This window comes from Hyla sarda, chromosome 3 (genome assembly GCF_029499605.1).
Source record: "Hyla sarda isolate aHylSar1 chromosome 3, aHylSar1.hap1, whole genome shotgun sequence".
Taxonomy (NCBI): domain Eukaryota; kingdom Metazoa; phylum Chordata; class Amphibia; order Anura; family Hylidae; genus Hyla; species Hyla sarda.
In genome coordinates, this window is record NC_079191.1 from 193721844 (window position 1) to 194875276 (window position 1153433).

At 42.4% G+C, this 1153433-nt stretch overlaps 6 protein-coding genes and 3 long non-coding RNA genes across 17 annotated transcripts in view; 6 read left to right on the top strand and 3 right to left on the bottom strand.

Annotated features, from left to right (window-relative positions):
- The first annotated feature begins 135005 nt into the window (after positions 1-135005).
- Positions 135006-212152, top strand: LOC130360692 (uncharacterized). The gene is made up of 4 exons (XR_008890761.1): positions 135006-135128; positions 158538-158646; positions 162538-162612; positions 212086-212152. It is a non-coding gene; the product is annotated as an uncharacterized LOC130360692 (long non-coding RNA).
- A 76128-nt stretch (positions 212153-288280) lies between these two features.
- Positions 288281-783456, bottom strand: KHDRBS2 (KH RNA binding domain containing, signal transduction associated 2). Of its 4 annotated transcripts, XM_056565798.1 has the most exons (15): positions 783115-783452; positions 703945-704072; positions 609835-609951; positions 549315-549461; positions 517258-517385; positions 503730-503922; positions 438315-438397; positions 415786-415844; positions 395113-395287; positions 393182-393238; positions 389770-389877; positions 340458-342491; positions 331279-331320; positions 330607-330797; positions 288281-288312 (listed from the first exon to the last, which is right to left on the bottom strand). In XM_056565798.1, the coding sequence occupies exons 1-9, from the start codon at positions 783203-783205 to the stop codon at positions 395190-395192; spliced, it is 1044 nt and encodes a 347-aa protein (XP_056421773.1). In that variant the 5' UTR covers positions 783206-783452; the 3' UTR covers positions 288281-288312; positions 330607-330797; positions 331279-331320; positions 340458-342491; positions 389770-389877; positions 393182-393238; positions 395113-395189. The 4 variants fall into 4 exon arrangements, with proteins under 4 accessions (XP_056421773.1, XP_056421776.1, XP_056421774.1 ...); XM_056565801.1 differs by lacking the exon at positions 609835-609951 and having other exon boundaries at positions 783115-783456; XM_056565799.1 differs by lacking the exon at positions 331279-331320.
- Positions 639110-662193, top strand: LOC130361993 (uncharacterized). The gene is made up of 3 exons (XR_008891222.1): positions 639110-639235; positions 644042-644114; positions 661489-662193. It is a non-coding gene; the product is annotated as an uncharacterized LOC130361993 (long non-coding RNA).
- LOC130361992 (isoaspartyl peptidase/L-asparaginase-like) lies at positions 761739-932060 on the top strand. 4 transcript variants are annotated; one of them, XM_056565804.1, is made up of 8 exons: positions 761739-761781; positions 787238-787356; positions 872619-872820; positions 875140-875282; positions 895614-895777; positions 911035-911153; positions 927056-927166; positions 931292-932060. In XM_056565804.1, exons 3-8 carry the CDS (start codon positions 872628-872630, stop codon positions 931504-931506), a joined length of 945 nt encoding a protein of 314 aa, XP_056421779.1. In that variant the 5' UTR covers positions 761739-761781; positions 787238-787356; positions 872619-872627; the 3' UTR covers positions 931507-932060. The 4 variants fall into 4 exon arrangements, with proteins under 4 accessions (XP_056421779.1, XP_056421780.1, XP_056421777.1 ...); XM_056565805.1 differs by lacking the exons at positions 761739-761781; positions 787238-787356 and adding an exon at positions 829076-829109; XM_056565802.1 differs by lacking the exons at positions 761739-761781; positions 787238-787356 and adding an exon at positions 866538-866689.
- A 60921-nt stretch (positions 932061-992981) lies between these two features.
- Positions 992982-1038331, bottom strand: LGSN (lengsin, lens protein with glutamine synthetase domain). Its single transcript, XM_056565811.1, has 6 exons — positions 1038168-1038331; positions 1026044-1026126; positions 1000916-1001047; positions 1000213-1000819; positions 999594-999784; positions 992982-994941 (listed from the first exon to the last, which is right to left on the bottom strand). Exons 2-6 carry the CDS (start codon positions 1026044-1026046, stop codon positions 993745-993747), a joined length of 2130 nt encoding a protein of 709 aa, XP_056421786.1. The 5' UTR covers positions 1026047-1026126; positions 1038168-1038331; the 3' UTR covers positions 992982-993744.
- Positions 1038332-1038341: 10 nt separating this feature from the next.
- Positions 1038342-1050707, top strand: LOC130361997 (uncharacterized). Of its 2 annotated transcripts, none has more exons than XM_056565816.1 (2): positions 1038342-1038554; positions 1050568-1050707. In XM_056565816.1, exons 1-2 carry the CDS (start codon positions 1038342-1038344, stop codon positions 1050658-1050660), a joined length of 306 nt encoding a protein of 101 aa, XP_056421791.1. In that variant the 3' UTR covers positions 1050661-1050707. The 2 variants fall into 2 exon arrangements, with proteins under 2 accessions (XP_056421791.1, XP_056421790.1); XM_056565815.1 differs by having other exon boundaries at positions 1050565-1050704.
- LOC130361999 (uncharacterized) lies at positions 1042175-1112951 on the bottom strand. The gene is made up of 3 exons (XR_008891229.1): positions 1112874-1112951; positions 1066848-1066888; positions 1042175-1042765 (listed from the first exon to the last, which is right to left on the bottom strand). It is a non-coding gene; the product is annotated as an uncharacterized LOC130361999 (long non-coding RNA).
- On the top strand, positions 1050970-1061922 carry PTP4A1 (protein tyrosine phosphatase 4A1). Of its 2 annotated transcripts, none has more exons than XM_056565812.1 (5): positions 1050970-1051108; positions 1051789-1051881; positions 1053672-1053802; positions 1055691-1055765; positions 1057856-1061922. In XM_056565812.1, exons 1-5 carry the CDS (start codon positions 1051004-1051006, stop codon positions 1057971-1057973), a joined length of 522 nt encoding a protein of 173 aa, XP_056421787.1. In that variant the 5' UTR covers positions 1050970-1051003; the 3' UTR covers positions 1057974-1061922. The 2 variants fall into 2 exon arrangements, with proteins under 2 accessions (XP_056421787.1, XP_056421788.1); XM_056565813.1 differs by having other exon boundaries at positions 1057860-1061922.
- Positions 1112952-1130854: 17903 nt separating the features above from the next.
- The window catches only part of PHF3 (PHD finger protein 3), a 147246-nt gene continuing 124667 nt past the window's right edge, over positions 1130855-1153433 (top strand). The window contains exon 1 of the mRNA XM_056565808.1: positions 1130855-1131310. The gene's annotated coding sequence lies outside the window, so the exon portion shown is untranslated. The remainder of the gene's footprint in view (positions 1131311-1153433) is intronic.

Here is a 1153433-nt window from a genome sequence, read left to right on the forward strand (position 1 = left end):
GAATGCTGTGTCCTTTTTGCATGTGTTCCGTTTGCCTGTTTGGACCTCAAAGCGATGGCAATGATTCGGATCTGTGCCTCCCACATGTGCTGCCATCTACACTGTAAATATACATTACAATAACAGCTCTGGCATATTTTACCATTTCCAAAATGGCCCCCGCTGCGCTGTGTTCTTAGTGCACTTGCGCGCTTGATTACAGACATGCGCGGTGTAACTTATCCTATTCCCCTCACTTACTATGGCCTCATAGCGATATTTCCCGCTGTGCCCACGTGCACATTTACTGCGCACATTTGTTGCGCCTGTATCGGTGCCTTCCAGACTTGCGTGTCCTCCCGATCACTTCCTGACGGCTGTTGGCATGCACGGACCATGCGGCCAATGCTGTCATGTTTGTTTACATTGCATGCAGAGCCCGCCCATAACTCCGCCTCTTTAAGTGTTTTTTTTAAAGTTTTTTACCACTGTATATTCGCACATATCACTGGGTACACAGTAAATGACCTTATATGATGTATGTAATTTGATTCAATGTTATTATTGCATTGATGTTCACTTTGATCACTGTTTTATTTGTTTGTTATGATATACATGTTAATGTGTGTATTTGCATACTCAATTAATTACATCACTTCCTATGCCTTATAAAATCTATCACTTGCACTATGTACTTTCATTGAGAAAGGCTGCATTGTAGCAGCTGAAAAGTTGTCATGTGTTTCTGGATGGAATAAACGCTATTCACTTTGATCACTACATTGAAGTGGCGCAGTTATCTTCTCGTGTTTGTATCTATCTATCATATAAGTCTTTCCTACAAAAAATAACCGTATATTTGTAAGATGTTTTTACAGACCAGCATTTCATTGTGGGTATTTTTTTTTTTCTAAGCAAAATGGCATGGATAATTTATCAACCAAGAAAAAAAAAACCTGTATAAAACCAGCTGATGGATGTGATAGCTTACAGTCAATTTGTCTCTGGATTAAAGAGGATAATAATAAGAAGAAACAATATAGGAAAGAGAAGAGACTATGAATGTAAAAGTAATATAGTATAATAATGACAGTAAGAGAAATTCATTGTATGCAGCAATTCAGGCACAGCTCCACATTGGTTGTTGTGTGTGGGTGTCAGACCCTTGTGTTACACTGTAAACCACCAGTATATTCAAGGGAAAGGGGTGAGATGTCATTCTGATTCATGATTTTGGAAAAATTAATGTTTATTTTCCATGTCCTTTCAAAAACGTCACTGTGGATAATTTTTAAGAGCAAGGTTTCAGGCTAAAACAAAAAGAGAAGATGCTCTACATAAACACTTACATAATCCATTTTTCACATATATAATATACAGGCATAGACTAAATTGTTGGTCCCCTTCCATTAAAGGGGTATTCCAGTTTTATACATCTTATCCCCTGTCCAAAGGATTCTGTGCCAGACACCCCCTCCATTCATGTCTATGGTAGGGGGCGTGACTGCCGTCACGCCCCCTCCCACAGACATGAATGGAGGGGGTGTGGTGTGACGTCACTTGGGGGCATGGCCGTGACGTCACGTCCCAGTCTCAGAGGCAGCGCACTGAGATTGTGGGGTCCCCGGCGGTGGGACCCCTGCGATCATACATCTTTTCCCCTATCCTTTGGATAGGGGATAAGATGTAAAAAGCCGGGATACCCCTTTAACCTGTTAAGGACCCATGACGTAACGTTACATCATGAGTCCGCTCCTCTAACAACGGCCGGGACCCGTGGCTAATAGTGCGCGGCACTGATCGCAGTGCGGCGCACTATTAACTCTTTAGACGCGGCGTTCAAAGTTGAACACCGCGTCTAAAGTGAAAGTAAAACCAAGCTCAGGGAGCTGTTCGGGATCGCGGCAATCCCATCACTCATTGTAACAGTGAATGACGGATGTTCGGACCAATTAGATTAGCCCCGCCCCCTGCCCATATAAGGGAGCGGCGGCCATATTCTCGCTCTCTTGGGCTCTTGTTCCTGTTCAAGCAAGCAAGAAGCATCTGTGCTGCTGAGATCTGTGAGTCTAGGCCTGAACCTTGCGGCGACTGCCGATAACTTCTAAATTCTGAGTGTATCAATCCCCACGCACTCTGCAAGATCACCGGACCTTATCTATCCCCTAAATCCAGACGGATCTGCAATAATTACCCTGAATTCAGAGACTTTCATTTATTTCAAGGTCCGCAACAATTGTCAGTCATTGAGCTATATAAAGACTGTATTCCTGAGACTGTCATTGTTCATTGGATGTACCGCAAGCACTTAAGTAAAGTTACCCAAGTTCAAGTTCAAGTACATTGTGGACCCTCAGTCATTTCATTACATGCACCTATTGTTTCTGGAAAGGGCGGTGATAGGCCGGAGGATTACCTCAGCATACTAGCCCTCAGCCTGGCGTCACGAACTATAGGGTTAACATTAACCCCTCATCTACCGAAACAGTATCCCCACTACCAACACCCCCAAGGGCTACCACAAATGAAAGCAGAGGGGGTTGAATGGAAGCAGGGGGGTTGGGGTTGAATGGAAGCAGGGGGAATGAATGGAAGCAGGGAGGAGGTTGAATGGCAGCAGGGGCGATGGCTTAAATGGAATTAGGGGCAGGAGCGGTGAGGTGAATTGAAGTAAGGGCAGAAGCGGGGGGTTCTAAAGCAGAGGCAGAATCAGGGGGGATTTGAATGGAAGCAGGGGCCAGGGTGGTTTGAATAGAAGCAGGGGAGCTTGAATGGAAGCAGGGGGAGTTTGAATGGAAGCAGGGGGAATTTGAATGGAAGCAGGGGTTGAATGGAAGGAATCAGGGATGTTGAATGGAAGTGGGGGGTTTAATGGCAGCTGGGGGAGGTTGAATGGAAGCAGGGGCAGGGGGTTTGAATGGAAGCAGGGGCGGGGGGAATTAATGGAAGCAGGGGGGTTTGAATGGAAGGAGGGGGGTTTAATGGAAGCAGAGGGGGTTGAATGGAAGCAGAGGGGGTTTAATGGAAGCAGAGGGGGTTGAATGGAAGCAGAGGGGGTTAAATGGAAGCAGGGGCAGGAGCGGTGGGGTGAATGGAAGCAGGGGCAGGAGCAGTGGGGTGAATGGAAGCAGGGACAGGAGCAATGGGGTGAATGGAAGCAGGGGCAGGAGCGGTGGGGTGAATGGAAGCAGGAGCAGTGGGATGAATGGAAGCGGGGGGGGGGGGGGGGGTGAATGGACTCAGGGGCATGGGGGGTGAATGTAAGGGTGCATTCACACCACGTTTTTGCAATACAGCTCCCGTATACATTTTCTATGGGAAAACCGTATGGGACCGGTTTTTAACCGTATAGGGGTTGAAATTTGTACACACATTTTGATAAAGTTTAGTCAGGTTTTGAGGAATCTGTTTTTCATCAAAAACCTGATACGGGAACTGTATTGCAAAAATGTGGTGTGAATGCAGCCTAAGCAGGATTTGTAATGAAAACGGGAGCATGGGAAGGGAGAAGGGATTTGAATGTAAGCAGGGGCAGGAGCCGTGGGGTGAATGGAAGCAGGAGCAGTGGGGTGAATGGAAGCAGGTGCAAGAGGAGGGGAGTGAATGGAAGCAGGGGCAAGGGGGGGGGTCAATGGAAGCAGGATTTGTAATGAAAATGCACACAAGGAAAGGGGTTTGAATGTAAGCAGGAGCAGAAGGGGGAGGGGTTTGAATGTAAGCAGGGGCAGAAGCGGGGGGGGGTTAATTGAAGCAGGGGCAGGGAGAGTTTGAATGGAAGCAGGGACAGGGGGGTTAATGAAAGCAGTGAGGGTGAATGGAAGCAGGGGTGGGTGGTTGGGTGGCTGCGGGTGAATGGAATCAGTGGATGGGTGGCTGAGGAGGGAATGGAAGCAGTGGCAATGGTGGGTGACTGGGTGGTGAATGGAAGCAGTGGCAGGGTGGATGGGGGGTGAATGAAGGCAATGGCGCTGGGAGCCAGGAGACTGGAAGCAATGTGGGTGGGTGGTTGGAGATGTTTGGGTGGGAGTCTGAAAGCAAAAGGTGTGAGTGGGTGGGTGGCTGGGAGTCTGGAAGCAATAGGGGTGGGTGAAAGGCTGGGAGTATTTGAGAGGTTGAAGGTATTTGTGTGTGGAAGATGCTGGAGGTATTGTGTGTGAGAAGGGGGCTAGAGGCATTTGGGGGGGAGGCTGGAAGTATTGTGTGCGTGAGAAAGGTTGGAGGCATTTGGGGGGGAGGCTGGAGGTATTGTGTGTGAGGCTGCTGGAGGCATTGTCTGTATGTGTGGGCTGCTGGAGGCATTTTGTGTGTGAGGCTGCTGGAAGCATTGTGTGAGGCTGCTGGAAGCATTGTGTGAGGCTGCATGGGGCATTGTGTGAAGCTGCTGGGGGGCATTATTCTAAGCTGCTGGGGGGCATTGTGTGCATATGTGTGGTTGCTGGAGGCACTGTGTGCATGTGTGTGTGAGGCTGCTGGAGGCACTGTGACCATGTGTGTGAGTCTGCTAGAGGCACTGTGCATGTGTGTGAGGCTGCTGGAGGAATTGTGTGCATGTGTGTGAGGCTGATGGAGGCATTATGTGTGTAAGACTAGAGGTATTTGTGAGGAAAAAGATAAGATGATGCTGGAAAAGTTCGGAGCCTAATATGTTTTTTTTTTCTTTCAGGTTCTATGGTGAAGAGCTGTGACTGGACTGAAGAAAAGTGAATTACTCCGATCAGAGAAGACATCACCTGTGAGTCCTGCATATAGCAGCACTGTAATCTACATAGCTAACAGATATATAGGTGAATTCAACTAGAGAAAAAAAACAGACATGGTCGAACATTCAAAACAAGCACCTAGATGTAATGCTTCTCAGCAAGTTAGTGCACTTTATGATCATGAATTGAATGCCCGCTAGCCTTGTCACGGTCACCTGTAAGTAGTGGGTCCCTAACATTCCTAGCATAAAATGGTGCAGCACTGAGTGTCGACCACGACCAACCCAACAACAGCCCCCACAGGGGGAACGACCTACTGGCAGAGCAGCCCCAATATCACTCAAACCAGTCCTTGGGCCACACCTCCCCACAGACACAATGCTGGGGCGCAATGGACGCCACACAGCACCACACCGGTGTGAACAGATGCTCACTCACCATGTTCTCCCAGCCAGAGACTGGGAGGCTTCCAGAAAAGAAAAGGGCCCTAATGCAGCTTCTAGCTAATTTATATAGGCTGAGGGGAGGGGCAGAGTGCCGACCAAGTGAAAACAAAAAAAGAGGGGGATAGAAAACACAATGTGAAATCAACTAGAGAAAAAAACTGACATGGTCGCACATCCACAACATGCACCTTAATCTAATGCTTCTCAGTAACATTTATTAAATTAACAGGTAGAGGCATTGTCTGTGTGTGGGGAGCTGCTTGAGGCATTTTGTGTGTGAGGCACTGTGTGCATGAGTGTGGTTGCTAGAGGCACTGTGTGCATGTGTGTGAGTCTGCTGGAGGCACTGTGTGCATGTGTGTGAGGCTGCTGGAGGCACTGTGTGCATGAGTGTGGTTGCTAGAGGCACTGTGTGCATGTGTGTGAGGCTGCTGGAGGCACTGTGTGCATGTGTGTGAGGCTTCTGGAGGCACTATGTGCATGTGTGTGAGGCTGCTGGAAGTATTGTGTGTGTGAGACTGGAGGTATTTGTGGGGAAAAAGATAGGATGATTCTGGAAACATACAGAGCTTAATAGTTTTTTTTTTTTGCAGGTTCTGTGATGAAGAGCTGTGACTGGAAGAAACCATCATGACGGTCCGGGTTAGATGGAGAAGAAAAAGAAAAGTGAATCTACATAGCTAACAGATGTTTGGTGATGTGTATTGCTTCCTTTTAGCCATTTTTTGTTGCGCGTCGAATATTATCCGAAGCGGTGCCCCGCAAAAATCAAAGGTAAGGACGCAGGACGTAAATGTACGTCCTGGTGCGGTGGTACTTAACGCACCAGGACGTACATTTACGTCCTGTGCATAACCGCGGGCATCGGAGCCATGCCCGTGTCATGCGCGACTGATCCCGGCTGCTGATCGCAGCCAGGGACCTGCAGGCAATGGCCGACGCCCGCGATCTCGCGGGCGTCCGCCATTAACCTCTCAGGTGCCGGGATCAATACATATCCCGGCATCTGCGGCAGTGCGCAATTTAAATGAACGATCGGATCGCCCGCAGCGCTGCTGCAGGGATCCGATCATTCAGAACGCAGCACGGAGGTCCCCTCACCTTCCTCCTTCCAGCTCCCGACGTCTTCTGCTCTGGTCTGTGATCGAGCAGACCAGAACAGAAGATAGCCAATAACACTGATCTGTTCTATGTCCTATACATAGAACAGATCAGTATTAGCAATCATGGTATTGCTATGAATAGTCCCCTATGGGGACTATTCAAGTGTAAAAAAAATGTAAAAAAATGTCAAAGTAAAAGTAAAAAAAAAGTGAAAAATCCCCTTCCCCAGTAAAAAAGTAAAACGTCAGTTTTTTCCTATTTTACCCCCAAAAAGCGTAAAAAATAAATTTGATAGACATATTTGGTATCTCCGCGTGCGTAAATGTCCGAACTATTAAAATAAAATGTTAATGATCCCGTACGGTGAACGGTGTGAACGTAAAAAAAAAAAAAAGTCCAAAATTGCTACTTTTTTTATACATTTTATTAAAAAAAATTATAAAAAATGTATTAAAAGTTTTTTATATGCAAATGTAGTATCAAAAAAAATTAAAGATCATGGCGCAAAAAATGAGCCCTCATACCGCCGCTTATACGGAAAAATAAAAAAGTTAGAGGTCATCAAAATAAATGGATTATAAACGTACTAATTTGGTTAAAAAGTTTGTGATTTTTTTTAAGCACAACAATAACATAAAAGTATGTAATAATGGGTATAATTTTAATCGTATTGACCCTCAGAATAAAGAACACGTCATTTTTACCGTAAATTGTACGGCACGAAAACGAAACCTTCCAAAATTAGCAAAATTGCGTTTTTCTTTTTAATTTCCCCACAAAAATAGTGTTTTTTTGGTTGCGCCATACATTTTATGATATAATGATGTCATTACAAAGGACAACTGGTCGCGCAAAAAACAAGCCCTCATACTAGTCTGTGGATGAAAATATAAAAGAGTTATGATTTTTAGAAGGCGAGGAGGAAAAAATGAAAATGTAAAAATTTGGTCTTAGTCCTTAAGGGGTTAAAGGGTAACTCCCACCATCCTATTTTTTTTTTCTGTCCCTGCCTATTGCCAATCTATCCCTAACCCCCTCCCTGCTTTTAATTTTTATTTTTACTATATTAAAAATAACTTTTCTTTTGCCTGGTAGTGTGCTCACTACCAGGCAGACTTCCCCAGCAGGCACCACGTCACTGATGCCTGCTGGGGGGGACTTCCGCCCTTAGTTCATTTACACGGTGCCTCCAGCTGTTTCACCACTACAACTCCCAGCTTGCCCTGACATCTATTGGCTGTCAGGGCATGCTGGGAGTTGTAGTATTGAAACAGCTGGAGGCACCCTGTGTAGATAAACTATTAGTTAGCTACAAGCGGCGCTGCGGCACTATGGCGCTAGCCCATTCCCTCCGTCAAATCCCACCCGTGCCATGCCCCGTTCCCTCCATCACAACCCCCCTCCCGCATACCCCGTTCCCTCATTACACTTACAGTTACTGCAGAGGCCGGCAGCGGGCCTTCAGGTGTCTGGGCATGCTGGGAGTTGTAGTTTCGCAACAGCTGGAGTCACCCTGGTTGGGAAAAACTGCCGTAGCAAACCTTCAGGAGCTGTCCAGCGCTCGGGGACTCACCTTTGGCCAGGTTAGGGTTAACAATCCTCCAGCGCGTCAGGCCCGATGCTGACATCAATATGGCACATGCGCAGATGATCCTGCGTGAGGACCAACTGCGCATGCGCCCATCATGGCTTCCGATTCGCTGAAAGCAGCCCAATCCGCATTCAGCTTAGAAGAAGCTGAAAGTAAGGAGGGTGCGCGCTGATGACGACAGAGCATTCTGTCGCACGGGAGGCGGGCACGTACGGAGCGAGGGGCAGGCCGGCCTCCAACACACCACCCTCCACTGTGACGTCCCGGTGGCAAGATGGCGGCGGAAGAAAAGAAAAAAAGTGGTCGAGGCTAGGCAGGAAGCAAATGAAGAAACCAGCTTCCGGGTCTGGAAAAAAGGTAAGTAAAACACCACATAAAGAACCGTTAGCAACATGAAAAAAAGCCATAATAACATATAGCCACAGAGCTAACTAACTGCCAAAAGTAGGTTAAGGCAGTGGAGAACCCCTTTAACTCGACTTTGGTCAACAGAGCAAGTATTTCTTTATGAACCGCTGGTCATTCCACTTGTTCTGGTATATCTACATACCACATTGGCTCAGCATCTCTGTGTAGAATTGAAGAGGATTGTCCTTGTAGTCTACACATCCTTGTAGTCTCAGGACCTTCTCATCTCTGTTTACTTAGGGTGGGTTCACACTACGTTTTCTCCCATACGGGAGCGCATACGGCAGGGGGGAGCTAAAACTTCGCGCTCTCGTATGTCACTGTATGCGCTCCCGTCATTCATGTCATTCATTTCAATGAGCCGGCCGGAGTGAAACGTTCGGTCCGGTCGGCTCATTTTTGCGCCGTATGCGCTTTTACAACCGGACCTAAAACCGTGGTTGACCACAGTTTTAGGTCCGGTTGTAAAAGCGCATATGGCGCAAAAATGAGCCGACCGGACCGAACGTTTCACTCCGGCCGGCTCATTGAAATGAATGACATACGGGAGCGCATACGGTGACATACGGGAGCGCGAGGTTTTAGCTCCCCCCTGCCGTATGCGCTCCCGTATGAGGGGAAAACGTAGTGTGAACCCAGCCTTACACGTTTCCTGGCATGATGCACTAAAAATTTAAACACCAAGTATACTGGAAAGCTGAGTCACTTTTCCTTACATAACGGTTAGGTTTTGTTTATGTAAAGCTCTCAGACTATTAAAAAGCAAATTTTTCAAGAAAATTTGTCAATCATGAATGGGGTAAGTGCTCACACAGTGGAAATGTTGTGCTGTAGATCTCTACACTTATCTGTAATGTGTGGATTTTTTGCAGACTGTGCCGTGGATTAACCAATAATTTCAACTCTGCTATATTAAAAGTGCAAATAAGCAGGAGAAATCTGGAGCAAATCTGATCCAAGTGAATTCACCCTTAGGGATGCAGTAATTGCTATTGTGTACTATTATAAATTCCTTTGCCATATTAGGGCAGTTTAGTAAGTAAAAAGTGACTACCAGAAATATTTTTGGAAGAAAACTAATGATAGAAAATAAGACAAAGTTACAGGACAGAGGTGATTTAGAACACTGGGGTACAATAAAATCTGTGAAAGTACTGTAGTAAAAAGAAGAATAAAAGGCAGGAGTATACAGGATACAAATGAACCGTAGACAGCAGCACATCAGATGATGATTGTAAAAAAAAAAAAAATAGAAGCTATGTGGTGTGACAAATTGTTGTCTTCCAAAGAATCCTGATGTGGTTACTGAAACTCCCTTGTTATTCCCCTATTTCACCTACATGAAGACCATAATTCAATTGCATGGTTTATGGGGGATCAGAGCCAAAGACTCCCTCTGCTGCATCTCTTAAGATCAAAGAACTGAATGAAAAACAGCTCCCACATTAATGTGAAAAAAGAAGATTAATAAATATTTGGCAATTCATGCTCTAAAGGAATTCAGCTTTGTGAGATGAGTCTCAGTGGATTCAGAATATATAAAGGCATGTCATATTTAAAGTGCCTGGAGACTGCAGAACACTGAAACGACAAGGTATTGGATTTTTCAGTTCAGGCTCTGGGATTTGGTAATGAGGAGACAGGTGGTGAGAATACAGAAGTATTTGCCACACTAAAATAGTCAAAGTTTTATATGCAATTCCCATATACTGCAGAGGGCATATTTATGGGGGGCTTCACACAAAGTCTTTTTTTGGGGGAAAAATACCGCTGCCTCTTTCAATGCAGTTTTAAAGCCAAAGTCAGATGTGGAGAAAGTATATAAAAAATAAGAACTTACACTTCTCTTTCCTTGTGGATCGACTTCTACAAAACTACATTAAGGCTTCTTTCACACTGCCACTGGGCTCCGCCACAAATGGCCATAACAGACTTTAGTGTGATGGAGCCTAATGGGAGGCATAACAGGCACAGAGGATCCCATTCCCTTGAATGGGATTCTCTGACGTCCGTTATTGCGTCCGTTATTCTCCCGGAAAATAGCGGGAGAAAAAGTTGTCGCAAGCACAAATTTTTCTCCCTCTATCTTCTAATAGCCGTCACACTGCCAGGCACAAATGGCAGTGTGAAAGAAGCCTAAAAAAACCTGTATGTGAGAGTTAGAGATTAGCAAATTTTTTAAAAGTTCGATTCACCAATTCGCCGAATTTTTAGAAAAAATTTGCTCCGGTCCAAATTTATTTGCGGCGAATCTCTATTAAAAACACATTTCTGTCCTACAGAGAGCCTCCACAGGGGTGTAGAACACTTTGCCTTGTGTGCTTGGTTAGTGAAATAATACTGTTATTCAGTATGACATGCAGATTAGAGGCATGGCTATTGGAATCACTGTCGCAGAGCGGCACAATGACAGAGCCTGGAGGTGGCATCAGTATGAGGAGACCATATAGTGGCTGAATGACACAGCGCGGAGGTGGTGGTAGCATGAGGGGACCATACAGTGGCTGAATGACAGCCTGGAGGTGGGGTAAACATGAGGAGACCATATAGTGGCAGAATGAGACAGCCTGGAGGTGGCAGCAGCATGAGGAGAACATATAGCGCCAGTGTGAGACAGCCTGGAGCTGGCAGCAGCATGAGGAGAACAGTTGGTGGCAGAATGAGACAACCTGGAGCTGGCATCAGCATGAGGAGACATATGGTGGTAGCATGAGACAACCTGGAGCTGGCATCAGCATGAGGAGAACATATGGTGGCAGTATGAGACTGCCTGGAGCTGGCATCAGCATGAGGAGAATAGATGGTGGCAGAATGAGACATCCTGGAGCTGGCATCAGCACGAGGAGAACATATGGTGGCAGTATGAGTATTGAGGATATGCATTACGTAAAACCTAACTTTTATTAATATTCTTAGGATAAAATATATGTACCCAATTTTTTTTAAAATCAAACAAAAGGAAAGGTGTGCAAGAAAACACCATGTGCCACCTACACCACCAAGTATTGATGTGATGCAAAGACCTCTAAAAGGTGGAAGGGAACAACATATGGTTCATTGCAACTGGTGGGGGTTAAAACTTCCCTACTCTCGCATTATTATTTCCCTTCTTGGCAGGTATAACTCGCCCTAAAAAGGGCAGCCCCACACAGGAACCTCTCCCTATTTCCACCTACAAACACTGCCCTTTTTTAAACAAAATTATACACCCCTTAGATGTACGCACGTGGTATGCACTTATGAGGGGAGTACAATGTGCTCCAGTATGCTTAAAACAGTATTCGTCTACATGACCAGCAGGTGTGTACTTTTTCCTGGCCTTTCACAGTAACTAGGACCTTAAGACTTTAACAGGAACAAAATGGTACACCACTTAGATGTACGTACGTGGTATGCACTTATGAGGGGAGTATTATGCGCTGCAGTACGCTTAAAACAATATTTGTGTACAACAATAGCAGGTGTGTACTTTTGCCTAGCCTTTCGCAGTAACTAGGCCCTTAAGCCTTTAAAAGGAACAAAATGGTACACCACCTATGTATGCACAGGTTGCGGAGGACAATACGCTCTGCTACTCAACCAGTATTAGGCACTAATAGCAGATGATTGTGGCTTTTAGTGCTCTGTTCACCCTAACTTGCTGGCTACTATTAGCTTATCAGTTGTTGTACACACCAGTGCTGCAGCACACACAATCGCTGTGTACTACACCCAAAATTGCACTTTCTCTCTCAATCTCTCTCCCTTACCTTTCAGTGCTTCTAGGCTGGATTTGGGCTTGAGGTGAATCACTGCTGTAAAAATGCTTTTCTGTGCAACACACACTGCTCTCTTTCCCCCTCTCTCTGCAATAGAATGCTCATGTGAGTGGCCGCAAGATGGCTGCCGATTATATAGGGCTGTGACATCACAGGGGTGGCTGGCTGCTAATAGGCTGCATGCTGCATGTGATTCAGGGTCATCCCGCCTACCCTTGTTCCCACCTTCCCAGCATTCCTTACCCCATATCTAGACATGTGGAGCTGCCATCTTAGATGCTCTGGAGCCTGGACTGCACTAAATGGAGTTTAATGAAAAGATTTGTGCGATCGAATTGCGGCAATATTCGCATTTGTTGCGAAGCAAATTTTTCCTGAAGCGTAACGAGTTTGGATTCGACAATTTGGATTTGCTTATCCCTAGTGAGAATAAGTGTCTGATTACAGGGAGTCAAACAGAAAACATGGTAACGCCTGGTCTACAGTGCATGAGTTGCTGATTATACACATAGTTCCATGTAAGAAGGGAATGTTAAAGGGGTGCTGCAATATAGAACAATTTATATGTTATCCAAAGGATAGGGGATAAGTGTCTGATCTGGTGAAAAAGGTTGTAAATATGGAAATGAGAAATGATTACATGGAACATCAGTTTAGGTTACATAACTTAAAGTGTCACTGTCACTGAAAAAAACAAACACATTTTGACATGTGATACCCTAAAGTGGATGTTGATGTGTCTATGCTTTTTAAAAGGAAATATTGTCATCAGTTTCACCTGCACTTACCTGTTGGTACAGATGGGTAGTCCAGGTGACATTGATGACAACCATACTAACCTAGTCCCGTTCCATGCTCTGGTTCTCCCGCTAGCTTCCTCCTGTGTTTTTGTTCTGGGGCCGATATGAAGCATGGGCGGAGTTTCATAACATCACCGCTGCTGCTTCTTTGCTGAGTCTCACTGCTAGAAAACTGCAGCGGTGATGTCAGGAAGCTCCGCCCATGCTCCAAGTCTGCCCCCGAATGAAAACAACAGAAGAAGCTGGTGGGAGAACTGGAGCACGAAATGGGACCAGGTAAGTATGGTTGTAATCAATGTCACCTGCACTACCTGTCTGTACCAATAGGTTAGTGCAGGTGGAACTGATGACAGATTTCCTTTTTTTTTTTTATAACTGTTTTTTTTATTAAAGAATTTTTCTTTAAAACAGATATTTGAGAATAAGAAAATAAAAGTACATAGAATCATAAACAGAGTAATTACATATTAAAAAGGCCAGGTTACAATATACATAGATCCAGCTAAAAAGATGTTGTAAAGTCCAGATTATTTCAGGTCGGCTCTGTGAGTATCCGGGGAAGACCCCACATCAGAGACATGAAGCTTAGATAAAAGCCGTTATCTAACAGACAATAAAGAATGAAGCGAGGATAATATGAAGTGCTATTAGAGGATACTAATAATATCTCTTGACTCCGGATCCATTACACCTCAGCTTATGGTCAATAATCCAGGCAATATGCAATGAAGAAGATGTAAAATAATGTAAAAAAAAAAACAGGAGGTAAAAAGTTTGTAAGAGGTATAAAGTTAATAGAGAAAAAGACAGGTAAGTATACAATTGTACCTCGTGATGATGGGTCAAATTTGGCGAATCACAGAATTGATCACACCTTCTGCAGAAGTTAAATAGCTGCTTTAGCCCAAACTAAAACTGCATTGTATTCTTTTTCTGTTGCAAACAAATCTCAGGTCCTACTCCAGATGGACATTGACTGAGAGGTACCCAGAACTGTCTTTAAAATGTCTAGCATAACAAGTTGGTCTGGCCTGTTATTATGGGATGTCTGTTCTGCAAGCAAGATTTTCAGCCAGTGCTATGGCAGGGAGGAGATCTCTTTGGATCTAGTCATGGGGAGCAGATGTCCACCTTTTATGCTGAATAGATTACCAGCCTAATGTTTTTTTTTTTTTTTTTTTTACTACTTATTTTTTTTCTTTTTACTGCCTCACCTTAAGGGTTCAAGATTAATAACTTGTGTGGCAGTCTCTGCTTGCCTCTGGACCAAAGAAATCCGGTGTACATTTGTCTCAAAAATGTGGTCAAACAGGTCTAGAAATAGGGTGGTCTTTTCAATAGGGTGGTCTTCTCAGGAGGTTTTACTGTCTTACAAAGTTTCCTTCATTCTATTGTACTTTTTATTTATTAAAAGATTGTTGAAATAACAATGATGATTTAAATAACTTATCAACATGAAATATCCCAGAGAGTGCAAGTTATGGGATAAGAACATGAGCAGTGTATTCCTCTTACAAACAGGAAACGGTAGCCCCAATGATGTCACAAAGTTATTTAAAGAGCCTGAAATCTAAACCATAGTGTTCAGTTATTCCACTGAGTTTTGCTATGAATTACATTATTATGTACATAATACGATTAACTGTAGAGTTGGTGAATATAAAACAGGATTATAAAATAACAAGAGACAGATACTTGGTGTCATATTAGAATAACTGTACATGTATAGTCTAAATCACTTTCTTTGTTCATTATTTACTGGTGAAATTTTTTTTCTGTAAAGTATCTTCTATGTTAACTGTACTTAGCACTCTTATTCATGACAAATCAAAAAAGAGTGTTGTAAAAATGTTTTCAAGAAATGCTTTTTTATGCATGATACTAAATACACTATGGGGGAGATTTATCATTGCTTTTAGAGAGTTTTTTTTGGTCTATGTTTAGGTGCAGTTCAGGCGCAAGCAGCATATTTAGTGACTTTTATGCGTCTTTTGATTTAGACAGTTTCACTCTTTTTCCTACCCGTAGAACTTTTTCTTTTTGACCATGCAGTGGTCATGTATTTATCATTTGCGACTTTTGTCAAAAGTCGCTATTTTGTGCGCAAAGATACTTCTTTAGACGCAAAGCTACACCACCTAGTAGGCATGAGAGTCATTTCTACCTTCTGCTTCACAGGAGCTGAGCGCGGTTCATAGCTGGGTGGTCCTGGCGGCTATTTGCCACCAGGTCCCATCTCTAATGTCAGACATCACTGATCACGGTGATGTCTGGCTTTAACCCCTTAGACACCATAATCAAATTTGATTGTAGCGTTTAAAATGGAAGTAAAAATGTCCAGGCAGCTCTGTGAAATTAAGTAAAAATACCTAACCTTCCAAATTCAGGATTCAGAAAAGTGTCTACTTCCCTCCCTCACAAATGTTTAGAAAAAGTGTATGTGGTGGAGTTTTTCCCACCACAGCAGAGCTGCGCAAAATTCCTCATCCTCATGATAAATAAGATGCACGCTAGTCAAACCCACCACCCAAACAAACGTGGTAAAATAGCTATACCGTAGACATTCTTTGATAAATCTGGGCCTATGTACTTTATGTGGTTTTTCCCTTACCCTTAAGAATAAAATTATTTATTCTTTTTATTTATTTATTTATTTATTTATTTTTTACAATTTTTGATCTGTAAATATAAAAAGTAATTTTTTCCACTTTGTTTTTGCAATGTTATAGCTCCCATATGTGGCTATAACACTGCACACATTGATCTTTTACATTGATCAATGGTTTCTCATAGGAAACCATTGATCAATAATTCTGCCGCTTGACTGCTCATGCCTGGATCTCAGGCACTGAGCAGTCATTCAGCGATCGGACACCAGGGGCAAAGTAAGGGACCCTCCTGCTGTGTCACAGCTGTTTGGGATGCAGCGATTTCACTGCGGCCATCCCGAACAGCCCCCTGAGCTAACCGGCATTTTTTTACTTTCACTTTAAACGCGGCTTTCAACTTTGAACACCGCATCTAAAGGGTTAATAGCATGCGGCACTGATAGCGCCCGCTATTAGCCACGGGTTCCGGCCATTTTCAGAGGCCGGGCCTGACCCGCTATGACGCGGGGCCACGCCGTGGCCCAGCGATATAGAAAGGGAAAGGACTCAGGACGTACCGGTACGTTGTTGGTCTTTAACAGGTTAAATGCCCATTATCCATATTGGCCCTCATTTACTTAAGGCTTCCCAACAGTTTTTATCGGTTTGTGCACCTAAATTTCTGTCGCAGCGACTGTGCGACCAAATGTGCGCACAAAATTTACCGTGGTTTTGGTTAAAAGGGACGTGGTCCCAACAAGATGCTAAAAACACTCCAAGTAAGTTGGAAAACACTCTGTAAATTGTGTGAATTTTGTTTGCTGAAAAATCGTCAGCCAAGAGAATGTGTAAAAACTACAAAAAGCGAGTGATTTGGGCAAAGTCACAGCTTAACGTGCTAAAACTATTTAGTTTTTTCTTTTTCATTGTTTTACAGTTCTACACAAGGATTTTTAAAATATGCACTGCATTTTAAACTCTAAAATATGCCTTTAATTGTATATATATATATATATACATATATATATATATATATATATATATATATATATATATATATATATATACAGGGTGGGCCATTTATATGGATACACCTTAATAAAATGGGAATGGTTGGTGATATTAACTTCCTGTTTGTGGCACATTAATATATGTGAGGGGGGAAACTTTTCAAGATGGGTGGTGACCATGGCGGCCATTTTGAAGTTGGCCATTTTGAGGGTCATGTGACACATCAAACTTATTGGGAATTTCACAAGAAAAACAATGATGTGCTTGGTTTTAACCTAACTTTATTCTTTCATGAGTTATTTTCAAGTTTCTAACCACTTATAAAATGTGTTCAATGTGCTGCCCATTGTGTTGGATTGTCAATGCAACCCTCTTCTCCCACTCTTCACACACTGATAGCAACACTGCAGGAGAAATGCTAGCACAGTATCCGTAGTTTCAGGTGCTGCAGAATGGGCAAAACAAAAATTGGAACAGGACCCTCAGTTTACGCAGAAAATTTTGTTCAGTGATGAGGCAAACTTTTATGTGAATGGTGAAGTTAACAAACAAAACCACCGCTATTGGTCTGACACTAACCCGCATTGGATAGATCCCTCCAAGACTGTTGGAACACAAAAAGTGATGGTATGGTGTGGTATATGGGGTACAAAGATAGTGGGGCCATTCTTCATCAATGGAAACCTCAAGGCCACTGGATATGTGAAATTGCTACATGATGATGTGTTTCCCTCTTTATGCACTGAAGCTGGCACGTTCCCTGAGTTTTTCCAGCAAGATGGTGCTCCACCACAGTATGGGTGTCAGGTCCAAGCATTCCTAGATGAACAGTTTCCTGGAAAGTGGATTGGTCTTCGTGGGCCAGTTGAATGGCCTCTAAGGTCTCCCGATCTTACCCCCTTAGACTTTTATCTTTGGGGTCATCTGAAGGAAATTGTCTATGCGGTGAAGATACGAGATGTGCAGAACCTGAAACTGCGGATACTGGAAGCCTGTGCTAGCATTTCTCCTGTGGTGTTGCTATCAGTGTGTGAAGAGTGGGAGAAGAGGGTTGCATTGACCATCCAACACAATGGGCAACACATTGAACACATTTTATAAGTGGTCAGAAACTTGTAAATAACTCATGAAAGAATAAAGTTAGGTTAAAACCAAGCACATCATTGTTTTTTTTTTTGTGAAATTCCCAATAAGTTTGATGTGTCACATGACCCTCTTCCTATTGAAAAAACAAAAATTGGATTCAAAATGGCCGACTTCAAAATGGCCACCATGTTCACCACCCATCTTGAAAAGTTTCCCCCCTCACATATATTAATGTGCCACAGACAGGAAGTTAATATCACCAACCATTCCCATTTTATTAAGGTGTATCCATGTAAATGGCCCACCCTGTATTTATATTTTATGTGTGTGTGGGTGGGTGGGGGGGTTGGTCCATTTAATTTTTTGTTTGTTCTATTTTGTTGCTTAATTCCCATTAAATCTTGTGTTTTGCTTGTTTGGTTTGGCACATGCTATTGATGATTTGTACATTTGTACCCGTGTTTTTTTTTTCTTTCAACTCGGAGTATGTACGACACATTTTCCTGTGAGACACAAAAATCCCATGCGACAGAAAATGAACCAAGTGCAACACATTATTAAATCAGCTCCCTGAAAAAGAGGAGTGAAATCTAAAACACTCCAGAAAGAACACTCAGATTTTAGTAAATCAGGGCCATTGTGTTTATAATGGAAGGCACTAAGTCAAGCTGTTGTACAATATAAATGATTCCACAGTATAGTAATATGTTGCATTTGTATTTTCCATTTCTCGCTTTCCTACTTGCTTGAGAATAATTATGTCAACTATTTATATTAAAATATCCTGTAGGCAACGTCATATATTCCATTTCCCATCTAGCACTCGGCTCTCTGCATGAATGAAGTGTATAGACCATTGCACAAAGCTGTGGCCGACATGCGTCTCCAGGCATCTCTATGGGAGGGCCGGAGATTCAGCATTGGTGTTTCTCCAGCTCTCTCAGAGATGCATAAAGGGGGTGGAGGGGGTTTGTTGGTATTATCAACTCCTTAATAAAAAAAAATTTATGACCTTAATTATTATTTTTGTAGTGGTTTCAATACCGGTTTTCTGAAAGAGAACTCAATCACCTGCTCAATCATCTGCTAAGAAATTGCTTACCTATATCTACTTCTACTCCTACTTACCCACTCCCACCTACTGGGGGCATCTATCTAATGAGGGGAATCTCCTATGCACTACGGGCCTACCTACCTCTCCCACCTAATTGCCCTAACCCTCCCCCAAACCCATATATCTACTAACTCTTACAATCAGGGCATCAAAGAAGACATTATTACGAACACTGAGGGTAGGGAAAAGGTGAGGAAGGTGCTGGAAAAATGCAGGGCCTAAGGCTCTGTGAAGATGAGTCATGGTTGGAAGAAGTCTTCATGATGGTCTGAGCTAGCAAGAAAAAGAAAGATAATTGGGGGGGGGGGGGGGTATGTATGAAGCTTTTTATCCTGTTTTTTTGTTTGTAATTTGTCGCAATTTTTCCTTTATGTCATTTTTTGCGACAAACAATTGCGCCAAATGGTTTAGAACAAAATCACTGATTTCACTTTGTTAGTCGTGATTTCAGTTACAATCATTCTTTGGTCTGGAATTCATTCATTGCGACTTTTCGATTTGGCGCAAGTTTAGGTGCAAATACGTTCATTTAGGCGCACATCTACACCATGAATAAAATGAAAGAGAAAATAGCTACAATAGAACGTCCCAAAGTCAGATTTACTGCCTGGAATTCTGGGGTCTGCGCCTTTTGTAGGGCTACATTTGTGCCAAAATTACAAACTTGTGTATGACAATTGATAATTTTTGCGCAAATATGCTCCATTTGACGCAAAAAAAACATACATAAAATCACACATTGCTACACCATTATTGATACATGTCCCCCAATGACTTTAAGAAGAGTCACTGAACACTATAACTTCTTATACAGTTTGCAGAGTCCATGTATAGCTGGTATTTACCACTATATGGGCACTGTATGGAGGAATATTTTTCTGTATATAGCGGTTTTTATTCAGTATCAGTATGCTTGTATTATACAGTCACTGTGTCACTGTGTGGTAGAATTATTTGTCTCTTGTATAGTTGGGTTGGTGATATGGGCCTGTGTAGGATGGTATTACATAGTTACTGCAAAAGTTATATGTGGTCCCGGTGTGGAATTATTTAGTTACTGCAATAGCAATATGTGGTTCTGGTAAGGAGGTATAATTATATATTTTTTTAACTCAACCCTTGAGAACTTGAGCAAATATGGCATGTACACCTGGTAAGCGGCAATATCTCCATCATCACTCCCCTACACTCATAAGTTGGTGGGAGTGCTCCTGGTGGATTACAGAGATGCCATGTAATTCCTGCTGAGAGAACACATATTTAAAGGCTTCTGGTGGAGCAGGGCATGTGTAATGGGCAGAGGAATGAGCCTACCCTGGAACTGTGGGAAGTAGCAACAGAGAGAGAAAATTACAGGCTAAAAGGAGTGAGAGAGCAGGAGAGAAATAAATTGTGAACAGCTCTATAGAAGATCCAGTGCAATAGCCTTGGTCATATGGGTTATAGAAACTGTGTGAAAAGAACCTTAATTACAGGGGTTAATGGCCCTGATTTTCTTTTGTAAACCCAAACTGTTTTGTGAGGTTGTGCGCCAGATTCTGCTGCATTACGCCAGAAATTCTGTCTGCACCAGAATTGGAAAAACCCCAACCAACTCTCCATGTTACTTATTTGAGCTGAGGTAAACCCGACAGCTCAGAGCATATGTAAAAAAAAGCTAAACGTAGGGAAAAGTGCCAAATGTAGGGAAACCTAAGTAAATAACGTGGAAAATACTTGTAGGGAATTAAAACCCACAAAGAAAACTACACTCCACTCTTAGGAAATCATGGCCACTATGTGTGTAAATATATGTGAATCAGACAGTCATAGAGACATTAAAGGAGTATTTTCATATATTTATGGCACATCTACAGAATATGCCATAAATGTGCAGTTGATGCAGACCCCCACAACACCACTCTAGAATGCCTAGAACTGAGTTGGCAGAGGTTGTGGAAATAGTTGACTGCGCTACTCTACCCTGTTTCTTAAACTCCTATAGAAATTAATAGAAGTTATGGAAAATTTGGTTGGCCAGGTATTCTTATATCAGCTACCCTCTATAGACAAAAGTATTGTCGCACCTACTGTACACAATAAACCTATATGGGTTTTTTGGACATTGTAAACTCATAGGCATTAATGTTGATTTGGTCCATCCTTTCCAGTCATAACTTAAAGGGGTAGTCCAGTGGTGAAAAACGCATCCCCTATCCTAAGGATAGGGGACAAGTTTCAGATTGCGGGGGGTCTGACTGCTGGGGCCCCCCCGCGATCTCCTGTACGGGGCCCCGGCTCGCTGGCCAGATAGTGCTTGTTGACCACCGCACAATGTGGCGGCCAACATGCCCCCTCAATACAACTCTATGTCAGAGCTGGAGATTGCTGAAGGCAGTGCTCCAGCTCTGCCAAAGAGTTGTATTGAGGGGGCGTGTGAGCTGCCGCTCTGTGTGGTGGTCAACACGGCCCCTTCCCGTGGGTTGTCAGGGCCCCGTACAGGAGATTGCGGGGGGCCCAAGCGTTCAGACCCCCTGCGATCTGAAACTTATCCCCTATGCTTAGGATAGGGGATACGTTTTTCACCACTGGATACCTTTAATGACTTTCTACAAGGTACTGAATTTGAAGTGTCTGGGAATTTTTGCCCTTTCATCAGAAAAGCATTTATGTAGTGAGACAATGATGTTGGATGAGAGAGCCTTTTATACAATCTGAATACTAGTTCATCTCAAAGGTTTGATGGGGTTGAGGTTAAAACTTTGTGTCGGCCAGGGAAGTTTTTCCACCCAGCAATGCCATGTGTTGTGGCCCTTGCTTTGTGCACTGGGGCACAGTCATGCTAGGAGAGAAAAGGACATTCCTTAAACTGATTTGTTTGAAGAATACAATTGTCCATAATGTCTTGGCATTCTGAAGTATTAAGATTATGCTTTACTGGAGCTAAAGGGCTCAGTCAATCTCCAGAAAAACAACCCTTTTAAGATAATTTAGCCTCCACCTAACTTTGCATTTGGCCCAGTGAAGTCAGAGAGATAACTTTCTCCTAACATTTATCAAACCCAGACTCATCCATCAAACTGCTATATAGAGAAGCATGATTCATCACTCCACACAACGCGTTTCCACTGCTCTCCAGAGCCCTGTGGTGGTGAGCCTTACAACCCTCCAGCTGAAGCTTGGCATCTTACTTGGTGGCTTAAAGTTTGCACAGTAAAATTATTATTAGTCTATGGGGGAGAGTTATGAAAACATGTCTAGAGGAAAAGATGCTGAGTTGCCCATAGCAACCAATCAGATCACTTCTTTTATTTTTCAGATGCCTTTACAGTAATGAAAGAAGCGATCTGATTGGTTGCTATGGGCAACTCAGCGACTTTTCCTCTAGAAAGGTTTTAACCACTTAAGGACCAAGGACGTACCAGTACGTCCTGAAAGACCAAGGACGTGCCAGTACGTCCTGAGTCCTTTCCCTTTCTATAACGCGGGGCCACGCGCTATTAACCCTTTAGACGCAGCGTTCAAAGTTGAACACCGCATCTAAAGTAAAAGTAAATCACTGCCGGTTAGCTCAGGGGGCTGTTCGGGATGTCCGCGGCGAAATCATAGCATCCCGAACAGCTGTAGGACACGAGGAGGGTCTCCTACCTTGCCTCCTGGTGTCCGATTGCCGAATGACTGCTCAATGCCTGAGATCCAGACATGAGCAGTCAAGCGCCAGAATCATTGATCACTGGTTTCCTATGAGAAACCAGTGATCAATGTAAAAGATCAGTGTGTGCAGTTTTATAGTCCCCTATGGGAGCTATAACATTGCAAAAAAAAAAAAGTGGAAAAAAAGGGAATAAAGATCATTTAACCCCTCCCCTAATAAAAGTTTGAATCACCCTTTTCCCATAAAAAAAAACTGTCTAAATAAAAATAAACATAAACATATGTGGTATCGCCACGTGTGAAAATGTCCGAATTATAAAAAATATATAATTAATTAAACCGCACAGTCAATGGCGTACGCGCAAAAAAATTCCAAAGTCCAAAATTGTGTATTTTTGGTCACTTTTGATATAATGAAAAAATTTATAAAAAGCGATCCTGCCCCATATGCTGAAAAATAAAAAAAGTTATAGGGGTGGGAAGATGAAAATTTTAAATGTATAAATTTTCCTGCATGTAGTTATGATTTATTTCAGAAGTACGACAAAATCAAACCTATAAAAGTATGGCATCATTTTAATCGTATGAACCTACAGAATAAAGGGAATGTGTCATTTGTACTGAAAAATGTACCGAAAAATGTATGGCGTAGAAACAGAAGCCCCCAAAAGTTACAAAATGGCGATTTTTTTCCAATTCGCCATACATTTTTGGGCAAAATGACTGATGTCATTACAAAGTAGAATTGGTGGCACAAAAAATAAGCCATCATATGGATTTTTCGGTGCAAAATTGAAAGAGTTATGATTTTTTTAAGGTAAGGACAAAAAAATGAAAGTGCAAAAACGGAAAAACCCCTGGCCCTTAAGGGGTTAATAAATGTGTTTTCTGAAGCAATTAAAGGGGTACTCCGGTGGGGAAAAAAGCAGGGGAGGTTTGCTATCGGGATTTGCTTCCACTTTGAACAGTTCCTGACATGGATAGAGGTGGCAGCAGAGAACACTGTGGTCAGACTGGAAAGAACTATACAACTTTCTTTGTAGTATGCAGTAGCTGAAAAGTGCTGGAAGGATTAAGATTTTTATATAGAAGTAATTTACAATTCTGTATAACTTTCTGGCACCGGTTGATTTTATATTTGTTTTCCACTGGAGTACCCCTTTAAGTTGTGATCTTGATTGGTGCGTAATTACTTCAGAAAATGCACACATGAGTCTAAGAATTATTTCAGTGTGCAAGTCTGTTCATAGTTTAGGCAATTTCAAAACACATCAAAAACTCAACTGTATTGTGAGAACACGGCCTTCAAAGGGGTACTACGGTGGAAAGCTTTTTTTTTTTTTTTTAAAATCAACTGGTGCCAGTAAGTTAAATAGATTTGTAAATTGTGTCTATTAAAAAGTCTTAATCCTTCCAGTACTTATTAGCTGCTGAATACTACAGAGGAAATTTTTTTCGTTTTGGAACACAGTGCTCTCTGCTGACATCACGAGCACAGTGCTCTCTTCTGACATCTATGTCCATTTTAGGAACTGTCCAGAGCAACATATGTTTGCTATGGGGATTTTCTCCTACTCTGGACAGGTCTTAAAATGAAGAGAGGTGTCAGAAGAGAGCACTGTGGTCATGATGTCAGCAGAGAGCTCTGTGTTCCAAAAAGAAAATAATTTCCTCTGTAGTATTCCGCAGCTAATAAGTACTGGAAGGATTAAGATTTTTTAATAGAAGTAATTTACAAATCTGTTTCACTTTCTGGCACCAGCTGATAAAAAAAAAAAAAAAAAAGTTTTCCATCAGAGTACCCCTTTAAGGCAGACGGTGTTGGTGTGTTTAAACATCTGTGGCAATAGGACAGAATTAAACAATGAATCTGTCAATTTAAAAAGACAGTTAATCATTTTTAAAAGATAAAAAACAACCTAGACCTAAAGTGTTACTACTCTCAATAAAAACTTGTGACATGATGCTCATACATGTTAAAAGTTGTCGCTCGCCCCAGGTCTTGTTCCCGAAGTGGGCAGCATTGTGCTCCACTCTCTGGCTTACCAGAAGATCTGACCTTTTCTCCGCATAGATGTCTAGGCAAAGAAAAGGTCAGATGTGCCAGTAGGCTGGGGAATGGAGCACAACGCCACCAGCTTCCCTGGGATATTATCTCATGATTGCAACGGATCTCAGGAATGATACATGGTGCGATCAACAACTTTTGACATGTGGGAGCAACATGTCAAAAGTTGTTTTTAATGACATTAAAGCTTTATAGGGGTTCTCTGGACATAGCCGTAGAAACAATTGTGAAAACATTCATTACTCACAGACACAAGGTAGAAAAGAAATGCTGTTACAAACTTTCTTTCTTATTTCGTGACTGAACATCTTTATTTATTAAACACACAGAACCCTTCTACAGTACATCCTTTCAAGCACTGTAATGAAAAGAAGCAATCTTACTTTAGTGGGGCAGAGCATGTCTTGTACAGTACACAAGGAAATCACTGGGAATAACACATCTTTGTATTGCTAAGAAGAATAACAAGAGTTTCTGCAAAGTGAACTGAATGATTTAATGTTACAATTTAGACATGGAGTACTAGAACAGCAAATGTGTAGAGAACGGATGTCAAATCGAGAAATAACTTTCAAAATGCAGAAGGGATTTTTCTGGCATCTTTAGGTCACCGATTTTTAGAGTGAAATAATGGTAAACTAACAAGGATAAAGGAAGGTAATATTAAATTCTAGGAAATCATGTCTCCACAGAAAAGCAGGCAGCCTGCTGTCCTACACAAGGCATTAAACAGCTTGAGTGTGTTAATGCAACAATGTTCATTTTCTTTCTCTGCGGGCTTCTGTCTTAAAGGTTATCTGTTAACAACCAAATACACTTTTTTTTCACTGCAGTGTGGGTTAATTTTTCATTGAGAATAGCTATTGGTATGATCCATGCCTCATTAGTTTATAGGAGGGAGCTGGTCTCCACTAATTCTCTTTTCACTTCATTTGCTTGGCTTGGTTATAATTAGCTTCAGTATAACTTGGGCAGCTTTCAACAGATTTATTAACACAATTGCAGTCTCTAGGACTATGTTTTATTCCTACATTTATTTTGTTGTCAAAAGTTTGGAAAACAGAAAGGAGTGACCTGCGGCAAAATAGAAGATTTAATTAACTTGATTTGCTCTTTCTTATTGTTCTGGATATAAAACTTTTGCTATGTTGTGTTGTGTTGGTAATAGTGTGAGTCAACATAAGGCAGGATCATATATTTACTCACATATCCCGATCATGTTACTCTCGGGCTGCAGAGATTGCCCTGGAATTTTAAACATTCTGCCAAATAGTCCAGCTGGCACGTGCCCAGAAAAGTTAGTGTGGGGAATGGGATATGAGGTCAGGATATGAGGTCAGGATATTAGGACAGGATATGAGGACAAAAGTGTCATTGTTGCTTTTCCTTTCCCTCATGGTTTACATTGGAAGACCATGCAACACTGGGTTCTTGGCTAGTTTTTATTAAAGATTACAATATCAGTGACTAGTTAGTGCCATGTAAACAACTTTTGATCATTGACGTATTCTAATCAAATGTGGGGGATATGGGGAGAACCATGAACCTGTATATACAAACCCTGACAAAAATTAGTGAATCACAACACTTAAGGGTTCACACAGTTTTTAAGTTGCATAAAGGTTATACAGATGTAGCCAGCACCAAGTTCTTAGTATGAGCACTGTACTACATGTAGCCTGCTTTGCAATAGCAGGGACATCTGTTTTTGACAGAAACCTGTGCTTCCTTGCAGAATTTCTATGCCAACATACGCTATTACTAGAGAGCACCATTAAAAAAGAGCAGGGACAATAAGCTAAAGTTGCTTTATGCACAGGCATTCCTGGGATAAATCAGATGGATCATTAGATTTTGGATTCCAACATTCCCTGCCACAAGGATTTTACACCATAATATGGAGCACAATCTGCTTTGCCTAAGAAACTCTGTATCAGTAATCAGCAACAATGCTGGACCAAGGAGAAGTAATTGTGATACTTTCTTTGGGACTACAGATTGGATTTTTTTTTTGCAGAATAAATAGTCAACAAGGGTTGATGGGGTGTTTATTATTTCTAATTTAGGAGTTTTATAGACACCATCCAGCATAGCTCCCCCCTCTCATTTCCTGTCCTCTGAATGAAATTGCTCACAAAAAGTGATATTTGTTTGGTTAAGGGTATAGTCTGCTCACAGAGAGGAGCCTTCATTATGGTATTTTAAGACACAAATCAGTCATAGAAAAATCTGTATAGATGTGGGGAAGGTCTTCTCAAAGGGGTGGTAAATCGGAAAAAAATGGGACGCGTTAGATGGCGCAAAATCCTTGAAGAAACCAATGTGCCAAAAGTATTTCTTTAAAACAATTTGGCTTTTATTGGTAATGCATAGTAGGGTGCAACTCAAAGGTTTCGAACCCGGGCCGGGTTCTTCGTCAGGCATATAGTATTACAGAAGCATGTTTGCAGTGGTTTAAATGTACACCTTCAGAGTAGGATTACTGCCGGGTCATCAGGTCACCGGTAAAGTAATTTGCATAATCATTATAATGTTATAATGATTATGCAAATTACCTGTACCAATGACCTGATGACCTACTATGAGTTACCAATAAAAGCCAAATGGTGTTTAAGAAATAAAAGCCAAATTGTGTTTAAGAGATACTTTTGGCACATTGGTTTCTTCTAACGCGTCCCATTTTTTTCCGAATTACCATTGACACTGCACCGTTACCTGAAAGTCACGGTGAAGGGCATAGAGGCCGCCTCCAGCACACCTGGACCTCCAACAACAGCTAGTCTACGGACATTTAAATGTGTTGTGCCCTCAGCACAACTAACCATGGTAAGGTGCAATATGTTGCGCATACCTTGCTCCATCCAAAATAATACTCCACTAGTAGCGCACCTCGTTTTTTTCTTTTCTAAATTCTCTCAAAGGGGTGGTCTTACTGTGAGGTTTCACTGTAGCTGGTATTATGCTTATTTATACCAGTAAATCTGTTTTAGCCTCTTTTAGAAAGCTAAACTTATTAAATATTTAAACTTTAAATCCTATGACTTTTCCTCTATTATATATGGTATATCTAGGTATATTTGGGGGAAATGAACAAGAATAATAATCATTTATAAGTGTATTGTGGAGCAATAGGTTGTTTTGCATGAAGCTGCCCAAGCTGATTGTGTTTCAGCATTTTGGCATTTATTACATTTTGATAAACAACTAGGCTCAAATACATTAATAATTCTCTGCAATGCATTCCATTTACCTTAACATTTTAACTTGATAAGAAAAAGTCTTGCTTTGTTCTGAAATTGATGCAGCATAAGTGTAATATATTCACTTTTCCACATAGCTTATATAAATTATGGATACCCTTGCTATCTAGGACATTTAACTACAGGATAGAATAATTTAGAATATTAATTGCTAGATGAGATTGCACTCCACCTGCTGTTTTAAACTGTAGCATTTGCAACTAAATCTAAAATTATTAACTATCCTGGATATCTATCTATCTATCTATCATGAACTGTTACTAAAAAATTACGGGGAACCTTTTAGAAGGATTGAGGCCAGATAAAGAGGAACCTGACAATCCTTCAAGCCATCACCACCTTGTTATCCAGAACATTAACAAGTTACAGTGAAATTCTGGCTGATAAAACATAACACAGAAATGATATTGAGAACACCATGTGTTATAATCAACCTGTAGAGAGTCATGGGGTGGTGTCACTGCTAAGAGTTGTGGTGGTCCTTCTGGATTTATTGTGACTAAACTGCCACAATGCTGTTATGACTCCTGAACTCATGAATGGCTTCCTGTGGAGTCTGTGTATCAGTTTATGTATGTGTGTGTTTGCTTCATAGTACCTGCAATAAATAGAAACTATAGACTATAACAGTCTTCAGGAAATTGTGTACTGTTCCATTCCCAAGAACCTAGGCATTGACAGGTGAGATGCATACAGAAAGTGTTTTCTGTGTGACTTGTCTAGGCCCCCAACAGTTGAGTTATGCTATTTAAAAAAAAAAAAAAAAACACCTCTGCTGGATGTGTTCCAGTGTACACAGCAAAGCTAACAAATAAGCTGTAGAATACCATCAAACAATAAAAAACATAAAAAAACATAAAAAATGTTACATTTTAATTAAAGGAGAAGCCCTATGCCTGATCAGTACAGAGAGCCAGAGATAGCTGAACAGCTCTCCCACAGTGTTAAATGAGCAAATTAAAATGTATCTTTGTTATTGCACTCCTTATGGTTGTCGTGCGGTAATAACTCAATTATGAACTATGAATTATGGTCGTACATTTTTTTTATTAATTATGAAAAATTTAAAATTATGAAAATTATAAAAATATCAAAATTATGACCTGGTGAATTGTAGACAAAGCTAATCAATTAAATTCACATCTGAGTCCGACTATTTCCTCAGATATTAATAAGTTCTTTCTATGACGGGATGACAGTAACACTTAAGGATGTAGTTTTGCAATATACAATAATACACAGGTATTATAAAGTATGCAGATTTATTGGCTATAAGATTATGAACGTAAATGAGTAATAAACACAATGACATATGCAAATGAATATCAATTAGATATTAGTAAACATAAGAAGATTAATTGACTACATTTAGTAGAGCAATACATGTGAGTAGTTGGTAACTTGTTACAATAAAAAAATTTACTAGGTTAGAAATATCATATAACAAATGGTTACATATCACTCTATTCAGAGGAACCTCATGATATTAAGGTAGGCAATATCTAATCATTAGACATCAATATGGAATGCTAAATTCACTCCCCGCCCCCTTCTAACCACTACAAATCACATGACTCCATGAATGGGGAAATCCATCTAAGAATATAAATATGGAAGAATTATGATATACTTCTATAGACTATTTTCTATATATGACTTTGGTAAGACATTAAGACAATTAGCAGAGATATATGATCTTGCTCTATATTTTAGGAGAAAGAACTTGAAACAAGTTTCCTGTGTGGGAAATATAGTTATAACACTTAGCTTGGCGAGTAGGAATTCTATCAATATGTCTAAGCAATTATTTAATGCTTTGATAGATTATGAGTCTTGATTCTTCTGCAGGTAGAATGAAATCTCACAATATCCTAAAACTATCATCTTAATATCGAGATAATTAATTATTTTATTTTATTAATTTATTCGCCAATCTAAATGATATAATTCCATCCACATTACCCCAATTAGTCTTAATTAAATGGAATACCATTTTTGTGTCTCTTACCAAAATTTTGTAAGAACCTTACTTCTGCTCTGAGGAACACTGAACGGTCCATCTCATCGTCAGGGACAGCCATTGGGTGGGAAAAGTTTGATCAGTCTGGCTGGCAGGGATCTCACATGGCTTTCATGGCTTCCATCTTGTGGATCTCTTTGTCTTTGTGTTCTCTAGAATACAGCCCTCAGCACAGAGAGTCTCTTGTCTCCAGTTCCAAGTTAGAGCAGTTCAGTATCCGTATTCAGTATACAGTATTCTAACATCTGGTTCACCAGACTTTTTAATTAGTTAGACACACCCTCCTAAATTGGAATTCCCCAATGAATGTAGGTTGGGCGCGATTATGACATCACCATAATACCAAGAATGCATTGAGCATATCACCCATAATGCCTTTCCTGTCAGTGTAATGTCACCTACCCATCCACTAGGGGTTGCTATTGCATAAGCAATTAGCATCATTACCATTAAGAGTTAACTTGTCAATAATTGGTCTTAAACCAACATTCCACACTTTGACAAATGGAACAATAATTAACAAACAGGGATTACTTTTTGACATCTATAAGTAATAAAACCCTGGATTCTCATAGACATAGAGTCTCCAATTTGACATATGAATTTATTGAAGAGATAAGAAGAGTTTGATGTAGGTCTCTTTCACACATGTGAATCTCCCTGTTTGTCCAGTCTTGGTAATTGATTGTTCGTCTAGAGAGTGTAACCAGACCCCTCAGTCTCTTCTCTAAGCACCATAATTATCAAGAGATAAGAAATATTCTACTTCTAGACTGGCACTGGGAGATGAAACTTCAAAATGTGGCCTACTTTGATTATACGCAAAATGGCCGACATCATGCAATTATGCTATGAAGCATATTAAACATAGTGATTAATTTTTTTTGTGTGTATCCAAAATGCATGACATGGTAAATAAAAAAATCTTTCTAATGTACTTGGTTTAAAAATTTTTAGTTTTCTATGCTTTATTTGTGTTTGAAAAAAAGTAGGTGTCTCCCTACTTGTCCAGAGTACATCCCCCCCCTCCCCCATCTCTTGCACAGACTTTGGTCTCCTGTTGGCCTGGCAGAAGTCCAAAATCAGGAAATGCTTGTGCAGCCTTAGCCAATCATAGCTCATCTCACACTGAACTGCCATAGGCTGTGTGTAGCAGAGTGAGGGAGGAAGTTCTCCCCTGTATGGCTTCAGATGATGTCACGCTTGCTGGGTAACGCCCCTTCCCAGTCTGTGAATGTGACTGAGCAGAAAATACAGAGCAATGTCAAGGTAGACAACTAAAAAATAAAAAAAATAAAGGCAGGGGGTGTTTTATCATGATGGGGGCAGTGAACTGGAAGGATTATAACATTTTACAAGATCATGAGAGGTACTCTTTAACCCCTTAAGGACGCAGGACGTAAATGTACATCCTGGTGCGGTGGTACTTAACGCACCAGGACGTACATTTACGTCCTGTGCATAATCTCGAGCATCGGAGCGATGCCCGTGTCATGCGCGGCTGATCCCGGCTGCTGATCGCAGCCAGGGACCCGCCGGCAATGGCCGACGCCCGTGAGATCGCGGGCGTCCGCCATTAACCCCTCAGGTGCCGGGATCAATACAGATCCCGGCATCTGCGGCAGTGCGCGATTTAAATGAACGATCGGATCGCCAGCAGCGCTGCTGCGGGGATCCGATCATTCAGAACGCCGCACGGAGGTCCCCTCACCTTCCTGCTTCCGGCTCCTGGCGTCTTCTGCTCTGGTCTGTGATCGAGCAGACCAGAGCAGAAGATGACCGATAACACTGATCTGTTCTATGTCCTATACATAGAACAGATCAGTATTAGCAATCATGGTATTGCTATGAATAGTCCCCTATGGGGACTATTCAAGTGTAAAAAAAATGTAAAAAAATGTAAAAGTAAAAGTAAAAAAAGAGTGAAAAATCCCCTCCCCCAATAAAAAAGTAAAACGTCCTTTTTTCCTATTTTACCCCCAAAAAGCGTAAAAAATAAATGTTATAGACATATTTGGTATCGCCGCGTGCGTAAATGTCCGAACTATTAAAATAAAATGTTAATGATCCCGTACGGTGAACGGCGTGAACGTAAAAAACTTTTAAAATACATTTTATAAAAAAAAAATTATTAAAAATTAAAAGGTTTTTATATGCAAATGTGGTATCAAAAAAAAGTACAGATCATGGCGCAAAAAATGAGCCCTCACACCGCCGCTTATACGGAAAAATAAAAAAGTTATAGGTCATCAAAATAAAGGGATTATAAACGTACTAATTTGGTTAAAAAGTTTGTGATTTTTTTAAGCGCAACAATAATAGAAAAGTATGTAATAATGGGTATCATTTTAATCATATTGACCCTCAGAATAAAGAACACACATCATTTTTATCGTAAATTGTACGGCGTGAAAACGAAACCTTCCAAAATTAGCAAAATTGTGTGTTTCTTTTTAATTTCCCCACAAAAATAGTGTTTTTTGGTTGCGCCATACATTTTATGATATAATGAGTTATGTCATTACAAAGGACAACTGGTCGCGCAAAAAACAAGCCCTCATACTAGTCTGTGGATGAAAATATAAAAGAGTTATGATTTTTAGAAGGCGAGGAGGAAAAAATTAAAACGTAAAAATTAAATTGTCTGAGTCCTTAAGGCCAAAATGGGCTGAGTCCTTAAGGGGTTAAATAACTTGTTATTTACTGATTCTATTGCATTATGAGACATTGCCTTTAAAGGTATTTTCACATCTAATTTTACACTCCGTTTGTGGTATAGGTTAACAAAATGGCAGAATGTTATCCCAACAAACCAGCAAAGGTGCTGACTTTAAAAAGTTACCATGGTTTGTCCAATTTTAAGTGTATAATATTTTTGTGGGATTCAAAAGCATAGTTTATACATATTTTTAGTGTAGTGTATACCTGCCTGATAATGAACTGATATCTTGCCTGCTCCTAAAATATTGTATTGGTACATTATTAATTCAAAAGGTTAAAACATGTTAGGTAACAATTTTGTGAAAGCAATTTTGGAAAATACAGAGGGAAAGAAATATTTATAACTTCCAAATGGTTGAGCAATATTTTATCAACACTTGAAGGAGGAAAACAAATCAAGAACAGTGATCATTTTTATCCTAGATAAAAATTCTTATTAAAGAGTGTCTGCCACCAAAATGGTCTTTTTCCTATGTCTAAGTAGCACACATCATAGAATCATATGATCATTTTAAACTACGCTTTGTTATTTTCCTCGAACTAAAGACATTTTTTCCAGTTGACAGATTTTGAGAGGGGATGCATCATTGGACTGAGAGAAGCAGGATGTCATTTTGATGAATTGCTCACCATCTAGGCCATTCTGTCCATGTTGTTAGCAGGTGTACTGAGCAGTGGTTACATGAGGGCACATACAGTACATATGGCAAATAGGCTCTGGACAGCCAAGACAGACCGCCAGAAGAGAGGATTGATTGATCTGCATACAAGCATAAGTATCTTCTACTTTTTTTTGTCAACCATCCAGAAACAGATGGCACCCTATTACACATCCTTTTCCAGTGCCCAAACCATTTCCAGGTGCTTAGCAGAACGAAATTGAGTGAGTGTCATGTGCCCATTAAATGTTTTTTTTATTTTTTATTGAAAGCCCACCACCATCCCCTTCATTTACTGTGGTGTAATGAACAAATAAACCTAAACTGCTATGGGTTTGAACAGTATTGTTTTAGTGTTGAAACCAGGTCTTGTTTTGAATCGAAAGATGGTTGCGTATGAGCATGGAAGCTTCATGGTGAGTGCTTCAATTCTGCCTTAGCTGTACACATAGGACCCATGTACACTAGGACTTTCTGTTGAATTTGCGCTGTACCCATTGACAGTGATGCAGTTCCAGGTGAAATTCCACCTAAAGAATCAAGAAGTTTATTCTTTCGATGAAGTCCAGAATTGGGTTTTCCATGGTGGAAAGTCCACAGTGTGCACAGTGCAGCAAAATCCCATTGAAGACAATAGGTGGTTGCTGGACAGAAGTCCCCAAAAGAATCCCACTCGATGGAGAAATGAAAAATTTGCCAATAGGAGCCATGCCCCTGCTGCCATGACAGAAAAAAATGCACAACTGAATAAGTAAGAGCTTACTTAAAGCATTAACATCAACTTTAACATCAACACAATTTAATAATGTAAATATTTTAGTCACTTAACACCTTAAGGACCAATGGCGTACTGATACGCCCTTGGTCTTTATTGCTTAAGGACCAAGGGCATACCTGTATGCCCTGGCCCTGTTACCGGTGTTTGAAGCATGCTCATAAGCTGAGCATGCTTCAAACCCAGTGGGTCCTGACTGCTATCAGCAGCCAGAACCCACGGTTAATGCCAGGCATTGCCGATTGGACTGATGCCCGACATTATCCCTTTAGACACCGCAATGAAAGTTAATTGCGGCCTCTAAAATGCGGAGTTAATGATGCCGACATCTCAGCGGAGCTGATTGGGACCATCGCCGTAAAATCCTGGTGTAATTTTCCATTTCTAACATTGCAGTCCTAATTTTGCAAGCACATTTTTTATTTGCATCCATATTTTTCCCTTATTTTGCTTTTATAATGTATGGCAGTATATTTTTGCTATTAATACGTGATGGAAGAAAAATAGGTGAATCACACTCACCCTCTGTAGTTGCAGTTGAAAGAAAGATTTTTATTCCCAAATTACACATCTGGAAACAACAGGAGGTGTCCCAAGACAAACAACAAGTATTGTGACGTCATGGCTATGCCCCCTCGTGACTTCACGGACCGTCCCCTCAGTTCAGGTCTATGGGAGGTTAAGGGGGCAGACCGTGGCGTCACGAGGGGATGGAGCCGTGACGTCACGATGCTCCGGCTCCTGTATCGCCCGTCATTACGCACAGAGCGAGTTTGCTCTGTGCAGTCATGACAGCTGGGTGCTGCTGCCGAGATCCCGGGGGTCCCAGCAGCGGGACCCCCGAAATCAGACATCTTATCCCCTCTCCTTTGGATAGGGGATAAGATGTCTAGGAGCGGAGTACCCCTTTAAGCTTTAGAAATATGGATAGGCTGAAAAGTCTTTGTATTTTTATAGCTGTATTCCATTCATCACCATTTTGTGCTACATTAAAGTTTCAGTCTTATACAGTTTCATAATTTCCTATTTCTCTAAAACACTTTCTGCTAAATTGACCAGATAATAAAATGAAGTGAGCTTAAGAAAAAAATGTCACTGAATAGATTCTTGTCACTGAATATACTACTTTAGCCCTGCTTACTGTCTTCTCATGCATTTTAACAAGTCACTGAAATGTCTTGTAATATATCCCTTACTTCCAGCTCACTTAAAATACACTTCATACAAAAATAAAACAATGCACGCTTCCATTGCTGGAAGTAATAGTCGAATGAATAATTGATACCAATTTTCATGAAGTCAAAGAAATTGCTAAAGCATGCAATTTGAAATATAGTAAAAAAAAAATTTCCCTGAAAGTGGCTACATTTGTGTAGTGGATGAACAAGTGACGTGTTCTGGAAAATAAGGCAAGAACCTTTTTTGAACTTCAAAAGCACATTCAGAGTTTTAAAAGCTTGGCTAGAAAAAGCATTTTGAAACCTGAACTAAGCTGACTTCAAGAATGGTTATTTCAAATGTGTTCGGAGTACTCTAGAAATATTTGGAAATGTAGGGAAGTAAGAAAATAAGGAAAATAAGAAGAAAAAAATAGGAAATGCATTCTGTGCTCTGAGATTCCTGGAATTTCTGGTTTCCACTGTTGACCAATACTACATTTTTTGTCATCTGATTTTATAAAATATGTGAAAACTTGCTTTAGATCCTGAAAATAAAAGAATGGTTTAAGGATTACTTTGTTATCAAAAAGCATGTTAACATGATTTTATTCTATTCACATATTTATTTATTCAGAGGTGTAACATGAAGCTACCGGGTCTAGGTGCAAAATATTTAACATATCTCCATCTGCCATGTGCCATTTATAATACTGGTGTCTTTTTGGAAGGCAGGAGGGCCGTTTCCCCAATGGCACATGGGTCTAGGTTTGACTGCTGCTTTTGCAACCCTTAAGGGGGTTCTCAGCCTCTAGACACCCCTAGATCTTGGTGGATCTCTGGCCCTGCAACCCGGGGTTCTGAACATTTATGTTGAGAACACCGACTGTGCTAGGCTTCGGGCGCCCATGGTCATCATGCTCCCTCTATTTATGTCTATGGGAGGCTATATGACGGCTGTTGTTGCTCGCAATCTGCCAGGAAGCGGAGCTCGCTCCATGCAGCGAATTACTGGGTTGCTGGGCCAGAGATGGCGGTGGGTCCCAACAATCAGACATCTTATCTCCTATACTTTGGATAGGAGATAAGATGTCTAGGGGCAGAGTACCTTTTTAAGCTATACTTATAGTTTGGGAGCATGAAAAACCTCATCATAATGAGTATTTAAACATAGAAAATGGCCTAATTTCCCATGCAAGTATTGTAAAGGAAATTTTTGTCACTGTGTTTCTATTAATTTAATAAATCCCAGCATACTTATTAAAAAAAAAATAGCTGTATGGTTTTGTCTGTCTTGTCTGTCTGTTATTAAAGAAAATATTTACATTTGATTAGTATATAGTATCTTTATGTTTCTCCTTTCAAACAATTGTTACCAAAAACCCTTATCACCTGGTCAACTAACATAGAAACACTGAAAAAACAAGGACCATAGTGAACCAATCCATGTAATGTTAAATCATAGAAAATCTTTATTGCTGTACAAACATATAGATGAAATTACCATAAAAAGCAGAAAGGAGATGGGTACACAGACCCAGGTAAAAATTTGTATCAATGTGCATAAAGAAGCCAAGGAAAGATGGAAAAATCTCCAAAAGGCATCAAATTACAGATTAGACATTCTTATAATATGTCAACAAAAGTTTTTATTTCCATCATTTACACTTTCAAAATATCAGAAATAAAAAAAATGGCGTCTGCAAAAGTTTGGGCTCACTGCAGAGTTAATATCTTGTACTGCCCCCTTTGGCAAGTATCACAGCTTGTAAATGCTTTTTGTAGCCAGCCAAGAGTCTCTCAATTCTTGTGTGAGGTATCTTTGCCCATTCTTCCTTATAAAAGTCTTCCAGTTCTTTGAGATTTCTGGTCTGTCTGTCAGGCACTGCTCTTTTAAGGTCTATCCATAGATTTTCAATTATGTTGAGGTCATGAGATTGTGAAGGCCATGGCAAAACCTTCATTTTCACCTCTTGATGTAATCCCCCGTGGATTTTGAGGTGTGTTTAGGATCATTATGCATTTGTAGAAGCCATCCTCTCTTTAACTTCAGCTTTTTCACAGATGGCATCAAGTAAGCATCTAAAATTTGCTGAAATGTTATTGAATCAATTTTTCCTTCTACTCGTGAGATGTTCCCTGTGCCACTGGCTGCAATACAACCCCAAAGCATGATTGATCCACCCCTATGCTTGACAGTTGGACAGAGGTTCTTTTAATTAAATTCTGTTCCCCTTCTTCTCCAAATGTACCTTTGCTCATTCCAGCCAAAAAATTCAATTTTTACCTCATCGGTCCACAGAACTTGTTTCCAAAATGCATCAGGCTTGTCTATATGTTCATTTTCAAAGTTCAAACGCTGATTTTTGTGGTGACGACGTAGAAGAGGTTTTCTTTTGATGACACTTCCATGAAGACCATATTTGTACCAGTATCTCTTTATAGTGGAATAGTGTACCACAACTCCAGTGTCTGCCAGATCTTTCTGGAGGGATTGTGCAGTCAAACGTGGGTTTTGAATTGTTTTTCTCACAATCCTGCGAGCTGTTCTGTCTGATATTTTTCTTGGTCTTCCAGATCTTGCTTTAACTTCCACTTTTCCTGATGACTGCCATTTCTTAATTACATTCCGAACAGAGGATATTGACATCTGAAAACGTTTTGCTATCTTCTTATAGCCTTCTCCAGCTTTGTGAGCGTCAACTATTTTCCGTTTCAGATTTCCAGACAACTGCTTAGAAGAACCCATGGTGCTGATTGTTGGGGCAAGGTCAGATGAGTCTGGGCATTTAAAACCTTTGAGATTGACATCACCTGGTCTTCCCAGATTATGATTGAGAACAGTCCACTGCAAAGGGGGCAGTGCATCTCACCTCTACCCCAAACACGTTGTGTGACAATTTATCTGTTATGTTAATATATTACATATGTATCTTCATTTATTCATGTGGTAGATAGTTATCCTATTCCATAGCTCTGTGGCTCAGACCTGTTTAGATACCCTAGACATATGTATGGCCTGATTTGGTCAGTTAATGCCACTTGCTTTTGGTGCTGATACCTACCATGATACATCTCCCGACAGCCACCCACATCATGATGTTTAAATGATTACATCCACCTCACAATATTCTGCCTGTGTAGTCTGTGTACCCATCTTCTTTCTGCTTTTTATTGTAATTTTATCTATATGTTTGTACATCAATAAAGATTTTCTTTGATTAATATTACATGGATTGGTTCACTATGGTCCTTGTTTTTTTGGTGTTTCCTTTCAAACAATAAAACATATTTTGGAAATTTGAGATTTCCCAACAGTGTACATTTTTATTCGTGAAGACAAAATTACTCAGCAGCCAGATGTAAAGTTTAAGAAAAAGTGTCCATTGAGTGCTGGCTGGAATGACAAGATAAGCTCTTTTTTAAAGCTTTCACAAGAGATTTGGATGCTGAGAAGGCTAAAATGCAAAAGGCTGCTTCAGAAAATAATGATATGAATGTAAAGCATCAATTTACATTATATGTACTGGAAAGCAAATGAGGACATATTACCTAAAACATGCTTTGTTTCCATAATCATTTGTTATCTAACATGTAAAAACATCAAACTATTTATTGTACATTATAAACAGACAAGGCTCTGGATTTAAACAAGAACATTTACAATCAGCGGTAGTAAAGAGAGATTCAGAAATTGCCGATATTTTCTTCTGCCAAGTGTAAATTGCCCACAGAATTGCTGTCGGACTATAGTAATACCGTTGGTAATACCCTGTAGATTCTGGTATGTTTATCTCTGTATAGTTTGTGCTATCGCTGATTGTAGGGCAGCATGATGGCTCAGTGGTTGGCATTGTTACCTTGCAGTGCTGGGACCCTGGTTTTAATTAAACCAGTGCAACATCGGCATGGAGTTGCTTTTTCCTGTGTTCGCATGTGTTTCCACCAGTTTTTTCCCTACAATCTAAAAACACAGCTGAATTGTGAGTCCTTACTGGGACCAATGGGACAATCTTACCACATTACTACAGAATAGGTCACTGCTATATAAGTGAATAAAATGAATAATTGGCATCCACATTTCAAAAAGATTTGCTAAAAGTTATGTTTTGAAGGAGTCGTCCAGTGGTGAACAAGTGGTGAACAACTTATCCCCTATCCTAAGGATAGGGAATAAGTTTGAGATCGCAGGGGGTTCGACCGCTGGGGCCCCCTCGATCTCCTGTACGGGGCCCTGGCAGCCCGCGGGAGGGGGTGTGTCGACCACCGCACAAAGCGGCGGCCAACACGCCCACTCAATACAACTCTTTGGCAGAGCAGGAGCGCTGCCTTCGGCATTCTCCGGCATTGCCATAGCAATGTATTGAGGGGGCGTGTCGACCGCCGCTTCGTGCGGTGGTCAACACCCGCTATCTGGCCGGAGAGCCTGGCCCCCGTACAGAGAGATCGCGGGGGGCCCCAGCGGTCGGACCCCCCACGATCTCAAACATATCCCCTATCCTTAGGATAGGGGATAAGTTTTTCACCACTGGACTACCCCCTTTAATTGTCATAAGGACACCAGTGCTGTGATTTGTCATGAATTCCTAAGGGACTACTACTTGGCAACCATGGACAGTGTTGCTTTACTGTGATTTACTATACACAGATGTAAATCTGAGTTCAAAGGGCTACATCATAAAGATATACTCGGGTCATTCATGAAACAAAGGCATTTTGTAGACTACTTAATGCTTTGTTTGATATTTAGACTACAGTGACCCCCCGACTTATGATGGCCCCGACATATGATCATTTCAACATATGATGGCCTCTCAGAGCCCATCATATGTTGAAGGCAGCATCGACATATGATGGTGCTGTGTGTCGGGGCCATCGTACAAACAGCTATCCGACAGCGCTGAAAACTTCAGCAACTGACAGATAGTTGTTTAATGTGTCCCGTGTGCCCCGTTCTGCCTCCTGTTACTCACATGCTGTCCTGCTAACTCATACAGGCTTCCACTGTGAGCTCCATGTAAGCCCCGCCCCCCAAGTGCAGCTATAGCCAATAGCCTGCAGCATCTTGCTGCAGGCATCCAATGAGCTGCTGGCTTCCCTCCCCTTCCTTTCCTATAGAGCTGTAGTCGGCAGGATCGTAATGGAGGACATTCTGTCCCCCCTGAAGGTATTTAAAGAACTGTACAGTACTGTATGCAATGTCACACATCACATACAATACATATACACACTATACACCTCATACATCAATGTTTCCCTATCAGTGTGCCTCCAGATGTTGCAAAACTATAACTCCCAGCATGCCCAGACAGTCAATGGCTGTACATGCATGCTGGGAGTTGTAGTTGTGCAACAGCTGGAGGCACCCTGGTTTGTTAAACACTCCCCATACACTCCACATACAATGGGCATCCCAGAACCAATTGGCAGTTTCCCATAGAGATATGTATTCAACATACAATGGTACCAAGGCCCCAGAACCAATTACCATTTTCACATAGACATATGTACTCGACATATGATGGTTTCAACATATGATCGTTCTCCTGGAACCAATTAATATCATATGTTGAGGGACCACTGTACTATACAGCTAAATGGTAGTCATTGATTAAAACAGAATCCTAATGTAGCAGAGAAAAAAAAACTGTCAATGAAGGAAATCTTCACCAATGGGATGTTGGCCTATATTGAATCTTAAAACCCTTTCTCTAAAGTTCCACAGTATTTTTTGCCATTTATTGAGTAGCAATACATCCTCTTTGCACAAAACAATGTTCTTTCCATGTTTGACCCCGCTCACTTGGTTAGCCCTGTGGTAATCAGTAAAAAAAATATGCCAAATTTTGCTCAAACCATGTGTTTTGCACAAAAAATTGGAACATTTTACTAATCTACTTAAGGTGCAGAATTTAATACATTTGTCTCATTCATTTTATGGCTGTATTTAATGCAGTCAGTTTTGTTTAATATTGCAAATTTTTTATGGTCTATTTTTTTTTAGTCATACAAACATCATCTACCAATTTTTTTTATATTGAAAAACTGTTGAAATATGGCTTTTTTTTAACCCTTTAACGACACAGGACGTAAATGTACATCCTCCGTGCGGTGGTACTTAACACACCAGGACGTACATTTATGTCCTGTACGTGATGCGATATGGCTGCTATCAGGGACCCACCTGTAATGGCAGACATCAGTGATTGCTTTGATGTCTGCCATTAACCCCTCAGATGCCGTGATCAATACAGATCACGGCATCTGCGGCAATGTGGTCGTTATATTAGATGATCGGATCGCCCGCGGTGCTGCAGCGGGGATATGTTCATGTATAGTGGCAGACGGAGGTCCCTTCACCTGCCTCCTGGGGTCTTCTGCTCTAGTCTGAGATCGAGCAGATCAGAGCAGAAGATTGCTGATAACACTGATCAGTGCTATGCATATGCATAGCACTGAACACTATTAGCAATTAAATGATTGCTATAAATAGTCCCCTATGGAGACATAAAAAGTGTAAAAAATAAATAAATGTAAAAAAAATTAAAACAAATTTGAAAAATCTCCTTCCCCAATAAAAATGTAAATCATCCTTTTCTCATTTTACCCTCAAAAAACGTAAAAATGTTTTTTATTTACACATGTGGTATCGCCGCATGCATAAATGTACAGACTATCAAAATATGATTTTTTGGACTTTGACATTTTTTTTGCGCGTACGCCATTGACCGTACGGCTTAATTAATGATATATTTTTATAGTTCGGACATTTACGCACGCGGCGATACCACAAATGTTTATTTTTTATTTTTTTTACACTGTTTTATTTTTTTTATGGGAAAAGGGGGGTGATTTAAACTTTTATTAGGGAAGGGGTTAAATGACCTTTATTAACACTTTTTTTTACATTTTTTTTGCAGTGTTATAGGTCCCTTAGGGACCTATAACACTGCACACACTGATCTCCTATGCTGATCACTGGCATGTATTAACACGCCTGTGATCAGCATTATTGGCGCTTGACTGCTCCTGCCTGGATCTCAGGCACGGAGCAGTCATTCGTCGATCGGACACCGAGGAGGCAGGTAAGGGCCCTCCCGGTGTCCGATCAGCTGTTCGGGACGCCGCGATTTCACCGCGGCGGTCCCGAACAGCCCGACTGAGCAGCCGGGTCACTTTCAGTTTCACTTTAGAAGCGGCGGTCAGCTTTGACTGCCGCTTCTAAAGGGTTAATACCGCACATCGCCGCGATCGGCGATGTGTGGTATTAGCCGCGGGTCCCGGCCGTTGATTAGCGCCGGTAACCGACGCGATATGATGCGGGATCGCGGCGCGATCCCGCTTCATATCGCGGGAGCCGGCGCAGGACGTAAATATACGTCCTGCGTCGTTAAGGGGTTAATGATCTGGTAAGGGGAACAGCGTAAATGTAAAAAAAAATTAAAAAGTCTAAAATTTCTGCTTTTTTGTCACATTTTATTCCCAGAATATTAAGAAAAAGCTATTTAAAAGTTTGATATACACAAATGTAGTATTGATAAAAAGTAAAAATCATGGAGCAAAAAATGAGCCCTCATACAGCCGCATATATGGAAAAATGAGAAAGTTATAGGTCGTCAAAATAGAGAGATTTTAAACAAACTAATTTGGATAAAAAGTTAGAGATTTTTTTTTAAGCAGTACAATAAAAGAAAAATATGCAGTCATGGGTATCATTTTTATCGTATTGACCCACAGAATAAAGAAAACATGTCATATTTACTGTTGAAGTGTACAGCATGAAAACAAAACCTTCCAAAAATTTCAAAATTGCGTTTTTTATTTGATTTATTTTCCCACACAAATATAATTTTTTTGGTTGCTCCATACATTTTATGGTAAAATTATAGTCATTATGGTCATTATAATATGTCATTACCATATGGTCATTACAAAGGACAACTGGTCCTGCAAAAATAGGCCCTCACATGGGTCTGTAGATGAACATATCATTTTTAGAAGGTGAGGAGAAATAAAATTGGCTGTGTTCTTAAGGCCAAAATGGGCTCTGTTCTTAAGCGGTTAAATAGAAATCAGACTTTTGTTGATGGCTTAAAATAATGTTCAAAAATGGCCTGTAAACATGGCCACTGCAGTTTTTGAGCCAAAGCCAGACGTGTATTCATAAGTAATGGGAAATATAAAGGAAGTATTTATACTTCTCCTTCCTGCTGGACCCACTTCTGACATTGATTCAACAACTTTTTTTTTTTTTAAATCAAAAAGTTAAACAGATTTGTAAATTACTTCTATAAAAAAAATCTTAATCCTTTCAAAACTTATTAGCTGCTGAATACTACAGAGGAAATAATTTTCTTTTTGGAACACAGAACTCTCTGCTGACATTCTGAGCACAGTGCTCTCTGCTGACATCTCTGTCCATTTTAAGAACTTTCAAGAGTAGGAGAAAATCCCCATTGCAAACATATGCTGCTCTGGTCAGTTCCTAAAATGGACAGAGATGTCAGCAGAGAGCACTGTGCTCGTGATTCAGCAGAGAGCACTGTGTTCAAAAAAGAAAAGAATTTCCTCTGTAGTATTCAGCAGCTAATAAGTAATGGAAGGATTAAGATTTTTTAATAGAAGTAATTTACAAATTTGTTTAAAGGAGTACTCTGGTGCAGATTATTCCTGCTCTATCCTGTCCTGCTAAAAAAAATGAAAATGAACCATCTCTCACCTTCCTGGGTTCCTGCGGAGCACCACTACAGCTGATCGGTCCTCCGATCCATCCTCTTCATACTTCCATGTGTAACGAAGCGTCACATGGCGCTCAGCCGAGGCAGAACATCGCGGCTGCTGGCAATATGCTGAGTGCCATGTGACGCTTCGTTACACCCGTAAGTATGAAGAGGATGGACCGGAGGACCGATCAGCTGTAGTGACGCTCCGCGGGAACCCAGGAAGGTGAGAGATGGTTCATTTTCATTTTTTTTTGCAGCCCGGGCAGGACGGAGCAGGAATACTCTGCACAAGAGTACTCCTTTAACTTTCTGGCACTAGTTGATTTAAAAAAAAAAATAAAATCAGAGTACCCCTTTTACCTTAGTTAATGCAAAGGTTTTTATGTGGGATTGCTCAATACTGACTCATCTTAAAGGTTAACCTTGAATTCTCTTTTTTTTGTTATGTGAATAGTCATTTTTAAGATCTGTGTTATATTAAGCACTGGGCGCAGCCCGTAAAATTCTGCATCCTTCTTTTTTAAATGACATTGTGGCATGTATGAGCCCAAGTCATCAGCATTACAAACACAAGCAGTCAACAGGATGAATACTGTGTAAAGTAATTCAGATCCAGATGTAAGCACAACACTTGGTACAAATAGAAGCATCCATAATATGCAATCATTTTTCCTAACTACACTGAAATGACATATTTTAGCTGTATACTTTCAGTTGACATTGAAATTGGTATTATTATTTCAAGAAAAAGAAGCTCAGATCATCAGACAAGCCTGTGATTATACTACTTTTTATTACATATTCAAAATTCTGTATTCCCAGAATGCTTGTTGATGATTCCAAGCACATGAGCACAGAACTATCTTATAAAGACAGATCTGTAATTTCATATTTTCTACCATGCCAAGTAGGAGAACAATTGCATACTAACTCCTGACCACAAAATATTAAGACTTTTACTAATATGGCTCTACTTTAATAATAATGTAAAAGATGAATCAAGTGGAAAAGCAAAAAAAAAAATGCAGGTTATAAATAATTATATAAGAAGAAAATATAGTTTGTCTTTTCTTTCCTTTTTTATTACATCTAATGCCCCCTCTATAATGTAATTTTCTCTGATTCCTCTGAAGTAACAACAGTCTGCTTTGCCAAATTCATTTCTATGACCCCTTTGTAATCTTCAGTAAATGGCACATTGAAGTGGGAGCTCACTTGTCTTTTCCAGAGCAAAGAATTGCTTTAATAAGCCACTGTCTACCCCATTAGGATTAAAGAAATAATCTGCCTTCACAAGAACACTTTGGTTTAATAAAATGTGCAGCGCAACAACATGTTTAGTTCAAGATTATTTCCCATCTCAATGTATTAGCTGTTAGATACACTTAATATTTTTGTTTTGTATCCGGGGGATTGGATTGCAGAAGTTTATTGCCTGTTATAATTAACTCTGGAACTTTCAGAAGTGCGGCAATGTGCAAAACTGTGCCATGGATTTCCTACGCTTGGACATTTTTGTTTTAAAATAAGCAGAATATTGTTTTAGTTCTGTTCCATCTTTTAAAAGTCTTGATTTTATTGACACTGTTAGCTGTTTAGGTTTGTATAGAAATATGTAAAGGGGTATTTTAAGGATATAAAAGTACAAGTAAATAATTATCATGCCCAACGTTGTTTTGTAGTGTAATTTACTTGAATGAAAAAAATAAAAATAAAAGACAAGCCTTTTTGTGATCCTGGTGTCCTTACCCCCCAGGGAAGCTGTGTGATGTTTTTTCTCCTCTGTGCTGGCCATGTTGTTCTGCAGGCTCTGCTCGCTCCCCCTCCCTTTTGGGGCCAACACTTTACACATTCAGCTAGAATACTTAGCTTGAATAGCAAGGCTGCATTAAAGGGGTAGTCCAGTGCTGAAAAACGTATCCCCTTTGCTAAGGATACGGGATAAGTGTCAGATGGTGGGGGGGTCTGACCACTGGGGCCCCCCACGATCTCCTGTATGGGCCCTGGCTTGCTTGCCAGATAGCGGGTGTCGACCACCGCACGAAGCGTCCGCCGACACGCCCCCTCAATACATCGCTATGGCAAAGCCGGATATTGCGGAAGGCAGTGCTCTGGCTCTGCCAAAGAGTTGTATTGAGGGGGCAAGTCAGCCGCCGCTTCGTGCGGTGGTCAACACGCCCCCTTCACGCGGGCTGCCGGGGACCCGTACAGGAGATCACGGGGGACCCCAGCGATCGGACCCCCGCGACCTGAAACTTATCTCCTTAGGATAGGGGATAAGTTTTTCAGCACTGGATATCTCCTTTACGCAGAGCCTCATAAACTGATGGATGGTGTGATATGTTGGGAGCAAGCAGAGCCTTCCGTAGGGTCAACAAGGAGGAAAAGAAAGTAGTTTCTGGGAGAGGAAACTGGGATCACACGAAGGTTTTAGTTTTTAAAATACAAGTATATATTACAATGGTGCTTATCAAGGGGTGGGGTATAGGGATATATTAGGCAGCAAGTGATAACTAAGTTATTGAAGTTAATGCTTTAAGAGAAGATTTAAAATTGGACAAACATAAGGATCTGAGCGACTAGAACATATAGCATCTCGCTTGCTAAGTATGAGGATGAATAGCCACAGACCGGTTAGAGTACAATTTAGAGGGAAATCTCCGTGCGGACTAGGCCCAGCTCGAAAATATGCTGCAGAATTTCCGCCATGTGCACAATGCAGCAGAATGCAATTGAAATCAATGGGACGCTGCTGCAGCAGAATGTCTGTGCGGAATTCTTGTGCAGAAACATGGCCTTAAATGTACAATCTACCTAATATTTTTGCAGACACCCTTTATAGCAACATTATTCACTAATGAAAGTGATCTCTTTCAGCAGGATGATGCAACCTTCCACATGGCAAAAAATGTTCAGGAATTGTTTGAGAAACATGACAAAGAGGTCAAAGTGTTTACTTTGCCTCTACATTATCTCCCTTAGGAGGAAGGGCGTACATGTATGCCCTGCACCCGCTCCCCGTCTATGATGCACACTTAATAGCTGCCCATCATTAAACCCCTTAGGTGCCGTGATCCTAGTTGACTGCGGAATCTAAAATTGAAAAAAAAAAAAACGGTTGCTCAGTCGGGCTGATCGGGACTTTCTGATCAGCTGAGAGGACAGCGGAAAGGGCCTTTCCTGCCTCCTCACTGCCTGATTGCTACGGCAGGCTGGAGCAATCGAGCACAGATAAGAAAAAAAGTTAAAAAATGTTCATAAATGTGATTTAACCCCTTCCCTAATAAAAGTTTGAATAGCCCCCTTTTCCAATTTAAGAAAAAATGTGTAAACAAAAATTAACATGTGTTATCGCCACATGCATAAATGTATAAAATGCATAAAAATATTATATTTTTTAAACCGCACAGTTAATGGCGTATGCATAATACCAATGTGCAGAATTGCATATTTTTGGTCACTTTGTATATTTGTATCAAAAATGATCAAAAAGTCCCATCAAAACAAAAATGGTACCAAAACCACCTATGATCAATCACAGTGCAAAAAAATAAATAAAAAATAAGCCCTCACATATCCCCATATACAGAAAAATAAAAAAGTTATAAAGGTTGGAAGAGGACATTTTTAAACATACAAATTTTTGTACAAAAAAGTTATAATTTTGTAAAAATAAATCAAAATAAAACCTATATAAGTTGGGTATCATTTTAACCTCTTCAGGATGCAGGGCGTACCTGTACGCCCTGCGCCCAGTCCCGGTGTTTAAAATGGGGTCACGCCGTGACCCCGCATCACACCGGGTTGGTCCCAGCTGCTATTCATAGCCGGGACCCTGGGCTAACAGCGCGCGGCACCGATCGTTGTGCCGCGCACTATTAACCATTCAGACGCGGCTATCAAAGTTGACCGCTGCGCTGAAAATGAAAGTAAACGCAGCTCAGTCAGGCTGATCGGGACTATCACGATAAAATCGCGATGTCCCGATCAGCTAGGACGCAAGCGGAGGTCCCCTCACCTTGCTCCGTCGCTTCCGATTGGCGTTTGATTGCTCCAAGCCTGAGCTACAGGCTTGAGCAATTGAGCCCCTATCTCGTTGATCCATGCAAAGCTATGGCTTAGCAGGGAACAGGGTAAAAGATCAGTATGTGCAGTGTTATAGCCCCCTATGGGAGCTATAACACTGCAAAAAAAGTGAAAAAAAAAGTTAACAAAGGTCATTTAACCCCTTCCCTAACAAAAGTTTGAATCACCTCTCTTTTCCCATAAAAAAAACTGTGTTAATAAAAATAAACATATGTGGTATTGCCGCGTGCGTAAATGTCCTAACTATAAAAATATATAATTAAATCACACAGTCAATAGCGTACGCGCAAAAAAATTCCAAAGTCCAAAATAGCATATTTTTGGTCACTTTTTATATCCTAACAAAAAGAATAAAAAGCGATCAAAAAGTCAGATCAATGCAAAAATGGTTCCAATAAAAACTTCAGAACACGGTGCAAAAAATAAGCCCTCATACCGGCCCATATGCGGAAAAATAAAAAAGTTATAGGGGTCAGAAGATGACAATTTTAAACATATACATTTTCCTGCATGTATTTATGATTTTTTTCAGAAGTACGACAAAATCAAACCTATATAAGTAGCATATAATTTTAACCGTATGAACCTACAGAATAAAGATAAGGTGTTATTTTTACCAAACAATGGACTGCGTAGAAACGGAAGCCCCCAAAAGTTACAAAATTCAATTTTTTCTTCAATTTTGTCACACAATTAATTTTTTTCCGTTTTGCTGTGGATTTTTTGGTAAAATTACTAATGTCACTGCAAAGTAGAATTGGTGGTGCAAAAAATAAGGGGTTAATTGTATGGACCTACAGAATAAAGATAAGGGGGGAGATGTATCAAAACCTGTGCAGATGTAAAGTTGTCCAGTTGCCCATAGCAACCAATCAGATTCCTTCTTTCATTTTTCACAGGCCTTCCTAAAAATAAAAGAAGCCATCTGATCGGTTGCTATGGGCAACTGGGCAAGTTTTACTCTGCACAGATTTTGATAAATCTCCCACAAGGTGTTATTTTTACTGTGCAAGAGTGGAATCAGAAGCCCCCAAAAGTTACAAAATGGTGTTTTTTTTTTTTCATTTTGCCCCAAAAATATTTTTTTTCTGGTTTTGCTGTTGATTTTGTGGTGAAATAATTCATGTCATTATCAGCTCTATATGGGTCTGTAGGTGGAAAATTGAAAGCGCTAGGATTTTTAGAAGGTGAGGTGGAAAAAAAGAAAGGTGGCAAAAATAAAAAAGTCCTGCATCCTTAACGGGTTAAATTCCTAAAATCCCAATCGAACATCCATAGGATGTGTTGGAAAAACAAAGAAGAAAGTTTTTCTTTCACCTGAGTACAGCAACAGGTGTGGAAAACAGATGTAAATCCTGTCTTATATCATAACAATATGATTGGAGCCAGGTCTTCTTCCCAAGATGGAGCGGCTCTACTGATGTCTGAAATTGTAGAAGCCATGGGATTTTCTTTTGTCCACTGACAAAAACGAAGAAGCTGATCATACATAGAAGTGACCGCAATGTTGGTACAACTGGACAGTCCAACCGCCAATTTCCCACCTGCCAAGACAACGAGTACATGGATTGCCACTTCATTAAATATACAACGTGTTTTGAAGGTGTTCCGGAACCCTCTATCAGGCATGTTTTATTAACAGTTTACCAAGACAGCAGGGATTGTTAGGATATCAAAACTAGAGATGGAAAGTGAACTCCGGTCAAGTGAATGAATAATAAAAGCATAAAATTCAAATAGTAGCCCTTAAACTGAATTCACTTAATGCCACCGTAGACATCGCGAATAAAGTAGAATAGTGTACCATACGATGGTCAAAAATGATGCCAGTCAGTGCCCAAATAATAGCAGTATAGGGTACCTACAATATAGCTTCATATTGTACTTTTTATAAGGGAAGTGATAAAGTGGGTTAGTTGCCTGGCCTGGAAATATTCTGAACACTGAAACTGGTAGCGACCAACATACGTTCTACTGAATTAATCAAGTCCCATTTCTAACATAAATGAATTAGCTTTATGCATGTTTAAATGGTTATTTAATGGGTTAACCTCAGTTATTTACTTTGGTAACATTTTCTTTACTGACTTAGACACTAATTGAAGTCTTCTGGTCATCCTATTTTTCTCCCTCGCTTTTAATACATTTTGAATGCTGCATTAGTCTCCATTGATTTCTATTCTCTTAAAAATAATTATCTCATGAAAATAAATAAATAAATAAACAAATGAATAAATATTGGCCCTTCTCCTGTAAAAGGTTCTACTACCTGTAAGATGGAGGAAAAGTACAATTCTCCCTCTCAGTGATTGTATCTTTTTTCCAAACACGTAATAACTTCAAATTGACACTGTATCAGAATGACTGCTCACTAGTACCGTATATACTCGAGTATAAGCCGAGTTTTTCAGCATGATTTTTCGTGCTGAAAACGCCCCCCTCGGCTTATACTCGAGTGAACAAAAAAATGTTTCTGGCATTAGCTGTGAGGGGATGGTACCGGACATCCATCTCCGCCTGTCAATCCCTTCTCAGGGGGCTTCAACCTACGGAACTCCAGAGGTTGCAAAACTACAACTCCCAGCATGCCCGGACAGCCATCGGCTGTCCAGGCATGCTGGGAGTTGAAGTTTTGAAACATCTGGAGGTCCACAGGTTGAACACCACTGTGGCCTTCGTCATCATCCAGACCCCCACTTTTGTTTTCTACTCACCTCCCCTCAGTGGGAAGATAGGGTGAGCTGGTCGGGGCTGTCCATATTCGACCACCTATTCTGAAGGGACCATCTGTTCTCCATCTTCCCCGGGAGGCCCTCTTCTCCGCTCCGGGCCGCTGCCGAACTAGTGATGCTGCATTTACGCCACCGCACAGGGACGTTCATGCACAGGGACATCACGGACATCTTCTGCGCACGGACGTCCCTGCGCGTCATCGTCAATGCAACGTCACTAGTCCGGGGCCGGCCCGGAGCGGAGAAGAGGGCCTCCCGGTGAAGATGGACAGCCTGGAATGACTAACCCTCCCCACCGGACAGTCCCTGCAGCATAGATGGCCGAATATATATGGGCCCGGACTAGCTCACCCTTCCTTCCCACTGAGGGGAGGTGAGTAGAAAACAAAAGGGGGGTCTGGATGAGGACGAAGGCCGCAGTGGTCTTCATCCTGCAGACCTCCAGATGTTTCAAAACTACAACTCCCAGCATGCCTGAACAGCCGATGGCTGTCCGTGAATGCTGGGAGTTGTAGTATTGAAACATCTGGAGGTCCGCAGGTTGAAGACAACTGAGAAGGGATTGACAGGCGGTGATGATGAAGGGGGGGGGATGATGACGAGGGTGATAATGACAGGGTGATGATGACGGGGCGAAATGATGGGGGTGATAATGACGAGGGTGATGATGACGGGGGTGTTAATGACGGGGGTGTTAATGACGGGGGTCTAGATGATGACAGGGGGGGATGATTACACGGGGGGATGATGTATTTCCCACCATAGGCTTATAGTCAAGTCAATAACTTTTCCTGGGTTTTTGTGGTGAAATTAGGGTCCTCGGCTTATATTCGGGACGGCTTATACTCGAGTACATACGGTACCTTCTTTTTTTATTGTGTTCTCACAAAGAACACAATAAACACCAGCACCACCGTGTTGTATGCTTGCCGTGCATACAGCTCATGGATGTCTCACTCAGGTGCATGTAATGGAGATCAGGTGAGCGCTACACGCTAGAAAAATCATTAAAACATATAATGTCACCATAGAAGAAAAAGAAAAGCGGAGCACTCACCATTCCGAGGCAGACAAGTCACTTCAGTAAGGTGATGGCTGGACCGGACGTGGATCCATGCAGGGTGGCGGCAGCTGGAAACCGGGGGGAGCTCAGGCGTCAGGCCACGGACCATTACACGCCCCTAGGCGCTTCGTCAGGCCACCTATGGTGACATTATACACCTTTCTTTTTTTTTACTTTACACTTATTCAAGTACAAGAGGCTTAGTTTTTTGGGGAGTCTGCTGCCTTATGGAAGGCTTTTGTCTGAATTGGGGGTCTTTATTGAGAGATTAAGCATGTACATAGGAAGGTTTCCTAATGTACATGATAAACATAGGCAGAAAATCAGGGTGAACAAAGCTATACGTTGGACTTGCACAGTAAGTTCTTGTGGTAGTTTTTGATTATGTTTTTTGACCTAAAGTCAGGAGCTGGTTTAAAAGGAACGAGATATGAAGAAATACTTTATACCTCTTCCTGGTGGTTTCACTTCTGGCTTTTCTTTCAAAACTGTATCAAAATGTGCATTACAAAACTGAATGTGTGTTTCCAGCCTTAGGCTTCCTTGACACAATTTTTTTATTTTTTATTTTTTTTACTTTTATCGGCATGTCATGGTGTTTTTTTATTTTGTTTTTTATTTAGCATGCTGTTTTTCAAGTACTATGGATACGTCATTGGAATAAAAATGCCATACCCAGAGCATGCTGCATTAAGAAAAAAAAAATAGTCAAACAAGAACAATTTAAATAGATCAACACAACAAATAGAAAAAGTAAGTGGCAGGTGGAGAAAACCCTAGAGTGGCAGCAAAAAAAAAAAAAAAAATTAAATTAAAAAACTGTAGCAAGATTGCAGCAGGCACTGAGGTTTTCACTATGCAGAAAAAAACCTGTGACAATTAACAAGCAACTGCACAACTTTTCCTCTTGATAAATTACCCCCAAAGTGCGGACATCCAAAATGCACTGTGTATACTGTGTATATTTGTAAATTACTTTTATTAAAAAATCTTAATAGTTCCAGTACTTATCAGCAGCTGTATGCTCCACAGGAAGTTGTATTTCTTTCTGTAATTCTTTTAAGTCTGATTACAGTGCTCTCTGCTGGACAGCATCAGGAACTGTCCAGTGTTCAAGCAAATCCCCATAGCAAACCTATCCTGCTCTGGACAGTCCCTGGTACCGACAGAGGTGTCAGCAGAGAGCACTCTGGTCAGACTGAAAAAAAAAAAAGGAATACAACTTCCTGTGGAGCATACAGCAGCTGATAAGTAGTGGAAGGAGTAAGATTTTTAAATAGAGGTAATCTACTAATCTGTTAACTTTGTGGCACCAGTTGATTTTAAAATAATTTTTTCCACTGGAGTAGCCCTTTAAGTAGAGCACCACTCCTTGCTTGGTTCTGTGTGCTGCATTTAAAGGGGTACTCCACTGGAAAACTTGTTTTAAATCAACTGATGGCAGAAAGTGAAACAGATTTGTAAATTACTTCTATTAAAAAATCTTAATCCTTCCAGTACATATCAGCTGCTGTATGCTCCACAGGAAGTTATTTTTCTTTAATTTCCTTTCTGTCTGACCACAGTGCTCTCTGCTGACACCTATGTCCATGTCAGGAACTGTCAAGAGCAGGATAGGTTTGCTATGGGGATTTGCTCCTACTCCAGACAGTTCCTGACGTTGTAAATGGAAGCGGTCAGCACTAGGGTTCTCCTGATGCACGTAGCAGATCAGTATAATCCAGAAATAGAGTATCGGCACACGGTATATCCTTGCAATGAGTTTATTAAGCTTAACATAGCTGGGCTTTACTGCACCCGTATCGGCTCACACCTGAGCCCTTCAACAGCTAGTGTTCACAGCGGACATGACATCATTTAACCCCTTAACGACGAAGGACATAAATGTACGTCCTGGTGATGCGGTACTTAACGCACCAGGACGTACATTTACGTCCGAAGCATAACCGTGGGCATCAGAGCGATGCCCGGATCATGTGCGGCAGGTCCCGGCTGTTGATCGCAGCCAGGGACCCACCGGTAATGGCGGACATCCACGATCCCGCGGATGTCCGCCATTAACCCCTCAGATGCCGTGATCAATACCGATCACGGCATCTGCAGCATCGCGGTCACTTAATTGGATGATCGGATCGCCCGCAGGGCTGCCGCAGCGATCCGATCATCCAGCATGGCAGCCGGAGGTCCCCTCACCTGCCTCCGCTGTCTTCCGGGAGTCTTCTGCTCTGATCTGCCTTCCCGCAGACCAGAGCAGAAGATGACCGATAACCCTGATCAGTGCTATGTCCTATACGTAGCACTGAACAGGATTAGCAATCGAATGATTGCTTTAAATAGTCCCCTATGGGGACTATTAAAGTGTAAAAATAAAAGTAAAAAAAGAAAGTTAAAAAAAATGTTACAAAAATCCTCCCCCAATGAAAACGTAAATTGCCCCATTTTCCCTATTTCACCCCCAAAAAGTGTTAAAAAAATATTTTTTATACATATTTGGTATCACCGAGTGCGTAAATATCTGAACTATTAAAATAAAATGTTAATGATACCGTACAGTGAACGGCGTGAACGTAAAAAAAAAAAGTCCAAAATAGCTGCTTTTTTATAACATTTTATTCCCAAAAAAATTAATAAAAAATGTATTAAAAGTTTTATATAAGCAAATATGGTATAAATAAAAAGTAAAGATCATGGCGCAAAAAATGAGCCCTCATACTTATGCTTATGGAAAAATTAAATAGTTATAGGAAAAACCATTTAAGCAAACACAAGTCTACTATTGTTGTTGCTCCTTTTAACCGTTTTAAGTCTTCCTGCTGCAGTACAGAGGGACGGTGGCTCAATGATGCTCGAGGGTGGTTTTGCTTCCTCTGGCACTGGAAACCTACAGGGTGGGGAGGGCAAGAGGGGTAAATCAAGTATCAAGAAATCCTAGAATAAAATGTCATACCTTCTGTAAAGTGGATGAAGCTTGGGCATCATCAGAGCTTCCAACTGGACAATAATCCTAAGCATATCTCAAAGTCCACCAAGGCTTTGTTTCAAAAGAAGTTCTGGAAGATTTTGGAATGGCCATAACAGTTGCCTGACTTAAATAAATAAAAATATTGGTAGAATTTGAAGAAGGCAGTTGCAGTAAACCAGCCCACGAATGAGAATGAGTGAAATCAAGGTAATTGCCTATTAGGAATGGGCTACAATTCCTTAACCTCTTAAGGACCCAGGGCGTATGGATATGCCCTCACACCCTGGGCCTTAAGGACCCAGGGCGTATCCATACGCCCTGGCGTTTTCCGGTCTCTGCCGTGCGCCGGGCAGAGATCGGAACTGGATGCCTGCTGAAATCCTTCAGCAGGCATCCAGGGCAAACGCCGAGGGGGGCCATATAGGCCCCCCATGTCGGCGATCGCCGCAAATTGGAAGGGAAATCGCCCTTGCGATCTGCGGCGATACCGGGCTGATCAGGTCTCTGGGACCCGACCGCCCGGTAATTTCGCATGATCCCGGCTGTCACAGACAGCCAGGACCATGCTAACGTATAGGAGCGAGGTAGCAAGCCTGCCACCTCCTCCTATACCCTGCGATCTGTCGGTTAGTTAACCGACCAATCGGAGGAGGGGGGGCGGTTACTTCCTCCCTTCCTGCCCGGCCCCTGAAAGTCCGGAGAGGACGGGAGGAAGTCCGGAGGACGCGGCGGGGGACAGGGGAGTGCTGGGGACCGGCCCCGGTACTTACCTCGTCCCTGATGACCCGGATCCCAGCGAGGAAGATGGCGGCGGCGGCGACAGGTGAGTTAATCTTCAGGCGCGGTCGGGCCCTTTACAGCAATGCACGTCGCCGTAAAGCGACATGCATTGCTGTAATGGGACCCTGTAAACTACAACTCCCAGCATGCCCAGACAGCCCTTGGCGTCTGGGCATGTTGGGAGTTGCAGTTTTGCAACATCTGGAGGTCCACAGTTTGGAGACCACTGTGCCCTTCCAGATGTTGCAAAACTACACATCCTCAGCATGCCCTTACTGTCCAGGCATGCTGGGAGTTGTAGTTCTGTAACATCTGGCCCTTCAGATGTTGCAGAACTACAACTTCCAGCATGCCTGGACAGTTTTGGCATACTGGGAGTTGTAGTTTTGCAACATCTGGAAGAGCACAGATTGGGAACCACTGTATTAGTGGTCTGCAAACTGTAGTCCTCCAGATGTTGCAAAACTACAACTCCAAGCATGCTGGGAGTTGTAGTTCGGCAACATCTGGCTCTAAAGATGTTGCCGAACTACTACTCCCAGCATGCCTGATAATGCTGGGAGTTGTGGTTTTGCAACAACTGGAAGCACACTGGTTGGGAAACATTGTCTGTTTCCTAACTCAGTGTTTCCCAACCCGTGTGCCTCCAGCTGTTGCAAAACTATAACTACCAGCATGCACTGATAGACTGTGCATGCTGGGAGTTGTAGTTTTGCAACAGCTGGAAGTCCCCCCTGTGAATGTACAGGGTACATTCACATGGGCAGGGGGCTTACAGTGAATATCAGGCTTCAAGTTTGCAATGCAGCAAATTTTGCGCGGCAGCTCAAACTCGCTGTAACCCCCTGCCCGTGTGACTGTACCCTAAAAACACTACACTACACTAACACAAAATACAATAAAAAGTAAAAAACACTACATATACACATACCCCTACACAGCCCCCCTCCCCTCCCCAATAAAAATGAAAAACGTCTGGTACGCCACTGTTTCCAAAATGGAGCCTCCAGCTGTTGCAAAACAACTCCCAGTATTGCCGGACAGCCATTGACTGTCCAGGCATGCTGGGAGTTTTGCAACAGCTGGAGGCACCCTGTTTGGGAATCACTGCCGTAGAATACCCCTATGTCCACCCCTATGCAAATCCCTAATTCAGGCCTCAAATGCTCATGGCGCTCTCAGTTTGGAGCCCTGTCGTATTTCAAGGCAACAGTTTAGGGCCACATATGGGGTATCGCCGTACTCGGGAGAAATTGCCTAACACATTTTGGGGGGCTTTTTCTCTTTTCACCCCTTATGAAAATGTGAAGTTGGGGTCTACACCAGTATGTTAGTGTAAAAAAATAAATTTTTTACACTAACATGCTGGTGTTGCCCTATACTTTTCATTTTGACAAGAGGTAAAAGGGAAAAAAGCCCCCCAAAATTTGTAATGCAATTTCTCCCGACTACGGAGATACCCCATATGTGGGCGCAAAGTGCTCTGGGGGCGCACAACAAGGCCCAGAAGGGAGAGTGCACCATGTACATTTGAGGTGATTTGCACAGGGGTGGCTGATTGTTACAGCGGTTTTGACAAACGCAAAAAAAAAAAAAAAAAACACATGTGACCCCATTTCGGAAACTAGACCCCTCACGGAATGTAATGAGGGGTGCAGTGAGAATTTACACCCCACAGGTGTCTGACAGATCTTTGGAACAGTGGGCTGTGCAAATTAAAAATGTTGTACAGACCACTGTTCCAAAGTTCTGACAGACACCAGTGGGGGTAAATGCTCACTGTACCCCTTGTTACGTTCCTCAAGGGGTCTAGTTTCCAAAATGGTATGCCATGTGGGGTTTATTTTGCTGTCCTGGCACCATAGGAGCTTCCTAAATGCGACATCCCCCCTGAGCAAAATTTGCTCTCAAAAAGTCAAATATGACTCCTTCTCTTCTGAGCATTGTAGTTCGCTCGTAGTGCACTTCAGGTCAACTTATGGGGTACCTCCATACTCAGAAGAGATGGGGTTTCAAATTTTATGCAAAAGTCGTGAAACCCGTGTGGGGTATTAAGGCTCACTTTATTCCTTATTACATTCCTCAAGGGGTCTAGTTTCCAAAATGATATGCCATGTGGGTATTTTTTGCTGTCCTGGCACCATAGGGGCTTCCTATATGGGACATGCCCCCAAGCAAAATTTGCTCTCAAAAAGCCAAATATGACTCCTTCTCTTCTGAGCATTGTAGTGGGGTACCTCCATACTCAGAAGAGATGGAGTTACAAATTTTGGGGGGTATTTTCTGCTATTAACCCTTGCAAAAATGTGAAATTTGGGGGGAAACACACATTTTAGTGAAATTTTATTTTATTTTTTTACATATGCAAAAGTCATGAAACACATGTGGGGTATTAAGGCTCACTTAATTCCTTGTTACATTCCTCAAGGGGTCTTGTTTCCAAAATGGTATGCCATGCGTTTTTTTTTGCTGTTCTGGCACCATAGGGGCTTCCTAAATGCAACATGCCCCCCAAAAACCATTTCAGAAAAACATACTCTCCAAAATCCCCTTGTCACTCCTTCGGTTCTGAGCCCTCTACTGCGCCCACCGAACACTTTACATAGACATATGAGGTATGTGCTTACTCGAGAGAAATTGGGCTACAAATATAAGTATACATTTTCTCCTTTTACCCCTTGTAAAAATTAAAAAATTGGGTCTACAAGAACATGCGAGTGTAAAAAATGAAGATTGTGAATTTTCTCCTTCACTTTCCTGCTATTCCTGTGAAACACCTAAAGGGTTAAAAGGCTGACCGAATATCATTTTGTATACTTTGGGGGGTGCAGTTTTTTTAAGGGGGTCATTTGTGGGGTATTTCTAAGATTAAGACCCTTCAAATCCACTTCAAACCTGAACTGGTCCCTGAAAAATAGTGAGTTTGGAAATTTTGTGAAAAATTGGAAAATTGCTGCTGAACTTTGAAGCCCTCTGGTGTCTTCCAAAAGTAAAAACTTGTCAATTTTATGATGCAAACATAAAGTAGACATATTTTATATGTGAAATTTTTTTTAAAATATTTTGAATATCCATTTTCCTTACAAACAGAGAGCTGCAAAGTTAGAAAAATGCAAAATTTTCTAATTTTTCATCAAATTTTCAATTTTTTCACCAAGAAAGGATGCAAGTTACAATTTTTTTTTTACCACTATGTTAAAGTAGAATATGTCACGAAAAAACTATCTCGGAATCAGAATGATAACTAAAAGCATTCCAGAGTTATTAATGTTTATAGTGACAGTGGTCAGATGTGCAAAAAATGGCCGGGTCCTAAGGTGTAAAATGGCTGGGTCCTTAAGAGGTTAAAGGGGTACTCCGGTGGTCGACTTTTTTTTTTTTTAATCAACTAGTGCCAGAAAGTTAAACAGATTTGTAAATTACTTCTATTAAAAAATCTTAATTTTTCCTGTACTTATTAGCAGCTGAATACTACAGTGGAAATTATTTTCCGTTTGAAACACAGAGCTGTCTGCTGACATCACGAGCACAGTGCTCTCTGCTGACATCTCTGCCCATTTTAGGAACTGTCCAGAGTAAAAGGAAATCCCCATAGCAAACATATGCTGTTCTGGACAGTTCCTAAAATGGACAGAGATGTCAGCAGAGAGCAGAGATGTCAGACAGCTCTGTGTTTCAAAAAGAAAAGAATTTCCGGTGTAGTGTTCAGCAGCTAATAAGTACAGGAAGGATTAAGATTTTTTTAATAGAAGTAATTTACAAATCTGTTTAACTTTCTGGCACCAGTTGATTTAAAAAAAAAAAAAAAAAGGTTTTCAACGGAGTACCCTTTAAGAATGCTGCCAGTATCTGCTGTCTGGCTAAGCATCATGTTTACAGCAAGTCAGCAAAAAGCTGCTCTTCTTAACATTAAAGATGTTTGTCATGAAAGGGTTTAATAATTCTGAGACTACAGTAGCTATTAAAAGTGACATTTTGTGTTCAATTTTAAGAACCCATTTTTCGTATTGTTTGTATTGGAATATTTAAATTGGTCTTGTTTTTTTTATAAGCTGAAAGTTTGTAAATTTTTAAAAATTTTCACTGTAGCTGTGGAATGTACTAATATGTATTAAAACAAAAAGTAAGGGTACAATTTCAGTTTACCAAATACCTCAGCTTTTTAATACCACTTTTTATTAGTTAGATCTATTCTGATTGTTTAACAGCTGGTAATCTGCTGTTTTACGTGTGCCAGAGTGGGATATGGCACCATTTTAATGTTTCTTCTAAATTTGAGACATAAAATTGAACATCTTGATGTACATTCAATGCCTGACTATTAGACCTTTTTCCCAGTTTTCCTGAATTGCCATCATGATAAAACTGTGTGCCTTTGCCGTCTACATCGTTTACAGAGCATATCATTTTGTTCTGAACAATAATAATTTGTCTCTACTCAATCTATTTCTAACAACTAAGGGAGAAGATTAAGTAGATCTGGAGAGGAGACATTCATTAGTAAATAAGTATGAAGGGATTAAACACCCGTCTAGCTCTTAATACAGGCAAGCTATTTTGATTCCAAGTCCCCTTCAGCAAAATTAATACAAGCTAAAGTAAAGTAAAATTGCCTGCTGGCTGCAAAATTGGAAATTGCTTTCCCAGGGCTTCCTGTATACTCTTCATTACTTCACTAAATCATTGTTCATTATGAAGGTAGCAGTAATATAGAGAGATTACGTTAGATATGTCTTGAGATGATTTTTCTTTGCAAACATGTCTCAGAGTAATTATTTAAGTGTGCTACAGGGACTGTAAAGTTGGTGTACTTCACAATATAGTGTATTGTCTGTACCTGTGTTTGATGTCTGGTCTCGCAATTCTTATGTGATCTTTGCCCCGATGTTCATTTTTAGCAGCTTACAAAATTAGTGCTTTTCCCAGGTTGCAGTGCAGCCCGAGACATTACATCCCTAGTCAAGTGTTGAAAAAGAGACTGTCTGAGCTTCAATGGGTGGAGTGACTGCAGGGTGGGAGGGAGATCATTCTCCACAGGGCTGCAGTGAATTGTAGTTTCTAACACAGCATAGCATGCAAGACAGCTCAGCTGTGCTGCAATGGGTGGAGTGGCTGATGTGTTAGAAGGAGAAAAGTGACCTCACATATTCTAACAAAAGGGTCCTGGGACTTATAGTTGGAGGGAAAGAACTGCAACAGGAAATAGCTATTTCTCAAAAAGAAAGCAGTGTTCTGGTGGACTCACAACACAGCCATTTAGCCCCAAGAAAAGCACAGATCCTTCCTAAGCATGTCCATTACTGTCTGTAGGGAGGGACTAAAGTCACCTTATGTTGAATAATTCCTTTAACACATAAATCCTACAAATTTGTGCCAGACCACGCACAGCATCAGTAGATATCTCTCAAGGATGTCTCCCAGCTGCTGCTGCCCTATAACCCATTTACTTTCAATGGTCAAAAGGAGATTAACATATGCAGCATTAAAGGAGTACTCTAGTCCAGAGTATTCCTGCTCCGTTCTGCCCGGGCTGCAAAATAAATGAAAATGAACCATCACTCACCTCCCTGGGTTCCCGCGGAGCGCCACTACAGCTGTTCGGTCCTCCGGTGCATCTCCTTCATACTTCCGGGTGTAACGAAGCGTCACATGGCGCTCAGCCTATCGCCGGCCGAGGCTGAACATCGCGGCGGCCGGCAATAGGCTGAGCGCCATGTGACGCTTCGTTACACCCGGAAGTATGAAGAGGATGGACCGAAGGACCGAACAGCTGTAGTGACGCTCCGCGGGAACCCAGGGAGGTGAGTGATGGTTCATTTTCATTTATTTTGCAGCCCGGGCAGAACGGAGCAGGAATACTCTGCACTAGAGTACTCCTTTAAGTGAAAAATACAGAATACTGGATACTATATTGCTACAATCAGCCATAAAAATTAAGTGAATCGCATTGTAACTAAATAAAAAGTTTAAAGTGCTTCAAGGTGAACCCTAATATAGTGTATGCCCAATGTAAGGGTTCTAGATGGCCATAAACAAAATAAATATATGGTCTCACTTGAAATGAGGTATGGCTAAGAAGAATTACATTGGCTAACCCTCAAAAATTGAGACATTAGCCAGTATATCCTTATATGAAGGACATATCTGAGCACACCAACGCCAAGGTTTCTCAAGTGGCACTGGACCTAACACTAAACCTACCTGTGTATGATAAGCAAAACCAGGGGCCAGTGGGCAATTACAGCAGCATTAGGTCCGCCTCACAGCCTGCTCCCAGGTTACCTCCAGTGTGGCTGGGCACACATACAATGGGAGGAGGGAAGCAGACTATAAGCCCCACCCAAGTTGGCTGATATGTTGCCGGCCTCACAGGTGGACCTTATTGCTGCCTTCATAGTGAACAAGGCGCATACAATTTGGAGTTTATACACACCACCAAGTATAAGATTTAAACAACAACAAAGACTTGGTCTCAAATGGCAGGAGGTGCTCAACCCCAAATGCAGTTGTGCATTTATGCTGGGGGAGAAGATCCTACACTTGTGGTCCGTTGCTAGGAGAAATCCCCAGCATGAAAATCATACAATGGAGGATGCCTGCAGCAGACTACAGAATTTGAGCAGGTGTTGACTTGGCCTTAAAAATACTCAGATCTTGATCCAATCTACGGTATGTGCTAAAAAGCAAGTCCATTCCATGGAGGTTGCATTGTGCTACTTACAGTACTTAAAGGGGTGCTCTGCCCCCAGACATCTTATCCCCTATCCAAAGGATAGGGGATAAGATGTCTGATCATGGGAGTCCCACCGCTGGGGACCTCTGCAATCTCTCCTGCAGCAACTGCTTGTCATGAGCTGCAAGGAGCAAAGATCTCTCCGTGCTGATGACTCGTGATACAGGGACCAGAGTATCGTGACGGCTCGGCCCCATCCCCTCGTGACATCATGGCCCGCCCCCTTAAGGCACGTCTATGGGATGGGGCATGGCGGCCATCATACCCCCTTCCATAGACTTGCATTGAGAGGGTGGGGCGTGACATCACAAGGGGGCGAGGCCATGATGTCTCTATACTACGGCACCTGTATTGTGAGTCATCAGTACGGAGAGATCTTCACCAGATCGCTCAAGACCCTTTCCGAGGTTTTATGGAGTCAGTGATTCAGAGATTTTTTTGGTGGCATGTGTAGGACCTATGTAGTATTAGGTAGGTGCTTATGTTTACCATTCAAACATAGCTTACTGAATCAGAATACATTTTAAATTTGACTTTTATTTCTACTGGCAACAGTTTTGGGGCCTTTTTTTAGTGATTTTAAGTATATTTTGTGTGGTCGGAATATTAGGGTAGGAACTTGCAATATCATGAGAACCATTTACATGATGTAAATGAAGACTTTTGCTCTGGCTGAGTCTCTCTGAAGCTTTGGTTTGTATTCTAAAGTGTTGTATTCTTAAATGTGAACCTCTGAGAAGTTTTATACGCAGAAGTACATATGCTGAGTGTAAGTCTGTAAGCTTGGAGTGTTTGAATTTAGTCTAAAACAAGTTTGGGTTGGTGCAGATACTGTAGATCATTGTTTTCCAACCAGGGTGTCTCCAGCAGTTGCATAACCCTTGCATTTTTTTTTCTCTGGTCTGTAGCACACCTGGGGGAGGGGTTAATTGATTAACTGCTCTCAGGTATATAAAACTAACTGGGATACTCTGTGAGCCTTGCTCTGGCTGAGTCTCTCTGAAGCTTTGGTTTGTATTCTATGAAGCTTTGGTTTGTATTCTAAAGTGTTGTATTCTTAAGTGTGAACATCTGAGAAGTTTTATACGCAGAAGTTTAAAAAGCAGGACCCACTGTAACTGTAAGTATTACACTCCCTTGATAAAAGTAGTTTTTCTTAATAGTTAATAACAGCTGTTTGTCACCAAGGATATAGACAGCAGGATTGGAGGTTTTCTTCAGTGCACATTGTGCCACATGTATACATCTCTGGAGCAACAGCTTCAGGGTGAATACCACTGTCACAAATGTGAGCATGTTACCCACCTGGAAGCTCGTATTAGAGATCTAGAGGAGCAAAATGCAACATTGAGGGCGATTGATAATCTTGAAGGGAGCATACTGCTTACAGAGCAAGCAGTTAGTGGGGTAGAAATGGAGGTTGGAGAAACTAGCCAGGAGGCCCAAGTAGAGAGCTGGGATGATGTAGTTAGAGGGACTGGAAAGGGGGCAAGGAAAAGGAAGGCCACTTCTGCTTCTGATCTCCCAAGTAAAATTGCCAAGTTGGGCGATGATGCGAGGGCCTCAGTATCAGAGATGGCAACCCTAGTGGATACTGGTCTCCCTAACAGCCGAGGGAACAGCTCAACTAGTAGTGTGGGGGATGGTATCTCAGGTATGCCAAGACAGTTAGTTGTGGTAGGGGATTGTATAATCAGGAAGACGGATAGAATAATTTGTCGCCAAGACCACCTCAACCGAATGGTTTGCTGTCTCCCTGGTGCCAGGGTTCGGCATGTGGTGGAAAGGGTGGACAAATTACTAGGGGGGGGGCTGGGGATGAAAGTCAGTGTGAACAATGCCATAGTGTGTGATGATTTTGAGGATGTGGAATCATTGTGGGCAGAATTACAAAAGGAGGGAAATACTGAAAAAATAGTATTTGGTGTAATCTACAAACCCCCTAATATAACTGAAGAGATAGAAGGTCGGCTGCATAAACAAATAGAGAGGGCTGCCCAGGCAGGTACAGTGGTAATAATGGGAGATTTTAACTATCCAGATATATATTGGGGTCGGGGGCTGGCTAAAACTACAAAGGGGAGAAAATTCCTAAATTTATTGCAGGATAATTTTATGGGCCAGTTTGTGGAGGACCCAACAAGAAGTGATGCCTTGTTGGATCTGATCATTTCCAACAACGCAGAGCTGGTTGGTAATGTAACTGTGCAGTAAAACCTTGGTAATAGCGACCACAATATAGTTACTTTTGACTTAAAATGTAGAAAACAAAGACAGAAGGGGGAGGCAAAAACATATAACTTTAAAAAGGCAAATTTCCCTGGGCTGAGAGCTGCACTACAGGACATAGACTGGGGGGAGGTGTTCTCAAATACTGATACAGAAGGTAAATGGGACATTTTTAAATCAATTCTAAATAACTATACAGCTAAATATATACCAAAGGGGAACAAATATAAACGATTAAATCTAAATCCTACATGGGTGACAAATGATGTTAAAAGAGCAATAAACAACAAAAAAATAGCCTTCAAAAAATTCAAATCTGATGGGTCAGCTTTAACATTTAAACAGTACAAGGAGCTTAATAAAATCTGTAAAAATGTAATAAAAACAGCAAAAATTCTAAATGAGAGACATGTGGCCAAAGAAAGCAAAGCTAATCCTAAATATTTTTTAGATATATAAGTACAAAAAAAACAAGGACAGAGCATGTAGGACCCCTTAATAATGATAATGGGGAGGTTGTCACGGACGATCAAGAGAAGGCGGAGCTACTGAATGGGTTCTTTAGTTCTGTATATACTAAGGAAGAAGGAGCTGACATTGGACAGGTCAGTGCTGGTAACACATCATGTAATGTACTGAACTGGCTTAATGTAGAGATGGTACAAGGTAAGTTAAGTAAAGTACATGTAAGCAAATCTCCAGGACTGGATGGACTACACCCAAGAGTTCTTAGAGAGGTAAGTTCAGTAACATCTGTACCCTTGTTCATGATATTTAGAGATTCTCTGGTGTCTGGTATTGTGCCAAGGGGCGAATGTGGTACCAATCTACAACAAAGGCTCTAGGTCTTCGCCAGGCAATTATAGACCGGAAAGTTTAACGTGCATTGTGGGTAAATTGTTGGAAGGACATACAGGAATACATAGGGGATAATAGTATTATAAGTGATAGCCAGCATGGGTTTACTAAGGACAGAAGTTGTCAAACCAATCTAATTTGCTTTTATGAAGAGGTGAGTAGAAGCCTTGAGGAATGGCTGTGGATATAGTGTTTCTGGATTTTGCTAAAGCATTTGATACTGTCCCTCATAGTCGTCTGACAGGTAAGTTAAGGTATTTGGGCTTGGAAACTTTAGTTTGTAACTGGATTGAACACTGGTTCTGTACTGGGCCTGCTGTTGTTTAATTTATTTATCAATGATATAGAGGATAGTATTAACAGCTCTGTTTCTATCTTTGCAGATGACACCAAGCTTTGTAGCACAGTACAGTCTATAGAGGATGTGCATAAGTTACAAGATGACTTGGATAGACTAAGTGTCTGGGTATCCACTTGGCAAATGAGGTTTAATGTGGATAAATGTAAAGTTATGCATCTGGGTACAAATAACATGCATGCGTCGTATGTCTTAGGGGGGATTAAAGTGGCAGAGTCACTGGTAGAGAAGGATCTGGGTGTACTTGTAGATCACAAACTTCAGAATAGCATGCAATGTCAGGCTGCTGCTTCCAAAGCCAGCAGAATATTGTCATGTATCAAAAGAGGTATGGACTCAAGGGACAGGGACATAATACTCCCCCTTCATAAAGCATTGGTACGGCCTCACCTGGAATATGCTGTTCAGTTTTGGTCGCCTGTCCATAAAAGGGACACTGCGGAGCTGGAAAGGGTGCAGAGACGTGCGACTAAACTAATATGGGGCATGGAACATTTTAGCTACGAGGAACGATTAAAGGAGTTACAATTGTTTAGTCTTGAGAAGAGACATTTAAGGGGGGATATGATAAACGTATATAAGCATATAAATGGCCCATACAAAAAATATGGAGAAAAACTGTTCCAGGTTAAACCCCCCAAAAGGGGCGACACGCCTTCTTTACCATAAGAACTGTGAATTTATGGAACAGTCTACCTCAGAAACTGGTCACAGCAGGAACAATTAATAGCTTTAAAACAGGGTTAGATATACATTCCTGGAGCAAAATAACATTAATGCTTATGCAGAATTATAAAACTACATCCCTTTCCCTTATCCCCTTACACCCTTCCCTTCAATTCCCTGGTTGAACTTGATGGATGTATGTCTTTTCTCAACCATACTAACTATGTAACTATGTAACTTGGTACACTGTTTACAGTGAACACATCAATGTAAATTTTATTTAGCAATCCAAATGGTAACGTTTCGGTCCAAATGAGGACCTTCCTCAGACCTATTGATAATATACAAAACAAGTGGTATGTGAAAAACGGATATCTAGTAATGTGAAATTAAGAAAAAAATGGGATAAATTGGAAAAAATTCTAAAATTCACAGATCTCATACAAATAATGACTATACAACTTCACATATGGTGCAAATGAACTGTAATCATATGCATGCGGTCACTGGTGCAATTCAACAATGATAATGGACGTCCACATAAAAATAGCGTCTGGAGACTGTAAATGGATGTTCAGAGCTCTATCGTAATTAATTATATGTAGTAAAATTACATAGTAAAAATACAAGGGATTACAGAGACATTGTATAATTTGACATCATTTTACGGTATCTAGCATCATTGTAACTTACATTGGTGTCAGTGGGAAGGCCGGCTGCGGTCCGTGGTGTGAGGACCGGAAGTTCGGCAGCCTCTGCAGCAATCCGGTGAGTCCCCCTTTGGATGAAACATATCCTCTCTGTATAGTTACCTACTTAACATCAGGGTGATCCTGACTCCTCTATTGTTATGTATTGTTACAAATTGTGACCTATTGCTAGATACCATGAAATTATGTCATATTATACAATGTCTCTGTAATGCCTTGTATTTTTTCTATGTCATTTTACTACGTATAATTAACCACGATAGAGATCTGAACATCCATTTACAGTCTCCAGACGCTATTTTTATGTGGACGTCCATTATCATTGTTGAATTGCACCATTGACCGCATGCATATGATTACAGTTCATTTGCACCATATGTGAAGTTGTATAGTCACTCATTATCTGTATGAGATATGTGAATTTTTGAATTTTTTCCAATTGATCCCTTTTTTCTTAATTTCACACTACTAGATATCCGCTTTCACATACCACTTGTTTTGTATATTATCAATAGGTCTGAGGAAGGTCCTCATTTGGACCAAAACGTTACCATTTGGATTGCTTAATAAACCATAAACAGTGTACCAAGTCTTCATTTACGTTATATTGGATTGGGACTCCTACTTGGGAACACTTCCCCACTCAGAGAGTGACGTAATTCTATCTACAACCATTTACATGAGTTATATATTTTGGCCAAAATATAAACTAATCCTGTATTTATATAAATTTTTTATACATTGTGATGTTGGGGGGAACATGGGATGTTGGCACTTTGCGTGGTGCACTTAGAAGATACTGGGCAGTGCTCCTTATTGGATAGTATGGGCATTGATATAAGGTTGTAAGTCAGCATGGTGCACTACATGTAATCATGTGGCTGGTACTTTATAGAAGCTTAATCCATGTGCACATATAATGGGGAGAAACAACTTTGTGAACAGTAGATATTAAAGGGGTTATCCAGGAAAAAACTTATATATATATATATATATATATATATATATATATCTCAACTGGCTCCAGAAAGTTAAACAGATTTGTAAATTACTTCTATTAAAAAATCTTAATCCTTTCAGTACTTATGAGCTGCTGAAGTTGAGTTGTTCTTTTCTGTCTAAGTGCTGTCTAATGACACGTGTCTCGGGAACCACCTAGTTTAGAAGCAAATCCCCATAGCAAACTAATTCTACTCTGTGTAGTTCCCGAGACAAGCAGAGATGTCAGCAGAGAGAAATGTTACCAGACAGAATAGAACAACTCAACTTCCGCAGCTGATAATTGTTGAAAGGATTAAGCTTTTTTAATAGAGGTAATTTACAAATCTGTTTAACTTTCTGGAGCCAGTTGATATATATAAAAAAAGTTTTTTTCCTGGAATACCCCTTTAAAGTGGCTGTTAATTATAATTTTGCACCTACCCACATAGCATTGCAACCTTCTGGGAATTGCCTTTGTATCAGTAAGTATGACTCCTTGTTCGTGATTTTTAAAAAGCATCATCTCATTTTCTGTTAATTGTTTACATTAAAATATTTTAATCATTTCATTCTACATTTCTTTTTACTAACTTGATTCATATAAACTTCTATAAAGCTCTTTTATCTATGTGCCCAAAAAGATTCCCCTGACAATGATTTACCACCTAATATAGTTCTTCTTTGATATTATTATTTCTGTCTATTCACTAGAAATTTAATTGATTTCACTTTAATGGAAACATTGTGCACACAGAACATATCCTCAATATTGTTTAACCCCTTAAGGACTCAGCGCATTTTGGCCTTAAGGACTCAGACAATAAAATTTTTACGTTTTCATTTTTTCCTCCTCGCCTTCTAAAAATCATAACTCTTTTATATTTCCATCCACAGACTAGTATGAGGGCTTGTTTTTTGCGCGACCAGTTGTCCTTTGTAATGACATCACTCATTATATCATAAAATGGCGCAACCAAAAAACACTATTTTTGTGGGGAAATTAAAAAGAAAAACGCAATTTTGCTAATTTTGGAAGGTTTTGTTTTCACGCCGTACAATTTACGGTAAAAATGATGTGTTCTTTATTCTGAGGGTCAATACGATTAAAATGATACCCATTATTACACACTTTTATATTATTGTTGTGCTTAAAAAAAATCACAAACTTTTTAACCAAATTAGTATGTTTATAATCCCTTTATATTGATGGCCTATAACTTTTTCATTTTTCCGTATAAGCGGTGGTATGGGGGCTCATTTTTTGTGTGATGATCTGTACTTTTTTTTATACCACATTTGTATATAAAAAACTTTTAATACATTTTTTATAATTTTTTTTAATAAAATGTTTAAAAAAAGTAGCAATTTTGAACTTTTTTTTTTACGTTCACGCCGTTCACCGTACGGTATCATTAACATTTTATTTTAATAGTTCGGACATTTACACATGCGGCGATACCAAATATGTCTATAAAATTTATTTTTTACGCTTTTTGGGGGTAAAATAGGAAAAAAAACGACGTTTTACTTTTTTATTGGGGGAGGGGATTTTTCACTTTTTTTTAACTTTTAATTTAAAATTTTTTTTAATTTTTTTTACACTTGAATAGTCCCCATAGGGGACTATTCATAGCAATACCATGATTGCTAATACTGATCTGTTCTATGTATAGGACATAGAACAGATCAGTGTTATCGGTTATCTTCTGCTCTGGTCTGCTCGATCTCAGAGGCAGGTGAGGGGACCTCCGTGCGTCGTTCTGAATGATCGGATCCCCGCAGCAGCGCTGCGGGCGATCAGATCATTCATTGAAATCGCGTACTGCCACAGATGTCGGGATCTGTATTGATCCCGGCATCTGAGGGGTTAATGGCGGATGCCCGCGAGATCGCGGGTGTCGGCCATTGCCTGCGGGTCCCTGGCTGCGATCAGTAGCCGGGATCAGCCGCGCATGACACGGGCATCGCTCCGACGCCCGCGGTTATGTACAGGACGTAAATGTACATCCTGGTGCGTTAAGTACCACCTCACCAGGACGTACATTTACGTCCTGCGTCCTTAAGGGGTTAAAAGGTTATTTGTGAAGCATTCCAGAAGAAATAGACATTAACTCCAAATGAAGTTGTTCTTCTGCTGGATCATTGGGGCCCATTCTTGTTTCAGAGCCGCCCAGGGGAATTTCGTGGTATCTTTGTGAGCCAGTCTGACCCTGGATAACAAGAATATTAATTCATGTTATCACCCTCTTATTTATAAATCAGATACCATACTCCAGAAAAGGAGTGAAACCACTGAATCTTTAGTAAAAAAAAAAATCCACTGTATCAGATTAAATGGTTAGTGTATGAATAGAGGTTTGGATATTTAAATATAATAAACAATTAAGTTTGTATGCAAGAGTTGGTTGGCTCATTCCTGTGGTTTGCCATTTCTTTAACACATGCACCTATGAAAGTTTCTTGGTACATAGAATTTTCATGCAACTTTTGGTTGTAATCTCTGTTTACTGCAAAGTCACTTAAAGGTGATTTTGTGTATAAATTATTAAGGTGTATCTTTATACACAGCATGCTGTACACTCTCAAGAAATGTAGAGTTTGATAGCATTGTAGCTGTTTGTGGTATGCCGTATATATTTTTAATACATTTGTGGATGACAGCCAAATATTGCGTGACCTCTGTTTCAGCGTTTTCAGGAGCACATGCTCTGATTGATGTTCTATAGATGATTGTGATATATATATGAACTTTGCACAGCTTGATCTATTATTTTTACAATGCTTTTTATGTAAATCTCTGTTTGAATGTAAGTTTTAAGTGAAAATGTATGTAATATCACACATATATCATATATATCATATATATATATATATATATATATATATATATATATATACTGTAGGGAACAGCGCACACAGTGGGGTTGGCAATGACAATTTTCACACAGGCAGCCAGCAGGTTTCAAACGTCCAAGAGGATGTTTATTTAAATGACTTAAGGCACAAAGCACAGTGCAAACAAAACAACAAAGCCTGAGCCTTTCTGGCTCTAACTAAATATTAGGATACCTCTCTATCCTACTGTGGGCCTAATGTCTGGCCCCAAGCAAACTCACAAAATGTCCATAGAAGAAGGTTCAGACCTGGTAGGTTGTAGCTGCAGTTCTGGCTGTGGCTGCTTCTCATCTCAGTCTCTCTAGCACACCAACCGAAACAGCCGTTTACTATAAGGCTTCCTCCCTAGCAATCAGCACAGGAAGCCTCACCTAAGACACCTTGGAATAGGGAATCCCATAGTGGACTATGGGTGTGGACTGGAGCACTCCCACTTCCAACCTGTCCTCCAGTCCAGGAAATCCAGCCCATGAAACTTAAACAAAAGAGCCCTATCAGACTATGCTCTGCTAAAGCAGCATATAACCTTCTGGATTTCCTTTATCGTGCCTGGCTGAGGAAACCAGGTGAAATATACACCCCATCCACAACTTTCCTTTACAAATATCCCCCCCCCCCCTTCTTCTTCAGACCAGAGGACTGGGGATTTTTAGTGACCATACAGTAAACCCTGGACAATGCATCCACATTCCCTTTCCTCGGTCTATGTTCCACTTTAAAACTTAAATTTCGTATGGAGACAAACCATCTGGTCTTTCTTGCATCTCTCTCTTTCATTTGTTTCATCCAGGCCAGAGGAGCATGGTCTGTCACCAACACAAATTCTCTACCCAGCAGATAATATTTCAGGGATTCCAATGCCCACTTGATGGCAAGACACTCTTTTTCACTATGGCATCATTTTTCTCTCCTGGGGTCAGTTTCCTACTCAGGTACATTACTGGGTATTCATCCCCATTTACCACTTGTGTCAGGACTGCTCCCAAACCTGTATCAGACGCATCCGTCTGGACCAGAAACTGTTTGCTGAAATCTGGGGAAACAAGCACTGGCTGTTCACACAGAGCAGACTTTAGGCTCTGAAAAGCCTTTTCTGCCTCTGGGGTCCACTTCACCATTACTGACTGCCCTTTGTTAAAGGGGTTATCCAGGAAAAAACTTTATGTATATATATTGTAAGGATTCCTCCTTGGGGATTAGCTCTGGGATCGTCCTGGACACTGCCACGGGACACGTTTCCACTCAATAAACCCACAGACAACGGTTATTCATGCAAGCCTGGCACCTTGCCAGCTTTATTTAGACAGGTTGCAGGTAAAACAAAACATAACTCAGGAACAAACCAAAGTCCTAGACTGTCTGGTCACTGACTACACATATCAGCATGCCCTGACTACTATCTGGTGAGCTACCCTCAGCCAGCATAAAACATGTGCGCCTGCAACCTGTTACTCACAGTTCACACCACTTCTTCCCTTCTTGGACCGCTCACAGTTCGCTGTGTGTTTCCTCAACAGGGTCCGTGTGTCTCCCCCTACAGCGACATGCTGTTACCCAGGGAGAGCCCCAACTAATCTGTTTCTTTTCCTTTTAAACACACTTTTCCTTCCTGATACCTCATTAATCAGGCCACAGGTGGAGCATTCTGCAGAGATAGCAAGGGAAATACACCCTTTCCTTGCCACACTGCCACAATATATATATATATATATATATATATATATATATATATACACACACATATATATGTGGTAACCTTGGGGGATAAAGCCTTGTGGGGTGTAGGGTAGTTAGGGTGTTGCTGTTCAGAATTATAAAGGGCACTGTTAACCCTTGTCACTCGTGACGCCAGGGTGAGGGTTAAATTCTGTAATCTTGATAGGCCTATTGCCACCCTTCCCAAGAGCAATAGGTGAATGTAGAATTAAGGATTGTCCACAACAACCACCACTGTTAACTGAAAACTTGCAGGAACATTTACTGAAGAATTTCTGTACATGCAGCAATAGTAACTGTCCGGATAACAGAGTCTCAGATATAGCTGAGCAGCGATTGACAGTTGGTTGGGATCAGATAAGCTCAGTTTAGCTTCTTAGAGATTTTGTAGCATAGATCCGCTGGATTCAAGGGTGCGTTTAGGTCCAGTGATCTTGCTGTCTCAGGAACTGTCCAGAGTAGAAATCCCCATAGCAAACCTCTTCTACTCTGTGTAGTTCCTGATACAAGCAGAGATGTCAGCAGAGAGCACTGTTGTCAGACAGAAAAGAACAACTCAACTTCAGCAGCTGATAATTATTGGAAGGATTAAGATTTTTTAATAGAAGTAATTTACAAATCTGTTTAACTTTCTGGAGCCAGCTGATATATATATATTGTGATAAGATGGCAAGGAAAGGGTGTATTTCCTTTGCTCACCCTGAAGATTCTCTCACCTGCTTCTTAAGTAATGAGGCAGCAGGGAAGGGAGGTGTATATAAGATGGAGACTTAGTCTAGTCTGTGCTCTCCCTGGGAAACACTATGCTGGCTGTTAGAGGGGGAGACACACGGGCCCTGTTTAGGTAACACGCAGGCTGCAAGTGGTCCAAGAAGTGGTGTGAACTGTGAGTAACAGGTTGCAGGAGACACATGTTTAACTGGCTCAGGGTAGCTCACCAGTTCATAGTCAGGGCATGCTGATATGTGTAGTCAGCGACCAGGTGGTCTAGGACTTTATTTTGTTCCTGTTTATGTTTTGTTTTACCTGCAACCTGTGGAAACAAAGCTGGTGAGGAGCCAGACTTGTATGCGGAAGTGTGGTCTGTGGTGTTATTGTGAGGAACATGTCCCGTGGCAAGTGACCAGGACGATCCCAGAGCTAATCCCCAAGACGGTTTGTCACTATATATATATATATATATATATACATACATATATATATATATATATATATATATATATATATATAAGTTTTTTCCTGGAATACCCCTTTAAAGGTCTACTCCGCCCCTAGACATCATATCCCCTATCCGAAGGATAGGGGATAAGATGTCAGATCGCCGTGGTCCCGCTGCTGGGGACCCCGGGGATCGCCGCTGCGGCACCGCGCTATCATTACAGCACAGAGCGAGTTCGCTCTGCACGTAATGACAGGCAATACAGGGGCCGGAGCATTGTTACAGCACGCCTCCGCCCCTCATAACATCACGGCCCGCCCCCTCAATACAAGTCTATGAGAGGGTGTGTGGCGGTCGTCACGCCCCCTGCCATAGACTTGCATTAAGGGGACGGGCCGTGATGTCACGAGGGGCGGAGCCATGACATAACGCTGCTCAGTCCCCTGTATCGCCCATCATTACGCACAGAGCGAACTCGCTCTGTGCAGCAATGATAGCGCAGTGTCACAGAGGCAATCCCGGGGCTCCCCAGCTGCGGGACCGTGGCGATCTGACATCTTATCCCCTATCCCTTGGATAGGGGATAAGATGTCTAGGGGCACCGTTGGGCACCAAATGACGATAATCATGCCAAGGAAGGCCTTCACCTGTTTCTTTGTTAACGCCCTGGGCCAGTTCTATATCACCTCAATCTTATTGATCTGGGGTTTAACCAGCCCTCTACCAATAATATTACCAAGGTATTTTGCTTCCTCTAGACCCACTGCACATGGTTTTAAGCCTGCATCACTGATGGCGTCTTACACAGCCTGTACCTTACTAAGGTGACTTTTCCAGTTGGATGAAAAAATGAACACATCGTCCAGGTAAGCAGCGGCATAGTCACGATGCGGTCTCAAGATTAGATCCATCAGCCTCATGTAGCAGGGGCCCCATGTAACCCAAATGGCATCACAACATACTGAAGCAGGCCTTCTAAAGTGGAGAATGCAGTCTTCTCTTTAGTCTCCTCAGATAGCGGTAACTGCCAATAACCCTTTGTAAGGTCAAGTGTTGTGATGTACCTTGCCCTCCCAAGCCTCTCAATAAGTTCACCGACCGGTGTGCATGGGGTGTGCATCGAATTTTGAGACCTTATTTAATTTTCTGAAGTCATTACAGAATCTCCACGTCCCATTCACTAGTAGACTCCTTAATGACACCTAATTCAAGCATGCACTTGACCTCAGAGGACACTACCTCCCTATGTGCTTCTGGAATCCTGTATGGCTTTAGGTTTATTTTACTGTGAGGCTCAGTTTCAATATGGTTTTATTAGGTGAGTGCGGACCGGTAGGTCAGAAAACAGCGTCTGTTTTCCTGTAGGAATTCCCTCACCCCCTGCTTTTGGTGCACTGACAATGTCTCACCTATTGTTACTGGGTGAACTGGTTGCACTACATCTTTAAACCGTACCTGTCAGATCCAACAAAAAAATTTTTTTTAAATGTATCGCTCAGTACCTAATCCTGACCATGTACATCTAATTTTTATGTGTGTAGCACATATTTATTTTTTTATTACACTTTTAATTTAGCTCACTAGTCTGAATTCCTCTCAAAGGGAGGGGGCGTGGCCTCACTGTGCAGGTCTCTGCTCCCTCCCTCAGTATACTGTCTGCTCACATCTCCCCTAGCATTAGCAAAACTACAACTCCCAGCTTGTCCTCACTGACAGAACGGGACACAAGCTGACAGTGGGAGGATTTTTCCTCCAGCTGTGAGCCCTGCGATCACAGCTGTCAATCAAGGAAGTGTGTCCATGACCCTTTCCTGTGTTTTGTTAGTCCCCAATTGCTCCCCAAACACATGGTTATGAGCTATGTCCAGCACCATACGGCGGTATGCTTTAGGCACCAGAAGCTGTTCCACAATTTCATTGTTAACTTTGGTGATCCGATAAACGAGATCCCCATTCATAGCAAATTGTGGAAATTTCTGGTCAGCTTCTTCCTGTGGTAGACCATTTACAACCGTACATTTGCCCATGTAGTTCCCAGAGTGGAGTCTCTGAATTGCTCGGTCCCAAAGTTACCCGGAGACTTTTCTAGATCTAAGACCTGTTGGCCAGGTAGGGAAGTTTCTCCTTCTTCCCCGGCTGACACCTGCAAAGGAAAAAGGCCATCACTACACATTTCAGGTTGCCTCACATTTCCATTTTTCCCCTCATTGTTACCATTGTTTTGAATGGTTGGCTCACATGACCCATTATTAACAGGGAGAGGTACAGATTCTGCCGGAGTTTCTTCCCCAGCTGTAGAAGAACCATCCCTTTTCCACAACTCCCAGAACAATGAGGAATCACGGCCTAATGTAACTGCATACATAAGTCGTTTTACGACCCGACTTCATAGGTCACAGTTCCAGATGAATTCTCCAACTATACTGGGGCAACAGGGTAAGCAACAATATCTCCATGAATGCATAGCACTCTTATGTGTTTGTGCTGCACATAGTCCCTAGCCACAAGACTGGCCCGAACCAAAGATGCCAGGCTACCCGAGTCCAAAAGGACCTTCACAGAGCAGTCATTTATCTTTACCATACAAACATGTGGCTCAGCCTCTGACCCTGGAACAGCTGCACATGCAGGTTCTGCAAATAGCGACTATCGCCGGCTAGCGTCACACACTCCATGGGCTCTGGGGAAAGAGGGCAATTGGCGAATGTGTCCCCCACCATTGGCGTCTGGGGTCTCCTTGTTCAACCCACCGTTGTAGCTCCACTGGGAGGGTTCGGTAGTAATGGTCCACTACAATCTTTTCCACGATCTGGGCTGGTGTAGAGGATTCTGGTTCCAGCCACTTTTGTAACAGATGAATAAGATCATACATCTGTGACCGAGCAGATTTGTCCATGGTGTAGCTCCAACTGTGGACTCTCCTGGCACGAACAGCTGGCGTAACACCCAGGCAAGCAAAGATCTCCATTTTTAGTTTAGCATAGTCCAGGGCATCCTGCTCCCTAAGGTCATAGTAAGCCTTTTGCGGTTCACCTGTCAGAAAGGGCCCAATCACTTCTGCCCACTCTGCAACTGGCAGTCTCTCTCTCTGCCACTCTCTCAAATACGGTGAGGTAGGCCTCAACATCATCATCGGGTGAACGACCCTCCTCACATTAACAGTCACAGGGAGGCTTACCTCCACTCATGAGGTTTGTTTCCTGTTGTTGTGCCATGGTCTGCTGTTATGCTTGTTGCTGGGCTTGAAAAGCTTCTGCATGAAACTTCTGTTGCTGTTCCAAGGACTCATGTCTCAAGTTAGCCTGTATCAGCTGCTTTATCACCTTCTCCACTGTGTTGGATGAGCCCTGCAATGCAGCAGGAGCTTTCACCCAGCCCTTTAAATGTCCACAAAATTTAAATGCCTTGTTTTGTCATGCCGTTGCCCCTAGCAACAGTTTTGCCCGCATCCTCCACCAATTGTAGGGAACAACTCACATGGTGGGGTGGGCAATGACAGTATTAACACGTCCAAGAGGATGTTTATTTAAGTGACTTAAGGCACAAAGCACAGTGCAAACAAAACAACAAAACCTGAGCCTGTCTGGCTTTAACTAAACATCAGGATATCCTACTGTGGGCCTAATGTCTGGCCCCCGAGCAAACTCACAAAATGTCCATAGAAGAAGGTTAAGACCTGGTAGGTTGTAGCTGCAGTTTTGGAAGTTGCTGCTTCTCATCTCAGTCTCTCTAGCACTCCAACCCCAATAGCCCTTTACTATAGGGCTTACTCCCTAGCAATAAGCACAGGAAGCCTCACCTGAGAACACCTTGGATTAGGGAAACCCGTAGTGGACTAGGGGTGTGGACTGGAGCACTCCCACTTCCAACCTGTCCTCCAGTCCAGGAAATCCAGCCCATGTAACTTAAAGGGGTACTCCGGTGAAAACCGTTTTTCTTTTAAATCAACTGGTGGCAGAAAATTAAACATATTTGTAAATTACTTCTATTAAAAAATCTTAATCCTTCCAGTACTTATTAGCTGCTGAATGCTACAGAGGAAATTCCTTTCTTTTTGGAACACTGATGACATCACGAGCACAGTGCTCTCTGCTGACATCTCTGTCCATTTTAGCAACCATGCATAGCAGATGTATGCTAAGGGCAGCATGGTGGCTCAGTGGTTAGCACTGCTGCCTTGCAGTGCTGGGGACTTGGGTTCAAATCCCACTAAGGACAGCAATAAATAAAGCATTATTATTATAATAATGTCAGCAGAGAGAACTGTGCTCGTGATGTCATCAGAGAGCATTCTAAAAAGAAAACAATTTCCTCTGTAGTATTCAGCAGCTAATAAATACAGGAAGGATTAAGATTTTTTTAATTGAAGTAATTTACAAATATGTTTAACTTTCTGTCACCAGTTGATTTAAAAGAAAAAAGGTTTTCACCAGAGTACCCCTTTAAACAAAAGAGCCCTAGCAGACTATGCTCTGCTAAAGCAGCATATATCCTTCTGGAGTTCCTGGATCGTGTCTGGCTAAGGAAACCAGGTGAAAAATATACCCCATCCACCACTTTCCCGTACACTTTACCACTATATATATATATATGTATTTTTTTTTCTTCTATCATTCCTGTTTGTCACAAAGTTACATTAGAATGGACATGGTGTTCAAATGCTTGTCAAGAGAAGTTTTCTTTAACTCCTTAAGGACCAGGCATTTTTCGTTTTTTGCACTTTCGTATTTTCCTCCTTACCTTTAAAAAATCATAACTCTTTCAATTTTGCACCTAAAAATCTGTATTATGGTGTATTTTTTGCACCACCAATTCTACTTTGTAATGATATCAGTCATTGTACCCAAAAATCTACGGCGAAATGGGGAAAAAAAATCATTGCGCGCCAAAATATAAAAAAAATGCCATTTTGTAACTTTTGGGGGCTTCCGCTTCTACGTAGTACATTTTTCGTTAAAAATGACACCTTTTTATTTCTTCTCTAGGTCCATATGGTTAAAATGATACCCTACTTGTATAGGTTTGATTTTGTATTACTACTGAAAAAAAATCATAAATACATTCAGGAAAATTTATACGTTTAAAATTGTCATTTTCTGAGCCCTATAACTTTTTTATTTTTCCATGTTCAGGTGCCTATGAGGACTCATTTTTTGCGCCGTGATCTGACGTTTTTGTTGGTACCATTTTTGCATTGATAAGACTTTTTGATCGCTTTTTATTCATCTTTTCATGATATAAAAAGTGACCAAAAATACGCTATTTTGGGAATGTTTTTTGCGCGTACGCCATTGAACGTTTAAAAAGTGATATATTTTTATAATTCGGACATTTCTGCACGTGGCGATAACACATATGTTTATTTTTATTTACACTGTTTTTTTTTTATTCTTGGAAATGCCGGGTGATTCAAACTTTTATTAGGGGAAGGGATAATTGAAAGGGTTAATGATTTTTTTACACTTATGCAATATTATAGCTCCTATAGGGGGCTATAACATTGCATGTACCGATCTTTACCACTGATTAATGCATCTCCATAGGAATGCATCAATCAGTGTTTTCGGCGATTGAATGCTCAAGCCTGGATCTCAGGCTTGAAGCATTCATTCGGCGATCGGACTGCAGTAAGGAAGGTAAGAGACCTTCCTCCTGAAGTAAAGCTGTTTGGGATGCCGCGATTATACCGCGGCAATCCTGAACAGCTCCCTGAGCTAACCAACACATTTTACTTTCACTTTTAGCCGCACGGCTCAGCTTTGAGCACGCGGCTAAAGGGTTAATAGGGCACGGCACCGCGATCAGTGCTGTGCTCTATTAGCGGCGGGTCCTGGCTTCACTATGACGCCGGGCCCGCCGTGATATGATGCGGGGTTATCGTGTAACCCCGCATTATATCACGGGAGAGGGACTAGGGGCATAAGTTTACACCCTTGGTCCTTAACAGGTTAAAAAAGTATATGGGTAGAGATGTTTAATCCCTTTCTGACATTGGACATAAATATACACTATGGTTGTCTGCACTGTAATGTTGTACATTGTAATGTTGTACATTTAAATTATGCAGTACATTAGAATGAATGGATTCCCCTTGCAGAATTTCAACTGCAGGAAATCCGCAATTGATGCACTACTCAAAATCTGTAAAAGAAATAATGAAAAAAAGTTTTAAAAGTATGCAGTATAAAAGCCCCTACCATAATTAACATTGAAATCACTCCCTTTTCCCATTTTACAAATAATAAATGTAAACAAAAACCAAGCAAACATATTTCATATTACCGTGTACGTAATTGTAGAAATGATATAAATGTCACGTTCAGGACTTTTAAAAAAAATCAAATGCCTGGATTGCTGATTTTTAGTTACATCATATATCATAAAATAAATTTATAAAAAGTGTTCAAAAGGTCCCATTAAAACATACATGAATATAAATGAATAAATGAAAAAGAAATAGGTGTCAATATAACATAATATTAAACATAATTATTTGGGCATAATGCGGCTCAAATTCTGACTTCGTGAAAATAAACATACAAACCAGAAAAAGAGGTGTGGCTGGACAGAAAGGGGAGTGTTCTCACAACCCTACCTATTTACTATTGAATTCACAAATACATTATAATAAATTGATGGAAATTCTCACCAAGGAAAAAGCTGGTCAAAAATGTTCCAACCTGTGTGTCCCAATAGAGTGAATTCATGCAAGTCTGAAACAATATTCCACAGCAATCAGATTGCTGTCAGTTGCTTCCTTGATAAAGCCATGTGTATGTTATAGTTGGCAATTGTGTTCTTTTATACAGTGGGTAGAGAAGTGAATTGGACGTGAATTTGCAAAGTTGTGATAGAAGAGGAAAATAGGTATTGTGTTTTTAAGCTCCCCATCCCTGTTGTGTAAAGTTATATAGGAAAGATTTTATACGTCAGTGCAGGGGACCATAGAAGAGCGTCCGGCCGCATCTATACATTATACAGGAGGATCACAGCTGGTGTCAGGAGTGACATCCGCTGTGATCTTTCCTTAACTGCAAGTACTACTACTCCCAACATGGAGCACACTCTGCTCAATGCTGGGAGTGGAGTACCTGCATTAATATACAGATCGCAACAGGTGTCAGAAGTTACATTTGCTGCGATCTGTCTATTAATGCAGATACTACATCTCCCAGCATGGAGCAGAGTGTGCTCCATGTTGGGAGTAGTAGTACCTGCAGGTAAGAACAGATCACAGCGGGTATCACAACTGACACCCGAGGCGATCGTCCTTTCTATTGCAGAGATGCAGAGTGGCTTTCTCCTGCGCTCACATCTCTGCATTATACTCCGGCCGGCCACTCACTCATATTTCCCTCAGAGCGGTGATTGGCTGCAACCATCCTGCCAATCACCATTCTGGGTGAAAAATATGAATGATGTTCTATTCACATCACTGGCCGGCCGGAGTACAGAGCAGAGATGCGAGTGCTGTAAAGAGCTGTTCCACATCTCTGCCAAATTATGGACGATCGCATCGGGTGTCACGACTGAATCTATGGTTCTCGTTGACTCCCATGTTAAAGGAACAGTATACGGTTTCAATATGGTTTTTCACCTGGACAAAAAACCATGGTAGGCTACGATTTTGGGTAGGGGAAAAAATGGACAAAACTGTATAAGGCACAAAAAGTACACAACCGGATGCATCGTTTGACATACGGTTTTCAATGAAGAGTCAATGCATATGGTTTTCATTACGGTTCCATGCGGTTTTCAAATTAAAAACGTATAAGGGAACTGTAGTGCAAAAATGTGGTGTGATTGCCGCCTAAATAAGGGGAACTTATCAATGGATTTAGAGCCTTTTTCAGATAGAAATCTAGATGTGAAGTCATTTTTGTAGGGGTGCCTTTCTTGAACACTTTCTTCTTTTTATTTTGCAGTGGTTGCCAATTTTCGAAGTGCAACTTTTTTTCCCCACTCATTTCTGCATAATGCCCTTAATTAAACAATAAACAAACACCAGCTCAGACCTAGGTAACAAAACTTTCTGTGGACAGCATTTTTCAAAAGTTACAGATTTTCCTGCAGTGGAGGAGCCATGCAAAATGGTGTACTTTAGTGTTATGTAAAAAAAAAAAAAGTGGACTAGAACCATATTTTTTCAAATGCCATGCGATCATTTATTAAATTTATCACAAATACACATAGCCATCACGCATAAAAAGCTGGAAAAATTAGTTCACCCATACCAACAATGATACATTTCTTCTGTGAAATTACTGTGACTGTCTAGAAATCAGCCAATGACATAATGCAACTTAGACCTCAGTTATAATGCACCCAGCTGTACACTATATCTAAAAGTATTTCCCCCCTGACAAAGGTATACATGTGTTTTAATGTGTCTTTAGTATAACCATTTTGTAGTAAAAGACGTCACTAAGACTTTATCGCCTACAGTACCTTCTTGCTCAATTACAGTAACAGTTTTACTTCAATGTTATGGTAAAAACCTGAGATACGATAATGTGAACTATTAATTGATCCTAGAAAATACATATTTTATGGGGGTTACAGCTTTGGCAGTGAAAGAATATGTAATTGCCAATGAATTTAAATAATTAAATTAAGTACTTCAATGAATTAGGTGACGAGAAAGCAGTCAATTATTGGCCAATTCAAGTTTAAATGTAGCTTCAGGGAAATTTCAGTTACTTGTTAAGGAAGGAATCAATTAAGGCATAAGATGTCATCAATTAGAGGTCATTAAAGGCTCATAGAACTGTAACAGTAGAAGGTTTTTGGGCATAATAAATCATTTTCATTACAGTACTATTGTATCATTAATATAATCAACTTCCCTGGTGATTTTACATTTCAAGCATATTTAACACAAAGATTAACTACCCTGGCATTAATACTTATTATGTTCTAGAATGCTTTCTATGTCTGTAACTGACTAAAATTAAGGTTCTATTATACTTGTGAGTATTTAAAAAGTGCCGTAGGCAGGGCTCAAGTCTTTCAGGAGCGCGTGGGAACTGAATTCCTGTACTTTTTCCCCAGAAGGCACACCGTTTCCATTAGCAGGAGTCCTGCAGGACCAACCCTTGAGTGGAAATCTTGGGTGAGTTCCCTCACTTTTTTTCCAGGACTTGACCCCTGGCTGTAGGTTAATATCTGAATAAATAGAATATATAAATATATATATATATGTACACACATCTGCCCTAATTTCCTTTTTCGTTTTATCTTAGGATGAATTGTGCTACTTGCTCTCGTGTTCAGTTTTTTAATTAAAACACTCTTTCCTGAACCATATCTAACCCTTTAAAGGTTTTATTTAAAGGTTTCTAATATGCTCCAAATTCTCTTCTTTCCTACTGACAAAAGGGATTATTTTTTCAAGGCTTTCCTGATAAGTTTTATACTTAAGACCTCCCACCATTTCAATAGCCCATCTTTGCACCTGAACATGATCTGTTTGTATGTGTGGTTTAAAAAATTAACCACTCACTATTGCAGATGTGGTCTCATTAGAGCTCTATACAGTGGGATTAACCTGTTAAGGACCCATGATGTACCGGTACGTCATGAGTCCGCTCCTGTTCTATAACGCGGGGCCACGGAGAGGCCCCGCATCATAACGGGTCTGGCCCGGCCATTAACAATGGCCGGGACCCGTGGCTAATAGCGCACGGCACTGATTGCGGTGCCACGCGCTATTAACCCTTTAGACGCGGCGTTCAAAGTTGATCGCCGCGTCTAAAGTGAAACTAAAACATTGCCGGTTAGCTCAGGGAGCTGTTCGGGATCGTCACAGCGAAATGGCGGCATCCCGAACAGCTTACAGGACAGCCGGAGAGTCCCTACCTGCCTCCATGCTGTCCGATCGATGAATAACTGCTCAGTGCCTGAGATCCAGGCATGAGCAGTCAAGCGGCAGAATCATCGATCAATGGTTTCCTATGAGAAACCATTGAATGATGTAAAAGATCAGTGTGTGCAGTGTTATAGCTCCCTATGGGAGCTATAACACTGCAAAAATAAAGTGAAAAAGGTCATTTAACCCCTTCCCTAATAAAAGTTTGAATCACCCCCCTTTTCCCATAAAAAAAAACAAAAAAAACTGTGTAAATAAAAATAAACATATGTGGTATCGCCACGTGCGGAAATATCCGAATTATTAAAAAAAATCATTAATTAAACCACACGGTCAATGGCATGAGCGCAAAAAAACTCATAAAAAGTGACCAAAAAGACACTATTTTGATCATGAAAGAATGAATAAAAAGCGATCAAAAAGTCTGATCAATACAAAAATGGTACCGCTAAAAATTTCAGATCACGGCGCAAAAATTAGCCCTCATACCGCCCCATACGCAGAAAAATAAAAAAAGTTACAGGGGTCAGAAGATCACAATTTTAAACGTATACATTTTCCTGCATGTAGTTATGTAGGTTTGATTTTGTCGTACTTCTGGAAAAAATCATAAGTAGGGTATGATTTTAATTGTATGGACCTACAGAATAAAGATAAGGTGTCATTTTTACCGAAAATGTACTGTGTAGAAACGGAAGCCCCCAAAAGTTACAACATTTTTTTATTTTTTTTTTCAATTTTGTCTCACAATGATTTTTTTCCGTTTCGCCGTAGATTTTTGGGTAAAATGACTGATGTCATTACAATGTAGAATTGGTGGCACAAAAAATAAGCCATCACATGGATTTTTAGGTGCAAAATTGAAAGAGTTATGATTTTTTTAAGTTAAGGAGGAAAAAACGAAAAAGCAAAAACGGAAAACTCAGGGTCCTTAACCCGATAATGACCATGGACGACTATACTCGTCCAATGGCCGTTACCGGGGTATGACGCGGGCTCCCGACTCGAGCCTGCGTCATACCGGCCAGCCCCCAGCTGATTCCTGTAGCTGGGGGCCGGCGTTAATAGCCGACATGCGGTGATCGCCGAGGCCGGCTATTAACCCTTTAGATCGCCGCTGTCAAAGTTGACAGCGGCGTCTAAAGGTGCCTGTATTAAGTCCCTGGTGGTCCAGTGGGGTGTATCGCCCCCCCGCAGCGCGATCGCGGGGGAGCGATCCACTACTGAGGTAGCCTGAGGGCTTACCTCTCCCGCTGTGGCGGCTCCGGTGCTCTGAATGATAAAGCCTGGCAGGGCCAGGCTTTATCAATCGAGCGCAGAGCACGCAGATCATTGTGGTTTTATGAAACCACAATGATCTGTATGAGGAATCTAATGATTCCTCCTAAAAGTCCACTAAGGGGACTAAAAGTGTAAAAAGAAAAAGTTTTTAAAAAAGTTTAAAACACACACATTAACCCCTTCCTTATTAAAAGTTTAAATCACCCCCCTTTTCCCAAATTCCATATTAAAAATATGTAACCATAATAAAAATAAACATATGTGGTATCGCCACGTGTGTAAATGTCTGAACTATAAAAATATATCATTAATTAAACCGCACGGTCAATGGTGTACACACAAAAAAATTCCAAAGTCCAAAATAGCGTATTTTTGGTCACTTTTCATACCATAAAAAAGGAATAAAAAGCGATCAAGAAGTCCAATCAAAATAAAAATGGTACCAATTAAAACTTCAGATCACGGCGCAAAAAATGAGCCCTGTACGTGGAAAAATAAAAAAGTTATAGGGGTCAGAAAAGGACAATTTTAAATGTATAAATTTTCCTGCATGTAGTTATGATTTTTTCCAGAAGTACGACGAAATCAAACCTATATAAGTAGGGTATCATTTTAATTGTATGGACCTACAGAATAAAGATAAAGTGTCATTTTTACCGAAAAATTTACTGCGTGGAAACAGAAGCCCCCAAAATTTACAAAATGGTGTTTTTTCTTCAATTTTGTCGCACAATGATTTTTTTTTTCTGTTTCACCATAAATGTTTGTGTAAAATGACTGATGTCATTCCAAAGTAGAATTGGTGGCGCAAAAAATAAGCTCTCATATGGATTTTTAGGTGCAAAATTGAAAGGGTTATGATTTTTAAAAGGTAAGGAGGAAAAAACAAAAGTGTAAAAACAGAAAAATGCTTGGTCCTTAAGTGGTTAAGGGGTCCTTCCTCTTCCAATACAAAATTTCTAACATTGTACTGTTGAAAATAGACACATGTCCACAAAGTTCAGCCAGAGGAAGATAATAAATGTGGGTTAAAGCAAGAAATATCAACCCCCACCCCCTCCCAACTTGATCCATAATTAATTAAAGGGGTTTTCCACCATAAGGTGATTTTAGTATGTACCTGGCAGACAGTGATGGAGATGCTTAGGAAGGATCTGCGCTTGTCTTGGTGCCAATGAGATTACCATAACAATGTGGCTAGCTTTTAGTGAACTGGTATTTCCTGTTTGACTTATGTTTTTCTTTTACTACAAATCCCACAATGCCATTTTCCTCCCTCCCACACATAAGCCCCCCCCACCCATTGAAACAAAAGACCTGTGGTTTTCAATCAGGGTGCCTACAGCTGTTGCATTAGTTGCAGATTGATCCCCCCACCCATTGAAGCAGACAGGCTCCCTGCCATCAGCTGAGTAGTGAGTCAGGTCTTGGCCGCATTGCAAGCTGGGAAAAATCCTAGACAACAGTCATTTTGTATGCTGGTAAAAATAAATAGTGGGGAGAAAATCACAGAAGAATTGTGAGAATATATTACTATATTATGAACTACACCAACTTTACAGCCCCTGTAGCATAGTCAAATAAAAAAAAATCCTGGAATATCCCTTTAACATTTATACAATGGTTTACACACATGTATGTAATTTAGCGATAGATAGAGAGAAATTAGATAGATATGAGATAGATAGATAATGAGATAAATACTGTATTTATCGGCGTATAACACGCACTGGCGTATAACATGCACCCCCATTTTAACGGGGAAATTTAAGTAAAAAAAATATAAAATGTAAAATAAATGACTTTGACTAAATGCCACATCATCCCCCCAACTTCGTTTTCTTCTGCACCTCAGTTTGGTCCCGTCCCCTCCAGTGCCACATCATTCCTTCCCTTTTATCAGTCCCTGTGCCTCTCATCGCCACCCCCCATGTCTCATCATCCCCCAATGTCTCATCATTTCCCCCTGTCATAGACCACCACTAGCCATACAGACATTAAGCATTTAGTGCCTCCCCCACCATCATTTCCCCGTCTCATCATCCCCCACCCTGTCTCATCATGTCCCCCCATCATTCCCCCCTCATCATTTCCCCCTGTCTCATCATCCCCCCACCCTGTCTCATCATGTCCCCCCATCATGCCCCCCATCATTCCCCCATCATCCCCCCACCCTGTCTCATTATGTCCCCATCATCCCCCCCTCCATCCCCCACCCTGTCTCATCATGTCCCCCATCATCCCCACCTCATCATTTCTCCATCTCATTATCCCCCCACCCTGTCTCATTATGCCCCCCCATCATTCCCCCCCTCATCATTTCTCCCTGTCTCATCATGTCCCCCCATCATCCCCCCACCCGGTCTCATCATGTCCCCCATCATCATCCCCCCACCCTGTCTCATCATGTCCCCATCATTCCCCCCCTCATCATCCCCCCACCCTGTCTCATCATGTCCCCCATCATCCCCACCTCATCATTTCCCCGTTTCATTATCCCTCCACCCCGTCTCATCATGTTCCCCCCATCATTCCCCCCTCATCATCCCCCACCCTGTCTCATCATGCCCCCCATCATTACCCCCTCATCATTTACCCCTGTCTCATTATCCCCCCACCCTGTGTCATCATGTCCCCCATGATTCCCCCCTCATCATCCCCCACCCTGTCTCATCATCCCCCATCATTCCCCCCCCCCTCATCATTTCCCCCTGTCTCATCATCCCCCCATCATGTTCCTACCAGTGGTATTCAACCTGCAGACCTCCAGATGTTGCAAAACTACAACTCCCAGCATGCCCGGACAGCCAACTGCTGTCCGGGCATGCTGGGAGTTGTAGTTTTGCAACATCTGGAGGTCCGCAGGTTGAAGACCACTCTTCCCCTTTCCTTACCTGGCTGCGCTTCGGCTGTCTTGTGGGCTGCGGTCAGTGAAGCAGATGAATGACATCCTCTGCCAGCTCCTCTGCGTGGCATCAGGGATGTCACTTTTCGGCGGCGACTACAGGAAATGAAAAGTGATGTCACTGATACCGCGTGACATCACTCATCTGCTTCACTGACCGCAGCCCACAAGACCCCCGCCTGACCTGCCGAAGCGCAGTCAGGTAAGGAAAATAAACAAAACTAGGAAAAGCAGGGAAAGGGGGAATGATGAGGGAGGGGGGAGGTATGGAAAATGAAAAGTAAAACGGTCACTTGTTTTCTCCCGCACTATCCACAGGTACTGGTGGATAGTGCGGGAGACGCTGATTAAAAGGTAGGGCAGATCCAGACAAGGTAGGGCTCATTTTAATCAGCTGTGGATAGTGCGGGAGAAAACAAGTGACAGTTTTCCAGAGCGGGGAGGAGACGCCACAGGTCCCTGATTTAAAGTGGCCGCGACCGTGCTGCTAATACTTAACAAGCAGCCGCTGCTGCGGCCGCTTTAAATCAGTGACCAGAGGATTTTTCGGCGTATAACACGCAGGCAGGCTTTTTGCCTTAAATTTAAGCTTTAAAAGTGCGTGTTATACGCTGATAAATATGGTAGATAGATAGATATGAGATAGATTTATACGAGATAGATAGATAAATCGATAAAATATACATATTTTGTTTTAAGGAGCCATGTAGACTTCACCTGTTGTAGCTGTGACCAGCTCCTGAGGTACACTATTTTACAGATCCACAGCTCATATAGTAAGTAATGTTAAAAGATTCAACATTTTCAACTCTTTCTTTATAGAGCATATAGAGAACATTTTATGATAGGCCATTTTTGGTCTAGGCCATTAACCTCTTCACTGTTTGTAATGTGACTGTAGTTAACACTCCATTTACATTTAAGTCACTGGCTTTTTATGGCATTGAACTGGCTGCCATACATGTCCAGGCTGCCGTTGAAACAGCCAAGGTTGCAGGAATACTTGATTCAAGCAGTTTAACCCTATGGTTGTTGCTGTCAATGATTTCAGCATTGAGGGTAACAAGAGAAGGGGTCTTCCCCAATAGACTGAGAGTCTAATGTGCTACTGTCAGTAAGAAACTCACAGGTATAGTATGTTGTAGTATAGTCCCATGTGGAACCAAAAAAGTGCAAAAAAAAGTTTCCATTTCCTTATTAAGTCCTTTGTTGTGACAAAAAAAATACATACAGTCATGGCCGTAAATGGCATCCCTGAAATTTTTCAAGAAAATTAAGTATTTCTCATGGAAAAGGATTGCAGTAACACATGTTTTGCTATACACATGTTTATTCCCTTTGTGTGTATTGGAAATAAACCAAAAAAGGGAGGAAAAAAGCTAATTGGATATAATGTCACACCAAATTCAAAAAATGGACCGGACAAAATTGTTGGCACCCTTTCAAAATTGTGGATAAATAAGATTGTTTCAAGCATGTGATGCTCCTTTAAACTCACCCGGGGAAAGTAACAGGTGTGGGCAACACAAAAATCGCACCTGAAAGCAGATAAAAAAAGTAGAAAAGTTCACTTAGTCTTTGCATTGTGTGTCTGTTTGCCACACTAAGCATGGACAACAGAAAGAGGTGAAGAGAACTGTCTGAGGACTTGTAAACTTTAGATTGTTGATATTTTTCAACAATTTTGGTTCTCAAGTCCATGTCCAGAGATCTAGATTTGCCTTTGTCCACAGTGCGCAACATTATCAAGAAGTAGTGGGGGCATTCCGGCATACTTGTATGTATTGTTAATAATTGAAGATCTCTGTGCTATGCATGTTCTTATATGAAGGTATTTTATGGGTATATGTACAATATTGGCTATTGTGGCTGGCACTGACAATTATGTTTACACCATATATATTTCTATGCACTTTTGTATAGCTATCTGATCCTCATATATTACCATATACACATATTATGGTACCTGCCCCTTTCTTACTTGATGCTGGTATTCCTCTATTAAAGAGGCACTGTCATTGTTAAAATCTTTTCATATATTGCAGGACTCATTATAATATGACATTTCACAATATACACCTTTTACAAAATATTTAAATTTTCACCTGAAATTCAAGCTCAAAATAGCCACCACTAGGGGTCGCCTGTCTTTTAGCCAGACAGACTAGACTAGATTTTACAGCATACTGGATACCATCCGTAAAGCATACCGGTGTCCAGTATAGGAGATTTCTATTGTATATGCAAAACTACAGATAAAGGATGTGTGGACATGCTGGGAGCTGTAGTTTTAAAACAGCTGGAGGCAACACTGCTTTAACAGTTATTTACAAACATTGCAGCTTCAGTTGTTACTAAACTACAACTCCCAGCATGCTGAAATAGTCAAAGCTTTCTCGGACTCCTGAATGACAAAGAAGTTGATCAGACATTCAGGAGTCTGTGAAAGATGAATGACACACATAGTGACAGCTATGCTGATTAGCATCCAGCTTTACTAGGAGAAGATAAAACAGATAGAACATGTATTCATAAAAATGCTCTACTTTTATCTAAAAAATCCTTGCACTAATTTTATGAAGATCTATTCTTATATTTATACATTTTATCCTGTTATGAATTCACCATAATGTCTTCTGATTACTGCAGGCAAGCTCCAAGTATCTTCCTCTGACACATGACACAGCATAAAACCAGAGAGGAAAGGGTTACAGAGTAGAGAGTACTGATTGGCTGACTGCACAGGCTTGCTCCTGTGAGGGAGACAGACTGACATGCCCCCTCCAGCCTGCACAATGAAAAAGTAACTCACCAGCAGATAAATGCTTATATCTCTGGATATATAGGCCCGAGACACATAAAAATGATATGCACATGATCAGGATTGGGTCCTGAGTAACATATCACTTTTTTCTTTTTTTTGCACTATGATAGGTACGCTTTAAGTATATATATGTGTGTCCTTTTAGGTCTATGTTAGACCATTTTTTTTAAATCAATAAAATGATTTGTTATACATTCTCATAAGTGACTCCATGGTTTCTTGTTTTTTGGTCATGTGAATAGGAGTTCACCTAGTGTGCATTTATAGTATACAGAGCCCCTTACGTAATTACCCACTGTGGATGATATATTAATCAGTTGAAACTGACTGTGGTGCTCTGAGGTTTTTCACTTGTAATTTTATTTCCAACATTAACAAGAAGTTTGCAACTCATGACACTGTAGATAATCTCCCTGGACGTGGACAGAAGAGAAAAATTGATGAAAGGTGTCAACGCAGGATAGTCTGGATGGTGGATAAGCAGCCCCAAACAAGTTTCAAAGATATTCAGGCTGTCCTGCATGCTCAGGGAGCATCATTGTCAGCGCGAACTATCCGTCAACATTTAAATGAAATGAAACGCTATGGAAGAAGACCAAGGAGGACCCCACTGCTTACACAGAGACATAAAAAGCAAGACTACATTTTGCCAAATTGAACTTGAGTAAGCCAAAATTCTTCAGGGAAAATGTCTTGTGGACGATGAGACCAAGATAGAGCTTGTTTACCGAAAATGCAATGAGGCCTACAAAGAAATATGGTGGAGGTTCAATGATGTTTTGGGATTGTTTTGTTGCCTCTTGCACCGGGTGCCTTAAATGTGTGCAAGGCATCATGAAATCTGAAGATTACCAATGGATTTTGGGTTGCACTGTACAGCCCAGTGTCAGAAAGCTGGGTGTGCGTCCAAGATCTTGGGTCTTCAAGCAGGACAATGGCCCCAAACATACTTCAAAAAGCACCCAGAAATGGAGGGCAACAAAGCAGTGGAGATTCTGAAGTGGCCAGCAATGAGTCCAGATCTAAATCCCATTGAACACCTGGGGAGAGATCTTAAAATTGCTGTTGGGAAAAGGCGCCCTTCCAATAAGAGAGACCTGGAGCAGTTTGCATAGGAAGAGTGGTCCAACATTCCGGCTGAGAGGTGTAAGACGCTTATTGATGGTTACAGTGGGGATCAAAAGTTTGGGCACCCCAGGTAAAAATTTGTATTAATGTGCATAACGAAGCCAAGAAAAGATGGAAAAATCTCCAAAGGCATCAAATTAAAGATTAGACATTCTTTAATAGGTCAACAAAAGTTAGATTTTATTTCCATCATTTACACTTTCAAAATAACAGAAAACAAAAAAATGGCGTCTGCAAAAGTTTGGGCACCCTGTAGAGTTAATATCTTGTAATGCTCCCTTTGGCAAGTATCACAGCTTGTAAATGCTTTTTGTAGCCAGCCAAGAGTCTTTCAATTCTTGTTTGAGGTATCTTTGCCCAATCTTCCTTACAAAAGTCTTCCAGTTCTTTGAGATTTCTGAGCTGTCTGTCACGCACTGCTCTTTTAAGGTCTATTCATAGATTTTCAATTATGTTGAGGTCAGGAGATTGTGAAGACCATGGCAAAACCTTCAGTTTACGCATCTTGATGTAATCCCCCGTGGATTTCGAGGTATGTTTAGGATGATTATCCATTTGTAGAAGCCATCTTCTCTTTAATAGCACTATATATTCGCAATTACGAATATTCGCTTTTTTTGTTTTGTTTTTTCACACTACACATCACAGTGATCATCCCTCTCTGCTTCCAGCTTGTGTGGTGTAAAGAAGGCTCTAATACTACTGTAAGAGACTGGCGCATGAATTTTCGCATATGCTAATTTTTGCATATGCAAATTTTCGCATATGCGAATGTTCACTTATGCTAATTTTTCATATGCTAATTTTCGTATATGCAAATTTTCGCATATGCGAAAATAAAACGTAGCTATTATGAATAGGCAAATTTAGTGAATATATGACAAATATTCGTCCATATATTTGCGAAATATCGCAAATTCGAATATGACCTATGCCGCTCAACACTACTCTTTAACTTCAGCTTTTTCACAGATGGCATCAAGTTAGCATCCAAAATTTGCTGAAATTTTATTGAATCCATTTTTCCTTCTACTCGTGAGATGTTCCCTGTGCCACTGGCTGCAATACAACCCTAAAGCATGATTGATCCACCCCCATGCTTAACAGTTGGACAGAGGTTCTTTCCATTAAATTCTGTTCCACTTCTTCTCCAAACATACCTTTGCTCATTCCGGCTAAAAAGTTCAATTTTAAGCTCATCGGTCCATAGAACTTGTTTCCAAAATGCATCAGGTTTGTCTATATGTTCATTTGCAAAGTTCAAACGCTGATTTTTGTGGTAAGGACATAGAAGAGGTTTTCTTCTGATGACTCTTCCATGAAGATCATATTTGTACAAGTATATCTTTATAGTGGAATAGTGTACCACAACTTCAGTGTCTGCCAGATCTTTCTGGAGGGATTGTGCAGTCAAACGTGGGTTTTGAATAGTTTTTCTCACAATCCTGCAAGCTGTTCTGTCTGATATTTTTCTTGGTCTTCCAGATCTTGCTTTAACTTCCACTGTTCCTGATGACTGCCATTTCTTAATTACATTCCGAACAGAGGATATTGACATCTGAAAATGTTTTGCTATCTTCTTATAGCCTTCTCCAGCCAGCTTTGTGAGCATCGCTCTTGTCCCCTGGTACTTAAGGACTTGATGCCTTAAATAGCTTTGAAGCGAGCTCAGGAGCTGCGCTAGCTTCAGAGCAGTGAGTGTCAGCTTCCATTAGTAGCCACACACTCACTGCTTATTCCATTTAACCCTTTAGACTCCGTGATAAATGCTGATCACGGCTTCTAAAGTGAAAATTTAACTTTCCAGCAGCTCAGTGGAGCTCACAGAACCAGTTCCGCCAGTTGAATTGGCAGAGGAGGGCCCCCTTACCTGCCTCCTGCCGCCAATTGCTGATTCACTGATGTAGCTTGGGCTTAGCCAGGCTAGATCAGAGGATAGCCTATCATATAGTATAATGCTATGCATAGACATGGCATTATACAGTAAATGCAATCTAATGATTGCATATAAAAGTTCCCTATGGGGTCTAAAAAAGTGTAAAACATTTTTTTTAAAAAGGCTCTAAAATTATATATAATGCCCTCCCTTAATAAAAAATAAAATTACTCCCTTATTTTCCCATTTAACAGGAAAAGGAAAAAAGGATTTTTTTTTTTTTTACATATTTAGTATCAATGCAACGCATGAAGCGATACACTGTGTAAAAACCAGCCCCCCCAAAAGTTGCTAAATTGCAGTTTTCTTATAAATTTCCACTCACAAATAATAATTGTTTTGCTTTTTGGTACATTTTATGTTAAAATGTCAGGTGTAATTACAAAGTACAAATGGTTGCGCAAAAAACAAGCCCTTATATGGGTCTGCAGGTGGAAAAATTAAAAAGTAATATATTTAAAAAGAAAGGAGGAAAAAAAATGCAAAAATGAAAATTTCCTGAGTCCTTAAGGCCAAAATGGGTCTTAGGGGGTTAATGTATTGAATGGTCGCACGACATGTGAAAATATGGTGCTAGTACACATTTTTTTATTACACTTCAGTACACCATGTTGCACCAAAATTGTCCATAGCCAGGTTTAGTACAGATAGTAGACACACCAGCTCAGCCACCACGGGCCGGCCGCAGCACAGGCAAGTACAGGACAACACCAGGAATCAGAAAAGACAAAGAAATCCAGTTGAAGAAGTCTCGGCACTCGGGATTTCTTTTCAAAGGTTTATTCAAGTACTTCCAGCATACTGCTGCACGTGCGTGTGCAGCAGTACGCTGGAAGTACTTGAATAAACCTTTGAAAAGAAATCCCGAGTGCCGAGACTTCTTCAACTGCATATTCGTTACTACGTGCACCGGGTGAGAAACCGAAGTGCCGACCATCTCTACTTTAAAAGAAATCCAGTTTGACAATGTTACATAAAAGCCTTGGAAGTTTTTTCCAGATCCGAAATTCACAAATTGGATAATAGACAGGAAATGATGAATTTCAGGTGCAGCGCACCCTTAGTTGTATCCAGTTTTGTATACAAAGTCTGGGCTAATGTGGATTTGCAACAAATTAAGGGCTTTGAAACAAATTGTGCATCAAATTGCACATGATAAATTCATGACCACTGCAAAAAGTTAACCAGGCTTTGGCAACACTATACAATTAAAAAAAAATTGCAATATAACGTTTTTAAACAGCAACTGTGACAAATAGTGCAAAAATCAACACCACAAAAACAGGGTAAAACTAATGATAAATTCCCTCCATGGTCCGCAGAATAGAGATCAGAAGGCAGTTGGATACAATAGGAATGACATAAAAGATAAGAGCATAATCACTAGGAACATGGCCACTAGTAATTTGGACACCAAGGCAGGTCCACAACAGCAGGACTGGAATGTTGGTCACAGCAACATGCCTAAAGACAAGACTTGCAGTAATAGATACAGGATTGTAAAACAATAAGTACCAAAATTCAACCAGGATCCATGACTAGCAGGCATGGACAGATGACTTTGGAGGTGTAGCCATGAAACAGATAAAGCCAGGAACATTACACAGAGCTGGCACATGTGGACACGGGTCTGTAGCACCACAAGTACCAGAAGTGGTATCCAGAAGGAATAAGCAGAAGCATTACAGGAGCAGGCAGGTTCAAAAGCAAAACATAACAACTTGGAATCAGGAATTGAAACTGAAAAATATTTTGACTTGAGGATAGCATCAAAATGGGACCAGGACATTGACATGCAATGGAATACAAAGACTGAAAGCAGAAAGCTGGTATTTAAAGCAAAATGTCTGAAAATATTTGAGACAGCCTAATGAAAATAGAGAACAGACAGTTCAAGTTAACCCTAGTTGGAATATAAGGTGTGGCAGAAACAAAGGAGAAGAAACTTGCATAGACCACCAGAGAAACAAGGCGTGTTGTCAGTAGAGGTGAGGTGAGCATCGCACTTTGTGACAATAACATTGTCACTTGAGGGAACACTGTATGTATAACAATTTTCTCTTTTAGGACATTTCTTTTTCAGCAAGCTGACTACTGTGTAATAGATGAAGTACTTTGAAATAAACCACTGGAGACGTTGTCAAATCAAATCTCACACCAGTAACAGTGTATATGACTTGTCGTTAGAAGGCATAGGAATTTTTACAGTGGTTTCTACCAATAACTAGCAATACTTAAGATTACATAACATTTATTTTCTTTATTACTACATTGAGTTAAAAAGAAAAAGTCTCTATGCATTTATGAATATTAGTACTTTACTAACCCTCTAGATTGATTTGTCATGCTTAATCATTCCAAGAATATACAAGTGACCTGCGTTAGATGATGGGAAAGTAATAAAATAAGAATCACATACAAACTAAAACTAACGATGATTAAAAATGATTAAAAACAAATATGCAAATGTTTTTCGAATATTGAACAATATTGCATAATATATACAAGTCCTTATAGGACTTGCATATACACCATATGCTTGTAGGAGAGAATACTTCTGTACTTATTAAATCCAATGGCACATATTGTGATTTGTTTGCAGGATTTACACTGTAAGGGGCCCATACACCTACATTTGGAGCCATATCACATCTCTCTACTTCCCTAAGGCTGTACTGAGCCATAATATGGCTGTCTTTAAAACCTTATTGTGACATGATAGGCTAATAGCTCTTGAATTGAAAATATATTATTGTACAAAATTTCATAATTCTTTTTTAATGCTTCACTTTTATCTTGTGAAAATCCAGGCTTTAGAAAGGAAATCTATAAAGATATAATATCTATCAAGTCTTTATGTGAGGCTAATCCCATACAGTGCATAGAAAAGTAAAGCTTATGAAATGAACTGATGGTATCAGTCACAAGAAGTAAGTAAATAATTCAAGAGATTATTCAAGATGGAGATATTTGAGATAAAAGCAGTGATCCCATTGACAAACACTACAGTCAGCCTCTTGTAGATAACAAGAGCTTTAATTCACCTGTATAGATAAAGTAGGTATAGTTGGTCATTGTTCTTATGGTCATGGTTATGGATATCCTTTATTCCTGATAGAATCAATTACTAGTGAAATAGCTCACTGGAACAGTCCTTACAGAAAGGTATAGTTAAACAATAAATTTTCAGTTTCAGTGACTCAAAAACTTGAGGGTTACAAAACACAAAGTGGTACAATAATTTTGGAGGTTGTGTGTCAGAGTTGGTGATAAAATACTAAATGATAAGGTGACATGAAGTGTTATACATATGTTGAGTACGGTCCCCTTGTGGCTGGAATCATCTCTGTATGGTTTCCTTGTGGTTATTTACTAATGGATGGATGTATGTGTGATGCATATGTATTGTTACACTGTGACAAAATGTGGTGCGACACTATCCACATAAGAATATGACAAAGGGTCTAGACAGAAACAGTTTGATTTGCACAATGCAACAAATCACAGCTTAGCTATCAGCATAAGAGGGCACAGAAGGGTCTAAAGGGGCAAAAAGGGATCTGAATGGGGGCACAGAGGGGTCTGAATGAGGGCACAGAGAAGTATAAATGGAGGCAGAGGGGCAATGGATGGGTCTCAGGAGGACAGAGGAGTTTAGGAGGGACAAAGGGATTTAAATTGTGAAACAAAGAATACACAGGTCTTGAGAAGACAGAGGAGTCTAGAGGGGGTACAATTCGGCTAAACCAGGGAGAGGCAGCGGTGGTAGTATTATATTCAGTGGGCACAGTTTATAGCAGAATTATATTTAGATGACACAGTGTCTGACAGGGACATTAATTTTTCTATAGTGGATGAGGATCTGGTAAAAAGTATTGAACCAATGATGTTCGGGTGTCAAACTCTGCACAGGGAAGGTGTAACTGGAAGAAGGCCAGGTGGTCTAGACCAGATGAAGAAGAAAAGACTTTAGAGAAAACATTTCTCTCATATCATTCTCGCTGACTGTGTCTCATCAGTGCTGAAATAGCAACTACCAGCAAACCCTTACCACTGCTTTAAAGGGGTATACCAGAAAAAAAAAAATTTTTTATATATCAACTGGCTCCAGAAAGTTAAACATATTTGTAATTTACTTCTATTAAAAAATCTTAATCCTTCTAATAATTATCAGCTGCTGAATTTGAGTTGTTCTTTTCTGTCTGACAACAGTGCTCTCTACTGACATCTCTTTCTGTCTTGGGAACTGCACAGAGCAGAATAGGTTTGCTATGGGCATTTGTTTCTACTCTGGACAGTTCCCGAGACAGGTGTTATCAGAGAGCACAACTCAAATTCAGCACTGAAGTACTGAAAGGATTAAGATTTTTTAATAGAAGTAATTTACAAATCTGTTTAACTTTCTGGAGCCAGTTGAGATATATATATATATATATATATATATATATATATATATATATACACACACACATTTTTTTCCCCCTGGATAACCCCTTTAGCCATTCTAGGAGGTGTAGTTTCATGTAGTAAAAACTTTCTTTTGACAAAGAGCGCATAAGCTCAAAACGCATCAAGATTGTTCAGCCCATGCGAAGTGTGTGTTGCCATGCCGGTTTTAAGAGGATCTAATAAAGCTGGGAATTTTTTCAGTGCTGGATCGTTTTGTTCTTTTCTTCAGTAAAAACTTTCCCCTTACTTGACAATAGATATTTTTGATTATTATAGTCAAAATAATTATCCGCAATGTACTACACCAAGAGCATCCATCATGTCAAAGAACAAAGAAGAACCCATTGTCAAAATTTTAAATTCAAGAAATATATATATATATATATATATATATATATATATATATATATGTATGAGAAAAAATTGGGAACCTTTTAGAAACTATGAATTTTATTTTGTCCTTCTTAAAATTGTAGAATATAATTATTTTTTTTTAAATATATAAACAATGACCGCCACCAGTGTTAGGGAGTGTTCTATTCCACAGTCCTTATTGCCAGTATAAATTTTATTACTTCAAGCAATGTCCATGAATAGTCCACACATTGTTTTCCATGTGTACTTAGTAATATCTTCTTAATTGAATGTGTAGAATTGTATTGTGCTTGCACACTGTTCACATTGCCACTTTCACTCATAGATAACGTCCATGTTGCTCAGTGCTCAACATTGTATGAGGTTACACCATATGTAGTGTGCATATAGACTTGACAGTATCCCGGATTACTGTATAATATATCCTGGTCAACATATTTTATGTTGTACAGCTGTTTCCAGTAATAGTAAAATACTCTAAGAAGAGATTAGGGATGTATTTCTCATTATTCCATATGGACATTTGTTGTATCCTTTCCAATCCCTCCTGACATGGTGCAATGGTGGTGCATATCTCAATTCAGACATAGATCATCTAGGTAGTGCTGCAGTGACACTGATCAGTGGGTATGGTAAAATTCCCTCAATACCACAATCAGTGCGGCTGAATTTTGAATCATTCTATCATATGAATGAATGCATGGGTATGTGGATGTAAGTGGTATAGTCACAACAGGATGAAAAGGCTGCAACGTATATGGTCTAACTTTGAATATGCTATAACAACGCATAAATAGTCTACACTAACTCTAATACTGTTGTAGATATTGCATACTAGTTCCTTAATAGTCCATTACATGTTGGAAAGTGGTGGATGTTATATAAGCACAAATGCAAAACTGAAACAAAAAACGCACCACAGTCTGAACCAAGACCTATGATAAGCAGTGCCAACTCTGGAAGGAATTACACCTAGCTTGCTCACCTGCATCATCAATAATATTAGGAGGGATTGGAAAGGATACAACAAATGGAATAATGAGAAATACATCCCTAATCTCTCCTTAGAGTATTTTACTATTACTGCAAACAGCTGTACAACATAAAATTGGTTGACCAGGATATATTATACAGTAATCCGGGATACTGTCAAGTCTATATGCACACTACATATGGTGTAACCTCATACAATGTTGAGCACTGAGCAACATGGATGTTATCTATGAGTGAAAGTGGCAATGTGAACAGTGTGCAAGCACAATACAATTCTACACATTCAATTAAGAAGATATTACTAAGTACACATGGAAAACAATGTGTGGACTATTCATGGACATTGCTTGAAGTAATAAAATGTATACTGGCAATAAGGACTGTGGAGTAGAACACTCCCTAACACTGGTGGCGGTCATTGTTTATGTATTTGTAAAAAAAAAATTATATTCTACAATTTTAAGAAGGATGAAATAAAATTTGTAGTTTTTAAAAGGTTCCCAATTTTTTCTAATTTTTTCATAAGTTCTGGGAGGCCTCATCTTGGCAAGTGGACAGTACCCCTATTAGTTGTCATTATATATATATATATATATATATATACACACATTTTCAAGAAGCAGCAGCACACAAGCGAAAATCGTGTCAAAAGGTGAAGGTTTATTCCATCAAACCAGTGAACAGAGTTGCGAGCAACGTTTCTGTGACCTCACGTCACCGTTATCAAGCGGTGACGTGAGGTCACAGAAACGTTGCTCGCAACTCTGTTCACTGGTTTGATGGAATAAACCTTCACCTTTTGACACGATTTTCGCTTGTGTGCTGCTGCTTCTTGAAAATTTATGTGAAGTGGATCCTCTAACCCGGGCTCCCATACAGCTTGCACCTTTTCTCCATTTTTCTGAATTTTGGAGTGCTGCTCTACTTGGTGTATATATATATATATATATATATATATATATATATATATATATATATATATATTTATACATACAGTCTACGATTAAGCACATTCATGTGCGAAACGCGTCAGATGTCCTGCCTTGTACTGCGATTTTTTCAATAAAGTAACGCAAGCTTTTATCTGCAACCATCCTGGTGCCGGACCTCGTCTTTGTTCTTATCTAATAGTAGGCTGGAGGCGGTACCAGCCGGTCCACGGCACAGGTGGTGAGAAGGGCGTGCATGTGGTGAGCGGCTCACACCTTGCTACAGATTATATATATATATATATATATATATGAAAGCGTAATATGTATGTATATATTAGTGTTTAATTATTGCCTTCATCACCTATTTTTTGCGGCAGTTTTTCATGCATTCATTTTTTTTTATCCAGGCAAATTTTAACTTTCATCCTATACAGAAACCTCCAGTACAATGTTTGGAAACTACAAACCCAAATATGCCACAGACAAAAAAACATAATAGTGTATTTGCCCATTGAAAAACAAAAATGCTGGAAAAAAAATGGCATGAACGTTTTAAATAATCTTCTTGGGTTTTAGGGACATTTTTCTCTTATAATCCATATATTTTTATCAAGACAATAACAATAACAAACGATGAGGAACATTTCATTCTACACACTGTTCTGTATTTATAGCAGCACATGCTATTATTTACAATCTGCAGTAACATCAAAATTGGACTTTATTTATAGAAGTGGAGAGCTTAACTATAATCCAGTTAATCTGCTGTTAGAAACTACATTGCCACTCTTGGTTCCAAATGGTTGAACCTGAAATCTGTGATTGCTGACACCTCTGTTTTTATCTTTACCACTTTAGAGAGATGACATTTGGGAAAATTATTGAAAGTGAAGGCTTTTTTGCTTGGAAATGCATTTATTAGTGGCCCCTGATCTAGCATGCTACACGTTGCTTATGCTGTAATCTATCTGTAAAGATATCACTGGTCTTTAGTCTGGTCTAGTGGTGTAGAAATATAGTTGTATGTAGTAATCTAGGTATAATCCAGTATAAATAGAGTTAATTTAAAATTATGGTAAAATAATCACATTTATTTGTAAAAGCATAGATCTTATTTAACATGTGGAGTAAAGCATAGGGCCCCTGTGTATACCCCACTATTTGTAGTTAACTTGTAATAAATAAATAATTTTAAAATGATTTTACATTCATGAATATATCATAAAACCTTAGCATAAAAGACAGTAAAAATCCTATAGTCCACCTATATTAGTTCATAGAGATGAATAAGTTCATATAAAAACAGCTGCAATTCAATATACAGTAGTATTGTTGCTGTCCTTTGTTTGTAACAGGATTGATAGTCTGGTGTTACAATAAATATCAATATGTGGTTATAAAAATCCATGGTGGATGCAAATAAATATACAAAATGATACAAGGTATTGTTTCTAGATCATGTGAGGGGAAAAAAGGAAAAAAAAAAAAAGCTGCATTCACGTCATGATTTGAGGATCTGGCAGGATCTCTACTGGACCTGGGATGCACCCCATACATTTCAAAGAGCTGGATGACTCTGGTCAGCTTATTTTTGGACCATATGGCCCAGATTTATCAAATTGTGTTAGAGAAATAACAAATAAGAACTAATCACTGTTCAGCTTTCACTTTACCAGAGCTCGTTAGCTGAACTGTGATTGGTTGAGTAAAGCAACAAAAACTGATGCAGTCGAAAAATAGGCCGACCAGAGTCACTAGCTGACTCCTTCTGGCTCATTGAAATGAATGGGGTGTGGCACATGTTTAATGGGGATACAGCAGCAGCCAATTTTCAAATCCCTGAATTTATCCCTGAATCGTAATGTGAATTCAGCCAAAAACAGGCAGTCTAGAGGCTTTGTATCAGAATTTGTAGAGTATCTCTCCTAGAAGCTGTTGAATAAAGGTACCTGAGTGTGGGAGAGAAAAACGGAGAGACCGACACAGGCGCCTTGTGCGTTACCACTAGACAGGAATAACAGATAAAAACAAACACAGTGAACGGGCAGGAATTGCCCCTTAGGTAATGGCCGCTCACCTTGAGCGAATAAGGTATTCGCATATAACCCACACCGTGGGTGACAGAAGGATCGGAACTGCTGCTGAGCCTGGGTCCCAGGAAAGGAAAAGATCCGATCCTGATGGAAGTGGAGGCGGAGAAGGAAAATATGACCCTTACAGAGGCGCTGCTAGTTCCAGAGTAATGTAGAAGCCAACCAGAGGTATTGGTAAAACACCGGAGTGGTTTATTAGAGCATAAGAAGACAATGAAGTACACAGATGACGCGTTTCGGGGGAGCAACCCCCTTCCTCAGATTGAATAAAGGTAGTCTTGGTACTATGCACCTATTCACTGGTGTACTGTACTGTTTTTGTACGCTGCATCAAAGAGTGAGGTAGGTGCTATGCACTGTTTTAGTCGTATGTATGGTCCACTTCTGGAAATGTCATCATGTCCATGGATGATGGTCCAGATGGAAAGTCCACTGCCAGCCTGGCATGCTGGAGGCATGAGAGAGCTGGGAAGGGCAGATGCTTTTGCTGTAGCAAACTTTAGTTAGCATGCTTGTGGTGCGGCGCATGCTTCTTTTTTAATTGGAAAAATGCGGGCAAGCACCGAGTGACTAGACAGCTGGAAGATTGAATTTGGTGATAGTGTATGCTTGCTTAACACATTTTGAAGTCTTCTTTAAAGAAGCATTGGACAGAAATGGTGCATAACATCCGCATTACTGTTTGATACAGAGTACAACAAGGACAAGCATAAATAGTTGCATAGCTCCAAGACGACCTATTTTCAACAGCTTCCAGGAACGATACTCCACAAACTCTAATACAGAGTACTAAGCTGGTATACAAGTATTTCCGCATCTGTAGAAAGGTGCATTTTCCCCTCACAGTGGGAGATTTATCAAAACCTGTCTAGAGGAATAGTTGCTGAGTTGTCCATAGCAACCAATCAGATTGCTTATTTCCTTTCTGAAAAGGCCTCTGAAAAATGAAAGAAGCGATCTGATTGGTTGCTATGGGCAACTAGACAGGTTTTGATAAATCTCCCCCACAGTATCTAGAAAACATTCTTTGCAAAATTTTTCAGAGACTATATTTATTTGCAGGCACCACAGATACCTATAACCATAGTTTGATATCATTATTTTCTCTCTTTCTTTATCAATCTTGTTACAAACAAAGGATAGCAACAATAATTTATTGAATAGTAGCCTTTTCATATGAACTTTTTATATATATGAACTAATTTAGGTGGACTATAAGATTTTTTATGAAATCATTTTATGCTATATTCCTGAATACAACTACAAACAGTGGAGTATGCACAAAGGGCCCTGTGTTTTACTGCACATGTTACATTGGATCTATGTTTTTACAAACAAATGTGATATTTATACAATATTTTAAAATTAGCTCTATTTACACCGGATTACACCTAATTCACTACATACAACTCTATTTCTACAACATTAGACCAAACTAGAGACCAGTGTTCACTTTACTCTTACTTTATACTCTTTAAAGGGGTACTCTACCCCTATACATCTTATCCCCTATCCAAAGGATGGGATATAGGATGTCTGATCGCGGGGGTCCCGCCGCTGGGGACCCCCGCAATATAGCATGTGGCACCCACCTGTTTCTGCTCCGGAAGCGCTGGAGGGGACGTGGCTAGATATCACACGGGGGCGGAGTCGTGACATCACAAACTTCCGTTCTCGTGGTCGGGACCCAGACCCTCCAGCGCTTCCGGAGCAGAAACAGGTGGGTGCCAATGCTATATTGCGGGGGTCCCCAGTGGCGGGCCCCCCGCGATCAGACATCATATCACTTATCCTTTGGATAGGGGATAAGATGTCTAGGGGTGGAGTACCCCTTTAAGGTTTTATAGGGTACACAACCAAAACACTTGGACTCTGTTGGATATTTCCAGCTTGTTGAGCTACCTGTCCCTCACTTTCTCAAAATCTCAAATCTATTTTATTCTGTTCCTCAATGTAAAATAAACATCTCTGCACTGTGAATTGAGTTTTTTTCTTTCTTTTATTCTAATACATTGCATTCTTCTTATTTTATTTTTTTGCTCCCCAAAGAACTGTGGCTAAAACTACATGGATAGAGATTAAAGAGCGGCCTGCTCTGGCTTAGTGACATCAAACACCATGAACAGTATGAGACTGCGATGAATTGAAAGATGTAGACTTTTGTTAAAATACAAAGCAGCTCATTGTTATTCCTGGAGTGCATGTTCTCTCCTGTTTTACAGACATTTTAGACCCCTATTAGTAGGGATAAATATCATTTCCACTGAGAATACAAGCATTTTAATCCTCACCTTATTAACCCCAAACAGGTTGCATTTAGCATAATTCTCACCTACATTTTTCTGCTAAACTCAAGTCAATGGAGTCACTCCATAGCGGTCACTTGCTTTGTTTCATGACCTTCTGTTCCTGGAAGATAAAAATGCAGCTTCTATAACTGACCAAGGTCTAACTGTTACCATGGAAACTGCATATTTGTTTTTGACTACTCTCCCGGATTGAAATAAATGTTAAATATGTGCATCAGTCTCATGATACATATACTTATCATAAGATACTTTATCTTTAATGATCTAATGCATAATAGATAGTTTACATGAATATATTATAAAGCATTGGGATAAATGATTTGTAAATGAATATAAGACCCCTCTTGAGATAAGATATTTTAAACTACAGAATTGGAAGTGAGATATCAGACATGAGTATATGTAGCAATGTGTGATCGATTAGCACAACATATGATGTTCATTATCAAAGCAGCCTGACATTTGATGTAATGATTAATCTCAATATGTATATAGCTGACGATATCAGCAGTGTATAAAGAATGTACATTTTCTTTACACTTGAATCAAGCTGTAGTACAGGCTTCAAGATACCATCAGTCTAAGAATTTTCTTGTGATAAACAATAATAAAATATTAATTGAATGTGCTGATTTTTCTACTTATGGGATACCAATGGATCTCAAGAACAGAGATATTCTGGATTAAAGTGTACCTGTCATCAGCAAAAACATTTTATATAATGCAGATAATACCATTATATGTATATTTATAATATACATTGTTTAAAAATGTGTATATTTTTGGGAGAAAAAAAACTGTCCCTGCATCTATTGTCTGTGTGTCTCTGTGAGGAGACCAAAAACAGGAAGTCAGAACAGGACAAGTAGGGTTCCGTGCCGCCTCCTGGCTTGTCAATCATCCTGCTGTGTGAGCTGGGAGCATGTCACAGAGCCCTGCTTGTCCTCAGTGTACAGAGCCCTGCTTGTCCTCAGTGTACAGAGCCCTGCTTGTCCTCAGAGTACAGAGCCCTGCTTGTCCTCAGTGTACAGAATCCTGCTTGTCCTGAGTGTGCAGAGCCCTGCTTATCCTAAGTGTACAGAGCCATGCTTGTCCTCACTGCACAGAGCCCTGCTTGTCCTCAGTGTACAGAGCCATGCTTGTCCTCACTGCATAGAGCCCTGCTTGTCCTCAGTGTACAGAGTCCTGCTTGTCCTCAATGTACAGAGCCCTGCTTGTCCTCAGTGTACAGAGCCCTGCTTGTCCTCAGTGTACAGAGCCCTGCTTATCCTCAGTGTACAGAGCCCTGCTTGTCCTCAGTGTACAGAGCCCTGCTTGTCCTCAGTGTACAGAGCCCTACTTGTCATCAGTGTACAGAGCCCTGCTTGTCTTCAGTGTACAGAGCCCTACTTGTCCTCAGTGTACAGAGCCCTACTTGTCATCAGTGTACAGAGCCCTGCTTGTCCTCAGTGTACAGAGCCCTGCTTATCCTCAGTGTACAGAGCCCTGCTTGTCCTCAGTGTACAGAGCCCTGCTTGTCCTCAGTGTACAGAGCCCTACTTGTCCTCACTGCATAGAGCCCTGCTTGTCCTCAGTGTACAGAGTCCTGCTTGTCCTCAATGTACAGAGCCCTGCTTGTCCTCAGTGTACAGAGCCCTGCTTGTCCTCACTGCATAGAGCCCTGCTTGTCCTCAGTGTACAGAGCCCTGCTTATCCTCAGTGTACAGAGCCCTGCTTGTCCTCAGTGTACAGAGCCCTGCTTGTCCTCAGTGTACAGAGCCCTACTTGTCATCAGTGTACAGAGCCCTGCTTGTCCTCAGTGCACAGAGTCCTGATTGTCCTCAGTGTACAGAGTCCTGCTTGTCCTCAGTGTACAGAATCCTGCTTGTCCTCAGTGTACAGAGTCCTAGATGTCCTCAGTGCACAGACCCCCGTTTGTCCTCAGTGCACAGAGCCCTGCTTGTCCTCAGTGTACAGAGCCCTGCTTGTCCCGCCCACACTTCCTGTATTTGGTCTATCCAAAGAGACACATGGGGAATAGCTGCAGGGAAAGAAATATACACATTTTTTAACTAATGTATATTACAGATATACATATAATGTGATTTTCTACATTATAGAAAACGTTTTTGGATATATATATATATATATATATATATATATATATATATATATATATTTTACTTAAAAAAAATTGGCAGCATTTAAAAAAACAAATTGCTCCCCGGGTTACTCCAAGATCTTGTTTTCAGCGCTTCACACTGCGACTCTTCTAATGGTTGGCCTTAGTGACATCTTGTCTTGGCTGGTAAGTAGCTGATTGGCAGTGTGATGTATGGAGCCCCAGCCCTGGTTTTCTTCCTGGTGCAAGGGCTGCTTGTCCTCAGTGTACAGAGCCCTGCTTGTCCTCAGTGCTGCTCAGCCAATCACCAGCCAAGGTGAAACATTGTTGCTGCAGGCAGTTAGCTGAGCTGCAATGTGAGGAAAAGGAAGAGGATTTATGTGGAGGATGGGAGCAGGATGCCAGAGGCACCAGGGAAGCGGCAGGAGGTAAGGCAATTTTTTTTTAATTTTTTTTTTTAAAGCCAACATTCTAGGCAAATTTAGGAAAAAAGTTATACCTCAAAGTACTCATATATTGTATTCTGTAAAAACAAAAAAAAAGCTTTTAAGCATACCTCCCATGTTTTTTTTTTTTTACAGCACTGTGTAGGATAGTAATTTCTCAAAAAGACATACATTTAAAATTTGGTGCTTAAATGCATAAAGGAGGGGCAATTCTCCCCACTACCCCGTAATAGATGACAAAGCTTCCAACTACATCTCTACACATCACAAAATACAGCATCCCTCTGCCTCTACCAGCTTACCCTTTTACCTTACTGCATCTAGTTGCCATTTATTAAGCAACATACATGCACCAGACCAGTCACATCATTGCTCCATTCTTTAGTTCTGAGACTTACATGCCCATTGTAGGCACTTTTGGCAGTAACTATGGGGAATGTATTATGACTGTTTTATTTAACCCCCTAAGGATGCAGGGCGTACATGCCGGACATCACCAATCGTGGTGATGCTGAGCATTAACCCTTTAGAATCTAAAATGTAAAAAGAATGATCCTGGCTGCTCAGTGGTGCTGATTGGGATCAACATGGTGAAACCATAGCATCCCGATCAGCTGAGAGGACTGTGGGAAGGCCCTTACCTGCCTCCTGGACATCTGATTGATGCTCCTGTGCTCCAGTCAGCCATGGCATGCTGGAGCAATCGAGCACTGATAACACTGATCAATGCTATGCTATGCTAATAATTTAAAAAAGTCTATATGAGGTGTTACTATCATTAAAAACCATGGCCCCCTTTTGTTGGTAGTGCTTTATACAGTGTGGCCACTCTGTAGTTAGGCACCATACTGTAACCTCCGATCTGTAGTTAGGCCCCAATACTATGCCTCCTTTTGTAGTTTAGGCCCTATACTATGTCCCTATCTGTTGTTACTCCCCGTACTGTGTCGTTTCATAAATTAGGCCCCCCCATAGTGTTCTCCTGCTCTTGTGTTAATTCCCCACACTGTTAATCCCCATACTGTTAATTCCCCATACTCCTGCTCTTCTGTAGTTCGGTCCCCATACTGTGCCCCTGCCTCACTTGCTGTCATCTGGAGTTGAAGGAACAGTCTCAGCTTACACACAGCGCAGACTGCACGGTGTGTGAGAAATAGGAAGATATCTACAATATAAATGGCATAATACATATAGGTATGGATTTACAAATGGTGTTTTGTAAAGCTTTATTCACTTCATTTCTTACTGTACACTGTTGCAGGCTTTAGGTGTAACTAATATCCTATGAACTTAGCCTTACCGTTACAAATTGTCAATATACAGTGGTCCCTCAAGTTACAATATTAATTGGTTCCAGGATGACCATTGTATGTTGAAACCATTGTATGTTGAGACCAGAACTCTATGGAAACCTGGTAATTGGTTCTGAAGCCAGCAAAATGTCATCCAAAAAATAGGAAGAAAAGTGAGGATTAAAGAAAAATAAGTAGATAACTAATACAGATAAAGCAAATCCTTTCATATAAAAGTAAGAAATAGCTGCTGGGAGCTGTAAATCACTGTCTAGGTCAGTGTTTCCCAACCAGGGTGCCTCCAGTTGTTGCAAAACTACAACTCCCAGCATGCCCGGACAGCCGTTGGCTGTCCGGGCATGCTGGGAGTTGTAGTTTTGCAACAACTGGAGGCACCCTGGTTGGGAAACAATGGTTTATGTAGAGGAAAGGAGCTTCTTCAGGGTCCTATACAGTACACACAGTGTCGCAAATGGAGCCGCCCTTACTTGGTGTCCAAAAGGAGCAGCTAACTCTGGCACAGGTAAGGAGTAGTACAGAACTTGTAGTTCTTCCCTGTACTGTTGGGGGGGGGGGGGCGGGGGGGTTGGTGGGCGCTAGCAGACAGCCACTCGGTGCATGCACTTCAGTAATAGAGGTGATTTACCAGTGAATGCCCATTCTGATTGGTCGGTTCCTCCAGTTGTGACACGTTTCACAGATCCTGACTGTCTGTACATTGTATGTTGAGTCTGGTTTCAAGTTACGATGGTCCAGAAAAGACCATTGTATGTTGAAACTATTGTATGTTGAAGCCATTGTAAGTTGAGTGATCACTGTACACTCATATTCTACACAAAAACAAGATGCTAGCAATATATGATATGATGCTCGGGAATGCATGCACACAATTTGATTTCCATGCACGTTTTGCTCAAGAAATGTGAGAATGGTAACAATTGCTTCTCATAACAAGAGGTGTCTATTGCTATTTTCAATTTGATAAAAATAAATAAAAAATTGCTGCTGATACTGTATGTTTAGTGTCATGCTGAGTGCAGAATGGGATAACTGATAGCTGTATAGAGCCTGGCCTTCCAGCTGCTATATTCCACTCATGACAACGCATTGAGTGCATGTGTCTTTTACTTGACAGTGGGTATTAATGAGAATTGGAAAATTGAATGTCACATGTAATTTAAGCATCAGTCACATCATGGCACAAACCAATGTCCAAAGTATTTACTATCTTATCACGGTTAGTTTATAGGTTAGGCCCTGCTGTTTACAAATGCCATGTTAATAAACACTACAATTTAAGCCAAGTCAGAGCGGTGTACTGATCAATACCGAGGTTTCTGTGCAAGTGTAGCATGGAGAATAGTTGTAAGCAAGTCAGAATGCAAGGTTAATTCCACCTAACATGCTACTTAACAATTTCCGATGTTGTTTGTTTCTTCGTTCTGAGGTTGGTGTCACACACAGCACTGTGCAGACAAAATATAGCTCCAGCATTTCAAGGATTTTTACTAGTGTTGTTTTGCAGAACAAAAAGCCAAATGTTAGCTAGAAGTCAATAGGGAACTATAAAATGCTTTTTTTGTGGAATTTTTCCTCACTTGCAGTAAATTTTTTGGGCCAGTGGCGTTTAAAAAAAATCCAACATGCTCTAGGTGCAAGGTTATTTTTTCCACCCAGCTAGTGGTTATTTCTTTCATTAACCTTTAGGGTACGTTCCCACACGGCGTATTTGCTGCGTATTTGCTGCTGCGTATTTTATTTTCCCTGTTGAAGTCAATGGGTAGGAAAATACGCAGCACCAAATGCGCAGCAAATACGCAGCAAAATACGCCGTGTGGGAACGCACCCTTAGAGTTTTTCCTTTTCATTATTTAACCCCTTAAGGATGCAGGGTTTTTTAGTTTTTGCATTTTCATTTTTTCCTCATCCCTTTCTAAAAATCCTAACGCTTTCAATTTTGCACCTAAAATTCCATATTATGGCTTATTTTTTGCACCACCAATTCTACTTTGCAGTGACAGTAGTAATTTTACCAAAGTATCCACTGTGAAATGGAAAAAAAATTATAATTGTGCGACAAACTTGAAGAAAAAATGCCATTTTGTAAATTTTGGGGGCTTCCGTGTCTACGCAGTGCATTTTTTTGGTAAAAATGAAACCTTATCTTTATTTTGTAGGTCCATACGGTTAAAATGATACCCTACTTTTATAGGTTTTGGTTTTGTATTACTTCTAAAAATCATAACTACATGCAGGAAAATGTATACGTTTAAAATTGTCATCTTCTGACCCCTATAACTTTTTTATTTTTCCGCGTATGGGCCAGTATGAGGGCTCATTTTTTGCGCAGTGATCACAGTTTTTTTTAAATGGGAAAATGCGGGTGATTCTTACTTTTATTAGGGAAGGTGGTAAATGATCTTTATTAACTTTTTTTTTTTTGCTGTGTTATGGCCACCTCTGGTGGCTATTTCACTGCACATACTGATCTCATTCACAGATCATTGCTGTCCATTGACACGGCAAAGATCAGTGTAATCAGTGGTCAATTGCTCAAGCCTGGATCTCATTTTACTTTCATTTTAGACACGGCTATCAACTTTGAACACCGCATCTAAAGGGTTAATAGCATGCGGCACAACGATCGATGCTGCACGCTATTAGCCCAGGGTCCCGGCTTTCATTAGCCACCGGGACCAACCTGGTATGACAGGTACCGTACGCTGTGCGTCCTTAAGAGGTTTAAGAAATATATATATATATATATATTTTTTTTTTTTTTTTTTTGGTATGTTTTTTATGCATTTTGTCACTTTCTTTTAGAAAAATTTTTGAATGAAATAATCAGATGATCAGATGATTTGTAACAGGGAGAAAAAAAAGAAATAAACGCTGCAGAAAGAAAAGCAACCAAAATGCTTAAACACACTATTTTGGAAAAATCTCAAAAAAAAGTACACATCAACCACAGCCTATTTAATGCTTACCAGAGATCTCCTTTTTAACATACTTTTTAATAGCGTAGTGCTAAGTACTACAGTCTTGCCCTGTTCCCTTGAATGAGACTATTCTGCAGAACTTTTCACAGCCACTGCTGTACAAGCACCAGTAAACATTGAAGAGGCTGCACATTCAACAGGGTTGTTGGGAGTTGGACCCTGTGGATTTAAAGTGTCCCTGTTATTAACAAATACTTTTTACATGTCACTGAGAATTTTGATTATTCTGGATATGACTGTTCATACCTCAACTAAACTCTAGATATAGCAGGGAGAAGTGCTTGGCTGTGCCGTTCACTCTGTCTTGCTGCACTTGACAAGATCCATTATAAGTCTATAGGGATTGCCTCCTGCAGCAAGATGGAGATTTTAGAGACATTTTGAAAGTTTTTATAATGATAGGGACGCTTTAATATCAATGGCCTGTCCTGAAAAGATACCATCAATTTCATATGGATTAATATCCTCTTAAGCCGTACTGGTACATCATGAGTCGGGTAAGGTGAACATGACGCAGCCCCATGGGTTGGCTCTGCGCCATTACTGGCAGATCCCTGCTGCTATCAGAAGCTGACATCTAGCTCCGAAGCTTACTGTGATGTCCGTCATTGAAATGGTGAAATGCCGTGATCAATAGTGATCACAACATTTAAACATTAAATGCTGGTAATCCCTTTGGTCTAGGGGACTCATCTGCAGCTCTGCGATGTAATCACAGGCTGCAAATGGGTTGCTGGGGAAGAAGGGGTGCTCCTTCATGGTGCTCCGTGGATCGGTGATTGCTTAAGGCCGCCTTTGGCAGCCCTTAGCAATCAAGCGCCGAAAACATAGATCAATGTAATGCAATAGTATTACATTAATCTTCGTAAGCCATCTTATCATGGCTTATAATAGGCCCCTGGGGGGCCAAAAAATTTGTTATTTTTCAAATAAAAAACTGTAAAAAGAAAAAGAATAATAAACATATTTGGTATCTCTGTGTGTGTTATTGTCCGAACTTTTAAATTATGATGTTCCTGATGCTGCACGGTAAAAGGCATGAAGGCCAAAAGCCAAAAGCCAAAATTGCTGATTTTTTGTCACATCACGTCCAGAATAAACTTAATAAAAAGTGATCAAAAAGTCAGATATACACAAAAGTACTGTTAAAAACTACAGCTCATGGCGCAAAAAATAAACCCTAACATAGCTCCATAGGTGGAAAAATAAAAAAGTTAAAGGGGGTCAAAACATGGCATTAAACTTTTTTTTTCTTCTTCAAGTTTTTAATTGTTTTTTTACTTTAAAACAAAACAAAATGAGGAAATGTGTGAATAGGCCAGTCACTAAGCCAGGAGAGGGGTAATTCAGTTCCTAAACATAAAATGATGATCATCATCATGAATTAAATTGTGTACACTGAATATCATGAGTACACTGTACATATAGCACAGTAGTAGACAAATGGTGGCACAGCTTCCTGATATTGTACTTGAAACAAATCTAAAGTCCACTTCAGGGGAGGCTGTTAAATATAGTTGCAATACCAGGGGGTGCAGATTTTAACTGGATTACAGGTAATAATACACGGTGAAAGGAAGGAAAGAAAATCACACTCACCCTCTGTAGTTGCAATGATGATGCTTTATTTTTCCCAGATGTTCATAAGGAAAAACAAGGCATGAGGTGTGGAGGGTTCCGAGACAAACAACAAGTTTCACACCTGAACGGTGCTTCCTCTGGTTTGAGAACCCTGTACATATAGTGTTGTATGAGATAGAGAGGTTAACATACATTACTAGCGCAATCCCCCTAATATTGTATATACAGAACCAGGTAAAAGCCCAGCTTTAGAGACAGAATTAGTAGAAAGCAGTCTATTTTATTGAGAGTGTCATAACACTCTTATCACACATTTAATAAACCAATAAATTAATAATAGTTGTCTTTTTATTATTTTTATCACAGCCCTATCATCCTCCATCTCCTTAACATTGTCAATTAATTTACAGTTAGATGGTGTTCACTAGAGATGAGCGAGCCAAATCCATCGAAACCGAATTTGACCCAAACTTTAGGATTTTTCTGGCTCGGTAAACACTCAAACTTTTACTGGTAAATAGCACAAAAAACCTGCATAGTTTTTTTGTGGACAGAAGAAAGGCGGGCAGGGGTCGACGAGATGACTTAGGGAAAGCAGCAGATTACAAGATAACCCATGTATATCATGTGATTTGCTGCTTAATGTCAATCAAGCACAAAAGCCAATAGGACACAGCCAGGAACACAGAGAAAAGGGCCCTGCTGTCACGCACAGCGTTTAGAGCGCTGGGAACTTCTGCAGAGAGGAGACAGAGAGAGGGAGAGAGCCAGATATGGGGATGGTTAGTGGTTAGAAAGCTAGAGACTTATAAAGAGAGGAGAAATAGCGACAGTTAGCGATTAGAAAGACAGAGAGAGAGAGAGAGAGAGAGATAAAGATTAGAAAAAGAAACCTAGGGAGAGATTTATCAAATCCTGTGGAGAGGCAAAGTTGCCCAGTTTCCCATAGCAACCAATCAAATTGCTTCTATCTTTTTTCAGAGGTCTTGTTGAGAATGTAAAAAGCAAGCTGATTGGTTGCTATGGGCAACAGGGCAACTTTGCCTCTCCACAGGTTTTGATAAATCTCCCCCTTGTGTGTGTCCTATCGGGGCTCCCATAAGGGGCATATAAGGGGACATCCTAATCAAAGCCTTTGTATGGCTACACTTTTAATGTGAGTTTGGACAGGACATGGGAACCACCTGGGCATGAGCTGACGTGTTCAGTGTAGGAGGGTAGAGGCAGTGTCAGTGAAGAAGAGCGTAGCCGAAGTAGAGGAAAAAATACTTGTGAAACTTAACAGGCGTAGGGCTGCTGTTCTGATGAGCTCAGGTGATGGCGACGCTGCTGCATTAAGGTTTCAATAGGAACACATCCATAGGGGCACAGTCAGGTATTCTCGTGTGTGGTACTTCTTTCCACCTTACCTGATGCAGAGAATGTTGCAATTTGTTGTCTCTGCTAACAGAAAGTAACTGTTGCCAGGGTCTTTACGTAGGCATATGGAGTATCACCACAAGGCTGCATGGGACAGTCGGAATGCCCCACAATGTGAGAAAAACACTGCTGCTGCTACTGATTCTCCCCCAGATCCCTCTTAACTTTTTAACAGCCAGGCCTCTTCCACAGGCAGCACATTTTTGGGATTTGCCTCATTTGTGTTGTGCCCTCCTCCTCCCTGATCCCGTCAGTTATCCATTGGGGAATCCAGACAACAGTATTTTCTCAGTCACCTTGTTGTGGTAAACCTCATTCCTACCTGGCCAAGTTGTTGGTGATGCAGGCCCACCCATACCATCTTGTTAACTCCACAGCCTCCAGGCTGCATGGAGTAGTAGCTATGGCATGGGGCAATACATATCTTTTACGGCCCACTGGGTGAACATCCTGCAGAACGAGGTTCCACTGCAGTGAGGCCAGGAAATCTCCACAGTTGGGTCTATCCTCCTCCTCCACGGACATCTTGCACCTCACAGGGAAGAGCGTAGCTTATTCTCCTCCTCCTCCCCTACTCTCCATTCATTGCTTCAAAATCAAGCACTGACATGCTGTGTTACACCTGCTGAGCCTTGGCAAGAAAAGCCACACAGCGGAGGAGCTGCTGTCCTGTCTGCAACAAGAGGTTTCACACTGGTTCCCAATTCATAAGTTGACATTGGGAAATGTCATCACCAATAACGGCACAAACATCGTCAAAGGGCTGTGTGTAGGTGGCATGACACACTCTCCCTGTTTGGCACACGTGCTAAACCTTGTGGTCAAATGTTTTTTGGCAACTCAGTTCAGGTGTTTAGGTGTCAAGCCAGTTGTGTCTACATGCAGGAAAATTTGCGTTCGGCTTAGCCGTTCCTATGCTTTTAAACATAATTTGCTTCACCTACAGCCCTAAAACATTCTTCCACAACACCGTCTATTTGTGACGTTCCAATAACGTGGAACTCCACTTTACACATGTTAGACCACCTCTACTAGCAGCGCAAAGAAGGGACCGACTTTCTAATGCAACAGCAAGTCAATTTCTGGAACCAGCGTGATTTACAGTTCAGGGATTGCCAGCTAATCAGGGACATTTGTCGCGTGCTCGTGCCTTTTGAGGAAGCAACAAGATATGTCAGCAAAGAAAACAGTGGCATTAGCGTTGTGATGCCTCTGATTTTCCTTTTGGAGCAGACCCTGACGGAGATGATGGAATAAAGAGTGATTGAGGAGACTGCATGCCTTGATGGCAGCGGTACGGATATTCTCCTTGAGGAGGAGTAGTTGGAAGAGGAGGTAGTGGGGCCTGAGGAGGAGGATTTAGAGATGGACTCTATGGAAGAGAGAGGGGACGAGGACCTTACACAAGTCGACACTGATGAGGACGAGGAGGAGCATGACCAAATTTGGCAGTATGGGGCGGAGGTGGAAAAAGCTGGGCCCTCAGAAAAGCTGGCAAGGATGGCTAGGTATATGCTTTCCTGCTTTCTCAATAGCAAGCATACTGTGGGTTTGAAGGGAAGAGAAGAGTACTGGATAGCCATACTCTTAGACCCTCCATATAAACCCCAAATGGGGAAATTTTTCTCGCCTTCTGAGAAGGAGGCTAAATTAGATTTGTATAAGGAGATGCTAAGCAGCCATGGCTTTCCAGCAACAAACACCTGCTGAATTGGAGTCCAGTCTCCACTCTGTACAGAGCAAATGCTCCACTACCTCTGCCAGCACTACATCAGCAAGAGGTGGGAGCATCAGCCATAGCAGTGGCGGCATCTTGACGTTTGAGCACATGATGGCTAAGCTTCTGCATCCTGTATGCTGCCCTGACAGGAGTCATGTAAGGGAAGTAAACCACCACCTGAACAACCAGGTTGAGGCTTACCTCTGACAGACACCATTAGCCCAGACCCCATGGACTTCTGGCTCACCTGATTAGACCATTGGCCCAGTTTTCCATGAGTTTTCTGTCTTATCCACCCTTTAGTGTCACTTCGAAGAGAGTGTTTAGCACAGCAGGTCACCCTAAACCGAACGAGATTGTCAGCCAGCAACATGGAAAAACTGAATTTTTTCTAAAATGAATCACCCATGTATCAGTGAGGAATTTAAACCTCCTGTTCCAGATGCCACTGATTAGGCAGTACTACCACCACCATCTGTCTGCCATCTCATGCTGTACGCTAGTGACATCTGTCTGCCATCTCATGCTGTATGCTAGTGACATGTGTCCGCCATCTAATGCTGTACGCTAGTGACATCAGTCCGCCATCTCATGCTGTACACTATTAACATCTGTTTTCCATCTCATGCTGTACACTATTAAATGGGCACTGTAACCAACCTTTTTTTTTTTGATATGTTGCAGTACTTATGTACTACAACATATCTCTAATATACTTTAATTTTTTTTTTTAAATCAAAATAGTTTATTTTATATTTGAAAACCGACCACTAGGAGTCTCCCTCCTAGTGGCCAGCTGCAGCCTGCCCTGACGTCACGACTGAATTAGGACCGATGCCGGACGGGCATTCGGTCCTAATTCGGTCAGCCAATCAGCCTGCACTCGCTCCCTGCCTGTCAATCAGACAGGCAGGGAGTGAGCTGATAGCACAGAGGATGCGTGTCCATTGGCTCCCTGGCCCCGCAAGCCGGCCTTGCCTCCCGGCAGATGCTGCTGCTGCTGCCTCATGACTGTCCTGTACCTCTGCATTTTGGTAATTGATTTTTGGGGTGGGGTGGGTTGGGGTGGGTAAAGTGGCGTGAGCAGCGGTGACGGGGGGAGGGGGGCTTCGTGGTTAGAGTGGGTTGCGCGGTGGGGTTCGGGGTAGCGGCCATAACAAAAGATATTGGTTTCAACACAGGGTGCCTCCAGTTGTTTCCCCACTACAACTCCCAGCATGCCCTGACAGCCAATAGATGTCAGGGAAAGCTGGGAGTTGTAGTTGTGAAACAGCTGGAGGCACCCTGTATAGATGAACTAAGGGCGGAAGTGTCAGCCCCAGCAGGCATCAGTGACGTCACGTCTGCTGGGGAAGTCTGCCTGGTAGTGAGCACACTACCAGGCAGACAAAAAGGCTTTTTTTAATATAGTAAAAAAAAAAGTAATGGCAGGGAGGGGGTTAGGGATAGATGGGCAATAGGCAGGGACAAAAAAAAAAAAAAAAAGGATGGTGGGAGCTACTCTTTAACATCAGTTAGCCACCTCCTTCTGTACGCGGGCTACTAATAAGAACACCAATCCAACATCAAGCTACTTCCAGCCAGGCCTACACATACACAATCCATTATCTCCAGAAATATAATTTTTTTTTTGGCTTTTCATACACGAGCTCTTGCTTCTTTTGTCTTCACTATTTTAGAATGGCAATTCTGTTGCTACTCCTTAAAAAGGGGTAATTTTTGGAATGCTTGGAAAAATCAATGCCGTCTTCTTTACTTGCTATACTAAGAAACTCTTGCTGCTCCCCAAAAAATGGATAATTTTTGGAACACTTGGAAAAATCCATGCCGTCTTCTTCACTTGCTAGTTTAAGAACCTGTTACTACTCCCAAAAAAGGGATGATTTTTGCTATGCTGGGACTGAGAACCTCTTGCTACACCCAGAAAAGGGATAATTTTTGGCATGCTGGGATAAAGACACAGCGTCTTCCCATGCCTCCTTGTGCATGTTAACACTGGCAACCATCTACCGACAAATAGGGATACTTTATGCCGCTTTATTTTCGTGTGATTAGGCTTAAGAATGGGCGAGCTGTAATAGTTATCATGGGTTACCGCATATCGTCATAACTGAGCCTTAAAAACACTTTAAAACTACTTAAATACATTCCAAACAATGTTAGACAGGGGTTCGAGTTTCATTGCCAGTTCGAGTCGAACCGAGCCAAACCAAACTCCTGATTTCCAAAAAGTTCAGTGACTCTGGCGAACCGAACTTTTCAAAAGTTCGCTCCACTCTAGTGTTCACCAATGTGTGATGAAAATAACAAGGGCAATATCAATATTGTAAGGATTCTTCCTTGGGGATAGCTCTGGGATCGTCCTGGACACTGCCACGGGACACGTTTCCACTCAATAAACCCGCAGACAACGGTTATTCATGCAAGCCTGGCACCTTGCCAGCTTTATTTAGACAGGTTGCAGGGGAAAAACAAACATAACACAGGAACAAAATAAAATCCTAGACCGTCTGGTCACTGACTACACATATCAGCATGCCCTGACTATTTGCTGGTGAGCTACCCTCAGCCAGTTAAACATGTGACTTCTGCAACCTGCTAATCACAGTTCACACCACTTCTTGGACCACTCACAGATTCCAGCTGTACGCTTTCTCAACAGGGTCTGAGTGTCTCCCCCTACAGCGATGTGCTGTTTCCCAGGGAGAGCACAGATTAGACTGAGTCTCCATCTTATATACACCTCCCTTCCCTGCTGCCTCATTACTTAAGAAGCAGGTGAGAGAATCTTCACCCTTTCCTTGCCACCTTATCACAATATATATTGCTATTTAGAAGACACTTTGATATGTGAACTGTTCCAAAGGGTTTTCCATCCATATCAAGTGATGAAAAGACTACATTTTCTGTTATGTGGAACTCCAACAGTAATAAGGTTTTGCAATGCTTAAATGTTTGGATTTTTCATCTCATATTCAAGAACTAATCACCTTTTTATTCTTGGATCAGTGCAGCGTATCAGGGTCTTGTTTTTTTTGAAAAATTATCAGTTTCTACATGTAACAATATGGGGGTATATTAACATTCAATCTTAATTAAATTTTCAGGAAACAAGAAAAAATGTAATAAAAAATTATCTTGACGACACAAAAAGTATGTAAAGGAGCAGGGACTCCTGTCGAAAGCTGAACTCCCTTTTCCTGTACAGCGAGCATTAAAGGGGTACTCTGGCTCTAAGACATCTTATCCCCTATCCAAATGATAGAGGATAAGATGTCTGATCACGGGGGTCCCGCCGCTGGCTCGCATGCAACACCCACGGCAGTCACGCCCCCTCCCATAGAATTGCATTGCGGGGGTGGGGTGTGACATCACAAGAGGGGTGGAGTCATGACATCACGATACTCCGGCCCCATAGTTGTGACCCAGCAGACTCCGAGGCTGCAGCACTGACTGCAGCTCCCAGAGGTGGGTGCTGCATGCAAGATAGTGGGGGTCGCCAGCGGTGGGACCCCTCGCGATCAGCCATCTTATCTCCCATCCTTTGGATAGGGGATAAGATGTCTTAGGGCCGGAGTACCCCTTTAAGACACGTATGCATTAATGTTCTCCTCTCATCTGCCATACACATTCACTGCAGAATGCCTAGCCTAGAGATTGTATATTAATGAGTAACAATGCATGTATTCTGTATTACAGCTTACATACACTCTGTCTAAATGACATCCTCCTGGCAGCACCAGTTACACAAACACTAGTAGCAGTGGCTCCAGCACTAACAGGATGTACTAGCAATGACAAATAAAATGGTGCACCTTTTGGCCAGAAAATTTTAAATTTAAGTTTATTTATTTTAGTTTGTGACTTTGGAGAGGCAGTGGAAGTTTTCTTCTGTTGTTTTTTGCGTGTTGTTTCAAATGGATGGTATGGGGATGTGTGAAAGCAATAGTATAGTTCTCAAATGCACAGCTTTTACACTGCTGCTGTTTCCACCCCCTACAGGTGATCTCAAATGGGAAATAGAAATGTTACACTGGAAGGTGCTTATGCAGGTCCATTAATTTTACTTATTCTATCTGAGTTTTAAGTTGTTTGGATGGCACCAGTATCAGATGCAATGAGGGGGACATGAACTTCCACTCCAGATTTCCTTACATAGAAATTAAATTTTTTTCCAATGAGTGAGACTATAGGAAAATAAGAGCATTGGCATATTCCACGAAGAGAGTTCAAATGTTCAGCGCAGGGGCATTTGTCACTATGAGGCAAGGAAGTCAGCCAATGAGTAGACAGGAGCACCAGCACCACAGCTGATTTGCCCTGTGCTTCCATCTCCTGACTGGCTGTTTTCCCTGTCTCATAGTGACAAGCGGCTCTCCGCTGGTCAGAACCAGTCATCATGGCTGTCGGAATGTTCACAGCGGTGCAACGCAAAGTGTGTACATAACAGGTGAGCGAGGACTGATAATTTTCTGCAACATGTGCTCTTACACATAGGTGAAAAATATTTATTTATACCTTATGTAGGCAGATATGGAGTTGATATCACCATCATTGGATCTGATACTCGTGCTGCCAAACTAAAAGCTGAATGGCAGTACATTAAAACAGTCATCTGCTGATTACAGATGCCAGTGATTGTGGTCTTCCTCCCTTCACTAGCGTTATTTTTGTTTCTAGACTCTGACTCTGACTCTTGCCTGCCAATTTAGAGCTGATATTGTCTATCTTACTTTAAACCCTGCTTGTTGTTTTCATATTGTCTTTGGTTCTGATTTTGTACTGCTCCATCTCTCCTGGTTCTGACATCCAGGTTTGTTTTTGGGCTTTCCTTTGTGCTTGATGATTCTATCCTAGTCATGTCTGTTTGGTTCTGACACAGTTTTTCTGATATCCCTTTAGAGCCCTATGTACTAAGCACAGGGACTTTCACCCTTTTTGGGGCTGCTGTTTAGGGAGGTTCATCCCGGTAGGTAAGGACCGTGGCTGGAATAAAAGTAGAGCTGCACCGTTCCCTAACTAAGCACACCACTAGCTTCCAGATCACTGTTCAAATGATTTTAATTATATAGTCAAATTGCTTCAGGTAGTTATCTTTCTTGCCTTATAGTTTTTATTTATTTATTTTTTATTTTTTAGCTGTGCTATGATGTTGGATGCCTTTTTCACAAATTCCCACATTTGGTCTTCTTCAATATTTTTTTGTTTGTTGCGTATTAGATAAATTTTCACTGTTTAAAAGTTCAAAACTGGGACAAAATAGTTTATTTTACTCTAAGGATATTCTGCAGTTAAGGACATCAACTTAATGAAGGTGTCTATTGCTCTTGGGTACTATACTGCAGGGAGCACATTTTAAGTCTTGAAGTCGTGCTTAACTACAGTACTGAACAATCATTTCCATTGTTCATTCTGTCAGGTAGTCAGAGGTACAAGTTCAGTTCATTTGTTAGGCCACTTACAGACTATACACAGAGGAAGCGTGTGGACATGATATGTATGTCATTCTTTGTAAGGCTTCACATCATCTATTTCCAGCTCACAAAGCAGGAATGCCTTGAGTTACATAAGTCAAACAATTTAAACAGTTACAGAATTTCAATGAAGTCTATTCAGTCCATTGTACATTGATCTAAACCATACATTTGTATAGAGATTGCTGTATAGGTTCTTGCGTGTAACAACACCAGAGATACAGTATAAGTCTATTCATCTGGGACATTTTAGAATGAATATATAACTGAATGATCCTGTTCTGAATTAATGTTAACTCTTTCACAACCAGTGGTGTTTTGAGCTCCAGTGACCAAAGCACAATTTTAATGTTTTCTTTATTTGCTAAAATGAATACACTAGTTCTCCTATGCATAACGATGTTGAATATGTGTACAATGTATAATGTATGTTTCCACTAAAGCGGCAATAACTAAAAACCCTATTAGCTTTAAAGGGGTACTCTGGTGGAAAGCAAATGTTTTCAAATCAGCTGGTGACAGAAAGTAAAACAGATTTGTAAATTACTTCTGTTTAAAATCTGAAGCCTTCCAGTAGTTATCAGCTGTTGTATGCTCCAGAGGAAGTTGTGTAGTTCTTTCCTGTCTGACCATTGTGCTCTCTACTGCCACCTCTATCCATGTCAGGAATTGTCCAGAGCAGGAGCAAATCCCCATAGCAAAGTTCTCCTACTCTGCACAGTTCCTGACACAGACAGAGATGTCACCAGAGAGCACTGTGGACAGACAGAAAAGAGCAACACAACTTCCTCTGTAGTATGCATCAGCTGATAATTACTATAAGGATTAACATTTTTAAATAAGTAATTTACACATATGTTTAACTTTCTGGCACTAAACTTGGTGACCCAGGGTTATTATTTTATTTTTGGTGTACATTCTGTCTGGTAGAAAAATGTTAAGCAATTTGAGCAACTTACCCTGGGAAAAACACATTCATCTTATACAGGTTTTCAGTATTTGGAGTGGTAGGGAGGTGTGCACTTTTTTTTGGAGGAGAGGGGCTTTTATTAAATTTAGTTTAAATTTTTTTTTTCTTGCCTCTAAGCTCACTTAGTCCTGCAATGCCATAACTGTCTTCATGATCTTCTCTTGCCAACCCCCAAATGTGTAAGTAAAGCTTCTGTATTCAGAATGACAGTGCTCAATTTATGGTATTGTTACTTGGCCCAGCTTTTTATTCTATCTTTATCTGTTATCAAGAAGAATACGTGCAAAGTTGTTTCTTTTTTTTAGATCAGTTGGAGCAAAAATAATAGTAGTACGGCAGACATCCTCTTGTCTGTTATGATCTCCATTCAGAACATACAATTCTTCTAGCCAGAGAAAGCCTTATAAAATTTGACATTTCTTATCTTATGCTGATCAGTTTTTACTCCAATGAAACACGTCAAGTACAGTACATTTTGTCTTCCGATAGAGAATGAAAATATTGAAATATAACAGAATTGAAATAATTACAAAGCAATTGTTAAGGTTCTATAGGAAATTTATCAAAACCTGTGCATAGGAAAAGTGGAGCAGTTACCCATAGCAACCATTAAGATTGCTTATTTTATTTTTTAAACTTTTTAAACATTAAAGAAGCAATCTGATTGGTTGCTATCTACTCCAATTTTCCTCTGTACAGGTTTAAATAAATCTCCATGTCTCGGGAACCGTCCAGTTTAGAAGCAAATCCCCATAGCAAACCTCTTCTAAACTGGGCGGTTCCCGAGACACGTGTCATCAGAGAGCACTTAGACAGAAAAGAACAACCTTAACTTCAAAAGCTCATAAGTACTAAAAGGATTAATATTTTTTAATAGAAGTAATTTACAAATCTGTTTAACTTTCTGGAGCCAGTTGATATATAAAAAGTTTTTTCCTGGATAACCCCTTAAAGACTTTCATACATAATGAAAGCTATTATCTCCAAATAAAGAAAACTTGTTACAGCTGCAAATTTTCTTAAGAGTGTCCATCCTGCCAAAACACCCTAAAAGAGCATGCAGTGAACTGTAGACACCTTTGATCTATTCTAAGACCATAATTCTTTACTCCATAATTAGAATGCACTATTAACAATCATGGAATTTATAAAAAATAAAAAGACCTTAGTTTAAATAGTATCAAAATGAAAACAGAATATTGTATCATGAGTGTGACAAAGGTAACAGAAGCTCACACTATCCCCAATATGCCCATAGGCCCTGTCTATCAAACATAGGACACACATCCTGACAAGGAAAATCTAACTGTGGAACCTAGATTATGTAACTATGGGGGGAGATTTATCAAAGTCTGTGAAGAGTGGTGCAGTTGCCCATAGCATCAGATTCCTTCTTTAATTTATAAAGAGGCATGTGAAAAATGAAAGAAACAATCTTATTGGTTGCTACGGGCAATTGCACTACTCTTCCTCTACACAGATTTTGATAAATCTCCCCATATGTGTTTATGCACCAGGTGGCAAAGAAGAGGAAAAAGAGGTAATGAGGCAGAGGCAACAAAACAAACATTTTAATTTTATTGTTGATAAAGCCTCCTGTTAGAAAGATACTAGTACTAATGAAGCAGTTTATGCCAAAGAACATCTTATTATAGATATAATAAAGGTTTGACATATCAATACTGCAAAAATAATGGTGGCAAAAAAGATGATTACACATCCTGACTGGAGAGGAGGTGATAATGACAATAGCTGATATAAATAGTAGAGATGAGTGAATCGAAGTTGACGAACCCGAATTCGTTACGAATTGCAGGAACAATTTGATTTGCAATGAATGCGAATATCACCGCGATTCTATTGCACAAATCGCTTCATTAACCCCTTAAGGACCACGGGTCTTTCCGATTTTGCACTTTCGTTTTTTCCTCCTCACCTTTTAAAAATCATAACCCTTTCAATTTTGCACCTAAAAATCCATATGATGGCTTATTTTTTGCGCCACCAATTCTACTTTGCAGTGACATCACTCATTTTACCCAAAAATCTATGGCGAAATGGAGAAAAAAAATCATTGTGCGACGAAATTGAAGAATAAACGCCATTTTGTAACTTTTGGGGGCTTCCGTTTCTACGCAGTACATATTTCGGTAAAAATGACACCTAATCTTTATTCTGTAGGTTCATACGATTAAAATGATACCCTACTTATATAGGTTTGATTTTGTCGTATTTCTGTAAAAAATCATAACTACATGCAGAAAAATGTATACGTTTATAATTGTCATCTCCTGACCCCTATAACTTTTTTATTTTTCCCCATATGGGGATGTATGAGGACGCATTTTTTTGCGCCGCGATCTGAAGTTTTTAGAAGTACCATTTTTGTATTGATCGGACTTTTTGATCGCTTTTTATTCATTTTTCATGATATAAAAAGCGACCAAAAATACGTTATTTTGGACTTTGAAATTTTTTTGCGCATACGCCATAGACAGTGCGGTTTAATTAATGATATATTTTTATAGTTCACGTACGTGACATTTTCGTACTTGGCGATACCACATATGTTTATATTTATTTTTATTTACATGGTGTTTTTTTATGGGAAAAGGGGGATGATTTGGACTTTTATTAAGGAAAGGGTTAAATCATATTTATTAACTTTTTTTTTTACACTTTTTTTTGCAGTGTTATAGCCCCCATAGGGACCTATAACACTGCACACACTGATCTTATACCCTGTTCACTGCAAAGCCATAGCTTTGCAGTGATCAGGATTATCGGCGGTCGATTGCTCAAGCCTGAATCTCAGGCTTGGAGCAATCAATGGCCAAGGGGACACGCCGGAGGCAGATAAGAGGACCTCTGCTCGTGTCCCAGCTCATCGGGACGCCGCATTTTCACTGCGGTGGTCCCGATCAGCCCCGCTGAGCAGCTGGGCAGCTTTCACTTTCGGTTTAGACTCGGCGTTCAACTTTGAACGCAGCGTCTAAAGGGTTAATAGCACGCGGCACCGCGATCGCTGCCGCGCTATTAGCCCCGGGTCTTCTTACCTGAGGATTTCAGAGGTACTCTTACCTGCCTCCGACCCGATATGAAGCCGGGTCACCGTTAAACTCCATTTACTGTAGTCCAGGCTCCAGGGCATCTAAAATGGCGGATCCACATGTCAGTGCATGGGGCAAGGAACGCTGGGAAGGCAAGAAGGCAAGGCGGGAAGGGAAGTAGGCGGGATGACCCTGAATCACATGCAGGATGAAGCCCATCAGAAGCCAGTCATCCTTGTGATGTCACAGCCCTATATATTCAGCAGCCATTTTCCGGCTCGTCATTTCATTCATTACACTGCAGAGAGATAGGACGAACATTGCTGTGTGTGTGTGTTACACAGAAAAGCTTTTTGCAGCAGTGTTTCACCTCCTAGCCACCTAAGCATTCTGTGAACAGCATTGTATTACAGAGAGGGGCAGAGAGCTGTGTGTTGCCTCAGTTGCAGAAAGGTTTTCAGAGCAGGAAGAAATTATCTTTTAGGGCAAATCTGTGTCTTTGTTCCACAACAACTGGTCTGTTGGTACTACTAGTCTGTAGATGGTATAATCCATACCCAGCAGTCCATTCCTAATAGTATTTGAGAGAGAGTCTTTTTGCAATTTTGGGTTTAGTACACAGTGACTGTCTGCAGCATTGTTGTGTACTGCTGGTGTTGTGGGCAAATATTTTTATTTTTTTTGCGTACTGTAGAGCATTTTTCTGCCCTCATAAGTGCATACCAAGTACCTACATCTAAGTGGTTTACTATTTTGTACCTGTTAATCTGTCAAGGGCCAACATACTGTGAAAGGACAGCCAAAAGTAATCACCGGCTGGTGTTTTACTCAAATATTTTTTAAGCTCATTTTTTTGCCCTCATGATGCATACCACATACCTACATCTAAGTAGTGTACTATTTTTTTTTTACCTGTTAATCTGTCAAGGGCCTAGATCCTGTTGAAGTCCAGGCAAAAGTAATCACCGGCTGGTGTTTTACTAAAATACGTTTTTTTAAGTGTACTGAACTGCATTTTTCTGCTCTCATAAGTGCATACCACATATGTACATCTAAGTAGTGTACTATTTTGTACCTGTTAATCTGTCAAGGGCCTATATACTGTGAAAGGACAGCCAAAAGTAATCACCGGCTGGTGCTTTACTCAAATAATTTTTGAAGCATACAGTAGCGCATTTTTTGCCCTCATAATGCATACCACATACGCACATCTAAGTAGTGTACTATTTTTTACCTGTTAATCTGTCAAGGGCCTAGATACTGTGAAAGTCCAGGCAAAAGTAATATCCGGCTGGTGTTTTACTAAAATAAGTTTTTTTAAGCGTACTGTACCACATTTTTCTGCCATCATAAGTGCATACCACATACATACATCTAAGTAGTGTACTATTTTGTACTTATTAATCTGTCAAGGGCCTAGATACTGTTAAAGTCCAGGCAAAAGTAATCACCGGCTGGTGTTTTTAATATTTTAATATTTTTAAATATGTTTTTAAGCATACTGTAGCGCATATTTCTGCCCTCATAATTGCATACCACATACGTACATCTAAGTAGTGTACTATTTTGTAACTGTTAATCTGTCAAGGGCCTACATACTGTGAAAGTCCAGGCAAAATTACTCACCGGCTGGTGTTGTACTCAGATACTTTTTATAAGTGTACTGTAGCGCAGGTTTCTGCCCTCATAAATGCATGCCACATACCTATATCTAGGTAGTGTACTGATTTGTACATGTTAAATTGTCAAGGGCCTATATACTGTGAAAGGACAGCCAATAGTACACACCTGCTGCTGTTCTAGACAAATACTGTTTTAAGCGTAGTGAATCGTATTGTACTACCTCATATACGCAATAAGTCTGTCAGGCAGAGTAGTGCCAGGACGTGCACAGTGGAGTGGCAGAAGCCTAAATTCATCAGGCGCATGCAGAGGTCGCAGCAGAGTAGGGGCATGTGGCAGCCAGAGTCGCAGCGAGAGGTCTGAGCTCCCGGTGTCAACTAGCAGTCATGTCTCGACCAGCAACCCAGCAGCCGTGATTGATTGGTTCACTAGGTCATCCACTTCATCCCAAGGGACATCTGATACCCCCAGTCAGCAGTTGGTGGGTTCATCAGACTCAACCCTCAGTTGGCATGGCCCTCATGCTGCTGCTGCAACCTCAAGGCTCTGTCATATTGCTTCTCTATGGTCTCCTCAAGCTAATGCTACCATCTCCAGGCTCTGCCATGGTGCCGCCATATGGTCTCCTCATGCTGATGCTGCCACCTGCAGGCTCTCTCATTGTGCTGCTCTATGGTCTCCTCATGCTAATGCTACCAAATCCACACTCTGCCATCGTGCCACCATATGGTCTCCTCATGCTGATGCTGCCACCTCCAAGCTCTCTAATTGTGCTGCTCTATGGTCTCCTCATGCTGATGCTACCGCCTCCACTCTCTGTCATTGTGCCACCATATGGTCATCTAATGCTGATGCTGCCACTTCCAGGCTCTCTAATTGTGCTGCTTTGTGGTCTCTTCATGCTGATGCTGCCACCTACAGACTCTCTAACTGTGCTGCCATGGATACTGCAAAACATAATTAAGGTGCTGGTCCCCAGTTTCAGAAATTCCTTTGCATTAGGGTCACTTTCAGGACTCCTGCTGCTGCCACCTCCAGGCTGTCTCATTCAGACAATATATGGTACCTTCATGCTGCCACAAACTCTAGGCTGTGCCATTCAGCCACTATATGGTCTCTGCATGCTGCCACAAACTCCAGGCTGAGTCATTTAGCCACTATATGGTCTCCTCATGCTGCTGCCAACTCCAGGCTGTGCCAGTCAGACACTATATGGTCTCCCCATGCTGCCACAAACTCCAGGCAGTCTTTCTGCCACTATATGGTCTCCTCATGCTGATGCCACCTTCAGGCTCTGTCATTGTGCTGCCATGTGTCGTGATCCATTGTTTAGTGTCCCGCTAAACAAGGGAGTTACCATATATACTCGAGTATAAGCCGAGTTTTTCAGCACAATTTTCAAGCAGAAAACACCCCCCTCGGCTTATACTCGAGTGAACTCTCTGCCCTCAGTGGTCTTCAACCTGCGGACCTCCAGATGTTTCAAAACTACAACTCCCAGCAAGCCCGGACAGCCATCGGCTGTCCGGGCATCCTGGGAGTTGTAGTTTTGAAACATCTGGAGGTCTGCAGGTGGAAGACCACTGCCCGGGCCTTCATCGTCATCCAGACCCCCTCCCCCCTTTAGTTTTGTACTCACCTACGCTCGTCGGGACGTTAGGGTGAGCTGGTCCGGGCCATCTGTGCTGCAGGGACCGTCCGGTGGGGAGGGATTGTCGTTCCGGGCTGTCTATCTTCACCGGGGGTGCCTCTTCTCCTCGCTTCGGGCCCGGAATAATGACGTTGCCTTGAGGACGACGCACAGGGACATTGCTCATGAACGTCCCTGTGCATCGTCGTCAGGTCAACGCCATTATTCCGGGGCCAGGCCCGAAGTGCGGAGAAGAGACACCCCCAGTGAAGATTGAAAGCCCGGAACGACTATCCCTCCCAACCGGACGGTCCCTGCAGCACAAATGGCCTGGACCAGCTCACCCTAACGTCCCGCCGAGCGGAGGTGAGTACAAAACTAAAGGTGGGAGGGGGTCTGGATGACGACGAAGGCCCGGGCAGTGGTTGAAGACCACTGTTAAATCAGACATTGACAAGCGGTGATGATGAAGGGGGTGGTGTGGGATGATGACAGGGTAATGATGACAGGGTAATGATGAAGGGGGGGATGATGACAGGGTAATGATGAAGGGGGGGATGATGACAGGGTAATGATGATGAAGGGGGGATGATGACAGGGTAATGATGGAGGGGGGATGATGACAGGGTAATGATGAAGGGGGGATGATGACAGGGTAATGACGAAGGGGGGGATGATGACAGGGTAATGATGAAGGGGGGGATGATGACAGGGTAATGATGAAGGGGGGATGATGACAGGGTAATGATGAAGGGGGGATGATGACAGGGTAATGATGAAGGGGGGGATAATGACAGGGTAATGATGATGAAGAGGAGATGATGACAGGGTAATGATGATGAAGGGGGGATGATGACATGATGATGATGAGGGTGTTAATGACAGGGGTCTGGATGATGTCGGGGGTCTGGATGATGACATGGGGGGATGATGTATTTCCCACCCTAGGCTTATACTCGAGTCAATAACTTTTCCTTGGTTTTTGGGGTGAAATTAGGGGCCTCGGCTTATATTCGGGTCGGCTTATACTCGAGTATATACGGTAAAATGTAAATTTCAAAATCCTCCATTTCAATTTCTAAATCTTCAATTTACATTTTAAAATCTTTAATTTCAATGGCATCCTCATGCTTCAGCCAACTCCAGGCTGTGCCATTCAGGCACTGTATGGTCTACTCATGCTTCAGCCACCTTCAGGCTGTGCCATTCTGCCACTATATAGATCCCCTCATGCTTCAGTCACCTCTAAGCTGTTCCATTCAGCCACTATAGGGTCTCCTCATGATTCAGCCACCTACAGGCTGTGTCATTCAGCCAATATATGGTTTACTGATGCTGCTGGGCCTGGGCCTAAAATTTTTTCAAAATTCATCTTTTAATCTTAAGGATTGTGAAGCCCTAGTGTCTACTCATGCTGCTGACAGCTCCAGACTGTGTCATTCAGCAACTTTATGGTCTCCTCATGATGTCAACACCTCTACGCTGTGTCATTCATCCACTATATGGTCTTCTCATGCTGCCAACACTTCCACACTGTGTCATTCAGCCACTATATCAGGGATAGGCGAATAGGCAACCTTTTGGTAGTGCTGTGCCCCCAAAAAAAATTTAAGTCACTTAGTGTGCCAGAAATATGGGTGTGGCTTAATTATGGGTGTGGCTTACTGTGGGTGGGGTTTGTGGTGATGTGGCTTGTCACAGGGTAAGTGTTTTTTTTTCTGAATGTTTCTAATAAATTGTCTCTGCTATAAGGAACGTTCAGTGAGGACAAAACAGAGAGAGAGGATTGCCCACAACAGCCAAAAGTATTTGTTTAGCATGGGTAAGCATTTTAATTCAGACCCCACCATAAAACAAACTCCAGAATCAGACCCCAGTATCACTGCTCTACATAATGCAGACCCCAGAATCAGACCCCACCATAATACAGGCCCCAGAATCAAACCCTAGTATCACAGGCCTGCATAATGCAGACCCCAGTATCATGCCCGGCATAATACAGACCCCAGTATCACCACCCTGCATAATACATATCCCAGTATCACCGCCCTGCATAATACAGACCCCAGTGTCACTGTCCTGCATAACACAGACCTCCAGTATCACCGCCCTTCATAATACAGACCCCAGTATCACCGCCCTGTATAATACAGAGCCCAGAATCGGTCCCCACCATAATACAGACCCAAGAATCACCACCCACCATAATACAGACCCCAGAATCAGAACCTAGTATCACCGCCCTGCATAATACATATCCCAGTATCACCGCCTTGCATAATACAGACCCCAGTATCACCACCCTGCATAGTACATGTCCCAGGATCACTGCCCTGCATAATACAGACCCCAGAATCCCCACCCACCATAATACAGACCCCAGAATCACCACCCATCATAATACAGAGCCCAGAATCGGTCCCCACCATAATACAGACCCAAGAATCACCACCCACCATAATACAGACCCCAGAATCAGTCCCCACCATGATACAGACCCCAGAATCCCCACCCACCATAATACAGACCCCAAAATCACCACCCACCATAATACAGACCCCAGAATCAGAACCTAGTATCACCGCCCTGCATAATACATATCCCAGTATCACCGCCTTGCATAATACAGACCCCAGTATCACCACCCTGCATAGTACATGTCCCAGGATCACTGCCCTGCATAATACAGACCCCAGTATCACCGCCCTTCATAATACAGACGCCAGTATCACCGCCCTGTATAATGCAGACCCCAGAATCACCGCCCTGCATAATACAGACCTTATCATAATACACACCCCAAAATCAAACCTCACCATAATACAGACCCCAGAATCAATTCCCATCATAATAGAGACCTCAGAGACAGACCCCCCATCATACAGGCCACAGAATCAGACCCCCCCATCATACAGACCCCAGAATCAGACTCCACCATAATACAGACCCCACAATCAGACTCCACCATATAACAGACCTCAGAATCTGACCCCATCCTAATACAGACCCCAGAATCAGCCCCCCCATAATACAGACTCCAGAATCAGACCCCACCATAATACAGACCCCAGAAATAGACCCCAGTGTCACCACCCTGCATAATACAGACCGCAGAAGAAGACCCCAGTATTACCGCCCGCATAATATAAACCCCAGAATCAGACCCCAGAATCACTGCCATGCATAATCTGTAGATGACTGTTATTGGGATCTGTAGATGATACACTGTTATAGGGGGATCTGTGGATGACACACTTATGGGGGGATCTCTGGATGACGCACTTATGGGGGATCTTAAGATGATACACCTTTGTGGGATATGCAAATCACACACTGTTATGGGGGTTCCTTAGATAACACACTAATAGGGGGATCTGTGAATGAAACATTTATGGGGGATCTGTGAATGACAAACTTATGGGGGATCTGTGAATGACACACTTATCGGGGAGCTGTGAAAGAACACTGTTATGGGGAGTTGTGAATAACACACTTATGGGGGAGCTGTGAATGACACAATTATGGGGGAACTGGGAATGACACACTTATGGAGGATCTGTGAATGACACACTTATGAGGGAGCTGTGAATGACACACTTATGGGGGATCTGTGAATGAACACTGTTGTGGGGGAGCTGTGAATGGCACACTTATGGGGGAGCTTTGAATGAACACTGTTATGGGGAGCTGTGAATGACACACTTATGGGGGATCTGTGAATGAACACTGTTATGGGAAGCTGTGAATGACACACTTATGGGGGAGCTGTGATTGACACACTTATTGGGGGAGCTGTGAATGACACACTTATGGGGGAGCTGTGAATTACACACTTATGGGGGAACTGTGAATGACACACTTATGGGGGAGCTGCGAATGACACACTTATGGGGGAGTTGTGAATGACACACTTATGGGGGAGCTGTGAATTACACACTTATGAGGATCTGTGAATGACACACTTATGGGGGAGCTGTGAATGACACTTATGGGGGAGCTGTGAAATAACACTGTTATAGGGTGCATTGAATTAACACTGTTAAGAGGAGCTGTGAACGACACACTTATGGGGGAGCTATGAATGACACACTTATGAGGGAGCTGTGAATAACACACATATTAGGGAGCTGTGAATGACACACTTATGGGGGGAGCTGTGAAGGACACACTTATGGGGGAGCTTTGAATGACACACTTATGGGGGAGCTGTGAATAACACACTTATGGGGGAGCTGTGAATGAACACACTTATGGGGGAGCTGTGAATGACAAACTTATGGGGGAGCTGTGAATGACACAATTATTGGTCTGTAGCAGTGACCCCTGACCTCCTTCAGACACCTCACTGCAGCCAGTACAGAGGTCAGTGCGATCCCCCTCCCCCTCCATGCTGCCGACAGACAGCGGAGCACGGCAGCTGAAAGGTGACAGGGAAGGAAAAGAGAGAAAACGCTCTCTCTCTTAAGTTGTTCCCAGCGCAACACAGCAATAACCGGGCAGGGAGAGGGAAGGAGAGGGATACATCTTCCGTTCCTGGCCAGATCTTTTAGCAGCCACTAAAAGTGACAGTGTTCCGGGACCCCTGCTATATCATACTGATGCCACCTCCAGGCTCTGTCATTGTGCCGCTCTGTTACAGTGATACTAATAGCGATGGCTGTAATATGCATGTCATACTGAATAACAGTATTATTTCACTACTCCAGCACACTCCCTATGCTTATTAGAACAAAGCAAAGTGTTCTACACCCCTATTGAGGCTCTCTGTAGGCCACAAATAGTTGTTTTTAATATAGATTCACTGCAAATAAATGCGACTGAAACAATTTTTTGGGGGAAATTTGGCAAATCAAATTTTTCTAAAGTTTATAATGAATAGATTACCAGTGGATAATCCCCTGTATATGAATCCCCAGTAAATGTTCACTGAGCATAAATGTTCACTGAATAGGTGTCTTTTATACAGGTAACAAACTGAGATTAGGATCACTCTCTTTAAGAGAGTGCTCCTAATCGCAGCTTGTTACCTGTGTAAAAGACATCTGGGAGCTAAAAATCTTGATGATTGATAGGAGATCAAATACTTATTTCACTGAATTAAATGCAAATCAATCCATAACTTATTAGGAATGTGTTTATCAGATTATTATTTTTTTTTAAATAAATAAACCTTCCATTAAAATCACAGCCTGATCATTTCTTTGTCAGGGGGGCGGGGGCAAACATACAAAATCATCAGAGGATCAAATAACTATTTTTGTTCACTGAAGATGAAAGTGCAATAGGGCAGTTTACTTTTTCACATGTGTGATACAGGTGTTGGTATAGTTTGTTCCCCAAGTGGTACAGTAGTAGCGATAATTCTTAAACTGTATTATATGTTTATTTATTTTGTTTATGTCTAACATAATAATGAAAACAGGATAAGGCTGCATTTACATCACATTTGGGCCATATAGCAGCATGCTCCGGCAGGAATATTTGAAAACTGGTTTCCCCTGAATCCCTACCGGACCTGTGACGTACCTGACTCATTTGAATGAGTCAGGCATAGTCAGCAAGTCACTCTGATCGGGTTATTTTTGGACAGTATCCATTTGTTTTGCCAGACTAAAAAAATGTAGCAGACCGTGGTTTTCAGTACTGCAAAGAACTGGATATACCGCACATACTCGAGAATAAGCCGACCCGAATATCAGCCGAGGCCCCTAATTTCACCCCAAAAACCCAGAAAAAGTTATTGACTCGACTATAAGCCTAGGGTGGAAAATACATCATCCCCCTGTCATCATCCAGACCCCCGTCATTAACACCCCCTTCATCATCACCCACCCTTCATCATCACCGCCTGTCATCATCCCCCTTCATCATTACCCTGTCATCATCCCCCCCTTCATCATCACCGCCTGTCATCATCACCTCCTGTCATCATCCATCCCCTCCTTCATCATCACCGCCTGTCAGCGTCACCGGACTAGTGACGTTGCCTTGTCAACGATGCACAAGGATGTTCATGTGCAGGGACAAACTTCCCTGTGCGTCGTCGTCAAGGCAACGTCACTAGTCTGTGAGAACCGGGCCCGGAGAAGAGGGCACCCCCGGTGAAGATGGACAGCCCGCAATGACAACCCCTCCCCACCGGACGGTCCCTGCAGCATAGATGGCCCGGACCAACTCACCCTAACTTCCCACCGAGGGCAGGTGAGTAGAAAACTAAAGGGGGGGGGGGGGGTCTGGATGATGACGAAGGCAGCAGTGGTCTTCAACCTGCGGACCTCCAGATGTTTCAAAACTACACTCCCAGCATTCCCGGACAGCCATGCTGCTGGGCATGCTGGGAGTTTTAGTTTTGAAACATCTGGAGGTCCTCAGGTTGAAGACCACTGAACAGGCGGAGAGTTCATTCGAGTATAAGCCGAGGGGGGTGTTTTCAGCACGAAAAATCATGCTGAAAACTCGGCTTATACTCGAATATATACGATAATACAAAAATGAGCTGACCACAGTCACTTGCTGATTCAGTCCAGCCTATTGTAATAAATGAGGTACGACATGGGTACAGCAAGGATTCGGCAGCGACTGGTTTTCAAATTCTCCTGCCATATGCCCCAAATAGTGTGTGAATGCAGCCTAACTAAAATTGAATAAGCCCCAGAGATAGAAACAAATCCATCAGATTGCAGGGAAGGACATACAAACATCAAGAGTTATTGGGTACTATATAATGCGATCATGTACTAATGTGGAGCATGCTAGGACTTTGATACTGTACAAGTGGGTCTCTGAAAAGCCTGTTATTTGAAAGCATTTATATATGAGCACAACTGTCAATTTTCCCTTTATTGTCGTTCATATCTTAAGTAAAAAATATTGCACACATTAGAATACCTAAACAAATTAGCTGGTTGGCGGAGGCAATATCATATTGCCTTACAATGGCAGGTGCCTCACATCAGGTGACAGTAGTCAATATGGTTACAGTAGCTGCACAAGCATGCAATGCAATTGAGAAAATAATTGATGCTTTATGTTTTTTAGTTTTGGGAGTTGTCTAAAAATGTACCTTATCTAGATTAAATTTAGTTTCTGCAGTTCAAGGACATTCATTGCAGTAAACTAAAAATATTAAAGGAAAATTCACGATACAATTTTTTAAAATGAATTGTTTTAATAAAGTTGTCGTATCACTTCACAAAAAAAAAATTACACTCTTAGGGGATTAAGATGTTTATTTCGATGTTATTTAGATTTTTACTAGCTTAATACCTGACGTTGCCCGGTTTTTCTATCCTAATCCTTGTTGGTGAGGAAAATCAACAAAGGAGGAAGCTTTTAACTTCATATCCCATCCTCATATATTGTTGTCATATTCCAACCCCGTATCCTGTCCTCATATTTCGACCTCCTAACCTGTCCTCATATCACGACCACCTATCTCGACCTCATATCCCGTCCTCATATCCCGACCTCCTATGCCATCCTCCTATCTTGACCTCATATCTTGTCCTCATATTCCCTCCTCCTATCCCGACCTCCTATCTCAACCTCCTATCCTGTCCTCATATCCCAACCTCCTATCTAGACCTCATATGCAGTCCTCTTATCCCGACCTCCTAACCCATCCTCCTATCTTGACCTCATATCCTGTCCTCATATCCCGTCCTCATATCTCAACCTTCTATCCCGACCTCATATCCCGTCCTCATATCCTGACCTCCTATCCTGTCCTCCTATCTCGACCTCATATCTCGACCTCCTATTTCGACCTCCTATCTCGACCTCCCATCCTGTCCTCAAATTCTGTCCTCCTATCCCGTCCTCATATTCCATCCTCCTATCCCGACCTCCTATCCTGTCCTCATATTCCATCCTCCTATCCCGACCTCCTATTTCGACCTCCTATCCTATCCTCATATTCCGTTCTCCTATGCCGTCCTCCTATCCCAACCTCCTATCCCGACCTCCTATCTTGACCTCCTATCTCGACCTCTCATCCCGACCTCCTATCTCGACCTCCTTTCCCATCTTCCTATCCCGTCTTCCTATCCTGTCCTCCTATCTCGACCTCCTATCCTGTCATCCTTTCCCGTCCTGCTATCACGTCCTCCTATCTCGTCCTCCTATCCCGTCCTCCTATACCGTCCTCCTATCTCGACCTCCTATCTAGTCCTCCTATCCCATCCTCCTATCTCGACCTCCTATACCGTCCTCCTATCTCGACCTCCTATCTCGACCTCCTGTCCCAACCTCCTATCCCGACGCTTAATATGTGTACCAGGTATTGAAATATCTCCAGCCGTACGGAAGTTATGTGGGAACATACATACAAGTTATGTGGGAACATGCATACATTTCCCATTGATTTGCATGGGACTTTAAACAAAAAACCCTCACAAATGGGGGTAGTTAAGGGTTAAATTAACTATCCTAAGTGGACATATAAGTAACATGTGACCAAGTATTATTGAAATAATAACATATATTTCCCATAGATTTGTATGGGACTTTAAACATAAACCCTGATCCTATGTTTGTTGTTGACATATAAGTTACATGTGTGCCAAGTTTCATGTTAATATCTTTAGCCATTTGGACATAATTGTGGAACATACACACACACACACACACACACACACACACACATACACACATTGGGGGAGATTTATCATTAGGTGCCTATTGAAGACACAGATCTACCCCTTTACACTGCTTGTCTAATTTACACTCTTGCTCAGAATTTACAAAGGTTGTATACTCCTTATAAGTATTTGGTGCAAATATAGAAACGCCCCCCCCCCCCCCCTCGCTCTACCGTGCACTCCTTCTCTACCTCACAGGAAAAGTGGATGTAGGCATTTTATTTTATTGCTTTGAGGTCGGATTCCATTGAGGTTTTTTGTCCATCAGCAAAAACGCCAGAAAAACAGTCACAGCTTTTTCCTGCGTTTTGTCAGTGTGGAAACAAAAAAATTCACTAAACTTTTTGTTGTTGTTTTTTTTCTTCTAAATTTAGATACGTGAATGCGGAGGACTATGTCAGATTTGGTGGATTGCGACGATGAACAGTGTTTTTTTTAAATGTCAATAAAAGGGTGAGCGAGAGCTGTGGGGGAGTGTTTTTTTAAATGAAAATTTTTTATAATTCAATTTTTAGGCTTAGTAGTGGAAGGCGTTGTGTAGGCAGAATCCATTACTAAGCTCGCTAGTGCTAACCCTCAATTATTACCCCGGAATCCACCGCCACAGGGGTTTCAGGATGAGCCAGTACCAACAGGCCCGTAGCATAAAAAATGGCGCTCCTGGGCCTAAGCGGTAACAGGCTGGCATTATTTAGACTGGGGAGGGCCAGTAACAATGTCCACGCCCACAATGGTAACGTCAGGCTGTTTTGCTTGGTTGGTATCTGGCTGATACTGAAAAAATGAGGGAACCAGACAATTTTTTATTTATTTATTAATTTATAAAATAAAAAAACGCATAGGGTTCTCCCTATTTTCAGTATCAGACAGACACCAACCAAGCAGCAACAGCCTGACGTTACCAGGGTGGGCGAGGACCATTCTTACTGGCCCTCCCCAGCCTAAATAACACCAGCCTGTTACCGCCTAGGCCCAGGAGCGCCATTTTCGATGCTCCAGGCCTTTTGGTACTGGCTCTTCCCGGCACCCCTGTGGCGGTGGGTACCAGGGTAATAATTGGAGGTTAGCGCTAGCTGATTTTGGGGCTAACGCTAAGCCTTGATTTCGTATATAACACGGCTTCCACTACTAAGCCTGAAAATTCAATAATAAAAAACACGACACATTGAAAACATTTTTTTATTTAAAAAAACACTCCCCCACAGCCCTCGTTAACGATTTTATTGAAAAGGAAAAAAAACGCTGGTCATTGTCGCAGTCCACCGAATCTGATGTAGTCCTCCGCGTTCACGTATCTGAAATGAGAAGAAAAGAAAAAACAAGAAATATGGGTTAGTACATTTTTTTGTGCTCTCCCCCTGCAGGGAGACGAGAGCTCTGATTGGTCAATAGCTATTCACCAATCAGAGCTCCTGTGCTCCGGCGGCGGGGGTTATAAATTATGATAGTGTATATAGAAGCCAGCGGGCAGCGCAGTGTAACCGCATGTACCACCGGCTTTTACAGTTAATAAATAGGGATCGCACCTCAGCCCCTGGACTATAACTCCCATCATGGGCAGAGTCTGTCCATGATGGGAGTAGCAGTCCTTACTGTCCCAAAATAGACACTTTGGTACGTGTCCTCCGAGATGGTGTATATTTGCGCAAGAAAAGTGCTTTTGCGCATTTTTTTTTGCATAAAAAAATATGAAGTTAATAAATTCGATTCTACAGTAGAAAGTGCTTTATGGTAAATTTAACCGTAGACATGGCCATGAAAAATTCAGAATCAAAATCAGATTTTGCGCAAAAACAATGCGCAAAAAAAAATTTTGCCGTAAAAAATACACCAAAAGAAAAAAGCTCTATATACAGTGATAAATTCCCCTCATTGAGTTATATATTTAGATGTTGGCTGCAGGCCATAAGAGCCAAAATAGGTGTCTTTGCTTCCACCAACTTCCGTGTCAGGAACTGCAGGGTTACTCATGCTTTGGTACCCACACAGTCACTGATTGCTATGCTAAGCGCGCACAGTGCTAGTGACAGTGAGCCTCCCCATATGTATATTAAAATCCATTTTACCATTAGAACATGCAAAACACTGAGGCAGGCTGTCAGTCTCCAGTGTAATGCATAAGGCAGCCACTAGTAGAGCATGCATTGTTTGCTAGGTCTATCGACAGGTCTGGTTCTGCCTGTAGGTAAAATAGGCAGTTGCCTAGAGTGCCCTCTTGCCTGCATCTGAAGCACCTGCCACTCATCCAAAGCACCTTCCCAGCCAGGTGTGCAGATTCTTACAGCATGTGTAAGTGCACGGTTATGTAAGTTTGTCACAGTGTGTCACCCTAGTAGTATGGTAATTACATAAGGAGGAGGTTTGTTATAGCATGTCACCTCAGTAGTATGGTAATTATATGAGGAGGAGGTTTGTTACAGTGTGTCACCCCAGTAGTAGGGTAATTACATAAGGAGGAGGTTTGTTACAGCATGTCGCCTCAGTAGTATGGTAATTACACGAGTAGGAGGTTTGTTACAGTGTGTCACCCAAAAAAAGAAGATTACACGAGGAGGAAGTTGTTACATTGTGTCTGTTACGCCTAGCTCTCCGGGTCCCCGCTCCTCCCCGGAGCGCTTACGGCGTCTCTCTCTCCGCAGCGCCCCGGTCGGTCCCGCTGACCGGGAGCGCTGCACTGTCATGGCCGTCGGGGATGCGATTCGCACAGCGGGACGCGCCCGCTCGCGAATCGCATCCCAGGTCACTTACCCGTCCCGGTCCCCTGCTGTCATGTGCTGGCGCGCGCGGCTCCGCTCTCTAGGGCGCGCGCGCGCCAGCTCCCTGAGACTTAAAGGGCCAGTGCACCAATGATTGGTGCCTGGCCCAATTAGCTTAATTGGCTTCCACCTGCTCCCAGCCTATATCTGCTCTCTGTCCCTGCACTTCCCTGCCGGATCTTGTTGCCCTTGTGCCTAGTGAAAGCGTTACTGTGTTTGTCCATACTGTGTACCTGACCTCCTGCTATTACCTTATTGACTACGATCCTTGCTGCCTGCCCCGACCTTCTGCTACGTCCGACCCTGCTTCTGTCTACTCCCTTGTACCGCGCCTATCTTCAGCAGTCAGAGAGGTTGAGCCGTTGCTAGTGGATACGACCTGGTCACTACCGCCGCAGCAAGACCATCCCGCTTTGCGGCGGGCTCTGGTGAAAACCAGTAGTGACTTAGAACCGGTCCACTAGCACGGTCCACGCCAATCCCTCTCTGGCACAGAGGATCCACCTCCTGCCAGCCGGCATCGTGACAGTGTCACCTCAGTAGTAAGGAGATTACATGAGGTTTGTTACAGCATTTCATCCCAGTAGTAAGGTGATTACATAAGGAGGAGGTTTGTTACAGTGTGTAACCCAGTAGTAATAAGATCACATGAGGAGGGGGTTTGTTACAGTATGTAACCCAAGAAGAAAGGCGATTACATGAGGAGGAGGTTTGTTACAGTGTGTTGCCCCAGTAGAAAGGAGATTACATGAGGAGGAGGTTTGTTACAGTGTGTCACTGCAGTAGTAAGGTGATTACATGAGGAGTGGGTTTGTTACAGTGTGTCACCCCAGTAGTAAGATAGGGCGTGTCAAAGGGCAGAGCCAATGGGTGGGGTCAAGGGACAGCAAAATTCCCTTTGCCTAGGGTGGCAAAAATCCTTGCACCCGCCCTGTCTAGCGATATAGTGGAAGTACAAGCAAAAAATTGGTCTAAGAGGCGCTGCACTGACAACTTTGATACATTGAAGATCCAGGTCAGTGCAGGACAATGTATATTTTATTTTGAAAATTACTACGCTTTTCTGCACTTAACTCGTGCCTTCCTCAGGTCCAAAAACGGTACTATAAACAAAAGATATAGACAGTTCTGTTCTGGATACTATGTGGTACAAATCTAAAAGAATGAGATAAAGTAAAATCAAAAGGAATATGTCCATCAAATTAACAGCTTGATTTCAACCTTAAGGACAATTTTTATTTTTGCACTTTCGTTTTTTCCTCCTCACCTAAAAATCATAACGCGTTCAATTTGGCACCTACAGACCCATATAAGGGCTGTTTTTTTGCATCACCAATTGCAATTTGTAATGACATCACTTATTTTATGACATAATCTGCAACAAAACAAAAAAAAGAAAGATTTTTGTGGGGTGAAATGAAAAAAAAAAACGGAATTTTGCAGCTTTTTAGGGCTTCCATTTCTACGCAGCCGTCACACCTCCTCCCACAGACTTGCATTGAGAGGGCAGGGCGTGACCACATTAGGGGGCGGGTCTATTACATCACAAGCTCCGGACGCCGCCTACAGTTTGTTCAAAACGCTGAGCAGCAGAGTACCCCTTTAAACAGCGTTTAGACGACTAGCATAAGATACGCTGCAGGCTCTCCAAGAGAGAGAGAGCATGCGTGTGTTAAATGAAATAAACAGTGGGAATGTAGGGCTAGAGTGGAATTGTTATTAATTATTGATAAATTAATTATGGGGATTTGATTAAAGTGATGATATGGGAAAAGAGAGTGAATGTGGAAATGGAGGATGTTTATGGAAATGCAATTGGAATGAATGGAGTGTGATGGGAAAAAAGGAATAATCGGGAATATAAGGGAAAATGGTGGATGGGAATGTGGATAAGTATATATGAGCTCCTATGTTAAGGGAGTGGGCAAATGACAGGGTGGTTAAAGGAGAGCTATTATGGGGTGAGAGAATTATGTCATGGAGGGTAATGTAGGATGCAATGATGGGTGTAGTAGGAGGGGATAGTGCGGATAAAGGGGGAGGGGTGGGGAAGGGGGAAAAGCAAATGATGAGGGGGAGAGGGGTATTGGGTATTGGGTATGAGCTAAAAGGACAGTGAGTGGTGGAAAAGACATAATGCTTAAAGCTCTATACACTCATTAAGACAATCTTGATGTAAACAGCACATTTTAAAGATCCAGAATGCTTCTCTTTTGTTTAACATTGATACTCTGTTGTCTGTCTCCAATGGGATTTGTTCAATCGGATACAGGAAAAGTTTCTGTTGTGTTTCTCTGTTAAGTGTCGGGGCACATTTTGTTTAAGATGGCCCACGGAGCAGTTGTAGCGATGACCGTTTAAAGCGTACCTGTCATAGTGCAAAAAAAAGAAAAAAATTATATGTTACTCAGGACCCAATCCTGATCATGTGCATATAATTTTTATGTGTCTCGGACCTATATATCCAGAGATATAAGCATTTATCTGCTGGTGAGTTACTTTTTCATTGTGCAGGCTGGAGGGGGCGTGTCATTCTGTCTCCCTCACAGGAGCAAGCCTGTGCAGTCAGCCAATCAGTACTCTCTACTCTGTAACCCTTTCCTCTCTGGTTTTATGCTGTGTCATGTGTCAGAGGAGGATACTTGGAGCTTGCCTGCAGTAATCAGAAGACATTATGGTGAATTCATAACAGGATAAAATGTATAAATATAAGAATAGATCTTTATAAAATTAGTGCAAGGATTTTTTTGATAAAAGTAGAGCATTTTTATGAATACATGTTCTATCTGTTTTATCTTCTTCTAGTAAAGCTGGATGCTAATCAGCATAGCTGTCACTATGTGTGTCATTCATCTTTCACAGACTCCTGAATGTCTGATCAACTTCTTTGTCATTCAGGAGTCCGAGGAAGCTTTGACTATTTCAGCATGCTGGGAGTTGTAGTTGCTGCAATGTTTGTAAATAACTGTGTTAGAGCAGTGTTGCCTCCAGCTGTTTTAAAACTACAGCTCCCAGCATGTCCACACTAGTGTTGAGCGACATGGGCCATATTCGAATTTGTGATATTTCGCGAATATATGGACGACTATTCGTCATATATTCGCTAAATTCGCATATTCGTAATATTCGTGTTATAGTTTCGCATATGTGAAAATTCGCATATGCAAAAATCGGCATAAACAAAAATTTGCATATGCGAAAAATTAACATATGCAGAAATTTACATAAGCGAAAATTCGTAAGCCAGTCTCACACAGTAGTATTAGAACCTTCTTTACACCACACAAGCTGGAAGCAGAGAGGGATGATCACTGTGATGTGTACTGTGAAAAAACAAAAAACAAAAAAAAAACTAATATTCGTAATTGTGAATATATAGTGCTATATTCCCGAATATTCGCGAATTCATGAATATGCGATATTCGCGAGCAACACTAGTCCACACATCCTTTATCTATAGTTTTGCATACACAATAGAAATCTCCTATACTGTATACCGGTATGCTTTACGGTCGGTATCCAGTATGCTGTAAAATCTAGACTAGTCTTTCTGGCTAAAAGAAATGTCATATTATAATGAGTCCTGCAATATATGAAAAGTTTTTAACAATGACAGTGCCTCTTTAAGTGCTTGTGCAGAGTCTGTGTGGTCCTTCCAATGTGTTGCACTCCACAGGCACATTTGATAAGGTAGATGACATGAGTGGAGCTGCAATCCAAATGGGTTTTGATGGAAGAAACTGTAGAGGTGATCTTAAAATGCATTAGAACATACATTAGGGGAGGCTTATTATCACCAGCATTGTGTGCATTGCAGCATAGTGATCAGTGACAGTGTTGAGACCAGCAGCTTTGCAGTTACTGACATGGATGTTGGTGACAGAGCCCCAAATTATTATTTTTTTATTTGCAAAGCCTCACTGCAGATTAAGTGAATGACCACTAGTCATGAGCTTGTGTTGGTAACAGTGAAATGTGGTAGGGTAACAGCAGAAAGACTGTGATCAAATTCTTATCAGGGACCCCCTAATAGAGAATTTGTGCAAATAGATATTCTAAATGTGCCTAAAAATAGAATTTGTAATTTACAGAAGTACAGAATCTTCTGCTGTTAGTATCATTTCTCAACTGACTTATGTGATATTTTATTTTTCCACGTTGTAAGTTCTTCACGTTAAACCAAGTGATGAAATTTTCTAGAAACTCTTAAGTTTTTTTTTGGAACAGAATTACTTCAGCTAGTTCTGTCACAATGTATCCAACAGAAGGAGGCACAGATGTGTTCTTAAAAGTATCCTTGAAAAGTGTAAATGGAAGCAATTTAAAAATGACCTGAATTAATTTTCCAATATGCAAATCTCTTGAGGGAATCAAAAGGTCAAACAAATTTTGTAAACCATAAAAGATATCTTTATATTTCATCAATCTTGGTATAGCTTTAAGCAGTATAGAACAATATATACTAAGATGATGATTATAGAAAATGTATGTTTCATAGAAAAAATATGAAAGTGTTTGGTACAAACAGCAAATTCCAAATAATTTTTTAAGCATACGGAACCAGGGTACCTAAGTTACAAAATGTTATAAAAATGTTTTTCTGGACTGATGACAGGTCTTCTCTAAGGTTGTCTAGGGGCTTTTATTCCATATTTATAAAGGTAAAACATTTTTTGTTCTAAAATCTAATGGCACTGAAATGTTTATATAATAAGGGACACTAACAATCCAATAAGAACCAGAATTCTGACATAAACTGTGTATAAAAAAAAATACATGGCATGCCAGCTTTTATACTTTTATTCTGTTTAAATTTATGTGTGGAATAATATATCTGCCCAAACAGAACCAGGATAAGAGGCCGTCACATCCCTCCCATAGTCTTGCATTGAGTGGGCATGGCGTGACATCACAAGGGGGCATGGCCATGACTTTATGAGCCCCGGCACCCGCACTCAGTGTTTGGAACAAAATGTTCCGAACGCTGAGGAAGGGGAGTACCCCTTTTATGCGCTGTGTCACCTGCTAGCGCCTCTTCTTATTACAATCAGTAACCACAGACACTGCATATGTGATTGCAATTGTGAGAGTCAGTGAGGGTTACCCAGAGAGGAGACAGTCCTGCTACAAGTAGCCTGTCTACTGTCACCCTCCTGACTGAATTAACAACAGTTACCTATGCACACTTGTATTTGCTTATCTGCACATTTATCACAACCACTGAGTTAGGCTTTATCAAGCCCATAGACAATCAAATGTAAGTCACCTTCCTGACCTTAAAAAATTGGCTTATAGCTATATCGTCATGTTTGTTTGATTTTTGTTAGCGGAGGGGCGCTAGGGCACCAAATTTTCTTGTCTCAACCCTGTGCACCAACATGTTTAAAAAGGATAACTTGTGGTGGAAGTTAATGCAGACTGTGCATAAAATATATATAACTAGTGTTGGGTTCGAATATTCACATTTCGAATTTTCATTGCGAAGATCGCAAATTCGCGAATATTGCGAATATATTCGGTATATATTCGATATTGTGAATTTTTGCTTTTTTCCCCGCATCTGCTCATTTGCGCATATTAGCATATGCGAATATTCACATTTGCGCATATTCGAATATTCCCATATTCATTGTTTTTTACTTGTGGACCAATTAATATTATGCAAATACACTTGTCAGAGGTTATCAACAACATCCATAGCAACCAATAGTAAAGTTGCCCACCCCCTCACTGTTTTCTTCCTCGAATACGTGAATATGCGAATATTCACATATGCGAATCTACGAATATTGCGAATATAACGAATATGCGAAATTTGCGAATATAGGACGAATATTCGTCTATATATTCATGAAATTTCGCAAATTCGAATATGGGCAATGCCGCTCATCACTACATATAACATGCAAAAATTAAAAGGCAAATTTAATACAAACTTTATTGTTATGTGTCAGTTATTAGTTCTGTTGTTAGTGATGTATATTACCATTTTATTACTATGCTTATTTTAAAGCAGGCAAACAGATGCATAGACAGGCAGAGCAGTAGAAGTTTCAAATTCATCAAGTCCTGTGAAAACAGCACATAAACATAAATGAGTAGTCACATGTTTACTGTGAAACCGAGCTTCTTCACTTTAATGTTGTAGCTATCAATATGCATTCGGCTTACTAATGTGTTAATTAAGTCTGTAAGGATAACATTAGTCTGCAAACACTTCGCTCAAGCTTTACTTTGGAAACTGCAGAACGTCACCCTATAAAATGCCTTGGCACGTTGTTGTTTCACCTTCATAAAATCTTTAATTCGATAGTAGACCAACACTGTAATATGTATACATTGCTCAAGAAATCAACACTGCTTATACGTGAATCTATTCTAAAATTCGTCTTTAGGCAATGTAGCACCAGTATAAGCAATAATCACGTTCTGCGATCGTGATAGGAAGATCGCTATTTTATTTTATAACTGTCAGAGACTATACGTTTCAAGAAAACAACTCATCTATTTGTCAGGTTCTCTGAGGACCTGATAAGAGGAGTTATCCTCTTGAAATGTGTAGTCCCTTACAGTCAAAAGTCAAATATTGACCTTCCTATCACGATCATGATACGTGATTATTGCTTATACTGGTGAGCATTGTATTGCCTAAAGTCAAATCAATTTCTTTCAAAACTCCCTGACCTGCATCTCCAAGGCTTCCCACTGCTCCTGTACGGACCTGGTATCAACACTTAGCAGCTCCCAGCCCCCTGGAAAAAGGCACCCGGTCAATGCCAAAAAGCCTCTAACAGTACTGTACCTGAAGGGCAACACTAAGGTGAACATCTTCTACCTTATTCTCACCCTAGAAACCTTTAGTTATAAGGTTAACAGCACTATAGCGCCTTCCTCTGTTCTTTGTTTTTTATATATCTGCATATACTTGAATCTAGTAATAAATACTTCATAATGTTCTTTAATAGCCTATGATCATAATAAGTGCTTAGATTTTCAACAGAAATGTTTAATATCTAACATTAAATCGATACACTTGTCTTACTTCGCTTACTATGCAGAAGATCGGATTTAATATAGTGATGACATAATAATCATGACAAATCCTTAGGCTGGAGTGAAGATGATTACAATTACAATGATCTGTCAAGTTGAAAAATTCATTTGTTTCCATGGGAGTGTTGTAAATTTGAAACCATTGTAACTAGAGAAGCTAACTCTATGGGATACTGGTTATTGGCTCAGTAGACCCTAAAACGTCAACCCCTAATAAAGAAAACCCCTACTATTAAGAATGAAAACAACAAGCTCTTGCAACATTACCTAAATTTGTCTATAATGTTTTAAAATACATGTTATATTGCTCTTGTCAGGTGCATTTTTCTCTTTCTTCCTGCTATTTTACCCTTCATTAAATGAGGAGCCTATTTCTTCCAGGCATGGTTACTTTGTAATAAAGATATCATTTTTGTAATGCTCAAGAGAAGTACATCCTCTGGAAATCAATGGATGTATGAATATATGTAATTTAGATCAGTTCCTATCAAGGTTAGGCCCACATAACAGACATAGATCTGTAAGTGAGCTTAGAGCTTTAGGTGAGCAACATCTTCACATTAGGATCAGCCCCACCACAATTTTTTCCATAACAGTGGCAAATTTACCTTTTTTCAAATTACTTTCTATTGGCTTAAAAAAAATAAAACTGTCTTGCGAATAATGTAAATGGTGTATAAAAACACTATTCAGTTAGAATATGGAGAATTAACATTCTATGGAAATACGAAAACAAGTGTGCTGTGATAGAGTTAATGCTTTCTAGCCCTATTGTTTACACTGGTAGCTAGGACTACTCCTCTGTGTCTGGGTGTGGTTCAAGTTGCTGAGCCTATTAGGATCCTCCTGCTAGCATCAAAGTCACATGTAGGGAAGCCTCCTTCATTCATGCCTTGCCTGTGAAAGTTCTTATACTGTAGTTTGCATTCTCTGTGATATAGTGCATTTGTCTTATCTGGTTCTCTGATCTTTTGGCTTGTCTCTAGACTTCTCTTTTGCTCTCCGTTATTGTATTCTGTTATCTCCTGGCTTAGACTCGGCTTGTTTGGACTTCACTTTCTGTGTGTGTTTAGTTGTATTTTTGTTAGTTGTGTGTCTCCAGCTGTTTCCCCTACCTCATCAGTTTTTGTAGTTTCTTATTTTTCCTTGTGACTGTCCCTCACTTATTTAAGATAGGGACCGTCTTTGTGGTTGTGGACCTGTTATTTAGGAAGGGTACACAAGTAGGCAGGGACAGAGGGAGTGGGTAAGTTTAGGGCTGCACTCAATCCCTGCCCAACGTGACATTTTCACAAGTCTAACATGTACCTGCATTTGCCCTTTTCCCAGCATTATTAAAGCTATGTCTGCTTTGGTGGAGCAAATGCAGGGTCTCACTCAGCTGGTCCAGGATTTAGCTGAGAAGGTACAGCAGAATAAGCCATTCTCAATACCAGTCTAGTATAAACCCAGGACTTGATTGAGAGGCTGGAACATCAGGAGCAGCTGATTCAGAGACTGTTGTCCAGCATCCTGGAGCTCAAATCATCTCACACTACTGTTCCTACTTCTCCTCTTTCAGCTCCCTAGGAACCACAGGTTAGTCTCCCGGATCATTTTTCCGGAAACCAGAAAACGTTTAAAACCTTTTGTGAGAGCTGTAAGTTATATTTTCTTTTGAGACCTTACTCTTCTGGTACTGAGGCCCAGAGAGTAGGCATTATTATATCCCTTCTGCAAGGAGGGCCCCAAGAGTGGGTATTTTTTCCTTGATCCTGATGCCCCTGAGTTATTCTCAGTGGATTCTTTGTTTGCGGGATTGGGTCTTTTGTACACAGAACCTGACCGAGCTGCATATGCTGAGTCTCAGTTGCGTACATTAAAGCAAGGACGCAGACCAGTTAAGGTGTACTGTGCAGACTTCAGGAAGTGGTGTGTGACCTCAAAATGGAACATCCCAGCCTTGGTTTGCCAGTTCATATTGGGGTTATCTGAAACTTTAAAGGACATGCAAGTAACTTACCCCTCTCCTGACACCCTAGATCAAGCAATGACTTTAGCTGTGCAGTTGGATAGAAATCTGCTGGAACGCAGACGGGAATGTTCTTCCTCCTCTGTCTCTTCTTGTTTGCCTGACTCTACTGTTTTTAGTCATCAACTGGTGTCTGAGGAGGAACCGATGCATCTTGGCTCCATATCTACTCCAGAGAAGCGTAAAAGGTCCCGGTTTCTCATTGGCCTGTGTTTCTATTGTCCAGAAGATACCCATTTCATCAGGACCTCTGCCAAGTGTCCACGTCCAAGTGGTCATCAAGCCAGCCACTTGGGCGCACAGGTATTTTCCGTTTCCCAAAAATGTAAACCTGCCAATCTTACTCTGGGGGAAATTGATATGCCTGTTATTTCAACTTATGTTTCATCTGGGACTCCTAAGAAGCCAGCTAAAAGTGTTCGTCTGAAATCTGAGTCTGAGAAATGTGAGGAGGATAATTGTGAACTAGATGACACCAATGAATGGTGTGATATATGGGATGAGGACATGATTGAGGAGATTAATGGTCCACCCGTGGTTAAGTATGTCCTTCGGCCCTCTCAAATTTTTGAGGGTCCTGTGGCCCCTCTTAAAAGGGGGGTACTGTGATCAATGGCTTTGTCAGAACCCGTAGGGTTAATGCTTTCTAGCCCTGTTGTTTACACTGGTTGCTGGGACTATGCCTCTGTGTAAGGTTCAGGTTGCTGAGCCTATTAGGATCCTCCTGCTAGCATCACAGTCACATATAAGGAAGCGTCCTTCATTCATGCCTTGCCTGTGAAAGTTCTTATACTGTAGTTAGATTTCTCTGTGATATATTTGTCTTATCTGGTTCTCTGATCTTTTGGCTTGTCTCTAGACTTCTCTTTTGCTCTCCATTATTGTACTCCGTAATCTCCTGACTTAGAGTCGGCTTGTTTGGACTTCGCTTTCTGTGTGTGTTTAGTTGTATTTTTGTTAGTTGTGTGTCTCCAGCTGTTTTTGTAGTTTATTATTTTGACTTGTGACTGTCCCTCACTTATTTAGGTAGGGACTGTCTTCGTGGTTGTGGACCCATTATTTAGAATGGGTACACAAGTAGGCAGGGACAGAAGGAGTGAGTGAGTTTAGGACTATTCTCAATCCCTGCTTGATGTTCAGTAATGCTAATGATGCATGTAAAATAATAGAGAACCCACAGGGTGTATCTAGGAATTTACCTATTTTTCTCCATAATTAGAGAATTATGACAATGCCACCAAGTATAAAAAACATCCCAACAGCTATACTTTTCCTGCAGTTTATGAATTGAACCAAATGGGATAGTAGTATTTTTTTTTATCTTTAAGAAGTTAGCACATTTCAAGGTTATTATTGAACGTACTATACATTGTTGGTATTAACCCCTTAACGACGCAGGACGTATATTTACGTCCTGCGCCGGCTCCCGCGATGTGAAGCGGGACCGCGCCGCGATCCTGCATCATATCGCGTCGGTCCCGGCGCTCATCAACGGCCGGGACCCGCGGCTAATACCACACATCGCCGATAGCGGCGATGTGCGGTATTAACCCTTTAGCTGACCGCCGCTTCTAAAGTGAAACTGAAAGTGACCCGGCTGCTAAGTCGGGCTGTTCGGGACCGCCGCGGTGAAATCGCGGCATCCCGAACAGCTGACCGGACACCGGGAGGGCCCTTACCTGCCTCCTCGGTGTCCGATCGGCGAATGATTGCTCCGTGCCTGAGATCCAGGCAGGAGCAGTCAAGCGCCGATAATGCTGATCACAGGCGTGTTAATACACGCCAGTGATCAGCATAGGAGATCAGTGTGTGCAGTGTTATAGGTCCCTATGGGACCTATAACACTGCAAAAAAAATGTAAAAAAAAAGTGTTAATAAAGGTCATATAACCCCTTCCCTAATAAAAGTTTGAATCACCCCCCTTTTCCCATAAAAAAAAAAAACATATGTGGTATCGCCGCGTGCGTAAATGTGTGAACTATAAAAATATATAATTAATTAAACCGCATGGTCAATGACATGCGTGCAAAAAAATTCCAGAGTCCAAAAAAGCGTATTTTGGTCACTTTTTATACCATTAAAAAATGAATAAAATGTGATCAAAAAGTCCGATCAAAACAAAAATCATACCGATAAAAACTTCAGATCACGGCGCAAAAAATGAGTCCTCATACCGCCCTGTACATGGAAAAAAAAGTTATAGGGGTCAGAAGATGACATTTTTAAACGTATATGTTACGCCGAGCGCTCCGGGTCCCCGCTCCTCCCCGGAGCGCTCGCAACATCCTCTCATTCGCAGCGCCCCGGTCAGACCTGCTGACCGGGTGCCCTGCAATATCACTCCCAGCCGGGATGCGATTCGCGACGCAGGAGGCGCCCGATCGCGATGCGCATCCCGGCTCCCGTAACCTGACCCGTTCCCCGTCTGTCTTGTCCCGGCGCGCGCGGCCCCGCTCCTTAGGGCGCGCGCGCGCCGGGTCTCTGCAATTTAAAGGGCCACTGCACCACTGATTGGCGCAGCAGGCCTAATCAGTGTTATCACCTGTGCACTCCCTACTTATACCTCACTTCCCCTGCACTCCCTCGCCGGATCTTGTTGCCATTGTGCCAGTGAAAGCGTTCCCTTGTGTGTTCCTAGCCTGTGTTCCAGACATCCTGCCGTTGCCCCTGACTACGATCCTTGCTGCCTGCCCTGACCTTCTGCTACGTCCGACCTTGCTCTTGTCTACTCCCTTGTACCGCGCTTATCTTCAGCAGTCAGAGAGGTTGAGCCGTTGCTGGTGGATACGACCTGGTTGCTACCGCCGCTGCAAGACCATCCCGCTTTGCGGCGGCCTCTGGTGAATACCAGTAGCAACTTAGAACCGGTCCACCAACACGGTCCACGCCAATCCCTCTCTGGCACAGAGGATCCACCTCCAGCCAGCCGAATCGTGACAGTAGATCCGGCCATGGATCCCGCTGAAGTCCCGCTGCGAGTGGCCGCTTCCAGCCTTCGATTATCCTTGCCGGATAAATTTGATGGGGACTCTAAGTTTTGCCGTGGCTTTCTTTCGCAATGTTCCCTGCACTTGGAGATGATGTCGGACCAGTTTCCTACTGAAAGGTCTAAGGTGGCTTTCGTAGTCAGCCTTCTGTCTGGGAAAGCTCTGTCATGGTCCACACCGCTCTGGGACCGCAATGACCCTGTCACTGCCTCTGTACACTCCTTCTTCACGGAGATTCGAAGTGTCTTTGAGGAACCTGCCCGAGCCTCTTCTGCTGAGACTGCCCTGCTGAACCTGGTCCAGGGTAATTCTTCTGTTGGCGAGTACGCCATCCAATTCCGTACTCTTGCCTCCGAATTATCATGGAATAACGAGGCCCTCTGTGCGACCTTTAAAAAAGGCCTATCCAGTAACATTAAAGATGTGCTGGCCGCACGAGAAATTCCTGCTAACCTGCATGAACTTATTCATCTTGCCACCCGCATTGACATGCGTTTTTCCGAAAAGGCGTCAAGAGCTCCGAAAGGATATGGACTTTGTTCGCACGAGGCGGTTTCTCTCCCCGGCTCCTCTCTCCTCTGGTCCTCTGCAATCCGTTCCTGTGCCTCCCGCCGTGGAGGCTATGCAAGTTGACCGGTCTCGCTTGACACCTCGAGAGAGGACACGACGCCGCATGGAGAATCTTTGCCTGTACTGTGCCGGTACCGAACATTTCTTGAAGGATTGTCCTATCAGTCCTCCCCGCCTGGAAAGATGTACGCTGACTCCGCACAAAGGTGAGACAGCTCTTGATGTGAACTCTGCTTCTCCACGCCTTACTGTGCCTGTGCGGATATCTTCTTCTACCTTCTCCTTCTCTGCTATGGCCTTCTTGGATTCCGGATCTGCAGGAAATTTTATTTTGGCCTCTCTCATCAACAGGTTCAACATCCCGATGACCAGTCTCGCCAGACCCCTCTACATCAATTCTGTTAACAATGAAAGATTGGACTGTACCGTGCGTTACCGCACGGAACCTCTGCTAATGTGCATCGGACCCCATCACGAAAAAATTAAATTTTTGGTCCTCTCTAACCGCACTTCAGAAATTCTTCTTGGATTACCGTGGCTTCAACGCCATTCCCCAACCCTTGATTGGTCCACAGCAGAAATCAAGAACTGGGGTACTTCTTGTCACAAGGACTGTCTTAAACCGGTTCCCATTACTCACAGTCGTGACCCTGTGGTTCCCCCGGTATCTGGTCTTCCTAAGGCCTATCTGGACTATGCTGATGTTTTTTGCAAAAAGCAAGCAGAGACTTTGCCTCCTCACAGGCCTTATGACTGTCCTATTGACCTCCTCCCGGGTACTACTCCACCCCGGGGCAGAATCTATCCTCTGTCTGCTCCAGAAACCCAAGCTATGTCAGAGTACATCCAGGAGAATTTAAAAAAGGGGTTTATCCGCAAGTCCTCCTCTCCTGCCGGAGCTGGATTTTTTTTTGTGTCCAAAAAAGATGGCTCCCTACGCCCTTGCATTGATTACCGCGGACTTAATAAAATCACGGTAAAAAAACGCTACCCCTTACCTCTTATCTCGGAACTCTTTGATCGCCTACAAGGCGCCCACATCTTTACCAAACTGGACTTAAGAGGTGCTCATAATCTCATCCGCATCAGTGAGGGGGACGAATGGAAGACTGCATTTAACACCAGAGATGGACACTTTGAGTATCTGGTCATGCCCTTTGGCCTGTGCAACGCCCCTGCCGTCTTCCAAGACTTTGCTAATGAAATTTTTCGTGATCTCCTATATACCTGTGTTGTGGTTTACCTGGACGATATTCTGATTTTTTCTGCCAACTTAGAAGAACACCGCCAGCATGTCCGCATGGTTCTTCAGAGACTTCGGGACAATCAACTTTATGCCAAAATGGAAAAATGTCTCTTTGAATGTCAATCTCTTCCTTTCCTAGGATACTTGGTCTCTGGCCAGGGACCACAAATGGACCCAGATAAACTATCTGCCGTGTTAGATTGAACACGCCCCTCCGGACTCCCTGCTATCCAACTTTTTTGGGGTTCGCCAATTATTACAGACAATTCATTCCACACTTCTCCACTATTGTGGCCCCTATCGTGGCTTTAACCAAGAAAAATGCCAATCCTAAGTCCTGGTCTCCCCAAGCGGAAGACGCTTTTAAACATCTCAAGTCTGCCTTTTCTTCTGCTCCCATGCTCTCCAGACCTGACCCATCTAAACCCTTTCTATTGGAGGTAGATGCCTCCTCAGTGGGAGCTGGAGCAGTTCTTCTACAAAAAAATTCTTCCGGGCATGCTGTTACTTGTGGGTTTTTTTCTAGGACCTTCTCTCCGGCGGAGAAAAACTACTCCATTGGTGATCGAGAACTACTGGCCATTAAATTGGCGCTTGAGGAATGGAGGCACCTGCTGAAGGGATCAAAATATCCAGTTATTATATACACTGATCACAAGAATCTCTCCTATCTCCAGTCTGCCCAACGACTGAACACTCGCCAGGCTAGGTGGTCGTTGTTCTTTGCCCGTTTTAACTTTGAAATCCATTTTCGCCCTGCTGACAAGAACATTAGGGCCAATGCCCTCTCTCGTTCTTCTGATGCCTCTGAAGTAGAGGCCTCTCCGCAACACATCATTCCTCCGGACTGTCTGATCTCCACTTCTCCAGCTTCCATCAGGCAAACTCCTCCAGGGAAGACCTTCGTTTCTCCACGCCAGCGTCTCGGGATTCTCAAATGGGGACACTCCTCCCACCTCGCAGGCCATGCGGGCATCAAAAAATCCTTTCAACTCATCTCTCGATTTTATTGGTGGCCGACTCTGGAGACTGATGTTGTTGATTTCGTGCGGGCTTGTACTGTCTGTGCCCGGGATAAGACTCCTCGCCAGAAGCCTGCTGGTCTCCTTCATCCTCTGCCTGTTCCTGAACAGCCTTGGTCACAGATTGGTATGGACTTTATTACGGCCTTGCCCTCATCCCGTGGCAACACAGTTGTTTGGGTGGTCGTTGATCGATTTTCCAAGATGGCACATTTTATTCCTCTTCCTGGTCTTCCTTCAGCGCCTCAGTTGGCAAAGCAATTTTTTAAACACATTTTTCGCCTTCACGGTTTGCCCACGCATATCGTCTCGGATAGAGGCGTCCAATTCGTGTCTAAATTCTGGAGGGCCCTCTGTAAACAGCTCAAGATCAAATTAAACTTCTCTTCTTCTTATCATCCCCAATCCAATGGGCAAGTAGAAAGAATTAATCAGGTCCTGGGTGACTATTTACCGCATTTTGTTTCCTCCCGCCAGGATGACTGGGCAGATCTTCTACCATGGGCCGAATTCTCATACAACTTCAGAGTCTCCGAATCTTCTGCTAAATCCCCATTTTTTGTGGTGTACGGCCGTCACCCTCTTCCTCCCCTCCCTACTCCCTTGCCCTCTGGTTTGCCCGCTGTGGATGAAGTGACTTGTGATCTTTCCACCATATGGAAAGAAACCCAAAATTCTCTTTTACAGGCTTCATCCCGGATGAAAAAATTTGCTGATAAAAAAAGAACTCCCCCCATTTTTGCTCCCGGAGACAAGGTATGGCTCTCCGCTAAGTATGTCCACTTTCGTGTCCCCAGTTACAAACTGGGACCACGCTATCTTGGTCCTTTCAAAATCTTATGCCAGATTAACCCTGTCTCTTACAAACTCCTTCTTCCTCCTTCTCTCCGTATTCCCAATGCCTTCCATATCTCTCTCCTTAAACCACTCATCCTTAACCGCTTCTCTCCCAAAGTTGTTTCTCCCACTCCTGTTTCCGGTTCGTCTGACGTCTTCTCTGTGAAGGAGATTCTGGCCTCCAAGATTGTCAAAGGTAAAAGATTTTTTTTGGTGGATTGGGAGAACTGTGGCCCAGAGGAGAGATCTTGGGAACCTGAGGACAACATCCTAGACAAAAGTCTTATCCTCAGGTTCTCAGGCTCCAAGAAGAGGGGGAGACCCAAGGGGGGGTACTGTTACGCCGAGCGCTCCGGGTCCCCGCTTCTCCCCGGAGCGCTCGCAGCATCCTCTCATTCGCAGCGCCCCGGTCAGACCTGCTGACCGGGTGCGCTGCAATATCACTTCCAGCCGGGATGCGATTCGCGACGCAGGAGGCGCCCGCTCGCGATGCGCATCCCGGCTCTCGTACCTGACCCGTTCCCCGTCTGTCTTGTCCCGGCGCGCGCGGCCCCGCTCCTTAGGGCGCGCGCACGCCGGGTCTCTGCAATTTAAAGGGCCACTGCGCCACTGATTGGCGCAGCAGGCCTAATCAGTGTTATCACCTGTGCACTCCCTACTTATACCTCACTTCCCCTGCACTCCCTCGCCGGATCTTGTTGCCATTGTGCCAGTGAAAGCGTTCCCTTGTGTGTTCCTAGCCTGTGTTCCAGACCTCCTGCCGTTGCCCCTGACTACGATCCTTGCTGCCTGCCCTGACCTTCTGCTACGTCTGACCTTGCTCTTGTCTACTCCCTTGTACCGCGCTTATCTTCAGCAGTCAGAGAGGTTGAGCCGTTACTGGTGGATACCAGTAGCAACTTAGAACTGGTCCACCAACACGGTCCACGCCAATCCCTCTCTGGCACAGAGCATCCACCTCCAGCCAGCCGAATCGTGACAGTATAAATTTTCCTGCATGTAGTTATGATTTTTTACAGAAGTACTACAAAATCAAACCTATATAAGTAGGGTATAATTTTAACCGTATGGACCTACAGAATAATGATAAGGTGTAATTTTTACCGAAATATGCACTGTGTAGAAACGGAAGCCCCCAAAAGTTACAAAATGGCATTTTTTCTTCGATTTTGTCGCACAATGATTATTTTTCCATTTCGTCGTGAACTTTTGGGTAAAATGACTGATGTCACTGCAAAGTAGAATTGGTGATGCAAAAAATAAGCCATAATATGGATTTTTAGGTGGAAAATTGAAAGGGTTATGATTTTAAAAAGGTAAGGAGGAAAAAACGAAAGTGCAAAAACGGAAAAACCCTGAGTCCTTAAGGGGTTAAAGGGGTACTCCACTGGAAAACATTTTTTTTTTAAATCCACTGGTGCCAGAAAGTAATACACATTTGTAAATTACTTCTATTTAAAAATCGTAATCCTTTCAGTACTTATCAGCTGCTGTATACTCCACAGGAGTGAATTTCCTTTCTGTCTGACCCCAAGTGCTCTCTGCTGACACCTCTGTCGATTTTAGGAACTGTCTAGAGTAGGAGCAAATCCCCACAGCAAACATATCCTGCTCTGGACAGTTCCTGATCCTTTTTGTGATGTTTAAATTATGTCATGTCCACTGTGAACATTAGCTGTTGAAAGACTCAGGTGTGAGCCGATAGGCGTGCAGTGACGCCCAGCTATGTTAAGCTGAATAAACCCTTTACAAGGATATATTGTGTGCCGAGACTCTTTTTCTGAAGTTCCTGACATGGACAGAGGTGTCAGCAGAGAGCACTGTGGTCAAAGAGAAAGGAAATTAAAAAAAGAAAAGAACTTCCTCTGTAGTACAGCAGCTGATAAGTACTGGAAAGATTAAGATTTTTTTAAATAGAAGTAATTTACAAATCTGTTTAACTTTCTGGCACCAGTTAATAAAAAATAAAAAAATTACAAAGTTTTCCAGAGGAGTGCTCCAATGGAAAAATGCTTTTTTTTTTTTTTTTTTTTTTTTTTTTTTTAAATCAACTGGTGGCAGAAAGTTAAACAGATTTGTGAATTACTTCTATTTAAAAATCTTAATCCTTCCGGTACTTATCAGCTGCTGTATGCTCCAGAGGAAGTTCTTTTCCTTCTGAATTTCTTTTCTGTCTGACCACAGCGCTGTCTGCTGACACCTCTGTTCATGTCAGGAACTGTCCAGAGCAGGATAGGTTTTCTATGGGGATTTGCTCCTGAATTTGCTCCAACACTTTAGGGGAAATATGTTGGAGGTTGGTAATAAATAGGTCTTTAGGTAAAATACATGTATTTCATAAGTGCATGATGGTATATAGAGTAGGATGATTTTGGGGAATATTTAAAAAATAGACGCCAAAGTAAAATACAGATAGATGAATGCAAAATATACTCTGAATATACTGATATTCATATTGTTCTAAAGTTTGTATTTTGTTTCCCCTAAAGCACGAGGCTCTATGGTCTACACACCTTGTCAATGCATGGGTCTCAAGCTGTAACTTATGAGGTTGACAATTTCTACTTTGTTTCTCTGTCCGATTGCTTACTTTGCAAGGTAGGTGCATCTCTAAAATTCTGCATACCATTTGGTTTTAAACAGCTGCCTAAATTGCTTTGTATTAACATAATCATTTTCAGAATTCCTGATGTGGAGTAGACAGTGGTGCAACAAAGCCAGTGAAACACTCTTTGCAGGATTACTGTGTCTTTGATGTAAAATACGGTCAGGCTCTTTGATAAATGATACTGCTGATAGTAGATGCAGTCTGAATTATGTTTTAACACAATGTACTTGATAGAAAATGTCTAACCTCAAAAAGAAGTTTACCATATTAAGATGAGCACAGTGGATTTAATATATAAAATCATTTTTTTGTCACTTCTCTTTGATGGGTGTGAACAATTACAGACCGATCTGTCATCATTCATAATCCTGCGCTATTAAAGTAATTTTGAAGCAATATCTTGACACTATATAACACAATAAATAGGGTTTCTCTACTAATGTAAATGTATGTTACAAAGTATATATACTGAAAAAGAGAGTGGATGGGCACTGCTAGAGATCGACCAGGTGTATAACACAATTAGTGTATTCGGGTGTGCAGCTGGATCAGTGGTGCTGGACACAGTCGAGGAAGTCTTAATATATATTCACAAAAAGATAGAAAATATGTCCGCACTCACCATACCGTAGTAATGAGTAAGCTTTATTGAAATCTTCAGAATTTCATGTAGAAAGCCAGTATCAAAAACACCCGAGTGCAGGGAGGGGGGAGCAGATCCGAACACGGAGACTAGGAGCAGCTGTCAGGAACAACAGCACCGTTTCACGTTATACATGCATCTTCCGGTTCCTCTGTGGATAACGTGAAACGGTGCTGTTGTTCCTGACAGCTGCTCCTAGTCTCCGTGTCCGGAGCTGCTCCCCCCTCCCTGCACTCGGGTGTTTTTGATACTGGCTTTCTACATGAAATTCTGAAGATTTCAATAAAGCTTACTCATTACTACGGTATGGTGAGTGCGTGCATATTTTCTATCTTTTTGTGAATGTATGTTACAAAGTGTTGATACATCAATTGCATTTTATATACATACATTTTGTTAAAATTTCACCTTGCAAAAAGCTAAAACACATTTAAAAGGATATTTTGGCCTTAGACATCCTATCCCTTATCCAAAGGATAGAGGATAAGATGTCTGATGGCAGGGGTCCCGCTGCTGGAACACCCCCCAATCTCGGTGCAGCCCCCAGCATTCTGTGCTGGGTGCTGCTCCCGAGCTGACCAGGCCGGTCATTCTGCATTTATTCAAGTGGCCTTCGGATGTGCTAGTCAGGGAGGGGATAATGCCTTACTTCTGACCTACTTGTCTGATTTAAGTTTGTCAGGTATCTGTGTAGCAACTCCAGGAGGTTATGATGGTAACATCTCACCAGGAATGGATACATTGTTTATCTGCACCCCCTTCTTATCATCTTCTCGCTCAGTATAAGGAGCAACCTGGTCTGGTGAGATACCAATAAACAATATATCTAACCAAGTGCTTGTATTTGGCCAGCACCATAATAATCTATCTTTATTTAACTGTCTTTCTTGGAGATAAACTGATCACCTATGTGTAATGTGTTTCAGTACAGGGTGCTCTGGGGCTCCCTTATACTTGCCAGCCTTGTGGGGTCATCATCCCTATTGACCTTTTATCTTTTCCTAAATGTTGTTTCCTGGCCTTCATACCAAATGGGTCTTTTTTTATCTGGCCTTCTAACCAAAGATGATTGGGTGCAGACTGACAGTGCAATTTTAACCCCTTAAGGGGTTAAAATCCATATGATGGCTTATTTTTTGCATCGCCAATTCTACTTTGCAGTGACATTAGTCATTTTACCCAAAAATTCACGGCGAAATGGAAAAAAAAATCATTGTGCGACAAAATCGAAGAAACTTTTGGGGGCATCCGTTTATACGCAGTGCATATTTCGGTAAAAATTACACCTTATCATTATTCTGTAGGTCCATACGGTTAAAATGATACCCTACTTATATAGGTTTGATTTTGTCGCACTTCTGGAAAAAATCATAACTACATGCAGGAAAATTTATACGTTTAAAAATGTCATCTTCTGACCCCTATAACTTTTTTATTTTTCCATGTACAGGGCGGTATGAGGACTCATTTTTTGCGCTGTGATCTGAAGTTTTCACGGTATGATTTTTGTTTTGATCGGACTTTTTGATAAATTTTTATTCATTTTTTAATGGTATAAAAAGTGACCAAAATACGCTTTTTTGGACTTTGGAATTTTTTTGCGAGTACGCCATTGACCGTGCGGTTTAATTAATGATATATTTTTATAGTTCGGACATTTACGCACGCGGCGATACCACATATGTTTATATATTTTTTTTTTACACTGTTTTATTTTTTTATGGGAAAAGGGGGGTGATTCAAACTTTTATTAGGGAAGGGGTTAAATTACCTTTATTAACACTTTTTTGTTACATTTTTTTTGCAGTGTTATAGGTCCCATAGGGACCTATAACACTGAACACACTGATCTTTTACACAGATCACAGGCGTGTATTAACACGCCTGTGATCAGTGTTATCGGCGCTTGACTGCTCCTGCCTGGATCTCAGGCACGGAGCAGTCATTCGCCGATCGGACACCGAGGAGGCAGGTAAGGGCCCTCCCGGTGTCCGGTCAGCTGTTCGGGACGCCGCGATTTCACCGCGGCGGTCCCGAACAGCCCGACTGAGCAGCCGGGTCACTTTCACTTTCACTTTAGAAGCGGCGGTCAGCTTTGACCGCTGCTTCTAAAGGGTTAATACCGCACATCGCCGCGATCGGCGATGTGTGGCATTAGCCGCGGGTCTCGGCCGTTGATGAGCGCTGGGACCGACACGATATGATGCGGGATCGCGGTGCGATCCCGCTTCATATCGTGGGAGCCGGCGCAGGACGTAAATATACGTCCTGCGTCGTTAAGGGGTTAATCTTAGGGATTGTGAAGCCCTAGTGTCTACTCATGCTGCTTCCAGCTCCAGGCTGTGTCATTCAGCAACTACATGGTCTCCTCATGCTGCCAACACCTTAATGCTGTGTCATTCAGCCACTACATGGTCTCCTCATTGTGCCAACACCTCCATGCTGTGTCATTCAGCCACTATATGGTCTCCTCATGCTTCAGCCACATCCAAGCTGTGTCATTCAGCCACTATATGGTCTCCTCATGCTGCCAACACCTCCATGCTGTGTCATTTAGCCACTATATGATCTCCTCATGCTGCTAACACCTCCACGCTGTGTCATTCAGCCACTATACGGAGTCCTAATGCTGCCAACACCTCCACACTGTGTCATTTAGCCATTATATGGTCTCCTCATGCTGCCAACACCTCCACGCTGTGTCATTCAGCTACTATATGGTCTCCTCATACTAATGCTACCTCCAGGCTCTGTCATTGTGTCGCTCTGCAGCAGTGATTCTAAAAGCGATGCCTGTAATCTGCATGTCATACTGAATAACAGTATTGTTTCACTACCCCAGCACACTCCATATGTTAGAGCAAAGCAAAGTGTTCTACACCCCTATTGAGGCTCTCTGTAGGCCAGAAATAGCTGTTTTTAATATGGATTCACCGCCAAAAGACTTGGATCGAACCACATTTTCCCGGAAAATTCGGCGAATCGGCCGAATCAAATTTTTCAAAAGTTCGCTCATCTCTAGCTGTACCTAAGCAAATTTTGCAGTAAGAAACTCCATGTGTCTTTTTCATTAAGAAACTTTAGCAGCACAGTAAATTAGTCGGTACTTAACCTGGCAAAGTCAGAAAGGAATTAACAGAATAATCAATTGCAGAAGGTTAGAGGGCAAACCCAGGGCAGATCTCTCCAATGAAAGATACTTGTTACTGTTTCATGTATAACTATTATCTGCTTTCAGGATGTATCACAACAAAGACATCAAAATCAATAATAAGGAAACAAACAAATCTCATGGGAAGACCTCATGCTGCAGGTAAATGTTCTTGCTGGTTTCTAAATGATCACACTGATGGCAAACTAACACTAAACTGACTTGTTTTCCAAATAAATGTTAAAACATTATTTTTATGTACCATTTACCAAAATCGCTTGCATTACAAGAGGTTACTCTTAAATAAGGCAACATGAACCTCAGTGACTGCTGCTGTAAAGAAAATGATCACATTTTACAGACCCAGGAGCCCAGCAGCTGACACCCGCCACTAATGGCTGGCATAAGAGATCATTCTGATGCTGGTCATTTAACTGTTTAAATGCTGAAAAACAATAACTCATAGTGCTGAAATGAGTGGACACCACTTCTAAAACATATTTTTGTATATTTTGGCTATTATTACACTTTTTTTTGCTGCTGTGTATAACTTAACATGTATATATATATGTAGAGGGTAGGCAGCACAACCACGTATTCTAGAAGTCTTGGGGTGCAGGCAAGGATAGCAGTCCCAATCGCAGACGGCTCGAATAATCCAAGATGCAGAAAATATAGCAGCACACCCAGTAGTAAAGTGCAAAAATTGGGATTTATTGACCCATATCAAATGCGACGTTTCGACGGCATCCCGCCATCTTTTTCAAGCATGCTTGAAAAAGATGGCGGGATGCCGTCGAAACGTCGCATTTGATATGGGTCAATAAATCCCAATTTTTGCACTTTACTACTGGGTGTGCTGCTATATTTTCTGCATCTTATATATATATATATATATATATATATATATATATATATATATATATATATATATATTCCTTGGCAGTTTTATTGTTCTGATTAAAGTTAAAATAAGTCTGCTAGTATGAGTAGGAGGGTACCTTGAATATTCCTCAAATTAAATGTGCAAGAGTTTCCAAAATTGCAGCCAATGTGGATCTTAAAGGGGTACTCTGGTGCTTAGACATCTTATCCCCTATCCAAAGGATAGGGGATAAGATGCCTGATCACGGGAGTCCCGCCACTGGGGAACCCTGTCATCTTGCACGCAGCACCCCAGTTAAATCAGTCCCCGGAGCATGTTCGCTCCGTGTCTGATTACCAGCGACCACAGCGCTGGCGGCGTGTGACGTCACGCCTCCGCCCCGTGTGATGTCACACTCCGCCCTTCAATGCAAGCCTATGGGAGGGGGCTTGACAGCTGTAGGCTCCCATAGGCTTGCATTGAGGGTTGGAGCATGACATCACACGGGGCGGAGGTGTGACGTCACACGCCACCGGCCCTGTGGTCGCCGGTAATCAGACCCGGAGCGAACATGGGGACTGATTTCAACTGGGGTGCTGCATGCAAGATCACGGGGGTCCCCAGCGGTGGGACCCCACGATCAGGCATCTTATCCCCTGTCATAGAACAATCTACCTCTGAAGAAGCAGTGTAACTGATTCTGAAACAAGTTTCTTAAAGGGGTACTCCGCCCCTAGACATCTTATCCCCTATCCAAAGGATAGGGGATAAGATGTCTGATCGCCGCGGTCCGCTGCTGGGGAGCCCCGGGATCCCCACTGCGGCACCCCGCTATCATTACAACACAGAGCGAGTTCGCTCTGTGAGTAAAGACGGGCGATACAGGGGACGGAGCAGCGTGACGTCATGGCTTCGCCCCTCGTGAAGTCACGGCCCATCCCCTTAATGCAAGTCTATGGCAGGGGGCATGACAACCGCCATGCCCCCTCCCATAGACTTGTATTGAAAGGGGCGGGCCGTGACGTCATGAGGGGCGGAGCCGTGATGTAACGATGCTCCGGACCCTGTATTGCCCGTCATTACGTGCAGAGCGAACTCGCTCTGTGCTGTAATGATAGCGGGGTGCCGCAGCGGGGATCCCGGGGCTCCCCAGCAGCGGGACCGCGGCGATCAGAAACCTTACCCCCTATCCTTTGGATAGGGGATAAGATGTCTAGGGGCGGAGTACCCCTTTAAGTGGCTGCTATCGCCTCCTGTAAATTCTTGTTAACAAAAAAAAATTGAGGAGGTTATGTATGTTGATGTCCTCAAGCAAGATTTACAAAATCTACGTGACAGGATTCAGCATACAAAGGAATATGTTTATTTTTTGGATGAAGGAAGCACCACAATGAAATGAATCATTATGGATTTCAAATCTGAGTCTTAACAATGGAGACAGAAAGAGGACAATTTGGAGAACTTTCTGCAAGACTGCTTTTAGCCTGATTCTTTAATTGCAAAGAAAGAGATAAAGTCCTGAAAGCTGCCTGTCACAAGCAGACTATCCGACCTGTATAAGGCCATAGTTTCTCTGTTTACTAATTTATCTTTGGGATTACAAAAACCGAGAGCCACGTTCTCTGAGGTTAACCCTTTAAGGATTGAGCACTTTTTCACCTTAAGGATTGAGCCCTTTTTTGCAATTCTGACCATTGTCACTTTATGCATTAATAACTCTAAGATGCTTTTGCCGATTATTCCGAGATTCCGAGATAGTTTTTTCATGACATATTCTACTTTAACATATCGGTAAATTTTTGTCGTTACTTGCATCCTTTCTTGGTGAAAAACCACAAAATTTCATGAAAATTTTGAAAATTTAGCATTTTTCTAACTTTTAAACTCTCTGCTTGTAAGGAAAATTGATATTTCAAATAAATTTTATATTGATTCACAAATACAATATGTCTACAATATTACCTATTTTAACTTTTTGAAGACATTAGAGGGCTTCAAAGTATAGCAGCAATTTTCAAAATGTTCATGAAAATTTCTAAATCTGAAGGGACAGATGTTACAGAACTACAACTCCCAGCATGCCTGGGCAGTCTAGGCATGCTGAGAGTTGTAGTTTTGCAATATCTGGGGGGCTACCATTTGGGCACCACTATAGAGTGGTCTCCAAACTGTGACCCTCCAGATGTTGCAAAACTACAACTCCCAGCATGCCCAGACAGCCTTTGGCTGTCTGGGCATGCTGGGAGTTGCAGCTTGGCAACCACTAGAAGGCAGCAGTAAGGATCGCTTTACTACCACCTTCCTTGATGCTCCGCGCCGTCGCCTCCCTACCCGCACCGCTGATCTCCGCTGATGCCACTGATGATCGCCAGTCCCTACCTTATGAAAGTCCCCAGGTACTGGCTGCCATCTTCTCCCCCCGCTCTGCCCGATATCCAGGGGTGGGCAGAGTGCGGGGTTTCCATGGTAACCCCCGTCTTCAACTGCCATAGGTCAGTAGTCATTGCAGACTAATGGCAGGGGATAGGAGGGGGTGGCACCACTGCAACCTCGCTCCTATCCCTTAGGATGATTGGGGCTGTCACGAACAGCTCCAATCATCCCTATTTTCTGGGCGATCGGGTCACCAGAGACCCGATCAGCCCAGAATAGCTCTAAATCGACGATCTGAGTTGATCAGCGATTTGCCGCGATTGTCGACACGGGGGGGTCTTAGGACCCCCCTGGGCGATATGCCGGGATGTCTGCTAAACGATATCAGTGATATTGGCGAGTGTCAGAGACCAGAATTCCCATGGGCGTAACCATACGCCCTCAGTCCTTAAGGACTTTAAAACGGGGGCATATGGATACACCCTCAGTCCTTAAGAGGTTGAGAGGTCTCTCGAAAAACATAAAATTCCTTATTCTATGCTATATCTGGCTCATTCCAGACAAAGAAGTAGTAGTTTTCTTCAATACACCTGAGGAAGCTAAGAATTTGTTGCAGCTCCATTTTATTTATTGCTAACTGAACAAGCCACAGTGTGAATTTTACTTTAAATGGTACCTGTCACCATCAATGAAATGTAATATATTATAGACTAACCTGATTGAATTACTTCTCTAATATTCTTCTTGATAAAACATTTTTGCACCTTTATGTCTTAAATTAACCCCCAGAAATTTGGCCACCAGGGGTCCTCCTTCTGGTCCTGCCTGCAGTCCTGCCAGCAGATTGTCTCCTGCAGCAGCCTGGCAAGAGACCAAAGTTAGGAAATTCAGGGGGGCCTCAGCTCAGCACAGGGTATGGAGCTCCCTTTCCCTTTGAGCTGAGCTAGACTGTGTAGCAGGGTTTTCCAACCAGGGTGCCTCCAGCAGTTGTAAAACTACAACTCCCAGCAAGTCTGATGAGCCAAAGGCTGGGAGTTGTAGTTTTGTAACAGCTAGAGGCAGCCTGGTAGGGAAACATTGCTGTAGAGCCACGATGGCTTCAGTGCATAGTGCTAAACATTATGCTAAACATTGTGCTTGATATTTCTGTACATTTTGCAGCTACTTGGCAGAGCTCAGAGACTGTAAAGTTTAGTTAGAGTTCAGAGCTATGGAGTGTGTGCGGTCTCAGCCAATCACAGTTCATCGCACACTAAACTACTCTAGGCTTAATGTTCAGAGCAGCATAGCAGAATAAGGGAGGAAGTTCTTACCTGCAAGGCTTCAGATGGTGTCACCCCTGCTAGGGAATGGCCCTTCCTAGTACATGATGATGACAGAGCAGAACATACAACAAAATATCAAGGCAGAAAACTAAAAAATAAAATAAAGACAAAATAAAGGCATTTGGTGGTTTATTATGATGGGGAGAGAACTGGAAAGATTAAAACATTTACCATGATCATGACAGGTACACATCTAACTTGTAAGCTTTATTTATATTTTTCTTATTAGGGTTATGCTGTTTGTTATATGTACAGTTGTCCCTTCCTGCTTTTTTACTTGCTTAGATATTAGTTACTTTGTAAAATGCCATTTTAGGCAATAAATAAGGGGTTTCTAGTCTTTGACCCATGAAGAGGTCTCATGGCTCCCTTATATCTGGAGTGAACCTAAACATCATGGAGGAGCCATTCCTTTGCATTGGCATTCCCATTTTATTGGCTCACAGTGAAATGTATCCATTGTAGGTGAATGGACAATGTTACTTAGTTTTTCTAATTCACAACTGTTACTTTGTTGGAGCTCTTTCATTATGTATGCCTTTAAGGGGCAAAATTCTCTAATTTACCGGCTTCTCAATGATATTTCAACCCCTTCTATTTACTTTATTGTACCTTTATGTATTCATGATATATAAGAGGTCTGGAAGCATCACAAATACACTTATTAGTGTTTTCACATTAAAACTCCTTCTCATCCCATGTTGTCTGTTTGCAGGAGACATGCTTGACCACTGATAAGGCCTACTTCTATATACTTCTATATTCTTCACTCTTGTGGGGTTTCTTACTTTTTGGGAATGTAAGTGCCAAGTCATTGATCTGGGTGGCAGATTTGTTTCTGGGTGGCAGATAGATAATGCTTCTTAGAAACAATTTTTTTAATTTGATACTTCCTTAAGCATTTTCCTAATATACTTCATAAAAAAAATTGATAGCTTAAGATGTGAAAAAATTGTTTAAAAAAAATGTCCACAAGGGGTCTCTTTCGCTTTCATTTTGCAAATGAACTAAGGCATCCAAATATTTTTGGTCCTAGCAACAAGAAATTTGGAGCTATTTGCTAAGGGAAGGGGAAGGGGTGTGTGCTACTCTCCCTGCTCTGCTCCATCAGGTGCAGTGTATAATCCAGCTTTCACCAGTGTGAGCTGAAGCCCTGTGAGATCCAGACAGGACCCAGACAGCTTGCAGTCTTTCCAGAAGAGGAGCATTTCCATGCACCCTAACAAGCAATACACAGTTTTTATATTATTTAAATTATTATTTATAAGCAAAATGATTTCTCTTTGGTCATTTTATGAACTTATTTCGTATGTACTTACTATAAATCAGATTTCACATGATTGTATGGTCTTAATGGTTATATAAAGCATGCATTTTGGGCACAACACTGTGCAAATGTAAACATGTTTATAGAAACTCTGTATTTTTGTTGGGCATAAAATGCAGGTTTTCCTTGTGTATGTGCCCCATAAAGGTTTACATGGCTGCAATAGAGTTATATAGAGCATGCACTTTAGGCACAAAGCTTTGCAAATGTAAAATGTTTTTGCAGATCTCATGACAAGTTAGAAGGAGGCAGGTAGGAGCACATTCATCATGCTCTTGAAGAGATGCCCCCAGCCAGCAGGAGAAGGGTCAGAAGATTAAGCAATGTAAAATATAGATCAAAATGTATTTTACATATAAATACATGATTATGTATATAGGTCTTAGGACACATTACTACACTGCATTTAAATGATAGTAATGCTTTAAGGCCGATTGTCAACCCAGATATGAATATAGACTCATGGTAATTTTGATAAACCTGAATTCTGTGGGTTTAACTGAAGGCAATTTTGGCTCTCTATTTTGAAACTGAAAATGTCCTACACACTAAGTTTGATATTCTTACCTGTTTCACCCATATCTATACAGGTGTATATAGTTTACAAGCTTAGGAATTGTGCAGAACAGTTTGTTCATATTTGGGATGTGGTTATACCCAGAGTATTCCCTTGCCTGCTTACAAAATTTACTATTACAGCACCATATGAATTAATAATACTTACCCAGCTACGTTACAACATTCCATTATAATTCGTGTCCTTTTTTTTTTTTTGACATATGTTATTTTTGTGCCTATTAGTTAACCCCCTTTTTTCTCCTCAACTTCTAAAAATCATAATGCTTTCAGTTTTCTATCTACAGACCTATATGAGGGCTGGCTTTTTGCACCAGCAATTTTACTTTGAAGTGACATCAATCATTTTACCACAAAAAAAAATAAAAAAATATTTGTGGGGCAAAAAAATAAAATAAAAACAATGCCATTTCTACACAGTGCACTTTTTGGTAAAAATTACACATTGCGTCCCATTTACGAAGGCTTTTCCGAGTAGATCTTGCACGTTTTTTTGTGTCGCATATGTTGTGCACCAGAATTTACTGACCAAAAATTCAAAAAACCCTACTAACTCTCCACTTTACTTAGGAAAAAGGGACGTATCTCCAAAAAAAAAAAAAAAAAAAAAAAAAAAAGCTACAGTTTCCAAATAAACCTACAAATTTACTAAGTCTGTGATTAACAATATCCCACAGAAGTACTCAGCATTTAGAAGTGAACTCTATACAGCAGTCTATACAAATAACCCAAGAAACTAATTGGCACTCACCACTTCGAATTAACTCAAACTACTTTAATAATATCCACAGACACAGCTACAGTAACGTGGTCTGGGCTGTGAATAAGAGTGTGTAGCAGTTATGTCTGGAATATTCTTTTAAAGTGAATCTAATAGCTTAGACAAAATCAAGATCACAATAGTGATACAAAATATAAGCACTATTTCATTCTATATATCTACTATGTAAATATGAAGCTATTGCAAAGATGTGGAGAGTTCTTGTATCAATCCAGTATGTTAAAAAGGAAACAGTGATACTCAATAATTTAATAAAACTCACAGAAAGGACTCAGAGACAGTTATAGCCAAACTCTTTCTGTATTCTTTTTAGTATAAACAGGAACAAATCTCAGCAGGTTGTAGCAGAAACTCCTCTTACTGCTGCTGAGATCCAATCTCATATTTGGGAAAAAAAAATACATAAGGGAACATGGACCTCGAATATGACCATATAAATAAGTCTAAAGACTCCAAAATAGAAATATTATATCCACATCCTGCAAACTGTACTGTTATCTTTTTTAGAATTTATTTTTAAGTGTTTTCCTTAGCATTTTTCTTTGTTTGTTTTTAATTCTTTTTAACTTTCCTTGTTTTTTTCTTTTGCTAAAGACTTTAAAATAACATTTGACCTCAGTCTTGTTCTTTGCCTTAAAATATAATTTGAAACTATAATGAACTATAATGAAAGCAGAGAAAGAAATGCTGTTTATCAATCCATTACAAACTCCATGGTAACAGTTCGTAAGGTTAAAAAACAACATACATCCCTCTAGTTCAGCCTATTACACTCCAGAGAAAGGCAAAAAAATAAATAAATAAATTCTATCAGGTAGTAGCATATTTTTCTCATCTAAAAAAATAAAAATAAAGAAAATCCCTCCTAAATAAGAATACATATCTGGACTCTAGAAACAATATCTTGAACATTTGTACACTCTAAAAATGCACCCAGGCCCCTTTTAAACTCTTTTATTGAGTTCACCATGACCACTTATTCTGGCAAACAGTTCTATAGTCTTACTGCTCTAACGGTAACTTTTTTTTTCTTTAGACTTTGAGTATGTTCCTTTGTTATAGATACAGTCTTGGATATAAATAGATCATGAAAGATATCTCTGTAAAGCCCTCTGGTTTATTTATACATATTTATTTATTAGGTCACCCTCACCCCTACTTTTCATTATAGTGGACAATAGTCTACCTATTACATTTATTACTTTGGTAGCCTGCTTAAAAACTGGCTCTAGCTCGGCTTTGTAGGCCAGTGACTGAAACTGTACACAATATTCTGTGTGCAGCCTGACTAGTGATTTGAAAGGTGTTGGATATATTGCCACAGGGCAAAAAGCAAATTGCATATATTTAAAACAGTACAAATATGCTGTTTTTAATGTAAAATAACTTAAGTAGCTGTACTGTTTTTCTCTCCATGGATGTGATCTCTTCCTATTTTTTGTTTATTTTTATTTTTGAGACTGTGCTGCATTTCTTTCTGGGATAGATAAATGAGAGAGTTTCCCTTATCCTTCTGGGCTTCATCTGTTATTCCATATATATCATGAATACCTTTCTCCTTATCATCCTCTATAATTCCTCATTATTTTTTTAAAGGGCTGGCAATCACATATTTATATAATTAAAAAGCATGTTATGATTTGTTTAACTTTTTTTTTTGACAATAAGTATTTCAGGCTTTGCTGCCTTTATCTGTATTTATTTATTATCTCTATAACAACACTTTTTCCTTTCTTTTTCCCCTTTCCTTTCTTTTTTAGTAGCTTAAATCCTCTATTTTATCTTTTGCCCACTTTACATTTTTATTTATCAGTACTGAATTTTTCTTGTTTCTGACCCTTTTAGGCTGGGTTCACATATATGAAGCATCTGGCATAGTTTCCCTTCCGCATGCATCAGAGGTAAACTGACGCTGGGACTGATCCCATTCATTTCAGTGTGACAGTTTACAATCATACAGCATCTCAATTTTGACATTGGATTGTTGAACACACCGGACAGCACTGGACAGGGGAATGCAGCTTGCTGCATTCCTCTGTCTGGTGCCAGAAACAATGGATGCAGGATGCCATACAACTGATGACAACTGATGCACATGCCGGACATATGTGAACCCAGCCTTACACTGTCACCTGTCACCTGTTTCCTTTATGAGATCCCCAGATTTCACAGTTTATAACGGGTTTGTTGATATTGTCCATAACATCCTTTTTGGCAATTTATAGTAAAACTTTATATAAAGGCAAACACCTCCATCTTTCTGATTATTAAAATCCTTTCTGAACAAACTGGAACCCAGTAAGTTAATGATGCAGTCATCTAGCTAATTCCCTTTATGTCATATTTTTCTCAGACATTGTTTAGTCCATATCTCAAATTTTTGGGTTGAATTCTTGCATTGTCGGTACACAATTTAGAGTGTTTTAACCTATTTATAAATTTTTACTGTAAACTCACCCTTATTGACTATTCTAACTCCTTCCTTGGCTCCACCTCCTGTCTCCACTATCTTGCCCTGTAAATGTTTAGTTCCCCCCGCACTCACTTTTGTCTCTTCACACCTCCATCCTTCTAGCCATTTCCTCAACAAATATGAGATGCTCCATTTAGCTAAAGAGCATGCTTGTGACCAAGTATTTATTTTAAATAAACATTCAATAGGGTTGTGTAAATCAGATATTTGCTAGGCCTCATTCACACTGCTGTCGGGTTACGTTAGGGGGAGCTCCATGGTCAGTTCTGTCAAATTTATCAGAGAAAACAATTGTGCTTGCACAATTTTTTTCTCCACTTAACTACTGTAAAATTACAGGATCACCGATGGACCCAATGCAAGTGAATGGGGGCCATCAGGACCCAGCAGTAGCCATCCGCATCCAACCTATTTCAGTGTCCGTTAAGCTAAAGAAGAAAAAAAAAAGAGCAGATCAGACCCTGGAAGGGTTGGATGCAAACAACAATGTGAACCTAGCCTTGCTAACAAACATTGCAAAACTGAAAACAGGGATGATATGCCTTGGGTTAAAAATACCTGTATTGATTTTCCTTTTTTGCGTTTAAAAGCTTTTTGGCCTATTTATGAAACTTTATATACTTTTATATGATTCTCATAGTCCAAAATATTTAAAATTCAGGAATCCAATAAAACATAAAAGACACTTAATATATCATTACAGATATGATTTGACTGAGATTTGAAGGTTTTCAGAAACTATTATTTTAACATATATCTTCACCAAAATACAGTGATTTCCAAAATAAGATACATAAAAATGAAATTTACAACAAAGATTTTTTTTCTTTAATTATTTTCCATACATTGTTAAGGCCACGAACCCATGTCTTTGAAAGTATAAAAATTTTACATTAAGCTGGTTTTCACACAAGCATTACATCTGCAGATGGTGTTCAACTGCATGAAATTAATTAGTATATGTGCCGATTCTACATAATTAATTCCACTGAGGCCCATGAAATGTGATTTTTAATAAAGGCTTTTAGCTTTTGTCTGTTCATATGTTATATACTGTATGTTGTACATGAGAGAGAATAGTGAATTAAATAACAGCAAAAATATTAAAAATAATTCTTCTAAGTGAATGTTTCTTTATTGGATTTACATAGAATTTCTGATGCATTCATACATCTTTATTAATAATAACATAATAATGATAATAACATCATTATTTTTACAAGGAAAAGTTCTATTAGTAGCTGAATGTTTGTAGTGTACGAGCGAGCTCTTTTTCTGATAATATAACTATATTTGTACATCAATCTTAAAATAATGTTTTCTGAATGGTAAATTATACCAGTTAGGATACTGGTGGTTGGTGTTTAACCCCTTAACGGCGCAGGATGTATATTTACGTCCTGCACCGGCTCCCGCGATATGAAGCGGGGTCACGTTGCGACCCCGCATCACATCGCGTCGGTCCCGGCGCTCATCAACGGCCGGGACCCGAGGCTAATATCACACATCGCGATCGCGGCATTGTGCGGTATTAACCTTTAGAATCGGCGGTCAAAGCTGACCGCCGCTTCTAAAGCGAAAGTGAAAGTATCCCGGCTAGTCAGTCGGGCTGTTCGGGACCGCCGCGGTGAAATCGCGGCATCCCGAACAGCTTGCAGGACTCCGCGAGGGCCCTTACCTGCCTCTTCGGTGTCCGATCGACGAATGACTGCTCCGTGCCTGAGATCCAGGCAGGAGCAGTCAAGCGCCGATAACGCTGATCACAGGCGTGTTAATACACGCCAGTGATCAGCATAGGAGATCAGTGTGTGCAGTGTTATAGGTCCCTATGGGACCTATAACACTGCAAAAAAAAGTTTAAAAAAAGTGTCAATAAAGGTCATTTAACTCCTTCCCTAATAAAAGTTTGAATCACCCCCCTTTTCCCATAAAAAAAAAATAAAACAGTGTAAATAAAAATAAAAATAAAAATAAACATATGTGGTATCACCGCGTGCGTAAATGTCCGAACTATAAAAATATATTGTTAATTAAACTGCACAGTCAATGGCGTATGCGCAAAATAATTCCAAAGTCCAAAAAAGCATATTTTGGTCACTTTTTATACCATTAAAAAATGAATAAAAAGTGATCAAAAAGTCCGATCAAAACAAAAATCATACCGATAAAAACTTCAGATCACGGTGCAAAAAATGAGCCATCATACTGCCCTTTATGTGGAAAAATAAAAAAGTTATAGGGGTCAGAAGAGGACATTTTTAAACGTATAAATTTTCCTGCATGTAGTTATGATTTTTTCCAGAAGTGCGACAAAATCCAACCTATATAAGTAGGGTATCATTTTAACCGTATGGACCTACAGAATAATTATAAGGTGTAATTTTTACCGAAATATGCACTGCGTAGAAACGGAAGCCCCCAAAATTTACAAAATGGCGTTTTTTCTTCGATTTTGTCGCACAATGATTTTTTTCCCGTTTCGTCGTGAATTTTTGGGTAAAATGACTGATGTCACTGCAAAGTAGAATAGGTGATGCAAAAAAAAAGCCATAATATGGATTTTTTGGTGGAAAATTGAAAGGGTTATGATTTTTAAAATGTAAGGAGGAAAAAACGAAAGTGCAAAAAAAAGTGGTCTTACACTAAGGCCATGTTCACACATCCAGAATCTCTGTGCAGAATTCTGCCAGAGATTTAGGAGCAGCAGAGTCCCATTGATTTCAACAGGATTCTACTGTGCTGTGCACATGGCTGAAATTCCGTTTTCCATGTCCGCACAAAAAATTAACCTGTTCATTCTTTGTGCGGATACGCACGGAATGCATAGCCGTCTATGAGATGGCACATTCCCGTGCAGTCTTAGCGCCAGCATTTCATACCGCACACTTTCCAGAATGTCTGCACAGAGATTTTCTGTACAGCCTAAGGCTATATTCACACAGCAGAATTTCCACATGCAAAATTCCTCACGGATTCCACATCAGATTAAAGCACAATATACTTCAATGGGATTCCGCACTTCAATATATTTCAATGGCATTCCATTCACACTTCAGAATTTCAGCATGCAGGTTCCGCATGGATTCTGCACAGAATCAACACCAATTCCGTGCGAAATATACACAAGCCAGAAACCAACCAAATGAATGCGGAATATGCCCGTAGGCTATGTTTACACAGAGTATTTTGGTCAGTATTTTGATGAGAACTTTTAGCCAAAACCAGGAGTGGAACTGACAGATCGAAAAACAATACTAGCAACATTTTTACTTTCTTCTCTGTTTTGGACCCACTCTTGGTTTGGGCTAAAAAATAGTAAACAAAATACTCTGTGTGAACAAAGGCTGGGTTCACATATTGTAAAATATCACGTTACAGGCACCCTGTATATGCCTTATCTGTGTGCAACTATCATAATAAGAAACTACCCTGCTCATGAATGGTAGGCGTGTGAGTGGTTGCTCATTAAACAATAATGAAACCAGAATTGTGCATATGAATTGTGCATATAAGGAACAGAAAGGCTAGTGCTTCCAGGAAGGACCTAAATAGATTCAAAAAACGAAATAGGTGCTAATGTGATTTTAGTAAATGCCATATCCATAAATTATACCACAGACACATGGGCAAGGCAAGAACAACAAGCAGCCTATAACAGTATCAAAAGGTGTCAGAGATCCCAGGGGGAGAAAGAGCAGTATATAATGGTAATGTCTAGATGTCCAGATTGCATGATCTCGGGACAACACAAAGCTACTCAGTTGGGGGTCTGTTACACTAGGTATTGAGAGATCACTAGTATCTCTTCATTACACGGTTAGACAGTCCAGGAGGCCACTTATAATCCACCCTATGTTTTTATAGATCCCCAGAATTAGGAGCTAAAAGAACAAATGCAGTTCAAAAGTCTTCTTCTCTTAATATCCATGATAAGAGTTTACAGAGTCTTATTATTGTTACATGTATATTAATGATTATCAAAACAGCTCTTGTTACTTGTCTGTAAAACAAGCTTGATCCATACCTTTTAATGTTTTTAAACATGCTATAAATAATTGTTACCTAGCCAAATTCCTATAGTACCTATGGCTCTCAACTATGTGTAAGAAGTCCATAATATTTCAGAGATATTTTCCCACAGAATATATTTGTATTCCAATATCTCTGGTATCTATGGGTACCACTTTATAGTTTAGTACAACTATAAGCTTGAACCAGACATATATATATTTTTTTTATTATTAGATTTTGCTATTCTTAGTTTTGTGCCCATTTTTTGTTTTTAACCACATTTTTTTTCCAGTACTGCTGTACTTGTCCACATTGAACTATAAAAAGCCTTTGTTACAGTCTGTCAGAGAAACTACTAAACAAAATACAACTAAAAAATATAAAATATTTTTCATCTGAAACTTTTTTTAGAATTGCCTAATTTCCTAAAGGGGTACTCCAGCCCCAAAACATTTTATGCCCGCATTCAGCACCCACTTCGGGGAGCTGCATGCTGTGCTGCCAGCTCAGAATCTGCTGTGTGACGACCACAGGGCTGGAGTATCGTGAAGTCACGACTCTGCCCCGTGTGATGTAACGCCCCTCCCCCACTATGCATGTCTATGGGAGGGGGCGTGATGGCCATCACGTGGGTTCTGAATGCAAGATTGTTGGGGTCCCCAGCAGTGGGAACCCCGTGGTCAGATATATTATCCCATATCCTTTGAATAGGGGATAAGATGTCTTAAGGCTGGAGTACCCCTTTAATGGTTTTCAGGTCTGTGCTGTCTATGTCTTTGAAATTGCTCTAAATGCCTACTGGTCAACATAACATTTGACCCATTATTTTAGACTTTTTGGAGGTTTCACCACTAGAACCCCATCAGTCAATGTGGCTTAACCATAGGACCTAAGATGAACCATAGCTCTTCAATGAATAATGAAGTACAGTGGTACTGCATATGGTGCTGTAGATCTTTAACACATCTGACCAGGGTTAGTCCTAGAAAACCCCTTTATCATATTATTTGTATTATTTTTAATTCTAAAATTACATTGGAACATTGAATCAATTTATGTCAAGCACATAAGCCATTGGAATTTTTTAGCTTGCCTCAAGGCTGAAGGAATGGATAAACGGTTTAACTTCTATAAATAAAATTATGTATCTCTTGGTAAGTATTAGGTACATAAACCTCTGATTTGCTATAGGCAATTTCTGTTCAGTTTAAGATTTATATTTTTCACAAAAAAAAATGTGAATATTTGTTCAACAGCTAAAAGGGTCACTTCATTGCTACATTATTTTACAATGTAAGTATTTTCATTGCAATGTTAATAGTTTTAAGTCACACCTTTCTGTAAAAATCCTGTTGCTCAGTGAAAAAAAATCGAGACCTGCGCTGCCTGCGGAGTGGTGAATAATAACAATGGAAAGTTTAGTAGTGTGGGCTGTTTAGGAAAACAATTCATACCATGCTGTACTGGAATATGAATTCATAGTAGATGGCAGACAGTTTGCAGGTTGTCAATGCCACAGACCGTAAAAGTAAACACAGATGATGTCCCCTCTGATCGTCATTGTCCGCTGTCTCTTTTCTATGTGGTCGATATAGCCATAGAGACTTAAAGGGTATCAGGTAGTCCTGGGTAAATTTGTCGCAATATTTTGACACTGTGCAATTTTTGAGACTTTTTGTACGACTTTTCATATACATGCTTTTTAGCTTATTTGCTGTGGTAGAGTTGAGTTTTTGCAGTGGTCAGGAATTTATGAAACTGGGACTTTTAAAACTGAACTGAACTGAAACTGAAACATTGGCACATAGCACCCAAAAAGGTGCAAATCACCATCATTTAAAAATAGCATACAAACTAACTGTGGACAGCGCTATTAAAAGTCTCATATTTGTCGCACACGTTAAAAAGTCGCCCAAAAAGTCACACTTAAACACCAAACAAAGTGGAGTACTGATGTAAGAAAAGTGATCAGCACCAATGTGATCACAGCAAATTTGGTACAGGTACACAGTTTACCTACACCACTTTTCATAATTACCCCCATAATTTTCAGTATTTCTTATACCACATCTTATATTTCGAAGCATTAAGAAATTCTGATTTCAAAATTCACATTCAAGGGTTGTAGACAGTATGCCTCACAGGTAACTGCTGTACCATATGTCCATGAAGATGCGATAAGTAGTTTTTTTTATTATACAGAGGATTGGCAAATAAATACATCATCTAAGATTATTAAAATTACAAAGCTACAATAATGATCACATTAGTTTTGATATATTTGTAAGTTCTGGATGAATTGTCTTGAAAATATTAAAAGCAGTAACATGAAATCTTAATTTAAAGTCTTCACATGTTTCATGTCTCATGCAAATGAGCTGAGGGAGGTACACGGTGTTCCAGGTGGTGCTTACAGCAAGCGCAGTAGGGGTTATATGATCCAGAAAATTCTCTTTGTCTTCCGTTTGCTGTTCCACAATTAGGCTTGTGCACAGGAGTATAAATCTGTCACTATGAAAATATGCGTTATACATTTGTATATTAAGCCTCTTTTATTTTCTCATTATACAGTGCTTCAGCGTCTGTGAAACAAAGGAAAATAACATTTCTTTGGCAACACATAAAAATACTTTTTGTGTGATCCGTTGGTAAAATGTGTTAGCTTTCAATAACCAGTCATATAATGCAGTACTACAATAAAGCCAATGCCTACCATACAGAAATTGAGTTTTGTCTCCGATCTCAAAGTAGGCTTTATTGCAAGGGACAGTGTATTGATTTTAGCCTGAAACACCAAATATAGCTACTGACAGAATCACACCTCAGATTTGTGGTCTAAAAGAGAAAAAGCAGAAAGCCTATGAAGACAAAAAAACTGCAAACAACTAGTTTTCCTCCATAACTTTTGTAAGCAGCAATAAGAGAAATGGGTGGTGACAAGTTTTGAATTGTGCTGCTCTCGACCCTAAGGTGGAAAAGATGTTCAATGAATGGTTGTAATAAAACAATCGTCTTGTACTGAGAACACATTTTAGATCAAGTCTATCCATTCACAGCAATGGTCAAACATATCTAGGCAGGACTTGTCACTTAACTTGTCACTTACTCGCCAGAAGTATGTATCCGAATACAATAAAAAAATATGGAAATTTAGTTGCAAAGAAACCATATTCAAGGCTGCACAAATTTCAAAAAGATATGGATGCATATAGCAAGATACAAGTTTAGAAGAGTGCTTTAAATATACAATATTATTAAGATGCAACATGTAGCATGCAAATGTGATAATAATAGGGAGCTGAGTCTCCGCTGACCTAGAAATTATGTAAATTATTGTGGGTGATTAAGAGAATGTATTAGTGTATGAAGCAATTGTCAAGATATATGGTGACTATAAAGGGACAACTAGTATTGTAGTATTGACTTTGAAGAGAGTTTGGGCCTTTGATAAATTGTATTGGACTGGAAAAGCAGGAATGTCACAGGAGCTAAGAGACACGGAGGGTGGTGAACATTATGGGTGACTAAGTAATAAGTCTAAGGTGCCAACAATTCCAGAAATCTTTAGAAGTCTACATGCACTAAAAGAGATTAAGCTGTGCCGGAACACGCAGAACAGCCATAATGGTCACAAGGAGGCAAGATTATGTTTTTACATGGAAATTTCTATTACAGTAGTAATTTAAGATATTTTTTAATGTGGATAAGTGCAAGATAAAAAGCCTCAAGGAAGAATATAGAATATTTGACACAGTCCTGACCTCAGTATCTGTGGAAAGGCATTTAGGGATTATTTCAGAAGACTTAAAGGTAGGAAGACAATGTAATAGAGCAGCAGGAAACACTGGCAGAACGCTTGGGTATATAGGGAGAGGTATATGCAGTAGAAAGAGAGAAGTGCTCATGCCGCTGTACAGAACACTGGTGAGACCTCACTTGGAGTATTGTGCACAGTACTGGAGGCCGTATCGCCAGAAGGATATAGATACCCTAGAGAGAGTTCAGAGAAGATACTAAACTAGTACATGGATTGCAGGATAAAACTTACCAGCAAAGGTTAAAGGACCTTAACATGTATAGCTTGGAAGAAAGAAGAGACAGAGGGGATATGATAGAGACTTTTAAATACATAAATAGAATCAACACAGTAAAGGAGGAGAGCATATTTAAAAGAAGAAAAACTACAACCAGTCGAAATAGTTTTAAATTAGAGGGGCAAAGGTTTCTGCAGTAATATCAGGAAGTATTACTTTACTGAGAGAGTAGTGGATGCATGGCATAGCCTTCCTGCAGAAGTGGTCGCTGCAAATGCAGTGAAGGAGTTTAAACATGCATGGGATAAGCATAAGGCTACCCTTTATATAACATAGGGCCAGGGGCTATTCATGAGATTCAGATTATTGGGCAGACTAGATGGGCCAAATGGTTCTTATCTGTCGACACATTCTATGTTTCTATATTTTAAAAATGGGTAAGAAAAGTAAATGGACAGTGGTGCGCTATTCTGTTTTTGTGGGGTGCTGTGCTATTGGTGTACAGTACGCTTGTTGCACTTCTACAGTGAGTGAGCAGCGATGCATAGATTACTGAATGCATTGCTGCTCAGCTCACATATACTGGGCCTGGTCCATGTTCACAAAAGTGAGTAAGTTGAGTGGTGATGCATGCAGTATTGAATGTGTTTTTTTCACACCTGCACAATGTTGATACCTGCTGAACTGGTGAAAAATGCAATGAACAGCATTACAAAATGTTACATATCTGTAAAATAATGATGACCTAAATTCTCATATAAATCTTTGAAGGTGATTCAAGTGTTCATGACTGTACTACACACTGTTGGTGGTATAAATTGTCCTAGAAGAAAAAGAAAAATATATAAAAACTGTAAACATTCCACCTAGAAAATCCCTCAGGAAGTATATTTATATTTGCCTTAATATAGCATATTACTTCATTGCCTATAAACCTAAAACTTGAGTATTTTTTCTGGTGTGATAGTAGGTTAGTTAAAGGGGTACTCCAAAGGATAGGGGATAAGATGTCAGATCACGGTGTCCCGCCGCTGGGAACCCCCGGGATCTCCACTGCAGTGCCCCGCTATCATTACTGCACAGAGCAAACTCGCTCTGTGCGTGATGACCGGCGATACAGGGGCCGGAGCATCATGAGGTCACGGCTCCGCCCCCTCATGACATCACAGCCAGCCCCCGCAATACAAGTCTACTGGAGGGGGCATGGCTGCCATCACGCCCCCTCCTATAGACTTGTATTGAGGGGGCAGGCCGTGACATCACGATGCTCCAGCCCCTGTATCGCCGGTCATTACGCATAGAGCGAGATTGCTCTGTGCAGTAATGATAGTGGGGCACTGCAGTGGAGATCCTGGGGGTCCCCAGTGGCAGACCCCCCGTGATCTGACATCTTATCCCCTATCCTTTGGATAGGGGATAAGATGCTAGGGGCGGAGTACCCCTTTAATGTTTCTGTTATGTATAATATGACATATTGGGACAGTTTACTGGAATCTCAAGAAATGATTGGAGGGTTTCAGAGTTTTTTTTTTATCCTTATGGATTAGGTGGTAGAAAATCCTGTTTTTTGTTTAATATTCTAGTGAGGTAGGCTTAGTTGAGTAGGTCTGACAAATATGCTTCTGAAAGCTCTGAAAAAATATCTCTGCTGATCTCTGGTGATTCATTTGTTATATATTTTATATAAGATAGTATTATTAAGGATTTAAAGAGGTAGATATAGCAATCCTGTATGACGATGGCTACTCCTTTACGCACATCACATCAAAATTTTCAGGTCGTTTCTTAGGTTGTTCAATTTTCTCTTGTCTAAAACTAACATGTTCTTTGTACAATTTTCTTGATTTACATTCCGGAGAAACTAGATAGTTAAATGTTTCAAGATAAACACTCCTATGGTGAATGGAGCCGACACTCTTCAGCAACTGCAGGGATCTGACCTCAGTCCGATCTAACACTCTGGATGCCATTGTAAATGACCACCGTGGCATGAAGATAGTTGTTTAACCAGTGTAAAACCTTTCTGGGTGCCAATCAACACCACTACTATGCATTCGTAGGTTGGTGTTTGGTTTCCTTGGTAGCCACAGACAGGTTGTACTAGTATGCCATCTAACAGCACACTGCAATAATATAGTATCTCAAAATTGCTTATACAAGTCCCCTAGGGGGACAAAAACTGTGGTTTTATCGTATGTCTGAAAAAACTGTGGTTCTACCAGATGTCTGAATTATAAAAATACAGTGATGTCTCTCCAAATGACCACGTCTTTAAAAAGACCATACCCTTATTCAAACCAGATTTTTTGTGACCAGCTTTTGGCTCAACTATATATCATGCATACTGGCCATCTCAAATAGGTTGGTTTCATCTTTGTTATTAATTTTGCATGGCAATATTTTCTATCACATCTGAGAAAAAAATGGAGTAAAAAGCAATCAAATGGTCTCATCTACCCAACAATAGGAGTGATAAAAACCCACACAGGTCTGGAGACGGAAAAATAAAAAAAGGTATAAAAATAGTCATAGATCTGCACATTTCAGTACACAAGCAATTTTTTGTTTGGCACAATGAAGGATGCCAATAAAAAGTACTATTGGTCTAGCAGAGAACAATCCCTCATATTGCTCTATCAATAGTAATATGAAAGAGACATGGCTTTTAGAAGCTGAAGGGAGAAAAATGAAAAAAGTGAAAGTGCAAATTTACTTGGATGTTAAGGGGTTAAAGACTATAAGTTGTGATTTCATGGAATAGAATCAATCATCCAATAAACTGTAAATTATAGGCTGACATAAAAGCTTCCTTGAATCTGGAAGTAATAAATGCAAGGGATTAGACCAAGGGTCCTAACAATGGGTGATCAAAATCAGACCTTGCCAGGTCAGACCTTGTCCATTTTAGGAACTGTTCATAGAAATAGCAAATCCCATAGCAACCCTCTCCTCCTCTGGACAGTTCCTAAAATGGATAGAGGTGTCAGCTGAGAGCACTGTGGTCAGACAGAAAGGAAATTCAAAAAGAAAAGAATTTCCTCTGTAGTATACAGCAGTTGATAAGTACTGGAAGGATTAAGATTTTTAAATATAAGCAATTTACAAATCTGTTTAACTTTCTGCCACCAGTTGATTTAAAAATAAAAAATAATTCCAGTGGAGTACCCTTTTAAACCTGTCCAATTAAATAGTTACAGTATCTAGTTTAGTGATAATGGTTACCATGAACTGATTCTGAATGAAGTTACAGTATTTATCATACCCCTGAACATTGGAATATATATTCTTCAGTATATTCAAGATCATCTGAAAAGGTTAAGGAAATGTTAGTCTGTAGACCTTTAGGCATATGTATTTTGTTTGCATATGTGCAAGGAATAAAATATGTAGATTATGCATCATTTGGATTTTAGCAAGATTATCAAGTTTCAATAACAGGCCAAATGTTGGTTTAGTAGTTGCACCATAAAAATAATTAGAAGGTTGTTTTTCTGTATAAAAGGAATACTGTTTGAAGAGTAAAAGAGGGAATTGTTTTTGCAGAACTGGGCTTTTTAGCCCGTTAGAGATCCCTATGCTGCTGCTTATCAAATGTGTTCTTTTATCTCCAGTTAAGAGATAATGTAAAACAATTGGATCCCAATCTCAGGAGAAAAAGGACAGACAGAAAAAGAGACAGGTGTTCTTTTTAGATGTAGCTGGTTAATGGCAATAGGAGGACAAAAAATGACAAAGCGTAGTTATACCCTCACCTGCAATTGTATTGTGCTTTTAATAGACACAACTTTATGGCAAGTATGGTACGAATACTGCAAAAAACAGTAATCCAAGAGAATTATAAACCTAAATCCTCATTGTAAAACCTTGATGACCCTCCAAGTAAGCTTCCAAGCTTAGTTTCTTAAAAATAGTTAGAAAAATCGCTTCCATAATGAAAATTAACAAAAAAAAAATTTTTTTTCGAAGAAAAAAGAAACGTAAACAAAAAAAACTATAATATAACTAACTAAAATATAACGTTAGTGAAATTGCACAGTGAATGGAATAAATGTAAAAAAAAAAAAATTAAATAGTTTTTGGACCATATTACATACCACAAAAAAATTGCCTTTGGAAAAGACAGCATTAAATATTTGTGCACATTATTAAATTGCAATATTCATGTTGGGATTGGCTAGATTGATTAAAATGACACAAATGAAAATGACTATATTTTGGACCATAAGATGCACTTTCTAGCAAAAAAAATTCTGTCAGTCAGAGCAGTGACTGCTTCTCAATCAGCATATGATCAGTCACATGCCTGGGTGGGAGGAATCACATAGGAAAATTAGAGCATACCTGTCTTTTCAGGTGACTTTTCAGAATAAGCTTCCTCAGTTCTCCATAGACTCCATAGATACTTAAGTGGAATACAATCTCACAGGAGAGAAGGGAAAGGGGAAAAAGTTTGAGGAGAAAGAAGCATTTTTTTGTATATTACAAAGCTTCTTTTATTAGCTTGTACTTTTGATCTATGCAAAGTAAAATGTAAAGTTTGGTAACTGAAAGTGCCTATTTAAGACCTAGTTTTGGGTACTGATATGGGCGAAAGGGCTTAATGAAATCAATGTGTATGTGCATAGCATAACTGTGTGTATGTGGGTGTGACGTTGGTGTGGCATGGCTGTGTGTGCTTAGCAGAATAGTGTGTATACAGTAATGGCCGTAAATGTTGGCACCCCTGAAATTTTTCAAGAAAAGAAAGTATTTCTCACAGAAAAGGATTGCAGTAACACATGTTTTGCCATACACATGTTTATTCCCTTTGTGTGTATTGGAACTAAACCAAAAAGGGAGGGAAAAAAAGAAAATTGGACATAATGTCACACTAAACTCCCAAAAATGGTCTGGGCAAAATTATTGGCACTCTTAACTTAATATTTGGTTGCCCTTTGGAAAAAATAACTGAATTCAGTTGCTTCCTATAACCATCAATAAGCTTCTTACACCTCTCAGCCGGAATGTTGGACCACTCTTCCTTTGCAAACTGCTCCCCGTCTCTCTTATTGGAAGGGTGCCTTTTCCCATGAGCAATTTTAAGATCTCTCCACAGGTGTTGGATGGGATTTAGATCTGGACTCATTGCTGGCCACTTCAGAACTCTCCAGCGCTTTAAAAAAAATAAAGAATTGATAAAAAAAAGAACTCTCCAGAGCTTTGTTGCCATCCATTTCTGGGTGCTTATTGACCTATGTTGGGGTCATTGTCCTGCTGGAAGACCCAAGATTTCAGATGCAAACCCAGCTTTCTGACACTGGGCTGTACAGTGCAACCCAAAATCCATTGGTAATCCTTAGATTTCATGATGCCTTGCACACATTTAAGGCACCCAGTGCCAAAGGCAGCAAAACATCCCCAAAACATCATTGAACCTCCACCATATTTCACTGTGGGTACTGTGTTCTTTTCTTTGTAGGCCTCATTCCATTTTCGGTAAACCGTAGAATGTTGTGCTTTACCAAAAAGCTCTATTTTGGTCTCATCTGTCCACGAGACGTTTTCCCAGAAGGATTTTAGCTTACTCAAGTTTATTTTGGCAAAATGTAGTCTTGCCTTTTTATGTCTCTGTGTCAGCAGTGGGGTCCTCCTGGGTCTCCTGCCATAGCATTTTATTTCATTTAAATGGCGATGGATAGTTAGTGTTGACACTGATGCTCCCTGAGCCTGCAGGACAGCCTAAATATCTTTGCAACTTGTTTGGGGCTGCTTATCCACCATCCGGACTATCCTGCGTTGACACCTTTCATAAATTTTTCTCCTCTGTCCGCCCCATTGAGATTAGCTACAGTGCCATGGGTTGCAAACTTCTTGATAAGGTTGTGCACTGTGGACAAAGGAAAATCAAGATCTCTTGAGATGGACTTGTATCCTTGAGATTGTTGATATTTTTCCACAATTTTGGTTCTCAAGTCCTCAGACAGTTCTCTTCTCCTCTTTCTGTTACCCATGCTTAGTGTGGCACACACACACAATGCAAAGACTAAGTGAATTTCTCTCCTTTTTATCTGCTTTCAGGTGTGATTTTTATATTGCCCACACCTGTTACTTGCCCCCAGGTGAGTTTAAAGTAGCATCACATGCTTGAAACAATCTTATTTTTCCACAATTTTGAAAAGGTGCCAATAATTTTGTCCAGACCATTTTGGGAGTTTGGTGTGACATTATGTACAATTTGATTTTTTTCCTCCCTTTTTTGGTTTAGTTCCAATACACACAAAGGGAATAAACACGTGTATAGCAAAACGTGTTACTGCAATCCCTTTCTGTGAGAAATACTTCATTTTCTAGAAAAATTTCAGGGGTGCCAACATTTACGGCCATGATTGTATGTGTGCACAGTAAAGGCATGTGAAGCAAAGCTTTGTATAACATGAGTGCCACAGTGCTGTGTATGTGTGGGTATATAATATGACAAAAAAAAACTAAAAACATGATACGAGAAATATTTTGCAGGACAGGCATTACAGAACAATATGGTGGTATCTCATAACAGAAGAAACTTTAGGGCCAGTTTCTCACGAGCATAATAAATCAGCATTTCTGTGTCTGTATCAACTTTCTTTTCAACTCTAGACCACCAAAGTTAGTCACAGAAACCCTTTTGCTTCCTTAGACCACATGGAGATGAGTGTAAAACATTATCCTATAGTCAGGTACATCTTATAGTCCAAAAAATATATGTCATATATAAAGGTAAATTAATTGGTCCAGCGTGAACCAATTTGGCTTCAAAATCAGCATTTTTTAGGATTCATTTTGGCCAATTACTTACAGGAGCAGGTACTCCTATCAAAGGCAAAATTTTTTAGTTTTCAGGTGCAGAGGATTCCATGCCATGTCCCTTCCTCTCCCTTTCCCCATCCCCTATCCCCTCCATCTCCTGCCCCCCTCCCCCATTCCTTCCAATTCCCTCATCCCCCCCCCCCCTTTTCTGACTTCTGCTTTTCTTTATCTTTCTTTGTTCTGGTCTTTTTTCTTGCATAACTCTAAAAGTATTATCATGAAATATAATTTGGTATGTAAGCACAGTTTTATTGGCCTGTACAGATAGTTGTACTATGGAAACTTTTCATGTCTTTTATACTTTTTTTAATGTTCTCATTAATAAATTCAGTTTACACTTACAAAAATGTTTGACATGTCACGCAGACATGTCAAAAGTTTTGAATGATGAGAGTTTCAGTGCTAAGAATCCCACCATACAGGAGAATAAGAAGGGACAAGTGAGCCAATAAACTTATAATAGATTCATCCAGAGATGCTTGACTAAGGTTGCTGCAAGCCAGGGAATGAAGCATACTATGGCCCTCTCTTCCCAGCTAATTCTCCTGATCTGTGAGGAACTCAGTACTGAAACCTCAACCGATTAAAACTTTTTTTTTTTTAATGCCAGGTACACTTTAATATATTTAAAAGTGGTTACTTGGAATACAATTGGAATCCACATCTAAAAGGACTATGGAGGTTATTTATCAATAATGGTCCTGACTAGAGCATTTTTGTTGTTTGTCTAGATGCATTTTTTTTGGCGATGCTGTGCCAAATTTATCATATTGTCGCAGTGACCATGATAAATTTCATGCAGATCTGCACCCAGATAATTTTCTACCGCTGCTTTCAGATCAAGTCTACCTTGCTTCTAAGGAGCTTGTTTGTCTGTGTGTTTGGCTTAGTTTTTTTTTTTATTATGTTATCATCACTTTGTCGGATATTTTTTTTAAACTTTGGCACATGAAATTGTGAGATGCTGGTCATTGCTAACAATCTTATTGTTTCTTACATCTTTACCATTCCTTTTTTGAACCTTAAAAAATATATCTGATTGTTTCATATGGACAACTGCTTTACTTTTCCTTTGCATGTTTTAAATTTTGTTTTACTTTTTATGTCTTTAAACATTCTTATTCTCTACCTTATTCTCTCTCTCTCTCTCTCTCTCTCTCTCTTTCTCTCTCTCTCTCTCTCTCTCTCTCTCTCTATCTCTGTCTTTTTCTCTCTCTCTCCCTCTCTTTCACTCTGGCTGATAATTTTTTTTTTTTTTTTGCAAACAGACAGGAATAGTAATCTTTTTTACACCTGGTCAGGAGGCAAAATAATCAAAAACACGCAGATAATAAATTCGTGACCACTGCATCCATCACTTCAAAAAATTGTCTAACAACACCAAAAGGTCAAAATGATGGATTTTAGAACTTAGAAAACAACCCGCAAAAAAAAACTGCAATTAGTGCAAAAAAAAAAAAAGCAATAGAGAACAATGATAAATAACCCCTTTGTTTCAATAATTAGCTTATGTATCCATCTTTATTATCTGTTTTACTGTAGACTAACACCCAATTTAATAGCATTTAGAATGTTGTTCTAAGCATTATTTCTGCTACATTTCTTTTATGCTGTCTTTTCTTTCTACTTTACTTACCACTGTGCTACTCTTGTACTTTGTTTTGTTTTACAAGCAGTTTACAGATATATGGTTTTGTATCTTGTATCACTCTTCTGTAGGATTTCTTTATAGATCCTCATTTTTATAAAAAAAAATTATTTGTGTAGTTCTTTGTGTTTCTTATAATACCTTATTTTATCGTTCTTATATTTAGTGAGATCCCATGGGATCTCATTAGTGTGAGTGCTTGTGTGGCTTTCTTTATTTGCTTTCTTATGAAGACATAAAAGTAGGTATTGTCCTAAGGCTGAAAAAGTCCCATGATCTTCTTTTGTTGTGTTAGAAATATCACCTTTAATTTAAACTGCCACACTGCGGTGAGTCATATAAAACTGTACAAATAGCATGTGTTAGAGGGCAAGGCGCACTAAAATAGATGACGTGTCCTTAAGACTCTAGAATCAACCCTGTAATATAAATGTTTTTCTCTACTAAATTCACATTCGCTCCTTATTTTTCCCACTGAAGGCATACTGGAAAAAATATAGAAAAAATACATGTTCTTTTTTTTTTAAATATGCTGTTTTGTCATATTTAAGATTTCCGTTACATGTTTCTGGGGTGTGGCCATATTACCTGAGCTGCTATTTACAGCATTCAGATCTTTTTTTACAGCAACTATACAAACCATGGAAAACAAAATGATTAAGATGACTCCTTCACTGTTCTGGGAAACATTCCCTTTAAGGCTGTGTTCACACGACGGAAATTACATGCGGACTTCCACTTGGAATGTCCACACAGAATTTCAGCTGCTGCAGAGTCCCGTTGAATTTAATGCCAGATGTTTTCTGCATGGAAATATCTTTTTCCGTTTCCGCGCACAGAATAAATGTGTTCATTCTTTGTGCGGATTCTGCACGGAATGCATAACCGTCTATGAGACAACGCATTCTGTGCTATCCTAGCATCGGTAGATTTTGCCGGCGGCCTGCACTGTACGGAATGTCCGCACAGAGAGTTTCTGTGCGGCCATTCCGCCGTGTGAATGCAGCCTTAGGGTATATTCACATGGTAAAATTTCCGCACGTGAAATTCTGCACGGATTCCGCATGCGGATTCTGCATCAAATTAAAGCTCAATAGACTGCAATGGGGTTTTGCACTCTCATCCACACTTCAGAATTTCAGCATGCGGATGCCACATGGATTCCGCATGGAATCCGCACTGATTCTGTGCGAAATCCACACAAACAAGAAACCACCCAAATGAATGCAGACGCGGAATTGGTGCAGATGTGCAGAAATTCTGCTGTGTGAATATAAGTGTTCCCTAAAAAATTCTGTACATTAACTATTACCACTATATGTTAGGCAATGTACACATATTTATAATCAATATAAATAAGTTTGCTGGTAAAGACGGACGTTACTTCGACGTCCGTCATTTAACTCCTTAACGACGCAGGACGTATATTTACGTCCTGCGCCGGCTCCCGCGATATAACATGGGGTCAGGCGGTGACCCCGTGTCATATCGGGTCTGTCCTGGCAGCCATCAACGGCCGGGACCCGCGATTAATACAGGACATCACTGATCGCTGTGATGCCCTGTATTAACCCTTCAGTCACGGCGATCAAAATTGACAGCCGTGTCTGAAGTGAAACTGAAAGTATCCCGGCAGCTCAGTCGGGCTGCTCGGGACTGCCGCAATGAAATTGCGGCGTCACGAACAGTTTAAAGGAAACCGGGGTATCCCTACCTACCTCCTCGGTGTTCGATCGGCGAATGACTGCTCCGTGCCTGAGATCCAGGCAGGAGCAGTCAATCGCCGATAACACTATCAATGACATGTTAATACATGCCAGTGATCAGTGTAAAGGATCAGTGTGTGCAGTGTTATAGCCCCCTATTGGCCGATTTTCCGAAAAAATTTGCTTTGATACAAATTTATTTGTGGCGAATCTATGTTAAAAATGCCTATTTATGGCCTACATAGAGCCTCAATAGTGGTGTAGAACACTTTGCTGGGTTCTAACATGCATATGGAGTGTGCTGGGGTGGAACAATAATACTGTTATTCAGAATAACATGCAGATTACCGGCATCGCTTTTAGAATCTCTGCTGCAGAGCAGCACAATGACAGAGCCTGGAGGTCGCATCAGTATGAGGAGAACATATAGTGACTGAATGAACAGCGTGGAGGTTTTGGCAGCATGAGGAGACCATATAGTGGCTGAATGACACACTGTGGAGGTGTTGGCAGCGTGAGGAGACCATATAGTGGCTGAATGAAAAAGCGTGGAGGTATTGGCAGCATGAGGAGACCATATAGTGGCTGGAAGACACAGCTTGGAAGAGGATGAAGCATGAGGAGACCATATAGTGGCTGAACGACACAGTGTGGAGGTGTTGGCAGCATGAGGAGACCATATAGTGGCTGAATGACACAGTTTGGAGGTGTTGGCAGCATGAGGAGACCATAAAGGGGCTGAATGGCACAGCCAGGAGTTGGCAGCAGCATGAGTAGACACTATGCCTTCAAAATCCCTAAGATTATAAAATGAATTCTGAATTTTAAACCGATGATTTTGGGTGGCTAGTGCTACCATAACAAAATTTGTATTCCCAGACCCAGGCCCAGCAGCATCAGTAAACCATATATTGCCTGAATGGCACAGCCTGGAGTTGGCTGAAGCATGAGGAGACCATAAAGTGTCTGAATGGCACATCCAGGAGTTGGCAGCAGCATGAGTAGACACTAGGCCTTCACAATCCCTAAAATTTCAAGATGAATTCTGAAATTTAAACTGAAGATTTTGGGTAGCTAGTACTACCATAGTAAAATGTTTATCACAGACCCAGTCCCAGCAATATCAGTAAACCATATATTGCCTGAATGGCACAGCCTGGAGTTGGCTGAAGCATGAGGAGACCATATAGTGTCTGAATGGCAAAGCCTAGAGTTGGCGGCAGAAGAGGAGACAATAGGGCCTCACAATCTCTAATAATAAAAGATGAATTTTGAAATTTCAATTGAAGATGTATGGTACCTAGTGCAACCATAAACATATATAGGTAATATCCTAGGCTCAGCAGCATCACTAAACCATGTAGTTGTTATATGACACATACAGGAGCAGGCAGTAGCATGAGTAGACAAGAGGGATTCACAACTCCTACATTAAAAGGTAAATGTTGAAATCTCTATTAAAGATGCATGTTAGCTAGTGCTACCATCCAAAAATGTAAGGCCCAAGCGCAGCAGCATGAGTAACCTAAGTAGTTCCTTCAACACACAGTCAGGAGCAGGCATCAGCAGTACACCAGAGGGTTTCATAACCACTTACATTGAAAGATCAATGTTGACATTTCTATTAAGCATGTATTTAACTCTTGCTAAACATCCAAACATTTAAGGACCAAGCCCAGAAGCATCAATAAGCCAAATATTTCCTGAAAGACACAGTCAGGAGCAGGTTTCAGCAGTACACCAGAGGGTTTCATAACTCCTTACACTGAAAGATCAATGTTGAAATGTCTATTAAGCATGTATTTATCTCTTGCTAAACATCCAAAAATTTAAGGCCCAAGCCCAGAAGCATCCATAAGCCAAGTAGTTTCTCAAAGACACACAGTCAGGAGCAGGCATCAGCAGTACACCAGAGGGTTTCATAGCCCCTTACATTGAAAGATCAATGTTGAAATTTCTATCAAGCATGTATTTAGCTCATGTTAAACATCCAAAAATTTAAGGCCCATGCCCAGAAGCATCAGTAAGACAAGTAGTTCCTGAAAGAGACAGAAGCAGTCAGGAGCAGGCATCAGCAGTACACCCGAGGGTTTCATAACCCCTTACACTGAAAGATCAATGTTGAAATTTCTATCAAGCATGTATAACCATCCAACATCATGCTAAACATCCAAAAATGTAAGGCCCAAGCCCAGAAGCATCAATAAGCCAAGCAGTTCCTGAAAGGCACAGTCATGAGCAGGCATCAGCAGTACACCAGAGGGTTTCATAAGACCTTACATTGAAAGATCAATGTTGAAATTTTGATTTAGCATGTATTTAGCTCTTGCTAAACATCCAAAAATGTAAGGCCCAAGCTCAGAAGCATCAATAAGCCAAGTTATTTGTGAAACACACAGTCAGGAGCAGGCATCAGCAGTACATCAGAGGGTTTCATAACCCCTTACACTAAAAGATCAATGTTGAAATTTCTATTAAGCATGTATTTAGCTAGTGCTAAGCATCCAAAAATGTAAGGCCCAGGACAGGAGCAGACACAGGAGCAGTCAGAAATGAAAGACACAGGAGCAGTCAGGAGCAGGCATCAGCAGTACCCAAGAGGGTTTCATAACCCCTTTCATTTAAAGATCAAGCTTAAAATCTCAATTAAAGTGTACCTGTCATCAACAAAAACTTTTTATATAATGTAGAGAATACCATTATATGCATATTTGTAATATACATTGGTTAAAAATTTGCACATTTTTGTCCCTGCAGCTATTGTCTGTATGTCTCTATGAGGAGTCCAAATACAGGAAGTGAGGGTGGACAGGCAGGGCTCTTTGCACTAAGAAAAAGCAGGACAGTGTGCACTGAGGCTCTATAACATGCTCCTGGCTCATATATCAGGATGATTGACAAGCCACGAGTCTGCACAGAGTCCTGCTTGTCCTACTCTCACTTCCTGTTTTTGGACTTCTCATAGAGACACACAGACAATAGCTGCAGGGGCAGCACTTTTTCACCCATAAATATACACAATTTTTAACCAATGTATATTACAAATACACATATAATTGTATTATCTACATTATATAAAAAGTATTTGTTGACGACAGTTACACTTTAAGCATTTATGTAAGCTAGTGCTACCAGAACATATTTGGAGTTAATATCCCAGTCCCAGTAGCATCAGAAAACGATATATTGGCTGAATGACACAGCCTGGAGGTGGGGAAAGCATAAGGAGCCCATGTAATTTCTGAATGGTACAGCCTGAAGGTGGCTGAAGCATGAAGAGACCATTGAAATACAAGAATTTTAAATAGAAATCTAAGATTTTGAAATTGAAATTGAGGATTTTGAAATGGAGCTTTTAACTCCCAAGTTTTAGTGGCCCGGGCCCTGGCGTGTGGGTACAAAGGACCTAATCTAACAAGGAGTCACATGACAGCACAATGACAGAGCCTGGAGGTGGGATCAGTAGGAGGAGACCATATAGTGTCTGAATGGCACAGCCTGGAGTTGGCTGAAACATGAGGAGACCCCAGGGCTTCACAAAAATTGTCAGAATACCACCTGACATTCAAAATAATAAAATGATAGATATGTTCTCTGAAGAAAAGGATCCTTCATTAGATGACAACATGAGTATATTGTGCGTTCCAGCGACATTAGCTTATCGAAGGAACAGGAACACATGATGCAACTTAATTCTGCAACTGAAGAACCACAAAAAAGAATGAACGACTTAAAGGAGTAGTCCAGTGGTGATTCAGTGGTGAGCAACTTATCCCCTATCCTAAGGATAGGGGATAAGTTGCAGATCGCAGGGGGTCCGACCGCTGGGGCCCCCTGCGATCTCCTGTACGGAGCCCCGACAGCCCGCAGGAAGGGGGCGTGTCGACCTCCGCACGAGGCGGCGGCCGACACGCCCCCTCAATACAACTCTATGGCAGAGCCGAAGCGCTGCCTTCGGCAATCTCCGGCTCTGCCATAGAGATGTATTGAGGGGGCGTGTCGGACGCCGCCTCGTGCGGGGGTCGACACCTGCTATCTCGGCGGAGAGCCGGGGCCCCGTACAGAGAGATCGCAGGGGGCCCCAGCGGTCGGACCCCCCGCGATCTCAAACTTATCCCCTATCCTTAGGATAGGGGATAAGTTTTTCACCACTGGACTACCCCTTTAAAGCCTACTGAAATTGAGGAACTTCAAAATGATAAATCTACCACTTGGGATAGTTAGTCAATTCCAACAGCTGGTGGTCAGTATCCACAGTTCCCTGTTTCTGCTAGTCCTTTTATTACTGGTCTGGTATTAACATGGCAAAAATGCTGGGAGAGTATATATTGCCTGAATGACACAGCCTGGAGTTGGCTAAAGCATGAGGAGATCCCAGGGCTTCACAATCCCAAAGAAAAAACTAAAGAATTTTTCAAATTTAAAATGAAGATTTTGGATAGCTAGTGCTACCTACCATAACTAAATTTTTATTCCCACACCCAGGCCCAGCAGCAGTATCAGTAAACCATATATTGCCTGAATAGCACAAACTGGAGTTGGCATAAGCATGAGGAGACCATTGAAATGTATTTTTTTTTTATTTAAATTTCAGATTTTGAAATTTAAATTAAGGATTTTGAAATTTAACTTTTAATTCCCAAGTTTTAGTGTCCCGGGCCCCGGCGTGTGGGTACAAAAAGCCAAATCTAACAAGGAGTCACATGTTACATGGAAGCACAACATGACAGAGCCTGGAGGTGGCATCAGCATGAGTTTACAAGAGGGCTTCACAACCCCTAACATTAAAATGTTAATGTTGAAATTTATATACAAGAAGTATGTTAGCTAGTGCTAACCTCAAAAAAATTTTGACACAGGCCCAGCAGCATCACTAAACCATATAGTTGCTGAAACAGACAGCCTGGAGTAGGCATCAGCATGAGTTTACAAGAGGGCTTCACAACCCCTAACATTAAAATGTTAATGTTGAAATCTGTATACAAGATGTATGTTAGCTAGTGCTAACCTCAAAAATTTTTAGGCAGAGGCCCAGCAGCATCACTAAACCATATAGTTGCTTAAATACACAGCCTGGAGCAGACAGCAGTATTCGTACATAAGAGGGTTTCACAATCCCTAATATTAAAAGATCAATGTTGAAATCTCGATTGAGCATGTATGTTTGCTAGTGCTACCATTAAAAATTTTTAATATCCAAGACAGTCCCAGCAGCATCAGAAATCAATATATTGGCTGAATGGTACAGCCTGGAGTTGGCCAAAGCATGAGGAGACCATATAGTTGCTGAATGGCATAGCCTGGAGTTGGCAGAAACATACGGAGACAAAATAGTGACTGAATGAAACAGCTTGGAGGTGGCAGCAGCAGCATCAGGAGTCCTGAAAGTGACCTGGTGAGCTGAGTGGTGCGGTGGGTGGCAATACCAGTAGCCAGTGATGAAGGTGGCTGGAATGTTTGTAACTGGGGAGCAGTGCCCTAAATCTGTTTGGCACTATCCATATTTGTGAAGTGTTGCTGTAGCACCATGGTCAATCTACTCTGATGCATCTGGCATTGGTGGGTCTCTGTAGAAGGTCAGTATGTCCTCCCTCTCAGTGGGTGTAAGAAAGACACCCATTTTGAGCTTTTAATAATAAGGTGGACACCCAGAAGTCATCCTGCTGCTGAATGGGGACAATTTGGCTGTCACTACGCAAGCAAGTGAGCATGCATCGTGCCATTTGTGCACGTGACTCGGAGGGACTCCCTGCCTCCATCTCCACTGCATACTGCCACGGTGTGTCTGGGTCCTGTGTCTCGCCTTCCTCATAACCCTCTAGCTCCTCTAGTTCATCATGCTCCTCCTCTCCTGTCAGATGACTAGAAACACTGCTCATCTCATCAAACCTAAGCTGTGCTCCACTGTGCCCCTCATCCTACTCCTCCTCCAGTTCAGCCCCCACAGGGCTCTTGTGGCCGTGAGATGTAGGCGCAACGTCTCCATTTCCCTGAGCAGCCATCGTTTCCAACACTTGTTGTAGGATAGGAAGCAGTGGAATGACGTTGTTCATCCCTTAATTAACCTTGGCAACTTATGTATAATGTGGCTTCCTCAAAGGGCCTGAGCAAACGGCAGTTGTCACGTATAAGCTGCCACTGGTTCACATTGAAGTTACACACGAGATAACCCCTATCCACTTGGATCATGAAGAAATCAGTGATGGCTTTTCTCAGTTTGTACAGACGGTCCAACAGATGCAGGGTGGAATTCCAACGTGTGGCAACACCACAAATCAGACTATGTTGGGGGATACCATGCTGATGCTGCAGCTCAAGGAGGGTGTGCTTTGCGGTGTACGAGTGGCTAAAGTGCATGAAAAGTTTCCTTCCCATTCTTAGGATGTCTTGCAAATTGGGGAACACTTCAGGAACTGCATGACAACCACATTTAACATGTGTGCCATGTAGAGCGCATGTTTCACCCTTCCTTATAGCAGCCCAGCTCCGATTTCTTTACAAATGACTTTTAGCTGTTCCTCGCCTGTGTGACTCTTTTCGCCAAGGCAAACCATGTGAAGAACAGCGTGACATCGCCGTGCTCTGCACATATGGTATGCTGGAGGGCCACTGAGACTTGTCCGGGCAGTGGAGGCTGAGGACACGGTGGAGCATGAGGAGGCAGAGTCAAACACTGTCACAGGACCAACGAGTTGACAGCGTGGATGAGGAAGCGGCGTGACCTGTCCAAGTTGGGGTTGTGGCTGTGCAGGAACCACATTCACCCAGTGAGCCGTAAAGGACATGTATTGTCCCTGACCGTAGTTACAGCTCCAGACGTCGGCGCTGCCATGCACTTTGGTACACACCGACAGGCTCAAGGACTGGCCCACCTTCTCTTCGACAAAATTGTGCAGGGCTGGTACTGCCTTCTTCGCAAAGAAATGACGGCTTGGTACTCTCCCCCTCGGCACAAGCCATCAGTTCCCTGAAAGGTGCAAAGTCCACCACTTGTAAAGGGAGGGACTGCAGCACCAGCAACTTAGACAGGAGCATATTCAGCTTCTGCGCCATTGGATGAGTGGGCGCATACTGTTGTCTCTTGGACATGGCTTCGCGGATGGATTGTTGGCAGAATGGCTGACTAAAAGTGGGAGAAGCAGGAGCAACTGGAGTGACAGAAGGAGGGTATGACACAGCTCCCTTCGGCTGAGGTGGTGGAGCCTTGGCTGGCTGAAGGAGGGAGCGGCGTGCCACTGTGTGATGCAGCAGGCTGGACCACTACATTGGAGCCACGGTTCTCCCAGGCCGCTTTATGGTGGCGAAGCATGTGTTGACGCAGGGCCGTGGTGCCAACATTGGGAATCTGGCCACTCTTCACCTTCTGCCGACATATCTTGCATGTGGCTATGTGAACCTCCTCTGGATGCTTGATGAAAAACTGCCACACTGAAGAGTAGCTGCTTTTCCCACCAACAGTGCGCACTAATTGATTGCTACTGGCACCGTCTCCAGGAACCCCTGTTCCACTACCTCCCGGAAAGATAGGCAGCCGCTGGCATGTTTGGCTCCAGAATTTCAACTTCTGCCACCACGCTGACTGCCCACCATGCTACCGCCTTGCTGGCTCAGCTGCTGCCTCAAGGGCAACCTGCAACTCTCTTCTCCTGATAATGATGAAGCCCCTTCTGCACCTGGCTCCCAATTGCGATCAGCTTCATCATCATCATCATCATCATCATCAACAACTGTCTGCACATCACTGATGTCCTCCTCAGGTTCCTCAACAGTGTCTGCTTTAGGACCCTGAACCCTGGCAACACCGCCTCCCACGTCACTCTCCTCATCAATACTTGGCCGCCTAGCTGAGGAAGCAGCGCATGTCTCCTCCCTTTCTTGGCTGGGCAGTAGCTGCTGTCTGTCCTCTATTAGATCGTCCTCAGTGAATAGTGAAGCTGAACCCACAGCATAAGATACTTCTGTAGGAGAGGGAACAGCATAAGACACAGGCAATAGGAGGACAGGGACTGCTCCCGGGCCATGCCAACTGAGGGTTGTGTCTGAGGAACCCACCAACTGTTGACTGGGGAGTCAGATGTCACTTGTGATGAAGTGGATGACCGTGTTAAACAATTGACAACGGCAGATGGGTTGCTGGTCGAGACATGACCGCTAGCTGATAACGGGAGCTCAGACCTCTCGCTTCGACTCCTGCTGCCACTCGCCCCTAGTCTGCTGCGACCCCTGCCTGAAGGATTTAGGCTTCTGCCACTCCTCTGTGCACGTCCTGGCACTTCACTGCCTGACATACTTAGTGCGTATATGAGGGGAGTACAAAATCCTTCACTACTCTTAAAGCAGTATTTGTCTAGAACACCAGCCGATGAATACTTTTGGCTGGACTTTCACAGTATGTAGGCTCTTGACAGATTAACAGGTACAAAATAGTACACTACTTAGATGTAGGTATGCGGTATGCACTGATGAGGGCAGAAAAATGAGCTACAATATGCCTGAAAACTCAGTATTTTTGTTAAACCCCAACCGGTGAATACTATTACTTGGACTTTCACAGTATGAAGGCCCTTGACAAATTAACAGGTACAAAATGGTAAACTACTTAGATGTACGTATGCACTGATGAGGGCAAAAAATGCGCTACAGAACAATTGGAAAACGTATTTTCATAAAACAACAGCCAGTGATTAGTTTTACCTGGCCTTTCACTGTATGTAGGCTTATTACAAATTAACAGGTACAAAAAAAGTGCACAACTTAGATGTAGGCATGGGGTATGCTCGTATGAGGGCAAAAAGATGCGCTACAGTACACTTGGAAAACGTATTTTCGTAAAACACCAGCCGGTAGTTACTTTTGCCTGGATTTTCCCAATATCTAGATGTGTTACAGATGAAAAATAGTAGACTGCTTTGATGTAGGTATTTGGTATGCATGTATGAGGGCAGAAAAATGCACTACAATCCGCTGAAAAAACTAAATTTTGCACAGCATCAGGACACAAAAGTGCAGCACCACAAGAAAAAATAATTGCACTCTGTCATAGAGTATTAAGAATGGTGTGAACTGCTGGTTATTATACCGTCTACAGACTAGTATAAGCAGCAGATGATTCTTGTGGTAAAAATGCACAGAATTGCGCTGAAAAATCATTCCTGCCTCCTGTGATAAGGTTCATGAAGTTAAGGCAGCTTGTTGATATGTATGAGGCAACAAAAAGCTATCTGCCTCTCTCTGATAAAATGCTGAATAAAGTGACTGGGAGGTTTATGGCTAATGTAAAAATCCTTCTCATTGAGAACAAGCAAAGCACTGCACTGCTCTCTGTCCACAACGCTGATGTAACTAGCAGTTGGAAGTGGAACGCTGCGGTATGATCAATTGAGCATGTCTGTGTAACACAAAGAGACACGCAGCCATCCTATCTCTCTGCAGTGTATGGCATGAAATGAGCAGCCGCAAAATGGCTGCCGATTATATAGGGCTGTGACATCACAGGGGTCAATGAATGCTGATAGGCTGCATCCTGCATGTGATTCAGGGTCATCCCACCTACCTCCCTTCCCGCCTTGCCTTCCCGCCTTTCCAGCATCCCCTGCCCCATGTACTGACATGTGAATCCGCCATTTTAGGTGTCCTGGAGCCTGGAATACTGTAAAATGGAGTTTAATAAATCCGGAAATTCGTAACAAATTCTGGTTCGTCTGCTGTGATTCGTTCATCTCTATATATGATTTAACCCCTTCCCTAATAAAAGTTTGAATCACCCCCCTTTTCCCATGAGAAAACAAACTGTGCAAATAAAAATAAACATTTGTGGTATAGCCACGTGCATAAATTTCCGAACTATAAAAATATATTGTTAGTTAAACCGCACGGTCAATGGCGTACACGTAAAAAAATTCCAAAGTCCAAAATAGCGTATTTTTGGTCACTTTTTATACCATTAAAAATTTATAAAAAGCGATCAAAAAGTCTGATCAAAATAAAAATGCTACCGATAAAAACTTCAGATCACGGCACAAAAAATGAGTCCTCAAACCACCCCGTACGCAGAAAAATAAAAAAAAGTTATAGGACTCAGAAGAGGACATTTTTAAACTTATACATTTTCCTGCATGTAGTTATGATTTTTTACAGAAGTACGACAAAATCAAACCTATATAAGCAGGGTATCATTTTAACTGTATGGACCTACAGAATAAAGATAAGGTGTCATTTTTACAGAAAAATGCACTGTGTAGAAACGGAAGCCCCCAACATTTACAAAATGGCATTTTTTCTTCAATTTTGTCGCACAATGATTTTTTTTCCATTTTGCTGTGAATTTTTGGGTAAAATCACTAATGTCACTGCAAAGTAGAATTGGTGGCGCAAATAATAAGCCATAATATGGATTTTTAGTTGAAAAATTTAAAGGGTTAAGCTACAAAATAAAAAGGTATTAAAGGGGTACTCCGGTGAAAACCTTTTTTCTTTTAAATCAACTGGTGGGTGAAAGTTAAACATATTTGTAAATTACTTCTATTAAAAAATCTTAATCCTTCCAGTACTTATTAGCTGCTGAATGCTACAGAGGAAATTCCTTTCTTTTTGGAACACTGATGACATCACGAGCACAGTGCTCTCTGCTGTCATCTCTGTCCATTTTTGCAACCATGCAGAGCAGATGTATGCTAAGGGCAGCATGGTGGCTCAGTGGTTAGCACTGCTGCCTTGCAGTGCTGGGGACTTGGGTTCAAATCCCACTAAGGACAACAATAAATAAAGCGTTATTATTATTATAATAATGTCAGCAGCGAGAACTGTGCTCGTGATGTCATCAGAGAGCATTCCAAAAAGAAAAGAATTTCCTCTGTAGTATTCAGCAGCTAATAAGTACAGGAAGGATTAAGATTTTTTAATAGAAGTAATTTACAAATATGTTTAACTTTCTGCCACCAGTTGATTTAAAAGAAAAAAGGTTTTCACCGGAGTACCCCTTTAACACCATAATTGAAGTGCATGTCCATCATATACACTTCAAACATCTCCAATGTTTATGCCATACAGACACATACATATTAATTCCCATAAAAAAAATGTATAGTTATTATGTCTTTTTTTTTTTTTGTCTCCGTATGTTTTACAGATGGTTTTAATAATTTACAAGGGTTGACTGGTTGACTGGCAGAATATATTTTTTTACCTTTTTATTTTTACCTCCCTGATTCCTTCCTGCTGTCATTCTGACATTAAACAAGTTCCCACTTATCTGCACTTTCGTGTCCCATCTCAATACAAAAGAAATGCCTGCTCATTCACTCACTGGCTGCAGCCGTGACCCGCCTCATTTAGTTAATGAGTGAGCAGGTAAGGGATCAGGAAATAGAGATCACCATGGACCTGATAATCATTGTAACAGGATTGGAAGGGGGATTAGGGAAGTGAGTAAAGTTTATTTTTTACCCAGTCTAACCCCTTTTAAGACAAAATATCCCTAAGGACAACCCCTTTACAGATTAATAAAATGATTTAGGATATAAAATTCCATTTCCTAATGAAGTAATCTAAAAAGTAAAAACAAGATTCACATATCACAGATTAAACAGTATACTATACATGTTTTATCATCTTAGGTATTAGCCAGACCATGAATACTTTCTTGTAGGTGATTTAATTAAAGGGATTATCCACCATAAGGTGACTTTAGAATTTACCTGCCAAATAGTAATGAATATGCTTAGGAAGGATCCGTGCTTGTTTTGGAGCTGAATGACTGTGTTGTGTGTCCCCACAATGCTGCTGCTTTCTTTTTTCTAATTTCCTGTTAGATTTATTTTCCCCCAACTACAATTCCCAGGATCCCTTGTTTGTAAGTGTGGGGTCACTTTTTTTCCTCCCACACATCAATCACCCCACCCATTGAAGCACACCTGAGCTTCCTTCCATCCTGTGCTATGGCGAAACTACAATTCCTTACGAGAATTCCTTGTGGAGAATGATCTCCCTCCAGTGGTTGCCCCACCCATAAAAGCAAGGACAGGCTCCTTTTTAACACCTGATTAGTAATGTATTGTCTCGGGCCACACTGCAATCTGGGAAATGCTGAGACAACAGTCATTTTTTATTCTGCAAAAATATGAACATTGGGGCCAAGATCATATAAGAATTGAGAGACCAGCCACCCAACACAAGAGACCGACACAGGAACATACAATATATTATGAACTACACTAACTTTACAGCCCCTATAGCACAGTAAAAAAAAAAATCATGGAATACCCCTTTAAATCATAAATTAACCCAATAACAAGTAAAATAATGTTGAGTACTAAAATATAGACTGCTAAATACTGAGACTTGTGGCTTAAAAAAATCCCTCTAAATGGAATATTTTTTTTATAGATTAGTGAAACACACATAGCCTTTGGAGCAAATATGATCTATGCTATGTATACTAAAGCCAAAGGCTTATTTCTTTGGATGCCATTTCAGTTGTGATGTTCTTCAGCTGAGCAAAGCGGTTTCATGCACCAAACAGTGCGCCTAATGACCCGTTAAAATTTCCCCATTCTGTCTAATTAGAGTGTGCCCTACGAGGAAACGCTGAGATCTTCGCCCTGCACTAGGATGTGCTATTGATTAACTCTGAATGTGTTGCTAAAAATAAGAGATAAGAGATTAAAATAGAATTCATCTCATTTTGTAATTAGACGTCGCTTGATTTATTCACCTAGGCACGTGCACTCTTTTTGGAGCATAAATGTTATTAAATCTAACCGCTTCAGAGATAATATGAGGAATATGTAACGCAGCACATTTTCTTTTATTGCTACATGGTTGGTAATCAGAAATAGATGATTATCTGATTCTTATTACTCTCTACTGTGTTTATATTGTGGTTAGTTTTTTTCAAGTAACTGCATTTGTAGAAATAAACATTAACTAAACTTAGCAAGACATGGCTGCTGTTTTTGTGGTTACGTTTTGGCAGATTGTGGCTCCTCATATTAATATATTAGTCTACACAGAGGCAAAAGTACATAAACACAATTATTATTTGAATATAGGATTGAAACTAGGGCCCAGTCTACATTCTGTTTCACTTAACTTACGGTATCTTTAGATTCACATTATAATGAAGAATAATGAATAAACAGCTATCTGTGTTCTAAGGTTTGCTGTAGACCAATAGGGCCTTATATATTTTCTCATCACTTTAATGAGGTTTGTTGGAGTTCTATCATGTTGGCAGGAATTTTACCAGAAAAAGTACCACATTGTACTGCACTATTATGTTCAGCATCTTTGGAAGAATTTGTGACAGGTTCTAGCAGAACCTATGACTCATTTGTGAACGTAACATAAGAGCTTAATGGGGTACTCCGGCGCAAAGACATCTTATCCCCTATCCAAAGGATAAGATGCCTGATCGTGGGGGTCCCTTTAAAGGGGTACGTGTTTATTCCTCCAGAGTAGCCCTTTAAGTATGGTCAGAAAACTTTTTTTTCTCTCTACGCCTGAAAGGTGGAACATAATGTCCCTTTAGTTATATGGCTGTATGGCCAACTTGATTCCTTTTTAAACAGTCTGCATCTACCTTTTATTGTTACAAATATATTATGTCTTTGAATATCTACCTAAAATGTCCAGTGCCAATGCCAAAAAGGTTTTTATTGGCTGGACAATAGCAGAAATAACTCAACTATCTGTGTTCAAGATACCGAGCTACTGAACACCTTAGGCGAACATCAATAAAACATAAATAAAAGCAAAAGGAAAAAATAACACAACCAGATGCCACAACAAGTATATAACAACAATATCTATACACAGGATCATAGTATTATGTAGCTTGATGGAGGTGACACAGGATCATTTTAAAGAATAATTGTTGGGTTTTGCAAGATTTTACAGAGAAATGTAATACTGAGTTGTCAAACAGTCCCTTTAGAAAAAAGATTCGAAAGGAAACATTAAAGCATTAAAAGGCATAACAAGCTTATGACCTTAGAAATGTAATCACAAAGTTGTCACCTATCTGCTAGAGAAGTACATGATCATTTGTTTTAAAAAAAAAAGAGGTAAGAAACTTTCAAAAATTTTCTGAAATAAAAAATATTATCTAATAATCTTTCAAAGTTGGATTGATGTAAATAAAGCTTTTAGAATATTGAAATAAAAACTGGTATTATAAGGTCTTATGTGCTTTTTTTAAGACTAATAAATGCAAAGATAATACACTGCTCAAAACAATAAAGGGAACACTTAAACCCTTCAGGACCAAGCCCATTTTGGCCTTAAGGACCAGAGCGTTTTTTGCACATCTGACCATTGTCATTTTAAACATTAATAACTCTGGAATGCTTTTAGTTATCATTCTGATTCCGAGATAGTTTTTTCGGGACATATTCTACTTTAACATAGTAGTAAATTTTTGTGGTAACTTGCATCCTTTCTTGGTGAAAAATCCGTAAATTTGATGAAAAATTTGAAAATTTTGCATTTTTCTAACTTTGAAGCTTTCTGCTTGTAAGGAAAATGTATATTACGAATAAAAAATTTTTTGATTCACATATACAATATGTCTACTTTATGTTTGCATCATAAAATTGACGTATTTTTACTTCTGGAAGACACCAGAGGGCTTCAAAGTTCAGCAGCAATTTTCCAATTTTTCACAAAATTTTCAAACTCGATATTTTTCAGGGACAAGTTCAGTTTTGAAGTTGATTTGAAAGGTCTTCATATTAGAAATACCCCATAAATGACCTCATTATAAAAACTACGCCCCCAAAAGTATTCAAAATGACATTCAGTAAGTGTTTTAACCCTTTAGATGTTTCACAGGAATAGCAGCAAAGTGAAAGAGAAAATTCAAAATCTTCATTTTTTATGCTCACATGTTCTTGCAGACCCAATTTTTGCATTTTTGCAAGTGGTAAAAGGAGAAAATTTTTACTTGTATTTGTAACCCAATTTCTCTCGAGTAAGCACATACCTCATATGTCTATGTAAAGTGTTCGGCGGGCGCAGTAGAGGGCTCAGAAGTGAAGCAGCGACAAGGGGATTTTGGAGAGTACGTTTTTCTGAAATGGTTTTTGGGGGGCATGTTGCATTTAGGAAGCCCCTATGGTGCCAGAACAGCAAAAAAAAAAACACATGGCATACCAGTTTGGAAACTAGACCCCCGGGGAATGTAACATGGGATAAAGTGAGCCTTAATACCCCACAGGTGTTTCATGACTTTTGCAAATGTAAAAAAAAATTATTTTTACCTAAAATGCTTGTTTTCCCAAAAATGTTACATTTTTAAAAAGGGTAATAGCAGAAAATACCCCTCAAAATTTGGAGCCCAATTTCTCCCGATTCAGAAAACACCCCATATGGGGGTGAAAAGTACTCTGCTGGCGCACAGGTCTCAGAAGAGGAGTAGTCACATTTGGCTTTTTGGAAGCAAATTTTGCTCTGGGGGCATGCCGCATTTAGGAAGCCCCGATGGTGCCAGGACAGCAAAAAAAAAAAAAAAAAACACATGGCACACCATTTTGGAAACTAGACCCCTCGGGGAATGTAACAAGGGGTTAAGTGAACCTTTATACCCCACAGGTGTTTCACGACTTTTGCATATGTAAAAAAAAATATATATATTTTTTTACCTAAAATGCTTGTTTTCCCAAAAATTTTACATTTTTAAAAAGGGTAAAAGCAGAAAATAGCCCCCAAAATTTGTAACACAATTTCTCCCGAGTACGGCGATACCCCATATCTGACCCTAAACTTTTGCCTTGAAATACGACAGGGCTCCAAAGTGAGAGCGCCATGCGCATTTGAGGCCTAAATTAGGGACTTGCATAAGGGTGGACATAGGGGAATTCTACGCCAGTGATACGCAAACAGGGTGCCTCCAGCTGTTGCAAAACTCCCAGCATGCCTGGACAGTCAACGGCTGTCCGACAATACTGGGAGTTGTTGTTTTGCAACAGCTGGAGGCTCCGTTTTGGAAACAGTGGCGTACCAGACATTTTTCATTTTTATTGGGGAGGGGGGCTGTGTAGGGGTATGTGTATATGTAGTGTTTTTTACTTTTTATTTTATTTTGTGTTAGTGTAGTGTAGTGTTTTTAGGGTACAGTCACACGGGCGGGGTTTCACAGTAGTTTCTCGCAGCTCAAACCTGCAGCCGGATACTTACTGTAAACCTCCGCCCATGTGAGTATACCCTGTACGTTCACATTGGGGGGGGGGGGGGAACATCCAGCTGTTGCAAAACTACAACTCCCAGCATGCGCTGACAGCTGTAGGCACACTGGTTATGTAACACTGAGTTTGTGACCTAACTCAGTGTTTCACAACCAGTGTGCCTCCAGCTGTTGCAAAACTACAACTCCCAGCATGTACGGTGCATGGTGTACGGTGACTGCTGAGAGTTGTAGTTTGCAACAGCTGGAGGCACATCAGTCGTGAAACACTGAGTTAGATAAAAAAAAACTCTGAGTTTCACAACCATTGTGCCTTCAGCTGTTGCAAAACTACAACTCTCAGCAGTCACCGACAGCCAACGGGCATGCTGGCAGTTGTAGTTATGCAACCAGCAGATGCCCCACTACAACTCCCAGCATGCACTTTAGCTGTTTGTGCAAGCTGGGAGTTGTAGTTATACAACAGCTGAAGGTACACTTTTCCATAGAAAAAATGTGCCTCCAGCTGTTGCAAAACTATAAGTCCCAGCATGCCCATAAGGGAATGCTGGGAGTTGTGGTTGTCTGCCTCCTACTGTTGCATAACTACAGCTCCCAGCATGCCCTTTTTGCATGCTGGGAGCTGTAGTTATGCAACAGTCACTCACCTCCTGCTGCTGCTCCGGGACACAGGTCAGTCCCTCGCCACCGCTGCCACTCCTGGGGCCCCGATCCCAACATTGATGCCGGGGATCGGGGTCCCCAGCTCCCAGGGTCCACGTCCCGCACCCGCTCACATCCTCCGGAAGAGGGGCGGAGCGGGTTGCGGGAGCGACACCCAAAGCAGGCGCCCTGATTGGTTGGCCGGTAAACCGGCCGACGAATGAGGGCAATCGTGAGGTGGCACCAGTGCCACCTCACCCCTGCAGGCTATGGCTGTTCGGGGCCGTCTCTGACAGTAATTCAGCCAGTAATCAGTAAGTAATTCCGGGTCACCGGGTCACTGGAGACCCGATTGACCTGGAATCACCGCAGATCGCTGGACTGAAGTGTCCAGCGATCTGCAGCCATCGCCGACATGGGGGGGGGGGGGGCATAATGACCCCCGTGGGCGATATGCCGTGATGCCTGCTGAACGATTTCAGCAGGCATCCGGCTCCGGTCGCCAACCGACTAGCGGTGGGGACCGGAATTCCCATGGGCGTATGGATATGCCCTCGGTCCTTAAGGACTTATGTCCTGAAGAGGTTAAACAACACAATGTAACTCCAAATCAATCACACTAGTCAAATCACACTGTCCACTCAGGAAGCAACACTGATTGACAATCAATTTCACATGCTGTAGTGCAAATGGAACAGACAACAGGTGGAAATTATAGGCAATTAGCAAGACACCCCCAATTAAGGAATGATTCTGCAGGTGGTGACCACAGACAACTTTTCAGCTCCAATGCTACCTGGATGATGTTTTGGCCATTTTTGAACGCTGGCAGTGCTTTCACTCTAGTGGTAGCATGAGGCGGAGTCTACAACCCAAAGTGGCTCAGGTAGTTCAGCTAATACAGGATGGCACATCAATGTGAGCTGTGGCAAGAAGGTTTGCTGTGTCTGTCAGCAAAGTGTCCAGAGCATGGAGGCGCTACCAGGAGAAAGGCCAGTACATCAGGAGACGTGGAGGAGGCCGTAGGAGGGAAACAACCCAGCAACAGGACCGCTACCTCTGCCTTTGTGCAAGGAGGAGCAGGAAGAGCACTGCCAGAACCCTGCAAAATGACCTCCAGCAGGCCACAAATGTGCATGTGTCCACTTAAACGGTCAAACATAGACTCCATGAGGGGTTTATGAGGGCCCGACGTGCACAGGACGTGCACCGTGCAGGACGTTTGGCATTTGCCAAAGAACACCAAAATTGGCAAATTCGCCGCTAATGCCCTGTGCTCTTCACATATGAAAGCAGGTTCACACTGAGCACATGTGACAGACGTGACAGAGTCTGGAGACGCCATGGAGAACGTTCTGCTGACTGCAACATCCTCCAGTTTGACCAGTTTGGAGGTGGGTCAGTAATGATGTGGGTGACATATCTTTGATGGCCGCACAGCGGTCCATGTGCTTGCCAAAGGTAGCCTGACTGCCATTAGGTACCAAGATGAGATCCTCAGACCCCTTGTGAGACCATATGCTGGTGAGGTTGGCCCTGGGTTCCTCCTAATGCAAGACAATGCTAGACCTCATGTGGGTGGAGTGTGTCAGCAGTTCCTGCAAGAGAAAAGCATTGATGCTATGGATTGACCCGCCCTTTCCCCAGACCTGAATCCGATTGAGCACATCTGGGACATCATGTCTTGCTCCATCCACCAATGCCATGTTGCACCACAGACTGATGTCGCTGTCATGCACCTGAATGCAGGCTGTCACGGAGCTGGATGTGGATCCTCTACCTGTGTGGCTGATGACTCGGACCGTATCGGGGGGGGGGGGGAGCAGAGTCTAAGGTGTCGCTGGTCTTCACCAGAGCCCGCCGCAAAGCAGGATGGATTTGCTGCGGCAGGCGACACCCAGGTCGCTACCCTCAATACGGCTCGACCACACAGGTAACTGGGCAAAGCGAGGTACCGGAGTATAAGACAGAGGCGTAGTAAACGTAGCAGAAGGTCTAAGCAGGCGGCAAATGTTCGGAGTAAAAAACTTAGCAAGAAGGTCTGGAAACACGGGTAGGCAAAACAGGCAATAGGAACACTTTCTCTTAGGCAATGAGCACTGAAGATCGGGCAGGGAAGTGTGGGGCAGGTGCATTCACTTATTATGGGCGCACTGGCCCTTTAAATTGCCACCTCATCAGGAGCATGCCCAGGCATTGTAAGGAGGTCATAAGGGCACGTGGAGGCCACACACACTACTGCGCCTCATTGTCACTTGTTTTAGGGAAATTACATAAAGTTGGATCAGCCTGTAGTGTGGTTTTCCACTTTGATTTTGAGTGTGACTCCATATCCAGACCTCCATGGGTTGATAAATTTGATTTCCATTGATCATTTTTGTGTGATTTTGTTGTCAGCACATTCAACTATGTAAAGAAGAAAGTATTTCATATGATTAGTTCATTCATTCAGATCTAGGATGTGTTATCTTAGTGTTCACTTTCTTTTTTTGAACAGTGTAATATTGTCTTGTAAACTGTGATCACCTGTTTAGGAGATTTCAGCTTATTACAAAGGGATACCAATGTACTTTAATACCTTACCATACTCTAATCTTTTTATGCACAACTTTTTTTTATACACAAATTTGATTTGTGACAGTGTAAATACCATATTTGCTATAAAATTTATGTCATTATATACTGATGGGTTTTAGCTGCATTTCAAATTCTATAATACACCTTTTTAACTAATTCCAGAGAATGAAAATAAAGCTGACATAGTGCAAATTTTAGCAGTAATGTCTATTACCACCTCAGCAGTAAATTTGATGAATTTCACCCACAGATGGAATTTAATCTAATAGTCACTGCAGGACATTATCATTTATTCACAACAGTGAACTTTACACTGAAGAGCAGTAGTCTGCACTTCATGGCTTAGACTTGTCATACTCCAGTAGCACATGCAAATCTTGGCCTCACTTTCCCCATTCCCACAAGTTCTGGTTGTTCACTATGCGTATCTGTGTGGTTACCTGTCTAGCAAGGTAAAAAAACACATGCATAACTGTTGCCTAAAAGCTCAAAATGGTTTGAATATCTCAAAATACTGTAATGTTCCAATAGAGTACAGTACGTCATTTTAGGATTCTGGTAGCGTTAGGTTTAACCCCTTAATGACGCAGGACATAAATGTACTTAATGCACATTTACATCCTATGCACAACCGCGGGCATAGGAGCGATGCTCGGGTCATGCGCGGCAGGTCCCGGCTGCTGATAGCAGACTGGGACCCGCCGGTAATGGCCAACATCCTCGATCGCGCGAATGTCCGCCATTGACCCCTCAGATGCCGTGATCAATACAGATCATGGCATCTGCAGCATTGTGGTCACTAAGATGGATGATAGAATCACCCAATCGTCCAGAATGGCAGACAGAGGTCCCCTCACCTGCCTCCGCTGCCTTCCATGGGTCTTCTGATCTGAGATTGAGCATACCAGAGCAGAAGATTCCCGTTAACACTGATCAGTGCTATGTCCTATGCATAGCACTGAACAGTATTAGCAATCGAATAATTGCTATAAATAGTCACCTATTTGGACTATTAAAGTGTTAAAATAAAAGTAAAAAAAGTTTAAAAAAAAGTTAAAATAAATGTGAAAAACCCCTCCCCTAATAAAAACGTAAATTGGCTCATTTTCCCTATTTCACCCCAAAAAATAGTGAATTTTTTTTATATACATATTTGGTATCGCCGAGTGTGTAAATATCTGAGTTATTAGAATATAATGTTAATGATACCGTACAGTGAACAGCTTTAACATAAAAAAAAAAATCCCAAATTGCTGCTTCTTTTATAACATTTTATTCCCCAAAAAATTTATAAAAAATGTATTAAAAGTTTTATATAAGCAAATATAATATCAATAAAAAGTACCGATCACGGCGCAAAAAATTAGCCCTCATACTGCCGCTTATACGGAAAAAATGAAAAAGTTATAGGTCTTCAAAATACGGGGATTTTAAACGTACTAATTTGGTTAAAAAGTTTGCGCTTTTTTTTAAGCACAACAGTAATAGAAAAGTATGTAATCATGGGTATTATTTTAATCATATTGACCCAAAGAATAAAGAACATATGTCATTTTTACCGTAAATTGCACGGTGTGAAGTAGTATTACAAGTAGTATTTTTTTGGTTGCGCCAAACATTTTATGGTAAAGTGAGTAATTACAACGGAATTACAACGGACAATTGGTTGTAAAAACAAGCCCTCATACTAGTCTGTGGATGAAAATATAAAATAGTTATAATGTTTTGAAGGCGAGGAAGAAAAAACGAAAACGTAAAAATAAAGTTGTTTGAGTCCTTAAAGTCCTTTTTTTTTTTTTATATCAACTGGGGCCAGAAAGTTAAACAGATTTGTAAATTACTTCTATAAAAATATCTTAGTCCTTCTAGTACTTATTAGCTGCTGAATACTACAGAGGAAATTATTTTCTTTTCGGAACACAGAGCTCTCTGCTGACATCATGACCACAGTGCTCTCTGCTGACATCTCTGTCCATTTTAAGAACTGTCCAGAGTAGAAGAGAATCCCCATAGCAAACATCTGCTGCTCTGGACAGTTCCTAAAATGGACAGATATTTTTAATAGAAGTAATTTACAAATCTGTTTAAAGGGCTACTCCCGTGGAAAACCTTTTTTTTTAAATCAACTGGTGCCAGAAAGTTAAACAGATTTGTAAATTACTTCTATTAAAAAATCGTAATCCTTCCAGTACTTTTTAGGGGCTATATACTACAGAGGAAATGCTTTACTTTTTAGATTTCTCTGATGTCATGACCACAGTGCTCTCTGCTGACCTCTGCTGTCCATTTTAGGAATTGTCCAGAGCTGTAGAAAATCCCCAAAGCTGACAGGCCTCCCAGGAGCACAGCGGCTGTCAGGGTAAGTTATGTCCCCTGTCCTGCCTCTCTTCTCACTAGCAGTATACCTGGGGCTGGGGGTAGCAGCCCAGTGGGGTCACTTTCCCTGCTCCCACCTACAGGTCAACTTACAAGAACAATTTTTGTGAAAAATTGCGGCAAAAATGGTGCGGTTTTTACAGAGAATTCGAAAAATCGCCATTTTTGCCGCGATTTTTCAAAAAATTATTCTTGTAATGTGACCTGTAGGTGACCTGTGGACCCCGGAGGAGGGAAAGTGACCCCACTTTGGCCACAACATGTGGACACACTGCTTGTTTTATTATCATTAATCCATTAAAGGGGTACTCCGGTGCATACTCATCTTATCCCCTATCCAAAGGATAGGGGATAAGATGCCTGATCGCGGGACTCCCGCAGCTGGGGACGTCCGCGATCATGCACAGTCACCCCGATAGTAATCAGTCCCCGGAGCGTGTTCGCTCCGGGTCTGATTACGGTCGACCGCAGAGCTGGCGGCGTGTGATGTCCCGCCCCCGCCCCAGTGTGACGTCACCCTCCGCCCCTCAATGCAAGCCTAAGGGAGGGGGCGTGATAGCTATCATGCCCCCTCCCGTAGGCTTGCATTGAGGGGCGGAGCGTGACATCACACGGGGGCGGGGGCGTGACGTCAGACGCCGCCGGCTCTGCGGTCGACCTTAATCAGACCCGCTGACCGGGAGCGCTGCTCTGTGTCCTCCGGCAGGGATGCGATCCACGTGGCAGGACGTGCCTGCCTGTGGGCCGCATCCCGATCATCTCACCTGCCCCGTCCTCCTGCTCAGTCCCAGCGCGTGCGGCCCCGCTCTCTAGGGCACGCGTGCGCCGGGTCTCTCAGATTTAAAGGGCCAGTGCACCATTAATTGGTGCCTGGTCCAATCAGTTCCCAAGCACTCCCCACACATAAAAACCCACTTCCCCTCCTGTCCTTGCCGGATTTTGTTGCCCTAGTGCCCTGTGAAAGCGTTCTGTGTTTTCCCAAGCCTGTGTATCCAGGCCCTTGCTGTTGCCCCTGACTACGAACCTTTGCTGCCTGCCTTGACCTCTTGCCTAGTCCGACCTTTCTTTCGCCTTGTCCTTGTGTACTACGCCTATCTCAGCTGTTAGTGAGGTCGAGTCGCTATCGGGGGATACAACATGGGAGTTACCGCCGCAGCAAGTCCATCCCGCCTTGCGGCGGGCTCTGGTGAAAACCAGTAACTTCTTAGAACCGGTCCCCTGGTACGGCCCACGACATCGCCTCACTAACACAGAAGATCCACTACCCGCTTCCAGTCCGGTTCCTGACACATATCTATCTATCTCATATCTATCTATCTCATATCTATCTATCTATCTATCTCATATCTAGGTCCAATATGGTGAAAAAGAAAAAACTTTATTCCATCATGTGAATGTCATACAGCGATGTTTCTGCTGGCTCTCCCAGCCTTTCTCAAGCTCATATAAGTGTTCCAAATCACCCATTTTATAATGGCAACAATTACAAAGTCAATTACAAAAAAATCAGTGAAAAACATAAAATACACAAAGTAAGGTATACATAATACAATCCATAGTATACATAAATACGTGCTCATTATAACCATATATAATATTCACCGACATAGTGAAGTGATAACACACCGTTCTATTATATCCTTAATAAGGTTCTGATTGCAGTCTCAGAACATATGTTCACGTGTATTAAAAACAATTAAAATCAATACTTGCAGGCTATAAGGGAATCCCCACTCACCGCTATGTATATGTAAATCAGCGTGGAGGTACTCTAAGGCGAATATGCGCCGGAGATGTGTAGTTTCAGAATGAGGGTTGGGAGTGCGGAAGTTGCCATAGGTATACCAGACGCTGCATCCACTCATGGACGTCACGCTGTGCATGCGCACAGTCGGCCCGGCCATGATTTTCACTTCACCAATATACAAAAGGTAGTTCTTAACAAAAAATAGATAAAGACAATAAAGAGTGACAAATAATAAAAGAAAAAAAGAAAAATAATAAAAGAAATAAAATCAAATCAGGACTGCTCGGATTTGAACTGACAGTACTTGTGGTGGCACCACATTCATTCACTCCTCTCGTTTTGCTCTGTGCTATTCAGGAAACCACAGGCAGGCACAATGCAGTGGTCCTGTCCATGCCGAAATCCATAGTCTGAGGACTTCAGCAAGTCCTGGCCACTAGTGTGCACAGAGTCCTACAGAGAATTGGAGATTTAACCCATATCTAGGGATAATATTGCACTCGGTACACCGGCTTATGTCCACAAATCAAATAAAGTCATAATGAATAAATGATGTAAAAGTAAAATTTAAAATTAAAAATGAAATAACATAATAAAAAAAAAAAAAATTTAAAAATTATTTTTAAAGAATAAGATTGAAGGTGAGAAAAATGAAAGTAATCCAATAGTCAGAGGCTACTGATGATATTCGTGAGGTGCACTCCTATATCCCCTCTGAAACATATACACATGCAAAAAATGTGAATAATAATCATAATTTTTTAGATCACAGATCAAATTTAGATCAAATATGTCTTGTGTTCAGTGAGTGACGAAGTATACCCATATGGCCTCTGCAAGACAAAGGAAGAGAGAAAGATTATTAGTTATTATGTCTTTAACAGTAAAGATGTAAATAGCACACCTGTAATAACCACTCTGATGCTAGTTAGTCCCCACCCTCAGGCTGAAGCATAGGGTACCTCATCTCCCAACCACCTTCTGTGGTGTTTTAAATTCAACGTTCAATCCAGATGGTTTTAAGGTGTTCAGATCATAGATCCATTTCAGTTCCAGTCTCTTGAGTCGGCCCTGTCTATCCCCACCTCGTCCCATGAACCTCAGGTCTCTCTCACCATGGTTCAGTTCAGTGAAATGTTTAGATACTGGGAGATCCAGTTTCTTTTTGCGAATCGTATATCTGTGTTGATTCAGTCTTGTCTTGAGGTCCCATGTGGTCTCCCCAACATACAGGAGACCACATGGGCACCACAAGACATAGACCGCGTGAGATGTGTTACATGTTAGGTAATATCTGATTGGGTAAGATTTTCCCATGACCAGATGTGTGAATCTCTCACCTTTACATATCAGGCCACAGTTAGTGCATGACCTACATGGGAAACTTCCTTTTCTTTTTTTATCAATTCTTTATTTATGAATTTTCAAGACCCAACAGTTGAGTCAAACAAGGAATTCAACAGTAATCATATAAGTTCACAAGTACATAGCGTCGGAGACATTCGACAGACTAACAGATGGTAGGTTTCTGCATAATGAGACCTATGTATGTACAAGAACCCTGATAAACCCATGAGAGAGACATTGTGGGCCGGGGACATGACATACACGTAAGGGTGGGTGAGAGGACCCATTGTCCACGAGCGAGGCCAGCTGCACCCGTGCACCAGGGATGGTCTGTCTCAAGCAAGATGATTCAACTTACATGGTAGCATTGAAAGAAGATGAGATGGAAAGAAAGATTAGGGGGTAAAGAACATAAAGCAAGTGGTCAGGAATTAGAAAGTGATGGAAGAGAGAGGGGGAGTGGGAAGTTGGAGGAAGGAGGGTGACCACAATAGGAGGGTAATGGATGGGATGGGGGTGGGAGAGGACACAATAGGGAAAAGAAAAAGAGATGAGGGATGTGGGAGAACACGAGGACAAGGGAAGACGAGAATGTGGGTAAAATGCAGTACTGATGGAGTTCAATCGGTACGTCTAAACCAAAGTGTGTGATATGTGGGGGAGGGTCAGAAGAAACAAAGGAAACAGCGAGCAGTGATAAGAAAGTTCCAGGGGAAGCCAGGTACCTCCTCCACGGGGTCCACGTCTGCAGAAAACGGTCGTGTGTGTGAGTCCCCCAGCTCGACAACTCCTCCAAGCGGCATATCTGTGAGACTCTACCTTTCCATTCATCAACAGTTGGTGGAGTGGTCTGACGCCAGTGTAACGGGATAAGGGCCTTAGCCGCCGTGAGTAAGTGCGCTGTCAGGGATTTGGGATGTAGGGGGCACCCCGAGCCCGGGAGCCCAAGAAAGATCTGGAGTGGTGTAAGGTCGACCCTAGTGCCAGTCACCTCAGTCATAGTCTCCTCCACGCCCTTCCAGAAGTCAGTTAGGAGGGGGCAGTGCCACCATATGTGTGAGAGGGAGCCAATGTCATCCCCACATCTCCAGCACTCCGATGTCTGTGTGAGGCCCCAATGTCTGAGCAGCTCGGGAGTCCCATACCACCTAGCTAGCAGTTTGTAATGTCCCTCCTGTAACCTAACGCACTTAGAGAACCCATGAGCGCTATCTAGAATCTTCTTCTTGTCAGCGTCAGTGAGGATAACATTCAATTCCCTTTCCCAGGAGGTAAGGAAAAGCGGAGGAGTAGCACTGTCCTCGTCCATATAATGTGAGCGGAATACAGAGAGCCGCGGCTTAGTGTCAATGTCTGTGGTAGCTAAAGCTAGCCTTTCTACCCAGGATAGGTCAGAGCCGATTACATATTGCCTCAGTAATGAGGCACATGTGCGCCGTATAATGTAACTTTGCATGAAATTTAGGGTCGTGGTCGGGATCAGTTCCTGGATTACCTCCTGAGACGGTGGGTGGCCATCCCTACACAAAAGCTTCAGCGGCACGGATCTAAAATGTCTCCAGACACCATCCACCTCCAAGGCGTGTGGTGTCAGGATGTGTGGAATCAGTGAGCTCGGTAAAGCTGGGGACAGGGTAGGTGTCACGGTTTGGCAGGCTGGAGGTGGATTCTCTGTGTCAGAGAGGGATTGGCGTGGACCGTGTCGGTGGACCGGTTCTAAGTAGCTACTGGTTTTCACCAGAGCCCGCCGCAAAGCGGGATGGTCTTGCAGCGGCGGTAGCAACCAGGTCGTATCCACCGGCAACGGCTCAACCTCTCTGACTGCTGAGATAGGCATGGTACAAGGGATAAGGCAAGAGCAAGGTCGGACGTAGCAGAAGGTCAGGGCAGGCAGCAAGGATCGTAGTCAGGGGCAACGACAGGAGGTCTGGAACACAGGCTAGGAACACTCAAGGAAAGGCTTTCTCTGGCACAAGGGCAACAAGATCCGGCAAGGGAGTGCAGGGGAAGTGAGGTATAAGTAGGGAGTGCACAGGTGGAAACTAATCAGGCTAATTGGGCCAGGCACCAATCATTGGTGCACTAGCCCTTTAAGTCTTAGAGAGCGGAGCCGCACGCGCCAGCACATGACAGCAGGGGACCGGGACGGGTAAGTGACTTGGGAAGCGATTCGCGAGCGGGCGCGTCCCGCTGTGCGAATCGCATCCCCGACGGCCATGGCAGTGCAGCGCTCCCGGTCAGCGGGACTGACCGGGGCGCTGCAGGGAGAGAGACGCCGTGAGCGCTCCGGGGAGGAGCGGGGACCCGGAGCGCTCGGCGTAACAGTACCCCCCCCCCCTTGGGTCTCCCCCTCTTCTTGGAGCCTGAGAACCTGAGGATAAGACTTTTGTCCAGGATGTTGTCCTCAGGTTCCCAAGATCTCTCCTCTGAGCACTCAACTACAAAGGGTCCAAGATAACGTGGTCCCAGATTAAAACTGGGGACACGGAAGCGGATATACTTGGTGGAGAGCCACACAAAAACAGGAGGAGTTCTTCTTTTTTCTTCGGCAAGCTTCTTCACCCGGGATGAGGCTAGTATGAGGGATTTTAGAGTCTTTTTCCAGATGGTGGCGAAGCCCCGGGAAACCACATCAACAGCGGGCACACAAGAAGGCGTGGGGGTGGGGAGGGAGGGAAGAGGGTCAAGCTTGGCACGGGGCAGAGTGTTAACAGGACGGGGGCTGTGAGGAGGAGACACAGCATAGTCCAGATAGGCCTTGGGGAGACCAGGAAAAGGGGGAGACACAGAGGTTTGACTGACGGGACTGGGAGCAGACGTGAGGCATTTTCTGTGGCAAGAAGCACCCCAGCTCATGATCTCCCCGGTGGTCCAGACAAGGGTAGAGGAGTGGCGTTGGAGCCATGGCAGACCGAGGAGGACTTCAGAGGAGCATTTGGGCAAAACAAAAAGTTCCATGCTCAAGAGCAGGGGTTCTGTGCGGTAACGCACAGTGCAGTATAGAAGTAAATCTTCTTTCTTTCTGCGGCGAGTCCTCTCTTCAGGGGTCAGGCGAGACCGATCCACTTACATAGCCTCCTCGGCGGGAGGCACAGGGGTGGATTGCAAAGGATACTGTCAGAGAGGTGCTCCGAGCGGTGTGGCACATGGCAGGGCCTTCCCAGGCAGGAGACCACGGCAGAGTCTAGAGTCCCCATCAAATTTGTCCGGCAGGGACAAGCAGGGGTTAGGAGCGGCCGGTCGCTGCGGAGGAGTTGCAGGAGCCGGCGGAGGAGATGGTTGTTGCTGTTGCAGCTGCTGTGTCTGAGACTGAAGTTGCTGTATCTGCGGCAGCAGCTGCTGTATCTGTGACTGAAGTTGCTGTGTCACGGTGGTCAAGTATGCCAGCTGGTGATTTCGTTGGGTGATCATTAGGGATTGCTGGGCAATCACCGTGGAAATGTCGGCAAGACTTGACAGCGGCACCTCAGCGGAATCCATGGCCGGATCTGCTGTCACGGTTCGGCAGGCTGGAGGTGGATCCTCTGTGTCAGAGAGGGATTGGCGTGGACCGTGACGGTGGACCGGTTCTAAGTAGCTACTGGTTTTCACCAGAGCCCGCCGCAAAGCGGGATGGTCTTGCAGCGGCGGTAGCAACCAGGTCGTATCCACCGGCAACGGCTCAACCTCTCTGACTGCTGAGATAGGCATGGTACAAGGGATAAGGCAAGAGCAAGGTCGGACGTAGCAGAAGGTCAGGGCAGGCAGCAAGGATCGTAGTCAGGGGCAACGGCAGGAGGTCTGGAACACAGGCTAGGAACACTCAAGGAAAGGCTTTCTCTGGCACAAGGGCAACAAGATCCGGCAAGGGAGTGCAGGGGAAGTGAGGTATAAGTAGGGAGTGCACAGGTGGAAACTAATCAGACTAATTGGGCCAGGCACCAATCATTGGTGCACTGGCCCTTTAAGTCTCAGAGAGCTGGCGCGCGCGCGCCCTAGAGAGCGGAGCCGCGCGCGCCAGCACATGACAGCAGGGGACCGGGACGGGTAAGTGACTTGGAATGCGATTCGCGAGCGGGCGCGTCCCGCTGTGCGAATCGCATCCCTGACGGCCATGTCAGTGCAGCGCTCCCGGTCAGCGGGACTGACCGGGGCGCTGCAGGGAGAGAGACGCCGTGAGCGCTCCGGGGAGGAGCGGGGACCCGGAGCGCTCGGCGTAACAGTAGGTCTGCCTCCCACCATACGTCTGCCCGACCTATTAAAAGCCTTTTTAAGCAGGAGTGTGCCCCGCAGCAATGGGTTAGCTATCTGGGTGAGTATGTCTGTCGAGGGGAGCCAGAGTGTTCTCTCGCGTGAGGTATCAGGTACCGCTAGTTATAGTGATTCTAAAGAAGCGCCCTGCAGAAGGCTAGTGTGAGAGAGAATCTCCGTCCATCTCTGCAAATGCACCACCCGGTACCATTGCTCAACATCGGGGAGAGCTATTCCCCCGTGTGATTTACGCCTGAGCAGGAGTTTGTACGGCAAGCGTGGCTTCTTGCCTGACCAGAGAAATGAGGAGAACAATCGCTTCCATTGAAGCAGATGCTTGGTCAGTAAGGCAATAGGTACCATTCTGAGCAAGTACAGGATGGAGGGCATAATGTACGTCTGTAGGAGATTCCGCCTAAACATCCAAGACAAGAAGGGCAGCTGGTAAGACTCTAACTGTCGTTTCAGTTTCGCAAACATAGGCATGTAGTTGGCCGTAAACAGGTCGGACAGCGATGGGGGCAAGGCAATGCCTAGGTAAGTAATGTGGTCTGACGGGCATCGGTAAGGGGAGGAGTTTTGTGAGAGTACAGCTCTGGAGTTGGGCAAGGAAACATTCAATATTTCCGACTTGGTATAATTGACCTTAAAGTTAGAAAGCGAGCCAAAATGGTCTAGCAAGTCTTGTACTTTTGGTAAGGCGGTCTCCGGGTTCGTGATGAGAAGGAGCAGGTCGTCCGCGAAAGCAGCGGCTTTATGCTCATGCTCACCCACCACCAAGCCTTCAATCGTCTTCTCCCTCCGTAAAGCCTGCAATAACGTCTCCATGACTATAATGTACAATGACGGGGAGAGGGGGCACCCCTGTCGAGTACCATTTCTGATCTGGAAGATGGGAGACAAAGTGCCATTGACCCTAACGCGGGCGCTCGGGCTCGAGTAAAGCGACATGACAGCTGCCGTGATTGCTTGGGGCACTCCAAATGAGGCCAATGTGTGTTGTAAGTACTGCCAGGAGACTCTGTCGAATGCCTTCTCTGTGTCTGTGCCGAGGAGGATTAGCGGTGCGTGTGTGGACCTAGCATAATGCATTGCATGCATCACTCTAAGGGCGTTGTGTCTGCCCTCCCTGCCACGTACGAAGCCCGTTTGATCCGGATGTATGAGGCGTGGGAGATATCGCCCCAGTCTAAGTGTTAGCACCTTGGCCCACACCTTCACGTCAAGATTGAGTAAAGATATGGGCCTGTAGCTGGAACACAAGAGATGATCTTTGCCTTCTTTAGGAAGGATAGTAATATGTGCTTCGAGCGCTTGAGCAGGTAGGCTACCCCCCATCAATAGAGCGTTGCACCAGTGCATCAACTTGGGGGCCAGGACCTCCTGAAATGTCTTATAGTAAGTCAGGCTAAGTCCATCTGGGCCCGGACTTTTGCCGTTAGGGAAGGATTGTAGTACTTTCTGTACCTCCTCAATGGTGCAAGGCTCTAAGAGGGATGCACCCTCCTCTGCAGTCAAGGTGGGTAGTGCTAGCGAGCGCAGAAAGGATGTTATAGCTTGAGACCGTTGTGTGTGGTCGGGGACATGGGGAGAGATGTTATATAGGGTAGTATAGTAATCCGTGAAAGCCGAAGCGATTTTCTTAGTGTCTGTGGTTAGTTGGTGTGCGTCTGTTTTAATGGCAGGGATAAATGTCTTCTCCTTCCGCTTTTTAATCATAGCCGACATCAGTCGCCCCCCCCTTGTCCCCATTTTGGAATAACTTTTGACGGAAGCGGACTACAGAGTCCGCATGCTTCTGAGTAAGTATGTCTCGCAACTGTTCCCTAATGGAAGTGAGTTCCCGGGCAACGGATGGGGAGAACGGAGCTCTGAATCGTCTCTCAAGCTCAGTAAGTCGCTCCAACAGGGAAGAGACCTCCCGTGCCCTCTCTTTCTTGACTTTAGAACCTAAGGCAATTAAGATGCCTCGCATGTAGGCTTTATGCATCTCCCATATCGTTGGCCAGGAAACGTCTGGAGTCAGATTTATATCAAAGAAGGCTTGAATTTGATATGAGAGGTTAGAAACCGTTTCGGGATGTGACAGTAAGGAGTCATTTAGCCGCCACATCCAGTCCCGCCTGTGGAGGTACGTGAGAGTGGACGTGGCAGTGACGGGTGAGTGGTCTGACAAAGTCCTAGGTGCTATTGTGGAGTGGTGGAACGATGGCAGGAGGCTTTCGTGGCAGAGGAGATAATTCAGGCGCTGAGCAGACTGATGGGGGGTGGAGAAGAAAGTGTAGGAGTGGTCACCTGGGTTATGCAGACGCCAGATGTCAGCAAGACCTAACTCCTGTAGTTTGTTCCTCAGGGTGCGTAGGTCAACCGGTCGGACTGCTGACCTCCGCGTAGAGGAGTCCAGCAGGGGTTCTAGAGTGACGTTCATGTCAGCCCCTATGATAATAGGACCCTCCGCGAAGGCCCTCAATCGCTCCAATGTACCCAACAGCCAGGGAATCTGTTTTTTGTTTGGGGAGTATAAAGAGGCTAAGGTGTATGTCACGGCTCCGACCCTACCTTTGATAAACAGCGCCCTCCCGTCAGCTGAGTCGTAAGAGTCGAGGAGTTGGAAGGGGACCTCTCTCTGCAGTGCAATAGATACCCCTCTGGAGGAGGAGTTCGAGCTCCCACTATGAAACCAAAGAGAAAAGTAGTTAGAAGGTAATTTGGGAATCCTATGCTTCTTAAAATGTGTTTCCTGTAAGAACAATACAGACACTATCTCTTTCTGCAATAAAGATAATACATTATGTCTCTTACACGGAGAATTGAAGCCATGTACATTGTACGTCATAAACTGGATAGTGGCCATGGCGCACAGAGTAGCAGTTGGGTGGAGTAGGCGCGATCAAGGGGTTGACAAGACAGGGGAAACACTACAAACAAGACGAGACTGGAGGCAGACGTACGAGGGCCGGGGGTAGACAGAAACAAGACACCAAGGGGGGGGGGGCTAGACGAAGGGGAGGAGGAGAAGCATAAAGGGAAAAGAATGAGAGTGTCAGATAGTGAAAAGGGGAGAAGCGATTCACAATAGGCGATAAAGCAGCCAATGGGAGGGTAAAGCACAAAAGTGTACAGGTGAGAGGGAAATGAAGAGGAGATAGCCTTTCTACAAAGAGAAGGGGGGTGTAGAAAGTAGGGTTACGGATAAATTCCTGAACCGACGACCAAATCGACCATTATTAGAACCTTAAAACTCTAAAACAGGTAAATGTTAAGAAATACAGCCCTCAAAGTAACATATGTGCAGAACATCCCGTATGGGACAAATAGCAGACTGAGTACGATCCCACTGTAATAGGTATCTAGCTGTAAGAAACCCAGACTGGTATGCAAAAGCAAATTAGGTTAAAGTAGATAAAATTAAATTAAATGACATGACCCCCCCTCCACAGCAACTCAGCCAGCCGACCACCCCCACCCCCAGCTAGCCGTTTAAACCACACACGGACCCCTAGAAAAATAAGGTATCAAAGCAAGACCGAGGAGGCTCAGCAGCGGCTCATCACATCTACTTGGCAGGTATCAAGGTGTGCCCTTCTTGCCAGTCCATGGAGCGCCGACAGTCCAGCTACACCTCAGAGGACCGAGTGGAGCATACAGCAGTGGTCCGCTTGACCGGTGAGTCTCATGCCTCCAAGTGGATGAAAGGTAAGCAGTGTCCGTGGGGGGGTTAGGGAAGTCCAGGACCCAAAGCACGCGAGTGGCAATGGGGCAGCTCTCGGCTAGCAGAATGTGAGTGGTAGCAGGCACGAGCAGGTACTAGGCAGGGAGAGGAGGGGAGGGGGGGTGGCGATGAGAGATGCCGTGATCTACGGTACAGGGCCAGGAGGTGGGGGGGAGAGGCCAGGTAAATGCAATAAGCTGCGCTACAGGGGAGACACTGCGTCGCAGCCCCGCAACATTAAGAACTGACAGGTCATGCTGTAAAGTAACGCAGAGGCCGTCAGGCTGCAAGACAATGGATGTCCACCAAACAATTAGAATACAGCAGGGTCGGTCCGCAAGTGCTAAATAGTTCCAGGCAAGCAACTATAAGCCAGGTGCTCTGCAAGTGGGCCATAACGGCTAAGGCGGGCAGTACAGTAACTAGGAAACTTAAATGAAGGCAATATACTTATCGGACAGAAGACCGGTGGAGATCAGGTGGTGTCATAGTCCTTCTGTAGCTTAGCTGCTTGTCTGCGGGCTTTAGAAGGTTTAGGCTTTTCGGCCAGCGGGCCTCCAATCTGCTTCGGAAGCGATGGCAGTGTGTGGCACATATTCACCGGAAGCCAGGAGGGGATGGCAATTGGGTCAATTTCCAGCAGCGCCCAAGCTTTATCAAGCTCATCTGGAGACCTGATGGAGATCCTTTTCCCACCTTTCAGTATGGAGATGCCAAAGGGGAACAACCACATATAAGGTAAGTGGTGCTCCCTGAGTTTCTGCAGCAGGGGGTTAAGGAGACGTCGCTTAGCCAGCGTAGATGGAGCAATATCTTGGTAGATCTGTATCTGCGTACCTTCAAATCTCAGGTCCTCAGTTTCTCTATTGGCCCTGAGGACCGCAGCAGTATCCAGATAGCTGAGCAGCCCGCAGACCAAGTCTCTGGGAGGTTCGTTCGGTTGTGGCTTAGGCTTAAGCGCCCTATGAACCCGCTCTATGACAATGGCCGCCGCTCTTTCATCTCCTAGCAAGGAGCCGAAAATCCTCATGGTGACGCCATGGAGGGCTTCCGAAGCGTATGTCTCGGGTACACCTTTAATCCTCACGTTTTTCCTCCGACTCCGGTTTTCCTGGTCTTCTAACATCAAGAAGGCTTTATTGAGTTGGTTCTCGTGGTGTTGGAGCTGGTGTCCAGTTGAGTCGCAGAAGGACACTGTGTCAGTCAATGCCGCCTCCAAGTGCTCTGTGCGGGAGACTGCATGGCGGACCTCCGACTTGATATCCGCCAGCTCCTGTAGCACCGGTACGAAAGCCGCTTGGATCGCTTTAGCAACCGCTTGTTGCACAGTCTTTCTCAGAAAGGCTTTGGTTAGGTGTAGTTTCGGGTCTTCCCCACCTGAGTCCACCTGGCTACCGCAGTAGCTTTCGTCTTCTGATGCCTCGTCTCTGCCATCTTGGAAGACCGCGCCGGGCTCTGCTGGGACTTCGCCCTCAGGTATTTCGCCATGTCCGCCTGGTTCTTGTTAGATTTCGTTGGACCAGGGGTGGCACTAGCACATTCTCGATCCGTTCTGCCCATTTTGGTGTAAAATGAGGGGCTGTATAAGGTCGGTTCAGGTCTCGGCCGTGGAGAGCAGCGCAGTTAAGCAGCCATCCAGCTCAGCGGTCAGGCTCCGCCCCGAAAACTTCCTTTTCTGATTGTAGTAAGGTATTGTTGACTGTCACTTTTTCTCAAAGAAATGTCAGCCCTCACCAACTTGTCCTTAAGGTTAGCTGAACGCCTATATGACATGGTTTGTGGGGATCTAAATTCAGGGATATTTGTGTGGCCCTCCAATATGTGCCAGTGCTACATAGTTAGTACGGTCGAAAAAAGACATATGTCCATCAAGTTCAACCAGGGAATTAAGGGGTAGGGGTGTGGCGCGATATTGGGGAAGGGATGAGATTTTATATTTCTTCATAAGCATTAATCTTATTTTGTTCCAGGAATGTATCTAATCCTGTTTTAAAGCTGTTAATTGTTCCTGCTGTGACCAGTTCCTGAGGTAGACCGTTCCATAAATTCACAGTCCTCACGGTAAAGAAGGCGTGTCGCCCCTTGAGACTAAACTTTTTTTTCTCCAGACGGAGGGAGTGCCCCCTCGTCCTTTGGGGGGGTTTAACCTGGAACAGTTTTTCTCCATATTTTTTGTATGGGCCATTAATATACTTATATACGTTTATCATATCCCCCCTTAAACGTCTCTTCTCAAGACTAAACAATTGTAACTCCTTTAATCGCTCCTCATAGCTAAGATGTTCCAAGCCCCATATTAGTTTAGTCGCGCGTCTCTGCACCCTTTCCAACTCCGCAGTGTCCCTTTTATGGACAGGTGACCAAAACTGAACAGCATATTCCAGGTGAGGCCGTACCAATGCTTTATAAAGGGGGAGTATTATGTCCCTGTCCCTTGAGTCCATGCCTCTTTTGATACATGACAATATCCTGCCGGCTTTGGAAGCAGCAGCCTGACATTGCATGCTATTCTGTAGTCTTTGATCTACAAGTACACCCAGATCCTTCTCTACCAGTGACTCTGCCAGTTTAATCCCCCCTAAGACATACGATGCATGCAGGTTATTAGTACCCAGATGCATAACTTTACATTTATCCATGCTTGCGGATGACTTTACCAATCTCTGGGGATATCTCACTATATGTAGTTACAAAGGTCAGGCAGGGATCCCTATGTGGTTTGACCTGTCCCACACATAGACCTCTGTCTTTTACATTAATTCTAGATATTTGTTTGTCAATGAGTTTCTGTGGATAACCCCTCTCTCTGAAATTGGCTACCATTTTTTCCAGCACTTTCTCAAATTTCTCATCAGTGTCCGTGATCCTCCTTGCCTTCAGTAGTTGACTATAGGGCAAGGAGTTCACCATCCGTCTAGGATGGCAACTTTCAAATTTTAACAGTGTATTACAGTCTGTGTCTTTTGTGTATAGGTCAGTTGACAACCGTCCATTGGATATAGTGACTTTTACATCCAAAAAGCTCACCGTTTCTGTCGAGTGGGTCAGTGTAAAGCATATTCCTGTGTCCCTGCTGTTAAGGTATTCCTGAAACAATAGTAATTCAGTTAATATAGTAATTCAGTTAATCCACCAGTCCAAATAAGAAACACATCATCTATGTATCTCCACCACTCCAGGATATACCTGGAGTGGTGGGATACATAGACGTGACAGTCCTCAAATCTTGACATAAAGATATTTGCGTACGTCGGCGCAACAATACTACCAAATAGCGGTCCCCCGCTTCTGTAAATAAAATTTGTTATTAAATAGAAAATAGCTGTTTTCCAGTATTATTCTCAGTATGGAAACCAAAAAATCAATCTTCACCTCCGAAAATCCTGCTTGGTGTAGATAAGTGGATACAGCCTCTACACCCCAATCATGCTGGATGGAGGTGTAGAGGCTCACCACATCAAAGGATGCAATAATCGTTCCCTCTGGTATTGGAATAGTCTAAATTTTTTGTAAAAAGTCAGCTGTGTCTCTGATATAAGATCTCGCCTTTACTGCAAACGGTCTCAAAACTTTGTCAAGAAAAACAGAAATCTTCGAAGTAATCGAGTTCCTGCCTGAGACAATTGGACGACCGGGTGGATTCACCCGGTCTTTGTGAACCTTAGGTAACAGATATAGCAACGGTGTTACTGGAAACAGGACTATCAAAAATTTCTGAATCTCTTCATCAATCAATCTGGCACCCAGACCCCTCTCAGTAACCACATTAATCTTTTTCTCAATCGCAAACTTTGGGTCACCTGATAAACATTGGTACACTTCTGTATCATTAAGTTGCCTGTAGGCCTCCTGAATATAAAGTTCCCTGTCCATGACCACGACCGCGCCACCTTTATCGTCCGGCTTGATGACCAGGTCATGGACAAGGGACTTAAGAGAGTTAATTTCTCCACTGGTCATGTTGGGGTGTTTTAATCTTGCATAGTCATATTTTAGTTTTTACAATATCCCTTTTTACACATTCTGCAAAAGACTCAATAGCATGAGAATCCACGTTAGGTGTAAAGTCACTTACATTTCTGAGTCCATATTCCTTCAAACTCATCGCTGTATCACTGGGGGAGCAAGAGGAGACAGTTACTTGATTATCAACAGGGGTACTCTTGTTTGAAAACCACACTCTTAGTTTCAGTTTTCTCACAAACTGCGCAAAGTCAATTTCAAACTGGAACCAGTACATTCCCACACTAGGGCAAAAAGTTAACCCTTTACTTAATACTTGCTTTTGTTCCATAGACAGCTCTTTTGAAGAAATATTCACAATATTGGTTACTTCTTTCGTGATCCCTTGTGTTGTACACTCCTGTTTGTGCGGCTCCTTGTTTTTGTTCCCTCTGTTGTGCTTCCTGCCCCTCCTCCTGTATCCTCCTCTTGAAAATTTCGAACCCCTAAAAAAGACTGGTTACGGGTATTATCCACACTTCCTCTCTCTTCCTCTAGGGGTCTGTTTTTTGTAAAGTCGGTGTCATCCGTGAAATTTCTGCATTTATTTTTCCTCCACTTGGTAGAGACTGCACCCCAATTATACACCTTGCCATTTGAATAGTCCTGTATATCCCTGTGCCACTTCTTTTTCTTGGTTTCCTCCAATTCATTTCTAAATTTACTCAGGAAATCATTCTGTTTAGTCAAAAAAAGTTGTAAATCCTCTTCAGATAATATATTCCTCAAAGTAGACTCATACCCATCTACCACTCCTTTTACATTAATTAGATCTTGCTGCAAAAATTATATCTGAAGCAATATCAGATCAAATGCATATTTGTTTGATATCGCTTCAAATTTAATCCGATAGTTACTATCATTTATGTAAGCGTTATCCTTAGGATGAAACCTCATTCCCCTGGGGATGCGCTGGGCCTTAAGGTATTCTGCCATCATAGTAAGGTGTAATTGTAAATTCATTAATTTTTTAGTTGCAAATTCATAATTTCTCTGTACATTTACACTTGAGGGTGTGTGTAGGAAGGTGGCATCCTCTGCTACACTCCCCAGGATACGGGACACATCAGAATCAGAGTAGGAAAAGACATTCATCATAGTGTTACCTCTGTTTAGTTCATCCTCCATCGTGAAACAGTCCAAACTGGTGTAATTGGGGTGCACGCTTGTAAACCACTGAACAGTAATCCAAAGAGAAACAGCACTCTCTTGAGCTCAATATCCGTGGGTGCACGCAGAACCAGACCTTGGTCAGGGGTTCCAATTCACAGAAAGTTCATATAAATACTCAGCACACAGGTCCAATATGGTGAAAAAGAAAAAACTTTATTGCATCATGTGAATGTCATACAGCGACGTTTCTGCTGGCTCTCCCAGCCTTTCTCAAGCTCATATAAGTGTTCCAAATCACCCATTTTATAATGGCAACAATTACAAAGTCAATTACAAAAAAATCAGTGAAAAACATAAAATACACAATGTAAGGTATACATCATACAATCCATAGTATACACAAATACGTGCTCATTATAACTATATATAATATTCACCTACATAGTGAAGTGATAACAAACCGTTCTATTATATCCTTAATAAGGTTCTGATTGCAGTCTCAGAACATATGTGCACGTGTATTAAAAACAATTAAAATCAATACTTGCAGGCTATAAGGGAATCCCCACTCACCGCTATGTATATGTAAATCAGCGTGGAGGTATTCTACGGCGCATATGCATCGGAGATGTGTCGTTTCAGAACGAGGGTTGGGAGTGCGGAAGTTGCCATAGGTATACCAGACGCTGCGTTCCACTCATGGACGTCACGCTGTGCACGCACACAGTCGGCCCGGCCATGATTTTCATGCAGACAGCGCCGGCATCACCATGTCACCATGGCAACTCAACTTCACCAATATCCTGTATGTTGGGGAGACCACATGGGACCTCAAGACAAGACTGAATCAACACAGATATACGATTCGCAAAAAGAAACTGGATCTCCCACTAAACATTTCACTGAACTGAACCATGGTGAGAGAGACCTGAGGTTCATGGTCATTGACCATGTGCCACCCATGAGACGAGGTGGGGATAGACAGGGCCGACTCAAGAGACTGGAACTGAAATGGATCTATGATCTGAACACCTTAAAACCATCTGGATTGAACGTTGAATATAAAACACCACAGAGGGTGGTTGGGAGATGAGGTACCCTATGGTGGAGTCTGTCTGTATGTAAGAAGTGGTATGAAAGTCAGTGTGAACGATGCCATAGTGTGTGATGATTCTGAGGCTGTGGAATCACTGTGGGTAGAATTACAAAAGGAGGGAAATACTGAAAAAATAATATTTGGTGTAATTTACAGATCCCCCAATATCACTGAAGAGATAGAATGGGCTGAGAGCTGCACTACAGGACATAGACTGGGGGGAGGTGTTCTCAAATACTGATACAGAAGGTAAATGGGACATCTTTAAATCAACTCTAAATAACTATACAGCTAAATATATACCAAAGGGGAACAAATATAAACAATTAAAACTAAATCCTACATGGCTGACAAATGAGGTTAAAAGAGTAAAAAAATAGCCTTCAAAAAATTCAAATCTGATGGGTCAGCTATAACATTTAAACAGTACAAGGAGCTTAATAAAATCTGTAAAAATTTAATAAAAACAGCAAAAATTCTAAATGAGAGACAGGTGGCCAAAGAAAGCAAAACTAATCCAACATATTTTTTTAGATATATAAATACAAAAAAACCAAGGACAGAGCATGTAGGACCCCTTAATAATGATAATGGGGAGGTTGTCACGGGCGATCAAGAGAAGGCGGAGCTACTGAATGGGTTCTTTAGTTCTGTATACACTATGGAAAAAGGAGCTGACATTGGCCAGGTCAGTGCTGGTAACACATCATATAATGTATTGAACTGGCTTAATGTAGAGATGGTACAAGGTAAGTTAAATAAAGTAAATGTAAGCAAATCTCCAGGGCCGGATGGACTACACCCAAGAGTTCTTAGAGAGGTAAGTTCAGTAATATCTGTACCCTTGTTCATGATATTTAGAGATTCTCTGGTGTCTGATATTGTGCCAAGGGACTGGCGCAAGGCGAATGTGGTACCAATCTTCAAGAAGGGCTCTAGGTCTTCGCCAGGCAATTATAGACCGGTAAGTCTAACGTGCATTGTGGGTAAATTGTTTGAAGGACTTATAAGGGATTACATACAGGAATACATTGGGGATAATTGAGGATGTAATGGAAATTCTCAGCTCACCCTCCAGGGCCCCAGGCGCACAGACTGTGCGAGGCAGCACCATTTAGCAAAATAAAAAACTGGATGTCCAGCGCCAAGGTTCGGGCAAAACAGATTCTTTAATGCTTAAAATGCCATAGCAGGGGTCATAAGGTGACGCGTTTCAGGTGCGTTAGCACCCTTAATCGTACATAAAATAAAACCACATTTGTCTGAGTATATATAGAGGAAATGACATGGTTCTCCCAGGTGGAAGGATAAGGTGATTGCTCACATGACCAACCTCCTGGAGTCCATGCATTAACCCCTTACAACCACAAACTTAAATACGCATAATAAAATACAAACGTTTTGGTTAAGACAAAAGTACACACTTAGGGGCATACACATGTTGCAAGGAGTAAAGAACTTATTTAATGTAGAATAATTATTCAATTCCTAAATATGCATTCATGTGTATGCAACCCCAAGTGTGTAAAAAACGCACACATGTCAAAGAGAACCAGTGTGAATGAGACACAATCACTTCGAGAAAGATTTTGAGGAAAGATATGCATGGTCTGTTATATAAGTGTATTAAATAGAATATTTGATAAATTAACAAAATCTATATGTAGAAAAGGTATTTTTTACAATACACAAATTAACACAGATGCATCTCCCACTGTAATTTGAGCCCGGTTTTTAAACTCCAAAATGCTGCTATATTAGACATAGTATGTCTACAGTGTATATAGAAAAATATTATTTTATAAATATAGCAAAAAATAGCGAAAATAGCAACAGGTGGATAACCAAACTGTATATAGATATATAGATGCAGATATAATATCTGCTGCTTTCAAGATCAAAAAACTGTAAAAAACTTTTCACAAAAATTTCAAATGAGAAAATATTTAATAATATAGGATAACATCTTGTCTTTTGTTTAGACCCTGAGGCGCCCTGGTCCCCAATTTGATGATCCAGTACACATTTTTGTCTGTGGTTACCGCCGCGTTTGGGCAAAAAAACGTTTTCAATGGTAGATAGACTAATAGAGGAAAAATCTCCATTGTGATGCTGAGCACAGTGTAGTGATACGGATGAGACACTCCTGGAATTAAAATGAGGTATATCTGATAAATGTTTCCTGATACGGGTTTTGAGACTATTAGTAGTGCACCCCACATACTGCACTTTACACGTCACACACGACAGGAGATACACAACGTGTTTAGTATTACAGTTGATATATTGTCTAATATTGTATGTTGCTCCTGTCGCGTATGACGTGATGACAGATGTGGGGGACAAAATGTTGCAGCAGATGCAACGGGTATGTCCACATCTGTAGATACCCACAGTTCTCAACCAGGTGGGTGAGATTGTATTGTGGGAGGAAAAAAGTGATGGTGAAATAGTCTGGCCAAGTGTGGGAGCACGTTTGGCCACACACCGAAAACCTGCATGCATAGTATCTGATAGCTGAGGGTCAGATGAAATCAATGGGATGTATTTTTTTATGATGTTACAAATCTGTGGAAATTGGATACTATATTGCGTAGAAAAAACTATTGGTTTAGAGGTGCTATTATCTGTTGATCTAGGGTGTTGGTTTTTGAGAAGACGATCTCGGTTCCTGGATCGGGCAATATTATTTGCACGATCCAGTGACCACTGTGGATACCCTCTGTGGCGAAGGCGTTCAGATAACGCATTCATTTCAACAGGAAAATCCATATCCCTAGTGCAATTTCGTCTGGTTCGGATAGCTTCTCCAATTGGGAGGTTATAGATGACATGTGGGGGGTGACATGAACGTGCATGTAAGATGGAATTTACAGCAGTATCTTTGCGATAGGTGGTAGATATGATTTTTTGGGAATCAGTGTCACCCCTCATGGTCAAATCCAAAAAAGACACATTAGAAACACAGTGATTGACTGTAAAGCGTAAATTAAGCATATTGGAGTTCAAAAAACCTTTAAAACAGTCCAAATCTTTAGCGTCATGTCATCCATAACCTCCCAATTGGAAAAGCTATCCGAACCAGACGAAATTGCACTAGGGATATGGATTTTTCTGTTGAAATGAATGCGTTATCTGAACGCCTTCGAGGGTATCCACAGTGGTCACTGGATCGTGCAAATAATATTGCCCGATCCAGGAACCGAGATCGTCTTCTCAAAAACCAACACCCTAGATCAACAGATAATAGCACCTCTAAACCAATAGTTTTTTCTACGCAATATAGTATCCAATTTCCACAGATTTGTAACATCATAAAAAAATACATCCCATTGATTTCATCTGACCCTCAGCTATCAGATACTATGCATGCAGGTTTTCGGTGTGCGGCCAAATGTGCTCCCACACTTGGCCAGACTATTTCACCATCACTTTTTTCCTCCCACAATACAATCTCACCCACCTGGTTGAGAACTGTGGGTATCTACAGATGTGGACATACCCGTTGCATCTGCTGCAACATTTTGTCCCCCACATCTGTCATCACGTCATACGCGACAGGAGCAACATACAATATTAGACAATATATCAACTGTAATACTAAATACGTGGTGTATCTCCTGTCGTGTGTGACGTGTAAAGTGCAGCATGTGGGGTGCACTACTAAAAGTCTCAAAACCCGTATCAGGAAACATTTATCAGATATACCTCATTTTAATTCCAGGAGTGTCTCATCCGTATCACTACACTGTGCTCAGCATCACAATGGAGATTTTTCCTCTATTAGTCTATCTGCCATTGAAAAAGTTTTTTTGCCCAAACGCGGCGGTAACCACAGACAAAAACTGCTAAACCGTGAGGTGTACTGGATCATCAAATTGGGGACCAGGGCGCCTCAGGGTCTAAACAAAAGACAAGATGTTATCCTATATTATTAAATATTTTCTCATTTGAAATTTTTGTGAAAAGTTTTTTTTACAGTTTTTTGATCTTGAAAGCAGCAGATATTATATCTGCATCTATATATCTATATACCGTTTGGTTATCCACCTGTTGCTATTTTCGCTATTTTTTGCTATATTTATAAAATAATATTTTTCTATATACACTGTAGACATACTATGTCTAATATAGCAGCATTTTGGAGTTTAAAAACCGGGCTCAAATTACAGTGGGAGATGCATCTGTGTTAATTTGTGTATTCTAAAAAATACCTTTTCTACATATAGATTTTGTTAATTTATCAAATATTCTATTTAATACACTTATATAACAGACCATGCATATCTTTCCTCAAAATCTTTCTTGAAGTGATTGTGTCTCATTCACACTGGTTCTCTTTGACATGTGTGCGTTTTTTACACACTTGGGGTTGCATACACATGAATGCATATTTAGGAATTGAATAATTATTCTACATTAAATAAGTTCTTTAGTCCTTGCAACATGTGTATGCCCCTAAGTGTGTACTTTTGTCTTAACCAAAACGTTTGTATTTTATTATGCGTATTTAAGTTTGTGGTTGTAAGGGGTTAATGCATGGACTCCAGGAGGTTGGTCATGTGAGCCATCACCTTATCCTTCCACCTGGGAGAACCATGTCATTTCCTCTATATATACTCAGACAAATGTGGTTTTATTTCATGTACGATTAAGGGTGCTAACGCACCTGAAACGCGTCACCTTATGACCCCTGCTATGGCATTTTAAGCATTAAAGAATCTGTTTTGCATGAAACTTGGCGCTGGACATCCAGTTTTTTATAGGGGATAATTGTATTATAAGTGATAACCAGCATGGGTTTACTAAGGATAGAAGTTGTCAAACCAATCTAATTTGCTTTTATGAAGAGGTGAGTAGAAGCCTTGACAGAGGAATGGCTGTGGATATAGTGTTTCTGGATTTTGCCAAAGCTTTTGATACTGTCCCTCACAGACGTCTGACAGGTAAGTTAAGGTCCTTGGGCTTGGAAACTTTAGTTTGTAACTGGATTGATGTCACGATGCCGGCTGGCAGGTAGTGGATCCTCTGTGCCAGAGAGGGATTGGCGTGGACCGTGCTAGTGGACCGGTTCTAAGCCACTACTGGTTTTCACCAGAGCCCGCCGCAAAGCGGGATGGTCTTGCTGCGGCGGTAGTGACCAGGTCGTATCCACTAGCAACGGCTCACCTCTCTGGCTGCTGAAGATAGGCGCGGTACAAGGGAGTAGGCAAAAGCAAGGTCGGACGTAGCAGAAGGTCGGGGCAGGCAGCAAGGATCGTAGTCAGGGGCAACGGCAGAAGGTCTGGAAACACAGGCAAGGAACACACAAGGAACGCTTTCACTGGCACTAAGGCAACAAGATCCGGCGAGGGAGTGAAGGGGAAGTGAGGAGATATAGGGAAGTGCACAGGTGTAACCACTAATTGGAACCACTGCGCCAATCAGCGGCGCAGTGGCCCTTTAAATCGCAGAGACCCGGCGCGCGCGCGCCCTAGGGAGCGGGGCCGCGCGCGCCGGGACAGAACAGACGGAGAGCGAGTCAGGTAGGGGAGCCGGGGTGCGCATCGCGAGCGGGCGCTACCCGCATCGCGAATCGCATCCCGGCTGGCAGCGGAATCGCAGCGCCCCGGGTCAGAGGACGTGACCGGAGCGCTGCCGCGGGGAGAGTGAAGCGAGCGCTCCGGGGAGGAGCGGGGACCCGGAGCGCTCGGCGTAACAGTACCCCCCCCCTTGGGTCTCCCCCTCTTCTTAGAGCCTGAGAACCTGAGGAGCAGACTTTTGTCTAGGATGTTGTCCTCAGGTTCCCAGGATCTCTCTTCAGGGCCACAACCCTCCCAGTCCACTAAAAAAAAATTTTTCCCTCTGACCTTTTTGGCAGCTAAAATTTCTTTGACCGAGAAGATGTCCGAGGAGCCGGAAACAGGAGTGGGAGGAACAGACTTGGGAGAAAAACGGTTGAGGATGAGTGGTTTGAGAAGAGAGACGTGAAAGGCATTAGGGATACGAAGAGAGGGAGGAAGAAGAAGTTTATAAGAGACAGGATTAATTTGACACAAAATTTTGAAAGGACCAAGATAGCGTGGTCCCAACTTGTAGCTAGGGACACGGAAGCGGACATATTTAGCGGAGAGCCATACCTTGTCTCCAGGGGAAAAAACGGGGGGAGCTCTTCTTTTCTTATCCGCGAACTTCTTCATGCGTGATGAAGCCTGTAAGAGAGAATTTTGGGTCTCTCTCCATATGATGGAAAGGTCACGAGAAATTTCATCCACAGCGGGCAGACCAGAGGGCAAGGGAGTAGGGAGGGGGGGAAGAGGGTGACGGCCGTACACCACGAAAAATGGGGATTTGGAGGAAGACTCAGAGACCCTGAAGTTATACGAGAATTCGGCCCATGGGAGGAGATCTGCCCAGTCATCCTGGCGGGAGGAAACAAAATGTCGCAAATAATCACCCAAGATCTGGTTAATCCTTTCTACTTGTCCATTGGACTGGGGATGATATGCAGAAGAAAAATTTAATTTAATCTTGAGTTGTTTACAGAGAGCCCTCCAGAATTTAGACACGAATTGGACGCCTCTATCCGAGACAATCTGCGTAGGCAATCCGTGAAGACGAAAAATGTGTACAAAAAATTGTTTAGCCAACTGAGGCGCAGAAGGAAGACCAGGAAGAGGGATGAAATGTGCCATTTTGGAGAATCGATCAACGACCACCCAAATAACAGTGTTGCCACGGGAAGGGGGTAAATCAGTAATAAAATCCATACCAATCAGAGACCAAGGCTGTTCGGGGACAGGCAGAGGATGAAGAAAACCAGCGGGCTTCTGGCGAGGAGTCTTATCCCGGGCACAGATAGTGCAGGCACGCACAAAGTCCACAACATCCGTCTCCAGAGTCGGCCACCAATAGAAGCGGGAGATGAGTTGCACAGATTTCTTGATACCCGCATGACCTGCGAGATGGGAGGAGTGACCCCATTTGAGGATTCCGAGGCGTTGGCGAGGAGAAACAAAGGTCTTTCCTGGAGGAGTCTGCCTGAAGGAGGCAGGAGAAGTGGAGATCAGGCGGTCAGGTGGAATGATGTGTTGCGGAGAGAGTTCAACTTCTGAGGCATCCGAGGAACGAGAGAGAGCATCGGCCCTAATGTTCTTATCGGCAGGACGAAAGTGAATCTCAAAATTAAATCGGGCAAAGAACAGAGACCACCGGGCCTGGCGAGGATTCAGCCGTTGGGCAGACTGGAGGTAGGAGAGGTTCTTGTGGTCGGTGTAGATAATAACAGGAGAACTTGATCCCTCCAGCAGATGTCTCCATTCCTCAAGTGCTAATTTAATGGCTAGAAGCTCTCGATCCCCGATGGAGTAGTTCCTCTCCGCTGGAGAGAAGGTCCTAGAGAAAAAACCACAAGTGACAGCATGCCCGGAAGAATTTTTTTGTAGAAGAACAGCTCCAGCTCCCACTGAGGAGGCATCAACCTCCAATAGGAAGGGTTTGGAAGGGTCAGGTCTGGAGAGGACGGGAGCCAAAGAAAAGGCAGACTTGAGTCGTTTAAAGGCGTCTTCTGCTTGAGGAGGCCAGGACTTGGGATCAGCATTTTTTTTGGTTAAAGCCACGATAGGAGCCACAATGGTAGAAAAATGTGGAATAAATTGCCTGTAATAATTGGCGAACCCCAAAAAGCGTTGGATAGCACGGAGTCCGGAGGGGCGTGGCCAATCTAAGACGGCAGAGAGTTTGTCTGGATCCATCTGTAGTCCCTGGCCAGAGACCAAATATCCTAGAAAAGGAAGAGATTGGCATTCAAACAGACATTTCTCAATTTTGGCATAGAGTTGGTTGTCACGAAGTCTCTGAAGAACCATACGGACATGCTGGCGGTGTTCTTCTAGATTGGCAGAAAAAATTAGGATATCGTCCAGATATACAACAACACAGGAGTATAACAGATCACGAAAAATTTCATTGACAAAGTCTTGGAAGACGGCAGGGGCGTTGCACAGTCCAAAGGGCATGACCAGATACTCAAAGTGTCCATCTCTGGTGTTAAATGCCGTTTTCCACTCGTCCCCCTCTCTGATGCGGATGAGGTTATAGGCGCCTCTTAAGTCCAATTTAGTGAAGATGTGGGCACCTTGGAGGCGATCAAAGAGTTCAGAGATGAGGGGTAAGGGGTAGCGGTTCTTAACCGTGATTTTATTAAGACCGCGGTAGTCAATGCAAGGACGTAGGGAGCCATCCTTTTTGGAGACAAAGAAAAATCCGGCTCCGGCAGGAGAGGAGGATTTACGGATAAAGCCCTTTTTTAGATTCTCCTGGACGTATTCGGACATGGCAAGAGTCTCTGGGGCAGAGAGAGGATAAATTCTGCCCCGGGGTGGAGTAGTACCCGGGAGGAGGTCGATAGGGCAATCATAAGGCCTGTGAGGAGGTAGAGTCTCAGCTTGTTTTTTGCAGAAAACATCCGCGAAGTCCATATAGGCCTTAGGGAGACCGGTTACTGGAGGAACCACAGAGTTACGGCAAGGGTTACTGGGAACCGGTTTTAGACAGTTCTTGGAACAAGAGGACCCCCAACTCTTGATCTCCCCAGTGGACCAATCCAGGGTAGGGGAATGAAGTTGAAGCCAGGGAAGTCCAAGGAGAATTTCCGAGGTGCAATTGGGGAGGACCAAAAGTTCAATCCTCTCATGATGAGATCCGATGCTCATAAGAAGGGGCTCCGTGCGGAAACGTATGGTACAGTCCAATCTTTCATTATTTACACAATTGATGTAGAGGGGTCTGGCGAGACTGGTCACCGGGATGTTGAACCTGTTGACGAGAGAGGCCAAAATAAAATTTCCTGCAGATCCAGAGTCCAAGAAGGCCACTGTAGAGAAGGAGAAGGCAGAGGCAGACATCCGCACAGGCACAGTAAGACGTGGAGAAGCTGAGTAGACATCAAGGACTGTCTCACCTTTGTGCGGAGTCAGCGTACGTCTTTCCAGGCGGGGAGGACGGATAGGACAATCTCTCAGGAAGTGTTCGGTACTAGCACAGTACAGGCAGAGGTTCTCCATACGGCGTCGTGTCCTCTCTTGAGGTGTCAGGCGAGACCGGTCGACCTGCATAGCCTCCACGGCGGGAGGCACAGGAACAGATTGCAGGGGACCAGAGGAGAGAGGAGCCGAGGAGAAGAAACGCCTCGTGCGAACAGAGTCCATATCTTGGCGGAGTTCCTGACGCCTTTCGGAAAAACGCATGTCAATGCGAGTGGCTAGGTGAATAAGTTCATGTAGATTAGCAGGAATTTCTCGTGCGGCCAGAACATCTTTAATGTTGCTGGATAGGCCTTTTTTGAAGGTCGCGCAGAGGGCCTCATTATTCCAGGACAATTCTGAAGCAAGAGTACGGAATTGTACGGCATACTCGCCAACGGAAGAATTACCCTGGACCAGGTTCAACAGGGCAGTCTCAGCAGAAGAGGCTCGGGCAGGTTCCTCAAAGACACTTCGGATTTCCGAGAAGAAGGAGTGTACAGAGGCAGTGACGGGGTCATTGCGGTCCCAGAGCGGTGTGGCCCATGACAGGGCTTTTCCGGACAGAAGGCTGACTACGAAAGCCACCTTAGACCTTTCAGTGGGAAACAGGTCCGACATCATCTCCAGATGCAGGGAACATTGGGAAAGAAAGCCACGGCAAAACTTAGAGTCCCCATCAAATTTATCCGGCAAGGATAAGCGTATCCCAGGAGCGGCCACTCGCTGCGGAGGAGGTGCAGGAGCTGGCGGAGGAGATGACTGCTGAAGCTGTGGTAGTAACTGTTGTAGCATAACGGTCAGTTGAGACAGCTGTTGGCCTTGTTGCGCTATCTGTTGTGACTGCTGGGCGACCACCGTGGTGAGGTCAGCGACAACTGGCAGAGGAACTTCAGCGGGATCCATGGCCGGATCTACTGTCACGATGCCGGCTGGCAGGTAGTGGATCCTCTGTGCCAGAGAGGGATTGGCGTGGACCGTGCTAGTGGACCGGTTCTAAGCCACTACTGGTTTTCACCAGAGCCCGCCGCAAAGCGGGATGGTCTTGCTGCGGCGGTAGTGACCAGGTCGTATCCACTAGCAACGGCTCACCTCTCTGGCTGCTGAAGATAGGCGCGGTACAAGGGAGTAGGCAAAAGCAAGGTCGGACGTAGCAGAAGGTCGGGGCAGGCAGCAAGGATCGTAGTCAGGGGCAACGGCAGAAGGTCTGGAAACACAGGCAAGGAACACACAAGGAACGCTTTCACTGGCACTAAGGCAACAAGATCCGGCGAGGGAGTGAAGGGGAAGTGAGGAGATATAGGGAAGTGCACAGGTGTAACCACTAATTGGAACCACTGCGCCAATCAGCGGCGCAGTGGCCCTTTAAATCGCAGAGACCCGGCGCGCGCGCGCCCTAGGGAGCGGGGCCGCGCGCGCCGGGACAGAACAGACGGAGAGCGAGTCAGGTAGGGGAGCCGGGGTGCGCATCGCGAGCGGGCGCTACCCGCATCGCGAATCGCATCCCGGCTGGCAGCGGAATCGCAGCGCCCCGGGTCAGAGGACGTGACCGGAGCGCTGCCGCGGGGAGAGTGAAGCGAGCGCTCCGGGGAGGAGCGGGGACCCGGAGCGCTCGGCGTAACAATTGAACACTGGCTCATGGATCGTACCCAGAGAGTGGTGGTCAATGATTCGTATTCTGATTGGTCCCCGGTTATTAGTGGTGTACCCCAAGGTTCAGTACTGGGCCCGCTGCTGTTTAATTTATTTATCAATGATATAGAGGATGGTATTAACAGCTCTGTTTCTATCTTTGCAGATGACACCAAGCTTTGTAGCATGGTATAGTCTATAGAGAATGTGCATAAGTTACAAGATGACTTGGATAGACTAAGTGTCTGGGCATCCACTTGGCAAATGAGGTTCAATGTGGATAAATGTAAAGTTATGCATCTGGGTACTAATAACCTGCATGCGTCGTATGTCTTAGGGGGGATTAAACTGGCAGAGTCACTGGTAGAGAAGGATCTGGGTGTACTTGTAGATCACAGACTACAGAATAGCATGCAATGTCAGGCTGCTGCTTCCAAAGCCGGCAGGATATTGTCATGTATCAAAAGATGCAAGGACTCAAGGGACAGGGACATAATACTCCCCCTTTATAAAGCATTGGTACGGCCTCACCTGGAATATGCTGTTCAGTTTTGGTTGCCTGTTCATAAAAGGGACACTGCGGAGTTGGAAAGGGTGCAGAGACGCGCGACTAAACTAATATGGGGCATGGAACATCTTAGCTATGAGGAGCGATTAAACGAGTTACAATTGTTTAGTCTTGAGAAGAGACGTTTAAGGGGGGACATGATAAACGTATATAAGTATATAAATGGCCCATACAAAAAATATGGAGAAAAACTGTTCCAGGTTAAACCCCCCCCAAAGGACGAGGGGGCGCTCCCTCCGTCTGGAGAAAAAAAGGTTTAGTCTAAAGGGGCGACACGTCTTCTTTACCGTGAGGACTGTGAATTTATGGAACGGTCTACCTCAGGAACTGGTCACAGCAGGAACAATTAACAGCTTTAAAACAGGGTTAGATACATTCCTGGAACAAAATAACATTAATGCTTATGCAGAATTATAAAACTACATCCCTTTCCCTTATCCCCTTACACCCTTCCCTTCAATTCCCTGGTTGGACTTGATGGACGTATGTCTTTTTTCAACCATACTAACTATGTAACTATGTAACTATATGCTTCAGCCTGAGGGTGGGGACTAACTAGAATCAGAGGGGTTATTACAAGTGTGCTATTTACATCTTTACTGTTAAAGGCATAATAACTAATAATCTTTCTCTCTTCCTTTGTCTTGCAGAGGCCATATGGGAATACTTCGTCACTCATGGAACACAAGACATATTGTTTTGCTTTGATCTAATAAATTATGATTATTATTCACATTTTTTGCATGTGTATATGTTTCAGAGGGGATATGGGAGTGCACCTCACGAATATCATCAGTAGCCTCTGACTATTGGATTACTTTCATTTTTCTCACCTTCAATCTTATTCTTTAAAAATAATTTTTCATTTTTAATTTATTTTTTTTTTTTTTTTATTATGTTATTTCATTTTTTTTTATTTTATTTTACTTTTACACCATTTATTCATTATGACTAAATTTGATTTGTGGACATAAGCCGGTGTACCGAGTGCAATATTATCCCTAGATATGGGTTAAATCTCCAATTCTCTGTAGGACTCTGTGCACACTAGTGGCCAGGACTTGCTGAAGTCCTCAGACTATGGATTTCGACAAGGACAGGACCACATGCGAACCAAGGCCGCACACTTCATTGAGCCTGACTGTGGTTTCCTGAATAGCACAGAGCAGAAGGAGAGGAGTGAATGAACGTGGTGCCACCACAAGTACTGTGAGTTCAAATTTGAGCAGTACTGATTTGATATTATTTCTTTTATTATTTTTCTTTTATTATTTGTCACTCTTTATTGTCTTTATCTATTTTTTGTTAAGAATTACCTTTTGTATATTGGTGAAGTTGAGTTGCCATGGTGATGCCGGCGCTGTCCGCATGAAAATCATGGCCTGGCCAACTGTGCGCGTGGACAGCGTGACGTCCATGAGTGGAACGCAGCGTCTGGTATACCTATGGCAACTTCCGCACTCCCAACCCTCGTTCTGAAACTACACATCTCCGGCGCATATGCGCCGTAGAATACCTCCACGTTGATTTACATATACATAGCGGTGAGTGGGGATTCCCTTATAGCCTGCAGGTATTGATTTTAATTGTTTTTAATACACGTGCACATATGTTCTGAGACTGCAATCAGAACCTTATTAAGGATATAATAGAACGGTGTGTCATCACTTCACTATGTAGGTGAATATTATATATGGTTATAATGAGCACATATTTATGTATACTATGGATTGTATGATGTATACCTTACTTTGTGTATTTTATGTTTTTCACTGATTTTTTTGTAATTGACTTTGTAATTGTTGCCATTATAAAATGGGTGATTTGGAACACTTGTATGAGCTTGAGAAAGGCTGGGAGAGCCAGCAGAAACGTCGCTGTATGACATTCACATGATGGAATAAAGTTTTTTCTTTTTCACCATATTGGACCTGTGTGCTGTGGATTTATATGAACTTTCTGTGAATTGGGACCCCTGACCAGGGTCTGCACCCACGGATATTGAGCTCAAGGGAGTGCTGTTTCTCTTTGGATTACTATCTCATATCTAGCTATCTATCTCATATCTATCTATCTATCTCATATCTATCTCATATCTAGCTATCTCATGTCTATCTATCTCATATCTATCTATCTCATATCTATCTATCGCATATCTATCTATCTCATATGTAGCTATCTCATATCTCTCTATCTATCTCATATCTATCTATCTATCTCATATCTATCTCATCTCATATCTATCTATCTCATACCTATCTATCTATCTATCTATCTCATATCTATCTATCTCATATCTAGCTATCTCATTTCTATCTATCTCATATCTATCTCATATCTATCTATCTAATATCTATCTCATATCTATCTATCTATCTATCTATCTCATATCTATCGATCTATCTCATATATCATATTTATCTCCTACCTGAACAATTGATGTATGGGGGGGGGGGGGGGGGGGTGGCAGGCACGTTCTTTGCACTGGGGCCCTATGCTGTGTCCGCCCCTGGGAGGAGTGGTACCAGGCAGAAGATCAATAGGGCAGTCGTAAGGACGATGTGGATGCAGAGACTCAGTCTGTTTCTTGCAGAAAACATTAGAGAAATCTTGGTAAGGTGGCGGCAGGCCAGGTAAAGGAGGAAGACGAGAAACAACTTTACGCAGAACAGGTTGGAGGCAAAAATTTTGTCCCCAGCAAATTATTTCTCCAGTTCTCCAATACAGTTACGGGGAATGGCGTTGCAGCCAAGGAAGGCCAAGAAGAATCTGAAAAGTACAGTGTGGCAGAACATAGAATTCAATCATTTCTTTATGCGATACTCCCACTTGCATGACGAGAGATTCAGTACGGAAGTGAACCTTACAGTCCAGATTTTGTACATTTACAGAGGAGATGAACAAGGGCTTGGCAAGCCGAGTAAGGGGAAGATGATACTTGTGGACTAAAGCCGCATCAATAAAGTCCCCTGCTGATCCAGAATAAAAAAATGCTGTAGCGCTAAAGGAAGACTTGGCTGAAGCGAAGACTTGTAGAGGAATAGTTAAGCATGGAGAGATAGTATTCACACCCAGGGACACCTCTCCCACGTACCCTAGGTGCGGGCAAACTGTACAGTCCTTGAGAAAGTGCTCCAGGCTAGCACAATACAAACACATATTCTCATTGCGTCGTCGTGACCTCTCCTGTTGCGCAGGACGAGAACCATCTCCTTGTATAACCTCTTCGGCAAGAGGAGCAAGAAACTGAAGAGGTGGACTTAGAAACACGGGTGTCAGGGGGGCAGGTTCCCTCTCTAAGCACAATTTCTCCTGTCTCTTGGCAAAACACACATAAATGCGTGTGGCCAAGTGGATAAGTTCTGTCAAAGAAGATGGAGGATCACGTGCTGCAAGGGCATCTTTAATCCTGCTTGACAGTCCTTTTTTGAATGTGGCACACAAGGCCTCATCATTCCAGGCAAGTTCAGAGGCTAGAATGTGGAATTGAACCGCGTAGTCACAAAGCGTAAAATTCCCTTGACAGAGGTTCAGCAACGCCGTCTCAGCTTACCTACACTTACCTCATTTAGGTTGTCCCGTTCTATTCCTATCTCCGAGCTATTAAGGGCATGCCAGATTTTTTATTTTCTTAAGTCCCATGTAGCTAGGTTACAAGATTTCAAACTCGCTTTTTTTAAAGCGTGTTTTATCTACACTCCCCATCTCCCGGGCCTGTTGTCTAGGCTATATTCTCATATTAACGCTCCGCCTTCTGAAGTTTATGTGTGATTGGGAAGGTTATCTACATATTTCCATGTCACTTTCTCAATGACATGATAGCTGCACAATTCTAGGCCGTGGCAGTTGGCAGGTGTCTTTTATGGAGGCAGCTCTCAAAGTACTTCATAGAACTTATTTGGTCCCTGTTAGACTGCATGCCATCTATAATATGGTTTCAAAGTTATGTTGGTGACGATGTACCACTTATGGTGATCATGTCTGGTTGTTTCAACCTTCTGGACCAAAATTTTAGACCTTCTTGATTCCAATTTACCCCCACATGTCCCGAGGATGCCTGCATTTCTTTTCGGCTTTAAACCCATTAGAATGAGGTATAAAATTTTCCGCCTGCCTCAATTCATACAGCGAGGATTCATTTTGCTTCTCAATGGAAACAGAAAGTTTTATGTTATGTTTCTAGAGTTATCTAGAGTTAATCTTTTTATGCTTTATGAAAAACTCACGGCTATTACGGAGGATGCGGTGGACCACTTTAACGATGTCTCCTCACTGCCCAGATATGACTCATTGTCTGTCCCTATATTGAGGAGTGGGTTTCTCTCATTTTCTTTACTTACTGTTTGGGTCAACAGGAATGTACCACATCTTATTATGCTTCACTGTGTTTTTCAACAATAATTTGTTAGTCTCTCAGAAACGTTACCATATCGCTGTCCTACACATGTGTACCTCTGTATTTTGTTAATGTTTTTTTGGTCCAAGGACGATTATTGCTCACTTTGGAAGCTGTAGTTGTCTATTGTTTCTCTGCCTTAATAAAAGCTTCATGTTTTGACGGTTAAAAGATGTTGAAGGGCAACAATGCTGCATCAGCACTGTGGTCCCATTATATTCAGTATCGGTGGGGGTCTCAGGTTGTAATGTACTGGAAGCACCCCTTTAATGGATATTAATGTTTAGACTAAGATAAGAGAAAAAAAATTAACAAGATGGCCGAATGCATGGGGATGGCTAAATAGTAATATACATGCTTCAGATTGTTATTAGAGAAAAAAAATAATGCTGAGTAAAATCATACCAGAGAAAAATAAACAGAAATACATTCAAGAAATAAAGAGAAATAATGGTCTTCTTGGAGGTGCTGCTGCAACAGAGTTCAAGCCAGGCTGGAGGTATGTAATTTTATTTCTGCTTGAGGCATGCAAGTTGTTTACATCATAACTGTTTTATACATAAATTTTATTTAAGTACTTTTTTTTCCAATTCAAAAGGTTTTTATTAAGTAAATAACAAAGTAAAATACATAGCGCATATAGAAAGGCAATGAGGATACATAGGTGACCATGTAGGTCCAGCTAACATAGACAATGCTCAAATGGTAGTAAATACAAAATAAGGTGGTAAGCTATTTTTAATAAAGGAGGAAGAGTTTAAAACAGGAGGAGAGTGCGCAGAAGGGGCAAGAGGAAAAACAGGGTGAAGGGAGCAGGAGGGGAAAAACATGGACAATGAGAGGGCAGCCCAACGGAGCAAATAGGAATAGAAAAATAAGGGCTGGAGAGTGAAGGTAAATCAAGAGGCATCACAGGACAGCCGAAAGCTTCACTAAAAGCTATTCCAAAGGTAGAAAGGAAATAGCAGATGGAGTGGAAAGGCAAAAGAACCGGGTGTGCAGTAGAGACAGTAAGAAAGGAAGGGGAAGGAGGTGGAAGAAAACTAAGAGGCTACCCTGTGGCCGCACTAAGGGAGGGGGACCCAGAGCGAAAGGTATCCAATGAACAAAAACTAGACCAGGACAGCCAAGTGGAGGCAAAATGAGACACTTCAGAGGGGGACACAGCCAGTTGTTCTTCCATGCATTGAGTAGAGGCTATTTCAGCAACCCACTCATCTACAGTAGGGGCTTCCGGTGAGCGCGAATGCCGCGAGGTTACCGTTTTCGCCGCCTGTATATGTCGTAGAAGTGAACGTTTAAATTTAGGAGCAGGCATGGGGAACATAAACAACAGGACCGCACCTGGTTCATGAGGAATGGAGACTCCAGACTGTTACGCCAAGCGCTCCGGGTCCCCGCTCCTCCCCGGAGCGCTCGCAACATCCTCGCTACTGCAGTGCCCCGGTCAGATCTACTGACCGGGTGCGCTGCGATACCGCCCCCAGCCGGGATGCGATTCGCGATGCGGGTGGCGCCCGCTCGCGATGCGCACCCCGGCTCCCGTACCTGACTCGCTCTCCGTCGGTCCTGTCCCGGCGCGCGCGGCCCCGCTCCCTAGGGCGCGCGCGCGCCGGGTCTCTGCGATTCAAAGGGCCACTGCGCCACTGATTGGCGCAGTTGGTCTAATTAGTGTGTTCACCTGTGCACTCCCTATGTATACCTCACTTCCCCTGCACTCCCTCGCCGGATCTTGTTGCCATTGTGCCAGTGAAAGCGTTTCCTAGTGTGTTCCTAGCCTGTGTTCCAGACCTCCTGCCGTTGCCCCTGACTACGATCCTTGCTGCCTGCCCCGACCTTCTGCTACGTCCGACCTTGCTCTTGTCTACTCCCTTGTACTGCGCCTATCTTCAGCAGTCAGAGAGGTTGAGCCGTTGCTAGTGGATACGACCTGGTTACTACCGCCGCTGCAAGACCATCCCGCTTTGCGGCGGGCTCTGGTGAATACCAGTAGTAACTTAGAACCGGTCCACTAGCACGGTCCACGCCAATCCCTCTCTGGCACAGAGGATCCACCTCCTGCCAGCCGAATCGTGACAGTAGATCCGGCCATGGATCCCGCTGAAGTTCCACTGCCAGTTGTCGCCGACCTCACCACGGTGGTCGCCCAGCAGTCGCAACAAGGCCACCAGCTGTCTCAACTGACCGTGATGCTACAGCAGCTACTACCACAGCTTCAGCAATCATCTCCTCCGCCAGCTCCTGCACCTCCTCCGCAGCGAGTGGCCGCTTCCGGCCTACGACTATCCTTGCCGGATAAATTTGATGGGGACTCTAAGTTTTGCCGTGGCTTTCTTTCGCAATGTTCCCTGCACTTGGAGATGATGTCGGACCAGTTTCCTACTGAAAGGTCTAAGGTGGCTTTCGTAGTCAGCCTTCTGTCTGGGAAAGCTCTGTCATGGGCCACACCGCTCTGGGACCGCAATGACCCCGTCACTGCCTCTGTACACTCCTTCTTCTCGGAAATTCGAAGTGTCTTTGAGAAACCTGCCCGAGCCTCTTCTGCTGAGACTGCCCTGCTGAACCTGGTCCAGGGTAATTCTTCCGTTGGCGAGTACGCCATCCAATTCCGTACTCTTGCTTCCGAATTATCCTGGAATAATGAGGCCCTCTGCGCGACCTTTAAAAAAGGCCTATCCAGCAACATTAAAGATGTTCTGGCCGCACGAGAAATTCCTGCTAACCTGCATGAACTCATTCTTCTAGCCACTCGCATTGACATGCGTTTTTCCGAAAGGCGTCAGGAGCTCCGCCAGGATATGGACTTTGTTCGCACGAGGCGTTTTTTCTCCCCGGCTCCTCTCTCCTCTGGTCCTCTGCAATCCGTTCCTGTGCCTCCCGCCGTGGAGGCTATGCAAGTTGACCGGTCTCGCTTGACACCTCAAGAGAGGACACGACGCCGCATGGAGAATCTTTGCCTGTACTGTGCCGGTACCGAACACTTCCTGAAGGATTGTCCTATCCGTCCTCCCCGCCTGGAAAGACGTACGCTGACTCCGCACAAAGGTGAGACAGTTCTTGATGTCAACTCTGCTTCTCCACGCCTTACTGTGCCTGTGCGGATATCTGCCTCTACCTTCTCCTTCTCTACTATGGCCTTCTTGGATTCCGGATCTGCAGGAAATTTTATTTTGGCCTCTCTCATCAACAGGTTCAACATCCCGGTGACCAGTCTCGCCAGACCCCTCTACATCAATTGTGTTAACAATGAAAGATTGGACTGTACCGTGCGTTACCGCACGGAGCCCCTCCTAATGTGCATCGGACCTCATCACGAAAAAATTGAGTTTTTGGTCCTCTCCAATTGCACTTCCGAAATTCTCCTTGGACTACCGTGGCTTCAATGCCATTCCCCAACCCTTGATTGGTCCACAGGAGAGATCAAGAGCTGGGGTACTTCTTGTTTCAAGGACTGTCTTAAACCGGTTCCCAGTACTCCCTGCCGTGACCCTGTGGGTCCCCCTGTAACCGGTCTCCCTAAGGCTTATATGGACTATGCTGACGTATTTTGCAAAAAACAAGCTGAGACTTTACCTCCTCACAGGCCTTATGACTGTCCTATTGACCTCCTCCCGGGCACTACTCCACCCCGGGGCAGAATTTATCCTCTGTCCGCCCCAGAGACTCTTGCTATGTCTGAATACATCCAGGAAAATTTAAAAAAGGGGTTTATCCGCAAATCCTCCTCTCCTGCCGGAGCTGGATTTTTCTTTGTGTCCAAAAAAGATGGCTCCCTACGTCCTTGCATTGATTACCGCGGACTTAATAAAATCACGGTAAAGAACCGCTACCCCCTACCTCTTATCTCAGAACTCTTTGATCGCCTTCAAGGTGCCCACATCTTTACCAAACTGGACTTAAGAGGTGCTTATAATCTCATCCGCATCAGGGAGGGGGACGAATGGAAAACTGCATTTAACACCAGAGATGGACACTTTGAGTATCTAGTCATGCCCTTTGGCCTGTGCAACGCCCCTGCCGTCTTCCAAGACTTTGTTAATGAAATTTTTCGTGATCTCTTATATTCCTGTGTTGTTGTGTATCTTTACGATATTCTGATTTTTTCTGCCAACTTAGAAGAACATCGCCAGCATGGTCTTCAGAGACTTCGAGACAATCAACTTTATGCCAAAATGGAGAAATGTCTGTTTGAATGTCAATCTCTTCCTTTCCTAGGATACTTGGTCTCTGGCCAGGGACTACAAATGGACCCTGATAAACTCTCTGCCGTCTTAGATTGGCCACGCCCCTCCGGACTCCGTGCTATCCAACGTTTTTTGGGGTTCGCCAATTATTACAGACAATTTATTCCACATTTTTCCACTATTGTGGCTCCTATCGTGGCTTTAACCAAGAAGAATGCCAATCCTAAGTCCTGGTCTCCCCAAGCGGAAGACGCATTTAAACGGCTCAAGTCTGCCTTTTCTTCTGCTCCCGTGCTCTCCAGACCTGACCCATCTAAACCCTTCCTATTGGAGGTTGATGCCTCCTCAGTGGGAGCTGGAGCGGTCCTTCTACAAAAAAATTCTTCCGGGCATGCTGTTACTTGTGGGTTTTTTTCTAGGACCTTCTCTCCGGCGGAGAGGAACTACTCCATCGGGGATCGAGAACTACTGGCCATTAAATTGGCACTTGAGGAATGGAGGCATCTGCTGGAGGGATCAAAATTTCCAGTTATCATTTACACCGATCACAAGAATCTCTCCTATCTCCAGTCTGCCCAACGGCTGAATCCTCGCCAGGCCAGGTGGTCGTTGTTCTTTGCCCGTTTTAACTTTGAAATTCATTTTCGCCCTGCCGACAAGAACATTAGGGCCGATGCTCTCTCTCGTTCCTCGGATGCCTCGGAAGTAGAGGTCTCTCCGCAACACATCATTCCTCCTGACTGTCTGATCTCCACTTCTCCAGTCTCCATCAGGCAAACTCCTCCAGGGAAGACCTTCGCTTCTCCACGCCAACGTCTCGGGATTCTCAAATGGGGTCACTCCTCCCACCTCGCAGGCCATGCGGGCATCAAAAAGTCCTTGCAACTCATCTCTCGTTTCTATTGGTGGCCGACTCTGGAGACGGATGTTGTTGATTTTGTGCGGGCCTGTACTGTCTGTGCCCGGGATAAGACTCCTCGCCAGAAGCCTGCTGGTCTCCTTCATCCTCTGCCTGTCCCCAAACAGCCTTGGTCTCTGATTGGTATGGACTTTATTACAGACTTACCCCCATCCCGTGGCAACACTGTTGTTTGGGTGGTCGTTGATCGATTTTCCAAGATGGCACATTTTATTCCTCTTCCTGGTCTTCCTTCAGCGCCTCAGTTGGCAAAACAATCTTTTGTACACATTTTTCGTCTTCACGGTTTGCCCACGCAGATCGTCTCGGATAGAGGCGTCCAATTTGTGTCAAAATTCTGGAGGGCTCTCTGTAAACAACTCAAGATTAAATTAAACTTCTCTTCTGCTTATCATCCTCAATCCAATGGGCAAGTAGAAAGAATTAACCAGGTCCTGGGTGACTATTTACGGCATTTTGTTTCCTCCCGCCAGGATGACTGGGCAGATCTTCTACCATGGGCCGAATTCTCGTACAACTTCAGAGTCTCTGAATCTTCTGCTAAATCCCCATTTTTCGTGGTGTACGGCCGTCACCCTCTTCCCCCCCTCCCTACTCCCTTGCCCTCTGGTTTGCCCGCTGTGGATGAAGTGACTCGTGATCTTTCCACCATATGGAAAGAGACCCAAAATTCTCTTTTACAGGCTTCATCTCGCATGAAAAAGTTTGCCGATAAGAAAAGAAGAGCTTCCCCCATTTTTGCTCCCGGAGACAAGGTATGGCTCTCCGCTAAATATGTCCGCTTCCGTGTCCCCAGTTACAAACTGGGACCACGCTATCTGGGTCCTTTCAAAATCTTGTGCCAAATTAATCCTGTCTCTTACAAACTTCTTCTTCCTCCTTCTCTTCGTATTCCCAATGCCTTTCATGTTTCTCTCCTTTAACCACTCATCATCAACCGTTTCTCTCCCAAACTTGTTTCTCCCACTCCTGTTTCCGGTTCTTCTGACATCTTCTCCGTGAAGGAGATACTGGCCTCCAAGACGGTCAGAGGGAAAAAAAAATTTTGGGTTGATTGGGAGGGCTGTGGTCCTGAAGAGAGATCCTGGGAACCTGAGGACAACATCCTAGACAAAAGTCTGGTCCTCAGGTTCTCAGGCTCCAAGAAGAGGGGGAGACCCAAGGGGGGGGTACTGTTACGCCGAGCGCTCCGGGTCCCCGCTCCTCCCCGGAGCGCTCGCTACATCCTCGCTACTGCAGCGCCCCGGTCAGATCTACTGACCGGGTGCGCTGCGATACCGCCCCCAGCCGGGATGCGATTCGCGATGCGGGTGGCGCCCGCTCGCGATGCGCACCCCGGCTCCCGTACCTGACTCGCTCTCCGTCGGTCCTGTCCCGGCGCGCGCGTCCCCGCTCCCTAGGGCGCGCGCGCGCCGGGTCTCTGCGATTTAAAGGGCCACTGCGCCACTGATTGGCGCAGTTGGTCTAATTAGTGTGTTCACCTGTGCACTCCCTATGTATACCTCACTTCCCCTGCACTCCCTCGCCGGATCTTGGTGCCATTGTGCCAATGAAAGCGTTTCCTAGTGTGTTCCTAGCCTGTGTTCCAGACCTCCTGCCGTTGCCCCTGACTACGATCCTTGCTGCCTGCCCCGACCTTCTGCTACGTCCGACCTTGCTCTTGTCTACTCCCTTGTACCGCGCCTATCTTCAGCAGTCAGAGAGGTTGAGCCGTTGCTAGTGGATACGACCTGGTTACTACCGCCGCTGCAAGACCATCCCGCTTTGCGGCGGGCTCTGGTGAATACCAGTAGTAACTTAGAACCGGTCCACTAGCACGGTCCACGCCAATCCCTCTCTGGCACAGAGGATCCACCTCCTGCCAGCCGAATCGTGACACAGACACTGTTGCATGATGGACAGAACTGAGCGCCAGAAAGAGAACAAAGCTGGACAACTCCACCAGATATGAGTCATCGTGTCCTCGGCAGTTCCGCATCTCCAGCAGGAAGCAGGGACCGACGGATACCAATGGTGGAGCACCGACGGCACACGGTACCAACGGGAAATAATTTTGAAACTGGTCTCCTTGGCCTTGGTGGCCATCACCGACTTATGAGTCAGGTAAAAACAGCGAGACCATTGCTCTGGAGAATATTGACGGCCGAGTTCAGCCTTCCACGCCCCTCAATAGGACGGGGGTGCCCATGACCTGGAGGAGAGCAAAATAGCATACAGGTGGGAAACGGAATGCCGAGGGCAGGACGAGGCCATACAATGGCGCTCAAAGGGGGTCATTGAACGAGTGGCAGGGAGGGTACCACGTAGAGTAAAGTAAAAGTGCTTCAGTTGCAGATATTCAAACACAGCACGCCGGGAGACCGGCCAGGATTCCTGAAGGGATTCTAGAGGCATAAGGCCCCCCTCGGCCAGGACATGACATAGGCGCATGGGTTTGGAAAGCGAAGCGCCTAGGAAGCAGCCCTCCAAGGACCAGCTGGGGTGAAATCAGGATGGTCAGAAATGGGGAGTAGAGGGCCCGAACGGTCCACCAGGGAGCTCCCTCTAATCCGCTGAATATATGGAAGCCAGGGTATGCTTGGTGGAGAAGGAGAGCGGAATGGAATCTGATAGTTGGGGAGACCAGGTCCAGGGGAGTGTGGAGAGAGAACGGGGGCACAAAGCTTGGGCCAGTTTAACCCACAACTTGCGGTCGGGGTTATGGAACCAGTCCAGAATCCTAGCATGGGCACATGCAAGGTAGTAGAGTCTGCAATCTGGAAGTCCCACCCGAAAGCCTCTGGCGAGTCAAAAGGAGCCTGTTGATCCTGGGATGGGAGTACAACCACACAAAAGAACCGACTCATCTCTGGAGGTGCAACCAAAACACAGAGGGAATGTGTATCGGAAGCGTTTGGAGCAAATACAACAAACGCGGCATGATCGTCATCTTCAGTATGGCAATCCGACCAAACCAGGAAAACTCCCTGCGATCCTAGGCAGCTAGATCAGATCGGATACGTGTTAGCATGGTAGAAAAATTAAGAGAAAACAAAGTGGACAAATCAGCAGGAATGACAGTCCCCAGTTACGAAATACTCCGGGAGGGCCAAGTGATAGGGAAGGAGGAGTGTAAGGTTGTCAGTTCTCAGTCTGGCAATGAAACACCTAGCGCCTCAGATTTGGAAAAATGAATTTTGAAATTGGACCAGCGACCGAACTAAGAGAGTTTGGCCATCAGAGCTGGAAGAGACAGCACCGGATGAGTGAGGTAAACCAACAGGTCATCCACAAATGCTGAACATTTGTATTCATGATCACCCACCAAGAGGCCTCGAATATTAGGATCATCAAGGAAGGTGAGAGCAGTTGTTCCATTACCAGAACGTGCAGGAGGGGAGAGAGGGGACAACCCTGCTGGGTGCCGTTCCGAATTTGAAAGGGGGAGGAGAGGGAGCCATTGATTTTTAACCGAGTGGGCAGGGAATTAGACAGTGCCATAACTTTTGCGATGAAGGCAGGGCCTAGACCAATACTCTGGAGGGTTTGCAACAGGGAGGACCAGGACACGGTCCAAGGCTTTTTCGGCATCCAACGAGAGGACCATCAGGGGGATCCGTCGTGATTGGGCATAGTGAATGTGATCAATGGATTTCAACGTGTTATCCCTGGCTTCCCTCCCTGGCACAAAGCCTACTTGGGCCAATTTAGAGCGTAATGCCCTGGCCAACATGCGACCACTCTTGTTGCCGTATTCATAAAATTTGCTACGGCCGACTTGTATAAGGCGGCCCCAGGAGGCCTCAAGAAGGCGTCTCACTTCCAATCTAGCTAGTTCAAGGTCCCGGAGGACAAGAGTGGAGAGGTATCGCTTGTGGGCCAGTTCGAGGGAGGCTACTTTGGAAAGGGCATTTCTGAGATCAGCGGCCTTTTGGCGCTTAAGGCGGGTGCCATGACGCATGAGCACCCCTCGGAGGCGCATTTAAGGGCTTCCCAGCAATCCGGGGGTGGGTGGGGTCAGTTGCGTGGTCAGCGACAAAGTTGGTCACAGTTTGCTTGAGATCGGCAACACGCACGGAGTCCAGGAGCAGGGATTCGCTCAGCCTCCAAGACCACGCAGAACGGGACAAGAAGGGAACAGTAAGAGAGCAATACACAGGTGCGTGATCTGACCACAAGATGTGACTAATCGAAGCCGAAGTCAACCAGGGGAGGGAACTGTGTTGTATCAGAATTAAGTAAATGCGGCTATAGGAGGCATGGGGAGGAGAGTAAAAGCGATAGTCCCTGTTTGAGGGATGTTCGAGATGCCAGGCATCTCAGAGTTGGAGCAGGGCCAGTGAGCGTTTGACTCTTTTAATAGTAGAATATGAAATGCAGGAGCAGCCGGAGTAGTTATCCATGGTAGGGTCAAGGGTGAGGTTAAAGTCTCCACAGAAGAACGTGTTGCCATGCAGCAGGGGGAGGGCAAAGTCAATTAAGGAGACTAAGATATCAACCTGGCCTTGATTAGGGGCGTATGCGTTAACGATGGTGAATGCCCGGCCACCTAACGTGAGAGACAGTGTTACATATCGGGCAGCTGGATCAGTTGTCCCCGAGACGACCTGGTGAGCCAGGGATTTGTGCAAGGCAATGGCCACCCCTTTAGAACGGGAGTCGGGATTGTCAGCACAAAACCAGGCTGGATAGGGCTTATGCTTGAGGGGAGGAGTATGTCCTACCTTAAAATGCGTCTCCTGAAAGCATATGATATGTGTCTGATGTTTTTGGAAGTGCTGAAGTATCTGAGCGTGCTTGGAGGGGAGGTTCAGACCCTTGCCATTGAAGGAGGCCACGTTGAGGCTCGCCATGGGAAGGTAGTGGTGGAGTCTCTATAGACGAGTCCTGGGAGTGCGGCCAAAGGAGGGGAGAAGGGGAAAAGGAGATGGGAAAGAAAGAGGGATAGAGCACGGAAGGGAGAGAAAGGGGAGGAAAAGAGAATTAGGGGAGGAAGGAAAAGTCAATGAGGCAGGCACAGAACGCAAAGGAACGGAAAAATAAACAAACAGAACCAGAGAGAGAGCAGAACCAGAGAGAAAGAAGGAGAGAGAGGAGTCTAAGCAGCAGGATAAACTGCCGCAGCAGATACTAAATGGGATAAAAGTCCAACAAGGAGGAACACGCCAAGGCACGCCTCGGCAGTTCCTCCCAGCTACTGTGGGGAAGAGGAAGACCGGCAACCGGGGAGAGAGCTCCTGGCACAGAGGTAAGTTCTCTAAGAAAGAAAATACAGAAAACATGGAAAGGCACGTGCAGGGCACCTAAGGGAGGACAGAATAGGTATGACATGAGGAGGGGAGAAACGAGGGAGGATCGGGGGGAAAGGAGGCATGAAAGGGGGTAGAGAGGGTGAGAAGGTCATAATAGCAATGGAAGAGGTTGGCAAACTATAATATAATAAAATAACAAAATAACAGAGAGGTTACACATATGCAATATCAAGCAATAAACCTAAAAACACTCCCCCCAACCCCCCTCCCCGCACCCGCCATGGTATGCAAAAACCTTAAAGGCACAGCAGAAATAAATGACTGGATCCTGAAGCACTGAAACTTCCTGTTGAAGAGGAGGGGACAGATTCCCATCTAGTCACCAGCCGTTGATGTCTGGCACTTCGCGGAGGGAGTCCCTGGAGAGCAGATTTAGAAGGCTGGAGAGGGGAACTTTGTAGGGGCCGCTTTGAGGCAGCCGAGGACAAGGACAGCCAGTCCGGAAGAGTTATCGAGGGCATGTCCAATTCCTGCAGGAAGCCAGGAAGGTCATCAGGCGAACGGAGGGTGAATGTATGGACGTCCTTCCTTACAATAAGGGCGAAGGGGAAGCCCCAGCGGTAAGGAATGTCCCGAGACTGATGGACCTCAAGAACCGGTTTCAGGGCGGCCTTTTGGGCGAGGGTGTGTCTGGATAAATCTGGGAACAATTGGACCGGGACATCCTTGTATAAGATCTGACGTCTGGAACGGGACTTCCTCAAAATGTCCTCTTTGATGGCATAAAAATGGACCCTGCAGATAACACTAGGACGTTGGTCATCGGAGGAGGGTGGTCGGAGGGCCCGATGGGCTCTGTCAAGTTCAATATGTGTGCCAGATGGACGATCCAAGAGGTCATTAAAGATGGATAATAAGGCAAGTGATAACTCCTCAGGGCCCACCATCTCTGGAAGGCTGAGGATATGGATATTGTTTCGTCTGTTGCGGTTCTCTACATCATCAAGATGCTGCTGCAGAGTGAACAGTTGGTCAGAGTGTTGTTGAACTACCTTCTGTAAAGCCTGTAGAGATGTTGAAGATGAATCCTGAGCAGATCTCACCTTGTCCACTCTGGCGGAAAATGCTGAGAGATCAGAGCGGATAGATGCAAATTCTTGTTTACACTCCAAAACCAGCTGCTTAGCTATTGAAGAAAAGTCCTCCTTGGTGGGTAGAGACGTAACCAGGGAGCGTAAATCAGCGAGGGTTACTAAACGGCAATCTGGAGGAAATTGGGGAGGCTCCTGACCGGAGACCTGTGGAGCGTTGCTGGTGGAACAAGCGGGACCCATAGTAGATGAGTCAGAATGGGACACCTGTGGGGTATCCATCACACTGGGTGGCACAGCAGGTGGGGAGGAGGGTGATGGGTGCTGGTCAAACAGGTGCGGCTGAGCAGAGGTCAAATGGGGGGGTCCCTGGGATATTCGGTGTACCTGTGGTAGTGGTGGAGGAGTCTGTGCCCAGGAGGAGCTGGAGGACCAGGCGAGAGATAGGGGTGATGGGCCCCTTGGGTACCCAGGAGCAGGCAGTGGTGCGGAATCAGGAGGCATCTGATACCAGGCTTGTGAGGGTGGAGCGGAAGTCACCCCATTAACAGCTGTGCAATGAGGGGGCGCCCCAGCATCAGAGGGAAGGGGGCATGTGGGCTCAGTACAGCCCCCCTCTAGTAGCAGTTCCATCATGGGGCCCTTGGGAGAGGTGACAGGAGCCTGCATAATGGTCCCCACTGCAGGGAAGGTAGTGCATGCACCTGTAGAGGCTGAAAGGGAGAGAGGAGCCAGGGATGGATGGGCTGCAGCTCCTCGTCCTCCATCCAGTTCTGAGGAGGGCAGCTGGTACATCCCCTGATGGAGGTCGTCTTGCAGGCAGGCCAGCAGTGCTTGTTGGCAACGGCTCCAGGCAGAGAGGAGAGACAGCGGGCAGCGCGGCAGCTGCCTGTGGCAGGAGAGTCCGAGAGGCCCGCTCGTTGCTTCGGGCTGTGACAGCAAAAGCCGGCACTGTCGGGGCTGCTGGTGGAGGAACTCTGGAGCCTGCCGGGGACCCGCTGCGGGAGCCAGCAGCATCTTCGGCTGAAGAAGAGGCCTGGAGGCAGTGAAGGGACTCGGCCGGAGGTGGGTGAGCGGCAACGGCGGGGGGCATGGCAGGCCACGAGGCAGGGACCGCCGCCATTTTGGTAAGTGGCTGGGAGCAGGAGTGGGTGGGCTGCGGGCGAGTAAAATATGCTGAGAGGTCATGATGAGGTGATGGGGGACCCGAGGGCCTGTCCTCCCCATAGAAAGGTGCCCAAATGAGGGATTTCAGGGTGTTCCGGCCGGGAGCTCTCAGGGAACACATCCTCACAGCGCCATAGTCAAGCCATGCCCATCTTTAATAAGTACTTTTAACATGTCACACATGGGCTGTATGGGGTCCCAGCTCAATCCGACTCATTACGAGAGAATTACTCCATTGTAAGTCTATGGAGGTATGTCCTGCAATGAGTTTGCTTCAGCAACGAGAAGGAGAAAAGTTCACAACCACATGCTTTTCCAGGTTTATATCTAGTGATCTGTGGGGGCACTTAGAAGCCAACAAAACTTTTGTTATGTCGGTTCCACACTTGGCACTCTTTTTCCAGTGATGACATGTTCAGTCAACCACTGGCTGCAGTGGTGTTCCATCTCAGTCAGTGATTGGCTGAGCAGGATGTCACTACCGTTTTTCCCTGAAAATAAGACATTTTTGTATCTATTTTTTCTCAAGAAAACACACTATAGCTTATTTTCAGGGGATGTCTTATTTTTTTATTAAGTATGGTACAACAATACAGAGACGCACAGGCTGTTGCTGGTTGGTGCTGGGTGAGAAAGACCCACAGTGCTGAGTAAAAGGGCAGCCACAGCATTATTCTTCCCACTGAGCAGCCACAAAGCAGAACTTTCTGTTCCTCACTTCATTGAGGAGACTTTTACTTACTGTCTCTCGCTATGCCGTGGCTGGCAGCATGAATAGAAGGACCAGGACCTGACAGTGGGGGCCGACTTTGTTGATGGCACTGCTGGCACCTCTCCGGTCACCTCCGAGATAGCAGCTATCCTGATGGGGCAGATGAGAAGGGCTGCCCTTCTTCTTTACCACTCCCCACCGGTACACTAAGCCACGCCTATGACTATGTCTTATTTTCGGGGGATGGCTTATATTACACCAATGCTTAGCAATTCTGCTACGGGGAAACAGGGTAGCTGAGATGGGTCTGTTTCAAAACTATAAAGAAGCTGAGAGAGGGACCAGTTGAAGTCATAGCGGAGGTCTAAGTTAGGGGGTATGCCTTTTTTGTTTTTATAGTGCCTTTTGATTTCTGAAAAAGCCCTAATGCCCTTCTAGCCCACATAGATGCCCTGGGGGGGGGGGGGCTTTAGAAGCAGCTCCTAATCTGGGAGGGGGAGGCAGAATATTCATATATTTATGTGTACAGCCATGCAATGGAGTAGATAGCATGAATGGTATATTTTATCTGCAAAATCCACTACAGGAGAAATGTGCAACAAGAAAAGGCTTTCTCTGGTAATAACAGCTGATCTCTTGGGCTAAGAGAAGATGGATCCTTATGTTTAAAGTATGTTGTCCTTATGAGAACATGCCTTTTACCTACATATTAATACCCACAGTTATGGAAATGTTCAACAAGTGTAAATTGATATTATATTTAATTACTGAGTCTATTACTGTATATGTTATTTGGACTCTCAATATTTGTCTCTCTGTTGTTCCTTTTGCAGAGTGAATAAAAATACAAATTAGTGATTTCCCTGAGAAAAAAACATGTATTATTTAATATATACTATGCCTGCTGTTGCTAGTGGAGCTATTTGCAGCAGTTAATAATGCCATATGTCATACATAGAAATCATAACAAGTATGTACAAGGAGTTGTATAGCAATTGGTTTATTTTCTTTAAAAAAGTATACCCAACATGGCTTTCTTCTACCGCAGCCCTCAATGCTTCAGTATAATGATAAGACTTTGCCTTCAATATCTTCAAAGTAGGACAATTTGTCTTATGGTGTACTAAAGATATTAAAGAACTTTAATGTACTTAAAATATAAATCTGTCAAAGATAAATGTCTCCCTGCCTGTGTTGTTAATGTATCCTTTGCTTACCTGTGCAATAATTTTTAGATTATTTGACATAAAGTTACAAGGCTCAACATAGTGATGTGCCAAATATAATAGTTTCCCTTAAAGTAGAAAATGAAGCAGTGTCATTTAAAGAAACACAGCAGGCAGTTAAAGGACTACTGCAGGCTTATACAACTTATATAGACTAGGGGGAAAGTGTCTAATCGCGGGGGGGGGGGGGGGCCAGGCGGGAGGGCTTGAACGCTGGGACCCCCCGTGATCTCCTGTACGGGCCTCTGCCATAGCTCTCCACATGCCCCCTCCATATATCTCTGTGGGAAAGGCAGAGATGCAGTGTTCGTGCGGAGGTGTGTCTGTCGACCTCTTACTGAGGTCGACGACACAAACCTTAGGTGCACAGAGCTGTGGCAGTTCCGGGGCGATTGCGGGGGGTCCCAGCAGTCAGACCCCCCGCGATCAGACACATCCATTATCCTGCAGATAGGGGATAAGTTGTCTATGGCTGCAGTACTCATTTAATCTATAAAACTATGTGCTAGGTAAAACACAGTGTACCGGTTTTGTCTACAGTGTTTAATATGCAACAATAATGGTAAGACCACTTGATAATGTTTGATGATATTTTGCTAGGTTAAGTCATAAGTATGTGATCAGTGTAGGTCCAACACCAAGAATGCAATGGCTAGCTTTTACTATATACAGCCCCACCTTTGTATCTATGCGTGACCCTGTTTCATTTAAACAAAATGCTACAATAGGAGAAAGCCGATGTGTCAAATAAAATCAAGAGGGATTGCCATACTCATATTAGTGCAGTAGCACTATTCTTCTGTGTATTGCTTCATTAAACTCCATTTAGTGCGGTCCAGGCTCTGTGGCATCTAAAATGGCAGATCCACATGTGAGGACATGGGGCAAGGAATCCTGGGAAGGCGGGAACAAGGATAGGTGGGATGACCCTGAATCACATGCAGGATGCCGCTTGTCAGCAGCCAGTCACTCCTGTGATGTCACAGCCCTATATAATTGGCAGCCATATTCCGGCTAGTTCGTTCATCCTTTCACTGCAGAGAGATAGGACAGAAAGCGTTGTGTGTTACACAGAAAAGCATTTTCCAGCAGCGTTTCACCTCCTAGTCACATCAGCATTCTGTTGGACAGAGAGCAGTGCTTTTTCACAGAAATTTTTTTTACTGCAGCGATTAACCTCCTTGGCACTGTATTGTATTACTGAGAGGGGAAGAGAGTTGTGTGTTGCCTTATACGTTTGAACAAGCTGGCTAAGCTGGATAAATGTTAGCAGAGGAGGGAGGAATACGTTTTTAGCTCAATTCTGTGTCTTTGTTCCACAACAAATGGTCTGCTGGTTATACTAGTCTTAAGACGGTATAATACATATCCAGCAGTCCATTCTTTGGGAGAGAAAGTGCAATTTTGGGTTTAGTACACATCAACTGTGTGCTGCAGCACTGTTGTATATTGCTGGTGTTGTGCACAAATACTTATTTAAGCGTACTGTAGCACATTTTTTAAGTGCATACCACATACCTACATTTAAGTAGTGTAACGAATAGAAGACACAGGACAGCACTCACCATCCAAGTGATCTTTATTTCTAAGCATTCGGAAGCATCCAAAGTAGACCCAGGTGGAGGCAAGGAGCACAGCCGGGACAGACTGTTTCACGCAATTAGCGTTCCTCAAGCCGGTGTACAGCGCGCGCTCCACTGGTGATGTCATATATAGGCAACACAGGTAGTGGCGTCATCAAAGAGTGTCTCAGGTAAGAGATTCATGTGATCAAAACAAAACCCATAATGCAACAATGTGAAATTGCTGATCATGTAACACTAAAGCAAAAACAAAACCATTCATAATGATAGCAAAACAGGAAATATATGCGGCCGAGCGCATAGCGTGCTGTTTAACTTGACAGACAACTTAACGGGAGGTGGGGTCAACTGTATTCGGAGCAGAGGAGTATCACAGGAACGGAACCAATTCAATCTGGTCGTTAAGTCCCAAAGCCCCAGTGGTTTCAAGTTTAACGATCCAATAGGCTTCTCTGCATAGAAGAACAGTGTGACAGTCGCCACCTCCTTGGACTTTTCTAACTCTCTCGATACCAGCAAAACGGGTCATTAGCATGCATTTCCTTTACGTGGGCAACCAATCTGGGAGCACCTACTCCAGTTCTGAGTGATCGTAGGTGCTCGCGGAATCTAACATGAAGAGGCCGCATTGTCTTGTCCACTATCAAATCTTTAACACTGTGAATATAACTCCCCAGATGTAAATATTTGGTGGATAGGAATTGGGGACAGAAGGAACATGTTCTACATGAAATATTCCCTTTCAGTGCCATATCTGTAAGCCAAGTGATCGCGCTGGCCTGGGTATTCTGGGTCTGAGCTAAGGGTCTCTTAAACAGGTCGCCTAGAGTGCAATTCTTCCTGTAAGTAATGAGGGGTGCGGTTAATATACCAATTCCTGCGGATCGAATTGGCCACAGTGTTGTTGAGGTTAGAAATGGCTAGAGAAAAAATAAACCTCTGTGGTTTTGTACTGACTCTAGATTTCGAACGTATGAGTTGGGAACGTGGAATTTGACTAGCTTTTAGAAAACCTCCTTCTATGCATTGAGGTGGATACTGTCTTTCTAGAAGGTGTCTCTTCAAATCAAAAGCTTGACGTAAGAAGACGTCTTCATTGCTATTTACTTTTCTTAATCGAAGAAATTGGGAGTAAGGTATACTCTGTTTTACATGGTTAGGGTGAGAACTATGGTAATGAAGTAAGGAATTACGGGCAATCCTATGGTATGAGGACAACATATTGATTGTTTGGGAGGGTTCGGAAGCCGATTTTTGTAATTTCGTTCTCCTACCTTAACAAGGTCAATCATGAGAACATGCTCTTTACGCATCAGTTTGGAGGATCTGAACTTAACTTTCTTGATGTTAACCTTAAAATAATAGATGGTATTTTAATGACTGAAGGCTACCGAAAAAAGATTGCCCATAATTCCTTAGTTCATTACCATAGTTCTCACCTTATAGCTATGCCTTAATCTAGAGTCAGTACAAAACCACAGAGGTTTATTTTTTCTCTAGCCAATTCTAACCTCAACAACACTGTGGCCAATTCGATCCGCAGGAATTGGTATATTCTTGAATCTGACCCGGACCTCAAGGAGGTAGCGGTTAACGCACCCCTCATTACTTACAGGAAGAATCGCACTCTAGGCAACCTGTTAAAGAGACCCTTAGCTCAGACCCAGAATACCCAGCCCAGCATGGTCACTTGGCTTACAGATATGGCACCGAAAGGGAATATTTCATGTAGAACATGCTCCTTCTGTCCCAAATTCCTATCCACCAAAAATTTACATCTGAGGAGTTATATGCACAGTGTTAAAGATTTGATAACCTGCAGAACTTCATTCGTAGTATACGTTGTTTTATGTCCCTGCAGGTTCTTTTACTTGGGCAATACAATTCGGCCTCTTCATGATAGATTCTGCGAACACCTACGATCACTCAGAACTGGAGTAGGTGCTTCCAGATTGGTTCCCCTTGTAAAGGAAATGCATGCTAATGACCGCAAGGTTCTCCATTTTGCTGTTATCGAGAGAGTTAAAAAAGTCCAAAGAGGTGGTGACCGTCACACTGTTCTTCTACGCAGAGAAGCCTATTGGATCATTAAACTTGAAGCCACTGGGGCTTTGGGACTTAACGACCGGATTGAATTAGTACCATTCCTGTGATCCTCCTCTGCTCCGAATACAGTTGACCCCACCTCCTTAACTATGTCTGTTAAGTTAAACAGCACGCTATGTGCTCGGCCGCATATATTTCCTGTTTTGTTATCATTATGAATGGTTTTGTTTTTGTTTTGGTGTTACATGATCTGCAATGTCACATTGTTGCATTAAGGTTTTTGTTTTGATCACATGACTCTCTTACCTGAGACACTCTTTGATGACGCCACTACCTGTGTTGCCTATACATGACATCACCAGTGGAGCACGCGCTGTACACCGGCTTAAGGAAGCGCTAATTGCATGAAACAGTCTGTCCCGGTTGTGCTCCCCGCTTCCACCTGGGTCTATTTCGGATGCTTCCGAACGCTTGGAAATATAGATCACTTGGATGGTGAGTGCTGTCCCGTGTCTTCTATTCGTTACATTGTAATTCATCTTTTACGGACATTGCACCACCATATCTCCATAGTCAGCAAGCCCACGCTGCTGCTTCACCCTATAGCTGACTCACCCTAGTTGCGTCAGTGCCAGACCCTACTGTTCTCTCCATAGTGCTACATCTAAGTAGTGTACTTTTTTGTACCTGCTAATCTGTCAAGGGCCTAGATACTGTGAAAGGCCAGGCAAAAGTAATCACCAGCTGGTGTTTTACTCAAATACTTTTTTAAGCGTACGGTAGCACATTTTTCTGCCCTCATAAGTACATACCACATACCTACAACTAAGTAGTGTACTATTTTGTACCTGTTGATCTGTCAAGGGCCTAGATACTGTGAAAGGCCAGGCAAAAATAATCGCTGGCTGGAGTTGTACTCAAATACTTTTTTAAGCGTACGGTAGCAAATTTTTCTGCCCTTATAAGTGCATGCCACAAACCTACATCTAAGTGGTGTACTATTTTATACCTGTTAAACTCTCAAGGGCCTAGATACTGTGAAAGTACAGCAAAAAGTACACACCTGCTGCTGTTCTAGACAAATACTGTTAAGCAAAGTGGAGCGCATTCTACTGCCCTTATAAGTGCATCCCACATATCTACATCTCAGTGTTGTACCATTTTGATCCTGATAAAGTCTTAAGGGCCCAGTTACTGCAAAAGGCCAGCCAAAAGTACACACCTGCTGCTGTTTCAGACAAATACAGTTTTAAGCGTAGTGAAGCGTATTGTACTCCCCTCATATACGCATACATATAAGTATGTCAGGCAGAGAAGTGCCAGGAGACTGCATTGGCTTTGTTTAGTATCTTCCCTGAGAAGCAGAAAAGGCAGAACTTCAGGGGCAGCTGGTATCCCTCCACATGTCCGATGGAGAAGAGAAAGAGGCAAAACTAAGTATTTGTGTCTATTTCTGAGGTAAAGCTGTTGAAAAGAAACAGCAGGTGGAGCTATACAAAATTTATTCCTGGAATATGAATATTTCTTAAATAACTGCACATGCAAAGATTGTCCACAGGATATGCCAGTATTTACCATCTCTGGGTCCTGCACCCTCCAGCCTGTTTGTGGCCACCAAAAACAGCCAAAGCCAGTGAGTTATGCAACTTGCTTAAGTCCTTTGCGAGCTACCCTGTTTACGTAACTTGTGGAGTTACACTAACAGCGTAGCTTACAAAGTTATGCCATTTACGCAACTCTCAGTAACATCAGTTGGAGTTATGCATATTGCATAACTTGCCTGCTTTACTGTTTCAGCTCACCTAACACCTTCATCGGTCGCATACAGACTGAAGTAGGCTAGAGAACCCTTGATCTGAAGAAAGGTGTGAGTTCCAGAAATGGGACCTGCATCTTAGTGACATTTATTTCACATCCTGTGAATATGCCACAAATGTTGCAGATGGCTATACCACTTCAAGGTTATATATGAAAATTCAAGCTTTGGTTGGTGCACTGGTCCTTGTTTAGTAGTGGCTGATGCATAACTCTTGCAGCCAATCAATGGCCTCAGTGGTCATGTGCAATACTATTGGTATCCATGCTCAGTGATGTGAACCATGATGCCAGTAGTATGGTACATAACCACTGAGGTCACTGATATGCTGCAAGTGGTCATATGCTGGCTGCAAGTACATAAACATTAAAGCACACACTATGGCTTCTGTTCTTAATCAATGTGGAATGAGAAAGGTATGTGTAAATGTTCTTATGTTAAATGATTAGATTTGAGCCTTTTATTTTAATTTTGTCAAAGGATGAATAACACTTTTATGCTGTAAATCTCAAACCCAGCATCACATTATTGCTATCATAATATGGGGACACAGAGCCAATCAGAGCTTGATCTCAGTGCTACATGCTCTAGCAGTCAGAGCGATTTCAAACAGGCACTTACCTTTGGTAGATGCCTATAATTGTTTTATACTCTCTGGGGGAGATTTATGAAAACCTGTCCAGAGGATAAGTTGCTGAGTTGCCCCTAGCGACCAATCAGATTTCTTCTTTCATTTTTCAGAGGCCTTTTAAAAAAATGAAAGAAGCAATCTGATTGGTTGCTATGGGCAACTCAGCAACTTTTCCTCTGGACAGGTTTTGATAAATCCCCCCCTCTGACTTTACTCTGCGACTACTGTAGTTGCTGATCTCCTGGTTCTGATCTATTTGAAGTATGCACCCAGTAACTCTTTCTTGTCTGCGGATTCTGAGTATAGATGACCTATTGGCTTGACACTAGCCTACCCTTTGCTTGTTGATTATATATATAGCCATGTGCTGGGGTGGTGGAGATATATAGATGATGTGTTTGTCATCTGGACGGGTACTCAGGACCAGCTACAGGATTTCCACACTTACCTTAAAAATATCAATCCCAACATCTCTTTTACCTTTACATCTGGCAGTAGTGTACAATTCTTAGATACCTTGGTCATGATCAGTGGCAACAGTTTGGCCACTGACTTGTATACCAAGGTTACCGATTGCAATTCCATTCTCAAATATGAGAGTGGACATATGAAATCTATATTACGCTCTTTACTAACTAGCCAGATGTTAAGGGCTAAAAGGATTGTGAGTATACCAGACAGGGTGGGACCAGCCATTGATAAAATGGCAAAAACATTTTTAGAAAGGGGGTATCCAAAAAAAAACTCATAACTAAATGAAAAGAAAAAATTCTCCCTGTCAGTAGACAGAAACTGTTGCATCCCACAAAAAAGAATAAAAAAGAACAGACAACACAGAGAATATCTTTTGTGTCCACATACAGCAATGCATCTACCAGAGTAGGAAGTATTTTGAGAAAGTACTGAGGCCTACTAAGTAAAGAATACCCTGATGTGCCAGAGTTCCATCCACCACCTTTGATGGTGTACAAACGCCCTAGAAACTTCAAAGACCAATTGGTTATGGCCGATGTGTCTTTGAAGAAACGCCCCCAGAAGTTCCTGACCGTCGAAAGTAAAGGATCCTATCCATGTAGGGAATGTGTTAATTGCTCCTACAATGAGAAGGGGAGGTGCTTCCGACACCCGGAAACAGGGGCTGAATACAAAATTCCATTTTATTTGAACTGTAAAAGTGATCATGTGATCTACGTCCTGTGGTGTCCATGCCACAAACTATACGTAGGAGAAACAACGCTAGACTTTAAGACGCGGATAAACCAACATTGATATACCATTAGGAAACAAAAACAGGACCTTCCTGTCCCCAAACACTTCACCGAGATGGGGCACAGTGAAAGGGACCTAAAGTTTATGTTGGTTGATCACGTTCCCCCCCCCCCCCCCCCCCCCCAAAAAAAAAAAAAAGAGGTGGGGACCGTACCAGCCTACTCAAGAAAAAAGAATTGAACTGGATTTTCAAGCTTCAGAGCCTCAAACCAAGAGGCCTGAATGTTGAGTTTAAAGTTTCACATGAAATTTGTAACGCTTGAGGTGTGTAGTTAGAAAATCCAAACTGGTTTGTGTTTTGTTATGTAATTCTTGTTACTCTTTAAATATTTATTTCTTATTTCTCTTTTTTCTCTTTCTTCTCCGCAGAGTCAGGCCAAGAATCGGATTAGATCCCCTCCCATGGTTTGAAGAAAAGAAAAAAAGAAAAACATTTTTTTATATTGCCGACCGACTCCTAGCAAGTGCACATCTTTATTTTAATTTTTTCATTTTTACATGCTTCTCTATGCGGCGATGTGACACTCATCCTATGCATGCTGCTTGTTAGACAGAATGGGCTTATGTACTGCTCTGCATGATGCTACTCCAAATCAGGGGCCCATGCTCCGTCCCTTGGGGTTTTGCCCCCCCTGGAGGGGGGTGAATAAGAGGGATTGGGAGACTCCTATCTTTGTCCCTGTGAGTCTGGGGACAATGTTGGTGGAGTACAGCACAATATGGCCCGCTGGGATTATTCATCAAGGTTTGCCCACATGTTTATGCCCTGAATGCTTCTGTCTCCAGGTTCCAATATGGAGGTCCTGCATCTCGTAGCGCTGACGCGCAGGCTCGAGAAACGGACCTATTACGGCAGACGCTGAGTCCAGGACGACGGTCTACCCACACTCAAGATGCTGTGGAGATCTCCTGAGTGTATGCGCATGCGTACGGATGTCAGGTAACTGCCTCACTGCCGCACATACCGGAACCCTGTTGCGGCGCATCTATTAGTATATTAATATATATGCACTGCCTTGGAAGATGAGGAATCGGCGGCATATTCTACTCCTTTACTTATTAACTTGTGGATGGGAATGGACCTGCCTTCTCCTGACCGGACATGGAGGTACTTATGATTGTCACGCCGCACTGCCCATAATGGACACTCGCTTTTTGTCTGAAACACTGAATTTTGTATGCTGTTGTTTGTGCACACTTTCTTGCAGGATTATAGGTCCCTCTAAATGAGTGTTGTGCATGGGATTATTACTGCAACTTACTTAGTTTGTTTGTGTATCTATGCAAATGTGATTACACCCACAGGATGTGATGTCACTATACCCACCATATTTAAATTGCTCACATTGTATCACACACTGCTTGATGATGGCCACGTGAAGTGGCTGAAACGTCGTTGTAGGTTTTGGTGTAAATAAAGCCACCATTCACTTTACTCCTAGAGTGCTGCCGTGTTTCTACTTTGCTATGTATATATATATATATATATATATATATATATATATACATATATATGATGCATCCTGGTTACTTGACCCCTGGACTGTGGATTCTGAGCATAGATGACCTACTGACTTGACACTAGCCTACCCTTTGCTTGTTGATTTTATATATATATATATATATATATATATATAATGCATCCTGGTTACTTGACCCCTGGACTGTTGCTGGTTATTCTCTTGTCTGTCAATTTGTCGCTTTAAGTCTTCCTGCTCCTGACCCAGATGACTACATTTAACCTATCCTGGGCGCCTGTGATAGTTTGGCCACATCATCGCTCCATCTCAGTGCTCTGCAGAAGCATAATTGGTTCGTGGTTGTCAAGTCCAACTCACCTTTTGAAAGGCTCTGGTAAAGTAACAGGGGTAGCCATAGACTCCAATTTTGTTTGGACTTTTAGCTGCAAATTTTTAGTCTGTAAAGATCAGACATCACAGGTCAATACATGTTATTACAATGTCTTGTAAAATATGTTCTATTTCTTCATCATACCCATTTTTTAAACAAACATGTATTGTGTAAGCAAGCCTAATTTCAAAGAGAAAATATCAATAGGACTAAGCATTTTACACTTTCTATCACCACATTAAGTATTCCTGTTCTTCTCAGCAGCTTACACTTTCTTTGAGTCTTCTCGTTCTTTGATGGGTTTACCTTGACAAGCAGATCAATTAGTGTCTAGACACTGAGCATCCCCGTAATGTTATGTTTCAGTAAACACTGGTCAGCCATAACATTAAATACCACTGACAGGTGAAATGAATAAAATTGATTATCTTGTGACAATAGAACCTGTCAGATGGTAGGATGTATAAGACAGCCACTAAACAGCCAGTTCTTAAAGTTGATGTGTTGAATGCAGGGCAGACAACAAGCATTGGGATGTGATTGACTTTAACTAGGGCCAAATGTGATGGCCAGAAGACTAGTTTAGAGCATTTTCCAAATGGCAGGTCTTCTGAGGTGTTTCCATATGCAAGGCAACTGCTAAATAGGGGAAAGTTTCATGGTCACCCAAGGTTTACTAAGATGTGTGGAGAGCAACGGTCAGCATTTCAAGTCTAATATGACTAATAAATCTGTACTACAAATAAAATATTAATATTGACAGAAAGGTGTCACAACACACAATACAAATGTATTGTACATGGCTAAATGCATTGCTTACATAAATAAGAGATAGCAATAGCATGCACCATAGGAAGTAGTAGAGAGTTAATGCATCCTTATTTTTATAAAAGTGTAGACATTTAGTGGAGAAAAAACTTTCCTCTGGATGCCACAGCTGGGATGCCTCGGTGCTGTTTGCAGTGTATACATGTTGTAGCTGTGTTGATAAGTCCTATTAATGCAGGCCACACCTCACAGATTAAAGGATATGCTGATAATGTTTTGATGCCAGATACTATGATACACCTTTAGAGGTCTTGTGGAGTCCATACATTTACTGGTTCGAGCTGCAATTGTGAGGCCCCTATGTCTGCTATGTTAACTCTACTAATACTAGTAAAGTGCTGATTTCACAGCTGAATGTGATACAATAGCATTGCATTGAGATGTATAAGCAACATAATGATTGCTCATAAAAGTCCAATAAAGTTGAAAATTTTTGAAAATGATTAAAAACGAACATTAGAATTGATGATTTTTGGTCATATCACATCCCAGTAACTGAATAAAAAGCAATCAAAAAGTACCATCTACCCCAAAATGGTACCAAAGAAAATGACAAAACATTACAGTACAGCCCTGTAGAAAGAAAAGTTAAAGGGGTACTCCGGTGAAAACCTTTTTTCTTTTAAATCAACTGGTGGCAGAAAGTTAAACATATTTGTAAATTACTTCTATTAAAAAATCTTAATCCTTCCAGTACTTATTAGCTGCTGAATGCTACAGAGGAAATTCCTTTCTTTTTGGAACAATGATGACATCACGAGCACAGTGCTCTCTGCTGACATCTCTGTCCATTTTAGCAACCATGCATAGCAGATGATTAGCAGATTGATGCTAAGGGCAGTATGGTTGCTCAGTGGTTAGCACTGCTGCCTTGCTGTGCTGGGGACTTGGGTTCAAATCCCACTAAGGACAACAATAAATAAAGAGTTATTATTATTATAATAACGTCAGCAGAGAGAACTGTGCTCGTGATGTCATCAGAGAGCATTCCAAAAAGAAATGAATTTCCTCTGTAGTATTCAGCAGCTAATAAGTACAGGAAGGATTAAGATTTTTTAATAGAAGTAATTTACAAATGTGTTTAACTTTCTGCCACCAGTTGATTTAAAAGAAAAAAGGTTTTCACCGGAGTACCACTTTAAAAAGTTATAGCGGTCACAATGGGACAGTTTTAAGTATAATTATTTAAATATAAATAAGTGATACCCACAACTGGCAGATATGTTGTAACTCTATCTGCTGGCTCTCCATAAGGCCAGGCTAATTGGTGGCTTGGCAAAGAATGTAGACAAATCTTTAACTGAATATCTGTACGGGGTGATACATCTACATTCTTTTAAATAAAGGTTTTGTATCTATTAAGGATTAAGGCTAATACAATCAGTTACATTACATCAATGTTGTAAAAAATATGTAATAAAGTTTCTTTAACATAATATGAATCTATGTGTATATCCTATGGTCATGTGTAGATTACTATGAAAAATTATTTATATGATTTATCAAACAATTTATTTAAAAAAGTGAAATGATTCATCATATGATTTAATATAGTAGCACCATGTGGTATAATATACCCAAAGACACTCTATGTAACACCGTAGTTTCCCGGTACCCAGTTTACTCACTACTGAAGTGAAAAGTTATCATGTGGCAATAGATACATCTTAGTCTACATAATCCAGTACAGTTCTGTGAGTCAGAACATGGGAAAAACATCCAGCACTCCGGGTGTAGGAAAAATATAAAAATTTACTTTTATTCCATGTCTATAAAAATTGTTCAGACAAACCACAGCATTAAAATCCGATGCGTTTCAACAATCCTTTATCAAGTTGCTCAAAGATTACAACCCAGGTAACGGAAATGTACTATATCTTACATGGTACGTCCTACATCTGTTAGGGAAGTCTTCTGAATTCTTAAAATGGACACCCGTATTCTGAAGGGGATGAATCACCGTTCAGATAGTATGCTATTCTACTAGTTATAGGAGATCTGTGGTACACATTTTTTATAATCCCCTGTTCCTGGGCTGCAAAAAGTAACAAAACAAACTTTAACTCACCTTCCAACATTCCCCCGTTGCGCCATTATCGGGTTCTTGGTCCTCCGGTGATCGGCTTCTTCCTGCTTCCTGGGGATGGAGACTCATACTGAGTTCAGCGTATCACCAGCCGCAGTGATATCCCGCCGGTCGGTGATAGGCTGAGCGCAGTGTCATGTAAGGAGCCCGGGCAGCATGGAGAAGGCGGGGCCCACGCTCCTTACATGACAGTGTGCTAGGCCTATCACCGTCCGAGGCGGAACATAGCTGCAGCCAGCGATATAATGAGCACAGTATTCATCAATTTCCCCAGGAAGCAGGCAGAAGGTGGCTGCACCAGAGAACCGGAGGACCAAAACACCAATAACGGCGCAATGGGGGAACGTCGGAAGGTAAGTTAAAATATGTTTTGTTACTTTTTGCAGCCCGGGCACAGGGCATTATAAAAAATGTGTACCACAGATCTCCTTTAAAGGGGTACTCCACCCCTAGACATCTTATCCCCTATCCAAAGGATAGGGGATAAGATGTCTGATCGCGGGGGTCCCGCCGCTGGGTCCCCTGCAATATAGCATGCGGCACCCACCTGTTTCTTGTCCGGAAGCGCTGCAGGTTCTGGGTCGCGACCACGGGAACGGAAGTCTGCGACGTCAGGACTTCGCCCCCGTGTGACGTCACACGGGGGCGGAGTCATGACATCATGGACTTCCGTTCCCGTGGTCGCGACCCAGACCCTCCAGCGCTTCCGGACAAGTAACAGGTGGGTGCTGCATGCTATATTGTGGGGGACCCTAGTGGCGGGACCCCCACGATCAAACATCTTATCCCCTATCCTTTGGATAGGGGATAAGATGTCTAGGGGTGGAGTACCCCTTTAAGAGTAATTGCTACTCTATGTGTGGTGTTTTCTGGTGGGGGGGTATTTTTGTTGCTCTCCCTCCTAATCCCCCCTTTGCCATTTTATTTCCCCTTTATCATCCCCTGTGTTCGTGGCTCCTCCTGGCATCTGAACATTTTTTTTTACAGCTGTGTAAATAAGGTAAATGTCACTTATTTATGCGGCTGTAAAAATTTGTCTTTATTTCTACATATTGTGTGCCCAGACAACTACTTACCCTTAGACTTATTTAGGGTCCTGTGGTCTGTCACTTGTAGTACTATTTTGGCCTGTTATTTAATTTTATTGTTACTTTTAATTACATTGCCATTTTAAAATTAGATTCTTTAATATAAATAAACATATGTATTCATTTGATCATATATTAATTTACAATCTACATATTTAGCTTTTTAGCATGATTTCTTTTTTTTTTTTTTTACATTTCTTTTATGTGAATGTTTACTGATACATTTTTGATCCTTCCCAGCTGGTGGTTTTTACTGTATATTGCATAATTTTTAATACTTTATAATTCTTCTAATATAGCCTAGAGCAGTGCTTTCCAAACTATGTGTCGCAATACATTAGTGTGTCAGTCTCCAGGTGTGTCATCCTGTCCTGCAGCAGCTGCCACCGTTGGCCACTGTTCTTGTGGCTGTTCTTACAGAAACTCACTAATAATGATGGCTAATGGCAAATAGTGACAAGATACACCTCCTATTATACAGTATTTTTTCAGGAGTATTTCACTTTTAAAAATGCATCCACAAATTTGTGGACAAATTAGGACCGCTTTTTAAAATTAAGTCTATGGTAAAGTGGTTGTCTGCAGGTCGATTCTGCCTATAGACAAAATAGGCAGCCATCTAGAGCGCCCTCTTGATAGAGGCGCCTCTCTGTCTGCTGCAAGAAAGTTAATAGCCAGACCGCACCCAAAGCACCCGGCACTCATCCGAAGCACCCGCCCAGCCAGCAACACATTCGCACCCCCCCATAATAATCTGCATTCTTCAGCCTGCTGGAGGAGTGCAGCAGTGCCATCTCTGAGGCCAGAGAGGCAGGTCAGGTCCATCCAGCATCCTTACATGGCACACGCCTCCATACATCTGCCCCATAAGGAGGAGGTTTGTTACAGTGTGTCACCCCAGTAGAAAGGTGGGATGTGTCAAAGGGCAAGCCAATGGGCGGGGTCAAGGGGTGGCAAAATTAGTTTTCACCTATGGTGGCAAAAATCCTTGCACCAGCCCTGGTTGTCAGTGCCCACGATACTGCAGCATTTTTTACAGCCACGTAAATAAGTGACATGTTTATATGTTTACATATTGGCCCTGATTTATCAATCAGCTTGAAACCCTAATTGTCTGTTTCTTCCTATAAAAATCAATCACAGCTCAGCTTTCATATCTTAACGACCTCTGGTAAAGTGAAAGTCGAGCTGTGATTGGTTACTGTGGGAAAAACCAGACAATTAGGCGGATTCATATATAAGGACCATTGTGTGCACAGATATCCACTTTCCCATGGACCTACATAGAGCACATTAATGTTAAAAATGCAGACACGATTTTGCAGATGAGCTTTTACATATGAAATACGCCTGTAAAAACACTTTATGAACCTAGCCTAATGAGAAAATGAAAGCATATGTATGTTAAACAAGAATTTAAAGGGGTATTCAAGGCAAAAACTTTTTTATATATCAACTGGCTCCGGAAAGTTAAACAGATTTGTAAATTACGTCTATTAAAAAATCTTAATCCTTCCAATAGTTATTAGCTTCTGAAATTTTCTGTCTAACTGCTCAATGATGATGTCACGTCCCGGGAGCTGTGCATGATGGGAGAATATCCCCATAGGAACTGCACAGCTCCCGGGACGTGAGTCATCAGAGAGCAGTTAGACAGAAAACAGCAACTCAACTTCAGACGCTAATAACTATTGGAAGGATTAAGATTTTTTAATAGAAGTAATTTACATATCTATTTAACTTTCCGGAGCCAGTTTATATTTAAAAAAAAGTTTTGGCCTGGAATACCCCTTTAATAACACTTTGTCAGTTTAGTCAATAGTTATGTATGATTTCCCAGCACTTTCTTGTAACAATGATAGGCAGTGAACTCAGGGTATAGTAATGATAGGTTTCCAGCTGTCATAGTTTCCCATTCACTGCATACCATAAGTGGTATTGTTATCGTTTCAATTTTAATTATTCTTGTTGTAACATTTTCTATATATTTATTAACTGCAGTAATGTTTTCATTATGCTCTTTTCAGAAGACAAATCCCAGTTATAGCATATATACTTCAACAAATATTCTATTCATGTTGTCTGTTTAATTAATGGTAATAAAGGTTGATATTTGGAGTAGTGATCCAAAACTGTTAGAGGGTGAATTCAAATAGTTTCCATGGCCTGCTGTGTCAAATCATTAAATTAATGCAATTTCTCAATAACAATAGTTCATGCCAAACAGCTGACTATTTTATTTTTTGTTTTGTTTCTGATCAAATATGAAATCCAATTAAAACTAGACAAGTTTCCCTTTTTATGCTTTTTATGCTTTTTAGCAGTGTTATATACAACTTAGGTCAGAGAACACATGTTACATACAGTCACACATGATTTTGCAATAAATAGTGTTATATCACAGACACAGTAATTCACCTTCTCTGATGCTGTGTTCACACATTATAGCCGGCATTTATTATTGTGGGTGTAAGTGAAGCATTTATCATTGTAGGTGTAAGTGAAGCATTTATCATTGTAGGTGTAAGGGAAGCATTTATCATTGTAGGTGTAAGTGAAGCATTTATCATTGTAGGTGTAAGTGAAGTATTTTTCTACACCTTTTTTTGTGTGCTGATAATGTGTAGGAGCACCAAATTTATTAAATGGTTACAGAGCATTTGATACATTTTGTGCAGGTCACATTTTCTGAATTTTTTCTCTTCACATGCACCAAAAAGCTAAGCGAAGTCTGGGTTGGTGTAGATTTAGAGACTTTTCAGTGGCTTTGCGCCTTTTTTGTGCCTTTTGATAAAAAGACGCAGCTCATAAAACTCTTCCATATCGTGTGTATTGCCCAAATAAGTGGATTGCAACTTAAAAATCAGCAGAAATGTGTAAACCAAAAGGCGCAAAAAGGTGCAAATAATCCCTGCTTGCACCTTTTTTGCGCCTTTTGTAGACACAAAAAACAGTTTAAAGACAATGATAAATGTTGGCCTATGTTTTTTGCAGCTTTTTTTTGTTTTTGCTGTGATTTTCCCCAAATCATGGCAAAAATTTTGAATATATCACAATTCTGCAAAACTACATTTATAAACAAAAATGGAGCATATCCTATGCATGCCACTTCCACAAAAAGAGGTACGCAAAAGGCATACACAAAAACCTCCACATTATTTTTAAATAATAGCCTATGCTGCACTATATAATTCCCTTTTAGTGGCACAGGAGGAAAACTGAATATGTGTTGCTAATTAGCAGTGCAGATTACATTACGTATGGAATCACAGCCACAGGACATCTCATTTTCCGGGGACCCTTCTACCAAAAGTAGATTTCCAAAACAGACTAAAGCACTTGTACGAAAGGAATAGAATACTGCTGTAGAAATAAAAATCTTCATTGTCCGTTGTTTTTGGTACACAATAACAAATAGTCATATTTAGCTTGCAAAATCCATAAAAATCTCTGCCTCTATTCAGAAAGAAATGGTCCTGAGGTCTTCTGCTGACCTCTGTTTATGTGGTTGCAGTGATCATGTACAGTAGTAGCATTCCACCTCTGAAGCCCATCAGCTGTAGCTAGTGATTGGCTGGAACAATCGTGTTGGTATTGCACATTATTGTTGATGTATCTCCTCAGTGACTGCACATTTCAATATTTCAAAGAGTACGCTAGAAACCTTTCCTCATGTATAATTCAATGTTTTGTTTATGCGATTGATCACATAATAGGGAGCTGTAAAGCACATCCTTAAAACTTCTTTTGCATCAACTTAGGCAAAATAATATTTAAAGTGTATGTTTAAAAAATACAACCAGATAAGACAGAGTAGTCTAATAGATAAAATAGTTAGGGAGCAGTAAGTTGGCATAGAGAAGATATATTGGAAGAGTAATCTTGCACATAACAGTTTCAGATTGATATGTTGGTTAATTTACTTTTAGTGTATGTGATCTTTACCTAAATTAACATATCTCCGGTGGAAATCTTTTTGTTTTGTTTTTTTAAATCAACTGGTGCCAGAAAGTTAAACAGATTTGTAAATTACTTCTATTAAAAAAATCTTAATCCTTCCAGTACTTATTAGCTGCTGAATACTACAGAGGAAATTCTTTTCTTTTTGGAACATAGTGCTCTCTGCTGACATCATGAGCACAGTGCTCTCTGCTGACATCTCTGTCCATTTTAGGAACTGTCCAAAGCAATATATGTTTTCTATGGGGATTTTCTCCTACTCTGGACAGTTCTTAAAATGGACAGAGGTGTCAGCAGAGAGCTCTGTGTTCCAAAAATAAAAGAATTTCCTCTGTAGTATTCAGCAGCTAATAGGTACTGGAAGGGTATTTTTTTTTAAGTCACAGTTAAAGTTTAAAGGGAAACTGTCATATTGAAAATGCAATCCAATCTGAAAGCAACCTAGTATAGAGCCGGAGAAGCCAAGCAGAATGATATAATTTTTTTGGGAGACGTTTCAGGATAACTAACAATTTATTCATGCAAATCTCTGCTCATTCTGGACTAAGAAGTCTAGTGGGCAGTGCTACTTGGAGATTAACAGTTATGTGCGGATATGTGTACATATAGAGAGCTGGGGAAGCACCGGTATACATATACATTTTACATATAGAGAACACTGCCAATCACAGTGTAGTTAGACCTATTGGGTCTTACAATCTAATTTCTATATCTCAGACACACATTAGAGCCAACTTCATAGGAAATGTAAAAGGAATTTTGTAGATATAAAAGGTGAAACATTTAAACTTGTAAAATATTACCTGTGTTTACACTTGCATTCAAAGCCTCCACCAGCCTTTATAGCAATTTACATCAATAATAGCCAAGTCTGCAGCTCTATAGTGGCCTTCAAAAATACAGGCAGAGCTTCCATTTTAACTGCATACTTAAGCTTGCATGTTGTGTGTATTGTCTGTTTATAATTAAATCATACAGTATCAACTATGCTGCTGTTTTTGTTTAGTTACATTATTTCCATGATTATTTGTCAACATTAGGTTGGGATTTATTGTCCTTACAGATCCTAGATAGAAGACCTCACATAACGCAAACACTTAGATCAAACAGATTGTTTGGATTTCAGGAAGGACAACAAGGTACTATTTTGTGGCTATTAGGGAAGAGGAGATGTGTGAATATAAATTGGTGACTGCAGTTATGTTGTTCATAACGCAAACGTATTCATATTAATATTAACAATAAAGAGGTATGTAAAAATGTATCCTCTATCTACAGGATCCATGCACTGTCTATGGTAGTGCCAGAGATACACAAGTACAGCACTCAGGAGCTATAGACAGTGTATGGAGCATGTGCCGACACACCGCTTTATAAGAGACTGAACCTCATTCTGCTGTAGATTGAGCTAGGGGTTACTTATTAAAGCACTGGAGTACCGATTTAAGTTTTAAAATTTTCTGACAGTGGTTAAACATAACCTATGGTGAAGAGACAATACAATCCAACTTCATGAAATGCTAAATCAAAAACTGAATTATTTTAATGCCTTTTATATTTTTGAAATTTTAATATAATGTCGAACAAATTCGATGATTATTAATGCCATATTGATATATGGATAAAATCACAGATACAGACCACATTTTAGCCACTTAATGACCACATTGTGCCATTTTACTCCAATGTAGTGAAGCTATGACTGACTAACTTAGAATAGCAGTCCAGATTTTTTAAATGCTAACTTAAAGAAACAAGCTGTGTATGGTCTCAAAAAGTATAATGAAAAACCTACTCATATAATGTTATTAGCCAAACTGCACAGATCTCTCCATATCAGTCCTGCTCTTTCCATTGTAGCTGTGACATCATGTCACTAAAATCTCCTGTCCCTGCTCCCCCACCCCTCCTGTTTTCTCAGGACAATACCATTGATATGAAGAGGGGGAGCTCATAATACTGTTTATTAGATTTCAAGGCAGAAGGAGTTCACAGTAGTTTCAGTCATAACAGGCTTTTATCTGAGAAAAGCTTCTTGCTGCCTTTAAATCTAATAAGCAGTAATAAAAAGTTCCCCCTCTTCACATCAACGGTCTTGCCCTGAGCTACCAGAAGAGAATGGGAAGCAGGGATGGAGCAGACTGCATTCAGAGAGTGTGAAGTGATGTCACAGCTACAACCCAGACAGCTCAGCTGGTAATGGAAGATCTGTGCACTATGGCTAATAACATTATATTAGTAAGTTGCCTTATATTTTTTGACACTATACACAGGTTATTTCTTTTGCTAGAAAACACCATTAAAGTGTTACTGTAACTTTGAAAAAAAAATCACTTAAAAAATGTTTTGACATGTGACACAGATATTGATTAGTCAGGGTCTGAGTGCTCCTCCACGGAACGATAGCTGGAAGAAGTGTGCGGCTGTGTGCTTTACTTCCCAACTCGCAGCTTAATCAAACTTGTAGCAGAAGACAGGATCCACAGACTTTATGGATAATGTAACTTTGTTAACGTGGAGAAAATGTTTTTAGCTACATTTTTTTATTTACAGTTTTTAATCAAGAAAACTGTGGGTAAATCATAAGTAGTATAAACAATGCAAAATTCACAAAGACATTAGGAAAATGAAAGCAGGGAACAGTGAAAAGGTACAATAAATGTAACTATAAACATGTAACACACATTAGCTAAATACTTGTTTTACTAACAGATATTTTACCCAATGCCAATAATGAACAAGCATGCTTGTCTATGATAAAGGGGAAAAGCTGCTGCCATTTCACTATGGCTGTGGTTTATCTCTTGCAAGAACAAAGGATTGACCGTGTTGAAAGCCAACATGCTCAATCCATCATCCCCCCAACATGTGTCATACAACTATAATTGTAGAGAACCAAAAGTATTAAAGTAATGAAAACAAACTAGGGAAAGAATACATAAAAAATTGGGGGTGAGACCACATGCCAAAAGATATAGTTTATGGTCTTGCATAACTTCAATCTGTCAGCATGCTGTGGCTTATACATGTACATGCTTGTACATTAGGGAATTCAGCAAGTGGCTCAAATGTTCTATTAGTCAGTTTATTATTAAAGAGGACCTGTGGCCAACCCCATAAAATGAAGACTTGACTACCATTAAATAGATTAGAGTGTCCTGATCATACACAGTTTACACCTTTTTACAATTTCAGATATGTGAATTTATAGTTTGACCATTCAGGAAATCAGTCAGGTGGTCATATGTCACAAACTAGACAGATGGATCATCGCATTCTGATGGTACACTGTCAAATTTCCCTCTTATTTTCTGAGCAGAGGTCGTAGTTTGTATAAAAAACATGTCTCTGTGTGAAGGTTACCCTAAATTAAAGTCGTTATCCCATGAAAACTATTGTATTCCATCAGAATGTATAAAAATACATATTTTATGTATAGCAATAGATCAAAATACTGTTTCTGTTATGAGATATTTTGTATTGATGCCAGTGGTGGACACACAAGTTCCATGTTGGCCTTCTCATCAGGCACACTGATACCTTTGTACATTTGTCTATCATATACAGTGACCCCCCCGACCTACGATCATTTCAACATACGATGGCCTCTCAGAGGCCATCGCATGTTGAAGGCAGCATCAACATACAATGCTTTTGTATGTCGGGGCCATCACATAAACGGCTATCCGGCAACGCAGACTGCTTCAGCTGCCACCGGATAGCCTTTTACGGTGCCCCGTGTGGTCCGCAGATGATCACTTACCTGTCCTCGGGGCTCCGGCGTGTCCTCTTCAGGATCCCCTGCATCGTCTGCGCTCTCCATCGTCGGCATCACGCCGCTGCGCACGACGTCCCGTCATCCAATAGGAGCGGTGTGCGTAGCGACGTGATGGCGGCGACGGAGAGCGAGGATCCCGGGGAAGCAGAGGCCTTGCCGTAGCATCCAGGACACCCCGGGGACGCGGCGATAGCAATGGAAGGCGACGTCTAGGGCAGCGGTGACGAGCGGCGGGGCCACACGAGTATAACCTCCAATACCTGGCTGTCTGGGCATTCTGGGTGTTGTAGTTTTGCAACATCTGGAGGTCCGCAGGTTGTAGACCACTATCCTATACTTTACATTGCACGTATCCCTCAACATACGATGGTTTCAACAAACGATGGTCCATTTGGAACTCATTACCATCGTATGTTGAGGGACCACTGTACTTTAAACACGTCCATAAGCATATACACACACAGAAATTCACAGACATATATAATTATTTTAGAGAGAGAGGTTGGATCTATGTTTAGTATTTTTCTCTCTCATTTCATGTACAGGGTCATATAAGTGCATGAGGGAAGCATATAAAACTTCCTTCTTGCACTTGAACACAAAAAATAAAAAAAGATGAATATGTGGGCACAAGGGATGCTAGATCCCATAGCACTATGTGCTAGTGAGATCTATGGTGCTGTGTGTGAGGAATTACTTTCTATATAAGTCAGTAGAGGAAGACAGGAGAACTGAACCGTGGTAACTAGAGAGTGTCATATACACACTTCCCTAGCACGAGTGTGTCTACAAAGACATTGATCTGTCTCCTCATTCTCTCTCAAATATTGCACTTACCCTCTTCTCAGGTTGCAAATTTAAAAAAAAAAGCACACCCCAACATGCTTATCCCACAACTTACATCAATTGTGTCGTAAACCCAAGTTCATACAGTAGGTCTTCAAGTCATGTCATGTGGCTGTCACTGCTCACATGCACCCTTAGATGTAACTAAAACGGGTACTCCACTTCTGCATTCACTTTCCATCTCACCTATGACAACAGGCCACATAAGTTGTTTAGACACCAAAACCAGTCCACACACAAATACTGCCACCCATCACTATGGCAGATGGGACTTCACAGTTTCAAAAGTGCAAATCCTCACAGGCATACACTGCACTCTCTAGCATCAATAAGGTAACATGCACCAGCAGCAACCTATACTGTACGGAGATGTCTAGGTTAAGGCAACAAGGCAAATCTATTCAATTTCCAGGCTTTAATATGCAAATTTACAGTTCTTAGTTACAAAATGAGAGAAGTTACATACATAAATTGTGTAAAACAGTTACTAATATAAAAAAGGAGAAAAAAAACTGAAAAGTCAAATACTTAGTGGTGCTTCGGAAGAGTCATTTGTCTGTCCCAGGGCCACGGGCTGAAGATGTACACCAGTCTAATTTGATCCCAACTTGTGTTATGCTAGTAGTGCTTGGCCATTATTTTTTTTATATCTGTCAACTTAGGGGTGGGTTGTAAGGGGTTTCCTCCTTTCGAGTCAGTTAACAGGGAGGGCACTTCACTACTCATGCTCAATTCTACATGCTCCTTTCAAAATTGGATGGTGACATTTTATAAAACATAACTCCCTCCATATATAGATGACATTACAGTGACAAGAAACTTTTCATTCATTCAGTTACATCAGAATAAAAAATTTGGTAAGAAACATGATGGGTTTATATTTAATAGAAAGGCAAGAAATAATACTCCTAGATCTGTAGATATAATACATTACAGGAAGGTTAACACATGTACATTAAGTTTCCAGGAAAAACATAAATGTAGAGTCTATGAGAAACCTTAAAAACAAAACATTTTTTAAATCAGGCATATTTTCGTCAGTTGGACCAAATTTACGCACACATAACACAGCAAAAAGACTCTTCAGTGGTAGGAGGCCTTGCATCGTTCACTGTCAGATGTAAACTGGTGTCAACAGGAAAGACATAGGGAAGAATTATATATGAAGAGTTAGTAGACAGAGTAGAGCCATAGCAGAATGTGTCTTAATATTACACTTTCACCTAAGCAATATTTTTTAGGAATGACATTCCTAGACACCTAGTTTTATTATACGGAGCTGATAAGGGCCAGACTGCAATGTACTCCTGGGAAATACAGTTGATTACTAGTGACATTATCACACTGGTGCCCACCCATAGAAAGTGAAGAGACTAGGGCTGCAGAGGGGCAGGAAAATAGCGTAAGAATACAGAAAACACTGGAGTATGGCTGTATTTGCGTAGACAACATTAGAATAGGGGTGTGTATTACCTAAAGGTGTTATCCATGTCTTGGAAAACAGAGCATATTTCTTCCAGAAACAGGTTGTATGTGGTATTACAACTTGGCTCCCTTCCCTCAATGGAACTGAGCTACATTACCACACACAGCCTGGACAGGACAGACGTGGTGTTGTGTTTGAAGAAATCAGCCCTGTCTTTCCAATCCTGGATAATATTTTTCCATTGCATAGGACTCTTTTATTTGTGTCTTTGAAAACATATCACAGCACATGGCTTCTTGTTTTCCTTTTGTTACAGCATTTCATGCCTCATATATTCTGGTTCTTTTTATATTATCCTCTAATATAGCTAAGATATTGAAATAGATGAATGGACAATATCATTATAAAATTACTCCTTCGTATTTCGTAAGGATTAGTGAGGTGAAAGATAACTTATCCCCTAAATTATAGATCGTGTGGGGTCTGTCCGCTGGGACCATCCCCCCCCCCCCCCACTATCTCCTGAATGAGGCCCCAGCAGTCTGCTGGAAGGGGGCAGGAAGCTGTGGCCGACATGCCCCCTCCATGTATCTCTATGGGATACATGGAGGGTACGAGTCGTCCGTGGCTCCGTGCAGGGGTTGGCACGCCCTCCTACAGCAGACTGCTGGGGCCCCATTCAGGAGATAGCGGGGGGGGGGGGGGGGTGGTCCCAGAGGACAGACTCCCCGCGATCTATAATTTATTCCCTCTCTTTTATATAGGGGATAAGTTATCTTTCACTGCACTAATCCTTACGAAATATGAAAGGGAGTAATTTTATAATGATATTGTCCATTCATCTATTTCAATAGATTTTACAAGGCGAATCGTACATATTTGGTATGTGTGAATACACCCTTAAGATGAACAAATAGGGTAAGTTATTTGTAGCATTTTCTCCATACTCCTATACAGGATTATCTTCTATCCTATAAAGAAAGGAAGAACACTGTTAAAAATTGAACATGCTAATAATTAAACACTAAAAGTGCTCTAACATTAAATAAAATAAAAAGGTAGCTCATTTTTTTTCTGACTCAACATAAGTTTCAAAATGTACTGCTGGTTTATCATGATACTCCATAAAAGAACAGCTAAAGCTAAGTATGAACACTTTTAGAAGAACTATTATAGTTACCTAGTCAAATAGGTATGCAAATTAGTTCTCCTACAGAAGAAAGTAAACTTATACGACCTACAACAGAATCTCCACAAGAATTAGATTAGCCATCTGTAGACAGCTAGGCAAAATATCACAAAACAACTTTTGATCTATACATACTAAACATTTCTGATATCTGCTGTTGGATGTCATAAGGAGGGTTTATGTATGGGTAACCCAGGACATATGTATGGGTACATCCTGGTGTGGGTGAGGGGACCGGCTCTGGAGCAAGATTCTACCGTGATCCCGTATCAATAGCCAGGGACTGCAGCTAATAGCCTGCAGTGGTAATTGTCGCTTTAAATCCTGCTATCACATCTAGTAAAATACTGGTGCTGGTCCTTTGGGTGGCTGATCGGGACCACTGTGGTGTGAATGTGGGGTCAAATTCAGCTGGCATGATGGTTGGAGGGTTTCTATCTCCCTATGTGCCATCCAAGCCACCTGGAGAAGCAGATTAACGATAACACTAGTCAATGCTATGCCTATGACACAGCACTGAGCAGTGTTAGCAATCTTGGGCTATGTTTACAAGTTGGAATTTCTTTAGCAAAGACTTTGTAATATACTTTGGTAAAAAATTGTATATTTTTGTCTCTAGCCATTGCCTGTGTGTTTCTGTAGAGGACAAGCAGGGCTCTGTGCAGTGAGGACTGCAGGGCTCTGGGTACTCTGGACAAGCAGGGCTCTGCACACTGAGGACAAGCAGGGCTTTGCGCACTGAGGACAAGCAGGGCTCTGCGCACTGAGGACAAGCAGGGCTCTGCGCACTGAGGACAAGCAGGGCTCTGCGCACTGAGGACAAGCAGGGCTCTGCGCACTGAGGACAAGCAGGGCTCTGCGCACTGAGGACAAGCAGGGCTGTGCGCACTGAGGACAAGCAGGGCTCTGCGCACTGAGGACAAGCAGGGCTCTGCGCACTGAGGACAAGCAGGGCTCTGCGCACTGAGGACAAGCAGGGCTCTGTACACTGAGGACAAGCAGGGCTCTGTACACTGAGGACAAGCAGGGCTCTGTACACTGAGGACAAGCAGGGCTCTGTACACTGAGGAGAAGCAGGGCTATATGCAGTTATGACAAGCAGGGCTCTGTGTACTCTGGACAAGCAGGGCTCTGTACACTGAGGACAAGCAGGGCTCTGGTTCTAAAACATGATTGTGGCTCCAACAGAAGCCTAATCTACAAGCCAGGAGCCTGCACAGAGCCCTGCTTGTCCTGCCCTCACTACCTGTATTTTGTCTCCGCACAGAGACACACAGGCAATAACTGCAGGGACAGCATTCTTTTTTACCTAAAATATTCACTTTTTTTGATCAATGAATATTGCAAATTAATAGTTTTTACTAAGGACAGGTACACTTTAAGGGGTTAAAGTAAAGACAAACTTAAGTAACCAGTAGGGAAAGTAGAAATATATATTTTTATTTTTTCTATAAACATAGATAAGACATATTTTATTTACTGCGTTCTATCACTAAATGTTTGTAAAGGTGCATTTATTTATTTTTATTTTTTTATTTTTTTTACAGGTGTATTAAAATTGTTTTTCAATACACTGAAGCAAAAGTATACAGATGTATAACAACCAAACAGATGTCAAAAGGGTAATTTTTTGGCAAATGTTTGCACATCAGACATATATTTAAGAAGACTTTCCCAGTATATACACTAAAGGTAGACCAAAGACATGGTTTTAACCTAGTCTTGCTTTTTCTTCTCTTGCTATTTATTTTGTACTGTCATTTCATACTTTTAAAGAAGCACACCGGAAAATGTTTTTAGACATGGCAAATCACAATACATCACAATGAGGAAACACTGGGGGAGATTTATCAATATTGTCTGCGAGAAGCAGTTTTTTTTTTTTTTTGCATTATTTTCGACGGCTGTGCGCCTTATTTACAAAAAAGGCACACAGACTTGATAAATATTGCATATTTTTTATTACGTAAGAAAGCGATTGGAGACGCCAAAAGCACAGGCATTTTCCACAGAGCAGTTTTTAAAAGGACATCACAATCTAAAATCAGGAAACACTATGGGCAACACAGCAATTTTTCCTTGTCAGAGGGTTAGATATTTTAGCCACACGTTGCTATTTATAGGACCTTTAAAAAAATGAAAACTTTGAAGTAATAAAAAAACAACAAAAAAGGGTTTGGCTTTTTACATGGAAAATTAGACTCAATTCAAACAGCTGTGGCCAGGTGGAGATGTTAAAGCAAAACTGTTCTTAAACAAAAATGTGGATTTGTAAATTAGAAATAAACAAGATTTTTTACATTTAATTTGTTAAAAAGATGAAACAATTTAGTAAATGCAAAGCAGCGCATTAAATAAAGTTATGACCCCCACTGGCGCTTATACATATACCCCCGCCAGAGCATCAGAGCATTAATGAAGTATTACCCCAGCCAAATATGACCCCGGCAAGCGCATTACTAAAAATATGACCCCTGCCAGTGCCTTACTAAAAATATGACCCCCGCCAGTGCCTTACTAAAAATATGACCCCCGCCAGCGCATTACTAAAAATATGACCCCCGCCAGCGCATTACTAAAAATATGACCCCCGCCAGCGCATTACTAAAAATATGACCCCCGCCAGCGCATTACTAAAAATATGACCCCCACCAGCGCATTTATATGTATATATCTATACGCCCGCCGACGCATAATGTGACCCCCCCCAGCGCATTTGTCTTAGTTTTAAATTGCAGCTATATGTGAATGGTTTATCTATCAGAACGCATCCAGCAGCCTCTGGCCAGATGATCCTGATAGATATACTATTCATTCATAGAGCGGAGGCTGCAAATGTATATAGATGTGCTTGGGGGGCAGCCGACACTATGCGCTGCTAATAGAAATACTTTTCATTCATATGGCAGCAGGGGCATATGTATATAGTAGAGCTGGGGGGGCAGATATATAGCATTATCTGCCCCCACAGCGCTTCTATATATACATGCAGCCGCCGTGCTATGAATGAATAGTATATCTGTCAGCATCATCTGGCCGGGCGGCTGCTGGATGCACTAATGACAGATACCACATATAGCGCTGCACAAATGCGCTATATGTGACAAGTATATCTGTCATTAGTGCATCCAGCAGCCGCCTGGCCAGATGATGCTGACAGATACACTATTCATTCATAGCACGGTGGTTGCATGTATATAAAGAAGCGCTGTGGGGGCAGATAACGCTATATTTCTGCCCCCCAGCTCTTCTATATACATATGCCCCTGCTGCCATATGAATGAAAAGTATTTCTATTAGCAGCGCATAGTGCTGGCTCCCGGTTCTATGCACTGCTAATCGAAATACCTTTCATTCATATGGCAGCAGGGGCATATGTATGTATATGCGCTGGCGGGGGCGCTGGTGGGGGTCACATTATGCGCTGGCGGGGGTATAGATATATACATATATGCGTTGGCGGGGGTCATATTTTTATGAATGTGCTGGGGGGCTAGATATATAGCCCTCTATGCTCACCCCCAGCCCCCCCCCCCAACACTTTTAATATACATATGTCCCCTCACATTGTTCATTTTTAAATTGCCCACTGGGATCCCTGATTGGCTCCTCAGTACTGACCATTCAGGGCTCCCAGCGGGGAATTTGAAAATGAAAGTAAAAAATACATCGTGATTGCAGGGTTGCGGAGCTTGCCGCCCACTTCCCTGCTTAATAACTTCTGATCGGATCAGGTCTCAGAAGTGAGAGCTGGTGCGATCAAACCCTCAGCTCCTGTACTACAACCCCCATCATGGAACAGAGTCTGATCCATGATGAGGGTTGTAGTACAAACACTAATGTAGCCTCCCCAGCTGTCTGCAGACTCCCGCAGCCAGGGATTTACTACTCCCATCATAGAAACAAGTCTTTTCCATGATGGGAGTAGTAGTAGTCCCGGCTGTGGGAGTCTGTAAGCAGAGGTGTTAGAACAGGTCTTAATAGCACGTAGCAAGGGACTAAACTGTAGGAGGGTTCTGACGTTTCCAAAAGGTTGCCTCTACCCTGGTCTATATTTGCTCATTTTTTTTTATGATATGCGCCGATTAATGTGCTTTATTTAAAAAGGCGCATATAGTAAATATCTTCCACTGCCTATGTCAAAACAGAATTCTGCTTCTCCCAGTCATTTTTGGTAAAATGGTATATATGAAAAAGGCGCAAAAAAATTGCGGAAAATAACAAAAATTGCGCAACTAACAGCTTGATAAATCTCCCCAAGTGTGTGCTAGTCTAAAATGTGAAGTAATACCTATTCTACTTACCATTCTGATATGCAATTGACACCATCCAAAGGCAATGACATTTCAAGTGTATGTCAAAAAATAAAATCTGAAAATTAAACAAACATTTTAAAAGATAACAATTATTAATGTATATTAGTAATGTATCAACATTTCAGTTTATATCCAGTGATAAATGATAGACATCAAAGTAATAACAGCTCAACAATGCAATTATGAAGCTATTTTTATATTTGAAATAATAAAACATCTGCTGCAGTAAGAACAGAGAACACATTTACTAGGAGACACATAAGTCAATGCCACAAAGAGAGGATGTGAAAGTCAAATATGTGCTACACATGAAGAGAACACAATGAATGAGGGCTGACTAAATGGAATTACAACTGCCAAAATGTTCATTGTTTCCACTTAATTTAATTCATGTGGTGTTGAAGTGTTACATTAATTTGGAGCACATAATGCTTCTCTTCCAAATAAAACATTGTATAAACTATAAGAAATGTTATTGTTCAGGAAAAGACACACAATAACATGTTTTTATCATTGTTATATTTGGATTCAAATGTACCTGACATTATTCCATGCTAAATACTTCTCATTGACATTTTTAATGTACAAGTGTGGGAGCTCTACGTAAAACATAAGAGACCTAAACCGAGGATACTGCGTTGCACATACCCGTGTGCCAAATATATACTGATTAAAAAAATGGAAAAATAGTCCTTCTAGGCTAGGAAGAAAATTTAGAATAAGGCAGAATAAATAGAGATAAATAAGAAACAAAGGAAGTGTCTGATAATAAGATATAAAATATAATTACATTTATTGAATAATACTGTGAGGTCTGGGGCAGGGCCCTTGCCGCAGACAACTCACTAAAATAGAATGGTAAAAGTTAGTTATAAACATTTAAAACATGACGTTAAAATAGTATTGCACTTAAACGGTGGGACAATGGTGGGGGTTTATAGTCCAATGTTTTGTAATAGGATATGTCCAATAAACAGTTTTTGCAGCTCTGGAGGCTTGCAGTTACGAGCCCACTGAGTATACTTGTATGTGCAGTAGCGCTAAAGATCTATCCTCTATACCCCAGCAGCACGGGGACAAAGTACAAGAGGGAAAATAGATCAAAGTCAGGCACTTAGTGCCTCTTACCGGCTCCGGCGAAAGCAGTCATATGCGCATAACGGTAATCCGGCTTGATGCCTCTCTGCCCCGGCAGCACGGGGAAGGTGTAGGAGAGGTGAAGATGTCCGGTACAGATGATTATTTCCGTAGTCCGCTGGAAAAGGTAATGTTCGTTTGTAGCATGTGGCAGCGCTGGAGGTCTTTGGTGTGGGATCCCTCTCTACTCCGATGGTGCAGGGAGAAGCTGAGAGGGCAGTAAAAGACCAATAGTGGTGGACAAATAATCCAAATAGTCCCAACTTCTTGTGCAAAGGCAGTCTTGGTCCAGACGCGTTTTGGAGAGCAGCGTCCCCTTTTTCAATGGAGGATATGCAAAGACTGTGTTTGCATATCCACCATTGAAAAAGGGGATGCTGCTCCCCGAAACGCGTCTGGACCAAGACTGCCTTTGCACAAGAAGTTGGGACTATTTTATTTATTTGTCCACCACTATTAGTCTTTTACTGCCCTCTCAGCTACTCCCTGAGCCATCGGAGTAGAGAGAGATCCCACACCAAAGACCTCCAGCGCTGCCACACGCTTCAAACGAACATTACCTTTTCCAGTGGACTACGCAATAACCATCTGTACCGAACATCTTCACCTCTCCTACACCTTACCCGTGCTGCCGGGGCTGAGAGGCATCAATCCGGATCACCGTTAAGCGCTGCATATGACTGCTTTTGCCGTAGCCGATAAGAGGCACTAAGTGTCTGACTTTGATCTATTTTTCCTCTTGTACTTTGTTCCTGTGCCGTCGGGGTATAGAGGATAGATCTTTAGCGCTATTGTACATACAAGTATACTCAGTGGGCTCGTAACTGCAAGCCTCCAGTGCTGCAAAAGCTGTTTATTGGACATATCCTATTATAAACATTGGACTATAAACCCCAACAATTGTCCCACCGTTTAAGTGCAATACTATTTTAACGTCATGTTTTAAATGTTAAATAACTATCTTTTACCATTCTATTTTACTGAGTTGTCTGCGGCAAGGGCCCTGCCCCAGACCTCACAGTATTATTCAATAAATGTAATTATATTTTATATCTTATTATCAGACACTTCCTTTCTTTCTTATTTCACTGCTATAGGACTGCTATTTTTCAATTTTTTTAATCATTGACATTTTTAGCATAGTAATCGATAATTGGTCTTTCAACAAGGTTTCAGTTTTGGTTTATAATTTTGTACATAATAATCTAGAGTGTCCTAGACTTACTATTGTACCATAATTAATAATGCACCAGAATTAAAAACAAACAAACTGGGTTACTGATACGCCGAGCGCTCCGGGTCCCTGCTCCTCCCCGGAGCGCTCGCGGCGTTCTCCTCTCTGCAGCACCCCGGTCAGACCCGCTGACCGGGAGCGCTGCACTGACATTCACGATGGGGATGCGATTCGCATAGCGGGACGTGCCCGATCGCGAATCGCATCCCAAGCCACTTACCCGTCCCGGTCCCCGGCTGTCACGTTCTGGCACGCGCGGCTCCGCTCTCTAGGGCGCGCGCGCCAGCTCTCTAAGATTTAAAGGGCCAGTGCACCAATGATTGGTGCCTGGCCCAATCAGTCTAATTAGCCTCCGCCTGCTCCCTGTCTATTTAACCTCACTTCCCCTTCACTTCCTTGCCGGATCTTGTTGCCTTGTGCCAGAGAAAGCATTTAGTGTATGTCCAAAGCCTGTGTTCCAGACCTTCTGCTGTTGCCCCTGACTACGACCCTTGCTGCCTGCCCTGACCTTCTGCCACGTCCGACCTTGCTCTTGCCTTGTTCTTTTGTACCGCGCCTGTCTCAGCAGTCAGAGAGGTTGAGCCGTTACCGGTGGATACGACCTGGTTGCTACCGCCGCAGCAAGACCATTCCGCTTTGCGGCGGGCTCTGGTGAATACCAGTAGCAACTTAGAACCGGTCCACGCCAATCCCTCTCTGACACAGAGGATCCACCTCCAGCCAGCCGAATCATAACAGTTACATTTGGGCTCCGTTTACTCTGCCTTTTTTTTTTTTTTTCTTTTTTTTTTTTTTTTTTTTAGAAACTAGTCTGTTTTTGCACCTTGATTGCCACGGGGGCATAACTTAATGGAAAGGGGCATGGTCTGAAATGTGCCACAGTGCATTAAAAATGGAGCTAAAAATGGGCATTTAACCCCTTAAGGACCGAGCGTTTTTCTGTTTGTGCTCAGGCTCCATACATGTGCTAGTGAGAGGAAAGATTGCCTACATACCAATCCAAGACCTTACCCTAGCATAGCGGTCTGAGTTGTGCCATAACCGTGCAATGAGGGCATGCCTATAGAGGGCAAAAAGCAACCATGCTAGGATGAATACAATTCCTGCAATAACACATCCTACACCCAGCATTAATCTTCACATACCCGAAGTAGACTATTCATTGTGTGCTGAAAGAGTAGCCCCGACCAACTAGTGACTACTAGAGATGGTAACCATACCTTGGAAACCGTGGTAGTAGCGTCCATCTGTAAAGTAACAACCTGAGAATGATAACATGCCCTGCCAAATATACTAACCCAACTATACCTATTACCATCCCTACTTGTGACATTACTTCAATTGGACACAAAAAGGCTAACTTCATGGCAGGTCTGACAAGCACCAATCCTCTGCTATTTAAGAGGCAAAAACTAAACTGACAGGTAAATTACAAGAAATACCTATCTACCTGATAGACCGTGTGGGTCATGTCGCCTGACAAGGTTCACAAAAGCACCTTACCTGATTGAGACTGTAACAACAGACATACCTAACTAGCCAATGTACTGACCCAACTGGGCTTGGGAGTGATGACCCGTTGCAGATGACAGCTCCCTGCGTGAGCAACATACCTGCAGACGGGACCAGTGTTTAGGTGCACCATCACGCCCACAGACTCGACAGGTCTTTGCGACACCATCGTGCCTGAACCCGTCACAGGTCCCCGCGAAACCAACGAGCATGTAGACACGACAGGTCTTTGTGAAATCCTCGTGCCTGTAAACGTGACAGGTCTTTGTAAATCATATTTTTTTCAAGTACGTAAGTGTGAAATGCCATAGTGAGATTGTATGCGATCTGAAACGTGTCATATTATCTCCACACCAGAGATACGTGAAGACGTGTCAGTAACAATCGGGAATGTGGACGTACCTAGACTGCTCTGAAGACGTGTCAGTAGACAGTCGTATGCGTAATGTTGCTCTGAAGACGAGTCAGTGACAACTGGGACTACAATAAGAGCCTAGACTGCTCTGAAGACGTGTCAGTAGTCAGTCAAACTGACGAAAGTTGCCCTGAAGACGTGTCAGTGACAACAAACCGGCCAGTACACCCCTCCCCTTAAGAGTGTACATTTCTTTTTAATACCAGCAACAGCTAACAAATTGCGGAGCTTGGTTCAGGCCAGGAGCTACCTGTACTGAACCACCCGCCCATCAAATGCACTATACATAGAGTGACCACCAAACTACACACCTTCTGTGTATCCGAGGTAAGCAGGAGTTGACACGGAGAAATTAGGACACAACAAGCACATGAATGTGTAAAGTAGTGAACAGAATGTACCCCATATGCCCACCCGCAGGCTAGTTAACCCCTGGGGCGACCAACGTGGCTCTGAGGAAGCAGTGTTTGTGTCAACTGAGACAGGGGTATCTGGCAAAAGACTTGGGGCAGGAAGGGGTTAATTTTGTCAGTGCCGTGTCCCCCAGCTTCTGCACTACACCGCTCAGTAGTGCAGGATCAGAAAAACCCTGCCACCGTATGCCCTGAGAGGGAATTATATTGCTTTGTTCCCCCCCCTTTTTTTTTTATTTATTATTAATTGTTATTATTATTATTATTATTATTATTATTTTTTTTTTTTTTTTTTTAGAAAGAGTGCTGGCTAACAGAGGGTTAACCTCTGGGCTCAGCCCAGCACCATAGGCGGCAGCCGGCTCGCACTGAGTGGCGCGAGCTGCCGCCTACCCTCCCCAGAGGCCACGCCCCCTGCAGAGAAGAGCGGCCAGAAAGAAAAGCACCTCTCTCACAAGGGACGCGACCGCCGGGTGTAGCCACGCCCTGAGCTGCGTCCCCGCCGTACAGCAATGCCGCGTCGGCTGCACCTGGACCGGTGGCGTGACACGGCGCGAAGACGGAGAGCACTGGGAGGCGCGTGGCACACCCAGCCCAAGGCCCGGTGAGTACCTGGAACCGCGTGCTGCTGCGACGCGTAGCGAGTCCCCCCGCCGCTGTACGCTGTAAAGCACGCAGTGGGGGAGACACTAATCACAGCAGCACGGGCACAGAAATTGACAGTGGCTGGCGCGGAGGCCAGTGACATGCGACAACCTCTAAAAACCGCGTGATGCTGCGACACGTAGCGTGCCACCCCGCTGCTGCACGCGATGAAGCGCGCAGTGGGGGAGACACTAATCACAGCAGCACTGGCATAAATAGGAGGGTATGAGGGATGTACTGAGCAGGGAGCCCCCTGGGGACAGCGGCTGGCACGGCGGCCAGTGACAAAACAGTAAATCCAGGCCGAGATGGCGCCTACCTGTCCAAACACCGGAGCGGGCAGGAAAAACCACACGGAGAAACGCACGGACAGAGGGACACGTCGAACAGCACCGGGAACGTATGAGCTAACTGCAGTATAAACACTGCACAACGCCACATACGCCCTGATTGCTGCAGGAGGGGGGTATTTATAGGAGACTGCCCCCTCCCACAAATACAGCCCAAGGGCTTAACACGTGCAATACACATGACGTGAGCATGTCTGTGGTATGAATACAACGAGCGTATATATGGTATAAATGTTATGAGCGTATAGTGGTATGATACTTTGAGCAGTATAATGCTATGAGTACACCTGCGGTATCAATGCTAAGAGCGTATGTGCCTGATGTAGGCCATGTGTATGTGCAGTATAACGCTACAAGTACATGTGTAGTATAACCGTCAAGCATATGTGTGGCATGAGTGCTGTGAATTAATATGTGCTATGAGGTATGAGTACTATGAGCAGTATAATGCTGTAAACATACTATGAGCGCGTGGCCACAACCGCACGAAACAACATGACACTATGTGTGAGAACCATATGAAACCTGCGTGTATGAATGCGGTAAACAACAAAAACATGACCGTGTGACCAATGTAACTGCCATGAGCGTATGAACCATATGAACCCTGCGCGGTGAACATGTGAAAAACTTAAGAACCGTGAGCGTGTGACCCCTATACCTGCCATGAGTGTATGAACCGTATGATTGCCATAGGCAGTATACTGCCGTAACCAGTATGAAATACCATTATCATATGAACTGAATGAAGTACGAGGTGTTTGACTGCCATGAACGTAACAAGGATAGAAAGAACGCAAGACCATGAACATGCCAAGAATACATGCAGCATAAATGCCAAGTTTGTGGATCATGTAAACACCAGCGAGTGAGAGAATAACCATGAGGTGAACAGCATAAACGAGTTTGCACCGTATAAATGCTGTGAACATATAATCAGTGAGTATATGTACCGTATAATGATATTAGCACATGAAACTGTATACATACTATGCGCGTACGAGCAGTGTGCCATAAGCGTATGAATTGACCATGAGAGTACGGACGATAAGAAACTCATGGAGTTATCAAACCGTGAAGATGCCCTATTCGTGTGCACCTTGTACCAGTAATGCGTGTATGCCCATTATAAACCAAGCGTATGACCCATATGGATACCATGATCGTACAAATAACGAGTATTACACTGTGTATACTATGATTTAATTAGATGTAGCCTATGTTATATCTCTACAGAGCATTGCACCCTACTGTATACAATATGTTATATTGCATCACCACACACAGCATATGCTACCCTGCAACGAGATCCTCTGCAGAGTATTGCACTACACCAAACAGTACACCATACTGCACCTGCTAACTGTAACGACCCTCTGCAGAGCATTGCACTATACCCTATATAGTATGTTACATAGAACCCATCCCATCTGCAGAGCATTGCTCCAACTGTATAAAGTTTGTTTGTAATGAGACCACCTGCAGAGTATTGCACTATACTGTACATAGTATATATTATATTGTAACAAGACCATCTGCAGAGCATAGCACCATAGCTGTATCATGTATACTACATTGTTACAAGACCACCTGCAGAGCATTGCACCATAACTATACATCATGTATAATATATTGTAACAAGAACAACTGCAGAGCACTGCACCATAACTTGTATATCATGTATACTATATTGTAACGAGACCAACTGCAGAGCACTGCACCATAACTGTATATCATGTATATTATACTGTAGCGAGACCATCTGCAGAGCACTGCACTATACTGTTATATTGTAACGAGACCCTTTGCAGAGCATTACACTGTACCGTATACTGCAAGGGCACCGTATACCCCGCAGAGCACTGCAGCACACAGCAAAAGTTATGTATGAAATCATTCTCCGCAGAGCATTGCACCACACTGTATACCGCAAACGTTATATTGAAACAACCCTCCGCAGAGCATTGCACCATACCTCAGATCAACGATAGCAGACAAACTGACATGACCGCCTACCGAGTGGCCATGCAGAGAACTGGGCAGCTGCCGCAACCTGTCCCAAGTAGCTGTGCGGGTGGCGGGCGGTCCACATGCCGCCATGAGGCAGCTAGCGGGCTGCGCGAGATGCTGAGGCCACCCCCAGCACTGGGGGCAGAGCCAGCCAGCACCATACCTGCCCTATATTACCTTATAATCAGAGTGAGATACAGCATTCCCAGAGAAGACAGCCAGCAGTGCTGACAGGGATGCCACATCTGCACCGCCCAAGCCAGACTCCTGATCGTCGAGGCCTCGGCACCGTGAGCAGCAGCTCTGAAGATTTTGTGGAAGATTCAAACCCAGACTGCCACAGGAAGCAGAGATTCCACAAACGACATGTGCTCCGCCCCTGTAGGAGAGGGGGGAGTTATATACCCATGCCCCCACCTGTTCCCAATAAGCCCCACTTGGAAATGCAAGGAGCGATTAATTACTTCCGCCCCTCGCACAAATACAGCCCAGCGGGCTTTACACTTTTGCACTTTTGTTTTTTCCCCCTTACATTTTGAAAATCATAACCCTTTCCATTTTGCACCTAAAAATCCATGATGGCTTATTTTTTGCGCCACCAATTCTACATTGTAATGGCATCAGTCATTTTACCCAAAAATCTACGGTGAAACCAAAAAAAAAAAAAAATAATAATAATAATAATTGTGTGACAAAATTTAAGAATAAGCACCATTTTGTACCTTCTGGGTGCTTTTGTTTCTACGCAGTACATTTTTCGGTAAAAATTACATCTTCTCTTCTTCGGTAAAAATGACACCAACACGCATATGTTTACAATTGTCATCTTCTGACCCCTATAACTTTTTTATTTTTATGTGTATAGGGCGGTGTGAGGGTTCATTTTTTGCGCCGTGATCTGAAGTTTTTAGTGGTACCATTTGTACTGATTGAACCTTTTGATCGCTTTTTATTCCTTTTTTTTCATGATATAAAAAGTGACCAAAAATAAGCTATTTTGGAATTTTTTTTTTCACGTACACCATTGACCGTGTCGTTTAATTAACAATATATTTTTATAGTTTGGACATTTACGCATGCGGTAATACCACATATGTTTATTTTTATTATGGTAACATATATTTTTATATGGAATTTGGGAAAAGGGGGAATTTAAACTTTTAATAAGGAAGGGGTTAATGTGTGTTTTTTTAAACTTTTTATTCAACTTTTTTTTACACTTTTAGTCCACTTAGGGGACTTTTAGGAGGAATTATTCGATTCCTCATGTAGATCAATTAGGTTTCATAGAACCACATTGATCTGTGTGCTCTGCGCTCGATTGATAAAGCCTGGCTCTGCCAGGCTTTATCATTCACAGCACAGCAGCGGGCACAGGAGGAGAGGTAAGCCCTTTCGCTACCTCAGAAGTGGATCGCCCCCCCCCCCCCCGTGTGATCGCACTGCGGGGGGGACGATCCACCCCATTGGACCACCAGGGATGGTTTACATGTTCCTTTAGATGGCGCTGTCAACTTTGACAGCGATGATCTAAAGGGTTAATAGCTGGCCATGGCGATCGCTGCATGTCGGCTATTAACGCCGGCCCTCAGCTACAGAAATCAGCTGGAGGCCGGCAGGTATGACGTGGGTTCAAGTCCAGTCGGCTTGTCCTTAGATCGCAACCGTTAATTGAAAAAAATGGCCTTTTTTGCTGATTATAGCAGCAAAAAAAGGGTGAAAATAAGTTTGTAAAATAAAAAAATCTGCATATATTTTTGGCATTGTGTCATAATAGCCTTAGACTACCTAGTTTAAGTTCATGTTATAGCACTAGATGGCTTAGTAAATCTGCCCCAGTACACAGTCATGGCCTGTCTGTACACAGTCATGGCCGTAAATGTTGGCACCACTGAAATTTTTCTAGAAAATGAAGTATTTCTAACAGAAAAGGATTGCAATGACACATGTTTTGCCATACACATGTTTATTCCCTTTGTGTGTATTAGAACAAAACAAAAAAAGGGAGGAAAAAAAGCTAATTGGACAAAATGTTACACCAAACTCCAAAAATGGGCTGGACAAAATTATTGTCACCTTTTCAAAATTGTGGAAAATAAGATCGTTTAACCCCTTAAGGACTGAGCCCTTTTTCACCTTATGGACTCAGCCATTTTTTGCAATTCTGACCACTGTCACTTTAAACATTAATAACTCTGGAATGCTTTTAGTTATCAATCTGATTCCGAGATTGTTTTTTCGTGACATATTCTACTTTAACATAGTGGTAAAATTTTGTGGTAACTTGCATCCTTTCTTGGTGAAAAATCCCAAAATTTGATGAAAAATTTGAAAATTTAGCATTTTTCTAACTTTGAAGCTCTCTGCTTGTAAGGAAAATGGATATTCAAAATAATTTTTTTTTATTCACATATACAATATGTCTACTTTATGTTTGCATCATAAAATTGACGTATTTTTACTTTTGGAAGACATCAGAGGGCTTCAAAGTTCAGCAGCAATTTTCCAAATTTTCACAAAATTTTGAAACTCTCTTTTTTTCAGGGACCAGTTCAGGTTTGAAGTGGATTTGAAGGGTCTTCATATTAGAAATACCCCATAAAAGACCCCATTATAAAAACTACAACCCCCAAAGTATTCAAAATGACATTCAGTCAGCGTTTTGACCCTTTAGGTGTTTCACAGGAATAGCAGCAAAGTGAAGGAGAAAATTCACAATCTTAATTTTTTACACTCGCATGTTTTTGTAGACCCATTTTTTGAATTTTTGCAAGGGGTAAAAAGGAGAACATTTTTACTTGTATTTGAAACCCAATTTCTCTCGAGTAAGCACATACCTCATATGTCTATGTTAATTGTTCGGCGGGCGCAGTAGAGGGCTCAGAAGGGAAGGAGCGACAAATGGTTTTTGGGGGGCATGTCACATTTAGGAAGCCCCTATGGTGCCAGAACAGCAAAAAAAACCACATGGCATACCATTTTGGAAACTAGACCCCTCGGGGAACATAACAAGGGGTAAAGTAAACCTTAATACCCCACAAGTGATTCACGACTTTTGCATACCTAGAAAAAAAAAAAAAAATTCCCTAAAATGCTTGGTTTGCCAAAAGTTTTACATTTTTAAAAAGGGTAATAGCAGAAAATACCCACCAAAATTTGAAGCCCAATTTCTCCCGATTCAGAAAACACCCCATATGGGGGTGAAAAGTGCTCTGCTGGCGCACTACAGGTCTCAGAAGAGAAGGAGTCACATTTGGCTTTTTTGAAGGAAATTTTGCTCTGGGGGCATGCCGCATTTAGGAAGCCCCTATGGTGCCAGGACAGCAAAAAAAATCCACATGGCATACCATTTTGGAAACTAGACCTCTTGGGGAACGTAAAAAGGGGTAAAGTGAACCTTAATACCCCAAAGGGGTTTCACAACTTTTGCATATGTAAAAAAAAAATGTACCTAAAATGCTTGGTTTCTCAAAAAATTTACATTTTTACAAAGGGTTAAAGCAGAAAATACCCCCCAAAATTTGAAGTCCAATTTCTCCCGATTCAGAAAACACCCCATATGGGGGTGAAAAGTGCTCTGCTGGCGCACTACAGGTCTCAGAAGAGAAGGAGTCACATTTGGCTTTTTTGAAGGAAATTTTGCTCTGGGGGCATGCCGCATTTAGGAAGCCCCTATGGTGCCAGGACAGCAAAAAAAACCCACATGGCATACCATTTTGTAAACTAGACCCCTCGGGGAACGTAACAAGGGGTAAAGTGAACCTTAATACCCCACAGGGGTTTCACAACTTTTTGCATGCTGGGAGCTGTTGCTAAGCAACAGCAGGAGGCTGTCACTCACCTCCAACGATCCAGCCGCATGAGGTCAGTCCCTCGTCGTCGCCGCCGCGGCCGTCGCTCCTGGGGCCCCGATCCCAACATTGACGCCGGGGATCGGGGTCCCCAGCACCTGGGGTGCACGTCCCGCACCCGCTCACGTCCTCCGGAAGAGGGGCGGAGCGGGTTGCGGGAGTGACACCCGCAGCAGGCGCCCTGATTGGTCGGCCGGTAATCCGGCCGACGAATCAGGGCAATCGTGAGGTGGCACCAGTGCCACCTCACTCCTGCAGGCTCTGGCTGTTCGGGGCCGGCGGAGACCCGATTGACCCGGAATCTGCCGCAGATCGCTGGACTGAATTGTCCAGCGATCTGCGGCCATCGCCGACATGGGGGGCATAATGACCCCCCTGGGCGATATGCCCCGATGCCTGCTGAACGATTTCAGCAGGCATCGGGCACCGGCTCCCCTCCAGCTAGCGGCGGGGGGCCGGGATTTGACAGGACGTACTCAAACGTCCTGAGTCCTTAAGGACTCGGAAAAGGGGCCGTTTGAGTACGTCCTGCGTCCTTAAGGGGTTAAGCATGTGGTGCTCCTTTAAACTCACCTGGGGCAAGTAAAAGGTGTGGGCAATATAAAAATCACACATGAAAGCAGATAAAAGGAGAGAAGTTCACTTAGTCTTTGCATTGTGTCTGTGTGTGGCACACTAAACATGGACAACAGAAAGAGAAGAGAACTGTCTGAGGACTTGAGAACCAAAATTGTGAAAACATATCAACGATCTCAAGGTTACAAGTCCATCTCCAGAGATCTAGATTTGCCTTTGTCCACAGTGCGCAAAGAAGTTTGCAACCCATGGCACTGTAGCTAATCTCCCTGGGCTTGGACGGAAGAGAAAAATTGATGAAAGGTGTCAACGCTGGATGTTCCGGATGGTGGATAAGCAGCCCCAAACAAGTTGCAAAGATATTCAAGCTGTCCTGCAGGCTCAGGGAGCATCAGAATCAGCGCGTACTATCCGTCGTCATTTATATTAAATGAAACGCTATGGCAGGAGACCCAGGAGGACCCCACTGTTGTCAACGAGACATATAAAAAGCAAGACTACATTTTACCAAAATGTACTTAAGAAAGCCAGAATCCTTCTGGGAAAATGTCTTGTGGACAGATGAGACCAAGATAGAGCTTTTTGGTAAAGCACATTATTCTACTGTTTACCAAAAACGGAATGAGGCCTGCAAAGAAAAGAACACAGTACCTACAGTGAAATATGGTGGAGGTTCAATGATGTTTTGGGGTTGTTTTCCGGCCTCTGGCACTGGGTGCCTTGAATGTGTGCAAGGCATGATGAAATCTGAGGATTACCAATGGATTTTGGGTTGCACTGTACAGTCCAGTGTCACAAAGCTGGGTTTGCGTCCGAGATCTTGGGTTCCCAGCAGGACTATTACCCCAAACATACGTCAAAAAGCACCCAGAAATGGATGGCAACAAAGTGCTGGAGAGTTCTGAAGTGGGCAGCAATGAGTCCAGTTCTAAATCCCATTGATCCCTTGTGGAGAGATCTTAAAATTGCTGTTGGGAAAAGGCGCCCTTCCAAAAAGAGAGACCTGGAGCAGTTTGCAAAGGAAGAGTGGTCCAACATTCAGGCTTAGAGGTGTAAGAATCTTATTGCTGGTTATAGGAAGTTATTTTTTCCAAAGTGTGTGCAACCAAATACTAAGTTAAGGGTGCCAATAATTTTGTCCAGACCTTTTTTTGGAGTTTGGTGTGACATTATGTCCAATTAGCTTTTTTCTTCCCTTTTTTGGTTTAGTTCCAGTAAACACAAAGGGAATAAATTGGTATAGCAAAACATGTGTTACTGAAATCCTTTTCTGTGAAAAATACTTAATTTTCTTGCAACATTTCAGGGTTGCCAACATTTACGTCCATGACTGAATATATATATATATATATATATATATATATATATATATATATATGTGTATATATATATATATATGTGTATATATACAGTGACCCCCCCGACCTACATATCACATACGATGATTTCAACATGCGATGGCTTCTCAGAGGCCATCGCATGTTGAAGGCAGCATCAACATACGATGATTTTGTATGTCAGGGCAATCGCATAAATGGCTATCCGGCAGCTCTGACTGCTTCAGCTGCCACCGGATAGCCGTTTACGGTGCCCCGTGTGCTCCGGTGATGGTCTCCTACCTGTCCTCGGGGCTCCGGAGCTCCTCTTCGGGATTCCCTGCATCGCCAGCGCTCTCCATCATCGTCATCACGTCGCCACACACACCATCCCGTCATCCAATAGGAGTGGCGTGCATAGTGACGTGATGGCGACGACGTGAGAGCGATGATCCTGGGGAAGCAGAGACGTCCGGAGCGTCGGGGACACCACGAGGACAGCGATGGAGGGCAACATCCAGGGCAGCGGTGACGAGCGGTGACGGGTCCGGAGCGGCGGGGACAGGTGAGTACAATTTCCTATTCTTTCCATTGCACGGATCCCTCAACATACGATGGTTTCAACAAATGATGGTTCATTTGAAACTAATTACCATTGTATGTTGAGGGACCACTGTAGTTTGCAATTGCTGTTTTTAGTTTCATATGATAGTTTTTATTTTTATTTTCTGTACACAGTTATGTTGTCAGCTATCGTGTATGAGCTACTGCTAACAGCATTCCAATATATGTTTTACATTAGCCACATGGACCATAAAAACCTGTGGTCTGGAGATTTCTTTTGTGGCACATAAATGAACTAGATGCACTGTGAAGAAGCCACTATACATCAGTAGAGAGGAGGTGAACCAAGTTCATCATAGTGTGAATGGTGGATCCTATGTCATCATAAAGAGATAAAAAGATATCTACAGAATAGGAAGTATCTGATTATTATAAGGCTTGGGGACAGAATAAAAATAGCTTTTTTTTTTCTTCTTTACTATAGTAAGATCTTAAAGGAAAATTGTCAGCAAGTTCACCCTCACTAATCCCAATACATTGGGTTATAGTGTGCGTGAACAGGAGTATGTAACATGCTCATTTACAAAAGTTTTGTTTTGGCCGCGTTTGCGTCCTCTAAAGTGTCCGCCATCCATTCCGGTTTTGCGAGCAGCAGGCGGGTCCCCTGCCTGCAATCTTACTTTGCGTTCGGGAGGCATCCGCCCGAAGCCCGCCCCCTTGTTGAATATTTATATTTTGCTTCTCCACATCCTAATGACATGTAGTTATTCACCCCCGAAGCACTGCTCACTGTCTTCCGAGCGCATGCGCAGTTTCACAGAGCAGAGCAGTTCTGAGGACGCATAGCTCTCACGTCATCAGGACAGAGAGCTTTATAAAAAAAAAATAGCGCATACGCTCGGAAGACAGACTGCAGCGCTTAGGGGGGCAGATAACTCCACTTCATTAGGACATGGAGAAGCAAAAAGTGAATATGCAACAAAGGAGGCGGGTCTATTCGCACATACAGTATCCTGCACATATTTAACGCTGCAGACTTTAATCTGTAGATGTTTATACTGCTGATCCCAGTGTAAACTAAATGATGGAATTCAGCTTCAAGTTTGTAACATCAAATATGCGCAGGATAGCATACGTGTGAAAACACATACTTAAAATATTGTCGAGGGATACATGTATAATACAGACATTCTAAAAACACATACTTTTGTAATTTTGCTCAAGTCTGCTCTTTAAATAACAGGATCATAGTGTGGACCCTGACTAATATTGCTGTTCAAATTATTACAAAATAACAAGTAGCTATGTATATAGAAAGTAGAGGTTCATCTGCTAAATAAATACTGTTGGGAAACAAAAGGAGATATATATATATATATATATATATATATATATATGTAATTTCTTCATGGTGTAGAACTATGCTATTTACTTTAATATTAGCACAGTTAATGGATGACGTCCAGCGAGGTCACAGCTATTCAAGTAGGCCTTCCTGATCTTCCGGACCTTGCAGCTCTTACATTTAAAGGGCCAGTACTCATTTGATTAAGTGTTCACACCTGCACCCTGTCTTTAAGTATCAGCTCCTCCCTTTGCTCCCGGACGGATCTTTGTTGCCTTTGTGCCCTAGAGAAAGCTACTGTGTTTCTGTGTTCCTGATTTCTATGTACCAGATCCTTGTTCCGTTATCTGACCCTGCACCTGTGCCACCTGACCTGACATACTGTTACCTTGACCACGTCTTGCCAGTTTCCTTCTGTGCCACACCACATCCCAGCAACCTGTGTGGACGAATCGTGCCAGGGGTAGCAACCTGGGTGCCGCCTGCCGCAGCAAGACCATCCTGCTTTGTGGCAGGCTCTGGTGAAAACCAGCGGCACCTTAGACTCCACTCCCTGGCACGGCTCAAGTCATCATTCCCACAGGCCCAGAGGATCCACTGCCTGCTGTTACCTGCTACAGTTTCAATAAGTATTCATGTCCTTTAATTGCATAGAAGGTAAAAATGTGGGTTTTTAAATAGCTTTTTAAGTTCTAGAAAAAGAAATAAGACATATTTTGCTTGATTTAAAACATTTGCTCATTCAGATATGTGTTTTTGTAAAGTGTCCTCATTATTTGGTTGATAGATGTAAGCCATGTCTGCAAACTGTAAAATAGAAAACAGATTAGATGGGGCCTAGATTAAAGTCTTTTTTGGATATATTAAGATAATAATAATCAGCTGAGGATTTATTGACACTAGTCTCACCAATGTAAGTTATTTATTTTTCTATTTGTAATTAAAGAAGACCATGAGAACATTGCCTAAGTAAATTATCAAGCACGGATGCCTTGTCAATAAATTTCAATGTTCATGACACTATGAAAAAAACTCAATTAAGGCAAATGCTTTTTTCAGATTTGTGCTAAAATTGTGAAATTTATTTGCAAATGTTCTTCTAGAAGTAAAATAAATTCATGGCCCAAAAGAAGAATTATGCAAACAGATATTCAAATCAAGCTGAAAGGAATCTGTACAGCAGAGCATGTTTGAATTAGACGCTGTCAAGAGAGCACACACTGCCAGCTGCAAAGCACAGCTTCCACAACGACTGAAACAACATGAATATGGTCGACCTTATTTCATTTCCTACATTACCCCTATTGTAGAAGGGAATGCATCTTTAAGCAGCTTGGATCCTCTGAGCAACTGGGCACCAATTAACATATAGATTTAGTGAACACTATAAATATTCATGCTTTATATTAACTGGATATTCTAACAGATACTTTATTAAGGAAAGAAGATAGGGTGCACTGCAGTTTGTGAGCCAAAGCTAGTATTCAAAAGGAATAGAGAGTTTAAAGGAAGGCTTTTACTTCTTCTTCCTTATAGATCCACTTCTGCTTTTGGCTCATCAACTGGAGTGGTAGTTTAAAAAAAATATATATAAAATGCAAAATAAACCTGTGAGGAAATCTAGCCTCAAAGAGAAAAACCATGTCTACATACAGCTGACCTGTGCAAAAAAAAAAAAAAAAGCCTAAACTCCCTTCTCACCATATTGATAAAAGCATTCATGGCCTTCACTTAAGTGTGCAGTAAAATCTTGATTACAAAAAATAAAATAAAAAATAAAACATATATCCATGTTAACACAACTTGCATGCACACATGGCACAGGAGAAGCAACAATTAACAAATTTGTTTCACTCCTATACAGACATTACTCGTGGTGTGAACACGGTCAAAAAGTGAAGTCTGTATTATATTGATAGCTGACGCTTTTGATTGTGTTTAGACCATGATTATGGTCCATATAGGCAGGGCTAGTGCAAGGATTTTTGTCACCCTAGGCGAAAGCTAATTTTGCCACCCCCATGACCCCACTTATTGTCTCCGCCTTTTGACACCCCCTCCTTATTACTGGGGTGACACACTGTAACAAACCTCCTACTCATGTAATCACCTTAGAATTTTGGTGACACACTAGAGATGAGTGAATCGAAGCTGACGAACCCGAATTTTAGGAAATATTCGATTCGCAATGGATGCGAATATCGCCACGATTCTATCGCGGGAATCGCCTAATTAAACTCAATTTACTGCAGTGCAGGCTGCAGGGCATCTAAAATGGCGGATACACATGTCAGTATATGGGGCAAGGAACGATGGGAATGCGGGAAGGCAAGGTGGGAAGGGAAGTAGGCGGGATGACCCTGAATCACATGCAGGATGCAGCCTATCAGCAGCCAGTCACACCCGTGATATCACAGCCCTAAATAATCGGCAGCCATGATTCTGGCTCCGCAATTCATTACCATACACTGCAGAAGGATCATAGGACGCAGAGCCTGTGTGTATTACAGCAGAGAAAAGCGCATTCCAGCAGCATTTAACATCCTCCTAATCACATCAGCATTCTCATGGACGGAGAGCATTGTTTTCTTCACTGAAAATGAATTTTACTGCAGCTGCAGGCATTAACTTCCCAGTCACTTTCTACAGCATGGTATTACAGAGAGGGGCACATAGCTGTGTGTTGCCTCATATATTTCAAGAAGCTGCATCAACTTCATAAACCTTAGTAGAGGAGGCAGGAATAATTTTTCTGCGCAATTCAGTGTCTTTGTTCCACCAAAAATCATCTGCTGGTTATACTAGTCTTTAGACGCTCCATTCCTAATAGTCTTTAACAAAGTGCAAATTTTGTGTTTAGTACACAGCCTACCTACAGGGCCTACCACTGTGAAAGGACAGACAAATGTAATCACCGGGTGGTGTTTTACAAAAATACAGAGTTTTTAGGCGTACTGTAGCGCATTTTTCTGCTCTCATCAGTGCATAACGCATACGTACATCTAAGTAGTGTACTATTTTTTACCTGTTAATCTGTCAAGGACCTAGATACTGTGAAAGTCCAGGCAAAAGTACTCACCGGCTGGTGTAGAACTCAGATACTTTTTTAAGTGTACTGTAGAGCATTTTTCTGCCCTCATCAGTGCGTACCACATACCTACATCTAAGTAGTGTACTATTTTGTACCTGTTAATCTGTCAAGGGCCTAGATACTGTGAAAGGCCAGCCAAAAGTGCACACCTGCTGCTGTTCTAGACAAATACTGTTTTAAGCATAGTGAAGCATATTGTACTCCCCTCATATACGCACTTAGTATGTCCGGTAGAGAAGTGCCAGGACATGCACAGAGGAGTGGCAGAGGCCTAAATCCTTCAGGCAGAGGTCACAGCAGACTAGGGGCGAGTGGCAGCAGGAGTCGCAGGTCTGAGCTTACTTTATCAGCTAGAGGTCGTGTCTCGACCAGCAACCCATCTGCCGTTGTCGATTGGTTAACACGGTCATCCACTTTATCACAAGTGACATCTGATACCCCTAGTCAACAGTGGGTGGGTTCCTCAGACACAACCCTCAGTTGGCATGGCCCGGGAGCAGTCCCTGTCCTCCCATTGCCTCTGTTCTATTCTGTTCCCTCCCCTACAGAAGTGTGGTAGCTTGGGGGGTGTAGGGTATGGGGAGTGTAGCTGTGCAGGTAATAAAGGGTATTTGTTAAACCTTGCTATTCATCACCCCAAGGTGAGGGCTCCTCATTAAAGCTTTTCCTACCGCCGCCCTTCCCAGGAACGATAGGGAGGTAGATGATACTGAGTTTAAGTAGATATTTGCTCCGGTGCCCTCTTCATGCGCAAGCCACATGGACCACTGCTCTCCGCCATGTCTGTACCTTCCGGCTGTCCTTTATACTGGGCTTTGCCAAAATGGCTGCCGGCCAGAAGAACGTCATCGGTGCAGTCCCGACTTCCTGTCCTCCCGGAAACAACAACCGCGTCACTAAGTTCCCTTTCGGCTGCGATACACTCACTTGATGGGCGGGTCGTGGCGCAGTGCGGGCCTTCTTCGTGCGCTTTTCCGGCAGCGAGTTAACTGTTGCAGTGCTGACTGGACCTGAGGATCGTAGCATACGTTCACATTTGACTTTACACATTTCTGCAGCAATAAAATTTTCGCCTGCCCCGCTACTTTTCGCGTGTGCTCTCTGCACGCGGCACCATATGCAATCTTCCGTACAAGTATATGGTGCTCCGTAACAAATGGGGAGAGTCTATTATACAGGGGGAGTACACTTTACTTGGTTGCAACAGCTGGAGGCACACATCCGTATCCTGTTTGTAAGACGCCAAAAAGCTATGTGGTAGCTTGGGGGGGGTGTAGGGTATGGGGAGTGTAACTGTGCAGGTAATAAATGGTATTTGTTAACCCTTGCTATTTGTGACGCCAGGGTGAGGGCTCCTCAATAGAGCTTTTCCTACCGCTGCCCTTCCCAGGAACGATAGGGAGGTAGATGATATTGAGTTTAAAGGGGTATTCCAGGCAAAACATTTTTTATATATCAACTGGCTCCGGAAAGTTAAACAGATTTGTAAATTACTTCTATTAAAAAATCTTAATCCTTCCAATAGTTATTAGCTTCTGAAGTTTTCTGTCTAACTGCTCAATGATGATGTCATGTCCCCGGAGCTGTGCATGATGGGAGAATATCCCCATAGGAACTGCACAGCTCCCGGGACGTGAGTCATCAGAGAGCAGTCAGACGGAAAACAACAACTCAACTTCAGAAGCTAATAACTATTGGAAGGATTAAGATTTTTTAATAGAAGTAATTTACAAATCTGTTTAACTTTCCGGAGCCAGTTGATATATAAAAAAAGTTTTGGCCTGGAATACCCCTTTAAGTAGATAGTAATAATGGATTGTCCACAACCGGAAAGCTTCTGTAAACAGCGTTAACTTTACTGAAGATTTTCTGTATACTTCAACAACATAACAGTCTCCCATCAATACAGCTTCCTTTTGGAGATTGACAATGGTTGGGACTTTAGCTTTAAGAGTCTCTAGACTATTGCGCTGCTTAACTGGATTTGGAGAGTTAGTTGCGGTCCAGTAGTCAGGCTAGTATTAGCAGGAATTAGTATAAGACTCACAATTTTTGGTTCTGCTGAGGCCGTAGGTTTTGAGGCCTAGTGTGTCGTTGAAAGTTGCGTAGCACACCATCCTGTTAGTCCGGCATCCACGAGAGCAGTAACCCAAGAGAGCGATAATTAGATGCAGCTGCCTTATATGGGCAGGGGCTGGACTAAAGCTAATTGGTCCATATGGATGTCAATCACCATTACACAGAATACTGGGTAACATGTGACCCAAGGACCTCCTAAGGTCCTGCAACATACCATAGAGGTTACTAACTTGGTCACATGACCTAAGGTCCTGCGACGCTGAACAAGGTAAGTAATATACCTTCCTATATAATATAGATAGAATTATTAATACATCAAGGAAGGATGCCGCAGCACACGGAAGGTTCAAAAGTGTAAACAGTGGTTTATTCCATGATAATACAAGTTAGCAACGTTTCTGCTGCCAGTGCAGCCTTTGTCAAGCAACAAAATGGTGACCATACAAGATATTTATATGCAAATGAACAAACAAATCAATCAAATCAATTAATGTGAATACAGTGTAAAAAATACATTTACGATATAGGGTAATTAAAACCACTATAATATACATATTGCACAAGTGCTCTGCAGTGATTTAAAATCAATATACATAAGCAAGGGCTGCAAGTAAAGTTATAAACAGTATAACATTATAAATAGTCTTAACAAGATTACATGTGTACCTAATGATTAGAAACGGGGGCTGAGTGGTCACATGATCCCGACTCGTCTCCATGCAAACCGCCGTTAGAATTATTAATATATACATTTATGAATATACAAGTTAAACTTAAGGAGAGGCGACTAGGGGCTGTCCCACTTGAGGAACCCTACCTGAACGTAGTTACTCTGACTTTGGGGACCTCTACACTAGGTACTGGATGCAATAGGGTACTGGGACACCACAGAAGTATCTTATGCTGTGGGTTCAGCTCCACTATTCACTGAGGACGATCGAATAGAGGACAGTCAGCAGCTACTGCTCAGCCAAGAAGTAGAGGAGACATCTGTCGCTTCCTCCGCTAGGCGGGCAAGTAGTGATTAGTAGAGTGACGTGGGAGGCTGTGTTGCCAGGGTTTAGGGTCCTGAAGCAGACATTGTTGAGGAAACTGAGTAGGACATCAGTGACGCACAGACACTTGTTGATGATGATGAAGCCGATCGCAATTGGGAGCCGGGTGCAAAAGGGGCTTCCTCATCATCAGTAGAAGAGAGTTGTAGGTTGCCCGTGAGGCAGCAGCTGAGCCAGCAAGGCGGTAGCATGGTTGGCAGTCAGCATGGTGGCAGAAGTGGAAATTCTGGAGCCAAACATGCCCGGGGGAGACCACCTGCTTCGTGGCAGCCTACCTTCCCGGGAGGTAGTGGAACAGGGGTTCCTTAAGACGGCGGCAGTAGCAGTAAATTAATGCAGACTGTTGGTAGGAAAATCAGCTACTCGGCGGTGTGGCAGTTTTTCATCAAGCATCCTGAGGAGGTTCACATGGCCACATGCAAGATATGTCGGCAGAAGATGAAGCATTTCCAGGGTCCCAATGTTGGCACCATGGCCCTGCATCATCATATGCTTCACCACAATGAAGCGGCCTGGGAGAATCGAGGCTCCGATGTAGTGGTCCAGCCTGCTGCATCACCCAGTGGCACAGCGCTCCCTCTTTCAGCTAGTCAAGGCTCCACCACCTCAGCCGAAGGGAGCTGTGTGTCATACCCTACTTCTGTCACTCCAGATGCTCCTGTTCCTCCTACTTTTAGTTAGCCATTCCGCCAACAATCCATTGGTGAAGCCATGTCCAAGAGACAACAGTATGTGCCCACTCATCCAATGGTACATGTTACGCCGAGCGCTCCGGGTCCCCGCTCCTCCCCGGAGCGCTCGCTTCACTCTCCCCGCGGCAGCGCTCCGGTCACGTCCTCTGACCCGGGGCGCTGCGATTCCGCTGCCAGCCGGGATGCGATTCGCGATGCGGGTAGCGCCCGCTCGCGATGCGCACCCCGGCTCCCCTACCTGACTCGCTCTCCGTCTGTTCTGTCCCGGCGCGCGCGGCCCCGCTCCCTAGGGCGCGCGCGCGCCGGGTCTCTGCGATTTAAAGGGCCACTGCGCCGCTGATTGGCGCAGTGGTTCCAATTAGTGTGTTCACCTGTGCACTTCCCTATATCACCTCACTTCCCCTGCACTCCCTTGCCGGATCTTGTTGCCTTAGTGCCAGTGAAAGCGTTCCTTGTGTGTTCCTTGCCTGTGTTTCCAGACCTTCTGCCGTTGCCCCTGACTACGATCCTTGCTGCCTGCCCCGACCTTCTGCTACGTCCGACCTTGCTTTTGCCTACTCCCTTGTACCGCGCCTATCTTCAGCAGCCAGAGAGGTGAGCCGTTGCTAGTGGATACGACCTGGTCACTACCGCCGCAGCAAGACCATCCCGCTTTGCGGCGGGCTCTGGTGAAAACCAGTAGTGGCTTAGAACCGGTCCACTAGCACGGTCCACACCAATCCCTCTCTGGCACAGAGGATCCACTACCTGCCAGCCGGCATCGTGACAGTAGATCCGGCCATGGATCCCGCTGAAGTTCCTCTGCCAGTTGTCGCTGACCTCACCACGGTGGTCGCCCAGCAGTCACAACAGATAGCGCAACAAGGCCAACAGCTGTCTCAACTGACCGTTTTGCTACAACAGTTACTACCACAGCTTCAGCAGTCATCTCCTCCGCCAGCTCCTGCACCTCCTCCGCAGCGAGTGGCCGCTCCTGGGATACGCTTATCCTTGCCGGATAAATTTGATGGGGACTCTAAGTTTAGCCGTGGCTTTCTTTCCCAATGTTCCCTGCATCTGGAGATGATGTCGGACCTGTTTCCCACTGAAAGGTCTAAGGTGGCTTTCGTAGTCAGCCTTCTGTCCGGAAAAGCCCTGTCATGGGCCACACCGCTCTGGGACCGCAATGACCCCGTCACTGCCTCTGTACACTCCTTCTTCTCGGAAATCCGAAGTGTCTTTGAGGAACCTGCCCGAGCCTCTTCTGCTGAGACTGCCCTGTTGAACCTGGTCCAGGGTAATTCTTCCGTTGGCGAGTATGCCGTACAATTCCGTACTCTTGCTTCAGAATTGTCCTGGAATAATGAGGCCCTCTGCGCGACCTTCAAAAAAGGCCTATCCAGCAACATTAAAGATGTTCTGGCCGCACGAGAAATTCCTGCTAATCTACATGAACTTATTCACCTAGCCACTCGCATTGACATGCGTTTTTCCGAAAGGCGTCAGGAACTCCGCCAAGATATGGACTCTGTTCGCACGAGGCGTTTCTTCTCCTCGGCTCCTCTCTCCTCTGGTCCCCTGCAATCTGTTCCTGTGCCTCCCGCCGTGGAGGCTATGCAGGTCGACCGGTCTCGCCTGACACCTCAAGAGAGGACACGACGCCGTATGGAGAACCTCTGCCTGTACTGTGCTAGTACCGAACACTTCCTGAGAGATTGTCCTATCCGTCCTCCCCGCCTGGAAAGACGTACGCTGACTCCGCACAAAGGTGAGACAGTCCTTGATGTCTACTCTGCTTCTCCACGTCTTACTGTGCCTGTGCGGATGTCTGCCTCTGCCTTCTCCTTCTCTACAGTGGCCTTCTTGGACTCTGGATCTGCAGGAAATTTTATTTTGGCCTCTCTCGTCAACAGGTTCAACATCCCGGTGACCAGTCTCGCCAGACCCCTCTACATCAATTGTGTAAATAATGAAAGATTGGACTGTTCCATACGTTTCCGCACGGAGCCCCTTCTTATGAGCATCGGATCTCATCATGAGAGGATTGAACTTTTGGTCCTCCCCAATTGCACCTCGGAAATTCTCCTTGGACTTCCCTGGCTTCAACTTCATTCCCCTACCCTGGATTGGTCCACTGGGGAGATCAAGAGTTGGGGGTCCTCTTGTTCCAAGAACTGTCTAAAACCGGTTCCCAGTAACCCTTGCCGTAACTCTGTGGTTCCTCCAGTAACCGGTCTCCCTAAGGCCTATATGGACTTTGCGGATGTTTTCTGCAAAAAACAAGCTGAGACTCTACCTCCTCACAGGCCTTATGATTGCCCTATCGACCTCCTCCCGGGCACTACTCCACCCCGGGGCAGAATTTATCCTCTCTCTGCCCCAGAGACTCTTGCCATGTCCGAATACGTCCAGGAGAATCTAAAAAAGGGCTTTATCCGTAAATCCTCCTCTCCTGCCGGAGCCGGATTTTTCTTTGTGTCCAAAAAAGATGGCTCCCTACGTCCTTGCATTGACTACCGCGGTCTTAATAAAATCACGGTTAAGAACCGCTACCCCTTACCCCTCATCTCTGAACTCTTTGATCGCCTCCAAGGTGCCCACATCTTCACTAAATTGGACTTAAGAGGCGCCTATAACCTCATCCGCATCAGAGAGGGGGACGAGTGGAAAACGGCATTTAACACCAGAGATGGACACTTTGAGTATCTGGTCATGCCCTTTGGACTGTGCAACGCCCCTGCCGTCTTCCAAGACTTTGTCAATGAAATTTTTCGTGATCTGTTATACTCCTGTGTTGTTGTATATCTGGACGATATCCTAATTTTTTCTGCCAATCTAGAAGAACACCGCCAGCATGTCCGTATGGTTCTTCAGAGACTTCGTGACAACCAACTCTATGCCAAAATTGAGAAATGTCTGTTTGAATGCCAATCTCTTCCTTTTCTAGGATATTTGGTCTCTGGCCAGGGACTACAGATGGATCCAGACAAACTCTCTGCCGTCTTAGATTGGCCACGCCCCTCCGGACTCCGTGCTATCCAACGCTTTTTGGGGTTCGCCAATTATTACAGGCAATTTATTCCACATTTTTCTACCATTGTGGCTCCTATCGTGGCTTTAACCAAAAAAAATGCTGATCCCAAGTCCTGGCCTCCTCAAGCAGAAGACGCCTTTAAACGACTCAAGTCTGCCTTTTCTTCGGCTCCCGTCCTCTCCAGACCTGACCCTTCCAAACCCTTCCTATTGGAGGTTGATGCCTCCTCAGTGGGAGCTGGAGCTGTTCTTCTACAAAAAAATTCTTCCGGGCATGCTGTCACTTGTGGTTTTTTCTCTAGGACCTTCTCTCCAGCGGAGAGGAACTACTCCATCGGGGATCGAGAGCTTCTAGCCATTAAATTAGCACTTGAGGAATGGAGGCATCTGCTGGAGGGATCAAGTTCTCCTGTTATTATCTACACCGACCACAAGAACCTCTCCTACCTCCAGTCTGCCCAACGGCTGAATCCTCGCCAGGCCCGGTGGTCTCTGTTCTTTGCCCGATTTAATTTTGAGATTCACTTTCGTCCTGCCGATAAGAACATTAGGGCCGATGCTCTCTCTCGTTCCTCGGATGCCTCAGAAGTTGAACTCTCTCCGCAACACATCATTCCACCTGACTGCCTGATCTCCACTTCTCCTGCCTCCATCAGGCAGACTCCTCCAGGAAAGACCTTTGTTTCTCCTCGCCAACGCCTCGGAATCCTCAAATGGGGTCACTCCTCCCATCTCGCAGGTCATGCGGGTATCAAGAAATCTGTGCAACTCATCTCCCGCTTCTATTGGTGGCCGACTCTGGAGACGGATGTTGTGGACTTTGTGCGAGCCTGCACTATCTGTGCCCGGGATAAGACTCCTCGCCAGAAGCCCGCTGGTTTTCTTCATCCTCTGCCTGTCCCCGAACAGCCTTGGTCGCTGATTGGTATGGATTTTATTACTGATTTACCCCCTTCCCGTGGCAACACTGTTATTTGGGTGGTCGTTGATCGATTCTCCAAAATGGCACATTTCATCCCTCTTCCTGGTCTTCCTTCTGCGCCTCAGTTGGCTAAACAATTTTTTGTACACATTTTTCGTCTTCACGGGTTGCCTACGCAGATTGTCTCGGATAGAGGCGTCCAATTCGTGTCTAAATTCTGGAGGGCTCTCTGTAAACAACTCAAGATTAAATTAAATTTTTCTTCTGCATATCATCCCCAGTCCAATGGACAAGTAGAAAGGATTAACCAGATCTTGGGTGATTATTTGCGACATTTTGTTTCCTCCCGCCAGGATGACTGGGCAGATCTCCTCCCATGGGCCGAATTCTCGTATAACTTCAGGGTCTCTGAGTCTTCCTCCAAATCCCCATTTTTCGTGGTGTACGGCCGTCACCCTCTTCCCCCCCTCCCTACTCCCTTGCCCTCTGGTCTGCCCGCTGTGGATGAAATTTCTCGTGACCTTTCCATCATATGGAGAGAGACCCAAAATTCTCTCTTACAGGCTTCATCACGCATGAAGAAGTTCGCGGATAAGAAAAGAAGAGCTCCCCCCGTTTTTTCCCCTGGAGACAAGGTATGGCTCTCCGCTAAATATGTCCGCTTCCGTGTCCCTAGCTACAAGTTGGGACCACGCTATCTTGGTCCTTTCAAAATTTTGTGTCAAATTAATCCTGTCTCTTATAAACTTCTTCTTCCTCCCTCTCTTCGTATCCCTAATGCCTTTCACGTCTCTCTTCTCAAACCACTCATCCTCAACCGTTTTTCTCCCAAATCTGTTCCTCCCACTCCTGTTTCCGGCTCCTCGGACATCTTCTCGGTCAAAGAAATTTTAGCTGCCAAAAAGGTCAGAGGGAAAAATTTTTTTTTAGTGGACTGGGAGGGTTGTGGTCCTGAAGAGAGATCCTGGGAACCTGAGGACAACATCCTAGACAAAAGTCTGCTCCTCAGGTTCTCAGGCTCTAAGAAGAGGGGGAGACCCAAGGGGGGGGGTACTGTTACGCCGAGCGCTCCGGGTCCCCGCTCCTCCCCGGAGCGCTCGCTTCACTCTCCCCGCGGCAGCGCTCCGGTCACGTCCTCTGACCCGGGGCGCTGCGATTCCGCTGCCAGCCGGGATGCGATTCGCGATGCGGGTAGCGCCCGCTCGCGATGCGCACCCCGGCTCCCCTACCTGACTCGCTCTCCGTCTGTTCTGTCCCGGCGCGCGCGGCCCCGCTCCCTAGGGCGCGCGCGCGCCGGGTCTCTGCGATTTAAAGGGCCACTGCGCCGCTGATTGGCGCAGTGGTTCCAATTAGTGTGTTCACCTGTGCACTTCCCTATATCACCTCACTTCCCCTGCACTCCCTTGCCGGATCTTGTTGCCTTAGTGCCAGTGAAAGCGTTCCTTGTGTGTTCCTTGCCTGTGTTTCCAGACCTTCTGCCGTTGCCCCTGACTACGATCCTTGCTGCCTGCCCCGACCTTCTGCTACGTCCGACCTTGCTTTTGCCTACTCCCTTGTACCGCGCCTATCTTCAGCAGCCAGAGAGGTGAGCCGTTGCTAGTGGATACGACCTGGTCACTACCGCCGCAGCAAGACCATCCCGCTTTGCGGCGGGCTCTGGTGAAAACCAGTAGTGGCTTAGAACCGGTCCACTAGCACGGTCCACACCAATCCCTCTCTGGCACAGAGGATCCACTACCTGCCAGCCGGCATCGTGACAGTACAGAAGCTGAATGTGCTCCTGTCTAAGTTGCTGGTGCTGCAGTCCCTCCCTTTTCAAGTGGCGGACTCTTCATCTTTCAGAGAACTGTTGGCTTGTGTCGAGCCGAGGTGGAGAGTGCTAAGTCGTTATTTCTTTTTGCGAAGAAGGCCGTACCAGGCCTGCAAAATTTTGTGAAAGAGAAGGTGGTCCAACCCTTGAACCTGTTGGTGTGTACCAAAGTGCACAGCAGCACCGACATCTGGAGCTGTAACAATGGTCAGGGACAATACATGTCTTTTACGGCTCACTGGGGGAATGTGGTTCCTGCACATCCACAACCCCAACTTGGACTGGTCACGCCGTTTCCTCCTCCATGCTCTCAGCCTGGTGGTCCTGTGACAGTGTGCGACTCCACCTCCACCACACATTGGTCCCCTTACCTTCTGCTGCCGACGGGGCTGGGATTCGCATCGCGGGACGCTCCCGCACGCGAGCCCCAATCCGTCACTCTCCGGGTGTTTCTCCTGTCTCTGCCTCCGCCTCTCTGCTCCGGCGCGCGTGTCCCCATTCCTTAGGGCGTGTGCGCTCCTGAGCTTAAAGATTTAAAGGGCCAGTGCACTCATTAGTGTAATACACCTGTGGCTTGTTTATAAATTTCTCCACCCTCCTCAGTTCTCTGCTGGATCTTTGTTCCCTTGTGCCCAAGAGAAAGCTTTCCATTGTATTGCCTTGCCGTGTACCAGATCTCATGCTTTTGTGACTTGACCTTGCTCCTCTGCCACCTGCCTACTGAACTACTGCTATGTCCTAACTATGCTACTGTGCCGCCTGCCCTGACCTTCTGCTATCCAGACTACAAGTTGCCTCATCCCTCCTGTGCCTCGCATCTCCTCAGGGGCATTTGTGGTTGAGCCATGCCAGGGGTAGCAACCTGGGTGTCGCCTGCAGCTGCAAGTCCATCCCGCTTTGCGGCAGGCTCTGGTGAAAACCAGCGGCACCTTAGACTCCGCTCCCTGGTACGGTCCAAGTCATCTGCCACACAGGTCCAGCGGATCCACATCCACCGGAGTTCCTGTCTTCAGAAACGTGAGTGTTACAAACCCCTTCCCTAATCACTCCCATTTTCCCATTTAAAAAAAATAAATAATAATAATAATATAATATATATATATATATATATAAACATGAATAAACATAAAGCTATGTGGCATTGCCATGTGTGTAAATAGCCGAACTACAAAAATATAATGTTAATTAAACGGTACGGTCAATGACGTATACGTAAAAATAAAATTCCAAAGTCCAAAATTGTGTATTTTTGGTAATTTTGTATACCCTAAAAAAAAGTATAAAAAGCGATCAAAAAGTCAAAACAAAAATAGTACCGATAAAAGTTTCAGATCATGGCACAAAAAAATTAGCCCTCATACATCTCTGTATGTAAGTTATATGGGTCAAAAGATGAAAATTTTAAACATACTGATTTTGGTGCATATACTGCATTTATCGGCATATAACACACATTTTTTAGGCTAAAATATTTAGCCTAAAGTCCATCTGCGTGTTATACGCCGATAAACTGCTTCTGGCTCCGCAGAAGCTGTTGAAGTTCAATGATTTAAAGTGGGCGCCAGAGTCCCGCTGCCGCTAATAGATTCCCTCCCCATCCCTGGTTTTACAAGTACTGGGGACTGCGCTCTTTAAGGCTCCGGTAGCGTCCTGCACTGTCACTGTGCGCTGCGCAATGGTGAGTGACGTCCTCAACGTGACGTCACTCGTCTGACAGCTCTGGACACCGCCGGAGCCCAAAGGAGCACGGTCCCCAGGACATGTAATTATAAAAATGGGGATGGGGAGGAAATCGGGCAGCGGCGGGACTCTAGCACCCGCTTTAAATCATTGAACTGCAGCAGCTTCTGCAGGGCCAGAAACAGTTTATCGGGACCCACACGCACCCTCATTTTACAAGGATATTTGGTAAAAAAACATTTTTACCCAACTTTCCTTGGAAAAGTGAGGGTGCATGTTATAGGCCTGTGCGTGGTATACCCCAATAAATATGGTAGTCATAATTTTTTTTGTGAAATAATTACTAAATTACTATAGTGAAATAAAATAAAACCTATATAAATTGGGTATCCTTGCGACCGTATAGACCTACAGAATAAAGATGAGGTGTAATTTTTTATCAAAATGTGCACTGCATAGAATCGGAAGCCCCCAAAATTTACAAAATGTTTTTTTTCAATTATGCTCCACAAATATTTTTTTTCTGGTTTCGACGTAGATTTTGTGGTGAAATAATTGATGTTATTGCAAAGTAAAATTGGTGGTGCAAAAAAAGCCCTCATATGGGTCTGTAAGTGGAAAATTTATGATTTTTAGAAGGTGAGGAGGAAAAAGACGAAAGTGCAAAAATGAAAATGGCCCGATCCTTAACCCCTTAAGGATGCAGGGTGTACTCGTACAGGTACGCCCTGCGTTTTTCCGATCCCCGCCGCTCGCCAGGCAGGGACCGGACCTCGATGCCTGCTGAGATCTTTCAACAGACATCCCGGCATATCGCCGAGGGTGGTCCTGAGACCTCCCCATATTGGCGATCGTCGTAGATCGCCGGTCAATTCAGACCAGCAATCCATAGAGATTACGTTCCTTGCTGGGTGCCGAGCGGGGATCGGAAATCATTCAGCAGGCATCCCAGCACATTGCTGAGGGGGGTCCTGAGACACCCCCCCCCTTATTGGCGATTGCTGCAGATCACCGGTAAATACAAACCGGTGATCTGCGGCGATTCTGGGTCATTCGGGTCACGCATGTCCCGATGACCTGGAAAAGGAGAGTGACCAGTGGTGTACTATACACCAATTACTCTCCGTACTGTACTGGGAGGTGGCAGTGTTGCCACCCGCCAAGGACAGCTGTGATTTGGCGGTTGTAGTGACCGTACCAATCTCGGCAGTATGGGGGGGAGGAGGGTGAAGGAACATGTTGCTCGGTTCTGCCCACCACACTTCTGTGAGCTGGTGAGCAGGACGGAGCCCGTGCTGCAATCTTCCCCCCTCAAAAGAAAAAAAGTGTTTTTCAGTGCTATTCCTTTGCCATCTGACACTTTTAGCAATTAGGGCAGCTTTAGGTTAGGCAGGGAGAGTTTTTAGGTGGTTAAAAAAAGATATACATATTTTTTTGTGGCATACCATTACTGTAGGTGTCCGCGGGTCTGTAGCACCTTTAGCTGTGTGACCCCAGCCCTACAGTGTCGCTGCGGTCTGCTCCTAGCATTTTTTTGGGGGGCGTAGACCTTTTTCTTTTTGCTAATCACGTGGCCCGCCACTGTTAGCTAAAGTCCAACGACCGCTGATCAGTCCCGTAGTACTGATTAGCGTTTCTTTGTGGGATTAAAGTGTCTTTTTATTTATTTATCACTGATCACAGATTTTTGGGTTCAGGCAGGTGCTTTTTTTTTGGGTGTTAGCATTTTTTTATTTTTTGTTTTGTTTTTTTGTGTGGGGGTCTGTGTACGTGCCACCAGCCACTGTTCTGGGCTGAGTGTCAGGACCCCCCCATTGACTTCTGCAACCCCTGCAGCCACCAAGCACTAATCAGTGTGCACACCACTGATTAGGTAAGTGTTTTTTTTTTTTTGGGGCGCAGGGCTTTTTGCGCTAGAAGTGTTTTTTTCTTTTTTTAGTTTAGTTTTATTATTATATATTTTATATTTTTTCTGTTAGGTGGTGGATTAGGGAGGGTTAGGGCGGGTTATAGTAGGGCGGGAAGTAAAAGCACACACCACATGCAGCACATACAGCAATAAAGTTTTTCCCCCACACATACATACACTTCACCCCCATTAGAGTAGGGAAATGGCCCTCAGGGCATTTTAAGCAGAGGAGGCATATGCCTTACTTGCCTCTGAAAGCATAACAGAGGACAAGGAAGACCCCATCTTCCTTATTTCCTCATTCTCCTCATCATCTTCTGATGATGAGCCACCAAGGCGGCGGAGGTGCCGCCATGCGAGGCCGCAAACCTCCTCTGCTCTTGTCCCTGTGCCCCATGCTAGTATGAGTCCCCCCTGGCGCTTATACTAGTCAAACCCACCAGCCACGTTTACTGGTGTCCCGTACCGGTGAACTTGTCTGGACTCAGCCAGCGGGCCATGAGCCTGTGATTCCTAAGCATGTTGGCGACTCAGAAATCAAGATTGACATCGTCGGGTTCACTGAAATAGACTATTTTCATTTTTTTTCCAGTAACGACTTTGTCAATCTGTTGGTTGACCAGACGAACCTGTACGCCCAACAGTTTGTCGCTGCAAATTCGGGCTCCAATGGATGCTATGCCGTCAATGCAGCCTAAATGAGGACCTTTTGGGGCCTCGTGTTGCATATGGGCCAGGTTAAAAAACCTATTGTCAGGCAGTACTGGAGCAGGAACATCCTCTACCAGACCCCACTCTACAGTATGGCCATTACACATCCCCGGTTCTAGGTCATTCGGAAATGTTTGCATTATCAGCTGATAATGCGCCATGTCGTCCCCCCCCCTAAATTTTGGGAGGCCTATGTTGCTGGGCGGGAGGTCACAATTGATGATGCACAGCTTCCGGAAAACTTTGCGTGAGTACCTCAGGGAATACTTGAAAGTTTATGGTGTATGAAGGACAAGATTCCCGTATTGAACCCCCAGCATGTCCCCTTACTCTGGGTGTTAGCGAGAAAATCGTTTGGGGCCTTTTGAACTCATTGTTAGATAAGAGTTACCACCTTTACGTGGATAACTTTTGCACTATTATCCCTTTCTTCAGATCCCTCGCCGCCAGATCCACAGTCGCTTGTGGGACAGTCCGGAAGAATCAAAGAGGCCTTCCACCCCATCCCCTACACTCTCCTACTCCCCGGGGTGAGTCCCATGCCTTTTCCCATGAAAACCTGTTGCTGGTCGGGTATAAGGACAAGAGGGATGTCCTTATGCTCAACACAGTTCATGGGAATGGCAGCACCCCTGTCCCTGTGGAGGGAACCGCTGGACTGGTCCTCAAGCCTGATTGTATTCTGGACTACAATCAGTATATGGGGGGAATTGATCTCTCTGATCAAGTCCTCAAGCCATATGATGCCATGCAGAAAACACGGACATGGTACAAAAAAGTTACGGTCTACTTGGTACAGGTTGCCATGTATAACCCTTTTGTACGGTCCCAGTACGCTGGCAACACAGGGACATTTCTGCAGTTCCAAGAGGAAGTTCTAATCGCCCTAATCTTTTGGTGACAACCAAAGAGCGGGTCAGAGCACCTCTGGGACTGAGGTTTCCTGGCTGAAACTTTCCAGGTGAGGTCTCCCACACTGAAAAGAAGGGACGATCCCAGAAAAAATTAAGAGTGTGTCAAAGGAAGGGGATTCGGAAGGACACCACCACTCAGTGTGACACTTACCCCGATCATTAAAGATTGCTTCAGGGAGGATCACACTTCCATTGAGCACAAAATTTTCCCCTAATTTTCATTCCCTAGAATTCTACTCCAAAGTACTAGTCCAGAGTACATTGTCTTCCAAATTAAAAAAAACACTACCCCCACCAAAAAAACAAAAACAATACCTCTTTCCAAATACCCCTAATAATCCCCCCCCCACCCAAAAAAAAAAAAAAAAAAAGTATGTGTCATGGCACACAGAGTCAACAGCATTGGGGGTTTGCAAGTTGTCTCAAATGTGCGGCACTCTTTTTTCCACCTGAGCGGGGTGTGCATTTGAGGTAACAGAATAGGGACGGCCACACACAACACATTCCCAGAATGATGATTCAGAGCATAGGGTTTGGGGCGCGCATCATTTTTACTTTTGGCTATATTCTGGGTCATCATTCTGGGAAAATAATTGGCATATCAGTAGTAAAATTGCAATTTTCATTTTCCCCATACTACATTTCATCCATTTCTGGAAAATAAATTTAGGGAACATCCGTCTGTTCCAAATGCCCACTTCACCCCTATACACCTTCCCTAGGGGGTGCACTGTTTGTAATAGGCTCACATGCTGGTGTTTCTTTCTTGTATTTTCCTCTGAATGTATATAACTGTCAGGTCTGTAAGAAACATTGGCCTCAAATGCGAAGAGTTCTCCTCATGAGCTCTGTTGTAGGCGACAATTCGGAATCACATGTTAGTTGTTCCCAGAAAGATGAAGCAGAGCACAGGTTTAAAACTGCAATTTTCAAAAGCTACCCTTCATCCAGGAAAATAAATTTAGGAAACACCTGTTCAAAATGTCCTCTTTACCCCTATACCCATTCCTCAGGGGGGGGGGGGGGTACTTTCTTTAATGGTGTCACATGTGGGTGTTTCATTTGCAGCCCAATTTCTCCCATTACCCTTGTGAAAATGCTAAACATTTACGAAAACCCAGCATTTTAGTGTAAAAAAATAAAACTTTTCAATTTATGGCCCACTGTTCAAAAAAACCTGTGATGTGTAAGTACTCACTGTACCCCTTGTTACCTTCCATGAGGGGTGTAGTTTAAAAATTGTGGTCACTTTCCAGGCTTTTTTTTTTTTTTAGATTTTATGTCAAAACCTCAACCATTGCAGTGCAAATCACAACTTTAGGCCTCAAATCTCATTGGTGCTGTCTCACTCCTAAGCCATGTTTTGCACCTGTATAATGCTTTAACACCATATATGGGGTATTTCCTTATTCTGGAGAAATTGGGCTACAAATTTTGTGGAGCTTTTTTTCTCTTACTACTAGTGAAACAAAAAAAAATTTGGTTAATACCAGCAATTCAGTGTTAAAAATGAATTATTTTACTTTTACGGCCCACTGTTCAAAGAATGTAAAGTACTCACTATAACCCTTGTTACGTTCCTTGAGGAGTGAAGTTTCTAAAATGGTGTCACATGTGGTGTCACATGTGTGGAGTTTCTGCTGTTCTTGCACAATGGGGGCTTTGTAAATGCACATGGCCCCCAACTTCAATTCCAACAAACTTTTCACTCCAAAAGCCCGATGGCGCTCCTTCTATTCTGAGCATTGCAGTGCACCCTCAGAGCACTTAACATCCACATATGGGGTATTTTCTTTCTCAGGCATAATTGCACTACAAATTTTGCAGGCCTTTTCCCCTATTACTTCATGTGAAAATGAAAAATTTGGGGTAACACTATCAATATAGTGCAAAAAATCCAATTTTTTTACTTTTACGGTCCATTGTTCAAAAAACCTGTGAGGTGTAAGTACCCACTGTAACCCTTGTTACGTTCCTGGAGGGATGTAATTTCCAAAATGGTACCACATGTTTGGGGTTTCTGCTGTTCTGGCTCCATGGGAGGTTTGTAAAGGCACATGGCCCTGACTTCAATTCTAGCTAAATTCTCTCTCCAAAAGTCCAATGGCGCTCCTTCTGTTCTGAGACCTGTAGTGCGCCAGCAGAGCAATTAATGACCCCATATGGGGCATTTTCTTAATCAGGAGAAAATGTGCTTCAAATTTTGGGGTCCATTTTCTCGTCTTACACCATGTGAAATGAAAATGTGAGCCTGCAGAACACTTTATGTCAACACATGAGGTATTTCCATATTCGAGAGAAATTGGGCTACAAATTTTGGGGGTCTTTTACTCCTTATACCACTTTGAAAAATGAAAAAAATGAGGCTACAAGATTTTTCTCCTCCACTTTGCTGCTATTCTTGTGAAACACCAAAGGGTTAACAAACTTTCTGAATGTCATTTTGAATACTTTGAGGGGTGCAATTTCTAGAATGGGGTCAATTATGCAGTATTTCTCACAGACAGGCCCCTCAAATCCACTTCAAACTTAACAGGTCCCTGAAAAATTCAGATTTTGAAATTTTCGTGAAAATTTAGAAAATTGCTGCTATACTTTATAGCCCCCTAATGTCCTCAAAAAGTAAAAACATGTCAACATTATGATGCCAACATGAAGTAGACATATTGTATATGTAAATCAACAAGTAATTTATTTGGAATATCCTTTTTCCTTACAAGCAGAGAACTTCAAATTTAGAAAAATGCTACATTTTCTAAATTTTCAGGAAATATTGGGATTTTTCACCAAGAAAGGATGCAAGTAACGAAAATAGTTTACCACTATGTTAAAGTGGAATATGTCACGAAAAAACAAACCCAGAATCAAAATGAAAAGTAAAAGCATCCCAGAGTTATTAATGCATAAAAGTGACAGCGGTCAGAATTGCAAAAAAGGGCTGAGTCCTTAAGGGGTTAAAAACTTTTTATATAATGTAAATAATTCCATTATATGTATATTTGTAATATACATTGGTTAAAAAATGTGTATATTTTATGGTGAAAAAATTATGTCCCTCAGCTATGGCATGTGTGTCTCTATGAGGAGACCAAATACAGGAAGTGAGGGCAGGAAAGGCAGGGCCCTCTGCAGGCTCCTGGCTCGTCAATGATCCTAATGAGTGAGCTGGGAGCGTGTCATAGAGCATCAGTGGACAGATGCTTTCCTCAGGGCCAAAAATATACACATTTTTTAACCAATGTATATCACAAATATACATATATCGGCATTATCTACATTGTATAAAAAGTTTTTGTTGATGACACGTACACTTTAAGGGGTTAAAGGAAACCTTTCACTGGTTTTATGCTGTCCAAAGTGAATGCAGCATAAAACTGGTTCAGGCAGCACAATCCCAGCACATTATAAATTACTCTGAAACACCCGGCATTGCAGAGAAATCATAGTTTAAAAATGCTGCCAGGACCTGGGTAATCTGTCATGGGAAGCAGGTCCCAGTGGTTGCTCTCTGCCCTGCAAATGTTAAGTGACACACCTCTCCCTATATATACAGACAGGGAGAGAAGCATCACTCAGTCAGGCAGGAAGCAGCCACTGGGACCTGTCCCCGTGACTAGTTACCCAAGTCCCAACAGAATTTTTAAATTATGATTTCCCTTCAACAGCCAGGCATCTTCGAGTTTCAGAATTCAACTTCCTGCATTAGTTTTAGGCTAAGTTTCCACTTGGGTTTTTTTCTGGCAGTTTTTGGAAAGCTGCCACTGCAGTTTTTGAGCCAAAGTCAGAAGTGGATCCATAAGGGAGGAGAAGTGTAAGTCCTTCCTTTATATGTCCTATTCCTTTTGAATACACTTCTGGCTTTGGCTCAAAAATTGCAGTGGCAGTATTCCAAAACTGCCAGAAAAAAAACCAAGTGGAAACTTAGCCTCATGCTGATTGTACATTAAAGGGGTACTCCGGTGGAAAACAATTTTTTTTTTCATATCAATTGGCTCCAGAAAGTAAAACAGATTTGTAAATTATGCAATAAACAAGAGAAAAGATCCAGCAACTCACCGCCGATATGACCGAACAAGTGGAGGCACAACGAGGAAGCAGGTGGACAGGTGGATGTAACGGGAGGCTCAGAGCCTCCCGTTACATCCACCTGTCCACCTGCTTCCTCGTTGTGCCTCCACTTGTTCGGTCATATCGGCGATGAGTTGCTGGATCTTTTCTCTTGTTTATTGCATATTTGTTTCTGTTCCTTGGATCCTGGCACCACTACTGGACTACAGTTTATTATATTGGTTGGACTGCATGGTTTTTTACCTGTGAGACTTGGACCTTAATTTTGTTTGTTCACGCTACTTCCACCCTTATACCTGCACACGTGGCTTTGTTATGTGCCTCCCTTTATCACTTCTTTATTTATTTGAGATTTGTAAATTACTTCTATTAAAAAAACTTTAATCCCTCTAGGACTCAGCTGCCGTATACTACAGAAGAAGTTGAGTTGTTCTTTTCTGTCTAACCACAGTCCTCCCTGCTGACACCTCTGTCCATGTCTGGAACTGTCCAGAGCAGGAGAGGTTTAATTCGGGGATTTGCTCCTACTCTAGACAGTTCCTGACACAGACAGAGGTGTCAGCAGAGAGCATTGTGGTAAGACAGAAAAGAACAACTCAACTTCCTCTGTAGTAAATTTGCAAAGTAACAAGGCTGAGTTCACACTATGGAATGTCCACCCGGAATATTTTGTTTGGTTATGCGCTGCAACCATTGACAGCTATGCATATCCAAGCGGATCAGCCAAAAGAATTTCTGTAGCAAAAAAAAAAAAAGGGGGGGGGGGGGGGCTGCTGCATCAGAATTTCCCAGAAGATTTTTCATAGTGTAAACCCAGCCTTAACCCCTTAACTTGTTGGGGACGGAGGGCGTATGGATACGTCCCATCTCTTAAGGATGGAGGGCGCACCTGTGCGCCCTTCACATTTTTGATCACCGCAGCTCGCCGAGCGGTGATCGGAACGGGATGCCTGCTGAAATCGTTCAGCAGGCATCCCGTGCCAATGCTCAGGGTTGTCCTGAGACCCTCCATGTTGGCGATCGCTGCAAATCGGGTCTCTGGTGACCCAGAAAATAAGGGGGATCGGGGTTGTCCAAGACACCCACGATCCCCCTGAAGGGATAGGAGTGAAGTGTCAGGGATGCCACCCTCCTATCCCTGCTATAGCTCGTTAAGAAGCGACGACCAATAGCAGATCGGGGGCAGGGGGGTTAACGTTCAGTTCCCCCATTCTGCCCACCCACAGTAGGCTGGGCAGAACAGGGAAACTGACAGGGACCTGCCGGCGAAGGGCAACTCACCCATTGGCGGCGGCAGCGGGCGACGGTCGGTGGCGGTAGCGGGCGAAGGTCGGCAGTAGCAGAGGACGGCAATGCGGCTCCCTGGATCCTACGGAAGCCGGTGAGTTGCCTAGCAACATCTGGAAGGCTACAGTCTGAGACCACTATACAGTGTTCTCTAAACTGTAGCCCTCCAGATGTTGCAAAACTACGATTCCCAGCATGCCCAGACAGCTGTTTGCTGTTTGGGCATGCTGGGATTTGTAGTTTTGCAACAGCTGGAGAGCTACAGTTTGGAGATCACTGTGCAGTGGTCTCTAAACTGTGGCCCTCCAGATTTTGCAAAACTACAACTCCCAGCATGCACACACAGCAGTTTGCTCTCTGGGCATGCTGGGTTTTGTAGTTTTGAAACATCTGGAGGGCCACAGTTTGGAGATCACTGTGCAGTGGTTTCTAAACTGTGGCCCTTCAGATCTTGCAAAAGTACAACTCCCAGCATGCCCAAACAGCTTTCTCGACATGCTGGGAGTTGTAGTTGCATACCTCCAGCTGTTGCATAACTACATCTCCCAGCATTCCCTTCTGCAATCAGTACATGCTGGGAGTTGTAGTTTTGCAACAGCTGGAGGCACACTGGTTGGAAAATAGAAATAGGTACCAGAACCTAACTGTAGGTTTTCAAACCAGTGTGCCTCCAGCTGTGCAAAAGTACAACTCCCAGCATGTACAGTCTGTCAGTGCATGCTGGGAGTTGTAGTTTTGCAACAGCTGGAGGTTTGCCTCCCCCCCCCCCCCCCATGTGAATGTACAGAGTACATTTACACGGGCGGGTTTACAGTGAGTTTCCTGCTTCAAGTTTGAGCTCCGGCAAATTTTCCGCCTTGCCCCATACTTTTTATTTTCACAAGCGGTAAAAGGAAGAAAAAAACTCAAAATTAAGGAAATACCACATATGTGGGCGTAAAATGCTCTGCGGACGCACAACAAGGCTCAAGAGTGAGAGTGCACTATGTACAGTTGAAGCCTAAATTGGTGATTTGCACAGGGGTGGCTGATTTTACAGTGGTTCTGACATAAATGCAAAAAAATAAATGTAACAAGGGGTATAGTGAGCATTTTTGTTAAAATTGGATGGGAAAATGAAGAAAACATTTTTTTTTCACTAAAATGGTGGTGTTACCCTAAATTTTTCATTTTCACAAGGGCAAATAGGAAAAAAGCCCCCCCCCCAAAAAAAAATTTTTAACCCCATTTCTTCTGAGTAAGAACATACCCCAAAAGTGGATACAAAGTGCTCGGCGGGTGCACTACAATGTTCAGAAGAGAAGGAGCGCCATTGGGCTTTTAGAGAGAAAATATGTCCGGAATTGAAGGCCATGTGTGTTTACAAAGCCCCCATAGTGCCAGAACAATAGACCCCTCTCCCATGTGACCCCATTTTGGAAACTACACCCCTCTCAAAATTTAATAAGGGGTGCAGTGAGCATTTACACCCCACTGGCGTTTGACAGATCTTTGGAACAGTGGGCTGTGCAAATGAAAAATTTCCTTTTTCATTTTCACGGACCACTGTTCCAAAAATCTGTCAGACACATGTGGGGTGGAAATGCTCACTGTACCCCTTATTAAATTTTGGGAGGGATGTAGCTTCCAAGATGGGGTCACATGTGTTGGGGGGGATCCACTGTTCTGGCACCAGGGGGGTCTTTGTAAACGCACATGGCCCCCGACTTCCATTCCAAACAAATTCTCTCTCCAAAAGTTCAATGGCTCTCCTCCTCTTCTGAGCATTGAAGTTCGACCGCAGAGCACTTGATTTCCACACATGGGGTATTTCCATACTCAGTAGAATTGGCGTTACAAATTTTGGGGGGCATTTTCTCCTATAACCCCTTGTAAAAATGTAAAATTTGGGGAAAAAACAGTATTATAGTGAAAACATTTTTTTTTTCATTTACACATCCGACTTTAACAAAAAGTACACCTCTGGGGCGTTAAGGCTCCCTGTACCCCTTGTTACATTCCTTGAGGGGTGTAGTTTCCAAAACAGTAGGCCATGTGTTTTTTTTTTTCTCTTTTGTTTTGTTTGCTGTTCTGGCACCATAGGGCCTTCTTAAAGGGGTACTCCGGTGAAAACCTTTTTTCTTTTCAATCAACTGGTGGCAGAAAGTTAAACATATTTGTAAATTACTTCTATTAATAAATCTTAATCCTTCCAGTACTTATTAGCTGCTGGATGCTACAGAGGAAATTCCTTTCTTTTTGGAATGCTGATGACATCACGAGCACAGTGCTCTCTGCTGATATCTCTGTCCATTTTAGCAACCATGCATAGCAGATGTATGCTAAGGGCAGCATGGTGGCTCAGTGGTTAGCACTGCTGCCTTGCAGTGCTGGTGGCTTGGGTTCAAATCCCACTAAGGACAACAATAAATAAAGCATTATTATTATTAGAATAACGTCAGCAGAGAGAACTGTGCTCGTGATGTCATCAGAGAGCATTCCAAAAAGAAAAGAATTTCCTCTGTAGTATTCAGCAGCTAATATGTACAGGAAGCATTAAGATTTGTTAATAGAAGTAATTTACAAATATGTTTAACTTTCTGCCACCAGTTGATTTAAAAGAAAAAAGGTTTTCACCGGAGTACCCCTTTAAATGCCCCATGCCCCCAGGAAAAACCATTTCAGCAAAATTTTCTTTCCAAAAGCCAAATGTGACTCCTTCTCTTCTGAGCATTGTAGTTTGCCCGCAGAGCATTTTACGTTCTAACATGGGTTATTGGGGTATTTCCATACTCAGAAGAGATGGGGTTACAAATTTTGGGAGAAATTTTCTCCCATTACCCTTTGTAAAAATGGTAAATTTGGGTGAAAAAACTGCACAAACATTTTTTTTTTCATTTACACATCAGATTTTAACGAAAAGTCGTCAAACACCTGTGGGGTGTTAAGGCTCACTGTACCTCTTGTTACGTGCCTTGAGGGGTGTAGTTTCCAAAATAGTATGTGTTGTGGTTTTTTTTTGCTATTCTTGCACCATAGGGGCTTCCTAAATGTGACATGCCCCCAAAAACCATTTCAGAAAAACTCACTCTCCAAAATCCCATTGTCACTCCTTCCCTTCTTAGCTTTCTACTGCGCTCGCCGAGCACTTCACATACACATATGAGGAATTTCTTTACTCGAGAGAAATTGGGTTATACATTTTTGGGGGCTTTTTCTCCTGTTAACCCTTGTAAAAATTCAAAAACTGGGTTTACAAGAACAAGCGTGTGTAAAAAATGAAGATTTTGAATTTTCTCCTTCACTTTGCTGCTATTCCTGTGAAACACCTAAAGGGTTAACAAACTTTCTGAATGTTATTTTGAATACTTTGTGGGGTGCAGTTTTTATAATGGGGTAATTTATGGGGTATTTCTAGTATGAAGGCCCTTCAAATCCACTTCAAAACTGAACTGGTCCCTGAAAAATTCCGATTTAGAAAATTTTGTAGAAAAATTTGAAAATTGCTGCTGAACTTTGAAGCCCTCTGATGTGTTTCAAAAGTAAACACATTTCAACTTTATGATGCAAACATAAAGTAGACATATTATATATGAACCCAGAAGAAAAAACAGATCCGGCACAGTCCTACGTGACTCTGAATGAAAAACTCCTGATACAATGTAATTTGGTAAGGAAGGTATGTAGACTCCTATGGGTGGTGCTCTAACGTTAATGGCATAGGTGAAAAATAATGGTCACAAAAAGAAGTAGTAATAGCGGAGCAACTCACCCGGTTTGCTGGAGGTGATTCTACCGAAGAACATCGCGGTCAAGCGAGGAAGCAGCGGGATGCTGAAGATGTTACAGGGGGAAGTCAGGCGTCGGGCCACAGCCGTATCGCACCGTATCGTGCTTCGTCAGGCCCCAGCGACATATTATATATGTTATTCAATATATAATTTATTTGGAATGTCTATTTTCCTTATAAGCAGAGAGTTTCAAATTAAAAAAAATGCTAAATTTTCAATTTTTTCATCAAATTTTTTATTTTTTCACCAAGAAATGATGCAAGTATTGCCGAAAATTTACCACTGACATAAAGTAGAATATGTCACGAAAAAAAATCTCAGAATCAATCTCAGAGGTCAGATTTGAAAAAAATGCTCCCGTCCTTAGGGTTATAATGGGCTCTGTCCCCATGGGGGTTAAGGACAATGGACATAAATGTACTGATGCTCTGGTACTTAACGCACCAGGATGTAAATTTACACACTGCAGATAAATCGGCTGCAGGAGTTGGGATCACTTCATGAACAACGGCAATCACACTGATGTCCAACAATAACCCTTCAGATGCTGTGATCATCTAAAGCATAATGGGAGTTAGTAACACTCATTCGACCACCCACAGCACAACCGCAGGAGTCTGATGAGCCAAGATGGTAGCCAGAGGTCCCCTCACCTTTCTTCTGCTGCTCTGCTGCAGTCTTCTTTTCTGGTCTCCCTTGTGACAGACCAGAGAAATAGATTGCAGATTATACTGATAAGTGCTATTATACTGATAAGTTGCATAGCCCTGAAAATTATTAGCAATTAAAAGATTGCTATAAATAGTTTAAATAAAATGTCAATAAGCCCCTTTCCCAATTAAAATTTAAATCACTCCTACAAAAAAAAGCATAAAAAAACAATAATAATAATAGTAAACATATTTGGTAACAGCAATAAAACTAATAACAGCATAATTTGGCATATGCTAACCTAAAAATCATATTTTCCACAGAGATTCCTTGCGGATTTTATTTCCTAATATCTCATCTGCTACTTGCTTGTTGTTGCTTCTGTATTATGTTGCAGACTTTCCTTGAACAATTCTGCTGAGGAATAACTATAACATATGTGCCGCTGATGACCATATTCTTAGGTTTATATCATCAAGCTATTTGTTTTATATACATGCATGTAAATAAATAAATACTATATTAAATGGGCACTGTCACATTCAAAACTCTTTTATATATTGTACATCTTGGCAAAACATTATCCTTTTTAATATACTTCTTAGGAAAAGGTTTTTTTTTTTTATAGAAACCATGGCTTATAAAATTATGGCTTTGTCCAACCTGAAGCATAGGCAGTAAGTGAGGGTGGGCTAGCTCTCTCCTGTCTGATAGGACTCCTCTGTGCTCTCTCCTGTCTGATAGTACTCCTCTGTGCTCTCTCCTGTCTGATAGCACTCCTCTGTGCTCTCTCCTGTCTGATAGCACTCCTCTGTGCTCTCTCCTGTCTGATAGGACTCCTCTGTGCTCTCTCCTGTCTGATAGTACTCCTCTGTGCTCTCTCCTGTCTGATAGCACTCCTCTGTGCTCTCTCCTGTCTGATAGTACTCCTCTGTGCTCTCTCCTGTCTGATGGTACTCCTCTGTGCTCTATCCTGTCTGATAGTACTCCTTTGTGCTCTCTCCTGTCTGATAGTACTGCTCTGTGTTCTCTGCTGTATGATAGTACACTTCTGTGCTCTCTCATGTCTGAAAGTACTCCTATGTGCTCTCTCCTGTCTGATAGTAATCCTCTGTGCTTTCTCCTGTCTGATACGACTCCTCTGTGCTCTCTCCTGTCTGATAGTACTCCTCTGTGCTCTCTCATGTCTGATAGCACTCCTCTGAGCTCTCTCCTGTCTGATAGGACTCATCTGTGCTCTCTCCTGTCTGATAGCACTCCTCTGTGCTCTCTCCTATCTGATAGTAATCCTCTCTGCTCTCTCCTGTCTGATAGTACTCCTCTGTGCTATCTCTTGTCTGATAGGACTTCTCTGTGTTCTCTTCTGTCTGATAGTACTCCTCTGTGGTCTCTCCTGTCTCATAGTACTCATCTGTGCTCTCTCCTGTCCTATCAGACATAGAGGAGTGCTAGTCCACCCTCACTTACTGAACTTTGTCCATGCCTGTGCTTCAGCTTGGACAAAAGCCATAATTTTATAAGCCATGATTTATATAAAAAAAAGAAATTACATTTTCTTAAGAAGTATATTAGAAAAGTTAATGTTTTGCCAAAATGTACAACATATAAAAAGTTTTTGTATCTGACAGTGCCCATTTAAATTTGAGGAAAATTGGCTTTAAATTCCTAATATTGTGTAGCTGCCCCTTCTTAATATGAAAATATCTCTAACCGATTAAAGCATGGACTCTAGAAGACCTCTGAAGGTGTGCTGTGATATTTGGCACTATGAATACTTGAATAAATGAAATTTGAGGAATTTGGAGGCCAAGTCAACTTCCTGATCTCTTTGTTATGTTCCTCAAATCATTCCTAAACAATTTGTGCAGTATGGCACAACACATGGGAACCGACATGCCCCGCTGCTGCCCTGCTCCAAGAAGATGTGGAGCAGGCAGCTGGAGGGGTAATAGGGACACTGGGGGGGGGGTAGGGATAAGCACACTGGGGCCAATGAATTATTATAAACACACTGGGGCAAATGAATTATTATAAATATGGATGGGGGCATACATTTGGGGGTCAAATTAGTAGCTTAAAAACCCAGCCGGGAGCGCTGAATGAATCCTCGGGGGCGGCCTTTCAGGGCTTCTGGCAGGAAATTTAAAAGTGAAAGTAAAAATATACCGTACATTGCAGGGGAGCTGAGCCTGCCGCCCGCTCCCCTGTTTAATAACTTCTGATTGCACTGGGCCTCAGTCTCTCTCTTTTTTTTTACAATTTTTTAGGTAGTACTACTACTCCCAGCATGGAAAAGACTGTTCCATGATGGGAGCTGTAGTACCTGTACTAATAGACAGATTGCCCTGGGTGTAAGTCCTGATAGCCGATACGATTGTCCTTTCTATTGCAGAGATGAAGCAACTTTCTCCTGCGCTCGCTTCTCTGCACTATACTCTGGTCTGCCAGTGATGTGAATAGAATTCACATTTCTTATTCATATTTCCCGCAGAGAGCTGTGATTGGCCATATGGTTCCAGCCACTCACAGCTCTCTGCGGGAAATATGAATAATAGGTATATATACGGAATATATTCATACTACAGTGGGACCAGAGAAAAGTGGCTGGCTGCCTGCATCTATACATTATACAGGACGATCGCATCAGGTGTCAGAAGTAACATCCGCTGCGCTCTGTCTATTAATGCAGGTACTACAGCTCCCAGCATGGAGCAGAGTGTGCTCCATGTTGGGAGCAGTAGTAACTGCAGTTAAGGACAGATCACAGCAGGTGTCACTCCTGTCACCCGATGTGATCATCCTATCTAGATGCGAGAAAACCGCCCCGCATCTATACATTATACAGGATCGCAGCAGGTGTCAGGAGTGAAACCCAGCCCAGGGCAGTCTATCTATTAGCACAGGTACTACTACTCGCATCATGGAACAGTCTGTTCCAAGCTGGGAGTAATAATACTACCTAAAAAATAAAATAAAGAATAGAGAAAAAAAAGTGAAACACACACACTTTATTAACCCTTTAAGGACCCAGCCAACTTTCACTGTAGGACCCGGCCATTTTTTGAACATCTGACCACTGTCACTATAAACATTAATAACTCTGGAATGCTTTTAGTTATCATTCTGATTCTGAGATTGTTTTTTCGTGACATATTGTACTTTAACATAGTGGTAAAATTTTGTGGTAACTTGCATCATTTCTTGGTGAAAAATCCCAAAATTTGATGAAAAATTTGAAAATTTAGCATTTTTCTAACTTTGAAGCTCTCTGCTTGTAAGGAAAATGGATATTCCAAATAAAAAAAAATTTTGATTCACATATACAATATGTCTACTTTATGTTTGCATCATAAAATTGACAAGTTTTTACTTTTGGAAGACACGTGAGAGCTTCAAAGTTAAGCAGCAATTTTCCAATTTTTCACAAAATTTTCAAACTCACAATTTTTCAGGGACCAGTTCAGGTTTGAAGTGGATTTGAAGGGTTTTCATATTAGAAATACCCCACAAATGACCCCATTATAAAACTGCACCCCCTAAAGTATTCAAAATGACATTCAGTTAGCATTTTAACCCTTTAGGTATTTCACAGGAATAGCAGCAAAGTGAAGGAGAAAATTCACAATCTTCATTTTTTACACTCGCATGTTCTTGTAGACCCAATTTTTGAATTTTTACAAGGGGTAAAAGGAGAAAATGTATACTTATGTTTGTAGCCCAATTTCTCTCGAGTAAGCACATACCTCATATGTCTATGTAAAGTGTTCGGCGGGCGCAGTAGAGGGCGATGGAGCGACAAGGGGATTTTGGAGAGTACGTTTTTCTGAAATGGTTTTTGGGGGGCATGTTGCCATTAGGAAGCCCCTATGGTGCCAGAACAGCAAAAAAAAAAACACATGCCATACCATTTTGGAAACTAGACCCCTTGAGGAACGTAACAAGGAATAAAGTGAGCCTTAATACCCCACAGGTGTTTCACGACTTTTGCATATGTAAAAAAAAAATATGTGTTCCATAATGGGAGTAATAGTAGTACCTAAATAATGTATAAAATGAAAAGAATAAAGTTTAAGTAAAAATCACACACACTTTATAAAACACCTAATTAAAATACATTGGCCCTGATTTACTATTGTAAACTTGACATGTTTTGTCTGGTTGTGCGCTAGATTCTGCACCAGAAATGAAAAACCAGACCAACTCTCCATTTTACTCCAAAACCTGAAAAAGGGGCGTGTCTGCTGGGAAAGGGGTGTGGTCACAGAAAAGGGGCGTGTTGCTGACATTTTCACAAAAACCCAACATGTTAACTAAGGTTTCCACAAAAAACGTGGTGGATTTGAGCTGAGGAAAACCCCTCAGATCAGAGCATGTGTAAAAAAAAGCAAAATGTAGGAAAAGTGCAAAATGTAGGGAAAGGCTAGTAAATATGGTGGGAAAAAAATTGTAGGGAGTTAAAACCCACAAAGAAACCTACACTTCACTCTAAGTAAATCAGTGATCAGTCAATCACAGCCGGAGTCCCACCGCAGCTGCCGGGGCCGCGATCGCACCGGTCCCGGCAGCATTAACCCCATAGATGCCGTGATCAGTTCTGATCACGGCATCTATGGTGTTTGCAGGGGAAGCGCTCTCCCCCTGCCCACCAAAGGCGGCGGCGCGATAAAATAAGGGGGATCGAGGGTGTCCAAGACACCCTCGATCCCCCTTGAAGAGATAGGAGTGAGGTGGCAGGGTTGCCACCCCTCCTATCCCTGCTATTGATCGGCGGAGCGACCGACCAATAGCAGACTGGGGGCGGGGGGGTTAAAGTTCGGTTCCCCCCCCCGCTATGCCCATCCATCGGTGTCCAGGCACAGCGGGGGGAACCGTGTAGTAGCGGCGGCGGCAGCGGCGGTCACTTACCCGGCGGCGGCTGTGATCATGGCGGTGGTGGAGGTGAGTATGGCGCCGCGTGTCCGGGAGTCTGTTGCCTAGCAACATCTGCAGGGCGACAGTTTGGAGAGTGGTCTCTAAACTGTGGCCCTCCAGATGTTGCAAAACTACAACTCCCACCATGCCTTGACAGCTGTTTGCTGTGTTGGCATGCTGGGAGTTGTAGTTTTGCAAGATTTAGATGGGTTCAGGCTAGAAATCACTGACAGTGGTCTCTAAACTGTAGCCCTCCAGATGTTACAAAACTACAACTCCCAGCATGCCCAGACAGCAGTTTGCTGTCTTAGCATGCTGAGATTTGTAGTTTTGCAACATCTGGAGGGCCGCAGTTTAGAGACCACTGTCAGTGATCTCCAGCCTGAACCCCTCTAAATCTTGCAAAACTACAACTCCCAGCATTCAGGAACAGCAAATGGCTATCTCGGCATGCTGGGAGTTGTACTTGCGTGCCTCCAGCTGTTGCATAACTACATCTCCCAGCATTCAATTTGGCAATCAGTACATGCTGAGAGTTGTAGTTCTGCAACAGCTGGAGGCACACTGGTTGGGAAATACTGAGTCAGGTAATAGGTTCTATTACCTAACTCAGTATTTTCCAACCAGTGTGCCTCCAGCTGTTGCAAAACTACAACTCCCAGCATGCACGTTCTGTCAGTGCATGCTGGGAGTTGTAGTTTTGCCCCCCCCCCCTCCCATGTGAATGTTCAGGTTACATTTACACTGGCGGCGGATTACAGTGAGTTCCCTTCTTCAAGTTTGAACTGCAGCCGCAGCTCAAATTCCTAGCCGGAGACTCAGTGTAATCCGCCGTCAGTGTGAATGTAACCTAAAAACACTACACTACACTAACATAAAATAAAGAGTAAAACACTACATATACACACGTACACTGCCCCCCCCTAGTACCCCCCCTTCCCCCCCAATAAAAATGAAAAACATATCCTACAGCAGTGTTTCCAAAACGGAGCCTCCAGCTGTTGCAAAACAAAAACTCCCAGCATTTCCGGACAGCCATTGACTGTCCAAGCATGCTGGGAGTTTAGCAACAGCTGGAGGCACCCTGTTTGGGAATCACTGGTGTAGAATACCCCTATGTCCACCCCTATGCAAATCCCTAATTTAGGCCTCAAATGCGCATGGCGCTCTCACTTTGGAGCCCTGTCGTATTTCAAGGCAACAGTTTAGGGCCACATATGGGGTATCGCCGTACTCGGGAGAAATTGCAGTTCAAATTTTGGGGGGCTTTTTCTCCTTTTACCCCTTATGAAAAGGTAAAGTTGGGGTCTACAGCATGTTAGTGTAAAAAAAAAACATTTTTGTACACTAACATACTGGTGTTGCCCCATACTTTAAAATTTCACAAGCGGTAAAAGAAAAAAAGCCTCCAAAATTTGTAACACAATTTCTCCTGAGTACGGAGATACCCCATATGTGGGCGCAAAGTGTTCTGGGGACGCACAACAAGGCTCAGAAGGGAGAGTGCACCATGTAAATTTGAGGTCTAAATTGGTAATTTGCACAGGGGTGGCTGATTTTACAGCGGTTCTGACATAAGTGCAAAACAATAAATACCCACATGTGACCCCATTTTGGAAACTATACCCCTCACGAAATGTAATAAGGGGTACAGTGAGCATTTACACCCCACAGGTGTCTGACAGATCTTTGAAACAGGGGTCTGTAAAAAAGAAAAATAAAATGTTTTATTTGCACAGCCCACTGTTCCAAAGATCCGTCAAATGCCAGTGGGGTGTAAATTCTCCCTGCACCCCTTATTACCTTCCGTGAGGGGTGTAGTTTTAAAAATGGGGTCACATGTGGGGGGGTCCACTGTTCTGGCACCACGGGGGCTTTGGAAATGCACATGGCCAAATTCTCTCTCCAAAAGCTCAATGATGCTCCTTCTCTTCTGAGCATTGTAGTTCGCCCCCAGTGCACTTCACGTCCACTTATGGGGTATTTCCATACTTAGAAGAGATGGGGTTACAAATTTTGGGGGGTATTTTCTGCTATTATCCCTTGTAAAAATGTAAAATTTGGGGGAAAACAAGCATTTTAGTGTAAAAAAAATAAAAAAAATTTTACATATGCAAAAGTCGTGAAACACCTGTGGGGTATTAAGGTTCACTTTACCCCTTGTTACATTCCCCAAGGGGTCTAGTTTCCAAAATGGTATGCCATGTGTTTTTTTTTTCTGTCCTGGCACCATAGGGGCTTCCTAAATGCGGCATGCCCCCAGAGCAAAATTTGCTTCCAAAAAGCCAAATGTGACTCCTTCTCTTCTGAGACGTGTAGTGCGCCAGCAGAGCACTTTTCATCCCCATATTGGGTGTTTTCTGAATCGGGAGAAATTGGGCTTCAAATTTTGGGGGGTATTTTCTGCTATTACCTTTTTTTTAAAATGTAAAATTTTTGCTAAACCAAGCATTTTTGGTAAAAAAAAAAAATTTTATCCCTTATTACGTTCCTCAAGGGGTCTAGTTTCCAAAATGGTATGCCATGTTTTTTTTTTGTTTTGCTGTCCTGGCACCATAGGGGCTTCCTAAATGCGACATGCCCCCCGAGCAAAATTTGCTCTCAAAAAGCCAAATATGACTCCTTCTCTTCTGAGCATTGTAGTTCGCCCGTAGTGCACTTCAGGTCAACTTATGGGGTACCTCCATACTCAGAAGAGATGGGGTTACACATTTTGGGGGGTATTTTCTGCTATTAACCCTTGCAAAAATGTGAAATTTGGGGGGAAACACACACTTTAGTGAAAACATTTTTTTTTTTTTACATATGCAAAAGTCATGAAACACCTGTGGGGTATTAAGGCTCACTTAATTCCTTGTTATGTTCCTCAGGGGGTCTAGTTTCCAAAATGGTATGCCATGTTTTTTTTTTTTGCTGTTTTGGCACCATAGGGGCTTCCTAAATGCAACATGCCCCCCAAAAACCATTTCAGAAAAACGTACTCTCCAAAATCCCCTTGTCGCTCCTTCACTTCTGAGCCCTCTACTGCGCCCGCCGAACAATTTACATAGACATATGAGGTATGTGCTTACTCGAGAGAAATTGGGCTACAAATTCAAGTATAAATTTTATCCTTTTACCCCTTGCAAAAAATCAAAAATTGGGTCTACAAGAACATGCAAGTGTAAAAAATGAAGATTTTGAATTTTCTCCTTCACTTTGCTGCTTTTCCTGTGAAACACTAAAGGGTTAAAACACTTACTGAATGTCATTTTGAATACTTTGGGGGGGTGCAGTTTTTGTAATGGGGTCATTTATGGGGTATTTCTAATATGAAGACCCTTCAAATCCACTTCAAACCTGAACTGGTCCATGAAAAATAGCGAGTTTGAAAATTTTGTGAAAAATTGTAAAATTGCTGCTGAACTTTGAAGCCCTCTGGTGTCTTCCAAAAGTAAAAACACGTCAATTTTATGATGAAAATATAAAGTAGACATATTGTATATGTGAATCCAAAAAAAAAATATTTGGAAAATCCATTTTCCTTACAAGCAGAGAGCTCCAAAGTTAGAAAAATGCAAAATTTTCAATTTTTTCATCAAATTTGGGGATTTTTCACCAAGAAAGGATGCAAGTTACCACAAAAATTTACCACTATGTTAAAGTAGAATATGTCACGAAAAAACAATCTCGGAATCAGATTCATAAGTAAAACATTCCAGAGTTATTAATGTTTAAAGTGACAGTGGTCAGATGTGCAAAAAAGGGCTGCGTTCTAGAGGTGAAAATGGGCTGTGTCCTTAAGGGGTTAATAAAAAGTTGCACAAAATTAATTAAAAAAATATATATTATTTTTACAATTACAGGGCCCGTTTATATATTTTTTTAATTGTCAGCTACATTTTTATATCCATGCCCACTGAAAATGAATAAGAATTTAATTATAAAAAAATATACATTTCGTTCCCTACAATTGTTTCCATTCCTTAAAAGAGGGCTGTTATTGACGTGGATAAGTGCAAGTTATTGCACCTGGCGCGTAAAAAGTAATTCATTCAGAAGACTTAAAGGTAGGCAGACAATGTAATAGAGCAGCAGGAAATGCATAGGGAGAGGTATAAGCAGTAGAAAGAGAGAAGTGCTCATGACGCTGTACAGAACACTGATGAGACCTCACTTGGAGTATTGTGCGCAGTACTGTAGGCCGTATCTCCAAAAGGATATAGATACTCTAGAGAGAGTTCAGAGAAGAGCTACTAAACTAGTACATGTATTGCAGGATGAAACTTACCAGGAAAGGTTAAAGGACCTTAACATGTATAGCTTGGAAGAAAGAAGAGACAGAGGGTATGATAGAAACTTTTAAATACATAAAGGGAATCAACACAGTAAAGGAGTAGAGCATATTTGAAAGAAGAAAAACTACCACAAGAAGACATAGTTTTAAATTATAGGGGCGAAGGTTTAAAATTAATGTAAACTTTAGCCTTCCTGCAGCAGTGGTTGCTGCAAATACAGTGAAGGAGTTTAAACATGCATGGGATAAGCATAAGGCTAACCTTCAGATAAGATAGGTCCAGGGAATATTGATAGGATTCAGATTATTGGGCAGACTAGATGGGCCAAATGGTTCTTATCTGCCAACGTATTCTATGTTTCTATCTTTATCTATGTTTACCGTATGTTTATTTATTTTATTTTTTTAATGGGAACCTATGGAATTTAATAAAATAAAAAACAGCTATCTCCATCCCTTTTTTGGATCACTAAAGTCCAAAAAAGAATAAAAACTGCCAAATGGGTAAAAACAATGCTATGCCAAGTGACAGCTAACATCTGGCCACAACGTTTAAAAATTTATTTTTTTTAAATGCCATGCGGCAGAATGGGCATTTTTATTGGCATTTTTTCAACAACAAAAAAGGGGAAACTTTGTGTAATGCTGACAATACTTCCTTAATTCAAGTAAGTGACTCCGCATTTTAATGATATGCACCAGAACTATAACCCAGTATATTGAGTTTAGTGTAGGTGAACAGCTTGTCAGTTTCCCTTTACAGTTTGGTTGAACACACACACATATTTATTTATATATGTTTTTTAAATATGTGTATATTATTCCCAGTTTACACCGCATTTGTACATAATGTTACAAGATAAAAAGGTATTTCATCATTGATTTCTATTGTGCAAAGATACAGAAAAAACTGTCTATCTGAGATTTTATTGAAGAGAAGTAAAAGATTTCTAGCCAAATGTCTTGGAACTATTTTTATTACTAGAATCTGGACATTTTAATGCCGTACATTTGTGCGAGCACAGCTTAATAGTACAAGTTTTTCCAAACACTTCATAGCTTTATTTAGAAATATTTAGAGCAAATAAACTGTGTTGATTCCTATTATAAAAAAAAAAGCCTTTTAGTAAAGTGCAATTGACTAAGCTTGTGTTTCCATATGCTGGAGAATGCACGTGACAGATCCTATGCCCCCATGCATATACCAATGTGCAGGCCATGTTGCGAACATTGGCTGTCTGGGCATGCTAGTAGTTTTGCAACAGCTGAAGACACACTGTTCGGAAAACACTGGGCTAATCTATCATACATATGGAATGTTTTATTTTTTCTGGCTAGAGGCTTGTAAGTTTTCTGACTTGACTCCTCTTCCCTATTCCTATTCTTTATTCAATCCTATAGAGCAGTGATTCCCAACTGTGATGCCACGGAACCCCAGGGTGCCGGGAGGTACTGCCAGGGGTGCTGCTGGGCTCCGGTGGGAAAAATGGCTGCTTTTATTTAAAAAAATACTGGGGTTGGGGAGAAACAATGGAAACAATAATGGGTGTGCGTGGATGGTGAATGGAAGCAGGGGTGGATGGTCAATGGAAGCAGGGGTGGGGGATGAATGTGTCAAGACTTGGTTGGGTTCTGGTTCAACCACAATCGTGAGTGACTGATGATGTCCTAATTTGAGATAAATAGCTGAGTGCCAGCAACAGGAACTGACACCAGAAACAGAGTTGGTATAAACTCCTCACTCAGCCGAGGTGGAAGCGCACACTGGCATACTTTATTCAGGAAACACATTGTTATATAGGGTTATCAAAAAAGGGAGGGTTTGATTCAATGATTCAATGCATAGGATAACTTGCCCTTTTGTGATTGATTTTGCAGCTATATGATGCAGGCTTCCTGTTTATGTTGAGAAGATTGTTGATGTGTCAGTTATATCCATCAGCTGACCCATTTCTTCATATATTTCAGTTAGATGTTACTTCTCCTTTTATGGCACTGTAATTCTTCTTCTTGTGTCCAGGCATAGTCCTGGAAACAGGCACCATCTTAGTTACTAGCAATAGCAAGCTGATAGCTTCATAAGGGTAATATCGTTTTTCCTTTTAGTATAGCAAGCATTTCATCATTTCTTTTTAATCAAACATAATCATCATCCTTATCAAATTGAATCAGTGGCAAGGGGGTTGAATCAGTGGCAGGGGGGTGGGGGTGAATGGAAGCAGTGTCAGGGGGGTTGGGCCTTGAACGGAAGCAATAGCAGGGTTGGGGGGTGAATGAAAATAATAGCAAAGGAGTGGGGGGTGGAAGCAGTGCCGGGGGTGTGTGATTGGAAGCAGGAGGGGGTGTAGGGGGACTGGAAGGGATAGTAAAGGGTGGGGGGGGTGAATGGAAGAAATATCGGGGAGGGAATAGTGTGGATGGGATTGAATGGAGTCAATAGCAATAGCGGAGGGTAAATGAAGGCAATAGCACTGGTAGGCAGGAGGCGATGTAGATTGCTAGAAGCAACATGGGAGGCAATGTTGGTGGCTGAAAGCAATGTGGGTGGCTGGGAGTCAATGTGAGTGGCTGAAAGCAATGTGGGTGGCTAGGATCAATGTGGGTATCTGGGAGTCTGGAGACAATAGGGGAGTAGGGAGGCAATAGTGGTGGGTGGATGGCTAGGAGTCTGGAGGCAATAGTGGTGGGTGGGTTTTTGGGAATCTGGAGGCAATGGGAGGTATGGACGCAATAGTAGTGTGTGGCTTGGAGTCTGGAGGCAATAGAGGTGGGTTGGAGTCTGAAGTAAAAAGGGCTGGGTAAGAGGCTGGAAGCAATAGGGTTGGGTAAAAAATGGAGGTATTTGCAGGAGGTTGGAGGTATTGTGTGTGCGGGAGAGAGGTTGGGGGCATTTGGGGGGAGGCTTTAGGTATTGTGTGTGTAGGAGAGTAGATGGAGGCATTTGAGGGAAGGCTGGAGGTATTGTGTATGTGGGAGGTGTTGGAGGCATTTGGGGGAAATCTGGAGTTGTTGTGTGTGTATGTGTGTGGTAGAGAGGTTGGAGGCATTTGGAGGGGACTGGAGGCATTGTGTATGTGTGTGTGAGGCTGGAGGCATTGTCTGTGTGTGCGGGAGAGGGTAGAGGCATTTGTGTGTGTGAGAGGCTGGAGGCATCGTGTGTGTGTGTGGGTGAGGCTGGACACATTTGGGTGAAGGTAGTGGCGTTATGTGGGAATGAGGCTGTGGCATTGTGTGTGGGTGAAGCTGGAGGCATTTGTTAGGAAAAGGGGAGGATGATGCTGAAAAAGTGCAAAGTCTAATATGTGTTTGTTTTGCAGGTTCTGCACTAAAGGGAAAAGTGAATGAGTCCAATGAGAGAAGACATCATCTGTGAGTCCGGCATATAGCAGCACTGTAATAGACATAGCCAACAGATATATAGGAGTTGTGTATTCCTTCTTTTTAGCTATTTTTTCTGAGGGGTGCCCAAGCCAAAAAAAGGTTGGGAACTACTGCTATAGAGGGAGTATCTCCATCCAAAAACATTTATCTATTCACCTAACCAGCATGATGTCAGATTAAAGTACAGTGGCATACTGATAAGGCTATCAATATACTAGCGATAATGTTACATGCACTGCAGAAAATAAAATCACATAGCAAACTCTCAATTGAAATATAAAATATACTTTGCCTTAAATGTTAAGTTGCTGAGAACAACTATTTTATCCTTCTATAATCCAATAAAGAAACTAAGGCAGTATCAGTTGCTGATGTATGAAACTGTAGCTTTATACTCCAAGAAAACCATTTCTAAATACAAATCTATGACTTAAACATTTAGTGTGGTCATCATCAAATATAACATTCATTTTTAATATGTCTAATATTAAATAATTTTTCTCCACCTTGTATAGCATTATATTGAATGGTATAATATGACTATGAAAGATAACACAGTAAACCAAACATAATTATTTATCCTACTAATTTTCTGCATATTAAATTCTGATTACTTAGATCTGTTTTTTAACATTTGGGAACATATAATTACAAACTTTGGCACAGAGGAAACCATTTCATTTTTAATCTCTGAGGTGTCATCTATTGATGTGGAAATGAAAGCATTAACAGATGGAGGATTTGAGATAATTTATGATATACTAATCAAAAATAAACTACAATTACAAAACTATCTGATCATCGGGGAAAGTGTAATGTGCTTATAAAATGCTGTTGCTATAAATGTATTATGTAAACATAAAACTGGAGAAAAGTTTAAATTACACTAAAATGTATATTCTGCAATATACTAACTCATCTAAAAAATGTTAATTAAAACTCTCAAACAAACTTGACGTTTGAAGTTTTCTTCTATGATTTATTAATATTCTTAAACCCTGATAGCAGATGAGTTAAACGGCTATAGGAACCAAAACAGATGCATTTTCTTGAACTAAAATTTGTCTGGAAAGGTCATAAATAATGTGAGACAAGGTCTAAATGTGTAGAATAATAACTACAGTAATCTGAACCAGGGTCAAATACATCTTATACAGGTGATTTCAAGTTTAATTACCTTTTTTCTTTGAAATTCCCATTTCAATATTTTTCATATTATTGTGTACAAATATAAGTTTGCATACCTTTTCCAAATGCCCCCCAAAAATATACCCCACATTCCTGTATACCGTATACTACTGTATATCCTCCTATTCCACGTTATACAATTTACAGACAGAAAACCTACTTAAAGGGCTTAGCAAAGCTTTAAGATATTATGGCCTAATGTACAGTAGATCATCAGAGGTCTAACCCTTGGCACTCCTGATGATCAACTGTTGAGGCAATGAAACTAGTGTGAGTGTTGCAGTCTCTTAAATATTTATCTTGCCAGCAAGTTAATTGTTACTTCAATGTCATTCTATTTGTAGTAGTACTGAGAGGTATTGTGGCACTGCCCCATTGAAGTGAACATGGCAACAGTTCAATACTTGGCACCACCACTAACATTATTACACCATTGGCAAGTGCAAACTAACTTATAGGAGAGGTTAACACTTAAAACACTGCAGCACTTGCATCAGTTCCATGGACTCTTCAAAAAACTGATAATCTGTGGTGCAAGGGTAGTAACCACACCGATACAACATTGACTGCCTATGCTGAGGCTGACTCATCAAGCTTCATTAAGATTTAATCACAAAAATAATATTCTAGAAACCTCTTCTATATAAAAAAAAATAAAAAATAGTCCGCCACTTGTAAAACACTCTGCTCTTTTCTTATTTTCTAAATATTTTAACTGTGCAAGTGTTTACTATGTTACTTCCATAGATGAATGTGTCATCATTTGCCTGCCAAACAAGCCATTAAAAGTGCACATTTCAAATATTATCCTTTGCTATAGTTCCATATAGCTTTCTAAGTTAAACACTCATATTGCTCCACAAATCAATTTCCATTGAACCGCTTTCCATGGGTCTGATATCATTAACCTGTTTACTGCTGCATATCCCTTCATTATCTCATTGTTCAGTTCAGAAATCTCTAAAGTGACTTATAGATCCCCTTTCTATTTATAAAATGTAACTAGTCTACCAGCAGCTCTTTGGCTCTAAAAAGAAACATCCTTTTCTATATTACCATAACAGATTTAATTCTCTCCATCCTTTTCTATCTTATCAAATTCCGACCATTGGAACAAAATAATGGCTTCATATGTCTTAAGGAGAGAATTTTACTGTTTGTAATTAGAAAGACCCATATAAGGGCGTATTTTTGCATCACCATTTGTACTTTGTAATAAAATCAATCATTTTATAACAAAATCTACAGCAAAACAAAAAATATTTGTGAGGTAATGTTGAAAAATCACCATTTTGCAACTTTTTGGGTTTTCGTTTCTAAGCAGTGCAAAATTCGGTAAAAATGACACCTTATCTTTATTTTGTAGGTCCATACGGTTACAAAGATTCCCAACTTTTAATTTTTTTATTTTACTACTTTTAAAAAATATAACTACATGCACCAAAATCAGGACGCTTAACCTCTTGGGGACGCAAGTTAATAACTGTGATTTAACCCCTTCCCTAATAAAAGTTTGAATCGCCCTACTTTTCCCATTAAAAAAAAAAAAAAAAAAAAACGATGTCAATAAAAATATATATATAAACATATGTAAATGTCCAAACTACATGTAAAAAAAAAAATTCCAAAGTCCAAAATAGCGTATTTTTGGTCACTTTTTATACCATTAAAAAATTAACAACAAGCGATCAAAAAGTCAGATCAAAACAAAAATGGTACCGATAAAAACTTCAGATCACGGCGCAAAAAATTAGCCCCATACATCCCCATAAGCGGAAAAATAAAAAAGTTATAGGGGTCAGAAGAGGACATTTTCAAACATTTTAATTTTCGTGCATGTAGTTATGATTTTTCCCAGAAATAAGACAAAATCAAACCTATAAAAGTAGGATGGACCTACAGAATATAGATAAGGTGTCATTATTATCGAAAAATGCACTGCGTAGAAACGGAAGCCCCCAAAAGTTACAGAATTGACTTTTTTTTTTCAATTTTGTCGCACAATGATTTCTTTTTGGTTTCACTGTAGATTTAGGGGTAAAATGACTGATGTCATTACAAAGTAGAATTGGTGTCGCAAAAAAATAAAATAAAAGCCATAATATGGATCTGTAGGTGCAAAATTGAAAGTTTTTTTTTTACTGCTTCTTATACATTTTTATGGTGTATGCAATGACCAAAAATGCGCAATTTTTGACTTTGTCTTTTTTTAGGTGTACGCCATCGACCATGCGGTTTAACTAACTTTATATTTTAATAGTTTGGACATTTATGGAAGTGGTGATATCACATTTATTTTTATTTTTTATTGCATTATTTTATTTAACCCCTTAAGGACTCAGGGTTTTTCAGCTTTTGCACTTTCGTTTTTTCCTCCTTACCTTTTAAAAATCATAACCCTTTCAATTTTCCACCTAAAAATCCATATTATGGCTTATTTTTTGCGTCGCCAATTCTACTTTGCAGTGACATTAGTAATTTTACCCAAAAATGCACGGCAAAACGAAATAAAAAATCATTGTGCGACAAAATCGAAGAAAAAACGCCATTTTGTAACTTTTGGGGGCTTCCATTTCGACGCAGTGCATATTTTGGTAAAAATTACACCTTATCATTATTCTGTAGGTCCATACGGTTAAAATGATACCCTACTTATATAGGTTGGTTATTGTCGTACTTCTGGAAAAAATCATAACTACATGCAGGAAAATTTATACGTTTAAAAATTTCATCTTCTGACCCCTATAACTTTTTTTATTTTTCCACGTACAGGGCAGTATGAGGACTCATTTTTTGCGCCGTGATCTGAAGTTTATCGGTATGATTTTTGTTTTCATCGGACTTCTAGATCACTTTTTATTCATTTTTTAATGGTATAAAAAGTGACCAAAAATGCGCTTTTTTTGACTTTGGAATTTTTTTACGCATACGTCATTGACCGTGCGGTTTAATTAATGATATATTTTTATAGTTCGGACATTTACGCATGCGGTGATACCACATATGTTTATTTTTTTTTTTTACACTGTTTTATTTTTTTTATGGGAAAAGGGGGTGATTCAAACTTTTATTAGGGAAGGGGTTAAATGACCTTTATTAACATAGGGACCTATAACACTGCACACACTGATCTCTCATGCTGATCACTGGCGTGTATTAACACGCCTGTGATCAGTGTTATCGGCGCTTGACTGCTCCTGCCTGGATCTCAGGCACGGAGCAGTCATTCGCCGATCGGACACCGAGGAGGCAGGTAAGGGCCCTCCCGGTGTCCTGCAAGCTGTTCGGGATGCCGCGATTTCACCGCGGCGGTCCCGAACAGCCCGACTGAGCAGCCGGGTCACTTTCACTTTCACTTTAGAAGCGGCGGTCAGCTTTGACCGCCGCTTCTAAAGGGTTAATACCGCACATCGCCGCGATTGGCGATGTGTGGTATTAGCCGCGGGTCCCGGCCGTTGATGAGCGGTGGGACCGACGCGATATGATGCGGGATCGCGGCGCGATCCCGCTTCATATCGCGGGAGCCGGCGCAGGATGTAAATATACGTCCTGTGTCGTTAAGGGGTTAAAGGGGTTTTTCCGGTGAAAAACTTTTTTTTTTTTTTAAATCAACTGGTGCCAGAAAGTTAAACAGATTTGTAAATTACTTCTATTAAAAAATCTTAATCCTTCCTGTACCATACACATATTTATTTCCTTTGTGTGTATTGGAACAAAACCAAAAAAGGTAGGAAAAAAAGCAAATTGGACATAATGTCACACCAAACTCCAAAAATGGGCTGGACAAAATTATTGGCACCCTTAACTTAATATTTGGTTGCACACCCTTTAGAAAAAATAACTGAAATCAGTTGCTTCCTATAACCATCAATAAGCTTCTTACACCTCTCAGACGGAATGTTGGACCACTCTTCCTTTGCAAACTGCTCCAGGTCTCTCTTATTGGAAGGGTGCCTTTTCCCAACAGCAATTTTAAGATATCTCCACAGGTCTTCAATGGGATTTAGACCTGGACTCATTGTTGGCCACTTCGGAACTCTCCAGCGCTTTGTTGGCATCCATTTCTGGGTGCTTTTTGACATATGTTTGGGGCCATTTTCCTGCTGGAAGACCCAAGATCTCGGACGCAAACCCAGCTTTTTTGACACTGGGCTGTACAGTACAACCCAAAATCCATTGGTAATCCTCAGATTTAATGATGTCTTGCACACATTCAAGGCATCCAGTGCCAGAGGTAGCAAAACAACCCCAAAACATCATGGAACCTCCACCATATTTCACTGTAGGTACTGTGTTCATTTCTTTGCAGACCTCATTCCATTTTCAGTAAACAGTAGAATGATGTGCTTTACCAAAAAGCTCTATCTTGGTCTCATCTATCCACAAGATGTTTTCCTACAAGGATTTTGGCTTACTCAGGTTCATTTTGGCAAAATGTAGTCTTGCTTTTTTATGTCTCTGTGTTAGCAGTGGGGTTCTCCTGGGTCTCCTGCCATAGCATTTCATTTCATTTAAGTGTCGACGGATAGTTTGCGCTGACACTGATGCTTCCTGAGCACGCAGGACAGTTTGAATATCTTTGGAACTTGTTTGGGGCTGCTTATCCATCATCCAGACTATCCATGCCGAGGGAGATTGGCTACAGTGTCATGGGTTGCAAACTTCTTGATAATGTTGCGCACTGTAGACAAAGGCAAATCAAGATCTCTGGAGATGGACTTGTAACCTTGAGATTGTTGATATTTTTCCACAATTTTGGTTCTCAAGTCCTCAAACAGTTCTCTTCTCCTCTTTCTGTCGTCCATGCTTAGTGTGGCACACACAAACACAATGCAAAGACTAAGTGAACTTCTCTCCTTTTTAGCTGCTTTCATGTGTGATTTTTAAATTGCCCACACCTGTTACTTGCCCCAGGGGAGTTTAAAGGAGCATCAAATGCTTGAAACTATCTTATTTTTCCACAATTTTGAAAGGATGCCAATAATTTTGTCCAGCCCATTTTTGGAGTTTGGTGTGACATTATGTCCAATTAGCTTTTTTTCCTCCCTTTTTTGGTTTAATTCCAATACACACAAAGGGATTAAACATATGTATAGCAAAACATGTGTTACTGAAATCCTTTTCTGTGAGAAATACTTCATTTGCTAGAAAAATTTCAGGGGTTCTAACATTTACTGCCATGACTGTATATAGGTCCAGGGGCGATGCACGTTCCGCACCTGGATGAGTATACACGTCCATGGTTCTCGTGGGTACTTCCCAGTGTACCCACGAGATGGCGGCAGGGACTCGGCTGTAACACACAGCCAGGACCATGTCGCACTGCCAGGACTGAAGTAGACTTTGGTCCCGGCAGTTTAACACTTACAGCTGCAGTCAGAAGCGACCGTGAGCTGTAAGGAGTTTGACAGAGGGAGGGGACCCTCTCCCTCTGTCTCTTTCCAGCAGCACCCCGCAATGATTGCAGGGTGCAGCTGATTACTTGGGCAGCCGGGGGGTCTGACAAGGAGGTCTACCAGAGGCACATCCTGATATGCTGCCTGCCATTGCTAAACTGGCATGCAGCATATTACTACAATGCTTTGGAATACTAAGTATTCCAAAGCATAAAAAAGTGTAAACAAAATATAAAATAAATAAAAGTGTATAAACCATAAAAGTGTAAAAAAAATTTGTAAAAAAAATTAAAAAAGAAAAGAAAGTCTAAAAAAATAGAAAAAAATACTAAAAATACATTTATTAAATAAACATAATAAAACATAATGTGGAGGATCACACAGCACACATTCGTGGCATATTACATGCTGTGGATGCCCACCAGCCGTCACAATAGTTTGCTCCCTGCTGTGGCAGGGTAGCTTTGTTTGTCCAATCATAGTGGCGGATTTCCTGCCAGCAGTCATGAGCGGACACACTGAACTACCCAACTGCGGCAATGATCTCACTCTTATGACTGCCCGCGGGGCATCCGCAGTGTGAAATATGCTGCAGATGCGCTCTGTGTGACCCTACCCTTAGTAAATATTTTTTTACAAAGGCCCCGTTCATACTACGTTTCAGCAGTATGTTAGAGGTATCCGTCAGTGTCACATCAAAAAAGTGATGCCGACATATACTGTAGCAGCCCCAATAATTTCTGAATGAGACTGCTTCAGCATACATACAGTGGGGATCAAAAGTTTGGGCACCCCAGGTAAAAATTTGTATTAATGTGCATAAAATAGCCAAGGAAAGATGGAAAAATCTCCAAAAGGCATCAAATTACAGATTAGACATTCTTATAATATGTCAACAAAAGTTAGATTTTTTTTCCATCATTTACACTTTCAAAATAACAGAAAGCAAAAAAAATGGTGTCTGCAAAATGTGGGCACCCTGCAGAGTTAATATCTTGTACTGACCCCTTTGGCAAGTATCACAGCTTGTAAACACTTTTTGTAGTCAGCCAAGAGTCTTTCAATTCTTGTCTGAAGCATCTTTGCCCACTCTTCCTTACAAAAGTCTTCCAGTTGTTTGAGATTTCTGGGCTGTCTGTCACGCACTGCTCTTTTAAGGTCTATCAATAGATTTTCAATTATGTTGACGTCAGGAGAAGGCCATGGCAAAACCTTCAGTTTACGCCTCTTGATGTATTCCTCCGTGGATTTCGAGGTGCGTTTAGGATCATTATCCATTTGTAGAAGCCATCCTCTCTTTAACTTCAGCTTTTTCACAGATGGCATCAAGTTAGCATCCAAAATTTGCTGAAATTTTATTGAATCCATTTTTCCTTCTACTCATGAGATGTTCCCTGTGCCACTGGCTGCAAAACAACCCTAAAGCATGATTGATCCACCCCCATGCTTAACAGTTGGGCAGAGGTTCTTTTCATTAAATTCTGTTCCCCTTCTTCTCCAAACGTACCTTTGCTCATTCCAGTCAAAAAGTTAAATTTTAACCTCATCGGTCCACAGAACTTGTTTCCAAAATGCATCAGGCTTGTCTATATGTTCATTTGAAAATTTCAAACACTGATTTTTGTGGTGAGGACGTAGAAGAGGTTTTCTTCTGATGACTCTTCCATGAAGACCATATTTGTACATGTATCTCTTTATAGTGGAATAGTGTACCACAACTCCAGTGTCTCCCAGATCTTTCTGGAGGGATTGTGCAGTCAAATGTGGGTTTTGAATTTTTTTTCTCACAATCCTGCGAGCTGTTCTGTCTGATATTTTTCTTGGTCTTCCAGATCTTGCTTTAACTTCCACTGTTCCTGATGACTGCCATTTCTTAATTACATTCCGAACAGAGGATATTGACATCTGAAAACGTTTTGCTATCTTCTTATAGCCTTCTCCAGCTTTGTGAGTGTCAACTATTTTCAGTTTCAGATTTCTAGACAACTGCTTAGAAGAACCCATGGTGCTAATTGATGGGGCAAGGTCAGAGGGGTCTGGGCATTTAAAACCTTTGAGATTGACATCATCTGGTCTTTCCAGATGATGATTGAGAACAATCCATGACACTGGCAGGTCTCAGCTTTGCAAAGGGGGCAGTGCATGCTATAAATTCTGCAGGGTGCCCAAACTTTTGCAGATGCCATTTTTTTGTTTTCTGTTATTTTGAAAGTGTAAATGATGGAAATAAAATCTAACATTTGTTGACATATTATAAGAATCTAATCTGTAATTTGATGCCTTTCGGAGATTTTTACATCTTTCCTTGGCTTCTTTATGCACATTAATACACATATTTACCTGGGGTGCCCAAACTTTTGATCCCCACTGTAGGCAACCCTTTTATGACAGGACTCCAACAACAGTACAAATGCGGACTATCACCCAATAAAAAAAAAAACTGTTTTTCAAGATTTTTTTTTTCACGCCCAATGATAGATATATTCGTCATCGGCGGGATCCATGACAAATATATCCATCAGGAACTTTAACTGTGACAGACAGTTGTGCATCACTGCAAGGACCAATCAGAGCAGTCCCTGTCCAGCTAATACATAATTCTTTCTGAGACAAAAATCTTGCGGTCCACATGGGGTCACGTGTGAGGGTGCAGTATTATTCTGCCAGCTCCGATCCTTTGCAGGCATTGAGTATGGACTATAATTCATAAAATTATGCCCTGAAAGCCAAAAGGGGCTCCTCTCCTTCTTGGTCCTACCAGGTGGTCAGGCAACCAAGTATAGCCTAAGGGGGTACTGCCCAGCCCGGGACGAACAGCATAATAAAATATGGGTTGTATTTCCTCCATTTCAGAAGCGACTTCCCACAAATGTCCCACAAATAAAGAATTTGTGAAAAAAAAGCTAATTTCTATTTTTTTCCCACTGACTTTGTAATAATTCTAGCCACACAATAAGGGCTCAACATCCTCAGTTCCTCACTTTTGTATAGCACATAAAAAAGATGTACTTTCAAGTAAAATTGTTAGGCTTCTAATTCATTTAACCCCTTAATGATGCAGGACGTAAATGTATGTCCTGGTGCGGTTGGTACTTAACGCACAAGGACGTACATTTACGTCCTAAACATGACCGCGTGCATCGGAGCGATGCTCGGGTCATGCACGGCAGGTCCCGGCTGCTGATGGCAGCTAGCGACCCGCCGGTAATTGCCGACACCCGCGATCACGCGGATGTACACCATTAACCCCTCAGATGCCGTGATCAATACAGATCACGGTATCTGCAGCGCTGCGGTCACTAAAATGGATGATCGGATTGCCCGTGAGCACGCTTTAGACTCCGGGAGCGGGACCATGGCGTACCGATACGCCCTTGGTCCTAAAAGGGCATACAGGTACGCTTTGCGTCCTGGTACTTGTCCTTAAGGGGTTCATTTATCAATGGTGGCACAGGTGTCAGGCAGCTGGTCAGTGCCATTCCACCAAATAAATTTTGCTTAGTCAAATGTCAAAATACAAGTATGCTAATTGGTTAACACAGACATCTTCTGTCTGAAAGGTTTGCTGGAGTACAATCAGAATCAAATGAGCTGGTGATAAATGGGGCAAATGGCATGGTGTTTGGTAAAGGGGTATTCCAGGATTTTATTTTCTTCAGCCTTATAACACATGATGCCAAGTTATAAAACTGTGTAATTTTCATCTATTACCTCCGTGCACCACTTGTCCAGTTTTCATGCACGGAACCCACACCTGAGTGCAATTGTTTACTTTTTATTTTACTGTTTTCTCTGACCTTTCCCAGCATTCCATGCTGCCAGAGATAATGGGGGAGATTTATCAAAACCTGTCCAGAAGACAAGCTGCTGAAAAATGAAAACAGGGATCGGTTGCTATGGGCAACTCAGCAAATTTTCCTCTGGATAAATCTCCCCCAACATTTCAAAAGTCCCATTGTCTCCAGGGGGCGGGCTATGCTACAGTGGGTTGGTGGATTCTACCCTGCTATTTACTCACACACTGCAACTTAGCCAAGCTCCCGTGGAAACCATTTAACTTATGACATATTAGGGGAGATTTATCAAAAACTCTCCAGGGGAAAAGTTGCCCAGTTGCCCATAGCAACCAATCAGATTGCTTCTTTCATTTTGCAGAGGCCTTATTAAAAATGAAAGAAGTGATCTGATTAGTTTCTATGGGCAACTGGGCAACTTTTCCTCTGGACAGGTTTTGATAAATCTCCCCCATTGTCTCTGGTAGCATGGAATGCTGGGAAAGGTCATAGACAACAGTTAAATAAAAATACTTTCACTACAGCACTTTTGGGTGAGTCCAGTGCATGAAAACGTGACAAAACAACAGGGAATACCCCTTTAAACATTAAATATAGAAAGAACTGAAAAATAAGCATGACTATAACTGGGGAACAGCCCCATTCACCCTTACCAGGAGAAGTGAGATGGCACGGGTGCCACCTCACGATCACGTGACTGATCAGTCGGAACGACCGACCAATCACTATCCTGCTGGGCAGTGATCGGGGAGGCAATCAGGGCAATGTTTGGGGCCATCGGGGGTTTCCTACCTTTGCCTGGCCTGGCGGGGGTCCCCTCAGGAGCGTTGTTGGGGTACAGGAGCAGCAGAAGCAGCAGAGGCAGCCCCAGCGGTGCAGGAGGCAGGATACAGCAGGAGGTGAGGCCTGTTCACCTCCTGCTGTTGCTTAGCAACAACTCACAGCATGCACAGCCAAAGGGCATGCTGGGAGTTGTAGTTTTGCAACAGCTGGAGTTCCAACTACAACTTCCAGCATGCCCTTTGGTAGTCTGTGCATGCTGGGGGTTGTAGTTATGCAACAGATGGAGGCACATTTTCTTCTATGAAAAAGTGTGCTTCCAGCTGTTGCATAGCTACAACTCCCAGCATGTACGGACAGCTGAAGGGCATGCTAGGAGTTGTAGCAGTGTGCCTCCAGCTGTTGCAAAACTAAAATTTTCAGTATGTCCGTCGGCTGTCAATGCATGCTGAGAGTTGTAGTTTTGTAACAGCTAAAGTCACACTGGTTTTGAAACAGAGTTTGTGTCCTAACTCAGTGTTTCGCAACCAGTGTGCCTCCAGCTGTTGCAAAAATACAACTCCCAGCATGCACTTGAGAGACTGTACATGCTGGGTGTTCTAGTTTTGCTACAGCTGGATGCACACTGGTTGCGAAACACTGAGTTAAGTAACAAACTCTCAGTGTTTTGCAACCAATGTGCCCCCAGCTATTGCATAACTACAATTCCCAGCATGTATGGTGTCTCAGTTCATGCTGAGAGTTGTAGTTTTGCAACAGCTGAAGAACTGCCACCGCCCCCCTCATGTGAATGTACAGGGTACAGCGAGTTTTCTGCTGCAAGTTTGAGATGTTTCCGAAACGGAGCCTCCAGCTGTTGAAAAACAACAACTCTCGGTATTGCCGGACTGCCACTGACTGTCAAGGCATGCTGAAAGTTTTGCAATAGCTGGAGACACCCTGTTTGGGAAACACTGCCGTAGGTTATTTTGGTGGCGGATGCCAATCCCCAATTTAGGACTCAAATGCGCATGGCGCTCTCTCGCTTTGGAGCCCTGACGTATTTCAAGGCAACAGTTTAATGCTACATATGTGGTATTTTCGTTCTCGGGAAATATTGCGTTACAAATTTGGGGGGCTTTTTCTCCTTTTACCCCTTATGAAAAGGTAAAGTTGGGGGTCTACACCAGCCTGTTAGCGTAAAACATTTTTTTACACTAGCATGCTTGTGTTGCCCCATACTTTAAATTTTCACAAGCGGTAAAAGGAAAAAAAAGACCCCAAAAATTTGTGAAGCAATTTCTTCTGAGTAGGGAAATACCCCATATGTGGATGCAAAGTGCTCTGCTGGCGCACAACATGGCTCAGAAGTCAGAGCGCACCATGTGCATTTGAGGTCTAAATTGGTTATTTGCACAGCAGTGGCTGATTTTACAGTGGTTCAGACATAAATGCAATATGATAAATACCCACATGTGACCCAATTTTGGAAACTACACCCCTCACGAAACATAACAAGGGGTATATTGAGCCTTAACACCCCACAGGTGTTTGACGAATTTTCATTAATGTTGGATGTGAAAATGAAAAAAAGATGCTGGTGTTATCTTACACTTTTCATTTTCAGAAGGGAAAATAGGAAAAAAGATCCCAAAATTGGTAGCCCCATTTCTTCTGAGTATGGAAATACCCCATATGTGGATGTAAAGTGCTCTGCGGGCAAACTACAATGCTCAAACGAGAAGGAGAGCCATTGAGCTTTTGGAGAGAGAATGTGTCCGAAATTGAAGGCCACGTGTGTTTACAGAGCCTCATGGTGCCAGAACAGTGGACCCCCCCCCCATGTGACCCCATTTTGTGACACCCCTCACAGAATTTAATAAAGGGTACAGTGAGCATTGATACCCCACAGGTGTCTGACAGATTTTTGGAACAGTGGTCCATGAAAATGAAAAAATTTATTTTTCATATGCTCAGCCCACTGTTCCAAAGATCTGTCAAACACCAGTGGGGTGTAAATGCTCATTGCACCCCTTACTAAATTCTGTGAGGGGTGCAGTTTCCAAAAGGGTGTCACATAAGGGGGGGTTTCCAATGTTCTGGCACCACGGGGGCTTTGCAAACGCACATGGCTACCGACTTATTTTCCAACCAAATTCTCTCTCCAAAAGCTCAATGGCGCTCCTTCTCTTCTGAACATTGTAGTTCGCTCGCAGAGCACTTTACATCCATATATGGGGTATTTCCATACTCAGAAGAAATACGGTTAAACATTTTGGGAGGCTTTTTCTCCTATTACCCCTTGTGAAAATGAAAAATTTGGGGTAATACCAGCATTTTAGTGAAAAAAATCTACTTTTTCATTTTCATGTCTAACTTTAGTGGAAATTTGTCAAACACCTGTAGGGTGTTAAGGCAACGTAAATTCCTGCTGCGGACAGCCGAGAATAGCCCACCCCCTTTCAAATACGCAGGGGAAAACACGCAAAAACAAAAAGTGTGTGAACGCACCTTCAAACTGAACTGGTCCCTGAAAAATTCAGATTTAGAAAATGTTGTGAAAAATTGGAAAACTGCTGCTGAACTTTGAAGCCCTCTGATGTCTTCCAAAAGTAAAAACATGTCAACTTTATGATGCAAACATAAAGCAGACATATTTTATATTTGAATCAATATAAAATGTATTTGGTATGCCTCTTTTTCTTACAAGCAAAGAGCTTTGAAGTAAAGAAAAAATGCTACATTTTCAAATTTTTCATGAAATTTTGGAAGTTTTCACCAAGAAATGATCCATGAAGTTGAATATGGGAGACCCCTAGTGGAGGAGTTTTTAAAATAAAAAACACGAAAGGAGGGAAATTTTTTAAATAAAAGCAATTGAAAAGTTGTTTAGTAGGGCTTTATCTTTAACATATAAAAAGTTTGTTTCATGAGAGGTAAGCTTTAAAACTAAAAGAGAAGCTTAGTAAATAGTATATATAATCTGTTAATGGGAAGACTAATAGCTATTATTTTTTAACTCTTTCCTAAAAAAATTATAGACTTATGACAAATAAAAATGAACAAGGTTAACTCGCTAACTGTGGACATAATTTGGAACATTGGTTTGGTCTATTTCATGTACAAGTTACAGTATAATCAAGGCTTCATTATCCACATTAATAATTTCGCTAGATTTAAATATCTAATCCCTGCAGGCATTAAACTAACATTAATTCATGCTCTTTTATCCACATGTTTAGATTACTACAAAGCTTTGAGCATAGCCCTTTCAGAAAAAATACACCAATTAACCATAATGCCGAATGCTGTGTCTAGACTGTTAAGAGGCAATCTAGACTACCACCAACAGATTTAATTTGTCTTATTTCATCTACTAAATTACAAGCATCTTTATCTGGGAATATTATTGTAATGTATATCTATAAAATACCTATTATGCTATACATATATTATAGCAAAAATATTTACCGTATATACTCGAGTATAAGCCGAGTTTTTCAGCACGATTTTTCGTGCTGAAAACACCCCCCTCGGCTTATACTCGAGTGAACTCCCCCACCCGCAGTGGTCTTCAACCTGCGGACTTCCAGAGGTTTCAAAACTACAACTCCCAGCAAGCCAGGGCAGCCATCGGCTGTCCGGGCTTGCTGGGAGTTGTAGTTTTGAAACCTCCGGAGGTCCGCAGGTTGAAGACCACTGCGGCCTTCAACATCATCCAGCCCCCTCTCACCCCCTTTAGTTCTGAGTACTCACCTCCGCTCGGCGCTGGTCCGGTCCTGCAGGGCTGTCCGGTAAGGAGGTGGTCCGGTGAGGAGGTGGTCCGGGCTGCTATCTTCACCGGGGAGGCCTCTTCTAAGCGCTTCGGGCCCGGCCTCAGAATAGTCACGTTGCCTTGACAACGACGCAGATGCGTCGTTGTCTAGGCAACGGCTCTATTCCGGGCCGGAAGCGCGGAGAAGAGGCGCCCCCGGTGAAGATAGCAGCCCGGACCACCTCCTCACCGGACCACCTCCTTACCGGACAGCCCTGCAGGACCGGACCAGCGCCGAGCGGAGGTGAGTACTCAGAACTAAAGGGGGTGAGAGGGGGCTGGATGATGTTGAAGGCCGCAGTGGTCTTCAACCTGCGGACCTCCGGAGGTTTCAAAACTACAACTCCCAGCAAGCCCGGGCAGCCATCGGCTGTCCGGGCTTGCTGGGAGTTGTAGTTTTGAAACCTCTGGAGGTCCGCATGTTGAAGGCCGCAGTGGTCTTCAACCTGCGGACCTCCGGAGGTTTCAAAACTACAACTCCCAGCAAGCCCGGACAGCCGATGGCTGCCCGGGCTTGCTGGGAGTTGTAGTTTTGAAACCTCTGGAGGTCCGCAGGTTGAAGACCACTGAGGGCGAATGATGAGAAGAGGATGATGAAGGGGGGGGGTGTGGGGATGATGAAGGGGGGTGGGGATGATGAAGGGGGGGGGGGTGTGGGATGATTACAAGGGGATGATGAAGGGGGGATGTGTGGGATGATAAGGGGATGTGTGGGATGATGACAAGGGGATGATGAAGGGGGGATGTGTGGGATGATGACAAGGGGATGATGAAGGGGGGATGTGTGGGATAAGGGGATGTGTGGGATGATGACAAGGGGATGATGAAGGGGGGATGTGTGGGATAAGGGGATGTGTGGGATGATGACAAGGGGATGATGAAGGGGGGATGTGTGGGATGATAAGGGGATGTGTGGGATGATGACAAGGGGATGATGAAGGGGGGATGTGTGGGATGATAAGGGGATGTGTGGGATGATGACAAGGGGATGATGAAGGGGGGATGTGTGGGATGATAAGGGGATGTGTGGGATGATGACAAGGGGATGATGAAGGGGGGATGTGTGGGATGATAAGGGGATGTGTGGGATGATGACAAGGGGATGATGAAGGGGGGATGTGTGGGATGATGACAAGGGGATGATGAGGATGTTAATGACGGGTCTGGATGATGACAGGGGGGGATGAGGTATTTCCCACCCTAGGCTTATACTCGAGTCAATAACTTTTCCTGGGATTTTGGGTTGAAATTAGGGGTCTCGGCTTATACTCGGGTCGGCTTATACTCGAGTATATACGGTAATATAAAAAGTAGTTTTACATACAATAGCTCACATAAGTGAGTACAACCCTCACATTTTGTAAATATTTTATTATATGTTTTCATGTGACAATATTGAAGAAATTACGCTGTAGTAAATGTTTAGCCTGTATAACAATGTTTCATGTTATGTCTTCACAAAATAACTCAACACACAACCATTAATGCCTAAAATTCAGAAGCAATTGGGACAAATAAGCCATTTTCCCTTCCTGGTGTCATGTTATTCGTTAGTGTTACAAGACATCAGGTGTGAATGGAGAGCAGGTTGTATAAATACCTACAGTTGATCTGGAGGGCCTCTATCAAGCAAGTATTATCAACCTTCCAGCAATACAAATAAATAACTGAAAACAGGGAAGTTCCTAAAATATAACCTTTAATACATCATACTAAAATCCACAAATACGTGAATGCAGTATATCAAGACAGAACCTATAGTTTCTGGGATTCTTAGGAGCCGAAACTGAGACACAGTGGAGGAGGCGGCAGGGGACCGTGGTAAGTGAGGGGCTGGGATTTGCATGCAGGTGAGGCCAGTGATGCGAATCCCAGCCCCGCCGGCAGCAGGAAAGAGGAGAGCAATGCGCTCACAGCCAGGGCAAGTGGCCGGAGTGTATTGCGTAACAAACGCGTAGGAAGTAAGGTGTGGGGATTCCGTTGCAATTCATGACCACATTTAGTTTTGGCTACAACAGGAATCCCAGAAACTATGGGCCCTTTCTTAACATACTGCATTCAAGTATTATTGGTGGATTATAGTATGATATATAAAAATTTTAATTTTAGGCACTTCCCCGTTTTCAGTTATTTAAAGGGGTACTCCCGTGGAAAACTTTTTTTTTTTAATCAACTGGTGTCAGAAAGTTAAACAGATTTGTAAATCACTTCAATTAAAAAATCTTAATCATTCCAGTACTCTTTAGGGGTTGTATACTAAAGAGAAATCCAAAAAAGAAATGCATTTCCTCTGATGTCAAGACCACAGTGCTCTCTGATGACCTCTGCTGTCCATTTTAGGAACTGTCCAGAGCAACATATGTTTGCTATGGGGATTTTTTCCTGATCTGGACAGTTCTTAAAATGAACAGCAGAGGTCAGCAGAGAGCACTGTGGTCATCACATCAGAGGAAATGCATTTAGTTTTTGGATTTCTCTTTAGTATACAGCCCCTAAAAAGTACTGGAAGGATTAAGATTTTTTAATAGAAGGGATTTACAAATCTGCTTAACTTTTTGGCACCAATTGATTTAAAAAAAAGTTTTCCACAGGAGTACCCCTTTAATGGGGAGCAGGTGTATTAAATCTGGTGTTATTGCTATTGCACTCTATAATACTTTACTAGAAATTCAACATGGCACCTCATAGAAACGAATTCTCTGAGGGTCAGAAAAAAAAATTGTTACTCTATATTAAGATGGCCTAGGCTATAAGAAGATTGTTAAGACCCTGAAACCTAGCTGCACCATGGTGGATTACTGGAACCATGTCCTGAGGTCCAATAAGACCAAAATAAACTTATTTGGTTCAGATGGTGTCAAGTATGTGTGGGGACAACCAGGTGAGGAGTGGAAAGACAAGTGTGCCTTGCCTACAGTTCATTGAGGTAACCATGAATGTCAACATGTACTGTGACAAACTTAAGTAGAGCATAATCCTCTTCCTTCGGAGACTGGGCCGCAGGGCAGTATTCTAACATGATATCAACCCCAAATACACCTTAAAGGGGTACTCCGGTGGAAAACTTTTTTTTTTTTTCAAATCAACTGGTGCCAGAAAGTTATACAGATTTTAAATTACTTCTATAAAAAAAAATTTAATCAGCTGCTATATGCTCCACAGGAACTTTTCTTTTCCTTTTGAATTTATTTTCTGTTTGATCACAGTGCTCTCTGCTGACACCTCTGTCTGTGCAGAATAGGTTCTCTTTGCTCCTGCTCTGTACAGTTCCTGTGGAGCATACAGCAACTGATAACTCCTGGAAGGATTAAGATTTTTTGATTGAAGTAATTTACAAATGTGTTTAACTTTCTGGCACCAGTTGATTTTAAAAAATTGTTTTCCACCAGAGTACCCCTTTAAAGACTGCCACAGCCTTGCTAAAGAAGCTGAGGTTAAAAGTGATGGACTGGCCAAGCATGTCTCCAGGCCTAAACCCTACAGAGCATTGGCATTACAGCTACTCTTTACATTACTTACAAAATATTATTTCATGGGTCACTTTAGCTAACAGTTTTATTGTCCTTATGTGTATAAAATCAATCTCTTACAGCAATTCTACGCAGTGCACTTTTCTGTAAAAATGACACCATATCTTTATTCTGTAGGTTCATATAGTTACAAAGATATCTAATTTATATAGGTTATATTTAATTTTACTACTTTAAAAAAAATTATAACTACATGCACCAAAATTTGTATGTGTAAAATTGTCATCTTCTGACCCCTATAACTTTTTTATTTTTCCGTATACAGGGCTAATTCTTTGTGCCGTGATCAGAAGTTTTTATTGGTATCATTTTTGTTTTGATGGGACTTTTTGATCGCTTTTTATAATTTTTTTTATGGTATACAAAGTGACCAAAATACGCAATTTTGGCAAGTACGCCATTGACCGTGCGGTTTAATTAACATTATATTTTGGAAATTTACGCATGCGGCGATACCACATATGTTTATATTTATTTTTCTTTTCATATTTTTTTATGGGAAAAGGGGTTAAATCACATTTATTAACTCCTTTTTTTTTCACTTTTTTCTTTTTACACATTTATAGCCCCCATAGGGACTATAACAGACAATCTTATGATTGAATATACTGATCAATACTATGCCATAGCATAGCATTGATCAGTGTTATCGGCACTCCATTGCTCCAGCCTGGATCTCAGGCATGGCACAATCAAGAGACGATTGGACGCCGAGGAGGAAGGTAGGGACCCTTGTGTCTCCTCAGCTGATTGAGACACCGGGGTTTTACCTCAGTGATTCCTATCAGCCCAACTGAGCTGCCAGGAAAAAAATTTTTTTTTACATTTTAGAATTTTTTTTTTTACATTTTCAACTTTGATCTACACGTCTAAAGAATTAATGCCAGACATCAGCCTGAACAGCGATGTCTGGCATTAGCCATGGGTTCTGGCTACTGATAGCAGCTGGGTCTGTGCGAGTATGATGCGAGCACAGCTCCTGAGCTCGCTTCATAACCCTGCCGTGCCACAGCACTGTTTATAAACGGTGTTCCTTGGCAAGGGGTTAAACCACTGTTACTGGTACACTTTTTCCAATATAAAACCAATGTAGAGCTTCAAAGGAATGGCCCTGCCATTAACCCCTTAAGGACGCAGGATGTAAATGTACGTCCTGGTGCATTGGTACTTAACGCACTAGGACGTTCATTTACGTCCTGTACATAACTGCAGGCATCGGAGCGATGCCCGTGTCATGCGCGGCTGATCCCGGCTGCTGATCGCAGCCAGGGACCCGCCAGCAATGGCCGACGCCCACGATCTCGGGGGCGTCCGCCAATAACCCCTCAGATGCCGGGATCAATACAGATCCCGGCATCTGCACCAGTACGCGATTTCAATGAATGATCTGATCGCCTGCAGCGCTGCTGCGGGGATCCGATCATTCAGAACACCACACGGAGGTCCCCTCACCTGCCTCTGTCCGGCTCCTGGCATCTTCTGCTCTGGTCTGATCGAGCAGACCAGAGCAGAAGATGACGATAACACTGATCTGTTCTATGTCCTATACATAGAACAGATCAGTATTAGCAATCATAGTATTGCTATGAATAGTCCCCTATGGGGACTATTCAAGTGTAAAAAAATATATAAAAAAATGTAAAATTAAAAGTAATAAATGAAAAATCCCCTCCCCCAATAAAAAAGCAAAACGTCAGTTTTTTCCTATTTTACCCCCAAAAAGCGTAAAAAATAAATTTAATAGACATATTTGGTATCGCCGCGTGCGTTAATGTCCGAACTAATAAAATAAAATGTTAATGATCCCTTACAGTGAACGTAAAAAAAACGGCGTGAACGTAAAAAAAAAAAAAAAGTCCAAAATTACTACTTTTTTAATACATTTTATTAAAAAAAAATTATAAAAAATGTATTAAAAGTTTTTTATATGCAAATGTGGTATCAAAAAAAAGTACAGATCATGGCGCAAAAAATGAGCCCTCATACCGCCGCTTATACGGAAAAATGGAAAAGTTATAGGTCATTAAAATAAAGGGATTGTAAACGTACTAATTTGGTTAAAAAGTTTGTGATTTCTTTTTTAAGCACAACAATAATATAAAAGTAAGTAATAATGGGTATCATTTTAATCGTATTGACCCTCAGAATAAAAAACACACATCATTTTTACCGTAAATTGTACGGCGTGAAAACGATACCTTCCAAAAGTAGCAAAATTGTGTTTTTCTTTTTAATTTCCCCCCAAAAATAGTGTTTTTTGGTTGCGCCATACATTTTATGATATAATGAGTGATGTCATTACAAAGGACAAAGCCCTCATACTAGTCTGGTGATGAAAATATAAAAGAGTCCTTAAATGGGCACTGTCACCAACTTTATTTTTTAATATGTTGTAGTACTTAACTAAACGGGCTAGCAAAAAAAATAAATTAGGATGGTGGGAGCTATCCTTTAAGGCCAAAATGGGGTTAAGTTGAGGCTTGGCTACAGTGACAGACATACTGTAGCCACATGGATGAGATATGCACTGTGTACTTAAATTAAGACCTCCATCTTTCTACTGGTACTAAAAGTTTGTTCCCCAACAGATCTCATCACAAAAACAGGCTTGACTACACATTCTAAAATCCTAGATTAATACCTCAAAATGATAAATTATAGGGTGATTAAATGTGATTTTTCATTTCTTTATATGTTATAGGTATTTATTTTTTCTTGGATGAATTCTTTTTCTTACTGCATTATTAGTGTAATAAGTGCTATGGCAGCTGACTGGTAGTCCATTGACTGTGAAATGGTTTTCTGAAGAGCAGCCTCCAAACACAAAGGCCAGAGAGTACTGGGGAGAGGCATACCGTATTTTAGCTTAGTTTACATCACATCAAAGCTTCCATTCAAGATATACTTGAATATATAAAATCCAATGTATGCCTCCAATAGACGGCTCAAATATTGCACCTTATAGGTATGTAGGGACATATGTTGCTCTTACTGTGAAGTATATATTTTTTGCAGGATGCCGCTGCTTCAAAAAACATTGATGACTAAGTTGTTATAAAGAGTAAAAAAAATTGCATACCAACCTAATGGATGCCAAAAGTAAGCATTCATCTACAGAATACGGCCCTATACATACATCTGGCATGTGTGCTTGGAGGTTTCGATGTGCATATGCTGAGCAGAGGCCATAACACAATATAAGCAGAGCCTTATCTTTATGTTGTCAGCCCCCCTCCCCCTAAACCTCAATTGATCATTTTCAGTCTACAAAGCAAAGGTGAAAGGAGAAATGCAAAATAATAGGAAATGTCAGTCTACAGGTCAATGACAAAATACTACATGGAGGATTACATAAAAACAACAACACTTGAAAGTAAATAGTAAAGTTAAACATTAAATAATATATTGATTACTGTTTTCTCAAAAGTTTAATAAAGTTGAAAAAGACACAGATCTATCAGGCATATCTATCAAGTATAACTGTATTGAACGTGTGAAATTGAGCTCTTTTAACCCCTTAAGAACGCAGGACGTAAATGTACGTTCTGGTGAGGTGGTACTTAACGCTGATCGCAGCCAGGGACCCGCCGGCAATGGCCGACGCCCGCGATCTCGCGGGCGTCCGCCATTAACCCCTCAGGTGCCGGGATCAATACAGATCCCGGCATCTGCGGCAGTGCGCGATTTGAATGAATGATCGAATCGCCCGCAGCGCTGCTGCGGGGATCCGATCATTCATAACGCCGCACGGAGGTCCCCTCTCCTGCCTCCGTCCGGCTCCCGGCGTCTCCTGCTCTGGTCTGTGATCGAGCAGACCAGAGCAGAAGATCACCGAAAACACTGATCTGTTCTATGTCCTATACATAGAACAGATCAGTATTAGCAATCATGGTATTGCTATGAATAGTCCCCTATGGGGACTATTCAAGTGTAAAAAAAAATGTAAAAAAATGTAAAAGTAAAAGTAAAAAAAAAGTGAAAAATCCCCTCCCCCAATAAGAAAGTAAAACGTCCGTTTTTTCCTATTTTACCCCCAAAAAGCGTAAAATTTTTTTTATAGACATATTTGGTATCGCCGCGTGCGTAAATGTCCAAACTATTAAAATGCAAATGCAAATGTGATATCAAAAAAAGTACAGATCATGGCGCAAAAAATGAGCCCCCATACTGCCGCTTATACGGAAAAATAAAAAAGTTAGAGGTCCTTAAAATAAAGGGATTATAAACATACTAATTTGGTTAAAAAGTTTGTGATTTTTTTAAGCGCAACAATAATATAAAAGTATGTAATAATGGGTATCATTTTAATCGTATTGACCCTCAGAATAAAGAACACATGTCATTTTTACCATAAATTGTACGGCGTGAAAACGAAACCTTCCAAAATTAGCAAAATTGCGTTTTTCGTTTTAATTTCCCCACAAAAATAGTGTTTTTTGGTTGCGCCATACATTTTATGATATAATGAGTGATGTCATTACAAAGGACAACTGGTCGCGCAAAAAACAAGCCCTCATACTAGTCTGTGGATGAAAATATAAAAGAGTTATGATTTTTAGAAGGCGAGGAGGAAAAAATGAAAACGTAAAAATTTAATTGTCTGAGTCCTTAAGGCCAAAATGGGCTGAGTCCTTAAGGGGTTAATCACCAAAAAGAACCCAATACCAGCACAATATAATAAGAACAATACCACATTTATCAAGTGCTTCTTTAAAAAGATGATATTGTTCTGGGGTGTTTTTTTTTTGTGATTTATAAAGCTCCATGTAGATTTTTTTAAAATATTCAAACAAGTGGTGCTGTGAGCTACTGTGCTTGGATATTGCTGGGGCCATGATGTCAGGTCCTAACATGGCAAGCACTGCAAAGACAATTGGGATCCACTGGATGTTAGAAATAATGCGGTTTCATTTTTCTTTTATGGAAATACATATACATTTCAGAAAACAATGTTTGAGGAAAAATCTGACAAATTAATTTTATTACATAGGTATTGTCTAGCATGTTATTTATTACATTTTTCTATGCAGACATCAGTAATAATCATAGACACACTCTAGCAATTGGGATTAGCCACTGCAAAGGCACTCAGATCCATCAAAGGGGGGTTCACGTACATGCCACAGCAGAATTTAAAGGAAGCAACACAAAGGTTAGTGAGCACGAAAAGGAAGGAAGGCCATCGATTTAAAATAAGTTTAACATTAATGTTCCATCTTTTGTATTATTACTTTTACAGTAAGATTAACAATGAATATTTAATCTGGATTTGATGTAAATTTTAAAGCTTAAAAGTCCATGACAATTTCACACTCAGGGTTATACAAAGAGGACAAATGTAGAGGAAGGAAATCATAAGATACATAATAATATGCCTCACCAGAGTCAAACCTGAAATCAGTGTTTAAAGGGCTTATTACATGAATGTAGCATATGAAAATGTGTTTCTTCCCTTTTTTTTGCTCCCTGTATCTTTGTTGCTGGTCATGTGTGCTGTTAAAGGGGCAATCCCGTGGAAAACTTTTTTTTTAAATCAACTGGTTCCAGTTAAACAGATTTGTAAATTACTTCTATTATAAAATCTTAATCCTTCCAGTACTTTTTAGGGGCTATACAAAGCATACATATTAACATTACAATCATCATTTCCTTTCAATTATACATCCTAGCTTCTTATACATATTCCAACACACAATTATCTTTTTAAACCCCAATTCACCCTATTCGCTTCAATTATAAAAAAAAAGTGATTTATTGATCCAACCAATGTGACCATATCAATGTAAATCTCTTTCCAATGTTTCAACCAGTATAAATCCCTTTTTCCCATTTTATCAAGTTATCAACTTTTCTATAAATTGCTGGAATGTGGGTGGTTTAGCTGCTTTCCACTCTTGAGTAATCAACTTCCGTGCGCTATATATATATATATATATATATATATATATATATATATATATATTAGTGTGATAACGCAATTTTAGTTTTTAGATTTTAAGTATAGCCTAATATACAAATTTTGGGATCATAAGGAATATCTAGTTTAAAGATCTGTTCAATAGCTCTAATAACACAGGACAAAAACTCCTCCAGATTGGGACAATTCCAGAGCATATGATAAAGATTGGCATCCTCTCCAAGACATCTGGGACAGGCGGAGTTCGATCTAAGTCCAAATCTATATAATAATACAGGTGTTAGATAAGTTCTATACAAAATATATAGTTGAGATAATCTCCCACTCTCTCCCAGAGACTGTTCAGGAACAGATCTTAGGATATATTCTAATTGATGTTCATTTATATCTAATTCCCTTTGCCATTTTACGAAGGCAGATACTGGGTGTCTCTTCTGAAAATTTATCAATAACAGTTTGTACATTTGGGAGATAAATGCAGAGAAACATTTTTGTTACACAACCAAATCCAAGGCTGCCTCACTACCTATCTGGATTGAAATTGAGCACAAACCACATGCCTAAGTTGCAGATATTGATAGAAACACTGTCTCTGGATATTATATTCCTCAGTAAATTCAACGATTGACTTAAAGATCCCTTCCACAAATAGGTCCCCAAGCCATCGAATCCCCACCCTTTGCCAGCATCCAAAATTAGATTGTTTCTCATCTCTTTTAATGCACCATTATTTCATAGAGGAATATACGCATTCAGTTTACCCACTTCTTTAATTTGTTGGCCTTTTCCCCCATACCGTATATACTCGAGTATAAGCCGAGTTTTTCAGCACGATTTTTCGTGCTGAAAACACCCCCCTCGGCTTATACTCGAGTGAACTCTCCACCCGCAGTGGTCTTCAACCTGCGGACCTCCAGAGGTTTCAAAACTACAACTCCCAGCAAGCCCGGGCAGCCATCGGCTGTCCGGGCTTGCTGGGAGTTGTAGTTTTGAAACCTTCGGAGGTCCGCAGGTTGAAGACCACTGCGGGCTGCTATCTTCACCGGGGAGGCCTCTTCTAAGCGCTTCGGGCCCGGCCCCAGAATAGTCACGTTGCCTTGACAACGACGCAGAGGTACGTTCATTGCCAACGTACTTCTGCGTCATTGTCAAGGCAACGCCTCTATTCCGGGACGGAAGTGCGGAGAAGAGGCGCCCCCGGTGAAGATAGCAGCCGGGAACCACTATCCCACCGGACCACCTCCTCTTCGGACAGCCCTGCAGGACCGGACCAGCGCCGAGCGGAGGTGAGTACTGTACAGAACTAAAGGGGGGTGAGAGGGGGCTGGATGATGTCGAAGGCCGCAGTGGTCTTCAACCTACGGACCTCCGGAGGTTTCAAAACTACAACTCCCAGCAAGCCCGGACAGCCGATGGCTGCCCGGGCTTGCTGGGAGTTGTAGTTTTGAAACCTCTGGAGGTCCGCAGGTTGAAGACCACTGAGGGCGGATGATGAGAAGAGGATGATGAAGGGCGGGGTGTGGGATGATGACAAGAGGATGATGAAGGGAAGGGGGGTGGGGATGATGAAGGGGGGTGTGTGGGATGATTACAAGGGGATGATGAAGGGGGGTGGGGATGATGACAAGGGAATGATGAAGGGGGATGTGTGGGATGATGACAAGGGGATGATGAAGGGGAGATGTGTGGGATGATGACAAGGGGATGATGAAGGGGGGTGGGGATGATGACAAGGGGATGATGAAGGGGGGATGTGTTGTATGATGACAAGGGGATGATGACAGGTGATGATGATGAGGGTCTGGATGATGACAGGCGGTGATGATGATGAGGATGTTAATGACGGGTCTGGATGATGACAGGGGGGGATGATGTATTTCCCACCCTAGGCTTATACTCGAGTCAATAACTTTTCCTGGGATTTTGGGTTGAAATTAGGGGTCTCGGCTTATACTCGAGTCGGCTTATACTCGAGTATAAACGGTACTTTATAAACCAATTTCATAGTTGTCAGCTGAGGCATCTTTACAAGACATCCACTTTCCAATGGAATCAGAAGCACAAGATTCACAAGATACATAATTCTGAAAGATTATATCACCTGGAATATGAACTTTATTCCCTGCCCAATTTAATAAATGCTGTAATTGAGATGCTAAAAAATATAACCATTGATTGGGAAATGCCAATCCGCCCTCATCTTTAAATCTTTAAAGCAGTATAAAAATTCTTATTGACAGCTTACTCAAAGCAACCAAGCAAAAAAGTTGCAGGACTGTTGTTTACAATATGTGAACAGAAGGGAGGAATATGTTGTCACTATATACAGTAACAGTAGGAAATAATTTTTACGAAAACAACAAAACACTGTATATTGGATTTCACTGTATAACGTTTATAAGGTGACAAAGAACTGATTTATCGTAGTAACACATAGTTTTGTAACACTGGCAATTTGCTTTCAGGGACTGCATGTATTAAGGGTATTGTACAGGGATGAGCAAATCGAATCTGACAAATCCAAATTCATTACGAATTTCAGGAAAAATTGGATTCGCAACGAATCCGAATATCACCGCGATTCGATCACACAAATCGCTTCATTAAACTCCATTTAGTGTGGTCCAGGCTCCAGGGCATCTAAGATGTCGGCTCCACATGTTAGGACATGGGGCAAGGAACACTGGGAAGGCGGGAACACTGGTAGGTGGGATGACCCTGAATCACCTGCAGCATGCAGCAACCAACCAGCCACCCCTGTGATGTCACAGCCCTATATAATTGGCAGCCATCTTGCGGCCAGTCACTTCAGTGTTCTATTGCAGAGAGAGAGAGGGACAGAGAGCAGTGTGTGTTGCACAGAAAAGCATTTTTACAGCAGCTTTTCACTTCAAGCCCAAATCCAGCCTAAAAGCACTGATAGGGAAGGGAGAGAGATTGAGAGAGAAAGTGCAATTTTGGGTGTAGTACACAGCGACTGTGTGCTGTAGCACTGGAAGCTAGTAGTAGCCAGGCAGTTAGGGTGAGCAGAGCAGCAAAAGCCATAATCACCTCATATGAATGCATAATACAGGTTGCGTAGCGGAGCGTATTGTCCTCTATTAAGTGTAAACTGTGTTTACATAGGTGGTGTACTATTTTGTTCCCGTTAAAGTCTTAAGGGCCTAGTTACTGTGAAAGGCCAGCCAAAAGTACACACCTGCTGCTGTTCTAGACAAATACTGTTTTAAGCATAGTGGATCGTATTGTACTACCCTCATAGGTGCATATCCCATACGAACATCTATGTGGTGTACCATTTTGTTCCTGTTATAGTCCTAAGGGCCTACTTACTGTGAAAGGACAGCCAAAAGTATACACCTGCTGCTGTTCTAGACAAACACTGTTTTAAGCGTAGTGGAGCGTATTGTCCTCCCCTCATAGACCCACTAAGTATGTCAAGCAGAAATGTATCCAGGACATGCGAGGAGTGGCAGAGGCCTAAATTCATCAGGTGCAGGCAGAGGTCGCAGCAGACTAGGGGCAAGTTGCAGCAGGAGTCTCAGCGAGAGGCCTGAGCTCCTGGTATAAGCTAGCAGTCGTGTCTCGGCCAGCAACCCATCTGCTGTCATTGACTGGTCATCCACTTCATCACAAGTGACATCTGACACCCCAGTCAACAGTCGGTGGGTTCCTCAGACACAACCATCAGTTGGCACGGCCCGGGAGTAGTCCCTGTCCTCCAATTAACTCTGTCCTATGCTGTTCCCTCGCCCATATAAGTATCCTGTGCTGTGGGTTCAGCTCCACTTTTTAGTCAGGGCGATCTACAAGAGGACAGTCAGCAGCTACTGCCCAGCCAATAAGTGGAGGAGACATCCCCTGCTTCCTTTGCTAGGTGGGCAAGTAGTGATGAGGAGAGTGGTGTGGTAGGTGGTGTTGGGAGCATTCAGACTCCTGAAGCACACTCTGTTGAGGAACCTGAGGAGGACATCAATGACATGCAGACAAAACTTAATGAGGATGAAGCCGATCTCACTTGGGAGCCGGGTGCAGAAGTGGCTTCTTCATCATCATCAGCAGCAGTATAAGAGGGTGGCAGGTTGCCTGTGAGGCAGCAGTGTAGCCAGCAAGATGGTAGCATGGTTGGGAGTAAGCATGGTGCCAGCAGTGGGAAGTCTGGAGCCAAATGTGCACAGGGTAGACCACCTTTTTTTGCAGGAGCCTACCTGCCCAGGAGGTAGTGGAACAGAGGTCCCTGGAGTTGGTGGCAGTAGCAGTCAGTCGGTGCGGACTGTAGGGGTGGGGGTGGGGGCAATCAGCTACTCTGCAGTGTGGCATTTTTTTCATCAAGTATACAGAGGATGTTAACATGGCCACATGCAATTTCAAAAATATCTTTAATCTTTTCAATTGTAGTTCTCTGTGGTCTCGTTAGGCTGCTGCCACCTCCAGGCTGTGTCATTCTGTCACCATATGGTCTCTTCTTGCTGCTGACACCTTCAGGCTTGGTCATTCTGCCACATTTTGGTCTCCTCATGCTGGTACCACCTTCAGGCCGTGTCCTTGTGTTGCCATGTGGTTTCCTCATGCTGTTGGCACATTACATAAAATTTTTTATGTTAATCTATTTAAAATCTGCTATTTAAATTTTAAAATATATCTTTAATCTTTTTATTTGTGAGGCCCTATGGTCTCCTCTTGCAGTTGCCGCCTCCAGGCAAGAAATCGAATCATGGCTTACTCCATGAAAACTGGAAATGGGAACCATGCTGACCGACAACGGGAAGAACATCTTGCCAGTGCTGCTTCAAGGACGCCTGAGCTAGTTTTATCTTTTGTGTAACAAATTACCATCAAATGTATGGATCAGGTCTCAATAGATTATCATCTGCATATATCTGTGGAAATATCTGTGCATTCCAAAATTAATGGAACGCACATATCAGTACCGGCACAGCTGACATTAGAATACGCACGCATTGCATTTAATTTATTATATCAGACTTTCATTTTCATGTTTGTGTTCCAATCCGGAAGGCAAAGACACGCACGCATCACTTCCGGTGATACTGCTGGAATGCCCATGTTGCTTCCGGCGGTGACGTGTGCATGGTATTATGCGCTCCGTACCTAATATGGGTGGAGCGCATGTGCTATGCTCACTTCCGGGATCGAGGCAGTATGGACACGGCATCCTTCATGACATCTATAACGGCGTCCCATATGTTATCAACAATGGCGCCAGACACCATATTGGACCACAAAATTATACTGGTGTGTAACTCATTGCTAAATCCCTCCCCTATCTAGCAGTATGATATGAAAGGAATCACTTATGCACTTATGTTAGGGACGCACGGCATCGATGTGCACCTCAGCTATGAGGAAATGTTTTCACATTACCATCTACATCAGTTCCCTACATAGCATTTAGCTTTGTATCTATCTGACTCCCTCCTGAGGAACCCCAATACCATTTAAAATGGGGGGAAATGCATAGAGGAAGTAAAACTTTTTATCTTTTGTTTGTCTATCTATTTTTTGAGCACATTATCTGCACTGTGTTTTTATGCTTAGTCTGTAAGTGGTGATGCATCATCATTAGGGTTGTTTCCTGTGATTGTATAGGGTAATTCAGGGCCGTATTAGTAGACAGTCAACGGCTGAAGTGAGGGCTCATCCTCCACTGTTACGCACGTTGGAATTCCACCCTCCATATGTTGGACCTACTATACGAACAGAGAAAAGCTATCACCAATTTCTTGATGATCCAAGAGGATAGGGGGACTCCCCTGTGTAACTTCAATGTCAACCAGTGGCAGCTCACACATGACACTTGGCATTTTCTCAGCCACATTATTAGTCAGTCGCCAGGATTACAGGATTAACTATGTCATTTCACTGCTTCATATCCTACAGCACGTGTTGGAAATGATGGCTGGTGCTGAGAGGCAGGGGCTGGAACAGGTAGTAGCTCGCCTGGCGGCGGACCGCCAGCTCGATGCTCACCAGAATAGGTCCTCAAAAAAGGATTTTAAAATTTTTGAATAGATTCAAATTAAATTAAATAAAAATTACATGAAAATATCTCTTTAATCTCTTCAATTGTGATGCCACATGGTCTTCTGGCCCTGCTGCCACATCCAGATGCTTTGCGGCAGTGATTCTAATAACGATGCCTGTAATCTGCATGTCATACTGAATAACAGTATCATTTCACAGTGTTGTGCTGTGTTTCATAACACAGCACACTCCCTATGCATGTTATGTCAAGGCAAAGTGTTTTACACCCCTATTGAGGCTATCTGTAGGCCAGAAATAGCCGTTTTTAATAGAGAGTCACTGCAAATAAATTCGGACCAAAACTAAATTTTGGGGAGAATTCAGCGAATCGGCCGTATCAAATTTTTCAAAAATTCGCTCATCTCTAGTTTCGTATATCATAATACACTGAAAGTCAAAACATTAATGCCTACTAAATGATACAACAGGAAGCATGCAATAGATTTAGGGATCACATTGTATAAATCTTTATAATTTAGTGCTTTATATTAAACTTACAATGAAAATAACACAATTATTTTTAGCCCCAAGACATATGAGAAGGCTATTACAATTACAATAAAGAACCCCCAGAAGAGTTCCAAATAAAAATCATCCAGTATCATATGTCTATAATAGTTCAGTAGAAGAGCAAGTTGTTTTTGTACATTAGACACTTAATGTAATCACTATTCATATCATCCACTAATGAAGGGATTATGACTAATCTAAAACACCTAGGCCGGTAGAGCTATTTTCCCACGTTCATTTGGGTGGTGGGTTTGACAAGCGTGCATCTTATTTATCAAGAAGGTGCAGCAGGATGATGAATTTTGCGTAGCTCTGCTGTGGTGGTAAAAGCTCTACCACATACACTTTTTCTAGACGCTTGTGAGGGAGGGAAGAAGACACTTTCCTGGGTCCTGAATTTGGCAGGTTAAGTGTTTTTACTTACTTTCACAGAGCTGCCGGGAAATTTTTACTTACATTTTAGACACTACAATCAAATTTGATTGCGGTGTCTAAGGGGTTAAAGACAGGCATCGCCGTGATCGGTGATGTCTGGCATTAGAGATGGGTCCTAGTGGCAGATAGCCACAAGGACCACCCAGCTATGACCCGCACTCAGCTCCTGAGCATGTGTCACAGAAGGGGAGTGGGACGCTGTCATCCACAAGAGGTTATAGGTTGAATTGTTTAAGGTAGAAGTTATTCTCATGCCTACTGGTAGGTGGTGTAGTTTTGTGGCTAAAAAAGTACCTTTGCGCACTAAATAGCGACTTTTGACAAAAGTCGCAAATTATAAATATGTGACCACTGCATGGTCAGAAGGAAAAAAGTTCTACGGGTACGCAAAAAGAGTGAAACTGCCTATATCAAAAGAAGCATAAAAGTCTCTAAATATGCTGCTTGCGCCTAAACTGCGCCAAAACATAGACAAAAAAATGCTCTAAAAGCAATGATAAATCTCCCCCTTAATGTTATGTACTGATAATATCCTCAATACAACATTTTAATCCAAGAGCTTTTTACATCCCATATAATGACTTCTGTGAGTTTATTCACCCCCCAGGGACAAGGTTTATTCAATAGAACAACTGTTTTTATCCTCCTCACAAGGGTATACATGTGGATATTATGTACAGTGTATGGTTATATACACAGGGTTAAATGATAAACAATAATAATAGAACCACAGTTTTGTGGGGCACCAAAGGGTGTGGCTCTACCGTGGCCAAAGCCACACACTTGCTCCCTTATCTGCTGTCTAGTGATCCTTATAGAAACTTGCAGACTGTTGCTAAAATCTTAGCCTGTCAACCCCTAAATGTTTCACCACTACAGCATGGTTTTATCAAGTCGAAAACTGACAGCATTGAGTGCCAATGCAAGACTGACCCATTTACATGCACCGGATGTGATGTTATCATTCGGTGCTCTCAATGAGTGACCAGATTACAACTATCCAATCAATGATACCCAATGGTGATCTACCAATGATGCAATAGGAAACATTACCATATCAAAATCAAGCCCATCCATTAGCATTTTATATAGGTTCTTACTCAGAGAGGATTACAGCAAGCATGGTGGCTCAGTAGCCAGCACTGCTGTTCAATTCCCACAAAGGACAACATCTGTGATCTGGGTATCCAATAAAAACAAAATCATATTTATAGCACTAAATGTACTTGCCACTCATATAAAATCCCCTCCCCTAGGACCTAGTCTGATCTGGCGTATGCCCTAGAACTGAAAGTTCTTTGGGTCCCCACCATGGTTATCTCTGATGTGTCTAGAGCAGTGTTTCCCAACCAAGTCCTCAAGGCACACCAACAGTCCAGGATTTAAATTTTTCCCTGTTCTATTCCAATGGAGTAACTGAAAAAACCCGGAATGTTGGTGTGCCTTGAGGACTGGGTTGGGAAACACTGGACTAGAGATGGGTGTATCAGCTCCTGTTATAATACCGCTGATATGTTTTGAGATCCAACGTCGGAACTCCAGAACCATCTTCCCAACATAGTTTCAGGCATGTTCACGTAGCCACATATATATAATGCCCTTACTCTTGCAGTTAATGAAAGCATAAAGTATATATACTCTCCCATCAACTGGATTAGTAAAATCCCCTGTGTCTCTTGAAGTACATTCCCCACATGGGCAGGTGCCTACAAAAGCACTGGGATTAAAAAGATTTTATTGAGGATATTATCAGTAGACAACATTAAGTGTTTTAGATTGGCCATAAGTCCTTCATTAGTGGATGATCTGAACAGTGATTACTATAAGTGTATTGTGTACATAAACAACTCTTGCTCTTCTACTGAACTAGAAAGGAAACAAAATTAGAGACCAATTGAGACTGTAGTTTTAATCTTTTGTTTTTGTACTCACCTGATTGAAATTGTTTTTCTTATGTTATAAATATTATAAAAGTTACATTTTATTCTATTATAGACATATGATACTGGAAGATTTTTTTGAACCTCTTCTAGGGGTTCTTTGTTGTACTTGTACAGTCATGGCCGTAAATGTTGGAACCTCTGAAATTTTTCTAGAAAATTAAGTATTTCTTAGTGTTGCTCGCGAATATTCGCATTGCGAATTTTATTCGCGAATATCGCATATTCGCGAATTCGCGAATATTCGCGAATATAGCACTATATATTCGTAATTACGAATATTTTTTTGTTTCACAGTACACATCACAGTGATCACCCCTCTCTGCTTCCAGCTTGTGTGGTGTAAAGAAGGCTCTAATACTACTGTGTGAGACTGGCGTGCTAATTTCTGCATATTCGAATTTTCCCTTATGCTAATTTTGTATATGCTAATTTTCGCATATATTAATTTTCACAACCGCGAATTTTCACATATGCGAAAATAAAACGAAAATAAGCAAATATTTGCGTATATATGACAAATATTCGTCCATATATTCGCGAATATTCGCGAATTCGAATATGGCCTATGCTGCTCAACACTAGTATTTCTCACAGAAAAGGATTGCAGTAACACATGTTTGCTGTACACATGTTTATTCCCTTTGTGTAAACCAAAAAAGGGAGGAAAAAAAAGCAAATTGGACATAATGTTACACCAAACTCCAAAAATGGTCTGGACAAGATTATTGGCACCCTTTCAAAATTGTGGAAATATAAGATTGTTTCAAGCATGTGATGCTCCTTTAAACTCACCTGGGGCAAGTAACAGGTGTAGGCAATATGAAACTCACACCTGAAAGTAGATAAAAAGGCGAGAAGTTCACTTAGTCTTTACATTGTGTGTCTGTGTGTGTAACACTAAGCATGGACAACCGAAAGAGGAGAAGAGAACTGTCTGAGGATTTGAGAACCAAAATTGTGGAAAAATATCAACAATCTCAAGGTTACACGTCCATCTCCAGAGATCTAGATTTCCTTTGTCCACAGTGCGCAACATTAGCAAGAAGTTTGCAATCCATGGCACTGTAGCTAATCTCCCTGGGCGTGGACAGAAGCGAAAAATTTATGAAAGGTGTCAAAACAGGATAGTCTGGATGGTGGATAAGCGGCCCCAAACAAGTTCCAAAGACATTCAAACTGCCCTGCAGGCTCAAGGAGCATCAGTGTCAGCACGAACTATCCGTCAACATTTAAATGAAATGAAACACTATGGCAGGAGACCCAGGAGGACCCCACTGCTGACACAGAGACATAAAAAAGCAAGACTACATTTTTACCAAAATGAACTTGAGTAAGCCAAAATCCTTCTGGGAAAATGTCTTGTGGACAGATGAGACCAAGATAGAGCTTTTTGGTACTGTTTTCTACTGTTTACCGAAAACAGATCAATGCCTACAATGCCACTGTACCTACAGTGAAATATGGTGGAGGTTCAATGATGTTTCAGATTGTTTTGCTACCTCTAGCACTGGGTGTCTTGAATCTGTGCAAGTTATTATATCTGAGGATTACTAATGGATTTTGGGTCATACTGTACAGCCCAGGGTCTGAAAGCTGGGTTTGCGTCCGAGATCTTGGGTCTTCCAGCAGGACAATGACCACAAACATATATCAAAAAGATCAGAAATGGATGGCAACAAAGCACTGGAGAGTTCTGAAGTGGCCAACAATGAGTCCAGATCTAAATCCCATTAAACACCTCTCCAATAAGAGAGACCTGGAGCAGTTTGCAAAGGAAGAGTGGTCCAAGAGAGGTGTAAGAAGCTTATTGATGGTTATAGGAAGCAACTGATTTTAGTTATTTTTTCCAAAGGGTATGCAACCAAATATGTTAAGGGTGCCAATAATTTTTTCCAGCCCATTTTTGGAGTTTGGTGTGACATTGGCCCTCATTTACTAAGAAAATCGGGTTGTAAGTCTATGTTGCTTTCTTACCCGACTGCTTTTTTCCCCTGATATTTATTATTATGTCGCATCCTGTTTGTCGCACGTGGGTTTTGTAGGTTTTGGTTTCCAACTCCTCTGAGCTGTCGGGAAAAAATCCAAAACAATTCAACAAATTCGGGTTGGAAACCTTAATAAATACGTGGGAAAGCTCAGAAATGTCGGGTTACGCCCCTTTTTCGGGTTTGGGAGAATCCACATCGGATCCGTCGGGAAAAAATGTCGCATAGTGTCGCAGACTGGCGCACGATGTCTGCGACATGGCGCAGACAAAGATGCGCCAAAAAAACCCGACAAAAGAGGTCGGGTTTAGAATAGTAAATGAGGGCCATTATGTCCAATTTGCTTTTTTTCCTCCCTTTTTTGTTTAGCTCCAATACACAAAAAGGAAATAAATATGTGTATGGCAAAGCATGTGTGACTGCAATCCTTTTCTGTGGGAAATGTTTCATTTTCATGAAAAATTTCAGGGGTGCCAATGTTTATGGCAATGACTGTACAAAACTTATTTAACAAATAAATGCTACTACGAGAAATGGCCAAGACAGTGATTTCTGAAAATAACTTAGCATTAGAAGCTATAGATAGAAAAGCATGTTGCATGAGAAAATAAATGTTTGCAAGCAGTTTGTGTTGACAGCGGTTTACAAATAGAAATATAAAGCCTAGGTGAAGTTCTTTTCATACAAGGTTGTCTGTAGGCGACAGCGGCTCAGTATTGATAACTCTGACAACGAGCCCTACTATTTCCAAATAGCATAGTCATTCAATGGTGTAACCTGAAGGAAGGTACTAGGGAAAACATTTTGATATTTCCTTTGATTTATCTGTCTAGTTTTTTTTCATTGCTTAGAAGAGGTTTATGTGATCCATCACATTCATACTACAATTAGATTTTAATGTTCTTTAATGCACACTCAACATTTATCATAACTGGAATGAATTATGGGACACTGTGATGTAGATGTGGTATGTACACTATAGAACTGAGGTATAAAACTCTGGATATGCCATTTATGCTCCTATTACAGCTTTACCTATGAAGTAGTTCTCCATAAAAAAATGTAAGTGATTTTTAAAGAGGACTTGGCCTGATCACACACCTTTTTACAGTTTCTTGTTACGACCCTATTCCCAAAATATGATGGTTTAGATTTGTCTGACAACTCAGGGAATCAGCCAGATGGGCGTGAACTTAATTTGAATAATGGGAGTAAATTACAATCAGGGGGTATGTATTAGGCATACTCACCCCCTCAATGTACACCATTCACATCCTCTGATTGTACAATATCAGGTGATGGGCGAGATTGTTCAGTTAGAGGGTGTGATTGTTGTACACTGAGGGGTGAATATGCCTAATACCCTGACTGTATAAACGCGACCATCACCTGATATTCACTCCCATTATTAAAATTCATTTTATGCCCATCTGACTGATTCCCTGAATTGTCAAACTGTACACCCTCATATGTAAGAAATGAAAGGGTGCATAAAACTGTAAAAAGATGTGTGATCAGGGCACCCTAAGATATTTAATGATAATGCAATATCATTTTAGGGGTTTTGCTACAGGTCCTCTTTAAACCCTTAAGGACCAAGGACGTACCGTTGCGTCCTGGGTCCTTTCCCTTTCACAAAGTGGCCCCATGTCATAGCGGGTCGGTACCCGTGGCTAATAGTGCGTGGCACTGATCGCCGTGCTGCGTGCTATTAACCCTTTAGACGCGGCGTTAAAAGTTGAACACCGCATCTAAAGTGAAAGTAAACCAATGCCGGTTAGCTCAGGGAGCTGTTCGGGATCGCCGCGGTGAAATCGCGGCATCCCAAAGAGCTGTAGGACAGCAGTAGGGTCCCCTTACCTGCCTCCTGTTGTCCGATAAATAAAGATCATTTAACCCCTTCCCTAATAAAAGTTTGAATCACCCCCGCTTTTCCCATTAAAAAAAAACTGGGTAAATAAAAATAAAAATAAACATATGTGGTATTGCCATGTGCGGAAATGTCCGAATTATAAAACTATATTGTTAATTAAACCGCACGGTCAATGGCGTACGCGCAAAAAAATTCAAAAAGCCCTGTACCCAAAAAAATAGGATTTTTCCAGAAGTACTACAAAATCAAACCTATATAAGTAGGGTATCATTTTAATCTTATGGACCTATAGAATAAAGATGAGGTTTCATTTTTACCGAAAAATGTACTGCGTAGAAACGGAAGCCCCCAAAATTTACAAAATGGTGTTTTTTCTTCAATTTTGTCGCAAAATGATTTTTTTTTTCCATTTCGTCGTAGAGTTATGATTTTTTTAAAGGTAAGGAGGAAAAAATTAAAGTGCAAGAAAGGAAAAACCCCGGGTGCTTAAAGGGTTAAAATGAAAATTATGAAAACCTAACCAAAATATTAACAATCTGTAAAATGGTCAAAAGACAGTGATTTAATCTGCCCCCTTCTTAGCATAGAAATGAGTAAAATTCTTATCCAATTTCTGATCGATTCTTGTTATTTCCCTCTCCAAATTTATCCCTCTAACTGCAGAAGACAGGCCCCTCTTTCTATCCATACTACACACTACTACTACTACTGAAGTCATGAGAAGTACAACCTCCATGATTTCTATGGATTTACGTATCACAGACACCAGATTTCACCTTGTTAACATTTAACAAAAAATGAAGCCAATATAGCAGTCCATCCCATAAACCAACAACTTGTAGAACCATCTTTAGCAGCAACCACTTGAAGTAATGTTTTATTATATAACTTTATTAGCAATTCACATTGTTCTGAAGGAATTCTGGCTCACTCTTCTTTACAATGCTTCTTCAGTTCATTGAGGCTTGTGGGCATTCTTTTATGTACTGCTCTCTAAAAGGAAATTTTCCAGCAGTTTTTGCTGCTAAGAGTTGTTTAAAACAAACTGTATCTTCCCTGGAGCTAATGGCAGTTGCCTAACTCATGAAATCCCCTTTTCATGTCTTTACCAAGTGTCAAGGAGGCAGGGCAAAGCCCCTCAAATGTCACAGCCTAGCATATCTCCTAGCTGCACCTGACTGCTAGTTACCCTCTTAATTCCCACAGAGGCTGTAAGGGTATGTTTATTTTTTTTACACATAGTTTCTGAATTTTGGCCTATTGTTTGTTAAATAAAAAAAAAGAAGATAGTGGAATGTGTTGTTTTCTAATTTGCACCCCTTCCTTTACCAGGATATATGTGTACATCCTGGGGGCCGGCTAGTGATCGCAGGGTCCGAATCAGTTGACATGACAGCAAGGGGGTCAATGCCATCATTCTTTCTGATTCTCCAGACAGAAGAAGCAGAGCTCTGATAAAACTACTGTTATGCCTAAAGCATAGTTCAGTGTTCAGTGTTATAAATCAAAGATTGTTGGTAATATAGGGATTCAAAAACAGTGAATAAAATAAAAAAAAAGTTATGTAATAAATTTGAATAACTAACCCCCCCTTCCCACTAATAAAAGATTAAATCATTCCCTTTTTTTCTTTTTCACATAAAATAATGTAAACAAAAATAAACAAACATAATTGGTATTGTCACGTGCGGAAATGTCTAAATATAATGTTAATGAAACCATGTAAAAATTTTTACAAAGTCCAGAAGTGCTGATTTTTGGTCATTTCATATACCAGACTAAAAAATGAACAAAATACGATCTCATCAAAACAAAAATGGTGCCAATAAAAATGATAGATCACAGTGTAAACATTAGCTCTCAGTATACAAAAAAAAGTTCTAGGGGTCAGAAAAGTGCAATTTTAAGCATACTCATTTTCTTTCAAAAAGTTATTTTATTTTGTAAAGTACTAAAATAAAACAAAACCTGAATTGGTAAAAATGAATTTGGTATTGTTTTAATTATATTGACCCACAAAATAAGGATGTAATTTTAAGACGTCATTTTAACTATAAGGTGCACTGTGTAAAAACGGAAGCCCAAAAAATTTGCTAAATTGTTTTTTGTTTTTTTGAATTTGCCATACAAATTATATTTTTTGTTTTTGCTGTAGATTTTGCTATAACATTTATGATGGCATGACAAATTTTGAATTATGGAATTTAAAAGCCGAGAAGTAAGAAATATAAATATGTCATTACGGGGTTAAGAGTTTCATCAGACTACATTTGTTTTTACTTTATTTATATGTCCTAATATGGAAAATGTTTGAATTCAAACAGAATGTACTTTATTTTTCTCATAACTGCATGTTAGTCAATGGAATGGTTGCTCATTTACTAAAAAATTCAATTTAATCTTGGGCTGGGTTCACATATATCAGTTGCCCAGCATAGTTTCCCGCTGGCGTGTTACCAGAGGGAAACTGATGCTAAAACTGATCCCATCCCATTTGAATGGGACAGTTCACAATCATGCAGCATTTCAATTTTAACTGCTTAAGGACAAATGACTTACTGGAACGTCATGTGTCCGCTCCCGATCTATAACGCGGGGCCACGGAGTGCCCCCGCGTCATAGCGGGTCGGGCCCGGCCTCTGACAACGGCCGGGACCCGTGGCTAATAGCGCGTGGCATTGATCGCGGTGCCGCGCGCTATTAACCCTTTAGACGCGGCCTTCAAAGTTGAACCCCGCATCTAAAGTGAAAGTATGCTGGTTAGCTCAAAATCGCGGTATCCCAAACAGCTTACAGGACAGCAGGAGGGTCCCTACCTGCCTCCTCGCTGTTCGATCGCCGAATGACTGCTCAGTGCCTGAGATCCAGGCATGAGCAGTCAATCGGCAGAATCATCGATCACTGGTTTCCTATGAGAAACCAGTGATCAATGTAAAAGATTAGTGTGTGCAGTGTTATAGGTCCCTATGGGAGCTATAACACTGCAAAAAAAAAGTGAAAAAAAAGTGAATAAAGATCATTTAACCCCTTCCATATTAAAAGTTTGAATCACCCCCTTTTCCCATAAAAAAAACCACAGTGTAAATAAAAATAAACATATATGGTATCGCCACGTGCGGAAATGTCAGAATTATAAAAATATATCATTAATTAAACCGCACGGTCAGTGGCGTACGCGCAAAAAAATTCCAAAGTCCAAAATAGTGTATTTTTTGGTCACTTTTTATGTCAATACGTCCTATCAATGCAAAAATAGCACCGCTAAAAACTTCAGATCACGGCGCAAAAAATTTGCCCTGATACTGCCCCATATGCGCAAAAATAACAAAGTTATAGGGGTCAGAAGATGACAATTTTAAACATATTAATTTTCCTGCATGTAGTTATGATTTTTTTCCAGAAGTACGACAAAATCAAACCTATATAAGTAGGGTATCATTTTAATCGTATGGACCTAAAGAATAATGATAAGGTGTAATTTTTACCGAAAAATGTACTATGTAGAGACGGAAGCCCCCAAAAGTTACAAAACAGCATTTTTTTTTTCAATTTTGTCTCGCAATGTTTTTTTTTTTCGTTTCGCCATAGATTTTTGGGCAAAATGACTGACGTCATTACAAAGTAGAATTGGTGGCACACAAAATAAGCCATCATATGGATTTTTAGGTGAAAAAATTGAAAGAGTTATGATTTTTTAAAGGCAAGGTGGAAAAAAACGAATATGCAAAAACGGAAAACTCCTCGGTCCTTAAGGGGTTAAAGCCAGATGGTTGGACACACCGGACAGCACTAGACAGGGGAACGCAGCTTGCTGCGAGATTTAGGCTGAGTTCCCCTAAACTGGATGCCATACATATGTGAGCCCAGCCTTACTCTAACACAGATAGCTCTCCACAGTGCTTGACTACATCTCCTCCCTCATTGTTCATTATAAACATGCTGAAAAAAATGATAGCTGTGATTTCTGGAAATCTTTTTTAAATGATGTCAAACAATTGCATTTTTAAAATGTCAACTTTTAAGTATAACATGTTTATGGTTGCATGTTTATTTAGCTTCAGTTGTAAAACATTATATACCACTGACCCAAAAATACTATAAATACAACACACCAAGACAATTTGGGCACTATTTATGAAAACTGTTTTCATCAATAAGGCTGCATTCACATCACAATTTTTACATAAAAGAACCGGATCCGGCTGGGAGATGTGAAAACCGGGCGCTCCCGTAACCCAGCCGGAGTCAGCCCCCATTTCATTAATTTCACTATCTGACTCCGGTCAACTCATTTTTGTCTCGTATCCGGTTTTGTGACTTGACTTAAAACTGTGGTATACCATGGTTTTAAGTTCGGTCACAAAAACGGATACGGGGCAAAAATGAGCAAACTGGAGTAACTAGCTGTCTCCGGTTGGCTCATTCAAATAAGTGAGATGGGCACTTGGTCCGGCTGGGATATGGGAGCGCCTGGTTTTCACATCTCCCAGCCTGATCCAGACCCCGTATGTAAGAATCGGGATGTGAATGCAGCCTAAGCCATTTTGAATGCAAAGTCATCTATATTTTAATATAGACTTTAGTGTAATAGCTGGCTGCAAAAAATTCTGGAATAACACAATGAAAAATGATGCAATAATTGTGGCTTTTTTTCTGAGTTGCAGACTCTCGATTATGAACTTTTCTTTCCTTTAAAGGGGTACTCCGCCCCTAGACATCTTATCCCCTTATCCAAAGGATAGGGATAAAATGTCAGATCGCTGCGGTCCCGCTGCTGGCAACCCACGGGATCACCGCTGCGGTACCCCGCTGTCATTACTGCACAGAGCGAGTTCACTCTGCACGTAATGACGGGCAATACAGGGGCTGGAGCATCGTTACGTCACGGCTCCGCCCCTCGTGATGTCACGGCCGCCTCCTCAATATGAGTCTATGAGAGGGGGCGTGGCAGTCATCACGCCCCTGCCATAGACTTGCATTAATGGGGCGGGCCGTGATGTCACGAGGGGCGGAGCCATGACGTCACACTGCTCCGTCCCCTGTATCGCCCGTCATTACGCACAGAGCGAACTCGCAGCGGAGATCTCGGGGGTCCCCAGCAACGGGACCGAGGCGATCTGACATCTTATCCCCTGTCCTTTGGATAGGGGATAAGATGTCTAGGGGCGGAGTACCCCTTTAAGATCTACTACTGGGTTTGGCTCAGAAAGCACATGAAATACTACCATAAAAAATGCATATATTATTTCAGTCTAAGTCTGTTTGCAAACCATTCTTTTTATTTAGAGATTTTCCTGTTCCAACTGTTTTGTTTTTTTAAGCCATTTATGGCTCAACATGAGGGTTAAAATATGGTATGTGAACATTGTCTGGGGCTGGTTTAATACACAAAAGCTCAAATTTATCAATCTGTCTGAGACAAAAATGTGTCTGATTTTTGGCTCTCACAGATGGCAGTCACAGCTCATCTTTTACAAATTTTTGTCTCAGACAGATTTATAAACATGGGTCACTGTTTTGCAACACTTTTTGCTGTATTTTAACACCTTTTTTAATATTTCATAGAATTTTCACATCTAGACATTTACTCCAAAGCAATTATAGGACAAATAAACATTTAAGACAAATTTACAGCACAACACATGTAAATGCAATAAAAATACAAACTTAAGCATAAGAAAAATAATTTGGCTGGTTTTAGTTCCACGTCTGCTGTACATACTATACAAGAGACATTGCTTCCATCCCCTAATTGTAATAATAAAGAAAATAACAATATATGTCCATCTCCTGTCCAAATCAGGCTGTTACCACCCTGAGGTTTCCCAAAGAACTCCTCAAATGTTCTGTTAATTACCAAAGGGTATGTGTAAATAGTTGCATAATATGGCATATTAAACTGATTGGATATTAACCGGTGGGAAACAATTTTTTTCAAATCAACTGGTGCCAGAATGTTATGCAGATTTGTAAATTATATTTAAAAATCTTAATCCTTCCAAAAATTATCAGCTGCAGTATACTACAGAGTAAGTTGTGTAGTTCTTTCCAGTCTGACCACAGTGGTCTCTGCTGCCACATCTGTCAGAAAATGTCCAGAGTAGGAGCAGATCCCTATAGCAAACCTCTCCTGCTTTGGTCAGTTCCTGACACGAGCAGAGAGAACTGTGGTCAGACTGGAAAGAACTACACCACTTCCTCTGGGGCATACAGCAGCTGATAAGTACTGGAAGGATTAAGATTTTTAAATAGAAATCATACTTTCTGGCACCAGTTGATTTGAAAACATTTGGTTTTTCACCAGAGTATCCCTTTTAGATTGTAACACTTTTTGGCTGAAATAACAACCCCATGCGCTATGGCAGGTAATAGCAGCTCTGTCTTTTTGTGTAGGGTCACTGCCAATATGAAATGCAGCCTCAGCCCAATTGATGTCTCTCTTCATATGATACAATGATACATTTAACATTTGTGAAACAGCGGATCGAAAGGAGGTAAGTGCAGGGCATGATAACAAAGAATTTATAAATTGGCATGTTACATTTTGGACATGCATCAAGCCTAATTGGATTGGAAATTGACGCCAGGAGACAAAAGCATATATGGCTCTATGCAATATCTGTAATTGAGTTAATATGCTTTCTAAAGTCATGGCAACTTATCAAGTCAATTATCCAGTAAAACTGGACAATTGGCCTCCAACCACCAAATAGCTTCATTCTTGACATAAAGTCATGTATAACATTATAAAGTTCAAATGTATAGACTAACAATACGACTTGTGCATATAGTAAGAAGTGGCTTCCCCCTAAAGAATATTTATCTGTAATTCAGAAAAGATCATGTGTCTTTGTTTATTAGAATAATTGTTTTAATGCCTTTTTCTACCATGCCCCAATGAATTTTTCAAGAGATTAAATGGGGGACATTGGCTCTCAATTACTAAGCTAAAACTGACTAGTTTTTGTTGGGTTGTTTCAATTTATTTTGGCACATAGTGTCTGTGACGTTGCCACCAGCGTAAGCCAGAAAAGTCTCACAAATTTGAAAATTTTTTTGTCAATGAGTGTATTTTCTTTATAGTTTTTCATTTTTTCTGGTTTACTTTGCATTTACCTCCACAACAACTGTGTAAAAAAAAGAGACAAAACAGAATGTGTGACTTTAGCCTACACACCAATCTTGGGCAACTGCTCTTTAATCTTATGATGAAACTGAATGTTACCGTAAAAAATCCTCTTTAAATATTAAAACATTTTAACAACACATATAAATTTCATTATTACATAAGTAGTAAATTTGAGTAGCCGTATTAGTCCAGTGATGCAGATGCAAATCATAAAATGTTGCAGTATCTTGTAATACCTTTTTTTATTGGACTAACAGAATTTTGTAGAGACAAGCTTTCGGGATTCCTCCCTTTATCAAGTCCAAAGCAAATCTAAGCTCACAAGCAGAGGACACAGGTTACATCTCACAAATATGCAGGGGTTAAGACAATAGATGTGGAAAATTCACATTAAGATGGGCCATAAATTTTTCTGCTATAGGAACATAGACTAAATAGATAAGGATGAGAAAAAAGGGGGAAGGGGGGGGGGGCAGGGGAGAGACTGATAAGTGAGATGCAAAACAGAATCCAGTACAGGTTATAAGAAATTTTGATAATGAGATAAGAAGCTCAAATCCACATTGAGTCCCCTCTTTTTCGAGTCAAAAAACAATATCATTTTGGCTTCAAATGTCCTTCTCTCTTGTGTGTTTTTGAAATTCCCTCTCAGTATCCTGATTGTAAGGTCATGTATGGAGTGGCCTGTTTGGGTAAAATGATGTCCAACTGGGGTGCAGTAGTCATTTTCTTTATGGCGGTTAATAGAATGTCTGTGAAGATTCAACCTTTCATTGAGTTTCTGGCTGGTTTCCCATGTCACACTTGGTGCATTGTATCATGTAGACCACATTTGGGGATGTGCAGGAGTATAGTCCCTTAATGTTATATGTGGTCTACATGATACAATGCACCAAGTGTGACATGGGAAACCAGCCGGAAACTCAACGAAAGGATGAATCTACACAGACATTCTATCAACCGCCATAAAGAAAATAACTACTGCACCCCAGTTGGACATCATTCTATCCAAACAGGCCACTCCATACATGACCTTACAATCAGGATACTGAGAGGGAATTTCCAAAACACACAAGAGAGAAAGACATTTGGAGCCAAAATGATACTGTTTTTTGACTTGAAAAACAGGGGACTCAATGTGGATTTGAGCTTTTTATCTCATTATCAAAATTTCTTATAACCTGTACTGGATTCTGTTTTGCATCTCACTTTGTCCTGCTTAATTATCAGTCTCTCTCCCCCAACCCCCCCCCCCCCCCCCCCGCTCCTTCCCCCTTTTTTCTCATCCTTATCTATTTAGTCTGTCTCTATAGCAGGACAATTTATGTCCCATCTTAGTGTGAATTCTCCACATCTATTGTCTTAACCCCTGCATATTTGTGAGATGTAACCTGTGTCTTCTACTTGTGAGCTTAGATTTGCTTTGGACTTGATAAAGGGAGGAATCCCGAAAGCTTGTCTCTACAAAATGCTGTTAGTCCAATAAAAAAAGGTATTACAAGATACTGCAATATTTTTTGATTTGCATCATTATTACATAAAAAAGACCATGTGAGCTACCAACTAATGTGTTCCTTAAACTTCCAATACTTATTTAATGAACTCACCAATGAACGGATATCAGAACAGAATAGTTAGGATGACTCTCCAACTTCATTCAGCACAATATTTATGCTGTAGGACCCTTACTGCAGTTTCTTCTTAAAAAGGATAAACTGAAAACAAAAATATCCAGGGAATTCAGTTTTTATTTACGTATTTATTTATTTTAAATATGTGAGATTATTCAAAACATAACAGGCATGGCAATAAATTATAGCATAAAAGATTACATATTGCCTTGGCTCAAAAAAACATTGGGCAGATTTATTATGTTTGAGCCTCTTTTCTGACTAGGTTGGTACATTTTTGTCTAGGCCAAGATTGCAACTCCCTTTGTTATATTTTATGCCATTTTCTGGAGCAGATTTCTGTCATAAGCTAAATCAGCTCATACATGGTATGAACCTAGCAAGTTTTTCTTTGCATGGCACAAGGCACATGAAATAAATCAAGTAACATTTATAATTAGACACATGGCCAGGTAGCAAACCAAGAATAATGAGAAACAGCTTGACGCAAAAGAAGCAGATGGAAACTTAAAAACAATTAATAAATGCGCCCCAAATGTGTGTGAAATTAACCATATATTTTCAAATAAATAGTTAAATATTTAAATAAGTTTTTATATATTGCTATAGACACAGAGACATGTATTTATTATTTAGAAAATTGTTGATATGTGTTTCAAATCTACAAAAAATAACTACATAAAAAGCTTGAACATACAATATATTACAGTAGAATTCTAGTCTTTGTACTTTAGAAATTCTGTTAGTCTAAAGTTTTTCTCGCACAGATGTGCAAGATCATTTGGAATCTCGAAAGTTCAGAAGCAGAATAATAAGCAGGGATATCCAATTATGACTCCTCTCATTAAAATGAAAAGCAAAGTGATGGCCTCATATAGTATTTTATCTTAATGTTTTATTGCAGGCTGCCTTTTTGAAAGTTTTCTACCACTACAAATGGATTTTATTTATTTTTCTATAATAACCCACCCAACTATTCAATCCACTTAACAGAAATTGTACTGACATTGTATATATTGTAACAAGTTTGAGGTCAGTTAGTTCAAGAGAACGCCAACTTTGGGGTCAAGATGGTACAACAAACTTTCTTCTTCACATACAACAAAAAAATTTCACTGTTAGAAACAGTTCAAAATAAACCATAAACCATATAGCCTCTCATTAAACATCATAAGTGTACCTAATTGTTACTACAAACACAGGGTTCATATAATTGTCATGGCTGTGGTTCTCACAGCCTTGGCACAGCCTGGCTTTCCTCAGACTAGAAGCAGTGCCTTTGGAGTCTTTCTTAAGAAGCTTTCCAAAGTAACTAATATAGTTCATGACATTAATGGAGTGGATAGATTAAAACTGCCCTTCTCATCTCCAACTCTGACACAAAATTCCTAATCCAACTTTAAACTTAACCCAACTAAAATGCACCTAAAATTCTCCCCTAGAATAATACCCCACAAATATATATATATATATATATATATATGTATGTATATATATATATATATATATATATATATACTGCTAGAAGTAAATTTAGTCCCTCCCACTGGAACAGTCAACATAAATCAGAAAACAAAAATAAACCAATGGTAAAAGAGCTCAGGAATCCCCACTGATCTCTAGGCCCACACATAGATGTATAGTATAATTGTAAAGCTGAAAACATAAAAAGCCTATACAGTTCAACCTATTATGCTAAAGCCAAAGTAATACAAACCTGTGTGAAATAGTTACTAATTTCAACGTATTACATTGACAGATTCCAACAATAAATATGACAATTATAATATGGTAGATAGATTATATCTGAGCTCTAATGATCTAAAACTCATTGTAATATTTTGTCTTCATGAAAGGCATCCAGGCCTCTTAATGAAAAAACTGTGATTATTTCCAACTTCCTTTACAGTGAAGAATCCCTGTTTATGGTGGTGTTCCAACCTATATCCCTAGAGGTAGTGGATAGACCCTTGCTATAGTATTTACTATATGTAGGTCATTAGACAGATGGTGCACATTTTTGTCTTAAAAGCCATTTTAAAAGTGGTCTAAAAATTGGACTAGATGTTTTAAAGATGGTTCAGATTTATAAACATTTTAAGCCAAATCTTGTGCAATCTAGTTTAAGTTAGAACTGTCTAAGAACTAGACAGTTTTTTGTTTATCTCTCGAATTCTTCCTTAGGTGGGCTAGTGACTTGAATAGAGGGAAAATTATGTTCTTGTCATGTCGTTTGCCTTAGCAGTAGCTGCTTGGAGCCTGCTTGGAGCCTGTGTGAACCTAGCCTTACTTATAAGAAGGGTCTCTTGATTATAAGGTTAGCACAATGTGTCCTCACAGAAATCAGCTTTGTGGGTAAATCTGGCAGTAAGGCTATGTTCACATGATGGAATTCCCATGCGGAATTCTGCATTGGAATTCCGCTGCAGCAGAGTCCCATTGATTTCAATGGGATTTGCCTGTGCTGATCACATAGCAGAATTTCCGCGCCGGAAACATCTGGCACCAAAATTATAATTCCAGTGTCCGCAGAAAGAATAGACATGTCTTTTCTTTTAGCAAACTCCACACTAAAATGCATTGCCATCTATTAGACAGCGCATTTCCGAGCTGTCCTAGCGCTGGCATGTTCTACCGGCACTCAGCTGTCAGGGAAATGTCTGCATGGAGATTTTCTGTGCGGACATTTCCCCTTGTGAAGCCAAAGTGTTTTCATTTCTCTGCCACACCAATTCAGGGGGAAATTAAGCATTACATAGCCTATTAAAATTAGTAAGGTTGGTTTAATACAGAAAAGGATAGATCCTCTGGAGCAAGAGAGATCCTATTTGTAACCACTTTTACTATTTACTAAGATCTTGACAAGAAAACCATTCTGTTATTTCAGAATTTCCTAGAAGGGTATATGAAAATGGGATTTCAATACCAGGCAACCCATTTAATTCTGGTCAAATTCTAGTTAAAGGGAACCTGTTATTTATTCTTTACATTATTTAATTGAAGGTTGTTTATTCTTCCCTTGCTGAGGGCAGCATAATATAGGAACATACATGCTGTTTTCAGCATTCTATCACATGGCAAAGTGTGTAATAGTTTTAAAGCACTTACATTCAGAAGCAGGCAGTGCTCCAAGACAGGAGTCGCTGTTATTTATTAGTTGTCATTGCCCTGTTAACCCGTTGATGATTGACAGATTTCTTCCTGTGCACAGTGAATGGGACATATCTGTTAATCATTAGCGGGTGGGCCAGGGCAGCAGCAACTAATGAATTACTGTGTATTCACACCACGATTCTTGAATACGGTGACCAGATTCGGCTTGGAGATGTGAAAACTGTAGTCACTGTGACAAATGTTGGAGATAAAAGAAGACTTCTGTAACACTTACCTTCGTATCAAGCTTTCCCTCTACTTTAAATCCTCAGCTCTTGGCTAAGCGTAATATCTGAAATGGAAAAATACTCATTTACTAAATACAACATAATTGTTTAAGCTCAGTTTTAACAGTAAACTACAACAACAGCTTTATTTTCTAAAGTGTATAGTGTTAGCATGCAACTTCATTTTCAATGTACCATCCAACAGTTATGCAATCTCTTATAAGCTTATTTGTTATTCTCATCAAAAAAGTAAACCAATCACAGTGACAAAAAGCCAGCACTTAAGATTAAACAAAAATAAATATCTGGAATAGAAATGATTTTGGTGGCCCTATTTCATGCTTTTCGTTTCCACAATATATTAAGTTAAATAGCTGATGTTAGCAAGTGTTGCATTACTGTTAGGGTTAATTTTATTTCTGTTTAGTTAATTGAGATTTAAAATTTTGGCGTCACTAGTTAATCTTAATTATTGGTTTAAGAGCCTAAAATCCTAGTTGTTATGTTCTCATAGGTTTACTTTTTTAACTATAAGTAGCTTAATAGTTGAGAATATTTAACATTTACTCGCATACTGAAAATTACAGAGTTACTATTAGTGTTACCTGTTTAGGGTTTAGTCATCCTTTGACTCCTGCGACACTTTTCCTTAATAATCATCAGCCATCAAGTCTGATAGTCTCAAAAGAAATATCAGCCCATTAAACTGCTTTCAAGGTTCGTGATATTTAGCACTGGAAATTACAAATAAAGTTTTTGAAGTTGAAGTTAAAGAGCAACATCTGGGCAGTGACACTGATGATTATTGGTAGTAAAGATAAATAGTTATTAAGATGAAGCAGTCAACACACTCCTAGGAGTGACAACCAAAATCTAGACAATGATTACAAGTTAAATATATTTAATGTTTAGGGTGATTCAGAGTTTGAAGATCTTGGCATAAGGACAGTCTTATGGTGGTAAGTGGTAATCTTACCTCTTTTAACTCCATTACATTCTCACGAGAGACATGCTAGTGGTGCAAACAAGTCAGAGTTTTGGTTTAGTAAGACGAAGCTTATAGAGTCGTTTAGAAGCCATTTATCTCCCATTAACACCTTGTACATTAGTGTTTTCTAACCGCGTATGAAATAACAATTTAGAAGGTTAACTTTTAAATTATTTAACAAGCAAGAGTTATTAAAACTTTTAAAAGATTACACAAGATACTTAAAACAAATTTGGGATCATTTTGCAATTTTTTACGGAAAACATTTTAGGCGTTCCTAAAAAAAGGAAATACATCAGGCATTTAAGGCTACAGTCGAAAGCAAGTGATTGCAAGTTTAGTTTCTTACAAAATGTCAGCTTTATTGACAAATTCTAGCAGACATATTTGACAAATTATGATTTCCTATTTAGAGAAGATTACACATTGATCTTTATGTGATTGTTTTAAACAAATACAGATTAAAACACTGACAGATTCAGTTAGCTACATACATTACAGTAGCTGATTAGTTTTCAACCCCATTAAAACAGCATTTTAAATTAAATTTACAAACTTAATACCGAACATTTTGTTTCTTACACGTATTAAAATAGCCAGTTTAAAACATCCTCTCTACAATTTAATTATGTTATGTTCAAAAATCATATTCCAAAAGTTTAGCGTCCCTATACAAATGAGATCCCAGGCCTGGCATTGTTGTGTTTTTTTCTCTCTACACTTTACCATTGCTGTCACACGTTCATGCTTTCAGAAACTTAATACACCACAATGAACAACAACCAACAGAATATTTTCCCTTTTCATGATTTTAGACAAAATGATCCTGCATTTTTTTCAGTCCATGTTTAAAAAAAATATTAAAGCCAATGCTACACCACGTTATCGCAAATACAGAAATACATTGGGAAACCACAAGCAGTAATCCCCAAGATAAAAATGGACTATTACTTGTCATGTTGCTTTTTTATGCAGAGCCATAAGGCAATTTATTGTCTCTAAGAGGAGGCCACAAATGCTGAAGACCTTCAGTATCTACCGTACGGATGTTCTCTGTAACCGCCTCTAGTTGTTCTTTGTAGTGGTGCCTTTAAACTGGATCGGGATGAGGACCATTCTTCCTCCCCTAAAACCAAGGACATAGATAAATATATATCCTTCTAGGTTTTTTGCTGCACAAATGTGTAAACTTGTCACTTTATAAAAGTTAAACTAGCAGTAGAATGTATGGTAGAGAGGTGGCATAAGAGTATATATCAAATTGAGTCTTTCAATATGGTGCCAGATTCTGCCACCCAGGACACAAGGTTTTGCTGTTTATTTCTCCACTACTGCCCTGACCACTTTTTTTTTTTGCTAACAATGCCGTTTTTTTGGTGAGTGTTGCTCTGCATATCTCACCATCTAATAGCAATAGATATTGGACCTGCCAAACTTAGCCATCTCTCTGTAAGGGCATCATATCAGCTATATAGGCTTATTTTAAAGTGTACACAATCTCAAAAACTAGAGCTTTTATAAAAATAGACACATTAATTTCGAGGTTACATACAAAAATAAACAAATATATTCAGATTGCATAGAGTTTCACCAATAGGAGCATGTTCTAATACTCACCTTTTCATATTAAATGGGTACTCTGGCGCTAAGACATCTTATAGATGTCTGATCGTGGGGGTCCTGCTGCTGGGGACCCCGCGATCTTTCATGCAGCACCCTGCTATGTTCGCTCCGGGTCTGATGACTCACGATCACGGGGCCGGAGTATTGTGACGTCACGCTCCGCCCCCTCGATGCAAGTTTATGGCTGTCACGGGACCCCCGCGATTAGACATTGTGTCCCCTATCCTTTCGATAGGGGTAAGTTTTCTTTGCGCCGGAGTACCCCTTTAAGTCAGTTATATAAATAAGAATTGTTGTAATTCCATAGAGACTGAGTTTGCCTGGCTTAGAAAACCATTTCTGTCCTACCAGGAAATTTTATTAATATTATTATTACAGAAAAACTTTCCAGTAGGCTGTTCTAAATTACTTTAATTTATTTGGTATATTTATGTTCCCTTTGAGATATGTAATCCCTTTTTTCTTTTCTTTTCTGCATTATTTTCACACTTCTCTTTATTTCTCAGATAGGCTTCTTAAGCACTTCTTGGTACTTTAATAAGTCAGATCAGAGTCTTGCAACAAATGTTCATGGGCTGACTGGTCAAAACCAATAAGGATGCCTGCCTCTGGATTACTGAAGATTGCAACTAGCATGAATTAGAGGATTTTACAGTATAGTGTCTGATTTCTTACAAATTCCTAAGTTTTTTAATTTGCTAGCTGCACCCTAGAGTCTATTATAAATATTTCAAGTCTCGATTACTTTGATAGTGTTACTAAAATCAGGTCAGATTGTTAACACTTTATGGTCTTACTTTTCCTGCTCATTTACTTGAAAAGCAATGCTTAAAGGGGTACTCCGGCCCTAATACATCTTATCCCCTATACAAAGAATAGGGGATAAGATGTATGATCGTTGGGGTCCCGCTGCTGGGGACCCCCGCAATCTGTCACTGCACACCCACCATTGTGAGTTCTCCGCAGTGCTGGAGGCTCCAAGTGTGTAGCGTGGTGACCATGGGGCCGGAGTATTGTGACATCATGACTCCTCCCCCTCAATGCAAGTCTATGGGAAGGGGCGCGACGGACATCCTCCCATAGACTTGCATTGAGGGGGTGTGGCGTGATGTCACATGGGGGCGCATTCGTGATGTCACGGTACTCCGGCCCCGTGGTTGTTACGCTGCACACTCTGAACCTCCAGCGCTGCGGAGATCCCACAAAGGTGGGTGCGCAATGACAGATTGCGGGGGTCCCCAACGGCCAGACCCCTTGCGATCATACATCTTATCCCCTATCCTTTAGGTAGAATACAAAAGAAGAAAACGGTGCGCACCTCGTACAGGTAAAACAAGGTATAATCTTGTTTAGAATGGATAGGTGGGCCAGCAGGATGGTCCCTTACCTTGGGGTGTTATGCTCAGAGCATAACACCTACAGTAGCTTTGAGATTAGAGAGGGGTCGCAGCATCCAAGTTCCTCTGGGCTCTGGGTAGCGGAGTCAAGTGCATCAATAGAAGGGCGGAGCGGATAATCCGATCACAGAAAAATTGGAACATCTGAAGGAGCGCAGACCACTGGTAGCTGAATAAAAGGTTCTTTATTGTAAATTGCAACGCGACATAAAAACAGCGTTTACAGCCCATACCGGGCTCTTCTTCAGGCAGTAATAAAACAGTGTGTGACACGTATACATTTATAACAGACTTGTGTTTCACTTCCGGGTTCGGGATCGGAAGCGCCGAACCGGAACAGTAACGTACAGTACAGGAATAAAAATGGTAAATATTAATAAAATTAAAGAGGAGATAGTCCCTAGGCATATGGCTATACTAGGTATGATGTATATAAGTGAAAAGATCAAAGATTACCGGTGTAGTTATAAAAGACCGATGGCGCAGACGCAGTACTATTAGTTTTTTGAACGGCTGGAGGTCAGATGTGGGGAATCGTTGTTGGCGCAGGCGCAGTGGTGTGAAAAGAGATGCTGCAGAATAAACTCGTCTGATGATCCCATTCTGGTGTTACCAGTGGGTAAGTTTCATCCAATTATTTCTTTTACTTCATTCAAACCATGGGGGGGATAATGTGCGGAGTGTGAACATCCAAAATACTTCAAGTTTCTTCAGCTGTTTAAAACGGTTGTTCACTGTTTTTGGTACGGAGTCCATAGACTTAATAGTGATAACGGGATCCAATCCTGGATGTGAAAGAGTGGTATGTTTAGATAATCCGTGCAGGAGAAATTGTTTTTTCATATTGAGCCTGCGCTGGTTAAGCCTCAGATGAAGGGGTCTAGGGGTCCGACCTATGTATTGGAGTGAACAACGGGAACATTCTATCAAATAAATGACATAATCTGTAGTACAGTTGTGGTGGTATTTGATCGGGAATGTATCTCCGGTAGTTGTAGATATAAAAGTGGTGTGACCATGGCATATTTGGGTGCAACATAAGCATCTAGATTTAAAGCACTTGTATCTTCCCTTCTTCTGTGGTATTCCAAAAAGTGGTCCGGAGGTGGTCTGGTTCTTGGTATGCCGTCTGACCTGGTTAGGTGCTAAAATGGTTTTTAACGATGCCGCTTTCTGATAAGTGCATCTGGGTTGTGTTGGAATATTACGAGAAAGAAAAGGATCTGCACGTAGGATATGCCAGTGTCTGGATAGTATTGACTTAATTCTAGTTGCATCTTTACTGTAGGTCATGATTAGGTTGGTGGAAAAGTTATTGTTTGTTTGTACAGTGTTATCGGATGTTTTTTTTCTTTTGAACACACTCAGATTGAGACAGAAATTTTGTATGATTGTAGGCATCATTAAGTACCTGTTCTGGATAGTGTTTTTGTGGGAACTGATCTTGGAGGATGCAGGATTGTGATTTGAATTCTTCTTGGTCTGTACAATTATTTCTAATTCTTTTATATTGACTGTATGGGATGTTTAGTAATCATTTTTTGTGATTAGCACTGTGGAAATCCAGATAACTGTTTGTATCTAGAGATGTTGCGAATTGTTCGCCGGCGAACAGTTCCCGGCGAAATCAGCATGGTCGCGTTCGCATCGCCGGGCAAACATATGTGAAGTTTGATCATGTTTGATCCGCCCCCTATACTTTAACATTGCAGTAAAATTTGGCCCTGTGAGTCAGAGTCAGCAGACACATTACAGCCAATCAGCAGCAGTCCCTCCCGTCCAGACCCTCCTACCTCTTGCACGGATGCCATTTTACCCTCATTCGGCATGCTGCAGGCTTAGGAAGTGGAGGGTCAGAGAAGCTGCTCCTGCTGTATAGGGAAAGCGATAGCTAGGTTGCTGCTAGGGTCCAGGGGGTCCAGTTTACTTCTAAAGCACTAGTGTAACATCTGCTTTAAGGACAGCACCCAAAAAAGCCCTTTTTAGGGCTGAAAGATATCAGTCCTGGTTGGGAGGGAACCGCTGGTTAAAAGGGGTACTCCAGAATCAAACTTAAGTTCCTTCAAGCAACTAACTACTACAGTATTCAAAGGGCTGAAATATATCAGTCCGTGTGTCTTGCAACAACTGGAGGCACCCTGGTTGGGAGGGAACCGCTGGTTAAAAGGGGTACTCCAGAATCAAACTTAAGTTCCTTCAAGCAACTAACTACTGCAGTATTCAAAGGGCTGAAAGATATCAGTACGTGTGTCTTGCAAGTTGCAACAGCTGGAGGCACCCTGGTTGGGAAGGAACCGCTGGTTAAAAGGGGTACTCCAGTATAAAACGTAAGTTCCTTCAAGCAACTAACTACTACAGTATTCAAAGGGCTGAAATATATCAGTCTGTGTGCTTTGCAACAGCTGGAGGCACCCTGGTTGGGGACCACTGCTTAAAAGGGGAACTCCGCTGGCAAGCTTTTTTGCTCATTGTCACACTAGTGCAAATCACATTAGCTGTGACAGTTGTGCAAATTTAAAAAAAATATACCTTTTTTGGCTGTTAAATAAAATCAGTCGTCACTGTCAGTTCACGTCACAGTTGCCATTTTTTTTACCTGCAGGGCAAATTGTGTCACCCTAGTGCAAATCACATTAGGTGTGACAGTTGTGCAAATGTAACCAAAAAAATGACAGGCAGAGGAAGGCCACCCCGCAGGCCACCCAGCAGGCCACCCCGCCCTAGAATGGCCAGTGTTCAGAGGCCAGGTACCCAGAACCCCCAAAGTTCTGAGGACTTAGTTGACTGGCTATCACAAGACACCCAATCTACTACTAAAGCTTCCGCTCGGAACCTTGACGCACCGTCCTTCTCCTCCTCTAGCTTAGCTTCGGGCACCTCTCATGCTACCACTTGCCAGCCTGCCGCCACCACCAACACTAGCACCGCAGCAGCTTTACTTGATCCGTCAGAGGAGTTATTTACACATCAGTTTGAAGACATGAGGATGTATTGCCAGAGGAAGTTGTTAACAGGGATATGTCTCAGTCAGGCAGAATTACACACATGGACATACGGTGTGATGATGATGTTGTACCCGCTGCTGCTTTCTTTCTTGAGGTGTCAGATAGCGGTGAAGGTGTTGATGATGACTATGTGTCCGTGGATGCCACGTGGGTGCCCGCTAGAAGAGAAGAAGAGGGGGAAAGTTCAGATGGGGAGACAGAGAGGAGGAGGAGACAAGTTGGAAACAGGTGGAGGTCGTCGCAAGGAGCTAGTGGCACAGTCAGACAGCATGCATCGGCACCCGGGGTCAGCCAGATGGGATGTCAATCAACGCATGCTGTTGCCACCACCAGAATGCCGTCATCGCAGAGCTCAGCAGTGTGGCATTTTTTTTGTGTGTCTGCCTCTGACAACAGCGAGGCCATTTGCAACCTGTGCCAGAAGAAACTGAGTCGTGGGAAGTCCAACACCCACCTAGGCACAACTGCTTTGCGAAGGTACATGATGTCACATCACAAACGCCTATGGGATCAACACGTCAGTACAAGCAGCACACAAAGTCAAAGCCGCCATCCTCCTCCTGGTCCAGCATCTTCAGCCAGGTCAACCACTGCTGCCCTCCTTGCCCCCTCTCAACCATCCGCCTCTTCGTCTCTCACCTTGAGCAGTTCCTGCTCATCTGCCCACACTCAGGTGTCTGTCAAGGAGATGTTTGAGCGCAAGAAGACAATGTCTCAAAGTCACCCCTTAGCCCTGCGTCTGACAGCTGGCTTGTCGGAACTGCTAGCCCGCCAGCTTTTACCATACAAGCTGGTGGAGTCTGAGGCCTTTAAAAAATGTGTAGCCATCTGGACACCGCAGTGGAAGGTACCCGGACAAAATTTTGCACAAAAGGCAATCCCCAACCTTTACTCCATTGTGCAAAAGGAAATTATGGCATGTCTGGCACACAGTGTAGGGGCAAGGGTCCATCTGACCACTGATACCTGGTCTGCAAAGCATGGTAAGGGCAGGTATATCACCTACACTTCGCATTGGGTAAACCTGGTGACGGCTGCCAAGTATGGAATGCGTGGCTCTGCAGAGGAGTTGGTGACACCACCACGACTTGCAGGCAGGCCTGCTGCCACCTCCTCTACTCCTCCTACTCCATCCTCTTCCATAACCTCCTCGGCCGAGTCCTCTTCCACTGCTGCGTCTTGCTCCACATCACCGGCACCCCCCCAGCTCCCCAGGTGCTATTCCCCATCCCGGATAAGGCAGTGTCACGCCATCTTGGGGTTGACTTGCCTCAAAGCGGAGAGTCACACCGCACCAGCGCTCCTGTTGGCCCTGAACGCACAGGTGGACCAGTGGCTGACTCCGCACCAACTGGAGAGCGGCAAGGTGGTTTGTGACAACGGAACAAATTTGTTGGCGGCATTGAGGTTGGGCAAGTTGACACATGTGCCGTACATGGCACATGTGTGTAATCTGATTGTACTACGCTTTGTACTCAAGTACCCAGGCTTACAGGATGTCCTGAAGCAGTCCAGGAAGGTGTGTGGCCATTTCAGGCATTCCTACACGGCCATGGTGCACTTTTGAAAAGGATTTCTTTGTGTTTTTCACCGTCCTGCATTATAGAGTCTTCTGGACTTTATGATAATTTAAACTTGAATTTTTAAGAGTACTAACCATTACACAAAGGAATGCTTGCTGCATGTGATTTTTTAACTTAAATTTTCAAAAGTAAAATACGGAGAGGGAAGAACTCTGTTTCTTTATTTGATGAAAGATTTTATTGACAAAATAATTTCTTTGTCTGTTTCTCCGTCCTGCATTATAGAGTCTTCTTGACTCTTGGATATGCACTTGTTCTTATATTTCAGCCATGTGTACATGCCTAATTTTTCTTGCCTCTGGTGCTGCACTTTTTCTGCTGCTGCAATTTTTCTCGCCGCTGCTTTCATCTTGATTTGATGAAAAATTTAATTTTGAAAAGGATTTCTCTGTGATTTTCACAGTCCTGCATCATAGAGTCTTCTGCACTTTCTGATAATTTAAACTTGAATTTTCCAGAGTACTAACCATTACACCAAGGAACGCTTGTTGCTTGTGATTTTTAAACTTAAATTTTCAAAAATAAAATACAGAGAGGGATGAACTCTGTTCCTTTATTTGATGAAAAATTTTATTAAAAAAATAATTTCTTTGTCTGTTTCTCCGTCCTGCATTATAGAGTCTTCTGGACTCTTGGATATGCGCTTGTTGTTATTTTTCAGCCATGTGTACATGCCTAATTTTTCTGGTACTCTCTGCTGACATCTCTGTCCATTTTAGCAACCATGCATATTAGATGTATGGTAAGGGTAGCATGATGGCTCAGAGGTTAGCACTGCTGACTTGCAGTGCTGGGGCCTTGGGTTCAAATCCCACTATGTGCTGCCTAAAGGGGCTCTAACTATGTGCTGCCTAAAGGGGGGCTCTAACTATGTGCTACCTAATATGGGGGAATCTAGGTGCTGCTTATATGGGGGAATCTAACTATGTGCTGCCTAAAGGGGGGCTCTAACTATGTGCTGCCTAATATGGGGGAATCTAGGTGTTGCCTAAAGGGGGGATCTAAATATGTGCTGCCTAAAGGGGGGCTCTAACTATGTGCTGCCTAACATGGGGGCATTTATGTGCTGCCTAAAGGGCGGAACTAACTATGTGATGCCTAATGGGGGATCTAATTATGTGCTGCCTAAAGGGAGGCTCTAACTATGTGCTGCCTAATATGGGGGAATCTATGTGCTGTCTAAAGGAGGGATCTAACTATGTGCTGCCTAAAGGGGGCTAAAGCACGTTATTCCAAACCATTTAGCAATGTTAGGTGATTTATGCCCTTTATGGATTAAAACCAGACTCTGCATCAACTATGTAATTTTCCATGGGAGTTTTGCCATGAATCCCACTCCGGCACGCCACAGTCCAGGTGTTAGTACCCTTGAAACAACTTTTAAATCACTTTTGAAGTCAATGGCGGTTCGCCTGGTTCACCAGTTCGCAAACTTTTGCGGAAGTTCGCGTTCGCGCTTCGCGAACCGAAAATTTTATGTTCGCGACATCACTATTTGTATCTACTTTCTTAAAGAATGTAGATGTGATGAATAAAGATGTATTATGAGTGATGTGAATGTCCAGAAAATCAATACTTTCTTTGCTGGATGATAGCGTGTATTACTGTTTAGAGGTTGTAAAAAGGTTGGTATTTACTCTTCAGGTCCTTTCCACACCAGGAACAGGTCATCAATATAGCGTAAATAGACGGCTATGTGTTCCATAAAAGTGGGATCATTCCAGATGTGATGGGTCTCGAAGGCCCCCATAAATATATCGCTGTTCCATGTTGCTGGTGGTAGGCTGTTCCGTTGTACGTGAAATAGTTGTTGTGTAGAATGAACGCTAGAGCTTTGACAAGAAATTCACGGTGGGTGGCGGAAATAGAAGAATCTTTCTGGAGGACGTCGGAGACGCATTTAATACCTAAATCATGTTATAACTCGAATATAATGAGGTGACGTCACATGTGATAAGGGTATATTCAGGTTTCCATGGTAACTGGAGCAGGTGTTCAATTAACTGAGTAGAGTTCCTTAAATAACTACGGAGACTGGTAACGTGAGGTTGTAAAAAACGATCCAGATAGTGTGCTAGATTTCTATTGGTAGCGTTGGTGCAGGCGATAATTGCACCAACGCTATCAATAGTAATCTAGCACACTATCTGGATCGTTTTTTACAACCTCATGTTACCAGTCTCCGTAGTTATTTAAGGGACTCTACTCAGTTAATTGAACACCTGCTCCAGTTACCATGGATACCTGAATATTCCCTTATCACATATCACCTCATTATACTCGAACATACAACATGATTTAGGTATTAAATGCGTCTCCGACGTCCTCCAGAAAGATTCTTCTATTTCCGCCACCCACCGTGAATTTCTTGTCAAAGCTCTAGCGTTCATTCTACACAACAACTATTTCACGTACAACGGAACAGTCTACCACCAGCGACATGGAACAGCGATGGGCTCGAAGGTCGTCCCAGTTTACCCCAATATATATTTAGGGGGGGCCTTCGAGACCCATCACATCTGGAATGATCCCACTTTTATGGAACACATAGCCGTCTATTTCCGCTATATTGATGACCTGTTCCTGGTATGGAAAGGACCTGAAGAGTTAATCCAAACCTTTTTACAACATCTAAACAGTAATACATGGGGCATCCAATTCACGCTATCATCCAGCAAAGAAAGTACTGATTTTCTGGACATTCACATCACTCATAATACATCTTCATTCATCACATCTACATTCTTTAACCACTTAAGGACCTAGGGCGTATGGATACGCCTTGACGTCCTGGTACTTAAGGACCCAGGGCGTATCCATACGCCCGTGGGAATTTAGGTCCCCGCCGCGCGCCGGGCGGGGAACGGACCGGGATGCCTGCTGATATCGTTCAGCAGGCATCCCGCGCAAATGCCCAGGGGGGTCATTAGACCCCCCCATGTCGGCGATCGCGGCAGATCGTTGGTGAATTCACACAAACGATCTGCCGCGATTCGGGTCATACGGGTCACGTGTGACCCGCTGACCCGAAGATACAAGGTGATCGGGGGTGTACAATACACCCCCTATCACCCACTGTATCTATGGGGAGGTGGCGATTTCGTCACCCCCCCAGGAGCGCTGCTATTGGCTGGACGATCGTCCAGCCAATAGCAGCCGGCGGGGGAGGGGTTAACTGCATCTTCTTGCAGCTCTGCCCGTTAGCTGAGTTCAGTCAGCGGGCAAAGCTGCTCGAAGGTGCCAGGGACCCCCCCCTGTGAGGATTGGAGCCCCCTCAGGACCGACGATCCCCCATAGAGCAGGGACAGAAAAACCCCCAGGGAAAGGTAGGAAAAAATAGTGTAAAACAGTAAAATAAAAGTAAAAAAAAAAAATCCCCCCACCCCTGACCCCCTAATAGGTCCCCAAGGGTCTGCCTGAGATTTTTTAGCTTGACCTGGGCCCTATTAGGGGTTCAAGGCGCTGCATTTGGCCCCCCATTTTTTTTTGGCCGCAGCTGTTTATTTTTGTTCATATAACGGTGTGTGATTTCTAATCACACACCGTTATATATATAGTATACACCAAGCACACACACTACATACATCCCCGCCACCCCCCACACACACCCCCTCCCACCCCTTTCCCCCACCACCGCCCCCCGCCACCGTAGAAAAAGGCGATGGCTCGCCGGGCATTTTCGGTAGCGGAGGCATACGCTTTTCTTGCCTCCGACTCCGAATCTGTCAGTGAGGACGATGAAGATCCAACATTCCTGTGTTCTTCATCGTCCTCCTCATCATCTAGTACTGATGATGAGCCCCCTGCACGGCGGCGGAGACGCCGCCAGGCGAGGCCACTCACCCCCCATGAAAGTGCCCCAGTGGCTGGCACTAGTGCGAGTGGTGATGCCGCTCGTACTAGGAGTCCGACCCCCCAGGCAATTTTACCGGAGCTCCCTTCCGGTGAACCTGTCTGGAGACCCCCAGAGGGTTATCAGCCACGGATTCCGGAGTTTGTTGGCGACTCCGGAATCCGGATTGACACGGTTGGATTCACTGAATTTGACTTTTTCAGTTATTTTTTCAGTGACAGCCTGGTCAATCACATGGTGGAGCAGACGAATCTGTACGCCAGGCAGTTCATCGCCCACCACCCTGATTCTTTTTTGGCCAGGTCCAATGAATGGTACGCTGTCAGTGCAGCAGAAATGAGGACATTTTGGGGCCTCGTGCTGCACATGGGCCTGATCAAAAAGCCAAGTGTCAGGCAATACTGGAGCGGGGACATCCTATACCAGACCCCGCTGTACAGTATGGCCATGGCACGGAAGCGGTTCGAGGCCATTCGGAAATGCCTGCATTATGCAGATAATGCGGCATGTCCACCCCGAAGTGATCCCACCTATGACCGGCTTTACAAAGTGAGGCCGGTCATCGATCACTTTGGGGCCAAATTTTTGGAGGCCTATGTACCGCTTAGGGAGCTCTCTGTAGATGAGTCTCTCATCAGTTTTAAGGGGAGACTCATCTTCCGCCAGTATATTCCCTCGAAGCGGGCTCGATATGGCGTGAAGCTATATAAACTTTGTGAGAGTACCTCCGGGTACACTCTCAAGTTTAGGGTGTATGAGGGACGAGATTCCCGTATTGAACCCCCAGATTGTTCCCCCACTCTGGGTGTTAGCGGGAAAATCGTTTGGGACCTTATGTACCCATTGCTGGATAAGGGTTACCACGTGTACGTGGACAACTTTTATACCAGCATCCCTCTCTTCACATCCCTTGCCGCCAGATCGACGTCCGCTTGTGGGACCGTGCGGAAGAATCAAAGAGGCCTCCCTCTAAATTTTGTTCAGACACCTATGCCCAAGGGTGAGTCCCGTGCCCTTACCCATGAAAACCTGTTGCTGGTCAAGTATAAGGATAAGAGGGATGTCCTTATGCTGACCACTATTCATGGTAACGGCAGCTCACCTGTCCCTGTGCGAGGTACCACAACAACGGTCCTCAAGCCCGATTGTATTCTGGACTACAATCGGTATATGGGGGGAGTTGATCTTTCTGATCAAATCCTGAAGCCATATAACGCCATGCGGAAAACACGTGTATGGTACAAGAAAGTTGCGGTCTACTTGGTACAGGTTGCCATGTACAACTCTTTTGTACTGTACCAGAACGCTGGCAACACAGGGACATACCTTCAGTTCCAAGAAGAAGTCCTAAAGGTCCTGATCTTTGCTGACCGGGAAAGAGCAGGCCGGAGTTCAGAAGGAACTGGAGTAATAGGTGCCAGGATCGTCCCAGGCCAACACTTTCCAGGTGAGGTCCCCCACACTGGAAAGAAGGAACGATCCCAGAAAAAATGCAGAGTGTGTAACAGGAGGGGGATACGGAAGGACACCACCTATCAATGTGACACTTGCCCTGATCATCCGGGCCTCTGCATTAAAAACTGCTTCAGGGAGTATCACACTTCCATGCAGTACTAAATTTTCCCTTTTCATTTAAATTTTCCATAATTTGACCCCAATGTACCAAGTCCAGAGTACATTCCAAGTTTTAACCCCATAAAACCACTAAATTGCCCAAAAAACTCTCATAAAAAAAAAAAAAAAATGATAAGACCTCTGGGGGTATTTTTTTCTCTGGGTCATGGGTCACTGAGTCACTATCATCGGGGACTTTTTATGTTGCCTCAAATGTGCAGTGCTCTCTATCTCCACCTGAGCGGGGTGCGCATTTGAGGCAACAGGTTAGGGACGGCCATACACATCACATTCCCAGAATGATGATTCAGAGCATAGGGTTTGGGGTGGGCATATTTTTTAGTTTTGGCTATGCTCTGGGTCATCATTCTGGGAACATAACCTGTTTTATCCTTTTATGTCCCACTGTACCCCTTGTTAGTTATTAGCATACCCCATATAATGCCCCTTGAGGGGGGGGTCCCACTGTTCTGGCTCCATAGGCAGAAGCTCAAGGCCCCTGACTGCCCTCCTGTTCCTCCGTGACCAGTGTGCACCCGGAGATCTGTTTTACGCCCAGATATGAGGTATGTCCTTTTTCCAAAGAAATGTATTTACAAATGTAATTTTTTTTTATTTGCTTTTCTGGCAGTAAATGCGACATGCCCCCCCCCCCCCCCATTTCAGCAAAATTAGCAAATGTGACTCTTTCTCTTCTGAGCATTGTAGCGCTCCTGCAGTGCATTTGACATCCACTTATGGGGTACCTCCATACTCAGAAGAGATGGGGTTACAAATTTTGGGGGGTATTTTATGCTATTAACCCTTGCAAAAATGTGAAATTTGGGGGGAAACACACATTTTAGTGAAAAAAATATATATTTTTTTTACATATGCAAAAGTCGTGAAACCCCTGTGAGGTATTAAGGCTCACTTTATTCCTTGTTACGTTCCTCAAGGGGTCTAGTTTCCAAAATGGTATGCCATGTGTTTTTTTTTGCTGTTCTGGCACCATAGGGGCTTCCTAAATGCAACATGCCCCCCGAGCAAAATTTGCTCTCAAAAAGCCAAATATGACTCCTTCTCTTCTGAGCATTGTAGTTCGCCCGAAGTGCACTTCATGTCAACTTATGGGGTACCTCCATACTCAGAAGAGATGGGGTTACAAATTTGGGGGGGTATTTTCTGCTATTAACCCTTGCAAAAATGTGAAATTTGGGGGGAAACACACATTTTAGTGAAAAAAATATATATTTTTTTACATATGCAAAAGTCGTGAAACCCCTGTGGGGTATTAAGTCTCACTTTATTCCTTGTTACGTTCCTCAAGGGGTCTAGTTTCCAAAATGGTATGCCATGTGTTTTTTTTTTTGCTGTTCTGGCACCATAGGGGCTTCCTAAATGCAACATGCCCCCCGAGCAAAATTTGCTCTCAAAAAGCCAAATATGACTCCTTCTCTTCTGAGCATTGTAGTTCGCCCGAAGTGCACTTCAGGTCAACTTATGGGGTACCTCCATACTCAGAAGAGATGGGGTTACAAATTTGGGGGGGTATTTTCTGCTATCAACCCTTGCAAAAATGTGAAATTTGGGGGGAAACACACATTTTAGTGAAAAAAATATATATTTTTTTTACATATGCAAAAGTCGTGAAACCCCTGTGGGGTATTAAGGCTCACTTTATTCCTTGTTACGTTCCTCAAGGGGTCTAGTTTCCAAAATGGTATGCCATGTGTTTTTTTTGCTGTTCTGGCACCATAGGGGCTTCCTAAATGCAACATGCCCCCCGAGCAAAATTTGCTCTCAAAAAGCCAAATATGACTCCTTCTCTTCTGAGCATTGTAGTTCGCCCGAAGTGCACTTCAGGTCAACTTATGGGGTACCTCCATACTCAGAAGAGATGGGGTTACAAATTTGGGGTGGTATTTTCTGCTATTAACCCTTGCAAAAATGTGAAATTTGGGGGGAAACACACATTTTAGTGAAAAAAATATATATTTTTTTTACATATGCAAAAGTCGTGAAACCCCTGTGGGGTATTAAGGCTCACTTTATTCCTTGTTACGTTCCTCAAGGGGTCTAGTTTCCAAAATGGTATGCCATGTGTTTTTTTTTTGCTGTTCTGGCACCATAGGGGCTTCCTAAATGCAACATGCCCCCCGAGCAAAATTTGCTCTCAAAAAGCCAAATATGACTCCTTCTCTTCTGAGCATTGTAGTTCGCCCAAAGTGCACTTCAGGTCAACTTATGGGGTACCTCCATACTCATAAGAGATGGGGTTACAAATTTTGGGGGGTATTTTCTGCTATTAACCCTTGCAAAAATGGGAAATTTGGGGGGAAACACACATTTTTGTGAAAAACATATATATTTTTTTTACATATGCAAAAGTCGTGAAACCCCTGTGGGGTATAAAGGCTCACTTTATTCCTTGTTACGTTCCTCAAGGGGTCTAGTTTCCAAAATGGTATGCCATGTGTTTTTTTTTTGCTGTTCTGGCACCATAGGGGCTTCCTAAATGTGACATGCCCCCCAAAAACCATTTCAGAAAAACTCACTCATCAAAATGCCACTGTCGCTCCTTCCCTTATGAGCCCTCTACTGCGCCCGCCGAACACTTGACATACACATATGAGGTATGTCCTTACTCGAGAGAAATTGGGTTACACATTTTAAAAAAATTTCTCTCTTTTTACCCCTTGTAAAAATGCAAAAACAGGGTTTACAAGAACATGCGAGTGTGAAAAATGAAGATTTTGAATTTTCTCCTTCAACTTGCGGCTATTCCTGTGAAACACCAAAAGGGTTAACAAACCTTTTGAATGTCATTTTGAATACTTTGAGGGGTGCAGTTTTTATAATGGTGTCATTTATGGGGTATTTCTAATAAGAAGGCCCCTCAAATCCACTTCTAAACAGAACTGGTCCCTGAAAAAATCAAATTTAGAAAATTTTGTGAAAAATTGGAAAATTGCTGCTGAACTTTGAAGCCCTCTGATGTCTTTCAAAAGTAAAAACTTGTCAACTTTATGATGCAAACATAAAGTAGACATATTTTATATGTGAATCAATATATAATTTATTTGGAATATAGATTTTCCTTATAAGCAGAGAGCTTCAAAGTTAAAAAAATGCTAAATTTTAAATTTTTTCATCATATTTTGGAATTTTTCACCAAGAAATGATACAAGTATCGACAAAATTTTACTGCTAACATAAAGTAGAATATGTCACGAAAAAACAATCTCGGAATCAGAATAAAAGGTAAAAGCATCCCAGAGTTATTAATGCTTGAAGTGACAGTGGACAGATGTTAAAAAAATGGCCGGGTCCTTAAGGTATATTTGGGCTGGGTCCTTAAGGGGTTAAGAAAGTAGATACAAACAGTTATCTGGATTTCCACAGTGCTCATCACAAAAACATGGTTACTAAACATCCCATACAGTCAATATAAAAGAATTAGAAAAAATTGTACAGACCAAGAAGAATTCAAATCACAATCCCGCATCCTCCATGACCAGTTCCCACAAAAACACTATCCAGAACAGGTACTTAATGATGTCTACAATCGTACAAAATTTCTGTCTCAATCTGAGTGTGTCCAAAAGAAAAAAAACATCCGATAACACTATACAAACAAACAATAACTTTTCCACCAACCTAATCATGACCCACAGTAAAGATGCAACCAGAATTAAGTCAATACTAGCCAGACACTGGCATATCCTACGTGCAGATCCATTTCTTTCTCGTAATATTCCAACACAACCCAGATGCACTTATCGGAAAGCGGCATCGTTAAAAACCATTTTAGCCCCTAGCCAGGTCAGACGGCATACCAAGAACCAGACCACCTCCGGACCACTTTTTGGAATACCACAGAAGAAGGGAAGCTACAAGTGCTTTAAATCTAGATGCTTATGTTGCACCCAAATATGCCATGGTCACACCACTTTTAAATCTACAACTACGGGAGATACATTCCCGATCAAATATCACCACAACTGTACTACAGATTATGTCATTTATTGTTCACTCCAATACATAGGTCGGACCACTAGACCCCTTCATCTGAGGCTTAACCAGCACAGGCTCAATATGAAAAAACAATTTCTCCTGCACGGACTATCTTAACATACCACTCTTTCACATCCAGGATTGGATCCCGTTATCACTATTAAGCCTATTGACTCCATACCAAATACAGTGAACAACCGTTTTGAACAGCTGAAGAAACTTGAAGTATTTTGGATGTTCACACTCCGCACATTATCCCCCCATAGTTTGAATGAAGTAAAAGAAATAATTGGATGAAACTTACCAACTGGTAACACCAGCATGGGATCATCAGACGAGTTTATTCTGCAGCATCTCTGCAGCATCACACCACTGCGCCTGCGCCAACAACGATTCCCCACATCTGACCTCCAGCCGTTCAAAAAACTAATAGTACTGCGCCTGCGCCATCGGTCTTTTATAACTACACCGGTAATCTTTGATCTTTTCACTTATATACATCATACCTAGTATAGCCATATGCCTAGGGACTATCTCCTCTTTAATTTAATTTTAATTTTATTAATATTTACCCATTTTTATACCTGTACTGTACGTTACGGTTCTGGTTCGGCGCTTCCGATACCGAACCCGGAAGTGAAACACAAGTCTGTTATAAATGTATATGTGTCACACACTGTTCTATTACTGCCTGAAGAAGAGCCCGATACGGGCTGGAAACGCTGTTTTTATGTCGCGCTGCAATTTACAATAATGAACCTTTTATTCAGCTACCAGAGGTCTGCACTCCTTCAGATGTTCCAATTTTTCCGTGATCAAATTATTCGCTCTGCCCTTCTATCCTTTAGGTAGGGGATAAGATGTATTAGGGCCGGAGTATCCCTTTAATAGTCTGTTGTATATCTTTCTACATACACAACAGTCAGTCAGTATATTCAGATGACAGGTCTGCAACTGTCACAAATTTGTACCCCCAAAACTAATCCCAGAGGGACAAAGTTCTTTATAATTACTAATCAGGCATACCTTTTGCTGCTATCTATCAGCACTGATCAGACAGAAATATGCTTTATATGACAGTAAGGAACAGTTGGATAGGCGTGGCTATGTCTCACGGCCGCCACACAAGGAGCGAGCGCTTGCTATGAAAAGTGAATGGCCGCAGCACAGCACTGGTAATGAGAAAAAAACTACTTACTACAGTGCTGGTGATGGGAAGAAATCTCACCGGCGCTGCGGGCCATGAGAGAGCCCTCTACCGATGGTGTGCCACATAACGCTAGAAGCAGAGAGTGAACTCACTCTTTGTGTCTTGTTATTGCAGTGTACTGGGGCCATCAGAAGAGAGCGCTCATGGCCTGCAGCGCCGTTGAGATTTCCTCACATCACCAGCACTGTAGGAAGACAAGAGACAGCTTTCTTCACATCACCGGTGCGGCACTGCGGGTGGCTAGTTTTCATAGCAAAGCGCTCGCTCCCAGCCCAGTGCACGGTGTAATACTCTGCCTCTAGTGAGCGCTTACTATGAAAACTAGCTGCCCGCTGCGCCGCCACTATGAGCAGACAGGAGAACTGGCACTGTTTTTTATTTTTTTTTATAAAGTTCAATGTTCACCATCCTCACATAAGGATAAGGGGGGAGATTTATCAAAGCCTGTCCAGAGGAAAAGTTGCTGAGTTGCCCATAGAAACCAATCAGATCGCTTCTTTCATTTTTTTAGAGGTCTTTTCAGAAATGAAAGAAGCGATCTGATTTGTTGCTATGGGCAACTCAGCAACTTTTTGGGTTTTGATTAATCTCCCTCAAGGGGCCCATGCGCTGGGACCTGTGTGTCAATCACACAGTGGTCCCAGTGCTGAAATACAGGGGATAGGCCTGGCGGCATAGCCACGACCATCCAACTGTTGCTGGCTGTAAGTTAAAGCATATTTCTGGCTGATCAGTGCTGCTAGAGAGCAGCAAAAGGTATGCATGAATAGTAATTATAAAGAACTCTGTCACCCTGTGATTTGTTTATGGGGGTACAAATTTGTGACAGTTACGTTTTCAGTTCTGTTTAGTCGCCAGGCATGGGATCAACCACCTGCTGAGAACTTACCTCTCATGCATAAGTTGACTTAAGGACATGAATTATACAGTGTTTAATCTTCACAATGTTGTGTAAACACATATAGATGTATACATAGTATTTCATAGTTAGTATGGTTGAAAAAAGACATACGTCCATCAAGTCCAACCAGGGTATTGAAGTGAAGGGTGTAAGGGGATAAGGGGAAGGGATGTAGTTTTATAATTCTGCATAAGCATTAATGTTATTTTGTTCCAGGAATGTATCTAACCCTGTTTTAAAGTTGTTAATTGTTCCTGCTGTGACCAGTTCCTGAGTTAGACTATTACATAAATTCACAGTCCTCACGGTAAAGAAGGCGTGTTGCCCCTTTAGACTAAACCTTTTCTTCTCCAGACAGAGGGAGTGCCCCCTCATCCTTTGGGGGGGTTTAACCTGGAACAGTTTTTCTCCATATTTTTTGTTTGGGTCATTTATATACTTACATACGTTTATCATATCCCCCTTAAACGTCTCTTCTCAAGACTAAACAATTGTAACTCCTTTAATCGCTCCTCATAGCTAAGATGTTCCATGCCCCATATTAGTTTAGTCGCGCGTCTCTGCACCCTTTCCAACTCCGCAGTGTCCCTTTTGTGAACAGGCGACCAAAACTGAACAGCATATTCCAGGTGAGGCCGTACCAATGCTTTATAAAGGGGGAGTATTATGTCCCTGTCCCTTGAGTCCATGCCTCTTTTTATACATGACAATATCCTGCTGGCTTTGGAAGCAGCAGCCTGACATTGCATGCTATTCTGTAGTCTGTGATCTACAAGTACACCCAGATCCTTCTCTACCAGTGACCCTGCCAGTTTAATCCCCCCTAAGACGTACGATGCATGCATGTTAGTACCCAGATGCATAACTTTACATTTATCCAAATTTAACCACATTGAGCCTCATTTGCCAAGTGGATGCCCAGACACTTAGTCTATCCAAGTCATCTTGTAATAACACTTTTTTGATTATTTATTGTATAGAGTTTTTCTGATATTATCTATTGACTGTACACATTTTTAAATAGTTTTTTTTTTATTATTTTAAGAATAGGTAACTTTAAACAGTATGTTACTGATATTATTTGGGGATTGGTTGGGAGTGTCTTCTCTTTCAAAAAACTCAATGAAAAATTATTTTCATAAGATTACATAAGAAATAATAAATTAATGAGCTTTTATGAAAGGGCATGAAGTCAATGTAAAAGGATTTATACATTACCAGATTCAGTATTGATAGTATATCGTTTATCAATGCCAAAATGCATTTGGGTACAAGTCTCCTACATGAGTATATGTGTTTGTTTATCCACTGCAAAGCCAGCTATGAAACCAGACATTCCCATAAACTGGAGTTCATCAAGAAAAGCAAAACATCAATGCAATGACACCATGACTTTATTATTTTCACCTGCCTAGGTAAAAATTAGAACATGTTCAATGAATGCATTAGAAGGACTAGAATATTTTACACCTGACCAGCAGTGATTGACAATACATGGTTTTGAGGTATTTTTAATGTGATGCTCTTAATATTTTTACATTTGTATAACATGTAAGTTTGTGGTTAATAAACTGAAGTGACAATATAGCCAAGAAAAAACACTAAAAGAACTGCCAAAAAAACAAAATCACTGCACACACGCACGCATTTGGTGGCTTGAATCAGGGACCGACTGGGAAGGAGTTCCAGTGCAGCAAGTGTCTAGGGAATGCCCTGAGCGCCCCAAAGACCCTAATTTACATATTAGGATTTTTTGTGAAATCTTGGAAACAGTGCCATGTAGGAAAATAAGGTAAATAACACTGTGATCAGCATTACCTGCAGGCTAGTGTGGGTGACACTGCTGTCCGTTTCCCTTTAAAGCACAATCACAGCTGGCAATTGCCACTACACCAGAAACATCTAGAATCTTTTTATAGAACAGATCTTTCTCAAAACAGAGATTCATTCAAATCTAAAAATGTTACACAAAAGTAGAATTAATCCACCAAGTTCAATTTCCAAATGATTAGTTATGTGCAACTAGATAAACAGCTAAATTAACTAACACAAAATTAAAAAAAATTATACCAAGACTGCATAACATTTATAAACTATATAATACTAGATTGTACTCCTTGTCATTATGGCCTATCAGGGTACATCAGTATTATGGACAATATTTCCCCCATTAAGGATTACCATCTATTTGCCAGAAGGAAAAGCAACTAAGAATCTCAACTGGCCATCCATTTACCATGGACACTTCATAATACTACATTTTCTCTCCGGTGCCTTGTTCCAGTTTCCACATGTGAAACCATCTGATTGCCAGAGGCCTCCTTAGCTGCCCAGTGGGACAGATGACTTGCTTTATATAAAAGGTTGTCTAATTGTAGACAACTATTCATTTACTTTGTGATGACAATTATATGTATGCACAAAATGAAGTGATAATCTTACCATAATTGTTGTAGTTTTCTTCATTTGTCCCATGTCCATAGTCATAATATTCTGGAACACTATAACATGTGAAATCAAAACGTAATTAACATTGCACACAATTTTAAACTAAATGATCTGATAATAGTAGCGATACTTGATCAACTTTAAGGCTATATTCACAAAAAAGGGGGAAAAACTACTCTTTTTTTAAATATTGAATTATCTTGAACTCAATGGAAAAATGGCTGTTCTGTATACTTAACTGTTCAGGGTCATTAATCAACAAGAGTATTGATTAACCTGGAAAGCATTATTATGTTATTTACATAGCATATTACATTTAGAATAAGGGCTTGTTTATACTGCCATTGGGCTTCGTCACATTTAGAGTCTGTTCGGCACCAAATAATGAAGCTGAACTGACCCATTGCACAACAGACACTGCCAGGTCCACCGAGTCCCGACAGATTCCATTGATTTGAATGAAGTCTGTAAAGTGTCAGTATTTTAGTGGAGTTGAACAGAGAAAAAAAGATCAGACATGCAGTTTTTTTTTCCACTCAACTCCCGTCCTTTAAATGGGTTGAGCAACAAAGCCCTCTTTAGCAGAGCTCAATGGCAGTGTGGACCTAGCCTAAGCCATATGGCAGAAATACAGCAAAAAGTAAAGACATGTTTCACTATATACAAAAAGACAGGCAGTCTGTTTAGTTTTCTCTTTTTAACTCACATTGACATTGGTGGGAGTTACCTGCAGAAAATGTCCAGATTTGTTAAAATTAATTTATTGGTAAAAGCCCAAAGTGACTAACGTTGATGTGACAACTGCACAAAATCTGTCCCTGGAAATACTTTCTATATGTTGTTAACTAAAGTGGATCTTTAAATTTCTCATGTAGTGCAAGCTGACACCTGTCACATTATAATTAGTCGCGTGTGAGTGCTTTCATGTCTCCGCTGGTAGCTGACTGACAAGATCAGCACACCGTTCACTGCTTTAAGGTTATCAAGTATTGCTTTCTGTAGTAATCAATTATAAGGAACAGGCCTGCCCAATGTATTTCACTCTGTTATAACAGCACTGCTTTACCGTTTACTGTGCAAATACAGACAAGAGAAATAAACACAATTCAAATTTCAAAAAGCCAATATAACACGCACATGTGTGAGCAAGGTTATGTGAAGAACATCTTATTTGTGTCATTTATTATATGTTATGTGCCATAGAATCCAGCCTTTGACTTTGTCTGACAACTGCATTTCTTGCTGAGACGAGATTCTGGATGAAATATGTGAACTGTGGTTGCATTTTATCTAACCTTTACTTAATTTGATCTATAAAAAGTAACAAGTTTATTGAACCTGTTAATAAAGGGGTCTAAAACTTGTGCAGAGAAATAAAATAGGTTAATTGCTTGCAATAAAGCATGTCTCAGTACTGCCCAAGGGGAGCTATGTGGTAAAGGATCTGATGTGCGTCTGGAGCAAAAGAGTTCACTTATATTACTGCAATGAAAAGGAACCAAATACAATCTAGAATGTAAATGTTAAAGAGGCTTTGACCAACAAATAGAACATAGTCCACTCTTGAACATAGGTCACTTCTATATTCAGGTCGACAAGAAAAAACAGTGATCTGACTCTCTACAGGTGAAACTCGAAAAATTTGAATATTGTGCAAAGTTCATTTCTTTTAGTAATGCAACTTAAAAGGTGAAACTAATATATGAGAGAGACTCTTTACATGCAAAGCAAGATAGCTCAAGCTGTGATATGTTATAATTGTGATAATTTTGGCTTACAGGTCATGAAAACCCCAAAGCCCCCCCCCAAATTACTATGATTTGGGGAGCCATGTCATCTGCTTGTGTTGGTCCACTGTGCTTCATTCAGTCCAGGGTCAACGCATCCGTCTACCAGGAGATTTTGGAGCACTTCATGCTTCCTTTCCTTTTAAGTTGCATTCATGAAATACAATGGACTTTAGCACGATATTGACATTTTTTGAGTTTTACCTGTATATGTTCCAATAACAGAGGTACCATAAGGTACCATAGAGAACTGTCAATTTTACTACACAAAAATAAATGTCCCTTTTATACTTATTATTAACACTTATGTTTTAGAATTTTTTTTTTAGACATGGGCTATAGCCATTAGGTATAATAATGTCTATCTTCTGATCTACAACACATCTTATTTCAACCCATGTGATGTTATTCTTTAATTTTTCTTGAACTTTAGAAGGATTTTGTAACCTTACATTTGATAACCTAAGTTCTGAGAGATTTTGGCTTAGGTAATCGACCAATATAATATGACATGACCATAAAACAGAAGAGTAGAGTTGTAACAGTCACGTGACGACAGGATGTAAGGTCATCAGCTCCTGCTCTGGTACCCCCCCCCCAAACTGCCTCCCCGCTCTATAGATCCTGAGCCCTGACCTTTCAACGTACTTTGTGACTGGGAGATATGGTGTGTTTCCGGATGGTTGGTGTGCCCCCCCCCCCCCGACGCACAGAAAATGGACCTGGAGCATGCCCGTCAGAGACTCAGTGGTGTTGGATGGGAAGCAGGTAAAGCGACAGGAGGGACATGTTTGGGTGCCCTCCATTCTGCGATGCCCCACATCACCCCCCCCCCCGTGTTTTCCTTTCTCTGGATCAGTCCTCCTCTGCCAGAGAGACGAGAGTGCAGATGCTCCGGCAGGTGGGAGCCACATGAACTGAGTGATATCCCGGAAGACACCAGGGTCTGGTGCGGCAGCCTCAGATGTGTGACACACCGGCCGAGAAGGAGCAGTAAGTGACTTACAAGTTATGGGTGCCAGGCATGGAAATGGGCATAAACAATTTCTTCTTTTTTATTTATTTATTTAATTCGGATTCAGGAGGAGACAGCAGCCGTAATAATAAAGAGCCTCCAAAGAATGGTGCCTGTGATGGACTTATGTGTAAACGGCAGTACGGGGGGGAAACAGCTGGAGCCACACAGTTTAAGAACCATTTGTCTACAGCTCCTCACATGAGAATATAGGCCTGTTGTGATGAGATAAAGCTATATGGTTACAAAAGAATGATGAACAGGTTTGGAGGAGATAGTAGTCTCAAAGAGCCACTCTAAAATGGAGTCTGAGTTGGACTTTTGTGCAAAATGGAGTAAGGTGGGGAAGTGGCTGGAGCCATTTAGCTATATAGCCACACAGTTTGAATACCGTCTGCCTACAGATTCAAACTGTACTGATCAATAGTTATGTACCCTCCTCATCCCTTCCACCCCTCTAAATATTTAGTCTATGTTCATGGAACCATAAGGAAATTTTATAAATGAACAGTGTCGTCAGTTACACATCCTTTTTTTTTTCTTTCTTCCAGCTAAATATGGGCCCAGAATTGGACTGCAGGGTACCGTGGATACCACATAACAACTTTCACTCCTCTCTGAAAGAAGGCTGCAGCAACTCCCAAAAGTAATGTGTCGTTAAACGGGTGGAATCACGACAGATCTTATCCAAAGGTATGAAAGTGGGACATTACACATCATACACTGGATATGGCAAGGATAGATAATTAACATCTTACATAATATTAATTACAGGGGTGCACCAACCAGAAATATGCTGCTAAAAAATGAATAAACAGCTTCAAGGGAATATTGCGGACCTAGAAGACCGGATAGTAGGCCACCCAGAAGGGGAAGAGATGGAAAAAAACTGTCATATTTATAGAAAAATGGTTGAAAAAAATGTTTGGTGTAGAAGAGTTCTCACAACTTTTTCATGTGGAAAGAGCTCACAGAATCCCCAAAAGGAAACCATTACCTGGACTACCAACTTTACTGATCAAGATGCTATGTTCCCAGGATAGGGATAAGCTGCTTAGACTCTCCCGGGAAAAAGGGGCTGTAGCGGTGGGGAATTCAAATGTATATTTTTATCCCGATTTTTCTAGGGTTACACAAGGGAAAAGAATGTAATTCTCTTTGGTAAAAAAAAGAGGCTACATCAGGCTGGCATTCAATTCTTGCTTCTGTTCCCCGCAAGATTGAGGATTATGTGTGAGGGCATGACCCCCTTTTTTTATTCAGTGGCAGATGCGAGTAAATGGTTGGAGTTACAGTTTATCAGTTAATCTCTAATTGTGGGAGTTGGCGGGGAGGCAAAAGGATGGAAGGAGCAGGGTAGGAGTAAGTGAAGTTAAGAGATTTGTGTATATAGCATGGAACAACAAGTGGGGAGGGAGGGAAGCCAGCCGGGGTTTATCCTTTTTCTGCATAGGCGATAAGACAAAGGGTCATATGAAGGAAATAGGCAATAGCAATAAGATTAAGGATATGTATAAAAAAAAAGATAAAGCAATTGTAGTGTGGAATTTAAGAGGGGTTAAGGAAAAGAATAAGCGAGTAGCAATGCTCAATAGAATATACAATTGTATGTATTATTGAGACCCACTAAACAAAAGAAACAGTAGGGTTATTAGGACGCCGATGGTGTATAAAGTCATACCACTCCACATTTTCTAATTACTCGTCCTGTGAAACACAGTAGAGTCGATATTAAGGTGTAAAATTCAGTAAAGGATGTAAGAGGAAGATTTGTCTTTTTTGCACAGTATCTGGGAGGGAAAAAGGGTAGTTCTGGCCTTCACCTACATTTCCTCTTCATTCACAGTTGAGGTCCTGAGGACATTATTGGAATTTATGGAGGACAAGGAATATCAGGATTTCCATGTTCTCGGGGACCTCAACTGTGTAATGGACAGGGAATTGGATTGGCAAATAAATGAAATAGGAGGGAGTAGGAAGCTATTGCAGAAATGGTGTCAAGAAATCGGCTGGGTTGATGCTTGGCGTAAACTCCACCCAGGGAAAAAAGTGTATTGCTGTTTTAATGCCTTGCACAAAACTGCATCTAGAATAGACCATGTGCTTGTTAATAATTCAGCATTGGAAGAAATTAGGGAAGTGACCTATGAACCTAGATGCCCATACTATGTTAGTGTGCTCCATAATCAGAAGGGGAAAAGAAATAGGAGCACCAACAATAGAGAACTGGGGAAAAGTAACATATCAACGTGAAATATATAAGAAATTGGTTATGGAGAAGGCTCTGCATGCACAATTCTTTAGGGGACAAAAAAAAACAACAAAAAAAACAGGGAAAGCAAATAAATTTTTGACAACCATCAATGTCGGAAGCGATAATCACTTTGATACCAAAAATAAAGGGAGGGACAATATAGAGATGGAGGCATTTAGCCCAATCTCCCTCCTAAACACAGACCAACAGATATTTGCCAAGCTCACTAAGTTAATAGGAGCAGAGCAGAAGGGATTTGTTCCTGGTAGAAATATATATAGCAATATTAGAAGGGTATTCCTTAATATTCCTTAAAATCCAGACCCAGGGGGGCACTCCATCCGGTGGCTAGATGCGCATAAAGTGTTTGACAGGGTGGAGTGGGGATTCCACTTTAAAATAATACAACATATGAACATGGGGAAGAAGTTTTTGAGAAATGTGACAACTATGTACAATTCCCCAAAAGCAAAAATCTATTTGAACAACAGAGTTACAGGAGGTATGGTTGGACCGGAGAGGAGAACAAGACAAGGATGTCCGCTGTCCCCTCTACTATTCGCCTTGCATGTGAAACCGCTGGTGCAGAAAATTAGAGAAAGATATTTTTGATGGATTTGGTATTAACAGAATTAAGGAACGAGTGTTGGTATATGCTGATGAAATAGTTATTTTATTAAAGACCCTGAGTATAAAATTATGAAGATTATTGGTCTCATAGAAGAATATGGTCACTTATCAGGCTTTATGATAAATTGGGGTAAATTGGGACTTTTGCTATTGGAGGAAGGGAGGCAGGTTAACACTGAGGGTATACCAACAACTTAAAAAAGAGAAAGTCTTGAATATTTGGGGATAAAAATAACTGGTAAAGAGGGGGGCGTGGCCTGGCTGCCTTGGTGGATGGCTGCTAGCTAATAGAGCTCCATCTCTCCAGCTCCTACAGATGGCTCAACCCAGCTTATATTGCCTGAAAACTGCACCTGCAAGTGCCCAAAGGCTGTCCAAGTATGCCGGTTCGTAAGAGAAGGACAGGAAGGCCATTTTACTCCGCTCTTTCGCAGTCTGACGTTTGCAAAAAATCCTACCCTCTGAGGCTTTGGGAGCGGGATCTGGCCTTGTCACTAGAACCTGATGACTGGAAAAGTGCTTTTAAGTGCATCAACCATGCCCTGCAGTGCTCCTCCCATATTGAATCAGCATATAAAACCATTTTACGGTGGTACTTTACCCCAGACAAAATAGCCAGATGCTGGAGAGGTTGCGGCCAAGTGGGTACTATCCTACATACTCTATGGTCATGCCTAATCATTTCCTATCTCTGGAATGACTGCAAGCGCCTAGCGGAGGGTTTGTTTCACATCTCCATAGATTTGTCCCCTTCTCTGGTTTTACTGTTCCTGGGGTCCAATTGTATTCCCACAATGTTTAGATAATTTCTTTTGCATATTATGTGTTGTGGCCAAGTTATCTCTTACTAGTCACTGGAAACCCCCTAATGTCCCTACAAGAGATGTGCTCATACAAAAACTAAACACTACCTATTGATATGAAAACATTTTACCCATATGTTCAGGACATATGAAAAGATTTGATGAGAGATGGGCATTGTGGCACTCTTCCCCTTTTTGCAAAGATATTTAGTTACTTTACTGGTCAAATTCTGAGTCAGGTTTATATTTCTACGTCTCTTCCTGTTTTTCCACTCCTAGCATTTTGGCACTAGGCCCTTAACTGTACATACCTATATATGTTTTGACATCTCTGGGTAACACGCAGATATTTGGTTTCCTGTATTCTGATGCTATTACTCTGATGTATTCTATAATTGCACGCACCCGAGAACAATGTTTCTTGGATAGTTATCGTTGTGTGGACTAAAGTTGAATGTCTTTAGTTATTGTCTGTTATTGGAACCTTATTGTTTTCTAATTAACCTTTTGTTTTCTAATTGACCATCTGATTCTATTTTAGACAGCTGCGTCTGTCACTGCATTGTATGCTCATTATCTATTTTTTAAAATGTTAATAAAAACTTATTGAAAGCAAAAATAACTGGTAAAATAGAGGAATTTACATAATTGAATGTGAAACCACTTATAGGAAAAATAAGGGGTGAAAACCCCAATTTGGAATAAACTACCCATCAATATGGCAGAAAGAGTATTACTGACAAAGATGATAATACTTCCAATGTCATTACACATAATTAGAGATGCACCTATATGGATAAGGGATATTTTTTAAAGGGTTACAGAGGGAAATTAAGGAATTGATATGGGGACAGAAGCACACTCGCATGAGAGATAAACTTCTTAGTCCATCATTAAAAGAAGGTGGAAGGGGGAATCCAATTTAAAAATGGTATTACATAGCTGCACAGCAAGAGTTTATGGGGATGGATGAAGATATGTTGAAATTTTTTTACACTGAATTAGACTGTGGGGAGGGCACTGTTTACGAATTAGTGGAAGGTAGATTGATTAATAATAGAACTAAAAGTAAAAGTAGATTTTAATGCCAGAATGGCTACATTGGGAATAGGATTGGGAATAGGATTGAAAAAAATTTAAAATAATCAAATTATTTTGAAACTGTTAGGGATAACAAAAATTCTTATCCTTTAAAAGATGGTTTGCGCCAACGGCTCCAAGTATAAGAATGGAGAAACGTGGTTAAAAAAAAAAAAATCAAAAGTTATGAAATAATCTTAAAGGAAAGAAAAATGTACATAAAATTAGTACAGAATGGGGTAAATGGTTAGGGTAATTATTGTGGGAAACAGCTGGTAGGGGAAGGAGGGAGGGGGGATGAATAATTATGTGTGTTTTAGAGTCTATTTTTGTCTGTGATGTATGGTTTTTGTGAAAAAATAATTATATTCCCTATTTGGAAAGCTTAACCATTGATTGATTGATCATTTGTGCTATGGCTTCGACTGCTAAAACCTAAAACCCAAGGTTCTCTTTGTATTACAAGGATTCTATCACAAAGGCAAAATGTTCAATATATTTATTCCCTGGTGATGTAAAGATTGTTATTAAAGCAATGTTTTAAGATTTTGCTGAACAGCAGAACAGAAAAGCAAGTGGATGTACTTAACTTACTTGCAGGATTTAACTTCTTTTGTGTTAGGTAACTGTGCTTGTGATGCACAATGCAGATAAGGGGTGAAAACATAGACTTCTAATTCTGTATTGTAATTAGCATTTATACACCGTATTATTAAGCCTTTAATCAATAATTGCCTTTGTATGTTCAAAGTATGAAAACCCGTACTTCGCAATATCACAGGAAGAAGCCAGCATCATGTAAGGCTTTAAAGCTAAGAAGAATGCAAACAGAGGAGGTCTTCAAAGTAATTTGTATGAAATATTCTTATTATGAGTGGCGTTTTAAATGTGGATAAGAAAGCATAGAATAAGAAATACATTACCACTGACACTAAATCCTTCTAATCACAAACCCACTACTTAAACTACTAAAGACAAAACTCTCATTTACAAGTTGATAATTAACAACACTCATATGTAAAATGCTAAATATATGCTATAATAGCTACAGGAAACTAGTGAAGTTTGTAAACGTTTGTCTTGTTATCTCTTGTTGGTTATATACAATTTAGTCACTCCATTTGGACAGGAACATGTGTGGGTGACAGTCTTGTATTGGTGACCGCTAATGTTTTTTTTTTCCTATTTACCTTATTTTTGCATAGTATAATATTGTGTTAAATGGGCACTGTCCAATTAAAAAACGTTTTATATTTTGTACATCTTGGCAAAACATTAACGTTTCTAATATACTTCATAAGAAAATGTTATTTCCTTTTTATAGAAACATGGCTTATAAAATCATGGCTTTGTCCAAGCTGAAGCACAGGCATGGAAAAAGTCCAGTAAGTGAGGGTGGGCTAGCACTCCTCTGTGTCTGATTGGACAGGAGAGAGCACAGAGGAGTACTATAAGACAGGAGAGAGCAGAGAGGAGTGCTATCAGACAGGAGAGAGCACAGAGGAGTGCTAGCCCACCCTCACTTACTGGACTTTGTACATGTCTGTGCTTCAGCTTGGACAAAGCCATGATTTTATAAGCCATGACTTGTATAAAAAGGAAATCCAATTTTCATAAGAAGTATATTAGAAAGTAGAGATGAGCAAACTTTTGAAAAATTTGATTCAACCAATTCGCCGAACTTTTCCAAAAAACTTGGTTTGATCCGAATTTATTTGCGGTGAATCTATATTAAAAACGGCTATTTCTGGCCTACAGAGAGCCTCAATAGGGGTGTAAAACACTTTGATTTGTTCTAACATGCATATGGAGTGTGCTGGGGTAGTGAAATAATACAGTTATTCAGTATGACATGCAAATTACAGGCATAGCTTTTAGAATCACTGCCACAGAGCGGCACATAGCAGAGCTTGGAGGTGGCATCAGCATGAGGAGACCATATAGTAGCTGAATGACACAGCGTGGAGGTGTTGGCAGCATGAGGACACCATATAGTGGCTGAATGACACAGCTTGGATGTGGCTGACACATGAGGAGACCATATAGTGGCTGAAAGACACAGCGTAGAGGTGTTGGCAGCATGAGGAGACCATATAGTGGCTGAATGACACAGTTTGGATGTGGCTGAAGCATGAGGAGACCATATAGTGGCTGAATGACACAACGTTGAAGTGTGTTTGCAGCATGAGGAGACCATATAGTGGCTAAATGACACAGCATGGAGGTGTTGGCAGCATGAGGAGACCAAATAGTAGCTTAAAGACACAGTTTGGATGTGGCTGAAGCATGAGGAGACCATGTAGTGGCTGAATGACACAGTCTTGAGGTTTTGACAGCATGAGGACACCATATAGTGGCTAAATTACAGAGCGTGGAGGTGTTGGCAGAATAAGGAGTGCATATAGTTGCTAAATGACACAGAGTGGAGGTGTTGGCAGCATGATGAGACCATATAGTGACTGAATGACACAGTGTGGAGGTGTTGGCAGCATGAGGAAACCATATAGTGGCTGAATGACACAGCGTGGAGGTGTTGACAGCATGAGGAGACCATATAGTGGCTAAATGACACAGCGTGGAGGTGTTGGCAGCATGAGGAGACCACATAGTGGCTGAATGACACAGCTTGGATGTGGCTGAAGCATGAGGAGACCATATAGTGGCTGAATGACACAGCGTGGAGGTGTTGGCAGCATGATGAGACCACATAGTGGCTAACTGACACAGTGTGGAGTTGTTGGCAGCATGAGGAGACCATATAGTGGCTAAATGACACAGCGTGGAGGTGTTGGCAGCATGAGGAGACCATATAGTTGCTGAATGACACAGCCTGGAGCTGGCAGCAGCATGAGTAGACACTAGGGCTTCACAATTCCTAAGATTAAAAGATGAATTTTGAAATTTCAATTGAAGATTTATAGTAGCTAGTGCCACCATAAAAAAATTTAGGACCAGGACCAGCAGCATCAGTAAACCATAAATTGCCTGAATGACAGCCTGGTTGCTGAATCATGAGGAGACCCTATAGTGGCTGAATTGCACAGCCTGGAGGTGGCTGAAACATGAGGAGGCCATATAGTGGCTGAATGGCACAGCCTGGAGTTTGTGGCAGCATGAATAGACCATATTGTAGCTGAATGGCCCAGCCTGTATGTGGCTGAAGCATAAGGAGACCATATAGTGGATGAATGGCACGCCCTGGAGGTGGCTGAAGCATGAGGAGACCACACAGTGCCTGAATGGCACAGCCAGGAGTTGGCTGAAGCATGAGAAGATACCATATAATGGCTGAATGAGACAGCCATGAGGTGGCAGCAGCAGCAGCATCAGGAGTCCTGAAAGTGACCCGGTGACAGAGTGGTGCGGTAGGTGGCAATACCAGTACCCGGTGAGGAAGGTGGGTGAAAAAAGTTCTGATGTGGAGGAATGTTTGCAACTGGGGAGCAGTGCCTTAAATTTGTTTGGTCTAATCAAACAACAGTGGGCTCTACCCAATATGACCACGTGGATGCTACCAATGCCACTGATACACATACAAGACTAACAAAGAGAAAAGCACAGGCACAAAGAAGGTGCACACCAATTATTATGAAAGCAACAATTTTATTATGTAGATCACAAAGAAATAGCCTCACATTATAAAAGCATTTAAAATGAGGGGGCACAAACTGCGAGCCACCCTCAGCCACCGAGGGGAACCCCAGTTACCTGGAAGCTCCCCCAAGGGACAAACACTGGATCTCAGTAATACAGTACAAAACTCCATCACAAACCTGCAGCCCCCATAATATTGCACAATACATTCAAGTAGTATAAACAGCATCTATATCTCTAAATAAATATATTAAGGTTCACAATCAAAGCAGGAGGATAAAACCCCATAGCAAAGTATATCAACTGCAACAAAGTAAACAATAGCAGCTATATAGTTGTAAACAAATATAGTAAAGTGAACAGACAGGAGAGAGAATAGAGATACGTCACGCTGTCTTGGGAGTGGGTGTCCTCCCAAAAAAGGTCCCCATGAGTTTCGTCACTAACAAGTGACTTCCTCAGGTGCGCCCCTGAGAAAGTCTCTCCCTCTCAGTGGGTGTAAAAAAGGCACATTTAGTAAAGCATACCTGGATAGCATGCGGCGAGCACATATATATGTGAATGAACAAACGTGTAATAAATTACAACCACATTGTCTGGTCTTCTTGCAGATTTCTTTTAATTGCATGATTTCTTTACGGTCACATAAGATATTTCTTTTCAATCTTGTTTGGAAATATCATGGGGCACTATGGTTTACATCCCAAACAGGTAAGATGTTTAATGCCTCAGCTCCAGCCTGCCGCACTACGTTGCGGGGGCCACCCCCTTAATCATGCGTATGAGTAAAACACCAGCCAGTGATTACTTTTGGCTGTCCTTTCACAATATATAGGCCCTTGACAGATTAACAGGCACAAAATAGTACACCACTTAGATGTAGGTATGTGGTATGCACTTACGAGGGCAGAAAAATGCGCTACAGTACGCTTAATAAACGTATTGGAGTAAAACACTAGCCGTTGATTTCTTTTGTCTGTCCTTTCACAGTATGTAGGCCCTTGACAGATTAACAGGTACAAAATAGTACAACACTTAGCTGTTGGTATGGGGTATGCACTTATGAGGGCAGAAAAATGTGCTACAGCATGCAAAAAAAAAAAAATTGAGCACAGCACCAGCATTACACAACAATGCTGGAGCACACAGTCTGTGTACTAAAGCCAAAATTGCAAAAAGACCCTCTCAAATACTATTAGGAATGGACTGTTGGGTATGGATTATACCATCTACAGACTAGTATAACCAGCAGACCAGTTGTTGTCGAACAAAGACACAGATTTGCCGTAAAAAATATTTCTCCCTCCTGTGAAAACGTTTGTGCAGCTGAGGCAACACAAAGCTCTCCGCCCCTCTCTCTACAATGCTGTTTACAGTGACTGAGGGTTAATGGCTGCAGTAAGAATTAATTTCTGTGCAAAAACACTGTGCTCTGTTTCCTACAGAAGGCTGAGGTGACTAAGAGGTGAAAAGCTGTTGCAACAAGCTTTTCTGTGTAACACACACACAGCGATGTCCATCCTATCTCTCTGCAGTGTAATGAATGAAATGACGAGCCGCAAAATGGCTGCCGAATATATAGGGCTGTGACGTCACAGGGGTGACTGCATCCTGCATGCGATTCAGGGTCATCCCGCTTACTTCCCTTCCTGCCTTGCCTTCCCACCTTCCCAGCGTTCATTGCCCCATGTACTGACATGTAGATCCGCCATTTTAGATGCCCTGGAGCCTGGACCGCAGTAATTGGAGTTTAATGAAGCGATTTGTGCAATAGAATCACGGCGATATTCACATTCGTTGCAAATGCGATATTTCATGAAATTCGTAATGAATTTGGGTTTGTCTGCTTCGATTCGCTCTTCTCTATTAGAAAGGTTTGTTTTGCCAAGATGTACAACATATAAAAAGTTTTCGTATCTGACAGTGCCCATTTAAGTATCTTTTGCTTGCTAATGTAGTAAATGTGATCTGTGATGAAAAAGTGAGGTTCCTCTTGTGAGTACTGCTACTGTACCTGCACGATTAATGACAATATATAGAGCACCTGACACAGTTGATGGAAATGGAGATAGCACAGATTCAAAGATTTTATCCCTTAGATTTTGCAGTGAATAGCAATTAGACAGGGGGAAGTAATTACCTATTTCAAACCATCATCCTAACCCCCATGACACCATAAAGAGTGTTGACAGGTTGCAATCGCAACCAAATGTCTAATAAAGCCCCCCCCCCCCACCATGTCTGCCATCCTAGTACCTCTATTAAAGGACAACTGACAGCTGATCACCTACAATGCACTGGGCTATAGTGTGGGTGAAGAGGAGTAAAAAAAAAGGTATCACTTACTGAAATGAATCCCTGCATTGTGAAGACATGGCCCCATTGCTAATCGAGGCAGGGAGTTGGCTTACTGAGCTTCCCTGCTTCTGTTCTCCATGCCGCTTGGCAAGCCGGCTCCCTGCCTCTATTGTGCACTAAACACAATTACCATTCTAACAACAGGGGCCATATCCTCACACCAATTTCAGTAGTTGATATCTCATTTTACTCCTGTTCACTAGTGTTGCTCGCGAATATTCGCAATGCGAATTTTATTCGCGAATATCGCATATTCGCGAATTCGCGAATATTCGCGAATATAGCACTATATATTCGTAATGACGAATATTCTTTTATTTATTATTTTTTTATTTATTTTTTTTCACAGTACACATCACAGTGATCATCCCTCTCTGCTTCCAGCTTATGTGGTGTAAAGAAGGCTCTAATACTACTGTGCGAATTTTCGCATAGGCGAACATTTGCATATGCTAATTTTCGCATTCACGAATGTTCGCTTGTGCAAAAATAAAACGCGAATATTACGAATATGCGAATATTCGCGAATATATGACGAATATTCGTCCATATATTCGTGAATATTCGCGAATTCGAATATGGCCTATGCCGCTCAACACTACTGTTCACTTGCACTGTAACCAAGTACTGTATATTGGGTTTTAGTGTGGGGAAACAGCCTGTCAGTTTCCCTTTAACCCCTTTGCGCAGAATGTCATATATAAACGCCGGGTTGTGCAGTGCGTTCGCGCATCCCGGCGTTTATAAATGACATGCAGTTAACCCGGCGCTGCACAGCAGCGCAAGGGTTAACAGGCAGAAATCCCGTGCCCAGCGGCGGGAGACAAGTTCTGCTTGACATCCCAGGACCATCTGTAATTGGTCCTGGGATTAGAGCCCTGTGATTGGTCCCTGTGGACCAATCACAGTGTATCAGTGTCTTTGTTACAATAACACCGGCTCCGAAGCTTTCAGTTCGTTCTGAACAGCGATCGGAGCCGGTGTTAGTGTTAGGACAGAAGACAGAAGACAGAAGAGTGTTAAAAAGCTTTTCTAAAAGCTAAAAATTTAAGTGGAAGTAAAAGAACCCCCCCTGTAGTGCCCCTTACCCTGCTGCTGCTGCCGCCGTCTGAAGTCTGCAGCCTGTCCGATCTGACAGGCTGCAGTGAAGATCCTAGTGACTGTCACTGTATATAACAGTGACAGTCTTGTATAAATCTGTGCCCCAGTAGTGCCCAGCAGTGCCCCCCAGTGCCCATCTGTGCCCATCTGCTGCCTCCTAAGTCTGCAGCCTGTGCGATCTGACAGGCTGCAGTGAAGATCCTAGTGACTGTCACTGAATATAACAGTGACAGTCTAGTGCCCATCAGTGCCCATCAGTGTCCAGTAGTGCCCATCAGTGCCCAGCAGTGCCCATCAGTCTCCAGTAGTGCCCAGCAGTGCCCCTTCCAATTGCTGTCCTCCCTGTCTGAAGTCTGCAGCCTGTGTGATCTGACAGGCTGCAGTGAAGATTGTAACTTGTAACTGTAACTGAATATAGTTACATTCTACAGTACAGTACAGTAATAAAGTTTCAGTGCCCATCAGTGCCCCTTATCCTGCTGCTGATTCATTCATTCGTTCATTCATTCATTCATTCGTTCATTCATTCATTCATTCGTTCATTCATTCATTCATTCATTCATTCATCAGCTGTGAAGAAATTGAAGTCTGTCACTGACCATAACAGTGACAGTGAAGAATAATATAAAATACTGTCAGTGCCCCTGAAGTGACTGTCACCCTTTCATCCCATCACCACCTTGCACACCTCCATACTACCCTGTTACGTTTTTTCCTGGTGCGTCACTGATTAGTGACAGCAGTGACAGTTCGCCGCTGTTTTTTTTTAGTTCTAGTGGCGCTTTTTGTTTCAGTTTTTCCGTTGTTATAAAAAAAGTAAAAAAGTAAAAAAAATATATAAAAATACAAAAAAAATATTGTTCTAGTGTTGTACATCAGAGACACTTCGCCACTTATAGTGTCATCCAATATGTCAAGGCGTCGCATGTACAGCACTGAGGAGGCATATGCCTTCTTGGCATCTTCCTCTGGTTCAGATAGTGGTGAAGAGTTGTTATATTTGCCCTCTTCTTCTTCCTCTTCCACTGATTCTGACGAGGAACCTCCCCGCCACCGCCCTAGGCCAGGTCCTAGTACCAGTCCTAGTACCAATATTGAGCCAGGTCCTAGTGCCATCTCTGAGTGGGCTCCAGCTTCAAACTTTATACCCAATTTGCCTGAGTTTGTGGCCACTGCAGGCATTCGTGTTGACACCGTGGGGTTGAAAGAAGCTGATTTTTTTCAGCTCTTCTTTTCAGAAGAGCTGATTAATTTGATAGTGGAGGAAACCAACCGGTATGCTGAGCAATTCATTGCGGCCAATCCACAGGCATATCATGCTAGGCCTTATCAATGGACGCCAACCAATGCACTAGAGCTCAAAAAAATTTTTGCCCTTTTGTTTAACATGGGCATAGTTAAAAAGCCCACAATTCGCTCCTATTGGAGTAATGATATGCTTTACCATACTCCACTGTACCGGTCGGTCATGCCAAGGAATCGGTTTGAAGAACTCCTCAAATTTCTACATTATGCTAATAATGAAAATTGTCCACCTCCCAGTGATCCAAATTTTGATCGCATATATAAAATTCGGCCCCTTGTTAATTATTTAAATCAAAAATTTTCTGAAGTTTACACCCCAGAAAAAGAGATTGCAGTGGACGAATCTCTTGTGCACTTCAAAGGAAGGTTGCACTTTAGGCAATACCTGCCTAACAAACGGGCCAGGTATGGGGTAAAACTTTATAAGTTGTGCGAGAGCACAACCGGCTATACGCACAAATTCAGAGTCTATGAGGGGAAAGACTCTAAAATAGAGCCCCCAGAGTGTCCCCCCGTACTAAAAACAACGGGAAAAATAGTATGGGATCTAGTTCACCCCCTGCTAGATCAAGGGTATAACATCTACCTTGATAATTTTTACACTAGCGTCCCATTACTACAATGCCTGTTTGCCAAGGGGACTGTGGCCTGTGGTACCATCAGGCGAAATCAAAGGGATCTGCCTAAAATTTTTGTACGGCAAAAGTTGAAGAAGGGGGAAAGCAAGGCTGTGTGCAAGGACAACATGATGCTTGTGAAGTACCAGGACAAGCGTGATGTTCTTGTACTAACCACCTTACACCCAGACAGATCCACCCCTGTCCAAGTCCGTGGTACCACAGAGAGTGCCCCTAAACCGGTGTGTATCCAGGACTATAATAAGTTCATGGGAGGGGTGGATCTGTCAGATCAGGCCTTGCAGCCGTACACTGCCCTACGCAAAACTAAGACCTGGTATAAAAAATTGGCACTGCACCTCTTCCAAATTACCATGTACAATTCATTTGTGGTGTACAAACGTGCAGGAAATACATGCACATACCTGCAATTCCAGAAAAATGTTATTAAGGACTTTCTGTTTGGGGATCCGGAAGGGGAGGAAAGCAGAGCCACAGGATCGGAGAACAGAATAGTTCCAGGGCAACATTTTCCTGCGGTAGTTCCCCGTAGAGAATCGGGGAGTAGGCAACAGAAGCGGTGTCGGGTGTGCTCCAAGCGTGGCATTAGAAAATGCACTATATACCACTGTGAGACATGTCCCCACAAACCCGGTCTGTGCATTGAAGACTGTTTTAAAATCTATCACACAACATATGATATCTAATTTTGTCCCCTTTAATTATTTTTAGAATGACTTTGGATAACTCTACCCAATGCACCCTTGGAATGACATGTGAGCAATTCATTTATTTCCCCCTTTTTCTCCACTAAACTATTAAAAAAAAATCTAATTGGCAAACCCCTAATAAAACTAAAAATTCCCATTATACCCCTAGATGAATACCTTGGCAGGTATAGTTTTATATTTTCAACATTTTGCTAAACCCTTAACAAAAAAAAAAATTCCATTATACCCCTAGATGAATACCTTGGCAGGTATAGTTTTATTTTCACTATCTTGCTAAACCCCTAAACAAAACTTAAAAAAATTTCCATTATACCCCTAGATGAATACCTCAGCAGGTTCCCGGGGTTCTGGCTCCATAGGGGCTTCCTAAATCCGACATGCCCCCAAAAAATTCTCTCTCCAAATTTTGCTCCTTCCCTTCTGAGACCTGTAGTTCACCAGCAAAGCATTTTACGTGCTTTTATGGGTTATTTCCTTGCTCAAGGGAAATGGGGCTACAAATTTTGGGGTAATTTTTCAGCTATAACCCCTTGTAAAAATGAAAAATTTGGGGAAAAACAAGCATTTTAGTGATTTTTTTATTTTATTTTTTACATATGCAAAAGTCGTGAAACACCTGTGGGGTATTAAGGTTCACTTGACCCCTTGTTACATTCCCCAAGGGGTCTAGTTTCCGAAATGGTATGCCATGTGTTTTTTTTTTTGCTGTCCTGGCACCATAGGGTCTTCCTAAATGCGGCATGCCCCCAGAGCACTTCCAAAAAGCCAAAATGTGACTCCTTCTCTTCTGAGACCTGTAGTGTGTCAGCAGAGCACTTTTCACCCCCATATGGGGTGTTTTCTGAATCGGGAGAAATTGGGCTTCAAATTTTGGGGGGCATTTTCTGCTTTAACCCTTTGTAAAAATGTCAAATTTTTGAGAAACCAAGCATTTTAGGTAAAAAATATATATATTTTTTTACATATGCAAAAGTCGTGAAACACCTGTGGGGTATTAAGGTTCACTTTACCCCTTGTTACATTCCCCAAGGGGTCTAGTTTCCAAAATGGTATGCCATGTGATTTTTTTTTGCTGTCCTGGCACCATAGGGGCTTCCTAAATGCGGCATGCCCCCAGAGCAAAATTTGCTTCCAAAAAGCCAAATGTGACTCCTTCTCTTCTGAGACCTGTAGTGCACCAGCAGAGCACTTTTCACCCCCATATGGGGTGTTTTCTGAATCGGGAGAAATTGGGCTTCAAATTTTGGGGGGTATTTTCTGCTTTAACCCTTTGTAAAAATGTAAAATTTTTGAGAAACCAAGCATTTTAGGTAAAAAATATATATTTTTTTTACATATGCAAAAGTCGTGAAACCCCTGTGGGGTATTAAGGTTCACTTTACCACTTGTTACGTTCCCCAAGGGGTCTAGTTTCCAAAATGGTATGTCATGTGTTTTTTTTTCCTGTCCTGGCACCATAGGGGCTTCCTAAATGCGGCATGCCCCCAGGGCAAAATTTGCTTCCAAAAAGCCAAATGTGACTCCTTCTCTTCTGAGACCTGTAGTGCACCAGCAGAGCACTTTTCACCCCCATATGGGGTGTTTTCTGAATCGGGAGAAATTGGGCTTCAAATATTGGGGGGGTATTTTCTGCTTTAACCCTTTGTAAAAATGTAAAATTTTTGAGAAACCAAGCATTTTAGGTAAAAAATATATATATTTTTTTACATATGCAAAAGTCTTGAAACCCCTGTGGGGTATTAAGGTTCACTTTTCCCCTTGTTACGTTCCCCAAGGGGTCTAGTTTCCAAAATGGTATGTCAAGTGTTTTTTTTTTGCTGTCCTGGCACCATAGGGGCTTCCTAAATGCGACATGCCCCCAGAGCAAAATTTGCTTCCAAAAAGCCAAATGTGACTCCTTCTCTTTTGAGACATGTAGTGCGCCAGCAGAGCACTTTTCACCCCCATATGGGGTGTTTTCTGAATCGGGAGAAATTGGGCTTCAAATATTGGGGGGTATTTTCTGCTTTAACCCTTTGTAAAAATGTAAAATTTTTGAGAAACCAAGCATTTTAGGTAAAAAATATATATATTTTTTTACATATGCAAAAGTCTTGAAACCCCTGTGGGGTATTAAGGTTCACTTTACCCCTTGTTACGTTCCCCAAGGGGTCTAGTTTCCAAAATGGTATGTCATGTGTTTTTTTTTGCTGTCCTGGCACCATAGGGGCTTCCTAAATGCGGCATGCCCCCAGAGCAAAATTTGCTTCCAAAAAACAAATGTGACTCCTTCTCTTTTGAGACCTGTAGTGCGCCAGCAGAGCACTTTTCACCCCCATATGGGGTGTTTTCTGAATCGGGAGAAATTGGGCTTAAAATTTTGGGGGGCATTTTCTGCTTTAACCCTTTGCAAAAATGTAAAATTTTTGAGAAACCAAGCATTTTAGGTAAAAAATATATATATTTTTTTACATATGCAAAAGTCGTGAAACCCCTGTGGGGTATTAAGGTTCACTTTACCCCTTGTTACGTTCCCCAAGGGGTCTAGTTTCCAAAATGGTATGCCATGTGGTTTTTTTTTCTGTCCTGGCACCATAGGGGCTTCCTAAATGAGGCATGCCCCCAGAGCAAAATTTGCTTCAAAAAAGCCAAATGTGACTCCTTCTCTTCTGGGACCTGTAGTGCGCCAGCAGAGCACTTTTCACCCCCATATGGGGTGTTTTCTGAATTGGGAGAAATTGGGCTTCAAATTTTGGGGGGTATTTTCTGATTTAACCCTTTGTAAAAATGTCAAATTTTTGGGAAACCAAGCATTTTAGATATATTTTTTTTTTTTTTTACATTTGCAAAAAGTTGTGAAACCCCTGTGGGGTATTAAGGCTCACTTAATTCCTTGTTACGTTCCTCAAGGGGTCTAGTTTCCAAAATGGTATGGCATGTGGGCGGTTTTAGCTGTTCTGGCACCATAGGGGCTTCCTAAATGCAACATGCCCCCCAAAAACCATTTCAGAAAAACATACTCTCCAAAATCCCCTTGTCGCTCCTTCGCTTCTGAGCCCTCTACTGCGCCCGCCGAACAATTAACATAGACATATGAGGTATGTGCTTACTCGAGAGAAATTGGGCTACAAAAACAAGTAAAAATTTTCTCCTTTTACCCCTTGCAAACATTAAAAAATTGGGTCTACAAGAACATGCGAGTGTAAAAAATGAAGATTTTGAATTTTCTCCTTCACTTTGCTGCTATTCCTGTGAAACACCTAAAGGGTTAAAACACTTACTGAATGTCATTTTGAATACTTTGGGGGGTGCAGTTTTTATAATGGGGTCATTTGTGGGGTATTTCTAATATGAAGACCATTCAAATCCACTTCAAACCTGAACTGGTCCCTGAAAAATATTGAGTTTGAAAATTTTGTGAAAATTTGGAAAATTGCTGCTGAACTTTGAAGCCCTCTGGTGTCTTCCAAAAGTAAAAACTCGTCAATTTTATGATGCAATCGTAAAGTAGACATATTGTATATGTGAATTAAAAAAAAATGTATTTTTAATATCCATTTTCCTTACAAGCAGAGAGCTTCAAAGTTAGAAAAATGCAAAATTTTCAATTTTTTCGTCAAATTTGGGGATTTTTCACCAAGAAAGGATGCAAGTTACCATAAAATTTTACCACTATGTTAAAGTAGAATATGTCACGAAAAAACAATCTCGGAATCAGAATGATCAGTAAAAGCATTCCAGAGTTATTAATGTTTAAAGTGACAGTGGTCAGATTTGCAAAAAACGCTCTGGTCCTTAAGGCCAAAATGAGCTTGGTCCTGAAGGGGTTAAGCCCTGGCAGTTTTGCAGTGTATTATACCAGTGATCAATTAATTAGATGGCCAAGTCCCCTATTAAGACAAACAAACTAAAAACAAACTAAAATGAAAAAAAAAAATAGAAAAAACCTTCATACATAATTGGTACCCTTGCATCTATGCCAATCCTGCATAGTGAATGCCATAAAAATGATAAATACATAAAATAATAATATAATAAACAATGCTACAAATGCAATTTTTTTGTTCATTCTGCCTCCCAAAAAATGTCATGTCATAAAAATGAAGCTTTCTTAATGGAGACATTTAAAGTTATATTTATATATCAGAATATGGCCAAAACAATAATATTTGAGAAATAATATAAACAAATTTAAAAGTATTTTTACTGTGATAAAGTACTGAAACATTTAAAAACTCCAAAAAGTATTGTATCACAATTATCATATTTACCAACAGAAAAGTAAAAGTTAATATGTTATTTATGTTGCAGAATGAACACAATAAAAACAAAACCCATAACATTGCAGAGTTGCTTTCTGTTTAAATAGGTTGTCTGGGGAACAGAGGGGGCAGTAACCAAACTGCGGTCATTGTATGGTTTTGCCTGCACATGCTTTGGTACCTGCCCCCTCTCTTCTCGGAAGCTATATTTTTGACCCAAGCAGGGCAGAAAAGGAGGCAATATCTTTTCCACTCCCCATACAACCACTGTACTAGACCATAGCAGTCAGCTGATGATTCAGACAGACATGTTAAAGGGGTCTTCCAGGAAAAAAATATTTTTAGACATCAACTGGCTCCAGAAAGTTAAACAGATTTGTAGATTCCTTCTATTAAAAAATCTTAATCCTTTTAGTATTTATGAGCTGCTGAAGTTGAGTTGTTCTTTTCTGTCTGACAACAGTGCTTTCTGCTGACATCTTGGCCTGTCTCGGGAACTGCACAGAGTAGAATTGGTTTGCTATGGGGATTTGCTTCTACTCTGGACAGTTCCCGAGACAGGTGTCATTAGAGACCACTTAGACAGAAAAGAATGATTCAACTTCAGCAGCTCATAAGTACTAAAAGGATTAAGGTTTTTTAATAGAAGTAATTTACAAGTCTTTTTAACTTTCTGGAGCCAGTTGATATATAACTTTTCTTTTTCCTGGATAACCCTTTTAACTCTATATCTACTACCCAAAGAAAGAAACTATCATTACAGAGTTTCTACCCAGAAACCACAAGGTCAGAGAAATGTACTGTCCATGTGACAACTGGAAGAGGGGCAAATACTCTTTTGTATTACTATATAGAAATAATAAATTCTAATTTTTTATTTCCTCATTTACACTGTTTAAATATTCACTTCTAAGGTTAACATAAATAATAGTAGCAACTCAGAGAAATACTTCCAGGTAAGATACATGTTATTTACAGGACCTGATGCAGTGGTTAAGAATACATACCTCTGTAGCTGTGTTGAGTAATTGTTCTCATAATCCTCATAGCTTTGCTCATCATAATCCTCTCCAAAGCCATCATCGTAGCCCTTGAGGCACATACAGAAACAGAGCATTAGTAAAGCTAGATTTTATGACATTACACACATACTCTGTTTAGTACTGTTTATTAAATATACACAAACAAAAAATGTAATAGCAGTAATACAAATAATTCACATATAGTAAGTACATTTTACTTTAATCTTTTATAATTTACTTAAACACAAAACCAAGCAGCCTTTGAGATGAATATTTGTAAGTAACCAAAACCAGTTTGAACAAGAAATACAGGAAGGTTAAGGGTTAAGGGTCTTAAAATGTGAGGAGGAATGAACCCCCATCAAAAAATTTTTGGAGTATAGGTGGGGAGGAAGAAAATCTAAGCCACACATTTTAGTGGGGGTCCCCAACAGCGGGACCCCCGCGATCTAACATCTTATCCTCTATCTTTTTGATAGGGGATAAGATGTTTATCACCGGAGTACCCCTTTAAAGATTTTCAAGGTGGAAGGACATTGTTTTAATGATAACATTTTCATAATAAACTAACCACAACTATGCCAGTACTACCTGTTCTGGTATGCCTTCTTTGAGTCTAGTAATGACATCTAAATTTATATTTATAATTTTCCTATTTGGCATTTAAATAATAAAGCTTTATTATAAAATATATAGGAATATAACTCTGAGTTTGTGAAAAGCATACATTTAAAGGATAGATGAAAATAAGTATTTATTAAAGTGTCACTTGAAAACTATGAACAAAGCACATTTGTAGGTGCCAGTGAAGGAGACAATTGATATTAACTTTTATACTCATGGTAACGGTAATAAGAACATGTTTTTCAACTCATAAAACTGTCATAGTGCAATTTGTACTTTGAAATTATAATGCTTAACAGTTATATCACAGCATAATATCAATACAAAAAGTTCTGAATATCAGATTAATATGCTTCTCTTTCAAGTATAGCTGTAGTTATATTATTATTTTTTGAACTCCATAGTGCATGTGTATACATGACATTTTTGAATATATCTTATTAGGAGAAAATGTCCTCTCCTGAGTTTGCAGCCGTAGTTGTTCTCTTGTCCTTAGCTATAGTTTCTCAGAAAATACTTTGTCACCAAAAAGCAAGTCTTTAGTACCACATAGTAACTGAAGATAAGGGGACAAAGAGATGGACAGAGAGTTGCCATGCTCCATCAGATGACAAATGGGTGGCAATTTACCCTATAGAAATCAATGAATGCTCAAAAATGACATCTGCTTATATGAAGCTGCTTAAACATCTACAATGTATATAGTACCTTGCCATGATTTTCCTTCCTAAACTGCTGGCAATTATGACTTATAATAAATAGTGTTGAGCGGCATAGGCCATATTCGAATTCGCAAATATTCGCGAATATATGGACGAATATTCGTGATATTCGCGAATATTCGCATATTCGTAATATTCTCGTTTTATTTTCGCATATGCGAATATACGCGTGTGCGAAAATGAACATATGCGAAAATTCGCATATACAAAAGTCAGCATAATCGAAAATTCGCATATGCGAAAATTAGCATATTCAAATTTTCGTATATGCGAAAATTCGCACACCGGTCTCACACAGTAGTATTAGAGCCTTCTTACACCACATAAGCTGGAAGCAGAGAGGGATGATCACTGTGATGTGTACTGTGAAAAAAACAAAAAACAAAAAAAAAAATTGCGAATATTCGCGAGCAATACTAATAATAAAGGCGAAAATAAATCAGAAACTGCACAGTACCAAAATACACTATGGAACTCATATTGAAGTTTACCGAACCCATACTCATTTCTGTAAACCTACAACCAGGACTCAATAAGAGTCCAAAAGTATAAATTCAAAAAGTGACAAAACTTTATTTAGAACAAAGTTTTGTCACTTTTTGAATTTATACTTTTAGACTCTTATTGAGTGCTGGTTGTAGGTTTATAGTTAGTTTATTCTAGCACTTATGGATCTAAGTCGGAATTGGCCGGAATTGTAGGTTTGCCATACTCATTTCTGTACTAAAAACTATTCAGAAACATTAAGCCAAATTCATGGTATCATAGAGAACTTCACAGGAGCAATTTGAACACTGGTACAAAGTGCTTAACTTATAGCTTATTAATATTAGGGATGAGCGAATCGAATCAGACCAATCCAAATTCGTTATGAATTTCAGGAAAAATTTGCTATGCAACGAATCCAAAAATCGCCACAATTTGATTGCACAAATCACTTCATTATACTCCATTTAGTGCGGTCCAGGCTCCAGGGCATCTAAGATGGCGGCTCCACATGTCAGGACATGGGGAAAGGAACTCTGGGAAGGTGGGAAGATGGGTAGGCGGAATGACCCTGAATCCCATGCAGCATGCAACCTATCAGCAGCAAGCCACCCCTGTGATGTCACAGCCCTATATAAATGGCAGCCATCATGAGGCCAGTCACATAAGCGTTTATTGCAGATAGAGAGAGGGACAGAGAGCAGTGTGTGTTGCACAGAAAATCCTTTTTACAGCAGCGATTCACTTCAAGCCCAAATCTAGCCTAGAAGCACTGATAGGGAAGGGAGAGAGACTGAGAGAGAGAGTGCAATTTTCGGTGTACTACACAGCGACTGTGTGCTGCACCACTGGTGTGTACAACAACTGAAAAGCTAATCGTAGCCAGCCAGTTAGGTTACACAGAGCACTAAAAGCCATAATCACCTGCTATTTGTGCCTAATACAGGTTGCATAGCAGAGCGCAATTTCCTCTATTAAGTGTAACCTGTGCGTACATAGGTGGTATAAGATTTTGTTCCTGTTTAAGTTTTAAGGGGCTAGTTACTGTGAAAGTCCAGCCAAAAGTACACACCTGCTGCTGTTCTAGACAAATACGGTTGTAAGTGTAGTGGAGCGTATTGTACTGCCCTCATAAGTGTATACCACGTACATATATCTATGTGGTGTACCATTTTGTTCCTGTTAATGTCCTAAGGGTCTAGTTACTGTGAAAGGCCAGCCAAAAGTACACACTTGCTGCTGTTCTAGACAATTACTGTTTTAAGTGTAGTGGAGAGTATTGTTATTCCCTCATAAGTGCATATCACGTATGTACATCTACGTGGTGTACCATTTTGTTCCTGTTATAGTCCTAAGGGCCTAGTTTCTGTGAAAGGCCAGGCAAAAGTACATACCTGCTGCTGTTCTAGACAAATACTGTTTTAAGCGTAGTAGAGCGTATTGTCCTCCCCTCATATACGCACTAATTATGTCAGGCAGAGAAGTGCCAGGACATGCACAGAGGAGTGGCAGAGGGCTAAATTCATCAGGCGCAGGCATAGGTCACAGCAGACTAGGGGCTAGCGACAGCAGAAGTCGCAGCGAGAGGCCTGAGCTCCTGGTATCAGCTTGCGGTCGTGTCACGACCATCAACCCATCTGCCGTCATCGATTGGTTAACTCTGTCATCCAGTCAACAGTCGGTGGGTTTCTCAGACACAACCCTCAGTTGGCCCAGGAGCAGTCCCTGTCCTCCCATTACCTCTGTCCTATGCAGTTGCCTCTCCCACAGAAGTATTATATGCTGTGGTTCAGCTCCACTATTTAGTGAGGACGATCTACTAGAGGACAGTCAACAGCCACTGCCCAGCCAAGAAGTGGAGGTGACATCCGCCGCTTCTTCCGCTAGGTGGGCAAGTAGTGATGAGGAGAGGTGTGTTGCAAGCATTTAGGCTCCTGTAGCAGAAACTGTTGAGGAATCTGAGGAGGACATCAGTGACGTGCAAACAAAACTCGATGATCATGAATCCGATCGTACTTGGGAGCTGGGTGCAGAAGGGGCTTCATCATCATCAGTGGAAGAGGGTTGCAGGTTGCCTGTGAGGCAGCAGCTGAATCAGCAAGGTGAAAGCATGGTTGGCAGTCAGCATGGTGGCAGAAGTGGGAAGTCTGTGCCCGGGGTAGCTACTCGGCAGTGTGGCAGTTTTTCATTAATCCCTTGGGGACCAAGCCTATTTTGACCCTAAGGACCAGAACATTTTTTGCAATTCCGACCACTGTCACTTTAAGCATTCATAACTCTGGGATGCTTGTACTTATGAATATTATTCCGAGATAGTTTTTGTGACATATTCTACTTTATGTTAGTCGTAAATTTTCATGAAAAATTCCAAAATTGAAAAATTAGAACATTTTGCATTTTTATAACTTTGAAACTCTCTGCTTGTAAGGAAAATAGACAAACCAAATAAATTATATATTGATTCATATATATAAGATGTCTACTTTATGTTTGCATCATAAAGTTGACATGTTTTTACTTTTTAAAGACATCAGAGGGCTTCAAAGTATAGCAGCAATTTTCCAATTTTTCAAGTAAATTTCAAAATCTGAATTTTTCAGGGACCAGTTCCGTTTTGAAGTGAATTTGAGGGTCTTTATGTTAGAAATACCCTATAATGGACCCTATTATGAGAACTCAACCCCTCAACATATGCAAAATCACATTCAGAAAGTGTGGTTAACCCTTTAGGTGTTTCACAGGAATAGCAGCAAAGTGGAGGTGAAAATTCTAAATCTTCATTTTTTACACTAACATGTTCTTGTAGACACATATTTTTTATTTTTCAAGAGGTACAATGAGAAAAAGCCCCCTAAAATATGTAACCCAATTTCTCTTGAGTAAGGAAATACCTCATGTGTGGATGTAAAGTGCTTTGTGGGTGAACTAGAGGGCTCAGAAGAGAAGGAGCGACAATGGGATTTTGGAGAGCGAATTTTGCTGAAATGGTTTTTGGGGGGCATGTCGCATTTAGGAAGAACCGCTGCAACCAGCAGCCACCCCTGTGCAAATCACCAGTTTAGGCATCAAATGTGCATAGTGCGCTCTCACTCCTGAGCCTTGTTGTGCGTCCGCAGAGTATTATACGTCCACATATGGGGTATTTCCATACTTGGGAGAAATTGTGTTACAAATCTTGGGGGTCTTTATTTCCTTTTACCTCTTATGAAAATAAAAAGTATGGGGCAACACCAGCATGTAAGTGTAAAAAATTTTTTTTACATTAACATGCTGTTGTAGACCACAACTTTACCTTTTCATAAGGGGTAAATAGGAGAAAAAGCCCCCAAAATTTGTAGCGCAATTCTTCCCGAATACGTCTATACCCCTTGTGTGTGCCATGCGCATTTGAGGCCTAAATTAGGTTTTTTCTTGGGGGGTGTACCCGGATGCAAGCATCACACTTGCCTAATACACCAAAAATACTGTACATTAGTTTTCCCAAAACAGGGTGCCTCCAGCTGTTGCAAAACTCCCAACATGGCTGGACAGTCAATGGCTGTCTGGCAATACTGGGAGTTGTTATTTTGCAACAGTTGGAGGCTCCGTTTTGGAAAAACTGTGTAAGGGTGAAGTATATGTGGTGTTTTAATGTTTATTTAGGGTTAGTATAGTGTTTTTAGGGTACATTTTCACAGGCGGCGGTTTACAGTGAGTTTCCCGCTGCAGCAGTAAATTTGCCGCATCTCAAACTTGAAGCGGGAAACTTGCTGTAAACCCCCACCCATGTGAATGTACCCTGTACATTCACGTGTGTGTGTGTGTGTGGGGGGGGGGGGCAAAACTACAACGCCCAGCATGCATGCTGGGAGTTGTAGTTATGCAACATCTAGAGGCACACTGGTTGGGATTGGGAAACACTGAGTTAGGTAACAGACTACTGCTGTGTTTCCGCACCACTGTATGTTTTCTAACTCAGTGTTTCCCAACTCATGTGCCTCCAGCTGTTACAAAACTACAACTCCCAGCATGCATGGTCTGTCAGTGCATGCTTGGAGTTATAGTTTTGCAACAGCAGGAGGCACATGGGTTGGGAAACATTGAGTTAGGAAACAGACAATGTTTCCCAACCAGTGTGCCTCCAGTTGTTGCAATACTACAACTCCCAGCATGCCCTGACAGCCGAAGGGCATGTTGGGAGTTGTAGCTATGCAACAACTGGAGAAGAACAGTTTGGAGACCACTGTGTAGTGGTCTCCAAACAGTAGCCCTCCAGATGTTGCAAGACTTCAACTCCAAGCATGCCAAGACTGCCCAGGCATGCTGGGAGTTGTAGTTCGGCAACATCTGAAGGGCCAGATGTTGTCAAAGGTTGTCTGGGCATGCTGAGAGTTGTAGTTTTGAAACTCCTAGAAGCAGCAGTGAAGATGACTTTACGGCAATCTTCACTGCTGCATCTGGGACACCGCCGCCACTGCCTCCACTTGCCTGCTGCCTCCTGTCAGCCGCCGGTCCCCGCGTGAACCCAGGTAACTGCCGCGGTGGTCCCCGCCGCATCCACGGCCCCTGCAAATTGCTGCCATCTTCCCCTGCATTGCCCCAACATCCAGGGGCGGCCAGAGCGGCTGTCTCTGACAGCTCAGATCATATCTATTTTCCAGGCTATCGGGTCACAGAGACCGTCTCAGGACCCCCCAGGCATTTGCACGGGATGCCTGCTGAATGATTTCAGGTACGCCCTGTGTCCTTAAGTACCAGGGCGCAAGGGCACACCCATATGCCCATTGTCCCCAACAGGTTAAGGCATCCAGAGGATGTTAACCTTGCCACATGCAAGATGTGTCGGCAGAAGGTGAAGTGTGGCCAGGGTCCCAATGTTGGCACCACGGCCCTGCAGCAACAAATGCAGCATCACCATTAAGCGGCCTGGGAGAACCGTGGCTCCGATGTGGTGGTCCAGCCTGCTGCATCACCCAGTGGCACGCCGCTCTCTGTTTCAAACCAGCCAAGGCTCCACTACCCCAGCCGAAGGGAGCTGTCTGTCATACCCATCTTCTGTCGCTGCAGATGCTCCAGCTCCTCCTACTTCAAGTCAGTCATACCGCCAGCAATCCATTAGCGAAACCATGTCCAAAAGACAACGGTATGCGCCCACTCATCCAATGGTGTAGAAGCTGAATGTGCTCCTGTCCAAGTTGCTGGAGCTGCAGTACCCCCCTTTCCAAGTGGTGGACTCTGAACCTTTCAGAGAACTGATGGCTTGTGCCCAGCCGAGGTGGAGAGACCCAAGCCATCATTTCTTTGCGAAAAAGGTAGTACCAGTCCTGCACAATTTTGTGGAACAGAAGGTGGGCCAGTCCTTGAGCCTGTCGGTGTGTACCAAAATGCATGGTAGCGCCAACGTGTGGACCGGTAATTACGCTCAGGGACAATACATGTCCTTTACGGCCCACTGGGTATATGTGGTTCCTGCACAGCCACAACAGCAACTTGGACAGGTCACGCCGCTTCAAGACATTGGTCCAGTGACAATGTGCGCCTCCGCCTCCGGATGGACGATGCCTATCTGCGCCATCGTCCATCCTCTCGCAGGTCTGACTCGGGGGGCCCTCTGCGCTCACCTTCCACTGCCATGGCTGCTGGGGAGGGGTGGGGTGGCAGGTGCAGTACCAGCTCCATCAGCAGCCTGAGTCTACAGTCGCTGATGAGTAGCTTTCTTCATCCGCATGGTGAAGCAACTCATCAGCAGCAGGTAGACTTGGAGCAGGACCTGAACCAGCAGGTGGTGGCATACCTTGACATGACTTTGCCAACACACTTTGAAGATCAGCTGGACTTCTGGGCAGCAAAACTTGATTTTTGGCCGCAACTAGCAGAGTTTGCCCTGGAAAAGCTGTCCCGCCCAGCCAGTAGTGTGCCATCAGAGCGGGTGTTTAATGCAGCCGGGGCCATAGCAACCCCAAATGTGGAGACACTTACCTTTGTGAAGATAAATTAGGCATGGATCAGCCAGGATTTCCACCCATCAATGCCTGATGCATCAGAGTAGAATGACTATGGTGCCACACCAACACTTCACAAATATGTATAGTGCAAAACATATTTAAGGTGCTGCTCCCCAGTTACAGAAATTCATCAGACCACAAATAAGTATTGAGGATATGCTAAAACTTAATTTTTCTTACGATAAAATATGTGGACCCCAATTTTTACACATCTAAGAAAAGGAACGGTGTGCAAAAAACAACATGTGCCACCTACACCAAAAGTATTGATGTGATGCAAAGTGGAAGGGAACAAAGTATGGTCCATTGTAACTGGTGTGGGTAAGAACTTCCCCTGTAAGGCCCTATTCTTGCACTATTAATTCCCTTCTTGGCAAGTGTTACTCGCCCTAAATAGGGTGGCCCCACACAGGAACCTCTCTCTATTTCCACCTACAAACACTTCCCAGGGTTTTTAGATGTAAATAGGTAGAGTTTCCTGTTTGGGGTCGCCCTTTTTAGGGCGAGTAACACTTGCCTTGAAGGGGGTTAATAGGGCGAGAATAGGGCCTTACAGGGGAAGTTTTTACCCCCAACTGCTACAATGGACAATATGTTGTTCCCTTCCACCTTTTCGAGGAAAGTGTTACTTGTCTTATAAAGAGAGGCCCCACACAGGAACCTCTCCCTAGTACCACCTAAAATCCCTAGGAAATGGCAGTGTTTGTAGGTGGAAATAGGGAGAGGTTCCTGTGTAGGTCCATCCATTTTAGAGTGAATAACACTTGCCAAAAAGGCAATTAATTAGTGCGAGTGTAGGGCCTTACAGGTGAAGTTTTTACCCCCTCTGGTTACAAAGGACCATACGTTGTTCCCTTCCACCTTTTAACCCCTTAAGGACCAAGGACGTACTGGTACGTCCTTGGTCCTGCTCCCCTGATATAATGCGGGGTTACACGGTAACCCCGCATCATATCACGGCGGGCCCGGCATCATAGTGAAGCCGGGACCCGCCGCTAATAGGGCGCAGCGCCGATCGCGGTGCCGCGCGCTATTAACCCTTTAGCCGCGCTCTCAGAGCTGAGCCGCGCGGCTAAAACCGAAAGTGAAAAGCTGCCGGTTAACTCAGTGGGCTGTTCGGGATAGCCGCGGTGAAATCGCGGCATCCCAAACAGCTTACAGGACAGCGGGAGGGCCCTTACCTGCCTCCTCGCTGTCCGATCGCCGAATGACTGCTCAGTGCCTGAGATCCAGGCATGAGCAGTCATGCGGCAGAATCGTCGATCACTGGTTTCCTATGAGAAACCAGTGATCAATGATGAAGATCAGTGTGTGCAGTGTTTTAGGTCCCTATGGAACCTATAACACGGCAAAAAAAAGTGAAAAAAAAAAAGTTAATGAATATCATTTAACCCCTCCCCTATTAAAAGTTTGAATCACCCCCCTTTTCCCATAAAAAAAAAAACACAGTGTGAATAAAAATAAAAATAAACATGTGTGGTATCACCGCGTGTGGAAATGTCTGAATTATAAAAATATATCATTAATTAAACCGCTCGGTCAATGGCGTGCGCGCAAAAAAATTCCAAAGTCCAAAATAGTGCATTTTTGGTCACTTTTTATATCATTTAAAAATGAATAAAAAGCGATCAATAAGTCCTCTCAATGCAAAAATGGTACTGTTAAAAACTTCAGATCACGGCGCAAAAAATGAGCCCTCATACCGCCCCATACACGGAAAAATTAAAAAGTTATAGGGGTCAGAAGATGACAATTTTAAACGTATTAATTTTCCTGCATGTAGTTATGATTTTTTCCAGAAGTACGACAAAATCAAACCTATATAAGTAGGGTATCATTTTATTTGTATGGACCTACAGAATAAAGATAAGGTGTCATTTTTACCGAAAAATGTACTACGTAGAAACGGAAGCCCCCCAAAACAGCGTTTTTTTTCCATTTTGTCGCACAATGATTTTTTTTTCCTGTTTCACTGTAGATTTTTTGGCAAAATGAATGATGTCATTACAAAGTAGAATTGGTGGCGCAAAAAATAAGCCATCATATGGATTTTTAGGTGCAAAATTGAAAGAGTTATGATTTTTTAAAGGCAAGGAGCAAAAAACGAAAATGCAAAAATGGAAAACACCAACACTTAACAAATATGGATAGTGCAAAACATACTTAAGGCTTCTCCCCGTTTACAGAAATTCCTCCGCATCAGACCACAAGTAAGTATTCAGGATATGCATTAGCTAAAAGTTAACTTTTCTTACGATAAAATATATGGACCCCAAGTTTTTTATATCTAAGAAAAGGAAAGCTGTGCAAAAACACCATGTGCCACCTACACCAACAAGTATTGATGTGATGCAAAGACCTCTAAAAAGTGAAAGGGAACAAAGTATGGTCCATTGTTACCGGTGGGAGTAAAAACTTCCCCTGTAAGGGCCTACTGTTGCACTATTAATTCTCTTCGTGGCAAGCGTTACTCGCCCTAAAAAGGATGGCCCCACACAGGAACCTCTCTCTATTCCCACCTACAAACACTGCCATTTCCCAGGGTTTTCAGGTGGAAATAGGGAGAGTTTCCTGTGTAGGGCTTTACAGGGGAAGATTTTACCCTGCCTGCTACAATGGACAATATGTTGTTCCCTTCCACCTTTTTGAGGAAAATGTTGCTCGTCTTATAAAGGGCGGCCCCACATAGGAACCTCTCCCTATTACCACCTAAAAACCATGGGAAATGGCAGTATTTTTAGGTGGAGCCGTGTGGGGCTGTCCTTTTTAGGGCGTGTAACACTTGTCAAGAAGGGAATTAATAGTGCGAGAGTAGGGCCTTACAGGGGAAGTTTTCACCCCCACCGGTAACAATCGACCATATGTTGTTCCCTTCCATCCTTTAGAGTTCTTTGCATCACATCAATCCTTGGTGATGTAGGTGGCACATGGTGTTTTTTGCACACCTTTCCTTTTGTTAAATAAAAAAAAATTGGGTACATATATTTTATCCTAAGAATATTATTAAAAGTTAACTATGTGTCAAAGATATAGCAAGTTGTGTTGGCACTGCTTAGCCCTGCTTCCTGTGATTCACTTCAGCTGTGGTTTGTGTCAGGATAATAAGCATGGATGTTGATGATCTTGTGTAGAAATACAAGCTTCATGCAACAATGTTCATACAAAGAGAGGCGACTCACCATTTCTTCAATGCTACATCTTTATTCTTAGGTTTGTGCAGGTAAAGAGGCTCCACGCTGCACCGGTGTGCTAGACACTAGTGAGTCATTGATTACAGCTGTTTGTTTCCATTCAGGAACTTCAACAGATCATTTCTGTTCTCCTGTGCACGTGACTTAAATGTGCTCCTCCTCTTGTGACGTCGTAAACAGGTGAGTAGAAAAAAAGATCTAGCAAATAGTGTAATATATCATAAAACAATACTAAAACAATTAAAATTGCATAGTTGCAATCATGGGACTATTTGTTACTTCTTACGCCAAGCTAGAGAAATACTGCCATGTCTATTCGATGATTTAACCCCTTTGTTTCTTGTGCGTAGAATCCATCTAGCTTCTATTTCTCTTAATTTTTTCACTGCATTCTGCCCGTCTCTTGTTTCTACTTTTTGTAAATTCATAAATTTAAGTCGACTTGTATTTCCTCCATGTTCTGTGTTTATGTGCTCGATCAGACGTGGCGATCCTTTTTTTTGTTTGGATGGGTTGTACATGTTCCCTGAATCTTACATTCATGGGTCTGATGGTACTGCCAATATAGAAGCTTGTACATTCGCATATTATTGCGTATACTACGTTCTTTGATAAACAGCACATAAGCTCAGTGAGGTCTCGTTTTACAGCTCCTATTGCTACACTTTTCTTTGTTAGGTAGTGTTCAAACCAATTGCAATGGTCACATTTTGTGTTTCCTTTTATTTGTGTTTTTCAATCCAATTTTCGTTTTGTTTTCTTTTCACAGTGAAGTTGCTTCTGACTAACATGTCTTTTAGATTTTTTGGTCAATTTAAAGGTTACCATTGGTTTTTGCAATTTTTGGTTTCCTAGAACCGGATCCCTTTCTATTAGTCCCCAATGGGAATAGATGGATTTTTTTTTAATCACTTCATGCATAGGACTGTATTTGAATGTAAATGTAAACCTTTCATTGTTATTACTTTTGTTTTTGTATTTAGTGTGTTTTCTGTGTATTATTTTCAAAAGAGTGCTCATATCTATTTTTTTTAGATAAGGTTCAGGGAATATGTATGATCCATCCAAACAAAAAAAGGATCGCCATGTCTGATCGAGCACATAAACAAAGAACATGGAGGAAATACAAGTCGACTTAAATTTATGAATTTATTTATGTAGTGAAAAAATTAAGAGAAATAGAAGCTAGATGGATTCTACGGACAGGTGCACAAGAAACAAAGGGGTTAAATGATCGAATAATTATGGCAGTAAGAAGTTTAGAGTAAAAAGTAACAAATAGTCCCATGATTGCAACTACGTGATTTTAATTGTTTTAATATTGTCATGATCTATCACACTATTTGTTAGATCTTTTTTTTTACTCACCTGTTCACAACGTCACAAGAGGAGGAGCACATTTAAGTCACGTGCACAGGAGAGCAGAAATGATCTGTTGAAGTTCCTGAATGGAAAGAAACAGCTGTATTCACTAAGGCACTAGCGTCTAGCACACTGGTGCAGCGTGGAGCCGCTTTACCAGTACGAACCTAAGAATGATGATGAAGCATTGAAAAAATGGTCTCCTGTGATTTTTTTCTTTGTATGGAAGTTACGTAATGCATATCCTCAATACTTGTGAACTGGCTTAATGTAGAGATGGTACAAGGTAAGTTAAGTGATATAAATGTAAGCAAATCCCCAGGACCGGATGGACTACACCCAAGAGTTCTTAGAGAGGTAAGTTCAGTAATATCTGTACCCCTGTTCATGATATTTAGAGATTCTCTGGTGTCTAGTATTGTGCCAAGGGACTGGCGCAAGGCGAATGTGGTGCCAATCTTCAAAAAGGGCTCTAGGTCTTCCCCAGGAAACTATAGACCGGTAAGTTTAACGTGCATTGTGGGTAAATTGTTTGAAGGACTTATAAGGGATTACATACAGGAATACATAGGGGATAATAGTATTATAAGTGATAGCCAGCATGGGTTTACTAAGGATAGAAGTTGTCAAACCAATCTAATTTGCTTTTATGAAGAGGTGAGTAGAAGCCTTGACAGAGGAATGGCTGTGGATATAGTGTTTCTGGATTTTTCTAAAGCATTTGATACTGTCCCTCATAGACGTCTGACAGGTAAGTTAAGGTCTTTGGGTTTGGAAATTTTAGTTTGTAACTGGATTGAACACTGGCTCATGGATCGTACCCAGAGAGTGGTGGTCAATGATTCGTACTCTGATTGGTCCCCGGTTATTAGTGGTGTACCCCAAGGTTCAGTACTGGGCCCGCTGTTGTTTAATTTATTTATCAATGATATAGAGGATGGTATTAACAGCTCTGTTTCTATCTTTGCAGATGACACTAAGCTTTGTAGCACGGTACAGTCTATAGAGGATGTGCATAAGTTACAAGATGACTTGGATAGACTAAGTGTCTGGGCATCCACTTGGCAAATGAGGTTCAATGTGGATAAATGTAAAGTTATGCATCTGGGTACTAATAACCTGCATGCATCGTATGTCTTAGGGGGGATTAAACTGTCAGAGTCACTGGTAGAGAAGGATCTGGGTGTACTTGTAGATCACAGACTACAGAATAGCATGCAATGTCAGGCTGCTGCTTCCAAAGCCGGCAGGATATTGTCATGTATCAAAAGAGGCATGGACTCAAGGGACAGGGACATAATACTCCCCCTTTATAAAGCATTGGTACGGCCTCACCTGGAATATGCTGTTCAGTTTTGGTCACCTGTCCATAAAAGGGACACTGCGGAGTTGGAAAGGGTGCAGAGACGCGCGACTAAACTAATATGGGGCATGGAACATCTTAGCTATGAGGAGCGATTAAAGGAGTTACAATTGTTTAGTCTTGAGAAGAGACGTTTAAGGGGGGATATGATAAACGTATATAAGTATATTAATGGCCCATACAAAAAATATGGAGAAAAACTGTTCCAGGTTAAACCCCCCCAAAGGACGAGGGGGCACTCCCTCCGTCTGGAGAAAAAAAAGTTTAGTCTCAAGGGGCGACACGCCTTCTTTACCGTGAGGACTGTGAATTTATGGAACGGTCTACCTCAGGAACTGGTCACAGCAGGAACAATTAACAGCTTTAAAACAGGATTAGATACATTCCTGGAACAAAATAAGATTAATGCTTATGAAGAAATATAAAATCTCATCCCTTTCCCAATATCGCGCCACACCCCTACCCCTTAATTCCCTGGTTGAACTTGATGGACATATGTCTTTTTTCGACCGTACTAACTATGTAACTATGTAACTACTATTTTGATCCTGCCCCCCACCTGATGCCACACATCTGATGCCAAGTTCTACTTTTTTCACCCACCTTCGTCACCGGGTACTGATATTGCCTCCCACCACCCCACTGTCACCGGGTTACTTTCAGGACTCCTGATGCTGCTGATGCCACCTCCAGGCTGTCTCATTCTGCCACCATATGTTCTCTTCATGCTGATGCCAGCTGCACGCTGTCTCATACTGCCACCATATGTTCTCCTCATGCTGATGCCACCTCCAGGCTGTTTCATTCTGTCACCATATGTCCTCCTCATGCTGATGCCACCCCCAGGCTATCTCATTCTGCCACCATATATTTTCCTTATGCTGATGCCAGCTCCAGGCTGTCTCATTCTGCCACCATATGTTCTCCTCATGCTGATGCCAGCTCCTGGCTGTCTCATATTGCCACCATATGTTCTCCTCATGCTGATGCCAGCTCCTGGCTGTCTCATTCAGCCACCATATGTTCTCCTCATACTGCCTCCAACTTCATACTGTGTCATTCAGCCACTCCATGGTCTCCTCTTGCTGCCGCCAACTCCAGGCGGTGTCATTCAGCCCCTATATGGTCTCCTCTGGCTGTCGCCAACTCCAGGTTGTCATTCAGCCACTATATGGTCTCCTATATGGTTTCATGTATTTGAAATCTTCAATTTAAATGTTAAAAAATATCTTTCATCTTTTCAATTGTGAGGCCATATGGTCTCGTCAGGCCGTTGCCACCTCCAGGCTGGGTCTTTCAGCCACTATATGGTCTCCTCATGCTGCCGCCAGCTCCACGCTGTGTCATTCTTCTGCCATATGGTCTCCTCATACTCATGCCATCTCCAGGCTCTGTCATTGTGTCGCTCTGCGACAGTGATTCTAATAGCAACGCCTCTAATCTGCATGTCATACTGAATAATAGTACAGTGACCCCCCACCCACCTACGATGGCCCCGACATACGATAATTTCAACATGCGATGGCCTCTCCTCTCTTCCGTCGTTATCACGTCGCCACGCACGCCGTCCCGTCATCCAATAGGAGCGGCGTGCGTAGTGACGTGATGGCAGCGACGGAGATCGAAGATCCTCGGGAAGCAGAGATGTCCGGAGAGGCGGGGACACCTCGGGGGCACGGCAACAGCGATAGAGGGCGACATCCAGGGCAGCAGTGAAGAGCGGGGACGGGTCCGGAGAGGCGGGGATAGGTTAGTGTTACGTCCTATACTTTACATTGCACGGATCCATCAATATACGATGGTTTCAACAAACAATGGTTCGTTTGGAACGGATTACCATCGTATGTTGAGGGACCACTGTATTATTTCACTAACACAGCACACTGTCTATGCGTGTTACTGCAAGCAAAGTGTTCTACACCCCTATTGAGACTCTCTGTAGCCCAGAAATAGTCTTTTTTTATAGCAATTCGCCGCAAATAAATTTGGACCGAACCAAATTTTTTCTGAAAATTCTGCTAATTGGCCGAATCAAATGCCCGAAAGGGACCGGGCACCGAAGATCCACTTACCCGTTGGTGGAGGCTGCGGGACGCGATCGGCTGCGTTGATCGGTGTGGGCGGCATGTCGTGCGGCAGAAGAGGACGGCTCCCTGGATCCGACAGAAGCCAGTAAGTCGCCTAGCAACATCTAGAGGGCTACAGTCTGAAACCACTATACAGTGGTCTCTACACTTTAGATGTTGCAAAACTACAACTCCCAGCATGCCCAGACAGCTGTTTGGGCATGCTGGGATTTGCAGTTTTGCAACAGCTGGAGGTCTACAGTTTAGAGACCACTGCACAGTGATCTCTATACTGCCTTCTAGATCTTGCAAAACTACAACTCCTAGCATGCCCACACAGCAGTTTGCTGTCTGGGCATGCTGGGATTTGTAGTTTTGCAACATCTGGAGGTCCACAGTTTGGAGATCACTGTGCACTGGTCTCTAACTGTAGCCCTCCAGAGGTTACAAAACTGCAAATCCCAGCATGCTCAAACAGCTGTCTCGGCATGCTGGGAGTTGTAGTTGCGTACCTCCAGCTGTTGCATAACTAGATCTCCCAGCATCAGTACATGATGGGAGTTGTAGTTTTGCAACAGCTTAAGGCACACTGGTTAGAAAATACTAAGTTAGGTAACAGAACCTAACTGAAGGTTTTCCAACCAGTGTGCCTCCAGCTGTTGCAAAACTACAACTCCCAGAATGCACAGTCTGTCAGTACATTCTGGGAGTTGTAGTTTTGAAACAGCTGGAGGTTTGCCCCCCACCCCCATGTGAACGTACAGGGTACATTCACACCAGCAGGTTTACAGTAAGTTTCCTGCTTCAAGTATAAGCTGCAGCAAATTTTTCGCCGCGGTGCAAATTTCTAGCTGGAAGCTCACTGTAAACCTATGCCAGTGCGAACATACCCTAAAAACACTAGACTACACTACACATAATAAAGGGTAAAACACTACATATACACCCCTTACACTGTCCCCCCAAATAAAAATGAAAAACATTGCACGGCAGTGTTTCCAAAACGGAGCCTCCATCTGTTGCAAAACAACAACTCCTAGCATTTCTGGACAGCCACTGACGGTCCAGGCATGCTTGGAGTTTAGCAACAGCTAGAGGCACCCTGTTTGGGAGTCACTGTAGTAGAATACCCCTATGTCCACCCCTATGCAATCCCTAATTTAGTCCTCAAATGCACATGGCGCTCTCTCACTTCGGAGCCCTGTCGTACTTCAAGGAAACAGTTTAGGGCCACATATGGAGTATTTCTGTACTTGGGAGAAATTGCACTACAAAATTTGGGGGGCTTTTTCTCCTTTTACCCCTTATGAAAATGAAAAGTTGGGGGCTACACCAGCCTGTTAGTGGAAAAGAAGAAAAAATATTACACTGACATGCTAGTGTTGCCCCATACTTTTATTTTCTAAAGTGTTAAAAGGAAAAAAAGACCCCCAAAATTTGTAACGTAATTTCTCCTGAGTACGGAAATACCCCATATGTGGGCATAAAATGCTCTGCAGGCGTACAACAAGGCTCAGGAGTGAGAGCGCACTATGTACATTTGAAGCCTAAATTGGTGATTTGTACAGGGTGGCTGATTTTACAGCGGTTCCGCCATAAATGCAAAAAAAGAAATACCCCATTTTGGAAACTACACCCCTCACGGAATGCAACAAGGGGTATAGTGTGCCTGAACACCCCACATGTGTTTAAGGAAAATTCTTCAAAGTTGGATGGAAAAATGAAAAAAAATATTTTTTTCACTAAAATGCTGGTTTTACCCTAAATGTTTCATTTTCACAAGGAAAAATAGGAAATAAGCCCTCCAAAATTTGTAACCCCACTTCTTCTGAGTAAGACCATACCCCATATGTGGATTTTGAAGATAAAATTTGTCCGGAATTGAAGGCCATGTGTGTTTACAAAGCCCCCATAGAGCCAGAACAATGGACCCCTCTCCACTAGTGATCCCATTTTGGAAACTACACCCCTCATGTAATGTAATAAAGGGTACAGTGAGCATTTACACCCCACAGGTGTCTGACAGATTTTTGGAACAGTGGTCCGTGAAAACGAAAAATGTAATTTTTCATTTGCACAGCCCACTGTTCCAAAGATCTGTCAAACGCCAGTGGGGTGTTAATACTCACTGCACCCCTTATTAAATTCTGCCAGGGGTGCAGTTTCCTAAATAGGGTCACATGTGGGGGGTTCCACTGTTTTGGCACCACGGGGGGCTTTGTAAACGCACATGGCCCCCGACTTCTATTCTACCCAAATTCTGTCTCCAAAAGCTCAATGGCACTCCTCCTCTTCTGAGCATTGTAGTGTGCCAGCAGAGCACTTGACATCCACACATTGGGTATTTCCATACTCAGAAGAAATGGGGTTAAAAATTTTGGGGGTCATTTTCTCCTATTACCCCTTGCAAAAATGTAAAATTTTGGGAAAAAACTGCATTTTAGTGAAATTTTTTTTTCATTTACACATCCGACTATAACAAAAAGTCGTCAAACACCTGTGAGGTGTTAAGGTTCACTGTACCCCTTGTTACGTTCCTTGAGGGGTGTAGTTTCCAAAATAGTATGCCATATGTTTTTTTTTTTTTGCTGTCCTGCCATCATAGGGGCTTCCAAAATGGGATATGCCCTTCAAAAACCATTTCATCAAAATTCGCTTTTCAAAAGCCAAATGTGACTCCTTCTGAGCATTGTGCGCCAGCAGAGCACTTGCTGTCCACACATTGGGTATTTCCATACTCAGAAGAGATGGGGTTACAAGTTTTGGGGGGCATTTTGTCCTATTATCCCTTGTAAAAAATTAACACTTGGGGAAAACTAGCATTTTGTGAAAAATAAAATAAAATCATTTACACATCCAACTTTAACAAAAAGTCGTGAAACACCTGTGGGGTGTTAAGGCTCACTGGACCCCTTGTTATGTGCCTTGAGGGGTGTAGTTTCCAAAATAGTATGCCATGTGGGTTTTTATTTTGCTGTTCTGGCACCATAGAGGCCTCCTAAATGTGACATGCCCCACAAAAACCATTTCAGAAAAACTCACTCTCCAAAATCCCACTGTCACTCCTTCCCTTCTGAGCCCTCTAGTGCACCCGCCGAACACTTGACATACACATATGAGGTATTTCCTTACCGAGAGAAATTGGGTTACACATTTTAGGAAGATTTCTCTCCTTTTACCCCTTGTAAAAATTCAATAACTGGGTCTACAAGAACATGCGAGTGTAAAAAATGAAGATTTTGAATTTTCTCCTTTAATTCACTGCTATTCCTGTGAAACACCTAAAGGGCTAACACCCCTTTTGAATGTCATTTTGAATACTTTGAGGTGTGCAGTTTTTATAATGGGATCATTTGTGGGGTATTTCTAATAAGAAGGCCCTTCAAATCCACTTCAAAACAGAACTGGTCCCTGAAAAATTTTGATTTAGAAAATGTTGTGAAAAATTGGAAAATTGCTGCTATACTTTGAAGCCCTCTGATGTCTTCCAAAAGTAAAAACATGTCAACTTTATGATGCAATCATAAAGTAGACATGTTGCATATGGGAATCAATATATAATTTATTTGGAATATTCATTTTCCTTATAAGCAGAGAGCTTCAAAGTAACAAAAAAAAAAGCTACATTTTCAATTTTTTCATCAAATTTTGGAATTTTTCACCAAGAAACGATGCAAGCATCAACAAAATTTTACCAGTAACATAAAGTAGAATATGTCACGAAAAATCAGTCTCGGAATCAGAATGAAAGGTAAAAGCATCCCAGAGTTATTAATGCTTAAAGTGAAAGTGGTCAGATGTTAAAATAATGGCCGGGTCCTACAGTGAAAATTGGCTGGGTCCTTAAGGGGTTAAGCTGATATCCATAATTCAAAATCTGATCTATTTGTCAACAAAAGTTTAAAAACTTGCTTTTAACTGTTCTTTAGCATAGAATTATTTGACTAAAAGATTTGGGGGGAAAAAACATTGGGCAAAAAAATTTGTGTCAGCTTTGTTTAAAAAAAAAATGAAAAACACCAAAATCTTAGATTTTTTTGGACTGAAAACATTTTTCAGTAAAATGAGCCTTAAAACAGCACTCCATGCACACTCACCATTACAAGCCCTACAGTGCTATTTGTTTTATTCCAGCACAGCTGCATCCATGCATTCAACTACTCTAGCTGGTCATGTGACCACCAGTGGTCAGTTGACTTCCTGAGGTGGTCAGTTGACTTCCTGAGAACTACAGATGACATAATTACCAACCATGTCTCTCCTGCTAGCTCCCAGAAATTCCCAGAGTGCTTAAGTATTGATGTTTTCTGAATGTAGAGGGCCCTACAGATGAACATATTCACACACAATGGGTAATATTCACAAAGTATACCTCATTAAGAACAATTGGACATATGAGGACATTATTAATATCCTTTAGCACGGGAAGACAAGGAAGCTTCTCATTTCTACATGCATTTGTAGTACACACATATTAAAGTCATCAAAATTTCCTATTATAGAGGCTGTGGTTCATTCTTATTGGAGCACTCCTTCCTATGCCACAATGTTTCAGGGCCACAAAATGTTGCGCAAGGGGAGGAGTGCTTTGGTGTATAATATGAAACTTTAGAGTATTCCTCCCATTAGAACTAATTTATTAAAAGTGTCTAAAAAAAAGCCTGCCTATAGAAGAGTTTTAGACTATGATTACATGTTGGAATGTCCGCATGGAAAATCTTGGCATAATATGCCAACTCTAGGACCGCACAGGAATGAGCCTTCTTATAGACGACTATGCATTCCGTGCAAAGTCCGCAGAAAGAGTTAACATGTCATTCTTTCTGTGGATATGCAAATTTCTGTGCCGGAAACATTTGGCACCGAAATTCTGTTGTGTCCACAGCGCAGCAGATTCCCGTTGAATTCAACAGGATTCTGCTGGTAGCATGAATGCAGAATTCGGCACGGAAAGTCCAACTCGCCTTGGGATAAAGCTTTTTTTTTTTTTTTAACAAGTAGTTTATAAATTAAAGTAAAGAATTAAACCATAACAATCTTTCATACTATTTTTTAGTAACTATTTTAATGGAGGTATACTTTATAAATATTAAGGGAATGCATTTAAAGGGGTTCTCTGGTGCTTACACATCTTTTCCCCTATCCAAAGGATAGGGGATAAGATGCCTGATCGGGGAGTCCCGCTGCTGGGGACCCCCGGGATCATGCACGCGGCACCCCATTTGTAATCAGTCCCCGGAGCGTGTTCACTCCGGGACTGATTACATGCGACCACCGGGCCGGCGGCGTGTGACATCATGCCTCCGCCCCCCGTGTGACGTCACGCTCTGCCCCTCAATGCAAGCCTACAGGAGGGGGCGTGATAGCTGTCCCGTAGGCGGAGTGTGAGGTCACACGGGGGCGGAGGCGTGACGTCACACGCCGCCGGCCAGGTGGTTGCCTGTAATCAGTCCCGGAGCGAACACACTCCGGGAACTGATTACAAACGGGGTGCCGCGTGCATGATCCCGGGGGTCCCAGCTGCGGGACTCCCGTGATCAGGCATCATATCCCCTATCCTTTGGATAGGGGAAAAGATGTGTAAGCACCGGAGAACCCCTTTAATGGTTAACTTTGAAGTTTGAACAGTAAAATTATATGTTTAATGTAAAAACATTTGCGTTTTTATTCATCCTACAGCTTACACACTCATTGCCTGGCATAATCTCCTCATATTCCTTTAATACAGCACAAACATCATGGATCAACTGACTGCTCTTATTATTGCTCATGTGTAACATTATGGGGCATTGTGCATCTTAGCTTGCTTTGAAATCTCCCCTTCCCCTATGTAATTGTCCTATAATTGCATAAACAAGTATTAAATATTCTTGCCATTGGATGCACAATAATACATTAAACCATTGTCCTGACTGGCGTTTTGTTTCTTAGTTCTCAATCATTTTGTTTCCCCAGTCTTTACTTCGAACTCTGCATTGTTATGCTTCATTCAATTGCTATTCATTAAGGAGCTTGAAATCATTTTCATATCAATGAAAGAAAAAATTACTGACAATTAAAATGACGGCGCTGAATGGGATTCCATTAATGCAACTAAATAAATTAAGGACACATTTGTTTCTGATGTCTGCTCCCTGTTTAACTAAAGAATTGAATAGCTGTTGCTCTGGTCCTAATCAAAGTAGCCTTATCCGATCACCTGATGGATTATGACTTATCCTTGCCAAAGGTATGTTCTCATTTCAGATGTCCCTGCTCATAATGATCCAACAGTGCTTTAATTCCTTTACATTAGATTGTCTTCACTGTGAGGTGTCATCAAGTATCCATTAGCCAATAACATGGCTTTTCAGTTGAATGTTACTCATGTTATTAACAAGACAAGTTAAGCTCCACTAGGCATCAAATACAATCAAACAAAAGTACACAGCTAGGTGGTCAGTAGTATCAGGCTGGTGCAAGGATTTTTGCCACCCTAGGTGAAAGCTAGTTTTGCCGCCCCTTGACCCTGCTCATTGGCTCCTCCCGATGTATGGAGGGGCGGGATGTCATGATGTTGGAAAGAGCTGACCTTAGTTATTGCCCCTGTCTGCCTCAGAGGTGGTGCTGTGCTCCTCCAGCAGGCTGAAAATGCTGATTATTATAATACAGGTGGGATGGGGGTTTTGCAATGACTATAACTTAATCCATATATCTAAATTCAATGTGTGTGTGTATGTGTGTTTTTGTGTTTATGTTCCAGCATCAGGTCCAAACGGCTAAAGATATTAACATGAAACGTGGCACACATGTTACTTATATGTCAACAACAAACATTGGTATAGGTCATTTAACCCTTACTCACCCCCATTTGCCAAGGGCGTGGTTTTTGTTTAAAGTCTCATACAAGTCAATTGGAAATATGTTACTGCATAACTTCCAAACGGCTGGAGATATTTCGATAATACTTGGTCACATGTTACTCTTATATGTCCACTTACAATATAGAATAGTTAAATTAACCCTTAACTACCCCCATTTGTGAGGGTCAGGGTTTTTGTTTAAAGTCCCAGGCAAATCAATGAGAAATGTATGTTCCCACATAACTTCCGTACGGCTGGAGATATTTCAATACCTGGTACACATATTATGGGTCTGGATAGGAGGTCGAGAAAGGAGGACGGGATATGACAATGGGATATGAGGACGGGATATGAGGTCAGGATAGGAGGTCGGGATAGGAGGTCGAGATATGAGGACGGGAAAGGACGACAGGATAGGAGGTCAGGATAGGAGGTTGGGATAGGAGGTCGAGATAGGAGGTCGGGATAGGAGGTTGGGATAGGAGGTCGAGATAGGAGGTCAAGATAGGAGGTCGGGATAGGAGGTTGGGATAGGAGGTTGGGATAGGAGGTCAAAATAGGAGGTCAGGATAGGAGGTCGGGATAGGAGGACAGGATAGGAGGTCGGGATAGGAGGTCGGGATAGGAGGTCGGGATAGGAGGATGGGATAGGAGGTCGGGATAGGAGGATGGGATAGGAGGTCGGGATAGGAGGACGGATAGGAGGTCGGGATAGGAGGACAGGATAGGAGGACGGGATAGGAGGCTGCGATAGGAGGTCGGGATAGGAAGTCAAAATAGGAGTTCGGGATAGGAGGTCGAGATAGGAGGATGGGATAGGAGGTCGGTATAGGAGGTCGGGATAGGAGGACGGGATAGGAGGTCGGGATTGGAGGACAGGATAGGAGGACGGGATAGGAGGACGGCATAGTAGGATGGGATAGGAGGTCGAGATAGGAGGTCAAGATAGGAGGTCGAGATAGGAGGTCGGGATAGGAGGTCATGATAGGAGGACAGGATAGGAGGGCGGAATAGGAGGTCTGGATAGGAGCACAGGATATGAGGTTGGGCTATGACAACAATGTATGAGGACTGGATATGAAATCAAAAGCTTCCTCCTTTGTTTATTTTCTTCCCCAACAAGGATTAGGAAGGAAAAACCAGGCAATGCCGGTCACTCAGCTAGTCTATATATATAAAACTCGATGTGTTGTGTGTGTGTGTGTGTGTATGTGTGTGTGTATGTTCCAGCATCACGTCCAAACGGCTAAAGATATTAACATGAAACTTGGCACACATGTTACTTATATGTCAACAACAAACATAGGATAGGTAATTTAACCCTTACTCACTCCCATTTGCCAGGGTCGGGGTTTTTGTTTAAAGTCCCACATAAGTCTATCGGAAATATATGTTACTGCATAACTTTCAAATGGCTGGAGATATTTCGATAATACTTGGTCACATGTTACTTATATGTCCACTTAACATATAGGATGGTTAATTTAACCCTTAATTACCCCCATTTTTGAGGGTCAGGGTTTTTGTTTAAAGTCCCATGCAAATCAATGGGAAATTTATTTTCTTACATAACTTCCGTACGGCTGGAGATATTTCAATACCTGGTAAACATATTATAGATCAGGATAGGAGGTCGAGATAGTAGGTCGGGATAGGAGGTCGAGATAGGAGGTTGAGATAGGAGGTTGAGACATGAGGACGGGAATGAAGAAAGGGATAGGAGGTCGGGATAGGAGGTCGAGATAGGAGGTCGGGATAGGAGGTTGGGATATGAGGTCGGGATAGGAGGCCGGGATAGGAGGTCAGGATAGAAGGTCGAGATAGGAGGTCGAGTTAGGAGGACGGGAAAGGAGGGCAGGATAGGAGGTTGGGATAGGAGGTCGGGATAGGAGGTCAAGATAGGAGGTCGAGATAGGAGGTCAAGATAGATGGATGGGATATGAGGATGGGATATGAGGACGGGATATGAGGACGGAATAGGTGGTTGGGATAGGAGGTCAGGATAGGAGGACGGCATAGGAGGTCAAGATAAGAGATCAGGATAGGAGGTCGGGATAGGAGGTTGGGATAGGTGGTCGAGATAGGAGGACGGGATAGGAGGACGAGATAGGAGGTCAGGATAGGGGGTCGAGATAGGAGGTCGGGATAGGAGGTTGGGATAGAAGGTCGGGATAGGAGATCAGGATAGGAGATCAGGATTGGAGGTCGAGATAGGACGGGATAGGAGGACAGGATAGGAGGTCTGGATAGGAGGTCGGGATATGAGGACGGGATATGGGGTTGGGATATGACAACAATATATGAGAACGGGATATGAAGTCAAAAGCTTCCTTCTCTATTTTTTCTCCTCCCCAACAAGGATTAGGAAGGAAAAACTGAGAAACGCCAGGTACTCATCTAGTCTATATATAAAACTCAATGTGTGTGTGTATGTGTGTGTGTATGTTCCAGCATCACGTCCAAACAGCTGAAGATATTAACATGAAATTTGGCACACATGTTACTTATATGTCAACAACAAACATAGGATATGTTATTTAACCCTTACTCACCCCTATTTGCCATTGTCAGGGTTTTTGTATAAAGTCCCATACAAGTCTATGAGGTTGGGATATGAGGTCGAGATATGAGGATGGCATATAAGGATGGGATATGAGGATGGGATAGGAGGTCAAGAAATTGAGGTTGAGATATGAGCACAGGATAGGAGGTTGAGATATGAGGTCAGGATATGAGGACGAGATATGAGAACAGGATATGAGGTCGGGATAAGAGGACGGGATAGGAGGACGGGATAGGAGGTCGGGATATGAGGTCGAGATATGAGGATGGCATATGAGGATGGGATATGAGGATGGGATAGGAGGTCAAGATATGAGGTTGAGATATGAGGACAGGATAGGAGGTCGAGATATGAGGACGGGATATGAAAACAGGATATGAGGTCGGGATATGAGGATGGGATATGAGGTCGAGATAGGAGGTCGGGATATGAGGACGGGATAGGAGGAGAGGATATGAGGTTGAGATATGAGGACGGGATATGAGGTCGAGATATGAGGACGGGAAATGAGGTCGAGATAGGAGGTCGGGATAAGAGGATGGGATATGAGGTTGAGATATGAGGACGGAATAGGACGTCAGGATATGAGAATGGGATATGAGGTTGATATAGCAGGTCGAGATATGAGGACGGGATAGGAAGTCTGGATAGGAGGTCGGGATATGAGGTTGAGATATGAGAACAGGTTATGAGGATAGGATATGATGATGGGATAGGAGGTCGGGATATGAGGTCGAGATATGAGGACGGGATATGAGGACTGATAGGAGGTCCAGATAAGAGGTCAGGATATGAGGATGGGATATGAGGATGGGATATGAAGATGGGATATGAGGTCGGGATATGACAACGGGATATGAGGTCGAGATATGAGGTCGGGATATGAGGTTGAGATATGAGGACGGAATATGGGGACGGGATATGGGGTTGGGATATGACAACAATATATGAGGATGGGATATGAAGTCAAAAGCTTCTTCCCTTGCTAATTTTCCTCCCCAACAAGGATGAGGAAGGAAAAACCGGGTAATGCCGGTCCTCAGCTAGTTCTATATAAACTGATGACTTCAACTGTAATTTAAAAATTAAACATAGTTACAGTGGGGATCAAAAGTTTGGGCACCCCAGGTAAGAATTTGTATTAATGTGCATAAAGAAGCCAAGGAAAGATGGAAAAATCTCCAAAAGGCATCAAATTACAGATTAGACATTCTTATAATATGTCAACAAAAGTTTGATTTTATTTCCATAATTTACACTTTCAAAATAACAGAAAACAAAAAAAATGGCATCTGCAAAAGTTTGGACACCCTGCAGAATTTATAGCATGCACTGCCCCCTTTGTAAAGCTGAGACCTGCCAGTGTCATGGATTGTTCTCAATCATCATCTGGGAAGACCAGGTGACGTCAATCTCAAAGGTTTTAAATGCCCAGACTCATCTGACCTTGCCCCAACAATCAGCACCATGGGTTCTTCTAAGCAGTTGTCTAGAAATCTGAAACTGAAAATAGTTGATGCTCACAAAGCTGGAGAAGGCTAAAAGAAGATAGCAAAACATTTTCAGATGTCAATATACTCTGTTCGGAATGTTATTAAGAAATGGCAGTCACCAGGAACAGTGGAAGTTAAAGCAAGATCTGGAAGATCAAGAAAAATATCAGACAGAACAGCTCGCAGGATTGTGAGGAAAACAATTCAAAACCCATGTTTGACTGCACAATCTCTCCAGAAAGATCTGGCAGACACTGGAGTTGTGGTAAACTATTCCACTATAAAGAGATACTTGTACAAATATGGTCTTCATGGAAGAGTCATCAGAAGAAAACCTCTTCTACGTCCTCACAACAAAAATCAGCGTTTGAACTTTGCAAATGAACATATAGACAAGCCTGATGCCTTTTGGAAACAAGTTCTGTGGACCGAAGAATTGAACTTTTTGGCCGGAATGAGCAAAGGTACGTTTGGAGAAGAAGGGGAACAGAATTTAATGAAAATAACCTCTGTCCAACTGTTAAGCATGGGGGTGGATCAATCATGCTTTGGGGTTGTATTGCAGCCAGTGGCACAGGGAATAAAATTTCAGCAAATTTTGGATGCTAACTTGATGCCATCTGTGAAAAAGCTGAAGTTAAAGAGAGGATGGCTTGTACAAATGGATAATGATCCTAAACACACCTCGAAATCCACGGGGGATTACATCAAGAGGCGTAAACTGAAGGTTTTGCCATGGCCTTCACAATCTCCTGACCTCAACAAAATTGAAAATCTATGGATAGACCTTAATAGAGCAGTGCGTGACAGACAGCCCAGAGATCTCAAAGAACTGGAAGACTTTTGTAAGGAAGAATGGGCAAAGATACCTCAAGCAAGAATTGAAAGAGTCCTGGCTGGTTACAAAAAGCATTTACAAGCTGTGATACTTGCCAAAGGGGGCAGTGCAAAATATTAACTTTGCAGGGTGCCCAAACTTTTTCAGATGCCATTTTTTTGTTTTCTGTTATTTTGAAAGTGTAAATGATGGAAATAAAATCTAACTTTTGTTGACATATTATAGGAATGTCTAATCTGTAATTTAATGCCTTTTGGAGATTTTTCCATCTTTCATTGGATTCTTTATGCACATTAATACAAATTTTTACCTGGGGTGCCCAATCTTTTGATCCCCACTGTATAGTTATAATTTACTCTGAACATTTTTGTTCAAACCCCTGCCAATCTGACACACTACCACAGAAGTTTCTATTTTATTCTTTCTATAGATTCTTTACTCTACTCTTTACTTTACTTTATAGAAGTCTGCAGTCTGCTTTCCGACTGCTGACCAGTCACTGTGCTTGTTCAAAAAATATAATTTGATACCAATACCTTCTCTAGAATTCCAATGTTTCTATTTCAGTAATATGCATCCACACTGTAGAAAATCACCTTTTTACCTTTGATGGTTGATACACGAGACTGCCGCTGCTAATTTTTAGTTGTGAACAGACCTTAAAGTCAGTGAAGCTAAATAACTGAAGCTTTCCTTTAATGAAGCAGGATCCTTATATTTTAACACTCATTCAGAAAACCAATTAACTCTAGCTCTATTGAGCAACTTGAACAGGAAATAAATCAAGTGTTAAAATATTGGTGAAGAGCCAGGCTTTCTGTAATTAGGTTACTGATGTAGCCAAAGCTGCCTCCGACATGCTCAAGTAGACTGACAGCTTCGACTGTCTACAGCAATTAAAATTTATTTCCTTGGCTTCACTGGTGAAAGCTGAACAGTGAAAACACAGTACAATTACCTTACGATTTTTCTGGCCTTTTACAGTGACATATTTCAGATACTTTCTAAATTTTGACTACAGTCTAAATCTTGGCTCACACTCCATTGCACTAGCAGTATCCGTTGCTAAGTGAAGAAGATTCTAAAACGGTGGGTGGTGTAAGAAGCTCCATTGAATTATGCAGGCAGTTACTGGGAAGGTTTGACATACAGTGTTTTACTACAATGCTCTAGAGACAATTAAATGCTCATGCTTTAATATATAGTACTCTGAACCAAATCTAATATATTGTACAGAATGCACCAAAATATGGTAAACTAAGGTAAACTAAGTGTGATGTATGGTTAAGCATCACGTTCAAATGAGGCTGGGTTCACATCACGTTTTCAGCCATACGGGACCGCATACAGTTGGGGGGAGGTAAAACCGGGCACTCCTGTATCCCTGCCGTAAGCCGCGCATATGTAATTCATTTCAATGAGATGACCAGAGTGAAACACTGACTTTGGTCAGCTCATTTTTGCCCTGTCTGTAGTTTTCCACCGGACCTAAAACCGTGGTCCACGAAATGAATGAATTACATATGGGCGGCATACAGCAGGGATACGGGAGCGATCGGCTTTAGCTTCCCCAGCCGTATGCGGTCCTGTATGGCTGAAAACGTGGTGTGAACCCAGCCTCACATTTATTTTTTATTTCATTAAATTTTTTATTGCAACGATTGAGCAAAATTGCAGCAAAAACTGATCTGTAAACTTGGACAACTTGGAGGGTTTTTCAATTTTTGCATTTTCGTTTTTTCCTCATCACGTTCTAAAAATAATAACACTTTCACTTTTGCACCTAAAAATCCATATGATGGCTTATTTTTTGCACCACCAATTCTATCTACTTTGTAATGATATCAGTCATTTCACTCAAAAATCTACAACGAAGTGAAAAAAATTAAAAAATCATTGTGTGACAAAATGGAAGAAAAAATGCCATTTTGTTCATTTTGGGGGGTTCCGTTTCTGCGCAGTACATTTTTTAGTAAAAATGACACCTTATCTTTGTTCTGTAGATCCATACGGTTAAAATTATATCCTACTTATATAGGTTTTATTTTGTATTACTTCTGAAAAAAATCATAACTACATGCAGGAAAATGTATACGTTTAAAACTGTCCTCTTCTGACCCCTATAACTTTTTTATTGTTCCACATACAGGGCGGTATGAGGACTCATTTTTTGCACCATGAGCTGAAGTTTTTAGCAGTACCATTTTGTTTTAATCAAACTTTTGGATTGCTTTTTAATAATTTATTTATGGTATTAAAAAATGACCAAAAATAAGCTATTTTGGACTTTGGAATTCTTTTGCGCATACGCCATTGACCACGCGGTTTAATTAACAATATCTTTTTATAGTTTGGACATTTACACATGCAGCAATACCACATATGTTTATTTTTATTTACACAGGTTTTTTTTTATGGGAAAAGAGGGGTGATTCAAACTTTTATTAGGTTAAGGGTTAAATGATCATTATTAACTTTTTTTAAACTTTTTTTTGCAGTGTTATAGCTCCCATAGGGGGCAATAACATTACACACACTGATCTTTTACACAGATCACTGCAAAGCCAATGGATTCAAAATGGCCAACTTCAAAATGGCCGCCATGATCACCACCCATCTTGAAAAGTTTCCCCCCTCACATATACTAATGTGCCACAAACAGGAAGTTAATATCACAAACCATTCCCATTTTATTAAGGTATATCCATATAAATGGCCCACCCTATAATAAAGTCTTGAAATTAACCCTCCATCCATAGGTCCCTAATTTTGGAAGGGCTAAAGATTTTCACATGAAGTTTGGCACACATGTTACCTATATGTCAACAATGAACATAGGATAGGTAATTTAACCATTACTCACCCCATTTGCCAGGGTCAGGGTTTTTGTTTAAAGTCCCAAACAAGTCTATGGGAAATATGCTTCCAAACGGCTGGAGATATTTTGATAATACTTGTTCACATGTTACTTATATGTCCACTTAAAATATAGGATAGATAATTTAACCCTTAACTCCCCCCATTTGTGAGGGTTGGGGCTTTTGTTTAAAGTCCCATGCAAATCAATGGAAAATGTATGATAGGAGGTCGGGATAGGAGGACGGGATAGGAGGTCGGGATATGTCAGGATAGGAGGTCGAGATAGGAGGTCGGGATAGGATGTCGAGATAGGAGATCGGGATAGGAGGTCGGGAAAGAAGGTCGAGATAGGAGGTCGGGATAGGAGGATGGGATAGGAGGTTGAAATAGGAGGTCGAGATAGGAGGTCAAAATAGGAGGAAGGGAAAGGAGGATGGGATAGGAGGACAGGATAGGGGGACGGAATAGGAAGTCGGGATAGGAGGTCAAGATAGGATGTCGGTATAGGAGGTCGGTATTGGAGGTCGAGATAGGAGGACGGGATAGGAAGACGGGATAGAAGGACAGGATAGGAGGAAGGGATAGGAGGACGGGATAGGAGGACAGAATAGGAGGTCGGGACAGGAGGTCGAGTTAGAAGGTCGAGATAGGAGGATGGGATAGGAAGGCGAGATTGGAGGACAGGATAGGAGGTTGGGATAGGAGGTCGGCATAGGAGGTCTGGATATGATATGGGGTTGGGATATGACAACAATATATGAGGACAGGATATGAAGTCAAAAGCCTCCTCTTTTGTTTATTTTCCTCACCAACAAGGATTAGGAAGGAAAAACTGGGCAGTGCCGGGTACTCAGCTAGTATATATATATATATATATATATATATATATATGTATTCCATGAAGTGGCTAAGACACTTCCAGATTCCTAGCGATCACATTATTGCTAGATGCTGGACATCTGCAGGAGCTGCCGGGTTTTAGCAGACTCTGATTTGCAATGAGTGTTAAGGGATATATAATAATGTATAATAATGTAACTGGGTCGAAAATGTCATATGCAGTAAGAAAGGCAACATAAGCAATACTACACAACTGTGATGTAAAAATGCTTCCCATAGGTCATCCAGGTCTTTCATGACTATATGGGAAAATATTTTAAGAGGACAATAACAGAAAGGAGACACAGTCTCTTTAGAAGAAAAAAAAAATAAAAAATATATATATATATATATATATATATATATATATATATATATACTTATTTCCTCTTTTTAACTTTCCCCAATATCACAAAAATATACTAATATAAAAATGACACAAAATAAACACCTACAGTGGGGGAAAAAAAATATTTAGTCAGCCACCAATTGTTCAAGTTCAGAGAAGCCTTTAATTTTCATCATAGGTACACTTCAACTATGAGAGACAGAATGGGGGGAAAGAACAAAGGAAATACCATTGAAGGATTTCTAATTAATTAATTGGTAAATTCCTTGGTAAAATAATTATTTGATCAGTCCATGCAGAGAGTGGTAGGGCACAACTGCTGTACCGTCAAAAGTCAAACCCTCTAGCAATTATATAGCGGTAACGTCAAAGACAGTATGTCCTGTTCATGGGTGGTGCCAGTCGGTAAAAATGTCCAAACATCAATTGCAACACATGTGAAAGAAAAACCGGCGCACTCACCACAGCAGGTGAACTTTAACTTTGTATATCTTTATGGAAGATCATCTAAAACATGGCCTCATAAGCCGGACACAGGTACAGGCGTGTGGGGGGGCGGTACAAACAGAGACGCTCTCGGGCTAGCAGGTCCGCCTCGCACTCTCATGCGCTTCACAGGCCCCTACTGACGTCAGGATTAGAGGGTGTATTTAAACAAGTAACAAAACGGAAGCGTCTTCATAGACACCTGTACACAAATTACCAATATCACCCGAAACATAGTGACAAGAAATAACAATTAAAAACGTATACAAACTTGTTTAAAAACAACATCTCTCTAACAATTAAGAGACGCAAAGGATGGAATCATAATTATAAAAATACACTCATCTCATTTTGGTCATTAAGACCAATAGGACCTGTTGCATTAATCTCTCTCCAACATGTACCAGTATTTATTAATTGCCTGCTTTATAGTGCTGTTCATTTTAGTATTCTGAAAGGCAAAAATAAATCTATCTAATTTTTTCCTTTTTTTCTTTTTTAATAGATCAGCTCTAGGTACTTTGTTGGCTTTTTCTCTCGCCTTATTCACTACATCAATCGGGTACCCCCTTTGTAAAAAACGCTCCTTCAGTTCCTCTGCCTGCCGTTCATACTGAATAGAGTCATTGTTAATGTGTTTGAGCCACAGTAGGATTCCTTCCCTTGAAGCTGTAAGTCCTTATCTCCAAACTTTATTGCTTTTTCGACTATTTCAATTGCAGCAAATTTAAAGACATTGGAACGACCATCATGTATTTCATTAATATGATGCAAAAATCTAGTTGCTCCAACCCCTGTTCGTAGCGAGCGAACATGCTCCCTAACCCGGTGAAAAAGTGGTCTGATGGTCTTTCCAATGTAAAAGAACCCACATTCACAAATCAGGGCATATACTACATGCGTGGAGTGGCAAGTTACTAACTGCCTAACTTGTATTATGCAGTCACCTAATTTTAGCGTGTGTCCTCTATGATTCAAGAGACAAAAGGAACAGGACCCACATGCATAATTACTTCTTAGTTTGTCTTTTCCCAACCAGTCATCAATTGACGTGTTTGGATGTGAACCTCATGTTCACGTTATTTACATTATTAAGGTAGGAGACAACATTTTCAAACTCTGTTTGTGAGCCCTCCCACACCATGATTATGTCGTCGACATAACGGTGAAAAGATTTGATGTGGCGCAAAAAAGGATTACTTGAACAAAAAATATAATCGCTTTGAAAAATGGCCCAAAAAATATTTGCATAGCAGCACAAAATGGGCTTACCCATCGCTGTGCCGCTTAATTGTTTGTACCACTGATTATTGAACACAAAATGGTTATTGGTAAGGATGAATTCAACCGAGTCAATGACAAAATTAACAAACTCCGGAGTCTTATCTGTATAACTCAAAAAACAACGGAGAGCCTGTATACCCTCATTGTGAGGAATGTGAGTATACAGGCTCTCAACGTCGATTTTCACCAGTGCAAACCCATCCTGCCAGCAAAAATGGTCTAAAAAAATTAAGAATATCCCCTGTGTCTTTTAAATATGAAGGGATAGTGGGGAGGATCACCAGTAAGGCTTACTCGGATTTGATGGTAGTAAGCGTTCAGCGGTCTTAACTGTAAGGACTCTAGAATAGGAATGTCTCAGTAACAATGTCCTTAGTTTCTCTAAGGTTTTACCTATGGGATCACGTGGCAGTTTTGCATATGTCTGGGTATCATTTAGCTGCCTATGCACCTCCTGCATATAATCCTCCTTCCACCAGACCACGACCGAGCCCCCCTTGTCAGCTTTAGAAATAACAATATCTTCTCTGCTTAATAGCTCATCAAGAGCCTTTTTCTTTTTCCAGGGGAGGTTCGGTCGGATAGAAGGGTAGATCAAAGCTCTAACTTCACTACAGACAGCCTTATAAAATAAATCAACAGGGCTACCAAGTACAATTGGGGGATTAAAGAGAGAAGGGTTCCCACCGGAAAAAACCTCTGGGCTATCCTCAGTACTATGTTCCTCACATGGGGCATCTGAGAGGCCTGCTAAATCCACCACACATTGATTCTCGTAGTCCGAAAATTCGGCTACAGGTCTAAATCCTAAAGCACTAAGGCCACACCTGACTTCCCCCTCTCTTCTTTCATTAACGGGTAAACCTTTATTATTTTTCCTTGGGGACGGAGCCCATTATAACCCTAAGGACGGGAGCATTTTTTGCAAATCTGACCACTGTCACTTTAAGCATTAATAACTCTGGGATGCTTTTACTTATAAATTTGATTACGTGACATATTCTACTTTATGGTAGTGGTAAATTTTTGTCGATACTTGCATCTTTTCTTGGTAAAAAATTTGAAAAGTTAGCATTTTCTAACTTTGAAGCTCTCTGCTTGTAAGGAAAATAGACATACCAAATAAATTATATATTGATTCACAAATACAATATGTCTACTTTATATTTGTATCATAAAGTTGAGATGTTTTTACTTTTGGAAGACATCAGAGGGCTTCAAAGTTCAGCAGCAATTTTCCAATTTTTCACAAAATTTTCAAAATCGAAATTTTTCAGGGACCAGTTCAGGTTTGAAGGGGATTTGAAGAGCCTTCCTATTAGAAATACCCCACAAATGACCCAATTATATAAACTGCACCCCTCAAAGTATACAAAATGACATTCAGTAAGTTTGTTAACCCTTTAGGTGTTTCATAGGAATAGCAGCAAAGTGAAGGAGAAAATTCAAAATCTTCATTTTTTACACTCGCATGATCATGTAGACCCAGTTTTTGAATTTTTAAAAGTGGTAATAGGAGAAAAAGCCTCCAAAAATTTGTAACCCAATTTCTCTTGAGTAAGGAAATACCTCATATGTGTATGTCAAGTGTTCGGCGGGTGCAGTAGAGGGCTCAGAAGGGAAGGAGCAACAATGGGATTTTGGAGAGTGAATTTTGCTGAAATGGTTTTTGGGGGGCATGTCACATTTCGGAAGCCCCTATGGTGCCAGAACAACAGAAAACCCCACATGGCATACCATTTTGGAAACTACACCCCTCAAGGCACGTAAAAAGGGGTCCAGTGAGCCTTAAGACCCCGCAGGTGTTTGACGACTTTTCGTTAAAATCGGATGTGTAAATGAAAAAAAAAAAATTTTCACTAAAGTGCAGTTTCTTCCCCAAATTTACCATTTTTACAAAGGGTTATGGGAAAGGATGCCCCCCAAAATTTGTAACCCCTTCTCTTCTGAGTATGGAAATACCCCATGTTAGGACGTAAAATGCTCTGCGGGCGAAATACAATGCTCAGAAGAGGAGGAGCACCATTGAGCTTTTGGAAAGAGAATTCGTTTGGAATGGTAGGGGCCATGTGCGTTTACAAAGCCCCCTGTGGTGCCAGAACAGTGGACCCCCCCACATGTGACCCCATTTTGGAAACTACACCCCTCACAGAATTTAATAAGGGGTGCAGTGAGTATTTACACCCCACTGGCGTTCTTTGGAACAGTGGACTGTGCAAATGAAAAATAAAATTTTTCATTTTCACGGACCACTGTTCCAAAAATCTGTCAGACACATGTGGGGCGTAAATGCTCACTGTACCCCTTATTATATTACACGTGGGGTGTAGTTTCCAAAATGGGGTCAAATGTGGGGGGGTCCATTGTTCTGGCTCTATGGGGGCTTTGTAAACTCATGTGGCCTTCAATTCCGGACACATTTTCTCTTCAAAATCCCAAAGGCGCTCCTTCTCTTCTGAGTATTGTAGTGCACCCATAGAGCACTTTACATCCACATATGGGGTATGTTCTGACTCAGAGGAAATGGGGTTACAAATTTTGGGGGGCTTTTTTCCTATTTTCCCTTGTGAAAATGAAAAATTTAGGGTAACACCAGCATTTTAGTGAAAACATTTTTTTTTTTAATTTTCCCATCAAACTTTAATGAAAATTCGTCAAACACCTGTGGGGTGTAAATTCTCACTATACCCCTTGTTACGTTCCATGGGGGGTGCAGTTTCAAAAATGGGGTCACATGTGGGTATTTATGTTTTTGTGTTTATGTCAGAACCACTGTAAAATCAGCCACCCTTGTGCAAATCATGAATTTAGGCCTCAAATATACATGGTGCGCTCTCACTCCTGAGCCTTGTTGTGCGCCCGCAAAGCGTTTTACGCCCACATATGGGGTAATTCCGCACTCAGGAGAAATTGCGTTACTAATTTTGGGGGGCTTTTTTTCCTTTTACTGCTTGTGAGAATAAAAAGTATGGGGCAACACAAGCATGTTAGTATAAACATTTTTTTTTTTTTACACTAACAGGCTGGTGTAACCCCCAACTTTTCCTTTTCATAAGGGGTAAAAGGAGAAAAAGCCCCCCAAAATTTGTAGTGCAATTTCTCCCGATTACGGAATTCCCCATATGTGGCCCTAAACTGTTTCCTTGAAATACGACTGGGTTCTGAAGTGAGAGAGCGCCATGCGCATTTGAGGACTAAATTAGGAATTGCATAGGGGTGGACATAGGGGTATTCTACGCCAGTGATTCCCAAACAGGGTGCTTCCAGCTGTTGCTTAACTCCTAGAATGCCTGGACAGTCAGTGGCTGTCCAGAAATGCTGGGAGTTGTTGTTTTGCAACAGCTGGAGGCTCCGTTTTGGAAACCCTGCCGTACAATACGTTTTCATTTTTATTGGGGGGGGGGGGGGGACAGTGTAAGGGGGTTTATATGTAGTGTTTTACTCTTTATTATGTGGTAGTGTAGTGTAGTGTTTTTAGGGTACATTCGCACTGGCGGGTTACGGTGAGTTTCCCGCTAGGAGTTTGCGCTGCGGTAAAAAATTTGCTGCAGACCAAACTTGAAGCAGGAAACTTACTGTAAACTTGCCCATGTGAATGTACCCTGTACGTTCACATGGGGGGACAAACCTCCAGCTGTTTCCAAACCACAACTTCCAGCGTGCACTGACAGTGCATGCTGGGAGTTGTACTTTTGCAACAGCTGGAAGCACACTGGTTGGAAAACCTTCAGTTAGGTTCTGTTACCTAACAGTATTTTCCAACCAGTGTGCCTCCAGCTGTTGCAAAACTACAACTTCCAGCATGTACTGACATACCGTGCATGCTGGGAGTTGTACTTTTGCAACAGCTGGAGGCACACTGGTTAGAAAACCTTCAGTTAGGTTCTGTTACCTAACAGTATTTTCCAACCAGTGTGCCTCCAGCGGTTGCAAAACTACAACTCCCAGCATGTACTGACATACCGTGCATGCTGGGAGTTGTAGTTTTGCAACAGCTGGAGACACACTGGTTGGAAAACCTTTAGTTAGGTTCTGTTACCTAACAGTATTTTCCAACCAGTGTGCCTCCCGCTGTTGCAAAACTACAACTCCCAGCATGTACTAATTGCCGAAGGGCATGCTGGGAGATGTAGTTATGCAACAGCTGGAGGTTACGCAACTACAACTCCCTGCATGCCGAGACAGCTGTTTGCTGTTTCAGCATGCTGGGATTTGCAGTTTTGCAACATCTGGAGGGCTACAGTTTATAGACCACTGCCCAGTGATTTCCAAACTGTGACCCTTCAGATGTTGCAAAACTACAAATCCCAGCATGTCCAGACAACAAAGAGCTGTTTGAGCATGCTAGGAGTTGTAGTTTTGCAAGATTTGGAGGGATACAGTTTAGAGACCACTATATAGTGGTCTCAAACTGCAGCCCTCCAGCTGTTGCAAAACTACATATTCCAACATGCCCAAACAGCAAACAGCTGGGATTTGCACGGGGTGCCTGCTGATAGATATCAGCAGTCACCCCGGCCCGGTCCCCGGCGCGCGGCGAGGACCGAAATTCCCACGGGCGTATGGATACGCCCTTCGTCCTTAAGTACCAGGACGCAAGGGCATATGCATACGCCCTTCGTCCCCAACAGGTTAAATTCACCTTCCTAACACCCTTAAAAAAATCTATCTTAAATTTTGAAAAATTTAATTTTTCCGTAAGGCCGAAATTAAGTCCTCTGCTCATTGCAGCTAGGCAGTCCTGACTTAAATGTATGTCTGTTAGATTGGTCACAATGTCATTAATCTCTATTGTCACCACATCACAGTTATTCTCTTCACCGGTTGTCTTTTTTGACCTCTGTCCTCTCCTGACTCGGTTCCTCCTAAAGGGCCTCCCGTTGATTCATTCTGTCGGGGTTTGTTCACTCCATGAGCCGGATCCTCCTAACCGCTCGACTCATTGTCATATAGTCTGTTGTTTTGTTTCTTTTCTTATTCCCTTTGTTCCCCGTGTAGTTATGCTTATTACGTTTCCTTTGTCTCTGTTGGCAATTCTTATTATGGGTGAAGATTTTATGGGCATCAAAATCATTCTTATTCCTGATGATCACGGCTTGCATACTGGCGAATTTCTTCTCCAGATTTTGTGTGAAGGTGTTATATTGTGACTCTGATAAACGTTTCCGTAATTCGCTCTTAGCTTGGCACAATTCCATAGTTGTTTTCTCATATTCATTTTTATCTTTGGCCAGTACAAGTTCTTGCAGCCGCAAAGAATGTTGGACATTCGGTTCATCCCAAGCTTGTAAAAAGTCATTATCGTCCAGAAACTGGGAGGGATTCTAGTACACCCGCAGGCCTCGCGGCGTGCGATTTTTTTCAGCAAAGGCCTGGAAAGAATTTACTGTCCAATAAAGTCGAACCTCCTCAGCTAGAGAGGATAATTTAAACTCCAAAGTTTTAAGGCTGATGGCTTGGAGTGAACCTTGCGTCTCACAAGACGAAAAGAACATCTCTGTGTCAGTCCTCCCCGCACTAACTGTCGTCTCTCCGCTAGTCAATAGACAATAATGTTCAATAATCAGTTGTAAAAACAATTAAGCGGCACGGCGATGGGTACACCCATCTCGTGCTGCTATGCAAATATTTTTTTGGCCATTTTTGAAAGCGATTATATTTTTTGTTCAAGTAATCCTTTTATGCGCCACATCAAATCTTTTCACTGTTATGTCGACGACATAATCATGGTGTGGGAGGGCTCACAAACAGAGTTTGAAAATTTTGTCTCCTACCTCAATAATGTAAATAACGTGAACATGAGGTTCACATCCAATGTTGGAGGATCGGCACTTGAATTTCTCGATGTGCAGATTGAGGTTAGAGAGAATAGAGTTTTCACATCTGGTTTTAGAAAGGCTATATCTAAGAACTCCTTCCTGCATTATGAGTCATCCCACCCTATTCACACTAAAAACAGTATCCCCTTTAGCCAGTTTTTGCGGCTCAAACGCTTTAACAATGACTCTATTCAGTATGAACGGCAGGCAGAGGAACTGAAGGAGCGTTTTTTACAAAGGGGGCACCCGATTGTTGTAGTGAATAAGGCGAGAGAAAAAGCCAACAAAGTAGCTGATCTATTAAAAAAGAAAAAAAGGAAAAAATGTGATAGATTTATTTTTGCCTTTCAGAATACTGAAATGAACAGCACTATAAAGCAGGCAATTAATAAATACTGGTACATGTTGGAGAGAGATGAAGATTTGAGAGGGTTCAAACAGAAAAAAACAATAGTAACCTATAAGAGAAATAGGACTTTGCAGAATTACATAAAAAAGAAACAACAAGGAGAAACAGAGAGAAACATGTCAATTGATGACTGGTTGGGAAAAGACAAATGAAGAGGTAATTATGCATGTGGGTCCTGTTCCTTTTGTCTCTTGAATCATAGAGGACACACGCTAAAATTAGGTGACCGCATAATACAAGTTAGGCAGTTAGCAACTTGCCACTCCACGCATGTAGTATATGCCCTGATTTGTGAATGTGGGTTCTTTTACATTGGAAAGACCCTCAGACCACTTTTTCACCGGGTTAGGGAGCATGTTCGCTCCCTACGAACGGGGGTGGGAGCAACTAGATTTTTGCATCATATAAATGAAATACATTATGGTCGTTCCATTGCCTTTCAATTTGCTGCAATTGAAATAGTCGAAAAAGCAATAAAGTTTGGAGATAAGGACTTACAGCTTCAAAGGAAGTAATCCTACTGGATCATATAGCTTAATGCAACAGGTCGTATTGGTCTTAATGACCGAAATGAGATGAGTGTATTTTTATAATTATGATTCCATCCTTTTCGTCTCTATTGTTAGAGAGATGTTGTTTTTAAACAAGTTTGTATATGTTTTTTAATTGTTATTTCGGGTGATATTGGTAATTTGTGTGCAGGTGTCTATAGAGACGCTTCCGTTTTGTTATTTGTTTAAACACACCCTCTAACCCTGACGTCAGTAGGGGCCTGTGAAGTGCGTGAGAGTGCGAGGCGGACCCGCTAGCCCAGGAGCGTCTCTGTACCGTCCCGCCGCACGCCTGTACCTGTGTCCGGCTTATGAGGCCACGTTTTGGATGTTCTTCAATAAAAATATACGAAGTTAAAGTTCACCAGCTGCGGTGAGTGGGACGGTTTTTCTTTCTCATGTGTTATAATTATTTGATCACCTACAAAGAAGCAAGATTTCTGGCTCTCACAGACCTGTAACTTCCTCTTTAAGAGTCTCCTCTGTCCTCCACTGGTTGTCTGTATTAATGGCACCTGTTTAAACTTGCTATCAGTATAAAAGACACCTATCCACAACAGTCACACTCCAAACTCCACTATGGCCAAGACCAAAGAGCTGTCGAAGGACACCAGAAACAAAATTGTAGACCTGCACCACGCTGGGAAGACTGAATCTGCAATAGGCAAGCAGCTTTGTGGGAAGAAATCAACTGTGGGAGCCATTATTAGAAAATTGAAGACATACATGACCACTGATAATCTTCCTCGATCTTTGGCTCCACGCAAGATCTCACCCCATGGTGTCAAAATGATCACAGTGTGCAAAAATCCCAGAACCACATGGGGGGACCTAGTGAATGACCTGCAGAGAGCTGGGACCAAAGTAACAAAGGCTACCATCAGTAACACACTACGTCATCAGGGACTTAAATCATGCAGTGCCAGACGTGTCCCCCTGCTTAAGCCAGTACATGTCCAGGTCCATCTGAAGTTTGCTAGAGAGCATTTGGATGATTCAGAAGAGTATTGGGAGAATGTCATATGGTCAGATAAAACCAAAGTAGAACTTTTTGATAAAAACTCAAATTGTCGTATTGGGAGGAGAAAGAATGCTGAGTTGCATCCAAATAACTAACACCATACCTACTGGAAGAAACATCATGCTTTGGTGCTGTCTATCTGCCAAGGGACCAGGATAACTGATCCATGTAAAGGAAAGAATGGCCATATGTTGTGACATTTTGAGTGAAAACCTCCTTTCACGGGCATCGAAGATGAAACGTGGCTGGGTCTTTCACCATGACAATGATCCCAAACACACCGCCCGGGGAATGAAGGAGCTGCTTTGTAAGAAGCATTTCAAGGTCATGGAGTAGCCTAGCCAGTCTCCAGATCTCAACCCCATAGAAAACCTTTGGAGGGAGTTGAAAGTCCGTGTTGCCCAGCGACAGCCCCAAAACATCACTGCTCTAGAGGAGATCTGCATGAAGGAATAGGCCAAAATACCAGCAACAGTGTGTAAAAACCTTGTGAAGACTTACAGAAAACATTTGACCTCTGTCATTGCCAACAAAGGGAATATAACAAAGTATTGAGATGACCTTTTGTTATTGACCAAATACTTATTTTCCACCATAATTTGCAAATAAATTCTTTAAAAATCAGACAATATGATTTAACGGATTTTTCTCATTATGTCTCTCACAGTTGAGGTATACCAATGATGAAAATTACAGGCCTCTCTCATCTTTTTAAGTGGGAGAACTTGCACAATTGGTGGCTGACTAAATCCTTTTTTTGCTCACTGTATGTATCACAGAAAAGTAAATAAAATGTAATTGATTATCCAAAAAAATAAAAAAAAATAATTATTGCTTTAACTCCTTAAGGACACATGACGTACTGCTACGTCAAGTCTCCCGGTCCTGCGATATAACGCGGGGTTACACGGTAACCCCGCATCATATTGCGGCGGGCCCGGCGTCATGGTGAAGCCGGGACCCGCCGCTAATAGCGCGCGGCACCGATTACGGTGCCGCGCGCTATTAACCCTTTAGCCGCGCGCTCAAACCCTTGAGCCGCGCGGCTAAAAACGAAAGTGAAAGTGCCTGGCTAGCTCAGGGAGCTGTTCGGGATCGCCGCGGTATAATCACGGCATCCCAAACAGCTGTACTACAGGAGGAAGGTCTCTTACCTTCCTTCCTGCAGTCCGATCACTGATTGAATGCTTCAAGCCTGAGATCCAAGCTTGAGCACTCAATCACCAATTTCACTGATTGTTGCCATGCAACGGCAAGGCAGCAGTCTGTGAATGAAATCAGCCATTGCAAGCTGATAGGTCTCTATGGCACCTATCAGCTTGCAAAAAAAAGTGTAAAAAAAAAGTTAACCCTTTCAGGTATTCCCTTTTGAATTAAAAGTTTGAATCATCCGGCATTTCCTAGTAACAAAATAAAACAGTGTAAATAAAAATAAAAATACACATATGTGGTATCACCGCGTGCGGAAATGTCTGAATTATAAAAATATACCACTTTTTAAACCGCACGTTCAATGGCGTAAGCGCAAAAAAATTACAAAGTCCAAAATATTGCATTTTTGATCACCGTTTATACCACAATAAAGTGATCAAAAAGTCTGATCAGAACAAAAATGGTACCGCTAAAAACTGATCACAGCGCAAAAAATGAGCCCTCATAGCGCCCTGAACACAGAAAAATAAAAAAGTTATAGGGGTCAGAAGATGACAATTTTAAACGTATAAATGTTCCTGCATGTATTCATCATTTTTTTGGAAGTGACACAAAATCAAACCTATACAAGTAGGGTATCATTTTAACCGTATGGACCTACAGAATAAAGATAAGGTGTCATTTCTGCCGAAAAATGTACTGCGTAAAAACAGAAGCCCCCAAAACTTACAAAATAGTGTTTTTTCATAAATTTTGTCGCACATTGATTTTTTTCCCCGTTTCACAGTAGATTTTTGGGTAAAATGACTAATGTCATTACAAAGTAGAATTAGTGATGCAAAAAAATAAGTCATCATATAGAATTTTAGGTGAAAATTTTAAAGAGTTATAATTTTTTTAAGTTAAGCAGGAAAAATTGAAAATGAAAAAACGGAAAAAGCCCCGGTGGTCAACGTGTTTTTCCGTTTTTGACTTACCCTATTTGTTTTGTTTGATTTCTATTCGTGTTGTTTAGGCAACTCTATTTTCGTTCTTTGTTGTCTTTTTATCCCCCCTTTGTTTTCCTATGTTTGCTTCTATTTCCTGTTTCTTGCTGTGCTGAAAACTACAAATCCCAGCATGCCACATGCCTTGCTGGTTTGGGGCGGCTCCTTTTTTTTTGTTCCGCCCTTTACCCATCCTACTATTTTCCCGGGTCGGCCCCCTTATACACAGAACACTAATATAAATCAGCCCTGGTTGGGATACACTGGCATACACACACAAAAGGGACTACAACTCCCAGCATGTGTCATTCAGGAGTCTTCAGTCTGTAGTCTCCTGGTGGTTGTAGCTCACCACACCTCTGTTGGGCATACACTAGTGTTTCCCAACCAGGGTGCTTCCAGGTGTTGCAAAATTACAACTCCCAGCATGCCCTGACAGCCTTTGGAAATGCTAGGAGTTGTAGTTTTGCAACAGCTGGAGGCACACTGGTTGGGAAACACTGTTGTAACATGAAGTGTATGCTGAATAGGCTAGAACAGTGTTTCCCAACCAGTGTGCCTCCAGCTGTTGCAAATCTACAACTCCCAGCATGCCCAAAGTCTATCAGGGCATGCTGGGAGTTGTAGTTTTACAACAGCTGGAGGCACACTGGTTTGTAAACACTAGCATACACACATAACAGGGACTACAACTCCCAGCATGTGTCATGCAGGAGTCCCCCCGCCCCTTCACATATAGAGATCATTCCCAGTATGAGATTTAATCCCCTGCAGTTCATACATCTGTAGGGGGTCAGCCCCTTGAATGACTAAACTCCATTACACTGTACTTCTATTGAGAAAGTCCCACAGACTGTCATGCATCTTTCAGCCAAAAGATGTCACTGTTGTAAGTGAGAATAAGACACAGTTATTGTTGTTGCTTTAAGAGAAGAGATCTTTCTGGAGAGGAGGAGGAGCATGAAGTCCTTGGGACTGTGTGGTGTTCGGCTCTCTATGGCTGTGCAGAGCTGAGGAAAGAGTCTGGATAAAGTGGCCTTGAAAGGGCAGATAGACTGTGTGATCCAGGGACTGAGCAACAGGATCCTGCCAGAGGAGACAGAGCTGAACTGTGATGCTACAGGCTGCAGCTGAGAACCTGAGAAAGAGAGGAGAACATCCCAGAACAAGCAAGTAACAGAGCAAGGGACCAGACTGCAGTGACCTCCAAGTGACAGAACAAGATAAGCAACCTGCAAAGAAACCCAGACCAGTGCATAAGAGACTGCAGCTGTAGACAGCAAGGGAGAGATCCAGAGACCTGACTGCAACCACCATCACAGAGACTGAGATAAAGCAGCTGTACCTACAGAACTGTGAGTGTGCACCGGTGCTTACCTGTGGTAGGGATTAGAGCAGGTTCTCTTAGACAGAATGTTGCAGCAACGTGTCCCGGCTAGCAGGAATCAGATAGGACTATATAACAGAGTAGCTTGTATTTCTGTGTGTGGGTTGGCGGGAGCGCCATTTTATGTATCACGTTACAGTTAACTTTGCTGTAAACCTAGGTAAACTGTTATTTCTATTAACATCATTCTCCGGCCATTATACTCTGTTGGTTAATAAAGCCGGTTTCTGCTTCAGCCTCATTGTCTGCTGTACCGTACTTGAATCCTGCACTGCGGTCCCCTACTCTCTGACCGCTACACATCCACAACCCATGCACCTTGTCATCCGCCCCGTCAGATAACACACTTATCTTATCTGTGTTCCTTCTCTCATGCAGACCTCGGGTGGGGGGAGATGAGGGGGTGTGGCTTATTTCTCTTATGCAGAAAGAGAGAGAAAAAAGCTATGACATCTTGTCCACAGCAGACTCAGAACATGGCTGCTGTGGACAACAGTAAAAGAAAACCCTCTGAACTACAGAACTTCCTGCCCAACAAACAGGTAAGCCAAAACATATAACACATGTGTATTGCAAAAAAACCAAACTTACAAAGAAGATGCAATATAGTCAAAAAAATGAACCACCGGAGTACCCCTTTAAAAAGTGCATGTGCTAAAAAATGGGAGACTTACCCTCGGCTATATTGGGCATGACTTAAAGTAACAAAAAAAAAAATCCATCATGTTTAATTGCACCCTATGCTGTAATAGTATGCTTTATCCTTTTGTATTTGGAGAGTCCCACTTGAGGAGTATCCATTTGATGACCATAGAAATATAGAATATTGCTTATGATCTATAAAGGTGTATAGCACTGAAATAGGATTGTTAATGGAAAAGTTCCAATTATTGCTTATGCTTTAACCCCATCATGACCCAGAAAATTTTGACTTATGGCTTACATTTTTTTCACCTCACATTCCAAGACACATAAGTAAACTTTATTCTATGAACCAGTATGATTCCAAAGATACCAATCTTGATAATTTTTGTTTCGAATAATAGTTAAAAAAAAATTCAAACTTGAAAAAAACTAAACAAAACATGTTTTGACCCCTATAACTGTGTTTATTTTCTGTACCATTAGATGTAGATATGATAAGCCATCAGTAGATAGCTTACATACATCGATGTTATGCTATTGTATTACCTTGTCCATATAACAGGCACTTGATCACCTTCAACAATCGTTGATCCATGGGAGCCCAAGGAGCACAGGTAAGGCCCCTGGCTTCCCCAGCAACCCATCAGCACCCCACAATTAAATAGCAGTGGGGAGGGGGCCTATGGGGCCTCTAGCCACCAGGGACACCAGTACTATCCGATGTAAATATTTTAGTGTTGGTGAAGAAATGTACATGCACAATGCAAACATACATTTTCCACAATACAATATTCGGATCTTGAGAAATATCTGTTTGGGTAAGTTTTTCTCCAAATTGACAAATGCTAAATAAATCAGTATGTAGTGGAAATAACATACATAGAGGGACACATTCATCAAACTGTGTGAGAGAAAAGGGGAGCAATTTTCTCACAGCAACCAATCACAGCTCAGCTTTCACTTTTTACTCATTAGCTGAGCTGTGATTGGTTGCTATGGAAAAATCACTCCACTTATTTTCTTACACAGTTTGATAAATCTGGGCCTGTGTGTAGATAGCATGGCTAAGTATTATCTGATCAGTAAGCTAGTCTGGGAAAGCAGTGAATTCTCCAGTACAGTTTGGGAATACACCCTAGCTTAGTGAACAACAGCAAGTATTATTATACCAGAAAATGTGTCCAATTGCATAGGTACCTAACTTCCATTTGGCACTTGAGCAAGATATGTCAATAGTTAAAGTGTCCCTATGATTTAGAAAAACTTCGGACATGTCAGACAGACAAGTCAAAAGATTTGATTGCTTAGGGTCTGGGAATTCAGACCCTGACAGATCTCTAGACATAGAGCTCTACTGGATGGGCTCTGTAGACTTATAATGGAGTCCATCTAGTCTGGATAGAGATCGTACTCAGCTGGGATATTAACACTGATACCCCGCATCCTCAAAACTTTTGAAATGTTTGTCTGACATGTCAAATGTTTTTCTAAAGGACAGGGACACTTTTAGGCTATTGCTCACACAGTGTATTTTTAGGCATATTTTGATAAAAATTTTCTTTGCAAAATCATGTCTGTTTTTTTTTTTTTTATTAATGTGCACATGTGTAAGTCTATGGGGAAAGTAGTGGTTTGTGCACAGCATATCAAAAAGGTTGTTTATTTTGTTTCCCCATTGATAAGTGACATGCTACTTATTTTTGTAAAATACTACCCCTTTATCATTGTCACACATGATTTTTTTTACAAGCGTAAATCATAAAAAAAAACTACATTTTTGATGTATGCAGCGTTTACAGACATAATTTATTAACACTACTGACTTTCAATGTACAAAGTGGGTCTAATGGATAACTGAATATGATAGGCATACAACAACAAATCACTTTGTTTATGTAATCAGACACCATGCACTATAAGAAAGCCTAAAAATAATAAATAATACCGTATATACTCGAGTATAAGCCGAGTTTTTCAGCACAAACCCCCCCTCGGCTTATACTCGAGTGAACTCTCCGCCCTCAGTGGTCTTCAACCTGCGGACCTACAGATGTTTCAAAACTACAACTCCCAGCAAGCCCGGAGATGTAGTTTTGAAACATCTGGAGGTCCGCAGGTTGAAGACCACTGCGGCCTTCGTCATCATCCCGACCCCCCCCCCCCCCTTTAGTTTTGTACTCACCTCCCCTCGGCGGGACGTTAGGGTGAGCTGGTCCGGGCCATCTGTGCTGCAGGGACCGTCCGGTGGGGATGATTAGTCGTTCCGGGCTTTCCATCTTCAATGAGGGGGCCTCTTCTCCGCGCTTCGGGCCCGGCCCCGGAATAATGATGTTGCCATGACGACGACACACAGGGACGTTGCTCATGAATGTCCCTGTGCATCGTCGTCAAGGCAACATCATTATTCCGGGGCCGGGCCTGAAGCGCGGAGAAGAGGCCCCCCGCTGAAGATGGACAGCCCGGAACAACTAACCATCCCCACCGGACGGTCCCTGCAGCACAGATGGCCAGGACCAGCTCCCCCTAACGTCCTGCCGAGGGGAGGTGAGTACAAAACTAAAGGGGTGGGGGTCTGGATGATGACAAAGGCCACAGGGGTCTTCAACCTGCGGACCTCCAGATGTTTCAAAACTACAACTCCCAGCATGCTGGGAGTTGTAGTTTTGGAACATCTGGAGGTCCGCAGGTTGCAGACCACTGTAATCAGACATTGACAAGCGGTGATGATGAAGGGGGTCGTGTGGGATGATGACTGGGTAATGACAGGCGATGATGATGAAGGGGGGGGTGGGATGATGACAGGGCAATGATGACAGGTGGTGATGATGAAGGGTGGTGTGGGATGATAACAGGGGGATGATGACAGGCGGTGATGATGAAGGGGGGGTTTGGGATTATGACAGGGTAATGATGACAGGCGGTGATGATGAAGGGGGGTGGGATGATGACAGGGGGATAATGACAGGCGGTGATGATGAAGGGGGGTGTGGGATGATGACAGGCGGTGATGATGAAGGGGGGGTGTGGGATGATGACAGGGGGATTATGATAGGCGGTGATGATGAAGGAGGGATGATGGAGGGGGGGTGATGACAGGGTAATGATGAAGGGGGGATGATGACAGGCAGTGATGATAAAGGGGGATGATGACAGGGTAATGATGAAGGGGGGATGATGACAGGCGGTGATGATGAAGGGGGATGATGACAGGGTGATGATGACGGGGGTGTTAATGACAGGGGTCTGGATGATGACAGGGGGATGATGTATTTCCCACCCTAGGCTTATAGTCGAGTCAACTAGTCGACTTTTCCTGGGTTTTTGGGGTGAAATTAGGGGCCTCAGCTTATATTCGGGTCGGCTTATACTCGAGTATATACGGTAACTGTTTGGTCTTTATGCTTGAAGAAAGTAGGACAAGATATCCAATTGGGAACACTTGGTATAATAAAATCCAGTAAACTTACTTTTAAAACGTATTTTAAAAATGTACTATATTATTACATGATAAGATAATGATATATATATATACTCTTATATCTATTTCTATCTATCTCTATATAATTTACCACTATTGTAGCTTTTCATAAGGTTAAAGATTTCAATAGGTCAAATATTTTCACCTCCCATAGTATATGAGGTAGAGGTATATGTCTTTCATTATTTAAAGGGATACTCCGGTGGAAAACTTTTTTTTTTTAATCAACTGGTGCAAGAAAGTTAAACAGATTAGTAAATTACTTCTATAAAAAAAATCTTAATCCTTCCAGTACTTATTAACTGCTGAATACTACAGAGGAAATTATTTTCTTTTTGGAACACAGAGCACAGTGCTCTCTGCTGACATCTCTGTCCATTTTAAGAACTGTCCAGAGTAGGAGAAAATCCCCATAGCAAACAAATGCTGCTCTGGACATTTCCTAAAATGGACAGAGATGTCAGCAGAGAGCACTGTGCTCGTGATGTCAGCAGAGATTACTTTTAATAGAAGTAATTTACAAATCTGTTTAACTTTCTGTTGATTTAAAAAAATAAAAAATAAAAGTTTTCCCCCAGAGTACCCCATATAGCCTCTGTAGCAGGGGATTATGTTATGTTGTGATTATTTATTTTAATGTTTACGTACAAGATAGGGATGAGCGAATCGAATCTGACAAATCTGAATTTGTTACGAATTCCAGGAAAAATTAGATTCGCAATGAATGTGAATATTGGCGTGATTCGATCGTTTCATTAAACTCCATTTAGTGCGGTCCAGGCTCCAGGGCATCTAAAATGCATGCATGCAGCCTATCAGCAGCCAATCCCCCCTGTGATGTCACAACCCTTTATAATCAGCAGCCATATTGCGGCCAGTCACTTCAGCCTTTCATTGCAGAGAGATAGATAGGGACAGACAGCGCTGTGTGTTGGCCAGAAAAGCTTTTTTACAGCAGCGATTCACCTCCTAGTCACCTAGTCACATCAGTGTTCTATTGCACAGAGAGAAGGACAGAGAGCAGTGTGTGTTGCACAGAAAAGCATTCTTATTGCAGCGATTCACCTTCCAGTCACTACAGCATTCTATTACAGAGAGGGACAGAGAGCAGTGTGTTGCACAGTGTGTTGCACAGAACTGTAGCGATTCGGCTCAAGCACAAATCCTGCCTAGAAGCACTGATAGGGAAGGGATTGAGAGAGAAAGTCCAATTTTGGTTTTAGTACACAGCGATTGTGTGCTGAAGCACTGTTGTGCACTGCTGGTGTTGTATACAAATACTTTTTTATGCGTACTGGAGCGCATTGTCCTTCCCTCATAAGTCCATTCCACATACGTACATCTAAGTGTTGTACCATTTTGTTCCTGTTAAAGTCTTAAGGGTCTAGTTACTGTGATAGGCCAGCCAAAAGAGCACACCTGCTGCTGTTCTACACAAATACTTTTTTAAGCATAGTGAAGCGTATTGCACTCCCCTCATTTACGCACTAAGTATGTCAGACAGAGAAGTGCCAGGACGTGCACAGAGGAGTGGCAAAGGCCTAAATTCATCAGGCGCAGGCAGAGGTCGCAGGAGACTAGGGGCATGTGGCAGCAGGAGTCACAGCGAGAGGCTTGAGCTCCTGGTATCAGCTAGCAGTTGTGTCTCGACCAGCAACCCATCTGCTGTCATTGACTGGTTAACTCGGTTCCTCATACACAACCATCAGTTGGTATGGCCCAGGAGCAGTCCATGTCCTCCAATTGCCTCTGTCCTATGCTGTTCCCACCCCCATAGAAGTATCCTATGCTGTGGGTTCAGCTCCACTTTTTAGTCAGGACGATCTACTAGAGGACAGTCAGCAGCCCAGCCAAGAAGTGGAGGAGACATCCCCCGCTTCCTTCACTAGGCGGGCAAGTAGTGATGAGGAGAGTGGGGTGGTAGGTGGTGTTGGGAGTGTTTAGGCTCCTGAAGCACACACTGTTGAGGAAACTGAGGAGGACGTCAGTGATGTGCTGACACACCTCGATGATGATGAAGCCAGATGGGAGCCAGATGCAGAAGGGGCTTCCTCATCAGGAAAAGAGGATGGCAGGTTGCCCATGAGGCAGCAGTTGAGCCAGCAAGGTGTTAGCATGGTTGAGAGTCAGCATGGTGGCAGCAGTGGGAAGTCTGGAGCCAAACGTGCCTGGGGTAGACCACCTGCTTCGCAGCAGCCTACCTGCTTCTGGGACATTACCTAAAAAAAATGATGGTAGCAGTAGCTAGCATAAATCTTTATTTAACCCCTTAAGGACACAGCCCATTTTGACTTTAAGGACACAGCCAATTTAGTTTTTTCCTCCTCGCCTTCTAAAATTCATAACTCTTTTATATTTCCATTCCCAAACCCATATGAGGGCTTGTTTTTTGTGTGACCAGATGTACTTTGTAATGACATCACTCATTTTAACCTTAAATGTATGGTAAACCCCCAAAAATATTTTTTCTGTAAGGAAATTTAAATGAAAATAAAATTTAGCAAATTTTTTTTTTTTTGGGGGGGGGGGGGGGGGGTTCATTTTCACACTGTACATGTTGCAGTAAAAATTACATGCTTTCTTTACTGTCTGGGTCAATACGATTAAAATGATACCCATGGTTACACACTTTTCTATTATTGCACTGCTGTTAAAAAATCTCAAATTTTTTTAAACAAAATCAGTATGTTTAAAATTGCTCTATTTTGACCACCTCTAACTTTCTTATTTTTCCGTATTCAGGGATGTGTGATGGCTCATTTTTTGCGCCATGATCTGTAGTTTGTTTTGGCACCATTTGGTACCCTTTGCGTATATATTACTTTTTTTTTTACGTTAACGTCGTTCACCGTACAGGATCATGAACATTATATATTTATAGTTCGGACATTTACACATGTGGTGATACCAAATATGTTAATTATTTATCGTATTTTTACGCTTTTTTGTATTGATATGGGAAAAAGGGTTGATTTAAAGGGGGGGATTTTTCACATTTTTTTTTCATTTATTTTACACTTCTTCATAGGGCATAGCACTGATCAGTATTATCGGCTATCTTCTGCTCTGGTCTGCTGAAAGGCAGATCAGTGCAGAAGACCCCGGGAGGCAGTGCTGCGGTCGATCAGATCAGCCATTATAAATGCTGCACTGCCGCAGATACCGGGATCTGTATTGATCTGAGGGTTAATGGTAGACATCAGCTCGATCGCTGCTGCTGACAGCCGCCGGAACCTGCCGGGAATGAAGCGAGCGCATCTCCTGCGATCGCATCACAGCCGTGCCGTAAATGTAAGTGACACTATGCAGCGCCGTACATTTACGGCGCATGTCGTTAAGGGGTTAAAATTTAATAAGGTATCTTTTAATTTTAGAAATAGTGAGGCCCCATGGTCTCATCATGCTGCTGGGACATTACCTAAACATTTTTATGGTAGCACTAGCTACCATAAATCTTCAAAGAAAATGTATAATTTAATCTTAGGAATTGGGAGGCCCTATGGTCTCATCATGCTGCTGGGACGTTACCTAAAAATTTTTATGGTAGTACTAGCTACCAAAAATCTTCAACTAAAATATTAAAATGTATCTTTTAATCTTAGGAATTGTGAGGCCCTATGTTCTCATCATGCTTCTGCCACCTCCAGGCTGTGTCATTGTGTCACCATATGGTCTCCTTTTTCTGTTGGCACCTTAGATTAAACTTTTAAAATGTGCATGTATCTAAAATCTTCAATTTAAATTTTACAAAATATACTTAATCTTATCTATTGTGAGGCACTATGGTCTTGTCAGGCTGCTGCCACCTCTAGGCTCTGTCATTGTGCCACGTCATGTGACTCCTTGTTAGATTGGGTTTTGTGGTCATACAGTATTAGTTCAAAGTAAACGCCGGGACATTGATCTTGGGAAATCTTCAATTTAAATAAAAAATCGTCAACGTCATATATTACATGTGGAATTACCACAAGAATCCAATGAAACAGGTTGGAGCGATAACATAACTGATTAAATGAAACATTCACACTTTCACAGTCAGGTGGGCGCTGAGAGGCAGGGGCTGGAACAGGTGGTCTCTTGCCAGGCGGAGGATCACCAGCTCGATGCTCACCAGAATGGGTACTCAAAAAATGAAATGAAACTTAAATGAACCCCTTAACGACCACGGACGTAAATGTACGTCCTGATTTGGCGGTACTTCCCGCACCAGGACGTACATTTACGTCCTGTGTTTGACCGCGAGCATCGGAGTGGTGCTCTCGTCATACACGGCAGGTTCCGACTGCTATCAGCAGCCTGGGGCCCGCCGGTATTGGCTGACATCCGCGATCACGTGGATGTCCGCCATTAACCCCTCAGATGCCGTAATCTGTACAGATCTTGGCATCTGAGGCAATGCGCATAATAAAATAGATGATCGGATCGCCCGCATCGCTGCCGCGGCGCTCTGATCATCTGTAACGACGGCCGGAGGTCCCCTCACCTGGCTCCAGCCGTCTCCCAGCGTCTCCTGCTCTGGTCTGAGATCGATCAGACCAGAGCAGAAGATGACCGATAATACTGATCAGTGCTATGTCCTGTACATAGCACTGAACAGAATTAGTAATCAAAGGATTGCTATAGATAGTCCCCTATGGAAACATAAAAAGTGTAAAAAAAAAAAAAAAATGTAAAAATGAAAAGTAAAAAAAAGTGAAAAATCCTCTCCCCCAATAAAAAAAAATTGTCAGTTTTTCTCATTTTACCCCCAAAAAGCGTAATAATAAAACATTTGATAAAAGTTTTATATATGCAAATGTGGTATTGATAAAAAGTTTAGATGATGAGCCCTATATACGGAAAAATGAAAAAGTTATAAGTGTTCAAAATAGGGCAATTTTAGATTACTGATTTTGTACAAAAAGTTTTAGATTTTTTTTAAGCGTTACAAAAATATAAAAGTATCTAGCCATGGGTATCATTTTAATCGTATTGACCCACAGAATAAAGAACACATGTAATTTTTACCGTAAATTGTACAGTGTAAAAACGAAACCCTCCAAAATGTGCAAAATTGTGGTTTTCATTTAAATTTCCTCCCTAAAATTTTCTTTTTTTGGGGTTAGCCATACAGTTTATGGTAAAATCAGAGGTTTCATTACAAAGCACAATTGGTCACGCAAAAAACAAGCCCTTATATGGGTCTGTAGATGGAAATATGTAAGAGTTACGGATTTTATAAAGCGAGGAGGAAAAAAAGAAAATGCAAAAATCACATTGGCCTGGTCCTCAAGGTGAAAATGGGCTTGGTCCTTAAGGAGTTAAATAAAATTTACATACAAAAATCTCTTCATTCTCTTCAATTTTGACGCCATATGGTCTCCCTGCTGCCACATCCAAACACTCTGTGGAAGTGATTCTAATTGTGATGCCTGTAATCTGAATGTCATACTGAATAACAGTATTATTTCACTAACTCAGCACACTCCCTGCGTGTTAGGACAAGGCAAAGTGTTCTACACCCTTATTGAGGCTATATGGTCTCCTCATGCTTCTGCAAACTCCAGATTGTGTCGTTCAGCCACTATGTGGTCTCTTCATGCTGCCGCCAACTCCAGGCTGTATCATTCAGCCACTATATGGTCTCATCATGCTGCCGCCACCTCCATGCTGTGTCATTCAGCCACTATATGGTCTCCTCATATTGATGCCACTTCCAGGCTCTGTCATTGTGCCGCTCTGTTACAGTGATACTAATAGTGACGCCTTTAATCTGCATGTCATACTGAATAACAGTATTATTATTTTACTAACCCAGAACACAGCAAGGAAAAGTGTTCTACACCCCTATTGAGGCTCTCTGTAGGCCAGAAATAGCTGTTTTTAATAGCAATTTGCCGCAAATAAATTGGGACCGAACCAAATTTTTTGGGAAAATTCGGCAAATCGGCCCAATCAAATTTTTTCAAAAATGTGTTCAGCTCTAGTACAAGCCTATGCAAATATATTCACTGTGAATACCAAAAATTATTATCCAGGTACTGTATGTATATCTCAGTGCAGAAAACATTCAGCTATTGCTGCTAAAGGACAGTGCAACCTGTTAATAGGGCAGTTATGTGATCATTGGGGTGATACAGGTGTCAAATACTTTTACTGCTTAAAGTGCTCAGACCCCCACTGACCAGGAGAACGAACAAGGATGATATGGAAAATAAGCTTTAATCTACATCTCTCAGCAAACTTTGTCTTGCTGCTCCATTATAAATTACTGCACCCGTATCTCCACTCTTTCTCATAATTGGTCGGGGCCTAAACAACTTTTTAAATAGTCCTCATTAAAAATGTCCTACCATTCTGCTACTTCTCAGAGAAAGATGAGATTAATCCATTAATTGGATTTTCTTCTCTTTCAGTTTATAATGGATCAATTTTCCAACATCCATTGTTATATTTATGATGACTAAGGATTTATAAAAGCGAGAATATACTCTAACATTATGTATTGATTCACATATACAATATGTCTACTCTATGTTTGCATCATAAAGTTGACATGTTTTTCTTTTTAAAGACATTAGAGGGCTTCAAAGTTTAGCAGCAATTTTCCAATGTTTCACGAAAATTTCAAAATCAGAATTTTTCTGGAACCAGTTCAGTTTTGAAGTGAATTTGAGGGTAGTTATGTTAGAAATCCCCCATATTTGACCCCATTATGAAAACTGCACTCCTAAAAGTATCAAAATGATAGTCAGAAAGTTTTTTTTAACCCTTTAGGTGTTTCACAGGAATAGCAGCAAAGTGGAGCAGAAAACTCAAAATCTCCATTTTTTACATGTTCTTGTAGCCCAATGTTTTTTTTTTTTCATTTTTACATGGACTAAAAGGGAAAACCCCCAAACATTTCTTGCCCAATTACTACCGAGTAAGGAAATACCTCATATGTGGATGTAAAGTGCTCTGTGGGTGCCCTAGAGGGCTTAGAGGTGAAGATGCTACAATAGGCTTTGGGGGGGGACATGTTGTATTTAGAAAGCCACCATGCTGCCAGAACAGCAACTCCCCCCCCCCCCCCACATGGCACACTATTTGGGAAACTACACCTTTCAAGGAATGTAACAAGAGTTATCCCAGAGGTGCTTGACGAACTTTCGTTAAAGTGGGGCGTGAAAATGAAAAGTTAATCTTTTTCACTAAAATGCTGGTGTTACCCAAAATTTTTTGTTTTCACAAAGGATAAAAGGAGAAAAAGCTCCACAAAATTTGTAACCCTATTTCTCCCAAGTATGGAAACACCCCAAATACAGTGGGTAAAAATGTATATTCATGTGCATAAAGAAGCCAAGAAAAATCTCCAAAATGCATCAAATTACAGATTAGACATTCTTATAATATGTCAACAAAAGTTTGATTTTATTTCCATCATTTAAACTTTCAAAATAACAGAAAACAAAAAAATGGCGTCTGCAAAAGTCTGGGCACCCTGCAGAATTTATAGCATGCACTACCCCCTTTGCAAAGCTGAGACCTGCCAGTGTCATGGATTGTTCTCAATCATCATCTGGGAAGACCAGGTGATGTCAATCTCAAAGGTTTTAAATGCCCAGACTCATCTGACCTTGCCCCAACAATCAGCACCATGGGTTCTTCTAAGCAGTTGTCTAGAAATCTGAAACTGAAAATAGTTGACGCTCACAAAGCTGGAGAAGGCTATAAGAAGATAGCAAAAAGTTTTCAAATGTCAATATCCTCTGTTCGGAATGTAATTAAGAAATGGCAGTCATCAGGAACAGTGGAAGTTAAATCAAGATCTGGAAGACCAAGAAAAATATCAGACAGAACAGCTCGCAGGATTGTGAGATAAAACAATTCAAAACCCACGTTTGACTGCACATTCCCTCCAGAAAGATCTGGCAGACACTGGAGTTGTGGTACACTATTCCACTATAAAGAGATACCTGCACAAATAGGGTTTTCATGGAAGAGTCATCAGAAGAAAACCACTTCTACGACCTCGCCACAAAAATCAGCGTTTGAACTTTGCAAATAAACATATAGACAAGCCTGATGCATTTTGGAAACAAGTTCTGTGGACCGATGAGGTTAAAATAGAACTTTTTGGCCGGAATGAACAAAGGTACTTTTGGAGAAGAAGGGGAACAGAATTTAATGAAAATAACCTCCTGTCCAACTGATAAGCATGGGGGTGGATCAATCATGCTTTGGGGTTGTATTGCAGCCAGTGGCACAGTGAACATCTCACGAGTAGAAGGAAAAATGGATTCAATAAAATGTCAGCAAATTTTGGATGCTAACTTTATGCCATCTGTGAAAAAGCTGAGGGTAAAGAGAGGATGGCTTCTACAAATGGATAATGATCCTAAACACACCTCGAAATCCATGGAGGATTACATCAAGAGGCGTAAACTGAAGGTTTTGCCATGGCCTTAACAATCTCCTGACCTCAACATAATTGAAAATCTATGGATAGACCTTAAAAGAGCAGTGCGTGACAGACAGCCCAGAAATGTCAAAGAACTGGAAGATTTTTGTAAGGAAGAATGGGAAAAGATACAAGAATTGAAAGACTCTTGGCTGGCTACAGAAAGCATTTAAAAGCTATGATACTTGTCAAAGGGGGCAGTACAAGATATAAACTCTGCAGGGTGCCCAAACTTTTGCAGACGCCATTTTTTTTCTGTTACTTTGAAAGTGTTAATGATGTAAATAAAATCTAACTTTTGTTGACATATTATAAGATTGTCTAATCTGTATTTTGATGCCTTTTGGAGATTTTTCCATCTTTCGTTGGCTTCTTTATGCACATTAATACAAATTTTTACCTGGGGTGCCCAAACTTTTGATACTCACTGTAAGGGCAGCCAAAAGCTGCTGGATTTACTGAGAGGAGAGCCCTTTTCATGGCCATATATGATAAAGTGGGGTGTTGTACATAACATCCCCACTCACATATTGCCTAATTTATGTTTTTTTTGGACTAGGCCCATGTACAGGACAAGCCCCCAATATGTCCTCATCTTGTCTGTATTCATGGGGGTCCATCTATTGGGCGTAGCCAAAAAAGGCATATGGGTGCTTGGTCACAAACTATTGGGCATACAAGTTTGTTTGAGCCGCCATCAAATTTACAAAGTCCTCACTTTAAAAAAAACGTATAGTCCATTTCAATGAGGACTTTGGGGTACCCAGGAATCAGTACCTCATAAACGTCAGGTGCAGGTGGGGTCACTGATATGTGGGACAGGGAAACATGTACAGGGGGAAAGGTCGCTAGTATGGGGGAACAGGAAAAATTGTACGGGGGGACAAAGAAAATTGTACGGGAGTACAGGGTCGCTATTATGGGGGAAGGAAAACTTGTATGGGGAACTCTACTTGCATTGCCCTGTGGTGCCGTCTTTTAGGGGGCTCCTCATCACTGGATGATGATGAGGAAAAAGGAAGAAGAAAGAGGAAAAGTGGGGTCTTCCTCTTCTCCCACATTGGCAGACTCGGATACAAGCACGGCGTTTGCCTCCTTTACCAAAAATACCCTATGGCAGCATTTCCGACAGGGAGCCTCCAGCTGTTGCAAAACTACAGCTCCCAGCATGCCTGGCCAGTCAATGGCTTTCTGGCTATGCTGGGAGTTGATGTGGTGTTTTTACAGTACATACACACGGTTGGGTTTACAATCGGTTTCCCACCACAAGTTTGAACTGCGGTGGGTTTTTCATGGCGGATTTTCCGCAACTCAAACTGGGAGTGGGAAACTTATTGTTAATACGCCCGTGTGCTCTAGTTGTTGTAGAACTAAACCCCCCAGCATGCCCGGACAGCTGAAGGGCATGCAGGAAGTTGTAGTTGTGCAACAACTGGAGGTGCAGAACTACAACTCCCAGCATGTCCTTTGATTGTCCGTGCATTTCTGGAGTTGTTGTTTTTGAAGAGCTAGAGGCACTTCAGCTATTGCATACCTATAACTTCCAGCATGCCTTTTGGCTGTCCATGTATGCTAGGAGTTGTAGTAGTTATGCAACGGCTAGAGGAAAATAAGTGCTACTAGCTGTTGTGTCACTACAACTCCCAGCATGCATGGACAGCCAAGGAGCATGCTAGGAGTTGTAGTTGTGTGCCTCCAGCTGTTGCATAACTATAACTCCCAGCATGCCCTTTGGCTGTGCATGCTGGCAGATGTGTTTATGCAACAGCAGGAGGCACACAGGAACCGAGCACCATAAATGTACGTCACTGTGCGTGAAGTTAATCGCTCCATCTGTCACACTAAAGATGCTGCAGTCAGTGTGACCGCATCATCTATAGCACCCACTCTGCAGGACTTGGATGCGGTGGGCAGAGCAGGTGCCGTAGTTTCATATTGCTCGCCGACCAGAATATGAAATTCCGGGCCATCGGAGGCCATATTGGCCCTGAAGCACTGCAATTCTCTGCATAGATTGAACCGGTGAATCACGGGGGGTCCCGCAGTAAGTGCTGGTGACGATCAACTGTCTATGACAACTGATGTCTCCTTTCTGTCGAAGTAAGTTTGCACGCTGTGACAGTTTATCTCCAGGACGAGCCGGCTCATCATGGGAAGTACCCACTAATTAGGACAAGCCGGCTCGTCCTTAGACGGCAAGCGGTTAAAGTTGCTATGTTGTGAATTTAGGCTTCCTAAAATATCATTAAAGCAAATGATCATTTTTGACATTTCTCCTCAATAATGGAACGTTTAGCGAACTAATTGGGACTATAATGTTAATTGAACTCGGGCGCAGTCATGTGATTTACACAGCGGGATAATTAGCTGGTACTGTGCTCCGCATTAATGTCTGAAGAATATAAATTGATTAGACACATCAACCTTTTCCTGTCCTTTTGAATGAATTGCTTGGGACAATGCTTGCCTGGGGGTACAGCTTGCTCTGATTCATACAATAAATGTTTTCTCAACAATGTTCCATGAAAGAAATAATAAAATACAGACATAAAGAATCATTGCTATATTCTGTATTAGTATAAAGATGTGTTTTTCAATTGTTTGAGTTTACATGTGAATTTACTTGGCCCCTTGATACTTTTGCTCTCTATGTTATTTTCTCTCAAGTCCCAATTCTGTTTTAACAGGCATCTGATAAGGCAGCAGAGTACTTCTATGGAGTATAGAAGAGCAGCTGAATAACTGGGTGAATGCAACATGTAGTCTGGAAAGCAAATTCTTACAAAATACATAGAAAGCATTCCTCAAAACAGAGCAAAAAATATAAAAATGGAAGGGGTAAAAGTAAGATTTTCACTTTTCATTATAACTACATTTCATTATAGGGCCTGCCAACACTCAAGATGGCTTGAGGTCTCCAGCCGGAACACCACGCATGCGTTAATTGGAATACCACAGGCCTTTGAACCGGAAGTTTGGATCCGGTAACCGGAAATTACTACAGTCGGCAAGGACGCCGATCATTTTTTTTTTTTTTTGTTCCTATGGAGGTATCAGGGGTATTTTTTGAGATCTTTACGTTCGGGTCCCACGTCTGGGACTGGAGGTATAGACTGATTGACACGGAATAATGCTTCATAACACTGCACTGCATAGCAATTTTTTATTGTGTGCGTAGCACGAATGTTTTGTTTTTTTACATTTTAATTGTTGTTACACTTAATTTTTGCAGTAGAACAGGGTTCCCTGTACATGAGATGTATAGAGGTATATTACTGTAAACTTACTTGTTTGTTTACACATGCAAATTATTGTACGCCCACAGGAAGTGAGGTCACATTGTTTCTCCCTATTTAATGCACGCATTATGTAACTTGCACTGCTTGAGGACGGCCACGTGAGGTGGTTGAAACGTCGCTATTGCATTTTGGTGATAAATAAAAGTCACTATTCTTCACTACGCTGGAGTGCTGCTGCGTTTACTTGGTTGCTGTATCTAATCGGGGCCCGAGGACGAGGGCCCATCCACAGCCTGCACCCACTGCACCTAGTTCAATTCGAGAGTGCTGCTCCACCTGCTTCTCTACATTTCATTATATCCACATTGACTCGATAATGACTTTAAGAGGAAGTTGAGGATGCAATAAAGTAAGAATTTTTCCTACTAAATATTTTTCCAAAGGGGCTACTGACATGACATTTTCACCAGATGTTGGTAACAACCCCAGTAATCCATAAAAAGAAAGGACCAAAATAAATAATATAAAAAATTAAGGTATGTATAAGAATGGGAAATGACATAGAGAAAAAGTATTGAACATGCATACTTAGATTTATTTATTTAATACTTTGTACAAAAGCCTTTGTTAGTAATGACAGCTTCAAGATGCTGCAAAAAGGCATGAAAATCCAACACAACTGCTTATATCTATTAGTAATAAAGAATCAATTCACCCCCTTGTCAGTGCAAATTGATATCAGCTGGCTCAGTTCTAACTGTCTCATTGCCAAGGTGTCACACAAGACCCATTGTCAGATGAGTAAAAGCAAAAAGATGTCTTAAGACTTTTGCAACCTAATTGTTGCTAAACATAACAATGAAGTTGGTTATAGGCACAAATCTAAGCTTCTGAATGTTCCAGTGAGCACTGTTGGGGCCATAATATGGAAGTGGAAAGACAATTATTTCACCATATATTTGCCACGACCAGATGCTTATCACAAGATTTCTGACAAGGAGTAAAAATACACTGTTCAAAAAAATAAAGGGAACACTTAAACAACACAATGTAACTTCAAGTCAATCACACTTCCGTGAAATCACACTGTCCACTCAGGAAGCAACACTGATAGACAATAAATTTCACATGCTGTTGTACAAATGGAGCAGACAACAGGTGGAATTTATAGGCAATTAGCAAGACACCCCCAATAAAGGAGTGGTTCTGCAGGTGGTGACCACAGACCACTTCTCAGTTACTATGCTTCCTGACTGATGTTTTGGTCACTTTTGAATGCTGGCGGTGCTTTCACAAGTGGCTCAGGTAATGCAGCTCATCGTGAATGGCACATCAATGTGAGCTGTGGCAAGAAGGTTTGCTGTGTCTGTCAGCGTATTGTCCAGAGCATGGAGATGCTACAAGGAGACAGGCCAGTACATCAGGAGATGTGGAGGAGGCCGTAGGAGGGCAACAATCCAGCAGCAGGACCACTACCTCTGCCTTTGTGCAAGGAGGAGCAGGAGGAGGATTGCCAGAGCCCTGCAAAATGACCTCCAGCAGGCCACAAATGTGAATGTGTCCACTCAAACGGTCAGAAACAGACTCCATAAGGTTGGTATGAGGGCCCGACATCCACAGGTGGGGGTTGTGCTTACAGCCCAACACCATGCAAGACGTTTGGCATTTGCCAGAGAACGCCAAAATTGGCAAATGGGCCACTGGTGCCCTGTGCTCTTCACAGATGAAAGCAGGTTCACACTGAGCACATGTGACAGACCTGACAGAGTCTGGAGACTGGAATGTTCTGCTGTCTGCAACATTCTCCAGCATGACCGGTTTGGCGGTGGGTCAGTAAGGGTGTGGTGTGGCATTTCTTTGGGGGGGGGGGCCTCACAGCCCTCCATGTGCTTGCCCTCCACATTGCATCACAGACTGTCCAGGAGTATGCGGATGCTTTAGTCCAGGTGTAGGAGGACATCCCTCAGGAGACCATCCGCCACCTCATCAGGAGCATACCCAGGCGGGAGGGAGGGAGGTCATACAGGCACGTGGAGGCCACACACACTAGTGATCGTCATTTTAACTTGTTTTAAGAACATTACATCAAAGTTGGATCAGCCTGTAGTGTGGTTTTCCAGACCTCCATGGGTTGATAATCCATATCCAGACCTCCATGGGTTGATAAATTTGATTTCCATTGATAATTTTTGTGTGCTTTTGTTGTCAGCCGATTCAACTATGTACAGGCGAAAGTATTTCATATGATTAGTTTATTCATTCAGATCCAGGATGTGTCATCTTAGTGTTCCCTTTACTTTTTTGAGCAGTGTATATTCAGAAGAGTTGTCCAAGAGTCAAGGACCATTTATAAAGAGCTTCAAAAAGACCTGGAATTAACAGGTACTGTTGCCATAAAGTAAACAGTAAGTAATGTTCTCCACCGCCATGGCCTGTATGTATGCTAACTACGTAAACCTCCATTGCTGAATAAAAAGCATGTTAAAGCTTGCTTAAAGTTTCCTGCACAACATTTGAAAAAGCCAGTGAAATACTGGGAGAATATAGAGTGGTTAGATGAGAGCAAAATGTAACTGTTTGGATGCCATAACATACACCATGTTTGTAGGAGAAATGGCACTGCACATTACCCTAAAAACACCACACCAACATGGAAGTTTGCAGGTGGAACTATCAAAGTGTGGGGTGGCTTTTCAGCAAATGGTACTGGCAAACTTTTTTATTTTTTTTATTTATTATTTCATTTTGCAGTTTACAAAAGAAAAAAAAAGATAAAAACAATCCTCCCATACAAAATTCACCATGATACATACACTCATTTTGACAATGACTCTGCGGCATGTAAATATACTTTTATAGAGGAAAGTAAAAAAAAACACACAACCACACAAAAAAAAGGTGCTCCAGGATTGTTATATCAAAAAGAATACAGTGTACTAAATACATAGTTAGTACACAAGATAGTTGAGGAATACAAGTACTAAAATAGACATATTAAGACAAGCCATTTTTCAAGAGCATTCGTCTTTCAATTTATATTTACATTTATTATATCCTCCCCCAATTCCAGCTACTGTAGAACTCCATTGGGGGGTGTAAAGCTTGTGGGGGCCGTGTCTGCTCTATGTAGGTCATGTGACAGAGGAAAGTGTCTGATTCGTTCAAGGTATTTGTGTTTACTATAAAGCTACAAATCAGACATTAATGGATTAATGGCAGAGCCTATTAATATTTCATCAATGTCTGTGCCTCATCGTAGTAATACAGAATACAGTACTAAGCCATTTAGGTAAGCCTATAGACTTCAGCCTAAGAAAGAGCTGTATGGGAGACATACAAATGATGACGTACTTAAAGGGCAAGTATTAACATAAATATCCATGTGAAGCTGCACACAAAATGCACACTGGGGGGCCATTCTGCTCACTGCCTTGCTCTGCTTATGTCACGCAGTTGAGACAGCCAGCGTGCGCACAGCAGAGACACACAGGGCCGTTGCAGGCAGGCGAGCCCTGTGTGTCAATCAACTGCATAATGTAGCGGGAGAGAAGTGGTGAAGCCCTGAAGCAGAGCGGACCCTGTGCTCCGCCTCTCTGGCTTCTGGTCTGATTCCCTCAGTGATTATAAAGTTGTTGTTTGGTAAATATAAAACAGCCTAATTTTTTTTCTAAATATATTCCCAGAATATGCTTGTGAAGCCCTAGTGCACTGTGTGTTGGTGCACTTACTAATCTATATTCCTTTACTTCCCTGTATATTAGACTAGTTAATTAAAAATGAACACCTCATGGCTGCCATAAAAAGTCAGTATAGAAATCGATACCTTTGAAAACTTGTAGAATCAACAACTTGTGTTTATTTCAGTCATAAATTGCAATTTAAATTATAAAATTTAGAAAAATGTGATGAATGTTCAGCAAATACTAATGAGAATGAAATAATCAGAAATCTAATATTCACGGCATAATACTCATTTGCATAGCTTTAACAGAAATTATAAATCAGGTAACTTTTTAAGTGAAGAACCCATTTCCTTTAGCCAAGTTCCATAAGATCACAGGCAATTAAATGACCAAGCTCTCATTTAATGACAAAAAAGGAACGCACGCCAGCAGCAACTTAATGATTAAATGTAAGAAAAAGGAAGCCGCACAAATGTGCAGAATTTTATTGCTGTTCTTTCCATAAAACCTTCTTTGCCAGTACTATCAACTTAATACATTGTCAGGAAATTTTAATTCAAAAATTCAGAACAATTATTTTATATGACATTTTATTTTTATTCCGTTTTGGGCCCTGGCAGAAAGCGTCAGTGATGCATATCACGATGTAAAAGCTATTTTGGTTACTAGCCTTTTCCAGCTATATGATGTTCAGCTAAAGCACTCTCACTTTCCCATAATAAAATCTTCACACTTTATTGCTATAACAGAAATACAATTGGATTTTTCAAGTATCACCAGATGCTTGTCAGCTGAGCCTTAGCTCTTCATGTAAGTGCTTCTGGCATAATATCTAATCAGTTTTATTTAATCAATATGCCATCCAGCTGTTCTGATTCCACTAAATATAATTTAGGATTTAATCAAATAATACTAGACTTATATTTCCGTGTCTTATTCTTGCATGTATCAAATGCTTTAATTTCATAAATTGCCTTATACAAAAGCTTTTGCAAGACCAGAAGTGAAAATACATATTTTGTTACAAAATTGCAGTAATTTAATTATAATAATTGTAAAGAGATTAAACCTTAAAAAAAAAAAAGAAAATCACATACATGCTCACCAGTTACTGCCTTAAGTATTATAATTGATATTCTCTTAAGACAGTAAAATTGGCAGAATGGCATTGTGAAGTTATAGGAATGTTATCATAGTAAAAGTAAATTATGACTTACATAATCATCATACGTCTCAATGGCAGGTGGTGGTGCTCTAAAACCAGGTGCAGTTGGAACTCCCCTTGCCCGTGCTGCAGGAACACCACGAGCTACAGGTGGTAGAGGCAATGCTCCTCGTAATACTGGAGAACTTCTCAGTCCTGGCGTGCCACGTCCAGACAGTGGATGTGGTGTGGCCCCTCCACGACTCCTAAAGTAGAACACAAGACATAAGCTTCATTGAAGACTTTCCTTATAAGCGTGTCCTTCCGGTTTCCTAACCCCCCCTCCTCCCCACACACACACACTCCTAACAGACGTGCAATGTCACTAGCATCATGAACTAATAACTATTTTATTTATATTGGTTAATCTGGACCCCCTCAGTGTGATTGACAGCCCGCATCACCACTCTGTAGAGTGTTGACGTGGCCTTTCCCGGGCTGTCAGTTATGCTGAGGGGGCTAGATTACAGCCAAGAAGACAGGACAAGGTGAGAATAGCTCCCCACCCAGGGGGCTACTTACAGAGCTGGTAGGGGAGGCTTTCTAACTTAATATCCTCACCATCTCTGTGGGCAGAAAAGTCTCCCAGGGATGGCGAGGAAAACTGTTTCACCATATATAACATGTTGCCACACCTTTTATGGTAATATCTTATAACAGATAAATGTTTTTTTCAATGTTAGGAAAAGGAGGAAGCTTCTACCTAACGTTAATTAAGAAAAAAAAAAACTACATTTTCCAAAACTAGAACTCAAAAAGTTTAAAAAACTCAAAAGAAAATTTGACTCACATAATTCTATAAAGGCCTTACAGACTGCCAACGCTATTACTGTCAGAAAAACTGCACTTAAAGCTTTCAACTTTGAAAGAAGGGAAAATATCAAACATCATACTACTTTATGTCTGAAATAAAAATCCACTTGTTTATGTCCATCCTGTGAGAAGACAAATAAACACTACGAAGGATGCATGGATGTAAAACAAAAACATTACTGAGATGAAGGCAAACAAAAAGAAGCAGAGTGTTACCGCTAAGTATAAAGTTGAGATCTTTGGAACAGGAATAAGACAGTAAGTACAACAGATAATGAAACATAGGAATGAGTCTCTGAACCACTTCTATAACTGTCAGTGATGCATGCTAGAGGATCTAGTAAAATTGGTGTTTTTTATTTTGAAATGTGACAGAAACAAAATGTAATGTATCACGTATATTTGATTGGAAATCACTCTACAGCTTATGTGGGATCAGGTAATGAATTCTCAGACTTAGTGTAGGCTAATCTGGGGTTCAGAGTCAAAGGAACCTATTTCTTTAATCTTAACCACATAATGGAGGTATGGTCTTTGCTGCAAGCACCCTTAGGTTGTGGTCCCCAGGATGATCTCCATTACGTTGACAATTGCATTATAAGATAAATCAGACAAGGTTTATGTGCAGCCAGAAAGTAAGATTAGCAGCAGGCCTTTTTAGTTGTCTTCTTTCTATGGACTGGGTGGAGTTGAGTACATATGATATACAATATATTCTTTATATGTGCCTTTCTATTTCATATTTGCGCTGGAAAGTGCCTATATTGTCTACTGAGGTATCATTCTTTAAGAATTTTTGGGAATGTGTGGGAGGGTGCTATTAGTGTGACTTTATTGTTTTTTTGTCTTGTATGTTTGCTTGTTAAAATTAAAAAAAAAAAATTATTATGAATATCTGATAAAAAAAAAAAAAAATAGCAGCAGCACCATGGAGCAAGAAGACGTAGTAAGATAGTAATGTCAAGAACTTGCTGTGAAGATTAAAAAATATTCCTTCTTAACTTTAAGACCCATAACTTTGTTATTTTCCAATGTCACTGAGTTGTATTAGAGCTTATTTTTCGTGGGGCAAATTGTACTTTTTGCTAGCGCCCTTTATTGTACTATATAATGTATTATAAAGCCAGAATAAAAATTGTAGGGCAAAATTTTTTATAAAATTAGAACTGCACAGTATTGTGGGGCAGTTCTTTTTCAGTGTTCGCCATATGGTTAAAATAACATGCTAAGTTTATTCTATGGGTCAGTATGATTTCAATGATACCAAATTTTGATAATTTTTGTTTCGCTATTAAACCCTTAAGGATTTCCCAATTTCATGTTTTACTCCTCACATTTTAAGACCCATAACTCTTTTATTTTTTTGCTTTCAAAACAGGCAAACCTTTAAAACAAAATAAGTATGTTTAAAATTGCCCTATTCTAATCCCCTTTAAAGGGGTATTCCAGGCCAAAACTTTTTTTTATATATCAACTGGCTCCGGAAAATTAAACAGATTTGTAAATGACTTCTATTAAAAAACTCTTAATCCTTCCAATAGTTATTAGCTTCTGAAGTTGAGTTGCTGTTTTCTGTCTAACTGCTTTCTGATGACTCACGTCCCAGGAGCTGTGCAGCTCCTATGGGGATATTTTCCCATCATGCACAGCTCCCGGGACGTGACATTATCATTGAGCAGTTAAACAGAATACTTCAGAAGCTAATAACTATTGGAAGGATTAAGATTTTTTAATAGAAGTTATTTACAAATCTGTTTAACTTTCCGGAGCCAGTTGATATATATATAAAAAAAGTTTTTGCCTGGAATACCCCTTTAACTCCTTCATGACCCAGCCCATTTTCACCTTCAGGACCTGGGCATTTTTTGAAAATCTGACCACTGTCACTTTAAACATTAATAACTCTGGAATGCTTTTACTTATCATTCTGATTCCGAGATTGTTTTTTTGTGACATATTCTACTTTATGTTATTGGTAAAATTTCTTGGTAAAAAATCTAAAAATTTCATGAAAATTTTGAAAATTTTGCATTTTTCTAACTTTGAAAGTCTCTGCTTGTAAGGAAAATGGATATTCCAAATAAATTATATATTGATTCACATATACAATATGTCTACTTTATGTTTGCATCAAAAAAATTACAAGTTTTTACTTTTGGAAGACACCAGAGGGCTTCAAAGTTCCGCAGCAATTTTCCAATTTTTCTCAAGATTTTCAAAATCGTACTTTTTCAGGGCCCAGTTCAGGTTGGAAGTGGATTTTAAAGGTCTTCATATTAGAAATACCCGATAAATGACCCCATTATAAAAACTGCAACCCCCAAAGTATTCAAAATGACATTCAGTAAGTGGAATAGCAGTAAATTGAAGGAGAAAATTCTAAATCTTCATTTTTTACACTCGCATGTTCTTGTAGACCCAATTTTTGAATTTTTACAAGGGGTAAAAGGAGAGAAATCACCCTAAAATTTGTAACCCAATTTCTCTCGAGTAAGGAAATACCTCATATGCGTATGTAAATTGTTCGGCGGGCGCAGTAGAGGGCTCAGAAGGGAAGGAGCGACAATGGGATTTTGGAGAGTGAGTTTTTCTGAAAGGGTTTTTGGGGGGCATGTCCCATTTAGGAAGCCCCTATGGTGCCAGAACAGTGAACCCCCCCCACATGTGACCCCATTTTGGAAACTACACCCCTCATGGACTTTAATAAGGGGTGCAGTGAGCATTTACACCCCACTGGCGTTTGACAGATATTTGAAACAGTGGACTGTGCAAATGAAAATTTTTATTTTTCATTTTCACAGACCACTGTTCCAAAAATCTGTCATACACCAGTGGGGTGTAAATGCTCACTGCACCCCTTATTACATTCCGTGAGGGGTGTAGTTTCCAAAATGGGGTCACATATGGATATTTATTGTTTTGCGTTTATGTCAGAACCGCTGTAACAATCAGCCACCCCTGTGCAAATCACCTCAAATGTACATGGCGCACTCTCCCTTCTGGGCCTTGTTGTGCGCCCCCAGAGCACTTTGCGCCCACATATGGGGTATCTCCGTACTCGAGAGAAATTGCATTACAAATTTAGACGGTCTTTTTTCCCTTTTACCTCTCGTGAAAATGAAAAGTATAGGGCAACACCAGCATGTTAGTGTAAAAAAATTAATTTTTTTCATAAGGGGTTAAAGAAGAAAAAGCCCCCAAAATTTGTAAGGCAAATTCTCCCGAGTACGGCGATACCCCATATGTGTCCCAAAACTGTTGCCCTGAAATATGACAGGGCTCCAAAGTGAGAGAGCACCATGCGCATTTGAGGCCTAAATTAGGGATTTGCATAGGGGTGGACATAGGGGTATTCTATGCCAATGATTCCCAAACAGGGTGCCTCCAGCTGTTGCAAAACTCCCAGCATGCCTGGACAGTCAATGGCTGTCCGGCAATACCGGGAGTTGTTATTTTGCAACAGCTGGAGGCTCCGTTTTGGAAACAGTAGCGTACCAGACGTTTTTTTGGGGAGGGGGGCTGTGTAGGGGTATGTGTATATGTAGTGTTTTTTACTTTTTATTTTAGGTTAGTGTTAGTGTAGTCTTTTAGGGTACAGTCACATGGGCAGAGGTTCACAGCAAGTTTGCCGCTGGAAGTTTGAGCTGCAGCGCAAAATTTGCGCCATCTCAAACTTGCAGCACTCACTGTAAACCTCCGCCCATGTGAGTGTACCCTGTACATTCACATTGGGGGGAGGGGGCAAACATCCAGCTGTTGCAAACTCCAAGCATGCCCTTTGGCTGTCCGTGCATGCTGGAAGTTGTAGTTTTGCAACAGCTGGAGGCACACTGGTTTGGAAACACTAAGTTAAGTAATAAACTTTCAAGTGTTTTGCAACCAAACTTAGTGTTTCCAAACCAGTGTGCCTCCAGCTGTTGCAAAACTACAACTCCCAGCATGCATGGTCTGTCAGTGCATGCTGGGAGTTATAGTTTTGCAACAATTGCAACAGCTGGAGGCACTGAGGTAGGAAACGGACAATGTTTCCCAACTAGTGTGCCTCCAGTTGTTGCAAAACTACAACTCCCAGCATGCCCAGACTGCCCAGGCATGCTGGAAGTTGTAGTTCGGCAATATCTGAAGGATCAGATGTTGCCGAACTACAACTTTCAGCATGCTTGGGCAGTCTGGGATTGCTGGGAGTTGTAGTTTTGCAACATCTGGAGGTCCACAGTTTGGAGACCACTGTATAATGGTCTCCAATCTGTGCTCTTCCAGATGTTAGAAAACTACAACTCCCAGCATGCCTGGACAGACTGAGCATGCTGAGATTTGTAGTTTTGCAACATCTGGAAGAGCAGAGATTGGAGACCATTATACAGTGGTCTCCAAACTATGGGCCTCCAGATGTTGCAAAACTACAACTCCCAGCATGCCCAGAAAGCCAAAGGCTGTCTGGGCATGCTGGGAGTTACAGTTTTGAAACTCCCAGAGGCAGCAGTGAGATCGCCTTACGGCGATCTCACTGCTGCCAATGAAGATGCCGCACTGCTGCCGGAAACTCACCGCCGAGACGCAGCGCCGCCGGGACCGCCTGGAGGACGTCACTCGCGCCGGGACCGCTCGGGACACCGCATATCCGGGTAAGTGACGCCGGGGGACGGGTGAGGGACACTTAGCAGATCGGTGTGTGTCCCGATCCCCGTGATCGGGACTCACACACCGCGCTGCTAAGTATTCTGATAGCGAAACGCTGCTATCAGCTAGTCAGATTTGACTAGCTGATAGCAGCGATCGCTGGGGGGGGGTGCGGGATGAAACCCCCCATGGTCGCATGGTAAGATGGCTGGCTATCACCATCTTACCGGGCGCTGGGGGATGCCGCGAGTAGCGGCAAAAATGTTCATGACGTACCTGTATGTCATGGGTCGGGAACACCTTCCCACTCATGACGTACAGGTATGTCATAGGTCGGGAAGGGGTTAACTTTCTTATTTTTCCATATATGTATTTGCCTGGAATACCCCTTTGCCTGGAATACCCCTTTAACTTGCTTATTTTTCCATATATGTTGCTGTACGTGAGCTAATTTTTTTGTACTGGGATCTGTAGTTTTTAACAGTACCACATTGCGTATATGTGATCAAAAATCAGCAATTTTGAACTTTGGTATTTTTTTATGTTTACACTGTTCACCATACAGGATCATTAACATTATATTTATTTTAGTAGTTTGGACATTTTTGCATGCTGTGATACCAAAGATGTTTATTTAGTCCTTTATTTTTTTACATTTTTTATTTGTAAAATGGAAAATGGGGGGATTAAAATTTTTGTTAGGCAAGGGGCTGACTATTTATAGAAATCCTTTGATTGCTAATACTGTTCAGTGCTTTGCATAGGCATAGAACTGATCAGTGATATTAGTTAGTGATCTACTACTAAGGATTACCCGAAGGCAGACCAAAGGAGAAGATCGTCGGAGCAGCACAGAAACAGGTGAGTGAAGCTCGGGCTACTATCTTGACTTATGATTGCGCTGTGGGTTATCCGACAAGTCTCTGTAAACCTCCCTTACACTTCAGATGCCGTAATCAGCATTGATAATGGCATCTGAAGGGTTGATGATGGGCATCAGCATCCTAGTCACTTCAATAATAATAATAATAATAATTTTATTTATATAGCGCCTACAGATTCCGCAGCGCTTACAATTATGGGGTACAAACAAAGACAAGTATCAGACATAATATTACAAAATAACTATTCAAACAAGAGGTGTGGGGATATGTTGGGGATGTGTTGGGGATATGCTGAGGCCAATTAAGGAATGTTATAGGCCTGTCTGAAGAGATGTGTTTTCAGGCCACGTTTGAAACTATGGAGGTTGTTGTTGAGTCTGAGGGATTGAGGGATAGCATTCCAGAGAATCGGCGCAGCACGAGTGAAGTCTTGGAGACGGGAGTGAGAAGTTCGGATTATAGAAGATGTTAGTGTGAGATCATTAGCAGATCGGAGAGAACGTGTAGGATGGTAGACGGAGATGAGAGAGGAGATGTAGGGAGGTGCAGCATTGTGGAGAGCTTTGTGTGTGAGACTGAGGATTTTGTACTGTATTCTGGACTGAATTGGTAACCAGTGTAGTGACTGGCACAGGGAGGAGGCGTCGGTGTAGCGGCTGGAGAGGAAGATGAGTCTGGCTGCGGCATTAAGGATGGACTGGAGAGGACAGAGTTTGGAGAAAGGAAGGCCTATTAGTAAAGAGTTACAGTAGTTGAGGCGGGAGTGAATCAAAGCAATAATGAGAGTTTTAGCAGTTTCAGTAGTGAGAAACGGGCGGATTCTGGAAATGTTTTTGAGATGCAGGTGACAAGAACGTGAAAGGGACTGAATATGGGGAGTGAAAGACAGATCAGAGTCAAGTATAACTCCAAGACAGCGAGCCTGCTGCCTGGAAGTTATGGTAGTACCACATACCGAGATGGAAATGTCAGGGTTAGGTACAGTATCAGTTGATGGAGAAAAAACAAGAAGTTTTTAAGTGAATAGAACAAGGCAGTCACCAGGCATGCATATTTATTTTTTTTTTAAACATTTATGCTGGGCAAAAAGAATAATCATGGAGATGGAAATAATCCTTTAACCCCTTAAGGACCAGGCCCATTTTGGCCTTAAGGACCAGACCAATTTTATTTTTGCATTTTCGTTTTTTCCTCCTCGCCTTCTAAAAATCATAACTCTCTTATATTTCCATCCACAGACCCATATGAGGGCTTGTTTTTTGCATCACCAATTGTACTTTGTAATTACTTCACTTATTTTACCATAAAATGTACGGCGCAACTAAACAAATATTATTTATGTGGGAAAATTGAAAAGAAAACCGCAATTTAGCAAATTTTGGAATGTTTTGTTTTCACGCTGTACACTAACTGGTAAAAATGACATGTTTTCTTTATTCTGTGGGTCAATACGATTAAAATTATACCCATGATTATATTCTTTTCTATAATTGTACCGCTTAAAGAAAATCTCAAACCATTTTAACAAAATTTGTATGTTTGAAATTGCCTATTTTGACTACCTATAACTTTCTCATTTTTTCCGTATATGGGGCGATATGAGGGCTCACTTTTTGCGTCATGATCTGTAGTTTTTACCAGAACCACTTTTGCTTAGGTTTTACTTTTTATACATTTTTTATTAATTTGTTTTTGGAATAAAATGTGAGAAAAAAGCAGCAATTTTGGACTATTTTTATTTTTTTACGTTTACGCTGTTCACCGTACGGGATGATTAACAATATATTTTAATAATTCAGACTTTTACGCACACGGCGATACCAAATATGTGTATAAATTATTATTTTTTACGCTTTTTGGGGGGTAAAATGGGGAAAACGGACGTTTTACTTTTTTATTGGGGGAGGCGATTTTTCACATTTTTTTACTTTTTTATTTTACATTTTTTTCCTTTTTTTTTTTACACTTTTTATGTCCCCATAGGGCACTATTCATTGCAATCAGTTGATTGCTAATACTGTGCAGTGCTATGTATAGGCGATCCGATCATCCGTTCAAAGTACCGCAATGCTGCAGATGCCGTGATCTCTATTGATCACAGCATTGGAGGGGTTAATGGCGGACATCCGCGCAATCGCGGATGTCCGCAATTACCGGCGGGTCCCTGGCTGCTGATAGTAGCCGGGACCTGCCGGGCATGACGCGAGCACCGCTCCGGTGCTCGCGATCATGTCGGCGCGTAAATGTACGTCATGGTGCATTAAGTACCACGTCACCATGACATACATTTACGTCCATTGTCGTTAAGGGGTTAAAGGTGTACTCCGGTGGAAAACTTTTTTTTTTTTTTAATGAACTGGTGCCAGAAAGTTAAACAGATTTGTAAATTACTTCTATTAAAAAAATCTTAATCCTTTCAGTACTTTTTAGCAGCTGTTTGCTATAGGGGAAAATCTTTATTTTTTTAATTTCTTTTTTGTGTTGTCCACAGTGCTCTCTGCTGACACCTGATGCCCTTATCAGGAACTGCCCAGAACAGGAAAAAATCCCCATAGCAAACTTATGCTGCTCTGGACAGTTCCTGACACAGACAGAGGTGTCAGCAGAGAGCACTGTGGACAACACAAAAAAGAAATTCAAAAAGTAAAGAATTTCCTCTGTAACATACAGCTGCTAAAAATTACCAAAAGGATTAAGATTTTTTAATAGAAGTAATTTACAAATCGGTTTAACTTTCTGGCATCAGTTCCTTTAAAAAATTGAAGTTTTCCACCGGAGTACCCTTTTAAGTCTTAAAATAATGGTTTGTGAATTGTGCACAGTACTATATATGAATGTATATTCATTACTTTATTATTATTATTATTATTATTATTATATTATATATTATTACTGTAGAAATCAAATATAATGGGATAGCTTTTGATTATGTAAGTAAGAAAACTTTACATCCTATGTATTATGTAATTATTTGAATTTAAAGTGTCACTCACGTTTCCCTCTTTTGAGGTCAACACCCTCAGGCTCTTCCGCCCATTGTCTCTCAGAGTGGCGGTCATCTATCGTCCTCCTGGTTCTACCCAAATGTTCCTGGATCATTTTGCCACCTGGCTCCCTCACTTTCTTTCCTCAGAAACACCTACACTCATTATGGGTGATTTTAATATCCCCATTGATACCCCAATCTCCTTTTCTGCCTCTTGGCTCCTGTCTCTAACCTCCTCCTATGCCCTTTCACAGCTTACTCTCCCACACACAAGGATGGGAATACACTGGACTTGATCTTCTCTAGACTTTGCTCTGTCTCTAAATTCACTAATTCTCCTTTTGAGCTCTCTGACCAAAGCCTTCTCTCTTTCTCTATCAGTAACTCCTATCCTCTTCCAGACACTCCAACCTTGTACACTTACAGAAACCTGCGTGCCATAAACAACAGTCAATTTACAGATATTCTACAATCTTCACTATCACCAATCTCTTCTCTCTTCTGCCCTAATCTAGCAGCCAAACATTACCATGACACCCTAAAGTCTACCCTGGATCAAATGGCACCCCCAAAAACACGAACCTCCCGACACAGACGGCAGCAACCCTGGCACACGCAAACAACCCGCTTTCTCAGGCGATGCTCTAGGTGTGCTGAACGTCTGTGGAGGAAAACTAAGACTTCTTCAGACTATCTGCACTATAAATTCATGCTTAAATCCTATTACTCCGCTCTTCATCTCGCCAAACAAACATATTTTACTTCCCTCATCTCCTCTCTGTCTAACAACCCAAAACGCCTTTTTGACACGTTCAACTCTCTCAGCCTAAAGTACAGACCCCAATCACTGATCTCTGTGCTGAAGACCTGGCCAAATACTTCAAAACTAAAATCGATGATATTCGTGATGAAATCCTCTCCCAGTCCCTTAAAAGTTCTGATCCAATTCCCAGCCACGTCTCCTCTTCATCACTCTCAGTTTTTGAGCCTGTAACGGAGGATGAGGTTTCCAGGCTCCTCTCCTCTGCCCACCCCACTACCTGCTCTAGTGACCCCATGCCTTCACACCTCATCCCATCCCTCTCTCCTGCTATCAGCTGTCACCTAACTAAAATCTTTAACCTCTCCCTCTCTTCTGGGGTCTTTCCCTCCTCCATCAAACACTCTATCATAACCCCACTATTGATAAAAACATCTCTGGACCCGTCCTGTGCAGCCAACTATCGACCCGTCTCAAATCTCCCCTTTATCTCCAAACTCCTGGAACGCTTGGTCTACTCCCGCCTTATCCGCTATCTCTCCGAGAACTCTCTCCTTGACCCCTTACAGTCTGGCTTCCACTCCCTTCACTCCACAGAAACGGCCCTAACCAAAGTCACTGACGATCTTCTGACGGCCAAATCAAATGGCAATTTCTCTTGGGGACTGATACCCCACTGGCGAGACATGTTAGAAATTTTCATAGAGGTGATATACAAACCCTTAAATTTTGGGGACTAATCAAGATGACATTGGGCCCCAGAAGAGGCAACTTAGATAAGAAATTACTCCGTGAAGAAGCAAGATGGATACAGCGACTTAAAAGCCTGAGCCCTAATGGACTCAATGAGGGATTTAACTTCTCAGCATTCATTTAGAATAGCTGCCATAATGTATAAACATCGTGTACAATTATCAACACAATTATTAAACACCCTGCCGAAGTGACATCAGGGAGGGAATTGTAGATGGACTAACCATGATGGACCAATATGCTGCCTTTTAATTATCACTAAATAATTAACTACTTCTATGGTGATAATAATATACAATATAGAATAATAATATATAATATCATATAGAGCAATAATGTATTTTATTGGAGCTTATTCTCAGTAACATGGAGCACTATGAAAGATCAAATATGTGCGCAGATTACATCACGCAGCCCTTACATAGAAAAATTCTGGCGCACATGAGATTACATAGTGACTGACTATTATATCTATTTGGAAATGCCCGTGGAGACTAAGTCCCCGCGCATATTGAGCTGCGCAGCTCCGACAGTAAGGTACGCTCGCTGGTGTAAGAGCTCGCGCAGGGGTCACAGCGCAGGAAGCGGATGTGGATATCGGCGCTGGTACAAGAGCTCGCGCAGGGGTCATAGCGCAGGAGGCGGATGCGAACATCGGCTCTGAGATCATGACGCACTAATCATGTGATGCATTACCGCGGCAACCAATAAACAACTGTGCGGATTGGTTGAATTATGAGAGCAGCAATAGGTGCATGGAAATGTCCATCAAATTAAATAGAGGATGATTGGACGGGATGGTGTCCCACCAATCAGAAGTGGATATCACCCCACCATGATGTCACAATAGGAGGTTATTTAACCCCTGTTTTGGCGCTTTTTCATTCAGTGCCCCTAAGCCTCTTGACAAAGCCGCCTCTTGCGGCGAAACATGTCGAGGGGGGCATAGGATAGGTTTTTTAATATACAGTGTAGACTCCTCCACTAACCGTGTGTACACTGCAGGTACACACAGGTAGATAATAAGTGATGCCTGGCTGGCACAGATAATTAATAATACACGAGGAGAGATACACTGCAAATTTTAACTCCTTTTTTGTTGGTGTTTTGAAATTAATAAAGATTATACCTTTCAACAAATATATGGGAAATATAGGGAATTAGTGGATCATTTCGGTGATCTTTTGGTGAATTGGTTTAAATAACCCTCCATATATTGGTCCGCAGTTGGATCAATTTCTCTTTATTGATTCTCTTGGACCTCTCTGCGGCTTTTGACACTGTGGATCACCAACTCTTCCTCAGTAGTCTCCGCTCCATCGGTCTCAAGGACTCTGCTCTCGCCTGGTTTTCCTCCTATCCGCTCCTTTAGCGTCTCGTTTTCTGGCTCTACTTCTTCTCCTCTTCCCCTTGCTGTCGGGGTTCCCCAGGGATCGGTCCTGGGTCCTCTACTCTTTTCACTCTACACATCCCCCATTGGAAAAACAATCAGTAGATTTGGTTTCCAGTACCACCTCTATGCTGATGACACCCAACTCTATACCTCTTCCTCCAACATCACCCCTGCACTCCTAGAGAATACCAGTGACTGTCTCTTTGCTGTCTCAGACATCATGTCCTCTTTATATCTGAAAATAAATCTTTCGAAAACAGAACTTCTTGTTTTTTCTCCATCAACTGATACTGTACCTAACCCTGACATTTCCATCTCGGTATGTGGTACTACCATAACTCCTGGGCAGCAGGCTCGCTGTCTTGGAGTTATACTTGACTCTGATCTGTCTTTCACTCCCCATATTCAGTCCCTTTCACGTTCTTGTCACCTGCATCTCAAAAACATTTCCAGAATCCGCCCGTTTCTCACTACTGAAACTGCTAAAACTCTCATTATTGCTTTGATTCACTCCCGCCTCGACTACTGTAACTCTTTACTAATAGGCCTTCCATTCTCCAAACTCTGTCCTCTCCAGTCCATCCTTAATGCCGCAGCCAGACTCATCTTCCTCTCCAGCCGCTACACCGATGCCTCCTCCCTGTGCCAGTCACTACACTGATTACCAAATCAGTCCAGAATACAGTACAAAATCCTCAGTCTCACACACAAAGCCCTCCGCAATGCTGCACCTCCCTACATCTCCTCTCTCATCTCTGTCTACCATCCTACACGTTCTCTACGATCTGCTAATGATCTCACACTAATATCTTCTATAATCCGAACTTCTCACTCCCGTCTCCAAGACTTCACTCGTGCTGCACCGATTCTCTGGAATGCTATCCCTCAATCCCTCAGACTCAACAACAACCTCCATAGTTTCAAACGTGGCCTGAAAACACATCTCTTCAGACAGGCCTATAACATTCTTTAATTGGCCTCAACATATCCTCAACATATCCCCACACCTCTTGTTTGAATAGTTATTGTGTAATATTATGTCTGATACTTGTCTTTGTTTGTACCCCATAATTGTAAGCGTTGCGGAATCTGTAGGCGCTATATAAATAAATTATTATTAATAATATGAAAGCTTTTAGCCACGATGGAATAAACAGATGAACATCATGATTGAATCCATTCACAGTATTTACTTAATGTGGCAACCTGGTACAGAGGCTGCAGACAAATAAAATTTGATCTACTGTAGCTATCTTATCGTTTTAAAATGTTGCACACTTTATGTGTCTCTGTGTTACCATATTATTTTATCGTGATAATTTAATTCCTCACCTGGCTACAGTGGTTGCAACCAATCTTATTCCTCTACCCCTTGTTACTTTTCCACGATTGGACTCTTCAGAACCATTTAAATAGGACAGCTCTCTTAATTGTTCTTGTCGAATTTCATCATTATAATCCTACAGAAAAAGAAAAACAAACAATATTATTTAAAATAGATTAATTTAGTCCAGTTTAAAAAAGGGATTCCAGACATGGAAATGGAAGACAGAGGTGGTGTCTGGTAACTATAAAAGAAAGTACACTAAGCGATTGTCTGAGCTAGTGATTGTGGGTCTGTATGCAAGAGTGTGAAGTATACAAGTGAGTGTAAGTATAAAAATGCGAGCGACTTAAAGTTAAGGGACTTTTAATTCAGGAAGTTTAATTGAAATATTTGATTTTTTTTTACTGTTAATTTTTGCAATCCCCAAATCTAGTATGGCTTCCATGTTGGAAAAGGCAGTCCAGTGTGCCTCTTGCACAAAGTATGCAATCCTTGAACGGTAGTTTGAGGGTGCATATTGTTGTGTGAGATCATTGCGAGTTGTTCATTTGGAAGCCTGGATCTAGAGGAGCAACTGGCAACACTGAGATGCATTGACAACCCAGAGAGGAGTCTCCTGCTCACTAAGCAAGTACTCTCTGGGGAAGAGGTGGGGGAGGATAGTGGGATGGAGGTGCAGGACAGTCAGGCAGCTAGGTGGGTTACAGTTAGAAAATGGGGTAGAGGAAAAAGTATCAGGGAGGCTAGTCCTGATCTGACACACCCCAACAAGTTTGCCCGGTTATCAGATGAGGGGGATGCCATTTCAGAGCTAGCAGTACTGCAGCAGGACTCTGCCTCCGACCGCCAGGCCGTTGTCTGCTCCAGTAAGGGGGAGGGAGGAATGCAGGGCAGGCCAGACAGGTACTGGCAGTGGGGGGGACTCAATTATTAGGCGGACAGACAGGGTGATCTGTCACAAAGACCAGGATCGACGAACAGTGTGTTGTCTTCCTGGCGCTCGAGTTCGGCACACCGTGGATCGGGTTGACAGGTTGCTGGGTGGGGCTGGAGAGGATCCAGCGGTCATGGTAAATATTGGCACTAATGACAAAGTAAGAGGTAGGTGGAGTGTCCTTAAAAATTATTTCAGGGACTAAGACCGCAAGCTAACTGTAAGGCAAGGATCTCCAAGGTAATATTTTCTGATATATTACCTGTACCACAAGCCACACCAGGGAGGCAGCGGGAGATTAGGGAGGCAAACAAGTGGCTCAGAAGCTGGTGTAGGAAAGAGGGGTTAGGGTTCATAGAGAACTGGGCCTACTTCGCTGTCGGACAACAGCTCTACCGTAGGGGCGGGCTGCACCTCAATGGGGAGGGTGCAGCTGTGCTTGGGGAGGAGATGGCTAGAAGGGTGGAGGAGTGTTTAAACTAGGGACTAGGGGGGAGGGAACCTACAACGTAGAGGGGGAAGATAGTGTAGATAGAGAGGGGGGACTTATTAATGTACCTGGGTGTGGAGTGGAGGGAGAGGGTTAGAATAGTTAATAGGGATAGCCTTCATAGGAAGAAAAAACATACACCTTTGAATTACAGGTTGACTAATGCCAGAAGTCTGACCAATGAAATAGAGGAACTGGAGTGGTTGATGTCTGAGGAGAATTATGACACAGTGGGTATAACAAAGACTTGGTTGGACGATAACTGTAACTGGGCGGTCAACATACAGGGTTATAGTCTATTCACGAAGGATCGGACAAAATGGAAAGGGGAGGAGTTTGTCTTTAAGTGAAATCGAGTCTGAAGACAACACTGCGGAAGGATATATGGGAGGGAAACGATAATGTGGAGTCATTATGGGTAGAAATATATGTAGATTAAAATAAAAAAAATTCTGATAGGGGTTTGCTATAAGCCACCAAACATAATGGAAGAGGCAGAAGATCAATTTTATTCTAAGATTTCATGTAGTTATTTGAATTTCATCCAGCTTCTTCAAGGGTCCTAATGTGGCATAATGGCAGAAGTTCATTAGCTGATTTGCAGTATATATGCATCATTATAACTGGTTATACAGTCATTCTAGAAAATATTTGTCCGCTTCCATACTTTTTCTTGAATGGCATATCTGCCTAGTTATACATAGTAGTGTGAAGTAAATTTTCATAACAGAAATGAGAAAAATGTATACTGGAATAATGCAGACAGGTATTAAAATGCAGGGCCTCCATCAGGGGGGTACCACCAATACTCCAGTAAGGGGCCCTGGCTCCAAGCAGGCCCGGGCCCCGCTGCACCCCCCTGCAGCAGCCTCAGCACAGAAGCAGAAGATTGCTGTTAAAACAGCAGCCTCCTGCTTCCACTGGCAGCTGCAACCTAATACTTACCGCATCTTTCCTCTCCTCCCTGTACAAGCAGAGGTTTCAGGCAGCAGCAACAGAAGCAGGGTGGAGCGATTTACTGCCGAACATCGGGTTGTGTATGGGATGGTAGAGGACCTTAGAGGATGTCATTACCATGTGATCAGTCACATGGGTGGGAGGAGCCTGTCTGCTGTGCTGTGGAGGCCCAGAAAGAAGTTGCTGTATAGGGGAATGTGCTTATCATGATAAGGTAACCTATAGTACGTTCACACTCACACACAAATAACTATATCTATGTTTTTCAAACAGTGTGCCTCCAACTGTTACAAACTAAAACTCCCAGCATGCCGGAGATCCAACGGCTGTCTGGGCATGCTGGGAGTTGTACTTTTGCAACAGCTGGAGATACATTGTTTGGAAAACACTGCACTATAAAATTCACACACACTGCATTTAACACACCCCTTTTCCCATTTTTTAAAATAAAATAATTTAAGAACCCAAACATGGGATCGCCGCGTATGTAAATGTCCAAACTATTACAATATAAGTCCACAGTAACTAATTTTATATAATTTTATATAAGATAAAAATTAATAAACAGCGATCGAACAGTCCCATCAAAAATCAAAGATGGTACCAGTAAAAACTACGGATCAAAGTGCAAAAGGTGCGCCCTCACACATTCCAGTATATGGAAAAATTCTAAAGTTATAGGGGTCAGAAGAGGATGATTTTAAGTATTCAAATTTTTGTACAAAAAGTTATTTTTTAAAAGTAGTAAAATAAAACAAAGCCTATAAAAATTCGTTATCGGTGTAATCCTATGAAATTACAGAATAAAGATAATATAATTTTTTATGAAAAGTGCACTGGGTAGAAATGGAAATAAGTGACACGGAGGGGGATCAGAGGGGGCATATAAAGTGACACGGGGGATCATAGGGGGGATATAAAGTGGCACAGGCTGCGATCAGAGGGTGGGCAAATGATATAGCACAGGGGGTTGATCAAGGGGGGAGGGGATAAAAGTGCATGGGGGTAGCAGCCCGATTTGTAATGCTGATACTGGTATAATGTACGTTGTAGGACGCGCAATGTGATATGTGCAATTGGCGGTACTGTGAGGGGTGTCCAGGGGGCCCAGGCCTGAGCTGTGTAAGGGGCCCCAAAATTTCTGATGGCAGCCTTGTTAAAATGCTTTTATAAATTTAGATATTTAGGTCATATCCAACTACCAAAGTACACCACTGATTGGGGGGGTTGAATGTTCACCTCTGTGATCCCCTTCTGCTTTCATTTCACCAGACATATCCAGACACAGAGCAAATGAAAAGGTTGTGGCATGCCTCACTACACTCAAATCTGAAGGAGTTATAGCAACATGGAATGGCAGATGGAAGTAACAGAGATGGGACCGACACCTTTCAGACATTAATGGCACATCTGATGGATATGCAATCAATGTGTTAGATTGGAAAACCACTGGCTTGTTTAATGTTACATTATAAACATTAGAAACCATTCAATGTCACACAAGTAAGTAAACAGTACCCTGTTTTACTATAAAATTAATGCTGATTTCTTTTGCTAAGTTTAGTGTTACTTTTTACTTATTCCTTGTTTAGAAATTGGACAGTTCTTATTCCCCTTGGCAGAAGTTTACTTCTTATGTCAGTCAATTCCTACTGTTCTTTTTTGATATGTGATTCCCAAGGTGTTCTAGGCTTTAGTTAATTCTTCAATTTTGGTTATTTTTTTGTCTAAAACTAATCTTGTTACATTACAAATTTGCATTATATATAGATAGATAGAGATAAAGACACACGCACATATACAGTGTATATATATATATATATATATATATATATATATATATATAGATATATATATATATATATATATATATAGATATATATACTGTATATATATGTACTTGATTGATGTAACTTCTGAAACAAACTGAAATATTTCCTTGGCTCACTTATATTTCTCTCTTTGGTTCAAGTTGTGCCTGCTGTTTCCTATCTTGATATGTCTGCCTCTAAGTAAGATGTCACTGCACTTCAGTAAGATGCACAAGGAAAACAAGGAGCCTCCAAGGAGGTGGCGGACATCAGGAGGCGCTGGACACACTCGGAGGGTAAAATCAACTTTAATCACCCATCATGCAACGCGTTTCACAGATTATCTACTTCATCAGGCATGCCTGATGAAGCAGATAATCTGTGAAACGCGTTGCATGATGGGTGATTAAAGTTGATTTTACCCTCCGAGTGTGTCCAGCGCCTCCTGATGTCCGCCACCTCCTTGGAGGCTCCTTGTTTTCCTTGTGCATCTTTCTGAAGGTGGACCGGCTGCCGGCATACTTACACACAAGTTATTTTCCATTGTTACACTTGGCAAGTGTAACATTCTGGGTGAGCATTGTAATTACCTCTGTTCACCCTGGTTTTTAGTGGTAATGCGCTAGATAGCGCCCTCTCTATTCCTTTACTGCACTTCAGTGTCAGGATTGTATTGCTTTTGTCAGAATTAAAGGTGTATTCTAGGAAAAACTTTTTTTTAATATGAACTGGCTCCAGAAAGTTAAACAGACTTGTAAATTACTTCTATTATAAAATCTTAATCCTTCCAATAATTATCAGCAGATGAGTTGTTCTTTTCTCTATGGCAACAGTGCTCTCTAATGACATCTCTGCTTGTCTCGTGAACTTCTAAGAGTAGTAGAGGTTTGCTATGGAGATTCGCTTCTACTCTGGACAGTTCCCAAGACAGGTGTCATCAGAGAGCACTTAGACAGAAAAGAACAACTCAACTACAGCAGCTCATAAGTACTGAAAGGATTAAGATTTTTTAATAGAAGTAATTTACAAATCTGTTTAACTTTCTGGAGCCATATATATATATATATATATATATATATATATATATATATATATATATCCTGTTTCCCCGAAAATACACCCTACCCTGAAAATAAGCCCTAGCTGGATTATCGGGGTGGGCTGCAATATAAGCCCTACCCCAAAAATAAGACCTAGGGCCAGGGGTACTCAACTGGTGGACTGCGGTCCAGATCCGGACCGCGGCCGCCAGTAATGTAGCAGTTTGGAGGATGGTGGGCTGCAGGAGTGTGGAGGATGAGGGGGCTGTGGGAGTGTGTAGGATGGGGGCTGTGGAAGGATGGGGGGCTGTATAGCAGTGTGGAGGATGGGGGGCTGTGGGAGGATGGGGGGCTGTATAGCAGTGTGGAGGATGGGGGGCTATAGCAGTGTGGAAGATGGGGGGTGCGGCATCCTCCACACTGCTACAGCCCCCCATCCTCCCACAGCCCCCATCCTCCACACTCCCACAGCCCCCCATCCTCCACACTCCCACAGCTCCCCATCCTCCACACTCCCACAGCCCCCCACACTCCCACAGCCCCCCATCCTCCACACTCCCACAGCTCCCCATCCTCCACACTCCCACAGCCCCCCACACTCCCACAGCCCCCCATCCTCCACACTCCCACAGCCCCCATGAATAAATAAGCCCTACCCTGAAAATAAGCCCTAGTGTGTTTTTTGTGACTAAAATTAATATAAGACCCGGTCTTATTTTCAGAGAAACACGGTATATATATATATATATATATATATATATATATATATATATATATATGTATATATATATATATATATATATACATATATATACTTTTTTTTTCCTGGATTACCCCTTTAAACACTAATGGCTGCTTTTTTAAAGTGAAGAGATGTGCTGCATTTTTATGTATGACCACTGGGTCATTTTGTCCTAAAAGTAGAAGCTTATGCTGAAAAGAATAGGGGATACATTTTAGATTGCAGGGGGGATCCAACTGCTTGGACATCCCCCCTTGTAACCCACCCACCCCCACCTCTCTCCTTGGCTCTCCGCAGGAAAGGAGCGTGTTGAGCCCCTGCACTAAGTGGCTGCCGACGCGACCCCTCCAAACGGCTTTCCCATAGAGATGCATGGAGGGGCATGTCAGCTGCTGCTTTGTGCAGAGGTCGAAATGTCCCCTTCCCAGGGAAAGCTGGGATCCCATTCAGGAGATTGCTGATGATCCTAGCGGTGAGACCCCCACAATCTAAAACTTATCACCTATTCTTCTGGATAGAGGATAAGTGTTTGGCTAATATATCTCATTTAAAATGTATACTTTACCAATATGGGAATTTTTTTACTTCCTATTCAAGCCTACATAAACCCACATGAAAATCCAAAGAACATGTTAGTATTGTGAATTGTTCCAGTCTTGTACCTCTTAAGTACTGATTTTGCAAGACTGATCTTACATTATTACCTCAAATCCACCCTTTATGCTGTTCTTCAGGACATGCATTGTGCTCTCTTGATTTCTTTCAGGTCATATCAGTGTTTTACCAGTATTGTAACATGCAAAATACACATTGGCCCTCATTTACTAAGAGTGGAGTGTAGGTTTCTTTGTGGGTTTTAATTCCCTACAATTTATTTTTATTTATTTACTAAGGTTTCCCTACATTTTCCACTTTCCCTACACTTTGCTTTTTTTTTTTTTACACATGCTCTGATCTGTCGGGTTTTCCTCAGCTCAAATCCACCACATTTTATGTGGAAACCTTAGTAAATATGTAGTTTTTTTGTGAAAATGTCAGGAACACGCCCCTTTTCGGAGACCACGCCCCTTTTCTGGTTTTCTTAGCAAAATGGAGAGTTAGTCTGGGTTTTTTCAATTCTGGTGCAAAATCTGGCACAGACATAATTTCAGGCGCAATGCGACAGAATCTGGCGCACAACCCGACAAAACATGTCGGGTTTGCAATAGTAAATGAGGGCCAGAGTCTTGGATTAGCCACCACACTACCATGGCATAGTGATAATTTGGAACACTGGGATTTATGTATGAAACTATTTTAAATATTTATATAAACCAGAATTAACACTTATATGACTTTAGTTATCATTCATTTACCTTTACATTAAGAGTTATTCCCATTATTAACATTTATGGTACATTTACCTATGCGGCCAGTGACTTTCTACAGGCAGAAGGCCCCCAAAATCTGTTATTCTTGTGAAAATAGTCAATAGCCAAGACATCCAAGTGGGCAATAAATGAAGAGATGGCAACGCATGTGCTTTATTCTCACTACATTAATTTCAATAGGATGCTATATAAACAACCAAGCACAATTACATCACTTTCTAATTGTAGAATAAATATCTATAATGAAAACAACTCTTTAGTATATATTTTGCCTCCAAACTTTACAGAATTGCCATAGAGTGCAATAACTTTGTCATTGTGTTGCAGAGATGAGGGTATATATATATATATATATATATATATATATATGTATGTATATTGAACTTCTGAACTAGTCTTTTTATTTTTAATGAAGATGGCCAACCCCTGAACTAAAAGTAAATTTTCTGTATAGTTTTCTGTTCATTACAATTTCTTTTCTCTTAACAGAAGAGAAGTGCCAGAACGTTGGGCACGGCAGGCGGTAGAAGAGTTAACTGCTGTTCTTCGAGGGGAAAAAATATTGGTGAATAGAGCTTGGTGATTTGATTCCAGTTGGCAATTTAAGTCATAAATCAGTCCTGATTAGCTGGAAATGTATTCACATATTTTACATCCACAGGAAAATCAAGCAATGTGTTTTTCTAAAATGTACTGGTTGCCACATAACAAACTATTCACTTCAAATCCTCAAAACTAAATTTACTTACAGCAAATTGACTGTCAGATTGGCATCAGATGAGTATTTTTCATGTTAACTAGAGATGAGTGAATCGAAGCTGACAAACTCAAATTTGTTACGAATTTCATGAAATATTCGATTCGCAATGAAGGCAAATATCACCACGATTCCATTTTGCGAATGGCTTCATTAAACTCCATTTACAGCGTTCCAGGTTCCAGGGCATCTAAAATGGCGGATCCACGTGTCAGTACATGGGGAAAGGAATGCTGGGAAGGCGGGAAGGGAAGTGGGTGGTTTGACCCTGAATCACATGCAGGATGCAGCCTATCAGCAGCCAGTCACTCATGTGATGTCACAGCCCTATATATTTGGCGGCCATTTTGCGGCTCGTCATATCATTCATTACACTGCATAGAGATAGGACGGACATCGCTGTGTGTGTGTTACACAGAAAAGCTCATTCCAGAAGCGTCTCATATCCTAGTCACATCAGCGTTCTGGTGGACAGAGAGCAATGTTTTTTTCACTGAAAAGGATTTTTACTGCAGCCATTAACCTCCCAGTCACTTTCTTCAGCATAGTATTACAGAGAGGGGCAGATAGCTTTGTGTTGCCTCATACATTTACACAAGCTACCTCAACTTTATAAACCTTAGCAGAGGAGGCAGGAATAATTTTTCAGCGCAATTATGTGTCTTTGTTCCACAACAAATCATCTGCTGGTTATACTAGTCTGTAGACAGTATGATACCCAGCAGTCCATTCCTAATAGTCTTTGACAGAGTGCAATTTTGTGTTTAGTACATAGCTTTTTTGTGCTGCAGCACTGTTGTGTTCTGCTGTTGTTGTGCAAAAATATGTTTTTTTAAAGTGTACTTACAGCATTTTTCTGCCCTCATAAGTGCATACCACATATGAACGTCTAAGTAGTGTACTATTTTGTACCTGTTAATCTGTCAAGGGTCTACATACTGTGAAAGTCCAGGCAAAAGTAATCACCGGCTGGTGTTTTACTAAAATAAGTTTTTTTAAGCTTAATGTACCACATTTTTCTGCCCTCATAAGTGCATACCACATACCTACATCTCTAAGTAGTGTACTATTGTTTACCTGCTAATCTGTTGTGGGCCTATATACTGTAAAAGTCCAGGCAAAAATAATCATCGGCTGGTGTTTTACTAAATACGATTTTTAAGCATACTGTACTGCATTTTTCTGCCCTCATAAGAGCATAACTGATACCACATCCTATATCTAAGTAGTGTACTATTTTGTACCTGTTAATCTGTCAGGGGCCTACATTCTGTGAAAGTCCAGGCAAAAGTACTCACCGGCTGGTGTTGTACTCAGGTACTTTTAAGTGTACTGTAGCGCATTTTTATGCCCTCATAATTGCATACCACATACCTACATCTAAGTAGTGTACTACTTTGTACCTGCAATACAAAAGGAGAAGTAGCTCTAACCACAAAAGCAGGTTGAAAATAGCCGTTGTGAGTGTAATAATATACCCTCTGTAGTCCAGTGGGTAGGGTCCATGAATTATGTAATCCATGTGCCTCAGAGAGATTTGAAAGTCTTATGCAGCAGTTGTAAGAATGCACAATGATTGGCGGTTGCAGAACAGTGTTGCTTACCTGTCCTGACGTGGTCCCACGGTGCTCTCGCTACTTACCCGCTGCGGCTTCCGAACTAATCGCCTGATCGCTTTGTGGAGTGGCAGTGCAGTGTCAGTGCCGGGGAGCCAGGGGAGGGAGAGGTCTGCTTGCTGGCGTAGTGATGTAATGCTTCATGCGCTGTGCGCACCGGGAAGGTTGGTGTGTCTTGTAGTCCGGTTTGTGTGCTGTGCGCACCGGGAGGCTGTGAAGTGCGGTTGTCTGTAGATTTCTGTATACAGTGGGAATTGTGGCTAGACGCGTTTCGAGATCATCTGGATCTCTTTTTCTATAGCAGTGTACCAACTGTGTGAAAATGCAGGTTTTAAATGTGTCCAGCTTGTGTCTGATTGGATAACTAGGTTTATGGTGAAAACCTGTTCTGGATTGGAACTGAGACCATGCAGGGATAATGGTTAACCCTGCAACAGTCATGAAATTGGATGTTTAACCATTATACTTCTATATACATTGAAGATGTATGTCATGATGACAATGGGAACAGGATTTTATAGGGTTTTATACTGAATATGACGATATAAAAAGATATATAGATAAAATATAAATGGATTTTGAAATGAGAGATGATATACGATAGAAATAGTGCATATTATGATAATGAGAGAATAAACTTGTGATAAGAATATATATATATATATATATATATATATATATATATATATAAAACATAGTGGGAATTGCAATAGAATGTGAATAGGAATATGATAAAAATGGAGGTGAAAAATGGATATTATGTGAAATAGATTATTAGCAACATGGTTAGGATTAGATATGTGGGATGCTATTCAAGGAATGTGATTGCGTCAGATAATAAAACTGAATGTCTAAAATATGTACAGTCATGGCCGTAAATGTTGGCACCTCTGAAGTTTTTTTAAGAAAATGAAGTATTTATCACTGAAAAGGATTCGGAGCAACACATGGTTTGCTATACACGTGTTTATTCCCTTTGTGTGTATTGAAACTAAACCAAAAAAGGGCGGAAAAAAAGCAAATTGGCCATAATGTCACACCAAACTCCAAAAATGGGCTGGACAAAATGATTTAACTTAATATTTGGTTGCACACCCTTTGGAAAAAATTACCAAAATCAGTCTCTTCCTATAACCATCAATAAGCTTATTACACCTCTAAGCCGGAATGTTGGATTCCTTTGCAAACTGCTCCAGGTCTCTCTTATTGGAAGGGTGCCTTTTCCCAACAGCAATTTTAAGATCGCTCCACAGGTGTTCAATGGGATTTAGATCTGGACTCATTTCTGGCCCCTTCATAACTCTCCAGCGCTTTGTTGCCATCCATTTCTGGGTGCTTTTTGATGTATGTTTGAGGTCATTGTCCTGCTGGAAGACCCAAGATCTTGGATGCAAGCCCAGCTTTCTGACACTGGGCTGTACAGTGCGACCCAAAATCCGTTGGTAATCCTTAGATTTCATGATGCTTTGCACACATTCAAGGCACCCAGTGCCAGAGGCAGCAAAACAACCCAAAAACATAATTGAACCTCCACCAGATTTCACTGTAGGTACTGTGTTCTTTTCTTTGTAGGCCTCATTCCCTTTTTGGTAAACAGTAGAATGATGTGCTTTACCAAAAAGCTCTATCTTGCTCTCATCTGTCCACAAGACCTTTTCCCAGAAGGATTTTGGCTTACTCAAGTTCATTTCTCTGCAACAGCAGTGGGGTCCTCCTGGGTCTCCTGCCATAGCGTTTCATTTAATTTAAGTGTCAACAGATAGTTTGCTCTGACACTGATGCTCCCTGAGCCTGCAGAACAGCTTTGGAACTTGTTTGGGTCTGCTTATCAACCATCTTATCAACCATCTGGACTATCCTGCGTTGACACCTTTCATCAATTTTTCTCTTCCGTCCACGCCCAGGGAGATTAGTTACAGTGCCATGTGTTGCAATCTTCTTGATAATGTTGCACACTGTGGACAAAGGCAAATCTAGATCTCAGGAGATGGACTTGTAACCTTGAGATTGTTGATATTTTTCCACAATTTTGTTTCTCAAGTCCTCAGAGAGTTCTCTTCTCCTCTGCAAAGACTAAGTTAACTTCTCTCCTTTTTATCTGCTTTCAGATGTAATTTTTATATTGTCCACACCTGTCACTTGCCCCCAGGTGAGTTGAAACATGCTTGAAACAATCTTATTTTTCCACAATTTTGAAAGGGTGCCAATAATTTTGTCTAGACCATTTTTGGAGTTTGGTGTAACATTATGTCCAATTAGCTTTTTTCCCTCCCTTTTCTGGTTTAGTTCGAATACACACAAAGGGAATAAAGATGTGTAAAGCAAAACATGTGTTTCTGCAATCCTTTTCTGTGAGAAATACTTAATTTCCTTGAAAAATTTCAGGGGGTGCCAACATTTATGGCCATGACTGTATACTGGTATATATAGTATATACCGTATGTATAGTGAAGTGTGTATGCCTAGATACTAAAAAAATAGAAAAATGGATATGTAGATGATGATAGTTATAGTGAATATATAAATAATATATCACATAGATTTTTGTATATGTACATAATTGTGAAATATGTTTTCTGGTTAATAAGATATTATGTGTGTATATACTGTACACATACTTCCATGTATGCATATGTTATGTATGTATAGATGTTAAATGATTGGTCTATATGTTTACAAACGTATGTGTATACTGACAGGTGCTCTGTAATTGGTAGATTTATTTATAAAATGGTATATATAATGGAGAATCGACATAGAGTCATGGTTGGCTGAGCCTGCAGAACAGCTTGAATATCTTTGGAACTTGTTTGGATGGGTGAATGGATGGGTAGTTCTAGTGGAGAGTGGGTAGTGGCTTGGGGAGGGCTGAGGCTCTGGTAACAGCCTGGCTCTCAACTCTTCATTAAGCCAGGACCCTTCTCCTGCTAGGAATATCCTTTAAATGAAACTGAAAATCTCCAATTCAGCAATCAGTCCTTTTGGCGCTATTGTTTCCATTTCAAATATGTATTTAGATTCTATTTTAGACATTTTGGAGATGAAATTGCCTCCTCTCCAATCAAGTTTTACAGATTGTATGGCAGCAAAATATGTGCCTCTGATATGGCAATTGTGGAATGTCTAGTAGTGTGTTGATAGTGTATGATTATCATAACCTCTTTTGATATTGTAAAAATGTTCTGCTATGCGTTTTTTGAGTGTGCGTGATGTCCTACCTATATATTGTTTGTTGCAGGGGCATTTAATGATGTAGAGTATATTTTTGCTATTGCATGTGAGGAGTTCTTTGATGATATGTTTTTCTGATTTGTGGTGGAGATGACTTGTTCTGTTTTTTTTAGGGAACTCCGTCACTTTGCAATTGTTGCATTGGTATCATCGGTGTCAACCTATGCTTCCTGAGATAGTGGATTGGATTATATTGTGTTGTATTGCAACTGTTGGTTTGGTGGTTGGTGCAATTTTTAAACCTAGGTTTGGTGCTTTGGTGAAGATGACTGGTGCTTCTGGGGGGGAGAGAAGGACCTATGATTTTGTCAGACTGTAATAAACGCCAATGTTTGTTGATGATTCTTTTGATTTGTTGATGTAATGTGTTGAAGGGTATGATGCATTTTGCTTGTTGTGTGGTGTCTTGTTGGGGTGTGGATTTGTCCAAAAAGAAGGTTCCTCTATTTTGAGTTTTGGCTTTCTGGAGGGAACCGTGTAGTAAAGTGAAGGGGTATTGTTTCTGTTGAAATTGTTCCATGAGTGTTTCAGCCTCTTTTTCAAACTGATTAATGTGTGTACAATTTCGTCTTATACGTCTATACTGTCCGTAGGGTATATTTATAAGCCACTGAGGAATATGGCAACTGTCAAATTGGAGCAAACAGTTTTTGGATGTGGGTTTATGATATGTATTATATATAAGTTTATTATTTTGAGCAGTGATGTGAGATATAGAAATTCCATAGTGTGGGGACTGATATTAGGTGTTAATTTGAGATTAAATGTATTGTCATTGAGTGATTGGGTAAATGTGGTTAATTGTTGTGGTGTACCTTTCAAGATTATGATGATGTCATCTATGTATCTTTACCAGAGGACCAGGTTTGCGCCGAATTCGGGTTAAGGGTAAGCTCTTCCCAATAGGCTACAAATAGATTTGCAAAACTCGGCGCAAATCTGGTCCCCATCGCGGTTCCGACTAGCTGTAGGTAAAATTGATCATTGAAACAAAAATAATTGTGTGAAATAATGTAGTGGATGCCTTCTAATACAAAATGCTTTAATACCAAGTTGGTGATCTATGCAAGTGTATAGTGAGCTGACATCAAGGGTGGCCAGACACCAGTCATGTTGCCACTCTAGGGATTCAAGGGTTTTGATGATTTGTGTAGTGTCTTTAATGTATGATTTTGTTTGTTTAACAAATGGCTGTAAGAGAATGTCTATTTATTCCGATAAGTGTGAAGTTAGTGATTGATTTCCGGAAATGATTGGTCTGCCTGGTGGTTGTGTTTTTATGGATTTTTGGAATGCAGTAAAAGATGGGTATGCGTTTTTCGGTATTAGTGATATGTTCATATTCTTGTTTGGTGAGTATGTTTTGTTGTAGTACTTTTTCACATATGTTTTATAGAAGTTGATGATAGGATTCTGTGGGGTTGTGTGATAGAGTCTTGTATGTGTTAGTATCCGATAATTGGTTAATGCATTCAGTATGAGACATATGTGTGTCTAAGATGACTATGCCACCACCTTTATCGGCGGGGCATATCACTATATCATTGTTTTTTGTAAATCTTCCATGGCTTGTATTTCTCTATTTGTGAGATTGTGTTTCTGAGGTGTTTTTAGTTTTTGTTTATATCATTTTCTACATTAAGTTTAAATGCTGTCATGGTGTTACTCATCTCCAGTCTGGGATAGGCTTTGGATTGTGGTTTTAAGTTGGTGTGTAGGTATTTGGGTGTTGGAAGTTGGAGTTCTATGGGATTCTTTTGATAATGTTTTTTCAAACATAGTTTGCGCATATATTTCTCTATTCCAATATACACTTTGAATTTGTCAATCGGTTCACTAGGTGCAATTTTCAAACCTTTGTTGAGTAGTGTGACATGTTGTGGTAATAGTGTCTTGCTACTAAAATTGATTATGGCTGATTCTGAATTTATTGTAGTCGGTCTATCTTTTGTTTTGGTCTTACGTCTGGTTCTAGTGCTTCTTCGTGTGGTCTTTTTTGAGGTGGTGTGGCTTTGGTGTATATCTCTTGTAAAGGAGGGTGAATCAATGCTGTGGTCGTGGATTGGGCTGATGGAGTGATGGAAGATTGTTGATGTGTTGGGGTCTGGGTGTGAGTTTTGTGAGGTAGCTGTGATGTTAGTGACGTGAGTTCTTGTTAGTTTTTGAATAGTTTGTGTATGGGTATTGTGTCGGTGGGCCTTGTTATCTCTGGTTGTATCTTTTTGGTGTATGTGGAGGTGATATCTGTTGTGAATGGGTATATTGTATGTTGTGGAGTGTTGTTATTTGTGCTTTTGATGTTGTTTTTGGGAGGATTGATTGGGACAGTCTCTACCAAATTTCTTACTTTTTCTCTCTATTATGTCGTTTTCTATCTTATATAGCTTTTTGCATAGAATTTCTTGATATTTTAGATATTCTTCATTTTGGGTGAATTCATCTAATTCTACCTTGATGTCGCTTTGTTTTATTTCTAGATCTTGCAATAACTGTTTGCGTCTGTTGATTACTAATTGTACTAAGGCTATGGACTGTTGGTGGAGTAAATTTTGCCATTCATTATCAAACAGTTCTCTATATAGATCCCCTGCTGGATTTTTAAACAATCTCAATCCCTTTGGTATAAAATTTGCTTCTATGCACTGAGTTAGTGATTTGATTTCCCATTGTTGTTTTAGTTTTTTAATCAAAATGTATTCTAGAGTTCTGAATGTCTCAGATAAAGTTCTGTCAAATTTTTGTGTAGTTAGTTCTGGTGTGGTCTGTGTTTTATTTGTACCAAACTTGTAGTTATCTACGTATTTTTGTTTGTGCTCTATGTGTGACCATATGTCCATATTCAACTGGTGCCTGTGGGAGCTAACCTGAAGGATACTTGATTAAAATGTGAAGCAATACAAGGAGAGGAAACTCTAACCACAATAGCAGGTTGAAAACTCTATTGTGCCAGATGAGTACTAATGTGTAAGGTCGCGTACCCTATGGGACCTGAAAAAACCATTGTATGAAAGGGGGGGGGGCACTTTCCTCGAATCTGGTCTTTTATGTACTCATGGATGAAAGCATATGTGGAACTTGTATATTGTGTACAATAGTTGGGTGAAGAAGTAGGATGCAATATAAATTAAACAATGATACATTTATTTTAGGTTATATAATGCCTATGGCATCTGCCTGCAGAGCCCTTGCAGCAGTGCCAGTAGATATGTGATATATAAAATTAATAAAATCCAAATAAAATAGAATAAAACTTGTAAAAACTTGTATAGATAGCTTAAAGATAGCTTTGTACCTGTTAATCAGTCAAGGACCTATATTCTGAGAAAGGACAGCTAATAGTACACACCTGCTGCTGTACCAGACACATACTGTTTTAAGCGTAGTGAAGCGTATTGTACTACGTGATATACGCAATAAGTATGTCAGGCAGAGTAGTGCCAGGTCGCGCACAGTGGAGTGGCAGAGGCCTAAATTCATCAGGCGCAGGCTGAGGTCGCAGCAGAGTAGGGGCGTATGGCAGCCGGAGTCGCAGCGAGAGGTCTGAGCTCCCGGTGTCAGCTAGCAGTCGTGTCTTGACCAGCAACCCAGAAGCCGTTATTGATCGGTTCACTCGGTCACCCTCTTCATCCCAAGTGTTATCCAACACCCTCAGTCAACAGTCGGTGGGTTCCTCAGATTCAACCCACACTTGGCATGGCCCTCATGCTGCTGCTGCCACGTCCAGGCTCTCTCATTGTGCTGCCATATGATCTCCTCATGCTGATACTGCCACCTCCAGGCTCTGTCATTGTGCTGCCATATGGTCTCCTCATGCTGATGCTGCCACCTCCAAGCTCTCTAATTGTGCTCTATGGTCTCCTCATGCTGATGCTGCCACCTCCAGGCTCTGTCATTGTGCTGCTTTATGGTCTCCTCATGCTGATGCTACCACCTCCAGGCTCTGGCATTGTGCCACCATATGGTCTCCTCATGCTGATGCTGCCACCTCCAGGCTCTCTAATTGTGCTGCTCTATGGAGTCCTCATGCTGATGCTACCACCTCCAGGCTCTCTCATTGTGCTGCCATGGATACTGCAAAACATAATTAAGGTGTTGGTCCCCGGTTTCAGAAATTCCTCTGCATTAGGGTCACTTTCAGGACTGCTAATGCTGCTGCAACCACCTCCAGGCTGTCTCATTCAGCCACTATATGGTATACTCATGCTTCAGCCACCTCCAGGCTGTGCCATTCAACCACTATATGATCTCTTCATGCTGCCACAAACTCCAGGCAGTGGCATCAGTATGACGAGACAACATGGTCTCCTCATACTGATTCCACCACCAGGTTCTGTCATTGTGCTGCCATGTGACTCCTTGTTAAATCTGGTCTTTTGTACCCTCACGCCGCGGCCCAGGACACTAAAACTTGGGAGTTAAAATTTCAATTTAAAAATCCTCAATTTCAATTTAAAAATTTTACATTTAGAAATCTTAAATTTCAATGTCTCCTCATGCTTCTGCCAACTCCAGGCTGTGCCATTCAGACACTATATTGTCTCCTCATGCTTCAGTCACCTCCAGGCTGTGCATTTCTGCCACTATATAGTCTCCTCGTGCTTCAGCCACCTCTAGGATGTGCCATTCAGCCACTATAGTGGTCTCCTCATGCTTCAGCCAATATATGGTTTACTGATGTTGCTGGGCCCAGGCCTAAAAAAGCACTAGCTACCATAAATCTTCAATTTAAATTTAAAAATTCATCTTTTAATCTTAGGGATTGTGAAGCCCTAGTGTCTACTCATGCTGCTGCCAGCTCCAGACTGTGCCATTCAGACAATATATGGTCTCCTCATGCTGATGCCACCTCCAGGCTCTGTCATTGTGCTGCAATGTGACATGTGACTCCTGGTTATATTTGGTCCTTTGTACCCACACGCCAGGGCCCGGGACACTAAAACTTGGGAGTTAAAATTTTTATTTCAAAATTCTCAACTTCAATTTAAAAATCTTACATTTCTATTTAAACATTTTAAATTTCAATGGTCTTCCTCATGCTTCTGCCAACTCCAGGCTGTGTTATTCAGACACTATATGATCTCCTCATGCTTCAGCCAACTCCAGGCTGTGTCATTCAGACACTATATGGTTTACTCATGCTTCAGCCACCTCAAGGCTGTGTCATTCAGCTAATATATGGTCTACTGATGCTGCTGGGCCTGGGCCAAATTTTTTTTATGGTAGCACTAGCTACTATAAATCTTCAATTAAAATGTTAAAATTTATCTTTTAATCTTAGGGATTGTGAAGCCCTAGTCTCTACTCATGCTGCTGCCAGCTCCAGGCTGTGTAATTCAGCCACTATATGGTCTCCTCATGCTTCAGCCACATCCAAGCTGTGTCATTCAGCCACTATATGGTTTTCTCAAGGCTGCCAACACCTCCATGCTGTGTCATTCAGCCACTCTATGGTCTCCTCATGCTGCCAACACTTACACGCTCTGTCATTCAGCCACTATATGGTCTCCTCATGCTTCAGCCACTTCCAAGCTGTGTCATTCAGCCACAATATGGTCTCCTCATGCTGCCAACACCTCCACGCTGTGTCATTTCACCCCTGTATGGTGCTGCCAACTCCTCCACGCTGTGTCATTTAGCCACTAAATGGTCTCCTCATGCTGCCAACCCCTCCAAGCTGTGTCATTCAGCCACTATATGGTCTCCTCATACTGATGCCACCTCCAGGTCATTGTGCCGCTCTGTGGCAGGGATTCTAAAAGTGATGCCTGTAATCTGCATGTCATTCTGAATAACAATATTATTTCTGTCATGATTCAGCTAGCTGGGGGTGGATCCTCTGTGCCAGAGAGGGATTGGCGTGGACCGTGTCGGTGGACCGGTTCTAAGTTGCTACTGGTATTCACCAGAGCCCACCGCAAAGCGGGATGGTCTTGCAGCGGCGGTAGCAACCAGGTCATATCCACCGGCAACGGCTCAACCTCTCTGACTGCTGAGATAAGCGCAGTACAAGGGAGTAGACAAAAGCAAGGTCGGACGTAGCAGAAGGTCAGGGCAGGCAGCAAGGATCGTAGTCAGGGGCAACGGCAGGAGGTCTGGAACACAGGCTAGGAACACACAAGGAAACGCTTTCACTGGCACAATGGCAACAAGATCCGGCGAGGGAGTGCAGGGGAAGTGAGGTATAAGTAGGGAGTGCACAGGTGAGGATACTGATTAGGCCTGCTGCGCCAATCAGTGGCGCAGTGGCCCTTTAAATCGCAGAGACACGGCGCTAAGGAGCGGGGCCGCGCGCGCCGGGACAACATAGACGGGGAACGGGTCAGGTACGGGAGCCGAGATGCGCATCGCGAGCGGCGCGTCCCGCATTGCGAATCGCATCCCGGCTGGGAGTAATATCGCAGCGCACCCGGTCAGCGGGTCTGACCGGGGCGCTGCGAATGAGAGAACGCTGCCAGCACTCCGGGGTAACAGTACCCCCCCTTGGGTCTCCCCCTCTTCTTGGAGCCTGAGAACCTGAGGATAAGACTTTTGTCCAGGATGTTGTCCTCAGGTTCCCAAGATCTCTCCTCTAGGCCACAATTCTCCCAGTCAACCAAGAAGAATCTTTTACCTCTGACCGTCTTGGATGCTAGAATCTCCTTCACCGAAAAGACGTCAGATGAACCGGAAACTGGAGTGGGAGAAACAACTTTGGGAGAGAAGCGGTTAAGGATGAGTGGTTTAAGGAGAGAGACATGGAAGGCATTGGGAATACGGAAAGAAGGAGGAGTTTGTAAGAGAAAGGGTTGATCTGGCACTTGATTTTGAAAGGACCAAGATAGTGTGGTCCCAGTTTATAACTGGGGACACGAAAGCGGACATACTTAGCGGAGAGCCATACCTTGTCTCCGGGAGCAAAAATGGGGGGAGTTCTTCTTTTCTTATCAGCAAATTTTTTCATCCGGGATGAAGTCTGTAAAAGAGAATTTTGGGTTTCTTTCCATATGGTGGAAAGGTCTCGAGTCACTTCATCAACAGCGGGCAAACCAGAGGGCATGGGAGTGGGGAGGGGAGGAAGAGGGTGACGGCCATACACCACGAAGAATGGGGATTTAGCAGAAGATTCGGAGACTCTGAAGTTGTATGAGAATTCGGCCCATGGTAGAAGATCTGCCCAGTCATCCTGGCGGGAGGAAACAAAATGTCGCAAATAGTCACCCAGGACCTGATTAATTCTTTCTACTTGCCCATTGGATTGGGGATGATAAGAAGAAGAGAAGTTTAATTTGATCTTGAGCTGCTTACAGAGGGCCCTCCAGAATTTAGACACAAATTGAACGCCTCTATCCGAGACGATATGCGTGGGCAACCCGTGAAGGCGAAAAATGTGTATAAAAAATTGCTTTGCCAACTGAGGCGCCGAAGGAAGGCCTGGAAGAAGGATAAAATGTGCCATCTTGGAGAATCGATCAACGACCACCCAAACAACTGTGTTGCCACGGGATAAAGGCAAGTCAGTAATAAAGTCCATACCAATCTGTGATCAAGGTTGTTCAGAGGATGAAGGAGACCAGCAGGCTTCTGGCGAGGAGTCTTATCCCGGGCACAGACAGTACAAGCCCGCACGAAATCAACAACATCAGTCTCCAGAGTAGGCCACCAATAAAATCGAGAGATGAGTTGAAGGGATTTTTTGATGCCAGCATGGCCTGCGAGGTGGGAGGAGTGTCCCCACTTGAGAATCCCGAGGCGCTGGCGTGGAGAAACGAAGGTCTTCCCTGGAGGAGTTCGTCTGATGGAAGCTGGAGAAGTTCAGATCAGACAGTCCGGAGGAATGATGTGTTGCGGAGAGGCTTCCACTTCAGAGGCATCTGAAGAACGAGAGAGGGCATCGGCCCTAATGTTCTTGTCAGCAGGGCGAAAATGGATTTCAAATTTAAAACGGGCAAAGAACAACGACCACCTAGCCTGGCGAGGGTTCAGCCGTTGGGCAGACTGGAGATAAGAGAGATTCTTGTGGTCAGTGTATATAATAACTGGATATTTGGATCCCTCCAGCAGGTGCCTCCATTCCTCAAGCGACAATTTAATGGCCAGTAATTCTCGATCACCAATGGAGTCGTTTTTCTCCGCCGGAGAGAAGGTCCTAGAAAAAAACTACAAGTAACAGCATGCCCGAAAGAATTTTTTTGTAGAAGAACTGCTCCAGCTCCCACCGAGGAGGCGTCTACCTCCAATAAGAAGTGTTTAGATGGGTCAGGTCTGGAGAGTACGGGAGCAGAAGAAAAGGCAGACTTGAGATGTTTAAATGCGTCTTCCGCTTGAGGAGACCAGGACTTAGGATTGGCGTTTTTCTTGGTTAGAGCCACGATAGGAGCCACAATAGTGGAAAAGTGTGGAATAAATTGTCTGTAATAATTGGCGAACCCCAAAAAAAGTTGGATAGCACGGAGTCCGGAGGGGCGTGGCCAATCTAATACGGCAAATAGTTTATCTGGGTCCATTTGTAGTCCCTGGCCAGAGACTAAGTATCCTAGGAAAGGAGGAGACTGACATTCAAAGAGACATTTTTCCATTTTGGCATAAAGTTGATTGTCCCGAAGTCTCTGAAGAACCATGCGGACCTGCTGGCGGTGTTCTTCTAAGTTGGCAGAAAAAATCAGAATATCGTCCAGGTAAACCACAACACAGGTATATAGAAGATCACAAAAAATTTCATTTACAAAGTCTTGGAAGACGGCAGGGGCGTTGCAAAGGCCAAAGGGCATAACCAGATACTCAAAGTGTCCATCTCTGGTGTTAAATGCAGTCTTCCATTCGTCCCCCTCCCTGATGCGGATGAGATTATAAGCACCTCTTAAGTCCAGATGGTAAAGATGTGGGCGCCTCGTAGGCGGTCAAAGAGTTCCGAGATAAGAGGTAGGGGGTAGCGTTTTTTTACAGTGATTTTATTAAGTCCGCGGTAATCAATGCAAGGGCGTAGGGAGCCGTCTTTTTTGGAGACCAAAAAAAATCCATCTCCGTCAGGAGAGGAGGACTTGCGGATAAACCCCTTTTTTAAGTTCTCCTGGATGTATTCCGACATGGCTTGAGTTTCCGGAGCAGACAGAGGATAGATTCTGCCCCGGGGTGGAGTAGTACCCGGGAGGAGGTCAATAGGACAGTCATAAGGCCTGTGAGGAGGCAAAGTCTCTGCTTGTATTTTGCAAAAAAACATCAGCATAATCCAGATAGGCCTTGGGAAGACCAGATACCGGGGGAACTACAGGGTCTCGACTGTGAGTACTGGGAGCCGGTTTAAGACAGTTCTTGTGGCAAGAAGTACCCCAGTTCTTGATTTCCCCTGTGGTCCAATCAAGGGTTGGGGAATGGCATTGAAGCCACGGTAATCCAAGAAGAATTTCTGAAGTGCAGTTAGAGAGGACCAAATATTAAATTTTTTCGTGATGGGGTCCGATGCACATTAAGAGAGGTTCCGTGCGGTAACGCACGGTACAGTCCAATCTTTCATTATTAACAGAGTTGATGTAGAGGGGTCTGGCGAGACTGGTCACCGGGATGTTGAACCGGTTGATGAGAGAGGCCAAAATAAAATTTCCTGCAGATCCGGAATCCAAGAAGGCCATAGCAGAGAAGGAGAAGGTAGAAGAAGACATCCGCACAGGCACAGTAAGACGAGGAGAAGCAGAGTTCACATCAAGAGCTGTCTCACCTTTGTGCGGAGTCAGCGTGCGTCTTTCTTGGCGAGGAGGACGGATAGGACAATCCTTCAAGAAATGTTCGGTACCGGCACAGTACAGGCAAAGGTTCTCCATGCGGCGTCGTGTCCTCTCTTGAGGTGTCAAGCGAGACCGGTCAAATTGCATAGCCTCCACGGCGGAAGGCACAGGAACGGATTGCAGAGGACCAAAGGAGAGAGGTGCCGGGGAGAGAAACCGCCTCGTGCGAACAAAGTCCATATCCTGGCGGAGCTCCTGACGCCTTTCGGAAAAACGCATGTCAATGCGGGTGGCAAGATGAATAAGTTCATGCAGGTTAGCAGGAATTTCTCGTGCGGCCAGCACATCTTTAATGTTACTGGATAGGCCTTTTTTAAAGGTTGCGCAGAGGGCCTTGTTATTCCAGGATAATTCGGAGGCAAGAGTACGGAATTGGATGGCGTACTCGCCAACAGAAGAATTACCCTGGACCAGGTTCAGCAGGGCAGTCTCGGCAGAAGAGGCTCGGGCAGGTTCCTCAAAGACACTTCGAATCTCCGTGAAGAAGGAGTGTACAGAGGCAGTGACAGGATCATTGCGGTCCCAGAGCGGTGTGGCCCATGACAGGGCTTTCCCAGACAGAAGGCTGACTACGAAAGCCACCTTAGACCTTTCAGTTGGAAACTGGTCCGACATCATCTCCAAATGCAGGGAACATTGCGAAAGAAAACCACGGCAAAACTTAGAGTCCCCATCAAATTTATCCGGCAAGGATAATCGGAGGCTGGAAGCAGCCACTCGCTGCGGAGGAGGTGCAGGAGCTGGCGGAGGAGATGATTGCTGAAGCTGTGGTAGTAGCTGCTGTAGCATCACGGTCAGTTGAGACAGCTGGTGGCCTTGTTGCGCTATCTGTTGCGACTGCTGGGCGACCACCGTGGTGAGGTCGGCGACAACTGGCAGCGGGACCTCAGCGGGATCCATGGCCGGATCTACTGTCACGATTCGGCTAGCTGGAGGTGGATCCTCTGTGCCAGAGAGGGATTGGATTGGTAGCAACCAGGTCGTATCCACCGGCAACGGCTCAACCTCTCTGACTGCTGAGATAAGCGCGGTACAAGGGAGTAGACAAAAGCAAGGTCGGACGTAGCAGAAGGTCAGGGCAGGCAGCAAGGATCGTAGTCAGGGGCAACGGCAGGAGGTCTGGAACACAGGCTAGGAACACACAAGGAAACGCTTTCACTGGCACAATGGCAACAAGATCCGGCGAGGGAGTGCAGGGGAAGTGAGGTATAAGTAGGGAGTGCACAGGTGAGGATACTGATTAGGCCTGCTGTGCCAATCAGTGGCCCTTTAAATCGCAGAGACCCGTCGCGCGCACCCTAAGGAGCGGGGCCGCGCGCGCCGGGACAACACAGACGGGGAACGGGTCAGGTACGGGAGCCGAGATGCGCATCGCGAGCAGGCGCGTCCCGCATCGCGAATCGCATCCCGGCTGGGAGTAATATCGCAGCGCACCCGGTCAGCAGGTCTGACCGGGGCGCTGCGAATGAGAGAACGCTGCGAGCGCTCCGGGGAGGAGCGGGGACCCGGAGCGCTCGGCGTAACAATTTCACTACCCCAGCACACTCCATATGCATGTTAGAACAAAGCAAAGTGTTCTACACCCCTATTGAGGCTCTCTGTAGTCCAGAAATGGCCATTTTTAATATAAATTTGCCGCAAATAAATTTGGACCAAACCACATTTTTTCAACAAATTTGGCGAATTGGTCGAATGGAATTTTTCTAAAAGTTTGTTCATCTCTAATGTTAACATATTCTAACTGAAAACAGTAAGACCTAAAATTGCATTTCTTTGCCACAATTATAGAGCAAAATGGAACCGTGTCTTGTAAAACCATGTTATTTTACTAGCATATTAGCCCTTATTTACCAGTGTAAACCCGATCTGCTTTTGTCGGTTTGTGTGCCCTGAGTGGCGCAGTTCTGCCTGTCACAAAAAAACATGATCAGCCAGCGCAGCCCTGGTAGCACCTGCATTCACCAACCTGGACTGGTGTACAGGGTAGACCTCACCAGCAGAACAATGAGTGCAACTCTGGAGCTGCACTCCCTATTTTGCTGGTGAGGTCACTGTGTACATACACTATATTACTTATCCTGTGCTGATCCTGAGTTATATCCTGTATTATACACCAGAGTGGCCCCACCCACTGATTGGCCCTACTCCATTGGCCCCTCCATTTTTGTGGCCCCATGCTCAGATACACCATTGACCCGTGCCCCGGATCTTTTGGAAGCCTAGCAACGCTCGTGCAGTAGAGTTGTACTTATGTTCCGATTGTTTCTGAGGGCAGAGCAGTGGAGCACTGGGCGTGGCAGGCCGGGTAAAGCACACTTAGTATTTAGTCGTAAGCATGACAGGGGCAGCAGTGCGTTCACCTCTACAGATTTAATAATAATCATAGTGATACACAGAAGTTTAGATTAATTAATGATTGTGTTTCAACAAGCAGCCATGTTATAGCCACATTACAGAATGTAAGACCCTTACATACTGCTTGGTGTGGTTTCTATAGATTGTTTTCGTTTGACTCCATTCACTTAATTGGATTTGAGCTGCAACACCACACACAACCTGAGGACAGGAGCCTTTCTTATTCTGGAAAATCCTTTAACTCCTTAAGGATGAAGACCATTTTGACTTTAAAGGGTTACTCTCATTAAAATGAATTTTTGCTATTGCACTCCTTATGGTAAATAAAAAAGATTTCTAATATACTTTGTTTAAAAGAAGAAAAAGAAGTTTTCTATGTTTTATTTGTGCTTACAAAAGCTCAAGAGCACATTTCCCCCCATCTTATACACAGACTTAGGACCGAGGTCCAAACACAGAAAGTGCAGCCTGGAGTGCTGAGGGGTGTGTGTCCAGCCTCATCTAATCATAGCTTCTCTCACACTTAACTGCCATATGCTGTTGGTTGGACCCCCTACCCCTCAGCACTCCAGGCTGCACTTACTGTGTTTGGGCTTCGGTCCTAAGTCTGTGTATAAGATGGGGGAAAATGTGCTCTTGAGCTTTTTTAAGCACAAATAAAACATAGAAAACTTCATTTTCTTTAACCAAAGTATATTAGAAATATTTTTTCATTTACCATAAGGAGTGCAATAGCAAAAATTAGTTTTAATTAGAGTGCCCATTTAAGGACCAGGTCGTTTTTAAATTTTTTATTATCTTGTCATGGTGAGATCTTTAGGAACATCTTTCAATTATTGAAATCAGGGAAACTAGAGGAAGGTAAGTGGAGAAAAGATTTGATGGCAAAAAACTTGGTTAAAACATGGAAGATATTCAGGAAAGAAATGGATATAGAAGGAATAATGGATGAGGCATTATTGTTTAATAATGAAAATATGTATGAGATGAGTGGGTTAGGAAAAATGAGTTTATTCAAGGATAAGGGACCCATAAGGATAAAAGATGTTTGGAGAAGGGTAAACTTAAGAACTGGCCTGAATTAAAAGAAGAATACAATCTTAAAGAGGTTGGATGGCTGGGATGTAGAAGTCTTAAAGGAGCCTTTCTTGAATTATAAGTAGAGGAGGAAAAATACACTCAATAAACCCTGAGATAGTGGTCAAAATAATGATGGGGAAAATTTAAAACAAAAGTCACATTTCATGTGTATATAAAGCTATGGTTAGGTCAACTAAAAACAAATTATATCATAAAAGTTCTCAACAATGGCAGGAAGAAAATGTGCCAAGTAGATAAATCAAATGGGATATGTACAGAAAAATATTAATATGGTATCTACAAATTTGAATTATAGGATAATGCAATTTATATAGTGTACAGATTCCATTATATACCATATTTTTTGGAAAAGATAGGAGTAAGAAGAGAGAGTAAATGTAATAGATGTAATGCAGAGAAGGCATGTCAGTTTCATATCTTCTGGAGTTGTCCAGAGATTGTTGGATATTGGAGAGAGGTATATGGTAAAATTGAAGAGATAACTGGTGTATGCATGAAGTTCTTCCCTATGTTGGCAATTTTGGGAGATGATTCAGATACAATAGCTAGTAAAAAGAAAAAAAGAAGTTGCTTGAGAATGTTATTCTATGCGCGTCTGTTGATTGTTAAAAATTGGATATCCGTGAAAAGCCCAAGCTGTATTGAATGATATAACAATGTGAGGAGAGTAGAAAGCTATTTAGGAGAGGGATGAGGGGGAGAGGGACAGGGAGAAAGTTAGGAATTTTAAAAATAATTATATATTCATTTATTTTTTGTCTCCCCAATTTGGGGGTTATGGTTTTGAATAAATCTGAAATTTGATGTAAGGGAGTGAGGAGTTCGATCAGGGAGACTAAGTGGTGCTCCCTGACCTCCGGACCCCTCGCTTCTCAATGGATTTATGTATTTGGGATAAGGGGGAGGAGTGGGATAGGGTGGACACTGATATAAACAGGATTTTGGGAAAGTGGATTTGGTTTTGTAATGTGTATAGAAATGTTATTAAAAAAAAGGAACAGGTCATTTTTTGTTTTTGCTTTTAAGTTATAAACACACAAAGCAAATGAAGATACTAGAAAGACCTGGACATCAAACACTAGAGCAGAGGTACCCAACTACTTTTAGTAAGGGTCCACTTATCCAGGTCTGTCAACAGGCGAATGTCCGAGCTGAACGCTAAGATCTGATTCACACCTAGTGGCCATAGTGCAGTGCAAGAAAGAGGTGCTTCTTGTTTCAGAACATTATTTTTGTATTTATAATAAGGCCATGTTCACACATCGGAATGTACGCACAGAAAACATCTGTGCAGACGTTCCGCAGACTGCTGGGGCTGGCATAACATATCAGCGTTAGGACAGCAAAGGAATGCGCTGTCTCATAGACAGCTATACATTCACTGCAGAGTCCACAGAAGGAACAAACAGGTTCATTCCTTCTGTGGAAACATCTGGTGCAGAAATTCCACCATATAGACAACACAGCTGAATCCCATTGAATCTGCTGCTATGGAATCTGCTGCTGTGGATTCCAACATGTGAACATAGTCTCAGTCACTAGGATGTAAATTTACCTTTCCCCGTATGACCAGAATACTGCCAGACACTTCGCCCCTGAATATAATACTGCCAGACACTGTGCCTCTAAATATGATAATGATACATGCTATCCCCCTCAATTTAATCCTGCCACAAACTGTGCTCCTAAATATAACACTGCCACACACTGTGCTTCCGGAATAAAGTACTGCTACACAATGTGCCCCTAAATGTAATATTACCACACACTGTCCCAAAATATAACACTGCCACACACTCTTCCTCCTGAATTCAACACTGCCACATACTGTATCCCTGAATATAATTCTGCCCCACACTGTGGCCCTAAATAACATACTGCCAAATACTATGCCCTTAGATATGATACTGCCCCATATTTTGCACCTGAATATAATACTACCACACATTGTCCCCTAAATACTATACTGCCAACGTGCTGTGTCTCCCCAATGTAATACTGCCAAACACTGTGCTCATAACCAAATATTTATGCCACTGTAATAAACCGTGCCACTGTGCCCAGGAATAAACTGCACCACTGTGTCTCTGATGAACTGTACCACTGTGCCACCTAATGAACTGCACCCCTGTGCCCCCATTGCGGTCTTAAATCATTATTTCCCAACCTGTGACTCTCTAGCTGTTGCAAAATACTCACCTGTCCCAGCTCAGTGGTACATCCTTGCTCTGGCCTCTTCTACTTAGGCTTTGCCAGAGCAGAATGATGCAGGCAGTGCCTACCGGGCTATCTGCATCATAGAGGAAGTACTGAGTGGCCAGGAAGGGAGCAGAGTGTTTCCACAAGTACAGTAAAATATGCAATATTATAAGTAAAATATGATTTTCATGGTTCATACGGGTGCAAAATTCTACTAGAAAGTGAATAGATAGCTGTAAATACACTTACAGCAGATGCAATCGGAACAAGCTGATTCATTTATTATCTATTATCTACTCCAGCTATGTGATGCCATCTTGGCTGAATGGATTGAAGAGGTAAGCTTTGGGGCGGCTTAGGTCCCTTTCTCAGGCACATAATGGCAATGAAGAATAGGCCTTAGATACATCTTGAGAACATTCATCTTTAGCCAATCACATAACTACATTTAATGTTTCAGACCTATTTGATGTGATGACAATGGAAATGTTTTCTGCTATATACGAGAGGGATTCTAGAAGTATGGAGTTTCAATAGCTAATCTAACAAGCAGGCAGAAGCAGAGTGGTTTGGGAAAAATGATTTCTTATTTATTGTTATTGAAGCATATAGCAGATTGGGAAACAGTACTGGGCTTAATATCATTGATTTTATACAGCCGTATGTTTTATTCCCTGTACTACACATTGTGTTGGTCACGCTTCTCTGATGCATACGTTTTTATTTTATGTTGTAGTGTTTTCTCTAAAGGCATCTGCTGGAATTTAACTTCTCAACCCTAGTCCCCAGAGTTAAAATGTGAACTACGCGTAAATCATACAACAAGCCACTTCTGAATGTACCCCTGCTTGCATTGGACCAAAATAATAGAGGGTAGAAACAATAAATTCCACATGCACCAATTACTCACAGTAAAATGTCAGAACAAGGGTGATCTTATTGCCCTGAATAAAAGACTGAAGGGCAAGGAAGATTATTTTTCAGCAAGCCATTTTGGAGTCATTCCAACAGAGCAGTGAATTATGTTCCTCACTTAGTTTCATGTTACAAAGAAATTTGTCCAGAATGCTAAAAGCAAATAGTGCAATGACAGTAGAGAGATACTATGTGCAAAGACGTAGGCAAAATGAACCCTGTATCTCTACTCGAAGCTAGAAGCGGAAAGGAAATAAAGCTTTCCTTAATGTGCTGAAAGTCCATTTTCTTTATTTATAATTATCAAACATAACTGTACAGAAATAGACACTGTAAAGAATCAGAAAGTCACTAAACAAATGTTAATCTTCCATAAGATAATAGTCAATTACCCCTATGTGGAACTGACAGTATGACAAATAATTCAATATCTCTTTAGGGACATTGATAAAAATCAGGGATCGAAGCTCTGCAGATTCTTATATTATTGTGTCTTGGCTCAGCAGTTTACTCCATTCCTCTAACTCAGGAAACATAGGCATGAAATGTGTCATTTATGTGCTCATTGGACCTTAGGCTATGTTCACACAGCATTATTGCAACAGGAATTCTTAAAGGAGTTATCCAGTATGTTGAGTAAAAAAAAAAAAAGCAAATAGTACCACACCTGTCCTCAGGTTGTGTGAGGTACTTCAGCTCAGTTTTTTTTTTTTAAGCAAAAGGAGCCAAGTTGTAATACAACACATAACCTCAACCATAATGCTTCATTGTTGTACTGGTCTCTCCATATGCATGGCAGAGACTTTATGGCCCACTCAGGTTTCTGGGTCAGGGTGCAACCATACCCTCTGAAGGCTCTGTAATTGCATCCCTGCTTCCACTAACTTTTAAGAGGTCCATTAAGCCATCCCACCACAATGGAGCGTGCTGTGTGAAAGGTATATGTAATGCTTGCAAAAAGAATATATGCCTTTGCTCGATAAGATAATAGTAGGTTCTACATAGGAAGTTATGGAACCAACACACATAATTGTAATTTTGTAAGTGACTAAAAAACTAGCTCTAGTGAACATGTTGATGCTATATTAGGAACAGGAAGTTATATATATGTATACAGTATCTCACATAAGTGTGTACAACCCTCACATATTTGTAAATATTTTATAAAATCTTTTCATGTGACAACACTGAAGAAATGGCACTCTGCTACAATGTTAAGTAGTGAGTGCACAGCCTGTATAACAGTGTTAATGTTGAGTCCCCACAAAATAACTCAACACACATCCATTAAGGTCTAAATCTTGCCAAATAAAAGTGAAGAAACCCCAAAGTGGAAATGTTCAATTTGGGCTCAATTAGATATTTTCCATTTTTTTTTTACCATATGTTGTACTCTGCAAATCAAATTGGTCTGCATGGCTGTTGTCCCAGAAGGAAGCCTATTCTAAAGATGAAGTACACAAAATCATACAAACAGGTTGGTAAAGACACGCAGACTATGGACATGAATTACTGGAACCATGTCCTGTGGTCCGACAAGGCCAAGATAAACTTATTTGGCTCAGATGTTGCCAAGTGTGTGTGGCGACAGCAAGGTGAGGAGAACAAAGACAAGTGTGTCCTGCCTACAGTCAAACATGGTGTTGGGAATGTTATAGTCTGGGGCTGCATGGGTGCTGCTGGCATTGGGGAGCTACAGTTCATTGAGGGAACCATGATTGCCAACATGTACTGTGACATACTGAGGTAGAGCATGATCTGCTTCCTTTGGAGACTTGGCCACAAGGCAGTATTCCAACATGATAATGACTAGTGTTGAGCGGCATAGGCCATATTCTAATTCGCGGATATTCGTAATATTCTCGTTTTATTTTCGCATATGCGAAAATTTGCGTATGCGAAATTTGACATATGCGAAAATTAGCACATACAAAAATTAGCATAAGCGAAAATTCGTATATGCGAACATTTGCATATTGTAATTTTTGAATATGTGAAAATTCGCACGCCAGTCTCACACAGTAGTATTAGAGCCTTCATTACACCACACAAGCTGGAAGCAGAGAGGGGTGATCACTATGATGTGTATTGGGAAAAAAAAAAAAATAATGAATATTCGTAATTACGAATATATAGTGCTATATTCGCGAATATTCGCAAATTCGCGAATATGTGATATTTGCGAATAAAATTTGCATTGCGAATATTCGCGAGCAACACTAATAATGACCCCAAATACAACTCCAAGATGACCACTGGCTTGCTAAAGAACATATCTAAGGCATCCTTAAATAGAAGGTGGGGAGTGCAAGGTCTCTAATATTCACCAGCTCCAAGATGTCATCATGGAGAAGTAAAAAAAAAGGTCTCCAGTGACAACCTGTGATGCTCTGGTGAATTCAATGTCCAAGAGGCTTAAGGCAGTGCTGGAAAATAATGGTAGCCACAAAAGATATTGACACTTTGGCCCAATTTGGACATTTGGTGTACTCACTATCGTTGCCAAAGTTTAGATATTAATAGCTGTATGTTAAGTTATTTTTAGGGGACACAACCTTAAACGGTTATACAGGCTGTGCACTCACTACTTTAAATTGTAGCACAATGTCACTTCTTCAATGTTGTCACTATTTCTAAAGATTCCTACTTATCCCACTGCAGGAAAGGTCTTGCATGTCTTCCATGTAATAAAAATGTAAAATGAGTTTTATAACTGTGCTGCCACAGATAAGTTATTGGGATATGAATTTCTAAAATTTTCAACCTGACAAATAGCTGACACTTACCGGAACAAGAAATTTTTTAATCTCTTCCAGAGCATGACTCATTCGTGAATAGGCTTCTCCCGGTGGAGCAAATACTTCAATTAATACGTGGAGTTCATCACTCAAGTGTGCATATTTTGCCTCTCCACTCTTCCTTAATTCTTCTTCCTGGCATTTAAATAAATGAGATCTTTTATTTTTATTGATTTACAACAAAAGGGCATAGACATAAAAGAACCAGTTGAGAATAGAACATTGTGGGCAGTGAACAGAAAACCTCAAAGTAATAAGTGCTTAAAGAAAACCAAGCTTCTTAATACAAATGTAACCATCAAATAAGACTGTCAGTGTCAATGTTCTCTGAAGTACATTTGTAAAGAAGAAATATATCATTAGACCTACAAATGTGTCAGGATTTTTATAATAGAATCTTTTGTAGGAGCAGAATCCCCATAGTAGTTATCTTCTAGGTCAATAGCGTCCCTTAGGCTCTATTCACTTCACCATATTTCTCTTTGTCAAATGTGCATACCAATAGTATTCCATAATATCTTCAATATGTACCACTGTATAGAAATACAGTGGCATGTGTCGGCCATGGGTCACAACGCAGGGTATACAAGCAGAATACATTTACTTGCAGTGACCCATTGTTCTGTCAGGGTCTATGGCTACGTTTGGCACATCTACTGGGAGTTTTCCCATGTCAAATCCGTTCACATTGCATGATGTAACCACAACAGTGCAAAATCTATACTTGAGCCTTCCACCTAACCACTTATGATTTCTGTAAGTAATGACCTTCTATATAAACTCTATACGCATTATAAAACATTTGTATAAGACCCAGATAGCATGATTATATAATTATAGAATTATGAGAAGCCATTGTATCATTTCACCGCCTTCTTCTAATCCTCTTCTCTTGGCAGTGGGAAGACTATCATCCCTAAGGTGTCTGAGCTCAGTTACTGAGCAGATTGGCAATGCTACATTCATGCAGTATATAGAAAAAGGCTGACAAGTACATGTGTTATAAATAATGTCCAATATAAACTTGAACCCCATGGCAGCAACAAACATGGCACTGTTTTCTGTCGTTAAAATCCTCCCTAACAGTATAATTCTCCCTTACTACCGCAGACCAATATGTGACAAAATGATGGAATGATGATAAAGATTGTGGGAACGAGAAAAGTCAATAAATAAATCTATATGTAGAAAATACATTCAAGCTCATATACAACTAGAATTTGGGTGATCATGGTGCCACTAGAACCAGGGAAAACCATTAAAAAGGAACAGACTTACATGCAACACTGTATTTGTTCTCTATTAATGTAGGACTAAATTAGGAGGCAGCAAACTATGTATATGACCAGAATTACAGTATATTAATATTATTTAGTGCTGTATAATGGCATTGTTTTGAATTGAATTGTAGAAATATGCAGATCTAAATAATAGTATTATTTGGTCTACTGTATGGTAGCTTAATTTGTATAATGTGTATGATTTAGGTAATATATGGTGTTATGAGTGCTGCATATTATTCCCTATCCTTTGGATAAGATGTCTGATCACATGGCACTCCAGTCATCTGGTGCACAGAGCGAACTCTGCTCTGTGCCGAAAGGTGGGCCAGCACAGCCGTCACGCCCCTTCCATTCATGTCTATGGGAGGAGGCGTGATGGCTATATAACAAGCACGAAAGCTTCAAGCTTCCTGTTATGTTATGCGCTCTGGACGCACAAGCTGGCCGTGAGCGCATGGTCCATTACCTGCTGCTGGCGGGGCTGGGACTTGCATCTCAGGATGCGCCTGCATGCGAGCCCCAGTCCATCACTCACCTTGTGCTTCTCTTGCCCCTGCTTCTGCCTCTCTGCTCCAGCGTGCATGTCCCCTAGGGTGTGCGCGTGCCGGAGCTTTAAGATTTAAAGGGCCACTGTGCTCATTAGCGTAACTAACCTGATAAATTCCTCCACCCTCCTCACTTCCCAGCCGGATCTTTGTTGCCTTGAGCCTGAGAGAAAGCCTTCCTGTTATTGCCTTGCCATGTATCAGATCCTTTGCCCCGTGACCTGACCTTGCTCCTTGCCGCCTGCTTACTGACCATTTGCTACATTCCTGACTACGCTATTGTGCCACCTGCCCTGACTTTCTGCTATCCTGACTATGAGCTGTCTTATCACTCCTGTGCCTCATATCTCCTCAGCCCCTGTGTGGTCGAGCCGTGCCAGAAGTAGCGACCTAGGTGACACCTGCCGCAGCAAGTCCATCCCGCTTTGCAGCGGGCTCTGGTGAACACCAGCGGCACCTTAGACTCCGCTCCCTGGTATGGTCCGAGTCATTTGCCACACAGGTGCAGCGGATCAACATCCACCGGGGTTCCTGTCTTCTGAAACATGAGTGTTACAGTAAAATCTGCCTGAAGTAGCGGATCTTCCCTCCATTGTGGTACGTCATAGTGGCAGCAGTTGGCCTGACAGGTGCAGCAACTTTCTCAACTTTCTGCAATGATGCAAAAGCTTTTGGCCTTACAACAGTAGCAGGTACCGCAACCTGGCCCACTCCCACCACCGATTCCTACAGTGTCTTCTGGCTCCTAGCTATTTCTGCCGTTACCTTCCAAGTATGATGGGGATTCCAAGTCATGCAGAGGCTTCATTACACAGTGCTCCATGCACTTGGAGCTCATGTCTGAACAGTTTCCTGCGGAACGTGCTAAGGTGGCGTTTGTCATTAGTCTACTGTCCAGAAAAAGCCTTGGCTTGGGCTACACCCCTTTGGGACCGTGGTGATCCGGTATTCTCCAATTTTTCGGCCTTCTTGGCAGAGTTTCGCAGTGTCTTTGAGGAACCCGCACATGCCTCTTCTGCTGAGACGGCTTTGCTGAACCTCTGTCAAGGGAATTCTTACGTTGGTGACTACTTGGTTCAATTCTGCACTCTTGCTTCTGAACTTGCATGGAATGATGAGGCCTTGTATGCCACATTTAAAAAATGACTGTCAAGCAGGATTAAAAATGCCCTTGCAGTATGTGATCCTCCATCTTCTTTGACTGAACTTATCCACTTGGCCACTCGCATTGATGTGCGTTTTGCTGAGAGACAGGAGGAACTGCACTTAGAGAGGGAACCTGCCCCAACAAGGAGATATCCTCATCTAGTACCCGGGTTTCAACGTCCACCTCTTGTTTCCTGCACCTCTTGCCGAAGAGACTATGCAAGTGGATCGTTCTCGTCTAACGCAACAGGAGAGGTTACGAGAATTTGTGCTTGTATTGTGCTAGCCCTTAGCACTTCCTCAAGGACTGTACAGCTTACCCACAGCATCCAGGAAATGCTCATACCTTTGGTTTGTGGGAGAGGCGTTCCTGGCTGTGATTCCTGGCTGTGAATACTACCTCTCCATGCTTAACTATTTCTGTACAAGTCTTCGCTTCAGCCAAGTCTTCCTTCAGCGCTACAGCATTTTTGGATTTTGGAACAGCAGGTGACTTCATTGATGCTTCTTGGGTCCACAAGTATCATCTTCCCCTTACTCGGCTTGACAAGCACTTGTTCCTCTCCTCTGTTAATGGACAAAATCTGGACTGTATAGTTCACTTCCATACTGAATCCCTTGTAATGCAAGTGGAAGTATTGCACAAAGAAAAGATTGAATTCTATGTTCTGCCACACTGTAATTCAGAGAATCTTCTTGGCCTTCCTTGGTTGCAACGCCTTTCTCCGCAACTGGATTGGAGAACTGGAGAGATTATTCGTTGGGGACAATCCTGTCAAAATCTTTGCCTCCAATCAGTTCAGTCTGAAATTGTTTCTTGTCCTCCTCCTTTACCTGGCCTGCCACAACCTTACCAAGATTTCTCTGACGTTTTCTGCAAGAAACAGGCTCTGCCTAAGCATCGTCCTTACGACTGCCTTATTGATCTTCTGCCTGTTACCACTCCTCCTCGTGGAAGAATATACCCTCTATCGGTTCCTGAGACTAAAGCCATGGCTGAGTATATCCAGGAGAATCTCCAAAAGGGATTTAATCGTAAGTCCTCTTCTCCTGCTGGAGCTGATTTCTTCTTTGTTGGAAAGAAGGATGGCTCACTCTGTCCATACATTGACTACAGGGGACTAAAAAAATCAGGGTCAAGAACCGTTACCCTTTACCTCTTATTTCAGAACTTTTTGACCGTGTACGTGGTGCCAAGGTTTTCTCCAAGTTGGACTTATGTGGAGCATATAACCTCATTCGTATCTGCAAGGGAAATAAATGGAAAACTGCCCTTAATACTCATGACGGACATTTTGAGTATCTCGCAATGCCTTTTGGTCTCTGCAATGCTCCATTTGTTTTTCAAGAGTTTATCAATTATATCTTCCATGATCTTCTCTACACCTGTGTTGTCGTATACCTAGATGACATCCTGATCTTCTCTTCCGACTTAGAGGAGCATCATACTCATGTTTGTCTGGTTCTTCAGCGACTATGGAAGAATCATCTCTACGCCAAACTGGAGAAATGCCTGTTCGAGAAAACTAGTTTTCCGTTTCTTCTTCCATTGTCTCTCATCAGGGCCTGCAGATGGATCCAGATTAATTGTCTGCAGTATTGGATTGGCCTCGTCCTTCGAGCCTACGTGCTATTCAACACTTTCTGGGATTTGCAAACTATTATCATCAATTTATCCCACATTTTTCATCCTTGGTTGCTCCAATGTGGCTCTCACTAAGAAGGCATCTAATCCTAAGTCTTGGCCTAAAGAGACTGAAGAGGCCTTCTCCCGTTTAATGTCTGCCTTTGCCCTTTCTCCCGTGCTTACAAGATTTGATCCAGAGAGGCCCTTTGCGTTGGAGGTTGATGCCTCATCTATTGGAGCGGATGCCATTATTATTCAGAAAAACGCCAAGGGCAAGACTGTTACTTGTGGGTTCTTCTCCAAGACCTTCTCTCCTGCTGAGAGGAATTACTCCATTGGAGATTGTGAACTCCTCACTATCAAGCTAGCTTTGGAGGAATGGCGACATTTATTGGAAAGTTCTTCTCATCCGGTCAGCATCTACTCCGACCATAAAAATCTTCTATACCTTCAGTCTGCTCAGCGTTTGAACCCCCAGCAGGAAAGGTGGTCACTGTTCTTTTTTAGGTTCAACTTCTTCATTCACTTCAGTCCAGCAGACAAGAACATCAGGGCTGATGCTCTCTCCAGGTCCTCTGACGTCATTGGTTTGGACTCCACGCCTAGGCATATTATTCCTCCTGACCATTTGATTCCTGCTGCTCCTGCCGAGATTCAGCAAGTTCCTCCGGGAAAACCCTTCGTGCCCGCCATAATGAGATGCAAGGTCCAGAAAGGGGGTCATTCTTCCTTGACAGCAGGACATCCTGGATTATGCAAGACTCTACTTCTTATCTCCCGACACTACTGGTGGCCCCATCTTGAACGTGATTCTTCAGATTTTATTAATTCCTGTGAAACTTGTGCCCGTGACAAAACTCCTCGACAGAGACCTGCTGGACTCTGACAGCCTTTACCCATTCTGGAGACTCCCTGGTCCCATATCGCCATGGATTTCATCACTGATTTGCCACCATCTCATAATAACACTGTCATCTGGGTCATTGTAGATCAGTTTTCCAAGATGGCTCATTTCATTTCTCTACCAGGTCTTCCTTCTGCCCCGCAGCATGCAAAGTACCTCTTGTTGCATGTCTTTCGTTTACATGCTCTTCCTCAGCATATCTTTTCGGATCGAGTTGTGCAGATTGCCTCTAAGTTCTGGAGCGCCCTTTGTAATTATTTGGACATCAATCTGGACTTCTCCTCGGCCTATCCCCCTCAGTCCAATGGTCAGGTGGAGAGGGTTAATGAAATCCTAGAGACTTATCTTAGCATTTTGCTTCAGCTCGCCAAAACGATGAGGTCGACCTTCTCCCCTGGGTTGAATTCTCATTTAATCATAAGCATTCCGAGTCCACAAGGTCGTCCCCCTTTTTTGTTGTCTACGGACTCTATCTCCATCCTCCTCTTCCTCTCCCGGTTTCTTCTGGTGTGCCTGCTGTTGAAGAGCTGGTCCGTGACTACTCTACCATCTGGCAACAGACCCAACAGTCGTTATCCCAGGTTTCTTCACGCATGAATGCGCAAGCTGATAAAAGTAGAAGACCTCCTCCATCCTTCTCTCCTGGTGACTTGGTGTGGCTTTCATCCAAGTACATCCGCTTAAAGATCCCCTGTTCCAAGCTCGGTCCTCGCTACCTTGGTCCCTTCTGGATTCTACAAAAAATCAACCCTGTCTCCTACAAACTCTGTCTACCTGCTACGTTATGTATTACCAATTCATTCCACGTCTCTCTCTTCAAGCCTCTTGTCATAAACCGGTTTTCTCAGAAGAATCTTGTCCCAACACCTGTCTCCGGCACTTCTGACATCTTCAAGGTTAAAGAGATTCATGCTACAAAAACTGTGAGAGGTAAAAAAAAATTTTGGTCGACTGGGAGGGTTACGGTCCTGAGGAGAATATCCTGGACAGTGACCTTCTCAGGAGTTTTCTTACTCGTAAAAAGAGGGGGAGACCAAGGGGGGGGTACTGTTACATTATGCGCTCTGGCCACACACGCTGGCCGTGAGCGCATGGTCCGTTACCTGCTACTGCCGGCGGGGCTGGGACTCGCATCGCAGGACGTGCCCGCATGCAAGCCCCAGTTTGTCACTCACCTGGTGCTTTTCCTGTCCCCGCCTCTGCCTCTCTGCTGCAGCGCGCGTGTCCATGTCCCCTAGGGCACGCACGCACTGGAGCTGGGCCACTCTGCTTATAAGTGTGATTCGCCTATGGCTCATTGATAAATTCCTCCACCCTCCTCACTTCCCTGCTGGATCTTTGTTGTCATGAGCCTCAGAGAAAGCATTCCTGTTATTGCCTTGCCCTGTATCAGATCCTTTGCTCCGTGACCTGACCTTGCTCCTTGCTGCCTGCCTACTGACCATTTGCTCCATTCCTGACTACGCTACTGTGCCATCTGCCCTGACCTTCTGCTATCCTGACTAGGAACTATCTTATCCCTCCTGTGCCTCACATCTCCTCAGCCTCCTGTGTGGTCAAGTCGTACCAGGGGTAGGGAACTCGGTGCCACCTGCCACAGCAAGTCCATCCTGCTTTGTGGCAGGCTCTGGTGAAAACCAGCAGCATCTTAGACTCTGCTCCCTGGTACAGTCCGAGTCATAAGCCACACAGGTCCAGCGGATCCACTGGGGTTCCTGTCTTCTGAAACGTGAGTGTTATACTTCCAGTGACAAACATTGTAACGCTGTCCTGATGATCGTGGGGGGGGGGTACCAGTGGCCAGACCCCCCTGTGATCAGACATCTTACACCCTATCCAAAGCTAAGATGTCCATGGGCAGAGTACCCCTTTAAGAAATAATCTGGGTGTAATGGTGGAGGAGGATAAGGCAGATCTAGTAAATGCCTTCTTCTCTTCACTGTATTTACACAGGAAAATCAATGTCATATGAGAAAAGTAGGGATATTGTGAATTCTCTAGAAAATCTCACCTGTTTAACCCAACAAGAAGTGCAGTGCCACCTTATTAACATTAAAACACACAATTCACCGAGGCAAGGATCCATCCCATAGTTTTTTCAAGAATTAAGTACAATGCTAGACTAGACAGACCCTTATTCCTTGTATTTAAAGATTCCGGCGCTTAGCAAATGTAGTACCAATATTCAAAAAGGGGTCAAAATGGGATCCTGGAAACTTTAGGTCTGTAAGTTTAACATCTGTTGTGAGTAAGATTTTTGTAAGGTTTTCTGAGAGATTCTATTCTGGAATATTTTAATAACAACCTCACTACACAGCACCATCATGGGTTTATGCGGGATCGTTCCTGTCAGACTAATCTGATCAGCTTCTATGAGGAGGTCAGTAATAGATTGGGTCCAGGTGAAGCTGTGGATGTTGTATATCTGGACTTTTTAAAGGTGATAACCACCGAGTAGGATAACATAATATTACAGAGGGATCTGGGAAAGCAGACTTGGCAAATGAAGTTTAATGTGAATAGATGTAAGGTTATGCACTTGGGCCGTGAAAACAACAATTATGTGCTAAATAATTCAACATTAGGAAAAACATCCACCAAAAAGGACTTGGAGTTACTGGTGGATCGTAAACTCTACTTTAGTGAGCCAGGCAGCTGCTGCCAAAGCTAATAAAGTTATGGGATGTATCAAGAGAGTCATAGAGGCTCATGACAAGGACATAGTTTTCAGACCACATATGGAGTATTGTGTCCAACTTTAGGCACCTGTATATAAGAAGGACATGGCTAAACTGGAGAGGGTGAAGAAAATAAATGGTATGACTGGATTACAGGACTGTTACAGGTTATCAAGCAAGCGGTGTTTTAGTTTGAAGTAAAGACGTCTAAGGGAATAATTGATCACAATGTACAAATATATGAATGGACAGTACAGAGATCTTTCTAGTGATTTTTTTGTAACTAGACTGGTAACCATGAAACGAGGGCATCCAAAATGTTTAGAGGAAAGAAGGTTTCATGATTGTAGGCTCTCGCTACTACAGTACTGGAATTGAATCAACTTTTGGTGGCTAATTGATTGTGTTTGGTGTGGACCGTCTGAAGGTGTGAATATGGGAGATAATGTATACAATGACTAATTAGAGATTAGAAATGTGTAAATAATAAAATATATTCCCATGTGGCATGTCTGCTTCAGAAATCACTGTGACTTAAACACAGTTCCATTCCTCAATTACCATTCACATGAATGATATTGTTGCAAAAATTTCTGTAAAAAATCTGCTACATGTGAATAAAAAGCTTTAAGCTTTTTTTTTATAGATACAGCTTGTAAGAGATAACATTATCATTGTAAAACCTCAATGCCAGAAATTACAGTTTTTTTTTTTACCTATGCCATATCTATAAACATTTTGAAAATGACTCATGTGACTCAAGAGACATTAGAAACCCACTTACAAGTACACAAAAAAGCTTCAGGATATGATCACACTGTTAATAAAAAAAAACAATAAAAAAAACAGCCATATTTTATTCATGGCTTGTTTGTCAGCCAATTATGGGGGGAAATGGACCCAAAAGAAATTACAGACGTTTTTTTCCGTACTAAGCTAAAAAAAGAAAAAAACAAATGTCCATAAATAAAATTCTGCCATAAATAAAATTCTGCCATTTCTTTACTCTCTTTTTACTCGCATTTATGACACTTTCCTTATTAGGATGTTTACATATGAAAAAACACAAAAAGAGAACACAAAAAAAGGTGCTCTAAGTGCCGTTATCTAGGTGGTAGAGAATGTCAGTTTTAGGATGTCTATCCTTGTCTACCAGGATAGACCCATGAAGAAACCTCAGGAGACCAGAAGATCCTCAGGAGCCTCCGTGAAGATAATGAAAAGGGCATAGCCCTCAAAACACGTTGACTAACCAAATAAATCTATATTGTTCTATTTTACCCTTGTCCGATCTTTCGAGTATAGACATAGGATTGTTCTTTACAGTCTAAGGTGCTATTTTGTGACGTCCATCGATTCTCTGAGGCTCCCGAAGATCTTCTGGTCTCCTGAGGTTTCCCTGTGGGTCTATCCTTGTGACTTCATTAAGATTTTACACTACAGAAAGCATATGTCAGTAGAAACGTCAAAGCAATAATATAAGCAAGGTATTTTAATGAACCACAGTAATGGAAAACCATTTAAACATTTTACTGGGTTGTCAATAGCAAGCTATGGAATTTATGATGGAAAACCAAGAAGAACATTAAAAGCTTATCGTTGTTTTCACAGTGAAATAAGTAAATACTGTTAATAGCAATAGTAAAGACCAAGCTGAGCTTTAGGATGGAATTGGCATTAGCAGGCAAATGGTTGTCATTCCTGAACGGGCAGTACTGTCCATGCAGATAACTGCATTGTTTGACAACTGGTGACATTTCTGACCACTTGCAAAAGGTCTCCCTATCCGAATTCCAGGCCTGCCAAGGGGCTTTTAATATGGCTTCCATATGGCTTCACTCAGTTCTTAAGAAATGTTGTTTAATACATTATAAGAAGTTTCAAACCATTAAGCATTGATTCAAACTACATTTTCTGTCTGTATACCTGAATTATCAAAAATTATATTTATCTAACAATGCTAAAAATCTATAGAGGTATACATTACAAAGGAAAAGAAGTAAGTCAAGATGTAGTAAACAAATCAAGTTTTGTTTCTTCTGCTCAGACATCAGCATGATAATGATTTTACAGGATTCACATCACATTTTGGCTGTGCTACGCCAGTACTATATGTGTATATATATATATATATATATACATATATATATACATATATATGTATATATATATATATATATATATATATATGTATGTATATATATATATATATATTTATATATATATATATATATATATATATATTTATATATATATATATATATATATATATATATATATATACTCATGTACATGTATGGAATACTAGCAAGAAGGTATTCTGACAAAAACCAGGGTGTACCCATCACGGGCCTTTTTCTCTTTGCTAGATCAAACACAGTTTACTACTGTATTCAGACTATATAACAAATATCCGCTTTTTGCTTTATTGATTTATTCTTGCAGAACTTCCTCACCTTTGAGCCACACAAAAAAAAATATGAATTCAAGAAATATACCAAAGGCTCACTAGAAGGCTACATTTGGTTCAATAAAGTGAATGGACTCAAGGCGGGTACGCCATGGTATATGTCAGCATACCTTTTTGCCACTGTCTAGTCATACACCAATTATATACAGTATATGTGAAAAAGTAAACTCGGGTTTATTTAGTGACAATACATCTGGGTCTGAATTCATAATATTTTTTGTACTGTGTATTTTGGTTGCAAGTACTGAGTGATATTTTTTGTCTACTTATTACATTTCGTTGTACACTGCTCAAAAAAAATAAAAATAAAGGGAACACTTAACACAATGTAACTCCAAGTCAATCACACTTCTGTAAAATCACACTGTTCACTCAGGAAGCAACACTGATTGACAATCAATTTCACATGCTGTTGTGTGGTAAATGGAGCAGACAACAGGTGGAAATTATAGGCAATTAGCAAGACACCCCCAATAAAGGAGTGGTTCTGCAGGTGGTGACCACAGACCACTTCTCAGGTCATATGCTTCCTGGCTGATGTTTTGGTCACTTTTGAATGCTGGCGATGCTTTCACTCTAGTGGTAGCATGAGAGGGAGTCTACAACCCACACAAGTGGCTCAGGTAGTGCAGCTCATCCAGGATGGCACATCAATGCGAGCTGTGGCAAGAAGGTTTGCTGTGTCTGTCAGCATAGTGTCCAGAGCATGGAGGCACTACCAGGAGACAGGCCAGTACATTTGTGCAAGGAGGAATAGGAGGAGCACTGCCAGAGCCCTGCAAAATTACCTCCAGCAGGCCACAAATGTGCATGTGCCCACTCAAACGGTCAGAAACAGACTGCATGAGGGTGGCAGGAGGGCCTGAAGTCCACAGGTTGGGGTTGTGCTTACAGCCCAACACTGTGCAGGACGTTTGGCACTTGCCAAAGAACACCAAGATTGGAAAATTCGCCACTGGTGCCCTGTGCTCTTCACAGATGAAAGCAGGTTCACACTGAGCACATGTGACAGACGTGACAGAGTATGGAGACGCCATGGAGAAAGTTCTGCTGTCTGCAACATCCTCCAGCATGACCGTTTGACGGTGGGTCAGTAATGGTGTGGGGTGGTATTGCTTTGGGGGACCGCACAGCCCTCCATGTGCTTGCCAGAGGTAGTCTGACTGCCATTAGATACCAAGATGAGATCCTCAGACCCCTTGTGAGACCATATGCTGGTGCTGTTGGCCTTGGGTTCCTCCTAATGCAAGACAATGCTAGACCTCATGTGGCTGGAGTGTGTCAGCAGTTCCTGCAAGAGGAAGGCATTGATGCTATGGAGTGGCCCACCCATTCCCCAGACCTGAATCCGATTGAGCACATTTGGGACATCATGTCTTGCTCAAACCACCAACGCCACATTGCACCACAGACTGTCCAGGAGTTGGGGGATGCTTTAGTCCAGGTCTGGGAGGACATCCCTCAGACCATCCACAACCTCATCAGGAGCATGCACAGGCATTGTAGGGAGGTCATACGGGCAAGTGGAGGCCACACACTCTACTGAGCCTCATTTTGACTTGTTTTAAGGACATTACTTCAAAGTTGGATCAACCTGTAGTATGATTTTCCACTTTGATTTTGAGTGTGACTCCATATCCAAACCTCCATGGGTTGATAAATTAGATTTCCATTGATACCTTTGTGTGATTTTGTTGTCAGCCCATTCAACTATGTAAAGACAAAAGTATTTTGTTCCTCCATTCAGATCTAGGATGTGTTATCTTAGTGTTCTCTTAATTTTTTTTAGCAGTGTATGTTCCTTCTGTATGTTTCAAGTGTATTGCTTGGCATATTTAGTGTTACAATTATTTCTGCTTTTATTTAATTTCTAAACAGATGCTTGTTTTTTTAACCTCCCTAATTATTTTTGTATGAACCTATAGGACTTACCTTTTTACCAGTTTCCCACCATCTGCTTTTAAATTGACCTTTGTATGCCTTTTTATAGATTGTCTATATTGCAAATCTTCACTAATTTTGTATCTTAAACTTTGTGTCCTACATGTTGTCTTGTTTTAGGATTGTGACAGGGACATACAGCCCAACACCATAGGAACATATACTTCTCTCACACATACCTTCTATCTGCTGCTCTCTTGGTTTGTCATTCTGTGCTCTGAAGGGGGCATGCCCTAACTCTGCATGACTCATCTTCCTCCTGAGTGCTGGATCTCTCAATCCTATTACTGCAGGCTACCTGTAACTCCCATCTCTCTGTTTTCAGACATATTTTTGATAGGACAGGAGTAATAGTCCCACCCAACTTTGTCCCAGCTCATGCTTCAGCTTAGACAAAGATGATGCTACTACTGAATAGACTGTAAATTGATCTCAGCAGTCTGCTGACACCCAGGGACACAATGAACCTAGGCATAGCGGCACCGACAGCTGGTTTAAACACGTCATCAGGTGGCTGGCTTGTCAGGGTAGCCAAGAAGAAGTCATGTCCCCTGTGATCAGCTGTTGTCTCGAGCCGAACAGGATCCTAAGAAAGGCTCGAGCCAACAGTCATTCAGACATAGGAGGAAAGCTGATCCTGGGGGAACCATGAAATCACAAAAAGGGTCCATTTTTGCTTTGAGGAAACATGCAATTTTATTTTTGGTGTTTTCCTCCTTGCATATTAACAGGCCTACCTCTTTTATTTTTCCATCTTACATCCTATATGAGGGCTTGTTTTTTGCGTGGCCAATTGTACTTTGTGGCACCTATAATTTTAACGAAATCCATAATGAATGAATGCACTACAAATGGGGATTGCATATATCCATTATCTTTATCCACACATTCTTCAACTGTTATACAAACAGGTATAAATGGATATAACAAAGGGTAGTGAGGAAGTAGCAAAACTCAATCCAGCACTCATAGGATTTCACCAGCATCTCAGAGGTCTCCTGTTCCTGGCCGTGATTCATTGCATCTCCTGCAGGCTGAAAGTCGAGCTACTCAGCAGGTCCGACTGCCGACCATAGACAGGGCGATATTTCAGGAGAATGAACTCCCTCTCTCAAGCCTGATACGGGATCATAAACATTATTTTTAAATTGTTAGGACAGTTAAATTTTTTGTAAAATGGTAAAAGAAGGGTGATGAGACTGCATTCACGGTATAATGCTATGCCTATTACAAAGCATTATACAGTGTGACTGGTGCTTTACTAATACAGCATGGCTGAGCCAGGATGCATCTTTGGAGTGTCGATCCAGTGGCTGAAGGTAGGTAAGGGGACCCTCCACCACCATTTTATCTCATTGGACCTCTGGGATCATGTTGAGGAGGCCCGATGAGCTCCTTGAGCTAACTGGCATGTTTCATTTATACCTTTAGGTGCCATGATTGGCATTGATCATGGCATCTAAAGTGTTGATGATGGGCAGTGGCAGAATAACTACTGCCCATCTTTATCACTACTGATAGCCGACACTACGCAGCTCAATGTCATCTAGTGGTTAATAAAGACTTGGGTGTAGAAAAGATGATTACTCTCCACAATTTGAATAAAACAACTACAAAGGCCCAGATTTACTAAAACTATCCAATTCTTAGAAAGTCTAAGAATGTGCCAGATTTATCACAGAGACTCAAGCTGTTTGTTAATTCTGGCTCATCTTTTGACTCTTTTGACTATTAATTGGCTTAAACCTTGGCACAATTTCATACCAGAAATCTGGCAAATCATGTCAGTGTTGCAGCTTAAGGCATTCCCCTTTACAGAAGTCATGCTCATTTTGCAGATACCACACTCCTTTTGTTGGATGAAGAAAAAAACTGACACACACACAGCAAGTAAGACAGTATTTTTTGGAGCAAATTTTGCCATAATTGAGCATTTGTTAAAGGCATCTGTTCTTTGTGCAAAATAAAGCTAATACATGAAGAAATTGGTCCAATATGTGGTGAATCAACACAAAAGTAAGATTTCTGTAATACATTTTTCAAGCGATAGCCAAAGCTTTGGAAGGAAGTCTACGAGATATTAGAAATGCATTTGCTCTCTTCAAAGGGGTTGCCCAAGAAGCAGAAAAGGTCCTACGTGTTCTGCTTGCTGACACTCCACTTCCGCTCCATGGTTATCTCAGTAGTATACTATTCTGAGATGAGAGAGGATGGGTGCTTATCCTGATCATTGCATGCAGGTGTAACCACATCCACATGAGATATCCAATTGCTACATAACATTACCGATGTTTTAGGGACATGTTGGTTTTGCTCGCATGCAAGGATCGGAACAAGCATTCAGCCCCTCCTGTCTTGGAACAGTATACTTCTGAGATGAGCAGGGAGTGGAGTACCAGAAATAGGACAGGATCCTTTTCATTTACTCTTGTACACTTGTCCTAAAAGCAAGTCAATGATTTTTTTTCCATCCAGTAAATAACTATATGCATTAAAAGTATATATTTTTTTAACTTGTGAGCCTATGGGTGATGGATGGCTAAGGTGTATTATTAAAGGCATCTGTCAAGGCATTCGGCAGATGTATACATTTTTTTCTCCCACCATAGATCTTCAGACATTTTTTGGTTGGAGATGAGACAATCCATTTATGCTTCTAGGTCCAGATGGTAGTTTTTTTTTTTTATCTTGGTGTTTGTACTGCGGCATTCATATAAAACCAAGATTACAAGTAAACGACATTACCAACAAATGTCCTTTTTGTCAGAAATTGTGGCATACATTTAATGTTATGTTTAAATGCAGCTGTCCTTTTCTTTTTCAGCAATGTCATTTTTTTATCTTACCTTTCTCTAGCAAGTGTATTTTCAGTAGCTATTCAAACTGAATATTTAGAAACTTATAACACCAGAAAAATAATGAAATGTCTTGTAGGAAGGAGGAAGGAGACGACTCAGAGGAAGGAGTGATCATCTACTAATTGTTTTCAAATTTAGTCTCTAATTATTTCACTGCTCGGTAAAATCCTATATTATTTTTATGGGCACCAATGTGGAGAGAAACAACTTTGGTAAATAATGTTTAATAAACTATAGAATAACAAACATCTGTATCTATTGATCTGGCATACCTAGCAAGTAAAAATGAAACCAGTCGATCACATCTTCGACTAAAAGCAAACTAATTTTGTATATTTTATGGCAGAGCCTTTTTGCGATGGGTTGTTAAGTGGTTAAGTCTTGTATCACATGTTTGTACAATCATTTAAGAAGTATGCCTTGCAGCTTGTAAGAAAATCAATAACCCTATCAAGTTCAGCTCATTTTATGTCACAATGAGTACCGATGAGATGCAATACATTCACTGTACCACACTGACTAACTACACATTTTATTTCTATAAATTACACACAATACCTGAAATGTTATGTGACAAATCTGTCAGAAGTTCCAGACTTAGGCTGCATTCACATCTCGTTTTGTACATACGGGCGCCGGATCCGGCGGGGGTAGGGTCAAACCGGGCGCTCCCGTACCCCAGCCGTATCAGCCCGTGACTCCATTTACTTTAATGAGCCGACCGGAGTCAAACGGTGACTCCAGTCAGGTCAGTTTTGACCAATATGCGGTTTTGGACCGGACCTAAAACCGTAGTATACTACGGTTTGAGGTCCGGTCAGGAAACCGCATACGGGTCAAAACTGAGCATACTGGAGTCACCATTTGACTCCGGTCGGCTACGGGCGGCTCATTAAAGTAAAAGGACTTACGGGCTGATCCGGCTGGGGTACGGGAGCGCCCGGTTTTCCCCTCCCCCAGCCGGATCCGGCACCCGTATGTACAAAACGAGATGTGAATGCAGTAGTTCCATTTAGTAACAATGGCATAATAATGACCGAACTAAGAGAAAAAGGTTCCAACATAGATTAGTTGCAAATTTCAATAAAGGTATGTTTCAAACCTTTAGCTCCTATAATTGGTAATAAAGATTATCTACCTGAGCTAGGATGATAAAAAAGGTCTACATAATAGGAGATTAAAATCAGTCGACTAGTTCAAATCTCAATTTGGACTACTTTTTTCTGAGAAGGAAACGTACAATAAAACACTAAGATTCCCTATTTGATTCTAAATACAGGTTACATTCTTTAAAAAAAACATCCTTCTAAAAGAACACTTTTAATTGCAATTTTTAGTCATTGTCTTGAAGAGATACCCACCATTTGCAAATGACTAAAAAGAGCCTTAGGTGTCTGGTTTGCCAGTCTACTTCTGTGGATTTCTCTCTATCCATATCTCTAAAATATATATATATATTTTACTCAGTACCTAATCCTGACATATAATTGTTATGCCTCTATTATCTATATTTATTACAAAATACCTCTTCTCATTAGCTCACAAAGTTAGAAATCCTCTCAGGGGAAGGGGTTTGTCCCTCCCTTGTGGTGGTGGGAGGTGATTGGTGTGTCTGCTCATGCAGCCTTGTCCATGAGTCATCTCTTGTCCATAATTTATGGACAAGCCTTATGCTGCAGGACTGGTTAATGTCCCAGTTGGCATGGGGACCCCTAGTGGTGGGATTTTCAGGAGCGATTTTCTTTATTAAATATTCAATATTTTTTAAACAACCATATAACAAAAGTCTTTAAATTTTCATCAGTAAGAACATAGCATAAAAAAGTTTTAGGATCCAACAGTGCCCATTTAAAATGGTCCCAGAGCTTTACCTGTTCGTGTCTAAAACCAAACTCTGACTCCCACACTTGCTGAAGTGGGATGCTGACTTAGGGGAACAATCATGTGGAGTTTTGTAAATTTTTTACTTCAAAACATCTATTAACACCAGTCAGGTTATAAAGTAATAATAAGATAATAAATAGTCAGCTCCTTGAAAGCTAACAGTATTATTACTAAGATTAGAGAGCAAATCTAAGCTGACAAACCCAAATTCGTTACGAATTTCATGAATTATTCGATTTGCAATGAATGCGAATATCGCCGCGATTCTATTATGGGAATCGCTTCATTAAACTCCATTTACTGTGGTCCTGGCTCAAGGGCATCTAAAATGGTGGATCCACATGTCAGTACATGGGGCAAGGAACGCTGGGAAGGTGGGTAAGCAAGGTGGGAAGGGAAGTAGGCGGTATGACCCTGAATCACATCCAGGAGGCAGCCTATCAGCAGCCAGTCACTCCTGTGATATACCAGCCCTATTTATTCGGCAGCCATTTTGCGGCTTGTCATATCATTCATTACACTGCATAGAGATAGGACGGGCATCGCTGTGTGAGTGTGTAACACAGAAAAGCTCATTCCAGCAGTGTTTCACATCCTAGTCACATCAGCGTTCTGGTGGACAGAGAGCAATGTTTTTTTTTTTCACTAAAAAGGATTTTTACTGCAGCCATTAAACTCCCAGCCACTTTTTTTCAGCATTGTATTACAGAGAGGGGCAGATAGTTTCAACAAGCTGCCTTAAAGGGGTCCTCATAAGTGTCTAACTGCATGCAACATACCTACATCTAAGTAGTGTACTATTTTGTACCTGTTAATCTCTCAAGGGCCTAATTACTGTGAAAGTCCAGGCAAAAGTAATCACCGGCTGGTGTTTTACTAAAATACGTTTTTTATAAGTGTACTGTAGCGCACTTTTCTGCCCTCATAAGTGCGTACCACATACCTACATCTAAGTGGTGTACTATTTTGTGCCTGTTAATCTGTCAAGGGGCTACATACTGTGAAAGGACAGCCAAAAGTAATCACCAGCTGCTGTTTTACTCCAATACGTTTATTAAGCGTACTGTAGAGCATTTTTCTGCCCTCATAAGTGCATACCACATACGTACATCTAAGTAGTGTACTATTTTGTACCTGTTAATCTGTCAAGGGCCTAGATACTGTCAAAGTCCAGGCAAAAGTAATCACCGGCTGGTGTGGTACTAAAATCGTTTTTTTAAAGCGTACTGTACCGCATATTTCTGCCCTCATAAGTGCATAACTGCATACAACATACCTACATCTAAGTAGTATACTATTTTGTACCTGTTAATCTGTCAAGGGCCTAGACACTGTGAAAGTCCAGGCAAAAGTAATCACCGGCTGGTGTTTTACAAAAATACAAAGTTTTTATGCGTACTGTAGCGCATTTTTCTGCCCCCAGAAATGCATACCACATGCGTAGATCTAAGTAGTGTACTATTTTGTACCTGTTAATCTGTCAAGGGCCTAGATACTGTGAAATTCCAGGCAAAAGCAATTAACGGCTGGTGTTTAACTAAAGGATGTTTTTTTAAGCACACAGCAGCGCATTTTTCTGCTCTCATAAGTGCATACCAAATACCTACATCTAAGTGGTGCACTATTTTGTGCCTGTTAATCTGTCAAGGGCCTACATACTGTGAAAGGACAGCCAAAAGTAATCACCGGCTGGTGTTTTATTCAAATAATTTTGGAAGCGTACAGTAGTGCATTTTTCTGCCCTCATAAGTGCATACCGCTTACCTACATCTAAGTAGTGCACTATTTTGTACCTGTTAATCTGTCAATGGTCCATATACTGAGAAAGGAGAACAAAATACTCTTAAGCATAGTGGAGCGCATTCTACTGCCCTCATTAGTGCATACCACATTTCTGTTGTACAATTTTGTTCCTGATAAAATCTTAAGGGCCTAGTTACTGTAAAAGGCCAAATACTGTTTTAAGCGTAGTGAAGCGTATTGTACTCCCCTCATATACGTAATATGTATGTCAGGCAGAGTAGTGCCAGGATGTGCACAGTGGAGTGGCAGAGGCTTAAATTCATCAAGCGCAGGCAGAGGTCGCAACAGAGTAGGGATGTGTGGCAGAAGTCACAGCGAGAGGTCTGAGCTCCCGGTGTCAGATAGCAGTCGTGTCTCGACCAGCAACCCAGCAGTCGATTCACTCGGTCATCCACTTAATCCCGAGTGACATCCGACACCCCCAGTCAACAGTTGGTGGGTTCTTTAGACTCAACCCTCAGTTGGCATGGCCCTCATGCTGCTGCTGCCACGTCAAGGCTCTCTCATTGTGCTGCCATGTGACATGTGACTCCTTGTTAAATTTGGTCCTGTGTACCCACACGCCGGGGCACGGGAAACTAAAACCTGAGAGTTAAAATTTAAATTTAAAAATCTTAAATTTAAATTTAAAAATCTTTAAAAAATCTTAAATTTAAATTTTAAAATCTTAAATTTTAAAATCTTAAATTTAAAAATCAGGGGAGGTGGGGAGGTGAATCATGGCAAAAGAGACTGTAGAACTCCCCTTCCTGCTGTGGCAAACTGCAATACAACAGCCTTCTAGTCTGACGTGGGGCAAAACAAGATCCAGTGTAAATACAACAAAGTCCTTTTACAATTTCACAAACCCCTTGCAAAGGATGCTGAAGAGCTGCTTAATCCTTGCAGTGCGAGTTTTGGTAAACCAAAGACTTGAACTTGCTTGTAGACAAGACAAGTAAGAATTTGTTAGCTATTATACATAGACATTTGGCTAGGCAAAGGCTCTAATTGGAAATAAATTACATTTCCAAGCTTGGGGGTGGACATCTCCTGAATTTATTGGTTAGGAGTTTAACAAGTGACCAGATTCTTGATTTTGCTGTACAAAAAAAAAAAAAAAAACTTTAACTCACCTTCCTGCGTTTTCCCCGTTTTGGTGATATCAGCGTCCCGTTCCTCCAGTGCTCTAGCCGGCTCCTTACATGACAGTGAGCTCAGCCTATCACCAGACGAGGCGGGACATCGCTGCGGCCGGCGATACGCTGACAGCGTTTTGACGTTTCGAGCTTAAGAAGCCCGAAACCAGCAGAACCGGAGGAATGGGACGCCGATATCTCCAAACAGGGGGAACGTTGGAAGGTTAGTTAAAGTTTGTTCTATTTATTTTTGCAGCCTGGCACAGGATGAATTAAAGCATTTCTGCTGCATGTCTCCTTTAATATCTTCAGCCAACAGACAAGTTTTATTGGTACCAGTGGGTACTGCCATGCTGGCCCACCACAAACATATGTGGTCCATTGTGGTGTGTGATGTAAGTAAAATTGAGAATTTAAAGGCATCATCTTTTTTTCTCTAGAAAGAGCACTCATTCTGGCTTTTTCTGGCAGTGCAACGGTTGCCCAATAAGGTTATTAAAGTAGAACTTCAATATTGGACACCCCCCAACAAACAAACTTGGACAATCCCTGTAACAAAGGGCAGTTAGGAAACGCTATTTGTTTCCTCAAATCTCAAGTTAGAAAATCTTTCTGGTATAAGTCTATGACCACACTGATATTTTGTTTTTACACAACAGAATAGCAGTTGATATATCGGAAATGTCAACTAGCTATCAAGTAATGAAACAGCTAAATAAGCAGTGGCAATTTTTTTTTCATCAGATGTGGGTATTTGTAGGAAGGAAAGCAAATATTGCCAACTGCTAATATAAAAGGGGCACTACTTTTTGAATTTTATTTCTTTGTCCAATACCAGTCAAATACATTTGAATAGAACACTGAGGCCATTATTTGCACAGTAGTAGAACAGGAGCTTAAGCATGACATGCTGTCATTGTTTAAATACAGAAGGCTATAATATTTCCATAAGTGCACACTAAGAATTCATACGCATATTATCCCATTGATTAAGAAATCTCATTTCTGGTCTCTAGCGTACCCTATTTCTTCCCTGTTTTATATTGTAAACAGGAAATTAACGTAATGCAAATGTTGCTTCCTTTCTGTCAGGAAAAATTCATAGCACCTTCTCATTAAAGACAATTAAAATAATTTATCACTTCCCTGGTGAGTCTTAATCAGTTTCTAATTAAAAAATGTGCAGAAGTTAAAATACATGCAATACATAATTGAAAATAAAGAAGAAAACTGGAAACTCAACAGATCTTTCACACGCAAGTTAAAAAAATATATCAATGTAAATACAACATCACCCACTGGCCTTGGAGACATCTGTAAAACTCTACTGCATACAGTGCAAAACACACAAAGTGTATGTAAATTTATAAATGTTATCAAATCAGCTATAATGGGTTGTTCAGTGTCACTATTTTTTTCCTGGGCTAAGACTGGCAGGACATTAAAAAAAATAAGTTATTTTTCCTTTTGCTACAATACAGATGGTGCCAGGAGCGCACAACTTCATTTTTACCCTCAGGAAATGCTCTTTCAGCCAATCACTGTCTTAGTGACTGAGGGGGGGGGGGGGGGGGGGTCACCACTATGACCAGTGATTGGCTGAGTACACATTACCTCTGTTTCAAGATGTCACCAAGAAATGTTGATCAGAAGGGACTGGATACAGACTGGATGGCAGTGGTGGAGGATAAGGCAAATAGCAATCCCTTTTTGTTTATATGCCATCCTGAGGTCAGACAAATATGTGTAACGCCAGGCAACTTCTTCAAGTTTTTTTGAGAGGCATGGGTAACTTTTTCTTGTGACCAAGCCAACTCTGTTTAACTGGTCAGAGTCATCCCCTGTTGCAGGACATCTCAAACACTGGCATTCAGTGACTAATGGAGCATTCCAACTTATAATTTCAACTTATCACCTGCTAAGACCCCCTGTGATCTCAAGAAAGGACATACAGCACTTAGCGGTCATTGGCAGCTCGATAGACAATGAATGAAGCAGTAAGCGTGACTTGCCACTCTGCGTGTATGTGTGATTTGCTGCTCTATTCTGAGGGGAGACATGGAGGCCCATTCTCGAGTTCATGGGGGGGTTCCCAGCATTCAGACCTTCTGTGATCAGACACTTATTGGGATAGGAAATTAGTATAAGTAAAAAAAAAAAAAAACGGAATGTTTGTGCTTGCTCACGTTTTTACCTTTTGTCCCTTCAGGACGGATGTCAGAGATTAAAGGGTCTTTTCTTTGGAAACCCCCTTTCCCTTTTTAAGATGAAAAACATTTTTTTTTGTTTGGCCAGATAATTTGTGTTTTAGTGGGATAATATCGTACATAGCCCCAATTTTATAGTGACATGCATAAAAATAGACCATTGTCTTCTTTTAATGCTGTGTACAATGCCGTAGGCAGCAAGTAATTTTTTTGTATAGTAGTAAAGGCTAGGTTCAGTGCCAGGAAACACCATTGGGAAGATTTATTAACCCCTTAAGGACTCAGGGTTTTTCCGTTTTTGCACTTTCGTTTTTTCCTCCTTACCTTTTAAAAATCATAACCCTTTCAATTTTCCACCTAAAAATCCATATTATGGCTTATTTTTTGCGTCGCCAATTCTACTTTGCAGTGACATTAGTCATTTTACCCAAAAATGCACGGCGAAACGGAAAAAAAAATCATTGTGCGACAAAATCGAAAAAAAAACGCCATTTTGTAACTTTTGGGGGCTTTCGTTTCTACGCAGTGCATATTTCGGTAAAAATTACACCTTATCTTTATTCTGTAGGTCCATACGGTTAAAATGGTACCCTACTTATATAGGTTTGATTTTGTCGCACTTCTGGAAAAAATCATAACTACATGTAGGAAAATTTATACGTTTAAAAATGTCATCTTCCGACCCCTATAACTTTTTTATTTTTCCACATATGGGGTGGTATGAGGACTCATTTTTTGCGCCATGATCTGAAGTTTTTATCGGTATGATTTTTGTTTTGATCGGACTTTTTGATCACTTTTTATTCATTTTTTAATGATATAAAAAGTGACCAAAATACGCTTTTTTGGACTTTGGAATTTTTTTGCGCGTACGCCATTGACCGTATGGCTTAATTAATGATATATTTTTATAGTTCGGACATTTACGCACGCGGCGATACTACATATGTTTATTTTTTATTTTTTTTACACTGTTTTATTTTTTTTATGGGAAAAGGGGGGTGATTCAAACTTTTATTAGGGAAGGGGTTAAATGACCTTTATTAACACTTTTTTTTTACATTTTTTTTGCAGTGTTATAGGTCCCATAGGGACCTATAACACTGCACACACTGATCTCTAATGCTGATCACTGGCGTGCATTAACACGCCTGTGATCAGCATTATCGGCGCTTGACTGCTCCTGCCTGGATCTCAGGCACGGAGCAGTCATTCGTCGATCGGACACCGGGGAGGCAGGTAAGAGCCCTCCCGGTGTCCGATCAGCTGTTCGGGACGCCGCGATTTCACCGCGGCGGTCCCGAACAGCCCGACTGAGCAGCCGGGTCACTTTCACTTTCACTTTAGAAGCGGCGGTCAGCTTTGACCGCCGCTTCTAAAGGGTTAATACCGCACATCGCCGCGATCGGCGATGTGTGGTATTAGCCGCGGGTCCCGGCCGTTGATTAGCGCCGGGACCAACGCGATATGATGCGGGATCGCGGCGCGATCCCGCTTCATATCGCGGGAGCCGGCGCAGGACGTAAATATACGTCCTGCGTCGTTAAGGGGTTAAAACCTGTCTCCAGAGGAGAAAAAGTTACTGAGTTACCCATACTAACCAATCAGATCACTTCTCTCATTTAAAAAAAAAAAGGCCTCTGAAAAATGAAAGAAGCAACTTTTCCTCTAGACAGGTTTTGATAAATCGTCCTCTATAATTGGCACCAGACACCAGTAACACATGTAAATAATAAAGACAATATTACAATTGGACCAAATGACAATGTAGTGAGAAGACAGCAGTATGGGATAAATAAAATAAAACCTTTTGTGGGACCCACCTTTAAAAAAATTATGAAAAAATTACCCTTCCCCAGGGCTTTCTTAGGTCCTTCACCTTTGATAAATTATTACTTAATTATTATAACCTAGTCCTATAGTAATATCCATTAAAATCTATTTCCTACAGTATGTTTATCATCTTAGTTTAATTATTTTTCAAATAAAATTTAACAAGCATGTTACACAAGGAAATATGTTCCCTTCAGACTCTGCCCCCTATAGGTATATACACGTGCTGTGCCTAAAGAAAAATACAATTCAGGACATAAGGATCTAACTGTGATTTTGCTTTATATAAGGGTTATTGAGTTTTTTTCTATAATTAGAAAGTTAAAAAGCAAATAAACTTTATTCTACAACATTTATCAGGACTGACTGGGCAGCTGAAATAATGTATTTGGAAAAAGGATCCTATAATATGAGCGTTATGTGACTGGCTTACATCTTGCACTGTACTTTTGCCAAGATACCCTGCCAATGAATATAGATATGACAATGAGGATGGGGTATATATCCCCATCATATTCCATTTAACTACAAAAAGTCTAATACATATATACATACCAAGATATATATATATATATATATATATATATATATATATATATATATATATATAAAAAGTCCCTTTAGTACAAAGAGTAAAATGTCTAATAAACAGCAGAACGACTGCCAGTAATAATTAGGCCTCTCCATACAAGCCTTTTAGTTTATCAGCAATAAAGCTGGATCCTTTTAGAAACAGCTCCAACAATTCTAATATCATTTCACTGTAATTGTTCCCGCAGTATGTTACAATTTACGAGGAATATGGTCTTGATGATTCCTCCGTTCATCACAGTAGAATTTCTGTATAACTATCTGTAGTTGCCATGGTTTTTGAAAAAAAAAAAACGATATTGGAGACAGGTTTTTACAACTGACCATGTGCAAATGCAGGTTACTAATTCCCACATGCCTTATGTACCTTGCTAGACTACTACTGCACATTTACATTTAAGTATGTTTTAATACAAATGAAAATGCTGAATGAGACAGTAACCCAGTAAAGGGGTTGCCCCACGAAACAAGAATTATTTTCCCCCCTGGATATGATCACTTCCTAGATTGATTTGTGCTGTTATCAAACAAAAGAGCACACACTTTCCCACAATCCCCCTGGGGTAAATGCACAGTGGAGACCAACTGCCTTTACCTTTAGGAGAATGCAGTTAAACTAAGCATGTGTGACCTGCCGTAGTGGGTTGTAACCAAGGGCAACTACCAGGGGTGTACTGACCTGGTGAACTGGTCCGAAGGCCCAGCCGGGTAAAGGCCCTGCCGCTGCTAATGGGGATCCAGGACACGCTCCTTCAGCTGAAAGCCTCTTCTCTGTGGGAGACGTATCTAAGGTATAGACTGAGAAGGTGACATGACCTCCGCCCCTAAGCTGTGAAGACACAGATAACGTCACTCATTGGCGCCTGCATTGTGGAGGCTTAAGAACACGGCTGGCAGAAGACCCGAGGAGATCACTGTATGGGACAGGTGAGTATATGATTTTTATTTCAACTGGGAGGGGGCCCACATACCTGGCTGCCTAAGCACCTGGCCCACATACCTGGCTGCCTAAGCACCTGGCCAACATACCTGCTGCCTAAGCACTTGGCCAACATACCTGGTTGCCTAACCACCTGGCCCGCATACCTTGCTGCCTTACCACCAGGCCCAAATACCTGGCTGCCTAACCACCTGGCCCACATACCTTGTGTTACGCCGAGCACTCCGGGTCCCCGCTCCTCCCCGGAGCGCTCGCAGCATCCTCTCATTCGCAGCGCCCCAGTCAGACCTGCTGACCGGGTGCGCTGCAATATCACTCCCAGCCGGGATGCGATTCGCGATGCGGGAGACGCCCGCTCGCGATGCGCATCCCGGCTCCCGTACCTGACCCGTTCCCTGTCTGTCTTGTCCCGGCGCGCGCGGCCCCGCTCCTTAGGGCGCGCGCGCGCCGGGTCTCTGCAATTTAAAGGGCCACTGCGGCATTGATTGGCGCAGCAGGCTTAATCAGTATGTTCACCTGTGCACTCCCTACTTATACCTCACTTCCCCTGCACTCCCTCGCCGGATCTTGTTGCCATTGTGCCAGTGAAAGCGTTCCCTTGTGTGTTCCTAGCCTGTGTTCCAGACCTCCTGCCATTGCCCCTGACTACGATCCTTGCTGCCTGCCCTGACCTTCTGCTACGTCCGACCTTGCTCTTGTCTACTCCCTTGTACCGCGCTTATCTTCAGCAGTCAGAGAGGTTGAGCCGTTGCTGGTGGATACGACCTGGTTGCTACCGCCGCTGCAAGACCATCCCGCTTTGCGGCGGGCTCTGGTGAATACCAATAGCAACTTAGAACCGGTCCACCAACACGGTCCACGCCAATCCCTCTCTGGCACAGAGGATCCACCTCCTGCCAGCCGAATCGTGACAGTAGATCCGGCCATGGATCCCGCTGAAGTCCCACTGCCAGTTGTCGCCGACCTCACCACGGTGGTCGCCCAGCAGTCGCAACAGATAGCGCATCAAGGCCACCAGCTGTCTCAACTGACCATGATGCTACAGCAGCTATTACCACAGCTTCAGCAACAATCTCCTCCGCCAGCTCCTGCACCTCCTCCGCAGCGAGTGGCCGCTTCCGGCCTACGATTATCCTTGCCGGATAAATTTGATGGGGACTCTAAGTTTTGCCGTGGCTTTCTGTCGCAATGTTCCCTGCACTTGGAGATGATGTCGGACCAGTTTCCTATTGAAAGTTCTAAGGTGGCTTTCGTAGTCAGCCTTCTGTCTGGGAAAGCTCTGTCATGGGCCACACCGCTCTGGGACCGCAATGACCCTGTCACTGCCTCTGTACACTCCTTCTTCACGGAGATTCGAAGTGTCTTTGAGGAACCTGCCCGAGCCTTTTCTGCTGAGACTGCCCTGCTGAACCTGGTCCAGGGTAATTCTTCTGTTGGCGAGTACGCCATCCAATTCCGTACTCTTGCCTCCGAATTATCCTGGAATAATGAGGCCCTCTGCGCGACCTTTAAAAAAGGCCTATCCAGCAACATTAAAGATGTGCTGGCCGCACGAGAAATTCCTGCTAACCTGCATGAACTTATTCATCTTGCCACCCGCATTGACATGCGTTTTTCCGAAAGGCGTCAAGAGGTCCGCCAGGATATGGACTTTGTTCACACGAGGCGGTTTCTCTCCCCGGCTCCTCTCTCCTCTGGTCCTCTGCAATCCGTTCCTGTGCCTTCCGCCGTGGAGGCTATGCAAGTTGACCGGTCTCGCTTGACACCTCAAGAGAGGACACGACGCCGCATGGAAAATCTTTGCCTGTACTGTGCCGGTACCGAACACTTCTTGAAGGATTGTCCTATCCGTCCTCCCCGCCTGGAAAGACGTACGCTGACTCCGCACAAAGGTGAGACAGTTCTTGATGTGAACTCTGCTTCTCCACGCCTTACTGTGCCTGTGCGGATATCTTCTTCTACCTTCTCCTTCTCTGCTATGGCCTTCTTGGATTCCGGATCTGCAGGAAATTTTATTTTGGCCTCTCTCATCAACAGGTTCAACATCCCGGTGACCAGTCTCACCAGACCCCTCTACATCAATTCTGTTAACAATGAAAGATTGGACTGTACCGTGCGTTATCGCACGGAACCTCTCCTAATGTGCATCGGACCCCATCACGAAAAAATGGAATTTTTGGTCCTTTCCAACTGCACTTCAGAAATTCTTCTTGGATTACCGTGGCTTCAACACCATTCCCCAACCCTTGATTGGTCCACTGGAGAAATCAAGAACTGGGGTACTTCTTGTCACAGGGACTGTCTTAAACCGGTTCCCAGTACTCCCTGTCGTGACCCTGTGGTTCCCCTGGTATCCGGTCTTCCTAAGGCTTATATGGACTATGCTGATGTTTTTTGCAAAAAGCAAGCAGAGACTTTACCTCCTCACAGGCCTTATGACTGTCCTATTGACCTCCTCCCGGGTACTACTCCACCCCGGGGCAGAATCTATCCTCTGTCTGCTCCAGAGACTCTAGCCATGTCGGAGTACATCCAGGAGAATTTAAAAAAGGGGTTTATCCGCAAGTCCTCCTCTCCTGCCGGAGCTGGATTTTTTTTTGTGTCCAAAAAAGATGGCTCCCTACGCCCTTGCATTGATTACCGCAGACTTAATAAAATCACGGTAAAAAACCGCTACCCCTTACCTCTTATCTCGGAACTCTTTGATCGCCTACAAGGCGCCCACATCTTTACCAAACTGGACTTAAGAGGTGCTTATAATCTCATCCGCATCAGGGAGGGGGACGAATGGAAGACTGCATTTAACACCAGAGATGGACACTTTGAGTATCTGGTCATGCCCTTTGGCCTGTGCAACGCCCCTGCCGTCTTCCAAGACTTTGTTAATGAAATTTTTCGTGATCTCCTATATTCCTGTGTTGTGGTTTATCTGGACGATATTCTGATTTTTTCTGCCAACTTAGAAGAACACCACCAGCATGTCCGCATGGTTCTTCAGAGACTTCGGGACAATCAACTTTATGCCAAAATGGAGAAATGTCTCTTTGAATGTTAATCTCTTCCTTTCCTAGGATACTTGGTCTCTGGCCAGGGACTACAAATGGACCCAGATAAACTTTCTGCGTCTTAGATTGGCCACGCCCCTCTGGACTCCGTGCTATCCAACATTTTTTGGGGTTCGCAAATTATTACAGACAATTCATTCCACACTTCTCCCCTATTGTGGCCCCTATCGTGGCTTTAACCAAGAAAAATGCCAATCCTAAGTCCTGGTCTCCCCAAGCGGAAGACGCATTTAAACATCTCAAGTCTGCCTTTTCTTCTGCTCCCGTGCTTCCCAGACCTGACCCATCTAAACCCTTTCTATTGGAGGTAGATGCCTCCTCTGTGGGAGCTGGAGCTGTCCTTCTACAAAAAAATTCTTCCGGGCATGCTGTTACTTGTGTTTTTTTTTCTAGGACCTTCTCTCCGGCGGAGAGAAACTACTCTATTGGTGATCGAGAACTACTGGCCATTAAATTGGCGCTTGAGGAATGGAGGCACCTGCTGGAGGGATCAAAATTTCCAGTTATCATATACACTGATCACAAGAATCTCTCCTATCTCCAGTCTGCCCAACGACTGAACCCTCGCCAGGCTAGGTGGTCGTTGTTCTTTGCCCGTTTTAACTTTGAAATCCATTTTCACCCTGCTGACAAGAACATTAGGGCCGATCCCTCTCTCATTCTTCTGATGCCTCTGAAGTAGAGGTCTCTCCGCAACACATCATTTCTCCGGACTGTCTGATCTCCACTTCTCCAGCTTCCATCAGACAAACTCCTCCAGGGAAGACCTTCGTTTCTCCACGCCAGCGTCTCGGGATTCTCAAATGGGGACACTCCTCCCACCTCGCAGGCCATGCGGGCATCAAAAAATCCTTGCAACTCATCTCTCGATTTTAGTGGTGGCCGACTCTGGAGACTGATGTTGTTGATTTCGTGCGGGCCTGTACTGTCTGTGCCCGGGATAAGACTCCTCGCCAGAAGCCTGCTGGTCTCCTTCATCCTCTGCCTGTTCCTGAACAGCCTTGGTCACAGATTGGTATGGACTTTATTACGGACTTGCCCTCATCCCGTGGCAACACAGTTGTTTGGGTGGTCGTTGATCGATTTTCCAAGATGGCACATTTTATTCCTCTTCCCGGTCTTCCTTCAGTGCCTCAGTTGGCAAAGCAATTTTTTGTACACATTTTTCGCATTCACGGTTTGCCCACGCATATCGTCTCGGATAGAGGCGTCCAATTCGTGTCTAAATTCTGGAGGGCCCTCTGTAAACAGCTCAAGATCAAATTAAACTTCTCTTCTTCTTATCATCCCCAATCCAATGGGCAAGTAGAAAGAATTAATCAGGTCCTGGGTGACTATTTACGGCATTTTGTTTCCTCCCGCCAGGATGACTGGGCAGATCTTCTACCATGGGCCGAATTCTCATACAACTTCAGAGTCTCCGAATCTTCTGCTAAATCCCCATTTTTCGTGGTGTACGGCCGTCACCCTCTTCCTCCCCTCCCTACTCCCTTGCCCTCTGGTTTGCCCGCTGTGGATGAAGTGACTCGTGATCTTTCCACCATATGGAAAGAAACCCAAAATTCTCTTTTACAGGCTTCATCCCGGATGAAAAGATTTGCTGATAAAAAAAGAACTCCCCCCATTTTTGCTCCCGGAGACAAGGTATGGCTCTCCGCTAAATATGTTCGCTTTCGTGTCCCCAGTTACAAACTGGGACCAGGCTATCTTGGTCCTTTCAAAGTCTTGTGCCAGATTAACCCTGTCTCTTACAAACTCCTTCCTCCTTCTCTTCGTATTCCCAATGCCTTCCATGTCTCTCTCCTTAAACCACTCATCATTAACCGCTTCTCTCCCAAAGTTGTTTCTCCCACTCCTGTTTCCGGTTCATCTGACGTCTTCTCCGTGAAGGAGATTCTGGCCTCCAAGACTGTCAGAGGGAAAAGATTTTTTTTGGTGGATTGGGAAAACTGTGGCCCAGAGGAGAGATCCTGGGAACCTGAGGACAACATCCTAGACAAAAGTCTTATCCTCAGGTTCACAGGCTCCAAGAAGAGGGGGAGACCCAAGGGGGGGGTACTGTTACGCCGAGCATTCCGGGTCCCCGCTCCTCCCCGGAGCGCTCGCAGCATCCTCTCATTCGCAGCGCCCCGGTCAGACCTGCTGACCGGGTGTGCTGCAATATCACTCCCAGCCGGGATGCGATTCACGATGCGGGAGGCGCCCGCTCGCGATGCGCATCCCGGCTCCCGTACCTGACCCGTTCCCCGTCTGTCTTGTCCCGGCGCGCGCGGCCCCGCTCCTTAGGGCGCGCGCGTGCCGGTTCTCTGCAATTTAAAGGGCCACTGCGGCATTGATTGGCGCAGCAGGCTTAATCAGTATGTTCACCTGTGCCCTCCCTACTTATACCTCACTTCCCCTGCACTCCCTCGCCGGATCTTGTTGCCATTGTGCCAGTGAAAGCGTTTCCTTGTATGTTCCTAGCCTGTGTTCCAGACCTCCTGCCGTTGCCCCTGACTACGATCCTTGCTGCCTGCCCTGACCTTCTGCTACGTCCGACCTTGCTCTTGTCTACTCCCTTGTACCGCGCTTATCTTCAGCAGTCAGAGAGTTTGAGCCGTTGCTGGTGGATACGACCTGGTTGCTACCGCCGCTGCAAGACCATCCCGCTTTGCGGCGGGTTCTGGTGAATACCAGTAGCAACTTAGAACCGGTCCACCAACACAGTCCACGCCAATCCCTCTCTGGCACAGAGGATCCATCTCCCGCCAGCCGAATCGTGACACCTTGCTACCTAACCACATGGCCTACATATCAGGCTGCCTAACCACCTGTCCCACATACCTGGCTGCCTAACCAACTACATGGCTAGTTACCTACCTACATATCTGGCTACCTAATTACATAGTTAGCTACCTACCTGGTTACCTACCTACCTTCCCTTTTCTGTGCAGGACACCAAGGAGGGCATTATAACAGTTTGGGGCCTATAGATAGGGAGATTGTGTAGATGAGGGGACTGCACTGGAAAAATGCTAACATTTTTGTCCTGCAGGTGCCAAAGAGATGAGTTTTGGATGGAAGAAGTTGACACGGCGGCCTGAGCCAGACAGAGAAGAAAAGCAAGGGGAACGCCACTGATCAGAAAAGACGTCTGTGAGTTCCCTAGATGTAACTGTAATCAGTTATATGGTGTATATATCCTGTGTACAAATGGTATATATCTCTATATGGTCCTGTATATAATCACATATATGGTATACTGATTCTGTGTACAGCTGATATCCACCTCCATATGGTCCTGTATATAATCACTTATATGGTATACAGATCCTGTGTACAGCTAGTATCTACCCACTAGATGGGCACTGTATGGGGGAAAATGTTCTGTTTATAGGGGTTTTATTCAGCACAGTATGGCGGTATTATACAGTTATTGTGTGGAAGTATATATTTCCTTCTTGTACACCGGTATTTTTGGTCTTGGAAAATTATCTTACCTACACACACACACACACACACACACATATATATATATATATATATATATATATATATATATATATATAGTAAACCAGAGAGAAAATGCAACACTACTTATCCACTGAATATATAAATGGTGCCAGCGCTTCAAAAAGACTCGATCAAAGTCCATCCATGCACAGAAACCGAAGCAGGGCACAGCACTCAAAAACAACTGTGATTTATTTTCTCATGTGAGCATTACAACGTTTCAATTCCTCCTGGAGCCATTTTCAAGCATAGTGACACACACACAGCAAAGAGGGCTTTTATGCCCATATATATCATTAAGTGCAAACATCAATTCATTTTGTGACAATTAGCAAAATTCTAATAATTCAGTGCAAATACTTTAGTGTATCTATATAGGTAATAAAGTAAACTTTATTACCTATATGGATACAATTAATTATTAGGGGAGCCTAGTTGAAGTGTCGCTTGCTGTGAAAACACTTTTTTTGCTATGGAATAAAACACAACCTTTTTTTCACATTTAAACTTGTGTGCTGCGGAGAGATTTCTTTTGCTGTACAAATGGTGAGCCATTGACCTGGGCTCCAGAAACCGCGTGCACCACTTGCTGAATATCCATACCAGGTGTGCTGTTCTTCTCCTTGAGATATATATATATATATATATATATATATATATATATATATATATATACATTTTATCTGTGTGTAATGACATCACTCATTTTACCACAAAATCTACAGCAATATCTACTCGTCCTAGGGTTGGGATTGATTGATTTGCAGCAGTAAGACATTTATGACTTAATTGTTTTATATAGAATAATGTGTTCATGGGATAACCCATTTAAAGCACATACATATTCTTTTCCCCCCGATCTCTATCTTTAAGCTGTCCTTTTTTTATCAACTTTTCATTTATTGTACAAGGGCAACTTTAGACTTATTTAATTGTACTTTCTGGTAAAACTAGCAGACAATTAAAATAGGAAAATAACATGAACATTTGCCAATTCTTGTTCTTCCCCTGGACTATAATGAGCTGACAGAAAAGTAAATAAACATTTGATACTCCCAGAAACAAAACCAATAAAACAAAGTAATCTAGGTATGCTATTTGCTAAACTATAACCTGTACTGAACCCAATGGTCTAACATAATTTCATTCTGAGTTTTTAACATGTCCTTAAATAATGCAGATTTTGCTTTAGCTTTTTACATTGATCACACACACGAAAGTGGATTTTATAAGCCCCAGTTTCTTTGTTTAGATTAGGGGCTAAGCTATAGAGGTAGCAGAGGTGGCAGTCGCACCGGGCCTTGGTGCCTAAAGGGGCCCCAAAACACATCTGCCCCATAAGAGTCCAGTATTGTAGTTGGCATATGGGGCCCTGTTGCAGATTTTGCATTGTAGCCCAAAAGCTACAAGCTATGCCTCTGGTTTAGATCCTTAGGTCCAGTCGGTCCAGGACACATTTAATTATAAACATGTCTTAATGACACCTTTATAGTTAAATCCACTATGTCAATAGAATCACTGCCAGCTGGCATTGACCAGACTTCCCCAGTAGGTAAGTATCTATTCGTGCACAAGACCCCTTTTATGTGGCTATTTATAGTTAAATGTGGTGCTCAGCTGTTTGACAGAATGAGGAGCTATTGGCTCCGGCACATGTCTGACATCATCATGCACTAGAACACAGAGAGGAGGAGCAGAGGAGATGGACCACACCAGAGCCAGGTTAGTATAGGGTTTTGTTTTTTTAAATCTTGGCAAGAGTACTGCAACTACCTAAGAGGAGGATAGTGGTAAGGGGGACTGCAACTACCTAAAGGGGGGGGGGGTGCTAATACCTTAAGGGAGGTTGCAACTACCTAAAAGGGAGGATAGGTAGTACCTAAAAGTGGTCAGCTACTACCTAAATGAGGGCTAATACTATCTGAAAGGGGAGCTACTGCTTCCCGAAAGGTGGCTGCTACTGCCTAAAGGGGGCTCCAGCTACCTAAATGAGGACTGCTTTTACCTAAAGGGGGCTGCTACTACCAAAAAGGGTGAAAGAACATGCGCTCCATAGAGTAAAACCAGTTATACCCAGTGTGAGAGATCAAATGATAAACTGCTCACCCTGGTGGTTGTGTAGATTCATACACACCATAAACAATGTTTCAGGCACAATATATAAATGGCCGTCTGCTGCTCTCCGGTAGATGATATTGAATGAAAGTGCAGAGATTGGCTTCAATGGAGGTAACCGACTCAAACGGGCTGACTGACCAGGACACAGGGAGGAGGATAAAAACGGACTTTAATACCAGAATGCAACTTGTTTTGCTGTGTATGCACTACATAAATGGGGGCCACTACTACCAGAAGGGGAGCTAGTACTACCTGAATGGGGCTAATACTACTTAAAGGGGACAGCTACTTCTTAAAATTGGACTACTTAAAAGGAGACTGATACTACATACAAGAGGTTGCTACTATATACAGGGGCACTGTAACTATATAGAGGAAGCTTCAAGTATATACAGGAGGCTGCTACTAGGATTCTGCTTTTACTTAAAAAGGGGCTGCTACTACTTAAAAGGGGGCTACTACTACCTAAAAGAGGTTGCCACTACCTAAAAGAAGGCTGTTATTACATACAGGGGCTGCTACTATAAACAGGAGGCTGCAGCTATCTACAGGGAGTTACTATCTACAGGAGGACCTACCTCAGCATATAACTACTACTTATAGGGGGCTGCCACCGCCTAAAAGGAGTAACTATCAATATGGGGCAACTATTTACTACTGCCGACTATCTACAGGGAAGCTATCTTCACAGTGCAACTATCTACACTGGGACCTGCCTACAGGTGGCAGCTATCTACTTGGGGCACCTGAGTAATGCAGAAACTACATGAAGGGACCTGTCTACCTACTAGAGCAACCTAACTACTAAATGGAGATACATATCTTCTCTTCTGTCCGCTCAGCTGATTGGGACCCCGCAATTTCACCATGAGTATCCAGATTAGCCCGGCTGAGCAGCCAGGATAATTTATTTTTTTTTACATTTTAGACACTGCATTCAAATTTGATCACAGTGTCTAAGGATTTAATACTGGACACCCTGTACGATGATGTCCAGCATAAGCCACAGGCCTTGGCTGCTGATAGTAGCTAGGACCATCCTGCCATGATGTGCGCTCAACCTAAAAGGTTTTCACTCTGTCATGATTTCTTCTATATTTAACAAGCAAACCCATGAAATGCATGGCTGACACCTGAAATGCGTATCTTTTTGTATCTCACTCTTCATGGTATTTTAAAATAAAGGACACAAGCATCTGCACTTTATCTGTGATAGACATTAGTTCTGTTTGTTGAGATGTAATTTTAACTGTAAAGAGCACAGCATAAAAACAACTATTTTTGCCCCACAAATAATTATTTTGGGCTTTGTAGGAGATTACAAAACACAATTGGTTGTGCATAAAACAAGCTTTCATATAGGCATGAACTGTAGGTGAAGAAGGGGAATCCTTTAAAGAAAAAAAACACATTTTTAGCTTTCACATGACTTTATCCTAAGTCATAATGCAATGAAAATGGTAAATTTAAACAAGATTTAAAGCAGTATACAACCTTATTTATATAGGTAAAATCTAGATGTCTAAATAAAATTACAAAATGAGTAGATATTTGAAATGTAACAGTTGTTTGTGGTGAAGCACTGGAATGGTTTCAACCAGCCCGTAAGTTTATTTATCTTATACTGACCCTATAATCTTTATGTCAGCCAGTGTACTAATTTAATCTGTAACCTGTACATAACATATTATTATATTCAGAGCTTGATGTGCCCTTTTCTTGGAACAAATGTGTCATCGCTTTAGTAGTAGTGGAATTGACAGGTCCATTATTATTCAAGAGAATTGCAAGGGACACTTATTTCAGAATAGATATTTCAGTTTTAGCACAACAATTGCTTTGCTCATAATAAATGCTCCAAATGAGAATGCTGCGGCAGAACAGAAACATCTTGGGAGAAATCTGTAGCCTATGACATCTAAATTAGTGGATCATTGTTCCACAGTGGCTAGCTGAGCTCAGCCAGAATCTGAAGATCAGCAAAAACTAAAGACAATTTGTATCAGTTCACATGCCCCATGTGTTAGAGAAAGTGCTGAAGCAAGGAAACAGGCACATATTAGGCATTATAGGACTGAATCTTACAGTGCCACAAATAGACTTAACTCTGATTCATTACTGTATTGTCAAACATTTACTTCAAATCTTAGAGCTGACGTACAAAAACCCATTAACACAAAATATAACTATAATAGAAGTCATATCCAGTAACTTTAGTTGGGATAAACGATCAAGCATATGTATTTGATGGCCATGGCCACATTTACTATGACCAAATGTGTCAGATGAAGTTTAAGAACACATTTAGTATTTTTCACACTGAATAATAACAGTGTGATAGATTAATGACTATTATAATGTCACAGCAAGCAAGTGAATAGCAACTGGTCAAAGAAACATTTCAGTCAAACATAATTTGCCTTATGATTATTAACCTGTACCTGCTATTAATAAAACGTTTTATTGGTCAAGGTCTGGAAACCTTGTCGATCAGTAGAACGAGCACGGAGAGAAGCATGACGGGTATTCTTTACTTTGTGCAAAACATTTTTTTAAGGAAATAAAGGAAAGAAATCCTATAGGATTGGTATGACTGAAATGTAAATCTTAGCAGTGTGGCCTGTTTACTATGGATAGATTTTAAGTGGCAGGTTCACTTTAAAGCAAAGTGGAGGTGATATTCTAGTGTATATTTTTCTTCCAATTCTCAATTTTAATCTATTTTTTTGTAACACAACAACTATTCACAGAAAAATCCTACTCAATATGTATAATCCTTATTCTTCAGTGTTTAAAAATATCCCATATGTGGCACTAGTGCTCTACTAGGATTTTGGGGCCTTCTTCCTGTTAAATCCCAATATGATGTCTGTTTTTCAGGCACCATATTTGGCTTGCAAAGGAGTTAGGCTGCCAAAACATAAGAACTATCCCATTTTAGAAACAACACCACTAAAGGACTTTATCTTAGGATGTAGTGTGCTTCTGACCCTCACAGATGTTTCATAAATGTATTAGAATTAGGCTGTAAAAATGAAAAATTGGATTACAGTGGTGTTACTATGTTATGACAGCCATAACTTATTATTTTTGGCAGACAGACTCTAATATCTTTGTCTATGAGTCTAATATCTCAGACACATCTGTTAGGTTTGGTCCTTTTTATCCTTTGTGTGAAAATATTTTGTAGCTTTAGGTCAAACTTATGCAGAAATAGAGAAAAATTAGAAAGTCTCAGAAATGCTTAAGCCCCACTGTACATGTCTGACTGAACCAAGTTTGAACACGTAGGGAGAGACTGCAATGAATTTTCCTATCAGCTATAAAAGATGCAAAGGCAGTGGTACCTTTAACCCCTTAACGACGCAGGACGTAAATGTATGCCCTGGGGAGGTATACTTTTTTTAAATTTTTTATTTTATTTCATTATATCAAAATTACAGAAGATGCAAATACATATAAACATTTTTCCCCGAAAATCACCCTCCCGCCCAGTTCCCCGCCCCAACCCACTTCAAGCTAGGATGCCTCTCCCCACTTCTTCCACTCAGTTAACGCACCAGGATGTACATTTACATCTTATACATAACCGCAAGCATCAGAGCGATGCTCGGGTCATGCGCGGCAGGTCCCGGCTGCTGATAGCAGCCAGGGACCTGCCGGTAATGGCCGACATCCTCGATCGAGCGGATATCCGCCATTAACCCCTCAGATAACGGCATCTGCGGAACTTAATGTGGACGATCGGATCGCCTGCAGGGCTGCCGCGGCGATCCGATCATCTGTAATGGCGGACGGAGGTCCCCTCACCTGCCTCCGTCTGTCTCCCGGCATCTTCTACTCTGGTCTGAGATCGAGCAGACCAGAGCAGAAGATAGCTGATAAAGCTGACCAGTGCTGAACAGTATTAGCAATCAAATGATTGCTATTAATAGTCCCCTATGGGAACTATTAAAGTTTAAAAATAAAAGTCAAAGAAAGTAAAGAATAAAAAAATTTGAAAATACCCTCCCCAATAAAAATGTAAATTGTCAGTTTTTCCCCACTTTATCCCCAAAAAGTGTCAATTTTTTTTTAATAAACATATTTGGTATCCCCACGTGCATAAATATCCAAACTATTAAAATATAATGTTAATTATCTCATACGGTGAACGGCGTGAAAGTAAAAAAAAAAAAAAAAAGGCCAAAATTGCTGCTTTTTTATATGCCGCTCATACTGCCGCTTATATGGAAAAATGAAAACGTTATAGGTCAACAAAATAGAGGGATTTTAAACGCACTAATTTGGTTAAAAAGTTTACAATTTTTTTAAGTGGTATGATAATAGAAAAGTATGTCATCATGGATATCATTTTAATCTTATTGACCCACAGAATAAAGAAAACGTCTATTTTCCGGTAAAGTGTACAGCATGAAAGTATGCTACAGAAGAAATTCTTTTCTTTTTGTATGTCTTTTTTGTCTTGTCCACAGTGCTCTCTGCTGACACATCTGTCCGTGTCAGGAACTGTCCAGAGCAGCATAGGTTTGCAATGTGGATTTTCTCCTGCTCTGGACAGTTCCTGATACTGCAACAGGTGTCAGCAGAGAGCACTATGGACAAGACAAAAAATACATAAAAAAATAATAGAATTTCCTTTGTAGCCTACAGCTGCTAAAAAGTACTGGAAGGGTAAAGATTTTTTTAATAGAAGTCATTTACAAATCTGTTTAACTTTCTGGCACCAGTTTATTTAAAAAAAAAATGAATGTTACAAAGTACATTAGAAAGATTTTTTTATTTATCATAGGGAGTGCAATAGCAAAAGTTTGTTTTAATGAGCGCGTCCATTTAAACCACTTCCAAATATATACTATATGGACTATAATGTATGTGCTATGTAAAGCAAATACAATACTGATAGCAGAAACTATTCCAGGAGTTTATGCAGAAAAGAGTATAAATATATATATATATATATATATATATATATATATATATATATATATGTATATTCGTGTTAGAAACACCACCGAAGCAACTCAGTCGACAGCCATCTTCTGTATAATTATAAAATTGAGCTAGATAACCCTCGAAATATACCAACATAACACCTACAATTTTATGATAATAATACTCACTAAGGCAGAATAAAACTGTTTGCATTCTCGAACAGACACCTACTGGGTGATATCATTATGTTACTAACATTTCTACACCACAGGCAGTACAGATTTCATGTGCTCATCCCATTGGGATTAGATGATCTATTCTCAAGGCAGCACAAGGCTCTTTATAGTACATGCGGGCAGGGAGAAGCTGTGCAGTAGTAAAAAGTAGAATTAGTTGATTTAGTCAATATGATCACAAAGTCTAAAACCTGGCAATTGATTATCCTAGAAGAATAACATTATTGCTACAAAAGTGTGCACACTTTGTCACTATTATTACTGTCATTTTACTGCATAAATGGATGTCCCAGTTCACAATGAATTATTCAATATTACACTGTTATATGGTTCTCAGCTCAGTTTCTTTGATACAGAGATTGCTTCGCTTTATACATAGAATTCTTATATACATGCATTTCTGCAGGACAAAGAAAATCATTAACATGAAGATTACATTTTTTTATTGAGTTCAAGTAGTATAAATCCATCTTCAGTGTGCTCCACCTATGTGTTATGCTAGTGCTGCAAAAATGTACAGTATATACCAGTTTTTAACAAATATCTGCCTACAATCTCTGTATGAAATACAAAGAGCCGAGAGCCTTAACCCTGTCTTTCCCTGAATGTCTAAAGTTCCTAATATCAAAATGAGGAACATATACGGTTAGTGATGTTAGGCACATAGGTTGCCAATGTATGATACATGAAGGGATCATATTAGTAATATCATGTTTCTTTTTTTAAATTTATATTACCTAAAATTCCCACAGCCAAGGCAGTGACAGGTGGCCCTTGTATGCTGAAGTGCATGTTCCGATTATGCCTGTGCCTATTTCTATATACTTTTCCTCCCTACTCCCTCCTAAACCCTGTCCCTGAACTTTTATGGTCACCTAATCATTCAAGCCATCATTTCTATATACTGTACTGTACAGTATTCTATCATGCACAGCCCACATAATACCACCATGAACAACTCACCTAATGTCTATAATATAACTGTAAAGAGCCATAAGGAGGCTCTATCAATTGTTCCGGCAGCCATAGAGGTCTACCAGAGCCTAGGGTTGATCTGACAATGGATCACTTGCTTGCAATCGTGCTGCAGGAAGATAATTCATACCACTGCAACACCAATGATGCACTTAAAGACTGCTCAGATGCCATTGTCAGTCTTGACTGAGAGCATATAAATAGTCAATAGGCAGCAAAGTCGCTCGTTCCAGCTATTAGCAGCAGCCCGGAGCTGTTGGAAACAGCCAGCAGGGGAGAGATGCTCACAGTCTAAAGGATTTTTAACCCCTTAAGGACCCTTGAAGTACGCGTACGTCATGACACCCTGGTACTTACGGACCCATGACATACGCGTACGTCATGGACAATTCCGGTCCCTGCCGGGCGGAGATCGGACCGGGATGCCTGCTGAAATCATTCAGCAGGCATCCCGTGCAAATGCCCAGGGGGGTCATTAGACCCCCCCATGTCGGCGATCGCAAAAAAACGCAAGCGAATTCACACTTGTGAATCGCTGCGATTCCGGTGATGCGGGTCACTGGTGACCCGCTGACCCGGAGATTCAAGGTGATCGGGGGTGTAGGATACACCCCCGATCACCTCCTGTATCTATGGGGAGGTGGCGATTTAGTCACCCCCCCAGGATCGCTGCTATTGGCTGGACGATCGTCCAGCCAATAGCAGCCGGCAGGGGAGGGGTTAACCGCATCCTCCTGCAGCTCCCGCGGCTGGCTGGGTTCAGTCAGCGGTCAGAGCTGCTGGAGGAAGACCAGGACCCCCCCTCTGCTGAGATCGGAGCCCCCACAGAAGAAAAGAAGCCCCCCATAGATCAGGGAAAGAATACAGCCCAGGGAAAGGTAGGGTAAAAAGTAAAATAAAAGTTAAAAAAAGTAAAAAAAACATTTCCTCCCCCCTGACCCCCTAATAGGTCCCCAAGGGTCCGCCACAACTTTTCAGTGTTACCCGGGCCCTATTAGGGGTTCAGGGCACTGCATTTGGCCCCCCATATTTTTTTTTGGCCGCAGCGCTTTTTTCCCCCCCATACAGTTTATATTTACACCAATCACACACAGTACATACTCCCCACCCCCCCCAACACACCCCCACCTACCCCGACACCGCCACCCCACCACCACCCCCCGTCACCGTAGAAAAAGGCGATGGCTCGCCAGGCATTTTCGGCAGCGGAGGCATACGCTTTTCTTGCCTCCGATTCCGAATCTGCCAGTGAGGACGATGAAGATTCAACATTCCTGTGTTCTTCATCGTCCTCCTCATCATCTAGTAGTGATGATGAGTCCCCTGTATGGCGGCGGAGACGCCGCCAGGCGAGGCCACGCACCCCTCATGATAGTGGCCCAGTGGCCGGCACTAGTACAAGCGACAATGCAGCTGGTACTAGGAGTCCGACCCCCCCAGACAAGTTTACCGGAGCCCCCTTCCGGTGAACCTGTCTGGAGACCCCCAGAGGGTTATCAGCCACGGGTTTCGGAGTTTGTTGGCGACTCCGGAATCAGGACTGACATAGCCGGGTTCACTGAAATTGACTATTTCAGTTATTTTTTCAGTGACGGCCTGGTCAATCTAATGGTGGAGCAGAGGAATCTGTATGCCAGGCAGTTCATCTCCCACCACCCAGATTCTTTTTTGGCCAGGCCCAATGAATGGCGTGCCATTGATGCAGCAGAGATGAGGACATTTTGGGGCCTCTTGCTGCATATGGGCCTGGACAAAAAGCCTAGTGTCAGGCACTACTGGAGCGGGGACGTCCTATACAAGACCCCGCTTTACAATATAGCCATGACACGGAAGCGGCTCGAGGCCATTCGGAAGTTCCTTCATTATGCAGATAATGAGGCATGTCCACCCCAAAGTGATCCTGCCCATGACCGGCTTTACAAAGTCATCGATCACTTTGGGGCCAAATTTTTGGAGGCCTACAGTTGATGAGTCTCTTATCAGTTTTAAGGGGAGACTCATCTTCTGCCGGTATATTCCCTCGAAGCAGGCGCGATATGGCTTGAAGCTCTATAAACTTTGTGAGAGTACCTCCGGGTACACTTACAAGTTTAGAGTGTATGAGGGACAAGATTCCCGTATTGAACCCCCAGATTATTCTCCCACTCTGGGTGTTAGCAGAAAACTCGTTTGGGAGCTTGTGCACCCATTGCTGGATAAGGGTTACCATGTGTACGTGGATAACTTTTATACCAGCATCCCTCTCTTCACATCCCTTGCCGCCAGATCGACGTCCGCTTGTGGGACCGTGCGGAAAAACCAGAGAGGCCTCCCTCTAAATTTTCTGCAGACACCTATTCGCAAGGGTGAGTCCCGTGCCTTTGCCCATGAAAACCTGTTGTTGGTCAAGTATAAGGATAAGAGGGATGTCCTTATGCTGACCACTATTCATGGCAACGGCAGCTCACCTGTCCCTGTGAGATGTACCACAACAACGGTCCTCAAGCCCGATGGTATTCTGGACTACAATCGGTATATGGGGGGAGTTGATCTTCCTGATCAAGTCCTCAAGCCATACATGGCCATGCACAAAACACGAAAACACGGGTATGGTACAAAAAAGTTGCGGTCTACATGGTACAGGTTGCCATGTACAACGCTTTTGTACTGTCCCAGCACGCTGGCATCACAGAGACATTCCTCCAGTTCCAAAAAGAAGTCCTAAAGGTCCTGATCTTTGGCGAGCGGGAAAGAGCAGGTCGGACTTCCCAAGGAACTGGAGTAATAGGTGCCAGGATCGTCCCAAGCCAACACTGGAAAGTCCCCCACACTGGAAAGAAGGGACGAACCCAGAAAAGATGCAGAGTGTGTTACAAGAGGGGTGTTACGCTGAGCGCTTCGAGTCCCTGCTCCTCCCCGGAGCACTCGCGGTGTTCTCCTCTCTGCAGCGCCCCGGTCAGACCCGCTGACCGGGAGCGCTGCACTGACATTCACGATGGGGATGCGATTCGCATAGCGGGACGCGCCCGCTCGCAAATCGCATCCCAAGCCACTTACCCGTCCCGGTCCCCGGCTGTCATGTTCCTGTGCGCGCGGCTTCGCTCTCTAGGGCGCGCGCGCACCAGCTCTCTAAGATTTAAAGGGCCAGTGCACCAGTGATTGGTGCCTGGCCCAATCAGTCTAATTAGCTTCCACCTGCTCCCTGTGTATATTACCTCACTTCCCCTGCACTTCCTTGCCGGATCTTGTTGCCTTGCGCCAGAGAAAGCGTTTAGTGTTGTCCAAAGCCTGTGTTCCAGATCTCCTGCTATCCTCATTGACTACGAACCTTGCCGCCTGCCCCGACCTTCTGCTACGTCTGACCTTGCCTCTGCCTAGTCCTTCTGTCCCACGCCTTCTCAGCAGTCAGCGAGATTGAGCCGTTGCCGGTGGATATGACCTGGTTGCTACCGCCGCAGCAAGACCATCCCGCTTTGCGGCGGGCTCTGGTGAAAACCAGTAGCAACCCTAGAACCGGTACACCGACACGGTCCACGCCAATCCCTCGCTGACACAGAGGATCCACATCCAGCTAGCCGAATCCTAACAAGTGGGATACGGAAGAATACCACCACTCAATGTGACACTTGCCCCGATCATCCAGGCCTCTGCATTAAGGATTGCTTCAGGGAGTATCACACTTCCATGGAGTACTAAATTTTCCGTTCTCATTTTAATTTTCCATAATTTGACCCCAATGTACCAAGTCCAGAGTACATTACAAGTTTTAACCCCATAAACCACTAAATTGCCCAAAATAAAGTTTCATCTGAAAAAAAATAAATGATAAGACCTCTGGGGGTATTTTTGTTAACAAAAAATGGGTCATGGGTCACTGAGTCACTATAATCGGGGACTTTTTATGTTGTCTCAAATGCGCAGCGCTCTCTCTCCACCTGAGCAGGGTGCATTTGAGGCCACAGGTTAGGGACGGCCACACACATCACAGTCCCAGAATGATGATTCAGAGCACAGGGTTTGGGGTGGGCATATTTTTTAGTTTTGGCTCTGCTCTGGGTCATTGTTCTGGGAACATAATTTATAATTTTATGTCCCACTGAACCCCATTCTAGTTATTTAGTGTACCCCAGTTATTTACCCCATATAATGCCCCTTGAGGGGGGATCCCACTGTTCTGGCTCCATAGGAGAAAGCCAAAGCTCAAGGACCCTGACTGATCTCCGGCACCTCTGAGACCGGTGTGCATGCTGTTTACGCCAAGATATGAGGTATGTCCTTACCCCTAAGAAATGTATTTACACATTTACAATGAAGTTTTCTCCTTTTACTACTTGTGAAAATGAAAAATTTGGGGTAGCATTTTAGTGTAAAAAAAATCTAATTTTAAATTTTCACATCCCACTTCATGAATATTTATCAAACACCTGTGAGGTGTTAAGGCTCACTGTACCCCTTGTTATGTTCCTTGAGGGGTGTAGTTTCTAAAATAGTATGCCATGTGTTGTTTTTTTTTTGCTGTTGTGGCACCATAGGGGCTTCCGAAATGCGATATTTCAGCTAAATTTGCAAATGTGACTCCTTTTCTTCTGAGCATTGTAGTCCACCCGCAGTGCACTTGACGTCCACACATGGGGTATTTCCATACTCAGAAAAGATGGGGTTACACATTTTGGGGGGGCATTTCTCTTATTACCCCTTGTAAAAATGTAAAATTTTGGGGGAAAAACAGCATTTTAGTGGAAAATAAGAATAAAAAAACATTTACACATCCAACACCTGTGGGGTGTTAAGGCTCACTGTACCCCTTTTTACGTTCCTTGAGGGGTGTAGTTTCCAAAATAGTATGCCATGTGGGGGATTTTTTTGCTGTCCTGGCACCATAGGGGCTTCCTAAATGGGACCTCCCCCCAAAAAAAACATTTAAGCAAAATTTACTTTGCAAAAGCCAAATGTGACTCCTTCTCTTCTGAGCATTGTAGTACACCAACAGAGCACTTGATGTGCACATATGAGGTATTTCCATACTCAGAAGAGATGGGGTTACAAATTTTGGGGGTCATTTTCTCCTATTACCCCTTTTAAAAATGTAAATTTTGGGGGAAAACTAGCATTTTAGTCAAAAATAATAATAATAATAATAATTTACACGTCCAAATTTTACAAAAAATGGTCAAACACCTGTGGGGTGTTAAGGCTCACTGTACCCCTTGTTACGTTCCTTGAGGGGTGTAGTTTCCAAAATAATATGCCTTGTGTTTTTTTTTTTGCTGTCCTGGCACCATAGGGACTTCCTAAATGGGACATGCCCCCAAAAAAACATTTCAGCAAAATTTACTTTGCAAAAGCCAAATGTGACTCCTTCACTTCTGAGCATTGTAGTATGCCAACAGAGCACTTGACGTGCACATATGAGGTATTTCCATACTCAGAAGAGATGGGGTTATACATTTTGGGGGTCATTTTCTCCTATTACCCCTTGTAAAAATGTAAATTTTGGGGGGAAACCAGCATTTTAGTAAAAAAAAATTATAAAAATTATTTGCACGTCCAACTTTAACGAAAAGTCCTCAAACACCTGTGGGGTATTAAGGCTCACTGTACCCCTTGTTTTGTTCCTTGAGGGGTGTAGTTTCCAAAATAGTATGCCATGTGGGTTGTTTTTTTTTTTTGCTGTCCTAAATGGGACCTCCCCCCAAAAAAACATTTCAGCAAAATTTACTTTGCAAAAGCCAAATGTGACTCCTTCTCTTCTGAGCATTGTAGTGCGCCAACAGAGCACTTGACGTGCACGCACATATGAGGTATTTCCATACTCAGAAGAGATGGGGTAACAAATTTTGGGGGGCATTCTTTCCTATTAACCCTTGTAAAAATTAAACATTTTGGGGAAAACTAGAATTTTAGTGAAAAAAAAGAAATCATTTACACATCCAAATTTAACAAAAAGTTGTGAAACACCTGTGGGGTGTTAAGACTCACTGGGCCCCTTGTTACGTGCCTTGAGGGGTCTAGTTTCCAAAATGGTATGCCATGTGGGTTTTTATTGCTGTTCTGGCACCATAGGGGCTTCATAAATGTGACACGCCCCCAAAAACAATTTCAGAAAAACTCACTCTCCAAAATCCCACTGTTTCTCCTTCCCTTCTGAGCCCTCTACTGCGCCCACCGAACACTTAACATACACATATGAGGTATTTCCTTACTCGAGAGAAATTGGGTTACACATTTTAAGATTTTAAGATTGCTCTCCTTTTACCCCTTGTAAAAATTTAAAAACTGGGTCTACAAGAACATGCCAGTTTAAAAAATGAAGATATTGAATTTTCTCCTTCACTTTGCTGCTATTCCTGTGAAGCACCTAATGGGTTAACAAACCTTTTGAATATCATTTTGAATACTTTGAGGGGTGTAGTTTTTATAATGGGGTCATTTGTGGGATATTTCTAATATGAAGGCCCCTCAAATCCACTTCAAACTGAACTGGTCCCTGAAAAATTTCGATTTTGAACATTTTGTGAAAAATTGGAAAATTGCTGCTATACTTTGAAGCCCTCTGATGTCTTCCAAAAGTAAAAACATGTCAACTTTATGATGCATTCATGTGAATCAATATATAGTTTATTTGGAATATTCATTTTCCTTATAAGCAGAGAGCTTCAAAGTAAAAAAAATGCTAAATTTTTTATTTTTTCATCAAATTTTGAATTTTTCACCAAGAAAAGATGCAAGTATCGACAACATTTTACCACTAGCATAATGAACCACCAACATGAATGAAATGTAAAAGCATAAAGGCTTAGTGGTATTGGTGGCACATTTTGTTAAGTTTTACGTAATGCATATCCTCAACACTTGCTTGTGGTCTAATGCAGAGGAATTTCTGAAACTGGGGACCAGAACCTTAATTATGTTTTGCAGTATCCATGGCAGCACAATGAGAGAGCCTGGAGGTGGTAGCATCAGCATGAAGAAACCATAAAGCAGCACAATTAGAGAGCCTGGAGGTGGCAGCATCAGCATGAGGAGACCATATGGTGGCACAATGACAGAGCGTTAAGGTGGTAGCATTAGCATGAGGAGACCATAGAGCAGAATGAGAGAGCCTGGAGGTGGCAGCATCAGTATGAGGAGACCATATGGTGGCACAATGACAGAGCCTGGAGGTGGTAGCATTTGCATGAGGAGACCATAGAGAAGCACAATGACAGAGCCTGGAGGAGGCAGCATCAGCATGAGGGCCATGCAAACTGAGGGTTGAGTCTGAGGATCCCACAGACTTTTGACTGGGGGTTTTGGATGTCACTTGGGATGAAGTGGATGACGAGTGAACCGATCAATCAAGGCTGCTGGGTTGTTGTTCGAGACACGACTGCTACCTGACGCCGGGAGCTCAGACTTAGACTCTCATTGCGACTCCGGCTGCCACCACACGCCCCTACTCTACTGCGACCTTTGCCTGCGCCTCATGAATTAGGGCCTCTGCCACTCCTCTGTGCATGTCCTGGCACTACTCTGCCTGACATACTTATTGCGTATATGAGGGGAGTACAATACGCTTCACTACGCTTAAAACAGTATTTGTCTAGAACAGCAGCAGGTGTGTATTTTTCCTGGACTTTCACAGTATCTAGACCCTTGACAGATTAACTGGTACAAAATAGTACACTACTTACATGTAGGTATGTGGTATAACCTTATGAGTGCAGAAAAAAGCTCTACAGTATGCTTAAAAATACGGATTTTTGCACAGCAGTACACAACAGTGCTGCAGCACACAGTCGCTGTGTACTAAACCCAAAATTGCACTCTCTCACATACTATTAGTAATGGACTGCTGGGTATGTATTATACCATCTACAGACTAGTATAACCAGCATACCATTTGTTGTGGAGCAAAGAGGGCAGAAAAATGCGCTGTAGTACGCTTAAAAAAAAAAGTATTGGAGTAAAACACCAGGCCCTTGAGAGATTAACAGCTACAAAATAGTACACCACTTAGATGTAGGTATGTGGTATGCACTTATGAGTGCAGAAAAATGCACTACAGTACGCTTTAAAAAACGTATTTTAGTAAAACACCAGCCGGTAATTACTTTTTCCTGGCCTTTCACGGTATCTAGGTCCTTGAGAGTTTAATAGGTACAAAATAGTTCACTACTTAGATGTAGGTATGTGGTATGCACTTATGAGGGCAGAAAAATGCGCTACAGTACGCTGCAGCACACAGTCGCTGTGTACTAAACACAAAATTGCACTCTCTCACAGACAGGAATGGACTGTTGGGTATGTATTATACTGTCTACAGACTAGTATAACCACAAACCATTTGTTGTGAAACAAAGAGACACAAAATTGCACTGAATAATTATTCCTGCCTCCTCTGCTAAGGTTTATGAAGTTAAGGCAGCTTGTTGAATTGTATGAGGCAACACACAGCTCTCTGCCCCTCTCTGTAATACAATGCTGTAGAAAGTAACTGGGAGGTTAATGGCTGCAGCAAAAATCCTTTTCAGTCCTTTTCAGAGCACTGCTCTCTGTCCACCAAAACGCTGATGTGACTAATAGGTGAAACTCTGCTGGAAAAAGCTTTTCTGTGGAACACACACACACACACAGGCTGTCCATCCTATCTCTCTGCAGTGTAATGAATAAAGTGACTAGCCGGAATATGGCTGCCAATTGTATAGGGCTGTGACATCACAGGGGTGACTGTCTGCTGATAGGCTGCATCCTGCATGTGATTCAGGGTCATCTCGCCTACCATTGTTCCCGCCTCCCCAAAGTTCCTTGCCAAATGTCCTCACATGTGGATCTGCCATTTTAGATGCCCTGGAGCCTGGACCGCACTAAATGGAGTTTAATTAAGCAATTTGGGCAACAGAATCGCGGCGATATTCGCATTCAAATTTTTCATGAATTTCGTAACGCATTGGGATTTGTCAGCTTCGATTCACTCATCTCTAATCACCATGCTTGACTGCCTTCCTGTACTGTAACCTGTAAGTTGTCATGCAATAAATAATTTTTGGTGACCCAGTGCAGGAGTTGCACCCCTGTACCCTTGCGGTCCTATCAGGCAGACTCTATTTCAGTGTCCCCTGAGTCCCTCTTTAACCCCTTAATGACCAAGGAGGCTCCCGCGATATAATGCAGGGTCACGCGGTGACCCCGTGTCTTATCGGGTCGGTCCCGGCATGTATCTGAAGCCGAGACCCGGGGCTAACAGCGGTGGCAGCGATCGCGGTGCCGCGTTCTATTAACCCATTAGACACGGCGTATAAAGTTGAACGCCACGTCTAAAACGAAAGTAAACGCTTCCCGGCTGCTCAGTGGGCTGATCAGGACCACCGCAGTGAAAATGCGGTGTCCCGATCAGCTGGGATGCAAGCGTAGGTCCTCTTGCCTTCCTCTGCGATTGATTGCTCCAAGCCGGAGATGCAGGCTTGAGCAATCGACCGCCGATAACACTGATCAATGCAAAGCTATGGCTTTGCAGTGAACAGTGTAAAAGATCAGTGTGTGCCGTGTTATAGCCCCCTATGGGAGCTATAACACTGCAAAAAATAAGTGCAAAAAAAAAAGTTAATAAATGTCATTTAACCCTTTCCCTAATAAAAGACCAAATCACCCACCTTTTCCCATACAAAAAATAAATAAATAAATAAAAAATATAAATAAATATAAACATATGTGGTATTGCCGCGCGCGTAAATGTCCGAACGATAAAAAATATATCATTAATTAAACTGCACGGTCAATGTGTACGCGCAAAAAAATTCCAAAGTCCAAAATAACATATTTTTGGTCACTTTTTATATCATGAAAAAATGAAAGTCTGATCAATACAAATGAGCCCTCATGCTGCCCCATACGCGGTAAAATAGAAAGTTATAGGGGTCAGAAGATGACAATTGTAAACGTATAAATTTTCCTGCATGTAGTTATGATTTTTTCCAGAAGTACGACAAAATCAAACCTACATAAGTAGGGTATCATTTTAATCGTATGAACCTACAGAATAAACATAAGGTGTCATTTTTACTGAAAAATGTACTGCGTAGAAACGGAAGCCCCCAAAATTTACAAAATGGCGTTCTTTTTTCAATTACGTAGCATAATTATTTATTTTCCGTTTTGCCTTAGATTTTTGGGTAAAATGACATGATGTCACTGCAAAGAATTGGAGGTGCAAAAAATAAGCCATCATATGGATTTTTAGGTGCAAAATTGAAAGGGTTATGATATTTTAAAGGTGAGGAGGAAAAAACGAAAGTGCAAAAATGGAAAAACCTGTGGTCCTTAAGGGGTTAATATATGTAAATGTAAAGGGTTAATTATGCCTGGTGTTATCTATTATAATGTCTAATACTGTTATGTGCCTTTAAATACTCTTGTCATGTGTTGTAACCAAGGAAGGTACTAGTGATTATGTGACTAATAGGGTGACCTATGGGACCCCTCCAGAGTCTCCCCCATATAAACACTGGGAGGAGTTAGCTAGTTAGTTCTGTGCTTAGTGCAGTGAAGTCAAGTCCTGAGAGAGTGCCCGGTGTCCTGAGGAGGCCCAAAGCCAACCACGCAGCCATGCTTCCACAAATCCAGTACCCCACAGGTAAACGTCAAACCTGGTAAGCTACATACAGGGTGAAGTCAGTCTAGACAAGTCAGTCAAGATCAGTCTTTATAAAGCCAGTGCGGGCCTGCAGCAAATTGCCCAAATCCACTACCAGTCCCAACGAGCCCTAAGGTCTGTAAAGTCACTGGTGACCTTCTTGGAACCAACTGAGCTGTCAAGACTATTACACCTGTCTACCTCAGTAAAGCTGCCGTTGTTTTGGAGTCATTATTTGCCCCGTGCTTAGCCCAGGATCCAGCGGCATACCTTCGGTGGTGCATAGGTTAAACCACGCCCTGGCGTCACTAACACAAGGAGTTAATGCCATCTGCCCCTAGGGTAAAAACATCTGCCCTCATCACACCCTCACCACAAATTCATCTAAGAAGACTACAGATGATGAGTGCTCGGTCATCTTTTCATATTTCTACATTACCTGAAAAAGTTCTGCACCTTGAAAAGACCGACTGCGAAGGACCATAAAGGAGGATTTTTTGTGCTACTAAATAAGTTTTTCTCTTATGAGCTCCTTTCTTCCCAGGTGGATAATGATGGCAGTCTGTGCAGCATATGCATAAAAATTCCCATGGAGAAGATGGAAATGTATTAAGTGTATTGGCCAAGTGAGGATAAAAAAATATTTATTAGCTCTACAAATCATCAATAGTGCAATAAACATGTGGTGGATTTTACTAAAAGTCATGAGAAGGACTGTAGCATCAACAGGCAACCTCTCACATTAGGCCACTCAGACACTGTCGGTAAACTCATAGTGTACGTAAATTATTTCACAATTTTAATGTGCATGATATGTTGTCCAGAATTGACTTGAATTGATTTGTTTGTCACTGAAGAGGTCTTTATCCACTTAATTGAATATCTGGTGGTATAAGCATGCACTGCTCATTTTGCCCTTGTGTGATGGGGTTCCTATGGAGACATGGCTATTGCAATCCTTAAGGCCAGATCATTGCTTATATAGCCACTAGGAAGCAATTATGTTTTCAGATTACAGTTAGAGACATTCTTTAACCCCATAAGGACGGACCCATTTTTTACCTTAAATGGGTACTCCGGTGGAAAACTTTTTTTTTTTTTTAAATGAACTGGTTCCAGAAAGTTTAACAGATTTGTAAATTACTTCTATTAAAAAATCTTAATCCTTTTGGTACTTTTTAGCAGCTGTATGCTACAGAGGAAATACATTACTTTTTCAATTTCATTTTTGTGTTGTCCACAGTGCTCTCTGCTGACACCTGTCCATGTCAGGAACTGTCCAGAGCAGCATAGGTTTGCTATGGGGATTTTCTCCTGCTCTGGACAGTTCCTGATACGGGCATCAGGTGTCAGCATAGAGCAGTGTGGACAAGACAAAAAAAATTTCCTCTGTAGCAAACCGCTGCTAAAAAGTACTGAAAGGATTAAGATTTTTTTAATAGAAGTAATTTACAAATCTGGCAAGAAACAGAGATATCAATGTCCGGCACTGCTGCTGACCACCGAAAGGACCTGGATCTAGGATGAATAGGAGTAATCCCCGAAGCTAAGGTAGTGCTCTGACTTGTAAGACGAGTCAAATACAATGTGCAAGGAGAAGGTGAAAAAAGTCGTCAGACTCACCAAGGCTTCTTTTTACAGGGTTGCTTCTTTATTAAATACTCACATACAAAACTTTGTGCGAAAGGGGAGAGAGGATCACATGAAGGGGGGTATTCACTGTCAGGCGACAGAATCTGTTTCACTCGGTAGTCGAGCTTCTTCTGGCCAGAAGAAGCTCGACTACCGAGTGAAACAGATTCTGTCGCCTGACAGTGAATACCCCCCTTCATGTGATCCTCTCTCCCCTTTCGCACAAAGTTTTGTATGTGAGTATTTAATAAAGAAGCAACCCTGAAAAAAGAAGCCTTGGTGAGTCTGCCGACTTTTTTCACCTTCTCCTTACACATTATAATTTACAAATCTGTTTAACTTTCTGGCACCAGTTCATTAAAAAAAAAAATAATAATTTTTTTTATGAACTGGTGAACAGGCTCTATTTTTAACATTTGGCATGTCTCTCTTTAAATGGTAATAACTTCACTATTGTGAAAAACTGGAACATTTCTGGCTTTTTAAAATTATTTCTTTTATGATGTTTACTGTGTGGTAAAAGTTCTGTTATATTTATTCTGTGGGTCGGTACGATTATGACGATATCCATTTTATATAGCTTTTATGTTCTTTTTCCGAGCAAAATTTTTTTTTTCCTTTTTTGTGTTATGTTAAAACAGCCGTAACTTTTTTATTTTTCGTCAGACGCCATTGAGTAAGGGCTTAGTTGTTGCGGTACAAGCTGTACTTTTTACTGGTATCATTTTTGCGATACAAGCTACTTTTTGATCTTTTTTATTCTGCTATTTGTATTACAATTGTCGAATGTAGTGCTTTTTTCTTTCTTTTTTTACTGCGTTCACCGTGTGGGATAATTTACATTATAGCTTTATAGTACATGTCATTACGGATGGGGCAATACCTAGTATGTGTATGATTCATGTTTTTTTTTTTTTTATAATAATACAGGCTTTTATTGGGAAAGGACCTTTTTTTTTTTTTTACTTCATACTTTTTTTTTAAGAATTTTTATTTTTTTATTTGCTTTTTACAGGTTATGCTATGCAGCAATACATTTGACCTGATTAGTATGACCTGATCAGCGGCACACAGTACAGCCTGTTGCTGGATCTCACTGGCATCCATAGCAGGCAGACAGGAGGTCATCATCTGACCTACTGCTGCCATTGCAACCAACGGCCACCCGCGATCGTGTTGCGGCACCACCGTTGGTGAACAGGGGGTGCTCCCTCCCTCTGTCACCGGCGATCAGTGCTGTGGTCACAGTGACCGCAGCACTGAAGAGGTTAACTGTCAGGATCGGAGCACAGCTCCGCTTCTGACAGCTGCGGTGGGTGCTAGGCGATATGCGATCGCACGCCCCAGCCGCTGATCACCGCATGCTTGTGGCGCCGTCCATTTGCTTTAAGTCACGGGAAAAATGGATGTGTATAAACGTCCATTTGCGGGAAGGGGTTAAACAGCCATATACAATTTGTATTTTTTCCCTAGTCTTGGCATCTTGCTAAAGCCTCCTATAAGGCTTGGGTATAATGCAAGGAAAATTTACACAAGGTCCACAAGACTTGTGAAATATGCTCTTCGGGATATTGCTGGGGTCTGCAATTGTAGTCCTCCTGGGATGAATGAAATACTTAGGAATATTTTCAAGCACTTCACCCTGACGCACCTTCATCCTTCACTCTTCAGAGAGATTGGTTGAATGAAGTTTTCCTTTCATCTCACGGACCCCCACGATCTCCGTGCAGCACTCGGCATTCTGTGATTCTGGGATAAGATTTCTAAAGTTGGAATACCCTTTAAGGGTTTGAATTTATACCAGTCACATCAAAGCCAGTCTGGTATGCCAATGGTCCCTGCAGGCCCTTTTACACACTAAATATGTAGACATCCCTCATATGGTAAAAAATGGTTTGCTAATTTCTGACACTGTAGCAGAGTGGAAAGTCTGCAGGCTCTGGATGAATCTTTCTTGCTCAACAAGGATATGCCATTGTGGTCCCACCTGGAATTTTTCATGGAAAGAGACAATAAATGGTTAAGGACTAGAGGAATGATGGGATACTGACAGTTAAACACCCACTTCGCCTAAATAAACCCTGTTATTTTACTTTCTCTGAGCAAGGTTACAAATATGGACTTGGCTTCAGATTTTACAGTATACTCAATAGATGACAATAATTTGTTCTCGTCTATTCAAAGTAGTGTTCTCCAAATTATTTGACCATTTTAGATGCTGTGAAATGTCTGTATATTCCATTTCATATTTCTCTTGGAAGATACCATTGGATTTTGTCACAGGCTATCTTGGGGGTGAAAAACCTGCTCTTGTTTGTGAGATAATGTGTTATAAATTAATTTAAAAAAAAGTTAGATGTAGACTTCTGAGTGGACCATGTGTGTTGAAGCTATAATGGAATAGGTTTCACAGATGCATTGTTTAAAAAAAGTGCCCCTGGCTTAGAGGGTGTATTAATGTAATGTAGCAGTGGATGCCTGGATTACATACAATGAAAAGTAATGTGTCATAGGATTGGATCTGAAAATATCTTGTTACTTATGACCCTTTTAACAGAAGAGAAGTAATTCAGCTCACCCCAAAACTGAATCAACGTCACGGCAGGTGCTGGGCCACACCAATAAATGAATTCCAAGATGTGAGATAGCGAGCGTGGAGGACACACATAAATCTCATTTATTGAGCATAAAAGTCAAAGACACAAAGACGGTGATCACAGTCACATGTTTCATGTGTTACCACCCTTAAGCTGGGTCCACACTACGTTTTGTCCCATACGGGAGCGCATACGGCAGGGGCGAGCTAAAAGCTCGCGCTCCCGTATGTGACCGTATGCGCTCCCGTATGCCATTCACTTCAATGAGCCGACCGGAGTGAAACGTTCGGTCCGGTCGGCTCATTTTTGCGCCATATGCGCTTTTACAACCAGACCTAAAACCGTGGTTGACCACAGTTTTAGGTCCGGTTGTAAAAGCGCATACGGCGCAAAGATGAGCCGACCGGACCGAACGTTTCACTCCGGTCGGCTCATTGAAGTGAATGGCATACGGGAGCGCATACGGTCACATACGGGAGCGCGAGCTTTTAGCTCGCCCCTGCCGTATGCACTCCCGTATGGGACAAAACGTAGTGTGGACCCAGCCTTAGTCATACCAGTATGGGTGGTAACACCTGAAACATCGAACTGTGAACACCGACCTTGACTTTTAGGCTAGGTTCACACTATGGAATTTCCGACTGCAATTCAGCTTTGAAATTACAGGCAGAAATTCCGCTTGAATGGGTTTTCGTACACAAATTCACACTGCGGAATTTGTGAAGAGGAATTTGTGAACGGAAAATCCGCTTTAAAATTTCCGCCTGAAGAATGGTGTTGCTCATTCTTCAGGCGGAAATACTTGCGGAACACATTGCAGTCTATTGGAATCTCCGGGAGGAAATTTTCTGCCTGGAGATTCCGCAGTGTGAACCTAGCGTTATGCTCAATAAATGAGATTTATCTGCATCCTCCACGCTGTCTATCTCTCATCTTATGACCCTTTTAAATCACTTTTTAATAGATTGATCCCTACAAAGTTTATAAAGAAAACTTTAAAAACCTTTGCAAAAAGACTTTTTAATCCAATCATACAAAATAAACTGAAAAAATACAGTGTGGTTCTTGTTTTATGGCTGATTCTTCACACATCTGCTCATGGAAGCATAGCCAGTAGAAATATTAGCTAGTGGATTATTTGACCCATTCTGAGTCAAGAGATGTTAGAGGGTGTATGTGAAGCTACAGAAGCGGAAACTAAGATAGTGACAAGTAAACTCATCCAGGCTCTTCAATGTGCAGCCAAAAGTGTTTATTAGAGTATTTTCTGCACCAACATTAAATAATAAAAAATAGAGAGTTATTCAATTCTGCATAAGTGGTAAAACTGCCACATGGATGTGGCTGATATATAAGGAACTGTCTCTCATTCAATGATTTTTCAAATGTTCCACGTTTCATTATTCACATACATTTTCACAAGAATCAACTATTATTTTATTACAAAATCATATACAATAAACAGTATACTAGTGTCTTATGATCCATATTCTGATATCCAGTGATATCCGTTATATTAAATTCTAGGAACTAACTGTGGCCAAAAATAAAAAAGAAAGAGCTAATAAAATAAAAAAATTATACAGTACGTGGATATAATAAACTATAAAGACTTTACCAGCATGACAACTAGTGGTTCTACAATCTCACATAAAAAGCTATAAGCTATTTCAGGAGCACTCAACAATTTGGTTTTCTATCAACCAATACTCAGCTCTTTGTCATCAGGTACCCATACATGGATCAGACCTCCCCAGACCAAACATGTATCACATATTGTGTTGATAAGTGGTAATGTCATGTGTAAGAAAATCAATTTAGATTAAATATTTTAACATCTATGTTATAATACTATGTCTGTTTTATACTGTAAAAATTAACAACATCAAATCGTTAAATTAAAACTTCTAAGGCTGGGTTCACGCTGGCGAAGCTCCGGACAGAAAACTTCCATCTGGAGCTTCAGAGCGCAGCCAGCATTGACTGAATCAGTCAGCCCTTTTACTGCGCAGACACTGATGTTCCCATAGACCCCATAAATTCCGACCAGAAAATTCCACAGTGTAAATGAGTTTATGGAAAACCAGTTCACCTGCATGTTAACCTCCATGCAACGAAATGTCCGAGTGGAATTCCGGTCAGAAATTCTGTAGTGTGAACCAGCCCTAAGACAATATCTTAAAATAAGTAAGATTTTATTGCTAGGATATGCACTATTACTGTTTTGGGGGCACATTATTATAATATGGGGTACTATGAAATTTGTATAGAAGGGGGGTGTGGGGGTGGGAGGGAAAAATAAGGCTTTTACGGTGTTGTGCATTTAATTTTGTGCAGACAAGTTGTGGCTGGAGTAAGTTGTCATGGCAGTCTGGACTATTTAGAGAAAAAAAGGAAAAGTGAAAACTCCGGGAAGATGTTAATCTTGTCACTGATTCACCTGTGAGTCAATGGTTTAAACAGTACTGTAGTTACTTATACAGCCTGCAGAGTAACTGAATGATTCAAAAGTGATATCTACCACTATATGGTCACTGCATGGAGCTTATACCGATCTTAGGATAATTATTTTTATTCAATAACGATATGGAGACATCATTCAAAAACAATATCATATTGACATGTGGTCATGGTTTCATGGTGTTATTTGGAACTTGTACAGTGATAACATTGGTCAGGTATACTTTGGTTTTGTCTAGTAACAGTATGAGGGTAATGTGTATGGTTATAATATTTTGTTACTATATATTATTTAATAGGTATATGGTACACAGAAAATACTCTTACAGCTATATTGTCTTTGAGAGACTGAGGCATACAGTATATCACATAAGTGAGTCCACCCCCTCACATTTGCATACATATTCTATTATATCCTCTAACGTGACAACACTGAAGGAATGACCCTCTGCTACAATGTAAAGTAGTGAGTGCACAGCCTGTATAACATTATTTGATCTTGTGTCCCCTCAAAGTAACTCATCACAGCCATTAATGTCTAAACCTTGGCAACAGTAGTGAGTGCACCCCTAAGGGGAAATTTCCAAATTGGACCCAAAGTGTCCACTGGAGTCATCTTCCACTTGGAGGTGTGTTTGGGGTTCTTATCATGTTGAAATACTGCCCTGCAGTCAAGTCCCTGAGGGGAGGGGATTATGCTCTGCTTCCGTATGTAACAGTGAATGCTGCCATTATTGGTTCCCTAAATAAACTGTAGCTACCCAATACCAGCAGCACTCATAAAGGCCCCAGAACATGACACTCCCACCACCATGCGTGACTTCCAATAGCCTAGATCATCTTTATGTAGAGCAACAATTCTTTATTTCAGATCCTCAGAAAGTTATTTGCCATGATGTGCATGTTAAACTTTCAGTGACCAGTATTAGAGAGTGTGAGAGCGATAACACAAAACTTTTAATTCTTGCTACCCATTCACACCTGAGACCTTGTAGCACTAAGGAGTCACATGTTATTATAAGGAGACACAACAATAAACCCTGTTATACAGGCTTTGCACTGACTACTTTACATTGCAGCAGAGTGACATTTCTTCAGTGTTGTCATATGAAAAGATATAATAAAATACTTACAGAAATGTGCGGGGTATACTCACTTATGTGAGATACTGTATATGCATGTATGTATGTATTGTTTTTTTTAGGGAAGGCAAACATATATTTATACATATGCCCTCTCATTGACAAGCCCAGTTCAAACGTCAGTGAATGTTCCCAGCAAAATACTCTGACTGGCTAACTATTCGATTTTGCTAATGGGCAGGTAACCCAAACTGCATCCTAAAGGATCAGTGGTAGAGTCCCAGATGTCAGACCCCCACAGATCAGAAGAAGGTCAAACACCTTTGACATAAAGACTGTATAAATAAACCATGAAATAAACCTTGTTACTGCATCATAGTCTGGAGTTAAAGGGGTACTCCCCCCCAAGACACCTTATCCCCTATCCAAAGGATAGGGGATGAGATGTCTGATCGCGGTGGTCCCGCCACTGGGGACCACCGTGATCTCGGCTGCAGCACCCCGCTGTCATGACTGCACAGAGCAAAATCACTCTGTGCGTAGTGATGGGTGATACAGGGGCCAGAGCATTGTGACATCACGGCTCCGCCCCTCGTGATGTCACAGCCCGACCCTTCAATACAAGTCAATGGGGGGGCGTGATGGCTGCCACGCCCCCTCCCATAGATTTGCATTAAGGGGACGGGCCATGAAATCATGAGGGGCAGAGCCATCACGATGCTCTGACCCCTATATCGCCCGTCACTACGCACAGAGCCAGTTTGCTCTATGCAGTGATGACAGCAGGGTGCTGCAGCCGAGATCACGGGGGTCCCCAGCGGCAGGACCCCCTCGATCAGACATCTTATCCCCTATCCTTTGGATAGGGGATAAGATATCTAGGGGTGGAGTACCCCTTTAAGTTCACAAATCTGCAAGCTTCACAGCAGAAATCTCCCAGAAATCCCTTGCTCACCCTATACCTGCATACAATTTCTTCTGCTGATTTGTATTCTAGAAAGCATAATCTTTTACACCAGGCACTAAAGGAATTTAATAATGAAAAACTCTCCCACAGCATTAGAACAGCTCAGCTAAACTGCTATGGATGTGTCTGATGACAAGCTTGCTGCTTCTTATAACAATCAGCTGAATCATGAATACAGCTCTGAATTATAACACAGGCTATGAATTAGAATCAGTACAGCATGCAATGTATTTAAAAAGGAGCTGAACTTTACTTTACTGTATTTAGATTATGCACATACTTTAAAATGGTATTCAAAAGTTTAGCTTAACCAAAAGCCATTGATAATAAAAATCTACAGATGCTTCTTCTAGTCATGCACCAAGGAAGCAAAATTCTATCTGTGTACTGAAATGGTTAGTATGTTTAAAAGTTGATAGATCTACAAAGGCCAATACTAAAGAAAAAAACATGATGCATTATAAGATTAATACTGACAATACTTCCTATCGTGAATATAATAATGTAAATATATTTTTTTAAATGCTTACCTTTGCCTTGTCCCTCATTGACCCTTTTCCCAGGATAGACATTTTTGCTCCAGTTTCTTCTTGTAATCTTTTTAAAGAATTCCCTCTTGGGCCAAGTAGCTTACCCACAAAATTAAACTAAAAAAAAAAAAAAAGAATACAAGAAAATAGTTTAGTTTTTTCTACTATAGAAGGAAAGAGAAAGTTGCAACTTTAAAGGGGTAATCCGCCCCTAGACATCTTATCCCCTATCCAAAGGATAGGGGATAAGATGTCAGATTGCCACGGTGCCCCTGCTGGGGGCCCCCGGGATCTGCGCTGCGGCACTGCGCTATCATTACAGCACAGAGCGAGTTCGCTCTGTGCGTAATGACGGGCGATACAGGGGACGGAGCCTCGTGACGTCATGGCTCCGCCCCTCGTGACATCACGGCCCGTCCCCTTAATGCAAGTCTATGGCAGGGGGCGTGACGACTGCCACGCCCCCTCCCATAGACTTGTATTGAAAGGGGCGGTCCGTGATGTCACGAGGGGCGGAGCCTTGACGTAACGATGCTCCGGCCCCTGTATTGCGCGTCATTACGTGCAGAGCGAACTCGCTCTGTGCTGTAATGATAGCGCAGTGCCGCAGCGGGGATCCCGAGGCTCCCCAGCAGCGGCACCGCGGCGATCTGACACCTTATCCCCTATCCTTTGGATAGGGGATAAGATATCTAGGGGCGGAGTACCCCTTTAAAGACTACAGGGAGCTGTATTGCATTCACCAGACACCCACCTGCATAAAAGTATGCACAGACAATTCCCATCTGCCCAAAATCTATTAGACATAGCAAAGTCCTTCTTTAGTAACACATGGAGATGCTGCTGGAGATAGGGACTGCTTAGCAGAATGTCAGACACAACGTTTAAGAGGCACTCATGATGTCTAAACTAAATGTTATATACATATATATATATATATATATATATATATATATATATATATATGGGAACACTAAGATGACACATCTTAGAAATGAACTAATAGTACAAATTACTTTCGTCTTTACATAGTTGAATGTGCTGACAACAAAAATGATCAGTGGAAATTAAGTTTATTAACCCATGGAGGTCTGGATATGGAGTCACACTCAAAATCAAAGTGGAAAACCACACTACAGGCTGATCCAACTTTGATATAATGTCCTTAAAACAAGTCAAAATGAGGCTCAATAGTGTGTGTGGCCTCCACGGGCCCGTATGACCTCCCTACAATGCCTGGGCATGTTCCTGATGAGCTAGCAGATGGTCTTCTGAGGGACGTCCTCCCAGACCTAGACTAAAACATCCGCCTGGACAGTCTGTGGTGCAACGTGGCGTTGGTGGATGGAGCGAGACATGATGTCTCAGATGTGCTCAATCAGATTCAGGTCTGGGTAACGGGCGGGCCCGTCCATAGCATCAATGCCTTCCTCTTGCAGGAACTGCTGACACACTCCAGCCACATGAGGTCTAGCATTGTCTTGCATTAGGAGGAACCCAGGGCCAACCGCACCAGCATATGGTCTCACAAGGGGTCTGAGAATCTCATCTCTGTACCTAATGGTGGCGTCTCCAGAATCATGTCACATGTGCTCAGTGTGAACCTTCTTTCATCTGTGAAGAGCACAGGGCACCAGTGGGGAATTTGCCAATCTTGGTGTTCTCTAGCAAATGCCAAACATCCTGCACAGTGTTGGGCTGTAAGTACAACCCCCACCTGTGGATGTCGGGCCCTCATACCGCCCTCATGGAGTCTGTTTCTGACTGTTTGAGTGGACACATGCACATTTGTGGCCCGCTGAAGGTCATTTTGCAGGGCTCTGCCAGTGCTCCTCCTGCTCCTCCTTGCACAAAAGCGGAGGTAGCAGTCCTGATGCTGGGTTGTTGCCTTCCTATGGCCTCTTCTACGTCTCCTGATGTACTGGCCTGTCTCCTGGTAGTGCCTCCATGCTCTGGACACTAAGCTGACATGCAAAGCAAACCTTCTTGCCACAGCTCGCATTGATGTGCCATCCTGGATGAACTGCACTACCTGAGCCATTTGTATGTGTTGTAGATTCCGTCTCATGCTACCACTAGAGTGAAAGCACCGCCAGCATCAAAAGTGACCAAAACATCAGCCAGGAAGCATAGGAAATGAGAAGTGGTCTGTGATCACCACCTGCAGAACCACTCCTTTATTGGGGGGTGTCTTGCTCCATTTGCACAACAGCATTTCCTCCTTATCTTTTAAAAATCATAACCCTTTAAATTTTGCAGCCATAATTCCATATTGTGGCTTATGTTTTGCAGCACCAATTCTACTTTGTAATGACATCAGTCATTTTACCAAAAAATCCAAAACGAAACAGAAAAAAAGTTAATTGTGTGGCAAAATTGAAGAAAAAATAGCATTTTGTATATTCTGGGAGCTTCCGATTCTACGCAGTGCATTTACTGGTAAAAATGACACCTTTTATTTATTCTGTAGGTCCATACGATTAAAATGATACCCTACTTATATAGGTTTGATTTTGTCTTACTTCTGGAAAAAATCATAACTACATGCGCGAAAATGAATATGCTTAAAATTGTCATCTTTTGACCTTTATACCTTTTTTATTTTTCCCCTGTACTGGGCGGTATGAGGGCTAATTTTTTGCACCATGGTCTGATGTTTTAGCGGTAGCATTTATGTATTGATTGGACTTTTTGATCACTTTTTATTCATTTTATCATGATATAAAAAGGGACCAAAAATACGCTATTTAGAACTATGGAATTTTTTTTGCGAGTACGCCATTGACCATGCGGTTTAATTAATTATATATTTTTATAGTTCAGATATTTCCGAATGCGGCAATACCACATATATTTACTTTTAATTTTATTTACACAGTTTTTTTTTTAAATGGGAAAAGGGGGGTGATTCTTACTTTTATTAGGGAAGGGGTTAAATGATCTTTATTAACTTTTTTTACACTTTATTTTTTGCAATGTTATAGCCCCCTCTAGTGGCTATAACACTGCACACACTGATCTTCTACACAGATCACTGCCATGCATTAACATGGCAATGACCAGTGTTATTGGCGGTCGATTGCTCAAGTCTGGATTTCAGGCTTGGAGCAATCAATCCCCAATTGGACGTGCCAGAGGCAGGCTGATCGGGACATCGCGATTTCAGCGCAATGGTCCCGATCAGCCCGACTGAGCTGCCGGGAGTGTATTTTTGTGACTTTAGATGCCTCGATCAACTCTGAATGCCACGTCTAAAGTGTTAATAGCGGCACGGCACAACGATCGGTGCTGCACGCTATTATCCCAGGGTCCCGGCTTTCATTAGCTGCCGGGACCGACCCACTATGACGCAGGGTCACGGCGTGACCCTGCGTTATAGACCGGGACCGTTTGTTCTCTGAAAACGTATGATTCCCTTATACACTCCTCTAGTTTCAAATGGAAAATGCAAGCCTACAATAAGACATACATGACCAATCTGTACTTTGAAGTTTAGCAGTGCAAACCATTCTAGAGGCAGACTGTACAAGATGATCCCCAGAAAGCCACATGGAGGTAAGGTACCTCCAGCCGCCAGTGCTCCAAAACCCTTGGCAACTGTATTTTCATGCTTTAGATGCCATGATCAATGCTGAGTTAAAAGGGTTAAATTTTAGCCATCAGTGTAATCATTGGTGGTGAGTTAGACTGCTTATAACAGTTGTTACTCTAATCAGCTTATAAGCTGTTATCAGCTTTGATGCAAGCTCCATAAGTCAATAACAACCAATCACAGCTCAGCTTTCATTTTACCAGAGCTTAAAGAGGCACTGTCATTGTGAAAAAGTTTTAATATGTTACAGATCATAACATGCCTTTTTACAATATAAATCTATTTAAAAAAAAATTCCATTTTCGCCAGAAATTAAAAATGAAAATAGCCGCCACTAGGGGTCGTCTATGTAACCAGACAGACTGGTCTGGATTTTGCAACATACTGGATACTGGCAATAAAGCGTGGGGGTATCCAATACAGGAGATAGCCTCTCTATGAGCTACAGGGTATGGGCAGGCTCGCACTGCCTGTGAATGAGCACAGGGAGTGTGCACACACAGGCAGTGCGGAGTATTCCCGCACTGTAAACATAGAGGGGGAGCCGAAAAACCACTACACAGGCCCTACAGTATTAGGCTAACCCTCCCCCTCCCCCCACCACTACGCTGCCTCCGGAACACCAGGGTAAATGTTGCATAATAATTCTGCCCCTGCAGAGCAGTGAGAGAGCCTTACCTCGCTGTGAGGCACGGAGGAGTATGCAGCCAAGCTAGATAGCTGGAAAGTCCCTTGTGCACCATAGAGCTCTGTATAGTACAGAGTGGCATGAATTAGGTGGATAGACCTCCAGGTGTAGCAGGCATTGTCTCCCCCACTTTGGGCACTCCAGCAGCAGCTGCAGAACTATAACTCCCATCTTGCATCTACAGGAGTTGTAATTTTGCACTAGCTGGAGGGTTCAAAGTGATACCTGTACCTACTGTGGGGGCACTCTGATGCCTGCACCTTCTGTGGGGAACTCTGATGCCTGTGGTAGCTACTGTTGGGAAACTCTGATGCCTGTGGTAGCTACTGTGGGGCAACTCTGATGCCTGTGGTATCTACTGTGGGGGGACTCTGATGTCAGTGGTAGCTACTGTGGGGGAACTCTGATGCCTGCATCTACTGTGGGGAAACTCTGATGTCTGTGGTAGCAACTGTAAGGAAACTCTGATGCCTGTGGTAGCTACTGTGGGGAACTCTGATGGTGGTAGCTACTGAGGGGGAACTCTGATGCCTGCACCTACTGTGGGGGAGCTCTGATGCCTGTGGTAGCTACTGTGGGGGAACTCTGATGCCTGTGGTAGCTACTGTGTGGGAACTCTGATGCCTGTGGTAGCTACTGTGGGGAACTCTGATGCTGGTAGCTACTGTGGAGGCACTCTGATGCCTGCACCTACTGTGGAGCAACTCTGATGCCTGTGGTCGCTACTGTGGGGGGACTCTGATGCCAATGCTAGCTACTGTGGGGGAACTCTGATGCCTGTAGCTGCTGCGGGGGAACTCTGATACTTGTGGTAGCTACTGTGGGGTGAACTCTCATGCCTATGGTAGTTACTGTGGGGAAACTCTGATACCAGTGGTAGTTACTGTGGGGGGACTCTGATGCCTGTAGCTACTGTGGGGGAACTATGGTGCCTGTACCTACTGTGAAGGATCTCTGATGCCTGTGGTAGCTACTGTGGGGGGACTCTGATGCCTGCACCTAATGTGGGTGAACTCTGATGCCTGTGGTAGCTACTGTGGGGGAACTCTGAAGCCTGCACCAACTGTGGGGGAACTCAGATACCTGTGGTAGCTACTGTGGGGGAACTCTGATGCCTGTGGTAGCTACTGTGGGGAAACTCTAATGCCTGTGGTAGCTACTGTGGGGGAACTCTGATGCCTGTGGTCGCTACTGTGGGGGAACTCTGATGCCAGTGGTAGTTACTGTGGGGGAACTCTGATTCCTGTAGCTGCTGCAAGGGAACTCTGATACTCGTGGTAGCTACTGTGGGGGGAACTCTCATGCCAGTGGTAGTTACTGTGGGGGAACTCTGATGCCTGTAGCTACTGTGGGGGAACTATGGTGCCTGTACCTACTGTAGGGGAACTCTGATGCCTGTGGTAGCTACTGTGGGGGAACTCTGATGCCTGCACCTACTGTGGGGGAACTCTGATGCCTGTGGTAGCTACTGTGGGGGAACTCTGATGGTGGTAGCTACTGTAGGGGAACTCTGAAGCCTGCACCAACTGTGGGGGAACTCAGATACCTGTGGTAGCTACTGTGGGGAACTCTGATGCATGTGGTAACTACTGTGGGGAAACTCTAATGCCTGTGGTAGCTACTGTGGGGGAACTCTGATGCCAGTGGTAGTTACTGTGGGGGAACTCTGATGCCAGTGGTAGTTACTGTGGGGGAACTCTGATGCCTGTAGCTGCTGCGGGGGAACTCTGATATTGTGGTAGCTACTGTGGGGGGAACTCTAATGCCAGTGGTAGTTGCTGTGGAGGAACTCTGATGCCTGTAGCTACTGTGGGGGAACTATGGTGCCTGTACCTACTGTAGGGGAACTCTGATGCCTGTGGTAGCTACTGTGGGGGAACTCTGATGCCTGCACCTACTGTGGGGGAACTCTGATGCCTGTGGTAGCTACTGTGGGGGAACTCTGATGCCTGCACCTACTGTGGGGGAACTTTGATGCCTGTGGTAGCTACTGTGGGGGAACTCTGATGGTGGTAGCTACTGTGGGGGATCTCTGAATCCTGCACCAACTGTGGAGGAACTCAGATACCTGTGGTAGCTACTGTGGGGGAACTCTGATGCCTGTGGTAGCTACTGTGGGGAAACTCTAATGCGTGTGGTAGCTACTGTGGGGGAACTCTGATGCCTGTGGTAGCTACTCTGGGGGAACTCTGATGCCTTTGGTAGCTACTGTGGGGGAACTCTGATGGTGGTAGCAACTGTGGGGGTACTCTGATGCCTGCACCTACTGTGGGGGAACTCTGATGCCTGTGGTAGCTACTGTGGGGGAACTCTGATGCCTGTGGTAGCTACTGTGGGGGGACTCTGATGCCTGTGGTAGCTACTTTGGGGGAACTCTGATGCCTGCACCTACTGTGGGGCAACTCTGATGCCTGTGGTAGCTACTGTGGGGAAACTTTGATGCCAGTTGTAGCTACTGTGGGGGAACTCTGATGCCTGTAGCTACTCTGGGGGAACTCTAATGCCTGTGGTAGCTACCGTGGGGGAACTCTCATGCTTATGGTAGTTACTGTGGGTAAACTCTGATGCCAGTGGTAGCTACTGTGGGGGAACTCTGATGCCTGCAGATACTGTGGGGGGAACTAGGGTGCCTGTACCTACTGTGGGGGAACTCTGATTCCTGTTGTAGCTAGTGTGGGGGAACTCTAATGGTGGTGGCTACTATGGGTGAACTCTGATCCCTGCACCTACTGTGGGGGAACTCTGATACCTGTGGTAGCTACTGTGGGGGAACACCGATGCCTGTAGCTACTGTGGGGAAACTCAGGTGCCTGGGCCTACTGTGAGGGAACTTTGATACCTGCACCTACTTTGTGCTAACTCTGCTGCCTGTGCCTACTGTGGGGGAACTCTGATGCATGTGCCTACTGTGGGGGAACTCTGATGCCTGTAGCTACTGTGGAGAAACTTAGATGCTGTTTCAAAACTACAACTCCCACTATGGCAGGACAGCAAATTGTTGTGTGGGCATGCTGGATGTTGTAGTTTTGCAACAGCTGGAGGCAACACTGCTGTAAAACATTGATTCACACTGCAACTCAAGTTGTTGCACAACTACAACTACCAGAATGCTGGGACAGCAACAAGTCATGAAAGCATGATGGGAGTTGTAATTTTACAACAGCTGGAGGCACAATGTTTGTAAAACTCCATATTAGAACTGCGTGCCTTAACCCCTTAAGGACTGAGCCCTTTTTCACCTTAAGGACTCAGCCATTTTTTGCAATTCTGACCACTGTCACTTTAAACATTAGTAAATCTGGAATGCTTTCAGTTATCATTCTGATTCCAAGACTGTTTTTTCGTGACATATTCTACTTTAACATAGTGGTAAAATTTTGTGGTAACTTGCATCCTTTCTTGGTGAAAAATCCCAAAACTTGATGAAAAATTTGAAAATTTTGCATTTTTCTAACTTTGAAGCTCTCTGCTTGTAAGGAAAATGCATATTCAAAATATTTTTTTTTATTCACATAGGCAATATGTCTACTTTATGTTTGCATCATAAAATTGACGTGTTTTTACTTTTGGAAGACACCAGAGGGCTTCAAAGTTCAGCAGCAATTTTCTAATTTTTCACAAAATTTTGAAACTCGCTTTTTTTCAGGGACCAGTTCAGGTTTGAAGTGGATTTGAAGGGTCTTCATATTAGAAATACCCCATAAAAGACCCCATTATAAAAACTGCACCCCCCAAAGTATTCAAAATGACATTCAGTCAGCGTTTTAACCCTTTAGGTGTTTCACAGGAATAGCAGCAAAGTGAAGGAAAAAATTCACAATCTTCATTTTTTACACTCGCATGTTTTTGTAGACCCAATTTTTGAATTTTTGCAAGGGGTAAAAAGGAGAAAATGTTTACTTGTATTTGAAACCCAATTTTTCTCGAGTAAGCACATACCTCATATGTCTATGTTAATTGTTCGGCGGGCGCAGTAGAGGGCTCAGAAGGGAAGGAGCGACAAATGGTTTTTGGGGGGCATGTCACATTTAGGAAGCCCCTATGGTGCCAGAACAGCAAAAAAAAACACATGGCATACCATTTTGGAAACTATACCCCTCGGGGAACATAACAAGGGGTAAAGTAAACCTTAATACCCCACAGGTGATTCACGACTAGTGCATATGTAAAAAAAAAAAAAAAACATTTCCCTAAAATGCTTGGTTTCCCAAAAGTTTTACATTTTTAAAAAGGGTAATAGCAGAAAATACCCCCCAAAATTTGAAGCCCAATTTCTCCCGATTCAGAAAACACCCCATATGGGGGTGAAAAGTGCTCTGCTGGCGCACTACAGGTCTCAGAAGAGAAGGAGTCACATTTGGCTTTTTTGAAGGAAATTTTGCTCTGGGGGCATGCCGCATTTAGGAAGCCCCTATGGTGCCAGGACAGCAAAAAAAAAACACATGGCATACCATTTTGGAAACTAGACCCCTCGGGGAACGTAACAAGGGGTAAAGTGAGCCTTAATACCCCACAGGGGTTTCACAACTTTTACATATGTAAAAAAAAAAAAAAATTACCTAAAATGCTTGGTTTCCCAAAAAATTAACATTTTTACAAAAGGTTAAAGCAGAAAATACCCCCCAAAATTTGAAGCCCAATTTCTCCTGATTCAGAAAACACCCCATATGGGGGTGAAAAGTGCTCTGCTGGCGCACTACAGGTCTCAGAAGAGAAGGAGTCACATTTGGCTTTTTTTAAGGAAATTTTGCTCTGGGGGCATGCCGCATTTAGGAAGCCCCTATGGTGCCAGGACAACAAAAAAAAACACATGGCATACCATTTTGGAAACTAGACCCCTTCGGGAACGTAACAAGGGGTAAAGTGAACCTTAATACCCCACAAGGGTTTCATAACTTTTGCATATGTAAAAAAAAAAAAAAAATTACCTAAAATGCTTGGTTTCCCAAAAAATTTACATTTTTACAAAGGGTTAAAGCAGAAAATACCCCCCCAAAATTTGAAGCCCAATTTCTCCCGATTCAGAAAACGCCCCATATGGGGGTGAAAAGTGCTCTGCTGGCGCACTACAGGTCTCAGAAGAGAAGGAGTCACATTTGGCTTTTTGAAAGCAAATTTTGCTCTGGGGGCATGCCGCATTTAGGAAGCCCCTATGGTGCCAGAACAGCAAAAAAAAAAACACATGGCATACCATTTTGGAAACTAGACCCCTCGGGGAACGTAACAAGGGGTTAAGTGAACCTTAATACCCCACAGGTGTTTCACGACTTTTGCATATGTAAAAAAAAAAATTTTTTTTTTACCTAAAATGCCTCTTTTCCCAAAAATTTTACATTTTTAAAAAGGGTAAAAGCAGAAAATACCCCCCAAAATTTGTAACACAATTTCTCCCGAGTACGGAGATACCCCATATGTGGCCCTTAACTGTTGCCTTGAAATACGACAGGGCTCCAAAGTGAGAGCGCCATGCGCATTTGAGGCCTAAATTAAGGACTTGCATAGGGGTGGACATAGGGGTATTCTACGCCAGTGATTCCCAAACAGGGTGCCTCCAGCTGTTGTAAAACTCTCAGCATGCCTAGACAGTCAGTGGCTATCTGGCAATACTGGGAGTAGATGTTTTGCAACAGCTGGAGGCTCCGTTTTGGAAACAGTGGCGTACCAGAAGTTTTTCATTTTTATTGGGGAGGGGGGCTGTGTAGGGGTATGTGTATATGTAGTGTTTTTTACTTTTTATTTTATTTTGTGTTAGTGTAGTGTAGTGTTTTTAGGGTACAGTCACACGGGCGGGGGTTCACAGTAGTTTCACGCTGGCAGTTTGAGCTGCGGCAGAAAATTTGCCGCAGCTCAAACTTGCAGCTGGATACTTACTGTAATCCTCCGCCCATGTGAGTGTACCCTGTACGTTCACATTGGGGGGGGGGGGGACATCCAGCTGTTGCAAAACTACAACTCCCAGCATGTACGGTCTATCAGTGCATGCTGGGAGTTGTAGTTTTGAAACCGCTGGAGGCTCCGTTTTGGAAACAGTGGCGTACCAGACGTTTTTCATTTTTATTGGGGAGGTGAGGGGGGTTGTATAGGGGTATGTGTATACGTAGTGTTTTTTACTTTTTATTGTCTGTTAGTGTAGTGTTTTTAGGGTACAGTCGCACGGGCGGGGGGTTCACAGTAGTTTCTCGCTGGCAGTTTGAGCTGCGGCAGAAAATTTGCTGCAGCTCAAACTTGCAGCCGGATACTTGCTGTAATCCTCCGCCCATGTGAGTGTACCCTGTACATTCACATTGGGAGGGGGGAAGAAACATACAGCTGTTGCAAAACTACAACTCCCAGCATGTACGGTCTATCAGTGCATGCTGGGAGTTGTAGTTTTGCAACAGCTGGATGCACACTGGTTGTGAATCACCGAGTTTGGTAACAAACTCAGTGTTTTGCAACCAGTGTGCCTTCAGCTGTTGCAAAAGCTACAACCCCCAGCATGTACGGACAGCGGAAGGGTCTGTAGTCTGCATGCTGGGTCTTGTAGTTATGCAACAGCTGGAGGCATACTACTTTGGCTGGGGATGCTGGGGACTGTAGTTATGCAACAGCTGGAGACACACTGGTTTGCTACATAACTCAGTGTGCCTTCAGCTGTTGCAAAACTACAACTCCCAGCAGTCACCAACAGCCAACGGGCATGCTGGGAGTTGTAGTTATGCAACCAGCAGATGCACTACTACAACTCCCAGCATGCACTTTAGCTGTTTGTGCAAGCTGGGAGTTGTAGTTACACAACAGCTGAAGGTACACTTTTCCATAGAAAAAATGTGCCTCCAGCTGGGAGTTGTGGTGGTCTGCCTCCTGCTGTTGCATAACTACAGCTCCCAGCATGCCCTTTTTGCATGCTGGGAGCTGTTGCTAAGCAACAGCAGGAGGCTGTCACTCACCTCCAACGATCCTCGCCGCACAGGTCAGTCCCTCGTCGTCGCCGCCGCGGCCGTCGCTCCTGAGGCCCCGATCCCAACATTGACGCTGGGGATCGGGGTCCCCAGCACCTGGGGTGCACGTCCCGCACCCACTCACGTCCTCCGGAAGAGGGGCGGAGCGGGTTGCGGGAGTGACACACGCAGCAGGCGCCCTGATTGGTCCGGCCGACGAATCAGGGCGATCATGAGGTGGCACCAGTGCCACCTCACCCCTGCAGGCTCTGGCTGTTCGGGGCCGTCGGAGACCTGTAATTCCGGGTCACCGGGTCACTGGAGACCCGATTGACCCGGAATCTGCCGCAGATCGCTGGACTGAATTGTCCAGCGATCTGCGGCCATAGCCGACATGGGGGGGCGTAATGACCCCCCTGGGCGATATGCCCTGATGCCTGCTGAACGATTTTCAGCAGGCATCGGGCACCGGCTCCCCTCCAGCTAGTGGCGGGGGGGGCGGGATTTGACAGGACGTACTCAAACGTCCTGAGTCCTTAAGGACTCGGAAAAGGGGCCGTTTGAGTACGTCCTGCGTCCTTAAGGGGTTAAAGGGGTATTCCAGGAAAAAACTTTTTTATATATATCAACTGGCTCCAGAAAGTTAAACAGATTTGTGAATTACTTCTATTAAAAAATCTTAATCCTTTTATTACTTATGAGCTTCTGAAGTTAAGGTTGTTCTTTTCTGTCTAAATCCTCTCTGATGAAACCTGTCTCGGGAAACGCCCAGTTTAGAAGAGGTTTGCTATGGGGATATGCTTCTAAACTGGGCGTTTCCCGAGACAGGTGCCATCAGAGAGGATTTAGACAGAAAAGAACAACCTTAACTTCAGAAGCTCATAAGTACTGAAAGGATTAAGATTTTTCAATAGAAGTAATTTACAAATCTGTTTAACTTTCTGGAGCCAGTTGATATATAAAAAAAAAGTTTTTTCCTGGAATACCCCTTTAATCTGTTGCAAAACCACAACTCCCAGAATGCCAGGACAGCCAAAGGTTGTCAACAGCTGGGGCAACAATGTTTGTAAAACTCTGTTTTAGAGCTGTGTATTCTCCAGATGTGTGCCTCCATCTCTTGCAAAACTACAGAGAAAGGATGTGTGGGCATGCTGGGAGTTGTAGTTTTGCAACAACTGGAGGCAACACTGCTCTAACACAGTTCTTTACAAACACTGCATTTTCAGTTGTTACAAAACTACAACTCCCAGCATGCTGAAATAGTCAAAGCTTTCTCAGACTTCTGAATGACAAAGAAGCTGATCAGGCATTCAGGAGTCTGTGAAAGATGAATGACACACATAGTGACCGCTATGTTGATTAGCATCCAGCTTTACTAAGAAAAGATAAAACAGATAGAAAATGTATTCATAAAAATGCTATACTTTTAGCTATAAAATCCTTGCACTAATTTTATAAAGATCTATTCTTATATTTATAATTTCTTTTTTTTTATCCTGTTATGAATTCACCATAATGTTTTAGGAATACAGCAGGCAAGCTTCAAGCATCTTCCTCTGTGTAACTAGTGTTGAACGGCATAGGCCATATTCGAATTCGCAATATTTCGCGAATATATGGACGAATATTCGTCATATATTCGCAAAATTCACATATTCGTAATATTCGCGATTTATTTTCGCATTTGCGAAAATTTGGATATGTGAATATTAGCATATAAAAATTAGCATATGCGAAAATGCGCATATGCGAAAATTCGCATGTGCAGATTTTCGCATATACGAAAATTCGCCCGGCGGTCTCACACAGTAGTATTAGAGCCTTCTTTACACCACACAAGCTGGAAGCAGAGAGGGATGATCACTGTGATGTGTACTGTGAAAAAAAAATTAAAACGAATATTCGTAATTGCGAATGTATAGTGCTATATTCGTGAATATTCACGAATTCGCGAATATGCGATATTTGTAAATAAAATTTGAATTGCGAATATTCACGAGCAACACTATGTGTATCAAGTACAGCATGAAACCAGAGAGGAAAGGGTTACAGAGCAGAGTGGAGTTATTGGTTGACTGTCCAGGCTCGCGAGACTCAGATGAGTCATCACTGTGAGGGAGACAGACTGACACGCCCCTCCAGCCAGCAAGATGAAAAAGTAACTGAGCAGCAGATAAATGCTATTTTCTCTGGATATATAGGTCCTAGACACATAAAAAATATATGTACATGATCAGGATTAGGTACTGAGTAAAATATCACTTTTTCTGCACTATGACAGGTAAACTTTAATAACATATGAAAGCTGAGATGTGATAGGTTGTTATAGGGAAATCAGACAGTTTTTGCTTTTAGGCAAATTGATAAATCTGGGATTTTGTCTCTTAATATCCTGGCATGTCAGGGGTTGCCTCTGCACCTCTGACAGAAATCTACATCAGCTAGATGGTGGTATAGATTTCAGTTAAAACTTACACCTGCTGGCATCAAGAGAGGAAAGAGAACCAGTACAATACACTACCCACCCTTCAAGTGACCAGCTGTAATACCAATCCAGAAGTAAGTTGTAGTAAATCTGCCATTCATGAAAGGCCATGCCCCTTCCAAGAAGCCTTGCCCACCATACACTATGCCTCATCTGCCTGGCATACACAGCATACAGTTATAAAAATAAAACAAAGTTTTGTGCTAAATGGAGGCTTACAGAACAATCTGCAACTATTTGATGCCAGAACACTGGCATATGTGGTCGATAAATTCTTTTAATGTTAGCAAAGAACTGATGTCAATACTATATTTTACTGATATATAATCCATGAGTTCTAGTAAAAAAAATATTATTTGTACAAGCATTGTATTAATACATTTCAAGCTTAAACGTTTAATAAAAAATATGCTTCATTATCCTTCCTATGAGAAAAAAACATACAATTATAGAGATGAAGCTGTAAACTCTGACCATTACATGCTTCACAAAATGTTCCAAAAATAAAACATTAAAGAGAATCTATCATCTAGATTTGTTTTATTGATTATATACTGAAACATTCTTTTTTTCTTATCAGTTTCCATTTTTTGTCTTTTCTATTACATTTATTTGTACATTATTATGTGGTTGCCATCTTGTCTGAGCGTTTTTTAACAGCATGTATAGATATACTTTACAGCAAGCCTCATGGACATAGGCAACAATAGACATGAGGGATGTCCTATTCACAGTGTGCTCTGTAACCTTTAAAAGAGATCATTCCACAAGGAGGGGGAGACTGAGCTGTGAATATCACATTTTTTCTTCTCTATCTACTTGTGTCACCTATTACTCTAATGCTGTACAAATTAATTTCCAACAGCCACCTGCTTATCATCGCAGACAAAACAGGAAGTCTCAGCTTAGTTTTAGACCTAGTGGCCTAAATAAAAAAGGCAACATTTCAAGATTATTACAAAATATGGATAGGGAAATGGGAAATAAAAAAAAAAAAGACAAATATGCTAAAACAAAAAATCTCGATTTAAACAATAGGCCATTTTCTGATGACACATTACCTTTAACCCCTTAAGGACGCAGGACGTAAATGGACGTCCTGGTGCGGTGGTACTTAACGCACCAGGACATACATTTACGTCCTGAGCATAACTGCGGGCATCGGAGCGATGCCCGTGTCATGCGCGGCTGATCCCGGCTGCTGATCGCAGCTAGGGACCTGCCGGTAATGGCCGACGCCCGCGATCTCGCGGGCGTCCACCATTAACCCCTCAGATGCCGGGATCAATACAGATCCCGCCATCTGCGGCAGTACGCGATTTCAATGAATGATCAGTAGCGCTGCGGGGATCCGATCATTCAGAACGCCGCACGGAGGTCCCATCACCTGCCTCTGTCCGGCTCCCGGCGTCTCCTGCTCTGGTCTGAGATCGAGCATACCAGAGTAGAAGATGACGATAACACTGATCTGTTCTATGTCCTATACATAGAACAGATCAGTATTAGCAATCATGGTATTGCTATGAATAGTCCCCTATGGGGACTATTCAAGTGTAAAAAAAATATGTAAAAAAAATGTAAAATTAAAAGTTCAAAAAAAAGTTTAAAATCCCCTCCCCCAATAAAAAAGTAAAACGTCCGTTTTTTCCTATTTTACCCCCAAAAAGCGTAAAAAATAAATTTAATAGACATATTTGATATCGCCGCGTGCGTAAATGTCCGAACTATTAAAATAAAATGTTAATGATCCCGTACGGTGATTGGCGTGAATGTAAAAAAAAAAATAAGGCCAAAATTGCTACTTTTTTAATACATTTTATTTAAAAAAATTATAAAAAAATTATTAAACGTTTTTTATATGCAAATGTGGTATCAAAAAAAAGTACAGATCATGGCGCAAAAAATGAGCCCTCATACCGCCGCTTATACGGAAAAATGAAAAAGTTATAGGTCATGAAAATAAAGGGATTATAAACATACTAATTTGGTTAAAAAGTTTGTGATGTTTTTTAAGCACAACAATAATAGAAAAGTATGTAATAATGGGTGTCATTTTAATCGTATTGACCGTCAGAATAAAGAACACATATCATTTTTACCGTAAATTGTACAGCGTGAAAACGAAACCTTCCAAAATTAGCAAAATTGCGTTTTTCTTTTTAATTTCCCCACAAAAATAGTGTTTTTTGGTTGCGCCATACATTTTATGATATAATGAGTTATGTCATTACAAAGGACAACTGATCATGCAAAAAACAAGCCCTCATACTAGTCTGGCGATGAAAATATAAAAGAGTTATGATTTTTAGAAGGCGAGTCCTTAAGGTCAAAATGGGCTGAGTCCTTAAGGGGTTAAAGGGGTACTACCGTGGAAAACTTTTTTCTTTAAATCAACTGGTGCCAGAAAGTTAAACAGATTTGTAAATCACTTCTATTAAAACAATCTTAATCCTTCCAGTACTTTTTAAGGGCTGATTACTAAAGAGAAATCAAATAAAGGAATGCATTTCCTGTGATGTCCTGACCACAGTGCTCTCTGCTGACCTCTGCTGTCCATTTTAGGAACTGGAGAAAATCCCCATAGCAAACATATGCTTCTCTGGACAGTTCCTAAAATGCAAAGCAGAGGTCAGCAGAGAGCACTGTGGTCAGGACATCACAGGAAATGCACTTCTTTTTTGATTTTTCTTTAGTATACAGCCCCTAAAAAGTACTGGAAGGATTAAGATTTTTTAATAGAAGTGATATACAAATCTTTTTAACTTTCTGGCACCAGTGGATTTAAAAAAAAAGTTTTCCACGGTAGTACCCCTTTAAGGAAAAATTTCTGTGTCCTTGCTTAACGTATAAAAAGTAAAAAGATTACAGTTTCATAGGGGTATAAATTAATGACATCAGATGAAAACATAACATACAAAAGCAAGGTCTGTGGTTCATGGCATGAAATGATCTAATTATGTATGGCTGGTGCATTAAAAACAGCGGGTGGCAGCCAAAATAAGAGCTATACTACTGTCTAGAGAGGCTTTCAACAAAAGCAATACTGGTGAGATGTTAGCGAAACATATAAAGGTGAGGAAGATTAAAGAAAGACTAAGCAGGAGAGATCTATGCACAGCACGCATACAGTTAATTATTAATACACCTGCCAGCAACAATGGCACAAAAAAAAAAAAGATGCTCAAAGCTTAAGGGGGGTAACTCTTCTCACAAAGCAGCATGAAAGAATGACTTAATGACAAAAGAATAATGACAATATTGGTACGAAAAGGTCAAACTTGACAAAAAAAAAAAGAGAGAGAAAAGAAATCACTACAACTAAATGCAGTCTACAAAGATGACAAATTCAATAGATGCTAGTAACTTTTTCCTTAACCCCTTAAGGACACATGACGTACTGGAACGTCATGTGTCCACTCCCGATCTATAACGCGATCTATTAACCCTTTAGACGCGGCGTTCAAAGTTGAACGGCGAGTCTAAAGTCTAAGTGAAAGTATGCCGGTTAGCTCAGTGGGCTGTTCGGAATAACCGCAAATAGGCGAAATCGCGGCATTCCGAACAGCTTACAGGACAGCAGGAGGGCCCCTACCTGCCTCCTCGCTGTCCGATCGCCGAATGACTGCTCAGTTCCTGAGATCCAGGCATGAGCAGTCAAGCGGCAGAATCATCGATCACTGGTTTCCTATGAGAAACCAGTGATCAATGTAATAGATCATTGTGTGCAGTGTTATAGGTCCCTATGGGAGCTATAACACAAAAAAAAGTGAAAAAAAAAGTGAATAAAGATCATTTAACACCTCCCTTAATAAAAGTTTGAATCACCCCCCTTTTCCCATAAAAAAGAAACACAGTGTAAATAAAAATAAACATATATGGTATCGCCGCGTGCAGAAATGTCCAAATTATAAAAATATATCGTTAATTAAACTGCACGGTCAATGGCGTACGCGTAAAAAAATTCCAAAGTCAAAAATAGTGCATTTTTTGTCACTTTTTATATCAGGAAAAAATGAATAAAAAGCGATCAATAAGCCCCATCAATGCAAAAATGGTACCGTTAAAAACGTCAGATCACGGCGCAAAAAATTTGCCCTCATACCGCCCCATACGTGGAAAAAAAAAAAAGTTATAGGGGTCAGAAATGACAATTTTAAATGTATTAATTTTCCTACATGAAGTTATGATTTTTTCCAGAAGTACGACAAAATCAAAACTATATAAGTAGGGTATCATTTTAATCGTATGAACCTACAGTATAAAGATAAGGTGTCCTTTTTACCGATAAATGTACTACGTAGAAACGGAAGCCCCCAAAATTTACAAAACAGCGGGGGGTTTTTTCAATTTTGTCTCATAATGATTTTTTTTTCTATTTCACCGTAGATTTTTTGGGCAAAATGACTGATGTCATTACAAAGTAGAATTGGTGGCGCAAAAAATAAGCCCTCATATGGATTTTTAGGTGCAAAATTGAAAGAGTTATGATTTTTTAAAGGCAAGGAGCAAAAAACGAAAATGCAAAAACGGAAAAAACCCCGGTCCTTAAGGGGTTAATGAAGCCACAGTTATCCATAATGTACAGTAGAAAAAAAGGCATATTAAGTGGAAATTGTTTGGTTTGGGAAGAAGCTTAACCCAGTGAAAGTTAACTTATCCCCTGTCCACAGGACCGCTGGGACTCCCCCACAATCTCGGGACCCCGGCTCTCTCACTGACAGCACACGCTCCATTCATTTCTATGGGAGCGCTGATGATGCCCGAGGGCTGTACTCTAAACCTAATAACTGGTTGTGCTACCCTCAGTAGCAATGAAGTGTGTGCGATAACTGGAAAGAATCTTTCACATTGCTAGGGAGAAATGTTGGTGCACTGTTTGCAGAATTGGAGGGTCTTCAAGCCAGAATCAGCCTTTTAAGGCCATGCTACAGCATTTCAATTGGATTCAAGTCTTGACTAGGCCACTCCAAAATTTTCATTTTGTTTTTTACACCATTAAAGGGGTTATCTAGGAATTGAAAAACAGAGCCAGTTTCTTTCAAAACTGCTCCCAGTCTGTCTCCAGGTTGGGTGTGGTTCTGCAGCTCAGTTCCATTGAAGTGAATTGAGCCAAGTTGTAATACCACACTCACCCTAGAGACAGACAGGGATCAGAAAGTAATTATTTCTGTATTTTGATTCCTGGATAACCCCTTTAAGAGGTGGACTTGCTGGTGTGTTTTGAATCATTGTCCTGCTGCAGAAATCAAGTGCGCTTTAGCTTGAGGTCACAAACTGATGGCAGGACATTCTCCTTCAGGATTTTGGTAGAGAACAGAAGTCATGGTTCCATCAATCACAGCTAGTTGTCTAGATCCTTTAGCAGTAAAGCAGCCCAGAGCATCACACTACTAGCACCTACATATTTGTTAGTATGATGTTCTTTTTCTGAAATGCTGTTTTCATTTTACATTAGATGTGATGGGACGCACAGCTTCCAAAAAGTTAAAGATCGGACTCATCAGTCCACAGAATATTTTCCCAAAAGTCTTGAGGATTATCAATATATATATATATATATATATATATATATATATGTGTGTGTGTGTGTGTGTGTGTGTGTGTGTGTGTGTGTGTATGTTTTTTTGCAAGAGAAACAAGCCCTGAAACAAGCCTTTATGTTCTTTTTGATCAGCCGGTATTTTCGCGTTGCAACACTACAATGCCATTTTTGCCCAGTACCTTTCTTATGATTGAGCCATGAACACTGACCTTGGCTCAATCATAAGATTCGGATAGCTTTATTTCCATAATATATTAAATTATCACCTTGAAAGTTGCATTTTGTGTAATATTGAATTTTATTTGAAATATTAAAGGGGTACTCCACCCCTAGATATCTTATCCCCTATCCAAAGGATAGGGGATAAGATGTCAGATCGCGGGGGTCCTGCCGCTGGGGACCCCCGTGATCTCGGCTGCAGCACCCTGCAGTCATCACTGCACAGAGCAAACTCGCTCTGTGCGTAGTGACGGGCAATACAGGGGCCAGAACATCGTGATGGCTCTGCCCCTCGTGATGTCATGGCCCGTACCCTTAATGCAAATCTATGGGAGGGGGCGTGGCAGCCATCACGCCCCCCATTGACTTGTATTGAGGGGTCGGGCTGTGACATCAGGAGGGGCGGAGCCGTGATGTCACAATGCTTTGGCCCCTGTATCACCCATCACTACGCACAGAGTGATTTTGCTCTGTGCAGTCATGACGGCTCCGCCCCTCGTGACGTCACGGCCCGCCCCCGTCAATACAAGTCTATGGGAGGGGGCGTGGCGGTCATCACGCCCCCTGCCATAGACTTGCATTAAGGTGACGGGCCGTGATGTCATGAGGGGCGATCCCCGGGGTCCCCAGCAGCGGGACCACGGCGATCTAACATCTTATCCCCTATCCTTTGGATAGGGGATAAGATGCCAGGGGCGGAGTACCCCTTTAAGTGTGACAAATGTGCAAAAAATTTGAAATCAGGAAAGGGGAAAATGCTTTTCACAACTCTGTATCTATAACTTGTAACACAAAAAAAATTATAAAACAATGGAAACATAGGTATTATTTTTGTTTCCATATTGTTGCTACAGTTTACATAATTTGAGAAAAGTGAGCAGCATGGAATGCGACTAGAGATAGAACTGGATTGAAGAACTACTTTTTGACCATGTGGACCGATTTATATCTTCTCTGAAGTGAGAAGTTAAAACTCTTTGCCACACAATGTTTTAATGGCTGACTCCTTGAACATATTCAATGGGGCCTGCCTGTCTTTTTTGAAAAACATACCTTCATGTCACATTGATCCTGAATAAAGCCAATTCACAGTTTTCTCCGTGTCCATGTGGTGGATAATCTTTCTATCCTCTATCCACAGGATTATGGATAAGTATCTGATCATGGGTTCTGGTTCCTAAGACCCCCATCAATCATGAGAATGGGACTACTTTTAGGGTACGTTCACACAAGCGGATATACAGCAGATTTTACGCTGCGGATCCGCTGGTGAAGGCCCGCTCTATGTTGTCTTTACATGTGCCTGCTCGTAGCGGCAGTACGCTGCGACGAGCAGACACACTGCAGCAATGCGTGTGGCGTACTCGCACATAACGGCCACTCTCCCCGCTCTGAGCTAGGCAGAGAGCTCCCGCGATCTGCAAGTATACTGCGACTCGCAAATCGCAGTGTGTCTGATCAGGCACATATAAAGACAGCATAGAGCGGGCCTTCTCCAGTGCATCCACAGCGAAATACGCTGCGAAACTCCGCTTGTGTGAACGTACCCTAAAGTAGTGGGTACTACTATCTTTGGAAGTCCCACAGAGAGTAAATATAAATGAAGTACAACAGATTGCCATTTGTGTAACCTGTAGGGGTCCCAGCAATCGGACCCCACCTGATCCGATCCAGTTAATATAGGGTAAGTTTTCATCTTGGGATAACTCCTTTTGGTCACCACTTAAGTTTACACTGTATGAAGTGTCATAAAAACGACAGCCACTTTGTGCTTTGTAAAAACCATAGAAAGTACCGTGAATGCTTGTGCAGGAAAAGAAAGCAATGGATCAAGCATAAAAACATGTTATTTTTCTTTTTATTTAGGGTTTTTGCTACATTTTCACATAATATTACACTACAATTATTTAGAATGTACCTTTCAAAGCCTCTGAATTGTGATTTCCAATAAATAAGAAAACAAATAAACACATAAAGATTTCTAGTTGCAAGTATTGCAGTATTTTCAAAGTAATAAAGTTTCACTATTGACTTTATTCAATAAATTTTCAAGCAGAATGTTTTGTCTGGTATTATGCTATAAACTATGGAGCATGTTTCCCTTTGCACCTGTAAAAGGTTTTAAAGTGCGGTGGCATGAAATGCCAAATGACATACTTTAAAAGCAATCAATACTTTTTCCATTTGCTTGTAAGAAAGAAACATGCCAATCTGTCATTTCTGGCTTGTTGATATGTAAGTTGTGTGTATGCTTTTAAAATGATCTTCATCTCTTAGACCTATATAGAGCAATATCTTGTATTACACTGTAAGCAGATTGCAGTCCCAAATGACTTGCAAAGTACAGGCAATCAATGGAAAAGTGCCTGCTTCCAGAACAGTCTGCTTCTCACCAAATATGAAAAGATGTGGTGTAAATAAAGTCGACAGTAGCAGACAACAATCATTTCCTGGAATAAATAACTACATTTAAAAAGTCTTTATATCGTGATTTAACCCCTTAAATGGTAACTCTCATTAAAACTCATTTTTGCTATTGCACTCCTTATGGTAAATAAAAATATTTCTAATATACTGCGCTTAAAAAAAGAAAAATGAAGCTTTCTATGTTTTATTTGTTCTTAAAAAAAGCTCAAGAGCACATTTTCCCCCATCTCATTCACAGACATTGGACCAAAGCCCAAACACAGGAAGTGCAGCCTGGAGTGCTGAGGGGGGGGGGGGGGTTCCAATCAATAGCATATGGCAGTCAAGTATAAGAGGAGCTATGATTGGATGAGGCTGCACCCCCCCCCCCCCCCCCAGCACTCCAAGCTGCACTTCCTGTGTTTGGGCTTCGGTCCAAAGTCTGAGTATGAGATGGGGGAAAAAGTGGCTCTTGAGCTTTTTTAAGAACAAATAAAACATAGAAAGCTTCATTTTTTTAAACAAAGTATATTAGAAATATCTTTTATATGCCATAAGGAGTGCAATAGCAAAAATTAGTTTTAATGAGAGTTACCATTTCAGGACTCTTAATGTGTGTCTATAGAAAAGCATTTTTACAAAAAAATGTTTAATGTCTGTAATTCTATTATAAGAGTTATGGGCAATTTTTTATCAATGTGTTCACTGATGGACACTTTTCCAAAGGCTTTAACAGAACACATTATTAGATTTTATTTTTCAAAATGGACACTCTTTATTTCTATTTGATGGCCATTTTTGGTTTTGAGTTTCCAGTGTGTGAACATCAAGCAGTAAAACATAACAAAAAGTATATAAACTCTAAATGTTGTAATGAAACTGCTTTAATTGTACTGAACTGTGTGTAATTGTACTGACAAATGTTTTTTTTTTTTTTACAATTTCTTAGAACATTTTATGGTGATATGAAGAATGTCCTTAAAATGTAAAAACGGTCCTGCAAAAAAGGACTGGCTTTCTGATAAAGACGAGTAGCTATGTGGAGTGCTGGTCTATGGCTTTCTCTATGAGTTTATTTTGACAAAAGAATCCTGTGAATCTGTGTGGGCCTACTAGGTTATGTTCAGACTACGGAATCTCCTGGCAGAAAATTTCCGCCCGGACATTCCGAGTGCGGCCAGCACCGACTGAATCAGTCGGTGCTGGGACCGTACGGACACTGCAGTCTCCAATAGACTGCAATGTGTTCCATAAGTATTTACACCTGAAGAATGAGCAATGCCATTCTTCAGGCAGAAATTTCCAAGCGGATTTTCCGTTCACAAATTCCGCTTCACAAATTCCCAAGTGTGAATATGTGAACAGAAAACCATTCACTACACTATACATTTTAGCAAGCAGAATTTTTGCCTGAAATTTCAAAGCGGAATTGCAGGCGGGAATTCCGTAGTGTGAACCTAGCTTTGGACATTCATATAGTTAATGGAATGATTCCTGATGTGGTTCATGAAATATTTCAATTTATATGCAAAGGTGCTGATTTTCCTACTAAGAATATTAGACTTGATTTTTGTGAGTTGGCTAACAGTGGGAGGGGTATGTTTTCTTGGGTAGGAGAGTGGGTTTGTTTTTGGGAGGGAGTTTATTTTTCTAAAAACCGTTTGTTTTTTTAATGTTTAACCCCTTAAGGACATAGGGCGTATCCATACGCCCCCGTTTCCAAGTCCTTAAGGACCGAGGGCGTATGGATACGCCCTGAGCATTTCCGGCCCCCACCGCTAGCCGGAGGGGAGCCGGAGCCGGATGCCTGCTGAAATCGTTCAGCAGGCATCCCGGCATATCGCCCAGGGGGGTCATTATGTCCCCCCATGTCGGCGATTGCCGCAGATCGCTGGACAATTCAGTCCAGCGATCTGCGGCAGATTCCGGGTCAATCGGGTCTCCAGTGACCCGATGACCCGGAATTACTGGCTGATCGGGGCCGTCAGAGACGGCCCCGAACAGCCAGAGGCAGCAGGGGTGAGGTGGCACTGGTGCCACCTCACGATCGCCCTGATTCGTCGGCCGGATTACCGGCCGACCAATCAGGGCGCCTGCTGCGGGTGTCACTCCCGCAACCCGCTCCGCCCCTCTTCCGGAGGACGTGAGCGGGTGCGGGAAGACGACCCCCGGTGCTGGGGACCCCGATCCCCGGCGTCCCTGTTGGGATCGGGGCCCCAGGAGCAGCGGCGGCGGCGGCGGCGACGACGAGGGACTGACCTGTGCTGCTGGATCGTTGGAGGTGAGTGACAGCCTCCTGCTGTTGCTTAGCAACAGCTCCCAGCATACAACAAGGGCATGCTGGGAGCTGTAGTTATGCAACAGCAGGAGGCAGACCACCACAACTCCCAGCATGCCCTTATGGGCATGCTGGGACTTATAGTTTTGCAACAGCTGAAGGCACATTCTTTCTATGTAAAAGTGTACCTTCAGCTGTTGTGTAACTACAACTCCCAGCTTGCACAATCAGCTAAAGTGCATGCTGGGAGTTGTAGTGGTGCATCTGGTGGTTGCATAACTACAACTCCCAGCATGCCCGTTGGCTGTCGGTGACTGCTGAGAGTTGTAGTTTTGCAACAGCTGAAGGCACACTGAGTTAAGTAGTAAACCAGTGTGTCTCCAGCTGTTGCATAACTACAATCCCCAGCATCCCCAGCCAATGTAGTATGCCTCCGGCTGTTGCATAACTACAAGACCCAGCATGCCCTTCCGCTGTCCGTACATGCTGGGGGTTGTAGCTTTTGCAACAGCTGAAGGCACACTGGTTGCAAAACACTGAGTTTGTTACCAAACTCGGTGTTTCACAACCTGTGTGTCTCCAGCTGTTGCAAAACTACAACTCCCAGCATGCACTGATAGACCGTACATGCTGGGAGTTGTAGTTTTGCAACAGCTGTATGTTTCCCCCCCCCCAATGTGAATGTACAGGGTACACTCACATGGGCGGAGGATTACAGTAAGTATCCGGCTGCAAGTTTGAGCTGCGGCAAATTTTCTGTCGCAGCTCAAACTGCCAGCGAGAAACTACTGTGAACCCCCCGCCCATGCGACTGTACCCTAAAAACACTACACTACACTAACACACAATGAAATAAAAAGTAAAAATCACTACATATACACATACCCCTACACAGCCCCCCTCCCCTCCCCAATAAAAATTAAAAACGTCTGGTACATCACTGTTTCCAAAACGGAGCATCCAGCGGTTGCAAAACTACAACTCCCAGCATGCACTGATAGACCGTCCATGCTGGGAGTTGTAGTTTTGCAACAGCTGGATGTTCCCCCCTCCAATGTGAACGTACAGGGTACACTCACATGGGCGGAGGATTACAGTAAGTATCCGGCTGCAAGTTTGAGCTGCTTTAAATTTTCTGCCCCAGCTCAAACTGCCAGCGAGAAACTACTGTGAACCCCCGCCCATGCGACTGTACCCTAAAAACACTACACTACACTACCACACAATAAAATAAAAAGTAAAAAACACTACATATACACATATCCCTACACAGCCCCCCTCCCCTCCCCAATAAAAATGAAAAACGTCTGGTACGCCACTGTTTCCAGAACGGAGCCTCCAGCTGTTGCAAAACAACTACTCCCAGTATTGCCAGATAGCCACTGACTGTCCAGGCATGCTGGGAGTTTTACAACAGCTGGAGGCCCCCTGTTTGGGAATCACTGGCGTAGAATACCCCTATGTCCACCCCTATGCAATCCCTAATTTAGGCCTCAAATGCGCATGGCGCTCTCACTTTGGAGCCCTGTCGTATTTCCAGGCAACAGTTTAGGGCCACATATGGGGTATCGCCGTACTCGGGAGAAATTGGGCTTCAAATTTTCTGGGGTATTTTTTGCTATTACCCTTTTTAAAAATGTAAAATTTTTGGGAAAACAAGCATTTTAGGTAAAAAAAAAAATTTTTTTTTTACGTATACAAAAGTCATAAAACACCTGTGGGGTATAAAGGTTCACTTAACCCCTTGTTACGTTCCCCGAGGGGTCTAGTTTCCAAAATGGTATGCCATGTGTTTTTTTTTTTTTGCTGTCCTGGCACCATAGGGGCTTCCTAAATGCGGCATGCCCCCAGAGCAAAATTTGCTTTCAAAAAGCCAAACGTGACTCCTTCTCTTCTGAGACCTGTAGTGCGCCAGCAGAGCACTTTTCACCCCCATATGGGGTGTTTTCTGAATCGGGAGAAATTGGGCTTCAAATTTTGGGGGGTGTTTTCTGCTATTACCCTTTTTAAAAATGTAAAAATTTTGGGAAACCAAGCATTTTAGGTAAAAAAAAATAAAAAATGTTCACATATGCAAAAGTCGTGAAACACCTGTAGGGTATTAAGGTTCACATTACCCCTTGTTACGTTCCCCGAGGGGTCTAGTTTCCAAAATGGTATGCCATGTGTTTTTTTTTTTGCTGTTCTGGCACCATAGGGGCTTCCTAAATGCGGCATGCTCCCAGAGCAAAATTTGCTTTCAAAAAGCCAAATGTGACTCCTTCTCTTCTGGGACCTGTAGTGCGCCAGCAGAGCACTTTTCACCCCCATATGGGGTGTTTTCTGAATCGGGAGAAATTGGGCTTCAAATTTTGGGGGGTGTTTTCTGCTATTACCCTTTTTAAAAATGTAAACATTTTGGGAAACCAAGCATTTTAGGTAAAAAAAAATAAAAAATGTTCACATATGCAAAAGTCGAGAAACACCTGTAGGGTATTAAGGTTCACATTACCCCTTGTTACGTTCCCCGAGGGGTCTAGTTTCCAAAATGGTATGCCATGTGTTTTTTTTTTTGCTGTTCTGGCACCATAGGGGCTTCCTAAATGCGACATGCCCCCAGAGCAAAATTTGCTTCAAAAAGCCAAATGTGACTCCTGCTCTTCTGAGACCTGTAGTGCGCCAGCAGAGCAATTTTCACCCCCATATGGGGTGTTTTCTGAATCGGGAGAAATTGGGTTTCAAATTTTGGGGGGTATTTTCTGCTATTACACTTTTTAAAAATGTAAAATTTTTGGGAAACCAAGCATTTTAGGTAAAAAATATATAATTTTTTTTACATATGCTAAAGTCGTGAAACACCTGTGGGGTATTAAGGTTCACTTTACCCCTTGTTACGTTCCCTGAGGAGTCTAGTTTCCAAAATGGTATGCCATGTGTGTTTTTTTGCTGTTCTGGCACCATAGGGGCTTCCTAAAGGTGACATGCCCCCCAAAAACCATTTGACGCTCCTTCCCTTCTGAGCCCTCTACTGCGCCCGCCGAACAATTAACATAGACATATGAGGTATGTGCTTACTCGAGAGAAATTGGGTTTCAAATACAAGTAAAAATTTTCTCCTTTTTACCCCTTTCAAAAATTCAAAAATTGGGTCTACAAGAAAATGCGAGTGTAAAAAATGAAGATTTTGAATTTTCTCTTTCACTTTGCTGCTATTCCTGTGAAACACCTAAAGGGTTAATACACTTATTGAATGTCATTTTGAATACTTTGGGGGGTGTAGTTTTTATAATGGGGTCTTTTATGGGGCATTTCTAATATGAAGGCCCTTCAAATCCACTTCAAACGTGAACTGGTCCATGAAAAATAGCGAGTTTGAAAATTTTGTGAAAAATGTCAAAATTGCTGCTGAACTTTGAAGCCCTCTGGTGTCTTCCAAAAGTAAAAACTCATAAATTTTATGATGCAGACATAAAGTAGACATATTGTATATGTGAACCCCAAAAAAATATATTTTGAATATCCATTTTCCTTACAAGCAGAGAGCTTCAAAGTTAGAAAAATGCAAAATTTTCATTTTTTTCATCAAATTTGGTGATTTTTCACCAAGAAAGGATGCAAGTTACCATAAAATTTTACCACTAAGTTAAAGTAGAATATGTCACGAAAAAACAATCTCGGAATCAGAATGATAACTAAAAGCATTCCAGAGTTATTAATGTTTAAAGTGACAGTGGTCAGAATTGCAAAAAACGCTCCGGTCCTTAAGGTGAAAAAGGGCTCGGTCCTTAAGGGGTTAAAATCAATAAAATTATTTCAGATCCAAAATAAAAGTACTGAGTACAACTATCTTGCCTGAAATGATATTAGCAGCATTCAGAGATATGCTTTACAATAGCTACATAAACCGCTGTTACCTGTAAATTGGAGAGGTACAATGACTTCTATTGGAGAGTTCTCTAGACATGCTCAGTGACCTAGGAAGAAGTTACTGTGCATGAATAGGATGGAAGTGAACAGTGACTATCACCTTGTCAATAGTGGATCCTGTATTATCAATGTATTGGTGTCACCTTTCATTGTTCTCACGCCTGTGATCATAATGCTGAAGCGATCTCTATAGAACAAGAAGTATAAGCTGATTATGATGCTCAGTTGTGAGAGAAAAAAACTGAATGATTTTAGGATTATTTCTATTTAGTATAGATAGTAGTGACACAAAATAAAATACGTAAATTAGATGTTAAATATAAAAATCTAGAAATAAACAAGAACCCAGTTTCTGAAAACACATCCCCAGGAAAATAGAAAGTGAAATTAGGTGATCATCTGGGTTATATTACTTTAATTAGAAATGTGTTATACCTTTTTTATACGTGTAAGATATATAGTTTTACTGTAAACTCAACGAAGAGCAGATTTGATTACTTTTTTTAAATCCAAATGCAGCACATATATGCTTAACTGTATGCCTGAATATAATTGCTTTTGCCTATTAGCCCCAGACTTGCCTTGAGGAAAGTGCTTACTTTACAGAATGAATATGTTTATTACACTGTCCTACTAAGGGACATAATCTCAAGCATTTATGTAAACTGCAAGAAAGTAAACCATTATAAGAGCATGAATGCATTTTTCTGCAAATTGATTTTTTACTTGAAAAGCATTTGCTAGTTTAAGACTGCATATCCAATGTTTGGATGATATTTTACATAAAGTTTTTTTATTTCCTTTTATTGAAAGTGTGTTTATAAAATAAGAACATACTTGCATGCTACAAATAAAGTTGTTTCTATTTATTATTCATGGAATTACAATTACAATAAGTTGCTGTACCACCCCTTAAAAAATGAAATTCTTAAAGGGGTACTCCGCTGCTAGACATCTTATCCCCTATCCAAAGGATAGGGGATAAGATGTCTCATTGTGGGGGTCCCGCTGCTGGGGCCCCCTGCAATCTCCCGCAGCACCTGGCATTCTTAACAAGCACCTGGGTCATTCAGCAGTGGTCGTGACGTCACCACCATGCCCCCTTGTGACGTCACGTCATGCCTACTCCATCCATGTCTATGGGAGACATTAATGGAGGGCGTGGTTTGATTTCACAATGGGGCGTGGCCGTGAAGTCACAAGTTGACATCCGGCTCCAAGCATTCTGAACAAAATGAAGCGGGACATCACTGCGGCTGGTGATACGCTGATGGCTCTGTGACGTTACCGACCCCAGGAAGCAGCAAGAGGATCGCAGCAGAGGAACATGAGGCCAGTACTGGAGAAACGGGGGAATGTAGGAAGGTGAGTTAAAGTTTATTTTGTTTATTTTTGCAGCCCGAGCACAGGAGTATGTAAAGTTCATCAGTACAGATGTCCTTTAACAAACAACATTTTTACTTTTACAACGTTTTGTACAAATATATTGTAGAGAACCTGTCACTAGCAGTTGTTATATTTATAAGAGTTTGGACATTTCTCCACACAGTAATACCAAATATGATTATGAGGTGATACCAAATATGTTTGCATACATCTATATACTGGTGCCACCTTTAACTGTAATCCTATATGTGTTAATAAAGAAGGCACTGCTGGGAAATGATGTGTACAGAACAGGAACCAAAATTGCCCAGAGGTTGGCTGGTGTAAACAACAAATAAATACAAGTCAAGAGAAAACTGGATGACGGGGGTTAAAAAGAAAACCCTTTATATTCAAACTCCTCCCTAAGTGTGATGTAGTAAAACTTCAATTTTATTAAAGATATGCCTAAAAGAACCCAAATTAGTGCATTAAAACTTGCAGCAACTGTCCAAATATTTATTTATAGCTCTCATCAGTGAGCATGAACATATACTAGACAGTGCCTGCAGTACTCTGTACTAAAGGGATCCTCCAGAACTGGAACATACAGTGCAAACATAGATGGACAGACTATAAATCCGCCATATATATCCCTTTTGACAGAGCCCCCCTTTGGCGGAAGAGACCTAAAAGTATCCAAAAAGTTGGCAAATGCATAATACATGTGGCGTAATTCCTTTACAACAGTTGTTAAAGGGGTAATCCGGCCAAAGGATAGGGGACAAGATGTCTGATCACAGGGGGTCCGCCACTAGATCACATCATTTAAACTCTAAATGTCGCTATTCCCTGGAGTGTAGTGGTCACATCGACACCCCCCCCCCCTTCCCCTGATGTAATTGCAAGGAGATAATGTGTTGCTAGGGAAGCCTGGGGATTTACCTCAGCTCCCCCTTCCCTGGCTCTGTAGATGCTTAAGGCTGCCTTAGGCAGCCCTTACCAATCGAGCTCAGATAACATAGATCAATGTAATGCAGATCATTACAGTGATCTATGTAAACCATTTAATGATGACTTATGATAGGCCCCTAAGGGGGTCAAAACAAAATAAGAAAATCAAATGAAAAAAATGTTTTTAAAAATTGAAAAAAAAAATCCACCCCATCCTGAAAAAAAATTTAATCACCCCCTTTTCCCATTTTTCAAATAGAAAACTGTAAAAAAAAGCTTGGCTGTAAGCAAAAAGCTACCAAAGAGCCTACTCAAGTGAATTATATTTTTCACTTGCAGTGGTCCACTTCCATAGCCTCTTCGTCAAAAGGCAAAGAAGAGAGTAAGTTTGGATGTTGGAACACGGGTGCCAGACGAGGTAAACGCCGTGTTTGGGCAGATTCTTTTTCCAAAGATAGTTACTCCTGCCTCTCGGCAAAATGCACATCAATTCGATTGGCTAAATGGATAAGCTCGCTTAGGTTAGCCGGAGAATCTTGTGCAGCGAGAGCATCTTTGAATCGAGAGGAAAGTCCTTTTTTAAAGGTAGCACACAAGGTCTCGTCGTTCCAAGAAAGTTCAGAGGCAAATGTGCAGAACTGAACCACGTAGTCGCTAACGGAGGAGTTCCCTCGGCAGAGGTTCAGAAGAGCTGTCTCGGGAGAGGAGGCTCGCGCGGGTTCTTCAAATGCATTGTGGAATTCTGCAAGGAAGGCTGACAGGTTCAAGGAGACCGGAGCTCTACGATCCCAGAGAGGAGTAGCCCAGGCCAAAGCTTTTCCAGACAATAGACTGAACACAAATGCCACTTTAGGATGCTCTGTCGGGAACAGATCCTCCATGAGTTCTAGATGGATAGAACACTGTGTCACAAAGCCTCTACACAGCTTGGCATCTCCATCATAAATAAAAGGCAAGGACAAACAAAGCTTGGTCCCAGGAGAAGCTGCAGACACAGGAGGAGACTCAGGAACAGGTGGCTACTGCTGTTGCTGTTGTTGCTGCTGAGCGGCAAGAAGCTGTTGCCCCATGGCTGAGCATTGATTGCGTCTGACAGGCTAACTGCTGTGACTGCTGAGCCACGATGGTGGGAAGATCTGAGACATCTGGCAAAGGGACCCCAGCAGGATCCATAGCCGGATCATACTGTAATGGGACATGGCAAGTGGTGGATCCTCTGGCCCTGTGTGGATGATGACGTGAGCCGTACCAGGGAGCAGAGTCTAAGGTGCCACTGGTTTTCACCAGAGCCCACTGCAAAGCGGGATGGCCTTGCTGCGGCAGGCGGCACCCAGGTCGCTACCCCTGGCACAACTCGTCTACACAGGTAGCTATGAGGTGGCGTGGCACAGAAGGAGACTGGCAAGATGTGGCAAGATGACAGTAGGTCAGGGCAGGTAACACAGGTGCAGGGGAAGTAAGGTAGCAAGGAACAGGTACACGGTAACAGGGACACAGACTTTCACTATGGCACAAGGTAACCAAAGATCCATCAGGAAACCATGGGAGTAGCTGACATTTAAGGACAGGGGACAAGTAAACACTTGATTAATTGAGCACTGGCCAGTTAAGTGAAAGAGCTCTGGCGCGCGCTAGGGCTGTGAGGACACGGAGAGGCGGAAGATGAGGGAGGTGAGTGGCGGGCTGCGGGGACATAAGCAGTGTGGACATAAGCAGAGAGCACTCACGCCCGGCGTGTCCGGCCCGAGCGCAGGCGTTACACCTGTGATAGTAAGATAAATAGGTCACACATAAGCAAAATAAAAAGCAAGAAAAAATGCCTTCAGAACTTGCTTACCAAAGCAACAATGATAAATGTTCCCCATAGAGGTCAGAACATGACATTGAGCAAACTTTTTTTTTTTCTTCAAGTTTTCAAATTATTATTTTTTTTGTACCCTAAAATGAAAAGAAAAAAATCCAGGTTTGGCATCATTGGAAACGTACTGACCTATAGAATAAAGTTAGCATGTCAGATTTATCAGATTGTGAACTCCGAAAAAATGATTGCCCTACAAAATTGCTAAATTTCATTTTTATAAAAAAATAAATAATTTTTGCCTTACACACACACACTATATATATATATATATATATATATATATATATATATATATACTTTTTTTTTTTTTTTTTTTTGGAACTGTAATACATTATATGGATAAAAAAATGCCAAATAATGGGTCTTGAAATGTGAGGAGGAAAAAAACTATTTGATGGATCATGAAGGGGTTAAAGGATCTATAAAGAGGAGGACCCAACTATGATAAAACACACAAGTTCTATGGATAGGAACAGAAAATGTAGCCATGAAATCTTTATTTACTAAGTCATGTCATCAGTTTTGAAAAACATTTTATAGTAAACAAGAATTATAAATCATTTATTTCTCTATAGTCGCTAACGAAAATGATGATTCACAGTTAGCTGTCAAAATACTACACTATACTGTGCATTAGGTTTAACTGTGTTCATGCAAACAGCTTTCTAAAACTTGTTTGTAAACCACAAGGCAAGATTTGACAACTATTTCACTGTTTACTTATGGTTTTAATAAAACGTTAATATGATCCGACTGCGGACCAATATATGGAGGGTTGTTTTAACCAATTCACCAAAAGATCACCGAGGTGATCCACTAATTCCCTATATTTCCCATATACTTGTTAAAAGGTGTAATCTTTTTTAATTCAGAACACCAACAAAAAAGGGGTTAAAAATTGCAGTGTATCTCTCCTCCCGTATTGATAGTAGTTATCTGTGCCAACCAGGCATCACCTATTATCTACCTGTGTGTACCTGCAGTGTGCACACGGTTGTTGGGGGAGTCTGCACTGTATATTAAAACCTATCCTATGCCCCCCTCGACATGTTTCGCCGCAGGACGCGGCTTTGTCAAGAGGTTTTAGGGCACTGAATGAAAAACGCCAAAACAGGGGTTTAAGTAACCTCCTATTGTGACATCATGGTAGGGTGGTATTCACTTCTGATTGGTGGGACGCCATCCCATCCAATCATTCTCTATTTAAATTGATGGATGTTTTCATGCACCTATTGCTGCGCTCATAGTTCAACCAATCCTCATAGTTGTTTATTGGTTGCCTCGGTAATGCATCACATGATCACTGCGTCATGGTCTCAGCGCCGATGTTCACATCCGCCTCCTGCGCCGTGACCCCTGCGCGAGCTCTTATACCAGCGAGCGTTTCTTGCTGCCGGAGCTGCGCAGTTCTATGTGTGTGGGGACTTAGTCTCCACGGGCATTTTCAAGTAGGTATAATAGTCAATCACTATGCAGCTTCATATGCGCCGGGACTTTTCTATGTAAGGGCTGCGCGATGTAATCTGCGCAAACACTTAGTCTCCCGTAGTACTCCATGTTCACAGGGATAAAATCCAATAGGATGCATTATTACTCTATATAACAGTTAGTTGATGGCTATAAGGTTGAGACATGAGGGGATAATTGTATTAATATGTGATGTCCATAAGACCATATCTATGTATATACCCGAAGGTGGATCCACAATACCAGGCAGATCGTCCATATTCAGTCATATTATTTATTATGCTCCTTATTAATTTGCAAATTCCTTACAAACTGTAAATACAAATTCACATAGTATCACCTAATTGGATTATATGTTAAGGAACTCATATATATGAATTATATCCAATGCAGCAGTCATCATATAATTCTACTCAGCAATATTCCAATTCTTCCAATCCTCATATTCCACCATTTTCTATACTGTTCTATGTTGTATATTGTTATCACCATAGAGCTAATTGATTATTTATTGATGATTTTAGACGCAGCATATTAGTCCATCATGGTTTGTCCATCTGCAATTCCCTCCTTGATGTCACTTCGGCAAGGTGTTCAGTAAGTATGTAGATAATTGTATATGATGTTTACATATTATGGCAGCTATTCTAAATGAATGCTGAAAAGGTAAATCCCTCATTGAGTCCATTAGGGCTCAAACTTTTGAGTCGCTGTATCCATCTTGCTTCTTCACGGAGTAGTTTCCTATCTAGGTTGCCTCTTCTGGGGCCCAATGTCATCTTAATTAGTCCCCAAAATTTTAGGGTTTGGATATCCCCTCTATGGAAATTTCTAACATGTCTTGCCAGTGGGGTATCAAAGATTACACCTTTTAACAAGTATATGGGAAATATAGGGAATTAGTGGATCACCTCGGTGATCTTTTGGTGATTTAATAAAACGTTAAGTAACATAGTGAATGCACTACTTACATTATACTGATACTAAGTTATAGCCTTAGAGTCTGTTCATATGGGCAGATTTCTAGTGGATCTTGCTACAATTGACTTCAATGGGTTTGCAGAAAATCTGCAACAGTGGTGGATTTTTAGCAAACCCATCCAAGTCAAGTCAAATATGCTGAGGAAAATTAGCACACAATCCGCATTTGTGAATCGATCTTTAAATGGGTTAACCAGATCAGAATATCTTCCAAAAACAGCAATGCTCATATTGTATGTGGTATTCCAGATCAGTTTCACTGAAATAAATGAAGCCATCTTGTAATACCACATATAACTGGAGAACAGATGTGGCGCTGATTTGCACTATAGGAAAAGGGGCATTACTGTACCTGGACATGCCAAGGCAACACTCTGGTACTTTATTTGGTTGGCAGGTTTTAACCCCTTAACGACAATGGATGTAAATGTACGTCATGGTGCCGTGGTACTTAAAGGGGTAGTCCAGTGGTGAAAAACTTATCCCCTATCCTAAGGATAGGGGATAAGTTTGAGATCGCGGGGGGTCCGACCGCTGGGGCCCCCTGCGATCTCTCTGTACGGGGCCGCGGCTCTCGGCCCAGATAGCCTCTCGGCCTCAATACATCTCAATGGCAGAGCCGGAGATTGCCGAAGGCAGCGCTTCGGCTCTGCCATAGAGTTGTATTGAGGGGCATGTCGGCCGCCGCCTCGTGCGGAGGTCGACACGCCCCCTTCCCGCGGGCTGTCGGGGCTCCGTACAGGAGATCGCAGGGGGCCCCAGCAGTCGGACCCCCCGCGATCTGCAACTTATCCCCTATCCTTAGGATAGGGGATAAGTTGCTCACCACTGGGTCACCACTGGACTACTCCTTTAACGTACCATGACGTTCATTTACGCGCCGCCATGACTGGGAGCAGTCATGCGTGGCAGGAGCAACCAGGGACCCGCAGGTAATGGCGGACATCCGCGATCGCGCGGATGTCTGCCATTAACCCCTCAGATGCCGTGATCAATTCAGATCAATGCATCTGCGGCAGTACGGTACTTTGAAAGGATGATCGGATCGCCCGCACCACTTTCGTGGGGATCCGATCATCCAGCATTGCAGCCGGAGGTCCCCTCACCTGGCTCCAACTGTCTCTTGGGGTCTTCTGCTCTGGTCTGAGATTGAGCAGACCAGAGCAGAAGATCACCGATAATACTGATCAGTTCTATGCTCTATGCATGGCACTGAACGGTATTATCAATCAACTGATTGCTATAAATAGTTCTATTTGGCATTGCCGCATGCGTAAAAGTCTGAACTATTAAAATATATTGTTAATTATCCCGTACAGTGAACGGCATAAACGTTAAAAAAAAAAAAAGTCCAAAATTGCTGCTTGTCACATTTTATTCAAAAAAAAATTATTAATAAAAAATGTATAAAAAGTAAAACCTAAGCAAAAGTCGTGTTGATAAAAACTACTGATCATGGCGCAAAAAATGAGCCCTCATACCGCCCCATATACGGAAAATTAGAAAGTTATAGGTGGTCAAAATAGGGCAATTTCGAACATACTAATTTTGTTAAAATGATTTGAGATTTTTTTAAAGTGGTACAATTATAGAAAAGCATATAACCATGGTATCATTTTAATCGTATTGACCCACAGAATAAAGAAAACATGTCATTTTTACCAGAAAGTGTACAGCGTGAATACAAAACCTTCAAAAATTTGCTAAATTGCGGTTTTCTTTTCAATTTTCCCACATAAATAATATTTGTTTGGTTGTGCCATACATTTTAAGGTAAAATAAGTTATGTCATTACAAAGTACAATTGGTGATGCAAAAACAAGCCCTCATATGGGTCTGTGGATGGAAATATAGATAGAGTATAAATATAAATAGAGTTATGATTTTTAGAAGGTGAGGAGGAAAAAATGGAAAAGCAAAAATAAAATTGGTCTGGTCCTTAAAGCTAAAATGGGCCTGGTCCTTAAGGGGTTAAAAAGGGACCCTGCACCCTGACAATTTTCAACTGTAGCCACATCCTCAGGACAAAAATCGTGTACCTGCCATATACTTTCACAGGCCACAACTCACTTTAGGCCTGATGCCTACAAGGGTTTGGGACTTTGGTGCGGCCCAGAAATGAAAACACACACATCTGTGCTTAGTAGAAGACATTCATGTTGCTAATCCAGGCCATATTTAAATATTTGATTCCTTATGCCAAATAAATAACTTTTGTAATGGGCTTCCATAAAAAAAAAAAATAAAAAAAAATAAAAGCGTTTTAAGTTAGTTTTTCTGCTGTATACTTCTGAACACCAGGGCCAAAACACATTCTGTCTGGTCAAAATCTCAGATTTTGGTCTCCTGCTTGTACTGGCAGGAGACCAAACTCAGGAAGTGTTTCTCTGCACTGTGCTTGATTGACAGCTGCATCAGAGCCTCACTGAAAGACTGAAAGCTGCTGCACAGAGCCTGAGGTCTTCTTTTCATCACAGCTCTGCAACAATGTGAGGGGGCAGAAGTGGCCCCCCCAGCAGGCTTCAGTAATGTCATGCCTGCTGGGAAACACACACTTTCTCCTGCTGGGAGATTGCACTATGTGAGCAAAATAAAGGTATGATACACAGCTTTTTAAAGCTCTGAAATGTTTTTAAGGGTGGGAGGAATGTTAGGAGTAGTTGGGGAACATAGCCTGAGTTCCTTTAGAAAAGTTTATTTGGTGACAGGTACTTTTTTACATTTGCCCACTGCAGCAGTTGTCACCTTGAGAATGGAGCCGTATAGAGGTCACACATCAAAGACTTATTCCTGGGCAAGATCTTTATTTGAATTGGACTCTGGTTGCAGCATGGAAATATTGTGCAACTTAAAATGGTCATCCAAAATAGAAAAACAAAGCTTATTTGTTCTAAAAAACAACAAGGTTGTGTGTGGTATTACAACTTCGCTTCATTCCCTTAATGGAAATTGCAGTGTCAAACACATTGTCCCCACCATTTACTCCCACAGGCCACTTTAAGCAAATGGTCTACAAGACCCTGGGACCTCAGTGTAGGATGTGCAAGGCAGAAACATCATTTATTTTATTAGTTTTTGGTGAGGCACATTTTTTCTTTTAGGGTCTACTTGGGGGAGGGGACTACCATCTTTTCTCGTAAGTAGGACATCCCCCGAAAATAAGGCCTACTTCACTTTTTGCCTGTGGGCGAAATATAAGGCCTCCCTGAAAATAAGAACCCCCTCCCCGAAAATAAGGCTTCCCCCCACAAAAAAATAAGGCGCACCCCCCCCCCCATGCCGAAAATAAATGTCGGACCCCTCAAGAGTGGGCGCCACCACGCAGCTCACTGTGTGGCCGCAGTGCAGCCCATGCTGCTCAGGCGGCGCAGCCCGAGCTGCTTAGGTAGCGCACGGTAATTTTAAAGGAGATCTCCAGTCTTGAAAAACATAACCCCTATCCTCAGGATAGTGGATAAGTTTCAGATCACGGCGGATCCGACCGCTGGGACCCCTGCAATCTCCTGTACAGGGCCCCGGCAGCTCGCGGGAAGGGGGCTTGTCAACCACCGCACAAAGCGGTGGCTGACACGCCTCCTCAATACAACTCTATGGCAAAACTGATAGGGGGGGTGGTGGAACATGAATGAACATCTCCTGTGGATTTCACTTAACAACTGTCATCATGTTTTTGTTTTGTTAGTTTGTCAGTCCTTGTGTTCATTACACATGTGATGGCATTAGCCACTAATATATATATATCCCTCAATTGTTCTATTTTAAGGGGTTGTCCCTTGCAATAGGGGATAATTACTTGATAATGGGGGAGGTGAGGGGGGGCAATTGCTGGGGCCCTCGCAATCTTGAAAATGAGACCTAGGTCTCCTTTGAGAACAGAGCCGAATGTATCCATTCATACATTCTGTATTTAACTGAAGATGGTTAAATACAGCATTAGTTTAAAACACAATTTATTTTAGGCTAAGGTTCATTCATTGTATTTTTTGTTATATTTAATTGTTGAAAAGCTGTAGTAAAATCGGGGGGATTTTATGTCTGTATTTTCAACATTAATTTGCTCTTTGTATGTCTATGGGAAAAAGGGTTAAAAAGGACATATTTTTCCATCTTCGTAATATGTGACACGTCAGTAATTTATGCAATTGGAAAAAATACATCCCTTTTTATTTAATTATTTTTACAGACACATTTTTACAATTTTTTTCATCATAAGAAAATATTCAAAATGTATTCAAGTTACAAACCTGTACATCCTCCACTGCAGTAGGCTCCATGTTTACATATATGCAAGAAATGAATGAACAACTAAATAAATATTGCACCAGTCTTTAACCCCTTAAGGACCAAGCCCATTAGGACCAGAGCATTTTTTGCACATCTGACCACTGTCACTTTAACCCCTTAAGGGCTCAGGGTTTTTCCATTTTTTCATTTGACATTTTTCCTCCTTACCTTTAAAAAATCATAACTCTTTCAGTTTTTCACCTAAAAATCTTTGTGACAGTTTATTTTTGCGCCTCCAATTCTACTTTGTAATGACATCAGTCATTTTACCCAAAAAAGTACAGCGAAACGGGAAAAAAATCATTGTGTGACAAAATTGAAGAAAAACCACTATTTTGTTACTTTTGGGGGCTTCCGTTTTTACGCAGTACATTTTTCGGTAAAAATGACACCTTATCTGTATTCTGTATGTCCATACGGTTAAAATGATACCCTACTTGTATACTTTTTATAAAAAATCATAACTAGAAGCAGTAAAATTTATATGTTAAAAATTGTCTTTTTCTGACCCCTATAACTTTTTTATTTTTATGGGGACGGGATGGTCTGAGGTCTCATTGTTTGCGCTGTGATCTCAAGTTTTTATCGGTAGCATTTTTGTTTTGATCGGACTTTTTGATCACTTTTTATTCATTTTTTTATGGTTTGAAATGTGACCAAAAATACGTTATTTTGGACTTTGGAATTTTTTGCGCGTACGCCATTGACCGTGTGGTTTATTTAATGATATTTTTTCATAGTTTGGACATTTACACATGCGGAGATACCACATATGTTTATATTTATTTTTATTTACATGTTTAATTTTTTATTATGGGAAAAGGTTTTTTTTTGAACTTTTGTTCAGGAAAGGGTTAATACATATTTTTTAACTTTTTTTTTTACACTATTTGTTTTGCAGTGTTATAGCCCTCATAGAGGGCTATAGCACTGCACACTTTGATTAATTGCACAGATCCCTGCCATGGGTTACCATGCCAGCGATCAATGTTATCGGCACTTGACTGCTCCTGCCTGGATCTCAGGCATGGAGCAGCCATTCGGGGATCGGACGCTGAGGAGGCAGGTAAGAGCCCTCCCGGTGTCCTGCTCGCTGTTCGGGACGCCGCGGCGGTCCCGAACAGCCCGACTGACTAGCCGGGATAGTTTCACTTTCCCTTCAGTAGCGGCGGTCAGCTTTGACCGCTGCTTCTAAAGGGTTAATACCGCACATCGCCACGATCGGCGATGTGTGGTATTAGCCGCGGGTACCGGCCATTGATGAGCGTGGGACTGACGTGGTATGATGCGGGATCGCGGCGCGACCCTGCTTCATATCGCGGGAGCCGGCGCAGGACATAAATATACGTCCTGGGTCGTTAAGAGGTTAAGCATTAATAACTCTGGGATGCTTTTACTTATGAATTTGATTCAGAGAATGTTTTTTCAAGACATATTCTACTTTTACATAGTGGTAAATTTTCATCGAAAAATTCCCAAATTTCATGAAAAATTTGAAAGTTTTGATTTTCTAGCTTTGAAGCTCTCTGCTTGTTAGCAAAATAGACATACCAAATAAATAATATGTTGATTCACATATACAATATGTCTACTTTATGTCTGCATCATAAAGTTGACATGTTTTTACTTTTGGAAGACATCAGAGGGCTTCAAAGTTCAGCAGCAATTTTCTAATTTTTCACAAAATGTACAAAATCAGAATTTTTCAGGGACCAGTTCAATTTTCAAGTGTATTTGAAGGGCCTTCATATTAGAAATACCCCATAAATGATGAAATTATAAAAACTGAAGTATACTAAAAGTATTCAACATGACATTCAGAAGGTTTGTTAATCCTTTAGATGTTTCACAGAAATAGCAGCAAAGTGAAGGAAAAAAGTCTAAATCTCCATTTTTTACACTAACTCGTTCTTGTAGCCCCAAGTAAGGAAATACTTCATATGTGAACGTAAAGTGTTCTGCGTGCGCAGTAGAGGGTTCAGAAGGGAAGGAGCAACAATGGGATTTTGGAGAGAATTTTGTTGAAATGGAAGCCCCTATGGTGCCGTAACAGCAAAAAAAATAACTAAAAATCACATGGCCATACTTTTGTGGAAACTACACCCCACATAACAAGGGGTACAGTGAGCCGTAAATTAATTTTTTTTCACTAAAATGCATTTTTTTCCAAAATTTCCCATTTTTGTAAGAGGTAATAGGAGAAAATGCCACCCAAAAGTTGCAACCCCATTTCTTCTGAGTATGGAAATACCTCATGTGTAGATGTAAAGTGCTTTGTGAGCGCACTACAATGCTCAGAAAAGGAGTCACATTTTTGTTGAAAAGGTTTTTGGGAGGCGTGTCACATTTAGGAACCCCCTATGGTACCATGACAGCAAAAACAAAACACCCACATGGTATACTATTTTGGAAACTACACCCCTCAAGGCACATAACAAGGGGTACAGTGAGCCTTCACTCTCCACAGGTGTTTGACGACTTTTTGTGAAAGTTGGATGTGTAAATGATTATATTTTTCACTAAAATGCAGTTTTTCCCCAAATTTTAATTTTCTACAAGAGGTAATGGGAGAAAATGCCTCCCAAAATCTGTAACCCCATTTCTTCGTAGTATGGAAATATCCCATGTGTGGATGTAAAGTGCTCTGCTGGCGAACTACAATGCTCAGAAGAGAAGGAGCACCATTGGGCCTTTTGAGTGCAAATTTGTTTGGAATGGGAGTCGGGGGCCATGTGCGTTTACAAAGCCCCCCCCCCCCCCCGTGGGGCCAGAACAGCGAATCCCCCCCCCCCCCCCCCTCACACACATACACATGTGACTCCATTTTGGAAACTACACCCCTCATGGAATGTAATAAGGGGCTAAGTGAGCATGCTGGAGTAGACCCCAACTTTACCTTTTCATAAGGGGTAAAAGGAGAAAAAGCCCCCCAAAATTTGTTAGGCAATTTCTCCTGAGTACGGAAATACCCCATATGTGGCTCTAAACTGTTGCCATGAAATACGACAGTGCTCCGAAGTCAGAGAGCGCCATGCATTTGAGGCCTAAATTAGGGATTTGCATAGGGACGGACCCGGATGCAAGAATTACACTTGCCTCCAATGCCAAAATTACCTACGGTAGTGTTTCAGTACTGGGAGATGTTGTCTTGCAACAGCTGGAGGCTCCATTTTGGAAACAGTGCCATACCAGACATTTTTAATTTTTATTGGTGGGGGGGGGGCAGTGTAGGGGTGGAGGCACACTGGTTGGAAAACACTGAGAGTTTGTTACTTAACTCATTGTTTCGCAACCGGTGTGCCTCCAGCTGTTGCAAAACTACAACTCCCAGCATGTATGATCTATCAGTGCATACTGGGAGTTGTAGTTTGCAACCGCTGGGGGCACACTGGTTGCAAAACACTGAGTTAGGTAACAAACTCAGTGTTTTGCAAAATCTCAGATTTTGGTCTCCTGCTTGTAATGGCCGGAGACCAAACTCAGGAAGTGTTTCTCTGCACTGTGTTTCACAACCAGTGTGCCTTCAGCTGTTGCAAAACTACAACTCTCAGCATGCACTTACAGCCAAAGGGCATGCTGGGACTTGTAGTTATGCAACAGCTGGAGGCACACTACTGCAACTCCCAGCATCCCCTTTGGTAGTTTGTGCATGCTGGGGGTTGTAGTTATGCCACAGCTGGAACTACACTTTTTCCTGAAATCGTCATGGTGGGGGTTCACAGCGAGTTTGAGCTGCAGTGGAAAATTTGCTGCATCTCAAGCTTGCAGCCAGAAACTCACTGTAAACCCCCGCCTATGTAAATGTACACTGTACATTCACATGGGGGGGGGGGGGACCTCCAGCTGTTGGAAAACTACAACTCCCAGCAAGCCCTTTGGATGTCTGTGCATGCTGGGGATTGTATCTATGCAACAGCTGGAGGCACACTGGTTGGAAAACACTGAGAGTTTGTTACTTAACTTATTGAATGTTTCGCAACCAGTGTGCCTCCAACTATTGCAAAACTACTACAACTCCCAGCATGTATGATCTATCAGTGCATGCTGGGAGTTGTAGTTTGCAACAGCTGGGGGCACACTGGTTGCAAAACACTGAGTTAGGTAACAAACTCAGTGTTTTGCAAAATCTCAGATTTTGGTCTCCTGCTTGTAATGGCCGGAGACAAAACTCAAGAAGTGTTTCTCTGCACTGTGTTTCTCTGCCTCAGTGAAAGCAGCACAGTCTAAAAGCTGCAAAGAGCCTCACTGAAAGATACACAGACTTAAAGCTGCTGTACAGAGCTTGAGGTCTTCAATTCATTACAGCACTGCAATGATGTGAGGATGGAAGTGGTCCCCCAGCAGGCTTCAGTGATGTCATGCCTGCTGGGAAATGCCCTGCTGGGTGATTGCACTATGTGAGCAAGAATAAAGGTAAGATACACAGCTTTTTAAAGCTCTGACATTTTTTTATGGGTGGAAGGGGTGTTAGGAGTAGTTAGGGAACATAGCCTGGGTTAGTTTAGAAAAGTTTTTTGATGAAGTTGTAAAGTTACATTAAAAAATATGGCTGTAAAATGGTTATAAAAATGTATGTGATAATGTGCTCAATGAAATAGCACCAGTCGGGCCCACACTGTTTAAAAAACTGTTCTAATACCAACAATGACAATATGGAGATTTTCAAACAGTGTGCACTGACAGCTGTTATTCCATAGACTTTCATTAAGCAAATTACCACATTCAAATTTCTTTTACCTATTTTGAAACGTAATAATTTTTACGTATTTTTACGATGCACGAGCCAAGTCTTAGAAGGGGGAATGGCTGTGTGTTTTTATTTTAAAAAATTCAGTTTTTATAACAAACTTATATTTTTAGACAAGGTTCTTAGAAACTCAAATATGTTTCGTGGCTCTGTGGCTCCATTTCACTCCACATGTAATGCGATGCTGCCTTGACTTAAGTATGTAGCTTTGTTTTTTTAAACCCAATTGCATTGCAATGTGCCACTTTTTTCAGTGTCTCACTATCTTTGTGCTTCATACAACGGGAGTGGGACACAATTTGTGTCACACCCATGTTTCCTGTAAACTTAGTTTAGTACTTGACAATATTTTAATGCAAATTATTGCTATTGGGGTCACATTTTATTTGAAATAATTTGAGAAAGATTTGAGTCCCTAAGACACTCCCCACCCCTACATGTAATGTGATTCCTTCTGTTCACTAACTGGAAAGAATCAAATCAGGTTTAGGACATTTTCCTGTGAGACACCAGTTTGCTAAATCATGAAGAAAATCCATTTGAAGCCTGACAAATTGAAGCAGTATAAAATGCATATTTGCCATTATAAAGCTAAATGTAGCATCAATTTATAAAAATCTACAAAACCAATTTCATATTACTCTACCATGTATAGGAACAGATTAAAAACCAATCACTTATTTTAAAATACCACCTTGTTCACGTAGAAAAAGTATTCCAATTATGTAAAATGTGTGTTCACCTGATAAAATATGTTGCTTACAGAAGAACTGGTTTTCCTAATTAGGGTTAATACACATTATTAAACCACACTATCCACAAATAATATTAACTATTTTATGATATTTTACTACTAAAGGGAATGTACCACCTATTTACAAATTTTACTAATTAAAAATAATAGAACAAAAGTCAAAGGAATGTACTTTATAGTTGGAACATGCACATAAAGATCTAAAGGTAAATACGCACAGGTCACTGTACAAAGACATTTATGTAGCCAAACTCAACATCAGACTAAAATAGTATAGTACATATCTTTTAAAGATTATAAAATCCATGAGTTTTTTTTTTTTCCTACAGGGGAATAATTCTACAAACATAGAGAGTTAGAATGCACTCATTTTAACAGAACATCCTTGACTTTTTATGGATTACGTAATTGAATTTAATATCACTCCTGACTTCGTAGTTCTTAAGTCTAATCTATTTACTTACAAAGAGGAATGTCTTCCTACTAAAATATACCATGAAGGTGATGCAGTGTTTAAGATGCATATCTAATGATACAAAATATTTTTTTTAAATGCCCACACGCTTCACATGCAATATAGAACCAGCCCACATATATCTTCATTCCATTTTATATTTTTCATACCTCACAATTGAATATTATTCCAGTTACTGTGACTAAAGTAAGTACAGTGGTCCCTCAAGTTCCAAAATAATTGGTTCCAGTGCGGGATTATAAGTTGAAACCATTGTACCTTAGGACCATGAATCTGGAAAACTGGAAACTGGTTCAGGAGACCCCAAAATGCCAAATAAAAATAGGGAAAGTTAAAATTCGAGAAAACTAGGTAGATAACTAATACAGATAAAGCTTGTTCTTACATATCAAATTATGTATCATAAAGAGACGTATATGGATCATGTTAAAAAATGAATATTTTATTGAACATAACTGCTAAAGCTTACATACATTTAAATACTAGTACCTGGTGATGAAGGTGGGTGAAAAAAGGAGAACTTGGCATTAGATGTGTGTCATCAGGCGGGTGGCAGGATCAGAATAGTAGCTGAGGCTGGTAGGCAGAAGAAAACGGTCTCTTTTGTAAAAGTGTTAGTGTGCACAAGTAAGTATTGAGGATATGCATTACATAAAACTTAACTTTTAATAATATCCTTAGGATAAAATATATGGAGCCAAAATTTTTCGGAAATCAAACAAAAGGAAAGGTGTGCAAAAGGCCACCTACACCACCAAGTATTGATGTGATGCAAAGACCTCTGAAAGGTCGAAGGGAACAACGTATGGTTCTTTGAAACCGGTGGGGGTAAAAACTTCCCCTGTAAGGCCCTACTTTCGCCCTACTAATTTGCTTCTTGGCAAGTGTTACTCGCCCTAAAAAGGGCGGCCCCACACAGTAACCTCTCCCTATTTCCACTTGCAAGCACTGCCATTTCCCAGGGTTTTTAGGTGGGAATAGGGAGAGTTCCTGTGTGGGGTTGCCCTTTTTAAGACGAGTAACACTTTCCTCGAAAAGGTGGAAGGGAACAATGTATTGTCCATTGTAGCTGGTGGGGGTTAAAAATTCAACGGTAAAGCCCTACTCTTGCCCTATTAATTCCCTCCTTGGCAAGTGTTACTCACCCTAAAAAGGGCAGCCCAACACAGGAAACTCAACCTATTTCCACCTAAAAACCCTGTGAAATGGCAGTGTTTGTAGGCGGAAATATTCAGAGGTTCATGTGTGCAACCACCCTTTTAGGGCGAGTAACACTTGCCAAGAAGAAAATTAATAATGCGAGAGTTGGGCCTTACAGGGGAAGTTTTTACCCCCACCGGTTACAATTTACCATACATTGTTCCCTTCCACCTTTTACAGGTCTTTGCATCACATCAATACTTGGTGGTGTAGGTGGCACATGGTGTTTTTTGCACACCTTTCCTTTTGCTTGATTTAAAAAAAAAAAAAAAATGTAGGTCCATATATTTTATCCTAAGAAAAGTTAAGTTTTAGCTAATGCATAGCCTCAATACTTACTTGTGGTCTAATGCAGAGGAATGTCTGTAACTGGGGAGCAGCACCTTAAATATGTATAGCACTATCCATATTTGTGAAGTGTTGGTGTGGCACCGTGGTCAATCAATTCTGAGGCATCAGGCATGGGTGGGTGGAAATCCAGGCTGATCCATGACTGATTTATGTACACATTTTTAGTGGACAGACGAATTCGCCTTGGGGTTACTATGGCCCCCACCTCACTAAACACCCGCACTGATGGCACACTTATGGCCGGGCAGGACAGCTTTTTCAGGTCAAACTCTGCTAGTTGCGGCCACAAATCAAGTTTTGCTGCCCAGAAGTCCAGTGGATCTTCAAGGTGTGTTGGCATGTGAAGGTATGCCACCACCTGCTGGTTCAGGTCCTGCTCCAGGTCTACCTGCTGCTGATGAGTTGCTTCACTATGCGGGTAAAGAAAGCTACTCATCAGCGACTGTAGACTCAGGCTGCTGCTGATGGAGCTGGTACTGCTCCTGCCACTCCTCCCCAGCAGCCGTGGCAGTGGAAGGTGAGTGCAGTGCAATTCAACAAAATTTTTAAATAACATGTATAATTTTATTCAAAGAATAGGTCATTTTCTGAAGACACACTTCCTTCAGGTCATTGTAAGACACAGAACTTAACCTCTTCAGGACCCATGACGTATGCATACGTCTTCACACCCTAGGTCTTAAGGACCCATGACGTATGCATACGTCTTGTCTTTTCCTGGTCTCCGCCGCTCACCCGGCGGAGATCGGAAGCGGATCCCTGCTGAAATCCTTCAGCAGGGATCCAGGGCAAACGCCGAGGGGGGCCATGTATGCCCGACCCGACCGCCCGGTAATTTCGCATGATCCCGGCTGTCACAGACAGCCAGGACCATGCTGAAGACTAGGAGCAAGGTGGCAAACCTGCCACCTCCTTCTATTCCCTGCGATCTGTCGGTTAGTTAACCGACCAATCGCAGGAGGGGGGGCGGTTATTTCCTCCCGTCCTGCCCGGCCCCTGAAAGTCCGGAGAGGACGGGAGGAAGACCGGAGGACGCGGCGGGGGACGGGGGAGTGCTGGGGACCGGCCCCGGTACTTACCTCGTCCCTGAAGACCCGGATCCCGGCGAGGAAGATGGCGGCGGCGGCGACAGGTGAGTAGATCTTCAGCCGCGGTCGGGCCCTTTACAGCAATGCACGTCGCCGTAAAGCGACATGCATTGCTGTATTGGGACCTTATATACTACAACTCCCAGCATGCCCAGACAGCCCTTGGCGTCTGGGCATGCTGGGAGTTGCAGTTTTGCAACATCTGGAGGTCCACAGTTTGGAGACCACTGTGCCCTTCCAGATGTTGCAAAACTACACATTCTCAGCATGCCCTTACTGCACAGGCATGCTGGGAGTTGTAGTTCTGTAACATCTGGCCCTTCAGATGTTGCAGAACTACAACTCCCATCATGCCTGGACAGTTTTGGCATACTGGGGGTTGTAGTTTTGCAACATCTGGAAGGGCACAGATTGGGAACCACTGTATTAGTGGTCTGCAAACTGTAGTCCTCCAGATGTTGCAAACTACAACTCCAAGCATGCTGGGAGTTGTAGTTCGGCAACATCTGGCTCTAAAGATGTTGCCGAACTACTACTCCCAGCATGCCTGAGAATGTTTGGGAGTTGTGGTTTTGCAACAACAGGAGGCACACTGGTTGGGAAACATTGTCTGTTTCCTAACTCAGTGTTTCCCAACACGTGTGCCTCCAGCTGTTGCAAAACTATAACTACCAGCATGCACTGATAGACTGTGCATGCTGGGAGTTGTAGTTTTGCAACAGCTGGAGGTCCCCCCCTTGTGAATGTACAGGGTACATTCACATGGGCAGGGGGCTTACAGTGAGTATCAGGCTGCAGTTTGCGATGCAGCTAATTTTGCGCGGCAGCTCAAACTCGCAGCGGGAAAATCGCTGTAACCCCCCCGCCCGTGTGACTGTACCCTAAAAACACTACACTACACTAACACAAAATAAAATAAAAAGTAAAAAACACTACATATACACATACCCCTACACAGCCCCCCTCCCCACCCCAATAAAAATGAAAAACGTCTGGTACGCCACTGTTTTCAAAATGGAGCCCCCAGCTGTTGCAAAACAACAACTCCCAGTATTGCCGGACAGCCGTTGACTGTCCAAGCATGCTGGGAGTTTTGCAACAGCTGGAGGCACCCTGTTTGGGAATCACTGGCGTAGAATACCCCTATGTCCACCCCAATGCAAATCCCTAATTCAGGCCTCAAATGCGCATGGCGCTCTCACTTTGGAGCCCTGTCGTATTTCAAGGCAACAGTTTAGGGTCACATATGGGGTATCGCCGTACTCGGGAGAAATTGCCTTACAAATTTTGGGGGGCTTTTTCTCCTTTCACCCCTTATGAAAAGGTGAAATTGTGGTCTACACCAGCATGTTAGTGTAAAAAAATAAATTTTTTACACTAACATGTTGGTGTTGTCCTATACTTTTCATTTTGACAAGAGGTAAAAGGGAAAAAAGCCCCCCAAAATTTGTAATGCAACTTCTCCCGACTACGGAGATACCCCATATGTGGGCGCAAAGTGCTCTGGGGGCGCACAACAAGGCTCAGAAGGGAGAGTGCACCATGTACATTTGAGGTGATTTGCACAGGGGTGGCTGATTGTTACAGCGGTTTGACAAACGCAAAAAAAAAAAAAAACACATGTGACCCCATTTCGGAAACTACACCCCTCACGGAATGTAATGAGGGGTGCAGTGAGAATTTACACACCACTGGTGTCTGACAGATCTTTGGAACAGTGGGCTGCGCAATTTAAAAATTTTGTACAGCCCACTGTTCCAAAGATCTGACAGACACCAGTGGGGGGTAAATGCTCACTGTACCCCTTGTCACGTTCCTCAAGGGGTCTAGTTTCCAAAATGGTATGCCATGTGGGTGTTATTTTGCTGTCCTGGCACCATAGGGGCTTCCTAAATGCGACATGCCCCCCGAGCAAAATTTGCTCTCAAAAAGCCAAATATGACTCCTTCTCTTCTGAGCATTGTAGTTCGCCCGTAGTGCGCTTCAGGTGAACTTATGGGGTACCTCCATACTCGGAAGAGATGGGGTTACAAATTTTGGGGGGTATTTTCTGCTATTGACCCTTGCAAAAATGTGAAATTTGGGGGGGAAACACACATTTTAGTGAAAATTTTTTATTTATTTTTTACGTATGCAAAAGTCGTGAAACCCCTGTGGGGTATTAAGGCTCACTTTATTCCTTGTTACGTTCCTCAAGGGGTCTAGTTTCCAAAATGGTATGGCATGTGGGTATTTTTTGTTGTCCTGGCACCATAGGGGCTTCCTAAATGCGACATGCCCACGAGCAAAATTTGCTCTCAAAAAGCCAAATATGACTCCTTCTCTTCTGAGCATTGTAGTTCGCCCACAGTGCACTTCATGTCAACTTATGGGGTACCTCCATACTCAGAAGAGATGGGGTTACAAATTTTGGGGGCTATTTTCTGCTATTAACCCTTGCAAAAATGTGAAATTTGGGGGAAGCACACATTTTATTGAAATTTTTTTTACATTTTTTTACATATGCAAAAGTCGTGAAACACCTGTGGGGTATTAAGGCTCACTTTATTCCTTGTTACGTTCCTCAAGGGGTCTAGTTTCCAAAATGGTATGCCATGTGTTTTTTTTTTTGCTGTTCTGGCATCATAAGGGCTTCCTAAATGCAACATGCCCCCCAAAAACCATTTCAGAAAAACGTACGCTCCAAAATCCCCTTGTCGCTCCTTCCCTTCTGAGCCCTCTACTGCGCCCGCCGAACACTTTACATAGACATATGAGGTATGTGCTTAGTCGAGAGAAATTGGGCTACAAATAGAAGTATACATTTTCTCCTTTTACCCCTTGTAAAAATTCAAAAATTGGGTCTACAAGAACATGCGAGTGTAAAAAATGGAAATTGTGAATTTTCTCCTTCTCTTTGCTGCTATTCCTGTGAAACACCTAAAGGGTTAAACTGCTGTCTGAATGTCATTTTGAATATTTTGGGGGGTGCAGTTTTCATAATGGGGTCATTTGTGGGGTATTTCTAAGATGAAGACCCTTCAAATCCACTTCAAACCTGAACTGGTCCCTGATGGCTGGGTCCTTAAAATGGGTCCATAAAATGGCTGGGTCCTTAAGGGGTTAAGGCATTTGACAATTTCTATATTTATTCTGTACATATACAACAACTGTGTTTAAAAACTATGTTCAACAAAGCACTTTTATACCCCTCCCTAAACAGACACTAAACTAAGAAATAAAAGAGAGAAAAAGCACAGCTACATGTATTTGTCAGTCTATAAGTCTGTGAGCTCCTAAAATGAACAATATTGTAGAAACTTACACAAATATTGCCATGATCATATGGCTCTATGATTTGCCTAACCCATGAAGTGTTCATAGATCTTATTTCAGTCTTAAAGAAGCATTCTGTTTTTATTATTATTATTTTTTATATAGTACACCACAGGCTATTATTAGAGAATAATGTATTTTGCTGATGTGGAATGCATGGTATAGGTTACATTTTAGTTTAAAGATGCACACTGATCTGAGTTCTGTAATGCAGTTGCAGTCTACATTTCCCATGAATCTCCCTGTTGGGGGTCAGGTGTTTAATCACTCCAGCTGCTCATCTAATTAGGCTACTGGTGCTGGAAGTCACCTAGGTGAACTCATTAGACTCATAAGCCGGTTGGGGTCAATTCACACTACATACAGTTTTGATTTCAAAGGGAGTCCTTTTTTTTTCTTCTTTTTTTTTTAGAGATATAATATTTCAGCCTATAATTTACAACTTAGGTGTTTTATACAGATTTCAAAGCTTTATCATTAAATTGTGTTCACATGTTGATTTGTGTTCAGATGGTGTTTTTGGTGCATTTTGGCAAAATTTTTAACCATAATTTGCCAATTGCTGTAAAATGGCACCTTTTTTGCCCCAATTTTGGGAAAATCATGGCAAAAACAGTAAAAACAAAAATGCTATCTGTGAACAAACCCTCAGGGGAGAGCTATAACTTCTATATATCCTAATCTCATAGCAGATGGGGTGGTAGATGGGGAAGGGAGGGGTCTGTGAACTGCTGTATGGGATCTGATACATGATGATGTCATCTTGTCGTTTACAGGAAGTCAGACCCAAAATTGACATCCTGTACTGGCCAATAAGCAGTGGAAGATTTAAAGAGTCAGACTGGTGATCACATGACCAAGTTAATGAAAAGCATAGATGCAGCTGTTTGGGAATAAAACAAAGTCTGTTGTAAGATTACTCATACTGAATGTGCATGATGGGGGCAAAAAAAAGAAAACGAAAACCTGCATGTAGAGTAGTGAAGATGGTTTCTGATGCAGCAAGCTATCTTCAAGCCAGGGTGGGTTTGATGAGAGAGGAGAACAGAGACTGTTTTGTTAACCTTTCTGGTTTGTTACTACTGTTTCTACTGTATTTATTGTTTTAACTTTAGTGAACCTTTAAATCCTGTTGCTAAGGGATTCTAGTTGTATGACAGACACGGTGCCAATGGGGATTCTTTGTTATTAAGACCTCAAAAAACTTTCCTACACAGCAAACCCACCGTACTATCTATAAATATTTGGAGTTCTTTTATGCATATTGTACTCACTTCCCTGGATTTCAGCTTCATAGATTTCATCCTGCTTTCTCTCCCTCTGTTCTGTACTATCAATCTTGTTATACAGCACTGCACAAGTAGCTGGAGCCAGAACAGTCGCTGCCTGCTGGGAGGACATTGTGCTTATCCTCCCCTCTATATTCTCCTAAATAATCTAAGACACTGTAATTATATAGTCAGGGAGGCTGAACTGTCATCTCCTCCATTACAACGCTGTGACAGGCCGTCTCATCATCTGCAGTAACTGTGTAAGGTGGGAACATGTGCATCCATGTGAAGAGCCTGCGTGCAACAGTATAGGCAATTGTGCCGTTTCCTTTGTCTGTAAGAGTGACACGCGCTTATCCCATCTACTCAAGTAGAAAAAGTGTGTCACCCAAGGCCTTAATCAGATTGTTACTAGGTAAGGGCTCTAGTATGATGTGTAGTTATAAAAGCAGCTAGAAAAAGAACAGGTGAGAGACTTAGACATGGAACAAATGTAATACTTTCCTTGTACACTACAGGTCTAAAATGTATTAAATATAATCCATATTGTACCACACAGAAAAGTGGACCCAGAGAAGACAATTTATCTTCTTTTATTTATTTTTATTTTTTTTGTTAAGAAATTTTGTTTCAATAAAAATAAAACAAAATGTTTTGGACAGTACAGAGAAACAACCAAACATATAATTGATTATGCTAACAATGGAAAGGCTCATTGGGTGGATTATACATGACAAGCAAAAATATGGTAGATAGAATATCGATTGGGTTCCGTTTGGGTATATCACTATGACATAAAAGCAGACACATTCTTCCTGTTCTACATCTATTTCTTGGTCATGAAGCATACTGTGTGTAATAATATATAATGCAGTCTGGATATTGACATGAAAGGGACCAATGACCCAGTGATTAATCTGGCAAAAAGAAGCGTGTGAAATGAGGGATAACATCTTAGCTCATATGTCATAATAGTGACCCCAATGCCAATATATTACTTTATTCAATTGAGTACAATTTTAACTATAATTTATATGAATTAGATAGTGTACTAAAATTAAATATAGCCTCCGGACCCTTTATAATGAATTCAGAAACTCCTTGGTTAAACTTTCTTGATGTCTCTGTTCAGGCATACCGTATAATCTTATTCAATAATTGAAAAGTTCAATACTTCCACTCTTTCAACCCTCCAGCATCCTAGACGCAATTTGGACTGAGTCCTGTGTGAAATGCACATTTAAATTTTGTAAATCAAAAAGGCATAAAGCATGAAGGAACTGCTTTACATCCAGCTTAGACACCAAACTAGCACATAAAATGTAATTGTTACATATTCTCAAGTGTGTAATACAGAAATGTAACTCTGTTTATTTGTCAGCAGAACAAATTGTAAGACGTAGTCCTAACAATCTGCTGCTTGCAAGGTCACTAAAATGCTGCCCTCATCTTTGCTAAATGTAAAATGACAGAAATGCATTTAGTATATTAAAGCTTTGCTGTAAAGTGCAAAGATCTTCATATATCTGCTTGTAAAGCAATAAGTATTTATAAGATAAAACCTGGAGATGGTTTAAAGTAAAGGTGGCCATACATTCTTAGAAACTGTCGGTATGGCCAAATGTACATTTGTTCTCTATGGAGAGGGGAGGGGTAAGCTACAACCAGACTCCTCTCTGTGTCGGCTTAAAATATTAGAATCTAGCAAACAATTAGGTTGCGTTCACATAATGTTTTTGGGCATTCTTTTTTTTACATACAAAAATTGGCTGTGTTTGTAAAAAAGTATATTATACAAATTGGTTGAGATGATTTACCATCTACTACCGTTATGCCCCGTCAAGAATGAGCGTTAAGTACTTTTTTATTTTTTAAGTTTAATGGCCATTATCTGGGCGGGCATAATGTGCAACAATGGGTCCTGATGGATCCATCGTAGCATGAGTAGTGGGAGAAAAAGATAGCGCCTGCAGTATTTTTTCTCCCACTATTCTCCCCGCGTTCCCCGAAAGCCATCACATTGCTGCGACATAATGGCCAGAATTAAAGCACATACCAAATTTATTTAAAGTCCATTGAAATAGCAGATGATTTTTCCCCCAAATAATTTTCTATTGACAATAGAGATGAGTGAATTTTTCCAGAAAAAAATAGTTTCAGTCCGAATTTGTTTGCAGAGAATTGCTATTAAAAACGGCTATTTCTGGGCTACAGAGAGCATCAATAGAGATGTAGAACATGTTGCTTTGTCGTAACACACATAGTGTTATTGAAATAATGTTATTCAGTAAGACATGCAGATTACAGGCATCGCTATTAGAATCACTGCCACAGAGCATCTGGATATAGCAGCAGGGAGACCATATGGCATCAAAACTGAAGAGATTGAGGGGAGTACAATGCGCTCCAGTATGCTTAAAACAGTATTTGTCTAGAACAGCAGCAGGTGTGTACTTTTGCCTGGCCTTTCAAAGTAACTAGGCCCTTAAGACTTTAACAGGAATAAAATGGTACACCACGTAGATGTACGTATGTGGTATGCACGTATGAGAAGAGTACAATGCGCTGCAGTACGCTTAAAACAGTATTTGTCTACAACACCAGCAGGTGTGTACTTTTGGCTGGCCTTTCACAGTAACTTGGCCCTTGAGACTTTAACAGGAACAAAATAGTACAACACTTAGATATACGTATGTGGTATGCACTTATGAGGGGAGTACAATGCGCTCCAGTACGCATAAAACAGTAATTTGTCTACAAAACCAGCAGGTGTTTACTTTCGGCTGGCCTTTCACAGTAACTTGGCCCTTTAGACTTCAACAGGAACAAAATGGTACACCACTTAGATGTACCCACAGATTACACTTAATAGAGGACAATACGCTTTTAGTGCTCTGCTCACCCTAATTGGCTGGCTACTATTAGCTTTTCAGTTGTTGTACACACCAGTGGTGCAGCACACAGTCGCTGTGTACTACACCCAAAATTGCATTTTCTCTCTCAATCTCACTCTCTTTCCTTGTCAGTGCTTCTAGGCTGGATTTGGGCTTGAGGTGAATCACTGCTGTAATACACCAAAAACTGTGCATTCTCTCTCAATCTCACTCTCTTCCCTGTCAGTGCTTTTATGCTGGATTTGGGCTTGAGGTGAATTGCTGCTGTAATACAACCGCAATTGCTCTTTTTCTCTCAATCTCTCTCCCTTTCCTACCAGTGCTTCTAGGCTGGATTTGGGCTTGAAGTGAATCGCTGCATTAAAAAAGCTTTTCTGTGCAACACACTGCTCTCTGTTTCTCTTTGTCTCTCACTCTCTCTCTGCAATAGAACATTGATGTGAGTGGCCTTAAGATGGCAGCCGATTATATAGGGCTGTGACATCACAGGGGTGACTGGCTGCATGTGATTGATTCAGGGTCATCCCGCCGACCCTTGTTCCCGCCTTCCCAGGATTCCTTTCCCCATGTCTTCACATGTGGAGCCGCCATTTTAGATACCCTGGATCCTGGACCGCACTAAATGGAGTTTAATGATGTGATTTGCACGATCGAATTGCAGCGATATTTGCATTCCTTGCAAATCAAATTTTCCTGAAATTCGTAACAAATTTGGATTCGTCAGATTCGATTCGCTCATCCCTAATTGCAACAATGAAACACAGTAAAAATCTTTTTTTTAACTTTTCCAGCTAAAACTAAAGCAATTTTTATTATGCTTTTAAAAAAAATTGGGTGATGTTTTTTTTTTTTTATTAACATTTTGGTATCAATATATTTTAAAATATGGGTACTAGGCTTACAACTAAGACTTACTGTTCTATATAGATCATTTCCCAGATCTATATAAAAACATACAGGATTACAGTGAAAGGTAACACTAGGGTGTACATAACAGAGCTACACCCAATAGCTGTTGCTCACAGACCAGCCTCCCTTCCCTGTAGAATGAAAGTTCACCAAGCATGCACATACCTTTTTCCCATTAATTTGAATGTGAAAGCTTCAGTCTATTGCCACCTATGTTTATGAAGAATGCTGTAAAGCATATTTCTAAATGTTGTTAAAAACAAAACAGCTCAGACAATATAGCAATCAGCATAATATGCAAAGAAAAAAAGAAAAATTCCAGTCAGAAAATAAAAACAGAATAACACAACAAAAACATGTTTCGGTATCTGGCTCTATCAGAAAAAGTATATTTGTCAATAACAAAAACTTTATATAATGTAGAAAAAAACGGATTTCTTGCTGTGGCAGGCGGCACCCAGGTCGCTACCCCTGGCACGACTTGTCCACACAGATAGCTGGGGGGGGGGGCGTGGCACAGGAGACTGGCAGTACGTGGCAAGATGGCAGAAGGTCAGGGCACATAACAAAGGTGCAGGGTAGGTAAGGTAGCAAGGAACGGGTACACAGTAACAGGAACACAGGACTGTCACTATGGCACTAGGCAACCAAAGATCCGGCAGGGAACCAAGGGAGAAGCTGATATTTAAGGACAGGGTGCAGGTGTAGACACTTGACTAAATGAGCACTGGCCCTTTAAGAGTCAGAGCTCTAGCACATGCACGCCCTTGGAGGGGGGGCACACGCACTAGAGCTGCGAGGAGAGGCAGAAGATGATGGAGGTGAGTGACAGGCTGGGATTCGCATGCGGGCGTGTCCCGCGATGCGAATCCCAGCCCCGCCGGCAGCAGGGACATGAGCAAAGAGCGCTCACGGCCAGCGTGTCCGGCCGGAGCGCAGGTGTTAAATGTATTATACATAATTTACTTAAACTAAATAAGAGTTGTTTTAGGAATGTGAGAACAATACTGCAAATGGAGTTCTTATTTTACAAAATATTTAGTTATTTTTTCCAATTTAGCAAAATCTCTTCATGAAAAAACACAGCTCAATATTTTTTATGTGGATGTCCATTTAATGGGAGTTAACATTGTAACATCTATATAATAAACACACCCATAGAGATGATCCTATAATGACAATCCATTCTGTTCCCAGGTAATGGGTCAATGTGTTATTAAGAAGCCTAGCTGGTTATAATTTCCACCTTTTTCCACATGTCATTTTCCAAGAATTTCACAGCTGAAATATCAAGCAGAAGTACAAACAGTGACTGTGATAATGGATGTATTCGTTTACAGTACCCTAGTCAAATGGCACTGTGTCAGAACAAGAACATTAATGCTGGCACTGCGATATCAAATCAAAGGACCAAATTACGTTTGTGATTATTACATGATCATTGTAGTTTGCCAGTGGTGCTAGTGACCAAAATCATTTAGAAACTAAGGAGATGGAATTAATATGGCACTACATTTGTCTTCTGATTCAAGCTAGTAGTACAAAGCATGACATTTAAATTAGTGCACTATTTTTTAATGAGCCTATAAAAGCTTTAATGATCTTTCGCATACCATTATCATCTTAATTGCAAGACAAGCTTATTGTATTTTTAATGTTATAATGCTAGACTTTAACTATTTTTCTTATATTAAAGGGCAGAAATGTTCGCTGCACCTACAGTGGACCAGGTTCTGTATTCTACTCAAGAATCAAACCATTTAAGACAAATATACAGAGGCAGCTCTCTAATTAGGCAAGTTAGGCAGCCACTTAAGGCCTCGCTCTTGTGGAGCCATCATTGCTGCCTAAATTACCCCCCTAACAACGTAAAATGAATGGAGATGTGTGCAATATGCAATTTATACTGTTAATTTTTAATATCACTTTCACATGTTTTTTAAGGGTGTACTCCACTGGAAAACTTTTTTTTAATCAACTGGTGTCAGAAATGGAAGAAAATATGCCATTTTGTGAATTTTGGGGGCTTCCGTTTCTATGCAGTACATTTTTCATTGTAAATTACACCTTATCTTTATTCTGTAGGTCCATAAGATTAAAATGATACCCTACTTATATAGGTTTGATTTTTTATTACTATGGGAAAAAAATCATAACTACATGCAGGAAAATGTATATGTTTAAAATTGTCATCTTCTGACCCCTATAACTTTCTCCATTTGTTCCATGTACGGGCCGGTATGAGGGCTAATTTTTTGTGCCCTGATCTGAAGTTTTTATCAATACCATTTTTGCTTTGATTGGACTTTTTGATCGCTTTTATTAATTTTTTTATGTTATAAAAAGTGACCAAAAATACGCTATTTTGAAGTTTGGTATTTTTCTGCGCGTACGCCATTGACCGTGCAGTTCAATTAACGATATATGTTTATAATTCGGACAGTTACACACGCAGTGATACCACATATGTTTATTTTTATTTACACAGTTTTTTTATGGGAAATGGGGGGTGATTCAAACTTTTATTAGGGAAGGGGTTAAATGATCTTTATTAACTTTTTTTGTTCACTTTTTTTTGTAGTGTTGTAGCTCACACTGATCTTTTACACAGATCACTGCAAATCCATAGATTTGGACGCACAGGAGTCAGGTAAGGCACCCTTCTGCTGCGTCCTAGCTGATCGGGACATCGCAATTTTATCTAGACTAAGCTGTCGGGATGCTTTTACTTTCACTTTTAGACCAGACGATCAACTTTGATCGCCGCGTCAAAAGAGTTAATGCTGGGCATCTGCCAGAATGTCGATGTCCGGCATTAGCTGATAGCAGCCTGGACCGTGCGGGTATGATGCGAGCTCTGCTCCTGAGCTCGCTTCATAACCCTCACGTGCTGCAGCGACGGGTATACTCGTTGTTCTGTGGCAAAGGGTTAATTTCGAGCATCAGTGGGGTCCCTGAGTTTTTCCTAAGGCCTCACAAAGTCTAGAGCCACCTCTGCAAATATATGCTGTGCATATATACTGCAAATAATTATCATTTGTATGATTTAAAAGTGCATTGTTATTTAGCCATCAATGGGGGTCTGAGCAGTCAGGCCCCCTTCATTAATGCCAAATATATCCATCAATTCCTCCTGCTGCAACCTCTTTCTGTAAACCCCAACGGTCTAGTCTAAGTCCAGATCAACTATTTTGGTCTGGCACATTTGCAACAATAAATATGGGCCAATGTTTTAGTTTGAGGGGGTTATGGATAATACGTAGAGACCCCAATTTACTTTAAAAAGTGGATTTTCTATTTAGTTAAATTGTCTTTCTGGCTGTTTTTTTTTATTTTTTTAACTGTATTAACCATTATGGCACATGTTGTTGAGTATGCTCAATTGTAGCAAAGTGAGACAGAAAAACCTGAGTACATTTCCTGTCCATCCAGGGTAGTATTGCTAACCTGTTACTCAACCACAAGCTTCTGCCAAAATGCTGTCCCCTATGCATACAGCAGATCTCTAGGAATCCATTAAACAAGTTTAAGAAATTTACGTAAACTTCTTGTGCAAATCCAAAATAATACAGTTGCTTTGGTCCTGCTTTGAATGGTAAAGTTTGTTTTTTTAGCCAAAAGATTTGATATGTGGTCACCCTCCCTTTAAAATTTGCTACTATAGCAACTTTACTGGATTTACCAATCCTGAGGTGCTTGTCAGCACATGTACATGTTATGACTAATCTTCTTACGCACTGTTTCCCAACCAGTGTGGCTCCAAAAGTCACAACACTACAACTCCCAGAAAGCCCGGTTAGTAGCTGGAACAGATGTTCTGGGACACTACATCTTGACTTACACACTGCGGAATTCCCACAGAATTCCGTGAGCGGAATTCCGCAAGTGGAATTCCACGCAGTGAACATTACCATCAATGTGAATGGGTCTTCCGCGAGACCCGTTCACACTGAGGAATTTTGCCGCTGAAATTGTTCTGCACAGAGAATGTACATGTTCATTCTTTGTGCGGAATTCGGCAAGCACTGCATAGCTGTCAATGGTGACGGCGTAGTGCCATGCGGTCCTACCTCCGCCTTACCGCTATACGGAATCTCAGCTCATGGAGATTCCGCAGTGTAAACATGCGGAAACATCTGCCACAGAAATTCCACAATGTGCACAATGCAGCAGAATCCCATTAAATGCAATGGGACTCTGCTGCAGCGTAATCTGATTCTGACATATGAACATGACTTTAGAGTCTAAACATATGTATCTTTGGTAAATGACCCTAATGGGGGAACTTACTATTTTGCAGTGTTTATGACACTGTTCTTATACTGTGCCTCTTTTCCGCTTGCTTATACATGATATATCTATTAAATTATCACATGATGTTTAATAAATATGATGCAACTATGTAAAGTATATGCATCTAAACTAGAAAAAATAGGTGATTGGATACGTTCGTTCTGGGCTTGAGTCAAATTGTGCACTTTTTTTGTAGCATGGTATAAATCTTCTATAAATGTTATAAATCTTCTATAAATAAGATATATATATATATATATATATATATATATATATATATATATATACATATATTTATCTTATATATAAGATATACTTAAAAGTAAAGAACTGTAAACGCATTTGTGAGCAACTAAGAGACCTCCCAAAAAAAGTTGTGACAAGTTCACATTTGACTTTGATTGTACAAGGTTGATAAATTTCCTTCTTAGTCACTAGCTGACTACTTTCGGCCCATTAAAGGGGTACTCCACCCCTAGACATCTTATCTCCTAGCCAAAGGATACTGGGATCCCCTGCGATCTTCATGCTGTTACCCCGGCATTATGAACATTATGTTCAGAATGCTGGGTTCGGGCGGCCGTGGTCGTGACATCACCCCACGCCCCCTTATGTTGCCACGCCACACCTCCTCCATTCATTTCTATGGGAGGGGGTGTGATGGCTGCCACACCCCCTCCTTTAGACAAGAATGAAGGGGGGATGGCGTGATAGCACAAGGGGCTATGGCGTGATGTCATAAGGGGCCATGGCATGATGTCATAAGGGGGCGTGGCGTGACATCACAACCATGACTGCCCGAGCCCAGCGCTCTGAACATAATGTTTGGATAGAGGATGAGATATCTAAGGGTGGAGTGCCCCTTTAAAATCTATTATGCCCATGCATGTCTGTACACAGATATGTCAGCATCCCATTTTGACAGGATGCAACATATTGGCAAATCGTGGTGTGAATGCACCCTTATATACAGTATATATGAAAAATGTATGGTTAAACCTTATATACTTATATTGTATTTTATAGAGACATAACACTATAGTAAACAATTACAAACTAACAGTGGCAACCATTGTACACAGCCATAAATCCTTATACCCGGTAGATATACTGAAGCTAATGAAAAGGAAGAACAATGCTCTTAGTAATCAAGTGTACGTCCCAGGACCCCACTCATCATCCAGCAAGTACAAAATGTAAAATAGGCAGCACTACTGGCGTTATTTACTGAAAATATTAGGATTCTTAGGAAAGGTCCCATGAGTTAGGACTGAAACACTGCACATATGCGTAACTAAAACTGTTTTCACTGAATAATCCATTTTCTGCAGCTATACTAGACTAGCATCTACGGTAGTGTTACAGCAACATACGGCAGATTTGCAGAGACTGCGGTGACTTAAAATCTATATATGTGTTAAAAGGTTGTTCCTGCAGCTTGTGCATGAGTTTTTACAAGCTCCTTTCAGATATGTAGAACAGTCAAAAATTTTCTGTAATAAATCTACATATGAACATATGCTTAAAGATATTGCTGATAAACATTGATGTCAACAAGTCTTTAGAAGAATATGCATAAACAGATGATTCACACCATCTGAGGGTAGAAAATGGAGTAGAGTGAGGGTAGAAAAGGCCTGTGGGCAGGTCTGGGTCTCATTTCTTCCTCTTGCCCCTCCGTGGGGACTTGGCTGGGACAAGTGAAACAGCTCCTTCCCCTACAATAGTACTCTCCCTGGTTCGATGGAAATGTAATCTGGTTTGTCAGGGAACTCCAACAGGAGGAATGCTCAACACGTGGAAACATGTATGGCTTTTAAGAGGGTCTTAATTTAAGGTAATTTATGCATGCCCGCAACTTGGGCAAGACAAGGTACTTCCCCGGGTTTCCATTTACTGACGAAAGAGCTTTGCACCTCTTTTGGGAGTATCTGTTTTTTGGATGCCTTTTATAATTTATTTAAAGGTTCTGTACCCAGGAAAAGTCACTCATGTCATTATGTTTTTCATGTATATTTCCTATGGTCTACTGTGCTGAAGCAATTTGGTAGCTCTGGTTGCTTCAGAACTGTTTTAAGGACACTACATCCAGGAATCATCTAATTTTCAAAAAAGGAGAACATGTCCCTCTTGGACTACCGCAGACTGATCCATCTTAGACAGCCAATTTAATGGGTACAACTAGCCATATTGTGAAACGAGTAGGAAATGAAAACACAGGACTGGGCTTAACCCCTTAAGTACGCAGTGTTTTTCCGTTTTTGCATTTTCATTTTTTCCTCATCACCTTCTAAAAATCATAACGATTTCAATTTTGTACATACAATTCCATATTATGGCTTATTTTTTGCGCCACCATTTCTACGTTGCAGTGACATTAGTCATTTTACCCAAGCATCCACGGCAAAACAGGAAAAAAAATTCATTGTGCGACAAAATTGAAGAAAAAATGCCATTTTGTAACTTTTGGGGGCTTTTGTTTCTACGCAGTGCCTTTTTCGGTAAAAATGACACCTTATCTTTATTCTGTAGGTCCATACGGTTAAAGTGATACCCTACTTATATAGGTTGGATATTGTCGTACTTCGGGAAAAAAATCATAACTACATGCAGGAAAATTTATATGTTAAAGATTCTCATCTTCTAACACCTATAACTTTTTTACTTTTCTGCATACGTACCGGAATGAGGACAATTTTTTTGCCCCGTGTTCTGAGGTTTTTATCGGTACCATTTTTTTATTGATCAGACTTTTTGATCGCTTTTTATTCATTTTTTCATGATATAAAAAGTGACCAAAAATACGCTATTTTGGACTTTTGAATTTTTTTTAGCGCATACGCCATTGACCGTGCGATTTAATTAATGATATATATTTATATTTCGGACATTTCCGCACGCGGCGATATCACATATGTTTATTTTTATTTACACAGGTTTTTTTTTTATGGGTAAAAGGGGGTGATTCAAACTTTTATTAGGGAAGGGGTTAAATGACCTTTGTTAACTTTTTTTTCACTTTTTTTTGCAGTACTATAGCTCCCATAGGGAGCTAGAGCACTGCACACACTGATCTCTTATGCTGATCCCGTAGCTTTGCATGGATCAGCGAAATAGGGGCTCGATTGCTCAAGCCTGTAGCTCAGGTTTGGAGCAATCAAACCCAGATTGGACGCGGCGGAGACAGGTAAGGGAACCTCCGCTCGCGTCCTAGCTGATCAGGACATCACGATTTTATCGCGATGTCCCAATAAGCCCGACTGAGCTGCCGGGAAGCGTTTACTTTCACTTTCACTTGCAGCGGTCAGCTTTGATCGCCGCGTCTGAAGGGTTAATAGCGAGCGGCACAACGATTGGTGCTGCGTGCTGTTAGCCCAGGGTCCCAGCTATGAATAGCAACCAGGACCGACCCGGTGTGACCCCGTTTTAAACACTGGGACCGGGCGTGGGGCGTACAGGTACGGCCTACATCCTTAAGAGGTTAAAGGGGTACTCCGGTGGAAAAAAATTTCTCCTGCTCTGGATAGTTCCTGACATGGACAGAGGTGTCAGCAGAGAGCACTGTGGACAGACAGAAAATAAATCCAAAAACAAAAGAATTTCCTCTGTATTATACAGCTGCTAAAAAGTACTGGAAGGATTAAGATTTTTTTTTTTAATAGAAGTAATTTACAAATCTGTTTAACTTTTTGGCACCAGTTGATAAAAAAAAAAATGTTTTCCACAGGAGTACCCCTTTAATGAACAGCCAGTCAGCACATCCCAAATAAACTATCTGAACAAGTTAATGGATTCTGCATTAGGTCTGTGTTCACACATTGGGTTTTATTTGCTGTACAGTTTCATTACCACTGTGGTACCACTGTGTTTTACTATGAATTTTTCAAAATGATGTAAATATTGCACAATTTTACTGAGATTATGCAGATTGTTGTCACTTCCTGCGCCCGCAAGCTCACGGTCTCTGCTCCCGGCAGGGCCGGGATTCGCATCGCGGGATGCGCCCACATGTGAGTCCCAGCCCATCACTTACCTCGCTCCTCTACTGCCCCCTGCTCTGCGTCTCAGGTCCCGCACGCGTGTCCCTGTCTCCTAGGGTGTGCGTGCGCTGGTGCTCTGAGATTTAAAGGGCCAGTACACCCATAATTATTATGCACCTGAACAGCACATTATAAAGTTGTTGCACCTCCCACACCCCCTGCCGGATCTTCAGTGCCATTTGCCTGAGAGAAAGCGTACCCAATTGCCTGTTTGCCATACCCGTGTACCCAAACCTTTCTGCTACATTTACTGACTAAGAACCTTTGCCGCCTGCCTTGACCTTCTGCTACGTTGACTACGCCTCTGCCTCATCCTCCTGTACCTCGCCTTGCCCAGTTACCTGTGTGGTCGAGCCGTATTGGGGGTAGTGACCTGGGTGTCGCCTGCCGCAGAAAATCCATCCTGCTTTGCGGCGGACTCTGGTGAAGACCAGCAGCACCTTAGACTCTGCTCCCCGATACGGTCTGAACCATCAGCCACACAGTTGGAGGATCCACAACCTGTTCCAGACTGCCTGGATCCAGGTGCGTGACAATTGTGGTAAAATGATTTTTTTTTTACTGCAAATGGCTATTTTGTATTGCCTCTACATTTACAGTACTCTTATTGATCTACAATATTTTCAGGAATGGAGAGCTTGTTTCATGTGGTCACTGAATGGGAGATTTGTGGCAAGACACAGATTTTTTTCCCACAATAGTAACTGATTGCCAGGTGTACAGCCCAAAATCACAGCACACGGTGGGGGACAATGTTGGTGTAGGTAGATGTTTTTTGTACATTGTTTTGGTGCATTTGCACCAAATCTACCAAACTTGTATAGCCACTTGATACATTTTGTGCAAAGTTCTAAATCTCCACACAGTTCTAGATATACACCTGAGATGCACCTCACAGGAAAAGTGGTGTGTCCTGGACACAGGGATTTCGTTCTATTGCTTTGAGGCTAGGATTCTACTGAGGTTTTTTTCCACCAGCAAAAACATCAAAAAACTGCCACAGCTTTTTCCTGCATTTTTTCAGTTTCATTTTTGGAAATGTGTGTGTGGATACAGTCATTTTTGTACCCTGTGGTTTTCTCACTGTCTTCATGGTATCAATCCATGGGTCGGATGCAGAGCGCCCAGTCCACAGAGTGTAAGGAGGTAAGGAGTGATGTATAGCATAAACATATACAGGGTGCAGAGCATCACTACTTCCTCCACCAGCTTTATAATATACAGGGGTGCATTGTGTACCCATATATACTATACAGGAGCCCAGCAGGGAAAGAGTTAACCCATGCTGCTGCTGAGTCATACTGGGTTAACTCTTTTTTGCTATCCTGTATATACAGCCATCTATAGATGACTATATATACAGGATACAGTAGGCAGACATCAACAATTGGAGGCTCCCTGTTTAGGAACACGCTGGAGCCGGCAGGGAGTGCAGTGGAGCGGCATGTGCCGCTTGCATGTAAAGTTAATAAATGTGGATTGCAGCGGGTCTCTGAAGAATGACCTGCTGCGATCTGTCCCTCAGCATCTGGACTACAACTCCCATCATGGACATAATATGTCCATGATGGGAATAGTAGTCCAAACAGTGCAAAAAGAGTCTTGCAGCCAGGGGATGTGCAAGAGCCGTTCCTCAGCGCTGCGGTACTACAACTACTCCCATCATGGGACAGACTCTGTCTCATGATGGGAGTAGTTGTATTTTAGCAGTGCTGAGGGACGGCTCCTGCATCCCCTGGCTGACTCTGTAGGGTTCTACCTTTGGACACTTTAGATTTATTGCAAAAAAAAAGCGCAATTTAGAAAAAAAAAACACCTTTAAACAAATTTTGCGCTAATAATAATAAATACAAGCCCACTGCATAAAATGGTGTACGGTACTCCAAGCAGTAGACAACTTTGCTAAATGTTCCACCCAAACAAAAAAAGCGCAATTGCACAAAATTTGCAAGGCAATATAGAACAAAAAAGTGGTGTAAATGCAATGAAACATGTCCCCCAGTAGGTTTTCTTTCAAGGTGTGTGTGTGTGTGTGTGTGTGTGTGTATGGGTGTGTATGTGTGTGTGTCTGTATGCATGTGTAGGGGGAAAGAAGTAGTGTTTAACCCTTAAAACCCATACAAGTAATCATTGAGGCTGTGCAATCAGATGGCGACAAAACTGTAAAACATTAACAAATGGTTTTTCTTATTCATTGTACCAAATGCAAAGTACAAGTATGGAGTAGGTGCTGCTTAACATGCAGTGCTTGCACTAATCTCAGACAAAGCTTACTACTTGCTGTCACTTACTAATTACCTTCCTCTTATCGGTAAGCAGGCAGAAATATAAAGCACCCCTTTATGTAGATAAAATAGTAAAGATAAAACTCATGGCTAAAACCTAAGTTATAAGCTGTGTGCTTGAATTTATCAGAAGCATTTGAATAAAGTAACATACTGAGAGGAAAGGAGATTCACCTCCGCTGGTGTTTAAAGGGATTGTGCGCTGCCCTGCAGTTCGGAGCTCCGCTCACAGCGTCCGGAAGTTCATTACTCCGAATGCTGTGTGCGGGCTTCCGTGTTCGCGGCTGTGTGCGGGGGCAGGCGAGACGTCACGAAGGGGCCGGGAAGTCTCGCCCGCCCCCTCGTGACGTCAAGCCCACACCCTTGTGACGTCACGCTCGTCCCCTCTACCAAAGTCTATGGGAAGGGGGTGTGAAAGCGGTCGTGCCCCCTTCCCATAGACTTTCGTTGAGGGGGCGGGCGTGACGTCACGAGGGGGCGGGCGAGACGTCACGAAGGGGCCGGGCGTGACGTCACGCCCGACGCCTGCGAACACGGAAGCCCGCACACAGCATTTGGAGTAATGAACTTCCGGACGCTGTGAGCAGAGCTCCAAACTGCAGGGCAGCGCACAACCCCTTTAAGAAGCATATGTCACTGTCTGAGTCCTGATCAATGTTATCTCATTATATTTTCCTTTCAGCTTATTCAGTTATATGATGTCCATTAGTGTCATTCACATTTAGGTGTCATTTTATCAGGACAAACACGTTTTCATGCTTCCCCAATTCATTCATGGTTGGTTGTCAATGAATTGTGAGGCCAAAAGAAAAGACCAGTCAACAAGCAGTTCAATTATGTATTTATACAAGACTGGACACTGGGGAACCTTATTAAATGTACAGGAGAAGCCATTTAGACCAAGTGACACAAATGAAATTCAAATGAACCACTTATAAGAAAAATTCACTGTCAATGCTGCAAAATATTAGGATCTCATTCTAAGTTAGTGTGTCCTCAGAAAATTTTTAAATCAGTTCTTTTAAGTAAAACATTTTTTTGTATTTCATATATAGTGGGGCAAAAAAGTATTAAGTCAGCTACCAATTGTGCAAGTTCTCAGACTTAATAAGATGAGAGACCTGTCATTTTCATCATAGGTATACCTCAACTATGAGAGACATGATGAGGGAAAAAAAAAAAAAACTAAAATCACATTATCTGATTTTTGTAAAAAAAAATTTTTGCAAGTTATGGTGTAAAATAAGTATTTGGTCACCTACAAACAAGCAAGATTTCTGGCTCTCACAGACCTGTAACTTCCTATTTAAGAGTCTCCTCTGTCCTCCACTCGTTACCTGTATTAATGGCACCTGTTTGAACTTATCAGTATAAAAGACACCTGCCCACAACCTCAAACAGTTACACTCCAAACTCCACTATGACCAAGACCAAAGAGCTGTTGGAGGACACCAGAAACAAAATTGTAGACCTGCACCAGGCTGGGAAGACTGAATCTGCAATAGGCAAGCAGCTTGGTGTGAAGAAATCTACTGTGGGAGCAATTATTAGGAAATGGAAGACTTACAAGACCACTGATAATCTCCCTCAATCTGGGGCTCCACACAAGATCATTTCAAAATGATCACAAGAACGGTGAGCAAAAATCCCAGAACCACACGGGTGAATGACCTGCAGAGAGTTGGGACCAAAGTAACAAAGGCTACCATCAGTAACACACTATGCCGCCAGGGATTCAAATCATGCTGTGCCAGACGTGTACCCCTGCTTAAGCCAGTACATTTCAAGTTTGCTAGAGAACATTTGGATAATGCAGAAGAGTATTGGCAGAATGTCATATGATCAGATGAAACCAATGCTTTGCGGCTGTTTTTCTGCTAAGGGACCAGGACTGATCCGTGTAAAGGAAGGAATGAATGGGGCCATGTATCCTGAGATTTTGAGTGAAAACCTCCTTCCATCAGGAAGGGCATTGAAGATGAAACGTGGCTGGGTCTTTCAGCATTACAATGATCCCAAACACACTGCCCGGGCAAGGAAGGAGTGGCTTCGTAAGAAGTATTTCAAGATCATGGAGTGGCCTAGCCAGTCTCTAGATCTCAACCCCATAGAAAAACTATGGAGGGAATTGAAAGTCCGTGTTCCCCAGTGACAGCCCCAAAACATCACTGCTCTAGAGGAGATCTGCATGGAGGAATGGGCCAAAATACCAGCAACAGTGTGTGAAAACCTTGTGAAGACTTACAGAAAACGTTTGACCTCTGTCATTGCCAACAAAGGGTATATAACAAAGTATTAAGATGAACTTTTGTTATTGACCAAATATTTATTTTCCCCCACAGTTTGCAGATAAATTCTTTAAAAATCAGACAATGTGATTTTATGGATTTTTTTTTTCTTATTATGCCTCTCATAGTTGAGGTATGCCTGTGAGGGAAATTACATGCCTCTCTCATCTTCTTAAGTAGGAGAACTTGCACAATTGGTGGCCGACTAAACACTGCCCCACTGTGTGTTTATATATATATATATATATATATATATATATATATAGTCAATTTATGCAGCACTATTTCACCACAAAAAATGTCTGTTTTTGCAAGTGTAACAGATCCGATCTCAATCCACCTTTATCTATTTAGAGGAGGAGAACCTTTTATTATCTGTGGACAGTTTACAAAAATTCAGACACGGAAAGAAATCAGGTTTTGGAGCTACCGGAAATGTCTGTATGTCTGTGAGGTCTTAGTTTCTCCTTCTGTACTTCTGCAGGTACAAACTGTTCTAACTGACTGCAAAATACAAAAATAACACACGTAAATATGTTAAAACACTACAACACCAGTTAGCTGTGTATAAATGATTTTGCTCTAAACTCTGATGGCACTCCTGATGGAGTGAAACATGTAGGCTGGGCATCTGTTTTCATGTTTTAAACCACCGCACACACCAGTTTAGCTAAAGACTACCTTCGCTTAACTGGGTGTGTATGCTGGTTCAAAACATGAAAACAGAAGTCCAGCCTACATGCTTGGGTAGGAGTTACAATATTGGTAGAGGCTTCCAGCTATCCACATGATGTGTATACATCAATTACTTCAAGAACTACGCTGTAGCTCCACTTCCAAACATATACCAGAGTGGTGTTTCATCAATACCCCCTGAAATATTTACTTTACTCCTTTGTCTTTATTTGCAGGTAACTGGTGTGTTTTGTAGTGTTCTTAACATATTTAAATGTGTTATTTGCCAGAATTTGTATTTACTGTTGTTATTAAAGGCTAAGTTTTATCAGAAGGTGCGGTCTTGATCCTTTAGGCCAAGTGTTTTTTTTTTGCGATTATAAATCATTCACCCCTCTCCCTTTTATAGGAGATGCTGTAAAACAGCTGTCACGCCTACTTCCATAGACATGAATGGAGGGGGAGTGGCATGAGGTCACAATCACGGAAGCCCCAGGCTTCGGTGACCATAACGTCGCAGCATCGGCACTGAGATCATGGGGCCGGACCCCCTGTGATCAGACATATTATCCTCTATCCTTTAGATAGGAGATAACATGTATTGGGGCGGAGTACCCCTTTATTCGGGCTTTGAGCATACATAATTTTGCAGTATGATCCACTGTTTGATAATATACCGTACTCAATGCTGTTATGTTCTCCCTTTTTAAAGTTTACAGAATAGTCAGCCAGCAATACTGATCATTACTTTCTTTCACCTATTTTAAAGGGGTACTCCGGTGAAAAACTTTTTTTTTTTTTAAATCAACTGGTTGCAGAAAGTTAAACAGATTTGTAAATTACTTCTATTAAAAAAAATCTTAATCCTCCTGTACTTATTAACTGCTGAATACTACAGTGGAAATTCTTTTCTTTTTGAAACACAGAGCTGTCTGCTGACATCATGAGCACAGTGCTCTCTGCTCCATTGTAGGAACTGTCCAGAACAGCATATGTTTGCTATGGGGATTTCCTTTTACTCTGGACAGATGTCAGCAGAGAGCACTGTGCTTATGATGTCAGCAGAGAGCTCTGTGTTTCAAACGGAAAAGAATTTCCACTGTAGTATTCAGCAGCTAATAAGTACAGGTAGGATTAAGATTTTTTAATAGAAGTAATTTACAAATCTGTTTCTTTCTGGGACCAGTTGATTAAAAAAAAATAAGTTTTTCACCGGAGTACCCCTTTAATTAGTTAGTGCAAGACACTGTTTCTGTCACAGAAAGTACAACTCCACATTCTTAATGTTAAATAGCCCCTATGATCAATTATTTAAGTTTTTTATTAGTGTTGTTTATATGGCACCATTTTCTACAGATGGTGTAACGATGATTCAAATCAGTTTTTGTCAACAATGGGGGGGGGGCATTCATCATTGGTGAATAATACAAAGGGTTGTGGGTGGCTCACACTATAAAATACAATGTATACCAAGGTCGCTGTGTTGCATGATAACCTTCATGCCCCCAAAAAACGGAGAGTTTACGTGACTGGATATGGCCCTCTAAGTATGTATATACTACTAAATGTACTACTAAAATAAAAATAAATAAATAACTGATATGGCTAGTTTTTCTTAAAATATTTATTAAACTATTAATTGAAAGTCACGTCTATAGCAGGACCCTTGCCACATACATATGAATTAGCAATAAATGATGACTGTAAAAAGATGATAAAAATCAGTATTAAGTCCAATGAAACACCGCCTGCATAAAAATGTATATATAGTTACTCAGTGGATACAGTCTATGATGTAATCAGATAGGTAAGTCAAGCATATATAAACATATGAGATGATGCGCTGCACCACTCACCCCCCTACAGCTGGCAAATAGAGCGAGGTCCCCTCTCAGAGGAGATATGCGATCTGGGTAGCAGTACAGCAATGTATAGAGCCGTTCTTCCTAATGCTTGCAGACTGATGTTAGTCTGCGGCTCAGTTGAGTACTGCTTGATCTTGCTGCAGGATGGCACGGACATTCTTCCGGCCATGATGGAAGTGGCTGTATTTGGTAGCAGTGGTTGGTGGTGGGTGCAGCGGGCAGTGATGGCGTCCTTGTGCTGAGGATTGCGCGTGTGGTACAGTGGTACATAAGTAGTGAGGTTCCAACAGTTGTGAGTGAAAAAATAATAATAGTTTGTTAGTGAATAAATCTGAAAGTTCATATGCAGGTGGTCTAATAGTATTGGGGTATACAGCAATCCAAACACGTTTCAGGGGGGTCCCCTTCCTCAGTAGCAGTGTATAGTCTTCATCATTGTAGGTGTAAGTGAAGCATTTTTCTACACCATTTTTTGTGTGCTGGTAATGTGTAAGAGCACCAAATTTATTAAATAATCGCAGAGCATTTGATTAATTTTGTGCAGGTACACATTTTCTGAAATTTCACTCTTCACATATACCAAAAAGTCTGGGCTGGTGTAGATTAGAGTTTATTCAGTGGTTTTGCACCTTTTTTGCGCCTTTTCACAAAGAGTAGTTCATAGAACCTGTCCATATAATGCGTTTTGCCAAAATCTGTGGATTGCAACTCAAAATCAGCAGAAATGTGTAAACCAAAAGGTGCAAGAATAGGACAATTGCGACAAAATAGTGCCAAAAATACAAGGGGAAAAAAAGGGTAAACGCAATGATAAATGCCGGCCAATGTGTCACATAACTTAATTTCCTGAGTTTAGGCATACACAAACTAGGGTCAATTTAATAGTAAGCCAGTTAACTTAGCATACGTACACACTGCTTTTGCGCTCTACATTTAGCAAATAACTCAGGAAGGCTCAATTGATGTTCATTCCTTAAAGGAGGCCTAATCATTTTTGTCTCGTATAAGTCTGTATACCACAAAAGAAAGGATGGAATAGTGTAGCAGACAACACTATTCAATCCAATCCTTTAAAACTATATCTGTTAAACTAATGACTTATTATTCTATGGGTAATTCATGTCAACGCATGGCATTTATAACAAAGACCCATTTAATGCATACCTCATAAATCTCTAGTGATGTTATGGGCTATAACACTGGAGCTTGTGGAGGAAAAGATTCCTTCATCTCCTCCCCTGTGGTGATTCTACAGACAGCCACCCAGTAGAAATGTGTGTGATGGTACACAGCAGTACTGCCACTTTGCGAGAAGCTCAGGGGAATAATATCGAGGCCATATATATATATATATATATATATATATATATATATATATATAAATATATATATATTTTTTTTATATAGACATGGTTAACCCCTTCATGACCCAGCCCATTTTCACCTTCATGGCATTTTTTGAAAATCTGACCACTGTCACTTTAAACATTAATATCTCTGGAATGCTTTTACTTATCATTCTGGTTCCGAGATTGTTTTTTCGTGACATATTCTACTTTATGTTATCGGTAAAATTTCACTGATATTTGCATCCTTTCTTGGTAAAAAATCTAAAAATTTCATGAAAATTTTGAAAATTTAGCATTTTTCTAACTTTGAAAGTCTCTGCTTGAAAGGAAAATGGATATTCCAAATAAATTACATATTGATTCACATATACAATATGTCTACTTTGTGTTTGCATTAAAAAATTGACAAGTTTTTACTTTTGGAAGACACCAGAGGGCTTCAAAGTTCCGCAGCAATTTTCCAATTTTTCTCAAGATTTTCTAAATTGTAATTTTTCAGGGCCCAGTTCAGGTTGGAAGTGGATTTTAAGGATCTTCATATTAGAAATACCCCATAAATGACCCCATTATAAAAACTGCACCCCCCAAAGTATCTAAAATTACATTCAGTAAGTGTTTTAACCCTTTAGGTGTTTCACAGGAATAGCAGCAAAGTGAAGGAGAAAATTCTAAATCTTCATTTTTTACACTCGCATTTTCTTGTAGACCCAATTTTTGAATTTTTACAAGGGGTAAAAGGAGAGAAATCACCCTAAAATTGGTAACCCAATTTCTCTTGAGTAAGGAAATACCTCATATGCGTATGTAAAGTGTTCGGCGGGCGCAGTAGAGGGCTCAGAAGGGAAGGAGCGACAATGGGATTTTGGAGAGTGAGTTTTTCTGAAAGGGTTTTTGGGGGGCATGTCCCATTTAGGAAGCCCCTATGGTGCCAGAACAGTGGACCCCCCCCACATGTGACCCCATTTTGGAAACTATACCCCTCATGGAATTTAATAAGGGGTGCAGTGAGCATTTACACCCCACTGGCGTTTGACAGATATTTGAAACAGTGGACTGTGCAAATCAAAAATTTTATTTTTCATTTTCACAGACCACTGTTCCAAAAATCTGTCATACACCAGTGGGGTGTAAATGCTCACTGCACCCCTTATTACATTCCGTGAGGGGTGTAGTTTCCAAAATGGGGTCACATGTGGATATTTATTGTTTTGCGTTTGTCAGAACTGCTGTAACAATCAGCCACCCCTGTGCAAATCGCCTCAAATGTACATGGTGCACTCTCCCTTCTGGGCCTTGTTGTGCGCCCCCAGAGCACTTTGCGCCCACATATGGGGTATCTCCGTACTCAGGAGAAATTGCGTTACAAATTTAGAGGGTCTTTTTTCCCTTTTACCTCTTGTGAAAATGAAAAGTATAGGGCAACACCAGCATGTCAGTGTAAAAAATTTATTTTTTTACACTAACATGCTGGTGTAGACCCCAACTTCACCTTTTCATAAGGGGTTAAAGAAGAAAAATTTGTAAGGCAATTTCTCCCGAGTACGGCGATACCCCATATGTGTCCCAAAACTGTTGCCCTGAAATACGACAGGGCTCCAAAGTGAGAGAGCGCCATGCGCATTTGAGGCCTGAATTAGGGATTTGCATAGGGGTGGACATAGGGGGATTCTACGCCAGTGATTCCCAAACAGGGTGCCTCCAGCTGTTGCAAAACTCCCAGCATGCCTGGACAGTCAATGGCTGTCCGGCAATACTGGGAGTTATTATTTTGCAACAGCTGGAGGCTCCGTTTTGGAAACAGTAGCGTACCAGACGTTTTTCATTTTTTGGGGGGAGGGGGGCTGTGTAGGGGTATGTGTATATGTAGTGTTTTTTACTTTTTATTTTAGGTTAGTGTTAGTGTAGTGTAGTGTTTTTAGGGTACAGTCACATGGGCAGAGGTTCACAGCAAGTTTGCCGCTGGAAGTTTGAGCTGCAGCGCAAAATTTGCGCCATCTCAAACTTGCAGCACTCACTGTAAACCTCTGCCCATGTGAGTGTACCCTGTACATTCACATTGGGGGGAGGGGGCAAACATCCAGCTGTTGCAAACTCCGAGCATGCCCTTTGGCTGTCCGTGCATGCTGGGAGTTGTAGTTTTGCAACAGCTGGAGGAACACTGGTTTGGAAACACTAAGTTAAGTAATAAACTTTCAAGTGTTTTGCAACCAAACTTAGTGTTTCCAAAACAGTGTGCCTCCAGCTGTTGCAAAACTACAACTCCCAGCATGCATGGTCTGTCAGTGCATGCTGGGAGTTATAGTTTTGCAACAATTGCAACAGCTGGAGGCACTGAGGTAGGAAACGGACAATGTTTCCCAACTAGTGTGCCTCCAGTTGTTGCAAAACTACAACTCCCAGCATGCCCAGACTGCCAAGGCATGCTGGAAGTTGTAGTTCGGCAATATCTGAAGGATCAGATGTTGCCGAACTACAACTTCCAGCATGCTTGGGCAGTCTGGGCATGCTGGGAGTTGTAGTTTTGCAACATCTGGAGGTCCACAGTTTGGAGACCACTGTATAATGGTCTCCAATCTGTGCTCTTCCAGATGTTAGAGAACTACAACTCCCAGCATGCCTGGACAGACTGAGCATGCTGAGATTTGTAGTTTTGCAACATCTGGAAGAGCACAGATTGGAGACCATTATACAGTGGTCTCCAAACTGTGGACCTCCAGATGTTGCAAAACTACAACTCCCAGCATGCCCAGAAAGCCAAAGGCTGTCTGGGCATGCTGGGAGTTGCAGTTTTGAAACTCTCAGAGGCAGCAGTGAGATCGCTTTACGGCGATCTCACTGCTGCCAATGAAGATGCCGCACTGCTGCCGGAAACTCACCTCCGGGACGCAGCGCAGCCGGGACCGCACGAAGGACGCCGGGACCGCACGGAGGACGCCGGGACCACTCGGGACACCGCTCCGACGGGTAAGTGACGCCGGGGGACGGGTCAGGGACACTTAGCAGAGCGGTGTGTGTCCCGATCCCCGTGATCGGGACTCACACACCGCGCTGCTAAGTATTCTGATAGCGAAACGCTGCTATCAGCTAGTCAGATTTGACCAGCTGATAGCAGCGATCGCTGGGGGGGGGTGGGGGACGAAGCCCCCCGTGGTCGCACGGTAAAATGGCTGGCTATCAGTGATAGCCACCATCTTTCCGGGCGCTGCGGGATGCCGCGAGTAGCGGCAAAAATGTTCATGACGTACCTGTATGTCATGGGTCAGGAACACCTTGCCAACCATGACGTACAGGTATGTCATAGGTCGGGAAGGGGTTAAAGGGGTATTCCAGGCAAAAAAACTTTTTTTTTATATATCAACTGGCTCCGGAAAGTTAAACAGATTTGTAAATGACTTCTATTAAAATTTCTTAATCCTTCCAATAGTTATTAGCTTCTGAAGTTTTCTGTCTAACTGCTCAATGATGATGTCACGTCACGGGAGCTGAGCATGATGGGAGAATATCCCTTGCATGATGGGAGAATATCCCCATAGGAGCTAGACAGCTCCCGGGACGTGAGTCATCAGAAAGCAGTTAGACAGAAAACAGCAACTCAACTTCAGAAGCTAATAACTATTCGAAGGGTTAAGATTTTTTAATAGAAGTAATTTACAAATCTGTTTAACTTTCTGGAGCCAGTTGATATATATAAAAAAAGTTTTTGCCTGGAATACCCCTTTAACCCCTTAAGGACGCAGGACGTAAATGTACGTCCTGGTGAGGTGGTACTTAACGCACCAGGACGTACATTTACGTCCTAAGCATAACCGCGGGCATCGGAGCGATGCCCGTGTCATGCGCGGCTGATCCCGGCTGCTGATAGCAGCCAGGGACCCGCCGGCAATGGCCGACGCCCGCGATCTCGCGGGCGTCCGCCATTAACCCCTCAGGTGCCGGGATCAATACAGATCCCGGCATCTGCGGCAGTTCGCGATTTAAATGAACGATCGGATCGCCCGCAGCGCTGCTGCGGGGATCCGATCATTCATAACGCCGCACGGAGGTCCCCTCTCCTTCCTCCGTGCGGCTTCCGGCGTCTCCTGCTCTGGTCTGTGATCGAGCAGACCAGAGCAGGAGATGACCGATAATACTGATCTGTTCTATGTCCTATACATAGAACAGATCAGTATTAGCAATCATGGTATTGCTATGAATAGTCCCCTATGGGGACTATTCAAGTGTAAAAAAAAATATAAAAAAATGTAAAAGTAAAAGTAAAAAAAAAGTGAAAAATCCCCTCCCCCAATAAAAAAGTAAAACGTCCGTTTTTTCCTATTTTACCCCCAAAAAGCGTAAAAAAACATTTTTTATAGACATATTTGGTATCGCCGCGTGCGTAAATGTCCAAACTATTAAAATAAAATGTTAATGATCCCGTACGGTGAACGGCGTGAACGAAAAAAAAATAAAAAGTCCAAAATTCCTACTTTTTTAATACATTTTATTAAAAAAAATTATAAAAAATGTATTAAAAGTTTTTTATATGCAAATGTGGTATCAAAAAAAAGTACAGATCATGGCGCAAAAAATGAGCCCCCATACCGCCACTTATACGGAAAAATAAAAAAGTTAGAGGTCATCAAAATAAAGGGATTATAAATGTACTAATTTGGTTAAAAAGTTTGTGATTTTTTTTAAGCGCAACAATAATATAAAAGTATATAATAATGGGTATCATTTTAATCGTATTGACCCTCAAAATAAATAACACATGTAATTTTTTCCATAAATTGTACGGCGTGAAAACAAAACCTTCCAAAATTAGCAAAATTGCATTTTTTGTTTTAATTTCCCCACAAAAATAGTGTTTTTTGGTTGCGCCATACATTTTATGATATAATGAGTGATGTCATTACAAAGGACAACTGGTCGCGCAAAAAACAAGCCCTCATACTAGTCTGTGGATGAAAATATAAAAGAGTTATGATTTTTAGAAGGCGAGGAGGAAAAAATGAAAACGTAAAAATTAAATTGTCTGAGTCCTTAAGGCCAAAATGGGCTGAGTCCTTAAGGGGTTAATCATAGTCTTACTCTTTTATCCTTTCCTCTTTAACTACTGTATTTGCCCTTTTTCCTCTAATTTCTAATTGGTTTGAGAGGCATGCATCATATAGTATTGATGATCGTAATTGGAAGTGATTCTGTGAAGCTGTCCTTCCATTGGGTGAAATGTAGCCCTGCTTTTACAATCTAAATAAAGACATCCTGACATATGACCTAACATGTACCATAGAGCTGTGTGATGTGTCTTCATAGCCACAATGTATTTCCTTTTTCTCCCAAAAGAATACTCACAGACAATAAGGTGAGATCCCTGGTTTTAGGGATCATGACCAATAATTATCACAACAGTTTTGGGGGAACACCTATATCCCAATTCCATGTCACTGTTCCAGGTATTGTTTCTATGTAACTCTTTGGGATGAGAAAAAAACCTTGTATGTGATGCTCTGTGTAAGAGTGTAGTGCACTTGGTGTCCACGCTTTAAGGGGGAAATAATTCTATGATGATTTAATCATATGTGAAGAATAACATGTGACTCTCACCCTACTACTGTAATGAAAAGTCCATGTACATGTGTCCGGGAATGCACAAGCGGGTTTCCTTTAGATTCTGGATCCACAAAGGTAAAGCAAAAAATAATTTTAGAAAGTTCCCTTTAAATATTCAGCTTTTTTTTTTTATTTAGAAATATTTAAAAAGCAAACATATGGCAAATGGCATGCCATTTGCTTACCTTTAACTTATTTTCTAAATACAGAAGCAGAATATTTTATGTAAATCGCCAAGATTATTTTTTGCTTTACCTTCATATGTGAAGTAGTAAGGATTGCAGAAGGATTTGTTACTATTGTCGGCATACATAAACTGTAAAAAGTGCTACTTCACAATTGTGAAAATGGTGCCATATAAACAACACTAATAAAAAACTTAAATAATTGATCATATGAGCTATTTAACATTAAGAATGTGGAGTTGTACTTTCTGTGACAGAAACAGTGTCTTGCACTAACTAATTAAAGGGGTACTCCGGTGAAAAACTTTTTTTTTTTTAAATCAACTGGTCCCGGAAAGTTAAACAGATTTGTAAATTACTTCTATTAAAAAATCTTAATCTTTCCTGTAATTATTAGCTGCTGAATACTACAGTGGAAATTCTTTTCCGTTTGAAACACAGAGCTGTCTGCGGATATCATGTCTCTGCTGACATCTCTGTCCATTTTAGGAACTGTCCAGAGTAAAAGGAAATCGCCATAGCAAACATATACTGTTCTGGACAGTTCCTACAATGGACAGAGATGTCAGCAGAGAGCACTGTGCTCATGATGTCAGCAGAGAGCACTGTGTTCCAAAAAGAAAAGAATTTCCACTGTAGTATTAAGCCGCTAATAAGTACAGGTGGATTAAGATTTATATAAATGTATATGGACCAGTCGTATGAGCTGCGTACATGTGTGAGCTTCTGTCGGGCCACAGAGGCCATGAGAGCTCCGTGCAGCTTCAGCTATCACAGTTGTCTCTCACTGCAGTACTCCTTTAACTTAAATAGTATAGTGGTTTTATGGAATAATACTGCAAAATAACCATTATGCAACTGTTCATATTTGGAAAGTAACCATACATTGACTATGTATATATGGTAATTGTCCTTATATGGACAGTAACATAATCAAATCCTCCCCAATATCCTCTCCTTGGAGCAGGCAGCATAGTCCACCATATGTCCTTATAGAGGGATATGTTGTAGTGTTTTATCGGAGCCATATGTTGAGAAGTCTCTCTTCAATGAAATGTTAAAAAAGGATGTGAACATAGCCTAACAAGCATGTTAGCTAGCTATATGTGAAAAGAATTATACAAACCAAATGTCATTCTGTTGTAAAAAATAACATTTTCAATGCAATTGTCCAAAAGATGAATATAGTATTGATTTGTAATGCATGTGTCAAATTAAATGAGCATTTGAGGCAGAATCACATCATCACATTGTTATCTATAAATAATATTATTCTATCTAGTGATGGATGTATCACAGAATGTACAGATTTTATTGTTTCTACTAGCTAAGTACCCGGCATTGCCCGGTTTTTCCTTCCTAATCCTTGTTGGAGGAAGCTTTTGACTTCATATCCCGTCCTCATATATTGTTGTCATATCCCGTCATCATATCCCGACCTCCTATCCCGACCTCCTATCCTGACCTCCTATCCTGACCTCCTATCCCGACCTCCTATCCCGTCCTCCTATCCCGTCTGCCTATCCCGTCCTCCTATCCCGTCCTCCTATCCCGACCCTGTATCCCGACCTCCTATCCCGACCTCCTATCCCGTCCTCCTATCCCGTGCTCCTATCCCGTCCTCCTATCCTGTCCTCCTATCCCGACCTCCTATCTTGACCTCCTATCCCGACCTCCTATCCCGACCTCCTATCCCGTCTGCCTATCCCCTATTACTTCTATACAAACAGAGAAAAAACACTTCTCCATCTATATGACATATTACAGATGTTTTCACCATAATATGGCACCATATAGAAAGCCTGTGGTCCCAGAGACTCTACTGACCTCTGCATAGGCTTTGGGTAAATGGCTATGCCATGTGCTTTAGACCCAACCGATAACAATATTGTCCCTTTGCTGTTTATTGTCTGCTGTACATGATAAATATGTTATATATAGTGCTATTGGGTTATGATTAATAGGGTGTTTTTTATTCATGGAATCTTATCTGTTGCAGAAGCTCAAAAAATGTGGAGTACATCAAAAGTGTATTTGTTGAAAATGCTTCGAATTGCTTCTTATGCATCACTAGATCGGTCAATTGATCAACTTTCTGTTTGTTAGGTGCATAACCCTTTGATGGATTACACTTCTGCACAAGCCAACATGCATCACTTTATTTATTTTATACAATAAAATGTGTTTACCTTTCCCGACATGAATAATTATCTTCTTTGGAATACTCCTGCATAATATTTACCTACAGTCTGGACTGTGTATTAATGTCACTGTCAGGGGTTTTCAAATAGCAAAATATGTATCACATAAATTACGCAGCTATTTCTTTATTTTATAAAGAAGAAAAGAAACTGCATGTGAGGCCTCATGTAACCCATGTTTCATGATTAGAGAGGTGTCAGAAGCATTTGTCATACCCCCATGACCCAAAAGTCCATAGAATGTAGTGGCCACAGTGTTGGTTTGACACTGTTGTCCCTTTACAGTGTTTCCCTGCACTGCAGTGATCCAAACCATGTCCAATATAGGAAATAAGTGAAGAGGCTGCAGCTTTACATCAGCACCGCAGTCCCTTGTGGACGCCCTATTGATCAGAAAGTGATAGCATATTGTAGTTGTAGATTGGAAAATCCCTTTGCCTGTTATAAATCTTCAAACATAGCGTTAGAGACAGTGGCAATAAATACAATATATGGCTTTTAACCCCATCACCATATAGGGGCTTGTTTGTTGTTTGATATATTTCTTTTCCTAATGACACTATTTGGGGGGAACATTGTGGGGAATAGAAAAAATATAGTTTTAAAATCCATTTTGTTATAGATCCAGTTGGTCTATGGGCTTTGCTATTGAATCTGCACCATAACTGTACATGTACAGCTTACAGTACTAACCTCTTTGTATATATACAGTCAACATGAGGTTAAATGACTATTTTTATTCATTTGAGGAAATAAATTACAGCTGCAAATGACCCTGTGTAAAAAGTACATGCCAGTTAACCAATTGATGACTTATGTAAAGTATGCAAAAATACCTGCCTGTGTACTATAAGAATATAATAGTTAGGGATACTCTGTTCCCTATATAGTATTAGGCCCACCTGTGTGCCTCTATTTAATAGTTACCTCGGTGCCCCATGTAGTATTAAGCCCTCTGTGTCCCTCCACAGTATTTGCGCCCTCTGTGCCCCCATATAGTAGTTAGACCCACCTCTGTGTCCATGTATAGTAGATAGGCCCACCTCTCTGCCCCCATATAATATTCAGGCCAACCCCTGTGCCCCAAAATAGTATTAGGCCCATTTTTTTGTCATAATATAGTATTAGGCTCCCCTATGTGCCCCTATATAGCAAAGGGCCCACTACTGCCCCCCATATAATATTAGACCTACCACTGTGCCCCTATATATTTTTAACATATGTCCTAAATTCCCAAAAGTGCCATGGTGACCAGGGGCATGATGATAGTGCTAGCAGTGCTGCGGCCCCAATATCTACTGGGCTCCCCTCTACTCAGATCCTGTCACCCACCTTGGTATGACCTACTGTACTGCATTCCCTTTTAAGGATGTTTACCTAATGTGTCTAGTGTTGGTGAGAAGCCCCTTCTAATGGGCCGTTCTTACTGCTTGGCTTGCACAGCAACATGAATAAGTCTGCTTTCCATGTAGAAGAGGATTTAAGTGGTATGAAAAATCTACTGGGCATGTGTTTTCACCAACACTAGATACATTGGGGGAGATTTATCAAAACCTGTCCAGAGGAAAAATTGCTGAGTTGCCCATAGCAACCAATTTTTCAGAGGCCTTTTCAAAAATGAAATAAGTGATCCAATTGGTTGCTATGGGCAACTCGGCAACTTTTCCTTTAGACAGGTTTTGATAAATCTCCCTTCTTTCTTGAAAGAAAACCAGGTGATCCCATAAGAAAAGCTCCAGCAAAACACTTTGGGGAAGGTTTATCCAAACCTATGTAAAGAGAGAGTAGTGCAGTTACCCATAGCAAACAATCACATTACTTCTTTCATTTTATTACAGTTTGCAACAAAATGGACAACTGCACCACTCTTCCTCTACCCAGGTTTTCATAAATTTCCTCTTTGTCTTCAATTACATGATCGGCTTAATATTTAATTGCCGCAAAACCCCTCTAATCAAGTCTTGTATGACCGCAATATAGTAATGAAAAGGGGAATAATTCCAATTATAGAGAATTGTTTTGTATAAAATGTCCCAATGTGCAAAAACAGACCTATTTATTTTTATTTTTTGTTGTCTTTGTATTTAAAGTAAGAAAATAGTTCTAGCCCAAACAATTACAGTTTTTTCTCCCATATCTTGAATAAAAATTTTGCCTGTCACCATAATGAGAATGAAATCCTGTTGATTTACATATTGAAAATGAACATTGATTTTAGTGCCATGTAAAGTGGAACCATTATGGGTAATGATAACTTATGCCGTCTTGCATTTCATTTAAAAAACAATAATTGCTTTTTCTCTAAAGTATTTTAGCAATTTCTATCTACTTTTATCTAATTGCAGAGTAAAAGTATCCAAATGTTATACAAATAGCATTGAACAGTAATGCAATGTCTTAAAGGGGTACTCCGGTGGAAAACATATATTTTTTAAATCAACTGGTGCCAAAAAGTTAAACAGATTTGTAAATGACTTCTATTAAGAAACCTTTACCCTTCCAGTACTTTTTAGCAGCTGTATTCTACAAGGGAAATTCTTTTCTTTTTGATTTTCTTTTTTGTCTTGTCCACAGTGCTCTCTTCTGACACCTATGTCCGTGTCAGGAACTGTCCAGAGCAGCATAGGTTTGCTATGGGGATTTTCTTCTGCTCTGGACAGTTCCTGATACTGGAATCAGGTGTCGGCAGAGAGCACTGTGGACAAGACAAAAACAATTTCAAAAAGGAAAGAATTTCCTGTGTAGCATACAGCTGCTAAAAAGTACTGGAAGGGTCAAGATTTTTTAGAAGTAATTTACAAATCTGTTTAACTTTCTGGCACCAGTTGATTTAAAAAAATGTTTTCCACCGGAGTACCCCTTTAAAGACATTTCTTCTTAACTCCATTAAATGTGTGTCTACACAAATAATAAGGTAATGTAAGGCTGGGTTCACATATGTCTGGCATAGGTGAACTCAACCTATATCTCTACGTAACTTCTGCCACAACTGATGACAAACTGTCATCAGTTGTATGGCATCCGGCATCCATTGTTTCTGGACTGCAGACAGGGGAACACAGCAAGCTACGTTCTCCTGGCCAAGGCGCTTCGGCGTGTCCATCCTTCCGGCGTCAATATTTTGACACTGTATTATTGTTAACGGTCCCATTCAAATGAATGGCCGGGGCATGCTGGAGGGAAACTACGCCGGACGACTGATATATCTAAACCAAGCCTAAAAAATCCAAGTGGAGAGCTATACACTCTGACTTAATATAACAGTACTCTGTGACCTGTGGACACCACATCTCATTAACATAAAGGATACATATGGTTTTCAGCTGATAAATATAATTTTATCACCAAAAAAAACAAATTGGAATCTATTCCTAAATATGTATTAGCAGTCATGTGCCATAACATATGATATACACCAAAAAATGCACTGTTTACAATCACTTTATAGGAAAGTAACAAATCTTTTCTGAACAATGATAAAACAACTGTACCCCACACACCCACACAGACAAAACACGTAATCCATAGGAGGAAAGGGAAACTGATAGCCCGGTGGACCTGTTGTCAGCACCAAGGCTGGTAATAGGGCATATAAAATATATGTCTGCAGATACATGAAAAAGTCCTGCAATAATAATAGTACAGATGTAAATTTGATAGCAGACATAGAAAGAAAGAAACATGGTACCAAGACAAAATGACCAACCGCAATATCTGCAATATCTGTCACAAGTTGATTCCTAACCCGGAGAGCGTGTGACCCAACGTACATTTTCATTCCGACTGAGCTTCGTCGGGGGCGTCCTGTTTGCCATGAACCAAACTTTTTTGGAAAGTTTGGCGAGCCCACCGAGCTATCCATCAGCATCACGTTAAAAAAAGGGATTCTGGCGTAGACTGTAGCGGCCGCATTTATCTTAGTGGCCTGAGCAGTGGAGTCACCTACTGAATCTTTTAGGGCCACTTTCTTCTTGTATACACTAATTTGATGGTATACAATAGCGTAGTCAGCTGCCCTATTGTGTCCAGCCAAATTTGAAAATACTAGTGGGAAAAGGCCCTAGGTCACAAGGTGACTCCAAATAGGCCATTAAAATAAATGTAGCTGCTGCAGTATACATTGGCATCCCTTTTTTACCAACAGATACCTCTAAAATACCACAGAAACGCAGCATTATTGGGGTCAATTTAATATTTTATAAAATGTATTTGTTTCCTTTTATTTAATATTTAGTTAATGTATGTTTATTTATTTATTTACAATTTTTTTCCCCAATTGCTATTTCCATTATTGGGAATTCATCATGTTGCGAATCTGTGCATACGCTCATGACAGATATATCTATATTCTTACTATCTATTTCATCTTAAATAAAATCACCTTTTGTTGTTTTTTCATCTACTCTGTTGGCAACAAAGGGTAACCAATGTGATGTGGTCAACAATCAATGCACTCATCGATTCTAAAGGTGCCCATACATACTAAAGTCAGCTGATGCCGCCAAAGGTGTCCAATCGACAGTAGTATAAGGTGAATGGGCACCTTTAGCCAACTGTCTAAGTTGCATAGTAGGCTCCCAACTGTCCACCAACAGATGTTGTAAATGGAGAAAAGGGTCAGGGGTGTTGTATTTTTACAGTCTGACCCTACTGTTCTAGGGCATCAAAGCAGTTTGGCTGTGGCTTTCCCCTCCCCATATAGAGCACATGAGATTTGGAGAGATAATTGTCAGCTAAATGATCATTGTGCAAACATTATTGAAAATGTATGGCTGCCTTAAGTCTCCTGTCTGCCTTTCTGCTATAGATAATGGAACACATGGAATCCTATGTCTTGTTTATCACAGACAGTGATGCTCCAGATGTAAAACAAAGAGCGAAGAAAACAACCTGCATGCAAATCTTTCACATGGGACATTAACTGTGAGTGAACATTTCAACAAACGTTTGTTCAGTCAATATTCACCCTGTGTTATAAGTTCTTTATCCTCCTGCCTCCTCTAGGCCTCCCTATGGTGCTACAGAGCCCACCCTCTAAGAATTATAAGGCAAATGTTGCTTAGTCCATCCAGTTCATGCAGCAAAGCAGCTAAGTTACTAAGTTGCTACTACTGTTACTAAGTAGCTAAGTTGCTACTACTGTTTAAACTGTAGGGGGGCTGTCTAGGGTCTTCTTTATATGTGTTAATATGGACAAGCAAGCAAAAGAAATAGAACAATAAGGACTCACTTATTGTGATTCTTTGTTGCCACAATAACAACTGTGCACAGTACAGCTTCTTAGCACTTGGTCTTGTTCTCAAAACAATGATGTGCCCACTTAGCCAATCACTGGTTGAGATATGTCACCACTGCAGCCAGAGATTCACTGAATGGGAACAACTTTGTCCCAAGACAAGAAAGTTCTGGGCAGCGGGACCAGGCACTGTCAGAATAGCAGAAAAGCACAGCAGGTGAGTATGCATTTTTTTTCTTCAAATAAATGATTATTTAAAATATGTATAGAATATATATATATATATATATATATATATATATATATATATATATGTGTCAGCAGTAGCAACACTGTTATACTATAAAGTGTTGCTTATTAACCCCTTAAGCACTCAGGGTTTTTCCGTTTTTGCACTTTCGTTTTTTCCTCCTTACCTTTTAAAAATCATAACCCTTTCAATTTTCCACCTAAAAATCCATATTATGGCTTATTTTTTGCGTCGCCAATTCTACTTTGCAGTGACATTAGTCATTTTACCCAAAAATGCACGGCGAAATGGAAAAAAAATCATTGTGCGACAAAATCGAGAAAAAAACGCCATTTTGTAACTTTTGGGGGCTTCCGTTTCTACGCAGTGCATATTTCGGTAAAAATTACACCTTATCATTATTCTGTAGGTCCATACGGTTAAAATGATACCCTAGTTATATAGGTTGAATTTTGTCGCACTTCTGGAAAAAATCATAACTACATGCAGGAAAATTTATACGTTTAAAAATGTCATCTTCTGACCCCTATAACTTTTTTATTTTTCCATGTACAGGGCAGTATGAGGACTCATTTTTTGCGCCGTGATCTGAAGTTTTTATCGGTATGATTTTTGTTTTGATCGAACTTTTTGATCACTTTTTATTCATTTTTTAATGGAATGAAAAGTGACCAAAATATGCTTTTTTGGACTTTGGAATTTTTTTGTGCGTACGCCATTGACCGTGCGGCTTAATTAATTATATATTTTTATAGTTCGGACATTTACGCACGCGGCGATACCACATATGTTTATTTTTTATTTTTTTACACTGTTTTATTTTTTTTATGGGAAAAGGGGGGTGATTCAAACTTTTATTAGGGAAGGGGTTAAATGACCTTTATTAACACTTTTTTTTCACATTTTTCTCTCAGTGTTATAGGTCCCATAGGGACCTATAACACTGTACACACTGATCTCTTACACAGATCACAGGTGTGTATTAACACGCCTGTGATCAGTGTTATCGGCGCTTGACTGCTCCTGCCTGGATCTCAGACACGGAGCAGTCATTCGCCGATTGGACACCGAGGAGGCAGGTAAGGGCCCTCCCGGTGTCCGTTCAGCTGTTCGGGACGCCGCGATTTCACCGCGGCGGTCCCGAACAGCCCGACTGAGCAGCCGGGTCACTTTCACTTTCACTTTAGAAGCGGCGGTCAGCTTTGACCGCCGCTTCTAAAGGGTTAATACCGCACATCGCCGCGATCGGCGATGTGTGGTATTAGCCGCGGGTCCCGGCCGTTGATGAGCGCCGGGACCGACGCCATATGATGCGGGATCGCGGCGCGATCCCGTTTCATATCGCAGGAGCCGGCGCAGGACGTAAATATACGTCCTGCGTCGTTAAGGGGTTAATTTACTATTGAATCCGCAAGTCTACAAATTATGGAATGTTCATGTTCACTTGGTTTTTTGCTTTACTTTTTAGTTTCTGTAATTGTTGGCAAGATACATCCCAAATCCTTCATACCGAAATGTTCTGGTCTGCAGGTAGTAACTGAGTGGTTCAGTAACCACGAGAAATCTTAATTGTTTAATGAAGCATTGGTAAGCCAAACCTCTACAATGGTTTTATACTAAAGAAGGGAAGATGAACAAATCTCAGCAATCAGTCTTTCGCCTAATATTTGCTGTCAGCAGCTCTACATAAATCTGTCCAACTGTATCAAGCAGCTTCACATGCCTGCATCTTGCTCTGTTCTTCAAAGAAGGTTTTCAAATTTATGACATAGTTCAATAAAAAAACGGTCACTGGAAAAGTCAACTGATATTTATCATTTAAAAACATAAATCCTGGTGATTTCTGCTTTTCACCTCACCTCCACCTTCTCATTTACACAATTAATCAAGTTTCCTGCATATGATCTGAATACTCACTTTACTGTAACAAAAAAAATAATAAGTATTGGTTAGCTTAATTAAGTTAACCTGATGTGTGGGAGGAGTCTGGTCTTTATATACACACATGATCCACACAGGTGCTGTCGGCGGCTTGCAAGACGTCATGGCACCGGATGCTGTGGTCCCTTGGTGGGAGGTTTGATTGCATAAATCGCAGAGAGTCACTGTTTGCTAGCCTAACTATGATGCAGGGAGTACAATAATGTGTCACGGTACCTTTCATGCTGCATGCTGTGAAGTAGCTACACTGCTCCTACAATATGCTGTCTGGTCATTATAAACCCTCCTTTAGTAAACACATGTAAATGTGCAGGCTCCAGCCCTGGCCTGCTGGCTTTGAGGTAATTTGCATATTTTAGGTATATTAGGCTGTTATAGTGTCACGTTGTTCTTGTAGGCAGGTCAGGTATGGTAAACATCATTATAGTTGGCAACATTCCTAGGATACCCAAGCAGGTATTATTCTATGACCAGGTTGGTTTACTTCTTAGCTCTATGCATTTGGTTTGGTTGGAGGATGATTGCTGTCGTCAATCCGTAGAGCCTCATCTTTATAGTTTCCTTTCTGGTCATTACACATGCCTTTTTACAGCCAGTTTGACCTTGCCGTTCCAGGAAAGCTTTAAGTCGTCACATTACATGACTTTCGTACGTCACACGCTCCCGTGAGAGATAGGCTGCCCAACAATCCTCGAGCCTCATATTGTTGTAATTCCTTTGTACATTACAAACTTTCTCGTTTGGGGCAGATTGTATCATCAATCCACGAGCCTCTTGTCGTCATTTGTTTTGAACGCTACATACGCCCCTGTTAGAGGCAGATTGTTGACAATTCACGAGCCTCATGTTGTTTCCATTTCTGTATTACATACCATTCTGTCTGAGGCAGATTGTACTGTCAGTCCACGAGCCTCATTTTATTGTCATCTCTATGTTTGTTACTATGCATCTGATTGTGTTCTTAGTTGTACACATCTTAGTGTTAAGTTCTTTGGTGTGGGTACAGCTTGTTCATGTCTTGTCACGCGTGTACCTGTTGGGAAATTTGCCCTTATCGGTCTTTGTAACCTGCTGGCCATGCAGTAATAATCTTCTTTACGCCTGGAGGTATGAGGACACTGCCTTATTGGTACATGAAAATTTAGGATAAGTATGTTATATCCTTTCATGTTTCGTCTATGTTGGTGTTTCTTTTGTTGTCACTTAATGTATGGTATGGTTCAATAGGATTACTTATATGTGTAGAACAAAACACTTTGTGAATTTTCCTCTTCTGGCACTACCTATTTAAATACCTACTGATGTCTTTGTTTTGGTCATTTCTCAATCTAACCGACTCCTTGTACCTTCTGTCTATCTAGCATTTCTCTGACATTTCCTATTTCAATCACTTGGGTTACCTTTATCCATGCATACCCTGGTATTACCATTCTAGTAGGCGCTATGGGTTCAGTAGTGCCAAGTGGTACATCCAGAATTTCATCTTGGCTTCGGCTCCCTAACAGCCAGTCAGCTTCTGGGTAGGGGCTTCTCTTTGCCAGTTATCACTTATATGTTAAGTAAGTTAGAGCACTGTTATCGCTCTATTCCATTGACTCGTTCCAACCTCTGGCTGTTAACTGGCGCATTTTGTCTGTTATCTTGGGTTTATATGACTTAAGTTATGTTTAACCATTAATTCATGCATTACCTAAATGATGTGTTTTGCCTCCTTTTCTTTAGGATACCCTTCATGGACGGCCAGGCACACATCAGGCCTAATTATTCACCTAAGTGGTACACTTCACTCATGGTACATATGACTTGACCACAAGTAAAGGTTAACTTAATTAAGTTAACCTGATGTGTGGGAGGAGTCTGGTCTTTATATACCCACCTGATCCACACAGGTGCTGTTGGCAGCGTGCAAGGCCCCCCCACCCTCCCTTCCCTTTTTTTTTCTACAGTCACTCTCAGGGTATCTCCCTTTCTTTAGGATACCCTTCATGGCCGGCCAGGCACACCCCAGGCCTAATTATTCATGCAATGGGTACACCCTACTTACGGTACATGTAACCCGACCACAATAATAATTTTAATTTAAAAAAAACTTTCAGACGACTTTGGCCTTTGGCCTTTATCAGGACCACCTTCAGGTGCCTGTGAATAGAAATCTATTGTATGCCTTAACAGGCTTTTACAAGATGCTGCCCTGGGGATATTTATATGTTCCATGCCTTCATACAGATGCTAACCCCAGCGATCATGTCTAGAAGGCAGTCCCAGGCTCAACACAAGATCAAGGTAAAACAAGAGAGGGCTACCTTCTAAGATCAGAGTTTTCTCTGATCCTGGCAGTTTTAGCGTGATTGTGGTTGTGTTTTACAGACATTCTCCAGCAAGTGACTACATGGGTGCAAATAACATACCCTCACATTCAACTTAAAGGGGTATTCCAGGCCAAAACTTTTTTTTATATATCAACTGGCTCCGGAAACTTAAACAGATTTGTAAATTACTTCTTTTAAAAAATGTTAATCCTTCCAATAGTTATTAGCTTCTGAAGTTGAGTTGTTGTTTTCTGTCTAACTGCTCTCTGATGACTCACGTCCCGGGAGCTGTGCAGTTCCTATGAGGATATTCTCCCATCATGCACAGCTCCCGGGACATGACATCATCATTGAGCAGTTAGACAGAAAACTTCAGAAGCTAATAACTATTGGAAGGATTAAGATTTTTTAATACAAGTAATTTACAAATCTGATTAACTTTCCGGAGCCAGTTGATATATATAAAAAAGGTTTTGCCTGGAATACCCCTTTAAAGTATGTCTAGGTGCACCAACTACTTTAGCACCATGCCCAAACTACCTCAGCAACTTGCTAAAACTACTTTAACACCTTGATTACACCAAAGTGCAGGAAGGGCTTACATTCTGTATAATACTCATGCATGAATTGCCTACTGCTACTGAATACCTGCTACTTAGCAACATTTTTTTTTTCCGAAAACATTTCTGTTAAATAGGCGCCACATTATTTTAAAACAAATTTCATAATATACTTTAATGGGGTCTGTTTTGCAACACAGAGCTCCAAATAAACAGCATATGGAGATGTAAATTGTATCAAATCTGTTGTACTCCATAAACAGTATAGATAGATGGAAGTTGTATTGGATTGAGTCTATTGTACTCTGTAAACAGCATAGAGAAATGAAAATTGTATGAAATCTATTGTGCCTTGTAAACAGCATAGAGAGATGGAAATTGTATGAAATCTATTGTACTCTATAAGCAGCACAGAGAGAGTAAAGTCTATTGATTGTATTGTACTCTTAAGCAATCTTTTTTAGAATGTTCAGAAAGTGTTTACTGACAAAAAATCAAGAGAAAAGCCAACTCTCATGTCGGGATTGTATTTTCTTTGCATAGGATCCACACCCAAAAGTGCTGTAGTTAAGGCTTTTTATTTTACTGTTGTCTCCTTTTCTAACTTTCCATGTGGCCATAGGCAACATGTTCTACATCACAAGGTCTCCAGCGTGGTGCGGCTTAGCTGCAGTGGGTAAAAAGAAACGTATAAGGGATTTACTAAAGTAATGTTATCCACCCAGCCACTGCAGCATAGCCTTGTCCCTCTGGGGACCATGTGAATTATGACATATTATAACTCGGTATTATAACTTGGCATCATGAGTTCAAAGGCTGAAGAAAAACAAATAATGGAATACCCCTTCAACTCATATAAGACCAGTTTGGTTGCATAGAGAATAATTTTTTTTCAGATTTGAAAATATTAATTATCATTCTTTTATAAGATTTCCTTTCAATTCTGTTAACCATTTAATATAAACCTAAAGCCTCTTACACATATCATATTACAGATGTGAGTGATATGGGCATAGTATATCAACAGCAGAATTTATAGGACCATACTTTAACTCTGTATGCCTCTTTGTCAACATGCTAAGCTTCATTTGTATGAAATAGGCTAGGTTCCCACTGATGTAGGCTAGGTTATCACTGACACTGAGTTCCACTAAAGGGAGCTCAGTTGTTAAATTCGTTCAAAGAATGGGAGTTAAAGGGGTTCTCCACTGGAAAACATTTTTTTTTAATCAACTGCTGCCAGAAAGTTAAACAGATTTGTAAATTACTTCTATTTAAAAATCTGAAACCTTCCAGTACTTATCAGCTGCTGTATGCTCCACAGGAAGTTCTTTTCTTTTTGAATTTATTTTCTGTCTGACCACAGTGCTCTCTGATGACACCTCTGTCCATGTCAGGAACTGTCCAGAGCAGGAGCAAATTCCCATAGCAAACCTCTCCTGCTCTGGACAGTTCCTGACATGGACAGAGGTGTCAGCAGAAAGCACTGTGGTCAGACAGCACTTTGGCACAGCAATTGGGATAATGATATAGGGTACCCAGGACCAATATGATAATATGTTCCTTGGTGAATAAATATAGATTCAGGTATAAATAGAAAATCACCAATTGGGCTCCAGATACAGTAAAACTTAGCTTTTACTTCAAAAGGATAAAATAACAGTACAAGATAAATTATGGAAAAAAAAAAAAGAAGTGCTGGGATGGGGAAAAATATAGGTGAGTACCTATACTAACAACTCTACCTGAGTAGGGGGCTCCTGTCACTTAGTGTGGATCGGGGGTGAGGGAAATTAAATTGATACATAATAAATTATATACAAATACACAAGTAGTGGCAAACCTCTCTTTCCAACGTGTTTTGTCCACTGGTTGCAAGGGCTCATCAGGGAGTCAGAGGAAACCACAGTAGGGTACATAAGATAATAGTATTAGAGAAGCTAATACATTCAAACAATTGATATTAATAGTGTTAGTACAGGGGGTTAGTAGATGTCAACCAGTCTGATGTGTCTAGCTATGTTTGAACCACTGTCAGAGTTGATGTTTTGTCAGGGTAGGTCACAAAGTAGGTCACAAGGTAAATATTTATATATGGTAACAATTGTTATACAGCAAGTCAGACAGAAAACCAATACAACATCATGTATATGGGGCCATAATTGGACTTCTCTAAGGAAGTTACGCCGAATTTGTGATATAAACACAATCGTAGCAATCTACTGAAAGCATGGCAACCAGATAGGCCAGATAGAGTACTTTTATCCTAAGGACAGTGGCCTCGAGGAATGTGATAATGGCCTTATATATATGGATAGGGACTCCTAAAGAAGGGGGCTGACACAAATAGAACTTGGGCCGGTACAATGATGATGTATCCTACTCAAATAGAGAGTGATGCTGATGTGAAAAATATGATAGGATTGAGGGCTCAAGTGAGGCGACTAACTAGCAGAAAGATGGTTAGAAGCTGGTTCTGGGATGATTGGTAGAATAGTAGGATAATGACGCTGTTCATGTATGTACCCTACTGTGGTTTCCTCTGACTCCCTGATGAGCCCTTGCAACCAGTGGGTAAAATGCATTGGCAAGAGAGGTTTGCCACTACTTGGGTATATGTATATAATTTATTTGGTATCAATTTAATTCCCTCATCCCCGATCCACACTTAGTGACAGGAGCCCCATACTCAGGTAGGGTTGTTAGTGTAGGTACTCACCTGTGTTTTTGTTGTGTTTTTTGATAATTTATCTTGTGCTGTTATTTTATCCTTTTGAGTAAAAGCTAAGTTTTATTGCATCTGGAGCCTAATTGGTGATTTTCTATTTAGACCTAGCACTTTGGCACCTAACGGCTGAGCCGATCAGGAGCCCAGCAGCAGTGTAAATGAGGAGAAAATTTGGTGCCACACTGAAACAACATATACTGTTGCATGGAGTACCGCTCCATAAGGACATTATTTGTCCTGAACCAAACATGCATTTGCTACTAAACCTATAGCAGAATGGGTAAAAGTAAATAAACTAAATCATAAACAATTATTGTAAAAATATATTTTATGATTACATATGGTATTAAAACAACCTTACCTTTGGATACTGTTTAACTGGTATCAGTACTCTCTCTGATAGTTTTATATTTTTGTTGCTGATGATGTCTAGGTATTTCTTTTCCTCATCTTCTTTTTTTGCCTCCGACTCTTGAAACTTTTCTATTTCTGCGAAAAAAAATCACAAAGACTTTTAATTATTTTCACAGGAACGTAAATGAGTCGTGGAAGTTGGGTGAAAAATGGGATTTTATTCTAGCCTTTGGCTGCCAATGTTTTGTTTGTTTTACTGGTTTATACAAAAAAAATGGCCAAGTCAATCACCCAACCCAATCTGTTTCATTTAATATCCAATGTATTTGCCAAAACAAAATATATTGCATCACTGGCCAAATGTTCATGGGCCTGCCTCTGGAAATGGAACATACAGTGGATACAAAATTCATACAGATGGACTCAATCATGTCTTAATACATATTTTTTCTACTGCGTTTTTGTTTTTGACATTGATCTTGATAAAGTGAAATGAATGAGCACAACAAAATAAAAAGTCTATGGCGCTTGAATATGACTTCAGCATATTTTTTCTTTTAGTAAACAGCCTTCAATCTGACTAGTGCTTTCAATGTAGCGGGAGTAAAATCCACAGTGAATCAATCTGCTCCATACCTGTAGTAAAATAGTCATGTTTTACATGCAGATTTTGTAGCAGAATAACTGCTGTTTTTCAGGGTTCAGAGTTTTAATAGGGATTTGCCATATGTAGACTTAAACTGCTGAAGCTGGATTAGTGATATTTAACCAGAATTTTCCTAAATTTTTGTCTTTTTTTCTCAAATATTGTTAAAATTTTTTTCTATTGCTTGAATTTATTTTGGATATATTTGTCACATGACAGTTACATGAAAAGTAAATAAAATACACAGTAACCTGTGTGGCTGTTTCTGCCATAGAATGTCTGCTATGTTTACAATGTAGCAAAATACCATTAAAAGCAAAACAATTTTGCTCAGAAATTCCGTCGTGTGAACATGGCCTAACACTGCAAAAAGTTTGATGTTCCTGTCTTTGATTTTTGCTGACTAGGAAAAAGAACATGCCTAAGCCTCTAGAAAAAAAATCTATTGCCAACACAATTGCTTTTAGCCAATGGCATATAACAAATGCCCTAGAGAAAAAGTCACCTCTAAATTCATTTTGAAAGGATGCTTATGTGCTATGTAAGCAAATTTAACCAAACGAGGCCATGTACCTGTATCCATAGCTGTTTAGTAACTAAAGTGCCATGAAAACACACATATGGTCTATAGAGAAAACTGTAAAATATGTAAAAAAAACAGATAAAAGCCGCAAAAATAGAGACAGAAAGACACATTGCCCAAGAGAGTAAAACTAACCCAAAAATATTCATTAACTATATAAATAGCAAAAAGGTCAAAAATTAAAGTGTAGGCCCTTTAACCCCATAAAGGGGTACTCCACCCCTAGACATCTTATCCCCTATCCAAAGGATAGGGGATAAGATGTCTGATGGCGGGGGTCCCGCCGCTGGGGACCCCCACATTTTACCATGCGGCACCCACCTGTAACGGCTTCCGGAACCGCTGGAGGCCCTCAGGCTAATACCGCTGGAGGCCCTCAGGCTAATATCAGGTTCAACACTGATAAATGTAAGGTAATGCACATGGGAAGGAAAACTCTGGGATTATGTTTTAAATGGGAGAACACTTGGGATGACTGACGTGGAAAAGGACTTGGGAGTCTAGTTAACAGTACATTTAGCTGTAGTGACCAGTGTCAGGCAGCTGCTGCCAATGCAAATAAAATCATGGAGTGCATCAATAAGGGTATAGATGCCCACGACAAGGAAATAATTCTACCGCTGTACAAATCACTAGTCAGACCACACATGAAATACTGTGTACAGTACTGGGCACCAGTGTACAAGAAAGATACAGTGGAGCTGGAGAGGGTTCAAAGACGGGCAACCAGAGTAATACGGGGAATGGGAGGACTACAGTACCCAGAAAGATTATCAGAATTAGGGTTATTTAGTTTAGAAAAAAGAAGGCTTAGGGGAGACCTAATAACTATGTATAAATATATCAGGGGGCCATACAGAGATCTCTCCCATGATCTACTTATACCCAGGACTGTATCTATAACAAGGTGGCATCCTCTACGTTTAGAGGAAAGAAGGTTTCTACACCAGCACTGACTGGGATTCTTTACTGAAATAGTAGTAAGACTGTGGAATTCTCTGCCTGAGGAGGTGGTCATGGTGAACTCTGTAAAAGAGTTCAAAAGGGTCTGGATGAATTTTTAGAATAATAACATCATGGTTATGTATACTAGATTTATAGGGACAGAACGTTAATCCAGGGATCTATTCTGACTGCCATATTGGAGTCGGGAAGGAATTTTTACCTCTAGTATGAGGGTTTTTTGCCTCTCTCTGGATCAACTCAGTAGGGACTCATTATGGATATAGGTTGAACTTGAACTTGGGTCTTTTTTCAACCTTATGAACTATGTTATTATGAACTACTATGTAAAACAGACATATGGTCCCATTAACCAACAAGCACAGTGAATCATTCAAACAGGACTTCAATGGCTGCTCAGTACCTGAAGGAGTACTTGCTTTTTATATTGCTTAGACGCCTTGGGGGGAATAAATAAAAACTGAGAAAAAAAAAAGTTTTATTCCACAACAACCAATTAGCCTGGATTCACATATCTCAGATGTCCAGCATGGTTTCCCTCCGGCATGCATTTGAATGGGATGGTTCACAATCATACAACATCTTAATTTTGACGCCAGATGGTTGGACATGCCGTCAGGCACGCTGAGGGACTCACCGTCCAGAAACAATGGACGCTGGATGCCATACAACTGATGACAATTTGCCATCAGTTGTGGCATCAGTTGTATCGAGATCTAGGTTGAGTTCACCTATGCCTGATGCCGAACATATGTGAACCCAGCCTCATTTCACTAAAGTTAGTAACTATATAAAAGCATTAGATGTGATTGCTTGTTATGGGCAAAACCAGTCAGTTTTTGTTTTTACAGTTTTTATTTATTCCACCCTAAAGGGGTTTTCCAACAAATTAAAAATATGGTGACCTGGCCCCTATCCTGTTTGCGGCCATGAAGGCACTGATGGTTGGGGTCTGAACACATAACTCCCATTGACATTAATAGGAGGTGCACACATAGTATCACTACTCTATATACTTGACTAATGTCAATGGCAGTTACATAAATGGCATAACCCCTGAGCATCTCTGTCAGCCACAAACAGGCTTAACATGTCCAGGTGGCCATATTCTAGATTTATGGAAAAACTCCTTTACGTTCAAACGAAACCTTTAACATGCATTTTGAATGTTGCCACACATACAATCCTAACACCCATATAGATACAACAGTCCAGTAGAAATGTGTTTCTGAATTTAATTCACGCAATACAAGCTATGATCTAGAAGGAAGAGGATTTACAGACTGCATTGTCTCACATATTGCATTTCCTAACCAGTAAATTGTAAACTCCTTTCACATCAGAAAGGAACAGACGCTGCCAAGGCTATGGCATTTCTTCTTATACCCCTGAATGCTAATCTGTGCTGACCGCGGTGTAATGTGTGGATGTGGTACACAGATAACTCAATTAAAACCAAAAATCAAGACAATATCTTGCTATGAAATATAGTAAGAAAACAATAACATTTCATTAGCAATGACATTCAGAGAAACCAATTACTACTACATGAAGATCCACCGTTAGAGAACATATTGCTGCTGGCCTTTTTCCATATATTTCCATATGAAAATAGTTGAAATTTACCAAGTATGTGAAAACAAACAGTAGCTAGATCATGTTTCAGTTAAACCTCATAGTCTATGTTCAGCTCCCCTTTTTGAATTTTACATTTGTCATAATGTACATGAATGTGTTTGTATGCCCTAGTCTTTGATTTGTAGACAACACCACTGAGGAAGTCACTTACAGGCAACGTGTGGGGGTCACGGCAGGCCCCCGTCCAGCTATTATTTTCCATTTGTCCTTCATGTACATTGGTTTTCCTGCTTTACCACAAGTGCTTATTTCTACATCATTTATAAGACTTCATTTAATCACTTTTGATGTGATTATTTTCTAGGGTAGCTTACAATTGTGGTTTTGTTTATATTTTCTTTGTGACAGGTGTTTGCATTTCATTTTCATATTTAAGAACCTGTGCCATTTTGGTGGGGGTCCCAGGATTGGGGCATAGCTTGATCTGAACTTTATTTGAATTGTTTTTAATGTGTGCCTTTCAGTGTTGTTTATGATGTTTTCTCACAATACAGTTTATTGTCCTTAATACAATATTGGCGTGTGTCCTTAAAGGGGTACTCCGGTGGAAAACAATTTATATTAAATCAACTGGTGCCAGAAAGTTAAACAGATCTGTAAATTACTTCTATAAAAAAAAAAATCTTAATCTTTCCAGTACTTATCAGATGCTGTTTACTACAGAGAAAGTTATTTTCTTTTTAATTTTCTTTTCTGTCTATCCACAATGCTCTCTGCTGACACCTCTGTCCATATCAGGAACTGTCCAGAGCAGGATAGGTTTGCTATGGGGATTTGCTACTACTCAGGACAGTTCCTTAAATGGACAGAGGTGTCAGAAGAGAGCACTGTGTCAGACAGAAAAGACATTCAAAAAGAGAAGAACTTTCTCTGTAGTATACAGCAGCTGATACATACTGGAAGGGTTCAGATTTTTTAATTGAAGTAATTTTCAAATATGTTAACTTTTTGGGGCCAGTTGATTTAAAATAAATTGTTTTCCACGGGAGTACCCCTCTAAATAGTGTTTTCTTTTTGTTAGTCATGTACTATTGTATACAAAGAAAAGTTCCACTCCAGCTCACCATGTAATCCTGTCTGCAACCCGTACTGTGTTATGGCAAACACAATGGGCCAGATTTATCAAAACCTGTCCAGAGGAAAAGTTGCTGAGTTGCCCATAGGAACCAATCTTTCATTTTTAACAAGGCCTCTGTAAAATGAAAGAAGCGTTCTGATTGGTTGGTATGGGCAACTAGGTAACTTTTCCTCTGGACAGGTTTTGATAAATCTCCCACAATGATCAGGCTTCTTTCTTCCAGAAATGGCCCAGTACTGGTAACACAGGTAACACAGTAACATAGTTTGTAAGGGTGCATTCACACCACCATTCATTAATACAGTAACCGGATTCGGCTGGGAGATGTGAAAACCGGTTACTCTGGTCGGCTCATTGTTGCCCCATATCCGGTTTTGTGACCGGACTGAAAACCCTCGTATACTACGGTTTTCAGTCTGGTCACAAAACCGGATCCGGGACAAAAATAAACTGACCGGAGTCACTATCTGACTTCGGTCGGCTCATTTAAATGAATGAGATACAGGCCTGGTACAGGATACAGGAGCGCCTGGTTTTCACATCCCCCAGCCGGATCTGGTGACCGTATTAACGAATCATGGTGTGAATGCACCCTAAAGCGAATGTCCATCCAGTTCAGCCTATTTATTCTGCAGTGTTTATCCAGAGGTAGGCAAAAAGCCATGATGTATAATTCAGTTTTCTCAGAGGAAACAAATATCTTTCTGACTCCAAATCCGACAATCCTTGTGGAACACATGGCCAACACTGATGAAATGAAAGAATGATCCAGCAATTGTTAAGTTGCCCGGCCTCCACCATATTGAGTTGTGTGAAGCTGTGTGAACGAGTGACAATTAAGGAGATCAGTGCTAGTAGTCAGGACCTTCTTGGCCAACCTAAAAGGGACCTTAGTGGGTGGCTCAATTATTGAATGAACACTTGTATTATTGTAGTCAGGCTTGAGCTGGATGACAAAGCCCTAGTATAAATCAAATTGGCTAAATTATATACTTTTCAGGTATTCATGGACAATTTAATGTTTAATATTTGATATTTATAAAGAGCAATTGTGGCTTTACTCTTATCCACAATCTACTGGAATGGTCTTAATGTCATTTATTAATTATTTTTGATAGCTGTGTAGGGCTGTGTGTTACGCCTAGCGCTCCGGGTCCCCGCTCCTCCCCGGAGCGCTCACGGCGTCTTTCTCCCTGCAGCGCCCCGGTCAGTCCCGCTGACCGGGAGCGCTGCACTGTCATGGCCGTTGGGGATGCGATTCGCACAGCGGGACGTGCCCGCTCGCGAGTCGCATCCCAGGTCACTTACCCGTCCCGGTCCCCTGCTGTCATGTGCTGGCGCGCGCGGCTCCGCTCTCTAGGGCGCGCGCGCGCCAGCTCTCTGAGACTTAAAGGGCCAGTGCACCAATGATTGGTGCCTGGCCCAATTAGCCTAATTGGCTTCCACCTGGTCCCTGCCTTTATCTGACCTCCTCCCATGCACTCCTTTGCCGGATCTTGTTGCCTTGTGCCAGTGAAAGCGTTTAGTGTGTCCAAAGCCTGTGTACCTGAACTTCTGCTACCCATCCTGACTACGAACCTTGCCGCCTGCCCCCGACCTTCTGCTACGTCTGACCTTGCCTCTGCCTAGTCCTTCTGTCCCACGCCTTCTCAGCAGTCAGCGAGGTAGAGCCGTTGCTAGTGGATACGACCTGGTTGCTACTGCCGCAGCAAGACCATCCCGCTTTGCGGCGGGCTCTGGTGAAAACCAGTAGCCTCTTAGAACCGGTCCACTAGCACGGTCCACGCCAATCCCTCGCTGACACAGAGGATCCACTACCTGGAAGCCGAATCGTGACAGTAGATCCGGCCATGGATCCCGCTGAGGTGCCGCTGCCAAGTCTCGCTGATCTTCCCACGGTGGTCGCTCAGCAATCGCAGCAGATTGCCCAACAAGGACAGCAGCTGTCGCAGTTGACCGCCATGTTACAGCAACTTCTGCCTCTGCTACAGCAGCAACCATCTCCTCCGCCAGCTCCTGCACCTCCTCCGCAGCGAGTGGCCGCTCCTAACCTACGCTTGTCCCTGCCGGACAAATTTGATGGGGACTCTAAACTCTGCCGTGGATTTTTGTCTCAGTGTTCCCTGCATATGGAGATGTTGTCGGACTTGTTTCCTACAGAACGGTCTAAGGTGGCGTTCGTAGTAAGCCTTCTTTCAGGAAAGGCCTTGTCTTGGGCCACACCGCTCTGGGACCGCAATGATCCTGCCACAGCCACAGTCCAGTCCTTCTTCGCTGAAGTCCGAAGTGTCTTCGAGGAACCTGCCCGAGCCTCTTCTGCTGAGACTGCCTTGCTGAACCTGGTCCAGGGTAATTCTTCCGTTGGCGAGTACGCCATACAATTCCGTACTCTTGCTTCTGAACTATCCTGGAATAATGAGGCTCTATGCGCGACCTTTAAAAAAGGCCTATCCAGTCGCATCAAGGATGTGCTGGCCGCACGAGAGATTCCTGCCAACCTCCAAGAACTCATCCATTTGGCTACCCGCATTGACATGCGTTTTTCTGAGCGACACCAATAGCACCGCCAGGAAAAAGACTTAGATCTCTGGGCACCTCTCCCACAGCATCCTTTGCAGTCTTCGCCTGGGCCTCCCGCCGAGGAGGCCATGCAAGTGGATCGGTCTCGCCTGACCCAGGAAGAGAGGAATCGCCGTAGAGAAGAAAATCTCTGTCTGTACTGTGCCAGTACTGAGCATTTCTTGGTGGATTGCCCTATCCGTCCTCCACGCCTGGGAAACGCACGCACGCACCCAGCTCACGTGGGTGTTGCATCTTTTGGTTCTAAGTCTTCTTCTCCACGTCTCACGGTGCCCGTGCGGATTTCTTCTACAGCCAACTCCTCCCTCTCAGCCGTGGCCTGCTTGGACTCTGGTGCCTCTGGAAATTTTATTTTGGAGTCGTTTGTTAATAAATTCAGCATCCCGGTGACCCGTCTCGTCAAGCCGCTCTACATTTCCGCGGTCAACGGAGCCAGATTGGACTGCACCGTGCGTTACCGCACAGAGCCCCTCCTCATGTCTATTGGACCCCACCTTGAGAGGATTGAGTTCTTCATTCTCCCCAACTGTACCTCTGAGGTCCTCCTCGGTCTGCCTTGGCTCCGGCTTCATTCCCCCACCATTGATTGGACCACCGGGGAGATCAGGAACTGGGACTCTGCCTGCCACAGGAAGTGCCTCTCCCCCCCTCCCAGTCCCGTCAGGCAAGCCTCTGTGCCTCCCCATGGCCCCCGTCCTGGGGTCACACTGCCCCGTGCCAGGCCTCGCCCTCTGCCCTCCCTCCCCATTCCCACTCCTGCTGTACTGCCTGCCGTTGAGGAAACCCTCCATTCTTTCCCGGTGTCCTCATCCCTGGGGAGGCAGTTACCGGACAAAGAGAAGGGGAGACCTAAGGGGGGGGGTACTGTTACGCCTAGCGCTCCGGGTCCCCGCTCCTCCCCGGAGCGCTCACGGCGTCTTTCTCCCTGCAGCGCCCCGGTCAGTCCCGCTGACCGGGAGCGCTGCACTGTCATGGCCGTTGGGGATGCGATTCGCACAGCGGGACGTGCCCGCTCGCGAGTCGCATCCCAGGTCACTTACCCGTCCCGGTCCCCTGCTGTCATGTGCTGGCGCGCGCGGCTCCGCTCTCTAGGGCGCGCGCGCGCCAGCTCTCTGAGACTTAAAGGGCCAGTGCACCAATGATTGGTGCCTGGCCCAATTAGCCTAATTGGCTTCCACCTGGTCCCTGCCTTTATCTGACCTCCTCCCATGCACTCCTTTGCCGGATCTTGTTGCCTTGTGCCAGTGAAAGCGTTTAGTGTGTCCAAAGCCTGTGTACCTGAACTTCTGCTACCCATCCTGACTACGAACCTTGCCGCCTGCCCCCGACCTTCTGCTACGTCTGACCTTGCCTCTGCCTAGTCCTTCTGTCCCACGCCTTCTCAGCAGTCAGCGAGGTAGAGCCGTTGCTAGTGGATACGACCTGGTTGCTACTGCCGCAGCAAGACCATCCCGCTTTGCGGCGGGCTCTGGTGAAAACCAGTAGCCTCTTAGAACCGGTCCACTAGCACGGTCCACGCCAATCCCTCGCTGACACAGAGGATCCACTACCTGGAAGCCGAATCGTGACACTGTGTTTGCCAGATATTATTCATATTACCACAGTAAGAAGCACATTTGCACAACTGTATATTACATTAATTCTAGTCTAATAAATGTGAGCAAGTTAGTACAATTCCCATATAGAACATGGTTGAAAAGATAAGAAACCCAACCATAGGGTACACTCATAACTCATAGATATATCTTTTTATTATCTGACATTTATTCTGCCCTCCCCTCAGTCCTCATTCTTTTTGCCTAAGTATTAAGAAAGATTTTGGTTATATCACAATTTTCTGGAATTGTAATAGAAGCTTTAACCCATAACACATTCTTGTTGTGACCTGAACAGCCAATTAATGTATCTGATTTATCACTAAGTCTGCAATAAAAAGCTGAAATAGGTGATACTAAGTCTGAGCATAATGAATGCACAGGAGAGGGGAAAAGATAAAAGACACTCCTAGAATGTACTTGTTTTATCATAGAAAAATATTTCCTTTAACTAACATATTTAGAGCAGTTCATTTAAATTAGAACCTATTGTTTCACAATAAAGACAGTTCATACAAATTCAATACTATTACATACTTTCTAGAGAAGAATAAGGTGGATATGATCAACGTATATAAATGGCCCATACAAAAAATATGGAGAAAACCCCTCAAAGGATGAGGGGACACTCCCTCTGTCTGAAAAAGAAAAGGTTTAGTCACAAGGGGTGACACACCTTATTTACCATAAGAACTGTGAACTTATGGAACAGTCTACCTCAGGAACTGAATGGATGAGGACACAGAAAAAAACCTTTAGTTTGATGGCACTGCCTGTTTCCAGAAAGTAAGCAGGAGTCAAACCAGGTAGTTCTTGTAAACCATAACTGGACAAATTTATTGAGTTTCAGGAAAAGGTGTATAGGATAACGTGTTTCAGAGGTCACCGCCTCCTTCTTCAGATCAGTGGTAACAACATTACAGATATGCATGGTATAAATGCAGTGCAAAAAGGCACCAAAACAAACAGGGAGGGGTCAATAGGTCACATGGCCAAACATCATATCCAGAAAATATAAAAAAAAAAAAAAACAATAGCATACATGTCAAAGGAAGCAGTAAATAATGATATATTACAATAATTACTCAAGATGTGCAGACATTATTAATACATTTTAGTTAGGAACAGTAGAAAGGTGGCCCATATAGTAGCATATCCGGGTCACAGATGTGCTACATGAACAGCGGTGGCCCGTACTGTAGAACAGTCCAGATATACAACATCCACAGCTTCACTCGGTCCAGTCTATAACTGACCTCCTCATAGAAGCTAATCAGATTAGTCTGACAGGATCGATCCAGCAGAAACCCATGCTGGTGCTGTGTTAGGCTGGGTTCACACTACGTTTTCCCCCATACGGGAGCGCATACGGCAGGGGGGAGCTAAAACCTTGCGCTCCCGTATGTCACCCTATGCGCTCCCGTATGTCATTCATTTCAATGAGCCGGCCGGAGTGAAACGTTCAGTCCGGTCGGCTAATTTTTGCGCCGTATGCGCTTTTACAACCGGACCTAAAACCGTGGTTGACCACAGTTTTAGGTCCGGTTGTAAAAGCGCATACGGCGCAAAAATGAGCCGACCGGACCGAACGTTTCACTCCGGCCGGCTCATTGAAATGAATGACATACGGGAGCGCATACGGTGACATACGGGAGCGCGAGGTTTTAGCTCCCCCCTGCCGTATGCGCTCCCGCATGGGAGAAAACGTAGTGTGAACCCACCCTTAGAAGGTTACTTTCCTTTAGATATTCCAGAATAGCATCTCTCAGAAAATCATCAAAAACCTTACCCATAACAGATTTTAAACTCACAGGCATATAGTTTCCAGGATCCTATTTTGAGCCCTTTTTATTAGTACCACATTTGTTAAGAGTCAGTCCTGTGGAACAATCCCTATTCCTCAGGACCTGTCTATCACAATACATAATTCCTGCAAAACTCTGGGATGGATGCCACCTGGACCCAGTGATATGTGTATATTCATGTTAAAAAGGTGGCGCCACACTTTTAAACTGATGAGATTTGCTGGAGAATTAGAATTATCCCAGCTTATATCTTCTGACATTGAAATTTTTTCTGTGTAAATACAGTAGAGAAGAAGGCATTAAGTAGATTGGCTATTTCCTCATCCTCCTCCAATTATGTCCAGATTTTTTTTTAGAGGGTCCATATTTTCAGTTTGAAGGCGACAAACTTGTGAATGTTATATATGCTAGCGCTATATTATTTAGAATTATGGATAGCGAAATCTATAATATCGAATGTGACCATATAATTCTGAGACCGCACCATATCTAGGAGTTTCCATTTTTATATTAAGCCACACAAACGTTTTTCATGGATTCCCTTCAAATTTGCTAGTAAATAATTGTAGCTTTCTGAATCTAAAGTCATGTCCCGGAGATAGTGTCCTCTAGAACATATTCTACTGGCTCACATAAGACACTAAAGAAAGACCATGGACAGCTGATAAAGTAGATCTCTCTCTCTCTCTCTCTCTCTCTATCTCTCTCTCTCTCTCTCTGTCAGTTCTTCATTGACTTTTTTTGTGTCTTATCTGAGCCCATACAATTGGTTATAGGAAAGAAAAAAAACCTTCTGTCTCTGCTTCTCCAAAGTTTCAGACTTCATTATTTTAACAATAAATCCCCTTTCCTGCTAAGAATAATAAAACGAGAACAGGAGATACACAGCACTGTCTCTAGGAATCCTAAGTCTGAAATCCAAATTTACAAAAATATTTCTACAAATAAAAGTATTTCTTTTAGAATTTTTTCCATTGTCAGTAGGAATTCTCAGTGAGGGATCAGCAGGAGCCCATTCCTTTATTGGTATATTGGTGTTGTGTCTTGTAAACAACATTTGGTAAATTAAACTATTTACACATTTCCAATGTTTGCCCCTGATATCATTCTATGTTAATAGCAATGTGCTTTTTCCTTTCTTTCATGCCTTTTCTGTGACTTTAAAGTCTAATTTCATTACTTCAGTAAATCCCTTCCACCTGCTGCAGCATAGCCATGATCACCTGAAGACCATGTGACTTATGACATATTATCTCTGGCCACATGGAATGCTTGGAAAGGTCAGAGGCAACAGTCACATAAGAAAGACTTGCACTGGGGGCGTGGTTTGGCCGCTGCACTGAATGGCAGCGTGAGTGAGTAGCTCCGTCAGAGACACCGGTAAAAGCTGATACAACTGCCCACCAGCGACTGCTACAGCGGCTTACTGGATCATAGATCTGAGATGGCGACTTGGGGCAGGACCAGGACCGATAAACAGAGAAGTGAAGTCCTTAAAGCACTTTTTTCAGCCGGACAAGTCGGGGAAGCGGCGAAATAAAGATGGCGCCGGAGCGTCTTCTCCCTCACTGACTGAGCGAGACCCGCTGGTGATTACTGCCCAACGACATGAGGCGGACGCAGCACATCCCCCAAAACAACAAAGGCTCAAGGTAGGATACGATTTGCCCTCCTCTAGAGCCCCTAAGTCTTGTGAACTGCCGAGAATCCATAGCTCACCTGTGTCCTTGGGGGAAGCGGACGCCCGAGATCCAGACATGGCGGATGACACATTGCCTCTATCCCTCTCTGCCTCACTGCAGGATGGGCCAGACAGCAGCGGCAGCGGCCGAGATTGTATCCCTAGAGATAATACAGGGCACTCGCCCCAAATTAGCTCTATTAAGCAGAAGCCCAGAATGGACTTGGACGGGGGCTGTGCAGATAGTGAGAGAGGAGACAACAGTGCAGAGGGGGCCGAAAGAGAATCCGACATCTTTGCAGCATATCAAACCTCTGACAAGACAGTGTCTGAGTCAACATTGAAAGACATGCTGTTACTGCTGCGCTCATCCATCCATAAGGACTTTACCATGCTACTGCAACCAGTCCGACCTTCCCTACAAGCAATGGACACTAAGATCCTCCATGTAGAAAACAAAATGGGGTCTTTTGCTCAGGCTCATAACGAGCTAGTTGACGCTCACAACGTCTTGGACGATAAAATGGAAGCAGTACAGGCTAAACTAGTGGATGCTGAAGATAGAAACAGGAGAAATAATGTAAAGTTCCGTGGCATCCCAGAATCAATTCCTGGCTCCCAGCTTTCTCCATACATTAAAGAGTTAACCCACTCCCTACTGCCTGATCTAGATGGCTATGAATATAGCATCGACCGAGCGCATAGGATACCTAAACCTAGGAATCTACCTGACGATGTTCCCAGGGATGTGCTCGCTAGATTTACTTTCTTTAATACTAAAGATATGCTACTGAGATTCTCCAGAAAACACAAATCTATGCCTGAACCGTATGAGGACATCCTGATGTTTGCAGACCTGTCGGCGGCCACATTGCAAGCAAGAAGAGACTTTCACCCTTTGACACTGGAACTGCGCAGACTAGGCATCCCCTATAGATGGGGTTTCCCGGCCAAAGTCCTGGTTCTGAGACAGAATAAAATGTTTGCACTAAATTCTGTAGCAGAGGGAATGAAGACCCTCCTAACCTGGGGCCTAGCAGCCAGAGACCCTCCGGTGCCCTCTCCAGATTTAGCCCAGAGGAACCGATCAGAACCGGCTTGACAGATGAGATGGTAATATTTGTGACTCCACTCTGAAATTACTACTGGTGCCTTGGATGTGACTTGGCCTTTGTGACTGTTCTGTTTTTCATTTAACTTCTATTCTATTTTTGCTCCATGTCACCCCATTTGAAGTGTACACCCATTGGTGGTACACTGTGTTGATATTCTCTTATTATTTGAATCATATTATACACTATTTCACCAGTGTTAGTACCTGGTAGTACCTGGAACTACTTAGCTACGGGGAACCTGTGGATATAGGTTTCCAGTTGTGTGTATATTTATATACTTGTTTATTTTATCGTTCTATTCATCTTTTCCTCCTGTGTCCCTCCCCCCCCCTACCCCCTCTCTGATATCTATATATCGCAGCCGCTATGAGTGTGGAGGTATTTTCCCTAAATGTAAACGGGCTAAATAGCCCCCCTAAACGTAATTTTATGTGGCGAGAGTTGACACGAACCAAGGCAGACATAGCCTGTATACAAGAGACTCATGTAGGTGACAAAAATCCCCCTTCTCTGAATCATAAGAAGTATCCCACTGTCATATGCTCTTCCTTTAAGAAAAAGAAGAGGGGGGTCATGATAGCATTTAGTGATAGGATTGCACTAACTATAGAGAAACAGATTATTGATCCCCAAAGTAGATATATCATTGTGGTATGCCTTATAAACAATGTTCAGTACGCGCTGGTAAATCTGTATGCCCCAAATGTACGCCAGAATCGCTTTTTAGAGAAAGTCTTCAGGAAGGTGAACACCGTGAGGAGGGGAGCGTTGATGGTGTGTGGGGACTTTAACGCTGTGGCAAACCCTGGCTTAGACCTCTCAGCGTTATCAGGTCACAGATCTTTTTATTTGACAAAGACAATTATTGAGAATGATCTATTTGATATCTGGCGCATTCAACACGCAACTGAACGAGATTATACCTACTGTTCCCCTAGATTTCACACATATTCCAGGAGAGATTTAATCTTAGTTGACAGGGGTATGATAACTAAAGTACGGGACACCAACATTGGAGTACCCACGTGGTCGGACCATGCGCCTGTCAGTCTGACCATCCACTGCAATCGAGACATGCACAGTGACTTTGTATGGAGAGCCAATTGCCACATAATAGCACACACAGACCATTCATTGATGATAGGCAAACAAATGGAGGAATATTTTCAGCTTAATGCTACTGAGGATGTGACTCCAGCTACAATCTGGCAGGCACACAAAGCGGTGATGAGAGGCTCTTTTATCCAGCTGGGTGCCACCCTGAAAAGGCGTAGACAACAAGATATGACTGAAGCCCTCAACAATATTGCCACTTTGGAGGCCTTACAGAAAACTCAATACGATAGAACTATAGACACCCGACTTAGACTAGAGAGACTGCGCCTGCGTAAATTGCTACTTTTTGACTATGAAAAGGCCATTGCTAAATCTAAACTGAAGTTTTATTCCCAGGATAACAAACCGGGAGCATTTCTGGCGAGGAAACTGAAAGCAACTCTGATTAAACAACGCATTGCTACACTTCAACACCACAAACATAAAACCCCTCAAATGACACCAAGAGATATTGCCAATGCCTTTAGTGATTATTATACAGAACTGTATAACCTTAAGGAAGATCCTCTATGCCCACAACCGTCTCAATTAGCTATTAATACCTTCCTCTCCTCTATCCATCTGCCTAAATTAGACCCGGAATCCCTCACCGACTTAAACGCTGCTATCACCCATCAGGAAATTAGGTTGGCAGTTCGCTCCCTCCCTTCGCATAAAGCCCCTGGTCCGGATGGACTCCCAAATGAATATTATAAACGATTTCTCCCTACACTCCTGCCCCATTTGCACTTAGTTTTAAATACAGCTATGTCTACAGGTTCCTTTCCTCCTGACATGTTAGAGGCCCTAATCACAACTATCCCAAAACCAGGCAAGGATAGAGAAATAGTTTCTAATTACCGCCCAATCTCACTATTAAATAGTGACGTCAAAATTTATGCTAAAGTGCTCGCCGCGAGACTGCAAGTGCTATTGCCCACCATTCTACACACGGACCAAGTGGGCTTCACGCTAGGCAGGCAAGCACCGGATAACACTCGCAAAGTTATATCATTACTCCAGCATTGTGAAGTTTACAAAATTCCCTCGGTTTTTTTGGCATTAGACGCTGAAAAGGCCTTTGACAGGGTGAACTGGCAATATACATTTTCGGCACTTGAGAGTTTTGGATTCTCTGTACCGATATTATTAGCAATAAAGGCCCTTTACTCTAACCCCGTGGCAAGAGTTTTTACTAATGGAGCACTTTCCCGCCGGTTCACACTGTCAAACGGCACGCGTCAAGGCTGCCCCCTTTCGCCCCTAATTTTCCTATTGTCTATCGAACCCCTAGCGCAGGCTATCCGCCTAAACACAGATATTATGGGAGTACAAATTAAAGCAACTGAACACAAGCTCGCACTCTTTGCAGATGACATACTCCTCTCACTTACTAATGTCCAAAAATCTTTACCAGCACTGTTCCAAACTATTCACGCATTTAGCCAAATTTCATACTACAGATTGAACGTAGCCAAATCACAGATCCTTCCCGTGGGCCTTCCACAGCTACTGTTATCCTCCTTACAGAACACATTTACACTAGACTGGCAAGACACATCCATCAATTACTTGGGCATACAACTTACTCATCCGTCCTCACGCATGTTCCACACTAACTTTTTACCACTACTACAGTCACTGTCCATGTCTATGCAAACTTATGCGAAAGCCATTCTGTCATGGTTTGGGAGGATGGCGTCCTTCAAGATGCTATTACTTCCCAAACTTCTATATTTATTTAGGACTCTCCCCATACACGTACCTACCTCCTTCTTTAAAGACATCAATAAATTGATAAACAGCTTTGTTTGGCAGGACAAACGTCCGAGAATTCAGAAAAGAGTCATGACACATCATAAGCTCTCTGGGGGACTAGGCTTACCTCACATAGAGGACTACTACAAAGCGTGCATATTAGACCAAATACAGTATTGGTGGAAACCTACACCAGATAAGACATGGATATCTCTGGAACAGCAGTGCAACCCAGAGTACTCATTGAAATCGAGATTGATAGCCATTGCTGCTAACAAATCGGTTCCAAAGTCCTACTTATCTGCAGTGTCGGTGTCAGAATCTATCTGGAAAAAGGTTCTTCAACAACCCAGCCCCCTAAGTACCTGTCAGCCTGCAGACATACCCCTTGATTTTTTATCCCTATGTATTCCTGACTTGGACCTACTGCAGTGGATGCAGTTGGGGCTTACCTCAATCGGAGACGTTCTAGAACCAGATGGGAATATACACTTTCCATCACTTAGAGGGAGGTGTCAGATCCCACATAGAGAATTTTACAAGAGCCTACAAATTAGAAGTCTGATTAACACTAATATTCTCAGCACTATAAAGATTCCTACGAAATTACTGAACTATCTACACAGGGATGGTAAAATAATTAAGGGTATAACTTTCTTTTATAATTATCTTAATGACAAGCAGTTGTTGCTACATTTTGAATACATGGAAAGATGGGAAAAGGAACTAGCGACCATACTCACTGATAACCAATGGCAGTTATCATTTCTTTGGGTGAAGAAAATATTTAGGTGCACTAACCACCAAGAGGCAGTATCTAAGACAGTGTTTAGATGGTATTACACGCCTATGAGATTACACCATGTCAACCCATCATGTTCACAAAATTGCTGGAGGGAGTGTGGAGCTTTGGGCACGCTTTCACATGTTCTTTGGCACTGTCAAATGTTACGCCCGCTCTGGAGAGGTATTGAACTGATAATTAGTAGGTTACTTGGCTATCAGACTACTCTTACCCCTCAAACGGCCTTGCTACTCATTGACTTAGAGGAATTCCCAGTACCCTCCTTCACTGTGATCGCTCATCTCCTCGTATCTACTAAATTGTTAATTACCAGAAGTTGGAAAACTATAAAAATCCCCAGCCTGACCGATGTGCTACACCACGTGAATCTAACTTGTGAATATGAACGCTCCTATGCCTTGGCCCAGCATCAATACACAAAATTTGAAGCCCAATGGAACTTGTGGCGACATTCCCCACACTACGCCTCCCCCTAAGGGACTTGCCACAATAGCACCTCTCTCTCTCCTCCCTACTCTCTCCCCCAATTTCTTCCCCCTTTCTCTATCTCCTGGTTAACTACCTTTTACTGACATATGACTATGCAATGACTTAGTCTGTTCTTTGTGCTGAGACTACACTGCATATTGAGATGCATGGATTGTGTCTTAGACGTATCCCCTGCATTCTCACATAGTACTGAAGCGTTGTTTAATTTGTTTCCCCCAGGTGATTCCCTGGGTACTTTCTATGTTTGAATATGTTTGTACTCTTTTTCTCTTCCGAAAGGAAGCATTTGACTCATGATTTGCCCAGATGTAAGGCAATGTTTGTATGTTAATATGGAAAACTTTAATAAAAGATTGAAAAAAAAAAAAAAAAAAAAAAGAAAGACTTGCACTACAGCACTTCTGGTTGTGGGTCATGTGTATAAAAACAGGACCAAATGATGAAAGGAGGTAAGAGAAACATATTACATTGTATTACAACTTGGCATCTTGGACTCAAAGGCTGAAGAAAACAAATCATTAAATACTCCTTTAACCCCTTAAGGACACAGCTCATTTTGGCCTTAAAGGGGTACTCCGGCGCTAAGACATGTCTTAGGGCCGGAGTACCCCTTTAAGGACACAGCCAATTTTATTTTTGCATTTCCATTTTTTTCCTCCTCACCTTCTAAAAATCATGACTCTTTTACATTTACATCCACAGACTAGTATGAGGGCTTGTTTTTTGCAGGACCAGTTGTCGTTTGTAATGACATCACTCATTTTACCATAAAATGTATTGCAAAATAAAAAAAAATACTATTTGTGTGGGGAAATTTGAAAGAGAACCACAATTTAGAAAATGTTGGAGTTTTTTTTCACGCTGTACAATTTAGGGCCACAATTTATGGTAAAAATGACATGTTTTCTTTATTCTGTGGGTCAATACGATTAAAATGCTACCCATGATTACATACTTTTCCATTATTGTAGTGCTTAAAAAAAATCTCAAACTTTTTAACCAAATTACTGCGTTTAAAATCCCTCTATTTTGACAACCTATACATTTTTCATTTTTCCGTATAAGCGACGGTATGAGGGCTAATTTTTTGCACCGTGATCTGTACTTTTTATTGCTACCACATTTGCATATATGAAACTTTTAATATATATTTTTTTAAATTATGTGGCAAAAAAGCAGCAATTTTCGATTTTTTTTATTACGTTTACGTAATTCCCTGTAAGGGATCAATAACATAATATTTTAATAGTTTGGACATTTATGCACGCAACGATACCCAATATGATTATTAATTTCTTTTTCTGGGGGTAAAATTGAGAAAAAAGGATGATTTACATTTTTATTGGGAGATGGGATTTTTCTTTTTTTTTTTTCTTACACTATTTATGTCCCTATAGGGGACTCTTTACAGCAATCACTTGATTGCTAATACTGTTCAGTGCTATGCATAGGGCAAAGCACTGATCAGTATTATCGGCGAGCTTCTGCTCTGGTCTGCTCGATCTCAGACCAGAGCAGAAGATCCATGGAGATGGCTGGAGGGAGGTGAGGGGACCTCCGGCCACCATGCTGGATTATCGTATCCCCACGTCAGCGCTGCGGGCGATCCGACCATCCATTTTACTAACCGCACTGTTAATGGCGGATATCAGCGCAATCGCTCATGTCCGCCATTATTGGCGGGTCCCTGGCTGCTGATATCAGCCAGGACCTGCCGCACATGACACGAGCACCACTCCAGTGCTCGCGGTAATGTACAGGACATAAATGTACATCCTGGTGCGTTAAGTACCAAGGCACCAGGACGTACATCTACATCCTATGTTGTTAAAGGGGTACTCCACTGGCCAGCGTTTGGAACATTTAGTTCCGAACACTGCTAGTGTGCTGGGGGCATCTGCCACAACCCCTTGTGACATCATGCCACACCCCTTCATTGCAAGTCTATGGCAGTGGGCGTGATGGCCCCCACACCCCTTCCCATAGACTTGCATTTAGGAGCATGGCATGAAGTCACAAGGGGGAATGGCTGACCCCGTAGCGCACACACAGCATTTGAACTAAATGTTCTTAACGCTGGCAAGTGGAGTACCCCTTTAAGGTCTGCCTTCATTACTACTATAACATAATTTCAACATTTCAACCATATTGTCCTTTTAAGTTGTCTCAAAAGGATTACTCTTGTCCAGCTATTTGAAGCAGATTGTCTTTAAGAAACAACACCTTTAAAACAGTGCCATGAATTTGATCATATTGGGGGAAACTCATTAAACTCTTTGCCCGGGGCAAATTAATAAAGAGTTGTCACAGGGTTTGTACAACATTTAGCAACTTTTTTTACATATCTCCACTGGGCTTGTCAAGGGGGGGGGGGGGGCTATCTGCGGAGGGAGCATGATTTTGAGTGAAGGGGGTATTGCCACTACCAGGTATAAATTGTAACAAGAAAATCTGGCATAGATTTCTGTGGCTGTCGCACAGGCAGCCTCACTTGTGCCTGGATGTATCAAGAGGTGTGTGCCTCCTTAAAAAATCCAGTGTTATCCACACTGGTGGGAATTAACTATAGACCAGCATGAAACACCTGTCTTAGTAAATTTCTCCCCATAGTCTATATCCCTGTAAACCCCCCTAATTAAAAGAGATGTGTCACCACTGATAATCTTTTCACTTATGCTATATTCTTTGGTAGCACATGGCGACAGTCTTTAGAAGAAGCCTACTATATATGGGGATTTCAAGAACTCGGAAATTATCCTTCAGCCATATTGGGTTATTATTAAAGGGGTACTCTGGCTCTAAGACATCTTATACCCTATCCAAAGGATAGGGGGTAAGATGTCTGTTTGCAGGGGTCCTGCCGCTGGAAACCCCCGCTATCTCGCATGCAGCTCCCACCTCTGGGAGCTGCACGCAGTGCTGCAGACTTGGAGTCGGCTGGGCCACAACTATGAGGCCGGAGTATCGTGACGTCACGACTCTGCTCCCGTGTGAGGTCACGACATGGGGGCGTGACGGCATGGGTGCTGCATGCGAGATAGCGGGGGTCCCCAGCGATGGGACCTCCGCCGCGAACAGACATCTTATCCCCTATCCTTTGGATAGAAGACTGGAGTACCCCTTGGACTTGGATCTAGGATGTTCAATCAACAAATGGTCAATTTTTTTTTCCCATTATAACCAATAGGCATCTTTTAGGCATTATAAAGAGCAAGTGATCTGGTGCTTGTTTAGAATGGCGGTAAAACAGCTAAATTTTAGCACTGATATTTACAGACACAAAATTTGCAACCCTACAGATCTATTGAACTGTATTCAGATTACCATAGGATTTGCTGGTCTGGTTCTGGGCATAATGTGGACACTGAGATATGGTTGTGAGGAAATTGTATATTAGAACAGCCTTTAAACCTTTGGCAACATGTCTTGCCACAAATGTCTTTCTGTCTTTCTACAAATGTCTCCAGCTAATTTGTTCCTGTAAACGAGAATATACAGTTACATATCTTATGATTCCTATTCACACTCCAGTTGACTTGCATTTGTAACAGTTCATTTATTCCTATATATTGAAATGTTTTTGTTAGGTATCCCTGGAGCACATTTTTTAAATCTTTTTAAATCTGTTCTGTGTACTAATCTTGCTAGTATACACATTAGTGTGACTTGTTACCAGCAAGTGGTTAAATGTGCACATATGGTTCCAGGCTTGGGAACAGACTGAATATGGGTCTGGTAGACACAAAAGCATTTAATGAGCTACAGCTTGATATATATGTATATGTGTAGTAAAATACTTGCAGAGTATGTTTGAGTAATTCAGCGTTTTATGAGCATTTGGCTGAACTTGTCTGTGTTTTTGTCTACACATTTTCGTCCATCTGTATTCCTAGGAATGCTGCCCAGTTTTGCATTATTAGAAATTTAGAATATAATATGCGTAACATAGTGGAAAATCCTGTAAAAACTAGAGGGGTGATGTCCATGACAGTCTATTCAATTATCAACAGAAGGTTACTATATTCTGCATGGACTCTGTAAGTAAAGTATGCAAACTAGATGACTGGAAAGGAATAGCTGTTGTATCTAGCTTTGGTCCAGATCTACTACTAAATTGTATTAGTCTTCAGTAAATTGTCAGCCACTAAACATTACAAAAGTTGCTTTTAACTGTTGTGTAATAAATAAAGCTCATTTAGGTTTTTGAAGATTTGGTGGTGCAGCAGTATTTATTTATTTATTCTTCACCGGATATGCTGGGGCCCATGAGGTCAGGGCCTGACACTGCGTGCACTGGAACATATATGACAGAAATTTGTATGTGAAGCCTGCAGAATTTATGATTCTTTACCACTATTGCGTTTCGTTTTGTATCACATGGCATATATGTGGTGTTTTGTACTTTAATTTTGTGAGACAAATATGTGACAAATATTTGTCTACATACATTGTGCACCATATTTGTCCACTGCCTATATAAGGGGACATATTTTTGTCCACCATGCATGAAGCAAGCTCAGCTCCTGAGCCCCATTTCATACAGTCACACATCCATTCTACATCATATGAATGTTGCAAAGGTTTAATACTGATCACGTCACCTGAAGCATGAGGGGCTTTGTCAGACTCATTGGACCACCCACAGTATGACACAGGGGGTCTGATGTGTCAAGATGGTGGCCAGTGCTCTGCTCACCTTCTCCAGGGCTGCTCTCCAGGATCCAGTTGTCTTCTGGCAGACTATACAAGTAGATCACCGATATAACTGATAGCAATTAGTAATTGCAATCAATTGATTACTATAAATAGTCTAAATGTATATAAGCACCTCCCTAATAAAAAATTTAATTACCCTTTCTCATTTTACAAATAAAAAATATAAAATTAATAAACATATTTGATATCACTGTGTGCAGAAATGTCTGAACTATTAAAATATAAAGATGTATGGCAAACGGCGTAAACATTAAAAAAAAATGGGTCACATCACCAGAAAAAAGAATAAAAAGTGATCAAAAAGCCACAAATATGCTAAAGTGGTACTGATAAAAACTAGATTATAGTGCAAAAAAAATTAACTGCATACAGCTGCATACACAGAAAAAAAGTTAGGGAGGGTCAGAATAAGGATATTTTAAACATGCATACTTTGTTTTATAAAAGCAGTACGACTCTTTTTTTATAAAAGCAGTACAATAATAGAACAACATGTAAACATGGGTATCATTTTAGTTGTATTGATCCACAGAATAAAGAGAACATGTCAGATTTACCATAAAGGAATTGCATAAAAATGAAAGCCCACAAACGTCTTTTCAATTTCCCACCACAAATAAATGTTAACATACATTTTATGGTAAAATATAAGGTGTCATTACAAAATACAAATGGCTATGCAAAAAACAAGCCCTCATATACGTCTGTGGATGGAAAAGTAAAAGAGTAATGTCTCTTAGAAGGTGAGGAGAAAAAAATTTAAATTAGCTGTGTCCTCAAGGCCAAAATGGGCTTTGAAAGTCCCCAAAATGTTACCACCGTTTCTTGCATTGGTGTTTTTTGAACCAAACATGTGAGCCAGATTTTTACCTCTCAGACTTATAAATTAGAAGACCAACATGCATTTTGATCTACACACACCCGATCTTGTATACAAGAGTGGTCCGGCACTACGAGGGTACTAGGAGGCACTGGGTAGGGGTGGATAACAACTGATAGGTGCGGACGTGTGGTGGTGCTCTGGATAGTGTAACAGTGTAATCTTCATGTGCATACAAGAAAGAAAAGAAATACCGGCAACTCACCAACTTCACTTAATTGGAATGAATACTCACATAAGATAATAGGGAGGCGACAAGCTCCATTTCATACACAATTAGTACTTCATCCGGCCATACCACTCTGTTTGGATAAGTGCACTATATACACAGGTAAGACCTATCAGTGACCACCCACACACGTGATGCGCAACTTCCGAGATGGAGGCGGAGCAGATCACAGGTATACCGCTGTATCAGCTTTCTCATTTAACCCTAAAGGGCCCGTTGCATTGGATCTTAGAATCCAATGCAGCTCCCTTTTTAAAAGAGTTTTATTTCTGTACTTTCTCCATCTCTCTGCTCAATTTTTTCGAGTCCCACGAAGCGGAGAATTTCAGGGTTATTCCCGTGCGACTCTCTCACATGGGATATTAGCCGAGTCGCCCCTTTTCTGTTAGTCCGGATGGAATAAAAATGTTCCCTGATCCGGATAAACAGCTGGCGATGCGTCTTCCCAATGTAAAAAAAAAGCCGCAAGGGCAGAGGATTGCGTACACTATGTTTTTGGACTTGCATGTTATCAACTCATTTACTGTGTGGTATATAGACCCTATCCTTAGGTGTCTCACTGCCATGTTAAATTTACAGAAATTACAGTTTCTACATTTAATGTTTCCTTTAGGTGAAACATCACCTAGCCATGTTTCTTTGTTCTTCCTCTCATCTCTATTTTGGGCTGCTCGTAAAACGTCTCCTATTGTTTTATTCTTTTTATAAGTGATCCTTGGTTTTCTTAATGCTACTTCTTTCAATACGTCATCTGACTCTATTATGTACCAGTTTCGTCTTATTGCGGCTTCAATTGTTTTATTCATTGACGAGTTATTAAACACAAATGTAAAACGTTTGTCAAGGTTAATTTTTGTTCTTTCCTTCAATAGATCATTTCTATTTTTTTGATCTACTTTTAATCTACTTTTTCTAATCAATTCTGTGGGATAAGCTCTTTCTTCTAACCTTTTAGTAAGTTCTTTGGCTTGTTCTGCGTATGTTCCTTCACTACTATTGTTCCGCTTTAAGCAGATAAATTGCCCGTATGGGATACCTTTTTTAGTTGTATATCTATGTGAGCTATTAAGGTGCAATAAGGTGTTTCTGGCTACATCTTTTCTGTATCCTTCTATAACCAAGGTATTCTGTATGTTCTTGATTTTTACGTCTAAGAAGTCAAGTGTATCTCCCCCGAACTGGCTAGTAAAGGACATATTCTCAGTATTTATCCCATTTAGATATGAGACAAAATCGGAGAATTGCTGCTCATCTCCAGACCAAATCACCAATATGTCATCGACATATCTTGTATAATTTTTGATGTACTGTATGTATGGGTTATCTTGGGTGTAGATATATTTCTCTTCAAAGATTGCTATAAACAGATTTGCGTATGTGCAGGAGACCGGAGTACCCATAGGGGTTCCGGTCTCCTGCCTATATCAAATATCTGCATGTCTGAAGGTACTGTTATTCAACACAAAAAGCAACCCCTCACATATGAATTTGATGAAGGCATCAGATTTACCAGTCTGCGCAAGGTATTCCCTTACAGCCTGTACACCCATATCATGTTGGATACGGGTGTACAGGCTGACAACATCAATGGAGCACAACTTAAAGTTTTCCTCCCAGTACATTCCTTCAATTATTTCCTTGTCTTTTATGTAAGACGGGATAGATGTTAGCAGTGGATAAAGGAGCCAATCCAAATATTGCAAAAGGTGCTCTGTCACCAAGCCGACCCCGGCCACACTGGGTCTTCCTGGGGGTCGGCTCAGTGACTTATGCACCTTCAGCAAGTGGTACCATTTTTTTTTAACAATGAATGGCAGCTATTTTCCCTTTTTTGTGCCTTAATTTTTCCATTACTCTTTTATTTTCCACCTACAGACCCATTAGAGGACTTGTTGTTTGCGGGACTAATTCACCAATTTTACCACAAAATGCACCACAAATGCAACTTTTATGGGGTTTTGTTTCTACGTAGTGTATGGTACGGTAAAAAATAACACATTGCCTTTATTCTGTAGGTCCATACAAGCATAAACAATAGCCAATTTATATAGGTTTTATTTTATTTTACTACTAATTTAGAAATTTTTTACTTTTTGTGAGAAAATAAATATACATAAAATTGTCCTTTCTGACACCTACAACTCTTTTATTTTTCCGTATACGTGGCCAGTTTTTTTTGCACCGTGGTTACCATGGTTACTCTGGGACTTTTTTAAAACTATTAAGCTACAGCCACAGTCAAATCTTGTGGACTGGACATGTCTTTCAGTAGTTAAAGGTAAACTGACAGGAGGGTCCCCTGCACTAACCTGAATACACATGCTTATAGTGCGGCTGATCCTATTTCTAGCAATGTGTCTGTTACTCAAATCAGGCCAGCCGTTGTGGTAATATCCAGCAAAATTCTGGGAAACTTGCAATGAGGGAGTTCTTATTGCTTTTTTTTTTTAACAATAATAACATCTTCATCTTCCAGCCATTCTGTTGGATATTCATCAAAATTCCCTATTCACTATTTACTCCATGAGTGAGGAGAAAAGTGCAGCTTACCAAGACAATGCCATAGACTTATACTGCAAGTTTGTCTCGCTTAGCATGCTTTTCTCCTAGCTAGTTCTAGCTACAGATTTTAGTCTAAACACTCAGACCCAAACTGATCAAATCTTTTGACATGTTTCTACAACATGTCAAAAGTTTTTAGAGTGACAGTGCCCATTTAACTTTCTCAGCTACTCTCCAGCTATCGGAAAAAAGAGCCTTTCTCTGCAGCTCATACTGACACTGCTGCCGAACTTCCCTGTTCTTATTGACAGTGTGGGAGAGTAGCTCCTTAGAGCCAAACAAGTCATAGAAAATAGCTGTCGGAGACAGGAAAACAAAGGTAAAGTTTAAACATGGCTTCTCCTGTTTTTATTTCCTAGCAAAGATACAACCTTCAAATTCAGGTATAAACAAAACACTAAATAAATCCAGTTTGTCAGACTACACAGAAAACTTCCCTGTCTATACAGATGGCTTACTACTAGCCACCCAGCACAAATGTGTTACTTACACAGGTTACAATGTCACATTTTAAGAACTGTAAACCTCTGTATTAAAACTCTCATTATAGTGCAGGTTCCTCACAGCCACACAGACAGCGTTAAACCTGCCTTTCATCCAATAAAAAAGCCAGGCCCTTACCAAAGTTCCCTATAGGCTTAGTCTCACCAGGGATTTTAAATATTTTCTAGATTTCTCATATATCCCAGCTTTCCATGTTACTTCATGAAATCTGTAATCCATATACACCAGGTACCTTTGGGAAAGTATTAATCCTGGACAACTATTCCTGTCACTGTCTCACATCTACTGCCTCTCTCTTTTATTAAAACGTGGGCTACTATACTCTCCCGCTCAATTCACACTGACAGCAGTGCTTTCCCGGTTAAACTAGTAGTGACTATCCTGCTTTTCTGCTCAAACTGAGCTACAAACCATCTCTCTTGTAAACTGCTCAAAAAAATAAAGGGAACACTAAGATAACACATCCTAGATCTGAATGAATTAGCAAATCGTGTGAAATACATTCGTCTTTACATAGTTGAATGTGCTGACTACAAAATCACATTTATCAACCCATGGAGGTCTGGATATGGAGTCACACTCAAAATCAAAGTGGAAAACAACATCACAGGCTGATCCAACTTTGATGTAATGTCATTAAAACAAGTCAAAATGAGGCTCAGTAGTGTGTGTGGCCTCCACATGCCCATATGACCTCCCTACAACACCTGGGCATACTCTTGATGAGGTGACAGATGGTCTCCTGAGGGATGTCCACCCAGACCTGGACTAAAGCATCCGCCAACTACTGGACAGTCTGTGGTGCAACATGGCGTTGGTGGATGGAACGAGACATGATGTCCCAGATATGCTCAATCGGATTAAGGTCTGGGGAACGGGCAGGCCGGTCTATAGCATTAATGCCTTTTTTTTGCAGGAACTGCTGACACACATGAGGTCAAGCATGGTCTTGCATTAGGAGGAACCCAGGGCCAACCGCACCAGCATATGGTCTCACAAGGTGTCTGAGGATCTCATCTCGGTACCTAATGGCAGTGAGGCTACCTCTGGCAAGCACATGGAGGGCTGTGCGGCCCCCCAAAGAAATGCCACCCCAAACCATTACTGACCCACCGCCAAACCGGTCATGCTGGAGGATGTTGCAGGCAGCAGAACATGCTCCACGGAATCTCCAGACTTTGTCACATGTGCTCAATGTGAACCCGCGTTTATCTGTGAAGAGCACCGGGGTCACCAGTGACGCATTTTCTAATCTTAGTGTTCTCTGGAAAATGCCAAATGTCCTGCGCAGTGTTGGGCTGTAAGCACAATCCCCACCTGTGGACTTCCACACCCTCATGGAGTCTGCTTCTGACCGTTTGAGTGGACACATGCACATTTGTGGCCTGCAGGAGGTCATTTTGCAGGGCTCTGGCAGTGCTCCTCCTTGCACAAAGGCGGAGGCAGCGGTCCTGCTGCTGGGTTGTTGCCCTCCTACGGCCTCCTCCATGTCTCCTGATGTACTGACCTGTCTCCTGGTAGCACCTCCATGGTCTGGACACAACGCTGACAGACACAGCAAACCATCTTGCTACAGCTTGCATTGATGTGCCATCCTGGATGAGTTGCACTACCTGGGCCACTTGTGTGGGTTGTAGACTCGGTATCATGCTACCACTAGAGTGAAAGCACCGCCAGCATTCAAAAATGACCAAAACATCAGCCAGGAAGCATAGGAACTAAGAAGTGGTCTGTGGTGGTCATCACCAGCAGAACCACTCCTTTATTGGGGGTGTCTTGCTAATTGTCTATCATTTTCACCTGCTGTCTGTTCCATTTGCACAACAGCATGTGAAATTGATTGTCTATCAGTGTTGCTTCCTGAGTGGACAGTGTGATTTCACAGATGTGTGATTGACTTGGAGTTACATTGTGTTGTTTAAGTGTTCCCTTTATTTTTTTGAGCAGTGTATATACTGACAGATGTAGCCTAAGCTTTCATGCCTACAGGCTATCTTGCTCTTACTGACAGATACAAATCTAGCTCCCTTGCTTACCGTTACAGTTACTGTCCAAATTCTACTCATACTGACAGCTAGTGTCTAGCTCTCCATGGACTCTACTGACTTTCAATGTGTTAGCCAGATTTAGAATCTAAAAAACCTTCTTTCCAGTAGAGCTGCTGAGAGCACTGTACTAAAGAAAAATTGCAAAACTGGGGCAAACATAAATAGCACTAAATACCTCTAAAATGTTTATGTCTGTGTCATAGCTACAAATGTAAACTCTATAACCTAATTTTGGAAGAGAAATATACTCTTTTACCATACTGTAATATGAAATAAAGCCAATTTTTTTAAATGAATTAAAGGAGTAATCCAGTTTATGAAAACGTATCCCCTATTTGCAGGGTAGCGGATAAGTGTCTGATGGTGGGTGGTCTGATTACTGGGACGACCCCCCCCCTGCAATCTCCTGCCCGGTGTCCTGGCTCTCCTCATAATTGTAGCTGTGTCGACCACGGGACAAGGCAGTGGCCAACACGCCCCCTCCAAGCAGCCAGGGCATCAAGCAGGAGAACGCGGTGGGTCCCAGTGGTCAGACCCGCACAATCAGACACTTATCCCCTATCCTAGAGGCAGGGCATGTTATCATAAACTGGGTTACCCTTTTAACCACTTAGGGACCCAGAGCATACAGGTACACCCTGGCTACCTGGTACTTAAGGACCCAGGGCGTACCTGTACACCCGTGGGTATCCCAGTCCCAGCCGCTCACCGGGCGGGGACCGGACCGGGATGCCTGCTGAAATCATTCAGCAGGCACCCCTTGAAAACCCCTGGGGGAATCCTGAAACTCCCCCATGTCGGCGATCAATGCAAATCGCCAGTCAATTCAGTACTTTACATCCACATATAAGGTATTTCCTTACTGGAGAGAAATTGTGTTACAAAGTTTGGGGGGCTTTTTCAGAAACTGGGTCTAATAGAACATGCGAGTGTAAAAAAATTAAGATTTTGAATTTTCTCCTTCACTTTGCTGCTATTCCTGTGAAACACCTAAAGGATTAACAAACTTTATGAATGTCATATTGAATACTTTGAGGGGTTCAATTTCTATATTGGGGTAATTTATGGGGAATGTCTAATATGAAGACCCTTCAAATCCACTTCAAAACTGAACTGGTCCCTGAAAAATTCAGATTTTGAAAATTTTGTGAAAAATTTGAAAATTGCTGCTGAACTTTGAAGCTTTCTGATGTCTTCCAAAAGTAAAAACATGTAAACTTTATGATCCCAACATAAAGCAGAGAGCTTCAAAGTTAGTGCAAAATGCAAAATGTTAAAAGTTTTTATGACATTTTGGAATTTTTCACCAAACAAATGATGCACATATTGACTAAAATTTACCACTATGTTAAAGTAGAATATGTCATGATAAAACAAACTCGGAATCAAATTCATAAGTTAAAGCATCCCAGAGTTATTAATGCTTAAAGGGACAGTGGTCAGATTTGCAAAAAATGCTTGGGTCCTTAAGGTGAATATGGGCTTGGTCCTTAAGCGGTTAAGATAAAAATGTTAAATCTTTGTAAAGGTCCTAAGTTTGTAATTGTATAATCTAACTGAAATCAGTTGCATCCTGTCAGTCTCTAATGGTGAGCAAAAGCAATAATTTTTTGATTTGCCTGTGATGAAACACCCCCACCTTTGTATGGTGAAACATGTTGGAAGGGCATTGTCTAACGTTTTAATTTAAGATATCTCCTAAAGAACCATGTGCACAGCAAGCACAAACAAAAGTTATTGCTTTTGCTTCTTTTTTGTTCTTCATTGCCAAAAGGTAGTGAATGTGCACTCAACATAGGTCACACTAGTATCCGTTCTTTCTTTTTTTTTTTTTTAAAGAAAGCATCTTCAGCAGAGACCCCATAATGAAATGCTCTCTATAGAAACTTATTTTTTGCTCTCTTTTTTTAAAATATCATATTAGGTCTATATTTTACTGTTATTGGTCTTCTGGATCTTTCCTTTAAACAATATACTGGAGCAAACGATAAACAATGCAATTTTACATGGTGATGGTTTAAGTGTATGTATAAATTTGGCTTCAACTTATCCTACACTGAAGCAAATATATAGTATTGACACTAAAATGACTTTTCCCTGTCAGCTGCATCCATCCATTTGTCCTGCATGAACATGCGTTTGTCTCCAGCAGTCGGTTGACTTTTTAGAATAATAATAACAATTACTGGCATGGGAGCAAATACAATATCACTAGCAATGTGCCATGGCAGGGAGAATGATACATGCTCAATTACATTTTTCTCAGCCGTAACCAATAAATAGCCTGTAGAAAATAATTGCTGAAGAATTTATAATCCCTATAGGATCTCTGAAAATGCCACCATCACAAAAATGTGGCAACGGCAAGATGTGTAAACGTATTATTGCTTATTATATCAAGGAGTTGTATGGCCCCGGCGCTTTTATTAACTCATACTGGCAATTATTCTTTTTTTCACCAAATGATAGGAAAAATACAGTACTTTTTTCTAAACGTTTCCACTTACTGGCAATTTAAGGCTCTTTTAACTCTGAAGCCAAAGTTTCTGGTTTCTCATAATGGAGATACGGGATCCAAACCAGCATAACCTGATATGCTGGTTACTAAGATCAGATATTGCCCTTTCTCTTTCCAAGTGTAAATTCCTCCCTAAGTTAAAGTGGTACTCCGGTGCTTACACATCTTATCCCCTATCCAAGATGCCTGATCGCGGGAGTCCCGCAGCTGGGAACGCCCGGGATCATGCACGCAGCACCCCGTTTGTAATCAGTGCCCGGAGTGTGTTCGCTCCGGGTCTGATTACGGTCGACCGCAGGGCCGGCGGCATGTGACGTCACACCTCCGCCCCCGTGTGATGTCATGCTCCGCCCCTCAATGCAAGCCCATGGGAGGGGGCATAAAAGCTATCACGCCCCCTCCCGTAGGCTTGCATTGAGGGGTGGAGCGTGACGTCACACGGGGCGGAGGTGTGACGTCACATGCCGCAGGCCCTGCGATCGACCGTAATCAGACCCGGAGCGAACACACTCCGGGCACTGATTACAAACGGGGTGCTGCGTGCATGATCCCGGGCGTCCCCAGCTGCGAGACTCCCGTGATCAGGCATCTTATATCCTTTGGATAGGGGATAAGATGTGTAAGCACCGGAGTACCCCTTTAAAGACAAAAGTAACCTAAGACAGACTGGTTTCTGGGATTATACTGCTCAATAACATAATTTATAAGACAGTAGATGTTACATAGTGCAACCCTAACAACCAGTCTGTCAAATAACTCATCTCTTCACTTTCAAAGAGCAAAGCAGCTTGACAGCATTAAAAGGGGTATTCCAGTATTGGCAAAAATGAAAATAGTGCTAGGACTATAGTTAAATGAAAAAAAAAATCCATACTTACCTACCCAACCATTGTCTACAGCAGTGTTCTGTCTGGGCCTGTGATTGGCTGAGCAGGCAGGTTTTCTCTGTGATATGTGAATAAGAACTTTATAAAACGTTAATGTACTATCTCAAAAAGGACATCTATCACCAAATAAAACACTTGTTGTTAGAACGTGTACAAGTTACAATTACAAATGTGTCCAGAGTTACTTGCTTTATCCAAAAGATCACCCAATCCTCCAATTGAGAAAAGGCCTTTTGTTTCTGCACCCTACAAATGACCCTGATTGAAGCCTTTTGACTCTACCCATGGACCATAGGGACAGATGTTCAGCAGGTCAGCCTCCATAACTTCTTTCCTAGCAAATTGCCCCCTAATTCCATCTTCCATCCCTAACACAAAAATCTTTACCTGGTAAATAGAAATTATTTGCACTATGAGGGGAATTAAAGGGGTCATTCAGGAACATTCAGGAAATGAACTGGTGCCAGAAAGTTAAACAGATTTGTAAATTACTTCTATTTAAAAATCTTAATCCTTCCTGTATTTATTAGCAGCTGTATGCTACAGAGGAAATTCATTTATTTTTTAATTTATTTTTTGCCTTGTCCACACTGCTCTCTGCTGACACCTCTGTCCATGTCAGGAACTTTCAGAGCATAGGTTTCCAATGGGCATTTTCTCCTGCTCTGGACAGTTCCTGATACAGGCATCAGGTGTCAGCAGAGAGCACTGTGGACAAGACAAAAAGAAATTCAAAAATAAAAGAATTTCCTCTGTAGGATACAGCTACAGAGGAAATACAGAAAAAAAAATGTTTATTCCACCAGAGCACCCCTTTAAGTCCCTTTTGCATTTTCCATGTCAAAGCAACATGATTTCAGTATAAAAGGTTTGTGAATTAAGTGGACTGGTTTTTTATAAAAAGATTTATTATTTGCAACTTTTTAAAAAGTCACACATATTTGCGCAATTCCGCTCCTTTCAATAGGTGGGACAAAATTCCACAAATTTTGAGCAACTGAAATTGGCATATTGGAGAAACTGCAAGTTTGAATGATAAATTCCCCCCTCAGTGTTTATCTTATGAAAGTTTAATAATAAAAAACTATTTTTAAGACTTCAATAAAAACACAAATTGTATGGAGTCGCAGTGAGACACAGTAGTTATGGAAAAGTGGGGAGCAGGAATAAGGGAGTTTTAAGGCAACACAAAATAAGCAATAATAAACCCATGTAAAGGGGTAACAAAGCAGTCACATACTGTACCCACCCTAGGTTATCTAATATTTTTTGAGGATGTGTAGTTAGACAGATGCACATGAAGAGAGTAACATTTAAGCATATAATCATCAGGAATAGGTAAAAGTTTTAAAATATTCTACCACTGCCCCTTGTACTCTACAGCATTAAAAACACGGTGACATTCATCCTTTAAAATATTTTATTGAAAATCAGTTCCCTTTTATTTTGCAGCTTCTCGCTGTGTGTCCCCAGGCCAGGGCATCCAGCTGTGCTTTTCACAGCAAATCCAGAAAGTGAGTGAGGCCAATTATTTTTATACCTAGTGAGGATGTGTGAAAACATATCAAAAACAACCATGAGAGGTATCATTAAATTTACCTTTAGTAAAAACTAGCTCATCTACATTCATAAATAATCCAGATCCTGCAAGTGTCTGAAATGTAATGCAACAGTTACAAAACAGAAGTTCTTAATAAACACTTCTGCTATCAGCTCCGTCCTTCTGAGTTCCTATCTTTGATCTTTTCTTAATTTTCTTTTTACAGTCATGTTGATTTGTCTTTGATCTATCACATTCTAAGGATTTCCTTTAAAAAGTAACAGAACACTCCTGGATTGTTTGATGAGAGAAATGAATGTTTTAGGATTCTCTTTTGACTTTTCTCTCTGATAGAATATATAAAAAAGCAAGAGTAGTTGGTGTCTAAAGCAATGGATTACATATAAAAAATACAAAGGTTAATGTAATTTATTTCTTACTACAGGTCTATCAAATTTTAAAACATTGTATCACGAAAGCAAACCAATGATAAAGTACTCACAGATATAAAACTTAAAGATCATTTTAATGGTGACTTTTAATTCCTAAGGCAATACATAATTCATTTACAGTCACAAACAATTCTTGTCATTCGCTATGAGGAAAGAAAATCCAAACACTGTAATAACCTTAGAAATCAGTTCGAAGGATGTAAAAACTGTGAAGCTTATGATGAATCTGTATGACATAGATCCTGAATACGTGTTTATATTTTTGATCAAATATGAAAAGAACACGACTCACCAGGTAGATGTGACGTCTTTTTATACTTTGTAGTTGTGCAGGTAAAGCGGCTACACGTTGCATCAGTTCGCTAGACGCTAGTGCGCTCAGTGATGATGCTTATGTTTATTCTTGATTACATAATTTTATTTTAAAAATGAAAAAAGGGGGGTAATTCAAACTTTTATTAGGGAAGGGGTTAATTTATATTTATTAACTTTTTTTTACAATTTATTCACCATTTTTTAGTCCCCATAGGAGGCTATCATCTTCCATAGGAGACCGTTGATCAGTGTTATTGGTGCTTAACTGCTCTAGTCTGCCATGACTGCCATGGCTGCCATGCCATGGCTAAGCCTAAGGCTTTTTTCACACTACAAAATGACTCCATTTTAAAGATATGTTTTATCCTTTTTAACCCGTTATAGCCCGTTATTAATAATGGTCGTTATATTGTGACGGAAGATAATAACGGGAGAAATAGTGCATGCACTGTTTCTTCCCTTATTATCTTCCGTTACAAAATGACGGCCGTTATTAATAACGGGTGATAACGGGTTAAAAAGGATAATGTAAAAATCCCATAGACTATAATGGGATTTTCTAACAGCCATATAGGATTTTGTAACTGCTGCTTTACAGCCGATTTTCAGTTGGAACTTCGAACGGATCTTTAAAATGGAGTAATTTTGTAGTGAGAAAGGGGCCTAAGAACACCGATCGAACAGCAGGGAAGGAAGTAAGAGGTTTCCTTCTGTCCTTACAGCTGATCTGGACATCGCGATTTCCCCACAATGGTCTCGATCAGCTACCCTAAGCTACCGGCAGTAGTGTTTGGCACTTTTAGACGCTGTGATCAACTTTGATCACGGCGTCTAAGGGGTTAAAGGGGTATGCCACTCAAGACATCTTATCCCCTATCCAAAGGTTAGGGGATAAGATGTCAGATCATTAGGGACCCCCGAAATCTCTGCAGCGGCACCCCTCCATCATCACTACAGAGCAAACTGGCTCTGTGTATAATGACGGGGAGATGCAGGGAATGGAGCATCAGGATGTCAAGCCCCATACAAGTCTATGGGCGGGGGTGTGATGATTGCCACGCCCCTCCCATAGACTTGTATTAAGTGGGTGGGTTGTGACATCACAGGGGCGGAGCCGTGACATCACAATGCTCCGTCCCCTGCATCACCCCATCATCACGCATCATCAGCTAGTGTGCTCTGTAGTGATGACGGTGGGGTGGCCCTGAAGAGATCACTGGGGTAAGGGGACAGAGTACCCCTTTAATGCCAGACAACGGCCTGATCGGCTATGTTCAGCATTAGCCACGGGTCCTGGCTGCTGACAGCAGCCGGGACCAAGCAGGTATGACGCAAGCTCAGCTCCTGAGCTGGCTTCATACCCCTGTCGTGCAGCTGTGCCATTTAAAAACGTCCAATGTTCACAACAAAAATATAGTCAATAAGTAGTCAACATTAGGTATAAGAATATACAAAGATCTGCTAACTTCCACAGATATGAAGCAGTGCAGTGCTTAGTTTAACCCTTTCTTGCTTTAATACTGCTATATTGGGGCAGCACATTTGCTTGCACCACTGGGTTCCTGGGTTCAAATTCCACCAAAGACAACATCTGCGAAGAGTTTTTATGTTTTCTCTGCATTTCTATTGGGTTTCCTCCGGGTACTCCGGTTTCCTCCCATGCTTCAAAACATACTGATAGGTTTAGATTGTGAGCCCCAATGGGGACAGGGACCAATTTGAGTGTACAGCACTGCAGAATCTGTGTGCACTATAGAAATAAATAATTTTTATGTCATTCCTTTTCACAAAGAACCTTTCAACCCAGTGTATCATTCACCTTTTTTTCCCCCCACATCAGTAACCACTTCTACCCTCACAATATCTATAGTAGTGTGCTGTCAATGAATAGCCCTGCACAACGCCAGCCTGTTTAGAGCACTTTCACCAGCACTATGTCCTGGCATAGCAGAGAGAAGTATATGCTGTGCTGTATTTGGCCGGAGGAGGAAAGAAAGTGTGTATTACTGGCAAACAGCTCAATTCTGGTCTTGCCCCCTGAAACGAATAGAATGAGAAATATCTGTGCACCATAGAGAGGATCATTAAGGGCTCCATAACAGCAATAAGACGACTAAAGTCACCTTAGCAATCTAACAAAAATGTGCAGTGGATGGGGGTTGAAATAAACATAAAGCACTGAAGTGATATACTGCAATCACGTAGGTATATGCAGCATGTATCCACACATTAAACAGTTAACACATAGCATAGTATAAATTATGCATTGTATGCCCTGAATAAGGGGAAAGCAAAATACTAAAACAGTAAAGAACCATAATAGGCATCACAAATAAGACTGTATAGTCAAAAGAGATAAATAAAAAAAACTAAGCGTTTTAGCTGCAAATTATTAAAAGGACTGGTGCGGCACCAACAACCGTGAAGAAGAAGCCTCGGCTTTGTTAAAAAAGAGCAAAAGGAAAAAGGACCCCATGTAAAATGGAAAGGGCTGAAAGCTAGCCATAGTGGGTTTCATCTAGAAGTGTCCATAACAAAAGACACTTTATCATTTATAAATCTGCACTGGAGAGATATAAAACTCTGCGTATAGGAGGACAGTAGGGGAAGTGTGGCCAGGCCGGTACCCATAAGACAGCAAGGAAGTGAGCAAAAAGGTTAATAGTGGGAATTGGAGTAAACATAATTCTGTATAATAGGACATACTATAGAGAACAGTAATACAGAAGTCCTTGTGTTTATGTGAGTTATTTAGTGGAAGTGTTAAGCAGCCCTGCTGTGTTTTCTTGCAAAAAATCTATGGTGACTATTTACAGAAAGACTTATTACACCACAGTGTCCTTTAGATAGCAACTAAACGCACAGTAATCTGAGCGAAAATCAAGTAAACTCTTAATTAATGAAAAAGAAGACTCAATTAGCCAATCTTCCAGTCATTCACTTCATACACCCAGCATGAGCTAAGTAATAATATTGTGTCAGTTAATTTGATAGAATTGTGATATACAATGCAACCCAGTAACTACTGGTATATGCATACCTAATACACCTATGAAAAACTATTTAATAATATAATAATAATATAATATATTGTGAATTGTGAAGTGATTTTTAGTTTGGTATTGTGCCAGAATTCTTAAAGGGGTTTTCAGAACAGTTTAGAGGGGCATAAACTTTTCTAATGCATGAGTAGACAAATACAGAAGACTTTGGAAGGCTGTTAAACCATGCCAAGAAACTCACTGTTATCTGTGTTTGTGGCCCAGTGAGTTATTCCGTATACAGGTTCCCTGGTGAGCAGAGGAGTGTATCCAGACTCTAGTCTCAGGAGCACTAGTCTGAGGGCACTTTCAGAAAATGTTGTGCCGGTGGACAGAAAATAAGGTGTTGCTTACAGTACTAAAAATATTTTATTTACCATATCATACAGTCCTAACCTGTTTAAAATTGTGTTGTAGTTATCATTCCAGATTAGGCTGGGTTCACATATGTCCGGCATCCGGCATAGGTGAACTCAGCCTAGATCTCAGCGCAAGTTGTCATCAGTTGTATGGCATCCGGCGTCTATTGTTTTTGGACAGCCAACAGGGAAATGGAGCAAGCTGCATTCCTCTGTCTGGTGCCCTCCGGCGTGTCCAACCATCCGGCATCAAAATTGAGATGCTGGATGATTGTGAACTGTCTCATTGAAATGAATGGGATCAGTTCTAGCATCAGTTTCCCTCCAGTACACACCGGAGGGAAACTATGCGGACAACTGACGCAGCCTTACAGATTCTTAGGGCGCATTCACACTATGAAAAACATATATATATATATTTTTTTTAAAGATTCTGCTATACCATGCATACTGTGGAATTAAAGTTCTGGACTTGTATAAAAAAAATGGACATGTTTTACTCTTATGGCAGAATCTACTCAGATATGCATTGCTGTCAATTGTGATGGCACAATTCTGAGCAGTCCTAATGCAGACTGAATCTTGACACCTGCAGCGCACGGAATGTCCCCGGGAAGACATTCTGTAATGTAAACATACCCTTACATTACAAGCAGACAGGATACATTTCACCACATATAATAGTTGACTGGAAACACAGGGCACCAGCCATTAAGGAGCGCTACACTACACGCAGCATGGAGAGGGAGGCAAGTAATAAGTTAGGCTTCTTTCACACTACTGTCCTATCCCTGCTTTTTAACAGCTGTTTTTGTGCTACAAAAGGTCCTGCAAAAAAAGTAAAAATAACGGACCATAACGGGTGCTAACGGCTGAATAACGTCCATCAAAATAAAGGGCATATTCATCCGTTAAGACCCATTATAACATCCGTCATGTACCGTTATAGTCCGTTATTTTATGTCCGTTTTAACACCTCTGCCTACAGACTCCCGCAGCTGGGACTACTACTGAAACAGACTTGTTTCCATGATGGGAGTAGTAGTTCCCTGGCTGCAGGAGTCTGCCGGTAGCTGAGGAGACTACATTAGTGTTTGTACTACTACTCCAATCATGGAACAGACTGAGGGATTGATCGCACTGGTTATTAAACAGGGGAGCAGGTGGCATGCTCCGCTCCCCTGCGATGTACGATGTATTTTTACTTTCCCTTTTAAAGTCCCTGCTGGGAGCTCTGAAAGGCATGTACCAAGGAGCCATTCAGGGCTACCGGTGGAGTTTTTAAACTACTACTTTGACCCCCAAATGTATGCCCCCCATGCCTATTTATAATAATTCATTGGCCCCAGTGTGCTTATCCTTACCCCCCCCCCCCCTAGTGCCCTTATTTCCCCTCCTGCTGCCTGCTCCTCATCTTCTTGGAGCAGGGCAGCAGCGGGACATGTCGGGAAACCGGCAGCAGTGAATGAATGAATGAAGCCGACATGTCCAGCATGTAGGCTTCATTCATTCATTGCTGCCCATGTCCCCACTGCTCTGCTGCTCCAGATTGTCATGGCTGGCTGGAGCATCAGATAATCGTTCGGACTACGAGGAGGCAGGTAAGGGCCCTCTCACCATCCTCTCAGCTGATCAGGACACTGCGGTTTTGCAGCCACTGCCTGACATGTCCCCGCTGCTACCCTGCTCCTAGCGCAATCAGCGCACCACCAGAACATGTCTATTCTCTGCTACTCATCTCCGTTGGGTACGAAGATGAGCAGCAGAGAATAGACATGTCCCAGCCGTGCACTGATTGCGCTAGGAGCAGGGCAGCAGCGGGGACATGTCAGGCAGTGGCTGCAAAATGGCGGTGTCCTGACCTGAGAGGATGGTGAGAGAGCCCTTACCTGCCTCCTCGTAGTCCAAACGATTATCTGATGCTCCAGCCAGCCATGACAAGCTGGAGCAGCAGAGCATCGATAGCACTGACCAATGCTATGCTATGGCATAGGATTAAACAGATTGAATCTGAAGATTGCATGTAGTAGTTCGGACATTTATGCACACAGCGATACCACATAGGTTTATGTTTATTTTTGTTTACATATTTTTTTTAAAATGAGAAGAGGGGGTGATTCAAACTTTAATTAGGGAAGGGGTTAATTCACATAATTTTTTTTACTTTTTTTTTACACTATTTTTTAGTCCCCCTCCCTAATTAAAGTTTGAATCATCCCCTTTTCCCATTTTAGCAAAAAATATGTAATAAAAAATAAACATAAACATATGTGGTATCTCTGTGAACATAAATGTCAGAACTATAAAAATATAATGTTAACTAAACCGCAATGGTGTATATGTCAATAAATACCAAAGTCCAAAATTGGATATAATTGGTCAATTTGTATACCCTAAAAAATGTATAAAAAGCAATCAAAAAAGTCCCATCAAAACAGAAATAGAGATCACGGCGCAAAAAAATTTGCCCTCACACATCCCTGTATATGGAAAAATAAAAAAGTTATAGGAGTCAGAAAAGGAAAATTTTCAAAAAGTTATCATTTTCTTAACAGAAGTAAAACAAAATCAGACCTATATAAAGCAGGGTATCACTTTAATTGTATGGAACTACAGAATAAAGATAAGGTGTAATTTTTACTGAAAATTGCACTGCATAGAAACGGAAGCCACCGTTTTTCTTTCAATTTTGCCCCACAAATAAGCATAATTTTTTTTCTGTTTTTCTGTATCTGTTTTTTTCTGTATGAGGGCTAATTTTTGAGGTGCAGTTTTTATCAGTAACATTTTTGTTTTTATGGGACTTTTTATGATACTTTTTTTCTGATATATAATAAGACCAAAAATCTGCATTTTTATCATGTGTCCTCCCGCAGAAATGATTGCACTATTAAAACATAACATTATTGATCCCATATGGAGAATAGCGTAAACGTAAAAAAAAAAGGGGCAAAAGTGCTGATTTTATGGTCACATCACATCCCAGAAAAAATTGAATAAAAAGTGATCAAAAAGTCACTAATATCCAAAAGTGGTACCAATAAAAACCGCAGATCACGATGCAAAATATTAGCCCTCATACAGCCCGATGTACAAAAAAAGTTATAGGGGATCGTAATAGGTAAATTTTAAACATACTTATTTTGTTTAATAACTATTTGACTTTTTTTTAAAGCAGTACAATAATAACAATAAAGCATGTAACTATGGGTAGGGTTTTAATTGTATTGACCCACAGAGTAAAAAGAACATGTCATTTTTATCATAAAGTGAACTGTGTAAAAACCATATTCTCCAAAAGTTACAGTACATCCAATAATCACTTGCTACATCCAAGGTATGTAGAATACCATATTTAAAAGGACAATATGTAATATGTCAAACCTGTAAGCAGATGGGCTACAGTAACAGAAGACCACTCGGGGTGCCACTCCTGTCATCTAAGTCAATTTGCATAGACTCACCAAAATTGTACAATAGAAAACTGGAAGAATGTTGCCTGGTCTGATAAGTCTTGATTTCAGATGTGACATTGAGATAACAGGGTCAGAATTTGGCATAAAAAACATGAAAGCATGGATTCATTCTACCTTGCATTAATAAGCCCTCATACAGCCCTGCATACGGAAAAATGAGAAAGTTATAGGTGATCAAAATAGGGCAAGTTAAAAGCAGTACTATAAATTATCATAACATGGGTATCATAATTATATTGACCCAGGATAAAGAAAACATGTAATTTTTACCGTAAAGTGTACAGCGTGAAAACAAACCCTCCAAAACCTGACAAAAAATTTTTTTTGCCATACATTTTATGTAAAATGAGTGATGTCATTACAAAATATAATTGGTCGCGCAAAAACCAAGCCCTCTTATGTGTCTGTAGATGGACTTACAAAAGAGTTATGGCTCTTAGAAGGTGAGGAGGAAAAAATACAAAAATAAAATTGTCTGTGTCCTTAAAGGGGTACTCCGGTGAAAAACTATTTTTAATCAACTGATGCCAGAAAGTTACATTGGTGTCAGCAGAGAGCATTGAGGTCAGACAGAAAATACATTTTAAAAGAAGTAATTTTTTAATAGAAGTAATTTACAAATCTGTTTAACTTTCTGGCACCAGTTGATTTAAAAAAAAATTGTTTTTCACCGGAGTACCCCTTTAAAGGGGTATTCCAGATTTTTTTTTTATCTGAATATGCTACAGGGTGTAAAGTTAGTGTAGTTTATAATATAGTGTCTGTTCCTGTGTTTAATGGTGGTCTTGCAATCCTTATGTGATCGTTGCCCCCAATATATTTTTTTTAACAGCATAGAAAATGAGTCTTGCCTCAGATTTTCCCAGCTTGCATTGTGGCCCAAGACATTACATCACTAGTCAGGTGTTCAAAGTAGCCTGTCTGTTTCAATGGGTGGAGCAACCGCTGGGTGGGAAGGAGATAATTATGCAGAGAATTGTAGTTTTTTAACTAGGGAGCCTTCAGCTGTTGCTACATTGCTGGTATCTTTTTGTGAAATGGCTATTTCCTGTTTAAGTTCCCTCCAACTACAAGTCCCAGCATTCCTTGAGTGTAAGTGTGAGGTAACTTTTGTGCCTCCAACACATCAGCCACCCCATACATTGAAACACAGTTGAGCTGCCTTCCATGCTGTGCTGTGAACAATAGACCAGTGTTTTTAAACCAGAAAGACTCCAGCTGTTGCAAAACATTGGTCTTTTGTTTACAGCACAGCATATGTGGGAGGGACATAAGTGATCTCATACTTACACACAAGGAATCCTGGGACATGTAGTTGGATGAAACTTAAACAGGAAATAGCTATTTCACAAAAAGATATCAGTAATGTTATAATGGACTCAGAACACAACCATTTAGCTACAAGAAAAACAAGAGAAGCACAGATCCTTACTTAGCATATCCATTACTGTCTGGCAGGCAAATGCTTAAATCACCTTATAGTGAATAACCCCTTTAAATAGTGAATAACCCCTTAAACAAGTGAAAATAAAAAAAACTGTGTGATCTTGTTATCACAAGAAACATAAATAGGAATAAAAACAAGAATATTTGTAAACATAATTTTATCACTGATTATAACTGTGCAATAAACGAAATCAAAAATATTCGTATTAAATATTTTCTAATTATAATGGACAACACTTACATAATTTACTAGCTCCCACAAAATTAAAATCATCTAATTCTGTAAATATCTCTATGAGACGATAAGGGGGGTATGGTAAAATGTAGAGAAATCATATATTGTATGTGTTGTGCGATGATTAATCCAAAGACAAACTTTTTGCATTTAATCTGACCATATCAAAAACCATAATAGTGAAAATATTTTTGCGTTTTCATTACCCTTTATTTACTTTTGTGCTCGAGCACATCCTGTATAAAAGTGTTTAATCTTCCTCTCACGTCAATATAACTCAACACACAGCCATGAATGTGTAAACTTTGGCAACAAAGGTGAGTAAACTCCTCAGTGAAAATGTCTAAATTGGGCCCAAAGTGTTAATATTTTGTGTGCCCATTATTACTTTCCAGCAGTGGTCATCTTGGAGGTGTGTTTGGGGTTGTTATTATGTTTGAATAATGCCCTGTTGTCCAGTCTGCAGCATTCATGGTTACCTCAATGAAATATAGCTCCTTAGTGCCAGCAGCACTCATGCAGGCCCAGACTATTACACTCCCATCACATGCTTGACTGTAGGCAAGACGCACTTGTCCTCACCTGGTGGCCACCACACACACCAGACAGTATCTGAACCAAACCAGTTTATCTTGGTCTCATCAGACCACAGGACATAGGGGGAGATTTATCAAACCCTTTGTAGAGGAAGAATGGTGCAGTTGCCCATAGCAACCAATTAGATTGCTTCCTTCATTTTAACGAGACCTTTAAAAAATTAAAGAAGCAATCTTATTGGTTGCCATGGGCAACTGCACCACTCTTCCTCGAAATAGGTTTTGATAAATCTCCCCCAATAATCCATGTTCTTAGTCTGCTTGTATACAGCAAACTGTTTGCTGGCTTTCATGTGCATCATCTTTAGAAATCGCCTCCTTTTGGGATGACATCTGTGCAGACCAATTTGATACAGTGTGTGGCGTATGGTCTGAGCACTGACCACCCCCCCCCCCTTTAACATCTGTAGCAATGCGGGCAGCACTCATATATCTATTTCCAAAATACAACCTCTGGATATGACACTGAGCATGTGTACTCAGCTTCTTTCTTTAAACATGGTGTGGACTGTTCTGAGTGGAACCTCTCCTGTGAAACTGCTATATGGTTGTGCTGCAGATCAGTTCAGGGTCTTGACAATCTTTTTATAGCCTAGGCCATCTTTATGTAGAGCAACAATTCTTATTTTCAAATCCTTCGAGAGTTCTTTGCCATGAGGTGCCATATTGAACTTCCAGTGACCAGTATTAGAGAGTGTAAGAGTGAAAATACCAAATTTACGCTCACTAGTCACACTGGAGACCTTGTAACACAATCAAGTTACATGACACCAGGAAGGGAAGAATGGCTAATGGAGCCCGATTTGGATATTTTCACTTAGGGGTGTACTCACTCTTACTGCCAAGGTTTAGACATAAATGGATGTGTGCTGAGTTATTTTGAGGGGACACAACATTAAACATGGCTATACAGGCTGTATACTGACTACTTTACAGTGAGTGTCATCTCTTCAGTGTTGTCACACGAAAAGATAGCAAAAAATATTTACATAAATGTAAGGGGTGTACTTGCGTATATGAGACATTGCATGTTTCATTATTTTAAAACATGTAAGAAGCTATGTGCACTTTTCCAGATCTTGTCTGGGGAAAATTTGAGGGGTAAAAATAGCAACTAAGTATGAGAAAAGAGAAAAATACATAGTAAAATGTCATGTGTTGAATTGAGTTATTTTTTCTGATGTGTAGATGGATAGATAGATATAAAGATAAATAAATAGATAGATAGATAGATAGGTAGATACTATATGCACATAATGGATTTTTTTAGAGACTGTTTTAGAGACTGGGGTGCAGAATCTTTCCCCTGGTCTTCACCCTTCACCCCTGCATATAACTGTGGATGCTAAACAGGACACGGGGGAGGGGGAAACGTACATGCTGACGCTAGACATTTGCACACACTGGTATATTTGCTAGTTTCCATTAAGTTGATACTTTATCAATGTCTTAATTTCCTTTTACAACCACTATTTACAAACCAGATGGGATTTCTTTTTTTTCCATATACATTTTTATTTTAAAGTATAACAATTGCAATTTCTTTTGAGAAATGCCATTTTAATCTGATAAATTGCACTATTGAAATGCATGTCACTACTTGTCTACATTGATGACTGGAGACATGTAGGAGGGAATACTATAACATTAGATCTTATATAAGTTATGGGAACAACCAATTCCCTCAATAAGATGTAAAAGGGCAGAGCAGAATGTGGATTCCTGGTGCCTGTTCTGCTTTCTCAGATTCTTTCCTATATTGTGTCTTTTGCATTCATCATGGCGATGGTTATAGAAATTTGTTTATATTGGCTTATATTTCCATAAATTTGTAGAAAGAGCATTTTATAGTGTAGAAAAACAAGTGGAAACGGAAGGGCTCTGTAGAAGGGGGAACAGCATGTAGATAGGATAGAAAAGTCATATTAGAAGACTTGCCAGCATGCATATTGAATATAAACATGTTAATTAAGTATATGTACATTTTTACTTATTTTAGGCCATTTTTTACATAATAAGGTTAAAAAAAAATGTCTATTAAAGAGTACCTGTCATGATCTTGTGAAATTTTATATATATAATCCTCCCAGTTCACTGCCCCCATCATGATAAAACCACCCCCTGCCTTTATTTTTATTATTATTTTTTTTTTGTTTTCTACCCTAATATTGCTCTGAATTTTCTGTTTGGTCTCAGTCAAATTCACAGGCTGGGAAGGGGCACCCCAATAGGTGCCTGAAGCCATACAGGGGAGAACTTCCCCCAACACCTACACACAGCCCAGAGCAGTTCAGTGTGAGATGAGCTATGACTGGCTAAGGCTGCACACACTCCCCTCAGCACTCCAGACTGCATTTCCTAAAGTTTGGACTTCTACCGGGCCAGCTGGAGTCTAAAATCTGTGCACGAGACTGGAGGGGAATGTGCAGTTGCAGCTTTTTTTAAACACAAATAAAACATTTTTTTAAACAAAGTACACTAGAAAGATTTTTTTTATTTACCAAAAGGAGTGCAATAGCAAAACATTTTTTAATGACAGTGCCCATTTAGGTTCAACCAAGAGGGTAAAGGGAATGGGTATGGTGAATGAAGGGGAGGGGATTTTATATTTCTGCATATGCATTAATGTTTTTTTTGTTCTAGGAATGTATCTAACCTTGTTTTGAAGCTTTCAACTGTTCCTGCTTTGACCAGTTCCCCAGGTAGGCAGTTCCATAAGTTCATTTTGAAGCCAATTACTAATTTTCCAATGCATCATGTGTTTGACAACTATATAATAACACTGTGTGACAAAGGCACATTCAACTGAAGATGTTGTGCTATTAATGCACCCTCTTAGGCTGGTTTACATATATCCAGTGAACCCAGCCTAAACTCACTACAACTGATGTCACAAATGAAGAAAAAAGTGCATCAGTTGTTTAGGATTCGTCGTTTATTAACTGTGCATGATGGACAGGAGTTGCATTCCCCTGTCCGGCACCCATGCAATGTGCTCCACCAGCCGGCGTTCAACTTGAGATGCCGGATGAAGGTTAACCGTCCCATTCAAATGAATCTCTTTCCCTCCTGTACTTTTCCTACAGTGCCCCCCTTTACTTCAGTTACACTTTGGCACACATCATGTTACCAAATTTTTTATGCATTGATAGTGGCCTCCAACAATCAGTTGCGAAGCAGATTTCCTTCACTTAGCTGAATAGGTTGATCTATTAAAGCTGATATGTGGTGGTGTGATCTTCCTTGAAATTATAAATAGAATAGCTGGAAGAAAATGGCATGCCTGGTACAGTGATAATTGAGGCACTGTAGGAAATAACTGTAAGATGGAGAAAGCTGCTTTAAATAAGGTTATTACTGCAAGCGCTTTCCACATTTTAACAAAATGTGGTCCAGAATCTGTCAGGAACATTTTAATAATTTAAATAACTCCTCAGTTAAAGGAGGAAGGTTGTAAAAGAAAATATTCGTTGGGTTCTTTATGTTGCACATTTATCTGAAGCATATGTCAGAATGCAGAAATAATAGCATACTGCCTTTGACATGTATAACCTCACCCCCCCCCCCACCCACTTCTTATTACAATGCAAATAGTTTGTACTCTCTATAAATCACTTGCATTTTAAGCAGATTATGTGCAGATCCTAAGAACACTGCATTTTTTTTCTGTTTTTGAACATTTTGAACTATAACTTGCAGTATAATGGTTGTGTGGCGCTTTGTCAAAGAACAGTATGTTTTTCTCAATGAAAGATTAATTAAGGATTGCCATACGACTACAAATGGCTTTCTCAATAGCCCTTATGCGTTCATGGGAATTTTCAACAAATGTGAACCTTGAAATGCTGACAGATAGATAGCTGTAGCAATTTCAAGCTATTGCCATTCTTCATTTCGGTACTCGCCTGGTTGAAAATGTTAACTGGTTGTAATGTGCCTAATACATTATTTTATCACAAGGCTATTTTATAGAAATATATTGTGCCATAGGAAAAAAAGTGTTTATGTTCCTATGTTCAAAATATTTGCTGTCATAAACATAAGTTGTTTGGAGCAGGAAGATGAATGGTCAGCACGGACAAGCTTGTGAGGACGACTTAAAAGCTTGGGGAGGTCTAACAGCAGTCGGACCCCCATAGTCCTAAAATCTATCACCATTCCTGTAAATAAGTGACAAATGTTGTTAACCAGAAAAAAACTTTGAAGAAAACTGGTACAACCGTGTTCAGAGTTGAGACAATTTGGGAAATGTTCTCAGATTTCTGCCATAGAGTTTCACTTTATATGCCATGGATGTGACTGCAGCTTTGGATGCAGATTGTTTAGATTCATGAGGTTTAACCCATGTAGAGGCTACATGACATGGAATCCATATGTCACATGTCTTTTACGTACAATGAGGATTTCAGAGCTGCATCAGATTCACATTGAAACAAATAAGAAGCTGATTTTGTATATTTTACCCATACATTCTGACATCAATTTCTCATAGGAATCAATGTTATAAAAAAAAACTCCACGTGTATGAGACATTAATGCCATATCCCTTCAACATGGGTTTAATGTTAGGTTCTCACACCAGGGTCATCTGCATGATTTAAAAAGCACTCCAGGTTGTTTTTTGTTTAAAAAAATGTTTTGGCCTATATAATACAAACTCATCTAAACTACTCCTACAATGCCATCTGTTTCATTCCAGCACAGCTGCATCTATGCATTTCATTAGTGTAGCTGTGTCATGCGTTTAATGGCACAGAAAGGAGTCTGTCCTGGGTCAGCTGCCTAATTGATGACTACAGGATGACATGTGAGATGATCACCTATCAGATCTCTCCTGGTAGCTCCGAGACTCTTCTCCTCCTCACTCGATTCCATCTGTATACTTTGCTGTTCTCTCTTTATGGGATCAGGATATGAAATTGTTATACACCTCCCCTAAGGCTTTGTTCACACATTAGTATTTTTGCCAAGTTTTTTCAGCACTTTTGCTGTGACCTTCATAAATTGGTGAAAATATTGTGCTATTTTACAGCGATTTAACAAAGCATAATTTTTTACAACGATTTTGGAAAATTAAAGCAAAGATACAGCCAAAATGTGGCAGAAATACAAAAATAAATTGTGGTAAAAACACAGCCTAAAACAACTCAGTTGTAATTATAGGTCAAATCTCGTTCGCTTAATATGTGAACGGATCCCAACCCACTTATTAGTCTTATCATCTAGTTCATCAGGGTAAACTCTAGCACCAGCAGCTTAATTAGCTGAACTACAGTGGTGAGGCTCCATACCCTCTCTCTGCAAAGCCAGTGGTAGGCAAAGTAGGCAGCATTAGAAAAGCATTTAATGGAAATAAAAAGTCAATATGACTGAAACTCCATATCTGTCACATCAGGTAAAATGGTAAATCAAAATGCATACAAGAGCTCTACATAATTCTCTAATAAAAGCCTAATCTGCACTATTTGAGCAAAACTTCTTTAAAGGAAATCTGTTATCAGTGTCACCTGCACTAACCTGTCAGTACAGACAGGTAGTGCAGGTGACATTGATGACAAAGTTACTTACCTTGTCCCATTCCGTGCTATTGTTCCCCGGCAATCCTCTTCATAATCTTCAGCTACAGGCCCAACTTGGAGCATGGGCAAAGCTTAGTGACGTCACTGCTGCTGTCAGGGCCAAAATCAGGGGGGTACAGCCAATGCCCCAGTCAGGGGCCCTAGGGCTGCAACATGCTGGGACCAGTGCTGGCACGTTCCCTGCATGTGCATATCCAGACCCTTCACCTGCGGGCCCCATCGCGCCCCCTGTGACTGGGCCAGCAGGTGAAGCGGGGGCTGCGCCTGCAAATCCAGGAAACCTGTCCCGAATCTCTGAGTGACTGCAGTTTTTCACACTGAGTGCACCTGTGCTCACACAGTGTTGAGCGTGCGCTCGGCTGCGGCAGCTGATGTAACAGGAAGGAGCCGGGGGCTCCGTCCTGTCACTCCAGCCCGGGCTTCCTGTGCGGCAGCAGAGAGAAGAGGAGAGAGCAGGAGCTGCGGGGGAACGAGGCAGAGGTGAGTGTTTTTTTTTGTTAGAGGTATTACTATATATGGGGGCCATGTGAGGGGGAATTATTATGTGAGGGGGCATTACTTATGTGGGGGCAAAGTGAGGGGGGCATTACTTATATGGGGGCAATGTGAGAGGGGCAAAGTGAGGGGGTCATTACTTACATGGGGGCAATGTGAAAGGGGCATTACTTATATGGGGGCAAAGTGAGGGGGGCATTACTTATATGGGGCAAAGTGAGGGGAGCATTACTTATATGGGGGCAATGTGAGAGGGGCATTACTTATATGGGGGCAAAGTGAGGGGGCATTACCTATGTGGGGGCAATGTGAGGGGGCATTACTTATATGGGGGCAAAGTGAGAGGGAATTACTTATATGGGGGCAATGTGAGGGGGCATTACTTATATGGGGCAAAGTGAGGGGGCATTACTTATATTGGGGCAAAGTCAGGGGGCATTACTATATTTGGGCAATGTGAGGGGGCATTACTTATATGGGAGCAATGCGAGGGGGCATTACTATATATGGGGGCCATGTGAGGGGGCATTACTTATATGGGGCAAAGTGAGGGGGGCACTACTTATATTGGGGCAATGTGAGGGGGCATTACTATATATGTGGGCCATGAGAGGGGGCATTACTTATATGGGGGCAAAGTGAGGGGGACATTACTGTTAAGTAATGCCCTCCTCACATGGCCCCCATATAAGTAATGTCCCCCTCACTTTGCTCCCATATAAGTAATGCCCCCTCACATGGCTCCCATACATAATAATGTCCCCTTACATGGCTCCCATACATAATAATGCCCCCTCACATGGCCCCCATATATAGTAATGCCCCCATATAAGTAATGCCCCCTCAAATGGCCCCGATATATGGGGGCATTGTGAGGGGGCATTACTATATGCATATGAGGGCCATGTGAGGGAGCATTATTATGTATGGGGGCCATGTGAGGGGTCATTATTATGTATGGGGGCCATGTGAGGGGGCATTATTATGTATGGGGGCCATGTGAGGGAGCATTATTATGTATGAGGGTCATGTGAGGTGGCATTACTATATATAGGCGCAATGTGAGGGGGCATTACTTATATGGGGGCAATGTGAGAGGGGCTGATTATATATGGGGGCCATGTGAGGGGGCATTATTATGTGTGGGGCCATGTGAGGGGGCATTATAATCTATGGGGGGTAATGTAAGGAGGCCTTATTATGTATGGGGGATGTGTACGAGGACATTATTATATATGGCGGCAATGTGAGGGGTCATTACTATATAGGAGGGCAATGTACGCGGGCATTATATTGTATGGGGCAATGTTCGGAGGCATTATATTATATGGGGCAATGTGAGGGGGCATTATAATGTATCAGAGCAATGTACGGGAATGCATTATAATGTATGAGGACAATGTTGGGGCCTAATACTATACAGGGGCACAGAAGGGACTACTATATGGGTCAGTGAAATACATATAGGGGGTTTGTATAGAGGTGAGAATCCTAAAATATTTGTCTGGTGAAGACGATTTGTGATCAGGACAAATCTTCATGATGACCCAGGACAGATAGAGAAGAAAGAGGAAAGTGAATGACTCCGATCAGAGAAGATGCCCCTTTGAGTATGTAACTATAATGACTTATATGGTCTGCAGCACCTGTGCACAGCTCAATTCTACTGCTATATAGGAGCTATTGATCTATTGTATAGTGGTTTTTATTCAATAACAATATAGCAGTGTTAGTCAGTGGTAATGGTAGTAGTCTTGGTGTGGCAGAATTATATGTCTCTTGTTTTGTGGTGTTATTAGTGATACTGGTCTGTGCATAGTGGCTTTTATTTCCTTACAGTATAGTGGTATTATTTAGTCACTGCAGAATTAATATGGAGTGGTGATATTATTTTATGTTTCTAAGCCTGATACTAAGATAAAATCTAACGCGTGCCGCAGTGAGGGAAGGGAGGGGGCGGACAGACTACAAGCTGTGTACGGGCCCAAAATTTCTGATGGCAGCCCTGGCTGCTGTTTTCTGCTGGGTCCTGCTGCTAGCAAACAGCAGAGGTGACATACTAAGCAGGTGTATGACGCAATATGACGTGATGTTTAATTCATTTATATTTTTTTTTTTTTGTGGTACCCTTACTCTTTTAATGGTATGTGGATTTATTAGGACACATCTTTTTTATTTTATTAACGAAAAATAAATAAAAGTCAAGTGAGGGGAAAAAGTTATATATAACTAGATTAAAAAGCTTTCATAGAAGGTAAAAGTTGAGCCTTTCTCTTGCAATATACTTTATTCTAAAAAGAGGATGTGGTTTTCGAGAGGGTGTGGCTTCTGTGTTGAAGCATGATGCAAACTGCAACATGCACTATAATGTTAGAAAATACTATGTTGGTATTAGTAATGGTGTGGTTTACATCTGCACTTATGGAAAAACATATATGGAAATAAATATAGTTTATATGTGGCATCCAAGAGAGATGTTCACATATTTACCATTATGCTGTGTTTGTGGGAATGGTGTTTTATAATGCTGATGGCATTGTGTTCAGTGTCAAGACCTTGCAGCAGTGCCTTAGTACAGTAGTTTATTACAACTTCATATATGTAGATTATTACAACTTCATACATGCACAGTTATCTTTTGTAATAATGTATTATTTTACAACATTGTTCTCAGCCATTTCGATAGTCTTTTCATATGTATTAGTTTTAGAAAAATGTTTACTCTAAAGAAAATGATGAATTATCACCTAGATATCCCATTACTTACTGGTTATGGAAAGGCCAATTGCCATCTGAAAGAAAAGGCAGGATCACTTATAAAGCTATTTTCACACATGAAAGTAGAATTGGTATACCAGCCCAACAGCATGTGGAGAATTACCACAGCATACCCCCACCGTATCCAGTGACTGCATTAGACCGTAGTCTAATAGTCACTAGGCTAAATGCATTTCCGAGCATAGAAAATTAGGTCTCCTGCATATTTAAGGCTGGGTTACCCCTTGGGTTTTTTGGAAAACTGCCAGGGCAGTTTTTGACCCAAAACCCGAAGTGTGTCCAAGAGGAAGGGGAAGTATAAGTACTTCTTATATATTTACCATTCCTTTTAAATACACTTCCGGCTTTGGCTCAAAAACTGCATTGGCAGTTTTCAACACAAAAAAAGATGCCTAGTGGAAACGCAGCCTTAGTCTCATAGAAAAAAAAAAAAACACTGCATGTAGTTCATTGAAATCAACTGATCTGAGGCAGGTACGCTATAGTATACATCAGCATATCATTTAGCTAATTTTCCAACAGATATCCCTAAGTCAATTTTTAGATGTGAATGTAGCCTAAGCACTGTAGCTTCTTTACTGACTTCCCTTGCACATCAATGCTCTTGATTACCTGCTGTGTAGGAAATAGTGTTGAGCAGCATAGGCCATATTCGAATTTGCGAATATTCGCGAATATATGGACGAATATTCGTCATATATTCGCGAATATTCACATATTCGTAATATCCTCGTTTTATTTTCGCATGCGCGAAAAATCGCGTATGCGAAAATTTGCATAAGAATTTGCATATGCGAAAATTCGCATATGCTAATTTTTGCATATGCGAAAATTCGCACGCCAGTTTCACACAGTACTATTAGAGCCTTCTTTACACCACACAAGCTGGAAGGAGAGAGGGATGATCACTGTGATGTGTACTGTGAAAAAAACAAACAAAAAAAAAATGAATATTCGTAATTACAAATATATAGTGCTATATTCGCGAATATTCGCGAATAAAATTCGCTTTGCGAATATTCGCGAGCAACACTAGTAGGAAACTACAACACTGCCCCATTCACTGTATTGTGCAGCACTGCATGACAAACGCCAAGGGTACTCTGTGCATACATTCTCCAATATGTCATAACATTAAGTGATGAATACGCTTCTTTAAAAATACAGCAGTAACTTGAGTGTGTTTTTAAGCTTAGTTTTCTATTAATATCCTCCTGTTCCCAAGAGACGCTTGAATATTCATTAATGTTAAAATGTATCCTTTTCCCAGTTACCAAAAGCAGACTGCATAAAAAGCAAATGTGTACAGAAGTAGATAAAGTAGTAACAAATAATTGATTTGTTAATAACCTGTTTGCAAAACAGTTCAGACAAAATGTTATTACTAATTCTTTGCGGAATGTGATAGCTTTATGATATCATAAACAGTATCAATAGGTTAACAATAATATCCATGAGTATGTCTTAGCGTGTTTTAAGTATGGAATTTTGTAGTCAAATACACTATTCTGCTTTTTTTTTTTTAGTGTGCTGATATACTTAGGTCAGAGGGATTTTGGTTTTCCCTAAGGAAAGCACCATAATGGCATTAAGCGCTCCACTGGGAATTCTGGGAAATATGCAAAGTACCACATTAATATACAACTTGGTCAGGTGACTCTCCCTTGGTGTCAGTGTATCACTCACTGTAGAGTTTTGCTGACTGGGATATTTTGCCAAGCCAGACATTTCTCCCCCCCCCCCCCCCCCAAAAAAAAAAAACTATTTGCAGTTTTGGGGATCGGCCCTTTTCTGAACAGAGCAGGGTTGGTCTGACTTGGCTGTGAGGGGACTATCAACATAGGTCAGAGGGATTTTGGTTCTGCTTGAGAAGCACACCTTAAAGGGGTACTCTGCCCCTAGACATTTTATCCCCTATCCAAAGGATAGGGGATAAGATGTCAGATTGCCAGGGTCCCGCTGCTGGGGACCCCCGGGTTCGCCGCTGCGGCACCGCGCTGCGAGTTCGCTCTGTGCGTAATGACGAGCGATACAGGGGACGGAGCAGCGTGACGACATGGCTCCGGCCCTCGTGACATCACGGTCCGCCCCATTAATGCAAGTCTATGGCAGGAGCCGTGACGACCGCCACGCCCCCTCCCATAGACTTGTATTGAGGGGGCGGGCCATGACATCATGAGGGGCAGAGCCGTGATGTAACGATGCTCCGGCCCCTGTATTGCCCGTCATTACGTGCAGAGCGAACTCGCTCTGTGCAGTAATGATAGCAGGGTTCCGCAACGGCGATCCCTGGGGTCCCCAGCAGCGGGACCCCGGCAATCTGACATCTTTTTCCTTATCCTTTGGATAGAGGATAAGATGTCTAGGGTACCCCTTTAATGGTGTTTAGAGACTTTTAAGCCATCTAGCGCCAAAACCTTTCTGACCTATGTTGATAAGCCTCTCACAGTCAAGTCAGACCAACCCTGTCTGCAGATTGGGTTAAATCTTTTCTTTAGAGAGATGTCTGGCTTGGAAAAATATTTCAGTCAGTTAGCAAGACTCCACAGTGAGAGAAACACTGACACCAAGGGAACGTCACCTGATCAGGGGGCATATAAATGAGTTGCTTCGCATATTTCTTTTTTTCTGATGTATACCAGACAGAGGGAATAAGGATACTCTTTTGGATTCTGTTTGACAACAGAAAGATATGGATGCATTCAGCATGTATGTTGGGAGATTTCCTGTAGTAACTGCTATAACAAAAAACAAAAAACATGATCAGAATAGTCCCTAAAAACTAAAGGAGTCCTCCAGGCAAAAGTTTTTTTTTTTGTTCTAATATATCCACTTTCCAAATTTATGCAAGTTCTTGATGTGCTCTAGTTACAAATTTTGCCTATTTCTGTAGCATCATGTTAAGGGTCGGCTCTTTGTGATCTGACAAATGACCCTGCTCCCAAGATCAATTGTCAGATGGCCAAGAGCTGTCCCTAACATGATGCTACAGCTCTGTACTCATTGAGCAAGTGATTGGATTTTGCAATTTTGTGTGTGTGCCACAGAAAAAAAAAGCTTTACAGCAGCGACTCACCACAAGCTCAAATCACTGCAGAAAAGCACTGACAGGGAAGAGAGAGAGAAAGTACACTCTTGGGTGTACTACACAGCGACTCTGTATTGCAGCACTGGGGTGTATTACAATTCTAAAGCTAATAGGAGCCAGTTAGGGTGAGCACTAAAAGCCATAGTAACCTACTTTTAGTGCCTAATACAGGTTGTAAGCATAGTGGAGAGTATTGTCCTCCTCTCATAAGTGTAACCTGTGTGTACATAGGTGGTGTACGATTTTTTTTTCTTGTTAAAATCATTTGGGCCAGTTACTCTGAAAGGCCAGCCAAAACTACACACCTACTTTTATAACCTAATACAGTTGTAAGCGTAATGAAGCATATTGTCCTCCGCTCTGCGGCAGTGATTCTAATAGCGACGCCTGTAATCTACCTGTCAGACTGAATAACAGTATTATTTCACTAACACAGCACACTCCCTATGCATGTTACGACAAGGCAAAGTGTTCTACACCTTTATTGATCCGTTTTAAATAGTGATTCGCCACAAATAAATTTGGACCAAAACTAATTTTGGGGGAAAATTTCTTCGAATCAGCTGAATAAAATTTTTCAAAAAATTCGCTCATCTCTACTCACTGCACATCTTATTACACTCCTTGAGGGGTGTAGTTTGCAAAATGGGGTCACATGTGGGGGGGTCCACTGTTCTGGCACCATGGGGGCTCTGTAAACACGTAGGATTGCCCTCACATCCAACAAATATTTATTCGATACAAGACATGACAAGCAAGGTGTGCAGGTGTGAAGGCAAGGGACGTGAACCGGAACAGACCATTTCGCGCACTTGCGGTGCTTCTTCCAGCCGGTATACGCCTGCCGCACGAGAAGTGACGACTTAAATAGGAGTCACAGTGGGCGGCGTCAAAAGTCACGTGTCAAAACAATGTGATCATGTGATTAAAAGCAACAACAGCTCGGGACTAACATGTATCTGTGAACTGCAGAATTCTAACAACCAGAATACAGGTAAGTAGCAACTTAACACATTAACTGTAGATGTGAGTATAGTATAGAGTGCCGTCAGTTTATAGAAAGGGTGCCAATTCGATTTGGTGATTGAGTCCGAGAGCACCAGTAGCTCCCAGCTTCAGTATCCAATGTGCCTCTTTTCAGCAGTACAGCATGTTTATCTCCCCCATTTGGTAGGGAGATAACTCTTTCTATGCTGGCAAACTTAAGGACTCTTGGATCGCTGGCATGGGCTTCTTTTACTTGGTTAATTAATCTAGGGGCGCCAACTCCAGTACGGATAGATCTTACATGTTTCCAAAAACAAATGTGGAGGGGCCGAATGGTTTTGCCAACGTAAAAGAAGGCACATGGGCACACAATAAGATATATGAGAGAGTTTGAGCAGCAGGTAATAAAGTCCTTAACATAATGACGATAGCCACCCAATTGTAAGGAGTTGGTAGATAGATTTTGGGCACTAAAAGAGCAAGATCTGCATGGAAAATTGCCCTTAGGTGTAGTACTTCTTAACCAACTACTACTGCACACTGGCACAGCCTGGTTCACACCTGAAAAACTCTTAAGTCAATCACCTATGGTGCGATTTTTTTTCTATATGTTAGCAGGGGAGTATTTGAAGCAACCGCCTTTAATTCAGAGTCGGACTTCAGGATGTACCAGTGCTTGCGGATAGTGTTAGCCACAAAGGTGTTTAAATTAGAGTTAGCTAGAGAAAAAACAAATCTTTTAGGTTTTTGATTAAGTCTAGATTTTGATGATGGATACCCTCGTTCTAATAGTCATGATCGGGGTGTGAACTATTAAAATGAAGGAGGGAATTCCGAGTGATGCTTTTTCTGTAACCTTGTGAATGTAATTGACCCTCAGTAATCACTAATTTCAGATCGAGGAAAGTGCTGCTTTTGAACACAGATATGTATTTTCTTCTATGAACCTGTATGTTACCAATACTAAACTCTTTCTCAGGTATGTTGACAATATTTTAATTGTGTGGGAAGGGTCAAAAGATGACTTCCAGGCATTCATCACATACCTGAACGTAGCAAATTGTGAGAACATACTTTTCACATCTGAATATGGTGACTCTGAACTCACTTTCCTCAATCTGAAATATCCTATATAAGTCGTCACTTCTTGTGTGGCAGGCGCATACCAGCTGGAGGAAGCTCCGCAAGTGCGCAAAACGGTCTGTTCCGGTTCACGTCCCCCGCCTCCACACCTGCACACCTTGCTTGTCATGTCTGGTATCGGATAAAGATTCTTTGGATGGTGAGTGAAATCCTGTTTTCTTTTTCATCTATGGACATTTGCTATTTTGGATATATGCACCACCGCTACTCACGATATACCCGAATATTCTCCACGTTCACCACTATCCTAGTCCTGGTCCTGTTAGTGCCGGACCATTTGTTCTTACCTATTTGCTCTGTAAACACACATGGCCTTCAATTCCGAACACATTCTCTCTCCAAAAGCCTAATGGCGCTCCTTCTCTTCTGAGCATTATAGTGCGCCGCAGAGCACTTTACGTCCACACACGGGTATTTATATACTCAGAAGAAATGGTGTTTTTTCATTTTTTTTTTGGGGGGGGGGGGGGGGCTATGTCAGAACCGCTGTAACGATCAGCCACCCCTGTGCAAATCACGTACCTGGCGCTCTCACTCCTGAGCCTTTTTGTGCACCCGTAGAGCATTTTAAGTCCACATATGGGGTATTTCTGTACTCAGGAGAAATTGCCTTACAAATTTTGGGGGTCTATTTCTCCTTTTACCTCTTTTGAATGAAAAGTATGGGGCAACACCAGCATGTTAGTGTAAAAATTTAATTTTTTTACAATAACATCCTGGAGTAGACCCCAACTTTACCTTTTCATAAGGGGTGAAATGAGTAAAAGACCCCCAAAATTTGTTAGGCAATTTCTCCTGAGTACGGAAATACCCCATATGTGGCCCTAAACTGTTGCCTTGAAATACGACAGTGCTCCGAAGTGACGGAGCGCCATGTGCATTTGAGGCCTGAATTAGGGATTTGCATAGGGATGGATGCAAAAATTACACTTGCCTCCAATACCAAAATTACCCTATGGCAGTGCTTCCCACACAGGGTGCCTCCAGCTGTTGCAAAACTCATAGCATGCCAGAACAGTCAATGGCTGTCCAGCAATACTGGGAGTTGTTGTTTTGCAACAGCTGGAGGCTCCGTTTTGGAAACAGTGATGTACAAGAGGTTTTTCATTTGTATTGGTGGGGGGAGGGGTGTAACTGTGTAGGGGTATATGTATATGTTGTGTTTTACCCTTATTTTGTGTAGGTGTAGTGTAGTGTAGTGTTTTAGGGTACATTCACATGGCGGGGGTTTACAGCGACTTTCCTGCTGGGAGTTTGAGCTGCAGCGGAAAATTTGTTGCATCTCAAACTTGCAACAGGAAAATCACTGTAAACCCCCGCCCGTGTGAATGTACCCTGTACATTCGCAGCGGGGGGCATGCTGGGGGTTGTAGTTTTGCAACAGCTGAAGGCACACTGGTTGTGAAACACTGAGTTAGGTAACAAACGCAGTGTTTTGCAACCAGTGTGCCTTCAGCTGCTGCAAAAGCTGCAACCACCAGCATGCACGCACAGCCAGACTTGTGGTTATGCAACAGCTAGAGGCATACTACTAATACTAACACTCCCAGGATGCCCTTTGACTGCCCATGCATGCTGGGGGTTGTAGTTGCAACTGCTGGAGGTACACTGGAGGCAAACTGGTTGCAAAACTCTGAGAGTTTGTTACTTAACTTGGTGTTTCGCAACCAGTGTGCCTCCAGATGTTGCAAAACTACAACTCCCAGCATGTACGGTCTATCAGTGCATGCTGGGAGTTGTAGTTTGCAACAGCTGGAGGCACACTGGTTGCGAAACACTAAGTTAGGTAACAAACTCTGTGTTTGGCAACCAGTGTGCCTTCAGCTGTTGTGATACTACAACTCTCAGCATGCACTTACAGCCGAAGGGCATGCTGGGACTTGTAGTTATGCAACAGTTGGAGGCACACTACTGCAACTCCCAGCATGCCCTTTGGTAGTTTGTGCATGAGTAGGGTAGGGGCGGAGCGGGTGCCATTAGGGACACCACCACAGAAGGCGTCCTGATTTGTCGGCTGGTAATGGCACCTTTCACCCTTTTTTCTGGGGACCCGATTGACCCGGAATCGCCGCAAATCTGATCTGAAATGGGGGGGGGGGTTGCACGGGGTGCCTGCTGATTTCAGCAGGCATCCTGGTCCGGTCCCCGCCCAGCACGTGGCGGGGACCGGAATTCCCACGGGCGTACAGGTATGCCTTGGATCCTTAAGTCAGAGAACGTAAGGCGTACCTGTATTCCCTGGGTCCTTAATGTGTAAATTTGGTGCAATGGGCCAAAAATAAAAAAATTAACTGGCGCAAACACAATTTGTTGTGCAATGCGCCAGATTCTGGCGCGCAACCCAACAAAACAGGTTGGGCTTGCAATAGTAAATGAGAGCCATTATGTCTCCATTATATCTTTCTGCCTCAAACCTCGATAATATTACGCCTTTTTTCTTGTGTATGTTGTCATACCATTCATAAATTAAGAAAATTACTCTTCAAAAAAATCTGTGTAAACATACCCTAATGGGCATGTTCACACAGAGATCGATATGTCATAACTTGACATGCCATGGAGCTGCAGTCCAGTCTCCCAATCTGATTCCTTCCCTCATGTCTCTGTAAGCATATGTCTTAAAATGTGACTCCTAATTTACTGGACAATGAAGGCCTGCAGCTGGAAAATAACAAAAACACTGCCTAAGAATGCCCATTTTATGTAAATGAGCAGGCAAATGTAGTTCTCTAAAAATGTAATTGAGGAGGAAGGTAAGGTCTGTTGTAAAATAGGAAGACAATGAAAACAAAGCTAAGTAAACATTTGCATTTGAAATCATTTTGTGTTAGATTAAAGTTCTTGTACATTTCAAATGTAGCTATAATAAAATCTCAGTTAAGGCTTGGAATCTCATGCGCTTGAGCGATGGAAGTTAATGTGGTTAAAGCCTGTGGCAATTTCCAAGTGCCTTACACTATATCTATCATAGTTGTTTTCTGACATTATTGATGCTTAACAATAAATGTTTTACATGTTTTTTGACAAATTGGAGTTGTTAAGAAGATTTTGTTGGCTAATTGGCGAATGCATAAATACTAAAAGCATTGTTAGGAAACCACCAATAGTTAATCTTCTTATGTTTAGCAAAATCCACCTATAATATGTAACTTTGAGGGAATTAAGCACAATTTTTTAGTTCATTTTTTGTCCATGACCTTAACCCCATCCTTGTGTTTGAAAGGAAATATAAGGAATAAGGTCTTAAGGTCCACACCATCCTAGATAAATACAAAAACAAAAGCAAAATGCAGCACTCCAAAACAGTAAAAAAAAAAGTAATTCCATCACAATGAGGGACATTTATCAATGTTTGCTTATGTATTCTTTTTTTTAGTCATTTTTTCCTTACTATTTTTTTTTTTGCTTATGTGTGACTTATTTATCAACTGGTTTCAGCCTGTTGATAATTTTCTTTCACGTAAGCAATTTTTACTTTCTTACTTTGGTAGTAGCTTTTTCTGCTCCATGTTTGAGCTGGAGTAAATTTTGTAAATTTTTAACCCTGTTGCGACTTTTGACTTTCTTTTGCGCAGTTGCGACTGTCGCAGTTAATAAATACCTGACTACCCGTAGTCCATTTAAAAATTATTACTATGTAGTAAATTTTTGGAAAACTTGCTTTTCTCGCTTTCCAGTCAAAATGTCGCACGAAAAATCGCGTAGTCGCAGTTGCGACAATTTTGCAACAATTACAGTAAAGAAAACCTGACTAAACCCATTGATAAATGTCCATAAATGTGTACAGCAGCGATATTTTGACTCTCTTCAGAGTCGTTCTCAAGCAAAATTTTAATTAACCAAATGAACTGGCTACTTACAGAACATACACGTGTTGATATAATTTTCATTAAATGAGAGCTGCTTCCAATGCAAATGAAATGTAAAGTAGATCACTCTCTTCTAACAGCAAGTTCAATGTTTTAAAGGGGTACACCACTGGCCAGCGTTTGGAACAAAATGTTCTGAAGGCCGTTTTCTCTCTGCGAGGGCCGGCCATGCTTCTTGTGATGTCACGGCAGGTCCCTCGTCTCGTCATGCACGGCAGGTCCCAGCTGCTATCAGCAGGCAGGGGCCCGCCGGTAATGGCAGACATGAGCGATCACGCTGATGTCCGCCATTAACCCCTAAGTTGACCATGAGCAATACAGATCACGGTGTCTGCAGCAGTGTGGTCAGAAAAATGGATGGTCAGATCGCCCGCAGCGCTGCCGCAGGTATCCGGTCATCCATAATATAACATTTTATAGGTCTTCAAAATAGGGGGATTTTAAACGTACTAATTTGATTTAAAAGTTTGGGATTTTTTTTAAGTGCAACAGTAATACAAAAGTATGTTATCATGGGTATCATTTTAATCATATTGATCCAAAGAATAAAAAACACATGTCATTTTTACCGTAGATTGTACAGCGTGAAAAAGAAACCTTCCAAAATTTGCTAAATTGCGGTTTTCTTTTTAATTTCCCCACACAAATAGTAAGTTTTTGGTTGCGCCATACATTTTATGGTAAAGTGAGTGAGGACATAACAACAAACAACTGGTGGCGCAAAAAACAAGCCTTCATACTAGTCTGTGGATGAAAATATAAAATAGTTATGAATTTTTGAAGACGAGGAGGAAAAAACTAAAACATAAAAATGAGTCATTAAGGGGTTAAAGGGGTACTCCACTGGAAAACATTTTTTTTAATCAACTGATAACAGAAAGTTAAGCAGATTTGTAAATTACTTCTATTAAAAAATCTTAATCCTTCCAGTACTTATCAGCTGCTGTATGCTCCACAGGAAGTGCTTTTGTTTTTTAGTGTCAGCAGAGAGCACTGTGGTCAGACAGAAAGGAAATTCAAAAAGAAAAGAACGTCTTGTGGAGCATACAGCAGCTGGTAAGTACTGAATTAAGATTTTTTAATAGAAGTAATTTACAAATCTGTTTAACTTCCTGGCAACAGTTGATTAAAAAAAATGTTTTCCAGTGGAGTACCCCTTTAAGTCCTTAAGGGGTTAAAGGGGAAAATAATGATAGCACAAGGATAAATGTCTAATCTGCAAAATAAAATTTTTATTTTGATATGTAAAAGTCTGTATATGACCTCAGTTTTGAATATGGGCTGCTGGCAAAAAGAGAAAATGGAAATGAGGTTAGGTTAGGTGTTTTTTTGTTTTTTTTTTCTTAATAAACCTAGAAAAGAATGAACGATAAGCATCAGCATATCGTAGTAATGAATTAATACACAGTGTAACACTAAGGTAATACAAATGTACTATTTTTTTTTTTTTTTTTTATAAAAAATAAAATCAAGTAATATGGCCAGTGAAAAATAAATACTGGCAACAGCTGCCTCTTGGTGGAATACCGGTCAGGGGGCAAGTCTTCAAATACAGTTCCTTACCCTTCATTTTTCATGAATTTATGCATTATTTCCTCTGTATTTTGATATTACATGTGCCCCCTCCCCCCACCTACCACATGCCATTTAGAATACCCCTTTCTTCTTATGCAGAAGCATCAAGGCCCCCTCAAAACCAGCTATGTCCTTTATTATTGACAATGATATTATGATGCACAGCCTGATGTCATCTTATTAGGAAATGGAAGATGCTGGCAAATGCCTCACCTCACCTCTTCACAATAGCTACACATATTTATCTATGGGTCAAGTCATTAATTATTCCTGAGCTACTGCATTTTAACTTTTTATAAATGTATATGTTTGTGTATTTTGTATATGTATATGTATATTTTCATACATTTTGTCTTTACATTTTCTGAGAAAATCATGTATTTTATAATGAATGTGTAGTAAAATGTGTTGTCTATCAATTTGTAAATCATGTTTGTTGAAAAAAATATCTATATTGACTTAGGAAGCTGAAAATTCAGCAGGAATTGATAAAAAAAAAAACACCTACTTTGCATAACACATTATTCAATATCTTTTAGATAGGAAAAGTGGAAATCAATTATTGAGAAACCGCAAAAGAATGAAATGTCAGTTCAGGAAAATAAAAAGCTTAATGAAGGCCTCGGATTCACCGTGGGCTATTGTTTATGGGGGTGAACGCAGTTCCAGGAGCGATTCTCTGACCTACTGTACCAGCAATCATTTTATAAAGATCTCCAGGAACTCAGTCTAAATCAAAAGGTTACAGTTCACAATGCATTTCTATCCATCTTCCGATTTGGGATTTCTCAGGAAATGTAGACTTGGCTGCCGACAGTTTGATTTTTAATTATCACCTTCCAGCCGTAAAAAACAGAAAGTCATGTCTGCAGAATATATTGTTTACCTCTCACTATTATTGCTCTTATGTAAGATAGAAAATGCAGGTATTAAAATAATTCAGATCATTAGCCTTGACAGAGGAGTGGCTGTGGATATAGTTTTTCTGGATTTTGCTATTTCACACTGTCCTTCATAGAAGTCTGATAGGTAAATTAAAGGGAACCAAGCATTAGATTTTACCACATATAACGCTTGGCAATGCGTTATGTATGGCAACATCTTATTTCTCACCATCCCCGGGGGATGTTTCTACCTGCAGGCATGGTGAGGATATGAAGTTTGTAAGTCTCCCCCGCCACCCCGTAAGCAGTCCCATGGGTGGGGAGCTATGCTTACCTACTCCCATTGCTGCGGCCATAGTGACGCCCCCTTGATATGATTGACAGCCTGTGTCTTTGCTCTGCTCTGTCTGCTTAGGATAGTGAGGATGAATATTTTACCAAATATAACGCATTGCCAAGCATTATAGACTGTTTCCAGAGGGTGGTGGTCAATGATTCATACTCTGATTGGTCCTTGGTTGTTAGCCGTGTATCCCAAAGTTCAGTACTTGCCCAGTTGTGTTTAACTTACAGTATTTATTAGTTGGGATCAACAGCTCTGTTCCTATCTTTCAGATGACACCATGCTTTGTCATACAGTAAAGTCTATGGAAGACGTGCATAAGTTACAAGCCTACTTGGACACACTTAGTATATGGGCATCGACTTTAATTAGGTTTAATGTGAATAAATGTAAAGTTATGAACCTGAGAACAAAAAAAACCTGCATGCAACATATGTCTTTGGGGGGGTTAAACTGGTAGAGAAGGATTTGGTGTAATTGTAGATCATAGACTAAAGAACAGTGTGCATTGTCAAGCAGCTTGCGGGACAGGGACATGATAATACTATTACTACTTTATAAAGCATTTTAACAACCTCACTTGGAATATGCTGTTCAGTTGTGATGCCGGTTCGTAAAAGGACGTTCTGGAGCTGGAAAGGGTACAGAGACTCGCAACTAAGTGCAACTAATAAGGGGCATGGAACCTCTTATTTATGAGGAAAGATGAAAAGAATTACATTTGTTTAGTCTTGAGAAGAACTGTTTAAAGGGGAATATGATCAGTATAAAATATGGACTATGCAAAAAAATTAGTTCAAAACTGTTCTAAGCAAAATCCCCTCAAAAGAGAAGGGCCAAGCCTTTTGTCTAAAGAAAAATAGGTTTAGTCTCCAGGGGCGACAATCTGCCTCAGGAACTGGTTACACCAGAAACAGTTGAGGGCTTCAAAATGGTATATATACATTCCCAGAACAAAATAACATTAATGCATATGCAGAAATATAGAATCACAACCGCTCCCCTTTATTCACCCATACCCTTCACCTTCTTGGTTGAACTTGAAGGAAATATGTCTTTCTTCAACTGTACTAACTAACTGGATACATGACTTTGTTTAGGCACCCTCTGAAAACATACATGCTACACGATGTCACAATACTTTTACTTAATTTATTTCTGCAGTACAAAAGGAGCGGTTTATTAAAATCAAGTTTGTTTTGTGTTTTTTTTTTTTTAAGAAAACCATGGCATAACTCAGGAGTTAAGGGAAGCTGTTATGTCAAACATGCAGTATTAAATACTGTATATATATATATATATATATATATATATATATATAGCATGTAATAAAGCAGGTAGAGCTAAGCAGACTTGTGACTTATTGACTTATTGACAGAAATCATTGTTTGTTTTGGGCTTAAAGGTCCAGTGGGCGGTTCTATTCAATAACTGATAACTATTTCTGTATTCAGGTTTATGAGTAGGTCTGCCTATTGGACCCCTAAGCACAAATAAGCAGGATTCCAATGAATAATTCACAAGTAATTTAGAAGATTTTTCCACAAAACTATGTATCAGTGTGCTTAGCTTCCCCTGATCTACAACATGATGTTGGTAGAGTGTGTAGCATTTCCATTCTGACAGGTGAAAGCTAGATGATAATTCCACTGGGAAATGCAATGGCAGCTATATGGTTAACATGGAGAATGAATTGTCTTATAGTTACAGAGTTTAAGATTATTGAAGATAAATACTTTTTAAATTGGTTTCAATCCAAACACAAGAAAAGAGCATTTTCTTGAAAAAGTTTCCTTTCTCTCATCTTCTGTAATCTTAGCTTGGTTCTGGCCAAAAGCATGCCCTACTCTCTGAGTACCTGCACTTGGCATAATAAAGTATAGTACGGTAGTTTAGCTTGAAGTGTTCCTTTAAGGAATTTATCTTCCCTGAAATGACTATGCCAATAAACATATTACTGCAACATGCTGAAAGGGTGTAAGGTTTTACGATGAGATCAATTACATTCATTTGCTTTGTCAACTGTTTCTATTCCTTTTTGCACAAATATACATAAGCATCATTGTCAGTTTAAACCAGTTCCAGCAAGGATGTATATTGTCGTACACAACAGATGGCACAACACCTTCACATCAGCTGCATCACAACATCCAAGCAACGCCCAAAGTCTTTTTCTCAGTATATTATATACTCTATTTCATACTTGAGATAAAAGTTTTCTTATCCATCAAATTGTTTCTTTTTAGCATGGATTTTGGAGCTTACTATATAACATGTGAGTGCCTACTAATGTTCGCACTGTATTAATAGACAAAGAGCTGCAACAGCTAGGGAAAGAGATAATGACACTATTACATAGTACACATAATGCTTCAGGTTCTCTAATCTAGTGCGGACGCATGGGCTACATTTTACTTAACCCCTCAAGGACGTAGGGCGTACATGTATGCCCTCGTTCCCGAGTCCTTAAGGACTCAGGGCATACCTGTACGTCCTGAGTCCCACTAACGGGACTCACAAGCAGAGAACGGGTTAAACCCCGTGGGTCTCGGTTGCTACGGGCATCCAGGACCCACGGTTAATGCTGGGCACCACCGATCGGGCTGCTCGGCAGCTCAGCGAAGCTGATCAGGACTATCGCTTCCGAATCGCAATGTCCCGATCAGCTTACTGGACAACGGGAGGGTCCTCACCTGCCTCCTCGTTTTCCGATCGGCGATCTACTGCTCCATGCCTAGATAAGTGGTAAAAAAATAAGAGAATAAATGTTAATAAGCCCCTCCCCCATAAAAGTTTAAATGACCCCCCTTTTCCTATTTTTGAAATCAAATAATGTAATAAAAAACCATGTGCATAAATGTCCAAACTATTAAAATATAATAAGAATAAGTTATCTAAAGCGCAATATAAGTTATCTAAACTGCATGATCGATGGCGTACATGTAAAAAAATACCAAAGTCCAAAATAGCGAATTTTGGGTCACTTCATATACCATAAAAATACCGGAAAAATAAAAAAGTTATAGGGGGGGGGGGGGGGAGGGAAGATGATGACAATTTTAAACATACAAATTTTGGTGCATGTAGTTAGAATTTTTTTTAAAGTAGTAGAATAAATAAAACCTACATAAATTGGGTATCCCTATAACTGTTTGGACCTACAGAATAAAGATGATGTGTAATTTTTACCAAAAAGTGCACTGCGTAAAAAACCCTAAAAAGTAGCAAAATAGGTTTTTTTTTCTTTTCTTTTTTTTTTTCTTTTCACAAATTTTTTTGGGGGTTTTGCTGCACATTATGTTACAAAATAAGTAATGTCATTACAAAGTACAATTGGTGATGCAAAAAACAAGCCCTTATATGGGTCTGTAGGGGCAAAAATGAACGTGTTATGATTTTTAGAAGATGAGGAGGAAAAAACGAAATTGCAAAAACGAAGATTGTTTTGAGTCTTTAAGGTGAAAATGGGTCCTTAAAGGGGTACTCCTCCCCTAGACATCTTATCCCCTATCCAAAGGATAGGGGATAAGATGTCAGATCGCCATGGTTCTGCTGCTGGGGACCCCGGGGATCGCCACTGCGGCACCGCGTTATCATTGCTGCACAGAGCGAGTTCGCTCTGTGCGTAATGACGGGCGATAGAGGGGATGGAGCAGCGTGACATCATGGCTCCGCCCCTTGTGACATCACGGCCCGTCCCCTTAATGCAAGTCTATGACAGGGGGCGTCACGACCGCCACGCCCCCTCCCATAGACTTGTATTGAGGGGGCGGGTCGTGACATCACGAGGGGCGGAGCCGTGACGTAACGATGCTCCGGCCCTTGTATGGCCCGTCATTACATGCAGAGCGAACTCGCTCTGTGCAGCAATGATAGCGGGGTGCCGCAGCGACGATCCCCGGGGTCCCCAGCAGCGGGACCGCGGCGATCTGACATCTTATCCCCTATCCTTTGGATAGGGGATAAGATGTCTAGGGGCAGAGTACCCCTTTAAATAGCTAAAGTGTACCTCTAATGGTGCAGTCAATTTTCTAAAAATAAAAAACATTTCCCACCATGAGCAATAGTAATTTTGAAAAATGATATGCTTTTTAAATTTGGCACCTAAATCTCTGAACGGGCTGCTGTTTTTCCTGCTGTATAGTTGGGAAAAAATGTTATCTTGAAAGAAGTCTATGATCCAAGCAGAGTTTACAATTTACCAATTTCCTACCTAAGGTAGAGCATGAAGTGCCTGCTTCAGGCTGGAAAAACATTGTTTCATGCTATTATTAAATTTAATATTCTATTATAACCTTGCCTAAGGATTTACATTAAGAACGACAATGACAATTTTTAATATATATATTTCTTCTTCTACCTAAGGTATAGACACACTTACCCACATAAGAATCCAATTAAAGAGAACCAATTGCTTCCAGGAAAAACACAATCAATTACTGCAAATTAAATCTTTAGACTTCTCTCAACTACAGATCATTAAAAAAGTCTAATCCTTTTCCTTCAAATTACAGAAAAGCAGGTTTTTCTTTTATTATGCTAGAGAGAGATCAAAATTTGGCAAGATTCTTGTCTTCTGGTAGGTACCAACTGTGAGGAAGAGCTGATCTGGTATATCATCTTAATGGAGTGAAAGCTTGTGGTAAGATCAGGCCAGGATTCAGCATAAGCAAATAAATTTGCCTATATTGCACTTTATTGAGAGTCCTGCTACATAGAATACACTTGGAGAATTGATTCAACTATTTTTTTAATACATTAAACAAAAGTTAACTACAGATCTGGCAAATAATATACCAATGTGTCCCAATAGGCTGCAATCAGCAAAACGCAGCTCAGACAAAAGATTCCCTAACTTCCTTTCAAAAGCTTGAACTTTACAAAAGCTTGAACTTTACAAAATATTATTAGCCATAAAAGATTGTCTTGTGTATTATGTAGCCCAGCTAAGTGCAATAGGTTAACATGCTAAAGGAGGACACAACAGTTTTTAATGGGTTAACCTACTAAAGATGGAAACAGCTGCTTGTTAATGTAAGTCTCTCACTACATAGTGTAGGCACATCACACTAAAAGCTGTGACAAATTGTACCTGCAGCTTCTGGCCTCCTGCTCTTGGTCCATTAGTCCATTTCCCAAAGTTATCCTGTTTTTGTGTGGGACTCAAAAAAAATATAAATTTTGGGGTACATATCATTGAAATACGTTTAGAAATTTCTTAAACTGTACCTCTCATGAAACAAACTTTTTATATATTAAAGATAAAGCACTACTGAATAACTTTTTTATTGCATTTATTTAAAAAAAAATTCCTCCTTTCATGTTTTTTTTTTAACTTTAAAAACTTCTCCACTAGGGGTCTCCCTGGCAATCCTGTCAGCAATAATTTTGGATTCAGTGAGTGAGTCTGAAATCTGCTCTGTGCAGCTCCCAGCCTGTCAGTCAGACAGGCAGGAGGGAGAGGGAGCACTCAGCTCATGCACAAGCAGGGACCAAACAGAGAGGATACATTCCCTCTTCTCTTTTTCTCAGTTCCTCTCCCCTCTATCCATTTTCCACATGGCTAATTATATATGCACTGCTTATCTGCTCTCTCCACGGACTTGCCGTTGCTATGACAACCTCCTGTGCATTGTGCTTTGAATTAAGCTACTGGAGAGCATAGAAAAAATGTATTTTTAGGGGTTTTTAAAGCAAAAAAAATGCAGGGATAGAGTTAGTCAGTGACAGATGCGGAGGGGGATTAGGGAAAGTTTAGATGGTGATAGAATTGAAAAAAACTGCAATTTTTGATTTGATAGATTTTTTTTTAAATGCCATCGCCATGAAGTATAAATGACATACTAATTTTATTCTGCTGGTTGGCATGATTACAGTGTTCTGTTTCATATTTTGCTACTTTTACACAAAAATATTTTTTGCAGGATGAGTTGATGCGTTTTTATTGGTACCATTTTGGGGTACACATGACTTCTTTATCATATTTTGATCTGTGTTAACAAAACATATTATGAGAACAAAACACAGCAATGCATATATATATATATATATATATATATATATATATATATATATATAGTAAAACATTCTTTTTAGTTTTCTTTACTTTCTTTTTTGGTCCCACTAAGTGATTTGATGCTAAGGGGCAGAGCTTAAATAATTGTATAAACATGCTCTCTGCTTTCCATCCTTCTCCTGTGTCTGGAGGGATTGTGTTTCACATGCTGGGAAGCATCTTATGCAATGTCAATAGCAGTTCTGTCTTGTGTGTTTAGACAATGAGTATTTACAGCACTATCTTACACCTTGTAATGGTGGGGCATATGGCCTACAGGAAATAAGAGGCAATGCCTTTGAGAGAGGAATCATGGAATGAGGAATTACATATAAATTCAGTCTAAAGCAAGCTCTAGAGAAGCAAAAACAAAAGTGCTACAGATTGCTGAGCAACACAATAAAAAAAAATATTATAAAAATGACTTCTGAGCTATGGTGATATCATCTGGTAAGCATTCAGACAAACTTTCTGACAAAAGCCAAGGTACTCATCCTTGTTTTTACAATCTAGACCATTTAAACTCCCAGGTAACAATCTCTTAAGCTTTATTGGAGAATAATGAGAAATAATAATTTTATAAATAATACAATTGACAAGATAGATCTTACTACTGTATGATATCAAATTGTGAACAATAAAACCTATGTAGGTGTTTAAAATTTCATTTTCTTGCAGCTAGCTGGCAGCAACATGTTAAAGTGTACCTTTCGCCAACAAAAACTTTTGATATAACGTAGATAATACCATATGTATATTTGTAATATACATTGATTAAAAAAAAATGTGTATATTTTTGGGTGAAAAAATGCTGTCCCTGCAGCTGTTGCCTGTGTGTGTCTATGAGGAGTCCAAATACAGTAAGTGAGGGCAGGAGAAGCAGGGCTCTGTGCAGTCTCCTGGCTTGTCAATCATCCTGCTGTGTGAGCCAGGGGTATGTCTTAGAGCCTCAGTGTGCAGAGCCCTGCTTGTCTTAAGTGCACAGAGCCCTGCTTGTCTTAAAGGGGTATTCCGGGCAAAAAACATTTTATCCCCTATCCAGCGGGCCCCCGAGATCAGACATCTTATCCCCTATCCTTTGGATAGAGGATAAAATGTTTTTGCCCAGAATACCCCTTTAATTGCACAGACCCCTGCTTGCCCACCCTCACTTCCTGTATTTTGACTTCTCATAGAGACACAAACAATAGCTGTAGGAACAAAAATATACAACTTTTTTAACCAATGTATATTACAAATATATATATAATGGTATTATCTACATTATATAAAAAGTTTTTGTTGACAACAGGTACACTTTAAGAGTAAGAACTAACTACTTACTAACATTACTATGTTATCTTATTTATAGTCATATGAAAATAACAGAGCACAGTCAAGATTATTTTTAGGAAGAAGCCAAGTCTTAGCTAGGAGGTCTGAAATTCTTTGGAATCTGGTCTGATCTTTAGTGTCTAATGTTCAAATTCATTTTGAACTCTGGTTTGGGTTGTGCTTCTTTTATGTTCTGGTCTAGGGTCTGTATGTAGGGAGTCTGGTTGGAGGTTTGCGTTAATCTTGAGTCTGATATGGAGTCTGTTTTTATAGGGGTTTGGCCCAGGCCATTTTCTGATTATATATTTCCATTAAACATTGAGGAAGATTTATCAAAACCTGTCCGGAGGAAAAGTTGCCAATTTGCCTATAACAACCAATTAGCTTGCGTCTTTCATTTTTCAGAGGCATTTTCAACAATGAAAGAAGCGATCTGATTGGTTGCTATGGACAGGTATTAAGAAATCTTGCCCATTGTGTTTGAGAAGCTGTTTAGTAGATGACTACAGTGCACACAAGAGCCCATAGTGCTCTCAATAGGTGCATTTGTTAAAGGGAACCCGTTTTATGACAAACACACACTTAATCACCCTAAAGGAAGACCCTCTGTAAAGTCTTCATGTTTGGGAAGATCTACGGGAGCCTAGAGGAAAATATGGAAGTCTCTGACAGGTGGTCCCATGGCTATGAAGTGGGTTTAACATTAGGAACGGACTTGTAATAAGATATATTAAAAGTAGGGCATTATTCTGATGGCCAATGAGTTTTGAGAACTAACCGTTCTCTTCGTCAGATCCGGTGTTGTGTACACAGCGCAACACAAACAGGGGAGTGGTGAGATTCACTACTCTGATTCTACACCTGTTTTACTTGTCATAACGGCACTTAGAGAACCGTCTTTTTGTTCCTTTGTGTTTTTCACATATTAAGCAAAACTTAAAACAGACTCTAAGGGGGGGGGGGGAGAGATTTATCAAAACCTGTGCAAAGGAAAAGTGATACAGTTTCCCATAGCAACCAATCAGATCACTTTTTTTTTTTTATATAAAATAAAAGCTGAAATCTGGTTGGTTACTATGGGAAACTTTTCCTCTGCACAGACTTTGATAAATCTCTGCCTAAGTGTATTTTTGTAATATACATGATGGCATTTCATTTAGTGTATTATTTTTATTTCTTAAAAACTCTGCATTGTACACTTTACATTCCTTTTCATCTGCCATTGTTTATTGGAGCACGTATTCCTGCTGAACATTTTATTTAATTAATTTGTCTCTTCCCTGTTGTGTTTTCTATCTCCTTGGAGTATATTTCTGGAACAGATTTTAAATACGCACCATGTTACTTATGTCGTGTCTTAGAGACTTATAGAGTTCATCAACATTTCTTTTATTGCATAGACTGCTTTCTGCATCTGTGCCGGAGAACAACAGGGTCACAACGGTGAAGAAATAACTCTCCTCTGTTTACTTTTTCCTTTCTTTGGTCTATGTTACCTGTTAACTACTTGCTTATTTATACTGCAATAAATAGGAAAGGATTAATTATTACCTAGTTAACTTATAATTATGTTATATAATAGATTTCAGTAACATTATTAAGAACTGAAAAGCTTCCAATATTTTATATTTAGGCAATCACAAAATGAACATTGGGGGGGATTTGTCAAAATGTTTGTAGCGGAAGAGCAGTGCAGTTGCCCATAGCAACCAATCAGATTGCTTCTTTCATTTTTAAAAAGGCCTCTGAAAAATTAGAGAAGCAATCTGATTTGTTGCTTGAGACAACTGCACCACTCCTTCTCTACACAGATTTTTAAAAATGTTCCCCATCTATGCCAATATCCACTTAAAAATATTATATTGAAGCAAAACTCTACACGATGCTTTCCTAAAGGAAGCCGGTCTACCTTAGGTCTAGTGAGCTGAGATATATGGGGACCAAATGAAACAGTTATCACTGGTGATTTGCTTTCCATGATTAAAGCCTGTCTGCCAGTCAAAGCTTCCAAATGTTTCATGTTGGAGTAACCCTTTTTAGGCATGATGTATAGTTTTGTGACACATTTTCGCTGTACCGCCAATTGCACATATCATGTTGTGTATCTTACATTGACCTGGTGGTGGGACCATCAGTCTTCACGGTGCCACAATAGTACGCTACATATATATGTATGAGTATCAGTATTACAAAAGTGACGCTACTCCCCTGTGCCATTTTATCCCCTCTTGCACAATTACATCCCCCCTGTGCCATTTTATTCTTCCCCTTGATCCCCCCCTGTGCCATTTTTCCCCTCTTGATGACCCCCTGTACCATTTAAATCCCCTACTTGACCCCACTCTATGCCACCCCCCTTGATCCCACCCTATACTTGATTCCACACCTTGATCCCCCTGTACCACTTTATCTCACGCCTTGTTCCCCTGCCATGTCATATTATTCCAACCTAGTCAGTTTCTCTCAGTGCATCTCCGTCTGGTTCAGGTACATGCTTGTTGAGTCTGACGAGTGACATCCTCCTGTGCCACACTGATAAGTAACATCCTTCTCCACTCCCTGGACATGATGTCAGGGGCATCACTGGTCGCAACACGCAGACTGGAAGGATTTGTGAAATCATTGGAGACTGTTGCAAGCATGTTAATGTGTTGTGGCACCCAGAATGGATTTGTTTAATAACAGTTAAAGGGGTATTCCAGGATTTTTTGTTATTTGTCTGTGCTACAGGGGCTATTAAGTTAGTGTAGTTCATAATATAGTGTCTGTACCTATATGTGACGGTTTTCTCACAATTCTTCTGTAATTTTCCCCCCAATATTTATTTTTAACAGCATACAAAATGACTGTTGTCTCAGATTTTTTCCAGCTTGCAATGCGGCCGAGACCTGACTTACTAGTCAGCTGATGACAGGGAGCCTGTCTTCTTCAATGGGTGGAGCGATCGCTTGGTGGAAGAGAGATCAATCTGCAACTAATGCAACAGCTGTAGGCACCCTGATTGAAAACCACAGGTCTTTTGAATGGATGCAGCTCATTTATGTTTCAATGGGTGGGGTGGCTGATGTTGGGAGGGAGAAAAAGGGAATTATGGGATTTGTAGTCAAAAAAAGAAAAATTAAACAGGAAATACCAGTTCACAAAAAGCTAGCCACAATGTTATGGTAATCTCATCACATAGCCATTTAGCCCCAAGACGAGTGCAGATCCTTCCTAAGCATGTCCATTACTGCCTGCCAGGTGCGTACTAAAATCCACCTTATGGTGGATAACCCCTTTAAGCGACTGCCAGAGAGGGCTCTTCTTATTGAAAAAAAAAACATGAACACTTAGCTAAGCCCATGTATAGTCAGAAGGAACATTTGTATGGTCAGCTTAACAATATACTATCTCTGCAGATTTCATTTGTCAGAGTTTTATTACTGTTTTGTAAGTCATGTAAAAACTTGTGAGGACATTCAAACACAGGGACAGCTGGAGTAACAAAGAAAACATTGCCAAAAAGTACCCCATTTATTAGCTTCCTATACTCCGTGAGGACAGCATTACTGGACTAAGATAATGAATACTGTATGTTTAACTAAATTTAAAGAGATAGAAGGAAAGGTCCGATCACAACAATCCCCAACACGGCTGCAGACTCTGAGCAATCAGGAACAAAAGTAAGTATCAGCCAGTGGTAAAATCATCATCTTTATTGGAACAAGTAAATGTCACAAAGCATGGCAATAGCCAAGATAAACCTTGCAACAGAGCAAAGAAAAAGGTGTGGAAGCATTTCGGGTCATGACACTTCATCTATGCACCAAGTGCATAAACAAAGGGTCACAGCCCAAAATGCGTCAATGCCTTTTTATTTGTTCTGTTGCAAATTTTTATCCTGGCTATTGCCATACATTGTGACTTTTACTAGTTCCAATAAAGATGATGATTTGGCTGGCTGATACTTACTTTTGTTCCTAACTATATTTAAACCTTAAATGGGCACTGGACATAGACAAAATCGGCGGCTCACCTCAGCTGAACATGCACACCTGTGTGCGGATTAACCAGCAGTGCTCCCGGTCACACAATAGCACAAGAGAAGAAAATATCCAGTGCAGAGTGCAGTGAATCTGGAACAATTTATTAGAGATCACATGGGTAGCACAGTAACACCAACGCGTTTCGGGTCAAACAGGACCCTTAGTCATGGCATAGCAAATACACAATAAAATGGGTTTAAATAGAAAAAAGATGTCATATGTCTATGACATCAAATGGGGACTGTCATTAAAAACATTTTTGCAATTGCACTCCCTATGGTAAATAAAAAATATTTCTAATATACTTTGTTTAATAAAATTAACTTTTCTATATTTTATTTGTGTTTAAAAAAGCTGCCACTAGGTGTTTCCCTACTTGTCCAGAGCACATTTTCCCCCATCTTTTTCACAGACTGTTGACACCTGCCGGCCTGGCAGAAGCAAAAAATCAGGAAATGCTGAGGGGTGTGTGTGCAGCAATAGCCAATCTTAGCTCATCGCATATACTGGTAGAAAAGAAATCCTGGCACTCATTGTAATCTTCTGCCAAGTGTTACATGTTTATTTACACAGTGCTAGTATAAATAAACAAGTAACACTTGGCAGAAGAAGGCAGTGAGTGCAGGGATTTCTTTTCTACCTGTGTACTGCCTTCCGCGTGCACCACTATGGGACACGAGTGCCGACCCTTCCTTTTGTTTTGCATCTCACACACTGAACTGCTTTGGGCTTTGTGTAGCAGAGTGAGGGAGGAAGTTCTCCCCTGTATGGCTTCAGATGATGTCACACCTGCTGGGTAACACCCCTTCCCAGTCTGTGAATCTGACTGAGACTAAGCAGAAAATACAGAGCAATATCAAGGTAGAAAACTAAACAATGATAAAAATAAAGGCAGGGAATAGTTTATCATGATGGGGGCAGTGAACTGGGAGGATTATAACATTTAACAAGATCATGAGAGGTACTCTTTAACGTTCAGGTGCAGATGAGCTTTAACTATTGTGTCATTCATAGTCCATAATAAAAAGAAAATACTTTCATGACATATACCATAGATTTGGATGTTCAGGTTGACAAAAGAAGATAAAGACATGGAAGGTATTTTTGGATTACACATACTCCCCCAACTGGTAATATAGCAGACTACAGTAATATTTCTACTCCATTACACAAGTATTATTGGTATGTATTGGTTGGTGTCTGAAACATAAGTGCATGGCTAATTCATTCAAAACAAATGCTGAATGTAAATGTTATCTTATATAAAATCTTAAAGATTTTATATAAATATTACTATAAATAATGTACAGGTGCATTTATAAATATGTCATGTTATGTATTGGCTTGTGAGCATGTGCAGCTTCTAACCTGATTTATATTTAGCCAGTTGAGTAAATTTTGTGTGGAAAAAAGTAATTTTACTAAATACAAAACAATACATTAGCTAATAATACCCAAAACAGCACATAAACTTTGGTATTAAACTTGCCAAATTTTGAAACAAAAAAGTATTATGTCAGACCAATAAACCCATACGCAGTACGCAATTCTTATGTAGTATGCAATTCTTATAGTTAAGAAGATGTAAACACTGAGATACACTATGTAGTCTAAAACAAGGACATCTAAAAGATGCACATAAAAAGTGAACTTAAAAGATGCAATCGACCCCTATTTTACAAAGCGTTGATCCAGATTTCTTATAAGGGCGGTATAAACTTTTTGAACTCTTTATGTAGATTACAATGTTTAGAAGGCACCTCAAGATCCTGGTGGGCATTGCAGTTGAAAGAATTGTTCAACCATTTTATGCAATATTTTTTTTGCATCCATTTATGAAAATAACATATATTGTCATTTGCAAGTAAAAATGTCCAATTGCTTCAATCTATCATTTGGCACGTCTTACAATATTAAGTCAATTTAATTTCAAAGTATGAATGGATACTATTAGAGATGAGCGAACTTACAGTAAATTCGATTCGTCACGAACTTCTCGGCTCGGCAGTTGATGACTTTTCCTGCATAAATTAGTTCAGCTTTCCGGTGCTCTGGTGGGCTGGAAAAGGTGGATACAGTCCTAGGAGTCTCTTTCCTAGGAATGTATCCACCTTTTCCAGCCCACCGGAACACCTGAAGGCTGAACTAATTTACGCAGGATAAGTCATCAACTGCCGAGCCGAGAAGTTCGTGACGAATCGAATTTACTGTAAGTTTGCTCATCTATAGATACTATGAATGTGTGCACTTAATTAGAGAGTTCTCTAATTAAGTTAAAAAAGGATCTGCATACTAGGGTTATAAAAATAATAAACACTGTACTTACCTTGCCCGCTCCAGTGCCAATCTTGGTCTACCCCATTTCCTCACCTATTCCATGATGCGCTGTCCCGGCTCTCCTGATATTCCAAACTCATTGCAGCCAATCACTACGGCTAGAGTAAGTTTGGAGCATCATCATGAAACCAGGGACGGCACATCATCCAGGTAAGTAAACAGCACCAAGGCAGATCGTAACCTCGCCACTTGTATTGTGAGCTGAGTACAGTGTCTTATTACTTAGAACCCAAGCAGGCAGCAGTTAGTTTTTTTTTTTTTTTTTAAATAAGAAAACAGACAACCCCTTGATTCCGTTTTCTATCAAATATATACTATACAATATAATATTAGGGAACATAGCTAGACATGAATTTAATACATTCATTCCAAGTGTAACTTATTCCATGATGTCCTTTAAACTTCTAGAATAGAGAAAACAGACAGAAGGAATTCTTCCGAGGATACAAAACAATCCATCCTATTCCAAGCAGTGCGAACTGATTCCCTAAGTTCACTATCTGCAGATGTAGAACCATCACAATACAAGGATGAACTGATTCACCATGATTCACTTTAAAATGTGATTCACAACTTCCTAGCTGGCAGATCAATGTGCCCATCCTATGCCATGGTTCATATGTGCAAAATGATTGGCAGGCTGTCATTCACAGCAAAGTGATTGGCTCATCTCCATGAAATACACAGTGTAAAAAGTGAGGACCATTTCAGAACCTTCTACTATGTGTCACCTTGTAGCCAAACAAATCTGAGGGAATCCAATCAAAGGGAAGACAACAGCCAATGTGGCAAGGATATAGTTAAAGTGAAACACGCTGTATTCTGAAAAGACATCATAAAATCTTCCTTCATATGAATAGTAGATCCAGTACAGCCTGAGGATAGTGATCACCCTCTATATAACACCACAGATATGTATATGGGGATGGGGTGTATATAGAGTACTATATACACACAGGGAGCTGCAGCAGCAGAGCATGCACTGCCCTCTGCTCCTCCACAACTCTGTACATGGCATGACTGGCACACACCAGGGACATGGCACCATGGGTACACTCAGGTGTCCTTACCTTCGGCCAGGAGGCGCATTGCATGCACAAATGATGGGTCCAGGATGTCCTTCTCTGCCATCAGCTCTGGCAGATATTTCTCCTCTTCCATAACAGCTTCCACCCAACCTTGTCCCTGTGAAGTGTGGAGCCTGACAGAGAAGTCCTGTGTATGAGGGGGAGATGCAGCCAGTGCTCCAGAGAGGTGAGCAGAGCAGCCCGGGAGCACAGCGCTGCCTCGTCCTCTATCCCTGAGCCGTGTGTCTCTTCGGGAATGAGTGAGGAGCACAACAGTAACCACTACGGCTGCCAGTACTGAGCGCGCCCCCTGCTGGCCGCTGGAGGGAATGAAATCACACACACCGCAAATCACCTTTTGTCTTCTGTGTAACAGTCAGCCCGAGGATCTGTACAACTTCAATTCATATATTTATTATCATGTTAAAGCACATTGTATGATAGAGAACCATGTACCTAGGCATGTCACTCATCTAGCTCTATGTTTACCTATATCTCTTCTATGTACAGTAGAAATGTATGTGGATATATTTCATATTTATTTATCTTTATCTGTTATTAATCTATTTTACATCTCTACATGTTATCTATCTGTCCATCCATCATTTATCTATCTATCTGTCTATCTATCACTTATCTATTTATGTGTCTATATCTTTGAATCTATTTATTTATTAATATGTCTATCCTGAAAGCTATCTATCTCATATCTATCTATCTATCTATCTATCTCATATCTATCTATCTATCTCATATCTATCTATCTATCTATCTATCTATCTATCTATCTATCTCATATCTATCTATCTCATATCTATCTATCTCATATCTATCTATCTATCTATCTATCTATCTCATATCTATCTATCTCATATCTATCTATCTATCTCATATCTATCTATCTCATATCTATCTATCTATCTATCTCATATCTATCTATCTATCTCATATCTATCTATCTCATATCTATCAATCTATCTATCCCATATGTATCTATTTGTCTATCACTCTCACTATCTATCTATCTGTCTGTCTATCTAGCTATCTCATATCTATCTATCTCATATCTATCTATCTATCTCATATCTATCAATCTATCTATCTATCTCATATTTATCTATCTATTTGTCTATCACTCTCACTATCTATCTGTCTGTCTATCTATCTATCTCATATCTATCTATCTATCTATCTATCTCATATCTATCAATCTATCTCTATCTATCTATCTCTTATCTATCAATCTATCTCTTATCTATCTATTTGGCTATCACTCTCACTATCTATCTGTCTGTCTATCTAGCTATCTCATATCTATTTATCTATCTACTATCTCATATCTATCTATCTCATATCTATCAATCTATCTCATATCTATTTATCTATCTATCTCTCTATCCATCTGTCTGTCTGTCTGTTTGTCTATACTTTAGTCGCACTTTTGCGACTACAGGCCGCACCTCATACCACCGAGGTACACGGCTGCCAGCCGATCACCAGTCTCTTTCCTTCAGCCCCGCAGCAATTTGGTCTGGGGAAGGTCCTAAGTGGACCGAAACGTTACACGTATTACGGATTGCTTAATAAATTTGCACTGATATAACTCTACTCATGGTGTGCCAAGTATTTTCTGGTATTGTCTGTCTGTCTATTTATCTCCACCTAAGTCTATCTATGTCTCTAATATCTCTCTCTCTCTCTCTCTCTCTCTCTCTCTCTCTCTCTCAATCTTATATCTATCTATCTATCTATCTATCTATCTGTCATTTATTTATTATCTATCAAGTCAATTGGCTTTCACCTTTATCTGACTAATTGTCATTCTATCTATCTAACTGTCCATCATGTTATCCATTTGTCTTTTTTTATCTATATATAATCAATATATCTATCTATTAATATATATGTTTTGCAGAATATCTATCTACTATTTATTTATTAATTATCTACACATCACTTATCTAATCTATGGTTCTATCTGTCTATAGTATCTATCACTTATCTATGTATTTATTTATTATCTATCAACAAATTATCTTTCAATTGTCTTTTTTGAGAATTTACATGACTGGATATGGCCCTCTAAGTATGCATATACTACTAGATGTACTACTAAAATAAAATAAATAACTGATATGGCTAGTTTTACTTAAAATATTTATTAAACTATTAATCGGAAGTCACATCTATAGCAGGGCCCTTGCCACAGACGAGATACATACATATGATTTAGCAATAAATGATGAAAGTAAAAAGATGATAAAAATCAGTATTAAATCCAATGAAACACCGCCTGCATAAAAATGTATAGTCATTTGTTGGAGACAGTCTATGATGTAATCAGATAGGTAGGTTAAAGGGTTACTCCGCCCCTAGCATCTTATCCCCTATCCCAAGGATAGGGGATAAGATGTCAGATTGCCGGAGTCCTGCCGTTGGGATCTCCACTGCAGCACCCCGCTATCATTACTGCACAGAGCAAACTCACTCTGTGCGTAATGACCAGCAATACAGGGGCCGGAGCATTGTGACATCACGGCTCCACCCCCTCGTGATGTCACGGTCCACCCCCTTAATGCAAGTCTATGGGAAGGGGCGTTATGGCCCCCACGCCCCCTCCCATAGACTTGTATTGAGGGGGCGGACTGTGACATCACGAGGGGGCGAAGCCATCACGTCACAATACTCCAGCCCCTGTATTGCCCATCATTACGCACAGAACAAGTTTGCTCTGTGCAGTAATGATAGCGGGGTGCTGCAGCGGAGATCCCAGGGGTCCCCAGCGGTGGGACCACTGCGATCTGACATCTTATCCCCTATCCTTTGGATAGGGGATAAGATGCTAGGGGTGGAGTACCCCTTTAAGCATATATAACCATATGAGACAGTTGGTGCGCTGCACCACTCACCACCCAACAGCCGGCAAATAGAATGAGGTCCCCGCAGCTTTCAGAGGAGATATGCGATCTGGATAGCAGTACAGCAATGTAAAGAGCCATAGCATACTATTCCCATCTAGAGACAATCCTTGCCAACATAATTGCTTATATAATGTCAGTCATATTTTGCTGTGCATGGGTCAGAGTATCCATGCTGTCCAAAACTGATTGATTTTCCCATAACAACCAATCACAGCTCAGCTTTCACTTTACCAGAGCTCGTTAAGATGTGAAAGCTGAGCTATGATTGGTTGTTATAGAAAAATCTTACACATTTTGATAAATCTGAGCCATATGGGTACATTTAGGTTACTTATTGGGGATGTACCTGGATGCTCAATGGGAAAAAGACAAGTAGATGTGAGCCTCTGGATAATGGTCTCCTGGGAAGCCTTGTGCCCTAGCATTCACGTGATGATATTTTTACATGTACTACGTATTTAAACATTGGGGCAAAGTACACCCCTTAATAGCAATGGTATTTACTAATAACAGTGACATTTCTCAGCACTATCATGTGTCCCATTGCAAATTGTGTTCAAAACGGCATGAGGAATAAAACAAAGAACTTTAGTACAAGATGCCACCTTGACCTCCAATTTGATGAAGCATCTGTGGGATTTGGTAAACAAAGTCATCTATTCCATGGAGGTCTCACCGCACAACTTAAAATGAAAAATTTTGGACCATATCTCATAGTGCATCTTCAAAGATCTAGTGGAGCCCATACCTCATTGGGATAGACATGTTTTGGCAGAATACGGGCTTGTGGTCATAATCCTAAATCTGACGTGCCATGGAGGGATTGAATCATCACATGAACATGAACTAAAAAACACACGTCTCAATCTAGAGGTCAAGTTCCCATTTGATATTTTAACCATGCTTACATGACATTTTTACAAGTATGAGAAAAAATCTAGAATTTTTGCTACATCTTACAGCCAGTTTAGCTTGTATGAGAGAAAGAAGATAGTGGTATATTTTCCCTCCCAACACACAATGGGAACCAAGTGTAACCAAGTTATACATGTGACTTCACTGCAGTTAGGTACCCAGGTGCCACCCTCAAAATCTACATTATTGCACAGGTTAGAACACAGGCAATGCTATACAGACTTCACTGCAAATTATGTTCGTTTCATTAATGCAAGTACATTGGTTGTGCTGTCTCGTCACGTCCACAGAGTGACAGAAATGGATGAGCCAGGAGCTGTCCGAGGTGCTGAGAGGAACGCTAAGTGGCTGAGTCGAAGATAGCTGTCTGACAATAAGAACAGGACCTGTACATTAGCTACTACTGAAGGTTAGGATAATGGCAATTACTAAATACCACAAGTCAAAGGCTTTCTGGCTATCAACATATGCAGACTATATGCCCTCCATTCCGAATTGGCTTTCTCTAGTTAAAGGGATCCTGGTTAAATGGACATTGACTCTTGCATGTCTGGGGTGCTTTGAGCCTTGGTGATCAGAGAAGTTAAAAACCATACATTTTAGGGCCTGCTGCAGGTTTAATAAAGTGCACATTACCCTATCCCTGACATTTTATGGGGTTTTCCCTCTTTTTAATATATGAAGATAAAATACTCCCTGTGAAAATGCTATACAAAAATACAAATTAAATAAACATGGAAATAAACTACTGGAGAAACCTGTTTTACACAACCCAAAAAGATAGCTTTGCTTTTTATTTATTTATTTTTACTTTGGCATGACATTAAGAGCTTAATGCAGCTGTGTAGACTTTGCATTATACATTGAATTTGGTAAAAGCAGGTCATATTCCTACGATCTCGTCAGCACACTATGTAACACTATACTGCTAAATGTATCCCTACACACTATGTAACACTATACTGATAAACTTATCCCCATTAAAAATGTAAAATAAATCCTACACAGTTGGCAACTGATGTAAAAAGGGCAATAAAAGACATATAAATAGTATTTAAACATTACAAACCTGAGAGGTCAGCTTTAACCTTTACAAAGAAATTACAAAGAGCTTAATAAAATCTGTAAAAATGTAATAAAAGCAACAAAAATTCACAATGAAAGGCAGGTGGGCAAGCAAGCAAAACAAATCACAGCATTTTTTTTCTTTTTAAATATAAATGCAAATAAAAAGAAAAAAAATGGACAGAACATGTAGGACCCTGAATGATAATGGGGAGGTGGTCACTAGGGGTCAAGAGAAGGCAGAGATAGTGAATGAGTTATTTTGCTCTGAGAAAAGAAGAGGGAGGAGCTGACACAGGCCTGGACAATGCTGGTAACTAGAGATGAGCGAACTTACAGTAAATTCGATTCGTCACGAACTTCTCAGCTCGGCAGTTGATGACTTATCCTGCGTAAATTATTTCAGCCTTCAGGTGCTCCGGTGGGCTGGAAAAGGTGGATACATTCCTAGGAAAGAGTCTCCTAGGACTGTATCCACCTTTTCCAGCCCACCGGAGCACCTGAAAGCTGAAGTAATTTATGCAGGAAAAGTACCAACTGCCGAGCCGAGAAGTTCATGACGAATCAAATTTACTGTAAGTTCACTCATCTCTACTGGTCTTTAAGTTTAGAAATTTTGGTTTGTAACTGGATTGAAAACTGGCTTAAGGACCTATCCAGTGAGTGGTGGTCAATGATTCGTACTTTAATTGGTCCCTGGTTATTAGTGGTGTACCCCAAGGTTCAGTACTGGGCCTGCTCTTCTTTAAGTTATTTATTAATGACATAGAGGATAGGATTATCAGCTCTGTTTCTATCGTTTGCAGATGACACCAAGTTTTGTATCACGGTACAGTCTTTGGAAAATGTGCCTAAATTTAAAGCCGACTTGCACACACTGGCCCTCATTTACTGAGCTAAAACCCACTAGTTTTTGTCGGATGTTTCCAAGTTACTTTGGTGCACAGTGTCTGCGACAGTGTGCACCAGGAAAATCCAACTAACCCGACATTGCATTGTGAAAAGCCAAAAAAGAGGCGTAGTCTGCCACAAAGGGGACGTGGCCTGTACAAAATGGGCGTGGTTTTGCAACCCGACCTATTTTTTATTGAATTCACAGAAAATCCTGTGAATAAATGGCTGGAAATTTCCACCTAGAAAAAGCTGGTCAGAAAATGTTTCCGACTTGTAAATTTGGGGTCCCCATAGTAAATAGAGTGGAATCCTCTAGTAAAAACCCTACACTCTTAGTAAATGAGGCCCCCTGTATTTGGGCATCCACTTAACTATATTATAGCCAAAGCCTGTCAGGCCATAATGGGAATTGTAGTTTTGGAACAGCTGCAGGTTGGGGAACACTTGTATACAGCTTACACAAAACTGGCAGACACAAATTGTATTAAACAAACATATATATATCGATTATATACCATGATGTGACTTGAGGGAATGGGGAACAACTAACAAGTGTCTGTGTGGAGGCAGCTAAGCTGTCATGTAGCGGCGCTGCACACACACCAGGTGACAGCAGAGTTAAGCATGGAAGTAGCGGACAGTACTATCTCTTTCTCTCTCTTTCTCTATTCTGCTGTTTGTCAAGTGATAGATTTATGAGATGCGGCTGAGTTTTGGGGGCAATTATTATTATTATTTATTCATATAACATCCTTGGTTCCAGGGAACTTTACATATGATACAGGTAACAATACATAACACTAACATGGGACTGTTGAGCATTACACAGAGTAACTTGCCGGCTGATATAGAAGGGAGAGAGCCTTGCCTGCACCATTAGTGGTGCAGTGGCAGCAGGATTATTGAAGGTCATAGGCTTGCTTGAATAGGTCTTTAGGTTTCTTTTGAAGGTCTTGATGGTGGGTTAGAGCCGAATGTGCTGGGGTAGCAAGTTCCAGTGTATGGAGGAAGCTCGGGAAAAGTCTTGGAGACGGTCATGTGAAGTGCGGACCAGGGGGGGGGGGGAACATAATTAACAATTTGTTCATGCAGAGAAAGAAGAAACATCGGCAACTCACCAGATTCAGCAATAAGTATCTTCTTTATTGAAGCATACTCACATACACATATTGATCGGAAGAGGGTAGTGGAGGGACAGTGGTAGACGACCGAGCTCTGTTTCGCACGACTTGCGTGCTTCCTCCGGCCATGATGGCCGGAGGAAGCACGCAAGTCGTGCGAAACAGAGCTCGCTCGTCTACCACTGTCCCTCCACTACCCTCTTCCGATCAATATGTGTATGTGAGTATGCTTCAATAAAGAAGATACTTCTTGCTGAATCTAGCGAGTTGCCGATGTTTCTTATTTCTCTGCATGAACCTATATGAATACTACTATTTACAGCAGAGCACCGCTACCAGCACCTTTGCTACATCTATATCCAGCACTTGTTCCAAGGTCCATCGCTTCACGCAGTGCCGCGTTACCGCTTGTTATGAACAATAATTAACAATTTATTGAATGCCTTGCTTTGCCCCTCAGCCTTCTGCTCGACAGTGTTGCTCCTGACCACTTGGCTGTCCAGGGATTGAAGCCACTCCTATTCATGAATGCGGCTAGGTTGCATTTCCCTGCACAGCTGGGTGGCTAGGTGACTAAACAGGAAAAAACACTGGAGGAGATGCAGCACTACCATCACTGTGTCCCTATATTTACACAATTGGTTTAAGCCTTAGAGGAAAGTAATGGTATATCCTAGAAATGATAAACTACTTGAATGTGAGTTACATTAGTCGGTGAAGATTCATTGTTATGAAAAAAAATGCATATACTTCCTAAGGTCAACTAGTATTTGTTCTGGATGCACAGCAGGTCTTCTCCCCCAAGGGATAGATTTGGTCATCCTTTATGGTGCAGACTATAAATCCTTTTTTTTTTTAAATGCCTCTATGGCAACAAGACGGCAACATTTTCAGAAGAAAGAAGTCCTGACTTTGCTGATCTCCGCAGCTAAGCTGCTTAGCTGTTATTATCGAAAGACGCTGCAGAGCTCATAATTTCCCTTGCAAAAGTCACTACAAGAAATGTAGCATTTGCATGGTGTTTATATAATATAGAACAGCCTAGGTCCACAAGAGATGGAGTCCCCTCAATTATGTCTGCTTATGCATATGAACAATGGTTGTCTTATAGAGTCAACCTCTTTAAATGTCCCACTGCTGTAGTCCAGCCATACTCCCTGCAGGGCAACAGTGAGGTATTAAAGGAGTTATCCACCATAAAGTGATTTTAGTACTTACTTGACAGACAGTAATAGAAAGGAAGGATCCGTGCTTGTCTTGGTGCTAAATGGCTGGTGTTGGGAGTCCACCATATGCTGCTGATTTCTTTTAGTAAAATGGCTATTTCCTGTTGGAGTTCCCTCACTCCAACTACAAGTCCCAGGATCCCTTGTTTGTCAGTGTGAGGTCATGTTTCTCCATTCCACACATTAGTCACTCCACCCATTGAAGCACACCTGGGACGATTCCCTGCAGCACTATGGAGAACAAGCCCCCCCACCCAGCGGTCGCTCCACTCATTGAAGCAGACAGGCTCCCTTTTAACACCTGACTAGTGATGTCATGTCTCGGGCCACACTGCAACCTTGGAGAACCTGAGATCACACTCAGTCCGTATGCTGTTAAAAATAAACATTGGGGCAAAGATCACATAAGAACTCTGAGACCACCATGAAACATAGGTACAGACACTATATTGTGAACTACACTAACTTTACATCCCCTGTAGCACAGTCAAATAAAAAAATAAAAACTGGAATAAAACTTTAAAACAGTATTTTCAGACAGTTATCCTCCAGTTGTTGCAAAACTACAACTCCCAGTATACCTGGACAGCCAACAGCTGTCCAGGCATGCTGGGAGTTATAGTTTTGCAACAGCTGGAGGCAGACTGTTTGGAAAGCACTATTAGAATCACTCCTAGTTGAATATTAGGGAATTGATTTTTATTTTTATTTACCATTGTATCCTAGGTTTGTGGCTTTATTAATTATATGCTATATTGTTCATTTATTCAGTCGTATAAAAGACTATATTAATATGTAGAGAATTTCTTTGATTCTTGCTTTTTCATAGTACTAATAGAAGCAGCTTGCTGGCCTTTGAATATACAGTGAAAACATTTAACAGCATGTATCATGTATCACGAGTAAACATTTATGTTCTTTTAATGGGTTTGATCTGCAAAACACAGTGATGACACAGCATGATTGGATTTAATGGAGACTGCTTATTATTAGGAAATTTGTTTATTTGATTATAATGTGGAGCAATCATTAAAATAGGAAAACTGGGTACTAAAATTAACAATAAAATCTACCGTTGATATTTTTCCATTAAAACAGGTATGGCTGCTTATTATTCTGGATTATCATCAAAGAACAAAGGTAGAACATAATAAAGAAGAGCTTGCACCATTGAATAAACTGATACTGGGGTCCAAAGAAAAGGTGGCACAAAAACATAAGTCTAACCAAAATTCTGTTTATTATTTAGCCCTGAAATGATGTAAAGCGTAGGGGAACAATGCTAACCGGTAACATAAAAGCCAGTAAAAGGGGCACTAAAGTGGAAAACAAATGTTTTCAAATCAACTGGTGCCAGAAAGTTAAACATCTGTAAATTAATTCTATTTAAAAATCTTCCAGTACTTATCAGCTGCTGTATGTTCCAGAGGAAGTTGTGTAGTTCTTTCCAGTCTGACTACAATGCTCTCTGCTGACACCTCTGTCCATGTCCGGAACTGTCAAGAGTAGAAGCAAATACCCAAAGCAAACCTCTTCTCTCTGGAGAGTTCCTGACATGGACAGAGGTGGCAGCAGAGAACATTGTGGTCAAACTGGAAAGAACTACTCAATTTCCTCTGGAACATACAGCAGCTGATAAGTAGCGAAAGGCTTAAGATTTTTAAATAGAAGTAGTTTATAAATTTGTTTAACTTTCCGGCTTTGGTTGATTTGAAATTTTTTTTTTCAATGGAGCACCCCTTTAAAATAAAAGCAAAGTAAGGGAATTTGGAACAACAAAAGAATACAAAATATTAAGTTTGTATTAAATTAACAGTATATAAATCTGACAGAAGGGATAGTGCAAAGTTAAAAAAGAAAACAATGCAGTATTTTAACCACATTAAAAAAACTGTAAAAATAGAAAAGTTACAAAGGAGGATGAGAAAGAGCAAGTAAAAGTGGTGCCTACATGGTTTTGAATATTGTTAGGTTATGGCATGTTGATTATTTCGTCAAAATCTGCTCGGAAATGCATTGTCATCTATAGAGATGATAAATTTCAAAGCCATCCTAGCATTATCATAGTCTGCCTGCACCTGCCATTTGCGAAATGTCCACCCGTGTTTTCTGGATGGACATTCCATAAATTTTCCGGTATGTGAACATGGCCTTAAAGGAAACATGTCACAAGCCTTATGTTATAGAGCAGCATTTAGTGGATTGACATACAGTACAGACCAAAAGTTTCTCATTCAAAGTTTTCTTTATTTACCTGACTATGAAAATTGTATATTCACACTGAAGGCATCAAAACTATGAATTAACACATGTGGAATTATAGAAATAACAATAAAGTGTGAAACAACTGAAAATATGTCATATTCTATGTTCTTCAAAGTAGCCACCTTTTGCTTTGATTACTGCTTTGCACACTCTTGGCAATCTCTTGTTGGGCTTCAAGATGTAGTCACCTGAAATGGTTTTCACTTCAAAGGTGTGCTGGTGGGGAGGAGGAGGTGTGATGGTGTGGGGGTGCTTTGCTGGTGACACTGTTGGGGATTTATTCAAAATTGAAGGCATACTGAACCATCATGGCTACCACAGCATCTTGCAGCGGCATGCTATTCTATACGGTTTGCGTTTAGTTGGACCAACATTTATTTTTCAACAGGACAATGACCCCAAACACACCGCCAGGCTGTGTAAGGGCTATTTGACCAAGAAGGAGAGTGATGGGGTGCTACGCCAGATGACCTGGCCTCCACAGTCACCGGACCTGAACCCAATCAAGATGGTTTGGGGTGAGCTGGACTGCAGAGTGAAGGCAAAAGGGCCAACAAGTGCTAAGCATCTCTGGGAACTCCTTCAAGACTGTTGGAAGACCATTTCAGGTGACTACCTCTTGAAGCTCATCAAGAGAATGAGTGTGCAAAGCAGTAATCAAAGCAAAAGGTGGCTACTTTGTAGAACCTAGAATGTGACATATTTTCAGTTGTTTCCCACTTTTTTGTTATGTATATAATTCCACATGTGTTAATTCATAGTTTTGATGCCTTCAGTGTGAATCTACAATTTTCATAGTCATGAAAATAAAGAAAACTTTGAATGAGAAGGTGTGTCCAAACTTTTGGTCTGTACTGTATAGTTTTGTGGGAAAGGTTATGTGATAATTTATTATTCATTCCCTTTTTTTTTTTTTTTATATATTTTAACGTTTTATTAAAAGTACAAAGTTCAAGTAAATTACAAAAACACTGTCACGATGCCGGCTGGCAGGTAGTGGATCCTCTGTGCCAGAGAGGGATTGGCGTGGACCGTGCTAGAGGATCGGTTCTAAGTCACTACTGGTTTTCACCAGAGCCCGCCGCAAAGCGGGATGGTCTTGCTGCGGCGGTAGTGACCAGGTCGTATCCCCTAGCAACGGCTCAACCTCTCTGGCTGCTGAAGATAGGCGCGGTACAAGGGAGTAGACAGAAGCAAGGTCGGACGTAGCAGAAGGTCGGGGCAGGCAGCAAGGATCGTAGTCAGGGGCAACGGCAGAAGGTCTGGAATCACAGGCAAGGAACACACAAGGAACGCTTTCACTGGCACTAGGGCAACAAGATCCGGCGAGGGAGTGAAGGGGAAGTGAGGTGATATAGGGAAGTGCACAGGTGTAAACACTAATTGGAACCACTGCACCAATCAGCGGTGCAGTGGCCCTTTAAATCGCAAAGACCCGGCGCGCGCGCGCCCTAGGGAGCGGGGCCGCGCGCGCCGGGACAGAACTGACGGGGAGCGAGTAAGGTACGGGAGCCGGGGTGCGCATCGCGAGCGGGCGCTACCCGCATCGCGAATCGCATCCCGGCCGGAGGTAGTAACGCAGCGCCCCGGGTCCGTGGAACCGACCGGGGCGCTGCAGTGAGGGAAGTGTAGCGAGCGCTCCGGGGAGGAGCGGGGACCCGGAGCGCTCGGCGTAACAGTACCCCCCCCCTTGGGTCTCCCCCTCTTCTTGGGGCCTGAGAACCTGAGGATCAGACTTTTGTCCAGGATATTGTCCTCAGGTTCCCAGGACCTCTCTTCTGGACCACAACCCTCCCAATCCACTAAAAAAAAAGTTCTTCCCCTGACCTTTTTAGAGGCCAAAATCTCTTTGACAGAGAAGATGTCCGAGGAGCCGGAAACAGGAGTGGGAGGAACAGATTTAGGAGAAAAACGGTTGAGGATGAGAGGTTTAAGAAGAGAGACGTGAAAGGCATTAGGGATACGAAGAGAAGGAGGAAGAAGAAGTTTGTAAGAGACAGGATTAATTTGACACAAAACTTTAAAAGGACCAAGATAGCGTGGTCCCAACTTATAGCTCGGGACACGGAAACGGACATATTTAGCGGAGAGCCATACCTTGTCTCCAGGGGAAAAAATGGGAGGAGCTCTTCTTTTCTTATCTGCGAATCTCTTCATGCGAGAAGAAGCCTGTAAGAGAGAATTTTGGGTCTCTTTCCATATGGTGGAAAGATCACGAGAAATTTCATCCACAGCGGGCAGACCAGAGGGCAAGGGGGTAGGGAGGGGGGGAAGAGGGTGACGGCCGTACACCACGAAAAACGGAGATTTGGAGGAAGATTCAGAGATTCTGAAATTATACGAGAATTCGGCCCAAGGTAGAAGATCTGCCCAGTCATCCTGGCGGGAGGAAACAAAATGTCGTAAATAGTCACCCAAGATCTGGTTAATTCTCTCTACTTGTCCATTGGATTGAGGATGGTATGCAGAAGAAAAATTTAATTTAATCTTGAGTTGTTTACAGAGAGCCCTCCAGAATTTAGACACAAATTGGACGCCTCTATCCGAGACGATCTGTGTAGGCAACCCGTGAAGACGAAAAATGTGTACAAAAAATTGTTTAGCCAACTGAGGCGCTGAAGGAAGACCAGGAAGAGGGATGAAATGTGCCATTTTGGAGAATCGATCAACGACCACCCAAATAACAGTGTTGCCATGGGATGGGGGTAAGTCAGTAATAAAATCCATACCAATCAGAGACCAAGGTTGTTCGGGGACAGGTAGAGGATGAAGAAAACCAGCGGGCTTCTGGCGAGGAGTCTTATCCCGGGCACAGATAGTGCAGGCTCGCACAAAGTCCACCACATCAGTCTCTAGAGTCGGCCACCAATAGAAGCGAGAGATGAGTTGCACAGATTTCTTGATGCCCGCATGACCTGCGAGATGGGAGGAGTGACCCCATTTGAGGATCCCAAGGCGTTGGCGTGGAGAAACAAAGGTCTTTCCTGGAGGAGTTTGCCTGATGGAGGCTGGAGAAGTGGAAATCAGGCAGTCAGGAGGAATGATGTGTTGAGGAGAGAGTTCAATTTCAGAGGCATCTGAGGAACGAGAGAGAGCATCGGCCCTAATGTTTTTATCAGCAGGCCGAAAGTGAATTTCAAAATTAAATCGGGCAAAGAACAGAGACCACCTGGCCTGACGAGGATTCAGCCGTTGGGCAGACTGGAGGTAGGAGAGGTTCTTGTGATCGGTGTAAATAATAACTGGAAATCTTGATCCCTCCAGCAGATGCCTCCATTCCTCAAGTGCTAATTTAATGGCTAGAAGCTCTCGATCCCCGATGGAGTAGTTCCTCTCCGCCGGAGAGAAGGTCCTGGAAAAAAAACCACAAGTAACAGCATGCCCGGAAGAGTTTTTTTGTAGAAGGACAGCTCCAGCTCCCACTGAGGAGGCATCAACCTCCAATAGGAAGGGTTTAGATGGGTCAGGTCTGGAGAGCACGGGAGCCGAAGAAAAGGCAGACTTGAGTCGTTTAAAGGCGTCTTCCGCTTGAGGAGGCCAAGACTTGGGATCGGCATTTTTTTTTGTTAAAGCCACAATAGGAGCCACAATGGTAGAAAAATGTGGAATAAATTGCCTGTAATAATTGGCGAACCCCAAAAAACGTTGGATGGCACGGAGTCCGGAGGGGCGTGGCCAATCTAAGACGGCAGAGAGTTTATCTGGGTCCATTTGTAGTCCCTGGCCAGAGACCAAGTATCCTAGAAAAGGAAGAGATTGGCATTCAAACAGACATTTCTCTATTTTGGCATAGAGTTGATTATCACGAAGTCTCTGAAGAACCATACGGACATGCTGGCGGTGTTCTTCAAGATTGGCAGAAAAAATCAGGATATCGTCCAGATATACAACAACACAGGAGTATAGTAGATCACGAAAAATTTCATTAACAAAGTCTTGGAAGACGGCAGGGGCGTTGCATAGACCAAAGGGCATGACCAGATACTCAAAGTGTCCATCTCTGGTGTTAAATGCCGTTTTCCATTCATCCCCCTCTCTGATGCGGATGAGATTATAAGCACCTCTTAAGTCCAGTTTGGTAAAAATATGGGCACCTTGGAGACGATCAAAGAGTTCAGAGATGAGGGGTAGGGGGTAGCGGTTCTTAACCGTGATTTTATTAAGACCGCGGTAGTCAATGCAAGGACGTAGAGAGCCATCTTTTTTGGACACAAAGAAAAATCCGGCTCCGGCAGGAGAGGAGGATTTACGGATAAAGCCCTTTTTTAAATTTTCTTGGACGTATTCAGACATGGCAAGAGTCTCTGGGACGGACAGAGGATAGATTCTGCCCCGGGGTGGAGTAGTGCCCGGGAGGAGGTCAATGGGACAATCATAAGGCCTGTGAGGAGGTAGAGTCTCAGCTTGTTTTTTGCAAAAAACGTCCGCAAAGTCCATATAGGCCTTAGGGAGACCGGTTACATGAGGAAGCACAGGGACACGGCAAGGTTTACTGGGGACCGGTTTTAAGCAGTCCTTGGAACAAGAGGGCCCCCAACTCTTGATCTCCCCAGTGGACCAATCCAGGATTGGGGAATGGAGTTGAAGCCAGGGAAGTCCAAGAAGGATTTCAGAAGTGCAATTGGGGAGGACCAACAGTTCAATCCTCTCGTGATGAGATCCGATGCACATTAGAAGGGGCTCCGTGCGGAAACGTATAGTACAGTCCAATCTTTCATTGTTTACACAATTGATGTAGAGGGGTCTGGCGAGACTGGTCACCGGGATGTTGAACCTGTTGACGAGAGAGGCTAAGATGAAATTTCCTGCAGATCCAGAGTCCAGGAAGGCCACAGCAGAGAAGGAGAAGGCAGAGGCAGACATCCGCACAGGCACAGTAAGACGTGGAGAAGCAGAGTAGACATCAAGGACTGTCTCACCTTTGTGCGGAGTCAGCGGACGTCTTTCCAGGCGGGGAGGACGGATAGGACAATCCTTCAGGAAGTGTTCGGTACTAGCACAGTACAGGCAGAGATTCTCCATGCGGCGTCGTGTCCTCTCTTGGGGTGTCAGGCGAGACCGGTCGACCTGCATAGCCTCCACGGCGGGAGGCACAGGAACAGATTGCAGGGGACCAGAGGAGAGAGGAGCCGGGGAGAAGAAACGCCTCGTGCGAACAGAGTCCATATCCTGGCGGAGCTCCTGACGCCGTTCGGAAAAACGCATGTCAATGCGAGTGGCAAGATGGATGAGTTCATGTAGGTTAGCAGGGATTTCTCGTGCGGCCAGAACATCTTTAATGTTGCTGGATAGGCCTTTTTTAAAGGTCGCGCAGAGTGCCTCATTATTCCAGGATAATTCTGAAGCAAGGGTACGGAACTGTACAGCATACTCGCCAACGGAAGAATTACCCTGGACCAGGTTCAACAGGGCAGTCTCAGCAGAAGAGGCTCGGGCAGGTTCCTCAAAGACACTTCGAATTTCCGAGAAGAAGGAGTGTACAGAGGCAGTGACGGGGTCATTGCGGTCCCAGAGCGGTGTGGCCCAAGCCAGGGCTTTTCCAGACAGCAGGCTGACTACGAAAGCCACCTTAGACCTTTCAGTGGGGAACTGGTCCGACATCATCTCCAAGTGTAGTGAACATTGGGAAAGAAAGCCACGGCAAAACTTAGAGTCCCCATCAAATTTATCCGGCAAGGATAGTCGTATTCCAGAAGCGGCCACTCGCTGCGGAGGAGGTACAGGAGCTGGCGGAGGAGATGATTGCTGGAGCTGTGGTAGTAACTGTTGTAGCATAACAGTCAGTTGAGACAGCTGTTGGCCTTGTTGCGCAATCTGTTGTGACTGCTGGGCGACCACCGTGGTGAGGTCAGCGACAACTGGCAGAGGAACTTCAGCGGGATCCATGGCCGGATCTACTGTCACGATGCCGGCTGGCAGGTAGTGGATCCTCTGTGCCAGAGAGGGATTGGCGTGGACCGTGCTAGAGGATCGGTTCTAAGTCACTACTGGTTTTCACCAGAGCCCGCCGCAAAGCGGGATGGTCTTGCTGCGGCGGTAGTGACCAGGTCGTATCCCCTAGCAACGGCTCAACCTCTCTGGCTGCTGAAGATAGGCGCGGTACAAGGGAGTAGACAGAAGCAAGGTCGGACGTAGCAGAAGGTCGGGGCAGGCAGCAAGGATCGTAGTCAGGGGCAACGGCAGAAGGTCTGGAATCACAGGCAAGGAACACACAAGGAACGCTTTCACTGGCACTAGGGCAACAAGATCCGGCGAGGGAGTGAAGGGGAAGTGAGGTGATATAGGGAAGTGCACAGGTGTAAACACTAATTGGAACCACTGCACCAATCAGCGGTGCAGTGGCCCTTTAAATCGCAAAGACCCGGCGCGCGCGCGCCCTAGGGAGCGGGGCCGCGCGCGCCGGGACAGAACTGACGGGGAGCGAGTAAGGTACGGGAGCCGGGGTGCGCATCGCGAGCGGGCGCTACCCGCATCGCGAATCGCATCCCGGCCGGAGGTAGTAACGCAGCGCCCCGGGTCCGTGGAACCGACCGGGGCGCTGCAGTGAGGGAAGTGTAGCGAGCGCTCCGGGGAGGAGCGGGGACCCGGAGCGCTCGGCGTAACAAACACCATCAATAAACTGGCATTGTAGGAAACGCGGTTGTTGATAGGGTACACACATATGATGCGTACCATCACTATATAAAGTCAGGTATTCAGTAACAAGACAGGATGTTGAATACATTAAAGTGAATAGTTAAAGACATGACAATTCAAACATCAACTAGTCAACTCAAGGTACATGGTCCAAGCTTCTATGTGATCAGGGTAGGTACAATCAACAACAATGTGGTTGGTGTAAGCAACATATGGGAAGAAGAAGAGATGAGGACAGAAAGAAGGAGGAAGAAGAGACAGGAAAGGGTTCCAAAGGGACAGAAGGGAATGGGAACGAGGAAGACTACTAGGTTCGTAAGAAAGAGGTTGTTAGACTTACCCAGCGGGTCAGGAGGGCTTCAGAACAACATGGCAAAGCAATGAGGCATGGTGGCTATTTGTGAAAAATGGGCTGTTTAGGTAGAGGGAGCACCGGAAACCGGGCGTGCTGTAGGGCTTGGGGGACATATGTTTCCGAGTGAAAGATGCATGGACGTATAGTCCCTAGAGGATGTAAAATGTGTCCAAGGGTACCAGACGGTGTTGTATTTGTCTATCTGATTTTTGGAGTCGGCTAGCAATTCTTCCATCCTGTGTAGATGGGAGGATTCTTGGAGCCAAGAGGTAATGGATGGGGGAAGTTGTGATTTCCAAAGTCTTGGAATTACCGTTCTGGCCGCAAGCAACAGAAACGATATTAGTTTGGCCGTATGCTTGGGTATGTGAGCAGGAAGGATGGTGAGTAGGATGACTTCTGGCGTGGGGGGGAGCTGGGTCAATGTGATACGATGTATTATATCTATAACTTGAGTCCAGTATGTAGATAAGTGGGGGCAGGTCAGCCAAACATGAAGCATAGTGCCACCTACACCTCCACATCTCCAGCACGTATCTGAAAAATCGGGATAGAATTTGGCGAGTAAGGATGGCACTCTGTACCATCTCATTAGAACTTTATAGTTGATTTCTTGTGCTTTACAAGAGATGGAGGTGTGGTGGCATTGATTCAGAGCCCTGGTCCAGTCTTCCTCCGTGAATTGATGTCCTATTTCTTTTTCCCAGCCTAACCGGAATGGGAGCGGATCGGTTGTAAATTCATGTATGAGGAGAGAGTAAAGGACACTGATTTTATGGTTGATTTTATGCGAGGAAACACAGAGGTTTTCAAAGTTGGAGAGTGGACAATGAAGTGATAGCTTCCTTTTGTTAGACAGGTAAAAGTGACTGAGTTGTACGTATTGAAAGAGTAAGTGGGTAGTCACCTCGGTCTCCTGTAAGAGATCAGGTAGGCTCTTCAACGATGTCTGAGATATTAATTTGGAAAAACAAGTGCCATCTCCCCTTTGGAAGGTGAGGAAGGGGCTCGTGGATAAGGCCGGGGGAAAAGCCGGGTTGTCAAATAATGGGGTAAGGGGGCCGTCTGGGGAGAAGAGCGAAAGATGACTAAGATATGTATTGCGAGTGCGAATGATTGAGTTAAGGACAGCCGGGAGACTGGCCACATCTTTAGTGGAAGAGATGTATTGCGGGAGCCAAAGTAAGAATTTGGGGTTTTGATTCAATATAGTACCCTCAAATTGTACCCATTGTTTGTCTGTATAATGGTGAAAGCAATCTAGTACGCGGGAGAGGACTGCAGCCAGGTAATATGAGAGAGGGTCAGGCATCGCCAAACCCCCCTCTCTTTTCCTTCCAATCAATATGGTGCCGGCCAGTCTTGACGGTTTGTGCATCCATACAAATCCAGAGCTGAGAGCAGAGAGTTCCCTGAAATAGGATCTGGGTATTAGGCAGGGAATACAGGAGAAAACATATAAGAGACGAGGTAGCATATTCATTTTCAGGATATTTACCCTCCCCAGCCAAGAAAAGTCTCTCCGCTCCCATCTGGACAAGTCAGATTTGAGAGAGTGTAAGAGTGGTGGGAAGTTGATGCAAAAGGTTTCAGACGGGTCAGCGGGAACATGGACACCTAAGTATTTAATTGATTTAGCCTGCCATCGGAAGGGATAACATTCCTGCAACTGTTGTAGGGTGTGGGCAGGGAGTGTGATGTTTAAAGCTTCACATTTGGAAGTATTGAGTTTGTAATTGCTATAGTTAGAGAACTGGGGTATTGTGGACAATAGGGAAGGTAAGGTAGTTAAAGGGGAGGAAAGAAATAACAGCAGATCATCGGCGAAGGCCGAACATTTGTAATGGCCCGGGGGGTTATTATTCATTCCCTTATTCCTCTGCTCATTCTAGACTAAAACGTCATTATTCCCAAAGATGGGGTTGTGGTTTAGCAAGGGAGAGCCTCCAGGTTGTAGTTTATCAACAGCTGGAAGCTGTCCTCCCAGGACATGTGCCCCAGATGCCCGGTACCAGTGCTGAAGCAGGCTTCCCTTTTTAGAGGTCCTGAGATTTTTCATTCACTTCCAAGCAGTGCAAGAGGGAGGTGGTTTTTGGTAACTTTAAAAGCCAATACACTAAGTGATTGTCTGAGCTTGCAATTATGTGTGTGAATCATACTTGTGGGTGTGAGTATAAAAGTGGGGGAGACTTAAAATTAAGGGAATTTAAATTCAGGGAGTTTAATTAAAATATTTACTTCTGTTTTTGACTGTTATCTGTGCAATCCCCAAAACTAAGATGTCCTCCATGTAGGAAAATGCTGTTCAGTGTACATCTTGCACGATGTATGCAATCCTTGAACAGCAGTTCGAGGGTGCATGCTGCTGTGCGAGATGTGTGCGAGTTGTTCATTTGGAAGCCCAGATCCTGGATCTAGAGGAGCAACTGGCAACACTGAGCACTCTGTGGGGAAGAGGTGGGGGAGGAAAGTAGGATGGAGGTGCAGGAAAGTCAGGCAGCTAGCTGGGCTACAGTAAGAAAAGGGGGAAGAGGGAAAAGTGTCAGGGAGGCTAGTCCGGAACTGGCACACCCCAACAAGTTTGCCAGGTTGGCAGATGAGGGGGATGCCATTTCAGAGCTAGCAGTACTGCAGCAGTATACTGCCTCTGACCGCCAGGGGTGTGTCTGACTCAGTAAGAAGGGAAGGAGGAGTGCAGGACAGGCCAGACAGGTACTGGTAGTGAGGGATTCTACAGGACAAGCTGTCACAAAGACCGGGATCACCAAACAGTGTGTTGTCTTCCTGGCACTCGAGTTTGGCACATTGCCAATCTGGTTGACAGGTGGGACTGGAGAAGACCCAACAGTCATGGTACACATTGGCACCAATGACAAAGTAAGAGGTAGGTGGAGTGTCCTTAAAAATGATTTCAGGGACTTAGGCCGCAAGCTTAACTCCTTAAGGACGTAGGGCGTACCTGTATGCCCGATCCCGGTGTTTAAAATGGGGTCACGCCGGCTGCTAATCATAGCTGATCAAAGTTGACCGCCACGTCTGAAAGCGAAAGTAAACGCTTGCCGGCAGCTCAGTCGGGCTGATCGGGACATCGCGATAAAATCGCGATGTTCCGATCAGCTGGGACGCAGGCGGAGGTCTCCTTACCTGTCTCCGCGCCATCCGATCGTCGATTGATTGCTCCAAGCCTGAGCTACAGGCTTGAGCAATAAAGCCTCTATCTCACTGATCCGTGCAAAGCTATGGCTTTGCAGGGATCAGCATAGAAGGTAAGTGTGTGCAGTGTTATAGGTCCCTATGGGAGCTATAACACTGCAAAAAAAAAGTGAAAATAAAAAGTTAACAAAGTTCATTTAACCCCTTCCTTAATAAAAGTTTGAATCACCACCCTTTTCCCATAAAAAAAAAAACTGTGTAAATAAAAGTAAACATATGTGGTATTGCCGCATGCGGAAATGTCCGAACTATAAAAATATATCGTTAATTAAATCGCACGGTCAAAATAAGTCCAAGTCCAAGGCAAGTCCAAAATAGTGTATTTTTGGTCACTTTTTATATCATGAAAAAATGAATAAAAAGTGATCCAATAATTCCAATTAATACAAAAATGGTACCCATAAAATGTTCAGAACACAGCGCAAAAAATGAGCCCTCATACCGACCCATACGCAGAAAAAAAAAATGTTATAGGGGTTAGAAGATGATAATTTTTAACATATAAATTTTCCTGCATGTAGTTATGATTTTTTTCCGAAGTACGACAATATCCAACCTATATAAGTAGGGAATCATTTTAACTGTATGGACCTAAAGAATAAAGATAAGGTGTTATTTTTACCGAAAAATTTACTGCGTAGAAACGGAAGCCCCCAAAATTTACAAAATGACATTTTTTCTTCAATTTTGTCGCACAATTAATTTTTTTTCTGTTTCGCCGTGGATTTTTGGGTGAAATGACTAATGTCACTGCAAAGTAGAATTGGTGGCGCAAGAAATAAGCCATCATATGGAATTTTATGTGCAAAATTGAAAGCGTTATGATTTTTAGAAGGTGATGAGGAAAAAATGAAAATGCAAAAACGGAAAAACCCTGCGTCCTTAAGGGGTTAAGGAAAGGACCTCCAAGGTAGTATTTTGTAAAATATTACCTGTACCATGAGCCACACCAGAGAGGAAGCATGAGATTAGTGAGGTAAACAAGTGGCTCAGAAGCTGATGTAGGAAGGAGGGGTTTAGGTTCATGGAGAACTGGGAAAACTTTGCTGTCAGCTAAAGGCTCTACTGTAGGGATGGGCTGCACCTCAATGAGAAGGGACCAGCTGTGCTCGGGGAAAAGAAGGCCAGAAGGGTGGAAGAGTGTTTAAACTAGGGAATGGGGGGGAGGGAATCTACAACATAGAGGGGGAAGATCATGTAGATAGAGAGCTGGGACTTATTAATGTATCTGGGGGGTGGAGCAGAGGGAGGGGTTAGAATACTTAATATGGATGGGCTTCATAGGATAAAAAAAGCATACACCTTTAAATTGCATGTTGACTAATGCCAGAAGTCTGACCAGTAAAACTGATGAACTGGAGTTTATAATGTCTGAGGAAAATTATGACATAGTTGGGTATAACAGAGACTCGGTTGGACAATAGCTATGGCTGGGCAGTCAACACACAGGGTGATAGTCTATTCAGGAAGGATCAGACAAGACGGAAATGGGGAGGAGTTCACCTTTTTGAGAAGATATATATGAGGGAAATGATAATGTGGAGTCATTATGGGTAGAACTATACAGAGATAAAAATAAAAACATTCTGATGGAGACTTGCTAAAAGCCGCCAAATATAATGGAAGAGGCAGAAGATCAATTACTGAAGGCAAATAAACAAGGTAGCAAATCACAATGGGGGGCATTTACTAATCTTTTACTATGTAGTCTGGTTTTTACCCTGTTTTTTTCTACTTCATTTTTGACTATGTGCGACAAATTTACTAAATTGCTGCACGGCATTAATAAATTTGGCACACATAGGCAAAAGTGGGAAATTTACTTCATGTAGTAGAAAAAATAGTCTGTTCCTTTTTCCTGCTGTCTGAATAGGTTTGGCTGCTGGTTTCCTTCTGGATCTTTTTTTTTTTAGTTTTTTTAGCTTTTTCACCACATCTAAATAATTCAATAACTACAGTGGTCCCTCAAGTTACAATATTAATTGGTTCCAGGAAAACCATTGTAAGTTGAAACCATTGTATGTTGAGACCATAACTCTATGGAAACAGGGTAATTGGTTCTAAAGGCACCAAAATGTCATCCAAAAATAGGAAAAAGTGACAAAGAAAAATAAGTAGATAACTAATATAGATAAAGCAAATCCTTACATATAAAAGTAAGAAAGATCTGCTGGGAGCTGTAAATCACTGTCTATGTCAGTGTTTCCCAAGCAGGGAGCCTCCAGCTGTTGCAAAACTATAACTCCCAGCATGCCTGGACAGCCAAAGGCTGTCCGGGCATGCTGGGAGTTGTAGTTTTGCAAAAAATGGGGCCACCCTGCTTGGCAAACACTGGTCTATGTAGAGGACAGGAGCTTCTTCAGGGGTCCTGTACAGTACAGGCAATGTCCCAAACAAGTAATGGAGTCGCCCTCACCTGGTGTCCAAAAGAGCAGCTAACCCTGATACAGGTAAAGTGTACAGAACATGTAATACCAGTCAGTGCATACACTTCAGTAATACAGGGGTTTTACCAGTGAATGCCCATTTTGATTGGTTGGTTCTTCCAGCCATTGACACGTTTTACAGATCTGGACTGTCTGTAGCATTGTATGTTGAGTCTGGTTTCAACTTACGATGGTCCAGAAAAGACCATTGTATGTTGAAACTATTGTATGTTGAGGCCATTGTAAGTTGAGGGATCACTGTAAATTGTAGTCATGGCTCAGAAGTGGTAAACGGCGTTTAGTGTGTGTGTGTGTGTGTGTGTTTATTACATTTTTTTAACACAGTTTTTTTCTCCCTAAATGTACTTACACTTTTTTTTTTTTTGGTTACTTCTTCTACAGATCTGTGTATCCTGTGGACTCCTTCGGATTCGGTGGACTACTTCGATGACCAGCGTTTTTCTTTGCTTGATGTTAATAAAATGGTTAACGAGGGCTTGTGGGGGAGTGTTTTTTGTAATAAATTTTTTTTAAAACCTGTTGTGTTTTATTTTTATTTTACTTTACTAGACAGGCTTAGTAGTGGAAGCTGTCTTATAGACTGAGTCCATTACTAAACCGGGCTTAGCGTTAGCCACAAAAACAGCTAGCGCTAACCCCCAATTATTACCCCGGTACCCAACACCACAGGGGTGCCGGGAAGAGCCGGTACCAACAGGCCCGGAGCGTCAAAAATGGCGCTCCTGGGCCTAGGCGGTAACAGGCTGGCGTTATTTAGGTTGGGGAGGGCCAGTAACAATGGTCCTCGCCCACCCTGGTAACGTCAGGCTCTTACTGTTTGGTTGGTATTTGGTTGAGAATAAAAATAGGGGGACCCTATGCGTTTTTTTAATATATTTAATTATTTATTTAAAAAAAAAAAACGCATAGGGTCCCCCCTATTTTCATTCTCAGCCAAATACCAACCAAACAGTAACAGCCTGACGTTCCCAGGGTGGGCGAGGACCATTGTTACTGGCCCTCCCCAGCCTAAATAACGCCAGCCTGTTACCGCCTAGGCCCAGGAGCGCCATTTTTGACGCTCCAGGCCTGTTGGTACCGGCTCTTCCCGGCACCCCTGTGGCGTTGGGTACCGGGGTAATAATAGGGGGTTAGCGCTAGCTGTTTTTGTGGCTAGCGCTAAGCCCAGGTTAGTAATGGACTCTGTCTATAAGACAGCTTCCACTACTAAGCCTGTCTAGTAAAGTAAGAAAAAAACACAACAGGTTTTAAAAAATTTTTATTACAAAAAACACTCCCCCACAAGCCCTCGTTAACCATTTTATTAAAATCAAACAAAGAAAAACGCTGGTCATCGAAGTAGTCCACCGAATCCGAAGGAGTCCACAGGATAAACGGATCTGAAATGAGAAGAAAACAAAAGAAATGGGTTAGTACATTTATTATCACCTGCTCACACATCTCCCGCCCCGCACGACTACAACTGCCAGCATGCCCTTACAGTAAGGACATGCTGGGAGTTGTAGTTGTGTGGTGCAGGAGATGTGTGAGCAGGTGATAATAAATGTGACAAGCTTGTCCCCTGCCCCCAGCTGCAGGACTACAACTCCCAGCATGCCCTTACAGTAAGGTGGGGCGGAGGCCGGGCACAGTGTTTCCCAACCTGGGACTTGTAGTTTTGCAACATCTGGAGGCACCCTGGTTGGGAAACACTGTTTTAGGCCAGTGTTTCCCAACCAGGGTGCCTCCAGATGTTGCAAAACTACAAGCCCCAGCATGCCTGGACAGTCAAAGGCTGTCTAGGCATGCTGGGAGTTGTAGTTTTGCAACATCTGGAGGCAACCTGGCTGGGAAACACTGGCCTAAAACAGTGTTTCCCAACCAGGGTGCCTCCAGATGTTGCAAAACTACAAGTCCCAGCATGCCTGGACAGTCAAAGGCTGTCTAGGCATGCTGGGAGTTGTAGTTTTGCAACATCTGGAGGCAACCTGGCTGGGAAACACTGGAATAAAACAGTGTTTCCCAACCAAGGTGCCTCCAGATGTTGCAAAACTACAAGTCCCAGCATGCCTGGACAGTCAAAGGCTGTCTAGGCATGCTGGGAGTTGTAGTTTTGCAACATCTGGAGGCAACCTGGCTGGGAAACACTGGCCTAAAACAGTGTTTCCCAACCAGGGTGCCTCCAGATGTTGCAAAACTACAAGTCCCAGCATGCCTGGACAGTCAAAGGCTGTCTAGGCATGCTGGGAGTTGTAGTTTTGCAACATCTGGAGGCAACCTGGCTGGGAAACACTGGCCTAAAACAGTGTTTCCCAACCAGGGTGCCTCCAGATGTTGCAAAACTACAAGCCCCAGCATGCCTGGACAGTCAAAGGCTGTCCAGGCATGCTGGGAGTTGTAGTCTTGCAACAACTGGAGGCACCCTGGTTGGGAAGCCTGCGCAACTTACCGGCTTCCGTAGGATCCAGCGCTGCACGACACTGCCGCGCGACACTGCCGCGCGACAGTGCCGCGCGACGATCTCCGACAGCGATCGTCGCTGGAGCCTCGGAAGGGTAAGTGAACCTCTTCGCCGGTCCCCTTCAGCTGTTTAGTTTTGCAACAGCTGGAGGACTACAGTTTACAGACCACAAACCAGGGGTCTGCAAACTGTGGCCCTCCAGCTGTTGCAAAACTACAACTCCCAGCATGCCTGGACAGCCAATGGCTGTCCAGGCATGCTGGGAGCTGTAGTCTTGCAACATCTGGAGGCACCCTGGTTGGGAAACACTGTTTTAGGCCAGTGTTTCCCAACAAGGGTGCCTCCAGCTGTTGCAAAACTACAACTCCCAGCATGCCCGGACAGCCAATGGCTGTCCAGGCATGCTGGGAGTTGTAGTCTTGCAACATCTGGAGGCACCCTGGTTGGGAAACACAGTTTTAGGCCAGTGTTTCCCAACAAGGGTGCCTCCAGCTGTTGCAAAACTACAACTCCCAGCATGCCCGGACAGCCAATGGCTGTCCAGGCATGCTGGGAGTTGTAGTCTTGCAACATCTGGAGGCACCCTGGTTGGGAAACACTGTTTTAGGCCAGTGTTTCCCAACAAGGGTGCCTCCAGCTGTTGCAAAACTACAACTCCCAGCATGCCCGGACAGCCAATGGCTGTCCAGGCATGCTGGGAGTTGTAGTCTTGCAACATCTGGAGGCACCCTGGTTGGGAAACACTGTTTTAGGCCAGTGTTTCCCAGCAAGGGTGCCTCCAGCTGTTGCAAAACTACAACTCCCAGCATGCCCGGACAGCCAAAGGGTGTCCAGGCATGCTGGGAGTTGTAGTCTTGCAACATTTGGAGGCACCCTGGTTGGGAAGCTTGCGCAACTTACCGGCTTCCGTAGGATCCAGCGCTGCACGACACTGCCGCGCGACACTGCCGCGCGACAGTGCTGCGCGACGATCTCCGTCAGCGATCGTCGCTGGAGCCTCGGAAGGGTAAGTGAACTTCTTCGCCGGTCCCCTTCAGCTGTTTAGTTTTGCAACAGCTGGAGGACTACAGTTTACAGACCACACACCAGTGGTCTGCAAACTGTGGCCCTCCAGCTGTTGCAAAACTACAACACCCAGCATGCCCTGACAGCCAAAGCCTATGGCTCTCAGGGCAGGAGCCCGGGCTGACATTACAGTGCAGCCGCCCGGGCTCCTCATACGGTCTCCCCGCTACCCCCCTTGTCTCCCGTCCGGGCTCCTCACACGGCCTCCCCGCTACCCCCCCCCCCTTGTCTCCCGCCCGCGCCGCTCAGCTCCCGCTGCTCCAAGACTACAACTCCCAGCGTGTCCTCACTGTAAGGCCATGCTGGGACTTGTAGTCTTGCAACAGCAGACAGATGGGAGTTGTGTGGCGCTGGCAGGTGAGAGGGGTGGGATGTAAATCACTGTAGTGACTGTAGTGTCCCGGTAGCGCAGTGAGGGTAGCGGGGAGAAAGTATGTCGGAGCCCGGGCGGCAGCAGCTTTTCCTGCTCCATGTTGGAGCTGGAGTAAATTTAGTCAATTTTTACGGCCGTTGCGACAGTTTATTGCGCAACTGCGACTGTCTCAGTTAATAAATTCCTGACCACTGCAAGTCAAAACTGAAAACTTGCGTAAATTAAGCGGGAAAAAAAAATTTGACTTTCTAGCTCTTGCTAGGGAAAGTCGCACAATTTATAGGGTAGGCGCAATTGCGACAATTTTGCGCCAAAAATAGTCAGAAAAAAATGACTAAACCCCTTAGTAAATGCCCCCCAATGAGGTGGTAATATTGGGGGACTTTAACTCCTGACGGTTTTTCGGATTTGGACTTTCGTTTTTTCTTCTTCACCTTTTAAAAATCATAACCCTTTCAATTTTGCACCTAAAAATCCATATGATGGCTTATTTTTTGTGCCAGCAATTCAACTTTGCAGTGACATCCGTCATTTTACCCGAAAATCTACAGCGAAACGGAAAAAAAAAATCATTGTGCGATGAAATTGCAGAAAAAACGCCATTTTGTAAATTTTGGGGGCTTCCGTTTCTATGCAGAAAATTTTTCAGTAAAAATGACACCTGATCTTTATTCTGTAGGTCCATACAATTAAAATGATACCCTATTTATATCGGTTTGATTTTGTCGTACTTCTGGAAAAAATCATAACTACATGCACGGAAATGTATACATTTAAAATTGTCATCTTCTGACCCCTATAACCTTTTTATTTTTTCTGCGTATGGGGTGGTATGAGGGCTCATTTTTTGCGCCGTGATCTGATGTTTTTAGCGGTACCCTTTTTGTATTGATCGGACTTTTTGATCGCTTTTTATTAATTTTTTCATGATATGAAAAGCGACCAAAAATACGTTATTTTCGACTTTGGAATTTTTTTGTGCGTACGACATTGACCGTGCGGTTTAATTAATGATATATTTTTATAGTTCGGACATTTACGCATGCGGCGATACCACATATGTTTATATTTATTTTTATTTACATGGGGTTTTGATTTGAACTTTTCTTAAGGAAAGGGTTAAATCACATTCATTCACTTTTTTTTACACTTTTTTTTTTGCAGTGTTATAGCTCCCATAGGGACCTATAACACTGCACACAGTGCAGTGATCAGTGTTATCGGCGGTCGAATGCTCAAGCCTGCATCTCAGGCTTGGAGCAATCAATGGCTGAAGGGACACGCCGGAGGCAGGTAAGATTACCTCTGCTCGTGTCCCAGCTGATCGGGACACCGCATTTTCACTGCGGTGGTCCTGATCAGCCCCACTGAGCAGCCAGGCAGCCTTCACTTTCGTTTTAGACGCGGCGTTCAACTTTGAACGCCGCTTCTAAAGGGTTAATAGCCTGCGGCATTGTGATCGCTGCTGCGCGCTCTTAGCCCCGGGTCCCGGTTTCAGATACATGCCAGGACCGACCCGATATGATTATATCGTGGGAGCCGGCCAAGGAGCTAAATATACGTCCTTGATCGTTAAGGGGTTAACTATCCTGGTATAAACTGGGAGACTGAGACCTGTGAATCTCATAAAGGAAACAGGTTTCTGGCTATAGCTAAAGACAATTATCTGTCCCAAATGGTGCAGGGCCCGACCAGAGGTGGCACCCTACTAGACTTAATACTAACCAACAGACCTGACAGAGTAACTAATGTGCAGGTAGAAGGACACCTAGGAAATAGTGATCACAATATAATACATTATAACTTGTTCTTCAATAAGGGAACCTCTCGAGGGGCGACAAAAATAATGAACTTTAGGAAGGCAAAGTTTGATCAACTCAGAGAGGCCCTTAACAATATAAATTGGGATAATGTCCTCAAAAACAAGAATACTGACACTAAATGGGAGACTTTTAGAATATTTTAACTTCTCACTGTAAGATGCATATACCTTATGGGAGTAGAAGGGCCAGGAATAGGAGAAAACCAATGTGGATGAATTTAAATGTTAAGGGGGCAATAAATGACAAAATAAAAGCATTTAAGCTACTAAAACAGAATGGCAGTGAAGAAGCATTAAAAAGCTATAAAGAAAAATGTAGAATATGTTAAAAACAGATAAAAGCTGCAAAAGTGGAGACAGAAAGACTCTTTTCCAAGGAGAGTAAAACAAACTCCAAAATGTTCTTTAACTATATAAATAGCAAAAAGTTTAAAAATGAAAGTGTTGGCCCTTTAAAATTATAGATGGGGATCATGAAAAAGCTAATATAATAAACACATTATTCTCCACTGTATTCATTAGGGAAAAATGAAATGCCAGGTGAAATACAGTGAAATAAGGTAAACTCCCCAGTACAGGTCTCCTGTCTAACCCAGGAAAAAGTACAGTGCCGCCTACAAAAAATCAAAATAGACAAATTACCAGGTCCAGATGGCATTCACCCAAGTGTTCTAAGGGAGTAAAGTAAAGTAATAGACAGACCTTATTTCTAATATTCGAGGACTCTATTGAGACAAGGACAGTTTCCCAGGACTGGCGCATAGCAAATGTGGTGCCAATATTTAAAAATGGGGTCAAAAAGTGACTCCAGGGATTATAGACCTCTTGGTTTAGGAAATCACAGTTAATTGGGTGACTCTAGATACATTTGGCTGTGAGGTTAACATATCTTTAAAAGGATTAAAGTTCTTTTTTTCTCATACAAAGCACCAAACTCCATGTTTCTTCAAACAACACAATCCTGATAAATGATAGCATTCTTACTAGGAATTTGTACAACTTTCATTGACCTTAATAATCAAGATGCAGTCAATTAAATACAGGTAGAAAAAATTTTAGATAAAAGTACAACATATTGCTTATCAATGCAGCATTTAAGGAATATTCCAGGATTTTTTTTTAATTTAACTATGCTTCAGGGGCTGTAAAGTTAGTGTACTTCTTAATATAGTGTCTGTACCTGTTGCGGTGTCTGTACACGATGGTGGTCTAGCAATTCCTATGGGATCTTTGCCACAATGTTTATTTTTAACAGCATACAAAATTATGTCTCAGGTTTTCCCAAGCTGCAGTGCGGCCTGAGACATTACATCACTGGTCAGATGATGAGAGGGAGGCTGTCTGTGCTTCAATGGGTGGAGCGACCGTTGGATGGGAAGGCTCAGGTTTTCCCAAGCTGCAGTGCGGCCTGAGACATTACATCATTAGTCAGGTGATGACAGGGAGGCTGTCTGTGCTTCAATGGGTGGCACAAGCGTTGGGTGGGAAGGAGATCATTCTGCAGGAAATTTTTGTTTTGGCAACAGCTGGGGGTGCCCTGGTTAGAAAACGCTGGTCTATTGATTACAGAAGAGCATGGAAGGCAGCACACCTGTGCTTCGATAGGTGGGGTGGCTTATGTGTGGAAGGGAGAAAAATCACCTCACACTTACAAACAAGGTATTATGAGATTTGTAGTTTGAGGGATTTCAGACAGGAAATATCCATTTCACAAAAAGCTAGTCTCAGCATTATGGTAATCTCACAACATAGCCATATAACCCAAAGACAAGCACAGATCCTTGCTGGGCATGTCCATTACTGTCTGGCAGGTATGTACTAAAATCACCATATGCTGGATAACCCCTTTAATTTAATTATTTTTTTATTCCTTCTATAAATCGCAAATAGATGGATACGCAATACATTAAGTAGAGTTGCCAGAAAATATGTATTTATTTCTTAATCACTTTTCCAGCACTTTTTCTTCGCCAGTTTCACAATTTCATGCATGCTAAATGAACTGATAACAAAAAAAACACTTTACAGATTTTATCTAGGTGAGAGGATCAGTAGCTTAGCTGTCATGCTTTCACTTGCTAAGATTGATTAGAACTTGGTCACATCCAGTCTAGGCAAACCAAAACTAATGAATCACTCTTTTTTTAATTGAAAATAGGTTAAAAGGAGGCTAATCTAAAAGATCTTTTTATCTGTGCTTTGTGCAGGGAAACAGATACAGAGATAGTGGGTGTATTAACTTTTAAGGTTCCCATGAACCTTTAATAGAAGTTGGCCACACACTTCAATGACCAACAGCTATTAAATCCACATACATATGCACGCTCATCTTGGCAGAGTATACATGTGTATACAAAAAGAGGAGAGTAACCTGCTACCAGAGACATCTAGCATCAGCTCATCTTCTTTAACCCAGCGAAAGGCTTGGTGCACAGGCGGAGCATGATTATTATAATCAGTGTCACCTGCATTGCCAGCCTGTACCAACAGGTTAGTGCAGGTGACACTGATGACCGTTTCCCTTTCAAGGATATGGGAACCATTAGTTTGGATGAATACATTTTACTTAGCACCCAATTAAATTTTTTGGAGTCTTTGGACACAAAATGCCTGACCTTAAAGGGGTACTCCGGTGGAAAACTATTATTTTTTTTTTTTTTTATCAACTGGTGCCAGAAAGTTAAACAAATTTGTAAATTACTTCTATTAAAAAATACCCTCTATTAAAAAAGTACCCTGATACCATTAAATATGAACTAACATCATTGATACACACTCAACGAAGATATACATCAATAACTAACAATCATAAAGTAGATTTCATCATACATACTCTACTGAATTTTAGCTCAGTTGCTAAAGATATGCAATGAAATTAAAATCAAATAAGGCTATAGAAAAAAACAGCTACAGGGATCAACACCTATTCTAAGGGATCAGCATCTATTTTGTGTGTCCCTGTTTTTCAGTCTGTTTCCTTAAATTGGCACTGTCATTAAAACTAGTTTTTTTTTTCAATTGTACTGCTTATGGTAAATAAAAAATATTTCTAATGTACTTTGTTTAAAAAAAATAACTTTTCAATGTTTTATTTGTGTTTAAAAAAAGCTGTCACTATGTGTCTCTCTACTTGACCAGAGCACATTTCCACCCCATCTCTTGCACAGACTTTGGACTCCTGCTGGCCTGGCAGAAGTCCAAAATCAGGAAATGCAGTCTGGAGTGCTGAGGGGGTATGTGCAGCCTTAGTCAATCATATCCCATCTCACACTGAACTGCTCTGGGTGGTATGAAGCAGAGGGAGGGAGGAAGTTCTCCCCTGTATGGCTGCACATGATGTCACGCCTGCTGGGGAACGCCCCTTCCCAGTCTGTGAATGTGACTGAGACTGAGCAGAAAGTACAGAGCAATATCAAGGCAGCAAACTAAGAAATAATAAAAATAAAGACAGTGGGTGGATTATCATGATGGGGCAGTGAACTGGGAGGATTATAAAATTTAACAAGATCATGAGAGGTACTCTTTAAAAAGGAATGTGCCATCTAAAAATGATCTATTGTTTAAATCAAGTTATAATGCTAAACAATCATATTTGGAAAACATTTAGGTTTTTACTCAAATTTTTCATGTTTTTTATTTTTATTTTCCATTTTAATATATATATATATATTTCAAAATAATCTTGAAATCTTTCAGTTTTCAGTCTGGCCACTAGACGAAAAGGGGTACTCCACCCCTAGACATCTTATCCCCTATACAAAGGATAGGGGATAAGATGTCAGATCGCGGTGGTCCCGCTGCTGGGGACCCCGTGGATCGCTGCTGCAGCACCCCGCTATCATTACTGCGCAGAGTGAGATCGCTCTGCACGTAATGACGGGCAATACAGGGGCCCCTCGTGACGTCACGGCCCGTCCCCGTCAATTCAAGTCTATGGGAGGGGGCAGGGCGGTCGCTCTGTGTGAACTCGCTCTGTGCAGTAATGATGGCGGGGTGCCGCAGCGGCGATCCCCGGGGTCCCCAGCAGCGGGACCGCGGCGATCTAACATCTTATAGGGGATAAGATGCCAGGGGCGGAGTACCCCTTTAAAACTTACTGGAAGCTTCCTATTCTGTGAAGATCACTCTGAGTGTCCAGTCTAATCATTACAGATAGGAGTACAGTGAAAGGTGACACCAGTAGATGGATAATATACAGTGGGGATCAAAAGTTTGGGCACCCCAGGTAAAAATGTGTATCAATGTGCATAAAGAAGCCAAGGAAAGATGGAAAAATCTCCAAAAGGCATCAAATTACAGATTAGATATTCTTATAATATGTCAACGAAAGTTAGATTTCATTTCCATCATTTACACTTTCAAAAAAATAGAAAACAAAAAAATGGCATCTGCAAAAGTTTGAGCACCCTGCAGCATTAATGTCACGGTGCCGGCTGGCAGGAGGTGGATCCTCTGTGCCAGAGAGGGATGGCGAGGACCGTGCTAGTGGACCGGTTCTAAGTCACTACTGGTTTTCACCAGAGCCCGCCGCAAAGCGGGATGGTCTTGCTGCGGCGGTAGTGACCAGGTCGTATCCACTAGCAACGGCTCACCTCTCTGACTGCTGAAGATAGGCGAGGTACAAGGGAGTAGGCAGAAGCAAGGTCGGACGTAGCAGAAGGTCGGGGGCAGGCGGCAAGGATCGTAGTCAGGGGCAACGGCAGGAGGTCAGGAACACGGGCTAGGAACAAACAAGGGAACGCTTTCACTAGGCACAAGTGCAACATGATCCGGCAAGGAAGTGCAAGGGAGGAGGTTAGATATAGGGAAGTGCACAGGTGGAAACTAATTAAGCTAATTGGAAGATTGGGCCAGGCACCATCATAGGTGCACTGGCCCTTTAAATCGCAGAGACCCGGCGCGCGCGCGCCCTAGGGAGCGGGGCCGCGCGCGCCGGGACAGGACCGACGGAGAGCGAGTCAGGTACGGGGACCGGGGTGCGTATCGCAAGCGGGCGCCACCCGCATCGCGAATCGCATCCCGGCTGGAGGCGGGACCGCAGCGCACCCGGTCAGTGGATCTGACCGGGGCGCTGCAGCAACGAGGATGAGGCGAGCGCTCCGGGGAGGAACGGGGACCCGGAGCGCTCGGCGTAACAGTACCCCCCCCCTTGGGTCTCCCCCTCTTCTTGGGGCCAAAGAACCTGAGGAAAAAAAAGTCAATTTTTCCGTGAAGAGGTCCGATGCACATTAGGAGGGGTTCTGTGCGGAAACGCATGAGACAGTCCAATCTTTTATTGTTAATACAATAGATGTAGAGGGGTCTGGCGAGACTGGTCACAGGGACGTAGAACCTGTTGATAAGAGAGGCCAAAAAAATTTTTCCTGCAGATCCGGAATCCAAGAAGACCATAGTAGAGAAGGAGAAGGTAGAGGCAGATATCCGCACAGGCACAGTAAGGCGTGGAGAAGCAGAGTTGACATCAAGAACTGTGTCACCTTTGTGCGGAGTCAGCGTACGTCTTTCCAGGCGGGGAGGACGGATAGGACAATCCTTCAGGAAGTGTTCGGTACCGGCATAGTACAGGCAAAGATTCTCCATGCGGCGTCGTGTCCTCTCTTGAGGTGTCAAGCGAGACCGGTCAACTTGCATAGCCTCCGCGGCGAGAAGCACAGGAACGGATTGCAGAGGACCAGAGGAGAGAGGAGCCGGGGAGAAAAAACGCCTCGTGCGAACAAAGTCCATATCCAGGCGGAGCTCCAGACGCCATCCGGAAGAACGCATGTCAATACGAGTGGCAAGATGAATGAGTTCATGCAGGTTAGCAGGAGTTTCTCGTGCGGCCAGAACATCTTTAATGTTGCTGGATAGGCCTTTTTTAAAGGTCGCGCAGAGAATCTCACTATTGCAGGACAACTCGGAAGCAAGAGCACGGAACTGAATGGCGTACTCGCCAACGGAAGAAACACCCTGGACCAGGTTCAGCAGGGCAGTCTTGGCAGAAGAGGCTCGGGCAGGCTCCTCGAAGACACCACGGACCTCAGCGAAGTAGGACTGGACTGTGGCTGTGGCAGGATCATTGCGGACCCCATCAAATTTGTCCGGCAGGGACAAGCAGGGGTTAGGAGCGGCCGGTTGCTGCGGAGGAGTTGCAGGAGCCGGCGGAGGAGATGGTTGTTGTAGCTGCTGTGTCTGTGGCAGCAGCTGCTGTATCTGTGACTGAAGTTGCAGTGTCACGGTGGTCAAGTATGCCAGCTGGTGATTTCGCTGGGCAATCCGTTGGGCTTGCTGGGCAATCTGTTGGGCTTGCTGGGCAATCACCGTGGTGAGGTCGGCGACAACTGGCAGAGGAACTTCAGCGGGATCCATGGCCGGATCTACTGTCACGGTGCCGGCTGGCAGGAGGTGGATCCTCTGTGCCAGAGAGGGATGGCGAGGACCGTGCTAGTGGACCGGTTCTAAGTCACTACTGGTTTTCACCAGAGCCCGCCGCAAAGCGGGATGGTCTTGCTGCGGCGGTAGTGACCAGGTCGTATCCACTAGCAACGGCTCACCTCTCTGACTGCTGAAGATAGGCGAGGTACAAGGGAGTAGGCAGAAGCAAGGTCGGACGTAGCAGAAGGTCGGGGGCAGGCGGCAAGGATCGTAGTCAGGGGCAACGGCAGGAGGTCAGGAACACGGGCTAGGAACAAACAAGGGAACGCTTTCACTAGGCACAAGTGCAACATGATCCGGCAAGGAAGTGCAAGGGAGGAGGTTAGATATAGGGAAGTGCACAGGTGGAAACTAATTAAGCTAATTGGAAGATTGGGCCAGGCACCATCATAGGTGCACTGGCCCTTTAAATCGCAGAGACCCGGCGCGCGCGCGCCCTAGGGAGCGGGGCCGCGCGCGCCGGGACAGGACCGACGGAGAGCGAGTCAGGTACGGGGACCGGGGTGCGTATCGCGAGCGGGCGCCACCCGCATCGCGAATCGCATCCCGGCTGGAGGCGGGACCGCAGCGCACCCGGTCAGTGGATCTGACCGGGGCGCTGCAGCAACGAGGATGAGGCGAGCGCTCCGGGGAGGAACGGGGACCCGGAGCGCTCGGCGTAACAATTAATATCTTGTACTGCCCCCTTTGGCAAGTATCACAGCTTGTAAATGCTTTTTGTAGCCAGCCAAGAGTCTTTCAACTCATATTTGAGGTATCTTTGCCCATTCTTCCTTACAAAAGTTTTCCAGTTCTTTGAGATTTCTGGACTGTATGTCACAAACTGCTCTTTTAAGGTCTATCCAAAGATTTTCAATTATGTTAAAATCAAGAGATTGTGAAGGCCATGGCAAAACCTTCAATTTACGCCTCTTGATGTAATCCCCCATGGATTTCGAGGTGTGTTTAGGGTCATTATCCATTTGTAGAAGCCATTCTCTCTTGAACTTCAACTTTTTTACAGATCAAGTTAGCATCCAAAATTTTCAGAAATTTTAGTGAATCAATTTTTCCTTCTACTCGTGAGATGTTCCCTGTGCCACTGGCTACAATACAACCCCAAAGCATGATTGATCCACCCACATGCTTAACAGTTGGAAAGAGGTTCTTTTCATTAAATTCTGTTCCCCTTCTTCTCCAAATGTATCTTTGCTCATTCTGGCCAAAAAGTAAAATTTTAGCCTCATCGGTCCACAGAACTTGTTTCCAAAATGCATCAGGCTTGTCTATATGTTCATTTGCAAAGTTCAAACGCTGATTTTTGTGGTGAGGACGTAGTAGAGGTTTTCTTCTGATGACTCTTCCATGAAGACCATATTTGTTCAAGTATCTCTTTATAGTGGAATAGTGTACCACAATTCCAGTGTCTGCCAGATCTTTCCGGAGGGATTGTGAAGTCAAACGTGGATTTTGAATAGTTTTTCTCACAATCCTGCAAGCTGTTCTGACTGATATTTTTCTTGGTCTTCCAGATCTTGCTTTAACTTCCACTGTTCCTGATGACTGCCATTTCTTAATTACATTCCGAACAGAGGATGTTGACATCTGAAAACATTTTTCTATCTTCTTATAGCCTTCCCCAGCTTTGTGAGCATCAACTATTTTCAGTTTCAGATTTCTAGGCAACTGCTTAGAAGAACCCATGGTGCTGATTGTTGGGGCAAGGTCAGATGAGTCTGGGCATTTAAAACCTTTGAGATTGACTTCACCTGGTCTTCCCAGATGATGATTGAGAACAATCCATGACACTGGCAGGTCTCAGCTTTGCAAAGGGGGCAGTGCATGTTATAAATTCTGCAGGGTGCCCAAACTTTTGCAGACACCATTTTTTGGGTTTCTGTCATTTTGAAAGTGTAAATGATGGATATAAAATCTAACTTTTGTTGACATATTATAAGAATGTCTAATCTGTAATTTGATGCCTTTTGGAGATTTTTCCATCTTTCCTTGGCTTCTTTATGCACATTAATACACATTTTTACCTGGGGTGCCCAAACTTTTGTTCCCCACTGTATACACAACAGTACCCAGGGTAGGAATTGGGTAAATTAATTTCTATACTGAACCCTGAGTCTCTAAGTCTCCATGATTAAGAGGTATGTTTGAATCTCCCTACTAGTATATATATTTTTTATAATAGATGTCTGCATTACTTACTAAGAAATGGACTGGGATACTTCCCTTCCAGCCATGTCATCAGGGGTGTAGAGGCAAATGTATTGCCATAACTCTCCTTGCTTATTCTTTTCCTTCTGCCCCAAAGTACTCAATACTTAATGTCATTGCTTATGATTATAAATAGCAGCATTTATAAATGGCATTGCTAAAGTAAGCAGTAATATGAAAACCACCAGCAATGGTTTACCACACAAAACGAGAGAAGAATCAAGTGCAGAGAGCAGAATGTATGTCAAGATTATTGAATGTCTGTGTTTCATGCTTCCTTTCCTATGATTTAAATTGCATGGTTTTGACCTTTCTTAGTTCACCTTTTTTGCTGGCCTCTTTCTCATTAATTTTGCATTCTTCTCTTTTGATTGCCACTATTGCCAGAATGCATCCGTGAAGAAATGCGCTAGTAAATGGCTTCCAGTAATTTGTGTCAAGCCATGACATTTCGTTTTTACCTGCTTGTTTTGACTGGTAAAGGTGTTTTAAACTTGTCACACTGGATTAAAATCGTCTTTTCTCCTAAAATTTACATACAGTTTGCTAAACACATACACCACAGAGATCAGACACTGCCACGAGTATGAGTAGGCCATGACAAAGAAACCAATTAATCATAAATTACACTACCTTAGAAGGACGAAAGATTGGATTTTTAAATTGATGATCTGCAATTAGCTAATACACTATTCTGGGAAAGAAATATGACAGTTCATCATCGTTTCCTGTGCAACACAGACAACAAATGTTATCAATCACATGTTTTAAATTTCCAAAAACAACACTTTGTTCTTTAGTTTATGTAATTAAACTGTATCATTTTCTAATAGTTTTTTAACCTTTTAAGGACATAGGGCATACAGGTAAGCCCTTGTGTCCTGGTACTTAACACCTTAAGGACGCAGGGCATACATGTACTGCCTGTACCCGCTCCCCTTCTATGACGCGCAGTTAGAAGCTGAGCATGCCAGGACCTGTGGCTAAGGCCAGACATCACAAATCAAGGTGATGCCTCGCATTAAACGGGTATTCCAGTGAATTTTTTTTTAGAATCAACTGGTGCCAGAAAGTTAAACAGGTTTGTAAATTAGAGTATACAAAAAAAGAAGGTTGCAGCAGCACTCTTGGTTAAAAAAAATGGAAGCTCTTAGCACTTTTTGATCAAAACGTGTTCCCCCATCCACCACGCGGAGGTGACCTCATTTCGGATGGGACCCTAACACACATTCTGAGCCTAACACTCAGAACACTCTCCTTTGCTGGGCATATAGCCTCTGACTGGGTGACATGCTGGATCCATAATCAATTTAAAATATCTCCAGTGAAAAAGGAGAGAGGTGCACAGCTACAGTGGGTGCCATTCCCCCTAAGTTGCACAAAAATAAATAAATAGCCAGCACAACTACCTAATACACGGGTGCACGCTGCTGTGGCAAATACAGAGGTTGCAGCAGCACTCTTGGTCAAAAAATGGAGGCTCTTAGCGCACTTTTTGATCAAAATGTGTCCCCCATCCACCAGGTGGAGGTGGCCTCATTTCAGATGGGACCCTAATACTCATAACACTCACCTCTGCTGGGCATATAGCCTCTGACTGGGTGACATGCTGGATCCATGATCAATTTAAAATACCTCCTGTGGAAAAGGCGAGGGGTGCATGGCTACAGAGGGTGCCATTCTGTCCCACCCTGGAACTCGAACCTCTGCACGGTCTCCCATCCATTGTACTGCCAATACCCTCCTGCTTATCTTAAAGTTTTACATACTGTGAGATCCCCATTTACCACAATGGGCCCACTGGTTTGAATGGGCAAAAAATCACAGAGTTAATGCACTAGCCCATTAGTTCCCTATACCATTAACCCCTTAAGGACCAAGGGGCTCTCCATTTTTGCACTTTCGTTTTTTCCTCCTTACCTTTAAAAAATCACAACCCTTTCAATTTTGCACCTAAAAATCCATATGAAGGGTTATTTTTTGCGCTACCAATTCTACTTTGTAATGACATTAGTTATTTTACCCAAAAATTTACGGCGAAACGGGAAAAAAAATCATTGTGAGACAAAATTGAATAAAAACCGCCATTTTGTAACTTTTGGGGGCTTCTGTTTCTACGCAGTAAGTTTTTTGTTAAAAATGACAAATTCTCTTTATTCTGTAGGTCCATACAATTAAAATGATACCCTACTTATATCAGTTTGGTTTTGTCGTACTTCTGAAAAAAAATCATAACTACATGCAGGAAAATGTATATGTTTAAAATTGTCATGTTCTGACCCCTATAACTTTTTTATTTTACAGCCTATGGGTCGGTATGAGGGCTAATTTTTTTGCCGTGATCTGAAGTTTTTAGCGGTACCCTTTTTGTATTGATCGGACTTGTTGATCACTTTTTATTTATTTTTTAATGATATAAAAAATGACCAAAAATACACTATTTTGGACTTTGGAATTTTTTTGCGCGTACGCCATTGACCGTGCGGTTTAATTAACGATATATTTTTATAATTCGGACATTTACGCAAGTGGCGATACCACATATGTTTATTTTTATTTTTATTTACTCAGTTTTGTTTATGGGAAAAGGGGGGTGACTTTTAATAGGGGAGTTGTTAAATGATCTTTATTCACTTTTTTTTCACTTTTTTTTGCAGTGTTATAGCTCCCATAGGGACCTATAACACTCCACACACTGATCTTTTACATTGATCACTGGTTTCTCATAGGAAACCAGTGATCTATGATTCTGCCGCTTGACTGCTCATGACTGGATCTCAGGGCAGTCAAGCGTCAGAATCATTCGGTGGTCATTCGGCGATTGGACACCAGGAGGCAAGGTAGGAGACCCTCCTCATGTCTAACAGCTGTTCGGGACACTGCGATTTCGCCGCAGCGATCCTGAACAGCTCCCTGAGCTAACCGGCATGGTTTCACTTTTACTTTAGACGCAGCGTTCAACTTTGAACACTGCGGCAGTACGTGATTTCAATGAATGATCTGATTGCCCGCAGCGCTACTGCGGGGAGCCGATCATTCAGAACGCCGCACGGAGGTCCCCTCACCTGCCTCTGTCCAGCTCCCGGCATCTTCTGCTCCGGTCTGAGATCGGACAGACCAGAGCAGAAGATGACCGATAACACTGATCTGTTCTATGTCCAATACATAGAACAGATCAGTATTAGCAACCATGGTATTGCTATGAATAGTCCCCTATGGGGACTATTCAAGTGTAAAAAAAAATGTAAAAAATGTAAAATAAAAAAAAAAGTGAAAAATCCACTCCCCCCAATAAAAAAGTAAAATGTCCGTTTTTTCCTATTTTACCCCCAAAAAGCGTAAAAAAATAATTTAATAGACATATTTGGCTTCGCCACGTGCGTAAATGTCCGAACTATTAAAATAAAATGTTAATGATCCCATACGGTGAACGGCGTGAACGTAAAAAAAAAATTTACAAAATTGCTACTATTTTAATACATTTTATTCAAAAAATTTTAAAAAAATGTATTAAAAGTTTTTTATATGCAAATGTGGTATCAAAAAAAAGTACAGATCATGGCACAAAAAATGAGCCCTCATACCGCCGCTTATACGGAAAAATAAAAAAGTTATAGGTCATGAAAATAAAGGGATTATAAACGTACCAATTTGGTTGAAAATTTGGGGATTTTTTTAAGCACAACAACAATATAAAAGTATGTAATAATGGGTATAATTTTAATCGTATTGACCCTCAGAATAAAGAACATATGTCATTTTTACCGTAAATTGTACGGCGTGAAAACGAAACCTTCCAAAATTAGCAAAATAGCTTTTTTCTTTTTAATTTCCCCACACAAATAGTATTTTTTTGGTTGCGCCATACATTTATGATATAATGAGTGATGTCATTACAAAGGACAACTGGTCATGCAAAAAACAAGCCCTCATACAAGTCTGGCGATGAAAATATAAAAGAGTTATGATTTTTAGAAGGCGAGGAGGAAAAAACGAAAACGTAAAAATTAAATTGTCCTTAAGGCCAAAATGGGCTGAGTCCTTAAGGGGTTAAAGGGAGGGCTCAATATTTGCATATGCGCATCAATTTTCACAAATGCGCATAGGAAAAAAAAGAATATAACGAATATGCGAATTTCGTGAATTTATGACGAATATTCCTATATATATTTGCGAAATATTGCAAATTCGAATATGGCCTATGCCGCTCATCACTAGTAAAAATCCACTGTAGGGACTAAAAAATTGTTTTAAAAAATTTAAATTTTTTAAATAAATGTGATTTAACCTCTTTTCTTATACAAATTTTAATCACCCCTCTTTTGCCAATTTAAAAAAATTATGTAAACAAAAAGAAATATATAATATATATGAGCTTTGTTACCTGTTTCACACTGGTGCTGCGCTGTGCAGCGTCTTCATTGTTGCAACAGTGCCATGTTCTGTGGGGAGAAGAGGCCAAGGGTCTGGTCGGGTGGCATTGGGGCTGCTCTACCAGTGGACCATTCACTCTGTGGGCACTGGTGTTGCAGCTGTAGTGGTCGGCATTTTATGCTAGGGATGTTAGGGACCCGCTACTTACAGGTGGCTGTGACGTGGCTAGCGGGCTTGCACTTCATGATCATGAAGTATACGAACAACCTGTTAGTTTAACCTCTTAAGGACGCAGGGCATATGGATACGCCCTGCATTCCGAGTCCTTAAGGACGCAGGGCGTATCCATACGCCCGTGGGAATTCCGGTCCCCACCGCTAGCCGGTTGGGGACCGGAGCCGGATGCCTGCTGAAATCGTTCAGCAGGCATCCCGGCATATCGCCCAGGGGGGTCATTATGCCCCCCCATGTCGGCGATGGCCGCAGATCGCTGGACAATTCAGTCCAGCGATCTGCAGCGATTCCGGGTCAATCGGGTCTCCAGTGACCCGGTGACCCGGAATTACTGGCTGATTGGGGCCGTCTCTGACGGCCCCGAACAGCCAGAGCCTGCAGGGGTGAGGTGGCACTGGTGCCACCTCACGATCGCCCTGATTCGTCGGCCGGATTACCGGCCGACCAATCAGGGCGCCTGCTGCGGGTGTCACTCACCGGAGGACGTGAGTGGGTGCGGGAAGACGACCCCAGGTGCTGGGGACCCCGATCCCCGGCGTCCATGTGGGGATCGGGGCCCCAGGAGCGGCGGCGGTGGCGAGGGACTGTCCTGCGATGGAGCAGCAGCAGGAGGTGAGTGACAGCCTCCTGCTGTTGCTTAGCAACAGCTCCCAGCATGCAAAAAGGGCATGCTGGGAGCTGTAGTTATGCAACAGCAGGAGGCAGACCACCACAACTCCCAGCATTCCCTTATGGGCATGCTGGGACTTATGGTTTTGCAACAGATGGAGGCACATTTTTTCTATGGAAAAGTGTACCTTCAGCTGTTGTATAACTACAACTCCCAACTTGCACAAACAGCTAAAGTGCATGCTGGGAGTTGTAGTGGTGCATCTGCTGGTTGCATAACTACAACTCCCAGCATGCCCATTGGCTGTCGGTGACTGCTGAGAGTTGTAGTTTTGCAACAGCTGAAGGCACACTGGTTGTGAAACTCAGTTTTTTTTTTACCTAACTCAGTGTTTCACGACCGGAGTGCCTCCAGCTGTTGCCCATACAGGCTTCCCTTCCCCTTTGCCGCACCGTGAGTCATAGGCGCGCAGGCTGGGGCGGGACATTTAAAAAAAAGAAGATGAAAAATTCATGGCTAAATTCCGTGGCACCCCAGTGTGCCGGGGCACCCTGGTTGGGAATCACTGGTCTAGAGAATTCCTGTTTTTTTCTGAAGAGAACAGACATCCTATCATACAGCTATTTTGTAATAGGTGGTATGCTGAGGACTGAAAAATCTTCTTAGGACCCCAATTCCATTTAAAGGGTCAAATTTTAATAAAAAGAGCCTGGTCGTTAAGGTAAAAAAAAATGGGTCCGGCCTTAAAGGGGTTCTCCGGTGCTTACACATCTTATCCCCTATGCAAAGGATAGGGGATAAGATGCCTGATCGCAGGAGTCCCGCCGCTGGGGATGCCCGTGATCATGTACGCGGCACCCCGTTTGTAATCAGTCCCCGGAGCGTGTTCGCTCCGGGTCTGATTACGTGCGACTAAAGGGCCGGCGGCGTGTGACGTCACGCCTCTGCCCCCGTGAGACATCACGCTCCGCCCCTCAATGCAAGCCTACGGCAGGGGGCGTGATAGCTATGATCCACAGCTGCGTGACTCCCGCGATCAGGCATCTTATCCCCTATCCTTTGGATAGGGGATAAGATGTCTAAGCACCGGAGAACCCCTTTAAGGGGATAAAGGATTACTCCACTGCCCCAGTGTTCGTGACTTCTCAACCCTCGCAGCCCGCACCCATCTTTCGGAACAAAATGTTCTGAATACTAAGGCAGTCGAGTGCCCCTTTAAGGACCAGGCCAATTTTCGTTTTTGCACTTACATTTTTTTCCTCCTCCCCTTCTAAAAATCATAACGCTTTCAATTTTGTGCCTACTGACCCAAATAAGGGCTTGTTTTTTGTATCACCAGTTGTATTTGGTAATTATTTCAATCATTTAATAACAAAACCTACCACAAAACTAAATAATATATATTTGTGGGGTGAAATAAAAAAAATGCCATTTTGTAACTTTTGGGGGCTTCCGTTTCTACACAGTGCAATTTTTGGTAAAAATTACACCTTATTTTTATTTGGTCCATATAGTCACAAGGATATCCCATTTATGTAGGTTTTATTTTATTTGACTAATTTAAAAATATTATACAGTAACTACATGCACAAAAATGTGTATGTTTAAAATTGTCATCTTCTGACCCCTATAACTTTGAAATTTTTCCGCATACGGGGCTATATGGGGCTCATTTTGTGCAACATGGTCTGTCGTTTTTATCTGTACCATTTTTGTTTTGATGGGACTTTTTGATCGCTGTTTGTTAATTTTTTTATGGTATATGAAGTGACCAAAAATGCACAATTTTGGACTTTGGTATTTTTTTTACGTGTTGGACCGTGCAGTTTAGCTAACCTTTTATTTTAGTTCAGACATTTACGCACGCGGCGGTAACACATATGATTATTTTTATTTGTTATTACATTATATATTTTTTTTAAATGGGAAAAGGGGTTAATTCACTTTTATTAACTTTTTTTTTGTCCCCGTAGGGGGCTATACCAAGCAATCTTTTGATTGCATATACTGTTCAATGATTTGCCATAGCATAGCATTGATCAGTGTTATCAATGCTCTGCTGCTCCAGCCTGCATAGCTGGCTGGGAACAGCAGAAGACTGATCGAACGACGAGGAGGCAGGTAAGAGCCCTCCCGCTGTCCACTCAGCTGATTGGGACTTGCGATGTCGCCGTGGATGTCCTAATCAGCTCCACTGAGCTAACCAGCACTGGTTAACCCGCATTTTAGATGCCGCAATCAACTTTGATCATTGCATCTAAAGGGTTAATGCCGGGCATAAGCGGTACCTGGCATTAACTGTGGGTCCTGGCTGCCCATAGCAACAGGGACCCACCAGGTTTAAAGCGTTCTACGCTCATGAGAATGGTTTGAACCCCATTAACGTGACCGTACGCCCTCAGTCCTTAAGTATGGGTGAAGGGATGGGTGAAGGGACATTCATGGTCACTTCTAGTGCTAATATGAATGGTTAGTCTGTGTTTACTGTAACAAAATAAAGAGTAGCACTGGTTGTACTGGGTTTTTAATTTATTGGTACATTTCTCTAGCATCAATTGCACAACATTTTAACATGGCATTAACCCCTTAAGGACTCATGGTTTTTCCGTTTTTGCACTTTCGTTTTTTCCTCCTTACATTCTAAAAATCATAACCCTAAAAATTTTCCACCTAGAAATCCATATTGTGGCTTATTTTTTGCGTCACCAATTCTACTTTGCAGTGACATTAGTCATTTTACCCAAAAGTTCACGGCGAAACGGGAAAAAAAAATCATTGTGCGACAAAATCTAAGAAAAAACACAATTTTGTAACTTTTGGGGGCTTCCGTTTCTACGCAGTGCATATTTCAGTAAAAATGACACCTTATCATCATTCTGTAGGTCCATACGGTTAAAATGATACCCTACTTATATAGGTTTGATTTTGTCGTACTTCTGGAAAAAATCATGACTACATGCAAGAAAACTCCAGAGTACAAAAATTGTCCCCCATACTGCCGGCAGTAAAAAAAATAAAGATGTACATACCTTCCTTCGCTCCCCCCGTGCCTCCGGTAACCGTCTCCGGTCTCCGCCGCGATCCTTTTCCTGGTTGCAGGTGGTCAACGAGTCATACTGCACTCAGCCAATCACCGACCACAGCGAAGTCCCGACTCGGCCGGCGATAGGCTAATCGGCAGTGACAGAACGCTTCAAGACACAAAATTCTTCACTACACCGGCACCTTCTGCCGGGGCTGAAAATGTCACACTGCTGCTCAGCCTATTGCCGGCCAAGTCGGGACTTCACTGCAGCCGGGGATTGGCTGAGTGCAGTATGACTCCCCGACCACCGACAACCAGGAAGAGGATCGCAGCAGAGGCTAGAAATGGTTACCGGAGGCACCAGGGGAGCGAAGGAAGGTATGTACCTGTTTATTTCTCTACTGCTGGTAGTATGGGGGACAATTTTTGCATTCTGGAGTTCTCTTTTAAGATATACATTTTTAGGGGGGTTCCCTAGTTCTAGGGTTAGTCCCCCTGAGGGGTTTAAGTGTATCCATTTGATCAAGTTAATCGGGCTTCACATTGGGCAGTAGTCTACCAATGTAATACCACTCTAAGTCCTTAAACAGTAAACACAACCAAGAGGGTGCTATGCAAATAAATGGGAGGAAACAAAGAAAGCTCATCTTTAGAGTTCAGCACTCAATCTCATTACAAGAAATTATACTTTAATCACTCCTTTTATTTCATAAAACCAGTGTTCCAATAATGGTCCATAACTCAATAACTGCCAGAAAATATTGACAAAAAATTAAATATTAACTGCTAACATATCCCATTCAGCCTGTGTGACATTTTATGAAATGTAATCCTGAGAAAAAATAAATATCAATGTGATGTAAGCATTTACTTCAAAATCCTTTAGTTGTTGCTATGGTGATTTCCTGACAGTTGCAAGCAGATGCTGTGTGCAATAGTTCTATTCCTATTTCACACCTGTCAAGTGGGTGCCAAACCAGCATGCCTTTTGTTGCACTATAGTGTTTTTCCAATTCTGAAGTATAGCTCTCATTACAGCTCTTGCAGAATAATTACAATATTTACATTGCATTTCTATGCTCCAATAATGACCTCTAAAATACATGTTTAACAGCGTTATTTATTAAACCATAAATCACATTCACATTTGTGTGGCATCTGTAACCTTTTTCTGGAAAAGAATGAATTTTGCTTAAGGCCAGTAATGTATTTACAGGAAAAAATGGTTTTGGTGGTGTGAAAAAATAATTGCATAAAGGGTAGAATGGTTTGTTCTAATATGCAGCTAAAGACAGTGCAGTAAAGGGTTTATGACCCAGGTTTATCAAACTGTGTGAGAGAAAAAGTGGAGAGATTTTACCACAACAGCCAATCACAGCTCAGGTTTCACTTTACCAGAGCTCGTTAGCTGAGCTGTGATTGGTTGCTGAGGAAAAATCTCTCCACTTCTCTCACAAAGTTTGATAAATCTGGGCCTGTGTGTCAATGGTTTGTTGCCTTCATATCACTTAAAGGTTAACGCTAAGGTGCCATGTATCAAAAACAGTTTAAGGATGGAATTACACTGAGGTTTTTCACGCAAAAACACAAAAAAAATGCCCATTTTGCCTCATGTCGTTTTTTCTGTGAAAAAATGCCACAGCCAGATGCTAGCTGCAAGTCAATAGTAAACTGCAATATGCCATATCCACTTGGAGTTTTTCATTTTGCCATTTTTGTAATCCTTTGGGCATTTTTCAGCTATTTTGGGCTCAGAGGCTGGTTTTCAAAAACGACCACAAGTTCAGAGTATTCCAATTATTTATTGATTAATGAATTAATTAATTTATTACATTTTTTTCTCTCTATGTATGGTTGAAAATGTGTGAGGAGAAAGATGATATTAAAATTTTGTGATATTTATTTTTGGAAGACAAAAATAAAATAGAGTGTGGACTTCTGTTGTGATTGGGCAAAAATGCGCAGTTTATCTTTCTTCTAAATAAATTCAGCAGTATTTTCTAAACAAATTTAAATCAGAACAAAACCTTTAGGGTGTCCTGTCTGCTTTTATGAGTTTAGTAAACTTAACCCTTAAAAATTTATGAAACTCTATAATAATTACACATTGTTTCAGAGGAATACAAAGCCCCATAAGGTGGGTGAATAGGTAGGTGCCAATTTCGCCAACTTAGGGAAACAAATTCCTTCCCAGAAGTCAAATATGTATATTTATGATAAAAGATACAAAAAAAAATCGGCTACAGTGGGGATCAAAAGTTTGGGCACCCCAGGTAAAAATTTGTGTTAATGTGCATAAAGAAGCCAAGGAAAGATGGAAAAATCTCCAAAAGGCATCAAATTACAGATTAGACATTATTATAATATGTCAGCAAAAGTTAGAATTTATTTCCATCATTTACACTTTCAAAATAACAGAAAACAAAAAAATGGTGTCTGCAAAAGTTTGGGCACCCTGCAGAGTTAATATCTTGTACTGCCCCCTTTGGCAAGTATCACAGCTTGTAAACGCTTTTTGTAGCCTGCCAAGAGTCTTTCAATTCTTGTTTGAGGTATCTTTGCCCATTCTTCCTCACAAAAGTCTTCCAGTTCTTTGAGATTTCTGGGCTGTCTGTCACGCACTGCTCTTTTAAGGTCTATCCATAGATTTTAAATTATGTTGAGGTCAGGAGATTGCGAAGGCCATGGCAAAACCTTCAGTTTACGCCTCTTGATGTAATCTCCCGTGGATTTAGAGGTGTGTTTAGGATCATTATCCATTTGTAGAAGCCATCCTCTCTTTAACTTCAGCTTTTTCACAGATGGCATCAAGTTAGCATCCAAAATTTGTTTTCCTTCTACTCGTGAGATGTTCCCTGTGCCACTGGCTGCAATACAACCCCAAAGCATGATTGATCCACCCCCATGCTTAACAGTTGGACAGAGGTTTTCATTAAATTCTGTTCCCCTTCTTCTCCAAACGTACCTTTGCTAATTCCAGCCAAAAAATTCAATTTTATCCTCATTGGTCCACAGAACTTGTTTCCAAAATGCATAAGGCTTGTCTATATGTTCATTTGCAAAGTTCAAATGCTGATTTTTGTGGTGAGGACGTAGAAGAGATTTTCTTCTGATGACTCTTCCATGAAGAACATATTTATACAAGTATTTCTTTATAGTGGAATAGTGTACCACAACTCCAGTGTCTGCCAGATCTTTCTGGAGGGATTGTGCAGTCAAACGTGGGTTTTGAATTGTTCTTCTCACTATCCTGTGAGCTGTTCTGTCTGATATTTTCTTCGTCATCCAGATCTTGCTTTAACTTCCACTGTTCCTGATGACTGACATTTCTTAATTACATTGCGAACAGAGGATATTGACATCTGAAAATGTTTTGCCATCTTCTTATAGCCTTCTCCAGCTTTGTGAGCATCAACTATTTTCAGTTTCAGATTTCTAGACAACTGCTTAGAAGAACCCATGGTGCTGATTGTTGGGGCAAGGTCAGATGAGTCTGGGCATTTAAAACCTTTGAGATTGACATCACCTCGTCTTCCCAGATGATGATTGAGAACAATCCATGACACTGGCAAGTCTCAGCTTTGCAAAGGGGGAAGTGCATGCTATAAATTCTGCCGGGTGCCCAAACTTTTGCAGACACCATTTTTTTGTTTTCTGTTATTTTGAAAGTGTAAATGACGGAAATAAAATCTAACTTTTGTTGACATATTATAAGAATGTCTAAGCTGTAATTTTTCCATCTTTCCTTGGCTTATGCACATTAATACAAATTTTTACCTGGGGTGCCCAAACTTTTGATCCTCACTGTACATTGAAAGTTTCCAAGAGCACAGTGGCCTTCATAATTCTTTAATGGAAGAAGTGTGGAGCAACCAGGACTCCAACTTGGGCTGGCCGTCCCACCAAACTAAGTAATGGGGGAAGAAGAGCTTTGGTAAGAGAGGTGACCAAGAATCTGATGGTTACTCTGGCTGAGCTCCAAAGATCCTGCATGCAGATGGGAGAAACTTTCAGAAGGTCAACCATCACTGCAGCACTCCAAGAATATTAACTTTGTGGCAGAGTGACCAGAAAGAATACAAAGTTCAGTAATATCCTGTTGAAATATCCTGTTGTCCAAAGGATAGGGGAATAAGATGTCAGATCGCCGAGGTCCCGCTGCTGGGGACCCCCGGGATCGCCACTGCGGCACCGTGCTATCATTACTGCACAGAGCAAGTTTGCTCTGCACGTAATGATGGGCAATACAGGGCCGGAGCATCGTTATGTCACTGCTCCGCCCCTCGTGATGTCACGGCCCGCCCTCTCAATTCAAGTCTATGGGCGGGGGCATGGTGGTTGTCACGCCCCCTGCCATAGACTTGCATTCAGGGGGTAGGCCGTGATGTCATGAGGGGCGGAGCCATGATGTCCCGCTACTCCATTCCCTGTATCGCCCGTCATTACGCACAGAGCGAATTCACTCTGTGCAGTAATGATAGTGCAGTGCCGCAGCGGAGATCCTGGGGGTCCCCAGCAGCGGGACCCCGGCGATCTGACATTTTATCACCTATCCTTTGGATAGGGGATAAGATGTCTAGGGGCGGAGTACCCCTTTAAGAGTTAATAAATACAATTACAAAAAATATTACATGTGCTAACTGACCATTTTCATCTTTTATGAATAATGTAATATAAGAAAAATGTATTGACTATTAATTAAGGAGCTATGTACCTGATATTGATAGAAATTGGACCAATGTGTTGTTATAGTATGCATTTGCACCTGGGATTTAGTTTTGTCCAAGTCCCTCTATTGTTTGTACTTTCTGTATTTTGTGTTTGACTTTAATTATTTTTTTTTTAATAGATGAATACTGGGTGTGTGATGTCTTTTGTTTTACCCCCTCACCCTCCCCTTTTCCTATTTTTTGGAATGCCTCAAAAAAATGTGGCTGGCCTTAGGGATGTGCAACCTTTGGCCGGCACCCAGGCTTTTGACCACCACTAGTTATAACATTAATTGTATATATAATTGTTATTTGATTACTTTATATAATGACCTGTAATTTGATCATGATATGTTGATAATTTTTAAGCGTTATATGAGGGTTATTTATGTTGCTCACTGTATATTATATTATTTTGAAAGGTATTGTAGCACTGTAATTTAGCCAGCTTTATGGAGATAATGCCTGCACTTGGAACTATAGAAGGTGCAGAGGTAGCTGTCGCACAGGGTCCGGGCGCCTGAGGGAGCTCCATGCCACATCTGCCCTATAAGAGACTGGTATTATAAATTGCACATGGGGCCCTGTTGCAAATTTTGCATTGAGACCCAGAAGCTACACTTTACATCTCTTCCTGCACTCTATAATGCATAGTGCATATATTTTGGCATTGATATGTATGGATATGTGTACACTGTATGAAAGTACATCATATGGAGTACATGGTAACAGAAATTACAGCTCAGGGGACCATACAATATAAGGTACACCTCTTAGCCACACCCTGAACTAAATTTCAGCTATGAGTTGGTATAGACTACAGCTATAATTTACAACAAAATTTCGGAAATATAGTAGTACCATGGGGGCTTTAACACTACCTCAAACCCTGCCCACTTTTTAAGTCAAGACTTGTGTTAAAATTAGCAACATGTGGATGCCAGAAACATATCATATAAGGCCTAATATATTTCCTCAAAAATGTTTTTAGATATACCTTATTGTAACAAGTGTTAGTTCAACAAGAAAGTTGAGCTTCTGAAATGAGCTTATACTGAATCAGTTGAAATGTATGTGGAACTTGAAGACACTAATGAATAAATGTCGCCTTTCCAGATTACCTGAGTTGCTCTTCTGAGGAAATTAATACAGACAATAAAAAGGCCACAGAAAGAGCAACTCTCGTTTTAATGGCAGAATGAATCACCCACAGCCAAAAGCAAGTTGCTTTATTTTTATAGACTTGCACTCTTGCCAGTATGATTAAAAAAGTGATTGATTAATCTGCCCTGTGGTGTGCAAGTCTTCACTGGATGTTTTGCAGTTTGTTCCATACACCAAACAATCACTCAAGGCATTTTCTTATTTCTCATTTTGTTTTTAAATAGCGAAGAGAATATGAAATATTGATTCAGACGGCGCTACATAAAGGTGTGAACACGTTTATGGTGGGAGAGAATATACCTTCATTAAAGATAATCCGGTGGGCTATATCTGTACAATAGTTTATTATATTAAAATGTCCAGGACAAACAACATTTTGCTAAATTATTAGAATGTTATGTATGATTATTTTAAATTTAAGCAAACATGTTTGTATAAGTACGTTACATATTTTTACTATGGAATTTCAGGTGTAATAAGGAAAGAACAGCTATGGGCTTTGGAAATTTATCTTTTTAAAATTCCCAAAAAATTCTACTTGGAAAAGGTTTGATTTTCCAAAACAAAATTTGGTCACATTTGCTTAATATGATTGGTAAATCTACAGTATGTTAGTTTAAACTCACTAACTGTAGAATGGTCGATGCCCATTCTTTCCCTTGACACTGCCAAATTATTTGACAGTATTGAGTTTCATTATTTGTGGTGTATCATTAAGTGGATGAATTTCGGTCCTCGATACCTGTCCTGGGTCCAAATGTTAGTATACAAGTCTTAGACCAAGAATCCAGGGTCAAAAAATTGCTAATGCCTTTCTTCTGGGAAGAGGCATTCACATTGGGTTGTTCTCTCTTGCCTTTCCTATTTGCTTTGGCTATCAAGTCTTTGGCTTTTATGGTTAGAGTTTCTAATGAGGTTAGGGGATTTTAGTATAGCAAAGTTTAGAGGCTACGATCAGTTGGGACAAATGTGCCTAGCTCCCTTTGAATCCTTGATTGTGGATTTTGCTTTCAGCAGCTGTCTCTCAACTCTGCCATCTGGGCATGCAAGTGACCGCTGGGAGTGACCATTTATCTGAATGTGAACCTGGATTTCCTATTGGAGTGGCCACTCAAAAAATTATAATCTTGCATAAACTTCACTTATTTATTACAGGTACTATAGGTGTAACTGAATAAAGATGATCCTGATGCCTCAATTTTTATACATTGTGTAGGGGTTTCAGTCTGGGATCATCCTTTGCCGTAGCCAAAGGACATGTTTTTTCACAATAAACTGGCAAACAGCAAGTCCTTTCTGCAATTCCGGCTCCTCGCCAGGTTTTTTAAACAGGTTGCAGGATAAACAAAAATAAACAAAAATAATCAAAACATAAAAATAACACCTAGGCCATCTAGCCACTTCCCTACACATGCAGCATGCCCTGACAATGAACTGGGGGACTTTTCCCTTCAAGGTTAAACACAATGGGGGAGATTTATCAAAACCTGTCCAGAGGAAAAGTTGCCCATAGCAACCAATCAGATTGCTTCTTTCATTTTTTAAAGTGAAAGAAGTTATCTGATTGGTTGCTATGTTTTTTTTTATGTTTTTTTGCAACAAATTGCTGCATAATTTTGGCACAGCAAACTGATTTACAAATCTTAAAAATAAGGTGCAGCTCACAACAGAGGGACCGAGGCAGTTAAAGCTAAAGCCGGACCCCACCGGCAACAATAATGTAAAATAATGAAAACCTATAGCTTATGCCTCTAGGACCTCACCAATGGTGCATAATGGTGTGGGCAAGGATTGATATAACAGCGTTATTCAAAAATTGTTTTTAATTCAGATTATAAAATATAAAATATGATATATAAATAATAACAAAATATCACATTACACTGGCATTTATCTAGTGAAAATCTCACTGGGCCCTAGTGAGATATCCAAAATGTAAAAAAATATATGAATAAATAAATATTCAAATGAGTCGATAAATCTGCAGATAAAAAATAATAAAAATAAAATAATTCCGCAAAAGGTGTTTGGATTTGTGGTAAAATGATTGTAACATAAAGTCAATGAAAAAATCAATAAAAAAGTAATAAAAAAGTTGATGAATGGATGATACAGAGTATCTCTCACCACTGCTTCTTGCTTGATAGGTTGTGATAGATAAGTCGCAGCCTTGTGTTCCTCGTGTGCCCCAATGAGTAGAGGGGGGCCCAGGTTGATATGTCTCCCTTAGCAGCCCCGTTGGCAGGGGGGCGCAAATAGATGTTGCGTGCCGTGAGCTCCGATAGCGGGGGAGCATGCAGCAGTTTCAACGCTGGGGACCTCATTCGCTGACCGGCTTAGCACAGACGGCACTAGTCTGGCACTCCGGCAGGAGTGTCAGTCGGCTCGGGTGCGACAACGGGTCTGATGATGATGGTACGCCGGGAGCGGTGGAAGGTCTGGGATTGGCGTCCCACGTGGAAGCAGGAGATGAGGCTATGCGATGCAGTAGATGGTAAGGTTACAGCCAGGCAGGGCGGAGTAGGACAGATTTAACTCCTCTGTTGCCAAGATATTTGCAGATGGACACTGATGGTAACTGTGTGAATAGTGCCAGATTTCTAAACGCGTTTCGGGGTACTGGGAAACAAAGACCTCCGACCCCTTCCTCAGTAGAAATGTGTATATGATACAATTTGATAATAACGCTGTTTTTGTAGTGAATTCACACCTGATAGTGGTTAATAACGTTCAAAAACAATACACGGTCATGGAATTGTAATGGATTGACTAGTAAAAGATGGAGTGGAGCAGCTCTTTGACAATTACTCATGAAAAACCAGATAATGAAATAGGACGTTATTCACACCCTATTAGCATTAGAGTACAGAGTTTATTGTGTACTTATTTCAGTAATTTTACCATGCTTATTAGTTTGTAAGTTACATGGATGAGGTAAAAGTGCAGGTGCATCATTGCCCAGAGCCAATGCTTATTTCAGGGGATGCAATGAGCACACAATCAATGAGAAAAAGAAGCCATACTCAGAATGGGGAATTCTTGAATTTGGAACTGCTTTAACTAGCAGGCTTAGATCTTTCCAGATGGCATGCACACAAAAGCTTTGCTCAACTGTACTGCCATTCTTGCTTAGCCCCTTTGGGACACTGCCCAATTCTGCTGTAGGACACAGTAGCCTAAATGACAATTTCTTACAGTAGGCAAAGAGAAGCGGGCAGTTGGCCTTAAACTGGTGGGAAATCTGGACTTGTCTCACTTAGAACTCTGTCCTAGCGTAAAAGTCAGGACCTCGGTAGCAATTGCATAACTTGGTGTAGGAGCATCAATAATACTTGCACAACTGTTTAGCCCGGCCTGTCAGACACCAATTTGCAGTACTTCCTTTCTCTAACAACAAGTTTGTTACCACCCACTGGCATAAAAACTAGCATGCACTTTCCTAGCATATATTAAACACATGGCTCTAGGATGACACAGGACTAGGCCATGAAGGAAGGAACCAGGACAACCAATCCATTTAGCATATGCCTAAACAAAATTATAACACACCATTAGTCCATGATGCAGACCCAAGTAAAATACAGCTGTACAATGTAAAATAATACATATCGCACATATAAATGGCAGCGTCCTACACAGTCAAGTATCATACATGATACAATATGCATGTATAAAATGTTACAAGGTATAAATAATAAGGTATTATAGTAATATGTCATAATAAGCTTTTTCTTAGTAAAACTCACAGAAGACACCAACATAGGGTGTATAAAGGCAGACCACGTAACTGCATATGGGACAGAAGGGCCTGACTCCAGTTGTGTGGTCTAAATACATGGTCCTCACACCATCAATTGTAAACCTTCCCTCACCTCCTAAACTATACTGTTGGTACAGCAAAACTCACTATGACGGGCCAGGCATGTAAATCATTGCTTCAATCTTAGTTTGGGTGCCTGGCAGGAGATTACCAGCGCACTGCTGAATCAGGCTCCAGTTCAGCCACTCCATAGCTCCATAAAGAGTTCTGCTGCACAGAAAGCAAAGTTCAGGAGGTGGGGAAACGGCAGGAGGGGTTAGTGGGGCCCTGTAGCAAAATCAGGGGGGCCAGATCCAGATTTTTACTATGGGGCCCTATGAATTTTATTTACGGCCCAGCTTCTGACAGGAACCCCTTAATTTCTAATTGTGTTAAGGCAAAGCAGATTAATATTTCTCGCCTTAGGCTTTTTATTAATTAAGATTAAAGACTAAATATTTTACATATAAATTACTACAAATCTATCCTTGTTGCTAATGGTGTAATGCAAACAATTTATAACAATAATAATTAACCTGATAATGTTTAATAAACCTTTGAAATCCCATGCAGTTCTTGAGCATTGCTAAGTATTCAGCTGGGTAATTGGTAACTTTTGAAATAAATTGTGGGTTTTAAGGCTGACTGCTTTTGTTAATATAATCTGAAAATGCTTTGCTTTCTGTTTAGTTGTACTACACAAACAAAGTAGCGCACAGGAAAAAATTATGTCAAAATCTATTGTGGTACATGGTGAATTACAGACAATTTATCATAAAGAAAGATCATCTCCAAATGCAAATAAGCAAAGATACTTTTTTCTAGACTAAAGATATGTAAAAATACACAAGTATACCACTACATATGCACAGTATAATAACTATTCATTTATCAATTAATGCAAAATATGAAATAAGTACCGGTAACTATTTTACATAAAATAATTTTCAATAAATTAGAATAATCATTATTTTTAGTATTTCTGTTATTAAAGACATCTTAAAGCATTCTGAGGCTATGAGGAGTCTCGCTTTCAGAAACTTAATCTATTAGCTACAGGGCAGAGTTGGACTTGCAGTATGTGACATAATAGATGTGGTGGACCACGGGTGTAGCGGTGTAGGTGGTGGGGCCAGATGTTATTAACCCCTAGTGTTCGTGAAACCAGAGTGGTCTTTGGTACCGGAACCACATGAATGGTATCTTCGCTATTCCAACGGCTAGTTAAGGAAAGGAGAGTCCACAACCAGTTATGGCTCAATGGAGGCTTTACTGAGTTTAAGACAGATGGAATTATCTTCACAGCTGGCCAGATTCCCAGAGAGAAGGCCAGGAACTCAGAAGAACTCGCAGCTTGCTGGGACCAATTATACTTGTAATAGACATGAGACAATTATCTTGAGGCTTGAATATATGCAGGACTTGACTACTTGAAGTGTCAGAAGACATAGACTTTTGACTTACTGGAATGACTGTAGCTTTGTGGCCTTCCAGTTAGCTGGTCACTTGCACTGAGATATCTGGTGTTAACTGTTCCTCAGCAAAGATCATAAGAGAAGAGAGTGAATTGTAATGGCCGCTCCTTTTTATAGTGGGGTGCTGGACTAAGTCCCATTGGTCAAGCTGCGGGTCATAGGTTAAGCTGGTGCTCTCTGGGAGAACATGTGACAACAAATCATGTGACTGCATAACATAACATGTGACAGACTTACAGGTCCTTGAGACAACCTCTCACAGATGCTCTGCTCTATCTATACATTAGGATCCTGTCTATACATTAAAGCAGTATACACAACATTCTGGAAACAACGGGGAGAGACCCTGCAGGGGAGCCCCCAGGTCACTGAGGATGCCAACCTGAGAGGGCCTAAGGGTAGTACAGGACCATGTCCTGTACTGGGACATTACATAGAGATAAAGTACAACCCCTTGTTCATGCTACCTGAACCATGAATCATTGAGGCGGTCCGCAGTGACTTCTGTAAGCACCCCCAGCAGTAATCTATCATGGAAAGGGGGACACTGCTGGGACCACCCCCAATGACTTGTGGCACGGGCAACATGAAAGTAATGACAAGTTTCCTTTCTGCATTAGATATTTTTATATTTTCCTGTTATTGATTCAATTAAAAATGGTGTCTACCCTTAGGCCCAGTCAGGTTGAGTCCCTCAGTGACCTGGGGGGCTCCCCTGCAAGCTTTCCCCCTGTTGGTTTCATAAAGGCGTGTGTGTCACTTTAATGCCTAGACAGGATCCCTAATAATAGGTAGTATAGAGGACCTGTGGGAGGTCTCAAGGACCTGTGTAAGTCTGTCACAAGTTATGTTATGCTGTCACATGATTTGTTGTCACATGTTCTCCCAGAGAGCACCAGCTTAACCTATGACCCGCAGCTTGACCAATGGACTTTAGTCTAGCCTACCACTATATAAAGGGGCAGCCATTACAATGCTCTCTCTTCGTTTACTAAGAACCAGCCAGTACAGATGTCTGCAAGTGATTAGCATCTGGAAGACCCAAAAAGCTACAGTCAAGTAAGTCTCAAGTCTATGTCTGCTGTCGCTACAAGTAGTCAAGTCCTGCAAATAGTCAAGTCAAGTCTAATTTCACATCAAGTTAACTACAAGTATATTAGTCCAGCAAGCTGTGAGGTCCTCTGGGTCCTGGCCACCTCTCTGGGAATTCTGGCCTCAGCTGTGAAGATAATTCCACCTGTCTTCTAACTCAGAAAAGCCTCTGTTTGACCATACCTGGTTGTGGACTCTTATTTCCCTTTTAGTAATTGGGATAGCGGAGAATCCGGACGTGTGGTGTTCCGGAACCCAAAAACCACACTAGTGTCACGAACACCAGGGATTAATACCAGCCAGCCCCTGAAGTTAATACCACCACTCTCACCGCTACACCCGTGGTCCCGCCATTTCACCCGATGGTCCACCACACTTCTTTTTAACGTTTCAGTAAAGGTACGATTCACATTATTATTATCATCATTATTGTTATTATTAATAATAAAAATAATAAGTAGTAGTAATTGTTGAAGTACTAGTAGAAATATTATTTGTAGTTACCAACAATAGAATTCTAAGTATTTAAAAAAGTGGAAAATGAATGAGAAGAAAGTTTTTCCATTTCTCAGTTTATGTAGTCTTAGATACATCAGACACTATATGGATATTGAGAGTTTGCTGTTCAATTATTCATGTGAATATATCGGCTTTTACCAAAGTCAATGATGGAAATCAGCCATATTTAGGAGCTTATTGATTGTGTATTGCTTTACGTTTCTTTTTGACTGTGCATATGCAGATATAAGTGACAGCTAACCTTTGTACCTTCAAGTGAGATACTCAATCAATCTGGTAATCATTGTATTGAATAACTGTGGATCATTTAAATGCTCTTTTTACTATGTAGGTAACCTTCTCTATATAAAGAATGAAGTCTATTAATGCTGGATCACAGCTTTGAGCAAGTACTGATAGATTTACCTCAAAATGTTTGTTTTTATTAAACTGCAGAATCCATTCAAAATTGTGCATCCTACTTTGGCCTCTAAAACTGAACATTTATGTTTTTGGCACTGTAGCCATAGGAAGATATTTAGTGGGATGGATTATATTGTTAAATAGGGAAATAAATTGAAAAAAAAAATAGATTTAATCCATTCATTATTTGATGTGCATAATACTTTAAAGGGATACTCCACCCCTAGACATCTTATGCCCTAATGATAGGGGTCCCAGGGGCCGGACCCCCCCCCCGCAATCAGACATCTTACATAGTTACATAGTTACATAGTTAGTACGGTCGAAAAAAGACATATGTCCATCAAGTTCAACCAGGGAATTAAGGGGTAGGGGTGTGGCGCGATATTGGGGAAGGGATGGGATTTTATATTTCTTCATAAGCATTAATGTTATTTTGTTCCAGGAATGTATCTAATCCTGTTTTAAAGCTGTTAATTGTTCCTGCTGTGACCAGTTCCTGAGGTAGACCGTTCCATAAATTCACAGTCCTCACGGTAAAGAAGGCGTGTCGCCCCTTGAGACTAAACTTTTTCTTCTCCAGACGGAGGGAGTGCCCCCTCATCCTTTGGGGGGGTTTAACCTGGAACAGTTTTTCTCCATATTTTTTGTATGGGCCATTAATATACTTATATACGTTTATCATATCCCCCCTTAAACGTCTCTTCTCAAGACTAAACAATTGTAACTCCTTTAATCGCTCTTCATAGCTAAGATGATCCATGCCCCATATTAGTTTAGTCGCGCGTCTCTGCACCCTTTCCAACTCCGCAGTGTCCCTTTTATGGACAGGTGCCCAAAACTGAACAGCATATTCCAGGTGAGGCCGTATCAATGCTTTATAAAGGGGGAGTATTATGTCCCTGTCCCTTGAGTCCATGCCTCTTTTGATACATGACAATATCCTGCCGGCTTTGGAAGCAGCAGCCTGACATTGCATGCTATTCTGTAGTCTGTGATCTACAAGTACACCCAGATCCTTCTCTACCAGTGACTCTGCCAGTTTAATCCCCCCTAAGACATACGACGCATGCAGGTTATTAGTACCCAGATGCATAACTTTACATTTATCCACATTGAACCTCATTTGCCAAGTGGATGCCCAGACACTTAGTCTATCCAAGTCATCTTGTAACTTATGCACATCCTCTATAGACTGTACCGTGCTACAAAGCTTGGTGTCATCTGCAAAGATAGAAACAGAGCTGTTAATACCATCCTCTATATCATTGATAAATAAATTAAACAACAGCGGGCCCACCACTAATAACCGGGGTACACCACTAATAACCGGGGACCAATCAGAGTACGAATCATTGACCACCACTCTCTGGGTACGATCCATGAGCCAGTGTTCAATTCAGTTACAAACTAAAATTTCCAAACCCAAAGACCTTAACTTACCTGTCTTATCCCCTATCCTTTGAATAGAGTATAAGATGTCTAGGGATGGAGTACCCCCTTAAGCCCTTGACAATCAAGAACATGGAGGTGTTGTGCACACCTGAACGAGAATACACGTCCATTGATCTCGTGGGTACTGCCCAGTGTACCCAAGAGATCGCAGCCAGAGTCTCAGCTGTAACACACAGCCGGGACCCTGCCGCTCTGCCAGGACCATAGTAAACTTTGGTCCCAGCAGTTTAACCCTTACAGCCAAGTCGGAAGCGACCACAAGCTGTAAGGAGTTTGACAGTGGCTCCCTCTCTCTCTCTCCAGCAGCACCCCAAAATGATCGCGGGGTGCTGCTGCTTACCTGGGCAGCTGGGGGTCTTTCAAAGGCCTCCAGGTTTGCCGCAGGTAAATGTCAGCAATATGCTGACTGCCAGTCTAAAACTGACAGGCAGCATATTACTGCAGTGCTTTGGAATACTGAGTACTCAAAAGCATAAAAAATGAAAGTAAAAAAAAAAATATATATATATATATATATATATATATATATATATATATATATATATATAAAAGTTAAAAAAATAAAATTGAAATACCTTTTTTTTAAATAAATAAATGAATAAATAAAAATAATGAAAAATAAATAAGGGTATTTCATGCTGCGGATGCGCCGATGGCAGTTACAAGAGCGAGCCCCCTGCTGGGGCGGGGTAGCTCTGTGTATCTGCTCGTAGCGGCGGATTTCCCATTGGCACTCATGAGCTGACACACAAAGCTACCCAGCCGCAAAAGTGTGCTCGCTCTTATGACTGCCGGCAGGCATTCACAGTGTGAAATATGCAAATATGCTGCAGATGTGCTCCATGAGACAAATTTTATAATTTTTTTTTTACAAAGGCCTAATTCATCATTTCTGCAGTATATTAGAGGCATCCATCAGCATCACGTCAAAAAAGTGATGCCAAAGTATACTGTAGCATCCCCATTCATTTCAGAGTCACGCCAAATTAGAATATACTAGCGGAAAGTGTCACTAGGTGACTATGTTTGGGCCACCAAAACTAATGAGACTGCTGCAGTATCCCTTAGAAACACAGTAACATAGTTCATAATGTTGAAAAAAGAGTCCATCAAGTTCAACCGATAACCATAATGAGTCCCTACTAAGTTGATATAGTTCTAGAATCCATAACCTGTAATGTTATTATTCTTCAAAAATGCACCCAGATCCCTTTTAAATTTATTTTACAGAGTTTACCATGACCACCTCCTCAGGCAGAGAATTCCACAGTCTCACTGCTCTTACAGTTGAGAACCCCCGTCTGTGCTGTTGCAGAAACCTTCTTTCCTCTAGACGTAGAGGATGCCCCCTTGTTATAGATACAGTCCTGGGTATAAATAGATCATGGGAGAGATCTCTGTGAGGTCCCCTGATATATTTATACATAGTTATTTGGTCGCCTCTAAGCCTTCATTTTTCTAAACTAAATAACCCCAATTCTGATAATCTTTCTGGGTACTGTAGTCCTCCCAATCCCCGTATTACCCTGGTTGCCCATCTTTTAACCCTCTCCAGCTCCACTATATCTTTCTTGTACACTAGTGCCCAGTACTGTACACAGTATTCCAGGTGTGATTTGTACAGTCAAATGCTTTGGAAAAATCCAGATATACGACATCCAGCAATTGCCCCTGGTGCAGTCTGGAGCTCACCTCCTCATAAAAGCTGATCAGGTTAGTTTGACAGGACCGATCCCTCATAAAGCCATGCTGATATGGGGTCATACATTTATTTTTATCAAGATACTCCAAAATAGCATCCCTTACAAAACCCTCAAATAATTTACAGTGCCGATCGCGGCGCCGCGCGCTATTAACCCTTTAGCCGCGCGCTCAGAGCTGAGCCATGCGGCTAAAAGTGAAAGTAAAAACTGCCGGCTAACTCAGTGGGCTGTTCGGGATAGCCACGGCGAAATCGCGGCATCCCGAACAGCTTACAGGACAGCGGGAGGGTCCCTACCTGCCTCCTCGCTGTCCGATCGCCGAATGACTGCTCAGTGCCTGAGATCCAGGCATGAGCAGTCAAGCGGCAGAATCATCGATTGATAATGATCAATGATCAATGATAAAGATCAGTGTGTGCAGTGTTATAGATCCCTATGGGAGCTATAACACTGCAAAAAAAAAGTTTAAAAAAAATAAAGATCATTTAACCCCTCCCCTATTAAAAGTTTGAATCACCCCCCTTTTCCCATAAAAAAAAAACACAGTGTAAATAAAAATAAAAATAAACATATATGGTATCACCGCGTGCGGAAATGTCTGAATTATAAAAATATATTGTTAATTAAACCGCTCGGTCAATGGCGTACGCGCGAAAAAATTCCAAAGTCCAAAATAGTGCATTTTTGGCCACTTTTTATATCATTTATATCATCAATAAGTCCTATCAATGCAAAAATTTTACCGTTAAAAACTTCATATCACGGCGCAAAAAATGAGCCCTCATACCGCCCCATACACGGAAAAATAAAAAAGTTATAGGGGTCAGACGATGACAATTTTAAACGTATTAATTTTCCTGCATGTAGTTATGATTTTTTCCAGAAGTATGACAAAATCAAACCTATATAAGTAGGGTATCATTTTAATCGTATGGACCTACAGAATAAAAATAAGGTGTTATTTTTACCGAAAAATTTACTACGTAGAAACGGTAGCCCCCAAAAATTACAAAACGGCGTTTTTTTTTTTCAATTTTGTCGCACAATGATTTTTCTTTCCGTTTCACCGTAGATTTTTGGGCAAAATGACTGTCGTCATTACAAAGTAGAATTGGTGGTGCAAAAAATAAGCAATCATATGGATTTTTAGGTGCAAAGTTGAAAGAGTTATGATTTTTTAAAGGCAAGGAGCAAAAAACGAAAATGCAAAAACGGAAAAAACCCCGGTCCTTAAGGGGTTAAACACTCCTCCACCATTCTAGCCATCTTCTCCCCAAGCACAGCTGCTTCTCCCCCATTGAGGTGCAGCCGGTCCCTACGGTAGAGCCTGTATCCAACAGCGAAGTCAGCCCAGTTCTCCATGAACCCAAACCCTTCTTTCCTACACCAGCTTCTGAGCCACTTGTTTACCTCCCTAATCTCCTGCTGCCTCTCTGGTGTGGCTCGTGGTACAGGTATTTCAGAAAATATTACCTTGGAGGTCGTTGCATTAAGCTTGCGGCCTATGTCCCTGAAATCCTTTTTAAGGACAGTCCACCTACCTCTTACTTTGTCATTGGTGCCAATATGTGCCATGACTGCTGGGTCCTCTTCAGCCCCACCCAGCAACCTGCCAACCCGATCCGCGATGTGCCGAACTCAAGCGCCAAGAAGACAATAAACTGTTCAGCAATCCCGGTCTTTGTGACAGATCGCTCCCTATCTGTCCCCCTAATAATTGAGTCCCCCACTACAGTACCTGTCTGGCCTGTCTGGCCTGCCCTGCACTCCTCCCTCCCACCTTACTGGAGCAGACACCCCCATGGCGATCAGAGGCAGAGTCCTGCTGCAGTACTGCTAGCTCTGAAATTGCATCCCCCTCATCTGCCAACCGGGCAAACTTGTTGGGGTGTGCAAGTTCAGGACTAGCCTTCCTGACACTTTTCTCTCTACCCCATTTTCTAACTGTAACCCAGCTAGCTGTCTGACTATCCTCCCCCACCTCTACCCCAGAGAGTACTTGCTCAGTGAGCAGGAGACTCCTCTCCAAGTTGTCAATGCGTCTCAATCTTGCCAGTTGCTCCTCTCGATCCAGGATCTGGGCTTCCAAATTACCAACTCGCTCACATCTCACACAACAATATGCAATGTGCCAGGGTTGCATATATTGTGCAAGATGCACACGGGACTGCTTTTTCCAACATGGAGGCCATACTAGATTTGGGAATTGCAAAAATTAACAGTAAAAAAAAAAAAAAAAAAAAATCTAATATTTCAATTAAACTCCCTGAATTTAAAGTCTCTTAAATGGGTACTGTCAGATACAAAAACTTTTGATATGTTGTAAAGCATGCAACCAATAGGTTTTGCAATTGCTTTTATTAGAACATTTTCAGTATTTCATACTGATAAGCCAGTCAAACAACTGCCCCCCTGCCTTCTTGGACACATACTAGTCCTGCTGTGTCCATGTGTCATGGACCCACTTCCTTGATTCCCAGATATGAGCGCAGGGCACACAGCTGGAGGAAAAATCCTCCCACTGTCAGCTTGTGTCCCACTACTGTCAGTGAGGGCAAGCTGGGAGTTGTAGTTTTGCCAATGCTAGGAAAGATGTGAGCAGACAGCATACTGAGGGAGGGGGTGGAGACCTGCACAGTGAGGCCACGCTCCTTCCTTTGAGAGGAATTCAGACAAGTGAGCAAAATTAAAAGTACAATAAAAAATATAAATAAAGGTGCTAGACACACATGGTCAAGATTAGGTACTGAGTGATATATAAAAAAAGTTTTTTTGTTGGATCTGATAAATCCCTCTCACTTTTATACTTACACTCACTTGTATACTTCACACTCATGTATACAGACACACAATCACTAACTCAAACAATCGCTTTGTGTACTTGTTTCTATAGTTACCAGATACCACCTCTCTCTCTTCCATGCCTTTTTTGTCATAAGGCCAGCACCTCTAACATAATGACACCTCTAACATACTGCAGAAATGCAGTATGAATGGGGACTATAACCTCCCACCCCCTCCAATAAAATAAAAAATCAGTTTTTATTTTATTTTTTATTTTATTTAATGTATTTATTCCAATGATGGAGATATTCACCATGAGCGGGTGTTTGTTCCCACAACATGACGAATATATCCATCAGGAACTTCAACTTTCACAGACAGCTGTGCATTTTTGCTAGCCGACTAAGGACCAATCAGAGTGGTCCCTGGTCCCGCTAATACATATTTATGACACTTGTGGTGGTGTCGTGTGGCTCTGCCAGGTCCGATCTTTTGCAGACATGGAGTGGGGTCTATCATTTTTTTAAAGATGTCTTGAAATCCGAATGGTGCTCCTTTCCTTCTGGATCCCACCAAAGCAATCAAATATGGCCTAAAATATGGGGCGCATTTCTCCTTTGCAGACACAATGTACAAAAAATATGTCCCACAAATGATGCATTTGTGGGGAAAAAATAAAATAATTTCATTTTTTTCCATTCACTTTGTAACCATTCCAGCCACACATAAAGGACTAAAAATAATCCCTTTTAGTCTAGGTAAATACTATTGGGGGTGTAGTTTCCAAAATGGGGTCATTTGTGGGGTTCTGTATGATTCTGTCAGTTAAAACTCTTTGCAGGCATGTGGCCCATAATTCATTTGGCCTAAAATGATGCCCTAAAAGCCAAATGGTGCTTCTTTACTTCTGGGTCCCGCCACATGGCCAAATATGTGGTGCATTTCTTTCAATATCAGAAGCGATGTACTAAAAATTTGTCCCACAAATTATGTATTTGTGAAAAAAAAGCAAATGTCAGTTTTTTATACTGACCTTGTAATAATTCCTGCCAAAAAGCTATAGTGTTAAAATATCCCCTAGTGAATACCTTCAGGGTTCTAGTTTTTAAAATGGGTAATTTGCACATAAAAAAGATGTACTTTTCAAATTTCCAAAATATTCAAAATTTCAAGTAAAATTGTTAGGCTTATAATTCATTTAAATGTTAATAAAAAGAAAGGTGTAAAAATAAAGAAGACATCTAAAAGTACAGTCAGGTCCACAAATATTGGGGTATAGAAAGTCCAGCTCACATGCTAACTCCTGTGCTCAGATTCACCACCTAGACTCCGTGTGTCCAATGTGAAAAGAAGAAAACAATAATCCAGCACTTAGGAAAATTGCAGCTTTATTTTCATATCCTCTATAAAATAGCATGGAGCTGATACACTTCACAGCATCTGAAAGATCTTGATGTGTTTCGAGTGTATGCGATCTTTGTCAAAAGATACCTTCTCTACTTCTTGGTGCCTAGATATAGGCAATTCACAGGTGAGCTAGACATGTTAAAATTAACCGGCTGCTACCAAGAGCATGTCGGAAAACATATGGTTAAAAACTATGAGAAATATTCAAACATTCAAGCAATGCGATTCCAGTTGGGAAAATGGTTATACTATAGATGAAAACTTGGCAAGTTAAATGTTATAACCATGGGAGGTTGGAAGACAGTGCTGTCCAATGCGAAAAAACTGACTCAAAATTGGAAAATATTTTGACATAGTAAAACACAGGAAAAACGTCTGAATCCAAGTTCACTTATGCCCAAATGGAATCATGGGGCATTCTGGTGTTCAATGTGAACTTCCAGAAAGCCTCCCTATCCATCAATTTACATTCTATGTCACCTCCTCTGATATTTTTGCGTATTTTTTCGATGCCATATACTTGTATGGATTTGAAGTCTCTGTTGTGTTCTTGTATGAAATGTAATGATGCACTAGATCGATTTCTTATGGATGAGTTGGTGATATCATTCATATGTTCTAAAAACGTATTTTAAGCTTGCGTATGGTGTAACCCATATATTTTTTGGCGCAGGCTTGACATTCTATAATGTAAATGCAATGAGTGGAATTACAATTGAGGTAATTTTTTATTCCATAAGATTTAGTGTTGTCTGCATTGTCACATTTTTTGCACACTTTTGCAAATTTGCAAGTGCGGCATACAGTGGAGTCGCAATGGTAAAAGCCAGTGGTGCATAACCAAGTTGGTGTAGTTTTGGATTCTGAAGTAACCAAACTGGGGGACAATAAGTCACCCAGTGTATGTGCTTTTTTGGCTACTATGCGGCAACCTGCCTTGAGTATCTCTGATAAACAGGGATCATCTTTTAGTAGATGTGAAATATTGTAAATGATTTTCCGTATTTGTTTGAATTGAGGTGTGTATGTAATACTCAAAACCGGAGCAGGGACAGAGTGAGTTGCTGATTTATATGTTCGGTTGTTGTTTTCTGTCATTTTTAATGACTTTTTGAAATGCTGTTTGTAAATGTTTGTTTTTATAGCCTTGTAACTTCAATCTGGATTTTAACTGTATAGCCTCATTTTTAAACTCTTCTGTATCTGAACAATTTCGTCTAAGTCTGGTTAATTCACGGGATAGTTGGAATCAGCTCTCAAAATGGTGTTACCAGAAAGGGGTTTGCGATAGGTGGATGTGTCGATGGGTTTTCCGGCAACTCCCCCCAAACACAAGTCCAAAAATGCCGCACTGTCAGAATGGAGCTCAAATGTAAATTTGAGATTGAAAGAATTAGAGTTGAGATAGTCAACAAAAAGTGGTACGGGAGATACATCCCCCCTCCAAACAAGGAGGAGGTCGTCTATGTACCTCCCGTACCACTTTATGTGACTAGAAAACGGATTGGCGCCTGTATAAATGTACAACTCCTCCCAGTGCGACATTGTTAGATTCACGAGGGAGGGGGAGTGCCGGGCCCCCATTGAAACTCCGCTGGTTTGGAGAAAAAAACGTTTGCCAAAAGTAAAAAAATTTGTGAGTTATCAAAAACCATGTGACTTTCAAAATGTAACCGATCAAAATTCCAGAATATTCGCTATATTTGCATAAATGACATTTTAAAGCTTCCATGGCAACTTGTTATACACGAGCATTCAATGCCCTTTGATTGCACAGCATATTGACATTTATCTACTGAAGACTGCACTTCCCATAAGTCTTCAGTCTTTCTGTATCCCACAGCCCTTCCCCACCAACCCAACTGCCTCCATTCTGCAAATCCTGCACATAGTAGGTGGTCTTCATATACATTTGTGGTTGTGTACCTATGGGTACATATAGAGGGTGTATGCAATGGCCTGAGGTGTGCCGTGTAGGCATTCCTAAACAAGGGGACATCTGAAGAAAGTGGTCAGGCGGATGGGGACAATTCAAGCACTGTGGACAACAAGCATGTCAGGAAGAGGGGGGGATTTAAATATACTGGTCCCTGCCCGCAAAAACAATTTACTAATTTAATGAATTTAAATAATTTATCCTTACACATATGCACCCATATTAATAATCCTTATTGTCCTTGCTTGCAATCTATTACAGCTACAAAAGAAAAAATCTATTTCATGGTACACTCTTATTTATTGTTTTTGAAGCACCATGCTACATCTTTGCACAAATTGCCCCTGCTACATCTACTATAGGTACATGAAATTTTCTTCTGGGTCTAGGTTAAAATCTATGTGCCGCAGTGTGCCATGTACAGTATAGTACTGTACATTTGCCCTATGCAGTTTGCATAGTCCCAGCATCTTGAGAAGCGCACTGGTATTATAGCTACAGGGCTTAGCTAGCATATTCTGTTACTGTCTATTGAATCTCAGTTTTGTGAATTTGTAACTAAATGAAGTTGCTGAAGTATATCTATAGCTATGCATGCTCCAAATCCTATTTTATTAGTGTATGACGTATCTAGCTCAAAGTAAACTGAGTCAGAGGAAAATACAGTGGCTTGGTATCACTGAACCAATTTTAACCGATTCCTTGTATGGCAAACAGGCTCCCGTCTCAAACCTGTGCCATACTGGCCAGCCCCCAGATGATTCCTGCAGCTGGGGGCCGGCATTAATAGTCGACATGCAGCGATTACCGCGGGCGGCTATTAATCCTTTAGATCGCCACTGTCAAAGTTGACAGCGGCGTCTAAAGGGACATTTAAACCATCCCTGGTGGTCCAGTGGGGTGGATCGCCCCCCCCCCTGCAGCGCGATCGTGGGGGGGGGGGGGGAAATCCACTGCTGAGGTAGCCAAAGGGCTTACCTCACGTCCTATGCCGGCTGCTGCGCTGTGAATGATAAAGCCTGGCAGGACCAGGCTTTATCAATTGAGCGCAGAGCACACAGATCAATGTGGTTCTATGAAACCACATTGATCTGTATGAGGAATCTAATGATTCCTCCAAAAAGTCCCATAAGGGAACTAAAAGTGTAAAAAAAAAGTTGAATAAAAAGTTTTCAAAAACACCCATTAACCCCTTCCTTATTAAAAGTTTAAATCACCCCTCTTTTCCCGAATTCCATATAAAAAATATGTAGCCATAATAAAAAAAAACATATCTTGTATTACCGTGTGTGTAAATGTCCAAACTATAAAAATATATCATTAATTAAACCGCACGGTCAATGGCGTACACACAAAAAAAATTCCAAAGTCAAAAATAGCGTATTTTTGGTCACTTTTTATATAATGAAATGAATAATAAGCGATCAAAAAGTCTGATCAATACAAACATGGTACCACTAAAAACTTCAGATCACAGTGCAAAAAATGAGCCCTCACACCACCCCATACACGTAAAAATAAAAAAGTAGTTTTTTTTTGTTTTTTTTTATGTATAACTTTTCATGCATGTAGTTATGAGTTTTTTTTTTCAGAAGTAGGACAATATCAAACCTATATAAGTAGGATATCATTTTAATCGTATGGACCTACAAAATAAAGAGAAGGTGTCATTTTCACAGAAAAGTATATAAACGGAAGCCCCCAAAATGACAAAATTGTGTTTTTTCTTAAATTTTTTTTCGCTTTCTCTGTAGATATTACGGTAAAAAGACTGATGTCATTACAAAGTAGAATTGGTGGTGCAAAAAAAAAGCCATCATATAGATTTTTAGGTGCAAAATTGAAAGGGTTATGATTTGTAAGAGGTAAGGAGGAAAAAACGAAAGTGCAAAAATGGAAAAACACTCGGTCCTTAAGGGGTTAAAGGCATTTGGTGAACTTTAAACAGATATAAATATTTATTTGGTAGTATTTTAAGGGCATGACTAGCATTCGCCACATTTGAATATTAGATGTGCTAGTTATATTTGGTCTTATACACATTTTTGCTTGCGTCTGCTCTTTATTTGCTCCTTTAAAATGTTGAGTAAGGCAGTTGAAGAGTGGCAGATTAATACAGAGTCTTTTGTCAATAATTAACAGGTTTCAATGCTTTAGATATTGTGTTCTAGCTCCAATGTATAAGTGTCGGCTGCCCACACAGTGTAACCGGCTGAAAGAATAAAGCTTGCTTTGGTTGCACAATTCATTTTCTTAATCACTTTAGATAAATATTGAAGAGAGTAGGTGTACAAAGAATCAGCAGGTAAGTTACATCCATTTTGAGTATTAGTCTTGTGATAAGGCGCTTACAGTCTATTATGCAATTTACAGTTTGTTATGCAGAAGGAAAATGTGTATTGGTTGCATCATAAAACATAAAGAGTAGCTCTTATGGGTAGTGCTAACATAACTGAAATTATTTTGTATAATCTTACTTTTGGTTTACAAAATGTAATTTGAAATTGTCAATGTTCATTTAGACTGCCTTCTAAGAACATATAAGAAATAAAACAGAGTTCAAAGTTTAGGTTACATAAGATAATATCTGATCCTTTAGTTATTCATTAAAATAAACATAGATTTTGCCATAAAATTTAAGTTCATAATTGTGGCTATACATTTATAGTCACATTGTGCATCTGCATATTCTTCTTTATCATTTAAAATAAATGAAGAAATAAATAAAACTAAATAGATAACATAAATTATAAATTTTTCCCCATAATATTAATTTAGTCTGATCCCTACTTGAAAAGAGGAGGCAATGTTTTCCTTTCTAGGGCAGTTTGATTCATGCATTTTAAGAATAAATCACAGAAAAGCCAAAGTAGTTTTTAGTGGTAGGCTGTGTAAACAATGATTTATGGCATTCTGTGTGATATATACTTGGTCATGCTCTACCTGATGTGTAACCTTTGTGTAGAACATATTTAATTCAGCTTTCCTTTGTGTACAGTTCTTGCTCCATGCCACCATTTTCAACAGGCAAAGCTTAATTTATTACAAATATAACAAATATTCTCCCTGCTAAAATCTTGTATCAAAGGGGAGAGTGACACAAAATATATTTTAGACAAGCCCTAAAAAACATATAATTCCAGTATTTTAAACATCCCTAGTGATAATATGTGTCACGCCGAGCGCTCCGGGTCCCACTGCTTCCCCGGAGCGCTCGCAGCGCGCCTGTATATGCAGCGCTCCGGTCGGCACTGCTTCCATGTCTCTGGGGGGACGCCATCCGAGTTACGGGATGTGCCTGCTCTCAGATCGCGCCCCGTGTCTCTCACCTGCCCCGTCCTCCTGTTCTGTCCCGGCGCGCGCGGCCCCGCTCTCTAGGGCGCGCGCGTGATGGGTCTCTCAGATTTAAAGGGTCAGTGCACCATTAATTGGTGTCTGGCCCAATTAGTCCCAAGCACTCCCTACACTTTATAAACCCGCTTCCCCTTCCTGTCCTTGCCGGATCTTGTTGCCTAGTGCCCTGTGAAAGCGTTTCTGTGTGTTCCATTGCCTGTGTACCCAGACCCTTGCCGTTGCCCCTGACTACGAACCGTTGCTGCCTGCCCAGACCTTCTGCTATGTCCGACCTTGCTCTTGCCTTGTCCTTGTGTACCGCGCCTGTCTCAGCTGTCAGTGAGGTTGAGTCGCTATTGGGTGGAACGACCTGGGGGTTATAAAGATCACAGGGTGTTCTAGCAGTTGGACCCCCCACAATTATAGACTTATTCCCTATTCTGTGGATAGATACATGTTTATGGTAGGGAAACCCTTTTAAAAAATAAAATAAAACAACTTAAAAAGACAAGTTCCTGTAAATATATTTTAATCCCCATTTAAGCAACTATGACTCAACCCTGTCTCATAGATAAAAGTAACAAAGAAAACAGAGTCTGCACTCACCAACCAAAGGTAATTCTTTATTTCACCATGTCAGGCATAACAGGCTGGTGGGGGCGGGTGGGACCGGGACAGACTGTTTCACGCTAACCGGGCACTTCTTCCAGCCAGTATACCGCTTGGTTAGCGTGACCACAAGTCGTCTTCATACATTATAATGCCCTCTCACATTGCCGCAATACATTATAATGCCCTCTCACATTGAGGAGACCTCCGTGCGGCGTTCTGAATGATCGGATCCCCGCAGCAGCGCTGCGGGCGATCCGATCATTCTTTGAAATCGCGTACTGCCGCAGATGCCGGGCTCTGTATCGATCCCAGCATCTGAAGGGTTAATGACGGACGCCCGCGAGATCGAGGGCGTCGGCCATTGCCGGCAGGTCCCTGACTGCGATCAGCAGCCGGGATCAGCCGCGCATGACACGGGCATCGCTCCGATGCCCGCGGTTATGCACAGGACGTAAATGTATGTCCTGGTGCGTTAAGTACCACCGCACCAGGACGTACATTTACGTCCTGCATCCTTAAGGGGTTAAATGCTAACACAACCTAGTGGCACTCATAACAGTAGGGTTTGTCCCTTATCTCTCCTCCTCTTATCATCAACTCCATAATAAGAGTTGCAGTAATTCTGCCATTTTCAAAATGTTTACATTAATAAGAAATTATATCTCTTTCCTGAAGTATAGGGAATTGTGGAATGACAGAGAGCAAAGTCAGCTGAAATGGTAAAGTGAATATTTTTACCATGAAACAAATTATGAGAATTCAGCCCTATAGCTGTCATCTCTTAAAGCGTCATAGAAAATATCTTGAAAAAGTACCTCTCATGATCTTGTTAAATTTTATAATCCTCCCAGTTCACTGCTCCCATCATGTTAAACCACCCCCTGCCTTTATTTTTTTATTATTTGTTAGTTTTCAACTTTAATATTGCTCTGTATTTTTTGCTCAGTCAGATTCACAGACTGGGAAGGGGTGTTACCCAGCAGGCGTGACATCATCTGAAGCCATACAGGGGAGAACTTCCTCCTTCACTCTGCTAGTTTCTGTCTGATGTCTTATATATATTTCACACCTTTAATAGACTGATAGACTGAGCTGGTTTACTGCACACAGCCCTGATGCCAAGATTATAAGTTTTTTTAAATTACCATTCAAATGCATCCATTCCTCTTCCATAATACTTGATATAGCAGAGTAAGAGTAAGCACCAACATAAAAAAGATTAGTAAGGTACATGTGACCTGGGAAGTCAGTTATATAGATTGTACATTCATTGGGCTTTAAAGTAATTTCGATAAATGTTCAAATAAAGGCTCATAAAATCAGAAGTTAAAGTTTGCATATAAGATATAACAGTCTGATACTCAGTGTAAGTTAGACATTTGTGGTCACTAAAATCAAACTTTCTCTACAAATGTCAGAGTTTATAAGAAATAGCAAGTTTTGTTGAGGCTAATCCAAGAAGAATAAAAGCTGCTGTATGGTTCTCGCATATGATTGATAAACTAAAGTCAATTTGCATATAAATGATAACTCGTAATCAGGATATTTGTGATGCAATTAATTATTAGAATTGCTACTTTCTCTGGCATATCATGGATTAAATAAGTATGATTTTAAAAAATGTAGTTTGTTCCTATTATGGACTTTTAGGAGCTATGAGACTCTTATAGACAAAATCTGAAGATGGTGCCATCTTCAGGTAGCACGTCTCTTTCTCTTTTTGCACTGGTTTATACACTTGATATTATACCCTTTTAGCAGGGCCGCCATCATGGGGGTACAGCCAATACCCCAGTAAGGGGCTCGGGGCCTTAGAGCTGCCACATGCTGGGACTGGTGCTGGCACGGTCCCTGCATGTGCATAACCGGACCTTTCACCCATCGCACCCCCCTGTGACTGGGCCAGCAAGTGAAGGGGGGGGGTGCCCTTTAAGATGCACACAGTGTTGAGGGTGTGCTCGGCTGCGATGACTGACGTGATGGAAGGAGACAGCGGCTCCGTTCTGTCACTCCAGCCCAGGCTCCCTTTGCGGCAGCCACTCTGCAGAGGCTGTCAGCACAGGAAGCCAAGAGAGAAGAGGAGAGACAGGAGCTATGGTGTTTGGTGAGTGGTGTTTTTTTTTTTTTAATGGAGCTGTGTGAGGGGGCATGATTATATATGGGGGCCATCTGAGGGGGCATGATTATATATGGGGGCCATGTGAGGGGGCATTATTGTGTGTGGGGCCATGTGAGGGAACATTATAATGTACAGGGGGCATTAATATGTATGGGGGCAATGTGAGTGGGCATTATTATGTGTGGGGCCATGTGAGGGGGCATTATAATGTATGGGCGCCATGTGAGGGGCCATTGCAATTAAGGGGACCATGTGAGGGGGCATTATAATGTATGGAGGCAATGTAAGGGGACATTATAATGTATGGGGGCAATGTGAGGGGGCATTATTATATATGGGGGCAATGTGAGGAGGCATTATAATGTATGGGGGAAATGTACAGGAGCATTATTGTATATGAGGGAAATGTGAGGGGGCATTATAATGTATGCAGGCAATGTGAAAAGGCATTATAACGTATTGCGGCAATGTGAGAGGGCATTATAATGTATTGCGGCAATGTGAGAGGGCATTATAATGTATGAAGACGACTTGTGGTCAGCAGATGGAGAAAAAAGAGAAAAAGAGAAGACGCCCCCGAGTATGTAACTGTAATCACTTATATGGTCTGCCGCACCTGTGCACAGCTCAGATCTACTTCTATATAGAGGTTATTGATCTTTTGTATAGTGGTTCTTATTCAATAACAATATTGCAGTATTGGTCAGTGGTAATGGTAGTGGTCATGGTGTGTAGCGGAATTACAGTGGGGCAAAAATGTATTTAGTCAGCCACCAATTGTGCAAGTTCTCCAACTTAAAAACATGAGAGAGGTCTGTCATTTTCATCATAGGTATACCACAGCTATGAGAGACATAATGAGAAAAAAAAATCCATCAAATCACATTGTCTGATTTTTAAACAAGTTATTTGCAAATTATGGTGGAAAATAAGTATTTGGTCACCAACAAACAAGCAAGATTTCTGGCTCAGACCTGTAACTTCTTCTTTAAAGGGGTACTCCACCCCTAGACATCTTATCCCCTATCCTTTGGATAGGGGATAAGATGTCTAGGGGTGGAGTACCGCTAGATGTCTGATTGTGGGGGTCCTGCCGCTGGGGACCCCTGCAATATAGCATGCAGCACCCACCTGTATCTGCTTCCAGCAGCGCTGGAGGTTCTGGCTAACGACCACGGGAACGGAAGATCGTGACGTCACAACTCTGCCCCGTGTGATGTCACGCCCGCCCCCTCAATGCAAGTCTATGGGAGGGGGCGTGTCCCCCCTGCTTAAGCCAAGACATGTCCAGGCCCATCTAAAGTATGCTAGAGAGCATTTGGATGATCCAGAAGAGTATTGGGAAAATGTCATATGGTCAGATGAAACCAAAGTAGAACTTTTTGGTAAAAACTCAACTCGTCGTGTTTGGAGGAGAAAGAATGCTGAGTTGCTTCCAAAGAACACCATACCTACTGTGAAGCATGGGGGCTGTTTTTCTGCTCAGGGACCAGGACAAGTGACCCATGTAAAGGAAAGATCCCCATGATCCCAAACACACCGCCCGGGCAATGAAGGAGTGGCTTCTGTGTTGCCCAGCAACAGCCCCAAAACATCACTGCTCTAGAGGAGATCTGCATGGAGGAATGGGCCAAAATACCAGCAACAGTGTGTGAAAACCTTGCGAAGACTTACAGAAAACGTTTGAATATAACAAAGTATTGAGATTAACGTTTGTTAATGACCAAATACTTATTTTCCACCATAATTTGCAAATAAATTCTTAAAAAATCAGACACTGTGATTTTATGGATTTTTTTTCTCATTCTGTCTCTCATAGTTGAGGTATACCTATGATGAAAATGACAGGCCTCTCTCATCTTTTTAAGTGGGAGAACTTGCACAGTTGGTGGCTGACTAAATACTTTTTTTGCCCCACTATATATGTCCCTTGTATAGTGGTGTTATTATTTATACTAATCTGTGTATAGGGGCTTTTATTTCCTTACAGTATGGTGGTATTATTTAGTCACTGCAGAATTAATATGTTGTCTTGGAGTGGCAATATTATTTTATGTTTCTCAGTATGATACTAAGATGAAATCCAGCGTGTGCCACAGTGAGGAGGGGGGATGGGGGGAGAACTACAATCTGTGTAAGGGGCCTCAAAATTTATGATCACAGCCTTTTAGCCCTTGCTTATATTTGGTGTTTTCTTTTTTGAGTGATTGGATAACTTTGAGGGCTGCAACCTAGGGACACTATATACAGGAGTTTATGCTATTTTGAGCCCTATGGTAGGGATTTATCAAGGTTTGTGTAGGTAAATGTTTTTGTACAACTTTAAACTGTGTGGTGGAAAATGTGTATGTACAACAAATTTATTAACTGGTGCAGGGCATGTGTTAAATGTGGTGCTGATGCACATTTTTCTATTTAGTACACAAGTTTGTATGGTGCCTTCTCTGGGACTTTTTAACCCGTTTGCACCTTTAACCTGTTGGGGACGAAGGGCTTATGCATACGCCCTTGCGTCCTGGTACTTAACCCCTTAACGACACAGGACATATATTTACGTCCTGCGCCGGCTCCCGCGATATGAAGCGGGATCGCGCCGCGATCCCGCATCATATCGCGTCGGTCCCGGCGCTCATCAACGGCCGGGACCCGCGGCTAATACCACACATCGCCGATCGCGGCGATGTGCGGTATTAACCCTTTAGAAGCGGCGGTCAAAGCTGACCGCCGCTTCTAAAGCGAAAGTGAAAGTGACCCGGCTGTTCAGTTGGGCTGTTCGGGACCGCCGCGGTGAAATCGCGGCGTCCCGAACAGCTGACCAGACACCTGGAGGGCCCTTACCTGCCTCCTCGGTGTCCGATCGGCGAATGACTGCTCCGAGCCTGAGATCCAGGCAGGAGCAGTCAAGCGCCGATAACACTGATCACAGGCGTGTTAATACACGCCTGTGATCTGTGTAAAAGATCAGTGTGTGCAGTATTATAGGTCCCTATGGGACCTATAACACTGCAAAAAAAAAGTTAAAAAAAAGTGTTAATAAAGGTCATTTAACCCCTTCTCTAATAAAAGTTTGAATCACCCCCCTTTTCCCATAAAAAAAATAAAACAGTGTAAAAAAAAAAAAAAATAAACATATGTGGTATCGCCGTGTGAGTAAATGTCCGAACTATAAAAATATATCATTAATTAAACCGCACGGTCAATGGCGTACGCGCAAAAAAATTCAAAAGTCAAAAAAAGCGTATTTTGGTCACTTTTTATACCATTAAAAAATGAATAAAAAGTGATCTAAAAATGATTAAAACATCGTAAAATCATACCGATAAAAACTTCAGATCACGGCGCAAAAAATTAGCCCTCATACCGCCTTGTACGTGGAAAAATAAAAAAGTTATAGGGGTCAGAAGATGACATTTTTAAACGTATAAATTTTCCTGCATGTAGTTATGATTTTTTCCAGAAGTGCGACAAAATCAAACCTATATAAGTAGGGTATCATTTTAACCGTATGGACCTACAGAATAATGATAAGGTGTAATTTTTACCAAAATATGCACTGCGTAGAAACGGAGGCCCCCAAAAGTTACAAAATGACGTTTTTTCTTCGATTTTGTCGCACAATGATTTTGTTTTCCGTGCATTTTTGGGTAAAATGAATAATGTCACTGCAAAGTAGAATTGGCGACGCAAAAAATAAGCCATAATATGGATTTTTAGGTGGAAAATTGAAAGGGTTATGATTTTTAAAAGATAAGGAGGAAAAAACAAAAGTGCAAAAACGGAAAAACCCTGAGTCCTTAAGGGGTTAAGGATGAAGGGCATATCCATAAGCCCGTGGTAATTTCGGTCCCCGCCGCGCGCCAGGTGGGGACCGGGGTGACTGCTGATATCAATCAGCAGGCACCCCGTGCAAATGCACAGGAAGGTCATTAGACCCCCCATGTCGGCGATCGGCGCAAATCGGGGGCGGGGGGTTAACTTTCGTTTTCCCCATCCTGCCCACCCACAATAGGCGGGGCAGGACGGGGAAACGACGGGGACCGGGCACCGAAGATCCACTTACCGATCCGGAGGCTGCGGGCGATGGAGATCAGCGAGCGACATGTCGTGCGGCAGAAGAGGATGGCTCCCTGGATCCTACAGAAGCCGGTAAGTTGCCTAGCAACATCTGGAGGGCCACAGTCTGAGACCGTTATACAGTGGTCTCTAACCTGTAGCCCTCCAGATGTTGCAAAACTACAACTCCCAGCATGCCCAGGCAGCTGTTTGGGCATGCTGGAATATGTAGTTTTTCAACAGCTGGAGGGCTACAGTTTGAGACCATTATACAGTGGTCTCTAGACTGTATCCATCCAGATCGTGCAGAGCTACAACTCCTAGCATGCCCAAACAGCTGTTTGCTGTCTGGGCATGCTGGGATTTGTAGTTTTGCAATATCTTAAGGGTCACAGTTTGGAGATCACTGTGCAGTGGTCTATAAACTGTAGCCCTCCAGATGTTGCAAAACTGCAAATCCCAGCATGCCCGAACAGCAAACAGCTGTCTCATCATGCTGGGAGTTGTAGTTAAGTACCTCCAGCTGTTGCATTACTACATCTCCCAGTATGCCCTTCGGCGATCAGTACATGCTGGGAGTTGTAGTTTTGCAACAGCTGGAGGCACAATGGTTGGAAAATACTGAGTTAGATAACAGAACCTAACTGAAGGTTTTCCAACCAGTGTGCCTCCAGCTGTTGCAAAAGTACACCTCCCAGCATGCACGGTCTGTCAGTACATGCTAGGAGTTGTAGTTTTGAAACAGCTGGAGGTTTGCCACCCCCCCCCCCCCCCATGTGAATGTACATTCACACGGGCAGGTTTACAGTAAGTTTTGGGCTGCGACAAATTTTTCACCGCAGCGCAAACTCCTAGCGGGAAACTCAACGAAACACATCAGTGTGAATGTACCCTAAAAACACTACATTAACACATAATAAAGGGTAAAACACTACATATACACCCCCTTACACTGTCCCCCCTGTCTACTGGCGTAGAATACCCCTATGTCCACCACTATGCAATCCCTAATTTAGACCTCAAATGCGCATGGAGCTCTCTCATTTTGGAGCCCTGTCGTATTTCAAGGAAACAGTTTAGGGCCACATATGGGGTATTTCCGTACTCGGGAGAAATTGCACTACAATTTTTGGGGGGCTTTTTCTCCTTTTACCCCTTATGAAAAGGAAAAGTTGGGGGTTACACCAGCCTGTAAGTTTAAAAAAAAAAATTTACACTAACATGCTGGTGTTGCCCCATAATTTTTTTTTTCACAAGCAGTAAAAGGAAAAAAAAAGACCCCCAAAATTTGTAACGCAATTTCTCCAGAGTACGGAAATACCCCATATGTGGACGTAAAATGCTCTGCATGTGCACAACAAGGCTCAGGAGTGAGAGCCCACTATGTACATTTGAGGCCTAAATTGGTGATTTTAACAGGGGTGGCTGAATTTACAGCAGTTCTGACATAAACGCAAAAAAATTAATACCCACATGTGACCCCATTTTGGAAACTACACCCCTCATGGAATGTGACAAGGGGTATAGTGAGCCTTAACACCCCACAGGTGTTTGACGAATTTTGATTAAAATTGGATGGGAAAATGAAAAAAAAAAAATTCACTAAAATGCTGGTGTTACCCTAAATTTTTCATGTTCACAAGGGAAAATAGGAAAAAAGCCCCCAAAATTTGTAACCCCATTTCTTCTGAGTAAGAAAATGTAAAGTGCTCTGCGGGCAAATTAAAATGCTCAGAAGAGAAGGAGCACGATTGGGAGTTTGAAGAGAAAATTTGTCCGGAATTGTAGGCCACATGTGTTTACAAAGCCCCCATAGTGCCAGAACAATGGACCCCCCCACATGTGACCCCATTTTGGAAACTACACCCCTCACGTAATCTATTAAGGGGTGCAGTGAGCATTTACACCCCACAGGTGTGTGACAGATTTTTGGAACAGTGGTCCATGAAAATTAAAAATGACATTTTTCATTTGCACAGCCCACTGTTCCAAAGATCTGTCAAAAGCCAGTGGAGTGCAAATACTCACTGCACCTCTTATTAAATTCTGTGAGGGGTATAGTTTCCAAAATGGGGTCACTTGTGGGGGGGTCCACTGTTCTGGCACCACGGGGGGCTTTGTAAACGCACATGGCCCCTGACTACCATTCCAAACGAATTCTCTTTCCAAAAGCTGAATGGCGCTCCTTCTCTTCTGAGCATTGTAGTTTGACCACAGAGCATTTTACATCCTAACATACTCAGAATAGATGGGATAACAAATTTTGGGGGGCATTTTCTCCCATTACCCTTTGTAAAAATTGTAAATTTGGGGGAAAAACTGCACTTTAGTGAAAACATTTTTTTTTTCATTTACACATCCGATAGCTGTGGGGTGTTAAGGCTAACTGAACCCCTTGTTATGTACCTTGAGGGGTGTAGTTTCCAAAATGGTATGCCATGTGGGGTTTTCTGCTGTTCTGGCACCATAGGGGCTTTCTAAATGTGACATGCCCCCCAAAAACCATTTCAGCAAAATTCCCTTTCCAAAATCCCATTGTCGCTCCTTCCCTTCTGAGCCCTCTACTGCGACCGCCGAACACTTGACATACACATATGAGGTATTTCCTTACTCGAGAGAAATTGGGTTACAAATTTTGGGGGGCTTTTTTTTCTATTACCACTTGCAAAGATTCAAAAACTGAGTCTACAAGAACATGCGAGTGTAAAAATGAAGATTTAGAATTTTCTACTTCACTTTGCTGCTATTCCTGTGAAACACCTAAAGGGTTAACACGCTTACTGAATGTCATTTTGGATACTTTGAGGGGTGCAGTTTTTATAATTGGGTCATTTATGGGGTATTTCTAATATAAAGGCCCTTCAAATCCACTTCAAAACTAAACTGTTCCTGAAAAATTCCGATTTGAAAATTTTGTGAAAAATTGGAAAATTGCTGCTGAACTTTGAAGCCCTCTGATGTCTTCCAAAAGTAAAAACATGTCAACTTTATGATGCAGATATAAAGTAGACATATTGTATATGCGAATCAATATATAATTTATTTGGAATGTCTGTTTTCCTTACAAGCAGAGAGCTTAAAAGTTAGAGAGATGCAAAATTTTAAAATTTTTCATCAAATTTTTGAATTTTTCACCAAGAAATGATGCAAGTATCGACGAAAATTTACCACTACCATAAAGTAGAATATGTCACGAAAAAACAATCTCGGAATCAAATTTATAAGTAAAAGCATCCCATTTATTAATGCTTAAAGTGACAGTGGTCAGATTTGCAAAAGATGCTCCCGTCCTTAGGCCCATAATGGGCTCAATCCCCAAGGGGTTAATGTGCACATTTTTACAAATGCTAAAAAAAAATTTTTCATTTATTGTTTTTTAACACTGGCATTAGGTGAAGGATAAATGAAAAACGGTTATTAGTATGATGCTATCTCTGCAGGTATGTGTTTTTGGAGTGTGCCCATGATCACTTTCTCACTAATGTCAAGCAAAAATAAATATATGGAGATAGATAGATAGATATGAGATAGATAGAAATGAGATAGATAGATATGAAATAGATAGATATATTGATATGAGATAGATAAAAATGAGATAGATAGATATGAAATAGATAGATAGATAGATAGATAGATAGGTAGATAGCTAGATATGAGATAGATAGCTAGAAATTAGACAGATATATATGAAATAGATAGATAGATAGATAGATAGATATGAGATAGATAGATATGAAATAGATAGATAGATAGATATGAGATAGCTAGATATGAGATAGATAGATAGATAGATATGAGATAGATAGATAGATATGAGATAGATAGATAGATATGAGATAGATAGATAGATAGATAGACAGATTTGATGGAATAAATGTATCCCTTTTTTTCACTTTATGGAGTGCTGCACTGGTTTCTATTTTAGATAGATATATAGATAGATAGATAGATAGATAGATAGATAGATAGATATGTGGTATGCCTCTGGGGTTATAGGGTAGTTGGGGTGTTGTTGTTCTGGATAATAAAGAGTGCTGTCAACCCTTGTCACTCGTGACGCAGGGTGAGGGTTAAATACTGTATTGGTGCTGGACCTATCGCCACCCTTCCCAAGAATGATAGGTGAATGCGTAATAAATGGATTGTCCACAACCACTGTTTAACTGAAAACTTGCAGGAACTTTTACTGAAGATTTTCTGTAGCTGGCAATATCAATAACAGTCCAGATAACAGAGTCTATTTCTAGTTGAGCAGCGATTGACAGTTGGTTGGGATCAGATAAGCTCAATTTAGCTCTTAGAAAATTCCGTAGCATAGATCCGCTGGATTTAGGGGTGTGTTTAGGTCCAGTGATCTTGCGGAGAGAAGCGGGGAATTGTAGATATATAACAGCTTTGGTATAGGCCGAGGCCGCAAGGCTCTGGCCTAGTAAACGTACTTGAAAGTTGCGGAGGTCCTACCTCGTTCAGTGACAGCAACCCAAGAGAGAGATTAATGGCCGCAGCTCCCTTATATGGGCAGGGTCTGAGCCATTTTTGACCGGTCCATAACAGCTGTCACTCACTGTTACACGGCATTGTGGGTGAACACATGACACAAGAACCACCTAAGGTCCTTCAACATACCATAGAGTTCTGAGTAACGGGTCACATGACCTAAGGTCCTGTGACGCCAAACAAGTGAGTAATGCAATATACATATTTACAATGATAATTGTTATAAATATTAACTTACTAAGGGGTGACTAGGGGCTAACTAGGGAAGCGGACCCCGACAGTCTTAGGGACTCTGACTTTGGGGACCCCCACCAAGGCACAGTATGAAATACGGTGCCGGGACACCACAGATAGATAGATAGATAGATAGATAGATAGATAGACAGATAGACAGACAGACAGACAGATAGGCAGACAGAGAGACACACAGACAGACAGACAGACAGACAGACAGACAGACAGACAGATAGATAGATAGATAGATAGATAGATAGATAATGCCTCCAGTTTCTTCCTATCAGCACTGGCACCTCCCATGATGTAATCTGGCACAGATTGTTTCCCCATCTTTCCCCCCTTGACAATAGGCACTGGAGCCCCCCAGTGTCTGGGCCCTACTGATAAGTGTAGCCTGCCTGATCCCACCCTTCACACACTTACAGTCCCTTAGCTAGAAGCTGCTGTGCAAGGCATGCAGTGCAGTGTGTATGAAGGAGACCTCCACCCTGCACACTCACATTCACATTCCATAGAATCCCCTCACAGCACACACAGCACACAAACAGTTAATGCTGCTCAGCAAGACATGTGAGGAGGAGGGGGAGTCAGATAGAGAAAGCAGGCAGCAGAAACTCAGGACAGGAGGCCTGCAGACACCTGCAGCTGCAGGGAGATAACTGGTAGGTAGAAATACTCACTGTTTTTATTTGATACCTTGATAAGTACAACCATGGATGCTGGGCATTGACAGAAGTCAGCTTTCCAGCAGGAGGCGCTGTACCAGGCAGTTCTGGTGGGGATGGCTGGTGTCATTGATGGCTGAAGGCATGGTAAACTGAAGCTGAATTCAACGTACGATGGCTCCTGACTTACCCTCGTATATTTATCTCATGTTGAAGGCATCGGGGGATCACTGTATATGCATCAGTCATAATCTAAAAAATGTATATATATATATATATATGTACAAGAGTAATACTGTATAAGCATAATCAATAGTGCTACATGCTGTTGTTATACTTTGTAGTTTTATTTACCAATGTTGTTTACAGGCCGTTTTGTAAGACAGGCATGATCCTGTGTATATTTGGGACAAATTAAGGGCACTGCAACTAATTCTGCAACAAATCTCTAATGATGGATCCCTACCACTGCATTAAAGTTACTACAAATTTGTGAATAACAACTAAAGCTAATTTCTTGTGTAAACCAAAAGTCAAGACAAATCCTGCGACGAATGAACCCACTTTTCAACCCAAAAATCAGGTAAAACCTTTGATAAATTACTGCCTATCAGCCCCATGCAGTCCCATGTACTGGAATACCAGATGTAAAGATTCTAAGAGCTTAACCTCCATTCACATATAATATATACACTAATATATAATAAACCTAACAAATAGAGCCTGCTGGCATTACAATGCAGTCTTTTTCTTAACATTTGGAGCCTTTGCATTAGGGGTCTATTACTTTGTTAGAGCCTGGGCCTGTCATAGGAATCTCTGGTGCCTGTAGTTCAACATTTATTTTGTATATTGCCCACCCCTTCACTATATAAGATTCTTCCCAGCAGCGTCATTTTTGCAGTTTCATGTGGTTGTGAGAGGAGATTGAACACTGTCTGTGCTTTTTCTAAAAGCAAATGAAATGATATACTGAATTGATAGTTAGTGTTAGATAGGGTTGGTTAGTTTAGAAGATAGGTTATAGTGTAGGTATAATGTTAGTTAGTTGAAAGATATAATCGCGCATGCACACTATATGAATTTCATTGCGATTTTTGCATGGAGAAAAGTGAACGAACATAGCGAATATGCGAATTTCGTGAACATAGGACGAATATTCATCCATATATTTGCGAAATATCGCGACTTCGAATAGGGCCCCGGACCCTCATCACTAGTTAATAGAGGTCTGCTGCATCCAATATAATTCCGCAAACATCGTCAGTATACATTGTGCAGTAATCTCAGCCAGTCAAAAAGTGTGTTTATAAGTAATATATATCTGCTATCTAGCCTGTAGTTTTAATAGCGGTCTGTTGCATTTCATACAGTTCCAAAAACACTGTCAGTACGCATTTTGCAGTAATCTCAGCCAGTCAAAAAGCATGTTGATAAGAGGTTTCACACTTGTTCACAGGTCATGAGCTGACATTGGAACACATTGTTGCTGATAACGGCACAAACATTGTCAAAGCGCTGCCTCCAGGTGGCACTCTCCCTGTTTGATACACCTTGTGGTCAATCGTTTCTTGAAAACTTGTCCAGTGGTGTCTAAGTGCAGAAAGATTTGTGTCCGGTTTAGCAGTTCGTATGCTTTTAAACATGGCTTGCTTCACCTACAGCGCCAAAACGGTCTTCCCCAACCCCATCTTATTTGCTACATTCCATCAAGTTAGAACTCCACCTTACACATATTGGACCGCCTCTACCAGCGCAAGGCGGGGACCGGCTTTCTCATGCAACAGCAAGATGATTTCTGGAGCCAGTGTAATTTACAGTTCAGGGATTGGAAGCTAATTAGAGACACTTGTCGTGTGCTCGTGCCTTTTGAGAAGGCTACAAGATACATCAGCAAGGAAAACAGTGACATTAGCGATGTTATGCCTCTGATATTCCTTTTGGAGCAGACGCTGATGGCAATATGATGGTAGAAGGAGGGATGGAAGAGACTTTACATCTTGATGGCAGCAGTACAGATGTTCTCCTTGAGGAGGAGTTTGATTAGGAGGAGGTAGTGGGACCTGAGGAGGAGGATTTGGAGATGGACTCTATGGAAGAGAGAGGGGACGAGGACCTTACTCAAGGCAACACCGATGAGGACGAGGAGGAGCATGACCCACCCTGGCAGTATGGGACGGATGTGGAACAAGCTGGCAAAGATGGGTAGGTGTATGCTTTTCTGCTTACACAATAACAAGCATATTGTAAGCTTGAAGGGAAGAGAGAAGTGCTGGATAACCACACTCTCAGACGCTCTGTATTTACCCAAAATGGGGGATTTCTTCACTTCTTAGAAGGAGGCTAAATAGGATTTGTATAAGGAGAAGCTACGCAGCCAACTTTCCACTGCTTTCCAGCAACAAACACCTGCTGAACGGGAGTCCAGTCTCCACTCTCCACAGAGCCAAGGCTCATCTACATCTGGCAGCACTACCCCAGCAAGAGGCAGGAGCATCAGCAGTGGCAGCATCTTGATGTTAGAGCACATGATGGCAAAGTTTCTGCATCTTGTATGCTCCTCTGACATGAGTTATGAAAGGGAAGTAAACCACCACCTGAAAAACCAGGTTGAGGCTTACCTCAGGAGTGCCCTTTCTCTGACGGTCACGATGAGCCCAGATCCCATAGATCATTGGCCAGATTTTGCCCAGTTTCCCATTAATGTGGACAAGATTGTCAGCCAGCAGCATGGAAAAGCTGACTTTTATTAAAATGTATCAGGCATGGATCAGTGAGGAATTTACGCCTCCTGTGCCACATGCCACTGATTAGGCAGTACTACCCCCACCTTTGCCGGATGCTAGTGACATGTGTCTGCCATCTCATGCTGTATGCTAGTGACATCTGTCCATTATCTCATGCTGTATGCTATAAACATCTGTCTTCCATCTCATGCTCTACGCTATTAACATCAGTTAGCCACCACCTGCTGTAAGAGGGCTACTACAAGTAACATAAATTCACCTTTACCCTACTTCCTGCCAGAAACCATCATCCCCAGAAAAGGGATAATTTTTTTGGCTTTTCATACAAGAGCTATTTCTTCTTCAGTCTTAACTATTTTAGAATGCCAATTCTGTTACTAATCCCATAAAATTGATAAATTACATGCCGGTTTCTTCATTTGCTAGACTGAGAACTGTTACTATTCCCAAAAAAGGGATAATTTTTGGCACGCTAGGATAAAGTGATGGTGTCTTCCCATGCCTCTGTGGTGTCCCGGTACCATACATTGTACCGTACCTTGTGTGCTAAGTCCCCAAAGTCAAAGTTCCTGCATACCGGTAGGATCCTCCTAGTGGGATAACCCCTTGTCACTAGTGTTGAGCGGCATAGGCCATATTCGAATTCGCGAATATTCGCGAATATATGGACGAATATTCGTCATATATTCGCAAATATTCGAATATTCGTAATATTCTCGTTTTATTTTCGCATATGCGAATATTCGCGTATGCGAAACTTAGCATAAGAGAAAATTCGCATATGTGAAAATTAGCATATGCAAATTTTTGCATATGCGAAAATTCGCGCCCCAGTCTCACACAGTAGTATTAGAGTCTTCTTTACACCACATAAGCTGGAAGCAGAGAGGGATGATCACTGTGATGTGTACTGTGAAAAAAAAAATGAATATTCGTAATTACGAATATATAGTGCTATATTCGCGAATATTCGCGAATTCGCGAATATGCGAATATTCGTGAGCAACACTACTTGTCACCTCTTCGTTCTTTAATTTTATGTGTTTGATGTATATAATTTATAGAATTAATATGTATGTATAGTACTTCCAGGACCTTAGGTCACATGACTATTAAGCCTACTGTTAGGTTAAGCTTAATGACCTTCCAGGTCACGTGAGTGGGTCACATGATGTACCACAATGCTTTGTGAAAGGACTGACAGTTGGTGGAACCAATAAGCTATGAGTCTGCCCCCTTGCCATATAAAGGCGCTGTATCCAATGATCGCCCCGTTGTTTCTGATCATCTCTAGAGAAAGCATCCCTCTGTACAATTCTGCAGGAGAACTTAGGCCTGAAGCCTGCTAACTTCAGCCGAATACAAAACCGTGAGTTCAACTAAACTATATCCTAAATCTACGTGACTACTGAACCTAAAACCAAACCTTAAATTCAGTGGAACAGCGTAAAGCAAGCCTCAGAGCTTATTTCCCTACAAGGTACCAACCAACTGTGAGGAACTTAAAGTTGGTCCTCTGTAAAGACTGTTACTACTGTTAACCTGCATAAGAAGTTGCAGTAAAGTTATTTCCAGTTTACTAAACCTCCGGTTGTGGACAATCCTTTATTCCTCGCTATCGTTCTTGGGACAGGTGGTGGTAGTATATATATATATATATATATATATATATATATATACATATATAGAGAGAGAGGAAGACCCCCCCCCCCCGCATCATGACAGTTAAGGGTCAATCCAACACCCTTTCATCACTTCACCACAGCTGCACCCTACCTACCCTACATCCCCACAAGCTCGCCACACCTCCATGTGCATATTAACACTGGCAGGCATCTACCGACAACCAGGGAAACTTTATGCTGCTTTATTTTAGTGAGAATAAAAAAAAAAAAAATGGGCGAGCTGGAATAGTTACCATTAGTTACCGCTTGTCGCCATAACTGATCCTTTAAAACACTTTTAAAACTACTTGAATACACTCCAAACAGTTTAAGGGGTTTAGAGCTATTAGGCAGTGTTTTAAATATGTTTAGGGGCTGATTTCATTGCCGGTTCGAACTGAGCCGAACCGCACTCGCAATTTGTGGAAAGTTTGGCGAGTCCTGCAAAGCAAACTTTTCAAAAGTTCGCTCAACTCTATTGTCCACCATAACAAATTGGATCCTCCTTGATGTTTCCTACTAGCTAAAGTATTTGCAGGTTTGGAATTCACTGTGATATTCCACAGCTTGTACAGCACTGTTCTTGTCCATGACTTTCTCTGGTATTGCCATGTAACCTAATTAGAGGCTAAGATGTATACAGTGATCCCTCAACATATGATGGTAATTCGTTCCAAATAAACCATCGTTAGTTGAAACCATCATATGTTGAGGGATCCGTGCAATGATAAGTATAGGAAGTTGTACTCACCTGTCCCTGCCGCTCCGGACCGTCACCGCTGCCCTGGATGTCACCCTCCCTCGCTGTCGCCACTTCCCTGGGTTGCTCCGGGATCGTCGCTCTTCATCGCTGTTCATCGTTGCTGCGCACGCCACTCCTATTGGATGACGGAATGGCATGCGTGGCGACGTGATGACGACGAAGGAGAGCGATGGCCATGCAGGCGATCCTAAAGAGGATGGTCCGGAACGCCGGGGACAGGTGAGTGATCATCACCGCAGCACATGGAGCACCTTAAATGGCTATCCGGCAGCAGCTGAAGCAGTCTGCGCTGCCGGATAGCCGTTTATGTGATGGCCTGACATACAAAAGCATTGTATGTTGATGCTGCCTTCAACATGCGAGAGGCCATGTCGGGGAATTGTTTCTAAAATAAATAATTTTTTTTTTTAAATCTCCAACAATTCATATACCATCCATTAGGAACATTTTCACACCTTTTAACTTTTTTCACATTTTGTTAAGTTGCAGCCTGTTGCTAACATAATAAAAAATCTATTGCACTTACTATCCCATAACGAGAATGTAAAAATATAAAGTATTTAAATCCTTGACACTTGACATTCAGCTCTGGGGCCTCCTATTTCTCTTAATCTTTGATATATTTCTATACTTTGATCTAAGTCCACTTGTGGTAAATTCCCTTGCACTGTATGTAGCTCATATTACACTGCATTGATAATTTAAAAATGTCTTTATTCTCTCTCTCTATTTTATTTATTTTTTACATGCAGCACAGCACAATGGATATGAGGCCAGTCATTGTAGTCCATGGTGGTGCATGGGCAATACCGGATCATCTTGCAGAAAGCAGCACAAATGGAGTTAAAAATGCCGTTACCCGTGGATTTTCCATACTTGCTAATGGTGGTAATTCTCTGCAAGCTGTAGAAGCCACTGTGCGAATCCTAGAAGACAACATAGCATTTGATGCAGGTATTCAGATGAGTGATCTCAATTATTTTCTTTATAGAATATTCACTGTGTGTATTAGTTACAGTCACATTAATAGTAAAAGGTTTTTTTACCAGGCACGGCCACTAAACAGTATATAGATTTAACTGTTTTCAATCCCTTTCACTGTTTTGTGTGGACACCGTAGTGCTAGACAGTTGGCAGGGTTGCTGGGTATTGACACCCTGCCAATCAGTGATTAATGGCCTATCATAAGAATATCATTTGCCTGCAAAATCCTAATTGCCGGAAAAGCCCTTTGAATACTGTAGTAGTTAGTTGCTTGAAGGAACTTAAGTTTGATTCTGGAGTACCCCTTTTAACCAGCGGTTCCCTCCCAACCAGGGTGCCTCCAGCTGTTGCAAGACACATGGACTGATATCTTTCAGCCCTAAAAAGGGCTTTTTTGGGTGCTGTCATTAAAGCAGATGTTACACTAGTGCTTTAGAAGTAAACTGGACCCTGAATACACCACCGAGCAGCAACCTAGCTATCGCTTTCCCTATACAGCAGGAGCAGCTTCTCTGACCCTCCCCTTCCTAAGCCTGCAGCATGCTGAATGAGGGTAAAATGGCGTCCGTGCAAGAGGTAGGAGGGTCTGGAAGGGAGGGAATGCTGCTGATTGGCTGTAATGTGTCTGCTGACTCTGACTCACAGGGTCGAAGTTTACTGCAATGTTAAAGTATAGGGGGTGGATCGAACTTCACATATGTTCGCCCGGCGAGGCGAACGCGGACATGCTAAATTCGCCGGTAACTGTTCGCCGGCGAACAATTCGCTACATCTCTATTGTGCAGTCTTTCAATTGTCAGTTCAACTTGAGAAAAAAACAGACATGGTCACAAATCCACAACATGCACCCTGATCTAATGCTTCTCAGCAACATTTATTAAACTAACAGGTCTTTAGTGTACTTTATGATCATGGAGTGCAAACCCACTAGCCACGTCACGGCCACCTGTAAGTAGTGGGTCCCTAGCATCCCTAGCATAAAATGGGGCAGCACTGAGTTACGACCACCACTGCCCCAATACCAGTGCCCACAGGGGGAACAACCCAATTGGCAGAGCAGCCTCAATGCCACTCAAACCAGTCCCTAGGCCGCGCCACCCAAAAGACAGAGCATCGGGGCAGCAACGGACGCCAAACAGCACCGCACCAGTGGGAACAGATGTCAGTGTCTGTGGGGTGGCGTGGCCCAGGGACTGGTTCAAGTGGCATTGGGGATGCTCTGCCAGTTGGGTCGTTTCCCCCTGGGGGCACTGGTGTTGGGGCGGCGGTAGTCGCCACTCAGTAGTTTGATAAATGTGCTGAGAAACATTAGATCAAGGTGCTTTTTGTGGATGTGTGACCATGTCTGTTTTTTCTCAAGTTGATTTCAATTGTCATTGTTGTCTTGTCTCAAATCTTGTAGAGGGGGAGTAGGAAGGGTGTGAAATTAGAGCTGAGTTTTGATGAAGGGCTGATAGAAAGCAAAGCATTCTGGGAAATGCAGTATTGGGAAGCTTTTCCCTAATGTCGGAGTACTTCATGCTTTGTCTGCTGAACGGATGCATGAAAATACAGCAAATATAATTTTGGTACAGCATGTATGCTTTATGCTTTACTATTGTAATGGTCTCACTTAAAACAGGAATAATTTTAGACCTAAAGTATAATGCTCCCTGGGGAAAAAAATATTCTTCCTAGTGCCACTTATTGGAGTTAGCTTCCTTGTAAGGGAGTACTCAACCCTTTACAGAGCTTTGAAACATGACTAGAGATTACCACCAGAGATTAAACCAGAATCTAGTCCAAATGGAACAGGCTGATAATCCATAGTCTTGAAAACTTTTTTTTTTCTTTTGCTACTCTGCATAGTAATAAGTGTGGTCATAAGAAAAAATATTAATTTTTTCCAACCACAAAAACAGAAACATTTTTCAGTTATATTTTCATTTTAGCTAATGTATTTTTAGATACCATTTCTGCCCTCTGTATGTGAACCTATTGTTTCTAATATTGTGTGTGATTTCATCTAGTGAGAAAAATATCTGCAACCCAAACTATTTAGCTGCACACTTTTTGATTAAAAATGAAATGTTTACGGTTAAAGCCACACACTGATATTATTATATTGCCAACAGCACAGTATTTACTTAAAATCTTGTGACAATAAAAGGAAATATCTCCCACTGTAATCAGGTCTAATAGCTGCCAGGATGGTTGTAGTAAAAAGCTCTGAAATGGTATTTCTAATATTTTTCCACAGCTTTAGGGCAATGATGTTTGCTGTGTCTCAAACTGAATTGCTTCCTACAGGTCATGGGGCTGTGTTGAATGCGGACGGTGATGTGGAACTTGATGCAATTATAATGGATGGCACAAATCTTGCTGTAGGTGCAGTTTCTTGCATCAAGAGTATTGCTAACCCAGTCATGTTTGCACGCACGATCATGGAACAGGTAACCAAATATTTCTATTCTTATTCTTTCTTTTACTTTAAATTCCAAATTGCATATAGAAAAGATACCAAACACAACACTAACTAATAGAAATTCAATGATAGCAGGAAAGTGCAGGGGCGTGGCCGGAATGGAGAGCTGAGCGGTCGCACGCTACTGTGCTCCTGCTAGCCCAGCTCTACTAATCCTGATATATTTACGCTGACCGGGTCCTGACTCACCTCGTGGCCCTTGGGGAGTTGTGGAGGCCCTGCTGTGTCCTCCGGTGAGGGTCTCGGGTGCCGTCGTGGAAGGAGTGAGAAGTGCGGAGTAGTGACGGCGTTGCAGGAGGGAGGAAGTTGAGGAGCTGTCCGCCATTGTGGGGACTTTCATGACCATGGCTTCTGATTGCCCTGGAAACTCCCGCGCCCTGGAAGTGCTGGTGTGGGCTGAGGGCTGCAGTTGCTGGGAGGGAGCAGGGTGAATCTGCATTAACCCCCTGTGCTCCCTGTGGACTTTACTGTCACTCAGGACTTTTTCAGCCACAGAGGTGAAGTGGGGTCCCCTCCACTATCTTGGATTTAACCTGAGGGGCCTGCACAAAGGTCTCTGGCCCTACTCTGAAGAAATCAGCCCCCCCCCTTCTGTTCTTCTGTGTGTGCCCAAGTGCTGCTGGATTGTGACTGTGGTTGAAGCTGAGCTGTCCTTGCTCTTCAGGCATCATCTTCAGCTAGACATGACTCCTGTGCACCTACCCCGCTGGCCTCTAAGTTCTCAGCGCAGGCCGCTAAGGCTCTCAATTTGCCAGGCCCGTGGAGGCTGCAGATGGATTGTCTCCTGTTCCTTCCCCTCCTATGTTCTCTTGCTCTCCTTGCTCTGAGAGGTATGGTTCTCCTCATCATTCCTCCTGTCCAGCGGATTCTGTGGATCAGAAGTTTACACAGTTGTTGGCAGCGTTCACCTCTTGCCAAACCATGATGATTTCCAAAGTTGATGAACTTAGGCAGGACTTTGTGATACTTCGTCATGAGACTTAAAAGCTCCGTAAACGCACTGGGGAGGTGGAATGCCGGTTCTCCACTATTGAGGATACTCTACAACCTATTCCTCCACAGTTGTCCTCCATGCAACAGCAAATTAAGACTGTGCTGGAAAGAGCTGATGATCTTGAAAATAGGCTCTGGTGCAACAATATTAGACTGGTGTGCCTCCCTGAAAAAGCGGAAGGCTCGGATCCTGTGGCCTTCCTGGAAGAAATGGCTGAAAGTAATTTTGCCACCTGACACCTTCTCAACCCTACTTTACAGTGGAAAGGGCACATCGGGTTCCGGCCTGGCTGCCTCCCCCGGGGGCTCCTCCTAGACCATTTCTGGCAAAGCTCCTCCACTATAGAGACAGAGACGCGATCGTGAGAGTTGTACGTATCAAAGGTGAAGTGCGCTTCAATGAAAGCCACATGGCCTTCTATCCAGATTTCTCTGTGGAGCTGAGCAAATAGCAGACCAAGTTCACCGAAGTTCATCTCCGACTGCGTACCTAAGGATACCGCTATGCCATGCTGTTTCCAGCTCACCTTAGGGTGGTGAATGGGACTAATACCAGATTCTTCACCTCCCCTTCAGATGCTCTGCAGTGGATGCGGCTCCTAGGGCTTCGGATGCGGCTCCCACCGACTGAGTTCCTGATTGACTGCTGCAGCTGGGCTCTTCTATGCTTTAATGTTTAGCTAGTTAGTGCTAGGGGTTAGGCTTGCCCCCCTATGTACAGATTCTGGATTTCTGCTATGGACTCCCTGCCCTATTTAAGAGGTCCCCAGTGATTTGGCCCAAGTTTGTTTAGTTAGTTTGGGTTGGGTTGGTGGGAGGGAGTGGGATTGTTTGGGTCGCTAGGACTCTTACTACCTCCGTTAGTTTAGTGTTTCAAGGTCTAGGTCTACACAAGTATAGTGTTAGACAGGGTTTTGTTGGGGATGCATTTGTTATGCACTGCATTTGTTTTTGTGTTTGTTTTCCTGTTTGTTGGTTTGTCTAGTCCTGTGTTTTGTCTGTGGTGTCCTTGCTGTATGTTCCCGGGGGCTCCCAGGAGATGCTGCTTTGGCCCAGGTATGATGGTATCTATAGTCTGCCCTCCCAGTATGGCAAGATAGTGCTCTGCCATGTCGTACATCTTCTGGCGATTGTTTTTTCCAAATATCAAGAATGGGGTCCCTTAGAGTTGTGAGCTGGAATGTTAGAGGTCTTAATTCCAAATTTAAATGGGCTCTGTGTCTGGACTTTGTCAAAAAACAGTCCCCTCACCTGATTTGTTTGCAACAAACCCATTTAACCGGTCAGAAAATACTTGCTCTAAAGCGGGCATGGATAGCGAGGGGTTCCACTTATTCTTCCTCTGCAAGTGGTGTCTCTATTTTGGTTATTAAATCTCTTCCCTTGGTCATTGATCAAGTTGTGTGTGATAATTTTGGGAGCTTTGTGATTATCCAGTGTTCCCTGCATGCCTTTAGTCTTCTTTTGGTGTCTGTATGTGTCCCCCCCCCTCCATTCCATGTTGAGGTCTTAGAATGTATTACGTCTAAATTGTTAACATTTCTGCCTGTTCTCCTTATAGGTGACTTCAATGCGATCCCAGATCCGGGTGTCGATCGCACCAGTGCAGTAGATTCTGGATCTCCTGGTCTTAATAACTGGAGTACAGTGCTGTCCCTTACTGAGGTTTGGCACTGGAAGCATCCGTCTGACCCAATTTTCTCCTATTACTCGGCAGCACATAAATCATTCTCCAGGATAGATTTGGCATTTGCCTCCTCTGATCTTCTACCTATGGTAAGGGATGTCTTGTAAACCACTAGGGGATCTCTGACCACTCAGCGCTTATAATTTCTCTGGGTCTGACCCAGGTCGTCACTCCTCCAAGGTCTGGCAGATGCACCCCGGCTGGTTGCAGGAGGAGGTGGTGACTACTTGCTAAAAGCCCATAGTTGTTTCTGGGAACATAATAGGTCCCACCCTGACAAATTGGTGCAATGGGATGCGTACAAAGCTCATGTTCTGGGAGCATTTATGGCTGAAGTGGCCAGTCAGAGGCGAATGTATTCAGCTAGAGAGAGGGCATTGCAGGTAGAGATTGGGGGTTTGGAGGCGGAGGTGGTAAGGGACTCTTCCCCTAATGTTGAACGTAAATGGTTGAATGCCCAAAGAGTTCTCTTAAATCCTTCAGATGGAGAAGATTCAGAAGAGGATGGTGGATAGGGAGGTGATATTGTTTGAATTTGGGGACAGGAATGGTAGGTTGTTGGCATATTTGGCTAGAGAAAGTAGGCCTGTGGCCGCCAAACCCTGTATTAGATGAGCTAATGGGATACTAGAAACTGACCCTGTTGCCATTAATAATGTGTTTTGGGACTTTTATAGTGGCCTCTATACCTCTCATTTACCAACTGTTTCTGATGGTTTAGTGTCATTTTTGTGGAGTTTGTCCCTTACTCCCTTAACTGGGGCTCAGGCAGCTGCGTTAGATGCCCCTTTTTCTGATGAGGAAATCTCCCTAGCTATTGCCTCCCTACAGTCTGGAAAGACCCTGGGGTTGGATGGTATGATTGGGGACTGGTACAGGGTGAATGAGGAGCGGCTGATTCCTATTTTACAGAATTTGTTCAATGTAGTTTTGGAAGCTAGGAAACTCCCTGATTCCATGAGAGATGCCCTGATTGTGGTTCTTCCCGACTTTACCAGACTCCTATAGACCAATTTCCCTTCTTAATGTAGATATCAAACTTCTGGCTAAAGTGTTGGCTAATCGGTTGTGCAAGATTATTGACGCTGTCATTCATCCTGATTAGACAGGCTTTATGCCGGGGAGAGCTACCGATATCAATGTCCAGCGCTTACACCTTCATATAGCTGCAGTGATAGAGACAGTGATGCCTCTGGGTGGTACATGGTTAGCTTAGACATTTACAAGGCCTTTAATTCAGTGTAATGGCTGTATCTGCGAGGTGTTTTGGGAGTCCTTAGATAGGGCCCTCGGTTCCGGGCGTGGGTGCGGTTGTTGTATGATAGCCCAAGGGCCCGAGTGCAAACTAATCTGGAGGTCTCTGAGTCCTTTCAGCTGGATAGGAGAATGAGGCAGGGCTGTCCCCTGTCTCCTTTTTTGTTTGCCCTAGTGGTAGAGCCCCTGGCTCTATCCACGAAGGTCTCTTCCCCATGGGTTGCAAGCTGTTGCTCAGTTCAGATATTTGGGAGTAGAGTTTTCTCCTTGTGTGACGGAGTATGTGCAATTGAATCTGGCACCGGTGCTGTTATCTGTAACTGTTAAATTGCAAGCCTAGTCTTCCTTACCCCTCTCCCTTGCTGGCAGGATTAATGTTTTAAAAATGATTTATTTTAAGTTTCTGTATCTCTTCCATCTTTCTCTGGTTATTCCCCCTAAAAAGTTTTTTATGAAGCTGAGTGGCGTTTTGAGGTCCTTCTATTGGCAAGACAAACCTCCGCGATTGGGTCAGGCTCTGCTTCAGGCGTCCAAACATCGGGGTGGTCTGGCTGTTCCTAATGTGCACAATTACTTTCTAGCATCTCAATTGGTATATGCTGCCTGGTGGATCGACCCAGACCTGGCGAATGTTTCTACTTCGTACTGCAGTGTTTCCAAAACTGAGCCTCCACTTGTTGCAAAACAACAACTCCCAGCATTTCCAGACAGCCACTGACTGTCCAGGCATGCTGAGAGTTTAGCAACAGCTGGAGGCATCCTGTTTGGGAATCACTGGCGTAGAATACCCCTATGTCCACCCCTATGCAATCCCTAATTTAGTCCTCAAATGCGCATGACGCTCTCTCACTTCGGAGCCCTGTCGTATTTCAAGGAAACAGTTTAGGGCCACATATGGGGTATATCCGTACTCGGGAGAAATTGTGTTACAAATTTTGGGGGGCTTTTTCATCATTTACCCCTTATGAAAAGAAAAAGTTGGGGTCTACAACAGCCTGTTAGTGTAAAAAAAAATTTTTTTTACACTAACATGCTGGTTTTGCCCCATACTTTATTTTCACAAGAGGTAAAAGGAAAAAAAGACCCCCAAAATTGTAAAATACCCCATATGTGGATGTAAAATGCTCTGCGTGCTCACAACAAGGCTCAGGAGTGAGAGCGCACTATGTACATTTGAGGCCTAAATTGGTAATTTGCACAGGGGTGGCTGATTTTACAGTGGTTCTGACATAAATACCCATGTGTGACCCTATTTTGGAAACTACACCCCTCATGGAACATAACAAGCCTTAACACCCCACAGGTGTTTGACAAATTTTCATTAAAGTTGGATGGGAAAAGGAAAAAAATTTTTTAATTAAAATGATGGTGTTACCCTAAATTTTTCATTTTCACAAGGTAAAATTGTGAAAAAGCCCCCCAAAATTTGTAACCCCATTTCTGCTGAGTAAGAACATGCCCCATATGTGGATGTAAAAGTGCTCTGCGGACGAACTACAATGGCTACAAAGCCATTGGGCTGTTGGAGAGAAAATTTGTTCGGAATTGAAGGCCATGTGTGTTTACAAAGCCCCCATGGTGCCAGAACAATGCTCCCCCCCCCACATGTGACCCCATTTTGTAAACTACTATCCTCACGTAATGTAATAAGGGGTGCAGTGAGCATTTATGCCCACAGGTGTCTGACAGATTTTTTGAACAGTGGTCCGTGAAAATAAAAAATTTTATTTTTCATTTGCACAGCCCACTATTCCAAAGATCTGTCAAACGCCAGTGGGGTGTAAATGCTCACTGCACCCCGTATTCAATTCTGTGTGGGGTCACATGCTCTCGTCCTTAAAGGGATACGGTGGAAAACTTTTTTTAAATCAACTGGTGCCAGAAAGTAAAACAGATTTGTAAATTACTTCTATTAAAAAAATCTTAATCCTTCCAGTACTTATTAGCTGCTGAATACTACAGAGGAAATTATTTTCTTTTTGTAACACAGAGCTCTCTGCTATATCATGAGCACAGTGCTCTCTGCTGACATCTCTGTCCATTTTAAAAACTGTCCAGAGTAGGAGAACATTCCCATAGCAAACATATGCTGCTCTGGACAGTTCCTAAAATGTCAGCAGAGAGCACTGTGCTCGTGATTCAGCAGAGGATTAAGATTTTTTTTATAGAAGTAATTTACAAATCTGTTTAACTTTCTGGCACCAGTTGATAAAAAAGAAATTCCACCAGAGTACCCCTTTATGGGCTTGGTCCTTAAGGGGTTAAAAAAAAATGTCCAAAGAAGTAAAGAAGCACAAAGCAATGGCAATCGTCTTATCTGAAAATGGAATACAAAATACTGTTTGTTAGGCTGCATTCACATCTCGGTTTTACACTATGGGTGCCGGATCCGGCTCGGGGAGGGGCAAACCGGGCGCTTCCATACCCCAGCCGGACCAGCGCTAAACTCCATTCATTTTAATGAGCCGACCGGAGTCAAACGGTGACTCCAGTCGGCTCATTTTTGATCCGTATCCAGTTTTGTGACCGGACCTAAAACCGTAGTATACGTTCGGTCGGCTCATTAAAGTGAATGGAGTTTAGCGCTGGTCTGGCTGGGGTACGGGAGCGCCCGGTTTTCCCCTTCCCAGCCAGCAGCCTTAAAGAGGTTATCCAGAATTACAAAAACATAGTTGCTTTATTCCAAAAACGCATCATTGATGAAACTGAGTTGAAAATTCACATACAAACTAAGGACAAGAGTGGCATTGTGGTGTCTGATAAAAAGCACTTTTTTTTAATCCTGTGTAACCCCTTTAACCCCTTCCTGACCCATGACATACATGTATGACATGGGTCGGGTGGTCGGACATGAAGGGGGCCCGCGTCATGTCCAGGAGATGTCCGCTGCTATCAGCAGCGGACATCTGCTGGTAATGAGGGACTTCGGCGATCACACCGAGGTCCAGCATTAAACTGCTTAAATACCGTGATCTATACAGATCGCGGCATTCAAACACTAAATGCTGCTAGTGGTCCCATAACCCCCCTGCGATGTATGGGTTACTAGGGAAGCCCGAGGTCTTACCTGCTCCTCGGCATCTTCCCCGGCTCTGTGATTGCTTAGGGCTCACTTAGGCAGCCCGTAGCACTTGAGCACAGAATTCATGGGTGAGGGGAGGGATGGACATGGGTGAGAGGGGGGATGGACATGGATGAGGGGGGTGGACATTGGTAAGAGAGGGGATGGACATGGGTGAGAGGGTGGGATGGACATGGGTGAGAGGGGGGATGGACATGGGTGAGAGGGGGGATGGACATGGGTAAGAGGGGGGATTGATATGGGTAAGAGGGGGGATGGACATGGGTGAGAGAGGGGGGATGGACATGGGTGAGGGGAGGGATGGACATGGGTGAGAGGGGGGATGGACATGGGTGAGGGGGGATGGACATGGGTGAGGGGGGATGGACATGGGTGAGAGGGGGGATGGACATGGGTGAGAGGGGGGATGGACATGGTTGAGGGGGTATGGACATGGGTGAGAGGGATGGACATGGGTGGGAGGGGGGATGGACATGGGTGAGAGGGGGGATGGACATGGGTGAGATGGGGGATGGATATGGGTAAGAGGGGGGATGGATATGGGTAAGAGGGGGATGGATATGGGTGAGAGGGGGATGGATATGGGTGAGAGGGGGGATGGACATGGGTGAGGGGGGTTGGACATTGGTGAGGGGGGGATGGACATGGGTGAGAGGGGGGGATGGACATGGGTGAGAGGGGGGATGGACATGGGTGAGGGGGGGATGGACATGGGTGAGGGGGGATGGACATGGGTGAGAGGGGGGGGTGGACATGGATGAGGGGGGTGGACATGGGTAAGAGGGGGGGATGGACATGGGTGAGGGGGGATGGACATGGGTGAGAGGGGGGATGGACATGGGTGAGAGGGGGGATGGACATGGGTGAGAGAGGGGGATGGACATGGGTGAGGAGGGGGGATGGACATGGTGAGAGGGGAGGATGGACATGGGTGAGGGGGGGATGGACATGGGTGTGAGGGGGGGATGGAAATGGGTGTGAGGGGGGGATGGACATGGGTGAGAGGGGGATGGATATGGGTAAGGGGGGATGGACATGGGTGAGAGAGGGGATGGACATGGGTGAGAGGGGGGATGGACATGGTGAGAGGGGGGGATGGACATGGGTGATAGGCGGGGATGGACATGGGTGAGGGGGGATGGACATGGGTGAGAGGGGGGATGGACATGGGTGAGAGGCGGGGGATGGACATGGGTGAGGGGGAGATGGACATGTGTGAGAGGGGGGATGGACATGGGTGAGAGGGGGGATGGACATGGGTGACGGGGGATGGACACAAGTGAGGGGGGGTGGACATGGGTGAGAGGGGGGTTGGATATGGGTGAGGGGGGATGGACATGGGTGAGGGGGATGGACATGGGTGAGAGGGGAGGATGGACATGGTGTGAAAGGTGTTGGACATGGGTGAGAGGGGGGATGGACATGGGTGAGGACATGGGTGTGAGGGGGAATGGACATGGGTGAGAGGGGGATGGATATGGGTAAGGGGGGGATGAACATGGGTGAGAGAGGGGATGGACATGGGTGAGGGGGGATGGACATGGGTGAGGGTAGGGATGGACATGGATGAGAGGGGGGATGGACATGGGTGAGAGGGGGGATGGACATGGGTGAGAGGGGGTGATGGACATGGGTGAGAGGGGGGATGGACATGGGTGGGGGGATGGACATGGATGAGGGGGAGATGGACATGGGTGAGAGGGGGGATGGACATGGGTGAGGGGGGGATGGACATGGGTGAGAGGGGCGTTGGATATGGGTGAGAGGGGGGATGGACTTTGTACAGTACCTTAAGCAAGCCATTTTTCTTCCCAGTTCTTCCCCTCTCCGGCAGGGCACCGACTCAGGGCTTCGTCAGGGCAATCATTCACTGTGCCGCAGGGGGATGCTGGAGCACAGGTCACTATACCGGCCCAGCGCAGCTTCCGCATACTTCCCCTCTCTGGGCCGCAGGGGGGAGGGGGAAGCTAAGAGATGCTGGGGAACATAAGGGGACACTGATGCCTAGAACAGCAGCCCCTGATCATGTGACTCCTCCTCCATGTGACTTATCACATGACAGTGACATCATCGCAGGTCCTGTAAGTACACTGCTCCTCTATCTGATACAGCCTCAGGTGCACGCACAGCGCACACAGACTTCCCTCCCCCTGCTGCATCGGGAAGGATAATTTAAAAAAAAGGAAAGATTTTGACAGCAAAATCCCGTGGCACCCCGGGCACCCCGGTTGGGAATCACTGATGTAAGCCATCTGATGATGGCTAATGATAGGCCCCTGGTGGGGGGCAAAAAATGTGTATAAAAAAAGTTACAAAAATGTTTTTAAAAATATTTTAAAAAAATGAATCATCAAACAAAAAATAATTACACATATTTGGTATCGCTGAGTGCGTAATTGTCTAAAATATTAAATTATTATGTTTCTGATCCTGCACGGTCAACGGCATAAATGCAAAAAAAATACCAAACTTGCTGAAATTGTAGATTTTTGGTTACATTACATCCCAAAAAAATTTTTTATAAAAGTGATCAAAAAGCTAAAACTACACAAAAGTGGAACCGTTAAAAACTAAAGCTCATGACACAAAAAGCAAACCCTAAAACAACTGTGTAGGTGGAAAAATAAAAGAGTTATAGGGCTGAGAACATGGTGATGAACAAAGTTTTTTTTTATATTTCAATGTTTACATTTTTTTAACAATAAAACTAAACTAAAATTATTCAAGTTTGGTATCATTGAAATCGTTCTGACCTGAAGAATAAATATGTCAGATTTACCGTATTTTGAAGTCCGAAAAAGTTATTGCGGTACAAATTTGTGCAATTCCATATTTTTTTGAATTTTGCCCTGCATATCATTTTTTTTCTGGCTTTGCAATACATTGCATGATAAAAAAAAAAGTATTATTGGAAAGTCCAACTCGTCACGCAGAAAATAAGCCCTAATACAACTTTGTTAGGCTGGGTTCACACTACGTTTTTGCCATACTGTTTTCAATCCGTTTTTCTAACGAAAACCGTATGGCAAAAAAACGGATGGAACAGTATGGAAAAAAGTAAACCGTATGCGTTTTTAAACAGTATACTGTTTTTAAAAGTGCATACAGTTCCGTCAGTTTTTATTTTAAAAAATGTTGTCCATTTTTAATGGGAGGGGTCTTGGGTGGGGACTTTAGGATTCAAATGCGCATGTGCAAAGTAAAAACGTATACGTTTTTCCCGTATGGAACCGTATACATGTGCGTTTCCCATTGACGTCCATGTTAAAAAAAAACGTATGCGGTTGCAGTACGGTTTTTAAACCGGAGACAAAATCATGGTCAACAACGGTTTTGACTCCGGTTTAAAAACCGTACTGCAACCCCATACGTTTTTTTTTAACATGGACGTCAATGGGAAACGCACATGTATACGGTTCCATATGGGAAAAACGTATACGTTTTTACTTTGCACATGCGCATTTGAATCCTAAAGTCCCCAACCAAGACCCCTCCCATTAAAAATGGACAAAATTTTCGAAAACTTATGTTTTTTTTTTTTTTTTTATAAAAACTGACGGTACTGTATGCACTTTTAAAAACAGTATACTGTTTAAAAATGCATACGGTTTACTTTTTTCCATACTGTTCCATCCATTTTTTTGCCATACGGTTTTCTTTAGAAAAACGGATTGAAAACAGTATGGCAAAAACGTAGCGTGAACACAGCCTTAGTCGAAAAACAAAATAGTTATGGGTCTTAGAATGTAAGGAGGAAAAAAACATGAGCCAGAAATCAAAATTTGCTGGGTCATGAAGGAGTTAAAGAGGTATTCCAGATATATAAGATGTTTTATATGTTGTCGGGGCTGCTAAAAAAAATAAATTTTTAAAGATCATACAGACCTAACTGTGACACCCCCCCAAACCCCCCCCCCCCCCCTGCAGTTCATTTATTCATGTCCCCTTCTCTTTGCTCTGCCTCCTACCTCTGAGATATACTAATTTCGGCAGTGTCAGTCCCCTTATCCAATCACTAACTTAGACATGACACCGCTGCAGACAGTGATTGTTGAGCAGGCCATCAAACTGCATGGGCATACAGGTAGGTGAGTATGTTTTTTTTGTTTTTTTTTTACAGCAGCTCCAGCTGCAAAAATATCATATACTGTATCTATAACACCCCTTTTTAATGGGAATCTGTCAGCTGTTATAGCTGGTAAGAGCTACAGACATCGGAACTTTTCCTGGTGCATATAGTGGTTGCCAAACTTCTAAAATTGCCTTTTTATTTTTCATCTAAGTTTTAAGATGATGGTGCCGTGCTACTAAAGGGCCACAGCCTGGGATGCCTTCTCATTCGCCCACACCTACCATTTCCTTCATGATTGACGTACAGAGCCCTGAACATCAGTCAAGTAGGACTAGGAGGTGTAGGTGAGCGAGAAGTCGTGCCAAGCTGTGGCACTCGAGCAGCTCAGCACCACCTCCTTGACACTAGGCTGAGAAAGAAAAAGTTTGGCTAGTCATTATTGACATTGTGACATTATTGACTTTACTAAATTCATTGAATCTATGCAAACAATCAGACATATTTGACATTTGATTGAAGTATTGTTTGGTTATGGTACTGACTAGAGATGAGCGAACTTACAGTAAATTCGATTTGTCACGAACTTCTCGGCTCGGCAGTTGATGACTTTTCCTGCATAAATGAGTTCAGCCTTCAGGTGCTCCGGTGGGCTGGAAAAGGTGGATACGTCCTAGGAGACTTTTTCCTAGGACTGTATCCACCTTTTCCAGCCCACCAGAGCACCTGAAGGCTGAACTAATTTACGCAGGAAAAGTCATCAACTGCTGAGCTGAGAAGTTCGTGACGAATCAAATTTACTGTAAGTTCGCTCATCTCTAGTACTGACCATTCTTTATCTGGTTCTATCAGTAATTTTTTTACACTTTTCGCATGTCCTGGAGTGAATAATAAGCTGCCCACCACTTTTTTTTATATCCCCAACTATTGTTTATTACTTTTTCCCTCACTGTCGGCCAAGAAGGGGCCATATTTGTGGTTGAGGCCATCCTGCTAAAGAGACAGGAAAAGGGAGTGGGTTTAGATGATAGTTTGGACACTTTCTCCACCCCCTCCCCTTACTATATTCACCATGTCTGTTTCTTTGTGGGTTTTACATTGAATTTATAAGTGACATAAAGATTACCTTTTAGAAGTCTATAGATTTTTGCCCAGTTGGTGATATTATGTTACAGTGATTTTGGAAATAATGGTAACCAAGCTTCCAATTTTATTGTGCCATACAAATACACAAATAATGCGATGAAATTCCCTACAACGTCCCAAAAAAATATATGCATTTTTTTCCAGGGAACATTTTATGCTGAGGTTTCTGTCTGAAATTACTTGATTTTGTCATTTGTAAAATACCCCAGATCCAGTAAGTCTCTTTAGTTTCTTTTTGTGATTAGTGAAGCTGGTGTTTCTCTTCTGTGACAGAACTGTAAGGTGGCCATGTATAAAAGACCATTTTTATATTTCTAAAGCATTGGATTATTTTTCTGTATCGTGAGTCAAGGCGAGATATACAGCTTGAGGGTTTTCCATGTACTATCCACATTGGATTTCTCGCTGGTATATTTTGTATTCATCTAAGAAAGTTCTTTTTTTAGTCCCAAAATGATTTATTTATTAAGAAGTACACAATTTTTCTAATAATAATCTCACAAAATATTTATTGTGTTTCTCTTAATAATTGTGACAATAATGTCAGAATTTTCAGGTTAGAGTCAATAGAAAAGTCTTGGGATTATGTTGAACAAAAAGAAAAGAAAAAAGTGAGAATTCAGAAATTAAAAGTCATAATTTTAAGACCAAAATAACAGTTTTAACCCCTTAAGGACTGAGCCATTTTACACCTTAAGGACCGGAGCGTTTTTTGCAATTCTGACCACTGTCACTTTAAACATTAATAACTCTGGAATGCTTTTAGTTATCATTCTGATTCTGAGATTATTTTTTCGTGACATATTCTACTTTAACTTAGTGGTAAAAAGGGTAATAGCAGAAAATACCCCCCAAAATTTGATGCCCAATTTCTCCCGATTCAGAAAACACCCCATATGGGGATGAAAAGTGTTCTGCTGGCGCACTACAGGTCTCAGAAGAGAAGGAGTCACATTTGGCTTTTTGAAAGCAAATTTTGCTCTGGGGGCATGCCGCATTTAGGAAGCCCCTATGGTGCCAGAAAAGCAAAAAAAAAAACACATGGCATACCATTTTGGAAACTAGACCCCTCGGGAACGTAATTAGGGGTAAAGTGAACCTTAATACCCTACAGGTGTTTCACGACTTTTGCATATGTAACAAAAATTTATATTTTTTTTACCTAAAATGCTTGGTTTCCCAAAATGTTTACAATTTTAAAAAGGGTAATAGCAGAAAATACCCCCCAAAATTTGAAGCCCAATTGCTCCTGACTCTGAAAACACCCCATATGGGGATGAAAAGTGCTCTGCTGGCGCACTACAGGTCTCAGAAGAGGAGGAGTCACATTTGGCTTTTTGAAAGCAAATTTTGCTCTGGGGGCATGCCGCATTTAGGAAGCCCCTATGGTGCCAGGACAGCAAAAAAAAAAAAAAACACATGGCATACCATTTTGGAAACTAGACCCCTCGGGGAACGTAACAAGGGGTAATGTGAACCTTAATACCCTACAGGTGTTTCACGACTTTTGCATATGTAAAAACATATATATATTTTATACCTAAAATGCTTGTTTTCCCAAAAATTTTACATTTTTAAAAAGGGTAATAGCAGAAAATACCCCCCAAAATTTGTAACCCAATTTCTCCCGAGTACGGCGATACCCCATATGTGACCCTAAACTGTTGCCTTGAAATACGACAGGGCTCCAAAGTGAGAGCGCCATGCGCATTTGAGGCCTAAATTAGGGACTTGCATAGGGGTGGACATGGGGTATTCTACGCCAGTGATTCCCAAACAGGGTGCCTCCAGCTGTTGTAAAACTCCCAGCATGCCTAAACAGTCAACAGCTATCTGGCAATACTGGGAGTAGTTGTTTTGCAACAGCTGGAGGCTCCGTTTTGAAAACAGTGGCGTACCAGACGTTTTTCATTTTTATTGGGGAGGGGAGGGGGGCTGTGTAGGGGTATGTGTATATGTAGTGTTTTTTACTTTTTATTTTATTTTGTGTTAGTGTAGTGTTTTTAGGGTACAGTCGCACGGGCGGGGGTTCACAGTAGTTTCTCGCTGGCAGTTTGAGCTGCGGCAGAAAATTTGCCGCACCTCAAACTTGCAGCCGGATACTTACTGTAATCCTCCGCCCATATGAGTGTACCCTGTACATTCACATTGGGGGGGGGGACATCCAGCTGTTGCAAAACTACAACTCCCAGCATGTACGGTTTATCAGTGCATGCTGGGAGTTGTAGTTTTGCAACAGCTGGAGGCACACTGGTTGTGAAACACCGAGTTTGGTAACAAACTCAGTGTTTTGCAACCAGTGTGCCTTCAGCTGTTGCAAAAGCTACAACCCCCAGCATGTACGGACAGCGGAAGGGCATGCTGGGTGTTGTAGTTATGCAACAGCGGGAGGCATACTACTTTGGCTGGGGATGCTGGGGATTGTAGTTATGCAACAGCTGGAGACACACTGGTTTGCTACTTAACTCAATGTGCCTTCAGCTGTCGCAAAACTACAACTCTCAGCAGTCACCGACAGCCAATGGGCATGCTGGGAGTTGTAGTTATGCAACCACCAGATGCACCACTACAACTCTCAGCATGCACTTTAGCTGATTGTGCAAGCTGGGAGTTGTAGTTATACAACAGCTGAAGGTACACTTTTCCATAGAAAGAATGTGCCTCCAGCTGTTGCAAAACTACAAGTCCCAGCATGCCCATAAGGGAATGCTGGGAGTTGTGGTGGTCTGCCTCCTGCTGTTGCATAACTACAGCTCCCAGCATGCCCTTTTTGCATGCTGGGAGCTGTTGCTAAGCAACAGCAGGAGGCTGTCACTCACCTCCAACGATCCTCGCCGCACAGCTCAGTCCCTCGTCGTCGCCGCTGCAGCTCCTGGGGCCCCGATCCCAACATTAACGCAGGGGATCGGGGTCCCCAGCACCCGGGGTGCACGTCCCGCACCCGCTCACGTCCTCCGGAAGAGGGGCGGAGCGGGAGTGACACCCGCAGCAGGCGCCCTGATTGGTCGGCCGGTAATTCGGCCGACGAATCAGGGCGATCGGGAGGTGGCACCAGTGCCACCTCACCCCTGCTGGCTATGGCTGTTCAGCCAATAATTCCGGGTCACCTGATCATCATGACCCCCCTGGGCGATATGCCCAGATGCCTGCTGAACGATTTCAGCAGGCATCGGGCACCGGCTCCGCTCCAGATGGTTGCGGGGGACCGGTAAAACACATGACGTTCTCATACGTCATGTGTCCTTAAGGACTCGGAAATGGAGACGTATGAGAACGTCATGTGTCCTTAAGGGGTTAAGATAAGTCTGAATAATAACTTTCTATTTTAACATTTCTGAGTTTTCTTTTTTTTTTACTTTTACTTTTTAACTTTTTTATTTACTTAGAATTGTGTATTTTTACATGGCCCCGGGGTGTTCTGTAAGAATCCATTCCTAAATATGGAATACATTTTTATACAAAGAATTAAATATAAACACCTTAGGTAGTAAAACATCAAGTACATATTTCAAGTTTAAAAAAAAGGGAATAAAGATCATTTAATCCCTTCCCTAATAAAAGTTTGAATCACCCCCCTTTTCCCATAAAAAAAAAAACTGTAAATAAAAATAAACATATGTGGTATCGCCGTGTGTGGAAATGTCTGAATTATAAAAATATATAATTAATTAAACCGCACGGTCAATGGCGTACGGGCAAAAAAATTCCAAAGTACAAAATATTTTTGGTCACTTTTTCTATCATGAAAAAATGAATAAAAAGTGATCAAAAAGTCCGATCAATACAAAAATTAGCCCTCACACTGCCCCGTACACGGAAAATTAAAAAAGTTATAGGGGTCAGAACATGACAATTTTAAACGTAGAAATTTTCCTGCATGTAGTTTTTCCAGAAGTACAACAAAATCAACCCTATATAAGTAGGGTATCATTTTAATCGTATGGACCTATAGAGTAAAGGTGTAATTTTTTACCGAAAAATTTACTGCGTAGAAGCGGAAAAAAGGAATTTTTTCTTCAATTTTGTCACACAATGATTTTTGTATCCGTTTTGCCGTAGATTTTTGGGTAAAATGATGTCATTACAAAGCAGAATTGGTGGAGCAAAAAATAAGCCATCATATGGATTTTTAGGTGCAAAATTGAAAGGGTTATGATTTTTTAAAGGGAAGGAGGAAAAAACAAAAGTGCAAAAACGGAAAAACGCTCAGTCCTTAAGGGGTTAATACACTATGGAAAAAATGCAAAACTTCTGAAATAATTTAGAAAAAATCAATTTCACCATTTTTGAAATGTGTTTTTTTCCCTATTGTACCAAAATTGCTCTGGAAACCTGTGTATTAGCTGTTGAGGAAATGATTATTATTTTCCCTGATCCTTTACCCGACATAGAACCACATCATTAATGATCTAGACAAGTTATTTGTCTTGTTAAGGTAGTCATATTTAAAGGGGAACTCCAGTACTTTTAATTGTATCCCCTATCCACAAATGAGACCCCTGCAATCTCCTGCCCAGCATCCCGTTGTTATGACTATTTTTGTTTAGAATACCGGCTCTTCTGCATGGAGCAGTGGTGGTTGACATGTCTCCTCCATGTATTTCTATCGGAGAGCCTGAGATACACGAGTGAGATGTACTTCTGTATCTCCTGCTCTCCCATAGACAGTGCATGGAGGGGTTATGTTGACCACCGTCTCTCTGTGTACGAGGAGAGGCGGTGTTCAGTACAAAAATTTGAACACTGAGGAGCTGGGCAGGAGATTTTGGGGGGTCCCAGCAGTTGGATCCCTTGAAATCAGACACTTATCCTGTGGATAGTGGATAAAATTTTAAGTACCGGAGTTCCCCTTTAAGACATTTTTACTGTAGCATATATTTGGGGCATTTTGACTGTAGGCATGTGTTTGGGGTGACTTGCTGTCTTAAGGGGATTTCCACTTTGGCTTGGCATGCTACATATGTGACCTCTTTAGATATCTGTTTTTTCCCAGAGGATCCAGGGATAAGTTTTCAACAGCAGTTTTGCTAGTCTGGTCTTACTCTGTATGATCCTTCCTAGATCACTCTCATATGCGGCATCCTTTTTCTTCAATATCATTCCTTTGATGTTTATCTCTCCTCCCCTTTTTTATTCCATCTCGCATTCTTGGCTAATGCATGACAGTGATTCATCACTGAACATAACTTTCATTTAATCCTCCATGACACATGAAACGCTTTAGCCCACTTTAACCCTATTTATTTTCTGTTAACGTGTTGTTTAGCTTTTTCATATGTAAATCCCATACACCGATTCCTGCTTCTATTTACTTTCTCTTCTTTTTTTGTTGCACACTTTTTGTTTTCTAGGAACATTACTTTAGTTTTATTGAGTTTTCTATCCTGACACTTTAACATTTATATTTTTAGAATCTTCCCATTTTGCTTACAGTTGCATCAAATGTTACATACACTTGACTTGGAAAACCAACCTCTTTACCCAACTCCTTGTTAAGTTTCCAACTTAAATGAGCTTTATGATCTGTTCAATTGTTCAAATTGACCACAATCTTGTTGGAGTCATGCTTCCTCTAAATTAACCAAGTAAACAAGCAGTTTCCCCCTTTTTTTCTTTTCTTTTTTTTTTCTTCTCTTAAAAAATGTTCCCTTTTAACTGCAACAAATTTTCACAATTTTTTAATTGTAACAGTATTTCTCTTAGAACATTATTTCAGAAAAAATGTACTAACAATTATTTGCGGAATGTTTCATAATGCCACGTAATAAACATTTTGTGTTGCATCAGTGATTTTTTGTATTTGTTACAAAGTATAAACACAGGGTACAGTGGGGCAAAGAAGTATTTAGTCAGCCACCAATTGTGCAAGTTCTCCCACTTAAAAAGATGAGAGAGGCCTGTAATTTTCATCATAGGTATACCTCAACTATGAGACATAATGAGAAAAAAAATCCATAAAATCACATTGGAAAGTAGGAATGTCCAGCGCAGGTAAAGTGCAAAAATCTTCGTCTTTATTAATTAAAAGCCAGCATTACAGGAAGAAAAGTGACGCGTATCAAGGCCAATCTGCACCCTTAATCATACATGTACATCTCTTTGATAAAATCAGATTGTCTGAGTTTTAAATAATTTATTTGCAAATTACAGTGGAAAATAAGTATTTGGTCAATAACAAAAGTTCATCTCAATTCTTTGTTATATACACTTTGTTGGCAATGACAGAGGTCAAACGTTTTCTGTAAGTCTTCACAAGGTTTTCACACACTGTTGCTGGTATTTTGGCCCATTCCTCCATGCAGATCTCCTCTAGAGCAGTGATGTTTTGGGGCTGTCGCTGGGCAACACGGACTCCCTCCAAAGGTTTTCTATGGGGTTGAGATCTGGAGACTGGCTAGGCCACTCCAGGACCTTGAAATGCTTCTTCCAAAGCCACATCTTTCATTACACTTCATTCACTGCTGAAAGACCCAGCCACGTTTCATCTTCAATGCATCAAGGAGGTTTTCACTCAAAATCTCACAATACGTGGCCCCATTCATTCTTTCCTTTACACGGATCAGTCGTCCTGCTTGCCTGTTGAAGATTCAGTCTTCCCAGCCTGGTGCAGGTCTACAATTTTGTTTCTGGTGTCCTTCGACAGCTCTTTGGTCTTGGCCATAGTGGAGTTTGGAGTGTGAGTGTTTGAGGTTGCGGACAGGTGTCTTTTATACTGATAACAAGTTCAAACAGATGCCATTAAAACAGGTAACTAGTGGAGGACAGAGGAGACACTTAAAGAAGAAGTTAGAGGTCTGTGAGAGCCAGAAATCTTGCTTGTTTGTAGGTGACCAAATACTTATTTTCCACCATAAGTTGCAAATAAATTCTTTAAAAATCAGACAATGGGGTTTATATACTAACGTGATCCCGACTCTTTTTTGTCGGGTTTTGCGCCCAAATTGTGTTGCACTCCCTTCGACACAATTTGCGACCAAAAAAAACAAAACCCTCCATTTCACAAGAAAAAGCTGCGTAGGGGGCGTGGCCATGGGATAAAAGGGGCGTGGTCCCGACAGTTTTGAAAAATCACAACATATTTACTAAGGTTTCCACAAAAAAAGTGGTGTATTTGAGCTGAGAAAAACCCGACAGATCAGAACAGTTGTAAAAAAAAGCAAAATGTAGGGAAAAGTGAAAATGTAGGGAAACCTTAGTAAATACCTTGGGAAAATACCTGTCGGAAATCAAAACCCACAAAGAAACCTACACTCCACTCTTAGTAAATAAACCCCAATGTGATTTTATGTTTTTTCACATTATGGCCCTGATTTACTAAGAGTGTTGTGTAGGTTTCTTTGTGGGTTTTAATTCCCTACAATTTATTTTCCACGGCATTTACTACATTTTCCACTGTCCCTACACTTTGCTTTTTTTACACATGCTCTGATCTGTCGGGTTTTCCTCAGCTGAAATCCACCACATTTTATGTGGAAACCTTAGTACATATGTTGGGCTTTTGTGAAAATGTAGGGAACACGCCCCTTTTTGGAGACCACGCCCCATTTTCCCGACGGCCATGCCCCGGGTTTTCTTAGAAAAAGGGAGAGTTAGTCTGGGTTTTTCAATTCTGGTGCAAATTCTGGCGCACAATCTGGCGCAGACAGAATTTCTGGCGCAATGTGTCAGAATCTGGCGCAATGCGACAAAATCTGGCGCACAACCCAACAAAACATGCTGGGTTTGCAATAGTAAATGAGGGCCTATGTCTCTCATAGTTGAGATATACCTATGATGAAAATTACAGGCCTCTCTCTTTTTAAGTGGGAGAACTTGCACAATTGGTGGCTGACTAAACACTTTTTTGCCCCACTGTATGTTTCCTCTAAATATGGGGATTCTCTAATATTTGCAAAGGGTTTTACACCCATGGAATCTGTTTTTCCCTTGTTTTAAATAAGGTAAATATAAAATGAAATAGTATGTTTTCCGTTTTGATTGACTGAAAGTCACTGTTTTACTTTGTTATAAAATCATTTGTGTTGTACAACGATTGTTATACAAATATTATTTTAATTGTGTTTTGTAGACTCCGCATGTTATGCTTACCGGAAGTGGAGCAAATAAGTTTGCGGAAAAGATGAATATTAAAAAAGTACCAGCAGAGGAATTAGTAACTGAAAATGCTGTTAAAGAATGGGAACAATACCAAAAGTATAAGCAGAGTGTTACAAGTCTTTTTAATACCGAAAGGTTAGTGCAAAAGAAAACAAAATATTGGAGACTGAATAGAAACAAAATACATTTGTTCTCATTTCTATTTGCATTCATAATATTTCCATTACTATTACAGTTATAAAGATAAGAGTATGATGAGGATGGATAGGGGTCCAATGGCTTTTTAATTACCGTATTTTTCGCCCTATAGGATGCACCGGCATTTAAGACACACCCTATTTTTAGGTGCAAAATCTAAAAAATTTTGGATTTTGAACCCAATAGTGATCTTCAACCTGCAGACCTCCAGATGTTGCAGAACTACAACTCCCAGCAAGCCCGGACAGCCGTTGGCTGTCCGAGCATGCTGGGAGTTGTAGTTTTGCAACATCTGGAGGTCCGCAGATTGAAGACCACTGCATAGGAGGTAATACTCACGTGTCCTCGCCGCTCCGGACCCGTCACCGCTGCCCTGGATGTCGCTCCATCGCTGTCGCCGCGTCCCCGTTGCTCTGCTGCCGGCCTGCTGCTGAACGTCTCTGCTGCCGGCCGGGTATCCTCACTCTCCGTCATCACGTCGTTACGCACGCCGACGCACGTACGCGACGACGTGATGACGAGGAAGGAGAGCGCCGGCCATACAGGGGATCCCTGAACGGAGAAGACAATGAGGAGGCAGGTAAGGTCCCTCCCGGTGTCCTGTAAGCACTAACCCGGCTATTCAGTCGGGCTGTTCGGGACCGCCGCGGTGAAATCGCGGCGGTCCCAAACAGCCCGACTGAACAGCCGGGTTAGTGTCACTTTCCCTTCAGACGCGGCGGTCAGCTTTGATCGCCGCGTCTGAAGGGTTTAATAGAGGGCATCACCACGATCGGTGATGTCCTGTATTAGCCGCGGGTCCCGGCCGTTGATGGCCGCAGGGACCGCCGCGATAGGGGTGTATTTGCCAACTTTTTCCCCCCAGTTTTGGGGAAGAAAAAGTGCGTCTTATATGGCAAAAATACGGTACATGTTTAGTTTACCTATCATCAAGTGATTTCAGGGACAATACTTTTTATTATTTTTTACAGTGATAAAAACGGGTGCATAATTGAACTCGCCATATAATACGCTTGGAAAGTATGTAAAAAAAGACATTTTCACTATAATAGAGAATGGATTTATAACACATCCTCTTCCTTTCTTCCGCTACTGCATGTTCTCAAAAAATGTTGTTGTAGAAAACTAAATGTCATTTTTTTGTAAGTGGACGTAAAATGAGATGTCATTCTGATATACAGACTTTGTAAAGGTCCACTAAAAATCCAGATATTAGCACAAGACTAGAAGAATGACATCAAATAACAATACGGCTTAGCATTTTCAGCTGTGGCCCTTTCTGTGGACTCTTGCTATATACAATACTTTATTGTAAACTGCTGTTCTCCTTTATCACTTGCAGCACATTAGCTTCCAGATATCTTTGTGCAGTGCCCTTCTATAATATACTGACATTTCTTTAGTGCCTATCACGACTATTACTTTTTTGTTAACTAAACTGGCCCTATATTTCTGAGAGCACATTGCACTTACTTGGATATTACTGGGGAAATAGGCATAGAGGAAAATCAGATCACTCAGTATTTTTGCTGTGAAGAGGATGTAATATTGTTTTGGAGGATTGTCTCAATGACGGTCTCTCTCCTGTCTGGCAAGTACTTACTGTATAGTCCGATTTAGCTTCTTTATGGCTGATTCATACAACATGAAATGGTAATAAAAGCACAGCCTAATACTGCGTTCCTATTTTAACTGCTCTATTTCATACTGCAGATCTTCTCACTGAAGTGAGTTGCTGAAAAGTTCCCTTTACTTAGATAATGTGCCGGGTCGGGTTTTTACTAGTGTGAAATGTTGTTTGAGACTTGCAGGATTCCTCTCTATTTACTATTGGGAAAAGTCGGGAACATTTTCTGACCAGCTTTTTCTAGGTGGAAATTTCCAGCCATTTATGCACAGGATTTTCTGTGAATTCAATAGTAAATCGGTTGGGTTGTGAAACCACGCCCCTTTTGTGACAGACCACGCTCCTTTTTCGGCTTTTCACAGTGCAATGTCAGGTTTGTCGGATTTTCCAGGCACAAACTGGCGCAGACAAACTGGCACAGTGTCTGCGCCAAAATAACCAGACAAAATCTGGTCGGTTTCAGCTTAGTAAATGAGGCTCAATATTTTAAAAAATCCTCCCTCTTTTCCCACTTAAAAAAATGTAAACAAAAATAAACATATGTGTTATCACCGATTGCAGAAATGTGAGTAAAATAAACGTAAAATACCAAAGTTCAGTATTGCTGATTTTTCATAACTACATATACCATAAAAAATTATAAAAAGTGATAAAATCCCATCAAAACAAATATCCTTCAAAACAAATCCCATCAAAACAAATCAGTACTGATAACAAATACAGATCACAGTGCAAAAAATGAGCCCTCATACAGCCCTATAGACAGTGTTATATGGGTCAGAAAATAAATTTTCTTTCAAAAAGTTATAATAAAAAAAATTGTCAAATAAAACAAAACCTATATAAATGAGGTATCGCTGTCAATGTCATCGTATAGACTTTCAGAATAAAGAAAACATTATTTTTACCGAAAAGTGTATTGTGTGGAAACAAAAAGCTCTAAGGCTAGGTTCAGACTACGAAATTTCTGTCTGCAATTCCGCTTTGAAATTGCAGGCGGAAATTCCGCTTGCTAAAATGTATAGTGTAGTGAATGGGTTTCCATTCACAAATTCACACTTCAGAATTTGTGAAGCGGAATTTGTGAACGGAAAATCCGCTTGGAAATTTCCGTCTGAATAATGGAGGTGCTCTTTCTTCAGGCGGAAATCCACGCGGAACACATTGCAGTCTATTGGAGTCTGCAGTGTCTGCACGGTCCTAGCGCCGACTGATTCAGTCAGCGCTGGCCGCACTCGGAATCTCCGGGCGGAAATTTTCTGCCCGGAGATTCCATAGTCTGAACCTAGCCTAAAAGTAGCAAAATGTTTTTTTGTCATGTCTTTCAATTTTGCCCTACAAATGTATATATTTTTTGTTTCACCTTCCCCTCATATGGGTCTGTAGGTAGAACATTTGAAGCTGTAAGGCTATGAGAAGGAACACCACTTAAAGAGGCACTGTCATTGTTAAAAAAAAAACTTTCATATATTGCAGGACTCATTATAATATGATATTTCACAATATACACCTGTTAAAAAAAATTTACATTTTCACCTGAAATTCAAGCTCAAAATAGCCACCACTAGGGGTCGCCTGTCTTTTAGCCAGACAGACTAGTCTAGATTTTACAGCATACTGGATACCGGCCGTAAAGCATACCGGTATCCAGTATAGGAGATTTCTATTGTGTATGCAAAACTACAGATAAAGGATGTGTGGACATGCTGGGAGCTGTAGTTTTAAAACAGCTGGAGGCAACACTGCCCTAACACAGTTATTTACAAACATTGCAGCTTCAGTTGTTACAAAACTACAACCCCCAGCATGCTGAAATAGTCAAAGCTTTCTCGGACTCCTGAATGACAAAGAAGTTGATCAGACATCAGGAGTCTGTGAAAGATGAATGACACACATAGTGACAGCTATGCTGATTAGCATCCAGCTTTACTAGGAGAAGATAAAACAGATAGAACATGTATTCATAAAAATGCTCTACTTTTATCTAAAAAATCCTTGCACTAATTTTATGAAGATCTATTCTTATATTTATACATTGTATCCTGTTAGGGATTCACCATAATGTCTTCTGATTACTGCAGGCAAGCTCCAAGTATCTTCCTCTGACACATGACAAAGCATAAAACCAGAGAGGAAAGGGTTACAGAGTAGAGAGTACTGATTGGCTGGCTGCACAGGCTTGCTCCTGTGAGGGAGACAGACTGACACGCCCCCTCCAGCCTGCACAATGAAAAAGTAACTCACCAGCAGATAAATGCTTATATCTCTGGATATATAGGTCCGAGACACATAAAAATTATATCCACATGATCAGGATTGGGTCCTGAGTAACATATCACGTTTTCCTTTTTTTTTTTGCACTATGACAGGTACACTTTAATCAATTATACATTAAGAGAAATAACAGAAATCAAACACATAATTCATTCATCATTCATTTATTTTTTATATAAAATTTCCATTCATACATGATGTCACCCATCCATTATTGATACTGGCCATGGCTTTTTGATGTCCCTGCCCACTCACAAAAAAACATTCTTATCTTCCAAATAAAATAGGTGTTGTTTTCCTACATCATGAATCTGTTCCCTGGTTATTCCTACATGTCTCAGACACCACTGCTGCATCTCATTTTTCGTGCTACCCAATGAAGTTCTCTCATCCCTTTTTTCCAACGCCAATGTTAAAACCCAAATTATGGGTTTTCCATAGACTTTAGGGGGGGGTGAAAAAACACAGTAAATATAACGCCAAATGGGTAATGCGTTTTGCAATTCCCTTTTGACTTGAAGCTAATATTTGGCTGCAGTGTTTTCCCGCAGAAAAATGCTGTGCGGCTATTTTGGGGTTTTTGGAGGCATTTTTGTTAAGAAAAAAAAAACGAGTGAAAACTTAAGCTAAATGAAACGTGTTTGTTCAAAAAGTATGTAAATTTGTAAAATGCATCAAATGTTTGAATATGAATATGCAAAATGTTTCTGCCGATGTAGTTTATTCAGGTATGTGAATAGGAAAACAGCACAGTGTATTGGGTACATTTTCCTTCTAGTAGAACATAGCAAAGCCATTCATACTGCAGACATATGGAATGGGATTAAAGTAAACCAGCAGGTGCACTGGGAAGCCTGCCAAAAGAGTTTTACAGAAGTATGCTTTCATTGTCACCTTGAATTTACCATGATAGGAGCTAGCCAGAAAACATGTGAACAGCTCCTTTACTGATAGCATAAAGTAAGGTGATTTCCTACTGGGTAACAATAAAAATAACCTGGTATATCTCCTGCGTGGCAATGTGCTAATTTGGTGCCATTCATCTTATGTCTAAACTTCATTACTGATGACATTTATGTGAGTAATGTTCCCTCTATAAGAAACATCTTCCTCTGATCACAGAACATTTAGAACTCAATTACTGTTGGCACATTGGAGATTATTTAACTGCAAATTTGATGGTTCTTTCTTACAAATGGGAAACTTTCTTCTAAAATATTTTAATTACTCGCAAAGTTTGTTGAATTATCATAATTCACTGATCCCAATGACTGCTTTGTTCCACAAGGTCCACAGATTTGAATCAATTTAAATGGGGCTGAAAATGTTGGAAAGAGTCTCAGGCATACAGTTTTGAGAAGGACATAAAAGTGACATTGACGATGAAAAAGTACAAATTTAAATGTAAATTAATATGAGAAGTAAATAAGTGTCTAAATAATGAAAATCTAGTAAGATATTAATGGTTAAGCTTCCCTGTATCTTAGGGTAATCAAACTTCGGTAAGAAAAGTTACTAATATTTGATATAGAATACACGGAGGATCAAAAGAGTCCTAGTTTTTTTATTCCCAAGTATTGCCAATTAAAATAACAAAAATATGACATAATTCAATTTATCTTAGGGCCTCCTGTATTGGTTTGCTTTAATGTGCTATTCCAAGATACAGAGTTATAACCCAGTTGATCAGTAGGGTTCTGACTGTTGAGAACAGAGGACAAATGTCTTCCGAAAAAATGGAGAGGCAGTGCGTAAGCACGGCAAGTGCTCTCTTCATTCTCTATGGGACTTTTGAAAAAATTTTCTCAATTTATTACATTAAAATAAAATGTTTGGAATAGGTAATTTTTAGAAGATAATGGTATTTTATACTCACCAACAAAAATAAATAAATAAAGCACCATGAAGCTAATTGAAAAAAACTATATGTTTGAATACAATGACGATATAGGTGAGTGATTGCAATATTAGAGAGAAAGGATACATTTATTGGGGAAAATTGTTCAATTGAATAAAGGATATAGTACCCCTGTTGGGCCACATCTAGTCTGCATAAAATATTAGGGCTCCTGTATTTAGGACTGGGGCATACAGGTTCTATTTAGCATCCTGTGGCACATTTGCCCACGGATGTTGCAGCTAGGCCTGTAGAGCCTGCACACTTGTAAGTTGCCAAAACTGGCATCCCAGGTGGTCTCATAAATGCTTGATTGGCAATAAGCCAGGTTACCAGGCAGGACGAGGAAGTGTTGCAATTTGAAGTAGACTTTCCTTGCTGTGTTAGGGCAAGAATTATCGTGCTGAAAAATGCCAGTTGGAAGTCCTGCAATGAGAGACAACACATGTGGCCACAGGATATTCTGCACATATCGCTAAGGTGTTGTAATGTCATTTGTTTGTTTTTACATTTTTCCGTTTTAGGCCCTGTTTAGACCTTGTTTTTCATGCTTTATCTGTTTTCTGTACTTTTCTTCTAGGCGTGAAAGAGGTAATCTTTTCACCCAATTGCAATGGGGGTGTGCCCATAAGTCTCCAGCTCAGTCTGTATTCAAATTGATGGTTATTTAGTGCAATACACCCTGTCTGCTTGTGCAATAATGCTGCCATGATGTCTGTTTGTGCAACAATGCTACTATGATGTCTCTGCAATATACCTCCAAGTCTGCTTGAGCATGCACCTTGTATTTTTCTTGTATCACTATCTAAGTTTTTAGCAATAAATAATTAGTCTTTTATTGTAGATTTTAGTCTGTGTTACATTAGTCGGTTTTAGGATTGGGATGTCCGTTCTGCTATGTCGCTGTTCACACTGTGAGTCTTCTTGTATCTGTTTTCTGCATTTTTGTAACAAGACATCCCTGTGAACTTTTACTGGGACTCTGGGGAATTGAGTTTTAGTACAAGATATCTCCGTGCTCCATCGTGGACTCTGGGAGATTGAGTTCTAGTAACAAGACATTCCCGTCTTTTCTGGAGGTTTTCTGGGGGATTGCGTTTTTATTCCGGTTTGTTCCTGGAGGCTATGCTGACTCATCCGTTTCCCAGTCTTGTGTTCTGGACCTAATCTGTTTGTTATCTGTGGTCAGTGTGAACAGTGTTCTATATTTATATCCTGTTTGGTTTATCTGATCTTTGTCCTTTGTACTTCTATCTGTTTGTGAACAGTGGTTCCTGATCAGTTTGCCTGTTTATATACTGCCCTTTTTATCTTGTCTAGTTTATCTGGTAGTCTAGTAGTTTTCCATTTCTGTTTCTGGCCTGTGACCGACTATGTATATTATTTGTTTTTACACCACTGAAATGTAGCATAGGGAGGGACCGGCTCCAAGTTGTAGATCTATCGCTTAGGATGAATGGGCAAGTAGGCAGGGAGAGTGTTTTAGGGTCAGTTTAGGGCTCACTCTCCCTGTCTCCCCTAGGCGGTCATGACATGTGTTAGTGTTCCTCATATCACTATTAGTGGTGACCAACTGTCATATGTGATGGCTCCCCAGATCCTCACACCAGCAGTTGGGGCAGGGTGTCACTTCACAGCAAAACAAGATTGAAGCACTCACCAAGGGGTCACCACTCAAACCCAACCATTGTTTGATTCTAAACATAAACTGTATTCATTGCTAAAGACGATATGGTTCCTGTCCATAGCAGTCTAGGTTTCCCTCTCCCCAAAACACTGCAAATGAAGGTTATAGTGGCTGACTGTCAATAGCAGGACATGTCATGGGTGGCCTGACACCAAATTTCACTTTGCTAAGCACCTGAAAATGGCCCAGGCAGAGACAGGGATATGTAATGAATGTGCCACCTATGTTTGGATGATAGAAAAGGAAACTTTGGGAGCTGCCCATGCCTAGAGATGATCCTCTGCATGATAGTATGAAGAGACCATATAGTGGCTGAATTGAACAGCCTGGAGGTGGTTGAAGCATGAAGAGACCATATAGTGGCTGAATGGCACAGCCTGGAGTTGACTGAAGTATGAGGAGACCAAATAGTGGCTGAATGAGACAGTCTGGAGTTGGTTGAAGCATGAGAAGACTATATAGTGGCTGAATGAGACAGCCTAGAGTTGGCTGAAGCATGAGAAGACCATATAGTGGCTGAGTGAGACAGCCTGGAGGTGGCAGCAGCATCAGGAGTCCTGAAAGTCCCCCGATGACACCCGAGTGGTGCTGTGGGTGGCAATACCAGTATCGGTGACGAAGGTGGGTGAAAAAAGGTCTGATGCAGAGGAATGTTTGTAACTGGGGAGCAGTGCCTTAAATCTGTTTGGCACTATCCATATTTGTGAAGTGTTGGTGTGGCACCATGGTCAATCCACTCTGATGCATCAGGCATTGGTGGGTGGAAATCCTGGCTGACCCATGCCTGATTCATCTTCACAAAAGTCAGTCTCTCCACATTTTTCGTGGACAGACGAGTTCTCCTTGGGGTGACTATGCCCCAACCGCACTAAACACCCACTCTAATGGCACACTACTGGCCGCCAAAAGCAGCTTTTCCAGGGAAAACTCTGCTAGTTGCAGCCATAAATCAAGTTTGGCTGCCCAGAAGTCCAGTGGATATTCAAGGTGTGTTGCCATGGGCATGTCAAGGTACGCCACCACCTGCTGGAGCAGGTGGGTGAAGAAAGCTATGTGGGTGAAGAAAGCTACTCATCAGCGACTATAGACTCAGACTGCTGCTGATGTAGCTGGTACTGCTCCTGACACCCCACCTCTCCACAGCAGCCATGGCAGTGGAAGGTGAGTGAAGGGGCCCCCCGATTCAGACCTGCGAGAGGATGGACAATTGCGCCGATAGGCTTCGGCCAACTGACTACATAGGATGCCTCTGTAGTAGGTCACTTTGTCCTCCCTCTCAGTGGGTTTAAAAAATGTTCCTATTTTGTGGCGGTAGCGAGGGTCCACTAAGGTGGAGATCCAGAAGTCATCCCGCTGCCGAATGGCGGCAATTCAGCTGTAACTACGCAAGCAAGTGAGCATGCATCGTGCCATTTGTGCAAGTGACTCGGAGGGACTTCCTGCCTCCAACTCCACTGCATACTGCCACGGTATGTCTGGGTCCTCTCTCTCGTCTTCCTCATAACCCTCTAGCTCCTCTGGAGCTCCTCCTCTCCTGTCAGATTACTAGAAAAACCTTCCATTTGGAGAAACTTAAACGAGCTTCACTGTGCCCCTCAACCTCCTTCTCCTCCAGTTCAGCCCCCACAGGCTCATGTGGCCATGAGATGTATGAGCTGCCACTGGTTCACATTGAAGATACACATGGGAGTACCCTTATCCGCTTGGATCATCAAGAAATCGATGAAGGCTTTTCTCTGTTCAGTCCAACATATGGATGGAGGAATTCCAACGTGTGGCAACGTCACAAATCAGACTATGTTGGGGGATACCATTCTGACGCTGCAGCTCAAGGAGGGTGTGCTTTGTGGTGTACAAGTGGCTGAAGTGCATGCAAAGTTTCTTTCCTATTGTTAGGATGTCTTGCAAATGGGGGGAACACTTCAGGAACTGCTTCACAACCAGAGTGAACCCGTGTGCCATGCAGGGTGCACTGCTCAACCTTCCCAGTCGCAGCGCATGCAAGATGTTCTTCCCGTTGTCAGTCACCATGGTTCCCATGTCCAGTTTTCGGGGAGTAAGCCATGCTCTGATTTCTTTACAAATTACTTTTAGCAGTTCCTCCCCTGTGTGACTCCATTCGCAAAGGCAAACCATGTGAAGAACAGCGTGACACCGCCATGCCCTGCACACATGGTGTGCTGAAGGGCCACTGAGACTTGTCTGTGCAGTGGAGGCTGAGGACAGGGTGGAGGATGAGCAGGTGGAGTTGCACACTCTCACAAGACCAACGACCTGAGAGCATGGAGGAGGAAGCGGCGTGACCTGTCCAAGTTGGTGTTGTGGCTGTGCAGGAACCACATTCACCCAGTGAGCCGTAAAGGACATCTATTGTCCCTGACCATAGTTACAGCTCCAGACGTCGGTGCTGCTGTGCACTTTGGTACACACCGACAGGCTCAAGGACTGGCCGACCATCTCTTCTGCAAAATTGTGCAGGGCTAGTGCTGCCTTCTTCGCAAAGAAATGACGGCTTGGCACTCTCCACCTCGGCTCGGCACAAGCTATCAGTTTTCTAAAAGGTGCAGAATCTATTGTCACGATGCCGGCTGGCAGGTAGTGGATCCCCTGTGCCAGAGAGGGATGGCGAGGACCGCGCTAGTGGACCGGTTCTAAGCCACTACAGGTTTTCACCAGAGCCCGCCGCAAAGCGGGATGGTCTTGCTGCGGCGGTAGTGACCAGGTCGTATCCACTAGCAACGGCTTACCTCTCTGGCTGCTGAAGATGCTGAAGATAGGCGCGGTACAATGGAGTAGGCAGAAGCAAGGTCGGACGTAGCAGAAGGTCGGGGGCAGGCGGCAAGGATCGTAGTCAGGGGCAACGGCAGGAGGTCAGGAACACGGACTAGGAACAGACTAGGGAACGCTTTCACTAGGCACTAAGGCAACAAGATCCGGCAAGGGAGTGCAGGGGAAGTGACTAGATATAGGGAAGTGCACAGGAGGGAGCCAATTAAGCTAATTGGGAAGATTGGGCCAGGCACCATCATTGGTGCACTGGCCCTTTAAATCGCAGAGACCCGGCGCGCGCGCGCCCTAGGGAGCGGGGCCGCGCGCGCCGGGACAGGACCGAGGGAGAGCGAGTCAGGTACGGGGACCGGGGTGCGCATCGCGAGCGGGCGCTACCCGCATCGCGAATCGCACCCCGGCTGAAGGCGGGACCGCAGCGCACCCGGTCAGTGGATCTGACCGGGGCGCTGCAACAACGAAGATGAGGCGAGCGCTCCGGGGAGGAACGGGGACCCGGAGCGCTCGGCGTAACAGTACCCCCCCCCTTGGGTCTCCCCCTCTTCTTGGAGCCAAAGAACCTGAGAAAGAAAAACTCAATTTTTTCGTGATGAGGTCCGATGCAAATTAGGAGGGGTTCTGTGTGGAAACGTACGAGACAGTCCAATCTTTTATTGTAAAAACAATAGATGTAGAGGGGTCTGGCGAGACTGGTCACAGGAACGTAGAACCTGTTGATGAGAGAGGCCAAAAAAAATTTTCCTGCAGATCCGGAATCCAAGAAGAGCATAGTAGAGAAGGAGAAGGTAGAGGCAGATATCCGCACAGGCACAGTAAGGCGTGGAGAAGCAGAGTTGACATCAAGAACTGTGTCACCTTTGTGCGGAGTCAGCGTACGTCTTTCCAGGCGGGGAGGACGGATAGGACAATCCTTCAGGAAGAGTTCGGTACCGGCATAGTACAGGCAAAGATTCTCCATGCGGCGTAGTGTCCTCTCTTGAGGTGTCAAGCAAGACCGGTCAACTTGCATAGCCTCCGCGGCGGGAAGCACAGGAACAGATTGCAGAGGACCAGAGGGGAGAGGAGCCGGAGAGAAAAAACGCTTCGTGCGAACAAAGTCCATATCCAGGCGGAGCTCCAGACGCCATCCGGAAGAACGCATGTCAATGCGAGTGGCAAGGTGAATGAGTTCATGTAGGTCAGCAGGAGTCTCTCGTGCGGCCAGAACATCTTTAATGTTGCTGGATAGGCCTTTTTTAAAGGTCGCGCAGAGAACCTCACTATTCCAAGACAACTCGTAAGCAAGAGTACGGAACTGAATGGCGTACTCGCCAACGGAAGAAACACCCTGGGCCAGGTTCAGCAGGGCAATCTCGGCTGAAGAAGCTCGGGCAGGTTCCTCAAAGACACTTCGAATTTCCGAGAAGAAGGAGTGTACAGAGGCAGTGACGGGGTCATTGCGGTCCCAGAGCGGTGCGGCCCATGACAGGGCTTTTCCAGACAGAAGGCTGACTACGAAAGCCACCTTAGACCTTTCAGTAGGAAACTGGTCCGACATCATCTCCAAGTGCTGGGAACATTGCGAAAGAAAGCCACGGCAATACTTAGAGTCCCCATTAAATTTGTCCGGCAAGGACAGGCAGAGGCTAGGAGTGGCCACTCGCTGCGGAGGAGGTGCAGGAGCTGGCGGAGGAGAAGATTGCTGGAGAAGTTGCGACTGAAGTTGGTGCGAAATGGTGGACATTTCCGACAGCTGACGGGTTAGAAGGGCGATCAGTCGGGCTTGCTGGGCGGCCACCGTGGTGAGGTCAGCGACAACTGACAGAGGAACTTCAGCGGGATCCATGGCCGGATCTACTGTCACGATGCCGGCTGGCAGGTAGTGGATCCCCTGTGCCAGAGAGGGATGGCGAGGACCGCGCTAGTGGACCGGTTCTAAGCCACTACAGGTTTTCACCAGAGCCCGCCGCAAAGCGGGATGGTCTTGCTGCGGCGGTAGTGACCAGGTCGTATCCACTAGCAACGGCTTACCTCTCTGGCTGCTGAAGATGCTGAAGATAGGCGCGGTACAATGGAGTAGGCAGAAGCAAGGTCGGACGTAGCAGAAGGTCGGGGGCAGGCGGCAAGGATCGTAGTCAGGGGCAACGGCAGGAGGTCAGGAACACGGACTAGGAACAGACTAGGGAACGCTTTCACTAGGCACTAAGGCAACAAGATCCGGCAAGGGAGTGCAGGGGAAGTGACTAGATATAGGGAAGTGCACAGGAGGGAGCCAATTAAGCTAATTGGGAAGATTGGGCCAGGCACCATCATTGGTGCACTGGCCCTTTAAATCGCAGAGACCCGGCGCGCGCGCGCCCTAGGGAGCGGGGCCGCGCGCGCCGGGACAGGACCGAGGGAGAGCGAGTCAGGTACGGGGACCGGGGTGCGCATCGCGAGCGGGCGCTACCCGCATCGCGAATCGCACCCCGGCTGAAGGCGGGACCGCAGCGCACCCGGTCAGTGGATCTGACCGGGGCGCTGCAACAACGAAGATGAGGCGAGCGCTCCGGGGAGGAACGGGGACCCGGAGCGCTCGGCGTAACATCTATCACTTGAAAAGGGAGGGACTGCACCAGCAACTTGGACAGGAGCACATTCAGCTTCTGCGCCGTTGGATGAGTGAGCACAAACTATTGTCTCTTAGACATGGTAGGAGGAGCAGGAGCATCTGGAGCAACAGAAGGAGGGTATGACATACAGCTCCCTTTGGCTGAGGTGTTGGAGCCTTGGCTGGCTTAAAGAGGAAGCGGCGTGCCACTGGGTGATGCAGCAGGCTGGACCACTACATTGGAGCCACAGTTCTCCCAGGCCGCTTTATGGTGGCGAAGCATATGTTGACGCAGGGCAGTGGTGCCAACATTGGGACGCTGGCCACGCTTCCCCTTCTGCCAACATATCTTGCATGTGGCTATGTGAACCTCCTCCGGATGCCTGATGAAAAACTGCCACACCGCCGAGTAGCTGATTTTCCCACCAACAGTCTGCACTAATTGACTGCTACTGCCGCCTTCTCCAGGAACCCCTGTTCCACCACCTCCCAGAAAGGTAGGCTGCCGCGAAACAGGTGGTCTCCCCTTTGCATGTTTGGCTCCATAATTTCCACTTCTGCTACCATGCTGACTGCTAACCATGCTACCACCTTGCTGGCTCAGCTGCTGCCTCACGGGCAAACTGCAACTCACTTCTCCTGATGATGATAAAGCCCCTTCTGCATCCACTTGCGATCGGTTTCATCATCAAAAAGTGTCTGCACGTCACTGATGTCCTCCTCAGGTTCCTCAACAGTGTCTGCTTCAGGACCATGAACCCTTTCAACACCGCCTACCACGTCACTCTCCACATCACTACTTGCCCACCTAGCGGGAGAAGCAGCAGATGTCTCCTCCACTTCTTGGCTAGGCAGTAGCTGCTGACTGTCCTCTATTAGATTGTCCTCACTGAATAGTGGAGTTGAACCCACAGCATAAGATACTTCTTTAGGGGAGGGAACAGCATAGGACAGAGGCAATGGGAGGACAGGGACTGCTCTGGGGCCATGCCAACTGAGAGTTGTGTCTGAGGAACCCATTGACTGTTGACTGGAGGTATCAGATGTCACTTGTGATGAAGTGGATGACCGTGTTAACCAATCAATGATGGTGGATGGGTTGCTGGTCGAGACACAACCGCTAGCTGATACCGGGAGTTCAGGCCTTTAACTGCGACTCCTGCTGCCACTCGCCCCTAGTCTGCTGCGACCTCTGCCTGATGAATTTAGGCCTCTGCCACTCCTCTGTGCACTTCCTGGAACTTCTCTGCCTGACATACTTAGTGCGTATATGAGGGGAGTACAATACTCTTCACTACGCTTAAAACAGTATTTGTCAAGAACAGCAGCCGGTGTGTACTTTTGACTGTCCTTTTACAGTATGTAGGCCCTTGACAGACTACTTAGATGTAGGTATATGGTATGCACTTATGAGGACAGAAAAATGTGCTACAGTACGCTAAAAAAAATTAGCTCACAACACCAGCAGTACACAACAGTGCTGCAGACAGTCACTGTGTACTAAACCCAAAATAGCAAAAAGACTCTCTCTCAAATACTATTAGGAATGGACTGCTGGGTATGGATTATACCATCTACAAACTAGTATAACCAGCAGACCAGTTGTTGTGGAACAAAGACACAGATTTTCCCTAAAAAAATATTTCTCCCTCCTGTGAAAACGTTTCTGCAGCTGAGTCAACACACAGTTCTCTGCCCTTCTCTGTAATACACTGCTGTTCACAGTGACTGAGGGGTTAAACGCTACAGTAAGAATTAATTTCTGTGCAAACACACTGTGCTCTGTGTCCCACAGAATGCTGAGGTGACTAAGAGGTGAAATGCTGCTGCAATAAGCTTTTCTGTGTAACACACACACAGGATGTCCGTCCTATCTCTCTGCAGTGGTAATGAATGAAATCAGGAGACGGATAATGGCTGCCGAATATAGTGACATCACAAGGGTGACTGGCTGCTGATAGGCTGCATCCTGCATGTGATTCAGGGTCATCCCACCTACCAGCCTTCCTGCCTTGCCTTCCCACCTTCCCAGCGTTCCTTGCCCCATGTACTGACATGTGGATCCACCATTTTAGATGCCCTGGAGCCTTGAACGCAGTAAATGGAGTTTAATGAAGCGATTTGCGCAATAGAATCGCGGCAATATTCACATTTTTTGCAAATCAAATTTTTCATGAAATTCGTAATGAATTTGGGTTTGTCAGCTTTGATTCGCTCATCTCTAATGATAAATATAAAATTAATATAGAACCATTTTTTTTACGTACTCAAAGACTTAGACGTTGTTGCACTGAATCAATTTAAACTGCATTTGTTTAATATTTTGTTCAATATTTCTTTCAATTTTCCCTAGGATGCATGATACTGTTGGTGCTGTAGCAATTGATCACAAGGGCAACATAGCCTGTGCTACATCAACTGGTGGAATAACAAATAAAATGGTTGGACGGGTCGGAGACAGCCCAATTATAGGTATGTTACAAAACCATGTATGAAAGTGGAAACAAATCACTGCACTGTTTCTGTACAATAATATAGATTGGATATAGTACAAATTACTTAGAGTCAATTACATTTTGTCATTACTGTACAAGGCAAGCTTGTGGTCCCAGAGAGGATATTGTAAAGGTACCTATGCTAAGATCTGTTAAATGGCCTATATACAGTTGCGGATAATGTTTAGTAAAATGCCATTATCTATACCCACTGTATGGCTTTTGCACTTGGGGCACAATAGTTTGGGCATACCCTATGCCACATGGAAAATCTCTGAGCCATTAAACTTATCACAAGGGTTTATATTTTGGCTCCTTTAGCTAGCACTCTCTACACCACAATCAAATCTTCCCTAACTAACTTTACTTAGTGCTGTTGTGCCAATATTTTTATTTTACTGTTGTCTCTTACTCAGCATTCCATGTGACCAAAAACAATATGTCACATGTCAAATGGTCTCCAGGGGAGTTTGGCTATGCTGAAGTGGGTAGGTGGATAGCAGGATAGAAGAGATTTACTGAAGTAATGCCATCCCCTTACCAACTGTAATATAGCCACACTCCCCTGGAGAACATGTGATTTATGAAATATCGTCTCTGGCTGCATAAAATAGTTCAGACACAAGAGTAAAAAACAAAAAGACTTGCACTACAGCACTTTCAGGTGTGGGTCTCATACAGGAAAATGGGGCAAGCACCATACAGAGGTGATTGATGCATATCACACAGTATTATAACTTGGCATCATGGGTTTAAATGCTGAAAATATTATTCCAAAAATATTGGAATACTACATTAAACTGTGTTAACTACACTTACTGGCCACTTTATTAGTTACACCTGATCAGTTGCTTGTTAACACGAATAGCTAATCAGCCAATTCAGATGGTAGAAACTTAATTCATTTAGCCATGTAGATGTGGTCAAGACAACTTGCTGATGTTCAAACAGTAGAATGGGGAAGAAAGGGGATTTAAGTGACTTTGAATGTGGCATGGTTCATGGTGCAAGCTGGGCCTGTCTGAGTATTTCAGAATCTGGTGATCTACTGTGATTTTTTTTTTTCATAACTATCTATAGGGTTTACAGTGAATGGTCCAAAAAAGATTTTAACCTCTTAAGGACGCAGGACGTACCTGTACGCCCTGCGCCTGCTCCCGTGCTATAACGTGGGGTCATGCGCTGACCCCCATCATAGCGGGTCAGTCCCTGCACCTAGCAATGGCCGGGACCCGTGGCTAATACCAGGCATCACCGATCACAGTGATGTCCAGCATTAACCCCTTAGACTTTGATCGCCCCTTCTAAAATGAAAAAAAAATGCATCCCGGCAGCTCAGTCAGGCTGATCGGGACAACTGTGGTAAAACCACAGTGTCCCAATCAGCTGAGGACACTCAAGGAGGGTCCCTACCTTCCTCCTCGGCATCTGATCACCGCTCGATTGCTCCATGCCTGAGGCATGAGGCTCCAGGCTGCAGCAATGGAGTGCCAATAACACTGATCAATGCTATGCTATGACATAGTATTGATCAGTATATGCAATCAGAAGATTGCATGTTATAGTTATAGTCCCCTATGGGGGCTATAAATGTGTAAAAAAAAAAAGTGGAAAAAAAAGTTAGTGATTTAACCCTTTCCCTAATAAAAGTTTGAATCACCCCCCTTTTCCAACATATGTGTTATCACCGCGTGAGTTAATGTCCGAACTGTAAAAATATAATGTTAATTAAACTGCACGGTCAATGGAGTAAACAAATTCCAAAATTGTGTATTTTTGGTCGCTTTGTATACCATAAAAAAAATGTATGAAAAGCGATCATAAAGTCCTATCAAAGCAAAATGGTACTGATACTGACCATGTCCATTCCTTTATGACCTCAGTGTTCCCATCTTTTAAAGGCTTCTTCCAGCAGGATAATGCACCATGTCATAAAGTTCACATTATCTCATGCTGGTTTCCTGAACATGACAATAAATTCACTAAACTCCAATGGCCTCCACAGTCACCAGATCTCAATCCAATAGCGCACCTTTGGGATATGGTGGAATGGGAGATTTGAATCATGGATGTGCAGCCGACAAATCTGCAGCAACTGTGTGATGGCATCATGTCCATTTGGTGAGGAGGTAGGAGTGTGAGTAGTAGTGTGAGTTTGAGTTATTGGAGATGGAGTAAGAGTGTGAGTTTATTTCTGGTGTGCCTTCTTTATCTGCTGGAGTGGTGCATAGCCGCATATGTACATTTGTTTACCTCGTGCCACTCCTCCATACTGTCTGTAAAGTAGTTGGAGGTAATATACCTTGATTATATTTCTGGTGTTCTCTCATTTACAGTAGTGATGTGATCTTACCATTATTCAGGGCCAACTATATATGAATACTGAGGCATCCTTCATTACTCTACTCCACCACGAAATTACTCATAAATTCCCCTGATAAACCGTAGTTATTAGAAATGGAAACTCATTGGAACAGTACACAATGGGACAGTACACAATTTGAACTACATCAGTTAATCATTTTATTATAAATGTTTTTTGGAATAAGACATTAGTAACTATAGGGACCATAGACAAGGGCACCCTGGAGAATAGTGAGATATAGACCGAGGGGAAGTGTGTAGTGTGTATGTGTTTGGTGTATACTATATATAACGGTGTTTGATTGTAAAAAAAAAAATGCTGAAGCCCCCCCAAAAAGGGGGGGGGGGGGCAAATGCAGCGCATGCAGGGTCAGGATCGCGCTGAAAGGGGTCCGGGGGGGGGAATTATTTTTACTTTATTTTTATTTTTAACTCCCACCAGTCCCTGCAGACAAAACTCACCCTGCACTACAGACACTTTTTCAGCCCCAAGGGGCACAGATCTTGACAGAGGGGGGGGGGGTCCCTTGCTTCTTCTCACAGCTCTGCCCGCTGACTGAGCTCAGTGGGCTAGCAGAGCTGAGAGAAGGGGACATTAACCCCTCCTCTTCCGGCTGCTATTGGTCCTGGGGGGGGGGCGGACGGGATCGCCAACTCCCCCTAGTTACAGGAGGTGATTGGCGGTGTATACTACACCGCTGTTCACCACCTAACTCTGGGTCATTGGATCACACGTGACCCATATGACTGGAATCGCCACAAATCGCCGGTGTGAATTCACATTGCCGACATGGGGGAGTCTCAGGACCCCCTGGGCATTGTCATGGGATGCCTGCTGAATTAAATTCCCACGGTCATACAGGTACGCCCTGGGTCCTTAAGCACCAGGGAGCCAGGGCGTACCTGTATGTCCTGGGGCCCTAAGTGGTTAAAAAATAGGTGACTAATTAAAGATGATTATCAGTACATCATATACTAGTATTTTATAGTATATATATTATAAGGGGATTAACATAAAATATGAACAATAATGACAAAGCAAGCCTTTTTTTATGACAAGAATACTTTTTCATGATACAGACTTAATTGTACAAAGAATAAATTATGCTTTAAGCAAGTAAAATTACTGTATAGGGAAAATGCCTGATGAGTCTGCTAGTATGGTTTCCTGGAAATTGGAATCCTGTATAGTTGTAAATACTAAAGCTGCACGTTAGACAATACAATGAGTTCAGTGAAACTGTGAAAGCAACAAAGACACCAGCACTTTGAATGCACTGTGCATTAAAATTAATTATTTAGTGCAAGTTATTAAAACCTCAAGATAGTAATGTCTTTTTGGACTACAAATAGTGCTTTGCAGTGCACAATACTGCATTGTAAATGGCTTGCCCTTTCCACTTCCCCTTACAGTATTTAATGCTTTACAGATATTGGCCCAGATATATAAAACTGTGTAAGAGAAAAAGTGGAATGATTTTCCTCACAACAACCAAAGATATGATTGGTTGCTGTGGGAAAATCCCTCCACATTTTCTTTCACACAGTTTGATAGATCTGGGCCAATGTCTGGATATAGACTACGACATAAAATCCAATTGGGCTTGTAGGGGGAGATTTATCAAAACCTGTGCAAAGGAAAAGTTGTCCAGTTGCCCATAGCAACCAATCAGTTTGCTTCCTTCATTTTGCAGAGGCCTTGTTAAAAATGAAAGAAGCAATCTGATTGGTTGCTATAGGCAACTAAGCTTTTCCTCTGGACAGGATTTGATAAATCTTCCCCGTAGTGTTTACCCCCCCCCCCCCCCAGTGATACAAATCCTCCCATCCTCCCAAGTACAGTGATCCCCCGACCTATGATGGCCCTGACATACGATAATTTCAACATGCAATGGCCTCTCAGGCCATCGCATATTGAAGGCAGCATCAACATATGATGCTTTTGCATGTCGGGGCAATCGCATAAACGGGTATACGGCAGTGCAGACTGCTTCAGCTGCTGCCAGATAGCCGTTTAATGTGTGTGAGTGTCACTCACCTGTCCCCGCTGCTCCGGACCATCCTCTTCAGGCTCCGCTGCATGGCCGTCACTCTCCTTCATCGTCATCATGTCGCCGTGCTTGCCGTCCTGTCATCCAATAGGAGCGGTGTGCGCAGCGACGTGATGACAACGATGCAAAGTGACGATCCAGGGCAGCGGTGACTGTCTAAAGTGGCGGGTACACCCCGGGGATGTGATGATGGCAATGGGGAGCGATGATCCAGGGAAGCGGTGACAGTCCAGAGCAGCGGTGACCCGTGAGTATAACATTCTATATTACTATTGCACAGATCCATCAACATACGATGGATTCAAGTAACGATGGTTCATTTGGAATGAATTACCATCATATGTTGAGGGATCACTGTACCTTTTATACAGCTGGATCTCCACAAGGAGAACTACAACCTTTCAAGAGCTAAGTTTACACAGATAAATCATTATCAAAGTATCCTAACAATGTTGGGACAATGAAAAGAGGATACTCTCTGAAATAGTACCCTCCTTAACCCCTTAACAAAATCGGACGTAAATGTACGTCATGGTGCCGTGGTACTTAACGCACCATGATGTACATTTATGTCATGTACATGACTGCGAGCACTGGACTGGTGCTCGCAACATGCGCGGCAGGTCCCGACTGCTATCAGCAGCCAGGGACCTGCCGGTAATGGCGGACATCAGCGACCGCGCCGATGTCCGCCATTAACCCCTCAGATGCTGTGATCAATACAGGTCACGGCATCTGCGGCAGTGCAGTCAGAAAAATGGATGATCGGATCACCTGCAGCGCTGCCGCGGGGATCCGATCATCCAGCATGGCAAACGGAGGTCCCCTCACCTGCCTCTGTCCATCTCCCGGGGTCTTCTGCTCTGGTCTGAGTTCGAGCAGGCCAGAGAAGAAGATCACCGATAACAATGATCAGTGCTATGCCCTATGCATAACGAAGAATGGGTAGATAAAGGTGGGGAATTATGTAGAGCGCTCCTGCTGTCAAATGACGGACTCAAAACGCCACGGTTGCACAGGACAATTTATTGAAATATTTTTAAAGGACAACCGTGCAACCGTGACGTTTTGAGTGCATCATTTGACAGCAGGAGCGCTCTACATAGTTCTCCACCTTTATCTACCCATTCTTCGTCTATCATTCTGTACCCTAAGGGACACAGATAGGGGAGATAGAGCTGCACACTGCATCCACTAATCTCTACCCACACCTCCCAACAGTGTTGGGCTTACACTGTTGCATCCCCTCAGCAGATCGGTACAGCACATTAGGTGAGGTGGTGGGTCCCCCCCCCTTTTTTTTTTTCCAACAACAGCATACGAGAGAGCGCCCCATTGTTTTGTCTTTCTTCTGTCTTCTACATGCCCTATGCATAGCACTGGACAGTATTAGCAATCAAATGATTACAATAATAGTCCCCCATGGGGACATAAAAAGTGTAAAATAAAAAAGTAAAAAAAAATGTAAAGCAATTAAGTATAAAAATGTGAAAAATCCCCCCCCCCAATAAAAAGGTAAAAATGTTTCCCATTTTACTCCAAAAAATTGTAGGGAAAAAAAATTAACAGATTTGGTATCGCTGTGTGTGTAAATGTTCGAACTATCGAAATATCATGTTAATTATCCTGTATGGTGAACGGCGTAAACGGGAAAAAAAAAGTCCAAAATTGCTGGTTTTTTTGTCACATCATATTCCCAAAAAAATAATAAAAAATGTATGAAAAGCTTTATATATATGCAAATGAGGTATCAATAAAAAGTACAGATCACAGCGCAAAAAATTAGCCCTCATACTACCACTTATAGGAAAAAATGAAAAAGTTATAGGTCTTCAAAATAGAGGGATTTTAAACGTTCTAATTTTGCTAAAAAGTTTGAGATTTTTTTTAAGCGGTTCAGTAATAGAAGAGTATATAGTCACAGGTATCATTTTATTCGTATTGACCTACAGAATAAAGAAAACATCTCATTTTTAATTTAAATTGCACAGAGCGAAAACTAAACCTTTCAAAATTTACAAAATTTCGGTTTTCTTTTCAATTTTGACACACAAAGTATTATTTTGGTTGCACCATACATTTTAGGGTAAAATGAGTGATGACATTACAAAGGATAACTGGTCACGCAAAAGACTAGCCCTCATACTTGTCTGTGGATAAAAGAGTTATGATTTTTAGAAGGCGAGGAGAAAAAAACAAAAATGCAAAAATAAAATTGGCCTGGTCCTTAACCCCTTAAGGACGGCGGGCGTATCCATACTTCCCCGTTTTAAAGTCCTTAAGGACTGAGGGAGTGTGGATACGCCCATGGGAATTTCGGTCCCCTCCGCTAGCTGGTCGGGGACCGGACCGGGATGCCTGCTGAAATCATTCAGCAGGCATCTCGTGCAAATGCCTGGGGGGGTCCTGAGACCCTCCCATGTCGGTGATCGCCGCAAATGGCCGATCAATTCAGATCGTCCATTTGCGTCAAGTCCGGGATGATCGGGTCTCGGATGACCCGGTCACCCGGAAAATAGGGATGATCGGAGCTGTCAGTGACAGCCCCAATCATCCGAAGGGATAGGAGCGAGGTGGCAGTGATGCCACCCCCTCCTATCCCCTGTCATTAGTCAGTAATGACTACTGACCAATGGAAGTTGAAGACGGGGGTTACCATAGAAACTCCCCGCTCTGCCCGCCCCTGGATGTCGGGCAGAGCAGGGGGAGAAGATGGCAGCCAGTACCAGGGGACTTGCGGAGATCCCCGCCGATCATCGGTGGCATCAGCGGAGATCAGCGGCGGCGGTAAGGAGGCGACAGCACGGAGCGGAGCAGCAATGAAGGTAGCAGTAAAGTGATCTTTACTGCTGCCTTCTAGGGATTGCCAAACTGCAACTCCCGGCATGCCCAGAAAGCAAAAGGCTGTCTTGGCATGCTGGGAGTTGTAGTTTTGCTAAATCTGTAGGGCCACAGTTTGTAGACCACTATGCAGTGGTGCCCAAACAGTAGCCCTCCAGATGTTGCAAAACTATAACTCTCAGCATGCCCAGACTGCACAGGCATGCTTGAAGTTATAGTTCTGTAACATCTGTCCTTTCAGATGTTGCAGAACTACAACTCCCAGCATGCCTGGAGAGTCTCAGCATGCTGGGAGTTGTAGTTTTGCAACATCTGGAAGAGCACAGTTTGGAGACCACTATACAGTGGTCTCTAAGCTATAGACCTCCAGATGTTGCAAAACTACAACTCCCAGCATGCTGACACTGTCCAGGCATGCTGGGAGTTGTAGTACTGCAACATCTGAAGGGACAGATGTTACAGAAATACACCTCCCTGCATGCCTGGGCAGTCTGGGCATGCTTGGAGTTGTAGTTTTGCAACATCTGGAGTGCTACCGTTTGGGCACCACTGTATAGTGTTCTCCAAACTGTGCTCTTCCAGATTTTGCAAAACTACAACTCCAAGCATGCCCGTCGGCAGTCTGGGCATGCTGGGAGCTGTAGTTTTGAACAACTGGAGGCACACTGGTTGGGAAACATTGTCTGTTTCCTAACTCTGTATCTCCCAAACAGTGTGCATCCAGCTGTTGCAAAACTATAACTCCCAGCATGCACTGACAGACCATGCATGCTGGGAGTTGTAGTTTTGCAACAGCTGGAGGAACACTGGTTGGGAAACACTGAGTTAGGAAACAGACAATGTTTCCCAACCCAACTCAGTGTTTTACAACCAGTGTGCCTCCAGCTGTGTCATAACCACAACCCTCAGCATGCACGGACAGCCAAAGGGCATGCTGGGAGCTGTAGTTTTTCAACAGCTGGAGGTTCCCCCCCCCCCCCCCATGTGAAGGTGGGGGTTTACAGTTAGTCTCTCGCTGCAGGTTAGAGATGCAGGAAATTTTCCGCTGCAGCTCAAACTCACAGCGGGAAACTCTCTGTAATCCCCCAGCAGTCTGAATGTACCCTAAAAACATTATACTATACTACACAAAATAAAGGGTAAAACACTACATATACACATAACCCCTACACAGTTACCCCCCCCCCCCCCCTTCCCTAATAAAAATGAGAAACCTCTGGTACAGCACGGTTTCTAAAACGCAGCCTCCAACAACTTCCAGTATTGCCGGACAGCCATTGACTGTCCAGGTATGCTGGGAGTTTTGCAACAGCTGGAGGCGCACTGTTGTAGGGTAATTTTGGTATCTGAGGCAAGTTTAACTCTTACATCCAGGTCAGTCCCTATGCAAATATCTAATTTAGGCCTCAAATGCGCATGGCACTCTCTCACTTCGGAGCCCTGTCGTATTTCAAGGCAACAGTATAAGGCCACATATGGGGTATTTCCGTACTCGGGAAAAATTTCCCAACAAATTTTGGGGGGCTTTTTCTCCTTTTACCCCTTATGAAAAGGTAAAGTTGGGGGCTACACCAGCCTGTTAGTGTAAAAAAAATAAAAAAAAAGTATGTTGGCCCATACTTTTCATTTTCACAAGAAGGGAAAGGAAAAAAAGAACCCCAAAATTTGTAAGGCAATTTCTCCTGAGTACGGAAATACCCCATATGTGGGCGTAAAATGCTCTGCGGACGCACAACAAGGCTCAGGAGTGAGAGCACACTATGTACATTTGAGGCCTAAATTGGTGATTTGCACAGGGGTGGCTGATTTTACAGCGGTTCTGACATAAACGCAAATAAATAAATACCCACATGTGACCCCATTTTGGAAACTACACCCCTCAAGGAAGGTAACAAGGGATATAGTAAACACAAAATGGACGTGAAAATGAAAAATTTAATTTTCTTCACTAAAATGCTGGTGTTATCACAAATTTTTCATTTTCACAAGGGGTAATAGGAAAAAAGCCCCCCAAAATTTGTAACCCCATTTTTTCTGAGTATATTAATACCCCATGTGTGGACGTAAAGTGCTCTGCGGGCAAACTACAATGCTCAGAAGAGAAGGAGCACCATTTGGCTTTTGGAGAAAGAATGTGTCTAGAATTGAAGGCCATGTGTGTTTACAAAGCCCCCATAGTGCCAGAACAGTCGAACCCCCCCACATGTGACCCCATTTTGGAAACTGCACCCCTCACAGAATGTAATAAGGGGTGCAGGGAGCATTTACACCCCACAGGTGTCTGACAGATTTTTGGAACAGTGGTCCGTGAAAATGAAAATGTAATTTTTCATTTGCACAGCCCACTGTTCCAAACATCTGTCAAACGCCAGTAGGGTGTAAATGCTCACTGTACCCCGTATTACATTCTGTGAGGGGTGTAGTTTCCAAAATGGGGTCACATGTGAGGGGTTTCTGCTGTTCTGGCATCATGGGAGCTTTGTAAATGTACATGGCCCCCGACTTCAATTTCAGCAAAATTCTATCTCCAAAAGTCCAATGGCGCTCCTTCTGTTCTGAGACCTGTACTGAGCCAGAAGAGCACTTAACATCCAGAAGAGCACTTAACATTATGCGAGTTTGCTCTGCACGTAATGACGTAATACAGGGGCCAGAGCATCGTGACGTCAGAGCTCCGCCCCTCTTGACATCATGGCCCGCCCCCTCAATACAATTCTATGGGAGGGGGCATGGCAGTGGTCTCGTCCCCTGCCATAGACTTGCATTAAGGGGGCGGGCGTGATGTTACGAGGGGCGGAGCCATGACATCACGCTGCTCCGTCCCCTGTATCGCCTGTCATTACGCACAGAGCGAACTCGCTCTGTGCAGTAATGATAGCGCGGTGCCACAGCGGCGATCCCGGGGGTCCCCAGCAGCAGGACCCCGGCGATCTGACATCTTATCCCCTATCCTTTGGATAGGGTATAAGATGTCTAGGGGCGGAGTAACCCTTTAAGGCACAAAACAAATACAAAATAAATCAGCATTAACTACACAGAATTTATCCACTTTGTACAGGTGGCTTACTTACTACTAACCACCCAACAAAACAGTTACCAAAAGTGTGTTACTCGCACAATGTAAAAGCCCTTCTTTAGGACTCCAACTCTCATCAGAGGATCCTTACATTCTCCCAGTACAAACTTGGTTACACAGCTTTGAGCAAAAGCTATTGTGAATAGTGTCTTACCTTTACACTGGTGTAATCCTGCCTAAGATAATAAGGTGGAAACCTCTGGAAATAGATCTGTACAAGACAGAAAGTGCCACTTCATACTAACATCAAGTTAATAAAACTAAAATTAAAACACGAGACATTTGTTTTCATAATTAAAAAAGTACACTTATCCCCTATCCAAAGGATAAGTGTCTGATTGTACGGGATCTGACCATTGGATCCCATACACTTGTCCCCCATCCTTTGGATAGGGGATAAGTGTTTATACACGGAAGTACTCCTTTAACCTCTTAAGGACGCAGAGTGTACCTGTACACCCTGCGCCCGATCCCGGTATATAACGCGGGGTCCTGCCATGAACCCGCGTCATACGGGGTCGGTCCCGGAGGCTAATGATAGCCGGGACGCTGGGCTAATAGCGTGCATCACTAATTGTTGTGCTGCGCGCTATTAACCCTTTAGACGCGGCGATCAAAGTTGATCGCCACGTCTAAAATGAAAGTAAAAGCTTCCCAGCAGCTCAGTCGGGCTGATCGGGACCATCGCGATAAAATCGCGGTGTCCCGATCAACTGGCACGTGAGCAGAGGTCCCCTCACCTTTCTCCGTCACGTCCGATCGGCGATTGATTGCTCCAAGTCCGACCGCCTATAACACTGATCTATGCAAAGCTATGGCTTTGCAGTGAACAGTGTAAAAGATCAGTGTGGGCAGTGTCATAGCCCCCTATGGGAGCTATAACACTGCAAAAAAAAAGTGGAAAAAAAAGTGGAAAAAATAAGTTAATAAAGGTAATTTAACCCCTTCCCTATTAAAAGTTTGAATCACCCCCTTTTTCCCATAAAAAAAAAAACTGTGTAAAAAAATAAAAATAAACATGTGGTATCGCCGCATGCATGAAATGTCCGAATTATAAAAATCTGTCATTCATAAATGAAAATTCCAAACTCCAAAATAGCGTAATTTTGTTCACTTTTTATATCATGAAAAAATGAATTAAAAACGATCAAAAAGTCAGATCAATACAAAAATGGTATCGATAAAAACTTCAGATCACGGCGCAAAAAATTTGCCCTCATACCAGCCCGTACACGGAAAAATAAAAAAGTTATAGGGGTCAGAAAATGAGAATTTTTAACGTATAAATTTTCCTGCATGTAGTTATGATTTTTTTCAGAAGTATGACAAAATCAAACCTATATAAATAGGGTATCCTTTTAACTGTATTGACCTACAGAATAAGGATAAGGTGTAATTTTTAGCCCCCAAAAATTACAAAATGGAATTTTTTCTTCAACTTTGTCGCACAATGATTTTGTTTTCCGTTTTGCCATGGATTTTTTGGTAAAATGACTAATGTCACTGCAAAGTTGAATTGGTGGCGCAAAAAATAAGCCATCATATGGAATTTTATGTGCAAAATTGAAAGCGTTATGATTTTTAGAAGGTAAGGAGGAAAAAATGAAAATGCAAAAACGGAAAAACGCCTTAACGATGAAGGACGTATATTTACGTCCTCCGCCAGCTCCTGCGATACAACGGCCGGGACCCGCGACTAATACAGGACATCACCGATCGTGGTGATGCCCTTATAAACCCTTCAGACGCGGCGATCAAAGCTGACTGCCACGTCTGAAGCGACAGTGAAAGTATCCCGGCTGCTCAGTCGGGCTGTTCAAGACCGCCACGGTGAGATTGCGGCGTCCCGAACAGCTTACAGGACACTGGGAGGGCCCTTACCTGCCTCCTTGGTGTTCGATCAGCGATTGACTGCTCCGTGCCCGAGATCCAGGCAGGAGCAGTAAGCGCTGATAACACTGATCACAGGCGTGTTAATACACGCCAGTGATCAGCATGAGAGATCAGTGTGTACAGTGTTATAGGTCCCTATGGGACCTATAACACTGCAAAAAAAAAGTTTTAAAAAAGTGTTAATAAAGATCATTTAACCCCTTCCCTAATAAAAGTTTGAATCACCCCCCTTTTCCCATGAAAAAAATAAAACTGTGTAAATAAAAATAAATATATATGGTATCGCCGCATGTGTAAATGTCGGAACTATAAAAATATATTGTTAATTAAACCGCACTGTCAATGGCGTACACGTAAAAAAAATTCAAAAATCCAAAAAAGCTTATTTTTGGTCACTTTTTATACCATTAAAAAATGAATAATAAGTGATCAAAAAGTCAGATCAAAACAAAAATGGTAGCGATAAAACCTTCAGATCACGGCGCAAAAAATGAGCCCTCATATCGCCCTATACGTGGAAAAATAAAAAGTTATAGGGGTAAGAATAGGACATTTTTAAACGTATATATTTTCCTGCATGTAGTTATGATTTTTTCCAGAAGTACGACAAAATTAAACCTGTATAAGTAGGGTATCATTTTAACCGTATGGACCTACAGAATAATGATAAGGTGTCATTGTAACCGAAATATGCACTGCGTAGAAACGGAAACCCCCAAAATTTACAAAATGCGTTTTTTCTTCGATTTTGTCGCACAATGATTTTTATTTCCGTTTCGCTGTGGATTTTTGGGTAAAATGATTAATGCCACTGCAAAGTAGAATTGGGGATGCAAAAAATAAGCCATAATATTTTAGGTGGAAAATTGAAAGCGTTATGATTTTTAGAAGGTGGTGAGGAAAAAATTAAAATGCAAAAACTGAAAATGCATTTCCTCTGTCATGACCACATTGCTCTCTTTTGACCTCTGCTGTCCATTTTAGGAACTGTCCAGAGCAGCATATGTTTGCTATGGGGATTTTCTCCTGCTCTGGACAGTTCCTCAAATGGGCAGCAGAGGTCAGCAAAGACCACTGTGGTCATGACATCAGAGGAAATGCATTTCTTCTTTGGATTTCTCTTTACTATACAACCAATAAAAAGTACTGGAAGGATTAAGATTTTTTAATAGAAGTAATTTACAAATCTGTTTAACTTTCTGGCACCAGCTGATTAAAAAAAAAGTTTTCCACAGGAGTATCCCTTTAAGGGTTTAAAAAAAAAAAAATATATATATATATATATATGTATATATATATATATATATATATATATATAAAATATATATATATATATATATTTAGCTCGGTGGTATATTTACTTTACTAAGTGTGCATTCAGTCATTTTGGTTTTGGTAATTGGAATGCTTTTAACTACCTTGGTGGAGATTAAGTAACCCTATGATTGGGGCCAAAGAAAGCCTAATTACATCCAATGCTGTTTTATAACAGAACAGATAAAAAATTCAACAGAAGACACTTTAGTTTCCAGACGCTACACATAGAATTTACCTCTAAGTCAATGTGTTTTCAAATGTTATATACAAAAGATTTATGTATTTGACAAATTGTAAGCATTTTAAAGACTGTAAATTGCTTTATTTCAGTAAAAAATTTCAGAAGAGACAAGCACATTTGTATGAGTGTTTGGCATTTGGCACTGGCCACCAGTCGCTTGTAAATACTTCATTTAAATCTCCATGTTTAAAAAGTTGATCACTGCCAAAATGATTTGACTATGGCTTCAGCTCTGCCAAGCTTAGAAGGGATTTGGAAAAGGATCACAAGAAAAATTATGTCCACGAGTAGTTTGTTTTTTTATTTTATTGCTTACTGCTACTTCAAAATATGTTCTCTCGGCAGATGCCAATGTACATCTGTAAGGGAGCCGCTTGTAAATGTTCAGACACTTTGTATCTTTTATTACAATGATTTGGCTTTCAACTGATTTCTCTCCTGCATTGTCTTTATCAGATGTTCAAACTATTGAAAGCAACATTGATATGATTGTTATCAGAGTCATAACTGTGTCCCAGTCAAAACTCCTTAACATGACCCTCCACCTTCCACATGCACTTTATAATACTGGTGTCTGTGGCACTAATGCCTCCATTCACTCCTGATAGATATTGATTGTTATCTAAAATGTAGTTAAAGAGGTTGACCTGAAAATATATATTAACTTTGTCTACTAGGTCATGTAAAACATTTTTTTAACTGGGAAAAAATATTCCCTTAGGTAGATAATGCTGTTACATACTGTCGTTGTTATTGTATCTCAGGGTGTTCTTTTATGCCTCTAGGAACAGCCACTTGATATTTAAAAAAAAAAAAAAAAATACACACAAATATATGTACGGTATATATATATATATATATATATATATATATATATATATATATAAACAAAAAAATTAATAAAACATGTTTGTTTTTGTTTTTCCATTAGGCTATGTTCACACAGCGTATTTTCAGGCATTGAATTTAAAAAAATGTGTCTGTAAAATTGCAGAAAATATGCATCTGTTTTTGCTAAATCAATGTGCTCTATGTATGTCTATGGGGAAGTGGTTGTCAGTGCACTTAGTATATACAAAAAGGGGCATATTTATTGCATCCGTAAAAACAAGTGACATGCCATAAAAATTGCACTTATTTGGGCAATAATAACTTGACAAAGTAAAGTGGCTAATAATTTTTAAATTAGAAAATATATCAAATACATAAAATTAAATGGCAAAATATAGTTACATGGTGGGATTTGCAAACATCTTATTGTGGATACCTTTCATTTCATTTTTATTTTCATATAGGTTGTGTCCTAGAGGTCAGATCCTGTTTATGTTTTGTTATAGAATAATATAAATTGCCTAATATCCTAAAAAATGACTGATCAAGGATTGAAACACAAAGACCAAAATTGACAATAGTTTGTCCAGGGTGATTAACTTAAAGGGATTATCCATCATAAGGTGATTTTAGTATGTACCTGACAGGCAGTAATGGACAAGCTTAGGAAGGATATGTGCTTGTCTTGGAGCTAAATGGCTATGTTGTGAGATTACCAGAACACTGTGGCTAGCTTTCTGTGAACTTGTATTTCCTGTTTTCAGTTTTCTTTTTGCCTACAAATCCCATGATACAATTTTCCTCCTTCCCACACTTCAGTCACCCCACCTATTGAAACATAAATGAGCTGCAGACCTGTGGGTTTCAATCAGGGTGCCTCCAGCTGTTGCATTACTTGCAGATTGCTCTCTCCACCCATTGAAGCAGACAGGCTCCCTGTCATCAGCTGACTAGTGAGTCAGGTCTCAGCCGCATTGCAAGCTGGGAAAAATCTGAGACAACAGTCATTTTGTATGCTGTTAAAAATGAATATTGGGATGAAAATCACAGAAGAATTGTGAGAAAACTGTCACACACAGGTACAGGTACTATATTATGAATTAGACTAACTTTACAGCCCCTGTAGCATAGTCAAATAAAAAAAAATCCTGGAATACCGATTCAATACCACATTTTATTTATTGGCATAACAATTTGTAAAAAAAATAACTAAATAAAATAAACAAGTAATTAAACATCCATTTAGTTGTGCATTTATTTTTTAGGGTCTGGAGCATATGCAGACAATTTTATTGGGGCAGTGTCTACAACTGGTCATGGAGAATCTATCATGAAAGTTATGCTTGCAAGAAAAGTACTTTTTAATATGGAAAAAGGTAATGTTATTCATTCTGTTAAACTCATAAACCATTGATTGAAAGTATTTCTGTGTTAGTAGTTGCATTTTTAAATTACATCTACTCACCTTGCAGGGTATTTCTAAGAGCACAACATAAAAACTTGCAATATGTAATATATAATAACTAAAGGCTGCCTTTGGTCTATACCGGCTGGATTGATAGTCCATCAGTAATATATACAGTGTTTGTCTTTAGGCCTTGGAAGCAAAACTTGTACCTATTCCTGAGTAGCACCCCAGTGAGAAGCAGGGGCAGACTGACAGGTCGGGCACTCGGGCACTGCCCGAGGGCCCAATCCTGAAGGGGCCCGCAGCTGCCAGTACTGCCAGTCCTAAATCTCCTGCATCATGCAGATCCCGGTCTGGCAGTCACTGAAAACCAGTGATCTCCACACACAACATAATGGTAGTTACTGCCCGACCAGAACCTGCTCTGTACCTACCGAATGGGGGAGGCTGTGGTCATGTGACAATCATGTGACCTGTGGGTGCAGGCCCTTTGGAGCAGCCAGGTGCCTGGGTAAGTTCTTCCTGCACTATATAACAGTATTTTCCAAACAGAGGGTCTCCAGTTGTTGCAAAACTACAACTGCCAACATGTAGTACATACATTCCGTATCCTGTACTCATCCTGAGTTATATCCTGTATTATACTCTAGAGCTGTACTCACTATTCTGCTGGCGAGGTCACTGTGTACATACATTACTTATCCTGTACTGATCCTGAGTTATATCCTGTATTTTACTCCAGAGCTGTACTCACTATTCTGCTGGTGGGGTCACTGTGTACATACATTACATTACATCTCCTCTACTGATCCTGAATTATATTCTGTATTATACTCCAGAGCTGCACTCACTATTCTGCTGGTGAAGTCACTGTGTACATACATTACATGACTTATCCTGTACTGATCCTGAGTTATATCCTGTATTATACTCCAGAGCTGCACTCACTATTCTGCTGGTGAAGTCACTGTGTACATACATTACATGACTTATCCTGTACTGATCCTGAGTTATATCCTGTATTATACTCCAGAGCTGTACTCAGTATTCTGCTGGTGAAGTCACTGTGTACATACATTACATTACTGATCCTGTACTGATCCTGAGTTATCTCCTGTATTATACTCCAGAGCTCTACTCGATATCCTGCTGGTGGGATTACTGTGTACATACATTACATTACTTATCCTGTACTGATCCTGAGTTATATCCTGTATTATACTCCAGAGCTGTACTCACTATCCTGCTGGTCCAAAATTGCTGATTTTGGTCACTTTAAATACCATAAAATATTTTATAAAAAGTGATCAAAAAGTCCCATCTAAACAAAAATGGTACCGATAAAATCTACAGATAATGGCGCAAAAAATGAGCCCCAAATAAAATAAAAGTGTTACAGGGGTCAGAAGAGGACAATTTTATGGATGTACATTTTCTTACAAAAAGTTATAAAAAAAATTTGTACGCCCCCCCCCCCAAATTTTTTTGAAAAAAAAATAGCAAAATTGTGTTTTCTTTTCAATTTTACAAATGTTTTTTCTATATTTGCTTTATGTATTGAAATAATTATTTATTGTACGCAGGCAGGGCATCTATAGTATATCGGTGTGGCTTACACATGGGGGCCTCATGATCCTCTCTTGCCCGGGGACCCCATGAGTTGTCAGTCTACCCCTGGGGAGAAGGTCCAAGTCTTGCTTACAAGGCCTACTACTTTTTTTTCTACTAGATGTATACATTTATTTTACTTACTATTAGTGTATACTGAATGTTTAATTCATAAAAATTCATAGAAATATAAAATAATTCTGTAAATGCAAAAAAAAAATCCCCATAGCAAACATATGCTGCTCTGGACAGTTCCTAAAATGGACAGAGGTGTCAGCAGAGAGCACTGTGGACAGACAGAAAATAAATAAGTACCAGAATGATTAAGTTTTTTAATAGAAGTAATTTATAAATCTGTTACATTTTGGCACCAGTTGATTTAAAAAAAAAAATTCCACTGGAGTACCCCTTTTAAGAGAATATAGCAAAAAAAAATAGTATAAGACCCTGCAAGGCATGTAAAATGCATACTTTACAGGAGAGGTAACTCTTAGGCTAAGTTTCCACTTGTTTTTTTTTTCTGTCAGTTTTTGGAAAACTGCCACTGCAGTTTTTGAGCCAAAGCCAAGGACATATAAAGGAAGGACTTGTACTTCTCCTCCCTTATTTGTCCACTTCTGACTTTGGCTCAAAAACTGCCAGAAAAAAAAAACAAGTGGAAACATAGCCTAAGGCTTATTTCACACTGGCCCAGATTTATCAAACTGTGTGACAGAAAAAATGGAGTTATTTTCCCACAGCAACCAATCACAGCTCAGGTTTCACTTTACCAGAGCTTGTTAGCTGAGCTGTGATTGGTTGCTGGGGGAAAACCACTCAATTTTTTCTCCCACATAGTTTGATAGAGCTGAGCCACTATGACTGTAGCTCTGTTACAAACAGATGTTAATGGCTCTTTTTTTTTTATTTCTACTTTGGCTGCCATTAACGTCCATTATTGTAACGGAGCATAAGGGGAGTTATTAGGGGCAAAGAGGATCCCATTCACTTGGGATTCCTCTAACGCCTGTTAGAACTCCTGTTATTGCGGCCAAAGATAGCAGGAGAAAAAGAGGTGTCCTGCACAAATTTCCCCCCCGCTATATTCCTAACAGCCAGTACAATGAGGGGCACAAACGTCAGTGTGAAAGAAGCTAGGCGGCTGTATGACACATTTGTTCCAGGTGCTTCCGGGGCCTGACACTAGTGTTGAGCGGCATAGGCCATATTCGAATTTGCGATATTTCGCGAATATATGGACAAATATTCGTCATATATTCGCTAAATTCGCATATTCATAATATTCACGTTTTATTTTCCCATATGTGAAAATTTGCATATGTGAAAATTTGCACGCCAGTCTCACACATTAGTATTAGAGCCTTCTTTACACCACACAAGCTGGAAGCAGAGAGGGATGATCACTGTGATGTGTACTGTGAAAAAAAAAAAAAAGATAAAAAAAAGGAATATTCGTAATTGCAAATATATAGTGCTGTATTCACAAATATATAGTGCTGTATTCACAAATATATAGTGCTGTATTCGCGAACAAGATTCGCATTGCGAATATTCGCGAGCAACACTACCTGACATGTCACATTGTAGCTCAGGAAGATGATCACACCGGGGACTGGAGCAGGTCACTGGGAGCAACGCGGGAGTGCTGAAGGTGAATTTTTTTTATCCCACACAATAGGCCTAGTTTTGGAAAAATAAAAACCCTCCTGCAGTAGTAAATAGTGGCCCACATTTATCATTGTCTTTAGACGTTTTTTTGTGTCTAAAAAAGGGGCAAAAAAGGCGCAAGCAGGGTTTTTTGCGCCTTTTTTTGCCCCTTTTTGTTTACACATTTCTGCTGATTTTGAGTGGCAATCCACTGATTTTGGCAATACACATGATATGGAAGGGATTTATCATTGCGCCTTTTTGTAAAAAGGAGCAAAAAAAGGTGCAAAGCCACTGGAAAGTCTCTAAAACTACACAAGCCCAGACATGGGGCAGCTTTTTGGTGTATGTGTAGACAGAAATTTCGGGAAATGTGACCTGCACAAAATTTATCAAATGCCCTTTGACCATTTAATAAATTTGGTGCTCATACACATTATCAGCACACAAATAAAAAAGGTGTAAAAAAACTGCTTCACTTACACTGCAATGATAAATGTGGGCCAATGTGTGTAACAATTCTATGAAAAACTAGACATACACACTGACACACATTTTTATAGCAGTAGTTTTTTCTAGGCATTGTTTTAAGGGTGGGGTGGAAGACATCCTAGAGACCCAATAGAAAAGAGTCCACTGCAGAATTTGTACATGCAGTAGATATATATGGAAAATTGTTATATGGATATATATATATATATATATATATATGGAAAATTGTTATATGGATATATATATATATATATATATATATATATATATATATATATAGGGACAACTGTTACATATTTTGTATCATATGAAAGGTAATCTAATGGAAGTCATTTTCTTGAATTAGGTGAGACTCCACAAAGTGCTGCGGACCAGGCTCTGGAATATATGAAGAACAAGGTACAAGGCAGAGGAGGATTAATAGTTGTTAGTAAGTCTGGAGAATGGGCAGCAAGATTTACCACAAAAAGAATGGCATGGGCTAGTATTGCAAATAATATATTAAACTATGGACTGAATCCTGGAGAAAATTTCCAAGAAAAATTTGACTTAAATATGTAAGATAAGATGAAAAATTCTACTACTTCTAATGTACAAGTTTAACCCTGTATTAGCCGAAGCTATAATGCCGGTAACTTAAATAAAGCAAATTTCACCTGCAATATCAAGTGTTTTTTTTAACATCATTGAAGTATTATAAATAAATATACCATATCATAAGTTTGACTAACACAGAGCTAAAGAAGCACTCCATTATTTTTTTTGCCTATATCATGCAGACTCACCATCAATAGGTCTACAGGGCTATTTGTGTTTTTTTTTTTCAGCGTAGCTGCACCCATGTATTTTATTACTCTACTTTGGTCATGTGACCCCATGTGATCCAGCTCCATCTGCTATTTCTAGGGGATCAGGATATATTATAATTATATACCTCCCCTGAGGCAGTGTTCACACATTGCATTGCTTGCTGTTTTTTTCTGTTCTTGCTGTGATTATCCGTAAATCATGACAAAATTGAGATTGTAGCACAATTGTGCAAAAAAATGGCAAAATTGATATATAAAAAAACACTGTTAAAATGCGGTAAATTGTGTGAAAAATGCAATAAAAATTAATTGGTGTTACAGATGACAAATCCTTTTAAAACACTTTAGTTGTGACTATAGGTCATATCACTTTCTCTTTATGCAATATTTCTCTCAAGAACACAATTTGAGTTAGAAATCCCATCAGAACGGCACAGTGTGAACTAGCACCAACCTACTTGTGAGTCTAATGAGTTCACCTGGGTGATCTCCAGCACTAGCAGCCATCTGCAATAATCAAATGCCCCAGCCAAGGCCAAAGGATTCATGGGAAATGTAGGCTGTACACCAGAACTGTTACGCCTAGCGCTCCGGGTCCCTGCTCCTCCCCGGAGCGCTCGCGGCATTCCTCTCTCTGCAGCGCCCCGGTCAGAACCGCTTACCGGGAGCGCTGCACTGACTCTGCCGGCAGGAAGCGATTCGCATAGCTGGACGCGCCCGCTCGCGAATCGCATCCCAAGTCACTCACCTGTCCGGGTCCCCGGCTGTCACGTCCTGGCGTGCGCGGCTCTGCTCCTTAGGGCGCGCGTGCGCGCCAGCTCTCTAAGATTTAAAGGGCCAGTGCACCAATGATTGGTGCCTGGCCCAATCAGTCTAATTAGCTTCCACCTGCTTCCTGTGTATATTACCTCACTTCCCCTTCACTTGCTTGCCGGATCTTGTTGCCTTTGTGCCAGAGAAAGCGTTACTGTGTTTGCCTTACCAGTGTACCTGACTTCTTGCTGTTGCTATTGACTACGAACCTTGCCGCCTGCCCCGACCTTCTGCTACGTCTGACCTTGCCTCTGCCTAGTCCTTCTGTCCCACGCCTTCTCAGCAGTCAGCGAGGTTGAGCCGTTGCCGGTGGATACGACCTGGTTGCTACCGCCGCAGCAAGACCATCCCGCTTTGCGGCTGGCTCTGCTGAATACCAGTAGCAACCCTAGAACAGGTCCACCGACACAGTCCACGCCAATCCCTCGCTGACACAGAGGATCCACATCCAGCTAGCCGAATCATAACAGTAGATCCGGCCATGGATCCCGCTGAGGTCCCACTGCCAGTTGCCGCTGACCTTACCACGGTGGTCGCCCAGCAGTCCCAACAGATTGAGCAACTTGGACAACAGTTCGCCCAACAAGGACAGCAGCTGTGGCAGTTGACCGCCATGCTAAAGCAACTTCTGCCACAGCTACAGCAGCAACCATCTCCTCCGCCAGCTCCTGCATCTCCTCCGCAGCGAGTGCCCGCTCCTGGCCTCCGCTTGTCCCTGCCGGACAAATTTGATGGGCACTCTAGACTTTGCTGAGGTTTCCTGTCACAATGTTCCCTACATTTGGAGATGTTGTCGGACCAATTTCCTACAGAATGGTCGAAGGTGGCTTTCGTGGTCAGTCTCCTCTCTGGGAAGGCCCTGTCATGGGCCACACCGCTCTGGGACCGCAATGATCCTGTCACTGCCTCCGTACAGTCCTTTCTCGCTGAGATTTGAAGTGTCTTCGAGGAACCAGCCCGAGCTTCTTCTGCCGAGACTGCCCTGCTGAACCTGGTCCAGGGTAATTCTTCAGTAGGCGAGTACGCCATCCAATTTCGTACTCTCGCCTCCGAATTGTCTTGGAATAACAAGGCCCTCTGCGCGACCTTTAAAAAAGGCCTATCCAGTAACATCAAAGATGTGCTGGCCGCACGAGAAATTCCTGCCAACCTGCATGAACTTATCCATTTGGCCACCCGCATTGACATGCGTTTTTCTGAACGACGCCAGGAGCTCCGCCAGGAAAAAAACCTTGATCTCTGGGCACCTCTCTCACAGTATCCTTTGCAATCTACCCCTGTGCCTCCTGCCGAGGAGGTTATGCAAGTGGATCGGTCTCGCCTGACCCATGAAGAGAGGACTCGCCGCAGAGATAAAAATTTATGTCTGTACTGCGCTAGTACCGAACATTTCTTGGTGGATTGCCCTATTCGTCCTCCACGTCTGGGAAACGCACGCACGCACCCAGCTCACGTGGGAGTGGCATCTCTTGGTCTGAAGTCTGCTTCTCCACGTCTCACTATGCCCGTACGGATTTCTCCTTCTGCCAACTCCTCCTTCTCATCTATGGCCTTCTTGGACTCTGGTTCTGCGGAAAATTTCATTTTGGCCTCTTTTGTTAATAAGTTCAACATCCCTGTGACCCGTCTCGCCAAGCCGCTCTACATTTCCTCGGTCAACGGAGTGAAATTGGACTGCACTGTGTGTTACCACACAGAACCCCTGCTCATGAGCATTGGACTGCATCACGAAAAAATTGAACTTTTTGTTTTGCCCAACTGCACCTCTGAAATCCTCCTCGGTCTGCCATGGCTCCAACACCACTCTCCTACCCTTGACTGGACCACCGGGGAAATCAAGTGCTGGGGTGCTTCTTGCCGCAAAAAATGCCTCACGTCTGCTCCCAGTCCCGTTAGGCAAGCCTCAGTGCGTCCTCCTACACCTGGTCTCCCCAAGGCCTCTCAGGAATATGCTTTGCCTCCTCATAGCCTCCGTCCTGGTAACACTCTGCCCCGTACCAAGCTTCACCCTCTGCCCCCCCTCCCCATTCCCACTCCTTCTGTACTGCCTGCCGTTGATCTGTATACCCAGGACTTCTCTGTCCTCCAGAAGGAGACTCTACAATCGCTCCCAAAGTCCTCATCCCTGGTGGAGCGACAACCGGACAAAAAGAAGGGGAGACCTAAGGGGGGGTGGTACTGTTACGCCGAGCGCTCCGGGTCCCTGCTCCTCCCCAGAGCGCTCGCGGCGTTCCTCACTCTGCAGTGCCCCGGTCAGACCCGCTGACTGGGAGCGCTGCACTGACTCTGCCGGCGGGGATGCGATTCGCATAGCGGGACGCGCCCGCTCGCGAATCGCATCCCAAGTCACTCACTCCCCGGCTGTCACGTCCTGGCGTGTGCGGCTCCGCTCCTTAGGGCGCGGGCGCCAGCTCTCTAAGATTTAAAGGGCCAGTGCACCAATGATTGGTGCCTGGCCCAATCAGTCTAATTAGCTTCCACCTGCTCCCTGTGTATATTACCTCACTTCCCCTTCACTTCCTTGCCAGATCTTTGTGCCAGAGAAAGCGTTACTGTGTTTGCCTTACCAGTGTACCTGACCTCTTGCTGTTGCTATTGACTACGAACCTTGTCGCCTGCCCCGACCTTCTGCTACGTCTGACCTTGCCTCTGCCTAGTCCTTCTGTCCCATGCCTTCTCAGCAGTCAGCGAGGTTGAGCTGTTGCCGGTGGATACGACCTGTTTGCTACCGCCGCAGCAAGACCATCCTGCTTTGCGGCGGGCTCTGGTGAATACCAGTAGCAACCCTAGAACCGGTCCACCGACACGGTCCACGCCAATCCCTCGCTGACACAGAGGATCCACATCCAGCTAGCCGAATCATAACAAGAACCCACATCAATGTGGATTTGTAAACCAAAAGGGATCCTATCCCATGCATGCCACATCATCAAAAAGAGATACGCAAAATGCATACACAAGAACCTCCACAATATTACTAATAATAGCCTATGCTGCAATATATATTCTTCTTTAACGTGTGCAGGTCATTTAGAAAAACGTTTGACATGTTGCAGAGGTATGTCAAAAGTTTAAAACAGTCGGGTTCTCAGTACTGAGACCCCCACGGCCAGGAGAACAAGCAAGAAGTGCGCAGTAGCTTTTGGATGTAGATGTAGCCATGGAGTAAAGTGTTCTCCTTCGCACTTCTCCCAACTCCTTCTCCTGATCAGTGACATGAGCACTGAAACCCTGACTGATCAAAACTTCTGAAATGAGACAAATTAACGTAATGGGGGCTGTGTGCTCATGTATAGTGATAAGTAAGATTCCATTGGAAAAGTTCAAAAGGGTTTAAACAGGTAATATTTTTTTTAATAGTTTCTTTTTTCTTAATGGAATTAAGAAAATTCCAATACTTTAAATATAGGGTTTATAAATCTATGTGTAAAATTACATTTTGTTTAATGTTATGTATTTGAATAATTTACCGTAGCAATGCAATGTTACTTATGTGAATTACCTATGTGAATAAACGTGTATCCTATAGAATTTGGTTAAAGTGTATATGTCATTACAATATAACATGCATTAACACATATTGCATTAAGTGAGAGAACTATCTGATCCCCTGATGGTTTTGTTTGTTTGCACATTGGCAAGGAGATGATTAGTCTATAGTTTTATTGGTAGGTTTAGAATGACAACAAAAAATACAGAAAAACACAAATAAGTTACACTGCTCAAAAAAATAAAGGGGACACTAAGATAACACATCCTAGATCTGAATGAATGAATTAATCGTATGAAATACTTTAATCTTTACATAGTTGAATATGCTGACAACAAAATCACCCAACAATTATCAATGGAAATCAAATTTATCAACCCATGGAGGTCTGGATATGGAGTCACACTCAAAATCAAAGTGGAAAACCACACTACAGGCTGATCCAACTTTGATGTAATGTCCCTAAAACAAGTCAAAATGAGGCTCAGTAGTGTGTGTGGCCTCCACGTGCCTGTATGACCTCCCTACAATGCCTGGACATGCTCCTGAGGAGGGATGTCCTCCCAGACCTGGACTAAAGCATGGAGCAAGACATGATGTCCCAGATGTGCTCAATCGGATTCAGGACTGGGGAACGGGCAGGCCAGTCCATAGCATAAATGCCTTCCTTTTGCAGGAACTGCTGACACACTCCAGCCACATGAGGTCTAGTATTGTCCAGCATATGTCTCACAAGGGATCTGAGCATCTCATCTTGGTACCTGGCAGTCAGGCTACCTCTGGCAAGCACATGGAGGGCTGTGCGGCCCCCAAAGAAATGCCAGCCCAAACCAATACTCACCGACCACCAAACCGGTCATGCTGGAGGAAGCTGCAAGCAGAAAAACGTTCATGTCCACGGCGTCTCCAGACTCTGTCACGTCTGTCACATGTGCTCAGTGTGAACCTGCTTTCATCTGTGAAGAGCACAGGGCACCAGTGGCAAATTTGCCAATCTTGGTGTTCTTTGGCAAATGCCAAATTTCCGGCACGGTGTTGGGCTGTAGGCACAACCCCCACCTACGTCAGGCCCTCATACCACCCTCATGGAGTCTTTTCTGACCGTTTGAGTGGACACATGCACATTTGTGGCCTGCTAGAGGTCATTTTGCAGGGCTTTGGCAGTGCTCCTCCTTGCACAAAGGCGGAGTTAGCGGTCCTGCTGCTGGGTTGTTGCCCTCCTACAGCCTCCTTCATGTCTCATGATGTACTGGCCTGTCTCCTGGTAGCACCTCCATGCTCTGGACACTACACTAACAGACACAGCAAACCTTCTTGCCACAGCTCGCATTGATGTGTCATCCTGCGGCCCCCCCCCCCAGAGAAATGCCACCCCTCACCATTACTGACCCACTGCCAAACTGGTCATGCTGGAGGATGTTGCAGGCAGCAGAACATTCTCCACAGCGTCTCCAGACTTTGTCAAGTCTGTCACATGCACTCAGTGGGAACCTGCTTTCATCTGTGAAGAGCACAGGGCACCAGTGCCGAATTTGCCAATCTTGGTGTTCTCTGGCAAATGCCAAACATCCTGCACAGTGTTGGACTGTAAGCTCAACTCCCACCTGTGGACATCGTGCCCTCACACCACCCTCATCGAGTCTGTTTCTGACCGTTTGAGTGGACACAGGCACATTTGTGGCCTGCTGGAGGTCATTTTGCAGGGCTCTGGCAGTGCTTCTCCTGCTCCTGAGGATGTGACATCACGGCCATGCCCCCCTAGTGACATCACGTCATGCCCCTGAATGAAGTCCTTTCCCTACTCGGTGCAAGGGGGCATGAGCATGCACCATCCAAAGAAGTAGTATGATGAGAAGATCCAGCACCTGAGATTAGGGTCCAAATGTAATATTCTAGAAGTAGATTTAAATGGGTACTCCGCTGCTCAGCATTTGGAACCCTGGGACTGATATTTCATTTAGAAGATGCAAAGAGCTTTAGACCAGTTTGCTATAAACATGGTAATGTATAAACCACACAGCAGTGATCCTTGTTAGAAGTTCTACCCCTCTAATGTCCATTTAGAATACCAATTTTAGAGATTTTGTCCCCTTGCATTAACTGCATAGACCCCTTTTATGGATCTTCACATATAAACAAAATCATACATTTTATAGTTTTATCTTATTAGTTACACAACAATTCCAAGCATATCAGCCAGTACAAATCAAAGCTTCTGATACGTAGCAGCACCTATTAGATATACCTCCTTGTATTCACAGACAGCTTAAATAGTGTAATAGCCACTTAAATGTATCTTCACCAATTACCAAGCTGTTGTAACTTTTCAGAAGAGAATAGGAAAGGATTTGTTTGCTGTTCTCATCCCTCCTGTCACTGTTTATAATGCAGAGCTTACTGAGGAAATTCTCCCTGGAGAGAGTTAGATAGAAAAGAGAGACTGAGAGAGACAGAGAAGATAAGCTGGAATAACAAACAGGACAAGAAAAGAAGAATACAGAGATATCATACATTCTTTTTAATACAGGCCACATAATTGAATTCATAAAACACAATAAACAGAGAAATGGTGGCCTCTTTTTTGTATAATAGTATTCTATCCTGCTAGTTGATAGACTCATCATTTTCAAGTTCTTTAATTACATTCTTAAGTTATGTAAAAGGGTCCGTACTTTTGTAAATATAGGTTAAAAGTATCAGCAAGTCAACTGCTAACACTTTGTTGCTTACATTATGTAAAAATTGTGCCTTTGCCAGCAACTCCAACACATTCAGGAGAACAGGGAGCTGTTAGAGCGGTTGCCGTTTTGTCCTTAAAAGCTGCAGCACAGACAAACCTAGCTAGTCCATGGGGCAGCTCACAAGGACAAACCTGTCCCTGCTCCCCTGTACTTGCTTTATTTTATTAAACATTAACACATTTGTGATACATAGTTTCCTTACATTTCAAACGGATACTGAAGGAGGTGTGCAGAGGTTGTAGCTTACGAGTTGTACTTCTAAACCATATTCATCAATGTCTTAAGAGAGAAGTTTATACATCAACCTTAGCCACATACCAGAAACAAAGACTGTGCATCTTAATCATTTCTTATACAAATCAACTGTGGTACAAAACTACATTATGTGTGCAGTTTATAAACAATAAAAAAAATATACTACATGCTTGGCCCCTCAATAAAGGTCTGAACCCCTACCTACTTGGCATACATTATAATGATGAGTAAGGCAAGAGTTTCCTGGTAGTCATGTCCACTTCAAAAGAAAGACCAGGGTCCTGAATTGACTGGAGCCTGAATGTGGGTTCAGTGTGGGTTCGGAAAGGTAAGTAACTTCCTCTTTGTTATTTTAATCCTGTAATGATAACACTAATGTCCGCCATTTACCCTTCAGATGGTGTGATCTATGCCATCATGTGGGTCTGGGGGTCTGATAAGGATCTCCGCAGAGCAATGCAATAGTCCGGATCAGTTAAAAGGGCTTCTGGAGTCCTTCCGCTTAACTCAATGCCACCAATCACTACTGTGCTGATAAAGCCTGTCTCAGGAAGACTGTACAAGTAAAGTGCCGATAGAACTAATCATTGCTAATCTATGGTTTAGCTTTGAACAGTACAACCAATATAATCAACCAATCAAATGATTGTTTTTAACAGTTTCCTTGGGGACAATTCTAAACATAAACATATTTGATGTCACTGCATGCAAAAAATGTCTGAAATATTAAAATATAATGTTAAACAAACCCCACGGTCAATGACATAAATGTAAACAAAAAATGCCAAACACCAGGTTTTTGGTCAATTTATATACCAGGAAAAAAATAAATCAAAATGTCCCATCTAAACAAAAATGGTATAGATAAAAACTAATAATAATGGCGCAAAAATATGCCCTCATACAGCTCCATTTACAGGGGAGAAATGTTGTTATTGGGGTCAGGGACAGGCAATAGTAAGCATACTATACTATTTTTAAAAAATAGTAAAATAAATCCAACCCAATACAAACTACATATCACTGTAATTGTATTGATCTACAGAAAAAGATAACATGTCATTTTTACCATAAAGGACACTGTTTAGAAACAAAATTTCCCAAATGTTGTAAAATTGCAGTTTTATTTTTTCTATTTCACCAATATCAATTGGTCCTGCACTAAACAAGTCTTCATATGGCCCTGCAGATCAACAATTGAAAGAGATATGGCTTTTATAAGGCGAGGAGAAAAAAATGAATACACAAAAATGAAAATTTGTTGTGGCCTTAAAGGAATTATCCAACATAAGGTGATTTTAGTACTTACCTGCCAGACAGTAATTGCTTCACCTTGGGCTAAATAGCTGTGTTGTGAGTTCACTATAACACTGCTGCTTTCTGCTGCTGGCCTGTTGGAGTTCCCTCCAACAAGTTCCAGGATCCTTTGTAAGTGTGAGGTCACTTTTCTCCTTCCCACAGATCAGCCACCCCACCCATTGGAGCACAGCTGGGACAAATCCCTGAAGCCCTGTGGAGAATGATCTCCCCCCCACCCAGCGGTCCCCCCACCCATTAAAGCAGACAGGCTTTCTTTGAACACCTGACTAGTTATGTAATGTTTCAAGCCACACTGCAGCCTTGGAAAACCTGTGACAACACTCATTTTGTATGCTGTTAAAAACACATTGGAGCAAAGATCACATAATAATTGCAAGATTAGCCATCAAACACAGGTAAAAAGACTATATTATGAACTACATTAGCTTTACAGACCCTGTAGCATAGTCAAGCAAAAGAAAATCCTGGAATACCCCTTTTAGGCATTAACCCCTTAAGGGCATGCACTGTAAATGTACGGCGCTGCTCAGTGCTACTCAGCGCACAATACCGTACATTTACGGCTTAGCTGTGATGCAAGCGCAGGAGCTGCGCTCACTTCATTTGCGGCAGATCCCGGAGGCTGTCAGCAGCTGCGGACCCACCGGCAATGGTGGACATCAGCGATCGTGCTGATGTTTGCCATTAACCCCTCAAATGCCATGATTAATACAGATCACGGCATCTGGGACAGTGCAGCATTTAAAATGGCTGATCTGATCGCCCGCGGCACTGCCACGGGGATCAGATCAGCCAAGATGGTGGACAGAGGTCCCCTCACATGCCTCCATCCATCTCCCAGGATCGTCTGCACTGATCTGCCTTCCAGCAGACCAGAGCAGAAGATCGCCGATAATACTGATCAGCGCTATGCCCTGTGCATAGCATTGAACAGTATTAGCAATCTGATGATTGCTATAAATAGTCCCCTATGGGGACATAAAAAGTGTAAAGTAAACATAAAAAAAGTGAAAAAAAGTGAAAAAAAAATCTGAAAAAGCCCCTCCCCAATAAAGTTTTAAATCACTCCTTTTCCCCATATTAATACAAAAAAGTGTAAATAAATATAAATAATGAACATACTTGGTATCGTCGCATGTGTAAATGTCCAAACTATAAAAATATAATGTTAATGATCCTCTACGGTGAACTGCATAAACATAAAAAAAAAATCCAAAATTTTAGCTTTTTTGTCACATCAAACTGCCAAAAAATTTATAAAAAGCGATCAAAAAGTCACATATATGCAAAAAATTAGCCCTCACACATCTCTGAATACGGAAAAATAAAGTTAGAGATTGTCAAGATAGGGCAATTTTAAACGTACTGATTTTGTAAAATAAGTCTGAGATTTTTTTAGTTTGAAGCAGTACAATAATAGAAATGTATGTAACCATGGGTATCATTTTAATCATATTGACCCAGAGAATAAAGAAAACATGTAATTTTTACCGTAAAGTGTAAAGAGTGAAAACTAAACTCCCCCCCCCCCCCCCCCCCCCCCCCCCATTTGCGGAATTATCATTTCTGTTTAAATTTCCTTACACAAAAAATAATTGTTTGGGTTTACCATACATTTTTGAATAAAAAATGAGTGCAAAGTACAACTGGTCACGCAAAAAACAAGCCCTCATATGGGTCAGGGAATGGAAATATAAAAGAGTTATGGGTTTTAGAAGGCGAGGAGGAAAAACGAAAATGCAAAAATAAAATTGGCTGTGTCCTTCAGGGGTTAATGCATTTAGAGCTGAGTTTTTTTTTCTTTACTTAACCCCTTTAAACCCTTTAAGAAGAAATAAAAGAGGTCATAGGGAAATTTACATTTGCCCTTTCTGAAAATTACATCTTTCTAAACCTGCCAAAAGGTGGTAAAACAAAAGAACAATTCCTTAAAGGGGTGCTCCGGTGGAAAACTTTTTTTTTTTTAAATCAACTGGTGCCAGAAATGTAAACAGATTTGTAAATTACTTCTATTAAAAAATCTTAATCCTTCCAGTACTTATTAGTTGCTGAATACTACAGATGAAATTATTTTCTTTTTGGAACACAGTGCTCTCTGCTGAATCACGAGCACAGTGCTCTCTGCTGACATCTCTGTCCATTTTAGGAACTGACCAGAGCAGCATATGTTTGCTATGGGGATTTTCTCCTACTCTGGACAGTTCTTAAAATGGACAGAGATGTCAGCAGAGAGCACTGTGGTCTTGATGTCAGCAGAGAGCTCTGTGTTCCAAAAAGAAAATAATTTCCTCTGTAGCATTCAGCAGCTAATAAGTACTGGAAGGATTAAAAATTTTTAATAGAAGTAATTTACAAATCTGTTTAACTTTCTGGCAACAAATGATAAAAAAAAAAAAAAAAGATTTTCCACCCCTTTAAAGGTACAGGTAAAAGGTAAAATAAGAATTTATGGAAGACTGGAGATGTAGCTGTTTGTACAAAATAAATTGTGCTTTATTTACAGAGTAAAATATCTGATATCTGAGCAGGGCCCTTGCTACAGATACAGTACACATGCCAATAATGCATATTTTATTACTTATTTTATGTAGTGTTTTTTTTTTTTTGTAATGGCATATATTACATTATACCACTAAAACTCAATATTATAAGGCATGTCATAAGAATTTAACTTGAGAAATCAAAATGCATTGCTAAAGTAAGCATCAGAACAGTGAACAAGTGTAAATGAGAGCCTACAAATTTCAAAGCATCATTGGCCCAAGACGTCTGACCAAGAGACTTGCCTAGATCAGCATGAGAGTCTATATAAATATTTAAGACTCTATTAGACAGTGCACGCCATGCTGTAAACAAGTACTGATCTCGCAGAACGGTACTCCTTTACAGAGCATATTTCAGAACTTGAGTAAAGGGCATGGAGAGCTGCAGGAATGTGCGGCCCTTTCCTACAATCACCCGTCGGCCTCACATTCCCTATTACATTGGGAGATGTGCGGCTGACTGATGAGGATTTTTAGGCTGGTCAAAACATCCCAAACTGTTGCACGTTTGCTGATCCCTAGCTCTATCACGCAGGATGATGTAGGCCTGTTCGGCCACTAATCGCCCCAATTAATAGGGTCCTAGAGGAGTTGTCCAGTATTAGGAAAACAAAAACAGCATCACACCTGTGCATTGATTGTGTGAACAGATGTACAGGTGGATCTCCACAAAATGCACTGGATTTTTTTACATAAATGTTTGATATAAATACTAAGAACAGTATTATTAAAGTGTACCTGCTATCCTGTTATATCTTAAAAAAAAACGGGGAAAAAACTTATGTTAGTTAGTACCTAACCATGATCATGTACATAACATTTTCTTTATAGCATCTATATATCTATATATTTTCTAGGATTTATATATCTCTCACAAACACTTTCTCTTACTTACTTGATTTGTCATTCTCAACTTTGAAGGGGGTGTCCTCACTATGCATGACTTATTTTCCTCCCTGAGTCTGCTGTGCAGTGCTGGGTCTCTTCACCCAATTACTGCAGGCTACCTGTAATCCCCTCCTCTCTGTTTTCAGGCAGGTGTCTGATTGACAGGGCAGGAGTGAGCACAGACTAGTGTTAGTCCCACCCTCACTTACTGGACTATGTCAGGTTTATGTTCTGGACAGGTTTATGTTCTGGTTGGTTTGGGGACCACTAGTGGTGTTTTTTTATGTCATGGTTTCTATAAAAAGGAAATAAATTTTTTATGAAGTATAGAAAGGTAAAAGTTTTGCTGTAAATAATTAAGTATAAGAAAAGTTATGTGTAAAATATTAAGCTGCTTGCATTAAACATGAATAAAATTGTCTCATTTTGCCCCTGTAACAATTAACCTGTTGGGGACGAAGGGCATATGCATACGCCCTTGCGTCCTGGTACTTAAGGAGGAAGGGCGTATCCATACGCCCGTGGGAATTTCGGCCCCCGCCGCGCGCCAGGCGGGGACCGGGCCGGGGTGACTGCTGATATCTATCAGCAGGCACCCCGTGCAAATGCCCAGGGGGGTCATTAGACCCCCCCATGTCGGCGATCGGCGCAAATCGCAAGTGAATTCACACTTGCGATTTGCGCCGATTCCGGGTCATTACGGGTCTATGGTGACCCGGTGACCCGGAATAGAAGGGGGATCGCGGGTGTCTAAGACACCCACGATCCCCCTAAAGCGATAGGAGTGAGGTGGCAGAGTTGCCACCCCTCCTATCTCTGCTATTGGTGGTCTAGACGCGACCACCAATAGCAGATCTGGGGCGGAGGGGTTTACTTTCGTTTTCCCCGTCCTGCCCTCCCACAATAGGCGGGGAAGGATGGGGAAAACGAAGAGGACCGGCGCCGGAGTCCACTTACCCCTCCGGAGGCAGCGGAGCGACGGGGATCGGCGGCGGCGACGGAGATCTGCGGCGGCGTGCGGCAGAAGAGGACGGCTCCCGGATGCGACGGAAGCCGGTGAGTAGTTGCCTAGCAACATCTAGAGGGCTACAGTCTGAGACCACTATAGTGGTCTCTAGACTGTAGCCCTCCAGATGTTGCAAAACTACAACTCCCAGCATGCCCAGACAGCTGTTTGCTGTGTGGGCATGCTGGAATTTGTAGTTTTGCAACAGCTGGAGGTCTGCAGTTTAGAGACCACTGCACAGTGATCTCTATACTGCCCTCTAGATCTTGCAAAACTACAACTCCCAGCATGCCCACACAGCTGTTTGCTGTCTGGGCATGCTGGGAGTTGTAGTTTTGCAACATCTGGAGGTCCACAGTTTGGAGATCACTGTTCAGTGGTCTCTAAATTGTAGCACTCCAGATGCTGCAAAACTACAAATTCCAGCATGCCCACACAGCAAACAGCTGTCTCGGCATGCTGGGAGTTATAGTTGCGTACCTCCAGCTGTTGCATAACTACATCTCCCAGCATGCCCTTCTGTGATCAGACATGCTGGGAATTGTAGTTTTGCAACAGCTGGAGGCACACTGGTTGGAAAATACTGAGTTAGGTAACAGAACCCAACTCAGTATTTTCCAACCAGTGTGCCTCCAGCTGTTTCAAAACTACAACTCCCAGCATGTACTGACAGACCGTGCATGCTGGGAGTTGTAGTTTTGCAACAGCTGGAGGCTCACTGGTTGGAAAATACTGAGTTAGGTAACAGAACCTAACTGAAGGTTTTCCAACCAGTGTGCCTCCAGCTGTTGCAAAACTACAACTCCCAGCATGTACTGACAGACCATGCATGCTGGGAGTTGTAGTTTTGCAACAGCTGGAGGCTTACTGGTTGGAAAATACTGAGTTAGGTAACAGAACCTAACTGAAGGTTTTCCAACCAGTGTGCCTCCAGCTGTTGCAAAACTACAACTCCCAGCATGTACTGACAGACCGTGCATGCTGGGAGTTGTAGTTTTGAAATAGCTGGAGGTACAGGGTACATTCACACGGGCGGGTTTACAGCAAGTTTCCTGCTTCAAGTATGAGCTGCGGCAAATTTTTCGCCGCAGCGCAAATTCCTAGCGGGAAACTCACCGTAACCCGCCAGTGTGAATGTACCCTAAAAACACTACACTACACTACCACCTAATAAAGAGTAAAACACTACATATACACCCCCCTACACTGTCCCCCCCAATAAAAATAAAAAACGTATTGTACAGCAGTGTTTCCAAAACGGAGCCTCCAGCTGTTGCAAAACAACAACTCCCAGCATTTCCGGACAGCCACTGATTGTCCAGGCATGCTGGGAGTTTAGCAACAGCTGGAGGCACCCTGTTTGGGAATCACTGGTGTAGAATACCCCTATGTCCACCCCTGTGCAATCCCTAATTTAGTCCTCAAATGCGCATGTGCTCTCTCACTTTGGAGCCCTGTCGTATTTCAAGGAAACAGTTTAGGGCCACATATGGGGTATTTCCGTACTCGGGAGAAATTGCACTACAAATTTTGGGGGGCTTTTTCTCCTTTTACCCCTTATGAAAAGGAAAAGTTGGGGTCTACACCAGCCTGTTAGTGTAAAAAAAAAAAATTTTTACACTAACATGCTGGTGTTGCCCTTTACTTTTTATTTTCACAAGAGGTAAAAGGAAAAAAAGACCCCCAAAATTTGTAACGCAATTTCTGCTGAGTACGGAAATACCCCATATGTGGGCGTAAAATGCTCTGCGAGCGCACAACAAGGCTCAGGAGTGAGAGCGCACCATGTACATTTGAGGCCGAAATTGGTGATTTGCACAGGGGTGGCTGATTTTACAGCGGTTCTGACATAAATGCAAAATAATAAATACCCACATGTGACCCCATTTTGGAAACTACACCCCTCACGGAATGTAATAAGGGGTACAGTGAGCATTTACGCCCCACAGGGGTCTGACAGATTTTTGGAACAGTGGTCTGTGAAAATGAAAAATTTAATTTTTTTGTTTGCACAGCCCACTGTTCCAAAGATCTGTCAAACGCCAGTGGGGTGTAAATGCTCACTGTACCCCTTATTACATTCCATGAGGGGTGTAGTTTCCAAAATGGGGTCACATGTGGGGGGGTCCACTGTTCTGGCACCACGGGGGGCTTTGTAAATGCACATGGCCCCGACTTCCATTCCAAACAAATTATCTCTCTAAAAGCTCAATGGCGCTCCTTCTCTTCTGAGCATTGTAGTTCGCTCGCAGTGCACTTGACGTCGAAACATGGGGTATTTCCATACTCAGAAGAAATGGGGTTACAAATTTGGGGGGGCATTTTCTCCTATTACCCTTTGTAAAAAAGTAAAATTTGGGGAAAAACCACCATTTTTGTGGAAAAATTTTTTTTTTTCATTTACACATCCGACTTTAACAAAAAGTTGTCAAACACCTGTGGGGTGTTAAGGCTCACCGTACCCCTTGTTACGTTCCTTGAGGGGTGTCATTTCCATAATAGTGTGCGATGTGTTTTTTTTTTTTGCTGTCCTGGCACCATAGGGGCTTCCTAAATGGGACATGCCCCCCAAAAACCATTTCAGAAAAACTCACTCTCCTAAATCCCATTGTTGCTCCTTCGCTTCTGAGCCCTCTAGTGCACCCGCCGAACACTTGACAAACACAAATGAGGTATTTTCTTACTCGACAGAATTTGGGTTACAAATTTTGAGAGGATTTTTTTCCTTTTACCCCTTGTAAAAATTCAAAAACTGGGTCTACAAGAACATGCCAGTGTAAAAAATGAAGATTTTGAATTTTCTCCTTCACTTTGCTGCTATTCCTGTGAAACACCTAAAGGGTTAACACACTTACTGATTGTCATTTTGAATACTTTGAGGGGTGCAGTTTTTATAATGGGGTAATTTATCGGGTATTTCTAACCAGAAGACCCTTCAAATCCACTTCAAACCTGAACTGGTCCCTGAAAAATTCCGATTTTGAAAATTTTGCGAAAAATTGGAAAATTGCTGCTGAACTTTGAAGCCCTCTGATGTCTTCCAAAAGTAAAATTTTATGATGCAAACATAAAGTAGATATATTGTATATGTGAATCAATACATAATTTATTTGGAATATCCATATTCCTTATAAGTAGAGAGCTTCAAAGTTAGAAAAATGCTAAATTTTCAAATTTTCCATTAAATTTTTGCATTTTTCACCTAGAAAGGATGCAAGTATCGCCGAAAATTTACCACTAACATAAAGTAGAATATGTCACGAAAAAACAATCTCGGAATCAAATTTATAAGTAAAAGCATCCCAGAGTTATTAATGCTTAAAGTGACAGTGGTCAGATTTGCAAAAAATGCTCCCGTCCTTAGGGTCATAATGGGCTCCGTCCCCAAGGGGTTAAATAGTAAAGTGGAACACAGTTTAAATTTTCTCTTATTCTATATATTTTTGAATATAAGCTGTTGTCATATCCATTTTACCAACAATACTAGAGGAGAAATTTAGATTTTACTGGAAAAGTAATACCGGTAGGTTGTTTTCAGGCTACCCTTGAATTTATAGCAAGCATACTAACATTCTATTATATCATTGGTATATTAAATAAATAGGTTGACATAAAGTACAAATGCAGTCATGCCTCTAGGGCACTTAACCTGTTTGACTCAGTACAGAATACTCATGAATTGCTTACATATGAGAAAGAAAAAACCTCCATGTACAGACCGATTCTTATGTTCCACCAGTTTTTATTTTATGGTTATCACTATCTCACTACAGCGGTTTATTTATATAGATTTGGAATGTCATTTACTGTACGAGGAACAGCTATAAAAATGTATAATGCATCAGACGTGCGTATCACAGATCTTTGCAGTAGAATACATTAGCAGCTTGCCCCAGGTATAACTTATACGAATGGATTGGAAAGCAATTAATACACTTCTAATAAATACAATTACTGAAACGATCAATAACCCTTTGCTTTTAAGTTTTCAATTTCCAGAATGCATGATTTATTGAGGGCACTAAAATCCACTTGGAGAGGAAAGAACTGTGCTATGGCTTGCGGATAAATAACAATATGTGTTGTACCAGTCTAGTGTGTGCTCAGTTGACCACGACAAGTAGAGATAAAAACTGAATTTAAAGGGAACCGACATATTTATTCAGCAGTCACAATGATTGTTTCCACATTACAACACTGTATTTCCACATGTGAGTTGACCCTTCTCAGTTTAGCAGAACAGTGCCAGTAACAGGAATAATTACATTTCCCAGTTAACAAAAATGTAAAAGCTTCAACTTTTCCTTCAACTCAGATATGGCAGCTGACAGTGAATGCGTGGCTTCATAATTAGAAATAACATAGACCTGAGAGGAAAATAGCTTCTGACAGTGTTTGTGTCATAAAAAGGCTACGCAGAGAAGAAAAACAAAAACAAAACAGTTATGAGCCCTGGGGGAAGCCGTGAGTGTAAAAATCTGACCCCATTAAGTTGCACAAGTTCTTTTGATGTGTTAGCAATACATACCCCAGAGATGAAAAAAATGAATGTACTAAAGTTGTTTCAGATAACAGAGAACTAGAGCCTTTACATATCAGGAAAGAACAACTACAAATAAGGCGTTCATTTATTCTGTGTATGTGTCATTATTTTACATTTTTTCCCTATGTTTTCATTTATCAATGGAGTAATCCCATGTAACAGTAATTAATCAGTAGGCTGTTCAACCTAATGAATAGGGATGAGTGAAACGAATCTGAGAAATCCGAATTCCTTAAAAGTTTTTGGAAAAATTCGATTTGCGATGAATGCGAATATCGCCGTGATTCAATCGCACAAATCACTTTATTAAACTCCATTTAGTGCGGTCCAGGCTCCAGGGGCCGGGCATCTAAAATGGCAGATCCACATGTAAGGACATGGGGCAAGGAATCCTGGGAAGGTGGGAAGGCAAGGCGCGAAGGCAAGTAGGCGTGATGACCCTGAATCACATGCAGCCTATCAGCAGCCAGCCACCCTGTGATGTCCCCGCCCTATATAGCCATCTTGCAGCCAGTCACATCAGTGTTCTATTACAGAGAGATAGAGAGGGACAGACAGCGATGTGTGTTGCACAGAAAAGCATTTTTACAGCAGCCATTCACCTCCCAGTCACATCAGCGTTCTATTGCAGAGAGAGGGATAGAGAGCAGTGTGTTGCACAGAAAAGCATTTGTAAAGCAGCAATTCCCCTCAAGCCCAAATCCAGCCTAGAAGCACTGATAGGGAAGGGAGTGAGATTGAGAGAGAAAGTGCAATTTTGGGTGTAGTAAACAGCGACTGTGTGCTGCAGCACTGGTGTGTACAACAACTGAAAAGTTAATAGTAGCCAGCAAGTTAGAGTGAGCAGAGCACTAAAAGTGTATTGTCCTCTATTAAGTGTAACCTGTGCGTACATCTAAGTGGTGTACAATTTTGTTCCTGTTAAAGTCTTAAGGGCCTAGATACTGTGAAAGGCCAGCCAAAAGTACACACCTGCTGGTTTTATAGACAAATACTGTTTTAAGCACACTGGAGCGCATTGTCCTCCCCTCATAAGTGCATACCACATAAGTACATCTAAGCGGTGTACCATTTTGTTCCTGTTAAAGTCTTAAAGGGGTACTCCGCCCCTAGACATCTTATCCCCTATCCAAAGGATAGGGGATAAGATATCAGATCACCGCGGTCCCGCTGCTGGCGACCCCCAGGATCGCTGCTGCGGCACTGCGCTATCATTACTGCACAGAGTGAGTTTGCTCTGTGCGTAATGACGGGCGATACAGGGGATGGAGCAGCGTGACATCATGGCTCTGCCCCTTGTGACATCACGGACCGTCCCCTTAATGCAAGTCTATGGCAGGGGGCGTGATGACCGCCACACCCCCTCCCATAGACTTGTATTGAAAGGGGCAGGCTGTGATGTCACAAGGGGCGGAGCCATGACATAATGATGCTCCGACCCCTGTATTGCCTGTCATTACCTGCAAAGCGAACTCGCTCTGTGCAGTAATGATAGCGCGGTGCCGCAGCGGCGATCCCGGGGGTCGCCAGCAGCAGGACCGCGGCGATCTGACATCTTATCCCCTATCCTTTGGATAGGGAATAAGATGTCTAGGGGCGGAGTACCCCTTTAAGGGCCTAGATACTGTGAAAGGCCAGCGAAAAGTACACACCTGCTGGTGTTGTAGACCAATACTGTTTTAAGCGTACTGGAGCTCATTGTCCTCCCCTCATAAGTGCATACCACATATGTACATCTAAGTGGTGTACCATTTTGTTCCTGTTAAAGTCTTAAGGGCCTAGATACTGTGAAAGGCCAGCCAAAAGTACACACCTGCTGGTGTTGTAGACAAATACTGTTTTAAGCGTACTGGAGCAAATTGTCCTCCCCTCATAAGTGCATACCACATACATACATCTAAGCGGTGTACCATTTTGTTCCTGTTAAAGTCTCAAGGGCCCAGATACGTAAAAGGCCAGCCAAAAGTACACACCTGCTGGTGTGGTAGACAAATACTGTTTTAAGCGTAATGGAGCAAATTGTCCTCCCGTCATATCACATACGTACATCTAAGCGGTGCACCATTTTGTTCCTGTTAAAGTCTACAGCCACCTCCAGGCTGTCTTATTCTGCAACTATATGGTCTCCTCATGCTGCGGCCAACTCCAGGCTGTGTAATTCAGCCACTATATGGTATCCTCATGCTGCCGCCAACTACAGGCTGTGTCATTCAGCCACTAAATGGTCTCCACATGCTTCTACCACCTCCAGGCTGTGGTCTCCTCATGCTGCTGGCACATTAAATAAAACATTTTAGGTTCATCTATTTGAAATCTTCAATTTAAATGTTAAAAAATAATTGTGAGGCCCTATGGTCTCGTCAAATTGTTGCCACCTCCAGGCTGGGTCATTCAGCCACTATATGGTCTCCTCATTCTGCTGCCACCACCACGTTGTGTCATTCAGCCACTATATGGTATCCATATGTTGCTACCACTTCCATGCTGTGTCATTCAGACACTATATGGTCTCCTCATGCTGCCGCCACCTCTGCGCTGTCATTCAGCCGCTATATGGTCTCCTCATGCTGCCGCCACCTCCACACTGTGTCATTCAGCCACCATATGGTCTCCTCATACTGATGCCACCTCCAGGCTCTGTCATTGTGCCGCTCTGCGACAGTGATTCTAATAGCGACACCTCTAATCTACATGTCATACTGAATAACAGAATTATTTCACTAACCCAGCACACACCATATGTGTGTTATAGCAAGGCAAAGTGTTCTACACCCCTATTGAGGCTCTCTGTAGGCCAGAAATAGCTGTTTTAACACAGATTTGCCACAAATAAATTCAGACCGAACCAAATTTTTTCGGAAAATTCGGTGAATCGGCCAAATCAAATTTTTCAAAAATTCGCTCATCTCTAATAATGAAGACACACACACACAATAAAACAAATTTAACTATGCATTTTAGTATTGGCCAAGGTTATGAGTTCAATACATACATTGTGTAAGTGTGAAGAATAAAGAAGAGTGCTCCCTAATGTAATATTGTGTGTACACTTCAATAATGTGACAAGACACAAGAGGAGAGGACAGTGAATGAAATGCTTAAAGGTGTTATTCAGAATTCTTCAAAAAACAGCACCATACCTGTCCTCAGTCTGTGCGTGGTACTGCAACTCAGTTCCACTGAAATGAATAGAGCCACCCTGAAAAACAAGGCACAACCTAAGGACAACTGTAGTGCTGTTTTTGGAAGAAATTAGCTGTGTTTTTCTATTCCTGAATGACCCTGTTAAAGTACTCCCCCATCACTCAAAAAAGCACAAACCTTATATAATGTATGTACCTAGCCTGAGAACTAAAATTGGTTAATTAAAAATCTGTCTGTCTACACTCACTTCTACAGTGCTCAACATTTTCAAAATACACACCTCTGTAGAGTCCAGGTTACCACAAACATAATGCTATGTTGTGCACTAAACACAGAATTTTAATCTGCTATTTAAAAACAAGAATGCTGCAGCAGCATCACTGACAAATAGATGTATACAGTCACACTATCTGAAACCTCATATGTTTATGGGTGCTTAAATACAGACTAATTGAATCAATAAATACTTGTGGGTTTTCTCACTAAGCAATGTATAATTATTATGATTTGTGCTCTGCCTCGTATAAATACAAATATAATCCAATGCCATACATTATCGCCTTTCAGAAATCTTTCTTTTATTACTAAACATAAATGTCTGAACCATGCTAAGACTTTTGGTATGCCGTATTTAAAATATAGCTCTGGTTGCATGCAATGTAAATTTATCCAAATGCTACTCTCATGAATATTAAGTTTAGGCTCTTGATCATGCTGACTCCTAATATTATATAATATTTGTTAAATACAGAGCACAGTATCAGTGTACTATGAATATGTGCTAATAATTCGAGGTCCTAGGCACTGTAGTGGGGTAAATCTCCACTACTGCACTTACTGAACCAAAACTTTGAGTATTCAGACCCACACGGATCTCTAGATATGTAGTGAGACAGAGACTGTAGGGAGCACACACTTCTCTCAACTATATCTAGAGATCAGTGGGGGTCTAAAAACTAAGACCCCCACTTATAAAACAACTTTTGACATGCCTCAGCAACATGCCAAAAGTTTTGGTAAGGACAGGGACATTTAAAGTTAATCAAATTTATTGAAACAGTGTAACTCAACCTCTAGATAACATGCGCCTTACATGTAAAGTGCATTGTGTAGTAAGAAGTGTATGAAGTGAGTGCAGGAGCTGTACAAGTTTCATGGATGGCGAGTGATGGCTACTATCAGCAGCCCACACTCTTCATCAATGACCGACATCACAGTTCATGTTAATGTTTCTGACACAAGCAACACTTGTTAGCTCTCTGAACGGTACCCTGCAATGTGACTGTAACCAGTTTCCATAGCAGCTGAAGGCTTTCTGAAGACCTCTGTGCCGGCCACTCAAAGAACTGCTACTAGAGCCTGCCTCGGACTTTACTGGCAGAGAAATAGCATAGCATTGTTAAGTATAAAAATCGAGTAGAAGGACTTAAAAAGTGTAAAAAAAAAAAAATGCAAAATTGTTTTTGTACCTTATTAAAAGAACAAACCACCTATCGTATGTCTGCCATTAATACCAGGTCCTCGACTGCTGATTGCAGCCGGGATCCACAGTGCATGAAGTGAGCGCAGCTCCTATATATTACTTCTACTAAAAAATCTTAATCCTTCCTGTAGTTATCAGCTGCTGAAGTTGAGTAGTTCTATTCTGTCTGACCATAGTGCTCTCTGCTGACACCTCTGCTTGTCTCAGGAACTGTCCATAGTAGGAGCAAATCCTCATAGCAAGCCTCTAATGCTTCAGACAGTTCCAGAGACAAGCAGAGATGTCAGCAGAGAGCACTTTTGTCACACAGAAAAGAACAACTCAACTTCAGCAGCTGATAACTACTGGAAGGATTAAGATTTTTTAATAGAAGTAATTTCTATATCTGTTTAACTTTCTGGAACCAATTCTACTTTGTAATGAGGTCAGTCATTTTACCCAAAAATCAACGGTGAAACAGAAAAAAAAACTGTGAGACAAAATTTAAAAAAAACACCATTTTGTAACTTTTGGGGGCTTCCGTTTCTACACAGTAAATTTTTTGGTAAAAATGATGCCTTCTCTTTATTCTGTAGGTCTATATGATTAAAATGATACCCTACTTAAGTAGGTTTGATTTTGTCGTACTTCTGGAAAAAATCATAACTACATGCAGAAAAATGTATACGTTTAAAATTGTCATATTCTGACCCCTATAACTTTTTAATTTTTCCGCGTATGGGGCGGTATTAGGGCTAATTTTTTGCACCGTGATCTGATGTTTTTAGCGCCACCATTTGTGTATTGATCAGACTTTTTGATCGCTTTTTATTCATATTTTTTTCATGAAAAAGTGACCAAAAATACAATATTTTGGACTTGGAATAGTTTTTGCGCGTACGCCATTGACCGTGCGATTTAATTAATGATATATTTTTATAATTCGGACATTTCCGCACACGGCGATACCACATATGTTTATTTTTATTTACACAGTTTTTTTTTTTTTTGAATGGGAAAAGGGGGGTGATTCAAACTTTTATTAGGGAAGGGGTTAAATAATCTTTATCACTTTTTTTTGCACTTTTTTTTTTTGCAGTGTTATAGCTCCCATAGGGACCTATAACACTGCACACACTGATCTTTTACATTGATCAATGGTTTCTCATAGGAAACCAGTGATCGATGATTCTGCCGCTTGACTGCTCATGCCTGGATCTCAGGCAATGAGCAGTCATTCGGCGATTGGACAGCAAGGAGGCAGGTAGGGACCCTCCAGCTGTCCTGTAAGCTGTTCGGGATGCCGCGATTTCGCTGAGCTAAACGGCAACGTTTTAGTTTCACTTTAAACGTGGCGATCAACTTTGAACCGCTATCAGTGTCGCGCGCTATTAGCCACGGGTCCCGGCCATTGTTAGATGCCGGGCCCGACCCACTATGATGCCGGGCCACGCCGTGGCCCCACGTAATAAAACGGGAGTGGACTCATGACATACCGGTACGTCATGGGTCCTTAACAGGTTAAATGGGTACTCCAGTGGAAAACTTTTTTTGTTTTTTTAAATCAACTGGTGCCAGAAAGTTAAACAGATTTGTAAATTACTTCTATTAAAAAAATCTTAATCCTTCTAGTACTTATTAGCTGCTGAATACTACAGAGGAAATTATTTTATTTTTGTTTTCTTTTTGGAACACAGAGCTCTCTGCTGACATCACGAGCACAGTACTCTCTGCTGACATCTCTGTCCATTTTAAGAACTGTACAGAGTAGGAGAAAACATAGGCTGCTCTGGACAGTTCCTGAAATGGACAGAGATGTCAGCAGAGAGCACTGTGCTCGTGATGTCAGCAGAGAGCTCTGTGTTCCAACAGCTAATAAGTACTGGAAGGAATATTTTTTAATAGAAGTAATTTGCAAATCTGTTTAACTTTCTGGCACCAGTTGATTAAGGACCAAGGGCGTACCTGTAGGACTGCTGATATCTATCAGAAAGCATCCCATGCCAATGTCCAGGGGGGTCCTGAAACCCCCCATGTCGGTGATCCCCGCAAATCGCCTCTGAATTCACACCGGCGATTTGCGGCGATTCCGGTCATACAGGTCACGTGTGACCCGGAGTTGGATGGTGATCGGCTGTGTAGTATAATCACCTCCTGTAGCTAGGGGGAGGTGGCAATCCCGTCACCCCCCCAGGAGGGCTGCTATTGGTCATCCGATTGTTCGACCAATAGCAGCCGGCAGAGGAGGGGTTAATGTCCCCTTCTCGCAGCTCTGCTCGCCCACCGAGTTCAGTCAGCAGGCTGAGCTGTGAGAAGGAGCCAGAGAATCCCCTCTGCCAAGATCTGTGCCCCTCAGGGCTGAAGAACTGAACTCTTGTGTCCAGTAGTGAAGGTGAGTTTTGTCTGCAGGGACAGGTAGGAGTTAAAATAACATTTTTTTTTTAAAGTCTTAAAAAATCCCCCCCCCCCCCCCTCAGTGGGCTGCATTTGCCCCACATTTATTTTTATTTTATTGGTATGTCCTTACTCCAAAGAAATGTATTAACAAATTTACAGTGACATTTTCTCCTTTTACCTCTTGTGAAAATGAAAAATTTGGGGTAACCCCAGCATTTTAGTGTAAAAAAATCTAATTTTTTTCTTTTCAAATCCCACTTTAATGAACATTTATCAAACACCTGTGGGGTGTTAAGGCTTACTGTACCCCTTGTTACGTTCCTTGAGGGGTGTAGTTTCCCAAATAGTGTGCCATGTGTTTTTATTTTTTGCTGTTCTGGCACCATAGGGGCTTCCTAAATGAAACATGCCCCCCCCCCCCCATTTCAGCAAAATTTGCAAATGTGACTCCTTCTCTTCTGAGCATTGTAGAGCGCCCGCAGTGCACTTGATATCCACACATAGTGTAATTCCATCCTCAGAAGAGATGGGGTTACAAATTTTGGGGGGCATTTTCTCCTATTATCCCTAGTAAAAATGTAAAATTTGGGGGAAAACCAGCATTTTTGTTAAATAAATAATAAAAATCATTTACACATCCAAATTTAACGAAAAGTCGTCAAACACCTGTTTGGTGTTAGGGCTCACTGTACCCCTTGTTACATTATTTGAGGGGTGTAGTTTCCAAAATAGTATGCCATGTGTTTTTTTTTTTTTTTTTGCTGTCCTGGCACCATAGGGGCTTCCTAACTGGGACATGCCCCCAGAAACCATTTCAACAAAATTTGCTTTCCAAAAGCCAAATGTGACTCCTTCTCTTCTGAGCATTGTAGTGCGCCCGCAGTGCACTTGACGTCCACACATGGGGTATTACCATACTCAGAAAAGATGGGGTTACAAATTCAGGGGGCATTTTCTCCTATTAATCCTTGTAAAAATGTAAAATTTGGGGGGAAAACAGTATTTTAGTGAAAAAAATAATAATTCATTCATACATCCAAATTTAATGAAAAGTCGTCAAACACCTGTGGGGTGTTAAGGCTCACTGTACCCCTTGTTACGTTACTTGAGGAGAGTAGTTTCCAAAATAGTATGCCATGTGAGTTTTCTCTATTTTGCTGTCCTGGGACCATAGGGGCTTTCTAAATGGGACATGCCCCCCAAAAACCATTTCAGCAAAATTTGCTTTCCAAAAGCCAAATGTGGCTCCTTCTCTTCTGGGCATTGTAGTGCGCCCGTAGTGCACTTGACGTCCACACATGGGGTATTACCATACTCAGAAGAGATGGGGTTACACATTTTGGGGGCATTTTCTCCTATTACCCCTTGTAAAAATTTAAAATTTGGGGAAAAAACAGCACTTTAGTTAAAAAAAAAATTAATTTACTCATCCAACTTTAACGAAAAGTCATCAAACACCTGTAGGGTGTTAAGGCTCACTGTACCCCTTGTTACATTCCTTGAGGGGTGTAGTTTCCAAAATAGTATGCCATGTGTTTTTTTTTTTTTTTTTTTGCTGTCCTGGTACCATAGGGGCTTCCTAAATGTGACATGCCCCCCAAAAACCATTTCAGCAAAATATAGTTTTTGCTCAGTTTTTTTCATAGTATGCTTTCATATATGCTTTCCAAAAGCCAAATGTGACTCCTTCTCTTCTGGGCATTGTAGTGCACCCACAGTGCACTTGACATCCACACATGTCTACAAAATTTGGGGGGCATTGTAAAATTTGGGGGAAAAACAGCTTTTTAGTGAAAAAAAATTAATAATTTAGACATCCAAATTTTATGAAAAGTCATCAAACACCTGTGGGGTGTTAAGGCTCACTGTACCACTTGTTAAGTTCCTTGAGCGGTGTAGTTTCCAAAATAGTATGCCATGTTTTTTTTTTCTGTCCTGGCACCATAGGGGCTTCCTAAATGGGACATGCCCCCCAAAAACCATTTCAGCAAAATTTGCTTTCCAAAAGCCAAAAGTGACTCCTTCTCTTCTGAGCATTGTAGTGCGCCCGCAGTGCACTTGACGTGCACACATGGGGTATTACCATACTCAGAAGAGATGGGGATACAAATTTTTGGGGGCATTTTCTCCTATTACCCTTGTAAACATTTTAAATTTGGGGGAAAACCAGCACTTTAGTGAAAAACAAAATTAATTTACACATCCAACTTTAATGAAAAGTCGGCAAACACCTGTGGGGTGTTAAGGCTCACTGTACCCCTTGTTACGTTCCTTGAGGGGTGTAGCTTCCAAAATAGTATGCCATGTGTTTTTTTTTTGTGTTTTTTTGCTGTTCTGGCACCATAGAGGCTTCCTAAATGTGACATGCCCCCCAAAAACCATTTCAGAAAAACTCACTCTCCAAAATCCCATTGTCGCTCCTTCCCTTCTGAGCCTTGTAGTGCTCCCACAGAGCACTTGACATACAATTATGAGGTATTTCCTTACTCAAGCGAAGTTGGGATATACATTTTAGGAAGATTTCTCTCCTTTTACCCCTTGTAAAAAAAAAAAAACTGGGTCTACAAGAACATGCAAGTGTAAAAAATTAAGATTTTGATTTTTCTCCTTCACTTTTCTGCTACTCCTGTGAAACATCTAAAGGGTTAACACTAGGGATGCACCGATATATCGGCGGCCGATACATATCGGCCGAAAATAGCTATTTGGGCAAAATGCCGAAACAACTAAAAATCTGCCGATAATGACCCACCTCCCCTGCCCGCCCACAGCACAAGTTACAAACACTGCCAGTGGCAGAGGCACTCGTGGGCGGTGCAGGGGGGGCAGGCCGCAACATCTGGGGGGGGGGGTTGCGCTCTCCGGGATAGGAATACTTCTTTTTATGTGCCCGGGCCGGCTCCTGTGTGTGGCTGCAGGCGGGGGCCGGCCAGAGCATATAAAACCTAATACTGTATACTAAAAACCAGGGGGCCTCCAGCTGTTGTGAAACTACAACTCCCAGCATGCCCGGACCGGCAAAGTCTGTCCGGGCATGCTTGGAGTTGTAGTTTCACAACAGCTGGAGGCCCCCTGGTTTTTAGTACACAGTATTAGTTTTTATATGCTCTGGCCGGCCCCCGCCTGCAGCCACACACAGGAGCCGGCCCGGGCACATAAAAAGAAGTATTCCTATCCTGGACATCCCTGTGTCCCGAAAAATCTTTTCGGGACATAAGGATGTTCGGCGGTCACTCACCATTCCCCGGCGTCCTCCCGCGATCCTCCTTCGGTCCTTCGCTTCTCCACCTCTATGGTCGTACGCACGGGACGTCACTGACGTCCCGTGCGTACAACCATAGAGACGCAGGAGGACCGCAGGATCGTCACAGGAGAACGCACGCCGGCCGGGGCCTGGTAAGTGACCGCGTCATCTTCTTCAGTGTTCCGGTCACCGCTCCTCCAGTCCCGGCACCTACTGCTATGGTCCATGGGCCATAGCAGTAGATGTGACCCGGGCTGGAGGAGCGGTGACCGGAACACTGTGGGGGCAGCAGTACAGACATACAGCCTCCAGCCATACACTGTATATGGCTGGAAGCTGTATGTCTGTGGGGTGGGGGAACTGCTGACCTAATGTGGGGGGGGAGCTGCCTACAAATGTGTGTGTGTGGGGGGGGGGCTGCCTAATATTGTGGGGGGGGGAGCTGCCTAATATTGTGGGGGGGGGAGCTGCCTAATATTGTGGGTGTGGAGCTGCCTAATATTGTGGGGGTGGGGAGCTGCCTAATATTGTGGGGGGGAGCTGCCTAATATTGTGGGGGGGGGAGCTGCCTGATATTGTGGGGGGGGAGCTGCCTAATATTGTGGGGGGGGGGAAGCTGCCTGATATTGTGGGGGGGGGGAGCTGCCTGATATTGTGGGGGGGGGGGGAAGCTGCCTGATATTGTGGGGGGGGAAGCTGCCTGATATTATGGGGGGGGGAGCTGCCTAATATTGTTGGGGGGAGCTGCCAAATATTGTGGGGGGAGCTGCCTAATATTGTTGGGGGGAGCTGCCTGATATTGTGGGGGGGAGCTGCCTACAAATGTGGGGGGAGCTGCCTAATATTGTTGGGGGGAGCTGCCTGATATTGTGGGGGGGAGCTGCCTACAAATGTGGGGGGAGCTGCCTAATATTGTTGGGGGGAGCTGCCTAATATTGTTGGGGGGAGCTGCCTGATATTGTGGGGGGGGGAGCTGCCTACAAATGTGGGGGGAGCTGCCTAATATTGTTGGGGGGAGCTGCCTAATATTGTGCGGGAACTGCCTACTATTGTTGGGGGGAGCTGCCTACTATTGTGGGGGAAATGCTGACCTAATGTGAGGAACCTGCCTACTATTGTGGGGGAACTGCTGACCTAATGTGGGGGGAGCTGCCTAATATTGTTGGGGGGAGCTGCCTACTATTGTGGGGAACCTGCCTACTATTGTGGGGGAAATTCTGACCTAATTTGGGAACCTGCCTACTGTTGTGGGGGAGCTGCCTACTATTGTGGGGGAGCTGCCTACTATTGTGGAGGAGCTGCCTACTATTGTGGGGGAACTCCCGACCTAATGTGGGGGAGCTGGCAATCTAATGTGGGGGAATCTAATCTAATGAGCGGAGCGCTGCATTTTACCAGAAGACGGGGAGAAGTCATTTTCGGTATCGGTATCGGTTTCGGCCGGACATTTTTTTTTATTTCGGTTTCGTTTCGGTTCTGAAATTTCCATTTCGGTGCACCTCTAGTTAACACACTTCGAATACTTTGAGGGGTGCAGTTTTTATAATGGGGTCATTTGTGGGGTATTTCTAATATTAAGGCCCTTCAAATGCACTTCAAAACTGGTCCCTGAAAAATTCCAATTTTGACAATTTTGGGAAAAATTGGAAAATTGCTGCTGAACCTTGAAGCCCTCTGATGTCTTAAAAACATGTCAACTTTATGATGCAAACATAAAGTAGACATATTGTATATGTGAATCAATATATAATTTATTTGGGATGTCCATTTTCCTTACAAGCAGAGAGCTTCAAAGTTAGAAAAATGCAACATTTTCAATTTTTTCATAAAATGTTGGAATTTTTCACCAAGAAATGATGCTAGTATCGACAAAAATTTACCACTAAAAACGATCTCAGAATCAAAATGAAAAGTAAAAGCATCCCAGAGTTATTAATGCATAAAGTGACAGTGGTCAGGTGTGCAAAAAACGCTCTGGTCCTTATAGGGGTACTCCCGTGGAAAACTTTTTTTTTTTAAATCAACTGGTGCAAGAAAGTTAAACAGATTTGTAAATTACTTCTATTAAAAAATCTTAATCCTTCCAGTACTTTTTAGGGGCTATACACTACAGAGGAAATGCTTTACTTTTTCGATTTCTCTGATGTCATGACCACAGTGCTTTCTGCTGACCTCTGCTGTCCATTTTAGGAACTGTCCAGAGCAGGAGAAAATCCCCATAGCAAACATATGCTGCTCTGGACAGTTCCTAAAATGGACAGCACAGGTCAGCAGAGAGCACCGTGGTCATGACATCAGAGAAATCTAAAAAGTAAAGCATTTCCTCTGTAGTATATAGCCACTTAAAAGTACTGGAAGGATTAAGATTTTTTAATAGAAGTAATTTACAAATATGTTTAACTATCTGGCATCAGTTGATTTAAAAAAAAAGTTTTCCGCGGGAGTACCCCTTTAACCCCTTAAGGACCAAGGGCGTACAGGTACGCCTTTGCTCCCTGGTACTTAAGGACCAAGGGCGTACCTGTACACCTGTGCAGATTTCGGTCCCTGCCGCACACCGGGTGGGGACCGGACCGGCGTGGCTGCTAATATCGAATAGCAGGCACCCCGCGCAAATGCCCATGGGAGTCATCAGATCCCCCATGTCGGAGATCGGCGCAAATCACAAGTGAATTCACACTTGCGATTTGCGGCTATTACGGGTCATACGGATCTATGGTGACCCGGTGACCCGGAAATTAAGGGGGATCGCAGTTGTCAAAGACACCCACGATCCCCTAAAGGGATAGAAGTGAGGTGGCAGGGGTGCCACCCCTCCTATCCCTGCTATTGGGCGTCTAGAAGCGACGTCCAAAAGCAGATCGGGGGCGGGGGGGGGGTTAACTTTAATTTTCCCCGTTCTTCCCACCCACAATAGGCAGGGCAGAACGGGGAAACCGAAGGGGACTGGCGACGAAGTCCACTAACACTGCGGGCCAGGCTGCGGGCAACTATAGGTGTCGGAGATCGGCAGGCTGCATGTCGAGCGGCTGGCTCCCTGGATCCGATGGAAGTCGGTAAGTGGCCTAGCAACATCTAGAAGGCTACAGTTTCAGACCACTGTACAGTGGTCTCTACACTGTTGCCCTCCAGATGTTGCAAAGCTACAATTCCCAGCATGCCCAGACAGCTGTCATGCTGGGATTTGTAGTTTTGCAACAGCTGGAGGGCTACAGTTTGGAGATCACTGTGCAGTGAACTGTGGCCCTCTAGATCTTGCAAAATTACAACTCCCAGCATGCCCACATAGCAGTTTGCTGTCTGGGCATGCTGGGATTTGTAATTTTGCAACATCTGGAGGGCCACAGTTTGTAAATCACTGTGCAGTGGTTTCTAAACTGTAGCCCTCCAGATGTTGCAAAACTGCAAATCCCAGCATGCCCAAACAGCAAACAGCTGTCTCGGCATGCTGGGAGTTGTAGTTGCATACCTCTAGCTGTTACACAACTACATCTCCCAGCATGCACTTCGGCGATCAGTACATGCTGGGAGTTGTAGTTTTGCAACAGCTGGAGGCACACTGGTTGTGTGCCTCCAGCTGTTGCAAATGTACAACTACCAGCATGCACGGTCTGTCAGTGCATGCTGGGAGTTGTAGTTTTGAAACAGCTGGAGGTTTGCCCCCCCATGTGAATATACAGGGTACATTCACACAGGCAGGTTTACAGTAAGTTTCCTGCTTCAAGTATGAGCTGTGGCAAATTTTTCGCCGCAGTGCAAACTCCTAGCGGTAAGCTCACTGTAAACCTCCGCCAGTGCGAATGTACCCTAAAAACACTACACTACACTTACACATAATAAAGGGTAAAACACTACATATACACCCCTTACACTGTCCCCCCCCCCCCAATAAAAATTTAAAACGTATTGTACAGCAGTGTTTCCAAAACAGAGCCTCCAGCTGTTGCAAAACAACAGCTCACAGCATTTTCGGACAGCCACTGACTGTCCAAGCCAGGCATGCTGGGAGTTTAGCAACAGCTGGAGGCACCCTGTTTGGGAATCACTGGCGTAGAATGACCCTATGTCCACCCCATGCAATCCCTAATTTAGTCCTCAAATGGCGCTCTCTCACTTCGAAGCCCTGTCGTATTTCAAGGAAACAGTTTAGTGCCACAAATGGGGTATTTCAATACTCGGGAGAAATTGCACTACAAATTTTGGGGGCATTTTCTCCCATTACCCTTTATAGGGTAAGGTTAAGGCTCACTGGACCCCTTGTAATGTGCCTTGAGGGGTGTAGTTTCCAAAATGGGATACCATGTGGGTTTTTTTCTGCTGTTTTGGCACCATAGGGGCTTCCTAAATGTGACATGCCCCCCATAAACCATTTCAGAAAACTCCCATTGTCGCTGCTTCCCTTCTGAGCCCTCTACAGCGCCCGCCGAACACTTGACCTACACATATGACATATTTCCTTACTCGAGAGAAATTGGATTACAATTTTTGAGAGGATTTGTCTCCTTTTACCTCTTGTAAAAATTCAAAAAATGGGTCTACAAGAACATGCGAGTGTAAAAAATTAAGATCTTGAATTTTCTCCTTTATTTTGCTGTTATTCCTGTGAAACACCTAAAGGGTTAACACACTTACTGAATGTCATTTTTAAAAAATGTTAGGGGTGCAGTTTTTATAATGGGGTCATTTGTGGCGTATTTCTGAAAGGAAGGCCCTTCAAATCCACTTCAAACCTGAACTGGTCGATGAAAAATTCTGATTTTGAAAATTTTGTGAAAAATTTGAAAATTGCTACTGAGCTTTGAAGCCCTCTGATGTCTTCCAAAAGTAAAAACATGTCAACTTTATGCTGCAAACATAAAGTAGATATATTGTATTTGTGAATCAAAATATAATTTATTTGGAATGTCTATTTTCCTTACAAGCAGAGAGCTTCAAAGTAAAAAAATATGCTACATTTTCAATTTTTTCATCATATTTTGGAATTTTTCACCAAGAAATTATGAAGTATCGACAAAATGTTACCACTAACATAAAAGGAGAATATGTCACGAAAAAACAATCTCGGAATTAGAATGAAAGTTAAAAGCATCCCAGAGTTATTAATGCTTAAAGTGACAGTGGTCAGATGTGCAAAAAACGCTCTGGTCTAACAGTGCAAATTGGCCTGGTCCTTAAGGGGTTAAGGTGAAAATGGACTTGGTCCTTAAAGGGGTATACAGGCGTTTTACAGGGCAGGGACGGCAGCCTCTGAGTCTCCTTCTCTCTGTTTGGCTATACAAGTGCCATACATGAGAGAAGGAACATCGGATGATGAGAGAAGCGGCATATGAAGGGGGGCGGGGATATTCAAATTGTGCGTGCCGCGCGCACACGAGTGCTGTGCTCGCTTTCTGCCTGTTTCATATACAGGCAAAGAGCAATCTGCGAACAAGCATTTCGGACCATGCTGGACCACGCTGCCCGGCCAGCAGTAGTCCGAACGTGCTCTACGTAAGGGGGTGAAAGGATTCCTGAGCCATGTAGAGTAACACCAAGTGGCCAGGTTTTCTAATGTGAAAAAAACTGTAAAAACGACATTTTTTTTATTAACATATATTAGAAATATGTTTATTTTGCATAATCTTTTTAATAAAAATTTTTTACTTTAATAAGAGTACCTATTTAAAAACATAAAATGCCCAAACATCTTGGCCAACCCTAAACACTGCGCGTGTGTGTGTGTGTGGGGGTGGGGGGCAATAATGGCACACCCACTGCCTGGTAAGAATGCTCTGTATGTATAGCACCCCCACTGTTCCTGAGTAATAAATAAGTAGTATCAAAGAGCAAGACTATGAGAATGTAATAACAATATATGCAAAGTTGCCAGAATTACCAGAAATGCCACTGAAGGTGGTAAGAACCCTGTTCACTATATTATAGAATAATATCAGTATGAATACACTGCAGTATTGCACTAAATAATGAAGAGAACAGGTCAAACACAGATGGAGGTGCAGGTTCAAACACAAATACTTATCATGGGTGGGTGTCCACACAGAAGCTCCAACTGCTGACTTCCTCAGAGGTAAAGGGTTACAAGCAAGTGTCCTCTATATATATATATATATATATATATATATATATATATATATATACATATATAATACTAACTGTGCAATTGGCTGACAGATGTGAGTGCAGGAAGTCCCTCCCCAAACAATATCTTCACGGTCATGTTTGCTATGCTAGAAGCACCAGTTTCCTGTGTCCCACTGACGTTTGTCCAGTCACATAATTAACATTGCTCACATGATCAACAATCGGCAAAAATAGATCACAATATACGCAGGTTTTTAGACTCAGTGTACTGACAATAGGAATTATTACAGACACATAGCTTATCTGATCAATGTAAGCATTCATATGCACATCGGAAATTGGCATAACCAGTAGTAGTGACCTGTCACGTGATCGGCACGGTCACATGACCCATAGTTGGCGAAGATAACTCAATATATGCCCATTTTCAGGCTAAATATACTAAAATCGGTAACTCCAAACGTGCACCTTATTAGTTCAATACAAGCAGGGGCGGACTGACACCACTCAGGGCCCCCGGACCAAATAAAGCAAGGGCCCCCAGCAAGAATCCACCCCTGCCCCACCCCTGCCCCGCCCCTATTCCTGCCCAGTATGTACATGAATATTTGCCATAGAATAGGGGGTGCAGTGCACTTGAGGCTATGGTGTACTTTGAGGGATGGCAATGCCAATAACCTTAACTACACCAAGCATTTAAAAACACTGAACTATCCTCCTCATTTTTGTGCCAACTTGGGATCTCTGTCTGCGATACCCAGTCCAACTTGGCTCCAGCCTTCACTCACCTTAAAAAGGTACCACGGTGGAAATTTTTTTTTTAAAATCAACTGGTGCCAGAAAGTTAAACAGATTTGTAAATTACTTCTATTAAAAAATCTTATTCCTAGCAGTACTTACTAGCGGCTGCATACTTCAGAGGAAATTCTTTTCTTTTTTTCTTTTTTTTTTTCTGTCACTAACACAGTGCTCTCTGCTGACACCTCTGTCCATTTTAGGAAATGTTCAGAGCAGCATATGTTTGCTATGGGGAATTTCTCCTGCTTTGGACAGTTCCTGACTGACAGAGGTGTCAGCAAAGAGCACCGTGGTCGTGACATAAGAGATATCCAAAAAGAAAAGAATTTCCTCTGTAGTATACAGCTGCTAATAAGGAAGGGTTAAGATTTTTTAATAGAAGTAATTTACAAATCTGTTTAACTTTCTGGCACCAGTTGATTTAAAAAAAGAAAAAAAAAAAAGTTTTTCACAGGAGTACCTGCCTTTCACCGCTCACTACATGATGGCACAATCAGATATACAACTCTTCTCTGACTGTGCCGTCATATAGTGAGCGGTGAAAGGCAGGTAAAAAATAGCAGCTAGTCCATTTATAAGCCACACACTTTACCTTTTTTGCCTCCTGCTTGGATGAGGCTGAGGCCTCTAAGATTTTTTACAGAAATAGCACAGTAGCACAGAATATTTCTGGAGGGAACTGTAGTGAGGCAGACTGTCTGAAATGCTATGTGCTGCTGGGAAGCCTACTCCTGCCTTTCTCCGCTCCCTACATGATGGCACAGTCTGAGATATAAGTTATATGTGGGGGCGGTGAAAGGAAGGTAGAAGATGGAGTAGGCTTCCCCGCAGCACAGAGTATTTCTGGCAGTCTGCCTCACAACAGTTCCCTCCAGAAATACTCTGTGCTGCTGTGCTATTTCTTTAATAAATCTTAGAGGTCTCAGCCTCACCCAAGCAGGGGGTGGGAAAAGGGCCGCAATACACAAAATGCACTGTATCTATTTAGCTGTAGATTAAAGTGCTGCTTTAGACAGTAACTCACAAATGATGTCTTCTCTAATCAGCCTTGTTCCCTTCTCTTCTCCATCTGGTCTGCCCCATCATGGCAATTTCTTCCAGCCACAATTCTTCATCATTAAATCTGCAAAAAAAACTATTAGGCTCCACACTTTTTTTTCCATGGGTGACAGAGGGGTGTAGAGGAGTGTACATGGGTAACCGAGGGGTGTAGAGGAGTGTACATGGGTGACAGAGGGGTGTAGAGGAGTGTACATGGGTGACAGAGGGGTGTAGAGGAGTGTACATGGGTGACAGATGGGTGTAGAGGAGTGTACATGGGTGACAGATGGGTGTAGAGGAGTGTACATGGGTGACAGATGGGTGTAGAGGAGTGTACATGGGTGACAGATGGGTGTAGAGGAGTGTAAATGGGTAACAGAGGGGTGTAGATGAGTGTACATGGGTGACAGAGGGGTGTAGAGGAGTGTACATGGGTGACAGAGGGGTGTAGACGAGTGTACATGGGTGACAGAGGGGTGTAGAGGAGTGTTCATGGGTGACAGAGGGGTGTAGAGGAGTGTACCTGGGTGACAGAGGGGTGTAGAGGAGTGTACTTGGGTGACAGGGGTGTAGAGGAGTGTACATGGGTGACAGATGGGTGTAGAGGAGTGTCTATGGGTGGCAGAGGGGTGTAGAGGTGTGTACATGGATGACAGATGGGTGTAGAGGAGTGTATATGGGTGACAGAGGGGTGTACATGGGTGACAGGGGGTGTAGGGGGTGACAGAGGGGTGTAGAGGAGTGTACATGGGTTACAGAGGGGTGTAGAGGAGTGTACATGGGTAACAGAGGGGTGTAGAGGAGTATACATGAGTGACAGAGGGGTGTAGAGGAGTGTACATGGGTGGCAGAGGGGTGTAGAGGAGTGTACATGGGTGGAAGAGCGGTGTAGAGGAGTGTACATGGGTGGCAGAGGGGTGTAGAGGAGTGTACAAGGGTGGCAGAGGGGTGTAGAGGAGTGTACATGGGTGGCAGAGGGGTGTAGAGGAGTGTACAGAGGGGTGTAGAGGAGTGTACATTCGTGGCAGAGGGGTGTACATGGGTGACAGATGGGTGTAGAGGAGTGTACAAGGGTGACAGAGGAGTGTAGTGGAGTGTACATGGGTGACAGAGGAGTGTAGAGGGGTGTACATGGGTGGCAGAAGGGTGAAGAGGAGTGTACATGGGTAACCGAGGGGTGTAGAGGAGTGTACATGGGTGGCAGAGGGCAGAGGGGGGTAAAGGAGTGTACATGGGTGACAGGGGGCGTAGGGGGTGGCAGAAGGGTGTACATGTGTGATAGAGGTGTAGAGGAGTGTACATGGGTGGTAGAGGGGTGTAGAAGAGTGAACATGGGTGACAGGGGGCGTAGGGGGTTACAGAGGGGTGGACAGGCGTGACAAGGTGGTAACAGAGGGGTGGATAGGAGTGACAAAGGGACAGAGGGGTGAATAGGGGATGGACATGGGTGACAAGGATGTGGTCAGGGGTGGACAATGGAGAGTGAACATAATGGGTGACAGGGGTGACAGAGAGGTGGATAGGGGGGTGGACATGCATGACAGGAGGGTGAAAAGGGGATAAAAGAGGGGTGGACTGGGGTGACAAAGGGACAGAGGGGTGAATAGGGGGTGGACATGGGTGACAGAGGGGTAGACTGGGGGGTAGATGGGGGGTGATCATGGGTGACAGAGAGATGGACAGGGGTGACAGAGGGGTGGCCAAGGTGGACATGGATGACAGGGGGGGGTGGACATGGGAGACAGGAGGGGGTGAACAGGGGTGACAGGGGGGTAAAAGAAGGGTGAAAGAGGGGTGAATAGGGGGGTGGACATGGCTGACAGGGGGGTAGACAAGGGAGACAGGGGGCATGAACAGGGGTAACAAGGGGTCAGAGGGGTGAATAGGGGGTGGACATGGTTGACAGAGGGGTTAAAGGGGTGAATAAGGCTGTGGACATGGGTGGCAGGGAGTATATTGGAGGGTGGACATGGGAGACAGGGGGTGAACAGGGGGGTGACAGGGGGTCAGAGGTGTGGACAGGCGTGACACGGGGGTAAATGAGGGGTGGACAGGGGTCACAAAGGGACAGAGAGGTGAATAAGGGGGTGGACAGGGGTGACAGAGGGATGGACAGGGGTGGCCAAGGTGGACATGGATGACAGAGGGGTGAATGTGGGATGGACATGGGTGACAGGGTAGACTGGGGCTGGACAGGGGAGGTGGTGAACATGGGTGACAGGGTGGACAAGGCGGACATGAATGAAAGGAGGACGGACATGAATGACGGGGGGAGGGGTGGAAAGGGTACAGTACCTTAAGCAAGCCGGCACAGGGTGCAGCTTGCAGTTCCACAGCATCTTCGCACCATTTTTGGCTTACTGTGCCGGAGGGGGATGCTGGGTGAGGGGGACGCTGGGTGCGCAGTACACACGTACGCTTCCTGTGAGTCACAGGCGCACAGGCTGGGGCGGGAAATTATTCTTAAAAAGTGAATTCACGCCAAAATCCAGCGGCATCGGGGGAGCACGGCCTGATCTAGGGGGGCATGGTCCCCTCTCGCCCCCCCCCCCCCCCCCCCGCTAGCGACACCACTGGTTCTCCGGGGGGCGGGCCCGCCGGCTAAATCACAGACACCGCGGTAGCCAGGCCCTGGTATCACGGGAAATTAAAAAAAATATATATATATACATATATTTTTTTTATTTAAAGTGACAGGCGGTGGACAGCGGGCCCCCTTCCCGGCCGGGCCTTAGGACGACGGCCGATTGGACCGGCCTGTCAGTCCACCCCTGAATACAAGCATTATGTATTACAAACAGCGCAGCAGTTAGTCCCGTCCATGCAGCGGTCATGTGACTACCTGTCACATCACCTGCGTCTCCGCATCCATCACGCGTCCACCCGGTTATGTGAATGACCCGATCACGTGACTGATCATGTAGCCAGTGCGGTCATGTGACCTACAGCCATCAGGCAGTGGGCCACTATAGTCACAAATAAACAGGTATACTTCGTAATTTAGTCACATGAACTCTAAGTGGGTACTCTAAGCGTGTTAAATGCTACACACTAAAAGTAAATATGTTGTTAAACTATAAAAAAAAGTACCATATACCATATTATCCATGTGGCTCATTGTCACATGATCAATCCTCTGTAAAATAATAAAATGGCCCACCCTGTATACCATATTATCCATATATATATATATATATATATATATATATATATATATATATATATACAGGGTGGGCCATTTATATGGATACACCTTAATAAAATGGGAATGGTTGGTGATTTTAACTGCATATGAAAATAAATGTGAAAAATTAATAAAAATATTGTAATAAAATTTGTGTTTTGTATAAATCACTAATATACAGTACAGACCAAATGTTTGGACACACCTTCTCATTCAAAGAGTTTTCTTTATTTTCATGACTATAGATTCACACTGAAGGCATCAAAACTATGACTTAACACATGTGGAATTATAGACATAACAAAAAAGAGTGAAACAACTGAAAATATGTCATATTCTAGGTTCTAGCCACCTTTTGCTTTGATTACTGCTTTGCACACTCTTGGAATTCTCTTGATGAGCTTCAAGAGGTAGTCACCTGAAATGGTCTTCCAACAGTCTTGAAGGAGTTCCCAGAGATGCTTAGCACTTGTTGGCCCTTTTGCCTTCATTGGGTTCAGGTCTGGTGACTGTGGAGGCCAGGTCATCTGGCGTAGTACCCCATCACTCTCCTTCTTGGTCAAATAGCCCTTACACAGCCTGGAGGTGTGTTTGGGGTCATTGTCCTGTTGAAAAATAAATGATGGTCCAACTAAACGCAAACCAGATGGAATAGCATGCGGCTGCAAGATGCTGTGGTAGCCATGCTGGTTCAGTATGCCTTCAATTTTGAATAAAACCCCAACAGTGTCACCAGCAAAGCCCCCCCACACCATCACACGTCCTCCTCCATGCTTCACGGTGGGAACCAGGCATGTAGAGTCCATCCGTTCACCTTTTCTGCATCACACAAAGACACGGTAGTTGGAACCAAAGATCTCAAATTTGGACTCATCAGACCAAAGCACAGATTTCCACTGGTCGAATGTCCATTCCTTGTGTTCTTTAGCCCAAACAAGTCTCATCTGCTTGTTCTTAGCAGTGGTTTCCTAGCAGATATTCTACCATGAAGGCCTGATTCACACAGTCTCCTCTTAACAGTTGTTCTAGAGATGTGTCTGCTGCTAGAACTCTGTGTGGCATTGACCTGGTCTCTAATCTGAGCTGCTGTTAATCTGTGATTTCCGAGGCTGGTGACTCGGATGAACTTATCCTCCGCAGCAGAGGTGACTCTTGGTCTTTCTTTCCTGGGGCGGTCCGCATGTGAGCCAGTTTCTTTGTAGCTCTTGATGGTTTTTGTGACTGCACTTGGGGACACTTTCCACCTAGAATATGACATATTTTCAGTTGTTTCACACTTTTTTGTTATGTATATAATTCCACATGTGTTAATTCATAGTTTTGATGCCTTCAGTGTGCATCTACGATTTTCATAGTCATGAAAATAAAGAAAACTCTTTGAATGAGAAGGTGTGTCCAAACTTTTGGTCTGTACTGTACATGTAGAAATAAATATATACATCCACATGTATGTGTAATATTTGTGTAACAAATACATACTATTTAATACGCAAGGGATACACCCCCCCCCACCCCCACCTTTTTTTCCTTTCCCTTTTCCCTTTTTAACTATAAAGTGACTTCTAAATACTTTTGAATAGAATTTAACCCTGTCTGTGTGGGGAGGTCTATGTGGGGAGGTGCGACCCATAGACTGGTTTGAGTGGAATTGGGGCCGCTCTGCTAGTGGGTCGTTCCCCCCCCCCCCCCCCCCCGCGGGCACTGGTGCTGCGGCAGTGCTACGCCATTTTATGCTAGGGACGTTAGGGACCCACTCTAAATAGGTGGCCTTGACGTGGCAAGTGGGCTTGTACTTTTTGTTCAAAAATGTATACTAACAACCTGTTAGTTTTTTATATTATGCTGAGAAGCAATTAGATCATTATACAAGATTGTTGATGTGCGACCATGTCTGTTTCTTCTACCTGAATTCCCATTGTGTTTTCTATCCCCTCCTTTTTTTTGTTTGAACATTTGTCTGCACTCTTCCCCACCCCCTCAGCCTAATCCTATATAAGTAGTAGTTAGCTACACAAGGGCCATTTATTTCCTAGCAGCCTCCCAGTCTGACTGGGAGAGCATGGTAAGTGTGCTGTTACACCTTGTTCACACTGGTGTGGTGCTGTGCGGCGTCCGTTGCCGCCATGGCGCCGTGTCTGTGGGGAGGTGCGACCCATAGACTGGTTTGAGTGGCATTGGGGCCGCTCTGCCAGTGGTTCGTTCCCCCCCCCCCCCCCGTGGCCACTGGTGCCATGGCGGTGGTGGTCGCCGCCCAGTGCTACGCCATTTTATGCTAGGGCATTGACGTGGCGAGTGGGCTTGTACTTTTTGATCAAAAATGTATACTAACAACCTGTTAGTTTTTGATGAGAAGCAATTAGATCATTATGCAAGATTGTAGATGTGCGACCATGTCTGTTTCTTCTACCTGAATTCAGAATTTAACCCTTTATTGATATTCTACCGACACTAGTGGATCCCTATAGCACAATTCCTCACTTAATAATACCTTTTCCTTAATCACAAGAATTCTTCCTCTTAGGAGGAAAACTCATTATATGACACCACCTCTATTGGCCTTCCAATAAACCCAATTGTGGGAGGAGAAACTCCAATGCGCCACATCCGCCAGCCCCCTAGACAGCCAACCAAGTACACACATTAGTAATCATGAAACCTTCAGCAAATCTATTAAGTATATACACATCCCTACACAATATATTTCTAAATATATATATATTTTTTTTATATGCACAATATTCCCCCTCCCTACCCACCCACCCTTCCTCGCTGCAGAAGGATTATACTACTAATCATACTATTTCTTAAGTAATCACAAATTAACCTTCTAGAATTTCCATACCTCTTGATCTCTACTCATTCAAAAAATGTTCATAATAGGAAGCCGTTTCCAGTTAAGCCTTGATGCTAGGCAATTTTTGTGCAATCCAATTCCTTATAATCAGTAATCTAGCATAGAAAAAATATCTAATTATTTTATGTTTGAGTTGATTTTGAACCTCTATTTCCCCATCATCTCTCAAAATCGCTATCTTAGGGCAAAATAAAATCTCTTGCCCTACAAATTTCCTTATATATTTCCTCCCAATATTTTTTTAACCTCAACACAACCCCACCACAGGTGGAACAGATCTGCCTCAAGTTGACCACACCTTGGGCAACTGGAATCGGCTCGCCTTCCTACCCTGTAAAAAAATTTTTGGACAGTAGTATATTCTATGTATAATCCAGATATGTGTTACCGTATATACTCGAGTATAAGCCGACCCGAGTATAAGCCGAGACCCCTAATTTCAACCCAAAATCCCAGGAAAAGTTATTGACTCGAGTATAAGCCTAGGGTGGGAAATACCTCATCCCCCCCTGTCATCATCCAGACCCGTCATTAACATCCTCATCATCATCCCCGCCTGTCATCATCCCACACTTCCCCCCTTCATCATCCCCTTATCATCCCACACATCCCCACCTTCATCATCCCCTTGTCATCATCCCACACATCCCCCCTTCATCATCCCCTTATCATCCCACACATCCCCCCTTCATCATCCCCTTGTAATCATCCCACATCCCCCCTTCATCATCCCCACCCCCCTTCATCATCCCCACACCCCCCCCCCTTCATCATCCTCTTCTCATCATTCGCCCTCAGTGGTCTTCAACCTGCGGACCTCCAGAGGTTTCAAAACTACAACTCCCAGCAAGCCCGGGCAGCCATCGGCTGTCCGGGCTTGCTGGGAGTTGTAGTTTTGAAACCTCTGGAGGTCCGCAGGTTGAAGACCACTGCGGCCTTCAACATCATCCAGCCCCCTCTCGCCCCCCTTTAGTTCTGTACAGTACTCACCTCCGCTCGGCGCTGGTCCGGTCCTGCAGGGCTGTCCGGAGAGGAGGTGGTCCGGTGAGGAGGTGGTCCGGGCTGCTATCTTCACCGGGGGCGCCTCTTCTCCGCGCTTCCGGCCCGGAATAGAGGCGTTGCCTTGACAATGACGCAGAAGTACGTTGGCAATGAACGCACCTCTGCGTCGTTGTCACGGCAACGTGACTATTCTGAGGCCGGGCCCGAAGCGCTTAGAAGAGGCCTCCCCGGTGAAGATAGCAGCCCGGACCACCTCCTCACCGGACCACCTCCTCTCCGGACCACCTCCTCTCCGGACCACCTCCTCTCCGGACAGTCCTGCAGGACCGGACCAGCGCCGAGCGGAGGTGAGTATTCAGAACTAAAGGGGGTGAGAGGGGGCTGGATGATGTTGAAGGCCGCAGTGGTCTTCAACCTGCGGACCTCCGGAGGTTTCAAAACTACAACTCCCAGCAAGCCCGGACAGCCGATGGCTGCCCGGGCTTGCTGGGAGATGTAGTTTTGAAACCTCTGGAAGTCCGCAGGTTGAAGACCACTGCGGGTGGGGGAGTTCACTCGAGTATAAGCCGAGGGGGGTGTTTTCAGCACGAAAAATCGTGCTGAAAAACTCGGCTTATACTCGAGTATATACGGTAATTTATGATTATTATTGAATTAATTATACTTAACATTCTTATATATCATTTTCCATTCTTCTTCTCGAATTTCCCCAATATCTCTAGCCCATTTTTGTTACTCTTAAACTTCACTATCCCTCCAGCTCTTTCTGTAAGGTATTTATATATATTCGCCCTGATCTTATCATTCTTTTTCAATGAGACACGTTTTTTTCACTGTTCTAAAACTTACCTGATTTTTTGTGGCCCCTGCAGTTTAATCATATACGTCAAATAATTTTGAAGCATTTACCTGTATAAAAATGTGATGAACCGATGTCCCAAATATTACAGTAGGGAATTAGAATGATACCAGGTATCAGACAGACAACAGGGGGAAATGATAGACAATTAGCAAGACACCCCAATAAAGGAGTGGTTCTGCAGGTGGTGACCACAGACCACTTCTCAGCTCCTATGCTGATTTTTTGGTCATTTTTCAATGCTGGCGGTGCTTTCACTCTAGTGGTAGCATGAGACGGAGTCTACAACCCACACAAGTGGCTCAGGTAGTGCAGCTCACCCAGGATGGCACATCAATGTGAGCTTAGGCAAGAAGGTTTGCTGTGTCTGTTAGCCTAGTGTCCAGAGCATTGAGGTGCTACCAGGAGACAGGCCAGTACATCAGGAGATGTGGAGGAGGCCGTAGGAGGGCAACAACCCAGCAGCAGGAACGCTACCTTCGCCTTTGTGGAGGAGCAGGAGGAGCACTGCCAGAGCCCTGCAAAATGACCTCCAGCGGGCCACAAATGTGCATGTGTCCACTCAAACGGTCAGAAACAGACTTCATGAGGGTGGTATGAGGCCCCGACGTTCACAGGTGGGGGTTGTGCTTACAGCCCAACACTGTGCAGGACTTTGGCATTTGCCAGAGAACACCAAGATTGGCAAATTTGCCATTGGCGCCCTGTGCTCTTCACAGATGAAAGCAGGTTCACACTGAGCACATGTGATAGATGTGACAGAGTCCGGAGACGCCGTGGAGAATGTTCTGCTGCATGCAACATCCTCCAGCATGACCGGTTTGGCGGTAGGTCAGTAATGGTGTGGGGTGGCATTTCTTTGGGGGGCCGCACAGCCCTCCATGGTCTTGCCAGAGGTAGCCTGACTGCCATAAGGTACCGATATTAGATCCTCAGATCCCTTGTGAGATCATATGCTGGTGCAGTTGGTCCTGCGTTCCTCCAAAAGACAATGCTAGACCTCATGTGGCTGGAGTGTGTCAGCAGTTCCTACAAGAGGAAGACATTGATGCTATGGACTGGCCCGCCAGTTCCACAGACCTGAATCCGATTGAGCAAATCTGGGACATCATGTCTCGCTCCATCCACCACAGACTGTCCAGGAGTTGGTGGTTGCTTTAGTCCAGGTCTGGGAGGACATCCCTCAGGAGGCCATCCGTCACCTCATTAGGAGCATGCCCAAGCGTTGTAGGGAGGTCATACGGGAAGGTGGAGGTCACACACACTGCTAAGCCTCATTTTGACTTGTTTTAAGGACATTACATCAAAGTTGGATCAGCTTGTAGTGGGGTTTTCCACTTTGATTTTGAGTGTGACTCCATATCCAGACCTCCATGGATTGATAAATTTGATTTCCATGGATAATTTTTGTGTGATTTTGTTGTCAGCACATTCAACTATGTAAAGAAGAAAGTATGTCATACGATTAGTTCATTCATTCAGATATACAATGCGTTATCTTAGTGTTCCCTTTATTTTTTTGAGCAGTGTATTACATAGCTCTCTTTCGGGACTTACCAGACATTTCCTAGAAATTCATGCAGGAGATACGTCTAGTTGAATAGAAATGGTGTGCCCTCCGCCTAGAGGCAGGAACTGGAATAAACAGGTATTCATGCGAGAAGCCTATTGGATTTTATGCTTAGATACATGTTTCCCAGCGGGTTTAATTTTATCTAATGATTTAACACACATATATATATATATATATATATATATATATATATATATTGAGCTGATGTACTATCTATTTACCATGTGCTTATGTAGCTGATGTTCTCGTTATGAATAGAGTTCACATACATATTGTGACATTGGATAATATTTAATCCACCTTTAGGATGTTACGTAACATGGGGAGGTTACCAACAACCTTACACCTGTGGATAAATCAGTATATATTCTGTATGTAATGTTGATAGTGTATGCCATGACTAAGATCTGTTGACAGATTGAAACGTGTTGGCGTTTCGGAGCGGTTTTCTCTTTTATTCTATTTCTTATATGATCCACTACATGTTTTAATGTTTTTGAATTGAGTTTAAAGTTTTTTATGGAAGCTGGATGAACCTTTTTTTTCCTTTTTTCCTGACTCACTTGTTATGCCTGGAAAATTTTCACTGTGAAGGTATACAAACTGTTAACTTGTGATGTGCTTTGATTTGTTACTGAGCCTTTACAAAAAAAGGCTTAATAACAAGCTGAAATGCGTTAGATGCATTCCCACCGGGCGTATGCACAATATATATGATGCTGCACAAAATTTGCGGCAGCAGCGGGAAATACACTGCATATTGCTTGCTCACTATACACACAGGGCTTTCCGGCGGCAGCCCTATGTGTGTATTGAGTTTTGGAGGCGGAGCCGGGTGCAGGCGTGACTGACGCACGGCTCCGCCTCCAAAACTCACTGCACACATAGGGCTGCCACCGGAAAGCCCTGTGTGTATCGTGAGCGAGGAATACACGGCGTATTTCCCACTGCTGCCGCAAATTTTGCGTTTACGCCAGGTGGGAACGCACCCTTACAAGTGAGTGTCAGTCCTATGTACTACATCAGATCTAAGGACTGTCATGTTTGTGAAATGCTGTACATTTGGCCATCAGAAAAAAAATGCAATGAATATCAATAATAAAATAAGGGGGAAGCAGCCTGGTGGGTAGCTATAGAGTTGTAAGAAAATAATAATAATAATAATAATAAAAATAAAATAAATATATATGCATATATTTTTTTTTCTGAAAACCTATTTTCTAAGCCCTATAGTCTTTTATATCTTTTTTTTGTATACTGGACAGTATAGGGGCTCATTTTTTTTATTTTTTGCAATGTCATCTGTAGTTTTTATCAGAACCATTTCCATTTCGGTATTGATCAGACTTTTTAATCACTTTTTTACTCCATATTCTCTGAGATTTGGTTAAAAAAACGCATTTTGATTTTTTTTTTTACGTGTATGCCATTCACCATACGGGATAAATAATGTTATATTTTAATAATTTTGACGATTCCACCATACCAAATATGATTATTTGTATCATGTTTACATATTTTTTTTTATATGAATAATAATAAGAGGAGTAATTACAACTTTTAGTATGGAAAGGGTTAAAGCTCAACTGTTATGAAGTTTGGGGAATATAAACTACCCATAGTCTGAGTATTGTGTGTAGACTATTAATCCAGCATTACTTTTACCTTCTTTATTCCAGTTGTAATTACCACATAAAAACACTTTTCTTTGCAGTCACTGACAGTCGGATAGGCGTGTCCAGGGGTTCGCTATGCCCTCCTGCTGCCACACCTATCCCCTATACCTCAGCGCTGGGACTGCTGGGTGATTGACACAGGTCCCAGCGCATCCGCCCCCTTTGATTTTTATGTGTGCGCCGACCGACAGGAATTTACACAGCAAGCGTTGGCTCCCCCGGCCAACACTCGCTCCTGCTGTCTGATATCGCTGATGGTACAATACTAGAGGCAAAGAGCGAGGGAGCTCTTTAGTATTGTACAGGCGCACGGAGATGTGAAACAGCGGGAGCGGGCACTTGGTGGGGAAGCGATAACAGTGCCCATTCTCCTCTTCTTTGTGTGTACCTGCATTCACTAGAGGCAGAGAGCTCACTCGCTCCCTGCCTCTAGCATTGTACCGGCAGCGATGTCGGACAGAAGGAGCCAGCGCTTGTTGTGTAAATTCCTGTCGGTCGGCGCACACATAAAAATCAAAGGGGGTGCAAGGACTGGGACCTGTGTCAATCACACAGCAGTCCCAGCGCTGAGGTATAGGGGATAGGTGTGGCAGCAGGAGGGCATAGCGAACCCCTGGCCACGCCTATCCGACTGTCAGTGACTGCAAAGAAAAGTGTTTTTTGTGGTAATTACAACTGGAATAAAAGTAGGTAAAAGTAATGCTGGATTAATAGTCTACACACAATACACAGACTGTGGGTAGTTTATATGCCCCAAACCTCATGACAGTTGCGCTTTAATGTATATGTGTAAAATCTTTATTACTTTCTTTGCTCACACTTTATTAGTCCCTTAGAGGACTTGTATGATGAATCATTAGATGCTCAGATAGATCAATGCAGTTCTATTGCTTTCCTTTGCCTTCCAGTCCCACATTGCTTGACGTTGACGTACAGAGCCCTATATGTCAGTCAAGGATGGGCTGAGAGGTAAGGGTAAGCAAGGAGGTGTGCTAGGATATGGCATTTGAGCAGCTTAGCACCGCCTTCTGGTAACTTAGTAAAGAAATATATAGGGATATTTTTTGTTTTGTTGGGGAAAGGTACAGTTTACTTTTATACGCCAAGAGCTATTTAAAGATGTTTGCAGCTCTTAGCAACAAATAAAATTAGATGATGTAAAGTATCACTGCTATTACTGTGGGCCGAAAAGATAGTAATGCTTTAAGCAAGACCCAACCCCCTCCCCAAAAAAAGGGCACAATTCAAATTGCTTAGATCTGTTGTTTACCTATACTGCAAATGAGCAAAACTGACAGATATTATTTGACTGTAGTTTTTAGGCAACTATACTGTAGTAACACTGCAGCAACACCTAGTGGGGTTATCATAACATTGCATACATTTTGAGTAAATTCACCAGAAACCCTGAAAAAAAAATTTTTCATTTCATTATATTACAGTAGGCTGGGTGTTAAAATTGTTGTCTTCTTGGCCTTAGTGTAGGGCATCCTACTATGGCCTATAGATTTACAGCAGTGCCATATTCTATTTATGATAAGAGAGTGTTCCTGACTTTTGCACAGTATTCTGTGTTCCTAGGATACTTGTACTGCACAGGTTGCCTTAACATTGCTGCTGACAATGTCTCTCTTGGATACTTTAAAGGGATACTCCACCACTAGACATCTTATCCCCTATCCAAAGCATAGGGGATAAGATGTCTAGTGGCGCAGTACCCCTATCCCATCATACTCCCTCCCATGCATGGAGGGAGCATGACGTCACAACCACTGACGCTGGTACCCAGCATTCATTCAGAATGCTGAGTACTGCTAGGGAGGTTCACCAATCCATGCATACAAGTAAAAGACGTGGACTACTAGTAAGACATCTATACCTAAGGTGGCAAAGCTAAGAATAATATGTATGCAAGAATACTAATGGTGTTCAAAACTATATGGCTAATGTCATATCATAGCTAATGAAGAAGGGACCTAGGTGGCTCCAAAATGCATCCAGCAGCTGCTTACTCATTGACTATTTCCACCATCATTAACAGATAAGTACTCAATCATTCATTCATTGTGGATTTTATTGACCAACAAAAGTTTTCCAATCAACTGGTGCAAGAATGTTAAACAGATTTGTAAATTACTTCTATATAAAAATCTTAATTCTTTCACTACTTATCAGCTGCTGTATGCTCCACAGGAAGTTGTGTAGTTCTTTCCAGTCTGACCCCAGTGCTCTCTGCTGACACCTCTGTCCATGTCAGAAACTACCCATAGTAGAAGCAAATCCCCATAGCAAACCTTTCCTGCTCTGGACAGTTCCTGACATGGACAGAGGTGTCAGCAGAGAGCACTGCGGTCAGACTGGAAAGAACTACACAACTTCCTCTGTAGTATACAGCAGCTGATAAGTACTGGAAGACTTCACACATTTTTAAATAGGAGTTTTTTACAAATCTGTTTAACTTTCTGGCACCAGTTGATTTGAATTTTTTTTTTCCCACCGGAGTACCCCTTTAACCAACTAATTGGATACCTCTATATCCATTAGCTACTACTTATCATCATCAACTGGAGAGTCAATTTCTATTATGTTTCCTAATTTTACTATACAGTGTGCACTGCACTGCAACGATGGATTAACCCCTTAATGGCACAAGACGTAAATGTACGTCCTGGTGAGGTGGTACTTAACGCACCAGGACGTACATTTACGTCCTATACATAACCACGAGCATCGGAGCAATGTCCGGATCATGCGTGGCAGGTCCAAGCTGCTGATAGCAGCCAGGGACACAGCCAGTAATGGCCGACATCTGCGATTGCGCGGATGTCCACCATTAACCCCTCAGATGCAGTGATCAATACATATCACGGCATCTGCAGAAGTATTGCACTAATGTGGACAATTGGATCGCCCGCAGCGCTGCCACGGGGATCCGATCATCTTTAATGGCGGACGGAGGTCACCTCACCTGCCTCCGTCCATCTCCCGGCGTCTTCTGCTCTGGTCTGAGATCGAGCAGACCAGAGCAGAAGATAGCCGATAACACTGATCAGTGCTATTCTCTATGCATAGCACTGAACAGTATTAGCAATCAAATGATTGCTATAAAAAATACCCTATGGGGAGTATTAAAGTGTAAAAATAAAAGTAAAAAATAAAAGTAAAAAAAATTAGAAAATAAAAATGTAAATTGTCTGTATTTCCCCATTTTACCCCATAATATGTAAAAAAAAAAATTATAAACATATTTGGTATCACTGCATGAGTAAATATCCGAACTATTAAACAGTAATATTAAAATATAATGTTAATTATCCCATACGGTGAACGGCATAAACGTTAAAAAAAAAAGTCCAAACTTGAGGCTTTTCTATAACATTTTATTCCCAAAAAATGCGATAAAAAATGTATTCAACGTTTTATATATGCAAATGGTATAAAAAAAATTACAGATCACGGCACAAAAAATGAGACCCCATACTGCCGCTTATACAGAAAAATGAAAAAGTTATAGGTCAGCAAAATAGAGTGATTTTAAACGCACTAATTTGGTTACAAAGCACAGGCCCATTAGCCTCTTGACAACGCTACTTCGGTAGTGAAACATGTTGAGGGGGGCCGTTTAGATTTTATCTAGATGCCATTGTCCTATTATCAAAGGCATATGGATGTTCCTGCAGGCATCCTTTATTGCCTAACAGTCATATAAAAATGATATCGAGCCTCACAACTAGGACAATATGGCGGATGTTGAATTTTAAACATTTAATGTGCAGAGACAACAATAAAGATTGCACTTTTAATAATTGTTACCGTATATACTCGAGTATAAGCCGAGTTTTTCAGCACGATTTTTCGTGCTGAAAACACCCCCCTCGGCTTATACTCGAGTGAACTCTCCACCTGCAGTGGTCTTCAACCTGCGGACCTCCAGAGGTTTCAAAACTACAACTCCCAGCAAGCCCGGGCAGCCATCGGCTGTCCGGGCTTGCTGGGAGTTGTAGTTTTGAAACCTCCGGAGGTCCGCAGGTTGAAGACCACTGCAGCCTTCGACATCATCCAGCCCCCTCTCACCCCCTTTAGTTCTGTACAGTACTCGCCTCCGCTCGGCGCTGGTCCAGTGCTGCAGGACTGTCCGGAGAGGAGGTCGTCCGGTGGGATAGTGGTTCCGGGCTGCTATCTTCACCGGGGAGGCCTCTTCTAAGCGCTTCGGGCCCGGCCCCAGAATAGTCACGTTGCCTTGACAACGACGCAGAGGTACGTTCATTGCCAACGTACTTCTGCGTCATCGTCAAGGCAACGCCTCTATTCTGGGCCCGAAGCGCGGAGAAGAGGCGCCCCCAGTGAAGATAGCAGCCCGGAACCACTATCCCACCGGACGACCTACTCACCGGACAGCCCTGCAGCACTGGACCAGCGCCGAGCGGAGGCGAGTACTGTACAGAACTAAAGGGGGTGAGAGGGGGCTGGATGATGTCGAAGGCCGCAGTGGTCTTCAACCTGTGGACCTCCGGAGGTTTCAAAACTACAACTCCCAGCAAGCCCGTACAGCCGATGACTGCCCAGGTATGCTGGGAGTTGTAGTTTTGAAACCTCTGGAGGTCCGCAGGTTGAAGACCACTGAGGGCGGATGATGACAAGAGGATGATGAAGGGGGGGTGTGGGATGATGACAAGAGGATGATGAAGGGGGGGTGTGGGATGATGAAGGGGGGTGGGGATGATGACAAGGGGATGAGGAAGGGGGGGGTGGGATGATTACAAGGGGATGATGAAGGGGGGTGGGGATGATGACAAGGGGATGATGACAGGTGATGATGATGAGGGTCTGGATGATGACAGGCGGTGATGATGATGAGGATGTTAATGACGGGTCTGGATGATGACAGGGGGGGATGATGTATTTCCCACCCTAGGCTTATACTCGAGTCAATAACTTTTCCTGGGATTTTGGGTTGAAATTAGGGGTCTCGGCTTATACTCGGGTCGGCTTATACTTGAGTATATACGGTAGGTATTTAAGAAATAAGTTTTTTTCTGGGTTACCTAAGGGTAACCTATAAGTAAGTGGTTTAAGTTTCCACCCTCCATATACCAGTCTCCATTTGTTTTTTGTTCACTTTCCTTCCTCCCACACATCAGCCACCTCACCTATTGAAACACAGTGTTTTGTAACCAGGGGGCCTACAACTGTTGCAATATTGAAGCAGGATAGGCTCCCTCTGATCACCTGACTAGTGATGTCAAGTCTCGACGCAAGGCAACCTGGGAAATCCCGAGACATGAGTCATTTTGTATGCTGTTAAAAATGAATATTGGGGCAAAAATCACAGAAGAATTGTGAGACCACCGTCACATACAGGTACAGACACTATATTATAAACTACACTAACTTTACAGCCCCTGTAGCGAAGTCAAATAAAAAAAATCCTGGAATAGCCCTTCACTCTAGGGAATATAGCTATATCCCAAGCAGCTGCTTTTCTGTAAATCCAGGCACTAGTTGTGTTGCCCAGTTTTTTTAATCATTACATCTTTCTTTTTAGGGTACGTTCACTTTTAGGGTACATTCACAAAAACAAAATCTGTTGTGGAATGTTTGCTGTGGACCCTTTGAAGTCAATGGGAAGGAACATAAGCCGCTTGCAGATTTTCTTCTGTGGAAATAGATAATGTCAATTTGATTAATTTGATGTAAAAGAAACCCTCAATCATTTTTATTTTTTCTGTATAAACTTTAGGACACTCCCATAATATTTGTCACAATCATTTCATAGAAAACTGGAACTTTTTGGTTGCTTTATTTCCATATTACCTACTGCTAAAGCATCACTAAATTATTAAACAACAGTAAAGCAATGGAAATCTTTTTCTAAATCTGAAATCTGTCAGACATTCCCATGCAGATAATGATACAAGAAAAAGGAAACAGGACAGTTTTCATTTAAAAAAAGGAAAGTTTTAGGGTTATAACTAATTACACAAGAGTACCATCTAGTGGTCAGATTGTAAACTGCATACATTTCTAGGATAATGTCATTAAATGGTATTACGTTTCATCATCTATATAATACTTACCAGAGCCTCTGGACTTAAATTTTTCCTGACGATTATCTCCAGGAACTGCTTTTAGTATATAATGTATATACACACACACACCTTAACATTGAAATTCCAACACCAAGTTGGAATAATTAAAGAGTATCCATCATGATCTCTCCCTGACACTAACCCTGCATTTTTTTTTCAAAAAAAAAACCTTTGTACCTTTTCTCTTCTCTTCTCACTCTGCAGTCCCTCTGGAGGGAGGAAGGGGGTGTGGCCTGCCCTTACTCCTCTATGCTGTGATCCCTCTATGCATGCATAGAGGCTGTGAACACTGCACAGCCAGCAGCTCCAGAGTCTCCTGCTATCAGTTTACTAAAGCATGTGTCTTACAGAAAGGAGGAAGATAGGAGCACAGAGCTGCTATGCTGCTGAAGCCTGATGACCTCTGTTGTGCTTGCTTGTCAGCCCCGCTGCACTGAGATTTCAGACTCTTGCCAGGACAGCATGAGTCCGAAATCTATGAGAAACAGCCATGTAGGGAGACCACTAGTGGTCATATAGGTAATGACATGCAATTAGAAAGTTGTTAGGGCGACATTAATGAACAATCTATTAAAAGTTTTTTTGATGATAGGCACTCTTTAACCCCTTAACGACGCAGGACGTAAATGTACGTCCTGGTGAGCTGGTACTTAACGCACCTGGACATACATTTACGTCCTATGCAGAACCGCAAGCATCGGAGCGATGCTTGCTTCATGTGAGGCAGGTCCCGGCTGCTGATAGCAGCCAGGGACCCGCCCGTAATGGCGGACATCCGCGATCGTGCAGATGTCCCCCATTAACCCCTCAGATGCCGTGATCAATACAGATCAAGGCATCTGCAGCATCGCGGTACTTTAAATAGATGATCGGATCGCCCGCAGCGCTGCCGTGGCGATCCGATCATCCAGCAATGCGGCCGGAGGTCCCCTCACCTGCGATCGAGCAGACCAGAGCAGAAGATGACCGATAATGCTGATCAGTGCTATGTCCTATACATAGCACTGAACAGTATTAGCAATCGAATGATTGTTATAAATAGGGACTATTAATGTAAAAAAAGTAAAAAATAAAAGTAAAAAAAGGAGAAAAACCCCCACCCCCAATAAAAACGTAAATTTTCCCATTTTCCCTATTTCACCCCCAAAAAGTGTAAAAAAAAATATTTTATATACATATTTGGTATCGCCATGTGCGTAAATATCCCAACTATTAAAATAAAATGTTAATGATACTGTACGGTGAACGGCGTGAACGTAAAAAAAAAAAGTACAAAATAGCTGCTTTTTTATAACATTTTTGTAAAAAAAAGTATTAAAAGTTTTATATAAGCAAATATGGTATCAATAAAAAGTACAGATCACGGCGCAAAAAATTAGCCCTCATACTGCCGCTTATACGGAAAAATGAAAAAGTTATAGGTCTTCAAAATAGGGGGATTTTAAATGTACTTATTTGGTTAAACAGTTTGTGATTTTTTTTTTAAGCGCAACATTAATAGAAAAGTATATTATCATTGGTATCATTTTAATCGTATTGACCCAAAGAATAAAGAACACAAGTCATTTTTACCATCAATTGTACAGCATGAAAACGAAATTTTCCAAAATTAGCAAAATTGCGGTTTTCTTTTTAATTTCCCCACACAAATAGTATTTTTTTTTTTGTTGCGGCATACATTTTATGGTAAAGTGAGTGATGGCATTACAACGGACGACTGGTCGCGTAAAAAACAAGCCCTCATACTAGTCTGTGGATGAAAATATAAAAGAGTTATGATTTTTTGAAGGTGAGGAGGAAAAAACGAAAATGTAAAAATAAAATTGTCTGAGTCCTTAAGGGGTTAAAATCAAAAGACATGTTAAAGGGGAACTCCAGTGGGAAAAAAATTCTAATCAAATGGTGCCATAAAGTTCAACAGATTTGTAAATTACTTCTATTTAAAAATCTTAACCCTTCCAGCACTTATCAGCTGCTGTATACTACAGATATATTATGTCCAGAGCAGGATAGGTTTGCTATGGGTACATACTTCTAATCTAGACAGTTCCTGACACAGACAGAGGTGTCAGCAGAAAGCAGTGTTGTCGGACTGGAAAGAACTTCACAATTTTCTCTATAGTATATCAGTAGTATACAGCAGCTGATAAGTACTGGAAGGATTAAGATTTTTTAATAGAAGTCATTTACAAATCTGTTTAACTTTCTGCCACCAGATGATTTGAAAAAAAAAAATGTTTTTCACTTGTTTCCACCGGAGTTCCCCTTTAACCCCTTAAGGAGGCAGGGTTTTCCCGTTTTTGCATTTTCATTTTCTCCTCATCACCTTATAAAAATCATAACGCTTTCAATTAAGCACCTAAAATTCCATATTATGGCTTATTTTTTGTGCCACCAACTCTACTTTGCAGTGACATTAGTCATTTTACCAAAATATCCACGGCGAAGCGGAAAAAAATTTATTGTGTTACAAAATTGAAGAAAAAATAAAATTTTGTAACTTTTGGGGGCTTCCGTTTCTATGGTAAAAATGACATCTTATCTTTATTCTGTAGGTTCATATGGTTAAAATGATACCCTACTTATATAGGTTTGATTTTGTTTTCTAAAAAAAATTACATGCAGGAAAATGTATACGTTTAAAATTGTCATCTTCTGACCCCTATAACTTTTTTATTTTTCCGCGTACGGGCCGGTATGAGGACTCATTTTTTGCGCCGTGATCTGAAGTTTTTATCAGTATCATTTTTATATTGATCTACTTTTTGATTGCTTTTTAAAAATACGTATTTTGGACTTTGGAATTTTTTACCACATATGTTTATTTTTATTTTTACAGTTTTTTTTTTTTTGTTTTTTTTTATGGGAAAAGAGGGGTGATTCTTACTTTTATTAGGGAAGGGGTTAAATGATCTTTATTAACTTTTTTTTCACCCTTTACACTGCACACACTGATCTGCTACACAGATCATTGCCGTGCATTAACACAGCAAAGATCAGTGTTATCAGCGGTCGAATGCTCAAGCCTGGATTTCAGGCTTGGAGCAATCAAGCGCCGATCAGACGAGATGGAGGCAGGTAAGGGGACCTCTGCTCGCGTTCTAGCTGATCGGGACATTGCGATTTCACCGCGATGGTCCCGATCAGCCCGACTGAGCTGCCGGGAAACTGTCACTTTAATTTTAGACACGGCGATCAACTTTAAAAGGTTAATAGCACAATGATCGGTGTCGCACGCTGTTAGCCCAGGGTCCCGGCTTTCATTAGCCAATGGGACCGACCCGGTATGATGCGGGGTCACGCCATGACCCCAGGTTATATACCGGGACCGGGCGCATGGCATACAGGTACGCCCTGCGTCCTTAAGAGGTTAATGATGTGGAGATTATGAAAAGGGGATTAGTGCCAAAATATTTTAAACCTCTCAATTTATTTAATATGAGCCCCACATATAGAAATACATGCACTTACACACCTTGGCATGCTATCAGTAAGGTTAATAATGGTTGTTTGATGAATGTTTTGCCACGCTCGATGCACTTGAGCAAAAAAAATCATCATAATCGTCTGCTGGCTACTTCCTTTTCAACTGCTGATTAATGACTTTACTGAAGACAAGTTCGGATACTCTGAAGGCCATGATAGCACATTTAGATCACCACTGGCTGCTCACCGTAGCACAAGAAACATGCGGCCTGGAATTGTCATGTTAAACAACCACTCCTGGGACACTTTGGAGAAATGGCCATACCACTGGTACCGTGACCAAATCAATGTAACACCAAGATGTTTGTGCACTTGGAATAATAAGAGGGTGCCAGCTACTGTACATTATGCCACCCCACACCATAGTCCCAAGAGTAGGACCAGTGGGATTTTTCCTAGTAAAGGCCTTTCTATAGTGTTGCCCATATGGTCTCCCAACCAATCTCTGGCTATTAGTGCATCCAGGATGAAAGTGAAAAAGTGGGGCACAAAAGGAACACTCATAGCTGGAAGTCTGGCTTATAGCCCAATGTCGTGCATGTACCTTCTGGTGACTTGTGTCGACACTTTTTTAAAGGACATCTTCAGTGGAAAACACTTATCCCCTATCCACAGGATAGAGGATGTGTTTGATCGCGGGAGATCCAAACGCTGGGACCTCCCGAGATCTCCTGCACGGAGCCACGGCTCTGCTGCAGCATGACGCAGCGTCCGACACACCTCCTGCATGTAACTCTATGGGAGAGATGGGGATCCAGCGTTCGTGCCTCCCCGCCTCTCCCATAGAACTGTATGGGTACAGAGGGGGCATAATCATTGACCTCTCAGGTCGACTACGCGCAACAGCTCTCACACTGAGCGCTAATGCCGGGCCCCATTTAGGAGATCGCGGGGGGTCCCAGGATCAAACACTAATCCCCTATCCTGTGGATAGGGGATCAGTGTTTTCCGCTGCAGTTGTCCTTTAACACTCTAGATATGATATGTGACATTGAATTTCACTTGCAATAGAGAACAGATTAGTAAGTGCCATTCTTGTAATCTGACGTCTAATCCATCTGTGCAGATATGAACCCATGGGTTAATGGATGTGTCCTCATGCATTCATTTATGGTGTGTCCTTCTTGTTGTAGCAAATAGATCTCAATATAATAATTCATATTAAGAAGCTTGATTCCATTGCCTCCTGTTTGACACCACAAAATCTATAGGCAATGTACTTGCAAAATGTGAACAGGGTTATTGTCTTCCATCCTGTATTCCTGGTAGCAACTGCATATCTTTATTAATAATAGGCAAATTTTTAGCTGAAAAAAGGTATTTTGGAGGACATTGTCCCTTTTAAACATTAAAGTGGTTTCCCACTTAGCAAAGTTAGTAAAATCAAATATGTATCACATATTAGGTAAAAATAATTATCTTCCAGGTTTCCTGAGCCGTGGCCATGTTCTACTAAACTCTCTTTGCTTGCATGCTCAGTGAAGACTAAGGCTAGGGCTAATCGACAACTGTGTTTTTAGCCATTAAAGGGGTACTCCGGGGAAGTTAAGAAAAAGAAAAATGCCCCAAAGCCATCACAATACCTGTTATGTGTCTCCTGTAGTTATTCATGTGATTTTGGCAGTTCCTTTGGCCCCTGATGTCTCCTAAATACTTTTTTTCCTTATCTGCAGCATAGACTACAACTCCCAGAATTCAGCTCTGTGTAATGGCTGCCAGCCAACTGCTTTCACTATCTGTGTGCAGGCTTAGGCTGGGTTCACACCACGTTTTCTTAAATACGGTTCCCGTATACGGTTTGGAGGAGGGGGGCGGGGCTTAATCACGGCGCCCGCACTCAGCCGTATTCGGGAACCGTATTTAATGCAAGTCTATGAGCCGACCGGAGTGAACCGCAGCCTCCGGTCGGCTTCGTTTTCGGCCGTATGCGGTTTCCCGACCGCAGGCAAAAACGTGGTCGACCACGTTTTTGCCTGCGGTCGGGAAACCGTATACGGCTGAAAACGGCTGAGTGCGGGCGCCGCGATTAAGCCCCGCCCCCTCCTCCAAACCGTATACGGGAACCGTATTTCAGAAAACGTGGTGTGAACCCAGCCTTACACTGCAGCTCTCTCACACTCACACATACACACTGGGGGAGATTTATCAAACTGTGTGAGAGACGAGAAAAAGTGGAGGGATTTTCCCACAGCAACCAGCTAACAAGCTAAGGTAAAGTGAAAGCCGAGCTGTGATTGGCTGCATATGGGGAAATCTCTCCACTTTTTCTCTCACACAGTTTGATAAATCCGGACCACCTCCTGTATTGAATTTTTCTGTGTTCTGAATGGCAGCATATTCAAAAGAAAAACAGCAGCTATGTGCTCAGTTGTGACTAAGAATCTTCACTGCTTTTTCTCTCACAAGCTCCTCACACAGGTAGGGGAGGGGTGGCTGTACAGCCAGAGCTCTAGCCCAATCAGAAATCAGACATAGATCAGGTGGTGTTGTCTTGATGGGAGGGGCTGCTCTCACTGAGGAGACAACGTGAATCTAAAAAATTTATTTTTCTCTCACTTCCTGCATGTAAGTGAAAGCTGAAAGAGGAAAACTGTTGTATATAGCTAATGAATGATATTTAGACAAATGCATAGGTTGGTGAGAGGGAAAGAATGGGCTATGGATTTAGTTCCCTGGAGTACCTCTTTAATTGAGGTAAATTGCAATTAATGTAAGGGAATGGGATCACGTTGCAACCCAACAATTACACAATGAACTGTGTTTATGCCAAAATCAATATGTAATCATCCACTTTCTGCCAATATTTTCAAGAAACCAGGAGATTGCAGGTAAAATTAGCTAGAGTGACCACATTAGTGGACTCCATGAAGTTGAGGCAACCAGGGGCATCAGGTTAAACACAAAGCAGGAACATGGGGGATTAGTATATATAATTTATACGGTACATTTTTAAAAGATGCTGAACAGTTAAACTATGTTTTAAATTCCACATTATCAGTTTAGACCTATTAATCTTAAATGGACTTCCCCTTTAAAGGGGAACTCCGGTGGAATTTTTTTTTTTGACAAATCAAATGGTGCCAGAAAGTTAAACAGATTTGTAAATTACTGTCCAAAACAAGAGGTTTTCTATGGGGATTTGCTTCTAACCTGACAGTTCCTGACACGGACAGAGGTGTCAGCAGAGAGCACTGTTGTCAGGCAGAAAAGAAATTCATAAATTTCTCTGTAGTATATCTGTAGTATACAGCAGCTGATAAGTACTATAAGGGTTAAGATTTTTAAATAGACGTAATTTACAAATCTGTTTAACTTTCTGGCACCATTTGATTTGTCAAAAAAAAAATCCACCGGAGTTCCCCTTTAAAGGGGAAGTCCATTTAAGATTAATAGGTCTAAACTGATAATGTGGAATTTAAAACATAGTTTAACTGTTCAGCATCTTTTAAAAATGTACCGTCTAAATTATATATACTAATCCCCCATGTTCCGGCTTTGTGTTTAACCTGATGCCCCTGGTTGCCTCAACCTCATGGAGTCCACTAATGTGGTCACTCTAGCTCAGTTTACCTGTAATCTCCTGGTTTCTTGAAAATATTGGCAGACAGTGGATGATTACATATTGATAGTATACAGCAGCTGATAAGTACTAGAAGGGTTAAGATTTTTAAATAGAAGTAATTTACAAATCTGTTTAACTTTCTGGCACCAGTTGATTTGTAAAAAAAAAAAAAAAAAACTCCAACGGAGTTCCCCTTTAAGTGTAATGGATTTGTTCCTGAATACACGGAGACCAAAAAAACTGAAAACGCTCACCACTGTAGTCAGGCTTAAGTGCTCTGGGTACACGGAAAGGCCACTGGCTTTGTGGTAGACAAATAAAACAGTGAAATAGAATCCAGCACTTCCAGACAATAAATTCTTCTTTCTTTCGGATCCATTAGAACATGACAGGTCCATACAGATACGTAAAACGCATACAAAACAAAGTTGTTTTGTGCATGTTTTGTATCTGTCGGTACCCGTCATGGTCCAAAGGATCATAAAGAAAGGAAAATGTATTGTCTGGAAGTTCTTGATTCTATTTCACGTTTTGGATTATAGCCAAACAGAGGGCTAAACTGACCTGCATACCACCTCCTTCATAGTCCGTTGGCCTCAGGATTTCAGTGTGAGTTGGCTGACCAGAAATTGATTCTCTGGATACCATACACAGAAACCTTGGAACGGAAAATGAAGTAGTTTTTGGTAGTTGTAAAAATGGGGCAAAATATTTAAGAATGTAGCATGAGGAGAACAGAATTGTAATCCCAAGCCAAGCCTGGGTTGAAGCAATCTTTTCCAGGTGTGCACAATGTATGGGAGACACTACGGACATTAGGCTCCACTCACTAGCTCAGGGAAAACTGATGGCCAGGAACAAAGCTTCTTCTCATATACACGCATGCGACAGTTTATCATGAAAAGGTACCTAAAATTTATACAGGTGTTTTAACCAAGATAAAGGTTAAGGACTATTAAATTATTATAAGTGTATCTTTTTTCTTTCTTTAATAGATACTAAAAGAAACATCCTAAGTATTATAGTGCAATTTAGGAAAAATAATCCAAGAGCAGTAATAGCTACCACCTATCTTAAATTTTACACTGTGGACCACTGCGATCCTTACTGCTTGTTGTAAAGTTGCCATCTTAAATCCATTTTAATGAAAAACAATCTCAAATATTTAGCCAAAAGACATCATCCATACAATTTTATTAAAATTAAAATCACCTTTATTTTATAGCAGTGGCCAAATGTTACATTGGAGTCAACAGGGCTTTAAAAATCCTTTTCGCATATTGCAGCACATAACTTAGCATTTTCTAGGTCTCCTGTGATTTTTTTCAAAGTAGTTACTCAGCACTATTAATGCCCTATAAAATATTCATTAGTTTGTCTTTAGCCACCTACTTAAATATGTAAATGTTTGAACGAAACACAGACTTTTGTCCTAAAAATCTGAAGTTTGTCTAGTTAAAATATAATAAAGCATCTAAAATTAATCAAAAAGATATATATATGTATAAAATGTAAGTATCATTTCAATTCAATATAAAACATTTAAAATAATTGAATGTGTATCTTTTGTTAAAACTTTAAAACTGTAAACACATTGGGCACATTTACTACTGTGTTTGTGCCTAAGCCTTGTTGCAAAATGTACCAGAATTTGGTGGATGTGATTACAGCCACTTTTCGTGGATAACTTGAAAAGTGGGTGTGGCTTAAACTGGAAAGGGTGTGTCTCAGTGGAAGGGCATGTTGTAAAAATTGGTGTAGAATATTGATGCAAAGTAAGCTAACCAACAGTTGGTATAAAGGTTAGAGAAGTCTAAAGAAGCATCATATTTACAGAATAAGCCACTAGTCTAGGTTCACCCTTTTAATTCTTACTCAGATTTCAAAATCTAACTCATGTTATTTTTTCAAGAATTTCATTTTGTTGCTTGGTAATAATTTATATAAAATATTCAAGAAATTTATTTCTCTCAGAATCTACCTCTTCTGTTTCCAACTCATATTGTTTAATCGCCATAAAATATCGAATAAATGGTTCCCCCAAAGATGCTCTGATACATTTGTCTTCTTGCAATGCACATAGAGCATCTTCTAGTTTCAATGGAATAGATAATGCTTTAAGTTCAGGAAGATCTGTGCTGCTGTTTGTGCTATCAAAGAAGTTGAGGCCCTTCTTGATCCCATCCAGTCCAGCAGCAACTGTGGCAGCCAAGACTACATAAGGGTTTGCCATTGCTGAACATAACTTGTTTTCTATGTAAATTCCATTATTATAATAGGATTTTACATTGTATGTGGAGCTGTTATTGTTGAATCCCCAGGTGGCAGATATGCTTTCTTGTGACTCTTTTACGTCCTTTGACAAATGTTTTCGGCAAGCAACTCCTGGAGCAACCAAGCAACTGAGTGCAGCAGAATGGAGGAGCAGCCCAGATAGCCAGTTTTTGCCAATGCCTGTAAGTTCTTGCGTTTCACAAAAAAATAAATTTTTCTTTCCGTTTATATCCCACAAGCTGTGTGTTAAAACTCCGGAATTATAGAAACCCACCATATCAGTATAGAAACTTGCAATGTATCCATGTTTTTTAGCCACTTCTTTGATGGAAGTTTTAAAGGTGAATGCATTGTCGGCAGCCTGCAACCCAAACTCAGGTTTAAATGAAACCTCTATCTGTCCAGGTCCAATAGAAGGTGAAAAGCTTTCAATGTTTCCACCAACATAGTACATTCCATCAAACATTTCTTGCATGAATAACTGATCATGATCAGTCAACAAAGTGGCAGCAGGGAACGCGATAGCTTTGGAATTTATAATTTCAGCAATACCAAAAATACAAAACTCATACATGAAGGCAGCATGTAACGTAAACCCAATTTCCTCCAGCTGATGAAGTAATTGTTTAGCTAAATATCGTGGGGAGGTAAGAAGTGGATCCCCAAGAAAGGTAAATGAATCGCAGATCACTCTTGCAGTTTTTTCAGTCCAAGGAAGAACTTGAAAGGTTTGTAAGTCTGGTTTCAGAATGATGTCACTGTTGAAATGAATGGAGTTGATATGGTCTACTTCATTGTCCTTTGGATTTACAGTTAATTCAAGGTAGCTCCGTGGCATGTAAATGCCATTTACTGCCCTTTCCTGAAAAACATTAATAAAGTATTATTTATTTTACAAAGCATGCATACCTTATGGAAGTGGTCCCCATGCAGTGGCTTGGGGGGCTCATGTTGCATTGGAGCCCTGAGTTACAGTCATATGCACTGCTACCATACTACACTCAAAATTGGACTCTACATGATAGCTAATAAATAATCTGAAACATGTCACAACTGGGATAGGGATATAATATGAGATATGCAGTCCCTTCATTCTTATGATTGGTGGAAAACCCAGAGGTCAGAAACCCATTCATAAATTGGTGGCATATCCTGTGATATGGCATTATTTTATAGGATATACAAATCATAAGTACCAATTAATTTTTTTACTGGTGTTATGAGAATTGCAATCTGCTGTACTAGTCTCTAAGGTGTTCACCCTGAGAACAAGGTAGTCAGAGAATTTTCTTAAAGGGGTACTCCACTGCTATGACATTATTGTTACCTTTGAGCATTGTGTAAAGTTGGATATGCTTGCTGTGTCAATTATGCATGATTTTTCTTTTGTACTTACTGTTCATATGTGAAGGAAGTCGTGTAGTTTTTTTAGGCTCCGTGACTGTTGACTTTTTTTGTGTTCGCGCCATGTTGTTGTCAGCCCACCCCGCAGTGTCGCGGTGACATACGTGTCCGGGGTTAAGACGGCCCAGTTGTTGAATATTCTAATGTGCTTAAGAGGGGGGTGCCTTTGCTGCTTCTGGTTCGTTGCCGGCCCTTGTGTCATCATCATATCCTGGGCCAATCATCGTGGACCAAGTGCGAGCCGTCTTCTGCTACATCTGTGGCGGAGCTTTTTCTCTAGGCTTACTGTGCGCATGCGCCAGCTCTCAGCATTGTGTTAGTGCTCACATCTGCTTTCGCAGATGCGGCGTCGCTATAATTTGGATCTGGTGTTTTCTATTATTTTGTATTAGCAAGAATTAGCCCAATTTGTAGCATCTGCTTTATAAATTATCTTGTTTTCATAATAAAGTTTGGTTTTGCCAATGTGATCACGGTGTATGTGTGTTTTGTGGATTTCTTGCGGTCAACTTTCCTGCTATTCATTTTATTTTGTAGGTTTATTTTAACATTTTTATTTCAATTATTAGCAAATTACCTTTGTGTGTGTTTTTTTGGCTACAATATTGTTGTCCTTTATGTTGCATGTTTACATGATAAAATGTAATGTCAAGGTTTGTCTGCAGAAATGGTCTGTATGTTTGAGTGAATACATCATATTTTAACTATGTAGAGTAATGAGGTGGCCTGGTTCTCTCGTACAGGTAGAGTTGAATATGTGAAAGGAAAACTAATGTGTTCAGCTCACAACCAACGTCCGAGGTATATGTGGTTAAAATGATCAGTCCCCACTGATCAACAATAGTAAAAAATAACAATGATAATATATTAACCACACCTCAAGGATCATTGTGTATCATCTTTGAGGTGTGGTTAATATATTATCAGAGTTGAATATGTGTGTGGAATGGGGATGGTGTTGATGTTGTTTGTAGTTGGTGATATCAAGGTATCAATGTACAGGTGGGGGGGGGGTTAGACATGTGGCATGTTATTACCTGTGTTTGCTTGTTGTGCTGATGGGTGAAAGGGGTGAAAGAGAGAGTAAAGGGCATGGAGGGGAAGAAAGAGTGATGGAGATAGGGAGCAGACATGATACAACAGAGGTGATGTTTTTAACATAGAATGTGTCGGTAGATAAGAACCATTTGGCCCATCTAGTCTGCCCAGCTTGCTGTGTTTTTTGCAAAAAATTGTGGTTTGTCGAAAAAAAGAGGAAAATAAAGTGAACAGCAAGTGGAGGTTGGTAAATATGAGCTTGCTGAAAATGCATAAAATGCCATGAAGCAAAATAATGATATATTTTTTTTTCTTTTTCTGGTCAGCTTTTTTGTCTTCAATGCATTTTATGTATTTTTTTCTAAAAACTTCAGCAAACACCTTGGTCTAAACTTTATTTGCCTCTTTCTTCTTCACCCCCCCCCCCCCCCCCATTGTAACAGTTTTTACCTCTGTTCTCACCCTTTTCTTCTCCCTATCTACATAACTCTTTCTTCCCCTCCTTGCCATTTCCTCTCTCCCCCCCCCATTCCCCCATGTCCACTACTCCACAACCCATATAGTAAATAGTCACATAGACCTCCTTGGGCACATATAGTTAGGGAATTTGTAACCATACAACACAACAGTGGTGGCCAATATGTGCTAACTGTGCCCTTGTGGATAGTGTAACAAAGATTGTCAATTATGAATGTGTTTCCCTCAAGAGACAATGGCCCTTATTTACTAAGAGTGGAGTGTAGGTTTCTTTGTGGGTTTTAAAGGGGTACTCCGCCCCTGGCATCTTATCCCCTATCCAAAGGATAGGGGATAAGATGTTAGATCGCCGCGGTCCCGCTGCTGGGGACCCCGGGGATCGCCGCTGCGGAACCCCGCCATCATTACTGCACAGAGCGAGTTCGCTCTGTGCGTAATGATGGGCGATACAGGGGCCGGAGCAGCGTGACATCATGGCTCCGCCCCTCATGACATCACGGCCCATCCCCTTAATGCAAGTCTATGGCAGGGGGCGTGACGACTGCCACACCACCTCCCATAGACTTGTATTGACGGGGGCGGGCCATCACATCACGAGGGGCGGAGCCGTGACATAACGATGCTCCGGCCCCTGTATTGCCCGTCATTACGTGCAGAGCGATCTCGCTCTGCGCAGTAATGATAGCGGGGTGCTGCAGCAGCGATCCCCGGGGTCCCCAGGGGCGGAATACCACTTTAATGCCCTACAATTTATTTTCCATGGTATTGACTAAGGTTTCCCTATATTTTCCACTTTCCCTACACTTTGCTTTTTTTACACATGATCTGATCTGTCTGGTTTTCCTCAGCTCAAATCCACCACATTTTATGTGGAAACCTTAGTAAATATGTTGTTTTTTTGTGAAAATGTCGGGAACACACCCCTTTTCAGAGACCACGCCCCTTTTCCCCGGCGCCCCATTTTTGGATTTTCTTAGCAAGTTTTTCAATTCTGGCGCAAATTCTGGCGCAAAATCTGGCGCAGACAGAATTTCTGGCGCAATGCGACAGAATCTGGCACACAACCCGACAAAACATGTCGGGTTTGCAATAGTAAATGAGGGCCAATGAGTGGAATTATTCTCAAACTGTGTAGAGGAGTGGTGCCGTTGGCCATGGCAACCAGTCTTATTTTAGACTAACAATTCAGGTACAGGATTCCAGGATGATTTATTAAAACAAGAAACCTTTTTTATCTTCTATTATTTTCAATAAATCATCCTAACATCCTGGAGTCATGTACCTGAGTTGCCTTGGGGATTTTGAGGTCTGGTATATCTGGCATTACTTTGGAGAACTTACATAGCTATTATTCAAGGTGGGCCTGAAGAGGAGTTAGTGTAGACTATATCTATAACACCGCAGTAGAGTAAGTTACTAAGTTTTGAAATACTTTTGTTGAAGGAACTATATCCTTTGATGTGATTGGAATATCCATTTATTTGGACCTTATATATGGGATTCAGGAGTTTTTTGGCACCCTCACAGACCATGGTGGATATTAGTAACAATAAAGGATAAGGAGAGATATTGTAAGGCTACTATGTGTTATGGTTGGTTGATGAGGGGATCCTCATGGTCTCCCATTTACACACAGTAAGTGTCTATTTTTTTAACATTTTGATATAATTTATAATTAGATTGCAGCGCTAGATCATTTTTTAGCAGTTTCTTTTTCACCAAAGAACATCTTGACCACGGTAACCATGATTTTGTGGGAGACTGTACTTAACAGGGTTATCCTAACATCAAATGTTTTCCCCTATTCAAGCTTATGGACCCCTACAGACCACGTGGTTATCCTGTCTCCTGTGAACAGAGGATAACACTGTATCCTAAAAAAGGATATTTCAGTGATAACAACTTATCCCCTAAGCACAAGATTGGGGATAGGTTTGTGCAATTGTGAGGATGGGGGATCAGATTCTCACTGCAAAAATGAGCGGCAGAGAATGAATAGAGCGCAGGGCGACCCACTGTTCTATTCAAAGTGAAAAGTCATGTCTACAATTTTACAATTGTGGGGGACCAGAGATGTCACCCCCATGGATAGGGGAAACATTTCTATTGTTGAAATACCCCTTTAAAGGGGTACTCCAGATGATAAAATTTTTTTTATAATTTTTGCCAGGAAATTATGCAGATTTGTAAATTACCTCAAATCTTAAGCCTTTCAGTAGTTATCAGCTGCTGTATGCTTCAAAGAAAGTTGTGTAGTTCTTTCCAATCTGACCACAGAGCTCTCTGCTGCCACCTCTTCTGTATCAGGAACTGTCCAGAGTATGAGCAAATGCTCATAGCAAACCTTCCTGCTCTGGACAGTTCTTGACACAGACAGGAGTGGCAGCAGGGAGCACTGTGGTCAGACTGGAAAGAACTACACAACTTCCTCTGGACCATGCAGCAGGTGATATGAAATAGAAGACATCATTTACAAATCTGTATTACTTTTTGGCGCCAGTTGTTTTGAAAAGATTTTTTTCCTCTGGAGTAGCCCTTTATTTAAGTTCAGTATAGAGTATTAGAAATAGATAATGATAATGTATCCACTCTTACTTGGAAAAAACGTGCAGGAATGGTTTTTGACCTTGAAACTCCATGCAGATCTGCTGCTTCAAATCTCACAAAGCGTATGTCTTCTCTAGCAATCTGCTGTTTAATATGTTCAACACAAGAAGCTAATTGAAGCGGATTTTGACCTCCACTGGAACTTACATAAATGTGTTTACTACTGGAACATTTGGTTTCTGAAACAAAGACAAGAATAATATATCAATGTACTATTAAAAAACAGGAAGAACCTGGATTCTCAAAGGCTAGTTATGGGGGCTATGGGGGGGTCCAATTTTGAAATAAATCAGCTGGGATGCCTTGTGGAGTTATGGTGAGCATAAATATATAACTTATTTAAGTTTTTATTCATACCACTTTTGGCCGGATATCTCCTTTAATTGCAATTATTAAATACAAAGCCAAAAACTGAGGGAAATGGAGGGCATGTGTAAAGGAAATACTGTAACTTATCCTCTTTTCAAGTACATTCCTGGCTTTTTATTTAAAAATTGCAATTAAAAAACATGTGTGTGAAAATACCCTAAACAAAACAAATCATGAAATATAGTGTTATAAAATGGATCATATGTCAGTGTTCTACTATAACAATCAGTATTCTTACCATCAGTAGAGAAAGGATCAAATTTTATTCCAGAAACATGGTTTGATTTACCAGGTATTAATATTTGGCTTTCATCGAATGTCTGAGTAGGCTGCAACAATTGTGCCTCCTTTTGTGAATCTGTATGGTCTGGTAAAATCTCTTCCGTTAACAAATCCTGTGATTCATTTGCCTCTGGTGTTTCTGTGTATTTTAGCTTCTGGTTTTCTTTTTCCAAACATGGCCTAAATGTTTCAAAAGTTAAACCCAGCTTTTCACTTGGCTTCTCAGCTTGGTTTGGAGGACGAATCAGAGTTATGCTAGTAGTAGATTTTGGTTTCCATTTATTTTTACGAATAATCAATGGGCTTTCCTTTAGAATGCTTTTTAACTCTTCCAATGTCTCTTTAGGTATGGATGATCCCAAAGGTAACAGATGTTCCTTAGGTTTTCCATGTATATCTTTAACATTTTGTTTAGAGCTCATTTCTTCTTCAGGCACATCCTCGGCAACTTTGGTGCTAGCAGTTTGTACAGACACCCTTGATTCCATTCTTTGCTTCTCTTGTTCTGTTTTAGATGATTCATCGGCTTGGTAATCTTTTTGTGCAGAATTTTGTCTTTCATCCTTGAGAAGTAGTTTAGTAGACACATCAGATGCTTGAAAATAATTTTCCATATCATTATATATGTTTTCAAAATATGAATTATTCAAGGAACTTACAGACTGGGATGCATTTATCTTTTCCCACTCTAATGGAGGTAAGTATTTGCCGGTAACTTTTACTTCTCTCCGTCTTCTAACACGTGATATCACACTGCCATCTACCTCATCAAATTCTGTGGAGCTGGGATCCTAAAGTCATAAGAAAAGTGTTAAAGATGTTAAGAAAAGTAAACATTTATTGCTTATATAACAATTTGAAAATATATCACAGCTATGTTCTCTGCAAATACACAGCAACCTTTCCCCTTTTGTAAGCAAGGAGAGACGGGGCCAGTCTCCTCCCAGCATGCCTTGACAAAGCATCACATGAAGCGAAACTAGCACTTGTCGGTGTTTCTTTCCACCTCCCATGTTGTCCAGCTATGCCTGAATAAAGAAGTTTTAATTGCAAGAGATTGCCTGGTGCCGTGAACTTCTTTTCATATGCTTTCCCCTTGTAGATAGACTACTTTTATTAACCATCCAGAAGAATAGCTAATAAAAGTACTGCACTGTACTAAATTTTTTAGACTGCGTGACCCATCTAACTCTTAAAGCTGAGCAGCTCCTCTATCATAATTTGAGAGCAACAGTCTAGTGTCTTTATAATAGTGAAAGTCACAATAACACCAGTGACAGCTGGATTGCTTCACAACAGTGAGAGTGATAGTGCCCCATAAAAATGACACATCACATCACCCCCATAACATTTATTTCACTCATATAGTTAGAGCAGGAAGAGCTCATTAACTCAATCAAATATAGTTTTTTTGTAGAAGGTTTCAGCATAACTGTCACACCCCACGGGTGTGGACCCACTGTCCCACAAGTGGCAGCCAGCCAGGCTGGCAGGCAGAATGGGGCTAAACTGACACTTAGAAATAGTGCCAGATGCAGCAATGCTGATTAAGGTGTTTATTTACAAAGTGCAAACAGAGTCCAATAAGCAGGCATGGATCAGGAACCAGGTACAGCAGACAGATCAGGAAGAGACCTAGCAATGCAAACAAACTAAAGCAGAATGCACAATCTTGCTGAGGCCCCAAACAGCAGGTGTGGCCTCTTTATATAGGGAGTGCCTTCCACAGATTGGAAGGGGAACCACTTGGGATCGCACACCAGCTCTATAAAACATAGCTAGTGCTCGCGCGTGGCCCCTAGTGGACAGAGCAGAAAAACACATGACACACCAGGAAATGCAGCAGGAACATGGCACCCAGAATGTCGCATGGCGCAGGTATGATCCAGGGCATATGGTATGCTAGGGTTTGGCAAAGAGCAGCGTTACAACAACTATTAAGTTATTGATTGAACTCAGAGTCCAGTGGGCAGTGAAATTCTTTGATAGGCAACATTTCTTGTATGAGTTAAACTCAACCTGTATTTACAACTATATATATATATATATATATATATATATATATATATATATATATATATATATATATATTTGTTCAGCTCCTCCTCATGCCTATTACATGATACTGGCATAATAGACTGCTTGCTCAATGTAACAGGTTCCCATAAATGTTCCAGTCACAGAGTCTCCAGAAACTTGCCAGCCAAGAAGCCCTAATGATAAGATCAACCACAACATTTTCATAACTGAGACTCCATACTGAACTTTACCAAAGGGTTCCCATGTCAAAGCAAAAAAAAAAACTTGCAAGCCACAGAGCCCTCATGTTTCTATATAGCTGGTGGTCTGATGGTTCCTTTAGTTTTCGAAGCTCCAGCACTGTTTCCTGTGTTCACCTTTCTGTGCCTTCTATTTTCCACTACACATAAACTTGTGTCATATGCTAATGAGTGTTATCTAGTCAAGGAGGCGTGGACACAGACAGTTTTAGTCATCTCCGCTTAGCCCTCCTCTTTCCCAATCAGGCTTGATTCGAGTGCAGGGCTTCTTCTTGCACTAAGGGTGTCAATCAAGCAGGTCTTGGTTAAAGGAGGCTGCGGGGAATCTTACTAGAAGTTACCACATCTGCGACTTCATGATCACTCATTAGCATATGACAAAAATGCTGACTGTGCATAAGCCACTTAGTATAGTAGTATACCTGGTGTATTATTTGCCTTCTATGTGCAAATTATTACATTTATCAGTTTTAAACCTTATCTGTAACTTCTATGCCCAAGCCCCTAGTTTACCTATATTAATTTGTGAAAGTGTAAATTTAAAGGGGTACTGCAGTGTAAGACAACTTATTCCCTATTCAAAGGATAGGGGATAAGTGTCTAATAGCGGGGGGTCCGCCGTGATCTCCTGCCCGGCGCCTCGGCTCTCCCTTGCGCGGAGCTGTATCGACCCCCCCAAGAAGTGGAGGCCAACATGCCACCTCCATGCATTTCTAAGTAAGAGCCAGAGAGACAGCGTTTGTGGGGGCATGTTGACCACCGCTTAGTGCAGGGGGTTGACAATCTCCTTGCATGGAGCGGAGATCGCTCTGTGTACAAGGAGAGCGGAACGCCTTGTAGGAGCTTGAAGTGGTCCCAGTGGTAAGACATTTATCCCTTATCCTGTGAATAGAGAATGAGTTGTCTTACAACGCAGAACTCTTAACAAAGCCCAATGCGTCAGACAGCCTCTCTGCAGTGTTCCCTGGACATGTGATCACCAGTTGTCATGTGAGTTGTCATGTGATTGTGAGGTTTCAGTGATTAGGTGACTTAAGGGTGACCAATAGGACCTCACCAGAGTCTCCCCCATGAAAGCCCTGGGAGGAGTCTCTTCTCTCTCTTAGTTCCTGAGTCTTTGCTGAGGCACAGTCGAGCCTAAGAGTGTATCTGGAGTCATAGGAGCCTCTAGTCAAGTCTGCAGCCACAAGCTACAAGTCTACAGTTAGCTAAAGTCACAGCTTAGTCTGTCTCCAGTCAGGTCAAGTCAGTCACTGTCATCTATTGTCAAGTCAACGTGGCCTGCATTAAATTGTCCAAAACCACTGCAAGTCCCATCAAGCCCTTAAGGTCTCTGAAGTCACTGGTCACCTCCGTGGACCCGGATACACTGTACAGACTATACCATCTTTCACTCAGTAAAGCTACCGTTGTCCGTAAGTTGGCGTCAGAGTGGTATTGAGGATAAACCGTCGGGAGGTATTGAGGATAAACCTGGCGTCACAAATACAAGGGAATTAATGCCATCCGCCCCTAGGGTAATTCTATCTGCCCTGCATCATACCTCAAACCACAGAAGAATCAAATTAAAACAAACACTATATAGATAGTCTCCCAATTCTTCTGTAAGGACCCTAGGGAGATATTTGTTGTAAAGGATACCCTATTTATGCTATAGTACCAAAATATTATTGTGGCTGTACTCTTGTTTGTATTGGGATCTATCTGGGAGACCATCTGTACAGTATACAAGGTCATTAATAATTATATTGAAATACAGCCCAAATACAATCTTCTTTGGTACTCACTAGACCCATTCTGAGTATGTATGTCAGCCACCAATTGTGCAATTTCTACCACTTAAAAAGATAAGAGAGGCCTGTAATTTTCATCATAGGTATACCTATGAAATAATGAGGAAAATGAGGAGAAAAAAATCATAAAATCTGATTTTTAACCCCTTCAGGATGGAGCCCATTTTGGCCTTAAGGACCGGAGCGTTTTTTGCACATCTGACCACTGTCACTTTAAACATTAATAACTCTGGAATGCTTTTAGTTATCATTCTGATTCAGAGACTGTTTTTTCGTGACATATTCTACTTTAACATAGTGGTAAATTTTTGTCGATACTTGCATCCTTTCTTGGTGAAAAATCCGTAAATTTGATGAAAAATTTGAAAATTTAGCATTTTTCTAACTTTGAAACTTTCTGCTTGTAAGGAAAATGGATATTACGAATACATTTTTTTTTTGTTCACATATACAATATGTCTACTTTATGTTTGCATCATAAAATTGACGTGTTTTTACTTTTGGAAGACACCAGAGGGCTTCAACGATCAGCAGCAATTTTCCGATTTTTCACAAAATTTTCAAACTCAGTATTTTTCAGGGACCAGTTCAGGTTTGAAGTGGATTTGAAGGGTCTTCATATTAGAAATACCCCAAAAATGACCCCATTATAAAAACTACACCCCCCAAAGTATTCAAAATGACATTCAGTCAGCGTTTTAACCCTTTAGGTGTTTCACACGAATAGCAGCAAAGTGAAGGAGAAAATTCACAATCTTCATTTTTTACACTCACATGTTCTTGTAGACCCAATTTTTGAATTTTTACAAGGGGTAAAAGGACAAAATTTTTACTTGTATTTGTAGCCCAATTTCTCTCGAGTAAGCACATACCTCATATGTCTATGTAAAGTGTTCGGCGGGCGCAATAGAGGGCTCAGAAGGGAAGGAGCGACAAGGGGATTTTGGAGAGTACGTTTTTCTGAAATGGTTTTTGGGGGGCATGTTACCTTTAGGAAGCCCTTATGGTGCCAGAACAGCAAAAAAAAAACACATGGCATACCATTTTGGAAACTAGACCCCTCGGGGAATGTAACATGGGATAAAGTGAACCTTAATACCCCACAGGTGTTTCACGACTTTTGCAAATGTAAAAAAAAAAAAAAAATTTTTACCTAAAATGCTTGTTTTCCCAAAAAAATTTTATTTTTAAAAAGGGTAATAGCAGAAAATACCCCTAAAAATTTGAAGCCCAATTTCTCCCGATTCAGAAAACACCCCATATGGGGGTGAAAAGTGCTCTGCTGGCGCACTACAGGTCTCAGAAGAGAAGGAGTCACATTTGGCTTTTTGAACGCAAAATTTGCTCTGGGGGCATGCCGCATTTAGGAAGCCCCTATGGTGCCAGGATAGCAAAAAAAAAACCACATGGCATACCATTCTGGAAACTAGATCCCTCGGGGAACGTAACAAGGGGTTAAGTGAACCTTTATACCCCACAGGTGTTTCACGACTTTTGCATATGTAAAAAAAATTTTTTTTTTTAACCTAAAATGCTTGTTTTCCCAAAAATTTTACATTTTTAAAAAGGGTAAAAGCAGAAAATACCCCCCAAAATTTGTAACACAATTTCTTCCGAGTACGGCGATACCCCATATGTGACCCTAAACTGTTGCCTTGAAATACGACAGGGCTCCAAAGTGAGAGCGCCATGCGCATTTGAGGCCTAAATTAGGGATTGCATAGGGGTGGACATAGGGGTATTCTACGCCAGTGATTCCCAAACAGGGTGCCTCCAGCTGTTGCAAAACTCCCAGCATGCCTGGACAGTCAACGGCTGTCCGACAATACTGGGAGTTGTTTTGCAACAGCTGGAGGCTCCGTTCTGGAAACAGTGGCGTACCAGACGTTTTTCATTTTTATTGGGGAGGGGAGGGGGGCTGTGTAGGGGTATGTGTATATGTAGTGTTTTTTACTTTTTATTTTATTGTGTGTTAGTGTAGTGTAGTGTTTTTAGGGTACAGTCACACGGGCGGGGGTTCACAGTAGTTTCTCGCTGGCAATTTGAGCTGCAGCAGAAAGTTTGCGTCAGCTCAAATTTGCAGCCAGATACTTACTGTAATCCTCCGCCCATGTGAGTGTACCCTGTACGTTCACATTGGGGGGGGGACATCCAGCTGTTGCATAACTACAACTCCCAGCATGCCCGTTTGCTGTCGGTGACTGTTGAGAGTTGCAGTTTTGCAACAACTGTAGGCACACTGGTTATGTATCACTGAGTTTGTGACCTAACTCAGTGTTTCACAACCAGTGTGCCTCCAGCTGTTGCAAAACTACAACTCCCAGCATGTACGGTGCATGATGTACGGTGACTGCTGAGAGTTGTAGTTTGCAACAGCTGGAGGCACACCGGTCGTGAAACACTGAGTTAGGTAAAAAAAAAACTCTGAGTTTCACAACCAGTGTGCCTTCAGCTGTTGCAAAACTACAACTCTCAGCAGTCACCGACAGCCAACGGGCATGCTGGGAGTTGTAGTTATGCAACCAGCAGATGCACCACTACAACTCCCAGCATGCACTTTAGCTGTTTGTGCAAGCTGGGAGTTGTAGTTAGACAACAGCTGAAGGTACACTTTTCCATAGAAAGAATGTTCCTCCAGCTGTTGCAAAACCATAAGTCCCAGCATGCCCATAAGGGAATGCTGGGAGTTGTGGTGGTCTGCCTCCTGCTGTTGCATAACTACAGCTCCCAGCATGCCCTTTTTGCATGCTGGGAGCTGTTGCTAAGCAACAGCAGGAGGCTGTCACTCACCTCCAACGATCCAGACGCTGCAGGTCAGTCCCGCCGCCGCAGCTGCTCCTGGGGCCCCGATCCCAACAGGGGCGCCGGGGATCGGGGTCCCCAGCACCGGGGGTCGTCTTCCCGCACCCGCTCACGTCCTCCAGAAGAGGGGCGGAGCGGGTGCGGGAGTGACACCCGCAGCAGGCGCCCTGATTGGTCGGCCGGCCCACGAATCAGGGCGATCGTGAGGTGGCACCAGTGCCACCTCACCCCTGCAGGCTCTGGCTGTTCGGGGCCGTCAGAGACGGCCCCGAACAGCCAGTAATTACGGGTCACCGGGTCACTGGAGACCCGATTGACCCGGAATCGCCGCAGATCGCTGGACTGAATTGTCCAGCGATCTGCGGTGATCGCCGACATGGGGGGGCATAATGACCCCCCTGGGCGATATGCCGGGATGCCTGCTGAACGATTTCAGCAGGCATCCGGCTCCGGTCCCCAACCGGCTAGCGGTGGGGGCCGGAATTCCCACGGGTGTATGGATACGCCCTCGGTCCTTAAGGACTCGGGGTTCAGGGCGTATCCATACGCCCTATGTCCTGAAGAGGTTAAACAATTTATTTGCAAATTAGGGTGGAAAATAAGTACCGTGTTTTTCGCCGTATAAGACGCACTTTTTCTTCCCCAAAACTGGGGGGGAAAAGTTGGTGCGTCTTATACGGCGAATATACACCTATCGCGGCAGTCCCTGCAGCCATCAACAGCAGGGACCCGCGGCTAATACAGCGGTGATGCCCTGTATTAACCTTTCAGACGCGGCGATCAAAGCTGACCGCCGCGTCTGAAGCGAAAGTGACACTAACCCGGCTGCACCGGGAGGGACCTTACCTGCCTCCTTGGTGTCTGCTCCGTGCCGGGATCCCCTGCATGGTCATCATCACGTCTTCACGCACGCCACCCCGTCATCCAATAGGAGCGGTGTGCGTAGCGACGTGATGGCGGCGACGGAGAGCGAGGATACCGGGCAGCAGAGACGTTCCGGAGCGACGGGGACACCCCGGGGACGTGGCAACAGCGATGGAGGGCGACATCCAGGGCAGCGGTGACGGGTCCGGAGCGGCGGGGACACGTGAGTATTACCTCCTATCCAGTGGTCTTCAACCTGTGGACCTCCAGATGTTGCAAAACTACAACTCCTGGCATGCCCGGACATTCTACGGCTGTCCGAGCATGCTGGGAATTGTAGTTTTGCCACATCTGGAGGTCCGCTGGTTGAAGATCACTGTGACCTATACTTAACATTGTATTCTAGATTTTCCTCATTTAAAATAGGGTGCGTCTTATATGCCGGAGCGTCCTATAGGGCGAAAAATACGGTATTTGGTCACCTACAAACAAGCATTATTTCTGGCTCTCACAGACCTATAACTTCTTATTTAAGAGTCTTCTCTGTCCTCCACTCTTTACCTGTATTAATTGCACCTGTTTCAACTTGTAATCAGCATAAAGGACACCAGTCCACCACCTCTGGATGGTGACCTCCATCTGCCGTTCTGGATGATCGGATGGCCGTGGCAGCGCTGTGGGCGATCCGATCATCCTTTTTTGTGTCCGCAATGCTGCAGATGCCGTGATCTGTATTGATCACGGCATCTGAGGGGTTAATGGCGGACATCCCCGCGATCGCGGATGTCCGCCATTACCGGTGGGTCCCTGGCTGCAATCAGCAGCCAGGACCGGCCGCACATGATCCCGCCATCACTTCGATGCCCGCAGTTATGTGCAGGATGTAAATGTACATCCTGGAGCGTTAAGTACCACCTCACCAGGAGGTACTTTTACATCCTGCGTCGTTAAGGGGTTAATTACTTATATATATCAAAAATAATCCCGATACTTATAATTTAGGGCTCCATACTTCAAGTCTGGAATGTGGGTTTGAAACCAACATTGGACAGTTAACACTTAATGGTAATGATGCTAATTATTTATGCAATAGCACCCCCTAGCATATGGGTAGTTGACATTACACGAACCAGAAATGCATTCTGGGTAATATAGTGATGTCATAGTCATTACCATATGTACACGCCAAACCTACATTCATTGGGGAATTCACATTTAGGGAGATGTGTCTAACTAATTATAAAGTCTGGTAAACAAGATGTTAGACACTGTGGAACACACAAAGACACAAAGGAAGAGAGACAAGCCAAAAAGAAAGACAGAAAAACAAAGGGGTAGATTTATCAAAATTTGTCCAGAGGAAAAGTTGCTGAGTTGCCCATAGCAACCAATCAGACAGCTTCTTTCATTTTTGAAAAGGCCTCTGAAAAATGAAAGAAGCAATCTGATTGGTTGCTATAGGCAACTCAGCAACTTTTCCTCTGGACAGGTTTTGATAAATCTTCCCCAAAGAACTCTCTCCCACACACAGAAAAGAGGTCCAACAAGGTGAAAAAGCCATGTGAGATCCCAGCAAGCTGAACTGATCACACGGTACTAGACCAATGGCTATCCATGATGATGAGATGGACCGTTCAGCTTTCCTAGGACCAGAAGCGAGGTTTTTACATAGACTTGGTAAGAGACACAAAAATAGTATTCCATTTAATTAAGACTAATTTGGATAATGTGGATGGGATTATACCATTTAGATTGGTGAATAAATAAATTCAATAAAAATAATTATCTCCATATTGAGATTATAGTTTTAGGATATTGCGAGACTTCATTCTACCTGCAGAAGAATCAAGACTCATAATCTATCAAAGCATTAAATAATTGCTTAGACATATTGATAGAATTCCTACTCACCAAACTAAGTTTATTTCCCACACAGGAAACTTGTTTCAAGTTCTTCCTCCCTAAATATAGTCTAGCAAGATCATAAAACTCTGCTATGTCTCTTATCCAGAATTTTTTTTTTTTTTTTTTTATTATATTTCAACTGGCTCCAGAAAGTTAAATAGATTTGTAAATTACTTCTATTAGAAAATCTTAATCCTTTCAGTACTTATGAGCTGTTGAAGTTGAGTTGTTCTTTTCTGTCTAAGTGCTTTCTGATGACACCTGTCTCGGGAACTGTCCAGAGTAGAAGCAAATCCCCATAGCAAACCTCTTCTACTCTGTGCAGTTCCCAAGACAAGCAGAGATGTCAGCAGAGCACACTGTTGCCAGACAGAAAAGTACAACCCAACTTCAGCAGCTGATAATTAGTGAAAGGATTAAGATTTTTTAATAGAAGTAATTTATAAATCTGTTTAACTTTCTGGAGCCAGTTGATATATATATATATATATATATATATATATATATATATTCCCTGGAATACCCCTTTAACCTCTTAAGGACCCTTGATGTACGCGTACGTCATGACACCCTGGTACTTAAGGACCCATGACGTACAGTGAGTTGCCTAGCAACATCTTGAGGGCTACAGTTTGAGACCACTATACAGTGGTCTCTAAACTGTAGCCCTCCAAATGTTGCGAAACTTCAACTACCAGCATGCACAGACAGCTGTTTGGGCATGCTGGGAGTTGTAGTTTTGCAACAGCTGGAGGTCTACAATTTAGAGACCACTGCACAGTGATCGCCAAACTGTTGCCCTCTAGATCTTGCAAAACTACAACTCCTAGCATGCCCATACAGCCGTTTGCTATCTGTGCATGCTGGGTTTTGTAGTTTTGCAACACCTGGAGGGCCACAGTTTGGAGATCACTGTGCAGTGGACTCTAAACTGTAGCCCTCCAGATGTTGGAAAACTGCAAATCCCAGCATGCCCAAACAGCAAACAACTGTCTCGGCATGCTGGGAGTTGTAGTTGCGTACCTCCAGCTGTTGCATAACTACATCTCCCAGCATGCCCTTCGGCGATCAGTATATGCTGGGAGTTGTAATTTTGAAACAGCTGGAGGTTTGCCCCCCATGTCAATGTACAGGGTACATTCACATGGGCAGGTTTACAGTAAGTTTCCTGCTTGAAGTTTGAGCTGCGGCAAATTTTTCGCAGCAGCGCAAACTCCTAGCGGGAAACTCACCGTAACCCGCCAGTGTGAATTTACACTAAAAACACTACACTACACTAACACATAATAAAGGGTAAAACACAACATATACACCCCCTTACACTGTCCCCCCCCCCAATAAAAATGAAAAACGTATTGTACGGCAGTGTTTCCAAAACAGAGCCTCCAGCTGTTGCAAAACAACAACTCCCAGCATTTTCGAACAGCCACTGACTGTCCAGGCATGCTGGGAGTGTAGCAACAGCTGGAGGCACCCTGTTTGGGAATCACTGGTGTAGAATACCCCTATGTCCACCCCTATGCAATCCCTAATTTAGTCCTCAAATGCACATGGAGCTCTCTTACTTCAGAGCCCTGTCGTATTTCAAGGAAACAGTTTAGGGCCACATATAGGGTATTTCCGTTCTCGGGTAAAATTGCACTACAAATTTTGTGGGGCTTTTTCTCCTTTTACCCCTTATGAAAAGCGAAAGTTGGGGGCTACACCAGCTTGTTAGTGTAAAAAAATAGAAAATTTTACACTAACATGCTGGTGTTGCCCCCAACTTTTTATTTTCACAAGCGTTAAAAGGAAAAAAAGACCCCCAAAATTTGTAACACAATTTCTCCCGAGTAAGGAAATACCCCATATGTGGGCGTAAAATGCTCTGCGGGTGCACAACAAGGCTCAGGAGTGAGAGTGCACTATGTACATTCGAGGCCTAAATTGGTGATTTGCACAGAGGTGGCTGATTTTTCAGCGGTTCTGACATAAACGCCAAAAAAAGAAATACCCACATGTGACCCCATTTTGGAAACTTCACCCCTCACGGAACGTAACAAGGGATATAATGCGCCTTAACACCCCACAGGTGTTTAATGAAAATTCTTCAAAGTTGGATGGAAAAATGAAAAAAACAAAATGTCACTAAAATGCTGGTGTTACCCTAAATTTTTCATTTTCACAAGGGAAAATAGGAAAAAAGCCCCCCAAAATGTGTGACCCCATTTCTTCTGAGTAAGGACATACCCCATGTGTGGATGTAAAGTGCTCTGCGGTCAAACTACAATGCTCAGAAGATAAGGAGCGCCATTGGGCTTTTGAAGAGAAAATGTGTCCAGAATTGAAGGCCACGTGTGTTTACAAAGCCCCCATAGTGCCGGAACAATGGACCCCCCCCCCACATGTGACCCCATTTTGGAAACTACACCCTTCATGTAATGTAATAAGGGGTACAGTGAGCATTTACGCCCCACAGGTGTCTGACAGATTTTTGGAACAGTGGTCCGTGAAAATGAAAAATCTAATATTTCATTTGCACAGCCCACTATTCCAAAGATCTGTCAAACGCTAGTGGGGTGTAAATACTCACTGCACCCCTTATTAAATTCTGTGAAGGGTGTAGTTTCCAAAATAGGGTCACATGTGGAGGGGTCAACTGTTCTGTAAGCATGGGGGACTTTGCAAACGCACATGGCCCCTGACTTCCATTCCAAACAATTTTTTTCCCAAAAGCTCAATGTGACTCCTTCTCTTCTGAGCATTGTAGTGCTCCAGCAGAGCACTTGACGTCCACACATGGGGTATTTCCACATTCAGAAGAGATGGGGTTACAAATTTTGAGGGGCATTTTGTCCTATTATCCCTTGCAAAAAAAAAAATATTTGAGGGAAAACTAGCACTTTAGTGAAAAAAAAAATCATTTACACATCCAACTTTAACGAAAAGTTGTCATCATTAACAGGTTAAAGTAAGGACATGGTTTCTTTGTATTATTTTTGTACTTTTTTTTTCTTCATGTTTTCTTATCTTGGGTTACTATTCTGGGGGACTTTGCTGTCAATCAACAATTTTCCATAGAGTAATGATCTCCATATACAATGTTTTGAACATACAATGGTCATCATAGAACCAATTAATATTGGATGTTGAGAGACCACAGTATTTGCTCCTCATTTTGGAGCTCATTTTGATATATATTTTTAACAACACTGGGAGGGGCTGTAAAAAGGTGCTATTCTCTCCATTATAGTTTTTCTCTTTGTTTCTGTACACAAATCACACAAATCAGAATGTTGTATGTGCAGAGATTTTCATAATTTACTATAAACTTTAAAGAACACCTGAGCACACTACTATGCATATAAAATATACAGAAAAATGTTTTGAAAAATATACTACAAAACATGCAAATATACAATGCACCAAATTGTGCCTGCACCAGATAAACCTACAAACCCAAGAAGAGGGGCATGGTTGGGTGTAAAAGTGTAAAAAAAAATGTTCTCACAACATTACCTATTTACTATTGATTTAACAAAAAATCCTGTGAATTAATGGCTGGAAATTTCCACCAGGAAAAAGCTGGTCAGAACTTTCTCAAACTGTAAATCAGGTAATTCCCATAGTAATTAGAGTGGAATCATGCAAGTCAGTAAAACCCAACACTCTTAGTAAATAAGGGCCAATATCAACAATTTCAAAAAGGATAAAACATGTATTACGTTTCTTGTGTCATTTTTGTACTCCTATTTCACTGCCATGGAAAGTGATACAAACATACTATTTTCTTGTAATATAACCCCACACTACACATAATATCATATAGAAATCAAATAAACTGGAAATGTAACAGACAGACTGTTGTTTACCTCTGCCATATTAATGTCATTGTCCATTCCGGCTGCATGTTAGTTCACGTCACCATTTGGAACAGAATTGATAAGCCACAAAAGAAAAAAATTAATTCTTGGCAATATTTATAGGTAAATTCACAATACAACAAATCTAGAAAGCCTTTACTAATGTTAAAACACTGGAATAACTAACACATGAGCATGGGGTACTGGAATAATGTTGAAGCAGTCAAATGAGCACAATTTAAACTGTCAGTATCAAACAAATAAGACAAAAGCAGCAAAAGGCTGACTAATCATTGTACATGTGCAACAGACTTTTTTTTGTTATAAAGTTCAATTCTAGAAACTGAATGTCCTAATAGCTGATTTTAGGTTTGGTAAAGGGGTTTCATTTTACAGTTATGTACAGCGCAAAGGTTCAAAAGAACAGTACAGAGGTAAACATAGAGACTTTAACAGCTGTATATGTAAATAGTTTTATATAAAAAGCTTATTTTGTCATCAGAATTTGCCAATTTTATGTAGATAAATCAGTGTTACAATATATCTCTTCAGTAGGGGGTTTAAAACCCTCCTTCTATGCTGAATTAAAGGTGTACTCCGGTGAAAACCTTTTTTCTTTTAAATCAACTGGTGGCAGAAAGTTAAACATATTTGTAAATTACTTGTATTAAAAAATCTTAATCCTTCCTGTAATTATTAGCTGCTGAATACTACAGAGGAAATTCTTTTCTTATTGGAATGCTCTCTGATGACATCACGAGCACAGTTCTTTCTGCTGACGTTATTATAATAATAACGCTTTATTTATTGTTGTCCTTAGTGGGATTTGAACATAAGTCCCCAGCACTGCAAGGCAGCAGTGCTCACCACTGAGCCACCATGCTGCCCTTAGCATACATCTGCTATGCATGGTTGCTACAATGGACAGAGATGTCAGCAGAGAGCACTGTGTTTGTGATGTCATCAGTGTTCCAAAAAATCCAAAAAGAAAGGAATTTCCTCTGTAGCATTCAGCAGCTAATAAGTACTGGAAGGATTAAGATTTTTTTAATAGAAGCAATTTACAAATATGTTTAACTTTCTGCCACCAGTTGAATTAAAAGAAAAAAGGTTTTCACCGGAGTACCCCTTTAAGTTTCATGTGAGTGAAATGTGACTGGCAGCTCACAAGAATATAGTGAGAATGTGAGAGGGGAAGAAAAGTTATGGGGCATTTGTGACTGGCAATTTTTAAGACACTGTATGGTATTATGTGGCAAGTACCTAATGGTGATTTTTACTTCTGTTATGTTTTGTGCATGACACTGTTAAGGAGGGGAGTATGCCGACTTTTTTCCTGTCTGTCTATGTAAGGTATTGCATCAAGATGGTTCAAAGAGCAAAGTAATTGTAATGTGGTCTTCCCTTTCTGTGATATTTCATCATGGTAAAGTCGACTTTAGCTTTTTTTTATATGTAAAAAGTAGAGACGAGCGAATCGAATCTGACGAAGTTAAATTCGTTCCAAATTTCAGGTAAAATTTGATTTGGACTGAATCTGAACTTCGACTCGATTCTAAATAACAAATTTCTTCATTAGTGATACCCCTGTATTATGTATAGATGCGAGTGGCTTTCTCCTGCGCTCGCATCGCTGCAATAGATAGTAATGCTCGCAGCGGGTGTCAGAAGTGACACCTGCTGTGATCTGTCTATTAGTACAGGTACTACAGCTCCCATCATGGAACAGTCTGTTTCATGCTGTGAGTAGTAGTACTACCTAAAAAATAGAGAGAAAAAAAATTGAACCACACATACTTTATTAAACACAATATTAACCGGTTGCCGACGAAGGACGACCTGTCTCGTCCTGAGACGGCAAGCGGTGTATGATGCGGGCTCCCGACTCGAGCCCGCATCATACTGCGTGGCCCCCAGCTGATTCCTGTAGCTGAGGGCCGGCTACTAGTGTTGCTCGCGAATATTCGCAATTTGAATATTATTCGCGAATATCGCATATTCGCGAATTCGCGAATTTCGCGAATATAGCGCTATATATTCGTAATTACGAATATTCGTTTTTTGTTTTTTTTTTTTCTTCACAGTACACATCACAGTGATCACCCCTCTCTGCTTCCAGCTTGTGTGGTGTAAAGAAGGCTGTAATACTACTGTGTGAGACTGGCGTGCTAAAATTCGCATATGCGAAAATTTGCATATGCTAATTTTCGCATATGCGAATTTCCACGTTTGTTAATCTTGCATATGCTAATATTCACATATGTTAATTTTCGCATACGCGAATATTCGCATATGCGAAAATAAAACGAGAATATAACGAATATGCGAATATTCGCGAATATAAGACGAATATTCGTCCATATATTCGCGAATATTCGCGAATTCGAATATGGCCTATGCCGCTCAACACTACCGGCTACTAACCCTTTAGATCGCCACTGTCAAAGTTGACAGCAGTGTCTAAAGGGACATTTAAAAGCTCCCTGGTGGACCAGTGGGGTGGATCCCCCCCGCAGCGTGATCGCATGCCGGGTAGCTGGAGGGCTTACCTCTCCTTCACTGCCAGCTCCTGCGCTGTGAATGATAAAGCCTGGCAGGGCCATGCTTTATCAATCGAACGCAGAGCACACAGATCAGTGTGGTTATATTAAACCACATTGATCTGTATGAGGAATCTGAGGATTCCTCCGCAAAGTCCTCTAAAAACACAAACATTAACCCCTTCAATATTAAAAGTTGAAATCACCCCCCTTTTCCCAAATTCCATATAAAAAATATGTAACCATAATAAAAATAAACATGTGTGGTATAACCACATGTGTAAATGTCCAAACTCTAAAAAGATATCGTTAATTAAACTGCGCACACACAAATAAATACCAAAGTCCAAAATAGTGTATTTTTGGTCACCTTTTAGATCATGAAAAAATTAAAAAGCGATCCAAAGGTCCGATCAATACAAAAATGGTACCGCTAAAAATTTCAGATCACCGCCCTGTACATGTAAAATAAAAAAGTTAGGGGTCAGAAGATGACAATTTTAAACGTATTAATTTTCGTGCATGTAGTTTTGATTTTTTCCAGAAGTACGACAAAAGCAAACCTATATAAGTAGGGTATCATTTTAACCGTATGGACCTACAGAATAAAGAGAAAGTGTAATTTTTACCGAAAAATTTACTGCATAGAAATGGAACCCCCCCACACACACACACACACACACACACACACACACACTTCCAAAATGGTGTTTTTTCTTCAATTTTGTCGCATGTTGCACAATTATTTTTTTTTTTTTGGTTTCGCCGTAGATTTTTGGGTAAAATCACTGATGTCATTACAAAGTAGAATTGGTGGTGCAAAAAATAAGCCCTCATATGAATTTTTAGGTGCAGAATTGAAAGGGTTATGATTTTTAAAAGTAAGGAGGAAAAAACGAAAGTGCAAAAATGGAAAAACCCTGCATCCTTGAGGGGTTAAAATACATTACTAATAAAAAAAAATGTAAAATGTATTATAAAAAAATATATTATTTTTACATTTAAATGGCCCCTTTCTACATTTTTGTTATTGTCGGCTACATTTTTAGGTCCCTGTCCGCCCACATAAATTGATCCCTGTTTAATTATTATTTTTTTTTTTTGGTGGCTTTATAATTTTTTATACACCCAAGAATGGAGTCTACATTTTAGGCTGCTTTCACACTGAGAATTCATTTGTTATTAAGCATCCGTTTTCTGTATTGTATAATTAAAAAACGGATGTATAATAACGAATGAAATAACGGGTGCTAACGGCTGAATAATGTCCATCAAAATAACGGCTTATTCATCCGTTAAGACCAGTTATAACATCCGTCATGTACCGTTATTTTATGGCCGTTTTAACACCTCTGCCTACAGACTCCCGCAGCCGGGACTACTACTACTCCCATCATGGAATAGACTTGTTTCCATGATGGGAGTATTGGTTCCCCGGCTGCGGGAGTCTGCCGGTGGGTGGGGAGGCTCTGTTCCATGATGGGGGTTGTAGTACATGGGCTGAGGGATTGATCACACCGGGTCTCAATTCCGAGACCCAATGTGATCAGAAGTTATTAACTCCTTGGGGACGGAGCCCATTATAACCCTAAGGACGGGAGCATTTTTTGCAATTCTGACCACTGTCACTTTAAGCATTAATAACTCTGGGATGCTTTTAATTTTCATTCTGATTCCGAGATAGTTTTTTCGTGACATATTCTACTTTATGTTAGTGGTAAATTTTTGTCGATACTTGCATCATTTCTTGGTGAAAAATTCCAAAATTTGATGAAAAAATAGAAAATTTAGCATTTTTCTAACTTTGTAGCTATCTGCTTGTAAGGAAAACAGACATTCCAAATTATATACTGATTCACAAATACAATATATCTACTTTATGTTTGCATCATAAAGTTGACATGTTTTTACTTTTGGAAGACATCAGAGGGCTTCAAAGTTCAGAAGCAATTTTCCAATTTTTCACAAAATTTCCAAAATCTGTATTTTTCAGGGACCAGTTCAGTTTTGAGGTGGATTTGAAGGGCCTTCATATTAGAAATACACCATAAATTACCCCATTATAAAAACTGCACCCCTCAAAGTATTCAAAATGACATTCAAAAAGTTTGTTAACCCTTTAGGTGTTTCACAGGAATAGCAGCAAAGTGAAGGAGAAAATTCAAAATCTTCATTTTTTACACTCGCATGTTCTTGTAGACCCAGTTTTTGAAACTTTACAAGGGGTAATAGGAGAAAAAGCCCCCCAAAATGTGTAACCCAATTTCTCTTGAGTAAGGAAATACCTCATATGTGTATGTCAAGTGTTCGGCAGGCGCAGTAGAGGGCTCAGAAGGGGAGGAGCGACAACGGAATTTTGGAGAGTGAATTTTGCTGAAATGGTTTTTGTGAGGCATGTCGCATTTAGGAAGCCCCTATGGTGCCAGAACAGCAAAAAAAAAAACACATGGCATACTATTTTGGAAACTACACCCCTCAAGGCACGTAACAAGGGGTCCGGTGAGCCTTAACACCCCACAGGTGTTTGACGACTTTTCGTTAAATTCGGATGTGTAAATGAAAAGAAAAATTTTTCACTAAAGTGCAGTTTTTTTTCCAAAATTTACCATTTCTACAAAGGGTAATGGGAGAAAAATCCCCCCAAAATTTGTAACACAATATCTCCCGAGTACGGATATACCCCATATGTGGGCCTAAACTGTTGCCTTGAAATACGACAGGGCTCTGAAATGAGAGAGCTCCATGCGCATTTGAGGCCTAAATTAGGAATTTGTAATAGGGGTGGACCCGGTTACAAGGATTGGGCTTGTCTCCTCCAAAACCCTACAGCAGTGTTTCCCAAACAGGGTGCCACCAGCTGTTGCAAGGCTCCCAGCCTGCCAGGACAGTCTATGGCTGTCCGGCAACACTGGGAGCTGTGGTTTTGCAACAGCTGGAGGCGCCGTTTAGGAAACACTGCCGTATGAGACGTTTTTCATTTTTATTGGGGGGGGGGGGGGGGCAACGTGTAAGGGGGTGTATGTGTAGTGTTTAACTTTTTATTATTTGTTAGTGTAGTGTTTTTAGGGTACATTCACACAGGCAGGGGTTCACAGTAAGTTTCCTTGAAGGAAACCCACTGTAAACCCGCCCGTGTGAATGTATCCTGTACATTCACATGGGGGGGGGGCGCCCCAAACCTTCAGCTGTGGCAAAATGACAACTCCCAGAATGCACTGACAGACCATACATGCTGGGAGTTGTAGTTTTACAACAGCTGTAGGCACACTGGTGGGGAACCACTGAGAAAACAGACTCTAGCTCAGTGATTCCAGCCCATGTGCCTCCAGCTGTTGCAAGACTCTGGGAGTTGTAGTTTTGCAACAGCTGGAGGCACACGGTTTGGAATCACTGAGTTAGGAAACAGACTCTAGCTCAGTGTTTCCCAACCAGTGTGCCTACAGCTGTTGCAAAACTACAATTCCCAGCACGGCCAGACAGTCAGGGATGCTGGGCGTGTAGATCTGCAATATCTGGCCCTTCACATGTTGCAGAACTACAATTCCCAGCATGCCTGGACAGTCTGGGCATGCTAGGAGTTGTAGTTATGCAACAACTGGGGAAGAACAGTTTGGAGACCGCTAAGTAGTGGCCTCCAAACTGTAGCCCTCCAGATGTTGCAAAACTACAACTCCAAGCATGCCTAGACTGTCCAGGCATGCTGGGAGTTGTAGTTCTGCAACATCTGAAGGGCCAGATATTGCAGAACTACATGCCCAGCATCCCTGACTGTATGGCCATGCTGGGAGTTGTAGTTTTGCAACATCTGGAGGGCTACAGTTTGGAGACCACCATATAGTGGTCTCCAACTCTGCCACTTCAGATGTTGCAAAACTACAACTCCCAGCATGCCCAGACAGTCAGTGCATGCTGAAAGTTGTAGTTTTGCAACATCTGGAGGACCACAGTTTAGAGACCACTACACAGTGGTCTCCAAACTGTGACCCTCCAGATGTTGCAAAACTACAACTCCCAGCATGCCCAGACAGCCTTTGGCTGTGTGGGCATGCTGGGAGTTGTAGTTTTGCAGCTTTTAGAAGGCCACAGTGAAGATCACTTATCGCAATCTTCACTGCAGCCTTCTCCAACGCACTTTCTGGCCGCTGCTCAGATGATGACGTCGCTGCTCTGGGATGCCGCCGCAGTTCCGGGTAAGCCGGGCCATGTTCCCCCCCCCCTCGCTGCCCGTGTTCCCCCCGCTCTGTACCGACTTCGATCGGTGGGCAGAGCGGGGGGAAATGAACTATAACCCCCCCCGCCCACCTCCTGCCATTGGTGGTCAGCCTGACCGACCAATGGCAGGGGATAGGAGGGGGTGGCAAATCTGCCACCTCGCTCCTATCCTTTAGGCTGGTTGGAGCCGTCTCTGACAGCTCCGATCACGCTTATTTTCCGGGAGATTTGCCCGGATCGCGGCAAATCGCAGGTCTGAATTGACCTGCGATTTGCTGCGATCGCCGACATGGGGGGGTCTCAGGACCCCCCCCCAGGCATTGCCACGGGATGCCTGCTGATAGATATCAGCAGGCATCCCGGTCCGATCACCGCCCAGCGAGCGGCAGGGATCGGAAATACGGAGGGCGTATGGATACGCCCTCCGTCCTTAAGTGACAGGACGCGAGGGCGTATGCATACGCCCTCTGTCCCCAAGGAGTTAAACAGGGGAGCGGGTGGCATGTTCCACTCCCCTGTGATGTACAGTGTATTTTTACTTTCACTTTTAAATTTCCCGCCGGGAGCCCTGAATGGCCGCCACTGAGGAGCCATTCAGGGCTCCTGGCGGGGTTTTTAAACTACTAATTTGACCCCCCAAATGTGTGCCCCCCATGCATATTTATAATAATTAATTGGACCCAGTGTGTTTATAATAATTTATTGGCCCCAGTGTGCTTATCCTTATTCCCTCCAGTGTCCTTATTTCCCCTCCCGCTGCCTGCTCCTCATCTTCTTGGAGCAGGGCAGCTGCGGGACATGTCGGGAACCGGTGGTGCTGAATGAATGAAGCCGACATGTCCCGCATGTAGGCTTCATTCACCGTCACCACCGCCCTACATGTCCCTGCTGCTGCCCTGCTACTAGCGCAATCAGCGCACCGCTGGGACATTTCTATTCTCTGCTGCTCATCTCCATCGGATACGGAGAAGAGCAGCAGAGAATAATAGAGCAGTGAGCTGATTGAGCCAGGAGCAGGGCAGCAGCAGGGACATGTCGGGCGGGGAGGCTCGGTGGTGGCCATTCAGGGCTCCCGGCGAGGAATTTAAAAGTGAAAGTAAAAATACACCATACATCGCAGGGGAGCGGAACATTCCGCCCACTACCCTGTTTAATAACTTCTGATTGCATCGGGTCTCAGAAGTGAGACCCGGTGCGATCAATCCCTCAGCCAAGAGTCTGCTCCATGATGGGGTAGTAGTACAAACACTAATGTAGCCTCCCCACCCACCGGCAGACTCCCGCAGCCGGTGAACTACTACTCCCATCATGGAAACAAGTCTGTTCCATTATGGGAGTAGTAGTAGTCCCTGCTGAGGGACTCTGTAGGCAGAGGTGTTAAAACGGCCATAAAATAACGGTACATGACGGATGTTATAACAGGTCTGAATATGCCTGTTATTTTAACGGACATTATTCAGCCGTTAGCACCCGTTATTTCATCCGTTATTATACATCCATTTTTTAATTATACAATGCAGAAAACGGATGTTTAATAACAAATGAATACTCATAGTGTGACAGCAGCCTAAAATGTAGACTCCATTCTTGGGTGTAAAAAACAATAGAGCATGTGATTCATATTTTCTTAAAAATTATGTGCCAGATGTATCTATCCCTTCTTAATGGAGAGCTCACAAATTGGTGTTAGGGGGCAAATTTATCACATTGGACTCCACCCAGAAAAAGACAGTTAAAAATATTCTCTTTTTACACAAATTGGTGTACTAGAAACCTTACACACACCGGGGGCAGTGATTCCCAACCGGGGTGCCAGGGATGCTGCAGGCTCCAGTGGCCATAACATTTTTATTTTTTTTTATGCGCTGACGTTTCCACCAGAGAGGATCCAGCGTCCGGACGCTGGGCAGGAAGTGTCCATGTCACTGCAGCGACGATGTGGGACGATTCCCGGCAGCCCGCGTACAGTACAGTGCAGTACTACTGACAGCGGACAGGTGAGGTTAAAGAACAGGGATTTTTTTATAAAAACGGGAGCGCATGAATGGAAAGGGGGCTTTGAATGTAAGCAGAGGCAGAGGTGGGTGAATGTAATCGGGGCAGAAGTGGTGGGGGTGAATGTAAGAAGGGGCAGGAGCAGGGGGTGAATGTAAGCAGGGGCAGAAGCGGGGGGGGGGTGAATGGAAACAGGGGTAGTGGGGGTGAATGGAAGCAGGGGCAGAGGGGGTGATTGGAGGAAGGGGCAGTGGGGGTGAATGGAAGCAGGGGCAGTGGGGGTGAATGGAGGCAGGGGAAGTGGGGGTGAATGGAAGCAGGGGCAGGGGGTGAATGGAAGCAGGGGTAGTGGGGGTGAATGGAAGCAGGGGCAGTGGGGGTGAATGGAAGCAGGGGCAGTGGGGGTGAATGGAAGCAGAGGTGGGTGGTGGGCGAATGGAATCAGTGACAGAAGTGGATGGGTGGCTGCGAGGTGAATGAAAGCAGTGGAAAGGGTGGGTGGCTGGGGGGTGAATGGAAGCAGGCATGGGGGGGTGAATGGAAGCAATGGTGGGGGGTGAATGGAAGCAATGGTGGGGGGGGTGAATGGAAGCAATGGTGGGGGGGGTGAATGGAAGCAATGGTGGGGGGGGTGTGAATGAGGGCAATGGCACTGGGAGGCAGGAGGCTGGAAGCAACGTTGGTGGCAATGTGAGTGGCTGGAAGCATTGTTGGTGGGTGGCTGGAGGCGTTTGGGTGGATGGCTGAAGGCAAAAGGTGTGGTTGGTTGGCTGGAGACAATAGTGGTTGGTTGCTGGGAGTCTGGAGGCAATAGGGGAGTATGAAGGCCGTGGTGGGTGGGTGGCTGGGAGTCTGGAGGCAACAGGGTGGGTTAAAGGCTGGAGGCATTTGAAAGAGGTTGGAGGTACAGTATTTGTGTGTGGGAGAGGCTGGAGGCATTGTGTGTGAGAGAGGGGGCTGGAGGCTTTTGGGAGAGGCTGGAAGTATTGTGTGTGTGCATGGGGAAGAGAGGTTGGAGGCATTTGGGGGATGCTGGAGGCAGTGTGTGTGTGTGGGAGAGAGGTTGGAGGCATTTGGGGGAGGCTGGAGGTATTATGTGAGGCTGTTGGAGGCATTGTGTGTGGAGCTGCTGGAGGCATTGTGTGTGTGTGGCTGCTGGAGGCATTTGAGGGATGCTGGAGGCATTGCGTGTGGCAGTTGGAGGCATTGTGTGTGTGTGGCTGCTGGAGGCAGTGTGTGTTTGTGTGTGTGAGGCTGCTGGGGGCATTGTGTGAAGCTGCTGGGGGCAGTGTGTGAAGCTGCTGGAGGCATTGTGTGAGGTTGCTGGGGGCATTGTGTGAGGCTGCTGTTGTGCATTGTGTGAGGCTGCTGGGGGCCTTGTGTGAGGCTGCTGGGGGCATTGTGTGAGGCTCCTGGGGGCATTGTGTGAGGCTCCTGGGGGCATTGTGTGAGGCTCCTGGGGACATTGTGTGCATGTGTGAGGCTACTGGGGGCACTGTGTGTGAGGCTGCTGGAAGCACTGGGTGAGGCTGCTGGAGGCATTGCGAGACTGGAGGAGGCATTGTGAGACTGGAGATATTTGTGGAAAAAAAGATAGGATGATGCTGGAAAAGTGCAGAGCCTAATATGCTTTTTTCTTTGCAGGTTCTGCGGTAAAGAGTTGTGCCTGGAAGAAACCATCATGATGGTCCGGGCCAGATGGAGAAGAAAAAGAAAAGTGAACGACTCCGATCAGAGAACACATCACCTGTGAGTCCTGTATATAGTAGCACTGTAATCTACATAGCTAACAAATGTATAGGTGATGTGGGAGATTTATCAAAACCTGTGCAAAGGAAAAGTTGCCCAGTTGCCCATAGCAACCAATCAGCGCGCTTCTCTGCAAAAGGAAAGAAGCAATCGGATTCGTTTGTATGGGCAACTTTTCCTCTGCACAGGTTTTGATAAATCTCCCCCGATGTATATTGCTTCTTTATAGCCCTATTTTTTTGTCACGCATCGAATATTATTCGGAAGGGGTGCCCCGCAATTTTTATTTTTTTTGCGAGGGGTGCCCTGAATCGAAAACGGTTGGGAACCACCGTCTTAAGGACTCAGAGTTTTTTCATTTTTATGAATTTATTGCAGTTATCCATTCACATGAAAACTGGTTCTTCTTGGTGTTCCTTCTTTTGATGTCTATCCTAGTTCCACATGTTTGGCAACACATTTGCTTTCTGTTTCTCAACAACTTATCCTAGCACACAGGAAATCCACTACCCCTCCCAAGATCACTCAAGTTTTCCCAGCTATGCAAGATGAAAGAATTTGTTTCTTGGCAAACCCACACCCATGAAAAATTCTCTATTACTTGGTCCCTGACGGCCTGTTCACCCGCACTAAACCCAATATAAGTGGCTTATAGTGCAGTTGAACAGTTCTGAAAGGAATTACTTACAATAATTGGTGTAGTACCTTCCGAGTTATGACTGTTTATTTATTTCTTCTTATTGTGCTGCTGTGCGCAATAGAGTCGAAGCTTTGCAGAGCTTCCCGTCTCCTCAATATTCACCGCCCGCCCTCGTAATGAATATGCAAATGTATTCACTTTCCTGCTGGAGGTGAGCGCAACTGCCTTCCGGGTGTAGCGAGGCAGCCGCTCCTGTCCCTTACCCCCACCAACAGGCTCTCACGTCTCAGTAACTTGAGCGTGAATACATTTGCATATTCCTTATGGGGGCAGGCCGGGTGGTAAATATTGAGGACACGGGAGCTTGGCAAGCCGGCTCCCTGCCTCCATTGCCCATAGATATGCAATAGGAAGGAATAACTAAACAGACAAAACTCTGAAAGTATAACACCTAGTAATGTACGCAATACCTCTTTTTGGAGTTATTCACTCGCACTAGAACCCAGTATATTGGGTTCAGTGCAGGTGAACAGGCTGTCAGTTTCTCTTTGACAAACACTAGCTGAGTACCCGGCGTTGCCCAGTTTTTCCTTCCTAATCCTTGTTGGGGAGGCAATCAACAAAGGAGGAAGCTTTTGACTTCATATTCTTTCCTCATATATTGTTGCCATATCCCAACCCCATATCCCACCCTCCTATCCCGTCCTCATATCTTGACCTCATATCCCGTCCTCATATCTCAACCTCATATGCCAACCTCCTATCTCGACCTCATTTCCCGTCCTCCTATCCCGTCCTCACATCCAGTCTTCATATACGGTCCTTATGCTCCATCCTCATATCCTGTCCTCAGGTGGGACTGATTTGTGATGAAGATATTGTAAGCAGAAAATAGAAGGGGACGTGGCTTTGTGGGACTGGGCATGATTTGCAAGCCAGACCGATGCACAAAAAGAGTAGATAATAAAAGGGGTGGGGCTTAAAATGTGGGCGTCTTTGTGAGATGGGGTGTGGCTTGCAAGCAGGATTGACACATTTACCAGTGTCACACTGCGCTCCGGCCGCAAGTACCGGCCGTGAGTGCATGGTCCCTGAATCCCCTCCAAGCGGGGCTGGGGTTCGCATCGCAGGACATGCCCGCATGCGAGTCCCAGCCCACCACTCACCATGCACCGCTGCCGCCTCCTCCTCTGTGTCTCAGCTCCGGTGCGCACTTCTCCGTCTTCTAGGGCACGTGTGCGCCAGAGCTCTGAAATTTAAAGGGCCAGTACGTCCATAATTAGTTGTTGCACCTGACACATTATAAGTCCCTGCACCTCCCACACTTCCCTGCCGAATCTTCAGTGACCCTAGACTGAGTTTAAGCGACCCTTATAGCCTGTTAGCCTTACCCGTGTATCCAGACCTTCTGCTACGCTATTTGACTTTGCACCTTTGCTGCCTGCCTTGTCCATCTGCTACGTTTGACTACGCTACTGCCTTATCCTTCTGTAAAGAAATGAAAAGAGTGCAGCTCACCTCCCGTGTCGTGCTATGCACGGACCGGTGCCCGGCCAGGCGCCCCGGATACTGGAAATGAAGAAGGAGTCCAGCACTGCAGTGAAGGCAGCTTTATTAAGTGAGGAGCAAGCAATAAAAGCACACTAGTCAGACATGTTTCAAGCGCAAACGCTCTTCCTCGGTGACGTCAGTGTGAGCACAGGTGAGCCATTATATACCCAAATCAAAGGGTGGGGGAAGATGAAACAACACCCATGTACCTGGCATCACACTGATAGACAGGGATCGAGGTATGCAGGTAAAATGCACAATATACATTTATTGTATACAAAATACAAAAGATGTATATATAAAAAGATATATATAAAAAGTGTATCAAAATACATGAGTAAAATATATAATACCACATACCAAAAGGCTGGAAACTAACAAGAGGGCAAGAGAACAGGGCAAAATATATAAAATTAATAATGGAACAATAGTTCCCGTCGGATATTTAATCCTGTGGGACTACGTGTTCCTAAGGTAAACTGCCAGAAAGCTTCTCTGTCAGCTAATTTTTTCCTGATACATCCTCCTCTAATGCTAGATTTAACGAGTTCAATAGCATAGATAGTAAAACCACTCGTATTACCATGATGCACAGTTTGAAAATGGGCAGATGCAGCTGATCTGTGTCTGCTCGACGCAGTGGCAATGTCATTTAAATGCTCTAAAGCTCTGGTTTTTAACTTTCTGGTTGTGTAACCCACATACTTGAGTTGACAGAGTGAGCATTCTATGATGTACACCACATTTGTGTAATTACAATTAATGTACGACTTTATAGAAACATGTCTGACTAGTGTGCTTTTATTGCTTGCTCCTCACTTAATAAAGCTGCCTTCACTGCAGTGCTGGACTCCTTCTTCATCTCTTATCCTTCTGTACCTCGCCTAGCCCAGCTATCTGTGTGGTTGAGCCATGTCGGGGGGTAGCGACCTGGGTGTCGCCTGCCACAGCAAGCCAATCCTGCCTTGCGGCGGGCTCTGGTAAAGACCAGCGGCACCTTAGACTCCGCTCCCTGATATGGTCCAAGTCATCAGCCACACAGGTTAGAGGATCCACATCCTCTAACCTGGAGTAAGATACTGGAAGTCCCATAAACTTGCATGGGACTTGAAACAAAAACCCATCTTTTATATAAGGTAAGGGTTAATTTAACTATCATATCTCTTTATTTGACATATAAGTAATATGTCTACCAGGTATTATTGAAATATCTCCAGCCGTATGGAAGTTATGTGGGAACATACATTTCCCATTGATTTGCATGGGACTACCTCACAAATGGGGGTAGTTAAGGGTTAAATTAAAGGAGTACTCTAGTGCAGAGTATTCCTGCTCCGTCCTGCAAAATAAATGAAAATGAACCATCACTCACCTCCCTGGGTTCCCGCGGAGCGCCACTACAGCTGATCGGTCCTCCAGTCCATCTCCTTCATATTTCCGGGTGAAACGAAGCGTCACATGGCGCTCAGCCTATCGCCGGCCGCTGCGATGTTCCGCCTCGGCCGGCGATAGGCTGAGCGCCATGTGACGCTTCGTTACACCAGGAAGTATGAAGGAGATGGACCGGAGGACCGATCAGCTGTAGTGGTGCTCCGCGGGAACCCAGGGAGGTGAGTGATGGTTCATTTTCATTTATTTTGCAGCCCGGGTAGGACGGAGCAGGAATACTCTGCACTAGAGTACTCCTTTAACTATCCTCTATTTTAAGTGGACATATAAGTAACATGTGACCATGTATTATCGAAATATCTCTAGCCGTTAGGAAGTTATGCAGTAACATATATTTCCCATAGACTTGTATGGGACTTTAAACAAAAACCCTGACCCTAGAAAATTGAGGTGAGTAAGGGTTAAATTACCTATCATATTTGTTGTTGACATATAAGTAACGTGTGCCAAGTTTCATGTTAAAGGGGTACTCCGGTGCTTAGACAGCTATCACGCCCCCTCCCATAGGCTTGCATTGAGGGGCGGAGCGTGACATCACACGGGGACGGGAGCGTGACGTCACACGCCGTCGGCCCTGTGGTCGCCGGTAATCAGACCCGGAGAGAACACGCTCCGGGGACTGATTATAAACGGGGTGCCACGTGCAAGATCACGGGGGTCCCCAGCAGAGGGACTCCCGCGATCAAGCATCTTATCCCCTATCCTTTGGATAGGGGATAAGATGTCTTAGCACCGGAGTACCCCTTTTTACCCCATGACGGCCGCCATGTCCCCTCACATACACATGGATGGAGGGGGCATGGCGTTACGTCACGTCTCCAGTCCCGGAAAAAGAAAGCTTTCCGAGACTGGAGACACAGCCCTGCATGGGGTTCTGCACGAAGAACACGGGGGAAGGGGGGGGGGTCCGCGACGGGGCCCCCACGATCAGACATCTTAACCCCTATTCTTTGGATGGGGCATAAGATGTCTTTGGCCGGATAACCCCTTTAAGCCCTTAAGGACCCAGCCAATTTTCACTGTAGGACCCGGCCACTTTCACTTTAAGCATTAATAACTCTGGGATGCTTTTAACTTTCATTCTGATTCCGAGATTGTTTTTTTTTTGTGACATATTCTACTTTAGGTTAGTGGTAACATTTTGTCGATACTTGCATAATTTCTTCGTGAAAAATTCCAAAATTTGCTAAAAAATTGAAAATTTAGCATTTTTTTTTTTACTTTGAAGCTCTCTGCTTATAAGGAAAATGAATATTCCAAATAAATTATATATTGATTCACATATACAACATGTCTACTTTATGATTGCATCATAAAGTTGACATGTTTTTACGTTTGGAAGACATCAGAGGGCTTCAAAGTATAGCAGCAATTTTCCAATATTTCACAAAATGTTCAAAATCGAAATTTTTCAGGGACCAGTTCAGTTTTGAAGCGGATTTGAAGGGCCTTCTTATTAGAAATACCCCATAAGTTACCCCATTATAAAAACTGCAACCCTCAAAGTATTCAAAATGACATTTAAAAGGTTTGTTAACCCTGTAGGTGTTTCACATGAATAGCAGCAAATTGAAGGAGAAAATTCAAAATCTTAATTTTTTACACTGGTATGTTCTTGTAGACCCAGTTATTGAATTTTTACAAGGGGTAAAAGGAGAGAAATCTTCCTAAATTGTGTAACCCAATTTCTCTCGAGTAAGCAAATACCTCATATGTGTATGTCAAGTGTTCGGCGGGCGCAGTAGAGGGCTCAGAAGGGAAGGAGCGACAGTGGGATTTTGGAGAATGAGTTTTTCTGAAATGGTTTTTGGGGGGCATGTCACATTTAGGAAGCCCCTATGGTGCCAGAACAGCAAAAAAAAAAAAAAAAAAAACCCCACATGGCATACTATTTTGGAAACTACACCCCTAAAGGAACGTAACAAGGGGTCCAGTGAGCCCTAACACCCCACAGGTGTTTGACGACTTTTTGTTAAAGTTGGATGTGTAAATGATTTTTTTTTTTCTCTAAAATGCTAGTTTTCCCTCAAATTTAAAATTTTTACAAGGGATAATAGGACAAAATGCCGCCCAAAATCTGTAACCCCATCTCTTCAGAGTATTGAAATACCCCATGTGTGGACGTCAAGTGCTCTGCTGGCGCACAATGCTCAGAAGAGAAGGAGCGCCATTGAGCTTTTGGAAAAAAAAATTGTTTGGAATGGAAGTCAGGGGCCATGTGCGTTTACAAAGTCCCTCGTGCTGCCAGAAGAGTGGACCCCCCCACATGTGACCCTATTTTGGAAACTACAACCCTCACAGAATTTAATAAGGGGTGCAGTGAGTATTTACATCCCACTGGTGTTTGACAGATCTTTGGAACAGTGGGCTGTGCAAATGAAAAATTTAATTTCTCAATTTCAAGGACCACTGTTCCAAAAATCTGTCAGACACCTGTGGGGGTAAATGCTCACTGTACCCCTTATTACATTACGTGAGGGGTGTAGTTTCCAAAATGGGGTTACATGTGGGGGGGTCCATTGTTCTGGCACTATGGGGGCTTTGTAAACACACGTGGCCTTCAATTCTGGACACATTTTCTCTTCAAAAGCCCAATAGAGCTCCTTCTCTTCTGAGCATTGTAGTTCGCCCGCAGAGATTTTTACATCCACGTATGGGGTATATTCTTACTCAGATGAAATGGGGTTACAAATTTTGGGGGCTTTTTTCCTATTTTCCCTTGTGAAAATGAAAAATTTAGGGTAACACCAGCATTTAAGTGAAAAATGTTTTTCATTTTCCCATCCAACTTTGAAGAATTTTCATTAACCCCTTAACAACCAAGGACGTATATTTACAGCCTTGGCCGGCTCCCGCGATACAACGCGGGGTCACACGGTGACCCCGCATCATATCGGGTCGGTCCCAGCATGTATCTGAAGCCGGGACCCGGGGCTAATAGCGCGCGGCAGCGAATGCGGTACCACGCGCCATTATCCCTTTAGACGAGGCGATCAACTTTGAACGTAACGAAAGTGAAAGCTGCCCGGCTGCTCAGTGGGGCTGATCGGGACCACCGTAGTGAAAATCAGCTGGGACACGAGTGAAGGTCCTCTTACCTTCCTCCGGCATGTCCCTTCGGCGATTGATTGCTCCAAGCGTGAGATGCAGGCTTGAGCAATCAACCGCCGATAACACTGAACAAATCAGTGTATGCAATGTTATAGCCCCCTATGGGAGCTATAACACTGCAAAAAAAAAGTGTAAAAAAAAAGTTAATAAATGTGATTTAACCCTTTCCTTAATAAAAGTTCAAATCCCTCCCCCCTTTTCCCATAAAAAAAAAAAAAAACATGTAAATAAAAAATAAATATAAACATATGTGGTATCGCCGCGTGCGTAAATGTCCGAACTATAAACATATATCATTAAACTGCACAGTCAATGGCATACGCGCAAAAAATTTCCAAAGTCCAAAATAACGTCTTTTTGGTTGCTTTTTATATCATGAAAAAATGAATAAAAAGCGATCAAAAAGTCAGATCAAAACAAAAATGGTACCGCTAAAAACTTTAGATCACGGCGCAAAAAATGAGCCCTCATACCGCCCGATAAGCAGAAAAAAAAAAAAAAAAAAAAGTTATAGGGGTCAGATGACAATTTTAAACGTATAAATTTCCATGCATGTAGTTATGATTTTTTCCAGAAGTACGACAAAATCAAACCTACATAAGTAGGGTATCATTTTAACCGTATGAACCTACAGAATAAAGATAAAGGTGTCATTTTTACAGAAAAATGTACTGCATAGAAACGGAAGCCCCCAAAAGTTACAAAATGGTGCTTTTTCTTCAATTTCGTTGCACAATTATTTTTTTTCCCGTTTCGCTGTAGATTTTTGGGTAAAATGACTGATGTCATTACAAAGTAGAATTGGTGGCGCAAAAAATAAGCCATCATATGTATTTTTAGGTAAAAACTTGAAAGGGTTATGATTTTTAACCCCTTCCCGCTATTGGACGTATGCATACGTCCAGGCGAATTACACGTTCGCGCAAATGGACGTATGCATACGTCCAAGTGATCTCCTGCTCTGCCACAGGCAGCGCAGGAGATCGCGGTTGGGACTCAGCTGTCAATCACAGCCGGAGTCCCACCGCAGCTGCCGGGGCCGCGATCGCGCTGGTCCCGGCAGCATTAACCCCATAGATGCCGTGATCAGTTCTGATCACAGCATCTACGGTGTTTGCAGGGGGAGCGCTCTCCCCCTGCCCATCAATCGCGGCGCCGCGATAAAATAAGGGGGATCGGGGGTGTCCAAGACACCCTCGATCCCCCTTGAAGAGATAGGAGTGAGGTGGCAGGGTTGCCACCCCTCCTATCCCTGCTATTGATCGGCGGAGCGACCGACCAATAGCAGACTGGGGGCGGGGGGGGTTAAAGTTCGGTTCCCCCCGCTATGCCCACCCATCGGTGTCCGGGCACAGCGGGGGGAACCGTGTAATAGCGGCGGCGGCAGCGGCGGTCACTTACCCGGCGGCGGCGGCTGTGATAACGGCGGCGGTGGAGGTAAGTATGACGCCGCGTGTGCAGAGTCTGTTGCCTAGCAACATCTGCAGGGCGACAGTTTAGAGAGTGGTCTCTAAACTGTCGCCCTCCAGATGTTGCAAAACTACAACTCCCACCATGCCTTGACAGCTGTTTGCTGTGTTGGCATGCTGGGAGTTGTAGTTTTGCAAGATTTGGAGGGGTTCAGGCTGGAGATCACTGACAGTGGTCTCTAAACTGTAGCCCTCCAGATATTACAAAACTACAACTCCCAGCATGCCCAGACAGCAGTTTGCTGTCTTAGCATGCTGAGATTTGTAGTTTTGCAACATCTGGAGGGCCACAGTTTAGAGACCACTGTCAGTGATCTCCAGCCTGAACCCCTCTAAATCTTGCAAAACTACAACTCCCAGCATTCAGGAACAGCAAATGGCTGTCTCGGCATGCTGGGAGTTGTACTTGCGTGCCTCCAGCTGTTGCATAACTACATCTCCCAGCATTCCCTTTGGCAATCAGTACATGCTGAGAGTTGTAAGATAAAGAAACAGCAATGCTTCAGCTCACCCCAGGTGCGCACGGACAGAGCGCGGACCTCGCCCAATTGAACAGCAGAAGAAAGAGGAGTCCAGCGTCCAGAAACTCGGAGGATAATATTTATTCACCAGATGGTCATAACAGGAACACAGGGTACAGTGACGCGTTTCGGCTTTACAACAAAGCCTTAGTCATACCTATTAGGTAATAGGTTCTATTACCTAACTCAGTATTTTCCAACCAGTGTGCCTCCAGCTGTTGCAAAACTACAACTCCCAGCATGCATGTTCTGTCAGTGCATGCTGGGAGTTGTAGTTCCCCCCCCCCCCCCTCCCATGTGAATGTACAGGTTACATTCACACTGGCGACGAATTACAGTGAGTTCCCTGCTTCAAGTTTGAGCTGCAGCCGCAGCTCAAACTCCTAGCGGGAGACTCAGTGTAATCCGCCGTCAGTGTGAATGTAACCTAAAAACACTACACTACACTAACATAAAATAAAGAGTAAAACACTACATATACACACGTACACTGCCCCCCCCCCCATCCCTTCCCCCCCAATAAAAATGAAAAACGTATCCTACAGCAGTGTTTCCAAAACGGAGCCTCCAGCTGTTGCAAAACAAAAACTCCCAGCATTTCCGGACAGCCATTGACTGTCCAAGCATGCTGGGAGTTTAGCAACAGCTGGAGGCACCCTGTTTGAGAATCACTGGTGTAGAATACCCCTATGTCCACCCCTATGCAAATCCCTAATTTAGGCCTCAAATGCACATGGCGCTCTCTCACTTCGGAGCCCTGGCATATTTCAAGGCAACAGTTTAGGGCCACATATGGGGTATCGCCGTACTCGGGAGAAATTGCCTAACAAATTTTGGGGGGCTTTTTCTCCTTTTACCCCTTATGAAAAGGTAAAGTTTGGGTCTACACCAGCATGTTAGTGTAAAAAAAAAAAACATTTTTGTACACTAACATACTGGTGTTGCCCCATACTTTAAAATTTCACAAGCGGTAAAAGAAAAAAAGCCTCCAAAATTTGTAACGCAATTTCTCCTGAGGACGGAGATACCCCATATGTGGGCGCAAAGTGTTCTGGGGGCGCACAACAAGGCTCAGAAGGGAGAGTGCACCATGTAAATTTGAGGTCTAAATTGGTGATTTGCACAGGGGTGGCTGATTTTACAGCGGTTCTGACATAAGTGCAAAACAATAAATATCCACATGCGACCCCATTTTGGAAACTACACCCCTCACGGAATGTAATAAGGGGTACAGTGGGCATTTACACCCCACAGGTGTCTGACAGATCTTTGAAACAGGGGTCTGTGAAAATGAAAAATTTAATTTTTAATTTGCACAGCCCACTGTTCCAAAGATCCGTCAAATGCCAGTGGGGTTTAAATTCTCCCTGCACCCCTTATTACCTTCCGTGAGGGGTGTAGTTTTAAAAATGGGGTCACATGTGGGGGGGTTCACTGTTCTGGCACCACGGGGGGGGCTTTGGAAATGCACATGGCCAAATTCTCTCTCCAAAAGCTCAATGATGCTCCTTCTCTTCTGAGCATTGTAGTTCACCCCCAGTGCACTTCACGTCCACTTATTGGGTATTTCCATACTCAGAAGAGATGGGGTTACAAATTTTGGGGGGTATTTTCTGCTATTATCCCTTGTAAAAATGTAAAATTTGGGGGAAAACAAGCATTTTAGTGTAAAAAAATTTTTTTTTTTTTTACATATGCAAAAGTCGTGAAACACCTGTGGGGTATTAAGGTTCACTTTACCCCTTGTTACGTTCCCCAAGGGGTCTAGTTTCCAAAATGGTATGCCATGTGGGTTTTTTTTTCTGTCCTGGCACCATAGGTGCTTCCTAAATGCGGCATGCCCCCAGAGCAAAATTTGCTTCCAAAAAGCCAAATGTGACTCCTTCTCTTCTGAGACCTGTAGTGCGCCAGCAGAGCACTTTTCATCCCCATATTGGGTATTTTCTGAATCGGGAGAAATTGGGCTTCAAATTTTGGTGGTATTTTCTGCTATTACCTTTTTTAAAAATGTAAAATTTTTGCTAAACCAAGCATTTTTGGTAAAAAAAAACAATTTTTTTTTTACATATGCAAAAGTCGTGAAACACCTGTGGGGTATTAAGGTTCACTTTATCCCTTGTTACGTTCCTCAAGGAGTCTAGTTTCCAAAATGGTATGCCATGTCGTTTTTTTTTTTGCTGTCCTGGCACCATAGGGGCTTCCTAAATGCGACATGCCCCCCGAGCAAAATTTGCTCTCAAAAAGCCAAATATGACTCCTTCTCTTCTGAGCATTGTAGTTCGCCCGTAATGCACTTCAGGTCAACTTATGGGGTACCTCCATACTCAGAAGAGATGGGGTTACAAATTTTGGGGGGTATTTTCTGCTATTAACCCTTGCAAAAATGAGAAATTTTGGGGGGAAACACATTTTAGTGAAACATTTTTTTTTTTTTTTACATATGCAAAACTCATGAAACACCTGTGGGGTATTAAGGCTCACTTAATTCCTTGTTACGTTCCTCAAGGGGTCTAGTTTCCAAAATGGTATGCCATGTTTTTTTTTTTTTTGCTGTTTTGGCACCATAGGGGCTTCCTAAATGCAACATGCCCCCAAAAAACCATTTCAGAAAAACGTACTCTCCAAAATCCCCTTGTCGCTCCTTTGCTTCTGAGCCCTCTACTGCGCCCGCCGAACAATTTACATAGACATATGAGGTATGTGCTTACTCGAGAGAAATTGGGCTACAAATTCAAGTATAAAATTTATCCTTTTACCCCTTGTAAAAATTCAAAAATTGGGTCTACAAGAACATGCAAGTGTAAAAAATGAAGATTTTGAATTTTCTCCTTCACTTTGCTGCTTTTCCTGTGAAACACCTAAAGGGTTAAAACGCTTACTGAATGTGATTTTGAATACTTTGGGGGGGTGTAGTTTTTATAATGGGGTCTTTTATGGGGTATTTCTAATATGAAGACCCTTCAAATCCACTTCAAACCTGAACTGGTCCATGAAAAATAGCGAGTTTGAAAATTTTGTGAAAAATTGTAAAATTGCTGCTGAACTTTGAAGCCCTCTGGTGTCTTCCAAAAGTAAAAACACATCAATTTTATGATGAAAATATAAAGTAGACATATTGTATATGTGAATCCAAAAAAAAAAATATTTGGAATATCCATTTCCCTTACAAACAGAGAGCTTCAAAGTTAGAAAAATGCAAAATTTTCACATTTTTCATCAAATTTGGGGATTTTTCACCAAGAAAGGATGCAAGTTACCACAAAAATTTACCACTATGTTAAAGTAGAATATGTCACGAAAAAACAATCTCGGAATCAGATTGATAAGTAAAAGCATTCCAGAGTTATTAATGTTTAAAGTGACAGTGGTCAGATGTGCAAAAAAGGGCTGCGTCCTAGAGGTGAAAATGGGCTGTGTCCTTAAGGGGTTAAAAGGTGAGGAGGAAAAAACGATAGTGCAAAAACCGAAAAACTCTGCATCCTTAAGGGGTTAATACTCCTCGTTACGTTCCGTGAGGGGTGTAGTTTCCAAAATCGGGTCACATGTGGGTATTTTTTTTTTTGCGTTTATTTCAGAACCGCTGTAAAATCAGCCACCCCTGGGCAAATCACCTATTTAGGCCTCAAATGTACATAGTGCGCTCTCACTTCTGAGCCCGCAGAGCATTTTACACCCACATATGGGGTATGTACAGTCTCTTAGTGCATGCTGGGAGTTGTATTTTTGCAACAACTGGAGGCACACTGGTTGCAAAACACAGAGTTAGGTAACAAACTGTTTCACAACCAATGTGTCTTCAGCTGTTGCTAAACTCTAACAATCAGCATGCATTGACAGCATGTTGAAAGTTGTAGTTTTGCAACAGCTGGAGGCACACTGCTACAACTCCTAGCATACCCTTTGGTAGTCTGTGCATGTTGGGAGTTGTAGTTATGCAACAGCTGGATGCACACTTTTCATAGAAAAAAATGTGCCTCCAGCTGTTGCATAACTACAACCCCCAGCATGCACAGAATACCAAAGGGCATGCTGGGTGTTGTAGTTGGAACTCCAGCTATTGCAAAACTACAACTCCCAGCATGCCCTTTGGCTTTGCATGCCGAGAGTTGTTGCTAAGCAACAGCAGGAGGTGAACAGGCCTCACCTCCTGCTGTATCCTGCCGCCGGGACAGCCACCGCTGCTGCCACTGATCCTGCTGCTCCTGTCGCCGCCATCAACTCCGCAGGTCCGTGATTGGTCAGACGTTCCGACCAATCAATCACGATTGTGAGGCGACACCCGTGCCACCTCACACCTGCTGGTTAAGGGGGAATAGGGGTGTCTCGGACAGCCCCATTCACCCTTTTTTCCCGTGTCACTAGAGACCCATTTGACCCGGAATAGCCTCAAATCACAGGTCGGAATTGAACGGCAATTTGCGACGAAATGGGGGGACCTCAGGACCTGGGCGATATGCCGGGATCCCCGCTAAACGATATCAGCAGGCATCCCGGTCCAGTGCCTGCCCGGCGAGCGGCAGGGGCCGGAAGAACGCAGGGCGTACCCATACGCCCTGAGTTCTTAAGGACTCGGAAATGGGGGCATACAGATATGACCTGTGTCCTTAAGGGGTTAACCGTTTGAACCTAACAAATAAAGATAACGTCATTTTAACAGCAAAACAAGACCCCCTAAAATGTGCGAAAATTGCTGCAGGAACCGCTGGCACTATGGGGAGATTTATCAAAACTTGTCCAGAGGAAACTTGCTGAGTTGCCCATAACAACCAATCAGATTGCTTCTTTTTTATTTTGCAGAGGCCTTGTTAAAAAGAAAAAAACGCTGTGTGTGAACGCAGGCTCCAGTAGCTGCTTCCATGGATATAAACTGCACAGAGACAGTCCGTGTGGAAACTACAAGACGAAGAAAGCGAGTCAGCCGCGTCCACCAATCAGCTTTCGTAGTCCGCCATGGATACAAGACAGCTGCAATGTGATTGGCCAGTCCGCACTATTCCAGCGCCTACAAATCACCTCAGTACTAGCTATCACCGATAATACCAGCCGCCTCAGCCCCGGTCACATCCCCCATAATGTACAGGATAAGTATCTGACCCTAACCCTTATCACACGACAGCGTTATCACCGCCTCCGCAGCGCCCCTCCTTCATACACGACATGGGTTCTAGAATTGTTCAACCGGTTCGCACCGGCTTTTAGCGGATTGACGTCAATGTAGCACGTCTCCCGCCGTAACGCCCCTTTCCAGGTAGTGAGCTGCCCCGTGATTGGTCGGCCGCGGGGACACGTCACAATCGATATATAATGCTGGCTTTGTGACGCAGGCAGCCCGGCGTAAGTGAGTCGTGCGTGAGCCGCGTCCCATGCTGTTTACTGGTCACGGAGGAGAAGTCTGTGCGAGGAGGTCGGGGCCGCATCCAGCCCGTCACCGGAGCCCACCACACCGCGCCAAAGCTACGGCATCCAGCCGTCTCCTGTATGCTCCATCACCGCCCGCCCCGCGGCCTCACCACCGATTCTTCCTAGGGACCGTCTGTATGATTAAGATACAATCTTCAATGAGTAAGCATAGCCCTGTAAGTATCGGCGCGCGCTGTCTTCCCGTTATGGCGGCTTGTGTGCTTCGTCTCCAGAAATGGACGGGCAGGTCGCCATTGTGTACTCTGCCGTCCTCTGGCGCTTTGTATTGTCTCCAGTGTAAACCGGGATTAGATTCGGTGTCATGTGATGTACGGGATTATGGAGTGAGGACAGGTCAGGGCATGTCTGTCACCAGCTGCTACATGACTGCGTTATTGTCTCCAGCTGGCGTTTTCTTAGGCTGGGTTCACACTGATGCTTTATCTGTGATGTACGACTTTTTGTAAACTAGGGGCAGATTTAACAACCTGTTTAGAGGAAAAGTAGCAGTTGCCCATAGCAACCAATTTTTCAGAGGCCTTTAAAAAAATGAAAGCAGTGATCTGACTGGTTTCTATGGGCAACTCCGCACCACTTCCTGTAGACAGGTTTTATAAATCTCCCCATATGTACTTTTTGTGTTAAGGCATGATCTATGCCAGTGTTTCCCAACCAGGGTGCCTCCTGCTGTTGCAAAACTACAATGCTGGGGCATGCCCGGACAGCTGAGGGCTGTTTGGGCATGCTGGGAGTTTTAGCTTTTGCAACAGCAGGAGGCACGTTGGTTAGGGAAACCCTGATCTGTGCCATACAGTTAACATTGAAATACACAGTAAAATGTATGAAATAGACCCTGCAAACCGTTTTTAGATGTACACCATATGTTTGCATCAGGTACTCCATAAAAACCAATGGCTGCGTCAATGTGGTGGTTTTATACTGTGTAAATGTTCAGCGGAAAAAAAACACAACACAGGGTTACATTATATGCCAGGGGTGCGCAACTATTTTTAGTGTATTGTAGTTTAGTCCACAATAATTGAATCCACAATAAATTTGATTCCACTCAAGTACACCCAAGCAAAATAGATGAGCCATAAAGATGGTAGTCTCCAAACTAGGGAGCAACAGTTTATCAGTTTGGCCGATAATCACGATTTTGGACATTATCGGTATCGGCAATTACCTTGCCGATATGCTGATAATTCCCCGGCCAGAGGCCGCCGCTGTCTCATTGCCTCCCCCATCCCTGGTTTTATAATGACCTGTTCCTGGGGTCCGCGCTACCTCTAGCTCCTGCAACGTTTTCACGCAGCGCAATGACGAGTGACGTCAACGCGACATCACCGCCAGTGCGCACAGTGACAGCTCGGGACACTGCCGGAGCCAGAAGTTCGGACCCCGGGAACAGGTAATAAATATAAAACCGGGGCTGTGGTGGAGGCAATGGGACTAGGGAGGACCTCAGGGCAGGTGGGGGGGGGGGAGAAGCGGGAGCCGCTGGACTCTGGCCCCGCAAAAGCCCCTGCAGTTCATTGATTTAAAGCGCCCGCATTAAATCATTGATCTGCAGTGGCTTCTGCGGGTCCATGTGGGGGGGATAGCCGATGACTTGTACCGAAACATCGGTATAAGTTATCGGCCTGAAAGGTCAGGTTATCGATATGTCGATCCCTACTCCAAACCCGCTGTGTGACCACCAAACAGTACCCTCCAAATGCAGTATAACTGTAAAAGATCTGCCACAGTGGGGTAAGATGAACTTCAGACCGCCCTATAAAAGGTAGAGATGAGGTAAAAATGCAGAGGAGCTAATGTGTTCATATATCAAAAGCCCCTTGTGATAGAATGCCTTGAGCCCCATGGAAATGGTCATATGGAGAGATACGGCAGTCATAAGGAGATGGATGTGGCCTGACAGACCGTCTGAGTGTCCCGCATGATGAATGAGCAACGGCTCATGACTACTCAGAGACTACCTTTTTATAGGGTGGTCTGAAGTTGATCTTGCCCCACTGGGGGGATCTTTTACAGTTATCATACTGGGTTTGAAGGGTACTGCTTGGTCCTCACACAGCGGGTTTGGAGGCTCCAATCTTTATTTTTACAGGCATTGTGGCTCATCTATTTTGCTTGTCTATCCACTCAAGTACACCCAAGAATCCATAGGATTCTTCAAAGTAAGCCAGCCAGGTGTCTGTTGCTCCTTCAGTGTCAGCATTGAAGCATCTGGCTTAACAGTGTGCTGAGACCCAAAACTTTACCCCAGGGATTTCCCCCAAAAGGTGTCTTTACCCCAAATTCACTTGTTACAGGAAAACGTATGGTTTGCCATAGGTCACCCAGGAAGTCCACTTGTAAAGGCAGGGATTGTGGTTTAGATAGCTCCTGTAACTAGTCCCTGTGTAGTTTCTGCCTTAAAGGGGAATTTCTGTGGAACATTTTTATTTTATTTTTTTAAATCAACTGGTGCCAGAAAGTTAAACAGATCTGTAAATTACTTCTATAAAAAAAAAAATCTTAATCCTTCTAGTACTTTTTAAGGGCTATATACTAGGGATCGACCGATTATCGGTTGGGCAGATATTCACGATTTAGGATGTTATCAGCAATAACCTTGCCCCGGCCAGAGACCGCCGCTGCCCTATTGCCTCCCCATCCCCGTTTTATAATTACCTGTTCCCAGGGTCCACGCTACTTCTGGCTCCTGCGTCGTCGTGCTGTGCGCTGCGCAATGACGAGTGACGTCCTCAACGCAAAGTCACCGTCAGTGCGCACAGTGACAGCTCAGGACGCCGCTGGAGCCAGAAGTAGCGCGGACCCTGGGTCCCGGGAACAGGTAATTATAAAACCGGGGATGGGAGAGGCAATGGGGCAGTGGTTTGACTAAGGACCGGTAGGGAGAGAAAAGCGGGCGGCGGTCTCTGGCCCTGCAAAAGCCGCTGCAGTTCATTGATTTAAAGCACCCTTCTTCGGGGCCTGGGGTTGGAGAAATAGCCGCTAACTTATACCGGAATATCGGTATAAATTATCTGCCTGAAAGGCCATAGATTATCGGGCCTGAAAAATCTATCGGTCGATACCAACTATATACTACAGAGGAAATGCTGATCTTTTTAGATTTCTCAGTCATAACCACAGTGCTCTCTGCTGACCTCTGCTGTCCATTTTAAGAACTGTCCAGAGCAGGAGAAAATCCTCATAGCAAACATGCTGCTCTGGACATTAGGGCTGGGCGGTACACCGGTTCATACCGAATTTTTTGGGCTGCACGTTATGAATTTTCATACCACAATACTGGTTGGGCTCCTCCCCCTAGTGAATGTATTATCAGCCTAGCGCAGCGCATCTGGGGAACTAATCCTATGTGACCCGCCATCGCTGTTCTGCCCCCCCCCCCCCCCATATTAATCTGCCCAGCAGGGCACTTCTCACCGATGTCACGTTCAAGCACTGCCCTCACGTTCAAGCTTCTTACATGACAGTGGGCTCAGCCTGTCACTGGCCGGGGCGGGGCATCGCTCCGGCCGTTGATAGGCTGACGGCTGTCCAGCGTTCCAGTCCCCAGTGTGTGACCCCCGACGTAGGCGAGTTTAAAGTTTATTTTCTCTGTTTTGCAGCCCGGGCATAGGGATACAGCGGATAGCAGTGGTCTCCAACCTGCGAACCTCCAGCTTTTGAAAAACTACAACTCCCAGCATGCCCGGACAGCCAACGGCTGTCCGGGCATGCTGGGAGTTGTAGTTCTGCAACAGCTGGAGGTCCGCAGGTTGGAGACCACTGGCGTACAGTGAGTTTCTGCGCCAGCGGCCCCCAACAAAGAGGAGGGCAGTGCTTGAACGTAACATCTGAGTGAGGGTGGGAATGACACTTGTTGGTGCTCACTCCTGTCCTATCAGACTGCAGCATGGAAACAGGAGGCAGTTACAGGGCAGCCTGCACTGATTGGATGAAAAGACCCAGCAGAACAGGGAGGAAGTAGTCATGCGGAGTGAGGGTGTCAACAACCAGTGAGCAACAGAAAGAAGGAATTTGAGAGAATAAGGCTGGGTTCACATCACGCTTTTACCAATACGTGACCGCCCGTGTGTAATTTCAATGAGCTGACTGAAGTGAAACGCTGACTCTGGTCGGCTCCTTTTTGCCCTGTATGCGGTTTTCCACCTGACCTCAAACTGTGGTAGACTACGGTTTTAGGTGCGGTGGGAGTTATTTGGTTATAACAAGGGGTGTTGTGCATGGTGTCAAAACATAGTGTTCCAAGACATGGTTGCTACCTGCAAATTGGGAGGTTCCATCAAGGTGTAGACTTTGTGACCAGTGCCGCTACTGGGAGTCTTGTTATAGTTGGGGGGCCGCATGGATTCCATTCAATATCAGCAGATACCTGAGAATAATGTAGATGAATCGGTCACAAAATTGAAATGAGGCTGGATATTTCAAAAAGTAAATGACCCAAAACACTGATCAATATCTACTCTGGCATTTATGAAGAGGAGCAAGTACAATATTGCCCATCCCAGTCTCCAGACCTGAATATCATTGAAAATCTGTGGTGTGATGGGAGCGGGCTGTCCTTGCTCGACAACCAGGAAACCGAACTTAAGTGGAGATGTTTTAAAAGGAGACATGATTCAAAATCCCTTCATCCAGACACTCGTTACAGAACATAGGAAGCATCTAGAGGCTGTTATTTCTGTTGTGGTGCCCAAATTTATGCACCGGCCTACTTTTGTTTTAATGCAGATTGCATATCTTCTGTTCATCCAATAAACCTCATTTCACTAACAAAATATTAGTATTTCAGATTTTTGATAGGTCAAAATTACATCCAAAGACCCAATTATATATAAATGAAAATTGTTAGGGGTGCCTAAACACTTAGGCTAGGTTCACATCACAATTTAACCATCCGATTATCAGACCGTAAAATCTGACTGCAAAAAATTGTATACAATCGTATGTGAAAATTTCTTTGCTATCGGATTTTATAATCGTACAGATGAAAATTCCATCCGATTTTCAATAAAAATCTGATCCCGTTTTTAAAATTAACGTGTATGGCAATAAAGTTTTGTTTTGAAGTCTACTGCACATACGCACTAAAAAATTGTGTGCAATTAATCTGATTCCATGTGATTTTACATAGAAATCAATAGAAATAAGTAAAATAAAAAATTTAGATCAGATTTATAATCTGGACGAAAAATCGTGGTCAACCCCATTTTACCTCCAATCTTAAATCGTTCAAAATCGGATACGGATCAAAACTGATGCATTTGTTAATCATTAATGAATGGAAGTCAATGGATACGGCTTGACATGCAGATTTGTACAATTTCAAAGTTAAAAATCGTGAGGAAGTAGGATGGTAAAATCGTGATGTGAATGCACCCTTACATACAACTGTAACAAAAAATTTTAAATTTTTTAGGGGGATAGGACAGGTACTGTTTAACAAACTTATGGAAGAGAAAACCACATTTATGCATAAAATCCAACAACTTATTTGAGGGGAAATATCACCCTTGTCTGCTGTTTACTGGGATGAGGTATCCACTTTCCAGCAGGCTATAATAGCAACGTTAAGTCAAGGGCCTGTTTCATAGCTCATTGAGTGGAGTAGACTAGATGGGAAGCTTTTCATGCCTTCCACAGTTGACCAGTGTCTCTTGGGATAAAGCCCCTTTTGGGAACCTTGAAGTAGCAAAGATCTCCAAGAAACTGGCTCTCTAAGACGCCCCATAGATAAGAGCTGAGTTCTGTAGTTTTGATGCTGCCTTTGTCACTTGTCATTGCCACAGAAGTTTGTATAGTTTTGTCTGACCACCGTGCTCTCTGCTGACACGTCAGTCAGTGTCAGGAATTGTCCAAAGGAGGAGAGGTTTGCTCTGCATGATTGGCTCCTACAGTGCCTGACACAGCTCTCAGCAGAGAGCACTGTGGTCAGACAGAAAGGAACTATACATGTTCCTCTGTAGTATACAGCAGATACGTACTGGAAGGATTAAGCTTTTTAAAGAGGTCATTTACAAATCTAACTTTTTGGCACCACTTAAGTTTTCCACTGGGGTACCCCTTTTAAAGCCTCTGAAAAAGCACTTTAGAGGTGGTCTTGTCTTCCTTGTAGGGGGTGTAGGCTTGTCTGCATCTTCAGTTGCTTAATGATCAGAACTGGCTGGCTTTATCAAACTCCGGTTGTAGAGCGCTTCGGCTTTAAAGAATGGAAGGAGGATGTCTCTGCTGTTTGCGATCCCCTGCCAGGGGTAGTTTTTCCCAATTTACCCCCCAAAAAGCATTAAAAAAAAAAAATTAATACACACATTTGGTATTGCCGCGTGCGTAAGAGTCTGAACTATTAAAATATATTGTTAATTATCCCGTGCGGTGAACGGCGTAAACATAAAAAAATAAGTCAAAAATTGATGCTTTTTTTTTTTGGCACATTTTATTCCACAAAAAAATTAATAAAGTAAAACCTAAGCTAAAGTGATACTGATAGAAAACTACAGATAATGGTGCCAAAAATGAGCCCTCATATCGCCCCATATACGGAAAAATGAGAAAGTTATAGGTGGTCAAAATAGGGCAATTTCAAACATACTAATTTTGTTAAAATGGTTTGAGATTTTTTTTTTTTAAGCGGTACAATTATAGAAAAGTGTACAATAGAAGACAAATCCTTGGCACTTCTGAAGTCTCTAAGTTGGTGTCCCACTATTATAGCGTGCGGTCGTATGTACTACTGATGTGTAGTGTCCTGCATATTGGTGGTGCTCACGTGTACAAGTAGGATAATCAATTCCAAGTGCAAGATAAGAACTGAGCACTCACCCAGGATTATGCAGTTAAAACGTCTTTTCTTTATTCAAGCGTACATCAGGTACCAGAGCGATACGGGAGAGCGGACAGGTGCTGTGGCGTGGGGGGTAGGCCCTCTCCCGTATCACTCTGGTACCTGATGTACGCTTGAATAAAGAAAAGACGTTTTAACTGCATAATCCTGGGTGAGTGCTCAGTTCTTATCTTGCACTTGGAATCCTTTATAGAAAAGCATATAACATGGGTATCATTTTAATCGTATTGACCCAATAAAGAGAACATGTCATTTTTACCGGAAAGTGTACAGCGTGAAAACAAAACCTTCCAAAATTTGCTAAATTGCGTTTTTCTTTTCAATTTTCCCACATAAATAATTGTTTGGTTGCGCCGTACATTTTATGGTAAAATAAGTGAGTAATTACAATGTACAATTGGTGATGCAAAAAACAAGCCCTCATATGGGTCTGTGGATGGAAATGAGTTATGATTTTTAGGAGAGGAGGAAAAAACGAAAATGCAAAAATAAATTGGTCTGATCCTTAAGGCCAAAATGGGCCTGGTCCTTAAAGGACATCTGCAGCGTGATTAACTCTTATCCCCTATCCTGTGATCTCCTGTTGGGGGCCGTGGCTATCCCGTGCAGGGGGCGTGCCGGCAGCAGCATGACGTTGCATGAGCGCTATGGCGGCGCCCCGTTAGGGAGATCGTGGGGGTCCCAGCTGTCGGACCCCCCCACAATCAATTATCCCCTATCCTGTGGATAGGGGATAAGTGTCATACCGCTGCAGTTGTCCTTTAAGGGGTTAAGGTGTTGTGCTGGTCAGTGTACTTAGGGTGTGGTATTGTTTGAGGTTTATGCATTCTGTTACTTAACCTACCGGGTTATGTGTTGCCGACTTAACTCCTTAAGGACCAGAGGGTTTTCCATTTTTGCACTTTCGTTATTCCTCCTTACCTTTTAAAAAATCATAACACTTTCCATTTTGCACCTAAAAATCCATATGGCTTATTTTTTGCACCACCAATTCTACTTTGCAATGACATCAGTCATTTTACCCAAAAATCTACGGCAAAACGTAAAAAAAATCTTTGAGACAAAATTGAAGAAAAATGCAATTTTGTAACTTTTGGGTGCTTCTGTTTCTACGCAGTAAAATTTTCGGTGAGTGACACATTCTCTTTATTTAGGTCCATACGATTAAAATGATACCCTACTTATGTAGGTTTGATTTTGTCGTACTTCCGGAAAAAATCATAACTACATGCAGGAAAATGTATAAGTTTAAAATTGTCATCCCTATGACCCCTATAACTTTTTTATTTTACCGCCTATGGGGCGTTATGAGGGCTCATTTTTTGCGCCGTGATCTGAAGTTTTTAGTGGTACCATTTATGTATTGATCGGACTTTTTATTTTTTTTATGATAAAAAGTGACCAAAAATACACTATTTTGGACATTGGAATTTTTTGCGCGTACGCCATTGACTGTGCGGTTTAATTAACAATATATTTTTTATAATTCAGACATTTCCGCATGCGGCGATACCACGTTTTTATTATTTACACCGTTTTTTTTTTTTTTTTTTTAAATAGGGAAAAGGGGGGCGATTCAAACTTTTATTAGGGGAGGTGTTAAATAACTTTTTCAACTTTTTTTTTATGCAGTGTTATAGCTCCCATAGGGACCTATAACACTACACACACTGATTTTCATCATTGATCACTGGTTTCTCTTAAGAAATCGGTGATCGATGATTCTGCTGCTTGACAGCTCATCCCTGGATCTCAGGCACTGAGCATTCATCTGGCAATCGGACACCAGGAGGCATGGTAGGAGACCCTCCTCGTGTACTACAGCTGTTCGGGACACCGCGATTTCGCCGCGGCGATCCCGAACAGCTCCCTGAGCATGTTATCACTTTAGACGCGGCGTTAAACTTTGTCGTGGCCCCGCGTTATAGAAAGGGAAAGGACTCGGGACGTACCGGTCTTTAAGGGGTGCCCCCAGACGCAGTTATGGGCACAGATCAACCGCTCTTAAGGTTTAATGTTTTCCATTCAGGTGTGTAACGTTTGTGACACGAGCACGAGTGTTAAGCCTATCAGACCAATAATGTATGTTAACGGTCTGTTTTATGTGCAAGTTTGACAATTTTTTTTTTTTTTTTTACAATTTTAGCCAATAAAATGTCAGAAAGGCAATGATTAATCTCTCCTAATATGTCTAGGATGGCTTCAGTGATTATTGCCTTGTAAGAAGCATTAGAAACAGGGTCACCTACACTAGCTACCTGTGTATTCGCACTAGTGTCTGTGCCCCTGCTCTGTTTCCCTTTAATGCCATGTGACAGTTTCTCAGGCTTTTCAGTTTTTTTTTTTAGTTCTGATCAACCCCATTCATCTGCAAAAAAAAGGATTTTCCTCATGTAAAATTAGATCAATGAGGTTCTATGGAGATGCTTTGATCTGTATAAGGAATCTGAGTCCTCCTAAAAGTCCCTTAGGAGGACTTATAGTGTGTTTCACCCCTTAAGAACCGAGCGTTTTTCTGTTTTTGCACGAAAAAATTTTTCCTACTCACCTTTCAAAAATCATAACCCTTTCAATTTGACCCCTAAAAAAACCCATGAGGGCTTTTTTCCCTTTTTTTTTTTTTTTTGCGTCATCAATTCTACTTTGTAAAGACATCAGTCATTTTACAAAAAATCTGTTGAAACGGGGAAAAAATCATTGTACAACAAAATTGAGGAAAAAGCCATTTTGTTAATTTTGGGGGCTTCTGTTTCTACGCAGTACATTTTCAGTAAAGTTTTTCAGTACCACTTTTGTTTTGATCACTTTTTATGAATTTTTTTTTTTATGGTATAAAGTGACCAAAAATGTTTTGCACGTTGGAATTTTTTTTGGCGCTTACGCCATTGACCGTATTGTTTAATTAACAATATATTTTTATAGTTCGGACATTTATGCAAGTGGCGATGGCACATATGTTTTTTTTTTTTTTATGGTTTATATATTTTTATATGGACTTTAGGGGACTTTTTAGGAGGAATCATTAGTCCTCATACAGATTAATGTGCTTCCATAAAACCACATTGATCTCTGTGCCAAACTCCGGAATCCGTGGCTGATAACCCTCTAGGGGTCTCCAGACAGGTTCACCGGAAGGGGGCTCTGGTAAAATCGCCTGGGCCACTCGCACTAGTGCCATCCACTGGGGCACTTTCATGGGGGGTGCGTGGCCTCGCCTGGCGGCATCTCCGCCGCCGTACGGGGGTTCTCCATCAGTACGAGATGATGAGGACAATGAAGAACACAGGAATGTTGGATCTTCATCGTCCTCACTGACAGATTCGGAGTCGGCGGCAAGAAAAGCGTATGCCTCGGCTGCCGAAAATGCCTGGCGAGCCATCGCCTTTTTCTGCGGGGGCAGGGGGGGGGTGTGGGGTGGCAGGGATGTATGTAGTGTGTGTGCTTGGTATATACTATATATAACTGTTATATGGACAAAAATAAAAAGCTTCGGCCAAAAAAATGGGGGGCCAAATGCAGCGCCCTGAACCCCTAATAGGGCCAGGGTCAAGCTAAAAAAAAATCTCAGGCAGACCCATGGGGACCTATTTGGGGGTTAAGGGGGAATTTTTTATTTAAACTTTTATTTCACTGTTTTACACTATTTTTCCTACCTTTCCCTGGGGGGGGGGGGGGGGGGTTTCTGTCCCTGCTCTATGGGGGATCGTCTGTCCTGAGGGGGCTGACTGAACTCAGCTAATGGGCAGAGCTGCAAGAAGATGCAGTTAACCCCTCCCCCACCGGCTGCTATTGGTTGAATGATCGTCCAGCCAATAGCAGCGCTCCTGGGGGGTGACTAAATCGCCACCTCCCCATAGATAGTGGGTGATAGGGGGTGTATTGTACACCCCCGATCACCTTGTATCTTCGGGTCAGCGGGTCACACGTGACCCGTATGACCCGAATCGTGGCAGATCGTTAGTGTGAATTCACAAACGATCTGCCGCGATCGCCGACATAGGGGGGTGGGGGGGTGCGGTGTTCTGATGACCGGGGACCGAAATTCCCACGGGCGTATGGATACACCCTGGGTCCTTTAGTGGTTAAGGGGATTACAAAAATAATATATAGATAGCCCACATATGGGACTATTGTGGTATACATGGAGTTGTAGCTCCCTGGTATTACCACCCTGCAGTTTACATGGCTGGCCATCCAGCTTTCCTAGTCTCCTGAAGACACACTGGTAAAATTATCAAAACCTGTGTGGAAAAGTGGTGCAGTTGCCCATAGCAACCCATCAGATTGCCTTTTTACTTTTGAAAAAAAAGGCCTCTGAAAAAGCGATCTGAGCTATGTGCAATTGCCCCACTCTTCCTCTTATGACGTTTTGATGAATCTCCCCCATCATCTGTAGACTTCATAAGACTGGGAAAGCTGGGTAACAGGCAGTTAACAGGGAACAGCGTTTCCACTGCCTGTCGCCCAATTTTCAGCTTCATGAAGCCCCAGCAGTGATGTCTCCTCGTCCTCTCACTTGTCAGTGCCCTGTCCCTAGTAGGTGGTGGTAGCCCCCCCTATCCTGACACTAACTACAGCCCATTCCCTGTATGTTACCACATGCTCCTCCATAGGACACATATTGCAGACAGAAGAACAAGGAAGCTTAACAGCAACACTTCACAGGGACATTTGCCAAAACTGTGCAAATGTCTGGTATCTGCCCCAATACAGATAGCTACTGGTGTAAGGACAGGTCTACTATTAAGGCTTGGGAAAATGACTCACTGGGTGTGAATCTGGTTTAGTTCCCCGTATTGATCTTACAGATAAGGGTGGATGTGTATTTTTGCTTTGAAGTTGCAAATTTTCACAACTGTGCTTTGTTTTACAGGATCCAGTAAAGTGGAAGGGGGCGACTTATCAATCTGTCCAGAAGAAAAGTTGCAAAGTTTTCCATAGGAACCAATCTGATCGTTTTTTTTTTTTTTTCCCCAGAGGCCTTTTCAAAAATGAAAGGAGTGATCTGATTGGTTGCTATGGGAAATTCAGCAACGTTTCCTCTAGACAGATTTTGATAACACCCACCCCCACGGTAGACAATAATGGAAATATTCATCCAATACAGTAGTTTCTTACCAAAGGTTGAGTCTCAAGACTGTTTATAGGCAGAGACCCAGTTAGAAACTCCTGATTTTGGCTGACTTCCTGATTGTCCTTTATTTCCGGTAACTACAGGCCTAGAATACGTATACAGTTATTCTCCAGTAATGTTATACTGCAGAAATATCGCTGTCCTAATTGTTCCATACTTTAGGAGTTGAGACTCACTATTTTTTTCTCCCTAACAGCAGTTCTGTGGTGTTCTTGGTCACACATTTATGGAGTTTCTGAAGGGCAGTGGAGACTACTGCCAGGCACAGCATGACCTCTATGCAGACAAGTGAACTGTAAAAGAAATTCATTACTACTCCACTAAAAAACCCCCCTAAGAGCAATCAACCTGGACAAGAAGTGTTGGATTGAATTTGGCAGCGCACTTTAAGAGGGTGATACCTGGATGGGGTAAACGTCGGTGCACTACATGTCTTTTGTCTCAGTATAACTGGATTGAAGATTTGCAGCTTCTCGTAAGGAGGCCCATTTCATCTTCATTGCTTCCATCCAAGAAAGCACTGAGAAATTTGGAGTAGAGTGAAGCTGACTTCGGTTTAAACGTAATTTCTTTTGTGATTAACTTTGAGTTGTTTTTTTTTTCAAATATAATTTTTTTTTTCTAAATAAAAAAAAATGGCCCGAATGAACCGCCCTGCTCCAGTGGAGATAACCTACAAAAACATGAGATTTCTAATCACCCACAACCCCACTAATGCAACCTTAAATAAATTCATAGAGGTAAGTGTGAAATCTTGTTTCATATGCTACATGTCTTCTGTCCTGTTGTATGGGCTACGTTATGGAGAAGAACTTGAGTTTTCTGCAAAGGCTGAGAATATTTGTTAGGGTTATATCATGGTGGGAGGCTTATAGGAGAATCTTTAATAACGGTTGTCAATCTCCTGTACAGGGCCAAGGCTCTCACTGGGAGTGGTGCTTCATGACCCTTGCACAAAGTAGTGACCCCCTCCGTATATCTCTATAGGATAACCTCCCATAGAAATATATGGAGGAGGAGCATGTTGGCCACTGCTTTGTGCGGGGGTCGTGACAGCTACTCCCAAGAGCCGAGGCCCCATACAAGTGAGCGGGGGGTCCCAGCGGGCAGATTCCGTTACAAATGTCATAGTTGGCCCATGTAGTATTTAAATTGCCTTGTTAGGCTATGGTTTAAAGACTTCATGGCTTTACCAAGCTGTTCTTTATTGCTTGTATCCATTTTCAGACTACTTTAAAGACAGTGATAAGTACTGGGACACCACTCATAAAGGCTAGATGCTACTTATGCTTTATAGCTAAACTAACTTGTTTGTAGTTTTGCTAGGACGTGTTTTTGTATGCAGTATTTATATCAGAATTGTGTGTGTGTGTGTATGTGTATATTTTTATATTTATTATCTGTATTTTTCCCCTTACAGGAACTTAAGAAATACGGAGTTACTACAGTTGTAAGAGTGTGTGAAGCCACCTATGATACTGCCCTAGTGGAAAAAGAAGGAATTCAAGTTTTGGTATGTATGAATTAGGGCTGTGCGGTATACCGGCTCATGCCAAATACCGAAATTTTTGTGCTGCACAATATAAATTTTTCCCATACCGCAATACCGGTTTGGCCCCTCCCCCTCGGGAATGAATTAACTCAGCCGCAGCACGCTTTCCCCACATCGGGGAACTAATATGTGACCCGCGAGCACTGTTCTGCTCCCGCTCCCCCCCCCCCCCCCCCCCCCAAATTATCAGCCCAGCGGGGTACTACTCACATGTCACCCGCAAGCACTGCCCTCCTCTGTTGCGGGCCACCGCCGCTTGAACTCTATACTGTACACCAGTGGTCTCCAACCTGCTGACCTCGAGATGTAAAAAAAAAAAAATAAAAAAAATGTCAACTCCTAGCAAGCCAGGACAGCCAATGGCTGTCTGCATGCTGGGAGTTGTACTTTTGCAACAGCTGGAGGTCCGCAGGTTTGAGACCACTGCTGTACGCTGTATCCCTATGCCTGGGCTGCAAAAGGCCTTACGCTGGGGACGGGAACGTTGGACAGCAGTCTATCACCGGCCACAGCGGTGATAGGCTGACGGCTGTCTGACGTTCCAGTCCCCAGGAACAGCGTGAGGCCGACGTAGGTAAGTTAAAAGTTTATTTTGTTTATCTTTTGCAGCCCGGGCATAGGGATACAGCGTACAGCAGTGGTCTCAAACCTGCGGACCTCCAGCTGTTTCAAAACTACAACTCCCAGCATGCCCGTATAGCCGTTGGCTTTCCGGGCATGCTGGCAGTTGTAGTTTTGCAACATCCTATCTTGCTGATAGGCTATGGCTTTGCATGGATCAGCATAAGAGATCAGTGTGTGCAGTGCTATAGCTCCCTATGGGAGCTATAACACTGCAAAAAATAAGTGAAAAAAAGTTTACGAAAGTCATTTAACCCCTTCCCTAATAACTTTGAATCACCCCCCTTTTCCCATAAAAAGAACTGTGTAAATAAAACTAAACATATGTGGTATCGCCGCGTGCAGAAATGTCCGAACTATAAAAATGTATTAATTAAATCGCACGGTCAATGGCGTATGCACCAAAAAATTCCCAAATAGCGTATTTTTGGTCACTTTTTATATCATGAAAAATTAATAAAAAGTGATCAAAAAGTCTGATCAATACAAAAATGGTACCGATAAAAACTTCAGAACACGGCGCAAAAAATGAGTCCTCATACTGGCCCATATGCGGAAAAATAAAGTTATAGGGGTTAGAGGATGAGAATTTTTAACATATACATTTTCCTGCACGTAGTTAGGATTTTTTTTTCCGAAGTACGACAAAATCCAACATATATAAGTAGGGTATCATTTTAACCGTATGGACCTACAGAATAAAGAGAAGGTGGTGTTTTTACCAAAAAATGCACTGCGTAGAAACGGAAGCCCCCAAAAATTACAATTTTGTCGCTCAATGAACTTTCTCCGTTTTGACGTGGATCTTTGGGTAAAATGACTGTCACTGCAAAGTAGAATTGGTGGCGCAAAAAATAAGCCATAATAAGGAATTTTATGTGCAAAATTGAAAGCGTTATGATTTTTAGGAGGTGATGAGGAAAAAATGAGTGCAAAAACTGAAACACTGAGTCCTTAAGGGGTTAAGGGTTTAAAGGGTCTACCTGTTCTATAGAACAGTCATTCTGAAAATCAGTGGCTCAAAAGAAGACTTCACCAGTGTGTTGGTCATGCATGCAACCTGTGACCTATCAAATGAATGTTCTTATAAGCTTTTTATATTAAGTCTTGTGTTTTCGTCATAAATACAGGACTGGCCTTTTGATGATGGTGCCCCACCTTCTAGTCAGATTGTAGATGACTGGTTAAACCTTCTGAAAGCTAAATTCCGTGAAGAACCTGGCTGTTGTATTGCAGTCCATTGTGTTGCTGGGCTGGGCAGGTATGTGTTGGATATTGATATCTTAGTGGAAATGTAATTATAGCTCTTATAAACAAGTAACTATGTTTTGATGGAGTTTGCGCAGGGTTGCACTCCATCTGCAGCAGTGTCATTTTCAACCTCAGCTGTTGCAGCAATGCCAGCAATTTAATCAAGAATGACTACACTATCTGAGTTAGAGATGAGCGAACTTAAAGTAAATTCGATTCGTCAAGAACTTCTCGGCTCGGCAGTTGATGGCTTTTCCTGCATAAATTAGTTCCGCTTTCCGGTGCTCCGGTGGGCTGGAAAAGGTGGATACAGTCCTAGGAGACTCTTTCCTAGGACTGTATCCACCTTTTCCAGCCCACCGGAGCACCTGAAGGCTGAACTAATTTACGCAGGATGTCATCAACTGCCAAGCCGAGAAGTTTGTGACGAATCGAATTTACTCTAAGTTCGCTCATCTCTAACATGAGTAGTTACAATTGTGCCATTTGACATGTGTTTTAATGAACATTATATATTAATAGTTCAGACATTTATGCCATACCACATCAATGTTGGTTTACATTTATTTTAAAAATGGTGGGGGGAGGGGGAAAGGAGGGTAATTCAAACTTGGGGAAGGGGCAAACACTCGGCACTGATCAATGTGATATGGCACACATGGTTTCCAACACTGATTGAACAGCACAGAGTATGCAAGGACACCTCTGTCATCTAAACAGCTGATAAGGACACCACAATTTTATTGCGGTGGTCCCAACCAGCACCCTGAGCTAACTGACAGATATATTCTGTATTTAAGGGGTTAATGTCTGACATGGGCCCAATCAGCTGTGTCTGACATTAACCCTGGTCATGGTTGCTACCGGGACCACTCTGGTATAAAGTGTGCTTCAGATTACTGGAGCGGGCACAGAACATGTCTGTCCTTTTTCCTTAAAGGGTTAATTGTACCGGTCATGACAGAAAAATGCTTGCATACGTTACTCACTAGGTCATGCAGATGCTTTACATGTTGTTGTCTGGCTTTTGTATTTGGCTCACAAATTCTGTTCTGATGCTCACTATATCTGACAGACTGCTCAGGAATGGGCATGTCCGAGGCAAACGCTGAGCTTGACCTCACTCGCCATGCATTCACTTCCTCTTGGAGTCTCCTGTGCGGAGTCTCTTCATTCACTACAGACTGCTCTGTAACCCCTCCAGTAGTCATGCTCCAATCTGACAGACTGGAAAAGAGTGAGCACAGAGGAGTTGCTAGTGCCCCCCCTCTCTTTATTTAATGGACTTTGTGTCAGCCTTTGCTTCAGCTGGGACAAAGATGATGCTGCAGCCAGTCAGGATTATGTTCTCTATGGTATTGGGACCCCTAGTGGTTAAGATTTAATAAAGAATCTCCTTTTTATAGAATTATATTTATAAAGGTTAATGTCTTGCCAGGATGTACAACATGTTTTTAATGCTTATACTGTTCAATACTATGCAAAGGCACAGCATTGATCATTGATACTGGTGCTCTGTTTGTACAGTTTGCCTGAAGTAGACTGTATCAGAAGAGCGTTAATCCTTTGGTGTGGAGGTATTGCCCTCCGGACTCCTCCTTAACTGATCAGGATTGCTACTACTGGAAATCTGTCATTACACTTTTTAGATGCTGCGATTGGCATGGATTGTGGCATCTAAAGGGTAAAGTAAGACATCAGTGGTGAGTGCCAGCTGCTGATAGCAGCCGGTAGTCTGTGTACACAGTGAGCTCAGCTTCATGTGTTGAATGCAGCTGCTGTACACATGGAGTTCTGTGTGAAGGGGATAAGCTGTTTGTGTGGTTTTAACATAGATTGCTACTTAAACAATGTAAAAACTATCCACTGCATGTCTTTAAATTTATCTTCTCTTCTAGAGCACCTGTACTTGTTGCCCTTGCTTTAATTGAATGTGGGATGAAATATGAAGATGCAGTTCAATTTATAAGGCAGTAAGTATGCAACACACAAACTACAAACATCCATTTAAAGGATGCCTTAAATCCTCAAATAAAATGAGGATTTCATACTAAATGCATGAAAGGGTATTCCCATCTCTCTATTTAACCTTGTAATTCATGTTAAATACACAAATGATTATAATTTCCTTTCTTGCATCCATTTAACATCTTAAACGGCAGCTAATGAAAGCCGGGACCCTGGGCTAATAGCGTGCAGCACCGATCGTTGTGCCGCACGCTATTAACCCTTTAGACGAGACGTTCAAAGTTGATCGCCATGTCTAAAATTAAAGTAAGATTCCCGGCAGCTCAGTCATGCTGATTGGGACAACCACGGTGAAATCGCAATGTCTTGATTAGCTAAAACACGAGCAGAGGTCCACTTGCCTGCCTCTGTCGCATCCAATTGGCGATTGATTGCTCCAAGCCTGAAATCCAGGCTTGCGCAATCGACTGCCGATAACACTGATCTTTGCTGTCAATGCACAGCAATGATCTGTGTAGCAGATCAGTGTAGTGTAATAGCAATTGAGCGCTATAACACTGCAAAAAGTGTGAAAAAAGTTAAAGATCATTTAACCCCTTCCCTAATAAATAAGAATCGCCCTCTCTTTTTCCCATTTTAAAGAAAAATAAAACTAAATAAAAATGTGGTTTTGCCGCGTGCGGAAATGTCACTATAAAAATATTAAAGGGTACCTTTCATCAAGAGAACTTTTGATATATTATAGATTAATGTATGCAGAATAACTTTCCAATTGCATATTATCAAAAATTATGCTTCTTTCTATAAAATTTTCCAGTCTGAGATTTAGGACTCCCGCATGAGTCTGAAATCTATAAAATGGGCTTGTGTCCAGGACTGGTAGGGAGACCTCTAGTGGTCATTATTTCAAAGTGAAAAGTTAAATAGAAAGATGCATATTTTTTAATAACATGCAATTGGAAAGTTATTCTGCATACATTAATCTATAATATATCAAAAGTTTTTTTTGATGAAAGGTGCCCTTTAAGAATATTAAAAAGCAATCAAAAAGTCTGATCAATATAAAAATGGTACCGATAAAAACTTTAGATCACGGCTCAAAGAATATCGGCCCGTACGCGGAAAAATAGTTATAGGGGTCAGAAGATGACTATTTTAAATTTAGAAATTTTCTGCACTTTTTTTTTTTTTGTTTAGTAATACAATACAAGTAATACAAAATCAAACCAATCTAAGTAGGGTATTATTTAACCATATGGACCTACAAAATAAAGAGATGGTGTCATTTTTACCGAAAAATGCACTGCATAGAAATGGAAGCCCCCAAAGTTTACAAAATGGCATATTTTTTTTTTCTTCAATTTTGTTGCGTGATGACAATTGCAGTTCATACACCAGTGTTTCCCAACCAGGGTGCCTCCAGATGTTGCAAAACTACTACTACCAGCATTCCCTGGTTGGGAAACACTGGCATACACACACATAAGAGGGACTACAACTCCCAGCATGTGTCATTCAGCAGTCCCCGTCCCCCCATCATTCCCAGTATATTTATTCCCCTGCAGTCTTTACATCCCCAGCCTGTGTAATATGTCTCCTCCAGAAATCTTCCCCAGCCCCTGCAGTGCAGTATGTCTCCTCTCCCCTCACCCGCTCTGTTTCCCCTGTGCAAACATGAAACCTCCCTGTGAAAAATGAGGTCCTGTCTGTACAGAGAAGGGGGAGGGAGGAGCTGTGTCCGTCCCCACTCTCCCACTGTCTCCTTGTATTATGCAGAGCTGCGCTCTCCATCCTCCGTGAGGGGGCGTGGCTTAATTATCTGCAGACGTGCGGTGAAAGAAATCAAACCCATGGCTCTGCCCTCGATCCTCCCCACTGTAGCTTCGGAAAACTTGCCCCTCCCTTTTTCACCACACACCGGAGCCGTGGCAAAGGTGTAAAAGAGCCACATGCGGCTCCGGAGCCGCGGGTTGCCGACCCCTGACCTAGTAAATTGGATAGTCTAGATTATGCTGTATGCTTGATTTTTACTGAAACAAAGGCTTGTTTCTTTCTAGTACTATAGTTTAAACATCTTCCCTTGTTTTTTATTTAGGAAGCGCCGTGGAGCCTTTAATAGTAAACAGCTGCTTTACCTGGAGAAATATCGTCCTAAAATGCGGTTACGTTTTAAAGATCCCAATGGCCATCGTAACAACTGTTGCATTCAGTAGATGCCTCCCCTTCTATCCAAAGAAGAAAGAGGAAAATCAATATTCGACCTGACCAGGATCTAATGCGAACACCTGGCTGATGTTTTATAGGTCAAGTGATGCTTTGGGAATTGTGTAGGCACAGCCCTTCCAGTTAGGAAAATGCTGATGTCACGTAGATAAATGTAATTGAGCTTGAAATATTTGCTTATTTGTGGGGTTTTATTTTGAAGTCCCTTCTTAATACTAAACGTATGTAATCATGCAGTCATAAAAACAAATAGTTCATTTCAGCTTCCCAAACATGTATCAATGACATGAATGACAATGCCAAAACACCCAACATTTATTTTTATTTTTTAAATAGTGCAATACATGTCAGTGGTAGTTTCATTTATATAGTGGTCACTTTGACCCAGAGTTACAATAGTTTCCGTATTTATCGGCATATAAAGTCTGCGTGTTATACGCCGATAAGCCGCTGCAGTTCAATAATTTAAAGCGGGCGCTTTAAATCAATGAACTGCAGCGGCTTTGCAGGTGCAAAGACCACCAGCGCTGCCGGCTTCTCTGCCCCTGCCTGTCCTGGGGTCTAGAGCCCTGCTGCTGGCCCTTCTCTCCCCCTGGCTATTGGCACCGCTGCCCTTTCTCTCCCCCTGACTAGCGGTGCCAGCGCCCCATTGCCGGTGCCAATAGCCAGGGGGAGAGAAGCTGCGCGGGCAGTGGCGCCTACAGACAGGGGGAGAGAAGGGGCAGCGGCACCCATCCCCAGTTGCATAATTACCTGTTGCCGGGGTCGGGTCCTCGCTACTTCAGGCCTCTGGTGTGCGTCCCCTGCGTCATTGCTATGCGCCGCGCATAGCAACGACGCAGGGGACGCACACCGGAGGCCTGAAGCAGCGAGAACCCCACCCTGGCAACAGGGAATTATGCAACCCGGGGATGGGGGAGGCAACGGGGCAGCGGCGCCGGCCATGGGTGCTGCTGCCCCTTCTCTCCCCCTGGCTATCGGCGCCGGCACAGATAGCCAGCTGGAGAGAAGCGGCGGCAGTAGGGCTCTAGACCCCAGGAAAGGCAGGGGAGAGAAGCGGGCAGCGACGGCCTCTCTCCCTCTGCCTTTCCTGGGGGTGTATCGGGGGTATACACATACACACGCACCCTCATTTTACCAAGGATATTTGGATAAAAAATGTATTTTGCCCAAATATCCTTGGTAAAATTAGGGTGCGTGTTATAGGCCGGTGCGTGGTATACCCCGATAAATACGGTAAGTCTTTTCTGGACACTAACTTGAAACTGTAATCAACATGATGCTACAGGCGATCTAGAGCTGCGCAATGTGTCAATGGCTGGAAGATCAGTGGTCATGTAAAAGCTTTTAATGTAGCTCATACAGTGGGTGTCTAGTAGTGCCTCTACTGCTCACTACCTTTGCAAGGATGAGCTGTTCCTTAGAACACTGGGTGTTATCTATCTTGGACACTGGAGGAGATTTATCAAAACCTGTCTAGAGGAAAAGTTGCTGAGTTGCCTATATAAACCAATCAGATTGCTTCTTTCATTTGTCAGAGGCCTTTTCAAAAATGAAAGTGATCTGATTGGTTGCTATGGGCAACTCGGTAACTTTTCCTCTGGACAGATTTTGATAAATCTCCACCTATGTGTGTACTCCTGTTCTATGCAGAGCTTTCAGATTTTTCCTGACCAGCCATTTCTGACTTATATTTTTTAAAATGATATGCAGATTGACTTGCTTTGTCACTTATCTTCACATTTTGCAGTTATTTTTGGTTGACATTTGTCAGAATGAATTTCTAGTTTTCCAGTTATTGTCTCAACATACAATATATTAAGGTTACAATGTTTGTCCTGGAACCAATTCATATTGAAGGAGATTTATCAAGGTCTGTAGTAGATTTAATTTTTTGTGTAAAAAAAAAAAAAAGTTGCACGTACTTGCGAACGTGCAACTTTTCTATACATGGTGCGAAGTTTTGATTTCTGCTTATTCCAAAGCACATTTCTGAAATCTCCATGTAAATTTTTCTTTTTTTTTTTTTTACTTTGCAGTGGTTATGTATTTATCAAATGCAATAGTCTCTAGTAGAGTTGAGCGAACTTACAGTAAATTGGCTTTCCAAGGGCTCTGATTGCCTGGAAAAGCCCGGGATGACAGTCTTAGGTCTCCTAGGTCTGTATCCACCTTTTCCAGGCAACTGGAACCCTTGGAAAGCTGAACTAATTTATGCAGACTAAAGTAATCAACAGCTGAGCTGCAAGGTTCGCTACGAGCCAATTTACTGTAAGTTCGCTCGACTCTAGTCTCTATTTATGAAGAAAAGTCGCATATGTATTCCAGGTCCAACCTAAGTGCATACATCTGCAGAAAAGGACATTAACACCCACTTTAACAACTGTTCTTGTTCTGCATCATGGAACATGAACATTTATTATATAACTAATAACTATTTAAGATTGAAAATGCAAACTGCACACCTTGTTAATTTTAGGACACATACATGCTGGTGTACCCACTAAATAAAAAAATTGTTGTGTTAAAATGGAATATAAAGAATTTTTGGACTACGTAAATAACCCATATGTGGCACAAAAATTTGTTCCTTAAAAAAATCCATAGTAATACAGCTTTGTGCACATTTTGGGGTGGCTAACGTACTGATTTAAAAAAAAAAAAGTTGTGGCTTCTATTCATGTGCCTGTTGGTGCTGCGCTGTTTTCCTTCCGGACGCAAACTCCGGCCTCAGCGCAGCAAGACTCTGCCCACCAACGTCACAAAATGCGGGCTCAAAATTAAACAAAAAAGCCTCCATAGTACGGATATTCGTGGTGTGGCATTGTATGTTTTTTATATTTTTTTTAATTTCTGAGGGTGGATGGGTTGTTGCGGGATAGTTGGAGTGCAGCTATTTAGTGCCAGTCAGGGTGTCACCCGATGCTCCCCGTCACACTCTATCTACCCTTCATTACAAGTAGCGTTGCTAAAGAACTTCAGCTAATAACATAAGGGAAAACTCTTCTGCTTCAAAAAAATGCTTTTGTAAGTGGGTTTCCAAGGTTTTGCTTACGTGCAATTTATTTATCAAGGCAATGCGACTATTTGATAGATACATTTTTCTTTTAATTGCCATACGTTTTGAAAAGTGATCAATCTCCTTCAATGTAACTCAAGTGACCACTGTAGTTTAAAACATGTTGCCTGAATATTTGCTGCCTGCTCACTGTATGTTTACATCTTCCTCCCACATTTGCTGGAAAATTGGAGCTTGCACAGGTCACTGGTGTGCAAGTTTTTTTATTTTCCTTTTTAGAACATTGCCAATCATGCATTAAGTAGGCTTTATGCCATATAATTTCTGTTCTGTAAAAGCACACCAACCATACTGTAGCAGTCTCCAGACAAAGCCTTACTGTTTAAATTAATGTCTGCACCTTATGGTGCACCTTACATGGAGGACCTTGGTGTATTTTTATTTTATAGTAAAATGTTGCCTTTTGTCTTGTGCAGGAAGTGTAGAATATGCCATTTTCTTCCGTAACTTTTTAAACAAAATGTAGATGCTTTACCGTAGCTGGATTCTTAACGTTTCTGAAAGGTCCTTTCTTTAACTGTACATTTGGACAATTTTCCGACAATTGACTTGTGAATTATTTCATTTCCCTCTGTCTGCTTTTGCGAAGGCAGCTCTCAATGTCTGTAATATTTTGTATGCCTTTTGAGCTGTGTAATATTTGGATACTTGATTTTTGTTTTATTATGTAATTGATAAAAGTGATCTGTATCAGTGTTAGCTCAACCATATATTTATACAGTCTTGAATGTGTGGTGTTAGTACTGTGGGAGAATAAGTTACCAGTGTTTCACCAGCTTGTAAAATGTAGTATGAAAGCCTAAACCTCTAAATAAAGGATACAAAGTCTGATGCTTAATTGGGCTTGTCCTATGCATGGACTAGTATGTGTGGTGCTAGTATGTGTGGTGCATCTCCTATAGATAAAAAATATGTTTATTTTTTATAACCAAATGTCTAAACTATTGACATGCTAAAAGAGAAAACTGGTACTTAACTACTGCATCTGCTTCCATACATCTCTATAGGGAGAGCCAGAGACACAGCACTCGTGTATCTCTGGCTCTCCCATAGAGATAAATGAAGGGGGCTTTGACCACTGCTTCATAGATAAGGTGAGGCGATGTGCTGGGGCAGCACTGGTGCCTCCAGCTGTCATATTTTGGGGGTGCACACTGTGGGCCAATTTATTAATTATACTCGCACTTATTTGGAGTGCTTACGGGAAAACACCCTCACACAGTGCCTATTTGAGGGTGGAAGGATGGCTGGTGTGGCACATATGATGGGTGGGGGAAAAAATGTTGCAGGGGTCCCATAAGTCAAGATGGCAGCCGGAGGTCTCTTTACCTACTCCATGCTGCCCTTTTAGTATCCATGTGTATGGTCTGACTTCTAGCAGACTACTAATAGATTGCACTGATTAGAGCTATGCCCTGTGGGAACAAAAAATGTGTAAAGTGAATAGCCCCTCCCCAATAAAAAAAAATCATACTTTATTCCTGTTTTACGAATAAAAAAATTTGGGTATCTGTGTGCAGAAATGTCTGAGCTATTAAAATATTTATGATCCCAAATGGTGAACTGCGTAATGACCAAAACTACTGATTTTGTCACCTCACATGCCAGAAAAATGAAATATAAAGTTACAGATGTGCAAAAGTGGTACTGCAAAAAATTACAAATCAGAGTGCAAAAAATTATCCCTTATTAAGCCCCGTATATGGAAAATTTTAGTTATAAGGGGTCAATGTTTTGTGTTTATTTTTCCCCTTAACATAGCACGTAAATGTTCGTCCTGGTGTGATGGTACTTAACGCACCAGGACATACACTTATGTCTTGTAAATGACCACAAGCACTGGTGTGGTGCTCAGGGCTGTGGAGTTGGACGAAATTTTGGGTACTCTGAGTCAGCAAACAATGCTCTGACTCCTACTAAATTTAGTTTGGAATAAAAAAAAGTTTAAATGTCCCAATTCACAAAGTTTTAATTAATGAATTCTGTACTACAAGAATAAAGCAATGCATGCAGTGCCTCATGTAACCGCAAAACGAGCACGTTAAGTGACTGAAGCATGCTTTTCATGTGCTTTACTATTTGGCACACAACGCACAATTAGGAGCGGCAATACTTATACTTTCCATAGTGTTGTGTCCTGCTGTTACAGGGAATCCATAGGTAACCTAGCCTCTCACTGATAAGGGATTAAGGAAATATGTTTTTTGCAGGACTAGAGACACTTGCATAAGTGAAGTGAAGGGAATGGAGGGTCAATAGTTCAAGACTAAAGCAGTAAACCATTGGAAAAACTGCTGCCATTCAGCGAAGGCTATAAAAACTTGTAAACTCGATTTGTTAGCTTAAAGGGGTACTCTGCCTCTAGACATCACGAGGGGCGAAGCTGTGATGCAGTGATGCTCCGGCCCCTGTATCGCACGTCATTACGCACAGAGCGAACTCTCTCTGTGCAATAATGAGAGCGTGGTGCCGCATCGGCGATCCCAGGGGTCCCCAGCAGCGGGACACCGGCGCTCTGATAGCTTATCCCCTATCCTTTGGAAAGGGGATAAGATGTCAGATTGCTGGGGTCCCACTGCGGCACTGCGCGCTCATTACTGCACAGAACGAGCGAGTAATGACGGGTGATACAGGGGCCGGAGCATCATTACATCACGGCTCCGCCCCTCATGATTTTACAGCCCACCCCCTCAATACAAGTCTATGGGAAGGGGTCGTCATCACGTCCCCTCCCCTGCCATAGACTTGCATTAAGGGGGGTGGGCTGTGATATCACACTGCTCCATCCCCTGTATAGCCCATCATTACGCACAGAGCGAACTCTCTCTGTGTAGTAATGAAAGCGCAGTGCCGATCCCGGGGGTTCCCAGCAGCAGGACCCTGGCGATCTGACATCTTATCCCCTATCCTTTTGGATAGGGGATAAGATGTCTAGGGGCAGAGTATCCCTTTAAACTGGACTATGGGATTCTACTAGGGAAATCATGTTTTATAATAAATGCCCCTTCCTGGATCCTTCCCACTGCCCTATCTTCAGCAGCAGATCAGCACACAAACTGTTCAATACAGTAGACTGTTGGCTTCCCAGCCAGTAGTCCTGTGGTAATGACATGTATGTTGCCTTTCTTTCCTTCAAGCAATGTATAAAATACATTCACATATTAATACTGAGGAGTCTGAACATTTATCTACCACTCCACAGCCCTGGTGGTGCTCGAGTCATGCAAAGCAGGTCCCGGCTATCAGCAGCCAGGGACCTGCCAATAATGCAGACATGAACGATCGTGCTTATGTCTGCCATTACCCCTCAGATGCTGTGATCAATACAGATTGCAGCATCTGCGGCAGTGTGGTCAGAAAATTGGATGATCTGATTGCCTGCAATGCTGCCTTGGGGATCCGATCATAAGGATGGACGGCGGTTCCCTCACCTGCCGCCGTCCGTCTCCACAGGCCGCATTCTCTGGTCTGAGGTCAAGCAGAACAGAATAATCAAGTGATTGCTATAAATAGTCCCCTATGGGGACAAAGTGTTAATTTTTTTTAATTATTGGTACTGCTGCATGCATAAATGTCCGAACTATCAAAATACAATCCGTACAGTGAAAGGTGTGAATGTAAAGTGGATGGAAATGCGTTAAGATTTTTAGAAGGATAGGAGGAAAAAAACTAAAATGCAAAAATAGTCCTTTTAAAGAGTACCTCAAAGTTTTTTTTTTTAAGCTTATATATAGTTTGTAATTGTATTCTATTTAAAAAAAAATTCCTTTTTTACTTTTGAAATTTTGGCCACTATGGGTCCCTGTTTTCAGTGACTTTGCACTCACACCAGCCTGGCTGCGGAGCGCAGGTCCCTGCCTTTTAGACAGGAGTGAGATGTGTGCAAATCCTTGCAGGGCATGACAGCTCCGGCCTCCATTCCTTCTCTCTGTAAGGGTGCATGCACACCACGTTTTTGCAATACAGTTCCCATATCAGGTTTTCGATGAAAAATGTTCACATGATCAAAACATATACAAATTTCAACCTGTGTACAGTTAAAAACCGTATACGGTTTGAAAAATTTATGTCCGGTTGCATCTGTTTAAGAAAAAAATGTGTTTTTAACTCTTCACTCCATTTTGAATAAAGTTTCCCCTGTTTGCAGTTTTTTTTTCTTGGAATTTCAAAGTCAAAAACTGGTGAAAACTGGATAGAACCGTACGCACATATGGTTCCCATTGACTCCCATGTTAAAATATATATATGAATGGTTTAATATGGTTTTTCACCCAGACCAAAAAAACGTGGAAGACTACGGTTTTGGGTATGGGTAAAAAAAAAAAAACTGTCAAAACCGTGTAAGATGCAAAATGGACTAAAACGGATGATGTGTTTGACATATAGTTTACAATGTTAAGTCAATGCCTACGGTTCTGTAACATTTTAACTTGACACCATATATGGGAGCTATATAGCAAAAAACGGGGTGTGCATGCACACTAAGGCACATGTATACCAAACAGAGAAGACGACGAGACTACTGTCCCTGAACTCAGCCTGCATACGTGCTCCCAAGAGGGAGCGAAGCATACAGGAAGAAGGGCAGAAGCAGGCCCTGGCAGGCAACAGATGGCGTTGCGCCTGCCAGGCCACACCCACTTCCTCCCCACACACACAGCTCCAAACTGACCTAACGAAGATAGATGCAAAAAGTTATTTACTGGGGGGTTTAAAGGGGTACTCCGGTGCTTACACATCTTATCCCCTATCCAAAGGATAGGGGATAAGATGCCTGATCGCGGGAGTCCCGCCGCTGGGGACCCCCGGGATCATGCATGCGGCACCCCGTTTGTAATCAGTCCCCGGAGCCTGTTTCCCCCGGGACTGATTACGGTCGACCACAGGGCCGTAGGCTTGCATTGAGGGGCGGAGGCGTGATGTCACATGCCGCCGGCCCTGCAGTAGACCATAATCAGACGCGGAGCGAACGCGCTCCGGGGACTGATAACAAACGGGGTGCCGCGTGCATGATCACGGGCATCCCCAGCTGCGGGACTCCTGCGATCAGGCATCTTATCCCCTATCCTTTGGATAGGGGATAAGATGTGTAAGCACCGGAGTACCCCTTTAAACTTGAAATAATCAGGGAAAGAGTTCAAGTCAGGGACAGAGGGGTATTAGGGAAAGTTTAGTTGATAGGTACACTTTAAGGGGGATAAATAGTTTTCTTTTTAGTACCCAAAAAATGAAGGGGCACTGCATAAAATTAACCCCCCCCCCCCCCTCCTCCTCTTCCTTCCTCTCCTTCCAACAAGGCCCACTGGTGGGAGAATCTGTCCACAGAGCAACTATCAGTCTTACTCCACAAATCTGGCCTTAATGTTAAAGTGCCGAGAGGAAAGTTGTTGAAAGGCACAAGAAATCCTGTTTGGAGTTTGCCACAAGCCTTTTGAGAGACACTGCAAGCAAACTCTAAAATAAAAGCTACAGGTACAAAATATCACTTATGTTTTTTTTATGTATAAAACATACATAGTCATGGCAGTAAATGTTGGCACCCTTGAAAATGTTCTAGAAAATGAAGTATTTCTCACAGAAAAGGATTGCAGTAGCACATGTTTTGCTATACACATGTTTATTCCCTTTGTGTGTGTATTACAACTAAACCAAAAAAGGAGAGGAAAAAAAGCAAATTGGATATGTCACACTTAACACTAAAAATAGGCTGGACAAAATTATTGGCACCCTTTCAAAATTGTGGAAAAATAAGTGTTTCAAGCGTGTGATGCTCCTTTAAACTCACCTGGGGGCAAGTAACAGGTGTGGGCAATATAAAAATCACTCCTGAAAACAAAAGGAGAGAAGTTCACTTAGTCTTTGCATTGTGTCAGTGCGTGCCACACAAAGCATGGACAACAGAAAGAACAGAACTGTCTGAGGAATTGAGAAACAAAATTGTGGAAAAAAGCCTCCCAAAATTTGTAACACCATTTCTTCTGAGTAAGGGAATACCCCATATGTGGATGTAAAGTGCTCTGCTAGCGCACTACAATGCTCAGAAGAGAAGGAGCGCCATTGGGCTTTTGGAGAGATAGAATTAGGCTGGAATTGAAGGCCATGCGCGCTTACAAAGCCCCCATGGTGCCACAACAGTTGGAACCCCCCCCCCCATGTGATCCCATTTTGGAAACTACACACCTCACGTAATGTAATAAGGGGTACAGTGAGCATTTATACCACACAGGTGTCTGACATATTTTTGGAACAGTAGTCCATGAAAATGAAAAATTAAATTTTTCATTTGCACAGCCCACTGTTCCAAAGATCTGTCAAATGCCAGTGGGGTGTAAATGCTCACTGCACCCCTTATTAGATTCTGTGAGGGGTGTTGTTTCCAAAATAGGGTCACATGTGGAGGGGTCCACTGTTCTGGCACCATGGGGACTTTGTAAACGCACATGGCCCCTGACTTCCATTCCAACCAAATTCTCTCGCCAAAAGCACAATGGCTTTGCAGTTCGCCTGCAGAGTACTTTATATCCACATATGGGGGATTTCCATACTCAGAAGAAATGGGGTTACAAATTCTCCTATTCTCAAATTTCTCCTATTACCCCTTGTAAAAATGAAAAAAAAACGTCCCAGTTTAACGAAAGTTCGTCAATCACCTGTGGGGTGTTAAGGCTCACTTTACCCCTTGTTACATTCCTTTGAGGGGTGTAATTTCCAAAATAGTGTGCCATGTGTTTTGTTTTTTACTGTTCTGGCATCATGGGGGCTTCCTAAATGCGACATGCCCCCCAAAAACCATTTCAGCAAAATTCGCTCTTAAAAAGCTCAATGTCACTCCTTCCATTCTGAGCCCTCTAGTGCATCCACAGAGCAATTTACATCCACATATGAAGTATTTCCTTACTCAAGAGAAATGAGGTTACAAATTTTGGGGAGCATTTTCTCCTATTACTCCTTGTGAAAATGAAAAGCTTAGGGTAACACCAGCATTCTAGTGTTAAAAATCAAATATTTAATTTTCACGTCCCACTTTAACAAAAGTTCGTCAATCACCTGTGGGGAATAAAGACTCAATTTAACCCTTGTTATGTTACTTGAGGGGTGTAGTTTCCAAAATAGTATGCCATGTGTTTTTTTTTTTTTTTTACTGTTCTGGCATCATGGGGGCTTCCTAAATGCGACATTCCCCCCCAAAACCATTTCAGCAAAATTTGCTCTCCAAAATGCCATTGTTGCTCCTTCCCTACTAAGCCCTCTAGTGCACCCACAGAGCACTTTACATCAACATATGAGGTATTTGCCTACTCGAGAGAAAATTAATTACAAGTTTGGGGGGCCTTTTATCCCTTGTAAAAATTAAATAAAATGGGGCTACAATAACATGTTAGTGTAAAAATTTAGATTTTGATTGTTCTCCATTTTGCTGCTATTCCTGTGAAACACCTAAAAGGTTAACAAACTTTTTGAATGTCATTTTGAATACTTTGAGGGGTACAGTTATCATAATGGGGTCCATTATAGGGGATTTCCAACATAAAGACCCTCATATTCACTTCAAAACTTAACGGGTCCCTGAAAAATTCTTTTTTTATTAAATTTTCGTGAAAAATTGCTGCTATACTTTGAAGCCCTCTGATGTCTTCAAAAAGTAAAAACATGTCAACTTTATGATGCAAACATAAAGATAACATATTGTATATGTGAGTCAATATGTAATTTATTTGACATGTCTCTTTTCCTTACAAGTTAGAAAAATGCTAAATTTTCCAATTTTTGCTGAAATTTTAGCATTTTTCATCAAGAAATGATGCAAGCATCGACACAAATTTTCCACTAACATAAAGTAGAATATGTCATGAAAACACAATCTCTGAATCATATCTATAAGTAAAAGCATTGCAGAGTTATTAAAGGGGTATTCCAGGAAAAAACTTTTTTTTCGTGTTTCCCCGAAAGTAAGCCCTAGCAGTATTTTCAGGGTGGGCTGCAATATAAACCCTACCCCGAAAATAAGACCTAGGCCAGGGGTAATCAACTGGCGGACTACGGTCCAGATCTGGACCGTGGCCACCAGTAATGCCCGCAGACCCGACCCCCCCCCCCCACCCCCACCCGCCCTCCTTTGGCTGGTCCCATATCTCAGTGTTTTCCAACCAGGGTGCCTCCAGCTGTGGCCAAACTACAACTCCCAGCATGCCCGGACAGCCTTTGGCTGTCCGGGCATGCTGGGAGTTGTAGTTTGGCCACAGCTGGAGGCACCCTGGTTGGGAAACACTGCCATATCTAACTATCTATCCTACAATACCGTAAGGAAGCTGCAGCGGGACCTCCATCTGTTGCTTAGCAGCCGGGGGCATCCTCCACACTGCTACAGCCCCCCCATCCTCCACACTGTTACAGCCCCCCATCCTCCACACTCCTGCAGCCCCCCCCCCCCCCCCCCATAAATAAATAAGCCCTACCATGAAAATAAGCCCTAGTGTGTTTTTTGGGACTAAAATTAATATAAGACCCGGGCTTATTTTCGGAGAAACACGGTATGTATCCACTGGCTCCAGAAAGTTAAACAGATTTGTAAATTATGTAGTAGAAAGAGAGATAAGAAATAAAACGTCGGCCACTCACCGGATCTTCTTTCTTTATTTTATTCAATTATACTCACATATTACAGACATGTGACGGGGGGGGGGGGGGGGTACATTAGGCGACAACAGGCCGTGTTTCGCAGAGCTGTTGTGCGAAACACGGCCCGACAAAGCACAACACCTGTGCGAAACACTGCCCGTTGTCGCCTACCGTACCCCCCCGGGACCCATCCACCCCGTCACATGTCTGTAACATGTGAGTATACTTGAATTAAATCAAGAAGGAAGATCCAGTGAGTGGCCGACGTTTTATTTCTTCTCTCTCTTTCTACTACATGAATCGTTGCCTATTGCTTGACGTCAGAGCACCACTGAACTTCAGTAAGCAGTATCCCATTACCCTCTACTATAGCAATATTGAAGGGTGAACAGAAGTAAGCAGTGCCGAGTTCCTCTGACTTTGTTCATAAACAGATGAGTAAATTACTTCTAATAAAAAAATCTTCATTCTTTCAGTACTTATGAGCTTCTGAAGTTGTTCTTTTCTGTCTAAGTGCTCTCTGATGACACATGTCTCGGGAACCGCCCAGTTTAGAAGCAAATCCCCATAGCAAACCTATTCTACTCTGTGCAGTTCCCGAGACAAGCAGAGATGTCAGCAGAGAGCACTGTTGCCAGACAGAAAACAACAACTCAACTTCAGCAGCTGATAATTATTGAAAGGATTAAGATTTTTTAATAGAAGTCATTTACAAATCTGTTTAACTTTCTGTCCCTAAGAAATTAAAATATTCTTAAGTCTCCCATTTAGTTCAATATTCTTGTTTTTGAGGACATTATCCCATTTTATATTATTGAAGTTCATTGTTTTTGTGGCCCCTCGAGAGATTTTTTATTTTTTTTTATTTTTTATTTTTTTATTTCAAATTACTAAATTACAATAATGCATTTCAAATGTCGCTTTACGCAATATAAATAATCCCACCCACACCCCTATCCCCCCACCCACTACCAGCTAGGATGCCTCATCCCATTTCTTCCACTCGTTTTCAACTTTTTGACCTATCTTTTTTCCCTGATAGTAAATAGCTTCAAATTTTCTCATTTGTTGAACTTCCCTCTGCCACTCAACCCAACATGAGCCCTGGGGAGCAAACCATCTCCTAAGAATAATTATCAGAACACTGTTCTTGCACTGCATCCTAAGTCCTATCCCTAGAATGGCCGTTTTAATATCAAAGCTTATCTTAGTACCCAATTTAGTTTCTACCATATTGTATACCCCTGTCCAAAAGGAAAGCAGTTTTGGGCAGCTCCACACCATATGTGACAAATCCGCACCTTCCATATTACATTTCGGGCATTTAGAGTCAAGTCTTTTTCCTATCTTATACAAGAACCCCGGCGTATATGGGATCCTATGTATCAGCTTTATCATAGAGGTTTTATGGTTCATATTGAGAGATGATTGGGAAATATTTATGAATACTTCTCTCCATTCTTCCCCATCAATCTGACCTACTACTTGCTTCCATTTATCCCTACTCTTTGGAGGAAATTTTTCAACGGAAAATCTAACTAGGCCCTTATATAAGTTACCTAATACCTTTGTCGAGGAGGACCGAAGCCCAAACATATAGTCAATTAACTCATGTCTATTTATTGCCCATCTAGGGTTGTTCTTCTCCTTCTCAAAAGCGCTTTTGATATGTAAGTATGAAAAGTAATCGCTCTGACTAATACTAAATTCCCTATGGAATGTTTTCCACTCTTTTAGCGTGCTTTCTATCACAAAATCTTTAACTCTAATAACCCTTTTTTTTTTCCCAGTTAACATATTCCTTTAGTTTCATCATTTCTGGAAAATTTCCATTACCCCACATTAGTGTGTAGTGCATACTACCCTTAATCCCTAATAAACGTCTCGTGAATCTCCATACTTTATTAAACATATTACAAGTGGGGATTTTTCCCCAGTGCATACATCTTCCCCCTTCGATTAATTCCAAAGTGCTATCCCCCCTAATACCTAATTTAGAAAAAAAAACTTTTAAAACATCATCTTCCTTTATCATGTATTCAATTTGTGCCGCTATATAATACAGTTGCATATTTGGTATACCCAAACCACCACTACTCAAAGGAGGACTCAGAAATGTGTGTTTCATCCGTGTTTGTTTCCCATCCCATAAAAAAATCATTAATCTCACTGTATTTTATTAAAATGGTGTTCCCCCAACCAAACCGGTGCTGCTCTAATCACATGCAAAACCATAGGGAAAATAATTGTCTTTATCAGAGTAATTCTTTCAGCCATATTCATACGCAACTTTTTCCATATTTGAATTTTGTTTCTTACTTTCTGTCTCAATGGGGTAATATTCAACTGGGCAAACTCTTCTATATTTCTCGAAATCTTAATTCCTAGATATTCCAGGGCCTCGTTTTCCGGCAAAACATGTATCACTCCTTGGCAGCCCTGGCTATCACCTGACAACATTAATAATCCTGATTTATTCCAGTTTATCTGAAAGCCAGAATATTTACCAAAATCCTTTATCAAATCAATAATGCTAACAAGCTTTCTTCCTGGATCTGTGACAAACAATACAACATCGTCTGCATAAAGCAGTATTTTCTCCTCCTCTCCCTCGACACCAAACAAGCTGGAAGATCTAATCAACTGCGCGAGTGGTTCAATGAAGAGGGAGAAGAGGAGCGGTGATAGGGGGCATCCCTGCCTAGTTCCTCTCTGCAGCGTCACTAACTCCCGGGAAATAATATTATTAATATTAACTTTGGCTTTGGGGGATCTATATAGGGCCCTAAGCCCCTGTAAGAAGCCTTCTCCGAGATTCATTTGGGCGCTTTTTGAGCGTCAAGAGACAGGATAGAGTGGGAGCCACCCTCACCCCTTGCCTGCATATTAAGAAAAACTCTTCTTATATTATTATAGATATTTCCTCCCTGCATAAATCCTTTCTGTTCCTTCCCTATTAGCTTATCCATCACTCGTTGCAAGCGCCTGGCCCAAATTTTAGCTAAAATTTTCTGGTCTGTGTTTAGGAGTGAAATTGGCCTAAAATCATCCATTGCGCCCCCTCGAGAGATTAATTTATTAAAGAATAAGCTATAATGTATTATATTATGATCACTATTCCCTAGATGTCCTTCTACCTGCACATTAGTTACTCTGTCAGGTCTGTTGGTTAATATTATGTCCAGTAGGGTGCCCCCACTGGTCGGGCCTTCACCATTTGGGTCAGACAATTGTCTTTAGCAATAGTCAGAAACCTGTTTCCTTTATGAGATTCACAGGTCTGTCTCCCAATTTATATCAGGATAGTTAACCTATTAAGGTCATGCCGGGTCGGTCCCGGCAGCTAAAGATAGCCGGTACCCTGGGCTAATATCGTGCAGCACCGATCGTTGTGCCGCGCGCTATTAACCCTTTATACGCAGCGATCAAAGTTGATTGCCATGTCTAAAATGAAAGTAAAAGCTTCCCAGCAGCTCAGTCGGGCTGATCGGGACCATCGCGATAAAATCACGATGTCCCGATCAGCTAGCACGCGAGCGGAGGTCCCCTCACCTGTCTCCGTCGCGTCCGATTAGCGATTGATTGCACCAAGCCTGAGATTCAGGCTTGAGCAATTGACCGCCTATAACAGTGATCAATGCAAAGTTATGGCTTTGCAGTGAACAGTGTAAAAGATCAGTGTGTGCAGTGTTATAGCCCCCTATGAGAGCTATAACACTGCAAAAAAAGTGAAAAAAAAGTTAATAAAGGTCATTTAACCCCTTCCCTAATAAAAGTTTGAATCACCCCCCTTTTCCCATAAAATAAAAAAGGGTAAATAAAAATAAACAAATGTGGTATCGCCGCGTGCGGAAAAATATATAATTAATAAAACCGTACGGTCAATGGCGTACGCGCCAAAAAATTCCAAAGTCCAAAATTGCGTATTTTTGGTCACTTTATATCATGAAATAATGAATAAAAAGCGATCAAAACGTCTGATCAATACAAAAATGTTACCGATAAAAACTTCAGATTACACTGCAAAAAATTAGCCCTTTTACCAGCCCGTACGCAGAAGTACGACAAAATCAAACTTATATAAGTAGGGTAGAATTTTAACCATATGGGCCTACCGAATAAACATGAGGTGTTTTTACCGAAAAATGCACTGTGTAGAAACGGAAGCCCCCAAAAGTTACAAAATGGCATTTTTTCTTCAATTTTGTCACACACTGAATTATTTTTCTGTTTCGCTGTGGATTTTTTGGTAAAATGACTAATGTCACTTCAAAGTAGAATTGATGGCGCAAAAAATAAGCCATCATATGGAATTTTATGTGCGAAATTGAAAGTATTATGATTTTTAGAAGGTGATGAGGAAAAGATTGAAAATGCAAAAATGGAAAAACTCGTCCTTATTTGGTTAAAGTCCCCCATTATTATCACCTCATTCTCATTTGCTGCCTTGTTTAATTGCCTTAGCAATTGATCTTCTGCCTCTTCCCTTATAGCAAACCCCTATCAGATTTTTTATTTTTTATTTATCTCCATATATTTCTACCCATAATGACTCCACATTATCGTTTCCCTCCCATATATCCTCCCACAGTGCGGCCTTCAGACTGGACTTTACTTAAATACAAACTCCTCCCCCTATCAACTCCAGTTAATCAGTTTTATTGGTCAGACTTCTGGCATTAGTCAACATGCAATTTAATGGTGTATGTTTTTTTTTTTTTCCTTTGAAGCCTGTCCCTATTAACTATTCTAACCCCTCCCTCCGCTCCACCCCCAGGTACATTAATAAGTCCCCCCTCTCTATCTACACTATCTTCCCCCTTTATGTTGTAGGTACCCTCCCCCCCAGTCCCTAGTTTAAACACTCCACCCTTCTAGCAATCTTCTCCCCAAGCACAGCTGCACCCCCCCCCATTGAGGTGCAGCCCATCCCTACGGTAGAGCCGGTATCCGACAGAGAAGTTGGCCCAGTTCCCCATGAACCCAAACCCCTCCTACCTACACCATCTTCTGAGCCACTTGTTTACCTGCCCTATCTCCTGCTGCCTCTCTGGTGTGGCTTGTGGTACAGGTAATATATCAGAAAATATTACCTTTGGACATCCTTGCCTTAAGCTTGCAGCCTAAGTCCCTGAAATCAGCCTAAGTCCCTGAAAAATAGGACACTCCAACTACCGCTTACTTTGTCATTGGTGCCAATATGTACCTTGACCGCTGTGTCTTCTCCAGCCCCACCCAGCAACCTGTCAACCCGATCTGTGATGTGCTAAACTTGAGCTCAATGTAGACAACCCACTGTTCGGCGATCCCGGTCTTTGTGACAGATCACCCTGTCTGTCCCCCTAATAATAGAGTCCCCCACTACCAGTAACTGTCTGGCCTGCCCTGAACTCCTCCTTCCCTCCATACTGGAGCAGACATCCCCCTGGCGGTCAGAGGCAGTATCTTGATGCAGTACTCTGAAATGGCATCCCACTCATCAGCCAAACGGGCAAACTTGTTGGGGTGTGCCAGTTCAGGACTAGCCTCCCTGACACTTTTCCCTCTACCCCGTTTTCTAAATGTAACCCAGCTAGCTGACTGACTGTCCTGCACCTTCATGCCACTATCCTCCCCCACCTCTACCCCAGAGAGTACCTCAGTGAGCAGGATACTCCTCCCCAAGTTGTCAATGTGTCTCAGTGTTGACAGTTGCACCTCTATATCCAGGATCTGGACTTCCAAATGAACAACTCGCACAACAATATGCACCCTCAAACTGCTGTTCAAGGATTGCTTACATCTGCGCAAGATGTACACCGGACTGCATTTTCCAACATGGAGGCCATCTAGTTATGGGGATTTCACAGATTTACAGCCAAAAACAAACAGTAACTATTACAATTAAAAGCTCAGTAGACCTTGTGAGTTTAAAGTCTCCACAGTGTAAGGAAAGTTTTTCAACTCTCTTTCAGCTGCCTCTCTTCCAAAGCAACACTCAGACAAGGGCATGCTCAGCAACTAAGTTAGAGACCTAGATTTAAGCACCTGTGACCAATCTACCCCTCCACCTAGAGGCAGAGTAGAGAAAAAGAAAAAAGTGAAAAGGCTGTTTAAAATTCTATCAGTGATCCTTCTATGTGCAAAAGTACTCACACAAGTCACTCCAACTTCACAAATTCACTCCACACAGCAGATATCTCCTGTTTTACAACTCTCTTTCAGCTGCCTCTCTTCCAAAGCAACACTCAGACACAGCACACGCAGCCAATAAATGCTATGAACGTGCTTGCAGTCTAAACACTATGAGTGTGTGTGTAGTATAATGCTATGAACATGTGTACAGTGTGAATGCTATGAGTATGCGTGCAGTATAAATGCCATGCGCGTGCGTGCAGTATAAATTACGCCAAATACTCATGTGATGTGACACTGGAGGAGACCGGACACAAATATGCGAATCACCGATGCAAATGAAAACATAACACAGGCCTGAGCGTGCCAGCTATAGCTGCACGAGAGCTAACATCCCCCCCCCCCCCCCCCCCCCCCCACAGTGTATTGAACCAGCCCAGGCGACTCCTGCTGATGGTCATGGCAGAGCAGATCTAGCCGGAACACAAACTCAGGGGACACCTATAACCCACCACCGGCGTGGCCTAGCCCATATACCCCGAATCAACGTCACTGCAATACCATGAGAGTTGGCCAGCACCGCCGAATCAGGGGAGCCAGCGGGAACCCACAGATGGAACCGTTAGCCCCAAGTAAGTTACTGCTGCCATCAGCCTTCTGCCCTGATCCAGCCAGCAGGCTTCCCCTTACCGTAACACCTGCACAGTGCTTCGGACAGCGTCTCTAATAGAGAGAGCGGGCACCAGTAAATGCGACTGGCAGGAAAATCAAACGTTCGCTGCTGCACAACCAACTGGTATCGCCAAACGCCCGACATGCCCTAACCTGTGAGCCAGGGGGGCGTAATATACTCCCATGCCCCTCCCGCAAACACAGCCTAACAGGCTTACACTTCCCAGCATTCTTTGCTGCCACTCTGTGCTCTCTTCCTCCTAACTGCAGTTTTCTGCCCCAGCACTCAGAATGTTACTAAGCAACCATTCCCATCCTGCTTTTATCTGCTGTACTATATAGCAATGATTCACAAAATGGGTGCCTCCATCTGTTGCAAAACTACAACTCCCAGCATGCCCAAAAAGTCAAAGATCATCTGTGCATGCCTGGAGTTGAAGTTTTGAAGTTTTTAAACAACTGAAGGGCACCCTTTTTTGGAAACACTGCTACATAGTATAAATATATATATTGTAAGGATTTCACCCTGGGCTTAACTCTAGGATAGTCCTTGACACAGCCACAGGACACGTTTCTACTTCATTCAGCAGGCAAACAACAGTTCTTTATGTAAGTCTGGCTCCTTGCCAGCTTTATTAGATAGGTTGCAGGATAAATAAAAACATAACACAGGAACAAACTAAATCCTAGATCGTCCAGTCACTAAATACACAACCCAGCATTCCCTGACTATCAACAGGTAAGCTAGTCTCCACAAGCTTAAAACACTGTTCACACACAGCATTGGCAGCCTCTTGCTGTGTGTACTAAGACCCCTTGTCTGTGTATTTCACTGTTGGGTCACTCACAGCTCCTGGCTGTGTGCTCCGGCCTCCCCCTTTTACAGCCACCTTGCCATCTTCAGGGGAGAGCCCAGACTATTCTGTTTCCTTTCCTTATATGCAGACTTCCTACACTTCTACTGGCTTCATTAATTAGGCACCTGATGAGCATCTCTGCTAGCTCACCTAGGTTAAAGGTCTTGGAAAACACTCTTTCATTTCCCTCAAACCTGCCTCAGTGTCACATATCCACCTTATCCTTAGATAGGGGATAAGATGTCTAGGGGAGGAGTACCCCTTTAATGTGCGTTTTGTTCTGCGCCTCCAGGCTCTGCACCTTATGAGCCATTACCGCTTTCTCCTTCTCGAGCTCTTCCATGGCTACCAACCTAGCCTGGTGATCACTTTGTAAAGCCTGATATGCCTCACACGGAACATTCACTTCTTTCTCCTTGAATGAGATGCTTGACCAGACTGTCCAATTTGCTCTCCTTGCTGGTTACCTGATCCTGGGAGCGGGACAATTCATCCTGTAGAGCCGCAAACTCACTTTTGTGGAGCTCCATATCTTTCTGCAGCTGAAGCTTCACTTCTTGCTCTTTCTTCAAGTCTGCCAGCGTTTTTTTCTTCTTCTCCTTTGTCAGGTGATGAACATCTTCTTCCTTTTGCACCAATTTAGCATAAACCATCTGTAAGGTTTCTTCAAGATTCTGGATCTGCTCAATTTTCTTACCAAGACCAGCTAATTTTTTTCCAAGATCTCTTACTTACAGCGGTCTACTCACTCTTGCTGCTGGACCTTGAGACATTCTCTTGTCCTCTGACAGTCACCTGTCCTTGGTGTGTCTCTTCTTTCAAGCCAACTTATTCTGACTTTTCTCTTCCTTTAGGAGTTGCCGTCCCCTTTGCAAGGCTCTTGGCCTCTTGGGCCTCAGGGTATCTCCCAGACAGTTACTCGCTGTCTTTCTGCTCACTCACAGACTCTTCTTTCACTTCACCACCATCTCTCCACTGCCCGGCAGAGACGTCTAGAGCTTCAAGGTCTGCAACAACATCTGGTTCAGTGGTTTGATCTTCCTGGTCACAATCCATCTCTGGTCCAGACGTCACATCTCCTTCACTCAGGACCCAGTTTGTGACAATAAGCGCAGCACCCCTCTCCTCGTGTACTCTCTTCAGTACTTCTGCATTATCCACAGCCATCACTGTAGCTTCTTTTTCGTCCAACATCACCTCTTCCAGATGACCATGCAATTTAAGCCCACCCCCCCCCTCCCTTGGGCTCATCTTTAACTGGCAGATAGAACCCCTGTTCCCGTACCTTCCCCGTTTCTGACTTTACTGAAGACTCTGTTTCAGTCAGAGGCACACTTGTCACTTGAGTCTCCAGATCCTCTTGGACTTGACTCACGGTCTGTTCTTCAGCAAACCCTGCAGTCTGGCAGACCCCTATTTGACATATATCTAGTGACTGCTGACACTCTCAGACTCTGCTGAGTAACTCTCAACTAGTGTGTGGTGCAAGTCAAGTATTGTGGGCCTATCAGGTGTACCTGCTCTAGTCACCTGACAGTCTTCCCATAACTACTGAAAAAATTAAAAACCCATCCCCAGTACTACATCATACGCCAAGGAGGGCTCTATTGCAACCTTGTGACTCACGGTACCATAGGGAGTAGAAACAGACATTGACAGTTTTATAATCTCAAATATCTGCCTGTATAGACCCTATGACAGGGTCCGGCTTTCTGCAACTGGTCTTCACCAGACTTATTATACCCCTAGGCTATAGCAAACAATCATCTTTTTACCATCTACTACCAGCTTACACAGGTTTTCTTTTGTCCTGGCAGAGTTGGCAGCAGTACACATTACTTCAGAAAACATAGGCATGAATTTTTCCCACAAAACATTATCACGCTGCATAGGTTCAAAATTTACAGGACAGTTCATAGCACTCATGGAAATATGTTTTACAAACTTTTTTCCCAGTCCTGCATGCAACATTTTCTGTTCACCAGACTTTTTCAGTGTGAACAGTCTCATCAGTCTTCATGAGGGGTCCCCCACCCCCACATGATTTCTCACTTGGACATAGGTTGGAGCCACCTTGGACAGAGTTCACACAGTCAACAAGGGAAACATCATCCTCAGACTCAGCATTTTTATGCACAGTCCCATCATTCTTATGTACAGTCTCTAGTCTCTATACATGGCCCCCATAACCCCTGGAACAGTCTTACCAGAATCTCTTGCCATCCAGTAAGGGCGGGCACTGGACACCTCTCACCAGCTTCTCTGCTGCAGAACATTGCACCACTTGCTCTTCAAGTAGCTTTGCAACTTTAACCCCTTAAGGACTCATTTTTTCCTCATCACCTTCTAAAAATCATAACGCTTTCAATTTTGCACCTAAAAATCCATATGATGGCTTATTTTTTGCGCCACAACTTCAACTTTGCAGTGACATTAGTCATTTTACCAAAAAATCCACGGCAAAACGGAAAAAAAATCATTGTGTGACAAAATTGAAGAAAAAATTTCATTTTGTAACTTTTTGGGGCTTCCATTTCTACGCAGTGCATTTTTTGGTCACAATTACACCTTATCTTTATTCTGTAGGCCATATGGTTAAAATGATACCCTACTTATATAGGTTTGATTTTGTCACAATTCTGAAAAAAATCATAAATACATGCAGGAAAATGTATACGTTTAAAATTGTCATCTTCTGTCCCCTGTAACTTTTTTATTTTTCCGCATACAGGCTGGTATGAGGGCTCATTTTTTGCGCCGTGTTCTGAAGTTTTTATCAGTATGATTTTTGGATTGATTGGACTTTTTGATCACTTTTTATACATTTTTTTATGATGTAAAAAGTGATCAAAATTACGCTATTTTGGAATTCTAATTTTTTTGCGCGCACGCCATTGACCGTGCGATTTAATTAATGATATAATTTTATAGCGTGGACATTTACGCACGCGGCGATAACACATATGTTAATTCTTATTTTTATTTACACAGTTTTTTTTTTTTATGGGAAAAGGGGGGTGATTCAAACTTTTATTAGGGAAGGGGTTAAATGATCTTTGTTAACTTTTTTTTTGCAGTGTTATAGCTCCCATAGGGAGCTATAGCACTGCACACACTGATCTCTTATGCTGATCCCTGCAAAGCCATAGCTTTGCACGGATCAGCGAGATAGGGGCTCGAACTCAGGCTTGGCGCAATCAAAACCCCAATCGGACGCCGCGGAGAGAGGTAAGGAGACCTTCGCCTGCGTCCCAGCTGATCGGAACATCGCGATTTTATCGCAATGTCCCGATCAGCCCAACTGAGCTGCCGGGAAGCATTTACTTTTGTTTTCAGACGCGGCGATCAACTTTGATCGCCGCGTTTGAAGGGTTAACAGCGCGCTGTTAGCCCAGGGTCCTGGGACCGGGTACGCCCTGAGTCCTTAAGAGGCTAAATCCAGCATCACTGTTAGGCCGCAATGCACACTGTTGTCTTGCAGCTTGGCTTCCTCCCACTCAAATTAGGATCTCTGTCTTGACCTTCTTATAGTCCCGTAAGATCTTTGGATTAAGTTCACAATAAACTTTTTGGGCCTCTCCTCCAATTAATCCGAACACCAAGTTTCCCCAGTGTGTCTTGGGCCACGCCTCATGCATAGCAATCCTTTCCAACTCTGCAAAGGTTGCTTCCTTTTGCGTTACAGCCGTATGCAACACAACACTTATCAGGACAGCCATCTTGCAAAACACCTTGCAAACACAGCACAGTCCTCTGCCGAAATGTCAGCCGCTCTTCAACAACATTTTCTGTTGCCCCTAACAACGCCTTTATACACAGTCTCAATACTTGCTCTGCAGGTGGCCTCTCCACCTGTCTCCTCACTTGAGAAAGAGCGCCCACTCGCTTGATGCGATCCATTGCCACTAGCAACACCTTCACCACAGGCTCAGTCCTGCTCTTCTACTTCACAGCTGGGCTTGTCCCACTGTCTCCTCTCTGAAAAAAAGAGTACCCACTTGCTACATGCACGGCTGGTTTCTCTCAGCAACAATTTCACTGTCTCGACCGCTGGTTGCTCCTTGCAACATGTTGCCGGCATCCTCCACCATTTGTACGGATTTCTCCCTGGGGTTAGCTCTGGGATCGTCCTTGATACAGCCACAGGGCACATTTCTACTTCATTCAGCAGGCCAGCTTTATTAGATAGGTTGCAGGATAAATAAAAACATAACACAGGAACGAACAAAATCCTAGACCATCCAGCCATCCATACAAATCCCAGCATGCCCTGACTATCAACTGGTAAATTAGTCTCCACCAGCTTAAAACACAAGTTTCCTGCAACCTTTTACTCACTGTTCACACACAGCATTGGCAGCCTCTTGCTGTGTGTACTAAGACCCCTTGTCTGTGCACTTCATTGTTGGGTCACTCACAGCTCCTGGCTGTGTGCTCCTCACAAGGACCCCTGCCTCCCCCCTTTACAGCCACATTGCCATCTTCAGGGGAGAGCCCAGACTATTCTGTTTCCTCTCCTTATATGCAAACTTCCCACACTTCTGCTGGCCTCATTAATTAGGCACCTGATGAGCCTCTCTGCTAGCTCACCTAGGATAAAGGTCTTGGAAAAACACCCTTTCATTGCCCTAAAACCTGCCTCAGTGTCACACTACATATAGACAAATTTGCAAGCTAAGTGCCTCACTATCTCATAGTTTCACATTTGCATCTATTACACCATAGCTGTATAGCTCTCCATGTTTTAACTGCATGTTCATGTTTCACCTATATCCTTGTGCTGGCAGTGTGCTGCTGCATTCTTCTGTTGCTGTATATCTAGCCTAGTAGCGTGCACCTGCAGGCCAGGTCCATATAATAGTTTGGTATCAAGTAATGTGCTGGCTGACTTATTCTTTGTCTGTATTGCACATGCGGGGGAGTGGCTACCTCCATGTTGGCCTTGCACCCCACCCACCTCTATCAGGTGTGTATATAAGGTGTCTTGGATGTTCCAGATCCTGCCATGCTTACTGAACTGTTCACACAGAGGCATATTCACAGTTTAGGGTCCGTCCTAATGAGGCCACCTTATCGCGGTGGGACGGTCCAAGCTATTTGACCGCCGGCGAAGACAAATTTGTGAGCTAAGTGCCTCACTATTTCATAGTTTCACATTTGCATCTATTACACCATAGCTGTATAGCTCTTCATGTTTTATCTGCATGTTCATGCTTCACCTATATCCTTGTGCTGGCAGTGTGCTGCTGCATTCTTCTGTTGCTGTATATATATATATATATATATATATATATATATATATATATAGCAGAAGAAAGAGGAGTCCAGCGTCCAGAAACTCGGAGGAAAATATTTATTCACCAGATGGTCATGACAGGAACACAGGGTACAGTGACGCGTTTCGGCTTTACAACGAAGCCTTAGTCATGACTAAGGCTTCGTTGTAAAGCCGAAACGCGTCACTGTACCCTGTGTTCCTGTCATGACCATCTGGTGAATAAATATTTTCCTCCGAGTTTCTGGACGCTGGACTCCTCTTTCTTCTGCTGTTCAATTGGGCGAGGTCCGCGCTCTGTCCGTGCGCACCTGGGGTGAGCTGAAGCATTGCTGTTTCTCTATATATATATATATATATATATATATATATATATATATGTATAGTAAATTTGAGTAGCCGTATTAGTCCAGTGATGCAAATCATAAAATGTTGCAGTATCTTGTAATACCTTTTTAATTGGACTAACAGAATTTTGTAGAGACAAGCTTTCGGGATTCCTCCCTTTATCAAGTCCAAAGCAAATCTTTGCTTTGGACTTGATAAAGGGAGGAATCCCTAAAGCTTGTCTCTACAAAATTCTGTTAATCCAATAAAAAAAGGTATTACAAGATACTGCAACATTTTATGATTTATATATAGATATATATATATATATATATATATATATATATATATATATATATATATCTCAAACCAAAGATTGGCACAGCACTCCCAAAATTTCAAAAAATAGTGGTGGTTTATTCACTCATGGCAAAAAACAGCAGCAACATTTCAGCTCACAAAGAGCCTTTTTCAAGCTAGTGATACACAGTGCAAGAAGGGTTCTGGCTGGAAGACGATGTGGGCCAGTTGAAGCATATCTTGCGAAACGGCACCGTAGCCCCGAACGAACGTCCCCCTGTGTTTTGTCCACCCGTGTCTTGCACTGTTTATACCCTTCATGGATTAATAAAGAAGTTCGAAGCATACGTACATGGTGAGTCGCCCTGGTTTTCTTTTCTCTCTACATTTGAATACTAAAAAGTAAAGCATTTCCTCTGTAGTATATAGCCCCTAAAAAGTACTGGAAGGATTAACAATTTCCCATTGGGGAAAGCGTTAACTGTGAGCTGCAGCGCTGCACATTTTCCCCATGTCGGGGAATGAATGATTTGTGAGCCGCAGGGCTTCTGTTCCCCGATCGGGAATTGGAGAACAGAAGCTGTCACCTCATCCCGCAAGTGCTGAAAGTCAGTGAGCCATGGGTGCTGCAGAGCAGAAAGCCAGTGTGAGCCGCAGGCGCTGCAGAGCAGAAGCTCTGCAGTGCCCGTGGCTCACCTGCTTTCAGTGCTTGCAGTGAGAGGTGACAGTTTCTGTTCACAAATTAACAAGTCCACAAATAATTCATTCCTTGACGTGGGTAGAATGTGCAGTGCTGTGGCTCACAGTTAACCCTTTCCCCAAGGTGGGGACATCTCTTTTGGGGGGGGGGGGAGAAGCAGAGCAGCGCTCGCGGGTCACATATGATTAGTTCCCCGATATGGGGACAGCGCACTGCGGCTGAAAATTCATTCAGTCTCTGTTGTGGGGACTGCGGGGTGAGAAGCCTGCGGGGGGAATCGTGATAGCGCTGCGGCTGACATGTTACTAATTTCCATGCCATAGGGACCGTGCAATCATGATAGCCGATTCCCCTGATTTCCCCCGCAGGCACACAGTCATCGTGGCGGGGAAGGGGGTTACATGTCAGCCGCAGCACTGATACAGTGTATTCAGTACGCTGTGAGCCGCGGGCGCAGGGCAGGCTGAGAGCGGGAGGAGACATCCATCCTCCCGCTGTCATATTGTACTGTGCGAAAAAGGAAGGGAGAGAACGGAACTCCCTGCCAATTACGGAACAACACCAATTTAATGAATATTCATTACGGGGGGTGTAAAAGGGGCAAAACCATTTCGGGAGAAAAAAAAGCAGCAACGCCTGCAACACAGATGTATTGTTCACAACAGTGAACAAACATGGCCAGGAGTGTGGACAACAATCAAAAGCAACCAGAAAAACTACTGAATTTCCGTCACAGAAAAGAGGTCAGTAAAAAACAGACATGCTGTGGACAGATGTATAACATGTGAATTACAAAAGTGTTCAACTCGCTACAAACACGGTAGATAACCATAAAGCTGTGGTACTGGAGTACCCTTTTAAAACAAGTCAAAATGAGGCTCAGTAGTGTGTGTGGCCCGTATGACCTCCCTACAACGTCTGGGCATGCTTCTGCTGAGGTGGGGGATGGTCTTCTGAGGGATGTCCTCCCAGACCTGGACTAAAACATGGAGCGAGACACGATGTGCTCAATCAGATTCAGGTCTGGGGAAGGGGCGGGCCAGTCCATAGCATCAATGCCTTCCTCTTGCAGGAACTGCTGACACACTCCAGCCACATGAGGTCTAGCATTGTCTTGCATTAGGATGAACCCAGGACCAACTGCACCAGCATATGGTCTCACAAGTGGTCTGAGGATCTCATCTTGGTACCTAATGGCAGTCAGGCTACCTCTGGCAAGCACATGGAGGGCTGAGCGGCCCCCCAAAGAAATGCCCTCCCCAAACCATTACTGACCCACAGCCAAACCAGTCATGCTGGAGGATGTTGCAGGCAGCAAAACGTTCTCCACAGTGTCTCCAGACTCTGTCACAGTGGCAAATTTGCCAATCTTGGTGTCCTCTGGCAAATGCCAAATGTCCGGCACAGTGTTGAGCTGTAAGCACAACCCCCACCTGTGGACGTCGGGCCCTCATATCACCCTCATGGAGTCTGTTTCTGATGGTTTGAGTGGACACATGCACATTTGTGGCCTGCTGGAAGTAATTTTGCAGGGCTCTCGCAGTGCTTCTCCTTGCACAAGGCAGATGTAGCGGTCCTGCTGCTGGGTTATTGCCCTCCTACGGCCTTCTCCATGTCTCCCGATGTACTGGCCTGTCTCCTGGTAGCGCCTCCATGCTCTGGACACTACGCTAACAGACACCGCAAACCTTCTTGCCACAGCTCGCATTGATGTGCCATCCTGGATGAGCTGCACTACCTGAGCCACTTGTATGGGTTTTAGACTGTCTCATGCTACCGCTAGAGTGAAAGCACCGCCAGCATTCTAAAGTGACCAAAACATCAGCCAGGAAACATATAAACTGAGAAGTGGTCTGTGGTCATCACCTGCAGAACTACTCCTTTATTCAGGGTGTTGCTAATTGCCTATAATTTCCACCTGTTGTCTGTTCCATTTACATAACAGCATGTGCACTTGATTGTCAATCAGTGTTGCTTCCTTAGTGAACAGTGTGATTTCACAGAAGTGTGATTGACTTGGAGTTACATTGTGTTAAGTGTTCCCTTTTTTCTTTGAGCAGTGTATATTTAAATAAAAATACATATACACACGTTTGTATTTTTTTTCATACAAGTAAATTGTAGTTTTGAAAATCTGGAGATCCAAAGTTTGGAAAACACTGTGCAATGGTCTACAAACTATGCCCCTGCAGATGTTGCACAACTGCAACTCCCAGCAAGCCAAGACAGTCCATGCATGTTTGGAGTTGTAGTTCTGCAACATTTGGCCCTTCACATGTTGCCGAACTACAACTCCCAGCATGCCTGTACAGTGTGGACATGCTGGGAGTTGTAGTCTTACAACATCTGGAGGGCAAAAGTTTGGTGACCACTTCCAAAACCGTGCACTTCCATCTTTTGCATAAATAAAACTCTCAGCATACACTTTAACGGTTAGTGCATGCTGGGAGTTTTAGTTTTGCAACATCTGGAGGGCAACAGTTTGGAGACCACTGTGCAATAGTCTACAAAATGCACTCCTCCAGATGTTGCAAAACTACAATTCCCAGCATGCTCAGACAGTCCAGGCATGCTGGGAGTTGTAGTTCGGCAACATTTGGCCCTTCACATGTTGCCAAACTACAACTCCAAGCATGCCTGAGCAGTCTGGGCATGCTGGGAATTGCAGTTTTGCAAGATCTGAAGGGGCACAGTTTGGAGACCATTAGAGTGTGGTTTCCAAAATGAGCTTTTCTAGCTGTTGCATAACTACAACTCTCAGCATGCCCTTCGGCTGTCAGTGCATGCTGGGAGTTGTACTATATAAAAAAAAAAAAAAAACATTATGTAGGCAGCATAAGTATACTTTTCAATCATTTCAAACCAATCGGACATTTTCTATTGATCATAGAGTCAGTTGTGATACTCAATTTGCAGTATATTTGTTATCTTGTAATTGTCGGCTGCAATACGTAGGTCACACAATTCAAACTGTGCGATCACGTATGTGCAAGCATCGATCCAACATCAAAAACTGTTTTTTTTATTACATAGTATTTCACGTCATTTTTCTACAGTACACAACAATAATATACAAGATTTACGTTTGGTTATTTTAGAAACCATTCCCAAAATAACTCTGAACCGTTATCAAAAATGAATTAATCGTAATAAAGACCTCCTCCCACTTCCTCTGCCAGCTCCCGTTGAATAGAAGGGAAAAAAGGATAAAAGGTTAAGGCAGTAACTTTATACTTTACTTAATACTAGTTTAGAAAAGGAAAAAAATCAATCCTATGTATGGAGAAAAACAAAAAACAGAATAACACCACAAGTCCAACATAGAACAAACAAAAGACATCCTTTGTTGGGTGAGCCGTATCACCCATTTCTGAGGGGCCGTTGGTATAACTCCAACTCTTCATCCACGGCTAGCCCGGCAATATTGTGGGCATTATGTAACTAATAGATTCCAGTATTTTCCAAAATTAAGTTAATCAGTTTGACTGTGGAGTCTTCCTCTGACCCTTATTCTTATAGCTCACTAATGTCCATTCAGGTGATAAAAGAGGCAGAGAGCTACTTGCAGGATTAGTTTTCCCTTCTTCCTTATTCACCAGACTCCATTCTTGGAACATGTTTATTAATTCTTGAGGGGAAAGAATCATGTGTTTTACTCCTTTATGTGAGACTATTATCCTTACAGGAAACCCCCATCTATATAGAATTCCATTCTCTTGCAGAAGACGTGTCCCCTGAGAGAATTCTCTTCTCTTCATTAATGTGACTGCTGATAAGTCTGGGAATATAGCAATCCTCCCAAACTTCTCTGGTAAATGCGGGTGATACCTGATTGCCATCAGAATTCTTTCCTTAATGTGAAAAAAATGTATCCGCATAATCACATCTCTTGGAAGTATATTTGGTAATGATTTGGGTTTGGGAAGTCTATGGATTCTGTCAATCAGGAAGTCCTCTTTCCCTAGTTGTGGGATTAAGTTCGTAAAATATTCCAACATGTATGGCCCCAACTCCTCCTGTGTGATTGATTCCGGTATACCCCTCACCCGGAGGTTATTCCTTCGGGAACGATCCTCCATATTTGTAATCTGGGTTTTTAATGTTTCAATTTCTTTTTTCATATCTCCCACTTCTTTTACTACCACACTATGAGCTGCAACTGTTTCATCAATTTTGTGCTCAATGCAAGATGTATGTGTGTTGAGTTCTTGTATCTCTTTATGGATGCTAGACACTGCATTCTGTAGTTTATTGGAGAAGGAGTTCTGTAACTCCTGTAGCATTTGCCTCATTGCCCACTCTGTTACTGGAGCTTCCCCAGTCTCTGCTCTTTCTTTAACTTTACTACCTCCAGTATTATCTTCCTCCCCTTTTGGGGGTGCGGTTGGAATAATCCTTTGCTCAAGTGGTGGGGAGTGAAAGTATGCCTGGATATAAACAGGGGGTCATATCGTGTGGCTAAAAGCAACTGGGGCAGAAAGATTTGCCAGCGATGGTATGCGTGACTGAGCTTTCGGGGTATTCTGTAAGCTCAATATCGCCCCCTCGTTTTTTTCCGCTTTTAATGTCCCTTCATTTATTATGGGGTGCTTCCTCACTCCCAGACGCTCCAGATTGTCACTATCCATAGTCTTCCTTCTACATACTCCATCACTGGCCATCCCCTCCTCCAATTCTAGTGGGGGCCAGTTCATATCATCAGTTATTATACTGCCCTTTGGGTGATTCTCCTTTCTGGAGTTGGGGGTTTCACTAACCTCCTGGTGCTGCGGATTCCTCCAGTCCTCCATTATGTCTGCTGACAGGTCTTTGCTGCTCTCTGCCTCTACGTCCACCCGCTGTTCCTCCAGTATCGCCATCCGTTGTAGCAGCTCCTCGGCTTCCTGTGCTCTCTGCATCTGCCGGGGGATAGCGGTCATGTGATCTCCTGCCTTCCGGGCACCGCTTACTGGTGTTCCTCCTCGGCCTCCGTCAGGTCCTGTGATTCCTCTCCCGATACGTGTCACTCCCGGCGAGTCCTTCTGAGCAGCAGGGCGTTGCGGCCCCGATCTGCCGCATGATTCCGACGGTGAATAGTACATAGTAGGTTTCACCGGGCTAGCTTTCTTTGCTCTACTCCGAGTCATGCTCCTTCTTTGTTCCAATTCACGAGTCTCACTTGCTGCTTAGTGCCGATTTTGGTGCCGGTGACTTGGTGGTGCTACCCTCTCACTCCTCCCGAGCTGCCGCCATGCTCATCAGCCACGCCCCTCCACTACTATGTTGTTAATTCTGTGGGGAGGCGGGAGGAGGTCCATATGCTGTAAGGGTGAGTACAAATTTTTTTGTTGATGACTACCGTAAGGGAAAGGTAATTTCATAACACTTTTCAATGGTACTCAAAATAATGTCACTGAATGTAAAGGGGCTTAACTCCCCCTACAAACGTTCATTATTACATAAAGAGATGACACAACATTCTAGGGAAATATATTGTATCCAGGAGACCCACCTAAATCAGAAAGATCTGTTCAGATTAAGCTATACATGATACCCCATAATAATATCAGCTCCAGCCATTTGTAAAAAGGGAGGGGTTTCAATACTTATCAAAGATACAGTAGCTACGGTAGTCCATAAGAAAATTATAGATGGAAAGGGTAGATATGTGATCTTAGTCTGTCGCATTAATAACGTAGAGTACACATTAGTAGGCTTATATAGTCCCAATAGTAAACAGCGCACATTCTTAAAAAAAAGTTCTAAGGAAGTTATACCAAGTTGAGAGAGGAATATTAGTAATGATGGGGGACTTTAATATGGCAGTATGGTCATCAATGGATTCCACATCACAGGGTGGGAAACACGGACCAACACCATATGTCAAAACCTATAAAGTCTACCAATTAATGGATCCCTGGCGTGTACAACACCCAGGAGAGAGGGACTTCACATTTTATTCACCTAGACATGGCACTTACACTGGAATAGACCTGTTTTTGTTAGAAGCCTATTATCTAGACAGGGTGGAATCTTCAGCTATTGGCACAATAACGTGGTCAGATCACAGTCCTATCTTTCTTGATTTAAAGGGGCTCTCCGGTGCTTACACATCTTATCCCCTATCCAAAGGATAGGGGATAAGATGCCTGTTCGCGGGAGTCCCGCAGCTGGGGATGCCCGCGATCATGCACGCGGCACCCCGTTTGTAATCAGTCCCCGGAGCGTGTTCGCCCCAGGTCTGATTACGGGCGACAACAGGGCCGGCGGCGTGTGACGTCACGCCTCAGCCCCCGTGTGACGTCACGCTCCGCCCCTCAATGCAAGCTATCACGCCCCCTCCCGTAGGCTTGCATTGAGGGGCAGAGCGTGACGTCACACGGGGGCGAAGGCGTGACGTCACACTCCGCCGGCCTTGTAGTCGCCTGTAATCAGACCCGGAGTGAACACGCTCCGGGGACTGATTACAAACAGGGTGCCGCGTGCATGATCGCGAGCGTCCCCAGCTGCGGGACTCCCGCGATCAGGCATTTTATCCCCTATCCTTTGGATAGGGGATAAGATGTGTAAGCACCGGAGAACCCCTTTAAGGGAATCACATAACACATATGTTGACTCGGTGTGGCGACTCAATGCATATGTTTTGAACCACCAAGACTTTCAAGAAGCAACTAAAGGAATGCTAGAAGCTTACTTTACATCTAATGATAATGGGGAGGTATCTGAGGCCACCTTGTGGTGTGCTCATAAAGCAACGATGAGAGGCCACTTTATCAAGCAAACCACCTTTTTTAAAAAACAATCTAAGCAAGCTATCATCAAAGTTCAACAACAATTAGTTCAATTACACCAGCTAAATAAAATTCAGTATAGTAGCCAAAGAGCAAAGGAGAATTCAGATCTTAATAATAAACTGCACCAACTAAATCAGCATGAATTTGATTCCGCAATTCGCAGGCTAAGGTTGTCACATTACTGGCAGGGTAATCGACCAGGAGCATTTTTAGCAAATCAAGTAAAGACCTGCCAAATTAAATCCTGTATCCATTATATTAATTGTAAAAATAAGGATAAAATCATAGACCCTAAAGGTATATTAGATGTTTTCGCATAGTATTATAATGACCTTTATAACCTTAGTCTAGATAAATCCATAACACAACCAACGGAGGAGATAATTCTTTCCTTCCTGGATAAATTAAATCTACCGCAGATCACGAAGGATCAATTAAATGAATTAGAAAAGCCTATTTCTGAACTAGAAGTAAGTAAAACTATAGCTGCACTAAAACAGAACAAGTCCCAAGGACCAGATGGCCTATTAAATGAATACTATAAAATTCCCACTACACTCCTAGTTCCATATTTGACTAGGTTATATAATGAAGTATCAAAGTATGGCGCTTTTCCACAAGAAATGCTGGAAGCATTGATTGTGACCTTACCAAAGGAGGGGAAATCATTGGAAGAGCCAGCCCATTTTAGGCCAATAGCTTTGCTAAATAAGGATTTAAAAATATACGCTTCCATACTTGCCCAAAGGTTAAATATTGTGCTCCCTCAACTGATAAATAATGACCAGGTGGGGTTTGTTCCTGGGCGACGAATAACTGATGGTACCCGCAGCATAATAGATTTGGTGGCAATCATGGAGAAACGAGGGGTGCCTTCTCTGCTTCTTACAATAGACGCGGAGAAGGCATTCGACAGGGTACACTGGGGTTACCTGAGAAATTTGGTTTGGGAGGAGACTTCGGGAAAAGAATACTTGCCCTATACTCGGGCCCTTCCGCAAGGGTGTACACCTCTGGAGCTAGGTCTAAAAAATTCTTTATTACAAACGGGACCAGACAGGTGTGTCCATTGTCACCGGTGATTTTCACATTGATGATGGAACCCCTTGCGGAATCAATAAGATCATCAGCAGATATAATGGGAGTACAAATAGGCAATAAGGACCATCGCATCGGATTATTTGCGGATGACATTATTTTATACAAACCCAGTGCAATCTTTAAGTAGTGTCACTACCTTATTAAGAGAGTTTGGGGAGATAAATTATTATAAAGTCAACATATCCAAATGGTATTGCAGTCCCCCCATATGTTAAGTATAACTTACAAAAAAAAAATTTCTTACCAATGGGCGGAGAAGCAGATTACTTATCTAGGAATTTTATCTTTATCTAATATAATAGAGGTAAATATGGCTAGTCTACGATCTACGATTTCACAAGCAATTGTAACCTATAAAAACTTACCATTGACATGGGTGGGGAGAATGGTGGTATTAAAAATGGTAATACTGCCAAAAATCCTGTATTGCTTACGCAACCTGCCAATGGTGGTACCAGGACATATAATTAATACATTGCAGAAGCAGCTAATGGAATTAATTTGGCAGGGAAAGAAAGCCAGAGTGAAGGCAGAGTTACTATACCTCCCGGTGGATCAGGGAGGGATGGGTTGCCCTGATTTGAAGAGATATCAGTACGCTACAGTCCTGGAACAATTGCAACGCTGGTGGCGAAATAACACCACAAAGCAGTGGATAGAAATTGAATCTTGTTTAGTCCCAGAGCCAACTTTAAAAGGGGCCTTATGGAACCAAAGGTTGGGATCTAAAACACTTGGAAAAGGACACCCAACAATAGCAGCGGCCCTCAGTATATGGAATCTCCCTATAGTTAAAAAGACAATCTTCCCACTGAGTGTAGGTGAAATGAAATTCCACTGGAAGTAATATAGACGCAAATAACTAATACGTGTTTTAAAACTGGGTGGATAAGGGCATATATACATATGCTAATATGTTAGAGGGAAGAAACCCTTTGACCTTTGAGCAACTCCAAAATAAATATCAGTTACCAACTGCAGATTTTTATAAATTTCTTCAACTGAGGCACTTCATAAGCTCAGTCGAGTTACCAAAGCAATACATATCTTCTACAGTAAAACAATTATATGCAGAGCCAAAAGAAGTCACTAAAGGAATTTCTAGGTATTATATAGCATTCTTAAAAAAGAATGAGCCACTGGCGGTATGTGCGAAGTGGGAGGGGGACTTGGGGAGGTCCTTCTCTGAGGAACAATGGGCAAATGCTTTCACTTTGTGTGCTAGGCTCTCAAGGTGTACATCCCACTTTGAGATAGATAGAAAGGTGCTTTACAGATGGCATCTAACACCATATAGGTTGTCAAGAATGTTCCCAGATACTCCTGACAAATGCTGGCGATGTAATATACAAGTGGGAACACTGATACATATGTGGTGGGAGTGCTCCTATGTTCAAAACTTCTGGAGTCAAATGTATCATACATTATGTAGAATCGTAGGTCATAATTTTGTATGGGGTCCGGAGGTAGCACTTCTGAACCTCAACTTGGAGAATTTAACAATTTCAGAAAGAACAGTCATAATACATTGTTTGATAATAGCTAGAAATAATATAGCAGCAAAGTGGAAAAGCACAGAAAGGCCAGAAATTAACACCATATTCAATACAGTACACCACAATTGCCTCATGGAAAGGTCTATAGCTGCAATGAATGATAAACTCACCATTTTTAATATAGCTTGGGCCAAATGGTTAAAGTATAAGCCATTGGATGGGATTTAATAACATTGACCCCTCAAAACATGTCTTTACCTATCCCAGCCCATTCCTTCTCTGTCTTCCCACTTTCTTGTGCCTCTTTCTTTTTCTATACCCCCTTTTTCTTTCCTTCCTACTTTGCCTTTTTTTGCCTTCCCTTTAGCATCTGATTTTAAGGGAGGGCTTAGTAGTAGAATTATGTTAATGTTTGGATTGTTGTATATGTTGAGAAACATTAATTAAAAAATTAAAAAATAATGAATTAATCGTGAGTCATATTGGATTTTCAAACTTGCCGCTTCAGCGACTCAATGAATCAATAGAAAATGTCCGACAATTGTTGAAATATTAATTTGATAGATTGTTTCGAATGTATACATTTAACAAATGTATTTCTTTGTTTAATCTTTATTTCTCTCTAATTCTTGTTTTCCCTTTATCTTATCACTTTCCACTTATATTTTTCCTTTTTCTGATTTTTTCTGTATATATGTATATTCTTTATATCAGCGTATAATATATTTTCTAGTTTTTACCTTTGTTATATATGGTTGTAAATATTTTATGATAGTCTATATGGATTTTATAAATGTGAATATTTTGTTATATTCTGTATATGTGATATCTAATTGTAAAAGCATGTTGTGATGTGATGGGAACTCCGTGTGTACGGGCTCCTCATGACTATTCACAGCATGTGTATTGCTACACTCAGGGGATTGCAATTGCGCTTCCCTGTTTGTGGATTTGTCATGTAAATGGTTAAATCTTACCTATTTAAACCTGCTGTGTCCTCCCTTTGCCATGACTGAGGAAGCTGCACATGCGCAGCAAAACGCGTTGCATTCTGGTCAATAAATCCTCTTTTAAGCATATCTTCCTGTCTGGTCGATCAGCGCCTTGAGACGGGTTCTAGTGAGTGATTGACAGGGTGAGGAGCCAATGGCTCTTTACCCTATGAATCTGTTCACTGGATGTACGCAGAAGCAGGAGACCGCAGCGGTCTTCTGCTTCTATGTTCCGGATGCCGCAGGGGCACTGATGGCGGCCGGCACTGATGGCGGCCGATCCAAATTTATTTTTCTTTCTTTAAATCTCTGAGGTTCAGGTTGCATTGGGGGAAGTGATTAGGTTGCCTTGGGTGTTGCGCAGCCGGTGGAGAGGGAGCAGAGCGTCTGGAGAATGGGCAGAGCATCCGGCAGCTGCAAACTTATAAAAAAAAAACATCAAGGCAGGCTGTTGGCCCACTGGACGGCTCGGCCCATAAACTTGATACCTTATGAACAGTGGTTAATGCCAGGCATTGCCGATTGGGCAGATGCCCGGCATTAACCCTTTAGACCCCGCAATCAATTTTCATCTAAAATGAAAGTGAAACGATCCTGGCAGCTCAGTGGAGCTGATTGGGACCATGGCAATAAAATCTCGATGTCCCGATCCACTGAGTGGATGGAGGGAGGTCCCTTTCCTACCTCTTCGCCATCCGATCGGTCCTCTAGTGTTCCAGGAAGCCTCAGCAGGCTGGAGCAGCAGAGAACCAATAACAGTGATCAATGCTTAACCAAAGCTCAGCATTGAGCAGTGTATGCAATCGAAAGATTGTATGGTATAGCCCCCTAAAGGGACAAAAAAAAAAGTTAATAAAAGTGAATTAACCCCTTCCTAATAAAAGATTGAATTAACCACTTAAGGATCACAGGTTTTTTCATTTTTGCACTTTCATGTTTTCCTACTCACCTTCTAAAAATCATAACTCTTTCAATTTTCCACATACAGACCCATATGAGGGCTTGTTTTTTGCGTCACCAATTTTAGTTTTTGTAATGACATCATTAATTTCACCACAAAATTTATGGCGAAACCAGAAAAAAAAAATTTGTGGGGCAAAATAAAAAAAAAAAAAACAAACAAAAAAAATTGGGGGGCTTCCGATTCTACCCAGAGAACTTTTCGTAAAAAATATCTTTAATCTGTAGGTCCATACAATTAAAATGATACCCAACTTATATAGGTTTGATTTTGTTTTACTTCTTTAAAAAAAATTATAACTTTTTGCATGAAAATTTGTATGTGTAAAAATTTCCTGTTCTGAGCCCTATAAGTTTTTTTTATTTTTCCGTATACAGCAGACCTGGGCATTGTACGGCCCGCGGGCCACATACGGCCCTTTGATTGGCTCTGACCGGCCCACGCTGACTGTCAGGCCGTACAATGCCCAGGTCTGAGTCACCACGAGCCTGTGACAGGGAGCGCTCCGTGCGATGACAGGAAGAGATTGAACAGTGCTGGGGAGGGGGCGTGTCTCCTCTCTCCCCTCCCCTGCCTTCTATCTGCCGTGCAGTCTTACAACCCTCCATAGGCAGAGCAGGGAGGGGAGAGGAGGAGAGGCCGTGTATCCTGTCTCCCTCTGCTGCGCAGGGCGGGTGAGTGTCTGCGTATATATGTGTCTGTGTATATATGTGTCTGTGTGTGATTATATGTGTCTGTGTATGTGTCTGTGTTTATATGTGTCTGTGTTTATATGTGTCAGTGTGTGTATGTGTGGGGGGGGGGTGCCCAATCTGGGGGGACAACTATGCTCCTAATCTGGGGGACAACTATCCTGCCTAATCTGGGGGACAACTATCCTGCCTAATCTGGGGGACAACTATGCTGCCTAATCTGGGGGACAACTATGCTCCTAATCTGGGGGACAACTATGCTCCTAATCTGGGGGACAACTATGCTGCCTAATCTGGGGGACAACTATGCTCCTAATCTGGGGACAACTATGCTCCTAATCTGGGGGACAACTATGCTGCCTAATCTGGGGGACAACTATGCTGCCTGATTTGGGTGACAACTATGCTGCCTAATCTGGGGGACAGCTATGCTCCTAATCAGGGGGACAACTATGCTGCCTAATCTGGGGGACAACTATGCTCCTAATCTGGGGGACAACTATGCTCCTAATCTGGGGGACAACAATGCTGCCTAATCTGGGGGACAACTATGCTCCTAATCTGGGGACAACTATGCTCCTAATCTGAGGGACAACTATGCTGCCTAATCTGGGGGACAACTATGCTGCCTAATTTGGGTGACAACTATACTGCCTAATCTGGGGGACAATTATGCTGCCTAATCTGGGGGACAACTATGCTCCTAATCTGGGGGACAACTATGCTGCCTAATCTGGGGGACAACTATGCTGCCTAATCTGGGGGACAACTATGCTGCCTGATCTGGGGGACAACTATGCTGCCTAATCTGGGGGACAACTATGCTGCCTGATCTGGGGGACAACTATGCTGCCTTATCTGGGGGAAAAACTACCCGTCTCTCCACAATATTTTTAGTTTCTCATGTGGCCCCATGGGAAAAATAATTGCCCACCCCTGGTATACAGGGATGTGTGAGCTTCATTTCTTTTTTTTATGGGACTTTTTGATTGCTTATTATACATTTTTAGGGTATACAAAGATACCAAAAATACACAATTTATGACTTTGTATGTATACGCTATTGACCCTGCTGTTTAATTAACATTATATTTTATATTTAGTTCTGACATTTATGGCTACAGCGATACCACATATGTTTATGTTTATTTTTGTTTACATTTTTTTATGGGAAAAGGGGGGTGATTCAAACTTTAATTAGGGAAGGCGTTAATTCACTTTTATTAACTTTTTTTACACAATTTTTTCCCACTGTCCTTGGATTGCATACACTGTTCAATGCTATGCCATAGCATAGCATTGATCAGTGATATTTGTGCTCTGCTGCTCCAGCCTGCCATGGATTTCTGGAGCAAAGGAGCACCAATCGCATGGCGAGGAGGCAGGTAAGGGTCCTCCAGCCGTCCTCTCAGCTGATTGGGGCACCACTATGGACCTGACCAGCTCTGTGGAGCTGCTAGGACTGTATTTTCGTTATTTTAGATGCCACGGTCAACTCTGATCACAGCGTCTAAGGGGTCAATGCTGGGCATCACCTCGATTGGTGATGTCCCGCATTAACCACGGGTCCTGGCAGCTGATAGCAGCTGGTACAACCCTGCGGGGTCAGCACCTGAGCCCGTGTTATAGAAGGGGAGCAGGACAGGGGCGTACCTTTGCTGCGCTCCTGCTTGCGGCTTTGACCGTTTTCTCTCCTTCCCTGCACCAGGTGTTTCGTTCTTATGTGACTACTGAAGCCTGAATAAAATACAGTTATTTATTCCAAACCACAATCAGTCTTCCTGTGTTTTTGACTTGTATTGGATATTATATTTCATATGAACTCAGCGCTGCAGTCTATGATTCACATGGGTCCCAGAGTTCCTCACTGCCTATGACATCACATTATACCACTTGTGTGACGTGCGGCAAATTAAAGAAATCCTGGCTAGATATGTGTATGTATAAATGAATACAGTGGTCCCTCAAGTTACAATATTAATCGGTTCCAGGACGACCATTGTATGTGGAGACCATAACTCTATGGAAACCTGGTAATTGGTTCTGAAGCCACCAAAATGTCATCCAAAAATAGGAAAAAGTGAGGATTAAAGAAAAATAAGTAGATAACCAATATAGATAAAGCAAGTCCGTACATACGGTGTCCATATGAGGACATCATCAAGCATCAGCCAAATAGCCATCATTCCTCCTCCCTCATCCTCAAAATCCGTCCTCCATCAAAGTAATCTCGCCTCGTCCGTCATACATCACGTTAACCTCTGTCATCCCTCCCCCAAATCTCTCTACTCCTTGAGACCTAAACAAAATCCTCCCACATTCTTACACCCTCAGCTTAATCTCCCTCATCCCTCAAACCTCAGACAAACCTTGGTCATACCTCAGACAAACCTCCGTCACACCTCAGAAAAACCTCTGTCACACCTCAGACAAATCTCTGTCACACCTCCCTCAGCTCTCAGCCAAACCTTAATCATGCCTCAGACATCAGCTGAACAGTCAATAAAGTTTTCCTCAATTCGTAGGAAACTGAGAGCGCATGCACAGCACTCCGCTGACAGCGTAGGGCTAATGTAGGCAGCGTTAGGAGCGTAGCCCTGCGCATAAGAGCGTATGCGCAGATTTCCCCCGCTATGCAGTTAGCATACGTAGTTAGAGTAGGTAGCAGGCAAGGAGAGAGGGAAACCATAGAGGGTTAACATAGCTTAACATTAGTGTAGCGTAGCTAGCTTAGATTGTAACATAGTTAGTGTAGCTTAGGTTTTATAGTGAAAGGAGTAGGTTATAGGTTTTAAAGTAAAGAGACTACAACTCCCAGCATGCCCAGGCATGCTGGAAGTTGTAGTTTTGCATGTTTTGCAGTGAAAGGACCACAACTGCCAGCATGCCCAGACAGCTAAAGGCTGTATAGAGAAGTTAGCATACCGTAGTGTCAGAGCAGTTTTAGGGTAGTTAGCGTAATGTTTGCGCAGTTTTAGCCTAGTTAGTGTATCATAGTGTTAGTGCAGTTTTAGCGTATTTAGCGTAGTGTTAGCGCAGTTTTAGGCTAGTTAGCGTAGCGTAGTTTTAGCATATTTAGCGTAGCGTTAGCGCAGTTTTAGCGTAGTTAGCGCAGCGCAGTTTTACATAGGTGTAGTGTAGTTAGCATAGAGTAGTGTTAGCGTACTTTTACGCAGGTGTAGCATAGTAAGCTTAGTGTAGTCTTAGTGTAGAATTACATGGGTGTAGTGTAGTTAGCGTGGCGTAGTGTTAGCATACTTTTACACAGGTGTAGTATAGTTAGCGTAGTGTTAGCGCAGTTTTACACAGGTGTAGTGTAGCTAACTTAGTTTTACAGGTAGATAAAGCGTAGTTCAGAGAGTGTAGCTTAGGGTGTAGCTTAGCTTAGTCATACAGTGAAGGGGCTAAAACTCCCATTATGCCCAGACAGCCCACCAAAGGCGGTCCAGGCAGGATAGGGGATGTAGTTTTGCAACAGTAGCAGAGGCAATTGCACTCTGCTACGTTAATGTAGCAGAGGCCATTGAGCTCTGCTACGTTAACGTAGCAGAGGCGAGTACGTCCTTGTACGTTAAAGTAGCAGAGGCAGATGTGTTCTGCTATGTTAATATAGCAGAGGCCAATGCCCTCTGCTACGTTAATGTAGCAGAGGCGGGTGCGCCCGGAGCTGCGCTAGTTAGTTCATTAGGGGTATACAGCCATCTATATAGATGGCTGTATACGGTGATCAGAAGGCCACTTACCCACCCCCGTTCCTGCTCCGTCACTTGACGTGGAGCAACACAGGAAGATGACAGAGCTGGAACGGAGGTGGTAAGTTAGGCTCTCCAGGGGAAGAACCCCCAAAAATATACTAACACATTATTTTGTGTTTTTCTTCTCTTGTCATTTCAGATACGTGAATGCAGAGGACTACAGCAGATTTGGTGGACTTCGATGATGACCTGCAATTTTTTTTGTTTTGTTTTAATAACTTGTGTGTGTGTTTTAATTTTTTTACATTTTTTTATTACTTTACAGGCTTAGTAGTGGAAACCGTCTTATAAACGGAATCCATTACTAAGCCGGGGGTTAGCTTAGCACCAAAAACAGCTAGCGCTAACCCCCAATTATTACCCTGGTACCCACCGCCACAGGGGTATCGGGAAGAGCTGATACCAAATATGGTGCTCTTGGGCCTAGGCGGTAACAGGCTGGCTTTATTTAGGCTGGGGAGGGCCAGTAACAATGGTCCTCGCCCACCCTGGTAACGTCAGGCTGTTGCTTTTTGGTTGGTATCTGTCTGAAAAAGAAAAAGACTGCGAACCACAAACTTTTTTTTTAAATAAAAACAAAATAAATAAAAATAAAAAACGTGTGTGGTTCCCCGTCTTTTCATTTTCAGCCAGATACCAACCAAACAGCAACAGCCGAAAGTTACCATGGTGGGCGAGGACCATTGTTACCGGCCCTTCCCAGCTTAAATAATGCCAGCCTGTTCCCACCTAGGCCCAAGAGCGCCAAAATTTGGCACTCTGGGCCTGTTGCTATTGGCTCTTCTCAGAACCCCTGTGGCGGTGGGTACCAGGGTAATAATTGGGGTTCTTGGGGCTAATGCTAAGCCCGGCTTAGTAATGGATTCCGTCTATAAGACGGCTTAAACTACTAAGCCTGTAAAATAATAAAAAAAAAAAAAAACACACACACACACACAAGTTAAGACATTTTTATTAGGAAAAACACTCCCCCAGAGAAGAAAAACACAAAAAAATGGGTTAGTATATTTTTGGGGGTTCTTCCCTTGGAGAGCCCAACTTACCACCCCCATTTCAGCTCTGTCATCTTCCTGTGTTGCTCCATGTCTAGTGACAGAGCAGGAGCGGAGGTGGATAAGTGGCCTTCTGATCACCGTATACAGCCATCTATATAGATGGCTGTATATACCCCTAATGAACTAACTAGCGCAGCTCAGGATGCAATGGCCTCTGCTACATTAACATAGCAGAGAGCAACTGCCTCTGCTACTTTAACGTACAAGGACGTACTCGCTTCTGCAATGTTAACGTGGCAGAGCACAATGACCTCTGCTACTTTAACCCCTTAAGGACCAGGCCATTTTACACCTTAGGACCAGAGCGTTTTTTGAACATCTGACTACTGTCACTTTAAACATTAATAACTCTGGGATGCTTTTACCTATCACTCTGATTCCGAGAATGTTTTTTCGTGACATATTCTACTTTATGTTATTGGTAAAATGTTGTCGATACTTGCATCGTTTCTTAGTGAAAAATTCCAAAATTTGATGAAAAAATAGAAAATTTTGCATTTTTCTAACTTTGAAGCTCTCTGCTTGTAAGGAAAATGGATATTCCAAATAATTTTTTTTGATTCACATATACAATATGTCTACTTTATGTTTGCATCATAAAATTGACAAGTTTTTACTTTTGGAAGACACCAGAGGGCTTCAAAGTTCAGCAGCAATTTTCCACAAAATTTTCAAACTCACTATTTTTCAGAGACCAGTTCAGGTTTGAAGTGGATTTGAAGGGTCTTCATATTAGAAATACCCCATAAAAGACCCCATTATAAAAACTGCACCCCCAAAAGTATTCAAAATGACATTCAGTCAGCGTTTTAACCCTTTAGGTGTTTCACAGGAATAGCAGCAAAGTGAAGGAGAAAATTCACAATCTTCATTTTTTACACTTGCATGTTCTTGTAGATCGAATTTTTGAATTTTTACAAGGAGTAAAAGGAGAAAATGTATACTTGTTTTTGTAGCCCAATTTCTCTCGAGTAAGTACATACCTCATATGTCTATGTAAATTGTTCGGCGGGCGCAGTAGAGGGCTCAGAAGCGAAGGAGCGACAAGGGGATTTTGGAGAGTACGTTTTTCTGAAATGGTTTCTGGGGGCATGTTGCATTTAGGAAGCCCCTATGGTGCCAGAACAGCAAAAACCTCCCACATGGCATACCATTTTGGAAACTAGACCCCTTGAGGAACGTAACAAGGAATAAAGTGAGCCTTAATACCTGTTACGCCTAGCGCTCCGGGTCCCCGCTCCTCCCCGGAGCGCTCACGGCGTCTCTCTCCCTGCAGCACCCCGGTCAGTCCCGCTGACCGAGAGCGCTGCACTGTCATGGCCGTCGGGGATGCGATTCGCACAGCGGGACGCGCCCGCTCGCGAATCGCATCCCAGGTCACTTACCCGTCCCGGTCCCCTGCTGTCATGTGCTGGCGCGCGCGGCTCCGCTCTCTAGGGCGCGCGCGCGCCAGCTCTCTGAGACTTAAAGGGCCAGTGCACCAATGATTGGTGCCTGGCCCAATTAGCTTAATTGGCTTCCACCTGCTCCCAGACCATATCTGCTCACTGCCCCTGCACTCCTTTGCCGGATCTTGTTGCCTTGTGCCAGTGAAAGCGTTTAGTGTGTCCAAAGCCTGTGTTACCTGAACTTCTGCTATCCATCTTGACTACGAACCTTGCCGCCTGCCCCGACCTTCTGCTACGTCTGACCTTGCCTCTGCCTAGTCCTTCTGTCCCACGCCTTCTCAGCAGTCAGCGAGGTTGAGCCGTTGCTAGTGGATACGACCTGGTTGCTACTGCCGCAGCAAGACCATCCCGCTTTGCGGCGGGCTCTGGTGAACACCAGTAGCCTCTTAGAACCGGTCCACTAGCACGGTCCACGCCAATCCCTCGCTGACACAGAGGGTCCACTACCTGTAAGCCGAATCGTGATAGTAGATCCGGCCATGGATCCCGCTGAGGTGCCGCTGCCAAGTCTCGCTGACCTTACCACGGTGGTCGCTCAGCAATCGCAGCAAATTGCCCAACAAGGACAGCAGCTGTCGCAGTTGACTGCCACGTTACAGCAACTTCTGCCTCTGCTACAGCAGCAACCATCTCCTCCGCCAGCTCCTGCACCTCCTCCGCAGCGAGTGGCCGCTCCTAGCCTCCGCTTGTCCCTGCCGGACAAATTTGATGGGGACTCCAGACTCTGCCGTGGATTTTTGTCTCAGTGTTCCCTGCATATGGAGATGTTGTCGGACTTGTTTCCTACAGAACGGTCTAAGGTGGCGTTCGTAGTGAGCCTTCTTTCAGGAAAGGCCTTGTCTTGGGCCACACCGCTCTGGGACCGCAATGATCCTGCCACAGCCACAGTCCAGTCCTTCTTCGCTGAGGTCCGTAGTGTTTTCGAGGAGCCAGCCCGAGCTTCTTCTGCCGAGACTGCCCTGCTGAACCTGGTCCAGGGTAATTCTTCAGTGGCGAGTACGCCATCCAATTTCGTACTCTTGCTTCCGAATTATCATGGAATAACGAGGCTCTCTGCGCGACCTTTAAAAAAGGCCTATCCAGTCGCATCAAGGATGTGCTGGCCGCACGAGAAATTCCTGCCAACCTGCAAGAACTTATCCATTTGGCCACCCGCATTGACATGCGTTTTTCTGAGAGACATCAGGAGCTCCGCCAGGAAAAAGACTTAGATCTCTGGGCACCTCTCCCACAGCATCCTTTGCAGTCTACGCCTGGGCCTCCCGCCGAGGAGGCCATGCAAGTGGATCGGTCTCGCCTGACCCAGGAAGAGAGGAATCGCCGTAGGGAAGAAAATCTCTGTCTGTACTGTGCCAGTACCGAGCATTTCTTGGTGGATTGCCCTATCCGTCCTCCACGTCTGGGAAACGCACGCACGCACCCAGCTCACGTGGGTGTGGCGTCTCTTGGTTCTAAGTCTGCTTCTCCACGTCTCACGGTGCCCGTGCGGATTTCTGCTTCAGCCAACTCCTCCCTCTCAGCCGTGGCCTGCTTGGACTCTGGTGCCTCTGGGAATTTTATTTTGGAGTCTTTTGTGAATAAATTCCGCATCCCGGTGACCCGTCTCGCCAAGCTGCTCTACATTTCCGCGGTCAACGGAGTCAGATTGGATTGCACCGTGCTTTACCGCACAGAACCCCTCCTGATGTGTATTGGACCCCACCACGAAAGGATTGAGTTATTCGTCCTTCCCAACTGTACCTCTGAGGTCCTCCTCGGTCTGCCATGGCTCCGGCTTCATTCTCCCACCCTTGATTGGACCACCGGGGAGATCAAGAACTGGGACTCTGCCTGCCATAGGAAGTGCCTCTCCCCCCCTCCCAGTCCCGTCAGGCAAGCCTCAGTGCCTCCTCATGGCCCCCGTCCTGGTGACACACTGCCCCGTGCCAGGCTTCGCCCTCTGCCCTCCCTCCCCATTCCCACTCCTGCTGTACTGCCTGCCATTGAGGAAACCCTCCATTCTTTCCCGGTGTCCTCATCCCAGGGGAGGCAGTTACCGGACAAAGAAAAGGGGAGACCTAAGGGGGGGGGGTACTGTTACGCCTAGCGCTCCGGGTCCCCGCTCCTCCCCGGAGCGCTCACGGCGTCTCTCTCCCTGCAGCGCCCCGGTCAGTCCCGCTGACCGAGAGCGCTGCACTGTCATGGCCGTCGGGGATGCGATTCGCACAGCGGGACGCGCCCGCTCGCGAATCGCATCCCAGGTCACTTACCCGTCCCGGTCCCCTGCTGTCATGTGCTGGCGCGCGCGGCTCCGCTCTCTAGGGCGCGCGCGCGCCAGCTCTCTGAGACTTAAAGGGCCAGTGCACCAATGATTGGTGCCTGGCCCAATTAGCTTAATTGGCTTCCACCTGCTCCCAGACCATATCTGCTCACTGCCCCTGCACTCCCTTGCCGGATCTTGTTGCCTTGTGCCAGTGAAAGCGTTTAGTGTGTCCAAAGCCTGTGTTACCTGAACTTCTGCTATCCATCTTGACTACGAACCTTGCCGCCTGCCCCGACCTTCTGCTACGTCTGAACTTGCCTCTGCCTAGTCCTTCTGTCCCACGCCTTCTCAGCAGTCAGCGAGGTTGAGCCGTTGCTAGTGGATACGACCTGGTTGCTACTGCCGCAGCAAGACCATCCCGCTTTGCGGTGGGCTCTGGTGAACACCAGTAGCCTCTTAGAACCGGTCCACTAGCACGGTCCACGCCAATCCCTCGCTGACACAGAGGATCCACTACCTGTAAGCCGAATCGTGATAATACCCCACAGGGGTTTCACGACTTTTGCATATGTAAAAAAAAATGTTTTCCCTAATATGTGTGTTTCCCCCCCATAAGTTGACCTGAAGTGCACTACGGGCGAACTACAATGCTCAGAAGAGAAGGAGTCATATTTGGCTTTTTGAGAGCAAATTTTGGTCGGGGGGCATGTCGCATTTAGGAAGCCCCTATGGTGCCAGAACTGCAAAAAAAAAAAAACACATGGCATACCATTTTGGAAAGTAGACTCCTTGAGGAACGTAACAAGGAATAAAGTGAGCCGTAATACCCCACAGGGGTTTCATTACTTTTGATTATGTAATAAAAAATATTTTTTTTTTCACTAAAATGTGTGTTTCCCCCCAAATTTCACATTTTTGCAAGGGTTAATAGCAGAAAATACCCCACAAAATTTGTAACCCCATCTTTTCTGAGTATGGAGGTACCCCATAAGTTGACCTGAAGTGCACTACGGGCGAACTACAATGCTCAGAAGAGAAGGAGTCATATTTGACTTTTTGAGAGCAAATTCTGGTCGGGGGGCATGTCGCATTTAGGAAGCCTCTATGGTGTCAGAACAGCATAAATAAAAAACACATGGCATACCATTTTGGAAACTAGACCCTTTGAGGAACGTAACAAGGAATAAAGTGAGCCTTAATACTCCACAGGGGTTTCATGACTTTTGCATATGTAAAAAAAAAATTTGTTTCACTAAAATATGTGTTTCCCCCCAAATTTCACATTTTTGCAAGGGTTAATAGCAGAAAAGACACCCCACAATTTGTAAATACATTTCTTTGGCGTAAGGACATACCTGATTTTTGGATGATTTTGGCTCCGCTGGTGCACACCAGGTCTTGGTATAGGCATGAGGTCAGTCAGGGGCCTTGAGTTTTCATAGCAGAGGATGTGGGACCCCCCCTCAAGGAGCATTAATGGGGGGAGCACTGAGCCCTAAAATAGGGGAACACTATGGGGGACAACGGGCCGTAACTGAGGTATACTGGTGGGGTACAGAGGCCCGTAATATGGGGTACAGTGGGCCAGAAAATTATAAATTATAATAAAAAAAGGATATATTCCCAGAATGATGACCCAGAGCATAGCCAAAACTAAAAAATATGCCCGCCCCAAACCCTATGCTCTGAGTCATCATTCTGGTAATGTGATGTGTGTGGCCGTCCCTAACCTGTTGCCTCAAATGCGCACCCCGCTCAGGTGGAGAGAGAGCGCTGCGCATTTAAGGCAACATAAAAAAGTCCCCGATGATAGTGACTTAGTGACCTATGACCCATTTTTGAAAAAACACCCCCAGAGGTCTCATCAGGTATTTTTTTTTCCAGTTTTTTGGGGGCAATTTAGTGGTTTTAGGAGGTTAACAATTTGGAATGTACTCTGGACTTGGTACATTGGTCAAATTATGGAAAATTAAACTGAAAAGGGAAAATTTAGGGCTCCATGGAAGTGTGATACTCCCTGAAGCAGCCTATGCAGAGGCCCGGATTATCTGGGCAAGTGTCGCACTGATACGTGGTGTCCTTCCGTATCCCCCTCCTGCTACACACTCTGCATCTTTTCTGGGTTCGTCCCTTCTTTCCACTGTGGGGGATCACACCTGGAAAGTGTTGGCCTGGGACGATCCTGGCGCCTATAACTCCAGACCCTTGGGAAGTCCGGCCTGCTCTTTCGCCAAAGATCAGGAACCTTAGGACTTCTTCTTGGTACTGGAGGAATGTCCCTGTATTGCCAGTGTACTGGGATAGTACAAAAGCGTTGTACATGGCAACCTGTACCAAGTAGACCGCAACTTTTTTGTACTATGTCCGTGTTTTCCGCATGTCGTTATATGGCTTAAGGACTTGATCTGAGAGATCAACTCCCCCCCATATATCGATTGTAGTCCAGAATACAATTGGACCGGTCCCACGGTACCTCGCACAGGGACAGGGTTGCTGCCGTTCCCATGAATAGTGGTGAGCATAAGGACATCCCTCTTATCCTTATACTTCACCAACAACAGGTTATCATGGGTGAGGGCACGGGACTCACCCTTGGGGATAGGCGTCTGGACCAAATTTAGAGGGAGGCCTCTCTGGTTCTTCAGCACGGTCCCACAAGCGGACGTGGATCTGGCGGAAAGGGATTTGAACAGAGGGATGCTGATATAAAAGTTATCCACGTATACGTGGAAACCCTTATCCAGTAATGGGTGCACAAGGTCCCAAACGAGTTTCCCGCTAACACCCAGAGTGGGGGGACATTCTGGGGGTTCAATACAGGAATCTCGTCCCTCATACACTATAAACTTGTAAGTGTACCCGGAGGTACTCTCACAAAGTTTATAGAGCTTCACGCCATACCGCGCCCGCTTCGAGGGAATATACTGGCGGAAGATGAGTCTCCCCTTAAAACTGATGAGAGACTCATCTAAACAGAGGTCCCTGATTAGTACGTAGGCCTCCAAAAATTTGGCCCCAAACTGATCGATGACCGGCCTCACTTTGTAAAGCCGGTCATGGGCGGGATCACCTCGGGGCGGACATGCCGCATTATCTGCATAATGCAGGCATTTCCGGATGGCCTTGAACCGCCTCTGTGTCATCGCCATACTGTAAAGCGGGGTCTTATAGAGAACATCCCCGCTCCAGTAATGACGAGCACTTGGTTTTTTATCCAGGCCCATATGCAGCGTGAGGCCCCAAAATGTCCTCATTTCCGCTGCATCAATGGCACGCCATTCATTGGGCCTGGCAGAAAGTGAATCGGGGTGGTGGACAATGAACTGCTGGGCATACAAGTTTGTTTGCTCCACCACGTGATTGACAAAGCTGTCACTGAAAAAAAACTTTAAAAAGTCCAGATCAGTGAAGCCAGCCGTGTCAATCCGGATTCCGGAGTCGCCAACAAACTCAGGAATCCGTGGCTGATAACCCTCTGGGGGGCTCCAGACAGGGTCACCGGAAGGGGGCTCCGATGCACTTGTCTGGGGGGCCGGACTCCTATTACGAGCGGCATTGCCACTCGTACTAGTGTCGGCCACTGGGTCACTCTCATGGGGTGTACTTGGCCTCGCCTGGCGGCGTCTCCGCCGTCGTACAGGGTACTCATCATCACTACTAGATGATGAGGAGGACGAGGAAGAACACAAAAATTTAGGATCTTCCTCGTCCTCACTGGCAGATTCGGAGTCGGAGGCTAAAAAAGCCTAAGCCTCTGCTACCGAAAATGCCCGGCGGGCCATCGCCTTTTTTCTACGGTGGCGGGGAGGAGGGGGTTTGTGCGGGGGTGGCGGGGAAGTATGTACTGTGTAGGCACTGTGTAGGTGTAAAAAGTGAATAACAGTAATGGAAAAAAAAAAAAGCTGCGGCCAAAAAAAATAAAGGGGTGGCGTACGCAGCTCCCTGAACCCCTAATAGGACCCGGGATAAGGGATCAGACCCTAATAGGACCCTGGGGGACCTATTAGGGTGTCAGGAAAAAAAAAAAAAGCTGCGGCCAAAAACAAAAACGGTTGGCGCACGCAGCTCCCTAAACCCCTAATAGGACCCGGGGTCAGATATCAGACCCTAATAGGACCCTTGGGGACCTATTAGGGGGTCGGGGGGACTTTTTTGTAACTTTTTTTTTTACTTTTTCAACTTTATTAACCCCTACCTGTCCCTGCAATCCGCTGTCACAATTCTAAGGCTCCTGAGGGGGCTCCAGAGCTCTGAGGGGGGATCCACGGTCTTCTGCTCACTGCTGCACCCGCTGACTGAACACAGAGAGTGGGTGCAGCAGCGGGAAGCGACCGTTAACCCCTCCTCTGCCGCACTGCTATTGGCTGGACGATCGCCGGCCAATAGCAGCGTTGCTGGGGAGGTGACAGTATTGTCACCTCTCCCCAGCAACGGCAGGTGATTGGTGGTGTATCGTACACCGCCGATCACCATCTAGTTCCGGGTCATCGGGTCACCGATGACCGGAATCACCGCATTTCGGGGGTCCCGGGACCCCCCTCGGCGTTTGCCTGGGACGCCTGCTGAACGATTTCAGCAGGCGTCCGGTTTCGCAACCTGCCCTGTGCGCGACAGGATGCTAAATTCCCAAGGACGTATGAGTACGTGCCTGGTCCTTAAGACCCAGGGCGCAGGGACGTACTCATACGTGCTTGGTCCTTAAGGGGTTGAAGGGATATTCCAGGAATTTTTTATTTGACTATGCTACAGGGGCTGTAAAGTTAGTATAGTTCATAATATAGTGTTTGTACCTGTGTGTGACGGTTTTCTCACAATTCTTATGTGATTTTCACCTCAATATTTATTTTTACCAGCATACAAAATGACTGTTGTCTCTGATTTTTCCCAGCTTGCAATGCGGCCGAGACCTGACTCACTAGTCGGCTGATGACAGGGAGCCTGTCTGCTTCAATGGGTGGAGGGATCAATCTGCAACTAATGCAACAGCTGTAGGCACCCTGATTGAAAACCACAGGTCTCTTGTTTCAATGGGTGGGGTGGCTGATGTGTGAGAGGGAGGAAAATGGCATTGTGGGATTTGTAGTAAAAAAAACATAAGTCAAACAGGAAATACAAGTTCACAAAAAGCTAGCCACAGTGTTATGGTAATCTCATGACATAGCCATTTAGCCCCAAGACAAGTGCAGATCCTTCCTAAGCATGTCCGTTACTGTCTACCAGGTACGTACTAAATTCACCTTATGGTGGATAACCCCTTTAATATAGCAGAGCGCAATGTCCTCTGCTACATTAAGGTAGCAGAGTGCAATTGCATCTGCTACTTTTGCAAAACTACAACTCCCATCCTGCCTGGACAGCCTTTGGCTTTCTGGGGATGCTGGGAGTTGTAGCCCCTTCACTGTATGACTAAGCTAAGATACATCCTACGCTACACTATCTAAACTACGCTTTATCTGCCTGTAAAAACTAAGTTAGCTACCCTACACCTGTGTAAAACTGCGCTAACTACACTACACTACACTAACACTATGCTACGCTAACTACACTAAGGGTAGGATTCCACTGAGGTTTTTTCCCACCAGCAAAAACGCCAGGAAAAACTGCCAGGAAAACTGCCACGGATTTTTCCTGCGTTTTGGCAGTTTTTCTGGTGTTTTTACCTTTGTGTGGAATTTGCCTGTTTTGGTCGGCCCCTTTGACGTTTTATTTACAAAATAGGTGGGTACCAAAAAAAAAAAGGATGCAGTAGGGATGTAAAAATGTATTTAACTAAATGTTTATTTTTATCACAAAATTTTAATGCATTTTTTATAAAGTGTGTGTGTGTGTCTGTTCCATGATGGGAGTAGTAGTACCTGTACTATAGACATATCGCCCCGGGTATCAGTCTGACACCCGATGCGATCGTCCATATTATAGAAGAGATGCGGCTCTATACAACGCTCGCACCTCTGCTCTGTACACTGAGTAATGTTCTATTCACATCACTGTCCCTTCATATTTTCTGCCCAGAGCTGTGATTGGCCAGATGGTTGCAGCCAATCACAGCTCTGAGGAAAATATCAATGAGTGAGTGGCCAGCCGGAGTACAGAGCAGGGATGCGAGCGATGTATACAGTCGCTCCATCTCTGCTATAGACAGGACGATCGCAGCGGGTGTCAGTAGTGATACCCGCTGTGATCTGTTCTCACCTGCAGGTACTACTACTCCCAACATGGAGCACATTCTGCTCCATGCTGGGAGCTGTAGTACCTGCATTAATTGACATATCGCAGCGAGTGTAATATCTGACACATGATGCGATCTGTCTATTAATGCAGGTACTACGGCTCCCAGCATGGAGCAGAGTGTACTCCATGTTGGGAGTAGTAGTACTTGTATTTAAGAACAGATCACAGTGGGTATCACTACTGACACCCGCTGTGATCCTCCAGTATAATGTATGGATGCGGCCGGCCGCTCTTCTATGGTCCCCTGCACTGACGTATATATACACATGTTCCTATTTCCCACAGAGAGCTGTGATTGGTTGGAACCATCTGGCCAATCACAGCTCTCTGCGGGAAATATGAATATGTATATATATATAGGTCAGTGCAGGGGATCATAGAAGAGCGGCCGCCGCATCTATACATTATACAGGAGGATTGCAACGCGCGATCTGTCAATTAGTACAGGTACTACTACTCCCATCATGGAACAGTGTGTTCTATGCTGGGAGTAGTAGTACTACCTAAAAATTTTGAAAAAAAAAGTGAAAAACACACACACACACACACACTCCATTTTTATTATTATCGGCTACATTTTTAGTGCTTTACCCACCCACATAAATTGATTCCTGTTTAAAAATGAATAAACATTTCCTAATTAAAAAAAAGATAAATTTCGTTAGATACAATTTTTTCCATCACTACTGTATCTTTTTTATTATTATTTTTTAATGGTACCCTACGAAATTTTTATAAAAAAGGTCTCTCCATCAATCTTTTTGATCGCTAAAGTTCAAAAGAGAATAAAAACCGCCTGCAAAAACGCCAAATTTAAAACCAACATGGCGTTATTCTTGGCGTTTTTGCTCTCCCATAGACTTCTATGGGAGGAAAACGCCACGATTTCAGGGTAAAAACGCTAAACTAGGTTTTGTCGGGCGTTTTGAAAATCCAGCCTCTGAGCCCGAAATTGCTGAAAAACGCCAAAAGGATAAAAAAGTGAATCTGGCATTTTGCAGTTTACTATTGACTTGCAGCTAACATCTGCAAAAAAAAAAACCATGCGGGAAAATTGGCATTTTTTACGGCGTTTTTGCAAAAAACCCTCAGTGGAATTCCAGCCTAACACTACGCTATGCTAACTACGCTACACCTGTGTAAGAGTACACTAACACTACGCTACGCAAACTACACTACACCTGTGTAAAACTGCGCTAACACTACGCTATGTTAACTACACTACACCTGTGTAAAACTACACTAAACCTGTGTAAAACTACGCTACGCTAAAACTGCGCTAACACTACACTACGCTAACAAGGCTAAAACTGCGCTAATACTACACTATGCTAAATATGCTAAAACTGCGCTAACACTACGCTATGCTATCTAGGTTAAAACTGCGCTAACACTATGCTACGCTAACTACGCTAAAACTGTGCTAACACTACGCTATGCTAAATACGTTAAAACTACTCTAACACTATGCTACGCTAACTACTCTATATCTGTGTAAAACTACATCTTCCATCCTGCCTGGACAGCCTTTAGCTGTCTGGGCATGCTGGGAGTTGCAGTCCCTTCACTGTAAAACATGCAATACTACAACTTCCAACATGCCTGGGCATGCTGGGAGTTGTAGTCTCTTTACTTTAAAACCTATAACCTACCTCCTTTCACTATAAAACCTAAGCTACGCTAACTGCGTTACAATCTAAGCTAGCTACGCTACACTAATGTTAAACTACGCTAACCCTACAATGGTTTCTCTCTCTCCTTGCCTGCTACTTACTCTAACTACGTACGCATGCACGCAGTTTTCTACAGACTACTCTAAACAACTGCGCATGCGCTAACATATGCTAGCCTCCCTACGCTAACTGCGTACGACGGAGGAGGCGAGATTGATCTGATGGAGGACGGATTTTGAGGATGAGGGAGGAGGAATGATGTCTATTTGGCTGATGCCTGATGATGTCCTAATATGGACACCGTATGCACATATAAAAGTAAATCACTGTCTATGCAGCTTCTTCAGGGTCCTGTACAGTACACGCAATGTCCTTAAAAAGTAAAATGGAGCCACTCTAACCTGGTGTCCAAAGGTGCAGCTAACTGTGGCACAGATAAAGAGTAGTACAAAACGTGTAATACCTCCCTGTACTGTAGGAGGCGCTACCAGACAGCCAGTATGCACTTCAGTAATACAGGGGTTTTACCAGTAAAATGTCCATTCTAATTGGTCATTTCTTCCAGCCATTGACATGTTTCACAGATCTGGACTGTCCGCAGCATTGTATGTTGAGTCTGGAAAAGACCATTGAATGTTGAAACTATTGTATGTTGAGGGATCACTGTATATACATATCTATCTATCTATCTATCTATCTATCTATCTGTATTTGTGTCTATATATATATATATATATATATATATATATATATATATATATATATATATATATGTATATTGTATATGGTCTGTGGTGGTAATGATGGTGGTTGTCAGTCTGTCAGAGGCATGGCTGAGGGTTGGTTAGGGGGCATGTCTTAGGGTGTGTCTGGGCTTTGGGCTTTAGCCCGGGGTCTTTTGAAGACCTAGCAACGCCCCTGCCTTGCAGTCATCTCCTATTTCATCCTGAGATAAGCCCATGCATGTTGAACCATAAAATAGCCTGGAGTGTTAGTTGCTTATCCCCTTTTACAAAATCTTAATTAGAGACTTATAATTAGCAAAAAGAAAAAATTCTATAACACTTAAAAATGCATTGTCTCTAAAAATAACATTAAAACCTCATATAAACACATGTATGTCACATAAAAAAACAAGTCACACAATTTAACACCTTAAAGGGGTACTCCGCCCCTAGACATCTTATCCCCTATCCAAAGGACCCCTGTCATCTGGTGCACGGAATAAGCTTCCCTCCTATCCTTACGACTGGAAATGTAGGGGCCGGAGGATCGTGATGTCACCCCCCCTCGCGACGTCAGCCCCCCCCCCTTTAATGCAAGTCTATGGGAGGAGGCGTGGCGGCGTTCCCAGACACAGGACCCCCGTGATCAGACATCTTATCCCCTATCCTAACATAAGATGCCTAGGGGCGGAGTACCCCTTTAAGGACTCAGGGATGTTCCGTATTTGCACTTTCATTTTTTCTCCTCACTTTCTAAAAATCATAACGCTTTTAGTTTTCTATCTACAGACCTATATGAGGGCTTGTTTTATGTACTTCCAATTTTACTTTGTAATGACATTAGTCATTTAACCACAATCTATGGCGAAAGCAAAAAAAAATGTATTTATGGGACAAAAAATAAATAAAAAAAAATACGCCATTTTGTAATCCGGTAAAAATGACACCTTATATTTATTATGTAGGTCAGTACTGTTACAAGGATACCCAATTTATGTAGGTTTTATTTTCATTTCCTACTTTAAAAAAAAAATGTATAACTACATTTTCTGACCCCTATAATTTTTTGTGCCATGGTCTGTAGTTTTTATCGGCACAATTTTTGTTTGGATAGGACTTTTTGAACACTTTTTATTAGTTTTTTTAGGGTATACAACATGAACAAAAATACGCAATTTTTGACTTTGGAATTTTTTTAACATTGACGTGGTTTAATTAACATTTTATTTTTATAGTTTGGACATTTACACACGGCAATACCACATATGTTTAATTTTATTATGTTTACATATTTTTATATGGAAATTGGGAAAAGGGGGGTGATTTAAACTTTTAGTATGGATGGGGTTAATTCACATTTATTAACTTTTTTTTACACCATTTTTTAGTCCCCATAGTGGACTATTACATGCAATCTTCTGATTGCATACACTACTCAATGCTATACCATAGCATAGCATATCAGTGCTATCTGCGCTCAACTCTTCCAGCCTGGTGAGCCAGGCTGGAGCATCACAGAGGAGATCGGTTGGCGAGGAGGTAAGTAAGGAACCTCACTTCGTCCTGTGAGCTGATCGGCTTCACCGCAGTGATCCCGATCAGCCCAACTAAGCTGTCAGGAATGCTTTATTTTCATTTTAGACACGGCGATCAACTTTGATCTAATTTGATGTGTAATTTGGGCGATATTTCTTAATGTAGGTATACCCTATAAACAGAAAGATTACTTTTGTCCAATGCACTACGAAACAGTTTTCACATGGAATGTTTCACTCAGGGGCCTGACTTGGAGTATGTGTGGATCTTAGTAACAGCAATTTAGTAAGGGGAGCTCAACTCATATATGTACCAAAATATGCTTAAAACCCAGGGGTGCAGCTCCTGTGAAAGAACATACATAACAACTACTAAGCAAAGGTAATCACTGGAAAAAAGCGCACACCACCAGTAATATAATAATAAGTTTTTATTTGAAACACATATCAAAAAAGCCATATATAGAGAGACATTTAAAAACAATTAAAATAGCTCAAAATAGAGCATAGCACAACCCTGGGGAAGGGCCATGAACCCCCTCCCACAGGTAAGTTACCCTGTCTGTGATAAGCACACAGTAATACTGATGACAATCAATGTATAAAGTAACACTATGTCACAATCACCTAACCTGCCCCACAATAGCAAAAAGTTTTACAATAAGAATGGTGCTAGATAATACTTAGGTAAGAGACAGAGATGGACATCCAATGTGTAGAAAGACGGGGTCACGCCAGAACCCCACGCGTTCCGTCGCAGAGCGACTTCCTCAGGGGTGGAGCTTAGTGACATCACTGCTGCTTGCAGGACCCAGCAGAGAACAGCAGTGGTGATGTCACTAAGCTCCGCTTATGCTCCTAGTTGGGCCTGGAGCTGAATATAATGAAGAGAATTGCCGGAGAACCACAGCATTGAATGGGACAAGGTAAGTATCGTTGTCATCAGTGTCATCTGCACTACCTCTCTATACCGACAGGTTAGTGCAGATGACACTGATGACAGTGCTGATCTTGGCTTGTGTGAATGGCTGGATTATCTGACCAATTAAAGTGGCCATTTTACTAGTAAAACCCCATTATTGAAGTGCATGTGCTGATTTGCTGTCTAGTAGCACCTTCATACAGTATAGTGTGGTACAGTCATGCTCTTTACCCATGCCAGGACTAGCTCTCCTTTGGACATCGGGTGTGGGTGGCTTCATTTTGTATCTCTGGTACACTGTGCATTTGGTATAGGACCCTGAAAAAGCTCCTGCCCTCTATATTTAAAGTGAGAAAGTATATCAAAAGGGATCTGCTGTGCATTACGCAAGAACCACTCCAGTCCTTGGGTCATGTACAGGACATAAATGTACATCCTGGTGCGCGAAATACCAGTACATCAGGACGTACATTTACGTCAATTGTCCTTAAGGGGTTATGGGTGTACACACTTTGTTGCCAAGGTTTAGACATTATTGGCTGCATGTTGAATTATTTTGAGGTGACACAACATTAAAATGGGTGCTAGGGGGAAGGTAAGAAAAATAAAAATGCCCCAAAGCAACCACAATACCTGTTCTGTGTCCCCTGTAGTTATTTATGTGGTTTTGGCAACTCTTGTGGTCCCTCTTGTCTCCTAAATATTCTTTATCCTTGCTTGCAGCCCAGACTACAACTCCCAGCAGTCAGTGCGGCTGTGTAATGGCTGGCAGCCAATTGCTCTTGCTATCTGTGTGCATGCTGTGTCGTTGTCAGTAGTACACATTACATGTCTTTTCTTTCAAACTATCCTTCCCTCCAGCTATAAATCATGCTATGCTCTGAGTCATTAGATCTACAACAGGATAAGAGCAGCATTATGTGTGTTGTGACTGAGAATCTTCACTGGGCTTCTCTGCCTCACACAGGGAGGGAAAGGGGAGGGGTGTTGTGGCTGTGAAGCCAGAAATCACCTGGTGTTTGTCTTTCAGGAGGGTGGGGGCTAGTCTCAGTGAGGGGTTTTCACAAAGACAAACAGGATCTTAATATGATGTCTTTCTCTCACTCCCTGTATGTAAGTGAAAGATGAAAGAGGGAAACTGCTTATATATAGCTAATGAATTATATTTAGACAAATAAATAGGTTGGTAAGAGGGAAAGGATGGGCTATGGGTTTAGTTTCCCAGATTACCCCTTTAAACTTTGTTACACAGGCTGTGCACTCACTACTTTACATTGTTACAGTGTTATCACATGAAAAGATATAAAAGAATATTTACAAATATGTGAGAGGGTGGACTCGCTTATCTGAGATACTGTATTCATTCCTCCACTTGCTCCTGATTTCATGCTGCAACTGCACCAGATGTCATAGTACACCTTCACCGAATAGTTGGTGAGGTGGCATAGGAGTGAGCAAATGAGTATTTTTTAATGTCCTTTCCTTCCCTGCAAGCTGAAAGAAATCCCCTTTAGGATAAGTTTCCACTTGTTTTTTTGTTTTCTGGCAGTTTTTGGAAAACTGCCACTGCAGTTTTTGAGCCAAGGTCAGAAGTGGATCCATAAGGGAAGATTAGTGTAAGTCCTTCCTTTATATGTCCCATTCCTTTTGAATACACTTCTGGCCTTGGCTCTAAAACTGCAGTGGCAGTATTCCAAAAACTGCCAGAAAAAACAAAACAAAAACAAATGGAAACTTAGCCTCAAAGGGCAACTCAGGTACATTACACCTTATTTCCTATCCGGTGTTCTGCATGGGTCCATTAGGCTCTGTTGTTTTGTGCCAAATGGACACTGAATGGTGGTGTGCATGCAGCCTTACTTAACCTCTTAAAGGGGTAGTCCAGTGGTGAAAAACGTATCCCCTATCCTAAGGATAGGGGATAAGTTTGAGATTGCGGGGGGTCCGACCGCTGGGGCCCCCTGCGATCTCTCTCTGCCATAGAGTTGTATTGAGGGGGCGTGTCGGCCGCCGCCTCGTGCGGAGGTCGACACTCCCCCTTTCCGCGGGCTGTCGGGGCACCGTACAGGAGATCGCAGGGGGCCCCAGCGGTCGGACCCCCCGCGATCTGCAACTTATCCCCTATCCTTAGGATAGGGGATAAGTTGCTCACCACTGAATCACCACTGGACTACTCCTTTAAGGACGCAGGGCGTATGGATACGCCCTGCATTCCGAGTCCTTAAGGACGCAGGGCGTATCCATACGCCCGTGGGAATTCCGGTCCCCACCGCTAGCCGGTTGGGGACCGGAGCCGGATGCCTGCTGAAATCATTCAGCAGGCATCCCGGCATATCGCCCAGGGGGGTCATTATGCCCCCCCATGTCGGCGATGGCCGCAGATCGCTGGACAATTCAGTCCAGCGATCTGCGGCGATTCCGGGTCAATCGGGTCTCCAGTGACCCGGTGACCCGGAATTACTGGCTGTCTCTGTCTCTGACTGTCTCTGACGGCCCCGAGCAGCCAGAGCCTGCAGGGGTGAGGTGGCACTGGTGCCACCTCACAATCGCCCTGATTCGTCGTCCGGCTTACCGGCCGACCAATCAGGGCGCCTGCTGCGGGTGTCACTCCCGCACCCGCTCCCCCCCTCTTCCGGAGGACATGAGCGGGTGCGGGAAGACGACCCCGGGTGCTGGGGACCCCGATCCCCGGCGTCCATGTTGGGATCGGGGCCCCAGGAGCGACGGCCGCGGCGAGGGACAGTCCTGCGACGGAGCAGCAGCAGGAGGTGAGTTACAGCCTCCTGCTGTTGCTTAGCAACAGCTCCCAGCATGCAAAAAGGGCATGCTGGGAGTTGTGGTGGTCTGCCTCCTGCTGTTGCATAACTACAGCTCCCAGCATGCCCTTTTTGCATGCTGGGAGCTGTTGCTAAGCAACAGCAGGAGGCTGTAACTCACCTCCTGCTGCTGCTCCGTCGCAGGAGGGACAGTCCTGCGACGGAGCAGCAGCAGGAGGTGAGTTACAGCCTCCTGCTGTTGCTTAACAACAGCTCCCAGCATGCAAAAAGGGCATGCTGGGAGCTGTAGTTATGCAACAGCAGGAGGCAGACCACCACAACTCCCAGCATTCCCTTATGGGCATGCTGGGACTTATGGTTTTGCAACAGCTGGAGGCACATTTTTTCTATGGAAAAGTTTAGCTTCAGCTGTTGTATAACTACAACTCCCAGCTTGCACAAACAGCTAAAGTGCATGCTGGGAGTTGTAGTGGTGCATCTGCTGGTTGCATAACTACAACTCCCAGCATGCCCATTGGCTGTCGGTGACTGCTGAGAGTTGTAGTTTTGCAACAGCTGAAGGCACACTGGTTGTGAAACTGTTTTTTTTTTACCTAACTCAGTGTTTCACGACTGGTGTGCCTCCAGCTGTTGCAAACTACAACTCCAGTTTTGCAACAGCTGGAGGCACACTGGTTTTGAAACACTGAGTAAGGTCACAAACTCAGTGATACATAACCAGTGTGCCTACAGCTGTTGCAAAACTAAAACTCTCAGCTTGTACAGTTTGTCAGCGCATGCTGGGAGTTGTAGTTTTGCAACAGCTGGATGTCCCCCCCCCCCCCCAATGTGAATGTACAGGGTACACTCACATGGGCGGAGGCTTACAGTAAGTATCGGGCTGCAAGTTTGGGCTGCGGCAAATTTTCTGCAACAGCTCAAACTTCCAGCGAGAAACTACTGTGAACCCCCCGCCCAGGCGACTGTACCCTAAAAACACTACACTACACTACCACAAAAAATAAAAAAATAAGTAAAATACACTACATATACACATACCCCTACACAGCCCCCCTCCCCATCCCAATAAAAATGAAAGCGTCTGGTACGCCACGGTTTCCAAAACGGAGCCTCCAGCTGTTGCAAAACAACTACTCCCAGTATTGCCAGAAAGCCACTGACTGTCCAGTTTTACTGACTGTGCAGTTTTACAACAGCTGGAGGCACCCTGTTTGGGAATCACTGGCGTAGAATTCCCCTATGTCCACCCCTATGCAATCCCTAATTTAGGCCTCAAATGCGCATGGCGCTCTCACTTTGGAGCCCTGTCGTATTTCAAGGCAACAGTTTAGGGTCACATATGGGGTATCGCCGTACTCGGGAGAAATTGTGTTACAAATTTTGGGGGTATTTTCTGCTCTTACCCTTTTTAAAAATAAAAATTTTTGGGAAAAGAAGCATTTTAGGTAAAAAAATTATTTTTTTTTTTTTACATATGCAATAGTCGTGAAACGCCTGTGGGGTATTAAGGTTCACTTAACCCCTTGTTACATTCCCCGAGGGCTCTAGTTTCCAAAATGGTATGCCATGTGGTTTTTTTTTGCTGTCCTGGCACCATAGGGGCTTCCTAAATGCGGCATGCCCCCAGAGCAAAATTTGCTTTCAAAAAGCCAAATGTGACTCCTCCTCTTCTGAGACCTGTAGTGCGCCAGCAGAGCACTTTTCACCCCCATATGGGGTGTTTTCTGAATCGGGAGAAATTGGGCTTCAAATTTTGGGGGGTATTTTCTGCTATTACCCTTTTTAAAAATGTAAAACTTTTGGGAAACCAAGCATTTTAGGTTAAAAATTTTTTTTATTTTTTTTACATATGCAAAAGTCGTGAATCACCTGTGGGGTATTAAGGTTCACTTTACCCCTTGTTATGTTCCCCGAGGGGTCTAGTTTCCAAAATGGTATGCCATGTGTTTTGTTTTTGCTGTTCTGGCACCATAGGGGCTTCCTAAAGGTGACATGCCCCCCAAAAACCATTTGACGCTCCTTCCCTTCTGAGCCCTCTACTGCGCCCGCCGAACAATTAACATAGACATATGAGGTATGTGCTTACTCGAGAGAAATTGGGTTTCAAATACAATTAAAAATTTTCTCCTTTTTACCCCTTGCAAAAATTCAAAAATTGGATCTACAAGAACATGCGAGTGTAAAAAATGAAGATTGTGAATTTTCTCCTTCACTTTGCTGCTATTCCTGTGAAACCCGTAAAGGGTTAAAACGCTTACTGAATGTCATTTTGAATACTTTGGGAGGTGCAGTCTTTATAATGGGGTCATTTATGGGGTATTTCTAATATGAAGACCCTTCAAATCCACTTCAAACCTGAACTGGTCCCTGAAAAAAAGCGAGTTTCAAAATTTTGTGAAAAATTGGAAAATTGCTGCGGAACTTTGAAGCCCTCTGGTGTCTTCGAAAAGTAAAAACTCATCAATTTTATGATGCAAACATAAAGTAGACATATTGTATATGTGAATAAAAAAATGTATTTGGAATATCCATTTTCCTTACAAGCAGAGAGCTTCAAAGCTAGAAAAATGCAAAATTTTCAAATTTTTCATCAAATTTGGGGATTTTTCACCAAGAAAGGATGCAAGTTACCACAAAATGTTACCACTATGTTAAAGTAGAATATGTCACGAAAAAACAATCTCGGAATCAGAATGATAACTAAAAGCATTCCAGAGTTATTAATGTTTAAAGTGCAAAAAATGGCCGAGTCCTTAAGGTAGGTGAAAAAGGGCTCAGTCCTTAAGGGGTCGTCGCCTCTGACGATCAATAGCAAACCAATAGCAGGGATAGGAGGGGTGGCAACCCTGCCACCTCACTCTTATGCCTACAGGGGGATGGCGGGTGTCTTAGACAACCGCGATCCCCCGTCTATTCCGGGTCACAATAGACCCGTATGACCCGGAATCGGCGCAAATCGCTAGTGTGAATTCACTTGCGATTTGAGCCGATCGCCGACGGGGGGGGGGTGGTGGTTTGGGGGGGGTTCCTGCTGATTGATATCAGCAGTCACCCCGGTACGGTCCCCGCCCGGCGTGCGGCGGGGACCGAAATTCCCACGGTCGTATGGATACGCCCTGGGTCCTTAAGTACCAGGACGTCAAGACGTATCCATACGCCCTAGGTCCTTAAGCGGTTAAAGGGGTACTCCCATGGAAAACTTTTTTTTTTTTTTTTAAATCAACTGGTGCCAAAAAGTTAAACAGATTTGTAAATCACTTCTATTAAAAATCTTAATCCTTCCAGTACTTTATTTCCTGTGATGCCCTGACCACAGTGCTCTCTGCTGACCTCTGCTGCCCATTTTAGGAACTGTCCAGAGAAGCATATGTTTGCTATGGGGATTTTCTTCTTCACTGGACAGTTCCTAAAATGGCCAGCAGAGGTCAGCAGAGAGCACTGTGGTCAGGACATCAGAGGAAATGCATTTCCTTTTGGATTTCTCTTTAATATATAGCCCCAAAAAAGTACTGGAAGGATTAAGATTTTTAATAGAAGTGATTTACATATCTGTTTAACTTTCTGGCACCAGTTGATTTAAAAAAAAAAAAAAAAGGTTTCCATGGGAGTACCCCTTTAACCGCTTAAGGACCTAGGGCGTATGGATACGTGCTGGAATATGTAGTTTTGCAACAGCTGGAGGGCTGCAGTTTGAGATCACTATACAGTGGTCTCTAAACTATATCCCTCCAGATGTTGCAAAACTACAACTCCTAGCATGCCCACATAGCTGTTTGTTGTCTGGGCATGCTGGGAGTTGTAGTTTTATATAGCCAAAAACAAAGAGACCCACAATACTAATATTATTTCAAAAAGTATGACAATCTTTATTAGACAATATAAAACAAACAATTAAAATAATTAAAAGGCAGAGGATAACTTTAGGCAGGAGACAACAAGTGCCAGTGAATCTGGTATGGGTAATGTAGGTATTCAGTCGAGAGCATATACAATATAAAACTGACACGGCTGCAAACTCATAATATAGTACAATATAGATATAACATCTAACATACATCAGTATAACATAGGGAGCAGCAATGCAGTATAACAGACAGAAATAGGGACCCAAAATAAGTAATACCTAAAGAGACTACCTGTCATATACCCACAAACCAGGAACACCAAGCACCAACACCCCAACGCACGTTTCGCGTATGGGCTTCGTCAGGGGGCGTGTCCTAATCCCCAAAAGAGGCAGGTATATAAGGGCTAACATGCCCAATCAGAACCCGCAGATCATGATGATGGACAGTCATCAAAGCCAATGAGACCCCACCGTTCTACAAAGATCAAACCGGATAGGGCAAGTAAAAAATGCTAGACTACCTGTAAGCCGGAAGAAGAGCCTCCCTCCTCGTGAGCCGGAGGTCCGGTGCTAGAAAATGACGGCACTTGCACTTCCGGCGTCTCAAGATGACGCACAAAGCGTCATCCCATAAGAACGGGCAACACAAATATGGCGCCCGTCAGTGTGTATGCATAGCTCCGCAAAAATGGCCGTTCTGTTGGCCGTGCCCATGCGTCCGGAAGGGCGCACGCGCACAGCGTAAGGGAGCCCACACCATCGCGCACGCGTCGGAAATTGGCGCACGCGCAATAGGAATGGACTCCACAAAGATGGCGCCGGAACGGTGGACGGAGACAACAATGCAATAGATGGCGACGATGGAAGGGAACACTCTGAAGGCCAAATCACTATAAAGAATAACAGTATACACCATCATATAGGAGAGAAAATGGGAGGGGTTTTGCACATAAATAAAACATTTAAATTAAAAAGAATAGGAAATGAAGGGAAACCACCACACGTGAAAGGAGTGTAAAAACAAGAAAAAATAAAAAATAAAAACACCTACCACCAGGGAATGATGAAAACAAAAATGAACACCTATAATAGACACAAAAATGAATAAAGCATAGATAAAGTGAACATGTACAAAAATTAAGTGTTAATATGAACAATTAATTAAAAGAGATGATACTCAAGTTAGATGGTATAATTAATACAAACACAGAAAAAGTGAATTAAATATAAAATATAAAATAAATAAATAAAATAAACTATATATAAAATTATACATATATAAAGATTAAAAGTGCATAAAAATATTTATATATATATATAAATATATATATATATATATATATATATATATATATATATGTGGACAGATGTGAGCCAGACTAATGGGGATAATAGCCCCATATAGCAATCTGGGTGAAACACTACTAGATAAGAAAACATAAGTGTAAGAGATGTGCATATATGGGCAATTATAGCCAAGATTAGGATACAGAGTGACATAAGTGTAAAAGATGTGTATATATGTGTATATATGGGCAATAATAGCCAAGATTAAGATAAAAAGTGACATGTGCAGCAAAAAAATACCAAGTGCAAATATGCAAAATAAATAAGTAAGGATAATATCCCTATCAGATAGTAATAAGTAATATAATAAATTGATAGATATTAATAATACTAATAAGAATAATACCTATGAACAACACCTCCTACGATGTATATATAAATTCATATCTAAAACCAATGACAATCAAATTATGACCCAATATTAGTAAAAAATAAACTAAACAGAAATAAATATAAAGATAGCAGTGCTTGGTGATGTCGGCCTGTGGGTATATGACTAGAAGAGCGAGTACATCATCATGACCTAACGGAGAGAAGAAGAAAAGAACAGAAAATATAAAACCAATTAAAACCAAAATAAAAACATAATGCAATACCTCATGTTATGTTTTTATTTTGGTTTTAATTGGTTTTATATTTTCTGTTCTTTTCTTCTTCTCTCTGTTAGGTCATGATAATGTACTCGCTCTTCTAGTCATATACCCACAGGCCGACATCACCAAGCACTGCTATCTTTATATTTATTTCTGTTTAGTTTATTTTTCACTAATATTGGGTCATAATTTGATTGTCATTGGTTTTAGATATGAATTTATATATACATCGTAGGGGGTGTTGTTCATAGGTATTATTCTTATTAGTATTATTAATATCTATCAATTTATTATATTACTTATTACTATCTGATAGGGATATTATCCTTACTTATTTATTTTGCATATTTGCACTTGGTATTTTTTTGCTGCACATGTCACTTTTTATCTTAATCTTGGCTATTATTGCCCATATATACACATATATACACATCTTTTACACTTATGTCACTCTGTATCCTAATCTTGGCTATAATTGCCCATATATGCACATCTCTTACACTTATGTTTTCTTATCTAGTAGTGTTTCACCCAGATTGATATATGGGGCTATTATCCCCATTAGTCTGGCTCACATCTGTCATATTTTTGCTTTTTGCACATGTCAATTTCTATTATGTCCACATACATATATATATATATATATATATATATATATATATATATATATATATATAAATATATTTTTATGCACTTTTAATCTTTATATATGTATAATTTTATATATAGTTTATTTCATTTATTTATTTTATATTTAATTCACTTTTTCTGTGTTTGTATTAATTATACCATCTAACTTGAGTATCATCTCTTTTAATTAATTGTTCATATTAACACTTAATTTTTGTACATGTTCACTTTATCTATGCTTTATTCATTTTTGTGTCTATTATAGATGTTCATTTTTGTTTTCATCATTCCCTGGTGGTAGGTGTTTTTATTTTTTCTTGTTTTTACACTCCTTTCACGTGCGGTGGTTTCCCTTCATTTCCTATTCTTTTTAATTTTTATTTTTTATTTATGTGCAAAACCCCTCCCATTTTCTCTCCAATATGATGGTGTATACTGTTATTCTTTATAGTGATTTGGCCTTCAGAGTGTTCCCTCCCATCGTCGCCATCTATTGCATTGTTGTCTCCGTCCACTGTTCCGGCGCCATCTTTGTGGAGTCCATTCCTATCGCGCGTGCGCCAATTTCCGACGCGTGCGCGATGGTGTGGGCTCCCTTACGCTATGCGCGTGCGCCCTTCCGGTCGCATGCGCACGGCCAACAGAACGGCCATTTTTGCGGAGCTATGCATACACACTGACGGGCGCCATATTTGTGTTGCCCGTTCTTATGGGATGACGCTTTATGCGTCATCTTGAGACGCCGGAAGTGCAAGTGCCGTCATTTTCTAGCACCGGACCTCCGGCTCACGAGGAGGGAGGCTCTTCTTCCGGCTTACAGGTAGTCTAGCATTTTTTACTTGCCCTATCCGGTTTGATCTTTGTAGAACGGTGGGGTCTCATTGGCTTTGATGACTGTCCATCATCATGATCTGCGGGTTCTGATTGGGCATGTTAGCCCTTATATACCTGCCTCTTTTGGGGATTAGGACACGCCCCCTGACGAAGCCCATACGCGAAACGTGCGTTGGGGTGTTGGTGCTTGGTGTTCCTGGTTTGTGGGTATATGACAGGTAGTCTCTTTAGGTATTACTTATTTTGGGTCCCTATTTATGTCTGTTATACTGCATTGCTGCTCCCTATGTTATACTGATGTATGTTAGATGTTATATCTATATTGTACTATATTATGAGTTTGCAGCCGTTTCAGTTTTATATTGTATATGCTCTCGACTGAATACCTACATTACCCATACCAGATTCACTGGCACTTGTTGTCTCCTGCCTAAGGTTATCCTCTGCCTTTTAATTATTTTTAATTGTTTGTTTTATATTGTCTAATAAAGATTGTCATACTTTTTGAAATAATATTAGTATTGTGGGTCTCTTTGTTTTTGGCTATATATTGGTACCCCCGGGACCTACATACGGCACTTAATGTTTGCCGTGTTGTTGTTTGGCTAAATTGAGTAGTAGTTTTGCAATATCTGGAGGTCCACAGTTTGGAGATCACTGTGCAGTGGTCTAAAAACTGTAGCTCTCCAGATGTTGCAAAACTGCAATTCCCAGCATGCCCAGAAAGCAAACAGCTATCTCGGCATGCTGGGAGTTGTAGTTGGGTGCCTCCAGCTGTTGCATAACTACATCTCCCAGCATGCCCTTCGGTGATTAGTACATGCTGGGAGTTGTAGTTTTGCAACAGCTGGAGGCACACTGGTTGGAAAATATTGAGTTAGGTAACAGAACCTAACTGAAGGTTTTCCAACCAGTCTGCCTCCAGCTGTTGCAAAAGTACAACTCCCAGCATGCACGGTCTGTCAGTAAATGCTGGGAGTTGTAGTTTTGAAACAGCTGGAGGTTTGCCCCCCCCCCCATGTGAACGTACAGGGTACATTCACATAGGCGGGTTTACAGCAAATTTCCTGCTTCAAGTTTGGGCTGCGGCAAATTTTTCGCCGCAGCGCAAACTCCTAGCGGGAAATTCACCATAACCCACCAGTGTGAATGTACCCTAAAAACACTACACTAACACCTAATAAAGGGTAAAACACTACATATACACCCCTTACACTGCCCCCCCCCAATAAACAATTTAAAACGTCTTGTACGGCAGGGTTTCCAAAATGGAGCCTCCAGCTGTTGCAAAACAACAACTCCCAGCATTTCTGGACAGCCACTGACTGTCCAGGCATGCTGGGAGTTTAGCAACAGCTTGAGGCACCCTGTTTGGGAATCACTGGTGTAGAATACCCCTATGTCCACCCCTATGCAATCCCTAATTTAGTCCTCAAATGCGCATGGTGCTCTCTTACTTCGGAGCCCTGTCGTATTTCAAGGAAACAGTCTAGGGCCATGTAGGGGGTATCGCCGTACTCGGGAGAAATTGCACTACAAATTTTGGGGGTCTTTTTTTCCTTTTACCGCTTGTGAAAAGGAAAAGTTGGGGGCTACACCAGCCTGTTAGTGTAAAAAAATAAAAGATTTTACACTAACATGCTGGTGTTGCCCCATACTTTTTATTTCCACAAGCGGTAAAAGGAAAAAAAGACCCCCAAAATTTGTAACGCAATTTCTCTTGAGTACGGAAATACCCCAGATGTGGGCGTAAAATGCTCTGCGGGCACACAACAAGGCTCAGGAGTGAGAGCGCACCATGTACATTTGAGGCCTAAATTGGTGATTTGCACAGGGGTGGCTGATTTTACAGCGGTTCTGACAAACGCAAAAAAAATAAAATACCCACATGTGACAACATTTTGTAAACTACACCCCTCACCGAACGTGACAAGGGGTATACTGAGCCTGAACACCCCACAGGTGTTTGACGAATTTTCATTAAAGTTTGATGGGAAAATAAATAAAAAAATTATATTTTTTCACTAAAATGCTGGTGTTATCCTAAATTTTTCATTTTCACAATGGAAAATAGGAAAAAAGCCCCCCCAAATTTGTAACCCCATCTCTTCTGAGTAAGAACATACCCCATATGTGAATTTAAAGTGCTCTGCGGGCGAACTACAATGCTCAGAAGAGAAGGAGCGCCATTGGGATTTTGTAGAGAAAATTTGTCCGGAATTGAAGGCCACATGTGTTTACAAAGCCCCCATAGTGCCAGAACAATGGACCCCCGACACATGTGACCCCATTTTGGAAACTACACCCCTCACGTAATGTAATAAGGGGTACATTGAGAATTTACGCCCCACAGGTGTCTGACAGATTTTTGGAACAGTGGTCCGTAAAAATGAAAAATTTTATTTTTCGTTTGCACAGCCCACTGTTCCAAAGATCTGTGGGGTGTAAATACTCACTGCACCCCTTATTAAATTCTGTGAGGGGTGTAGTTTACAAAATGGGGTCACATGTGGGGGGGTCCACTGTTCTTGCACCACGGGGGGGCTTTGTAAACGCACATTGCCCCTGACTATCATTCCAAACTAATTCTCTTTCCAAAAGCTCAATGGCGCTCCTCCTGTTCTGAGCATTGTAGTTTGCCAGCAGAGCATTTTACGTCCTACCATGGGGTATTTCCATACTCAGAAGAAATGGGGTTACAAATTTTGGGGGTCATTTTCTCCTATTTCCCCTTGTAAAAATGTAAAATTTAGGGGAAAAACTGCATTTTAGTAAAAAAAAAATTTTTTTTCATTTACACATCCAACTTTAACGAAAAGTCGTCAAACACCTGTGGGGTGTTAAGGCTCAGCGGACCCCTTGTTACGTTCCTTGAGGGGTGTAGTTTCCAAAACAGTATGCCATGTGGGTATTTTTTGCTGTTCTGGCACCACAGGGGCTTCCTAAATGCGACATGCCCCCAAAAAAACATTTCATCAAAAGTTGCTTTCAAAAAGCCAAATGTGACTCCTTCTCTTCTGAGCATTGTAGTTCGCCCGCAAAGCATTTTACGTCCTAACATGGGGTATTTCCATACTCAGAAGAGATTGGGTTACAAATTTGGGGGGGGGGGGCATTTTCTCCCATTACCCTTTGTAAAAATGGTAAATTTGGGGGAAAAACTGCACTTTAGTGAAAAAAATTTTTTTTCATTTACACATCCGACTTTAACGAAAAGTTGTCAAACACCTGTGGGGTGTTAAGGCTCACTGGACCCCTTGTTACGTGCCTTGAGGGGTCTAGTTTCCAAAATGGTATGCCATGTTGGGGTTTTCTGCTGTTCTGGCACCATAGGGGCTTCCTAAATGTGACATGCCCCCCAAAAACCATTTCGGCAAAATTCCCTCTCCAAACTCCCATTGTCGCTCCTTCCCTTCTGAGCCCTCTAGTGCACCCGCCGAACACTTGACATACACATATGAGGTATTTCCTTACTCGAGAGAAATTGGGTTACAAATTTTGGGGGGATTTTTCATCTATTACCCCTTGTAAAAATTCAAAAACTGGGTCTACAAGAACATGCGAGTGTAAAAAATGAAGATTTTTAATTTTCTCCTTCACTTTGCTGCTATTCCTGTGAAACACCTAAAGGGTTAACACACTTACTGAATGTCATTTTGAATACTTTGAGGGGTGCAGTTTTTATAATGGGGTCATTTGTGGGGTATTTCTAATATGAAGGCCCATTCAAATCCACTTCAAAACTGAACTGGTCCCTGAAAAATTCCGATTTTGAAAATTTTGTGGAAAATTGCTGCTGAACTTTGAAGCCCTCTGATGTCTTCCAAAAATAAAAACATGTCAACTTTATGATGCAAACATAAAGTAGACATATTGTATATGTGAATCAATGTATAATTTATTTGGAATATCCATTTTCCTTACAAGCAGTGAGCTTCAAAGCTAAAAAAATGCAAAATGTTCAATTTTTTCATCAAATTTGGGAATTTTTCACCAAGACATGATGCAAGTATCGACAAAATTTTACCACTTACATAAAGTAGAATATGTCACGAAAAAAAAATCTCGGAATCAGAATGAAAGGTAAAAGCATCCCAGAGTTATTAATGCTTGAAGTGACAGTGGACAGATGTGCAAAAAATGGCCAGGTCCTTAAGGTATATTTGGGCTGGGTCCATATGGGGTTAAAAAAAAAAAAAAAAAAGGTCAGAACAGACCCAGAACGGGGCGGAGCACAATGGCAATGTGAACCTAGTATGGTGAGGTTTTTTTGAGGGTAGATGTTATTACCCTAGGGCAGATGGCATGAACCCCTTGTGTTCATGACACCAGGGCATGGTTTAACCTCTGCATCACCCGAAGGTATGCTGCTGGATCCTGGGCTAGGCACGTGGCAAATAATGACTCCAACGCCAAGTTACGGAAAAACGGCAGCTTTACTGAGGTAGACAGGTGTAATAGCCTTGACAGCTCAGTTAGCCCCAAGGAGGTGACCAGTGACATTAGGGCTCGCTGGGACTTATAGTGGATTTGGACAATTTGCTGCAGGCCCACGCTGATTTGGTACAAACTGATCTTGACTGACTTGACTCCATATGTAGATTACCAGGTTTTTAAGTTCACCTGTGGGGTACTGGATTAATGGAAGCGTGGTAGGCTTTGGGTCTCCTCAGTACACCAGACACTCTCTCTAGGTCTTGACATTACTGTAGCTCAGATAAGACTTAGGCTGGGTTCACACTACGTTTTGTAACTACGGTTCCCGTTTACGGCTGGGAGGAGGGGGCGGGGCTTAATCGCGGCACCCACACTCAGCCGTATTCGGGAACCGTATTTAATGCATGTCTATGAGCCGACCGGAGTGAACCGCAGCCTCCGGTCGGCTGCTTTTTCGGCCGTATGCGGTTTCCCGACCGCAGTCAAAAACGTAGTTACAAAACGTAGTGTGAACCTAGCCTAACTAGCTAGCTCCTCCCAGGGTTTATATGGGGGAGACTCTGGAGGGGTCCCATAGGTCACCCTATAGGTCACATGGTCACTGGTACCTTCCTTGGTTAACACACAACAGTATTTACAGGCACATAATACTATATACACATTACATTAAATAACATTTAGTACTGTTTATAGAACAAAGAAGAAAGGGAGGCCCAGGGGTCACTGAAAGAGTCCACCTGACAGGGCAGCAATAGTACAGGGGTGCAACTCCTGTACTGGGCCACCACACTAGCCTAAAAGGTAATATGCCACAATTGTGATGCCCTTTGCCAGAAATGCCACGCCCCCCTTGTCGGATGTGGCACACTTTTTTGTTCGTTTTGGCGCACACACAGCATATTAAGTGAATCTCAATTTGCCCCAATTTGGTGGAATGTAAACTTGGCCCAATGTGTCCTGAAGAAACAATGTCAGAATGACTAGGATACTAAAGTTCTTAAGTCAGAATGGGGAGGGGGGTGCCGAAATCCAATATAGCCCAGAAATGGGGGGCTTGATGTGAGTGCAAGAACCAAGTAATGACAGTGTGCTGCCGTCCAGCTGCTCCTGTGGTAGCCCGGTGTACCGGCCGCGCCGTGTAGCGGACACCCGGTGTTACGTAACATTCCTGCGAGCTCTCCCGGGCGCGCGGTACAGTCCTGCTGGTCACGTGACACAGCGCAGGAGCTCGAGGACGCGCATTGCCTGCGATTAGTAGCGCGCTGGGTATGAGGCCGTAGACATGAGCAGCTCGTCACCCGTGACCGCCCCCACCTCGGTAAGTGGCCCGCTAGACATTAGGGACACCTGCATAGCTGCTTATCTGGCGGGACTCACTGTGCGGGTGACTTGTGACTGAAGTTGGGTGTGTGGGCACCGTCGCCTGGCAGAACGTAGGCCTCCTCAGATGGTTGCCCTGGGGCGTGTGTGTTCATAAGGCGGTGTGCTCACGTATGTCAGCGTACGGTGTGTGTGTGCGGTGCGGGCAGGGGGCGGGTTGTCACGGCCTGGCCTGTGTGTACATGGTGGAAGACACATGACGACATGGCTTGTTTTCAGTGTCATGTATGCCATGTGCACATGCGTGTTGTGGGCCTGATGTGTGGGGCCTGCGCTCCTTATAGTGCTGCTGCTGCTGTTGTGTATATACTATGTGACCTTAGTCAGTCCACATTGTATCCATGCTGCTGTGTGCTCTATACACTGCCAGGCACATGCCATCATGTTTACCGTGCAGCTGTACAACCACCACCTTCTGTTGTGCCCATGTGCACTCACTGGATTATTCTCAGGAGGCACTGTAACCTAATGCTTTCCTAGTATGGATACAATAGTGTCAATATTTAAAAAGGAAAGCTTCATTAGTTTTAATCGACTTCCTCCATAGACCTGAATAGAAGTCAAACAAAAAGTTAGTCAACTGCAAGTTTCTAGACCCCTTGTGTGTGTATATAAGTACTATGCAGTAGAGGGGAACATCCAACCCCCCTGTGGCATCTGGATACAGCAGCTTTCTGCCAAGGGGGATATAGCGTACATGATATAGAGAAGTGTTTCCCAACCAGGGTGCCTCCAGCTGTTGCAAAACTACAACTCTCAGCATGCCCGGACAGCCAAAGGCTGTCCGGGCATGCTGGGAGTTGTAGTTTTGCAACAGCTGGAGTCACCCTGGTTGGGAAACACTGATAGAGAAACAAGGAAATTCCTTTCCTTGCATGTAAAGTTCAGGGGGTGTGGAAATTTTATTAAAAAAAATAAATAAAATGTATCTGGTTGCAGTACGGTTCTTAAACCGTGGTTGACCATGGTTGGAGATACAGCGTACATCATATAGAGCAGTGTTTCCCAACCAGGGTGCCTCCAGTTGTTGCAAAACTACAACTCTCAGCATGTCCGGAAATGCTGGGAGTTGTAGTTTTGCAACAGCTGGAGTCACCCTGGTTGGGAAACACTGATAGAGAAACAAGGAGATTCCTTTCCTTGCATGTAAAGTTCAGGGGTGTGGAAATTTTATTAAAAAAAAAATAAAAATAAAAATTAATAATAAAATATATGTGGTTGCAGTACGGTTTTTAAACCGTGGTTGACCATGGTTGGAGATATAGCGTACATCATATAGAGCAGTGTTTCCCAACCAGGGTGCCTCCAGCTGTTGCAAAACTACAACTCTCAGCATGCCCGGACAGCCAAAGGCTGTCCGGGCATGCTGGGAGTTGTAGTTTTGCAACAGCTGGAGTCACCCTGGTTGGGAAACGCTGATATAGAGAAACAAGAAAATTCCTTTCCTTGCATGTAAAGTTCAGGGGTTTGGAAACTTTATTTTTAAAAAAAAATTACTTGTCCACGGGTCTAAAACGGATAAAAAAAAAAACACTTGTTCCTCATGACGATCCACTTGTCCGGGCCAATTTTCGCTTTTAGGCTCTGTTTTTTTTTTCATTTTTCTCCTCCTCTCCCTATAAAAGTCATTATACTACTATAATGCTACTTTTTTTTTATTTTTCCATAATATTCTCCGAAACAAAAAAAATATATATTGGTGAAGTGAAAAAGAAATAGTAAAAGATAATTTTGCAAATTTGGTGGTTTTCTTTTCCACGCCATTTACCTTGTGGTTGAGCTAACATGTTGTTTTGGTACTTTAGGCCGCCTGACTACAGCAATACCAGATTTGTATAGTTTCCATCTAAAAAAAAAAATATAATTCAGAACTTTTTCAAATTCTTTTTTAATTGCCATTTTCTGACCCCTGTAGCTTTCTTTTTTTTCTCTTTCGCATACGAGGCTGTACAAGGGCAAATTTTTGGCGCCATAATCTATTTTTTTTGTATCGGTACCATTTTGGTATTGATCTGACTTTTTAATCGCTTTTAACTTCTTTTTTTTTTTTTTTTTCTGGGATATTATAAAAAAAATTTAATTTCTCTGGTTTGGTATTTTTTTACATTTACATAATATACATAATGTTATATTTTAATAGTTCGTACCATTATGCATGCAGCGAAACAAAATAGGTTGATTTTTATTATGTTTAAATTTTTTGTATACGAAAAGGGGGTGATTTGAACTAAAAATATGAAATGGGTTAATGTGTCTTTTAAAATTTTAATACAACTTTTTTTTTTACATTTTATTAGTCCCATAGGGGACTTTTAGGAGGAATAATTTGATTCCTCATACAGATCAATAGAGTTCTATTGAACTCCATTGATCTGTGTGCTCTGCGATCCATTGATAGAGCCTGACTGGACTAGGCTCTATCAATGACAAAACCGGGACACCATGGAAGCAGAGGTGTTAGTCCTTCTGCTACCTCTATAGTGGATCCAGTGGGGGGGTCTTGATCTAGCCCACTAGGGAGCATTCACGTGTCCCTTTAGACGCCGCTGACAGCGGTGATCTAAAGGGGTGATCGCCACATGCTGGCTATTAGCGGCAGCCCCCAGCTACTGAAAACAGCTGTGGGGGCTGCAGAGTATGAAGCAGGCACAAGTCTGGAGCCTGCTCCATACACCCCTCTGAGCTGGGGCTTCCAGGTCCGGCCCTGCATGCCCGATGCGGGGCTAAGGGCCTTAAAAATTCACCGCAATCCTTTTCTGTGAGAAATACTTAATTGTCTAGAAAAATTTCAGGGGTGCCAACTTTATGGCCATGACTGTAAAAAGGCATGTTGAAAGGTAGTACACAGTAACGGCAGGGAAAAAAAAAAAGCAATACCATATTAGCCTATGCAGTGTACCTAGGGAAATTGGAGATACAGGAACATTTTCCCAGCTTCCTTCTGGTAACACGCAATGTATCCCACTGTTAGTGCTGGGCAGTATGACCAAAAATGTATATCACAGTATTTTTCTAAATTTATGGCGGTTTCACAATATTTAACAGTATTTGTTTTTTTTTCATGCACGATTGGGGGTTTACCTCATTTTCTAATAATTTAGACAGTAATTACTGCAGTAAATTGCCTTACAATGACCTATTTTACTGTCATGAATACTGAATATTGTAGAAAAACATTGATGTTCACACTCGTATTAATACTGGTTTAATACAACAGACACTGCTCCTCATTTTGGTGCCAGTTCTTCTGATTCATTTTCTGCCCGTTCTGAAACTTCAGTTAGGCTGGGTTCACACTACGTTTTGTCCCATACGGGAGCGCATACGGCAGGGGGGAGCTAAAAGCTTGCGCTCCCGTATGTCATTCATTTCAATGAGCCGACCGGAGTGAAACGTTCGGTCCGGTCGGCTCATTTTTGCGCCGTATGCGCTTTTACAACCGGACCTAAAACCGTGGTTGACCACAGTTTTAGGTCCGGTTGTAAAAGCGCATACGGCGCAAAAATGAGCCGACCGGACCGAACGTTTCACTCCGGTCGGCTCATTGAAATGAATGACATACGGGAGCGCATACGGTGACATACGGGAGCGCAAGCTTTTAGCTCCCCCCTGCCGTATGCGCTCCCGTATGGGAGAAAACGTAGTGTGAACCCAGCCTTACACTACTTTCACTGGGGTTGTCCAGTTTGTTCATTCAGTGTGCTCTTACTCGCATGGGGGGTGATTTATCAAAACCTGTGCTGAGGAAAAGTTGACCAGTTGCCCATAGCAACCAATCAGATCTCTACTTTCATTTCTGAAAAGGCCTGTGAAAAATGAAAGAAGCGATCTGATTGGTTGCTATGGGCAACTGGTCAACTTTTCCTCAGCACAGGTTTTGATAAATCCCCCCCATGGTGCTTGTTTGGTGCAACTGCAAAACCAGGCCCCTCACAATGTCCCGCGGCGCGACATTCCGCCGCTCTGCTTTCCCAACGTTTTGTATACACCGGTATTGCGATATATGAAAAATTCATATCATAGAACGAAAACACACTGGAATTCGGTATGAACCGATATACCGCCCAGCCCTACCCACTGTGAGCCTGCCTATACATGCAGCTCAGCCTACTGTAGCACACTTTTGACAGAAGGCTCAAAATGTGGTGTAAATAGGGCCTTATCCTGTTGATAAGCAATAAACACAACCTCTTCTAAAAGCTAAGTTTCCACTTGGTTTTTTGTCTGGCAGTTTTTGGAAATCTGCCACTGCAGTTTTTGTGCCAAAACCAGAAGTGTATTCAAAAGGAATAGGACATAGGAAGGACTTACACTTCCCCACCCTTATGGATCCACTTCTGACTTTTTGGAAAACTGCCACTGCAGTTTTTGAGCCAAACTGCCAGAAAAAAACAAGTGGAAACTTAGCCAAAATCTTACTACTTTGTGTCTACTGCTCCCATGCAGAACTACAGTGAAACCTCTCTAAGACTACCACTTTAAAAAATACCACTTCCTTATCCAGACTAGATTTCCTGTGACCGTCAACCATACTTTATTTTCTTTGAGGTGATCACCCTCCACAGAAGACTACTTTTCAATGCAAAGTTGCCATATTTAACCCCTTAACGATGCAGGACGTAAATGTACATCCTGGTGAGCTGGTACTTAACGCATCAGGACGTACATTTACGCACTTACTGATAGCAGCCAGGGACCCGCCATTAACCCCTCAGATGCCGTGATCAATACAGATCACGGCAGCTGCAGCATCACGGTACTTTGAATGGATGATTGGATTGCCCCCAGCGCTGCCGTGGCGATACGATCATCCTGCATGGCAGCTGGAGGTCCCCCTCACCTGCCTCCGCTTCCTTCCACGGGTCTTCTGCTCTGGCCTGCGATCTATTGATTGCTATAAATAGTCCCCTATGGGGACTATTAAAGTGTAAAAAAAAAAAAAAAAAAAAGTGAAACCCCCCCCTCCCCCAATAAAAACGTAAATTGTCCAATTTTCCCTATTTCATCCTCTAAAAGTGGGAAAAAAAAACAAAAAACATTTTATATACATATTTTGGTATCTCTGTGCGTGTAAATATCACCAACTATTAGAATAAAATGTTAATGATACCGAACGGCGTGAACGTAAAAAAAAAAGTCCAAATTAATAATTTTTTATAACATTTTATTAAAAAAAATTTTTATAAAAAAAAAAAAAAAGATTAAAAGTTTTATGTAAGCAAATAGGGTATCAATGAAAAGTACAGATCACGGCACAAAAAATGAGCCCTCATACCGCCGCTTATATGGGAAAATGAAAAAGTTATAGGTCTTCAAAATAGGGTTAAACAGTTTGCAATTTTTTTTAAGCACAACAGTAATCGAAAAGTATGTTATCATGTGTATCATTTTAATCGTATTGACCAAAAGAATAGAAAACACATGTCATTTTTACCATAAATTGTACGGCGTGAAAACGAAACCATTCAAAATTTGCAAAATTGCGGTTTTCTTTTTAATTTCCCCACACAAATAGTATTTTTTTTAGTTGCGCCTTACATTTTGTGGTAAAGTGAGCAATGGCATTACAACGGACAACTGGATGTGCAAAAAACAAGCCCTTATACTAGTCTGTGGATGAAAATATAAGAGTTATGATTTTTTGAAGGCGAGGAGGAAAAATGAAAACGGAAGTCTTTAAGGCCCAAATGGGCTGAGTCATTAAGGGGTTAAAGAAGTATCACAATAATTCGGTCACACCGCAGAATTTATTAATTAATTAAATTAATTGCCCATTCACTTCAATGGAATTCCTGCAGCGGAAATTCTGCTGTGTCAGCAAATTCCGATTGAAGTGTATTGGCTATAAGTTCATGCAGAATTCCATGCAGAAATTCTGGCATGTGAACATAGCCTTAGAAATCCCTCTGTGCAGCCTGATCCTACACTTGTGTGTTACTTTACCTGCTTCTATCCCATGCTTGATTGACAGGTCTCTCCCTGCTTATTTAAATTAACCATTTCCCAACCAACTACGTTCACATACTTTATGGGAGGGGAAGTATGGTGCTGGCTCAGGAAGCGGGTAAGCGCCATAACTGTCAGATACTCAGTGCTAACATCTGCCATTGACAAACATAGGCAGTCATGAAGATGTTTGTTATATAACAGTTTAAATGCTGCAATAAATAGTGACTGTGGCATTTAAAGAGCACCATCACATAGATCAGTGTAATTCAATAGCATTACATTGGAAACTTAGCCTTAAGGAGATATAGAACAATTTGTTTTTTTTCCTCTGGCCATTTTTTTTAAAAACTGCCACTGCAGTTTTTGAGCCAAAGTCAGAAGTGGATCCACACAAGGGAGGAGAAGTGTAAGTCCTTCCTTTATATGTCCTATTCCTTTTGAATACACTTCTGGCTTTGGCTCAAAAACTGCAGCGGCAGTATTCCAAAAACTGCCAGAAAAAAAAAAGTGGAAACTTAGCCTAAGGACCAAGCTCATTTTTGTTTTTGCACTTTTGTTTTTTCCTCCTCTCCTTCTAAAATTCATAACCCTTTCAAGTTTGCACTTACTGGGGGACATGTATCATTTCCAGTGTATAATAGAAGTTTTTTACCCCCTCTGCCTGTTGTCTAAATTTGGCGCAGCTGCGTTAAATTTATCATTCTTGTGCAGCTACTTTCTTGAATTGCGTTTAAATTTAGAATTCTCCTCAGAGCATAAACTTACACCGCAGCTCTATTTAGTAGGAGCTTTGTCTGCAGCGTATCTGCACCTAAACAGTAAATGTGTCCTCGTTATTAGTTTTAGAATTTTTTTTCTTCATTATGTAGAGTTTTAATCTCACAATAATAACACTTTTTGCACCCAATTATAACACATCAATTATACCAATGTCCTTATTCTTCATTTAACATCTGTGACACCCCTGTGCAAATCACCTCAAATGTACATGGTGCACTCTACCTGCAGAGCACTTTGCGCCCACATGTGGTATCTCCATTCTCTGGCTAAATTGTGTCCCAAAAAATGGGGATCTTTTTTTCCCATTTACCTCTTGTGAAAATGTAAAGTATGCGGCAACACCTGCATGTCAGTGTAAATAATTTTATTTTTTATACACTAACATACTGGTGTAGATTCCAACTGTACCTTTTCATAATGGGTAAAAGAAGAAAAAGCCCCCCAAAATCTGTAAGGCAATTTCTCCCGAGTACGGCGATACCCCATATGGGACCCTAAAATGTTGCCTTGAAATACGACAGGGCTCCAAAGTGAGAAACCGCCATGCGCATTTGAGGCCTAAATTAGGGTTTTGCATAGGGGTGGACATAGGGGTATTCTATGCCAGTGTTTCCCAAACAGGGTGCCTCCAGCTGTTGCAAATCTCCCAACATGCCTGGACAGTCAATGGCTGTCCGGCAATACTGGGAGTTGTTGTTTTGCAACAGCTGGAGGCTCCATTTTGGAAACAGTGCCGTACCAGACGTTGTTCATATTTATTGGGGAGGGGAGGGGGGCTGTGTAGCGGTATGTGTATATATAGTGTTTTTTACTTATTTTATTTAAGTGTAGTGTAGTATAGTGTTTTTAGGGTACAGTCACACGGGCGGGGGTTGACAGCGAGTTTGCTGCATCTCAATCTTGCAGCACTCCCTGTAAACCTCTGCCCATGTGAGTGTACCCTGTCCACCCTGTGCATGCTGGGAGTTGTAGTTTTGCAACAGCTGGAGGCACACTGGTTGCGAAACACGGAAACAGACTCAGTGTTTCGCAACCAGTGTGCCTTCAGCTGTTGCAAAAACTTCAAATCTCAGCATGCAGTGACAGCAGAAGGACATGCAACAGCTGGAGGCATACTGCTACAACTCCCAGCATGCCCTTTGGCAGTCCGTGCATGCTGAGGGTTGTAGTTATGCAACAGCTGAAGGCACACTGGTTGCAAAACACTTGGAAATTTTTGTACTTAACTTAGTGTTTCCAAACCAGTGTGCCTCCAGCTGTTGCTCAACTTCAATTCCCAGCATGCATGGTCTGTCAGTGCATGCTGGGCGTTATAGTTTGGAGGCACACGGGTTGGGAAAAAGAGTTAGGAAACGAACAATGTTTCCCAACTAGTGTGCCTCCAGCTGTTGCAAAACTATAATTCCCAGCATGGCCAGACATGCTGGAAGTTGTATTTCGGCAATATCTGAAGGGTCAGATGTTGACGAACTACAACTCCCAGCATGCTTGGGCAGTCTGGGCATGCTGGGAGTTGTAGTTTTGCAACAGCTGGAGGTCCACAGTTTGTAGACCACTGTATAATGGTCTCCAATCTGTGGTCTTCCAGATGTTACAGAACTACAACTCCCAGCATGCCTCGACAGAGTGGGCATGCTGAGATTTGTAATTTTGGAACATCTGGATGACCACAGATTGGAGACCATTATACAGTGGTCTCCAAACTGTGGCCCTCCAGATGTTGCAAAACTACAACTCCCAGCATGCCCAGAAAGCCAAAGGCTGTCTGGGCATGCTGGGAGTTGCAGTTTTGAAACTCCCAGAGGCAGCAGTGAGATCGCTTTACGGCGATCTCACTGCTGCCAATGAAGATGCCCGTGATCCGGACTCACACACCGCGCTGCTATCAGCTAGTCAGATTTGACTAGCTGATAGCAGCGATCGCTGGGGGGTGGGATGAAACCCCCCGTGGTCACATGGTAAGATGGCTGGATATCAGTGATAGCCACCATCTTACCGGGCGCTGGGGAAAAGTATAACGGAAAGCAGTAAATTGTAAAAATAAAAGGAGAATGATCTACAGTGTTAAGTGGATTACAAAGCTATTTTAATGTGACGGAGCTTGTGCAATGATAAGTTATCAAACATTTCCTATGTATATGTATTAAATTGTTGGATCATAAAATAACAATACCAATATACAAGTGATCTAATGAATAACTGAACTGGAAACAAATATTCTATATGCAAATTATTTTAAAAGTGCTTTGGAATAACCAAGGAGTAAAAATATAAAGCAAACCAAATGAGGAATTGAGATAGGAAAGTTATAACATTCTGGTGGTTCCTTAGTAGAACTTCCCTTCAGAAATAGAAAGGATTGCTACGTGCAGTTAAAGTTGGCTTATATTTGCGGGGGGAAAGACGCACTTGCGTCAAAATTTTTGGTGCAAAGGAAAAGAACGCAGGTAATAAATCCATGTGTACTATAGATGTCACTCCAAGGTACCCTGATTCAGCCACATCTGGACGACATGCTCTACCAAAACGTGCGCAAAAAAAAGGGCTTGCGCAAAAAAAATACACACAAAACAGGGGTAAAATCTTTGATACATGTCCCCCACTGACCCATGTGAAGACTTGTTTTTTGCATCATAAATTGTACTTTATAATGACATAACTTATTTTATACCGAAATGTGTTGGGTGAAATAAAAAAACAAAAAATTATTTTTACGGGCTTCCGTTTCTACGCAATACACTTATCGGTAAAAATAATGCCTTATCTTTATTCTGTTGGTCCATACGGTTATCAAGATGCCCAATTTATGTATGTTTTATTTTATTTCACTCTTAAAAAAAAAATGTTAATAAAAAAATGTAATAAATAAATATATATAATCTATGTCTATATCTACATGCACCAAAATTTGTTTGTTTAAAATTGTAATTTTCTGACCCCTATAACTTTTGAAAATTCTTCCGCATGCGGGGCTATATGAGGGCTCATTTTTCTGCGATGATCTGTTGTTTTTATCGGAACCATTTTAATTTTGATGGGAATTTTGATAGCGCTCTATAGATTTAAATTTTTTTTATGGTATATGAAGCGACCAAAAATTAGCAATTTTGGACTATTTGTATTTTCTATGTGTACGCTATCGACTGTGCGGTTTAACCCCTTAAGGACGCAGGACGTAAATGTACGTCCTGGTGAGGTGGTACTTAACGCACCAGGACGTACATTTACGTCCTAAGCATAACCGCGGGCATCGGAGCGATGCCCGTGTCATGCGCGGCTGATCCCGGCTGCTGATCGCAGCCAGGGACCCGCCGGCAATGGCCGACGCCCGCGATCTCGCGGGCGTCCGCCATTAACCCCTCAGGTGCCGGGATCAATACAGATCCCGGCATCTGCGGCAGTTCGCGATTAAAATGAACGATCGGATCGCCCGCCGCGCTGCTGCGGGGATCCGATCATTCATAACGCCGCACGGAGGTCCCCTCTCCTTCCTCCGTGCGGCTCCCGGCGTCTCCTGCTCTGGTCTGTGATCGAGCAGACCAGAGCAGGAGATGACCTATAATACTGATCTGTTCTATGTCCTATACATAGAACAGATCAGTATTAGCAATCATGGTATTGCTATGAATAGTCCCCTATGGGGACTATTCAAGTGTAAAAAAAAAAAGTAAAAAAATGTAAAAGTAAAAAAAAAGTGAAAAATCCCCATCCCCAATAAAAAAGTAAAACGTCCGTTTTTTCCTATTTTACCCCCAAAAAGCGTAAAAAACATTTTTTATAGACATATTTGGTATCGCCGCGTGCGTAAATGTCCGAACTATTAAAATAAAATGTTAATGATCCCGTACGGTGAACGGCGTGAACGAAAAAAAATTTAAAAAGTCCAAAATTCCTACTTTTTTAATACATTTTATTAAAAAAAAATTATAAAAAATGTATTAAAAGTTTTTTATATGCAAATGTGGTATCAAAAAAAAGTACAGATCATGGCGCAAAAAATGAGCCCCCATACCGCCGCTTATACGGAAAAATAAAAAAGTTATAGGTCATCAAAATAAAGGGATTATAAACATACTAATTTGGTTAAAAAGTTTGTGATTTTTTTTAAGCGCAACAATAATATAAAAGTATATAATAATGGGTATCATTTTAATCGTATTGACCCTCAGAATAAAGAACACATGTCATTTTTACCAGAAATTGTACGGCGTGAAAACAAAACCTTCCAAAATTAGCAAAATTGCGTTTTTCGTTTTAATTTCCCCACAAAAATAGTGTTTTTTGGTTGCGCCATACATTTTATGATATAATGAGTGATGTCATTACAAAGGACAACTGGTCGCGCAAAAAACAAGCCCTCATTCTAGTCTGTGGATGAAAATATAAGAGTTATGATTTTTAGAAGGCGAGGAGGAAAAAATGAAAACGTAAAAATTAAATTGTCTGAGTCCTTAAGGCTAAAATGGGCTGAGTCCTTAAGGGGTTAAAGGGATACTTCGGGGAACCAAACCCATAGCCCATCCTTTCCCTATCACCATCCTATGTATTTGTCTTAATATCGTTCATTAGCTATATACAGCAGTTTCCCTCTTTCAGCTGCCACTTACAGGCAGGAAATGAGAGAAAAACCTAATTCTCAAATCCGCCTTGTCTTGGTGTAAACTCCTCACTGAGACCTAGCCAACACCCTTCAGGACACAACCACCTGATTTCTGTCTGATTTCTGTTTGGTCTAGAGCTCTGGCTGTACAGCCATAACTCCCCTCCTGTGTGTGAGCTGTGAGGGAAAAGGGTGAAGATTCTTAGTAACAACTGAGCACATAGTTGCTGTTTTTATGCTGAAGATCTAATCACTGACTGCTGCCATTCAGAGGACAGCAAGATTTATTGCTGGGGGAAGGATAGTCTGAAAGAAAAGACATGTACAGTGTGTGAGTTGCAGTGTAAGCATGCACACAGATTGTGGAAGCAGTTGGCTGGCAGCCATTACATAGAGCTGCACTGACTTCTGGGAGTTGTAGTCTATGCTGCAAACAAGGAAAAAGTATTTAGGAGAAACAGGGGCCAAAGGAGCTGCCAAAACCACATGAAAAACTACAGGGGACACAGATCCGGTATTGTGGTGGCTTTGGGGCATTTTTATTTTTCTTATCTTCCCTGGAGTACCCCTTTAAGTAATTTTTTTTTTTTTAATGTTTATTTTAAAGAAATTTTAATCTTTTGACAACAAATACAAAGTGTATAAAATACAAAGAAAACAAAGAAATGACAATATCAGTGTCAGTACACAGCAGTATGATGATGTGAAAAATGTTTCATCTCCAGATAGCATTACAACTTGACGGAAAATTTACGTTAAATAGAGCATGAATTGTAAAGTATATCAGAGTACAATACGTTGGAGAGATAGTCGCTCCAAAGACAGCTATTCAGTCAAAGATATCCATAGGGTAAAACATGTCCAAGGCTTGCAGACAAGCACATTCTTATAACAATGAGTAGGGATAGCAAAGTGCCAATACTGTCTGTGTTTGAAAAAATAATATCCCGGTTGGAGTAAAACTTAAGAAACATAAAGAAAAAGAGAATACTGTAGGGTTAGGAAAGAAGTAGTAAAAGAGCTTCACCCACATGGTCAAGTGGTGTTTAAGAAAAAGTAAGAGTCGATTTTTCCCTCCTCCCAAATTTCCCAAGGTCGCGAGGTCAGATGAAATTGAGTCATTGTATGATCTATCAAAGCCGACAGGTGTTTCCCGTTAAGTAATCTTATGGTGAGGAGGCAGGTAACCTGTTAAGGACCAAGGGCATACCCGTACGTCCTGGGTCCTTTCCCTTTCTATAACACGGGGTGTGGCCCGGGTAGAGGCTGGGACCCGTGGCTAATAGCGCGCGGCACTGATCGCGGTGCCGCGCATTATTAACCCTCTAGATGCAACGTTCAAAGTTGATCGCCGCGTCTAATGTGAAAGTAAACTAATGACGAATAGCTCAGGGGTCTGTTTGTGACCGCCGCAGTGAAATTTCACAGCGGCGTCCCAAACAGCTGTAGGACAAGAGGAGGGTCCCCTTACCTGCCTCCTGGTGTCCGATCGCCGAATGACTGCTCAGTGCCTGAGATCCAGGCATGAGCAGTCAAGCGGCAGGATCATCGATCATCGACCAATGATCTCCTATGAGACACCATTGATCAGTGTGCAGTGTTATAGCCACCTATAACATTGCAAAAAAAAAAGTGGGGGAAAAAAAAGTTGATAAAGGTCATTTAACCCCTTCCCTTTTCCCATTTAATAAAAAAAAAAGTGTAAATAAAAAGAAACATGTGGTATCCCCGCGTGCGGAAATGTCCAAATTATAAAAATATATAGTTAATCAAACCACACGGTCAATGGCGTATGCGCCCAAAAATTCCAAAGTTCAAAATAGCGTATTTTTGGTCACTTTTAAGTATCATGAAAAAAAGGAATAAAAAGCAATCAGAAAATCAGATCAATACATAAAATGGTACCGATAAAAACTTCAGATCACGGCGCAAAAAATGAGTCCTCATACCACCCCGTACACGAAAAAATAAAGTTATAGGGGTCAGAACATGACCATTTTAAACGTATACATTTTCCTGCATGTAGTTATGATTTTTTCCAGAAGTACGAAAAAATCAAACCTTAATAAGTAAGGTATCATTTTTATCGTATGTACCTACAGAATAAAGATAAGGTGTCATTTTTACCGAAAAATGTACTGCGTAGAAACAGAAGCCCCCAAACGTTACAAAATTGTGTTTTTTCTTCAATTTTGTCGCACAATAATTTTTTTTCCATTTAGTCGTAGATTTTTTGGTAAAATGACTGTCACTGCAAAGTAGAATTGGTGGCGCAAAAAATAAGTCATCATATGGATTTCTAAGTGCAAAATTGAAAGAGTTATGATTTTTTAAAGGTAAGGAGGAAAAAAATGGAAAAATCCCTGGTCCTTAAGAGGTTAAGGGGATATAAGCAAATGACTGATGACTCATAATAGGCCACTAGGGGGGGGGGGGGGCACTAAAGTGTAAGGGAAGAAAATATATATATATACACTGCTCAAAAAAAATTAAGGGAACCCTAAGATAGCACATCCTATCTCTGAATGAATGTACTAATTGTACAATCAAATTTATCAACCCATGGAGGTCTGGATATAGAGTCACACTCAAAATCAAAGTGGAAAACCACACTACAGGCTGATCCAACTTTGATATAATGTCCTTTAAAACTTAACTTAAGTCAAAATAAGGCTCAGTAGTGTGTGTGGCCTCCCTGTGTCTTTATGACCTCCCTACAACCCCTGGGCATGCTCCTGATGAGGTGGCAGATGGTCTCCTGAGGGATGTCCTTCCAGACCTGGACTGAAGCATCTTCCAACTCCTGGACAGTCTGTGGTTGGAGCGAGACATGATGTCCCAGATGTGCTCAATCGGATTCAGGTCTGGGGAACTGGTGGGCCAGTCCATAGCATGAACTGCTGACACACTCCAGCCACATGAGGTCTAGCATTGTCTTGCATTAGGAGGAATGCACCAGCATATGGGGTCTGAGGATCTCACAAGAGGTCTGAGGATCTCATCTCGGTACCTAATGGCAGTCAGGCTACCTCTGGCAAGCACATGGAGGGCTGTGCGGCACCCCAAAGAAATGCCACCCCACACCATTAATGACCCACCTCCAAACTGGTCATGCTGGAGGATGTTGCAGGCAGCAGAACGTTCTCAACTGCATCTCCAGACTCACATGTGCTCAGTGTGAACCTGCTTTCATCTGTGAAGAGCAGAGGGTGCCAGTGGCCAATTTGCCAATCTTGATGTTCTCTTGCAAATGCCAAACCTCCTGCACAACCCCCACCTGTGAATGTCGAGCCCTCATACCCCCCTCATGGAGTCTGTTTCTGACGGTTTGAGTGGACACATGCACATTTGTGGCCTGCTGGAGGTCATTTTGCAGGGCTCTGGCAGTGCTCCTCCTTGCACAAAGGCGGAGGTAGCCATCCTGGGTTGTTGGCCTCCTCCACGTCTCCAGATGTACTGGTCTGTCTCCTGGTAGCGCCTCCATGCTCTGGACACCACGCTAACACACACAGCAAACCTTCTTGCCTCAGCTAGCATTGATGTGCCATCCTGGATGAGCTGCACTACCTGAGCCACTTGTATGGGTTGTAGACTCCATCTCATGCTACCACTATAGTGAAAGCACTGCCAGCATTCAAAAGTGACCAAAACATCAGCCAGGAAGCATTGGAACTGAGAAGTGGTCTGTGATCACCACCTGCAAAACCAATTGCCTATAATTTCCACCTGTTGTCTGTTCCATTTGCACAACAGCATGTGAGATTGATTGTCAATCAGTGTTACTTCCTGAGTGGACAGTGATTTCACAGAAGTGTGATTGACTTGGAGTTATATTGTGTTGTTTAAGTGTTCCCTTTATTTTTTGAGCAATGTGTATATGTGTGTATATAATATATATTCCCAATACAAATTTATTTGTTTGAAAGTATTTATAACTTTTGTTTTATGCAACACAGTACAGAAATAAAATAACATAGAGCCAAAGATAGACCCCCCCCCCCCAAAAAAAAAAAAAAAAATTATATGCAAATGTAAAGCAGTACGGCACCCTTGAAGAAAACAGTCGAGGAGGTCTACCCCCAGCTGACAACAAGACACTAAACAGAGACTCAGACAGCACACACCCTCACACAGATTCCCGGAGTATCCCCAACTTCCATGACCAGGATAAAGACAACCCTCCTACCTAGGAGAACCGACTAGTTCCAGGGGGACAACCGACTCTCCTATCATCTGCCAGGGCATCCAGACTTTGTCAAATTTCTTGGGGCATTTATGACTAGTGTACAACGTGATGTACAACGGTACATATTTGTTAACTGAGTTGAACCACAGTGCAATTGGAGGAGGGGAAGTATCCTTCCAGGCCATAATCGGAACTTTCCATGCACAGAACAATAGAAACCTAATAAGTATGCACCTATGGGAGACCGATTCTAAGTCATTAACCCCTTAACGACGCAGGACGTTTATATTTACATCCTACGCCGGCTCCCACGATATGAAGCATCACATCGCGTCGGTCCCGTCGCTCATCAACGGCCGGGACTTGCGGCTAATACCACACATCGCCGATCGCGGCAACGTGCGGTATTAACCCTTTAGAAGCGGCGGTCAAAGCTGACCGCCACTTCTAAAGTAAAAATGAAAGTATCCCGGCTAGTCAGTCGGGCTGTTCAGGACCGCCGCGGTGAAATCGCGGCGTCCCGAACAGCTTACAGGACACCGGGAGGGCCCTTACCTGTCTCCTCGGTGTCCGATCAACGTATGACTGCTCCGTGCCTGAGATCCAGGCAGGAGCAGTCAAGCGCCGATAACACTAATCACAGGCGTGTTAATACACACCAGTGATCTGTGTAAGAGATCAGTGTGTGCAGTGTTATAGGTCCCTATGGGACCTATAACACTGCAAAATAAAAGTAAAAAAAAAATGTTAATAAAGGTCATTTAACCCCTTCCCTAATAAAAGTTTGAATCACCCCCCTTTTCCCATAAAAAAATAACAGTGTAAATAAAAATAAACATGTGGTATCGCTGCGTGCGTAAATGTCTGAACTATAAAAATATATCGTTAATTAAACCGCGCGGTCAATGGCGTACACGTAAAAAAAATTCCAAAGTCCAAAAAAGTGTATTTTGGTCACTTTTTATACCATTAAAAAATTAATAAAAAGTGATCAAAAAGTCTGATCAAAACAAAAACCGTACCGATAAAAACTTCAGATCACGGCGCAAAAAATGAGTCCTCATACCGCCCTGTACGTGGAAAGAAAAACGAAATGACATTTTTAAACGTATAAATTTTCCTGCATGAAGTTATGATTTTTTCCAGAAGTACGACAAAATCAAACCTACATAAGTAGGGTATCATTTTAACCGTATGGACCTACAGAATAATAAGGTATCACTTTTACCGAAATATGCACTGAATAGAAACTGAAGCCCCCAAAAGTTACAAAATGGCGTTTTTTTCTTCGATTTTGTCGAACAATGTTTTTTTTTTCCGTTTCGCCGTGAATTTTTGGGTAAAATGACTAATGTCACTGTAAAGTAGAATTGGTGACGCAAAAAATAAGCCATAATATGGATTTTTAGGTGGAAAATTGAAAGGGTTATGATTTTTAAAAGGTAAGGAGGAAAAAACGAAAATGGAAAAACCCTGAGTCCTTAAGGGGTTAATAACAGACAAACAGGGGAAAACACATAGGGGATTTCCACGTGGTTTGTCAAGAACTGCAGCACCTCCCTCCTAAAAGGGTTCTGCACAAGGGCAAATCCACATAGCATGTATAAGAGTGTCCACATCCGCATGACACCGAAAACAAACATCTGGAGAAGAGACACCCATATGGGACAACCTTACCGAAGTGTAATATAAATGAAGGATCAGCCAAACCTGAATAAGCAGATCCCTAGCACTAACCGCCATGGGGTAGTAGGTCTTATTAACTTCCCTCCATTGATCAACCGTCAAATCAGGAAGATCCTGTGCCCACTTTAAAAAAGCCAACGAAGGTTTAGTGAGGTCACGGTACCCAGAAGCCACTCCACTGCAGAAAAGGCCGGGGTCACGTCAAGAGAGCCAAACTTCTCCACCACCGCGTGTCTCAACTGGAAGTACCTAAGCTGGGCACTCCGAGGGAGATGGAAGCGGTCACACATTTCTTGGAATGGTCGATCCACCAGGCAGCATACACCATTTGAAAAGCTAGAAGATAATTGTGCATGTTAGGAGCAGCTAAGCCACCCCTCAGTTTGGACACCTGGAGCAGCGCCTGAACTAGTCGCGGAGGTTTGTCCTGCCAATAGAAGGACCTCAAAGCACCACCCAGCCTCGTAAAGAATCTCTTAGGGGGTAGCACAAGAGAAAGATGAAAGATATAAAAACTTAGGAAGATAAATCATTTTTAATATATTAATCTTGCCAGCCAGGGACAGGGTAGAGGGGACCAGGTCTGTAGTTTAGCTATCACAACAACACTGGATCCAAATTAAACCTTACATAATCCTTCACACAAGCAGAAACCTCCACTCCCAAATATTTAAAGTGAGTGACCACCTGCAACCCATTAGGAAGAGATGGGACATGACCTGCCGTCACAGATAGCAGCGTTAAGGAAGACTTTGCCCAATTGACCCTGAGACCGGAAAAGGAACTAAACTCATTTAGGAGAGTGAATAGGGCCACTAGGGAATCATGGACATCTGCTAAGTAAACCAAAGTATCATCTGCATACATGGACACTTTTTCTTCCAAGGAACCTCTACAGACCCCATGAATACTAGTGGACGCTCAGATAGCCGCAGCCAGAGGCTCAACTGCCAGGGCAAACCGAAAATGAGACGGGGGCACCAAACCGTAGGGCCCCCAAAACACCCACAAATACAGCCATTCCACAGAATCAAAGGCTTTATAGACGTCCAAGCTAACCACATATGATCGTGAGGCATCCCCTTCTGCCGCATCTGTATTAAGGTGTAGATGTTGTACATTAATGACCGTAGCTCTCCCTGGCATAAAACCAGTCTGGTTAGGATGGATGACAGCTGCTATAACCCTACGCAGCTGATTAGCCATTACTTTAGCCTGGAGTTTGATGTCTACGTTGAGGATAGAAATATGTCTATAGGAATCCGGTAGAGTCAGATCCTTTCCTGATTTGGAAAGAACCAAAATGAGGGCCACCCTCATGGAGTCAGGGAGTCTCCCAGTCTCCAGGGCCACACTAAAAAGGCCACACTGTAAAATAGGGATTAGCCGCTCCTCATTCGCCCTGTACCAGTCACCAATCATGCCATCCAGTCTCAGGGTCTTTCCTGGTTGAAGAGAAGCAATAGCCCACGAGATTTCCTCATCAGAAAAGGGGGGCATCCAACGTGGCAGCCCAAGACATATTTAAAGGGGTACTCAGCCCCTAGACATCTTATCCCCTATCAAAAGGATAGAGGATAAGATCTCAGATCGCTGCGGTCCCTCGCCGCTGCTGCACCGCGCTATAGTTACTGCACAGAGGGGAGGGGACGGAGCAGCGTGACATCATGGCTCCGTCCCTCATGACATCACGGCCCGCCCCCTTAAAGGAGTAGTCCAGTGGTGATTCAGTGGTGAGCAACTTAACCCCTATCCTAAGGATAGGGGATAAGTTGCAGATCGCGGGGGGTCCGACCGCTGGGGCCCCCTGCGATCTCCTGTACGGAGCCCCGACAGCCCGCGGGGAGGGGGCGTGTCGACCTCCGCATGAGGCGGCGGCCGACACGCCCCCTCAATACAACTCTATGGCAGAGCCGAAGCGCTGCCTTCGGCAATCTCCGGCTCTGCCATAGAGATGTATTGAGGGGGCGTGTCGGCCGCCGCCTCGTGCGGGGGTCGACACCCGCTATCTCGGCGGAGAGCCGGGGCCCCGTACAGAGAGGATAGGGGATACGTTTTTCACCACTGGACTACCCCTTTAATGCAAGTCTATGGCAGGGGACGTGACGACCGCCACGTACCCTCCCATAGACTTGTATTGAGGGGGCGGGCCGTGACATCACGAGGGGCGGAGCCGTGACATAACTATGCTCCGGGCCCCTGTATTGCCTGTCATTACACGCAGAGCGAACTCTCTCTGTGCAGAGTAATGATAGAGCGGTGCCGCAGCGGGGTCCCCTGGCGATCTGATATCTTATCCCCTCTGGATAGGGGATAAGATGTCTAGGGGCGGAGCACCCCTTTAAGGGTGTTAAAGGCAAACTCTTCAAAAAAGACACTAAATCAGCCAGAACATTCGGTAATTGAGAGGTATAGAAAGCACTATAGAAGTCCCCGAAACACCTTATTAATAACAGAGGGTCAGTGTCTGTCTACAGGGGTGTGGAAATTAAAAAAAAAAACTACTTGTCCAAGGGACTAAAGTGGACCACAATCTACTTGTCCCTCAAGAAAATCCACTTGACCAGGTAGATAAAATAATTTCAACCAAAATAGTACTATTCCCCCCCCCCCCCCCCCCACTAGACCACCAGGGATGGATATAAGATCCTTTAGATAGCGGTGATCTAATGGTTTAATAGCGGCCACAGTGATCGCAGCACGCCAGGCTATTAGCGGGGGAGAGCTGTAGAGCCTTTTATGCCCGAGACAAGCCCAGAAAAGTCTAGAGGTAACTTTTTTATCACCATAAAAAATTTCTAATATGAAGTGACGAAAAATGAGCAATTCTGGACTATTTTTTACATTTACACCGTTCACCGTACGGTTTAATTAAAGGAGTAGTCCAGTGGTGATTCAGTGGTTTACAACTTATCCCCTATCTTAAGGATAGGGGATAAGTTGCAGATCGCGGGGGGTCCGACCCCTGGGGCCCCCCGCGATCTCCTGTACGGAGCCCCGACAGCCCGCTGGAAGGGGGCGTGTCGACCTCCGCACGAGGCGGCGGCCGACACGCCCCCTCAATACAACTCTATGGCAGAGCCGAAGCGCTGCCTTCGGCAATCTCCGGCTCTGCCATAGAGATGTATTGAGGGGGCGTGTCGGCCGCCGCCTCGTGCGGGGGTCGACACCCGCTATCTCGGCGGAGAGCCGGGGCCCCGTACAGAGAGATCGCAGGGGGCCCCAGCGGTCGGACCCCCCGCGATCTCAAACTTATCCCCTATCCTTAGGATAGGGGATAAGTTTTTCACCACTGGACTACCCCTTTAACATTATATTTTAATAGCCTGGACATTTCCACATGTAGCGATACCACTTATGTTTATTTTTGTACATTATTTTTATTTATAGAAAATTGGAAACTTTTATTAGGAAAGGGGCTTATTCACATGTATACGCACTTTTTAAAATATTTTAATAACAATTTTTCAGTCTTCATAGGGACTTGTGTGTTACTGGGGGGGGGGGGGGGTCTGCTTCTCCAGTTTATGTGGTGCATTTTGTGTCAGAAAATGCTGGAAGTTGCATTTAGTTACTAGATAACTACAACTCCCAGCATGCCCTGATACAGCCTATGGTTATGTGGGTGTTGCAGCATGTTGCACTGTATAGTAGGACAATTAAGGTTATTGTGTAACATGCTGGGAGTTGTAGTTTTGGTTTGTGTCAACTGCAGAGACATAGTCTGTGTCAGGGAATACTGGGAATTGCAGTTAGTAACTACAACACCCAGCATGCTCTGATACAGCCTATGGCTCTGCAGCTGACCCGAACCAAAACTACAACTCCCATCATGTTGCACTTTATAGTTCTACAGTTCAGGTTATGGTGCAACTTGCTGGAAGTGGTAGTTTTGGTTCGGGCGTGTTTGCGTGCATCAGTGGGGCTCTTGGTCGTCGGGTGAGTATGAAGGGGGTGGTATTCTGGGGGTGCAATTTAGTGCGGGGGGCCAGAAAACACTAAAAATAAATACAATTAGATGGCACAACTGGCGGCGGCAGTGCCCCCCCCCCCCCACATATCATACATTACATACACACATCACAGATACATCATACACATATACACTCACACCATACATATACACCATACATATGCACACATCATACATACACCCGCCACTGCCCCCCCACATCATATATTACATACACACATCACACATACACTCACACTATACATACACCGCTGCCCACCCCACATCATACATCACATACACACATCACACATAGACATCATACACACATCATACATCACATACATACATCACACAGACATCATACACACATCATACATTACATACACATCACACATAGACAGACATCATACACACATTATACATTACATATACATCACACACACACAGATATTATACACACATTATACATTACATACACATCACACATAGACATCATACACACATTATACATTACATACACATCACACATAGACAGACATCACACACACATCATACATTACATACACATCACACACATTATACACACATCATACATTACATACACATCACACAGACATTGTACACACATCACACATACACTCACACCCTACATATACAACCACCCATCCTGTCGCCTGTATTCTCTGCCTCCTCACCTGAGCTGCCATGAGTGGACATCAGAGCTGTAGTCCCGGACAGTGTGAGGTTAAATGGGTTTGGAAATCTCCCCTCCCACCGGACGTCCTCTCCTCTCTCCCCTCCCCCGCTCTGTATTTTCCCCGTGCAAACATGCAGCCTCCCTGTGGTGGATTAGGTCCTGAGAAGAAAGAGCAGGGGGAGGGGGAGGGATAGAGCTGTGCGCGGGG

Coding starts and splice junctions, on each gene's coding strand:
- KHDRBS2 (XM_056565800.1), bottom strand. CDS start 783,205: ATGGAAGAGGAGAAATATCTGCCAGAGCTGATGGCAGAGAAGGACATC. Junction 609,952..703,944: donor CAGTTAAACAGTATCCAAAG/GTAAGGTTGTTT, acceptor TTTTTTTTTTAG/TTTAATTTTGTGGGTAAGCT. Junction 503,923..517,257: donor GTTGCAACCACTGTAGCCAG/GTGAGGAATTAA, acceptor GTTCTACTTTAG/GAGTCGTGGAGGGGCCACAC.
- LOC130361992 (XM_056565804.1), top strand. CDS start 872,628: ATGGATATGAGGCCAGTCATTGTAGTCCATGGTGGTGCATGGGCAATA. Junction 911,154..927,055: donor CGGAGACAGCCCAATTATAG/GTATGTTACAAA, acceptor TTTATTTTTTAG/GGTCTGGAGCATATGCAGAC. Junction 927,167..931,291: donor ACTTTTTAATATGGAAAAAG/GTAATGTTATTC, acceptor TTCTTGAATTAG/GTGAGACTCCACAAAGTGCT.
- LGSN (XM_056565811.1), bottom strand. Junction 1,000,820..1,000,915: donor AGATAAATGCATCCCAGTCT/GTAAGTTCCTTG, acceptor CTACTTCTCAAG/GATGAAAGACAAAATTCTGC. Junction 999,785..1,000,212: donor TGATCCTTTCTCTACTGATG/GTAAGAATACTG, acceptor TCTTTGTTTCAG/AAACCAAATGTTCCAGTAGT.
- LOC130361997 (XM_056565815.1), top strand. CDS start 1,038,342: ATGCTGTTTACTGGTCACGGAGGAGAAGTCTGTGCGAGGAGGTCGGGG. Junction 1,038,555..1,050,564: donor CAATGAGTAAGCATAGCCCT/GTAAGTATCGGC, acceptor TCTCCCTAACAG/CAGTTCTGTGGTGTTCTTGG.
- PTP4A1 (XM_056565813.1), top strand. CDS start 1,051,004: ATGGCCCGAATGAACCGCCCTGCTCCAGTGGAGATAACCTACAAAAAC. Junction 1,051,882..1,053,671: donor AAGAAGGAATTCAAGTTTTG/GTATGTATGAAT, acceptor TCATAAATACAG/GACTGGCCTTTTGATGATGG. Junction 1,055,766..1,057,859: donor GCAGTTCAATTTATAAGGCA/GTAAGTATGCAA, acceptor TTATTTAGGAAG/CGCCGTGGAGCCTTTAATAG.